The sequence below is a fragment of the Lonchura striata genome, chromosome 7 (assembly GCF_050655825.1).
Source record: "Lonchura striata isolate lonStrDom1 chromosome 7, ASM5065582v1, whole genome shotgun sequence".
NCBI classification, from domain to species: Eukaryota; Metazoa; Chordata; class Aves; order Passeriformes; family Estrildidae; genus Lonchura; species Lonchura striata.
In genome coordinates, this window is record NC_140709.1 from 27,939,179 (window position 1) to 29,092,611 (window position 1,153,433).

General features: G+C 39.8%; 16 protein-coding genes and 5 long non-coding RNA genes across 80 annotated transcripts; 12 read left to right on the forward strand and 9 right to left on the reverse strand.

Moving 5' to 3' along the window:
• Nucleotides 1-6,346: 6,346 nt before the first annotated feature.
• On the reverse strand, nt 6,347-231,867 carry PLCL1 (phospholipase C like 1 (inactive)). 2 transcript variants are annotated; one of them, XR_014956600.1, is made up of 8 exons: nt 231,359-231,736; nt 87,489-89,960; nt 85,134-85,337; nt 75,561-75,636; nt 72,331-72,440; nt 10,645-20,302; nt 9,347-9,403; nt 6,347-8,884 (listed from the first exon to the last, which is right to left on the reverse strand). XR_014956600.1 is itself a non-coding variant. In XM_021555431.4 (6 exons), the coding sequence occupies exons 1-6, from the start codon at nt 231,617-231,619 to the stop codon at nt 51,886-51,888; spliced, it is 3,306 nt and encodes a 1,101-aa protein (XP_021411106.1). In that variant the 5' UTR covers nt 231,620-231,867; the 3' UTR covers nt 50,313-51,885. The 2 variants fall into 2 exon arrangements, 1 of the variants encoding a protein (XP_021411106.1); XM_021555431.4 differs by lacking the exons at nt 6,347-8,884; nt 9,347-9,403; nt 10,645-20,302 and adding an exon at nt 50,313-52,068 and having other exon boundaries at nt 231,359-231,867.
• A 10,306-nt stretch (nt 231,868-242,173) lies between these two features.
• BOLL (boule RNA binding protein) lies at nt 242,174-270,205 on the forward strand. Of its 4 annotated transcripts, none has more exons than XM_031505318.3 (11): nt 242,175-242,495; nt 244,509-244,649; nt 247,411-247,502; nt 249,635-249,689; nt 251,081-251,159; nt 253,003-253,169; nt 253,690-253,761; nt 254,417-254,464; nt 255,518-255,643; nt 257,073-257,147; nt 260,163-270,205. In XM_031505318.3, the coding sequence occupies exons 1-11, from the start codon at nt 242,478-242,480 to the stop codon at nt 260,178-260,180; spliced, it is 891 nt and encodes a 296-aa protein (XP_031361178.3). In that variant the 5' UTR covers nt 242,175-242,477; the 3' UTR covers nt 260,181-270,205. The 4 variants fall into 4 exon arrangements, with proteins under 4 accessions (XP_085440751.1, XP_031361178.3, XP_085440752.1 ...); XM_085584626.1 differs by lacking the exon at nt 242,175-242,495 and having other exon boundaries at nt 242,675-244,649; nt 260,163-260,229; nt 262,031-270,205; XM_085584625.1 differs by having other exon boundaries at nt 242,174-242,495; nt 257,073-270,205.
• Nucleotides 270,206-270,343: 138 nt separating this feature from the next.
• On the forward strand, nt 270,344-300,071 carry RFTN2 (raftlin family member 2). The gene is made up of 10 exons (XM_021555413.3): nt 270,344-270,512; nt 270,962-271,108; nt 275,718-275,901; nt 278,118-278,229; nt 280,097-280,409; nt 283,284-283,484; nt 285,784-285,905; nt 287,036-287,139; nt 292,706-292,784; nt 296,085-300,071. Exons 2-10 carry the CDS (start codon nt 270,970-270,972, stop codon nt 296,352-296,354), a joined length of 1,524 nt encoding a protein of 507 aa, XP_021411088.3. The 5' UTR covers nt 270,344-270,512; nt 270,962-270,969; the 3' UTR covers nt 296,355-300,071.
• Nucleotides 300,072-300,768: 697 nt separating this feature from the next.
• On the reverse strand, nt 300,769-310,056 carry MOB4 (MOB family member 4, phocein). Of its 2 annotated transcripts, none has more exons than XM_021555416.3 (8): nt 309,960-310,056; nt 308,007-308,069; nt 307,462-307,562; nt 306,842-306,884; nt 306,512-306,598; nt 304,856-304,935; nt 303,979-304,090; nt 300,769-303,122 (listed from the first exon to the last, which is right to left on the reverse strand). In XM_021555416.3, exons 1-8 carry the CDS (start codon nt 310,017-310,019, stop codon nt 302,991-302,993), a joined length of 678 nt encoding a protein of 225 aa, XP_021411091.1. In that variant the 5' UTR covers nt 310,020-310,056; the 3' UTR covers nt 300,769-302,990. The 2 variants fall into 2 exon arrangements, with proteins under 2 accessions (XP_021411091.1, XP_085440753.1); XM_085584627.1 differs by lacking the exon at nt 309,960-310,056 and adding an exon at nt 309,349-309,644.
• A 5,266-nt stretch (nt 310,057-315,322) lies between these two features.
• HSPE1 (heat shock protein family E (Hsp10) member 1) lies at nt 315,323-319,537 on the reverse strand. Its single transcript, XM_021555417.4, has 4 exons — nt 319,469-319,537; nt 317,447-317,611; nt 316,249-316,338; nt 315,323-315,676 (listed from the first exon to the last, which is right to left on the reverse strand). Exons 1-4 carry the CDS (start codon nt 319,469-319,471, stop codon nt 315,626-315,628), a joined length of 309 nt encoding a protein of 102 aa, XP_021411092.1. The 5' UTR covers nt 319,472-319,537; the 3' UTR covers nt 315,323-315,625.
• A 407-nt stretch (nt 319,538-319,944) lies between these two features.
• On the forward strand, nt 319,945-329,560 carry HSPD1 (heat shock protein family D (Hsp60) member 1). The gene is made up of 12 exons (XM_021555458.3): nt 319,945-320,067; nt 320,797-320,972; nt 323,626-323,878; nt 324,371-324,453; nt 325,023-325,118; nt 325,398-325,491; nt 325,884-326,052; nt 326,302-326,401; nt 327,227-327,472; nt 327,674-327,848; nt 328,444-328,622; nt 328,712-329,560. Exons 1-12 carry the CDS (start codon nt 319,947-319,949, stop codon nt 328,862-328,864), a joined length of 1,845 nt encoding a protein of 614 aa, XP_021411133.2. The 5' UTR covers nt 319,945-319,946; the 3' UTR covers nt 328,865-329,560.
• Nucleotides 329,561-331,217: 1,657 nt separating this feature from the next.
• On the reverse strand, nt 331,218-341,033 carry COQ10B (coenzyme Q10B). Of its 2 annotated transcripts, none has more exons than XM_021555459.4 (5): nt 340,949-341,033; nt 337,510-337,656; nt 336,158-336,350; nt 333,924-334,025; nt 331,218-331,431 (listed from the first exon to the last, which is right to left on the reverse strand). In XM_021555459.4, exons 1-5 carry the CDS (start codon nt 341,002-341,004, stop codon nt 331,264-331,266), a joined length of 666 nt encoding a protein of 221 aa, XP_021411134.1. In that variant the 5' UTR covers nt 341,005-341,033; the 3' UTR covers nt 331,218-331,263. The 2 variants fall into 2 exon arrangements, with proteins under 2 accessions (XP_021411134.1, XP_085440754.1); XM_085584628.1 differs by having other exon boundaries at nt 340,764-341,033.
• Nucleotides 341,034-346,605: 5,572 nt separating this feature from the next.
• SF3B1 (splicing factor 3b subunit 1) lies at nt 346,606-369,984 on the forward strand. Of its 2 annotated transcripts, XM_021555433.3 has the most exons (25): nt 346,606-346,666; nt 352,293-352,459; nt 354,441-354,542; nt 355,211-355,325; nt 357,169-357,248; nt 358,369-358,536; nt 358,689-358,923; nt 359,681-359,893; nt 360,301-360,422; nt 361,049-361,246; nt 361,338-361,439; nt 362,723-362,902; nt 363,326-363,412; nt 363,528-363,798; nt 364,168-364,313; nt 364,401-364,547; nt 364,664-364,789; nt 365,190-365,411; nt 365,659-365,841; nt 365,934-366,045; nt 366,133-366,253; nt 366,536-366,667; nt 367,508-367,780; nt 368,251-368,467; nt 369,362-369,984. In XM_021555433.3, exons 1-25 carry the CDS (start codon nt 346,639-346,641, stop codon nt 369,518-369,520), a joined length of 3,906 nt encoding a protein of 1,301 aa, XP_021411108.1. In that variant the 5' UTR covers nt 346,606-346,638; the 3' UTR covers nt 369,521-369,984. The 2 variants fall into 2 exon arrangements, with proteins under 2 accessions (XP_021411108.1, XP_021411109.1); XM_021555434.4 differs by lacking the exons at nt 346,606-346,666; nt 352,293-352,459; nt 354,441-354,542; nt 355,211-355,325 and adding an exon at nt 355,332-356,855.
• A 145-nt stretch (nt 369,985-370,129) lies between these two features.
• Nucleotides 370,130-520,312, forward strand: ANKRD44 (ankyrin repeat domain 44). 17 transcript variants are annotated; one of them, XM_085584607.1, is made up of 30 exons: nt 370,130-370,989; nt 373,495-373,701; nt 450,295-450,378; nt 458,862-458,940; nt 465,018-465,088; nt 468,687-468,887; nt 469,794-469,881; nt 471,653-471,795; nt 473,148-473,360; nt 474,298-474,376; nt 477,499-477,613; nt 480,607-480,689; nt 481,981-482,098; nt 484,470-484,538; nt 485,224-485,364; nt 487,486-487,569; nt 488,504-488,615; nt 493,905-493,931; nt 499,503-499,574; nt 501,010-501,211; nt 504,982-505,060; nt 506,136-506,253; nt 506,915-507,131; nt 507,803-507,890; nt 508,739-508,822; nt 510,089-510,234; nt 511,066-511,148; nt 512,302-512,384; nt 513,468-513,559; nt 515,706-520,312. In XM_085584607.1, the coding sequence occupies exons 2-30, from the start codon at nt 373,561-373,563 to the stop codon at nt 515,969-515,971; spliced, it is 3,378 nt and encodes a 1,125-aa protein (XP_085440733.1). In that variant the 5' UTR covers nt 370,130-370,989; nt 373,495-373,560; the 3' UTR covers nt 515,972-520,312. The 17 variants fall into 17 exon arrangements, with proteins under 17 accessions (XP_085440733.1, XP_085440744.1, XP_085440742.1 ...); XM_085584618.1 differs by lacking the exon at nt 370,130-370,989 and adding an exon at nt 513,866-513,937 and having other exon boundaries at nt 372,886-373,701; nt 515,706-515,843; XM_085584612.1 differs by lacking the exons at nt 370,130-370,989; nt 373,495-373,701 and adding exons at nt 388,872-389,004; nt 421,542-437,422.
• Nucleotides 496,259-506,156, reverse strand: LOC146766923 (uncharacterized). Its single transcript, XR_014956604.1, has 2 exons — nt 503,130-506,156; nt 496,259-501,941 (listed from the first exon to the last, which is right to left on the reverse strand). It is a non-coding gene; the product is annotated as an uncharacterized LOC146766923 (long non-coding RNA).
• A 654-nt stretch (nt 520,313-520,966) lies between the features above and the next one.
• Nucleotides 520,967-560,422, forward strand: PGAP1 (post-GPI attachment to proteins inositol deacylase 1). The gene is made up of 28 exons (XM_021555355.4): nt 520,967-521,166; nt 525,201-525,354; nt 527,879-528,054; nt 528,694-528,865; nt 529,952-530,112; nt 531,681-531,733; nt 531,898-531,964; nt 532,989-533,094; nt 534,786-534,841; nt 534,925-535,008; nt 536,341-536,390; nt 537,933-537,984; nt 538,190-538,267; nt 539,178-539,253; nt 539,530-539,603; nt 539,694-539,745; nt 540,410-540,476; nt 541,350-541,458; nt 541,800-541,838; nt 542,916-543,009; nt 543,659-543,749; nt 543,964-544,161; nt 544,395-544,527; nt 544,921-544,971; nt 546,077-546,300; nt 546,634-546,738; nt 547,528-559,189; nt 560,181-560,422. Exons 1-27 carry the CDS (start codon nt 521,014-521,016, stop codon nt 547,664-547,666), a joined length of 2,814 nt encoding a protein of 937 aa, XP_021411030.2. The 5' UTR covers nt 520,967-521,013; the 3' UTR covers nt 547,667-559,189; nt 560,181-560,422.
• C7H2orf66 (chromosome 7 C2orf66 homolog) lies at nt 557,988-560,422 on the forward strand. The gene is made up of 3 exons (XM_085584629.1): nt 557,988-558,121; nt 558,998-559,189; nt 560,181-560,422. Exons 1-2 carry the CDS (start codon nt 557,999-558,001, stop codon nt 559,169-559,171), a joined length of 297 nt encoding a protein of 98 aa, XP_085440755.1. The 5' UTR covers nt 557,988-557,998; the 3' UTR covers nt 559,172-559,189; nt 560,181-560,422.
• Nucleotides 560,423-561,332: 910 nt separating this feature from the next.
• Nucleotides 561,333-578,487, forward strand: GTF3C3 (general transcription factor IIIC subunit 3). 2 transcript variants are annotated; one of them, XM_021555394.3, is made up of 19 exons: nt 561,335-561,540; nt 562,542-562,644; nt 563,732-563,934; nt 564,319-564,442; nt 564,945-565,136; nt 565,408-565,573; nt 566,094-566,241; nt 567,268-567,340; nt 568,339-568,425; nt 569,444-569,547; nt 570,140-570,311; nt 570,751-570,953; nt 571,521-571,622; nt 572,501-572,636; nt 573,286-573,523; nt 574,529-574,719; nt 575,349-575,473; nt 576,697-576,849; nt 577,747-578,487. In XM_021555394.3, the coding sequence occupies exons 1-19, from the start codon at nt 561,442-561,444 to the stop codon at nt 577,867-577,869; spliced, it is 2,742 nt and encodes a 913-aa protein (XP_021411069.3). In that variant the 5' UTR covers nt 561,335-561,441; the 3' UTR covers nt 577,870-578,487. The 2 variants fall into 2 exon arrangements, with proteins under 2 accessions (XP_085441384.1, XP_021411069.3); XM_085585258.1 differs by lacking the exons at nt 575,349-575,473; nt 576,697-576,849; nt 577,747-578,487 and adding an exon at nt 575,164-575,342 and having other exon boundaries at nt 561,333-561,540.
• A 144-nt stretch (nt 578,488-578,631) lies between these two features.
• HECW2 (HECT, C2 and WW domain containing E3 ubiquitin protein ligase 2) lies at nt 578,632-748,788 on the forward strand. 5 transcript variants are annotated; one of them, XM_085585256.1, is made up of 30 exons: nt 578,632-579,730; nt 584,641-584,829; nt 645,386-645,725; nt 672,210-672,317; nt 683,939-684,033; nt 687,893-687,968; nt 689,726-689,895; nt 692,369-692,511; nt 694,980-695,080; nt 695,666-696,991; nt 698,273-698,368; nt 699,472-699,622; nt 699,996-700,099; nt 703,209-703,333; nt 703,943-704,128; nt 708,494-708,628; nt 711,397-711,499; nt 712,518-712,614; nt 716,126-716,209; nt 718,009-718,118; nt 721,566-721,686; nt 723,703-723,816; nt 727,396-727,548; nt 729,595-729,693; nt 730,856-730,985; nt 731,578-731,724; nt 732,129-732,243; nt 733,008-733,093; nt 734,433-734,545; nt 740,092-748,788. In XM_085585256.1, exons 3-30 carry the CDS (start codon nt 645,434-645,436, stop codon nt 740,201-740,203), a joined length of 4,692 nt encoding a protein of 1,563 aa, XP_085441382.1. In that variant the 5' UTR covers nt 578,632-579,730; nt 584,641-584,829; nt 645,386-645,433; the 3' UTR covers nt 740,204-748,788. The 5 variants fall into 5 exon arrangements, with proteins under 5 accessions (XP_085441382.1, XP_085441381.1, XP_021411068.2 ...); XM_085585255.1 differs by lacking the exon at nt 578,632-579,730 and having other exon boundaries at nt 584,630-584,829; XM_021555393.4 differs by lacking the exons at nt 578,632-579,730; nt 584,641-584,829 and adding an exon at nt 599,956-600,079.
• A 2,604-nt stretch (nt 748,789-751,392) lies between these two features.
• On the forward strand, nt 751,393-766,343 carry STK17B (serine/threonine kinase 17b). Of its 5 annotated transcripts, none has more exons than XM_085585274.1 (8): nt 751,393-751,412; nt 754,247-754,402; nt 758,000-758,212; nt 759,870-760,014; nt 760,272-760,398; nt 761,278-761,326; nt 762,687-762,866; nt 764,670-766,343. In XM_085585274.1, exons 2-8 carry the CDS (start codon nt 754,281-754,283, stop codon nt 764,950-764,952), a joined length of 1,119 nt encoding a protein of 372 aa, XP_085441400.1. In that variant the 5' UTR covers nt 751,393-751,412; nt 754,247-754,280; the 3' UTR covers nt 764,953-766,343. The 5 variants fall into 5 exon arrangements, with proteins under 5 accessions (XP_085441400.1, XP_021411072.3, XP_021411073.3 ...); XM_021555397.4 differs by lacking the exon at nt 751,393-751,412 and adding an exon at nt 752,048-752,169; XM_021555398.4 differs by lacking the exon at nt 751,393-751,412 and adding an exon at nt 752,050-752,169 and having other exon boundaries at nt 754,244-754,402.
• Nucleotides 766,344-771,495: 5,152 nt separating this feature from the next.
• On the forward strand, nt 771,496-793,943 carry LOC146766924 (uncharacterized). 2 transcript variants are annotated; one of them, XR_014956764.1, is made up of 4 exons: nt 771,496-782,601; nt 784,679-784,856; nt 786,072-786,238; nt 787,916-793,943. It is a non-coding gene; the product is annotated as an uncharacterized LOC146766924 (long non-coding RNA). The 2 variants fall into 2 exon arrangements; XR_014956763.1 differs by having other exon boundaries at nt 771,499-784,856.
• LOC110484624 (baculoviral IAP repeat-containing protein 5.1) lies at nt 791,467-799,145 on the reverse strand. Its single transcript, XM_021555466.4, has 4 exons — nt 794,165-799,145; nt 793,397-793,506; nt 793,005-793,119; nt 791,467-791,908 (listed from the first exon to the last, which is right to left on the reverse strand). The coding sequence occupies exons 1-4, from the start codon at nt 794,300-794,302 to the stop codon at nt 791,720-791,722; spliced, it is 552 nt and encodes a 183-aa protein (XP_021411141.2). The 5' UTR covers nt 794,303-799,145; the 3' UTR covers nt 791,467-791,719.
• Nucleotides 799,146-799,769: 624 nt separating this feature from the next.
• On the reverse strand, nt 799,770-851,690 carry SLC39A10 (solute carrier family 39 member 10). 18 transcript variants are annotated; one of them, XM_085585272.1, is made up of 12 exons: nt 833,547-833,628; nt 832,283-832,367; nt 819,243-820,316; nt 818,192-818,393; nt 814,132-814,301; nt 812,976-813,194; nt 811,562-811,682; nt 809,907-810,275; nt 808,032-808,112; nt 806,151-806,341; nt 802,784-802,952; nt 799,770-801,920 (listed from the first exon to the last, which is right to left on the reverse strand). In XM_085585272.1, the coding sequence occupies exons 3-11, from the start codon at nt 820,305-820,307 to the stop codon at nt 802,794-802,796; spliced, it is 2,577 nt and encodes an 858-aa protein (XP_085441398.1). In that variant the 5' UTR covers nt 820,308-820,316; nt 832,283-832,367; nt 833,547-833,628; the 3' UTR covers nt 799,770-801,920; nt 802,784-802,793. The 18 variants fall into 18 exon arrangements, with proteins under 18 accessions (XP_085441398.1, XP_085441391.1, XP_085441395.1 ...); XM_085585265.1 differs by lacking the exon at nt 832,283-832,367; XM_085585269.1 differs by having other exon boundaries at nt 799,770-802,952; nt 832,283-832,363.
• Nucleotides 834,207-884,189, forward strand: LOC146766925 (uncharacterized). 2 transcript variants are annotated; one of them, XR_014956765.1, is made up of 2 exons: nt 834,207-882,164; nt 882,771-884,189. It is a non-coding gene; the product is annotated as an uncharacterized LOC146766925 (long non-coding RNA). The 2 variants fall into 2 exon arrangements; XR_014956766.1 differs by having other exon boundaries at nt 834,207-882,156.
• An 87,006-nt stretch (nt 884,190-971,195) lies between these two features.
• Nucleotides 971,196-1,027,501, reverse strand: LOC144246654 (uncharacterized). Of its 9 annotated transcripts, none has more exons than XR_014956769.1 (4): nt 1,022,427-1,027,501; nt 1,017,203-1,017,306; nt 995,990-1,013,921; nt 971,196-990,975 (listed from the first exon to the last, which is right to left on the reverse strand). It is a non-coding gene; the product is annotated as an uncharacterized LOC144246654 (long non-coding RNA). The 9 variants fall into 9 exon arrangements; XR_014956768.1 differs by having other exon boundaries at nt 1,017,390-1,027,501; XR_014956770.1 differs by having other exon boundaries at nt 995,990-996,185; nt 1,013,799-1,013,921; nt 1,017,203-1,027,501.
• A 9,542-nt stretch (nt 1,027,502-1,037,043) lies between these two features.
• On the reverse strand, nt 1,037,044-1,132,334 carry LOC146766926 (uncharacterized). The gene is made up of 5 exons (XR_014956775.1): nt 1,125,090-1,132,334; nt 1,086,571-1,086,735; nt 1,058,382-1,058,459; nt 1,054,998-1,055,143; nt 1,037,044-1,038,636 (listed from the first exon to the last, which is right to left on the reverse strand). It is a non-coding gene; the product is annotated as an uncharacterized LOC146766926 (long non-coding RNA).
• Nucleotides 1,132,335-1,153,433: the final 21,099 nt, after the last annotated feature.

Sequence of the window (1,153,433 nt, forward strand, 5' to 3'; positions counted from 1 at the left end):
AGGTGCCTTTCCCCTTATTTGGGTGGGGCGCGGACAGACAAAGTACAGCAGTGTGGTCTGATTTCCAAACTTAGCCCAGGAAACTCCCAGATGACAAGCACAAGAAGCACTGACTTGCACCATGTTCAATCTAACAGTGGCCTAAAAAATGCACAAGCATCTGTTCTTTAATGTACAGAAAATCTCAAGACAGAAAAACATCCTTGGGGGGATTCGCTTTTTAAATGAAGGTGATGGAGGGCCTTCCCTGCACCACTGTAAATGTGCTTTCTGCTTCAGCCCAGAGAGGGGAAGGAAGGAAGTGGAGCCATGGTCCCCAGGTCATCAGATCTGCTGGTCAGAGCACGCTGCTAATAATGCCAAGGTTGTGGGTTTGATCCCATAGGATCTATTCACCTAAGAGATGGCCTTGATGATCTCTTCCAACTCAGAACATTCTGTAATTTAGGGAGAGCTTACCTGAAGGCCAGGGTACACAGCCAGGGCTTCCCAAAAGACATGCATGGTAGCCTCTGGTGTGGCGTAGCTTGGATCTCATAGATTCCCCATAGAAAAGAGGCTCCTTTTTCAGTGGTTGAGGGACAGTGTTCCTGGATCCTGAGGGATAGGTGAATTCAGGGCTGTAAATCAGGGAGTAAATTCTGGTCTACCCTTAGGACTCCCAAAGGTGTGTGTGCATCTGAGTGGTTGGGCATTTCTCCAAGGTTGGCAGTAGGGCAACCAAATGCCAGATGGGCCACCTTCCTATTCACAGTATAGGTCCTTTGCTGGTGAAAGAGTATAGTAGAATTTATTATAAAAGTGCCTTCAGCATCTCAGAGCATGTCAGCAACCTTAGAGAGCTACTTGTATGAGTACTTGGTTGCCAACAAGCAAAAAACTAAAAATTAAAAAATCCCAATACTATGGTATACAAGCTAAGGCAATGTTCCATTAAAAAAACAAATCACAAAACAAACACACAACACACACACACACACACACACACACACACACACACACACACACACACAAAAACCACTTGCTCTTTTTTTCAGCTCATATTTCCTTAGTTTATCAATGATAACCATTACCATAAGAAAATGATGAGGTCTTACCTGATGCTGCTCCTAGGAAAAGGGTTTCAATACAGAAGGCCATCACAGATGTCAATGTTTGAAGAACCAACAGCAGACCCACTGCCTCTCCCACAGGATGCACAAGCCAGAGGCAAACCCAGGGGCAATGTGGTAAACAAACACTGTGCTTCCAACTTATGCCCTGGAAAAGAAAAGTTACTTTCGATGAACTAAAAGAATTCCTGAGGACAACTTGCAGTAAAGATAAACTTTAACTATGATTTGATATGACAGTCAATAAATAACTTCAATATAATCACACGTACATCTTTGGTAGGCAGTGGTCTAACCCTGGCGGAGATGCTTTTAGAACATGGCTGTTCTCACCAGCCCTTGATATTTTTCTTGTGATCCAGCTACATCACATTGAAAAACCTACGCCACAGCTGTCAGGGCTCCTCTCCAGCAGATAATTAAATTCCATTGTGACAAGTGAGCTCAAGTTTAGTGACACCATCCCTGCCAACCAAACAAGAATGAGAGCCATCAGATGCACAGACGCTGATTTCTTTGCTGAAGAAGAGGTGCCTGCAAGTACATACCAGCATCCTCACCTGAGTAGGTGCTCAGCCCCCAGGAGGTACCTGATAATAACATGAGTACATCTCAAGGGATGATTGTGTTGGGAGCAATGCACTTATGCAAGAAGGCCTGACAAAAGTGGAACAAGTCAACAAGTTTAAAGGATATTCAAGATGTTTTCCAAACCAGAAAAAGACAGTGTTTATCTTGAGCAGTTGCATGGTAGGCTTATGCTAAATGCAAAAGAGGAAGCCATCGGTGTTTTTTCCCATGGACTGCCCTCTCAAGCTTTTCTTTTAGGTAGAGGGTTTTTTTTTCTCATCATATGTACATCCCATATTTTTTGCAGATATGTCCGTTTTCCTTAGATAGCTTTTAAACTTAGCTTGTCCATCAAAAATCAGACTGCACATTAACTAGTACCTAACAACTACCCTTCAGTTGCTATATTACTCCATATGTAAATCTGTTATTTCTCAGCTAATTACTGAACTGTCCAGTTTTATGTGCAGCTGGAGGAAAACTGCATTTTTTCCTCACAAGAAAAGACTACTACTTCTCCACTGGCATCCCAAAGAGACTCCCCCAATTAATAATGTGTGGCCAGGTCTCACGTTTAAGAACTGCACGCGCCATATTGGTTCTCTTACTTTGCTCATGGCTCAAGTGTTTCAAGTCAGCATTCCTGCTGCAGTAGCTCCAGAGATGCTAGTGGGATGTCACAGTTACAGAGGCATACATCTGTCTTGAACGTGCTGTGCCAGCCAGAGAACAGCTCAGATCCCACACAGCCTCCACGCTCTTCCCTGGTACACAGGAGGAGGTGTATCTGGCCTCCAGGGAGGCACTCTGGGAGCCTACTGCTGAGCCAACAGCCAGAAAATGCAGCACATTTGAGCAGGAAATTAAACCTGACTCTCCCATAGCCTCAACAAATGGCTCAGCCAGCCTGCTGCAGCCAGTCTCTTGGTAGTCTCTCCATCCCCTCTGAGAATTGAACACTAACACACACATTCTGAATCAAAGCCGGCTGCCCCAGTCCATGAAACGTCATCACTGGCAGCTGCGGAGGGAGGCCTGAGGCTTGACAGCACCTAAATGCTGGATGTAGATACTTAAAAACATGGCTAAATCAGTTGGCCCCTTTCTAGATCTCCTCCTAGGCTCCCAAAATCTGCGTTTATTCATCACCCTATGTGCTGTGCTAGCAGCATTGGCTTCTCTGCTTGTCAACACGCCGACTTCTGAATTCTCAGTGCAAAGGAAGCCTTTCATGGTTTGGCATCCTTTTATATGTTTATGCTTCTCAGGATATATTCTCCAGCCAAGTCTTTAAGTTCTTACATTAGTCCCCAAGCCCAGACATCAATATGTTGCTGATCAGGTCTTTTCACATCATGCTGCTTTTATCTGGAATGCTGTTTCTGATGTATCCAGGGAAGCTGATGTTTTAAAGAATGTGATTAATTAATCTTTTCCCTTTTTGTTTAAAATAACACTTGAGCACAGCTATTTCTTTTGCTATAAGACTTCAGCAAGAAATTTGCCTTCTAAATGCTATTATGCTGGGGAGGTCCTGATTTGCATCTTTGTCCTTGGATAGCATAGATGCACAGGGGTCCACAAACAGAGACTGATTGATTTCCCTGCCCCCCACCTTTTATAGTCTACAATAAAAAGTTTCTTTAAAGGGGAAGAAAAGAGAAGCACGTGCTTAATATTGAAGAATAGCCTGCTTGTGCTTGATACATTGGAGAAACAGTTCAAGAACACTTCATCCTCCTGCAACTATTTCCTGCACTTCTGCCAAGGTTAGGGAAACCTTGGGTTAGCTGCTGCCTGAATACCTTGGGCTGGTATCAGTCTGAACAAGTTCAACTGACTGCTTGGATTTTCATCTTTATTCTGCCTCCCGTTGTCTTCCCACTTTGGCAAATAGAAATCACCTTCAACTTTGGGGGAGGCCTCAGCTGAAAGCATCCAACAAAGAGAATTCCTCAAGAGATGCTGGTTGGGGGGTCAAGGTCCTTTCATTGAGGCCCCTAACTCAGCTGTGCTGGTGATCAGCCATCTGTCATAAAAATAAGACTGTAGATCAGCCTGGTCTGGGATCAGGTGGGTCAGAAAACACAACAGCATAGTCTCATAAATGACTGAAAAATTAGACCAAAAAAAAAAGCAAGAAAAATCCACCTCCTTCATACTTAAACTCTCCTTTTTCACACAAGTGAAGAAAACAGAAGTAACAGAAAGAAAAAGAATCAGGCAAGTATGAAAAACTTTACCTCATTTTTCATTTTGGCTTTAAATGAAAAACACTGCTTGCCAGAAGAATCCTTGGATGCCGACTGGTTTTGCACACAGCTCCTCTGACGTACAAGCCAGAAGAGAAGTAGCACCAGGATAGAGAAGAGAGCGACTGATGGATCCCAGCTTGGAACAGCTGCGGGACAACCAGCCCATCACGACTGCAGATGGAGGCTGCAATGCTGCTCCTGTGCTCACTTCAAGCTGCCCCTCACACAGGAACCAGCCCTTTCACTGTCCTTTTGCACTGCTCTGGGTCTAAGGGCTAGATAATTTTGTGTGTCTTATGGGAAGAGGCACATGGGTAAACCTGACCTTCTGGAAAATAAGTGAAAAATCCAGCAAATTTTCCCTCTAATGGTTGGGGTTTTTGTAATAAGAATCATGCTAACCACTGTTTTCTGTCACAGGACCATGGTCTGAGCCTAATTTTAACAGCTTCACTCATTTAAATATAGGAAACGCAGAACACAGGGGTGGGGAAGAACTCAAGCACTTCAGCAGATACAGGAGAGCAACACCTTCTTCTGTGAGTTCCCTTGGGGAAATTGCTGAAGGTACATTACCATGGCTACCTACCTTAACAGACAACTCTTTTTTCCAGTTATTTCATGGCAGCAGAAGGGACTCCAGTGCCAGCTTTCTTTTTCTCCTTTCTTCCATGAAGGAATGTCAACAGTGGTTCCTGCTGGCCATCTCATCTCCTCCCATGGTGTTTGCATTCACCAACCCCTTAAAAATCTCCTGTGGGCCTGGGGCTGTCCTGCCTCAGCTCTCTGGGGGCTGGCCTGCTGCAGATACCCTGGGGATGAGCTGCCAAAACCCCTGACACAATCCTAGAGGGAAAGCGCCCTGCTGGGGGAAAGTTCAGAAGCAAGAAACAACAAGAGATAAAATGGAGATAATGGGAAAAGAGCACAGGTTTATTGGGGAGGAGATTTCTGGAAGGACCAGGGTGCATTTTACGACTGTCAAGTCTATTTTATGATACCTTTTGTTTTTTCCTTTCTGAACAATTGTGGTTAGAATACCATTATTGGCAGCAATGCTACTACTGGATAATAAAGCCTCACAGACTGGTCTGGAGCCCATGCAACGAAATACAAAGATTCCCATTATCTTTGTCTCAGCTTCACAAGGAATAGCCAAATTACATTATTAAACACATCTACAGACTAATTTCTCTCCACTTAAAATTTTTGCTGCCTAAAAACATTGTTTAATTTCTCTCCACTTAAAATTTTTGCTTCCTAAAAATATTGTGTCTAACCTCATCAGAAAGAAAAGGAGAAGTAGAGGGTGAGCAGAGGAAGGAAAGGCATCATATCATAAGCAGCTTGCAATGTTACAAACATGAGAATAATCTTTTTCTAAAAAAGAAAAAAAGCACCACTAACTTTTTCACATTTTAGCAAACTTTTCAATTAGGATTTCTTCCTGGCTATTTAAATATGCTTAAAGTAATGATTTGCTGTAATTTGTCTTTTTCCTTTGGAAACATACCGTGCTATTGTCAGCTTTAAAAAAGAAGCAATTTTCTGACTTTTGAGATTGAGTAGGTCACGGAAAAATTACTACTGTGGGAGCCTATAATTAAATCGAAAATGCAGCTGCACCTATAAAAAAAAATAAAATTAAGTTTATTCTATTAATACTTGAGTCTAGAATTGTATTTGACTCTTCAGACACAGGTCAGCTCAAACTGCACCTTAACTGCAGAACTTCAGTAGCCGCAGTGCCACTTGCAAAAGCAGACATGATATAGTACATACAGCTGTATTGGCAAGTATTTGCTGGTATCTGAATTAGAGTCAGCGTAGCATGATTGTCATTTTCACACACAGAGCCTTTCTTTCCTCTTTTCCTAGAAATGGCACTACATTTCTGGGTGTTGGTTTTGTGCTTGTTTTTTTTAAGAAATTCAATTAAAATAAATCCAGGTAAAATCACTAATGTTTATTGTAAATTTAACTAGAAGAAGTACAGAAGGGGGCTTTTGAAGAAAATAATGTAGTACATCTGAATTGAATAAAGATCTTTTCCCAGAATTTGACTAGTCATGAAATGAAGACAAGGTTCTAGACAATACCGTGACACAAAACCAGACTTTGTGTATTTATAAATAAAATGTATCATAGATCCTGACTGAATGTTCACACGGTACCAGATACAGGCTTTGAATTAAGTATTAAGTGAAAATATTGAAAAAAAAAATTGTGACCCAGAAGAGATTTTAAAACACCTAAAATATACAAAATTAACAAAAGCCTCACCGAGAAAATAAGATACAGATGTTGTCTAACAACTCATGAGATTTATTCTGATGTCTGTTGATAAAAAATACTTCCACAGAAATCTTCAAAGAAATAAATAAAATCAGAAGAACAAATCAGTCTAAAATCATGGTATTGATTTTATGTATTAATAGTAATAAAAATAGCTTTTTAAAAATAAGTGCATTTAGGATCATCACCTTTCATTATTTTCCAGGGTTATAATAGGTGGCATTCTACTGCTCTTCCGTATGGCATGATTTTATATATTACGCAATAATTTATAAAACTACATTGCCTTAGAACCTCCTCTAATTCACTAAGTTTAAGGGTTATTTTTTTCCTTTCAACCAGCAGGAAGGAAATTATTATCTTCTTCTTTTCATCAGTCATTCTCACATGTCCAGTTTTCCGTGCTATTATAAAGAACATACCTAAACCCAGCCAGTTTATATACATGTCTATACCCTATTTATTACATATAATAGGCTGAAACTCTTTCTTCATGTGCAAACTCCACTATTTTAATACACTTACAAATCACATCTAATACAGCTATCCACGACTACTGTGAGAATGGAAACAGCATATCAGAAAGGGTAAAAGAAAGAAAAACATTTATGAGGAAACATTATACACAACACAGAATAGATCTCTTTTTCCTGTTTCAGAAATTACTTGTGAGCCACAGCACTGTTGCAGAAAGAGCCCACAAACCTGTATCATCACATACACTACTTGATTTAGCCCAGAAATGATCCTGAGAACCAGCAGTTTAATTATTTGATTTCACATCTACAGATTGCTTTCTCCTGGCTGCCTGTTTGGTCAGCGGCATATTTTTTTTCCCCTACTTTGTGCCGTGGAGCTGGATTTCTGTTTTCCAGCTGCATATATTCCGTGGAGGAAAAGCAAACTGATCCATGAAGTTCCTATTTGCATAAAGTGCAGAAACATCTGTCACAAGATTCTTGTTGGTGGATTGAAGCATCAGGAGATAGTGCCACTGATCATCTGCCTTAATACTATTGAATTCTGTTTCTGTCAGCAGGAGCTGAGCGAGGGTGTTTGAGGAGGCAGAGAAAAGAGTTTGCTCAGAGAAGACATATTCTTACTATTACTTGAAAGGAGTGATCGCTTACGTGACGCCGTCTCACACAAACACTCAGGAATGAGCTCTGCCCCAGGATCAGTAAATGCCCTGTTCCATCTGATACCAGTTTTTTTGCAAGTAAAGATCTTATAAAGGTATGCGGTGATTTAATCAGAATCCTGCAGTTGCCTACAATACACAGCAGCTTTTTTTGGTTAAACCTTGTGCAAGGAATGATCCATGTAGCACGCCTAACGTTAGAAAGTGCTCGCTCTGCAGTGCTGGTTTGAGTTTTAGTTTTGGTTTAGGGAACCAAATAAAAAATCTTGAGGAAAAATTATCTGCGTCTCAGATCAGGAAAAATTTCATTCTGTTTCTGTGTGTATATATAATGCATGACTACAATCATAAGTATCAGGTGGAGCAGCCAATTCATTCATACAGAATACATAAATAGAACAGAATCTCAATGAATAGCAACAATCTAAAAAAAACATAATTACTTTAGGTCAAGTGTTATTTCTAAAAACCCTAAAAGTACTTTTGTTAATATACAAATTTCATATTTTTGCATTACATTCTGCTCTTTTTTATTACAGATGATTTTTAAAATTCACTAGCTCTGTTGATAAAATTGTACAGACAGATTTCAGACTGGCCTCCTCTCTCACAACACTGAGAGTCAGAAATCAGTCTAATCTATGGTATGCAGTGCAAACAAAGTGCTCCTCTCGGCTCCTCTGTTTTGTGGCATTTAACAGCCATTCTGGGAGGAAAATAAAGTTTCTTCACATTTACTGTCTACTTATGTCAGAAGTGGTCAATACAGCACTATTATCTGTTTTCTGTCAAAAAGCTCTGAGACACTCAGCTTCCTAAACTAGGTCAGTAGAGATTAATACCACATTAGTAAAATCTCATTCATCATTGTCATTGCAAAGCAACAAGGCTTTAAATAATTCTTATTCATAGCTGATCTCTGTAACATGTATGTGTGCTGCCTTTTTTTTTTTCCCCTCGCTCTTTTACACATTCACAGATACCTCGACTCAACTGCAAATGTCTGAGTGCAGGAAATATCCACATCAGGAGCACAGCACAATAGGTCACAGGAAACTGTGAAACAAACGATTGTAAAAATAATAATAATAATACCCCAGCAACTGCCTCAGAAAGGATCCTTGCTCCCATAAGCATATTTGTATAAAAAGTTTCTCTGGCAGTGGTTCACCAGCAGGCAATAATAAGCTAACATACTTCTTTGTAATTTTTTTGTTTCATAAATAATACAGGAGTTTACTAACAGGAAGTTTGTGGGAAGCAACAGTAAACAGTCTAGCAATCCATCTGTTATTGCAGAATGCAAGAAAGCTGAATCAGATTCTGTGCAAGTGGACTATTTTTGCTGTTTGTACTAGCAAAGATGTGTGGGAAATGGGCATTTAGAGTCATTGTTAACATGAACTCCTGTGGACCTCCTTTCTCCCTCGCCTTGCAGAAAGGGATGTCTGGGTGCAATTTCAGCAAGAAGCCTGAGGACTTCTGTGGCTACAGAGCAGCTCGTAATAAACCTGAGCAAAGCAGACAAGGCATTTGTATCAGACGTGAAATATTCAAGTGACAGTTACAAAGGGACTTTTGCTTCCTCGAAATCAATCTCAGAAAGAATGACTTCTAAATTAAAACACTCACAAACTCCTGTTAGCGCCTTCCTCAGCATCAAGATATTTATCAGGAAGAAGTTGAAGGGTTGGAGGGAACTGGAGTAGGAGAAAAGGAAACAAGGAAAAATAAGGTAACGATGGAGGTTGTACTGACAGACTTTCTGTGCCAGCACAAGTAGAGAGTCAAGCAAGGGTGAAAAAAAAAAACTAGTATCTTTCCTGAAGACAGACTGTTCTGCTGGCATTGGTCCACCCTTGATATATTGCTTATGAATAGAAGGCTAGAAAGAGAGCGGGGGCAGGCGTGTAAATTAGTCACTACTACTACAAAAGCAAGCTTCCTTTGCCAACGGCAACGCAGTGTCTCACCTCAAAGATTAATTTGTAGCGCTGCGCTGAAGTGCGTGCCCAAGACAAAAAGTTGTGCTGCGAAATAAATGAGAGTCAGAAGTCTAAGTATAGGATTATACCCTGTGCTTACTAGGAATCACTTAATTTTAACAAGCTAACAAATTCTGCTTATTCACAACGCATCTGAATATTACACATTGCACTTGGTTTAGAAGAGACAGTAAATACGCAGAAAACCTCTGTCCAAAACAAAACCTGCTAAAAAGACGTACAAAGTTGTCAAGAAACAAAAACGTCAAATCGCGGGGCACGGTCCCAAGGCGATGGTTGTGCGCCGAACAGCGCCGGGGCAGCGTGGCGCGGCTGCCCGCGGGGAGGGCAGCTCCAGCGGGACGCTCCAAGTGTCCGAGCGGCAAAGCGACGCCTTGGGCCGCCGGCCGGCCCCTCACGGCGCTGCCACACGCCGGCAGGAGCGCGGAGCGATGGGCTCGCTGCGGGGGAGGGATGGCCGGGCCCGACCCCGGCAGCCGCGGCCGCTCCACCCTTCCCGCCGGGGGCTGCTGCCGGCAGGGCCGGCACCCAGGGGCGGCTGAGGGCTGAGGAAGGGCGGCCGAGGGATGAAGAAGGGCGGCTGAGGGGCGGCTGAGGGCTGAGGAAGGGCGGCCGAGGGATGAAGAAGGGCGGCTGAGGGGCGGCTGAGGGCTGAGGAAGGGCGGCCGAGGAAGGGCGGCTGAGGAAGGGTGGCTGAGGGATGAAGAAGGGCGGCTGAGGGGTGGCTGAGGGGCGGCTGAGGGCTGAGGAAGGGCGGCCGAGGAAGGGCGGCTGAGGGCTGAGGAAGGGCGGCTGAGGGGCGGCTGAGGGCCGAGGAAGGGCGGCTGAGGGGCGGCTGAGGGCTGAGGGCGGCTCGGGCCCCGCGCGCCTCCCGCGGCGCTCTGCTGCCCCCTGGCGGCCGCCGCGCGCACCGCGGGCCCGGCGCGCCGAGGGGCGGAGCGCGCGGCCCGGGAAAAGCCGGGATTGCCCCGGGAGAGCGGGAGCGACCCGGGCCCGCCGCCCTCTGCGGGACCGCCGGCACTCCCCGGGCCGCACAGAGACGCTGCGGGGCGCGGCCCTCGCGCACACGCTGCCTCTTCGCACCAGAGTCACCCTCGTTTGGACAAGGAACATAAAGACCGACAGTGAGGGTTTGAAGGCTGCGCCGTCTGCACTGGAGCGCGAACTTGGGCAAAAATGGTTTTGCACGACAGCGCTGGACCCTTGCCATCGCAGCTGATAGTGACCATTCAGTTGTTATTCCTCGAAGCAGTAAAAGACATTACCTGGTAGTGCAGTCCTGTGCCTGGAGCTGGGGCCAGATGAGCCTTTGTGGTCCCTTCCAGCCTGACCCGTTCTGTGAGCGTGGGTCTGTGAACTCCAGTAGTTACAAAGGCTCCTTCCTCTACATCAGTTACTCCGGTACAATGGTCAGCAACCTTTTTTTTTTTTTTAAAGGACTAAATTTTTGATCATTTTCACTCAAACTGGTAAAAAAGCCAGAAAACCCCTGTTTTTAAAAGTCAGTTTTGTCAGTGACTGCACAGTGCCCATCCCTCCCTCACACAAGTGCCCCAGAAGTAAATGACACAGCACCACCACACTGCTGCATGTCTCCCATAGGGGCACATCAGGGGCACAGCAATAGAACTGAACTTGTCAAAATGTGTGTCAAACAGCTGTGGCACTGCAGCCGAGCACTGGCAACACCAAGTATTTCTCCCTTCTTGATTTGTTTGGGTTTTGTTTTGGTTTTTTGAATGTGGTAAAACTTACTTCTCAGCATTCACCTGCAAGTGACTTAGCTGTGTGACTTTTTTGCCTTGAAGACTGATAAGGATACCTTTTATCTGATCATCTAAATCTCACCCACTTCTGCACAGTTGAAGAGATGTGCCACTAAGCCAGTTCTACCCAAAAAAAGAAAAATAAAATTTGCCCGGTAAGAATTGGTGTGATTTTGTAACATTTTTTTTGTTTTGTTTTTTTTTGTACTGCTTGTCTATCTCTGCATCCTGATGGGATTGATTTCAATACTCTTCAGGGTACCAACACAGCCCAGGTATTAAGTGAGGTACTTATGATGGTCTGGGGCTCCACCTAGGCGCACACAGCCTCTCCACAGCAGCAGCATGCACTCACTCGAGCATGGCAGGCACAAATGTGCACAGTTTTTCTGTAGTCAGAATGAGACACAGCAAGCTTAATAATCCAGTGTTCTCTGTCACCAGAAACTGCTGTGATGAAGGGTCCTAATGGCATTTCTGAGCATTCACTGATGTTTCTGCAACACTGGGTACCCAGCAAAGCTCATCCAGTAAGTGTTTAGTGTTACAGACATTTGTGCACCACAGGAGTTACAAATGTGAGCTCACTGCAGGCTGGCAAAAGGGCCCAAACACTGAGCAGTGGACACAAAGCCTTCCATCCCTCCCTCCCTCCCAGCTGTGCCAGACACATCCTGTCTCTTGACCCAGCAGAAGGGTCTAGCATTGGGTGCAACTTCTGCCATTACTTATCTGGATTTCCTGGGAGAAGTGTTCTCCAATGGATCCAACAGACCGAAAGAGATACAGCAAACCTCATCTCTTTGCCAATGCTCTAAGGGGAGAAAGTGGAATCTCCACAAGCATGCCAAAACTTCATCTCCAAAATGTTGATCCCTTGGTTCACCCTGGCTGCAATGAGGTGCAATAAAACTGGGATTCTCACCACTTTTATTTAGCCTGCCTTAACAACCCTGTTGGGTCTTTCCTTAAGCCTCACCTTCAGGTTGGCAAAAAGAAGGCTACTTCATGTCCTCCTTTTACATGGCAGTCCTCTCTTTCAGACACTTCTGCTCAAGCTGCCATTCCCCATGAGAGTGTCTGCTCAGGTTCATGGCCCTGTTGTGAGCTCTCAGGACACCTTCTCACACCTTCCGTAGCAGCCAGTGCTCCTCCCAGCTGTAATTCCTGCAGTGCCTGCAAGCAGGGACTTTCCACAGGGGGCAGAAGCTGTGTTCAGGGCTTTTATGGAACCCATGACAGCCAAGCATTTCTCCTGCAATGTTCAGAAGACACAAGTGAAGTAGACTGGATCCCCTAATGCAAGATTAGTTTGTCATCATAATTAAATGGGATGGTCAAACTCCTCCTTGCCAGAGTCCCTACATCTGATGGAGCTACACTACAGGAGACAGCTTTTCCTAGAGAGATTCTTTTTCTAAGTCCAGTTACCTCACTTGGATGAATCAATCTGTATTTTATACCACCCCTGTTACTGCTATTTCTGTTGCATTTGGAAGTGAACTCACATTGAAAACCACCAGCCTGTCAATTAGAAGTGTTATAGACAGGGACCTTAGAAATCGATCCTAGACTAGAACCTTTGCCCAAATTTATTGAGTCATGGTGGTAATTTATTTCCTCTTTACCAGGGGAAATCCCTGTCTCTATAGTTACCTTTTATCTTCACTCCAGTTTTGTGCCCAGTTCTCTTACCTGATCCTTACTATTTTCTCTTCTCCTGTTCATGGTGACCAAACTCACTTATGGGTGGAACAGTATTTCATATGGCTTTGAAGCTAGTGAGGATAATTTAAAACAGATTAAAATCACTGGAATTTTTAAAGGCATCCAAGACAAACAATCCCAGATAAAGGAACTAGGATGGACAAACTACTGACATACTTGCTGACAAAAAATACATTTTCTTCAAAAAAGGAAATGCATTGCTTCCAGTTTGATTACTGACAGAAAGTGCTGCTGGGGATATATCAGAAATACACACCTACATATTATTTACTCTCAAATAACAGCAAATACAATTAGCACTAGAGGTGATGAGCACTGATGCATATTTTCTCCTGTTGGTGGTAGAGTTCTGAAGTAGGAAAAATTACACTTAAAATACAAGGTGTCTAAATGGAGGATGTATTCATAGAATAGTGCTTAAAAGAAGCCATTGTGTTTTATTAGGAGAAAAAAATCATTCCTAAGAACAAGCTTAGGTCATCAGTGTAATGTCCCTCTTTGTGGTGTGAAGTGAGCACAGGACAGAGTTAAGGACCTGCAATGGGTGTGCCCAAAATGTACAGAACTACCCCCAATCTACATGAAAATTTTGTGTCCTCAAATACAGACAAAATTACCTGAAAGACTGAAACACAGGAAGAATAATTTTAAATGTCCATCTAAGAAACATTTTTAACTAATTTTGCTTTAAAACAGTGACATTTCTATTACAGTAGTTCCACAAAGAGCCTCAGAGTTAGAAAAAAAATTTGCCATATCTTTACAACTCTGAATTGTACTAAAGGCCATCATGAGGTCAGTTTTTGTGATGTTCTCTCTGGAGAATTTTTCCAGCCCTAGCACTCTAGACATGTTTTTCTGTCTTTGTATAGTTTTCCTTCCCAGCCCCTCTCATTACATGCAATAATACATCCTCTGTTTCAATTTGAGGCTATTGTGTAATGTTCCACAAATCACATCTTGGAACCAGAGTGCTCAGCTTTCATCTTATGTCTTTTTATTTATTTTTTTTCTGCCTTGAAAAAGAAAAATAAAAAGTCATAAGAAGAATGCTTTGGGAATACCGCCCTCTGTCTGCACTTGTAGTCGTGTTCACTGCAATAGCTCTGGCATTTATTTGAAATAATTCTGATTTCCACCTGCTTAATGTTTACTCTGTCTACACGGAGGCGAGCGACAGCGGGGAGCGGCGTGGCTTCCCTGGCACATCGGCACCTGGGCACGCAGGAATACAAATGAACGGGGAAAAGCAGTGGGCGAGCGGGTGTGCGCTGCACTTACAAACAAGAGGAAGGACGTACATGATGAGGAATCGTAGCTCTGCTGAGGCTTCTCCAGTGCATCTTAGCAGAATGCAGCATGGGAGTCTGTGAAACAGAGCATCCAGCATGAGTGAGGCCGAAATGACCCATATAACGCCTACATGTTATGGGATGTCAATCAAAATGCAGACTTTTAAGTGCTGTTCTTCATCGTCGTCCCACAAAGTCCTTGAAAACTCCTGAATTTTCATGGGACTGATTGAAAATTTTCTCTTGAGAGAACTGCAAGTTTTAAACAAATCATATTCATTACTTTCAATCCAAACCTTTCCTTTTTAGTATATATGTGGACTCTAGGTATGTATTTTCTGATTGCTTCAGCCTAAAAAAATGCACTGAACAAATGCTCCAACATTAAAGCTATATTCACTCCAGGACTTGGCAAGACTGTATAAACCTCAGGTCAATAGCTGTAAGTGAACTACACATTTTTCTCACAGTACATTTAATAAAACTCCCAAAGGTTTTAATTTCAAAAGACTTTTTAAAAATGTTATATTCTCCTGTTTCTTTCTTAATATAGACAGGAAGAGTTCTTTGTATGATCTGATGGGAATATCTACAAGAAAGCATTAGAAACTGCATCTCCAAGCACCTTTCTTTCCCAGCTCAGTTACCAAATTTATTTCCTTCATTGGTGCTCAACCAGCTGCAAGGTCTGAGAAGCATGTAATGCATTTTCAGCACAAAAAGTGTCATCTGTGTGGATTTAAGAAGTTGTGCATGTATAAAAATAATAAAGCTCAGTTATAATTTGAGGCAACCTAGACAAAGGAAACTAGACAAGAAAGAGTTCAGCAGATCATCAAGCCTTTTCAATGATCCCACTAAGTGACTTTCCCAAGGCTCAGTCACGCTACCAGGGAAGAGGAACCAAGCCTATACGGCATGGGTTGGTACCCACCCCAATTCTGCTTAGTCCCATCACCAGGCAGACAATCAGACAACAGTTACACAGATTTTTATATGCATAGCACATTTTTCTTCCCCAGGGAACTCCTCAGCAGAGGGGACAAAGGCTGTCCCTGCTCCTTCTTTACCTCTTCAGGACCCAGGCTGAAGACAGGGCAAGCAAGAGAACCCCTCCATGGGGTGTGACACAGCATATATTGCCTCAATGGGAACCTGTTCCAGCCAGGAGATTTCAAAATAATCACAAATATCATCTGCTTTCTTGAGGTTGTATTTTCCCAAGGTCATCAGGATCAGTGTTTTGCCTATTAGGCTGAAATTTCTTGAGAAAGTATGTAACTTTCAAAGGCCAAGTTAGCTGTTATTGTTACAGTAACATACAGTGTCATTTTTATAAATAATGACAAATTATTTTGGAATAATTTTTGTGTCAGTGAAAAGCAGCCAGAATGCATGGAATTTGGCTCCTCTGGAAAAGTAGCAAACATTTATTTTATGTTCCACTTTCTTAGGGGGGGAGGGGGAAGCTCATTTTGAAAAGGTCAAAATTTACAGGAGGAAAAGGAAGGCTTTAAATCCCTAAAATGCAGCAGGTTTAACTCTGTCCTTTTTAATCATCTGGACTGTATGAGCTTGATCTTGGCTGACACGAAATTAAGGAAAACTGAAAACAGATGCTGTAGCCGAAGATTTCTATACTGATCTTTTAACTGACACACTTGAAGAGTGGTAAAACACAATTACATGAGGAAAGCACCAACAAACTGCAACCTGTGAGAAGTTGCAAAGCAGTCAGGCCTTTGGTGGCTGCATGGTAACAGTGACTGGCAAACACAACATACTCTGAAAATAAATTCCTTTTTCAATTATCTTTGCGTTTTCCTTCCCATCTCTTCCCCTTTCCACCAGCAGGGGTCTCACAGACATTAAGACACAGTAAAAACTCACAAATATATTTTATGTTGGGCTTCTTTTTCTAGTCAGAGTTAATGAAAAGTCTTCCATTGCAAGGCATCATAATGCTATTCCAGAGATACTCCTCTATCAATAGCAAGTTGGCCCTATTTAATGGAGACTTGGAAAGCACACTGTCAAGTTAAATTTGTACCCACATTAAATTAAAAAAAAAAAAAAAAAAAAAAAGAAAAAAAAATGTTTAGTAACCCGTAAAACTAGTGAGAATGTTTATACAATTAAAAAACATTCCAGTCAGGACTGCAGCTATTAAACAAATCAGTCTGTTCCAGAGTGTTTGAAGCCCAAGCACTGAAACACTATGTACTCAGGAGTATAATTTGATTTTAAACACTTCATTGAGATGAGATGCTCTTTATTATAAACAAAAATTCCAGCAAAAATAATTGGGGACAAAGAAATCTCCTGAGTGAGTACTATAGACAGAGGGTAACAGGTTTGCAGGGTGATATCCTAAGCTGGAGTGGTGCTGGTTGTCATGTCAGCTGAGAACTCCAATTATGATTTATAAATTTGCAGTTGCTCTTTTAAGGGCAATTTAGCCCTTTAGGATAAGGATCTGGTGAAGAGCCATGGCTCCAGTGAAGTCAATAGCAAAAATTTTTCAGTGTACGTGAAGCAGCCTTCTTTAATTTCAAAAACTGCCAGTACTCATAGAGAAAGACTTTATTAAATTGCTTGCATAGTACAGCCAAACTATGTTCTAATAGGTGATAAATTCCTCTCCTTTTTTAGCAAAATCCCTTTAGAGGAACTTAGCAACTCAGGACTGACTTGAGTCTCTTTTCTACATGACACTTCTAAGTATTCTTAGCTGCAGGGCACCAAAACCCTCAACACACAGCTGGTAATGAGGCATATTTTGAAAAGTGTCTCTCAGGCAGTGTTCTTTTCTTTCTAAAGAAGGAAGCTGGAAGGTTTGCTTCCTAATGGTCATCCTACTGGTGCCTGAAAGTCAGCCCAGATACTTTTTGGGAGCTATTTTACAGGGAAAATATGATATCAGTTCTTTTAATGATACACTATAAAAGAAGAATATGCCTCGGCTTCTCTTAATGTTGTTATTCGATTTATGAAATAGGGCCTTTAAAAGCTTGATTCTCTGTGCTGCTACCTTAGTCAGCAACCAAGACTTAAGATACCTCAGAAGGTCATGAAAGAGAACAAGAGGGTGTCATCTTTAGAGGGGTTTTCATCTATCATAAACATAACCAGCACAGCAGAAATTTTCTTTATCACCTTTCCCAACACAGTGCTATCCAGAACGAATGGAGATAATTGTGCTCATCCATTTGTGTTACAAACTCACATCAATGCAGTTACCAGACTGAATTATTTACTTCCTGGATCTTCACAAGTAACTTCTTCTGAGGACAGGGTTCCCATCCTTGTCTATCTGTCCCTGTATGTCCTATAAAACTGCCCCTCCTGTTCCACTGCACCACATAAAGGGAGGACATCAGCAAAAAAATGAAAGTGCCCTGTAGTAATTTACAATTATAAGAGCCAGTGTTTATAAAATAATAAGTATCATATACTGGTCTGATCAATGCAGTCTTGTCATATTGATGTGTTTTCCCAAATGCCTGTGTGCCCTTCCTACTGATCCCTTGCGGGTATTTAAGAGTAGCTCCAGTGGACACAGCATTTGGAATGTGGAACTGGAGACGTATGTGCAGACAACAGGATTGCACTGAGTCCTACAACCATGGCAAAGGCTGCAAACACTATGAAATGTCCACACAAAATGTTCTCCTCATGGGAATTTCAGTTCAAATCTGCAACCAGAAAGTCTGCAGGTGGAACTCCATCCTGGTTGTCCATTAATTCTGCCAAGAATTAAATTCCTTCCTGGTCAGAAACATCCTTGATGTCCTTAAGAAAAACAGAAGAATATTTCCACCACTCCAGAGAGATAAACCATGACAGCAGCTGCAGTCACAAGCTGTTGCAGGCCGAGTCACAAGTCTCAGGGGTGTGGCTGGACATACAAGCAAAAGGAACCAGCAGCCGAACTAAAGAGGACCAAAAAAGGAGGCTTTCCAAGTGACTCACTATAAAGGATAAAAAAGGAACTTGCATAGATAGCTAAGTTCTTTAAAACACAAATTATCTCTGTGTGCATCCCTGCTTTGGAATGTGAGCCAGCATCACAGCATGTGGGCAGAGGACTCTGGACAGCTTTCTCATGACATGTCCCTGGCAACCCATCCATGTCTCAGCAGTTTCCTTGGTCATTATCCCACTGAAACAAGGCACAACAGGGAACATTGAACCATGTTGCAGATAACAAGATCCAGACTGTATGCAAGCTGCTCTTCTGACATAGAAATTCTAGGACTCAAGTCCACCAACAAAACAGGAAAGAGATTCCCTGTTTGGCAACCAGATCTTGCCTGGGTTTTGACATGGAGACACAAATCAGATTAAACATGTTCCTGTGCTGTTCAAGACAAGAGTTGTGGAACAGTACTAGAAATGTGCTCAGTGTCTGCATAAGAACCTTCATCATGGATATATTTAACACCAGGTTAGCATTAGAGGGATTTTTCCCTACATAATTTTGCCAAATACAGTGAGTCCACAGGTCTTTAGCACTCCATACAGATTGTCTCAGATCTTCCTGCACATCTGGCGAGCATAACAACCTCTACCTTTCTGACCTGGGATCTCCAGTCAGACAGTCCACAGCCTTGCAGGTATTAACAGAGGCAAAGCAGCTCTTACAATTCCAGACTTGAGTTCAGCTGGAGTCCCCACTCAAGTTTGTTCCATCTGCTGCAAAGATGCATTTGTTTCTGGGTAGCTCAAGTACACACCACACCCATACATCTTGTGCAGTGTGAATGAAATCAAACATACCAGCACAAGAGCTCATATTGGCTGGGTCTCAACTACTCAATATTCAAATAATAATCAATTTTAAAAGCAGGGTTTTTATTTTAATGTACAACATAAATAAAATGTCAGCTAATGCTACTAAAACGCAAAAATGTGGTTTCCATAACTTCAAAAATCTCAAGCACCTAAAAGTCATAAAATGTATGTCTGAAAACATCAGTCCTCAAAAACCCCACATTTTTAAAAGCTATAAAAAGCACATACTTCATCAGAACAGTAATGGTATTTGCTCACCATTTCATCAAAGCTCAACACTGCATTCTTTCTTTGATGTGAAACACCAGCAAATTCTTTCTCAAGAGGCAGCAATCAGCACTTTCTGAAAAATCATTGGTGAGAGGATATCACATCCCTAAAAGTAACTGATTAAATCCACTGATCAGAACTGAAGTTTTAAGTCAATGACAGTAGTCTTATGTCTGAATGATAAGTTTAAGCTGCATGAAGCTGCAAGTCCTGCACTTGATCCCCTATGTTTGTTTTCTGTGAGGAACATAATAGGGACCACACTGTCTCTTCAGCGGGTAAATTGTTTGGTTTGGAATTACTGATCTACCTCAATTTTATTCCAATTCAAAGTTGTTCTGGAATTTGTTTCAGCTTCCCTTTTATACCCCCAAAAGAGCAAGATATTTTCTCTTTATACCTAGCTGCCAAAATCCAAATCTGTAGTTTCTGTGTTTCCCTGGTAACAGCTGGTGATGTCATAAATTTACTAAATGGTAGAGGGAGATGCTGTGCTCTGTGGAGCCATGAAAGTCTGGAAGAGAACAGCACACTGGCTCCCTGCCCAGCTGCCAGCAGCATTCATCTCTCCAGCTCTGTATCTGGATCAATTCAGAGCTCTCCAGAAGCCTTGATTCCCGTTGGCAACGGGAGTCAGAGAAATTATTTCTACTGTCTCAATCTTGGGCACTTTGTGAAATCAATTTGTTGAGAATTATTTTCTAAGCAGGATTTGTATCTGAAATGACACTCTGAGTTTTGGTTCGTCACCAAGATAGCTGTCAGCCTGCTCAGAACTGGCAATGAGCTCTTGTGACACAGTGCCCTGCTGTGAACGGCCACCCCTGAGCTCCCCTGAAGAGCCAAACCTGTAGCAGAGGTGGGCAACTGGTTCCTGATCAGCCCAGGTCACTCTGCCCACTGCTGTGTCAGGATGCATTTGGGAAATGGAGAACAAAGAGAGCAGGTATGACATTCTAGTGTCTTACCTGGAGAAAGACTTCCAGAAAATGTGCTTATTTCCAGCAGAATCCATAACACATACAAATGTACTCCTTCATTGGAAGTTTCATGCTATTTCACAAAGGAGTCACCTGCAAGCATTATAGCATATGCATAAGAGAAAAAAGGCTTTTCCATCATTAAATACTAGGAGGTAAAAGCAACAATCACAGAATAAGATGCATAAAAATTCTGTTGTTTTGTGCTGCAGTCACTTACCTCCTAGTGTGTACAGGCAATGAAACTGGCATTCCAGTCCTGAGATATGGCTTACAACTACACTGAAAAGAAACAGGACTGCATGTTGTTCTTACAGATTGAGCAAAGCACTGCGAATTCTTATTCAGGGCATTTCTCTTTGAGGAAAAGGCCAAGGGAAGAGAAAGCTAGGTTTGTTATAGAGGTATCAATGTGATTTGAATCTCATTTATCTAATGCTTTCAAAGCAAGATCCTTCTTGACACAGTCCCCTGTCATGCTTCAACTGGACACTTTCAAGAAGATAGGAGGTAAGGGAATCCTGTGCATAAAAAATCAGGAGGTAGCTGGCTGCCCAGGACAAAGAGATAAAAGAGATTTTATATTTTTCAAGGTCTGTACTCCTTGTAAGCTAAAAACAAATCTACCAGGAGTAGATATAGAACTCCTGCAGCAGTTTCACCAGTACTCAACAGTGAATAATGTGCCTAATTTCTGCCTGATTTGGAGTTCTGATGTATCTAGAGTGAGGAAATGCCAATGCACTGCATTGCAGAGCCATATGGCTCAGGCACCATAACCAAACCCAGCTCAGGTGTCTGTACATAGCTGTGTGACTTTTAAGTTAACCTTGTCATCCAGCACTTTACTGTGGGAGTTCATTGTATGGATAATTGTCCCTGGTGTGATTTTCAGAGTCAATGCATTGCCCATCTCCAGACAAAGCACAGAAGTTTCACTGGTGACCCAGCTCAGCCAGAGCACAAGAGTTAAGAGGTGAAGATGAGCACGAAAATAATGAGAGCTTTTCTTTCTCCATTTCATTGTTCAGATCCAGTTTTGACAACTAACAGCAGAGTAGTGTCTCACAAACTCTTGTCACAGGGGACATCCCAGGAAAGATCAAAGAGCTGCATCTACTCAGAATTATTGTTCTTGTCTACACTGAGTATTCCTTAAAGTTTGGTCTAAAGGATTTTGGAAAGGCTCTCTCCATCTGACATCTGTTCTTGACCTCTTCCTTCTCTTAAACTGACCAAATGAGGAGTTTGCTTGGGATTTCTTCAGCACCAAAAAATATTAAAAGAAATTACTTTGAGAGAGAAGATATAATTTCCGGTTTTGTTTATATATCTTTCGCCTAGAGCTTAGTTCTTACATGAACCATAAGGAAGACAAAACAAAACCCCACAAAAACCCAAAGCCCCTAGACAAATAAGAGGAACACAAAGCACAGTGATGAACTCTACAGCAGTCCATAGAAAAGACACCTAGGAAGAATGCTACGACTAGAAAAGCAATTATCTTCACTACTGATGCAGAGTGAGAGAAAAGAAAGCCTGAGGCTGAAATTGGTATCAAGCTTATTTTATTATTTTATTAAATCATAAAATATTTTAAATCATTAAGAGGCCAAACTGGACAGCTGAGACCAATTATTCCAGAAAATAGGACTCTTGGAGAGGAAACCTCTCCTGAATATTAGCAAGAAACATGGGGAGCTGCCCAGTTTCAGTCTCATTAGGAATATGGAAGCATTCTTGGTATTTTCAGCATTTTCAGCAGTAATGGCTAATGGACATCTGTTAACAGAAAACAATTAAGCGATGCCTAAAGAGTCTACCTGGAACAAAGGCTAGGCAGAGTTAAAGGAATAAAGTAGATATTTATTAAAAGGTCTTCAAAGGATACACCTTGAGCAGTACAAGAGCCTGGCTGTGGCTACACCCAAGATGGACCCAAGACAGACACCAGGTCATGAGTTTTCACACTTTTATAAGTTTTGATCTATTTACATATTGAGGTTAATTGTCCAATTACATATTCAGGTTAAAAAGTCCCATCCTCCCAGATTGCTGTCCTCAATTCCCTGTTGTTTATACTTTTTGGTCCTGAAACTGTAATGGTGTCCTTGGTTCTTGGGCTGGAAAAGGATCATTTTGTCTAAAAAAACTGTGAAGAGAACTTGCTAACACTTTATATGAAGTTTAGAGTTGTATACTAGTACAAAATGGAAAATATGAAATCTAAAATTTAAGACACCAAAGGATTTCATGCCCCACCAAAATGTTTTGTTAGCTTCTATAATAAACATCAAAGTATACCTGTACCTTAGGCCCTAGAGCCAAATAAATATATAATGATTTTATTATTGCTATGAAAGGATAAATTATATCTGCTAATACAGCATTAAGAGCAATAAAGCATGAAGTGCATCACCATGTTAGGCATAGAACAAGCTAATGTCATATTTTAACATCAAGTGTCCTTATAAAAGGTTAATGAAGTCAGGTTGTGCATTTCAAAATGATTGGCAAGTTAATGTTTAACAGTGTGACACTGGTGGCATTGGAATGCAAGAGCAAAGGGTCACATAACATTAAATAGCTGACTAAGTCATGTTAGTTCTAGCATAAGATGTGTGAGCAATGCATAAAATCTACAAGCACATGTTCTAATTTTATGTTTTTAAGGTGATATTGGCATGCCCCATGGTTTACAGGGAAGAAAAACTGTTAGAAAAATAGATCTCTGCAACCAATTTAGCCTTCTTGCTTCCATCAAGCACAGGAGATTTTCATAAGACAGTGAAAAGTATTATCCTTGAGAAGAAAATACAGAATACTTGCATGATTTTAGTGTAAACTTAAACCCTGTGGTTTTACTTGTGCAAACTGCAAGAATTCCAGTGATAACTGCAACTGATGTCTTGTGGCTTTTTAGGAGCCTGTCCAAAACTCCCAGACATTAAAGTGTGTGGTCTTCACCTTTATGTAAAAGGTAACAGCTTGATAGAGGGGCTGGCTGTATCTTCCTTATCAGCTTCATTATTTGCAGAATGTGCAGAACACAGATGTGTCCTCCAATGGCCACAGAGTTTCTAGTTGTATTTTTATCTTAGGGGCCCCTTGTTTTTTAACTGTTCTCAGTGAAAGAGATTTTAAAGCTTGATTGGTACTCAAAAAAAAATGACACCATGAATGGAGATCTACTGAAAAATACCATCTTGGTGAATTTTTCTCTTGAGGTTTATAAAGCCGAGAGATGCTTCAGATCCTCTAATCCAAGGGATAACTGCCAGATGTACTTGAGTTTTATCATTTTTGTGTTCTTCTTCAGTAAGCAGAACTAAACTCTTTGCTTTGCTAGCATAAACTGGCTTTTTTCATGCACCATGCTTGGTATGAAGACTGACTTCAGCGTGACATATCCTGCCCTCCAGAAGAAGCTGTTCCATACAAAGAGGTTCCATTAACAGAGCCAAATGCTGGGATATGAATGGAAATCTGTTCCTGAAGAGGTAATGCTTGATTACCTCTTCAGGCACCATTCCCTTTGGGAGCCTCATATCATCACAAGATCTTTACTCAAAAGAAACTTCGTCATCACCCTCTTACAGTTCTGTCTCCATTTTCCCTCTCTCCCTCTTTCATCTCTATCACATATCACAGCTCTTTGAGATCATTCTGTCAGGTATACGATTACCCCTTGTTGATGGGCACCGTGTGCATCCAAGAGCTCACCTTGCAGGGAACCCCAGGTCCTGCTACTATGTAGATTAACAGCCAAGTTCACACAGGCAGGCAGGGTGAGGTTTCCATCCTTCAGTGACCCACAAATGAAGGGCCTTTACTGTAAATCTCATTCAAACTCTCATTTAAAATGGCTTAGCCAGCGGCAACTCTAAATGCACTGTAATGTTTTGACATCAAAAAAAAAGACTCACTACTACACTGCAAATTCACTCATGAGCTCACACAGCAACAGGGCAAGTTCAAGCTCATCAGGTAGTTACAAAAAGATGTTGACTAAGGATAGCACAAATCCTAAAGCAAACTTTTTTTTTTATTGTGCTCCCAGCAGTGGTATCCACATCCAGCAGAGAAGTTTTTAGAATTAACAGCTGGATCTCTGAGTAAGCATATTTGTCAATTCTGTCCAATATTGCATTTCAGCTTGATCACGTTGTCTAAACTCAGATCACCACTGTAACCACTCCCTCCCCCTCAAATGAAACTAAGCCAATTACATCAAATACCACAACTGATTTCCTATATACCTGTCAGTGAAAGACAAGCAATTGCAGGTACCTCTGCTCCAGAACAGCAGGTGCACACTGCAGATGTGCAGGAGATTTGGAGTCACCAACACCTGGAAAAATTCAGTTGCTGTCAGCACTGCATTACACAAGCTAACCTTGAAGAACATCTGATACTTATAAAAAAGAGATTAGCTATGGAAATTTTTAAACAACCATAAATCAAAAAAAAACCAGTTAAACCTCAATAATTCCCATTTGTGTCTGGAATGGTTAATTGTGTTAATTAGCAAATAGCAACTGAGTTACAATGGGAGACTGTACTTTACCACATACTAATACATTATTTTTAAAAGGTCATATTGATTTTTCCTAGATCATCAGTATTTACAGCCACAAGAACATTAATAAACTATGAGTTTGCCCTGATATGTAGATACAAAGCTATGTGTGTATGACATACACACCAACATATATACATTTCTTTAAAACTTGTAAAGCTCTACTCTAAAGCCTCAAAAGTGAAGCCAAATTGCTTTTACTGCACAGAGTAGAAGATACAAGCAGCTCTCTGCTGTAGGGTCATTCATGCTCCATAAGAGACACTTGACAAACACCAACAGGAAATTGCCAGTAAAGTAAAGCAAAGCAGGACATTGCTCTGCTGGAGGAAAGAGTGGCTTTCATCACTAATTGTCACTAACTTCCAGCCTTAAGTGTGCAAGGAGGAACCAACTCTCAATTATTTCACTTTTAGGTGTTGGCATACATTTCCCCCTGGATTGTTGCCTGGGATTCTTGTCTTTCTCTCATACCTGCCACCACAAATTGGGATTTACTCCACTCAAGGAAAAACAGGGAAAGAAACTAAGGCCCTCCATTTGCTTTCCATATAGAGTATTTGCAGTCACTCCTTACCCTTTTATGATGACAAAGCAATCTTGGAATTTAACTTGATCAGCTCCTTCATGTTCTTCAAAGAGTGACATTTGGCACAATTACCATAAGAAAGTTTAAAAAAGAACAGGAGCAGCAATAACAACCATACTCTGAACTTGCTTCTTTTGATTAGGAAAATGTCTTATAGCTGTCAACAGCTAAGAATGTCTTGTAGTTTTAACTCTTCTTTTAACTGGAGACCTCAAAAGGCCACATACACCACAAAATGAGTCTGACAAACACTTTTGGTAGTGAGGGGCTGAGCAGACTGCAGGCAGAACTAGCACCAATAATAGTGCAGCGGCGTAACTCTCAGGAGCCCACAGCAATATTATGAATACTGCTGTACTGAATGAGATGCTGTCAAGATCCTAAGGCTGTTTTGAAGCAGACAAGGTTTTCCAGAACAGGAATGTTATTAAGGTGTGTTTTCAGTTTTATCTTAAATATTAGTAACATGACTTTTCTCACAATGATCAAATTACATTGGGATAAAGCTCTAACATAATAGAATATATAATATTAATTGTTGACCCCTGCAGAACAGCTTGCTTTTTTTCAGGTTACTGGTACTACTGTAGGAAGAGTTTATTTAAAATAAGTAACAAAACCTCTGAGCAACAATGTAGTCACATAATGAGGTGGGGGGGAAGTAGGAAAGTAAAAATTGCAAAGTGATAGCTTTGATTAGGTTGCCAGCAATACCTCATCCCCCAAGACATCTTACTGGAGACATATCTATTTTTAACAGCAGCCTGTATCGGACAGAGGCAGATTTCATCCTCACCTTTCACATACAATAAGGATGAGGCGAAGAAAATAAGTCAACAAGAAGAAAAGCAGCTGATACATTTAATGTTCTCTTTATCATAAGAAAGCTTGTCTTATTAGAGTTTGACTGAATTATCCAGGAAAATGATGCATGAGGGGTTTCAAGTCAGTTCTGTTGAGGAAGTCAAGATTCCCAGGAGAGTGATGATAAGCTGAAATGATGGGTTGATAGGAGGCATTGCATATACAGACAGGAAGAACAAACCAGCTTCAGCTAAAGACATCGAAAATGTCTAAGTCTGAAAGTGCACTTAGAAACTATTATCCTGGAAACATGCTTGCTTCAGCAGGAATGACTTGTCAGAGGCAAGCAGCCACTTTAGGACTTCTTAATCAGTATTTCACAACTGTTGTACTTAAGCATTCCTCCTGGCAGTATTACTCACTTGGCTGCCCATATGCCTGATTATAATGGTTGTTTCTTGGCCATATTAGTTATTACTTCTGTAAGGCAGCAGCCTTCCAGCTGCATGACATATGGAGCCCACAGGCATATACTTTTAACATATGCTGCATCTTGTCCTTTACACTGCTCCTATTAAGCCAACACAAAATGAGATACTGGGACTGCTCTGTCCTCTTAGCAGTCAGTATGTCCAGGAGCAAGAGCTGAAAAGCTCCCAGCGTTGCCAGCCTGGCCTGAAGGATTAGGAACAGCAAGGATTAAACACTGCCACGTGTCTAACCAGACCTTTATGCTGAGTGTTCTTGCCTTGACTTTTCCTTGTAAAATACCTTTTTTTTAACCTACTTTCTCATTTCAAATAGAAAAGTGTTCCAGAGTAAAACTCATTCTGAAAAAATACTCAAAGGCATTTTAAATTAGATCATATCACCATTGAGCCTATGGGATTTACCAGAAGGTGAAGTACAGATGTAAGATTTACATGAGCTATTCCTGATTTATACCCATTTAAGTGACAATTAAATCAAAGCAGCTTTTTTACTACAGTCCAAGATCAAAGTCTGTGTCTTACCTGACTGGCTAAAGAAATTGTATCATTCCCTTGGTCATTCATAGTCAGTTTTGAATTTGCAGTCCAGCCAGGAGACTTGTGTTCTGCTGGATACTGGAAATAAGCATTTGGTTGTGGAAAAAGTCCTTGCTACCTCTCCAGTGAATTGTATAGAAAGCTTCTAATACCACTAAGCTTAGCTTGAGGTTAAGCAATGATACAGGTATCTGTCTAGTTCATAGAAATGAGAAGTGGAGGCAGGTAGATAGTCACCCTTAGCTGCTCTCATTTACATATACACCATATATATATGTACCTACACAACAGAACCTGCTGCATTCAAAACACAGATGGCACAGTGAGGCATAGTCATGTACTGAAACATTTTAAATAAACCATCCTTTTCTGAAACAGCAGCTTACGAAGCATTACTTTGTGCTGGGCATTAAATGGGACCTGAGCAACCTGACTTTCATGCTACAATGTGTTTCCAAGCAGTTTGGGCTTATGGATTAGATGGTTTTCCACTCATATCTACACAAAGTCTGCACAGGGAAGGAAGCAATATCTAGAAGGGGAAATTGCTCTCCTATCTCTTCATCTGTCTTCCCCACAAAGGGGTATGCTTTGATTCTCCATTTCATGATAAATTGAAGTTTCCCTCCTGATAGAGCAATATGTACAGGCTCAGGATTACTGAGGGAATCAATCTTGGCAAAAGGGAAGGAAAAAAGAGGTTTTCAATAACTTTTTTTTTTTTTAGCAACTTCAGGAGTTCTGGGAACAAAAGATCCAGCCTGGCTATACAATTGTAAAACTAGAATGCAGTTTATGAAAGTCTGCTCTCATCAGGAGCTCAGAATCTCCTCTTGAAAGGACAAAGTCCTTGAAGTGCTGGTGACAAGCAGCTCTTTTTCTTTTCCCAATGTCTTTTGGCAGTCTTTATTTCCTATTTGAACCTGGGAGTAATGCCAGGCTGTTTCTGAAATATTCAGACCTGTAGACCATTTGTCAAACCTCTGAATCAGAGTACAGCAGAGTGCAGAGAACAGAATAAATTTAGCCCATGCTGAGTCTCACAGCTGGATTCCTCTGTGATATCCACTGCATTTAATTTAAATCTAACTCAGGAATCTCTGTATTCCACCATGACAGAGGCTGCTTCCCAGAGACACAATGCCTCTTTAATGGGGCTCCTGTGCTCCTGGTGAAAAATCATAAAGCAGGAACCACAGAAGTCCTTTATGTACACTTCAGCCCAAGTCCTTTCTGGATTAATCTTTCTCAGCTAAATGGTGAAAGGGGTCTTTCCGTTTGGAAGGTTGACACCACGTATGTCAGGGCACTGTGAATGACAGAGGCACTGGGTGGTCCCAGGGAGACCCCAGCCAAGGACCAGGGAAGCCTGGGAGCAACTCCAGAAACTTCCTGGGAATAGGACAAGGCCAGCCAGGATATGCCCCCATGGGTGGAGGTCAGGTTCAGGCTTGGTGCAGGAAACCAAGATCAGCTGGGCAGGCCTTGGGGATGGAACTGGGCTTGGCAGAGCCATGGCTGTGCTGAGCTATGGCAGCACTGGTGCAGGGACTCCAGTGGAGTTCTGGCCCATGGCTGGGCTGAGGAGAAGCCCCAGGGGAGGCTGGGCAGACACAGGGAGAGCCCATGTTAGTGCCCCATGGCCCTGATGGAAGTCATGGCATGTGCTCTTGGGGCTGTCACAGAGCAGCTGCCTGACAAGGCTGTAACCATGTTTGAAAGGTTTAAAACACGAGGAAAAAACTGTATGTAAGTCTCTAGCAGGAAATGAAGAGGGTTTGGATTTTTTTGCATTTGGCAGGCAGAGGGCATACTCAGCCTAGACCTAAATATAGCTTTCTGTCTGCTTAGAGTCTATTTATTCTTTCTGTCTCCTGACACCAGTACACACAATATTAATTTAACATGCAGGAGATGCAGCAATCATACAAAATCATACAATCAGTTTTGGGGGAATCAGTGTGCTGGGAGTGCAGGACTGGCCAACAAGAAGGCACAGTTCTCCCCAGACACCTGGAACTGGTAATGGATATTGGGAAATGTTCACAACCAGTTGAGGCAACTGGGATGACTGATCAAGAGTTTTCCATCTGACTGATTTTTCCAGTAAAAAGTCAGATTTCGGCTCCTCTCCAAAATTACTTTTTTTCTCCTGTCAGAACCACAGCTTCCTGCACAGCTTCCTCTACAGCTTTTGCAGTTTTACTCCTGCCTCCAGGAAAATGGTGGGTTTTGGATCTTTGCATGTAAAATAACTGCATGGAAAAAGAAGCAACCATTAATGTGTCAATGCAAAAGCATTATTGTCCACATAGAGAGACTCTGCTGTCAATGATTAAATTAACAGCTTTAATCTTAGCTCACATATTCATTAAACTAATTTTATTATGTATTAAATAGTATGGGACATATATCCTCACTTAATTAAATTACTATTTATCTGGTGGAAATCTGACAGATCCATAATTGTTAGAACTGAACTATTTCACAGAGAAGACTGTCCATTTGCTGGCAAACCCTGTTACTGAATACAGTGAGCCAGTTTAAATATATACTGTATGTGTCACTCAGATAAATATTTACTAAGATTATTTTTTTCTTTGCAATATTGTTTGTCTATAAACAGACACACGTTGAGTCCCCAGAGGTGGGATGGATACCCCAGATAGTGGGGTCTTTAATATCCCCAAATTGCTTGGTCCTGGGAGTCTCTGTGGCACCTCAGTACCCAAGCTGTCAGGATCCTCAGCCTCCCCAGATCCAGGGATCCCTGCCTTTGGGATGTGGTGGTGGTGATGCTGGAGATGCTGGCCCCACCCTGGCTCCAGTTATGGCTGCAGGATGACCCCAGCCCCAGTGTCACCACTGCACAGCCAAGCAGGGCACAGAGAGTTGGCAGGGTTGGGGCACCAGGTGATGCTGCAGCAATGGCACTTTTCTTATATCACCAAATAGTTTTAACGTGGTTCCCTTTCCAGGAAAAAAGTTGTGTTCCCTTGAACAGAACAATGAATAGGGAGAGGAAATTCAGATATGCTGTTTCTTTTCCCAGGACCCTGCTCTCTGCTCCATGGTGGGTGTGGTTCAAGGACTGGAGTCTGCTCCCAACACAGGACTCATACAGGAGTAGTTTTGTGTGTTGCTGCTGAGCAGCAGCTCCACTGACTCTTGATTGTTGAGCAGCACTCACTTCTGGTTAGCATACACAAATTACATTCAACCAGTCCTTCTTTGCTGTTTGTCCAGATTCCTTCTGTCCATTCAGTAGATGAGTTTGTACTTCACATTGCTGAGTTTGGGTCTACTTGGTTGCAGCTCCTGAAGAGACTGTGGTCTAAGTGCATGGGCTGCACCATGGCACATGCATTCTCAACCTCTTCCACTTCCATTTAAGATCTCAAAACATATCTATGGCAACTGCAGCTCTTGCTTGCAAGAAAAAAGAGACATGAAAAAATGCCTGTCTCTCCTTCCAGAGTTTGGCATCAAAACATAGGATGCAAATTCAATGTCTCCCAGTTCCCTGGGAACCATGGCCATCTCCTTGGTCTCCATGGTCTTCTATAGGGACTCTGGGCCACTAGAGCACTATAGTTACCCTAAATACACAGCAGCAATCAAGCACAACACTTGGCTTGAAGAAATCCATTTCATGCTTAAAGAATTCTACAGTGGGACAGTAGGAGGAAGACAGTGTAGGAAAATAACTCATTATAAAGGAGCAAAATATGAAATAGCAAGCAGCTTGCATTTCATATGGGCAGAAAGGTGACTTCTAGGAGAAAAAAACTGGTGTGTTGGAACAGACTGTTCCAGCAAAGCACACAGCTAAATGTGGCACACAGACATGTTATTCACCCACAAGCTCCAAACCTACAGAGGAAGCATACGCCTGTCAACATTTTGACTTATAATAGAATTAGCATCACATGACAGCAAAACCAAAAGATGGCTTAAAAAGAAGACCCCAAAATGGAAGAGAAAAATGCAGGTATTGAAAGGGCTCGTTATACTCTGCTGATCATGGCTGGCAAATACCAAGAACAAAGAGGTGAGAGAGGCTGCATTTGTAAGAGAGTCTGCCACTCCCCAGTATTTGTGTACAGCTACAAACCACACCAATCCTTTGGGGGACAACAGAGTGGCATTAGAACTATGTACACCTGGCAAGAGAGACTGCTCTATGCTGTTTGACTACTCATCAAAATATCCACTGTGCCTTTTCTTTCTTTTTGCTATGATTTATTTTTTTAACTGTTGCTCAGACAATCAATGATTCATTTGTAAATTAAAGCCATGTTTCTTTCTTCCCAGGGATACTACATACAAACAAAGAAAAGGGTGTTTCAAGTCATCCTACTGTAATGTGTGTCTTGTTCAGTGATTCTATCCAAGGCTGAGGTTTTAGAGAAGTTATGTTTCTTATTAAACCAGTTGATAATATGGAGAAGAAACAAAGTTTTCTCAGTCTTCTTGTGTATTCTGTTTTCTTTTTCCCAAGACTATGCCATTTTGTCTTTACTTTTCATTACATCTCTCTACAAAGCTAGGTAGTTCATGCTAGTTATAGCATGTTATACAGTAGTCATGCTGCTAAATCACAGAAAATTCTTTGTGAAAAAATACAACAGGCATTAAAGTTAAAAAGAAGTTTTCTGAAAATATTATAATTTTTTGTGCAGGTTTTAGATCATGCCATAAGAGCTCAGCATAGATGCTGTAAACTCAGCTGAGAAAAAGGAGTCAAGAAAAATGTAATCCTCAGGTGCCTGCATTCAGGTAGGAGACAGAAAATGTACCAACAACATCCCACAGATACAAAGATACAAAATGGTGTCTTTTTTTTCTCCTGACAAAATTGGAATATTTAGCTTTAGTATCTAATGGATGAAATCATCACTCTTGTTGGATCTTAGCCTCACACTTGTGTTTGATAAGATCAAACAACACATATCACAGCTCAGCTTTACCTCCAACCAAGTGATTCTCTATTGGGATTTCTGTAACAACCAGGTAATAGCTGGTATGGCACAGAAATTGTGACATACACAGGAGCCAAGTATTCCTGCTAAGATTTGAGGAAAATGCAGAGGGTGACCCCTTCATATTACCTTCAGACTTTTGAATAAAGACTTTGAAATGTGATAAAGACTTTCAGATTTGATTTTACTTGTAATTCTCATCACAGAGATGTGAAACAGCAGGTAAAGGAGGCCCAAATGAGACTGCTCTTCCAAGTGTTACATCACTTTTGAAAGATTAAAAATCAAGCTACTGTTTAATAAAAATGTATTACAGTGCAAGTCAGAAAAACACCTGGGACTATTTCTTCTCTAAAATTAGATGTCTAGTGTGTACTAGATTGACAAAAAAGGTTGTTTGAAAGCAGCTGATGGAAGAACCAAGGGCCAGAAGTAGAACAAACACAAAGCAGGAGGCACAAGGCCTTCTAGCAGCAGATTGCAGGAGCATACCAAGAGGAAGGAAGGAAGGAGCGAGTTCTTGAAAGGGAGTAGAGGTACTGACGAGTTTTTCCACACCACCATAATGACACAGGCTGCTTGTAATGAGCATTCCCAGCTGCAGTGTTGCCATAGCTAAGCCTTTGTTTCCCACCCTCATTTTCATTTCCAAGCAGTGGTAGGACTCGGAACAACTCTGTGAAATTCAGCTATCCCAATCCTAAATGGAAAAGCAAGCAAGATTATCTTTCCTATCTCCCCACAAACTTTGGTATCTCTTTCCACATCCCTGAAAACACTGACATTTAACAGAGGTGGGCATATTCTCATTTTCACAGAGAACTTTAAGACTCTGCAATCCCAGCTGAGGGACATCAGGGCATTTCCAGTGGATCCTTCTGTTCCAAAGACAGCTAACACTGCCAGGGAGGAGTGCCTTTTGGCAGTGATGAGGCTCTGAAGAGGCTGGGGCCTTTACAATTTTCAGACCAGAAATGGGAGGCAAAGAACAAGAGATGCCAATGATCCTTGGGTTTATAGACCTTCTGCTCCTATTGAGTGCTGAGAGATTATTTTGCCCTTCACACATCCTGCTCTAACCTCATCAGAGTCCAATGGAAATTTGTTAAAGGGTCTCTGTTTAACTTGGAATTCCTTCTAGCTAGTCTGGCCTTTTACCAAGTACATTTGTCCATCAGATCCCCTCTTGAGTGTGACCCAGCACTGTGAAAGCCCTACATGGCAGATTTACAGCTGGCTTTTATTAGGCTTGAGGAAGAGAGGGGGATCTGAGCAATGAAAATAAATGTACCTCTCTTACACCAAAGTCTGAGAAAGCCAAAACATAGCATGCACATGAATAATATAAGACAGGCTATAGTCTTCCTCTTGCTTTTCAGACACAACAGAATAACTCTTTAAAAACCTGGTAAAACCAAGCAGGTTTTAGAAAGGAGCTGCAACCCATCTATATTTCCATCAGAAATGGGGGAAAGGTGAGCAGTGTAAACCTCTTCGGGTAGCTCCAAATACCTACAGAGGCACACACACAATGCCTGTGTGAAGGCTCCAAGCACGGTGGGAAAACACTGCAGAACTGCAATGACTGCACAAGAATGCCAGCATGTGCATGGCTCCATTTCAAATCAAACAAGGACAATATTTGTTGTTCTTAGTTTGTTTCTTAGCACTCAGGAAATTAAATGCCATGCTAGTCTTCCTTTTTATGCTGGGCATTTAGGAGGCTAGTTGTCATTGGAGTGCTATCGCTTAGGAAATTTTAATAGGGTTTCTTTTCTTAACAAATTTTATCTTTTCCAAGAAATAACTTCAATGGTTTAGAATGAGTTTCTGTGAAAGTTTATCTGCTTGATAAATATTTGTGAAGTTTGATAGATCCTGGAAAGCTGACAAGCCTGTGGAAGCCTTTACACTGGGTTTCAGTGGGAACATGCTCTGATCCAACTCACACTGCCAAATTTCACACCAGACAGCTAAGACTGGATAGAAGAAAAAAACAAAAGCAAAATAAAAAACTTTCTTATTACAATAATCAGCTGTTTGCAACATACAGATGAACACTGGATTTATCCCTAATCTGGCACTGCTCCTTTAAACTCTTAAATCACTACTAAAATTATTTCATCTTCCCTGTAACCCTTCCATATGTTATTCAGGTCCATTGCCTCTGTGCTGTTTATTTAAGCCTACTTTGGCATGTATTCTCCCCTGATACCATTTTTATTGAGTGAGCCCAGCATAGCAGTTTTGATCTCTTCATGCCAGTTACATAACTCCTCTCCCCTTACCAGGAATTTAGGACACAGGCACATACTGCCCCAGATCTGCCTCATGAAAGAGCAGCTTAATTCCCTATAGAAAAGTGAAAAAAACCCCAGTGTTATTGAAGATAAAACATGCAGATAGTTCTATTCTTCTGAGTGTGATTGACTGGTGACACAGGGACTCTTTAGTTTACAACATATAATTAAAATAGACTGAAGGTGAGTAGGTTTCTTTCCTACCCACCTCCCTTTACCACTGCTGATTTGTGGCTAGACTTTCCTTATGAAACTTTTTCTTTTGCTAGAGAATTTGCACAAAACTTTGAGATAGAGCTAAGAACAGATGCTGCCTCTGAAGAATCAGCCTCATACTCAAATCCCAGTGGCCTCAAAACTGAGACTACCCAGCCCTGAGTGGGGAGGCAGGTGCAACAAGCCCTTTACAGTGGCCTCCAGGCCACACCTCTGCCCAGCCACCCACCTGGCTGAAGGCAAATACTCTCAGGCCTCCAGAGAGGTCCAGACATCAGGGCAAGACTTCTTGCTCACAGGAAATCTGCCTGAGAGAGCAGGCTTAGTGCGGTGACCAACAAACAGCATTGCAAAGCCTAGTGTCAGACATTAGGATTTTATGGATTGCTATAATTAAAACAGGTTCATAGCCAGGTACCTCATTGCAATGTCCCATTAGAAAGTGATAATCCAGAGATCTGGTTTTGGGGTTAGGTCATACCTCAAGGTCATCAGCCCCTTGCCTCAGACCTCTCCTGGGAAACAAGCAGTGAGCAGAGTTGCTGAAACAGCACCAGAAGCTTTACTTTACATGGTGAACATCCAGCTGCTGAGGGTGCAACATGGTTAAGAAGAGCTCGTTTCTGACTCAGTGCTCTCAAAATAAGGAAACTGTAATCAGGCCCAAGAGATTACTTTGATCCAGCATCTTACTCAGTACTTTTGTTGCAGGAGACAGGTTATTGTTACAATCAGCATTTGAATACACTGTCTTTTGGGGCATTAAACATTGTGTACAAAGGTCCATTTAATATCAGTGCTGAGCCTTGCACACTTGGTCACACAAATCCTTTAATGGAACCTTACATGAAACAGAACTTTTGTGCCCAAAGGCAGCACAGCTGAGGTTTCTCCTTGGAGCATGGGCCAATTTTTAATAAAGATGGTTCACTGACGCTCTTTTGAAGTCACTGCAACAGAGGCTTTTGCCACATTGCTTGAATAAAATGGCTGTGAGATCTGGGAGCAAGTTCAGGGGAAGGGAAGCATCCAAATTCTTTTCGGGTTTGTCTGCAAAATGTGACATATGAAATATTTTTCTTGTGATGATCTGCTTTCTGGCAGGCAAGCCAAAAGGATTCAGTAATTGTCCAGTAAAGCCTTTAAGCAGGAATAGCCAGGAAATCAGTGCAAGAAGGAACAAACAATCAAACCAACACAAAAACTTCCAGAATTCTCCAACCCTAAAGTAAGGTTGAGTTTATGCTCAAAATGCAACTTTTCTTTTTCCAAACAGTATCTTGGCAAGAAGAAGTGGATGTTTACAAGCAGCTTTGGCTTCACTCAGATGACTTGCACTGAAGTCACCACCTTCTTCCTTTGTATGTTTGGTTACTGATTATATGTTAGTATGGGACATATTCCTCTCATTTGCTCTGTGATCTGTCTCTGGAAGAAGCAGGCACTGTGCACACTTACCCAGTACCACGGGGCTGTGCTGGCCCTGTCCAGAAGCACCACAGGGTGGGGCAGTGACACCACAAGCACGATGGCCTACAAAGGTGAGGTCATGATGATTTTCCCAAAACAAGCCCTCAAATAAGCTGGTGCTCCGGCTGTCCCAGAAACTTCCTAATGCTCAGGGTGAGCCAGGTGAGCAGACAGCCCCTCTGGCATGAGAAAGAAGGGAAAAATTCTGTGTCTGCTTCTGACACAAATGCACACAGACTTTTATGTGCTTAGACTAGATTTCCCATTAGGACTGGGCTGTGCTGGAGCCACTGGACACCTGTGTCTCTTGCTGCTGTCCTGCAGCTTCTTTCAGAATACTGTGGGAGAAGAAATGCAGATGTATTTCTGGAAATTACACAGTGATGGGGGCATCTGGAACATCTTTCACCCAGCCAGCACAGATGCTGGCTTCAGCCACTTTGGTTTTATTTCAGCTCTAGCAACATGGTTCAGAGGTGCTGTAACATTAAAAGTGTCACTCCCACCATGGTGCTGCTGCAACCACCCAGGGAACCAGACAGGCTCTGGAGTCAATGGCTGCTTCCATGGGAGAGCAGGTCAGTCACCAGAGGGGATATGCACATTTATAGCTGCTGGATCATAAACACCATAAACAGAGTTTGAAGAAACATAGAAAACATATCCACATCTGGCTCATGTCAAAGTTGTTATCTGTTGGATCTCTTTTCTCTAGTCAGCAGGGGGAGAAAGTAGTCCCTTTTTTTTTTTTTTTTTTTTTTTTTAATCTATTTCATAGTTAAAATCCTGTGTCTCAGAAATACTGCTGGGACAGTTTGAGGCCCAAAACAGTCATCCATTGGCCACAGGACAAACAGCAATCTTCAAAAGCAGTAAGAGCCTGAAATCCTGAGGCAGTGACAGTTGTCAAGCTGAATAGCCTTGACCCACAATCCAATGTCCTGGATAGTAATTTGATGACAGAAGCCACTTTTATATGAACTAGTGTTGTACTTTCCACATCCCACATTTAAATTTTTATAGGCATCCTACAGTTAAAGCAAGAATTCTCCAGACAATATGAAGATGCTGTGGTGGGAAGACCTCAACATACAGTACTGTCACTGCCAGGAAGAACTTGCAACAGGAACAGCCCAGCCTCACAAGAAAAGTATAATTCCGACTTTTTAAAGATGTGGACAAGGCACTAGGCACTTTCCCAAAACAAGATATCTCAAACTCAGCTGTAAACTTCAGAGGGCCATGTCAATGTATTCTCTATAAGCTGTGCTTCCTCTTTTGAAGGACAGAGTCAGATTTTACAAAGTTGCAGCAAAATTTTCTTAGAGTTCTAACTGGTAAAATTGTCCTGCTAGTGACTGCTCAGCAGGAAAGCAAACATCACAAGTGGGCTGTTTTCCATCCCTTCAGATCTTTTAACATTTTAGTAGCAGTGTCAGTAGGGAACAGGAAATCTCAGAAGTACTGAAAATAAAAACCCTACAATTCCTTTACTGCAATACACAACTGTGAGTCATCAGCAAAGTTTGCCCTCAGCTCAGAGTTTTCCCATTCAAATAAGCCCATTGAAACCAGCTGTGATCAGAAGGTCTTTGTCCTGCATCTAATTTACCCTGTCAAAGTGTTTCTTCCATCTGAGTCTCTGCAGGGAAGACAGTCATCTCTCTGTGATTCCACCTCTAGTCAAATCCTCTGTGCCCTACTGAAGGTGACAAAGAGAATATTTTCTCTGATATCCAACAATTAACTGGTACTGCACATTAGGAGTATCACTCAGTTCATAATATCCTCCTTTATTCCAATGTACGTAGAAGCAGGACAGTTTTTGTCCTGCAGTGCTTGAGAAACTGTTCAAATAAACTCCCCCTTCTGAACTTTTCAAGGTTCTCTGCTGTTCTGTTCATTTTTGCCATATAAAGACACATTTTCTCTAAATGTCTGTGAACACAGGAGGAAAATACAGACTCTTCCACATATCTATCTGCACCTGATCAAATCTAGATTCAGTTTAGAGTGGCTGCTATTTTTACTGCACTTGAAAAGAACAAAGCCTCTCTTCTGTCAGAAAATCATTTTGGGGAAGTGTAAGGCAAAATTAATATCTTGCATACTGCATTCCCAGCAGCCAAGCTTTTGAACAGGAAAAAGTATAAGTTTTCTGTATAGTTTGACTGTTCAAATTACTTCTATTAATAATTTGTCAGAAGGATTTAGGATAAGCTTCTTGAAGGCATATTGATTATTTTGAACCCAGAACAGCATGCACATAGCTGCCAAGTAAAAGTTATCCTTTCAGATAATCATATTCATGAGGTCAACAGAGGACACTAACTCTCAACACTTTGCTTTCTTTCCACATGATCTCTTCTCCCTGGGGTGTGAGATTAGATTGTGAGGAAAACCAGTTACCTCTCATCCCTCAGCCAGTCATCAACTCTCAGTGCTGCTATGAGTCAGCTACAGATGGCAGCAACCTGAAGTCACACCAGGGCACTGAGGGGGGAAAATGAAAGGACTGACCCTGATGATGTCCCTTGTTCCTTCTTTGCCTCTCTCCTGCATACCCCACCCAGCAGAGGTTTATGGCACTCCACTGTTCACAGACACTGGCACTGCTCTGGCCATTGCACCCAAGGAGATGAGGGCCTCTGGCAACATGAAGGTAGAAGGTGGATTGAGTTTTTTTTCCCATGGAAAATGGCCACCACCTGCATCCAGTCACACGTGGCTGACAGTGGGGCGCCGCCTCCTGAAATCATGAATGTCACAGGATTTCTCCTGGACTAAACAACCAGAACTCTGGCTGCCCTTGGAGGTCCAAACAGCACCTCTGAGCTGACCCTGAGACACTGGGATTCTCCCCATGGAAAACAACCACTGGTGTCCAGTCACATGGAGCCACAGGAGTCTCGTGAGATTTCAAGGCACAGAGCTGGGGAGCCAGTAGGAGCCTCTGGGTCCAGTCCTGCCACAGCACTACTTAGAGATTCAGTGTCCTTCACTACACTGCACCAATCAGTGCAGCTTCCTGGGAGCCTGAAGTACAATCTAGTGGCTCAGGCATCCCTCCAGGACAGGGGTACTCAGCTCATCATTCTGCAGGACAGCCTGCTCACCTGGCAGGAGCAGGGCAGGCTGGCACATTTGGAATTATGCAACTGGCTCTGCCAGAGGGGCAGAAGAGAAAACCAGAGGCAGAGATAAGGGTTTATCTCTATGGCAACTGCCAGGGAGCAGCACCGTGCTCACCAGGAAAGAAGGGAAGAAAGGGAGAGGGGAGAATAAAACATAGAAAGCACAGTCAGGGAATTGCTAACCAGGGGAAAATGGAGTTGGAAGAGGAGCAGCAAAGTCCACTGATCTGAAGGGGAAAACAAAGGGCTCACAGTTTTTGTTCAAGGAGAAGGCTCTTGAGTTCCCAGCTCAGATCAGCTCTGCTAGCCTCCCCTCTGCATCCTACAGGACGCCATCTGCTGTAGCCAGGCACAGCTTCTGGCAGGCCAGCAAAAATTCCCCATCATCTAATAGGAGACACCAAAAAATGTGTGAGACTCAGGTAACTGCACAGATCTTTGAGCCTGAGATGCCAGCACTGCTGGCATCATACATAATGTACATGCATAATTTAAAGCATGAAATATTCATTTTACTCAAACCGCAGATGAATATTAAGCTCAGATAAAGATGCCAGATGGGTGGTGAATAAATTATATTCCCTTAAGCGCATCTGAAACAATGTAAAATAAATATTGAAAAAATTAGCAGGCTGAAGATCATGCCAGTGCTGTACAACTTGTTTCATGTCTGCATCAGAGTACAATGAAAAGGTAGATTGGATTCAAACTAATCACATTTGTTCAGCTTTGCCCCAATCCAGGAAGGATTCAACCGTACAATCCGGAAGTCAAGGTGAGAAATTCACTCCTTATTTCCCAAACAGTCACAGTACAAGTTACTCTCCACAGAATGGAAACATAGTGTGTTTATGCCAGGCCTCCAGTTTCTTCTCCTCTCCCTTCTGTTAGTCAGCAGTCATTCACATGCCCTCATGATTTACAAGAGTGGAAACTGATTCCAGTGACTTCTCTTGACATAGGTCACAGAAAGGGCTCATTTCACCACCTTACCTGTCTATGTGGTATGGGCTCTCCAGCTTGTCTCAATTTCAGTAGAGTGACAGAGAGGTTTGCACCATCAAACTCTCCTTCAGAAGAAAACAAAATGCAAAAGCTTTAGCAAGCAGAGAGATGAACAGCCCCTTGAGAGCTGGGAGGACATTCAGTTAGCACAGGAAATCTCTCAGCTGCTCACGCAAACAGAGGCCAGGCTGCCAGTGCAGCAGTGGGTCAGGATGAACAATGTATAAAACCCAAAACTCCAGGCTGAAAAATGTGCTTCCCCACAAAACCTAGAGTAAAGCTTCCCAGGCTGAGGTGTATCTATGCTATTCCCAACCTCCCTCCAAGATGAAGGCATGAAAATGGCCTCTGTTCTCCAGAGGCCATGGGAAGCAGCCAAGTTCACCTGACAGAGGCATAGGAGATATTGCTCTCACCATGGTGCCAGAGGAGATGGAGGCACTAAGGAAGTCCCATCCCTCAATGTGATAATGGGCTGGCTCAGGTCCCCAGGTTGTGCTCTTGCTGCTGCAGCCTCCTCAGTGGCTGCTTTTTTGCAAGGGAGAGATGCTATCTGTCAATGATGGACAGGCTTGGCAGGGTGTCCTCAGCTCCTCCAGAGGTTGGGAACAGGGAGGATTGGTGGGTGGTGAACTGAGAGAGCCCTGGCCACCAGCCAGCACCTCTGTGCTCCTCTTTCCCTTTTGGCAAAACTTGAGTGATGAAAGCACATCACCACATATACTGCTAGGGACTAACTGTGCAATACCCTGCTGTGCTCACACAGCCACCCAGTTCAGCAGTGCACCAGCTAACTTTCCACTGGGAGACTGACATCATCTGCGCCTTGGGGATGAGCTGGGAAAAGAACCACTGCCATACAGCTCAACCAAAGCACGAGGGATTATACTGACAAAACACAGCCTCTCAGACTGGAATTTCTTTATTTCAGTTAACCACCCTGTTCTCTCACCTTGCTGCCAGTTTTCCATTGCTGAGCAGTAGCCATGCATTAAACTGAAGGGAGCTGCCCTGAAACCATGAGCAGTTCACCAGTTCAGGACTTGTCAAACAGTAAATTTAGTCTCCATTAACTCAAATCCTAAATTTAAAAGAAATTTGCTGAACTGTATCAAATGCTGTTGGAGATATCCATATACGTAACTACTTTAACCTTAATTATGTTGATCTTAATTAACTTTCAGATCTAGGCTATTTTAGTTGTCCATGCATGTTGAACACCATTCAACCACTGGGGAATGGAATTTAGGTTTCTTCTTGGTGTACAAACAGGCAACCAAGTTACAACATAGCAGCTGAGTCAGTCACTGCTTGTGCTCACTATAACCCTTCACAAACATGACTTCCAACACATTAACACAAATATCTGTCCCTGAGGTTTAAAGGAAGGCCTTGCCTCACAGCTGCTGCAGGGTTGGAGTACCTGCAACATTAGCTCAGCTCTTGGAAATAAACAGAATGTGATCAAGCCTGTAGGATGAATAGAGAAATGACCCCACTATGGGATGAAATGCCTATGACACTAAATGACAAATGAAAGGACACTTGTCCCAGCCAAGCAAAGTCAGCTGAAGACCATCAGCTCATCTACAGTTAAAGAAGCCTCTTTTTCCATGAAGTGAGGGTACACAGGGCACCTGAGTCTGGCTCACCTCCTTCACTGGGAAGTGGAACACAATGATGAAGGCCATTTGCCATCCTCCCACAGGCTCACACAAGGCACCTCCCACAAGGCACCTCACACATGCAGCCCAGCTCACAGCACACCACTACCAGTGCAGAGCCCTTTGTAGGGATGTCCTACCCATAGTAGGAATGTGCTTCAGCTGCAGGAAACCTTTGGTCTTCTGTGCTCCCCTTCAGCACGAAACTCTCACTGTAGCAAAGTATAGTCACTGGTCTACACGGAGTTTGCTGACCTGCAGCCTGTGCTCAGGCTATGCAGGTTGGAGTTTCCACATAGAACAATCTCTGTGGAAAAAAAGTATGTGATCACGTCCTAAAGGATGAGTTCAGATACCATTATATGAAGAGACTGAAGCATTTTTGGGCAACTCCCCATATGTGCATCAGCATAACACAAGAGGAGATGTCTCTCTGGCTTCCTCTGAGATAACAGTATAGGTTCCCTTAAATGGTGGAAGCAGTTTAGATGCTGGAAACAGCTCAAAATCCCTTTCATATGATAAGTGACACTCTTGAACTCTCTTGCACAACCTGTATTTTTTCCTTCTTAAAAGAAGATTCATTGACCTGAAAGAATGATTACTAACTGAAAGACATTAGATTTAGGCTACCAAGCAGAAATCCTTACTAATCTTGGCTAATCTTATGCCTGCTTAAATTCTGCTTTCCAAAGTTTCTGTCCAATCACTCACAAAACAACCTGTCTATGAAAGACAGACTGATGTCATTAATTAGCTTTATCCCTCATCATCTCGTTGGTCATCTGTCTTAAACAAAAGCTTAATCCTGCAGTTAAAACTTTTATCTTAGACTTGGAAGTTCACAGAGGACAGGGCTGCATGGGAAAGGCAAAGAGCTGCAGTGCATTCCAAGGGAGAAGTTTGCTTCCCTGCTGTGCCACAGACCTCAGGTCCCCATCAGCCAAACTCTGCACTGCCTCCATGTCCCTCGTGTGTCCAAGCTGCCCCACCTGATCGATGCAGGAAGCAGAAACATTGCAGGGTGCAATACTGTTAAAATAATAAACAGTAAAATAATGACAGTCCCAGCCACAGGAGTCCAGGAGTCCCACAGGAGCTCCTCCAGGAAAAGAGGACAGAATTCTCTCTTCCTGGGAAAATGGGCACTAGAGAAACAGTGCTTTTATGGCCTATTCTGCTGCCATCTGGCACAAACCAAGCACTCAGCAGGGACCTCACAGGACTGAGGTGCTTTTTCCAAGATGAAGACATTCACTTGCTAAAGCACAGCGCGAGCTCAGAGGCTGCTCACCCTGCTCTGGCATCTCCCCTGTGCCCGTGCATCGTCCCCAGTGCTGAGCAGGGCTCGTGCCAGGCCCCACTGCCCCTCTCTGTCTGTGCTGCAGGGCTGACCCTGCGCCTGGCAGGAGGCAGAGGCAGGGCTGTGCTCCACACTGAGTCTCTCTGGCAGACATAATCACACAGGCAACTGCCTTAAATCCCTGTCTGACGTCTCAGCCATTCTGGATGCCGTTAGAGGCGATTTTCAGTCCAGCCGCCATTTTTAATGGGATGTGCAGTTAAACAGATTCATCCTTTCAGCTTCACTTTGTAGAACCTTCACTCTCCAGCTGCTTCTGCTCCTGTCCCAGGGAATTAGAGAGCTCTTGGTGTTTCTCTTTTGCAGGCAGGCACATTGCTCAGAGAAGCAGCTCTTGCCAAGAAAACTGTATAATCTAGAAAGCCACCTGCTCAGCTTTTGTTCTTTGAACTCCTTACAATCAATTTCCCTTTCCCAGGAGAAGGTGCAACTGTTTTCAGTGAAGTAGGAAATAGAAGATTCATGATATGCTATAAAAGCATTGCTAGTCCAAGGGAAAAGGTTATTTTGCCTCACTGTAGGGACTGAAACATGTTATATGAGAAGGCAGAGACACCATAGGATCCCCAGTGCTGACCTCCCAAATTTCAGGAAACTGTCCTTGTGCCTACTGCAGTACCTTGCAGATTATTGTAATGTTCCCATCGGGCCAGGTTGCAATGTTAGTACCACTCAAAGCAAGATGTGGCACTTTAGCTTCCTGACAGGCCTCCATTTCCTCCCTGTGACTTTCTTTTTGACTGCTTGGGACAGGAGTATATGGCATTTACTACAGGGGGGTCTCTCAGCTGGACCCCCCATGGCAGAGCCACAGTCTACCTCAGGCCCCAGTGCCTGAGGCAGTGAGCACAAGGGCTGTGGGACTGAAGGCCACTCATTCTCCCTGTCCTTTGGTTTGGCAGATGTGCAAATTCATTTCATGATTCAATCATTTATTAAGACAAAACTGTTCTTTGCAAACTGCAGCCAAATGCAAACATCTGCCCCTATGTCTGCAGGGTAACCTGAATCTTCACCAGCTTCCCTGGATTTTCTTGTTCAAAGAACCTGACAAATGACTATAGAGATACATCACGTGACCTTGTGCAAGTGTACACCTTGTGGCAAGCTGTCACAGCCAGCTGTCTTTTATGCAGATAAAAGTTTGGTTTCCCTTTAAGAGTTTCCACTATAAATATTTGTAAGATATGGCATGAAAGAGGCACTGTTGGGATAAAATTATTCCTTTCCTGAAGTGCATAGCTTAAACAGGTGGGACAAATGGCTGCCTAAAGATCCTTATTTCAGCACTGACAATAGAGAGGGTTCAGCTGCCCAGGAAAACCTGCCTTGCACAAGGCCAGCAGCCCCATGCCCAAAACTGATGCTCCCCCTGCTCTCCCCCTCATGCTGAGATGCTGCTGTTTGTGCCATTTCTCTGAGCTGGAGCCCCTTGGCCCCGCCTTGAGGGTCTCCCAGTGGTTGGAGGGTACCACACAGGGAGGCACCTGAGCCTCCCCAGGATATGGCTCAGAGTATTGTCTGTGCTCTGTTCACTACCAGAAAAAAGGGCAGGAAGTAGAGCTATCTGCTCCCTTAGGAACTTGGGACACATGAGCTGTATTTTCCTTGCTGTACAGCTGGGATCCAGAGGCCTCATGGTGTAATGCTACCCCATAAAAATTCCTCACCAGACCTAAGCCTATTTCCCATACACATCATTACTAAATACTATTCAGTCAATTTTCACATCCAAATTCACACAAATAATGAGAGAAATCAAAACTGATACCGTTCTGTCTTCACTACTGCTGCCATCTGACTCCACACTGGAGACTTTAATCTATCCTTAATTTGATGTCTGGTAGAAACATTTTTTCCTGTGGATATTTGTGTTCATTTGATGGTAATTGTGACTTTTAAGCGTAAACAAAAAAAAAATCCCCAGCCAACAACCTCCATGCACAAAGAGTGTGACAAACCACAATATCAGTTTTCACATACCTCCTCAAGACCTGGAGGGGGCAATTCCAACTGAATCACAGCTACTGGTTAATTGCAATCACCTTGTTAAGAAATATCAAGTTAGAATCAGTAACCAAAAAACACACACCTGTGTTCGCTAATTCCCCCAGCCTGCTGGATTGCAGGCGGTCACTGGCACACGTCCTGCCTCTGCTCAGACCCTAAATACCAAAACAGGCTTTCCAGAAACACAGGATCCTCTCCTGCTTGCCCTAAGGGGCATGTGCCTCGAAGCAACTCCAAGCCAACCTCAAACAGTTTGCAAACCTAAGCCAGTCTCATGGACTCAGCATTTTTCATTTACTCTGATGACAATTCAATTCTGCACTCAGTTGCTTCCAAAATGTTTCAACTGATCAGACAAAGGTGCCCTGCCACATCATCAGCTGCCTGTGGCTGTACATCTCTAGATTGTTTTCTTGGCCAGTGCATCAAATCCTTCAGAGTAACTCTGTTTCCACCCCACAGTCTATTGGCAGTCCTGAAACAGTGCTGCCACCCTCTTCCTCAGGAGTTGGGATAAAAACTGCTTGCCTTGACAAGGCAGTGGAAAGCTGGGCTGGGTCTCACTAAGAATCAGCAGAGCAGTTTGTGTGGATAACCAGTTACTTACAGACAAGATACCAGCAAAACATAGTCACATCATCAGCAGGTGAAATTACAGCTTGGTTTTGGTAGGAGCTGAGCCCCCTCATGCTATGGCTGATCTGAGCCTCCTAAAAACAGCTTTGCCAGGCAGTCTCTGATGGAGCTCCACAAGGAGCTGCCACCTGCCCAGGGCAGCCCCACACGTCCCAGAGAAGGGTCCTGGTGGCCATGGGCTGGGTGCTTACTGGCCCTGCCCAAAGGCATTTCCTCTGTGCTGCTCTGACTCCATAAAAACTAGAGTTCATCGAGGAATGCAAAGAAAAGGAGCAAACCAGATGTCTGGGGGGAGTTGGTGGCACAGCTCAGCTCTAGCTGTGTTGCCCTGGCTTTGCAGGACAAAGGCTTGTGCAGGAGGGCTGCTGCAAACCAGCAAAGCACAGCTGAGTCAGGGCTGGTGAATCCTGAAGGCAGAGTACATCAACACCAGCAGGTAATGGACTTGCCAATACTGGTATGTTCTTCAATGCTTTGTTACTGCCCCTCCAGCACACTCACCTTCCACCCTGAGAGGACCCAGCAATGAAGCACAGCAGCAGCCCCTACCTACTCTGCCCTTTTTGCCAGGTACAGGAGGCAACAGCAGCACTCAGCTTCTCCCCCACACAGGGCAAACTAATGCTGCAACTGCAAAGCTCCCCTCTCCATCCCTCAGCATCATAATCACAGCAGCTCCTGGTGTCCAAACCATCATTTCTATCTTGTTTTTAATTGCATTACGTGCAGCTGGTTCATCAGACGCTATGTGAGGATGCATACAAATAATTCACCTCTAGCCTCCATTCTCCCCATATGTGCTTCCAAACAAGCCAGATTAATCCTCCTTCTCCCACCTCAGTAAACCATGGGCCAGGGATGGGCCAAACTGCCATCACACCTCCAGCCCTCACTGAGGTCTCTGCAAACTTCTGCTGGTGCAAACCAACCCCCACCAGTTACCAAACTGCTCCCTGGCCAAACAGCCCTTTTCTGCCACTGCAGGGGGGCTGATGGCTCTTCCTGGGCTCTCACCCAGTGCTCCCCCATGCACAGGCCCACACTCAACATGCCACTTCCTCTCCAAGCACACTTTTGGCCTCAAGTATCACATATGCTTCCCAATTCTACTACACTCATGTCTTTCTAAATGAATGAGTCTCTGCTGTGAAACTTAACAAGGAAAAATCTTCTAACATCATCAATAACTCAAACTTGCCTTTGCAATCATTCATTTTTCTTCCAGTTCCCAGAGGAGGGTGGCGTGGACTGTGCACAGCAAACAGCTGTCAAACACAACACTGTCTCCTGTTAAAAATTTGTCTGCTGAGAATTTGATGTCTGCATGTTTTCTTGGAATTACTCCATGAGTATTTTCTGCAAAAGCAATTTATTCATAAAGTGCTTCAAATAATCAGGAAGAGTGTAACATCCTCATTTAAAACATGACCTGCTTGATCAGGGGCATGTTCACACAGTACTCTCTGTTGCAGAGGAACAGCTGGTGAGACAGAACTTACATCACATTTCTGGCTGGGTCAGTCACATCTTGGTTACTGAACTCACAAAGCCCTCAACATCACTTCAGAAAGGAAACATTTTTTCAGGGACTTGCTGTGGAAAGCAAATGCAAGACTGCTTAGCATTTCTGAGACTTTGCAAAGGCAACCTGCCAGAACTGTGCCAGAAGAGTCTTAAAGAGCACTCACACTTTGGGCCTATGAAACACATCCCAGCAGTGCTCCCCAGCTGCCCTTTGCTTGGTGTGGCAATTTGAAGACAGCTTCACTGGTACAATATTATGGTAGCATTGGATTTTCATGCCTACCTAAGGCAGAGAGAGGGGCCAAAAAGAACCAAATCCTGGTTTTATTGAATGTGTACTTCACCTACTGCTGCTGAGATATGAGCCAGGGCCACCATGCTCAGCCCCACAGCAAGTGGTGGAGACCTGAAGACACTGCTCCTGTGATCCCCTCACCTTTTTTTTTCTGAAGCTTCCTGAGTTAGTGCCCTGCCTGAGGCTGCTGTCTAATCCTGTAGGAGTGGGACCAATGCCAAGAAGGCTATGACCTAATGTTTTAGTCTGAACTGAGAGATGGGAGAGATGGCATATCATACAGGAAAGCGCTCTCTAAGCATGCAATTATCTGATAATCTATTTTGGGATAGGAAGAGGAACAAAACTTTCACCTTCTTTGCACTGGGAAGCTGCATTATCCCTTTAAAAACAGGGAACTAAATACATGAAAAATGCTACAGAAAGCAGTGGAACAGCATAGTACTTTAAGTCATGCAGAATTCAGGAAAGGGAGGGGAAAGGGGTCAAGTCCTACTGGTCATGTCAGCACATTAAATTTGGTAAAAACTATTCCTGCTGATTTAAGACTAATCAGGTTTGTGAACAGATGGACTAATTCAGCTTCTTCCCATGCTCCATGGCTGGATTCCTTCATGCATGCATATATAAGCAGCAAAATCCAAGTGAAACCATCTTTTTTCTCATGGCCCCCAGTGTACCCTCTACACGTGCAGGTCACACTGTAGCCCTGTGCCCCATGCTGGGGCCTCTCTGAGCTCCTGCCCCATCCTTGCTTGGGAAACATGCAGGAATTTAACACCTGTGAGGTGGCTGGCCCTCTGCCACACTTGACCAAAGCTGCAGTTTGGTAGGGGTCAGACACACAAACATGCAGACAAGACATCCCTGATCCCTGGAGGAACTGAGGCCCTTGGGAGTGGTGACTGTGTAGTGGCTCAGCCCTTCCCACACGTTCTGTCTCACCTGTGCTCACCAGCAGTGGAAGGATTTGGCAGTCACTGGTGTTACAGTGCCTGGTTGTACTCCTGAGAGCAAGAGCAAACTCAAAGGTTTTCCAGAAATGTATAATTAATCTGTTCATGGGAAGAAAAACATCATCAGTCTTATCTTACAGTTGAGAGAATGACAGAGAGAAAACAAATATTGTAAAGATGGAGGACTCAGTGGCAGAGAGAACTCGGGTAGATTCACTCCTGTGCTCCCTGCTGGCAAACAGCTCCCCACACCAGCCCCTGAGAGCTTCTCTGATTTCTAGTTGTTCAACTCCACTGAAAGCAACTCCAAACGTCTCTAACCCCTTCCTGACATAACTTCCATAGAAGTGATACAGATAATATCCAGCCATTCATGTGGGACATCAGGCAAATCATACCAGCAGAGGGCCCAGAGAAGACTATTCCATTGCAAGAAGCCAGGCACACCATGAAAAACTTCCCAAAAAGGCCAGGCACTCAGTCCCCTCTGTGTTTTTGTTGCTGATGCTGGATATGATTTTTCCACGTGTTCTCCCTCAAGGCTGGATTTTTATTACACCAACTGCCACTTAGTCATTCACTTCCATTCCCAGTGATTTCAAAGGAGCTCAGAGGAAGGTGAGATGAGCTTTTGCTGCCAGCCCCTCCCTTGGTGCAGGAGGAAGGGTGGAGCTGCTCCAGTAGCAGGGTTCTGGGTGCCAGCACCACAAATAGTCCCAACAGCCCAGGGCAATCCAGGGTGCCCCGAATTCTCTCCTCCTGTATTTTGGCACAGAATGCATGACCTTGGCACAGGACATGACACAGATACTAAACAAGGTATGAAAGGTGTGTGTGCATGCTATGGGATTTCTATCCAGCCACTTTGAGTTCTCCTAATGCATCCAGAGTGAGAGCTGTGTAGCATCCCCTCTACATATGAGCAGAGAAAGAAAGCCCTTCAGTCTCTAATTTCATGTTCATTTGTTCCTAACATCAGAGAAGGTATTTTGCCAGCAGTTCATGTACAGACATTAGGATAGCCTTTTAGATTGAGGAAATCAAGATATTTATAGATTTAAATGAAGCACCAAGAGGCAAGCCACTCACCCTTCCTGAAGCAACCCCTCCCTTTGGAGAGGGATGCTTTCCAAAGGCTGATCCTTTGCAGCTGATGATGCTGGGGTAATGGTTTCCATAGTCCCTAACTCTACGTAGTGAAGGCCAAGTGTTGTTTTTGTACAAACATAACCCAAGAGAGCAAAACGTGAATATGCACACTTACACCATTAATATGGGCTTTATGCCCTGCCTGAAACACAAAATACACTTCTCCAGAGCTCAGTGAACTCTGAACACACATTCATAATCTAATGGAGAGACAAACAGAGCATTTAAGGCTGGATCTGAACAAGTATGGCAAATTTTACTGACATGGTATTTAAGGCACTTGAGTTATAACCTTTGCAATAACACAGCTGCTGTTAGAGCAGGACCTTCTCTCAAAGCAACTTACCCACTCTCACCCACCTTTATCCAGGATCACGTAAAATCACTGCAAAATCATGGTCAAAGTTGTTTCATAGCTTTACTCTCTCAGTAATGTGCAACATGAACATAATAGTGTTATTAAGAAGTCAAAAATAACTTAACACAATAACTATATAAGAGTGTCCAATGATCAAACTTTCAGCAATTACTTTTTGTTAACTTCAGAAAATTAGCATATTTGTTAATCAAATTAATTTAAAAAGTAGCTTTTAAAAATAAAAGCAATGCTTTAAATAAATATAGTCTTTTTATAACCATAAAACACTTAGTCCTGTTAAAGATAACACAAATATTCCACTCAAGCACAGTACTTAAACAATTGAAATGAATGTTGTGAGCACAGGTGGACTGGACATCGGGAGGAACGAGGATGCATTGCTTCAGGACATTCTCTGTCTCCTTTCTACAGTGGCACAAAGAGGCAGCCAATTCTCAGAACTTCCCCAAACATATGACATGTGTTAGGATATTTGTAGCAGCTGCACAAAAATGCTGGCAACCTGGTTTTCCCCAAGCTATTTCTCTACACGACACCTGTAGCAGTTCTTCAGCCCTGCTTTTAAATCTCTAGAACAGCATGATTTTAACCACACAAACATTAGGCCAGAGCTTGCTTGCTTCATCCAGCTGACTCCAAAATCTACGAAGAAGGCGGCAAGCAAGACCTGACCTCTCTCACATCTTGCACTAAAGCTCACATTTTGTGAAATCTGGAAAACCTTCCTTTTAATACTGGCATCTCTGGCTGTTTCAGAACAGCCTGAAGGTCACCTTCAGCGTTCATGACCACCAAAGGGTATTCACAGCTCTCCCCATAATTACAGGGCTGGCTAGCTATGGTCATTACTACTCAAGTTAATGCCTATCAGCAAAGACTGTAGCTGTCTTGCAGATCTACAAGGTAGCAATGTTTTGCTGGAATAAATTAAATTAGCTAGTTCTTACATTAGTATGTGTTGTCTGGGTTAACCCTGAAGAGCATTTTGCTAAATTCAGCGAAAAATACACCTCAAATCTACTGATAATCTATCTAGCAACTCTTAGCATTTCATATCCTGTTTACTTGGCTGTAGCTGTTCACTAAAAATCACCTTCAGGGTCTGCAGCAAACCACCACTTATGTCCTCACAAAAACAGCTGTCAGTGAAATTTGTTGTGTTTTGTCTGTTTGTTTAAACAGCATAACAGTAATATAACCTATAAGTAAAATGATAACAGTGGGAGAGTAAAGTAAAGCCCAAAACTGATACAAGTGCTCTCAATTTGTTTTGATCTTCAGACTGAACAGGTCTATTCGAAGATGACAAAGGAATAAATTAGCAAATGGCTAATGTAATGCATGAAAGGGTGTCTACAGGATTTGCATGTGTGCACACACACACACACTTGCATACAGACAGCTTGGTTTCATTAGAAATCTCACTACCAGAGTTTAACTTGGATAAATTAACTGCATTAAAATACTGACATTGTGAGGATTTTAATACTATCACACCCTGTAGAGGGCACTCCTGTGTGAATTTTTAAACGCTTTAAAAAAATAGTTTAGACTTATTGAAATCTGTGACAAATGTGACAGCTCTGCCTCTCCTCACAGCCTCCCATTCTCATCTCCAGTATCCTTCTCCTGTATTGCCTCGAGGCACCGTTTTGCCTTGGCATCTGCCTGCCCACTCCCAGTTTTGCTCAGTCCACACGACAGGCACGCGAGCTGGATCTGCTTCATGTTCTCCAGGGCTTCGTTCTTGGCGTTCTTCAGGAGATCTCCTTGGCCCTGGGGATGCACAGACATGCAGGACAGAGTCAGGGATTGCACACATCACTCAGGACCAAAAGCAGCAATATTGCTCCTGTGTCCCTACAGGTCCCAGGTCCCATCTCAAATCATCTCTGCCCCTGGAAATGGGACTGAAGCCCCTCCTGCAGCTTGGTGCTGGCACAGTGAGGAAGGCAGCAGCCAACACTGGACAGGGTGGGACAGGCACCAGACTCCTCCCACTTCCTCACCAGCATTGGGAGGTAATTTTGGCCTGAACAGAAGGAGGCTGCAGGAGAAGGCATTTCCTCTTCCATAGTCAACAGCAAGGTCCTGCCAGGGCCAGGGCTGCCAGTGTTGGCACATGGCACCTCTCTCCCCAAGCTCCCTCCCTGCTCCCTGGCATCAGATCCCCCATGGCAATGGCTGCATGTTCCCAGCCAGGGGCCCCTTAGGAGCTGAGAGACCCTGATAACCCACCCCTCCTTCCACCTGGATTTGATACCCAGCCTTGGGCTCTCCTTGAGCAGAGCAGGCCAAGTTGTGCCCATATGAAACAACATCATCCCATAGCACTCCAGTAAGCCCTTCTGAACCATTTTGTTTGGGACCTTCCAGAAGACAAATGGGACTGAGATTTCATGAACACGCTGCTTATGTATCTTCCCAGAGCATGTAAATGTGAGGTGACTAACAGGATATCAATCCGATTTGTAACAATCAGGAAAAATGTGTTACATGAAATTTGTATTAAGGAGTTTGGATTCAGAAATGCCAAAATGAATATTTATGCAATATTGCTATCTCAAGTGCTGTGAAGCTATAAGATTCTGCAGCTACAGGATACAAATAAATAAAAGCCAGGAGATGCATCTGGTTATTAAAACTCAGTATCAGTAAGAACTTGAGCTCCTCTTCTCCTAATGTCACCCCAAGTACAGCTTGAAGTACAACACATGATGCAGCTGGTTACACTCGTAAGGAATACCTCCACTGACTGAAATGTCACATTCAGATCCCTGCCACCCAGCCTGATCACCTGCAAATCACAGGTACTTTGATGGGCCTCACAGGATGCAAGAGACACTACAGCAGGACCTTGGGCTCACTGGAGGGGTGACTGATCACTTGTCCCTCCTTGGGCTCTCCAAACAAATCAGATGTGTTGGATGAGTCACAGTGTGACACTTTCCAGCAGTAGAAGCATCTCTGTTCTCCCTTTCCCCAGAGCTAAGAGGAAGGATTTATCCTACACCAATGACCAGAGTTTCCTTTTTGCCAGTGCCTGGCACTGGACTCACAGGGTCTGAACCCCTGTACACAGTGTTCATAACCAAGAAACAATGGTGGCTTGCAAGGCTGCTGCACTGGTAAACACCACGTGGGACACCACGTCATCCAGGGACGACAGCCTGTGCCTGAGAACATGATTGCCTCATCTCCTGGTGTCACAAATTTGTCCCTGCTGAACGATGCAAATCACCATCTAGATGCTGAGAATACAACTCAGTGTGAGAATAACAAAAAGCACTGGGACTGCGTGAGCAGCTCTGTGCTATTTGCTATGAAGCTCTTTTGAAGGGATTTGTGTCTCAGCAGCATGACAGTTCAGGGAATAACAGACAAAGAGCTTGGGATCCAGTCAGCAGGCACAGTGTAGAAAAACAAAACAAGAATAAATTATGCAGCAGATATTTTTCATAGCTTTGAACTTACTTTTATGTCAGAGGTTTTGCTTATGGTTAAAGACAGTAGGCAGGAATTCAAGAGCTCCAGAGCTTCCTGGAGCACCCGGCCCACTTTGGCGTCCCTCCCTGTCTGCAAATGGCAGAGGAATATTGCTGGTGCTGTAGTGACAGAGACAACACCACCAAATAAACAAAGTACGTATCATTAACTACATGATAATGTTATCAGAGTCTCAAGGTTTCTCCTCAATACATCTTCCATCTCTTCAAACTGCACAAATGCAGTTTTAAATAGTTTGGGTTTAGGATTAAATACCCCTGGCTGTTACTTCTCATGCACAAAGGATCAAAGACACTAAAGACTTCACCATCAAACAGGGAAAAATCGGTGTGACCATGCTTTGCAACCTTAACTTCTCCAAGCCAAAACCTGGCACTGTGTGCGCTTGTCCAAGAACAGAAGAATCCCCTCAGTGCAAGAAGCAACCCTTCTCCAGGGTGAGGGTAAAGCTTGGAAATGTTTCTCAGGGTGGCCCACAAACTGTGTGTTTGTCCAGGGACTGAGACACACATGGACGGACGCTATTTGGGGATTAAATACCCCATTTGGGAGACAACAGCCCGAGTCTGCCTGCCAAGACTCACACCTGAAGTCTGCAGAAGCCAAGGGACTTCATACCCCACATGAAACTGCCAAGCCACCTGCTCTCCCTTATACATATTCTGATTTCACATTTGAGTAAACAGGCAATTCAGATTACAGATTTTCTCTGAAGCAACGCACAACATGTCTTCAGGTTCCAAGAAGAAATACACGCCTCCTGAGCATACTTCCAATATTTTGAAGACATTCTTACTTTACAATGATCTAAAAATAGAAGTGAAATTATCAAAATAGTGCAATTCCATTCATGTACAGACCAATTGATTTATGTCTTAGTCTCCTTGTGATTTTTATTTTTAAACAGCTGGTTCATTTGAGCAAGAGGAAGAAGCAAAAATTACTTTGAATCATCTGTCGTGAGAAAATTAATGACAAACTAGCCCTCTCTGACAGAGCTGTCATAATTCTAGAGACACCATTAAAAAAAATCTGTGTGCAATGCTCCGTTTGAAGAGCCATCTGTTTGCTTTGAAAACTGGCTGTGAGCATAATCCACTTAAGAAGAATGTCAGCAAAATTGTGTCAACACCTTAACAAATTAAATACTGGAGAGAAGCTAGAGTAAACTTTACAAGCATGATTGCATTGAAACAACCTTCACAGACCAGTCATTGTGAGCATCTCTGTGCACAGAACCATTCTGCTCACCCTTACAAACAAAGCATCTCTCTTTCAGACAGGGAGAGACCATGACAGTCCACTTCAGCATGTATCCATCTATCTCCCTTCTGCTACTGGTATCATCAGCCTTTCTGAAAATAAAAACTCATGAGAAAGTTTAAACTCAGCATTTGGCAGGACAGTGACTTAAGCCAGAAGAGACTAATCAAGTGTTCTAATAAAAACTGATCAAGGGGCCATTTTCATTTAGCCTTAGGGAACATTAAAAGTCAGGTTTCATACACCTAACTGCAGAGCCTCAGCACAAATTAACATTACAGGACAAATAATGCAGCTTGTCAAGCAACTGCAAGATTATAAGCCTTTACCTTGACAGGTAATTATTTCTTAGAAAACCCTTAATCTGACATGGTTTTAAATATTGTTTAGTTCCTGTGAGAAGCCAGGAAAGGCTTTAAGAAGCACAAGTAGCTCTAGACAGACACTGGCAGTAGCTACAGATGGGACAAATTCCATGGAGTTGTAGGTTCAGTTGTTTTTTTCCAAATCAAATACCAAAGTTTTTGAGTCAAGATGACAGCTCTATATCCAACAGCAACCTACTCTGGGGCTGAGGAAATGAAAGCTGGGTTTGGTCACTGGCACCATTTTGTGTTCAACTTTACAATATTATTTCTTCTATATACATTGCATGTATATTTCTATGGAAATATAAATATATGGGCATGCACACTAATAATTAGTGTTTCTATGCTTTCTAGGAAACAACCTACAACACATAGGCCAGGTTGTGGGGACCATGGTTATGGCACTGGCAGAACTCACATCAGCACCAGGGGCTGCAGGAGGACCCTGAAGGCCAAGAGTGGGCCCATGCAGGAGTGAACTACACTGAAAGTGCCCCACATGAGCACCTTGCACTACTCCTGGTGAAGCAGAAAATCCTGCACTGAGCAATGGGGCTTTCCTGGCATTCCAAACTGGCTGTGTTTCCAGGGAGGCTGAAGCAGTAGCAGTGAAAGCCATTTTCTAATCTGCTGCTTGCAAAAGCAGACAGTTGCTTATCTCCTGAGCAGACGCATTCTCTGACAGCACATTATGGGAGCTTTTCTCTCCAATCCTCAAGAGCTGAGTAAATACAAACAAATAACAAAGGTTTTAACACCCATCCCACATTATGCTCATGATATCACTGTTATTTTTTAACTTATTCTCAACGAGTTAAGCTCTTTCATTACTATTTAATCATAAAGTAAAATCTCCAGAGGATGCCAGTGGATGCCAGCGGGTGGCTGAAAAAGCCAGACACAGTCAAATAAAACAGCCGCAAGCACCGTGCCACTCCACATTTCAGAGGCAACACAGGCACAGAAACAGCACTGACAATCTGTGCCAAGGGACTCCAAATGCTGGAGAGCTGCTCTCACATTGGATACTCTGTGCAGAGGCAGCATTTACTGCAAGGGGTGCATTTTCAAAGTGTCATAGTGGGACTAATTGTATTTAATATTAATAAGGAGGCACACAATTAAATGATTGCATATGGCTTTGAAAATGTAATCTTGGCTAGGAAATAATTAATGAAAACATTAGACTGTTACATTAAACTTATAACAAAAAGCAGATATTTTTCCATGCGTCCTTCAAAGCTAAATGTGGGAACAATTGATTTGAATTTGATTATGATACATTCATATTTCAGAACAGACTACTCCAAAAACATAGTGTTGCTGAATCAATGCAGACTGTAAAAAAACAGCCTTTTCATTATTACCGCAGATAGTTTGTCAACAGCTTTGCTTTATTGTCTGTGACAGAGATCATAATGCACATGTTGGTATGAAAAATTACTGTACACAAAGATTAAACACAATGCTATAATCACTTCTCATACACTGAAAAATAAAGGATTAGAAAAATTAGTTGCACCAGAAAAAAGCAGGGTCTTGGCAAGTGTTACTTGCCAATTTATCTTTAAACCCTTGCACAGCAGAAATTCACTTCCTAACAGGAAAATAAAAAGGCCACAAATATAAAAGATGCCACTTAAACAGCATTCCTTGTGCTACTGGTGTATCAGCTTAGGTCTGGGTTTTGGGCACAGCTTCTCACTTACCAATTGTAAACCAAATGCAAGAGCTTGTTTCTACCTGGCTGAAACTAGCAACGAGTTTGACACTTAGTAAATCAGGTGATCAGACCAAGCGCTTGCTGGGGCCTGAGTCATCACATTTTGCAGGATGTGCTGGTGATTTCAGACATCAAACTGAGCATCTCATTTTGGTATATCAGCATGTTACTGACAGCCTATTTTTTCCCATTTCCAAAAGTAGGGTCTAGCAAAAATTTGCAAGACGGAAACAACTGGGAATCAATTATACCACACAGAGAACAGATCCGAGATGTATGGAAAAGAAAACATCCACCTAGGGAAATGCAGTCCCCATTATATATAAAGTGCTAAATCTCTGTAAGCAAGAGCAGCAAAGCGTTAACTACTGTGGAATAGATTATTGTGTGCAGTTTTGACACAAGGTTACACGAAAAAACCAAATTAAATTATCTAAGGTTGTGCCAAGCACCAAGGTCAGAGCTCTAGGGCTGATCTGCTCAATGCACTGCAGCCAGCAGCTGGGACAACAAGGAGAACAAGGCTGAGGATGATGACAAAGAGGAGGAGATGGATAGTTAACGGGAACAATCTCCTACTAATTCTGTATCTAACCCAAATTATCCCTCATGTCATCTTTTCTCCATTTACTTAATAAATCAGCTCCAGGCTTTCCTGCCTGTTACTGCACAGGGAGCTGAGTGGGTAGAAACCTAAGCTCCTTTTCCCAGGAAAACACCAGGAAGCACAGAACCAGCCCTGACTGCTCTGTATGTCCCAACTGTCCTTACTTAGGGAAAACAATCCCATTCACACCTGATCTTTGCACAAGTCTCAAAACCAAAACCACGCCTGCAAGAAGCACTCAAGGCCATGAGGGTACTCACTGTCTTGCCAAGACACTCAGCCCTAAAGTGACACATCCCAGCAGCCTCCTGCCAGCAAGCACCTAATCTAAGGACAACTGCTGGGACAAGAGCTAAGGAGCAATGATCTCTGCAAGTACCATTTACAAAGCACAGTCTCTTTTTGAGTGCAGCCAGTTGTAAGGGGGAGAGGACAAATTCAGCATTACTCCAGGTGGCTGGGAAAATTCATAAGGTAACTGAAACAATCTGGTCCCATATAAAAGCAGAAAGGTCTCTCAAGGGAAAGTGTGTGGGAATCTGGATTATGGCACTTGCACAGAGACAATTCAGTCATGGCTTGCCCTAAGCACCCAGCAGATCCAGTGGATCAGCCTGGTCCTCCTGGAGACACAGGTCTCTCTAGGTGTTCAGACGCTACAGCAAAGGGACACAGAGGAAGTTAATAAAAATTACAATAGAATGAATAGATAAATAACTAATGAGCAAAGGAAGCAGAAATTACAATGGCACTAACTTGTAACACAGACCAAACGTTCACCTCACTTGTGGCTCGGATGCCATTATACACCATGGGCTGTACACACCCAGTGGATATGTGACTGCAGGTGGTAGTCTGACCCAGGGATGGCTCCTGATGCTAGCCATGTAAATGTGATGTGCTAACAATATTCACATTACCTGAAAACCAGCTCCATCTGTTTTAAATTACTTTTATTTAAACTCCCAAACTAGACGAATCTTACAGTTGTCCAGTATTAGGTCATTCCATGCAAACCCCAAAATTTTACACTGATTTCATTTGCCATTTACATCTCACCCCAAAGGTCTGCACTGGAGAGGATGACCTGAAGGGGTTTACAGAGCTGTTCTGCATGAGCCTGGTCAGTTTTCTAGGAGGTTGGTGACAGTTCATTGCACAGCCAAGCAGTCAACCCAAAGCACATGGCATGATATAAATGGTTGGGAAGAGGGAACACCATCTGTCTCTGATGGAATGGCACTCCCTTGGAAAGCACCCGTAGCATTTCTTGCCTTCTTTTCCAGTTGCAATTACAATCTAAATGGTTGCGCTGGATACCAAGAGACAGCCCCTACTTCACCACATTGGGCAAGGCTCCCCAGTTATTACAAAACTACCAGTCCACCACTTTCATATTCCCAAATAACGTGACACAGCCAAACACAACCCCCAGAGCAGCCTGGGAAGTGGAACTGAACAAACAAGGAGAACCTCAATGAGAACAGTCAGGCAATTACTAAAGAAGCAAATACTTAGAAAACCTTCTGATTCTGGCTGCTGGCCTTGCCAGCATGAGGATATCATTGATTTGTGCAGCCATGGCAACTTAGGAAAGAGGGTCTATATTGTAATTCTCTTACAGGATTTGCCTAACGAGACAAAGGCGAAGGACATACATGGCCAGCTTGCTCTCAAACTCAATTGAGTGCCCGCCCCAACCCTCTATCAAAGCCTGACAAGGAATTAACACCAAGCATTTGTTTGAACACCTAAGTGGCAAAAGCACTTATGTTACATTCTTCCCTATTCATCTTTAAAAAGAACTCTTCACTGAAATCCAGGGGCTCTTGCAAATCACTTGCACTATATGGCTGCTAATTTATTCCTTTGAGCAGGCATTTTACGTATTAAAAAAAAGTGGACTTTTGTTTTTATTTTTGAAATAAATACCTATGCTTCTGTCTCACATGGGGATTTAAATTAAATTATGATATATCAGGCTGTCAAAAGCAATGAATGTGAACACTGACTGTAACTGTGCTTCAGCAGGAATTTGCTTTCAGAAATAATGCCATTAATTTGATATTAGCCATGTGCTGAGCAGTTCAGCTGCCTGTGTGTCTCTCAGGCGCTATGTCAGGCAGTTTGCAAGCACAGACACAAATGTACAGACTCTTGCTGTCAACCCCTCCATGCTAGGAACCTGCCTTTTTTTCTGATGATAAGTTTAAAATAACAGGGTTGGCTGGAAGCCCAGGAGTACACAACTAATACTAAGAAAATCACACATCTCTGAAGCAATTTGGGCACTGTTTATTTTTGAAACACAGACATGAAATGAAAATTGAAGCTGTATGTCCAGGCATTTATTTATTAGTCCTCCTTTCATCACAAAACTCAATTTCTCACAGGTACCAGTACCAGCACTAACTGGTAACTCCAGTAAGGTCCAGAGAGTCCCAGAAAAACAAAACAAGGGGAATAAAGATGAGGCAGAAAGTGCAATTTTTTTTTTTTTTTTGCATTTGATTTTTCTGAGTAAGAGACCAGCTGCAGGAAAAGAGATGTTTTGCAGCTAATGAAAGACCTGTGAAAGACAACCCCCAAGCAAAAGATTTGGTTGGAACCCCTTGCTCTGTGCTGACTCTCTCAGATGCACAGGCTGCAAGCACACAGTTAACAACAAAATCATGTCCTTCATCACAGTGTAGCCAGCAAAATGTCCTTTAAGTTCATCAGAGGCTGGAAAGGGTTTAGTGGCCAACTCTGAGCTGATTGTGTTTTGACTGAAGACAACATGCACCTGTGCTGGTTTGGGTTCTTTTGGAGGGAGGGAGTGTTGCAGCAATGTCAAGCAAACAGTCACTGCTCTCCTTTGAATTGCTGGAGATATACCAGCTTAAAAAATACCTACAGCTGTGCTTAATGCTAACTGAAATTATCTCATCAAGATGAAATCAAATTGTGCCAGTCAGAGCAGATTGTTTGTGGACAGAGCACCTTCAGCATTGCTCCCACATGCAGCTCCTAAGGCTCTGCTCCTTTCTACCTGCCACAAGCCCTAGTGCCTTACCAACTACGTGGTTTGCAAATGCTGCTGGGGCAGTGGCTGCTGGCCAACACCACCAGCTGACTGGGCCATGGGAATCTGCAGAAGCCATCCAAGCTCCCTATTCCTACTCCCCCAGATGGGACAAGGCACCCCTCTCCTCCCTTTATGCTAGGAGCTGCGGGCAGCCAGTGTCTAATCACTTCACAAGCAGCACAGGCCACAGACAACTTTATGCTGATGCAGAAAGCTTTAAACGGAGACCAAAGCCTCCAAATCACATGAAAGTTTAAGTGCAAAAATAAAAAAAACAGCACAAACCACTAAATACTAGGAGGAAACAGGTTTTTATAGGATCCCTGAGCAAATGCTCTGACTCACTTCACACCCCTGTCCAGGGATCAGCCCTGCCATTCAGGTGCCCTGCAGTCACAGGCAGGTTTGCTGGTGAGACTGGACAGTGAGCTCAGTAAAAGCAGAGCTGAGCCACCTTCTCTGCTCATGTTCTGCCAGCCAGTGGTTAAAGAGGCTCTGTGGGTCTTGCACACTAACAGGGCTTGTTTCCCCTGGGAGAATCCCAGCCCTGCCCTCCCAGTGCAGATGTGAAATCAAGTACAAACAGGAGTGGATAGGGTTATTTTTGAAAGCAGAACACTGACTGACCCAGCAGGCAGAGAGCTACTGAAAGGAAGCAACTGATAGGGGAGGAGAAAATCAGCAGGGGTTGGAAACAGGCTTGGGTGGAAGTGAGAAATCTCTGTTTCTGGTTTTTAGAAGGATGAGAATTGAAACAGAAGACCAAGTGAGACAAGCACAAAAATCAGTGGTGCAAGATAGGGGTAGTATTCATTTACAAATTAACTGCTCCAATATGTCAATGAGGGAAACTGAACAAGCATAATTTACAATCCATTACAATACTATGCCACAGAAAATATGAGGCTTTTCAGCCAAACTGATCTCAATTTTTAAGCCATTACTACAGATTGTTGTTATAATACCTCCACAGTTACTGGGAAGGGTTGGAGAATATGAGTTTAGATTATCCAGCATCAGACCACTGAGCTACCCTCCAAAGGAAACTGTCCTCCTCAGGTTGTTCAACTACCACCACCACCAATGCCTGAAAAAGTAAAAAAATCACTTTTTTGCTTTTCTGTGCCTTCATGGGGCTCAGCTCCTCCCCACTGCTACATACACCAGCATCCCTAAGTCACCACCCAATGGAGTGGGAAGGCAGGGAACAGAGTGAGAACTTAACTGTAATTATCACCTCTATTATTACTCTTCAGAGCAATCACAGCATATCAGTCAGGCTCTTCCTGCCAATACTGCCAATACCAGACCTATGTCTTATCTGTAATACAGAGGGTACTGGAGAAAAGAGCTACTAAATATGCATTTTTAACTTACTCCTCTAAGTCTGACTGCTCTCATGCAATTGCCTTTCTGACATCAGAAATGCCATCTTTTTCTTTTTGTGATCTAAAAATAAATAGCAGCTGCCTCAGCACATGAATCACTGGTTTTGTCTCCACTTTTTTCCTCAAATGGAAACCACCTGTACATGGGGAAATGACCCATAAGAAAGTGTCCTTTATCTCGTACAGGTTTCATCACCTGACACTTGAATTCGCAGTTTCCCAATCTGTTGTTCCTACAGTAAAAACTTACTTCCACCCACAAGTACTTGGGCCTTTCGTTCCTCTAGCTCCTGTGCAAAGTTTTTTAAAATGCCTGCTGCATTTAGAGCTTATTGGGTCTACCATGATCTAGGGGAGAATAACTGCAGAGCAAATGCCTGGTCTCCCTGAACACCCACAACTTTCACTTAATGCAGTTTGTGGCTTTTCACTGTTCCACCCATTCCTGCAGACCCATATTTCCAATAATCACACATGTAAACACAGAAGTCTTTACTTCACAGCCTTCTACTGCTAGTGGCTCCAGACAACAAAAATTAATCAATACCACCATTGACTTAAAGAGCATTTTACCTTAACCACAACTCTCTGAATATGTAGTGGTGTGGAAGAACACTTTTCAATGTCAGGAGGCAGTAATGGACTCTGGCATATGCAATGAGAAGGTCATGCCAGCAAATCACTCCCTGCTGGATTCAGAGTTCAGCCCCTATGACTCATACTCACACCAGTAAAGAAGAATTCAAAGGTCCTGGCTAACAATCATATTATGCACATTCTGACATGTGGAGAGAAGATTTCTATCAATGTTTCGGAGGGAGAAGGTGAAGACTTGGCTTTCACACAAAGACATGCCAGCCCCCAGCTTCAACCAAGCACAAGGGCCAGGTATTGCTCCATTATGAAATATATACCTGGATTTCACTGAGGCCACTGACTGTGCCAGGAAAAACCCAAGTACCATCTTAGCACCTGCAGAGGAAGAAGTTCCAATGGAGCAACCAGCAGCTTTCATGACCTCCTGAGCTCCCCTGAGGAGCTATCTTAAATTAGATACCCATTCTGCCACAGGGAGCAGGTTTTGTAGATACTGGCACGTAATTCACACAACAAAAGGGGCAGTCAGCTTGTCATAATTTCTAAGCTCTGGGAAACTGTATGTGATTTGCTAACAGGAGCTGTAAGGAGCTCCAAATATACCACAAGAATAATTTTCAGAAAATGTTGAACCTCTTATTACACACCATTCAAACACCATTTCAGGTGAGTACCAGTTACAGCTACCAGGGAATGGCACAGCACAGATTTAACAATAAGCAGATGCTGGAAAAAAGCAATGTATAAGCAATTCTCTTTTAATGTTCTTGCCACATACAAATCAGTGCCCTGGTCTCTCCCTGATACTCAGCAAATTCAGAAAGTAGCTGTGGATGGAGACTCCGTCATGGAAACCACCATGGATGCCTTAGAAGCAGAGCCCTCCACTCCCTCAGGCTTTCAGCAGCATGAATAAACTTCCAAGCAAGGTAGTGTGGGCCTCAGAAAGGTCTCTCCAAGCCCCTCGGTGAGAGCCAGGCACTGGGGCAGTGGTCCTGCCTTGGGTACTCACCCAGTGCCACCCAAGGGCCCAGAGCAAGGGCTCACAGCCCTGCAGCACTGCCTCTCTGCCTGAGCCATGTGGGCAGGGCCGGCAGCTGCAATCCAGAACACCTGACAGAGGCAGCTGGTCTTCATCTCTTGTTCTTTGTTAGTACAACCATTGACAGATAGAAACAAGAAATGTGTGAATTTCTGCAGAAACTCCTGCTTTCATTACAGCCTTTTTAATTCCTATGAACAAGGTCACATTGTCAGATTGGCACAAACTAGATTCCCGATTTCCATGTCTTCCAGGTTGTGTTAATTAACTCCACTGCAAGTACAGCAGCACTTGATATCCATACTCAGATAAAAACATCACTGTTGCAGGGGAGGGAGGGGGTGGTGGCAGAAGTTGCCTGAGTTCCTATGCCACCTGCAGTTTCTGCCTGCACTCTCTCTTCCTGAGAGTGGTCAGTAAATGCTGACCCAGTTTTTATACCTAAGCAATCCTCCTTCTGTGGGGAATCACTGCCACCCCTCCTCTTCCCACTGCCTCCCCTCAATAGTACCAACTTTCAAGCACAGTTCTGCCAAGCACATATGTGCAGGAGTAGCTGCTTCTCCTCAAAAGATTAATACCTTCAAGAAACTTGTGGACTCTACCTGCTGATTTTTCAAATAACCTCTTCATATGTGATAATTTTGTTGCTGCCCCAAACAACTTTCAGAGAACAAACTCTCTTCGTATTCCACCTGAACATTATTAATTACTTTTCCAGTTGCAGAGGCTTTGGACCGGATGACACACCCCATCAGGAGAAGCTGGCCTTCACACCAAGGTGCCAGGCTGGTAGAAAACAGTGATGTGAGCAGCACAGATGGGACTCAGGCTGTGATGAGTCTGTCCCAAAGGCACAAGCACATAAGTGCCAGGTCCCACACAGCCACCCCAGGGCAAAGATGGCACAAAATACAGAGGAATAGCTCACAGAAACTGTACCTTGGTGAGGGACAGTGTTAGAGCCATGCAAAGCTTAGTCTAAATCAAGGGTGGGGGTCACAGGTTCTGACAATGGCATGATTCAGATGATACAACCAGGGCAATGCAGAGGGAATAGGATTTGAGGCTGGGGAGCAGAAACAGTAAAAACGGAGATGACAGTGAGGCCCAGAGAGGTAATGGAGTTAGGACAAAACCAAGCAGAGGGCTTCACTGAGCTGCCAGCCTACACAAGACAAAGAGCTGGGCATCTATTTTGCCTTTCCAACATCTTGACAAGCCTCCATTTGTCAAGTGACACTAAAAGTGGTTTTCTATGCACAGTATCTCAGCATGCCAACCCTTGGCTGGGCTCAAAGCCCATGCTGCTGAGGTGGTAATAGGTAGTAAAGGCTGGAGAAAAGAGAGAAAACTCTGTGTGCTCCCTGGAAGAACAGAAACTATTCATTGTCTTTGGTTCTGCAGGGGCTGTGTGTCCCAGGGGAGTCAGTGCTGCTCCTCACAAGCACCAGCACTGCAGGCTGGTGAGTGCAGGCCCACGTGGGCCCCATGCCTGGACAGATAAACACAAACTCTGCCTGATCTGAATGTCTGGACAATCATTCCTTGCCAGTCAGTGAAACACTCCTGCTGTGACATTATTCAACAAAACCCCAGCAATAACTGTGTAACGGGACAAAGTCTCTTCCTTTTGTCAGACTATCCTGGAACTTCATGCCCTACAAAAACTCACAGGACCATGAAGGAGATCATCAACAGCTGTGAACTCTGGTAACATTTGCTCTCTGCTTAGTCCCTGCTATTGCCAGCAGTTGGTACTTGAAGATTTAAGGTTGTCTGGGTGGCCTTCCCATGTATTTTAAACACACACAAATATTTAGCATGTTCTAAATCCAACTTGTGTCTCGGAATTTTTCTTGGCCAAGAAAACAGAGACCTTGTCAGAAACACCATTAGCACTTCAAAAACTCCCAGGGAACAGCCAGGTACCTAGAGAGGTCATGCTGTACTTGTTGAGACCGCTCACTACATCCTCCCCAGAGCAATGCTCTGGCAGCATGGCTGAGGGCCAAGAATAACAGGATATTCCAGCTGATTAACTAGTACTCCTGATGGACTGGGATTACACTCCTTTTACCCTAATACACAGTGCTGAAGCAACTTGAGAAGTTTCCATCACCAGATACAATGGACAAAATCCACAGAAACTGCCTGTTGAAGAGCTCTGGTTCCTGCCTTTGGGCTTGGGCAAACAAACAAAAAACCAGTGCATTCACCATTTATGGAGGAGGTCTTTTATCAACCAAATCAGTAGAGAACAGCACTCTGCTAGGTACAAGAAAGATCTGCCTATCCTGCCTAATAATCATATGGTTTGGTTCCCTTGGTTTACAAAATACACTGATCAAAACAGTTTGGCATGTGAAGCACAACACTTACACTTGCCTCCTTAACTTGTAACTCAAGATCATTCAGAGGACTCTAAATCTCCTATCCCAGAAAAATCTTACAACACCTCCACATACAGAAGAGCCCTGGAGCCTGTCCTGAGAGCCAGGAGCACAGACTTTGCCCTGGAACCAGCCCTGAAGCTGGGAGCCTCCTCTGCACTCGCCACTGCATTCAGAGTACACAAAGGTCTGGGAACAAGTTGTGCTCCCATGTGGCTCCTCTAGACCCTTTCTCAGATTCAATAAAGAAAAACCTAAATCTACCTCTTCCCTCCTTCCTTCTACTTTTAAATTAACTGCTTCCAAGTAAGCAGGTTAGTATTTACAGGACTAAATGGATGTTGACCTTGATGGCTCTCCTCACCTTGTCTCTAGCACTCTCAGAAAGCCAGCTGTTTTTTATTAACTTTCTCCTTTTTGTCCTTCAGTTCATGTGTAAGAGACCAAGCAGATCTACTCACTATGTGAATCATTAGAAGACCTCTGCATTTCCTCACTTTTGTAAAATCTGCCACTCAATCACAGACTGACTGGCTCAGATAATCTTTGCTGAAGCTGAGCACATCTTGGCGTAAGGCAGCAGATCCTTCAAAAGTAGCCAGGGCACACAGTCTGGAGAAGTTTAGAAGTTTGAAACACTGCTCTTAATTCAAAAGTTTGAACTGCATCAGCAAACCAAATGCAAACAATGTGGGGACTAAAAAGCAGGAAAGATATTTAGTCTCTCTGGAAAAAGAGCCTTTGGGGTAGTCACATTCAAAATGCATTTCTCTAGATCTGGGTATGAGCAGACATGAGGTGAACTGATATGGAATAACACAGTGAGCCCTGCATTTAAAGGCCAGCATGAAAACTCCAAGCCACACAAACCACTCCTGCCTACTGCTCTTACTGGACTATCACTGTCAGAAGATGACAGCAAATCACAAGAATTTGTTGCTAAGACACTGTGGCTTATATTCCATCTATTTTTGACATTTCACAAATTGAGCACCAATTTGCTCATGTCCACAAATATATGCTGGGAAAAAGAGGGAGATACAGTATCAGGAATTTTTGGGGGTGAGAGGAAAGCCTAACTGACACCTACAGTGAATACAAATATGAACACAGAATACAGCAGCTTTCTGTGGACTCATTAATCCATCATGCTCCCACTTGAGATCAAGATAGCATAATTTGTTATGCAAATCCTTTAGCAGCAATTAAATAATATGTAGCAGAACAGATTGTTACATTGTGCCTAACTACATATAAGGTTCCTACAATTCTGCTGTGCTGCTCTGCTGTCCGCTCTGCAGCATGCCAAGGAAAAAAGCCTAACTGCCTGTCTCAAAATTTTACAATACTGTAGAGTATCCACTCAAAAACACTTCCATGTTGCACTATAATAATCTTTAAATTAAGTCTGGGAATGAATCTAGTTTTTCCAAAGATCATCAGAAACTCTGTTTTTAAGGTGCTTTAGAATATCAGTCACTATCTGATAAGTAGTTTTTCTTCAAAAAGAAAACTGATATCTTGATGATAGTGATGATAAATTCGCCTCATTAGGTGAGGACAGGTAGTCTGTATGTAGATCTGTCAGAAATCTTGTTTTTATCTGTGCAAGTAGCCTTAAAGTGTGTATTTGGGGCCCTGCCACCCAAGTGAGGGTCTGGGATGCTGCAGGCCTCACAAGCAACTGAAGGACATCATCCTGCAAAAGTGCTATTTCTGCACAATTCTGGGAGCTAAAATGACATTCACTAGAGCTAACATTGATCACAACCACATCATAAAATTGTGGATGCCTCCTCCAAAGAGAGAACCGCATTAGCAATTGAATAATTGTATGCCTTCTGCATTCAACAGACTTCTAAATATATCTAATCAGCATTCATTTAAATGGATAATTAACAGATACACTCATGGATGAGAGCTGAAACAAGCCCTGAAAATGTAGCCACTTGATGTCTTGTGTCATGCACTAATAGTTGGAGTCCTAGTCAGACAGAACAGACAGACTTAAGACAGCAGGGGCAAAATCTTATCATGGGGAGCAAATAAATATTTAAAAACACATGTGCATTTCAGAGCAGACTAGAATCAAACATTTGAGTCTTTTGCCCTTCAGCAGAAGACCAAAACAGTAAATACTACTTTTACCTTCTTTTCCTATGTTTTATCTTTAAATAAGCTGGCATGTTGGCATATTAACTATCCAGATATTTATCATCAACATAGAAGTACCTCTTCATACTGTTTCTAGACTTTGTATGTGCTGACCCACCAAAGCACAAACAACCCAGAAAAATCTGGTTGCAGGCTGTCAAAGCACGTCCACATGAGAACAGTAAATCTGAATCACAGTCAACATACTCAAACTTTGTTTGACTTACTTGCCAGGCTTTTGGGACTCAGGCAGATCCCAAATTCTTTGCTCAAGTGAACACCTCCTGGCAGTCTGTGACAGTTTTTCCTCAGCAAGGAGAGTAGTTTTGCATGCAGGCTACGACTTCTCTCCCCTCAAACATTCTGAAAAACTCATATAGCAGTCATTGGATCAGTGGTTTGCACACGTGGACAGATGCTAAGAGTGCCTCAGTTACTGCAAAATGCTTGGTACAAGATCCCATGGTAGATGCAGACAGTGGGTGAAGAGCCCCAGGAGGGGTGGCAGCTGGCTCTGTCCTGTGCCGAGAAGGCCAGGAGCAGACCCGACCTGGCTCTGCAGGACTTCACCCACAGGTGAGTGCACCTGACCTGAAAACCACCCAGTGCTCCACAGCAGCACTGAGGGCAGGGGTTATGTCCCTGCTCTCAGGACTCATCAGCTCAAGGTCAGAACTGCCCCAAGGAGGCTTCTCAGCTTCTGCCTTCCAGGCTCTGGTGCTCCCCTCTCTGCCAGCGCAGGCAGGAGGAGCTCAGTGCAAAAGCAGCCACAGGAACCAGAGCAGAGGTGGCCTGGCCAGGCAGGTGGGAGAAGCAGTAGCACGTGGGGAGAAACAAGCACGAGCCCACGCAACCACATAAAAACCTCTGCTCTGGGAGAGGGGGAGTCACCTGCTTTAAAAACAAGAAATATCTCATGAAAATGAATCATGACCTTCTGTGACAAGGGAGGGTCACACCAGAACAATTGCCTCAGCTGAGTTGAGCAGCTCTGCATGCCTGGTAGGGTGAACTTAAGGATTTCCTAATACCATGGCCCCTGTGAGGGGGTTAACACAAAAACTCTTTTGCTGCCTTTGCATTCTACTGGCACTCAATTAAATACAGAGAGGAATATAAAGACACAGAGCTGCTGCTGCACAGAAATAGAAGTTAAAGTGAAACTATATTTGAGATCATAGCCATTCCTGTAATATTGCTGTAAGAGCATGATTCTTCTGTCTAGTATGCTTAAGTTATGCCTCTCAGTATTACTGACTGTGAACCTGACTGTGTTCTACACAACATGGAACCAAAAGAGGAAGGTGTGACATTTTATAAATATTGATGTCAAAGCTGACTTGTTAGACTGTCACCAAGTTATAACATCCATTCTTTTAGTGACATTTTTACCTTCTGGCAAACAGTTTGTCCTTACAGTGGGTATTACTGATATGTAATTAAGTTTATATAAACTAAGGAAGAAACTGACAAACTATTTTGATTCACCTCTAAAAAGTACTCCAGGGCATTTTTAAACATGACAAATGACCACAGTTAGGATTTTTATAAAATACACTTTAATCTTGCAGTCTGTAGCTATTTAATGATTTTGCCAGTTGCAATTTTTTATTGCATCTCCTCTTTTATTCAAAGCTTACCTACTGCAATGAGTCTTTATAAAGAAACACATTAATTAAATATGCCTTGGCTTCAGTAGCCGAGGAAAAGACTATTAATCATTTCACAGCACAAAAACAACATAATACCTGCTATTGCTCATGTGCACCTCACACAAACTGACTCCTGCCACGTGACGTAATTGCCTCCAACAGCCTGAGCCAACACAAAGAGGCTTTCTCTCATCAGCCATTCACTCCCCCCACCTCATGCAAAACAGCTGATGCATTTGTGAGATGTTATGGGACATTTTTTCTTTTTCTTACTACCCTATAACAACACCTAGTGAAATATATTTGTAATGTCCACCCTGCCACTGGACATAGGGAGGACTCATGGCTTGAGTGGGGCAGGGTTGTCGGTCTCTTCCTGCCAATCCTCCTGAGTGGCTCTCACCAGCACTGAGAGATGTCCAGTGCTAAAGAGGAGATGCAGGTTTGTTATGGGCAGGGTCACTGAAAGACAGTATTTTTAAGGGAAAAAAAGAAAATAAGATGTCAAATTAGAACAATTACTAATTGTTTCATCTCACACACCTGAGGCACAACTTCAATCCCAGTTTTCTAATGTCATCCCTGAGTTGGACTTCAGTCAGAATGAAAAGATGTTTCATGTGCATTTCATGGATAGTTGTCACAAACTCTGTTAATATTTCATTGTGTGAGAAAGGTAGAAAAGAAGTAGTGGCTTACAAATGAAACAAGTAAATTATTCCTTGACCTTGACTAGATTTTTTAAAAGCTCTTTTAAGTAAATTGACAATATGTGCTATCAGAAATTATTTTCCATAGAAAATGTTTCTTTGATACTCTACTTGTACATTCATTAATCATAGGTCACCCTCAGAGGTGCAAACTTCACATTTGACAAACATCTAAAAAATCAAAACATTAGACATTTATTTTACCTAACACAGCAAAAGGTACTCAGATTAATGTTCAGAACTGCCTATGTTCAATGTTCAGTGCTTTTGGCAGGGGAGCAGGGGGATGACTCTAGCTACTAACCTCAGTTGCTCTGTGTGGAATAGGTTATCTATTCAAGTCTGTAACTTTGAACTGGTTGACTTTTCTCTTCATGAGAAATCTCATTAACTGAGCTGACACTGACTCCATTCCTCACTTTTCCACTCTCTCATGGTGAATCAAGGTAGGCAGGAAACCACAGATGTTCCAGGTCTTCTCTAACCCTTCTTTACCACCAATGGCCTCTCCCACAACTTCTGCCCTTCAGCCTCTATGTTCCCAATTCCTTTTTCCTTCTCCTGCTCAAGACATGTTAAGTGCTCTTTCCAGCATCACAGTGGTGACACATACCTGTCGTATTGCTACATTTAGGGGTATATTTAATGAGGAACTTAGTGAAAATTTCATCAACTGGCTTGCTCTGGGATTTCAGCAAAGGGAAAGGCACTGGCAGGTCACAGGAAGATGCTGCCAGACAGGGCAGCCTGGGAGCTGGAGCAAGGGAGCAGCTGGGACAGAGCGAAGGGAAGTGTGATCTATCAGAGCAAGGTGGGAAATGAGGCTGTGAAAGGTGTGAGCTGAATGCTAACAACCTGAATGCTTGGCTCAGGCCCTCTCCTTGTCTTCTGCTGAGGTTCCACCAAATCCTCTCCTCTTTCCATCCCTGGCTGTCCCTAGCCATTTTCACCCCAGCTCAGTCACACAGCTATCATGACAATTTGTGGCTGGTTGATGCTAAGCCAGTGGCTAAAGCCCAATGAGTAACAGCTTCATCCTGGGGTATGTCCCTGCACAGCCACCATGAAAGGGTGAAAATCCCCTTTTGGCTGTTTGGACAGCACTCCACTTTGGAAACATAATCCTGAAGGATCTACAATATTCCTCATGTTTTTTCTTGACAGCCCCTCCTGCCCCCTGTCCCTTCCCAGAGAGATGTTCCAGTTCTCATTTTACAAAAGAAGTATTTGACACTCAGTGACCTCAAACAGGTCACTTTCAGGGTGCATGGGGCAGAACAGACAACCAAACCCATGTCCCTGATCATACAAACCATAAGCCATCTTTCCTTTTCTGTTCAAGGCTTAGATAAATTCCCTTCACACCTTCCAGATCAGAGGTGTAATTGATATATTTGATAAATATCAATAAATGGGGGTAATTGATACATCCCATTAAAAAAAAGGGATAAGTAAGATGTAAGATGCAGAATAAGTAACATGTAGATGTACAAACAGAGAAGCTAAAAGAGCAAAGGTTTACTTATAAAGTTAATATGAGACAGGAGGTGGTTATTTCTGTGCATACCTTCAGCACTGTGATATTCCATGCAAAACTCTCAATGGCTTTGCTTAATTTTCTTCCTTTCAAACCTTCTTTTGTCCCAAGGTTATGAAGCTCTTCGTGGAATTCCATTCCTAAAAACACAGATTGCCACATCACTCAATGCACAATTGATTTTCCCTATAAAATGTTGAGTGAGCATTTTCAGTCTTGCAGCCGGGACTTCCTACAACCTCCTTCTGTGCTTTCCCTCCTTCCTTTTCTTTCTATTACTTCAACCGGGGAGAACATTTTCCAGAATAAAGATGCCACATACAGTTTTGAGGTTGTGCTTCCACTTGGTTTGGGGCTCTCCTTGCCAGTGCTGGGGTTCCACACAGGCACTGGTCCCCTGCAGAGACACTGCTCCAGCACTTCTGCCTGCAGCCTGCACTGCTGCCAATACTGCGACAGAAGGTCATTGCTTGTCAGTCTCCTTGAGTTGATGACTTTGCACCTTGGAAGGCTGTCTGACACATGTGGAAGATACCTGTTCAGCACAGCAAATGCAGGCTCCAATGCACATCCCCTCATTAATCTTAATCAGTCATACAGAAAAGCCCTTGTACTCCACAATGATAAATTATATCAGAAGCACAGAACTCTAATCACAGGATTGCAAGTCCTGCAGCAATGGAATGGAGAACTGAGACTTCCAACCACAGCCCTGTTCTATTTCTTTACTAGCTTCAGTGGCAAATGTCTGCAGATCTTTTGCTGGATACAAAAACTCAGGAAATCTGGGAGCTAATTAAAAATCTTAAGGTATCAAATTAGCTCAGCAATTTTACAAGATCTGCATAGTCTATGCAACCATTTCTCTGAGTCTGGTGTGGATTGAGAGACAGAGTGGAAAAGAGCCACTTGTGTTCCCTTAATTTGTATCTTACAAAGGCCCAACTGGCACTAAATAACTCCAAAGCATCTGAAGCCTACCCTGGCTGAACAAACCAAGCTTCATCTCCAGTTGTTTCATAGCTCTCCCTCCCTTAACACTTTAGGATAACTGTCACTCACGAATTTGAGTTTCATTGAAAGGGCATCAAAGAAATGCCAACAGAGAGAACATCTGTACAGTGTAGATGCAGAGGCAGCTTGGCAGGTGGCTGAAGGACAGTCCAAGCCAGGCTTGCACTCGGCACAGCTTGCCCAAAGCACTCCTGGAAGACTAACACTGGTTTTCCTTCCCATGCACCGACTCTAGGAGCTCAATAACACTGATGCTGTTCAACCCCACACAGTGCAAGATTTCTCTATTGTTGATCTTCCAAAACTTCACCCACTCACAGGCTTTGCTTGTCAAGGCTAACGGAGTTCCTGTGATACATCCTTTGGAAAATTGTCAAAATAACTGCACCCCAAGCAAGATTTCCTTGCAGGTGTGCTTCGTGCCAACTGATTTGCAAATCATTTCACTTCAAATAGTAAAAGAAAATCTTCAAATTACTTGCTTTGTCCTGGGAAAACATAAGAAGGCTAATGGATCTTAACTCTACATGGACAGCCCTGCCTTCATGCAGCATCCTTTTAGTTAGTCTTCCCTCTGGACCTCACTTCTCCATCTGTAACTTGGATACAGCACTGCCTCAGAAAGAGGGAGCTACAAACATTTGTTAGGCTGCAGGCAGCAACACCAGTGAAAGCTTTTAGCAGGGTCAGTCCTCCAGGCTGCTGCTGATCACTGTGCATTGGGCTGAGCCTGCACATTTAAATAAAACAACAATAAAAAACCAGTCACACAAGAACCAGTCTGGAAAAGCCAGCAGGATCCTGAGGCACACGGAACCCGCCTCAAAACAGGCTATGAAGCAGAGGTCTGGTGGAATACATGTTCAAAGGAAGCAGCACTGGGGTTGAGGTAAAGGACAATGTCACAGGCAATTATACCTCTGACACCTCTTAATTTTGAGTGCTTTATCTCGCCACATTTAAAGTGTTAGAAAAAAATTTGCCTGGGTAACATCTGCAACAAACTAATTGGCAAATGAGCACGAGAAGGGATATCTCTCTCTTAGTCCTTTCCTCTCTCTAAATCCATGGCTTCAGAGAAGCACTTCATATCTCTCCACTTGCCTTCTCAATCAGAAATTTTAAGGCTAATAAAGCAAACAAAAATGAAAATACAAGAAGATGGAGCAGCAAACATTTGAAAAAATGTATCTTTTTCCACGGGTAAGGAAGGAAAGGGGAACTGCATGAAACTGGAAATCAGTGTGGTGGCATGGTACTGCATGGTATTTTCCATACACACCTTCTGCTTACAAAGACTCCAGTGCCCAGGCAAATGTCACGGGTTCTTCTCTCTGCAAAGATCAAGCTGGGCAAGAAAGGTGGCTGATGCTGCTGAGTCTGCATAGTTTAGTGCTAAGTACTGCTTTTAAATGATATTTTCTAGACACCCTCCTGGTGCTACATCTCCTTGTTACTGCCCCTTTCCTAAACCCTCTGCACACAATGAAGGCTTTGGGCAGAGGAATTTTATGTTGCTTATGCAGATACACAGAATCCAAGGCATGCCAGAACAATGAGGCCCACAACCTCCAGCCAGACACGGCCACTTGCCTCTCGTCCCTTTGCTACCACAATGCCAGCATGGCTAAAGAGCAGAGACTAGGTTCCATCCTGCTCTTGCACCACATGAAAGCAGTTAAATGCTACTGTTGAAACAGCTTCCAGTTTCTCCTAATTAAGAAAATGAATTAAAATATTAACTACAAGACAGCAGCTTCATTCATTATTTACATTTAATAGAAGGAAATGGCTGTAGCCTGCATCACTTGCCAAATCCAAAAATGCCTACCAGAAAAAATAGTATTTATAATTGTTAGGGTCCTGTGGGTACAGAAACCTCTTGCCTTCCTCAGTTCAAAGGAAAAACTGAGCTAGAGAATGCACTCAGTAAAGGCACCATGCCTTCTTACCCCCCTCTTTTTAATGCCTTTTCGGTTCATTTGACTAATTTAAATGCTGTCAGACAGTTCAGAGCTGTAGAGCAGATGGAGAAATAGCTTCTAAGGTGAAAGCTGCGTATTTTTGTCTGATCACACCTGCAGTGCTATTGGAAGATGAGCCTTCAGGAGGGTAGAGCCAGAGAAAGACCAGAATGCTCACTTACATCCAGGTGAAAAATGCTGTAATAGTCACAAACTGTAAGTAAATTATGGCACATTATTTCCCATCTTCCAACCCAGAACTGCTCAATATAGATGGATTACCTGCTTTCTGGCACTGAACAATCTTGTCATGAGTGGTGTCTGCTGTCTCAATAAGAACCCTGCTCTCTTGAATCATCTGTCAAAAGAAAAAAAAATCATCATTACTAGGGTTTCCTACAACATCTAACACATAGAAAGTACAAAGGTTGAAACTGGAGAGGAGGTCTGCTCTGAGAGCAATATGATAAATATTGGATCCTTCCTTCCTTCCTATGGGGGCATCCCAGATCTGTATCAAGCTAAGTATCAGTTGCTCTGAAAATGTTTTGTTCCAAAAGTTAATGAACAGCTGTTTTATATCCATGAGACACCACTGCAAACAATATGAAGGAAACAAAAGTGATTTCAGAAGAAAAGAGATTTAGCAGACAAACTTCAATCTGTGTTCAACTAAGCCCTTTCTAACTGGTATTTTCTTAAAAGGAGAAATAAGTATAGTCCTTGACATAGGTGGTTATTAAAAATGTTATCAAGTCATGAATAAAGCTGATTTCCAGAGGTATTTAAGCCTGTGGTGGATTTTATTCTATACAACAGTTCAGACACCTATAGTAGTTCTTGAATTTCTCCTCTGAGAAACTGAGATCCAAATCCTGTTCTATCCTCACTATTTCTGTTGAAGCTTAACAGAAAAGACAACACACAAAAACCCCAACAAAACAAAAAAAAAATCCACCTAAAACCAAACAAACCAAAAGCAGCAGTTTCAACAAGCCTACTCACAAGTTTCAAGATACCTCCCTACTTAGAATAGTCCATTAACAGCAAAAAAATTAAGGGTTCATTACCTGACGAGTTTCCTGAGCCTCCCTACATGCAAATGCTATTCTCCTTTGATGGTAACAAGCCTCCAAAATCTCTCAGAAGCCCAGGCATACAAGAATATTGTTCCATTGTTCTGTTTTGTGAAAGGTGGTACATACATCTGTTACAGAAGGCAAGAACATGCTGTATAACGAACTGTGCCTGAGAATAACCTCACTGTCCTGTCCTGAGAATAACCTCCTGTCCACTCACCACAAACCTCAAACCCAAACAGCACGAGAGCAGTGCCAATCAGAAATGAAGCAAACTAGAGAGTGACTGCCTAATGTTACACCCTGAAATTTAGAAAAATCACCTGAAAGCTCTGCTAAAATGCTGCAACTGCTAAAAGCTTCCTGCTTTCAAATACGCTAAATATGAAAACCCAAGTAGTAGGTTTCAACAATTTTAGTGGAAGACAGCATAACAGTAATAAATTAACACTTGCAAATTAGCACATCTTACTGTTTTAATTAGACACAAGGAATGAGAGACGCTTCCACTTGTCACACTCAAACTTCCAAATTCTGGAGGAATTTAGATCCAAAATTTGCTCCTCATCTCATCTTTATTTCTAATTAAATGCACTAAGGCTGCATTTAACAAAAATACCTATGCCTTTCCTCTGATATAAAGAACAACACATGGAAAACAAAATCCATTATCAGCTTCACAGACAGTGTGAAAAGCCTGATATACCTAGAGAGTGCAAAATTCTTTTTTAACAGAACATGCCCAGTGGATATGCCAAAGATTTAAATTACTTTCGATAGTGTCCTTTGCCTTTCATTCTTATTACTTACTTTTTCATGCATCATATTGATTTTTTTCCTCTTAGATATTTTCACTTGTCATCTAGAAAGAAATAACAATTTCTACCCACTCTCTGGTTTTTCTGTACTACAGCACATCATCCTTTTGTGAAGCTGAAGGAGCCATTCAGCTGGCAACTGCAAATCCCAAAGGTTTGTCTGAGCAGTGAAGACAGTATGAGTCCCAAAAATCCTGCAAATCACTGAAGAGGCAGCCAGAGGCCAAACATGCACTTCTTGCACATGCAGAGCTGGGGCAGTGCCTGCACTGGCCAGTCCAGCCAGGAGATCCCAGCATCTCCATGGCTCCTGCACCCCATGTAGCCATCACCCTGGGCTTGGGTCCCCACTGGGTCTGTGCCTGCGCTTCCTACCCAGCAGCAAGGCTTGCCCTATGAGGTCAAGGGAAAAAGTGAAGCTGGTACAGCACATCCCATGTGTCGGACTCTCCTGTGCTCAGATCCCTCAAGCAGAGTGTGACTTGTGAGGTTTTTATATACACATATGCATATATACATACATATACATACAGTCACAGGAAATTATCCCACCACACACAAAAAAAGCAGGCTCGAGAATCATGCAACTACTGGGCTACTCCCAGTAGTATGCCTGTTTAAGGATTCTCAGATGTGAAGGTATTATATTCATTTTTAAAAGCAAAGTAGCACTAGGATGTCAATTTTCACTTACTGCAAAGTAGGTAGAGCAATCCTTCACTCCTTTGATGCTAACATCAAAGTCTCACTACTTTCAGCTCAGCAAGAACAAACAATTATAAACAGATCATGTAGCAGAATTTAACCTGTTCCCATCTTCCTATCTGCAGTAATCTTGACAAAAACAAGCTGTTTTTGTCCCATGACAAATCCTGAAAGTGGTTTCAGAGTTCCTCAGCTCAGAAACCAGGGTTAAAGGACAACCCCAGTCATCACCTGGCATTCTCCCTCACATGTTCTTCTAGGAAATACTGCACTAGGTAGAAATAATGGGACCCAAGCCAGTTATGGGGTGCTGGCCTATGGCACCCATACCACCTCTGATAATGCAGTGTGCAGGACCCTATATCCCTACATGACAGGTCAGACTCTGCTCCCAAGAGCTGCATGTGCAGTTTCAGCGGCACGAGATCCTGCTTCCTGATGCTGCTGTAAAAGATGGCAAGAACAGGATAGGGCAAGGACACAGCCTGGGTGTTCACTTGGAAGAACAGACTGATTCAAACAGACAAGAGTGTAACAGGAAGGTAACTGCTATGCAAGAATAAAGTTGTAGCACAGGATCATGGCATCTAGATACACTTTTTCTCTTTTGTCACTGGTTTTGAAATGAGTCCATGATTTCCCAGTTTGAATCATACCCTGCTCTTCCAGCTGCTATCACATCTGAAACCCTGCTCAAGGATGTCACCTACTTCTTCTAGAAAGGACATGAACCAGAAGCCCTAAAAACACAACATGGAAGGCTGTGAGATTTTCTGCTGGGAAGGCAATCCCATAAATCACAGGACAGCCTGAGATTTTCAAGGCCACTTTTGCCAGTAATATATCAAAACACACCAAAATATATCAAAAGTGAAGAGTGAGCTTTCTCATGTTTCAGCATTAATTTCCATGCATCCTTCCTCTGCTCAGATCCCCCTGAGCAGCCCTCCAGGCAGCTGTGCAGTCCCAGCCATCTGGCTGGAGCCCATCAGGATGCTGTTTAATGTCAGCTCCCAAACGGCAGCTTGCTTCCATGAATGACTCTCACAGAGCAAGAGATGTCCTACTCCCTCAGGACTCCTGTGTTCCACCAAAGTGTGTTAACTCCTGAATGCTGAGCTTCAAGGTACCATTCGAGTGACATTTACTGAAAAGCAACCTTTAGAGGATGGATGCTGGATGATGGATGATCTGGGTCCACTTGGAGGGAGGAAATTTTTATCAGCTGCTGAAACTGGAAGGATTTCTTGGGATAACTTGCATTTTCCATGTCAGAAAGGTAGTGATAAACTTTAGTGAAGAAGTATAAACTTCCTTCATCTCAATCCACCTGAAGCTCTCTGTAAGAATCATGGCGGATTCTCAAAAAAAGCACAGGAAGCAGGTGCTGGCACAATCCCAGGAGTTCTCTCCTTATCCAGTATGTGAGATCCAGGAAGTTAAATAGACCAAGGGCTGAAAACACAACTGACCTGTCTCACTTCACTGTCTAAGAACAGCATGGAATAGCAAATTTAAAATCCCAGTGCTTCACACAAAGAACAATGCTTTACTTTGTCATTTCTGTTACACTAAATAAGGTTTAAGTGAAATTTAAAATATGTTAATACTGAGGGCATAATATTACTCACAGGGGTATTTATTGTCTGTACTAAGGGCAGTTTAATCACAGGATCAGTACAAACAGAACAAAAGAATGTTCTTTTTACTTTAATGGACTCTTGGTGCTAAAAACCAATTTCTTCTTTCCATTGTGAATTATTATATAAATTGAAAAGGAAAGAGGAAATTAACACAGCAGTCTCACCAAGAAAAGACAAAAAAAGAGAGCAAAAGCTCCTGGTGGCAAATTAAAGTACTGCTCCTGCTGGAAAGATAAATGAGAAAAAATGGACAGTTCAAGAAAACCTCTCAGAACTATTACAAATTTTAAAACAGAAATTGACTGAACATCAGTCAGGAAGCTGACTGGAAGGAAGCTTTCTCTTAGGTGTCTCCTCATGGCCATTGTCCTGGTCTTCCATGCCTTTCATTGACAATGAAGAGTTTTGCCTGGTTACAAAAACAAAACCACAAAAAGCCCTCAAAAACAAACCAAACCCACCCTCAATCAAAAATGAAAGAAGCTACAAAAACACAACCAATTCAAAAAACAGCTGAAGAGAAAACTGAGCTCATGAAAGTTTGAAGATAATTCCCTTTAGCACTGAGTATTTCTTGTACTCTTCTGGGACAAGAAACAACCAAGCCATCAACTGTGTGTCAGCAAGTTTGTAAGAAAAGAAAGATGGGTATGCAGTGCCAGGACATGGGAAAGAATGCTGCTGGCCACCATTCTATCCCTCACCTTGTCTCTGTCACAGTATAGTTCAAGCTGGATTTTGGTATCCACGTGTTTTCGTGCAACAGCCCAGTATGAGAAACATCTATCAAGGATGGTTACACGAGCTGGAAACATCTGAAACACCTCATTGACACAAACTGGTGAACAAACTACATAAAATTCAGCTTAAATTCCAACTTCATGTTCTCAGTTAGAAATACTTCTGGAAAAATATGGAATCATTGTAGCAGGATGTGATCTGTGCATGAAGACCAGTCCTCTACAGAACAACAGGAGCAATGGAGGAAAAGAGAGAGGTCAGTTTTCAATATGCTTATGCTAAAACAGCGTAACTGAAGTACCTAACTGGAACTTCCTTTTCTAAGGGAAGTTCTGATTTGATTATTTTCTGGTTCTGTTTCAGAAGTGACTAATGGACATGGGCAATCAGAGCAAGAAACTTTGAGAGCAGTGGGTGAAAGAATTGTAAGAAGCAGAGAAAGAGCAGAACTTTCCTTAATAAGAGTGGAAAAAGAAACTAACTTTCCCAATCTATGTCCAGTTTTGGATGGAAAATTCTTTAAAACAAATACAAATTCAAGACAATGTCCATGTGCTGGACTGTGTTTGACGTCAGTGCATTATGACACTTCTTTGGCAGTGGATGCTCTGCTCTGCAATATCCCTTGTCTTCAGCTGCTTAGAGAATTGTGAAAAATGTTCCTCTGGGAATGATTCTATCCCAGCTGAGCTATGAATTTCAGTGAAAAAGCTCACAAAAATCTACTTAGTCATTTTGCATTTACATAATAACTGGGAAAAAGGATTTTATTCTTGAGAATGTAATCATGCCTGCACCAAGACAAGCCCAAAAAGACTGAATATGAAAGAGCAGCAGACAAAGAGCAGTTCACCTCACACACATTTCAGCAGACCTCTGCTAGCATGCATGGACCAATATCCATGTCAACAAATCCACTGACATTAAAATGCCTCTCCTTATTTCCCAGCAACCTCACAGATGGTTCTTGTCCTCTCAAAAATCCCCAATACATCTCCATGTTAGCCAAGATGTTCTTAACTACAATGCATCTCTTAGCAGTACCTGCAGCCACCCTGTCCTTCCACAACTGTCTGCTTCAGCATAGCAAGATCAGGCTTGAATACAAAGAAAAACATGAATGTCAGTGTGAGTTTATATAACAAATAGCTTCATTGTTCAATCTTTTTTATACTTCTTGATATTTATGATTTGAAAACACATAAAGATAACTTGGATGTCTCATTTTTCTTGGAAAAATTTCTGCATGCACATGATCCAGGAGACTGGGTAAAACCAAGAACATTTATTATCATTAGTTTATTGTTTTTGATTTTCAAATGATTCAATCATTTGATCTTGGAGGAAAATAATGCTTAACCAATAACTGAAATGTAAAGTGCACAAGTGTCCCCGAGTTCATGCATGCTTGCATCAGCACACGAATATATCATGCAGACACAGTAACCACAATCTGTTTCCAAACAATTCTCAACCAAAAAAAATCCTAACTTCACAGGATAACTGTTTTCAATGAATAATTCAACCATCTGTCAGGTCCAGCTGGACCCCATCCCTTCTCTTCACATGGAGTAACTCATTTTTAGGTGTGATCAAAGAACACCAGCATTAATTTGACAGGTTGTGAGGCACCCAGCACATGTTGCCCACCTGAACAACCACCAAGGGGGCGCATACAGGTAGAGAGGCAGAGTGAGAGCCCTTTCTCATAGGAAAGGAAAGCTCTGAAGAACAACTCTAAAAGTGGCAGGATATGTACGTGAGAGGCAATGACATCATGACCAGAATCCATTCCTCATGCTCTATGTATGGAATGAACTAAAGCTGTAAATTGAAATTATCCATTCTACACTGTATTTCTGATCACTGACACACTTTTCAAAAAGGCTGTGTATTGTCAACAGTCCACCTCATTTTCTTGATTTTAGCAAATCCTATTCCCTCCTTTCCTCTGCAGAAACTCCTATACAATCATGTATTATCAATGAAGCCTCTTCCTACATGAGACATGGCCAACAGTATAGCTCCACTAAACCACTGCAATGCCACCGTAAAATGAGGTAAACACAGTCCTGAAAAACTGTTCCGGTTCCTTAAACAAAGCACATTAAATTTTATTCTAATAAGGTCTCTCTCAAAAGAAAATATTTAATGCAGAGCACAATGGTAAAATTAATTGCCCAGGAAAAAGCAAACAAACTGCACAAATGGGTCTTTGTCTATCTCACAGCTGACAAAGGCCAAGCAGGAGGGAACAGACAGTTAATTGTTTTCCAGATCATTGTGGCAGCTTTCTGAGCACTTGCACCTCCATTTCCCTGGACCCTCAGCCCTGTTTATGCCCCATTAAGCACACAGGCAGAGTCTATACTTTCCATGGTAAAATAAAAAGGTATATTCGGTTGGCAATTTTCTGTAAGGGGGAAAAATTCTAACACATTAGGTCTGTTTTAATCAGAAATTATTTTCAAAGCAGGCTTTTCAAAGAATGTGTCACATGTAGTGTTTTCAGAGGTGGTAAGGAAGCATTTACCCAGCACTCAATCTCCCTGTGCTGTGGGGCCCAATGACTGAGGCAGACCTGCAGTCACACTATGAGATTTAGGGTCATACTTTTTCCACTTTACTGTAAAATGAATTAAGAGTATAGCCTGTTCATACAAAAGACAGGCCAATATAAACAGATTTTATTTTATGCATTTAAAAATGCTCTTAGACATTTTCATTCAAAAAGCACTTTGAAGTGAAGAGACATGCAGCAAGCACTTGTGGATCCAGTTCCTTAAAGCCATACTTATCAACAATATAAAAGGCCGAACTATAGCATATCTTGAATTAAAATTAATAAATAAGCTAAATATTTTATATTGTTTTTCATCAATATCTCCTTGTATTCTCATTTGCGCAAAAATATTAAAAAGAAATACACACTGGATTATATGAAGCCATTATATAGCACAGAGAAGCCCCTTGTCAACATTGAAAATGCAAACCCCTTCCCACACTGTTATTTCACATATCAAGATTGACAGAGACAGTTCATTTATTCAAATACAGAAAAGGCTAAACAGATTTCAATATTCTGCTGCTGGCATTGTCTCAAAAGGCAAACATCCAAAATGTAGCAAAACCACTTATTAAATCCAGCTTTCTTTTTCAGAAGCGAATAGTTTTAAAAAACTAAGAGGCAGTCATAGCCAAAGTGGATAAAAAAAAAAAGTATCATGTTCTCCTTAACAGAATTATATCTCAAATCAATCCTTGCATAGGCAAGGCACAACTCCCTTCTCTCCCTCTCTGATTTTGAACTGTTTGCATGCTCTCTTGACATTCAAGTTACATTTTCCTCCATCGGAGACAAATGTGAGAACAACCATTATTTAAAACAGTTATACAAGTGTTTCTGTCTACATCCAAAAGAGGCCTTTCACCTATTTAAATTGAAAAACTGTTTCCAAAGTACAAAGAGGCCTTGAAAAAGTCCCATGTGTACTTTTCAGTATATAATTACGAAGATAAGAGATGACACATTCCTTTTGGTAAAACTCCATTAAGCAGACCTCCAAACACAGAAAAATCTCTTATTTATGTGGTATTTGCTCTTTCACAAAGACATGAGACCATGTACCAAATCTACCCCAGAAAGATTCCATCTAAAATAAGGCAAGCAACTGGATTTGCAAATCCTTGTTCTGGTATTGTTACAGCTGGCATTTTATTACCATAACTCAATCATTTCCAAGTCCTAGAAACTATTCTGGAAGGAACCCAGGGGTTATTTCAGAGTACTTTTAGTGTTTCTGTTTTAATTGACATCAGTGTCTTCTCGCACCCCACAAGCCAATTTTCCCTTGAGAAGTGTGTTATAAAGGCAAAAAAGGAGATGGGAAGGAGGTGGGCATTTGGCACATTGAATAGCTGGTCAAAGTTGTGACCACTCTTTGCAACACATCAGGGTCTATGCAAGCAATTTGATATTCCCAGCATTATTCAGTATTTTATTCCTTATGAACACAAACTGCACTTAAAACTGCTGGCCTCTGAATGTGAGTCATGATTCAGCCTGGCTGCCACAGTGCAGTACTTAAGTCAGGCTTGGCAGAACTGTGCATCTTGTTATTGGTTGCTGCAGACCGCCAAAAAGTTTAGGAAGCAGCGGGCACCCCCATGGCCCAAGAGGCACAATGTGACAGCAACTTCTGCTGCTGGGAGTCACGCACAGCTCGTGCTCAGTCACCCACAGCAGTGACATATGTCATACAACGAGCAGCAGCACTCATCTGGAACGATTCCAGCTCGTGTCTCTACATTTGTATAAGCATTCCTGTACCATACTGACCTCTCCTACCCCGTGCAAGAAAATGGGATTTTAACCTTCCCTTCCAACACTGCCATGCCCTCCCCAAGAGCAACACTGACTTCATCTGACAGGGACAAGTACTTAACAGTGCTGCTGCAAAGTGTGGGGAAAGGCAGGGCTCAGCTTTGCCTGGGAACTCCCATGCGGCACCTCCGTATCTATTGGCCTTGTGCTCTGCTGCGGGGAGGCCAGCGAAGGGCAGCACACAAATCCTGCTGCTTCCCAAGGACAAGGACTACCAGTGCCAGTACAGGCTGAATTGCCACTAGTTTTGTAAACAAAGTCCTCTTCAAATGCCAACCTGTGCTAGCCACAACCATGGTTAAAAAAGGAAACAATAACAAAAGCCCAGTGTGGCATTGTGGTGATTGAAGGCCAACTTGCAGAGCCTCATTTGAAGAGCCTTGTTTATTTAACTGGAACATTTGGGTGTGTGAAAGCCAGCGGGCACAGCCTGCCCCATTTACAGCAGTGGGCAAAGGCAGAGGTAGCAGTGCTGAAGCGCTTACCAGGTCATACGCTGCCAGGACCTTTTTCTGCACATCGGGCACGGTCCCCAGAGGCTCCAGGTAAGGAAAGGTGTCCTTCATGCAGAGGGCCACCGAGGGCGCGTTGTCGCTGCTCACAAGGCGCGAGGACAGGGTCAGGATGCACTGCTTGAGGCTGGCGATGGGCGGCAGCCCACACAGCTCCTTCACCGACACCATGGCGTTCTGGGCAAGGGACACAAACACTTCAGCACGTGTGGCCGCTCACCATTCAGCCCCCCCTGCCTGCCATTACCTTGACAGCCCTTTCTTCTTCTCCCTCTGATGGGAGGCAGTGCTATCCCGCTGTTCAGCATCCCCAGGCCCTCCGTGGACCACGGGATTCCATCTCACACAGGAATTCCCTGCCAGCTCCATTCTCTGTGCTGAAGCCAGCTCCAGCTTTCTTCCAGGCTCAGGCATCCCAACTGCCAGCTCTTCAGCTACTTTGCATTGCAAATCCAGCCCTAACAGGGACACATTCTGGTCTCCAGCATATTAAACCATCAGCCTAAAATACTGTTTCTCTTCCTAACTGCTTAGACTCCAATCGCTTTTGATGCTGTAATCACTTTGTTCTCCCATCATTATCATCCTCCAGCAAGAACAAGTTTGACAGACCTTATATTTCCCATGGGAAAGGCAAGCAGGAAAAACTCACTTTGTTTTCAACCTTACATTATCACATCATAAAGAAATGCACACACTCCTTCCCCTTCATAGGTCACATGTAAGAAAATCAATACCAGATATACAGGTCAAACAAAACTGACATGCCAGGATTTATTTATTTACCAGGTGAGAGGATATACAGCTGACATGCACCCATCATTCAGCTTCTTGAGTTGTACAAGGAGTGACCAAGATGCACAAAACCCAAGATATTGTAACAACCCATACCTTGCAAATGTTCCTCCCACAACTTGCTGAAAAAAACCCCAATAATCAGACAATGCCTGGCTAAGTTTTTCTCATTAATTAAATATGACAGCATGCAGTTAAACCCAAAACCGTGTCTTTACACAGCATTCCCCAGAACATGATCTTTTACTGAACTTTTGCTTGGAAGGCACATTAATGCTGTTTCTGAGTCAAATTCAGAGAATTTCCATTTATATAGTTCATATATAGTGCCTGACCTAGACAGAAGGTGGAGTCAGCAGTTCAAACTAGTTACTTTCAAGGTCTGAAGGAAAGGAAAGGCTGGGAAGAGTTTCCCATTCTTAAAAATATGCTGAGACAATTCCTTTGAGAGTGGTTTAAAGCTTATGTCATTTTGTAAACTTTTCCAGCTGTCAACATTTCATTTGATTTAGACTCCATCCAGAAGAGTGGGGTCAATGAAGTGCTACATGTTTTTCTCCTGTTTTCAAGAGAAAAAAATGAACTGTTTCTGTATCTTTACCAAGGAGATAGCTACAGCTGATTCCAGCCATTTATTACAGAAAAGTCATTATTTAATGCAACTCAGTTTTGTTTCTAGGCAGTGCCTGAAGCTCAGAACTGAGTTGTCCTTTAATCAACCCCCAGCCGTTCCCACCAAAGAAGAGAGCACTGGGGACATTCTTGTTTGGCTTTGCTGCCACTTCAAATCCTGCCAACCACCAAGGTCTAACCCAAGCACTTGTGACAGTGCTGTGCACCTGGGCCCTGATGCTGCTGGCCACAGCAGGCTCTGCTGCATGCAGCAGCATGGACAGAGTGCCAGGGGACCCTCTGAGCCAAGACAGGGCACTGGTGTCTGTGCCAGCTCTCAATCAGCCAAGACAAAACAGCTATTCAGCTGGGAGGAAGCTGCAATCCAAGTGGCATTCACTGACTGTGTTGAACATCTGCAGCCCTGGGGCAAACAGTGGCAACACACACTCAGGAAAACATGCTGCTCTTTGCACAATGGGTTTCTTTGGTGTACACAAGACCTTAATGACACATTCACTAACTGCTTCTTATATTTCACCAAAGAAAATTAAGAGCATAACTCTCACTCAATTAGCAAACAAAAGCTTGTTGATGTTTTTTAGAACCAGCGAGGAAATATAGTATTTGGGACCAGATGCAAATGTCCCCTCAATTCTGCTTTCTCAGGAAAAAAAAATCAATCAGTAAAACATGTTTGGAGAGGGCATACTGATTTTTAAAATATTTCTGCCTAATCCTACGTTTGCTTGTTAGTTAGCACCTGTAACTATCAGCCTGCCTATGTCCATTTAAAGATTGACAAGAGCTGTGGGTCTGAAGTTTCACCAGCTTCAGCAAGCCTCCCCTAGCAGCTGCTCACACCATGACATTCACTTCCACATTCAGGACACACCAACACATACAATGGAAGTCTCATACCTGCATATTTTCTCTCATGTCAGTGGCCTCTCGCAAGGGATGCACTGCCAGCTTAAAGATGTCATCGATAGTCTTGAGACCAGTGTTCCTCAGCATGGTGTACTCCCTTGCTTTCTTCCCTATCCTCACTGAGAGACTGCGCTTCTGTGCCTTCCCACCTCCACTTCGGTTGGTTATTGCAATGTGAACAAAGAGGGTAACGTGCTCCATGATATCACCAACAAAAGAGCGCAGTGGGATGTGCCTGTATCCGGGCTGTAAGCACTCCAGTGGGATGGTGTACTGTCCTATGAACTCATCCCCGATGTAGTCATCATCCAAAACAACAAATCGGATCATGGCCAGCTCTGGTAGATTGATCTGGAACTCAAAGCTTTCATCAAAAATAGGGTTATCACTGTTCTGCTGCACAGTTTTAGTTCTTTGTTCGGTGCAGTCTGCAGGAATCCCATGTATTTCTATGCAGACATATGGGTCTATGACATCCCCTTTTGCACATGCACCCTTGGGCTTTGGAAAATTCTGACCACTGATAATTTTGACGTGTAGGACCTGTGGGGAGACCCCAGGAACAATACCCTTGGTATTTGCGCTGAAGTAAGACACTTCGTCACGCATCACTGAAGGCCTGAGAACATACCCGCATCCCCCGTTCTGTAGAAACCAACCAGTGTGTAGGTCCATCATGGGCCCTGGGGTCTGGTAGTTCATTGCCACTATCTGGCAACCACAGTTCCAAAAATCTTGAGGATTTAAGTTACTGGAGTCTATCCTCATAGCACTCGGGTACACCCTGGATAGAAACTTTTTGTTGTAGTTAACAAAATCTTCAGGGTATTCATTTGCAATCCGACTGGCTTCTGCCTCGCTGAAGGAGCACATTTCCCAATAATTTTGAGATTTCATGGATGTCTCAAAGTCTTTGTACTGGATAGATTTGCATAGGGACACCAAGTCAGATAACTCCTTGCAGAGCCAGATCATCTTTGGTTCCCTCGAGAAGTCCTCTGACAGTCTTCGGGATATTTCAGCCTCTTCATCTTCATCTGTGACCTCTCCTTCTAAAACATCCTGGTCACAGGGCAGTTTCTTCCCCTTCACAATGATCTTCATTTTCAGTTTCTCAGGTGATGGGAGGTAGGCTTCTGAGGATAAAGGTGTCTCTGTGTACAGTTTGTTTCCAAAGATTCTTTTCATGTGTTGCACCACCACCTTCTGCTGCTGTACAGAGCAGTGGTTCCCCAAGCATAGAATAAGAGGGTATTCTGAGGCAAAGAAGGCCAATTTGTTTATTACTTCGATGACATTTCGAAAGGCAAGTGGCGATGTCATGTTGTTGCGGTTACAAATAATGGGTTCATTATCTGGGCCATCACAGACATCCAGTTCAATACTCCGGCAGCTCATCTTTAAAGCTCTGACATAACCATTGATATCAGCTGGCCCTCTGAGCTGGTCTTCTATTAGATATGTATTGTGGGATGCATTGATGTAGTAATGTGACAAAGGCTGTGTCATGTCTTGGACAATTTTTTTGTGCTCTGGGTCAAAAATATCACATTCTGAGGACAATAAGTATTGGGTAAATCCATCGATTGCGAGAAAACCTTTCAACCGCCCTTCTTCAGAAAGCTCATACCTGCGTATAATATCTAGACACATTTCTTCTGTTATGTGGGTTACTCCTTGCTCAGCCTCTAAAAACAGCATGAGGTCATTGGCATCCAGATACTCTTTGTTTTTGGATATCTGCACAAGTAAGAAATATACTTCAGGTCTTGTGCAAAGTTCACTGAACGCTTCACAAAACTCCTCTTTTGTTACTCGGGTTGTCAGTTTCTCTTTGCTCTTCTGAATTTCCTTAAATTTTAATCTAATCTTTGATTCCTTTAAGGTGGGGTTAAGCTTCTTTATTAGCTCCACAGCTGTATCTTCTAACATTATGCCATTGCCATCAACATCTGCTGCTTCAAATACAGCTTTTAACCAGGCAAACCGTGGGGTATTATGGCTGTTTTCCATCAAGTCCAGGGGTTGTTTGCTACGAGAAACTAAGTACCTTAATCCTGACACCCAAATATTTGCCACATCAGCTGAATTGGCAACCAAGTCAAGGGACTCATAGTTCTCTCCATGAATTACCGACAGCGCACAGTCCTCAGAAATCTGATCTGCAAGCCCATTATTCCTGAATGTCTCTGTGTTCTTCCCTAGTCTGATTTCTTTTATGGCAGAAATATCAAGCTTGGCTTTGTCCAGATCCTTCTTGGAAGGCTCCCAGCGAAGAGCCTGCAGGTCAGGATCCAGAGTAAAAAAACGGTTATAAATCCGGGAATTTGGACGAACTTTCTTCAATTCACACCCAGCCTGCATAAAGCTGATACAGTCGCTGGCACTGCTTATTTTCTTCTCTGATGGCATGCTGCTGAAGGACACTGTTTTCTTTCTTCCACATTTTTGGTTTGAAGGATCCTGTGGAATAATTAAATTTAAAAAAATGAGCAGGTTTTCTTTGGCCATTACACAAGTGCATAAATAATAGAAAAGGTACGTTTATATAAAGATAATTTATGTTCTTCTGAACCTCAAAACACAACGTCTTATTCCTTCCTGTGAGTCAGTTCCCTACTGAGCTATAAAATATACTGAGCTATAAAGTGACTTGATTGACTGTGGCATTAGTGATAGCAAGTTTTCATAAGTGATATTTGCAGCTATTAAACTGCCTTCCAGATCTCAGCAACTGGCTACAGCTGTGAAGAGGCAGTATCCAGTTGTATACGTTATGCCCAGTTTCAAAGTAGATATATCACACAGGTTGGAAAACTAGTTATTCTGGTCATTTCTGTGTACAACTACAAAGCACTGCAGGAAAATGGACAGCCAGACAAGAAATCCAAAGCCTTTCTCTTTAGGATATGTATTCTAACTCCTCTTGAGAAAATACACAGACAGACATTTGACTGTTTTTGCAGTATCAACTACTTCTTGTAAACCCTGCCTACAAAGCTGTCTGTAATGTTAGTGCAGCAACTAAACTTGAACCTTTCCCTGCATATAATCAGTTCAAAACATCTCACAATAATTACAACATATAAATCATTCTTTTCTCTGCATGATTTTCATCTACCCCGTTAGTATGTAAACTATACAACAGCTACCAAAAATACTTTTAAAACATCACTTAAGACTGCAATTAATTGTGAAAGACTTGTTAAAATTGCTTTCCCTCCTATTTCCCTGGCCACTAGCAATACTTCCTTAGTTGTCTGCTTTCTGTTGTTGAAGGGACCTCAGCTGCCTGGATTTTAAATGGAAAAGGTGCCCCAAGGCAAGGAAATGTTGATGCTGGGACTAAGCACTCAGCCCTCCACCCTGCTGCCTCAGGCCCAGACATCAGACTGCACCAGGTACCAGCTTCTCAACAGCCCCTGGGGATTTGATTTGAGATGCCAAAACCCCTGACTCCCAAACCCTCCGCAGCCTGGACTTCCTTCCCAACCCCAGCAGCTGGTTCCTCTCAGCTGCAGCTTACCTGCTGTGTCATTCAACCTGCTCAGGCAACATTCCTCTGCAATCCTATGAATAAGCCCTGCTCTAGCAGAGCCCTCCATCCACCCATCTCTCTCCTTTGATGCTCTGCACCATCTGAGCAGGATCCTGTGTAGCTCCCCAAGCCACAGAGCATCAGTTTTGGTGCTCATATGAATCTCTCCATTCTTAATTTGCATGTCTGTATAGACACTTTCAGCAGATTAGTCAGTATGAATGTTTCTACAAAATTGCTGTTGTCATTAACTCACTTCATTCAATAACATCCAAAATATTTCCAAACCCCCAGGCCTCTAACTACTGAATTTAAAGGCATGGGAACAAAATTAAGACCTCTAAACTTCTTATGACAAAGATTTCTCATTAAACTAGTACAGAGACGTCTACTGACAAGAATAATTACTCTTGCCATTTTTTTAGTACTTATTATGAGAATGGGTCTCCAAAGAAACAGGAAGAAAGTCAACGAAGCAAGTGCCTCAGGTCAGCTACTTTTTAAATTACAGTTTTATGTTAAAATATTCTGTTCCTGCATTAACATACTTTTAATACAGAGCTTTGGTTATGAAAATCTTCAGGCAGTAGATGCTAATGAATACAAACAAATGTAGCAGATTATTCCACGGGTTTTAGAAGATCCTCTTCTTTTTTATTTCCTTATGTTTACAGGAGCAGTATTTAAATTTAGGATTGATGACTAATTAGGATTATTTTCCTCATATAGATAGATGTAGGCCTTGGAATCTGCAGTGAATCATTCCTTGACAGAGATTCCTCAAGGCCAGACCTAGAAATCTCATCAGAGCAGCCTATCTGATTTATCTACAGGTCTGACATTTTGTCTTAACTAGGGAGGCACAAATGTTATGTAAATACTTTATTTTCTGTAAAAAATAAAAGGCATTTATTTTTAGTTCCAAGATATCTGTGTCTTTTGATCAAAGCAAGACAGGGAATTAATCAGCCATTTTTTAGTATTCAGGTGGGAGAAAAAAACCTCCTAATTGACCTCATGGACAAACAACAAAAGTTTCCTTTTAACACTCAGTCTTAACCCCTCAGGGATTTTGGTGGGGATTAGATTATCCTCTGTGTTGTCTTTAGCCGCTTTTATTTTTGACTGATATTTCTGGTTTTGTACTTAGTGGTATCTAAAGAAGATCAGAATTATACAACAGCACTTCATGTCAGAGTAGGACTTTAGTCAATTGAACAGAACTCAAGCCTAACCCACTGATTAATTACCTACAATTAGCAACATTTCATTATTATTGACACTCATGGGATACTAACAATGTCCTCCATCTGATGTCTAATACACACAAACCCCACAAAACTACCATTACTAACTGAGTTTACTACTGCATCGGCTATTCCCCTCTTGGTCTCTCCAGACTAGGAGCATACTCAGTCTTTCAAAGGAAGAGCTGTTACTTTAGATATAATGTGGAAGTTTTCATTCATAATTATCACAAAGTTAACTATTCCAAGTCTTGCAGAAAGTCAAAAGGTGTTTCTCTATGTTCCAATGCTGTTTTCTGAGACAGACAGCCCCAGCACTTGCCTTTGCATTACCACACTCCTAATGCTTGAACAAGCAACTCTGGATCCTGACACCACGGTTTAGCCAGGCCACACACCTCCAGATCCCCAGCGACCACCCTGAGGAGCAGAGGAGTGTTTTCTTCAGGAAGTGTCCTCCCACCTCTGAGCCCCACTCACATCAATGCCTGGAGAGGACAATTTCTATACCCTGTACCTCCCCACTGATCTTATGTTTGTTCAACTGAGACTCCAGACTTTGTGTTCTAATTTTAGTGTCTCTATTGCTTTCTCTACCTTAATCCAATTTCAACAGATTGATCTTCTAAAACAAGACATCCAGCCAAGAATACTGTGCTGCAGTGTCTCCAGTGGCTAAACTGCTGTTCCATTTTACTGGATACTAATAACAGGAATAAGTACAGTCACCTAGCAAACTAAAAGCTGCCAACAGCTTACATGGATAGATAGGAAACCTGCTCTCTTGTGCTACCTGCCAAGAACATTCCCACTGCAAGTTATCAAAAAACCTCCTCAGTGTTCACCCATGCAAGAGCACTTGTTCCTCTTCATTAACCAAAGCAATCAGAAAGCACAATTAGATGCAGCCCTGAATCTTGGAACTGGGGAAGTCTATTTTTCTCCAAGATGCTAAGGTCATCAAAATTGATCTTGCCTAGGTAACAGGACAATAACTAGCCTAGGACTGCCCTTTACCCTCAGTCACTTGCACTGATGGAACTGAATTTATTGTGACAGTGCAAGATGAAAAAGAAAGGACGATATTTGTTAAAAAATATCTACATCAATGTGAAAAATGAGGACCTAACTCATAGATTTTCCACTCTAAGATCTTTCCTACCAGGGACAATCAAGCTCTTTACAAAGCAATCTTGGTAGAAACAAACACAGTCGTTTTGCATGTGATGTGCAAGTACAGAAAGGAAATCCCCACTTACATGGGAAACCTTGTGCTTCCAAGGCAAGACACTTTTCAAAGTGACTCAAAACTAGGGTTTCCTTCAGTTCTTGGTTATCCACTATAAGATGATTTAACAGGATGATTCCATCTCCCTCCTGCTCCTGAGCCGTATCAATTATATAAAATACCTCAAGACTTCAAAAACAAGATCATATCAAAATGCACTTAGATTTCAGAGTATGCACCGCTGCTCTGAAATCATTAAGGAGCAAGGAGATGTATCTGTGTGCTGGCCTGACTGCATCCTAACATTTTATAAATATTTCCAAAGGTAGGATTCAGAACACCAGTCTAAGCACACTCCCAAAATAGGAGAAGCTCTCCTGTGTTACACATTATCCTCATCAGAGGAACTGGATACATAAACAGTAGGATCACTAAGCCATCAGCAGTTGTGGGAAAACTCCACCCCTTTCACCCCGACCTTTGACTGCTCAAACTTCTGTTGTTTAAATCAAAGAGCTAAGAGAAATAAATAAGTGGGATTAAAAAAAATGAGTAAACATGCTCTCCACCTCATCCCACCCTCTTTGTCAAAACTATAGGACATAAATTGTCCATCTAATGTTAGGAAACAGGACAGTAATAAGAACTAGACAGCAAACCTGCACACAAAGGTCAAGCTCATGAATTATTATTTGTCTGAAATTAAGCAACCTGAAGGCTCTCTAAAGCCTTCTGCTAAAGAGGATAAGAAAGGCAAAAACCATTACCTACCCAAAGACACCAAAACCCCTTAAAGACCTGCAGGGCTCCTGTGAAAGGATGTGAAATTCAGTAATAATCCTGTGAGACACACTCTTTAAATGCGATAAAGACCTATTTCCAAAAAAAAAAAAAAAAAAAAAAAAAAAAAAAAAAAAACCACAACAAACCCACAAAAATTCACATTTTCACCAGTTTGATTCTAATCTTTAACATTTCTCTTGAACCTAGCACTAAGAAATCCATAATAGACAGCTTAGTCTGTCTTCACAAATAGACTATAATAAACAATCCTAAAAGCTATCTGCTCTGGAAACTCGAGATGATCCAGTTAACTTAGCCAACTCATTACCTGATTTTCTGCTTCTCTTAGAAGAAACTAATTAACTCTACAGGATAATCTTGAGGGGGATACTTTTAGATATTTCAATTATACAAAGACAGAATCCCAGTCCCTGAAAATCTTAAGGTGTTACTGTATTTGTGGCTTTACTTGTGGTGGAAAATGTACCTTTAAACAGAAAGTAAAGAAGTCAGTGAGTCACTAATGGCACTCAAAGCACTGTGTAGCAGGTTGACAAATGCCAAAGTAATTTTTCTATAATGAAGTAAGCCAGAGCAGGGAAGATTTATATAAACCATCCAAAAAAGTCAAAGCCTAGGCCAGGTCTGCAACTGGATCTTATACACCTGGGAGGCTCAGATCATTTGATCAGATGTAGATCAAAGCTTGAACCCACAGTACCAGCATATGATTAGAACAGGTAGCAATGATCACTGGAAGCCAGTATTCATCAGTATTTATCACACAAAGCTTTCTTCTGTAAATCTCAGCCATGTTCTGACCATCCTCAGAGAGTATCCTTGGACTGCCCATTCTGCAGATTTTATCAATTCTTCTCACAGTCCCTGATATCACACCAAATTAACGTGCTAAACTCCCTCTAATCTTTCTTGGCAAGGCCTGTAGGATTTAAGTACCAGGTACATACCCACTGTAACTACTCACATGTCAACAAAGAAAAGGTTGCCTACTCAGAATTCATCCAGGTTGACAACTCATGGCACAAAGCAGCTACCTTTGCACAGGGGCTGAACAGTCAAACCACCTTATCCCTCATGCAGGCAGCTATAGGAATGCTGTCAGTCACACTTGGGCTAACACACAGCTCAGAGCATGGCAAGAGCAGATGTTACTGCTGTGAGATCAACCTTGGTAGCCTCTTCAAAGCAAAATTCCTACAAATTCAGGGATTTGTGCACATGGGGAACAAAGACCAGATCCAAAATAACACATGCTGTTAAAAGCTGAGCTACACACGTAATGGAACAAACAGAAAACTTAAGGCTGACCAAAAATACAACATTGGACACATACATGAGAAATAGCTTCAGAACACAATGTCCAACAATTCTCCAAATACCAAAACAGTCCCACTGACATGTCTGCAAAGCCAGCAAGTTGTCACTAACCAGCAACTTAACTCAAGCACAATCTCCACAAAGAAGCCTCAGTACTGTCATGATTCATATAGAGCAAGGACTAAGGGAGCTCAGACAGAAAAGTGTCCTGGGGAACAGTGAGTAGTATCTGTATTTACAGCAGGCTTTCCTCAGGTCCCTAGGATTACCAGGACATTTGGTATAGGCACTGGGCTCTCACCAAGACCTATAATAATAACTATGGTCAGCTTCTCATGAAAAAAGTCACCCTGCAAAATGGGTACAGCAAGGGCAGGAAAACTGAGTGAAGACAATAGTGTCCACTGGAGAAGCTCCAGAGGAGACAAAACTATAATGGCTTGTCTGATTTCCTCTTTTGCTCCATTACTAAAAACCACTTTCAAGTACTGTTGTGTAAGACCAGAAGGAGATACAAAAAAAAAAAAATGCCTGGAGCAGATATTCAGGAAAAATACCTGAACCAAAATGACTTGCTATTTAAGAAATGCTTTGTTGTGCACTTGCTTTTTTCCTTTTCTTTTTAAATGACTAGCACTACCAAATTAATTCAATTTTATCTTGAAGAAGATTTACCTTTGCTGTTTAAATGACAAATTAGAGCAAAAGAAAAAACCAGCAGCACTCCATCTGGAAATGCTTTTTGGAAATGAAAAGCACACAATGCAAGAAGGGTTTCTTTTCTGGCATGATACCATACTGAAGTTACTACTTTTCCCTTCCTTTTCATAAGTAGGGCCACAAAGCCAAGGTTGAAAATCTTCCAAGAGCACAAGAACATGAGAGACTATAATGAGGCTACCACTTTCCAGGGCTTTCTGCCATTGTTGTCGAAGTTTCATCCAACTGGGTTCCAGGAGTGCAAGTAGCTATCCTTTCATGCATTAAGCAACATCTACAGTGAGATACAGATTCCTGTATGACACTTCAATACATACACACAATGCCTCCACATAAGCTTACCAAAGACATCACCTGATGAAGGCTTTTCATGTATACTGTCCATTCTCCCTGAAGAAAAAGCCCCTCCACTAAGGACACCCAAAGTGCCAGATCTACTTCCAACTGGAAGGAGGCTTATGTTTTGTAAGGGACTGACCCAGTTCATTGGATGAAATGTCTCTAACCACTGCTACTCCCAAATATTCTGTTATTTTCAAGTGCTTGGGCTGCTCACAGGCCCTGATCCTTCTTAGTCTGCAAGGGCACCTTGGACATGGATTGAACTCATCATCCTGCAGGGAATATAAAGCTGAGAAAGACAGAAAGACACTTTCTGTCTTCAGGCAGAAGTAGTAGCAGCAAGGTCTGGAGAAAGGGGATCTCAGCTGCAGCATTCCCAGAAGAACTCCATTGTACAAATCCTCATTCTGTCATAGAACCTCCTTTGAAGGCATCTCAGACAAAAGCTAAGAGAATAAGAGAATGTCAGTAGCAACTCAGGAGGAAAAGCCAAGTAAGTTTAGAAAGACCTGGCTAAGGAAAAACATGCCCAAGTGGTACTCCCTTTCATTACACCTCTAAATACTTGATTGGCACTGCATCTAGGAGTGGGTAATTTTCACTGTCAAAATAATGGAAAAGCTGAAAAAAGATTTGATTAAGAATAAAAATATGATTAGCATTACCTATTTCCAACATTATGGAAAACAGAGCTTGTCAGACTAACCTGATATCTGTGCTTTTATATATGAAAGGTTTGGTTGATACACATTAAGTCATTGTAATAGACTCTAATGTATTATGGTTTCTGCAATGTATTTGACTTGGTAGTGAATGACATTCTGATTAAGAAGATACAGCAATAAAAATAAACTCAGAAGACGTTAAATTGATCAAATACAAGATAAATGGTAATTTTCAAATGCAACAGTAAATGTGAAACACTTATCATGAAGAAATGCTTCAAATGGGATCCTGCAGGGACCCATTTTTTAGCTCAGTGCTATTTCACATTTTTAGAATAACCTGGAAAAAAGCATAAAATCAATACACATGCAGTCTGAAGATGATACAAAGCCAAGTTTCAACAGTGACGAATAACAGAATGTGAGTCAGCAGTCAAAAGACTGCCTGACAGACAATACATAAGAAAATAAGTATCTTCCAATAAGGAGCAAAATACAAGGTCGTAATTCTAAAAACAGAAGGGCCAGTCCTTATTTAGAGGACTCTGATGCAGGAGAATAATTTTGGGTAAAAAAAGTCAACAAAATAGAATAGAAAGATCATACACAAGACAGTATACTTAGTTGTATAAATACAGTATCTAGTCATGATAGAAAAGTTCTAATATTGTTGTTTTTGTCCATCAGGTGATGCTCTCAGTTTAGAAATTACCTTTAAAATTGGAAAGTTCACAAGTGCCACAAGAAGCAGGAAGACTTTGGAAACCACATTCAAGTAAGGGATTACAGATTCTTTTCATTTAATACACATATTATCTGTATTGATAATTATTATATTAGTATTAATAAAAATGTGCATGAATATAAGGAGAAAATTTAACTGACACTCCATGCCCTAATTAAGGTATATCTGGGTACTTTTATTCAGAATGTAATGCTATCAATCAAGTAGTTTAATTAAATCCTTAATCAATGCACTTTAAAAAGTCCTTCAAATTACATTTACTTATGGATCCCCTATAAACTCAAAATGTTGAGCAATGTCACAGATTTTAGATCACAGAATATTCTGAGGTAGAAGGGATCCACAAGAATCATTGATTATGAAGATGATTATATAAAGATTATGTGAAGATCAGTACTATCGAGTGATACATTCTTTTAAATCCTGGAAATCAACACATTCAAAATCAAGCCAAGACTCGAAATGAGAAAAGCAAAACTGACAATGGTCACAATCTCCCTGGGATGGCTGGAGAGTCTTCATCACTTTTTCATCAGCACCTGATTCCTTTCAAAAGGATTTCCCATAGATCAAATATGTTTTCATTTAAGCCCTATTTAATGGAGAGCAGACCAGAGTTCAGTGCTATTTTTTTTTTTTTGGCCTGATTATTTAGGTATTAACTCAAAAATGAAATTCCGTGTTTTGCCAAGCGAAAATGGTTGAATGGGACTGTGCCTTCTGGTCTGGTATCACAGCACTGGAGATTACCAAGCACTGGGGGCCAAAAATAGGGTGACCAATTTAATTTCATTCTGAATCTTACAGCAGTCCTCCAGGAATAAAATGCGTAATCCAATAAGCCACACAAATCTCAATAGGCTAATCACATTATTTTAAACCCTTTTTAATCAACTTAAATTATTTCTTCATTAATCACATTTACGCCTATTCAGATCAGCCCCTATACCTAAAGTCAGCAATTACATTACAAAAATCAATAAAATTAGGTAATGAAACTAGTTTAATGGGGTTTTTTTTAGAAAAGTCCAATTGTCAGTCATAATTGAATTATTAAATAGGTTGAGATAAAATACATAAAGCGGAATATTAAGTATATGGGCAAGACAGGGCAGTGTTTTATCTGACCTATAACACACTTGGGGATGAAATTATACCTCGTGCTATGTAAAGGCCCTCATTTTCTTCAGGACAGAAAAGTAACTTTCAGCATACCCAACAAAGACATCGGCTCCTGTGAGGAAATTGTGTACCAGCTGAGGAGAGCGCCCTTGAGGTGTAGGAGTCTGTCGGGCTGGTGTGCACTGTCCTGGGGGCACAGGAGCACACAGGACACATCCCTGGGCAGCTCACCTTGTGCATGGGTGCATCCATCCACCCCCCTGCACACACAGAACCCTCCTGATCCACCTCCCTGCACACACGGTCCTGTCCCGTTTGTGATTTATTAACCCTTGTGCTGACACCTTGTCAACAAGCTGCATCACTAAGTAAAGATTAGGGAAAGCTTTCTGATTGCCCCTCTACAACATGGGCACCAAAATGTGGCTGTACTTAACCACAGGCTCAAAAACTCATCCAAATATTTTTTTTACTTTTATTTTTATTTTACTCCCATCTACAGTTTTTAGCTTTGCAATTATGGGCACGGTGCATACCACTCGTCACCCTTCAGCACGCTTGGGCTGAAAAGCAAGGTTTACACATAAATCATGCCTGCTGACATCAGAGCAGTTTCAAGCTACGAAATGTGCTCCTACACTGCTAAAGGAGTTGGCAGGGCTGAAAACAACATACAAGTGAAACAATTATTTCAGTGGTGCACTTAGCAACGGTATGACAAATTAAGCATCTCCCTTACAAGCAAAACACAGATTTCTCCATTAGTAGAAATTAAAGAAGGATTCAAGAAACAGCTGTGGTAGCCTCATTAAATCTTATTATGTGACTCTCATAAGTAGGCATATTCCAGATTTTTACCAATGCAGACACAGAATGTTTTCGTTACTCATCAAAATAAGCAGTAAATTAGGCAGGTTATAAGCACCTTGATAAGCTGCAAACTGCAGCATCATAAACAACCAATTTATTTAAATAATAATTGATTTGCTATGGAGATATGCTACAATTTTTTATCGTATTCCTTCAAAATTATCTACCTTCAAGGGCAAAACTCTCCTATTTCCCAGAGCCCCTGTCTTAGTGAGATAAAAACCCAGTTGCTCATTTGGTTTTGTTTTTGGTGTTTTTTTTTTTTTTAACAAATAAAGGAATGAAAATATAATGTAGTTTTATCCTAGACATATATTTATACTTGTCAAATAGTCATAAATATTTTATCTTAGAATTAAACTATGTGCATGCCTGAGTATTATAATCCCTTGGGTTTTATACATGAATTTTTACAGTTTAAGTGTATCACCAGCCTGGTGTAATTGCCTCCATCCAATTATATTTAATTTTATGAATTAGTGGTTATAGGGGTTTTAGAAAAAAATTGAACTCTAACCACTGTATAACTACACTTCAACTGCAACATAACTTAGCACTTATGTGGAGAAAGTAACACCTCAAATCTCCAATAGTTTTGTACACTTGCAACATTTTGAAAATGTTGAGCAAGAGGAAAAATGATGGATTTGCAGCCAGAGGACTGGGAACTTGCTGGCTTCTAGTTCAGCTCAGAAGCTCAGGAAGACCCTGAGGAAACACTATGTGCTCTGGATTTTCTCGTGATTTCCACAAGACTCAAAAATGTTTCTGACACACAAATCCTAGCACCTTCGGAGGAAAGGCAGCTTCTGCCAGGGTCTTCACCCATCCCCTCATCTGGAGGAACACATGACAGAAAAAGGGGTGTCTAGCAGTGGGGGCAGGAGCAGATGGGCCAAGGGTTTGGGGAAGCTTTTTGTTTTAAGAAGTCCAAGTTTGTTATTTGCCTTCTGGTGGCCTGAAAGCCACAAGCACTGCTAAACCACAAGCTTCCCTTATCTTGTACAGTTGTCATTAACACCAACACTCTCCCCAGAGCAATTCAAGAAGGTACTAAAGGACACTTAAACACTGGCCACTGTTAGTTTTGCATGCATGAACAAGTGGTAGCAGAAGAATGACATTAGTGAGCACTGGGAACCACTTTTGCATGGACAAAAATCAGCTCAGAACTCACAGTTCATTCAATGGGCCCTTTAAAACAGATTATGCTTTGCAACAACTGTGTGATTCAGTTGTTGCTCATTTTAAGCTTTAATCTTACAAACACTTACACACATTGAGTCCCCATGGTCACACTGTTCATTTGTTAATATTGTATTTTGATTAAAATAAGAGTAACTGTGCATTTGTTCATCCAACAGATCCTCAAGTCCTTTTTAAACCCCAGTGCTCTAGCTTTTCGAGACTTTTAAAGGTAATCCCTCCCATCAGGGAAACAGATTCTAAATTTGTGTTTTTTACATAAACAGGTACAGTGAAAAGACAAATGTTGAGAAAAAGCCAGTTTCTTCTTGAAATATCAACTCCTTCCCTTCTTCTTTCTTGTTATTTTTCATCAATTCCTTTAGTTTGATGTATGAGCAATGAATGCTCCCAAACACGTATACTTTCCCCTTTATTCACCTTGGAGAAACATTCTCTGTTCAGCTGCAGGATTTGCTAACTCCTGGAAAGAAGAGGCCAGAAGTAAGCAAGAAAGCATCCTGGTGGAAACCAGCAGTAGTAAGTGCCCTGGACACAGGGGAGCACACCCATTCTCAGGCTGGACTGCTCCAAACCCAGCATTCCTGGGAGAGACAGTGCCTGAGCTCCATTTTTACAGATGACACTAGTTTTTCCTAGCTGGTTGCCTCAGGAAAATAATATATTTTTTTTAAGTGTCTGTCTTTAAATGGAAGACTAAAAAGGACAAAAATTCAAAAATTATAGAAAAATATAGAAATCACTTGCTTTGCTTGTCATCTTTCCATTTCAAAGCTCTTGATGAACTTTCTCATCTTAACCCTAAAGCAAAGCTTTATGCAATGAAGGAACATATATTTTATATCTGTTTAATTATAATAATGAAGACTTTGGTAACGCGTTTAGAAGAACTACAGTCTAATAATGACTGTAACCAGAGAATTGCTTTGTTATACCCAGGAGAATTTGTCTGTCTTAATTAAGTCTCCTCTCTCAGACACAGAACATAGATGCTCTTTCATCTGAACTACCTTATGTAACTGCAGAATAGCTCTAATCACTGCATACAATATGCATTGTTTGCAGTGCAGTTTCTAACACTATCATCATGTTTCCTAAAGCAAAAATATAGAAAAGATAGAAAACAGTCTAGACAATGTCCCTGGATATGGTAAATGGTATACACATGCTTCTGTCTTGTAGTCCAGTGGCAGAGGCTGAAGTAAAATATGAATGCCCTAATGCTCCCATTGATCTGAATCACACTGAATTCCCTTAGTTCACACAAGGCAACTGTTGTTTACTTAGCTCAATTTAATGAATGCAGAATCTAGCCCACAGGAGCAATGTATGAGATTTGTGGAAGTCCAATTCTTAACCATACCATATTTTCTGGATATACTATTTTAAGGCATGTTTGGAGTCAGGAGAAAAGTACAATAACATTGTAATAGTACCAGATATTTTACATAAAGATTAACAAAAATTAGATCTTTTTAGAACTATCATAGACGCTAAACTCTGCACCTTATTAATTTCAATGGGTTTTGTCTCTGCTATTTTCTCACTTCAAATCAATATTGAAGCTTAATAAAAATATGTTCCTCCTTATGCCTATACATAAGCCAAATAAATTTCTTTCTTTTCCCATAGGGTGTTTTCATCTGGGATCATTAGTAACTACAAGAAAAATAATCAACTCTTTGTATGCAGTAAAGTGGCAAACGTGGTTTTTAACTACGTACTCTGGGAAGTAATACATTTCTAACTCATTTTCCATAGACAATTAAAAATTACACATTACCTGTCATTGAGTTCTTCGGCTACTGGGTAAGTTGAGGCATATCAGATGCTCTGTAATTGCTAAATTACGCTGTTGATCAAAGCACACTCTTGTAGCTCAGCAAACTGAAATAGCATTACTGCCCTCATGTAAAAGGAATGTTCCACCCTGCAACCATTTGCTGGTATTTTAAAACTCAAACACTGATTTCAGAGCTCCAAGTGAAATGTGGCAATTCAACAAGCACTGCACTGTGCACCACCACACTAAGACAGAGATTTTGGTTGTAAAGTTGGCATAACCCAACCTCAGTCTGTGGTTCCTTGCTAAACTCTCACAGAAAACAATTTTCTCCTATCAGTAAGAACATGCCCCAGAATAAACTCAGGTGCACTTAGACTGGGAAAGGGTATGAAACTATGAGAACTACACCATCCAGAAATCACTCACACTACTAAATTACAAAGGACAAATTTTGAAGGGGTCTGAATATGTCCTTTGATTTCGGGGTCAACATGGTTATCAGAAGCCGGAGAAGTGATGTAACTAAACCTGTGAAGAACTGAAGGGCAGAACACTTTTAGAGTATTAAAACTGAGCATTAAACTAAGCAGAGCTGTTACCTTCCACAGTTTAGCACTTACTTTTGGTGACACACTCATTATGGATACCTTTATGTGAAGCTTGGAGCTTCCTCTTTCTCTGTTGCCTGAAAATACAGGGCTTGAAGTGGAATTCTGAAATCCAACATGCAAATACACAAAATTGCCTAAGAAGCAGGTTTTCCTTGCATCCTGTTTCTGAAAAACTCAAGTACAGATGTCCCATATATCATACACAGAGTCAGAGGCACTTACAACCACTGAAGCTACAGATCTGACTCCAGAGTGATATCCACATTAAGCACAAGTTCCATTACTTTGTTTTGCATGAAGCACAGATCTGATGATACATCTCTAGCTCTTGCTGAGTCAATGAAGCATTTAAACACAGATCTACTGTATTCAGTGAAACTTAAGAGATTATTTCAGTGCTTTGCTGCTCTCTGAGGCATCCACAATCATGCAGGAAACAGAAGGCAGACATGCTGTGAATGCTGCTGACATGTTGTAATACCGAGCCACAAAACCACCCCTCTGTTCTCAGAGACTGTTTGAGCTCTGTATCAAACCTACATGTTTTGTGAATCATATCTTCATGGTAGGAATGTAGCGGCATGCAGCAGAAATAAGTCAAACAGTTGTCTTGGTAAAATAAAATGTTTCTTTGCAGAAAAGACACCACATATGATTCCCAAGTGTTTTTTCAACATGATTGCTTGGAATATCTTCCAGAAAAAAGACAGACTACACATCTGAAAAACAACCTTTTTTATTCCTGACCATAAAGATAATCTGAGGGCAGGCTGAAGACATGGACTTGAAGCCTCTTAACCTAAACCATACCCCTTTCACTACGAGTTCCCTAATAATTAAGGTATAATAAATGGCTCAGTTTGGATAATACCATATGCTGGTTTCTTAAAGGTTTCAATTGTGATTGCTTTCCCTTCTTGTATTTGAGAACTCTTACTCACATAATACCAGAAAACATACACAGAAGTGTCCCACTACCTCTGCCATTTCCTTTTTAAAGACTTTTACAGTGATGACATGAAAATATGTTTGTTTCAGCAGACCTTGTGCAGAGCTGCTTCTGCACAAACCCAAAACCAGGTTCCAAAGCAGTCCATATGCACAGCCTCAGCACAAAAATTATGTGCTGCCCATAGCTTAATCAGAATTTTCAGAGGCAGAAAATGTCTCTTAAGTTGATCAGATGCAGGTGTTTATCCTACTGGGAAAAATGGGACTTAAGGCCTGGAAAATCATCTTGTGTTTTCTATTTAAGCCTTTGCAAAGAGACAATGTTTGGCAAATAGATGCATTTTAAATACATACCCTGGATGTGTTTATATCCCCTTTGTGACCAACAGATGGAGTTGAGAGTAAAGGTGTGCTAAATCCTGTGGTTTGAGACAGGACACATGGGCATGAGCACAGAGGCACACAAACACCAGTGTGCAGCTGTGTAAGAACACATCACACACTGACACACAGCTAAGACAGAGCCATGAAGGGATTCCATCACCAACACCTTTCCAAATGCAACCTGCATAATAATAAAAAAAAATTGGTATGTTCTGAGGCATTGCAAGAGCAAACATTTTCTCCACACATATCTCTCCTTGAAGCCTAGAGGGCAATAACGTCTTGCAGGGCTGATTACACAGCATCCAGAAGGAGACAGAGAAGCAGAAAAAGAAAAGAACTCCATCAGAGAGAAACTGGGAAAACCAGCACAAAGTTTCTCTCTCTATATTTACCTTGGTAGAGTAATAGCAGAATTATATAAAAAAGAGCAACTAGAGCCCCTTCCAGCAAACATTGCTACTGCCTGGATTAATCAGAGCTGTTCCCGAAACTGATACATAACTTGACATTAGTTGAGTCTGCATGTATACCAATTCAATCTCATTTTTCATACCAAATTATGTTGGATTTTAATTAAAATCTTTTAACTGAAAATTAAAATGTTGGTGGTGATGCGCAGATGCTGCTAACCAATTTATCTTCTTCCTAATGCAAATAAAACAAAAACTAAGAAGAAACACCTAAGAGCAAGAGTTTAAAGTAATTGTCTGCTCAGCCAGCAGCAGGGACTGGCACCACTGAATTAAGTTTCAGGGGTCTATTTTCTTTCTAAACTCACCTTTCACTGCCAGTAAGATGCCAGCAGGATCAGGGACTGCCCAGCTGAACTCTATTAGTCAAACAGCAGGAAAACAAAAGCAAATAGCTCCTAAATGCAGTATAGTAGTAATAATACACGACTTAGGAAATTCCAAACAGCTTTTTCATTCACCAAGCCAAAAATGGCCCCTTAGCAAAACAGAAGCCTTGAACTGCACTAGTAACCCATATAAACACACACAGTGTGTGCTCATCTGCCTCAGCTTCCCCCAGCATTTGGGTGGGACTCAAATGCAGCGGCTGGACACCACCTCCCACCTCTCCAAACATATTTACCAGGGGAGAAGTGATAACAATGGAGCCATGCATTACAGTACCCATCTTCCAGAGCCACTGCTCTGGAGAAGCTTTACCCCACTTGCTCCCACTGCTAATTGCTTCAAATGAACTAACGTGGTTTGGCACACCAGCATTCACCTACCAACAGCTTCCAGGGGGTGCTCCCCAAGGTCCATTTTGGACTTAGTCCTAACTTCAAACTCACAACTATTTCAATCAGACTATTCAATATATGTGCAAGATCCACAGGATCACTGTCATGAAGCAAGACATGCAGCTCTTCTCTCCAAAGCTATGCTTTCTGATATTTCCAGAGGTTCATCTGTTTGCTTCAAAGAAGTCAAAATAATAAACTTTGTCCTCCTCAAACTAGTCAGCAGCTTCACCCTGAATTTCTAAATGCACACACATGTTTTGGGCCCAGTACCATACACAACCAGGCTATCCTGATGCTGCTGGTCATTTGCTGAAACGCTTTCTCTGATTCCACGAATAAAGCCCATTCCAAGAGTTAATTTCATTTTCTAGCTATGAAATAAATAAGAGAGACAATGAAATGTTGCATATTGCAATGTAGTCTTACAGTGAGTGGGGAGCCCTTAAGGAGAGAGGAAACAAACAAAAATTAAGGCATGAGTCATAGAGTTCAAGTCAAATAAAAAAGGGAAAAAGACCAGTGAGAATAGCAATACACAAAGAGGGTGAAAAAATTACAAAGGACAGAAGTAATAAACAGGAGCTCGTGTAAAAGTGGCTGTCATGCATTAGCAGCACACTTCAGAACGGGCCAAGATAGAGCTTTTGACACCTCACTCAGTTCAGCTTCCCATCCTCATTAAAAAAGCATCTGAAAAAGAAAACCTTGGTTCTCCTGAGAGCACATTTCCTTCTCAACAAATGTTACTGAGAGTTGCATTATTGACAGCAATAAAAGGAGGGTAGTTTAATCACTACAGGTAGTTTTGGGTTGCTGATTTGATGGTGATCTGCTGCCCAAGCTGCTAATGGTTTGAGCTTAATTTTATTGTAATATGACTGCATTCATCCTTAGCTTCCTTGCTGCTGAGGTATCTAACATCACTCTACCTGTCAGGTCCTGGAAACTGAAAATTATTTTTCTACAGTATTCAAACAGCTGAAAAAAGAAAATGGGTATTAATAATGGGCAGTGCCAGCACTGATTTTTGAAGAAAATATGGCAGTTCCACAGACCTGAATTACATTATATATTTGCACAGGGCAATTCGTACAGGAAATACTCTTCTCCTTAACAGAGTCTTGCTGCTAAAACATATCAGTCTGGGGAAAAAAAAAAAAAAAAAAAAAAAGAATGGAGGTCAGAATGGGAGAAAAAGCCATCCTGATCTTTTCATCTGCCTGCAGAGCACCAGCACACCCCCAGACAGCCCTGCCCAGCAAAGACTGGGGATGCAGAAGGCAATCAGCAGTTCTTATCCTTAAGACTAAAGGTCAAACTGCACCAAGTCTGCAGTGGCAGCAGAGACATGTGCTTCCAGTGAACGCCCACAGGCAGAGATGCACCAGGGGCAGCCAGAGACACTCAAGTGTGTCACCACTTCACCAGCAGTGGTTCTGCCCGAACTTGTCAACAAACAAAAGCATTTTGTGCATGACTGTTTCCAAGGCTTGGTTTTCCTCCTGCTCCTTTGCAGACCCGAGGCAAGCTGGCCAGCTGGGTAAGCCCATCAGGCAGCACAGAGGCAGCAAATGCCTGAGACATGGAAGACACTCCACACTCAAGCGTGCACGTGTGACTCACAGCATCCATTTCAATTGCCAAAACTGTTTAATAAACTACTAGTAGACTTGAGGCTTGAAATTTCACAGGGATGTTTAGACTGAGAGCTTATACAGTGACAAACTTCTGGCTTTGAGAAAGGCTGTTAAAACCTATCTTTGGTCGTTTACACATCCTCTCCTAGTGCGAGACCTGCCATCTGCCTGCTGTGATTTGCTAGTTACTCTGCTGTATCCGTAGCCACCCTGCTGCTAAAACACACAGGCAAAAACCTCTCTTGGTGTTCTTACCCACACACTGCTTTTAGACTGTTGCTTGAGAAGGAACAAGTGGCTTAGGCTTAGAAGCAGAGGGCAGAAGGACTTGGTCATTTGTATCATAAGCACTGCCCTACAGGGAAGCTCTTCCCCTCCAGGAGCACCGAGAAGCAGTACCACCCATAAAGTCCACGCAAGGACTCCCAGTGTGCCGACACCCCTCTGCTGCCAGTGCGCTGCACTGTCTGACAGCAGCCCCTCCATCACAACTGTACCCACCCCTACAACTCCACCACCTGCTTTTTGAACACTAAACAATGCCAAGAGCTCAGAAAATTCTCAGCCCTCCCACAGACACCTCCACTCAACTTTAGACACAGTCAAATCCTCCCCCCTTGCATCAGTTCATCACCAGCAAGATCAAAATCACTCACATGATTTCAATTCCTGCTCCAATCCAAAAAAGCTGACCTGGGGGACCAGCACATGGAGCAGCAGCAGCTGTGTGTTCAAACAGGGGACTCATCCACCTGGCACAGAGTAAATTCATGTCCCCTGTTCTTTCCTCACCTGCCTAAACCCAAATGCATACAGTACACTGTTTAAGAGAGAGGTAATTTGAATTAAACAGTAGTCCTAGCACATTCCAGGAGCATTCCTGAAAACCAAGCATTTGGATGAATTTTCTTCAAAAGCCTCTAGACAAACAACCAGCCCTACTGTAACACTGCTGCTTTCCCCTTACCTTAGTAACTGTAGGAGGCTATTTAGCTCATTCCCCTTGCAACATAAAAGCCATTTCTCCAGTCAAGCCTCGACATTATAGATGGTTCTTTTTTCCTTTATCATGAGTCTGCTGATAGTCAGTTTCATAGGGAGGCAAAGCACCCCACTGAATGATGAAGGTGGCGGCAGAGAAGCAATCATGCTCACACAAGGGACCTCTCCCAGGGTTTTATGCTGTTTGCAAAGGCCTGACTCCAGTGCCAGGCTGGCTGTACATCACTGTGATTACACTGACTATGTTATTCTGATTTACAGCAGAGACAGAGGCAGGAAATTGGCCCAGCAATGATGTACTAATGTCTACTCTTCTCCAGAAGCTCAGGTCCTCAAAATACAAAAATGTTTAAACCATGCTTTTGATAAGCATGACAAATCATGTAAAATCATTACAATTTTATTAGAGGAAACATTTTCAAATGCATTGATTAAATTAGGAATAATGACTTGGACTTGAAGTTATAAACCTCTAATCTCATCAGCACTAATGACCTCCTGAAATAAAAGGAAGTAAGTCAGCATCCTCATGGCTGAGACAAAGAATGCACAGCACACGACAACAGCTCTTATCAGCCATGCTACAATGGATAAAACTGAGAAGACAAAGACTGGAGAGCCAAACCATAACCTACATGTTAAAAATAGCTTCAGCTAGCTCAGATTTTAAACCCTGTTTAAAACTACTTAATTCTTGAGCTCCAACCAACACTGAGACACTTACTATAATCAAAAAACAGCCTATATAAAAGCAAGGTTACTCTGTACATATTCACCATGAAGCATATGGAAAAATATGCTATGTGTTTGACCTATAATTGTCTTCCCAATGCAAATGGCTTCTGACATGCATATTCCAAAGTGTAAGTTGCATGCAAATATCCCACACACCAAACTGCTGATTCTGAAGGACATGCAGCAAGGAGCTAGTCACAAGATGGTATTCACCTTCCCACTCTTCTCTTACTGAAAGGCCCCCTCTTCCCCGATACTGACACTGATCTCCCTCCAGAGGCTACTGAGATGAGAAGGAAAAGGGAGGGTGTAGACTTCCACTGCATGTACAGACTAAAGATTGATCCAATTGCCCTTTACCTTCCTGGTGCTGACTGGCAAAGAAGAAATATTGTCACTGAACAGGCCTAAATTATAACCTGTATTTCGAGGTGCCATTGCCAAGATTAAGGAGACCTGAGCTTGATAAAGAGCAAGGAAAAACCTCAATATGACAGTGCATTTTCTTACATCTTCCCCTTGGAGGTTGTCAGGATATGTTCTCATCCCTTATGTGATAGAGACAATCTCAGGGTCATGTGAAACCTTAACTCAACTCCAAATACCACTCAGCAGAGCAGGTGGAAAGCAAAGCATGGTCCTCACATCCTGCTTCTAGGGCTGCTGCAAAACCTGAGAAGTCTCTTCCCTGAGAAGTCTCTCCACACTGAAGTTACTTCCTCCTGGTGGGAACAGCCAGCTAAAACTAAACTGCTCCTTCACTAGTGTGTGCCTAATTGAGGCCTTCTATGCTGAATCCTCCTTTTATCCTCTCCAACAGCAAACATTATAAAGGATGTTTATCCATTTTCTTTTTTTCCCCTCACATGTTTAGCCATTTCTCTCTCACTCTATGAAAATTGGAAGCAAGAGGAAACAGTGGAATGAATGCATGTTATGTCTGTCAAAATATAATGTATGGAGAGAAAGCAAAGTGGCCTTCCCTAAACTCAACAATTATTAGCTCACATGTCTTCTGAAACACCAGTAAATATAAGAAACTGGTGATGGAAGAAGGATTGTTTTAATGACCTCAAAATTTAACCACAAGAATAAAGTAATAAATAAAATAAGAAGAATAAAATAGAAACTCATGCAACATTGAGGAAAACCAGCACAATTATCTGAGTGTTTTTCCTCATCTTCCTTCATTTATACAGATTTTAGATTTATACACTTCTTTTTCTTGAAGGACTACATCACAAGATATTGCACAATTACTTCATTTGTTCATTAAATTTCAGCAGCATTGTTTCATCTGTCAGATAAATGGAAAATATTGCTAATACATAGCTGTGCATTAACACTATTTTTGCCTATCTCGCCATGAGCTCAAATCCAAGAAACGAGCTACACCTCAAACAGGGAACAATTTAGTTTAACTTCCCTTCAAGACCCAAAAAAACTCATCTTGTCCCTTCTCCCCCCAACTGAAGTAGCCCACATAGTGAAAAACTGACACTGAACCTCTGGATCTGAATACTGAACTGAGTACTGAACTGGATCTGAATCTCTGGGACCTTGCTGGCTACAAACACACACCTGCTTGGTAGAAAATAAAAATATGCTCTTTTGTGCACCTTTGGAATTTCCAGGAGCACAATACAGAAATAATCTCACTTGTGCATCCAGGAACAGAAGGGAATGATTCACCTTGCATACTGTATGCAAATGTGGTCTAAGAGTGCACACAACTAATCACTAGAAGTGGATCACTATGATAAGATTCTTTTCCTTAAACTGAAATTCCAGATTCATGGTATGAGTTTGCTTGCCTTTTTCTTTTAACTTTCCTTTATTAAAGGAATAAACTTTCTATTTTTAGTCTGTCATTAAATATGTAGTGTGTGCAAACACTGATGAGTGTTTCTTTACCAAATTGTTCTGTTCCAACAACAGAGAATAACATCTTTTACTGCATTACACATAGGAAATATTTAGAACAAACAAAAAGAGAACATTGGCTACCCACGTGCATTAAATATCTGATAGTAAAGTGAAAATAATACATGTGGTAGTGCAGCTGCACAACATTAGGATAATTGAGTCTGTTCTCCATCTTTCCAACCATTGAGTTTCAGCCTTTTTCAGTATTCTTAGTTATCTTTTTTCATTGCAAATAGACTTCGTTTTCAAACTCTTCCCATCTTTTTTTCTTCCCTTGAACTCACCTCTGAGAGACTTAATGAGGACAGAAAATTGATCAGCAAGTACATTTTATTCCTTATTTGAAAGCACATAATGTTTCTCTCAAGTCCTCTTCGTAGGGTGATGTGTCTGGAAGTACTTCTCTTCTATAAATATATTAAGAAAGATAAAAGAGAGACACAACAAAACCCAAGGACTTGGTTAGCACAGATGTGCTCTTGAGATACAAAGACTGCAATACCACTTCCAGCTATGCACTGCCAGGCCAGATGGTTTTAGGACTTTCTGAAAGATTTTGCTTACTCAGGTCATGAACCTCCAGTGCCCCAAGCAATTCACCTATGCTGAAACTTGGCTCCCTTTGCACAGTGTGCAGCTCAATCCTCTTGTGTCTTTTCTTATTACATTAAAACATATTTTTATTAAAAACAAAGTCACAAACAATGGTCAGTGTTCAAACACATATTTTCATCTGTTTATGGACTATTTTTTACATGTAAAAGTTTTGTCTCCCAGAGCTATCCAATTCAAAATTATTTTATAGCCCTGTCATTAGAAAAATAACAACCACAGCCTGACAAGACCTCAGCATGGGTGATATAAACAACCTTCAGCAGAACACACTGGGGTGCAAGTTAGCTAACATGCAACTACAAGAGTAGTAGGAAATCCAACCAGCTAACTACCCTTAAAAATACCAACACAGTATGCTCAACATTTTCTTTTCTATTGTGGAGTGCTATAATTAGTGGTTGGTAAACAGCTGTGTGATGGCAGCAACCAGATGTTGTAACAGGGTGCTGCACAGCACTGGTAGGTGTGTGAAAAAAGAGGCAACAATTGGCCTAAAGGGTTGTCTGTTAAAATTGCTTGCATGATTCAAATTTAAAAAAAAAAAAAAAAAAAAATCTCAGAAGGAAATTTAATTTAAAAGACACTCGGAAAATACACTGGCTCATCGGTCAGGCTATTAAAACAGAGTAAGTGTATTAATAAAAATTAAAAATAAATACTGGGTTAACAATAAAGAGAAATTACGCAGAGCAGTAACAATAAATTATATAGTCTGAGATAAAGCTTAGTAGGAGCAATGATTTTCCTCTCTATATTACTACATAGGTTCTATGGGGTGGTGGTTTAAGACATTGCCCATGTTATACAAGAGTAATTTCAAAATCGAAGTGGAAAAGAGTTTGTGAAAAATGAAAGTATGTTTAATTGCAAAATGGGCTCAAGACTTGCATTAAATGAACTGACCTTATCAGGCTCCATTCATGAGTATTTTTCACCCCCAATAAAAATGGAAAGAGGGTGGGGAGCTGTTTCAAGTGCTGTTAAGCTTCCCACTGATGTGAGCAGCTTACTTTAAACAAAAAGTTCAAGGTTTCTGTGGAAAGAGTAAGAAACCCACCAGGATTTCAAGGGTGCGTTTCCCATGAATCCCTCTCCATTCTCAGTGCAGTGGCAGTGGGAACACAATGGCCTGTCTCACTCATGGCTCCTGTGTTTAACGTGACCATTTGCTGCACTCTCCCCATTCTCCCCCAGATTTCATGCTAAATTTGACACTTGTACTACGCTGTTCAAGATCTCCTTTGAAACTGCAAATTTTTATATTAATTTGCAAGATATGAAAAAGAGGAGTTTAAAACCATTAATCGGGCTATGATCATTAGCCTGCTATTGATTTTCCATTTAAATCTTTTCATGCATCTGTTACATTATAGACTAAAACTCCATCTCTTGAGCAAGCTGAGTGTGCCCAGTCAGCCTCTCCAGCAGATAGAAAGTTTTCCCCCAGCCACATTGGGAGGTCAAACAGCACAGCTCAGGCACACACTGTAAATAAGTGGTCAAGGTCAACAAGGTGACTATTTTAAGGAAGGAGATCCAAGCCTCTTCCCCTGCCTGGAGGAGACAAGGGAAGGAGAAGGGAGCCTATGGACCCAGTGAAGCTAAGGAAGGGAAGGTCCTTGCTAGCTCGTCATGCTGATGGCAAGTCTCTGCCTAAGGGCTGCAGCTCAACAGGGATGAGGGAGCAATTGCAGGAGGACGTAGGAAGGTGAAAGGTAAACAAAGATGCACCATTTCCTTTCATACAGATTAAAGGCAGCCCAGGTGCAAAGCAGTTTCCCCAGGCACACTGCCAATGTGCAGTGAGGTGGCAGGCAGCCCTTGAGCCCACAGGATTGAACCTTTGGGAAACACGGGCACTGCTCCCACCCATCTGCCGTGGATGCGCAGGTCCTTCCAAGGGCAGAAGGGGAAGCAGGAGCCCAGCCCTGCCACGGTGCAGCACTTGGGTAACAGCTGCTGCTGGGCTTCCTGGGGGCTGCATCCAGCTGCACACACCAAGACACCCTGCTCTTGGTTCTGCTCACAGGGAGATTAGCCAAGGGGAAGGCAGCTGGCAAAAGCTACTAAATCCTTCAGCTCAAACTAGCAGAGATCCTGCTGTGCCCTGACAGCCCTGATGGTGGGTCAAATAAAGGGCTCTATACTCCAGGTAGCTCATAAAAAAAGATTAAACATCACAGTCAATGAGACAGTCTCCTTCTATTTGCCCACTCAAGGAGAACAACTTCCACTACAGATTAAATTCTGCCTTCCTCCACTCAGTGGAGGCACCAGGGTGCACAGATGGGAGGCAGGGAAAAGGCACAGCAGAACAGAGAGGGGCACAGCCAGGAAGGAGGCCCTGCGTTCCTCCCCTCCACTTACTCTGCCAGCAGTGGACCATTCCTATAGGATGAGTGTGCTTCCTGCTGTGGCAGCAACACAGACCCATAAGCCGCAATCAAATATAAGTAAGCCATTAAAAAAATAATTTAAAATCATTTTAGTTGTCACATAACTAAACTATTATTTTCATGGCATTTACAAAGTCCAGACCGACTGACTGGTTTGGGATGGTCCATCAGACTGGGATGTACTCTCTGCTCCTTGCAAATGTGGTTTTAACTGATGAGAGATCACAAGACAAGCATTAGCGACATGCCTTGTTAAACCACACCAATAATGCAATAGGGAAAGCAGAATACACAGGTATGGAAAGAACAGATGGATATTCTGCTTTCCTCCAAGGACAGCCATGACCTACCTCCAAGCTCTGGGGATGGTCACCAATCATGTCAGCATCCCCACCTTCCCCAAAAAGGGCAAATCTAGCTCCCCAAGGCTCAATATCCCTTACATCTGTCCATCAGAAGGGTTAAAAGAGAAAAAAGCAATTAATGAATGTACAAGAAGTCCATATGAGCTATTATTTTCCATAAAATTTGCAGAGTACCACCCAACTGAAGGCGGTGCATATCAAGAAAAAGCACTTGGCCATCTCATGGAAGCAAATTCACTGACCAAGTCTCAGGTATGGACCTACACAAACATTTTTAAAATATGAAGGTCTACGAAGGAATATGTACATATACTTTTACCTCTCTGTGCCTAACACCTGTGTTGTGCTTCATTCCAGGTAACTAATTACAGCAGGACAAACACCAACACTGTAGCTTACCAACTGCTCAATTAAATCAAAGTTCTGTAGGTGCTAGCTGACATTTCTCAGAAAAATGCAGTGTACTCCTGAAAAATAGTGTTACAGAATTCTCTTCAAAAGCATTCCGTTTGTTCTTCCAAGCTCACTGACAGGTTAATGTCTCTAATGCACTGAAAATATCTGTGGCATAGTCCCCAAGAAGTCCTGCTCCCATTAGCACAGGCTGAGGTTTCTGTTACTGCACCAAGAGTCTCAAGAGAAGAGCAAGATAAAGAATCTACATTCTCCTATCTACAGCATCTCTACTGTAACTGCTGCTTACCACACCCAGCACAGTGCCTCGAAGTTCTTACACCTGGCGTTGCACTTACTGTAAGTTCTTCACAGATAGTAAATCTAAACTTTGCTCCCTGTATAAGAACTTTCATCTCTCAATCTGATTCAGGCTTCTATTAATCAACAGTTAAGTACAACATCTCAGGCTTAAGATCAGATTATTAAAAGCTGTTTCAAAATTGTGTATAACAGAAAGCATCAGCTTTTCACAGGAGCCTATGTGAACAAATAAAAAGACAAAAGAGCCTTTCTGATCTGTCAAATGACTATTCACGTTTTACTTAGCCTATTTAGCATATTGCTGCTGTTTTCAAAGTAAGATCAATACAATTTGCAGACAAGCATACTTTTATAAAACTAACTCCTGTTGAGCTGCACAGGTTGTCAATATATTTGGCCTCACCCCACAATAGTAAAGGTCTGCTTTACACTAAGCTCTGCCTAAAATCTTGGTCTTCTGGCATGTGTTTAATTCATCCGCACCTTCTGGAAAGAGCCATGGCATTTTTAATATACTTTATATGCTTCTGACACATTGAAACCAGCCATAGCACCTCCCAAATGGTGCATCTTCCAGGACTCCACTCCTGACAGAGCCAAAAGCTTTGCCTTAAACTCCCTCTGTCCCATGCTTGTCTAGAGATACTGCAGTGCTCTCACAGCCACACAATATCCTGGGCACAAGTAGGTCACTTTAATTAGTGGATGACACTGAGATGATTTCAGAAATGGAGAAGTCTTGCTCTCTCATTTTCTATTTCACAGCCTGTCCCCAAGATTCTAATTATAAATATTCACACCTCCACATGGAATTTAATAGGAGTAAAAAGAGATTGTTCATCTGAAGGCAACACATATTTCTCCAAAATGTGGAAAGTAAAATGTCACAAGAAAAGAAATTCCAGGTGACTTTAGATCATTTAACTGTCCAGAAAAAGTCATTGCACATACCTTGAAATGAAAAGGTTCTTTCTATTAGTAAAGTACATATACTTTTAAGAGTTTGGAATTAAAAATGCATCAAGAAAATGCTCTGTCTCCAAGCTGGTGCTGGTGCAAATCTGCATACTTATGCTGATTTCAACAAACTGCAGTAAAACCAAAATACTTTTAAGTAGAAAAAAATCAGTTAAAATATATGTTCAAGTCCTTTATTTCAAAGTTGAGGGAGAATTACTCTTCTCACACCTATCTCTCAGGAGTTTTGCTAAAAAAAAAAAAAAAAAAACACAAGCAAACAAAAAATCAAAACCAAACCAAGGGATGAGGGCAGTACCAGCTTCAGAAAGCTGAAAGCTAAAGACAATAAAATTTCATCAGAATTGTCTGGTTTGTCTCTATCAAAATAAAATCCATCACTCACTCATCTAACAAATAATTCTGCTCAGGTTACTTACTGATGTTTCTACAAGTCAGTACAAATTCATTTTTTCATCTAGAAACATTTAAGGGATAGGACACTCAATAAATATATAAATGAATTTCCATTTCTTGTTAATCTGCTAAAGAGATCTTTTCAACCAGTTACAGAAATCTAAAGTTCACTTTCTGAATGCTTTTCAAATTGGACAGTTTTATGCACCTCTGCCATCACGGAGGGAACACGAGATTCGGCAAGACAACATCAAGCAAAACAGGAAGTTTTCTTTACCACAAACGAGTTTCTGACAGAGGCTGTTGAAGAAAAGGGTACAAAGTAGGAAGATTTCTCTGAGAAATTTTATTACTAGGACTTCACTGAAAGAGAAAACCAAGGCTCCAACATCAAACACAAGCGTGTTACCTCAACCTCCACCCATGACTGGGGAAAGGAAGGCCTGAGGGCACTCAGTGAACCAGGGCTCATGGTAGGAGCACTGCCCAGTGCATTTCTCCTGCAGCCAGGGCAGCACTTACTGCCAGACAAGAACCACCAGCACCCCAGGGTGACCCTGCAACTTGTCACAGGCCATTCCCCACCCTGCCCAAGGGTCTACTTTGGTTAGTAGGACCATAAGCTGCTGCTCCTCACGCAGATGCTCTGGACTGTGTCCAGCTCACTGTGTTTCCTTGGAGAAAGCCACCACAGCCTTGTGAAGAGAAGGGTGGTCTCAGCCCACAGCTGAGAGCTGCAGGGCTGACACCTGCACAGGGTGGATGCAAAACTAACACTTGTCCCAGCCACTTCAACACTGGGATATTCAGGTGCGATTCATCAACTCTGCAATTAACTGCTGGTTTGCTGATTCTTTGGTTGGGTTTTTTGTTGCAACAACAGGTTCTGTAAGTCCAGCTTCCCACAAAAAGTCTTCTAAAAAGAACACATCTACCACTGAAAGCTGAAAAACAACTGCAGTTACTGTGACTGCTAGGCTATGCATGTGAATCCATGTTCTAGATGGGACGTCCTGAACTCTGCAAGCCAGAAATACATTTCCAGTGCTTTTAGTTTATTTAAAGAAGGTCAACTGCAGTTCTGTAAACAGAGTGTACCTCCAGCACCAAAGGTCTGAAGTCACAAACTGAGCTGGAATATCCATCTCCTTGTTGCAAATCCCTTAGTAATCTCAAAAACAGGAAATGAAATAAAAGCCCACAAATAAATTGTATTTCATTCGCTGATCAAAATACCGGACGTTTCTTCCCAGAACCTCTGACCCTTCCTCAGTATCTCATGGAAAATAAAGATTCAAGGGATTTCTGCTTAGGATCACATTTTCCCCTCCTATGTGTATCTTCAGCCATCAGGTCAAAGAAACCTTAAGACTCAGAAAGAGAAGAAACCATAGTTCCCTCTGGAGCCCAGCTCGCTCTCATTGCTCCTCCAGCTGCATGGAAAGTGACCCCTTCTCCCACTCTCTCAGCAGGGAAGCAGCATGTCCTGACCCTGGGAGCTTCAATTCAGCAGGGTGTTGCTGCTCCCCTTCCTCTTGTGATGCTGGCTCAGAAGGATGGAGGCAAAGGTCACCCAGATACCTGAATCTTCTATTACATTAATGTCCTGCCATGACACACCCATACAGCAGACGACAGAGACACCACATCAAAAGCAGTGTAAACTATTAGAATTATTTTACCTAATTCTTGTAAACATCTACACTGCAAGATGTCACAATAGTACTATCAATCCACAGGATCATTTTCCAAATTTTCAGTGGTTAAAGTGAAATTGCCCCAGTAGCCTCCTTCTTTACTGGGGGAGAACACTTCAGTTGAACTTGCTTTGGGCTTTGTCTTCCCTACTCCTCTGGCATGTTCTCCCTCTTCTCTTTTAGTTTTTACGGCAAACAGCAACCACCTAGTGCTTTCTTTGTGTCAGAACAGTCTCTCTGCATCCTATTAATGCTGCAGCTTCTTTCTGCTCATGACAAGTGCCTTCCAGGATGTGTCTGTAGAAGTGAGAGACAAAAACTTTTTTTTTGTGCTATCAGGGTTGGCATCTACTCTTCATGCCGTCAATTGATAACAACTACACTTCACAGATTCAGTTCTCTTGCTCTCTTATTCCTTCTCACCATTGCTGACTTTGGGACACATTCCCTTACTTAAATTCTGCTTGAGCTCAAGTTGTGAAGCATTAAAATGTTTTTAATTTCCCAGGAAATGTAGATTTTAGACAGACTGTTCTCACTTTTCCAAATCACAAGCACACACAGAGCATTTCCCTGCTCAGTACATCATTAGTATTTCTTTCCAAGAATTTCACTACTTGCCAAATATACTATTTTCAGGAAAATATGCTTGGTGTAAAATCTTGCACAGAGGTGTTCATTAGCCAAATGCCACTCATTTTGCATAGTCTTTTTTTTTTCTAGTTTGGATCCTTAGGAACATCCTGGAAGGGTAAGTGATGGATGGGAAAGATTTGTGTAAAATGAGCCACGCATTTGCTATGAAATATAGACAAATGGGCATAAGCACCAGCTGCCAGGAATGAATGCAGGCAAACATGGACAAGGCAGCGCATGGAATGAACACGAGGGAAGCACAGCTCTGAGCAAAAGATATTCAGGAACACCAACCAATGTCCTGCCAGTCACACCCTCTGATATGGATGGGACCTCCCAGACAGCTACGACTTGCAGATGAGGAGGAAAAAAGTCTATTGTTGGGGTTGCTTCTGAAACAAATTAACCTACAGGCACAAGAAAAGAAGACCCCTCGAAGAAACTTTTTCTGCCATTCTCATTTATGTGACCTTCTAATAGGAAATTAAACTCTCAACCCCATCCATTTAAAAATAGGAAGGAATAAACCCCATGTTTCAGTTAACAAAAAAAGCCATAGTGTTGACCGCAAAGACTTGCCTAACTCTGCTTCTGCAGAACTTGTATGCAGGTAAATTGGTAGTTCATTACACAGAATATTGCAGCTTTGGAGGTAAAAAAAAGCAACCCCAAACAACACAAACATCAGGATTAGTTCAGTTTTGCTTTGGTTTTACACAAATGCAGGGGGAAAAGTTGACAAGACATTTTCTCATTTGGAAAGCCAAAACCATACATCTTAGTCCATGTTATATCCCCATACTAAAACCACAGACTACAGCTGGTGCTACAAATACTTGAAGCCTTAAAAAAGCAGGTCACTTATTCAAATTTTCATATTCTAAGGCCCCTTTTAAAGTGGTTTACCAAACTCACAGGACACTTGAGAATTGTTTTTAAAAATTGCTTGTTTCAGCCATGATTAGATTTGACTTAAGAATCTGCTCATATACCTAAGACTACAGAACGATTCAAAATTTGTGCATCCCATGGCCAATCCACCCACAAACTTGAATTATTACACCCTAGCATAAAACATTTCTTCTGATTCATAAGCCTTATCTGGGATAACATGGTGACTGATGCTAGGGTAAGGAAGTTCCTCCAAATTTCATTTGAGGTTAAATATCTGATTTTCAGCATACGCAAAAGGGGGAAAAAGTGTTCTGGCTGGAACATGAAGCTGACATTTCTGAAATGCCAGCAGACTGGTTTCTAATTTTTGCCAGAGGAAAGACTACCAGTATGTCTTTGCTTCTTTCAGCCTTCCTAAATTTTCCCTGTCATCATTTTGAAATGGTGGGAGTCATACCTTGCAGTACAGCAACCCCCAAGCCTCTCTGACACCAAAACAGACAGCTATGTATCAGAGGCTGTGAAAATTGTTTTCTGTCAGGTTAAAAGCAGAGCGTAGACATCTTAAAATAGGGCAAAAATCCAGAGATATTGAAAGGAATTCTGGGTGCCTTGAAAAACACCTGAACCAAAACTTTTAGAACAGCCAACAAATATACTAGTTCAGATACACTGAGAGTGCGACTGAAAATTTAACCTAACCTAGAAATCCTCTGAAAATGAACAGCTACTGTGTTTCATATTCACAGACAGCAGCAGCAGAAAGGCCACACATTTGCCTACAAACCACGACAAGCTGGATGCTATACCAAAGGCAAGGGAATCCCTCAGTGGAGTGCAGAGAGTTGATGTGATCTATCTTTTCAGTTTACCCAGCTGACAAATAATAAGGGCAAACTGTTCATCCCCTGCAGAAATTATGTGAAATTGCAGTTTACAAAAGCACTTGAGTTGGATTAAGGGTAACTGAAAAAAGCTGGCTGATTAAGAGTGAGTTGCATTAGGTAGTGAGGTGTTTAAACAAAGATTAAGAAAGAGTACATGTGTTTCAGTTTGGAGAGCTGAAATAATTAAACATCACTAATCCCATTGTGTGGTGCAGCACACAGAGCAGCGTTGGAACATCAGGCCACAAATGGAGACTGCACCAGGACCATCGGCACAGAATATCAAAGTTACTTTCTGGGCAACACAATATAGCTTAAGCTTTACCTGAGAAAACAGATAACACATATTGTGTACAGTTGAAGAAAATAATCAGGGCACTTTCTTGGGCATTTTTTCATACACAATGAATGACGTTACAAACACAGGGTCTCAACAGGTTCCAGTGGCTCATGATATTCCATTCTCTGCTATAGTACACAAGCACATAGGGTACCTAACAGTGCACCTCTGCTCCCCCACATCCACCCCAGCAGCACCCAGGGCCTACAGTGGACCAAGGGAGGTGAAGGAGCAGCAGGGAGAGAAGCGAAGGCAGAACTGGAAGGGGAACTACAGCGACACCAGAGAGCCACTGAAGGGCTGTAGCAAAAGGACAGTGAGCAAGGGGAAAGGACAACCAGCCACTAACTCAATTAAAACACACAGGAATCTGTAGGTTACCAAAAAGTAAACTGCAGATGAAGGAACAGTGCTGTGGTTATTCTCCCATAGCTCCATCTGAGGCTGCCACTTGGGGAAGCCTGATACCTTTGTCAGTATCAGAGATGTGGAAGATACCAAGGAGCTGGAAAACAGCAGTTTTGGTTTGTTTGTTTGTTTTTTTAACAGTCAAATTGTAATTTATTAATTACATTAATTTGCCCCACAGAAATTTCTCCTTTGGTTTCACCTGTAATACAGCAGATGAGGAAGAATTGAATATGGAAAAGAAGGAAGATTAAAAAAAAAAAAAGAAATGTCAAAGATAGCTAATGAGGTTCACTTATGATAATAACAACAGGAAGGGATCTTTCCTATGACCCAAAGCACATCCCCAAAAGACCTCTTCCATTGGCACAGTGAAGCAACAGTATTTCTTCCAGCATGGCAGCAACACTGCTGCCCTGTCTGTTGTAATAGCGTAATTACTCTGTTAACCAAAAATCCCTATGGCAACTCTTTGCTACATAAACTCTCTTTTTGGAAAAAACAAAACCAAAACCAAACAGCTTTAAAGACCTTTGCCCTTTACCTACATGGTCATTAATGCAGCCTACATTCAGAACCAAGACGTGCTCTGGAAGCCATGGTTCCTAAACATCTAGGAGCTGTGTTTACCTCAAGAAAGGTGGAAATAAGAAGAAATTCAAACGTTTCTGTGTTCATTAAAACACCTAATGAGAAAATTGCTGCCTAGAGCAGTTAATGGTAACCTGTTATTGCTGACAAAGACAGCAGAGCTCCTTTGTAAATACAGTAAATGTTATTTCAGCTACTCTGGCCCTGAATAAAAGAGCCAGCATATTGTTTATTCCCAAAGAAAAGTGATGGGATTTGTATGGTCTGCAAGTGCCTGAACAGTGTACTTATTCCACTGAAGTGCAAAGCTGTACAGAACAGGATCCTCTTCTCCCTGACAAAGCTTTTAGCTTAACTGGGAACAAATTAAAATCTGGCACCACTAAGCTGGTAGAACAGTCAAGAGGACCTATCACATCCCGAGATTTAGGAGCAAAGATAAATCAAAAAAGCTTAAGTGAATCACTACATTGTGAAATAGCACAGAAAGGAGATGTGTGCCACCTTGGCTAAAAAGCACAGCTATCAAATCGAGACAGACTTACAGCCTGGCACCATTTATATTGCTCTCAAGTGCTTGAACCAACCAAACCTCTGAGACAACAGGAAAGTCATGCAGATTTCAATCACAGTTATTTCTGGAACTGCCAAACCCCAAAGGGAATATCCTTTCCTGCACATTTTTAATCTGCTTGGAAACAAAACACAGGAATGTTTTCTTAATGTCTCGTATCACTGAACAGTAACACCTTAATCCCAAAACAAATGATGCTACAAAAAGCTATTCACCAGGGTGATGGAAAGAAAATATTGCTAAGCTGCTCCTTACTCTATCAATATAGCCTGTAGCATCACATTTGGGCTTCACCACGTAAGTGCCCCAGGCAGACACACAGCACACATTCACACTCTGCCAACATGCACTCTTGAACAAAGCAGTCAAAACTGCATGATATTTCCTTGCAATTTATGGAACATAAACTTCAATATCTCTGAATGCCATTATTGCCATCCAAACTGCTACAGGCAGTAAAACTGGAACCACTGAGCCCTAACTGCAACTTTGACTGCTATTCTTTTTGTACAGAAACTTTTCTAGCAGAATCTATTATAACCAGTATGGTATAAACCAGCATGTGACAGCAAAGCAAGCTCTGAAGAACATTCATATGGACCTGCTTTAAGATAAAGACACTTATTTCACCATGCTAAGTTTACACCTGTTACATTAAGCAAGGGTAAGGCACTTTTCCATACTTTTGGCAGTGGAGTTACATTATACAGAGCTAATTATGTGATAAATTGTTTAAAGCCTGTTATTATACATCTCAAATAAGGAGAATGCAAAAATGTAGCTCCCAGGCAAGTAGGAGAGACATGAGATATGTGTGCAATACAAACTTCCCCTAAAGGACTATAATGCCCAAAACACCAGCTGTCTATGTGCACCATCTGGACAGAACTCAGGTGTATGGCAGGGACCATGAAATCCTGATTGTTTTGGTCTCCCAGATGAGGGTGAAGTATTTTGGCAGATGTGGCTGCCTGATCTCTCCTGTTCCAGGTGCTCTCTTAAAGAAGGCAAGACTGATGAACCATCTTGCAAGATAGCATAGCAGACAATTAGTTTTTCTCCTCTAGCTTTCCTTGTTATGCACATTTTCTGTAGTCTGGAGGAACTGCTAAGTTTGAAAGCCATGGAAATCATGGAGCCGCAAACTTTCAGGGAGACTTGCTCTGGCACATATCAGGAACAATCACCAGTGATCAGTGTGTTCCCAGCCACCCTCCTGCTTCCCAGGGGCAGCAGGAGCATCCCACACAGCCTCTGGAAGCAGCAGGGGGAGTCTGCCTGGCAGCCCACCGGCAGCCACCACTCCTCTTCCACAAAAGGCTGGCAGGGCTGCAGTGAGCTTTGCTGGGAGGAGCCAGCAAGGAGGAAGTGTTCTCTCCTAGCATAAATACAGCTGTTTCCACAGATGCTTGCCTTTAAACTCACTACTTCATTCCAGGCAGGAGTGCAAAATCTGTCTAGTCTTGCACATGCGGCCACTGTGGGTAACCAAGGCCAGAAATATCGAGAAAAGAATTCTTCTTTGTTGACCTGGAAAGGTTTGTCAAGAAGTGGTGGCAAAATCAGGCTTCATCTGTCCATAAGAGTCATGACTGGCAAAGATTAAATCATAGGATATCCTGAGTTGGAAGGGATACATGAGGAACATTGGAATCCAGCTCCTAAATGAGAATAAAGAAATTCAAGAAGGCCCCCAGGAGCAAGCAGGAACGTGAAGCACTGTCATCAGCACTGTGGAATCCCTATCCCTCAGGAAAATTAAATTCTGGCAGATAATGCTGTCATGGCTCCTGCTGATGTTGCTCCTGTCAAGTTTCTTGCTGCTCCATCCTAAGCCTCCCAGTCAGCTCACATCCAGTGCTGCCCCTCTCCTTCCAGAAGCAAGGGATAATTGGGCCTCAGCACAGTGAGCCTGCACCCTCCCAACAGCCCAGCCTGGAGCTTTGTCCATCTCCAGTGAAGCCACTGCAGCTCCCCTTATTTACATTAGGGCTGACACCAGGCTAAAAATTGAAGAAAGCTTCAGAATAACAACAAATAATTTGTGTCCTTCAAGAAGATGAAGTTGAACTCCAAAATTCATTTCATCCAAGATAACAACAGTAATTTATAACAGTCCAAAGGATGTTTTACTTCCAAATCCAGCCCTTTTAAAGTTATTTCTAAAAACCTGAAAATGTCTTCTTCTTTGTCACAGTGGATATATAATGTACTTGATTAAAAAGCTGAGCCACCATCAGGACACAGAACTGTTTGCTCTGTCCTGGTTTGTGCTGTGTGTGCAAACAACCACAGCCAGTGTGATTATAGATGGCCCAGAAGGTAACAGGCACCGCGCAGAGGTAAAACTGCCAAGCAGCAAAAGTAGCCAAGTTCCATTCATCACTGACAAAATGCCCTGGTGCTAAATCCTTCACATTCATCTTTTCCTGAGCTTTTCACTTTGCAGTTTATTGCAAACAGAGCTTGGCTCCAGAACCTCAGTAACCCCTCCCACAAAGCTGTATTTTTCAAACTGTCATCCCAAGCTGCCGTGCCACTCTGCTGATCCCCCACAAACAGGACTCCATATTTACATTACGTACATTAAGAACATTTTCAGTTATTCTTCCAGCCCAACAAATGAGCGTTCACAATAATTTGGACGTTAGCACTGTCTGCCTGCGGCAGGCAGATGCTACTGTGCTCAGTAGAAGAGGAAGCTATTTTTATTTTAGCATGAGAGCAGTAAAAGCTTCTCAGAACAAGCAGACACAAGTGAAATTGTTGCTCTTTTTTTTTGCTGCTCCCTGCCCCTTGCTCTTTGGGAGAACAGCACTGCACCCGTTCACAGCAGGGAGCCCTCATGGGGAGATGCAGTGCCAAAGGACAGCTGCTTTTTGATGGTCCACACATGTTTATATGAAAAGTACATATTCTTTATTGCACGTGAAAAGCCAGCAAATGTACATGTTGTATATTTCAGTATTTTAAAAGCAGGATTTTTAAAGGATGTCAGGAACCTCTGCTTCTATTAAAATGTTAACTATCCTGTGGATCAGCTGCAATTATATTATGACTCACTTTCCAGTGGTAGTGTGAATTTTGAACGATTACATATTTTAACTAAGTAAGAAGATAAGAAAATTTTCATTTTCCACAGAGCGCTATCATTACAACAAAAGCTTAATAGGTTTTTTTAATCTTCCTTTGTACCACCCTTTTCCTTAGATCTTACACTAGGTCATTAGGAGATACACACCAGCAAGCACTTAATTCCCTTTGTTCTTCCATCCACACCTCTCAGTACTCCTCTGCCTTTCCCACGTCCATTGGCCCACAGATACACAGCCTGGCTCTCCCAGGATTTCACAGAAGTGAGCACGGCTTAACATACAAGATCTCCTATGGGTCCTTGTCAACCACAAATAATAAATGCTCAGACCATTCTCCCCCCCGCTTGAAGTTTTCATGTCTGCAAAATGCTCAACAACTGCTTATATCCAAAAGAACTGCCCAGGAAAACATGTAAGAGTTTTAAGCTGCTACCAGAGAAAGGGGAGAGGGCAAGACCCATGGATGGGATACAAACACCTTGCAGCCCAGATCCCCAGGGCAGATACAAGAGGCATTCACCAACTACTCCTTATAGGATATGAAGACAATCCAAGTGGTCCATACAATAAAAGCCCCTTAATTACAGCACTCCTCTATCAGCTGAGCCATACAAAAAGGGGTCTTCAAAAGCCACTCAGGTTCCCCATGACCATGTCATTCCTCAGCTCCACGCACAAGCTTTATTGAATTACTGTTATTGAATTAACTGGCACAGCCCAACAACAGCCAAAAATGGCAAATACCTGACTTGTCAGTAAATGTGAAGCTGTAGCCCAGGTAGACCTCTGTTTATTGGAAGTGCTTGCACCACTTATGATCAATATGCATGGCAAAATTGGTCCCCAAGGTCGCTGACATAAAGGGAAAACTTCCCATTGATATTAGACAGATTAGGCCAGATAGCAATCTGTTACCTCAGGGTAACTCTGAACTGCAAAGTGAGACTGAACTACAGACTGCCTTACTGTTATCATCCAATTATCTTTATTTTTAGCTACACTTCTCCTTATTCTCTTCCCAAAACTTCATCTCCTCAATACAGAAGAAGGCTGTAAGAGCTGAGAGAACATGAAGTACCTTATGACACATCTGTCTGTACATTGTCACGGTGAGAAAGTCTTGAATGCTGGCTGTAATGTCAAAAAATTACCTGGGCAGTTCAAAAGAAAAGATATATTCCTGTGCCAGTGTTCAGAAGCTGATAGGATACTCAAAGGTCACAATTTTCTTGCCATTCAAATGGCAGCTCAGCTGTACAAATTCAAAATCAGCAGACTGCAGCAACTACAGATAAGAGTCAATGTTCCTTGGTTTCCAAGTCAGGGCTATTTAAATTCTAACTCAATAAACTACTTGTGCACTCAGCATTTTAAGATTCAGTGGGCTGCTTGCTCTCCTAAGAGTTAGTGCTTTCCCAGAAATAGCCTCTAACTTATAGAGTAAAGGGGGAGAAAATCTATTTGCTCAGCTCCATAGAGGACAAAAACTTCCTGGTTTTGCCAGGAGAAGACTCTCCAATAAAGACACTAAAACTAGCAACAAAAAAGAAACCAAAAACAACAACAAAACAAAAAAAAATACCTTTTTGAGGACTTCTTATGCCATGGGGCAGAAGTTACCACTGTGCAGAACAACGCACTGCAAGGCATGTGTAAGTCCCCAGGGACTTAGGTGGTTCTGTTTCACTGTGGTTTCTGTACTCTTCCCAGAATCAGCAAATCACAAAGACCTCTTAAAATAATCTCTGCATCTTTATAAAACTCTTCTTCTATGCTAAAACACAACCTAAGACCTTTTAATTGCTCTCTGAAGAAACACCACAGGGGAAAGTCCAATGGTCCTCTGCTAAAACCCCAACTGCAGACCACAGACACGTGCCATGAGTGACTATTGAGCCCTTCTGATGGGCTTTGAAGAGGCACTCCATATACTAAATGCTTCTGCATTCACAATGCAAAGTATTTCTCCAGGCTGAAGCTTCAATGCACGTAGTAACGAGCTGTAAAAACATGTCAGCAGAATTTGAGCAGACGTTGCCAAGCGTCAAAATAGGATAGCATTTAAACATTTGCAAATTTCGCTTATGATACAGCAGCATAAGGCAAACATACCACCATTAGCATTTCAAAAATAGTTTCTGTATGAAAGGAAGCTGTAAAAATAACTTTGCTTTCTCCTGGCATCCCTATGCTAATAGATTCTTCTTTTAATTAAAGAAGTCTCTTGCATGCAGGCACCAGGCATCATCATCAACTCAGACAATTCCAGATCCTCTAGCAAAATAAATCAAAATGTGGTGTACCTCTCATTTTGCCCCAACAAACCTGGGAGATTTTGTGCACAGGTCACATCCTGCTCCAAATGTCCACGTTCCACTCACAGGTGACAGTAAACTTGTGGTGATCCCTCCAAGAGACCTCTTTCAAGTAAGCTACATCTCATCACTGAGAAACATGATTAACTTCTCCTACAGATGAATCGACTGAGCCAGATACAAATGGATTTGTTTATCCAAAGCTATCAGATTAATGCTTGTACTATCATTAGTATACCAGACAGTCAAGTATTAAAGCAACAAGAATCAACATGAAATATAAGGTTAAAAAACCAAAAAGTGAGTTTTCTTCTGTAAGAAAAAGTATGTAAGAAACAAAAGTACCACATTGCATAACTGCAGAGGTGCTGAGTTCCAGTTACACAGGCCTTCCTTACCCATAGGATGCTTTGCTGGGCAGTGCCAACATTTTTCCAGACCACTTCATGCATGCATTGCAAAACACACTGAATTGTTTAATCTACCTTTTAATACATTGTTTTTCCACTTTGCTCTCATCACCTTCTCAAGTACCCAGTCCAGGTCTGGGGTTTGCAAACACTGGTAACTAATCCAAGAATTATCTACCTGGAAATCTCATTAGCTAATATACAGAAAGCATTGCTAAAATAAAGATGATTCATTTTGTTTCTATTAGCTGAAAGGTCACAAGAAACAGCTGAGCAGATCTAAAATTACACACTTAACATGAAACAGCACTAAATCTGAGTACAGTACTGAAAAAAATCACGAACAAGCAAGAATTCTGTAAGCAAGGTCCTCTGGAAAGCAAGTTACTAACCTGATTTTTAATATGTTTCATCCAGTACAGCTTTGGTGGTAGATATACTCTGTCACCATTTTCATCCAGGAATTGTACAGACTTCATCACTCCTCTTCCTTAATAGTTACTTGCTATAGGTCAAAAGATTCCATCTTACTAAATATAGCCTTTTAGTTGCCAGCTCAAAACAAGCAGACAAACAAAAGCACTGGTAGTAGCCACAGGTAGTGAAGAGATCACAAAATATCAAAGTATTCTGGAGCTGGTTGTTTAACAGAATTTCTATGTAAAGAAGGTCATTCATCAGAATTTGACATCAGTTGTGGTAAGGAAGCATTTTTCTCTTACTTTCTGAAGTAAGCTGACCAGCAGGAAAGGAACATGACTCTGCTGTAAAACCAGAATTAAGATGTGCCTCAATGACAAGGCACAGCCCTTCCAGGATATCATTCACCAATTAGCACTACAAACACTGTGCCTAGCTTTAGCTTTAAGGCTTCTCCTAACAATATATTTATGTTCATGTTTAAACATTTTAAGAAGTGGGTTCAAATTAATATAAACTGATTAAACTTCAAAAGTGATGGGCAAATTTGGGCCTTTTATTTCAAGATAGCCTCCCTGCCACACCCTAGAGGGGGCCTGATTTTCATGAAGTACCACTCACCCTCTCCCCAGGAGATCCCTTCCTGCCATGATTCAGAAGAGTCAGCCAGAACTGCAGGTCATGCTGGAGAGCTCAGGGTGAGCTATGCCAAACACCACATTGATCCAATGCTCATCTTCAAATCCTGGCCAACCCGTTTTCTTCTCCAGTGTCTGTTCCAGAGCATGGAAGCTGAATCTCTGCACCTTAAGACACATATACCTTGTGCTCCTGAGTGAGGCATTTAGAGTGGTCTTTGCTTTTTGCTGGAGCACTGACACTAAATCCTCAGTATTCATAAGAGGACATTCCCTTTCCAGGCTGCAGCCTTTTATAGCCGGTACCTTGTGAAAAAACCATGCCCTGACACAGCACATCTCCAGGTGCTGCACCTCCAGCCCAAAGAACATTCACCCTGCCAAGAGTGTACACTTCTAAAGGCTGCATAGGTTTGAAACCCTAAGGTTTTATGCTAAATCAACTAGATAAGGGAAAAAAACCCACAACCAAAAAAAACACCAAAAAAACCCAAACAAACAAACAAAAGACTTAAACAAATAAAAAAATCCCCACAAACCCAAAAACACTCTCAAGAAAGAGACACAGTCTAAGCAGGAAGACATGAGCTTTAGTCAAATCATGTGGGCAGTCTATAAGACACAGAGAGATAAGGAAAACCTAAATTTTATGTACAGCAGGGAAGTAGGTCTGGGTAGTGGCACCATAAACAGTGCTAGCTGAAGATACAGCTCAAAACAAATAGAGTAGATTGTACCAGTTCAGGTAATGGAGAAAGCTAGGCCAGGAGCAAAAAAAAAAATTTTTTTTTTTCTTGCAAAGTATAGCTCCATTCCAGCTAAACATTTTCTTTCTTTAGACAGTTTTGCCAAAAATATACAAATTAAAACTAAAATAATCACATGCCAGTGAAAGCTGCAATACAGCAAATCAACACAGCCTGAGTTTGTACATCTATATCTTATATAACCAGACTCATTTAGTCAAAATCACATAAGAAATACATTAGCACATACTGCCAGTTTTCTATTTTACTCCTAACCTAGGAGCAAGGCAATTAATTTCAGAGGCCCATGGTGCTCTCAACTTCAAAGCGGCTCTAAGCTCTCCCCAGGCTCTAAACAGCTGATGGTGCCTGACAGAAGTGGTCACACTGTAGAGGCAGAAGGTGCAATTCCATGGGTGGCTTACAACATGTCCAAACCCAAACTCCTGAAGAGTGTTTTCTAAGCCCCAAACCAAACATTTCCACACACTCACTCTCTCATGTCAGCAGTGGAATCCTAAAACCACACAGTAATGCAGGAAACTGATCCAGGTGTATGCTAAAATACATGTAATTATGGAGGGTGCATACCTGTACCTAAGAGTCAGCAACATCCCTGAAGGAGTATCACAGGACACTTCAACACTTCACCCATCAAAAAGCACAGAATTTCTCTAGAAGTTTCAGAAATTGTTCATCTCTATTTAAGTCATCTTCCTACATACTAATACTCACAAAACACCTTATCGGTATATATCATCCCTAAAACTGCTAAATATTGTTATTGTCAAATTTTAGGAATTAGCACTGAAGAATAGAAAAGCAATTCTGCATAGCACTCTGAGCTGTGGCCCTCATTTCAGCTGAGCAAGTAGAAAAAGTGCAGGGGGAAGGACTTACACTATTCCACAGAATACGTGTAACACTATACAATATTTATGTCACACTGCACAACTACTGCATAATAATATATTAGATATTGTTACAAAATGCTATATAGAAATATTACATAATTGGTACTGCACCCCTCCACAGGCTAGGAAAGAAGGCAGGGAAGACAAGGAGAATTTATATAGAAAACACCCTCCATAGAGAAAAAGTCTACTCTGAATTACATACAAGACTGATCTCTCCTCCTCTCTCTCCTGCCCAAGAACTGGCTCTGTTGGTCAGGTCAAGAGAAGCCCTGGAGGCTGCAGTGCCGACCCCTGCCAGTCTGGCAGCTTTTGGAAGGACCTGCTGTCTTGAGCCACAGGTCCTGGGCACTGTGCCTGAAGCACCAGCCCAAACAAGAGGCTGCAATCTTGGCTGGTGCCTGGCACATCAGCGTGCCACGCTCAGGGAGCCACAGCCTCGACCCTTCTCCACCACAGCAGCCTCTCCCCTGAATGGGTAACCAGCACACCCCACTGCCTCAGCCAAGCTGCCAGACAGAGCACAAGCTGCCTCCCTTGGGCAGCAGGGGCAAAGGACCCCGGCCCCTGCTCAGTGCTGGATGCGCTGCACTGAGACAGCCCCGTACAACAGATGAGATTCATCGTGAGCATTCGGGCTCTGCTTTCATGTCTGGTCTTTAAAGGCCTCCAGACAACACCGTAGCAGTGCTGAACTGAGCCTCATAAATGTAACTGCTGAACGCATTTTATGGGCATAATTCCCAGGGTCTGAGAAAACAATGTGTTCTGTCTCAATAGCATCTAAACGAAACGGGCTCTTTAACCACCCAACAAAGGCTTGTTTGATGTGCCACATTCCAGGAAGCACAGCTCAGTATGATTTTATCTGTGCGTTGTCAGGCCCCTTGTGCCTTTTGTTGAAAAACTAATACAGCTCCACAACAGGGGAGAAAATATTCCTCTCAGAGTATGCAGCCAGAACAACAACAAAAAAAGTTAATATTCAAAAAAGAACCACCATACCAACTTTCTCTGGTGTCACACTATTTTCTTCCTTCAATGGTCAAATGCTTACCTCCTAGATGAGGGTCTTTTCTCAGGCCAACTGTAGTGAGCAAAACATTTGTACTAGCCCAGCCAGTAAGACAAAAACATACATGTGTTTTGTTTACATGCATCCTCTTCAGTTTTCAGTATCTGTGCATTACCTATTTGCTTATAAGTCATTAGTCATGATCATCATCTCACTAAATTCAGTGGGAGGCCTCACAAGAGAGAAGAATGCTTGCTCAGGATAAATTTCATTTTTTATATCTGTGTAGGCAAACACAAGCAAATAGGTTATGTCCTTCTCTAATGACAGTGCATAACCAGAAGGGAAAAGTCAATACCAAAGAAAAAGAAGTCCTACCCAACCTCTCAAGCACTCAGAATCTCTGAATGATCACATAAACAATGGCTGAAATAGGTGAACCAAGAACCTGCTATGCTTTGACAGTTATGAACACGACTTAGAGGAGAGAATTAGGTGTGTGACCCTTTTCTAGTACAGGTCCCCTGGACAAATTTTAGATATCTATGACTAAGAGACTTCCTGGGCCAGCAGTGACATTTTAATAGCTCCCAAACAATTTTTTCATTATGATTTTGGTTTTTTGAAACCAGTTCTGCTTTTAACATTCCCACCAAAATATATCTGACAGAATAGTTAAGCTTAGATATTTCTTGTATGAAAAGAAATATACTCTTTGGATCTGAAAGTGCCACCTGACAGTTTCACTTGAGGTATCTTTGCTTTATTATGAACAAAAATAAGCATTTGTTTCCAATCTGTTTTATTCATACTGCTCCAAGCTTTTACATTCTGTATCTACTTTCCGTGGTCTTTTTCTGGGATGAAGAACCTTCATCTTGAAAGTCTGTAGTCATTTAAAAGACAACCCATAGCTGGGACCATTCCTGTCAGCCCACACTGTGCCCTTCCAGCACCATTTAGACTAGTCCAGCTCTGCTCACTGAGTCACTGCTTCAGTAGTTTTTAAAGCACGGTGAGAGCTGACAACTCATTTAACATATCTCAAAGCAATGTTTAGCAAATGCCCTGGGGTTATTACTAATAGCTGAAGGCAATCAGCATCCCCCAGCACCTGCCAGCCACATTGTCTACCAATCTGAAGGTCCAGCTCAATTAATAAAGACACATCCCTGACAGCCTGGCTTGTTCTTTTTAATGATTTCATAGAAGGGTATTGAATAAAGCTTCATTCCTGCAAACAGTGTGCACTCAGAGCATTTGCACATCTCGACACTTTGGTGCCTAATGCAGGTGTCACAAGAGAGTGAAATTATTCTTCTTTTAATTTGCTTTCCTTTCTTTCTTTCTTTTTTTTTTTTAATTTCAATTTTTATGTCTGTACTGAGTCCAGGAATGAAAATTTAATTTGCCACTGAGGCAGTCACTGAGCTGCAAGTGCATCCTTGGCAGCCCAGCAGCATGCAGGGCTTTGCAGTGTTAAGCATGATGAAGCCCCATTGCTGCTGCTGGTGGCATCCAGCTGTCAAGGCAGGAGGGTGGGATGGAGGACTCTGCCAAACATCTCCCCATTGCCCTCCTGACAGGCACACAGAGCTGTTCTGGAGCAGAGGCTGACATAGCCTCTCTACAAATGTCCCCAGCAAATGAGGAGAGCAGATTTACAACAAGAAAAAGAAAACATCCATGACAGTTGTGATCATTTTCTTCTAGGGCAACAAGCTGAAAATCCCTCGCATAAGAGAGGGAGAAAATGGAGGAAGAGGGGAAATGTAGAATTAAAGCTGGCACAAAAGGGTGCTGCTCTTCCAAGAAGCTGAGTACAGCTATCAGGGCCTCAGAAATGGCCATTTAAAAGAGAAACTCTTTTTTAAACACCTTCCCCAGAGTTTGTGCACAAGAAGAAGCTGTTCAGCCCATAGGTACTGAATCTGTTAAGCTAAATAACAGTATAATAACAATTCTGCACTCCCACATATCTATTTTATTCACAAAACATGTACATAGTAGCCAGCACACCTTTGGAGCTGTGGTGGGGTTGGGAAGCAATCCTGACCTCATCAGCCACTACTGCACTGCCAATCATTAACTTCTGCCCACTGTGAGACCTCACTGCCTGTGCTGCTGCAGCCTTTGCAATTCAGTGACTGAGAAGGGAGTACAAATGGAGCCATCTGCACATTAGAATTGACTTTCATGGTTCTCTACACTATTTCATTTCTCTGTGGTAGAGATGTGATCCCTTTCTGAGCTTAGCACCTCTCTCCCTGCATTTCAGGTTGCACTTCAGGCTTCACTTGCTGGATTGCTTACAGCAGATGTTTTATAATAGCTCAAGCTAGGCTTAGTCATAATACTTAAAACCAGCTTGGTTAATATTACCATTTAACAAATACATAATTTCTTACCTTATTTCTGTTAAGTGGGGCTCTTAGTTCCTTGCTATATTACCTTACCCTTGGCTGGGTGAAAACAAAAGTTTTTTACCTTGTTCTATAAGCTGATGTCCTCACTACTTGCACTTCCATGTGCAAACTCTACCAACAAAACCTGCCCTGTGAACAATAGCTATGGGAAGACATTAACAGGTCTTATTGTTTGTATGTAAATGCTAAATTAATTTCAAAAATCTCAAGATTTAAATCCACTTAGGAGGTTAATTCAATATGATGTTAGGTCTCTGGATTTAGCTTTTAATCAAAAATACACATACGAATAGTTCAAATTATTTAGAGAAATCCAAGCATATTACATAAAGGCTGTTTTTTTTATCATGAAAACATATAACGCTATCAAAAGAAAAAAAGAGTTGACAAATCTACCAGTGGTTAAACCATGGTAAGTAGGAATTACATTTTTAGTCTTTAATACTTTGGAGTATTAAATTAATGCAGAGTCCCAAAAAAGCTGGCCCCTTTACGCCTGTAACTAATATTAAGCCAACCCAACCTGTGCTCAAGGGTTATGCTTTTCAGCCCTTTTTAAACACCAGAAGGGCTTAAGAGTCCCACAGGGCTTCCAAGTTTTTACAGATTTGTTAAGAATCAATATTGTTTCAGAGACTGCTGGAACCAGCCTCCCAAACTCTCCTGGCCATTACTTCTCAGCATGGAAGTAATTTCAAAACACCTGAGCAGACACTGCCTTGTCACCTCTGTTCCCATACAGAATCCCTTTCCATGCACCCCCACAGCACAACAGGAGACACCCTGCCCTTCAGCTTACACCAAGCATCTCCCCTTACACAGTAATTAGCTCTCTGGAAGCTAATCTCCCCTTACCCAGTAATTAGCTCTCTCCTTTAGCCCATTCTCCCGAGACTGAATGGCTTATAACAAATTCCCACCTCCATCTTGTATTTACTTAAATATACAGCAGACAAAATAGTTTTCAATATGTAATTTTTATAAATACTACCTCGAGATACAGCCACTTGTGTGCTGGCACATTATCTTCCTGTTTAGGCACAGTGCATAAATGAACAGGCAATTGTGGCTTCTCACATATGGATTTGGAAGAAGAGAGAGAAACCCAGCGCTCGTTAAGGAAGGGACTGCTTTGAAGTACTTCATGAACACACTTAACATAATGCAGTTTGCTGACTGGGGCTTCCAGCAACAACCAGAATGTAAGCAAATTATAAAGATAAGGTTTCTAGAAATTATTGCAAGACTCATGTTTTCTGTTTTACACAGCACCAGTATTTTAACCCAATGACCTGGCATCTAATCTAAATGTGACATTTAATTAACGTTGCTTCCACGCATCACTTCCTCTTGCCACCACATCAGAAAGCTGCTCCCTGCATAAGAGAGCTTTAACCTTCGAGTGCATGCTGTTTGCACACACATCCTGCAGAATTTGCATGCATTATCCAGGAGCTTGGTAAAGGACACTGAGCTGCTGCACTTTGATGATCTCTCCCATAGCTGTGGCCTCTTTGTGCTGGCTTGCCAGGTGCTTGGCTAGGGTCCCATGGGGCAGAGCCGACCCAGCATGGGCAGGGGACTGATCTGCCCTGTGTGACTGGGGACCTTGCCCTGCCAAGTGGGAGCTGTCTGGGCAACTATTTTGAGGTGATTATGCCTCCTCCCCTAGGTACAGCTGCACCAGTAGTGCAATCTATGCTCACAAATGTTGCTGCCTGATGCCTTTAATGGTCATTTGTGGTCCAAAAATTTTTAAAGGCAGCTAGAAGGGGCAACAGACATTTGTTAGTTCTACAGAGGAACCGGAATAAACAGTAAATAACATATCATATTCCAGACCCATTTTTTGCATTATGCAAACATGAAGACTCCTGTCTGGCTCCAGAGAACTTTTAGTCCCTCTTTCATGCTCCAAAATAGCAAGGAGAACAATAAATTTGAAGAGTTGCAGCACAAACTTAAGGATACTTGTAACTGTCATTGCCAAGATGGCAAGCAGTCTACCCCTACTGTTATCATTACCTAGATCTGTGCCATCTACTACTCACTTTCCATCCTCTCTATTTAATTTTCCTTCCTCTGACGTGGAGAGGCACACTGAAAGTCCCATATGTGCTAAAGTAAAGCTGAAAAACAGTCACTATTTAATAAGCAAAACTGTGCTTGTTTTATTTATTTAGGCAGCTTCTGTGAACTCACTGTTGCATTTGCATGAATGCTCTTCATTTTGACCAGCTGGATGCTATAGAAGAACCCTCACAAAAAATTGGTATTTCATGAAAAACATACACTTGGATGAGTTATTCTGCTCCTAGAGACCTTTCCTCTGGTTTTATTCTCTTCTTCTTTATTATGAAGGACATTCTGGACAACAGGACCAGGGCTTCTTGGTGAACATCTGCTACTAAAAGCTATCACCCAAGAAAGCCAAATCTTGCTTGCCTTGGCCACACAAATAGTTTTATCAACTTCAGTAGAACTATGTGTGCAAAGCAGAGAGGACTGGCCTCTGCCAAGAACTGTGTGCCAGGTCCCTGAAGGTTTGTCCTGCTACTTTGGTGATCTCATACCCCAAAGTCCTAAAGCACCAGTAATTTAAATAGAAAGATGTTAAAGAAAACAATTTCCTGCTATCATATGCAGCTCTAAAGAAGACAGAAGACAATAAAGAGTAAGACCATTTTCTTACTACAACTTTTCTATCGCATTTCAGTGCCTGTTTCACGTAGATAAATTTCTTCCAATACTGTTTTTCTCCCCAGTGCTTAAAATAGAAAAATGCTACAAACTCAACCCTCTTGTGTGGGGCATTTGATACCAGTTTGGGGATTAGTGAATTAGTCATCACAGTGCTGTGCTGGGACATGGAATGGAAAGTTACTGCAAAAGGGAAACTAAGGTGAGCCCAGTCACACCAGCTGGCAAATCTGCAGTGTCTTGAAGGCTGTTACAAAAACCAGGTTTTACACCAAACCCTTTTGCCATTGTGCCTTGCACAGATACACGACTTCATACATAGAAGTACCACCTGGCAATTTTTGAAATATCTTGGTTTAAAGCTACACATATACAACATCTTCCTATAGGCAAGCTCAGGCTGCTGCAATGGGCATGCTTGGGTGACTGCTTCCTTTGCATTTGTACATTGAGTAAGTGATAAATATAATGCTTAGGAACAAAGAGATTAACCACACAGTATGCAGGGCTGAACTTCTCCATTCAGCCATTAACCACAGCACTCCTACATTGACATCTCAGCTGTAATGACACATCCTGTCAGAGCTGGACTCCTTTCTATGTATATTTTAAGTCCAAGCCTGCTTTTTTGTTTAAAGGACTATTGCAAAACAACCCACTACGGCCTAGATGGGCCCATACAACATATATTTTGCCTCAGAAAGTGCTTTTCATGCATAGCTGATTCATCCCAGAAATTATCCCAGGATTCAAGTGTGCTCCAGTCACAGAGTGAGCTGGCTAATTCCTCAGAAAGTGACAGCAAATCTTGTGCTCAGCACAGCAAGTCTTGTGCTCAGCCTTGCTGTGAAGGAGTGAATCTGTTGCTAATCCTTTTACGACTGTCCATCACACATTGCCTAGTAAGGACCAGTGTCACTACAATGAAAAGTGTTGCAATCTACAAAATATTAGTTGCTTTAGCAACTAAAGCAACATTAGTTGCTTTATTTCTGGTAATTATAGCTGTTTTCATAGATGACAACATGTATGAGCTTATCTGGGTTTTTAAACCATTTTGAGTTTTCTTTTAAGTACAGAAGTTAACACTTACTCTAGAGTCCTTTTTTCTTGTAGTTAAAGCATTTTCAGTTTAATTTCCTTAACTGATGAACTGCTTCAGAAAGAGCTATTTAGGACACAGCTTTACCTTAGGACCTTAATTTGGTTGTGTTCCTCCCGGGGACTATTGCACTGACACTACTTAAAAGATGCTGCAACAGCAGAAGCAGCATCTTTTACCTGCACCCCATACTTCTTCAGCAATCCACCCATAACAACACCTGAAGGAACAGGGGAAACCCTTTCATTCCTAGGAAGAGATACCTTATGTGTAAAAGCACCAAGCACCAGACAGCTCCAGCTGCCGGGCTCAGCGGCGCTGTCCCGAACGCCCTGGACAAGGGGAGCGGCGGTGGCACCCAGCTTTCCGCAGGCAGGTGGCCGCAGGGCACGCCCTGCCCACGCTGCCTCCAGCCTGAAGGCAGAGGCAGCAACCCAGGCACCTAATGAGGGCAGTTGCAGGAGTTCCAATTATATCTGCAGTCAGTTCTCCCCCAGCTCCTTTTACGGCATTCTACTGTCCAGCTGGTACCAAAACAGAAAATGCAATGGAAATATCTGGAACACAAGATATGATGCTGCTAGTGGGAAATTACCAACTCACTGACTGGAATTCTCTATACATCTTTAAGGGGATGACCAGTAGCTTCTACTGAAGTCTAAGAACTGACTAGACATTTGGCTCACAACACAGATACTTCTTTGGGAAAAAAATATTGTCACTTTCTCATCCTTGTCTTTTTTTTCCATATTAGTAAGACAGGGAGGCAACATAGCTGCCTGACAATTCATTTGCTCTACTTTATTGATTTCTCATATGAAGCCATGTTCCCCAGACAGTGATGTCGTTTATTTCCATAGCAACCGTATAACATCAGAGGACTGCACCTAAGCAGGTGGAGGAAAACCTTTATGGAACAAGAATATATTATGTCCCTGCAAATCTGCCTACAACAGAAAAGGGATTTTAGAAGATGTCTGAAAACTGGCTCTGAATAGTCTTATTTTTAAAGAGTGAGCAGTAACAGTAACAATTATTATCCATTCTTCACTGGCAGTGGTCAAATCAAATTCAGATGGGCAAAACCTACTACTCTCTTCTCTGCAGAGCACTGCTCTGTACATGCCACATGCAGAGAAAGACATAGCTTTCAGCAGCCCGCTGCAACCACCACAATCCCCTTTCCTCCTGCTCAGAAAGTGTTCACCAACTTACAATGAACTCAGGCTGGTTACCAGCCTTTCAGAAGCAGGACTCAGCTTTCCAGATCAATACTTAAAACTCAAGTCATTCAGTGTGTGTCAGCCATCTCTACTGCTCTATGACTTTGCAGCACAAACTTGTGCAGCAGCTGGCTCTAGTGACACTCTGGGGTTTCTCATTAGGCAGACAAGATAGTACATGGGCAGTCCAGGGACACCATCTTTTGATTAAATGAACCACTAACTCTATTCATGATCTCTTTCAAAAATTTTACCCAAAGTACCACCAAGGATTCTGGTCATCAAAGCCTCGATGGCTCAACAAAATCCCAGACATGATATTGGCTCCTCTTCAACAATCACAGTATTTGAGCCAAATGTGATCTTTTTCCTATCAAGTTGGCCCATTTCTCCCCAAAAGGCACAGAAGCTCACACACAACCACAAGAAAACAACTCTAGCAGAGTCCTTTTTTCAGCAGGCACCAGTGTGTTGGTGTCACAAGGAGGCACATGTCCCAAGGTCAGGGGACAGAAGCACTGGGCCCTGCTGCCCCTGCTCACACGAGTTAGCAGTGTAGGAAGGGAGAAAGGACACAAAGGGCTCAGAGATTACCAGAAGGTATTCAGCTGCATAATGCAGAGGCTTCTCAGCAATGCTGCGCTGGGCACAGACCTGCTCCCTTCCAGTTTTCCCATAGGCAAACACAGGATTTATGACAAATGACCAGATGTGATCAGCTCTTCCTACCATCAGCAAACATCAAGTAAGCAACTACTTCCATCACTGTAAAATACTTCTATAATCTCTGTTCATGTATTCCAGGCTGATTTTTACTTTGTACAGAAAAAGTAAATCAAGATGCTTCACATGACAAATAAAAAGTAAAAAGTAACTGTTGCTACCCCTTTTTTTAATCTGTGAAAGTCAAGAGATAAACGCCTGAAATAACATTCAGCTAATGAATCTCTCATACAACAAAAGCACTCCATTGGTAACAGTTGCCTGTTCAGCAGGTTGCTAAATCTGTTACTGTGAACTCCTGATCCAGTTCATTTTAGCAAAGGATAAACTAAGGTTTTTGCTTTTAAAAAACAGCAAGAAGCTGGTCTTCTCTTTTCCTATTAGCAAAGTAGATAAAGTGAAAAGAGATGCTTTGGGTAAATTCAAGATTTGAATTATTCATTAGCTTGACTAATTAATCTGCAGTTCAGTAGAGTTAATATTTTCTTTAAAGTAGCCTCAGAACTCAGGGAGATGCAGAACAACAAATAACAGTGCAAACAGATTTCTCTTTCTTCCTATTACCACCACATTAGGCTGTGCATAAATCTCTCTTAACATGCAAATACTTTCCCACTGAGGTAACACAGTGTGGGTTTAGATTATTGTTGCCAGTAACCAGTATTTTCATTTTTATGATCTCCATATCCTTCAGAGTCTTCTCTCTGCTTTATAATTCCATTGCCCATCCATTGTCAGTTCTCTCCTGCATCTGCAACCTGTTGTCAACTGTGATTTGATTTACTTTGTCAGTTATGCATCTTCTTGTGCCCTTTGGTCTGTGCTTACACATAAACTATATTGACAGCTGGAGACTTGACTGACAGCTCCGTGCGTTTCCCTTTCAGAGTTTAGCCTATACATGCTGGGTATGCTCTCATGAGGGAACAGAGATGAGGGGCTGACATTACTGAAGATGCCTCATTGGCAGGCAGCCTCCCTGAAATACCTTCCATATATTCCCCCACTCTCAGACAGACCCCCAAAGACAACGTGAATATTATTCAGCTGATGGTCCTTGCATGGTTGCATTAGGGAACACATTAAAAAAATTAAATAAACTACTAACTAGTCATACAATAAAACACAGTTTGTCTTGCAGAATAGATAGTTCTCCAGAGTTGATTGACAGTTTCCTGCATTAACTCCTTCTTTGTATTGAATTATACCAGACATTTTGCATGCTGAGCTGCTTAGCCTGTGCTGTAGTGCCTTATTGTTACTGTACAGCTACTGCGAGAAGGCTGATGGAAAAGCTTGCAAGGCTGCATCCCCTTCCTCCCTTTTCCAGGTACTCCCAAGAAGGAACTGCTTGTCTGGGAGCAGAGACTAAGAGAAAGAATATTAAACTAATCTGGAATCTCTTTCTAACCCTGACTGATATTGGTATGCACCACTATTACCTCTACCACATAATACCATCTGCCCAGGTGTTCCAAGGGCAATAATGAATTTTGCAGTCTGATTATTTGCTGATATTACACAGAACAGGAAAGTGGAGCACTTGAAAAGCATTTTCAGTTCTCCATTTAAACTTCACATGTGGAAAACTATTTTTGTTCATGCAATAAGCTACAACCCTAATGTTTTCCTACTGAATTCACCGAGCAACAGCAAGAGCTCAGCCCAAACAAGATCAAAAACAAAGCAAGCTGAAGCGAACCCATTTATGTCTAGCTCTGTTCCTTTGCCTTTTGTGAGCTGAAGGACCACATATGATGGACAGCTACCAGCCTCTTGAAAGCAAATCAGTTTCGTTCAAAGAACATTTGTATTTTGTAAACCAATTAAACCACATGAATAGAACAAGCATGAATAGCCTTTTGTTTTATTCAAATTAAGATATTTTGGATTTGTGAAGCTGCAAATAGATATGACAAAAAAGGTAACAAGGATACAATAGAAAATTATGGAGCAGGGAGAAATTTAATTACATGCCTCTTTGATTGAAAGTTCAAGGTTCTTTTTATATTGCTTCATATTTATAAATTCACAGATCCCATCTCACTGTTTTCCAAATATGTTTAGGAAAATACATTAGCTGAAATTGTCCTTCAATGGCTTTTAATTTCAGTTGCATGCTGTTTAGATCCTTTTATTTCAATAAAATTCAAAAGTAGTTCCAAGCCATGAACTAACATGCTTCCTTTTAATGAAGGCTGAATCAAAATCTGCAGTCCTCCCAATAAGGGGAAAATCCTGCAGAACTTAACAGTACACAATAACCCTTCTAAACAAAAAGTTTAAATAAAATATAAGCCAGCCAGCTAGAGCTCTATATGACTGTATTCAGCAGCTGAAAGAGCCAGGTACTCCATCAAATAGTTTTTTAAGCAGACTATTTCATTTCCATAAGCAAAACCATTACTCACTAATACCCATGCATTTGAATTTACTGTGATGTTTGGTTTTTCTTCTGGATTAAAAAACAGCAGCAACAACAAACAAAATCAAAAAAATACCTATACCAGGATACAAATTTACAAAAATATATGCATGGTAATAGCCTTCCTCATTTCAGAGATGATATTCAGGATGATGGGGGTAGCCCAGATACTTGGAGTTCTGCTGTATGAGTATTGGACAAGGACTTCAATCATCTTGGCCTAATCATATTCCCATGAAAATCAAGAGTTTAGTCAGTTTTACTAGGACCTGTGTGATGTGCATGTCACTGACAAGGGAACAAGACACCTATGGGAAAAAAAGGACTCATCTGGGTCTTTATCAATTTGTATGCATGGGGTCACTGCTGAGCCCCTTGGGGCAAGTGAGAACAAGCACTAGGAAAATGACTCCAAAGAATAACCTGGTGTCACAAAACACAGAAAACTGCCCATTTCTTTCAGCAAAGAAAAACAGACTTCAGCCTTTGGGGTATCTGCTTTCATTCTGCCTATCCTTTCGAATACAATCCACTGCTCTTTGCAGTCCCAGCTGTATAAACAAGCTGCCAGATGACCTAAAGGGATCTGCAGAAGTGGTAGCTCTGTCCCTAAAGGTAAACAGCCAAAATATACAGTTTGTCCTGTGCAAGAGGTAAAAAAATCCTCTTACAGAACACGAGCCAAAGAAGCCAATAGTGCAAGGTGCCAAGTATCTCCAGAAAATTAACTCCCCATGTTGCCAGACCTAAAAAAGGACACAGCAATACAGCCTGCTGCTACTGGAAGGACAGCCATATAACACAATTTTTTATCCCTCCGCATGACAGAAAAAAGTTGTACAAAGAATGATTTACAACAAAGAAATTACATGAGGCTGACCTGACTTAGAATTATGCAGAAATTGCAGGTGACCTGTCTGTACAGTGTGTTTGAATCCAGCTGGCAGTAAAGACACAGCCCTGGTATGCTACCATGTCATTTGGACAGAGATACTTTCCAGAGAAAAACTGCACTTGAGATAAACTAAGCTAAAGGAAAAGCAAGAGCACTGGGAAGTTATTCCAGTCTGTTGGCCTGCACAAAACAGTAGCTTTGTAAGAGCTCTTGCAGGGCAAGAAATGTGGTGCAATTAATACAAATAAACCTGGAGTATAGCAAAGCACATCTGGAGTGAATTGAAACTGGTGGCATCTATACAGAAGAAAATTTTCAAATAAGAGAAAAGATGTCACAAAAAAAGTGAGGTGAAGTTTGTGTTTTGGAGAAACGTCTATGGATTGCAGGGCCAAGTTTGTGGGTGCTGCTGGCAGCGATGCATTTGCTTGTGCACAGACCTTATGCTGAGTTTGAGCTGTGCACTGAACAGAGACAACTGGGGTAAGGTTTAGGATTAGGAAACAATGGCATGAAAGTCATATAAATTTTATTATGCATTTTCTTCTAGGTTTTCTTTCACCTATTTAATGGGGAAGCAACAGAGCCCATAATGAAGTCCCAATTTTTAAACCATACCAATCTCATTGTTCATTACACATTATGAATGGGATTTCATCCATTTCAGAAGACCTGAACAGATATAAACTTCTATGAAAGAGTAGCAGATATAATACATAAGGTTTACACACTGTAGATTAAAGGTCCCAGAACTATGAGGAATTAATATTAAACTTTAGCATATTGATGTTTCTGTCAGTTCTGAATTGTTGTTCATACAGCTTGATAGGCATAAAGCTCTATATTTCATATAAACTTTTGCTATAAATTACTTTTTCCATAAACAGTTCTCATTCCTGATGACTAAGAATACAACAGCTTTCTCATAAAAACTAAGTGATTAGTTATCATACTGCTGTATTGGTTTAAAGTTACTAAAAAGTGAGCACATGATGTGATTAACTATTTAATTGAGTGTAAAAGAAAGCCTGAGCTCGCTAGTTCCCAGCCTCATTGCTGCTTGATCTTGTGTTTTACAAGGCTTTTTAGCTATTATTATAAAAATCAAATCACGCTATTGTTTGAGCAGCATCCATTAGTTTTGCTTTTATGAAAGTTTGAAAAACACCTTGGAGCCTTAATGAATGTGTTTTAAGTGCAATACTGTGGACTGCTTTTACACCAGTATTAAATGTATTACTCATCCTGGGTTAAACAGAGCAGATTTTTTTAGCATTATTGCACAATGACTTGTGCTTTGTTTATGTAAATATGACACTTATGTATACATGGTGTCTTATTTCCAGGAGATGCCACGTGACTATGCCTATTTTGAAGGCACTTTCTTTAATGTCTAAAGTATTCAATATCCATCGTGTTGGAGGATTTCAGAAACAGAAAAGTCGGACCATCCTCACCTTTTACGTCCTACACAGACTCTCCTTCAGTGACAACTAGTGTCCTTTTCCAATTTTTCAAATTCATGTTTATTTGCTGCAAATGAATTAAGTTCAAAATACTAGAAACGTATAGTTTTGGCAAGTGTTTCAAAAATGTCTTAACAGCCTGATGAGCTGGGAATTCAAGTCTTCTTTCCTCAATTTGGGGAATTCTCTGCATTATGGTGAACTCAGCTACAGCACCCACGCTTCCTTAGGGTGCTCAGGAAGTTGTTCTGAAACCCACAGATGATGAGAAACCCTGCTTGAGCTAAGCTGTAGTGAAACCTGCCTGTGCCCATGCCTATGCATTCTCATGCCATTTTCTTACAGGGTGGGACAACATTTGTCTCACTTGAAGTTGCCAGAACAACCGTTTTCTTTCCCTTCTTTCCCTCACACTAAGTGGTTTTGTAAGATTCAAGACCCTGGTCTGCTTTACAATGTAAATATGTGAAATGGCCTTTCAACATTCCAGTCTTAACAGCATGATACACAGCACAGTGCAGAATAAGGGGGACTTTGTCTCTATAGAGCCTTTGGCACCTTTTTTATAATATAACAAAATCTACGTATGCACTGAATCAGAAAACTGCTCAGAATGATGGCAGTTTTTCCTCTGGCTCTGAGCCATGCCTTTTGGCACCTTCATTGTGAAGGGATATGCAAGTGCTGGCTGAAAATGCAGAAAGATTATAGCACAATTATCTTCACAAAATGTGTGAAGCCTGAGACTTTCTGGCTGATTCCAGCTGCAGAGTTGAAAGTTCACATGTTCATGCAGAGTGCAAATATAATGCCAAAGGCTTATGCTCAGGCATATGGGCTCCTTTGTATCTTCACGTTGGTCTGTAGAGCAACAACAGAGCAGGGAAGGTGGGTGTGTACGTGTGTTAGTACAGCAGATTGGATCGTGACTGCAGAGATGAAAATTGGATTACTCTGCATCTTCCATGAGGCAATCTATTCTATTCTATTGATTGCAAATCATCTTTCACAGGATTTTTGGTTGAAATGTTGCAATTTTTGTCTTGGGTGAGATGAAAGAACGAAAGGAGCGTCCGCTCTTGCCACAGCCAAGGCAGAAGAGCGTTTTTCTAAGAAGATGCTGGATTTCACTGCTGGAGAGTCTGCTGGGCAGTGTGAACTCCAGAAGGACCCCTTATAGTCCTCTGCCACTGCTGAGGCACTGACAGGATATGAACATCTATTGTTCATTCAGCAGCTCTTGAAGATCAGCATGAAGTAATGGAGTGAAGAGAGCTATGGGTAGGTGCTTTCCCAAAGAGGCTTCAGCTTTCTGTGGTGGAAGGTGTTAGGTACTCATCCCTGTGCACCAGTACCCAGTGCCTTTCTGCAATGTCTGCCAGTTAATTCCTGAGACACATTAAAACATTTTTGCTCGGCATTGGTCTCGAGAACAGTAATTGGCAGTCAGAATTTTTGAAAAAGAAGCTTTGGAAGGTCCTTTTGTTCTATAAAGTATGCAATAGCATTTCTTCTCCTATTAAACCAGGCTCGGACATGGGGATCATGTTAACACAGCACGCTGTGAATTGATACTTCTTTCTCAGCTTTTCTTTGATTGCGAGTCCTCTTCCACAGAGGTGCTCAGCTGTTTTACTCACAGGTTTCTCTTGTAAAGCTGGGGGGAGTATGGTATCTTCCATACATCTTCCATAGGAGAGCAGATACTCTGCTCTCCTATTGTGTGCATATTTTGGGTTTGTTTTTAAAGAGGGTTGTGGATTTTGAAGTCTATGGTGCCCGAGTGATGTCTGCTTCTCAGAGGTAGAATGACCTATTGGCATATCAGACTAGTGCATCTGGCTTCCTGAAATACAAGCGTGTTGGAGGCAATAGAAAGAGAGTTACATAATTTAAAAATGGCAATGACTATAAAATGCCAGAGGTATTGGAATGACATGTCATGCTCAGCTTGGGAAGGTCTTTGTCATAATAATTAGAATTTCCAGCCTTCCGTACAAATTACAAATTTGAGCAGTCTTTTGGGGCTAGTGAAGAAGATCGACTTTGTCTGTTTGAATTCAACAACCAATGATGATTAACGTTTTCCTAACACATTTAGCAGGAAAACTGTAAGCACATGAACTATTTGAAGGACTGAAATTCCCTTAAAGTGTTGCAAATACTAGGCTTGTGACTGCTTTATCAAATTTCTTCAGCTGGTGTCAGTACTGATGGAAATAGTTATTGGAGGTACTTCAGAATTATACTTTACCTAAATTACTATATCTTTTTAAGATACATCACAACATGGCTTAAATTAGGAAACAGCTGTGTGTGACTAGAGATTGGAAGGAGCCTGAACCAAATGAAAGGTGAAAATATGTACGTTCTTAATTCTGCTTTGGAGCAGGGAAGTCACGCAATTTCACCATATTTCCTAGATTATAAATGACAAAATGAAGTAGAGGAGATAATCAATATTTTGCTGACTAACCAAGTATAAGAATGTTTATTGAGTGGAAGTGTGTGAAGTCACTGAGATGGAAACCATATGGAAGTGACAGTGATATTAGGGTTGTCATTATTAATAACAGAACTGCCCTTCTTGATCAGCTGCTCCTTTATCCAAAGAGAAGCTTTTAACTGGGAAGACTGAAGAGAACTGGAATTTATATCCATAGAAAGCAGAATACCAACAACCTCGGGGCTCGCAGCACTGCTGTTGTACACACAGTCTGTTTGGGGACTGTAAAGCCATTAAATTCTGCAGTTACTGCAGAGATTGTTTTGCAGAAGTATTGTTCAGCTTCCAGTGGGAATCCATCATGACTAGATTTAATAGGGAAGGAAAAAAAAAAAAAAGTCTTGCTGTCTCCAAGTTATTCTGGAAATTATGTAAGGGGAGGGGTTGTGCTGCTGACAAGAGAGCACTAGCTCTTGCTGGACCAAGTCCTACAGCATTCACTCAGGCAAAGATTCCTCCCAAAACAGGATGAAATAATGATCCCGTTGGAATCATCAGCAGATTCCCCACTGATGTTGGTACAGGCAAAATTTCACCCTGAGGCTACTGGAGAACTACTTGGAAATTTCTACAGGAGAATGTAGCAAGAAGAAAGGAAGGAGTGGTATTTGCAAATAAGAAGTTGTACTGTATGGGAGATATTAACATCTACTTTTTGTCTGTGCAAAAAGTCTGCAGATGTAATTCAAATAGAGGGTTTTTTGAAAACCCTAATAATAACACCAATGTGATAAATCCACAAACCAATAATTGCGTCTGACTTCACAGCAAAGTTTAGCACAACTCTTTTTCAATTCAACCTGTATCCTAAAGCTGAGAACCCCAGAATATTTATCAAGAAACACAAAAAAACACTCATGTTTTCAAAACTTGACCTCAGCAAACTAACTCCAGCCTTAAAGTACTCAAATCAGCAGAAGTTATGTTGAAGATAAACTGACACATTCACCTGCTAGCACCAGGTCTCATCCCACCTCAGCGGTCCTTTCAAGATACAGAAAGGGGCTTCTGTTCTTTTCTCACTCTTTTCTGACCACCACTGCCTCAGCGCCCACACCTACAACAAACCTAAACACCCTCTAGTCCCTCCTGCCAAAACCAACTCTCATGCCACACTAACTGCTCCTGGATGGGATTCAGCAAGAAAGAGATTACTGCTTTCTCCAGGGGAGATAAGGTGGCAGCTCTGACACCTGCCCAGAAAAAAAAAGGGCTCCTCACACAGACTCTGATGAATCTGTCAGTATTTCAGACCTAAAGCAGGCAGCAACTAAGGGATACTGCCATGTTGACTGTTCAGAAGCTATGCCAATTCTCTGTGCATTTCCACATGCTCCCAGGCCTTAGGCAGGATGATTAATAGTGCTCCCTTGCAGCTCTGTGAATAGGAAGATAACAACAGTGACAGATCACTGTAGCTCAGACTCTCCCAGCTGCTGCAGGCCTCCAGAAAGTTATAAAATGCTGTGATTTCTTTACCCTGCAGGGAAGGTGTGTCAGCAAACCTTGCTCTAGTTAAAACCCACAATTACAGCTTCGTGCAGGTAACTCTCAGCTTAGAAAAAACCCTTTAACAGTCTAGCAAAGCACTGATCAGGGTGAGAGAGCTAAAAGGTCAATCACCAACTAAGTTATAAATGTTTCATTTAAATTTTTTTTTAAAACTCAATTTTTCCTTTTTTAACTGTTGAACCAGGAGGACAGATCTGCCATTTCTGAAAGGATGGAAAGGCTGTCACTTTGTCCCTGGCACTTCCCAATTCTAAAAAGCTCTAAACACTACTAAATCTAAGCTCCTAGAGGGATCCTGATAAACAATAAAGGCAAATCATTCATGTTATCCTCTAGTAAAATCAAGCCTGCCTTTAGATGTCTTCCCTGCTTGGAAATCCTTGCAAATTCAATTTGCACGCTTAATTAGAATCTATGCCCTCATGCCGCTCTGTTTACAAGAAGCAGTACTCGTTACAAAGCTATGAATCTGTATTTCCTCTGCCTCTGAGTATACATTGTACATTTTTATTCTTGAATCTGTTCATTGGTTTGGGTGTGAGACACACTTCAGCACCTAAGTGCCAGCCTGCCACCTTTGTATTTGCTTTGCTCAGGTAGATTTACGATCCAGCTCTTGAAATTCCTTTCCATAAAGCTTTTCTGAAATACCTGAAAGCCATTGTAGTTTCACCTGTACAACTGCCTTTTGATCTTAGAAGTAGAAATTACCCAGAAGCTCATACAAACTTGAAAAGTAACTCATTGAAGGATGAGCGAAAGTTGAAATCTGAGCACTATATTGAGATAGTAACTTTTTAATGAGCATTTGTACCTGTTGTATACCTTTCTATTTGGGCATGGATTTAGAGCACTTGTCTACCTGCAGCTCTGCTCAGGCTCCAGTGCCTTTTCTTTCACACAGAGAGAGAGGTTCAGCCATGCAAGGGAAAATGCTGCCCTACAGACAGGGAATGAGGCACACACCCACAAAGGTCCTGGAAGAATTAGCTGTCACGTAAGTATTGCAGCAAGAGGCAATTAAGAACACCATGAGCATATCCTCCTAGGTAAATATTAACTGTCTATATGTGTCCATGATGGATCAACAGAAGTAGTCTGGGAAACAAATGTAACACAACCTGCCTAGATGCTGCTGGTGAAACAGCACCAGAAAAGTTTTATGGTGAAATCAGAGCAAGACTGATTAAATAAATAATAATAATCCTATAAAAAAATAATCCTATCCAGGTTATATGCTATGCATAATAGCTAGCTAATAAGAGTATCATTTCAAGTATGGGAACATTTTATGTTCCATCATGACACAGTCCTTGGGTAATAAAAGCTTGGAAAACATTGTGTTAAAATGTATTAAAAAGATATCTCCATCTTCCAATACACAAAGCCACAATATATGGTTATTTGTGAACTGGAGTGCAAGATGTATGTTGCTACTGCAAGGGTGAGCTCCATAAGAAATGACCTCAAGATTCTTTGGTAATCAAGGCCAAGTCATGAAGCTATTTAATAAGTTCAGCATAACAAAGCTTGCACTGAATAACACTGGTAGTCACTGAAAGATGGATATCCCATTGTGGGGCAGGTCTTCTGACATTTCCCTTGCCAGGAGGAACACAAGCTGTGTTGGGGTTGCTCGATGTGACACAGCACCAGGGCAATGAATGGGTCAGACTGAATGCACATCCAGCCCAGTCAGCAGCACAGAACCTGCTCTGAGTACAGACTGAGCCTTTCTCTAGTGTACACCTTCAGTGTTTAGAATCCAGAAGTTACAAGCTGCCACAAAGATTGAGAAAAATGCATCTTTACAGAGACTTAAGAAAATTTATATGCAAGGGTCTGTTCCTCTAGCAACCAATAAAATATGTTCCTCATAAGCAGCAGGACCTTATAGCCAAATAAAAGGTACGACTCTGCCTCCAGCAGCTTCCAGTGGAGAGAGGAAAACATGGTAAAATTATGGTAAAAGGCAGGGAAGTGGAACAAGAGACTTGATAGAGCATAGTGTCAGGAGGGTGCCTGCTTTCATGGTTCAAGCATCCTGCTGTTTCTAGCTTTTCAAACACTGGCACAAGCCTTCGGGACTGTGCCCTACTAGCACTAACATGCCAGTGTGGCAAGCCTAACTTCCACATGAATGATTTCCCTCTCTAAATCCTTTTCCCTTTGCTTGCAATGCTATTGTTCCCATAAGATCTCATTACATATTAATAACCATTCAGCCATTCATTCTGATTCCAGAAGGGAAATACCCACTACATAGTGGCTGACAGAATGAGATTTTATTAACTACACTCCTGTTTCCAACTTCACCATGGTTTTTGAAATATGGAGAAAAGGAAGTCTGGCACTTAGCCATGCTAACAATCTACTTGACTTTTTCCAGAACTACAATCTAATTCTGTGCCTGCTTAAATCAACCAAGAATCTGACTCTTCAACTGTTATCTCATTCCTTTACTAGCTATGTTTTCCAGCCAGCTATCCTTTCATGCCTTTTTGTCTCCACCTGTTTGATGCAGAAGAGAAAACCAGTGCAGTGGGTTTAATCACGACACAGCCTTCTGTGATGTACAGTCATGAATCTCAAATAAGGATACTGATAAGAAGCATATTAACCACCATGTGAAAATTTTAATCATTTCACAGTCTTCTCAACAAGAGCTCTGCTTGGAATCTCTCAGTAAAACCTAAGGGCCCCAGACTGCAGCTTTGCAGCTCTGTTCACTTCAACTGCTTGCATAAAATGCAAACATATCCCTGCAATTCTGCATTTTCACTGCCAGCACCCTGCATTGTGACCCTGGGTAGTGAATGAAAAGAAACACTATTTAGAGCTCAAATTTTTTGACCTGAGCATTTTTTCACCTGTTCATAAATCCCCATACTTCTTCATTTCTCTGCTCTTTCTATGGTTCTCTCTTTGGAAATGGAACCATAATCTATTTACAACAACACAAAGTAAGTCTGTGTAAAAACAGACAGCCATATCCATATCTCAAGGCAATTATGGCAGTTTAGTGTCCTCAGGCAAGTTACCTATCTCAGAATAAGCTAATTACTAGCTAAGGTTTGAGCATACATTTATACCTAAGCTGTGCAAAATGATCATTCTGATTTGAGATGTTCTATTAAAAGAAACCCTATCCTTTTAAACTTGAAAGAAGTAGTTACCAGGACAAAAGGGTTACATACTAAGCAAATCACACCTACTGGATTATTTTCTTGAATCTTTTGTTGCTGTGATTTTAAACAGCAGCATATATATGTGCAAACAGATTCTACTTATCAGTATGTGAGATGCACACCTGTGGAAACACACATATAATAAAGAGAAGATTCAGTTACAGATACATATATTTTCCACAGATGATTCACTTCTATTAGCATCTCTTAAAGCTTGAAGATAATGTACTTTGTAAGTAAAGGCTAGCACATCTTTTAAAACTATTACCATCCTTTAATGGCCTACAAGGTTTATTTCTCAGTTCATTATTAGGGTGAACACAAAAGCCACCTTCATGCTCACAGGCACTGAATCTACATGGTTCTTTCCCAGAACTGGGCTTGCTTAGTTGCCTCTTGCACACTCCACCTTCAGTCCCACCAAACAGGTTGCTTATTCCCCATTTCTTAAAGGGCTGACCAAAGTCTTTGCCTTGATATCTTAAGATGCTGATCCATTTACAAAGCTGTGGGACCAATTCCATTTCATCTGGGAGCCACCAAAACCCATTCCTCAAGAATTTGAGGTGCTCAAAGAATTTTCCACACATACTATACTGTACTACCTACTGATTTTGCATGATGCCTTTTCACTCTCCTGGCTCCAAATCAGACCATTTTTCTGAAACTGGAAGGCAAAACATCTCTCTACCTCTGTCTCCAGCTTCCTCTGTACACTTGTCTTGAACTAGGAGAATATGAGAGAACACTGTAGCCACTATAAAGAAACGAGGCTGCCTACATGCCCATACATGCATAGAACAACCTGACAATAACCAAGCACATCTCTAGAGGTTATCAGTATTTGAAATTCTGAAGAATCTGTTTTCTACCTTTAGGCACCACTAGGTCATGCTTTCATGCTTCAGTTCATGAAGATGCCCAGAAAGACAAGGCCAATCAATATAGTTATTGACAGGTTGATTTCAATTACTGTAATTCTCGCTGCCAAGCAACAGTTTGCAGTTAAACTGAATAGATCTCATCCTGAAAAACATACAACTGCACTACAAAGAAAGACACATGTTCAAGAAAGCTCTGCTTAAATAGAAGTATTCCTTTGGCATGAAAAAAAACCCAGCCAAACAAAACCCACTTGCTCAATTACCTATGCCTGGAAAGTCTCCTTAAGCAAGCCCACATTTTTATTTTTCCTGCAGAATTTAAACTCTGCCTTCAAAATATGAGTTAATAATCTTGGATAGGTAAAACACAGGCAGTTTTCAAATTACATGTAATGCAGTGAGTATTCTAAAAACTGCTGGTATTGCTAGTACCTCCAAGCACTGCTATCACCTTGTCAATAGAGTAAAATCGGAATGTCTACAGTTCAATCCAGCAGGATCCAGCAACACTGCAGAGGGACAAAACACACAGAAATAAACAAGAACCACATCAACTTATTGAGAACACAGAGCAGCAGCTGAGGGCAGACACACAAAACACTGCAAAATAAAAAGTAGGAAGAGAAAGAAGAATAGCATGTTCAACCAAACCCTACTAAACCCACTCCCAACTGAAACCAGCACTACTGTCAGTAGGGAAAGGAAGCAAAGTATCTCTGCTTTGCCTTCAGCTCCCTAGCAGAATACTCCTACCCTCTGTGCTCTTCTAGTACAAGCATTTACGTAACTGTACAATGAGCCGGAAATAACCCAAATCACAATAACTAAGTATGGATGGAGGCTCCAAGGTCAATGAGTAAGAGCAGAGGAAAGAAATATCATTTCCTCCTCCTCTCCAGTAGCTGAAGGAGGAAGCTGAAATACCCAAAGTGCAATCCCAGGGTGTCCACACTCAGCTAACATGCCATTTCTCCCTAGAGCTATAATGCCTCAGCATCCCAAGCAGTGCCACTCATAACCAGGAGTTATTTATCAACCCTAAAAGTGCCAAAAATATTGACTAGCCCTTCACATTTAAAAGTTCAGATCTTCAATGCTTTGCATCCTGAGTTTTCAGTCAACACTCCTTTGCATTACAATGCATATAAACACTGATTGCATTTTAAAAGGAGCTGTAAGCAACTGGATATATCTCCCTCTATCCGCAAGGTAACTGAGCAGTTGCCACCAATGGAAAGAAAAAAGCAATGAAAAATCAAAGTGCATTAACATGTGTTATTACAGAGGTGTGCTCTTTAACCTCTTTCTGACCAGTCCCTTCCTTCTGACATTTAGCAGGCAGACAAAGCTTTTAATGGAGGATTAGTGGAAAACAGCTTTTCAGCAGGCATTGACCAACAGGGCTCTGGCACATCAACTTTCATCACTGTCTCACAAGACAGACAAGCAGGTTTTATACCCAATTGTACTTTATATCATCTGTTTCAATATTTCTGCATGTAAAAACCAATACGTAGAAGTAATTTGTAGCTGCTTGTCCCAACAACTGCTTCAAGATTTCTTCTAAAGTAGTATTTCCTTTCAATTACCATTTGTGCTTCTCCCCTACTATGCCATACTTTTCAGAAACTTAAGGTCAGTAATTTACAAGCTTCTACTAAAAATCTACTCTAAGACTAAAATCCACTTTATCTACTAAAAAGAAAATAATCCAGCTTTAGTGACACGTGCCCAGTCTTCTGTATACTTATGCCAACTTTAAAAAACGTAAGCTATTTAATACTTAGGTCCACTAGGACTTGTATACAAATAAATCCATCAAAAAACATCATCCTTATTTTCCTTCTTCCTTATGCTAGGCCATCTGTGCAACCCATTGCACAGCTAGAGGGGAAAAAACCCAGGAAAACCAAACTGAAAGGAGATGCTCTAACATTAAAGGGAAACAGTTATTTGAGACAAGAGCATTTTTGCTGGTGGCAGTGTCTTCAGCATATAGTACTCTGGAATTGAAGGAGAAAGTAATGCTTGTTTCAAGGGAGGTTTGTCTTTATCCATATCCTGATGGAAAGCTCCAGCACACAACTTCCAGCTACAAAATGCTTCCATCACATTTGGCTCTTAACCACACTAACAGATGTTTAGACCACTGCTTTTTTTAGAGAGGTTAGACCATGGCCTTGCACCTTCTCTGTATACAGAGCATTATTTTATACAGAGAACACGATTTCTCTGCACAACTCACCCCTGAAAATCAACTCCACTTTACTCCTCAGTCTTGGTGAAACACAGTAAATTGAAGACTATCATGTCTCTCTGCTAAAACTAAATCCAATTGTTGAGAGACAGTCCAGAACATTATGCTTTATAAGGGCCAGTGAGTCATTTCTGCTAAGGCAGTTTGGGTCCCTCTTCCTCATATCAGTTTTTTTGACAATTGTCTTTTGGAAGGGAAATAGAATCCTTTAAAACCTTTACAAATACATTATAGGAGACAGCCCGCTTGCACTACTTCAGGACAGCACAAGACAGAATTTGGTTGTAGAAGCACATTCCTCCTTTTAAGGGGTAACATTGGCATTAACCTGTCCGTCACCCTTCTAGGTACAAAAGTCAGCCAGCCTCCAGCAACCATTCACTTCAACTCCCCAGCCCAGCTGTCAGAGAGGCTGAGGCATCAAAGGAGACTGAGCCCTGCCTGTTTTCCAGGGAGGAATGGGGTGGAGAAATACCAACACCCATTCTTCTCCCTGACACCTCCAGGCTTGGCAGACAGATGCACCCTGAAGATGTGGAGCCTCACTGCTGGAGGAGAAACAACTCAACTGCCAAGTGAGAAGACCAGAACTTTCTCATCCCTCTCTGCTCATTACATATGGACAGACCATGAATATCAAGGGTGCCTTATTGGAACTCTTCATAGATTAGACTCCACATTCTTAATTAAGTGCCTGATAGATCTACGCTGTCCCTAAATCACTGCATGTGGTATTACCAGTAAATTAAATGTAAGAGTAGCACAAGTAAGATGGTCCAGCTGTTTAAGCCCCTGCTTCCACTTGCAAGCAAAACTGTGACTCTTCATCTACACAGCGGAAATATAAACTGCCGCTGCAGAAGCTGCAAGTATTTTTTCCATATAAACCAAAACAGCCTTGTTACACACACAAAATATTCCAAGTTTCCACATCGTGTCACATTTGTGAAAGCTTCCACTGAAAACATCTTAATTTTAGTATTTAAAGCCACAGAAAATCTGGAAACTGTTTTACATTATTTAAAAAAATAGAAGCACATATGTTTCTTTAGTTTGCAATTAAAATTAAATAGTTTTTCACTGCTCACTGTCATCAAATTAAGTTGCAGGCTTTATTGGAGTTAGCCTGCACCTTATCAGTCTGTTTCAGCTGTTCTGTGTAATAAACACAGATTTCAATTTCCACAGAGTCCAGTCTAACAGACCATGGATCTTGCCCAACTAACATAGGGCAAATGGATGGACAAACTGAAGTGTGTAAGACAGGTGACTCTAAGGTGACAGCAAAGTCTGAGTGACCATTTCATTAGAGCACTGCTATTTCTGAGTTGTCTCTTTGCCATAGGACACTCCTACAGCAGGAGATGGGCAGCACTGCAGCCTAAGAAGGGCTACCAGTTCTCCATATGCTCTGTGATCCATCCTTAACACATCAAGGTGGACATGGAACCCAACAGGGGAGTCACCTGCACAGACCTGCAGCTTGTGCTCACTGACTCTATTCAACCTTTGTTTGCCACTCTTCCCTGTTTCTTCCTTCCCTGCTTGTCAGCTCCAAAAGACATCTGGAGTTTCATGCCATTTGCAGATTACAACCAATTACTATGGGACCTGCAATCCAGAAGCATTTGATATGACTTGCACATCTGCAGAAAGATAAATGTCTGAAGGATCCCACAAGATCACCTGACTCGAACCCTTCCACTGATGTGATAAATGAATCCTGCACATGAAGGTCAGAGCAGCAAACATTTTTGCCTATAGCAAGGTTCTGGCATCTGGCACCACTGTATTCTTTATATCTGTTGCAATCCCCTTTATTTTAACAGAAAATTTAAAACAAATTTTAAAACCTGCTTTTAAGGGTTACATGCAACAAAAATGTGCTAGACAGTTCCACATTTCAACTCTAAATTAAAGCCCAAAGCAGTTAGCTTGATAAGACCCATACTTTACCTTGCAGCATGCCAAGAGTCCAGACCTTCACTCTGCCCTGGGAAGACAGGGCTGGCACTCCCAAGGCCTGGCAGGCTTCCAAAAAAATAGAAAATACTATAAACAGTTCAAGATTTCATCTTTTTAAAATAAACCACAGGGAAGCAGGGGGAACACCAACCATTACCCATACTTTGTAGCAGATGGAAATTTTCTCCCATGGAAATCTACTGAACAAAAGGTTATTTGTCTTTAGAAGACATTCACCCGAAGATTGCAAACCATCTTTCTCAGTCACTGTCGCAGACAGCTTTGTAGATCTTTAATTCAGTGATAGCAGTGGCTTACTGAGTCAAAACCCAGTATCTATTGAGTATTGAACAGTTTGAAACATCTTTCCATCTTATTGGAAAGATGTTTGCTTTTTTTATCATAATTTATTTTTACAATTTCATTGTATCCTCGGCCTAATTTATCACCTCGTTTGCTATGTTTTATTATCCTTAAGTCTTTCAGTAAGTACCCACCAGCCAAACCTACAAGTACTCCCCATGGACAGCTCTCCCAAGAACATTTGCTGGCTACCCCATAATTAATCTCTAGTTGAATGGCTCAGAAGCCATTCTCAGCCTCTACAGAAACAGCACGATTTCTATGTTTGTTTCATTCCTCTCAATACCACTCATAAGAAATAAACAAAAAAACCCTAAAACTACAACATCTAAACATCATACGACCCGACCTTTTGCACTTTTGATTTCAAACAAGAATTAACTTAAGGTATTCCAACACTCTGTATACTAAGATGGGAAAAGGAACAGCAGAGACTTATGTTTTGACCTATATTATTTTTCAAACTGCTTTTCAAAACAAGCTAAGCATATGGATGTCATTTTTAAAAACCTGACTCATACTGCCACACACTCTTCAGCATGACCTACCATTATAAATGACAATTACTGTCAATTGAACATAAATTAGCTCTTTTGTTCCAAAAAGTGAGAGATGACAAATTGTTTGCTCCTAAACAACATTACCCAAACATCCTCTAGATTGAAATATTGCTATCCCCACTTCTCATTATTACCTAGCAGTGCAAACTAATTATAAAATCATTGTAATTGAGAACTAAAGGGTTCAGGAACAGCAAATAGTAAATTTTAAAAAACTTATTTGAATCATTACATTAAATACATAGATTGTGCTATTATTTAAGCAATTGTAGACTAAAACTGATTTAATATTTTGTGTTTTTATATAGCCTGCCAACCCTGAAAGACCTACAGGCTCAATAAGGCTACTGAACAAGAACCATCAACCTTGGAATCTAAAACACAAATTTATATCAGCTTCAAACCTGACTTGACTTTCAAGAACACAGCTCTTCACCTTAGTTGATGCTACTTTTGTTTCCTAGTCTGGGAGAATACACTGACTGAATCCTCAGGAGCAGCCACATTCCCACGAACCAACTTCCGTAAAACAACTATCTGCAAACACATCATAGCAAGTCCTTCCAAACATCCAGTTTCAAAGATGTGGGCAGCTAACCAGTCATCAGCACCTGTGGGATTAACACTGTGTAAAATATTTATGATCATTAACCAGATTTTGCAAACATTCCACACATTTTATTTTGTGTTCTGTCCTACATTGATACTGCATTCACCTGTCTCAACACTTTTTTTTTTCCTTTAATAGTGGCAAGAAAGAAAAACGTTCATGCATATCCTTATAATATGGGTATCAAACACCCAAAAGGGATTCTTGCTTTCTGAGGCAAGGAAATAAGCTCCCATATCCTCTTCAGCTGTACAGCTGGATAGAATATCTCAGTCCTGAGGTAGCCAGAAAGTAAAAATGCAGGGTGAAAATGGTCTCCCTGTATTTCAATATGAGCTAAAAGGGAAAAAATACAGCACAGTCCTAGCAGCTTTTATCAGGGCAGATCAGAGGCACTGCAGTATTTTTGTACACTAGTAACAAAGTAATTACAATATGCCAGACTTTGCAGTGTGCTCTCTGCTGACACAGTAAACATGACCTTTTCAAACAGTCTGAGGTTATTCAGTCCATTTCACTACTAGTGCTGGATTGCTTTTGACAGGGGTTTTTCCCATACTTCATCCAGTTTTGTTTCAGATGCCCCTAAATGGAATGTGATTATTTTACATGGGAGATAATCCTCAAACTGAAGGGGTCTCAGTGTCTAAGAAGAAATTAGACCCTGTGAACCCTAAGAGAAATTCAACTTGGTTTTCCTTTTTTTATTTTTTTTTAATTTCACCTCATCAGTCTTAGTCAGAGCCACTCATAAATATAAACCAATTGTGTCTGATGCTTCCATGATAAAAGCTTGTAATCCATTAGAAAGTCATCTGAAACCTCAAAACTCAATTTACGTATGACCTTTTAAGCCATCTGATCAAAATTATTCCAAGTCACTTCGGTTAATGTCAGGTCTGACCTGCAGACTAAGGAAGCTCATTAAGTGCCATACTCAACTGTACAAGCTGATGTTTCTCCCTGCAAAGGGAGCACATTTCTCAGAGGTTCCTCTTCAATTCCTATGCGAATCATGAGCCATGTCATACCTTTTATCTGCAGCTGACATCTGCTTTTGATTTATAGGATCAGGAGAGACAGTCAAGGATACTGGCATAGATGCATTAAAACATTCCCTTAAGCCAATTTGTGGGAGGATCTAACTCTTCTCTCCTAACTAGCACTTACAGCTTATTGTGAAAATCAAGAATATAATGTGAGGGTATTGCAAACCAAGTAAGGCATTACACAAAGGAAGAATCCCCAGGACTGGATTATTACCATCGCTTTAAAGTGATACACCATCCTACTTAGCACTTTTATTTACTTAACTTTACATCAAATACATCAGAGTAATCAATTACCTGACAGTGTTTCTAGATTAGTCTCCTTGTAAGATGTAACTGATCTTCTGAGAGCTCTGGCTCACAACGATTTGTACTTCATTCCCTCCGATAAGAGTCCAAAGCAAGCTGCCTTCATATAGTTCAGTTACACAACTGCCTAAAATATTAGCAAATTCAGTGTTTGTAGAGGCCATAAAATTCATAACACAAAAACTATATGCTCTGACAGCAGATCATTGTTTAGTCTGGAAAAAAAAAAGTTATTGTCATTCTGCTGCATTTGCTAAGGAGGGATCTTCTGCTTGGCTAAAATCTGAACGGACTCCATGGCCTAGGAAGAGTCTTATCTCACACAGCTACATCCAAGGGACTTCATAATTCTTCAAAGCAAAAAAACCCTGCCAATTAACCAAAAATATCTTCTCAATCAAAGTAAGGATTAAGAAATTCCCAAGAGAAGGCTTTGGATCTGAAAAACCCCCAGCTGGGTTGGAAGCCTAGAGGGGAGTCACAGTCCCCCAGATCCAGATTACCTCCTGCAAGCACAACACCTGAACAAAAATAAAGAACATAAAAGCCTCCACCAGGAAGCCCTGCCCATGCTGTGAGATGAGGAGCCCATGAAGATAACTCAAACAGACAGAAAGGTAGGTAACAGGATCTTTGTGCAGACTCTCATTTCTGTTTATCCCTGCCTTTGTAAAAAGTAAAACTTGGGCTGAAGTATCCTCTCAGATAGCCCAGAGTTCACATGTTCTTCTCTCAAGTGCTGCTCACACCCTCAGGTAAGCTGCACTTGCCAGCAGGGTGACACTGGCTCCTGCCTATACTGGTACAGTCTCAGGTGTGTGCATTGGCTGGGCACACCCTGATACAGCACAGAGGGAAGTGCCTGCATCCTGAGCAGGCATTTTTAACAGGCAAACTTAAACAGAAGACTGGTCGTGTAGATGAGGAATTGCCAATCTGTACAGGAGGAGCACAACAGGTAAAGCATAGATTGAACACCACACAAAAATGCATTTTAGGCAAGCTTGACACACCTGGACTAAAGCACTGCAATCACACATAGCTGCTGATAAAGTCCACTTCACAGCTAAGGACCTCACCAAGGTATTAGGAAACATAAAGCCAGCAGGTTGGAGTGAACTTTGTACACTGCCACTAAAGAGGAGTGAGTTTGCATCATATTCTCAGTTTTCAAAGAGCTGTGAATATTAATACACAATAGAGCACTTACTTGTAGCTTATGTTAAAAAAAAGCACCTCATTTTAAATGGAAACCATTCACATCCCATTCTGAGATAGGAATGCAGCAGGCTTGAAACTTGCCAACAGGTTAAGTGTCAATTTTGATAAAACACAAGAGGATACTTTTGATACTCCCCAGTGTGTGTGGCATCCCTTCCCTGCAGTCCTGCTCTAACAGTCTTCCTGCCACCTACAACCACCTATTTTAAGGCTACCAGGTCAGTCAAAGCACTGTCCTGACAAGGCAAGATGTCCTTCCTCTTCCCAGGTTCATTGGTCCACAGCCCCTCCTCATGCAAGAATGACTTACGTGGCTGAGGATGTAAAGTGGTACTGAGCTCAACACAGCAGCTATCATAAGGCAGCTCATCCTTCTTAACCAACAATTTTCCTCCCTGTCTCTCTACTCAACACTGCTCTGTGCAGCAACCTTCCACCTCTTGCTAGCACAGGAGAAGATGACCTATCTCAAAAGCCAGAGCCAGCCCATGAGCTTGGCACCGAACTGACCTGACACACAGCAACCAGAGCCCGAGCTGCAATAAAGGTCACTTTCTGCTCTGTGTCCCCAGGCAGCTGGGGCCACATTCTGCAAAATGCAAAGCAGGAAGAAACCAGAGTTTCCAGACAATTCTCCCTACACAGGGGTGCAGATTAACCATAACCAACAACAAATAGAGTCATGTGCAATGAAAACAGGAGAACGAGGGACATGTAAAGTCTGAAAGAGAAAGAAACTAGGACACAGGAAAGGAGATGCACTTGGCTTAATTAGCAAAAGAGTCAGAAAAGCTGGGCTATGGGAAGTCTAACAACAGCCCTCCAAAATAGGAATGATCCCTCTCCAACCTGTCTGGGAAGCACCTCCCCTCTCAGTGCAGCATTTGCAGTATTCTTTTATCTAATTACCACCAACAGGCACCTGCTGCTGTTTGCATCCTTGCGCTAATGAGCAAACGCAGCAGCCAGATCTGGCTGGAGCTGGGGAGCACTATTGTGACTGAAGAGATTATTTTTTCCTCAAGTTCATCAGAAGTACCTGCTCCTCAAGGAGATCCAGATCCTTTCTCAAAACTGGGAAAAGAAGCATGAAGAAAGTGCACCAAAGATATTAAATTAATAAGAGTTTTAAAAGGAGGCAGTGAGGGCAACATTGACAGGTGCACCCTGGGCTAACTGTTGACCCCCACTGCTCAAACCACAGGGAAAAATTTTGGAAGGGACCAAAACCAATAGCTGCCTTTTCTTAAGGCTGACAAATTCAAGCTTGGGAAATCCATGAGTTTTTGTTTTTTTTTTCCTAGTACACCACAAGGGAGCTGTATCCTATTTCAATGTAAACATGGGACATGGTGCTCCAATTAGAGGTGTCTCTAGCTCGTAATATTACTTAAATGACACTTCTAGTTTACCATCAGCTTTAACAAAGTCTATTTTAAAGAGCCTCACAATGCACAAGGTGCTCTGGAAATAACCTCTCAACACAGAAGCAAAGAAAGGATGGTTAGATTTGCTCATTCAAAAAATTAGGTTTTTAACTTCTTACAAACATGCCTTTTTAAAAATGTGGTAACCACCCCATGATTGATTTTGTTCAAAATGTATATTGGCACAAGGTTACTTACATTGTTGGAAAAAAAGTCCTCTCCAAAAAAAATGCTTAGGAAAAGCTATTACTGACCCTGACAGAAAGGCACAGATGGTGAATTTAGTTCTAATAAGTCTGATAAAATGCTGCACAGTCAATAGATGGAATTACTCCTTCTCCCTTTCATGTCATTTAGACCGTCAGCCCTAGACAACAGATGTAAAACATTTGTCTCAAAATAATCACTTGTAAAACATCTTTTCCTATCATACACAGTCTAGACTGAAATTTTAGAGTAGGAGAGAAGTATGGAGATTTTCTTTTATTTCACTGTAATAGCCTGAGGTACTTCCTCTTATGTTTTGAGAACTTCCTACAGGCCTTGCCTTAGTAGGAGTCTGAGTCATTCAGTTACCTTGGGTAGGATTATTCCTATGGCTATGGGAAATGTCAGTCTCCCTCCAATATAATAAATGTTTTCCATGTAGTACTTACTAAGTTCATAGTTGATTTCTTTGTGCAAGAGCCTTGCAAAACTTAAGTTTGAGCATGAGCACCAATCTGAAATGCTTTATCTGTATTTATCCCCTTCTAATCATATAACCTAGGGGCATAAGGGCCCACCAACGATGTTGGGCAGAGCCCTTGGCAGACATAAGGAATCTAAACTCTGAAGGTATGAAACTGGGGGAATTGAAGGTCTCTAACAGCTACAGAGGTGTCACTATAACACCTGCTTGTGCCAAATATCAAAGTATCAAAAGAGACCCCACAACTGAATTTTCATGAATCCTTTTCTCCAAGACAGTAACATGCTGAAGTAGTAGCTGTACTTCAGGTACTACTTCCAGTAGTAGGTCCAGTTCCACAGTTACGAGTGTCCATGACTTCACTACCAGGAGCAAAATTGCAATGTATTCTCAGCATCAGCACACTGTTCAGCAAAACTGTCCTTCATCAATAGTTCAAGACACCTTCCTTCTTTGCAGCAACAAGTAGAAAGGAAAAGCAGTCAAAATGCCTCCCTCAGAATGTAACAATCCCCACCCCGCTGTTTTGCAGAGCTGTCAGTTTGGTTTTTTAAACTTTGATACTGCTGATCCTGGTATCAGACTTTCCTATTATGTTTTCTCAATAATTTCTGCTTTACACCCCAAAAAAAAAGAAAAAAAGACTTTTCTTAATTGCTGTGTCTAAACATCTAGCTGGAAGATGTTTTATACCATGACTTGAATGTTTGTATAACATCTCCCTAAAAATGCTCTCAGACTACATACTCACTCATAAAAACTGTCAGAACATGATGAAACTGTTCTAAGTGACAATTCAAGAAAATGCAGAGATATTATCCTACTTGGGCTGAACTATTCTTTTTTCCAAAAACAGATCATGGGGAGGAGGCAGATTCTTTCCTGTGAGAAAGCAGTGTGGGGGGAAGATTATCTATCTCTCTCTATTCCCAAATGAGGGTGCGTAGGAAGAGTTGCCTCTGTGAGGAAGACCCCATCACACTCAGCACAGCACTAGGCAGCTACTGGTGCAAACATTTGACTTTAGGCTGCTGCTGCACAGGAGCCCTCATCAGTAGAACTTCAAACTTGAACCAATCATAGCACCATGTCGAGAAGGAAGTCTCCCCAAACACTTACAAAATTAGGAATGAAGTACAGGTATTAGCCATTCTCCCAGTAACACAACCTGCTTCAGAAGCTGAATGAGCTACTGAGGCAGAACAGTGTTTTCTGCACAGAGATGCTGGGAGATCAGGACCACCCCTGCCTCCTGCTGCTAAGCACCTGATCCTTGGAAATGCATGTTGTTTAACATTGAGTAGTAAAGTTACTTACATAGTGAGGTGCTCATTAAAGGACTGGGTCCACAAAAATAGTCCTTCCCTGAACAGTGAATACATTCGTTGCTTCCCAGTGGCAACTGTTGTGATTGCAGGATATAAGAGCCATTCACAATTAGAGCTGGATTGCAGCCATGCCCTTTGGATATATTCTTCTCTGTGAAGGGCAAGTCTACTAATTAGAATGCTACAGCTCTAAAGTAACAAAAGTCTTTCAATAAGAAAATTCTGATGTTTTTAAATTCTTCATGCTTTTATTTTAATGTCTGTTTCATACTAATCATATAGTATGCAATTTGGGTGCAAAACCACAAGTATTCACTTTTTAACCTAGCTGAGACCCTTCTCTCCTAAGACATTTGAATACTGTAAACCACACATCTCTCCAAAAGAAATAAGATCCAGTTTAAAAATAAAAATCTAGAAAGCGTTCTATACTTAATTTGCTGATGGATCAATATTGGAACTTTAAAGACCTTAACCACACAGCTCCCCAAATCTACTTGGACACACCAAATTTGACTGGCATGCAGCAACTACGGTACCAAAGAGTTGCCTTAAGACATCTACATTTCCAGTGCCTGAGTCAGTCTAGTTTTAGCACATAAGCTCTTCCACTCCTGACATTTTGATTCTGCAACCTAGACACTATCACTTAGAAAACCAAAACAAAACTCCTACTTTTTTTAAAAAAGTATTTTCACCAGAGCCAGTTGACATTTTTTTACCAACAGCTCATTCCTTTAAAAAACACTTTGAAATATACAAAATCCTTATTTTAAAATCATACCTCCTTGCTAATTTTGGAAAAAGTGTCTGGCTCACAAGAGTCCTGTAGGCAATTTAACAGAGATGCTGGCATATTTTTTCTGCTGCACACCAAGCTCTTGCTGCTATCTCTTCCCATGATCAACCCCAGGTCCTTTCCAGCACTACTATTTCCCAAGAGTCTTCTTTCACAGAGTATCTGCATTTTTAATTATTTCCCCAAAAATATGCCAACTTTTCCACTTTGAACCTCATTTTTTTTTTTTAGTATGTTTTTAAGCTTCCAAAAACTTTCTTCCATTTACATTGTTTCTCTGACTTGCCAAGCAGCATGAGCAAATAAATTCCACTGTCGAGTTCAACCACCTCTGCAGCTCACTTCTTCCTTTATAGAGAAACAGTGTTAAACAGCACATGCCATTTTATGAAATCACCCTCAGTCCGGGTCAGGACTCGGAATACAGCACCAGCTAGTCAGGCTGGGAAGGAAATCTAAGTCTACATGTCTGACAGCCTCAGTGAAAAATCTGCTTTCATTCTCCTCAGCTGAGCCCTTATGCAAAACCTGATGCCTGGATACTCCTCCCAGCGCTGCATACTGCTGTTCTCCACTCCTTCCCCGAGTAGGAACACTCATTTCATCCCACAGCTCAGCAAGAAGCTTCTGCAAGACTAATCCCTTCATTACAAAGCAGTTTCATCCCTTCCTAGATAGAGCAAGCACTTCATCACTTATTTGTGTAATTCGATCAAAATTTTTCATCAAATCTGCCTGGCAGAATTTGCCCTTTATAACCTGATGTTGTTTATTGCTCCTTGATCTTCTCCAGACTTCCCTTCCTAGATCAGAGCCAAGAAACTGCCTCATTTGCTACACAGCTATACATAATTTAGTGACTTTGAGGCCTGTTGATTTTATCCACACCCCACCACCCCCCCACCCCCTCCAACATCCTCCTTTTTGGGGCACTTCCTTCTTTTCACCCAGAAAACAAGGCTGTGGGTTTGTACAGCTCATCTAGCTGTGTATATATTAAGCATAGTTTATACTTGTTCTTGTAATTTGGCTGCATAAGGCTTTTTTTTTTTCAGATTTCTGAAAGGAGGTGCTCCCTAGTCTGTTAGCATTATTGGATTATAGATCATTCAAAGGCCTGTTAACAGCTACTTTGAAGCTCCTGCATTTAAGGGACAAAACTGACCTTGGCATGTGTGAAGAAGTGAGGAAATGCAGGTTATTATAAATACAGCTCGTTCGAGCTACCTGTGCTAAGCCATTGCCAAGCCATGCCCCACTTGCAGGACTGCCCTTCAGCCCCAGTGGGGACCCATAAAAGGTGCCTGCAGGGTGAAGCATGGGAGGTATCTCACCAAACACTCCAGAAGGATGCAATGACCCCAGCCCTGCCTCCCCCACCACATCCCTCTGCCCCCAGGGCAACACTGTGAGCTGCTGCTGGCTTCTGTGGCAGCTAAGGGTTTTTGCAGGCGTTTTTCCACAGCTAGCCTTAATTTCTGTAGATCCACCAGTCAAATAGCCCAGAGCATTCTTCCCAGTAATGAGCATCCTTTAAAAACAGACACATACACTGCTGGCAAAAGGGGGTTTTCTGGTACAGATCAAGTTTTTCCTGGAGTTTTTCTGAGATAAGTTCACAGCGTAGCTCCATCTGGAGACAGTGATAACTTTTACTGCGTTCCACTGCAGTGGAGATTTTAAGACACTACAATGTAAACTTTTACACTTTACATACTCTGTTCTCTCTGTGCACATAAATCGTTCTGACGATAACGAATGTTATTTTTTTCACACATCTAAAGGAAAAGTGGCCTTGTTTAGAGGGTTAAAAGTGCTTTTATAAAAAAGGACACTAAGCCAATAGAGAAATTAGGAACACTGCTAAGGACAGTTCCTAAACAGTAATGTCACAAAAGAGACAACTTTAGCACTGATTGTGTCTCATTCTGAGCATCAGGTTAGTATGATACTTATGTCACATTTTTATTTTTCCTGACTAACAAGGTGAAGAAAGACTGTTCAATGTCAGTAATACTTTCTGTTAACCACAGGAAGCACCAGTCCATTCTTTCCTTGTCAGTTGCAGCTCTGTTGAAAACAACAACCATTTACATGTATCTGAGCTCAGCCCTGAAGGCCTCCTCTTGCCAAGACTCATTTATCAGTTTAAGTAAACTATAATGTCATTTCAAACAAAAGTTATTTGAACTAGTAGCTGGTATATTTCAACAAATAGCTGGACTGCTTTCCATGGCTATCTTGTATAGCAGTTTTGAAGACCAAAATTAGTTCAGAATATGTATTTTCTTCATAAAATAGTCATCTTTAAGGAGCTCTACTTTTACTGAAATTATTTGCCACATATTCCAGTGCAGAAAGCTGGCATCTTCACAATAAAAGCCAGTGGAGCTATACAGCTTTACTCTAACTGAAATTCCCACATTAGCTGTGCTGTATGTTTCATTTGTCAGTGTATTGTTTTGGATTAATCGTACCAGAACATGATGAAAAAAATACATTACTACTGTAAAAAGAAGAACATGCCCTAACTATTTCCTCAATCCTCTCCCGTAGCCCTATTGATCATGGTGCTTTCTCTGAGCTAATGTACAGCATCTGTGAAGGCAATTTTCTTCTAAAAATGTGTGAAAAATACATTGGCTTATACTATACAGTGAAGAGGATCACGTGAAATATTGCAACTTCCATATAAATACAGCTGTTCACATCTTTTTCCTAGAATATTAACTTTTCCTAATGCACACATATGAATCACAAGATCCCATGTAATAATTTATGCCTGCTGGTAGCAGTTACTTGGAAAGGAATTATTTCAGCAAAGCCAGTATAATTATTAATGATCTCATGACTAGTTACTCTTTTTAGATGCTCAGTAAACCATTTGTAAATTCATTCCACCTACTATCTGTTTAACTTGTCAGGCAAGCTTACTGACAAGGGAGCAAGAACAGCTTTTAAAAGGAAGGAACCAAACCAAACACATACGCCTTTGCCCCGAGCGGCAAGTGCAACTACTGAGGCAAACCCAAAAAAATCTTTTAATCTGCTGTCATAAATGCCTGTCCTAACATCAAACATCACTCCAAATAAGCATGCAGCCACATGCAATGACCACATGCACAGCAGCTTAAATTAGTGGGTTCTTCCGTTTTTTTTTTTGCTTTTGCACACTTAACTCTTTTACCACTTTTCAGCCTCTCATACACCTCTTGCCCTTTGCAACCTCTTTTTCCTTTTTTGTGGCTGAGCAGAGCTGACAGCAGCTTGGCTCCTCCAGAGCAGAGAACCAGAAGTCACCTGCAATTACGAGCTGCAAGAGCAGCTACTCCCCATCTTCTGCCAGATGGAGTGGATGGAGCAGACAAAGCAGTTAACAACAATCTGCTCTTTCCTGATCCGTTTGAACACTTTGCAATCTCCTTTAAACTTTCCCACAGCTCTGCTAGAAGATAAAACCCACTTGGACAAATGCAAGCTGCAGGCAGTATTTCTGTCTGTTCCCCATGCACTGTGAGGTGGCAGAGCAAACCCAATTCTTCACCAACCGGGTGCTTCCAGGTTGTGCCCTTCTGACTCACTCCAGAAGCGTTCAGTGCTGCTGGCTGCCCTTCCAAACACATCCTGGCATACACAGTCTAAACTCAGCTCCACAGGAGCATGCAGCTTCTGGTAGCAAACAGAAGCTCTTGATCAAGTTGAGTGTGTTGTTTGCAGTTCAGCTAGTCGAATATGAGCTAGATATAACCTGTTCTCCACTTCAAAAGCAATCCCATGGCAATCATATTTTCTTTTAAACAGATTTAAGTCTAATGTTGTATATACTCATATCAGCAGAGGTACAACCATCACTTCGCCAATTATTCCATACTCCAGCAGGTTGCCTAAGTTGTACAGCTATCAAAAGTCCCCCTAATCTTTTACTTGTTTCGTTTCCATATTCTCCTGTGTTTAATTTTTTAATAATTCAAAGGAAAATTCTATGGGCTTGGTTTTTGTTTTGTTTTATTGTTTTGTTTTTGGTTTTTTTTCTTAATAACCAATGCTCTTGGCTCCAAGAGTTAGTCACAATGGACTGCTCATTTTTTGGTATGTCTTCTGAATATTTTTCAGCACATTCTCAACGGCCTTGTGCAATCATTTTGTTAGTCTCCACTGTTTCACTTGGCAGTAAGGTGAGTTATAAAATGATGTCAACTCTTGGAAAAATAGAAAAGCCAGAGGACAGTTTCAGGGGTACACAAACACTAAAATCACATCCACCTAGAATTCAGAAATCTCCACTTGAATATCTGTGATCTCTGTTTTTCACTAATAAGCATATAATCACATCACAGTTATCTAACATATACAGAGCTACACAGCTACTCCCACTACCACTCCATTACCCACCCCACCCCCAACCCAACAAAAAAGGGCACATTTGGTCCTATTTTTTAGAGAACCTTTCGGACAACCAAAGGTGAACTCACATCCAGTTCCATGCACAAGACAAATCAATGATGTACAGTCTCCCTCTCCATGCTCTTCACTATTGCAGTTTGGTATGATACACTTGACATGAGTCAGCACAAGATAACAAAGCATAATTTGTCATCACTTTGCCATCTGACAACCCTATTGAGTGGTTCTTACTTTAGAAATAAAGATTCAACTAGATCTTCCAGATGCCTGAATACAGGTAGTCTTTCACAGAAGATACACAGCATGTTTTTGCCTCAAGTCAGTCAGTGGCTTCTGGCAAGCCAAATGTTTCCAGAGGAATAAAAATAAGCATGGAAATGGTGTTGACAGAAAAAAAAAGTTGTTTCTTGAGCAGGGAAATATCCTTCCTCCCCATCTCCCATGACACTGGCTGCCAAGTGGAATCATCTCTTCAGGGTTTAGGGAATTGAAAGCTCCAAATGCTCAGAATTAAAAACTAAAATATGAAAAAACTTGATTTTATCAAAGCACAGTTATCTGAAGACCACCTGACACATTCAAACAACTGCTGGCAACCATGAGACATGGGAATGACATGTTTTGCCTCTTATCTCTAGACATCTGCAATTAAACAACTAACACAGTAAAGCTTCCCTCACATGCAGACCCCAAAACAATCCAATACTAGTGCTGCTTTTGCAAAACAGGCTGCTTGGAGCATTTGGAACTTTTCCCAACACCAAAGCAGCTGGCACTGCAGTCTGGAGATCACATTGCTTCTGTCAGCATCAGGGCTTGTCATTAGCTGTTAGCGCTCCAGAGGAGACAGGGTAATCTTCACAGGAGGTAAGGGAAAAAGAAAGAGCCACATGGGTGGGGAAGAGCCTCTCATCCCCAGTTCAGCCCTCTCAAAACAGCCTGACACAAAGTGGCAAAAAAGATGAAGAAAAATCCTGTTGTGAGGGGAACAGTCACAAACTGACAGCCTCCAGAAACACACTGTGCTTTCTCATACAGCAGAGCATGAAATTTCATAAGGAACAATTAGGGCAATGCATAACACCCAGTAGAGCAAAGAACTGCTGACAAAACCTAGTGCATCTATATACATCAATATTTTCTAACCAATATCTACAGGAGTCTCTCTAAACTCCTGTCAGAATGAAATATGCCACAAACAAGAATTCACATTTTTAAAAAATATCACTGAAATTAAATACCATACATCAAGTGGATAAATAAGAGTCTACAAGTAAAATCTGTGGGGTAAAGGCAGAGGAACCAAAACCCATTTTTGTAGCTCGAAGAAACTATTGGGTTTTTTTCAGTGACTGCATTCCATTCTTAACATGTGTGAGACCTGAAGAAGAAATGATCCTGAAAAGCCTTGTAATATTTGAGCTACTATTTGTACTTTTCCTCTAAGCCAAGCACTCCTCTGCCAAGCACTTGTGTAAGTATTTAATTGCAGTCTCATGCATTAATCAGAATCATTGGGAGCACAGAGAAAAAATCCCCAAGTATCTGCAGAGACCACAAAGGTCAAAGTAACAAAAATGTAAGTAGTTCGGCTCTATTTCAAATGCACCTTTAAATACCATCATCATGAATACAAAATTTAAAATAAAAGGCTAACTGTATGAAAAGCCAAGAGAAGATGTAGAAATTATTTATGGCACAACAACTGTATTTTTTTTTTCTTATTTTAAATACAGAAGCAGCTCTGGATGCATAGTATGTGCTTACAGTGTCTAGTGCACCATGCAAGTCCCTACCAAATCTGCTACAGCAATGCACTCAGCACATATATGCTGACCTGGATTTTTTTCTTCAGAATTTATCATTTTGCCTTCAGAGTATTCCAATTCCAACACTGTTCAGAAAACCACTACTCAGGTAAGCATCTTCCCCTGCGTTTTATGTAATACATGCTCAAAGAAGAGTAAAATAAGATCCTGAGCAAGAATAGCCAACTACCTGTACATGCTTGGAGAAGCTCAGCAAGAGCCACGCTTTGGTGCTTGTAGGGGAATTGCAGCGATCTCTGTTGCATTAACCAGTGCTTTGCTAGTTTAGAGGCTCTCACTGAGTAAATCTACAGGGGATGCCCAAGATAAGATACTCAAGTCAGATAGCCCACATGGTGAAATGCTAAGTTCATGGCCCCACTCTGAACTACAGGATTGTGTTTGCTCTCTGTGTCACAGCCAGCTGCAATGAAGGAAGAGGAGTCAAGTCAGAAAAACAAGCAAAGGGATGATCTGGTGTAAAGCAGAAATAAGGGAAGGAGAATACCCCAAAATACTTCTCAGGGGCCTTGCTCAGAGCTTTCTATTCTAGGATTCATCTAAATGGAGTCAGCAGACACTTCTCTGCATCTACAGCTTTGATAAGCTCTCACAGTCTGGTAGCTTCAATAAAGAAGAAACAAAGAGTGAGTTTGCCTTTATTATGGCACTATGTGGTACACCATAAATAACTGCTTAGAAAGAATAACTAGACGAACACTTCAAACTACATTTGTCAGATAAACTGGGTAGAAAACATTTGGCGATCATATCAGCCTTGCTATTGTAGTTATTAATTTGCTTTTAAATCCAGCAAGCAACAGCACTGACAGCATGTCTCTTAGTCATTCATGACATCTCGTTGTTCTTTTTAGTCCTCATCCCCCAGAAGCCCACTAAAAAGAACGGGGCATTAGAGAGAGGAAGGCTTGCTAACCCTACCAAACCCAGGGAATGCAGCCCAGCCGTCAGAGCTTGATCTCTGGGCCAGGGTAGCGGCGTGCTGTGGGTTCTGGTGCACAGGTACATCTCTGCCTGGCAGAGAGGAGACACCTCCTCCCTCCCCACTCAACACTCTGCACCTCCTCTGCAAGCACCACGAGGCAATGCCAGGGGCTGTGGGACTTGAACCCATTGGTAATTTAAGCCCTATACAGGATTCACCATCTATCAAGAGCATAACATGTACAAACTTCAACAAATATAACTACATGAATAGAACTGCTTAGCTGTTTTAAATTATCTGAAAACATGCAAAAGAAAAGACTTTCTAACAATCAGGTGTGCATACCTGAGAGTTTATTTTTCTATTATTGCAACCGAAATTGTCAAACATTCTCTCAAACCTGTGCAGCTAAGAAAAAAATGTTTCATTGCCATGAATTACTCTTTCATGCTAATTTTGTGGGTGAAAAACCGGTATCATATTCTATGCTGAAAGCAGCCAACTGGATTTTCTCTACTGAGGGAGCAGGGGGCACATGGAGGACAAGCAGCAGGGCCCAGAGCTGCTGGGGTGCAACACTGCAGCTGCCCTGCACAACTTCAACACCACAACTGCAGCTCTCAAGTGGGTTCAGCTGCACCTGTTTCCACTTTGAGGCAGCTGCTCCATCACTGTGCCATAGCTTGCTTGGAGTTGCAACCAGGCTAAAAAACTAAGCCTCTTCTTAAAAAGATGGGATTTCTCCAAGACAGGGGTTAATTTTGATGATGACATTAACAAAATAGCATCTGCCCAGCAATGCCTTTGATGAAAACGGACATTTGTTTGCCGAGTTTACTCCCTGTTAGCTAAGTGAGTTTTCAGCCATAGTAAGTATTAATTTAGCACCAATGCTTCATGTGATTGAAGTCACATCTCCTTTTCAGTAACAACTTTGTATTTCATATTCATCTTGTGGAAGAAGCCACCTGACCACACTGAAAGCTCTAATGCTTGGAATAGCTTTACCATCCCCTACACAGCTTTTCTCAGAGCTCAACCAAAGATTAGAACCTCTCTAAACCATCCCAGAGGCATTAATTTTAGTCACTCAAATCTTTTTAAAGGCTCATCAGTGCTAATGAGCATCTTTATTACATTTTCAGCAGTAAGTAACTCAAGTAATGGCTCGCAATTAACTAATTGTATGTGCACCAAGCAAGTAACACTTGAGTTTCTTTAAATAATGCATCACTATTAATTTACCAGTAGCCTAATAACACCATGACTATTATATTCAAAAAAAGTTCTTACCATCATAAGAGACAACCTGCCTGTATAAAAGAAAAATATCTAGTAACCTCTCTTCTAATGGGACTCACAGGAAATCATATGTATCCTTGCAAATTCCTATAACTATTTTATTGCTTCAGAAAGAGGAAAACAAAAAAAAAAATCACTCACAAAATTAAACAGGTATCATTTCTGCTTGGCATTTTCAAAACCATAAATATATGTGGTTACTGCTCATGCCTTCAGGCCACTGAGCTTCAACTTGATTCCACTAAATAAAGCAAATCTACATTGTAAGAAACATCTCAGCAACAAGCATAGTATGAATTATTCAAATCCAAAATGTGAGGAAACAATTTCCTATTTTTAAATAAAGAATTCTAATAAATTATCCTTTTTTTAAACAAAAAGTGCTAATAAATTATCCTTTCTAATCTGGCACCGCAAGCAAGAGATTTTTTGTGATTTTTAATGCTAACAGCCTTAGCTGAAGGATCAGAGGGGCTAATCCTTAAGCAAATGTTGGAGTTGTCTTGGCTGCTTCCAAGAGCTCCAGAGCATTTAGTGGCATTTAGCCACAGTGAAAGCCTGACAGAGTGCAACGTACTTGGATCCTGCAAACGCCATGGCAAACTTGCTCACCGTTTGGGAGGTCTGTATCCTCAAATGCAAACATTTGGACCATGGTTTGTCCTATACAAATGCAGAGTGGTGGGTGGGCTATACTCCATGTGGCCATATTCAAATCTCCTGGGTTGGCAGCAATCCCTAAGTCCAGTAGATTCCCTCATCATATGCATAATTTTAACACACCACAACAACATTTCAACTATGGACATGCTTAGTTTATTGGATCAAGGCATGTGTATCTATGCCTGTGCCTCTACATAGATGAAATATTTTCTGTGGGACTTGCTTTGGGCAAAATTCCTAAGCTTTTGCATTGAAGTGTTTGTTTCCTGTTCTGTCTAAAAGCAGTAAAAGCAACTGTGAAATGGAGTACATAAACCATTTCTTCCTCCTTTCCTTCAATCACCTTGCAAGCCCAAAAAAAAGCCTGAACATGGTCTGTTCCAACAGGCACAAGTTTGGGTTTTTTCCGTTATAAAATATTTGTTTCGGCAGCCTGTCCCAATTTGGTATAATTTTGATGTGATACAATCCTGTTTACTTCTGGTCTCTGCCAACATTATCTTCCTTTTCTATTTTGGTTCCACTAAACAAAGCATTTAAATGAAAAGCACACTATTTTTTTTGTGTTCTAAAATACACACATCTGTTATAAATACCTAACCTTTCTAGAACCCTCAAAACACACTTCACACACTCCAACTTCCCTAGATTTCCCCTCGGCAATATGCACCAAACCAAACTGGGCAAAGCTGATCCTAACATGGGAAGCTGCAGCAAACAAAAATGTTCAGGTTCTTGAGTTTATTTTCAGCAGTTTCATCAGTAACTTTTTACACCCACTAAACAAGTTTGAGACTGCCAAGTAACAACACACACTGGAAGTATCAACAGAGTCTTTCAGGGTGAAACAACATCCTGAGGTCATGTAACTGCTCCATTTTTGAGGAATGTGAGGGAAATGTATAAACAAACAGGCATACCTCCTGTATAGCACATACATGTTACTTGTGTGAAAAATAAAGAAGCGCGGTGGAGGGGGAACTCAACCCAAACCAATGGTAACTACAATATAAACTCCTTTAACCTGAGCCATTAATAATTCATCTTTTATCAGCATAAATGATATGCAGTTCTGCAAGCTCCTAGTTGTCGAGTCTGTGTACATAACCATGACTCCGACTGTTACTTTAAAATAAAGAAACAAAAGAAGTGTTAGATCTCAAGGTCAGAAAACAAGCAATTTGCAAAAAAGGCCAACTGAGTTCTCCTCTATGCATACAGGAGAGGTAATACCCCATCAAACTTTATGGACTAGTAGATCCACAGTGTCATGCTCCATCTAAGAATTATGGACCTAATAAAGCCTAACTCTGAAATGTTCACTCCGTTATTAATTATCAGATGCTGGCAGCAAATGCCATATTCTTAAGATTTTGACAGCACTTCCACAAGTAGACTGGAGACACATGAGACTGACAGCAGCTTCATCCCAATATCCTCAAGATGCCCTTCCCCTCACTATACTCATCAGAGAAACAACATACTCATAGGTCACACCTACAGGTGGTTCCCCACCAAACATCCTCCAGATCCAAACCACAGTCAGCTGTCCTCAGTAGCTAATGACATTTAAAACAAAGCAGAGTTCTCAGGGCAGACCCACTTTTATGGTCTGAGGAGGGGCATTTTAGGTCATGGCAATCACTGGGAAGCCTTTCAAAGAGAGCGGGTCTTGAGACTCCATAAATTTCCAAGATCCCATTTGCACTGTCCCCAGATTGATCCTCAAACCCTAACACCTATTTTCAGTGGTAACACTACTTAGTTTGTAGAGGTCAAGCTTCCCACTAGACTAGAACCAGCATCTCCTTCACAACCACCGCAATGGAACAGATGATTCATCAAAATCTGTAACTCTGTCCCTTTGTTCTCCCAGCCAAATATCCAGGGAAGTCCAGGCAGCAGTTGATTGCATTCTATTTAACCAAACTGATAAATTTACAATATAATATTTCTACATAAATCTGACAGCAAGTGCATACAGAATCCCAGGCTGTGCAGCTGAATACTCAGTATGGGTGTTTAGATTCATACAGTGCTTCTCTCTGCTTTCCCAAAAGGCCTTTTTTCCCATTTCCTTTTATTCTTCATAGATTACAACAGTGCAGGGGCTGTGGCAGACAGTTTGCTCCAAATATGGAATGACTTTGATTCAATCTTATCCTGTAGAGTAGCTTAGCCAAGAGTCACTGCTTTTGGTAGGAGAACACTTCAGGCCCTGCTTTCATCAGCACTCCAGCTGTCCTAAAAGACTCTTTCAATCAACTACGCAACTCATTGTCTTGACCTCAACTGCAGGCAAGGGATGATTTCTCAGAGCTTAAAATATTCTTCTGGGGAGCAGAGCAGGGATGGGGATCACAGGAGTGTCCATGTGAGGTAGCATTACTTAAGCCCTGTAGAGCACTACCAGACCAAAGATTACTGCACTGGTTTAGTTCCTCTACATCAGATAATCAGTAAGAGCTTTGGTTACCATCAACCAGGAGTTATCTGAGGATCATGGAGACCTTCCTTCCTCCTCCTCCTGAAGCTGTAGGTGCTTTTGCCATGCAGGTACAATGTTAGGGGCTCTGCCAGCCCTGTGCCTTGAGGAAGGATGTACGATGTGGCTGTAACCCAGCTCCATGAAAGGCAGGCAGTGTCAGGGGACCACTGGATGGGTGCAGGCAGAGCCCTGCAGGACGCCCCAGGTGCAGCACCAGGAGCCCTTGGCTGTATCCTAGATAAACATCAGTGCAGCCAACACACAGTCTTTGGAGCCAGCAGAAAAGCTTGTTCACTCTGGAGTTGGATTTCTTAATTTGTTTTGTTAGGAAATAAATAAAACCTTACCAGTGGCAAACTATGCAAAACAGAAAAAGAGTCTCGGACTGCCTCAAGACCCACAGTCTCCAAAGCAGAAGGAGTTTTAATATCAAGATTATTTACATTGCTAATTTAAATCAAGATAAACTGCAGCATAAAACTAAAAAAAAAAAAAAAAAAAAAAAGATTTAAATGACTGTGCTACTTTATCAAATCTGCTTTGTTCCTTAATTACTTTCCTAAGGAGAAGCCCATTCAATCTATGAGAGCACAGCTCAGTTCAGTAATGAATTTGCAACTCTGTACATCTAATCTAACCATGTCCATTTTACAGCTTATAAAGAAACAACAAAAATAAACAAAAAACACAAACAAGACAAACCTTTAAAAAGTTAAAACAACACTAAGTAACATTTTCTATAATACCATGGTCATACCTGCTAATGTCTTCATGCAAAAGAATAAAAAGAAAGGCTAAAGTCTAATCTCCTGCATTTCCCTGTTTCTCCTTTTGGGGGAAGGGGGGGGTTTAAATCCTCATCTCCATCCTCTCTATATTTGGTATTTTACCATGCTCCTCTAGCCTAAGTCTAAAATTAAACCATTTTAAGCAGCGCAATTACTCTCATTTCAGTCTCCAGCAGCTGGTATCCCCTGAGCTTTGCATCTTATTTGTTGTCTTCATGGCAGGAGCAAGGTCTACATGAAGCCACATTGCACTCTGGCTTTATGCAGACCCTGCTCTTGCAGTATGACTTCTTCAGGCAGAGCCAGGCCTACAGAGCTCTATCACAACCAATGTGTTTACATGCACCCAGCAGTAGTGCTGCACTCCCTTCATTGCTATTAAACTCAAATGGGTGTAGATTTATAGCTTTCTACAGTCTACACTTTGCCAAACTTAATCTGTACTTGCTTCATTCTTCAGGCTCTCCTACAACTTTTAATTATTTATTGCTCTCTTATCTTAACTCCTTCCAGTTAATCTGTGTCATTCTGACACTGAAAAAGCACAGAAATAAAACAACATTTTAAATGCAGATACCACAGCTTTATAAACCAGGTCTGTAAGTTAGAAACAGGCTCTCATTTAACTTAGACTGAAGTCTCCTTCACCACTGTTGCTTGTCAAATGTCTTGCCCCATTGAAATGTTTGCTTCGGCTTTCTTCTACAGAGAACCACACAATACACTTGATTACATTAAAGGCTGAATTTCATTGTCTCTTATTCACATTCCTCATGTCTCAAGCTGTCATATTTTTATATTTTCCCCATCTTTAAATGCACTTGCAATTCCTGTCAATATGCTATTATCTCTGGTGTACCAGCCTGGAAGTCAAGTCTCCATGCTTGCCTCGTGGAAACCTCAACCAGATTGAGGACCTGGACAAGGGACACAACAGCTCCCTCCCATTCCAGATGTCTGTATTTCCTTCCAGTACAGCCCAAGCATCACATTTGAAGGGTGACAGCCATTCTCCACTGAAAACATTTCTCTTGTTACCCCCTCTAGCAGGTCACCCCTTGTCCAGACTGACTTTTGCCAAGTCCTGTACAACAGTAACACCTCCTTAATGACATCTGAATGATTTACTAAGGAACAGTAGTATTCCAACAATTGGGATTCATCTACACTCACCATGAGGCTCCAGTATTACTACAGAGAGCTTCTTAGCAAGTGCAAGCAGATAAGTAACATTTCCCAGAAGTTATTAAGTCCCCCACAGTATTTTTCCAGACTTCCTCATTTACCAGTGTTGAGAATCTCAGCCCACACCAGCAGCAGTCTGTAGCTCTGCCAGTGCAAGTGAGCACCAGGGAAGATTTGATGTCTGGAATTCACTGTGTGCTCATGCCTTTAAGGAGAGAGCCCACATCTACTACCTGCAAAGGCACAGGCCACAGAGATCTACACAGCCTTTGTTCAGCATCTCTTGCTGAACACTAATCTTGTGTCTGCCACCATCACTCTTCCTCGTTTCTTTCAGCATGGCCAGAAATCCCAACCACACTCCTACATGCTCTAAATAATTAGTAACCCATGTGTCACACAATAGAACCTGCATTATTTTTCCTCCCTCTTTTCTACTGTCATTCCTTACTGTAGTCGCTGAGTATCTTCCTGCAAAAATGAATGCTAAGGAAATCCCTAGTGTATTGGTGGAAGCCTCTGGCACTTCTATTTCTGGCAAAAATTACTTCCCAATGTAAAATGTAAAACATTTATATTTTAATAATAGCTGCTTCTCATATCTTGGCTACTTTTTTGTTGTTGTTTTGCTTCTCATCTCCACAATATACTTTTAAAATAAACTTAATGGCAATTATGTGATTTTAATTTCACCTGGAATATAGCTAAACCACTAAGTCTACTCTGGAGACCTACTGATTTATGGTCATCTTTTAATAAGTTGTATTTGCTCTACTGAAGCACCTCTGGATGCTACTGCAATGGAGCTATTTGCAAATGCAAATGAACAGTGAGGCAGATTTTCTAAGCAAAAGAAATCCAGAGGGCTGCAGAAAATACACACAAGAGATACAGCTTCGCCTACATGATTGCATATAATTCAGTGAAATGCCAAATTGCTACATACTGTGTTTGAATTAGACTACAACAACTACAACAGCCCTTAGGAAGAAATTTGCTTCTGCAGGCAAACCTGGACAACCCTGTGTCACAGATGCATTATTCAGAAGATGTATAACACAATTATAATACATTTATATTTTAACCCCTTAAGATACTTTTAAACAAAAGGGATTTAATACAGCCTGTGAAATTAAATCAGCAGTGCCAGGAAATGAGGCAAACTTCCAAAAAAACACCAAAACTAACAAAGAGACAGTGGGTACTCAGTTTGTATAAAATATACCACAAGCGCTGGCCACACTACATTTACAACTGCCTTGCAACAATTTAGAGGAGGCTGATAGTCCTCTGTCAAAACTGGATCCTTCCCATCCCAGCATCTTCTGTCAAACCACAAGGAGACAATAAAAGAGGAAATAAACACAGAAAAAACTGGCAAACAAAAACCACACCATAAATTGATTTGGCCTATTGCATCCTCCATGGTTTTTGGTTTTGCGTCCTCCTTCACAGGATTAATTCTTCTGCAGACATTATTGCATTTTATGGTACGATGGGGGTTTTAGAATCAAAGACAACCTGTTGTTATAACCAAGTAAACATTGCATGGGATAACACAATACATTCCACTCTATTTTGAAACTACAAAATCAAGACTGCAACCAAACCAGCAAGATGATGAGGAAGTCAGACAAGTAAGTAGAAAGTAAAAGCTACAAGCTGTACTATAAATTAACCACTGCAATTAAATTCATTTTGATCCTTCTCCCAGAAGGTTTTGCATTTTACCTCCCCATCCCTGAAAAAAAGTACTCCAAAACCAAAAGACAAAACCGCTGGTCAGCTATAAATGCCTTCAACTCTTCTGCTGCTATGCAGAGAAGGCACTACAGAAAATTCAACTTCACTTTGGGATTCAATAACATTGTTCAGGATGACAAGAGGGTATTTCAAAAACTTAAAGTAGAATTCCAGACAAGCTGCTTCTCAGCAATACTGCACACTTAAGAGCTAGTAGATAATTTCCAATTGCCAGCATAAGAAGCTAGGCACTACCTCCAGCGTGACAAGCTGTGCCAGAATCTCTCTCACAAGGATCAAGAGATCTCTGAAAGTAGTTGGCAAAAAATTATGACTCCTAGCAAAACTGGAATCTCAAGGGCATGGAATGTGGGAGAGGAAAATCTATCAGAAATTAAGCTTCAGGTTTTTCAACATTTACTGCAGCATTTGAATGACCTCTCTTGTCCTGCAGGGAAACAAAGACAGTACCAGCAGCTACAACCACATCCACAATCCAGTCATTGTTAGCCTGTGGAACAAGTTAATGCTTGACATAGGTCTTCAAAAACATCCTGAATGATAAATCAAATAGCACAGAAATTAAGACTAAATACAAGCTATCACATTGCTTAGAGCATAAATCAGGGGTCTGAAGAGGATGGAGAACACAAGCACATCATTAGAAACAAAAATGCTGAGTCAGACTGATCTCTTATTCCTTAAGCAAAACCTGATTGCATCTTGGCTTTTGCCCCACTCAACCCTCAGAAGAGATTTATTCAGACAATAAGCAGGAGAGAGCAGAAATGGCATAACCACTCCTCTCCCACAGATAAACATCTCATGGAAGCAGAAAAGGAAGGTTTTTGGAAGGTGATAGTGAAGCAGGTATGTATAAATAATGGTTTTCAAGCTTCTTTTAACAACTAGGCTCCTACATTTTTTCTGAAGTGTAAGTTTAACAAAAAACTTGCTTTCCTTTCAACAAATACCATAGAAGTCTATGAACTGGGTGTCTGTGTCCACATGCTATCCAGGCTAAAATCAGGTCTTCACTCTCCAACCCTCTGCCCTGCTCAGCTCAAATCACAGCCAACCCCTCAGTTGCCTTTTTGTCCCATGGGGCTACCGCCAGCACAACTTGCAGCCCAGGCTGCCTCGGAGGTGGTGAAGCCAGGAAGACTTGCTTTATCTATTAGTGTTTGACTGTTTCTATCCTGAAATACATTTACAATGTTTTTAAACAGTCAAACCCAACAAGCACTTGCTCCCCACCATAATTTCAGGCACTTCACTCCTGATTCTCACCAGACCCTGCTCTACCACTTCTTGCCCACAGGAGGCAAGAAATACACTGCCTAGGACAAAATAAAATAGCTCGGTGATGAAATTACAAACGTGAAAGGCGTGATCCATCTCCACCTAATGACCACGTGCTCTGGTCACTCTGGGACAAGATTTAGAAACATGTTCTATACAGGTCTCATGAGTTTTATAGCCCTGGGAGTGCTGCATCACAAACCTGCCCCCTTTGGATTCATCCAAATTCACAGCACCTCACCATGCACAACAAATACTAATAGTAAAAGCCTGTTTCCTTATTTAAAAGAATAGCTTCAGTGGATACAGCAGATTGCATAAAGTATTTCAATTTTTATTACAGCTCTCATAGAAGGGCTTTGAATTATTGCTGCCTTCTAATCTTGATAATCTTTCTTTTTTGTTTCATAGCAGACTTTTGTTGTTATGGCAGAGAAGGAAAGAGAATGAATAGGAATAGGGAGTAACTCAAAATCAAATCAGAAAGCAGATACACCAGAAAATCCTACTCTTTCCTATTAGCAGAAGTATTTAAACAAAGCTTCCCTTACAGGAAGGACAAACAAGAAATAAAATGAAAGAATATAGTAAAATTGTTAAAAATCCTTTAAGAATGGGTTCCTTCCAATTCAGCATATTCTATGATTCTATGAGCTGACTTGAGTAGTCCTTGCCCTAAAAAGTGAGACTATACATTTTAACAAAAAACCCAATGTAACGTGGATATACAAGATGTTCCAGAGATGTTAAACCAGACTGAGATGTGCAGATTTCTTCTCTCTCTCCCAGACTAAATGAAGCCTAGGTGACAGTTCAATCTTTATACAAAAAATGCACACATGCCTGAAGACCCAAGGAAAGACTTAAGATGCATGAGACTCTGAGCATAATGAATTATGATTACAAGAGAGTAAACACTATGTTGATTTTATGAGGAGTCTAAACTTTATTACTTCGTGCTGATTTTTATACATCAATCTCCAAGTAGCAAATATTCTAATTAGCTTTTTTTTAGTGCAAAACAAAAGCAATGTTTATTCTGGAGTGCTCCTGTGCCTATTTGTTTGCATAGTATTATGCAAACATCATTTTTGTTTGAGCCAAATGAACACAGTCTGTAGAACAAGGTATAGAGGCAATGCTCCAGCAACGTGCTCTGAAAAACAGACATTTCCTCTATTGCTCCTAAGAGAGGAGGTAGAACAAGCTCTTAGGCCCAGTGGGAATTGCAGTCTGACAAGCAGGGATAAGTACAAAAATCATGCAGTGCCTGAGGTTATAAACACAGTGTGCAATTGCTGCTTGCAAAGCTTCATATACACAGGACACTGGCCATTATCATTGGGCTTTATTTCCCCCATAAGTCATCTGTGAAGCCAGATAAAACAGAAGCAGGCTATAAGAGGTGTGGTATCTTCAAGGACAGGTTAAATCAAACTGTGCCATGAAAACACTGTTTTCACACATTTATTTTTAGTATAATCCCAAGGATATAATTTTATCTTGCTCCCACACAGTGTCTTCTTATCAAATCCTCCAGTCTGTGTTATAATTCAGAGCAAACAGCCCCAACTGCTGCATGCTGCTTTTGCAAAAATCCAGGACTATTTATTGGCTTTCAAGCACCACAAAGTGAACTGCATTGCTTGCATGAAAAATGTGACAGAAATATTCTTAAATATTGCCCTTTTATTCCAAATAGTAAAGATGTCATCTCAAAGAACTATTAATTTAGAGTAGGAGGACCAGATCTAAGCACAGCTCATTAAGTGATGCCATGATTTAAAAAAAATAATCACAGAGTCACAAGAAGGGACCTTAAATATTATCTATTCCCAGCCTCCCTGCACAGACAGGGACACCCCCACTAGACCTGGTTGCTTAAAGCCCCATCCAACCTAGCCTTGAAAACTTCCAGGGATGGGACACCCACATCTGGGCAATTTGTTTCACTGCCTTACCACTATTATAATCTCAGGGTTTAGTTAGAAAAATAAGGTTTTAGCCATCAAACTGGGAGATTTTAAAGTGTGAACTATGTGACATCTCTACACTATTATTAGTCTAAGTCCACAGTCACTCCAAAGTTGCTCTAAATAGAGTGAAGGGCATTGTTTATTTTGATTTTTTTAAGTCAGTAGTCTTGGTGACAACGGGGGGGAGTTTCAAAAAAACATTGGCACTTTTTTTTTCAGTAAGCCAAACTCTTACTGGTTCAGATTGCACCTCCATTTCCTTCCCTTCTGTTTTGATTTCTACAACTCTTAATAAAGTTGGGCCTTTGTGCTAAGCTTTGTAAACTCTTTTACATTGCAAATATTTCAGAATTACTCTGCAAGTGTGACAGATCCAGGAAACAAATCACTGTAGCAGAAGGCATTAGTAACATCTTCCTCCCCCACTTCTTTTTAACCAAACATGAGAAATTTGGATATTTCCATAGTTTCTCACTGTAGGGAAGTCCCTGTCATTGACAAAATGAATACAAATTGTAATACTTTACAATGAGGTACTGTAATGAACAATCTCAAGGTTAAAACCTTGGAGAAGGAACTGGATGTAAGCTGTGGATTTATTAATATAGACTACAGCTACAGTGCTAGTATTCTCTAGGAAAACATCTAAAACTTGCTATAGTATTTCCTGAGTAAGTCCTATAGCTCTGGAGTGAACTGATGGGATCACAACTCCTTCACTGCTGATTAAAGGTAAAACAGTGTTCCCCTCTTAAAACATTAAATATAAAAGCAATTAATAAGCCCATACATGGGAATACAAATGACTGGTATATCTGGAGATCAAAGAAGAAAGCAACAGCAATGGAACTTCAAAGTGTTTCCTAACTGCTGAAGTTTTTACAAGGACATTTCCTTTCTCTTTCAGTCCCTGATTAAATGTGTGCCAAATAGTCTGGCAAAAACTCCATCACCAAACATGTAAAAACCATTTGATGCAGGTCTCTGTATACACAAGTGAGTGTACACACATTTCTGAGAAATGCCTCTGTTTTACCTTCCCCCAGAAGCAGCAGGGTCAGTCTCACACATGACAAGTTGGCAGATAAAGCACAGCAATAGGATTCCTTGCAACACTTGTGTTCTAATGCCCCCTCCTAGATGTTTATGGTATTTCAGAGTGCTGGGCAGCATTAGCAGAGCACATACCTTCCCCAGAAGAGGCAGCTCATGGGGCCAGAGATCTGCAGCTGCAAAAGCAAGGCTGTCATCCTGCAACGTAGACTTGACTGCCTTTTCCTCCACTTGCTTCTTCTCAAACGGGCAAAAGAATTATCAGAAACAATACTTTCCTAATATGATTTTTTCTAAAGCAGCCTTATCCAAGGGATGCTGATGGCCCAGGCCCATCACTGTACTTTGAATAATCAGGCTCTGTGCCAGGCTGTGGGGGGCTGCTGACTGAGACTAGCACTTGGACAGCTTGCCTGGGCTCTGACTGAGACAGAGGCTCCTTCAGAAGCTCATCAGCATGGCAATAAATTAAAAAGCAAGTGAACACTTATTTGATGTCTGTGAAAAGTCAATAAACCTTTCATTGCAAAACCAGCAGTAGGTAAACTCCTTTTATCTCAACACTACCATTTTTCTTCTCCACAATACACAAAGCCATACAGCTTTTCTACTTAACAGGTCTCTTGATCTGTGTAAATCCCTGCTGTCTTCATTCTCAGTTATTTTAATAGGTACATGCAATTCTAAAGCATCCAAGCCTAGAAATTGTGTGTATGGCTCAAGCCACATCTTCTTTCCACTAATCTGGTTTTAAAAAAGCACAAGACATAAGGCAAACAATTGCATTTCATGTTCAAGATACAGATCTTCTTAGAGGGTTACCAATTGCTTTCCTTTTCTCTGGTCTCCACCCACAAACAGCAGTAGTCTCCAGAAACTGTTCAGGGCTCTGTTCATTTTGGGGCGTTTCATTGAGTTTTAAGAGTTAAGTGAATGTTTTAGTCTGTCTTGCCTATTTCCTATAAAATCAGAACATGAAGAATGAACACTTTCCATCCATCCGGCACTTCACATTTTTAAAGTTTAATATAAATACAAGTATAATGTGTTTGCTTCTTTTTTTAAAAACTAAATTATTCTGGGTCTTACTTTTAAAGCAGTTCTCTAACATAGTAAATCCTAGCATGCCTGACTTCAACAAGATATACAACAGGATGAACTAATTAATACCCATAGCATGACATGCATAAAGCATGCATGAATGGAAATCAGTATGTGTTGTATTGGCTATAAAATCCGAAGAATTTAATTAATTCATTACTACATGTCACACTGTGAAGTGGCATAGGACATTACTGGACTGGTATCTGAGCATTACTTTAATTAGGTTTTATTTGGAAGATGATCATTTGTAAGGGGAAAAAAAATATACTGAACCCTGCAATCACAAGTGTACAGCCAAATTCTGGATGGCTGTCATACATGGAAGACCTAGATTAAAATCTACCAGATGGCAAATCATTCTGAGGAATAATAAAGCCTTTTCTTGATCACTGTTTAAGCTCTGAATACTGTAGTCTTCTCCATGGCTGGATACTGCTTCAAGTTTTGTCATAATCTGACGGAAAACAAGTGTTTATTTCAACTGGCTCTTCCCACTGTTTTAACTATTAACCAGATGATTAATACTAACAGTGATTTTCTGCCACCTCTAAATATATTCTTTGCTTTCACAAACATTAATAAAAAATTGGTACCAAAAATCCAAATATGAGTGTGACTACCACATACAAAAAAAAAAGCTTTATCTGGGGAAAAACTAAAAACATCATGTATGAACATCATACTCAGCCAATGTACTTGGAGGAGGCTCTTAAAAGAAGATTTCATATTCAGACTTCACTTGACAAATACTTCTAAATTAATCTGCAGGCTGAAAAGTAGAGCAGTATAAGTGGGAAGGTAAAAACTACTTTCAGTTATATTTAAAATATCAGTTGCCTACTTTATCAAAACAAGGACTGGTGTATGCCAGAGCCTCTCTTTCTCTTCCAGCTGCTGTGCACTGACTGAACTGATAGCCAAGTCACTGCTACAGCACTAGCAATTGTTCAAAGCACCACCTCAGTCCCATTTCCAAACCAATATACCCCAAAGAGAAAGAGGAGCAAAGTGTTCACTGCCTAAGCCATCCTCAGCCCTCTCCTGGATGCCCAAGAACCCTGAGAAGTCTAAGCTTCAGCCAAGTGACAGCACTGACTATGCAGTTCACCAAATGCTAAAACAGCCTTACAAACTGGTTGAACTTTTAACCTAGAGATAAAATACTCACTTTGAGCTACATTGCCCCTAGGGTTTTCCTCTTTTAAATAATTCAGTCATATATATCATAAATGGATAATGAAATCATTTAATGGTGTATTAAAGAACAAGTAGTTATGGCTATTTTTATACCTTGTCTAAATCAGGAATTACCCACCTGTTGCACTACAGTTTATTCACGTTTACCTCTACCTGGTTTCCCTTTTCATGCTAAGATGGTGTTCTGAGAGAAATAAGTTATCTAAACAGCCACATTCAAATATATCTGCGATCAGATTTTAGTGGAGATAGAAGGGGGAGCAAAACCAGAAAAAAACCTAACATGCTAAGCAAAAATATATCAAGTTCAGCATTCATTCAAAGCATGTGATAAGAAAATGCAACAAATGGTTTGCTGGAACAGAACCTTCTCAAATTTCTACAAAGTTGTTTTAGTAATGACCAGTCAAGGACCAAAGTAGGCATTGCTATGAGTTCTGATCCTGCATTAAGTTTTGCTCCTTCATGTTTTCAGAGATCATTAGCTCTCATTGCCAGGATATGCACAGGGGACCAGCCAACTACATTTCACAGCTGAGAGGAGCATGTGTCAGGCTCATTTTTTATCTCAAAACACAACTAAGCTAATTATAAAACTTTTTTCTCCCCTAAATGAAAACATCATTAAATTTCATAATAAAATGGAAACAACCTAAGCCCTTTTCCCACACCAGCAACAAAAAATACCACCCTCAGGGGGTGAAGGGGCAACAGCCCCTGGAACTGCAATGACCTAGGTGCTGCAGTACATCATGCCCCAGGCTCTGCAGCAGAGGAACTGACCACTGCTCTTCACTGGCAACAAAGGCATGTTTCCTTGGAGGGTGATGTTTGTGTAGATGAGTCATATAAGTTTTATTTCAAAGTAAACTAAATAAGGAGAATGTTCAGAACTAGCTCATTAGCTGCCTTCAATAGTATATTAATGGTTTGCCTTTAACTGCAGTTTCACAGTGAAGTCCCTATCATTGCATTTCTTATCTTTTTAGAGGAACCTTCCCCAGGGTTTTGAAGAAAATAAACTTTTCCCAGCTATTATACATCAGAGGTCAAAAATTATTATAAATTCACAAGCTACAAAGAACTGTCTTTGTAGAATACCCCTCCAGGCATTCTCATTCTACTAGAATTGTCCTTGGATAGCTGGAAAGATCTTTCTCATGGAGTGATTGTGCAGCTGTTACCTCGCTTCCACATTCTAACAAGGTTGAGCTATTTTAGTTGGGACTTGCAATAAAATCTTTTCTTAAATGTCTTTGGCCCAGCAACAAGAAATTGAACCCCAGGGACTGATATCCAGAAATAAAAAAATAATATATATATAACTAAATCACAATATGCAAGCAGTGACTTTTCAGACAAACTGATGTCCCAGTGGAGCCAGCTTTGCCTGCCCTTACAATGAACAAACTCCTCATATGAAAACAAGTTCAAACCATTTATCTACAGCAACAGGATCAACTGCACCTTGCACTAGTAAGAAGTTATGGTATAAGCCAGTAGTGGCAGCACTGAGTGTGCAGGTTCAGCTGAAATAACCCAGTCCCCATGTATGCTTCAAACAAGTGCTTTGTCTGTTCTCCTGGACTACAAGCTCTTGAGAATAAAGACAATTCTCTGATTTTATAAATACCAGGTTTAAATGGATGTTAAGCCCTTTAAACTATAATTAAAATGTCAAACCAAAATAGCTACCAAGGAACACTGCAGGAACATTTTAACATTTTTAGGGGTTTGGGTTTGCTTGGGGTTTTGGTTTTTTGATTGGGGTTTTTTTGGGTTGTTTTTTTTTTCTTCTTCTTTTTAAAGGACATGTAGTACTATGTCCCTTAAAAAAAAAAGTACTCATGGCTCTAGAATAGAATAGTAAACAACAGCTTGAAACAGTCTTAAACTTTTTTAATCAAAAAATCTATTAAAATCTCCCTAAGAAGATAAAGGTCTAGTTTTTATTCAAAGACTTATCATGTGTACATTCTTCCTGCCAAGAAGAATGATTATGATCCTGCTTATCAACAACTTGATCTACTTTCTCTTCCTGCTGTCAAAAAAATAAATTTTATTATTTTACAAGGATTTATATCATCACTATGACAAGAAACCTATGACCTGGAGGACACCATGAAACAACGTGGCAAAAATCAACAAAAAGGAAACAAAGAATGAAGAATGGTTTAGGAAACACTCCTCTTTCTGGGAATGTTCCTTTTGCAACAAACCCACTTCAGGAAATCTGCAGGTCCACTTCACAAGGAATGTTCTCTTCTCCTAAGTACCAAGTGATAGGCCAAATTGTGTCAGAGGAGTTTTAGATGGGATCTAAGGAAACATGACTTCACTAGAAGGGTTGTCAAGCACTGGAACAGGCTACCCAAGGAAGGGGTGGAGTTGCCATCCCTGGAGGTATTTAAAATGTAGAGTTGTGGCACTTAGGGACATGGTTTAATGGTGGACTTGGCAGTGTTGGATTAGTGGTTAGACTCAATGACCTTAAAGGTCTTTTCCAAACTAAAGGATTTTACGATTCTATAAATTCCTTTAAAGCAGTCAGGTCTTGAAGCAAAAGGTCACCTCTGAGTTATTTTGGTTCCTCAGTTAAAGCATTTTTATGTGTGCTACAGTGGAACAAAGCTTGTACTTTTCACATGGGCATTTTTAAACTCATAGCACAGGTGCCCTGAAACTATGTGACAAATATGGAAAGAAATCAAGATGTATTCCCTTGTCATTCAGAATTGGCTTTGACTCTACTTATGTAAATTAAAAAGAAGAATGTGACCCTACTTCATATACTCTAAATACCAATTACCCTCTTTTACTTTCCATAATTTAACATATTTTCAGATCTGTTTCATACCTTTTTTTAATGGCATACAGAAATATTGCCTAAGGCTATCCAGATGTAATAAAGCATCTTTATCATCTTGAGTCATTCCACTTATTAAATCCTAAACCAATGTCAAATTAATATTTATGGAAGAAGTGGATTTCCATAAGTATTTCACAGCCAACACTATAAATGTCATTCCCAGTCCATATTTCTCCTCAGTCTCAGCTACTTTGTGAATGATAATCAGTTCGCTGCTGTAACTGTTCTATGACTATGGTGCTGCATGTACCACAAACAAGGAAACGTAACGGAAATCAAATTATTTTTTTACATTATCACAAAGTTTCATGCTAATAGTCTTATTTTTAATTCACGTGACCACTGTGCATTTATAAAATGCACAGCCAGTAGAAAAGAGTTGGCATTTCTCTATAAAATGAGAACCAGACTTAATACTTTTCAGCTTTTTTAGACAGTTCACTTTGTCAAAATCTGTACTTCAGAGTAACTGAAATAACAGGGTGAATTTTCCCAAACACTATGGCTACAACAAAAGGAAAAATGCTTTTTAAATGTTTGGCTTATTTAGTTCAGATTCAGCAAAACAGTACACCATAAAAAAAAATATTTTTCTTAACAGTTTATTCCAGCAGTTCCAGAATAAACTATAAATATTTCCACAACATTAAATTTTCAACCTCTTGTAATAAACACCTGCCCAGTAACAAATTGATGTTAGATTTGCAAACCACTGTTTGCTGTTACCCTTCAACCCCAGTCCCGCCCCAGCTGTGGAGGATCTACATGATCCAGTTTGCACTACTCTTGTCCAACATGAGAAGTCGTGGAACTCCCAGTTTCCATTCCCACTCTGAACCTGCTAAAGGATGGTGGCTATTCATGGTGTGCCACTGGAGTGCTGGGAATTGGCTCCACAGCCCCTCCAACAGGAATGAAAACCCTGCACACTGCATTTAGTTCAAGCTTGCACAAAGGGAGAATGTAGCTTCTGGCCCCGATTTGACAACTTCACTTTCCTTTGCAAGGGGAAACCAAGACACTTTTGAAAATGTTACCACAATTAGCATCACATACATCAGAATCAATTATTTTGACACACCAAAACCATTGCATTTGACCCAAAATTAAAAATTTAATTTTCCATTATTTCAATAAAAATAACCCTTGAATTACTTCTTTTTTCCTCCATACTCCCAGTTTGATCAACAACTGGAAATATCAGGCATTTGCATAAAGTAGATGTTTTTCTGATCCAAAAGAAAGAGAAAAGCTGAACAAGAATATCAGTAGTAATGTAACAGCAGAAGCAAAATGTTAGTGCTTTTCGTGGTCAAAGTTCTTCAACTAGAAAGGAAAAAAGGCCCTCTTTTTCATTTGGATTACAGTAACAATAGGATGACCCATCTATGACAAGCTTTTCATTGTGCTCAGTAGAAGATACCATCCCGACTAACAAAAGACAAGGGCAAAGTGTAGGAGAGGAAATGAAAGCATGAAGATATTTAATAACTCACCCAAGTTTACCTGAACTTATTGGAAGAGCCCACGACAAAGCCTCTGTGTTGTGCTTCCCATGCACCAGCTCATACTGAGCTAAAAGCCTTCTCTGGGAAGCTGTTCTGCAAGAAACATGCCAGATACAAAACTACATACAAGAAATTTAGAGAAAAACAAGTCACCGGTCCCCCTCCACCAGCACTGCTACCATGAGACTTGTTTCCAGTAAGGGAGAGCAGTGCCAGAAGTGCCAGGATGCCTTACACAGCTCAGAAAAGTAACCCCAACCAAAAATGGTATCTGTACCTACAGCAGCTTCCTCTGCAGTCTCAAACCCATTGAAACACTCAAGTCCTAGATGGTTAAATCTCACCCGAACTCTTAAACCTAAACAATAAAAAGGTGATTTGTCTGTCTAATTTCCAGAGTGCCTGTAATATAAATCCTGTCCTTCCATGCTAAACCAGGCAGACATGCCTGAAGACACTTCTTTGACAAATAGAGTGTGTTTAGATCCAAACATCATATTGTATTTCTCAAGGCACTTCCATCTCTTGCATAGAGCTGAATAAAAACTCGGGGTCCCTTGGAGAGCAACCTAATTTTGATTATTGAAATTACAACTTTAGAATAGCAGCTCAAAACATGTTCAGTTTAATTTTGTGTTGCACATTTAAATAAAATAACAAAGCAGCAAACCCAGAGTTTAAGTTACATGAAAGAAACTAATGTGCTATTGAAGGGGCCAATAAAACACAGATCAGTGTTTGTCTGTCATTCTTCACTACAGATCAGCAAAACACTTGGGAACGTGACTTAAAGCAGTTTTCCCTCTTCCTGAACTTTCTGCATGCTCATTTTGATCAAGCCATGAGAAGATAAACATTACTACAAACTGAATTCACTTATAATTGAAGGAGACAATACAAAAATTCCAGGTTCTCTTTCAGTTCTATATATCTAGCTTTGAGAAACCGCCATAAATGCATTTCACAAAATTAAAGCCATGATGATTTTACAAGTAAGCGGTTCTGCTTACTTACAAAAACAACTCCAACTAAAGTAGCAATAACTTGATATTTAAAAGGAAGCAACTAATTTCCTCTTCAGTCAGTAAATTCAAATACAGCAATGAAGTTATTTTATATATACACACATTGATGTTGTTATTAATCATTAGACACAGATTGCCTAGATGATGAATACATATTTTCCCTATTACACTAGTGAGGCATTATTAAGGTCTTCACTGACAACTGTCTTCTCTAAACATTACAAACCAAATGCATCTTGCATTCATCACTCTGAAAAGAAAACTGTTTAGAGAATGTGATGTGCATTCATTCATGCTATTCCTTATGAGTCAATTTGCCTCTGGACTTCCATTTTGCAAGACTAACATAACTTAAAAGGGATATGAGGCAAAAACTTGTGAATCAAACTTCTTAATTCTTTAGTGCTTTCCTTCTCCTATATTCCAAACCATCAAGAGCCCTCACACCTACAACTTTCTCCTGTTAGCTCCATCTCTCCAAACTTTCTTGCTATGTATCTTCCTGTATATCCTGTTCTAGGTAGAGAGTCTCTTCTTTTTTTGGACAGCAGCACCTGTTTTCTAAGATGTTGCCTTTTTACCCTAGTACTCAGATCTCTTTCCAAATCTCCTCTGTCACACTGACTCCATAGTGCAAGTAGTTTTTTCCTTCCAGTTGAGCACCTCGATATTTCAGAAGACAAATGTCTACAATAAGAGACCAAGTTCTCCAAAAGTTGTATGTGCCACTCCAGCCGAGCTTCTCAGTACATTAACAAAAGAAACCCTTGGTCAGTTTGCCTCCACCCCCCACTTCTTCAACACCCTCTCACCCCCTCCTTTCCTTTGCCCCTTCTTCTGAGAAGGAAAAAAAAAAATAAACTTAAGGGGGCTCTAAAACTTGTGAAGACAGTTTCCTTGTGCCCGCACAGCACACCTGGGTGGGTGACAGCAATAGGGCAAAACACACTGCCCATCCTCACTGCTTTCCCACACTGAAAACATGACATGGCACAGCAGTCCCGGAATTTCAGGCTTCTGCACCACAGTGTTTATCTTTTGTGATTTGGCTATTTGAGTCTAAAATAAAAAGGAAGCAGTGCAAAAGCAAAGAAGCAAAATCACTCCAGCCAGATAAACACATTAATCAAAATGTAACTGCTCAGCAATCACTTACCTGCATGCAACATCTGTAAACCTTAACAGCAATGAACAAGGGCAATAGAGCAATGAATGAGGGTAATGAACAGCACAGCTACATGCCTGAGTGCACAAAATACTTAGAACTTGAGGTGTATTACTTCTTATTAAAAAAACAAAACCAGAACAGTCTACATCTCTACTGCATAAAAAGTAACTTCAGAAGAGAAAAATCACTGCAAATACTTCTATGTTAATTTCAAAAATAACACCAGAACAGCCAGCAACGGGACAAACAGTTAACCCACCTATTCAACACACAATTATTTAAGAACCAGGTGATACAACATCCTTCCCATATACCAGTAGAAGACATTTCAAAAACAAGTCCAGCCCAAGCCACACTGGAAAGCAAGGGTCTCCACTTAATTCACAGAGGGTTTACATCTAAATCAGAAAAACAGTCAGAACATCTAGTGACTTGAACACCAACAGGGCAGAGTGGATGTCAAGTCAGTGGGAAACAAGGTCATTTTGGTCTACAGCAGCATTCCCACTGAAGGGAGAGCAACCCTGGGGAGCCTGGCAGAAGGAAGGAAGGACTGGCTGAGTGCATGGCAGGCACAGGGCAGCACCTCTTGGTGCCTGGCTGTGTGCTGCACCCACCTAGCCAGCCCTGCTCTCTCTCCCTGCCCTTCCCGGGCCATAGAATTCCAGAAGGGATTACATGAGCAATGGACAAAGCACTCATCAGTGTGTGCTTTGTTTTAGCACTGGAACCACCATTACTGCAGAGATCTCTGGGTATCCTTACCAACAACATAATAAGGAATAAAAGGTAAAACTGGGAAATGGGAAAAAGAGTCTCCTTAGTAGGAGTTATTTTTTTCCCCTCCTTATGTAACAAAATATGAAATAATGTCTAAAGTAGTATTCCTTCCCTACACAGTTACCACCCATCAGGCTTCAGTTTAAAAAGTATCCATATGCAGAATAGAAAAGGACATGATGAAATTCAAACAAGGGATTAAATCCAGCTCTTACAGTGTTTAACAACAGGGAAATATTAAAAGGCTGGTCTTGAATAACAATATCCTTAAGACTAATACTAAAGTGCTTTCTTGAACAGGGGCCATGAGGAACCATGACCCTGATTGGGCAGGTGGAATGGGGAGTTAGAATAAAAACAGTTGTAAATTATTATTATTAACATCAACGTAGCTGCAGGAGTCTATTTATATGTTTTGGTTCATTTTGTTCCATATGTGTCTTGAGATCAGCAAGAGATGTGTTCATGCAAATGAGTGGTTTGACTCAGAAGGGTTTCAATCCTGCCTGCTAAGAGAAGTTACACCATGCTGCACCCAACAGCTTACACAGGGATAGAAAGAACAAATGTCAGTGAGTTACAAAAATGGGTACTGAAGAAATATATGCTAAGTACACATCCAACACTGTCACACAGGCACAGGTGCTGTGAAAGCTTGACACTTAAGCACATAAAGCAAGGAAATTGATGAAAGAAAACATGTACACCTAATTTATTTTGCTCTGTAAACAGTCCTCCTTACCTGCCCAGTCTACATGAAAAATTAACACATACATACATACAAAAACCCCCCAAAACCCCACATTCCTTGTATTACTGCAATACACATCTCTATTTATTCTGAAGGACACATGCTAATACAGCCATATCATTTCCAATGGCCTTCACAACATGATTCACTGTGAACTATGATTTCTGTTTCTGCACTGGATGCATATTATATTGTAGTCAGAAAGCATTCACAACCAGATTAACCAGATCACTCTGGCCATCACTGTCCTTACACTAAAACCCTTTACAGTCTTCTGGCATCAAAAAGGAAAAAAATTAAAGCAACTATAAATTTAATTGGTCCCCATTTAACTGCTTTTATTAATATGCAAACATCCATTTTCACTCTGTCACAGACACAAAGCTGGATTGAGACACAACCTTCCACTAAATCCCTAGGCTCTTCTAAAAGAAAAGGCAAAATAAAAAACTTAATAAGGAAAAAGCTCACAGCTAAATGTAATTATTACCATTTTACTTTGAGTCCCAGGAAAACAATGCAAAAATGCTAATTGGCTGACTGAACTGAGAAGTCAGTACCAGATCCCATGGAATAAGACGGTAAATGGATTCCTCCTGCAATACAGTTCACAGGAACACCCAGTCATGGTGCCATCCTGCATCACGTGCAGGGACTCCCAAGGCTGCCCTAAACACCCGTTCCCATAGCATGGGTTAGCCAGCCTTGCTTGGCACATCCCAAAAGCCCTGGCAGCTTCAGCAAACAACATTCAGATGAGGAGAAAGGGGGCAGCATCCTGATGCCACCTGTTAGTCTTCAGTGCTGCAAGGATTGTAGCTGGTATGGAGGAGGAATCAACCATCTGCCACTGCCACAAGTGAGCGTGCAGAGCATCACTAGTTCAGAGCAGACAAACAGCACGGAAAGAGCAGGCATCTTCCTGACAAAACAGACTTAATTGTTGATGGGCCCAATTACTCCTAAGGTTACTTAACACTCTCTACCTTAAGTGCTGTCTTTCACCTGCTGAATTTCAAATCAGACAGATCTGCAATTTACAAGAACAAGGACATTAGAGGAGGAAAAAGCCCAGCTCTTCTTCCTTGTCTTCATGTGTCAGAAAAACACGATAACCCCCTCCTCGGTCCATTCTTGTAGATATGCAATACTAAGGACTCTTCAAAACAAAAGCCTTTTCAATCAGGTTCTAAGTAACACTCTTATCTCCATGTCTCAGTTACTATGCTTATAAAATTAAAGCTATACTCAGTTTGTAGGCACAAGTAATTATTGCCTGAGCAACACTAAACTATTCTACTAATGAGGACCAGGGAAAGCTCATGAGTTAGTTAATAATCCTATGCTGAAAGCATCACTTCAACAGCACATAGGAAATACAGCTTGGGGTATGCACACAACAGTGACAAAAAAAATAAGAGATGCTCATTAGGTAAAGAGCCACTCCTGTGTGCTGGTTAAATAGGAGTCTCAGAAAACATTGTGTGACCAACGTAACCATAGAGAACATTAAAACATATACATGTGGTAAACCATGGCACGAGCGCCCAGGCAATAATCTGCCATATTCTCCCTTCCAAGAGCTGACTTAACCACCACACTGATGATCTTTTAATGTAGGAAAAGCTGTTTGTTTATGAGAGATAAAGGAAAGCAAATCTCTGTTCAATTGTTTAGGCGAGTTCTAAAGAAAAACACCACACATGGCAAAATGTCCCATGTCCAAGCCCTCATGAGGGTGAGCTACAACCCAGCTGGCTCCAAACACAGAGCAGCCCTGGAGGACCCCAGAGGCCATGGAGTGTGCCTGCCCACAGGCTGGATGAAGGAGCAGCACTTCTTCCCTGGCTCTCACAAAGCAGATAAAAATTACATGGAAATAGTGAGGGGAGAAACATCCAGCATGTTCTTCCAAAACAAGTGGGAAAAGAGCCAGAGAGAATGCACCGTGTGGAGAGCTGGAAAAAGAGATGCCAAACAGCTCTGGCACAAGCTTCCAGTACTGCAAGAGAAGCAGTACCAACACAGCTTTGGCTAAAAAGAAAAATGCCTCAATACTATTTGGTCTCATGTCAGGGCACAGTGTCAGACCTACAGACACCTCAATAATGATGGAATATGATCAATAAACAAACCCATTCTGCAAGACGTAGCAGCACACAATGCGGAACAGAACAATTTTTCAGTGGATTAACCCTCATCTCTACAGAGGGGTCAAACTAAGATTAGAAAATAAATGAAATTAATCTGAGCATCTAGCAATTCTGACAAGGCAAAAGCAAGCCTTAAGCAGCAATATAATCTTATTTTAGGCTTTCCCTAAATACTGCTTTTAATTCCTCTTTTTTAATACTTAGGTTATTTTAATACATATAAAGGCAAAGAAAAGAATCCAGGTTTATCTGTTTCTTTCGTGAGAATCAGAATTGTTTCATTATACATTTCCATATTCATTAATAGCTAAGATATTTATCTGGTTCACCTCAGTCATATAAAACCACAATATAATCATGTTCATGAAACATCCAAAGAAAAGAGATCTACACCTTATAACAAAAATTTAAGGCAAAGTATCTTAGACGAAGGAATTAATCAAAAATCCAGCCTAAATTAATTCCAGTAAGATTTTGCTGATTGACTTAAATGGACTTTGGATTGAGTGTTTACTAGCTGTGCTCTCAGAAACCAGCAATGAACATTAATTAACAAACGTGTTTTGATTTAGAGTACTCTCATTTTCAATGTACTGTTCAGCTCCATTGCACTGTTCCTCCACAAGTACTTACAACCAATTTTACACTTGAACTTGCCAACAATCAGCGCTTTCCCACTTAAGGGATTTCAAACCAAAGTCTTTTAGCAAGTTAAATATTTTAAATCCTGGGGGAAGGGGAGGGAGGGTAGAAATCAGGAAGCATGCTGCATTCAAACAGTGCCTCCAATTTCAAGAAGCAAACAACACAACCACAAAAGGATTCTCAGTTTTCCATTCATCTCCCTCACCACCAGGAACTGTCTGGGTCAGTGTCTGCTGACTGCCTCTGCAGCAATTTACAGCACAGTACAGGTTTGAATACTGTCCTTTGTATGCACAGGGTGGAGGACTGCAGAGGTGACAGTACCACATGATTTGTTTCATTAAAAGCCACAGATAAGAAAGGAAACATGTTTACAAATGCTGTTTTCTCAAGATAAAAAAAAAGTACAAAACAAAACCCAAAAAAGCATTTTTTGTCCATCATTATTAAAATTCAATTGGAGAAACAAACAGCAGCTGATAGGTATCCAGTTATTGCTTTTTTCCTTAGGAATATCAATAGGTGAGATAGCCAAAGATGATGCTTCTTTACATGAGACTTGATCTTCAGAGTGCTGTGTTGCTTCCACCAACAGCCCACACAGGCAATATCCACTCCAAGGCAAATTATTGTGCTACCACTTATGTGCAGCCGGGGGTACTGAGCCTGGTAGGCAGAAGTACAGAAGAATTTCTGCCTAAGCTTCCCAAACCTTGGTGGCTCCAAGGCACATCCACAAATATCAGTCATTTGGTCAATGACTGCCATAATTGCAGCCATCAAGGAAGGGGAAAAAACATTAGAATTGTAAAGAAACAGAACTGATTTAACAAACATAAAGCTGGAAATGTTTTCCATGATCTTCAACTGGGATTAAAACATGGCTTTACCTCAGATTATCCTAAGCAGAGCCACAATAAATATTTAGCATAGTTATTGCACTCAGTTTTGGAGGCAGTCCTAAACCACTATACTTTCACATACAAACTCCCTCTGCCAGACTACAAACAAACAAAATACTAATACTACAGTCTCCATAGCCAAGAAGAGTCCAAAAACCATAACACAGCATGTGTGCTGCTCTGACAGGAGGGTCTTGCCAGGTCCCAAAACTGGGAGAGCCAGCATGGAGGGCAGAGGAACACATTTGCACACACTTGTGGTGGCCACAATTCCCCATAGCTGTTAAGGAGCAAAGATCTCTTCCTCTCTTCAGCATAACTCTCTCCTCCTACCTTGAAAAAGGAAACCACCAAAAAGGAGGAGAAAAAAGAAGTCTTAGTCTCCCTAAACAACACTCTGGATCCCTGGTCTGTGCCCAGCCTACTAACCACAACCAAAGCCTTATGGAGACACGAGGACACTCTTGTCATACAGAAGAAAGAGTTAAACTCTGCTGCCCAGGGGGGAAAGCAGCCCCATTTACTGAGAAAATTCTCCCAGATCATGTTGCCTCATACCAACCTTAAGGTGGGGCTGGAAGTAAGAAAATACAAGACAGGATGCTAGTTCAGCACTGATAGGAGACAATATTGTATTGGCTTTAAATTCTTGCCTCTTTGGGGAAAGCCCTCACTGCCTATTATACGGGGTTTTCCTCCAATGTTACCATCAAAACGTGATTAGGCAGGTGGAAATACTAATTTTTCAGTTTGTTTGCATTCTACATTTGACAACACTTTACTCATAGCCAGAATTACTCCCATGAAGAGCATTCATCAGTTTCCTTTGCTGCAGATGTATTTTTCACGCAGTTTTCAGGCAGAAAAAATATTTTCAAGTGATATGAAGTGATTGCAAGAAAACCCACAAAAATCAAAGAGAATTACTTAGATTACTTGCCTCTTTGTTTTTTCCCTAGTATTAGGAAAGAAACCCCTGAAAACACATTGCTCTATACCAATTTCCTTCTATCCCAGTTATTTTAAAGGATAAGATGGATGCAAAACAAGCCAAGAAAAATCAAAGTATTACTTCAAAGGTCTTTTAAATGCTTTTTTTCCATCAAGGATACTTTGAAAAGACTAAACTAAATAACTTACTTGCCCATGTGTACAATTCAAATAACTCAACAGAAAAAGAGCTTTTATGCCACATAACTGTTTAACCCACTACAAGAAATTTTTATTTTCATTCTACTGTGATTGTGTAGCATCACAGAGCAAATACATGTATGTAATAGATCAACTAATATCTGCACCACAGCAGTGAGCTATCTTCTCCCCTTACACACAACAAAATCAAGTTCTCTTCATTACAGTTTTGGGATAGTTTTGCTCACTCCACTATCCATCTCTTGGCTCTCTTTGGCAAATTGACTCAAGGTACCTGTAGGAGTTAACAGTTTCCCGACATTGAAATTTAACTTTTTACAGATCACAAAACAGATTATTGCAGCCATTGGATGAATTTCCCCATCAATTAACTAGCCACTCCTCAAGAAACAGACCAAAGACACAGAGCAGGATAGTGGAGGTGTGTTGGGATCCATCCCCATACAGGCCACCAATTGGCGTTGGAGCTTGGCAACAATCAACAGTGGGTGGGAATTGACTGCCACCATTAGTTTGTTATCTTACTGCAGGACTTCATACCTTCTCTCCGAGTTCTCACAGGCAGCTTCTCGCAACACTGACTCCTTTTCTTTCTTCTGCATGGCTGGCTGACTTCTTCCTTTCTGTCCCTATCATAAATGCCTAACCCTTATTGTCCCTAGCAGCACATAGTAACCACCCTCACTGTCCCTAGCATGACCACCTATCCCTTACCCCTCACAGCAGCACAGCCAACCAATTCCAACTCTCCCTCGACCAGCTAATCCACTCTTTTATAACACCCATCCTTATTAGACACAGCTGTGCCCTATTAAGGGCAGGACTGTTCCTACTCTTTAAAAATTAGTACAGCTGCAGCTCCTCAGGGGCAAGATTGCCTTCAGCACTATCTCTACTCTCACAAAGGTGGGACTACAATGAGGCATCAAAAGAAGAAGCAGCAGAACAGTGGAATTGGTTTTTCCTTTTTATAAGGAAAGAAAAAGCAAGGAGAGAAACTCAGCCATGACAATTCTCTGATACCCTATTCCTCTTTCTGTCTTCAGGGCTCGCTGGAGCAGGCAGAGCTACAGGCTGCAAAAAGGGAGGCTCTCTGTGTTCCCAGCTGCCTGGCCAGGCACAGATCAGGAGCCAGATGAACAGCTCAAGTGCTGAGTCAGCATGTTTTGGTGTACCAAACTGCCCAGACTCACTTTCAGCAAAACAGCCCAATATTGTCACAACTGACCATGCAAAATCCTGTTATACCGCAGGAGAGGAGGAGGTGGCACCTATTGCCCCAGAGCCCCAGCAGTGAAAACAGTAAACAAGACCACACTTTTCACGTGTAAGCACTTGCTGTCAAGTTCAGCTCACCTACTTGCTCAAATTCAGACCTTGGTGACTGTCCAGGACCCAGAGATCAAAACCCAGACCAAGAAAGTTGAGAATTTGATCATCCTTTCCCTACTGACTAGTATTTTGGCTTTCCTTCTGTTGCTTCTTTTCAAGACACTAACATGCAACAGCCACACTATGTAAAGCACTCGAGTCCCCAAGGTATCTTTAATATCCTATATATGGCTTGTCCAAGAGCTCCTCAATACTGCACCTCAGCATAGTTTTGTTTTCTATGTAGCAGCTTAATAACGGTTTAATTAGCTGTATTAAGCCAAAGAGAGCAAGCAAATCTATTAACTAACACCATTTTAAAATTTGCATAACTTCACTTACTTCATAAAACTTGAACATAATTGAAGAAGAAATTGCACCCAAATGGTTCAGTTTGAAAAATGGGTTGTCCAGCAGCACTCCATAAGAATTACCTCAGATTTTTATGGCGAGCAAAAAGTGAGATTTAATTTTTTTTAACTTTAAATTTAAAAATTTTAAATGTAACAATAGCGATTGTTACAGAGTATCTATGCTGAAAAATAAAAATAGCCTCTTGCTATGATGCACACATGATGAAAACTCTACCACAAGCACCATTTGAAGATTTTGCTGTATTACACAACATAACTTTGTCTTGGTTCTGCCCATCGTTAAAACCCTTAACATGCACAAACTGTCTGTCAGCAAAACAGCATGGCCCAACTCAGTAGACAGCAGTTGGCATTGCAGCCTTGCCCTGTCCCTGATCCCATTTCTCCCTCATATACACACATCAAGGGCTTTGTAGGGACTAGCTCTAACATGACCCCAGACTGAAAATGCAATAGGAAGCACAACATCCTCATATCCCTGTTCTCCACAGAGCCAAACGCTCTCCACCAAACCTCTCTGCAGCAAGATCCCAAGCTCAGTAACAAGGAACAATCAGGGGCTCGATTCAAGGGCACACTCTCACTTGCTGTCAGCTGAAATGCTCAGACACGCACAACCAGAAGAGGCTGTTGTTTCACAAAAGTGCAACAAACTAAGTACATCTGTGTGAAGAAATACTGGCTAGTTGTCAGGGGGGTCTAAACAAACCATTAGGGCTTTGAGAAGTAAATTCATCCTTGCCGTACTCTCGCCCCAAGTCTCAGTTCTCAGTCCCTTTCTGCCCCGGCTAGTTCTCCAATGCAGCGAGAGGGGCAAATGGAAGCACTCTCCACTGAGCCCAGCAGGGCTTTGGAGAGTGCTTTGTGGGTCTGACAGGTGCAGCTGAAATCTCATGGCATAGCAAAGAAGAGAGTCTCTTGTTAGAGGCTGAATCCAAAGTTTACTGTAGCCCAGCAGGGCCCAACAACACCTAGACAACACCAGCTAACAAGAGCACCAGCAGGGCGCTTGCAACATCTTATATACTGAGAGGGCGGGGACCCGATCAGCCAATGGGAGTACAAGGAGGAGTGGCTCTTGTATAGACGGACACGTACGGGAACCAATGAGGGATGGATATGGGCGGGGCCTCAGGCCCCTGTCCAATCACCGGGCACCTAGGACGGAAGCTTCTGGATGTATGGGAGGGGATACCGAGTGACGGACAGGGCGCCTGGGAGGGGACAAGGGAATGACTCGGCACTCTGGGGGAGGATTGACACATGGGGTAAGGCGGGAAAACGGGGACAAACCAGGGTGAATATGGGGGCACATAGGGACAAACCATTACATTGTGAAATGATAACAAAACATACAATGACACAACTCCACACATCCTCCCTCATTTCTTAATCCAATTGCTTATATTTGTAACAAGGCATTAGCACTAAGAAGATGTCTTATCTCTGTATTAATTATCTTTGCTACAGACTATGAAAAATTCTGTAAGAATGAACAATACCTCTATTTCACCTAACAACACCTGCTTGTGAAAACACACTACCCCTGGGGTGTGCTGAGTTGGTAATGACAAGGTATTGTACAGGTCATTTTTTTTCTCACAAACAATTAAAAATAAACAGCTCTACAGTTGTTTCCCCTTAAGGGAAAGATAGGCACTTAGAGCATGACATTCTCTGCTGTGGACAAATAACTGAGCTGTGCCTTAGACATCATCTAATTCCCAATACTCTGCCACCAGAACTGGCCTGCTCAGCCCAGCAATGCTACCTGTGAGGGACTGCATTCCTGTGAGCCAGTAAACCACAGCTCATGGGTGATAGAGCCATGGCTCCCAGAAAAGGGCTGGAATACCAAGATGACTACCAGCTCAGCAGAATGCTTTCTTTGAACTTTTCACAGTTGAAATTTGTCTGCAGTTTGCTGCCTAGAGATAGGAATCAAATAGCAGAGCTTTGTGTGCATGTAAGCAAAATTACAGTCCTGCTCACCCAAAAACTTCAATAGGAAACAGAATTTTTCAGAGACAATAGGATTGAATGGAGCCACAAATACTCTCCTAATGCCGAGAAGATGGGAGGGGCTTTTTTGCATTTGAGGGTACATCCTTTTTATTTTACTTTCTTTACACCCCATGAAAGCTTTATAATGCTAATGCAAATCCATTATTGTGAAAGTGAGAATCCAAGGATATCAGTGTGACCTACACAGGCTGTGAGCAAACTGAAAAGCAAAACTGATGCTGACTTATGATTTTCTTCGAGATTTTTTCAGCAGATTAGACTGTTGTTAGGTAAACTCTAAATAGTGTTGACAAAATATCTTTAGCTCTCTTTGAACCATATTTTCAGAAGTCATTCACAGTGAAGGCCAAGCCAATGAAACCATCTATTGATAATTTTGCTCATTAGCAAAAAGCTTGCTTTTTTCAGTTTCTTTTACATTTGCCAGCTTTCAACTCCGAGCTGAAATTTTCCCTATCAGCTACTTGCCATTAAAGAACAAAAAAAAAAATTTAAAATACCAAAATAATTCAGCAGGAAAGCTAGGAAAAATAAGTTGCCTTGCAAGCATCTGGAGAAAGGTCAAGAGAAAGTTTCAAAGGCATAATTGCACACAAGCACCTACACTTCAAACATCTGACTTTGTGACTTCACTCGCAGACTATTTGAAAGAGCTTTTTGTGTGTCACATACTATTAGATGGGGAGTCATGTACCAGTTAAGCTCACCTCAACTTGTAGTCTAAAGCATATGTAGTGCAAAGCATACAAAGGTGTTGTTGAAAGTTGTGTTTGCCCTAGAAGGCAGAGATGGGGCAATCACTTGTAGAAAACTTATAAGAATCAGGCCCTGGAACATTTGTCTTTGTTTTCTGGAATCTGTTTCTATTAAAAAAAAAAATGACTGCACATATAGTCAAAGAACTCCTTACCTACTTACAGTACACAGCTGATACCTACCCCCAACCAGGAAACAAAGCAGAGTCCCTATCTGATGTCTGCTCTTCCCTGCAGCCTTCTAAGAATATCAAAATCATGTAATGATATTCAGATCAAGCATGAACAGCAATGCAAAGGACAAGGAAATGAAGAGTCATCTCTTGTCATCTTTGTGCTGCAGCAAACCCAGCAGAAGCTGAGTGTGCCAAGAAACAGAATGAGTAAGCAGTCAAGTGGGTGGTTCAATATGTTCGTTTTCCTCCACTATTTCCATTTTAAGTGTCAGCTTCCCAAAACGTATTGAATTTGTACTATAAATTTTGATATCCAAACTCTTACCATGCTGTTCAATGAAACAGTCTGTACATACACATGTAAAAGAAAATATTACACAAAGTCATAATGACAGAAAAGGCCTTTGTATGAAATCCATTGCAGCTACATTTACTTTCAGACCTAAAAAATGGTAAAAGGTTTTTTTGGCTGGATGGACTAAAGATAAATAAGAAGCAACCCCCTACCATCTTTCCTTCACTATGCAGCCTGCACTAAGCAATCATCCAACAACAGCAGCAGACTGCTGACAGTGTAATTAAAGAGGTTTCTGTAGGCTCTTAATCACAACTGTAGCCTCTATTATAGCAATATCCTTCTGACTCCTCATTAAAGCACAGCACTATGTTGGAACAACCACATTCCATCACTCCAGTTATTTAACCTTTGGGATATCCTGTAAATGCAACAGAATTAATGAAAATTCTAGTCTCAAGATAGCTTCATTTTAACATGAAGAATCCAAAGAAGGGCTCCTTGTAATAGACAGATGAAAAATCACTTGCCATAGCCCCAGAAGGAATGACAGCATCAATGAAAGCCCAATCCTCTCTGCCCCCTGCCATGGCACAGTCTAACCCAACCCTAGTCCTGGCTACTTCAGCAATATGCATCAAGTAGTTTAATCAGAGAGAAAAGGGTCAAATGTGAGAAAATATCCATACCCAAGTGAGCAGGAGATATGCAAAAAGGAGGGCAGCACATGGCATAAGGTCCCCAGCAAACAACCACAGCAGGGGAGTTCACCAAACTGTACCCTTGCCAGCCTCGTGCCCACCTCAGCAGGCTTCCCACAAGACCACACAGCACTGGAGCAGTTAAGGGTGCCCGCTGCAGTCTCGTCCTGCATCTGCAAACCATAAAAATCTACCTACAACAATAGAAGCACACCCACTGCAGCAGAACCCCTGCAGAAATCCAACATGGTAGGCATTTGCTTCAACCAAACCTCGGGAGGCTCAGGCTGGCACAGCAGCCAATGAACTCCTTTCATCTCAGAGGCAGATAAAGACACAGCTCCCTAACAATCCAGGATGCAGCTGTAAGGAGACTGCTCTCATCTGTGCACCACCTGTACTGACAGAACCAGAGGGACAGCATAAAAACCAGGTTCTCAAAAGTTAGAATTGTAACTAGCAGTAAAGCAACATTTAATGAAAAGTAAGAAAACTCACTGATCCAAGCTCAGAATACATCACTACATTGACAGTAAAGCAGGAGAAAACCCCTAATGATACATTGCACACCATCAAAACCCATTACTTATTAGCTGAATGGGAAAGTGGAATGCTGCAAGCTTGTCATAGAGAGGGATATACTGTACAAACTCTAAATCTAATTGTCTAATTTTGCTTCAGAAATGTGATAAAAAATGTGACTAAATATTAAATAATTGATTGCAGACTTAAAGTTTCAATAACTGCAAAAACTGTTAACCCACTTGCATTTACACTGTTAAAAACACAGCCTCTCTTTGTGCCTATCCAAATACTGCTGCAGAAGTGGTGTATTTGAAAATGTACATGGAGCAGACAGAGTTACTCATTATCTATACTATAGTCAGTCCTTCAGGTCTTGTTCTAGATCAAGTATGTACTGGGGCAGAAGTACTGCATTAGGAGAGCAGCAGGACCCCCTCCTGAACTGCAAAGCCCAGCAAAAGGAACAGAGGGTGACAAAAACTGCATGAGCAAACCCTAGGGGTTTTTCTTACTTGTAGACACAGCTCTCTTTGGGGAGTCTTCTGCTTCACTGACTTTTCTTTCAGAGCACTACACACCAAGTTGGAGGGTAACAGAAAGAAAAGCCACAATTTTTTTTCACTGACAGCATGTTTTCCTCTCTACCCATCAAGAGACAAGGATGATTCACTTCTCTGCTGGTAAGGCTGGAGGACAGCCTGAGGAACAGAACTATTAGGATTAACTGGGTATTCCATTAAGAGTTAAGTTCCATTAAGAGTTAAATTAAGAGTTTTATGTGCATTCCTCCCTAGCTGTACAACATATGTGAAACCTTGAGTTTGCTAAGAACTCTGGCAGTTTTTAGGAGCTCTCTCCCTGATAGCACTGAACCATAAGTTTTACATATTAATCAGTTTACATCAGCAATGCTCACAAATGGAGAGGGATCTCCAAATCCTGTTTGCTGACACCTTATTCTAAACTCTAGTTCACAATTATCCCACTATTATACTTTAATAACTTAATTAGAATAATTTTCTCCAATTATTTCGCAACATCCCTATTAGAAGTGCATCTGTTATGGTGGTTTCCCATTCAGGTTTCCAGATCCATACCAGTCAGTGACCTAAAAAATTGCAGGTCAAGGATCAGCTGGAGCATGAACCCAGGTACAACTTCTGTATGTGACGAACCTCCTGATCTGAGAATGAAAAGTATTCTAACTTTGTGGAAACATTGCCATCTGCCTAGCACTCCATTTCCTCATAAGCTGTGAAACTGCTCCTCTTGCAGTACTTCATCCTTTTTGTCCTGTTCGTATAAATATTGGACAAAGACATGCAACAGCACTTGGTATGGAGAGAAATCAAATAGTTCAGTCCCCAATAGATTTTCTATAATTCAAAGTCTACCTTGCTGCTTATTCCTAAAAGCTATGCCACTTCTTCACAAAACCATGTTATTGCCCACACAGCTCCAAAGTTACACTCCTTTGCCACAACTGACCCTGAATTTTTCAAATGCAATGTTAAATTGTGAGCTTAACAGTTGTCTGTAGGCTCCAGAGTACACACTGAAACCAATTTAGAAGGTTTTTTTTGAAAGACCCAAGTAACTTTGCATAAGCCTAAATTTCTTTCCCAAGCTGCCTAAAGCCATTTAGGACACTGGAAAACAGCAAAGACTGAAGCAACCATTTATTTTTATTTGTAAAGAAAAAGTTACTTCTATCTGTTAAAAAAACCTCATTAAAATTTTAAAGATGACACACACCCCTACACAAGTCCCATCCCAAGAGACACTCAACATATTTTGCTTGTCTTTTTGTTCAGCAGAAGAGTGAGAAGCCCAAGTACACCCTGGAGCTGGGCAAAAGGTACTTGTGCAGTCTGTATACCCAGAGTACCAGTAAACTCTAATTATTGATGTTGCTGATGCAGTCTGTGCTCTTAACACTCATTCACTCTCCCCGCAAGGCACTGGACTTTAAATGTGTGAAGAGTCATAAAGAGGTGATCTGCTACACGTGGGATTACAATAGACATGTTCCAAGCAAAGTCTTGACTCACATCATGTCAAAGACACTTTTAGATCATACAACATTTCATCCTTCTAGCTTCTGCTAAATCCCTTGTTCATGTTGATATCAGAAAAGGGGTATGCAAATGCAACTGCTTGTTTTTAAATCTATATAGAGTGAGTTTTAAATTAATATCTGTGTTAGGTAAATCAGTCTCACATCCTTTCTTTACTTATTGCACATCTCAAATAGTCAACACATCTGTAAGAACAGCTTTACTGCTGAGTATGAGCTACAAGTAGCTAAATTCACATAGTGTTGTGGAGTTTATCCTGACAGAATTAACTCACTCAAATCAGTTTGGACTAGAGCATGTAATTCACTTCTTAATTCTAAAAAAACAGGCCAAATAAATGCAAGATTATGATTATAAAGTGGTGAGAAAATGCATATATTTTTATACTTTACATGGCATTCTCTGAACATTGTCCACACACAATGACTTTTTTTACCAATTAAGAAAATTGCCAACTCAGAAAATGAATGTCAGAAAGAGAAGTCTAAGTAGAACCAGAATCATTTAGGTTGAAAAAGACCATCAAGTAAAACTGTAATAATTACATTGGCATTACAACATAAATGTTTATGCTTGTTTCATAAATTTATCATTCTCGGTGTGGACAGATAGAAAACTTTACTCCTCTCTGCTTTCTTCCTGCGTCTGAAAGGAACTGCAAACAAAGCTGGGGGTCCTTTTGCTCCTTAACTATATATACAAAGGCTTTAGATCACAGGGAACACCCTATGGATGAGCAACAAAGCGATTTTACTGAATCTATAGATTTAGCTGCTGCTCATGACAAACATCAGAGCTTCTAGAAATAGTAAGTGACACAAGAGTTTACAAAGAGGACATATCTAAACCAGGATTTTTTGCACACATTAACAGAAGATGCAGCACTCAAGAAAAGATTTGTATTCAAATGCTGAGCGTGAAGACTGCAAAGATGTATCTACTTCAAACATTCACCAGGACATTGAGAAGATTCTTTTTTTAACATTGACCATCACTGGTGAACCATAGGCTTACCAGGTGTTTCTAATGCAACACTAGAATTGTCAGTAAAACTGCCCAAAGACACTTAAGAAGTAAGCAACCTAGAAGTGAGCATTTAGTGTGCATGTGGGCAAATTGTTTCAATGCCCCATCTCAGTCTTATTTTAAAAAATGCCTCCACTATTATCTGTGAAGTCCCATCCACAGCTGTGCAGTGGATTAAAAAAGGCAGTATCTGGCTTAGTCTGCTTTTGTAGCAATTTACATCACAAATTCAATGGGAGGTCGTCTGGTTGACGCAGAGGGCAAAGAACAGAGCCAGGCATACATAAGTGGTGCTTTACAAGTCCATTGCCATGATTAAAATGAATAATCCAAGAGATAAGCCTCTCATTTCTCCAAGTACTCTAGTCCAGCAGAACATACTAAGCCTCTGCTAACATCACAAAAATTGCTAGGACAGGAATAAAAATACTTATGAATTACTTGAGTATTTAGACTAACACTTCTGTCTCGGTGTTTTCTTCATGTTTTCATGTTTTCTTCAACTCTGATGCACAGCAATTGACAAATTCTGAATCTGAATTTTTCAGCACAGCAGTATCATTTGGGAGAATTGTATCATCTCCTTTTTCTAACATAGTTCTTGCCGCAAAAAGGTTTGTCGAGTACAAATTAATCTTTGAAATTTACTTTTATAGAAACTTATGCAAGAGCAACACAATTTAATAGCCCAAGCTTTGTTTTCTTTCCAAGGGGAGACACTGCTACTACAGTAGGTCCTACAGTCATCTGCCAAAGCAATGAAGACTTGGCTAGCCTGGACTATTTTGTTTCACACATTTGTAAAGCTGTCAGCTTTATCATTATCGAGAGGTTGCTGAGGAGACCTGAAGTCAATCAGAAGCATATCACAATGAGTACATGCAGCAGTTTGAGCAGCAAAGCTTCCTGAGGTTGCTTCAGCACAGCAGCAGTTATCACTCACTGATGCCAGAAAAACTTATCCTTTAAACATAATCTCTAATTCATCTTAATCAACATAGATAAACATTTTGTAAAAACACTTTCACAAGGCCTAAGTAATCATTTAAAGATCTTCCTTGGATTAACAGCCAACACCCAAGGTTTTGCTAAATAAGAACATATTAGTATAAAAAAAAAAAAATCCAGGAAAACCCTGAAGTATTCAATTTACAACCAAGCCTGCAGTTCTCTGCTTCCTACTTTCATAACAAAATTGAAAAAATAAAGACAGGAAGAGGAAATAATAATTCATCCATCAGCTTTGAAACCTTTCTAGGCCTTGGAACAATCACCAAGACAGTATTTAGACAAAGGTCCCACCGAGCACAAGAAAAGTTGGCCTCATCCATCTCTCTAAAAGCAGAACTAAAAAAAAAGGAAACAATCAGTTTCCATTTATAATTAGGAGATAGTCCAAGAAAGAAAACATTTTCTTCATGTTTTCAGTTAACTGGATCTTTGAAATATCTATGAAATAATATGCTAAATATTATGAATAATAATATGAAATAATAAGCTAAAAAGCATCTTTCCCAAATCATAACTGCGTAAGAGTTATATTACATCTAAATTAATTGCATCTAGACCTATTTTGACCCAATAGCTTCTATAGGACAAAAAATTACCAGTAAACTAATCCAAGAGGGTGTTTGTTCTAAACCATCACATTCTGTTCATCTTAGTGCATTGGTTTACCATGTTGCTTTAATGTAGGAACTACATTTGACATCCAAAACTTTGTAGCTCCCTAGGGAAAAAAAAGGAAAGCATGTTAGCTTCCTTTATTTGGAACTGAAGGACTGTCATAACATGCTCTAGAGTAATGTTGCTTAACAAAGATGAAATAAAAATATTTACAGATTCAACCATTACAAAGCTTGGATCATCAGAAAATAGCTATCATAAAACAAAGCATCTGGAGCAACAGTGAGCAAAAGGACACTTCAGTACATGAACTCCATGGCAAGGCCAAACATAGCAACTCCTGTGAGGAGAAAATCAAGGCGCTGGGATGGTCATTATAAACCACCGCAAAATAAATTAACATGAGAAAGATAAGAAATGACACTTCTGAACAAACGTCCTCTGAAAATTAGAGGCAGAATAATGTTCTATATGCCTTGTCCCACATCCCCTCAGCTGCACAGCAACATCCTCAGCCTCTGCAGCCTTCTTTGCTTCCAACTGCAATTCCCTACCCGTGAGAGCCTGAGGCTGCTCCTCACAAGCCCTTAACTCCCGAGCACATCCCCTCCGGCTGAGCAGGGCTGCCGATCCCACTGCAGGAAGGAGAGCACCAACAGAGCTTTCCAGACACTCTCCACACCCAAACAGGGAGCTGCAGGGACTCTGCCAGAAGTTAGAAATTCCACCTCCCTGGCAGCAACTTCAAAAGGATGGTCACAACCAGAGTTAGAAACTGGGCCTTGGCAAGAAAATACTGCTTAGAATATATTGCAATATGCATCTTGCAGAGCTTTTCTGCACACAAACTAAGCATGGTATTTAGAAACAAGAAATCAGTTCCTTCAGAAAACACATCCCAGATTACCTGAATAGCTGTAATAGCCACTTATTAAAAAAAAAAAAAAAATCAGTTGTTTACCAGAAATTGCAGATAGGACCTGAGAATTTCATTGCCTTAAATAACATTCTGGTGGCAAAAATTAGTAATAGGAAGTTAGTTATGAAAACATTTTCATAAGAAGCACCATAGTTACACCTTTGTCACTCAAATCAAAGTAACAGTTCAAACAGTTTTTTATATATTCTAAAGCTCATAACTCCATGAGTCTCTTCAAAGGAAGAAAGAACTGAGAATTCTATTTGTATCTTTACTAGTTCTGTGTCATTACTAGAATAATCTTGGAGAGCCTTTTCTGTGGAGGGAGTGGTTTTAGTTGATATTTCTCTATCTTTGGAAAAAAAAACTTAGAGCTTTTATATGCAAAAACATTCAGAAGAGCAAGCATAAGGAAGAAAAACCAGACTTGGTTGCAGAATTTTCAATTGTCACTAATAGCCACATCACACTAAAGTATACCTTCTAGACATGGCTACAGTAATGCAGATTCTTCCCAGTGCTTTTCATATACTTTACAATTACACTTTTTAATGAGCTGATTTTTCAATAAGATCTTATTTAGGTTTGACAACCCATTAAATAAAGGTTTTCCGGTTGAGCAGACCCTCTCCTGGATAAAGAATCTTTGAAGAATAAGCATGCTATCAGTTCAGAATCTGTATATTCTGGCTATATAGATATATATACATTTATGTCCAATACATAACATGCAGTATCCAGAATCACAGCTATTTGGTGCCTAACACCAAGCATATTTCTCCTGGTGGTCTTTCTTGTGGGAGAAGGAGGTTACACCACCCTGAAAGTCTAAAATGTTTTGACAAAGCAATCCACCTTTTCTATAGAAGAAACACATATGTCAAAGTATTTTGCAAAAGCAGCAGAGGCAGATATTTTGTAGACAGATTTCCGTTCACATGGTTGTAACCTTATCAAGTAAGACATATTTGAAAAATAAAGCAGAACTATACCAATTTTAAATACAATAATAACTGCTCACTTCTGGTAACAGCAACCTCTAGTTTTGCTTGGCTACAGAAACAGTCATTCTGAAATCCCTTTCAGTTTGTATCCAAAATAAACGTCTTAGGAAAGTTTACTTCCCCTCCTAAAAACTGCAGGTTGAGATTATTTTATCCCTTCCCAAAAACATGCTTAAAGTAACTCACTATGCTGTTCCATTTCTGCAGCTCTTGCCATTTTTTCCTATGAAACTGATTAGCATAATACTATTTGCATCCTTCACTTATTTTCTTTATCCACTGAAGTATGGATAATTTCATTCTGAAAATATTTTCAAGGTAGTATTTTTCTTCATAGTAAAAACTTAGAAATGATAGGACTCATAAAATATAACAACATTTGGGGGCTTCTTTCCAAAATAATGGAGTTTTAACAGTGCTGGCAAATTCCCAAGGCCACGCAGGAAGACAACAGAATTCATCTTTGAGATAACTCTACAGGGAAGAGCAGGAAAGAATGAAACAACAGACAGTTCTGATTCCCTACAAGGTAGCAGGAGGTCTTGATTTCAGGAAATGGCAATCAAGGATTTGTTCTCTGACTGAAGGATACCCAAACAACTAAGAAATTTAGTTTATAGCAACACCTCTGTCAAGAGTTATTTATGACCTGCCTGAATTACCACACCACCATAGTAGCTCCAGGAGGGGAGAGCAAGTCCAAAGGGAAAGTATCCAGCCTGGTGAGAACACACAGTCTCCAAGGGAGCAATCAAATACCACAGTGAAATTGCCTCGAGCATTGAAAAATTCAGAAAAATGGTAGAGAACAATGATGCCAAGAGAGTGTCATTATTGCACTGAAAAGAAAAATTCTGGGGCTAAAGAGACTCCATCAGTCTGGAAAAATATGAAGCTTAAATAGCTTCAGGACACATTCCAACAAAAGGTGAATGCTGAATACTAAGTAGGAGCAGCCTCCAAGAATCTTCAGCTTTTCACGTTGCTTGGGAGAGTAATGTACACAACCTCCACCCTCCTATGCAAAAAGGAAGAACAACTTGCAGAAAGAGAACATGACATAAATATACTAAGATTTAAAGCCAACTGCTACAGGAAGAGTACCTAAAAACTTGTCATACAAAGCAGTGTTTGTCATATTTGAGACAAAGGTGCCTACTTCAGCAAAATCTGTTCCAAAGGAAACACTGGCTTTCCCACCTGTACAGCTGTGGTCAGCAGGGAGACTGGCTGCGCAGGCTGGGGCTGCAGCAAACAGCCCAGCAAAAGAGACATTGTGTCCTCTTTAACCTCACTGATAGCAAACACAAAAGAGCTATCTGACATCCTCAAAGCCCAGTGAAGAAGTAAATTAACTTCTGTTCTCATATAGTGGTTTAAAAGTTTCATCCTTCTAAAGAGTAATCACAAAGCCTCATCTCATGTTCAATAAAATAATCTCTTTGCTGTTCTTTCTCATTTGTCTCTCTAGAATACTCTTTTTAATCAGCATTGTGGACATACTGCTTTTGGGGAAGAAGTTATTTAAAAAAACAAACCACCTTTTATTGTGCTGCATAGCCTTTCTTTCTCTTACCATCAATCTCAAACACACATGAAGGATGGGGTTTTCATCTCTGAAACTGTAACGCATGAACTAAAGACTCACCACTATGTTATCATGGCAACAAAAATAAAAGCTTTCAACACTATTGTGGAGTTAAAAGAAATAAAAAGAGTGACTCCTACATAATCCAAAATTAGTTTTCAAGCAAGAACTATCTAACTTATTCCGCATTCTGAAGTCTTGGGACACTGGAAGGGTCTCACTTTTGTTAAATACAGTAAATGTTTTTAAAAGCGTGAGAAAAAAAATACCCAGAATTTACTGGGATTCAACAAGTCCGCTGACAATGTGATATTGTCATTCTTGGGAGTTCAGTGCTGGCATCATAGTGCAACACTCCTGCAAGTCTTGGCAAACCCTACTGTTTCAAAGGTGCTGCAAGGTGATCTTGGACAGAACCCCAAACACACTGCAAAAACTGGGTCAATACTTAGCTTTGATCAGCTCAGGGACAGCACAGATACAAGAGTTACTAGATAAATGCATCGTATCAAAACATGTCTCAGAGTAGAACCCACACTAAGGAGGGAATCACAATGACAGTGAATGAAATAATTCTTTTTCTGATAATCTGGACTTCTATGTGTAGTTTTTACATCTTCAGTCAAATTGTCTTCCAGTACAGGCAAGACCACAGACCAAAATCAAGGAGCAGATTTTGAGTTGACAGTAACATGGCTATGGTGGAGAGTGAGTGGGGGCAAAAAAAAAAAACCAAATCTGAGCAAATATTCAGAGGTTGAGTGCCATCACTGTGGCTTTTCCAGACATTTTGAAAACTGATCACATTACAAATTGTTTCAAAGCAGAATACATTTAAATCCAACATATAGGGCAAACACCATGATTATGTAGAAAAAATATTGCAGATACACAGTTTTTAACTTGACAATGTAATTAATGATCTTCACCATTAACTGATGACCATTTGCTTTGCAGTTAAATAAAATGTTCTATTTTTAAGTGGCAAGATAAGACTGGGAAAAAAAAAAAACACAGGAAACTGGAAAGGTATTTGGCCATAAACGAGGTAAAGCAGCTATTTAAAAATGGCAAGCAGCCTCTAGCAAAGTCTAGAAATACTTACCCAAGGCCACATTAGCTCTACACTGCAAGCATTCTGCACTGCTCCCCTGCTCCACACATCTAGCCTATTCCCTCAAGCTGCCAGACACACTCAGACATGCAAGGCTCCTGTGCTCCTGACTTTCAACACCAGGCACTGGCTTCACAGGACAAACAAAATACGGCTAGCCAGGATAAAGCTTTCACACATGAACTGCTCTTGCTTACAGAAAAAAAAAAATTACAGGAGAAATGTTACTAAAAAAAATTAACTGGATTCATGAAACATTTTCCCCCCTTCTCTGCCCCAGTCCAAGGGAAGGATTTTGTAGGTCCATCACAAGCGTTTCTTGTCTGTAAGAATACATACTTCCATGCTATCCTATATCTCCCCGTATTTTGGCAGTCACAGATACTCCAACACCATCCTGAACATCCCCGTGTTTTGGCTCTATCCATACAGTAATTAATACAAGCAACGATTTCTCCAGCAGATTATTTATACGGGATTACATGAGAAAGGTCCTGCTGCTAACATTATGCAAGCTCTGGCCAAACAGTCTTGCCCTTAAAAGTAACCATTTCACAACACAGAATATACTTTGAAGTGAGCAGGAGCATGAAATAATGTCCTGAGCTGTTCTCTTCCAAGTCTCCAAATGCTCCTATGTGCAGTTATACTTTTCTTCTTGCTTTACACACCTCTCAGAAGAAAGTACAGTGGTGTCCTCAGGGAAGAAGGCGCTCAGATTTGTAAAACCAACTACAAATCCATTATCGTAATGACTCAATTAATTAAGCAGTTAGGCATGGCTGGAAGTGACCTGCTGGGAGAGACAAGGCTAAACTTCTCCTGTAGTATCTAAACCACCAAGAAACAAACCCCAGAGCAGTCAATAGCAAAGGAAGCATTAATCATTATTATCACTGGAAACACCATGAAGCTTATCTTGAAAGTTAAAGAACCACTTGAGAAAAGCAGCAATTCTCCCTGATGCATTGCCTGGATTATTTTACTGCTATTGAGCACTAAATCATCACAGAAAAGAGAGAAGCCTGGCATTCTTTGTTTCTTAGTGGCTCATCTGACGCCTTTAGAAGCTCATTTAACAGCTGTTATGTGTCCAGCCATCTCAGGTCTTTCCAGAAAGATACTAAATACCTACCAGATGTCTTGAGTCTTGAATGCTCCTGAAGTTAGCCTCTCCAGACTTTTTTTAAAGGGATCTAAAATTATAATTGAAATTTAACTGCCACAACCCATACATTTAAGCATGACAGGTATCCCAAACACCTTCCTGATGTAGGAAAATCTTCTATATAGCAACCAAAACACATATCATATATGCAATGGTAAAACAGTAAAAATAAAATTTTGAACTAAAAAAAAAGAAAACCAAACCCACAACCAACCAAAACAGAAAAAAAAAAAGCACCAAACCAAATGGAAAACAAAACCCATTGTATTTTCAAAAACATGAAAGAGGAAGGAAATCTTCAAGATTTGTACCTCAACAAAATCTGGTGTAGGTTAATGGGTAGCCAAATCACCTGAGAAGCAACTGATGATATCAAGTTATCCAACACACAGCATGTTTGCATCTTTTCTACAACATCACTCTTTCATAAATTTTAATTTCATATTTGCAGTCATCTATTAATTACTTGATTGGATCATAATAAATCCAAAGGGGCAATACAAGGTTATACCAAAATGTTCCCCATGGATTCAGGTATCAGATTCTAATTAGAAATATACAAATTTCATTAAGAGAAAAGTCACTTTGAACAGCCACTAAAATACAGGCAGGTGTAACAACCAGCCTACCCAAAAAAAAAAAAACCCCAACCCAAAACCAAACACAAACCATAAAGAAAAACAACCACCACCACAAAAGAAAAACAACAAACTGCTTTATTAATTCAGCTGTATAGCTGACCTTTTATATAGACAGTCAGGAAGGTCAGAGAACAATTTTCCCTACCCAAACCGCAAGTAGCTGCTATTTTTCTGCTGGGGGCATTCATTGGTCCTACCCTGAAAGACGGCATTCATTTCTAACTGCCACTATCGAGCACTCACAACAGTAGCATCCACTGGGAATATCAAGCTCTTTGTCAAAGGCTCCCAATCTGTCTTTTCTACCTAAATCATACAGATCAAAGCCTACTTTGGTGTAGCAGGCCAGGAGAACACACATTAGAACCTCTGGCCTGCAACACCTTTGTTCAAGCAATTCTGTTGGCAAGAGGAGTGCTCTGTGTCCTCAATCTGTACCTCTCTTCCTCCTACAGCAGCTTTTTGCAGAAAACACCAGCTCAGGCTGTAGGTAAGCACACCAGTTTTGCAGCACACACATCAGTCTATGGATGCAATGTTTGGTCTTCTTCATTCTCTGGTTGTTCTCATTCTTATTTTCATCTCTGTCTTACAAGAAACGGGTGCATGGCCTTTATCCACACAGAAGCTTTTTTAAATTAAGACCTAATGCAAATCACTACCTAGGCACTCTAGTACCAGCTTTAGTTTCAGCTACCTCCTGATGACCATCAGTTCAAAATATGAGACTTGTCCATACACAATTAAAAAAAAAAAAAACCTTTCAAATAAACCATTCCAACTTGTATTTACAGTATACCAAAAAGAGCAGGAGACAGAAAGAAATATTTCCAACACATGCAAGCTGTTTAGTAGTGTAAACCATACTTGACCTTCTTATTCATATACTTCTGCTGCAATACTGAATTTAAATGTCCTTTTCTTCCTTTTGAAAAGAAGTGGTATCTTCCAATAACTACCACATTCAGTTCTTCGATTCATGCAAAGAAAAAAATGCCTAATTTCCCACTGCTAAAATTATGCAGTACTGCAAAATTTTCTGCATAAAAAGTCAATTTAACATGTTCTGTGAATTTCTACTAGCATGCAAAGTATATATTATATACATAGATGAAGGGGAAGATAATAAACTGAGCAAGTGGGAACTATGTTCTTTAGAACATACATGTATCCAGACACAAACACTTCAGTGTTTTCCTTGAGTAGTATTTGGAGAACTGTGCAATATGTGCTCCTGGCTGCAATATGCCACAACACAAGCTAGAGACATTCTGCAACCCTTGAGTAGGTGTACAGATAAATAAACAAACTAAATGGTATCTCAAATGAGATATAAAGTTCTAGATTATACCCCAGCAATGGTGGATTTCAGCAGGGTCATGTATTTTGCCTCACAACTGTTCAAAGCAGACAGAAAATGCTGCAACCTTCTTAGGTTAGAAAGCTGATATTTCTTCTCCTAGTGAACAGAACATTGTGCCCACACTGTTCCTTTCAAGTCCTCAAATTTCTAAAAACTATGCCAAATGCACTTGCAGTAGGATATAGCTAGCTGTTTATTCAAGCTGAGAGCTGTGTACCACTGGAGAAGCTAAAAGCTAGTCTGAAGTGAGATACAGTTTCCTCTTTGCAGAGCAGGGCTACATGGAAGCCAGGCACCAGCTTTAAGCCAATTTTCTTAAGTAAACTAAGAAAAACGTGTGGCCCTCTATAGTGGGAAGGCAAGGTACTGCTATACAGGATAAGAGTGTACTCTTAAATTCCAGGGTTTTTTATCAGAATTTAAATCTTGATAATTTCAAAAGGAACAAAATTGCTCTCTTCCCCAGACATCACAGGCACTGCCACAAGCAGGTACAAGGTGCTTTCCCAACATCTCAGCTCTGTGCTCTGCACTGCCCTATTTCACATGCTCCCTGTTCCTCTCAGTCTCATCTCTTCTTAGTAAACAGGATCATCCATCCAGCCCCAGCTCACATCTAAACATGATACTGGCCATTAGCCCTCAGAAAGGTGAGCTCTTTGGGCAAAGTCACAAGATTTTATCACAACTGCTTGTATGTCAGCATTTCACAGCACACGGGGACATTGTTACAGTCTTTACGCTGACCAATGCAAATAAGGATGTTAACCTCATCTCATTAAAATAACCTTTTTTCCTATCACTTAAGCTTTACTTGCTCCCCACACCCATGTCCTTCCCAGCCGAGCTCCTGAAGCTAGGCAAAGCACGATGCTTAACTCAGTCACATTTCACTCTCCCAAGCCACACAATTTACTTATCCTCCCCCATCTACTGCTGCAACCCAGCTTCTTCTGCAGGAAAATATCACAGTCCTTGGACTGGTCTGTGTAATCTATACTCAGCATGAGAATGTGAAATAATTTAAGTAGTTATAATCATTAAAATTAAAAAAAAAAAGTCTTCAAAGTCAGAAGGTGCTGCTGCAGGGAACACTCCTCTGGCAACCAAGGGTACCAGGAAAATGTTCTGAAGGCTACAAACAGGCTTCAATTTGATCTTAAGATCAAATGGAGATTTGGATCAGTCCATTGAAAATGCTCACTTCTAAGCACTAGCCCTGCCCACCAAAGCAGTGTATCTCAGTACCATGTATGAGAGTACCTCCCTTTCATCCATAAGGATGTAGCTAAAAGAAGTATTGAATGTGAACAGAATTGTAAACCTGCATTCAGCACACAGATGCCGCAGCAGCACTGCCAAGCAAACAAACAAATGTATTTGCTGTGAGTTAAGTAATCTAATTTTTTTTCTCCGTTCTAATAACAACTTAGTCTTTTTTGTGCTTAAGAACTTATCTAGAAATAATCTCCCAAAATTCATTCTTCAGCAGTATTAGCGCTGATATTTAAAGTAATACAGTCTTGCCAAACAAACCTTGTGTAGCTCCAAGTAGAATCAGCATAACATAATTAACCACATTTTAAGAGTCTGAAAAAGAAAATTGTGAGGTAAAATAACAGGGTTTAGTGATTGGCTATTTGTGTTCAATCCAATCCCTCCTCCATTGATAGCAATGGGAAAATTGCCACTGATTTCAGACTGCAGAAACTATGTTTATACTGAAAATCTGCATTGCTTTAGGGAGCAACTGCCACTGTGAATCATAACACCGAGGAAGAAATTCACAAGCTACATGAATATCCTAACTTGCATTTCCAAATCATAGACAAATACAACCAATTTTACATAACACTGGGAGACAAGCATTCCTTCAGGATACATCCATATGTATGTCCCACGACAAACCTGTCCTTACCCCCACGCCAAGGCCTGGATGTCACCCATGGAGCAAGGCTGGCTCCAGCAAATAAAGGCTCCATTCCCAATGAAGGCTGTGTAGCTTACAGGCAGTCTGGGGCACTGGGCTCCATCTACCACTGAACACAAAATGTTTGCAGAAAGTCTTTCTTATGTTGCATGAATTCCAACATCTATTTTTCAGCCAGTGCCCAGAAAATTTATTACAGTATTTACATGAGGTAGCTTGGAGGTGTATCATACTCCAGTAGACCATAGTACTTATATTAAACTATAACATTTGCTAAATACATGCAATAACCCCCTATGTGAACTCATTCAGAAAAAGAGGATCTTACAGTAATCCCTTCACAGTGCTTTCTCTTGATAGCTCTTGCTCAAAGAGTTCAGCATTTGCTCTAGGTGAGCAAATACAACTTCTAATCAGATATTCATGGAAGTTGTTATAAAATCAAATTAAAAAAAACAACAACAATAAAATTCACATAGGTCTTCCAAGCAAGACTACAGCTTATAAAAAAATTAAATGCAGGAACCCAGAACTCATCTGCATTTATGATAAGTGTTGCCCATAATGTATTTTGCATCCTGAGAGAAAAATTAACATTAAGTAAAAATTATTCGTCTCATTCTTCTATGCAGTAGGCTAGAACTGACAAAATCACCAAGATCATATATTTTCTCAAAAAATAATCCCAACAATGAAAACAAAACTAAAACATCACTGTGATATTAAAATTCAATTGTAAGCTTGCCTAAATGCCACAGGGGTATGGAAAGCTTAATAGTCAATGTCCAAACAGGCAGCAATCTTCACTTACAAAGAGAGAGATGTAAGGAATCACCACCAAGCTGACAAGAACAGGACCAAGGCAGCCCTCAAGTATCCTCCCGTTGATCTCTCAACCAGAGCTGCATAAATGTTTGTGGCAAAAAAACCTCTGGCTTCTGGCAGCCACCTTGTGCCCTCTTCCGGGTTCCCCAAACCCGACATCATTCAGCAGCCAGTGCCCTTAAACACCTACACACCTCTAGCACAGGGCATGCCCAGAAGACCACAAAACCAGAGCAACCCAGCTCAAGCAACAAACTGTTGTTTTCCTGTGGGACTCTCCCTGCAGTGGAGCTCAGAGCTGCATCTACAAACGCATGATTGTACTCTTGAAATTCTTCCTCAAGTCCTGGTCCTTTATCTCACCCCTGTCCTGCTAGTGCACCTTTGGCTGACTCCTGACTCCAGTGCCCAACCTCCCAGGTTTTTATTTCAGCCTTGCCTGCTCCATGCTCTCAGCAGCACTCTGATTACATATAATCCAATTTTCTGAATTTCACTTGAGCTTCTAGACATGCTCTCACCCTGCTCTGTCCTGTGGCTTTTTCGTGGTGTACTCAAGCACTAGCATCTGACTCCTGATCAAGGAGTTTTACCTCTTATTGCTATTTACTTCCTGGCTTTTTCTTGCAAGCCTGCTGCAGCTGTCATTCTCAGGCAGTCTCCAAAGCACACCTACTCCTCAAAATGCATTGACTGCAGTAGGAGCCAACAGAATCTCTTAAATTCATGTAATCTTCTTCATCAATACTCCTGGAAGAAGTTTTTGTCTGGTTGCTTGCTCTTCTGGTTTGGTTGTTAAGCAGACACACTCTATAGGAGATCCATCAACACAAAATGGAGAAAAATCCCCCAGTATACACAAAAGCAAGATGGATATGGACACATTTCCATGAGCAGCAGGCATCTCATACCCCTGCATTTTACTTAAAGAACACCCTTTTTTGTTATATTTACCCTCCGAACTATCTGAAAGAATGAAACAGCATTAAAAATCTTCATAGCCTACAATCAAAACAAATTAGCAATCCATCAAACCCACTTAATCAATTAAAAACAGCCTGTGTCCACCTATAGCTACACCAAAACAACCATCCAGTGAACAATGATGATTTGAACCCTAATTACTGACCACTCTGAGTCTTCTACAGCCATTTACACCCATACAAATTAATATATGGCAACTCTGAAGTATTCAAACACATTTCCACTTTGAACAAATCTCTGAACAAGGAACTGGGCAGCACATGCTCCTTTTACCCCTTCAAGAAGTACCAAAGCAGCATAACATAGATCAACCTGAAGGACAACCAGGATCCAGCAGGATGGAGAGCCTCCGGGGAAAATCCAATATGACTCTAATGAATGTTTTCTGTAGCTGTTTCAGCTGGAATTATCTAAAACATGGTGTGTCAGTACTCCCCTGAGCAGGCCACTCAGTACACATTCATAGGTAGAATATATTTTTTAAAATCCCCTCAGTACAGAAATACTTTGGTGCTGGTTACATTTTAGATTGAGATACACCTTTAAATTGGCATGCCACAATAACATTACCTGATGCATGCTGCCTCAAATAATAATCCCAAGGCTAATATAATTGATGTAAGCAGCTCTGGAAGAGAAGGAATATTTCACCTCAGTTTGATTCCAGTTCATTTCAGTTAAGGCCTGTACAAAGTCTTAATTGTCAGAGACTTTCAACTTAAAAAATACACACTAAACAGTGAACCCTGACTGAAGATATTAATAATGAAGAAATGACAATAATCACAGAAAGTTGAACACATTTCAGGAAGGAGGTTAAGAATCACTTCAAACTGCAAACTTCAGAATAAGACTCTTCCAGAAAACAGGATTCTACATAAGGAGGCTTCAAACCCCAGAATATTTATGATACAGTAAGATTTAAGAACAAGGCTTTGATTGTAAATACATTTCCAAACCTATACAAAGATCTTTATGAGTCCTCAGAACTTGTAAGCATTTAGTAAAGGCATTTAGCCATTTGTAGCACTTGTGTTTTTTTTAATCAAGTGTGAGTAGCTCCTGAATTATCATGCATGTCAAAACCTTCAAGTCATATTAGCTAAAAAAAAAAACAGCTAGAACACATGTGTTATTAAAAGTAATATTAATAATCCTTCCTCATATCTTAGAAAAATCACCCAGTATTACCATAAATTACACCTACCAATCAAATACGTTGATTAAGTTTACAAGAACGACCAGCTAAATGGTTCACCACAGCAGATGTATTATTGGTTCTACAGTAACTGCCTGCATTTTCACATCTACTGTAGGAAGAACAGAGAAAATTAAAACCATTTTGTTACAGATGGCAATGATCTCAGTGGAACTACAAAATGAATAAAATATTAGCATGAGAAACAGCATTTGCATCTCTACATAGATACAAAAACTCAGTTTTATTAACAGCTGCTTAACATATTTGGAAAGCAATATAAAGCTTTCCTTCTCTGCCACTGCTGTGTCCACCAGCCCCATTACTTCACCAGAATATTATTTTTAATCAGCATTTATCTACTTCTGCACAGAAGTCTTTACGGACATAATTTAAAAACAAATGAACAAGTATCACAAACTTATCTCTTATTCCCAACCTAAACAGCTCCTACCTCTTACCTAGAAAACTTATCAAACAACATCCTGAAAAAACCTGCCAGAACTTGTGTTTGCAGACCACAGGACTGCTGTTATCCTACAGAAAGGTCACCTTTCAGTAATTCCAGTGCAAGACACTCAAATCACCTTGACTCCTATGAACTGGTATGGAAAAACACCCCAAACACAAGGCTTTATCCATCTGTATCCACATGTTTACTGAGATCACTAGTCATGTGTTAGATTATGAGCCAGGTGGAACCAAAGGACAAGAAATATGGACTACTACTAGAATAGTTAGCAGACATTTTTGCTATAAACTTCAAAGGAAGCAGTTTGGCCTTGGATGTAGGTTGTTTGGGTTTAAAATTTTTCACGTAGTAAAGTTTATACCAGTCAGTGTAAAGGCACCCATTAACTTTTAGCCAGATAAGCGTTTAGGACAGCCTCCCAAGACCCACATGCCCAAATCTTCCACCTGAATAATTTTATATATAGTGGCTTCCATTGCTATGATAATTATTATTGATAGCTTGACACAAAAAATTCCACAAGATCTAAATCTTTCTCACTACAGTGTTACCAACTTAGGCACAGCTATACTGGTTCTACTGATGTTGCTTTAAGAACAAAGAGGAAAGAGATTAAAGTTAAACCCCAGTCTGAAATGCCTACTGCCCCCCATGAGAATGTATCTCAGTGATAAATGCAACAGTTCGAAGAAAAACTGCCCATCTTCGCTGATACCAATTACTGGATGTAACTCATCTGACAAAAGCAGGTCTATAATCAGCATTTGTTCTGTCCAAAATTAAGCATCTCGAATAGATGTTTAAAGAAAAACAGTAGTGTATGGAATAGAGGTGCAGTGTTATGAAAATATAAACAGCTATGCCACAGCAATCCAAAAAAATATCTCAAACCACTTTTCTTCTGTAAAGCAGGCAAACATTAATTCTAAATAACTAAATTAATAAAGAAGATTCATTAATTTCTAAGGAAATTTTATACTAGCAATAATGGAAACCAGTTTCCTGGGTCTCTTAACAATTCATTTAAGTTTTTGTAACAAACAGGTACTGGGTTAGATAAAGATCAACCTAGGCTGGTATCCCAAGACAACAACATGCTTGGGGAGACACATAAGAAGCAAGGAAGTACAAAGTGGTCCACTGTTTGCTGCAGCTTCCCAGAGTTCAACCACTTGTAGTTCAGGAACTTTCAAAGCCAGATGCTTTTGGTGCACTCTGAAGTTCTCTTCATCAATCTGTCATTTCAAACCTGCTCAAACCCATTTACATGTCTGACTGCACAAATTTCTGGGGCTGTAAAGTGCGTAATTTACTCACATGCTGCATCAGGAAATACTGTCATTTATTTCCAACCTGCTGTTAAAGAACTATCACTGTTTTTTTCCCCTGACTTCACATTCTGTGAAAGTGAGCAAATACTAGTTCCCTGTTTCCCACAATGTTTGGGAATTTACATACATAAAAATATCACCCACTGGTTACCTTTTTCCAGATCTATCTGGTGAATTTCCCATTTTGTAGCAGTCTTTGCATGGCTAGACATGTCAATATTGCCCTTCTAAATACATTTTTAGGCTCTACCATCTTATTTAATGTAATCTCAATTTACATATTCTCCTTTTCTCCTCTGATACATATATGTCAAAGAATGCATTAATTATAAAATCAGCACTGGACTAAGTAGTTAATCAGCTTTAATGAATCTTACATAGTCATAGTTTTAGATTATTAAGCAGCAAGTTCCTAAATGCAAGCTTACACGACAAAAAAGCTTCACATAAAACATAAAAGCTTCTAGAGAATCATTGCAGTCCTGAAAAACTGTCTTTTGAGAACAGTTTTAAATAGTTACATTGCATAGACAGACATGGCATTTATTTGAAATACTTATACTCTGTCACCACACATCAGGACAAACTGAAAGAAATTAAGCCTCATTGCCTTCATTGCAGAAGTTTTTTTTAAAGCTGAGAATGTCACAAGCATAAATACAAGTCTTGAAATAAGACAGCTGGCTATCTTGATATGCCTCCACTGATTAATGATATTGCAAAACCTTAAAACTTGCAGTTCTTAGGCTAATAGTGCATTATGAGCAAGGACAATTCAACTGGCTTTTAAAGGAAAAGAAATCCCTACATGAAGCAGGCAAACAGCCTTTGGAAGAACTTCAGTCAAAGGTCTCACAGCTCTTCTGTGACTGCAATTAAATTCTCAGAGTTAGAGTCTGCAGCTTCTACTTCAAGTTCATTTCATGGGCACAGTCTGCTGCGTTATCTGCTACGGTATCTTAAAACAAAGATCCAGGAAGAAAACAAGCACATGATCCCAAAAGTTTGTCTTGCAAGCAAACAAAGCAGAGAGAGATGCCTGATAAGAATAGACAGAGAAATGCTTTGGTAGAAAGCTGCAAAGTATTTCAGTAGCATTACATAACAAATTACACAGCCTTCCTACTCATTTATTAAAGTGCTCATACATGGCAATGGCAGAAGGAACATACCAGAAGGAAAACAACATCTATTTACTCTGTTTAGAGCCCCCCACACAGGAAGGCTTGAAAAGCACTACATGAAAAGAAAGCAGAAATCCAGGTCTCCAAGCACTGTCTTCTGCTCTCCTGGCCTAAAAGTGGTTGCAATTATTATTCTATTTGCAAAAAACTGGGCCTGGATTATTCACAAGCAAAAACAACACACAAAAAACAAAAAACCAAAAAAACCACTTGGCAAATAATTTAGTCAACACATACTCCATCTTTAGGCTTCCTAGAAAACAGGTCAAGTTCTATGATCTCTTTAGAACTTTCTCTAGTTTTATCTCCAAGTATTCTTGTCTGCTGGTTTCCAGTTCCTCATGGCAAACTCCCTTTCTTGTTCCAGTTCTGGAGTAAGACCATTTACCTCTTCCTTGCATTAGAAAAAAAAACACAAAACCAAAACACAAAACCTAAAAAAAACCAAAAAAAAAAAAAAAAACCCAAAACAAATAATGCACATCAGGGAAACAACCTAGTGCACAAGAACAGCTACAACTACTTCTCATTAATCTTATTTTACATTTACCTCAATCTACAAAGCTGTGAACATCAGCAAAGCAAAATGGGAATAACAATTTTCTGGCTATACTTTGTTCTTTTTATATAAATGAGTTCTCTTGTTTCTGAAACCAAATATAGAGCACATGAATGCACTGAAGATAATTGAGAAGGGTTCATATTTTACTTGCAATATATGCCAAGTGGAATTTGCTGTAGGGAAGGTTTTTAAAGCAAGTCCCTGTTCAGCCTTTGTACTTCACAGTTACAGTGTGGCTGCCAGAACACTCCAATGTAAGCAAGTCTGACTTCCACTGGAACTGAACTCTCAGATGCTAACCTTGAGACTTCCAGAGTTCCAAAAGACAGCTGGGGGGAAAATGCTGTTAGAAGTGTACTTTGACCATCTAAATTTACAGAATTTTAACTTTTTGCTTAATTGGGCAAGACCACTCATGTTTAAAGTACAACTTTAAATAGCTGGGAGAGAAATGGAAAAATAGAGCAAGAGTGTTTAACTCCTGCAGAGTAAGAGCTTATCCTGATGTGCAACTTCCTTTACTTTCTTAAGTCATATTTTTCAGCAGATAAGATCAGCTTAGAGGAAGCAATAGAATACTATTTTGACTATAGATTTATATGAACATATGGATATTTTGAAGTAAAATAAATACAATAAATAATTCGAAAATTCATTTCCTTGTAAAACACAGTGCTTGAGGAGAAAGCCTGTATGTTGAAGTCCTGAAAAAAGAAAAAAAAAAGTAAAGTTGGAGGGTTTTATCTTAATTCCAACTAAAATTTGAATTCAACACCTGATGAATATGTCCTATTACATTAGAAATTCCTGAAAATGCAGATAAATACATTGTTTAATTTCTACCCAAAGTTAATAGTACTTCCTAGTATAATTCCAACGGAAAACTGCAATTCAAAACACTTTTATATACCACTGAAACAACCTTGAGAGAAAAGAAACGCAATGCTCTCTATGGGGTTCCAACACCGTGCCTTAGAGATGTGCAGCCTGTGAATTCTCAAGTTCAGACACCTGCTATGAGACACAACCATGTTATCGAAATTAATCCATCCATTTAACAACTAAATTTAAGATTAACAACGGTATTTTTCATTCCATTCCTATCACAAGACCATTCCAAACCCTTACAGGGCCCAGAGTAACTTTCTAGTTTCCAGACTGGATCTACACATAGGAGTCCTTTGCTATTGTGCAGAAAATCTGTTTTCCCCCTCATACAGTATTCAATCCAGATACCTTATCAGCCCATCCTAGATATCTTTCTATGTATCTGCTCCAGTTTGAATGCACCATCCCTAAGCACAGGAAACTGAGTTTACTCAGTATTTCAGATGAGCTCCGTGTATAATGTTCCTTGTATAAGAACATTAATTCTTTCTCACCTCTGTCAGGAATCTTTCTCCTTACAAACACCATCCTGGGATGTGCCTTAAGAAACTTCTCCAGTTAGAAGAGTGATCATTATCATTATGTGCTAATCTGCTGATCATTATCAGATGTGCTACATTAGCAATATCAAGCTATCAACCAGTAGTGAAAATGCTTTTTGGTCATTTCATTAACAATTATACACTATTTATGACATTAAAACACACCTACCATACAGAACTGGTATAGTCTGCAAAAATAATGATATATTTTAAACTGAAATTCAAGACTGTGTATTTTCAATTTCTGAAACCATCACAGAGTTCTAAGAGAAAATATCATCTCCATAGCAGTACAGTTACAGAACTTTGGTCTTCATTTAGTAAAGCATTTATACATTTATGCAACTTCAGACTGGAAGCATTCCCATCACATTCAGTGGATGTCTTTACAAAACTAAAACCACCCTTAACGCTTTGCTGGACTTAATGGGATAATATTTCAACATGAAACTTACAAAGGACCTTCGAGGCTCTTTTTTGCATTTAACTACTTCGGTCTCCTCTGAACGTTTAAAGCTTTAAAATAAAAAAAGCAAGTATTTTGTGTATCTGTTCTTCCTTTGAATGGACATATTAAGCTGCAAGAGCTAAGCATGCGTCCTGAGCTTCCAGCATTAAGGTAGAGCTCTACCCTGTGCCTTCACACATTTACAGATGAGAAGTCTTATTTTCCGCTGTTCTCCCGATGCCTTCCAAGTGCAAATCACTAACAAGAGGATCACGTGTGACCATATGGTAAATTAAGATCGCCCAGGAGATTTCATTCATCGGTTCCCCAGAAACTAGCGATTAAGCTTACATACTTGCAAGGAGATGCCATTTAATTCAAAACCACAGTTTATTAAAAAAAATTACACCGGAAAAAAAGAAGAACCTACATAATCATAAAACCATTTTCCTTCCCAGACAATAAGAAAGGCGGAGGCTTTAAGGTCACGCCCGATCTGTTCATTTCCCATTAAAGGTGCTAAACACCCGGTGCTGCTCCGCAACAACCTGTACTACAGTCCGTCTCCAAACACACCTTCTGTTAATTTGTGACACTGCATATTTTGCTGCTCAAGAGCTACTACAGCCAGCGCTGTAGAAGCTATTTATTCTGCCTTCCAGGTACTTCACAAATATTAAATAAGAACAGACACGAGCTGCTACACAAAAACTTTACAACTCGGTGAGAAGCTGCCCCACAGGAGACGCACGAGAGCGGGGGGACGCCGACCCCTCTGGATGGCGGCAGGAGCAGTTCCCCATCCCAGAGCCCGCAGAGCCGCTCGCTCCGGGCACGCACCTTGCCCGGGCACTCCGGTGAGGCGGCGGCGCGGCCCCGCCGTCCTTGCTCGCCGCAGGCGGAGCGGCCGCTTCACCTGCGCGGAGAGACCCTGGAGGGGTCCCGCCACCCCTCTGCCCACCCCGGCCCCCTCCCACGGGCAGGGCCGCACCGAAGGGAGGCTTCTGCCTGGGTAACCCGGCGGCGGGACCCGCGCAAACTTCCCGGCGGCGCGGCACACCCTTACCTTGATGATGCTGCTCCTCCGCGGGGTGGCCTTGGCCGCCTCCAGCAGGCAGGCGTCGGGGTCGGACGCTGCCGCTGGCCCCAGGCTGCCGCCGGGGAAGCGCTCCGCGGTACCCACGGCAGAAACGCCGCTCCGGCGCTCCCGCCTCCTGCCCCCGGCGTCCAGCGATGCCGGCTCGGACTCCTCTTCGGCACGGTAAGCGGCTTCGGGAGGGGCACGGCCCGCCGCCGGCTGCTCTCTGCCGCCAGCAGCCTCTGCCATCGCCCCGCCGCACGGTGTCAACTTCTCCGGGGCGCTGAGAGGGCGGGCGAGTCACACGGACGGAGGAACGGACGGCGTCCCGCGGCGCTCCTCTCACGGCACGGCGGCTGCAGCGCCAACTTTCCCCGGAGCAGCCATGTCCGACCCCGGGGCGGAAGGTGCCCGCGGGGGACCCGCGGTGCCAGAGGAGCGGGGCGGGGGACGCGGAGAGCGCGCAGGAAGTACGGCCACAGCCCCGCGCTGTTGTGACAGGAGCCGGGCTTATGCTGACGGACGGCGAGCTGGGCCAATCGGCGGCGCGGCCGCCCCCCGGCGGCGCAGCGGCAGCCAATGGCGCTGGGGAGGGGCGTGCCCGCGGGACGCCTGGACGGGCGGTCGGGGCGGTGCGCGGGGGGCGGTGTAGGAGGACTTGGAACACCTGGTCGCTCCCGCCGCGACCTTGACGAAGGGGGCCTGTGTAGAGCTTTCGTGTGCCGGGGCGGCCGCGGGAATGCTTCCCCGCGCGTGTTGTAGGCGGGTTTGGGCTGCCTCTGTGCCCGGGTGAAAGCAGCGTGTGGAAAGGGTGGCTTAGGTTAAACACCCTGCGGCACGCGTAGCCCTCAAGTGGAGGCACCGTGGTAGGAGCAGGGACGCTGCCAGCGCCGGTCGTGGGGGCTGCGGGTGTGAGGGGCACCTTGAGGCTGCTGACGGCGGGCCAGCAGAGTGGATGCTGTAAGGGAGAGCGGGCAAAAGAGAGGCGAAGACTCACGTTGGGATTCCTCCGCCTCTTGGAAGCGAGCCAAAAGCGAAGCAGGTTGTGTGGGGCGGCGCCGCTCGCCCCGCTCTCGGGACGGTCCCGCTCCGGCCCTGCCCCTCACAGCACAGCCCGGGCCCGGCGGGCGCTGGCAGGGCCGGCACCGCCCCCTGGCGGCCCGCCTGCAGCGGCGCCGGACCCAGCGGAGGCGGGGAACGGGAACCCCCGGGAAGGGCAGGAGCCGCGGGCAGCCTCCGGGACAGTTCGTGCCAGCCGGGTGCTGACCCTTGTAATTCTCCAGGGCGTGTTTAGTTATAACGAGATTATCCACGTGGACACCTCAGGAAAGGTGAGGTGGAGTGCAGCAAGGGTGAAAGCCCAGGAAAGAGGTGAGGAAGAGATTATACAGTGAGATGGAAAATAGAACGGGTAGGGCTGGGCAAGCTGGTAGTCACTGAGGATGTAAGAGTATTCAAAATTACAGTCACCAGCTTTAAAGGCAGTGAGACTCCGTGGGAATATTAATTTCTCCCCGGTTTCTAAAGTAATTCCCTAATGAATGTGTTTGGCACCTGTTGGCAGTCACTGGTTAAGGAAGAAAGAGAGAACATGCTTACCTTAACCAGTCATTGGCTATTAGGAAATGCCTGGCTACAGGGCATAATTGCTACTTAAAGGATGTGAAATTTATATATGTATATGCACACACAATATATAAATTTATAATTCCACGTTTTAAAAGGTCTAGAACTTCTGTCAAGGGTATTGAAGCATTTATCATATTCAACCCAAAGAACTGCCAATTGAGGGACAGATCTAGATACCACTGAACTTTTTTCATTAGCTTCCTTCTAAATTTTATGTTAAAAACTTAAAAAAATATATGTGTACCACAGTTATTTTGCTTTGTTTCAGTGAAAAATGTCACAAAATAAGTAACACTAAAAGAAGATAGAAAATATTCACATTGAAGAAACATTTATGTTAAGTAGTACTGGAGAGAAGAGACTGTAAATTAATGAAGGACTTAACCCCAGCCTGCATTGTACAAGTCAGAGAACATCATACCAAATCATGCAACAAAGAGAAGGGAGAAAAATCCCAAACCAACTAAAAAACTTATTACATATCCATATACTGCCACACAAACTGACCTAAGGAGACTAATTTAAAGACAGCAGAGAAGGTAATTACCATGCAGTGTTTTAATACAGGAAATTATTGCTTCATGCAGAAATATGTTACAGCTCTTTCCTGTATTTTGTGAAATCATACGAAGTTTAATCAGTTTAATTATTTGAGAACAATACAGTGCTGTCATAGCTGAAGTCTGCGTCTACCAAAAACTCTGCAGTGTACTGCACAGATAGATGTGTATAACATATTAAAGAACTTTATCCTTCCTAGGATATGTTTTGCACATTTAACATTAGAGAGAGATTTATTGTCAAATTAAGTGTCTTCTGCCATCAAAGGCTTAAAACCTTTTCATTCTCCCCTTATATTACAACCTTTGACACGTGAAGTTTTTAACCAGAAAAGGTCTATGGGGAATCTACAGATTTCAAGTTTCATAAAAATCAAACCTACAGGGAGCACTGAATAAATTGTATTTTTTATCTGTTTGTCAACAAGATGCAGAGGTTTTAGAATTATGTGTGGTACAGCTAAGTGAGGGTTTAGTTAAAATCTTCTCTAGAAAAGAATAAAAGGTTGTCTGTTTTTCTGACTGCATCTCTAGATGCTTCTGAAGGATCTGCATTTATCTGCTTTTCTTTGTGGAGAAGCATTAATTATGAAGGAAAAGAGCAATTGGTTTTGATACTTCTTGATGACTAATAAAAAAGAGAGCTGACAAAAGAAAACTTTACATTAAAAGTGCTTGCACAGAAGTTTAAGAAAGCAAGATTGGTTGGTGATGGGTGTATATAACAGGTTCTGTGTTCAGTTCCATGAAGTCCCCTGTACAAAAACACTGCTGCTTTGTCCATAGCTACTTCAAATAGGAACGGATTTTTGAGAAGAGTCAAGGAGTTCACTCAAACTAAGAAAGGTAAGATAGATAAAAATATCTGTGTTTGTCTGAACATAAGTCAGCAAGTGCCTGCAATATCTATTTTAATGTGGATTTTTTTTACACTCATTTTGCTCCATCTCCATCCTTAAGGCACACAATTGTTCCTCAGTGGGCGTAGTTTGTATCATAAACTGGCTGAAAATACAGTTGTCTTGGAGCTGTGCTGAAGCACAGCTTACATAAGCCAGTACTTGCACCTAGACACTGCATTTTGGGAAGCCCTTAAAATTAAATGTTCTGTTGGGAGCCAAAAGTGTTCTCCTGTACCAATTGAACAGGGCCGATGAAGCATGAAAACTGACATATCTTCCTGTGTGATGAACATCTAATTTGCAAGACAGGGAAAGCAATGGGGAAAAACGTTTGATTTCTTCACATATGCATTCACACTGTTCACAAATAACCAATTTTAGCATTGACAAGACTTAGGCAAAGCTATTGATGAGAAAATGTTTTGCTAGATAATTCTTAAATTAAGTGATTTTTTAAAGTCTTAGCAGTTATTGTGTCTACACTGTTACATCATGAAAATGTAAAACAATAAAAAAGAATGATATAATTTATTTATACAAATATGTACTTGTTGCTAAGTTTCACTCACACTTTGGCAAAGGAACCCTAAGTCATATTTTGCCTTTAAAGCTATAATTAAGCTTTTAGGCTGGGTAAAAAATGCAATGTGAAATAAATGCAACTGCAAAATGCAATGTAAAGTAAATGTAGTTAAATCTTCATTTTAAAACATCCTGCATATCTTTTCAATTTTTATATTTTAAATATATTTACACACACACATTGATTCAATGCCTCCTTTTTTTTGTTAATTCTTGTTTTATCCTGCTTCCTACATCTTTGAAAAATCTTTACTATACTTACACATATGTTGTATTTTCTAGGTAGTATAAATGCTGTGTCTTCTCTAACTTAACAAGAGAGACTTTTGTCATATGCCTCTGTCTTAATGATGTTCTTGTTCCAGATGAAGTTCCTGATGAATTCTTTTCAGTCTGCTGATACTTTCAAGCAAATCCAGTGTTTTAAATAATTAAAATGCTGTTGTTATAGAAGATTCCTGCCAATTCTTAGCTCTGAGGAATAATCCTTTATTTTAGGAGTATCGTTTTCCCTAAAAATATGCCAATTAAGTGTGAGAAATGGTAAAATCAGGACCTCAAATTAGATCATCTTTAATCCTATTTCACAGCCTCTGCTTACTATATAGACACAGGCCCAAGGCTGAGTGGAGCCTAGATTAGATAAAGCTTGGAATGAAAAGTGGGGTAAAATCTGAGATAGATTCTGTAAACAGTCACAGCAGGTAACAACAATTGAACCAAATTTTGTAGACAGGAAAGGGTAGATTCCCGATAAGAAAGTGATTCTTCTACCAAATTTGGCACCAGGTACAAAGAAGAAAGCAATATTAGAAATTTTTTTAAGGAACAATAGTAAAATGTCTTATTTAGTTTTGTAAATAACTAAACTTTTTTTCCAATCAGATTTTCAAGGGTAGATGTTTGCCAATAATTACTTCCACTTACATGAAGATTCATATCATAAGTCACACCCAAAGTGTGGTCAAAGTGATTGAAGTTTGAGGAGTTAACAAGTGAGGTTTTTAATGGACAGCCTGAAATAATAGCAGAAGTCATGCTGTAATCTAGCTAAAACAGAGTTTATATATTTATGCAACCAGTGAAGCTTTCTCAAGTTGACCATGTTTAGGAAGGGAAGAAAAGGGATGTCATATACATTATAACAGAAATTTTCTTGGGGAGTTGAAGGAGTGTTAAAGATGAATTCTTATTCAAGTCTAATCATAATAATAATGACTCTTGTTTAAGGTAGGTGGTAATTCCACTTAATGAGAACATTTACCAATGCCTGTTTTTCACAGAGTTCTTTTTAACTCCTCTGATCTTTGCTTTTAGTATTTCTTCAGCTGTGACACATACATAGAAATTTAATTGTAGTTTTTGCTAGCTTTCAGGCTATGTGAACTTGTTACTACTGTGAAGAGTATGATCCAATAGATGTATTTAATTTCCTCCATTCTTTGGTAATTATTTAAGAGTAGCTTCAAGTGTACTGTGTACCTTGCTAGCTCAATGGATATATTGAGTGTTAGAAATGTACATGGCACTCACACATTTACCTGCAATTTTTGGGGATTATTTTGCTTATCATGAACTGCACAGTTCCTGGGGAAGCAGCATTAGTTGTAAACGACCCCTATTAGCTAGGAATTAATCTTACTAAAGATAGAAAGTATTCTGGTAATATTCTAGCTCAAAAGCTACCCTTTCAATCTCTAATCTTGCTACCTAAGAAGGAAACTGCTACCAACATCAGCATGAGTCACATTCATATCTACTTTGTAGTTAAAGAGTTTTGAGAAAATCTGGTCAATATACCAAGAATGGAATTTAGGCTATTCTTCTGTCTGGTAATCACACAACCTTCCTCCTAACATGTGCTCTCTGAAAGATTTTCGCATTGCCTAACTAGTTTTGGACATAAACAAGTTAATTGTGAGTATCCTGGACCATGGAGGCTCTATGCAGTAGCCTAACAACCAGGAGAAAAGAATTCATTTAAATTCTTTCTGCAGGATCCTGACAGGGATGTGAGGGAAAGTATCAAATAACCCAATAGCAGTGGGTCTGTGTGGGGGGAGTGTTGATGAGAGCCTGAAATCCTTCCATTGGCACTTCTGGTGGAGGTACAGGTCTTCTATCCCAAGGATAGAAGATCTGCACATTGGAGAAGTGAACAATAGCTCATGGCTTCAACTGAGAGGTCAGTTTGCACTCAGCAACTACTCTGTGATGTGAACCAAGTCATCATGTTAGGATGATCTGGAGATTTGCTTCAAAACTGCCTCTTGATCCAAACAAATACGCTAAACCAGATGCACTCAAAGCAAGTGTTGAAAGAACATTGATGCCTTTAGATCACCTGTGCCTGACTGGCCTCACAAGAAAAGACCTATACCCACATTTGCCTCATGTCAAAGAAAGCTGGTTTCCTGTGGAAAAACGTCAAGACAGTATTTCCCAGCAATATTTCTGACAGCTTCTACACTGATTTAAAGTGGTAGTATATGCAAACTGAGAACAGATACCCTGTAAAATCTTCCTTTTTAAGCTGGAACTGAAATTATATGCAGACTGCTCTAGTTCTTGATACTGCTTCCAAGCACAGGGTAACATGAATTTGAAAACTGCTAAAAACAGTTATGTTTGGTTCTTTTTCATGTGTGTAAAGTTGGCCCCTCTCTCTCCATTCATTAGGAAAAGTCACCTCAAAAAAAAAAAAAAAAAAAAAAAGAGCAATATGATATGATCTCAAAGTAATCCTCAAAATAACTTCAATTCCTCTGGTATTAATTGAACAGGATTTTAAGAAGATTAAAAATATTTTCCATCAGGGATTAAGTGTATTTAATATTTTATTGCAAAATCTCATGTTCCTTAATGTCAGGTTAGAAGGATGTGGGAAAAAAAGCCTAATGACTAATCTAAGTAAGCTTATTTTCCTGAAATCTGCCACTGTGGGAGTATAACATGCATAAATTGGAAGAATTGTTAGCAACTGTTTATCTGTGTCTTTTCTGAGTGGGGTTAAATCAGCTGTTGGCTAAAATCAATACGCTATCCTAACCTCCACTGTACCTTACATCAGGATTAGCAAAACTGGAGCATTCTGCAAACATAAGGCCAGAAGTGTTTTACTCCCAAATACACAGATTTACAGACTAATCAATAATTAAATGTGTTGGGCAAACTTAGAGTCACCTGTTTACTTTGTGGTTTGGAAGAATCCTCTAATTCTAACCGGATACCCTCTTTTCATCTCATCTTAAAAATGACTCATATTAGTCTCATTTTAGACTCATATTTGGTAGCAAGATTTGGGAGACTCAGGTGTATTAACTCTTCAGGCTATGCAGATGTCAAAAGGCAGCAGAGCTTTTCTCAGCTATACTCTGCAAGTTTGATGTTCAGAGATGCCAAGAAATGTTTTTATGAACAGATAATATACACAATGAACCTCAGTGAGCCATACTTGAACATAGCACTTTTCAAAGGCTTGTGATTTGGGGGAGGATAGGAAAAAGCAAAGGAAGAATGGAAGAATGATGTATCTTGTTTTGTAGATCCCGATGTCCATAGTGCGGGCCAAAACTTACACTGGATTATTTCCTATGAGCCACTTCAAATAAAAGAGATTGAATTTAAATTACCTATATGTCCAAACTCTTAAACCCCCTTGATCTGAATGGAAAGCAAAAGGTAAAAATCATTTCAGAGCTCACAGATGCCCTGAGACAGTATTCTACAAAATGCAAGAAAAAGAAAAAGGAAAAAAAAATTGCAAATCGAGCAAAATAAAATAGAAACAAAGCAAAAAATCCTGTAGTCACTCACACAGGCAAGATAAGTGACCTCATGAAGCTAGATTCTAACTGAAACATCAATATGGAAAAACGCCTTCAAATTCAGTGTTAAGTAGTGAAAGATTAGCAATCCATTTTAAAAATCAATGCTTTGTGTTCTTGTTTTTCCTATGTATCTACTGCTTGTTTTTAAATAAGGGGGATAGAGACAAGAGGAAGTGAGCAGGAGTAGCCCCTTTGTTAGGGCAACAAAGTAGGAACTAAAGACAAAGGTTAGAGAGAATGGTGGAGACTGAGAGGGAGTGAGAAGTTGGAGCTCATAGAGAAGAAATATGTGCCCAACCCAAGAAAGGGAATGTTGTGGGAAAAGGCCCTGCAATATGGAAATATCATGTAAGAGAAATACACCCATTTGAATAAATGGAAAACTCACCAGAAATTAGTAACTTCCTTCTGCTTTTTTCACATAGCACTGACCATACCTTTTACACAGAGGAACTTCTTAGGTGACCACCCTCTGTGCTTCTAAGCACTATTAACTGCCTTAAGAGGTCTCCTCCAAGTCCTTGAATACCTAAGATCTCTTGGGTTTTTCAGTTTGGGCTCAGGGTGTAGAGAATCCAACCACAAGCTTGTAAGATAAATCAGTGTGTACATTTTCATAAGATACGTATTTTTTCTTTTAATACAGTTGTGTATGCAACAGAGACAGAAGCCAATCTTCTAGTAACATCCTAAGAGACGCTTTTAGGAACTTCAGAGAAAGAAGTAAGTAATGTTTCATCAGGTACACCTTCTGACAAGGATATATTAATGCTTATATTTCAATGAAAGGATCTTAAAAGCTGGTGGGAAAACGAATATTGTTATACACAGATAAAAATAAGCAAAAGAAGGTAGCAGGTCTTTTCAAGGTCAGTGAATCAGTGAAATAGCAGTTTATTGTAAGGCACATGTATTACTCATAAAATATACTTGTCTTTTTCTGCCTGGAGAATTCTTTTCCCAGAATTGGAAGAATTAATTGGGAGAATTCTTTCTCCCAATTAATTTTTTCTCCCTGTTTTTCTCTCTTGCTTTTTCTTTGGCTTATTTTTCCTCAACCTCTTTCTCTGATGCTAAAAAAAAGGATAAAAGGTAAAAACCTACAGGAACCAGCATAGTCAGACTCTTGTTTTTTACTGCCTTTTTCCTGTCCAGCACTGCCTTTTAATTTGTGGGAGATAACAGCAGGGGAGATCACTTCATGCTGTATATATTGCTGACATGTGGAATCAGGAAAACCAGTTGCACTCCTGACTTCCTTTGAGAGTGGCTCCCTCAGCCAGGAAACAATTCCTTTAATGAAGCAGCCATGCAGTACCAGGGCAGCCCAGCAGCCTTTGTTGTGATATTCAAATCTTGTATGCATGGCAGTATTTTTTACCAGCTCTACTCCTAATCTTGCTACATTTATCAGTGTGTTGAATTTTCAGTGTTAAAGCATCACAGTAAAAAATAGCTCAATATTTTTCATTTATTTGAAAAAGTCCTATTTTTGTCACAACTGTCTTATTTTAAATGTAAATATCCCAGATTTGGTTTTCTTAACTAAAGGAGGAGGTATAATATAGAAGATACAACAATTAAAACTATGTAAAATACACTTTCATGTCTCTGAATGTTTGTTTATTCTTTCAGCTGTTCTCACTTTAAATTCCCCAAATCAAGACATGAAGCAAATGAAAGGCTTTGGCTATTCTGCCTTTCACATCATTAAAATATAGTGCTGTTCTCAGGATAAGCTTTGTTGCTGTCTGATAAATATTCATAAAATGAATGCAATTCAGCAGAGTTCTGTAATCTCACAAAGTACTTCTAAAAAATCTTATCAGCTCTGCTAAAATTGCCTTTACTTTTATATAATTTTCTTAGCTAAAAAAACCCCAAAAACCAATAGGAAGAGTTAAGCATTATATTTTTATATATTACAGGCACAGGATTATTAGAAACTTCTAGGATTGCGGTTTGTTATTCTGTGTGATAGGACTAATGTTGCAGAAGCTGATAGGTAGTGTAGCAACACCAAAAAATTAAGGAGCAGTGCAGAATCTCATAAGGACTACAAGTCTGTGCTGTGCCTCAGGGAGACTTACATGATGTGAAGGGCTGTTTGGTTTAGGTGGGATGGGTATACTGTACATAAAGCAAATACAAATATTAGAATCCAACTAAAATATAAGGTAGACATTTTCAAGATACTCATTCTTGAACGCTTTATTTTAAAGCACAAAAAAACCCATAAACCATGAGAGTAACTAATGATAGTAGTGATCCTGGCATTGAGTCTTGAAGTTGAGCTGTAGTGACTTAGCCTGTGCATGTTTGATCACTTTCAAAAACAGTTTTTCCAGTGGCACGGTTCTCTCAGTACACACTTGTCTGCATACCAGCTCCTGCTGTCATCAGATCAGGGGTTTTTATCAGGTTGCACATTTGTACCTGCATTGATTATAAGTTTGGCATTTGAATGACTCTTTTTACCAGACCTGTTTAATACCAGAGACAGTCTAAGGACAAAATGCATTTGTGGGTGGGATGAAATTATGGAACAGGAGAGCAGCTTGTAGTGCTGTTCAGTGAACGATCACAGAAGTACACTTCACACAAGCATTACTATTGGTTCTTCTCCTCCAGTTCACTAAGGGTGGAAAAAAGAATATTTTGAGTTGGAGTATTTTGGGCAGTGGTCATTATTGTGTTATTTTCCCGCTCTCTTGAGCAAACCAGAAATTTTATCTCCAAGGTCATCCCAGACCCACAGCTGTTTTCAAGCTAGTCTGCCTACTCAAGAGTCTTTTGGAGACCTCAGGAAGCCTCTTTGAGTTGAAATAGGACTTTTGTTTCACGTTGATAGCTGTTAAGTCAAACTATGTTTTGACCACCATGCAAATACAGCCTGGTAAGCCAGGTAACAGGTAACTGCCTCGCTGGGCATTTTTGTATTTCTCCCACAGAGGCCAGATAAAATGTTTTACCCTGTTTTCCACCCCGTTGCACGCCCTAGTCGGGAAGATAAACCCAGCTGGGATTTGTCTCCTGCCTCCGCAGGTGATGTGGAAATTGCTGGAGGGAGGTTCCTGGGCTGACTCAGAGCTTCCAAGCACGGCTCGGAAGGGTGGTACTGGCACCCTCCTCAGCGCTACCCCCGGGGAGCGAGGTCCACCAGGCCTTCCTGCCCCGCTGCTGCTGCGCGGAGGCTGCCGGCGCCTCGGTACCCGCGGGGAGGGCAGCGCAGAGCAGCTGGGCCGCCCGACGCCCGCCGGGGCCGCGGCTCAAGCGGCCGCGAGCCGCGGCTGTAACGGCAGCGCCGGGGCCTTGAGGCGGGGCGCTGCCGCGGCAGGAGCACGCCCGGCCGCCCCGTGGCAGCGACCCCGTGAGAGCATTCGGGGACTGCGGGCAGAGGGATTTGAGAAAGGGGAAGGCAGCGGAGGGGCGCTGGGGCGTGGAAGGGCCGCTCCGTCGCGCTCAGCGCCGCCGGCGGTCTGTGCCGGCCCCGCCCGTTCTAGGCCCGTCCCCGGCTGGTGCGCGTCAGCTGGGCGCGAGGCGGAGCTGAGGAGCACAGCGCGTGCCGCGAACGTGCTGGGGGCCGCGGCGGCTGCGAGGACCGATGGATCCCGAGGGCGCGGTGAGGAGCCCGGCGGGGCCGCGGGGCCGGGCAGCCGCCCCGGAGGACGGGAGGGCGGGAGGGCGGCGGGGCCGTCCCGCCGGGGCGCCCCGGCTCGCGCCCGCCCGCGCGGCACCGCCATTTTGTGTGCAGCGGCCTCAGGCTGTGGAGAAGCCGCTGGCGGCCCCGGGTGTGCGGGACACGGTGCCGGGGCAGCGGGGTCTGGCTCGGACCTTGCAGCACGCGGGCTGTGGAAGATAGAGGTGTTTAGGGAGAGAAGTGCGCTTAATCACCAGCCCTTCCTGGAGTTAGGTTGTCTGACCGTGGGTGTGTTCAGTGTAAAAATGAATATGGCGGCTCTGCCAACGAACCAGATGCACTAAGTAATCGATTAAAATATTGATAAATGTATATGTCCGTATTATTTGGGGAAATTAATAAAAAATAAGCTTACAGAGCAGTAGAAATAAATATTTAGAAGTAAGTGATGTGCTGATGGCACGTATTTGGTTTTTTTAATACTGTTTTCTTATTGCCACACTGTTGATAAAGAGGTGGTTATCACAATACAAATTTTAACACGTAACACTTAAAACCCACTGTGGTTTACAGTATTGTGAGTTCTTGAGTGGTGTGATTAATTCCTCCTTTCTTCCATTGAGGTATTTGCATTTCTGCCTTATTTTAATATATCAACTCTTAAAATATGTACAGAGACAATGCAGTTTAGGGTCTTTGAAGTAAGGAGTACGTTTCAGTTGTGCTGCTAATTGTTATAGTTGAATCTGGAAGTTTTTGTGCTAAAGACAGTTGCCAGATCATCGTGCAGTTGGGGTGTTGTATTTGGTGTGAGAGGTGGAGAATGTAACCTGCTTTGTCCCTCAGGAGTTCTTTGCTGCAAAAGCGAGTCCTCCTGGGGAGTGACTGTGTTGGCTCCTTGCCTACTACAGGTAGGGTTTGTTCAGGTTAGTACTCTAGAGTAGTATTCCCAGGAGGAGAGGTGCACACTAGATTCTCTTGAGCAGACCAGGTTAACAACCTCAGGTTTTCCTCTGTCTGTGTTTCCGTACATTCAGAAAGGACTTGTGTCTTCTCTAAAACTTAAATTGTGTGAACTAAGCTGGATTTATTGTCTTTAAGATATCCACAGTAATGGCATTAACCCATTACTTAGAATTAGTAGGAGTAACTGAAATATTAAATAATCCTGTTGGAGAAGTTAGTGACAATACTACATGGCTGCATTCTGGCTATCGTCTACACAGTTAGGATTGATTTTGTAAGGCAGTATTATTTTGTTTTGAAAAGAGTTTACAATTAAACTGTTTCATGATTTGCAAGTGTAAGCATGCTGGAAGTTAAAACATTAGCCAGGCTTCACCAAATAATGGTTTCTATGACATCCCATTGTGTTATATCCTTTTACTGGGGCAAGAGCAATCTGGTTGCTCTTCTGCAGAGGGAATTTCTGTTCAGACCACTGTGTGATGTGCTTGTAGGCCAACAGGGTGTTGAATTAAAATACCAGTCTTCAGGACCTGTTCTCATTGGGTGTGTGGAGCTTGTTGATTTCATGTGGCGGAATTATGGGTGCTCTGCACTTAGAAAATGAACTGGAGGTTGTTGCAGAGAATAGTCGTACAGCTGTGTGTGAGAGTACAGATTGAGTTTAAAATGTCCATTCTATATAGGTTTAAAATAAGGACTTTTAGTAGAGAGATCTATTGTATAATAGAATTTATAACTGAAATTTATGCAGCAGGGTGCTTTGCAAATTGAACCAAGATTGGTGTCCAGTTTAGAAGAGGTTTTAACACTGGACTTCAGACCATAGCGTATTCACTAAGTTACTGAATTCATAAAGATTGAGCTTGTGTTTAAACACTGAACTACATTCTGAATAAAAATACATGGTAAATGTTCAGCATCTGCTGTGTCTTCTGAAAAATTCTGTATGTATTGTCTGTTGAGAGTTGTTTCATTTACTGATAAATAACGTGTAAGATTTTGAAAATGTTTTCTTTGAATCATCAGGCCACTGATCAGATGCAAACAGAATCTTTACCTTCATGTCCCAACACTGCGTCACCGGTGAGGTTAAATAATCTGATCAGTTCTCCAAGGTCTGGAACAGTTATTCCAAATCGTGTCTTTGTTGGAGGAATCGATTTTAAGGTATTCTTCCCTCTTTTTGCTGCTAAATTGTAATTTATAACTGTATAAAAATCACCAGGGGAAAAAAGAGAGACACAGTCATGTGTATTTGTTTAGTTGGCAAGTCCTCTTCACTTTAATGGCCAAACCTACAGTAGAGAATAAAGCTTTAAGCCTTAATTTGCATAACTGTCCTACAAAGATCACTCTGTACACCTAGCTGCTAGAAGCTTTTGACACTTCTTCAGAGTTTTCTTTTTTCATAGAAGATAGCTTTTGTCATCAGCAGAGCTGATGGCAGAAAAGCATGTAGAACATTTTGTTTATGTCTTCCACTTAGTGTAATTTAATAAACTGTCACAATGTTTCATAGATCCGTGGCTTTTGTTCCTCTAACACTTCTGGTTCACACAATGAATTACAGTGTGTATATTCCTCACCATAGTAATTTTCTTAAACGCAAGAGTTTGTTTTTAAAATAAGTACATAAGCTTCTCTGGGTATTTTGCAGTATTGATCTTAATTCCTAGAATGCTCCTGCCTTTGTATATTCCCTAAAATCTTTAAATAGCAGTGAACATTGCACCAGTCTTACCTTGTTCAGTTGCTTTTGTGATAAGCTTAAGGTTTTTCTCTCTTCCCACCTTAGATAATTAATTAAGGCATTGACTTGCAAAACGTGCTTCGTGCTTCGTCTGTGTAGCTGTTGCTTTGTTCCTATCAAGAGCATCTTCCCTGCATTAATCCTCTTAGGCTGAGACCTTTTGAGTACTGACTCACTGGAAGAGGAACAAGAATTGATAATTCACTCAGGCTATTTTGCATAACAAATGCAAGAAATTCCAGAATCTTCTCGTTTATTTGGCTGAGATAATTCAAATAGAGAAGTTCATATTTTAAGATGTACAAGACCTTCAGTACATTTGGACTTTATTAAAGTGGCTTTTTGCACCAATAGTAAACAAATTTCTGGAGCTATGAAATGACCTCTCTTGCTCTCTTCTGTTTTCACTGCAATTTCAAAGGTTAATCTACTTTTCTGTCTAACATCAATATTTTTATTAATTATCATACTTATTGTTTGTTTTGAAGGGTCTCTTGGTTCAGTTGCTGATACTTCAGAATTTATTATGGAATTGTATTTTCAACAGCAGTTTAAGTATGTTTATAATCATAAAGAAGATGGATTTTTTTGCAGAGGGGAGAGGAAATAGAAGGGATGAAACCCTCTATGGCCATTTTAGTTGCGCTTCCATTTGATATGATTCTTTATATCAAATACAGCCTTAAATTTCTGATCTAGTCCTCATAGGGTTTATATGTCAGTCTTGAATTGCTTTCTATTGGCAATCTCATGGGGAAAAGTATTGGGGGTATTTTTTTTTTAAGTCAAAGGTCTTATTCAAGTCACCTGGGGTGATGCAAAAGCTATTGACTTTATTTTTGTGAGAAAGGGAAACAGTTAATCAACAAAAACTTAACTTGCTTTCTAACAAGCTCCTTTATGATTTTGTCTGTCACCATGGCAGTGATTCCTATTTTTAAGAGGAAACACCTGGTCTCTCAAACTTAAAGAAACAATTCAGCAAGGGAAGGTAGAGTTGGGAGCATTTTCATCTTGGTCTGAAGAGCTCTTTCTTTAGTGGTGCAGCTATAAGTTTCTAAATATTATGTTTTTACAGATGCTTGCAGATGTCACTGTGCATCTTAGAACAGCATTTCCTTTTATTCTTCAGCAATGCACTGCTCTGCACATAAACCTTTGTCTTTCCAAATTCATAGTTCTGTGTAGCAAGCCCTTATGTCCTTGGGTAACAGCTTGAGCACCGAATGGTTTCAACTTGGATGAGGCACATAAACCTTTGATGTGCTGGAGAGGATTCCCTCCATTTTATACAAACACTCAAAGTCATTAACTTAGAAGTAAAACAGTACTTAGTATACGTGAAGTTAAGGAGAAGTATAGATGAATGGTGTGAGCATATAACTGTGCTTTTCCCGGTGTTAGGTGTAGCATTAACTAAGGGCTATGTAGAACAAAATTTAAAACTCAAATGTGATGCTTACTGCATCATATGTGATATATGCTTACATTGTAAAAAAATACTCATACAAGGAGAGGAGTGTTCCCAATGCTTAGGCGAGTCTTTACATTAGAAAGCTGTTTTATTCTCTGCATACTTGGAGGGGGGCAGTTCCTTCTAAGTTGACTTAGACCACTCTCCACTGAAATAACATTTTCTTACTTAGAGTGGGGAGTTCGTGTAGTGGGCCTGTACATATTTGCAGACTCTCATGTTAAAACCACTTCAGAAAGAGGGATCATGGTATATTCAATGGGTTTGATCACTAAATCACTGTGGTTTGAGGGGATTTATGTGACCTGTGTATATCTACATGCTCTGCTGTGTTGCAGTTGAAAGTATGGCAGTGATTTTTCATACTGTAAACTGCTCTAGCATGTAATTAACATAAACTAAAATTTGGATCTAGTACACCTGCTTCATTGATCTGAACTGTAATAGGACAGTTGTTACATAAATCTACTAATGAGAAGTTTCTAGAATTATTGTTGAATAATTAATGCAGTAATTAAGTGAGCCCTGAGGCTCATACTTGCTCATTCTTCTGTGTTGATATGCAGGGTTATAATTAGTTTGTAGCAAACTTCATCCAAAATACATCCATTAATAGTCTTAAGGTAAATATTGAACTAATTAATTGAATAACTATGCAAACCAACTTTAACATTTTTTTTTCCCCTCTTGATTTACTGTACTAGACTAATGAAAATGACCTGAAGAGATTTTTTGCTCAGTATGGCAGTGTGACAGAAGTGAAGATAATAAATGACAGAGCTGGAGTATCAAAGGGGTCGGTACAGTAGAATAAGTGTATTGTGGAAATTGAAAATAACAGAAAGCTGACTATAGTATATCTGATTGATTTCCATAGCTCATAGTATTTTATCATTGATGTTTCAGTCATCTCATGTGTGCAGAAATCTGTTCTTGCCCTTTAATATCTCTATATAAATGTCTAAAACTCTGTTAGTCATGTTGTTATAAGATGAAGTTATATGCAATTAGGACAGAATCCATAGTTTCCATTTTTTCAGGTTTTCTTTGTGACTAATACTGGAGTGCAAGGTTATTCTAGCAAGGTTATTTTATTATTAAATATATTTGTATTACTGAAAGCCAGTATGGAAAGGAGCCTAAAGTGCAAGAAAAGCTTAGATACATCTGATTGTGCTGGAGTGCATAGCAGTAACAGATTTTTGTGTGAAGATTTTTGAAACAGTAGCATAGGGGACAAATCGGATCACTTACAACATGAGTTAAATCATGATTACTTACAATGGAGACAGAGACTGGAAGTCACCAGTAGGAGAAATGACAAAGAGCAAATACAGAGAAAGATTAAGATTGAATAGTAAAATTATTGCTGTAACCCAAAGGATGGTGATGTAAATGAGATGGGGAAGTGCACTGCCAGAGAAGGTGGGAAAGAGGGCTGAAGCAAACAGGAGTGTGCATGCAAGTCCACCTCTAAAGTTATCTCCTGAACAGTAAGGACAGTTTGATGCTGTTAGAGCTTAATGTGTATCAGCAAGTTATGTGCACTTGCATGACTTCAGAGACTTGGTCCCAGATCTGTCACCAAGCCTCCTGCCCTTTTAGTAAATTCCAGTAAGTATCTGAGAATTGCAGTGTGTGTGTCCATGTAACACATAATTATTATGCATTATGATTACCAACATGTCTCACAGCAGATATGTTGGAAAATAATTACTTTCCATGCTGTTAGGATTTCTATTGAGCTCCAGGCACAGGCTTTGTTGCTTCTGCTAGACAAGTGATTTTAAAAACTTACAAGTTTGTGATTACATTTATTACTTTATTGTCCAGACAGTCTACAGAATGAAAAGTCTGTGTAGGTAGGATCCCAAGCAGGAGAATATTTTGTCTTCTTTTAACTTGGAAATGTTTCCAGTTTAGAGAAGCCAATACAAGAAAAACCCACAAATTTCAAAGTACAGCTGGTCAGATGTATTGAACGTCTGTATTAAAATTAGCACACAAATGCTCACAAAGAATGATAACCTTGTATTGCAAAATCTAATCTGGTGGTGGGAGAGGCAGAATCTCATACCTTCTGTAATGTGACCCTGAGAAATTAACCATAACCCTAACAAATCATGTGTACAGAAATACACATTTCACATTTCAAAGATTTCAAAAACATTTGAAATTTAGGAAGTTAGATTTATTGGAGGGGGGAGAAAGGTGTTTTTGGTTTTCTGTATATGTGTTGTGTACATTCAGATAATTGCTTTGCACTGGCAGTGCCACCAACATTACTCTGGGAATAAATTGAGGGGGTTGGAAAAGCAGTTCTGAGTTGAAAGCCTGTTTGATTTATTGCAGCTGTTAGAAGAGGTATGATAAAAGACACTATGTCACGAAGTATGAGAATTGCTCCATCCTTGACCTCCACAGAACTCTTTTTAATGCTAATTCTGTTAAGAATTACAGGAGAATTCACAGATAATGGCTGCATCACTGCTTTTTCTGAGAACTCCGTTTAAAATAATGAATTGTGCTTGTGGCAGTGGGGAGCATTCACAATTGTTGGTGAACTAGGTGGGAGCTATACTATGAATTACAGTGTAATATTAACTTTGAAAAAAATCTCAAGTGTCTCATCTTTGGTCACCTCAACAAATGAAGGGTTTAGATCAAAATTTTTGTTCAATAGCAATGAAGGAATTTTAGACATAGGCTGAGTAACAAGAACAGCTGGTCATTCAGTGGTGTATTGCCACATACTTGAATGTAATTTAAAAGGTGCTAAGAATGCAATTGTTAATTCAGTCTTTACTTCCAGAGGTTTTATACCCATTAATTTACCTTGTAATGTCACTTGTACTGTACATCAAGTAACTATGTGCTGTGTTTGTAAATAGAAACTTCAGAGGCTTAGCTTCTGTCATTTTTGTTTAGGTATGGCTTTGTTACATTTGAAACCCAAGAGGAGGCTCAGAAGATTTTACAAGATGTAAGTGGCAGTCCCCATTGTTGTTGTCTCTTAATTGAATTAATTACTTTTGTACCAGACCTGAGTACTCTGGTCCTCTGTTTGCCAAGTTGCATTTGAAGATAAGTTTGGTCTGATAGTTAAAATTGTTTAAAGAGATCTAAGGTAAGATTTAGAGCTCTAAGATAAGATTTATACTGAGATATTCTGGAACTAAGGAAGGAAATTCTAGTTCACAGTACTACTTTTGACTTCAATATATATCTTTATTTTCTTAGGCTGTAGTATATGTAGAGTTATGAAAACTTTATCCTTCACATTCCACTGCTGTCAAGATTTTTTTTGTGGAAATTAGAAAGATAACTGCTGTCTTTTATTCTGCCATGTTGGTTTGTCAACCTTAATTTAATTCTTTTTCGTAACAATTGGGCTCCCTTGAAGGCTTCAGTGATGTAGCTCAAGTAGTTTAATTTTTGCTTCTCTTAGCTATGTTTCTGTCTTGATGCTCCTTGTAGAGCCTCCCTTGAGACATGGTCAGCTCTTGAGTTCATTTGGTTTTGTGAAATATGTGCTCTTGTATTTTGGGTGGAACGTATTGGAGACATCTGTCAGTCAGAAGTTACTCATTCACAAGAGGGTATCAATGTGCAAGTTAAAAAAAACCCAAGAAAATGGGATCTGACACATATGCAAATTGCCTTCTCACAATTAGAAGGCTGGTTAAAATGTTGAAAATTCCAAACTTTTGGTTTAATTTAATGGAGCTAAAAAAGTATGCAAGCAGCCAGCTTCTTGAGTCAGCTGGCTGTCTTGCTCTGGCTTTTTTAAAATTGCTTTATTTCTCAATACCAATGGTACTGAGTACCATTTTGTAAATGGTACCATTTTGCCCTTTTTGCAACTGAAAGGCTACTCCATGTAAAGTCTTACTGATGTTTTACTTTGCCTACTCTAAATTCCTTAATTTAGATGTCCTACAATTTTATCATCTTTTTCATCTTTGCACATTTCTATTTCATATTCATCTTTAACCTCATGTAGCATCTAGGTATTTTTCCATCTTCAGCTGAGTTTCTAGGCTTCAAATTTTATATTAAATTAATGGGGTTTTGTTTTTTACTCTTGAGTTTTTAATATGAAATTCTGATTATATGCTGATTTTTTTTTTCTTTTGTCCTACTCTTCTATTTAGAGTAATGTCTCCAGAACTTCCTTTTATGTTGCAGTCTACTATGTGTAGTATTAAAAACAGACCTTTAGGAGTTTCACCAGGTTCCAGACACATATCCTAGGATCTGGTTTCAACATAACTGCTCTCTTGCTCAGTGTTTCTAACCTAGTAAGTTATTTTTAAGTTCTCAGATGCCTAGATCTATGTAAAAAATAATAATGTTTTATTTCTTTAATTCTAGGCTAAAAAACTCAACTATAAGGATAAGAAATTGAATATTGGACCAGCAATAAGAAAACAAGTGCGGAGTCCTAATGCTCGTATGTATTTTTACTTGCATTTGTGTATTGTCAATATGAATATAAGTTTTTAACCAAGAGGTACCTGGTCTTCATTTGCTCATCTTCATTCTGAAACCAGAACACAGAAGAACGTTGATTTAATCCTGAAGTTTTCTTTTGTTTGTTGTGCTCTGTTAGAAGTGGTTCACATGTTGTAATGCTGTTGGTGCAGACACGCTTGCTGAAGACAGGAAGCTTGCCTCATCTTCTGCTTGTGCCTAAGTATGCCCTTTTCCCTTGGGTAAGTGTCTGGGTTATTATTTGCCCAGGGGAAATGGAATACTTGTTCCAACTCTATAGTTTCTTTGCTCTAGAAATTATTCAGTATAATCTTTGCTCAGTCATCATTGTGAGAGTGTATGCCATTTTCTTGCTGTACTTTATTTCACTTTCCATCCTTCACTTGTATTTTCTCAGTTGTGTTGCCTGACTTATGGAAGCTCTTGTGGGAAGAGTCAACTTGTGGGAGTTGACTTTCATAATGAATGTGTAAATTGATAGAAAAGGTGTGTATCTCTGTGTTTTGAGACATGAGGCAATAGAGGTGTAAACCAAAAATCTTTTAAAAAAGGTTTTTAGAGAAAGCTGCTGTGTTCTTTTGAGGTCTTTATTTGTGGACCTGTTCAGCTACTTGTTGTCTCTTATGCCTAGGATAGATCTGTGATACAAGATCATATTGGCATCCAGACACATTGTAGGGCCTGGTTTCATTATGTCTGCTCTCATGCTCAGTGTATCTCAGTCACCAGGATGCTTTGTCCTACTGCAGCTCTTGGGCTTGTAAGGCCAGAACACCTGGACTTAAAATGTCACTGTGGAGCTGTGGATTCCATCACATTCCACAGAATCGGAGAGCTGGACAGTAAACTGTAAGCTCTTCTGTCATAGGATCATTTGGGGTGAGAGCTTTGAACATACTTGGGAGAGCCACTTGGTTTGCTTTTCCCCAGCATCAAAATGTATTTTTTCGTCAGTGAGTTTTCTGTGTTTGATGAGGAAGATTTCTTTTTTCTTTGCCAGAAACTTATTCAACACTGGCAGAAAGTTTGTGAAGTTTGTGCAAATTACTTGGTAGCTAGTGGACAGGATTGCTGGCCATGGAATTGTGTTGATCTCATCTGAGATACCAGTAAGTGCTATTCTAGATTGCTTACTGGAGCTAAAGCAGCCTTTAGTTTTCCTAAGGCATGCTTAACATTATCCTAACAGACATCTTAGCCTGTCTATGGGTAATATTTCAGCTGTGTTGTATCCAGGTGTCTTAAGGCTTTTCTAGGAAAAAAGTCAAACTCTTACTATCAATAAAAGCTCTTGAATCTCTGTGGGACCCTTGGTCTTCCACTGAGCATTCTGGTGATCTCTGCAGTGTTCTGGCTGCTCATAAAATGGCACTTCATGGTGGTTTTTACCTTTGCAAGGCAAAATGAAAAACTAAACTTACTCGATGTTGTTTATACTGTGTTCTTCCTGATTTTTTTTGTGTACTATACTACTATTTTGTGATTTCAGTTTCAGTTACAGAATTAATTTCCCCTTTTTTTTTCTCTCCAGAAATCTCCCTATATTATGTGTTGTGTTTAATTATTTGTTTGGATGTCATCTTCTGCAGCCTTTCCCATCTAGCTCTGAGGACATCCTGTGGCCATCTGCTTTCATTATTGTGTTTGAGAGGGAATTGAGATGGCATTAGACAAGCTGCTCCATGTTCTTTCCTTTGAATGTTTTCTTTCTGTGATGATAAAAAGTGATCTTCTCTTTTTTCTCATGGTGTACACATCTGAAAAAAGTTATATGTAAATAAGTTTTAAAATATTTATTCCAGGTTCTGCTGTGACACCACAAGCTGGTACAATGTATGCAACTACTCCTGTATCACCAGAAGCTGGTACAATGTACTTGACCACTTCGAGTGGATATCCATATGTTTACCATAATGGAGTAGCTTATTTTCATACATCTGAAGTCTCTCCTGTTCAGCAGCCATGGCCAGTAAGGAATTTATTTTGGTATTTATGTTTTTCTATGAACCAGGATAGCTGAAGTGTTTTCAGGTTCCCTTCTGCTTCATTTTCTTCAGCTATGCCTCATGCTAGATGTTTAAATGGCTTCCTTATTTTAGACTTTATTTTGTGTTTCTTGGTTTGCTGTTTTTTTTTAATAACACTTCAGTTTATTTTGTTTCTACAAAGCACTTTGCCTTTGGTGTGACCAGGATAGTTCATAATGAGTCTTGGCCTTGCCCCAGGAATAAGTTCTACTATCTCTAGGTAGTGATGGCCTAGTGCTTTCTAGAAAGGTGTGAGTATGCCAGAGGTTTTTGTTTGATCTAACATAAGCTGTTAGAGGCACTGGATTTGAAGCAGCTTAAGTGTAAGTTAAAATTTTGTGAATCATTTTCAAAAGGATGGGGGGTGCTTCACTATCATAGTACTCCTTAGTAGTGTGTGTAAAAGGAGTGACAGTTTATCAAATTGCTGCATTAAGATTTGTAACTTCTTTTCTTTTGAAGTCTCGCTCTGTTTCCAGTTCACCTGTGATGGTTGCTCCACCTGTTTATCAGTCTCCTACGTACCATTATCAGGTATCTGTTTGAAAATGGTTTTCAGATCATCACTAATCCTCCAGTACTATTTGCAGCACTGTCCCAAGTCTGTTTATTCTGAAGAAATAGTTGGTAATAGTAGTGTGAAACATATTTTAACTTCATTTATGACTTTTCAGTAGAATACAGTGTATTCTGCTTATGTAACTACATGAAAGTTTAGTAAATTACATTTTCTTTTGTGTTGCAGGGCAGCTGGCTTATCATCTAAGCCAAACTCCTGCTCAGAGTAGGGTTGGTTAGAACAGGTTTCTTGCGTACTTGTCCACTTGGGTTATAAGTAGCTCCAATTATGAAGATTGCACACAACGTTTCTAGAGAACCTCTTCCTCTACTTGACCCTTCTCATCATAAAAGACCTTTCCCTGAAAGCCACATTTTTTAGTGGTCCAGTTTGGGTCTATTGTTTCATGTGCTCTGAGCACCTCTGTTGAGAACCTGAGTGTTTTTGAAGTTTATGAAATGGTCAAGTTGGAGGCTGAATTTAAATAAGTAAAATGATGAATAATTTGGGGCTTAATGAAAATTGCATTTCCTCTTTTTCGTTGATAATTAATTACAGATTCGAGAATAATAGTATTCTATGTGTATTTGTTCTTCACCCCATTAGTGATATGTTCTTGTTCAATTTTAGGCACCAACACTGTGTCTTTCAAGTCAGTGGCAGTGGTCTGTTCCACAGGTAAATACAGTTCATAGTTGCAGCATTTTATCATTACTTTTCACCTAGTTTAAAGGTATGCTGTGCTTATCTAAGAGTGAGATTTCCCACTATTCACAACCTGGTTGAAGTTAGTATTAATTGCCGTATTTTAGCAATGTATTTTTAACATTTACTGCTACAACAGAAGGCATAAAATAGCATCTGTTGAAACATTACATATAAATCTGATGTAAAGAAAACACCTTCCCCTCCCCTCCCATTTAGCAAAATATTTATATCAAATTACCTAACAAATCCTTTAGAAGCAGGTAAAAACTGCCAAATTTCACCTGATTAAAGAAATGGATATTAACTTACCAATTAACTGATAAGTGTGACATTTCATGGGGTAGAGTTAGCAGAAGCACATGGACACACACTGGGTGAAATTAGACCCAGGCTCATGAAGTAGGAAGAAGATATTGTTAACTTGGTCATTTTGTGGGAAGAGTTTATCTGTTTTGTGAAAGAGCAGCTTAATATGGAAATCTTGATGCTTGAGGAACTCGGGGTTTGAACCTGAAAGGAGGACCAAGTCCCTTAAGCTTGAGTGTTACAATGCAGCCTCATTGCTTTAATAGCAACCAGCCTCCTCCAGTTATGGTCTGTTCCACTCTAATAGATCAATCCACTGCTTTGAAATCAGGGTGCTGAACTGAGTTATTCTAATTAATTTAAAACAAAAAACTTGTTTTGCTAGTGTAACAGTGTTACAAGGGAAAATTGAACTGTAGTATGTTTCTGTGATTTCGAGATTAAATGTGAATTTTACAAGTTTTAGGATTTTGCAATGCTCTCCAAAATGTGAATAAAATCTGAAAACCACATAAATGTAAGGACTTTTTTTTTCTCCTACTACCTCACCTTTCTATCCACTTCCCTCTCAGTTTCTTTAGATTATCAAAGATTAATTTGACACTTTAAGTTTGATCTTTTGTTTGTATGTAGCAAAGAAGACTGTAAACTAAACTTTTCTCTTTATCCTGCTTAAATTATAAAATTTATGATTTAGAATAATGTGTTTTATTTCAGTCTCCTACCTCTTCACCTCCACTCCTGTATCTGCAACCATCTGAAGTCTTGTATCAGCCAATAGGAATTAACCAGGAAGGTGGATGTATATCTCCACCTCTCCTAATGGAAGCTGCAGTTCCTGAGGTATTTTTTAAAATGTAAAAAAGTGTACTGAAAATTGAAGTGCTTATTGTGATTGAAAGTTACATTATTTTCTTTTAAGCACTGGCTCTTAGAGCAGTGAGGTCAACTGTTCCATACTTAGGTTAATGTTAAATAATTTCAGGTGTCCTCAGGTTAGAACTTCTCTTCCTGTCTAGCAGAATGCTGATTGGATTCTGAAATATTTTAGAGTCACAAATGTATTACAGACAGCCACAGGACTTGTCAATTGGTTTTATTTGCAAGTAATGTTTAAATAAAATGGGAGTTCATTCTTTGGAATGTTGGGTTGAATATCCCTGAACCACAATAGTTTTCTAAAGTAATTCTGTGAGAAGCTTGTTTCTAAATATTCTGATGATCTGAAGTAATTAAGAGTGCTTTATTGTACTTTAAAAATTTCTTAAATATTACAAATGTTACTGATATAGAACCAAGAAACTGTAAGCAAAAAAATACTTAATCATTCAATCTCTTCATGATTGGATATTAAAAACAATAGTAAATGGCTGCAGAAAAACTGAATTACACACATTTTCAATTTGATACTGATTGGTACTTCTCAAATATTCATTCTTCATTAATAGGGAGGCCAAAATGGATGTTAAATTAAGACATCTAATTACTAATACTAGTAATCATATATGGTTCCAAAAATAAATAGATATTTTATTCCTACAAAAGAAATTCCACAGCTGGTATTTCAGACATCTGAAGTGGAAAATTCTGACATACTGAAGTAATTTAATTTCCCTGCAAAGATACTGAATAATACAAGGCTTGGGTTAAGGGGTTTTCCTTCCTTTTTGAAGGTGCATAGATCTTGGTATTTATTTTATAATCATAATCTTATTAACAGTACTGTATTATCTTTAGTATTTATCATTTTGATATAAAAGTGTACAGAGGTCTGAAAACCATGAGCACTAAGAAAATAGGTGAAATTATTTAAGGAATATTTGGATATAATGTGCTCTTGATTTACAGGTAGGCAATTTGTTCATATTAAAGGAAGCAGTGTGTTAAATTTCAGAATGGTGTAAAATTCCAAGAATAATCTGTATTACTTGTATGTATAAGTATGATACTGCTGGGAATTACATTTTCAGTATGCTAATCTACACTGTTCCCATTACAGCCAAGTAAAATTTGTAATAAAGAAGCTGCTATTTCTGTCAAGGAAAGTGATTTGTGACACTGATTTAAGATAAACTAAGTTTACTAAACTTGACTAATCATTGGGGAAAATAGAGATTTAAATATTGAAATTGTGATTTTAAAAAAGTAGTTCAGATAAGCATAGCCCACATTTTGAAGTTTTAAGCATTCTAAATTCATATGAAAGGCTTAAAAACTTAACTTTGTGAAACAAGTTTTTGTGCTAATTTTTTTGTAATTTTTTTAATACCAGCTGTATTCTGATCATGGAGCTCAAACACTACATCACCAGCCCTATGTCCAGAGTCACATAGCCATGTCTGCAGCTGTGAGTATCACACTAAGATAGCATAGCATAGCAGTATTGCTGTCTTCTTTCTTGAAGCAGGGACAGTAAGACAAGAGGGGAATGGATGAAAAAGTATTTTAGTAATGAATTAGTACATAAGGAAATAGGAAATATTGGAGAGAAACTGAAGTTTTTCTTCAGTTGAAGTTTTATTGCAGAAGGACAAACGTATTACTTATTTTTGAACTATTTGGGGAAGCTAAGAAGTCAAAACATGACTAGTTATTTTAAGACTGAGCTACAAAGTAAACTGCAAATCAGAAATATTTTGAGAGAAAAATCATGAACCTTATTCAGTTCTTAAGGATGATGGTTACAAATACTTGTTTCTTTCTCTGGGTCTTGACCTTATATTCGTTAGTGCCTTAGAAAAGCACCTCATGTTGTGAAGAGTTGAGATTTTGAAATGCAGAAAATGAAAAACTGTCCCAGTCAGTCACCTCTGGGTGGTTTTTTGTGCAGTTCTGATTTAGAAAGGCCATTTGAATATTATTCCATGTCACCTGATGCAAGTTGTTGAATTTTTTTGGTTTCCAGTTTAAGGTGCTCTTGCCTAAATTAATAAGGCTGTTGACACCATAAATGAAATAATATCAAAACTGATTTGCCTGATGAGAGATCTAAAGTTGTCAGTAATTGATATTACAGTACTTACTCTTCTGTGAAAGACTCTTACTCAGCTGCAAGTGGAAGACTAAACATGAACGAATGAAGCCATGTTATAAGCAATCTGTTTCACGTATTTTAAACTTCCAGCATTTTTCCAGACTATTGTGTAACAATATGTACTAGGTATTTCCAGCAGAGGGGGCTGTAACCCAAGTCTTGTCTTGGAATAAAGTATTTCTTGCTCATTCTTTCCTGTTTTCTCAGAAGTCTTGTTACCTAGAATTAAAACTCTGCTCTGTTCAGGTCTCAAGTAGATTCAGATAGTTAAGCCTTTCCAAAGGCTTACTGAATTCTCATCATTTTATTCGTTACAGGTTGATGCTAAATATTCTTTGGGTTTTAAGTTTTATTTCTTAGCTTCACTTACTAATAATTAGTAGTTCTAGAATATAACTTTCCCTTTTAAATTTTCATACTACTTTTTGACGTACCGACTTGGAGTTTGAATATGTTTCCCAGGTAATGAATATGATCAGCTTGTATTGTGTGTCAGTGTGACTGAGCTCTCATCAATGATTGAAAAAGGCAAATGTTGTCAGTACACTGCTATGTGTTAGGCAAGTGGCTGTGGTATTACCACCTGCTCCCCAGCTGCAGAAGACAACTGCCTGGTGGCTGTAGTCTACTTAAAATACCCTAGCAAATATCCGCTGCTTGAAAACTGCCAGTAGTGGCAGTGGAAAGCAGGTGCCTGAAGTAATGACTGTACCTTGGAGGTAATCTGCTAATTGCCTCTGTTGCACTGTGTATTCCCAGTGCAATTCCTGGGTTTTGTCCTAGGCAGCTGTAAGTCAGGTGGTGAGAGTAGGATGCGACAGCTGGTATCCAGATATTTTTGACAGTTGTGGACTTCTTACAGCTTTCAAATGCAGCTCATGGCACATCATTCTCTGTTCTACCATCAGTACAACCAGTAGTAACTAAAAATGCTCAGTTTTAGTACAAAGTTTTTAATAGTGCCAAATGAAAATTAGAAGCTAATATATTCCAGCTTAGAACTGTAAATTATTTTGAGATCCAAATTTGGTATTTATGATCAAGTTTGAATCAAAAAATGCTAATCTACTCCCTTTGTTTGTGTGTTTGCTAATGACATTGAATATATTTACTTTAAGCTTAATTCTTTTGGCAATTAGTAACAATATAGTAACAGTGGAAACTTTAGCAAGGATTGATGTTTGTGATCTTTGATTTCAGGCCCAGGACAAATATCTATGAATTAAGTTTTGGTTTTGTTAAGTGTTTATCTGAAGTTCTGAGGCACTGGCCTGGTAAATGTTAGTTATATATTCTGTGTGTATATGAGGGAGACCCCTGAGGCCTCAGGAGCTGAGTACACAATTGCAGTCTACAGAGAGAGCAAAGTGCAAAAGGTTCTGGCACATGGATTGAGTGGGTGGGTAGGGTTTGTTTTATTTCATGTGGGTTTTTTTTATTATCTACCCTTTTGAGCTGCAGTGTCCTCTTTGGGGGGTAGGCCTGGTTGTAGTCTGTTGCAGTTACTGCTTTTCACATAGTTTGTGTCAAGCAGTGGTTTTGGGTGGCATCAACACTACCAGACAATGAAGGGTCATTTGTGCTATAGTTCATGGATGCTTGCATTCAAACCGTAATGGTGCATGATGGCCTTTGTGTTGTGAGTGTTCTGTAAATTTAACTGAACATAGCACACTGTTATTCTCTGCAGTTAAGAATAATAGGGGAAGATTTGTGTTCAGTGTGTATAATACATATAAATGTACATGTGTTTGTAAAGGTTTATGTAGATACACATGCAAGTAGATTATGTAAATTGTGTCTTTCATAAGAATTCTGCTGTAATCATTTGGGAAAAAGTTAAGTTATTTTATACTTGTACTGATGTTATTGTCTGATATTCTGTCTGAAACAACAAAAAATATTGCTGCATATTTTCTGTATAGGTAAGTGAAATTGAAAGAGGCTAAGACTTTTGTTTATTGATATGTTAGTCTAAGAAACATGAATCTAAACTTCTAGTTATATGATTGCCAAGAGACTTGTCACTAGCTGCAGCTAGTCTGTTGCCTCTAAAATGGCTATTTTAAACTCTACTTGCAAATTTGGTATTAATGTGGAAAGATACAGGGGGTGCGTGCTTTTTCTCATGTTGTTTCATTCTGTGTTCTCTTTACAAACTAGTCTTTTTCTTTCCTGTTTGTTTGCTCTTACTTCAGTTCAGTGGGTTTTTGTCTTTTGCTTTCTCTTTACTTGATGACCCTATGGAGAATTCACTATAAAAGCATTTGGGCCACTCTAGTCTACCTTTACTGATTAATTTTTTTCTTTTTTTTTTTTTGTGTCTAGTCCTTCCTGTGTGGCTGAGATCCATCATCTCTGTAACAGCTAGCAGCTGCCAGTTGTGGCATTTGGGGTCAGTTATTTTATTTCAATGCTTTCTTTTTGTGAGTAATAAAATGTGCTCAGGTCTAGCACAGTCTGCAGTATCACTTACCTGCTTTCTTCAGTTTGACACTTGCTAGTAATTCTCTTCATAAACCAAACTCCGTATAATCGGTGTCATTCATTCCTGGAATGGTAATGTATATGTAAACTCCATCATTTTAGTTAAACTGCCTGAATTTTATATGGGTTTGGATTGTTTTCCTTCAGCAAGAATGAAATTTTCAGTACTTCCAATGTAAGATTCTTTAGTTTCTGAAAACTCTTTTAATTCCCTTTTGACAACTTCTTCCCTTTTTCTCTCTGTTTGTGCAATTTACAGTAGCTTGTGTTTATAGGGCTATACTCTGGCAGTTGCTCAAGCATGTTTTACTGTGAAAATGCTGCTTCTTTGTTGCCTTCACTTTTCTAAAAATTAGGATTTTGATGAAAGGAGGCCTAGGGAAGAATACATGTTTTGCACATCTTAATATTAGAGTCAATTTCTGACTTGATAGCTTTTAAACAGCTCACTGATTTGTAGCAGGGCCTTGCTGCATGTGACTTCTCATCTGTATATGTGCCTGTATGATTTATCCCCAGCTGTGGCTTTTAAACAAATGTTAGAAGCCTGCTAGTGTAAAACTAAGTATAATTTTCTCAGTAGACAAAGAATGTGTACCTATACTAATAGGAGTTAAACTAAGGAAAAAGAGAAACACATTGGGGTTGAAATCCTGCAGAGTGGATATGAAAACTGAAGAGCATGGAACCTTGGGAGTTTTGAAAAGCAATGCACACCATGATGGGGAGTTGTGCAGATGATGGAAAGAGACTGATATCTTGAGATTAGAGTGGTTTGAATATCCTTATAGAGGTGTATAAACTGCAGCTGGTTGTATTAGGAAACAGAGCCAGAAGGGAGCATAAAAAGTTAAATTTAACAAAACAAAAAAAGAAGTTAGTGCTGAAAAGGCCTGGGATAAGAAACAACGTGAGAAAAAAAGCAGTTTGAGTCTGTCATATGACATAGTTAAGTGAAGAGTAAAAGAGATGGACAGTGTACCTTTGGGATCTAGAGCAGCTTAGACAGGGGGACTGTAAGAGAATTTGATCTTTGGAAGAAAAACCTGATTAGTTAAAAGTATTCTAAAATGTTTTTGCCAATACCTAAATTGGTAGCTGTGTTTTCTGCATCTTGCCGTCCTTTTGTCAGCAACTAGTGGCATCCACTGACAAATTATATAAGCACAGTCCATTGCCTCTCAGTTTACAAATAAAACAGCTTTCAGTTCACTAGCTCAGGTTTTATGTGTCAGCTACTAAAAACTTAATGAAAACATTATTATAAGCACCCATAGTAAAGCATTGCTCTAATCTACATTACCAGAAATGCTAAAGAAAAGAAAATTTAATTGGTTACATAGGTTTTCACTAAATACTTTGTAAAAATAAATTTTCTCCATCAAATTATAAAGAGGATACAATTGCTTTAATAACTTGACATCCTTTAGTAAGACTGTCTGATCAATGAACAAAACTGGTTTGCTTTCTTTTAGTAAAAGAATTCTGAACTCCTAAGATTCCATGCTTGTAAATAAAGGAGGGTATTTCCTGCCACTGTGGGCTTCATGACCTAGGTGCATAAGAAAAATCTGCTTTTCCTTTTTGAGCCAAATCTGTCCAGCTGATGCAATAGTGGACTGTAACCGTTCATTGAAGCATTATTAATGCAGTAAATGGGACACACTTTGGAACGGAAGAAACAACACAGCATTTTTCCCTCTCTTTAGGAATTGAGGTCGCATTCTGTGAGAAGACATGTTCTGCATCATTCATCTGTGAGTCTGAAATTTCAGTCTGCATGAAGTCATCAGTTTCATCAAAAAAAAATTACAGAATGGAAGATAAAACTTTACACCTTCTACAGTTGCTGTAAAATGCTGGGGTTTTTAGCCATGTATTTTGCTAAGACACCTATCACAGAGAGTGTGTTCTTCCTAACTTCTGATGTTTCCTTGCAGGTTCCCCAGTTAAAATACCACTACTTTTTTCAAGCAATTACATGAAATTTTGTAGTTTGGTCAGGTAAAACCACATGAAATAATAATTTTATTCCTGCAGTTCCTTCCTTAATAGAAACCCTGTTACAGGACCGAGAGGGTGATTTCTGAAATACAGTCTGCTGTATGTATTCCAGTTACTAACCCAGACTGAAAGCCAGTGTACTTCTACTAAAAAGATAATGTCACTTTTAATTTCTGGGTTACATAAACTTCAAAGATACATTAGTTAGAAAGTTGAAGCCATTTTGCCACATACAGCATTTTTGTACTGTGGATAACATCTCATTATTTAAATCTATGTGAATTTCATTTCCATTCCAAAACAATTTGTTTATTTTATTTTTTTTTGCTATCAGTTTTCTCTACTTTTATATGGTATTTTACTTGTGTGTCATTTTAGTGTTGGCAGTAATAACTTTTTTAAATAGAATTTGGACCCCTAGTTTAATAATTATTTGTTCTAATTCTAATATTTTTCTTCCATATCTATTTGGTTTTATAGTATGTTTTTAGCTGTAGAAAAAGGAATTAATTGACTACTTGAATTAGAAATAGCAATGAAAAGTTCTTTGCTTCTTTGAGGTCTTCTGTTGTCTGTATGGAAATAAGGAACTCCCTGGCAGTATCACAAATTGAGATGAAAGACTATTTTTAACTTGATTTCAAGAAAATAATTTTATTGTTTGGTTATGTTGTGTTGTTTGGTTGGTTTTTGCTTCTCCCCTCACCTCCTGGAGTTCCTTCTATTCATTACAAAATCACACTCCCCAAAGGTTGAAAATATAGCTTCTGTATTTACAGGAGTGCAAGGTATGGCTTATTGCTCTGTAGCACTGAAGCTTTTCTTTTTTATCTAATATATCCTTGAGTTAGTCAATTTTATCTGTTTTGTAGTAATTTGGGGATTTTATTTTTGTGTGGATTTGTTTTGTTGGTACTTTTTTCCTTTTAATCATTCAGAGATCTTGCCAAACGGACATTGTAGTCAGTGAATAATCCATGTATGATACATAAATATCTTTAAAGATTCTTCTAGTGTTCAGTAGTGCTTTGCAGTGTTGTCCAGGAAGACAGTTGGAGCCCAGTTCTAGTTTTATGTTGTTTGAAATTGTTAGGAAAGGAGGTGCCATGTATTAGGTCTTGGTTGCAAGTTTCTTCATGTGACTGACTTTGCACCTTCTCCTAGGTAGAAAAATCTACACAAATATAATTTTCATAGTTTCTTTTTTTAACAATCTATTGCTGTAGCAGCTGTAGTGGATTGTTTTGCCACTAACTATCAAAAGAAGTATACAATTTTTTTGAGAGATGCAGAGTTCAGCCTGTTTTTGAAGGGGGAAGTATTCATTTGCTTTAATTTCTCATGTTTCTGAGCAAGTCTGTACCACTAAACATGTTTGTCCAGTTCTGTTTAATTTTCACATTTTAGAACTCATCAATACAAATTTATCATAAAAATATTGGCTCCTCAAAGCCATAATTCATTTCCATGGAAGAATTTTTACATAGTAGGTATTTTTTAAGGAAGTTTTGTCTTTGAAGGTGCCAAAGAAAGATTGTGTTTGGGTAGAGCCTTATTTCTTGTATCAGAAAACATAAGTTTGACCCAGAATTCTGGAGATTTAGTCCCAAGCCCCTATTTTTGGAATCTGCACTCTGTTTACCAAATGTGACTTGCCTGTTTTTAATAATGCTTCAGATTGAAGAAGTTAATTTTACAGTCAGTACTAACTTAAAAGAGTGCTTAGAACAAAGTCTCTTGAACTAATTGTTTGCAAGCGTACTAATACTGTGGCTCTATTCCAGACACCCACAAAATGTAGTTTATTTTCTCTTAATTGGTGCAGATGTTAGATTGTTGATAATGAGTTGATCCCATGGCCTTTGCTTCAGAGATCACTCACTTTATTTTTACTTTTGTGAGAACTTGATTGTTTGTAAGGATATTTAGTGTCAGGCACTTAACTATCCCTGCAGTGTTCCCCTATGAGGTGTGTGTAACCTCACTCTGGAGACACTGTTAGTTAGGATTGTATCTTCCAAGTCTTAACAAAGCCTTGTTTTGATTTGAGAGACTGAGAAGAAACCAAGTAGCTCTGAATAATGATTTTCCTCTAGGAACTGGCAGTCACTATCCAAATACTGAGGCCTTTTCATTTATATTGTGGCTCATCTTTGTTCAGAGTGCTTGTCAAGAGTGATGGCATGACATCAGACAGCAGTGACTGAACCAACCTTTCAGGAGTTCAGTCTCTCTGTAGGCATGGTTGAGATGTAACTGACTTGCCTGTGTGAATCCCTGTAGTTGAATTGAATGTGGGCTAGGGACAAACTACATTTCCCCAGTGCCTATGGTTGTGCTGTTTTGATGTACTGGCATTTATGACCTCTTGTTCCTTTACACTGCACAGTCCTATTCTGCTAGTTAAGCTTTCTGGAATGTGGAGATTCCCATACTGTTAAATAGAAGTCATTTAGTTAACCATAGATCCTCAGATAAGGATTTTGGGGGTCACGTTCTCTTTGGCCTTGTGCAGTTTCCTGCTGATAATATTGAGGCTCCACACTCATGCTGGGAGGGAATGTATCCCCATGTACTCTGTGGGCATGCAGTAACTGATAGAAAATCACCTTTATGCATTGGCTCTCACATTCCTATATTAGCAAACTAAGTTTATATTCTGGCTTCCACCCCTTAGAATGTAGGAGAGTTGGTTGGTATCTTCTGCTGGAAACTGGTTGGTTTTCTACTGAGCTAGCTGTTACACTGTTTCTAGTAACTGCTGTCTGCTTAATGTTCCATTTCCATTGCAGAAGGCTAGTTCTAGCATTCTCTATTTATTAACACTGGATAAAAACTTGGACAGGTAAAAAGTTACTGAAGTTGTCTATCAGGTATTTTTGTATATCTGGTAGGCTATTCTTTTGGTAAAACGTAGAATTCTCTGGTTCATTGGCATTTTTGGTTTCTGCTTCAGATCTTATGCAACAGAATTTATTGTCTCTGAAAAGCTGTTTTCATTTCAAATTGGCATTTCTTTATATTCAGGTACTCATTTTCCAAAATAGTTAAGAAGTCATTGAGTAAACTGCATTCCAGTAGCAACTAGCAGAACACATGGCTCTCTTGAAATGTTTTTCTCTGTTTAACATATTCATAAAATATGTTGTATGTCTGCAAAATACTGTTGTTTTTTTTTTTTCTAAAATAGGTTTGTGCCTTTGTAATGCTGATGTACTATAGTAGGTTCACTTAACCTGCTATAAAAACTTCCTAAGTTTCCTATTGAAATAAAAATATTCAGCTTAAGTCCTTATTTTAAGGATCCAGAATACAGTGCTATGTGTGCAGTCCTGCACACTAATCCTTATATAGCTGTTATAGCTGAAAATCCAGATTGAGCCCATCCAGTTTCTTTCCAGAATTCATGGGTTTAGTTTGTGGCTAACATATGGCTCTAGTTTTTGATACTGTATTGGAGATACAGTTGATACACTTGTTACTGCCTTGATGAGTGAGACACTGCGAATTCACAGAGAGAAAAGTTTAATATATATGCAGATCTCATTTTAGAGAACTGTTAACAATTTTAGAAATTAAAAGCTCTTTCTATTGAAACTGCTTGTAATACAGCAATAACAAGCTTCTGTAGTTTTGGATTTCTAGTAAAATTCTGAGTTGCTAGCTACAAGTTTAATTTCAGCTGGTCTGTGTTTACTGTTTGGATTGTAACTTTTGTTTATTGTAGTATCAGAGTTTTAATATGGGTTTAAAAAAAATGAAAAAATGAAATTTAACTTTGATCATTAAACTATGTTTTAATGACCACAAAGGCAAACTATTGTTGTCATCTCTGTTCATTATTTTTAGAACATGTAAGTTAAAACTTCCAGCAGAAAAGCTGGCATCCCTGCTCAAGTTAACATGTTTAACAAGGCTGTTCCTGTCACATTCACAAAACTCTTCCTTCAAAGGAAAATAATTTAGGCTGAAGGAAAAAAGCAAATTTCCAAACCTCAGAGCCTTCAGAATGGAACCCTGCTACTTTGTTAGTATCTTTAAATTGAGTCATTTTAGAGAAAAAAGAAATGCCAGTGTCTTAGTTCAAATAATTGCTCTTGGGAATGGGGGTGTGAAATATATTGTGACAACTGAGTTGCAGAATTCTTCTGATGGAAGCTTTCTGGTTTTTCTGTCATTATCCTCTCTCAAGCAAAAACTGTACATTTGTAGTCATAAAACAAAGGAAGTGAGCCTGAAAAAAAGTTAGAAGGGGAACAGAAGTTCAAAAATGTTGCAATTTGAGGTTTTTAATATTTAGGGGCTTTTAAATATGTTATTTTTGAGTCCTCAATCTAGCTGTTCAACTACCCTCAGGTTCTGAAGAAATATGACTAATTTTTCTTGTGGTTGTAATTTGTTGTCTTGTATCTTATTAATGTCTGTGTCCTCAGTTTACATTTTGTCAGTGATGATTGATCTATAGCCAATAATAATGCAAATTTCTTTTTTTTTCCCCATGTATTCTTTATAAGCATGCAAACATTTCAGCCCAAACAGGAAATGTGTTTGGTCCAAGTATTTTGCATTTTGACATTGTCAGAGGGAGTTATCCTTTCTATTTTTCATTGAGTCAATTTTGGTCCTAGTGAAATCTTTATTAATAATAATACTTCAGATATTTAGTAGAGATGTAAGGTATTTGCATTTCTGCTGCTCACTACATCACCCTTGAGAACAGGAATGGATCTTTACTGGTGATACATCTGTGGGAAGGTTATTTACTCAAAAGTTCTCACTGATGAGCTTATCTGTAACAAATTCACTGATACAAGCTGCCCAGACTAATGGTTTTTGTCCCAGTGGTGACCTAACAGGCTGGAAGATGGAAGATGTTCTCCTCTTAGAATCCTTATCCAAAGACTTATCCTAAGTCACAGGATTGAGCAGGAGTTGTCATGATTGTGATACACATTAAATTCTTCTTCTTATGAAGTTTGTGATTTATATTTTGAAATATAAAATTACAATACTGCTGCTTTGGCTTATTTTTGAAGTCAATGTAGCATTAAAGCAATATGATTCATGTTGTTTTTAACACACTAGCTACTGTCCTAACTGGAAAGAGACAGGGATATCTCTAAGATAACATTTGGCATGAACACTGGTATAGCTGACTGAATTGCAGATTTAGTAATTTAGGATCTTCCTTGAGTTTTGGTTTAGATATTACTCATATAGACAAGAAGCATCTTTTGTGTACCTGCATTGTTTTCATAATTTTCCATACATTTCATTATTTTAGTCAAGAGGAAACTCTGATGATCAGGTATCATCTCCCATTCTTGTTCTCCTACGGTAATGGGGGAGGAAACATTTAAACTGCATTATTAAATGGCTTATGCAGGTCATATTGGGTTTTGAAGAAGTAAATAGTTTTATTCCTGTAAATAGGTTTTGTGTTCACATGAGTTTGTCACACATGTTCCAAACTTCAAGAAGGGTTATCTTTATAATTCTAGCAAGAGAGATTTCATCAAAAAGGGATGCCAGTACCACTAAGCACCAAGGCCATAGACAGAGCCTGCCCTGGCTCTCATATTGATTGCAACTTAGAACAGAGTCAGGAGCAGGGGACATCTATTTCCAAACTGCAGTTTCGAGCATGGAGCGGTGTCCTTTTGTTCAATAAGCCTAGTGAAGTAACAAGAAAAACAAAAATGCCTCCCACACAAAAGCTTTTAAACCTTCTCCAGAGAAGAGGGAAAGAAGCAGATCATGAGGAAGGGCAGGAACAGCCCTGAGGTGTGGGTAGACAGCAAAGCTTGTTTGTCTCACATTCTGGTCAAAGCTCCTGTGCAGAACTGCTGCTGCTGCTCTTTCCTGTGTTGCCAGCAGGCACTCAGTAATCCAGCATGAGACACACATCCCTATTGATGTGCTTTGCTTGCTGTCTTGGTATAATTTTTCTGTTTAATCAGAATAAAATCTTGGAGATCCTGGAAGCCTTCCATGGAGGCAGAGTTTGTTTGGACTCATTGGTCCTTTGACTGGCTGTCTTTGCCTTCTTTAAAAATGATATCAAGCTTCAGTGAAGGAGTCACATGCCCTTTCAGAGAGGATGCTGTAACTACAACATGCTGGTGAATCACATGGTAGTTTTAGGGATTTGCTGTCCTCTGATACCCGTTCCCAGAGCCTTTGCATTTTGGGTCACTGGAAATAGATTGTTTTGTAGTTTGTATCCACTTGGCAACAGGAAATTGCAGCTCTTCAAGCAGCTCTTGAATCTTAAGAATCTTGCGATCCTGTGTCTCTCCTGAGTCATTCAAGTGTTTTGATGCAGTTTTAAACTCCAGTGGGGAATGCTGCTTATTCTTGCTGATTTTGTTTTGTTTTCTTTATTTTGGTCTGTGCAACCTTTGGTTTTATTAGTGACTTGAGTCAAGTCTGCAATGACAACTGTTGACTGACTTCCAACTTGGAAGCTTGTAACTACTTATACTTATCTAGGATTGCACAAAATATGGACCGTTGCTTTTATCTGTAACTATGATTTTTCTCCTGGTGTTATAAGAGTTTGTTTATACTATGGAAAATCCTATCTTGGTGAGGGGTTGTAATATTGTCTAAGCCTTGTCATGAAGAGTTCAAAATACGTGTTGAAAATGGCCTCATTGAAAATATAGCTATTTTAAGTGAAATACAAATGAAAAAGCAGCCTGCTGACAATTGGACTAGTGGTGCAAAAAAGCTGTTTTACTTGCAGCTATCTTACTCATGCTATGGTTTCATAGAAGCAGTTACAATGAATCTCTTAAGGGGTGTGTAGAATGAAGCAGCTAGATTCTCAAGGTTGAGTGGATAGTTTGACTGATACGGCAACAGTTCAGGAATAACCTTTACTGAAAAAAAAAGTAATGTTTGGGAGCATTTTCTGTGTGAGAAGACTCAGAAAGATGAAGAATTCTGCATATTTGGTATGTTTTCCTAGGTTTTAATTGAGAAGACAACACTTGAGGATTTCCTTTCTGTTTCGGCAGCTGGGAGCCTGTTTTAAAGACTGCAGTAATTACAGCTTCGGTTCCAGGCTCTGCACTAAGTGATTTTAATTTTTTTTCTAGAATTAAGTGACTTTAATCTATAATGTGTGTTTCAAAAGGTTGTAGTCTCTAGACTTACTATTCCTGCTAAGTTACTTAAATAAAAAGTTCAATCACTTTGCTTGCAGTAGAACAGAAACCCACAAATAGTTAATGTCTAACTTGGAGTTATTTTTCATAGAAAATATTAGCATTTTTAGTAAGGTATATGTATTTTAATGAAAAAAGCAGAAAAGCCTTTTGAATTTAAATTTGCCATTTATTTAATCTACAATGGTGTTGTGAATCTTCAGTTTTCTCTAGATGACTGAATTTCATTAGATGCAATCTAAAAATAAAAAGGGAGATTTCTACCAGTTCATCCTGGCAACAGTGGGGCCACAGAAAATAACTCTGTGTTCTGTTTTTCTCCCTATGCATTATTGTGGTCTGTGTCAGGTGCTGTTATAATGCAGTTACAAGTGACTTGCAATAGTTAGTGGAAGAGTAATGAGAGCCCTTAAAATTATACTGAATTTTTAGGACCTAAATAAAGGTATACATAGAAAACTTTTTACAGTGTTGAAAGTCTGTGGCTGTACCAACTAAGGTGAGTTTAATAGAGGAGGAAAGGATTCAGCTTTTTCAAGACCCAGGAATAATGGAAAACAAAGTTTTGTAATTTTTTTCATATGTAGTGTTGACAAAGTCTTTCCCATATGAAATGAGGAAAATTGCAGTATAATTATTTTTGGTGTTTTTCAAAACTAGTTACATAAGTTAATTTTCATGCTAAAGATTCTTACTGATTTTTCTGGACAAGAAATTACTACATATTTTTACACCATTACGCTGTGTTCACACTGGTTTGGTTTTTTTTCTCCATAAAAAAATCCCTGTAGAAAGGAAATAGGAGCCAACTCTAAATCTAAAATAAGGACTAAACAGCTTTTCATTTGCCTTTCTACCCTTTGAGATGCCAGAAGCAATTTCCTCTTGAAGCTGACTTCCTTTCTGGAAGTGATTTTCATCTCCAACCATGTTGAGGCTCTTTTCTCATTCTTTCATTCTGACTAACTTGCTTTTTTCCTGTCTGACTTTCTACTGCAGTTGGGAACTTCTGGAGGTAAGTAATGACAGACAAGTTTCTTTCTAACTTTCTTTTTCAGTTCTTCTTCCCCCCTCGCCCCCCCCTCACCCAGTCAGTCTAGAAGGACAAACAAAGCACTATTGGTGTCCTCTGCAAGAGAGCACTGATAGGGGCTGGCTGTAAATTGACGTGGCATGGAAAATCTCTGCTAGTTGGGAGCAGCTCTAGTGTTGCTGCGAAATCAAGCCTACTCGTAACCAAGTTTGTAGCTTGAAATCATAACGAGCTTACTGCTTCTATATTAAAAATGAATGGAAAGTACCTTTGCTTTTTGGTCTGGGAACTGGACTTTTTCTCTGTTTGGATTTACAGCTAATAGGAAAAAAAATCAAGGGGAATTATTTGGTTCCTTTTTTTTCCCCTGTAGTAAGAGCGACAGATCTTGCTGCTCCCCCCACCTTTTCCTGTGACTTAATCATTTGCAGATCTTGCCATGGGGTGCGGACTGAGAAAGCTGGAAGACCCAGATGATAGCAGCCCTGGAAAAATCTTTTCTACACTGAAGAGACCACAAGTTGAAACAAAGACGGATTCTGCTTATGAATATGTATTGCTGGATTTTACCTTAGAAGGTATTTTTTTAATGCTGTATCTTTACTATTTTGAAGTAAGAAGGAACAGGATTTAACTTAGTTTTGTCTTGTTTGATTTACAGTAAATCTTAGGCACTTTTATCAAAGCTAGCCAAAACGTAAGACTTTTATTTTGAAACACAAATCATGACGAAGGTTCTTACTTGTATAAAATTACAATGGAAACTGCTGAAGTATTTTTAACAACCAAAACCTCCAAATTATACAACTGTCCTTGTTATTGAATAATGGTTGTCTGAATTCAGTGTGATGGTTCAGAAAATACACTGTGCCTGAGCCTTAATTGAATAACAATTTTTTAAATGCCCTCAACTTCCGAAAACAGGCTGTCATTGTCCTTGTTACTTTATGCAGAAGTAAGTCTGTTCCTTAGTTGTATATCAGGAGTAACTTCCCCTCTTATGCCTACCGCAGTCTCTTGGTAGAAGTTTCTGTTATAAGAGTCTTGAGTTCTGTCTTACGTTTTTTCCCAAATGCTTTACTTGTTGTTGTTGAATAGTCTTTTGAAATTGTGAGTGAAATGAAACAAAATCTGTATGCATAGCTAGAGGCAGACAGTGCTCTGTGGGATACTTCCTTCCCGAGGGTGTCCCATCTCTAACAGAGCAGCTCCCTGTTCCACAAAGTTGAAAACATAAACAAGCCCAGATGGCTGCCCTCAGAGCAGACAGCTCAGTTTTACAGTCACTTCATAGTAACTTGCATTTTGTACCAACCAAATCTGCTGGAAATGCTTAATAACAAGGATTTGAAGTAAATGCTGTTAATAAAAGGGTTGGATAAAGGGAAACAGTGTAAGTGCAGGTCTTACTGCAATTACAGGAACATTTTCATAAACAAAACGTGGTTTTTGATTAATTTTAACTGTTATTATATTTTTATTTAAAATACAGGAGTCTTTCCATTGAAAAAAATGTAACATACTAATAGAAGATATATTCTGGTAGGTTATATAGTACTGGAAATCTAACTTTGTTCTGTTTATTTACACAAAAAGTTTCTCACTGGCTTTTTCCTTTTGAAGAAACAAAACTGTTGAATAAGTAGTGGTAAGATACTGGAAATAAAGTTAGGCTGCCTAATGCATACATGGATCATTTACTACTATAGGAAGGATACATTTTTTGGAAACTGAAGAGCATTCAGTAAAGATTCATTTTTCTGTTGTTTTGTCTGATAAGTAGAATTGCTTTGCTTCAGTGGAATTATGAATGTTAAATAACAGATCAGTTTCAGATAGTTACCTCACTCTTTTTTAGGTTTCTCACTGGAAGTAAGGGGATTTGTAATCAAAGGTATCTTTCTGTTAGATGGTTCTAGATATATGTATATAACCTCAAAATACTTTTTTTTTGAAGTCTATTTTTAGAGTTAAGATGAATGCAGAAAAAGAGCATGGTGCATATATATGCTGTCTTGGAGGCATTTTTCAATTCTGAGTGTTTTGCAAATTAGGGGATTGGCTCAAGTACTGTGGAGAATATACTGAGCTTTTTTCTTTCTCCTTCAGTCAGCTCCTGTACTTGTTGCTATTTGAATGTCCTTTGGCTAAATTAAACTGAGAGCCCTTTATAACTTCAGACCAAAGTTTTTGCTCTGCTGTCAAGTTGTGTATTTATGGCACTCATTCTGCTTTGCCTACTTCCAGAACAAAGTCTTCCCCTGCATAGGAGATCTGTGTGTGCCTGAGTAATTTCTTGCCACTGGATCTTGCACCAAGTAAAACAGAAAATCTTAAAATATTAAGCTCTTACAGTAAACCATGTCCTGCACCAAGATAAAAGTATAGCAAGCATGAATGTGTTGTTTCAATTCAATATGCCTTATTCTGTGCTTTATCAGGTATATGCAATGTGAAGTCAAAATGAGCCTGCTGGGGAAACTTTCAGCAGTCCCTGATCTTCTTCCAGGCCATGATGCAGATTAGATCAACCAAGCTGTAGTGTGAATTTGCTGGCTAGAGTCACTGTGCATCTTAACTAGTTATTAGCTGTGCATTGAACCTTGGCTTCTCCCTTCCTGGTCCCCAAAATGCTCCCATCCCTGGTGTAAAAATTAGCTTTGAAAACAAGAAAAAGAAAATTACAGCCAATCTTTTATTTTGGTGGAATGGTATAGTACAAAGAAGAGGGAGCACTAGACTCTGAAGTGTAATTTTGAATGCTGGTCAGTGACTGTAAATTCCAAGGTCTCAGTTATTAGGCTTATCCCAATGACACAAATAGCTGCTGTATTGTGAAGTCAGTTTAACCAGAAAGTAGAAATAGTTTATATATTTTTACTAAGCAGAGTGCTTATGCTTTTTCCACTATCCTCCTGTTAGGGAAAACAAGAAATACTGATGCAGCCTACTAAGATAACATGCTGTCAAGTTCTTGTCATTCTGAATACCAGTATGAATATGCATGAAATAGCTCTTTTGTCATCTTCAGTATCCTGCATCTGAGGCTTACTATGCAGCTGGAAAGTTAGCTGGAATTGTTATTGCTACAGTATTTTGGCTACCTGTTGAGAGCACATCAGGAAGGAAGTTTTTTTTTATGAAAAAGGGTTTAAGACATTTATAAAATCAGAGATGTGATGATCATATTGCATCATTCCTGCTTTTTTGGTGTGTGGGCTGTGAAGCAGTTATTTCTCAATACATGTGGCTCCTGCATTTACAGTGAGTGGAATCATGGGATGGAGGTATTGCCAATGACAAAATATCATCTGTTTACAAAATGGTAGCTGTAATACACTGTCTGCTTAAAGAAAAAGTGCAACAGCCCTGTCCTTATGACTGAGAGTGACTGACAGTTTAGTTTAATATCTTGAATTTGCTGATTATCAACAATAAACCATCAATATCTATGTTGCTGATAATTTTTGGTAGTGTGTGTTTCCCTGGTATAAATTATTCTGGTTCTTCTTGATGGCTTTTTTGTTAAGGCTCTTACAGTGATAAGCCAAGCAGGCCACCATTCCTTTTCCCATTAATAGAAATTGATATTAAAAAGCATTCGAGTGTTGTAAAATACTAGTTTCTAATAGCTTGTGGGGGGTTTTGTGGTCTTTTTTGAAGCCCTCAGTAACTGTATGTATGTCAATATCATCCACATTTTATACTGGGAAAGCAGTATAGAGGCTCTACAGAACAATACTTGTGAACCAGCAGAGTTCTAATTCAGTTTATTAGAAAAAAAAAATATTCGTGTAAATTAAGGAGTCATCTCTGATTTATGGTAGTTTAAAACAGTAGGACACACAAACTTAGTGACTTCTGTGTCTTAGGTCCTTAAATTCCTTGCTATTGCCAACCTGCACTATAATGCAGATAGACAAGAGAAGGTAGGGACAAGAAGTTAACAAAGTGATGAGAAATTTATGTAATTGCATTTATTTTATTTTTTATTTTATACATTTTTAAAATTACAGAATGAGAGTTAGTGTATTTAATTATTTTCAGTTGTATGGTTTGAAAGGGAAGGCTGAGGGCAGCATGTTACAATTGATATCTTGGAAAAAGTGTTGTGAGATCACTTAGTTTTGATTGAGGTATCTTTTGATGGAGATGGACACTGATCTTAATGCATAGAAAGTCCTGCAAAGAGGGATCCATCTGGATCCAGCAAGATCCAGGCAAATAGGCTGCTTGGAGCAGGGGTCACCAATAGACCAGCAGATTTCCAGCCAGGCTGTTTTGTTATCAGAATTCCTAAGTGCAAAGGATGAAAGCTTTGGCAAATCTGTGCTGGCATAATGGGTTTTCTGCTGCTATTTGTATGAGTATTGATTTCCTGCTTTCTGAAAGCATCTAGAGTTCCAGCTGTACTTAAGAGAAACAGGAATTACTGACCCATCAGACTGACTGTAGCAGAACATATCTCTGTTACCAGCATGGAATCTTCCTTTTCTCTCTGTAAAAGCTGTGGACCATTCAAAAAAAGTTCTCCAGGAAGTTATCCTTTTATCTCTGTAGTTTTCTCTAACAATAATGTATTACCTAGGTGCTGCCTATTGATGCAAAATGCCTGCACACACTGAGAGGGACCCTCCTTAGAAATCAGTGACAGCACAAGCTTACTTAGGTGATGAATAAGTCTCTTGAAAAAAGGAACTGGAACTGTCAAAATGTCAACTGATACTCCACAGATCACTTCTAAGGGGAAAAAAAATTGAAACAAATCAATTGTTACAGGCTTAAATATGTTATGTGGGAATGTACCTGGAAACTAGAGTTGAGAGATACTGCATCAGTATGTTTAAGGCTTTGGCTAGACAGCGTAGCTGCTTTGTTAAGTTCAGCCCTATTATGTGTTTAGATGTTAACAGAGCTTTTAAATCAGCTTGGCAGACCTTGATCAAACAGAAAATGTTGCCAAGTATATTAAAAATAGATTCGTATTAAGTTGTAAAATTAGGTACTTGAAGTATTTGAATGGTGGTGAATCATCCATGAATCTGCTTTTTCTTGTATAAATACAACTGTTGGTTTTAATGAATGCCTGGGGACAGGTTTTGTGGGGTTTACGTAAAAGAAACTCACCCAAAAAGTTTAGACGTATACAGTATCACATGCTTCTCTTCTGCTTTCAATGCTTTTTAGCTTCTTCAAACCCAGAAGTTATCAAGATCAGTTCTGTGTTGGATATAGCATCTCGTGTGGAAGACTATTACAGCAGAGGCTATGTTGTGGGAGCTGTTCATCCCATTATGCTGCCAATTGCACAGAGAAGGAATTTCCCTGCAAGTCACATGTATCGAGTGGTACTCTCACGATTAAAGCTAAGGTAACAGTGAAATAACTTGAATACACTGATCCTGTACTGAAGCCATTTGTAAGTGGGCTGCTCAGCATTCATAACTTACTGATTTGAAATGAGCACCTCAGATTAGCCAGTTAGTAATGTCTTTAATTAATGCTAAGCACACACTAAGCTAATGTTTCCTTTGCCTTAGTAATATCCCAATAAAAATCCAAAGTGTAATATCATCTGTCTTAGAACTTGCAGCAAATAAAAGATTAACCAAAATACTAGGAGAGTAGCAAGCTGCTTTAAACTGTCTCATGCCTGCTTTTTCTTGGTTTTCAAAACTTTTGTCTTTCCCAGGAAAAAATTACATAGTGCATGAATTAATTTGTCTGTGATAGTTTGGAGTTTTTCCTTATTAAGAAGAAAATCATCATTTTGGGTCAGAGGTCATACAAAAGCTTAGTTTTGACAGTGGGGGAGAGGCAAGAGCTTGTTTCTGTTCCAGATCCATGGTCTTGTTTATTACTCCTGCTTTTGCTGCATTAAAATCGCCACGGAATCCTAAAGAATACAAACAGAGCAATGTTACCATTCATTTGTTCCTTTTGAATGCAAAGATTATTACCTCTCATTCTTATTTTGAATAACTAGAAAGTGGACTTCTTACAGCATTAAAAGTTGTGAAGCTTCCTGTTCTCTCCTGAGTCCTTATATGATGCACAAAGGTTTTTGTCTTTATTTGAGGACTGGGAGGGTGTGAATTGGAAGCTGCTTCACTGCCACTGCAGTAATACTTTTGTAAAGCATTCAAGAGAAATTCTCAAACCCTTTGATTAAACAAGCATTGCTGGGAGTATGTGCTGCTCATACAACTTAACCTTTATAAATTCATCTGCAAACAAGGTGAATGCTATTCCTTTGAGCAAAAGGTTAAATAAGAAAGCAAAATGCTCTCCCTGGAGTTGAGGTTTCCAAGAGCTGACACTGTCAGCACACAGCTCCTACAATTTGCCTTATCCCTCTAGATGTAACATCCTTTGGAAGTTTTTGTTTGAACCTTTAGGCCCTTGAATGGATGAAGGATGAGACTCTGTAGCCTACCTGTGAAACTGGGATAGGTTCCAATTTCCTTCCCAGGTGCCATATGTAGGCTGGATTTGCTGTGGGAAATATACCTTCTCCTGTCGCTGTCAAGGCAGGACGGGAATGAGAGGGCTCTGACTCAGAAGGCTGCTGAGAGTAAAACTCCGGTTTATTCAAAATACACTGCTCTTCTATACAGAGCTTTGCAAGGACCAAATCCATTGGTTCTGAAGTGAAAATGACCCACACCATTGGTGCAGAGTGCTTGACACACAGTGATAGAACTTAACTATAAACAGTGTGAAAAACAAGAGAGATAAAGAATTATTTACATTCTTTCCCAGCTCTTTCCCAGGCTTTTGCCTGGCTAGAAACTCTCAGTTTCTTTCTTTGACTAAATCTGAGATCTACATTCTCCAACTATTGTTTGGAAAGTAAACTTTTATATTTGAATGTGTCTAATTGATGTTCTTTTCTAAATGAAATCATTATACAAAGTGTCAAATAAAATCCCGTTATATTATTGGCATACCCTAAATATTGTCTAAGAACAACTGGCTTTAGATGAAACATGAGTACTATTCTGTAACTTTAACTGGAAGTTAGGTTTGTCAGCTTCAATATGAGAGATTCAAACATTATTTAACCCTCAGTGTTTTTGCATTGTATCCCTAGTATTTGCCTATACTTTCATTTAACAACTGTAGTCTGCTTTAGTTACAAAAACTAAGCAGCAGGATGTTAAAAGTGTAAAAGGACCATTTCTGTTTGTGGTATGTTTTGTACAAAACTGAATCTGATTTGTGCTTACTAAATGTATGGTTTAAATTTGTGTGTTTTGCATTGTCAGAGATGTTTGCATTTTTTTATTACAAAGGCAGAGCTGTTTGTCAGTAAAGCTTAATTTCCAAAATATCTCTCTACATGGTCTTCAGATGAAATTCCTGTTAAATATTAATATTCTTATCCTGGCATTGAAACACATAGTACCTGTCACTTTGTGTAAGAAACAGAACAAAACACCAAAACCCAGTGAGCTCTAAAAAGTATGAAGAAGCATTGTCAGGATTTCATTCATAACTATTCCAAAAGAAAATAATTCTATATGCAAGCATTTGCTCAACTTGGCAGCAAACTCCTGACAAAGACTGCTTTATTCTGTGTTCTAGCCAGAAGCACACAGCACCCAGAGGACAAAGGCACCCCAGGCTGGTGATTGAGGAATGTCCTTTAACATATGAAACACTGACAAATGAAGTAGTGAAAGAACTGCTAGAAAAGGTAATGGAGGTTTTTTCTAACTTCACTTCAGATTTTTTATTTCTATCGTAAGTTATGTTTAGTGGTTGTGGTTTTAGTTTTGTGTTTATTTTATAGAAGCTACAAAACGTTTCTCAAAATGAGAACAGAGTTACTTTTTGTATTATAGGGCTAAGTATCTCTGTAAAGCTTTGGAAGTCTTCACTGAAAGCAATGTCAAGCTCAGGCTCAGACTCTCTTTATAAAATACTTGTATAATATGTGAATTTTATGGGTTTTTTGAGTTAAATACCTAAGAATAAATGTTCTTTTCATTCTTTACCAAGAAATCAGCATGTATAGGAACTATAATAAATATTTACTTGGCACAGCTTTTGAAAACATTGTATAGTTACAGTAAACTTCTACTGGAATGCAAGTTATACTTCTAGTTCTTTTCGTGTTTAACTTCCTCTGCAAAATGGAAGACTTGTTAAAGCAGGAAGCTATTGTTATTAAAAGAGTTAGTGATAACTTTTACATTAAAGCATCTTGGAGATCTTTAATGAGCGTTGAAATTTCAAAAGTTGTTTGTATTTTATAAATGGCTTGTTTTGACTTTGCCAGGTGTTTCAAATTTAAAATGTGATTACATTATGCATTTATAATATATATACACCTATTCCAGGTTGGTGGTGTAGTGTAGCAGACAGAGATTAGAAGGAAAAACACACTTGAAATGAGAAGTGATCTTGGAGTCTTGGAAGCATATCTGTCACAGAAGTAGTATGTGAGAGAACAATTTGATTTTAAAATGCTCTCAGTTTTAAAAATTAATCCAGTCAAATCTTAGTACTTCTTTTTTAAGATCTGAAACAATAATAGTGGTGTTTCAGCAAAAATATTATTGTATGGTCTGTTTTTCTCTGTTGCTTGTTACATTTAAAACTATTTTGGCTGTCCTTGAAGCAGCAGCTCTGTATATAGCATAGTGATTAGCATATTGTATCATTACTGTACATAAATAATGGCAGTAGATAGATTGAAGTGTCACTATAGTGGTACTAAAAAGGGATTTCAGTATGATCAGTTGTTTGATTTTTAACTCACTCTGTGGTTTAATAGTTTATGTGAGTAAACTGAATAAAGATCCTTCTCACTCTGCCCTCACTTAATCCAGTACTTCCCATGTGACGTCTTTCTGAGCTGAAGCTCCTGTATTTACCTGTGAGGACTTTACTTCACAGGGGAGCTTGTAGTGCAAGGTGTCAGTGGGGTCACCTTCCTAAATGGCAGCACTCCCTAACCCAGGAAAAAAACCAGCTCCAAGAACAGACACATCCCACAGGTGGCACAGATGTTACAGTTGAGTATTGAGACTTCAGTGCAGAGAAGACAACACTGGCTGAAATAAGAGGATCTTCATTTGCTTCTAGCTCCCTCCTTTCTCTGCTCCTCCACTGTCCTCTAATAACAAAGCTGAGTAGCCTCCAAAGGGAATCAGGAGGTAATGACTCATGGCTCTTGGCAGAGATACTTTATAGTATTGGAGGTCAGTTTTTGAGTCTGACTGGCATCACATATTTAGAGAAATACTATTTATTGCTCTGCTATACTGCTTTTATCAATACAACACAGTAAATAAAAAACTTTGGGTTTGTTCTAAATGAAGGATTTTGTATATTCTGAAGTCAGTACTGGTGTTGGCCACCTTTCTTGGCCTGATTCCAAAGACATGCTTTGAAGCAGGGGCGGCATCAAAGACAAGTCACCCTTCTGTAATACAGTGTTAGGCCTTTATGTCCTCAGCAGTTTAGTAAAGTGGTTCATGTATGTACAAGTTTTAAAGAAGAAAAAGGCCTATGCAATTCTAAAATGACTTTGCAGCTAAGTTTATGTTCTATTGCAGGTTAATGAAGCTGCTAAAAGAGGAAAGAAGTTTGTGGGATTTATAACACAACATTTTCCTCAGCCTAAAGCCTGTAATGGAGCAAGCACAGATGGAGGAGCAGAGCTGGAATCAACGCTGGGCAGAAGAATTAGGGAACACAGAAGAGAAAACTTTGAGGAAAACTATAAAAACTGGAATGAAGGGACATTGAGCGGTCGCTCATCTGAGAGTGGGATAGAGGAGGAAATGCATGGAGAAAGCAGACTGTTAGAGGATTCAGATTTCCAGTTTGGAAAAGAAGTCAGCCCTTCTAAACCACGAAAAGGAGATGGTAATAATTGCTGCTTGTTTGTTGCAGAAATAAGGTATTTTATTGAGTTGTTGAAGCATTGGAAAAAAGAGAAAAACAATTTTCTGTTGTATCAAATGCTGGTTTTGGAAAAGGCCTCTACGCATGCACATGTAAATGCATACATATTTCTAAAAGAGTTGCCAGTTAAAGAAGCAGTACCTTCTGTTTTATGTATGTGAACTGTAGTAATATATTAAAATGATACTTCAGTTTTCATGTAGACTATTGCAGATGCACTGTCAGAATTCTAGTTTCAATTAAAAAAAAAAAAAGGAAAACCACAAACCCCCCCCCCCCCCGCCAAATGCCCACAATGAAATGTGGTGCATGCAGAAAGAGTTTTTGCTCAATATATGTATAACAAACATGTGGCAGTAAAAATCCTTCCTTTTAGAAGGATGCAATTGTTATAAAATATTTTCTGCAATGCACTTGTAGATTACTCAATATAAAATTATAAACGCATAGCAATTTCGAAGTCTACGTTGTGATTCCAGTTGTGCCTGTTTCAAAGATGACAACAAAGACAGTTCCTTCCAGCTAGAGCCATAATTTTACATGCTTCCAGGCAACTCACATAATGTACACTAAATAAATCCGTTCATAATGGATTCTTTCTGGTTAACGTGCCTTCGAGAAGTGTCCTGAAAGAGATCACTGAAATTAATGCACTGGCCATGAAATCGAAGACAATAATTGTTACAAAATGAATTTCTGAGAGAAAAGTAAGCATTAGAAGTATAGGAAGGAAAAGTATAATTGAAAAAATGCTGGTGCTGTGATAGACAACTTAGTTGTAGAAGGATGAGGTGCTTGGTGTAGTATGTGGGAAAAATAGCCTGAAACATTGACTTCTGGTATTGAAACTCTTAAGGGCTCCTGGCTGCTAAGAGGAAAAGGCAAAAAGAAAGAAGTAATCTAAATAAGAGAACTAATGTAAGACAGTATTGTGTGCAAAGCAGGCAGCATGAAACTTTCATGTCAGGCTGCATTCCCTGATGAGCCAGAGATGTTTAATTGCTCTGAAAAGTAACCTCTTCAGTTTGTAGACTGTGAGAATAATGACTCTAAGCACAGATATATCCATGTCCCTCTTATTTTTAACACTTGAGTAAAAGCAGTTTTTCTACAATGAGCTTTTATCGCATAATCTTTTCTTACAGCTTGAAATTGTAGGTTTGTTATGTATTAACAGTCCTGTAAGGAAGAAGTGGAAAACTCTAGGTTCTGTTTAGGAGCACTGTTTGAGCAGGCTGGTATGACCAGGCAGATCAGCAGCCAGTGCATCCTCTACATGCAGTGTTCTCAGGAAACTTCAAAAAGCTTTGGCAAGGATATGCCAGGCTTCTCTACACTAGTGAAATAGGAAACCACTGGAGTTCATGAGATAAAACTTCTAGAAATGTAACCGCCTTTCTTGGTCTATGTTTTATGTAACCATCATTTTGAAAAATAACTGATGTGAATCTTCCAAGGCAGTCTTACATGTGTGTAAGTATATACTGCTATACCAGTGTGCCACTTCCTTTTACCTCTGCTCAAAAGAGGCAAAAAACTGTGTCCAAGTTTTAGATTTGGGGATAGTAATAATTATTTTTTACTGTTATGTTGCTTTTTGAACTATTTTATTGAATTTTGACTATAATACATTGCTTGTAGAGGTAAATTTCTGGTAGATGTGAGGAATTGGATAGTATATTGGGAAACAGTTTTCTTTTTCTGAAGAATAAGGGATGTCACTTCAATATATGGTAAAAGAAATTAAGATTTGTCAGGATAAACACATCTATTCTGATGTAAGCACCTCTGAATGTGATAAAACTGTATAAAGACTTATCTCTTACTGAAAGGTCAACATTTTGTTCTGAATTTCCCTTATTCTAGGTAGCTGATGTCACCTGCAGTGGGTGTAGTAACACTTCTCAAAGCAGAGAGGGATTCTTCCAGATACTGGTTCAGATTACTTAGAGTATAAATTCTATTTTGGAAATTTTTCTGTTACTGGAGGGAGCCTAGAGAGACTGACTTCTTAACTGGGGTCATCTAAGCAAATTCATTTGTTTTGACAGTTTGAAAACTTCAATGTTTAGAGGTTGGTTTGCATTGATTTAGGCTGCCCAGCAGTATTAGGCAATCTGTAAATACTTCTGGGCAACTGCTTTGTGTTACTTCTCTACACCAGTGACACACAAGTGTATTTGTAGAACACACTCATATAGTTAGGATTTCATAACTTGCAACAGTGATTTCCTAAAATGCAATGGATATGTTAGATTTTAATGAGTGCTTGCTTGTAACTGGTTTTATTAAAGCACTCTATTAATACCTAGACAGAAAACCAATTTGAGGATATGTTGGTTTAGTATCCTTAACTTCCACTGATCATCAGTTACTATAGGAAAATCCCAGTAAGCAACTAATTAAACTGGTACTTCAGAGAATAATGGGTTAAAGTCAGTACAGGGCATTCTTTACATTTGCAAGCTTAGAAAATTGTCTTGTGTTTTTTATAATTGCCAATATTTGTAGCCAGAAGTTCCACAAGTGGCAGAAATGAAGGCTGTTTCCACTGGTTTTTCTTAGTCCTTGTATGTTTTCTTTATGCAAACCCCAACTACCTGAAGAATTCAGTGACAGCCCAGCTGTAATAAGTTCACATTTTCCTCATATCTGAAAGCGTACCTCCCCTCACCTTGTTCTGAGTGTGTTTAGGTCTTAGGCAGAGCAACATTAAGAAACAGTTATTAAAGCTGTTGCTTAGAAATAGAAAATGATGTTAAAATAGGAGATTAGTAATATTACAAATTTTGGAGCACTGTCTTTGAGGTTCATTCTTCGTTTCTCTCTCCTTAGAAAAGCTCTATACAGTCTTCAATGTTTTTGATGATGATTCTACCTGCTGGACCTACCATGAGGGTCTTTTGTCTATGAAAGTAACAAGAAAGGGGCCAGTTGTTAGTACACTGGAAGCAGACTGGCTAGAATTAACTACGTTTTATTATAAACAAGGATTGGCCTTAGTTGATTCTTTTGTACACTGGGAAACTTCTAAAGGTGAGTACTGTCCCAGGATATCGTGAAGCTTTTGCTTGTTTACATAGAATTACATAACTTGAAAAAAGTTATGATTATAGTTTGCTTCTTGGTGGGAGGGTATATATGCAAGTATGTCCAGATGGATCTGTAACTGCCCAGAAAATAAATTGCTCCCTTTTAGGTATCAGATTTGACAATTTATAATAATCTAAAACTAAGTAATTGAAATTTTTGCTTTTGCTTTGTTTTATGAAATTGGCAATTTCCAAAGCAGCAAACTAGAGTAGATTTATAACAAAATGAACCTTTTGTGCTAGTTCTTCTGGCTTGTTTGTGCATTTTCAATGAAAAGACAATGGGATGAAAAGTGTTTAGAACTCTCAAACTCTGTTGCTGTAAAATATATAATTGAAAGAGTCATTTCCATTTGAATTGGATTTGTCTGAAAGCCAGAAGTTAAAACTGTGCAAAAAACCACTAGGTAACTACTGTTGTACAATTACTTGAAAAAAAAAAAATGAAACAAATGGTAGTACCCTAGTGTTAAGGTACAGACCAAAACAAACTAAGATGATTAATCAATTCCAAAACAATTAAATATTTTAACAAATGTTGTTTGATAGCAAAGCTATACTGTATACTTCACTAAGAAGATGCTTTGGTTGCATTTGTACCTCTCTTGCTTGTACTAAGTTGCAAGTTGTTGATGTTCCTTTAGAGTTAATGATTGCAGTGTAAGCAAGCAAAATACAGGGTTGCAGTAGAGAAAAAAAGTCTTGTCAAATGTTAGTTGAAAAGGTTCCAGAGGCCTTAAACTGTTGTTTGTAATGGTCAGGATAATTAAGAAGTGCAATAGAAAATTAGTAACGTATTACATTTGCTTTCATAACTAATTTTATCTGGTTTTTACATTAATTACATGAGGAGGGTAAAATTACTGTCAGTTTGAGCAGTTGCTATATTTACTATGCCTTTTGCTTTTTTCTGATAATTTTCATTTAAAACAATATGCGCTCTTGGGTTATTGAAGGCCTTAAATTTAAAAAAAACATACAAAACGTAGGCTCTTTGCAATTTAAATTATGATTCTTCAAAAACAAAAGCCTGACACTAATGACAACTCTTCAGTTTTCATTGCTCTCCATGATTTGAGTGTGAATCACTGTTTGTGTAGCTCTGCAGTAAATTCAGTGACTTAGGCACATAAGCTCATCAATGTAGATTTACTTCTGATGGAATTTGACAGCTAGTCCCTCTCAAACTGCATATTTTGTGCACATGAACAGAATGCTGGTTTGTAGCAGTCATCTTTTTTTCTCTGAAACTGTTACTCCTATTTAGTGAAGTCAGTGGAACAACCAAATTTCCTTTGATGGAGTAGAGGTGAGAATTCTGACTTGTAGTTTTCATTATAGAGTTTTTTTAGAGCTGGAAAAGAACTCTCTGGAGATCTGTTACAGTTCACTGAAGGGTGGTTTTGCAGCTGTTGAAATTAATCTTTGCAGCTGTTGTCCAACAGCAGTTTTACAGTCTTCCCATTCTTCACAGAGAGAGCTGTCTGCTCTTCTCTGCATGAATAGCTCCCTGTCTTTAGGAGGTTATTATTACCCAGGTAATAACATACCTCATCCAGTACTGGAGGGGATTTTAATACTGATATTCTGGGGATTACATAATTTTGCTGTACCAATTAAGTTTGTTAGTCAGCTGTTAAGGTAAATCTCCACAAAAAGCTTCCCAAAGGCTGTTAGGAGAAGCAAAACCAGAAACTGAACTAAATATTTGATGCACAGCTTTAATTTGGGCCAAACGGATGCTACCGAGCTTTGACTTTGTGAGTCAGGGAGCTGTGCTCTGAAACTTCCTTCCCACCAGGAATCCTCCTACAATTACTTGCTTCAGGCTCTTCCTGTGGCATTTTTGTGTATTTAAGTGGCTGTAGTTGAGCTTTACACTTCATGGTTCACTCTTTTTTGTGCTCTCTTCCACCACACCAAAAGCCACGTGTCTTGTCAGGAGGACAATATTGAAGCTGAGGAAAAAAGGGTTGTGCCCATCTTCTGCAATGGATATGTTGAATACAGGAAACTGGAATCTATACTGGAGTATGGATTGAGACAGTTGTTCACAGTTCAATTTGTATAGAAAAAAGGGATTTTATTATTAAGTTGACCTGCACACTCCATAAATAACCACAAAATTGAGTTTTCTGAGTAATTTAATTTTGTTTTAGGACTGTTCAGTGAGAAAGAAACATCTTTTGTACATCTTGGTAATCTATCAACCTAAAACTTAATGCTGATGTTTATGTTCACAGGGGATTATTTGCCTAAATCTTTAGAAGGATTATTTATCTATGAAGAAGAAGGTGCTGGGGTTCCAGGTTCTAGCAGGAAAGGAAATGATGCAATAGTTGTTGAACAATGGACAGTCATTGAGGTAAATAGGTCATGATTTAGCAGTGCTATTTCCTACTGGTATTTTTCTTTGTTTTTTCCTTTAGGATCCTGATACCAGTGTTCCATAAACATTCAGGATGGTTTCCTGAAGTCACCTGCATAGGCTTTACTAAAGCCCCAAATTATAAAAATTAAGTCCGATTTATGGACATTGGTAAATATGCATAAAAGAAATATGCCAGAGAAATTGTGGCCTAACATTTATAAATGCTTATATCAACAAATACAACTACCAAAGAAAAGATGGGGGGTTTTTCATGTGTATCAGATCAATTTAGGTGTAATTTCAGCAAGTGCAGGTCATATTGATAGTGTGAAATGTTTTATAAAAAAGGAGGAGAAAATAGCTAGAACTAGAAAAGCAACAAGAGAAAACTGATAGTGAATTAATTCAGTATGATATTCAGTTACATATTTTTATGAAAATTTTACTGCTAAATATGAAATACATGGGTTTCCTAATAAATTTGTATCTACTACTGTAGTAGGTTACAGCAATAAAATTTCTTAAAATTACTATTTAGAAAAATTCTAATCTTTTAGGATTATTGGTATGAATGACATCTGAAAGCAGTTGTTGCTGGATTATGTTGTTGGATTTTCTTCCTTTTGAAATATCCAATGATAAATACATTTATAAATGTGAAAAAAACTAACATCAAACTAAAGACTTGTATCTGTAAAAAAAGAACACCACCAAAAAACCCACCAAAACCTTAAGTATGTAGCTAAGTGAGATGCTTATTTTTCACATGTGGAGTAAAAACTGTAAAGATGTCAATTGAGACACCTAATTATGGTGCTTAAAAAGTTTTAGGCACTAATTTAGTAAAGTGACAAGTTTATTGAGTGAGATGTGCTTTGAATTATGTCTTGATGAGTCAGGGCTCATACCTAATCTTAATAAATTCTGTTTTCTGTGGATTTTGTAGTCTTGAACTTTTCAAGTTGTTTTCAATTTGAAATAATGCATCTCCATCAAACAACAGCTTGATGTCATCTCAAAGGATTATCTCATTAAAAATGAGAGGGGAGGTGTTTTAGTTGTGTAGAAATGCAAATAAAACCTGTACAGAGTTTCTTTACTACTTTTTATAATTATTAATGTAGGGGTGTGAAATTAAAACAGATTATGGACCTTTACTGCACACGCTGGCTGAGTTTGGATGGCTCCTGACCTGTGTCCTGCCTACATCAATTGTACGACATGACAGGTACCCAAACTGTTGGTTACAGCATTTTTGGTGTGTGTGTCTGAGAATTATCAAATAATTACTTGCATACTTAAATGTAAAAGGAAGGAAAATGCTGATAATCTTAAACGTATGCAAAGCTTGAGATGTAAGTAGCATTTTCATGGAGTGCTTTGCCACATCTGTTTAGGACTACTGATTTCAGTGAGTCTAATTCTAAATTTAAAATACATTGTGTAAATCTAAACATGAAAGATTTTATTTAGGAAACTTTTTATCACATACCCAGTCCACTGGAATGTTATTACTCATGCTTCAACTAGGAACAAGTGTTGAAATGTTTACTAGTTTAGGACCTTGATAAATGACTGATTTAGACTGTGGAAAAAGTCATATTGTCACAAGACAGTCATGGAGTGTTTGTTGCAAATTACAGCAGAGAATGTCCTAATCCGGCAAGTTACTGGATATAGACATTATGGTTCAACTCAAGTATAGTACCAGACTACTGGATTTTAGGTCTCTAGCTGTAATGCTTATTTAGAGCATTGATGGGACTCTATTGTACATAAGAAGAGCTGGATTCCCAATAATGTTCTGGGCTTTCTTTTTTTGATTCTTAAATAACCCCCCCCAAAAAAGATATGACACTAGACTAAGAATTCTTAATGCCTCTCTTCTTGCATCTTTTTTTTTTTAAGTTCTCCACCCTTTAGATGAAGATTGCCAAGTTTCAGAAACAAGCAAAGGTACTGAGGCAGGCTTAGGGCTCATTAACAACTGTAGGAAGAGTGGGTGATTAGAGTCATCTTTGGATCCCAGAGCTAACTGTGTTAAATCAAAACAGTATGAAAAAGATGTGCATGAAAGAGTGTAAGAAAACTGTTGCAAGATAGTAGAGTTCTGCTTAAGTAATTTGACATAATTAATTCAATTAATCCAATATAAGAAGGAGGCTTTTGTGATCAGGAAATAGGTTTTGGGGTTTTTTGGCAGTTTTTTTTTTTTCTAATAGTTGATTTTAATCAACTGGTTAAATGCAAAGACAAAAGAAGTTGTGGTAAAATATGGTATGTTCTGTAGCTTTTTTTTTTTTTAGGAGTCTCTGTTTTGCTTTCCTCTGTAAGAAGAAGCAGTTTCCAGAACACAAAAAAAAATGTTTATGCTTTAATTTCTTCAATAATTTTGTAGTCTGTGTCTTAGCTTTGAACATGGTGACTTGTAGACTATATGAACTACCAGGTCTGGTTTTCATAAACAGCTGAAATTTTGGCCAAATCTTAGGGCTTGAGAGGAAGTCTTCAGAATCTGGGTATAATCTTTGAAGAATGGGAGGGAGATGTTAGTAGTCATGGTGTGTTCTGAGTGATAGGATGAGAGAATATTTAACTTCCAACCTTTTGTGTCCCACAAGCAATGTAACTGAACCCATCCCCACAGGGTTTGGACAGCAGGGTCAGGAATGTCCTGAGCAGCTGCTGAGTGATACCCTGGGAGTGTCAGCCTGTGCTTGCAGTGCATCAGATGGTGCTGGTTTGTACCTCAGAGACCACAGAGCAAAGGCAGGGCCAACTGAAAGAGGCCAAGTACTGTAAGGGGAAAAAAAATAGGATGCAGTGCTGTAGGAAGCATTAACTGATTAGGCTAGAGCTGTTCCTTGAATTAGTGAGACTATACCAGGAAGATATTTGGGTGTCAAACAGTGCTGTATCCCAGATGTGAGACAACCAGAGCATTAATAGCAGTGCTCATGCTAAAGGGGTTGTATCCTGGCCAAATCTGAAACTGGATTCATTTTGTATCCACACTAGAGTAACTCAGCCTAATAAAAACCGTTTGTTTTCTGGCCTAAATGGCTGAGTAGGAGTCTGTATGAATTGTCTAATGCTGGTTACCCCATTGTAGCTTATGAGTTACTCATGGAAGAAGTAGAATGAAGCATGTTTTGTGTGCCTGTATTGTATCTTATATACAGCAATACACTTTCCTTTAAAAAAAGGAAAAAAGCTTATGAACAGGAATTCTGAGTTAGGGATTGAGAATTCATGAGAATCAGACAGTTAGTGTCTTCCTGTTCTGATGGGCTGAGTAGTAATTGATAACTACTATTTTTAGGCATTGATGTTGGTATTTAAGGAGAAGAAAAAATTCCTGGATGGTTACTGTGTGTCTGCTGTGAAAGATGCCATTACTGTGATGGTGGTGGGTTATCCTAGGAATGCAAAAGTCTTAATAAAGAAGGACACTTTATGTTGCTCAACAGCTGTTTTATTCCCCAGACTCAAAAGTCTGACCTGAAACCCCAGCCTGAATATTAAGAGGTTTCAGAAACACTGAAAAAACAGAAATAAGCAGCAATTTGGGATGAACTGACAAAATTATGCTTTCATGTTTATTTTTAAAAAAGAATTTGTGCATAGTATTTAAAGAAAATTTTATCTATTACCCCCATTTTTACTCACTGTAGTATTTTCCTCTATTCTGTCTCCCTATTCTCTTAATTTATTGTAAAACTTTCCCTCATGTCTGATCTTTGGTGAGTATCTAAAAAATACTTCGCTCGTAAATTAGTGCTACTGCACTTTTTAGTATAGTATTACCATGAGTTTGTAGAAATCCATACATGTTTCTCATTGAAAACTAGAATTACTTTGAAGGCATTTTACTTTTTTCATTTAATAGATCCTTTAAGCCAGGACACTTAGTATCCCAGGCTGGTGTCTGTATCAAAACTGAAAGTCTAGATGCTATCCAGTTCCAAAGGAGTGCAAAGTTATATTTTTTAGAGAAGTGAAAATGAAAAAGAAAAGAAAGAATACATGAAAATAGTTCTTCTTATTCCCTTTGGAAATTTTAAGAAAATTTTGTCTAACTTCTGTTTTAAGTACTTCATATGTCAAATATTCATGCATTTAAAAAATGGATCTGTAAAAACCAGAGCTATTGGCAGTACTACTGAGCTTGTAGCTTCATGGTTGTTTTGGAGGACTTTAATATAGACATGTAAGAGGACGCAGTTTTTGCCATACAGCATAAGCAGACAAACAAATTGCTGGTGTTTCAACAAAAGAGTCTCTGTTGCTCTTCATCACTCTTAAAGAAGAGACAGGAAAAAGGCTTCAGCAGCCTTACTCTGCAGTGACCTTTATTTCCCTTCACTGCTTACTGTAGTCCCTGCAAATGGGCAGGGCAGACTATGAGCAATGCACTGCAAAAACACTGACTTTATGGTTCTTCATTTATCCTGGCTCACCACTTAATCTATATTTTCAAAATGCTGTGACTTACAAGGAAAAGAGGGAATGTAGAAATGTGAGGGAAACTGTGGAGCTTCCCTTGCTCTAAGCACTTTTTCTCATTTAAATTCTGTGGAAATCCCACTGTCATTGAGTTCTTTGTGAATTAAGCTCATAGCTGCTTTGTCGTGTGTGGCATTTTAATAAGGTCAGACTTAGAAATTTGTTAATTTACTTCTTGTCTACTCACCATCATGTCCTTTTTCTGTTCTAGTAGAATTTGTACAAGCTGTAGCTCAGTGTTTGGGTTTTTTTCTTTTCTCTGAAGGAATGCAGACACTGTTACAAAATAAGCCTTAGGCTCTTCCCCATGCCAGGGACTGTGCTCAGCCTTGTTGCTTGGAAGAGACATTTTTCAACTGATCAAAAGAGACATAACTGAGGTGCAGAGAAATACCTAGCCAAGTGGAATAAGGTTGCAGGTTTGCAGATTTCCTTATAATGACATAAAATCTAAACACTTTTTCTTGTAATGAATGCAAATAGTGAGGTAGGAACTCTTGGAACAGGAAACCTTGTTAGGCTAAAGGAAACAAATGAATTTGTTCTCCTGCATTTTTGTTTTTCCCATAAGCTGGAGTTTCAGTTCTCTGTTCTCATCTAAGGAAGACATGCAAAGATATGCTGTGACCTGGGTTGAGCTGACTGCAAAAAAGATTGTGAGGGGCCAAACACCATCACAAATCCATCATCAGTAGCTATTGATCTTGGTGGCTGTTTATGCTGAAAATAGTATTGGTTTGTGTATTTTCACAGAGCTTACTTCCAGAAGCTGTACTGGGGCAGGCTGTTAACAAGCTCTTCTGAGCTCATAGGAACAGTTTTAATCCCAGTTTTTTTGTTGGAGCAAGTCCCCAGTGTTAAATACAAAATAATTTTCAGTTGTCAAACATGCATCAGTTACCTTGACTTCATGTCTGCAGTGGTTAACCTTGTGAAATATCCACACTGAATTAAAAGCTTACATTGTTTTATTAGTTCTTAGTAATGTTATGCATAATAACACAGTTTTATAGTTGATAGAATAGGTAGAATCATAAACAATTCAAATGAACTGCCATATCTTTGCTGTTTCTATTTTGCTATTTTTATTTAGTGCACTCTTAAATCTGTAGCAACTTTTTGCCAAACAATTTCAGTATTTTGCCTTTATATGCTTAAGTATCTTGCTGAATACTGCCCAGAAACAGATGTGGGGAGAAGAGCTTATAAAAATGTAGTATCTGATACTTAGAAGAAAACTGGAAATTTTAAAATCTTCTTATTCTGGAGTTCTTGTCTTGAAATTGTTTCACTTTCAGTGACATGGAGTTGGGGTTTGTATTATATCTCCTATCAAAGTGGTGACATGTATTTCTGGTGGAAAGATGATGGAAATATATTAAAACTTAGAGGATGTATTTATCACCACTACTAAGGGGATGTAATGCTTATGAAACATCATATCAGTAATACCTGGTCTGGGGAGCAACTTCACTTGTCTAAAAGTATTTCCTTTTGGAAAAAAACTCAACAACTTTGCCTTGTCTACCACAACAGTATTAGCATCTGTAAAAGTTCCAGGACTGAAGTTGCTTGCTTTTTTTTTTTTTTTTTTTCCTTTTTCTTTATTTTTCTTACTAAAATATTCTCTTCTCCCTATGCCGGTACCTACCTCGTACAGAACACCTGGTGTCATTCATCTCATTCTTGATGCAAAGCTTATTAAAACTGAGGTGAAGCCCTTTATCCATAGGTGAAGAGGCACCAAGCTTATCCTGCTGTGTCCATTAGATTACATTTTACAACTTCTTTTTAGCAGTAAAGAATGTCAATTCCCAAGTTTCATACCACAAAGCATTGAGAGATTTGCTGAAGCTATGGATCTGTGAAGATTGGGCCTGGTTGTTGTGGTATTAATAGGTGGTAATATGTTGCTGTATATTTAACAGTGAAGATTAAGTTAAAAAAGACTTGTGAAGGTTTGCTTCAGACATAAATGTGCAGACTTGGATTAGAAGTAGCTCTGATATTTAAACTTTCAAGAGCAACATATTGAATAATTCCAATTATGGCAATACAAGTTACTGCTCTGTCCATATTTTCATGTGCGTCACCTTAACCTAGTTCTATGCTTCTGTTTTTTAAAAAAAAATCATTATAGAACCATTGACGAATTAATAAACTGGATAATACTCTGTAGTCTGTCCTCTTCTCACTTGTGAACTAACACCCACCCTAAAGCTGACTTCAAATATCTTAGTGACAATTATTGCCTTTAAAACATGGAAACTATTTTCTTTACATTTTAGTGAAGGAAATTTGGCCACAAAGCAAGTAATTTTTCTTCAGAGACCTGTTATGTGGAGTTCTGCTGTCCAGACACCAGAGGTGAGTAACATATTTGTGGTATTAATATTAAAAAACTAGTACTTCACATTATGGCAAGATACAGAAACAAACTAAATTTCAGAATTAACAGGGGAAAGAACTGGTAGAACACAGTTTCCCTGCAAACAAGTTCAAGTTCAGGGATGGTTTTTGCAGCTAGATTACATGTTATTTTTTTTTCCTCAGCTGTTATTTCTTAAGCCATAGAGAAAAGCATAAGCAGGCTAAAAATCTGTTTTGTGCTAAGGAATTACTGTCTCAGGTGAACATGGCTGGCTATGCTGTATTTCCTTGGAAGTCTTCAGGAGTCTTAAAAGTTCTGATCAAAATCCTGCATCTCTTGCTCATGAAACAGAAAATTTTTTTGACCTTCAAAACATCTACTTTCACATTTTTAGAAGAAAGGAGTTTTAAGCTGTGTTCCAAGGGATACTGTAACCTGCAGGTTATCGGGGTGAAGGACTGTTGTTGAATGAAAATGTGTGACAGAGGCTTTAAAATTGCTGCAGCTGATCCTCAACAATTCCTTGTCCCTTCTGAGTGGAGGTTGTATCAAGTGTTTTGAGAATTAAGTGACTGACAGTCTCCACATTCTGCTCAAAGTCACTGTCACAATTACTGCACCAGCACAGTACTGCAGTAAATGCTGCTGTGGCCAGAGAAGGGTGAACTCCTGGTGGGCTTTTCTTTGCCAGGTCTTCTGACGTACTGTGATGGGTTTCCATTTTCTGTTCTTTCTCACTGGTTTTCAGTGGCTGATCAGCCTTTCTCTATTTAACATGTCTTTCCTGTGATAATCTTAAGCAGTTAGGAAAGCTAGGAATGTTTTCACTCATGTCCAGCAGTGGAGTGGTAACTTCACAAACTCATTCGTGGCATATGATTATATGGCAGTGATACCTAGCTGTTTCTCTGTTTGTATGAATACTTCCATAATTGTTAAAATTTCTTATATTTCTATTTGATCTTTCTCTATGGTTTTTTTACTGTCTGTTCAGTGTGTTGCCATAATCTGTGTTTTCCTTTGTTTAGTGTTTCTAAAATACACTCTTCCTTTTTTTGTTCTTCTCCAGGCTTCTGCTTATCTCCAGCCTAACTTCCTTCTCACTGTGTCCCCTGATAATTAGTACTTCCATGCCTGGAAGAACTAACCATGCCTTCAACATGTACAGTTCAAGTCCTGTTTGTTTTTGTCTCTGCCACTGTCTGAATTCCCAGATAGTTCTTGTACACTATAATTTATGTCTTCATTTTCAGAATTGGAGCTTTTGCTTTTTTGCTCTTCAGTGTTCTGTTTAGTCTCTTTTGTCAGTGTCTTAATCTTTCTCCATTCATACCTTCTTCTAAATTCTACCAGTAGACTTTTTTTCCTAACTACCATCTGTGTTGAAAGCACCTCCTAATGCTTTTCCTGATGCTTTCTTCTTTAATACTCTGTATATAATAAGGGCATGAACTCCTGATACTTTTTTCCCTTGGTAAGGCTTAATGTCACTTCTAACTATGTGTCTTTTAAAAGGCAGTGTAACTATGTCACAGGTTGGATTCTGCCAAGAGATGTAATACAAACCAGTTCTGTTAAACCATTCAGTCTGAGGAACTGATGAATCTTTGAGACATGGCTAAATTAAAAATAGGAAGCATTGTACTCACTGTTTAGATTCTTTCACCCTGTTGTGGGGTGATGAGCCTCCTTGGGTTATACAAATAAAATGTGGTTTGTAGTTGTTGTTTTATTTTGTTGGAATGGAAAAAGTTTGACTTGAGTGGTAAACGTACTCAAAGTAAACAAGAAATAGCTGATTTGTAGCCATTTACATCAGGATGTCGGTGTTTGAAATCTGAGCAAAAATGTGTTTTTTCAGTACCAGTGAATGTTCTGCTTCTCTACCAGAGATTTCATTATGCTGAGGTCATTTAGCTTGGGATAAATAGGTAACTGGGGCTGAAGCTGAAACATTTAGCAGTCACATTTTCCTTCTGTTTTGCCAATTATGTTGGTTTTCACCATAATTTTAATCCCCCATTACTTGGTCTCTTAATCTCACAGGGTCTCTTTTCTGAGGATGGAATATGTTATGTCCTCACAGCTCATCTCTCTGCCTTCTTGTATATCTGTGGGGTAGTGAGTTATGACCTGGTTTATGATTTATGTGGTAGTACAAAAGCTTCTTGGGTTATGAGAGCTGTACTGTCTCTCTGGACTTCTTGTTTGTCACATACCATTTGTTTTTCTAAGAAAGGGTTCAGAGGATGAAATGCAAGATTGAACCATGCAGTGCTTGAGGGGGTTGTTTTTTTTTTTTCTCTTTTTCTTTATTTCCCTTATGCAGACTCTTCCATCCTCTTTCTTTGGCATCCAGGCAAAACTTATTTCCTTCTATTTCTCCTGAGGCAGTGCTGTTTCCCCTTGTTTAATTTCCCAATGTTCCCTGTAACAGCTTCCCTAAATATGTTTCCTTTAGCCACATAGGCCATTGTTTTTACTGTTTCAAAAGGATTTGAGAAAAAGCTTAGCAATGTACAAAAGGGGGCCACACACTTTCCAAAGCATAGTAAAAGTCTGTGGAGTGTTCTGGGTTTTTTTTAAGTGTCTGCACTGTGTCCTTCATGCACTAAAATGCAGCCCTGTTCTGAGGCTGGATTCCTTCTTGGCTATATGTGCACTTTCTGTGGGCAGGGCAGTGTCCCCTGGCAAACATCTCCTGGTGTAGCTGAGCTTGTGCTGAGAGCAGGGCTCCAGGCAGATGGCTCAGGGCACTCCTGCCTTGCTAACCCTGCTCCTCTGTGTAGCTCAAGGCACTGACATTGTCTCTAGAGATGCTGCATCATCACAGATCTCAGGAACTCAAGTAGCTCCTGATGCTGAACTGAGATAAACTTTTGTTTGATTTATTGTTGTGCCTCAGAGAACCCTTAGCATAGCCTGGTAGGTCTACTGTTTGCAGAAATCATGATCTGCTTGCTTTTCTTTTTGACACTGACAACCATCACTTCAACAGGAAAGATGTCAGGCAGTCCCAATACTAATGTCAGACTGTATTAATGCTGAGTTCCTCCTGTGCAAGGACTCTCTAGATCCCATTTCAAATGGCTGTATAGAGCAGCCACTGACTTCTGTCTGCATAGATTTACTGTGGGATTTGTAACTTCCTCCTGAGATAATGGCATGTTTCTTGAGAATTGCACTCAGGATTAATATGCAGCTACACTAAATCTATCCATGATCATTGCAAAGTGTTTGGCTCAATTCCTTTTCCCCTAAATAAACAAACATTTCCACATCCTCTTGTTTTTCAGAAGAAACCCTTAAGACAAATGACTGGGGAAGAAAAAGGCAAGGTGTCCAGCAGAAGTGTTGGATCAGACACAGCTACTTTTTGCCCTGTAGAAACTGGACAACCACCTGATGAGTTTCACCTATCTCCTTCTAAACAATGTTGGATCAAGGAAGGATCCTCCCATTATGGAGGCTTTCCAGGATTCAGTAGCAGTGATGGAGTATTAAGGGAACTGGATGATGGACAATTTGACCAGGAGGATGGAGTCACTCAGGTCACATGTATGTGATGAGTAAGTAACTGCATAAAGTAGACATGTACATAAATCACACAAATGTTTTTGTTTGTTTTTTTTTTTTTTTTAATTACACTACATTAAATACATTGGTATAATCCTATGACTCTTCCCAAACAGTTTTTGTATTTTTGTCTGTGTTATGTTAATCCTACTGTAGTAATAATACTACTGCAAAATAATTCGGTTTTCTGTCTGTCTTTAATAGTGTAACTACATGATTTGGGTGCTCTGCTAACTTGTTAATGCTTTTGACAAGCAAGGAAGCAAAAGCTGCAAAACAGTGACAGTTTGAATTGTGTGAGAGAGAAAGGAATGAGGATGTTTAGAATTTTCCACAAGCTGGAGGAATGCTTTTGAGTTTGTTTGGTTGTTTTGTTCTTGGGGTTTTTTAAGGGCGTTGTAAATATTGGTGGAGAAAAATGAACTGTCTGGCTATTCTTAAGTTTTAATATAATTTTCACTTTATTTGCCTTGCATAAGTTCAAAAGCCTAGAGAAATGTCAAGTATTACACTAGAGTGTTAATAATTTAAGCTACATTCAGACAGTATGGGCAGAAAAACTCAAGTGGCTGTAGGTAGGGAACTTGTTCCTGGAATATAACTTCACCTATGCAGTTTTCACAGGGCTCCTTGTACATGTAAGCCAGGAGCTTATAACTTGTATTATAATGATGTGTTCATAATGTACTTGTGAGTGGAAATTAAGAACTGCTCATCCCCTGAAAGATAACTTGCAGTCTGTAAAAAATAGTTGGAGAAGCTCCCTAGTAAGCATTGAGAGCAGTGTGATGCTGCTAATGCAGAGGAGGATGTAGGCTAAACTTCATAGGCAGTATTAGATGAATGTATATATAAAATGTCTCAGCTAAATGTATCTCACACTGTATAAAACGTATTGAGGTGCATCCAATACCAGACTTGATGTTCAGAGGAAAGGATCAAGTTGCTGTGCTTCTATCCTTACTATGGGGAGGGGCTGCTTGCATTAAGGGAAGTTAATGGTGGTAAGGTGCTGTGGGGAAAGGAACAAATGGCAATTGCTTTTATGCTGCTGTCTGGAAACTGTATTTTACAGAGGAGAAGCTGAATAAAAATTCATCTCCAGGAAGTAAATGTGATTATAACTACAATGTGCGTTTTTAATTTAGTTCTAGAAGCAAAAAAAAAAAAAAAATTCTAAGTGCTCATCATCTCTACACTAGTGTAAAATAATTCAGTCAAAATAAGTCAGAACTGAGCAAATGTATTCCTAACTCCACTCTCTAATGTTTGCAGTACAGCACACACATCACCCAGGGATTTTGGTACCTGTCTATGTGTGTTGCACTGCAAACATAGATGTCATGAATTATTTACCTCCAACACCCTGTTCTCCGTGGATGGTATCCCACCAGCTGCTCTGGGACTCTGCCTAATCCACAGTGGTAGATGCTGGCACTAAATACAGTGGGCAGATTAATGCAGTGACTGGAACACCAACAATTAACTCCAAATAAGCACTCCAGAAGATGGCCAGGTTAGTGGAGGTTCAGCTGCAGTCTCAAAGCTGTGTAGAAAGAACTTAGCTTTATTTCAGTAAGCAAAACTAATTCATGCAGTAAAAAAGTTTAATTTTTTAGGGGGTAGGGAGAAAACCCATTCTACTGACATAATTAGCATAGGGGAAACTTGAAATAATATTGCTTTGGAGCTGCTTCCCGATTTACTTATAATATTCTTACTGGCAGGATTGCTTATTTTTTCTTTGGAAGAGCAACTCTTAATTGTTTGTAGCATGTTGGGGGCTTTTCTTCCAAAAAAATCTACAGCTCTGGAGATTTAGCTTCAACTTCTTTTAACCATTGCATGCTGTGGGGAGTGATGGGAGTTCCTCAGAGAGGAGGTACAGTAAGGAACCTCTTCTGGCAAAGCCTGTTCTCCCAGCTTTCCCACCAGCATCTCGAGGTCAGGGATGTGGGGCATGAGCCTTGTGTTCATTCCCTGTCTGGGGGCACTGTAAGGGAGGAAGATCCCTCTGCTGACAGGGAGAGTGCTGGGCTAGGTGTCCCTGCAGAGCCTGCCCAAGTGCTGCTTTGTCTTGTGGCACTTCTCAGGGAGCACTGGTCATCTCCAGTGGGCAGCAGGGATCTCCTCCACAGGACACAGATGGAGAATATGAAATAGAAGTTACAGCTATCTCTGGCACATTATAAATGGAGTAACAGCTGGTCTCATGCAACCTGGAATATGTTGCTTTACTTCTAGAAGTATTTTTTATGAGTTCTCCAAAACTTTTGTGTGTAATTTTAACCATTGGTCATTCTCCATACAAGCCCAATCTGTAAAATGGGCAAAAATTGGTCCAGAGCTCCAGTTCTGAGTATTTCAAGTTAGTTTTTAAAGTGCCTTTTATAAAGCAAGATCTTTGCTTAAGATGGTTAATATTAGTGAATCCTAAACCGAAACTGAGCTTGTAAGTATTTAAGTAAGTTACAAAGTATAAAGTAGTATGTTTAATGCAGTTACTCTTTCTAGAATGCATTCATTGGATAAAAATCACTTTTAACTGAGATCTTCCCGTATCACCTGTTGAAAGTGCACAAAATTCAATTAAAATAGTGTCTTTCTAAGATAAATGTTTTCCTTACAATTAATGGGATGTACACAAGACAGACTGTTTTGGAACTGGGGTGGAAATTGAGTATACCCTTGATGTCCACAGGTGCACTAGAACATCACTTTCAGCAAGAAAAACTTCTTTTAAAATGAAATAAAGCTAAATTCTTTTTCAATAGCCCTCAGTTTTAACTATGCTTTAGTCCTTGCTCATGAATCTCACAGGTGTTGACAATGCTGCAAACCTCTGGATTTCTTTCTGTCTTTTTTAATGCAGTATAGCCATGCTAAATTGTTTCCTCTGAACCCACTCAGCAATTCCTGGATTGTTAAGGACAGCTGGGGTTTTTAATGTCATTTGTCTCATAGTATCAAAGTTGCCTGTGCTGTAGAAATACTCAATCTGAATTGTTTGCTTTTGGCAGTCAGGACAAGTTGCTTGCTCAGCCTGTGTGAAAACAGCGCGAGAATTATCTGACTTCATGCACTTGACCACTCCTCTTCTAAGGCTTGGATGCTGAAACTGAAAAAATTTAAAATGCTTCTAAAACAAGTTATGGAAAATCTTCTGGTTTGTTCCTTGTAAAAAAATTTTGAAAGACAACTCTGTCTTACTTGGATGAGTGAAAAAGGGAGGGTGCATTTTGGGTATAGGAGATTTGATTTCAGATCCTCGTCACCTGTCTGGCACAAACCAGAGCATGAAGGTTTGCCTTTACTGGTATGGTGACCAGCACTGTCCATTAAGTAAAGCAGCTTTGTAAATCAGAAGAATTCTCTGAAAATAATAGAAGTACACTTTCTGTAGTCAATAACAAGACCTCAGCCAGGAGCCTGTGTGTTTGAAATAGTAGGGAAACCCCTTTCCTGGTGGTGACAACAGAAATGCTCTGCAACTTTTAGAAAGAACAGAAGGCAGACATGTTGATGAACCTCTGCAAAAGATTGTTTATACTTTCTGATGCTTAAATTGTTTGGAGAGGAAATAGTTTTCTAATGTTTACAAACAGGAAGAAACTGTCCACAGTTAAATATTTTGTACTTTACTTGTGACTGTCAGAACAGTTTATTTACATACCTGGTCAACTGCAATAAATGGCTGCTTCACTTGTTTTGGGTCTGTAAAATATTCTTTTTGTGTAGGTTCAGATCTTTTCTCTAGTTCATATAGGAAGATGCTCACCATTAGAAGTACTTAGCAAATCAGTTCCCAGTTCATGGTTTTGTCTCACACTGACATTAACTGGGTTAGATCAATGTATACCTTGTCTCAAGCTAAAATTACCTTTTTGCAGTCTTGTCTGAACAGCAAAGCCTTATAGAGTTAATGCCATCTAGTAAAAGCTCATTAGGTTTTCCCTGTTCTTAGTATATTCATCTTTTGAAGGCAAAATATGGAGATTGCTGTCTTGACAGCTTAACACCATGGCTGATGTGCTGGAAGATGTGCTAAGACAAAGGTGAGGAGAAACCCCAGTGACGAAGGAAGAAGTAATTTGACAGTGAGTCTTTGATTACAGCCTCTGTGTCTGTGCCATGCAGTCATAAATGTGCTTATTCTGTATCTAGAGGGCCTCTTCTAGACCTCCCATATTTTAACTGTGGAACCAGCATATTCTGATTTGAAGAGTGTTTGAGGGTTGACTTGCAAGTTCCTAATGAGTATTTTAGTTCCCTACTTTGGAAAGAAGAAAGACAACCTGACTTGAGCACACCTTGGAGCAGAGATGGGGGAGCACCCAAGGGTCTGTTGGAAACAGTTGCTGTTTTCTCAGACAAGATCAAAAAAGAGAATAATTTGTCAAAATATAGTGGTATGGATAAAGAAACAGTTTAATTTTATCATTTTTTTTTTACAATATAATTCAAAGACAGTCTCAGTTTCCCTATGATGTAAAGTCTAAATTAAACCTGTTAATATTTATTAGACAAATCAATGGTTTGCTTAGGTTAACTGAAGTTTTATGGTACCATCCAGGCACATGTGTGTACACAGTACTCATGTAAACAATAGCAAGGGAAAATACAAGCAGTGTCTCACTTAGGCCTTATATAAAATCAGTTTAGTATAGCAAGTCACAATTTTACAGTGCAAATCTGAATGAGAATAAACAGGATTCAAATACCAGAGTTTTGTTTTGAAGTTAAACTCTTAAAGCATGAAAGGAAGAGGTTTAAAATCTTAATGCAGTCCTGAGCACCACATCATCTTCTTCAATTTTGTAGAGGAAATGTAATTAGCAACACCAGTCCCATGTTTTTGCCTGTCCCAGTCACCATGACCAATATACACATGCAGAGTGACTGTACAAAGGAGCCACACCATGGATGGTCCTAGAGGAGACAGCAACGAGCTAAATACATTTTACTACCTCCAGAAAACATCCTCCTACCTGCAGTACAAACTCCAAGGTATCTGTCAAAATCAGGTAACCTGGTCTATACAAGGCAAGTTACAGCTAAGTGTATAGACAGTAACTAAAGCTACTTCACTCTGACAACATCTCATGCAATTACCCTGCTGACAGTTAAATACAATGATAAACATGAGACAAGAAGCTGCTGAAGAACACAGCTGTTGAAGTACTTAAGCTTAGTCTCTCGATTTTCTCATTGTTTATATTCCCTTTACATCCAGTTGATAACAGTTGCTTGAGGTGTGCTTGATTCATATAAAGAAAAATAGAATTTAAGGCATGTTTAGTATATTATGAAAAAACACTTAGTAAAAATATGTGGACTCCCTTCTTTCCATGTAAATGTAATGTAGAAAACAAAGTGTAAATTACTAAAACTAGCTGAGCTAGCCCATTCTGACCTGCTGGAAGAAATAGAGAGGGCTCCTGTCAACCTCAGAGAAACAAGCTAACTTCTTAAACAGCAAAGCAAAATTCATTCAAGAACACTGCTACTACTTTTATACCCTGCATTCATGTACACTTAGCAGTATTTCTCTTATATGCATCTCTAAAACATTTAATTCTATCTCTCTAGACAAAACACAATTAAGCAGCACTCATGGAAATTGTCAGTTATTGCAAATCTGCAAACTTGAAATAGACACCTGAAGGGAACCAGAAACATTAATCCAAATCTTTCTTTCATTATGGTTAAGGTAAATAAAGATAAACAAATGGATGCTGAAAACACAATTAACTTGCAAAGAATCAGATTGGATATTTCAGGTATGTAGCATGTTTTGACTAGGAATACAAGCAGAGACTGTGCCAGTGTGTTATGTAGTGTAACATGAACAGCTGAGGTATAATCTGTAAGCAGTTGCCATAAATATGCACAGGTTTTCTTTAGAGATGTTGTGGACTGGAGAACAGCAGAAGTGTGCCTTAACAGGACAGCACCTGTCCCCTGCTATGCACAAACCTCCACTGCTGACAAAAAAAAAGTCCAGAAAATGTGTTAGGTATATATCAAGAATATATATGTTCAATACCATACTGAAATTGTCCTTTTGGCTAATACTATAGATCCTTTTAGTATCTGGATATACACATACAGCAATATGCATATCCAGAAGTAAATCTTCAAAGCCATTAAAAAAAAAAAAAAAGGTAAGTTAGGAATAAGCTACATTGCAAGAAGCTTCCTGCAGAAATATATATTTAAGGTGATAATCTTTGAACCAAGACTTAATATAGCTACTCCATTACAAAATGGCTTGCTGTGAAATTGTTATCTCACTTTCTCCCCCACCCAATCGGACACATCTTCAGGATTGTAATTCAATGATTGTTTAGCAGCATTTTTAGAGAACTGTAAATTATTTATTAACAGGCATTATAAACAGATACTACTACTTTTATTTAAAAACCATGAGTGCCACATTGATGAATATACAGCTCATGAATAACTTAGAAGTATTTCCCATATTAAAAGGCAATGCACACAGCATACAAAAAGTATACTAAACAAAGCTATGAGGATACGTGATTGGAGTTGTCTAAAGTGATATATACAGTAGATAATTAATGTTTTGTTTATATTCAGTACAGGATTCTGTACTGTTCTTCCCATTATGCCTCACTCTCCCCTGACACTGAATTTTGCACTTCTTCTTCCAAAATTGGTACAATCAGGTTATCCTTGGACATCAGATTATACTTCATCACAAACTTAGTGAACCGGTGACACAAGAAAGTTTCATTCTGGAGGTGAAAAAAGGGAAAAAAACAGTATGTACAGAAGGATTATTTTAAACCATTATGAGGAACATGCTAAACAAAAAGCCTGCTTCTATATAATTGTCTCAGTATATTTACAGGTCTTAGTCAAGCTTAAATACTAAATGCATTGCTTCTTTTATATCTTTACTGGTTGCTTATAGTTACTACAAATACTAAGAAACCTACTGAAATTGAGGCTTCAGTCACAGCCCAATTTAACAGCACTTAGTGTGTGTAGGAGGAATTTCAGAATCATACTTTTAAATACTTAAATATATTCTTGTCTGTCTCTAGCACAACAGGGCACAATCATTTGTTCCAGAAACCTTCAGTGGGATTTGGCAAAGATTCCCTTTTATATTTAGCTGTACCCCTTATCTCCTTTCTATTAATTTTTACTTTCCCATTAAAAAAATAGGTTACTGGTCATGCACAAGTTGCCCTCAATTACTCTGATCCTTTACAGTTACACAATTACAGTTAATATAGAAACAGGATTACATATATATACATATATATGTATATATATGTATATAAGCAGTACTAACTGCACTCAGTGCTTGAATACATTCAGAATACTTAAATACAATATGAATTTGCTGGCCTTTTATCTAAATGAAGGGAAACCATAACTGAGTACACTGATCACATAAATGAATGTTTATGTCTTTATGTAAGTATAACAGCTTTTCAGTTCTTGTAAAACTGGAATCAACCGTAATCAATCCTTCATTTGAATATAGATCTTCTAGTAGGACTAAAGTATTTTATACAACTCCATCACAGCTGTAACTTCAGTAAATACTCTGCTTTCAAGATGTAATTTCAAACTACTTACTTCATATTCATCAAATATCTGCCGGTGATGAAAATAAGCGTGTGAAAATATTCTGTAAATCCTTCGGCACACTGATCCTAATTTGGCTACGGAGGATTCCTTTATGCTAACCCTGTAAGCAGCAGGAGAAAGGTTACACAACTGCTCTAATGAAATGACTACTGAGGAACACGCTGACACAAATTTTAATTGTTAAAACTATTCTGTACAATTGCATTTGAAATTCAGATTTGTTGGTGCAAGCTCCACATTACAAATTGTACTCTGACTACAAAAAAAGTTCTGTAATTAATCATCATCAATTCTGGTAAAGGCTGGATTTCTGGTTTCTAGGGTTTATGGGCAAAGAAAAAAATACGTCCACTTGCACCTCCTTGTCCATACTGAATTCCTTGAGAAGTACAATTCTGACTTGGGCAGAGAGTTCTCTTTGATGTGACCTGCCTATTCAGTTGTTTGTCTCTGTCTTCTGGGATTGCCATGTCTCACAGTAGATTGGTGTTGGTTTCTGGAGGGTTTTGGTGCTGTCCTGTTGAAGGAGTTTGAGGTGCAGCATCTGTCCCAAGGCCATCCTCTTGTCTGGGTGGGTGCTACTCCAATGGAAGCCCCATGCCACTAACAGATATTACTAAAACAGTTTTTACCTAAAAAGCATCCCTTAGCTCCAGTAAATGGCAAACTATTTGAATAAGCCAGAATTCTTCCTTGGCTTAGAAGTGGCAATAGGCCTCCCAACTCCTAAGAGCTGCAGGATTTTTGATAGTTCCAATAGTAGCCCATGAAACATGCATTATAATTGTCCCTGGGCTTTGTCAATGTCTTAATTTCCAACCTCCTCCCTCCTTCTCTCTCTCCTCCCAAGAGAAAATGTTTTTACCTGCTGGGGAAATATTTATTGCTATTCAGAAGACATGCAGCTCCATCAAGTGTGTGCCTGGTGTAGTCTATAGCAGGACACTACAGAAACAGAGAGTGAGTGAGCACATGCATGACATTGCCAGGACTTGTTTAAAAATAAACATTTTATTGTATTTCCTGATGCTTTGAACTTCATTGGTCATTATCCCCATAAGTTTCACACAGCTTTTCTAAAGGTATAACTATATATATATATATATAGGTATATATATATTGGTATAACTACATTTCCTCTTTAAGTGAGTAATTTCTTTTCTCTGCTTCACAACCCATGTAAATGATCTCAGGAAAAAAGTTACTATGGCAATGCCATTATGCACATGAGTAGTGAATTTTATGCCTCTCCTTGAACAAAGCTGTATAATAAAAATACATGCTAGGAGTACACTGAAAGGAAAGATGATTGTTACCTCACAGCTCATTTGTTTCCCACACAATCAAGTTGCCAGACTTGTTCTTTTACAGGCTCTGAAACCAAACCTGCACCTAAATCTATCAGTGCTTTTTGCTTTGGCAAAGAAAACTAAAATCATATATGTAATTAAGTGTGTAACAAGCCATCCCTGGCTCTGCAATCAAGTACATCTAAAGGAAGAAAAGAGTAACTGAGCCAGACTCAGAGAAGGAATGTCTGTCCATTGTCCATTCACCAGTTTCAGGGAAAAGACTTGTCAGTTGTACATTTCTGTCAGCAGTTCAAGGTTCCATCACCCCCTATGTGAGCATGAGTTGGTGGCTGCTGCCATGGAAAACAGGAGCTGAATGCTGCATGCTCCGAGATAAAAAGAAGCCTGAAGTTCTCTGTTGTAGCTGAGGACCACACTGCCAGACATGCCTAGATGCTGACCAGGGATAGGGGTTAAAGGAGAGAGTGGGAAGTTGGCTAAATCAAAACGTCTCAGAAAAGTAAAAGCAGAACAAAACAAGAAAAAAGATCTTACAGGACAGAAACTATAAGGTTAAAAAGAACCAATCCCTTATTCTGGAAGGTGAAATACAAAGAAGATAAATATGACAAACTGCACTACCATCATAACCAAAAGCAACAAAGACTTTCTGAAGGTTAAAAAAAAAAATTTATCAAGTGCTTTAACAGAAGATCTGAACAAAATTTAAACTAACTGGACATGGAGGAAGACAAGCTAATGCCATGCTGATAAACCCACTTGACTAGAAACATCTTTATGACTCCACCATCTTTTTGGAGTAAGTGCCCTAAGAATGAGCACATGCAGTCACGTCTGGAGTGTCAGGTGTACACTGTGGATCAAGGCCAACATTTGAAGATGAGCCCATTCTCAGCATGGACTCTTCTATCAGTTAAACAAAGAGCTTTCTTCCTTTGAGTTTCAGGCAGGGTCAACACCAACCCAGAGACAAAAGGGGAATGTGCAAAACTGCTAATACTGAGGTAAAAAAAAGCAGTTCCCTTTTACCTCATCCTGTTCCTCTGTAAAACACTACAGAATGGTAGAGTAGCTCAAGTGATACTCTCAACCCACATAAGCTCTCAGTTTGACTAAGAAGCCACCTCTAACAGGCTCTCCATGAACCTCCGAACTGTGAAAGAAAATTCCTGCATCACTGGAATCAGTTTTGCAAAATATATCCATACCTCTTTGGGAGTTTTATGAGCTGCACAAAGAAAAATCCACTGTTCAGTTGCTGTCATCTGAGTACATGTGTCAGGGTGACATTCACTCTGTTAAAACAATAGTTCAATTAAGAAAAAACCCCAGCAGCAAAAATCTGATGATCTTTTCCAATAACTTCCTTGCCCTGTCCACCCCCCAGAATGATTATTTCCCATATGCCCTTAAAATCTTACAAAACCTCCAACCACTGCTTAGCCCTGTGTGTATATATTTAGAAGAAGTCTCTGCAATCTACACAAAACAAAAAAGTCTCCTCCCTGACAAACTGCAAGTCTCAAGAAAACAATTACCTGAAGCTTGACAGCTAGTCCATTGAGCTCAAGGCAGAATTGTCTAAAAGAAATTGAACACAGCACCATCAAAATAAGCTATTTGTTTCCTCTCTACAAATATCTCATAGAAAACAGCTTAGACATTCCGATCTGTATATCAGCAGATGTTTTTTTTTTTTACTCAGCTAAAAAAAACAGAAGTGGACAAAAAGGTTTGTCTCCTTACAAGCAGAAAAAGAACTCTAAGATACAGGGACTTGCTATCCCTGCCTATTTGCCTCATTTGCCTGGTAGTTTCAGAAAAAGCATTGGGAGCATCTGGAAATTTCATTACCTCTTAGTCGAGATGAAGAACTGACAATATCTGTGAGAAAGTGCTATGGAAATTCATTACTATATCTTCCTATTCAAGAAGTGAGGTAAAAATAGTTTCTTTAAAAAAAACACTAAGATCAGAGCACATTATAAATCTTTAGAAATAACAGGGAAATCAGAAAAGAATACCAACATTTAACAGTAGAAAAATCAAGTTTAAATTAAGTTAGCTTTGATATGTCACATTCAAATAGACTTACTACCAGCATCAATGAACAAAACTTAGAACCAAGACAGAATGTTAACAAAAGATGGATTTTTACCTTAAATGTTCATACTTCCATACACCTTCATCCTGGCCTTCAGGAGGTTCAAGGATCTTATCAATGTTGGAACAGTCTGCCCTTATGTTTTGTTGAATATACTGGGTGGGGGAGTAGAAATAAAACTAGATATTGTAATTACAGTAAGAAAGTGTATTTAGGACATTACATCTTGGACAGGTTTAGTTTTTACTCAAATGATTGACAGACTAGAAAGTTCAAAAGTAGATTGGCAGATTAAGGAAACTGGTAATAAAAATGTCAGATCTGAAAAATACTTTGATTAAATTAAAAAAGGTAAACAAATGGAGAAACCCCCACCATTTTCCTAAATCTGGTTTGTTTAAATCTGACATGGGAATTTGAATTATTTCTGCAAACAAAACTAACCATTAATTTGTTAATATACATAGTACTTAGGAAATTCACTGCTGTGCAGCAACACCCTAAGCAGATAAATATCAAACCCTGTTTAATTTTATATACCAGAACACAAAACCTGTGAAACTGCACTCATTAACAACATTTCATGTAAGTAGGAATACCTGCTGAACAGCTAATGTACTATCCATTTCTTCAAAGGATTCATCAGGCCAGTTGTAGAAATCCTGTTTTGAAAAAAGAAAATTTAAAGCAATGCAACAAAACCACAGGGAGAGGAAGAAAGGCATACAGCCTACAATAAGCCTGAGCATGCAGGAAAATAGATGGAGTTTATACAATTCCAGGAAGCTGCATCTGAACAGAAGCAGCACACAGTCCTGGCAGGAAGAGGGAGAGATGGGATTTATGCTCCCAGCACTGCAACAGCAGCATACCTTGGAAGGATAAGCTCTGCATGACTCGGCAGGTGAGCACCCAGAGCCTGCATTTGTTACATTAAATACAGCTCACAGCACCCACTGCAGGTGTTAGACCAGGTAGCAATGGGGAACAAGAGGTCTGCAGAGAGCAGCAGCATACTCTGGTTATGCAACTAAAACTCCCAGTGGTGACACAGCAAGAAAAACATCTCTGAACTGAGATCACGGAATGCTGTGCTGGCCTAACCTGGTACCACATTCCCACCTTAGCCCCGGTAAGGTCAGTATGCCTTAATTAATTTACCTGGGTGCTTATCAGCCCTGTTAATGATAAAGCTTTGCAGAAGTTTCACCTCAGATCCAGCTGCACCTGTGTTCTGCAGCAGTCCACACATGCTGCACCCACGATCATCCCAACCATAGGCATTTTCTTATTGTGCATTTTTCACATGTAAAATTTGGTGCTACTCCCTCATATCATGCAGAGATGCTGCATGTCAGCTTGCTGTAGTCATCCCAGTAACTGCAATGACTCACTGAAAATGTCCCAAGAGCAAAGCTTAGCAATCTGTTCCTGAGAGAGTAAGTCAACCCTGGAAAAAATACCTCAAGCATATCCACTGTTGAAATATCATTACCTAATTGTATTTGCAAACTGAATAGTTATACCAGTGTCATCCAAAATAAAACATTAAATACAAACATATACAAAGAAAAGTCATGTCTATGTAGAGAGAAATTATCATCACTGTACACAAAACTCTTCAATCTACATAAACTTCATAATACTTGACCAAACCTAGGTCTGTCCAGCTCTTTTACAGAATACCCCAAATTTATCAAAGGCACACAACATTCTGTCTTCACAGATTAAACATGCATAGAATGACCTGATTGACAGGGTTGTGTAATAATTCTGCCTCTGTGCTATGACAAAGAACAGAAGAAGACACGTGTCTTCCACTGCTCCTTTCCCACAATGAGTTCTCCTCCCAAAAGCAGAGGGTAAAGTCTCACATAAAGGTCTGACAGATCACGTCTCTGAAATAATCTAAAAAATGCAGCTTCCGTGTTTGAGGTGTACCTTTTTCCAGCTGACCGTGAAACCTCAGAAATTAATTCAATTTTGATTAAGAGAAGCGATGTGACAGCAGAATTTGCTTGAGCGCAGTTACGTAAGGGAAGGAATGACTTCGCTGTGGGATGGGCAGGCAGGTACGGTCTCTGCCGGTGCCGAGCTGCCGCTCGGAGCCCAGTGCAGGGTCAGGGGCTGGGAGCGTGCTCTCGGTGTTTTCCCAGCAGTAACAACCGCGGTGCCTGACAGCGCCGGGACCGCCCTGCCTGCCGCGGCCCGCGCTCCCCCCCGGCTGTCACGGGCGCTCCCCGGCCCGGCCGAGCCCCCGCCGCTTCCTTCGGCCGGCCGGGCCGCGACCTCCGCTCCGACCGCAGCCTGGCAGCCCCGGCAGCGCTCGGGCTCCCCGCGCCGCGGGGCCGCTGCCGCAGCGCGCGTTCCGCCGAGCCCGCGGGGAGGAGCCGCCGCCGTCCCCGGCCCGCTCCCCCGCAACCACCGAACAAAGCCGGCCCCGCCAGGCCCGGCGCGGCCCTCGGCGCCAGCCCGCCGGCCGCTGGGCCCCGGCGGCGGCGCTGCCCCTGCCCACCCGCCCGGCGGCCGCGGGGGCCGCGGCGGCGGCTCACCTGGGCCTTGGTGCCCGGGCGGTTCCGCCGGAGCACGGCCGTGCCCTCCGCCATGACCATAGCGACCGCGGGGCCCGGATGTGCCGCGGGGCCGCGCGGGGCGGGGCGGGAGCGGGCCCGCGGAGGGAGGGGCGGCGCGGCCAGAACAACTTCTCGCGAGAGATGCCGGGAGGCGGCGCGGCCAGAACAGCTTCTCGCGAGAGATGGCGGGAGGCGGCGCGCGGGGGCGGCCGTGAGGGGAGGCGGCGCCGCGGCCTCGCTGCCCTGTGCCTTCCTTCCCTTCCCTTCCCTTCCCTTCCCTTCCCTTCCCTTCCCTTCCCTTCCCTTCTTTTCTCCGCTCTCCTCCACGCGGCGCTGGAAGCCACGGCCGCTTCCCTGTGAGCGCGGTGCCGTGCGGGCACCTGCGGGTCCGTCTGTCAGAGCAGAGCTCGGTATTGCTGAGGGGCAGCACTGACATCCCCACACACACACAGGCGGGAGCGGGGAGCTCGGGGCGGCTGCTCGGTGCTGAGCAGTGAGTCACCCGCCTTGTGACGGCATGAGTGGCTGCTGAGGAAATCCATCGTATTTCATCCTGTTTCATCAGCATCCCCCGCCAGCCCCTGGTCTGTGTGCACTCACACAAGGTTAGTCCTCGCTCGTGTCTGTACAACCGAGTCCCTGACGCTCTGTGCAATACAAACTATAAGGGTGTGGATTTTAAAAATACTCAGTTTTATATTCGATATTTATTCTAAAAATAATGAGTAAAATCCCATCCTAGTAAGGGTTGTTTGGAGCAAAATAATTTTAAAGTAGATAGTAAGCCTTTCTAGGTCTCCCAAGACAGGATTGAGACACCTGTGATCTTGGTGTGCAGAGGGCAGGAACTGCTGTGCTAAAGGCAAACAGAGTTAGCTCAGGTTTCAAGGTTTACCGAGTGGAGTGTTAACTCTATTTGCGAAGAAAACAAAAAAGACACGGTTACCTCATAGCTGCCTGATAAATATATCTCCCTTACAAGCAAGTAAATGTTTTGGAAGACCAGAGTGACTCATACTATTTCTGTAGGGTAATTGAGAAGAAAATTGTTTGCAAGCTGTTCTATTTCTCTAAAATACATGCTAGAAATGAGTACAGAATTAGGAGGGGTGAATTGCTTCTGTCTGTGTGCAAGGACGATGAGGTACTATGAGACACCTCCCTCACACATCAAGGAATAAATGGTTGCAGTTGTGGGGTGTTTCCTGCAAAGTGGAGAAGGCTGCTCACTACCTGGTGCTGTCCCTTGTCCCACCGCATTTCAGGGTGAGTGCTGGTTGTAGATTACCCCTTCATTCAGTTATTTTGCTGTAAATCACACATTAAAACCCCTTCCTTCTACCCAGTGAGAGTTACAGTTTGTGAAACATTTCTAGATCGAAACCACTGAAAAATCTCTAATTAGGCTTTCCCACCAGAAAGAGAAGCGCCCTTGGAATCCTGAGTGCGGCTGGCGCCGAGAGCCGCACAGTGTGCGGGGGAGCAGAAGTGGGTGACGGGGTCAGCGCCGCCCCGGCTCACCCAGCTCCTCTCACGTTACTCTGTAACGCGGAGCTCGGCATTCCTGCCTTCGGGCACCTGAGTTCGCTTTGCTGTAGTTACTTTTTTACTCCTGGCCTGCATTCCTGCCCCAGGGATGTCAGCTCTTCGGGTCGTGTGGCGAAACCCAGCTTGTGTAAGAAACCATCAGAAGGTTTAAAATGCTGTGAGAAATTGCTGTCTTGGAATGAGGAGTAGAAATGTCCTATTACCTCTTTGGACCAGCTGTATTCCAACATTATTTTTTTTTTATTACATTGATATTATTATTGGCCAGTTTTGAAGCACAAGCAGTTCTAGCTGCTTGAGTCCTTCAAAATTCAGCAGCTTGTTTGTGGTATTTTTTCTTTGTGGGTTTGTTTTTTTTGTTTTTTTTTTTTTCTCCCTATCACCATATTCAAGGTTTAACCTTAAAGCACAGAAAAGTTGGGGACTTGACATTTCCATTTGTCCCTGACTTTCATTTCATGGCCATCTTGCTTTTAACATGGAAACAAAACTGACTGTGAAGAAATACCTCTCAGAGAAAAATATGTCTCTGTTAGTTCAGCCTGAAGATGGTTTCATGTGTCTGCAGAAGAAAGTAAAGAAATTTGTTAATATTAAGATCTGGAATGCTGTTATCCCTTGATAATTAACCCTGTATTCCTGAAAGATGCTTATTATTTTTATTTCATTGAATTTCGAGCTGGTTTTGAAGAAAATATGTACAAGAGCATTTTCAGTTTTTGGGTTTCAGCTGTGTCCTTGTTCAGGGCAAATTTGGAAGAGAATCTCTAAAGGGATTCTCTAGGAAGCAGATTCAATCGCCCCCCAGCCAGTTCAGGAAAAAATACTTCCTTGGAGGAAAAAGTAGAAAAAACCTGTTTATTAAACAAGCAAATCTAAACAATATTAAACAATAAAACTTCTTGCTACTCCAGAGAGAGAGACAAACTCAGAAAGATCCCCTGGGCTGCAGCTGGGCTCACTCAGTCTCTGCTCAGTCCCTCTGGTGCTGGAAATGCTAGCCCAGGCCCGGCCCGCTGGGCCACTGGTGCTGCTGCTGCTGCTCTGCTGGTGTTCAGTTCAGAGCAGGTCCAGAGAAAGGGAAAAAAACCACAGTCCAGGGAACTTCTTTGCCTCAGCTAGCTACAACTAACTAGAAAAGCAAAGGAGAGCTCTGTCTCGCTGTCTGTCCGTCTGCAGACAACACAGTCTAGGAGCAGGAATGTGGAGGAGGGAGTGCAGTTCTTGAAAACAAACTCCACGCTTCTTCCCCCTCTTTCACTCCTGGAACAAGCCTTAAATGTGCAAAACTTATTATTCAACATAAACAGGGCAGACAGTTGGGGATAAAGGCATCATACAATCAACCTAGGACAAGCTAGTCCTCACCTTATGGCCTTCAATAATGAGAATTTGAATATTTGGCCAAAATTTTGTCAAGCATTCATGTGCTGTTAGGGACCTGTCTGCCCTTTCTTCCCTATTGGCATATAAATGTTCCATCCTTTTCTTACTGTGGCAGGATAACATAACCAGGGTGAGAAAACCTTTCTGAAAACACTACAGCTGCTGAGAATGGAAGCTGTTCTGGAGTGTTAGAAAAGAAAGCCGCAAAAGATGGAGTCCACGTGGTCCCCTTGTGGTTCAGACAGACTGAAGAAAGACTGAAGACTTAATCCCCTCAGAAAAGCAGGTGGGGCAACATGCAGCATTTACACCAAAAGTGAAGTTTTTAAACCATGTAGAAAACAGTGGAAAGAAGCCAAATTTCCTATCAGAAGAACACAGTAAAGAAAGGGGTTTGTGATTGTCTGTCCTTGCCTGAAGAATCTGGGGGATATAGGATTTGGCACACAGTCATGGCCTGAGAGGCAGTAACAGCAGATGGATCACCTTGGCTGGGCGGCAGTTGCCTTGTCCTTGCTTGCAGTGAGACCTTGTGGTGCAAGGATAGAATGTTCCTGTCAATCCAGCAGATGTTCCAGCATGTCCTCCATATAATTAGGCCTAGGAATGCTATTTCCCCCACATCCATAAATTACTTATTCCCATGAAGTGTGACTTCTGTTTTTAATCACTTACTTAAACTAGATACAGCCATTACTGTACTAGATACAGCCATGCTAAGTTTAATAAATAGGCATTTTATATTTTAATAAATAGGCATTGTATCGAGCTGCTGAAAACCTGCTGGGCTGGAAGCATGGGCTGAAGGTGGAGCTGGGGGCAGGCAGGTTGGGTGGTGAGGGCTCAGAGTGATCCTATGCAGTTCATGTCTTTTAGAGACTATATGGAAAGAAATTGAGAAATTTTAGGCCTAAACATTTCTCTGTTGGCAGTTAATTCCTACTGCATCTTGAGATGGAGTAGTGTCTCTAAGCCGTTTGTAAATATTTAAAATACCTTATCCTCTTTGCTATGTGACTGCAGCAGACTGTCCCTTATCCTGGGAGATAAAGGCATGCTGGCTGCAGTGGAAGATAATGCTTCCCAGGGAATTTGTGTGTCATTGCACAATCAATGGTCTTGCAAGGTCCTTGGGGTGTGATTATCTTAAGTTTCAGCTTGAAGGTGCAGTGGTGCAACTAATAAGGCAAAACTGCAATAGGGCACATTTTAAGATGTAGGTATTTTATACTAAAAAGTGTATTTTTATTAATTTAGCATCTTCCCTATCTGTCCCATAGTCCAATGCAAATTTAACCCCTGGAGCAGTCCCTGGTTTGTCTTCAGCTCCAGAGTAAGCAGAGGTAACCAGCCAAGAGCAAGCACCCCACAGCAAAGGGGAACAAAAGACATTGCAGCCAAGCCTGGCAAATGCAGCTTGTGCTGGAATGGCTGGGTGGTCAATGGCATCTATGGAAAAACATGGCTCCAGCTGACCTCTGTGCTGTGCAGCTGATGGGAGGGACTTTGTGCTGGTAGAAAATACATTGTGTTTCAAACTGACAGAGCTTGAGTCCCCTGCAGCACGTGAATGGAGTTCTGACAAATATTTTGTTAAGAGTCACTTACTGTTACCTCTGGAATAAGCATTATAAGGTATCTAGCACTGCCGAGTTCTTATCAGCAGGACTAGAATAGGAAAGAAGTGCAGTTTAATTCCAGCCAATGAAGTTTCAGCAGCAGTAAGTCAGGGACTGACTGACTTCGCTAAGACTACCCAAAAAGCAATTTAAGGCACTGTCTGTTCTTAGGCTGCACTAGATCCCTCTGTGCACCTCAGTTTTGAAAGCCTCCACAGGAACAGTGCAGATTTGGGTGCTCCTCATGCACAACCCTGAATCCTTGTCAAGGCAAGAGAAGGTGGCTAGGAATATGCAAATTTAATTCAGCATTAATTCAGCCTCAGCATTACCTAAGTCAGTGTCTTGCTATTTAAGAATGGTGTGTTAAGGGTAAATGAAATATAATTTGTCAAAAGGAAAACTCAAGATCTGGGTGTGATAGTGTGGTAATCAGTAAAGAAATTTCATTTAAGATCAGCATGATCCTGTTACAGCACAGACATGACTAAGAGCAAGCTCCTTCCACCTGCTGGGGGACAGGCTGTTTGTGTGCCTTAACATTTCAGTATTTCAGGGTCTTCATACAGGACTTAGAAGAACCCATGCTATCGCACACTGGAGTCCAATGTGCAAGGGAGCTGGATACAAGTCCTCAGCAAGATTGCATCTGTCTGGTAACCCTTTTAAGCTCATTTCATACAAACTTGGTGAAAATAACATATTACTACCATTGAATGTTACAGAGAGCTCATTACAATTGAGACTCAGTTTCACTGAGCAGCAGCAGAAACTGAGACAGAAGCAGAATAGTTTTATAAGTTTATTGTAAAGACCTTTACAATCTCAGTACAGAGATAAGGATATAAAATGATGCTGTTTGGAATTAAGGCTGGTTGGTGGTCATCCAAATTTCACTGTTCAATGGAACTCAAGCAAGAGCAACTGGTTTCTGACTGTACATATTTTTATTTGTGTTCCATCATTACAGTGAGATCACAAGTTATTTCAAAGACTCAATGCCTGTTTATTATAAAATAAAGGACATTATTTACATGATGAAAGAAAAATTTCAGCATTTTAGTGGAATGGATGACTGATACTGCAACAGGTTTAGTCCACATATTTCCCAAGAATGTCACCATCTCTAAACAAGTAGTAGTCCTGTAAAGAAAAGAACCATTAGCTTCTCTCATGTAAATATTTTTCTTGTTTTGTAAATACTGTCTTGTTCTGAGTCAGCATTAATTGCAGTCATTAAGAATAAAATCAAAAGTGAGCTAACCAAGAAGTCAACACGTAGAGCTAGTCTTGAAAAAGTTCTTTTTGTTCCTAGGATAATCTTTGGAGAGCTATCAAGTTACTTCTAGCAGTGGGAAAGCACAAGAACGGTTAGAAAACAATTCTGCAAGCTTTCTGTACCAAAAACAAGGACGCCCCCAGGAATTCCTAAGCCTTTTTGGATTCTCTCTAATATGTACTTGACATATGGAACATTTTGCCCACCCAGCAAAGGTCAGGTCAGAGGTTCCCATGGTTGCTTCCTTTTATGCAAGGGCTGAAGTAGCAGTAGCACAGCTACCAGAGGGTGGCTGGATCCAGCTGCTCCCTCCCTTGTGTTGTGTGAATGCTGTCTTCTTGTGTGAATGGTGCAAACACCACCAAGTAACCACAGTATTTATCACTGGCATTTCAGGAACCATTCCGATTTGCACTCACAAAGTTGGGAAACCTACCTTATCTTCCAGTACGATCTTAGTTCCACCATATTCTGGGAGCAAAACCTTTTCACCAACTTTTACACTCACTGGCTGAATCTCGCCATTCTGGAAAAAGAAAAAAAAAAAATCCTTACTTTTCTGTGATAGAATACCTCCAAACTACCACAATCCATCTGTGTACAGAAACATTCAGGAAATCACAACTCTGCATTTAGTTTTGACTGTTAATACAAGCGTGAGGTCTTTGCTTGACACACTGAATAGGACTTCACTTAATGAACCATGAAACCCCCTTGTAAAATCAAGGGACAAAGTCCATTTCCATATTCTATAACCAAGGATAATTTCTCCAAGTGCCAGTTAAGAAAGTACCTTCCCATTTCTGTAACTTTGATCAACTTGTCACTGTTGCCATCAATTCACTTGTTTAGGAACATCTGATGAAATTTAATTAAATTTTTGTATTATAAATAAAACATTAACACATTAGTCAAACATTATCACCCTTTCACAATATAAACCATTAAAAATCAGATCCTGACACAAACCAGCCTGGGACGTATAGAGGGACTCACGGTAAAGGAAGGCCAAGGCAATGTGCCCAAGCTGAAATTTAACCTGTTTTCCAGTGTTGCTACTGACTGAACACTGCTGGTGGGGAACCAGCCCTTCTGATGTGGGAGCACCCAGGCACTGGCATTTCTGTGAACTCTTACTGGCATATGCATATCCAATGTGCAAAATTAACAAACAGTTATTCAACAATTATTTCTTTTGATTGCTGACTTTCTTTAGTCCAAGAAGCCTAATCCTTATCGATAATGATATTTTGCACAGCACAAGGCAGCCAATACCACATTTTGGGGTTCCACCCTGCTCACAAGTCACAGACATTTGGGCACGTAGTAATTTTAACAAAGAAGTCTACTGGTCCCTCAAGGTTTTGGCTGAGATGTGATGAAATATGGTATCACATAAAACACTGTCTACAAAAGAAACTCCACTCCATTTTACAAATGATGAAAGGAATGCTGGAATTCATTTCAGGACAACTTGAGATTTCTACCTGCTTTTAAATCCCCACTTGCAATTTTAGCCATCACAGTCATCCATTACCACTTTTGCACAACAACCATCCCACTCTCACGGCAACATTCCAGCGACCACCACACCATTACTGGTTCTACCAAATGGAATGCTTCAGGGTGATTACCTTTCCTCTGCCTCCAGATCCAACTGCTACTACTGTTGCTTGTAGTACCTTCCCTTGGGATTTTTCTGGTATCATGATTCCTCCTTTGGTTACTGTCTCAGCCGCACATCGCTCAACCAGCACACGATCAAAGAGGGGAAGAAATTTCCTAAATGCTTTTCCTGCCTGTGGAAGTAATTGTACATTAGTAAGAGCACCATTACAACAAAAACTGCAATTAAAAGGAGTTTTAAAAATCCAACACATAGTGATTCCTCCTTTGAGAGAGATGAATAGTATAAGACAACTGCTAAGCACTTCTTTAATAGCAGCAAACAAGTACCAGCTCTGACTGCATCAGAAACTCCTGAAGGCACAGGCAGATGCTGGGAAATCCTGACAATTCGACCTTGGGAAGATGTACTCCAGCTGGGGAATAAACCGCCCTCGGACAGAGCAGACTCCTCTGTCTGGAAAGGCCTCTAGGCTTTTAACACCAAACCCTTAGTTGCTATAGCTTGGCGAACATAATTATTGATTATATGAACCGCATTTCTCCAGTTCACAACCAGATCTAATGGAGATTAAGGACTCCTTGGGAGAGCTACATCTACACTTGTGAAAGGGTTTACATTAAAGAAGCACAAGTCTAACCAGGTGCCCCATTGTCAGCTTTTCTCAGGTGCTTTCAAAAAAATAGGTGAGAATCTGCAGCCTGAACACAGTGCTGTTACTTATCCCAACTTCTACAAAGAGATTCAGAAAAAATTAAAAGAAAGTTTAGGTCAAGAACCTGAAAATGAGAAGCTAGGCACCCTTCTAGCTCAATTGCTTTGGTATCTGCTTCTGTTTAAGCAGAGTCAAGTTGAGGGGTTTTTATTAAGCTGTTGGGTTTTCCTCTCATATCTGGCTTAGTTTTGGGTTTTTTTTACAACTACCTACTGCTACCTGTCTGCATTCCAGAAGCGGCAGTCAAATTCCCATAGGCCAGATAAATGCCAGCAAATGCATTTATCCAAAAGCACGGGGGTCAGGAAGAAGGAACTTGCTTTGATTTAGAAGGAAAGATATGGCCACTTGCCAAGTCACATGGAGCTAGTGCTCCACTAGGCAGGTACACAGAGCCCACACTCAGAAAGAGCCAGAAGGGCCTGGCACCCGTGTCCCTTTGCTGGCACTCACCGGTATGCACACACACTTGAGAAGTGGCAGAAAGCAGAGTCACAGGCAGAGCGCGAACAAAAGGCAGCTCATAGAAGATGTATTTGACTGCTGTCAGCAGCACAGGGATGAAAGCTAACCAAGGGAAAAGGCTGCCAGTTCTGTACGTTTCATTCTGTGAAGATAATATCGCTGACCCTCCTTTTTAAGAGCTGTTTTACGTTTACCAAAAATAAAGCTGCCAGACTAATGATCATAAACATTTTACACCAAGTTTTAATTCTTCACGTTATTATCATCACAAGAACCAAGTATCACTGCAAGAACAAGGGCAACTCAGTCAAACTCTCCTTCTTCCCTATAAAAAATTTCACTAAACGTACAGAAGGAGAGCTCTGGAGCGTGGCACAGGTTTCTATCTCCGCAGAGACCCGCCGTGGCCTGTGCGGCCCTGCCCTGCGGCGCTGCTGTCACGGGGCTGCTCCCGTTACTGCGGCGGGGAGGAACCCTGAGCTCGAGTGTCTGCGCAGCCAAAGGCAGCCAGCCCCGGCAAACCTCCCGCCACGTCCCGGCCGCAGCCCCCGCGCCTGCCGGGGAGTCGCCTCTGCCCCCCGGACTGCGTGACCTTGCGGCGCCGCCACCCCGGCTCCACCTTCCCCGCGCCTCCCCGCGACCCAGCGCTGCCCGCGGGGACCGAGCGCAGCCGTGCGCGGCCGCGGCTGCTCGGGGGCCCCGGCAGCGACCCAACCGCGGGGAGAGCGGGGCCGCCGCGGGGCCCCGCGGGCCGTCTGTCCCCGCGGCGCCAGACACGCGGGGCGGGGCGGTCCGGGCCCGGGCCACAGCAGCGATGGGCAGGCGGCGCGGCGGGGCCCCGGCACTCACCATGCTGCTCCCGCGCCGCCCGCACCGCCCGCACCGAGTGACCGCGCCGCCGCCAGCACACACGTGAGGAAGGTCACGGCGGGCGCATGCGCGACCGGCGCCCCGCCCCGGGGCGGAGCAGGCCCGACCCCCTCCCCCGGCCCCAGGGACGTTCAGAGCCGCCGTTTTTTTCCGACCTCTGCGGCCCCCTCTCAGCCCCGGGAACGGCTGCGCCCCGGCGGCACCGCGGGCCCGCCGCGCAGCTCCCGCGGCGCCCCGGGCCGGGCCCCGCACGGAAGTGAGGTCAGCTCACCTCTGACCCGCGGCGGGCATGAGCGTTCCAGAAGGTTCTGGAATCGGCGGGCCCGGGAACATGAATAGTTCATGCTACGAGCCCTTGGCGCATGCGCTGTTGTAGCCCGCGGCCCAGCGCGGCATGCGGGCTGTGGGCGGGCGCGGAGGCCATGCTGGTTCCGGGGCCGGGCGGCCGGAGCCGCACATGGGCCGGCGGCGGCGCGGGGGCGGGGCCGAGGCGGTGAGTGCCGAGCGCCGCCCGCCGCCGCCGCGCCAGACGTGCCCCGAGTCCGCAGAGCCGCGGTGCTGCTCCCGCGCTGCCGCAGGTGAGCGGGAACGCGCCCGGCGCGCCGGGCCCGCGCCGCTCTGCCCGGCTTGGGAGGGGCACGGGGCCCCCGCTCCTTCGGCCGCGCTTCCCGCGGGGGCCGCGCGCCGGGAGCGGCCGGGCCCGGGCGGCGGGAGCGCGGGGCGGCCGCGATGCGGGCTGTGCGCCCGGGCGGCGGGAGCGGGCCCCGCGCCTCCTGCGGGCCGGGGCTGGCGCGGCGGGCCGGGCGGCGGCGGCGGGGGGCGGGCGGCGCTGACCTTGCTGCGCGTGTCCTGGTGCGGCGGCCATGTGCCCGCGGGGCCCTGCCCGGCGCGGGGGCTCCTGCGGGCCCGGGTGGCGGCCGCGGCCTTGTCGCTCTTCTGTCCGCCCTTGGTGGCGTAGCGGGCTGCGGGAGCCGTACCCGAGCTGCCGCTGCGGCCGCGGGCGGGCGCGGCCCCGCGCCGAGCACATGGAGCCGCGGGCGCTCCGCGCTGCCCTCGCCGCGCCCTGCCCCGCTCCGGGCGGGAGGGATCGGACGTGCTGCAGGCCGCGCGGGGCTCGGCGGGAGCATCGGGGACACCCGGCCCGGTACCCGCAGTTACTTGTGTGTCGCGATTTCAGCCACTCGAGAAACTAAAGATTCATCGTGCCTGCTTTACTTCCTGAAGCTGTTACTCCTCTTTTCCTGCAGAAGTAGCTGTGCAAAGCCATAATGCTTTTGTTTTTCTCTACCTTTCTTTTAATATTTTAGACATGCTCCGCTTATCTACAGTACTCCGTCAGATAAGACCAGTGTCCAGATCCCTCGCCCCACATCTGACACGAGCCTATGCAAAAGATGTGAAATTCGGAGCAGACGCGAGAGCTCTGATGCTGCAAGGAGTAGATCTTTTAGCAGATGCTGTAGCTGTCACCATGGGGCCAAAGGTAACGGAAGATTTGGCCTTTATGTTAGACCTGGCTGAAAATAACTGTAACAGAGAACAGTTGTTGAGTTTCTCTCGGTGAAGCTGCACGATTGTGTTTGCAGACCTGCAACGCGAAAGGGTAGGGGAATGGGGCTCCTGCAAGCAGCTGTAGTCTCATGTCCACCAAAAGTGGGACAATAGTGCACGTGCTTTTTGAAGTAACAAAGTAAAATTGCTTGGAATCTTGTGAAAGGTACATTATACTCGTCTAAACAGTTTGAAGGTTAAGGAGTTGTGCATAATGTGTTACCAGCTCAGTTGATAACCTGTAACAGTGCAGTAGATAATGTAACTGTCTGTGTCGTGGGGTAGGTTAATCAGCATGTGGGTGGCTTGGTTGGATTTTTTTATGATGCTTGTTTTGTTTGTTTAACAAATTAAAATTTTGTATTGGTTTACCTTTTAAATATTAATAAGCTTTTAAAAATAGCCAAAGTGTGATGTTGAGTTTTCAATTGTCTGGTGAGTATTACCAGCCTAAGTACAATTTTGTGGTATTGCATTTATTACCCTATATTCTGTCCTGTAAAGGAGATCTGGGTCTCTTGGAAAACCAGCTGTGGTATTCTGCATAGTCATGCAATGTGCAGTAGGGCTTGAAATGAGATTCCTCTTTTTGAGGAAGAGACATGGATTTTCTTGGGGGTTATGTGAATATTTGTTCCCTATAATAGCATGTGCATGGTAGTTCTTCTAAGGATTGCTTGTCCTCTGTAACATTATTTCATGTATTTTCTGCCCATTTTTAGTGCTCTACCACTTTCATTCAAAGGCAAAAGTGCCATAAAGCTGAGCAGATGAAGGATCAATTATGTCAGGAAGCCGTGACTGCTTCCATGAAGGAACAAAGTTTAAGTGTAGTTGGTTAATTTAACTCTTGTTTTTTTGGATCAGGCTACTTTCTGAATGCTGAAGCACAGTTCTAATCCACTGGCTAAAGGGCAGTTGCTGATGTAACGTAGTGTAACCTTAGGGGATTTTTGTTCATTATGCTGTTCTTCATGTATTGTAAAAATTGAGGGGTTGTGTTGCAGTGCCTGAGTCTGCTGCTGGCATTTTTAAGAAACATCACTGGTGAGGAAACCTCCTTTGGCACTGCTCTACATTTTAAGGAGCCCAGTTTGCAGTCTCACACAATCTTTTGGTAGTGCTCCAGTATGTTGAACAGAACTGGTTTGTGTGGGAGCCAGACCATTCCTAAATGCCTGTGCAGTTACTGGTGGTGTTTGTTCTCTTCTTCAGGAACACAGACAGGTGTTTTTGCTTCTAAAAGAGCAAGCCCTTTCATGTGATTTGTTATCTAGGTTTTGTTGTGCTCCTCTTCTCAGAGCTGTAAACCAACCATTAAGTATAAGACTATATCAAATACAAAACAGAATTAAGCAAACTAGGAGACGTTATATGAAAAATGTACCTACTGGTAGCATGCTCCTCCACAGAGGAGTTTTCTTATACTTGAATCACATTTATATTTAGATGGGCAGGTCAAATAAGATAATAATTTATTATTTTATCATAACTATTCCGTGGCACAGAGGTAAATTTCAATGAGTTATTCCCCTGGTTCAGCCTGAGTAACTGAAGCAGAACCTTTCCTTGTAGCTGCTGGGGTGCTGTGCTTCAGGAGCAGCGAGGCCTCGTGCCTGGCAGGCAGCCAGAGCTGGTTCGGTTTGGAGGCAGATGTGTGTGGGCTCCGAGCAGGGGAGGGGCACAGGGCACGCAGCGCTGGGTGCTGCGCTGAATCCTTGCCTGGCTCCTGATCCCCACCCTGGGCTCTGGCAGGAGCCGGCGGGGTCAGCTCGGAGCAGGACCTGACAGACCCAGTGAGGGCACTTGTGCAGGGCTGGCTGGGAGGGACACTGCTGAGCTGGGGCTCCCTTCCCTCTTCCAGCAGCTCCAGCTGCCAGGATAGCAGAGGAGTTTCAGGGCAGCACTAAACCAGAGGTGGCTCGAGTTTCTGCTGCCTCCAGCTCCGACTGGAACATGACTGGGACAGCTGTTGGTTCCCTTGTTAGCTCTGCCTGTTAGATACAATGCTCCGGCTTGTTAGTTGGATTCAGGCGAGAGCTAAGATGAGAAAAGCTTGGTAACTTGAAGTGCTTGAGAAATTACTGTAACACATGAACACAAATTTGAAGTATTCTCAGTTGTCTTTGCTAATCACTATTAAGGTTTGCAAGTCTGCTTTTTTTTTTCCTTCCAGCATATGCAACAAATTGAGCTTTGTATTACTTGATTTTTAATCACAAAGAATGTTTATTGTGATGTGATTAAAATTTTGAAAATTTGGTTATTTGAATTGCTGTACTTTTAATTTTGGGGTAAAATATTAGCATTAGAGAGAATCTCTTCAGTTTTTTCTCTACAGTCAGTGTTACTTAATAGCAGGTATTAAGCATTATGGCTGAAGAATGGAGTGTCATTCTGTGGAAACATAAAGCTTTTGAACCATTTTTCTGGTTTAGGAGAACTTTAGTATTGAAGTATGTGTTTGAGAAGTCCCAGCTGAATGCCCCGTGTAAGCTGTGACTGTTCAAAATTTTCAGTTGAGCTCTTGAGAGTAACTTGCTTTGGATTAGCTTGGATTTAGAATTTGGTTTTTGTCCCCCTAGGGAAGAACAGTTATTATTGAACAAAGCTGGGGAAGTCCCAAAGTGACAAAAGATGGTGTGACAGTAGCAAAGGCAATTGACTTGAAAGACAAATACAAAAACATAGGAGCCAAGCTAGTTCAAGATGTTGCCAACAATACCAACGAAGAAGCAGGAGACGGTACCACTACTGCAACAGTCCTTGCACGAGCTATTGCCAAGGAAGGCTTTGAGAAGATCAGCAAAGGAGCCAATCCAGTAGAAATCAGGAGGGGTAACTTTTTTCTGTTGTTTTTAATATTTGATCGCTGTCTTTTGTTTTTCATATCCTAAATTTGACTTGTTTTCTGTTTGAAGAGTCACCATAAAGGGTTATATGATGTTTAGAGAATACAATTGGTTTTTTTATACTGTGGACTCTGAACAATCATTAATTTGTTTAATCATTGTACTATTTTACATGCAGTCAACTTATTTAAGTGAACTCCAGTTAAAGCCATTTCTGCATTAATAGCCATATAAACAAATCTGTTACAAAATTCAGTCATGACAGTATCTCACACCAATTTCCAAAACCCATCACTGCATACACAAATGACAGTATGGAACAAGAACTGTTTGGCTGTGAATATGCAAACAATGCATTTTTGCAGAATGGACTTCAGTTTGAAAGGAAACCTGTTTTTTGGTGGGTGGGCGCTTGGTTTGTGTTTTCTGTGCTCTGTGCTTTGCTTTGTTCGCTCACAAGTGCCCTGTTTGTCCTCAGGGGTGATGCTGGCAGTGGATGCCATCACAGCTGAACTGAAGAAACTGTCGAAACCTGTTACAACTCCCGAAGAAATTGCACAGGTAAGAAAAAAAACCACACAATAAAATGTAAGACAAATTTAGGCAGCTGTTTCTCAGAAGAAGTTTTGTGGAGTTAGGTTGTGCATGTTGACACTGGGTACTTTATTTGTCAGAAATAATCTTCAGTTGCATTGCTAGAAGCTAGTTCAGATGTACGCAGATTTTTTTCATCTTCAAGTTTAATTCCAAAGTATGGTTGTAAAACATAAATGTGTGTACTTGGGAAGAATTGCTGGGAGCAAAGCTCTCTTGTGCATGGAAGTGATGGGAGAGTACTGAGGGTGTGGCAGATCTGCTGTGAGAAATCAGGTTCAGGTGTGTTGGTGGTCCTGGGTGGTTTGTCCCTGTGCCTGAGATGGCCTGGGTGTGAGCCCAGTGCAGGGAATCTGGCTCTGCCCCAAGGGCCTGAGCCCTTCTGACAGAGTTCCTGCCTCCTGCTGTGAGTGTGCTGCACTCTGCTGCCCTGCCTTGTCAGAAATGTCAGCGTTGCACAGCGTTATTCTGATTTCTTTTTATCATGAGGAAACACCTTGCATTGGAAAATAAGACTAAATGTCTTATTCTTTCAGGTCGCCACAATATCAGCAAATGGAGATCAGGAAATTGGCAATATAATCTCTGATGCAATGAAAAAAGTTGGACGAAAGGGTGTGATCACTGTCAAGGTAAGAACTAGCCAAGTGACTGTCTCTTCTGTTAGGGCTGGCTTTTGTCACATGTGATGCTGCTGCTGCAGCTCACATTCCATAATTCCTCCCCAGCTCCTTTAGATCAGAGTTTGATCACTGTTCCCTCTTGCATTCTTCTGTTTTGGAGAGAAGCATATGGAAACTGATGTGGGATCCAGAGCCTTTCAATCTGTTGTGCATGATGTGCTAAAACTGTACCTGTGCTTTTGGTAGCAAATGGGAGATTTTAATACAGACTTCCTTGCATCTAAACAGGATGGAAAAACTCTAAATGATGAACTGGAAATCATTGAGGGTATGAAATTCGACAGAGGCTACATCTCTCCATATTTTATTAACACAACTAAAGGTGAGTTAACAATAAGTCATGTCAAACACCTTCCAGTGGCTTGTGTCAGTCAGAAATAATGGCACTTGTTCATGGCTTTACAGTCCCTTCTGCTGTGCACCACAGCAAATAGATCAAGGGGTCCTTCCCCATCAGAAAATTTGGAACTTGGTAAAAGCTTGGCATGTTGGGGATTCCTTTTTCTTCTCTGCAAAGTGTTCCTGGGAACACTGGCCTTGCAACACAGCAGAACAATGGAGAATTGAGAGTGGAGTCTTGGAGAAAACAAATTGTCTTTTTTTTTATGCAGTTGGAAAGTGTAATCATTGTTCCAAAGCACCTGCTTAAGTTAAAAGAATGCTTGATATGTTTTTGTAATGAAATTATTCAGATAATGCATGTTGTTTCTGCAGGGCAGAAATGTGAATTCCAGGACGCTTATGTTTTAATCAGCGAAAAGAAAATCTCTAGTGTACAGTCCATAGTTCCAGCTCTTGAAATTGCCAATGCCAACCGCAAACCTTTGGTCATCATTGCTGAAGATGTTGATGGAGAAGCCCTCAGTACTCTAGTCTTAAACAGGTGAGACTTAAAATCCATTTTTTTTCTGTGGTGTAAGGCTGCTTGTTCTCTTATCTGTGCCAAAGAAACAGCAGTTTCTAACACCACCATGCTTTATATCAACTCAGGCAGAACTTCAGTTGTGTCCTAACTATCTTTTTGAGGAAAAACCACCTCAGTTTGTGATGGTCTCATTTGCTTGAATGCTAGAGCTGCAATGAATTAATTTGATTTACTAATTAGACTCATTCTCTGAATTTTTGCCTTTAGACTGAAGGTTGGCCTTCAGGTTGTTGCTGTAAAAGCACCAGGTTTTGGTGACAACAGGAAAAACCAACTTAAGGACATGGCAATTGCTACTGGTGGTGCTGTAAGTAATGATGTTTTAAGTGGCTTTTTGCTCCAAGGAATGTTAATGCTTTTTAAGAAGGGAAATACTGTGCATTTTTAGGTCCTCGGCTTGTATTTGGTGGGTTGCAGGCTGTAGTCTTTCTTTCAAAAATATAACAGTAACTGATGTTTGAAACTTCCCGTATTTTAAAATGCAGACACTGATAATTGCTGTGTAATGCAATCCTGGCCGACCATATGTCCTTGTAACTGACTGAAGTCACATGAGTATTTCCTTGCAGGATTTAGGTTTCAGAGGGGAGGGAGGAACTTCCAAGATCATTGTTGCCTCTACAAACAATTGCCTGGACTCAGATGTGGCAAATATTATTATTTAAAGTGTTTGGAATTGACTGAATTAATGTTCTTGCTACTAAATTTTGCATATAGTTGATGCCCTGATTAATGTCCCTTTGTGCTGCCTTTTTTTAATATGCACTTTAAAATCATAGCATGATATTGGGACCCAGAGAAGGCTGTTGAAATAAAACCTCACGTTTAAGGAAATGAACAGCACAAAGTAACCAACCAGCAAACTGTTCCTAAGTCAGTGACATGTCAGTATCTGTAACTTCTCAAAATATAAGGAGGTGACCCGTGACAGGATTGAAGGAAACACCATGAAACTGTGTCAGGGGAGGTTTAGTTGGATATCAGGAAGAGGTTCTTCATCCAGAGGGTGGAACTGCAGTGATGTGGTTATTTTGCACCATTAGCCTGCTGTATGTGTTCACATACTTGTAGATAAAAAAACCTGATATGTGGGGAGCTTGTGAATTCCAGATTTTCACACAATTTCTTTCAGGTGTTTGGAGAAGAAGGTTTGAACCTAAATGTGGAAGATATTCAGCCTCATGACTTTGGTAAAGTTGGAGAGGTCATTGTGACAAAAGATGACACCATGCTCCTTAAGGGGAAGGGTGAAAAGACTCAGATTGAAAAACGCATTCAAGAAATAATCGAACAGCTAGAGGTTACCACCAGTGAATACGAAAAAGAGAAACTGAATGAGCGATTGGCCAAACTCTCTGATGGAGTAGCAGTATTGAAGGTATTAAGAACTTGGTAAAATCATGATGAACTAAAGCTTAGGTTTCTTGAGTGCTGAGGTACAGAAGAAGACTTGCCAGTATGGGAGAGGGTGGGTTGGCTTTCTGGCACTTCTTAGGCATTGGCTGCTTAATTTGGTGGCAGCAGTGCTGTCCCACCTGGGCTCCTTGTGCAGACCTTGACGTGTGGCTTGCTGCTGCAGGTGGGTGGAACGAGCGATGTTGAGGTGAACGAGAAGAAGGACAGGGTCACCGACGCCCTGAACGCCACCCGTGCGGCCGTGGAGGAAGGCATCGTCCCAGGTGGTGGCTGTGCCCTGCTGCGCTGCATCCCAGCCTTAGATGCCTTAACTCCAGCCAATGAGGATCAGAAAATTGGTAAGCAAATGACTTGAAGATGTGTGTGGAAGTGATAGAAGCACGTTTTCTCCTGTCCTGAGGCTTTATCAGGTGGCTTTGAGTGAGGTTTGAGTTACTTGATCTTAGGAACATCACATTTCTTTGGCGGGGTGGTCTCCACTTTTGAGTGGGAAGAAGCTTTTTCACTGCATTGCTGACTGGCTGGTGTAAAACCCAGTAGCAGTATCCCAGCACAGAGTGGCAAATGTTTAGAGTTGGGAGCTGGCTGTTAAAGTCTTTGCAGCTAGACAAAATCTACTAATGCTCAAGAGACTATGTGGCATATCAAATGGAAAAAGGCTTTGTGTCATGTTACACATAAATATAAAGAATAATAATACTTCTTATTTTTTTCTGTGGGAGTAAAAACTAAAATGTGCATGAATATCCTTCAGAGGCCTAATTTGTTGGCAAGTGTCAAGTAGCAGAGAATCTTTCCTCCTGGAACTGACAAAAATAGCTTATGTGCTTGCTTGGAGGGTTTTCTCTTCATATTGAGCTCCAGCAGTAGGGCATTCCTTGGCAGTGGGAGTGGTGTTTGTACATGGAGCTCCAACTATCCTGTTTCTTGCAGGCATCGAAATAATCAAGAGAACACTGAGAATCCCGGCAATGACTATTGCAAAGAATGCTGGTGTTGAAGGATCATTGATAGTTGAAAAAATCCTGCAGAGCCCATCAGAAGTTGGCTATGATGCAATGCTTGGGGACTTTGTAAATATGGTAGAAAAAGGAATTATAGACCCAACTAAGGTAACCTAAAGGTCTTAATTCTCAGCTTTGCTTCCTCCCACCTCCTGTGATGGTCAGCAGATCTTAAGTAGTTTCTTGCTTATTTTTAGGTTGTGAGAACTGCTTTGATGGATGCTGCAGGTGTTGCATCTCTCCTATCAACAGCAGAAGCAGTGGTGACTGAAGTTCCTAAAGAAGAAAAGGAGCCGGCAATGGGAGGAATGGGTGGGATGGGTGGAGGAATGGGAGGTGGCATGTTCTAATTCCTGGGGTAGAGGGATACATCATGAGCTGTGCTGTTGAAGACTGACAGTTCTGACTTTAAAAACTTGAGCTATCAGTGTGAGAGGATGGATAGTGACTGAAGTGAGGCTGGTGTTGAAAAGAATCACTGTAACCATCAGTTACCGGATTTCATTTAACACACGTGTAATTGTTTACAGTCATTGTCCATGCCTACAGATAATTTATTTTGTATTTTTTGAATAAAGACATTTGTACATTCCTGATAACTGGGTGCAAGATCCATCTACCAAGGTCCTGATTTGAACTTAATTAAGGCACTTGATATTCTATTTCAGAATTTCTTGGTGCTTGCCAGTACTACTAGGAAGAACTTGGAAGCCACTGTGCGTGAGACTAGACAATTGTGTACAAAGTAGGCAAATAGAGTTATGTGACCTTTATGTAATAAACTGCTCAAAAGTTACAAAATTTATCACCTCCTTCATCTGCACACAAAGCCATAGTTATGGGAGAGCCTGGACAGCCTGCTGCTTCTAAGACTTAGTAGAAATTTGACACTTATGCTTGAAAAAATGAGAGAGCATTTCACTCCGAGAAGCATTCCTTTGTTTAGAATGTTTCTCAGAAATGCAAGTGCTTTAATTTTGGTAGGAAATACCTAAGCTGAACTGTACTACAGTTCTTTGAAATATTAAACAATTCTCTGAAAACAAGGCATGTGCACTGACTTTATTTTGCCCTATCTGGTTGTTTCACATGCTGGAACAGGTCCAGTGTACCTTTCACAGTCCCAGGGGAAGTGAAGTGCCCCGAGGGTACCAAACAGGTGAGTCTTTGCTAAGAAAGGGTTCTGGGGATTTTAGACAGTTCCTTTGCTCAGGAGTAGTATGTGATTACCTCCTCACCTTGAGCCTTCCATTCTTACCTTCCTCCTCTCTGGTAAGGGGTGCAGGATTTAGTTATTTTGCACTAGAAATGTTGCTTTGCCTCTCTGTGTTCTTTGACCTGACACCACCACTAACATTGTGCAGTCTTTTCTGCTTTCCGACTTGCAGAACAATGGTGTTCCCAATCTTGTGTATGTTTATCTGATTACCTCAACAATTCAAATTGCTTTATAACTTCAGTTCTGTACAAATGACCTTAATCCACCTGTTGCTTTCCCCAGTTTCCTGCCCTTAATAAGAACTATCCTTCCACATATGGGATGTGTGACATTCTAATTTAAAGTAAAATTATCTGAAACTGTTTCAGGGTTGTCTTTATTTTGAAACATACCTTTCTATGTTATTTAATATGCTGTTCTTTAGTAACCATAGGGACTACATATACTGCAGAGAAAGGATCAGCACCTGGCCTGAAGCTTCACCTAATTTCAGTAAGGAAATTTGGTAATGCAAGACAGCATAAAGTAAAGATTTAGAATCTGTTTAAACCTATTCACTTGGTTTCTTCAGAGACTGGGAAGAGAGTATTTCAGGAATAGAAGTCCTGAACACGTATTTAATCGGGATGATACTAGCACAGTAGGAGTATGGTACTGGAAAACCTCAAAGATTGAAGGTTTAGTGTTTTCTTACATGATTTATGATGGCAGCTGGCCTCGGCAGTGCTTGTTTGCAGGAAGTGCAGGGTCTCTTGTAACCTGCTTCCAGGGAGGACAGTACAGGTACCTGGTTCTCAGAGGTAACACTTGCTTTGAAGTGTTCTGTTTGCATTAGGTGAGATGGAGGTAACCAAAGTGCAGCATGTACCACGGAAGGAGTGGCAAGAAGCAAGTTCAGCCTGCCAAATGTGCTACATATTCCAGGCTGGGAACCACTGGCTGTAGCTGAAACTGCTGCACTCAGCTTATGGTACTCCTTATGCATTTCACCCCTGAAAACGAGGGAAGTTCTAGAGCAGTTGCTGGTCACTCTAGGAGCAACTGGAGATCCCTGACTTACCTTTGCCATTCAATTGAATTCAAAGCACCACTCCTCAATGGTTGCCAAACTGTGCCATTTGCAATGAAGCCAGTGTGTCAGTTGGCCTTTGCTTGGGCAGAGCTGGCTGAGTTGATGCTCTGAAGTTAACATTCCCACAAAGCTGAGTTAATAAGTAACAGTGCTAAAAACCCCAGGAGCTTGGCTAAGGCAGAGCTTGGGCTGTGATTCCAGGAGCCGTTAGGCGTTAAACGGCAGCTGAGATAGCCTGGGTTACAGGAGCTGCCAGGTGTCTGTTACTGATAAGGCTTTAAGCTGCACTTGATTGCAGCTTTTGAACATTCTGTGTCTGTCTGAGCAGGTATGTTTGGCACAGTGTAAGATCACACCCAAGCTCAGACAAGAAATAGATGCCCCAAAGGAGGAGCACGGCACTTTGTGCAAATGAAGTGTACAAACGAGTTTATAGCTGAGGTTGTTACAGGTTTCCTTTACGTCTGATGAACTTCATGCAGCATCAGCTCCCGAGGGATGCTGGTTTCTGGGCCATGCAGTTTGGATGCTCTTCTTTCAAAGGCAGCAACCATCTGCTTTACAACTTCATCAAAAAATAGCGTAGCAAGTTTTGAGTGTAGAAGTGAACGAAATTCGAAAGAAATCTGTTTAAGAAAATGAAAGATAATTATTTTTCCTATATATGCTGTTACAAATAAACAGCCCTATTAAAGAATCTCCAGTGAATGCTGCAGGTTAAGTTGTAGGACAGTTAAAACTGAGGAATAAGTGAATGTGGCTGAGAAGGAAACCCATTTTCCTTGGTCTAAGGACTGTACTTCTGGGCTTTTCCATTAAGAGAATCCCCTCATGCAGTTCTATGAAGTGAACCTAAACTGTATTTTCTTTAATAAATGGTTCATTACAAAAACTACTGACAAACAATAACTCCTATTTTGTGCACAGAATTCACTTGAGGGACAAAAGTCGTCTGAAGAAAATCCTGCATGGCAAGAGAGCAGACTAACAGGTAAACTGGAGCATGCCCAAGAAACTTAAAAGCCATTTGAAATAGTTACCTATTAAATACCAGTATTTTAAAACAGTCTTTCCTTGTTGATGGCAGTAGTTACGGTAGGTTCAAACAATCAGTTTAATGACAAAAATTACAGATCTGGTTTGTGTGTCACATCTCCCACCTGAACAGCTCTCACTCCTGACCTGACACGAGCAGTCAATGAAAAGGATTGAGAGTTATGTCATTTTTGTTATTCCTGAAAAATCAGCATATTTAATGCCACAAGGAGCAAATACACAAGCAATGCATGTTAACTGCAAAGCAGTAGCACAGAAGTAATTAAACAGCTTGGCCCATGAGCCAAGTGTAGCCTCATTTACATTTCCTTGACCTCAAGCAACAATAAAATTAACGTGCCTTTGCAAGTCTGAGAGCTGTCATTTAGGGCATGCAGAGTTCTGTACAGTGGGGATGTTGAGTGTGGCAATATGTTCAGCATTTATATCAATCTTAAGGTATGGTATACATTAATTAAGTTTGCAGGTGGTAAAAGTGGTGGCTTCAGTCTATGAAACAAATCATTTCAGAGGTGAAGCCAAAGCAGGAAAGTTCCCTGCTGTGTATGTAGATGTCTCCTGGAATCAGGCTGGCACAAGAGGATACAGCAGTTTGTGGGAACCAGCCTAGCCCAAAACTCAAATAACATTTTCTAAAGCAAACAGGCATTCTTGAAATCAAAGTTTTCTCTGGGATATCTGTAATTGCAGGGCCTGTTTTGAGGAGTTTGTTGTGAAATGCTTATCATCCCTGCCTGCACGTGCCCAGAGGCAAGGAGCAGCAGGGCAGTAACTGGCAGAGGTTAAGCACAGCCAACTGCACTGACTTCCTTTCCTGCCTCAAAACAGGGTAAGCAGTAAGATGTGTTGATAGTGTTCCCCCAAGAAAATACCCATGTTCAGTTAATTTTTGATTCCCTTTAACTGAAGTTCTTGACCTGAAATGTCAAAATGTGGCTTTGGTTTGTGGAGATGTGGTGCTGTTTTCTTACAGAGCCTGTACTTAGATTTTAGGCTTTAAATAGCTGTTTAATTCAAGTTTTTAAACTGATTTATGGCTTGGGTAAAAAGACAGCTTATATATGCTAGTAGAAAGAACTGACACTTATTTGCCGAAATAAATACAAATAACATGAATACATAACATGCAAACCATTAAAAAATGCAGTTATTTGAGCACCTATAGATTAATTTTTACTGTTGAACTGTATGAAGTGCAATATAATAATAGGCTGAAAGTTCATAACCCAAGGAGGTTAATGTGCTAGTTTAAAAATACTCCAAAAGCTATTCACTGAAGATAATTTTCAAAGCAGGGTATTCCAGCAGATGGCAGCAGGATTAGCCCAGCTCTGTGTACTTTTGCAGCCTGTTACAACCTCCAGCTTAATGCTTTGTTATACATTTTGTTATAAAATGCAAGAAAAAAAATGTGATGGCAGACAAACCAGACAATGTGGAAAAGCAGTAACTTGAATGGAAACAGCTTTTCTGGAAGTGAAATGGGGTTAAATCAGGTATTGGATTAAAGAGTGATAGTTTTGGGCTGCAGTGATATCCCATCATAGATTAGAGACAGCAAAAATCTATTACACTTGTATTAGAGAAGGAAGGAGTAAGGCTTAAAATACATGAAAGAGGAAAACTGGAAGACAGGAAATTAAACTGACCAAACTGTTGCCCAAACAGGAACAAATGGCAGAACACTGACTTTCTGGTACCAAGAGCATTTAGGTTGTAGAGTGATTAAAGAAAATAGCAAAGTATATTTAGCATTTGTCCTGCATTGGACTGTCTAAAAACTTCAATGTGTTTAGAACTGTAAGGTGAAAGGTGCCTGTCCTAGCCTGTTTCATGATACATGGACACCTTACAGAAGGCTGTTTTTTCTGAAGGTTACTGAAGTGGTTTCCAGCAGTAAAGTTTGCAAAATCTTTTGGACAGAATTGACTAAAGCTAACTTGTTTTCTGTGTATAAGTGTTTAAAGAAGTAGTACAGGCATTTAAAAAAGCCCCCTCCATTGAAGATAAGTGTTTCTGTGTGCTGCTCCTAGTATGTAGTAGTTTTAATTACCATACTTACTGAAAAATCCAATGTACATGTCCTTGGATAACCAGGGATACCAGGGCTCAAACGCCACACTGTTTCCAAGTGATTAAAGAGTTTTCCATCTGTGCATGATGCCTAAAATAAAGTTTTGAAAATCAAGCTACAATTAGGCTCTTACAAATGTGACAAATAGGTATTACTGTAGGTTATGTTTGCGTTTTGTTAAACAGTGCTTGTCGTGGCATAGTTAAACCTGTTCTTACAGCACAGCCAGCATGAAATTCTATATGCAAAGATGTCAATTATGGCAAAATAATTGAAGTCCTTCCAAGGCGGAGGAAAAGATGGTGTATTGAGTGTCATAAAACAGATCTATGGCATGATGCATAGAACATTCAAATACATAACATCATTGGCTTGTAATTTGTAGAGAAAATTTCTGTAACTTTTTTTTGGGTCATTTTTTTACAAGTTCTTATTGTTACCCCAAGGAGTTCTGCTCCAACAGACTGTCCCCAGGGAATAGGTGTTGTTTGGCTTGGAAAGCTGTGGTGAGGTGACTCATCTCAAACACTAATCATCAGCACAAAAACACCTACATTTCTCTTTCCAGGAATGAGATAATGCATGGCCTTGCTACTTCTACATCAGAAAGGGGAAGGAGTAGAGGGAAGATTAGATACAAAGAGCTGGGCCTGCTTTTCCCTACTGCTATCAAAACAGCAGAAAAAATGGGAAAACTGCCACTGTATTCCCCTTTCTCCCAGTCTTAAAGTAGCAAACTCACTCCATGCTTTCCCCCTCAGCAAAACCTGCTGTTACCAATGTGATTTTTCTATTGTTTAAGCGCTAAAACAGGGAAAACCTTAAGCAACAAACCCATTCCCATTTTGTGCCTGAGCACCACACAAGGTTCCTTTGCCTGGAGTTACTTGAGAGGACAGTGAAATGGTGCAAGCACACCATCACTTCCCTAGAAATGTTCCTGCAGTTCTGTGGACATAATGTAAACCTCTAGGAAAAGTAACTGAAGCAGAGAAAAGGCTAACATGTCTCCAGGGATGAATTCTGAAGAAATGGCTTTCCTCACCACTTTTGTGGGGTTTTTCTGAGACAAGGATGCTTCTTTTGAGTGAATTAAGAAGGAAAAAGAGTTGGTAAGCCAATCTGATAGCTGATAGAAGCCTTTCTTCTCAGGAAACTGAAGAAAAGGAAAGCTCTCAGCATGTAAGTTACAGATTTTCCATTATAGCTGCTCAACTTTTTTTAATAAAGATTTTTTTTCCTTTCCAGTATCAGTAAGGATATTGAATAAAGGCATTTTGCATATTCCTTTTCCAAATTACATCTTCCCTGTGCTTCAGAAACGAGTTTTCTGTTAAGTGTCTCTTATTAGGAAGCCTAGAAAAGAATAGTGAAATAGGATTTTCAGTTATCTTGAACAGCAATCACATGCTATAATTTTCACTAATTATTCTAAACCAATCAGGATCTACCAGGGAGAGGCACTTTTGCTATAAGGAATCTGTTCTGAGCCTTTCTTTACCAAAACAGATTTGAACATATAAGGCAAACAAATGGAAGATGGAGGCATCATTTAAAATGTTTTCCTGGACACTTTTCTACTTTTCTCCTAATTATTGTTCTTGAAATGCTGAAAGAAAAAATATAACTGCTTCTCTTCTGAAAAAATTAATTGTAAAAAAATTAAATCCACACTTCTTTCTTCTCATCAATGTATTGAATAACCATCTTTTCAGCACATTGTACTGAAGCTTAGCCTTTTTATTTAGGCCTTTCATATCAACTAGTTAAAGTTGTGAGAAGAAAAGTAATGACAGATAGCAAGTTCATTAAGACATCAGAAGCTAGAGTTGTCAGATAACTTTTAACTGAGTACTTATTTTGTATTAAGAGGGGCTTGGACAAAATTAACAAACAACAACAACAAAAACAAAGAAAAAACAGAAACAAAAAGTCCATGCAAAAATATTAATATCTTCATTTAGTGGCTGCCAGCTTTGTGAATAAAGACAATTTAAAAAGTGATTTCCTCTCCTCCTTCAAGTGGCAGGTTGTTTTAAAACACATTCAAATTCTCCCCAGTTTATCTAAAGTCTTTAAAGAAAAGCAACACAAGTTTTGAGCCACACAAAGAACTTCCAGCATCGATTCTGTTTTGAAGCAAAATGTTCCTGGAATATTCAAATTTCAACAAACAAAAGTTAACAAAAATTATAGTTAGGGGAAAAGAAAAATGCAGTTACCTTAACTAAATGTGGTCTCACTAGGGTTACAATTGATGTGTATCTCTCTACTACAGGAGGGAATCCTATTTCTAGCTGTGCTTTGCAGTACCCAGAGCGCCTCGAGAGTATGTCTGACTTTTTACACCAAGGAACAAAGAGTTTGTAATTCTCCACAACAGCAACGACTTCATACATTTCCTGCATGGAATACCTGGAAATGGAGACATGAACATTACAGTTACAAGGTATTTGACTTCAAATTAGTATGAAAACGATTCAAAGATGGTATACATGGCATAGACAGTTGAAAGGTGGACAAAGTCACTACCACTGATTTGGAAATTGCAAATGCAGCTTAGCTAATTAAGAGGAAAGAAAAGTAATACACTGGTAATTGCTTTTGCTTAAAGAATCACATCATCCAGCAGTAACTTTAGTGAATAATGAACCTAGTGCCTGCTACTTCCTGCAATATCAAGTCAACATGCATACTCTTCAAATGGAAACATTTTTTCTAGCACAGCTGTGTCTTCATTTAGGCAGATGTTGGACATTCCACAAAAAATAGCTCCCAAGACAAGGTGTACCGAAACTCAAGTACTATATTTCATAAAGTTTAAACAGAGGAGCACCACCTTCCTTATTTTAGTCCAAATAAAAAAACTTAATTAAAAACCAGATGCAATAGAAAAACCTTCCAGCATCACAGAATGGCTGATGTTGGAAGGGATCTCTGCACGTCATTCTGTCCAACACTCCTGCTCAGGCAGAATATTGAAATCAGATGAAACACTATTAAGGCAACATTTTGGCTGATTCTGCTGTAACATGGCAAAGTATTACATAGCTATGGTTTTTAATTTTTCATTCTGACTCTGAAACAGGTGGGATTAAGCATGTGCTTAATTTCCTTTAAAATGAAGCATATGTTCAACAGTACTTAGAGTGAGGACTATTGTACAAAGGCCCTTTTAAGAAAATCTTGAGAAGTATATTATAATGTAAGTGCAGACATTAGCATGTGTTTGGGAGAGAACAGGGTTTTCACACCTGTTGATTTATCCACATCTTACTAGATGAAATTCTTAGTGTATTACTCCATTTCAAGGTTGGTTTTGTTTTGTCATGGAATGAACAGTTATTTCTGCTGTTTCTTGCTATGGGCCAAGGGCTTTGGGTTCCTACTTTTTTTTATATTAACTTTCAGACTGGTAAACCTAATCTCTACAAATTTTGAAAGTCAAAACTCCTTTCTAGGTTCCCAGAGTCTTAGGGACATGTGTCTTTTGAACTACTACTGTTTTGGATTAATTACAGCAAATACAAAATCAATAAGCATTTAAAGTATCTTTCCACAGTTTGATACCAACCCTATAATTCTTCTTTCAGAATATTCTTTTCTTTTATTTATTAGTGGTGCAGCAACATTGAAGAAATTTCTTGAAAAAGTATGGCTCATTACAGGTGCTTGCAAAGGAGAAGTTCTGGTCATCAGAATACCACAAGAAGCCAAGTGCCTGAAACAGGGAAATTGCTTTTAGATGTGTTTCATATCAGCAAAATAAATAATAATGCATTCAGGTAAGACAAACAGTCTCTTGTATAACATTACAGAAAATGTCAACCAGATGGAAAAAGGAAGGCTTGTAACAATATATAAACAGTCAGAAACACAAGGGGCACCTTTTTTTTTTTCCCCTAAGAGAAACTAAAAATAGCCCCCAGTCATGACAGTAGTAACTGGCAGAGTGAAATACAAAGAGCCTCATTAACCGCTGGCTGCTTGAGTTGTCGTTCAAGTCACTTAGTCTGCAGAACAGACTCTCTTAATAGCAAAAATGAGGCAGAGTTTGAATGCTTTACCCTTCTGGAATACACAAAGCAGAGAAGGTTTCACTTGGAGACAGAAAGCTATAAAATTCTGCTATAATCCCTATGCTGCCACCCTTCTCTTAAAAATAAAACTTCATTTTGGAAGTCCTTTCAGAAGGTGCTTTATTTACCCAGATTTCAACATTTCCTTCAGAACGTATCACCAGAACCTTGGGTGCAGTGTTTTCATAAGTAAAACTGAACAAATTACCTTTAAAAGTACTAGTAACTCTAAGACTGCACTTCGGTTTTCTCTGTGAACTTCTACACTAAAATCTAACAAATATTCACTGTGTTTAACAGTTCTGCTAAATAACTGATTTTGTTCAGATCAGGTCAGTCAAGATGCAAAATGCTGTTTCAGAAGCTCTGAATTTTGGCACCAGGAAAGTAAAAATGCCACTATTTGCCCACAGTGACTCTACAAACATAAGCTAATGAGTAACCCAGGTCTTTTACTGATCTTCCTCTAGCTATATAATCAGGACTATACTTCTGGATTCACATGGTTAAAAATGGAGGCAACCTCTTCTACTTAGAGCTAGGCTTCTTTGGGGTTAGGTTGGTTGTTTTGTTGTTTTGTTGGTTTTTTAGATAAAATAAACAGGTAGACGGCTTTTTTTTTTTTTTTAACCAAACACCAAATTAGTCACCCATTTTAAATTAAATTTAATTAAAATTAGCAATATGTTCTTTAAAAATCAGCATAATTTAGAATTCTAATTAAATACAGTAGTTACCCATGACTGACCACATCAGCTTATATGGTCACTGCAGTAGGAGTTGGGTAAATAACAAACTGGTAGAGTTTAGAGGAAAATAATCATCATTAGCAGCTGGTTAGAAACAATCTGTACAGACTTTTTAAAAACCAACTATGCAACTGGGATATGAGGCGTGATGCCTGAAAACACATTGTAATCACTGCAGTTGAAAAGAAACTAAACTGAGACAGAAGTATTGTGTCAAAATTAAGAAAGGGTAGGTCTACTTTATAAGCCTTTAGACAACTCTGAGAATGTTTGTAACAGTATCTCAAGGGATGTGGACAAAGTCTGTTTTTTCCAGACAGACCATACAAGACTGTTAAGGAAAAGGTTTGACAGGAATGCTGGAAGAGTGCCAGTCACATTGTAGCTGCCTCAACCAGATTCACAGAAGGTGTTCAAATGTTTGAGCAGATCTCATTCTGCACAGCTGATTTAAATTCCATTATCTGGGGCTATGTACAGGACACAGTCCAAACCAGTCACCAGGGTTTGTCTCTTGGTTTGTTTTTTACTGTAATGCTGTGCCAGTCTATTGTTTCATGCAGTTTTATCTAAACGTGTTTCAGCCACAGGGCTGAAAAACAATCCTTACAAATAATCTCTCAGCTGCTGAAAGAATATGTCCTTGCCATTCAAGGAAGGCAAGGCTAAGAGGTTATAATGCTAACAGCTACGGTGAGTCTCCATCTCTCTCCCAGTTTCATCTGAAGAACAGATGCTGTGAGAATGTGCTGGGCTGGGTCCCAGGTCACAAAAGCAGATCTTCTTAAGAAATCCCTTGGTTTCCATGGCTGTCATGCAGTTTTGTGAACCTGACCTGGGCTACTGAAGAAAAACCAAATCCATTCTAGAATTCAGACACACCTGCCACCTCTGTATTTATCTCCTGCAGTGACACAACTATCTCCACTCACTGCTTTCTCCCTGAGCACTTGAGGACTGATCACGGCACCACCCAACTCCCAAGGCCTGAAAAGGAAGCATTTCTGGAGAATGACATGCATGTGTAAGTGATCCATATTCTGTGATTTTTACTTTTTTTTTTTAATAACTACACAATTTTCTAGGCCTGAAGGTTAACTTTTTTGAAAAAACGGCTCTTAGCTCCTCGGTGTAAACATTGAAATTAGTGCCAGGAGCCTGGCAAGGCAAATGTGTTTACTGTACCCCAGCTGATACTTTCATCAGCTTAGTGATATCTGACTTTATGGTCTGTGAGACACGAGTTGATCCCATTCAAATTCAAATTCCTTGCCAACAGCTGTTTGTATAAAAAAAAAAATTAGTGTACCAGCAAGTGTCTTCATTAGCATCTCAGTCTGAGTAAGCACATGAAACTAATTTACCACCTGAGCCCTTGAAGTCTGCTTCTGAGCACAGTGAGGTTCTGCCCAGGTGGCAGCAGGTATAGCGTGCATTCCGGGGCCAACTGCAGGAGTGAAGCATCCCCGGCTCCAAGGCTCCAGGTAGCATAGCACAGCACTGGGTTTGATCCAGCGTGTGCTTGCTTAAAACCAGCTGCCAAGATCCTTGCAGCTTCCACTAGAAACATTTTTAAACTGAGTTTGCAAGCAGTTACTTAATGGGTTTCCCTATACCAAACATCCTTCCAGCAATTGATTTTGCCCTGGAGGCTCAAATTACTGTTTAAAATAACAATTTTGTTGATCAGGACTGAACAAATTTAATATTGCAAACACAACACTAAGATTATACCACAAAGAATATACAGTAAAAATGTGGTCCAGTGTTACATTTTACCACTGCAGTTTACAGTTTTGTCAAATGACTGCATGAAATTTGACATCATGACAGTTTGATAAAGAAACACAGCAGCACTGCCAAAACAGTACAGGTGAACCTTTCATACTAGGATTTTCAAATCGCACTTTGTGATCTGCTTGCTCTTTTTTCTTTCAGTTGAAAGGTTAACTCTTCACCAAAGCATACTGTTTTTCTCAAGCTGTTGCAGCCAGCCTTACGTATGCTCAGGTGAGGAGGAACTTGTTGCATTATCTGAAGGGAAAAACATCCGGGCGCTTCCTCCGTTCTTTGACGGATCGCTCACAACTCTGCCACTGTCTCGGGCAAAGAGGAGGCGAGTTTCTAACCGGGAACCCGACACCTCTCCGTCACGCCCGCGGAATCCGCGCCTCGCCCCGCGTACCTGGCGGCGGCCGCTCCGGCCAGCGCCCTGCCGAGAGCCGCGCCGCTCCGCGCCATCCCGGCCGCGCTGCCGCCCCCGTCGCGGCGCGGGGCGCGCGGTCACGGGACAGCGCGCGCGGCCGCGCCGCTCCGCCTGATTGGCCCGGCGGCGCGCGAGCCCCGCGCGGGGCCATAATTGGGCTGGAGCGCGGCGGGCGCCCCCACCGAGCGGCGGGAGCGGCCTCGGGCTCGTGTCCGTCCGCGTGTCCGTCCGCGTGTCCGTCCGCGTGTCCGTCCGCGTGTCCGTCCTCGTGTCCGTCCGCGTGTCTGTCCGCGTGTCCGTCCCCCGCAGAGCGCCCGACCCGGCGGGTCCGCGGGAGGAGTCGCCGGTGCTCGTCCCGCCTCTGCTCGGTGCCTGCTCAGGGTTACAGTCAGCAGCAGCTTAGCAGTACGGCCACAGACCTGTTTGTAATCACAGAGCACCCTTTGGTCACAACTTGAGACAAAGAAATCGTTAATTAACGCTTTCTCGTAATGTACCTTTCAAATACAGGCTCTCTCAAGGAAAGCGTGTTTTACAATTACTCTGCGATTGGAGACCTACTGTTTAAATATAATTCATCACACCTTTCATATTTTGTGTAATGCAGAAACTGTTAAAAGGTAAGACTGCAAAATCTATTTCCATAAAATAGTTTGGGTTGGCTTTTTTTAACTTTAGTACCAGATATAGTCTTGACTGGGAATCTTGAACTAAGATTGGTATTTTCACGTCCTGAACTTGAGTTGTGTCTGGGCTGTATGCACTAGAAAACCAGCCTGGATACACTGCCAGCAGTGTCCCTTAAACTACGGGAGGAACCCATTCCCACTTATTTACAATGTAAATGAAGCAATTTTAGTTGAAGCTGTTGAATGCTGAATGCATTAAGAAGTGAGATTTCTGGACAAAAATAACAGTTCAATTATATAAACCTACAACACATCCTCTTCAGAAAACGTCCTTTTAATTATCCCAGCGTCCTTGCCATTAGCAAAACCACTCATTAAATAAGCACACCACCAATTTGGATGACAGAGACTCAATGGAGCAACTTTTGCTTTACCACCTCAGGGTATGGTGTTTTTCAGATAAGCTGTCCTGCAGCATATCTCTATTACTTTGATGAAAAACAGAAATCAGTAAAAACCCAGGTTCTCCAGTGCAGGTGAAAAACAAACTGCAAAGACAGAAATGCAAACAAAGCCCCAGTCCTATGCTGTCCTCCCTTCCTCTAACCCTTATTACTAACCTCATCTGTGTTTTGCAACTTCCACGAGTGCTGCTATTATTTGCTGGATTCTGTGTCTGTCATTCTAGCTTGCTCAGTGAATCCTAGTGGATCAGGAAATGCCTCTCACAAAGACTGATGTTTTTAGGTGTTTAGAATAATTGAAGAGTCAGGCATCGAGTAGTTCAAGGTGATGGATGTTTAAGGCACTTTGAGGAGTTTTTGCCTTTTTTGTTTTCTCTTGGTAGGCTCAAGATTAAAGTTCTTAAACCTTGCTTGATACCTGTTGCTGGAAGAGAGTGCTGTGTTTACTAACTCTGACTGGAAGAGTGGTCCAAATTAATCCTTAACACCAGAGGGATGCAAGATTTCTGATACACTAGAAAGGGATGTACTGTAGGACCACAGAGGTTGTTTTTTTCTAAATGTTATTTTTTATAATACTACTATCATTAGAAGGTTAGGTTTACATTCTGACTATGAGGTTTATACTATTAAAAACAATAATTTTAAGGACACCTTTCAGAGGGGAAAGAGTCAATCTTTGACAAGGAGGAGAGCATATTCCCATGTAAAAAAAAGCTCTATTCCTACAGATAAGTGAAAAGAGCAGCTGGTTTAGTGTGTTCCTTAGGTAGCCAGAGATATGCTGAGGAAAGCAAAAATATAGTAACTGTGTTCCTGTTTACAAATGAGTTTTGAATAATATTTGCCTTTGAAAGATCTCAAAATATATACATGTAGGCTGGGAAAAATTATCTACAAACATAGATGATTCATCAGGATATAAAATCACATAAATTTTCTTATATTTTATATAGTGCCAGTGAACTTGGTGTTAGTAATAATTGAAGTATTTGGCTGTGAACATGTTGTGTAAAGGATTAAACTTGTTTGATCTTCATAAGGTTTCAGTGGACCAAAAAATCCAAAAAAGGTTTAAATCTCAATGCATATTTGCTCACAGACGGTTTTGAAATCCAGCTACTCTGTTCTTACTCTGTCCCAGTTCCAAAATAGTACTGTCTGTATTTATTAAACTGCTCAGGAAGAACATGATCTGCACCAAAGCACGCAGCCCCGGGCGCAGCTCGGGCAGGCTGGGGGAGGATTGCTGCGTGGGGAGGGCTGTGTCTGCAGCAGCCCTTACCCAACCCCCCTGGCCCTGCCAGCCCTGGGACAGCGTTAGCTGGGACACAGGGCCTGGAGCCTGCTTCCTCTTGGCAGAAAATCTACAAAAACACCCTCAGACTCCCTCAGGACTGTGGCAGCACAGATGACAGTCCCATCCCATCTTTGATTTATGTTCCTCAGGCCCCCCTTACCAGCAGTGACACAAATGGTTTGTGTTCAGGTTATGCACATCCTGCAGAACACAAAGCAGCCCTCATTTAAAATTGTCCAAAAAGCTTACCTTCCAATGTGTATTTTTTAACTCATTGCTTTCCAGTGACAAAAAATTGTCACTTCGTACATTATTTCTTCTTGACATCAGAAACAAAAATGGGACTGGAAGAGATTTTATTTTGTGCTATTTTTTTCTTGCTCATGTTGTTTGAGAAGTTTGTGCAGAGTTGAAACACAGCTGCTACAGTTAAATATTTCCTCTCTTTGTTTTAAGAATTTCTGCCCTTTAACAGACACGTGATTGTCAGTGAACTGTCCCTGGCACGTGAAGCTAAGCACAGACCTGGGCAGAATGAAGGACTAGGAGTTTAGCCCAGGTTTGTAGCATTTTGCTAATGTCAGCTCATTCTACAGCTCTTTACAGCATGGGTGGGTGGTGGTGGGGAATTAATACAAATAAAAAACTACTTTTGGAAGAAGTAGCACAAGGATGTAGTCAAGAGCCTGCCTTCTTTGAGTGAAACAGTGCCAGAAAGTTCTGCTGGCACAATAGATGGGGTCAATCAAGGCCAGGCAAAGAGTCTGGATATTTCTTCCAGCAGCAGTGCCAGCTGGTGACAGCTTAAGCTGCCCGTGAAATTGGACCTGAATCTTACATAAAGTGGGACCTTGGAGGTCTGTTCCTTAGGTGTGATTCCTGATCTGCAAAGCTTGAGGGCTCTTAAATCCGTTTCAAATGCATACAGGAATCTCTGTGAACTCGCTGTTCACTTGCATGTGTGGGAAAGGGGTGGGAACTCAGTAGGGCTGGTAAACCACTAAGTAACAGCCCTGTCCGTATTCTGTGGAAGCTGTGTGATGGAGTTAATGTTCAGGAGGCAAAAGTACATATTCAGGGATTTGACAGGCAGCCAAAAAGAACCTGGGGCAGCATACAGAATTTGGTGGAAAAGCAGGGAAGAGACACAAGTAGAAGGCAGTTTTCTCATTGTTTCATCACAGCACAATTTCTGTTAGCACTCACAACACATAAGTCTCTTTTATGTGTGAAATGGCACATTTCAGAATTATGACTTTAAAGCGTTCCTCGAGACCTCATCCCTAGCTCAGGTCTGCTTAATAACAGAAGAAATGAAATATTGTAATTGTTCTGCTTAACATAAACTGGAAGTCAGGCTGAAGAAAGGAGGGAAAGTTACTGCAAATTGATCTTCACAGTGAATCTGAGCATGTGACATTTACTTAAAATAGTTACATGCATTAAATTCTTGCAGCAGGGAATTTGCCTCAACCTTACTGTCACATGTCTCTGGGCAGCTTGGTAAATATCTCCTTTTGTAGCCTGTGAGTATGTGCAAGTGCATCTTTCTAGAAATGTGGAATGTGAGTTTAATAACGCTGAGAATAAAGAACAGAAGACTTTGTGCACCTTCAAGTGACAGTCACTCTTAACATTTGAGTACATGTAGTTAGTAAATTATTAAAAGCAGAACTGTTCAGCAAATTCCTGCAAACCAATCAACACAAAGCAGACTGACAGATCTTTAGATCAGTTGGTCAATCAAATACATGTATTAACACAAAAACATGAGCTTCACATTATTTTCTTTAAGACAACCCTCAAAAAGCCATAATGTGAACTACCAGCTTGCATAAGCAGAGTGATTAGTGAAGAGTCAATATGGGTTTTGCCATCGTGCATTTATCACCCTTTTCAGAAACAGTTTATGCATTTTACCTGATGGGAAGTTCTCAAGTTGACATCACTTGTTGCAAAAGCTTTTGAGGAGATTAGGGACTTAGCAGGTGTACAATAAAGCCACATGATAATAAATAATCTCTAGAAGTTTACATATTACACTGTGTTATGAAATATCATTAAGCAATCGTGGACTTTGAACCTAGGTTGCATAGCCAGCCTTGGTATTTTACTACTATTAAAAGCTGAGACAATAAAAAACTAGCTTGTTCACAACACTTGACTGTAAGGGAGAGTTCCCAAGGCTTTGCATGTGGATAGAATCAATCCTATTTAGTTATCAGGTATACAATAGACAGGGATGCTGAAATGTGTATATATCACCTGGGGAAAAAAGTTAGTAATTCCCAAATGAAATGTGGAAGTGGTGTGAGGTCAGTTATTGCAGAACAGCTGAACAATTTGTTTACATCCACACTAGGTCATGTTCATAAACATCTGATCGTTCCTCCTCGCTTCTAGACTATATTGAGTTTGCCCAAGTCTCTGTTGGACACCATCAGTGGCTTTGACTGAGCTAAGTAAATTGCTTTTCAGGTTTTGTATGTGGCACAATTTTTAATGGCCTGGAGTAAGACTTAATTCCACTGCAGCAGCATATTGCTACGGATAGTCGTATAGCTTTGATTTCCCATGTCATCAGTTTCTGACTATTTTTTCCACTTAAAATTCATATAGTGACTTAAAATTCCAATTTGGAGTAATTTCTGCTTTTTGTTGTTGAAGCTTACCTCTGTGATCTTAGATTATTCCATGTATGAATCAATGTAAGATTATTCTCAATTCCTTCTTCCACCTGCCAGTTTGGTGCCATCTGCCAATATCGTAAACACAACTACCCTTCCCTCTTTCGAGCCCTTCCTAAAATACTGAACTGACTTGAATCCGGTTAACCCCCATCTTGTAGCAATAAATATATATCTGCTTTATTTCTGATATCTAGCGATCCGCCTGTTGGCACTGAGCCAGTTACCCTGACCAGATGAAACACACGTCAGGCACTTTGGCAAACAGAGCTGAGCACCCAAATTCCCGTGGGGCCCAGCCTCAGCGGCTGTGGGAAGGAAGTTTTCAGGAACCGCCCCCATATTTGGCGCTTCCATTTGCCCCGCCCTCACCGGAAGTTCCCTCACGGCGGGCCGGGCTCAGCGCGCGCCCCGCCTCTCTCCGCACGGCCATTGGCTGGGCGCGCCGTCCATCAGGCGGTGGGCGTGGCCTGGCCCCCGGCCCGCGGGACGGCGGCCGCGCCTGCGCGCTGCCGGTTCTGGCGGCCCCGTGTGGCGGAAGTGGCGGGGCCGCGCCAGTTCCGCCTCGGCGTCGTTGGCGCTGCACAAAATGGCGAAGATCGCCAAGACCCACGAAGGTAAAAATAGCCCGGAAAGCCCCGTGTCCGCGCCCGCTCGCGCCGCGCTTGGACATCGCCCGCTGCTTGTGTTTCTCCCCGGCTCCGGGCAGCGTCAGGCGCGGCTCCTCGGGCGGAGGAGCACACATACAGGGCATGTGTGTAATGGCGGCTGCGCTCGTCAGCGCCGGGCCGGGCGGGGGGCGGGCATGAGGGGGAGCTCTCGCTGTGCTGGCGTGGGCCGGAGCGGCGGCCAGGCCTGTGCGGGGGAGCTCGGTCGCTGAACTCCCCATGGCCGCCTCCTTCCGCCCATCGAGGCTCGGCCGGTGCGCTGTGCAAGGCCCGCGGTGCCGCTGCGAGTTTCGCGTCAGAAATGCCAACAGCGCGCGTTCGGTCCCCGCCGAGCCCCTCGGCCTCGGCAAACAGCGCCGGGGGCGGCCGCAGAACGGGCGCTGCCCGCTGGAAGCGGCGCGGCCCGAGCCGCCGCCGTGCTTGCTGAGAGAAGTGCCCCGAAGGACGGGAAGGATCGTGAGGGCTGGAGCGTTCGAGCTGCCATTTTGCACAGACTTCTGCCGGCCGGGTGTTGACGTAGGACAGCGGCTCCCTGAGCGATCCAGCGGCTCCGGGCAGTCCCGGCGCTGTGTGCTTCTCCTCTTGCGTGCGCTGCTGCCTCGGCTCTTCTCGGAGGGAATCAAAGCTCTCTTTGTGGGCATCGGCTGCGGCTTGCACCCGAGAATAATGTGTAGAATTACACTGCTTCTCTGTTTTTGCTTCGGGGTTTTCCTCTCGTGTTTCTCTGTACGATAGGTGTTCTGCTGTATTTTGTTTTAATTTATATGCATAATTCACTAATTGGAAACTGCCTCTGGATGGTGGTTGTGCACTGAGGTAGGCAGGGCGCATAGGCGTTCATTGTCTTTTAGTATTTTTTTAATTTTTTTTTCAGCTTTTACTGAAAAAAGCTTTTCAAGTGGAAAGCCATCATCTCCCGTGGAAGTGAGATTAATGTAGTGTTTAACACTACAGACCTAATCTGATTTTAAGGACGAAGAAAAGCTTAAACTGTTGTCCTTACTTTCAATTATTTTTTAGAATTCTAGAGTATTTTTATATAATTACAGAAATTGTCTTGTCCTTTGTTTATATAATGTGACATGCATAAGGGTTGTGTGTGATAGCACCCATGTGAGCCTTACCCATCACAGTGCTCTGCCTCTCCTACTACCTGAAGAGATTCTTGTCATAAAATAGTACAGTTGTTGAGGTCTGGTTGTTTCCAAGCTAAAATTGCTTATTTTTTGGAGCAAATGGTGATGCATTGGCTTCAGTGAAAACATTGACATGCTTTCAGTTGCATGTGTTTTGATTAGTGTTGTATCAGAACAGGTTTTAAGGGGGAGGGTAGTTAAATAAAAAATAGACATAACAGGGTATGATCACTTAAGGGTCTTTCCCAGCATGGAGGCATTAGCTGAGCAGCTTGATTATTTTGCTTCCAGGTGGTAGCCTATTTTTTTCAGTTCCTCGCTAATCTTTTGAATTAAGTTGTTTGTTACTAAATCATCCTAAAGTTTTTTTAATATATTTGTGCTGTTTATTAAATATTTCTTAATTGATGTGTTCAAGATACAGCTTGAAAGAAGCATCAAAAGAGCTGGAGTTCATGTCAGCTACATAGTTAAAGGGGGACTCTGTGTTTGAGGCCGAAAAGTGAAGTTTCAGGTGGCAGCTTATAATGCCTCAATAAGTGCATGAGCTTTCAATGCTGTTGAAGGTCGTATTTATTTTAATTTTTTTTCCTTGCTGAGAAGAGAACAGAGATCTTCAAACATAATAGATCTAACATGCGTAAGAGTGCTAAAGTAGTTAAAAATAAAGCCATGTAAGGGCAAGCTAAATGTGCAAAAATATGATAAGACATGAAAACATAGAACCTATTTACTCTAAAATACCTGTCCAGCACAGGGTCTTCTTTCTTTTTTTTTTTAACATTTAGAATAGAACTACATGCGTGGTATCAGAGCACATACTTAGAGGAAGCCTCTCTGTGAGCTAGATGTTCAGTGACTTTGAATAAAGTGTTGACTGTAATAATATTCAGCATTTATGGTATGTTTCAAATCACCTGCTTGTTGAAGTTACTTCTGCTAAAATACCAAAATACATAGAGTAAAATACAGAAAAGGAGCAATCAGTAGAATATTATTCCCCTCCTCTCTTTTTTCCACCCCTATATCCCACTCCCTTTACTGTTTCTCTGTGAGTGAAGTTTCCATTATGTCCTGCTCGACTAAGCCATTAAACAAGTAGTTTGCTTTGCACAGTGTCTTTAAGCTTTGTGATCACTCTTTCTTAATTTGCTTTTTATTAAAGAGCTTTGTTAAGTATGGTGTGAGCTTTTTCAAGGAAGTGCCAGTTAGCTCAAGGAAGCTAACTGGCACATTTTGAATGTCAAAATAGCATTTTCCACCTAAATATGTGATGCTTTTCAAACACAGGCTACCTGTGGCCACAGGCTCCTGGTTCAAGGGCTCTTGTGGGTAGAGTGCTTCATTTAAACTGGCACCTGGAGGCTGTGTGGTATTAATAAAAAATTAGGGTGGCTATCAGTAAGGTTTGTTGAGCCTATATAGACTTTGTTTTTTTGTTATAGATAACCCAGTAGGTTTTTGCTGTAGGAAAATGAGAATGCTCCTTGCCCCGGCAGCAGCTGTAATCCCTGTAATTTAAAAGAGAAGGCCAGTAATGAGTGACACATCCACCCTCTTCATGAAATATAGCTGTTTTAAAAATAATGTTGGCGGACAAGGCATTGTTAAGTGCTAGTAAGAGCTATCAATAGGAAAACATTTTTGTATTGACACTTGCACTGCAGGAATCCCCCCACTGTTTCACTTAACTCTGTTGGTGATAGTAGAGGTGGGAGGCCAAGCAGGAGCAAATGTCTGGCCAGTCCTGCAGTGGGGGGACCTGTTGGTGTGTTATGTGCTGGAGCTGTATGGTGAGGTTGGTTCAGTGAACAGGTGATGGAAAGGCTTGATGATCCTATAGACAAGATCCATAGGCTTTTTTCATGTTGAAGTTGGTTACAGCTGTGGATGTTCAGTCAGGCCTCAGTGTGCCACTGAAGAGGCAGGGTGTTTGTTGTTCCACTGAGTGCCCTTTGGAAATCAGGGGAACGGTGGGGTTGTACCCTCACATCACCCACTCTGTGCTGGTGGTGTTGTCCTTGGTAGAGATGGAAGCTCCAGGTATTCCCTTCCATCCCAGTACTGCAATGCACCAGGCTGCAGAAGGAATCAGGAGCTTCATCTGCTCTCTAGGAGAAACAGAAATAACTAAAAAATATGTGGAGAAGGTAATTGAGTTTCATTGACTGTATAGCCATAACATTGTATGATTCCACAGAAGTGGAATACATTAGGAGGATGTTGTAAGCGCCTCTGAAGGCAAGCAGAGGCCTCTGAGGGCAAGAGAAAGATCCCTAATTTGGAAGTAGTTTCTTTCTGCTGCTTCTCCAGGAACACATTGTAGAACAATGTATTCCAGGTTCTGGACTCACAGGAATACCCTGGGCTGTGCAGGATTTTACAGGGAGCAGGATGTAGCCACAGGCCAGATTCAGGGGGTACTCATGGCCAGCAGTATAAGGCTTTTGTGAGGTTTCAGCTTCTCATGAGCTTAAGCATCATGAGTCTCTAACACAGAGGTGAGTGAAGTTACTCTGCTCTAGAAAGCTGCAGAAGTTCTGTGGAAGCCCTGAAATGACTGGAGCAAGATTCTCCTTATAAGCCTTTAGGGTATGTCTTCTGTGTGTGTGACTCTTAATGAGTTTTGAATCACATTTCTGCTGGGTTTCCTCATTAGACCAGTGCAGGAATTGCTGATTTGCTGCTAAGGTCTACTATGGTGCTTCACATGAAGTCAGTGCTTCTTTCTGATGAAGTGAACACTAAGTTCTGCTGTTCTCACTCATGGCTATACGGCAAAGACTTGTCAGGAAAAACTTTGTTGAGTTCCCTCTCTAGAGAACATGCCTTTGTACAGGAGGCATAATTTGGCTTACGGTGGATTTATGGTTGTTTGTGGTTTTTTTTTTTGGTTTTTTTTTTTTTTTGTGGTTAGTGGCTGTCTGTGATAAGGAAAGGACCCAGCTGTGACATTAAGGCTTGAAGTTTGTAGTGTTGACATTTTAAACTTTTAAACTAAGCAATTCTGATCCAATAATTTGCATGGTAATAATCTTAGTTTTAAAAACAAGTATTCTTATTTTTTTGTCAGATTTCGTAACAGGTGTTGCATAACATTGTGTAGTGTCTTTTGCAAGGTGACTTGATGGTAAAAACATGTCAAATTTATTAATCCTGAAAAGAGAAGTGAGCAACAGTAATAAACAATTATTGAATACTCAGGATTCAAGATAATATGTGAACACGATTTCCCATAGCTTTTTTGTAAATTGACAAATTTCCTTTAAGTTAAGGTAGCAGGCAATAGCACTTGATGTGGGAGCAGGTGAATCCCAGAATTATTGAAGTTGGAAGGGTCTTTTGTAGCCAATTACAATGTATTCCAATTCTTCCTCACAACCATGATCCTTCATATTGCTGCAGCCATAAAATGCAACTCTCGGGGTTTTCTTGGCCATTAAAGTAATTGTTTGATCTAGTGAAATTTACATTGTATGGATTGTCTGTTAACTCAAAATTCAGTGAAAACAACAATCATTTTTATACAGCTGTGCATCAGTATACCTACAGTTATGTTTGTTGAAGATAGTTGGTCTACTGCAATTTATTTTCATCTCGCTTTACAACAGATGGGAGGAAGGCATGGTTTAATTTAGTTCCTTGTTTTTTGGATTAAGAAGTTAATGTTCTTTCTGAAAGTACCAAATTCTTAGGGTCAAAGATGGCCACCAGAGTTGATTAGAATCAGATAGTGATACAGTACAAGAATGACAAAGCTCCCATTTGTCCCTTTTGAAGAGTGTTTTGTTATCCAGAATAATAGTAGTCTTCACAGATGGTGGTTTGGGCAGGAATAATGATGAGTAAATAATATCTGAGCTGCCAAAGGGAAAAGAGAGACCCTAAGTTGTTGGGTTTTTCTATTTCTTTTCAGTGGTATATCAGAGTTGGGTTTTTTATTTACTTATTCAAAGGTAGTATAGCTTTGCAATATGTTAGGAAACAAATACAGTGCAGTTTTGAGAACCTGTGCAGTAATTCTTTTGAACCGAGTTGTATAAATTAGCAAAATTGGTGATAACATTGTGAAAAGCTTTTTTTAATGAGAGGATGACATTTGTTGAAAGGGTCTTGTTAGTGCAGTGTTGAGAAGTACTGCTGTGGTGTAAATTAGCTTCTCTGCTACCTCTGTCAGAAGATGAGATATGGTAGCAGAGAATGAAATTGTTTGCTTTAAGCCATATAATTAAAGTACTCTGTGCTGGATCATATTAAAATGTGAGGAAAAGCTTTTTATGTATGTCAGCTTATGAATTATGATTCTGTAGTTTTGTGCATCATATATGTTTATTTCTTTAATGATAGTCTTTCAGGTTGAGCAAAAACTGTTTGCTATACTGACTACTACATTTTGTATGAATGTGGAACAAGACTTTTTGTATGTGTCTTTACCCTAGATATCGAAGCACAAATTCGAGAAATTCAAGGAAAAAAGCCTGCTCTTGATGAAGCACAAGGAGTAGGCCTTGATTCCACAGGATATTATGATCAAGAAATTTATGGTGGCAGTGACAGCAGATTTGCTGGATATGTCACTTCTATTGCAGCTACTGAATTGGAAGATGTAAGTGATTTTATTTATTTTGTTTGTTTAGGACCTGCAATGTAACTATTTTGGAATTGATTTTGAGTAATTTTTAGTAGCAGTTGCTTGAAGTAGAACCAGTTTTCCTTAAAGCCATAGTGGACCAAGTATGTCTTATCTGGGAAGCACATAATCATGAAATACTTTGGGTTGGAAGGGGCCATAAACATAATTTTGTTCCAATGTCTTGCCATGGACAGAGACACTCACTTGACCAAGTTGCTTAAAGCAACTTCCAGCCTGGCCCTGAACACTTCCAGGGATGGGGCACCCACAGCTTCTCTGAGCAGCCTGTGCCAGGGCCTCACCACCCCCAAAGAAAACAATTATTTTCCTAGTATCCAATCTAGACCTACTCTCCTTCAGTTAGATGCCATTTCCCCTTGTTCTGTCACTACATCCTCACATAAAGAAGTCCCTCTCCAGCTCTCTTGTAGGCTCCCTTCAGGTGCTGGAAGGCTGCAGTTAGGTCACCCCAAAGCCTTCTCTTCTCCAGACTGAACAAACCCAATTCTCTCAGCCTTTCCTCAAAAGAGAGGTGCTCCATTCCTCCAGTCTCTTGGTGGCCTCTGGAGTCACTCCACCAGGTCCCTGTCCCTCTGTGCTGGCCCCCAGAGCTGGATGCAGCGTTCCAGGTGGGGTCTCAGAGCAGAGGGGCAGAATCCCCTGCCTCGCCCTGCTGCCCACGGGGCTTTGGATGCAGCCCAGGACTGTTTGGCTTTCTGGGCTGGGAGCGCCCATTGCTGGGTCATGTCCAGCATCCCCTCCACCAGCTCCCCCCAGGTCCTTCTCTGCAGGACTGCAGTTCTAAGTCTGGCTTTTGCTTAATGAATTTTGCTTTGAGAGCCTTGTAGGCCCAAGGAGAAGGCAAAACGTTGTGGCCTGGTACTTAATGTTAGCCTTGGCTGGAATAATTAACTTTGTTCTGTTACTGCTGCCAGGATTACAAGTGACAGTAAAAAATTTAATAAAACTTCACCCAGCAAACTGTAATGACTGTTTTAAGATTCCTGGTTCAAATTTCAGAGCTGTTTTTAAGAATTGGCTTTTTCACTGTGTTGTGTTTTCCTTATGTATCCTGCTCGTATGATCACCTTATACTAATTTCTAACGTTAAACGTTGGACCATATTTTCAGTTGCAGGAACTGTCTGATCTATAGCCCTTATCATAAGTACAGAGGCAACTATGTCATACACTTAAAAGAATTCTATTTCTAAGAATGAGGAAGATGTTTGGTTTAGTACTAGTTAATACCTGAGGTGTTTTTTTAGTTATGTACATGTGTCATCTACAGACTTCTAAGAATGCCTTATTAAAAATTTCCATTACTCTGTGGCTCACTGAAAAAGATTCAGTTTTATAAGCAGTTTTTCTTTTGGGTTGCTGTAAATAAGTGAATAGAAACCGACTACTGATATGAAGAAATAGCAAAAGCAAGTACTTGTTATTGCCATTGTGATTGAGTAAGTATAACTAAATGAACATGAATCTATCTCTGAATCTTTCACTGTTTCTTCAATTTTTATAGAGTTATTAAGTCTTGTTCCATATATATATATAGCTGACTTGTATGAAAAGTAGTTTGAATATTTCTGCACCAGTTCTTATGCGCCAACTAGGCAACTAGTTAGGTTCTAATGGTGACTAGTTCTAATGGCGCTAACTAATGGTAGCACTAATATAAAATACAGACTTTCTGTCTAATTAGTGTAGATATTATACTTGATTAAATGTAGCATATTGAAGATTACTGGAGCATTCTTAGTTTTATGAGAAGGTTTATCTGATTCACTAGTTTGGGAATAATAAGAAAAGCTATATGAGAAAGTTTGCTTAAATTTTGAATTAGCTATTCTACTTGTTCATTTTCATCTTTTCTATGACCACGGCATGTTTATTTGGGGTTAGTTTATCTTAGTATAATACGAGCATGACAAATTCACCATCTTTACTGACAGGATGATGATGACTACCCTTCCACAAGTCTGCTTGGCCAGAAGAAGCCAGGATACCATGCTCCAGTGGCATTGCTTAATGACATACCACAATCTACTGAACAGGTACGTCTTAGTTGAAGGCACAGTAAAATACTCTTGTAGGTATTGAGGAAAAGAAGCGGTGATAATGGGTTTTGTTTTCTGGAAATATAAGATGTATGTAAAGAGCTGTGGTTTTTATATGTAGCTGCAAGCTTGTTACTGCTTTAATTTGGAATTCCACAGGGTGATAAAGATTGGCACTTGAGCATGTAAAGCCAACATGAATATAGGAAGTAAACAATCAAAATTTTAGTAATTTAAATCTGATAGTTCATTAAATTAAAATAACTGGGAAACTTAATATCCTTTATACTTCTCATTTTTTAAGGAAAATGTAATCACCTAAGTTCTACATTCCTGGAGTATTTTTCTGTAAAATTTAAAAGCACAAGAAGTAGCTGCAAAAAGAAGGGGAAAGGCTGACAGCATGAAATGCTTTGGTAACAAGTGAATAAACTATTAAAATACGAATTTTTTATTAGAAATTATTTCATAAGAAGTTCTGTGTTTAAAAAATTGAAATTCTAGTTACAGAAATAAAATTTAAGTTAGTGTTTTGATATTTCCTGCATAGTTGAGGCAAAAAATAATTTAAGTCTTTTTAATAATACTAAAAATCAATACAGTACCAGACACTTTTCGTATTAGTCTTCATAAATCTGTGACTAACAGGCTTTCTTGGTTTTTAGTATGATCCTTTTGCAGAGCACCGTCCTCAAAAGATTGCAGATCGGGAAGATGAGTACAAAAAGCACAGGCGGATGATGATAATTTCCCCTGAGCGTCTTGATCCTTTTGCAGATGGTAATTTATTTTGGCTTTTCTATACCCTGTATGCATTTTTTGTCTTTAATTGTCTTTAGCCCTTTGATTTCTGTTGGCATGCTTATAAACTTAGTTTTGTTTTAAACATCCCCTTTTCATAGAGATTTGGTTGAAAATTTAGATGCCATATTCTTCATCTTTATAATACGAGTTTTCTTTCCAGGTAGAAGGACAAGAAACTTGTCAATGAGCCATTGCCATAGAAACACAAAGGGTTAAAGGTTTCTCTTTTCATTTCGTTTTGGGTCGTGCGTTGTGCTTTGAACAGCTTGTGTATTGAGTGCTCAGATTCATTCAGTACCTTGGTAGTTTTCATTCCAAATTATAGATTTATAGGGTTACTGCTTTTGAAATGCTAGTAGAGCACCTAATTCTTACCATCCTATGTAAATTTTAGGTGGTATAACTAAAAGAAGCAAAAGCATATATAAGACTTTGACACTATTAATAGTTCAAGTCTGTTCTGATAATTTTAGAGTGCAAGTCAGGAGAAGGGGTGTTAGTGGGTCTGAAATTTTCTTCAGGTGAGTGAGTTTCACGTGTGGCAATAAGGTGCCTGTTGGCTTAAAATTAGTAGCTGTTTTGCAGGTTTTACAAATGAGAATTTCAGCCTGCATGAATTAATAGGGATATTAATTATTTTACTTGCTTAATTGTAATTGATATAAACATGTATTGTCAGAATTCACAGGCCCATACTAACTGTCCTTAATTTCTTTCCTACAGCAGTACTGCTATATGCCAGTCCTGTCTGCATTCTTAAGGGTGCAGTTCAACACATCCTGTGTAGCTTATGGTGAAAAAGTATTCCAAAGGAAAGTCCTATCAAAGCTAGTGTCAGAAAGACACAGCCAATTGGGCAGTGATCATCAGTATAGAAATGTTTAAGAAGTTTATTTTTTTCCCTAAAGTATAATAGCTATACCACTTGTATAGCAAATCTGCACATTTTTCTTAAAGAAAAGTGTTTTCTTGACAAGTCTCATTTCTATAAAGTTGGGCTTCTTTTAACGTATTTAAAAATTCAGTTAATGCAAGATACAGAGCATAAAACAACATATGGTGTACAAAACCCATTACCTGTGAGTATTGTTGTGGTGGTGTATGTACTGTATTGCATTCAGCTCCCAATCACAAGTGTCCCTTGAGAAGAGAAGAGGGGGAAAGTGTCATCAAACAGTATTTTGGGTTTTTTTTTTAATTATTATTTTTTTTCGTTTAATTTTTAATGAAGCCCTGTTACAATATGACACTAGAAGGTCTGTGAGACATGTCCAGATTTGTCAAACTTATAAATGGGTCTTTATGATAAAACAATTGAAACATTACTTAGGTATTGCAATAGTTATTTATAGTCAGATAACAAGTAGGATTTAACAGCTTACACAAGGTAATGTTTTGATTATAAATATCTTTCCAAAGTGTTACTAATGGTAAAGAGATAATTTTCTAGGCTTCTATTCTGCTGCTTGAAGTCAGAACTGCTGATGGAGACAAAGGCACGAAAGTGTACGTATTCCGGATTAGCAACCCAGGAACCCATCACTTCTGAAGACTCTTAACTGTGTTGTCATTTTATCATTTTTATCGGCTTTAAAATATTTGTTTGAAACTGCAGTAGTTATGTTTGTGTTCAAACAGGTTAAATTGATCAGCAAACTGAATAAACGTAAGATACATGTAATTTAAAAATTTTTCGATCAATAAGTAAAATTAAATGATCATGGAATAATATAATACTAGAGCAGGACAGTAGAAGTCCATAGTTTCTGCTTATCCTGTACTCATTGTGCTCCATTCCTGTTGCTGTTCTCTTCTGCAGGAGGGAAGACACCAGACCCTAAAATGAATGCCAGAACATACATGGATGTTATGCGTGAACAGCATTTAACAAAAGAAGAGGTGTGTGGAGGGGAGGGTTTTCCACTTGGGCTGAGTTTCGTGTTACAGCTTTTGAAAGCATGTTACAAAAGTGGGAATGTAAATTCTCTTGACTTAAAAGCCCCTTTTCTTCATATGCAGAAAGTCAGTAGCATTTAAATATAAAAGTTCTAAAAAACATCTGTTCTATGTAATACTTAAGCAATGCAGGGAAAAATAGTCTCAATACATTTTAATCTGGAATTTTTTTTTGTAGTACTTGGACTTTTTCTTGTTTCTTTTCTTTTAGAGGAGGAGAAACAAAATCTAACAGTAACTGAGAATTACTCAGTGTGAGAGGTGGTTGTTTTTGTGAGCTGTATGTATAGGAAAGCCAGGGACATTTTAGAAGTCTTTTGGTGAAGTACCTACAAGAGATGTTGCAGTACTACGATCGGGTTTAAGATTGGCATTTGGTTTTAAATACTAAAAAAAAGGAGACAAACAAAAAATATGCTTTAAAAATTATTTTAATAGTTAAAAAGATGTTGATAATATAAGCACATAACTTGTGTAATACCTAGAGTACCATCTTGCTAATTGGAGCGGGACCTTGTAGTTCCTGTGACTTCTAACATTGATTTGTCTTATCTGAAGTGAGGAATTAGTTCATGGTTTTGGCAGTCTTGCTGCTTATGGATCAACTGATCTCTGCAAAACAGTCTATGTTAGTGTGCTGTTTTAGCAGTATAATCTCAGGATTTAAAATAAGAACTTCAGGGCTTTTTTTATGTAATGGGGTGTAGCGCCTGTGAACATATTTTTAAGTCATCCATCTTTAGTTTACTGAAGTGGTACTTACTTGAAACAGCTGGGTAATAGTCTTAAGGCATATACCTATCAGTGACAGAAAGTGATGGCTTTAAAATTCTCTGTGCATGTGCTGTAAGAATGGCTTTTATTGAAAAATTAATTTAAAAACAGCCCTCAAACACAGCTGCTCTGTCTCTAGAAGATTGAAAAGAGTGGCCTTGAAATGAAAGCAGTAGCTAATTGCAGGTTATTTGAGCAAAACCTCAAATCATAAAAAGATATTGAAAAAACTCTTTTAAAGGTATAATTTGAAGAGTTCTTATATTTTTGTTTTTGTGCTCTTAAACAGAGGGAAATTAGGCAACAACTAGCTGAAAAAGCTAAAGCTGGAGAACTTAAAGTCGTCAATGGAGCTGCTTCTCAGCCACCTTCAAAACGCAAACGGCGTTGGGATCAGACAGCTGATCAGACTCCTGGTGCTACACCTAAGAAATTGTCCAGTTGGGATCAAGCAGAGGTAATGACCCAGTGCTCATCAGCTGTCTCCAGAAGACATTATCAGTGCTAATCCTCTTGAGTGTCAGAAGTTTCTTACTGTATCTAGGAGCAACTAGCAGTGTTTTATTGTATAGGATGAGCTACTGATACTTCTGGTTTTGTCTTGTGTAGACTCCTGGACACACGCCATCTCTGCGATGGGATGAAACTCCAGGCCGTGCAAAGGGTAGTGAAACTCCAGGTGCCACCCCAGGCTCAAAAATCTGGGATCCAACTCCCAGTCATACACCAGCAGGAGCTGCGACGCCCGGCCGGGACACGCCTGGTCACGCAACACCAGGCCATGGAGGTGCCACTTCCAGTGCACGGAAAAATCGATGGGATGAAACCCCCAAAACAGAAAGAGGTATTTATGGCAAACTGGGAGGTGCATAAGAAGTTTTGAATGGTTAATAGTACTGGGTTTTTTCACCCCAAGTAAACAGTGAGTTCAGAATACAGGCAAAAAGTAATTCTATTCTGACATCTAGTGGTTGATGTGGGGAGTTATTCTTGCCTGAGTTCTCAGCATCGGGTTCTGTCTGTGTCTTAAGTGGCATCCATCAAAGTATCTTGGCTCAAATATGGAGCCACAGTTTTGTCATATCTAATGACTGCTGCAGGTTGGGCTTTTAATGTATAAAGGACACAGTAAAGAAGCACATGTTAAGTTACTTTTCATAATAAGTTTGTGTGTCTTATTTTTTAATTGTTATGGGGTTTTTTAAGAGTTTGTTATTAAAACAAGTTAGAGAAGCATCTCACCTGCCTCATTTCAATTTGACTCATGTTAGAACAGTGAAACACTTGTTACCTAATGCTTTTATCAAGGGAGTACAAGAAGTACTTTGTTCAATTTCTAGAATAGATGTAGTTCTTGTTTTTTTAGAATCTCGTCATCTTCTTCCTGAACCTTAGCATAAAAAGATACTTTTTTTCCATAAAACAAAGTTCTCTCTTGGATATTTTTAGTGTAATGCCTGGATTTTTTCAATATTCAGCAAAGTAGTCTTTACTTTTTGCCAACTGTTAATTTGATACTGAAAATGGATTTGAATATTGATAGTATAGTTGGAGTATATACTGTTCAGCTTTCTGAGAAAATTTGGGTTGTTTTTCCTTAGATACTCCAGGCCATGGCAGTGGCTGGGCTGAGACACCTCGTACAGATAGAGGTGGTGACTCCATTGGTGAGACACCAACCCCAGGAGCAAGCAAAAGGAAGTCACGCTGGGATGAAACACCTGCGAGCCAGATGGGTGGCAGCACTCCTGTTCTGACACCTGGCAAAACACCCATTGGTACACCAGCTATGAACATGGCAACCCCTACACCAGGTAAGCTCAGTCCCTTGTCTAAGGCTTCACTTTGTGTTGTGGGAATGAAGCATTTCCTTTTGTATTGTCTTTTGAAACAGACTGCTGCCCAGCATGCTCTCCTGCCCATATGAAAGCAGTCAGTGTATGCTCAGTTTACTATTTTTGTGGCAATGTCCACAGCATCTAATTTCTGGAGAGGAATTGAGACTAGGGTTACATGTCTGTTGTTGTTCAGTTTAGTTGGTAAAAAAAAATTATAAAAGGCTCTGTAAAAGTTTTCTATCTCAGTTGGCTACACAGTTCAGGTGCTATGGAAACTTTGACTCAAAAGAGCATTTAAAAGTTAAGTAAACAAGTAATCTACTTCTGCGTACAAAAGGATTTTTTAAAATATATATATATATTTTTTTTTAATTTGAATATAGGTCACATCATGAGCATGACCCCTGAACAGCTGCAGGCTTGGCGCTGGGAGAGGGAAATTGATGAGAGAAACAGACCACTTTCTGATGAGGAATTGGATGCTATGTTTCCTGAAGGATATAAGGTAAATCATCTGGATTAAAATACAGCAGACCATGATGAAGTTTTTTCCTGCCAGGGATTACTGTTTTTTTTTTTTTTTCCCAGAAGTAGAATGTTTCACATTGATTATTGATTGTACACACTTGTTTGACTTGGTTACTGATTTATTGTAAATCCCTTAGAGAGGAGAGGTCTAAAGGCAATCTCACAGGCAAATCACTATTGTGCTTCTCGGTGCTGGAAATGCCTGTCAAGGTCAGAAATGTACTCTGTGTGGACTGATAGAAATTGTAAGTCCAGATGTCGACAAACATGGGAGAGGGTCACAAATACTGAGACAGCAAGTATACTATGTTGATTCAGTTACTGAAGTGGTTCTTTAACCCATGGAGACTTCACAGTTTATTACCCTGGCTCTCAGCATTGGGAGTGAGCTTTCTTCTGAAATGTTGTCAATACAGGAAAAGTGGAAATACAAGCTCTCAGGGTGACTTTGTATTGCTGGGAACATGAGATCTGTTCTATGTAGTAACACACAAATCCCCGGACAAATAAAGTGAAAGCTACAGCTTCAAGCAATGTTTTGTATTTGATGGGTTCATTTTATATCTGTTGCAATTAAAATGAATTTTGTTTTTCCTTCCTCAGGTTCTCCCACCCCCAGCTGGTTACGTGCCCATCCGTACTCCTGCTCGGAAGCTCACAGCGACTCCGACACCCCTGGGGGGTATGACAGGATTCCACATGCAGACAGAGGACCGCACTATGAAGAGTGTTAATGACCAGCCATCTGGCAACCTGCCATTCCTGAAACCAGATGATATCCAGTACTTCGACAAGCTGCTGGTAAAGGAGATTTCACTTATGCTGATTTAACTTCCCTGGTTTCTTTTGATTATGTAACAATGCCCATTTATTTGTCTGGAATTACTTGTAGGTTGATGTTGATGAATCGACTCTGAGTCCCGAGGAACAGAAAGAGAGAAAAATAATGAAATTACTTCTGAAAATAAAGAATGGCACACCTCCCATGCGAAAGGTAAGGTGAATTGCCAGATATGTTTATGTATTCTCATTTTTAAAAAATTGGTGTTTATTTTCAGGTTTAGCTTTATTTGTCCATGCGATTCTCTTGAAGATACTCTCCTAAGCTTTGCTATCTATTGTGGTTTAAACACAACTGGTAACTAAGCCCCACACAGCTGCTTGCTTCTCCCCCTGCCTCCCTTAGAAGGATGAAGGAGAGAATCAGAAGAGTAGAAGTAAGAAAATTTGTGCACTGAAATAACAAGAATTTATTAATAACAATAGTAAAGGAAAATAACAAAAACAAACAAAAACATCCAAGAAAACAAGTGATGCAGGTGGAAAACAGTTGTTCATCACCAACCAAGTTATGCCTAGGCAGTCCCCTAGCAGTGACTCTTGGCTGGCTTTCCACCTGGCTTGTATGCTGAGCCTGGTGCCAAATGATGCAGTGCATCTGTTTGTGCCACCTGTCCTGGCTGTGTCCCCTCCCAGTTTCTTGTGCCAGTCAGCCTTCTCAGTGGTAGAGTGAGGTCAGAGGGAGAAAAGGCCCTGACTCTGTGTAAGCCCTGCTTGGCAGTAACTAAACATCCCAATTGCTACCAGCACTGTTTCCAGCACAGATCCAGAACACAGCCCCAGAGAAAATCAACTCTCTTCCAGCCAAAGCAGCACACCTTGTTTAGTGTTTTTGCTCTTCCTCTTCTATATCTGTACGGCTTTTTGTTATTCAGTATAATTTAATACTGCTGCTCTTTTGACAGTAGTGTCAGTCACTAAATGGTGTAGTCCTTGTATAATTTTTGGGTTTTTTACAGTTATGAGAAACTAGATTTATAGTGTGTTTTGCTTACATGGCTTTGTAACTTTCTGGATTTTGCTTCTTACACTTAAGTTAGCTACTTAATGTAGCTCTTCTTTAAGATTTGGCCTTAAGCATTAGGTGGCATAATAGCAGTCATTTCTGCAAATGCTCTAAATTGACCAAGCACCAAGCTGCCTGGATGCAAACAAGGGCTGTGAAGCTAGTTTCCATGGTGAGCCAGTATTAGCTCAGAAGTATGCTTCTCTTGAAAACTGAACACCTGGGCAGTAACAACACAGTGTTTGTCATCACACACTTGTGTTTTAACAGATCAGCATAAAATTACTTGAAGTAGTTTTTGTGGTGGTTGGGGCAAGTATTTGGAAGCCTGTGGATGCAGTCAGTTACATTTTAACTTGGCTAATACCTGTTTTATGATTGTTCAGTGTTGTTTCCTTAGTTTAACTGGTGGTTTTTCTGGTTTTGTTCAGGCTGCGTTGCGGCAAATTACGGATAAAGCTCGGGAATTTGGAGCAGGGCCGCTGTTCAATCAGATTCTGCCTCTGCTGATGTCACCAACACTTGAAGATCAGGAGCGTCACTTGCTTGTCAAAGTCATCGACAGAATTCTTTACAAACTGGATGACTTGGTCCGACCATACGTACACAAGGTCTGTTGCTGTTTGCTGCTTCATCTCTGATTTGCATTTTCTGCATTTTATGTGCATATGAGAGGAGGATGATACCACTTTTTAAAAACATATTTCACTTTCATGTTCTTAAACCAAACTTTGAAGTTTTTATCCTGTGATTGGAGTGTAGGCTGTACAGTATTGAGGCGTAATGTAGATATGATATATGCATATTTGGAGGTGAGAAGGACCTTACCTGATCTAGGTAGTATCTCCAGACTACATCCTTAAGAGACTTAAGAGCTATAAAAACCAATGTGATAGATTTAATTTTTTCTGATCATTGTAAGGCTTAAAGCTTGAATTAATGGAATCATCTCTGTTTCATGGACTCTAATAGGGCTAGAAATACTATGGAAAGTATTAATAAAAGGGAATATTAATTTGTTTTTTTTCTTTCAGATCCTTGTCGTCATTGAACCACTGCTGATTGATGAAGACTACTATGCTAGAGTGGAAGGCAGAGAAATTATTTCTAACTTGGCTAAGGTAAAACTCCATCTTTTATTAAAGCACTGAGTTATCTTACTTATACTTGCATGTTCATACGCATGGCAGAACAATTAATAAATCCAACTGGTGTGTTTTCTGTTTTGTCCCGCAGGCTGCGGGTTTGGCAACAATGATCTCCACAATGCGACCTGATATTGATAACATGGATGAATATGTCAGAAATACAACAGCTCGAGCCTTTGCTGTTGTTGCGTCTGCTCTGGGCATTCCTTCTTTGTTACCCTTCCTGAAAGCTGTCTGTAAAAGCAAAAAATCCTGGCAGGCCAGGCACACTGGCATCAAGATTGTACAGCAGATTGCTATTCTTATGGGTTGTGCTATCCTGCCTCATCTCAGGAGCTTGGTTGAAATTATTGAGCATGGTAAGTTCTGCTTTCCCAGAGAAAGATTTTTTTTGTCCACTTTATATCTGGAAATTTTTAAACCTCAGTTAGGCACAGTTGATAGTAAGGTCCTGGTTTTGTTGTTGCTATGACACTGAGGAATGTTTCAGCTGACTCTGAAAGATGAAGGAAGACTAATATTGGTTCAGTATTGGTAAAAATAAGTGCATCCCTTTTACCCCGCTGCTCTACTTTTGCTAATTTGAATTTAAGACACAAATACAAGACTAATATTGGTTCAGTATTGGTAAAAATAAGTGCATCCCTTTTACCCCGCTGCTCTACTTCTGCTAATTTGAATTTAAGACACAAATACAAGAAGTGGTACTAAACCCTGATCTCTTGCAGGGCTGGTGGATGAGCAGCAGAAAGTTCGCACCATCAGTGCTTTGGCCATTGCTGCTTTGGCTGAGGCAGCCACTCCCTATGGTATTGAGTCATTTGATTCTGTCCTGAAGCCCTTGTGGAAGGGTATACGTCAGCATAGAGGAAAGGTAAATCTAAGATATTTTCTTTAGTTTGAACTGAAATGGATGTCTACCTGCTGTGACTTATTAGAGATATATTTTGCATTTCAATAGGGTTTGGCTGCATTTTTGAAGGCGATTGGTTACCTGATTCCACTCATGGATGCCGAGTATGCAAACTACTACACCAGAGAAGTCATGCTGATTCTTATCAGAGAGTTCCAGTCTCCTGATGAAGAGATGAAGAAAATTGTATTGAAGGTATGTCAGAATGATACTTTAGCATTGTTATTGAATATGTATGCAAAAAAAAAAATCAAAAAAAAATCCTGCACCCTACACTAAATTAAAATTGTTGGATTTTTATTTCCTGTCAGGTGGTAAAGCAGTGTTGTGGTACAGATGGTGTTGAAGCAAACTACATTAAAACAGAAATCTTGCCACCCTTCTTCAAACATTTCTGGCAGCATAGAATGGCACTGGACAGAAGAAATTACAGACAGGTATTTTTGGTGGTTTTTTTTAGCTGGGAAATTATTTATAGTAGAAGAAAATTACAATGGTCATTCAGGCTAGATTCTTTTACCTGTGTCATGAAACTTTATTTTTGTTTGTACTAGCAATTTAGAAGCTGTGTAGCTAAGAAGATTTTCAGGTTCTTAGGAGGTTATCACAAAATTTTACATCTTGTGAATGTCTTCATCACTTGCAAGGTGGGGTGGTTCACCCCATTTATGTTCTTAAAAACACTGGGTGATTCCTAAAGATAAAACTAGTTTTTTTATAGTGGGCTTAGTGCGTTTCTTCAGATGAGGGAAATTATTTTCAAGATGCAGAAAGTAGATTTTAACTACTTTTAAGCATAATTTTAATGTTTGCTTATTTAACATTTCTGTGTTTTAGTTGGTTGATACAACTGTGGAGCTGGCAAATAAAGTTGGAGCAGCAGAAATTATTTCTAGAATCGTGGATGATCTGAAAGATGAGGCTGAGCAGTACAGAAAGATGGTCATGGAAACAATTGAGAAGATAATGGGGAATCTGGGGGCAGCAGACATCGATCACAAGCTGGAAGAGCAGCTCATTGATGGCATTTTGTATGCCTTCCAGGAACAGACAACAGAGGTACGGCCAAGTGTTGGAGTGTTCACTGCACTGTAATTGTAACCATCTCACTGTGAGTTATACAGAAATGTGTGCTTCTAAATTAGATTTTTAGAATCCCTTTTTAGATGTCAATGCTTTAATCAATGAAATCCAGAAGCAATCTCTGGAATGTTAGCATTTTAAAAGCAATTCTAGATTATGGCAAGTTTAGGTAAAATGCAGTGTTCCTGTTTGTCTGATTTTCCTTTATTGTTTTTTCCCTCAGGATTCTGTGATGCTGAATGGTTTTGGTACTGTGGTTAATGCTCTAGGCAAAAGAGTGAAACCCTACTTGCCACAGATCTGTGGTACAGTTTTGTGGCGTTTGAACAACAAATCAGCCAAAGTCAGGCAGCAGGCTGCTGACCTGATCTCTCGTACTGCTGTTGTCATGAAGACTTGTCAAGAGGTAGGGACTTCTCTTCCAGATTTGCTCTAGCAGGTCATAGTAATGAGAGGGGAAGGGAAAATTATCTTCTAACTCTTTTTACTTGGTTGTAGGAAAAACTGATGGGACACTTGGGTGTTGTTTTGTATGAGTACCTTGGTGAAGAATATCCTGAAGTACTGGGCAGCATACTTGGAGCGTTAAAGGCTATTGTGAATGTTATAGGTATGTATTTGTATTGATTACTTGGCTGTTCAAAAGCAAAATGAAAAAAACACTATTAAACTAAATGTATCTCTTTGAATTCAATAGGTATGCACAAGATGACACCACCAATCAAAGACCTGCTGCCACGGTTGACACCTATTTTGAAGAACAGACATGAGAAAGTGCAGGAAAATTGTATTGATCTTGTTGGACGTATTGCAGACAGGTAAGCTGAGTGATGTTAAAATATCTAACCTTCTTTGTGGGCAATTATTATAGCAAAAGCTCAAGTTTGGTACCTGGATATTTGTCATATCTCTTGATATTCTCTTGATATTTCAAGTTTTAAGACAACTTTGAAATATTTAACAGGCACACTGTTGAATTACCTGATAAAGGAAATGCTTAAGCTTAGCTCTGTGGATAGCAAATTAATAAGTGCAGTTTGTAGCCTTATTTAAAAACCTCTCTCATCAGTGAAGAGGTAACTCACGTTATTCTCTTTCAGAGGTGCAGAGTATGTTTCTGCAAGAGAATGGATGAGGATCTGCTTTGAACTGCTTGAGTTATTAAAAGCTCACAAGAAAGCTATCAGAAGAGCCACAGTGAACACTTTTGGTTATATTGCAAAAGCTATTGGGTAAGTTGGTTTAATGCTTATCCACTTTTGCACACAGTTACCAAATATAGTGATGATTGTTACTTTTCTGGTGGGAAATACTCTACATTTTATATGTGCAGACATGGTTTTACTCATTTTGAAAAATACAATTGTGTATTGATTAACATAGGACATTGCACTTCTGAACAAAATTTGTGGACTAATAAGGTTTAGAGTCTTTTATTTGGGAGTAAGAGCTGTTATCTCATGAATGTTTGATACTGTGATGTGCACAAAGACCCTTTTTGTATTTCATAAATTCTTCTTTAAATGATTTATCTTCTCTCTTTTTTTTCTTTCCCTCCCCCCACCAAATCACTATTTTTATCAATTCTTAAAGGTTTGTTTCCACTAAGGTCATACTACAGGTCACCACAGTGACCTTTATCTATGTTCTGTAAGAGACTGATGACTGACTGAATGCAGATACAGCACTCCTGGCTGCTTGCTCTAACTGTTCTCCATTCAGGACATAACCTATCTATGTCAATACTTGCTTTTATACAAGTCTGTAATTTCCTCTGGGATGAGAGTGATAGTGGGGAGGCTCTGCTACCCTCTAGAGTTCACAAGAGGAAGAACAGGAGGCAGGGAAAAAGCTGAGTCTAGATAAAATAAAAAATGTTTGCTATGAAAATAAATCCTTTAGTTGTTCAACAGTTTAGTTGTTTCATGTTTAGTGTTCAGTTTGTTTTCTTGTTTTCTGAACTTTTTATGAGGGCTAAACCATATTTGTCTGCCACTTTTTTGAAGCTTAATTAATTTTATCCAAATCCTCACTGAATCTATTGACATGGATGTCCATGTTGTCTCTTCCAGACCTCACGATGTATTGGCCACACTGCTAAACAATTTGAAAGTACAGGAAAGGCAGAACAGAGTATGTACTACAGTAGCAATTGCTATTGTGGCTGAAACATGCTCACCTTTCACAGTGCTGCCTGCACTCATGAATGAGTACAGAGTTCCAGAACTGAATGTCCAGAATGGTGTGTTAAAATCTCTTTCTTTCCTGTTTGAATACATTGGAGAGATGGGAAAAGATTACATTTATGCTGTTACACCATTGCTTGAAGATGCTTTAATGGACAGGTGAGTGCACTTCTGTGGTACAGTTACACATAGTCATATTTTTAAGTATAAACCTTATTGTTAAATGATAGAGAATATGCATATTGTCCTTGTTTGCTAAAGGCTTTAAGTGACCAGCACAATTTTGAAGCCATTATTTGCAAACAATTTGGATTTATATGCTCCAATTTTACTAATAATTCTGAAGATTAAAATTATAAAAGCATCTTGAGTGAGTCAAGATTTCTTCCATTAAAACTGCTTTTTGTAATTTCTATTGTTGGTACTTCTGGAGCGCAGTAATTTGTCAGAAAACTCCCCTCTTTTTCACTTTACTGATTTTTAATACTCTGACTCTTGCTGTCAGTAAGTATGGTTTTGAAAGTGTTATTAGTGCTTTCAAGGAAAGTGTTAGTGAAAAGAAACGGTATGCTTGCCTAATCATGCTGCTTCTAAGTCTCATTTATTAATACCCATTGTTCTCTTTGCAGGGATCTGGTACACAGACAAACAGCCAGTGCTGTGGTGCAGCACATGTCCCTTGGTGTTTATGGGTTTGGCTGTGAAGATTCTCTTAATCACTTGTTAAATTACGTGTGGCCCAATGTGTTTGAAACCTCTCCTCACGTTATCCAGGCAGTTATGGGGGCTCTGGAGGGCCTCAGAGTTGCTATTGGGCCCTGCAGGATGTTACAGTACTGTTTACAGGTAAGGCCTTGTGTGCTGGGGAAACAGAGAGCAATTGTCAGGCAGGACTTCTTCCCAGGAGACAAAAAAGTCAACTCAAGATGATTTCCAACAAAGGAAAAACTGGGTTTTTGTCTCAAAGTATTATTGAAACAGGATATTCTGTGCCAAGGACTTGAATAGTGGAAATAGGCTGTAAACAGAGGATTTGGTATAAGGAGATAGCTGATTACATCACAAAACTTGTGTAGAAAGAACAGGTAACTTAGAATATCAGTTGACTAAAATAGCCTGGCACTTTGATTTCTAAACTGGAAGGATCTCAAAAATTTTGCGGATGTGAACTAAGGGGTGGGGAATAATTTGGCTGTGGGAGGGGTTATGACAAGTAATCAGTGAGATAAATAAACCAGAAGATAGGATTAATAGTCATGATTTGTTGTTAGTCAAGAAAAAGACAGTGCAGCACTATAACACAGTGCTTTGATTAGACTTGATACTGCTAGATCAACACTGGGCAGTTCAGCTTCTGTAAATGTGCATGGGGTGGTAAAATTGGAAGGCTCCTGTTCCATGTAGTTGCACGTGACAGTGGCTGTGTTGGCTATGGAATTAAAACTCACCTAACAGGTGGGGAGCAAGGATTAAAGTTACACAGGTCAGTGTAGAGAAGGTGTGACAGCATTTTAGTAGTAATTTGCAGATAGGAAATTTCACACCTTTGCAGTGTGAGGACCTCAGCATGAAGATACTGACATCAGGAGGAGGGTGAAAGTCTGTTGCAGTGTATATTCCTCGAGCTTGTATATTCTGGTCATTTATTAAATGCTTATTTTGGAATGCTTGATTAAATTCAATAAAAAGAACATTGGAACTGCAAGCTTTTATTACATTTTGTTCTGTTCTGTTTTCTAGGGTTTGTTTCACCCTGCCAGAAAAGTCAGAGATGTTTATTGGAAGATCTACAATTCAATCTACATTGGATCACAGGATGCTCTGATAGCACATTATCCAAGAATCTATAATGATGAAAAGAACACCTATATTCGTTATGAACTTGATTACATCTTATAATCTTCTTGTTCAGTTGTTTGTGTTTAATGCACAGCTGTTGTTCAGTTAAATGCTTTGGATTTCATGATGTAAAGTTTTAAAATTTTGGAGATCGGTGTAGAGCTGGTCAGAGGCAGAGCTAGGTATCCAGTAGCATGATTTTTTAAATATGTCCTTGTTTTTTGATGTTAAACAGTTAAAGCCAGTAGTGACCAACAAAACAGTGATTACAAAGTACTGGAGGGATTTCGTTTTGGATCCATCTTTATGAAGATTTAGATTTCATTCCTTGTGTTTAAAGGGGAAGTTTATTTGAGAAATAAACATTTGTGTATAAAAACTAATTTGTGTGTGGTTTTTGGACAGAGGGTCTTGTAAAATAAGTCCCTTTGGATTAAGTATTTGTTTATGTAATGAATAGGTGGTATAAAACATTTTAACCTTTTTTGTCATCCACTAGCTTTTGAATAAATAAGAAAAATGTATTAACTGTAGTTAATGTGTGTATCTTTGTCATGTAACAATGTAGCTGTAGCCTGGCTGATGGTTGTAGTGTAAGTTTATTTTCATGGAAAAAGTATTTAATTGCTTGTTACTGCTTCATATGCAGTATGGTGGACATGGCTTGTTAAATTTTCAGACGTTAGCAGTTTTAATGGAAGTTGCATTTGTAAAATCAGTTATGAAAATTATGCATATTGATCATGTTGTGTTTAAAAAGTCAGATATTTATAGGCTGTGCTATAATTCCATTAAAGAGCTAGGAAAGTTAAGTCCGCAGCACTTTAGTTGAAGCAGTTTCTAAGAAAAGCATTCTATTTCCTCATTTGCTTTTTGCCTTTTGTGGGTGTACTATAAAGAAAAAGGTTTTGCTATCAGCAAACTACCTAAAACCCAAGGATAAATTATTTTAATGGTAGTGTACATTATACAATGTTTGAAAGGTAGCAGGAGGCAGTAGCTGGCTGTCAGACACCTTGGTCTGTGAGTTCTTGACTTAAGTGATTCATTTCCATCTTACCAAGAGCAGTGCAGTGGTGCTATCTGACTTCTCTGCTGTTTTACATAAATATGAGAGTCTTTAACTGTTCACCATATATGAAAATTTCACCCTACCTTTCAGGTCTTATTTTTTGTTAGGGGTTTGGGATGGCACAAAAGCAACTTGGGGCCCTTTTGTTAATAAAGGTACTACTACTACTTAGGGGGAAAATGGCTTTTTTCCACAGTGAGTTGTACTTTAAAACTTAAGTAAAAGCTGCAACTTCTTGAAGTCTTTATTGCTGAACTGTTTCCTCTGAGAGTAAGGTGCATTTTAGTCTATTTCTAGCACTTTGTCACTGAATAGTACTGTTTGTATTACAGATAGCCTGCCATCTTCTTTGCCTCAGACGTTCTGCAAGACAGAACCAAGCAAGTGCCAGTAGGAGGGAGAAAGGCTGAGAAAAGCACTGAGTTTTGAGAGATGAACCAAAAAAGAGCTGAAACAGGTAGGAATGGATGACTCCTGACTTCTAGATATGCTTCAGCAAATTCATTATTAGAAATAAGTGAAATTGTAAACATTTTCTCGAATTGGAGGGGAGCAACTTCAAATTGTTACCAATTTTGTATTTTTGAAGCTCATCACTTTTTAAATCTCAGAAATACTTTCATAAATATTTTGAGAAGATGCAATGTTTCCCTTGTTTCCTCAGAAAGGCAGAAAAGGGAAGGAGAGTTGTCTGATGAAACAGAATTGTACATAAAAACATGATGTTGATGTTTGGGTGTTTTGCTATCCCAAGTATCTGGTATGAAATCAGGTTTGAAGTGGTAGTAGTTAAGTGCAATTCTTGATATGCAGAGTCATCAGGAAGCATTTTTATCCTTCTTGAGACTTTGTGGATCTGTGGAGCTCTTACCTGAAGAGGCCATCTCTGGATCATAGACTGATGGGATTTTCTGGGAGCCTACAGCAGCTTGTAAAGGATTTTGCTTTTGTTGTTTAACAGCTACATTGAGTTTTATTCAGCACAGAAAGATTGAGGAGGAAATTTGGGGAAAATAAATGACTACCTAGATAGGACATCTGTCCATGTAGACAAACATGTTTCTTTTCCAGTACAGACTAAAGTCATTAATAAATGGGAAAGTTTTACTCTGAGGTGGTGGCTGGTATTCACCTGCAGACTTCTTATTCTGGACAGCAAAGACCAAGGAGTTTTAATTAATTTGGATCACTACTGTTCAAATTCCTTTAATGATAACTAATTGTGCCATTAATGCAGAAAAACAGGCTAAGTGAACAAAACATTTGTTTTGCTACTTGTTCATGAAATGGGAGACATACCATGGCTTGGCAACTGAGCAGTTAACCTAGTCACAGAATTAATGTGATATTTGATAAATACAAGTAATGAGCATAAAATCTGCATGTCCAGACAATCCCTCAACTTCCTTAATTAGTTTTTATTTAAAGGACAACTTTCCAGTTGTCCTCTAACCCCCTTTCTGGATTTACAAAGAGCTCCTGGCTTTATCAGTGAATTGCAAAAGAAGATCTATGGACAGAAGTTTCTCTTAGAGTTGGTCATCCTAAACAGGCTCATCCAGTATGCAGAAGGAGATGGAGGCACCTAAAAAAAAAAAAAGGCTAGGTTTTTTTTTTTTTAATTTTAATCTATTTTTAAAAATTAATTACAATCATGCATTTGGATAGGAGGAGTAAATTAGGAGAATGTAAGCCATACTTCTTTGGGCTCTTCCTAGTTTAGGTTATTATATTTTACAACTTAATGTGGGTTCTGATTTCATCAGATCTTTTTCATTTGTCCTTTTTAACGGAAAAAAGGATGCATTGGTTGTATATACCTATATTTCCTTACAGTCTTAAACTTCTCTATCAAAGGATGCCATAGCCCTTGAGCCCTAGAGCTATAGCTCTATCAGCTTGAGCTGATAGAGCTAAAATTAGCCAAAGCTAGCATTTATCCTTAAGGTATGCTAATCTTAAAAGTTTGGGAGAATTTTTTTTGGTTGTCCAAGCTTCTTTCTGAGAGCAGCTGAAATAAGGATCTAAAGTTTCCTCGATTTTATGTTTGGTTTTAGTTGCATTTTATTGCTTACACTTCTCTGTCCTCTGATCTAATTTCACACACATACACATCCTTCACTGCCACTGTTCTGATTCAGTTGTACCCATTTTGCTTGTACCTCATTTATCCATGGATCTCTCTAACCTGCATCTCTCACCTCATTTGCTGCGCTCTTACCCTGTGTCAGACTTCCTCTCACTTTGCATGTCTTGGCACAGTAGCAGTGGTGGCAGTGAGAGCACTGAAGAGAAATCCTCCTGTCCTCCTGGTTGTCCTTGCAACTGCAGCAGTTCCTGGATGTGTAGAGAATCACTCACTGCGAAAGAACATTTTGTTCTTGTCAATGAAATAATTAGTCTCTGAAAAAATGGTTGATTGTGAAGTAGCTTCTGACATGTTACAAAAGAGCTTGGAGCTTGGTATGGTTGTATCAAAGAGAATGATCATAACAATAAATGCTAGGAATCATTAGGAATGTTTGTTATCAACTGTGGCATACATTCTGTTTACTGGTTTCACAGGCAAACTAAACCAGAGGGTTTTCCTTATCAATTTTACAGCCATGTGATGCCCGGAGATTACATGGCACAAGTTTCTATTCTGTTACTTTTTGCAAGTTTGTCACTTAAGACCACTTAAACCTTTTGGTGCCATGACTGTTGTGAAATCAAGTTTCAGCCAGTGTTGCATCACACTGATAATTCTACATATTTTTCTCCAAGCTAAGGAGCATAGTTTCCCTCAGTGTAATCTGCTGTAATGAATATCCTCAGTACTAATAGCCTGGGGTGGGATGGGAAACAGCTTTCAATTTTTGGTTCTTCACTAACTGTGGGAAGTGTTGATGTGCAAGTAGAATGATTGCCTGTTACTTAATGTACATCTGTGAACCAACTGTAAAATCTTGCTCTTTGTCAGGTTAATAAGAATGGAAGATGTAAATGTGAGAGTCTGATCCAAAGTATAAATGTATGCATCAGTGTGATGCCATATGCTGTCTTGAATCTCACCAGTAGTAATGGAAAGATTTCTGCTCTCGCTGGCCTCCAGGGTTCCTCTGACCTGTGTGGTTTGAAGTGCAGCCCTCCCTGCACTCCCTTCCCAGCTGTACCCCTGGAAATCAAGGTAGGGCTGGTAAAGGCTGTCCAGCAACCTGGTTAAGGGATCCAGCACACCACTGGGTAGGGCGTGCTGCTTCTTCACTCTTAACATGAGCCCCAGGCCAAATGCACTGGAAGTTATGAATAAGCTGTTTTATTTGCAGGCTAAATAGCTGCAAATGTTTTATGAATTCTGAATAAATGAGGAGGGACTAAATTAATGGACCTGATCTCTTTATCCCAAGATAGTATCAGATGGATCTCAAAGCAATTACTATGACTTACTTAGTGTGACTGTCAATTACTAGTGGTCATAATTAGATTTTTGGGTTTTATGAAAGCTTGCTTTCTTGATGGAAAATTATTTTGCTTGCTTGTTTGTCTTAAAAATCATCTTCAGAGTCTACACACATTTGTTTCTTCACTGGAAAAATTTTTTCCTTTCAGAGGTAGAAGACATTTTGGTCACCTTGATAGACAAATGTTTTTTTGTTTTATTAGCAACCATCTTCTACACTGAGCTGGCCAATAAAATTCTTCAATACACTGTACAAGTCATTCCCCTTGTGCCCCATTTCCTCTGAGGGCTTGTGTTTCTTGCTGAAGAATGCCATCTTTCACTGGTCCTGCTGCTCTGAAGCAGTGGTTTCTGTTAAAACCATCCCTGATGCAAGCCTTGGAATAGGCTTGCCCTTTGCTGGTGGTTCCTGGCTGTTGATTGAGACCAGATGTGACAGCTGTTCACCACCATAGGGTGACAGGGTCTGAGGTGACTTATTTCTAGACTTTTCTTAGGTAACTTTAGAAACAGTGACCTTCAATCCCTGCCTGTCATCCAAAACAGTAGAACAGAACTGTGTTCAAATAGTGATTTTGCTTTGAAAGTCATACATTTTTGTCTCTGTTGAATTCTTAAGTCTCCAAGGATCTGCAGGTCTTGAGCCCAGCTGATAAAAGGAATGCAACTGGCCATTTATTATTTTAGCTCATAAAAGAGGATATTGTATATCAACTTTTTCAAATTCCAAGGCACTAACAACAGAATGAAGGTTAAGGGCGTCTTATATTCACAATTAAAGAATAGAGCCTTTGTTTTTAGCACAGTATGTAGCTGAGACAGAAGGAATATGGCAGGAAATGAAAACCAGGTGGCTTGAGTTTCAGTTTTTAAGACCAAAGAAATGACCTTCAGAAAAAGCTGTTTCCTCATTCAATAAAAGTAAGTTAAATATATACAAAATTATTTAATTATTCTTTACATTAGGTTGGAGATGTTTCTGTACATGTATCTTGTATTTCTGTAATTAGGACAATGATGTATAGATTAGACTTTAAAGCCCTGCTGAGATAGAGCTGGAGCTTTCTGTAGCTTTAGGTTCTCAGTTAATTTTGACAGGATTGGAATGTACATAATATTCAGTGAGTGAATTTTTTACTCATTTCAATATATATTTAACCTTCATCTGTATACAAATGTTAATGTTTATATTGCTGTAATACCATTACCAGTTACAGGGTACTCATAGGCTCATAGAGTGGTTTGGGTTGAAAGGGACTTTAAAGATCATCTAGTCCCCCTGCCATGGGAAGGGACATCTTCCACTAGGCCAGCTTCCTCAAAGCTCCATCCAGCGTTGAACACTTCCAGGGGTTGGGGTATCCACACCTGCTCTGGGAAACATGTTCCAGTGTCTCACCACCTTCCTAGGTGCCCTCTTTCAGTTAAAAGCCATTCCCCCTTATCCTATCACTCCATGCCTTTGTAAAAAGTCCTTCTGTAGCTTAAAGGTCCCTCTCCAGATTGTGTCAGTACCTTAACAAAGCTCACAAACACCTGATATTCTTAAAAAAAAGCAAAATCAAAGGCATAATTGTTTCTTATTCCCTCCTGTTTAGTGTTATATTTATAATGAAAAATGTAACCATGGTAACTTAAACTTAGTGTAAAGCATTCACAAAGTGCAATGACAAGTCATCATTTAATACAAGTGCAGTTTTTTTCAGGTACAGGCCTCATTTAAAGCTTAGAAAATTGGAGACAGCACACTTTGTAAATCAGCTTGGGGTTTTTTCTCTTGAAGATGGTGAACATGACTTCTTAGTGAGAAGCTGTAGGGTTGTTTTGCTACCCACGCAGCAGCAGCAAAGTTGTAATTGCCATTAGAGCTCCAAACTCCAGTGCAGCTGGAGTCTCCTGCAGGCGGAGGCTGGATCACTGCCGTTCCTGTTTGCCTGGTGCTGGAGCAGTGCTTTGGAACACAGGTGTAAAGCTACGTCTCCATTTGCTGGGTCTGCAACATCGGCCCCTTTGTCACCTGCTTTTCTGTGGCAAGAGAGTCATTCATATGTGACTCATGGAGGACTCTCAGGTGATCACTGAGAAGCTTCCTTTGCAACTTTTGCCTTTTAGAAAGTGGGCTTCCTGCTTAGTATCTAAACTAAGGCTAGAGGTGCCTGCTGATGTGGGTGATTCTGTCTGTGTGAAATAACACATTGTTATACACCTCCTATCCTATAATTTGTTGGTGCTAAGGTAAAGTATAATTTTTTAAACTAGCTGATGCCAAGCCTGGTTATCTTAATCAGGTAATATGTTTCCAAAAAGTGTTTTTCTTGTCTTGAGGTTATTCTGTGTTTCAGGATGATGTTTGAAATTCTCTGCCACCTCCACACAAAGTATCATGGGCCTGGGACAGCAATGGGTCAACATTTGTTCAAGAAACTCAGCTTTACTTCTCCAATCATTTCGCTGACTCTGGTATTCTACAGAAGAAGCAAGTGGGCTTTTTGATTTGCTAAGCAAGCCAACTTAGTCCAAGGTGCTTCCCTGCTAGTCATTTCCACCTTGTGTTTTTTTGATTTTGCTGTGTTGTGTGTAAAATTTTGGTGAGACAGTTCTGCAGAGTTTACAGAAACAGAGATGTTTTATTACTAAATGCTGTCATGCATAGCATCTGCTTACTATTTCTAGAAGTTACAGTTAATAAATGCATAAGTATTCATGTGGCTTATATATCTTAAGATCTCTCTGAGTCACTGTCTGAAGATGGGAGAATGACTTCCCAGATATTCTGTCTTCCCGTGTTAAGATGCATTTACATGCCCATGTGCAAGTAAAAAACCACATCTATGCTCCTGGATGAAGGTTGCTTTTTCTCTTCTGGCCAATTACAGTTTCTTTCTATACTTCTCTGTGTTGAAGCTGCTCTTGGACATTTCAGTCACTGGAGACAGGCCTGCAGTACAAACTTCTTGGGAGTTACTATGTTTTCATACTTTGATTATTGTGTTAGAAAAGCAAGTCTGCAGTTCATGACAGCTTGTCAGCTGCCATCTCTACTTCCTTCATGCTGGTGTAATGCCATGTACCACAGTCATTTTTTATGTATGATGAAAAAATAAAGGCAAAACCAAAGCACAAAGTCCAACCACCACCACGTTTACATTTTAGTGTGTATCACTAGTTGCTTGCATTGCTTTTGTTTTCATTGGGTTATTTTTAATCACTTTCCAAGCATGGCCTATAAAGAATTCTCCATTGTCAGAGGCCTCCAGTCTGGGTCCTTGCTGCCACTGCAGGACGCCTGTGTGATACAGATACTGCCATCTGGGAGATGTTTTGAGACTTCCTGTGGAGTTCAGGTATCAAAGAACTTCCTCAGACATCTGTTAAAGGTTTTGCCTCTGTTCTTGCCTCCTTTCAAGTTCTTGATGCTGCCCTGTTACCTGCCTCTGGAGTTTTGCTGCTGGGGATTGTCATTTTTCCTGCCATAGGAAGTAACATGCATCTGATTGTAATACTTCTTTTACTATTGCAAATCATCTCTGTAAACACAAGCAATGCTTTTATTTATTTTCCCCTATTTCAGGAAAGTGAGCCCATTGGTAAAAGTAGTAATCCTCAATCCTGCTCAGTCCATCTCTTAACACCCTAGCTGATAAGCAATTAACTATTTATTTTAAACATATTTAATCTGTTGAATTTTTATTTTGTTCTATTCTACTTATACGGTTTTCTTCTTTAATTGGATCATTTTCTTGTTACAGTATCCATTTTATATGGCTTAAAGACAAAATAAAACTCCAGCTATCTTAATCAAGTACCAGCTACCACTATGTTTAGCTCAAGTGCTTTCTTTTTTTACCCTAGAATATATTTCTTGAGGATGGAGATTTAAGGTCTTGGCCCAGTGTTACGTAGAACAAGGTCTTAATAAGCAAATAGTTTTGTTTTGCTCTTTTAATTTACAGTTAAAATGTGGAACTGTCTTGTATCCCTTGTGTGTTGTCAAAAGTTTGACTTAATGTGCTTAAAATTGGGCAAGTGTGTGTGTAAAGCAGGAGCAGTGCATAGAGATTAAAGCACAGTAATGGATACTGGGACTTCCTTCTCTGCCAGAGTATTTGTTGAGTCTTCATTGCAGAAATTGTCACAGTACCAGTTCTGGGAAACCATCTTGAGGGGAGTCAGGAGGGTCTTTGAGTAAATCAGAGGACACTTGTTACCTTGTTCTGAGGGGAAACATTTACTTAGCTTGTGAATGATTAATTAAATCTGCTGTTTTCTTGTATGTTGTGTACACACTGGATACAATACTTTGGGTGGTTTTCTGTTTCTTTCTATGATGCATCATTGAAAGTTGACCCTTTAGCCCCAGTTTCTACTTGGATGTTTCTGTGGAAGGAAAGCATTTTTTTCCTTCTGGAAACAGTAGACTAGGAGCCGGTTTTAGGGTCTGCAGGAATGAGTGTCAGGATCTGACCTCTGAGGAGATCAGGAGATCTGCAAGCCAGGACTGAGCTGGTAAAACCCCTGTGAACCTTGAGAGAGTCACTTGAGGCCATGCTGCTCCCTGGGCTCGAGCACCTGGGCTGTACACAGTCAGGAAGGCTGTGCCAGCCATGCTTGCAATCCCTTCCTCTTCTTTCTAGAGATATTGATGTAGATTAATCCGTTTTATTGTCTTTCACATTCAAGAACACTAAGAAATGCAGTTCAGTAGCTGTTGAAAATTTAACCACTTATTTGTATCTGGGATAAATTATTGCAAGGCATGTTTAGGGTGTGAATTCTTCCCTGCTTGTAGAAGGCCTTCTGAGAGCCCTGCTGGTGCTATTCACTGTGACAGAACAATGCTTTCTGACCTTCAGGAGGCAGGTTCCCTTTCCATTCCAGGGCTTGGCTGTGTCTCATTGCTGAGATAAGAATGCTTCTTAGTGTTTCTTTTTTCATAGCAGCTAAACTGAGTTGCTGGAGTGAGCTGAGGCCATCTGTCCTGATGCTGGAAAGGAAGAGTACAGCCTGCTGTCAGCTATCTTAAGCTCCTGGCAAATCAGGAGTGTGACACGGGGGACTTAGGAAGGAGTCTCTCGCTGAATTGCAGACCATGGTGATTAAACCAGTCTGCCCTACTTGGCATACTGGTTCAAGATGTTGCTGTTTAGTGGGGAGCATGCCAGTAATACAGACATGGCTTTTCCTGCCTCTCTGACTGGATTCTCCTCCCCTCTTCCACGTGAGTGAGTTTGAGTTCGTAACACGCTGTTTGGAAAATTAGTTTCCTGCATAGTCAACAGAAAAAGTCATGGAATCACTAAAGTACACTACTGAAACACATTTCCTGTGCTAAAGGAGCTGCAAAACTTGCCAGGAAGTGCTGTGTGATAGCAGTATGATTTGTAACATTATTTATTTTAAGTAGTCACTAATTCTGCTGCGGCTGGACAGCAGAGTTAAGATGTTAATGCATTATTAAATCATTAGTACTAGTATACAAACATAAATTTTTTCTTAATGTGAAGTATAAATCAAAAAAGCTATATCCTGACACACTCATATAGTTTGCTTTGAGAAAGAACAGAATGAACTCTCACCCTGCTATTCCCTAGACACATAGGTTTGATATTTTTGAACTCCAAAATTCATCTCCCAGATCTGAACACTGGCTGCTTTATGGCACTGTTTTTCTACCAGCAAGGTGCTTTTTCATTTTCACTGTGCGCTGGGAATTAGGGAATTAGAGAGGAGTAAGGCAGCTGTACCATAAGCTTAGAAGCTCATTTCTGACCTGCTTTATTCTTGTAGCTGTATCTGTGGCTGTGTCTGGAGTTGTTAATAATGACATTATCTGGAGGACAGCCATTGACCAACCTTCTGATCTTGCAAGAGGATCAAGGAAGACATCTGCACTCATGCAGAATTTTACAAACGTGCTTCAGGCTTTATGCAAGTGCAGGGCCCTTCTGTATGGGCTGCATCTATAGATTTTTATCTGGGGACCAAACGTGTGTGCTGAACATTATTTATTCCATCCATTGCTAAGTCAAAATACTGTGCAAAACACATGTATGAGAATACACAATGCCAGAAGAACTTTAACTATTGTACTCTGCATACATAAAGAGTAATTCACGGGTCTTTTTAGAAACACGGAGCAGATATTCACAGTGTGAACTCTAAAAGTCTTCTACAGTGAGGGACAAATCCATTTAAAAGGAGATTGAATAGACTGCAGCAGAGGTACTCAATCTTGGAGTCATGAATTTCCTCTCTGATACCTTGTTTCAACTTCAATAAATAGAGGTTGGACTCCTCATTTCTTAGAGGCAAGGTAGGGTTTAGTTGGATATGCTTAATATTTTAGTCTGTTGGATCTTTCTTTTATTGAAGACTCTCAGCAGTTTTTACCCACAGAGGCAAGGTTTTCATAAAGAACGTGCAAGATGAACTGATGCTGATGTTTGTAAGTCAGAGCAAGATTATGTGCTATCCAAAAATCCAGTAGAAATAAAACAGATCAACCACAGGATGTTCCTATTTCTCCAAGGGTTCCACCAGTGGCAGTACATGCTGGGCTCTTCCCCAGGATGTATTGTGCAGGCAGCATGGCTATCATGCAGGTCATTAGAATGTCACCAATGTCATTGCAGTTAAGGAGGGATTCCTGCCTCTCTACCATTTCTCTACAGTTGCTGTAAGGCTTTAAGAGACACTCATGAGCTAAAGAATTTTTTTTTTCCCTCGCAGGAACACAATAAGCCCCTGTCAAAACAATCAGTTGTTTATTCTGATGAATGTATGTGATTATTAAAAACAGAACAATCTCTTGGAGAAATGGAGCTTCCATCTAAACCTTACAAAATTCTTCCATTACCTTGTTTGGAAATGAAGAGGAGTTGGGGTAGAGAATTCTTTGTTTTCTTTTTCTTTGGAAACATCCTTATTTGGCATCTGTAAAGCATTTACATTCTCTAGTTCTGGATCAAAGTACTTTCATGGCTCATGTTACTTATTTCCTTCTTTAACTTAAGCACAGAAAGAAAAATGGACTTTTTCCTCCCTCAGGCTTACAGTATAAACCGTCATGAAAAGTCAAATCCTAGCTTTTAGCAAGGAAGTAGTGAGTATGAGGAATAAAACATCTTAAAATGTATAATCTGAAGAACCACCATCACCCAATTCAGAATGGGTGATGCCAATCCCTATAACAGTTACAAAGTATTTAAGGTAAAATTTAGTAAAACTAAACTTAGTTAACTGTGCTGCTGGATTTCTTTCATTCCTCATGTTCCAAAGGTTTGTGCTCTTAGGGGTAGACCTTTGTCCTCCTCAGCCTGTGCAGCAGCTAATACAGTTGGCCAAGTATTGGGGTACAAACTGCAGTTGGACCAGGCACTAGAAAGATTACAAGAAAAACATTATTTTCTTCATTTGATGAACAGCAGGATGAAATTTGGAGTTGGCAGAAATATTTTCTGATAGAAGAACAAGAAACCCCTGTGTATCAGCTATGGCACATTATCTTGTATTAAATTTGCAGGAGAGTGTAGATAGTTTGTTTCTGAATGCAAAACAAACTCTTTCCCAGTCTGCCCCTCCCATTGGTTCTATGCCCCAAAGAGTTTGGTGTTCTGCTTATTTTCAGAGTGTGCTGGCTGTTTGCTGGCTTTCTGCCTTTTGTACACACACGGAGCTGAGCCACATCACCCTCTGCAGACAAGTTTCTAGGCTGTGGCCTGTGACCTTGAATATTAGTTTCCTCCTGTTCCCAAGTACTGCTACAGAAGTGTATATAGTGGTTGGGTTTGATTTATCTTCTAGGAAGAATTTGGATGTATATCAGTTTTAGCATGGCTTGGAAGGATGCAATTAGCTTGAGGTAAGCCAGTAGAATAGTATATCCTTTAGTATAGTATATAATAGTATATCTTGGAAATAAATAATAAATTCTCATCTGTATTTTAGTGTGTTAAGATATTTAAATTGGTTTCTTTCACAGACCTTCATTCTGCAAGGTTCTAGTCTAGTCCTTGTTGTAAGGGAAGGAACTGTAGTGCAAAGCATATCTAACTATAAAGCAATGTAGACTACAGGCTGTTGGGCTGATTTGTTTCCATTAGCTTGCATCCAGCAGATCTGAATTGATTCCAGAGTTCCAGCATTCCTCCAAAAATAACGTTACTGATACCCTCTGTCACACTGTTCTCCCTACAGAGCTCTGAGCCACATAATTTCTCTAATGCAAGGGAAAAACCTTTGGATTATGAGCTAAACCCTAACTTCAGAGAAAAACACAAACTACCACAAACAGTGCTGCTCCCTCCTTGGTGGCAACTGCATATTGGTCACTGCATTCTTCCACACCCCTTGTAATTAAATGCAACTTCAGGTATTGCTTTTCATTCTGTGTGTGACATGAAAAATTAAATCTTTTGCTTGCTTTTGAACCCTGTGAAAAATATAGTTGAGTTTGGGGAAGGAATTTGCTATCAAAACATTCCCAAATCTTACCTGGGTCTTAAGAACTGGTGTTGGAGTCCTGATCAGGCACAGGCCTTTCTTCCTCTCTGCACATTGAGAAGGGATGTATATGGATTCCAAATTTTGCTTGTGCAGTGTTCGTCACTCTCAAGACTGCAGCCGTGGATAACTGACCCAGTGGTTTCTTTCCAGAATTAATCTGTTTCAGCTGATGGATTTCAACACTGCTGGCATGCATCCATTGGTGTCCCACTGACTACCCTAATACTAGATAGAAATCAAGATTATGCAGGTACTGTGAGATGAAAAGACCAAGGATATGAAATTTTCCTATATTAAAATAATGATGACTTCCTGATGCAACTGAGATTAAATATTGATATTTTATATCAGTGCAACAGTTCAATAAATTTAATTTTGAGGATGCAAGTGAAAAAGAGATTTCACAACTAGGGATTATAAGTACCTAATTGCTATAGTTTATACAGTAAAGGTTTGTAAAGAGAGATTGGTGTAGTGTCCATTTGAACTCTAAATTATATCTTTTTTAGAGAGTGTGACTAATTAGATGAATACAACATAGACAATTACCTGATGTTTCACTCGGAGGGGTACAGGGGATGTTTCAATGTCACAGGAATTCCACCCCCTGGAGACTACTTGCTGAATTTTTTAAAGGTTAGGCATACTTAAAAATAAAAAAAATTCACTGAAAAATTTCTCTTCATGTTTCCCCTAAAATATTATTGACATAGAAAATTTAAGATGTTTTATATACCCATAAATGAAATAGGGCTGAGGACAGAAAATTTGAATACTGAATTTTCCTCTTTGATAATATGGTTTTGCCTATCCTTTTCCCAAATTTCTTTTTCCTCTTTTTTTTTTTTTTTTTTTTTCCTAGTACTTCAGCATCAGTTGGTATAGAGTGTCTGTTGTGGTGGAGTTTAGACTCCACAGCCAAGCCTGGAGCTCCATAGTGTGGTGAAATGTCTAATGTGTTGGGGTGGTTTTTTTTGTTGGTTTTATTTTTTATGTTTTTGGGTTTTTTTCTGTTGGAACGCTTAAAGTAGAATCAGATAACTTGGTGTTTTCCAGGGAAGAAGAACAAGAGATAAAAGTAAAAACTCCAAACAGCAAAGTAACACAGATCTCCCTGACCCTTTTTATGTGATACAAGGCAGTAGACTTATCTGGTTTCTTGATTGAACACTGGTTTATGTGATAAATTGCTGATAATTTTGTTGGAGCCTCTTGTCAGGAATAATAAAGATGGGTATGCATTTTCACAGGCAGGCCACTAATGTGTTACTTTAAGAACTGAAGTGAGGCTAATGCTTTCTACTGTTAGTGCAATCTTTCTCTTTTGCAGACATGCATTTCTAAACTGCCATAACCAGAAAGGAGCTGACCCTGTTTATCCTGTCTAGTTGTCATCTGCCTTAATTCCTCCCCTGTTTTCAATACCTAGTGCTAATTACATGGACATCTGCAAGAGAGGTGCTAGCTCAGACCAACTATGAGGACACCTTAATGTATGAGGGAGTGTTTATTCCTTTTTGATTAACACAGCAGAAGGCTGTAATAATCATAATTCCAGCTTTAAATTCACAGCTTCTTATTGTATCATATGTCTAAGCCTTGCTGTGCATTAACTACATGGCTGCAGAAGTATGATCAAGAAATATTTGAAATGAGAGGAGGCCTGGGTCTGGACAATTGGAGGTGCTTCCAAGGTCTCCTCTTTGCCCCTCTCTGCCCTTATCAGTGGATTGATTCACTTTGTTTCATTTCACACTGTCCCCACCTCATCCCCTGTCCCATGTTAATATTAAACAAGTAGGTCTGAGAAGAAAAACAGCTTAATGGGATAAAAGAATGACCCTTGGGAAAAAAAAAAATAGAATAAATTCCACCTTGTGGAAAAAGAATCATACTAACACAGAAGGAAGAAGACTTGGAGAGGGCAATGACATGGAGAGGGCAGCTTGAAATGTCTGAGATGACTGCTTCCTTCCCACCTCACAGTCACCCTGCGTGCTGGAGCAGTGCAGGAGGGGAGATGGCAACAGCAATGATTAGTTACTGCCTCTGGTATTCTGTATGCCAGTCTCCTGCTGTGGCCAGTCTGCCCTTCCATTTCAAATTCACACAGCTCTGTATGTTTGTGCTTGTTTCCCCCACAGCAGACACTCCTAATGATGCTTGTACATCACTCTAATCTGACTCCCACTGATCTGTAAGGGGGAAGAATGTGCAGCAAGATGTTCACATGGTGCTGGTAGAGGATAGACAACAGGTAGGGACCAGAGGCATGCCAGCTATCTGGCACTATTAGAGAGAGCAAATATGTCTTCTGGTATCTGTTCTGTCCTTCATCCATGCTCAGCAGTGGCAAACAAACACTGCTGAGGAATATGCTGACTGTGTGTACTTAGTTTCCTTCATGAGGCAGGAGCCAAACATATGTCTAGGAACAATTGCACCCTCCATCTGTGAGTGATCATCATGCTTAAATACAGCAGCAGACCTGACTTTGGAGTGAAAAACAGAGCAGAACTCTTCCCCTGCTTCTGCTCAACAGTGCAGGCAGAGCAGGAGCAGGAAGGAGGGTGGCAGTGCAGACTTTTGGCTGCCTTAAAGTGACCACATCCTGTTAGGCTGCAGAAACATCAGACTAATGCAGAGATCTGTCTGTTTGAGATGCAGGAGGGTTTGTAGGGATTCAGCAGATAATTTTCAGACATGTTTGTATTGCTGCAGGAAGAACAGGGTGCAGCGAGAACTCCTGAACTTGCTCTTTTGTGTAGGCTGTTCACCTATTTCCCACCCATGACCCAGCTCACTACTGCATGCATATACAGTAAAATGGATTTATTTCAATGAGATTGCTTTTTTCCCTGATAGCACATGGGAAGTGCATAACTCTTAACACTGAGCCTGTGGTGGCAGAGTAATGCTCAGAGCAGTGGCTAGTGGCCTTCACCTGAAATCCTTTCCCAGCTGATGCCTTGAGACTTAAAGCATCATAGCCCTGTCAGAGGGTGTTCCTCACAAAACAGGAGAATTTCCTTCTACAAGCAGCAAGCCAAGCAGCATGAGGAACAAGCACCATGCAGGAACACTGTGGCATGAGAGAGAATTGATGGGGAGTCTCTCAAGTCCTAACCCAATACCCAATTAAAGACTTGCACTGTTACCCCATATGAAAATGACACATGAGATATTAACCAAAGGCTGATCGTTGATGATGATGAAGCTCTGTTGAAGTCACATGCCTAGATCTAAGTGTGCCTGGGAGTTTGGTTGAGCCCAAGTGGGTATAAGAATGCTAAGAGGCTTACCTGACAAAATCTAAGTGAGGAAGTGTCTCATATTTGTGTGACTGCTGATAGCAAATGGCTAAACAATCCAGTTTAGATGGAACTGGAGGAACTTTGGTTTTTCTGGGGACAAAATGAAAAGGTGAAAAGAACCAAAAGGCAGACATTTGTGATACTGGGCCCATACATTACAGAACATAATTGTGTTGTAGACAGAAGATCAAGAAATCTAAGTGTGGGCAACTGCAGCATATTTGGGGCAGTTCTATTCTTTCTTTCTGTTGGATAGAAATTGCTTAAGTGCTAAAGTTCAAACTTTCATGTTCCTATTTTGCTTTTTGAAATATGCAATAGGGGGTTGTGTTTCACAGAAGACTTCAACTGGATGCACAGAACCCTCTTAGGACTGGGTATGGGTCAGCAAGGAACAAATGCACCCACTGTCCTTACAGGGTTTCTTTCCACTTCCCTGTCAGAGGCCCAGTGTAGGCCTAGGGCTTTTTCCTTTCCAAATACAGGCTTAATCCAAGATAACAGTATCTGGCAAGCTCAAGTTAAGGATGTTGTATACCTGTTTTGATGGTACTTGTTAACGTCTCAGTATGGAAAGTGAACATTAGTGCTACAGGTTTGAGAGTTGCAGGCATGACCGTTATTTAAAAAGTTATCTAATAGCTTTGTGACTCTTCCAAAAAAGGGCAGCTGAGCATCTGGCATAATTTCACATGAAAATGTGTCATGGAAATGGTTATGTACCAGCCTGGGCTAAGAAGTTGTTGAGTAAAATAGCTCAGAAAAGCTTTTGTTGATTGTGCATGACTGGAACATAGTTGTTTGTGCTATTTTGTGAACAGGAGAGGAGGACATTGTACTTTCAGAGAAATCTTGGACTCCTTTACTGTGTGGGTAATGACTGTTACACTGTGTAACTACTCTTGGCAGTTCATATAAATGTTCCTTTAAATGGGAAGTGTAAATAAAATTGTAAGGACCTCTGTAAACTGAGGGCTGTCTGGTTAATATGGGATGTGAACATTTTCTGCAGTTCTGCATGTCCCTGGAGGACTTTCCAAGGAGTGGTTGATCCTCCTAGACACCATCCTGTGGGGCCTGGGAAAAGAAGCTGGCATGAGACTCTGCTTGTTGGGGAAAAAAAAAACTTGAAAAAATATTATTACACTGTCATGACCCATCTTCTCTATGATCACTAGCTCACATCTAGCCCAGTTCTAGTTCCATTCTGATGATTTATCTCCCTAACAAGAGAGTCAGTGGTCCCAAAGAAGGTACAAGGATTTGTACCAGATTTTCGGATCAGAAAGTGAAGAGAGCAAAGAACAAACTTGAAAAATAATTTTCCTTATGTACCTACCAAGTTTATCTGCAGGGAGACTGGTATAGTGAATGCTAGGTCATAGGAAAAAGGCCTTTATAACAAAACAGACCTTACCTTATAATGCTGAAAGCTCTGAAAGTTCCTGAAATTTCCCTCCATGTTCCCCTCTTGGTGGTTTTTTTTTGTTTTGTTTTGTTTTTGGGTTTTTTTTGGTTTTTTTTGTTCTCAGGTGGGAGCTAACTGATGCTTATTTCTGATTTCAGTGTGGTGAATGAGTTTTTCAGCAGTCTGACAGTGGACTGTCAAAACCAAATTTCTGGCTTGAATTGGTGAGACACAGTACTGGATTGTCTCACTGGGTTATTTTTTTTTCCCTTTAAAAGACTAATTTATATTAAAACTATTTTACCATTAAGACCCCTTTAAAATAGTAGGAGTCAAAACATGTTGTAAATTGTGTGATATTTTTAATCCCCACTTACAATGATGCCTCAAAAACCTGAAACCAACAACTGCTTCCTTGCTGGATTGGTTTTCTTCCATAGAAGACACGTCCCTTTTTTTTAACTACTTCGAGTCACCTCATTCTGTAATTAAGGGTTGAAAAGCCATAAATCACTGTCCTATTGGATGTGTTGCAGCATATGGGAGTTTCTTACTGCAGCATCTAACTTGTGGGAAAATACCTGGCCTTTGTGTACATGGACGAGGGAAAGAGGGAATCTTCAGTCCTTTGCTCTTCAGTTATGTTTCCTTGGAAAAACTGTAATTACCCTCATTACCTTCAGCATGTGTGTAACTCCTGCTGCTGTGCATTGTACCAATGATTTTAATCAAATCACATGCTTCAGGGATTTAGCTTGTCAGCTCTGAGGGGTAAGAAAAAAATGTAAATTTACCCCTTCATGCTTTTTTTTCTTCTTTTTCTCTTCCCCCCTTGCCAGCCCCTGGCCTTGCATGCTTGGCTGTGCGCTGGTACTTGAGTCACGCTGACAGCCAACTCTGAGGGTGGAACTGAAGCTTCCCCCAGGTCAGCTCAACAGGAACAGTGGATGATGTTCATTTTCTCTACAGCATGAGGCAGAGACTCAGGCTAGTTTGTTTGCTTATTAAACTGTATTTATTATCTAGTATGTTAGCTTTAGAAAAATTATATAATATATTGAGTAGGAGAGACCGGAACTGTAAGGAGTTACAAGGTTTTTCAAGACAGTTACTACAAAAAGAGTTAAAAAACCCCAAAAGACTTCTGTCAAACAGTTGTGTCTGTCTGATGGGATTTGACAAATGGATTTGCACGCACAGATAGAAGGAAGGGAGAGGTTAAGGGTTCGGCTTCTCCTTCTACCCAGGCTTGGGACAGCGCGCTCGCTGCTTTCGCTCAGCGCGGTGGGAAAAGCGCGGCCCTCAGAGCTGGGCCCTCAGGGCTGCGGCCCTGCGGCGGGGAAGGGGTACCCGGCCCGAGGGCAGCGCCTGCTCCTCAGGGGCCGCGGCTGCTCCCGTTGCGGCTCGCCCCGGCGTGCAGCAGGTGCCCGGGACCCCGGCCGGGGCGCGGGGCGGGTCCGTGCGGGTCCCGCCCGGTCCGGCGGCACCGCCCCCCGCGCTGCCCGGCGGGGCGGGGGCGCCGAGAGCCCCGGGCGGCCCTCGCTCCGCTCCGCTCCGGCAGCGGCCGCCGGCGCGAACAAAGGCGGCGGCGGCAGGCGGCGGTGGCGGCGCGGCCGTGCGCGGCAGCCCGCCCGCCCCTGCTTCCTGGGCCGGACCAGGCGAGGCGGCCCCCGCCCCGCCGCCAAGCGGAGCCGCCGCCGCCGCAGCAGCGCCGGTCGCGGGGCGCGCTCGCCGCCCGTCGCGGGAGCTGCATGTGCGCGGGAGCCGCGGCGGAGGATGGCCGTGCTCAAGCTCGCCGACCAGGTGGGCGCCGCGGGGCGGGCGGGAGCGGGCGGCGGGCTCAGCCTCAGCCGCAGCCCCCGCGGCGCTGCGGGCGGCCGGGGGAGGCCCTTCCCCCTGCCGGGGGCCGCCGTGGGAGCCCCTTCGCGGGGAGCGCCGTGTGGTGCCGGCTCCCCGCTGCCGGCCGAGCCGCCGCCGATGCTTCGCTTCCCGGCGGACATTGTCTGTGTGCGGCGGGCCGGGGGCTCGGAGCCGGGGCCGGCAGGGCGCAGCTCGCCGCGGCGGCGGCAGCCGGTACCGGGCGCGGGCTCTCGCCCGTCCCCGCCGAGCTGCCGCCCCGCGCTGCCCGGTGAATCCCTGACATTTCCCGTCCGCGGGGTGGGATGGAGATGGGTGTCGGCTCGTTTCGAAAGGCCTCTCGGCTCTGCCTACCGTTCCTTTGGCTTTTTCCGTCGTTTCATTGCCGTGACATACGTAGAAATAATTTTTCCTTTTTACTTAGGAAGTGCCTCTTCGGATAAGCTGTTGCCGTTCTTCACAGGCTACTAGGAAAACCTGTAGTATTAACACTTGGATCGTGTTAAATATAGCAGTGGGTAGATAGCTGTAATCAGTATTAAAGTATTTCTTATCACTGGTAGCTAGAAGCATTTATAAATATTTAGTAAATTGGTATTATGACTCCCACATCCCGGTTTATCCATATACTCTACCAACTGTTACGCGCTTTGCGTGCTTTAATCTGCTATTTTTAATTCAGCGTGGTCTGCCTGTGATCTGCAGCGTGGGTGTCCTGCAAGCCTCAGACCCTTCCTGTGGGGTTCAGGACTGCCTGCATCCAGCCCCTCTCCAAATACCCGTACTTGGAGATCACAAGCCTTGCTCACAATCTATTTATGCTTTTCCAAAAAAAAAACTTCCACATGCACAAAGCTGCCACATAGCACACTGAAAAGAGTTTTGAAAACAGCAAATGATAAAGCTGCTTCTAGAGTGAAAGCAATGCTGGAGGACCAGACTATGTGTTTTCATGTGTAACAGAAGGCAGTATTTTTGGGCTGCCTCCTGACATGTCCCTTGAATATCCTCATCTTTAGATCTGATGCTTATGACTGGCAATGAAAATGTTTCACACCATGAGGCTTCACTACCCCATGGTGCACAGACTGAGTGTCACAAATAAGGAGATTCAGGTAGGAGCTGTGTGTTAAATATCCAAACAGCAAGCATTAAAATAAAAAATACGTGTGTTACAAAGGACCAAAATTGTACCATTTCAGTACTTTTTACATGTTTAGTGAAGCCCTTGAATTTACTGTCTTTAGTATTTTTTAACCTTTGCTGATATCTTACAGCAAGAATTTTGCTTCAGCAGCAGCAGTAGAAGTCAAAATATGTTTAAGTCAAGTAGATCACGTCTTGATGAAATCTGTAGTGCTGTAGAAAAATTATAGACTGTTGTCTTAGGGTTCTCTCTTTTTGTCTTCTCTAAGAACTCTCAAAGCAGAGAGAGGAGGCTCCTCAGAGCTGCTGTCACACCCCTGCAGTGTGCCTTCATTGAGAATGCTCAAAATTTTGGTGAATGCTCATTATTGTTCCTGGTCAGGCTGTGGCCTGGGACATGATAAGACAGGCTGATAATTTTTCTTTGTGGACATAGGTTTCCTGTTGTTTATAGAGGGATATGTTGGTCTACCTGTACCCATCCTACTGGGAGTATTTTCATTTTCTTAATTTCTTCAACAGATCTTTTTCTTTCACTTCTGAGAGAGTGGAGGAGGGGCAGGACACATTTAAAGCTGGCTGTGGTGCTTCCTCTTAAACCGAGAGCAGAAGTGTTTGTGTGCCTGTTTGTGTGTGCTTGGAGCTGTTGCTGGTGGAGCCATTGCCACCTGCAGCCCGAGCAGTGTCACCAGGGCACTGGGGCTGCAGCGCAGCAGCTCTGTGTGCATCAGGGCAAGCTCTGCTTCTCTTCTCTATCACATCGGAGGAGTGCTGTCCCCAGGCTGGCCCACCTTTAGCAGAGAGACACACAGGAACAGCAGCCTCTTATGGTTGCTTATAGGTAGACTCAGTCAAAAGAGAGGTGAATCTCTGCTGGAAAATCATGTGTCTGGGAAGATTTGTATTCCTGTAACAAGTCCTGCATGTACTCAGGCTCACTTGGGTAGAGAGCAGACTCCTTCTGCATTTCTTCCTGCTCTTGAAGATTGAGGCAGCTGTGGCAGTGATAACTTGCAGCGATTCAGGAAACAGTTTCCTTTTTCATAAACACCAAAAGCCACAGCTAACAATGTCCTGCAGTGAGATTTGGAGTATGAGGGACAATCCATGCTACCTACAGTGGTCAGGACCTGTGCTGCTGTGAGTGAGTGTGGGCTGCTCTTTGTACACCAAGTGTGAGGTGCTTGTCTGAGTTGTGATGCTTAGGGAAGGCTGACTCTGAAACCAAGAGCTCTGTGGCTGTCATTGGGATTTCTGTAGTGGTTCCTTCTGGATCCACAACTGTTTTGACCAGTGAGGAGAGCATCATGTGGGAGATGACTAGAGAACCTCCCTGCTGGGAGTTTAAACGTGCCTTTCTCTTAAGTGATCTGTTTCCTCCTTGCCTCCATACTTGGCTTTTCTTACCAAGTGTATCTAACAGCACAGGTAGTATTCAGACAGATAAGAAATTCATCACACCACTTCTCATACAGGCTTTGAAGACAGATATGTTTTAATAGTTGCTGCTTTTTTTGATACAGCTGAAAGGTGCTAAAGTATTGCTACACTTAAACCTTAAAAGAGATAATCAGTTCTTTTAGCTGCATTCACTAGTTAGGCAGAAGAGCTTAGCTTAAGAGTTTAGCATTAGTGTAGGTTACTTGAATTTGCTTCCAGTGATGCTAATTATTAGCTCATCAGTTGAGCCAAGAGAAACCTGTAAGTGGTTTAACCACAGGAGGTGTATTCTACCGTCGTTAGTTTCTAGATTAATTTCTTTCAGGCATGTAACTAGTCACTTTTGAATGACTAAATGTTAAGCAGAAAACAAGCCTAAGTAATTAATAAAACTTAAACTAATTCATAGGATTATAATCTTTGTGCATAGTTGTGTCTGTGCATTTGCAAACATTCTGACATTCTAAATATTTCTGTTGTCATATACAATATTGCAAAACGTGCTTTAAATCCTAACATATTTACTTGTATTTTTTTTTTTTACCATTTCTGCTGTGAATGTTAATTACAGCAAGCGTGCAAGTTGTTTTAAGGAAAAAACCCTTTTTCTTTTCAATTCTAGGAGTTATTCCTGTACTGTTCCCTATCCAAGTAATTGGCTGTACCTTTTCCATTTCAATAAGCATTATTATTTTATATTGTGTGAGGGTACAGATGTTGATGATAAAAGGTTGCAATTAAGCTAGAGTTCAGAAGGAGCAGAAGACAAGTGAGCAGCCAGAGGCTTTCAGGTGCGAGTGGTGCTCTGAAAGGGTGAAGGTATTCATCTGCTTGTGACTTTCATGGCTGCTTTTTGAGCAACAGTTGTTGCCTGGACCCACCTCTCTTATCCTTTGAGTAATCAGCAGATGTAAGGCTCTTCCTGCTGCCACTCTCTCTGTCTGATGTCTGCAGTTCTTTGCCTAGCTTATTCCTCATACTTGCACCAAGTAACCTGGTTTCTTGAGAACTGTTTGTTTGCCACTTGCAAACTTTTCCAGAGAAGTAACCTGGTAGCTGATGTCCCATTTAGTGTGCTTTTCATCTTCATGGTTTCCACTGCTGGTTCTGGGCAGCAAACTGACAATTGCTCCTGTCAGCACTGTGTGAAAGGGTAAAATATCTTAAAAGAATTCTATATGTCAACTTATGTGATTCACCGTTTGAAAATTATTTTGGAAGAACTTAAAGTTTCTGTAGTGTCTCCATCTCATTTTCAGTTTTGCCTAGCCAGCTGGGGCCTTCCTTGCAGAGTTGCCACCTCTGCCCCCAGGCCTGCAGGTTGTCTCTTTAGGTAACTGTATCATCTTCTTTCTGTTTAAATCCAACAAAGTCGCTCTGTGCATGGCTGTTAGATTTGGGATGCCAGCTCTGCCTTCACCTCCATGGCACAAATGTGCCCATTGTGCCCATCAGAAGGGGGTGTGTGTGGGACATGCATTGATGCCTGTCAGAAGCTGGTGCAAGCTCCACTGCCTGTTGTTGGTTATAGTTGTGCATGTTTGCAGAGGAAATGTACCACTCTGTCTTTAAAAGACACTGAGAAGGTTTTATATAAACAAAAATAAAATGGGAATCTACCTAGGAAGTGCAGCCTGTGTAGCTGCTGTTAGGAAATGTAGTGCTTGGTGGTTTCATGCCCGCACGGCCAGATTCTGTGAGAAGCTTGCTGTAAATCTGAGACAGACACAGGCTCTAGCTAGCCTTGGGCCAGTGCATCTGGAGGGTCATAGTTTACTGTGACTTCAGTCACCAGCCCAGGTCCTATATGTACAAAATAAGAGAATTACTACTAGGCTGTCCTCACAAGCATGCATATGCATGAATAAGGGTAATGGAGCCCAGATGAATGGCATTGTGCTTAGGCTGCTATTAACTGCAAGCCCTCATCCTGTCTCCTGGTATTTTGCCTGTTGTCCTTGATTGCTGAGGGTAATGCAGTGTGACTAGAACTGAAAGAACCATTTCTCTCCCTTCCCTAAATGTTTTCCTGTGTTTGACAGTTCTTTACTGACCATCAGGATCTTTTTTATTATGGTCACAGAGAAACAGCATTAAACAGATGTTTAAATAATTTTAAACAGATGTCAAAGATCATAAAAATCTGCTGGGCAAAGGCTGGACTTGTGTCTGAACACACTTAAGACCAAAATGAATACAACAGTAACAAATAGTCTCCTAACAAAGCCAATTACATTTCCAAGTGATGGTGTGTCTAACTTATTTCAGAATCATTCAATTGACAATAATGTCTTTCTGTGTATCCTTTCTCTGTGACATGTAAAAGCATCTGAGAAAATGCCCCTGAATCTACTGTGTAAAATAGGAGTAATGAACCTGTGCCTCATGCCCACAGGCAGCCCACGAGTTAATTTGGTGTGGCATGTGATGCCACGATTCCTCCCTTCCTCATATTATGACTAGATAATATTAAGGTGTGTATATTAATTTGCAGTCTTCTAAGTGGTTTTGAAAGGGCTCACAGCCAGAAAGAGATAATCCATTTTAGTACAAAATATCAGCCACAAAACTAAGGTAATTGTGGGGAGGGGAGGAAGAGGAATTTACCCACAGGAGTGTGTCTCTGTTATTTTGTGTGAAATGAAAATGTGGTTGGACCAAAATATCTCCACTGTGGCTGCCACTGTCTTTCTGGAGCCATGATATTCCTAGGTATCATGCATACTGTGACACATGGTTCCATGCTTTTTAAAATTAAATAAAAACTTTGGAAAAACTGGGATATGCCAGAATTCCTGGTCTCATTCAGACCTGTAGGAGTGATGGTTGCTGCCATTTGGTATAGATGGCATCTTCACTCTGACACAGAAAAACATCAAATTGTTTAGATTGGAAAATACCTTCAGGATCATAGAGCCTGACCATAAACCCAACACTGCCAAGAACACCACGGAAATATGTCCCTACACTCCTTCTAAATGCCTCCAGGGATAGTCCTGTTCAGAGGAGGTGGCTTTGGGTCCACAAAAAGAGCAAGATACAGGCTCAAAAGGGAAGCTGCTTTGCTGCCTTTTTTTTTTTTTTTTTTTTTTTTTTGGTCATGACTTCTGCAATGTTTCACTTCCTAGTAATTTTGTAACTTGTTTCAAGGTAAAAAGGAAGCATTTGAGTCAGGAGAATTAATTTATGGCGTGGTGTAGTGTGCTCGAGTATGGATATTTCTTTAGCAGAGAAATTCCCTGGAGGTTTTGTCTTTGGTAATGCTGGAAAGGTTTGGAGCAGCTGTGCCTAGATGCCTGGCTCTTTTGAGGGGGGTGTGTCTGCCATCTTGGGGTGTTAGTTTTCTTGAGTTGCAGATGGCATCCAGCAGAACTTAGCCTCCTGTACTCTCTTGAGGTGTGGTATTTTATCACACCAGGCATGACAAGGGCCTCATGACCTCTTCCTGTTCATCTCTTAAATGAAGATGTCGTTGTCATGGCTACCTTTAGTAGAGAAACAAACATTGCTCCCAGCTTGGGTGCTTGTGTAATGGCTTGGTTCCAGGAAGGTGATGTTTTTATCCGGATCCTTGCTCGAGGGTGGGCAGATGTTTTCTGTGACCTGGGAGCAGCAGTGCCCAAGCTGGCGCTGGCTGGTCACCGGACGCGGTGGCTGCGCGTGCCGTGCCTCCCCTGGGACACGTTTGGGTTGGTGCCGCTGCCAGCAGCACCACGCTGGGCTGGGGAACAAATCCCTGCGAGCAGAGAGAATTTTGAAGCCTTGTTTCTAGAGGTCTGTGTGTAGCTGAGCCTGCTTGTTTGTTGCCAAGAGAGGCAGAGGCTGGGATGTGTTGGTGATGGGAAGGGTTTCCCTGTGCTGGCTTTGCGGTCTCTTCAGAGAGGAGCCAGGCCAAGTCTCTTCTCCTCTTCCTGAAGCTGCCCCACCATTAACAGATCTTTGCTTGTGGAATGAGCAGCTTACTCTTTAGGAGCCACTGTTGGAGTTAATTCTGTCTTCAGGCTAATAACTAATGCTTCAAATGACATATTATGTTTTTAGGCTTTTTTAACCTCTGCCCAGAATTTTTTCCTTTAAGTGGTACTAATACTAACTTGGTGTCAACACATACCTGCAGGAGCCAGATACTATAGGTATAAGCCTATTAGGCAAATGTTTCAAAGTATATTTGATAGCATTGACCATTTCCTCTGGTTTTTATTGCTGCTTTTCTTGAATGCCCTACTTCACATACTGCCTCTGTATGTTGCAGAACATACAGGTGAGCTAAACTTGCTGACAGACTACTGCTGTATTTTAACCCTTTAGATCATTTTTTTGGCTGTTTTTGTATTTAAATTATCTTATTGTTGTTGCTTCCAGAAGTACATATCTGTCATTTTTTGTTAACTGGAAAACTTGGGTTGGCAAATTCCCACAGCTGCTGTCTGTGGCTTCAGCCCTTTTTTTACTTTGCTGCACTAGAAACATGTAGCAGCATGTTGGAACCCTTCAGCATGGTGATGGGTGGGAATCAAAGCATTACAAAATTACATTTAAAGGGGAGAAATTATTTTGGAGCTTCAACCAAGGATTTGAGGTCATTCTTGGACGTTTGCAAGGAGTTGGTCAACAAATTACAGCATTTAGTTGTGGCTAGGTAATTGTGATATTCTGAAAGAGCGTGTGCTTTTTAATGACAGACATTTGCATGTGTTTTGCTTTTGGGGGAAGAAAAATTTTTCCTGTCTGCAAATGTACAACCAAAAATGGAGGCTGTTGAATGGATTTCTTCCATGCAGTGATGAACCAACCTCCTGGCCTAGCAGGCTTTTTTCTGCTTGATGTTTGTTCTTCGAGTTACAAGCTGGTTTTTATATACGGACGTGCATTTTTGTGCTGGAATTATTTGTCAAGGCTTGCTCTGTTGTTTTTAAAAGAGTACTTGGGGAGAATGAATGCCCTCACAAAGCCCCACTTCCCCTCACAGCTGCATGCTACTGCATCTTTCTGAGGAAGTAGACAAAACCAGAGTAGTTAACTCCTGCATATGGTCTTAACTGATGTACCTGATGGCATCTATTTACTGAGCTGAGGCTTCAGCTCCTTTCCATAAAGGATTTGGTTTCTTATGGAAAACCCTTGTGTTATTGAATTTTGTACATGTAGGATTGCTTCAAGGGCCATGTGTTGATATCCTTAATAGCACAAAGACTGCAAATAATCTCTAGTGATGAATAACTTTCTATTTAAATGTTAGGATTTTTATTCTGGTAATTTTTTGGATCTCATTATATGGCCTGTATTTTTCCCCATCTTGCAGCCTTGGTAATATTACAGACTTGTTGCTTGAACAAATGTGTTTTGTCCATGCAAAAGCTTTAGCAGAACAGTTGTTTGGTGTCTACTTGGTTGCATACCTCTAACTACATGTCTTTGTAAATGAAGTACTGCCAGAAGTAAAGGGCATGTAACTTACAGAAATTTAAGAGTAAAAATGTAAAAATCAAGTATTGCGTCTGCAGTTTTATCAACTGAAAAGAAACCACCAGTCAACTGCACCATTGGGTGCACAAGCTTTCACATTCTAAATTTTAACAAATAATTTCTGTGAAAGGAAATGAGTGTGAACATTAATAAGCTTTTATATGCACTTTGTCATTAATAATAATGTAGATAATACCATTCAGATGGAGAAAAGAACCTATTTTATCACAGCATCATTTTACCATGATAGGCTCCTTGCCTTTCCAAGGTGGAAGAGCCACAGATTGCCTTCTGAAATCTCATCCTCAAATGAAGGATTTGCTTTTGGCTATATCAAATCTAGACCAGCTTTGCAGGAATATGGGGAAGCTGCTTTGTATTTATAATAACACACTGGTAGCAGCACCTGTCTTGCTGTGTTTCTATGTATAAAGTTAATTTTTCCCATACTTCTAAGAGATAAAGGTGGACATCATATCCTTTTCACTAGTGTTTTTATTCTTTCCTCTCTTGGTGTTTGTTTTGTTTTTGTAGTAAAGGTTACTTCTGTTGTATTCTGTGCAATAAGGCAGCACAACAAAGCTGTGCCTGTGCTGTTGGGCCTTGCTGGCAGCAGTAGATGGGTACATCAAGCTGTCTGGTGTCACCAGGCTGGGCTGGTGTGACTCCTAGAGCCAGCCCTTGTGCCATGGGAGCTGGTGCCAGCAGGGAGCCTGGCATCTTGAAACTAGAACACCACAGTATTATCTGGTAAAACACTGATTTGCTCAGTGTGGTCTTTAGTTGTTTAGCATGCCCAGGGTAAAAAATTAAAGAACATGGGCCTGAAAACCCCCATATTGTCTTTATGCTTCCAGCTGTTTTAATGTGCTTGTCAATGCAACATGCAGCACTTATCTCCAAGATAGAATCAAGAGAGGGACTTATTTAGTCATTGACTTCAGGAACATTTCCAAAGTGTTCTACAAATGAAGTAAATGTGGTGTGCCAGGTTCTGCAACCATTGCCTCTGTTTGAGAGGAGCAGGCTTAGGTGAGTGATCTTGTTGCACCCTGCTTGGCATGAATCAAACCTAGTATGAGGATTTTTTTTTTTTATTTTAATGTAAACAAGCATTGATCCTTTACCTATATGCATAATCCTCCTCCTCTCTAGGAGATGTGGCCCAGCTTCTGATGGGGTTTTCTCCAAGTAGAGCCTGTGGCTCCAATAACCTTGGCTGGACACAAATCTGAGATTTTTTTTTTTTAAGAAGCTGCCAAGGTGGCTTTAGAATTTGGAGAGAGGAGGTGGAAGGAGAGGAGTTGCCCTGGGCAGCAGAGGCAGAGAGCAGGAGGGATGATAGTAGGCAGAGAAGAAGCAGTCATTGTGTAGCTGGAGGTGCAGTGCTGCTGCCTGATGGCACTGTCAAGACAAGATGCTTGTTACCCTTTTCACAGCTGGAGAACTGCTGCAGAGAAGCTCTGTGACTTGAGTCAGGCTGAGAAGGGGGCTGGTGACAGAGCAAGAGCCAAATCCTGATTTACCTCTTTCAGTGGCTGATTCACAGTGATGTGCTTCCTTCCTGCAGGATGTTTTAACACTGTTTACTGTGTGGGCTGATGCCAATCTCATGATGTTGCAAGGTGAGAAATGCATGGTGGCATGTGTTGTCATAGTAGTGTTAAATTCAATGAACATACCGTGATTTTTAGATATTTGTTCTGTAAACTGTAAAATCAAAATTGTTGCTGCTTAAGAGCAAGTGCTCTGTTAGGAAATGGTTTCTAGGTCACCTGGTAGGTAAAGACTTATTCTGGCTGATTGCTGTGGGTGGCTGTCTTTGGTCACTAATCCCGTGTCATAGGCTTAGTGTTGTGTCCTGGAAATGCAAATGGTAAAAGTGAGATCAGCCCGTTATGCATCAATACTGCTTGTTTAGCCTAAATGTCTTAATAATCCAGGACTGCCTGACTCTGCCATGGAGCACACATGCATGTGAAGCTGGGTAGATGGTGCCCTTTGGGTACATTTCACGCAAGCTCCATTTCAAGTCTGGCTCAAATTCAGCAGTCTTGGAATTATAAAATCATTCAGGTAGGAAAATACCCTTTAGATAATTGAGTCCAGCTGTTGAAAACACCATTAAACAACTGTCACAGCTGGCACACTACAAACTCATCAGGCTACAACACAGTCCGTCAGCAGAAATGTTTGTGGTTTAATATCGTGCTGGCTGACTACCATGTTTGAGTCATTTAGATACCTCCTTAAGTAGGGATCAATACATTTAAATTAAATTCTAGCAAGGTAATCCACTTGAATACAAAGCAGGCATTTTAAACCCATTCAGAAACCCCACTATGTCTTCTCACTAAGCTCTGCTTATTACAGGTAAATATTTATAGACATATAACCTAGTTTCTAATTAGAAGAAATTCCTCCTTCCAGAATAATTTTCAAGAAGTCTTGTTAATTTGTCCATCATCCCTGCTTCCCAGAGAAGTGTTATTTCTTTTCTGCAAACAGGAGCAAATGGAGCCGAATAGATTCGCCCTCCTCCATGGCGAAGGTTCAGACTAGCTAAACCAGCCATGTAGCCTGTGTAGCTCCAAGAGTGAATTATCCAGACTTGGGTTCTCTGAGGATGTGCCCACTGTTGGTGGGGAGATCACACAGCCCAGGAGCTCCTGCAAGCTGTGGCTTGGCAGGTGCAGCTACCTGGGGTGACTGGTTACAGAAGCCTTGCGTTTATCTTCTTCCTGTAGGCATAGGCACAGCTTTCACATTAATCAGGGATTGCATTTGGGATCTCCTGGTTCCTGTTCCTGGGTAGAGTTTGCAAATCTTTAATGGGGTTTTATGCATGCTCCGTGCCCTCCAAGGCAGGTTTGTGATTCACCAGAGAGCTGTCTGGAAAAGGAGAGACAAATGACGGCAAACCACAGAGCAGGCACATGATCTTCAGCACTTCTTGTTCCCGCAGGGCTGGCTGAAGACAGCTCCAAACAACTGCCTGAAAAGCCTTGTGTGACTCCTAAGGGATGACTCTGTGCAGACACAGGGTCTCCAACCCTTTAAAGACCTGCACACTTTCAGACAGTTGTCTAGGGAGTTCTTCAGTTGGTTGTGTGGTAGGGACAAAAATTAAAAAGAGTGTACAAGCAGGTGTAATTCAGTGCCTCAAGCCTCCAAAAAGCTTTAGCATAGAGCAAGCTTTCTCCTAGGGCTTGTGTTCAGCTGCTTGCTTAGGACCAAGCAAATAGGGAACGCTCTGTCCAACAGAAGTAACAAAATGTCTTTATGCATTTTCTTTTCCTGTAAGATTATTGACCTGTTCAGAGTCTGCTGGACTGAACTGCACTGCTACTTGCTGGGATATTGTAACATCAAAAAAATAGTACAGTGAAAATAACTGCTTCACCTCTGTGGGTACAGTTCCAACCATAGTGTCACATTTGTTTTTTCCTGATGCTGTTTCTGTTGATGCATTTTGGTTGCTTTCAAGCAGTAGGCTTGGAGAGAACACTCCAGATTTTTGCCTGTTCTTAACAAAGGGTTCAGCTGATACATTAATTGAACCTTGAACATATGCAGCAATATTTTTAAGCCACAGTAGATGTTTCACCAGTAAGGTAATTCTCTCTAAAGAGGGATAAATAGTTTGCTCAGCCAGAGGAGAACTTGCTTGCTTGTGCCTTATTGCATAAATTCATGTATGTTGTACTGCCTCACAGAGTTGTGCTGAGCCTTGGTGTTCATAGCAGGACAAGTGCAATCAACATAAAAGCCATCTTTCTCCTGAGGTCTGCCTTAACCAAGCTGAAAAACCAGTCAGACCTACTTTATACTGCCCATGTCCCGTTTTTGGGAAACAAATGTGGTTGAAGACAGTGAGTCCTTAGAGGGTAGTAAAACTGCCTGCAGAAATATAATTAGAAGGGGCTTTGGTTGGGGTCTGTTCCCTGGTGCTCTCCTTACCCATGTAGCAGAGCCAGGCTTGGGATACTGTGTGGTTTCCTAGTGGTGCCCTACCACCAGGCAGGTCTGGGTGTTGATTTGCCTTGGGATGTGAGAAAACTGCCACAGGTTGGGCAAAGCCAGAGCAGCTTTATTGGGCAGGGACTGCCCAGGTCCTGCTTCTGGGAAGGGGCCATGTCTGCAAAGCATTTGTTTTCCCATCCTGAGGATTAGGGATCCAGCCTGTGGGCTTCTTTCTTTCACAGTGGGGATCTGCTTTGTTACTCTGCCAGCTCTTTCCCTAGATAGTGGCTAACCCTGGGTTTGAAAACCCCAGAATGGACAACAGAGTTCAAGTGTCTTCTTGATCTTTGTTGCTGAGGCGAAGTTGCATCATTTGCTATGAGCTGATTTCAGTTGTGCTTGGAAATTTACTGAAACAGCTACTCCAAAATAACTATTCTGAAGAGATATTTTGGTGTGGGCGCTCATATTCTTGCATAAGAGTGTAGTTTGCTGGTCTGTCTTAGTGCACCATGGAACTAAAATAATTGCTGACTAACTATTCAAGAATAGCGCTTTTGGTAGATGCCTGAGCACAGAAAAACCCACTACAAAGAACAAAGATACCCCCCATCCCACCCCGATTGCAAAGAGGATGTTCTTCTCAAGGTATTTAAATAGTTCTGTTCATTCATGTTTGTTTAGAAATGAGCAGTGGTAAGTTTTATGTTGCATGGTTTAAAATAATTCATATTCATTAACAAATGAGTAACAATTCATTTTACATTATGATGCTTAAGGGGTAGACTGGAAGGAATGGTATTTAGCTGTGGCTGTTTGGCAATTATGACCTTATATATAATAACAGACTCAATAAATTCTTGATGTGAGAGAGCACTATTAATCAACACAGAGTTAATTAACTGTGCTGCTTACTTAGGAAGTGATGTGCAGAATGGTCTGAATCTCTGCAGTGCTACAGGCTGAAAATGTTTGATTTGTCTGATACCTGCCTTGTTTACATAGAAATTTCCCTCAAAATTGATGCTGAAGAGGGAGCAACACTTCCTCCAGGTGACTGAACATTGGTCTCAAAGGTAATTTTCTTCCATGGCTCTGACACTCTGGCAGACCTAACACGGGTCACTGCATCACTTAGGCTTTCTGTCACCTTCATGTAGAAGGTGGAAGCCTTTGGATTAGTGCTGCAGTGCTGGTAATGGAAAGTGCTGTTGCATCAATGGTTTTGTTTAGGTTAATCCTATAAGACTACCAGGAAATTAGGAATCATGATGATAATTAAGAGTTATACTCCTCAACTCTAATTTAGACTATATAGGACTGGGTTTTTTTCTGTGTGTTTTTTTAATAATCTGAAATGTAGTCCAAAAATGGGAAAATGAACAAGATTCAGCACATGTTCAGAGAGCCAAGCATCCATCTCTGTACCACTCACCCCTCCACACTCCAAACAGATATTTTCATTTTCTTGATAATGTGATACTTAGAAGTCTGAAACTGTCTTGGCTTTTCGGAATGGCCATAATTTTGTTGGCTCAGTATGCATATTAATGTGAAGGATGGATTTCTAACCTGGCATTGTACATTTTAATGTATATTTTAAATTATATATGTACATTTATTTATATATGTACATTTTTATTACATTGTAGATAATCTGTCTTTTTTTGCTGTCTCTTCAACCACTTCAATAGCTGGGGTCACTGTGGACTGTCACAGAAGGGTTCAAAGGTCTGAGCCATGAGAATGCTTTAAGCTTGCTGAGAGCAGTGCCTACTAAGAGCCAGTTTGAAGAGTTTGAGTTACTCCAGTATGAGAGAAGTGAAAGAAAGCAACTGTTTTCTTGCTGCTGGAATGTGAAACCTCCTGAGTTCATATGCCCTGTTTTTATTCTTGAGGTTAATTTAACTTGGAGGTATAGCACAAACAGTCTTCTTTCTTTTCTTTTTTTTTTTTTTTTTTTTTAAAGTGCAGTTAAGTGTAATCCTTCATATTCTGTCCTGTCTCTGCCACCTGGGCTCTTAGTCTTAATTAGAGCCTGTTTAGCAAATAGCTAATACAAGAGTGGCTTAGTATTACTACCACAAGAGATGGCAACCAAATAGGGCCAGAAATAGATGAGCAGAAACTGTATAGTCTGAAAGTGTAATGGAATGCTCTTTGCCATTTATAATGATGCAACTAATTAGAGGGGCCTGAGAGTGGGGAAGGGAAGGAGAGAGGAAGAGATTTTCACTTTAGATCTCAGGGCAGAGAAATTGATGGTTCAGCCAATCTCTTTGCAAATGGGATTTTTCTGCCGCAACCGCACAGCTTCTGTTTTTGAGACAAAGGAAAGCAGAAACTCTTAAATGATAGAAAAACAACTGTTCTTTTTTTTCCCCACTTTTTTACTACTCACTCTGGGAAACAGAAGTCAACTGTCACCTCTTCTTATTAACCCCAAAGTGTAGCTGGTGGTTATGGCCTGGCATCCCTACTTTTCCGCCCTCCCATCCAGCTCCCTCCCTGCGCGGCTGGCGTGGCTCCTGCTGGCTCTGGCAGCTCATCCTATGCTCCAGCTGCCATGCAGACAGCACGTGCAGAGAGGCTGCTTCACTTAGGTATGTAACACTTTCTCAAATTCAGCCTTGGGCCTAGTTCTCCATGAGCTGCAGGGGAGTCAATCCAGTGAATGGGCAATACTGTACTAAGCTGGTATTAATGACAGCTCTTCTATTTGAGTGCTATGACCCTTGGTCCCACACACAGATGTTTTAAGATATGCACTACGTGGTACATGTATAGATCCTTAACATATTGTTTTTTTCTATTTCTGAGTTGCTTTCAACCATGGTTTTCTTTAGAGCCATGCATGTTATTCCTTGTTTGGAGAAGCCCTCTCTCTCTTGCCCGTATATTAGTGCAATTTTTCCTTCCTCATACCTCTCGTGTTTTCAGAGTGTGGTGGAAGATGGTCTGTGCTTTCCCCTGTGCTTGTGTCACAGAGTCCAAGTACTGGACTTTACCCCCTTTTATCTTTCCAGCACAGTCTCTCTTTTCCCTTTTTTTTTTTTTTGCCAGCTGCCAGAGTGTCTTCAGTGCTGTGAAGTCAGATGAAAGGTAGGAGTTAAAGCTCCCTTTGCTGCAGTCCTTCCCTTGGGTGTGCTGGTAGAAATCCCTTGGATCTCTGTTGAAGTTTCATCATCCCCCTTCATTCTTGGCTTCAGAAGAACTAGGAGTTCAGAAGTTCTAGGATCATTTTCTCCTGACACCACCAAAAAAACCTGAGCTCGGGGGAAGTACAAGCAAGAGTCATTAGTTTTCAATAGTTTTAAGTATCATATGTCATTTGTGGTTCACAATATCAGATGATTTCATGAAGAGATTTTTCTCCATTTGTTTTGGCCTTATAAACAGCCCATAATTTTTTCTGTTACAACAAAATGCAAATGATTTTATGAATATGTTAGGTGTAAGTTGAAGATGATAAATAATACTAAAGATCAGTTGGTTATATGATGTAGAAGGTATACAAGTAATGGATTCAAGCAATACAAGCAATCAGAAAAAGATGAAAAATTGAAATGTAAAACACCCGTAGTAGCAGTGTGACATTTTAGATTATTTTTGAGTATGTGAAGGATGGGGAAGATGCAAGACTGGAGACAGGCAAATGTTGTGCCTATTTTAAAAGGGGGGAAGTGATGAGCCAGGGAATTAGTGTAATGCTAACACTGTGAAGTGTACAAAGCAAGTCGTTGGACAGATTTATGGATATCTGGATGATGTTAAGGTAATTTAAAAAAAGAAAACTACAGAAAAGTATGGAAACAAAAGTTAGTCCTAAAGAAGGGTTCATATCTTTACTTTTTTCTTACAAAGATTCAGAGAGGTGGGAAGGCCTGTATTATTTCAGATTTTGGAACTACAATACCATTTGTTATAGTTAATTTTTAAAAAAGCTTTAAGTATGGAGAGGTGTAGCCTGGTCCCCCAGATTTCTGCAGCAGTTGAATCTCCATGTATTTAATGGCATCCAGGCTTTTTTGATAATATGAGGAGGATTGTGATGTTAAAAAGTCATAAAATGTCTTGTTCCCAGAAGTCTCTGGCATGACAGAATTTCTGTAGATTCTTAGAATCTCAGGATTTCTGAGAAGTGAAGTTTCTGCTGTTGATTTTTCTGTTCTGTTCAGGGAAATTTGGCTTGGTGCACATTTTTTGAAACTTGCAGACCACCAGCAGAAATTACCCTGGGGAGGCCTTGGACTTTTGCGAGCTGCTCCAGCCACGAGGGGAATAATAGGGAACAGTAAGTGTGCTAGGCTTGTTCCTCCTATGAGTGTGATGACAGAGGCTGACACCTGGGGAATTTTCAGCTTTTTCTAAACTGGGAAGCTGACGAAAGAACCCACTGTATCTTCACCACTCCTTTCTCTTGACTCTTCTTTGCAGACCCTTAGAAGGGAGCTCATCACTTTCTGCCGGTGATGTGGCTTTCTGATCAAGCTTTTGCCATGGCTGCAGAAAACTTGGTCAATAGTACAGGAAGAAAGAGACTTTTGGCATGGATAAAAATTACAGGATTTTGTTGCCAAGGCAAGCGATTCCAGTTTCAGCATGCAAAGAGGGAAAATATGCCATTGTCAAATTTAGTGAAAGCTGTAAAACTGAAGGAAAATAAATGTACTCTAAAATATGTAAGGAATTTGACAATGTTGGAATTTACCCAGCATTATAAGGTAGCAATTGCTTGTAGATAACTGACTCTTCATTCAGAAGCATTTTTAATCCTTAAATAGTGCACTGAAGTTGTTTTCTTGCATTCCAGTATAAATATTTCCATCATGTTACAAGATAGATGAATGAATGGAAGGCAGAGAGATAAAGTGATATTTTCTGATGAGACGGTTTTATCTTAAGAGGTCTAAAATACCGTTGTAAGCATTTTGATTCAGTTGGTATAGCTGAAGAAGGATTGAATGGAAGTTTTAATATTAGGATGTGACATGGGTGTCTTTGTATCAAATTTCCTTCTTGAAAAAGACTCTTGCTTAATGGCTTGCCAGATGAAGGAGTTAACCTCTTAAAATATTTGTTATATATTCAGATTTCTGAATATTTAATTCATCTGGCTGCAGCTAGACAAAGCAGAATTTCTGCTGCTGGTATGGATTTTAAAGGTTTGATATATTTGGCTCCTTTCTAACTTTATAATAAATTCCATCTGAAAGGAACAGTGATTAAGGAGACTTAAGAGAACAGATACCTATATACACAGCAGATTTCAGAGTACATTTACCTGTTTCTCATGACTGTAGAACATACGCTGTAATTGATTGAGAGGCCTTCAAGGTGAAGAGAGCAAAATCTAATCTTGAAAACAAAGGACAAGTTAGATGAGAAGAGGAACAGTGGAGAATGTGATTTCCACGTGCCTCAAATACCTGGGATGGGTTATTTCGTGATTTGAGAAGCCTTAGTGGTAAGGTAGGAGCTCTCTGTGGCTGGTGCCAGTTCTTTAGAACTCCGTGCTCTCAAACCCATTGTAAACATAACCTTTACCTCAGTGGGTTGGCTGGGTCTCGCAGATAGATTTAATGCATTTCTTGAAAGCATTTGAGGTTGTTGATCTCTTTCCCATTCCAGTCAGCTCCTAATGAAACCACTGCAGGTGCTTGTTCCTAACAGAGGGATCTCCTGGGGAAACTGGAGTAGAGAATAGGAATGATGCACTGCCCTGTTTCCATTGGGAAGAAGCAATACAGACATCATGCTTACAGCATTTCCTTGTGCAAACGTTAGGAATTGTCTTTTCAGTGACTGTGCTGTTCCAACACAGAGTCTTTGGCATGGCTCTTCATTCTCCCCCTGAATGTAGAATGAACGTCCCATCTGGTTTTGTAAAGGTGTAGGTTTGCACACGAGCAGCCACACTTCCCTTATGTCCCTTATGCCCTGACCTATCTGCAAGCTTCCATTGCAACCAGTGATGCCAATGTTTGTAGTTCTGGGGCTGCATGGCTGAGCCCAGAACCCACTGTTCTAAAAGAAATGGTGCTGTTTCTTCCACTCTTACTGTACTGCTCCAGAGCTTGTTAAAGTCAGTGTTCACCCTTTGGAGTTATTGTCTTTGTGTTGTCAACACTTGAATCTTTCATAAAAAACTTAACACCATCTTTCCCACCTCATCCTGGCTCCAAACAGTTATTAAATTCAGTGTGTTGATCCCCTGTGACATTTCTCTCCTTATTATCAGAGTAGCTGAAACCCTTTGGCTGCCTTTGTTTTTCCCTTCCTGAACTTTGTCTTGCTCCCTTTTAAACTACCCAAAGACTGTCTCTGAAACCGTCCTATAATTATTTTCATCTGTTTGCTTTCTTTGAATTTTTCTCCTGCTGTATTCTTGTCTTCTGGAACTATTTTTTGCTTTATTTTCTGCCAGCTGTGATTTTGCTTGGCTGATACTCTTGGCACCATTGCTGCCTTGCAGGGTTTCAGTAGAGAGGGGGCCTCTGCAGATGGCCTGTGGGCAAGCTGCTGTGGCCAGGGGGATCAGCTCATCATGTGTCCCTAAAACCAGCACCCAGACACAAGGTCTGGCAAGGCAGAGCCAGGTATTTTTTGTTAAATGAGGAATGTTTTGTGTGATTGCACATGTGCCAGGGATGATTTTACACCCAAGTACTTTGTGAACAGTGAAATGTCCAGATAGTTTCCCCTACTTGCTGGTTGAAATAATTTCAGCAAAGAAATTCCTCATTGAAAGTCATTCTCTATCACAGGGCCATAAAATACTGTGCCTTGTATTTTGTATTTTGTCTGGCTTTGAAGTATCTGGTGCTAAAATTTGTGTGTGAAGCACTCTGTCATGCTATTAGAAGCCACCTACATTTATAGCTGCAATTTGGTTTCTAAAAATGTTGACTATTTTATTTAAAAGAATTTATTTGGGTGTGTGGCTTAAAACAGCAATAAAGCCATATCCTGTCTCTAAAAGGTAAGTATTATTGAATGTTCAGGAATGTGTTCAATATACAGATATAAATTTAAAATTCAGTCCCTGAGTGCTGTAATAAAAGAAGTTAGGACTAAAATAGCAATCGGGCTGTGAGTTTTATTATGTCATTGCAGGAATTTCCATGAACAGTGCATAGAAGACCTGGGTTATCTGAAATTGGCTGTCCCAAAGCAGCCAGGACTCCTGCTCCTTAGTTCCTAGGAGCCAGGGAAGTGAGGATCAGTTCCCTCTGCTGGCTCAAGCATTGTCTGCCAAAGGAACTCCCAAAACTGAGTGATGCTCCAACATAGCTGCTCTAGCAAGATGTCTTACAGCTGTGTGATTTCACTTTAATTGGTCCTATCTGTTTTGTTTCTGATGTCTGTCTTCCCTCTCCTTTAAATCACAATTATTTTCCCCCTGAAGGCTGTCTTGAAAAGGTGACAGTATTTTAGTTTGCACAGTATCTCTTGCAACCTTTGGACTCTTGTAAGTAAATTTAAGCTTGATTGTGACCATGACAGCGGGCAAAGGAATTGACTTGCAGAGCACCTTGGGGCTCTTGCTGCCAGCCCTTCGACCCAGGCTGTGCCCACCTGAGGAGTGGTGCTGCATCCTGGACATCTCCATGGAATAACCTATGCCTTAACACGTGCTGTTCTGGGATTTCTGAGACCAGCTGGCCTGGCACGCTATCAGAGCATGCAGAGGCTCCTTTTTATCTGGAGGAACAAATCATGGGAAATATTGATCTTCTGAAAGACATTCATTGCTCATTTGCTTTGATTCCTCTTTCACCTTTCAAAGTGAAGATGACATGGCAGGACATAGTAATGGCTTGGAGGGCTGTCTGGGGCTTGTGGGGCCATCTGTTTTGCAGGCCTGGTATTAATTCCCTGCATATGTGTTGCTGCTCTACAATCTGTTTATACAGTATGTGCAGGTTCAGAAGAAATGTGCAGCAAGCAGAAGAAATGCATTTATCTTCTGCTGGCAGAGACTTAAAATGTGGTTGTTTGCTTGTGGGATAAGCAGAAATATCTCTTGTCAAATAATTTCCTTGAATATCACTTGCTTTTTACAATTAACCTCTCACAAAATACCTTAATGAAAACTTCCGGGCATTTTTAACTCCTAGCACAACTTATATTAGTTTTCTGTAAAGATAATGACAAATATTATTGCCATTCAGGAACTACCTTTTAGGTGTGCAGACATAAAAGCTTGGCTCCACCAAAATTTATGGACATGTTGGCATTACCTTGAGCAGACTAGCATTTCTCCCTTGGATGTTGGCTCCTGATCCTGGGAATGCTCAAGTGACAGCCTTGTTTGCGTTTCATATGTGTCTGTTTGCATGAGCTCCTTGGGCTGGACTCACTGTGCTGGTGGAGCATCTCTTGGAGGTTTCATACTGAAGTATCAATCCAGATAATTTAACACAAGTTGTATTTAGAATTTTGGAAGATCACTCCTTATTTCCAACTTGGTCTTTAATTTAGGTGTTAATGCTGGTATTGTTGAAATAGACTATTGAAATTCCATATGTCTTGAGCCTGCATGGAGACAGCACAGACAGATCCTGGTCTTGCTTTTAACTTAATTCTTGGTAATTTCCTTATGTTAACAAAGCATGCTGGAGGAGGCACCCTGATGCTGGCAGCTGGCCATAAGGCATCTTGGAGAGGGTGGAAAAGATTTGGTGGAGAGTTGGCATTTGGAATTCACCTCCTGAAAAGACCAGGGTGCCTTTTGGGATAGGCATCAGTAAATTTTTTGCTTAGTGCGTAATACTGAGAACAGATACAGAAAAGAGCTGAGTAGAGTGGTGCTGTAGTGGCACATAAAACATTGCTCTGCTTTTCAGCTGGATTCTCTTGGGATGTGCTTCATTGTGGGGGCTGTGCTTGGCCTCCATGCCTAAGTGGGCGCATGGTGACAATCATGGGGTGGCCAAGCACCCAGAGCTCTTGTTCTGGCTGTAGCCCTGGCTCAGTGCTGTGACCAGCCTCAGCTGTGACCTGCTGTGGTGGCTGCTGTGTTGTGGGATGTTCAGGAGATGTCCCTGCTCTCAGAGGTGTTTGGTACCTTCTGTAGGTGCCCTGCCAGGGCAGGTTTTGTCACAACACTTACAGGTACAGCCTTGCCACATTGCCCGGTGCCTACATCCCGATGGGCTGCCTCTCCTTCCCAAGCCACAGGTGTTTTGCTCCTGTGCTCCAGGTATTTCCATGCTGGTGCCATGGCTGTGATCAAGGTGTCCTCCACTTCTGTGTCGATCAGCTCCTACCAGAAGGAAAAAAAAAAACTTGGAACACAGTCTTTCTCTTGTGGTTGAATCTGTCTTTTTTTTTTGGTGGCTGCTGAAACAGCCTGCTAGCAGGGTGGTTTTCAGGATGTTGCTGGAAGGAATGGAATGGAAAATCATGGGGGTGTATCACATGGCACAGGTTCAGGAGTTGTCTGGCACCTCTTGCTTTAATGTGATGAGCTTTACTGCGTTTGTTAGCCTCCTAGTAACTCCATGCATTGGGCATTTGGGAGGACACGAGAAAAGGGTGTTCCTTTGGTAAATAATATTTACCATGGGCATGAAATATCCTTATTTTCTGTCTAATCTTTTCTGGGAATGGTAGTGCAATTAGTTTCTGACTAAGTACTTCTTGATTCTTGCTTTCTGTCCTGATCTCTTCGATGATGTTGTCAACTGTTACACAGTTGTCTTTTTGCACCCAAACATGTTTAGAATAATTTTTATCCCTATAAAATCCCTGTGAATAGTTTTATTCTGGTAACTGTATATTTGACAGCTGTCACAAACAAAGCCAGTTCTTCCTGAAGGACAGGACTGGAACTGACACATACTGTCCTTTCTGTTCTGTATACCTGGTTCAAATCTAGGAAATGTTCCTTTTTGTATATGATAATAAGATTCAGTTTAAATTGTTATTAGTGACTAAATTCAGAGTTTTCCTCTCAACATGGCTTGTACCTATAAGAATCTTCTCTGGTAATGTGAAGATAAAATTATTTAAGTCTAAACATTATAAGAAAGGGGAGAACACAATATAGCTGCCAACTAGTTAATTGTTAACTGTATTGTTTTAGACACTAAGGAGTGGTTTACTGATTTTGTAATTAGTAAAAATACAATTTCTTCATGTCACGCTCAGGATGTTAACTGCAAGTTTAAATGAATCTGCTGTCTTCAATTACACGTAAGCTGCATATCAGTTTGCTGCACTTAATAGCAAGGACATTCTGTAATTGAGGTATTCTGCACTGTGACAGACAATTTTAAATAAATAGGTTTTTATATACCACCATCATTTCTAATATTGAGGGATCAGTGGTCCATGAAATCAGATCTATGTGGCTATTCCTGGTGTATTAGCATTACCTAATTTGCTGTGACAAACTTGGGGAATACAATATGGTAGAGGCTTTTGGTTGCCTTTGTTCAGCTGGAAATGACCTTCATTATGTGTTAACCTGACACCTGCACAACATTGTGTCCTGGTTGCCTAGTGTACAAATAAAGATGATAAAGTGACAGGTGCCTGTTTTTCTAGATGGACAGGTGCTAATTCAGAACAAGAATGAGAAGGCCAGTGTTCAGCAGGAACAGTGAAAATTCCTATCTAATTACTTCCATATTATTTAAGTGAAAAGGTGCACGTTTAGGTTGTGTGGTTTTAGCAAGGTAGTTTAAAAATAACTGTAAGCAGATTTTGCATCTACTGAGCAGTAATAACTTTGTTCTGTAGTACTCTGTACACAATTGAAATATAGCATATGAGTACCTCATGTGACAGCTAACATTATCTCTAAGAATGAAGAGTATTGTAAATAGCATATGCACCTACATGAAATATCGGTAAGCTGGGAGTAAACTCTTTCCTGATTCAGTTTGAGAGGTGCAACTCTCAAATGTAATGTTGTATTGTGTTTCTGCTGCAAATGAAAAGATTTTGAGGCTGCTTTCAAAATGCATTGTTTAATATGACACTATGTATGTCAAAATACAGATGGAGTAATGCCAGGACTAGTACAACAAAAGGCAACACAGAGACTGGAAATTTTGTACAGAGAACAATAGTGTGAGCAAGTTGTCACACATCAAAGTATGAATAGAAGCTTAAGCTTACCTTTTTTCAAAGGTTGTATTGTATGTTTGATTTGAAAAACAATATTACAACATCTTAAATCAACTCTTATGAGCTGTCTCACTAGTTCCTATTGCTTCTGTGCCTGTTGGTATAACTTTTGTTTCTTTCCTAAACCATGACATTGAGAAGGTTTTACTGCTTTCTTTAGGCCTCAGCAAAATGCAGTGGAAAGTCGTAGACTGACTTGGTGGAATGTGCTCATCACTAAACTGCTGACCAGGAATGGGTCCAGGCTCTGCTTCCCTACCCACTGCCACCAGTTGTCCCTGTCCTCTCTTGAGAAGAAGCACTGACTATTTTCTAGTTAGTGGGACATTCCCACCAGCAGCCCAAGCAGCTCAGGAGTGAACAGACCTTGCTGGTCTCACACTGAAACAATGATGTGCAAAGTTAAGAGCTGCAGACATTTCTTCTCAAATATGTTGTTAGTTCAAAGCAGGCAGTGTTGGGAAGAGAGAAAGGGATTGTGTTCCAGGAGCAAGGCTGACTTCTGTGCTTTCTCACAAGTCAGTTTACTGGGTAAGTTTTGGAAATTTTCCATACAAAGGCAAACAAACCATGTGGGCAGCAGTCAGGGCCCCAAAGATAAGGCAATGTAGCAGTGTTTGTGCCATGATTTCTTTTGCTGTGCCTCATTAATAATGAAAGAACTGAATGATATAATGTGGGCTAATGTCTGGCAGGAGAAGCAGTGGCCCAGATTTGACATTAAGTTGGTGAAAATGAGTGAGATTCTCTGCTTCACCCCACTCATTGTTATTCCAGTTGAATTGAAAAGTACTTTTACTATCTCCTGCTGTCTCCTTTTCTATCAATCAGATGGGAGTCACAAACTAAGTTGCACAAGTTGAGGCTTTTATCTGGAAAATACTTGACAATCTGGACAATTAATGAATGCTCCATTCAACTGTTGATCTTTTTTTGTTGTGTCCTCTCTCTTCCCTGTTCTGAAGTGTTGTGAGACCCCAGCTTTGATCTGACTGACCTCTGAGAATGTGATTAATTTTGGCAGGTAGAAGCTAACATCTTCTGGATTGAGGTTGGAAGTCAGACTAGATTTCAGGCATTGTTATAGAATTCTGATGGTATAGCATAGCTTTCAAACACTCCAGTTTTTTTCTGTTGAGATAAATTCTTGAAACTGCTTCTTTAGCCTGTAACAGATTTCAAATATGTTCAGAGTGTGAGTTCTCACTCCTAAAACTTCTCAACTTTCTCTTATTTTCCTTCTTCTGTAGCATGTTCAAGAGGATGCTTACAAGATGAGGTTTGGAAAATGAGTGATACTTTTAATCTGTACAGAGACTTTTCAGTCCCATCTGCATTTTCTGTGTGCTCTTGCAGATTGAATTTTTCAAGGTTTACCAGGTGATGAAGTCTCTAAACTCAGGTAAAATTAATTGGATGCTATAAACATCCTACTTCCCTCCTTCCATGCTTTAATGATGATCTTATTCCTCTATGCAGTGCAATTTAGGATTGTTATAAACAGGAAATATTATCAAAACAAATTGTCTACACCCACCCCTAGAACTTCAATTATATTTCAAGATCTTGCTTGAACAAAATAGACTATATTTGTGTAAAAGCATGGAGTTCTGATTATTTCACTGTATATAAAAAAAAAAGATTGTATGTGAGAAAATTGTTACTTTCACAAGAAAAACTGTTCTAAAGTTGGCAGGAGAATAATTGAAGGTCTGCCAGGTCAATCTGTTCCATGCTACAGTCTAACAATTATGTAATTAAAAATGCTTCTGCCTTCTTTCTCCCAAAATAAATTTGGCAAAATGGTGTTCTCTCTCTAGCATGGGGAGTAATGAAAGTTACTGACTTTGACTATGAACTACCTGGTGAGCCCTTCAGAAGCAAGAGATACTGTCTTTGAGTCTCTTCTTCAGATTTATTAGGGCTCATTAAACAACAGTGATACTGCCCAATTATTTTTTTATACTAAAGTGTGCTTGTAGGTTCATTTTGATGAGGCATAGAGATTAAGAAAAACCCCAACACAAAAAAACTATACCAAAAAAAAACTCAACTAGCCTTCAGTAGCTTTTAAAAATAGATATTAAGGCTAAATTGTAGCTGCAAATGTATTTTAATTTTCTAAAGCAGTTTGTGTGTCTGCAGACTGCTTCTACCTGGGGACAGTGACTCCAGCTGGCTCCTAAGAACACTGTCCCTTCTGTACCTGGATAGACTTCATGCCTGCATGGTCACTGCCTTCACTGGGTTGGTGGTTGAAGTTCTGCTACCTTTGCACCCTTTTTTATTATATACCTGTGCTATAGGCCATGGGGAAACCTCTTTGCTGTTCTTTCCACTTATTTTATATGATACTTTACGGATGCACTTCTGCACAGACCTATTTATCTGGTCCTTTTTGAGGCAAGCAAGAGTGCAGCTAGTACAAGCAGGTCATTTACAGTTTGGAAGCTTGGGAACAGCAAGAGGTGATGATGCAGAAAGGAGATGATGAACCATGATGGAGAAAGCTGGAGACTGCTGACCAAGAGCTTGGGCAGAGTCTGCTACAGACATCAAAGCTGTTCATTTGATTTTTACATTGCTTGTTTGGAGGTTGCTGTTGTTCAGCTGCCTGGCTGTTGTGGCTGGGAGCTCTGCTGGTTTCTGTTCTCGAAGGATGAGCAACAAGCCTGTAGGTAAACCAGAAACCTGAGTAAGACGATCTTGTTTTGCTCCACTTCCCAGTATTTTTTTTCCTTTTCTTGGCCTTATGCTAAAGAGACTTTTGGGGTTACTTGAGGGGAAAGGTAGAGGAGCAGGATTGGTCTGGGATAGCTAATGGATATACGCAGGGTAAGTGGTGCTGAATGCAGGGTCCTGGCGTGCCCTGCCCCTGCTGCTCACCTTGGCTGTAATTACAGCAGATGTCTCAGCAGAGAAAGTTGTTTGAAACCCTGGTGCTGCCTGTCAGTGCTGCTGGGTTATTACTCATCCAGGCTGTTGTTGGAGATCCAGTATGGCAAGGAGCTCAGGAAGTCCTAGGGTGAAATGCCCTGCAAAACAGGCATCCAGCCAAACCAGGTGGTTTGCATTTCTGTCGCTGCTTTTCAGAGCAAGCTGGTTATTAAAGCTATCCCAGACAAAATAGCACAGTTCCTCTTTCTCTCCTGGTGCATCCCGATGAATGTATTCATTCATGTTAGTCATGCCAGTCTCTTAAATCTTTATATGTGCATAAGCAAGGCTTGACTTTTCATTGAAGTTCAGCAGGTGCATAGATGTTAAAAGTGCTGTGTCTTCTGTAATTTTTTCCTGATGTAGCAATTTGGCCTTTACCAATAGCCTTAGGTTTAAACAGCACAAGATACAAAACGAGTTAGTTGTGCTGCTATGCTAGTTTAAGAATAATTGTAAAAAGTGCCTTTGTGTTTCTGGGGACAGGTATTAACAGAAGGTGCATTTCAGTGGCTTTGCGTGGTACCTGACTTTCACAGTGGTTTAGCTGTTGTTCCCAGGGGAAAAGAAAATAGCACAACAGAAAACCACCTTAGTGAGAGATTTATGGAAATACAGTGAATTTTGCTAGTGTTTTGTTTCCCTGCATCAGCCTCAGGATAGTTTGATGCTGTGTGTTTGCAGAAGGAATATTGGTCAGGGAGCCTTGACTTTTGTGTGCCTTTCTTTAAAAAGGCACATAAAACCTGAGTCTGCCCATAGGGGAGGGCAGCCCCAAGGACAAGTCTGTGGATCTTGCCCTGTAGCCAGTGAGGGCTGGGAGTGTCTGGTGCAGAACTGGCTGCCCTGTGACTGAGGAGGGAGCCTGAGTGCCCAAAGCACCCGCAGAGCTGCTCCTCCCTCCCTGTTTAACAGCAGCGCTGACACACTGGCACAGCCCAAACTAGTTTTTCTGGCATGGTCATGATATCTTATGCCAGTGATGTAGTAAAACTATAATTTCCCCTTGAATACTGTATACTATATATATATATATATATGTATACACACTACTATATATAGTATACAGTACTGTACTATACTATGCTATCCTTACTCTGTTGTGATGCAATAGCCTTGCAGAATGATGGGATCCCTAATCCACTGCTGGATGTTATGGAAGAACAAAATCTGTTACTTCAAATACTTGCTACAAAACCATACCTTTATACAGAGGAAGAGGGTGTATGTACTAGGGTTTTTATTTATAATAGTTGACTGCAGCTGTCTTTTCCCGTTGTCTTTGCAGTTTAAGTATCAGAAGGATAAGATACTGAGTTGAAATGTATCTTGCCTATTGATTGATCAAATCTGAATACCAGAGAGCATTAATAAAGCCTTAACAATGCCATATATATGGTAAACATGGTTTGCTTGTTTTAACGGAATCACGGTTCCCTTGTCAGAAACCCACAGTTTCCTGCTCCAATTGCTTTTTCCTACAACTCAGGACATGACAGTGTCCTCAGCCATCCTTACCCTTATTGTGTGACACCAAGTCCCAGAAGAAACCATAAACAGCCTATCCCCAGCAAACTGCCTCTGCTCTTCCCTGCAAAAACCTTCATGAATTAAAGAGCATAAGAAGCATCTGATGGCATTGGATCCACTCTAATCCCTTGTTCCATTCCTAGTAGGTGTCAAGTTCTGAAATGGTGAGAAAGGTGCAAGGATGCTGAAAGAGGACAGATGATCTTCCCATCCACTAAAGTTTTCTCATGTGCTCCAATTGTATGAGTTGGATTAAGGCCTGAAATCTAGCTTTGGAGGTATTTTTGGAAATATGTTTGTGGTATATATGACACATTTATGTGTGTATATGAAATATATGTACATATATAAAGTGTTGCATGTTTTATTGGTAAAGTTTTGACTTCTAGATACAACAAATTTCTTGGCCTAAGGAAGCACAGTGAAAGCATCCCAGTAATTGCTGGCAGTTTTCAAAACTGTCTGCCTCTGTCCATGTTGAAAGAGAAGCTGAGTCGTCCACCCCAGCAGAAAGTTACAGGGTAAATTCTGCTTGGGATCATTTCTTAGTGACTAAGAAACTCATAATTGACTCTGTGTGGGCTGAGGATCTGTCAGTGGTGAGGCGAGAGCAGCGCAGCAGACACAGAAAGTGTATGGGAGTGACGAGGTGGGATATGGCCTTTGTACAGCTGCTCTGTGCTTGGCTGTGTTAATTGTTGCTCTTCAGAAGCCCTCTCCAGTTTTTTGATCCCCCTTCATTGTGCCAGGAGGAGGAGGGTCATACTGTGGATGTTAAAGGTTAACATACTTCCTGAGAGACAGATACTTCATTGTTTCCTTCCTATATGAGTTCAATTGACAATGAACTCTCAGCAGCATTCAGTAGACTTGGCTAGTTTCAAGTGCCTTGAAAATAATTAGCCAAAGCTGAAATTAATTATAGTAACAACGAAAATTGCCCAAAATGATAAATAATGCAACTCCAAATTTTGCAGTTCAATCTTAGTTGTGATTACTTAATGTTGTCATTCTTGAGGCTACTTTGTCGTTAATGACTACTTTGATACTGTTTTACTTCTGCATTTTAAGCTGAGATGCTGCCCTTTCTGCTGTTTGGTTTAAATACTAGAAAATGACAAATGAGTTTTGCCCATTCTTGTTTAAATGCCAACTCCATTAATATCATTGTTGTTGTGATCCTAGTGTTACAAGCCTTACGTGAGCATTTATTCATATTTAAAAAATATTGATCCTTTTTTTAGTTGCAGAAGGGAAAAGGCATGACTTCCAGAAAGAGTTGACTTCTTCATGCATGTTTACTTTCCTTTAACTCTGGAAAACTCAAGCCTTTCATTTGAGACTTTGAAGATGTTTTCCATCTGCCTTGTAAACTTAGTACTTGCTTCAAAGCACACATGCAGTTTGTAGACTTGTATTACCTAGGGAATTGTTGGGAATCCTTGCTTGCTGTGTGGAGATGAATGCACACAAGTTCAAATAAGTCCTCTAATTTTTTATTTTACAAGAACAGAGTTGTGTTTTTTCTCTTTTTCCTGCAAATAGACCTGAGCTCTTACTTCTCCATCCCTTCCTTTCTTCTCTTCTCTCCTCCCCTCTTTCCGATTTTGCTTTAAAGTGCTAGTGAGTAAAAACACGGGGGGTAAGTAAATGGCCACTGCAGTTGCAATGGCATTAATCTTTCATCGGGTAAAAACCTCCTCATGCTGGTTGTCATGGTGAACACTCCACTGCTCTCCCCAGGCTGTGGTGCTCCATCCCTCCTCCTGTACTCTGGTGAAGGTCACTGGTGGCCACAGGTGGCCTCTGCTGGTGCCCAGGGCTGTGGATAATCCTCTCCTGTTCTCCAAGCAGAGCTACACAGCCAGCACAGAAACAGGCAAAAATGACAATCTGCTACCAAGCCTTTCTTCCAGATGTTAATGAAAAACAGCTCAACCAGGAGGTATTAGATATGTAGTTCATTTTATGAGTCTTTCAATCTTCAGCTTAACAGGCAAGTGCTTATTAGTTAAAAAGTTTGTCAGTGCCTGAAGGAGCAGTCTGAGGAAGCAGATTTTAAGGTGCTGAATGAAGTCCAGTTTCCAGGTATCAACTAAATGAAGCTGGCCAAGGACTAGAGGTGAAGGAAGAGGGCTGTGGGGAGGAATTTCTTTCAATAAGCAAGGGATAAAACCTAAACCTGTGCCATATTTTTGTTCCTGCCTTCCTTCTGGAGAGGGAAAGTCTTCTGGCTCTGTTTTGCTCTCTTATGTTTTCTGATGTGATCTGGGAGAGCTGAAACCCAGACCATGACCTTTGGATGGCCATAAGCCCTGAGCCCTTCAGCTGTGAGCTCAGCAGACCTGCCAGCCTGGCACGATGTGTCCTGGCATTGCTTCTCAGGCTGGGCTTGTTCTGGGGTGGAGGCAGCGCTCTGTGCAGTGTGCACACACTTCCCACAGCCACTGTTTGCCACAGTAAATGGGGGAGAAAGTGGAAAAAAACAACCCAGCAGTGTGTATGCAATCCCCAGTGTGCAATACTGACCCTGGTGGATGACACCCCATTCCTCGCAGGGGAATTGGGTGTTCTCTCCTCTTGCGGTGATGTCTCAGTGAAATGCAGAGTTATTTTTGGCTCTGCCATAGAATGGATAACAGTCTCACAGCTCAGCTCTTCAGAGTCCTCCTGGGACGTGCAGTTGTCCTTCAGGCCCTTGGTTTCCCTGCTGTGCAGTAGGGTTAGATAGGAATGAGTGTGTGAGATGTCATCAAGAGAGCCTGGGGACAGTGTTTGGAGCAGGAACTGATGGAAACTTTACATAGCACAAGATTTTGCTACAGAGGCGTACTAAACATGGTTATGTCTTGACACACCATTTCTTCTTATGTTAACGTTTCCATTTTCCCCAGAACACATTGCAAGACAACAAGATGCTGCTTTAGAGACTTACTTGAAATTACTGCTGGGATGTAAAAGCTCATGAGTATATTGGGAGAGGGAAAAGACTTAAGCACAAACCCAAGCACATTCATCTGCAAAGGCTACAAAGCTGCATTTGCTTATAATGTTTTTTCATGTTTATCTTGAAACACTGATTAATGCTTAGTATTTAACACAGTAATTCAAGGACTTACAAATTTAGAGCAATGATTTTTTTTTCTTCAGATTTTATCTTGAAAAACATGGAATAGATGTTTATAATGTGAAGAGTTCATGGAAGACTTTGGGATTTGCTCTAAAGAAAATTATTCTTTCTTCAGGCAGCTTCATGCTGTCAAATAGCCTCTCCTTGTAGGCTGTGATAGTATCAAAGAGTGCTTTATTTTTGCCTGCTTCATGACCTCTGAAGGGAAGAAACAGAAGAACATTAACCTTTTCATATGTACATGTTTGAAAGTATAAACTTAAAAATCCATGAATGTGCTTCTGTAAAAATATCTTCCCAGCTGGGTTCCCGGAGTCCGACTCATTTCACTGTTGTCTTTTGGTAGTGAAAAATGCTCTTGCTATTTATGATGCGTTTTTTGGCTAGTTGCCATTGTTTGCTGTTTGTCAGAATTTCTGGTATTTTTGGTAGAGGAAATACCCATGCATTTTTGCTACATGTAATCAAGCTAAGCATAGCTTAATTTGCTACTTTTTTTGCTTTGTTTGTCTTTGTTGGTGGAGGCCTGCAGACATTTATTGGCATGCTGTATCTGCTGAAGGAATTTGTGAACATATCTTTTGTATTCCCTGGAATACAAAAAAAAGCTGGAATCTACCCTGGCATTAGTCAATGAAATTAAAAAATTTAACAGCAGCTCCTTTTTTTTTTTTTTAATTAATGAATGAACACTAAAAGAGAGACAGAGTTTGAAATTCTCCTATGATTTCAGTTTCAGAAGGAAAAAATAATAAATTTATATGATCAGGTGATGTAGTGGTAGGCATCAATTTATTAAAAAATGGGTTTAACAAGATTTCAGGTGTAGGTTACTTTGTGTGTAACATAATCTATATGCTCAAAATAGTTTTTCCTAAATAGTGATTGTGAACTTCTATAAAAAAAACTACTTCATCTGGAAAAATAAAAGACAGTTTTTCTCATTCCTGAAGTAGGTTAGAGATCAGACAGCAAATGGTGGCCTCTGTAAAGGAGGCTGTCTGACTTGATTCTCTTGTATTAAGTCTCTTGGTGAATGCCACTGATTCTCATCCTTAAATATTTTATGGTTATCTAATCTATGAGTCAAATAATGTATTTGTTCTAGATCTTCTTAGAAACTTGAAGGTTTTTAATAGGGCATCTACCAGAGTAAAAAAATACTTGAAAAACTACTTTGTACTGTTTCCTGGTCCATTTCTATAATTGGGACTGAAAGTAAAAGTAATGGTGTGTGAAAATATATGTAAAAGACTTTTCCAATGTCTGAAGACAGCTGTGAGTTAAAATTCTGTTCAAGCTGGACTGCAATACAAGGGTCACTTGTAGGGATTTTAGGAGTTGATGGTGTTTATGTGGGTTTTGGATGTGAGCCTGCCCTAAAATAATGTGTATGTTACTTCTGCAATTTGACACCCACAAACTATCATCTTTCTTTTCTCACATCCTAGTATAGCATCATGACGTTTTTGGGGTGGGGCTACCTAACAAGTACTTTGTAATGGAAATTCTCATCCTCCTCTTGCCACCCTTTAGATGATTTGTCACCGCCTTCCTCCACCCAAGATGTTTTGCTAATATTTTGAAGTAAACAGATAATTGCAAGTAGATGTGACTATGTTGCAGCATATCCTTCCTTTTATGCCAGCAAAGCTGCACTGGAAGGAAGCAACTTGAAGATCTTCAGAAGAAAATAAAAATCCTGGCTACAGCACATCTAATTTTGTTTCAGGTCTGAAATGGCTGCCTGTGAAAAGTGATTCTGTGCTGTCAGGCAAGAAGTGGTGGCAAAACATTTAGAAATGACTACGTCTTTCCTACCACTGTTTTCCGGCATGGTGAAGCGATGGAGCCGCCTCACGGACCTGACTTTGAAAATTGATGTGTTTTGTTTATCTTGAACATTTTCTTCATGTCAATCTGAAGCTTACTGAGCAATTGAACTTCTGGAGACCTATATTTGCCATTGGATTTGTTGACTGAATTCTAACGTGACACTAACATATTGCTCTTCCCTGTGGCCTTTCACAAAAGATTTCTGTAGTCCTCTAAGTCCTCTCTCCATCACCTCAGAATCAACAAGAAACTTTGTATTTCAGCAAGAAGTTTTGTGGTGCTTATTTAGAATGAAATAAGTGAAACAGTTGTTAAGCAAGGGTCTACGTCAATGATTGTCTCCCTTTTGAAATGTCTTAGCAAGTTTTTCCTGCACTGGTCTGTGTAAACATAGTTTGCCTGATTTTTTTTTTATTATTTTGTAGTGAAAGCAATAGATTTTTCTTTCTTTTTAGAGAAAACAGACAAACAAATATGGACAGTTTGTTCTATCATGCCCTCATCATGAATTAGGCTGTTACTGTGCCAGCTGCCATCCAAATACAAAGCACCCACAAGAGCTTCTTGTGGGAGGGCATGCTCGTTATTCCCTGGAGAGCAGTGTGTGCTGTGGGACAGACAGGGTGGCAGGTAGCTCTTGCTCTGTTGCCTGCCATGGCAAGTGCCTCTGTTCTGATGTAGGTCCCTGAGGGTGCTGTAAACATCCCTGACAGCACTGCTTCTCTTGGCCACGTCTGAGGAAGCATTTAACTTGGATCTGGGCTGGGCTGTATCTGACTAAACAGCGTCTCTGTAGCTGAAATCATATGAGTGTTGTGTGGCTGAAATTGCTGGCCTGTGGAATGGGAAACATTTTTCATTTTCTCCTTTTTATGCGAGGGAAGCAGTGATTCACTCAGATGCTGATCTCCATGTCTCAGAAGCACTGCTTGAGATAACCTGGAGATCCTGCTGCACCTAGTGGGTTCTGCCTTTGCCCTTCCTGGGACAGTGTCCCACCCTCACCACTGTGTTTCCCTGCCTGCAGAAAGGGGACAAGGCTCTCAGACCTTCAGTATTTGTAAGGACTGCAGAGAATGGCAGTACTGCAGTGTGGTCTCTGCTTCCCTTCTCCTTGCCCATTGTTTACGCCGAGCTCAGATAAGATGAGTATCTTTTGTTTTTCCTGTAGATAATAATAACAGCCTGTCTCTACCAATACAGGGTTTTTTTCAGGAAGATGTGGGAAAAGAAAAATGAATTTGGACCTGGTGAAGCATGTGTGACAGAAAGGGTCTCAGGGCAGGGAAACAACAAGGCTGCACTCTAGGTGGGAATGCAAGGTGGCTTTGCTGAGCACTGTGCCCTTGGAGAGCCTCTGCCTCAGCCACATCAGCCACAGCTTACTTATTCATCACCCAGAAAGCTCTCGTCATTGTCAGCACTTTCCCTTCATGAAATACTCTCTTAATGCTTAATGGCAAAGAGCAGTTGTCAAGGTGTCTGATAACTGGGGCAGATGACAAATACAAATGTTGATGTATGGGTGGTGAGTTTCCTTCACTGATCTGATCAATCTTGTCACCTTTCTTTAAAAAAAGAAATGGTTTTCTCTTCCTTATACCTGTTAAGATTTTTGTGCATCTGTGAATACAAAAAACTGATCTGCTTGTTCTGGTAATGGTAGTGTCCTGGATTCACTTTCAGGTTGAATAGTGAGATGCTTTGCTAACATCATTTTGGCCAAACTAACAAGGCAAAAGCTTTCATTTTGACCCAGTGTTCATGGGAGTGTTCAGATTCCAGCCTAATGCTCTGGATGTTCTTGGATATTTTTATAGGAATGCAGGTGGGTGGATTCATGGATGAACACCTGGAAGGAGTTTCAAATCTTCAGATTTATCATGTGTTAATAGGAATGTAAGCTGGGACAGAGCCCTCTTGTCTTTTTACTGCTCTGTGCCGAAACCTGGGTGCTGTAAAGTAATTGGAAAGCCTGTGCAGAGAGGAAATTCCTTGGAGGGTATTTATAGTTTTTGATGCTAATTTGATTGTTGCAGGGGGACGATGGTTTGTGTCTCTCACTGGTTCATTCACCAGCTCAAGGTAAATAGGTCCTGTAGGTGTGATTTTGTTGGCAGATACTATAGAGCTGGTCTCTTTGCTGTTCACATGATTCCTCTCTGCAGTGTCTTCATCTTAGTCTTTGCTTAATGCAGAATTCTGGGAGTCTGAAGATGCTTTGGTTCCATTATGCTGCAATCTGTGTCCATGCTGTTTGGAAGCAAGACCAGTATTTCCTGTGGCCTCCTTTATCTCTTGGTGCTCTGTCTTATGAAGAATTCATGCCTTTTTTTTTTTTTTTTAAATATTTGTATATATTTTTACTGTCTTATCCTATGAAATGTCCTGGCACTTATCTTCAGCCTGAAGTTACTCAGATGATTTATTTCCTCCTTGTCTTTAGAGTTTAGGCTTACTTTAAATGAGACTTATTTGGATGTTAGCCTCTTGCACTGCAATTTCCTTCCAAAAGGCCCTTTGAGGCCTCTTGTGATAGGACAGAGGGTAATGGTTTTAAACTGAAAGAGGGACAATTTAGATTAGGTATAAGGAAAAAGGATTTTTTTAATGAGGATGGTGAAGCAGCCTCACAGGTTGCTTGGAAAGGTAGTATACACCTGATCCTTGTAACATTCAAGGTTAGGCTGGACAGGGCTCTGAGCAACCTGATGAAGTTGAGGATGTCCCTGAAGGAGGGTTGTGCCAGAAACCTTTAACAGTCCCTTCCAACCCAAACTGTTCTGTGAAATAGATTGTTACATCTTATCCCCACCCATCACAACATGATTTTGCAGCAAAGTGGATGGGTTGTCCCTTTGTACTACTTTCTGTTTTTTGATATGGTTTATGTTAGTTTACTGTGTGTTTGGATGCTTTCTTTGATACTTGTTTCATCAAAACCTTCAGAGATGCCACCTTTTGCAGTTCATCCTGCCACTCTAAAGGAAGCATTAAACTTAGTAGTGGATGCATTTTTGTTACCTTGCCAACAACATGCTGGGGAGAAACTTTGGGCTGGAGCAGCACAAACTGTCTATTACAGCAAGTCTAATCTATCGCAGGAATTTTCTACTTCAAAATCAAGGGATTAACACTAATGCCTTCTGAGAGGGGCACTTGTAGGAGGAGAGAACCCTGACAGTGTTGCACAAAAGATTAAATTGCTGATGATATTTAGACATGGTTTAAGGTTCAGAATATCTTTTCCTATAACATATTAATGAAATCTAGGATGTGGGCCAAACTTGCAAGTTGAGGTTTGCCTTGCTATTTCCTCAGATGTTGCATTTTCATAATTTCTTGCTATCTGTTTGGAAGAGACTGTCTCTTACTCTCCAAAGGCTACGTGACAATTAGGTGTCCTGATATGCTTTTCTCTTCTGGTTGCATTTATTAATTTTTTTTCCATCTGAGAGTTTTTGTGAGTATTTTGCAATGCCAAAATAGCAAGGCTCCAAGCAAGCAAAGGCAGTAGAAATTGTTCATCATCCATTCATCTTGGAAATGTATTTATCCTTCTGATTTGTACAGTTGAGGCCCATTGTATCGCTGGGTGCTCTCTGCACCACTCTTACAAAGGGGTGACGTTTTCCAAACTTTTTTTTGGGTTTCTAGTTGTGTCTTACAAACATGCTTGCCCTGGTGATGCTGTTTATCTTGACTGAAAGTTTATCTGGTGCCAAGGATACTCACTGGCTGGGCTGTAACAGACACCTGCCTTCAGTAATATACCTACCCCTATTTTCATTTTGTTCTGATGTCATCTGAGACACTGTGATTCTGTGTTTGAAATAGGTGAGGGGAAAAAACTCCTCCTCAGACTGCTTAGATAGACATAAGGAAAAGTTGTGGGAGACCTCATGGCTTTAAGGTCTGAGTGCTGTTGTCTAGAAGTTAATTGTATCTTTAAGAAAAAAATGGGTATTTGTATTCAGTGTCTATCTGAAATCATGTTTGCCCTACAGTGTTTATTAAACCTGAGTTAATTTTCCTCCCATCTTTCCATAGCTGCAGGAGCTTTGCCAGTGATGCATTATAATAACTGCAGTGGAAGGTGGTGCAGGCCACGTGCCAGGTTCCCATTCCCGCTCCATGGGCTGGCCTGGAGACTTGCTGCCCAGCAGGGTCACACTGCTCCTGCCCATGCTGCTCTGGAGCTGTGGCTGGCTGAGCCCAGCTCTGGCAATCCCTACTGAGGAGCCCCAGATGCCCTGGAGAGGCTCAGACCTGCAACTGAGTGCTCTTCGGTTAAAAATAATAATTATGAATCTTTAATTACTCTCTGTCTCTCTCCTGTCTCCCTTCTGTCCATTACTCAGAAGGGTTCTTGAAATAGAGTAATTAGCATCACATTTTCACATGGCAGCCTTGTGCTCTTTTTAAAAATATAAGATCTCTGTGTCTGTTATCTTTTATTTTGTGTGATGAGCAAGGATTATTTGCTCTTTCTGATCCTGTGATGTTTTTGTCAGGACTGTCTTGGCTAAGGTGAGTGCTGTGGGTCACAGCTCTGTCGGCTTTGGCTTTTTCATCTGATCTTCTTCAGTCAACCAACATGTGCAGCCTGAGGCCCAGGAGCTGATGGGTTTATTGTCACATTGCTTTCACAGGCACAATTTGCTGTTGGTTCAGATCTGAAATCTTGTTCAGCTTGGATACTCACACGGGGAATTTGCAGAGAAACTTTGGTATCTGACACGCGTGTCCTTGGCAAGTTTGGAAGAAGTTGTTGCAGTCTGAGCTGTCTGCAGAGGTGTATTACCTGGGGATCCAGGGGATGGATGCCCGACATACCCAGCATATGCATATAGTAAAGAGATGCTGGGTGAGTGTGTGAGACACAGCAGAGATCTCTGTATTGGCTTGTCTGGCTTCTGTTGCACATCTTCTGGTACCCTTGCAATTTGCTGGCATTCCTGGGCACAGTTCCTTTGTCTCAGTTGTTTTTTTCTACCAGTTGTCCCAGGGGTTTTCCTCCACCTCTGAAAAGCATCCAAATAAAACATTAAAGACCTGAGGGGCTGGTGAGTACAAGAGTTGTTCTTGGCCCAGCAGTAAATCACAGTTCTGTGCTGTGACGTGTAAGTTTTTAAGGAGGAATAATATGCTTCTGTAAAAGTAAAAGTGAAAATTTTTCCTGTAGGTTAATCTTATTCCATTATTGTCTTTAGCTCAGCTGTCTGGGCTAGGGTGCTTCTATGGAATGGGGTGAACATACACATTGCATATCCACATATGCATATATCAACATCTGAATTATAATATTTGTGATATTCTGCTTCCATGAGAAATTTCTGTTAACATGTCAGCCCAAGGCATTGTAGAGGTTTTCTGATTTGCAACATTCTTTTTTGGCCTCCCACATTTAGTGCTGCTGTATTTTAGTGTGTAGAGTGAACTGCACAGACTAAAATCAAAGCCCCAACAAAACCATTTAAAATTCTTCAATTCCCCCTAGTCTTTAGTAGGATGTTTTAGTTTATGCAGTAAAATCAGCAAAACTAATTTTCTTTCTCCCTCAGCTGAAAAGAGATTGTCTTCAGTGCCTTACAGCATTTTAATGCTCAGCAGAGCATACTTTTGGAGTGTTTGTAATAGATGAGTAAATAAAAACCATTCTTTCTGTAGCTAAAAACTTACTTTTTCCTCATTCTACTGCTCTCTTCTCTGTTGCTTTATTTCTTTATCTATTTCATATTGGGGAAATCTGGTTAAATTTAGCTATCACCTAAGAGAATTGCACTAGTGTGTAGCAGTAATTGTCATTTCTTGAAAATTATATTAATGCTTGGGACCAATGCCAGCTGTGTGGTCTTGGGCTGTAAAATCACCTGAACATGAGATGCTTGCATCTAGACATGGCTTATATTGGTCACAAGGATGCAGAAACAGCATTTGTTTTTCATTTTCCATGTTTTGTTTTTCTAATAAATTAAGCTCTGTTTTGATTTGAATTATCTGTGAAGAGATGTTCTTTTTAGGAATATGGATGCTAATCCATGTCACTGGGTGACCCTTATGTGATAGATTTGTCTGTCATTTATATGGGCTGGATGCAAGCTGGGTGTTCTGACAGGGAAGAGCTCAGTGTCCTGCAACATCTGTCTTGTGCCTTCCTAGTTAGTTACTCTATGAAAATTAATTTTCGCTACTTAGAAAAAATGCACTTCATGTGCTTTATTTTGTCCAGACTTTATGGCCTATATGAAGAAGAGAATGCAAACTGGCAGTCAGGGTTTTTTGTTGCCTTTCATGACATATAAGCTAGATATTTTCTCTTTGGAGTTAAACTGTGAAGCCTGTTGAAGGTAAAGTTTAGCAGTCTGGGGCTTTTATTTTCATGAAGTGTGTGTCATTTGCAGGTACTACTACTGCTTTTTTTTAAGGTTGCTTTATTTTTTTTCCTGTTTGCATACCTTTCTCCCAGCCTCTTTCCTTTAAACCTTTTTAGAGATCTCAGGAGAAGCTGAGAGAGTTGATGACATAGAAGAAAACAAGATAATCACATAAAATAAATGTTGCCCCAAAGTTGTCCCAGACAGCTCTGAATTATGTCAGCAGTCATCCATAGGACTTTAATTCCTCCAGGTACTTGAGGTTATCTTTACAAGAAAGCTGTATATAATTTGCATCCATATATAGCAGTTTTTTTTAAAGCAATCAGAGTAACAAAATGCTGTTAAGTGTTTTTAAGAAATCAGAGTTCTTATACCTACTTTCTGTTGGATCATGTCCTTGAAAATATTTTAGGTTCCTGGCCAAAGTGTTTCCCCTTTTTCAAAGCTACACTCTGAATGCAAAGTTGTCATTTAATCTTGGTGTTGATTTTGAAAGCATTAACAGCAATCCAGCACAGGGCATTTGAGGCACTCAATGTTCTTCAGTTTTTCCCAATACTCATTTTAACCGGGTTGAACTCTTCCAAGAAAGGAAGTTCTTTTGCCTATTAAGGGCTCTGATGGACAAGTTCTGGCAGATTTGATTTGTGGTGTAAGGAATTTCCTCCCTTTCAGCTACAGGTTCATGGCTTGCCTTAAACATTTTTCTGGTGTGTTTTGCCCCAAGAACAGAAGGGATGGCTTGCCAGTGCTGTTGTCACTGTAGGAAAAGCGTGTCCCTGCTGGCACAGGCCAGCTGAGGTGCCAGTAAAAGGGTTCACATGAGCAATGCACCGATGTGCTGGCAGCCTGGAAGGGATGGGCCTGGGCCCTTGCTTGCTCCTTGCCCTACATTCCTACTTCACCCTGCACACCGCTGCTAGCGTGTGCCGGGCTGCTCGCTGAGCTGCTGAGACTCAAGCCAGACTCACTGCCTCCTGGAGAGTAGGATTCAGCTCCCCAGAATTGTTTTCTGTAACCCTCATGAGTGTAAGAGGAGTCTGTAGGGGAGCAGGTTTGGGGGAAGTGGGACTATCCCTTCTCCCAGGACAGCTTTGCTGTGCTGCAGATGTGGGACATGCCTTGTTCTGGTCTCTGCTGCTGGAGAGGAGCAGAGTTGGTGCTTGGGGACATCAGCACCTCGGGTTGTCACAGCTCTCCCCCACCATGGCTTGCCAGAGCCCTAAGACAGAGTGACTTTTTGACCTGGGAAAAAAAAATCCAAAACATTCTGGCAGTTCAAATCTCCAGAACAGAGGCAGTTCCCAAATTTGAGGTTTCAGTCTTTCTTTTCAAGTTTGTGAAAGCTGATGTGACTGAACTTTCATAACAGCCTCAGTCTGTGTGACTGTGACCTGATAGCTCCCAATTTAGGGCAGTAAGGCTTTCTGCTTTAAATTCTGCTAAGCACAGAAGATAGGGTAGAAAGAATTGAAGCTTTGCATTCTTTAGGCTACTAAATGGAGGATGCTGATGGATAACAAAAACTTGCAATGTTTCCTAGAGAAACCTTGTCTAAAAATGTAATGTAATATATTTTCCAAGGATTTATATGGCTGCATCAAGTTTAAATGTCCAAAAACTATTTGACAGTAAATAGGGAAAAAAAGTGAAAAATCTGAGCAATAACTCATGCTTTATGGAGCAAAGCATCTACCTCCTGCCTAGTTTAAAAAGAAACTTCCTCTCTAAATAGGGTTTGATGAACAACATGTCTCTGCAAGACCTAGAAAAAAGAAGCATTAGAAGTTTGGTCTGCTTGCAATAAGCAAGGGCAGTTACAGAAGACTAATGGTGCCCATTAAAAATGAGTAATTTCTGCAAGAAGAAATGTCATCACCAGTGACTACAGCAAAGAAAAAGAGGTGCAAAAAGCAGAACTCCAAACTCCAAACTAGGGAAGAGCGTATACATGTTACAGAGCCATAGCCGGGAATTGCTATCTGGAAATACATACGAAAGGTATAATTTTTATCCAGCAGGTTTTACAGCAACATTGCCTCTTTTCTAGTAACCAAGATATTTGGTCCGTAGCAAGTTTTATTTTGCATAATCATAGAAAATCAAGTTATTCACTGTGGGGAAAAGCAAAGTGAAAGATGGGTAACAGGGACAACAGCAGGAGCAATGGTTGTTATCACTCAGCTTGCACACAGACATTGTCAAAAACAAGTTTTAGTCCTTCCTTGCACTCTTATGGAACAGAAGAGTTTGGGGTGATGAAGAACTAGTTTTTGTACTGGAATAACAAAGACTAGGCTTCTAGTCTCTGATCTGGTGCAAAATTGATGGGCCAGGTAATATTTCTGATACTGCTGTTATGTGGACTGGTGATTCCACCTCCAAACCCGGCACATGTAGATAGTCATTGATATCATGGTGAAGTTGGCATGCATTGAACTTCAGTTTATTATTTTTCTTTTATTGCATCTTATTAAAGCATGAATGGCTCCCTGATACTCTCTAAAAGGTATGATGGTTTAATCTTCTGGTTGTTCATTTTTACCACTATTTAGCTCATTTTCTCCTTGAGGGTTTATTATTGAATTCTTCATTCAGTGACATCGTTGCCCTTTTTAAATCAACCTTCTAGAATTTAACATATGATGTTGCGTATAAGGATGAGACCATTACTACTTCATTATTTTCACTCCAGTAATTTTTATATTACAGTGAACACCCTGATGAAACATTTATCTGGAAAAGGCTATAATGTAAAGGAAACGTAATTAAATATAGGAACTAAATATTGAACTCCTGACTCGAGGCTGATAAATGAAATTAAATTTGCATGAGAGGAAAAAAAAACATTGTAAAACTCGTCCAGTGTTGCATTTTAATGTTTTAGTCAACCACATCTACAAAGCAAGCTGTATATATCAACTACAGTAACTGCTAATTTTTGAAGGTCTTATTTAGAATGCACTTATTGTAATTGTGTAATACTAGAGTTCCTTGGCCTTTGAAAAAGGAAAAAGAACGAATCATCTGCATTTAAAATTCAAGCAGCACTGATGCAGAAGAGTCAAGTATGGCATAGTTTGGTTTTCCTAGACAGATTTAAAAAACAAAACAAACAAAAACCAGTAAAGGATTATACTTTATAAACAAGATTGCTAAAGACAAATCAGTCTGTGTCCCTCATATAAATTCAGGTGTCAGAGCAGACCTTGCTTTTGGAAGCTCTGCGTATCTGCCCTCTTTGCATATGTGCTCAGACTTCTTGGCACTCCCTGTCCCTGAATCAGGAAGACAGAATTTACTTTCCTGTCGGACTAATTATAGTTCTTTAAAGAGATTAGTTAACCCTTCTTCTCCTACAGTGGGACTTTTTCAGTGACTCCTATGTCAGAAGAAGGCTGCTGCTTGGGATGGCTTTCAGGGATTGGCAGTGGCAGTACAATGATGCTTACAGCCAATCTTATGTTGGACATGTGCTGGTTACCAAACAGTGTGCATACAATGTACTGCTTTCTGAACTACACTCTGAGCCTGAAATACTGCTGAAGCCGTGGCTCTGTGAGATACAGTTGCAAAAAACTATTATGGTTAAAAGGTTTTGGGTATTCAAGTCAGAATGCATTTCTTCTGCTTTGTATTTTGCTTTTCATCTTCTGTACCTATAGCATGGTAAAATTGCCTATTCCTTTCCTTCTGTCCTTCCATCCTTCCTTTGTTCTGTGGGTCTGAAAAATGGTTGGTTATGTCTCTGATGTGGTGCTGTCTGGTTAGATATGAGGTGTGTGTTGTCCTCTGGGGATATTGGGCATCTGACAGATGTGTTGTTGGGTACCTGAGTGATGGACCCCAGAAAGTGCAGGTTCTAGGGCTGCAGGCCACCTTGCCACTCTGCTGTCATTTCTGGACCAGTCCCATGGGGACAAGGGGCAGGGAGGAGAATTTTCCCCATCATTACATTAATTATTGTGTGACTGAGGGCATTGGTGGGATTTTTGGTGTGACACAAGACAGCAGCACTAGAAGGAGAACAATAATGGATCCAGTTTCTTTACTGACTTTTCATGACTGATGCCAGCTGCTTAGGAAAGAAGGGAAGACAAATGCCTGGGCTACTCAGCTCTTCCTCAGGCTGGGTTTTCAAACCATGGGCCAGTGTGAGAACCAGCAGTGATGCCCAAGGAGTCCAGATGAAGGTAACAGAAATAAAGTGTTACCTTGGCAGTAGAAACTGTGTGTGCATGAAGATTCTCTGAAGCAATTCATCTTTTGTTTCCTCACTGTCTGGGTCTTCTCTCCCGGCTTTTGATTAGCTGTGATTAACCCAGCTGGGCTCTCAACTCCCATAGGTTCCTCTGATATAACTGACATGCTCTGTGTCTGTGTAGGGTGAGCTGCCTGAACAGCTTGGAGTTCTCTGTCCCTCATCTTCCTTTTCTAGCCTGAGCTGTGAAACTGCCCTATAGTGGATTCTGCTTCACTGGTATGGGTGTGGTTTCCAGTCACTCATGCGTTTTCCCTTTGGAAATCTTTGTGTCTGGTTGGTGCCCTGATGGACAGCCTTTGATGTGAAGTGTTTTGAGTGTGTACATTTGCATCTTTGTTTTTGCAACTGGATTCAGAGCTAGGTAGCATTTTTCATACAGCCTTGACTTGATTTTATGTCACCTACCTTGGAAAGGGACTGGGACTGATGTTCACAGTCTCAATCCTTGCTTCCATAGGAGAAAGAAGACAACTGGGAGTGAGAATTAACAAGTCCCAGAGAACAAGTGCAAGAAAGGATTTTGGAATTCTTGCTCTTTTGAATGAATGGTGGGAATGCAGCTGTGACCCCAGTGCTGTGATGCCAGGTTCTCTATTAATGTAAATGCCTTTTGTGGGTGGAACAGGATGATGAAGAAAGCACAAACAATTTTTCCTAACTTCTTATAATTCCATTTGCTAAGGTGTTGGGAGTTCATTTACAGATCTTTTCACCATTTCTTCTACAAATGCCAATTAACTTAGGAAATTTAATAATGCTGTCACTCAACAAAAAATATTGGAGAAATATCTTCAGTACTTTGCAAAAGTTGAAAGCATAAAACCTGAAAATACTTGAAAAGAGGATGAGTCCTATAGAAATTTTATACATGTTTCTCTGTGCTTGTTTCTGGGTCTGTGAAGCTGGGATCTGCTCTTGTAAGGGATGAAAAAAAATGTTTTTATCTCTAGCTGCAAAGTATGGTGGCTCTGAGCCCTGGTTTGGAAAAGGAAGACGTGGCAGTTCAGGTGAGTTCAGGCTTCTGCTGAGATGCTGAACTATTACAAGGGAGATCTTCACTATGCAGTGAGCAGTAGCTCAGGCTGGAAGGTCTGTGTCTGGAAGAAACAAGTCATGGGTCATTTTTGGTGTTAGATGTGTTTAGTGTACCTGCAAATTTGCCATTCTTTGTAGATGTATTTTTTTGCCATGTGCAGTCTTGACAGTTTTTTGCTGCCTGTCTAGCTTACCCACAAAGGGCAGTGAGTGCTTTATTTAGTTTGAAGGCAGCAGCACACACATTTACCAGACACATTTACCAGCACCAATATGACTTTTGTCACTTTTCAAAATGAGCAGTGGAGATAAGTAAGAGCAGGAGGTGTCTGTGCCTTGATGAGCCAAGTCCTGGGGATGGACAGCTTGGGGGGAAGTGCTTCTCAACTCCTCTGCTCAACTGCTGTAGCATATATTGCATATAAAACATGGTCTGAGACACCTGCAATGGCTTTGGCAGAACAAGATAGCAGAAGCATGAATCTGCTTGTTTCTTCTGATTTATGGATTTCATTGTAGTTGCCAGTGTCACCTTAGTGGAAGTTTATAAATGCAGCGTTTCACTTGTCTGTCAGCTTTAGTCAGCTTTAGGTAATACAATTCCAATCTGCTGTAAGCCAGCGAAATTACCCCTTGTAGGCTTCAGGAACCTCCAGCTTGTTCAGTGGGGGTTTTTCCCTACATCATGCAAATGGACTTGGCATTTGTTCATGTCTCCAGAACATCTTAATTACATTTTAAACATGTTAGGGTGTTTGAGCAGCAGTATTTGTGAGAAGTTATTAGGAGAAATGAATGTGTGAACTGGCTTTCTGACTATGAGAATAAAATTTCTTCCCAAATTTTCTTAAACTTCTTTAGAAAATAGCACAAATTAGAGACTCTAAAATAACCTCCAAGCAGAGGTGTGTAGAGACATCACCATCATAGGGCATTACTTGAAGACTGTAATTCAGGGTGTAATTCTTGACTTTCTAGAAGCACAGTTTTAAAATCACTGTGGAGTGGTTTGAAGTGAAGTGATCACTCTGGGTGCTGGATACCATTGTTTTTTGTAAATCCATGCTTGACAGCTCTAAGAGTTTGCTTATGTTTTACAGCTGTGTGATCCTTAATATATAAATTTCTTTATTTCATTTTCCTTATGTTCTTTCTGAATTTCCAGTTGAAGCTTGTGGGCACAGGACTGGAAATTATTCTTATTCTAGGAAAGCTGGTTTGTCTTCACAACAAGCCATGAATTTTTTTTTTTAAGCTGAGGTGTGTGACAGCTCTTCACAAAGGCCTTCAAACTGAGTCATGTTTCATGATAACAGCAAAAGAGCTTCTTACTGTCAATCCTGAGTCACAGTGCATTGGTGCTGCTGGCACAAATAATAATGGGTATATGCCCGCTAGGCAGGACAAGTCTGAGTTAGATCTCCTTACACTCTTGCACTTGAGGACTTGGTTTTCAGTAGCCCTAAACCTGACTATTTTACTTTTGTCCAAATATAATTCTGCATAATTAAAAAGTCCTAACTTGTTGCAGTGCGCCAGTAGCCTGTCTCTCATTTTCCAGTTAAATCATATGCAGAGGATGACTGTTTTTCAAGTGACATTGCTCTGGAAAGCTGGAGCTGCAGAGGACACGGCTCACAGGGCTAGTGTGTTTGGATAGTTACAAGCACTCACAATAAGTAAATAAGAGAGAACACAGGATTTATTCCTCTTTACTTTTAATGTCTGTTACTGACTTACCTTTAGCAACATTGATTCTTTCTGACAAAGTAATAGTTTCCTGGGCCTCTTCCCCTCCTGTGCTGTCCTAGCCTTCAGGAAGCTTAGCAGGAAGGTGTTTGACATCCACTAAAGTAATTTTTCACTGTGAGGGTGCTGAGGCACTGGCATAGGCTGCTCAGAGAAGCTGTGGATGCCCTATCCCCTGTTCAGGGCCAGGTCAAATGTTGTTTTGAGCAGCCTGGTGTAGTGGAAGTTGTCCCTGTCCATGGCAGGGGTGTTGGAACTAGATGATCTTCCAGGTTCCTTCCAATCCAAACCATTCTATCATTCTATGATTCTGTATTAATTGCTGGAAGAGGAAGAGAAACTTAGTCAATAAGAAAGGCGTAGCAGTTTGTGGAGATGGAAAAGCATAGGATTTGCACAGCAAAGGATGTTTGGGCTTGGGATTGAAGGTAACTTCATGTATCCAGCCTGTGTGGAGTGTGGCTGGAGGCTGATGACTGGTGTCCCCCCATGATTTACCTCCCCCCTTATCTCTATTTAACACTGCTATAAAACTCTGAGTGCCAACTGTGGCCAACTCATGTTCTCATAATACAGAAAGCTGAATGAAAGCTGGAGTTAGAAAGCACTCCAGTGAAAAACTGCAGAAAGGCTGGCATGTTATCAGTTGTTACTTCCTACAAGAGCAAGCTGTGTTCTGTGGTTCCATTATCTGAAACTGAGCGGGATGGTGGGGCTGGGTGCAACCACTTAAAAATGTGATTTGTTTTTCTTTCTTTGCAGAAATCAGCCTAAAATATTTCCTGGGGCTTTTCTCAGAATCTGTGTCAGTGCAGCGAGTTAACTAGTGGGAGCTCTGTCTCAGGAGAGTAGAAATTTAGCATGGTGACACTAATGTCTTTAGCAGATGACCTAGATTAGAAATGTCTTGTTCTTGGTTTGCAGAATTCTGTTCAAATATTCAATATGACTCGGAGATTTCTTTTTTCCCTTCCTGTAGAGCCAAAAATAAAATTAGTTAAAATGCTTTTAGGATCCAAACAGTTTCAGTGGTGGGAATTCTAGTTCAGGAACTAGAATACATCAGACACATGGAGTCTGCCCCCCATGTCTACATATTGCTATGGCATGAATAAAGATGAGAAATTTCCTGTGATTTGTCTGCTGCTTATGCCTGTATGGATTTCACCTTCTGAATTTCACAGGATATCCAGCTTACAAATTAGAAGAATTAGATTATAAATGAGACTGCTGAAAATGCAGGTTGCCTTATTCAAAGCATGTAGGTAACTTCTTGTTGAAGCCTGGAGGAGCAGGACCAGTGAAGTCACAGTTTTGGTCCAGTCAGATCTGAAGTCCAGACCACAGAGCTGGCTAATCTGAAGCATGGGACAGGTGCCAGGGATGGCTTGTCCTTACCAGGAAGAATTTGCTCCTTTTCCCTTCCTTCTCTCTGGTTACTTCCTCAAGATTCTGCCTGTGTGTACAGAACCTGAAATAATCTGTATAGGCATATAACTGGGATGGGGAAAGGTATATGCACCTTTTTTGTTAACATCACCATTTCCCCCATGGTTTAAAGCTCTCTGCCAACCATCATTTTAGCTCAGTGCACTGGACTGATTTCTCTTTGGGCAGGCCCCATTTATGGTATAGTTTCAGTTGGTCTGTGAGAGGCAGCAGGTAGCACAGAGAAACTGTCACCTACTCCTCTTATCCCAGAGGGGAAGGGATTCTAGACCCTACATTAAATGGCTGCAAGCAGAAGAGTCCTGGACTTCCCCATGCAAAACTCTCAGTGAAAGCAGTATGGCAGGCTTTTGGGAACAGCCTGCTTCCTTTTTTTAGTTTCCTTCTTCAGTTTTTTTAACTCCTTGCAATCATGGTGACTTAAGATGGGGAGATGCCACAACCTTTCCCACCCCTCTGAAAGCTTTTCCATCCCTTGGAAAGATCATGCAGATTCATTTTTTTGGGATTTCTAAAAGCACCAAGCATTGCTATCGGTTTCTTAACTTTGTTTGAAAGTTTCTGCCCTCAACTTAGATGTGAACAATATTAGGTGGCCCTTAAATTTTATCTTGTTCTGTAAAATCCAAGGTCTGTGACACAGCAAGACTGTGCTTTTCTATATTTTTTTCTGAAGTGTTGGACCTGCACCCACCAGTGAAACAAGTCATCAGAGGAGACATACAGGATCGTCGCCATGAGAAACAGGCTGGAGCCCTGAAGGACTGAGAGGAGGAGGCTGTGAGACAGAGATTTGCTTTTTTTAGCAGATCAGAGGGGCAGGGTAGCATGAGAGTGGTTAAATCATGCAGCAAAATAGGACAGTGGTTTACCAAACCAGTTTCTTGCAAAAAGGTTGAGGTAAGTTCCAGTTCCTTGCAAAAGGGTAAGTGAAGCACTAAGCCTGGGCCTTAGATGCTCTCTGCTTCCTATGCATTACTTGAGTTACTTGTAGAAGTCTATGAAAATTAGTGGAGATGGTTACTAATTTAGTTCTGCAGGCTCTATTTTGTAATGTACATGCGATTCAGAACGAAAACTGTAAGGTCTACACCTGCTTCCTCTTGAGTTCATGTATGGGGTTCGTATCCAGTAGCACAATTCCAGAAAGACATCCCTTTTCCAAGAAGCCATCTGGGATGTCTAGTGGCAGTATAGACATGTTCCCTGAGCTCTTCCTCAAACATCCTCCTCTCTGATGGGCAGCACGACTCAAAGAGCTCCCTGTCAGAAGGAAGTGTTCAAATACCACAGGCATCCACAGTAGTGTGGCCAAGGACTTGCAAAAGAAAGGTGAGGTCAAACTGGCTTGGGAAATCCTCTGGTTTGTTTTGGCTTTATCATTTAGCTAGGTTACTGTAATTCAGCTTTCCGGATCTCATTAGGCAGTTGATCAAGCTGCCACCAGCTCTTTCTGCTGTTGTCATTAGAGAGGTAGAGAATAATGCCCTGCTTAACAGCACAGACAAAAATGAGTGTTAAGCACATTGCCACTGCCCTGACAAGCAGCAAGTTAGCTGATTAAGGGGTGTTTAGTATTAAGATTGCATATTTACTGGCTAAATCTGACAAGACTAATACATGAATATTCACTAAAGAACAGAGTGGCTGTGTTTAGGGACTCAGTATAGAGATTTATTGTTTTTTAATATAAAAACTGTTTTTAAAAAGCCCTAACTAATTATTTTTAAGCAAGCTTAGGTGCTCTTTTTTTGCAAGCATTTATTTTGGTATCAGATTCATGGTGCATGACAACAACACAGAATAATAACCTTTTCACTACTAAAGTAGAATAATTCACAGTAAATAAATGAAAGGCTGAAATGTTAAGCTATGCAAATCTAATTAACTTTCAGTCTTAATAAGCTATGGCCTCTCTAGCAAAATTTAAAATGGGGTTTGAATTACAGATGGCATCTACCTTTTGGGCTTAAAAAGGCATTTTTAAAAACTGTCTTTTTTTCCACCTCCCTGATATTTCTGAGCACTTTGTTTTGCAGAGGGCCATCTGAAGTGGACTGCCCTCTGTCCCTCTCGTCTTCCCTTTTGTTCACTGATGATTCTTTGCCCTCCTCTGCTGCAAAGAGGCTCTAATGAGACTGCTCAGAAAAAGGGGAGCTTGCCTTGGCTTTGCTAGGATCCTCACTCTGTGGCTGAGCTCTCCCAGGCTGAACTTTTTTCTCTGGAAAAGGAAGCCCCATTTTGGCAATGGTTATCCCAGACCATTGGGATCAATGTGTCTAGATGTGACATGGGCAGAGAGAGGGTGTCTAACATAGCTGGGCTGTATCTGACTGCCAACCTCACCGCTTGGTTTGTTTGGCAGGAACTGGAAGGAAGCATGCAGAGACAGCTGCACGTACAAAATCAGCTAGTGCTGGGAGCTGGGTGCTGGGCCCTTGTCTTGCCTTTCTTCTCAATGCTGAAGAGTGTTCTCACACACAGATGTGTCTGATGCATGGCACCGAGTGTGATGAAGGAAAGGCTCACGCTGAGTCTCCAAACTGTGACAGTGGTCTCAGAGATATCTTGCAGGCTCTTCAGAGGGTATTCAGACAAAGCTATTCATAACTTGCAATGGTAACTTGTTGGAAGAAGGAGTTTAATAGCTCATTATAGCTCTTCAGCTCATCTTTCTGTTTAATTTGTGTCTGTACAAAGTAATTTTGACACTGCTTGATTTGTCACAGTCAGATGCATCATGCTCTGAAGATACTGCATTGCTTTCTGAAGCGAAGACAATTTTGAAACCTTTTAAAATTTCCATTTAATTTCTTTGGTCTGGCTGTCTGACATTGCACTCATCAGCAAAGCTTGATTTTTTTTTTCCTTTTTTTTTTTTCCTGTCAGCTTCAATAATTTGGTTGAATTTGAGAACGAGGATATTATCAAGATATGTTGAATCAAACTAACTTTGCTAATCTGTTCCAGATTCAAAATAGAGGTAAAACATCTGCTTTGGTTGTTGAGCAGAGCTCCATGCCAACTTGTAGCATGCCTAATGTAAAGAAAGAGATGAAGTGGTGTTATGAACTGATCTTCATGTTCACACATAGTTACTCTGCTATTAATGGAAATAACCCTGTCATCAGCCTCAGTAGTTAAACATTTTTAATCTGAGTTTTATATCAGCTATGCAGAAAGCAAATATTGGTGACTAAAATCTGCAGAGGATTTTAGTATTTTATGAAAACAGTAATAACCAACTGTGGTGCTCTTCAAGAGCACTGTGAGCTCCATGACCTCTAAGAGAAGTCAGGAAACATCGCTGTTAGTCTTTAATGTCTTTTAAAGTGTATTTGGCCCTGGCTGTGTAGGAGAAGGTGAGCTGGGAGATTTTCTGAGTTTTTCTGGAGCTGGCAGGAGGGTGGCTGTGGGGGTGGCAGTTGCTGACCAGAGGAATGAGCTGCACTGTGTGCGTAGGAGACAGACAGTGGTGAGGCTGTGTGTATGATGTGCAACACAAGGGGAACCTGAGAAAGATCCACTTGAAATATAGTGGTAAGACCAAACAAATCAGATAGTTCAGGTTTTGCTGAAGTCCCAAAAATATCTTCTCCCTCCCTATCATTGTTTTCATGATCCTGGAGGTTTGCTGTTGTCCTGAGGCTTGGTTTAGATACTCATGACAGCAGGACCTTGGAAGTGTTGCAGGTCACTGTTAAGAGGAAGATGAGGTTCAGGAGCACGTGAGATTGTGATTACAAAATGTATCTATCCTTAACAGAAACTCTGTGCATGGGCTCCCCATAGCTGAAATTACCTTCTGATGAGTGAATGAGATGAGATCTGAAACTCTGCTGGAGTCCTGCCATGTGTTAGTGTGTGTCTACCCAAAGGCACTAGACTCCCCTTGAACTTTTGGCAATATATATTTTTATTGATATCTGCTGTAGCTTACCCTATTTGCATTAACCTTTATCTTCACATAAGTGTGGGGCGAGTTTTGTTTGGCTTCCTTTGCTTTCATATGTTCAATTATTTGCCTACTGAAGCCTGCAGAAAAGAACCTTTGACTTTCAGTGATTGTTGGACTAGATCTATTTTTTGAAATACAGTTTTCTGCAGTTCACAGTTTGTAACTCAGCTGAATTGGTAACCAGTGTCCTGGTTTGTGTTGCCCTTAATGGAGCAGAGATGCATCCTCCTTGAATGCAGCCATTTAAGCTCTGTGTGTCTTGGTTGTGGAAAACAGATGATTTATTTTAATAACAACCTTTTATGTATTACAGATAGTTCTCATGTTTACTTTAAATTATCTTCTGTGTATTGTGACCAGCTCTAATCTGTTTAAGTTTTCCCTGTAAATTATGTTTTAGAGCTCTGTTTTGGTCTTCAAGTCAAGTGGTGCCCTAAACTAAATGTCTCACTCCAGCCAGCCTTAGCAATACTGAACAGTGTAGAAGCACCACAGTGTGCTTTGCAAGTCATAATCCTATTTTAAGTCTCTTCCTCTTTCAGGACGTTGTTCGGTTACATTCAGTTAGTAAAATATAGTCCCAAATTCCTTCTTACACAAAACTGCTGCGTAACAGCCCTGGATTTCTCACTAACAGGCAGGCTATGTTCTCCTTCATACTGAACAGTGTCCTACTCTTCCTCCAGCCTGGCTGTTTGTATAATTTGTCAAGGTGGTTATAAATTCTGATCTTGCCCTCCAACATCCTTGTGTAGTCTCTCTAGTTCCGAAGTATCTGTAAATTTATTATGGCACTCTCTGTTTCATAGCTGACTTCTTTGTGTGTACAGTAATATAAAACAGACCCCGTTAGCCAGCGGAAGTCCTGATCTTACCAAATAAGATGTTACAGGATCAGATGCCACTTTACAGTTCTCTAAATCAGGACTAATTTTCTAAAACTGAGTTTTTATTAGTGTGTGTGATGAGTATCAATGTGTGCTGCGTATATCAGATAGAGCACTTAATTACAAATGGACTGGACTATTACTTTGTCCTGCTGAGTGTCCAGGCTGCCAGATGAAAAGCAGATCTTGCTGTGCTGCTGCACTGAAAGAGCACTATGGAAAGGTCTTTCTGAGCCAGCTGCAGTGTGTTGCAGCCCTTGCACACACTTGCCTTGGCAAGGTAGAGGGGTAAGTCACAGTTTCATAAGTGATAAACCAAAGGGAGATAAACTTGCAGCATTTCAGTTTCTTTTTTCCTTTTTCTACTTGACTGCCATTGCTGCTGGTAGAGTTGGGTGCAGGCAGGATATCAGTGGTCTCCAGAGGATGTGGGGCCACAGGACAGAGGAGATGTCTCGGGTTAAGTTGACCAGCTGCATGAACCCCTTCAGCCCTCAGAGCGTTCCTCCCTCCACACAGATATGGTTTTAATTGTATTTTTTTTTTTCTCTTATGGAATTTAAGACCTAAACAATTGGTTAAAAAAAATTGCTTGAGATGTGTTTGAAGACAAGTGAGCAGGAAATGAAGCTTTTGGCAGGGTTGATGTTTTTCAAGCGAGTTTCTCCCCTAACTGCTTTATTCTGAAATCTCTAGCGAGGAGCAGATGTGTCACAGGGTTGCTGTTGCTCTGTTCTGCTGCTGGCAGTTTCATTTCTCTTGAGGTTCATAACCTCACGCTGCCTTGGCCACCTCTCAGCTGTGCCTCCGGCGGGGACAGCGTGCAGGGCCCTTTGGAAAGCAGGTGGTGTAACATGGCACAGGCTTCTCACTTGGAAGTTGGCTTCAGCTGATTTACACCAGCTGGAATTTATGCCCCCAGAGATTTTACTGTCTGCTATGCTCTTGTTCAGAAACACTGCCTTGGTGCCAGGACTTCTTCCCTGCTTTTGACTAAATGATTGATGGATTATGGGGGAGGGGGAAAAAGAAAAGACAAAAGCTCTGGGAAACAAAATATAGATATGACAAGAAGTGCTCAAATGGATAAGTAGTGCAGCACTTGCTGCTGAGAACATATAAAATGAATTGGATCCTTTTTTTGGTACTGCCATTACAATCGCAGGACTGTTATTGAAAGGTGCCACTGATATGTCTGTCGTGAGATATTACACAACACAGTTTATATCAAGACAAAATCCAAGAAACTTTGAACAAATTCAGGAGGACAAGAAAAATTCAAGGTACTATTAGATTGATTATCCTCAATCTTTGTAGGTATTCCAACAAATCTTATTATGCTATCTGTGACAGACTTTTTTCTACTGAAATGGATAACAAACACTAGTGAATATAACAAATATTATGCTACTATGTTTATTTTTGTCTCCCTTAAAAAAACTTTCTTATTTTAACTAGTCTGCATTGTGCTGAGTCTTTGTCTTCACTTGATTAATGTAACTTCAGGACAGTATTTGTTAACTAATTTTCTGATCTGATCTGAAGGCACTTTTAAAAACCCCTCCCACCCCCAATCCCAAATACCAAAACTAAAACCAAACCCTAGCACTTAAATCAAGACTGGTGGACAGTCTCCAGTAATGAGAATGAAGGAAAGGATGTTAGGCAAGCTGAATTAAACAGTCTGAGCTCTTTTCCTTTTAAGAAGTGGTCTAAATTTAACAGGCCAAGAGTTATTTTGGTGCCTTTAACTGATAAGTTCAATGAAACATAGGCAACTTGCAGCACTTTTCACTGTGTAGAGGAATTTCAGGATTCCAGGAACAGCAGGATGTAACCTTCACTTCACCTGGAAATATAAGCAATTCTTGGGGCAGTTGATAGGCTTCCTAATGAAAAATGGGAGGTAGCCAAAATCCGGAGCCAAGCTAGCACCAGAAATAGATCTGCCAGAGGCTTGTTTTGCACTGTCTGGAATGGCATATCACAAATTGTGTGAACAGAAATACCGGCCTGGGTCCAGAATTGCACAAGCAGGATCAATCCTGACTATTTTCCTTTTTAAGTATCATGAAAGCTTGACTAAATAAATGTCGTGTTAAAGTTTCAGCTGTCTCAATATGTTGTTTTCAAGTAGGAGAGGGGAAAGGGCTGAGCACAGAGAGGACCAGGGTGCATGTGGTGATGGGGAGGCAGGGATTTAGCTGGCTTATTCTTGTTATTTCACAAGATGTGTGCTTTTGGGAAAGTGTAGTGAAGAATAGTCTGGTTTGCACATCACTTACTAAATGATTATTTGTGATTATGTTTAATTATAGAATCAGATCTATTGTCTTCTCTGTCTGGCTGGAGACAGGGAGTTTGGTGGGTGGGGTGTAAGCAAAAGCCATCAGGACCTTGCTGAGTGGGAGCAAAAGCCAGAAGTCTGTGGGAGCAGAGCCTGGATTTCCAAGCCCAGCTTGTTTTTGTGAAGGCTTAGCTGTATTGGAGGGGAAATCATTTAAAAGCAGATGATGAAGGATGTGTTGTGACAGCCTTGCTCTCTTTTCAGGGTTGAGCCATGCTCTAAGCAGTTCAAGTTGTTCTTTTCCAAACATAGTGTAAGCAATGTTCAAAACAAGATTCTTAATGGAAGGTTATCATTAGACAATCTTGTTTCAGCTCTACTGCTACTACTTTAACCCTTTTCCAGTGATCATGGTTTTTCTTTCCTCCTTCATTACAGCTATTGACCATCAACAAAATATGCTTGTTCACTTAAAGCTGAGGATGGGATTTTTCCTATCCAGAAGATGCAGAAGGGTGTTTTGGTTGGCTGTAATTCCAGCTTCTGAACCTGGTCAGTACTGGATACCAGGCACCCAGCTGAATTCGGCTGGAGGGGTGGGATGCAATTCTCCCCTGGCCATGCTGCCCTGAGGCTTTGCAGTCTGTACCAGCTGTCCAGCTGTCCAGCAGTATGGTTGGAGCTGCTCTGTTTCTGTAGCTGTTTGTGATTGCCATGCAGTTAGCAATGTACACCAGTGATTAATCTCAGGTTTTTGTAATGTTACCAACAGTGGCAGCATCTGCTGATAGTGTTAGAATCACTGTATTCCAACCAATTCTGCACTAAATATTCCTGTAAATGTTCAAGTCTTTGTTTGGGAAACCACTGTGGGAAAGGCTGAGTGCATGCCTTTGTGGTACTACCTATGAACCATGTTAGCATTGCATGAATTATTCAGGCATTTGTGAACAATTACTTAGGAACCACTTCTGCCTTCCTGAGAGGGGAAAAAGCACCAAGCACTGAGCATTGTTTGTACCACACTGAGGATCCTTGCAGACATCATGTCCTGATGTCCTGGGTGCTATTGAGTACGTGTCCCTTAGGGCTAGACCATACTGGGAGCCACAAGTGTGCACTGGGGTATTTCCCATTTGGTCACTGAGCAGTTTTTGGTGTTTTGGTGAAGTTGCCATTCATCATTAGATGAAAGTATTGGAGGGAGAGGCTTTCAGCTCTGGGCTTGTGTTGTGCAGGCAAATGCAGACACCCCACTCCAGCTCTTCTTTCTTTAAAAAGTTAGGTGAAAGTTGCTTTTGAAGCTAAACATATGTTCTGTTTGGAGTTTATATATAATTTTTTACCTGTTCTCAGGAGAGCATAACAGCAAATGAAGCAGTGGTCAATTCTCCACTGCTTCTGTGTGCCCCGTGCTGTTGATGTGAAGTCCTCCTTATGGTCTGAAAGAGAAACACAGCCTGAGGCTTTGGAGAAGCTGTTATATAAATGACACAGATAGAAATGGGGGCCATTACAGGAAAACCCAACACTTGCAATAAAACTTAAATGCCCATTACATCCCTCTAAGCAACTTAGAGCACAGCATGGCTGCAAGTTGGAAAGCCATTGGTGCAGGGAAAGTGTCAGAGCACACTTGCATCCTTTAAATGCTGGCCTAAAAACAACATGAAGATCTCTCAGCTTGGAAGTGCCTCTATCACGCAGAGGTTCTTTTTTTGTTTTGGGAGTGTTGACTCATGTTTTTTTTGAATACCTCTGTGTGTCATGTAAGTTTGTTGGTCCTTGAGCATTCAAACACAGTGGAACAAATTGAAATAAATAGCAATGTGTAGGCATGCATGCTGTCCTTGCTGCAGAGGATTGATGTGCAATACTTAAATCACTGGGTTAGTCTACAATAAACAGAAGCACATAATCAGATAGAATTAAATTAATTTTTTTTTTTTCTGCCTGTTTGAAATGTTGCAGCTTACAGGGTATTTATTGATCTGCTCAGTATAAATGTCCTAAGTGCATTTGCTCACTTAACAATGCTGTTAGTTTGTCACAGTGCTTCCAGGGAACCAGTGCACCCAATCTGCAGATTTGATTATCTCCACTGGCTTTTCAATTGCTTGTACAGGTATTCCTTAAGTCGCTTAGTAAAGATCTGTAATTGCTACGTAATACCTCTTAGCAGCCATCCAAGGGCATTCTTCTCCAAATACCAGCACTGTGAAAGTACTTTGTTGGCAGAAGTGTATATAGAAATTCCTACAACAGGATTGCACCCTTTGAATTAACAAATTAAGGGCAAACATTTTTTCTATTTACCCAGCAATTCATTCCTAAAACACAATAAAAGGGTAACCCCCTGATGTGAGGGTAATAGACTACAAAGCCTGTTGAAAATTATCAGTATTGAGTAATTTCTGTACATGTAACTGTATAAATAGTAAGCATCAGAGAAATGCACTCTAAGAATTAACTCCAGTTAATGGCTGTTCACAAATACAAACTTGCAAGTTAAAACAGCATTTCAGGTATTCATGTGCTGTATGAACAGAGAGAAAGGCCTGAACTAAAATTAGGGAGAGGAGTAGCCTTTTGCTTTGAGCAATGGAAGGAAATAGATGTATGTGATGTGACATAGCAGATGACCTTGTAATCTTGATTAGTGGGAGTACTTTCAGAAAAAAAAGAGGTGTTTGGCAAAACACTGTCAGAATCAATACCACTTTGAAATGATTGTGTGTCTTGCTACATTGCCTTGTTAGTTACATGAATACATGGATATATAAGTGTTTAGTCCAGGAACTTGATGTAAGGCAATTAGAACTAATAAAGGATCAAAATGTAGCTTCTTTTTACTCGCAGGAACAAATGGTAGTCTATGAGATCAAATGGGCATAGGAGTCAATCATCCTTACCCTATTGGCCTCTGCCTCCTGCCAAACAAAAATCTGGCTTAAGTCCTGCTTAGTGAGTGAGGATTTCTAAAATCAAGGCAAAATGTTCAGTATATGTCACAGTTACTAGCTACTCAAGAAAAACATGAAATGGTTTGCTAGAAGGTTCAGCACCTACTTTGGACATAGTAATTAAAATTATACTTGAGACAGTCCCCTTACATGCTTCATCTCCTCTGGAGTCAGAGACTTGCCAATGCCCCTTGGTAACAGTTAGATCTGTGGAGGAGAATTTCCCAGTGCTGGACTTTTTCTTTTGGAATGGCTTGTTGGCTCTGTGGAATCCAGCTGAGCCAGAGGACATTTTTCCATGCAGGTTTAAATTCTGTTGCTGAAAAAAATCATTGTGCCTTCTGTTCAACAAGTTCATTTTACCTGGTGGGTTGAAGTCCAGCTTATTACTGCCCTGCATTCAGTAAAGACAGGAATATGTTGCAACATTGGAAGGTGTCTGCAGACACAATTTATTTTTTACTAAAATGCTTGTTACAGCACAAAGTAAAGAACCCTCTAATAAAACTTGTTGATAAGTTTCATACTTATCATAGTAACTCTGTAGAAAAAGTAACATGGAAAGGTTTTTGTTAGCTGCTGGAGTTTATTTTCGGAAAAAAATGTGAACACTCCCAACTGAAATTCTCTTTAAGAAACTGGAAACTGTGGAGAGTTGAGCTGATGAAACAGTTGTTCATCATTCCAAAACCCTGCACCCTTGCATAATTCTAATAATAGTTATATACAATCTGCTCTGTGCTTGTGCTTTTCTTTTTCCTCTAATATAAGAGTTTAACAACTTCTGAATTTGAAGACATTTAAAGCAAAATATTTCTGTTAATGAAATAACCCATTGATGATGTCACAACTTTTAGAAAATATTTCCAAAAATATACTATCCTTTGATAATTAGGAAGGAAAATTATCTACCCTTCAGGAATTAAAAAAAAAAAGGCAAGCTGTTTGAAGTCATTGATGCATGACTATGGTTATCACTGAAGATCAGAAAAGTAATCTGTTCATTATCATCTATCATCAATGTGTATGTAAGTGCACAAGCCTTATTCTATCCCTGTCAGCTGCTGAATGGAACAATGCCTTTTCCATTGTGGTGATGGATGTGGATGCATCTTCTCAGCTCTGACCTCAAATTGAGCAGTAATGCTGCAACATAGTTCTGACATGTATTTCCTGGACAGGTCATTATACTTGACTGCACATCTTACACTGAAATGGGTCTCAATATGTAATAAAAGTACCTCAACAATAAATAATACATTCTCATTTCAAAATGAATACCTTTGAAAATAAAATAATGACGTAGTGAATTAGAAAAATGGCCAGCTGGAACAGGCTGCACAGCAGTGACTCAGGATGGTTATTAACCAGTACTGGTTTTATCTCCTCTTTCCAGTTTTCAGGCTCTGATCATTTTTATCTCCTCTTTCAGTTTCCAGGCTCTGATTATTCTCCATTATCTCTGTGTCTTCTGCTACAACTATCAGAGATAGATTTTATCATAATTAGTTTATAAAAATTAAATCTTACAGGAGAAAAGGTCTGAAGGATGAGGCCTTTGAAATGGGTATATGGCAAGTTTCTCCTGTCAGCAAAGGTTGCATGTATCAGTGGTGGGAGTTATGCCCTGCTTCAGGGGCATGATAAACACTGGGGTCTGATCTAAAGAACTGCAGGTGGATGTGACCATGCTATGGTGGACAAAAACTGAGATGAGGATCTTCTGTGTGTTACAGGTCTAAACAACACAGTGTTATTCTCAGTCTGCTTTCTGTGTTAAGTGGCTGATGCTAATTAGAAAGGTCAAACATTACCTGTAAAACCAAGGGTTTGATTCAGATTTCTGGCAGAGAGAAGAAGGGTCAAAGTACCTTCGTTGCCTGTAACAGCACTTGAACTTGATTGCTTTTTTTTTTTTTCCTAATAAATTTGAATTTTTTAGGTTTTTTCTTCTTACCTCTGTCTGAGGTCTCACCTTAAATGTCACCAGAGTCTGGCTGATACTTTTCACTGGGTGCTAGGCATATCTGCAAGTGGGTTCAAGGAATAATCTAAGATGCTGGGGGTATTTGTTTCTTGGCTACTGGATTGTGATTGTCATTCAGCTTGAAATTGAGGAGTTCTCTGCTTTCCTGTTAATTTTTTTTCCCATTTAAATATTATGATAAATGCATAGGAAATGCACATATTTTGGTGTGAGCATAATAATTTCATAAGCATTCACTGATTCTTCATAGCTGTTAGTTTTAGGAGAGAAGGGTCTGGTGTTTGCATCGTCTGTTGGGGAATGTTCTCTGCCCATTCTGACACGGCTGGGAAGGGAGCATGCTACATTGTTAAAGTGAAATGCAATTTTTTTCCCCCTTCCTTTTTCAAACATCCACTACAATATGTAAGACATAGACAGTTGTGATAAAAGATGCTGCTTTAGTCCTTTTCACTTTTGGAGGAGTGGCAAGAATGAAATTCCTGTATGAATGTTTCTCAAGGACATAAGGGATTAATATATCTTAAAATAGACACTATTAACTTAGAAATGTATTTTCCACATTTTAATAAGAAAAGATAGGGAAGAAATGGTATTTTCTTTGTTCTTTCAGCCTGTTTTGTGAATTTAAAGATTGCCTGCTTACAAGACAGTTAAGTTCTGTAGAATCTCAAGAACTGTTGCAGTTTTATGTGCCTAAGTAGTCATCCATGCTGCCATTTTACAGGATTATTTTAGATTCTGGTGATTGCATGGCACCACAAACTCCTTTTTGCCAGTAGGACCATGAGGCAACCAGGAGTGAGACTTGGGGAGCATACACTGTCTTCAGGAGGGTGCTGGTGAAAGTGGGGCCTGTTTCAACCACGTGCTTTATGGGATAGGGATATTTGTGAATTGTTCCCTTCTTTTCCCGAGCCTCCAGCAGCACAGTTTTTCTTCTTTTATTTCAGTGTGCTGCCAGTTTGGTTACTAACTCAGATATTTGCTGCCAAGGTGGTCGGAAGGGCTGAAGTCACCAGCTCTGGCTGAGTATCGCAGCTCTGAGCGCACGCAGAGCTCCCTCCCGCTGCCCGGCGGTGACGCCAGCGTTGGAGAGGAGCAAGCATGGCACATTGTTTCTCCTGTGGGCCTGGTTATTTATTTCTGCATTCCCATTCATAATAGCATAATAACAGATTTGAGACAATAAGATAATTACTTCGCTTCTTGGGTGGTTAAAATTAACTGCGCTCATTGCGTATTTATTCAGGGAAAAAATACAAGTTGTTTAGTGATTGCCCAGAAATTCATTATCTGCATAATGCTCTGTTTCTAAATGTGTATTGCATGACCATTTGTCTGTGCCAAGAGCAAGCATGCAGCACTATCTGATGTAATTAGTTTTCCCCTTACATGCCAGGGAGAACATCTGGGCTAATTGCATGTTGTTGACAAAAGTTGCCGTTCTAATGAGGGTTCCTGTTTGTGCACACACATGTTCATTTTAGGTACAAACATGCTCATGATTTCAGTTTATCCTCAAGCAAACTGGTAGCTCTTACTAATGAGATACTCCTGGTCATTTAGGACTGGGGTCACACCATGTCTCTGGGCAGCTTTAGCAACTGTTAGCAGGAGTAAAATGCTCTCAGTTTAAACAGAAAATAAACAAACCTGTAATACTTCTGCTTCTGTTTTGTTTTTCCAGCCTCCACTGGTCCAGGCAATCTTCAGTGGTGATCCAGAAGAGATACGGATGTTGATCTACAAAACTGAGGATGTCAACGCCTTGGTATGTGACTGGCATGTTGTGCACCATACCTGTGGACTGTGGCAATGACAGTATTAAAAATGTCCTCAGTAATTAACACATAACAGAATGGAAATGATTGGGAAGGAAGAGGTTTTGGGGCTTCAGTGGTATCCTAAGTAGGAGTCAATGTAATTGTCTCCAGCAGATGACTTTAAATTTTCTAAGTGTATGGTAATTATTCCAAATGTGCAGGTCAGTCAAGGACATTGTTTTTTCTCTTACTGAGAAAATGAATGAAAACAGCTGAAAATTGCATATTTTTACTCTCTGTAGGGTTTCCTTTTATGAAGAGTCTTTGCAGATCAGGAGCTGTTATGCATTTGACTCTACTTGAACTAAAGCTTCACTGTAATTCTCAGCTGTGAGAGTAAGGAAGCAGAATCTTGGCCACAATTTGCCCACAAAGGAATTACTGTTTTGCAGATTGGCTTATTCCAGCCAGAATGGTAAGCAGCTGTAAACAAGTAGTAGTAGTTGAGTACTTTGGCAGTGAAAAAAATGTCTCCAAGTCAAACTTGGTCTTTTTTGCAGAAATTGGGGTGTTTTTTCCCCCCCTCTCTTTGATTTTAATTTGTATGCGTACTGTTAGAAGTAAGTCCTGCCAGTCCTGACTACAATCTGTGGCCTCTCAAAGTGGTGAGAATATAAAGCAGAAGCAGAATGATAATTTCCAGGTGTTTCCTGAACTTTTGAATCAACCTTCCTTTTCTTTGTGTCTTTCTGTGATGTAAAACCATCGGTTTATTCATTGCTACCTCCAGCAGTTTGTCTGGTACCGTCTTGGCATTGCAGCTTTTGCAGGGAGTGGGGTCCAACTGTCTGGTTCAGAGCTACCAAAAGGAACTAGAGAGGTGATCCTAGAGAGGTGGTCTGCTTGACTGGCTCCACCCATTTGCTGTCCAGTAGAAGGAAAGACATGCCACTGTGTGAAATCTGATGCAAGACCTTGATGTAAAGCTTTCCCCATGATTATCAGTACCTGATTGTTTTCCTGCAAGTTCCTAAAAGTGTTATCCTTAAAGAATTATCTCCCTCAAGTTTCCTGCTTGTTTTTTGCTGATGATCTTAACAAACTAAAGAAAAAAACAAAACCCATCCAAACAAAACCCCCTCAGCAAGGTAGATTAACACCACAGTCCCAAAATTTCATCTGTATTTCATGCTGGATTTTCAAAATAGCATTTCCTGTACAAGGTTATTGTGTGTTTCTCCAATGTTTTTCTATCCTTTGGCTGCAAGTGTGTTAGTGATGGTTGCTATGGAGATGGTCTCAGCTGTCAGGTGCAAGATTAGATGAAGAATTTGTGTTTTGCAGATGAGTCCCATACTTCTTAATAGAAAAAGTAATTGAATGGTTTTGCCCAATATACTGCTTACAATGCTCAAAATCCACCTAAGAAGCTTTGCCTCGTCAGGAGCAAAACTCCAAGCTGTTCTTTGAAGTCATTAGAAAGATACTGGTCAACACAAACTCTGAAGGTTGTTTTCTGAACAGTGACTGCAGGGAAGTGTCAATTGCTTAAAATATCACTGAAGAAAGATGAAAAGATTTTCCCCTCATTGTGCTGTGAGCTGGCAATTTGCATTGCATGCTTCTGTTTCTATTTTAAGGGTGTTTTTAATTACTTCCACGTTAGCCTTTGGTTGCTCACATGAGAGGAAACTCTGACATCGTTTGGCAGAGATTTGTCCTTTGTTGATCATTTTGGTTGGCTGTGTCAACACTGGAATAGTTCAAATATAGGTAGGACAGGGATACAAAGTAAAAGTCTGGTTTTGCAGCAAGCTTTGGGTATTTCTGAAGTTTAAAAAATCAGGGTATTTTTAATGTCCATCAAGAAAAGTATTTAGAAGACAGAAGAAAAAGAGCACAGAGAAACAACACGAAATTAGGCATACATGTGCAGATGTCCCAAGAGAAAATTAATCTCAGGAAAGAGTTTAGAAGATTACTTTTTTTTGGTCTGGTAAAATAATTAGTAACTTCCCAAGCCAAGGACTTGTTTGTTGATGGAAATGGCTACATTCTGGATACTGCTGTAATTATGGCTTCTACTTTAAACAAAGTGAAATCTGTTTGGGTTACAAGTGTGGTTTTAACTCATTCTGCCACTGTAATTGTTACTTTGACCTCTCCAGTCCAACCTGTGCTTTGGGGGCAAGTGATGGCACCTGTGAACACTGGGGGCATGGACTCTGTTATATTTAGCTGATAATGAGCAATTCCCTCCCCCTGGGCAGTGAATACACACTGTGTCCATAGGAAGTGTGGTGAGCATTCAGCAGCCTGTTTTCCCAGGATATTTGTGATATCACTTGGACAATCCAGACTGCCAGATTAGTTGCAGGTAGACATCTTCTACACTTGCTGTTTGGTTCATTCCAAAGCAGCAGGGTGATCACACTGTGCATATGCAGATGGGGATCTTTTGGGGTGCTGTTTTTACTTAGGGAAGGGTGGGAGAGAATGACCCCTCTGGATCCAGTTGTTACCCCTTCTTGTTTGGGATTCATAATACATGAGCTGTGCAGCACCTTATGTCTGCAAAGTCCAGTTGTTGTTCCCTGTGTAATTTCCATTTTTATCTCAGTCTTCAGTTTAGTTTCTCTTCAAAATATCCAAATTTAAAAGAAAAAATAGTCATAAAGCTTTCCAATATTCTTCCCCATAAGTGATGTGTTGTTTGCAAGTCATTTAATTCTCTCTGTTTTTATTTTTTATCCCCTAATGCTGTGCTTTTTCTTGGCTAGAACCCTGTTTCTAGCTGCAGAGTTTCTGCAGAGGAACAGGCAGCAGCACCAGCAGAGATTGCAGGGCTATACATGCAGGACCATGTATTTAGGGGGAGGTTTATTATGAGATAAAGAGAGAAGGAAGGAAGTCATTATGGAGACCCATGTACATGTGCAGTTCATGACTTTTTTCCTCATTATCCTGCTTGGAAAGGCATAGATTTGCAGCACTGCCTTTGTCAGGAGGATTCAGGCTTCATCCAGGCCTCCCCACATGCACACAAGTTCTATACATTCCTGTGCTATTGCCAAGCATGTTTTTGAAGGTGCTGTGAGTGCTTCAAGGTACAAATAGGCACATATTTAGGGTTGTGAGTCTGAAAGGTTTTGCATGTTTGGGATAGCTGAAGTGGCTATTTAGCCTCTAGTACTGCTGTTTAATATGCTGTTTTTTAAGCAGGAAGTGATGGAGAATTTTTTCCCACAGGAATTATGAACAATTTTTTCATAGTGTAGCAAAAATGAATATAAAACTACACTGATGTTTGCAATGCAAGGTAACTAGCATGACTTCTGTTCAGATAAAATTTTTTTTTGGCTTAGATTTTTTTTTTTTTGTAATACTTCATAATGAAAATTTTTAAACTGTGAAGAAGATTCTGCTGGAGAGACTGAGAGTCTGAAATATTCTGGGTTGCATTGCAACAGTGTGGTAGTGTAGTAATGGTTACTGTTATATATATCCCTGCTGGTGACTCATCTCATCAGTTTGAGGCAGTTCAGGATGTATAGACCATTAAAATCTCATGGCAGGGTTTGGCTGTAACTGCATTATTGTCTTCAAAGGTAGCAATATCAGCCTGAAATACCTGAATTTTCTAAATCTTTTGCAATCCTGAGTGTGCTCCCATGCCTTAACACCCCCCATCCAAAGTCAATATAGTGTTTATAAAAATGGAGGAGTTGTTTAAGTCTATCTTTTGAGTCTTACGGTGAATACCAGTGGGCATCAAAATATTTTCATTTTTTAGGATAATAATTTCTATGGTCTCAATGTGGAATTAGTAATTAGTTTTTAAAGTTATGCATTTCTAGCATGAAAGTCACTGTCAGCCTCATGGAAGGCAGTAATTGTTAGATAAAGGGGGAGAATAAAGATTATGTTTCTTGACCTGAAAGATCAAAGTGTTTGTCTCTTCTGCTTCATGAGCAATTGGCAATTTAAGACTTAGTCCAGAAAAACCTTTATTTCTGAGGCTAAATTGAAGACTGTGGCGTGAGAGGTGCTGGAACGAGGAACTGCATTTTCAGATGGGAATTTCTGTTATGCAGAAGAAAGAGCACAAATTATAAGTTACACAGCTTGACTTTCACTTTTACCTGTGGTGCTCACAGTCAAACATTTTGATTTACTCTGTAAATTTCAGGCTTTAATAAAGGAATGTCTGAGGAGGAGGAAATCCTTGAAGCAGCAGATATTTCCTTGGTACACCATCAGCTTTTGGCTCCAAACAGTTGTAAATAGCCCAAGAAATAGGTGCTTTTAGCCTCTTCAGTAATTCCTAACAGTTCCCAATATTTAATTTTTCTGAAGTCAACTTGTATCTGATTTTTTTTTTAATGGCTGTGCTATTTAAATAATGTATACTCGGATGTAACAACTGTAAATGGAGTGAACAAGCAAGAGGGGTTTTTTTGTCATTATTTTGTTAGACTTGATCAGTGGAAGTTATATTCATTAATGTGTTTTATTCTGCCACCCAGGCACATTTTGAAGGTGGTGGGAATCCAAAGGCTTCAGTAACTCTGTTTCTGTGGTGGACTAAACTCCTTCTGCAAACTCCTACTGTTCCTGTTAGCTGCTCAGGCAGTTTGGTGACAAAGAAAGGATACATACATTGATTTTCTGCATCAGTTGCACTTACATTTTAATATTAAGTAACTCTGTCCTAAGCATCACCTGATCTGAGCAGTTGCAGTTGATATCAAAATTCAATTCCATTATCTCCTGTGACATGTAGGCTGTGTTGAGGACAAAATGTAGGCCCTTTCCCTAATGTGCCTGATAATTTTACATGTGCTGATATGATGCATTCAGCTCACTGTTCTGCTAATCTATATGTACCCCAGGCTCTGATCCAATAAAGCACTTAAGGACTAGTCTAACTTTAAACCTGTGAGGGCCTTATCAGTGCCAGTGTGATCACTTGAGCAGTTTAAGCATGTGTTGAGTGTTTTTCTTGCTGAGGCCAATCTGTTCCTGATTGCCTAGCTGTTAGATTCTTAGTTTCTTTTATCTGTATTATTAAAAAAAAAAAAAAAAGGTGTATAGATAATGTTAACCTGCAGCATCATCTTTTCTGTGAACTAATATAGGCTACTAACACAGTTTCTTAGAATCAGAGATGACATTAAAGATCATCTCATTCCAAACTCATGCCATGAAGGACACCTTTCACCAGACCAGGTTGCTCAAAGCTCCATCCTACCTGGCCCTGAGCACTTCCAGGGGCAGGTCATCCACAGCTTCTCTGGACAGTCTATGTCAGTACCTCAGCACCTGCACAGTAATGGATTTATTCTCAGTATCTAATCTAAACCTTCCCTCTTTCAGCTTGATTTCCCCTTGTCCTATCACTACACTCCCTTGTGAAAAATCCCTCTCCAGCTCTCTTGTAGGCCCCCTTTAGGTACTGGAAAGAGAGTTTATCTCATCTCAGCCTGATTTTCTAGCCATTGTTTATAGCTTATCTGCTGTCTCTTGCTGACCTTTTTGTTCTTCTGAGAACTGCACTTGAAGCAGGTCTGATTATTTCTCTGAATGCTTTTTGTAATCCTGTTATCATCTCTTTCCCCCACTTACTTTCCTTGCCTTGATAATGTATGTTGAGGTTTGGGGTTCTGCCAAACCTTTCCTTGAAACAATTTTTATCCTTCTCTCTGTGTGTAGCCTGCAGTCTTTAGATCATTATTGATTTACTTTTGTTCTCCTGTTCCCAGCAGCACAGGACGAGGTGCTGGGGCTGGATCAATGGTGGGGTGTGGGCTGGGTGCCCAGACAGTGAGGGAGGAGCTGTGGCTGTGAGGGATCACAGCTCTGATGGGGCCACAAGGGCTGTGGTGGGACAGGCAGGCAGAAGCCTCAGTACCTCTGTCTGGGTACCAGTGCTCTGCACAGTCTGAACAGGAGCTCAGGGATGTTCCTCCAGTGAGGTGTTCACTGTGCACAGTCTGAACAGGAGCTCAGGGATGTTCCTCCAGTGAGATGTTCACTGTGCACAGTCTGAACAGGAGCTCAGGGATGTTCCTCCAGTGAGGTGTTCACTGTGCACAGTCTGAACAGGAGCTCAGGGATGTTCCTCCAGTGAGGTGTTCACTGTGCACAGTCTGAACAGGAGCTCAGGGATGTTCCTCCAGTGAGGTGTTCACTGTGCACAGTCTGAACAGGAGCTCAGGGATGTTCCTCCAGTGAGGTGTTCACTGTGCACAGTCTGAACAGGAGCTCAGGGATGTTCCTCCAGTGAGGTGTTCACTGCATGCTCAGCTGCGGGTGTAGTGTGTGAGTTTCTCCCTGCCAAACTCCTGGAAGTGTTGCCTGTAGGGCTCTGTGTGCAAGTGCCAACTTGTGCCTGGTTGTGATAAATGGAGACATTTTAGGCTTTTTTTACTCTTGGAGAATAAAGCTTAAATTCAGTTTTGTGACTAACTTGTCTTTCTCTGAAAACTTGATTTGCACTCAATGTGATAGGCTTTGTATTGATTTTATAAACTGAAAGCTTAGAAAGCTTACAGAGCTAGTTATTTCTGTTACAGAAGAGTAAATTTTTTTTGCTTCATATCCTTTCCTCCCTCAGTTTGCATCAGAATTACATTTTAGTACAGAAAATTGCTTATAATGAACAAAGCACTGGGTAGCCTTAGTTCCATGATACAGAAAATTGCTTGGTCTTGTATCATTAGCCTTCAACTTCAAACTCCTCTGCTCCTGCCAGACTTGGCTGTGTTGCACTGGCAGGTACAATGGCTATTACAAGTACTGTGTTGTACTAAAGACCACTTCATGCATTAATAACAACAAACTAAGAAAAAATTAGAACTGGTTCTATTGTTATATATATGTCTGATCAGTCAGTATATATTTTGCCACGGGTAGCCTTAGGATAGGGAATATGAAAACTATGAAAGATCTCACATGTACTTAGTAGCCTGTAGAAGCTGTTCTTTGGTGTTAGGAATGAAGTATATGAGAGTAACTTGTGATAGTGGTTCCTGAGTGAACACTGCTGCCTGGACACTGCTTAATATTCTTTTTATATGCCTGCCATGTGAGAAAGTGAAAGCCCATAAGAGATCTTCCCCTCTGACCTGTGACAATCAGGGTTTTATGTAACCAGTCTTCTGAGAGTTTCATGTGCATGCCCAATACATAAGATCAAAACCAGTGCAGCAGAATTTGAGGATTATGAATGTTATGTATGTTTAAAAAAGCCATACAAACACAAAAATTAAGCATAAACTGTTCTGGTGATTAGTGGCTCTGGGCTTCTCAGTGCCAGAAAACAATTTTCAACATTCCAGTGACAAATGCTTCTGCTGCACAGATTTGTCCACATTTATAGCATACTTTGAAGATATTCCAAAATAGCTTATGGTTGATGGTTGCTTGGGCATGTTGAAAGTGATATTTTCATGACAGGCTCAGAGATCTTTTTCAGGGATGGGGTGTAAATATTGGTAGGATTTCTCTGTTGATACTGTTTGCAGGAAGTGTTCAATTTGCTACCAGTTTAAAATATTCAGTGCTTGTAGGTTGCAACAAGTTGGATTGCTAAGGTCTCTTAGGACTTATTTTTGTGGTTCAGAAACCAAAATCAAATACATTTACAATTAGAAACAGCACAATGAGCAGTATTAGCAGTTCCTGTGATTGTTGTTACCCATACTTTAATATTTAGCAGTTCTTTTAAATGCCTGTGTTCTGGAATCAGCGGAATAAAGCAATAAAATAAAGGGGTTTGTGAACACTGTATTTATACCCCTTGAAATAATAACAATAAAAAAATCTTTAAAATGGACTCCTTAATTTGGAAAATTACAGAAATAAAAAAACCCTGGATGTTATATATATATCTTAGCAATTCTTTTAAGGACAGATTTGACTAGTAAAACTTTGTTTATATTTAAAGGTCAGTCAAGATGTATATGCCCATCTTGGGCTGCTGTAGATATCCAGGCTATGGTGTACAAGAACCTTTGTAGACCAAGAAGAGTTTGCATCTTGATTTTGTGTGTGGTTCCAAGTAATTTTCCTGAGCTATTCTTTTGAAGACTCTGGTGTTGTACTGTTGATGCAAACTGCATACAAAGTCTGATATTCAGAAGCTTCTGGATTATGTTGCTGTGATACCTAAGAGTGGAAAATGTTTCTGAAAGAGACCTAAAGATGCTGTCTTTGCTCATTTTGGCTTTGATTTCATCTACCTGTAACAGACTAGAGGCAATATCTCTGCAAGGTCTGGTGGAAATGAGAGATAAAAAATAGAGGATTATTGGGAGGAAGAGTGTTGTTGAGGTCTTGAATTTTGTTCTTTCACTGGCTGAGATTGCATTTCTAATTGCAAACAGAAATTCACACAGAAAAATAAATAAATACAAATTGTTTGCACTTTAACACTAATGTCTGCACTTATTGACCATGTTTTGTAACTGGACAATCTATGGTTTTGTAGGATGCTGAGAAAAGAACCCCTCTTCACGTTGCATCATTCCTGGGGGATGCAGACATCATTGAGCTTCTTATTTTGTCAGGTAAGGTACAGTCCCTCACTGCTGTTAACTGGTAAATCAGTTAAAACTATAAGGAATACCCAGAAAAGCATATATAAGGAAGTTTTGGGCTTTTTTTATTTCTGAGTTTCACGGAGCTGGTTGCACTTCTTGCAAGCTTAGAAAATTTATTAAAATTTGGTGATACAATCATAAAATGTACCCTGTGACTAAGAAGAATTAATAAACAAAGTAACTAGCTTTTAACAACTTATAAAGCCTTCAAACTGACAGTATTTATAATTCAGAGACTTGCTGGAGTACATATTTGAAATGTGGCTTCATATCTTGGAGTACAATCCAAGAATTCCTGTTAAGCAAAAATTATGGAATAATAGCAAAAAAATTATTAATCAGCTTAAGTGAATTGTAAGTGCTGTTTACATTAGAAGCATGTTTCTAAGAATCAGGAAGTTTATTTGGATATTAGAAACTGTGTAGTAGGAAATATCTAAACAAAAGAAATGAAAAAAAAGTTTCCTAACTGTTGTAGTGACAGAAAACGCAATCAAAATATGTCAGAACAAAGCGTAAAGCAGTCATCTCTCAAGAAGAGCATAATTCATGGCAAACTCCTGGATGCGCTTGCAGATTTCAAAGGCAGTGTTTTTCTAAGCTGGAGAACTGTAAGTGTAAAGCTTATGGGGATTTAAGAATGTGAGACTGAAAGGAACCTTATGGTAAAAACTTCTAACCCCTTGCAAGCCACCTTATTATGCAGTTGGTTTCACGAGTTTTTAGATGGCTTCTTCAAATGAATTCCATATATTTTTTTTAAGTTACTTCAGAATTCTCAGCCCTTTGATTACAAGGCACCTTCTAATTTCCAGCCTTGAATCCTAGAATAATTCAGGCTGGAAGGTATTTCTAGAGATGACTTGATCCAACCTCCTGCTTAAAGCACTGAATTTCAAAGTCAGATCAGGCTGTTGATGTGGCTGTGCATGCAGACCACTCGATCATATTTCTTTGGCTCGCCAGTCTAGCCAGACCTGGAGAAGGCAGAAAATGAGAACTCAGTTTGCTGTAGCTGTGTGTTTCCTCTGTTCATTTTGGGGGAATTCTGGGTTGCATAATTGCTTAATGAGGGTAACTAGCTGTATACATCATACATCAGCTTTTTGTGCTCTACTCCTCATGGCAGCAGAATGGTTGAGAAGAGCAGTGCTCTGCTGACAGGTTATGCGTGGGCGGGTTATCAATGTGCTAAATGCAAGCATGATTTTCTTCCTTGGGAGGAAGGAGTTAATAAATTTAATCTGTGCATGTGTTCTTGCAGTGTGTGTTGTTTGTCACATACTGCTGTTCCATTGTGGTGTGAGGGGATTGCAGGGGCAATGAACTTTTTCAAGTTTTGCAAGTATCAGCACAGGCAATATTCTCATAAAGAGAAAGGTGAAACTGTTTCGCCCATTTTTCCTAAACAGCATCCAGAAATGTCCCAGTGAACGTTCCTGATGAGGGAAGGAGGCTTTCTAGAGTTCTTCTGGGACACTTAGTTCTAGCACCTCACTGCCAAAATGTCCATGGGTTATAGGGCTTGTCTGACCAACAGCATAAAACATAGGTGATGCATCTTGGAGAGTTTTTATATATCCAAGTGAGTGTGAAAAATTTACAATGTGGGCTTTTAAAAATTGAACTGTGTGTCAGTGGGCCTGTGCTTGGGCTCAGTCTGCAGGAACTGTGTGATCTTTCCCCACTAGCTCAGCATGAGTCAAAATTAATTTTGTGTTGTCTATTCTACTTATTCATTGTTCTTTAATATCTGAAGCATCATTACTCATTATGAGCATGAGTACCTGTATCCAAGAGCAGGTTTGGAGGTTTCTGAGGCTTGGAGGAGCAGGTTTATGACTTGTTATAAACACCTCTTTGTGACTGTGATCTCTCCATGAACTAGGCTGCAAGGACAAGTGCAGCATCTTCCTTTGCTTCACTCTTCAGTCAGCAAATGGTATCATAAAATATTAATGTGAATGCAACATTTAATTACATAAGCAGAAAAACTTTGTTGTCTGACTTAGAATGATGTTTTCACAGAGAGAAAGCACACAAACACTTGCTGTAGGTGCCAAGCAATGTTCTCAGCATGAGTAGAAGCTAGGAGGAGTATCAACACATTTAATTTTCTACACTGTTCAGGAGAGAATTAAATTAAATATGCACCTTCTGAGATTTGTGGTCTATAAACTGATGGCAGTGCAAATAAATGTAGTATCTAATGAATGAAATTTCTGCCCAGGTTGGTTGGAGACAGACCAGGAATGGCTTTCTAGGTAGCCACTGAAATAGAGTCTGTTTGGAACTGATAAAGAAGAGAGTGTGCCAGGTCCCTCAGCTGGTGTGAGTCACCCTGGCCCACTAAATGTCAGAGCCAGATAGGTTTACACCAGCTCCAAGGTCTGATCTGTAATCATATGGTTCAAACTGAGGAAGGGTGCTGAGTGGTTTTGTTGTTCCAGGCTACATGAAAGCAGGAAGCTTTGAGTACTTCACCTCCTTCTGTCAGAAAGGAGAAGGAGCAAGGTAACCATCTCACAGAAACAATCTCTGTATGGTGCCACCAGTCGTGGATGTGCAAGAACAATTGTCTGGGCAAATACAAGCTGCATTCCCATTTGGGCTGGTGCCTGAAGGCATCATGTTTGAGCTCAGTCCCTTACCCCTTGTTCCCCACCAAGGCACTTGCCATCTTGGCAATATTACCTTGCTTTACTATTTCAGAAGGCTCTGGGCTTCTTGCCAAGAAGCTGTCCTTACCTTTTGGTGGGCCTGTTGCTGTGTGTTACAGGAGAAGTTGGAAAGGTGCAAGTAAATAATGACATTAATAGGTTAAAGAGTACAGTTTTTTTCCTCCATTGATTATCCCTAATATTGGAGATTTAGACTGTGGAATCTAGAGATGTGGATTTGGCAGATGTGCTGGATGGAAAACTGTATTTGGTTATGATAAAGAGATGTTAGCTTTATTCCTGAAAGTCAGCATCAAGTTGTTTATTTCAGACCTCAAAGGCAGCTTCAGATTTATTTCCTCTTCTGTCAGAAAAAAATTAGAGTGAAAAATGACAAAGATTGCAAAACAGCCATAATAAAGAAAAGTAGAATACAAAAAGTTTCCTCTCTGTTGATTTTATCTGTAATGTTATATGTTATGTTGTCTACTTCAGCCTCTCAAAGCAAACCCCTACAGTTAAAACTTTCTGTCAGGCTCAGGTAGGGAAGGTGAGGCTGAGAAAAGACTCTGAAGAGCTTATTTTTTAAAGTGGGTATTTTATAGAATGGACGCATGTTGTGACTATCTGAAAGGCTTGTAAGTGAAATCTTTAAAGCAACTTCTATTTTCAAGGAAGATTTTGCCATAAATTACACAATTTACACCAATTTGAGTGGTTTTCAGCCCTCTTTGTCCTTATAGACACACAGATTAATTAATAGAGCATTGTAGGAAGTGCACTGAAGTGTGGTTAAGGCACTTGGTCCAGAGTGAAGAGATGGATACTGAATTTCTGGCTGACTTGGAGGATGTTGTTGTGGGATGGTCTTGAGGATTTAAGCTTCTGGGGTTTGTTCACAGCCCATTTTAGATGTAGTAGCATGTTCTAGAGCACTTAGTCTTTAAAATTGGATTTCTGTGTTACTCTGCTTTCAAAGGACTGTCCTCAGGGCTGTCACAGAATGGGCCCCCAAGTTCCTGGAGTGTAAAGAACACCTTTGAAAACATGACTGTTGTTTTCCCAGTGCCTCTGCTTGATCATCCTTAAAATGACAGATATTTTCTGTCCCCAAACGAGTGCATCAGTGCTGATGAAGTTTTTTCACTGTCGTTAACCATTGCCTGCGAAGAACTGCTGGGACCCTAGAAGCTGAATTTTGGTGGAAGTGGCAGTGCAAGAGGAAATATTTTGAAATATCTCTTCAAAAGATGTGCATCTCAGTAAATGCACAAGAGCAGGTTCTGTAACAGGCAACAGGTGAATTGTGTAGCTCCTGAAAAACAGAAATCCCAAACATTCAACTGATGCATTGCATTAGACACCTAAGAGCAATTTCACTGTTTCACACAAAGAGGCACAAAGAGGTCAAGGGATGTGGAAAACAGCTGAGAAGGAAAAGGCTGATAGTGTGCTGTGTATTATTTTATTTATACTGGTCTTGCTTCCCTTTTACTATTTTCTTCAGTTGTTTTTTTAGTAACTGTTTCAGTTTCTCAAAGGGTAAGTGGACCAGTGAAGGGCATGAATAGCTACTGATGGAGACGCTTCTCTAGGTGTTCTCATCATCTTCATATTCACCAGTACTGCTGGAGTTGTTAAATACTGAGGAATAATGTTGGTCATGCTTTGCTACTCTACATATTAGCCTTTCTTATTTGTAGCCCTCTGCTTGTAGGAGTTAGTGAATGGGTAAAACAAAAGAAACCTTAGTTAAGAACATAAGGGAAAAAACCCCAAGGCAAATACAAAAACAATTTCTAAACCCAGCAAGAGGTACTTGAATCACTAGGAATTCACGTAAGAAGTTTCCATCTCCAAGACCCCTACCAGGCCAAACAAGGATAATGGAAAGTGCCTTCAAGTCCTGCCAGCTCCCTGATGAAGGAAGTTACTGCTTCATTGGTCTCTAGAGCTTCACACAGTGCAGGCAAAGGGCAGGATGCTAAAGTGTCAACTGTAATGGCCTTCTCATGAAGGAAAAAGAAGGCAAAAGCCTCCTTGCTTAGACAGATTAATTAGAAAACTCTTTGAAACTGTGTCTTTTCTAAAGGGTGTTTTTCCAGAGGGCAGGTTGTACCCCCAGGTACCAGGTTCTGAGGTGAGTTTGGAGGATTGCTTCTAATTGTTGCAGTGGCCTTCTTATGAAAGTGGCCTTGTTTTTCTTGCAGCCAAAAAAACTGCACCCTGACTTGTGGAAATATGCAAGAACTTGTTTCTTCTCTGATTATCTAGCACAATTCCCAATAACCACCGTGATTCACAGGCAAGCATCTTCATATTCCTGAGAATCAGCTCTCAAAAAGTACTGGTGATTCAGAGAGTGGGATTTATTAATTACAGTCTTTTGAAGGCACTAAAGTTATGGTGCAAAATGAAGCTTAAGCATCCCTTTGTTCATGAAGTTCAGAGGCTCACCCAGGCTATGCTTCTCTACATTTTTTCAGGTTAAGCCCTTTTAAAAATTAGTTTCTCTAGTCCTTATCACTAGATTTCCTCCCTGAGGTATCACATTGGTGATACCTGTAGTATTTCTTGCAAAGAAATATGTTTGATCACACAAATGTATAGGATACCTTTAAAAAAAAAAAAATAATTGGGGTTTGCAGTCAGGCAGAACCACTGTGGTTGTCAAATAGTCTTCCTTTATCCTTTTTTCTGGCAAGCCAACCCAAATCCATCCTTTTGCCCTGCTGCCTTTGTCAGAGTACCTGTTAGCACTGAAATGCACAGGAGACAGATGAGTTGTGTTCTTCATCCCTGCTCTTCTGTTGTTTCACCCACAGTGAACAGTAACAACCACAGAACCTGATGTAGTAAGTGCCCAGTCTTGTCTCCAACCTGAGTATTTTCTGGACCTGTTTTCTTGATCCCAGCAGGATTTGTGAAGCAGGGAAGTGGTTATTTTTTGGTGGTCTGCCTGATAGAGCTGAAAACAAGAGGTGGTTCCTCAGGCTAGTTTCTTTCATGTCTGCAGACAGGAAAGTGCTTTGAGCAAAGGGTGCTTTTCTGTCCCAAAGCTTTATCAGTTGTATAATCTAAAAAAATGCATCTACATAGACACACAGGAACATGCATACATATGTAATTCCTTCCAACAAATCTTGCTTCTTTTATGTCCTGTAAGCAAAGCAATTCCTAATAATAGTCCTGTCTCTCTGGTTCCTTTCTTTCTGAATCCTACTTTATCTGACTCTGGAAATGCATTTTCAAGGTGAGTATGGTGCCAGGAGAGTCCTGGGGAGCACGGAGAGTACCATGTACTCAGCTCTGGCTACTGGGAAACAGCTGGGCAGGGCTCTCAGTGTCACACCCGTGCATGTAACCTCTGCTGTTTATTTGCAGGTGCTCGTGTCAATGCCAAGGACAATATGTGGCTGACTCCTCTCCATCGAGCAGTTGCTTCAAGGAGTGAAGTGAGTAAGATTTCATTACCCTACACATAACCAATGTGCTGGGGGAAGAGCAAACCCTAGAGAGCTGTGGTAGGTGGCATGGGCATGCAAAGAGGGAAGGCATTTCCTGCGTGCAGGGTATTGCAGCTGGAGGCCAGCATTTACATGTCACCTGTAGGCTCTTGAGCCTTCACATGCTTGATTTCCACCTTGCTTTAACATTACCATAGCAAGTCACAAGGAGTAGTGAGCAGGACTCATATGGGATAGAGTCCACAGTGGTCTACAGTGCCCACACTATCTTCAGGTGGTGAAAAACGAGAAATAAATCACTGTGGGTGTGTGCATGCCGTGTGTGTGCCAGAAGGGAGTGGATGTGGATGTGGATGTGATCCAACATGCATTACCACGTAATTTGCTTTGCTTAATTACATTTCAAGGCATCCGTTAGGTTTTCTGTTAATGTGTTTGATTCATGCAGAAGGGAGGGTTTGCCCATGTTTCTTCTACTTGACAAACAGAAATATTCTGGCATCATGTTGTACCTCTTCCATTGCTATCTTAAAAAGGAGCAGCAATAACTACTGGGAATGCAGCTCTGGCATTATTCTGTTTCCAACTGCACCATTATTCTTGGCTTTCCTTTGTGGACCTCCCTGTCTACTTTCACCCTCCCAATGCTTCGTTAACAGTGAGCCCAACTGCAGAATGAATTGGCTGCTGGGGATGAGGGGAGGGGCTGTGAAAGAGACAGAGGGTGGCTGTCTTCCAGAGCCTGATGGACTCGAATCACCTCTGTAACAATCCAGCATTGCCAAGCCTGGAGGCAGGAATCCTGGGCTCGCTTCTGAACTCAGGCATTGTTTGGCTGCTGGCTGAGCTTCCCAGCTGCTGGCATTCCCTGAAACCCTCTGAAAGAAATATCTGATAGACTGTGAATGCTGTAATGAGGCAAAATACAAAAAGCCATGTTGGAAAACAAAGATCAGACTTAAACCTTGAAAATAGCCACAGTCTTTCTGATGCGGGAATTGCAGTGTGCTTGGTTTCTGGTTTTGGATGTGTCAGAGTACATGACTTTTATAGTCAGCAACAGTCCCAGCAGAAAATGTATGTCTTTCTGTGGCTTTGTGTCTCATCTTTAACTCTTTGTTAAAGCTGATGTGTCAGCTGAAGCACAATGAGAAAGTGTGCTGGCAGTTCTGGTACCTCTCAGTGGGTACCCAGGGGCATTGGTGAGGCAGCAGGGGAAGGCATCAGCCTTCGATCCCTTTTCATGGTATGTTTCATAAACACATTCAGCTTTCTTCTCCTGGCATTTTTCTTCATTATTTATACTATAAATGCTACTTTTGGTAACAATTTGGAAACAGGATTTATTTTTGAGGTTCTTTCAGTGCTGCTTTTTACCTGCTTGCACAAGTGAACAAATGTGATGGTGGTAACATAAATAGCAGTTGGTGAACTCAGAGTTCCCACTGATAGGAGATGAGTTAGTGGCCCAGAAGTTGACCAGCAGGACTCGGTGTAGTTTTGGAAGTTCTTGTGAGCACAGTTATTTTTAGAATGATCACCAACAAATTTTAAGTTTTATTACCAATCTTTTACTATGAAGATGTCAGAGGATTCAGAAATTATCTCCTTGAATCCTTTTATATGTTGATTAAAAGAATGGACACTTCTTTACTTATGTCTTAATGATTCTTCAGGGGTTTAGGGTTTTATATTTATTTACAAATTAGCAATCCTTACAGTGTCTGTGTAGGGTTGTTAATGGATATATCAGCTTCTGGCTCTAAACAGATTGAAAAAGGTAAGATATTTCACTGTGATAACTTGGAATAGCTAGAGATACTGACTGCTGAGGCTTACACCATAGCTGGGCACTGCATGCATGTGGAAAAACTATAATAAAAGGGTAAAGCTCATGCTCTAAAACAATAGAATTAAAATTTTTCCATAAGGATTTTAGCTTTTGATCCCAAATCTGAAAGAGCAGCAGACTGCAGATGTAAACAAAAATCTGTAAATATTTTTATTTTAAAATCTAAGTATTTTTAGCTTCAGATATTCAGTCCTTATTATTTACTCCTAAAAATTCTCCTTTAACTTTTTCTTTCTTTCACTAAGAGTGCATGAAGTTTCCTGCTGACTTCATGTCCCAGCTGGGTAGGTCTCCAGTGAATTACATTGAAATGACTCTTAAAATAGTAGGCCTGTAATTTAAAAAACAAAATCCTATTGAGACATCAACAGTCATATATCATTATTGGTGCTGTAAGAGATGCAGTGTCACTCACTGAACAAACCTGTTAGAGGACAGTTTGTGAGATGGCTGTAGAAAATGAAACTGCTGAGATCAGTTGAGGACTAAGACATAAAACTCCCAGTATGTATGTAGTCTTGATACAGACTGCAGGCACTCTCCTGGGCCATTCTAGATATAAAAGTACTGTGTAAATGTACTGTATGCATTTGTTATTCATTAATAAAATTTTGGCTGGGCTTAGCAGAAAACTTCACAGTTTATGGAAAAAGGTACTATGTAGGACTAGGGCTCTCCCACATACCAGATGTGAGTTGTATTTATCAGACCAGGCTGTGTGAATGCTACTGTGTCCCAGTAGTTCCTCTGTATTTTGTTTGTTTGTGGAAGGAAAAAGGAAGAAGAAAGGAAATGCAATTTTGAAAAAAAAATTTGTTTTTTATCTGACTTGCTTAATGGCAGTTGCATGAGTTGAAGCAGAAACAAACTGATTGTGAATTCTCTAGCAAGAGGGGCTCTCAAGAGAGAACAGTACATTTTCTTACTGGGAAATATTTACTTTTAACCAACAAAATTAACCTTAAAAGATGTTGTTTGGTCTCAGGCTGACAGATTGGATATTGCAGTTGAGACCCTTGGCCTATGCTTAGGCCTTGGGGAGGAAAGGAATGCTCATGCTAAGCTGAGGACACCAGCATTCTCATGTTTTTGCAAAGCTAAAATTTTGCTTTCACCGATTCTTTATTTTCTTTTTTCTCCTGTTTATAAATAAAATATCCAGCACTCTGCTGTTATTTTGACATGCTTTTTATTTTGTAAATTATTCCTGTAGCAGCTGTATTGGGTTTGTGTGGCAAGGGTCTGGTAGTGGGGGTGTCTTCTGTGAGAAGCTGCTGGCAGCTTCTTCATGTCCAACAGAGCCAGTGCCAGGCAGCTGCAGGAGTGTCCTGCTGCTGGCCAAGGCTGGGCCCATCAGTGATGGCAGTAATGGCCATCACTGGCCAGTTCATTTCTTCACTGGAAGCATGGCTGTGAGGAACTGATGGTTAATCAAACAGGATGGGCTCTCTGCATAGGCAGCTTAGGACATCCTCAAATCCGCTGGCAAGCTTTGACTATGAGGCTTTTTGCCTGCTCTCTGCTGCAGCGGAGGTGATGTGTGCTGGGACACACATCATGGTCCATTTGAATGGACACCACTGTTCTGGAAGCCTGGGAGGTGCTTTGGATGGGTGCTGTTCTCTGTGCCTCCTGCTGGCCCTGTGCTGTGTGTGACACACCAGAGCTGCCAGGGGCAGCACCCTGCGTTTGCTGGAGCTGCTGGGTGAGGATGCGGCTGTGCTGCCGTTGCAGGAAGCCGTGCAGGTGCTCATCAAGCACTCGGCCGACGTCAATGCCCGGGACAAGAACTGGCAGACCCCGCTGCACGTGGCAGCCGCCAACAAGGCGGTGAAGTGTGCGGAGATCCTCATCCCCCTGCTGAGCAGCGTCAACGTGTCGGACCGCGGCGGGCGCACGGCGCTGCACCACGCCGCCCTCAACGGCCACATCGAGGTGAGCGCCGCCAGTCTGGTGCAAGTCCAGACTCTAGTCTAGTACTAGTTAGACTCAACTCTAGTACTCAGTCTAGACCCACTGTGGCTGGGTCTAGACTGAGCCCCCTGTCCCTGACCCCCAGGGTTGCTGTCACTTGGCTGCATCCCAAACTGTGGGACGGGTTTCCTACCTGCAGGAACACAGCGGTGGCTGGAAGGTACCTGAGTAGAGCCAGGGTATGAGTGAGGTGTGCATGCACTCCTGGAGAGATGGCTGTGCCACTGCTTCCAGCAGCTCTGGGGTCTCCTTGCTCCTTCGGAGCTGGACTGCCTGTGAAAATAAGAGTGGCAGAAAGGAAAGAAGGGAAGACTGGTTGATTCATTTCATACACAGAGATCCAGTCACTTTGCTTTTCCAATTGGCCTTCTAGAAAATGTGCTTCTGTTTTTCCCTACTTATACAAGCAAACCTTTCTAGTATTATTGTTTAACTATATGAAAAAGCTTACATAAATAAAACCCCTAGGTTTTTGTCTCCTAGGTTTTGCTAGTCCTTAGATCTGGTTTTAAGGATCCTCATTTTCTTATTCCACACCTGAATATCTAGATATTGAAGAAAAACTCTTAGACTGGAACAGTAAGCTTCTGTCAGTGGAAGTTGATGAGTTGTACTGTAATTAAAAGAAGAAAGAGGAATGGTAGTTCCTGTAAAATGGTGATGGTGTTTGGCCTTTAAAATGCTGGATTATAAGAAAGAGACAGTAATGCCTGTCTGTCATAATCAAAATATTTTGGATAGGGAGTATCAGAAATAATCATTCAAATGCAGCATTTTGTGATCCCACCTTTATTGCAAGATTGATTTGTTATAAACCTTTAAGTATATTATCTGGAGGGTTGGTTTATCTGCTGTTGTTACTTCTAGATGGTGAACTTGCTCTTAGCCAAGGGGGCAAACATCAATGCTTTTGACAAAAAGGACAGAAGAGCTCTTCACTGGGCAGCATACATGGGTAAGGCTTGGGCTGCTGCTCCATCTTTTTAATTTCCTACTCACAAACTGATAGCATGTCTTAAAATGGACAAGAACAGACCTGGCCATGGAAAGAGAGTGTTGTAATTACCCTGAAGAGTGAAGGGTTCAGCTAATCTAAATGTCCATTTACGGGTTTGCAGCTAGGGAGATCTTGGCTGTGATTTCCTTTTTAAGACAGTTAATAGTGGGCTTTTTGTGTTGCTTTTTCATTTTGGTCTTCTTATCCTGATTCTAAGTCAAGCCTGAACTATATTTATGCTAGAAAAAAATCCAGGTTATATTTGTTTCAGTTTTTCCTAAAAAGTATCTTCAGTGAAATTCAGGTAACTGTGGTTAAAAATTTTGTTGTTTATTGCAGCTTATAAGCAGTTAGGTTATGATGTTCTTAGGAAATACACAATAGGCACTTTTTTCCTGTTAGGAGAATATTGTCACTTTTTATTCCAGAATGGACAAGAGCAATGGAATATTTGCTCAAAAAAAAAAGTGGTGTTACCAAATACTACTTAATTCAAACAGTTTGCCTTATTCCTTTCAAGTTAAAGGCAAATTCCTTACAGTGGGACCATTATAATTTAAAAATACAAGACTTCCTGTGATAGTAGTCATGCTTGTTCAAGAGCTTTTGTTGGCCAAGCTGTATATTTCAGGTTGCAATTTGTGGGGAGCTGTGTGCGCTCAGCCAGGAGCTCTTTCATTTGACATGTCAGAAATCTTCATTTTAATCCTGGCACTTTTAGAAATGACATAATAGGAGATTTCCAACTGTGAGAAAAGCATATTGTGTGGTTTTTTGATATACACAGACACAGATGGAAAGGCTCTTGCCAACAACTGTGATGTGGCTTTTGAGCTAACGAGCTTTGAACTTCACTCTCTGGATTTGAAAGGGTCTTACATTGTGCTTTGCAGTTCCACGCCTCTTTTCATTTACATGTCTTACATTTACATTTAAATGTTTTCAGAAATTCATGAGGTACTTTTAAAAGTATTTAGATAACATCTAGGGCCTAAATTAGCAATGGATTCTGTAGTGCATTTTATACGGAACTTAGGTAATGAGATGAGAGCTGTAAACCCTCACAGAGTTTCTGGCATATTTAATTATTTTTGAACACTAATTATCTATAGACTTTGTACATATGGTTTCCTAGGTCCTGCACATGACCAGAGCTGTCCCTGTCATGGAAGTGATGTGCAACTCAGATGGAGAACAACTTTGTATGATGTTTGACATAATAAATATTTAATTCAAAGACAGTTCTGTCTCAGCATGAAGCAATAAGACTATCCCTCTTAATTTTATAATTTATTAAGGTTACTTTTTATCTCTAACAAAACCCAAGCAGTGTTAGCAGTTGTGTTTGCAGGTGACATCAATAGAATGCTGTTTTGGGAGACTTGCACTCTATCACTATCCTCTGTAAGAGGGAGAAGAAAACACACTCTGTTAGTTTGAGAGAAATAAATGGAAAAGAGGTGTGGTTTTGTTCTTTTGGCAGATGGAAAATCAATTCAGTAAAGAGAAATTTGACACATTTGGAGAAGGTGAATGCATGGATTTCTTCATAAGGCCTGGAGCTAGGATTAGAAACATTTATGAAAATGCTTTTTCTTCCTTTGTAAAACTGTGGGAGCACTTTGAAACAGCAGTGAAAGGGCAGTGTGTTAGCAAGAAAACAGTAATCTGGGAGAAGTGATGCTGTGGGATGGTCTACCCATTGATTACTATCTTTCATCTTTTGAAGGTCACCTGGAAGTTGTTGCCTTGCTGATTAATCATGGTGCAGAAGTGACTTGTAAAGACAAGAAGGGTTACACCCCACTTCATGCAGCTGCATCCAATGGGCAGATTAACATTGTGAAACAACTCCTTAACCTGGGGGTGGAGGTATGTGGTAATGTGCACTTTATTTTTATTTAGAGATAGTCTTTTCTTCTATCTTATGGATGCTGCTAAAGACAGTGACTTCTAAAGAAAAGGCGTCCCATTTCCAGACCACCTCATGCTTCATGTAGTTTATTGGTTCAAGAGGCAGGAGACATTCTGTATTAAAGAAAGTCTGATATGGACAGTAAATTCCAGGCCACCTTGCTGAAGGAATCCAGAGATATATCCTGTTCCTGCAGAAGCAGATGGAGTAATGAAATTTTCCTTGGGTCAGCATTTCCTTTGATATGATGAGTGGTTGTTCTCAACATATACACTGCGTATTTTACTAAGCAGCAGCTCAGGCTGTTTCAGTTTACAGACCTGAATTTCCTTTGTAGTTGAGACATTGTTTTCACTCTGGAAAATAACTCTTTTTCAGGGCACAGACTCCTTGTTGTTGCCCATTCCTCAAAGCAGCAGTGGTGAGATGACCAGAGGAGCCTAATCAGTTAATCAGAGGTGTCACATAAAGCCACTGCTTTTGCCATGGCATTTTCACCTGACTTGACCTGCCAGAAAATTGTCAGAAGTTCATGTTCACAGGCTGTTGGCTGTGAAGGGGAATAACTGTTTCCTGTTATTAACAGAGCTGTGCTAATAAGTCCATTTAAGTTCCACATTCTCCACCACTGGGGATATGATCTTTGAAGATGCCTGTACTTCATGGAAGGCTGTTCATGTCATTCCCAAGTCTTTTGTGCAATTTTTCTTGTCCTGTTTTACAGAACAGCAGTTGAATACTAAGTTGGTAATCAAGAAGTACCATAATCTTAATTATGTCTTTATAATACTGAGTTACTGAAAGTGGTTTCTTATTGATGTGTAAATGTCTGTGCACTTTCACACTGCTTTCACTCAGATACCCTCACTCCCTTCCCCAAAACAAAACTGTGTAAACAGCTCTTATGCCTGGTTCTGTTCACAAAAACTCAATATTCACTGTTGTAATCTTTTTAAATATAAAGATTGTGAGCTTTTTATTCATCCTGCTTTTCCACTTACATGGAAAAGCTTTCCAGCTTGTTAGGAATTTTGTTATCATTATCATCATTACATAGTCCTGCTATCAGCTTTAAGCTTCATACTGGTTTTAGAAATTGTCAGTAGGATAAAAAGTTAATAATAGGAAAAGTGAAGCATTCCAAGGGAAGCTGTCTGGCAGTATAATTTGTCAATGAAATGTGCTGGTGAGAGCTGTGCCCTATGACAGTTCAGGCCTCCAGCTATTTCCATTTGCAGTGTGTGATGCATTACGTAAAACGCTAAGCTGATGTCTGTAATTTTAACTATGTCTCCTTGTCTCATTTTAGATTGATGAGATGAACATCTATGGAAACACTGCACTTCACATTGCCTGTTACAATGGTCAGGATTCTGTTGTTAATGAGCTGATTGACTATGGTGCTAATGTAAATCAGCCTAATAACAATGGATTCACCCCCCTGCATTTTGCTGCTGCCTCCACTCATGGAGCACTGTGTCTTGAACTACTAGTGAATAATGGGGCCGATGTTAATATTCAGGTAAAACTCGAATACCAGCTTTACAGTTTTGCTTTAGCCTGTTTTGCATATCTCAGGAGGAAACTGTAAAAAAAGTACAGCATGGCTTTAAATCCTTGATGGAAATGGAGTGATGCTGAGAATGTTGATCATGAAACTGTGGGTGAGATTGCATCCCAGCAGAGGAGCCCTCAGTGCCTTGATAAATACAATGAGAACTCTAAACTCTAGGGCAACGGCTTTCATGAAGGCACAAAAAAGTACTAAAATATAGTCCCAGGAGCTCTGTCAAAATGTTATCTCAGGGAATGGTGCTAAGTCAAAGAACTATTCCTTTTTAGTGTTTTTCTTCCCCATATTATATGGATATAATTAAACCTGATTCCAAGAAGTTCCCTTTCCAGGGTTGCTTGTTACCTATTTAGAGCCCCAGCTTACAAAGTCTGGTCCTGCTTAGGATACCTGAACATTCTTGAAGGCACAACTTACACATCTCGATGAAGCTGAAAAGAACTTGCTCTTATCCAAGTGAGGGTACTGGTATAAGTATCAGAAGACTTGAGATGTTCTGAGTTCATACAAGATTTTGACTACTGTAGTTAAAACTCTCTGTGTTTCAGTTTCCTATCTGTGAAACTGGCATTTTAAGTTCCAGCATTTAACACCTCTGGCAAGTCCCTTAAGATCAGTGAATAGTCAGTGCACTGTTTAAACTCAGAATTATTAAGAAGAAGTTAGAGGTTGTGCTTGCCAATGAAGGTGAAACCCCATGCCAGTAAACATGAAGTGGTGTGAGTGGAGGCTGGTACCATTCCTATGCTATTTTCTCATTGCTCAGCTTTCCTGGTCTTGGTTTCTTTCTCTAAAACCCAAAACCCAAAAATGCTTTGTACTCATTGCACCTTTGCTTTCATGAGGCTTCACATGCTCAACCACTGCTCTGTTTCATTCCTGTCAGAGTAAGGATGGGAAGAGCCCCTTGCACATGACAGCTGTCCATGGGAGGTTCACACGGTCGCAGACCCTCATCCAGAACGGTGAGTTTCTGTGCCTCTGGAGTGGCTCTCCAAGACATCAGGCATATCCACTGTTGGATTTTTAGTTGTTCTGCCCCAGAGGGCAGCTCCATCAACTTCTGGCTTTGAGCTGAACTGACAGCTCTCATTCCATTGTGTCATCGCTACCTGGGATTTTGGTTGTTAATAAAATTCTGTAATCTTCCAGCTGACAGTGGTCCAGATGATCTATTCAGATTCTTAACCTGAAAGCAAGAGTTCAGAGGTGTATTTAGGTCTTTTTTCTGCTGAGACAGATGCACAATTTTCTAGTTGTTCTCCTTTGGGAGCCTTGATGCTCTTAGAGCTCAAACCATTTTTTCTACTCTGCACTCAGCAGCTGTCCTTTTCTCACCTCTCTTAGCTCATCCCTTGCCACTGTCTTCATGAAGTGTTGAATATGTACTCAGGAGGGAGGAGCAGTACTACCTTGTTTGTTCTGGCATGGCCAGAATTCCTGATTATCAGTCATTTCTCAGGCATCTTTTTTGTCCAAGAATACTATAGAATATAGCAATTATTCTTATTATTCTTGTTGGAGATCTGGCAGAGGCCTGTTTCTGAATGACAGAGGTTGCTATTACTGAATCTTCCCTTAAGCTTCCCAGTCTGGGCCACTACCTGAGACAGGATGGTCTGGGCTTTGTTCTTTGGTTGGGTTTTTTTTTTGTTGTTTTGTTTTCCAAAATCCCAACTTAGAATTGAAGTGTGAAATATTGGAAATGGTTGAACAATTAATTGTGCTTTAAATGTAATGACACATTTAAATGAGATTTCTTAAAATAGAGGTCTCCAGTAGACCATGGTTCTTTCAGGTCATCATGCAAATTGTTGTTATCTCTCTTCTGGGATAAATAAAACAGTAGTAACAAAAGGGAGTTGGGGCAAAATGCAAGAAACTGTGCTTTACTGCAATTTTTAGTTGTTTAGTCTAATAGGCTCAGAGCCATTGTTTGCTGCTGTTGGATTTGTGTGTGAAAGGACTGGCAGTTCTTCATCTGTCCTTCACACCTCTCTACTTTTCTTCCACTTCCTTGTTTTCTGCCCCTCTAATTTTAGTGTTGTACACAGATCTCGTTGCAAGTGACTTTGTGCCTCATTGCCATGGGATCTTGGGGAAGAGAGAAATGTCAATGATTTAAAGCAATAGAGTTTCATTCTGCAGTACTTAATGAGTTGGCTAATGGTGTCTCAATTTCTGGTTGCTATCTCTTGCAGCTTGTAGAGGAAGAATGTATTACCTTAAAATTGGAAAACTGCAAGTGTGATACCTTTCTTTAAAAATGAGGAAGAGGAAATGCTGGCGAGCATAGGTCAGCCAAAGTGGGTGGTATCTTGCATAGATTTCTCAATCGTAAAAGAAGCTGGAACATCACAATTTTCTTCTACAGCAGTTTAATAGGTTTTGTGAACGCAGCACACACAGTCCTCTGACTTTTACATGAGAATTTCTGTTTGTGGAGACCTCCACTGGTGGATGCTCTACTCCAGGGAACCTCTTGAAGCATTTCACTGACCTTTGTTTACCATTAAAAAATTAGAAATTAGAAAGGTTGGAAGGAACCTTAAATATCTAGTTATAGCCTATCTGCCATGAGGAGGGCATGCCTTGCACTAGATCAGGTTTCTCAGAGCCTCATCCAGCCTGTCCTTGAACACTTCCAGGAATGGGGAATCCACAGCTTTACACAGCATGTTGTCAAGTGCTTTACTAGAACTCTTCCTGTTGCAATTAAGCCCTGTTATCACCTGTGAATAGTGAACTTGCAGTAACTATTACCATATCCTTATGTTAGCAAGACTTTTTACATGCTTTCAGGAAGCATTCTCACAGCAAACCAGCAGAATGTTAAAATACTACAGCTCTAGTGCATAACTGGTTGTAAAACTAGACTCAGAGATTAGTAATAAATTGTTGAAATGGAAGGTTCAGTGTTTCAGTTTCCCTTCTGGGTCTGGAACTATCCAGTATTTTCATTAAAAGCTTGGATAGTGGAATAGAAAATGTGCTTTAAACATTTGGATAAAAAAATTGTATTTGGGAGAGACAGTTTGGCAGAAGGTGGAGTCAGAATAAAAAATGATCCTGTAGAACTGGGGACAGAAGTTATAATGCAAGTGAAGCAAAAGAAAACTCATCCACAGAGACAGGAGTATCAGCTGGACAAGAGAATGGTGGGTGGCAGTACCTCAAGAAGGGATCTGGGGCTTGTAGAGGATCAGAAGGTTGTTGACCACAAGTCAGCAGCATTGTGGTGCTTAAAGAAATGGATAATGGATGTCCGTGGTGCTGTGCAATGTCCAGGAGTGAGCAGATAGGAGTGCAGCCAGCAGGCATGAAGTAATCCTGTTTGCTCAGCTCAGCACTGGGAGATGTTAGCTGTAGTACTGGTTTTGGCTTTTGCCTCCACAAGGATGCAGGCCAGCTGGAGAGGACTAGGGGAAGGAGAGAATAGTTGGAGTGCAGTAAACCTGACTGGCAAGGAGAGACTGAAAAAGTTACAGTTCTTGGTCCAAAAAGAAAACTGGGACTTGTCTGTAATCTATCTAAAGAAATAATCCATTTTTCCTGCTAATGTGAATAAAACACAAGATGCCAGGTTTAAATTGCAAAAGGAAAGGTTCTACATAAGCACTGTTTGGTTGTTCTTTGGTAAGACATGCAAAAAGCACACAACACGTTTGTTTGCAGTGTGTTCCTGATGGCCTCTGGAGTGAACTCTAATTTACATTGTTGTACAGATAAGGCTGAGTGGTGCAGTTTCAGCAGATTCTTTTGTAGTTTATTTCAGTGCACCCGTTTGTACCTTTAGATAGGCAGCAAATCCAAATCATGTACTTGACCCTTGTACGTCATCCCATTCCCACTACTCATCCCCACCACTGCAGGTGGAGAGGGAGGTACAAGTGCTGCTGCCAGAGCATGGCTGACAGCTGAGAGCTTACTGTGTGCTGGTCCTTACTCTGGGAAATTCAGTGCCTCTGTGGCTAAGAGAGCAGCTCGGGGCTTCTCAGGGTGCTGTCACTAGAGACAAATAACACTTGTGGTCCCTGGTTCATGCTGAATTTTTCAGTGTTAAACTGTATGAAAATCTCTTCTGCAGGAGGGGAAATCGACTGTGTAGATAAGGATGGTAACACCCCTCTGCACGTGGCTGCAAGATACGGACACGAGCTTTTGATCAACACCCTCATAACCAGCGGAGCCGATACTGCCAAGTAGGTGCCTCAAGTTGAGCTGTTTATAAGGATCAAGTGTCATGTCCAATGCCTGGAAACACAGCTGCTCCTCACCTTCTGAAGTGGGAAGGTTCAAACTTGACAAGCATGATTGTACTGTACTTCAGTGGGTGACATGACACTAAAATATGAACAACTGGGAAGTGTGGAGGGGAAGCAAACTCTGCTAAGCTCCTGTTGTGCCCACTTGCATGATTACAAGTTGTACAAGTACTGCTTTTTTCCCTGAAGCATTGATGTGGAACAGTGGTGTTAATGTACATGTAGTAGGGGTGGTGTTGGTATATATACGTACATACATATATATATATATGTTCTTGAGTATTGTTTATTGAGTATTGTTTAGTTATGGTCAGGTTCATAGGGTCTGTCAAAAGGAAATAGCAAACCTGGACATAAAACACAGGGGTATGAGATCAGGGTAATGCAGTGCCATGAGGGATATCTGTACCAGGTGTTTCAGAGCAGCATTTGATTTAATGAACATAACGTTTTGGAAATTACCTCCACATGTCTCCAAAATATAATTTTTCTTTTACATAGAACCTGCCATAGAAATCAGGGACATCTCTTGACTTACCTAGTTAGGAAACCCTGCTGTCAAATGCAAATGACTGGTTTGAATTTGGGAGAGAATTGCAGCTCTCAGTATTTTGTTTATCTGCTTGATGGTGTTTATGCAAATGACACATTTGCCCCTTCTCCTTTGCTGAGTACAACTGACACCCTAAAAACTCAGAAGGTGGAACAGATTTTCAATTGGCATGGATAATGCAAGTCCACAGGCTTTGGCTAGTGTCACTGAATTTTATTAATACAGCCAGCATGAAGATCTTGGTGTCTTAATAGAAGTGTAGGTTTTTTCCTTGCTCTTTCTCCAGTACAGTCAGTCACTGTTATCTTGAGGTTTTAAGGGAAAATGAGATGCACTGGGATAGCCCACTGCACTCTTGGAATCAGGGTTATGCAGTTAGAAATTTCTATTTCACACTTGGGTAACTGGAACATTGATCAAATAAAATACTTTTTCCAGCAGCAGAAATAAGTGAAATAAGAATTTGGCTCAGAGATACCAGGCAGATGGAAATGATGCCACTGCCTGTGCTAAATGTGCTTTCAATATGTGCTGCATGTAAATAACTCTGGGTGAGCTCCCCAGATAGGTTTAGGAAAGAAAACTGCAGCACTGTTCACAATAAGTGCAGACAGCTTGGCCAGGCTTTGAGGCAATGCACTGGAAGGGAAAGTGTGCAAGTGATGGGAGGAACCAGTGTGAGCAGCACTGTAGAAGTGGGACACTGGCTACCAAATGTGCAGATAGTGGATTTCAGTGGAAACCAACCAAAACATCTGCTGGGTGGAAATCTAGACCAAAAAGATGAATAATATTGTGTAAAATAACTAGGAGGTGGAGGAGTAGACAGAGGGAAATGGATCTAGGGAGAAACAGCAATATGGAATGTCCAGTGTTCCCTTAAATAAATGAATCCATGGCTAGAAAATGCAACCTGTTTGTACAGATGCAAGCTCAGTGGAGCTTGCAATGTTTTCTCCAACGAACAGGCTGTCAGATGATCTCTTAATAGATTTACTCTAAGACATAGATGTAATAGCATTAATTTTTCTATTCTGCTAATAGCAAAATTAAACTACAGCAGCACAAGTCACTCAGTGTAGTGGAGCAGCCAGGAGGACACATTTAATGTGAAAACAGAGAAAGAATGGGTCTGTGGTTCTAGAAAGAAAATATTTTTTTTTAAAACAAACCCAAATTAGTTAAATACATTTATCTATAAAATCTTGGAGAGAGCAAGATATATTTATAAACATCCACATTAATTATCGTCTTAAGCTTCCTAAGTAGTTATGATTGATGATGTCTAGAAAGACAAGATCCTTTGTCTTTGGGTCTGCATCTGAAATCCTCTTCCATGAGATGATCATACTCTCCCATCCACCAATTGTCTCACAGAAATGAAAGACTGATATGAATCCATCTGCTATTGTTCTGGAGTTTGTAATTTAAAAAAAAAAAAAAATCTGCTGGAACAGGCAGTAGATGATAATCTTGTCAAGCTAGCTGTTTTCAGAGGCTCCATGTTTATGTTCCTTTGGAGAACTGCCAGTAGGATAATATTTCTAGAATAACAAGATGATTTACACAAAACAATGCTGAATGAAAGACACCAAGATGTCCAGACCCAAAAGTATTCTAAGGCAGTAAGCAGTGGCATGCCTAGGGACTGAACTAGCATGATTTCCTGATACTAATTAAAGTTGCTGAGTGCTCAGCTTGTTTAAAAACTACATGTCCTGATACGGATTTAGACTAATGATAAATAGGCTCAATCTAAAGGCGCCTGTTCTTTTCTTACCCATCATGTCTGCTCTGAAAGTTTATTGTGTGATTGAAAAGAGGGTCATGTGTTAAAGGGAGGAAAAAGTGAAAGGGGAGGTGAGGAGAGTAGCTGGAGCAAATAGGAAAATTATATTATTAGTTCTTAGGCTGTGAAAGAAAACTGTAACATGGCAGCCTAAAGGAAAGTGTGAAGAGTCATCTGGAAAAAAAAAAAAGGATCAGAAATAATATAGAGAAGATTTTGGCATTTACATTTTCCTCAGAATGGCAATTGCTGTATGTGTAGCTAGTGCAGAAATTTGTGGCTCACTGGGCAATTGACTCCAAGCAGTATCTGCTCTCTTGCTTCCTCCCTTACCTTGGCTTTGCCTGGAATTTGTGCAAACCATCTTGCCACATTCTGTTCAAAGGATAATGCCAAGATTTTGCTGCATCAGAATATTTTTAACTCTCAAGAAGGCTGTTAAGGAAATACAGATAAAAATAATGGCAGACACCAAGAAAGAATCTTCCTAGAAAAGCATGAGAAAACGCTGCCTTTCTGGAAGGAGCTTTTGATGTGCTGTGCGTGTATGTAACCTGCATTTTCTCACAAGGCTCTTCTCTCTTTCAGGTGTGGGATCCACAACATGTTCCCTTTACACTTAGCAGCACTGAATGCCCACTCAGACTGCTGCAGGAAATTGTTGTCATCGGGTGAGTAAATCCCCCAATGTCCCTGGAACTCGAGTAGTGCTTGTCTCTGCTGCTTGCAGCCCCTTTCTATGCTTTGTTGTGAATTATTCTCATGAAAGGTTTCCTGTGCTGCTGTGTTGGGCGGTGTGGGGCAGTGCACCAGAGCATGCAAGGCTTTCTCAAAGCCATGCTGGTACTTCCTGTGTTGTTCATGCCCAAAGCTCTTTTCTCCCAGCAGGTTCAGGGAGTTTAGACTAATTTACAGGGGGAGGGAGAAAATTTAGAACCCCTTTCCAAACTGTAGGAATGCGAGATCCTGTTTTGTTTTGGGGATTTACCCTCTTCCCACCAAAGGAGTATTCTTGAAATTACCTCCTTGAGGTCTGCACTGGTACAGGTATTTACATCTCACTGATGATGATGATGTATTTTGCATGCAGCTAGTGTGTTTCTGAATCTGTAGTTAAGGACTTAGGCTGGCCAAAGCTTTGGGGACATGAGAAGGAAAATGAGTGGAAGTGTAGTGTCAAGGCAACAGGCTTGGGATCCTCACCAGAGCCCAAAGCAGAAGCAGACAGAGCTTGCTTATGCAACTGTTTCAAAAGAGTCACTAATCAGTGGCCAAATCCCAAATTCTGCTTTTTCCAGGCAAGAAGTTCCTATGAGTTAAAAAATCCTCAGTTAAAAAAAAAAAAAATTCATATGAGTTTTCTAGAAAACTCCTTCATTACTTAACATGTAAAATGTCCTACTTTCCCCCCTAGCTTAAGTCCTGAAGGGTATACAAGAAACATGAAAAATGGTAATTACATACACTATTATATATTAAGACTTGGTGTGCTCTGGCCTTGACCATTAGATAGGAAATGAAAACACTCTGGATGACCCGAGTTAGCACTTTCAGGCTGCAACCTTTGGCCTTGTGCATCTTGATGAATATCCCCACATGCTGCTGGAAGCCTCTTCCCAATCTGAGCAGCACATACCGTGAAAACAGCCCCAGTTCATGTTTAGGCTGACTCTGTGGTTCTTCCTCATGTCTCCATGTTCTCTGTCTTCCTGTCCTGCTGTCTCAGCCCTCTTGCTAAGTCTCAGCCTCCTAAACGCCTGTCACAGGCTGCAAACAGGGATGTGGAGGAGCTGGATGCAGAAATAGACGCTCGTCACCTTCGCAGCTCTTCTCATAGCGCTGCCAGCGCGGAGCAGCTGCTCGCCGTCCCCGTGACAACCTCTCTGACTGTGCCTCGCCTCCTGGTTTCTTCCCGACTAACTGATTTTTCTGTCTCTGCGATGTTTCTTGTGGTTTAACTAGGACAAAAGTATAGCATAGTGTCCTTGTTTAGTAATGAGCACGTGCTGTCTGCAGGCTTTGACATAGACACCCCCGACAGCTTCGGAAGAACGTGCCTGCACGCGGCCGCTGCCGGAGGGTGAGTACCTGTGCTGGGGCTGCATCTGCACTTGGGGCCAGCCACTTTGGCTGTGCTATCCACAGAGGAATTTAATGCTGTGCAAGGCAGTCTGATGCCATCATTTGGGTCACTTTAGGCTCTTTTTTACCGCTGCCCTTGTGTAGGGTGAGCTGGGTTGATTTGCTGTGCATGGGTTTCAGGCAGAGGAGAAAACTCTCCCTTTTCATGGACCTGAGAAGGCTGTTTCAGCTTTCAGAGGGGTGCTGCACTTGCCCAGGCCTCCCTGACGGCCACAACAGTCACCAAGGGCCAGCAGTCTCCAGGAAAGCATCAGTCCCTAGGGAAAACCCAGTGAGGAGCAGGAGCTGGAGCTCCTGGCATGCTGCTGGCAGGGAGCTATTCCTGGCCTCCATCTCTGGACTGTGTCCTTGTCCAAAAATGCAGCTGTGCAGCAGTGCCCATCAGGATGCAGCCTTGGAGTCCAAATGAAGTTCATCTCCCTCTCTCCCATTTTTCAGGTGCAATTTTAAGTTTCTAAAAGACAAACCAACAAACCAAAGCAACAACAAAAAAATAACCAAAACCAAACCCACATCCTCCAAATTAGAAAGTAAGAAGGCTGCCTCTCTCTCAGGGTGATGCATTCCTGAGAAGTGGTGGGAGGGCAGAAAAGTGAAATTAAAGTGAAAATTTAAATGCTTCAATTTAATATGTAAATGTAGCATCCAATTATTTTAAATATTTCCAGATAATTGTCAGTGAAGTGTTGAGAGGTTAATCTAGCAAAAGGACACAATGTTTGGCAGGCATTGAGTTTTGACTCTTCTGTTTCAGTACTTTATGGCTCAGAAAACAGCTGAAATGGAGCCTAGGCCACAGCCCTTGGATTCTCTGTGGTTATAACAAGCAGAAATGCTCATCCACAGAAAATACTTGGGACTCATTCTGGAAGTTGCTTTTTCTTCTCACTGGACCAAAATCTGTATCACAAAGTTTTTTTTGGGGAAAAAAAACCCCAAACCCTAATAAAATTGATCCAAATATTGGTTTTATTATTGTTTTGGTATTATTCATCTTGATACTTCTTTCGCTTTAGTGTAAGAGGTATGATAGTTGCTTGGATGGAGATTATTTTAATATAGTTCAGATGCTACCTCTTTGATAAGGGTGCACCCCAGAAGGATAATAAAATCATCCTGGAAGTCCTAAAGAGAAGGAGAGGCTTCAATAAGAAGCAAAAGTCACTCATGAAAATAAACCATATTTTCCCAGTGGTTTATTATGATGGTCATCACTAGCAAGTGTTCTTGTGTTTTTATTTTTAGTGCATTGTGGTGAATGTTCTGTAGTTATTTTATGCAACAGCAATTTAGAGTTGGGGTTGACATACACCAAAATATTGCATTATTGCACCCAGTCCCTCTTTTTTTCTGTAGCTGGAGATCTACAGAAGCCATTAGTGTATTTCCTGACACAGGCCTGCCTGTTACTGCCATTACATTAATGGGAGTTTCATGGGTGCTAGGAAAAGAATTTCAAAGGTCTGCTCCTCTGATTGTTAGCACAAGTGATGCCCCTGTGAAAGACAAGTAGTCTTAGAAAGTGCTGCACTTCTTTGTCATTTTCTGGCTTGGAGTCCTGCTTTTGTTTGCTTGAATTACAAAAGATGTCAGAATGCAGCTGGTTTGTTTTCTATTAAAAGTTACCTGGCTTTAAACAAGATGAAGAAACAGCCAGGCTGTGGTAAATTCTCTTCCACTTTTTTAAATGCAATGTTGATGTGACAATCACTATAATAGCCACACCCCTTTTTAACAAAGCAATTGGAGATGGGCTTAAATCTATCAATAGTCAACAAATCATAGCAGATTATACCTACAAGTGACTCTTGTGGTTATATTTCATTAAATAAACAGGATTTGAGCAAAATGCTTACTGTTGAATGCTTTGCTGAGTGGGGGTGGATTTCATTAAATGTCACCTCTTCGTTATTAGACTGGCATTTTATAAGCTAGCAACAACTTTCTTTTAAAATTCCTTTATAAAATACCAGGTCAGAATGGGAAGTACTACAGTACAGCTGCCATTGAAAATCTCCAAACACACTGATCACATTTACTGTGCTCTCTTTGGAAAATTAATTTTTTTCTTCTGCAGAAGAGAAGATTGAGGTTTTCTAGTGAAAAAAAAAAAAAAGGAAAATAATTTACTTTTAGAGCTTCACTTTATTTTTGACTGAATTTTATGTTATAGGTGACTGTACCCTGGTTTTGCACAGCAAATAATACAAAAATAACTAAAGTAACTTCTTCCTTTTGGGGGACAGGGGGCAGTGCAGATGTAAGCTTCTGTTTTGTTCATGTTTTGTTTTCTTTACTTCTCTTTTCAGTAATGTAGAATGTATAAAACTCTTGCAAAGCAGTGGAGCAGATTTTAATAAGAAGGACAAATGTGGAAGGTAGGTAAATTACAAAGCTCTTCTAAAAAAGAAAGAATCTATCATGCAAGGAAAAAAGGACACCTCAGACTGAAAATCATATGTTCTATGAAAAATAGCAGCAAAATCAGGTAGTTTGGCCTTTCTGCAGAACCCTTGCTGCTGCATTACATGCCAGCTAGACAGGTGCAGGCTTCATTAAATCCATTGAAGCTATCCCACCTTCTTGAGATTTTATTTTTAAAAATATCACAGCTTTTCTTTTTTTCCTCACTGCCTAAATTCTTGTGCTGGTGTGCCTAAGACACCACCTGAGTTATGATGGCAGGATAGCTGCTATTGGATGTGCTTCCCAGAGGATCTTCCCCTCGAGAAAGTGTTGCTATGGGTGTTGCTATGCCAGCTAAACAAGATGCTGTGATGGACACGGTGCTTTGCTCTGCCTCCCAGCTGGGAGAAGTAGCCACAGCAGAGACTCACATAGGCATTAGGTTGTTTGCAAGGCACAGATTGATGCTCTGTATCCTATTAGGCTTCATAGCAGCACCAGAACTTCCTATTAACACAATATTTTGTTAAATTTCCATAAATTGAAGTGCTGATATTGACTGCTGGAAATCCATAGGAGCGCAGCAATTAAGATTTATGTTTATCCTCCTCAGTACATGTTGGAATATGAGGTAACAAATTGCCACTTATGTTCCAGGACACCTTTGCACTATGCAGCTGCAAATTGTCATTTCCACTGCATTGAGACTCTGGTGACAACAGGAGCCAATATTAATGAAACAGATGACTGGGGGCGCACCCCTTTGCACTACGCTGCTGCTTCTGACATGGACCGAAAGTAAGTGAGCTCTGAGGCATTCCTGCTTCCTGAGTGTTTTACTAAATCACTGTCATTTTAGTCTCTTCATGGTGCTGTGCTGTTTGAGCCAAAAAAATGATCCCACTAGCACAGGAATTTCTCTCAGATGTATGCATAGCTCCACAGTGAGTTGCTCTGACTGGAAGCCAAACCCCCAGATGATGTGGCATTTCAGCTCCACGGTTTACCTCTGAAGGAATGCACAGTTCTGCAGCCACCCTGCCCTACAGAATTATTTTCACGGTGTTATGTCCTCTGTTTTCCTCTGTGTGGTTTCCTCACAAGATTAAGCTCAGAGAATTTTCTGCATTTGCTTTGCAAGTCCATCTGAAGTGATAGAGCAAGAGACAGCACTAGGAGAGGTTTTCTGAGGTGGACTGCAGTGACAGACAGACATTTGAGCATTTTGACAGATTTGTGGGAAGGGTGGGATAGATGTAAGCATCAGTCTCATTCCACTGTCAGAGTAGATAAAAATGCCCACTCTGGTCAAATGGGTTGCCTTTCTAAGGCAATGTCTGAGAATAGCCTTTGTCAGAATGCAGTGGTGTTATTGTGAAAAAAGGGGAAAACAGCTGAAAAACTTAGAAATGCTGTGGTTACTGACTGCAATTTTAATTCCAAATAGTTGAACATTCTGCTAATCTCTTCCATATAACACACTGTATAAACCAGACTCAATTATCCCGTTAGTTCTCTCTTAAAACTGTTAGCACTCTGTATTTATTTTAGGTCATCCTGTGATTTTCTGTCTCACAGTGTCTCTAGACACTAAGGATCTAATTTTTGCTTTCCTGTATAGTGAGGTCTGGTAAAAGTATAGCTGCATCTCTCCCAGCAGAACACCACCTCAATGCCTTGGCAGGGGAAGTTTGGTTTACCTTGATGGCAGAGTTCTGAATGCCACATCAGAGCCTTGAGAGCTTCTTCATCATTTGCAGTGATAGTACTGACATAAAAAGTGTCTTCCCCATCACCCTCAAACCCAAACAGTGCTTGGGAGAAGGAGGCAAGGTGCTTGGCATGAAAACCAGCATAAGCTTGTAGGAGGGTTTTCACCACTGCCTGTTTCTAATTCTGTCTTACCAGGGTGAGGTGTTACTTGGGGAGGTTGAGAATGATGATTCAGTGTGTGTTTTTCAGCTTTTGGTTCTTGGTAGGTGAGGTTCCTGCATTTAAACAAGCTCTTGGTTAACTTCAGGATGTTTCTAATTTTATCCTTCATTAAAAAAAAAAAAACAACTACAAAAAAAAACAACTTCCCTGAACTTTGGAAGAAGTATATGGCTTTTATTTGTCCTCACAATCACAATCCAAACCTAAATTGATTCTGATGTGGTGATACTGACTTCTCATTAAATTTTTCAGTTTTTGAGATGTTCTGGAAGAAGCCTTATTACATAGATCAAATGCTATTTGCAGACCATGATTTTATAGGTCAGCAGATCTTTTTTTTTTTCCCTGCTGAATGTCAAAAAACTTGCAAGGTCAGGCAATCTCATTCCAAAGAATATTCATCATTAACTCTGGATATGGATACTTAATGAGCAGGGAGAAGAACTTGACTGAGAGATCACACAGTGTTGCCAAGATATTTGACAGAAAGTGAGGCGAGTCACCTACTGCAGACTCGAGATAGAGTGATTTAGTATCAGTGATTAAAGTTGCTCTAAATCCTAAATGCTAGAGAAGAACTAGGAGCTTACAGAATGCTAGAGAAGAACTTAGCAGCAAGAGGAAGCAAGGTGTAGTAATCCTGAGTTACTCTCTGGAAACAAAAAAAAGTGCACAACATTGCTGTGGTTGAACCAGAAGGATTCTAGAAAGTGTTGGTCTGATAGAAACAAGAATTTAATTTTTTTTTTCTTCTGACATTGACTTGTGGGACAATAAACTACCACAATATAGTTGTCTCCATAGCTTTGAAAACTTACTACCTGCAGACCCATGCAGTGCACTCAGTTTACTTGTATAATCCTCATTGTTGTCTGGAGGAAGTCAGCACCTCAAAGAGGAGACTGGGGGTGGGTAGCAGACTGCATCAAAATTATCAGTGTGGTATTTGAGAATAAGTTGCATTTTTCTGTCCTCTGTGCTAAGAAGAAAGAATATTTTAGGTAACTCCCATGAAAATGCTGAAGAACTTGAAAGAGCCACTGAGATGAAGGAAAAAGAAGCTGCATTGTAAGTTTGGTGTCACAAAAGCAGTTAGACTTCATTCCTGGAGAGTGCCACAGCTTTGGCTTGCAGCCTTACACTCTGCTCTTGCTTGTTCTTTGCTCTGCTAAAAACAATGCTTGGCTTCAATGAGGGCTAACCTAAAGGAAAAAGCTCCACGTTTTTCTCTGTGCACATATTCCCTGATATTTCTGTTTCTGTGCTTGTTGCTGTTTCTTAATGGAAGATGTACAGCTTCAGTAATTTTATAATTCTTTCATATCATGCGCTTTAGTGTCACGCAGTGTCTAGTGTCATGCACAGCATAGTCTGTACCTTGCAGAAAGAAGTAGCCAATGGCTTTCTCAATGCATTCACTTCATTGGCTTTTTTTTTTTAAATCCCCTTTATCATATATGGCCTTACATTCACTCCAGATTACAGGCTAGGCAAGGAAGTACTAGTAACAAAATGATGGTATCTTGATGGTATAAGAGGAATGGCAAGAGCTAGAAAGAGGAAAAGGATATTTTGAAAAAAAAAGCCAATGAAGAGAACATATAACTCAGTTAAATCTTTTTTCTCCAGCCTGCCCTAGTGCATGTTTGGAGGCCGATGGTTTGATATCTGAGTTTTCACGTGAGGAGTAGCAGTTCTAGGCTGTTTATGTCATGTGCACAGAATTTTTCAGATTTTGTAACAGAAAATCAATTTTCTAATCTAGAGTAGCCACAAGAATTAGGTTGAAGATCTTTTTTATGAAGTTGATCTTCAAAGACAAGTGGGGATTTTCTGTTTAAGAACATGGTGAATGTGAGGAGCTATTGGTGAAAAGTGATTTGCAGTGCTGCTCGAAGTACAGGATTCATTCTGGCAGTTTTCAGTGCCACTTCCAGCTGCAGCAAGGGATGAGCCTGTTAAATATTGTGAGCCCACATTTACCCCAGTGAATTGTCCACAGGTGTCTCGAGTTCCTTCTCCAGAACGATGCCAACCCATCCATCCAGGACAAGGAGGGGTACAACACTGTGCATTACGCTGCTGCCTATGGGCACCGGCAGTGCTTGGAACTGGTGAGTGCTTGCTTTTGGACATCTGTCTCCTGATACAGAATGTGCATGTGCCAGAATGATGAACTCCCCTCATGGCAACTATTGGAGCTCTTTGGATAATAAGAAATCTGTGGAAAACTGCAACATGGGGCAGTAAACTCAAATATTTGCACCCAAATTATCTTAAAAATATGTTTATCTTGTTAATCAAGTCCTTATTCAACAATCTGGTGCTTAAGGATTGTCTTCAAGTGGAGTTTATGTATGCACAAATTAATTTTAAGCACGATCAAAATATTCCCAGTTATGCCTCAGTGCCAGGAGTAAGTGACAGTTCCTGGTAAATGGCAGTGAATGTGCCTGATCCACCTGGCACTTAATCTGACCTGCATACTGAGGGAGTAAATAACTTTTGCTTCATACCTGCAGTTTCTTTTTTGTCTCTGGTGAAACAATAGCAACACTGACAAAGTTACCATAATTAAGATCAATCTTATATGCCAAGCAGCTGAGAATTTTGGTGGGTTTTTTTTGGTTATTCCTTTTTTAATATTCTGGGTCTAAGTCATTAGTAATTGCATCTTCTAAGTGCCAAAAATTTTTAGCCCAACATTGGATTTAGGAGATGTATAGGATGGATTTATAGACGTATATGACTTGTTAAAGTATCATAAAGGTGAGAGTTAACTGCTTGATATACAGGGTGATCCAAAATTTTATACATAATATATAATTACTATATACATTATATGTACACTATATAATAGATTGTATACATTACATATAAATTGACTTTAATTGCTTCCAAAAAATAAGCTCCAATTGGAATATTGTATAGATACTCATGCTTTAGTGAGAACATTGTGTACTGTTTAGTGTTACGTGTTGTTTGGTTCTTTCTTTCTGTGTTGAAGAGTCAAGTATTTAGTTATTGAGAAGGAGCTCTGCACAGTACATGCTGCTTTCACACCACATGTGCCACACCAGGAAAGTTGCAGCTGGCCTGCAGCTGGTTTCAGCAGCTTGGAAACCTGGGGCAGTAACTCTGCCAGGGCAGGCCTGGGGCAGAATTACAGGTGGGGTATTAGGCCTTTTTAGCTCCCACCTACAAGCATGAATATTTAGGACACTTAAAATAGCACTGCTCCTTTGTTGCTTGTGGCAGTGAGTTTGGCTTTGCCTTCTCCTAGGGCTGACCTTTGGTGACTCCACCCATGGGGGTTGAGGGGGAGCATCTTCACTGAGGATTCTCTTTCAGCCTCTGTGTTGTAGTCCCTGTGTGCTGTGAGGCACGGATTGGGCACGGAGCAAGGTCCCCTCTCTTCTCTTGTACTTGTGGCTGGGCACATTTTCTGCACGTATCAGTTGCAGGCAATGACTTGCTGTCAAATCCTGGCATTGCTTAGGCTGGGCAGACAAAAGGAGGAGCTGGGAATGCAGCGCATGTCAGAGGTGTTGGATTTTCTTTTAATCTGGAGGGGTGAAATGCCAACTGTGGGCCAGAGACAGCTGTGCAGCAAGTGTTCTATATTCAGGCAGAAAAACTCCATGCTCTTCCCTGTCAGTCTTCCTCTATTTGTGGCTGTAGCTGCAGTATGGAAACCCAAGGTCAAGCATCATTTACAGAGTTAGAGTCACACAGCTGTTCTGTGTACAGTGGTGAAAAACAACTGCCATGAATTTTAGTCCTCTGCATGCACAGGACCACTGCTGTGTGCTGGGGTGCCAGCCTGAAACTTTTTTGGGGACCAGGATTTTTCCATTGGTGTTTGGAGGGTAACAGGCATGTCATTTTCTCTCTGGAATACAAAGGGTACATGTGTCAGAAAGCATTTGTGCTTGTCCAACAGTAGGACCAGGATCTGTCATCTTTGCACCCACTGTCAGAAGTTGTCTCAGTTTTTTTTGTCATGAGTTACCAAGTCCCGAGTTGAACAACTTTACATTTGATAACTCTAACTAGCTGATACAGACACCACCATTACACTGATTTCTTTGCAATGCTGGGATTCAGGATGGTAAAAGGGCTGAAAGCAAAGTCAGGTGGGATTATATAAATAAACCATTATTTTTCAGTGCCATATTAACTGTTATTTTACTATTTTATCCCCTATGTAAATTATTGATAGCTGATAAATGAAAATATCTAGGAATTATCTTGCCCAGAGCAAGACAGTTCTTTCTAAAACTTGTCAGAGGAAAGAGTTCATATGAAACATGGAGCTTTATTCTGGTCAAAACTAAGTCAAGATGGATGCAACAATAATATTGTTTTTCTATGAATAATGCTTACTCGTATTTCTCTAATACACAATACCAAATCTCAGCAAAATGTTAGGGAATTATTTTGGTGTTCCAGAATATGTCAAGTTTATAAAAGTCCTTTTAAGATTATTTTTTATTTGCCTTCTCCCCCAACCCCCCATTTTTTTAGCAGCTATCTAAAAGAGTTTATTTCTAAACAAATGTTCACTTTAAAAAGTCCAAATAAAAAGATGTGGTATCCAGTTGGGTTTCCTTAGCTGGGCAATTTGGTCTTTTCTTTAAGCACCACAGTTTCTCAGCATTTAAAATATTTACACATTTGAATGCAGTTTAGGGAAGGGCTGGTTTATCTATGGAAACATATTTTCATTCTTTGACTTCTGTGTTTACCATGAGTCCAGTACCCTGGCTGGAACTTAGCTACATTTCTTTGTGGGGAGGCATTAGGAGAAATAAGGATTAAGACCGAAAAGGTCGTGTCTTTGACCCAAACCAAATTTATGTTTTGTGTGTTCAACCACAGAGCTCAGCAAGAGAAGCTTTTTCCTGGAGGACCTTTAGGTTGTCTGGAATATTAGCAGGGTAGTTGCTCTGCAATGAATGATATGATGTTGCTAAAAAGAGAAGAGTGGAAGCTGATTCCTCAGCTGTTTCTCCATCTGTAGGGAGCCATTCATAAAGGCTGAATGGTGGGCATGTGTGTTTGCAAGTCACTGAAACTCCCACCTGCCTTCCTGCTTCTAGAAATAACCTCAGGTTTGTTTAGGCTGGGGCTGACTTTGCTGTTGGTAGTCAGTGACACCAGTCACCCCTGCTACCTGGTGTTTTAGAGCTGATCACGTCACCAAACTCCTTTGGAGAAAAGAAAAATGTGGATTTTTTTACATTGAAATGATCTCTTATCACAAGACCTTTACTGGTGTGAAAAGAGTGGAATTTAAATTGTAATTTCACATTACAATTCTACACGGAGAGACAGTCAAGCACTTTGGTGCTGATAAAAACAGGTTTTTGTGCAATGCTTGGCCAAACAGAATTAAATGCCTGTCTCCTCTAGTGAAATCTCTTCTCTAATTGTAAGAAAGGATAGATAAATTTTCTTTTAATCTGCTCTTCTCTTTACTCCATCAGCAAATGTAATTCCCTCTTTGACTAACAGAAATGGAACCATTAGAGGGGCTAAGTCATTTAAGGATGGGAGGAGAGCATGGTTTAACCAAAAGCCGTGCCCAGAAGAAAAGGCAAATCCCTTTGTGTGTGCTGGGGAGCAGGGGCTGAGGGAGGTGTGTGGCCAGCACGAGGCCACACTGGGAAACTGGGAATGGAGAGGCTGGGGAGCACCTTTGATCAGAGCAGCTGTGCACTGCGAGGCAGATAAGCCATGCTTCAAACACTGGGTTCCTCAACCTGTGGAGAAGTTGAAATCACTGACTCCATAAATCTCCAATGTGGCTGCTGCTAATTACCTGTCTCCTATCAACACAAATGTGTTCATTCATCCATCTGAGAGCAGGACACTGGTAATTACTGATGAGTGATTCACAGCAGGGGCTGGGATGGGTGTTAAAAAGCTTTTTTCCATGGGGATCTGGCTCCGATGCTTGTCCAGCGGCAGCCCCTGGGCCTCCTTCTGACCCAGATCTTTTTATTTGGGGGACACAGCCTGCGTTTTCTCCTTCATAATTCCTTGTCTCCACAACTAACACCCCCCTTGTTAAGGGGAGCATGTTGTCTGAAGCCAGGGGCAGCAGTGTTTTGTGTGAGTAATTACTTTGTACCTGTGTCTGTGAGAGCTTTTCCCAAGTGGAGCAGAGAAGCACAGTCATTAACTTAAGTGGTTCTAAAAAGAAGAATTTAGAAACTTAATGCTCAAAAATAACTTTAATACAGCTAATTTGTCTGTCAGTTGTGGAATCCCCCAAATCACGGTAGACTGATTTAATTGGTTGAGTTTTGATTTCAGCATTTGTGCAAAATGTACCCACTCTTTAAATAATCAATAGAAGCCCATATATGCTAGATACAGTGATATAAGTTAGTTTATAGAAGTACAATTTGTCTTAGCTTTTATGTTTTGGAAGCCAGATAATTTGTATTCTAAAAATGTTTTCTAAAAAGTTAATACTGCTTAGGAAATCAACAAGGGCAGGAATTTACTGTTTGCCCTGGCACCCTGCTGGCAGTTTGCCTTGTAGGATAGAGTATTGCTTAGCATCTCTGGGGGTTATTTTCTGTCTCTCTGACACATCTTGTCTTTTTTAGTCTGTATTTTTATTTTTCTGGGGTGGAGCATCAAGACACTTTAATCTGCCTTGTTCTGACAGAGAACAAGGCCACTGCAGAACTTCAGGAGACATTTTTCATTCAGTTAGGGAAGAGATCACAGACTTCTGCTGTTGCCTTAAATACCTTTCTGTGTATCTGTGTGTGTGATGTTGAAATGTTGTGTGTGAAGAATATCTGGCTCATCAAATCTATTGATTCCAAAGAAAAGGACATTTGATCATGGCATATTGCATTGCATTAAAGTATTAGGCTCTCAGGAAGAGCTGTGGTCACTGGAATTCTAGGGGTGCAGTCAGGTTTATTTATCCAAGACAACATGCTGGCCTGCATGAGCAAGCTTTCAGACAGAAACTGCCACTGGTTTATTGGTATTTGTAGGTTTACAAAGCAATCTCACTTCATTAAGCAGACTCCCACAGAGTGTGTGTGTGTGTGTGTATTATGTATCTGTTGATCTGTGTTTTGTCAATTGAGGAGATTGATCTTAAACATTGTTATTATTCTCCTCTCTTCCTTCCTCCTTTATGAAGGAATGCAACCAATATCTATCCACAGTGGCTGTGGTGTAGGAGTATTTCTGCTGGGTGTGGTCAGTGTAGGCATGGGGCACACAGGGTCAGGTCCATGGTTCTGTTCATGCACTGCTTGCAATGCAGTTATTGTACAGGAAAAATAAACCAAGAAATATTTTCAGATTACTATTACACTTGAGTGTTGCTGTCTTTAATTATTCTAATTCTAACTGACATTTTTAATTAGATTGGAAGCAAAACCCCATTGGATATAGTGAGTAAATGAAAAGTGATTGCATGTTGTGTATTTTTATTTAAACGTAGTATTTTGCAAATCCTTGTATTCACTCTGGTGAAGCCTGAGGAAGAATCACAACTCTTAACCAGCATGCCATGTACTTGAAGCAATTGCATGTGTGCTGCTTCTGCTTACATTGGAATTCCTTCTTCCTGCTGCTTGCAGGCTCCAGCTTTGCTCAAGGCTGTTGCTTCTCCTCAGTCAGTCTTAGGAGCTGTGAGTCCAGTGCACGTACCTGGCTGGCATGACACTTCCCTGGATGTTAAAGTAACTTTGCATTTGGTAATGTGAAATGGAACCACACTTGGCTGTTTTCTGGAAGTTTGTGGCCAATTTTAAAGTGTTTCAGAGAAGAAATGTAAATTACGTGGCTTCAAGTGAGCTTGAATTTTAAAAGTACTTGTATGTGTTTCAGAGTAGAGGCTCAAATGAGAGGAGAGTAGCAAAAATAACACTAAAATGCACATTTTAAAAATTGACTGCCACTGTATTTCACCAGTCCTCAAGTTTTCTATCTAAAAAGGAAACTTCCAATAATTTCTCTAAATGTAAGCCTTCCTATACCTTTTGCACACCTGTATGATTTACAAAAGTTTCTTTGGCTAAGAGAGTCTTTAAAGCAAAGCATGAGGTTTTACAGAACCTCTGAGGTAGAATTTCTGGCCAGAAAGAAGTATGTTAAATGTAATTTAAGTGTGAAAGTCCCAGGTTCAAATCTCTGCTCTGACAAAGGAACTGGACTTCTACATCCCAAGGAGTAACCAACATATTATGCAGGCTGGTACTGGGGGTGATCTCTCACTCTCATTTGGAGCTGTTCTGCATTATTTAAATACTTACTGGGTGACAAACACCTGACCCTATGACCCACTGAGTATGGCACTCCTATGGCTTAACGTGAAATGATTTTGTATGGAGTGGAAGAGCTCCAAGAGAAGATCAGTGCCCCAGCTGAGAACAGCCCAGGGCCTGGAGCCTGCTCGAGTTTCAGATTTAGATATGTTTAAAGACCTGAACATTGTTCTCTTACATGCCAGGTAAGTGTCCTGTTTGCGTTCTGGTGGGTATTGGATACTTAAATTTTGTACCAGAGGAGTTGCATGGAGCTACTAACACATCTCTTCAGGCTCAGTCAGCCTAAGGTCTTGTGAAAATACTTCTTGCTTAAGTTAATTTAACTTCACCCATATCTGTGCATGTGAATGAAATTGATGTCAGTACTGATGAATTGGATTTTTAAAGCCTGATCTTAGGAAAACATTAGCATTAGGTTAAGAGGAGTATTGGTTTTAACCTGATCAAATTAAAGTAATTTGTTCATGTGTATTTACAAATATGGAGAGAGCTTACAGGATTGCTTGTTCCCCTGAGGATATATTTGTGCCACTTCACCTTTGAATTTTTCATCAATTAGGAATAATTCCGAGATTTTAAATGTACTGAGATAAAGTAGTACAGAGGTTCATTTTACTGCTCTTTTCTGTATCATCAGAAACAACTGATGAGGGTTTTCAGTCTTGTCCTGGCTACATGCTGAAAAGCCTTCATTTAAAAGAAGCTGCTGGTAGCATGTTTTCCCACAGCAGAGTCAATTATCTGTTGCAATTTATCAGGAAATATGAGATGCAAAGTGACACCTAGCTCATATATTTGTATTCAGTTCTGAAAGTGACATTAAAAATCATGACTAATTGCCAGCTCTGAATGACCTTGTAAATGATCAGCAGCATCGTTGCAGAATTGTTGCAGAAGAGCAGTGTCCAACTATTCCTTCTGTCTTTATTGCCTTTTGATCAGCTTTTCACATGTGTGGATATTTCTGAACACTGTTAGATTAATAACTTTTCAGAGTAAAGGCTATTTTTAGAATATACACAGCCAATCTAATGCTTTGCCATTTTACAATTCACATGAAGGGCACCAAACTGCAGGGGTTCAGCAGCAGTACTGCCAGTGTGTGTGCTGGAATGTCAGAGCTGCCTTAATAAAACAGTAACACTCCCAAAGAAAATTCTCTTTACCTTCAGTGCCAGTGAGCACCAGCCTGGGCCATAACTATTGGGAGTGCACGGAAGTGGCTGTGCCTGGAGGTGCCTGTGCATGATGGCTTGGACAGGATCACACGTTCTGTGCTCTTTGAGGGTTTGAGAGAGTGCCCATCGTTTCATTGTCTATGGCTTGGAGTTTCTTTTGACTCCTGCTTCAAAAAGTGTAGCTTAAACCTTTTATGCATGATGAAAGTATTATCTCTTTTTCTGCTTAATGGTAATTTTGAATTACTGACATGCTCCATGAAGCTGCTATTTTTTGATTTTTTTCTTTTATTTTTTTATTTTAATACCAGAGCTGAATTTTAGCATATATTATGAGGACAATCACAGGAAGTATCCTGACTCATTAACTAGCATATCTGAATGCTCCAAAAATGAAGGGGGGAACCCACACTGTATCCTGCAATAGAGTCATTTATTATAACCACAAAATAAAATCAAGCAGCAAATCCTCTTGTGCCTGTAAATACCCTTACTGCACAAATGAAATGGTGCAAACTGTAAAAGTTATTAATCTTCATGCTGAGCTAGGGAAGAGAAGAGAGTTTGTGACAGCAACCTTTTAGTGCTGTTAGTTTGTAAGACTAGAACTGAATAATTGCTATTTAGTCTTAGTCTGCATCTCACAAAGCATTTATGTTCCTGAGTCTGAAGACTTCACAAAATTACTTACAGAATTAAATGGTGCTGTCACAGGAAGTGAAAGGGTCATGGTGGGAATTCCCAAGAGGCAGAAAGAGAAGAAGGGTACCCTTGCCTTTAGAAAGGTTCTGATCTGCCCACAGGGAATGGTGCCCCTCTCCTGCAGAGTCTTTGCACAATTCTGACATCCACCTAAAATCTGTGGCAGTCGATACAGAGAAATGCAATCTCCTACAAGGCAGACTTTTAAAGTCCCAAAAAATAAGAAATGCAGTATGCTGAGACATTGTCCAGTCAGCCACCAGTAACAATGGTAATTGATAAACTGTTGGTAATTCATGCTTATTTGTCTGTCTTTGGTGAAATGCATCTCCACAGGCAGGGATGGATTGCAGCACAGCAGACATGCTGGGATTGCTCTGTGAGCTGTGTGGGATTTAAGCTTCCATGGCTGCCAGGACAAATGATTCTGAATGATAAATTTACCCTTTTAAAAACAGATGCAACTATGGATAGCTTCTTCAAGTATAATGGAACTAGAGTCCCCCAAGGACACACTATTCTATGTGTTATTATAGAAAATATATGTAATTTAGTACAAAAAGAACCATAGAAACACTGGTAAAATGGGAGAATTTCTTGGTGACTTGGACTTGGTATTTTTTATCTCTTTGTACATTATGTTTGCCATTCAAGTGACTTAATTGTTACAAAACAATGCTTGACAAGGAATGCCAAAAAAGAAAAAATATTAGTGATGTGTCTTTTATCTTCCTCTTCTTGTTCTCCTTTCTAATTGCTCCTCTTGCAGTGTATGGCTCTGTTTCTGAGAGCTTCCAGGTTTGCCATCAAATTCGTGTTTGCACTTGACTTTATGATGGAGATATTCAGCCTTATGACTAATAAGCTCATTAAGCCTGGTCTGCACCAGCCTAAGCTGCTTTGACTAAGCCATGGAGATGCCTTTTGTGAGGGGCTTTCCAATCCCACTGTTTGTGCCTTTAGAGCCTTAATTTTGTCAATTTTCTGTGCGGTTTTCTTCATCTATTCGTAAAGCAATTATCTGCCTTGTTCCTGGAGACTTTTGGAACCTTCTGACAGGTGAAGGGAAGTATTTACTTGCTATGATTTTGATCCTGGAATTTCAACATGGTGATGAGAAATGTAATTAAAGATTAGTAAATTAGTCTGCTGTGCTGGCCTCATGGACACAGACTAAAGGCCAGTATCAGGTAGGCAGGGGAACAGGCTTAGTGCCTGGGTTTGTTTGGTGGGATTTTTTAGCTTGTTTACTCACTAGAGAATATCAGATGCATTTGTGTATTCATAGCTGGTTACAGCTTCATCCTGTTCACAGCTCTCTTATATAAGAGAAGAACAGTATTTTAACTGGAGGTGGTTCTACATGGCAGCACCAAATGCATTTCTTAACTCTGCCCCAAACCTACCAAGAAACTGGTGGGAGGCTTGATTTTTTTTTTCCCCTGGTAGCTGCAGGGAAGTGTTAAAATTTGCATTACCTGTTAATACGCACACCTACTTGCTTATGATTTTTATGAACACATAGTCTTGACATATTGCTAGGCACAAAATATACAAGTAAACTAGATTACTGCCTCATTTTCTAGCTTTTCCATAGGATTCAGGTTATTTGCCTTGCTGAATAAGAGATTTGTAACACCTTATGCATTATTAAGGCTAATTTATATTGCAGATTTAGTTGTTACACCAATAGTTCAGGTCTACATCAGTGTTTAGGAATATGCCATCACCTTGCAGCACAGACAAGCCCTTTGTAGCCTTTCATGGTCTCTTTTGAGAACTTTCCATGTTGTTATAGCCTAAAATTGTCCAGACTGTCACAAAAACTTACATTCTTATTTTTCTGTCTTTTGATTAATTCCTTAGTCTCTTAAAAAAAACCCAGAAACCAAACCAGCCAACCAACCAAATGAAAAACCTTGAAAAAGACTGAAAAATGTACTCGTAGCCTTAGAAACATTGCAAGTCAGTTTTAGCTGACTGTCATGCTTTTCTTCTTTTTATGCAGTCTCCCATTGGTGATTTTCTGTCATATGCTAATTTCTAGTCCCAAAGGCTTGTGGAGACCAACTCTGAGTAATTATTAAGCAAAAGGCCATGCACATGAGCAGTGCCACTCAACAAATCTTGAATTTTCAATTGCATTCTCGACACTGTGTGATTTTCCTTGCAGCCTCAGCTGGATAAGTTGTCAGGGTTCATGTCCTGTTGTGGAGTGGTGCTTTTCCATAGCTCTTCCTTCTAGATGGATGGAAATGTCCTTGGTTTTAAGCTGTAAAATGAAGAGGATTATACAAATTTGTTACTAGATATTACTGGATGCTTGTAAGAGTTCTGGGATGTGTTGCATTTTGGAAGACTGTCTTTGCAGGAGCAGATTGTTCTTTCAGTCAATTTTATAATTTATCAGTGATTCACAGCTCAGTTATAATTATTCCCAGTGCTAATTATGTGTCAGAATTAACCAAAACACTGTATCAGACATGGCTTGCACATGCTGTATAATCATGAAACTGAGCTTTCTCCAGTGTAAATTTACTGAGGGCTCTATCCTACAAAGCCTGCTCCTTTCTCACCCAAGCAGGCCCCAGCATTTCATGAAAACTAATTAATCAGGTTAAGGATGTTCATGACAAGCTTTTAAACTGGTTTTATAGCTTTATCCTGTGCAGAAAAGCTTGAAAATACTTTGCAATCCTTCAGTAATTACTGTGGCCAAAATACATCTTTGTTGATTTATAGATTTATAGTCCATGAAAATTTATCCTGTCTCATGTAAAAATTTTTTAAGACTTTATTTTTTTCTTCCCAGCTTCTGGAAAAAACAAACAATATGTTTGAGGAATCTGATTCTGCATCTACAAAAAGTCCTTTGCATTTAGCTGTGAGTATGAGATGTGTAAAGCATTTGATCAATGTCTCCTAGAATAGTTCTTTAATCTCTGTCTTTGAAGCAAGTTTAATGTGGGCTTGTTTTGAAAAGGGTAGGAAGAGATGTAACAAAGCCAGGTTCTGGGCTGGACTCATTAATTAAGTTTTAGGCAGTTGAAGCTCTTGGCTCTTCCTGACTCTAACACTTGGGCAAGAAGATGACACAGACACTGAAGTGAAGTTAAATGGAAATTCACACTTGTATTTAGAACTACTTTAAAAATATGTGGCCAAAGCTTGACTGTAGACTTTGTTCATGGAATGAGATTCTCTGATGTTCTGGAGGAGAGGTGCAGTGCAAAAACCCTTTGGTATGCAGCAGGGTGTGGGACAGTGTTCAAAGCCCAGCAGTGCCCTGAGAATGCCATGGAGACTGGCATATCACAACAGGATCCAGCAGAGATGGCCTCAGAGATAACAACTGCTCCCCTGTCCCAAGAGCTCAAGATTCATAATTCCTCTTCCCAGTTTTCTTGTGCAGAACCACGGAATAGCTGGGGTTGACATGGACCTCTGGAGATCGAGTCCCAGGTCTATGGTAAAAGTAGAATCAGCTAGAGAAGATTTTTTCAGGGCTGTGCCCCATCACATTTTGAATGTCTTTAGGCATGGAGAGAGAATTCACAACTTCAACTCTGAAAATACTAACTATACAACTGTATGTAAATAAAAAGGATGCTCTGACAGTGAAAAGAGGAGGGCAGGCCCTACAAAGCTGAACAAAACATTTCCAATTTCTGGCACTGTCCACTGGGTTTTTGCAATGCCACCTGTGTTTGTGCTGTTGGCCCCAGTGTGGCTGTAGGTCTGGAAGTGCATCTGCTTGTCCACTGTAGTTGTTCTACCAAATGGTCCAGCTGGCAGGAATTCTCCATGAAGCATCAGCTGTAAACAGCTGGTCAAGTTTGTGTTTTTATTTGTACAAAAATCAGGTTTGAGAGTCACTTGTTTAGTTGGAGACCAGCACATGTATTAAATTCAGCACCAGTCAGGTGATAATCTATGGATCTCTCTAGTGAACCTAGTTTTTGAAGCTAACGTTTCCCTGTCAGATACTGTAGCATGTGGAAAATGAATTGCTGATTGACCTGTGCTGGCTTGGCAAAGTATTGCCTGAAATTTCCTCACTTTGGGTTGTACTAGAAGGTTAGAGCAAATCAAGATTTGTAAATTCTTTTCCTAAACTCTAGGAATATTTTAATTAAATAATTTAAATAAAGTAATTTGGAAAAATCCTTTCTGGTAATAGAGAGTCATAAGGAATCAATAAACTGATTTCTATTGTGTTTAGGAGACATTGAAAGGGATGGATTTTATTCACAATTTATAGGAAAGGTCTTTAAAAGACAGGAGTTGTGTTCTTTACGTGACCCATTTCACAATTCTAGGCCTATAATGGTCATCATCAAGCTCTGGAGGTACTTCTCCAGTCTCTGGTAGATCTGGATATCAAGGATGACAAGGGACGCACTGCTCTGGACTTGGCTGCGTTTAGAGGACATGCAGAGTGTGTGGAAGCTCTCATCAGCCAGGGTGCTTCTGTCACCGTCAAGGACAATGTCACCAAAAGGACCCCCCTCCATGCCTCAGGTGAGTGTGATCTTATGCTACCCTTGTGGTGTGAACCCTCCCACACCACAGCAGGTACATTTACTTACCTGCAGTTGCTATGCTCATTTCTTCTAAAGGGAGGAACATTCTCACAGGTCCTGAGGAGCGATACTTGTTTGCTGATATTGTATATTTAAACCCTTTTTCTTCTGTTTCATTCCTCTTTTTTCCTCTATCCTTGTGTTTCAGTGCTCCCTCATAGAGAATCCTTTATTTTTGCATACCACTACTGCCCTTACCTGCTTGCTTCTCTCTGTTACCACCTGCTCTTTGGGAGGTGTGATGTTTCCCTCATGACACCTTCTCTTGCTGCTTCTTCAGCCAAATAATCAGGGGAGGAGGGAGCACTTGCCTCGCTGCTTCTCTTTCAGAAGAAAGGTAGAAAAATAGATATGGGCTCTGATTGGCAATGAAATTATTCTGGTGTTCAAAACTGTGGCAGCACTACAGAAATTCACCCCCCTCTTTCAGGCTCCTCCTCCTGCTGAGCCAGCCTGTGAGCTTGCACTTGCTGGCAGCCTGCTCCTTTCCTCATGCGTGGGGTGTTAATTATTGGAACATGCAAAATCAGCTGGGAAATGTAGACTTTGTCATTTATTTGAAGGTTATTATTTGACAGGTACCTGTCAGGTAAATATGCAGAGATGCCAAAGGGAATGTGTCTCCTCTGCTGTTCCAGGACGGGCTCCGTACAGGGTAGCAGTGGCCTCTAGTGGGAAGGAAAATTAATACCACGTGGATAATTAATTCAGGACCAGACTTAATTGTCTTCCTGCTTATCTTTTAATCTTACTGAAATGCATATATATTCTGTAGTATCAGTTTATTTTCTGTGTGCTATCATGTAAGTGCAACCTAGAAACCTGAGGTTAAATAGACTTACCAATTTTGTCTGCAGTGCTAAAGGAAATGCTCATAACAAACCACACTGCATACTAAAAATGCTTCCTGTCTGCTTAAACTTTGCATCAGAACTCAGGACATTTCTCCCCATGATAAATACTGATGGTTTAATTAATTTAAATCAATATTAATGCTATCACAAAAATAAGCTATGGTGGTGAAGAGCTTTCCCTGTAGTTACTTCAAATATATCTTGGGATCTGATGTGAACAACACATGACTGTGTCTGATACATCATTACCATAGCAAAAATTTGCATTTATTTAAAAAAGTGGCTATAGTGACATGAGTTTTCAGTTGTCACAACTGAACTGTAAAGGTTCTTCAGTACTGAGAAAAGTCAATGGTAACACAGCCATATTTTTCTTAACAGCTCTGACTTAAAATACTAATCTGTTGAATAAATCTGTTGAGTAAATTGAGTAAATTTGTTCAATAGAAGATGTTATTTTAATACACACCTTTCTTACCTTCACATAAATTCACATTGTGTTCCCCCCACCCCTTTTAATTTTTTTTTTTTATCACCTCCCTCACTTTAGTATTGAGTGCCTTCTATGTGAAACCAGTAGGAAGATTCATTGCAAACTTTTCTGGTTCATTATGCTTTTTGTTTCTCAGACTAAAAAGCATTCCCAGGAGTGCAACTAAATTGTTCTTTAAATTTACAGTGAAGCAAATATGTCTTAAAAACAATCAAGCAAACACATATACAAAAAACCCAATCAAGAAAAAAGGCAAAAAAATCTTACCCAGGCATGAGACACAAAAGGGAACATGCACCTTGAGCAGAATGGAAAGTAATGCACAGATGGGTTGAGTATTTGAACTCCTTAGTAAAGGAAATTCACCACTGTCATAGATTTGAAAGCTTTCAATGTGAGTTAAGTGCACTTTGGGTAAATATTCTTTAAGACAACGTTTAAAACCTTCCATTTAGAAGCTCTGTAGTGTTCTGTGGAAATGATCTCTGGAGCAAAGCTCCTTCCAGCACCTGCTCTAGACGTGCCCGTGCCCATTTCCACGCGGCCGTTCCTAAGGAAGCGCCTTGGTCAGGAGTGTCTGAGTGGGGCCGGTGCCGCGGGCTGGGAGCTCGGCTGCGGCTGCTGCTGTTCAGCCTCTCTGTGCTGCCAGTGTGGTGCCTGCTGAGAAAGCAAACAGAATTCTTGCTGAATTATTCCCTTGAGTGCCAGTGTGCATTTGCACGCACCAAAGTGAGCACTTGCACGTGCAGCACTGTGCATGGGGAAAAACAAGAAGGCAAGATGTCCCCATCCCCTTAAGCTTGTGTGCCCTCATTCCTTCTGGTGACACCGGCACAGCTGCTGAACACTGAGCTCAGGAGGCCTCAAGTGGTGGATTGGATGACAGAATTCTTCACGTTTGTGTCAGTAAGGGGATTTGTGACTTGAGAACTCACCTAATGAAGTGTTCCTTTTTCTGTCTCTCCCCATGAAGTAATAGACTTCCTCTGGCCTCATAACATGGTGAATTTCCTTCACCTAAATGATATGTTCCCTGGGTAATTTTATTACTGGCAGCCTCTCCTCTGGCTAGCCTGGAGAATCCATTGCAAATGTTGTCCTAGTGTTGTTGTGGGTCTGTTGGCAAAACTAACGTTCCCTGCAGGGTCCGTAATGCTTAACAATCACTGGGTCAGCTCCTGGGAGTATCTGTTCTAAAACTCATTTACCAAAATCATTTTCACACATCTTTGTAAATAAGTAATGATTTATCTTCCTCCTGCTGGGAGAAAGAACAGACCTTTATTCCCCATCCCCCCCACAAGCTAGTGAATCACTATCCCTGCAGAACTGTTTACATGTTATGTATATGTCATTACTTAGTGGTAAATAACTAAAAATGCCTTTTATTTTTCTGGGTAAATCAACTAAGATTATTTTTGGATGAGTAACTTATATGTGATGATGTGCACCGGTTTCTCTGCCAGCATGATGTGACATAGGTGGTGTCCAAGGGTTTTGCCTCAGCCCACAGGGTGTAGGCAGTGTGAATGCATGACTTGCTGTAATAAGAACACAACATATATCTACTGAGCACAGGAATTGTTTTTCAAAGAAGAAAATATCTGTCTCTTCATCCCATGAAAGTCTGAAGTCTTAAAGCCAGCTAACACACAGATGGGGTTCAGTGTCAGGCCCTACAGAATGTAGTGACTCCAAGCTGTTTCCTAGCAGAATGGGTTACATAAAAAAAAAACAAAACAAGAAAACCCAAACCACCCCCCCCCAATATCCCCCCTAGCAAAAACCCCAAAACCCCAAACACTACTAAACCCAAATGTTTTTGGTAAGTCTTATTTTTGATAAAATTGATAAACTCAGAAGGAATTTTAGTCTCTGGTGTTATGTACGTTTATGAATATGACATTTGTATCATTGGTCATTCTTTGCAGATTTTTTTTTTTTCATAGCAGCACTGAAGTACTCACTCGTACAGTGCAGATAAAATTAAGGAGCCCTGACAATGTATTTCCTACTGTGTTCCAACCCTGAGCGCAGAAAGCCTTGCCTGCCTGCTCAGTCTGGAGGATTTTGAAATGCTGTCTGCTTTAGAAAGATTTAGTAGAAGTCTTCTCAGTAGTGAATATCACAATTTCTGTTTTACTCATTTGGGATTTTTGTATCTAAGAGAACTAATCTTCATCTTCATGAAGTCAAGGGAAAAACAGCTCACCATTTCACTGGCAAGTTAAATGAAAATTGGGGAAATGTTGATCTTTTATATGGTGGAGTGTTTTCCTTGTTTATAAGGACATTTCTTATCCCTAAGCATTCCGATGGAAAAGTATCTGAAATTAAACATAGGGTTTTTTTCCTTTATAGTCATTAATGGCCATACACCTTGTTTACGGTTGTTGCTGGAAGTCACAGACAACCCTGATGTGACAGACGCCAAAGGACAGTAAGTTTTCTTTGTGAGCTTTTTTTTTCCAGCTCTGTAATTCAAATAGCATCTCATATTTCTCACAAAAAAGTACTTATTTGAAATACTGTATTTCCAGCACTTCTCCTCGTAGAATTTGGCAGAGATTACAAAGTACACATTCAGTTAATGTAAGCCATGTGGAAAGGACTAATCATTAATCTTAGCCTCTGCTTCATGCTTTAAACAGTCTTTTATAGATGTTGAGGGCCAGATTCAATAAAAAATGAACAGGCTTCTGAGCTGTTTCTATAAAGTCTTCTTCTTTCTAAAACGTTGCTCTTCTAGGTTTTATTTGGTACATTACACTGGTGCAATAGGACACAGTGTTTATTTGAGGTGACACATGCATCTGAGATGTTCCTACAAAAACCTTACTTCTTAAATGGCAGTTATAGAGGAAGGATAAGATAAATTTTTAAAGTGAAAATGTAAATGGTTTAAGAAACTCATTTGGGGTATCTGGAACCGATAATGTTGTACATATAATGTCTGCACATTTAATTTCAAATGGTATTAGTCTGCCTAAAAACAGATGGAGAATAGATCTCTTTCAGAAGCAAATGAAAGATATGTTAGTCTAAATTTTAGGTTGAATATTTTCCTCATGTCGCTTCATGCCCCTTAAGCAAATGTACAGCATTTGCAAAAGAAATACTTTGGGCCATTGTCATCTTGGTAACATGCATTCAAAAGACTGTGAATGCATGTAAAATTTATAAAACTTGTGTGTACTGTAAAACTCATGTGTCACTGGAGGTAACAGTAATTGTAGGATATTGAGAGAACAGATTGTCTTGAATGGTGTTGCTCTGTAAACTGTTTACAAGTGGGTTTGTTACTATTTCAGTCGTGGCAGTCAGTTGTTAAACATCTTAATATTTTTATACAAAAGGTCTTCACTCAGGTGTCATATGCGACTATGGGGAAAGAACCGGGTTTGTGGGTAGGAATGGCAAGAAATGCAGAGCTTCCTGATTTCTCTGTGTAAGTTAGCAGTATTAGTATGCCATTTTATAGCTATGACTGCTCTGGTTTTCTTTTTATTCCCTAGAACTCCACTAATGCTTGCAGTGGCATATGGGCACGTTGATGCTGTTTCTTTATTACTTGAAAAAGAAGCATCTGTAGATGCAGCTGATCTCCTGGGATGCACAGCTCTACATCGAGGGGTGACTTAAGTTTTATAATCCTTTATTATTTGTTTTGCTGTGGCTCCAACTCACTTATAAGTACAGGGATATTTAAATCTAGAGAACACTGTAAATGTCTGGAAACATGACCAAGCATAAACAATGAGATACAAAGCGAGTCACATCTGCTCTTAGTAACGTCTTGCTTTTATTTCATATTTGCATTAATTAACTAGGCAAAATAATGATTAGACCACTTTTTTTTTCTCTAGACACTTTTTAACAGCAGTCATTATTCTTGTAACTGACCAGCTTAAGAATAATGAAAATAATTTCTTTGAAAGATCTGGCCAGTAGTTACTTTCATTTTTCTTGGAATGGTGCAAGTATGTCCTATAAGTTTTTTCTAGAAGCGATGAAACTTGAGGCAGATCTAATCTTTTTCATTCCAGCTTGATTAAGCTAGGCCTTCCTAGCTAAGTCTAGCTTCTTAGCCAGTGTGGATGCAAGGGATCATATTTATACAGAACTTTATGATAACTGCAGTGAGCAGTTCAGCAGGTGAGCAAAGGGGCTCTCACCTCTGACTGCTGAATTCCATCCACACCATTTCATGTTCACAGGCATCAAATCACATTTCATATTTCCAGGGCAAGAATCTGTGTTACATCAAACTCTTCACTCATTTCTTTGTTACCAGATCATGACTGGGCATGAAGAATGTGTTCAGATGCTGTTAGAGAAAGAAGTCTCTATTTTGTGTAGAGATGCCAGAGGCAGGACACCTCTGCACTTTGCAGCAGCTCGGGGTCATGCCACGTGGCTGAGCGAGTTACTGCAGGTGGCACTTTCCGAGGAGGACTGCAGCCTGAAGGACAACCAGGGCTACACGCCCCTGCACTGGGCTTCTTACAATGGTAAGGCTCTCTTGGGGTACTGCCCTGCTCAAGGGTGGCCTCAGCTGTGGGGAAACCTGGTGGAGGAGCTTGAAATGAAGAGGCGAATTATCCCTGTGTGCTGTCTGTGGTTAGCATTCCCTATGTACACACTTCAGTTCAGAGGCCAGGGAAATTCCAGCAGTACCTCCCAGGAGCTTTGCAGCTCATTTGCTCCAAGTCACAAGAAGCCAGGATGAAATTCTGGTTTTATTCATGTCCATGCTGAAATTAATTTCTGTGTGACCAGGAATGCTCCTTTGAGCTCTTGGTGCAAGAGGCCATCTGAATAGATGGATATTCTGAACTGACTATTCCAAACTGGATAATCTGAACTCGTTGCTTATATAACGACAAAGCTTCTCCATATTGACATTTAAGCTTTGGATGTAATGCAGCATACATGACATCACATTAAAAAAAAAAACTTATTTTCTTTCCTTTTTTCTCAATAAATGCTAATATTAGCCCAGATACCTCTTGCTGCTGCCATACAATTCTAAAAATCCTCTGATTTATCACATAAGAGCTTATATACACATTATGTTCAGTTTTGAACTTAAAAGTGTTAGATTCCAACCTGTATAAGCCAAGTATGAATTAAGTGAACTACCTGCTTTGTGCAACACAGTCAAATATCTGCTCTCTCACAGGTCATGAAAACTGCATAGAGGTACTATTGGAACAAAAACTTTTCCACAAGTTTGATGGTAATAGCTTCTCTCCATTGCACTGTGCTGTGTAAGTAGAAATCTCCAGTAACAATTGCATGTTGCTTTAGGATATGTCTGCAGAATAACACTAAAGCAAGCTTTTTTGGAAACTATTTGCATGAGCAATGATTCTAAAGCTTGTCACTTGAAATAAAATTCTTTGTGGCTGAAACATATTATTTTAAATCAGAATTTCTACTAATAGCTTTGAAACAAATTTCAGTATTCATATTATTTTAAATTAGTATACAATTCTCAAGCCTATTAAAATGTGTGCAATTTAAACATGTGTGTACATTTAAAATGAAAATAGCTTTTGATCCAATGTGGAAGTGGATTATACTATGTGTACATTACTGTTACTAAATACTGTTCATTTTCATAAAGAAATGAGACAAATTAGCAAACCCCAGAAAAAGTATTAATTGAACACATCCATCAAATCAAAGTCCTAAATGTGTGAGTTGGAAGAGATGTGGGTTTCAGTACCTTAAATGTTAGAATAAATCTCTCTTCATACAAGTGTCTATGACTGAGCTCTTTCCAGGCCCATGTGTGTTTGACATAGAGACTAAGGATTTTAAGATATTAAGGTTTTAATCTTAGCTTTGTTCTGGACTTTGAAATTACCTTTGTGGATAGTGAATTAAGGATCAGCTTTGCTTTAGAGACTGAAATTCATCGTAGCAGATGCAGTTTGGTTAAATGGAGAGATGATGGATATGCAGAAATGTGACTAAAAGCATTAAGACAAAGGCATATTAGTGTAACTTAGAAATAACCACTAAGAAATATGAATGGGAAGTCAAGTAAACCTATATTAGAAAGTGGAAGAATGTGTAGACATGCATTTTAAAAATGCATTTTCTTTGGCAGAATCAATGATCATGAAAACTGTGCATCCCTACTCATTGGAGCCATAGATGCCAGCATTGTCAATTGTGAAGATGACAAAGGAAGGTAATAGTTCCTTGAACAAATTACATCTCACTACTCCATTTGGTATTTTTCATGATTTCTTCTGAACCTCTGGCACTAATCCTTATCTGTTATGGCTGAGTAAAGACTTGTCATGCTGACTCATTCAGACAGCAATTTACACTGCAGCACTGGTAAAAGGTGCCTCACTTGAAGCAAGAATATGAAGTATTCAATGTCAGAGTGCATATGAAAAAATATAAAAGTAATTGTATTTTGTTTGTTTGTTTAGAACAGCAATGGCTATAGACCATTTCCCTGGACCTGTTTTCTTTGTTAAATGTTTAAACACATTTATCTTAACTAAATGGAATGATACTATGTACATACAGAAAAGTGGTTAACATTTTCCATAATTATGTTGGTATTCTCCATTCTCCATATTATGTTGGTATTCTCAGAGCACACAGCTGAGAATATCAATGCAGCAAAAGAAAACTATTACAGCAAGAGATGGGCATTCAGACAAATCCTTCATTTGTCACACTGAGAATCTCCTCACCATATACGTATATATTTAATTAAAAGTGCCGAAATTCTAAAAACTGAACATTTATTGTTTTCTTTAATTAAAACAAATTTAATACCTTCAGTAACAGTGATTACATTGTTCTGTGAGGGTAAAGCACCTCACCTTTGCTGATAAACAAAACAGAAGCAGCACTGAGCTGGGCTGTGTACCAACTATCTTTCATCTCTAGTCGTCACCCTTCTGACCCAAAATGCCAAAGAGCCACAGTGAATGAATTCCTATGTCTATGTAGAAACTGATAACCTTCAAAGTGGATTTAATTCCTTCAGCCTTTTACAGTACTGCTGTTACTTGTGGCTTGTTGCTGCATTATCTTATTTTGACTACAATTCAAAATATTTTAATTTTATTAAATAATGGATCTGTTCTTTTCAAACCTCCTAACTGAGGCTTGCTAAAAAAAAAAAAAAAGGTAAAATCAGATAAATAAGGATGAGGGATTGTACTGCCTTTCGTGTTACACAATATGCTTTATTAAAATAAATAGGCAGCTAATACAAGATTCTTCACAGTGTCATATCTCCATACTATCATATCCACCTTTGGAGACTGAAAATATAATTTTACTTACTTCAGCTGCTGCTACTACAACCTTCTTGTGGCGATAACTTGAATTTGATAGGAAAAAGCCCTAAAATCTCTTGCCCTTGGATGTTTCTGGGGAGGTGGGGATAGTGCCCCCCTTCAGCAGAGCTGTGTGGGTGTTGCTCCCCCAGGACGCCCCTGCACGCCGCAGCCTTCGCCGACCACGTGGAGTGCCTGCAGCTGCTGCTGAGCCACAGCGCGCAGGTGAACGCGGCCGACCGCGCGGGCAGGACGCCGCTCATGATGGCAGCGCACGGCGGGCACCTGGGCGCCGTCGGTGAGTGCAGCCCTGCCCTCTGCTCCTGCTCTTCTGCCCCACGGGGTAATCCCGGCGTCCTGGAGAAACTGAGCAAGGAAAGTAGATTATGTGGATAAAGCCCTTTTGCAGGAAGAAAGCTTTTCATCCATTAGAAAATACTACTTCTCCGCAGTCTTGGTGAACGTTTGCAGTAACAAATTTGAGTCTTTTTTCCTCCGAAGAGCACACCGTAAAGAGCACGAGGGCAGTAGTAATTCTATTCTCCTGTTTACTTCCTTGATTTTGAGAAGCAGTAAAGCTGCATGAGTGAAAAAGATTATGTAAGCTTTTCCTGTCCTGTTTTATAGGAAGCCCCATTCTTGAAAAGGCAGCTCTCAGCAGCTGCTTTTCCAGGCTAGACTATGTGCCACAGGCACACAGACTGGGGACCTTATAGGCTTTGCAGAATTCCCTTTCTCTAGCTTCAACAGCACAGACTGCACCCATCTTCTTTATATCCCCTTAGTACTCTCAAAGCAGGACTTGCAGTCATCCTGAGGCAGAGGTAATTCAGGCAAAAATTCCTGATCTGCAAATAGGAAAGTTCATCAATAAATAAAGATCGATATATGTTTGACAGTTTGGAGCACCACAAACAAGCTGTTAGCTCTGCATTTGCTTGTTGATTAACTGCACAAGATTAGTCTGGTTTTGTTCACTAATTTCACTATTATAAGGCTTACATCATAGAAAGACTTAATTGATTAGACTCTATACACATGTATATTGAAACAGTAATTTTTTTTCCTCTCTTTTGACATGTTCATCTGCCCATTGGGTTTCTTCATTGATTTCTACTCTATACCTCAGACTTTTTGGTGAACATTGCCAAGGCTGACCTGACATTAAAAGACAAGGAGTTGAATACATCTTTGCACTTGGCTAGCAGTAAAGTAAGTCGAAGACCTCTCTGTGCTTTTATTCTTATCAGTCCATATGAATGTATGTGTGTGTTCATGCTCCCAAGTTTTGTTCTGCAGTGGAAATGTGGTGATCACAGTTGAGGAGGTGAGGAAGGGAAAGTTGTTCCAAGCTTTATCTCTTGTCTGTTTTAAATATTGTACATTGAGAAATAGGGATGGCTCTTATAACAGCTGAAACATAAGTGGCACTAAAAGAAGTAAAGGAAACCCTTTAAGGTCTTACCAGATAATCTCACTGTAAACCAGCTTAACAGGTTCAATAAAAAAGAAAAATAAAATTATTTTTATCTATCTTCAATTCCTGTGAAAGGAGACCAGAATTTTCCCTTAACAAAGCAGGAGTGAAACCAGAGGTATTGATTAGATGGGTGATGGTGTCTCTTCCTAAGTCTTCTTCCCATTAATTCCAGTTTCTACTGCTATTTCTGCAAGAAAAAATGCACAGAGGATTCCCTTTCCCTGGGCCTTTTCTTTTGCTTCTATCCACAGATTGGATTCCCGTGTGATCATATTACTCCAGTTTCTGCAGACACATGAGCCTTGCTGAATTCTCAAGGTCCTTCAGGCAGCTGTTCCCTGCCAGGACTGTAGGCTCAGCATCTGCAACTTGCAGTGCAGAAACAGGATCAGAAATAAAGCCCAGATCTGTATTATTCTCAAAGCTCCATTGTTAAGAGCTCTCTGACATTGAAAAGGTTTTCTAGCAGCTTATTAATAATACAGAAAGGCATTTAAAGACCCACAAAGTGTGGTATTCGTTTCTGAGATGAAAGCATTCTCTGTCACTGTGTGGTTCTGATAAATCATCCACTGAATGTTCACTCAAGAGAAAACACAGCATTCTCTGAAAGCTGAGGAAGTGAATTCATATTTAATGAACGCAGGGTTGAAAGACAGGTGAATGTCTGCATTTCTAAATGTGCTAAAACATCCCACCAGTGGTGGTTCACAAATGGTATTTTAAGACTCACTTAGTTCACCTTCTACATAGGCTTAATGAGCAGCATCTTTTGTATTTCAAGTTGAGTTATTAAATTTCTCTTTTATTACGTTACATTTCTTTTGCCTCAGTTTCAAACTCCTCATCAAATTAACATTTTTGGTTTTTTTCCCCTGACTACAGGGTCATGAAAAATGTGCCTTGTTAATACTTGACAAGATCCAAGAACAGAGCCTTATTAATGCAAAAAATAACGCATTGCAGACGTAAGTATAGTCTGATCCTCTCAAGTTCAGTTGACTTACCAGAATATTCCAATTTACCATTTCAAATTCATGTCTCAGATTACTGTATAGAACAGTAACGTTAATTTCTGGTTTTTTGGAATGCTTTCCCTTGAAAAAGACCCAAATTGTATTGCATTCTCACTTTTAATTTTGATTCTGTTGGTGCTATTTCTATGCATGATCTGGTGGAAAAATTATATGAGGTAATTTATTTGAAGACTATATCAAAATGTATATTAATCATGTGAATAGGTAAGTATACATCTAGCATTTTATAGCTTTTTGAGCTTCACCCTAGATTTAAATAATTTATTTAGACTTGGACTTAAGGTACATTTTGTTCTCAGAAGGTCTTTTAGGTGATATTTTATGTGAAACTTCTGTCCATAGCATATGTTATCAGCTGGAAGTGTTAGTTGGCATGGGGGAATCCCACCAAAGGAGATTCAACCATGAGTTCAGGTGGCAGATCACCTAGAGCTTGCAGAAGAATTTATTCCATCTTGGCCCTTTTTTCCCCTCCTCTTCCAACATGAAAATGTTTTTCCTGTCCCGCTAGCTGTCCCCAGACTGGAGCATTGGGTGTTGGGCCAGGAAAAGAGCAAACCAATGGCTATTTTTAATTTCCAGCTGCTCTGCAGTAACAGAGATTAGCAATTGAGTATTCAAGATAAAAAGGCAATACAATGATATTGAACAGCCTGTAGCAGCCAGAATTAAGGACTGGACACAGGCATCTCTTCAGTCTTGGATTCCTTTTCCTTTTAAACATCAATTGTGTGCTGCAAACAGTGCAAAAATGAGAACCTTTTAAATAAAGCCTTTAAGCTGGAAAGTATTAGGCAATCTTTATGTGCTTACACAAAAAAATTCTTGCTTTTTAGATGTGGAACATGACAATTATTTCAAAGACTGCAATAAAATCTAGTGTCTGTGATATAATTCTAATGATCCAAGGAAGGAAACCATTCTCTTTCAGATGCTGGGTATGCTTTAAGCATTGCCTTTGTTTAGAAAAACTGTTGTAAACCAAAGTTGAATTTAGTTGTTATGTTTTTGTAGACCTCTTCATATTGCTGCACGAAATGGCTTAAAGATGGTGGTTGAAGAGTTGCTGGCCAAAGGGGCTTGTGTCCTGGCAGTAGATGAAAATGGTAAGTAAATGATACACTTTGACAGTCTTCAGTAGGACCCAACAGGTAATTTTAGAACAGACCAAAGCAATAGACTTAAAAGATGATGATAGACTTCCTTGATGCTTTTATCCTTCCAAGAACAGACAATGAGTTGTGTGAGTACCTATTAAAAAAAAAAAATTAAAAATACACTTTCTTTAGTATAAGAATCTACTTTAAACATCACAGTGGTCCCTTTTACTGTTCATTTTGCATGTACTGTCAACAGCTAGTCTTTTTTAATGCCTGAGTGCAGTGGTAACTTGAATTTCCTAAACATGCAAGTGGCACCGGATAATTCTGACACCTTGCAGAAGAATTAAGGAATTTGCATTCAATCAGCGCATGTTTTAATGGGTAGGAAGAAAACCATCAACATATGTTTGAGTGTGTCCCAGCTCATTCTGAGATCAAACCTTCTGCTTTCCAATTATCTGACCAAGATGCAATTAATTACTGTTGTCTCAGAAAAATACATAATTGGTTACTGAATTAAATAATTTTATTTCAGACTTCAATTAAGTCCTTCCCTAAAAATAATAAGGAACCAGAGAGGGATGTGATTCTACAATTATAGATTAAAAAAATATCTTCCTGAAATAAGCTGGTCTTTCTACAATACTAACTTCATGGCATTAATGTAACAATTTGTTACCTCCATCTTTCCCTATCTGTAAAGTAACACTAAATAAAGTAACTACTCACCCATCACTGCAAGACATTTGAGATCTGTGGATGAGAAGAACTGAGTGGTATTTGCTATAAGCCAAATGCTACTTAGCTATAGTTGCATGAATGACTTCCACAGAAATCATCTGACCCTAACCTCACTTTAGAGATAGAGGACAGAAAAATGAACTAGACTATCTTTTAACTACAGAATTGATCCTTAAAATAATACATACAAATCCAACTAATTTGTATGAAACAAATGAAAATTAAGTTTAAATTTTACACACATTTAGTTTTTCTAGGAACAGCACGCACATTTTAAAAGAGACACGTTCAAGTAGAATCTTAGCATACTTACAAATCTAAAGAATATTAGCACTTGGAACACCCGGAACTGACATGGAAGAGGAAATGCACTGACTGAAATCAGTGCCTAAATGTGGGTATTTTGCAACAAAACTGTATTCACTTTTTGCCTACTAAGTTCATCTGTGCTGCAGATCTTGGCTTCCTCGAGGTGGTAGGTACCAGAAGTGGCCATTGCCTCATACTACTATTGCTGCAGTGCTGAAGATTTAAGCATCTGCAAAAGAGTTTTTCAGCTCTTAGCATAAGAGGAGGATTTGTTGGAAAGGGCTGGAGTTCTGCACAGCAGCATGTAAAATGTACAGACAGTGAGTGCAATGAGCACACTGACTTCCAGGGCTCATGTACATGAAGAGCTGCTTTAGGGCAGTGCTTGGACAGGACCCAAGTTAAACTGCAGTGAAGACAAGCTTCTGATAGCTCCCCCCCCAGTCCTTTGTTTGACTGACATTGGAGTCATATTAGCTCTGTATTTGAAATGTATGCCATGCTTGCTGAATATGGCTAATATTCTTCTAACACAATGTACATTGAGTAACTAAACATCCATGTAATCACACCTGCTATCCATGTACCCCCTGCACTGGTCTAATTCTTTTCTAATTTAATTCCTAAATAAACTACCTGCCAAGTTGAAGTAGATACTCAACTGATCAATCTCTAAAATTGCTGCTTATTAAATCAAACATTTTTAAATGAATATGTTTCATGTTTAATGAAAGTTGTTCTCAGAATGAGACTCGTTCATACAGACAGAAGCCGATGCCAGTTTCTGTCCCTGTTGCTGTAGTCCCCATGTTCTGTATTGGCCGTGCTGTCTGTGCTGTAGAACTGTGTTTGGCGAGTGCTTTGGTTGACCTGGCGCAGTGTTTGCTGCCTGGTTTCACACAAGCAGTGCTTGTTGTGGTCCCAGTGACTGCGGTGCCCCCAGTGTCTCTCCCAGCATGTCCCGTGTGAGTGAGTAACACGCCTGGCATGTGTAACCCCATCCATGTCCCCACGGTGTCCCTAGAGATGTACCTGAGGAATGCTGGGTGCCCCAGGTGCCCTCAGTACTAACCATTGCCTTGTCTGCGTTTGTGCCCAGGTCATACGCCAGCCCTGGCTTGTGCTCCTAACAAAGACGTGGCTGACTGCCTGGCACTCATTTTGGCTACCATGATGCCTTTTTCTCCCTCCAGTTCAGTGACGGCTTTCAACTTCGCTTGTTTTAAAAAAGACAATTTGGGCAGGACGCACGTCTGCGATGGCTCCGCTATGGGTAGCATTAACTCTTACGATAAGCCCTTGAGTAATAACGTAGGAACAGAGGATGGGTACAATGAAAATGATTCGGATTCTGAAACATTTTGATTTATTGGTATTGGAAAACTTTTTTCGCTATTATTTAGTTTCAGCTTTAATTTTTGTCCTTTGAAACAGCTTAAATCCCACAGTTAGATCCTTAACTATAATTCTTGACAAGTAGGTATTGAAAGATTTGTAGTGTTGATGAGAATCAAGCCTTTAAATAACAAAATTAGAGGGACTTACTGGAACATAATTCCTATTAGCGTTCTGCAGCTTTTCAGTTTCCTAATGTTTTCTTTAGGCCCAAAGTGCCCCCATGGAAAGTCTCTACCTCTTATTTTAAGTGGAAAAAGGGAAAATGCCTTTTTTCTTTTTGACAGCACAAATAAACAGGGAAATGTTTGTAAAGAGTTCTTTCATGTTTTAGCTGCACCTTTAGTGCACAATCCTATTTCCAGCATAGCCTTCACAGATTCGAGCATCACCCCATTCCTATGTTTGTCTGTTTCCTGCTTCCAGGGGCTCTGTTAATTAGATAATTTTTTTTACGTGAACCAAAGGTAAAGTTGTAATCTTAAAAATGCCTGTATTACTTTTCTACAGGAAATGAAACCTTTTACATTCTGCCTGTTTTAAGCACTTAAACGTACAGAAGGCACTTTTTACAGTTCTTAGTTGCAGTACACAATTGGAAAAATTTAGTTGTTAACTCTTAAGGCCAAATTCTGCTCATCTCACCATATTTTCCCATGAACATCACTTCTGTAAAATGTTAACCACTTGGCCCTTATTTTTTTTCAATTCAGCACAAATGTTTATTTGCACTACAGAATTAGGGTCATTAGAAGTTTCTGTCACCTGAGCCATTAATCATGAATCCAGTACCAGAAAAGAAAGGGGAGAGGGAGAGAAATCAGGTGTAGGCAAATGTGTATGTAAAAGTTTATAATGATTTGCCAACTTAAATGGAGCTTTTTTCCTTTTCTATGGTTAAATAATTTATTTTTACTGTAAGCAGTATTGAATTTTAAAATACTTTTGCCAGTGTTTGGATTAACAAAGCAAAGGTAAAGCAATGAAAGCGTAACACCAAAAGTTGAAATACCAAACACCAGAAACATAGCAGTGTACTGTGTAGGGGACCAGAGACAGATGCTAAAAAGCCTTTTGTCACCAGCTTTTAAAGCAGTGTCAACTTTGTGAATATGTTTACTCCTTCTGCCAAAGTTTCTAGGTCAAATGGACCCCGACCCTCCTCTGCAACAGATGTACAAAAGGAAGAATGAGACTGTAAACAAAAACAAACAATACAAACAAAAAACTATCATGAACTAACCAGCTGTACCAAGAGGACCAAAATGCTTCAGTAATTCAATTGAAGACTTTGCTACTTTTATTTTTTTGTTCAAATGTGAGTGACATAATGAAGTAGGTTTTTTTTTCTACATGATAAAAATATAAACTTTTGAGGTAAAAGTAGTCTTGAGTGAATTTTACATTTTATGACATAGGTTTCAAGTTGACATTTTTAACTGATGATGTGTTGACCACAGGTGGGATTTTTTTTCCCAGACTTAAGAATATGTTAATATACTTTTAATGTAAATGTGTTTATATTTATTTGAAATGAAACAAATTCCCAGGAAAAATAACTATGGCTTGTTCTCCTAGTTAGCATTCATGCATACTGAAATGAAATGTGAATCTGGCAAGACTGAGGAGCAAAAGGAGTGGTGGACGCACACTGGGAGGGTGCCCATCTTGTACAGAATGCAAAGGTCCACTGTCTGTGTTGGGGAAAAGCAGAAAGCAAAGCACCCTCCTTTGTTCAAGAGCTTAAGAAGGATCCAGCCCCTTGCCAGACAGGTGGGAAAACCCACACAGCTGTGACAGAGAAGAGAAGGTGACAGGGAGAGAAGGTGGCAGAGCATGGAGTCAGCTTGTCTCAGGCCTGTGTCTGTGCTGGGAGGGCGAGATGAGCTTCCTCGGTGCTCACTTTTGGCAGAGTAAAGGAAAAGTAAGGATTTGAATTTTAGTTGCAGGTTTTAGCCCTGTTCTGCTGGATTGTTGAAAATCTATTGGCATATTTCAGTTCTTTAATTAGGGGGAAAAAACTATATATTATTTTGCCTTACTAAAATAGAGCATTTTTTCCTTGAACGCTAGCAATTTTCCAAAGTTCACAACAAAAAAAAACCCCTCTTTTCTCTCAACTCTGTAGTTTCTACAATAGAACGACAAGAGAACCTGAAACCTTGGTTTTCTCCTTAGAAAGAGCAGCAAATAAATTTTAATTGACTTTTCTCAGCATTTTTGCTTTTAAAAGTTGTAGAATAGCAATAACCACCTTACTTAAAACACTGAAAATAAGAGGAAAGAGCAATTGTTAAAATTTTCAATGGTGCATGTTCCAAAATGAATAGTAATCCCAAATTTTGTTTTTTTTTTTTTTAATGTAGAAGGATGGCATTGAAAACAAACATATGGGGAATAGCTGCCACCTGTCTAACAGCAGAATCAGCATTTTAATCAGCATTAAATGTAGGCAGGCTCCTTGGCAGGATTAGTTGTAAGTCTCACCCTGAAATACAAAAATTATGCTATCCTACATGACAGTGCTTCATTAAGAGAAAACCAGCCCTCTTTATAAAAAGTTATGTTATTTGAAGCAGCCATTTTAAAAGTTTCAGTATTTTTACCTCCTGCCATACAGTTACCAAAACATTTTCTAACTGCAATACCTCGTAACACTGGTAATTGTGTGATGCAACAGCTGCCTCTTAGTGCATCCCAAAAGCAGAGGTGATTTATTTCTGAGTCCCGCTGGTCCTTCCAGGAGCCAAATCCAACCTTTTGCCATGAAACCCTACAATGCTGCCAGGATGCAGCATTCCAAAAAGCACAGGAACACACGCTGCGCTCGCACCTCGAGGGCGCTGGATTTGAGAGGAAAGCTGCCACGAGCGAGACACTTGGAAGTGCTCAGTGTTGGCCTGTCCCACACCTCATGTGAGCTACCAGAATCCCTTTTTTTTTTGTATGCTAACACATTAATCTGTAATTTATCACATGTAGAAATCAATGTGTAGTTTAGGGCAGGTATATAAGCATGCGAGTAATGTTACTCTTGTAAATAATCTCCTTGCCTTTCTGTGGACTTCTTACAAGAGTAATCATACAGAATCGTTGCACTTATCCCTGGATCCTGCAACTTACAGTAGGTGGACAACTTCTGTGTCTGCACCCAGCGGAGGGCATTTGGGGAGGGGCAGCTCCCTGCCCGGGTGGATTGGCAGGATCGTTTCATCCTGTATTTTAACCACAGCTGCAGGTGGAATCCAGAGCAGGATGGGCTCCCAAGTCTCTCTCATAAATACTGAGTAACAACCTCCGGACTGCCTGAAATAGCTGTGAAATAGCTCAGGGGATTTCTGTTCATCGCTACTAAAAGGGCACCATAATGTGTTTGGTACTTTTATGCAGTTGACAACTGCCAGGTTATTGAATTAGAACAAACACATGAAATGAATTGTTTATCCATTGTACTGTTGAGAAACTTGGTTATGTATTTGAGGATGATTTTAAAAAAATTGTGATTTTTATTCTTAGTCATGTAAGAAATATTAGAGTGCCTTTTTATATTTGTGTATAATGGAAATGTTTTGTGAAACTTGTCTTTTTTTTTTTTTTTCATTTGAGTGTTATAAAAGCAATATATTACCAGTAAATTTTCATTTCAGACCTTCTTTGAATGTATAAAGTGTTTCTTCTTTTCATATGTTCTACTTGCATTGAAATGAAAATTAATATGCTAAATTTCTATAGGAATAATGTATCATTTTCGCAGTGCTGAAAGTGCTTTCTTATTACACAAAAAGTAAACTTAGGTCAGTGTTATAGGAAAGGGCGTTTTTAACTAGTGACAATCTTGAGTGTGTGTATAAAATGTAATTTTATGCATTTCTTATGCAGTGATCTACATATTAAAGCCAATATCTTATGTTTTGTAGGTTTTGTCTTCTATTTTATGCTTTAGCATGTGCAATATATCTTTACAAACCATGGTGATACGCATCTGGTGCCAGTGTTATATTTTGCATAACATTTGTAATAAACTATATAAAACATTGTTTGATGGTTTTGGTGGGGTTTTGTCAGTATTGTTTGCTTTTGTAAACTGAAGTTTAGGGACTTGGGTAAATGTCACATATGAAATGAGGAAAAAACCCTTCACTAATTGAATGACTTGGAATTCAACCTGAATCTTCTCAAGCACAGTTTAGTAACTTTTTAAACTACTGAATGCTGTATTAATGTAATAAAGAACCCTAACTGTAAACTACTATTGCAATGCATTCAGATGGTTATTTTTACAAATAAAAATGGTACAAACACAGTGGAAAACTGAGTAAATTTTGTTTCTTTTGGGGGGAGGCTTAAGTATTTAGCAGTGAAGATGAAAATGCAACTATTTCGTCCTTCCCTCATATGTAAATACCCCTTGCCCTAGAAAGCTCATGTTGCTTTCTCTGTAGGAATTTATGGGGGAACAAAATAAACGAGCGCGGTAATTTTTGTTTTCACTCAGTCATTACTGCTTTCCCTGGTGAGCACCACCCGCACTGCTGGGTGGGGCAGCAGTCCCACAGGGACTAAAACGCACCGGAGAGCTTAAAGACAGCGATGGTACGGTGTTTAAAGTGCCCGAATTAAGCAAATAAACAGGAAAAAAAAAAAAAAAAAAAACCACAAAGATCCCCATCAGCGCTTCTTAGGCGGGGATGCCTGCAGCTGCATGGGCGCGTTTCGCTGGCCGCTGCCGCGGGTTTGTTCCGCCGGGCCGGCCGCGCCCCTCACGGCGCCGGCGGCGCCCTCCCCACCATGGCGGACACGCCTGCCCCGCCAGCCGCGACATGGCGGGCGGGCCCCTCGGCCCGGCGGCCGCCCGACCTCCCCAACATGGCGGCCGCCCCTGGCGCCGGCGGCGGCCGGGCTGAGGCGCCGGCCCGGCCGCCCTCCCGCTCCGCCTCCCGGGCGGCGGCGCTCCCGCCCCGCCCCGCCGTGCCCGTGTGCGCGGGGAGCAGCGCTCCGCTCCGCGGGGCGCCATGGGGCGGGCGGGCCGCCGGCTGCCCGCGCTGGCAGCGCTCTTCTACGGGGCGCTGGCGGCCCTGGTGCTGCTGGGCGTGCGGGACGTGATGTTCCTCTACGAGGAGAACCGGTGCAGCATGACCTACATGTACGAGTACCCCGAGTACCTGGTGAGTGCGGCGGGGTGTAACAGGTGGCACCTGCGGCTCCCGGGGCGCTGCCGCCGGAGCCCGGAGCGTGGGGCGCGGCTCCCCCGGGCAGGCAGCGCAGCCCCGGGCTGAGAGCTCGGGGCTCGGCGCCGCGCTGGGGCGCAGGGCGGTGACTGGGCACGGGCACCGGCGTGAGCGGCGCCGGGCGGGCAGGGCGCTGCTGTGCCCGCGTCGTGCGGCCGTGCCCCTCGGGGCGAGGGCGGCGGAGGAGCCGCCCACCTGTAACCGGCGGGGTCCGGGGCTGCCACCGGGCGAAACCCGCCCGCGGTCGGAGCTGCCGGAGCCTGGAGTTCGTGCGGCTCGGCGAAAGGCGGGAGCTACGCGGGTGTTGGCCGAGGAAGGGGCTGGGCCGGCTCCTGTGCCGGCACTGCCGGTGCCCAGGAGGCCGAGCCCTGCATTTCATGGCCCTTCTCATGTCTTCGTGGTGTGCAGTAGCCAATGTCTCAAAACGCAGCACTGAGCTTTCATTATCAGTGTATTTCTCGAGGTGGTGAGCAGTGGTGCAAAGTCTTCTCGGTGAGCACTTTGGAGGTGGCGTGTCCCGGAACATACATGGGAAAGCTTGTAAATCCCTCTGAGGTGCCTCTTGTTTTGCTTACAGCCTTTTAGAAGTCTCTCTGAAAACCTGGGATCAGTTTGAGACAGGGGACTGCTCCTGGAACTGATGTTTTCCACACACTATTCTGGCTTAGTAGTGGAAGGATGTAAATGTGTGTTTTTAAGTTCACTGGTAATGCTGCAGCACGCAGTTGTTAGAAAACTCTCTCTTTTTGATAGTAGTAAATACAACAGTATTTTCTCTTTTATTAAAAGCATAATTGGTTAAGTTCTGAACATTTCATTTTTCATTATCTGAGATGTAATTCATGTTGGAAAAAAATAATAATTATTCTCAATAACACAGTTCAGAGGTGGGTTGCAAGCTGGCTTGCACAGTAAAGAAGATGAAAAGCAAAACTTCAGTGTTTAAATTCGTAATGAAGCAGAAAGTTAATTTTTGGATCTATTAACCTTTATTTGCTAACCTTGATACAGCCATCTCAGCCTACAAAAGAGGAACTTGGTATGGCTACAGGGATTGTTTTGTCAGTGCCGTAAAACAAATTCATTTAAGCAGTTTTAAGTATTTAAATACTATGCAGCAAGTTTTCAGATCTCCTGGCAGCCAGAACCTATTTCAGCTTCAGTCTGAAGCCAGCGTGCAGAAAGTTACTGGCAAAATCCATGTGATGTTACTGGCGGGTGCCTGAAATGTTGTCTGCCACCACATCTTTTGTATTTACTCATTATGGCTTAAACTCCAGGCATCTTTAGGCAGGATGCAAGGCTTAAAGCTGCACAGGAGATGCAGGGGATACAGTCACAGCTGACTGCTTTGCCCTGTGGAATTTCTATTTCCTGTGTAATCACTTTCACTGTGCAGGAAACAGTACTTTGGGCTGGTGGGCAAATTGTGAATTCGTTTGGGTTTGCTAAGGTATTGTACTTTACAAGCAGCTCTTCATTGTTGGAGGTGTCTGTTGTGTGTCTAGCGCTGCCTTCCGTAGGGAATCCCAGGGTGGGAGTTTCGGGTGGGATGTACCTGTCCTTACTTACGGATTGGTATCACGTTACAGAACAGCTGCTTGAGCAGTTAAACAAGAAGTTTAATTTCTTTTATGCCTTTCAGTGTGGGTTAGCTCATAGTCAGCCTAGTAATTGATCATCTTTTTTTTGCACGAGTTTTAGAATTGCAGTGCTTGAATTTAACCTGCCCTTGTCCTGTTCAGCTGTACTTGGCAAGAGTCAGAAGTTGGTAATGAGGACTTGTTCACATCAACCTAATTTCTTACGGAACCAGGGTGAAAAACAAAGCCTGCATTGACATTTTAAAAAGTTGCTGTAGCTTGCTACAACTGATTACATAAGCAGTGTCTTGGGAATTCACAGTTTAAACTCACTGTCATGGAACATGAGTGTCTCTTTTCCTTTGAATTATACATTGCCATTTTATTATAATATTTAAATACTGATTTACCCAAAATGAGCACCCCAACCCCCCAGTATTTTCACAGTACAATTCTCATGGGTTGTGTGGGTTTTTGTATTTGACATTGCCCCAAGGAAGAGCAGCATGTTTATTTTATGTTCTATAAAAGTTTTTGAGAAGACAAGGAACCAGGAAGTTTCTGTGGATGAACAGTTGATTTGATCTGCCATATAAGCACATCTTGATGGCACTCTTAGTTTAGTAATTGGAACTGCTGAAGGTTTTTACACATTACTTTGAAAGCCTTTGCAAGAGAAACAGCAGAGAGGAATGAGACTGGGACACTGAGGTCAGTGAAGCTGGAAAGGCAAGATGATGAAGAAAGGGAAAAAAACAAAGGATGAAGATATAAGCCTTGAATGAAGCTTAAATTTTCTTGTTCTCGGTGCAAGAATTTAACTCACACTCTCACACTGTGTTAGTGAATCAAGATAATTAAAATACTGTAGATAATACACACACATAGATACATCTCCTAGAATAAAGGTTTTATATATATATATATTTTTTTTACCAAAAAATCATTAAAATAGTTTGCAAATAACCAGTATACCAAAAAATTTGGAGGCCAAGGGGGAAAAAAAATAGTCATTAGTTGAGGAGAGATAGACAAGAACAGGGGAAGGGAAGGAGTGTGGGGGCACAGAATTAAAGCTAAATCACCTTTATGGTAGATGCAAATGAGACAAAACAATACATTATTTGAATTAAAGATGCTTCTATTTCAGGGAAGCAATTAAGAGAGACTTTACAGGAGATTTGTGGTGCAAAACAGATTAGTCTTGACCTTGTTCTGTAAAATTGTTTCCTTAAAATATAAATTAAACCTTAACACATGTATCTTTGTATTATCTTATTTTTCTCTCAATTGTTATATAATTCTAACAATTAATCAAATACTGGAATGAGTGTATTGGCATTCATAAAAAAATTAAAAATCTGTATCTTAGAAACTCAGAATTATAAACCGATCAACCTATTATAAACCGATCAAACCAAGGTAGTAGTAAACAAGAACACATTTAATTAAGACAGTGCCTTATGACTCTTAAGAGATTGACTTACTGGTGTAAGATTAATCCTCACCTAGCCCTTGGGATCAGAGATTTTGTTCTTTTAGGGATCCTAATCCTGTGACTCAGATGTGTGCTAAGTTAGGGCTTTACTTGTCAGGTGACAGCTGACATGTACATTAGACCTGGAGCTGTTCAGCACCAGGTGCTTTGTCAGACCACAAGCCCAGCTCTGAAAAGGAAACAGAAAAAGCCTCAGAGAAGCACGGGTTTGTTTTTTCTGCTGAGCTGTATTGAGGTGGTAGCTGCTGTTTTTTGAGCTCCCACTGCAGGTGACATCTCTGTAAAATTCAGCAAAGAGAATTCCCACGAGATCTGTAGTTTCCCCGAGGCAGCAGGTGTTACCTGACAGTCTCCCACACCCACTGCTCACTAGGTTTAGCTCTTGTATCCTTGTGCTGAGATCCATGGCATTGGGAAGGGTTCCAGAACCATTCCAGTGCATCAGGAATTGTTAGCATCACTCTTGTGCCCCAGTTTCTGGTCTCAGCTTCTCCTCTCCTGGGAGAATTGGTGGGGTTTTGACATGCCTTTTTTTCCTTTTCCCTGCCCTATAAGGCTGGATTTACTTTGCAAAGATGTGCAGCTTTGATAGATAAATAACTGCATTCATTTGCAGCTTGTTTCAAAGCTACTTGAAGGTAATCACTGTTTAGAGTAAGTAACTGCAGCCATTCATTATGCCCAGTAATACTTACTTAAACAGTTTGTTTGATACGCTGTTTTTAATTAGTCCTTTTTTAAAGCCAAACCGAGTTTTTCATTCTGTATTCTTTAGACTGTAATTTACAGCCACATATGCCAGATCATTTAAATGGCTAGATAGCCACTGTATTTTCCTCTTTGTAACTCTATAAACAAGGGTTTTGTTTTCTTTTTAATTTTTGCAATAGAAAATAAAATTACCTAAGAAAACAGCCAGACGATACCCAGCATATGAGCTGTATCTCTATGGGGAAGGGAACTATGCTGAAGAAAACAAAAATCTCCTATTGACAGGAATTCCAGTTCTCTTTCTGCCCGGGAATGCTGGCAGTTACAAACAAGGTGAGTATTTAGCTGAGTTATAGCTTTGTTACAAAAAAGCTCTCAGATTTGTGCATTTGGTAGCTTTCTGTTTGAAATAATACCAGACAGAGTCACAATGCTTGATCATGTTAGTCTGTTTAATTCCAAACAGTCAGGATACATGATTTTTGTTTGAAATTGGTTGAATGGTTAAGCTGTAATATCTTTTGAAAGCAAGGAACAGTACAGTTTATGCTGTCCTCTAGCAGCACTCCACCCTTGCTGTACATTTGATTGCAAACATCTAGTTGGTTTTGATTTGAACAGTGTTTAGTGCAGTGAATGCCAAAGAAAACACGACCTGAATTTGATTAGGAGAAACTGAACCATCTGTTATCTGTGATGTAAAGGAATTACATGCTATAGAAATCAGCATCATCTAAGCTTGCCCTCTAGTTTTAAAGCATTTTAATGCTTTAAATGCTTAATGCTTAAAATGCTTTTAATGTTTTAAAGCATCTTCATTTTTTTGAATACCAGAGCTAATGGTACATCAAGTTTTGTGCTTCAATATTTACTTTGGTACCTGCTATTCCTTCCCATCTGAGTTTGTCAGACTGTTATTTTTGTTCCCTAAAATGTGCTTTGAAACAGTAAATAACCCACTCATGATGTTAGAAAATGGATCTGTGTGGGGAAAACCAGCATAGTCTGAGCCCTGATTTCTTACTGTGATAATTTTTCCTTATATTAACACTAAACTTGATTATTAAATTACCTGATTTCAGAGAACCTTTAGAGAGCTGGGGTTTTTTGAGAATGTACTTGCTTAGCTTATAACAGTGTATTTTACCAATTAGTATTTTCAGAAAACCCATACAGACTTCCAGGCACAATAGCATCCAAAGAAGATTATAAACATAATGATTATGAGAGGTACCATATGGACTTTTGTGATTGTGCATGAAATACTGCAAATCTGTGAATTAATGCTGTCTCTAAACACATGGCAGTACATCACTGTGCAGGAAATAGAATATACTCTCAGGGCATTTTAGAAATCAAAAGGAAATATATGAAGAGAAAGCTAGGTGAGTAGAAGTACTGCATGCTATAGGAACAATAAATATTTTAGTCATGTTCCTTTTGGAGTGGATTTAGGAAGACTGCCAATACATCATCTGTGCATTTTGCAAAACTTCTGTTAAAATGAATTCATATTGATTCTTACTTTGTTCAGAATTTATTGTGAGGTAACACAGTTTTATTCTGATGCCTAGATGAGCAGAGAAGGTGTTGCTATTGTAATTTTTATAGTTGTTTAAAATATATTCATATTTGATAAGCAATGAAGACAGGTGCTGCTGCTGCCTTTGTTATCTTCATAGAACCGTTTAGGTTGGAAAGGAGCTTTGACATCATGGAATGCAAGCATTAACCCAGCACTGCCAAGCTCACCACTAAGCCATGTCCCTGAGTGCCACATGTACACAGGTTTTTAATGCCTCCAGGGATGGCAACTCCACCACTACCTTGGGCAGCAAGTTCCAATGTCTGACCACCCTTTTGAGGAAGAAACATTTCCTAAGATCCAATATAAATGTCCCCTGGTGCAACTTAAGGCCATTTCCTCTTGTCCTCTGAGTTGAAAGAAGAGGCTCACTCACAGCCCACTTTCAGGAGTTTTTGATGTGTTACAGGCACTTTTGAAATATTAATTCATCATCTTTCATGAGCACTAAAATGAAATTTGTAGAATGTACGAAATTCAGACTTTACATAAACGATGATCTGAGAAGGAGGGTTCTGCTGTTCTCTTAACCTGTACCCTAAGAGAATCTTAAGAGAATCTTGCTCCTGTGTGGATTTGGGCAGACCTTTATGACCATCATTTGTTATTTTATATATTGTTGTATTTTTGGGATTTTCTCTTTTATTTTCTACTTCTGCTACCATGCCTTTTTATTTGCAGCTGTTATTATTCCCATCCTGCATTGTCTCCATGGAAACTTGGGGACAATTCTGCACACAAAAGGCTGTATTGAGTAGTAGCCAGGGTCAGACAGGGAAGACAGGTCAGAAGCAAGACCTTGTAAAGTGAACATTTTCTCACTTGAGGTTTGAGATGGACAAGTGTCCTTTAGGGTTTGGTTTTGCAATCTCCCATACCTATCTTAGTGGTATTTGGGAGTGTTGTCATAGAGTTGCTGGCCTTCAAAGGAGTTTCAAGAAAGCCTAGCAGTAAGGCTGCCTCTACAGTTGGAATCAAGAATGCCTTCTCATTTGTACCAAGCAGTTGCAAATGAGATGAGAAAAGCAGCCTTAAGGTGGAGGAACATGATCCTTGTATAGATTTGTTCCTGACATAAAATATCTCTGTTGTCAGCACTAAGCTTAAAAAAAAATGGTTTGGTTTAGAATGTCTTTTATAAATTACTTGAGGTGAACAATGGATTTAGTGTATTTCTTTCTTAATTGATTACATATTAATGTGTTTTTCTGCTAAAGTGATGCTGAGCAGTGACTGTTGGACTGTTCCAATTGATGTGGTTTCTTTTTCTAGTACGTTCTCTTGGCTCCATTGCACTTAGAAAAGCAGAAGATGTTGACTTCAAGTATCATTTTAATTTCTTCAGTGTCAACTTTAATGAGGAGTTGGTTGCATTGTATGGTGGTAGTCTGCAACAACAGACCAAGTTTGTCCATGAGTGCATAAAAGTAATTCTTAAGTTGTACAAGGTAAGTAGTGACACATGCTGAGTAATTCACTTCCATTTGGGAATGGAATTCTGGGCTGCCTTTCCTGCTGCAAAACTGAAGAGTGATGAGTAGGGGAGGGCGACTTTATAATGTGTCTAGATATTGGAAGGTGATAATAATGCAGTAGAGAAGTACTTTTCTTTAACGGATTTTTAGTACTTACATCAATCCCAGAGCTTTAAGGAGGTTCTGTGTTGTGTTTCTAAATAAATACTTCTATGCACAATTGATGTCTTTTTCTAGTAGAGATGTAAACACCTGTAGCTTACTAAAATATTCATATATATTCATTGCCTTACATCAAGTTTTCTCTGGAAAAGTTCTTTGATGTCCTCTGTTCCTAAAAGTTTCAGAAATTAAAATCAGCTTAAGTTTACTAAGCTTACAAAGGCTACACAGTATTTCCTTTTGAGCTGGATACTTCATATAAGTACATTTTCATGAGATAGCAACTAAATTTTAATTCAGTTTGTAAGCTTGTTAAGTTGATGCTAATTCATGTTGTCCTTGAAAGACCATAAGTTAATTTGGGGGAGCTAGGGGGAGGAAATCTACAGGTGATAAGAATAGTTCAATGTCAAATCTGTTTCTGATGTGTCTGGTTGCTCTTTGCTGAAGGATCGAGAATTTGCACCGAGCAGTGTAGCAATAGTTGGGCATTCCATGGGTGGTCTTGTTGCAAGAGCATTGCTCACTCTGAAGAATTTTAAGCCTGAACTTATAAACCTGCTCATTACACAAGCCACACCTCACGTTGCACCTGTAATGCCTTTAGACAAATACCTTACTGGTGAGTATTGCATTTGTCTAATCACATGGTATTTCTTTATTGATCCTCTCAAGCTTTAGTGGGGAAGATTCTTGCAAATCAACAGCAAAATGTGCTGCTTTATTTACTGTAATCAATCTGTTCTTTGTTACTCAAGTAGTTGAAGGTCCCAGGATACTCAGAGAAACTCAAGTGTCATATAGAATGGATTATGTGGACTTGAGTTTCTGTGTGAGGCCTGGAGCTCTCAATAATTTGTAATTTAATAAGTTGCAGGGCATGTTACTAAATTTGTAAGCTTTCCAGTGAATGACATATTTTCTTTCTTTTCTTTCTCCTCTTTTGAAACTTGACCTCTGTAATGACTTTTATCTTTATCGAATGAGATAGTATTAGTTCTGTAAAAGGTGCTAAATTTAATATTTTTCATACCCAGAGGTTGTAGAGGGGAGTGTGTAAATATAGATTATGTATTTATGTAATTACGTATTTTAAATATGTACAAAAAAATCGTATTTTCCCCTCACCTAAATAAGTGTGGCATAAAAATAAAGTATATCCTTACACATGTACTATACACTTCCTGAAAAGCTAGATTTGATTAAACTATACTGATTAAATATGTGATAATTGTGCTTTTACATGTAGATACTGAGGGAATTGGTGAAGGGAAGGGAACAGACATTAATTTTCATTGTTCTCTGTGACACCCAAGAGGAATGGATTATCTTTAGCTACTGAATTTGATTATTTGTGCTTGTATTAATTCTCCATCCTACAATTGATTTCAGTGCAATGCTTCTTCCTTACTGACTGTTTCTGGTCTTCAAGTAAATCTGTGTTTGTCTTTCAAATAAACCTATGGATTGCTACTCTAACAATGTATGTGCTCAGCTGATACAGAAAATGTATCTGTCTTTCCTAACTGCTACCTCTTTGGGTTAAAACAATAATTTTTCTCTCTTACATGAATTAAAAGTGATAATCAGAACTCAAATGTCTCCCATGGGTCTTACAGAAACTTTTAGTTAATGTTTATATAGCTTTTTTTTGGTATATCAAATAGGGTTATGAGAAAATGGTGATTGATTTTAATATATTTTATAGATTTTTATACAGCTGTAAACAATCATTGGATTCTAAAGGCCCAAGATTTAAGAAATTTAACCACCCTTTCTGTGGCGGGAGGATTCAGAGATTACCAAGTTCGTTCAGGACTGGCTTTTCTACCAAGATTGAGTCAACATGACAGTGCCTTATCTGTTGTGGTAAAAAAGCAAACTGTTTTTCTGGTTTTGCATGGAACTGTGTTAGATAGTTACTAATGTAATGCATGTATTAGTGTCTATATGGGCAGCATAGTGTAAATCAGTATGAAAATACTGCATGTTCAAATACTAGATGGATACTGTATGGTTATAAAATCAAAAATAGTTGATGTAATGAGCCTCCATTGGAGGAGTATGTGTGGCACTGACTGGAATCATCTATTGCTTGGTACTGTTTCTTCTTACCACCTGCTTGCACTTCTTCAGTTCCAGAACTCAGGTTTTATTTCCCCTTGTTTTTGCAAGAGGTGTGTATATGCAGAAAGGTGAATTTGTAGTATAGAAGTAGAGTGTTCTATTATAAAAGAGAGCTCTGGCATAGCACCTTCTTTTTGTATTTGTTGTTTTCCGTAGAATTTAGGAATAGAAAGGATGTAGAGGATCATTAAGAACAATTTTCTGCTTTTTGGGGCATCTATCCTTTCAAAATTAATCAAGGGTCATCAGAAAGCATTTAGGTTTGTTGTTCCATCCCTTCTCCATCAATTTGTTTCCTACATGGACAATGGAGAAGCTGGAAAACACTCAGAAGGAGGTGGCAAATTTGTAATTTCCAACTTCCATTTACTGAGGAAGCCAGTTTTTTAATGCCTTTTTTCTGACATCTGCTTAAAATGTTGTATGAAATATCTGTCATTCCCTTGGTGTTTACCTCCCTGTGTGTTGTACAGAAAGCTGTCTATAAATAGGCTCAGCTCAGATCCTGCTAGGCTAAGAGGATTAACTCTGCATTCCCTTTGTCCTAGTAACCCTTCTCTGCATCTGCTCTACTTTCATTTCTCTTGAGTGTTGGTGACCAGAATTTTGCATGAGTTTTCATGGGTAGTGGTACCAGTTCTTTCTGGTTTTTGTTTGGTTTGTTTTGCAGGTTGTTTTGTGGTTGTTATTGTTCAATTTGTTTTTTTCTTCCCAATGATGCATTAATAGTTCATAGTTTATTTTATTCATGTTGAGCAATAGGTTGATGAGCTCCATTTGTGGGAGATTTTTTTGATAGTGTTAAGCCCTAAAATGTAGTACATGAAATCCATTTAAAGCAAGTAATGGCTTCAGACTGACCAGGTCTTTCTTTGTGGTGTTCTGATGTTTCTTTATGTTGAGGATGCCCTTGGTTTCTCAACAGCAGCTTTCATTGGCATGCTGCTATTCTCATGTCCTAGGATCAGTTATTAAAATAGCAAGATTAGTCATAGAAGCAGTCTTTGAAAAAATTTTTGGTAAGTTTTCCTCCTCTCTATTTTCTGCCCTTTCACTGTTAGTGTCTGTTATTTAGCATAGATAGTTTGGTAATTTTGTTTTGTAATTTCCATCTTGCACGTGCTTCAGCGCTTGCAAGATGGGTGACTGAAGAAGTCATTCTGTTGTACCTTAAGCCCTGAAACTCTTAAGATAAAGGTTGTTCTTTGATAATTATGCAAATATGTTTAAATAAGGAGGGGAAGGTTTTCCATATAATTTTAGAATGTTGAGTACTAACAAAAACTTAACCATTTTCTTCACCTGAACAGAGTTCAGCTGTGCCTAGAGCTTGGGCCTCAACTGACCACCTCTCCATAGTGTGGTAAGACAATGGAACATTGTCTGTGCATAGCTCTCTTCTCCACTGTTATCACTTTCTACCATCATTTAACTTCACTTTAATATTATGGTGAAGTCTGTTCTGATCACTTTTATCAACCTGGATCTTTCATTCCTAGATTTAATTTTACTTATTCTGTCTTCTAGGTGCAAAGAATTGATCCTGGCTACCATTAGAGCTCTTTTTGATCTCATAGATGAAAATACAAGGCAGGTCTGTATAAGTGGTCTCTGTATATTTACCCATCAACCTTTTTTCTTCCATCCCAGAATGTTTAATCAGGAGAGATATTTTACAGAAAGCTCTTTCTTAATTATGCTAAATCACACTGAGAAAGTAGTTTTTATTTTGTTCCAGTCACTGAAAAATCCCTTTGTGTTGTTCGGCCAAAGAGTCAAAAATAAGAAGGTGTTAGCTCAGTTTTCATTATTGACTGCTTGATGCTTTATAGCTGAGCTGTGGGCTGAACACTTCTTCCACAAAGCAGCAGGTTCAGTTGACCTTGCACCAGATAAACAAATTTTGTTAGATTTGTAGCTGTGAATTTGACCTCTCAATAAGAGCAGAGCCCACGACACAGAAGAGGAAGGATTTCAGGTGTTCCTTCTGAGGCTGTTTGGGACAGACACCTCATTTTTCATGTGTACTTACTTTAATGTGTGCTTTAGAGAGATAAAAAGAGCAGTACAGTTGTTCTACAGCACTGACTGTGCTAGAGGGTAAAACTTCTCAGAAATCAGTTGTAGTGGCCACAGTTTTGGAAAGTGGAATAGATAAAAATTATTCCTGGAAGGCCTATTTGGAAAAAGCAAAACCAAACTGATGAAGCAATCAAAAATCCCAACCCCAAACAAAAGTGAATCCCAGTGTAGCTATACAGCTGGATATGAGAACTCGGATTAGCCTAAATGTGAGAATTTTTCTTAAGCTGTGCCCTAAGTGTCATTTCAGGAAGAATGCATGTGTGTTAATGGAATGGTTTCCGGGTGTTATGAGTACCTGAGGATGTAAAACTCCTGAAAGTTTTGGCCGTGCTTTATAATGTGTAGATTTTCTGTATTGCAGTGATTGACTATTGATGGCATTTCAGAGCATTGAATTCAGAACAGAAAGGGCTCAATGTTTTCTAACAATCTCTCCTGTCTTCCCTCCACAAAACTGTATTGCTAGCTGTGATAATGAGATGATCTTAAATCACACACTTTGGTAAAAAATTGATAATGTGCTCTTGTTTTAGATAACTGAAGACCCAAAGAAGAGAATGTCTGTACTGAATCACCACTTTGTGAGACACCCTGCAAAGATGTTTGAGGAAAATCCTGAAGCTTTTACACACCTCACAGGTGTGCAGCAGTTGTCTTTTGAATAGGATTCAGTGATACTGCTTTGTTAATTGTTAATCTTGTCACTAACAAAGTTTCAGAATACACTTTGTCCTCCTTCAGACAAACTAAAATACAGGTTATAGACCTAACCAATCTGCTTTTATTTGGTTTTGGTATTAAATTGGTTAACAAGGGTAGGTGCAAAATCTGTCACTTCTATATAGCTTGGATTCTGAGGATTCATATTTACACCAGGTTGTCCAGTAGAAAATCTCAGAAAATGGGAATTGCTGGATGTCAGAAGGGCAGCCTTACCTTCAGTGGTTGCAAGAGGGATTGGATAAGTATTGCAGAGCCATTGTGGTACTTTATGATCTGAATACTCAGATCTGCTCCATCAATCACTTCCTTTTTCCCCATGACATGGCAGGGTGAAATGAACTATTCACTGAGAGTTTCCTTGTAAAGTTCCTTCCTAAGGATGCAGAGTTAAAAGTGAGAGATTTTGACTGCCTAGAGTCTTAAGGACTAAACACAACTTTTGTAGGGCAAAACTTTATTTTGCTGAACTGGGCTGAACTGTTTTATACAAACCATTTTATTTCAGGAATGTTCTCAGTGTGTAAGACATTGTAGTGTAGTTTGTACTTTGGTGTCCAGTTTTGGGCAGCCTCTTTACGTGAACGTATTTATGCATTGGCATATCCTGAAATTAGTGTGGAGCAAAAGACCACCAAAATAGGCAGTTCCTGGGGCATAGGAAATGGGGGAAAGAGGCTGAGAGAACTGAGGATTTTCACCCTGAAGAAAATGCTGAGGGGGATCATGTTTCACCACCTAATGAAGAATTGGAGAGAAGATGAAGTTAGATTTTTATCAGAGGTTTACAATAGCACAATTGGCAGTAGAAATCGTTGTTATAACAAAAGACATTCTAATTAGGTATTAGGAAGAAATATTTCACCAGGTAGGTGGTCAAACACTAGAACAGGTGCCCAGAGAGGTTGTGAAATTGATTTTTTGGGAGGGTTACCTTTTTTTGGGTCAGTTTTTAGCAATAAGAAAAATTGGTTTAAATTGGGTTTCATGCTTTTGTCTTCCTATTCATGGTGACCTCTTGACATTTAGCTGAATTTTTATAATTAACTTGTTACTCTCCTTAAATGGAAGAAAGATACAACCTCTTTGCATGACAGTTGGGATTATTTGTACTCTAATCTCTTCACTATTGTCTTACTCTTTTTCCTTAGCCATATCTTTAAACTGCTCCTGGTTTTTTGTGTTTTATTCACTTTGCTGATGTTCTTCTGCACAAGTTTCTGTATTAGCTTTCTAAAATGCTGACAGGAACAAAGATTTGGGCTGTTCCTAATGTTGCCTCATCATTAATCACTCACCCTATAAGTACGCAAATATAAGTATGTTTATTTGTTTTTGTTACCTTTATTTTATTTCAAGATCCATGGGGTTTTTATTTTATCATTAGTATTTGGTAACAGGATCCTAGGCCTTTATTGTTTCCTGTGTAACTGATGATAACTGTTGCATGTAATTGTAAGCAGTACCAATCCTCAGTGTTGATTAAAGCACATAAGGTTTGCATCCATATATGGATAGGAGAGAAGACCTGGTGATCAGTAAAATACAAGATTTTGGATTATAAGGATAATTGTTCCTGCAGTGCAGCATACTGAAATACTTATTTTTAGGAGCTTTCAAGTGGATTACAGTCAAAGGCTCAAAATGGACTTACTCAGTTTACAATGTAAGTAATCTATTTCCCCAGTGTGTGTTTATGTTTTTGTTTTGGTTTTTTTACTAATGAGTTGGTTTTTTTTTTTTTTTTAGGATTCTGATGGAAAATATTTCTCATTTCCTCTTGCAAGCCACAGAATATCATACAGTCATGTTTACTGTGAAAATAGTATGTTGGTGAGAAAATACTTCCTTAATGTCTGGAGTTCTCTTATAAAGATGTGTCTTTTTAATTTCCATTTGCTGCAGTTTTAAGATAATTAATGAGCAGCTGTTGAAATTGCTGCCATCCATTTACAATTACAGCCTAATGCATGTCAGAGGTACTACCTGTTTTAGCATGTCTCACTTGGTATTCAAGATCTGAAACCTTCAATGCCACCTGAACCTCAGATGTTTCCTTTCCAACTCTTCTGGTTAGCTCTATATTACTGTGTCCTTTAATTTAGTGCAGTTCTGTATTGATGGTTTGGAAGAAAGAAGTTGTTTTTAGTGTGCTCTGCTTATGCCATACTTCTAATTTGGGAAAGCTGTTTATAGGTTTGCTTTTCCATAATAAAATTTAAGTGAACCTGAAAGGCTGCAGAGATCTTTCACTAAGCAGAGAAAGTGAATGGAAGACAGATGAAGAGGAAACACCATAATGTGCAGCATTTCTTGTATTTTTTAGCTTGAGACACATACATTCAGCCAAATTTTTTTTTCAGTGTTTTATACAAGAATGAATTTAATCTCTTGGCAAACTGAAGATTGATAAATGCACTTTTCAGAATCACGTCTTTTACATTAGTGGCAAGAAAATTGAGATGCTTTCCTGTTTCATCCTGCCTGTCCCTGATGCCACTCCTCCCCTTGGCAAAGATGCCATTCATACCACCATTGTGAACAGCAGTTGTCTGTGCTTGGTGCTTTTGTAATTGTCTTTCTCAGTGGCACCTTCAGTGTTTATATGTATGTTGTGATCTTAGCTGTGCTTTGATAGGATAACTTTGGCCCTTGTTATAGTGTCTGAAACATGGGCCTAGTACAGCTTGAGGGGAGGAGCGGGGTACAGAATAAATATCTTAGAGCTACATCATGGTGCTATTGCTTCAGAACACTTAAGTTCTCAAGGAACGGAGCAGTAGAACATTAAATATCTAAAACATTCCTCTTCTGCTTAACACAGTACCTTGAGATGTTTCTTTTAGCTAGAAGAGCTTAAACATGATACATAAGATGGATATTTTTGAAAGAGAAATTAGGAAAGCTTGTTTGCTTAACCTTGTATTTATCCATACAAAGTGTGACAAACTGACATTATTTAAAATGGTTTCTAGAAACTCCCACCATCCACTCTAAAGCTCCACCTTTCTGTCTTTGCAATTATAATTGCAAGATTATGGTATCAGTCCTTTAATTATCATCAGTTTTTACCCTTGCATTGTTTGAAGTAATCAGTATTTTTAATATATTTATAAATGCAATCACACATAGGTAATGTAGTATTTTATGGTATTGACTTTACAGGACACAAGTAGTTGGATTTATGGCTGCATGAACACTAATTCATCAATGTGGTGAGCATGAACAATTCCTGTTCTTTATTCAAATGGGTTTTGTGAGACTGTGTTTGAATTTAAAGCCTCTAAATTATCCTTGGTAGGAAGGGATTGGAAGTAAAATTGTTATTGTAAATAATTAATGCTTTCTATATCACCAGGAAAACAGGAAAGAATAGCTTTTCTTAAAATAGGTGATATTCTTCTTCAGGGAGCTGTATTTTGGACCTTCATAGCAAGAGCTGGAGAGGAACCTTTCACAAGGGCATGAGGTGGCACAACAAGGGATAGTGGCTTCAAAATGACAGGGCAGGTTTAGGCTGGATGTTAGGGAGAAGTTCACTGTGAGGGTGGTGAGGCATCAGAGCAGCTCCCCCACAGAGGCTGTGGATGATCCATCCCTGGAAGTGTTCCAGGCCAGGGTAGATGGGCTCCTGAGTAACCTGGTCTAGTAGAGGGTCCCTGCCCTGTCCACAGCAGAGCTGTTGGAACCTAGGTGGTTTTTAGTGTTCTTTTCAACCCAAACCACTCTGTTATACTGTTTCTTTAAAATCCTGTGACAAAAGACATTAAATGTCACACAGAGCCTTCAAAAGAGTGGATTAAAGAATCTCTATCTTCAACTTTGCTGCTGTCATATGAAAAGTATTTAGACGGACGCTTGGTTTAGTGCTTATTTGTTATGACAGTCATTACACAATAGATTTAAAACATTGTCTTAGTTTGAATTTGTAAAATAAACTCTAAGTAAATTTAATCAACCCTTCAAATTAGGGAAAACTTCCAGGCAAAATTGAACTAGCAGAGTTTTTATCGTTCTGGGTTCACTGAGGTGTACAGCCAGAGTCTTGACTCCAGCCAAATGTCACAATTACTTTTTCCTGATCCAAGAAGTCAGCTGTTACTCCTTTGTAGGACCTTTGATTAGCATGAAGTGCACGTTACTAGTGCAGGACTGCTACTTAAACCTCATCTAACAATAGTGTGTTGGCTGTGGACTGTCCTGAGGTCATGAATACTATTTAGAGAAACAGCAGTATTCTGGTAGTCAAAAAAAATCAAAACCTGAAGTGACCAAATGGATGTGTTGCAGTTCAGTGTGTGAATGCATTTTAGAACCGCTGCAAACTCTTTAACAGCTAATAATTGTATTTATTTATATGATCCCTTTTAGATATTTTCATAGGAAAAGTTGTGGTTTTGATATTTAACTGATGCCAATAAAACTACATGATAATTCAATGCTAGTGCAGTTTTAGCTCATGAAAAGTTTCTATTTTGTGTCTGAGCTGCCTGGCTAATATGTGCTGCAGGTTTTCTGTATGAGAGAGCTGGAGCTTTGCTTAGCTTGGTTTTGCATAAATAAGATTTGCACTATCTGAATTTACTGCAGTTTGATAAATTACTGTGGTAGCAGTACACCCAAATCTCTTCTCAATTTAAAATGTTAATTCAGAGAGAGAAAGAGAAGCTGGTATATTAATCCTAATAATCCACCGCTGTAACGCTGGGCCTGCATAATGAGCTTGTTCATCCTTTAATGTGCATGAATTTTTACAGCCTGGAAGCTGCTGATTTATCTTGGAGAGCTGAGTTACTTCCAACCACCAAGGTAAGTGTGTACCTAACTTTTAGGAGGGAGAGGTGCTTCAGGGGGTGGTTGCAAGTCATAGAGGAAGGAATTCTGTTTGGAGAATTGAACAGATTGTATTTCACAGGAAGAGGGTACAAGAGGTAGACAGCTAGGAACTGGCAAGGGGCAAGCTAAGGGGTATGTTCACTAATGACTTTGCTACTTCTTTCTTTTTCTTTTTAAGGTTGTAATGCTGAAACTTCTGGACTATCCTTCTTTGTCCCACGTTGTCATTCAGGTACCACCTGCAGTTGGCAATAAGGTAAAAAAATACGACATTCAGAAATTACTTAGTGTATTCATAACTTTCAGGTTATGTGACAAGAGGAAAAGGAAGTATATTAAATATGTGCTAAGTTATTCTGAGAAGCCATAGACCCACAGTATACGTGGTTTGAAAGTAGCTTCTGTAAGCTTAGAAACACTTTTATAAAATACCAAACAATAAGGCATGAACAGCACTTGAAATATGTACAAAGCCACAGTTCTCAAATCGGTTCTGAGAGTTCTTGTTGGAGATTCTAATGGTAATCTTCCTTGTTCTTCTTAATACTCTGATTGATTTCCTGAATGTTCATACCTTTGAACAGTCATTTCTTTTACCAAGGTCAGCAGAGAATACAGATAATTGAAGGCACCACACCTGGATTCTGGGAGGCATAGGTCAGATATCTCTGCAAGCTCTTAAACCACAAATGATGTAGGAGACTGAGTTGTGCAGAGTTTAACAGTTTGAATCTCACAAATGAGATTGATATCTTCGCATCAAGGGTTCTCAGGATCCCAGTAAGAGGGATATTTGAAGGCTTAGTGTGCTACCCATCTGGATCAGGCAGGCCTTTCCAGTTAGTCCTGGAAATGGCAGAATACTGGATTGGAATTTCCAATTTAATCAGATCTGACATTGCTTTCTGTGACACAGCTACAGTCTCTGTGGTATATTAATCTATGATCCAAGAAGCTATTCACAGCACAAGTTAGTGTGGTATTCTTCTCTGAGTGCATCTTCAGATAGTTGTGACAGAGGCATCTTGAAGTGAAATTAATAATGCACAATTTTCAGAGTAAGCAAAGATAGAGGAGAGATCACTTGAGAACTGTAATTTGGCAAGTCAAAGGCTTTCTAGTCTTGTGCTTGGGTTTAGATCTGTTTTTAATATCCTCAATTGCAGTATACTTTGGGCTGTGAATTCTTCAAAGAGGATTCCAGAGCAGTCCAGCTTCCTGTAACACATCTTTTTTCATTTGGTAAGTATAACATACTGCTTTTGGAAAAATGGAAAACTAATATAACTAACCTTTGGATAATAAATTTGCCTAAAAATGTCAGGTTAGGATGTTTTGAGGGATTGTTTTTCACTGAAGCTAACACTGCTTTTGTTAGTAATCAAGAAATAAGAAACATGGGGGTTTAGACTAGCAGATATGAAAGTATGTAATTCTCCTGGAAAATAAATAATCTGAAAATATAGTGCATTCTCACATAATTTTATATAATAAGTGAAAATACTACATCCTTTACAGGGTTTTCTTCAAGCAAAATTCTATTAAATTCAAGTGGATTACTTTACAATGTACAGCTCCAGCACTTCAACCAAGTAAGAATGCTACTTAAGTTTTTAAGGTAATGTAACCTTAAAAGAAAGAGGGAGAAAAGTTGAGTGAATTCTATTTTTTTTGTGTTCTAGATATATCAAGCTTTCAAAATTTATATAGACAGTCACTGCCAGTCACTCAAAGGTAAATAGAAGTCTTCTAAAATAGAAATTTATAAAACAAATTGTTGAAAATGTGTAGAAACTAAAATCTTCTCATGCAATGGAGTTTAGGCAATGCTGTTATAATCTGTTCAAATATGTCTGCTAATATCTCTCACTTCACACTTTAAGAAGGACCGATCAACAAAAATGAGGAATTAGTCCTTTAATGTTTGCTTTTCTTATTTCCCAGCAAAGGGAAGTTGAATTTCCATCAGGATTCTGCCTTATATTGAAAGTGTTTCTTGAGAAAAGCACATTTGGCTAGGATATTTATTTGCTGATAAAGGGACTCAAATTTGAATGTTGAGCTACATAAGCTTAAACAGGATGGGTTGCTAAAGGACCCTATTTCAAACAAAAAGAAAGTGATTAATTCTATTAGACTGAGGTTTTGTTTCATACTGAAAAGCAGAACTCTTCTCATAACTGTTCTTCCTTTAAACATTTATGTCTCATTGTCTTGTCCTGTAACAACCTGAGTTTAAACATTTTTCTGCTAACTGCTCTGATCTGCATTGCAAGCCCAGAGATTCTCTGTAGTGATCTGTGTGGCACCTTTGTTTTACTGGCCATGTAATTTTTAGAGACAGTTGCCACATCTGGTTCTTAGTTAAGTTTTATTTTTTAATGCTGTTCCATTTCAGAAAGAAAACCAAGTGTTTACAGACTTCATATCCCCTGGTCATATGAAGACTCAATAACTGTAGCGAAGTAAGGACTTTAACAATTAATAACTTTTTGATACGTTTTTTTAAGAATATTTGCATCCTGTTGTGGTAAATATTTCTGATGTGAGACAGTTTCTCCAGTCTTAAGTGTTTGGCCTCTGCATCTTTTCCTCATTTAGCTTTCTGCCCTTGTTGACAAAGTTGTTTTGCCTTTTTCTAGAATAAGAATACCTACTTATGGTTTGCTTAATGGTTCTCACTAGTTTTCCTGTAAAAGAAGTCAGATATGCTGCTCTGAAATTCTCAAGATAGTCATTGACCTTCCCATAAGTGGATAGCTGTGGCTGCTCTGGATGCTGGCTTTGTCCTGGAAGCCAGGGTTTGGATTATACAGCAGCCCTATGTTTGCTTCAGCAGCATAGTCCTGACAGAATCAAATGATACAGATTGAAATATATTTGTCACTTATGAAGTTGAACAACCTGACTGTATTTCAGATGGTTGGAAAACTGTATTTCTAATTTATTTTAGAAGTCTCAAGGATACCTCACAATTTCCAGCCCCCTGTGTTTTCCAGCAGCATAATACTTGCAGGAAACAGAATTGTATTCTGGAGGATATGTTCTTTCCAGCCCAGGCACTCAGCATATTTGTATGCTCTATGAGGCAGTGTGTTCACTGAACTTGTCTGCTTTTTATAGTGCCATATCCCAGGATAGTTCAGAGGAGAGGGAATTGAGGATGTTATGTAGTTCTTTGTGACAGGATAAACAAGTTCCTTACACCATTTTGTCACAGCTTGAGGAGAAACTTGGTGTGGTAGATCTGCTTTATGTGCATTTGTGAAGACTGAGACACGTTTGGTTTTTCTGCTTGGTTATAAGGACAGCAGTGACCATGTAAGTTGCTGTTTCAGAGTTCCATCTCTTGTTGAGATTTCTGCCAAACTGCACATTGCTCAGCCTCACAGTGACAGCAGCCTTCCAGAGTTAAACATTTACTCTTCCCCAGACTGTCAGTATGAAGTGAGTAAAACAGTTTTATTTTATGGCTAGTTTGCATTGCTGGATAATTTTTGCATAATTCAGTCTTTTAAACCATAGCTAATTAATGTAAATAAATACTAAGCAGATCTAAAGGTGGGCTGTTTGGCCTTTGTGTGTTAAAAGTGTTTTGCAACACGTGGGTTAGTACTGAAAGTTGGACTCTAAAACTTTAAAGCATTTGCTTTTAATTGTCAATAGCAAGGTGTTATACATTTTAGTTGTGAGATTGCTGTATTCTAGAACTTAAGTTTGCTTCTTAAAAATTAAATTATTTTTTACTTATGCTTATCATTGTATGAAACAATATTTTTTTTTCCAAGGTAATTCTGAAGACATCACTTCTACAAGTTCTTGGGCAAGTAAGAAAACCTAATACTAAACTGTTTTTTATCTCAGTAGCATCTATAGAAATTTTTACGTCCTCCCTTCCTTACTGTGGTACATCAGGTTCCTTCTTAATGCCAAAAGGAGCATTATTCAATGATTATTTTGCAACTTTTTCCCTTGCCAAAGATCTCTCCTGGATGGATGTCAGGCCCCAGTGCTCAGAGGAGCAGAAAAGCTCTCTAGCTCTAAAGAGCTGCTGTAAATGTGGAGTATGTGGCTTTGTGGTGAGCTCAATATCTGTAGGTCACTTTAACTTTCTTGCCTGATGAGTCAGTGGTGTTAAAACTTTAAAATACATTTGGCATCAATTAAGTTGAGGGGAAAAGTCTAAGTAGGTCCATATGCTCCTTTTCAAGAAATCTTCTTTGGTTATCAATGAAGAATACATTTCGACATGGGGATCAGTAAAAATAGACTGGCCATCTGCAGTTCTCTGGATCTAAAGAGTAATTAATTTGCAAGCACCTAAGTGTAGTGCTGGAGTAAAACTGGCAAGATTCTCTATGTGAATGTATACATTTAGAGCAAGGATTTTTCATTTTGTTGTTATTTTACGAGAATTTATAGTCTCTTGGTATATTAATCATGATTTGGGAGAGTGGAAGGCAATTAATACATGCATGTAATTGCTTCCAAAAGTTCTTTGCCTAAAAGCATATATAACTATATTCAGATTTCACTTGGAAAGTGGCTTTTAAATTGTTATAAACTTACTTTACTGAAATGTGATAGTTGATTTTTTTCATACTTCTCTTGACTGGAAAAAACCCCATTTGTTTCTAATTTGATAATTTATCCAAACCTGTTTCATTAGCTTCTTATGAGATATTCTAGTCTTTTCCATCTATAATATTCTAGTCTTTTCCATCTATAACATTAATCGCTATTGGAGGTTATTAAATATGCATTAAAATGAGAAACTGGATGATTCAAGAAAGATTTTCTAATCTCATTATCATTCTGGCTTCATGATAATATTTGTGTATGTGTTTGGAAATTACATTTTTTATAGATAGAAGTGAAGTTATCCCTTTATCCTTGTCTTTCAGATAGTAAGGTTCCATGCTGGTGCTTTTCCAGTCTATATTGTTTCTAGTATTCTTCTTACTTATGGAGGACAACTGAGCACATTAAGATCAACAGGTAGCTTTTTAAAAATCTGTGTATTTTTCTCTGTCACAAGTGTTTTTAGAGAAATTGCTTCTTAAGTTTATTGATGAAAGACTAGCTAGATGTGAATTTTTCAAGCTAAATATCATTCAACTTATGGAAATACTTGGATCTGTATTCTTCTTTTGTATTTTTTCTTAGCTGGTAGTTCTTCAAGGTTGTGTTGTAGGAAAATCTTTAATATTTTAAATTGCAGTCCCTTCTCTGTGAAATATCAGCGTTGCACAGTAGTTTAGAATTACCAGAAATCTACTTAAAAGTGCATGTAAAAGTTTAAAATACATTGTTAACATGCAGAAAATGTGCAGGAAGATGAGATTTGCATTGCAGCTTTGTTATGCTGTCATGTCTGCAGATAAAATGCATTGTTATTAAAATTCAGAGGGTGTTTGTAACAAACTCCACAATGTCTCTAGGAGCTTATGTGCCATATTGCCTTAATGTGGGTGACCCAGTGGAGAAGGCCTTGGTGGTAAAGTATGCAGCCTTGCAGGACTTAGACAGGACATGGTTATCTTGTTTTCAAGTCAGCTCATCGTTATCTGAATTTATATTTTGTTGTGGATGATGTTTGTTGAAGTTCATTACAGTAACTACAGATACTCTCTGTTCTTGATCCTAGGCCAGTGTTCAGACTTCTCCCTTGAACTAGTTAGGGCAGCAAAGCCCTACAAAGTAGAACCTCTTATAAGCATTGTTGTGTTTCTGCAGGGGTGAGTTTGCATCATTTATTTGTCTAAAGCAGCTTGCAAAGCAGAAGTTACAGTAAAACTGTTGCTGGGGAGGAATATTATTTTATTTGTAGTCACTATAAACACCTGTGTGTTATTTTGCTTGAAAGACTGTAATAGAAGGAATAGATGATAGATATCTAACTGTAAGAGCAATTGGAAATTATAAATAATACTGCTTTCATGTTTTTGGCAGGTTTAACTGGTTTAGAGAGATATGGGAATCACTGTCACTACCAGAGGTGGATGCTGCTGTACTGAGTAGTCAGGATGCATGGTTCCCCCTTGTGTCCCTGATTCTATTTCTTTTTGGGACAGGCATTGCCTACTGGAGTGGAGTATTTTTCTCTACATCTCTGAGACTCTTCTCTTCATTATGGTTAACTCTGATTAGGTAAAACAACATGATTCTGTATAATTATGCTCTTCTAGATGACTCTGACCCAGACAGTTTGGGTTTTTTTGGTTGTTTGCTTCTGTGTGAATGCTTGGGCAAGATTGAATTCTTGGCAGATTGAATTTACAATTGATTTTAGACATCTGTGTTTGAAAGCAAGCAGAAATTGATGTCTGGGAAGAAGTACAACAGGAGTTTTGTTTCTGTTTTTTTTTTTTTTTTTTTTGTAGGCCTACTGAACTTCAGAAAGATAAGTTGATTACACCCAGCAGACTCTGTGGGATGGTATCTCTTGCTTTGGTTAGCTGGACCACTTGTGGTGCATTTGCTGTACTCATTATTTATCTTCAATACTTGTTCAAGGTACTTAAAGGCTAAACATTTTGTATTTGTAACTGAATTGAAAATTTTAGGTGCTTTGAATTAACCCCAAGTTAAAAGTAAAAATCCAAATCACCCTTTTTCATACATAAAAGAAAGTTATTATTCTCATGCTTGAAATGGATATTTCTAATTTATCAGTGTCATAATCTTGTAGAATTTTTCTTCTTTTGTTAATACTTCTCACAAAGAAATGTGTGGTCTCCCACATGCCCACTACAACAATGCAGATAATTGAAAATTATAACTAGGCAATATTATAAAAACAAAGACTGATCATTCCCGTGAAGAGTAAGGACTCCTCAATTTCTTCTACTGTACTACAGCTTTTGTATGAAGAATCCTTACTTAAACAAACAACTGCTTGTCTTACAGGTTATAAAACTGCATGTAACTCTAAGAGCAGAGCAAAACATGCACAACAGGGTGAGTCCGTTTCCTGCTTCTGTTCCAAACTGTGGCCAAAAATTGTCTGGCAAACTTCTGCCTTGATACTCCTAGGTTGTGTTGCAGTGACTGGGTAGCTGTAGTTCACTTGCTGCCTGTGTGGTGTGAAAGAGCAGCCAGGCCATGAGCAGCCTGCTCCATCACACATGGCTGCTGTTCAGAGTTTCTGTAATGTGAACTTGTCATCTAAGAAGGGAACTCTTAGACAAATGCTGTTAATCTGTGTGTACTCAATTTTGGTATTATGCATGGCTTATCTTAAAAAAGAAATCTAGGTAATAATCTATACTGCAGGTAAAATTGCCTTTTCTAGAGAGGCAGCATGTGCAGTTCAAGGGTTTTTTAGTCCAGAGATGACAAATAGAATGTATTAGATGAATATGGACTGAGACTGCAGCAGTGTGAACTTTATTTTCTGGGTTACTTGAAAGAATAGAATAAAATATGTAAGCAGGTGTGGATAACAGCATATGATAACTACCTGCTTTTTTTTTTATAAGCATAGAACAAAGTCTGACACAAAAAGTTGATGAAAGTTTTCTTTGGGTTTCTTTGAGTGGATATTTTGTGTGTTTAGTTGAAATCCTCTCCTTTCATCATTGTATAATATTTTGTTTCATTTGTGGGGTTTTTTTCTGTAACTGGAAGTTAGTATCTGCCAACTCATTCATTAATCTTTCCTATTTATTCCTATAGGTAATATTTTACTCCCAGTTGCATTACTTCCTATATCTTTCCTGTGAATGGTCATCTGTGATTTTTCACTCCCATGCTTTATTACTCCTTTTATTTTGTTCTTCCCCCTTCCAGGAACTCCTTTTCATTTCACTGGTGTCAGGGCACCTACAGTCTCCATTCTTTTCTTCCATAGATATAAAAACTATTAGTGTATGAGAAATTTCTGGTTAAATTTAGATACTTTAAAATTGTACTTTGCTTTGGTGGCTTTTTGAGGCATAAATTGCAGATTTTCTTCCTAAATCACAGCTGGCGTGATACTGTTAGGATATTTATCCCCTCTTTCCCCAGCATGGGTTCTTACAAGCCTGTGCACGTTTTTGTGACTTCTGTCTTTCATTTCCAGGATTCAGGCCACTCAAAAGAAACTTCACAGAACTCCAGTACACACACATTCAAAGCCCAGTGTTCAGTGGACAGCATTCCAGAAGCAACACAGTCTCCTTCCAACAGCAAAACACTTGCTGAAGCTGTTAACAGTCTTAAGATGCACATTACAGTCCTTAATTTATTCACATGGATTGTGCTGCTCAACTTGCCATCTTTAATTTATTGGTTAAAAAATCTCAGGTAAATTCTTAAGTTGACACTAAGGTGGAAGAAAGTTATGGGAACCTTTGACTATAATAAAAGTTATAAATGTTTGATTCTTTACATTATTAGTTACCTTACAGTTTTAAAGTTACTTATTATTGTTTTCTCTATCCTGTCTGGTTTTTATTGTGGTGTAAATAGATGTTAAGTGAATTGGTGATATGTTGAAGAAAGTAATGTTTCAGAAGGGGTTTAAAATCAGGCAAGGATGCCATATAGATTTCATGTATATTTTTTGTCATCAGCACATGGATATTATTTGGCAGCCTAGTTTAGAAGTGATGTGCTTTTTAAACCATTTCTTTGCAGGTACAGTGTTAGACTTGATCCTGATCCCTGTAGATCCACAGCTATTATCCTCGTGTGCATCTTAGAAATTCTAATGAATTCAAGTACTTGTGAAGTGAAATCAAGGTACTGTAGCCCAATCTCTAGTTTTGCTTTCCTGCTTCTTTGTGAATTACCATTTTTGTGATAAAACTTAATTTATGCTGCAATTGTTCAGCCTCTATAGGGATTCATATGGTTAAGTCTAAAAGATGAGCTAAAATGTGTGCAAAGTTCCTCTATTTCAGTTCAGAGGAAAAAATCCCCTGTATTTGCCACATGGAAATAAATTAGGTATATGCTGTCTAAGCAATTGGCTGCATAACAATTTATTGAAATTTATTGAATCCTTTCAAGCACAGAATTCAAATACATTGAGCAATTATTGTCAGACAAGTACAAGGAAAAGGGAATTCTACAGGATTATAGTTATGTTCTTGTAGCTTCCTTTATGGGAGTAGAAATATAATGTGTTTTCTACTGGATTAAGAAGTTCTGAGAACTTGGTTTTGCTGACAGAATATTTCTTGTTGAGATATGAAACTAGTCAGTGCCTCATGAATGACAACAATAATGAATGTCATTTATCCTCTTGATCAGTACCTGTTATCTCAAGGGATCTAAGCCATTCAGTCTTCCTATGTTACAGAGAACAAATTTCTAAATTAATATTTGTAATGACATTAACATTTTCGAATAATTTTTCTTCCTTATGCATCAATTTTTATGGCATATTAGACCTAGTTGTTCAGTTTTAAAGATTAACAAAGCCTTGAAATATAGATTACTTTGCAAAGGAAAACAAAATATGGCATTTGCATGCTTTCTGCATATGTGGCCACAAAATGATAATTTTTCTTCTTTCTATTCTTACAGTAAACTCTTGAAGATTGCAGTCAAAATTCCACTCCCTTTGTCTGTTGCAATGCTGGCCTTTGGACGAATGCATCTATACAGAGTCCCACACTTTGTAACCTTTTCTCTTCTTCTACATGTGCTGTGCTGTTTTGTGTAATGTTCATTCTATATAGGACAATGCACCCTAGAAACTTAACACTGGAGATGGGAAAAATTGCAACACAGAAATGCCTAAATTATTATGATCAGTAGTTTACATTATGTGGGAAAGAGGACAGAACTGTGAATACTTTACAGAAAATTCATGGTTTTATTCATGTTGCTTAGAAAACTTTTCCTGGTGTTTATTTCATGTCTCTGAAAATGGAGTGATTTGGAGTGATTTAACTGTGTATAAGCACATGACTCATACCGGTGCAACATCTCAATCCTCTGCCTTGTAGACACTTTGGTATTTCACTGTACTGCTTTGTGAAAACAGACATTTTTTACTCACTGTGCCATGCAGTGTCTGTGTTCTGAACTTGCATCTCTTGCAGGTCTGAAGTATGCTGGTTAAAACTCAATGCATTTCAAGCACACTGTGACTATCACAAAAACCACACAGCCAAGTATACTTTGAATTATTTTATGTTAAATTCAAAAGCTGCCACATTTGTGTCCAGACAAACTAGAATGTACTGCTTATATAGAACTGTTATTTCTATCAAATCATTTGTTCAATCAGTGTGAGTTGAACATTTGTGAGATTAGTCTTACACATTTTACTTTTTGTGAGAGTGAGAAGACAACAGTATTCTATGTAGCTTTCTATTCAGGAAGGATACCAGCAGATTCATAAACAATTTGCTGTAATGTTGTTTTAAAACATTGTCAGTTTTATCTGGAATTTTGAAATTAATCCTTGGACTTTGTCCATATGTAGAAGCTACCAAACTTTGAGATATGGTGTGAGTTAACAGTGCAGCTGCTGCACTCTTTCTAAGTAGACAAGGCAGGCTTTTTTCCTATTGTAAACAGAGACTCAACCATCTCCTAATAAATGCCAATACATAAATGAATATAGAATAGTTACAACCCTGCAAACTCCTGTCCTGCCATACAGTGCTACCTTCTGCATGTGGGCAAACTCAGTAATAGTGGGAATTACTGACCGTAATTATTAGCTCTGTATAAATTTTATCTTAGTGCCTAGATGCTACAGTGACTGCCATTTATAATAAAGCCTACAATAGCTATGTGTAAGGAATTCTGTCCCCTGGGCATGTGTTTTGCCAACAGAAGAAATCTCAGCAGTCCTTAGGTTGAAATGATGTATTGATTCTGTGTAGAGATGAGCTTACTACTTGCTTCTGTGTTAGCTGTCTCTGCTATGTCTGAGATGCCTGTTACCTTCATCTGGAAGTACTAGACCAGCTCAATCATCTTATAGGAATACCAAGAGGAAATCTGCTGCTCACAGTCAATCAAGTATACTCTTGTTACAGTAGTACAGCCAGCCTGACCCATTAATTCCATCATATCTTAATAATCTTGCCTAAAGTGCCTCAGTTATTTCTAATGTGTTGTTAGGGTCAATTCCTTTGAGCTGGCTGGAAAGACTTAATTCACACAGTGACTTTCCAAAATGAAGGACAAACATGAAGAAAGCCACGTGTGTTTTGTTTGCTTATATCCATGCCAGCAGTTCAACTTATTAGTAAGTCATTAAAAGTGCTGTAACTGAGTAAAGCTATTGTAGTTAGCCAAACCACTGTCACTGTTATCAGTAATCTATGTGCTGGTATTCTAGTCTTAACCTTTTCAAAATAGAAAGTTAGATTATATATAGTGTTTGTAAATCAGAAAAGTTATTTGAATAGATTATATCTTGATATTTTCTAATCAAATGTATGCTACAGTATATATATATAAGATAATTTGTGTGACTTAATGTACTTGTAGCTAAATGCACCAGTTGGTTAAATGAGAAATTGCTGCTCAGACATAGAAGAATAGAGTTGTTGTACTTGCAAGTGGCTGTGAATGAAAGATGGTGGCAGAACTGCTTTAGGGCTGGCAAAGGGCTGTGAAATACGCAGAATCTGATTTCTGTGGAAGATAGTTTTCCTTGACTTTCGTGGTCCATTTGGCTTATTACTCTGTTTTACTTCGGATGTTGTTTCCCCACCTTAACAGGCTCTTTCTGCATAAATCCATTTGTTGGATCTGTTGGAAATGAAACAGACTCGATATTTGTAATTTTGATAGCTTTCAAAATATTCCATAAAGTGAAACCTACTGAATTACAGCAGCATAGGATAATACCAATTTTTTTTTTTTTTTTTTGGCTGGAGTTCTATTGATGATTGTTAGCACTCTTCATAAATTGGGTTCCAGTATCTTGTGTATTTTCCTGCCTGATTTTCAAGTTGGAAGTAGGAATAGGTATAATCCTGAGTCTGAGATCCCAGATGACAAGAGTTTTTCACATCTCCCTCAACACTCCCTTTTCTCAGAGATTGTTTAGCTTTACTGAGGAAAGGAGGGGAAGTCTAACTCCTATTTGGAATTGAAATGCCTTGTGTGCCATTTAATGGATTTAAACTGTTGTCAGGATGTGTGTCTGGATCACGCAGTGATCCTGGACTGGACAACTTCAGCTGTTTGGCAGATTAGGAGTCTAATCCCAATTAGATTTGCCATACAATAAATGTATGGTAATAGGATTGGAACAAGTCTTAGAATTCATCCCATTCTAAGAGAGGATGAATTATCCTCCTTGTCATTCTGAAAAGAACTAGATTTTGTAACAGTCTGAGATGGTTTTTCAGGTAAAATACAACGCCTTTTTGTTGTTACTTTTGGACAAGAAGCTTCTCTTAGGTGAATGTGTAGTTCTGCCACTGTTATCATTTCAGCAGAAACACAGGATAACCCAATATATATATATATACTGTTAATTGCATATACAATGAGATGTAAATATTACTGAAATATCCTTTATTATGAGTGGGCTGTATTTATAAAACAGCTTTTGGCAAATACATTATAATGTCTCTTACTACTTTTAATTACGTTACAATTCCACTTTAGTCTTCAAATTTTAGATTATCTAGACTATGTGGGAGGAGATCAGGGTACAAATTGTAAGGATTTAGACCTCAGGATGCATTCAAAATAAGAACTATTTATGTGGATCTAATATCATTTTTTAAATAAGCTATCAGAAACAATGAGGAAACAGGGTAAGAACTTAAAATACTAAATGCCACTAACTTTTGGAACAGCAGAAACTTTCTTTGACAGGGAGAGATTTAATGAGAAGCTTTTGGTGATAGCTTTACACCCTGAAATTACTCTGGAAGTCTATAATCTTTTCTGCTTGATGTTATCAAACGTGTTCCTCACAGTCTCATCATGCTGCAATGACATATGTAGCTAACACTTCATAGAAAGTCTCTATGTGTCTGATAAGGAAAAATTCACATCTTCATTGGAATTACCAAGTGTACCTTGAAACTGAGTAAATTAGTGTTGTCCAAAGCTAATCTTCTTAGTTGTGATTTAAAAGTTGCAGTGGGTCACATTTCAGCAACCTGTTGAACAATGATTGGTTTGGGGGTTTTGATGGGGGGTTTCTTCGTATGTTTTATTTCCAAGAAACCTGCAGTAACTGGAATTTAAGTTAATATTATTTCTGACATTTAGAGTTCTGCCCTGATTTTGGTTTTGAGTAAGCTAATTTATGTAGCAAATCATTCCTTAATATTAATTTGCTATGTTTCAAAACAAATAGATGAATAATGACAAAACTGTAAGCGGTGCAGTACTAATGCATTGTAAAAGGCATAGAGACTGCTGGTATGTCTAAGTGAATTTTTCATCTATAACCTAATTGGACTAACTTTAAAGTCAGTGATTAATAAAATAAACTGTATTGACATTTAACCTCAAAAGCATTCCATATGTCAGTGTTTGATACATCCTATTTTCCATGTGTGTGCCAGTAACAAGTGATGAACTCGCTTGGTGTTCTTCTGAAATCTGATAAGTCTGATCCATCTGACAGCACAGAACAAAGTCTGTTATGTAGCCATTAATAAATGTAAACATTTGAGAAACTTTAATTTGAATCAAGTTATTCCAATATAGGGCTGAGTGTGTTTAGACTTTTGTTATATTTATACTGAGACAAAACCAGCCATTTACTGACCTTTAATAGTCTGAGCTATGAAAATGTTTTTGGAAGTGGTTGTAGAGTCTGTACAAAATTGTGCTGTTGTTCTAAGTCACTAAGGTATTAGAAAATTGTTAGTTGTAAAGTAGACTGAATTCTTAGTGCTTATTATCCATTTAATGTTTTCATGGTAAATGTTTCTCAATTTACAGCTTTGACTTTCTGCATCTCTTTGTTTTCTAGGAGATAATCAGTATAGCTTTTGTAAGCATTTAGCACTGTAAAATATAAAATTTTCATCACTGTTCCTTTAGGGGAGACATACTTTTGTCACCAAAGCTGCAAATTGCTGTTGTATAGCCTCTAGGAAATGTGTGACAATGAAGGACAATTCAAAACTAGCCCATTTTTTATTAAAGTACAATTACTACCTTTTTTTTAGAGCCAGAACTTCAAACTGGAATATTAGAATCCATAAAGTCTTAAAAAATTTGAAAACCTTTTGTAAAGACTATACTTTCTGATGTATATTTTTATTTATGGGAGAATGTGTCCAAAGCTTTTAATCAGCTCATCTATCCTCAAAATCAAGTAAAAAGTATGCACTTTGTCTTATTAATAGACACTGCTGCTTTAAGAATGAATTTTAAGCATTTAGAGAGAAAATTCCATAGCTCGTACTTAAGCAAATCTGCCCAGCCCTCAATTTTTCAGGTGTCTAAGCACATAACTGCCTCAAATATGTGCTTAGTGCCTTGTAGGATGAAAATGTGAGCTGTGATATTTTGACTTTATTTTCTTAAGATTTAAAGTTGCTTTCTGCATTCTTAAATGTAGATAGATTTTGCTATTCATGGTGTTGTAAACAAACCTTGTAAGCATTGCCTCTCTACAGTTATTGGCAGCTTGTGCTCTGGATTCTGTAGGACTGTGTGGTGTCAGAGCTGACTGTCTCTAAAAACCAGGAGTGGTGAACATCATCATATTTGTTACTTGTGGCACATCATTGCAGGTCCTCCTTGCAATGCAGCTCTGTCTGCTTTGCAGGGTCCCTGCCCTGTAGTGCCAAGCAGAATGTTCCCACAGCAGTGGGAACTGGGACTGACCTGGAAGTGCAGCAGCTGTGTCCTGTAGACTCATTCTGTTTGTTGAAATACCAGCCAAGACTATTTTTTCCCCCCAACTTAAATAATTTCAGGGTATATCTAAGTATCGAATGTGCAAATGTGTTGATGTTTATTTTTACAAAAGGCTAAGTGCACTATTTTAGGATCAATTCAGGTTTCAGTATTTTCCACCTACTCCACTCTGATTTTGGAAACAGGATTTGAGACTGCAGCACCTGACAGCTGGAATACTTCACAGAAGTCTACAGGTAGTAGACAGGACACATAAAATTAGAGTGCCAGACCAAAACTGAAATTCCTCACTGTGACTTTAACTTGTAGCTTTCTAGAGAAAAAAAAAAGTGTATATATATACTGTGCCTTAAACCAGTAAATGAAATACACTCTAACTGTAGCCTGTGGACTTCAATAGCCTTATATTTGATTTTTGAAGTTGACCAAAAATATTTGTGTGGATTATACTGAAACTTGATTTTGGGGTAAATGCTTTAAATTGTTTTGAGCCCATTTTACAATTAGAGAAATGAAGATTTAGGACAAGTACCACATATTTTTTGTTTGGAATCACACCAACCAAAGTCAGAAAGCTATAGCTGACCTGAATTTTTCAAGCCTTTCTGTTGTGACCAAAAGAAAAATAAGGAAAACTAGTTGCAGATATCTGTCTCAGCTTTGAAGTCTGTGTGTCTAATTATTTTCAAACGTTTTGCTCTTTAGTCCTCAAAAAAAAAAAAAATCCTCTTAATTTTAGTTTATTTTAGTTTAAGCAAAATACTGTATTTAAGCCATTAAATAGCAAAATCTTCACCAGTGTGAGAAGAAAACTAGACAGAGGCAGGTTGGTTGATTGTGTTAAGGCTCTAGAAATTTTGAATACTAAATTTTACTTTTTAGGATAAACATTCACATGTAAATCCTTGAAAATTCACATGTAGATTCCCCTTTTTGGAGAAAAAGAATTACACTTTTTTTTTTTATCCTAACTCATTAAAGAAAACTAGAAATACTTACGATCTTAAAATCTTGTTCTAGTATAGTAGAAGGATTTCGTTAGTATATTTTTTAATACAAAGAGCTCAGGAAAAGCCACTGGTGGCTTTTCTTGTCTCTAGAGGATTCTTTGTGTGTTGTGAACAAACCCTCCAAATTCTGACTTCCACCCCCCCCCCCTCACATTAGCACCTCAGAGCACTGAACCTTGGAAAGTGATGCTATCTCAGAGTTTATTGTTGTACTGGGGGTATTTTATTTACTGGGGATCTTTTACTACATGCACACAAACAACTGCCCATCAGCTGGTCACAGAGCTGGTTTGAAGCAATACACAACAGCAAAATTATAAAAAATTTCCTTTCATTGAGCTCCAGCTTCAGTTTGGGTGCCACAGTGCTGCTGCTGAGCACAACATGGAACACACAATCCTTGTGTCTTCCCTGCTGCTTAAACTCATTCCAGTCACCTCACTTTTTATTTTGTGATGTTTCAGCACTCCTAGCCATTGGTGATTTTCTAGCCACTGGAACTCTAGTACTGAAACCCTTAAGAAGGTAGAACTACCTTTAAGGCCTTTATGTATGATGATAACTCGAGATAAACTGTGTAACTTGATTCCCTACTGACCTTTTAATTGTTTTTTCAAGCACGAAGACAGAATAATGTTGGCCAAAATACCGGGTTTGGGTGATTAGTGGGGATGGAAGGATTTGTTGGTTGTAAAAGGACTTAAAACTTTGAGGAAAACCTTATAATTTCTCAAGCAGTCTGTCGTAGAAGTTTTTAACTCTTCCTCTGTTTTCAGTTCTTATGTACTACCATAAATCTGATGGACATGAACTTAGTATTTACAGGTTTTTAGAGATGCTGGCAGGATCGTATCTATAAATGTTTGAATAATGCTATAGCAAATTATTGTGCTTATAAAAATGTTTATAACTTAAGTTCTTACAGATCATGTCATATATCATAAATTTTGGCAAAGTCCCTGTCTTGTGAGATGCTGAGAAGACCTTGGAGAAGAGGTATTTTCAGATGATGATGTAATTGCTGAAGGTGAAATGTCATTGCCTTTAAAAACTGCATTTAGATACTTTTTTGTTGTAGTTGAGGGCAACTTGATTGCAAGCTACTCTGGGATGTTCCTGTTTTGTTTGGTGGTTTCCCTGGCTGCAGAGTGTACTTCAAATTTTTTTTTTTTTTTGGTCTATTTTTTTTTTTTTACTGTAGTGTGCATGACTTTAAGTACATTGTATAGCAAATCCCCTGCTTCTGAATATTTTTGTATGGTATTCCAACATGCTTGCATTGGTACAAATGGTTGTAATTCACAAGAAGTGCCACTTGCCAATGCTGCTCTGTGGTGTGTTGTGTTACCTGTACTGCTGTTGTACAAACACGCTGATGAGTGTTGTGAGCAATGTTTGCCTTTAGTCTTGGCTCAGGTACTCGTGTGGAGCAGTTTGGTGCTTTTCCTTCTGACTTGTAATACTTGGGATTCTAAGCAGAAAATAAAGTAGTAAACAAAAAGCCTTGTGGTTGGAGCAGTGCTTTAAAAGGTGCTTCTTTCACACCTCAATGCAAGAAAGAGAGTTTGATAGATAGGATGAAGCTTGGCTCAGCATCTTAACTCCAGCACCTTAGTCTTCATGAATAGGAAATTCAATAAAATCAAAGTGTTTGCTCAATCATACAGTTTATATAGAGCATCATATGTATAAAACTTGTTTTCAGCTAAATTAGTATATTTCATATTATTATATTTTAGAGGTGAATTGCACGGAACTTAGCAAGCAATGCTATCAGCATTTTCATCTTCATGGCAATTTAATTCAAACATACATGAACATTACTTCCTGTGCCATAAAGGCTATATAAAAGGCATAAAGGCAGCACCCTGACATCTAGCTTTGACAGCATTTGTTAAACTTAGCTACTGTCCTCAAAAGTGAGGATGCAATTCAATTCAGTCAGTGTAAGTATACTAATATTATTTTAATATGACTGTGTTCTGCTTATATTTGACTTTCTCTGAAGGAAATAATTGAAATTACTAAAAAAAGACCAACCCACACATTAAAATGAGCTCTAGGTCTAAACAGACTTTTTAGCTCCAATAGTTGCTCAGAGCTTCAGCTCACAGGAAGCAACAATACAAACGTGTAAGGATTTTTCTTTTAGACAGCTCACAGAACATACATGCTAATTGAGTCTCTTACATATCTGCATGCTTCATCAGTCACCCAAATTGCCTGAGTTCCTCCACTAATAAAGCTTGTTTCATACTTGCAGGTGGCTTCAGTATGTTTTACAAGTTGAATATACTGCATTTCCCCAGTTCTTTGTAAAGAAATCAAAGCAATAAATTAACTGAGGGGGGGAAAAGGTAGAAGAAAACAGCCAGCTCTTCTGGCTTTTTTTTTTTTCCCTCGTCCTCTTTCCAAAACTAAAGAAGGAACTAAATTCTAACTGTAAATCTTGTAAATCAAACTGTCAGTCTTGTCTTTCCCCTTTCTGTCATTTTCTCTACAGGAGCATATTTCTACTTCTAGCTGAAATAAGTATCTACCTAGAAGACCAACAAAGAGAGTTCCCTTATGCTGGGACCTGCCTTTTTCAAGTTATTCTGGTGCTACTGCTCTGTTCTTGATGAGATCACTATCTGGAAGTTGAGTGTTATGAAATATAATTGATGGGGCTTGATGGGTTTTCTTTTTTGTGGTAATGATTTTTTTTAAAATCCAAATACGCAGAATAATAAACAAGCTGGATAAATTATCTTGATTTTTTTACATACTACTGTAGTCACGAGAATTAACACTGCTGGGATTTTGTTTACTGTGTTGCTAATGATGTTTGGATGTCCAAAACATCACCTTCCTGGAAGGGTTGTGGCAGATTTTTATTTTGCTTTCAAAATTTAAACCAAAGAAAAATGTAAAGCTTCTAGTCAGACATAAACATCTACACTCTGGAGTAAGGTGATGGTCAAATATTTTAAATTTTAACATGTCTATTTAGGGATATATTTTTTATGTGATATTAAACCATGTATCATCTTCATAGCAGAGAGAGAGTGCAGTGAAATAAAAAAATATGAGCAGCTTTGATATGAAGAACACTATGCACTAAGGCCAACGTAAATTAGCAGAGTCCTCCTTGCAGCCCTTGTCTCAGTTTCTAGTGTGACAGGCGGATATTAACTGCTGATAAAATCAGGGAAGGAAAGCAATGCTTCCATTAAAATATTATGATTTTGGACTTTTCCCTCTCTTTTTCCAGCATCAAGAGAGGGATCCATATCTCATTTGCTTGAAAACCATTAGTCACCAGGCTAGAGATATGGCTAATTACTTTTAACTAAAAATAATATTTTGATAAAGCTGTGCCATTTCTCCTGGGAATTGTTTTAAACTTCCTGTATGCCTACTACCAATTTTCTGCAATATGGCTTGGGAGGAATTTGTACTGCACTGTTCGATAGCAACAGGTCTGAAGAGTATCAAGGATGAAATTCTCAAGGGTCTTTATGTCGTGGTTGGAAATGGAATCATTACTGTATTTTTGAACTCCTGCTAACGTCATTGACACCCACCTACATTCTACTAGAAATATAAGTGCAGAGATCAGGTTGTTCACAGATTACTAGGAGACCAACCAAGAAGGGGCAAGCCAAAGCCAAATTCCCTGGTAAGCTCTATTTTAAAGAGAGGGAGAATTCCTTTTCTCCCCGAGTCAAGTTGTGAAATGGATCTCTAGTATGTTAGACCAGGCTGTATTAAATACCATTGCACTTACTATTATATGTAGTAAAATGTAATGCAGTTTTAAAAAACTGAGCTGTCTGGATCTTGGGCCATATTTTTGCATTCTCCTTGGAGTACATAGAGTTCTGGTGCTGTATTAGCCACTGAAAATGGCTTTATGTAATAAATGTAAACTTACAAATGTAATATGTTGTGCTGAGTATTCTACTGGTCCCTCAGAAGAGAGTCCAGTGTCTAGAAATAGCTTTGGTGTGGGAAACACTTGTTTAGAATAATTTTTTCTTCTAAGTACCTTAGGACTATGAAAACAAAGAGTTGATAGCACATGGATGTAATCTGCAGTGGGCAGACTTTCCTTGGATTCACATGATCAGTGACAGCTCTGTAGGATTTAAGTAGTATGTCTGTTTGCCCTTCTTACAGACACTCTGTTCATCTCCAGCATGTGGAAAGTGCTGCTCCTGGGTCTGTACATGGTATTGGCTGTGAGAGGATTGGCAAAGGGTGCTTCTTTCCAGCCAGAAGATAAATGGAAGCCTCTTGATAACCCCAGAAACAGGGACCTGGTAAGGAAATGTTTCAAGAAAGAAAGCTGAAGTTCTGTGTGGTTTTTTGTTTTCCATTAAGAGACTCCTTATCGTCTAAATTTAAAGGCAAGAGGGGCCCATTAGATGTAAAATTAGGAGCAGTGCACTTTGTATGGTCAATAACAATTTCTCAGTCAAGATGTACCCCTTCACTGAAGAGACATTCTCAGAGCACAGTAGTGCATAAAACATGCTTATATCTCCATCCAGCAGCTTTCATTTTTAAGAAATTATTTTGATTATACAGCCACTTGTTTTATGAAACAGAAGAGGAATGATTACCGTGTTTCTTTCCAATGTGTGCTCTGATTGCATGTTACTTCATCTCATGGAAGTACAAATAAGTCTGCATCTGACAGCTATGAAAATACCACTCAGAGAACATTTACACAATCTTAAAAAGAATTTGTGAAGGAAAGGAATCATTTCTTTGTAATATTTCCTCAGTGTTTTAAGAAGCTTTAATTTCCCCCTGGAAGTGATTGTAAGGGGACAGTTCAATTCATTTGCCCGTTGTTGCTGACTCTGACCAAAATGTTTACAGAAGTGTCCTGTTTGCTCTCAGCAGGGCTTTGCCTGTGCCTGTTTTACAAGGGTGCAGTTATCTCACAGCCCCTGTGGTTCAGTGGGGAGCACAAATGAGTAGGACACAGTTGCTGCTCTTCTGACATCAGATGCACAAGCCATGGATGGAGTGGGCATGTCTGAATTAGGTTACCTGCACTGTATCAGGTTATGATCAGAATAGAGGATTTCATCCCACAGAAGAATAAATACTACAGCTAATGTGTCAGTAGAAATAATTAATCTCCATGGGTCATGCTCTATTTATTTTCACATCCATGGTCTGTTCAGTTTTTCAGAACACTCCAGGCTTACTTCTCGGGCAGGGGTCTCGATCTCAGAAAGTTCCCAGCTACTTTCACTGTGAACAATGAAGGACCAAGGCTCTACTCAGATCCTATTGCTTCTGCATTTGCAGATTATGAAGAAAAGAAAAAATCCTTTCAGAACTACTTCAAAGACTGAAAGATTCTGCTGATGAAGGTAAAAGAGGGTGCCTTGTCCTCTAATGTTGTTATGTGTAACCAAGAAAGATTCTGACTGAAGTATAAAAGTAACCTCTTTCTCAGAAGGAATTAAAAATGTAGTACCTTAACCCTTGCCTGAAGTGGGGTTTAAAATTCTTGAGGCAGAGATTTATGAGGTCGTTACTACTTGGATAAAATAACACATGGTACTTGTGAGGAGGAGTAAACAGACCATGATTTTTTTCTTTTTTCTCCCCTCTGTCATATGGAGGAGAATTCTGAAAATGTAGATAATAGGGGATGCAGGTTTTATGGAAGGAATTGAAAAGAGTAAGATTACAAATTGAGATTAATTAATGGTTTCTTGTGATATATGTATATTAAGAAAATTAATTTAGGCATAAGTTATTGCACTAAGAAAGCATACATTATCTTTTACATTCATGGGAAATACTGTTTTCTTCTGGTTTATAAATAGCTGAGAATTTCAATAAGATTTAAATCAAAGCATTTTGGTGATTTACTCAGTATCTTAAAGTGATTAATTTGTAATCAATATTCAGCTTTGGATTTCCAGCTCTGTCCTGTTCTTGGCCTGCTTAACACTTGTCTGTTTATAATCAAAATCAAAGCTTTATTCTTAATATGAACCATAATAAAGATTGCATTCAAATTTTAATACTAAATTCTCTTTTTGCTGAGTTATTATATCAGGAAAAATAGAATCACCACAGAATCTGTATTTTGTGTGCATAAAATAAAATGAAAAGGGAATTCAGAAGGGATGCTCTCCTGTAAGTCACAGCAGCAGTGAGAAAATGACTGGTGGAAGTTTTGTCCTGCATAATTCAGAATGGTCATGGCAGTGCTTGTCAGTGTTCAGAACTGTTTTATGGGAACAGAGGTTCAGCCAGTGTTTTCTTGTCTTGGTTTGGATCATACCTTGGTTGCATATATAATACAGAAATATTAGTCTCACTATTCGTATTTTTTTTGGTCTTTTTTAGGCATTGACTTCAGAACTCCATGCCAAATGGAAACCTTCACAGCAAAATTTTACTGCTTTGACTTTTTACCTGTTAGCTGACAATTCCAAAGTCTCTTCACTGTCACCGTTTCTGCCGATGGAATGTGGTGTCCTGCTGCAATGAGCATTATTCTGTCTATTGACAAATGCGTGCTCTTCAGCTACTGCAGTCTGTGAGCAGAATTGTGCTTAAGCGTGAATAAATGAGGAGTGCAACAGCCACTGCCAAGCGTCTTTGTTCAAAGCTGGGAAATAAACGTTCCCTTTCAGATTAATACCAGATTAATAGCAGAGCTGCCCCAAGGTGTTCTGTGACAAGTTTTCCGATGCTCTGTGGGTACAACCCCTTTCTTGGTGGCCTGTGGCTGCGTGTGCCGCACCCTGCCCTGGTCAGCAGTGCCCCATCGCTCTGTGTTGGAGTTAAAGCCGCTCGGCGGTGAAGCTGCCGGGGAGCAGAGGCGGCCGGGGGAGCGGAGGCGGCCGGGGGAGCTGGGCGGCCGGGGGAGCAGGGGCGGCCGGGGGAGCGGAGGCGGCCGGGGGAGCAGGGGCGGCCGGAGGGGCAGAGGCGGCCGGGGGAGCGGAGGCGGCCGGAGGGGCGGAGGCGGCCGGGGGAGCGGAGGCGGCCGGGGGAGCGGAGGCGGCCGGAGGAGCGGAGGCGGCCGGGGGAGCGGAGGCGGCCGGAGGGGCAGAGGCGGCCGGGGGAGCGGAGGCGGCCGGGGGAGCGGAGGCGGCCGGAGGGGCAGAGGCGGCCGGAGGGGCAGAGGCGGCCGGGGGAGCGGAGGCGGCCGGAGGAGCGGAGGCGGCCGGGGGAGCGGAGGCGGCCGGAGGGGCAGGGACGGCCGGAGGGGCAGGGGCGGCCGGGGCAGCGGAGGCGGCCGGAGGGGCGGAGGCGGCCGGGGGAGCGGAGGCGGCCGGAGGGGCAGAGGCGGCCGGAGGGGCAGAGGCGGCCGGGGCGGCAGAGGCGGCCGGGGGAGCAGAGGCGGCCGGGGCGGCGGAGGCGGCCGGAGGGGCGGAGGCGGCCGGGGGAGCGGAGGCGGCCGGGGCAGCAGAGGCGGCCGGGGGAGCAGAGGCGGCCGGGCAGCAGAAGCCGCCGCGCCCGGCGCCCGCCCCTCGCTCCCGCCCTGCCCTCACGGCCCCTCCGCCGCCCGGAACGCGCGCGGGCGGCCGCGGCCGCGGCGGGCGCCATAGCGGGAGGGAGGCGGTGCTTCCCTCACACGGCTCCCCCGGGCCGCGGCGGAGCCATGTCGGGCTTCAGCCCGGAGCTGATCGAGTACCTGGAGGGGAAGATCTCCTTCGAAGAGTTCGAGCAGCGCCGCGAGGAGCGCAAGAGCCGCGAGAAGGTGAGCGCGCCCCGCTTGGCCGCCGCACGGCCCGGGCCGCCGCCCTCACGCCAGCACCTGCAGGGCACGGCCCGGCGCGCTGCGCGTGGAGGGGCCCCGGCGCTGCCCCGCGGCTGCGGAGCCGCGAGCGCCGGTCACCGGGACTCGCGGGGAGTGGCAGCTGTGCGGGCCGGCACCGCCCGGACGCGGAGTCCGTGCTGCGGGTCGCCGCCAGGGGCTGGCTCGGGTCTCGGCTCCGCCGGGCTGTGCTGCTGCAGCTCCCCCAGCACAAGGAGCTGGCTCGGGTCTCGGCTCCGCCGGGCTGTGCTGCTGCAGCTCCCCCAGCACAAGGAGCTGGCTCGGGTCTCGGCTCCGCCGGGCTGTGCTGCTGCAGCTCCCCCAGCATCATCTGAGGGAGAGAGCCGGCGCGGCTCCTCGTTTGACTTCCTGGCAGCAGTGAATATAGGGAGACACGGTTGTGTCCGACGCTATGTAGGCGGTGATTAAAAGAAAGCACGCGCGATCTGTCGGAGTGTTGCAGTTCTTTTTAACTTCGCTATATTTGTGACAACGTGCTGCTGAATTTCTGTATTTCTTGGTCTTCAGAGGGCAGATTCAGCAGAACTCAGCTGCTATGGAAGGACAAGTGTTAGCCTAGGGCAGCGTTCTTACAGGAATAATGAGTGCTGCTTTTGTATTGACAGGCTTCTGGAAGGATTTGTCACACAGAACTTTTTCTTTCTAATACAGTCAACCCCACCTCACTGTAGTTCCCAATAAGCAATGGACTGGTCTCTTTGCGATGTGAACAATCACCATCTGAGTCTCCCCACGTTGATAAAAATATAAATGTCTTGAAAGCAAGTAATGTTGGGTTTTAGCCACTTAAAAATACAGTGCTTATGCTACCTGTTTCACTGGCAGTGCAAAGGCTGGAAAGCCAAATGGTAACTGGAAATATATGGGGGAAATAAAAAGGGGTAACACTATAAAGGTAATAATTTGGTTTTTTATGTGTGTAGGATGGTGAAAATGCATCTGCTGAGGAAAATGAGGAAGATGTAGAGGCTCCATCTTCATCCAGAAAAGCATCTGGGAAATCCCAAAGTCAGGATGAAACTGATGGTTGGTGTTTCTAATATAATCATTCCTATTTAAAAAGGCACTGGAAGTATTTGCTCTTCAATACTTAACTTCATAAAAATCTGGCTCCATTTTTCCACTTCTGGTCTCTGAAGGGACTGAAATAAAAGAGAAATTAAATTAATAATTATGTTTTATTCAGATGGGGGCAGAGGAAGAAAAGTATTGTGTTTAGATGCTTAATGTGCAAGTCAGAATCAAAATTATCAAATATATCCCAGTTGAAAAAAATAACCATAAAACCCAGGTGTGCTCCCCAAGTCCCTCTCCTATATAGGCAATACGTGGTAGATTTGTTTTTCAGTCCCTACTTGATACTGTAGCTATTTTTTAGTCAAATCTTCATTGTCCAATCTCCCAGCTCAAACCTTTGAACCCTACATATTTAGAGTTTTGTGTATAGATCTGTGGTCAGTTATAACCCTGGGTTCACTTCATAATGAGAAGTTAAAAATAAAAAAATGGGAAATTCTTAAAAACTATATGCCTTAAGCATATTTATTCAGAGTACTTGGCATAGTTTTCTTACTTACTTTAAAGAATTCTGTTCTTTTTCCAGAGAAATGCAAAGAACATGGATTTTGTATTTACACATGTTAGAAGGTACTTGTTGCCATGGATGGAATGGTTACAGGATCTTGTTTTCAGTTACTTCAAAACATTGGTTGTTCCTCATTGCTCTGTAGTAGAACTCTCTGCTCACTTACAGCCTCTTCAGCTGAAAAGCTTATTGCAGCCAGCCAGCTCAATGCTTGAAAACTGCTTAATATTCTTATGGATTGAGAAAAATGTTGATTAAACTGTGGCTTCATTCTCTGTGTTCCTTTTTTTTTTTTCATTTCAGATATCCAAAAGATGTTACAGGCTGGGCCATAGCAAGCATTGGTGATGAATAATAATGCAGAGCTTTAAAACAAAGAGGCTGTCAATAGTTTTTCTGCATTTCTGCAGGCAGCACTCTTACAGAATAGCTGCTTCAAGTGGGCTGCTGTTTTCTCTACAGTTGTCCAGGGAAGCAACATGTCCTCTTCATTATATCATAAACCTATTGTACTTCTTTCTCAACCAGGAGAAACAGCAGACGGGGTCAGTAAATCTGTCCATCGGGTCTTTGCATCCATGCTTGGGGAAAATGAAGAGGAGGAGGATGAAGAGGAGGAGGAAGAAGAAGAAGAGGAGGAGGAGCAAGAAGAAACTACAGAGCAGCCTACAGCTGGAGATGTTTTTGTTTTGGAGATGGTTCTTAATCGAGAGACCAAGAAAATGATGAAAGCAAGTATTTAAACTTTCATATAACTTCCATGTATCTCCTGACCATACTGTACAAATGCCACTTTGTGTGACTTTTAGCTGCTTACTGAGAAATTTGCCTGGAAATTGTTCCAAGTAGGATAATCCTGCTTATGCTGATGTTTGTTATGCTGTCTTTGTTGATTATAAAAGCGCTGTAGTTTACTGTTTGAAAGCTTTCAGAAATCGTGAAATCAGTTTTCCCAGTGTCAGAAAGTTATGAACATTAGCAAGTCTTTTAGTCAGTCATTTATTATTGCTAGTACTTAAATAACTTGGTGTTAGGTGGTGTTAAGGACAGCAGGATGTCTCGTGAATTTGGGCACAAGTCAACCTTGGGCAGAAACAGCATCCCTTTCCATTTAGGAGAAAAGACCTCGCAGCAAACTTCCCCGTGCCTTGAGGGGTCTGATGGGAGAGGCCAACATCAGATTTGCTCGAGGAGAGCGTGAGGAGGCCATTCTGATGTGCATGGAGATCATTCGACAAGGTATGGGAGAATGGGCAAACCTTTGGGCTTTACAGATGGGGTGAAGTTTCCATGTGCAGGAGCAGGATTAAGTGTGGCTTCACTGAAGATGAAAATAAATGGTACAAGCAAAGTCAGGGTATAAGGAGTAGAATTAAGAATATGTGGTGCATTTCCTTTATTTTTTTGCTTATAAAAAGAAACTAGCACCCCAGTTCCACAGAGGCCCAAGCCTTGGCTTAGCTTTACACAGTTTGTTTTTACTGTCTTTGTAGATGCAAAGTATAAGCATCAGCATGCCTTACAGTGTAGAATAATACTATAATTGGTTGTTGTTAGATTCAGTCAAGCTGTTTAATAATTTACAGACAGGAATCAGAAACTTATCTGTAAGTTTTTCCTGAATTTAAACAGCACATGTTTCATAATTCTGATACCTGTTCTTTGAGAAAGGCAAGTTATTTGTTTCCAGTGTGGATTTTAGACAATAAATCTTAGTAATTCTTTTTTGTTTTTTTCACAGCTCCTCTTGCTCATGAGCCATTTTCCACTCTTGCCATGATCTATGAAGACCAGGGTGATATGGAGAAATCACTGCAGTTTGGACTGATTGCGGCTCACTTAAATCCTAGCAATACTGAGGAGTGGGTTAGACTGGCAGAAATGTCACTGGAGCAGGACAATATTAAACAGGCTGTTTTCTGCTACACAAAAGGTAGTGTAGCAAACATTTTAATAATTTAAAATCAATGCTAGGTGCTAATGGCAATAATATTGTTTTCTTCTCCTTTCTAGTTTAGTTTGCTTCAGGGTGATAGAATTCTGATACCTCTGTCTGGATTTTGATAAAAAGTCAATGAATCTGTAATACAGGATGTCCTTGCAAGAACCCTGTGCATATTCATTAACATGAATCAAGGAAATGAATGCGAAATCCACTGCTGCCTTTTCCTAAACTCCTGCTATGCTGCTGCTTCTTCCTGTAGCTCTGAAGTACGACCCGACCAACGTGCGCTACCTGTGGGAGAGGTCCAGCCTGTACGAGCAGCTGGGGGAGCAGAAGATGGCCATGGATGGCTACCGGCGCATCCTGAACCTCCTGGCTCCCTCCGACGGGGAGCGCTTCATGCAGCTGGCCCGAGACATGGCCAAGTGAGCTGGGATTTGCTTAGCCACGGGAGCCTGGTGGTTAAAGTGTGTAGCTGTCACACAGTGGTTTTTGCCTGTGAACTTCTTTCTTGTGGAAAAGTCTTAACTGCCTGTTTCAAAACAGTTTAAGATCTTTTGATCTCCACGTTTGGAAAATGTACCAAAAAATACAAGGATGTGTATTATAACAATGTTATTAGAGAAGGTTTCTTAAAGCAGGTTAATGTGGTACATGATTGTTGCCTGACTCCAATGGGGGAGGCTGTGATGAAAACTCCAGTAATGTCCTTACAAACAGGGGAGAAAAAAATTGTTAATTATGTGAAATATGTAAAAGTTTTCAACAGATGTAAGGAAAGGAAAAACACCGCCTTTCTCACTGTCTTCTATAACATCCACTTGCTAATGAAAATCTTTGCTAATAAGCAAAAATCAGAAAAATATAAAAATCCTTTCATTTTGGTTCAAAGTATGTATTGTGAGTTATGTCAATTACCTGATATCTCATATCTGTATTTTTTAGGAGTTACTACGAAGCCAGTGATGTGACCTCTGCTATTGAGATAGTGGAAGAGGCCTTTGCCAAGCACCAGAGCCTTGTGTCCATGGAGGATGTTAACATTGCAGCTGAACTGTACATCTCCTCCAAACAGTACGACAAAGCTCTGGCGGTATGGACAGTTCAGTGCACTTGGGTGTCATTTGCAGCACCTCTTTGCCTGCCAGAGTGGATGCTTTATGTTCATCATTTATGTTCCTGCAGTGCTAAAATGGAGTCCTGCTTCTGTAAAAATAGAACTAATCAGAAACAGACTGCTTGCTATTAGCTCTGTAGTAATTAGCATTTAAATTAGTGGTTCGATTGAATTAATTGAAGGCTGATAGATTTGTACGTTGTTTGAGGTTTAATTTTGGGATCCTTCCCCTTCTCTGTAGTGACCATAATCTTAGTAGCCAGAGAAGACCTTCAGGCTGGTTTTGTGAGTAATACCAGCAGGTCATTCCCTGAGTGGAAGGTTAAAATCATGACACTGAATGCTCTGATGGTTCAAATGCAGATTTTTATTTTTGGCAGACTTGTGTTGCAACTAATAATTTATGCATTAAGCACTAAGCATACATTTCAGAAAGACAATACATCTCAAAGGCATCAGGAATTAGAGAATATTGCTTATCTGGTCCAAATTTGTTAACTCTCACTTTTGAGGCATATTTCCAACTTGATTTGGTCTGGCTTTGAGAGGGAAGATGTTGGTATTTACCCATTGCCATACTTTCCAAGACCCATTGAAAAGACACTGTAAATTGGGACTTTTCTTATGAACATTCTTATTTGTTGATATTAAATTATTTAGGTTGTTTTTTCTCTTTCTTTATATTTTATTCAGCGCTCTCTCTGTCAGAGCACAGCATTATGAGCCTGCAAACAATTCCTCTAATCCCTTTTTGTACTTCTTCCCTCCTTAAACATCAATCAGTCAATTTTATGTGCACAGAATTTAGCTACTGGATTTATTAATACAGTTGAACTGTAGTCACAGAGCAATTTCCCTGTTTCTTTTTGAAGGTTCTACTTGGGTAGATGAATGCAGCTTTACCTCTGATCACTTCTGTGATGTCTAAAACTGCCATGTAGGCTGGTTGTTCCATTTATGCTTTAAATCTTTGAAATGATCCAAGTTACTTTTCTGTTTTAGGTTATTACAGATTTTACAGGAATTGTACTTGAAAAAAAAGTACCAGAAAGAAGTGCAACTGAGGAGAAAAAGGGTAAGTAGCTGTCAAGTGGTTACTGTGACCGTGCTGTTCATGGAATATGACATCTTTCCTTTACCTTTTCAACTCCTGGGTATATTTTGCTGCACTGTTGACAGGCTTTTCTCTATTGAAATCTGTGGGTGCTCTTAGTGAGTTACATGGCATGGCCTCAGCCTGCTGTAAGTTACTCCAGTGTCCCCATAGCCCTGCTGACTCATTGAAGACATGGACTGCTCTCCAGGCAGCTGGAGGGCTTTTAAAGTTCTAAACATTCCTCTGTGTTTACATCAGACCAGCTATTTCTGCCAGCTAAATAACTTAAAAAAAAAAAAAAAATATAAGCTTAGTGGCAACTGTGGTCTAGAATATCAACCTCTGACCTAAGAGTAGTGTTCTTTATACATCCTGCATCTGTTATTAACAACCTAACTGAAATCTAAGCATTCTAGCTTATAATTTAATGAAGTAGGTTGTCTTTGAGAAACATGCTTTATCGAAGTTATTTCATCTAAAAATGTTTATTTAGGCTGTAGAATGGACATAGCACACCAAGTCCATAAGGGACAGTCTGTATTGTGTGTAAAGTGGTTGTCTCAGCAATCTGATCCAAACCCAGTACAGGTATAAGATATGTCTATTAGCTTTTTGCTCTGATTGCCCAGGTAAAAATGGAGTAGATTCATGAACAACTGCATGGAGCTTTTCAGCAGATAATTGCCAATAAACAAAACTATGAGTCTGTAAATTAGAACACAATGTTTCCAAGTTACCTCCTGTGTGCCATTGGTTGAGAGGCTTCTAAAACAGAGCTGGATTCTCCACTCTCTTTTGCTTTGTAACTTCTGTAACTGCTTCCTGCTCTGCTGTCCTTAAAAAACAAACAGTACAACATAAAAAAGCCCCAAACCAAAACAAGAGAAACTCAGTCCGCTTTTCAGAGTAAGCTGCCATTGAATTATGGATTCAAAGGCAAAGTAACTACTGGTTAATCTTGTAATCTTTTAAAAAAGATACAGGTGCAGCAGTAGAAACTCAGGAAAGCCAGGAGGCAGTGACTGACAACCAGAGCCATTCAATTGCTGAATCCAGTGCTCCAGGTAAGTTTTTTTTTTTTTTCATTTCAGACAAGTCTGTGAGCTGATCATATGGTTAGGAACCAACTTGCAATCATGCAAAAGCTTGAGATTTCTAACAGCTCAGAAACAGGGCTTCTTCCAGAAAAGGATTTCTCTGTACTGTATTTTCTTCTTTCCCTTACTCAGAACTTCCCTCTAACCCAGACAGACACTTGTCATTTTGTAAAATATATCAGTAGGGGAATAGTTACCTTTGTGCTGGATATTGCAGTGTTCAGAGAATGATGAATTAGTCTGCATGTTATGATTTGCAGTAAAGGCACGTGGATGTGGGAGGTAAAAGGGAAACCTTAGGTTGGAAATCAGTTTTGTCAGGTTTTAGCGCTGAACATCTGGTGTACGCACTGAAGTGAAGGAGAACTTAACCAGGAGTTAAGAAGGTGTCATGACTGTATGTGAAGCACCTATGATAATGGAATTTTACTGTGTGAGCTCTCATTTGCTGGTATTGTCATGGGCAGCTACTGTGCCTCATGTTTGCATTCTGATCAGGTTACGTTCAGCCTACCTGTTGTGTCAAGTTCTGTAGTTAACTCTGTTTAACAGTGTGTTCAGGCAGTGCCTGTTACACAGGACTTCATTTAGCAAGAACAAGAACCTTGATACAGGGCGTTTCCTTAAAAAAAAGAAGGAGAGGGGGGTACAGGTGCATAAATTGTTAAAGGAAAGCTTTATTGAGCAAGTACCTCTAAGTAGGCAAAGGATCTAAGCACATGCTGTGGAATCCTGCTGTTGGAGTCGATGCAGACTGACAGCACTTGGTACCTCGCATGGAATTACTGGTCTCAGAGACAGTAGGAAGACATTGCTCCAACTGTTGTAAAAGATAAAGGAGGAGGAAAAGAAAGGTAGACAAACACTTCCTAGAGCTGATAAGAATATTTTTTCAGTTCCTGAGCATGGCCTGGAGGAAGTGTGGTGCTTGAGAAGTGCTTCTTAAAGCTCTCAGTTCAGAAGGAAATTCTTTATCTTGTCACAGCTGTGGAGAAGGTCAGCTGCTGCATACCTGAGGGTGTTCCCATAGACATCACGGTCAAGCTGATGGTGTGCTTGATTCACTTGAATATCCTGGAGCCACTCAGTGTAAGTGGAAACCAGCTCACAAAGTGGGGGTAATGTTCTAAGAAATCACAAAAGCAATTGTTCCTGTTTTCATAGACTTGAGGTGGTTGAGGGAGCTGTGGAGATTCTTTTTGCCTCTCTCCCACTCCAGGAGAGAAACCTCACAGGCCTGTAATAGCAGAAATAATATCTTTACCCTTAGAAATTATGCCAGTGTAAGTATTACTAAAGCACAGTAAGTCACAGCCCGTGTGCTGTGATAGGCCCAGGACCATATTACAAAGCTGTGAATGCTAAGGAACATGTTTTCACTTTGTTTTAAAACCATACTAAATCTGAAGACTGTTCTTTCAAAAAGGGTGCTCCTCACTGATGGACACTTTAACCCACTGGACATTTAAAACATCTAGAGTAGAAAAATGGGGCTTCTTCAGGAATGCTGAATTTCAGATCTTTTATTTTTCACTTCAAAACTAACATTAAATTAAAGGAAGTATAGTTCAGAATGCAAATAGAATAAAAAACATAGAATAAAAATGCAAGCTTCCAACAAAGTATGCCTTAAAGAAATTGATTATTTGTGCTTTAAATGTTTGTGTGGTTTTTCTTAAAGCCTCTTTTGACTACTCTGGTGGAACAAAACCCAGAAGATATGGGTGACTTGTATTTGGATGTCGCAGAGGCTTTTCTGGATGTTGGAGAATACAATTCAGCCCTGCCTCTCCTGAGTTCCCTTGTCTGTTCAGAGCGATACAACCTGGCTGTTGTGTGGCTTCGGCACGCAGGTGAGAAGAGGCAGGGCTGCTGAACATGGGGGACTGAGAGATGATAATACAATGCTGAGCATTTCCAGGGACCTTTATCCAAGACCACGGGAATTTTAGATTGACTGGTTGAATGAGAATTGGTATTTGCAGAATGAAGCTTATCATGACAACTCTGTCAAGCATTTTTTTTGTTCTTCATGTACACTGAAATTTACATCAGCTAAAAGTACTTTATGTTCATGTAAGTGAAGCAGCATCTATTCTGCATTTCATCCTGTGTCACCGGCTGATGTTTGAAGTGAAACTGTGGTTGCATCAGTGCCTATATCTGAATATTATCGCTTAAAAATACATGTTTGGGGTGATTTTACTAAGAAGGTATGTTAATTTATTTGAAAACTTAGACATCTTATTTTTCTGCCTCTTAAGTGTCTTGTGTTGCTTATGGTATTTCTAGAGTGCTTGAAGGCTTTGGGATACATGGAGCGTGCTGCAGAGAGCTATGCCAAAGTTGTTGATCTTGCTCCATTGCATCTCGATGCAAGAATTTCACTTTCAACTCTTCAGCAGCAGCTGGGTCGGCCTGAGAAAGCTCTGGAGGCTCTGGAACCAATGTATGACCCAGATACACTGGCTCAGGATGCTAACGCTGCGCAGCAGGTGGGTAAAGTGTTCCATGCTTCCATTTAGGATGTATTATTCTGCCAAATGTGCTACTAGTCCAAGATGTCTGCATAGGACCAGGGATTCAGACTTATCTCCCCATGGGAAGCTTGCAGAGCACAGTGACTGATCCATTACAGCGTCTGGGACACATCCTCTTGACTTTCTCCCTGACCATTCTCTCAGCATTTCCCCATGTTAACTGCTAACTTCTGTGCAATGAACAAGCTTTTAGTCACTGAGAGCCAGTTGTGATTCTACATCAAGTTGATCAGCAGTTGCTATATGTGAGCTACACAGTTTGACCTCTGTTGATTGTAAGCAGAGGTTCTGAATTCGCTCTCTAGAAGGGAGAGGTAAGAGTCACACCAGATGTCTCTGAAATGGGAGAATTTGGAACGGTAACTCCTGAGAGCATTTAGGGAGAGCTTACCTGCTGTTGCAGATTCTTGCAGCTTTCTGGAAGCTTTTACAATCCTATTAGTACTGTACCAAGTAAAAATTGTTAATTTTATAAACTCTCTCTGTGCAAGAGGTTGAATAATAGTGTTCACTTTTGTCCAGGAATTAAAGCTACTCCTGCATCGCTCGACGCTGTTGTATTCCCAAGGCAAAATGTATGGTTACATTGACACGTTGCTCACAATGCTGGCAATGCTGCTGAAGGTAAGCCAGTCTCTCCAGCTGCACTGTAAGAAATTGGGCAGCTGTGACTTGGGTCAAGACAAACAACAAATGAACTCGGGAGGAAAGCTAGTGAGTGGTTTCATAATTTTGTTAGGCAGTAATCTTGCAGGTAGCCTGCAATACTGGTGTTCCTGCCTGTAGTGTTCAGAACAGAGGACTGTTTGTGTGTGTAATTATTGATACAGTGTCTTCAACTCCCTGTTCTCTGTGCTTACAACCCTCTAAATTCTAAAGCTGCTTCTTGCCTTTTTAACACTGAGCACAGAGCTTTTTTGAAGTGTTAATACTGGCTTCTATTTCAACAATTTTCTTTTTGATTTCTTTATTATTTTCTTGTGATTAAAGGGCAAAATAAGAATTTGTTTAGCCAGTAAATACAGTGGTGGTGGTTTTGTGTTACTTAATTTTTGTTTATTTATAAATAGGGAGTGAGTTAAGGGAATATTTAGACCTCCATTTTATCTGCTCAGTACCTTGACTATTGTATTATACTGATTGGAGAGCTGACTATGCACAGACTTCTGAAACTGATAGAGAAAGGCATTGTTCTTCTTATGCTTTTCTGCAAAGAGTCTTGATTTTAATTAATCCAGGGATGTTCCAATCCCAGGAGAAGTCTTTTTAAGAACCTTGAAGAATTTGTATATTGCTTTTGCTTAGCCTAGTTTGCAGAGGAGCACAAGACAATGCAGAGATGATGTTCCTGTTGGGAATGCTCTCTCTGATGACCTTGCTGTGTGGTGGTGTCACAGACTGTTTTGGGATGCAAGATGAGCCAGATGGATTTGCCATAAAGCTGACTTTGTCATAGGATGTTCCATTGTAATCTGAAATGCTGCCCTTAAATTTGTTTCTAGGTAGCAATGAGCAGAGCTCAGGTGTGTTTGATATCTAGTTCCAAATCTGGAGAGAGACACCTTTATCTTATTAAGGTGTCAAGGGATAAAATTTCTGACAATGATGACCAAGAGACAGCAAATTGTGATGCAAAAGGTAACAAATCATAGATTGTTTATTAAAAACAAACCAACAAGGTGAACTTCATAGTTCTGAAAAATTATAAAAATGTTCCTGTTTTGCATGCTAAATCCATGCAGTTCATGTTAGCATTACTTTATTTCTAGGGCAAAGAAGGCAGCAAAACTGAAGATTATATTATCCTAAGGGAACAGTCCCCATTTAGAGAAAAATAGTAAGATTACAAAATAATTCAGATTGAGAAGGGCCTCTAGAGATCTTATGGGCCAACATTCACCTCAGGGGAAATCTCATGCATGCAAATCTAGAATGTAATACGAACACATTGTAAAAGTGATTTTATTTAGCTGGCCCAGGCTTTGTTGAGCCAGACCACATGCTCTTAAGCACTGCTTGATAAATTAGGGAGAGGAACTTCATTGCATTCATGTAGTATGTTTACAGCTTGAACTGGGTGTATTGCTTGCTCTTTGTTCCCACTTTGAGAGTATTTTTTGCTGGTGTTTTATGAACTGCCCTTAAACTGAGAAAAAGTAAATACTTTATATTACATGTTAGTGCTACAGCATCTTTGAAAATATCAGTTTGATGTATGCATCTATTTCATAAAAAATTATCTTTCTTGTTCTAATTTTTGTCAACTTTCTGGCTCCAATATTTTTAGCAATTTTTGCTGTTCTCACAAGCGTTCTGACAAAAGATGACTGGTGGAACCTCCTCCTGAAGGCTATATATGCCTTGTGTGACCTCTCCCGGTACAAGGAGGCAGAGCTACTTGTGGATTCCTCACTGGAATATTACTCATTCTATGAGGATAGACAAAAGCGCAAGGAGCTGGAGTACTTCGGGCTCTCTGCTGCAATTTTGGACAAGAACTTCAGAAAAGCTTACAACTATATCAGGTGGGCTGTGGAGTTGTGTCATTGTATGTTTTGTTATCATTTCACAATGTAATGGTTTGTCCCTATGTGCCCCCATATTCACCCTGGTTTGTCCCTGTTTTCCCGCCTTATCCCATGTGTCAATCCTCCCCCAGAGTGCCGAGTCATTCCCTTGGCCCCTCCCAGGCGCCCTGTCCGTCACTCGGTATCCCCTCCCATACATCCAGAAGCTTCCGTCCTAGGTGCCCGGTGATTGGACAGGGCCTGAGGCCCCGCCCATATCCATCCCTCATTGGTTCCCGTATGTGTCTGTCTATACAAGAGCCACTCCTCCTTGTACTCCCATTGGCTGATCGGGTCCCCTCCCTCTCAGTATATAAGATGTTGCAAGCGCCCTGCTGGTGCTCTTGTTAGCTGGCGTTGTTCAGGTGTTGTTGGGCCCTGCTGGGCTACAGTAAACTTTGGATTTAGCCCCTAACAAGAGACTCTCTTCTTTGCTATGCCATGAGATTTCAGCTGCGCCTGTCAGACCCACAAAGCACTCTCCAAAGCCCTGCTGGGCTCAGCGGAGGGTGCTTCCATTTGCCCCTCTCGCTCCATTGGAGAACTAGCTGGGGCAGAAAGGGACTGAGAACTGAGACTTGGGGCGAGAGCGCAGCAGTGGGCTACTGAGAAGGCAGAGCAGTGTGTGCTGTAATTGCCTCCACTGAGGCTGTAGTCACACTGCTGATGATATTGCTGAAGTAGGCAGGCTGATGCTTTCCAGCCTTGGCTAAATGAGAGAAGGCTGCTGTAACTGAAGGAGCTTTCCAATAGCCTCAGATTCCAAAATGCACAATGCAATAGGTTGGTTGATTTGGCCAGTAGCATTGCTTCTGTTTTTTACTCTCATCTTTGCCTCAGTCACTGACATTCTCTTTGAGTTCCTGTTCTTTGTTATCTTCCCTGAACTGCTGAGATTTTATTGAAGATACAGTATATACTACATAGCATTTACTAATTTCTTTTACATTTTTCATTCTGTAGAATCATGGTCATGGAAAATGTCAATAAACCCCAGCTGTGGAACATCTTCAATCAAGTCACTATGCAGTCTCAGGATGTCCGTCACCATCGCTTTTGTCTCCGCCTGATGCTGAAAAATCCTGACAATCATGTGCTGTGTGTCCTCAATGGGCACAATGCCTTCGTGTCTGGCAGTTTCAAGCATGCTCTTGGTAATATCTTTCATGTTCTAATATCAACAAATAGAACAAGTGAAAGTTTATAAAAAGGGAAAGATTTTTTTTTTTCATCAGAAAATTATAGGTTCACAATGCTAGTCTGGTGCTTTAATTATTCTGTACACAAATCAGAGCATTGCTGAAGGGTTTTGCTAATAAAAATTAAGCTGGCAGGTTTCAAGTTTAGCACACATTGCAAATATAACTAACTTGCAAAGATAATTAGAGGCTAATGATGATAATAATGACAGAACCAGCCCAGTTTAAACGGCAAATACAGCTGGTTGCATGCTTTAAGCAGGCCTTCAAAGTAAACCTGCTGCTTTCAATCAAGTCCTCCAAATGTCACATTTAAATCCCAGCAAGGACCATGTTTGCCTTCTGCATCTGATTGTTTTCTGCTTCCATTTTTACATCACATTCTGCATTCTTCCTCAGAATCCAGTGGGTGCTGAAAATAAAGAGTTTTCTTCCCTGTTTTTTCCTGTGTATTTTGATGTAGGTATATTAAACTATTTCTTTTCTTAGTTCACACTTCCAATTCAAATATTTCCTTTATTGCTCATAGCTTCTTAAGGAATGTTTTTCACAACCAACATCTTGATTCATTTATTTGCTTTTAGGTCAGTATGTGCAAGCCTTCCGTGCAAACCCAGATGAGCCTTTGTACAGTCTTTGTATTGGACTGACTTTCATCCACATGGCCTCTCAGAAATATGTGCTGAAAAGGCATGCTCTTCTGGTACAGGTGAGTGTGATTCTTGTTGCCCACAGTGTTTCCTGGCTTTGTATCTTGCAGATGGTTATGGCTACAACACACTCTGTTTAAATAGTGTTTTATAATTGAGATGGCATTTCTAAAGAGGAAAGTGGCAAAACATGGGCTCAGATTAATGTGCTTTTGAACTATAGTTACACCATCTGAATCTCTTCTCCTTATGGCTAAAGGTAGCTTGACTGACTTGATGTTAACAGCCTTCAACTGTTTGTGAAAATATTACTAATTTCGTGGTGGTTGTAGTCTGAGTTTCCTTTCAAATTTTTTTTTTTGGCTTCTATTGCTGTAGAGTGGAATCTATGCAATGTGCCCTTTGTAAATACAGTTCATCAACTGCATTCTTGAGGCAAATGGTACAGGTTTGGAAAGTGGTTTTTCCCCCGTGTTGCTTTTCCCCTTTTAGTTGCCTCTACACATTCTTTGTAAAGATCTTATGAGCTCCAGTTTAGCTACCCTCAAATTTTCAACTTCATTATTTGCATTTTTCTTTTCACCTGCAAGATGCAGTTACAAACCACAGACTGAGTAGTCCCAAACAGAATCTTGAAAGTAATTTCCTCTACTTTAGACAAAGTATCTTCATTAATTTGAAACACCTTTTAATTCCTGTAGCTGCTAAGCTCAGTCAGCACAATATGGTGAGGATCCTGAGCTCTTGTGATTTCTGAAATTGCACTGATCTTGACAAAAGCTACAGGTCCCCAGCTACTGTAACACCCAGTTATGAGAATGTCCAACTTGAAGATGTTTTGAACTTGGAAACATTGACCTAATTTTAATATTTTTATCCACTTTTTTCTTTATCCAGCCTGTCTTTTTTACAGGGACTGTCCTGTTCTCCTTTTATACATTCTTGAACAATGTCCTGTTTATATTACCCCCTGGCAATACAGTTCCCTGCTCTCGCCTCATTTCCTGCTTACTATAGTCAGTGATTTTACATCATTTCTTGCTGCTATGGTAGTTAATTAGTAATTCAACCACAGTGACCTGCTGGTGACCTAAATTATGACAATTAGCTGCTTGTGTCTGAACTAATTCCTCTCATTGAAGGAAGTACCTTCTCTGATTACAAACATGGTCTCTAGAAAGAAGGTCCTCTGTTTACAACAGAATCATCACACTCCAAATTGGTAACAAAATAAAATGCATAGGAGGGGAGGAAAAAGTTGTGTGCTCAATTTCTCTTACAGGGATTCTCCTTCCTTCACCGCTACTTGGACCTGCGTGGACCATGCCAGGAGTCTTTCTACAACCTAGGCCGTGGCCTGCACCAGCTGGGATTGCTGCACCTGGCAATCCACTATTACCAAAGAGCACTTGAACTTCCTCCCCTCACCTTAGAGGTATAGTAACTTTGTAAGATATGGACAGAGAATAAAGTCAGGGAAATATGAAGAATTCCTTAGTCATAGTTAAAATAGGTACATAAAATCTCTGTAGTTGTGCCTCCTTCAATTTCTATTTTAATTCCTTGTAATTGGAAGCCCAAATCTGATTTTCACCTGATAATGTATTTAAGCGTGTGTTAAGTTCAAAGAGGTATGAATTTTGAAGGATTTACTCATAGGCTAAAGCAGCAGCTAAACAACTTCTCCTGTTTGAGTAGCTGACCTTTTTATATATTGCAATGAATTATAACTGGAAGTTCTGTGTACTCACCCATGCTATAAAACAGCATGCTGGAGCAAGATGGACCAGTATTAGGAATGCCTAATTGCATCTGAGCCATTGTTTAATTCTAATTGATCTGTATTGAATCCTAATTGACATGTCATACATTTACAAGTCTGGTCTGTGGAATGGGTAGGTAGAAACATTGCAGGGGTGCTTTTACCAGGCAGTGCTGGTAAAATAAGAGTTGAGGTGTTAGACACCCCTGGGAGTTCAGAGCAGCAGTCTGTGACCCTGTAAAAAATGCCAGTAATATTCACATTCAGGTTGGAGAAGCAAATACTTAGCATACAAAGACAAATTAAGGTAGTACTTTGCTGGTTTATAAGCTGGCTATTTAACTTAGAGCTAATGTTTTGAGTGTGAAATTTCTTAACTTTGGTGATTAACAACATTATGTGGAAACTCTTTAAAGAGAGAGAGCACAAGGAATACCTGTTCTGTTTCTATAAAGCTGAAAGCCTTTTCTGGCTATGAATGTCATTTCATTCCACTGTAATGGCTGCTCGTATTTCTGTTTTATACTATTTCTCCGTATTGATTGCTTTTTTTAATCATTATTTTTACAGGGAATAGAAACAGATCAAACAGACTTGAGAAGAGATACTGCCTTTAACTTGTCACTCATTTACCAGAGCAGTGGGAATACCAGAATGGCTCAGAAGATGCTGTATACCTATGCAGTTGTGTGATTAGGTTTGTGCAGGTGGAATTGATACCCTTTGCATTGACATTTGCATTATGCAGTGCTGGGGAAGCTGGTTTTAAGTACAGCCTTTTCTGCAGAGGGTCAGAGATGTGGCTGGTGCTCTCTCTGTGGCTTTGTAGACTTACTTCTGCTGCTGGCACTGTATCATGTGTGGGTGGGAGCTGGCCATCCTGAGCACAGCCCTGATGTGCTCACAAGTGGCTACCTTTAGCTCTTCTTTGGTGCACTGTTCTCTAAATTTAGTCTTGTATATAGAATCAAACAGTGAAAACCAAGGCCCAGTGTGATTTCCTGAGGGCTTTTGGCAGGGGAACACGCACAGTGTGCAGTATTTCAACTAATTACCATTGAGGTTGCTGAAGAAGTCATACTCACTGGTGATGAGGGTATTTTAATGTGCAGCATTAAGTTGCAATAATGTGGAACCATCCTAGAGGATGAGTAATTCAGTATTCAAGATCTATAAAATATTCAGAGTTTTCTAGGAGTTCAGATTCCAAGCAGTTTTTGTATTTGAAGGAGATTGATCTTTGTTTTACTGAAATCAGTGTAACTTTTGTTCTTTCTCTGAACTTCTTAATAAAAATTCTGAGGTTAATGATGTTTAATTATTCTCAGCTAATATATATCCTACTGAATAGGAAAAACCTAAAGCTGTATGGCACACACCTAATTTTAAGCAACACAATTTAGTGGTGAGCACCTATACTGAAGCAGGTCAGAGTGCAACACCACCTGTCCTGAAGCCAGGTTGTACTGACACCACGTAGAAGAGTAGGCCATGATGAACATGAGCTGATCTTTGGTCTTGAAAACTGTCCATGCTGTAATCATCTTCAGCATATCATAACATAAGTCTCCTGCTGTAACTACTCTTTCTCCAGTCTGTTATTCCACAGTAGGATAGGTTGAACAAATTCCACTAATTCTTATGAAGGTAAGGTGATGTGTGGCATAACATCACACACCTAACGAATTCCTTCTGTGCTCCAGAAATAGCCCAAAGCTTATGTTCTCTCATGACCCAGATATCATCTCCCATTATAAACAGCCAGTCCTGCCAGTTCCTCCCTGTCCCAGTCACGTCAGCATCCAGCCACAGGTACATGACTCTGGCTTCAGTAATTCACCTGAACCCTCTGCAGACCAGTCTTTGTTTTGATAGCACCTGCCAGGCCTTAGTCTAAAGCTGCTGAAAGAGGGATAAAAGCAAATGTGTAGCTTATCAACAGCATAACGTTTACAGTGACTACAAATAAAGAATAATTGTTTTGTTATAAATAGTAATTTTACTGTCAGCCTCATAATGTAAAGAACCTGACTCAAAAAGACAACATAAGAGGTCAGAGGTAATTCAAAACAGCTGTTAGGGTTTAAACAAGAATTCTGAGGTTCCCTACAGACGGGTGCCCTGTGAGTGCCTTTTATCTGCAGCTGCCTCAGCAATTCACACCTATGTAACTGTCGGAGCAAGTAAAGTGCCAGATTCTTCCACACCTGGGCACTAGCAGGGAGTCTCCTGGCAGGTGGTGTTCTCCCAGGGCTGGGAATCACCAGTCAGATGAGTTCATTTCCTGCACAGCTCACGTGAGCCTCTCCAGGGGTGAGCTGGAGGCCTGGTCTTTGCCCTGGGTGTCCAGGGAGGTATGAGGGGGAGGCTCCTCACTTTTCCTCCTGGGAAAAGATGCACTGTTTTATGAAGCTGATGACTCTTTGGGAAATCTTTGTCATTACTGAAGAAGAGATGGAGTTTTAGCAGTTTAATACTGACATCTCTAAGAAGTTAATTACATGGCTGTACAAGAACTAATTATGGAGAAGGCTGAGGAACCTACCCAAAGAAGGTAAGCATGGCTTTTGGAAGGGTGTCTGTAGAGGGCATGGACAAGGAAAGATAAATCACTGACATGGAGCTGAATGCAGAGGAAAATAGATTTGCTGTTAACTTTCAGAACAGTGGTTAATGATGTTTAATGGACATCAACCAAGCATGAAGTGTGTACAAAGCACCTTTTCTAAGTACAGAACAGTCCCTTGAAGCTCTCCTGTACCTGTAACACTCTTTGCCGCTTTGGTGTGTCTATGGCAAAAGGAGAGGATACAAACTAAACTTAAAGAGGTCTGCTTTCCACCCCTGGTTGTAAGGAACTACAAAAGGAAGTCTAGAAAACTGAAATCATGTCTCATAACAGCCTGTAAAATACCACTCGGGTAATTTTTCTTTGCTTCCCTCTTTGAATGAAAGTGCTTGTTTTTTTTCCAACTTTGATCTACTGTCTTCTTGGCTTGAGTTTTTTCAGGACTTTTTGCAAGCTGTCAAATTTAGATGTGAACCACTGGCGAGTTGCTGCTTCTAGGCCAGTTGTGATCTAGGCAAGGTGGTGTAATTAGAACTGCAGGGAGAGCAGTGATCTTGTGCTGTGTTCGTGTGTGAGGGGCAGGAACAGCACACCCTTCACATCTTTCTCCTGTACCCCTCTCTTAGAGGAGTGGTGAAGTCAACATGGGTCTCCAACACAGTGTAAAACACAGAGGCATAGGAATGTGGTAACGAGATGCTGAGTGCCACAGACTCCTAAGAAAATGAGAGCAGACTAACTTTACCTGGCAAGTGCTATAGAAATACTCTTTTGCTATTGGGATCTCTTTCTAATCATAGAACAATACTTGGACTGATAAAGCAGCATGAAAGACCTGAGGCAGGGGCACCTTTATTACATTTTTTAAGTTTATGCTGGTTCATACTCTATCTAATCCCTTAGATTTTCACACCAAACTACTACATTAATCCACACAAGCTATAATAATTTGGATATTGTGATACAACGATGCAAGAGCAAGTTATTCTGGGGGAAGCGGGAGGGGGTGTGGTGGGTGGCTTTGCATGATGTCACATTACAGTGACATAGCAGCAGCACAGGGCAATTTACTTGGCCACAACACTTCTTGGTTGGATAACAGAGATATTTTGAGCCTAGTAAAAACAATAGGCTGTGGGGGGAAGAAGCTCTTTCTACAAACTCCAGCAAATTTAAGTGATTTATAGAAAAAAACCCCAAACCTTTTCTTTCAAAGTATGATAAATGCCACTTAGTTTCACTTAGTTGGAAAGGCCATGTGTGCACCTCACTCTTCACAGAGGATTATAGCTGAGATTCAAAGGGTTACTTGATGCATATGCTCAGTTAATATCTTGTTATCTGGCTTTTGCACTTCAGTCATAAAGGAGATGTGACAAAATACCTCAGCTTGCTTTTAGTGCAGAAACAAAACTGCATTGTTTGAGGTGGAACACAGAAGGGAAGTGACAATGTCTCTTTACCCAGAGCAATTGTTTCTTGTGTTTTTTTTTCTCTGAGTCTCATAGCAGGAGAAGCAGGAATCACTTCTAATTTATCCTTCCATAGGAATAATTCCAAGATTCATTCCAGAAATTAATTTAGTTTTAATCTAAGTCCAATGTCTTGGTCACCTCCTCCTGTCACTACCATCGGGACTGTTGCATAAATGCGGCTTTCTTGCTCTGTTTGAAGAAAGGTGGAAATCTTTTCACCACTGTCCCAAATTCTATGACATAGGCAACCATGAATTAAAGCTTTATTTCCTGCTTGTTTTTCATGACCACTATAGTGTGCCTCTCTGCTTATTATCAGTAATTTTTTTTTAATAGAGTTTCATGTTTCCAATCTTTCAACCAATTTTTACTCATTTATTTTGTGTTAATGCCCCCTGGTGGCTCTTAGCCATTCTGCTGTTTTCATACATTAAGCAAGTTAATTATCCCAAATCCTAGAGAGGCATCTTGACTCCCAAAGGCAGTATGAGCAGAACTGAAGATTTTGATACAGAACCCTCTTAATATGTGTTTGTCACTACACAAATAAGTAGAGAAGATCATTAAAAACCTCAGTCCAGATAATGTACTTAAAAGCTCAGGATAAACAACCTTATCTTAGATTAATAAAAGCCAAGTTTCCCCTTTGAGGTGCAAAATAGGATGCTGGGAGGTACCTGTACTTCGTCACAGGTCCAAACAAAAAACAAAAAGAAACAAACAAAAGTTCTCAGTATATAAATTGCTTCAGGTACAAATCTTCAGTTACATGAAACACTAAAACAGATGAAAAAAATCCAAATGTCCAAATGGCATAAATTCCTCCAAGACTAGCTTATTTTTAGTAACAGCTGCTCAAATTAGTACAATTGTCCAGATGGCTACAAGAAGGCCACTGTCCTAGAAGCACAGCCAACAGTAATGGAGAGATGAAAGAAACCTTTGACAACAGGGAACAGAGAAGCAAAAATAAGTAGAGGAATAAGAAGGCATGGACAGAATTAAAATAACTTGGACAGTAAAGAATACAAAAAAAAGTATGACTTTTAAAAATGTTCTGAATGCTCTATTGATTCATATTCTTTATCTTAAGGAATATGACAAAAGAGTTCTGTGTCAAGCAGAAAAAAATATATCAATATGTTACAAAATAACTACTGTAGAAATGAAACTTTGACTATCAAATGACACACATTCAAAATATGTTTCAACTGATTTGTTTCAGCAGTATGATTTTAGGACCTTATTAGCAGCTAAGTGTTTCCTAGGATCTTCAGTGTATGAAAGTGGTTATCACATTCAGCATTGTAAAAACTAAATGGTAGAAGGATTGGTAGCACAGTATTACTAAGCTTTTACTCAACTTTTCTGGAACCAGTCAAGTATCCTGATCTAGGTGAGTGAGACTAGTGAGAAATAATGGAATGAGAACAAATTAAAAAGGGAATAAAGTGCCAAATGCAAATGAAGAGGGACATGATAAAGCCCCCCCCCCCCCCCTTTTACTACCTGCATTCTTTGAATTCAATTCCTTTTCTGTCTGTAGCCAGAACAACACTCTCTAATTGACATGTGTGGTTCATCAGTGTTTCATAGCTCTTCCACCATGTACTTTCTTCCACACTTGCTACTCTGGCCTGCACAGGGCTGATGGTTGTGTTGGGTAGCAGGTGTTTCTGGGATCTCTGAGTGGAAATCTCCTGTAACTTGCTCCAGGTGACCCTGCCTTGGCTGGGGAAGGGGCAGAGGGGGGAATTGGACTAGATGATCTCCAGAAGTCCCTTTCCAGCTGTGACTCTCTGAAATAATTGAAGCTGAAAAGGAAGAACGACTGACCTACTCTGTGTGTGCTCCTGCAGCAGTGATGGCTGAGGCACAGCCCATGGTGGCCACTACAGAGCATTGCTACAGAGCATGGCATCCCCCTCACATAATCACAGCATGCTCTCAGTTGGAGGGGGCCCACAGGGATCATCAAGTCCAACTCTTAGCTCTGCACAGGACACCCCAAGAATCACACCCTGTGCCCCAGAGCACAGAGTTCTTGAGCTCTGTCAGGCTGGGTTTTTGGCAGCTTCCCTGGGGAGCCTGTTGCAGTGCCCAGCCACACTCTGGGTGAAGAACCTTTCTCTAACATCCTTCCCTGACACAGCTTCAGGCCATCCCCGGTCCTGTCACTGGTCACCACAGAGCAGAGATCGGTGCCTGCCGCTCCTCTTCCCCTCACGAGGAAGTTTTAGCAGCAGTGGGGTCTCCCCTCAGCCTCCTCCTCCCCAGGCTGAGCAGACCGAGTGACCTCAGCTGCTCCTCACACGGCTTCCCCTCGGGGCTCTTCACCATCCTCCTGCCGCTCTGTGGATGCTAACAGCTTTTTTTATATATTGTGGCGCTCGACGTTGGACACAGGAGTCAAAGTGGGGTCACACCAGCACAGAGCAGTGTGACAATCCCTCCCTGGACGGGCTGGCGATGTTTTGTTTCATCCCTGCCCCGCTGCGTCCCCTCCCGGGGCCGGGCCCCCCAGCCCGCAGCGCCTGTGAGGGAGCCCCGCGGGGCTGCGGGTGGGGGGACCTGGGCCGGCCCCCGCAGCCCTCGGCAGGGCTGTGTGAATGGGCCTCGCCGCTGTCTGCTGCTCGGATGGCGCTGGCAGGGCAGCCTTTCACAGCAGAGCACCGAGGGGTTGTAACTCCGGCTTGCGGCGTGGCGAGGCTCGCACCTCCCCAGGGAGCTGCGCCACAGCAGCGTGCTGACCTCCGGGCTGAAGCTTAATTTCACACGTGATTAATATATTGCATATCAAATCATATGCGAGAAGGAATGACTGGAAGCTGGAACACAGTAAGTTTAGATTAAATACTAAGAAAACTTCACTGAGGGGAGGGATGAGTCTGTGGCGCAGGTTGCCCAGAAGAGGCTGCGGGTGTCCCAGCCCTAGAAGTGCTCAAGGCCAGGTTGGATGGGGCTCTGAGCAGCCTAATCCAGTGGGAGGTGTCCCTGCCCGTGGCAGGAGATTGCAACAAGATGATGCTTAATGTCCCTTTCAAACCCATTTTATGTTCAGCTGGGGCCCTAAGCAAGTTTAGTGTTTTATATTTGTAGCCATACAGCTTGCAGTCATTTAATACAGATACACAGATCAGAAACTGCGTTACACTGTCTCCACTGTGCATCTGAGGTGTGGGGCTTTTGAAATGGCGCCCCTTTTGGTACTGAATTTCTGTTTTATGCAAAGAGAGAAACTGATTTTATAGCCTTTTGGTTAGAACGTACGGCTGTGGAACTTCTGGGAGGTCTTCTGTCTGAAGTAGGCAGCAAGTAGTAATGATACAACCATTAAGCATTAGATGTTCTGGGGAGTCAAGCAAAGGTGTTTAAGCTGTTTATCACAGAGATTGAGAATCTCCTTTTAAATTTTGGCAGCTCATATGGCTTCTGAGGGACATCTCTATGTGATTCAACTCCTCCCATGCATTGGACAGGGACCATGAGCCACTGATTCCTAGCTGAGGGTTTTCCTCAGGATCAACATGCAGTGTGAACACCATCAAAGTACCATTCTGGGATGCATCACTTGGGCTCAGCTTTTCCTGAAGCTTCTAATATGTTGAGGTAATACTATTGATATCCTATACGTTTGGGATTAACTGTTTTGTAAGGCATGTTGAGATGTTGTTATTAAATGTGTATCTGAAATGGAAAAGTATATTTCTAAAAAAAAAATTGAAGTCTGTCTGTAGATGGCAGCAGAGAGGAAAGATATTTATTAGGACCTCTATGGCATTTTATAACTTGTGCAACTGCAGCTGGTGGCTCTCCATTAATGCTGAAATTTTTGCACTTTACTGATGAGTATAATTATTTTGATTTACAGATCTTTTGGCATGACTGTTTATTTTGGAGGAAGAGTTGGAGCTTTTCTGATCAGAGGGTGACTCTGCAGACAGGGCAGCAGCGCACTTGATCAGTGCTGTGTATGTAATAAAAAGATCCTCAGCTGACATAAGGATGTCATTACTCTGCTTGAGAATTTGCTCCAGAAAGTCTTTGCCTGAGGGATGTTGCTAGGAGGCTTGTGAAGAAATGTAGGATGTGAGGGAATATAAAAATCACTTGGGGGAAAGGAGATTAAAATGATAAATTAAGTAACTCTTAAGTTTCTCACCTAAGGAAGGGATGCATAAATAACATTGGTTTTATTGTACAGTTACTCAATAACTGTTTATTATTGTATTAGGTTAGGTTATTGTATTGTACCAGCAATATTAGGCTGGTCATTAATGGGAGAATTTTGGTATAATGACCATGTGGGGATGCCTGGTTATGCATTAGAATAGTGTGTGCATAGGAGGTGGGACCCTAAAAGAGCAACTGATATGTGGGTCAAATCAAAATTGTATTTCAGAGATCCTTTCATGAGCTGGAGTAGGGTTATACTGTTTGACAGAAAGAAGGCTACTTCTCAGAGCACCTGATGCATTTTGAAACAAACAGATCAAATGCTATCTTAATTTGGTGTGCATTAGGAGAACTGCTTGATTTGAGCTTTTTGTTCCCATTTGTTATTTTACTTTCAGAAGTTAGTGTATAGTCCCATAAGAGTTACTTTGTATAAAAAAGTAGGAGTAAAACATGTACATCAAAATGTCTGTAGCATGTTTCCCATGGGAAACTTTTAAGATGACCGTGATCAAAGGAATAAGTGTTGAAAGTTGAATTTAAACAATTAGATGTTCTTTTCTGCTACAAATATCCTGTCCAACAGTTTCACAGGAGTAGTCACAATAACCTATAAATAGTATTTTCTTTCATTTTTAATGTTGTTTATATGGCAGTAGGCGATGGGGTGGGCAGGTGCATTATGATGACAGCTCATCTACTTTTTTCTTCAAATCAGTATCTTTTCCTCTATACTCTGCCAACTGAAATTTATTCCTGGTGAAATCATGTACAAAGTTGCAAGCTAAAATGGGATCGAAGAATGTTTTCATTTGTAGTTAAGAACGTAAGTGTACTTTTGTTTCTTACACCTGTTCTTTGTGTGATGTGTACAGCAGCTCACATAGCTCAGAAAATATTTAATGTAAATTATATGTAAAAATCAGAAAATTCATATAATGATTATATTATTTCTGTAATGACATGGCTCCAAGTTTGGGGTGGTTTTGGTATTGTCTCCAATTAGCTTTTTAGTCTGGTTTCCAATTCTTCAGGGAACGGGGCTTTCCTTGGGAAGTCTTTCTGTGCTCCAGTAGAGCTCACTGCTTAAAGGTGCTTTTGCCTTTTCCTTTCTTGTAATGACATTTCTTTTAGCTATAGCTTTTTTTGCTATTCTGACAATGTCTTTTAATTTCTGCTTAGATTTGCCCTGTGTTTGGAGATAATTAAGTGCTACAACTGTCATTAGTTAACAAAGTTTTGTTCCACCATAGGTAAAGTACTTTCCTTGCATTGATCTCCTTTGAATTTCTTCTTCTGTTTTGAGGTAGAACTGAAGTCTTTGTTCAGGATGAAGTCTGAGCTGCCAGCACTGTGGCAGTGCTTGTCTTTAGAATCCTTTTCATCTCACCCAGTTACTTACTTATGCAGAACACTTTGGTATGAAGGTAAATCAGAGAGCAAACTCCATTACAAATATCTCTCTTTTGGATTACTTGGGTGACATGAAAGAATGCTGCAGCAGTAGGTAAAATTTGCAAGTTTGAACTGAGAGGTGGGATAAAGTACATCTGCTAAATTGGACCAATTTGTCCATCCAGGTTAGCATTCTACAAAGGGAGGTACTTTGTAGGAGTAAGAGCCTCAACTATTCTGTCACTGCTGTAACTCTGCTTTCTCTGAGCATTTCTTCAATTAGTTTATCCCATTCTTACACAATGTTTTTTTTTTATTGCATCAGATGCAAGTTTTGTAAATTGTGAGCTGGAAGCTTTCTCTTCAGAACCCTCTGTGATTTTTCACTTATCCTGTCTGCTCTGAAAATCTCCAGTCAGAGTGGTAATAGCACAAGTTCTAATTAAACCAATAACAATTTTTTCCTATTTTTAAATTTTAAAAATTGAAAGCTATCAATTTTATTGAAGTGTTTTTTTATAAGGAGAATTACATTTTGAGTAAGGGTTTGCCTCTTGTCTTGATGCCAATGACACATAAGCTTAATGTATCTGCTGGCCTATTTTTGAAGGGAAGAGTCTCTAAGGGTAAGACACTGACGTGATAGCCGAGGTAAATGACTGCTGTGTTTACTGGGAGAATGACTTCTCCTTCAGAACAAGTGGCTGGCAAAGCAGGAGAGCCCCATTAGTCAGTAAGATAACCAGCCTCAGGTTTAAACAGGAATGCAGAACAAACAAAGGCATCACGCAGGATACATTAAATTTTAATTAACATTTTATATTTGAGTTCAGCCTTTGTTTATGCAGCCTTTAAGAGGAACATTTTCTTTTTGCATATAATCAAAAGCCAGTGTGTGTTTTTGGGAGGGATTTTGCCTTGTTTTATACTAAACCTGCATTCTGCACTCTTTGAAGTGCTGTGCTATTTTTGTGTGAATAACCAGGGACTGATGCAGGGCTTTGGTGAGTGTGGCTCCTGTCCTGGGAGTTGCAGACTGATGTGTTGTGAAACCAGATGTGTGCACAAAAGAACATTACAGCTTGCCTTTTTTCACCTCAAATTCCTGGTTCCACTTTGTATGGAATTATTTTGTTAGTGAGAGGGAAAGTGTCATTTGCCTACTTCAAATTTATGGTGGACGTGTGGGCACTGAGCCACAGGACTGGGGATTTGAGCCTGGATGTATGCCAGCAGCAGGGAAAACCAGGAGGAGCATGACCTCCATTGTTAGCATCCATTTTATGCTGGGGTCTAATGGAACACACTGGACTGCAGTGCAAAATACCAGTTCCATACAGAAAATCCAATCTGGTGTCTCTTAAAGCAATTTCCAGCAGTAACGTGGATTAATGTGGCTAACATGTTGCATTATACTGAGTAGCAGAGTTTGATTTATATTCAAAACTTTATACATTCAACAAAATATATATAATACAAATAATTATGCTTACTATTTTGGACATCCAGAAGTCAATCTTTCTAAGTAATACTCTTATTAATTGTTTTATTTTTATCTATTGCTGTCATTTTTATTGTTGAACAAGGTTTTTTGTTAAAAAGGTGACATTCTGACTGAAAGGCTTAACTGCACTTACAAACAATGCAAGTAGCCATCTACTTCCAATGGCTCATGATTTAATTACGTTAAAATGCAGTTACCCTAAATACTGCTTTATAAAACACTATTTCTCTCTCCTGACCTTGTTTCCTTATGTGCTGACAGATTATATGTTCTTAACTCTCTACGTCAAACTGCAGACAATATCCTGGTTCCAGCTCATAACAAAGAGTATTGATTAATAAACAGTACTTATTTAGAGAGAACATTAAAACCCTTCTGCTAACATTTACCTTTGTCAGCCTGCTGACACCAGGTGGAATTTGATGTATTTCTCCTGACTTTTTTTAAAAAGACAGATATGTACAGTAGCAACAGAGTCTTTGTAAGGGGCTTTTCCTGACACTTCCAAAGGTTTGTGTGATTATGGACAGAATACCCAATTGCATTCATCAGGGCAGTGTCAGACCATTAAAAAACTATCAGAGTTTTGGGAAATCTTTTAGTAACTGGTAGGGTGCAAGACACAATGAGCATAGACTCTTACCTATATGGTCAAAATTACTGAATCAAAGGAAAATTAGGCTGAATAAAACATTGACTCATACTGAAGTCTGTAGCACTTACTAGCTGAGCTTATAAGGACATATTTTTTTGTCCATAATATATTGTAATCAGAATTCATAACTACATACACCAAAGGTGTATAATATGCTGCAATCTTACTGCATTTTCAAGGTAATTGCTATCTCAGAAGTGATCCTGAGATATTTCATAGTTCATTATGCCTTAGGGCAGAAGGATGGACTAGACCTATATGAGTAAATCCACAACCCACAGACCATGGGAATATCCAAAAGAAGAGACGGTGTCCCCATCACATGTAAAGAATTGCAGTTACAAAAAGCAAAATAAACATCCTAAAGATAGATTTTTATGTGAGTTAAAAGCTGTATGTCACTGACTTTTGACAGGCTAAGTCAGGAATTAGGCCATATTATTATTATATTTTAAAATAGATATTTTAAATTAAAATTATACATGTGGTAGCATTTAAATTCATAAACTTTGATTGCCTAAATGCTAAATATTTATGTCTTCCTACCAAGAAAAAGAGTACAATATTTTCCACAGAATTTTCTTCATGAGGCACTATCTGGTCTTTGGATATTAAAAAGGGTTTAGAAAAAGTGCTCTAGATGAACTCTCTCTATTCCTTCCAATACTTTCCAAACAACAGCATAAAGGGAAGAGCTGAAAATACACAGTACAAACAGACTGAAGGAAGAACACAGTGTTCAAGCTGAGAATCTGGTAGCTGAAGTTTTGGGTTCCAGCTAAGGTGCTGCTTTGGAAGTAACTCCAGATAAATCACTTTTCTCTTCATTTGTCCCTGGATACTCATATTGCTAGGAATCCTATCCATCTCCCACAGTGTCTTACCAGTGTAGATGGGCAGTGTTTTGCCCAAGTAATTGAAGTTTCTTTATTGACCTATATGTGTAAAATAATTATGATAAAAACACTCAATGCCAGAGCAGCAGGCAAGTTTTATTGAGCCCCCCTGTTAAGGTAATAAAGTTTGCATTAATCTGTCAAATCAATAAAGAGCATCTTCCCTGATCAAAGAGTTTGGTGGAGCACATAGGAAAAGTGATGAAAGTAGAACAGCCTTGATTTGCAATGCACCAATGTGGTTCTGTAATCTTTGTGAACACCTGTAAGTATACTTCTTTTCTATAGTGCTGCTAGTAAATTTACAGTGGAAGCTAGTTTGAAGTACTGCTCTTCATTCCACCATTATACTCACTATGTTAAAAGTTATTTATTATTCAATGAGGTTTCAGGGGTGACTTAATTACAGCCACCCTATACCTGAAGGGATTCTACAAGAAACATGGAGAAAGACTTTACAGGAGTATGTAGTGATAGGACAAGGGAGTATAGCTTCAAACTGATAGAGTGTTGGTTTAAATTAGATATTAGGGGAAGGATCTTTCCTGTGAGGGTTTTGAGGCACTGGAACACATTGCCCAGAGAAGCTGTGGCTGTCCCATCTCCAGAAATGTTCAAGGCCAGGTTGAATGAGGCTCTGAGCAGCCTGGTGTAGTGAAAGGTGTCCCTGCCCACGGCAGGGGGTTGGAACAAGATGATCTTTAATGTCCCTTCCAATCTAAATGATTCTACAAAAAGCAGGACTATAGAAATATCTTATAGCATTTTAATAGCAGAATATTCCAACCATTATGAAAAATTGCAATTATGAGGTCACACAAAATGGAAAAACAAATAAACAAAAACCTTCAAAACTGGTTACATTCTTTCCCCCATCATAAAAAAAATCAGCAATAGTGACAGTGGAATTGCCTTCTACATTTGAAATGGCAATTGCAATGGAATTAAATCTTGTGGTTTAGAATACTGCAAATTATGTTTGCAGGTCTTTTTTCAGTGAATTTAATAGATGCACTTAAGTACATTCATAATCGTAATAAACAAGCAAAGAAAAAACCCTACAATCTGTCCATAAAGTCAGAATTTAACCACAGAGTCTCACATGTAATTTAAAATTAAGCTTTTACAATTCAACATAACAGCTTTATGTTTGACTGACTTCATTATTGCCAAATTTTGAATTAGGGCTTTTACTGTAAACAACTTTCTTGTGACATTTCTATGGTCTCCAATAATCTGATGGGAAAAAAATGACCTAATTCTGTCTAATATTGTATCTGTGTTTTAGACCATTATCAAATGAATCTTGAATGAAAAAGTTACATCTTTTTCTATGCATCCGTGACATTTTATGTTCCAGATCTTAATATTCTTTCCAATGCTCACTTAGATAAAATTCTGACATTTGAAAGTTCTTATTTCTCAATCCACTCTTAACACTTTTAGACTTGAAGTCATGGACTTGTCTATTGTTCAGGAGTCTACACTTGGGTGTGATGAAAATGTACTTACCAAGCAGAAGCTAAGTGTCCAGAGAGTAGAAAAGAGTTAATATTTCATTTTGAAGTCAAAATAACAGCACTGTGCTCTCAAACAGACATTGTCTTATACTTTTCTCCTTGCTGTCTGTTCCCAAACATGGGATCACCTGTCTGTCACGCAGGATCTTGTGCCACTTGGATTGCACAGTGAACCTATTCCATTTGGTAGGATGGCAAGAAACCATACACACTTTTACTGTGTGGGTATTCTGTCATTTCAGTGAATAGAATATTCTTTGCCATGCAGTCTGGTGGCTGCTAAAGCAGATGTAAAGTAAGAGATGGGACTGCTTGAGAAGAATTAGTAGGAGTTTAGGCTTCACCTTTTTGATGGTAGTGAGATGTTGACTTGTAGAAACTGTCACATCAAACTGCCCTTTTGTAGCTTTTATAGCAATGTTATAGTTTAATTCTAAAATCTAAAAATTCCTACCCCTGCCAAAAATAATTTTTAAAAAAGTGTGAGGTATCATGTGTGAGTTAATTAAATTGTTCAGTTCTAGTCCTCTGGTTCAAAGATTTGAGAAAATAGTGAGTTCTGGACATATTCCAATTGGGGCCTGATAAATCTTTGCTTAATTGAGCGTCAACCATATGGTCCAGCTCAAAGGTCTGAGGAAAAATGTGCTGCTGGTTCTTAATTTTTAAGCTTTACATTACTGTGCTTGCTGTGGGAGAAACAGCATTTCTTTTTCTGCCACTTTCTGTTCATGTGTCAACCTGGCACATCTCAGAAAAAAACAGCCTTAATACATTAAATAAATATAAGCTTCAGGAAGCTTCTCCAAATCATGTACACTTTGAGGTAAATTAAGAGATTTAACAAATGCACAGTAATGGTGTTCTCCAAAACACACCAAGTTGTAATCATGATGGTTTTTAAATACATTGCCTGGAGTATTTTGTTTTTCTCATTATGTCATACCTGCTTTTGGGGAAGTAATGTTACAGCTTTGTGTGAAAGCAGTAGCTTGATGGCTAAATAGCATTCATTATTCATAGGAATATTATATGGAGATTGTTTTTTTTTGCAGCAAGGTATTCTAGAACTCCACTGAAGTTATTCAGGCACCTTTGATAATAGTAAAGTACCCTAATTAGCCAGCAAGGCTAAGCTAAGTGACCTTTATTGCCTTTTTTTTTCCCTGCTACATTCAGCTTTTTGCTAGGAAATTAATTCCACTCATGCTCATCAAGATGCATTAATTTAGAATTAAGTGTGCTATTCAAATCTAATTAGAACAGACCTTGCAGAGTTTAGAGCCTTTCTTCATATTCACTGATAAAATGCAGGTGCAAATACCCACCTTGCAGAATACTCACCTTGCAGTAGTCTGGTCACATAATAGTCTAACTCACATCATCTCCAGTCTCTGCTGTTAAGTAATGGCATCTTTGTCTCCTGTACCAGACCCCTTAGAGTGAGGTATATTTTTGCATGTATAGACCACTCCATAGCTACAGGATTGTTCAAAGAATACTAAAAGCAATCTCTGGAGTCATGCTTTAAGAATCTGTATTTATGATCTGTACCACACAGATAGCAGGCAGTGGAGAACAGCTCCTGTAGGTTGCAAGTGTGTGATGCTGGCAGTCCATCTGCAGGCAAACTCTCACTCTGGAAATCTGGCTATCTGTCAGTGTAGCACACAGGTAGAGTGTTATGTCCATACTTTCAGCTTTTCAACATGTAAACCCAAGTTTCATAGTACACAGTCTTTTATTATAAAGAAGATTGTAAAATGGAGTATTAGCAAAGTCTCAAAAATTGCCTTATAAACTGTTATAGTAAAACACAAAACTAATGCTTACATCTATCAACCAAAACCATCAGCAGGATGTTGACATGGCAAAATTCTTTGTTCTGTGGATTGTACCACAGGATAAGGAAGACAGAAAACATTTTGGTTTTTATATAAAGCAAAGTAGGCAAAGACACAACTGTAGAACATTTGTGCTGCCTACCTTAACTTAGTAATGTTGCTATAAAAACAAACCCACATTCCTCAGTGAGAGGAACACTTCTATGTGGTTTCCATCCTCCTGGAATGATTGTCATGTGATTCCTGCTCTGAAATCACATACCAGTCCAAAACCATGCATGGAATTTAAATGGTTGCCTAATACAGTGATGTGAGCTTAGCTGAAAACTAACAGGTATTCCTGAGCTAACTATGCCAGGATAAGAATGATTTTGATGTGTTCCAACTGCACTCCAGATACCCTAAGCAGCGCGTCATCTGCTTATCAGAACATCTAAAACTGTTAATGCTTATAGAAATCTGTTTTCTCCATACTAAAGTTTGTAGAGAACTTCTGCAGCCATACTCCAGACAGGTCTTATTCTACCTATTGTTTCCTATCCTTCGAGGCTGTAATGTTTCAAGGATTCTGCTCTTGGCTCTGCTCTTCCAAAGCACCTTCAGGACTTCATGTTTAGTTTCCAGTATGGAGACAACATGAACAAGAGTTCACATTCAGCAGTATTGAGCAGTGTACACTGCTTCTCTTTTCTACAGCTAACATAGCCAGACAGAGATTTGGGTCGAAAGCTCAGCAGTTGCCTGTACTGTTCATCACTCTGGGGTTCTTATTTGGGCCTTATTTCTTATACACTGTCTTTATTTACTCCGTGAACCCAAATACTTGTTTGTTGTTCTTTTTCAGTGTGAAGAACTCAAATATTGTTACTTTTTCTAATCTTCTTTGTTATAACAATTCTTCTCTCTCATCATACTCTTCTCCTGAGCAATTTGTGAATTTGAATGTGATTTCATGCAATGTTTGCTTGTTGATGTTTGGCTTAACTTGAGGTGCATGTCCAAATTTGTCCCTTTTCAGTTAAGGAGTTAAGTTTGTATTTGAATTTAGGTGCATAGTTAATCTAAAGCATATTCATAGCATCTTAGAATGGCCTGGGTTGGAAAGGACTTTAGAGATCATCCAGTTCCAACCCCCTGCCATGGACAGGGACACCTTCCTCTAAACAAGGTTGCTCAGATTTTGTAGCATGTGCCATTGTACTTTAGTTTGGAGACCTTATTTTTAGGTATTGTTCACATTTCAAGGTGGTCAGGTAGCTTACACTTCATTAAATAAATAGAATAACTTACCTATACTTGTGAAATGAATGCTGCCACTATTACAAACTGCTAGTTTACTACTGCTGTTTTTTCCATGAGATACCAAGGGAAAAATGCCAGGTGGAAACTAACATTGAAGTTTTATTATATCTTGCAGTAAGAAAGAGGTAAAAATATAAAAAACAAATATCTTCCTTTCACTTTGAGCCTGAGCAGGGAGTGAGATTATATTTGAGGCTGTTAGGATTTTGTAGTTATCTTTGTAGTTGTGCTGCATATGGTATGGTGACACTTCTACACAGAGATCTGGCTGAATGCTGGCTTTAAAGTCACCATCATTTGTATATTTTGCACTCACTGAATTAATATCTTCTCTCTCTTGATTTGACAAAAATGTTTGGGAAGGTAAAGCACTATTAATTTTCACCATTCTGAATTGAACTCTTAGCCAAAATAATAGTTTCAGCATCTGTACTTTAGATGACTCTCTGGATTCTTAAATATAAACTTATAGTCTTTTCATAAATGGAAAAGGATAGAATGTGTAAGAAAGCTATTGTGGATGGAAATCATGTAAAGTGTCTATTTTGAATGGGACTCTAAGAAGGTTTAGCTGGATTAGGCACAGGCAAAAAGCTTCTTTGTTGATTCCTCAGGCTTTCAGAGTGGCTTTATTTTTCTGGCATTAATGTTTATTTGTTCTGTAGCAGGATAAATGTGGCTCAAGTGTTTGACAGTTCTCTTTCAGTTCATAATAAGTTGAGTTTCCATTGCTGATCATGGCTGTTAGTGAAATGTATATTCATGTTACCCTGTCTCATAAAGAGCATTGAAGCTCAAGTGTCTCCTGAAGAGAAGCCTCAATTTACAGTGAGAAGTAAATTATTTCTGCCTGAGCTGCAGGGGCATTTTCAAGCTCCGCTAATTCCACATTCAATCCTATGTGGGATGCAGAAGGAATTCATGTCACTAGGGTAACCTGCTGCTTAGTTGCCAAAGAAGTTACTGCTTCCTTCCAATCATGTAAAGAAAATTCATTGGCAGGGCAGCTTGCTCACCTACTATCTGCTGTATTTGCTTACTGAGTGCATTTACATGACAAGCGTTGCTGGTGTGGTAAGCATTAAGATTCCTAAAGAAATAATTTGAAGATTTTAGTCAAATTATTTACTAAATGTGTAATTCAAATAACCATTGTCTAGAGGTGTAAACAAACAGCACCAGATAAATATTCTGAGATTTGAGTCTTAGTGATATTAATATCTCTGCACCAACTGCTCAAGCCTTTTCTACTCTCCCTTCACTAGGTAAAACCAAGAATTTTTCCACTACTGTCAGTACAGATCTTTAAATTCTCTGGGTGGGGTTCTGATACAGATTTGTGATCTTCTTTTCAGCATCACTAATGGCTTGATGCCTTCACAGTCTTTATGTCATTTCTCTCATGATGTTGGACTGTTTCCCCACAGACTCTATTTAGTTGCTTCAGCAAGAATATTGTAAAGAAACAATGCAGTCATCTTCTTCAGTTATGGAAGATTTCTGACTTTACAAAAGCATGATCCATTTATAGTGCCTCACCAGAGCCTAGTGCAGGCTTTCTCTGCAGGTCCAACTGACACATTTATAAGTCAAATAGCAAGATCATGAAAGTGTGTTTTACAAGTGACATTTCAGTATTATTTTTTGATGCAGTGTCTATGGGTCTAATCCTATATTACTTGCCTGAGGGTACAGTTCTAAAATTAAATCTCTGCAAGTGCCACCAGAAACTGACAATTGCTTTTATCATCATGACTTCAATTCAGTGATCTTTATGCACATTTCAGTAACTATTTGGAAGCATTAGGAACTGCACCAGATTTAATTTCTGTACTCTAGAACTATGCCAATAATTTCATAAATTGCTATTGGTAGGATAATGCTTTAATATTGGCAATTGATATACTTTTCACAAAAAGTTTAAATGTTTCTAAATCAAAACTCAGCCATGTGTTTCTTTGCTCTCTGTATTAATATTCCTCTAAGTCTAAGGCCAGAAGACCAACCCAGGTGAGCGCTCAAAGATACCCATGGGAGTTTCGCCAGACTGAGGACTGCAGATTTGAGCTCTAACCAGATTAGCCCAGATGGCCTGGTGCAGTGGGTTCCTTCTCTGTATTCCAGAGGAGGGGAGAGCTCCTGTGGAGCCCCTCGACTCTCTGGCTAGATGAATGCCTGCCCTGGCACTGATAGTACCAGATGGCAACAGCTCCTGAGGGCTCATGGACCAGCTGCAGGTGGCAGGAGCAGCAAACCCCAGGAATGCTTTCCCTCGCAGTGCTCTCCCCTCTCTCTGCTCAGATTGCTGGGATGTGTGGCCTCCCATGGGCTGCACAACTCCACAGTCACTCAGGGACTCTCTTATATTACAAAAAAACCTGCCAGGGAGCTGCAGATGGCTTTCACTCTCATTAAGTCTTTTGTGCAGCACAAAAGAGGTGGGACAGGGAATATATCCTGCAGATTTTGGCACCCAGGGTGATTCTTTCAATTAATGCTTTTACCTGAACAGTAATCTGTCCAGAAATCTTGCGAAAGATTACATTTCCATCTCACCCAAATGTTTTTCTGGTTGATCCTTTAAGCCTTTTCATGTTTGGCTCTTTAATAATCATGGCAAAGAAGCTTATACTTTGGACATTCAGCTTGGCCCATTGCCTTGTAAAGAGCAGATTAGCTGAGAAAATATGAAATCTTTGTGTAATATAGAGGAGTCCTCATTGTCTTTTAATACTTCTTGCTGTGGTATAGGCAAGTTACCCCCTCAAAGGGCATGTTTTTCATAGCCTGCTGCTGATCCCATGGTGGTAAATGGTGATCTTCAGTAATGATTCATCAAGTCCTTTTTGTTTCTTCTAAGTGATAATAAAATGAAAAAGAAAACAGATGAGAAATACTGGAATATTGTTTTATTTTCTTTATACATGGTGTGCTAAAAGGTTATATTTTACTTTTTCTGTACTTGTCTCCTTAGTATTTGTGTGAAAGTAATTAATAGTGATAAGCAAAATGTATATTTATTTTTAATGTTAATGTCTTATGAATTAAATTAATTATATGTCCTCTTTTGTTAAGTTACCAATGTCTAAGGTTAGAGTGCCTGAAAATGTTGCAAGAGGTGCATTCTTATGTCAAAATGTCATAGCTTGTCATATACAGGATATTAAGGACCTTAATTAGAAATTCTGGGTGTCTAATTTATCATTAGAGTAAAAGGCTTCCACAGTTGATAGCCTTTTGCATTTTCATAACTAAATAATTTTTGAGGATGACTGAAAATTGTTTTTATTTCAATGAAACTTTTACCAAGGACATAACAAAGCATTTTTCGGAAGCTTTCATATTCTAGTTCTGCTTCAGCTATTTTTATGTCTTAATCTCCAGGTGAGAGCAATTATAACTTTTCCAACTTTCACCCAATGCTAGCTTTGTCTCAAATGCATTGAAACTTAACTTTGAAAAGATTTGTCGGTGTGGAAAGGTACTGCCCTGTGTTGTGCACTGCCTATCCCTGTTACAGAATGTTAGAGAAGGCAATAGGAGTTTCTGGTTTTATCACATGAAATTTTTGGCAAAGAAGAGATAGGAAGAATCACGGAAGGCTGGGTGAGAGCAATAGTTGTTGGAAACAGGAGAAAAGACATCTGTCTGTTCCAGAAAAGTAGGCTGGTTTTCTGTACTTTTGAGTCTGGTGAAGGTAAACTACCCATTGCCTCAGTGCACAGCTCTGGAAAGTTATCCTCTTGCTTGCTAGTGCAGTGTGTGAGCCCCCATGAAGACTGAAGTAGCAATTCCTCTGTGGAATGTGTTCATTTTCTAGTGTGCACCCCGCTCTATTCAGGTGCAGCCAGAGTTACACCTGAGGAAAACAGGAAAGAATCCTAACTCACACCCAAGACATGGGAACTGTTAATAAAGGACTGTGCATGTAGCATCACATATAATGTGAATATGTCAGGAAAGCATGCATAGACATCAACATGTTTGGAAGCACTGGAAAGCAGTAGTGGTCAATTTCTACAAATACATTAGATTTTACTATTGTGATTGCTGTCATTTATGTTTGGGGGAAGTCAAGAGGATTCATATGAATTAATGTTTTTGCTTAGTGGACAAGAACATTTTCAGTATCCATTTTGAAGGAGAGAAGCATGAAAATCCAATGCATTGGATTTATGTACTTTTTAATTTGACAGATGAAAAGTCAACTTATGGAAAGTCTTCACTCATGTCATACAGTCAAAAGGCTTTTACAGTGTGCAAATCCACTGAGAATAATTCATTAGCTAAATGTTTTCATCTTCTGGGTTTCTCATCTTAACATCAAAAAAAGAGACATGATAACCAAGAACAAAGCACAAATAATCATAAATGTTATGAAACTCTTGTCACTGCACATATATTTTTTTTTCCTATCTTCATCTTGTTTCAGAAAGTAAAATAAGAGTTGCACTAATGGAGCCAAGCCAAGGTACCGCTGAAAAGAGTGTTGTGTCTACAATGTCCAAATAAACACTAACCTATATATGATCATCCACATCTCATCCTTTAATGTAGATCCAATCTTTTATTGCAATTGCACATCACAGTAGTACACTCCTCAGTATAAGGAATGAGGGAAAACTTGTATAAGACTAATCATTTGCACGCTGATAATTTGCACATTAAGCACGTTTAAACTATTTGGACCAATGTACCAAAAGGTGTGCAGGTCTCAGAAAAGAAACAAACCAAAGTTTTAAAGCTTCAGGTAGGTAGTGTCAGTGACTTTTATAGCTTGACCTACTTTGGAATACAGCTGTGTACACTCCTATCTGGAGCAGATCCTCCAGTACAGAAGGGCTAAAGAGCAAATTCCCTCCTACTGAAGCCCAAGCCCACAGTGCCATGGGCTTCAGTACAGAAAGGATTTGGAGCCCAGGACTTTGAGAATGCACTATATTTACTTTTTATTTTGACATGCATTAATTTAATATTGTTGCTATCTGGTTATTCTGAAGAAACTGTTTCTACTGAAATCCATGTAGTTTCCTATATATGTATAAGAAAACGGATGTGGAATACAAAGTAGCAATGACTGATGTACTCCTTGGTTGTGGAAAGATTTTATCTTAGTATAATTTAGAAAACAAAGCATAAGGTGTTGTCTCATAATAATAAGCATAACCTTGATAGTGTGAGAATATATCCATTTTTTCCTGCTACTGACATTACCGTGGTTTTGTCGGGCTGTGATTCTGCAGTGTTTCACATTTATCTTCCTCTAGATTACTGCGTTTTGTACATATTAATATATTTTAAGTTTTGTCGTTTCCTATGAAAACAATCCTGAATTCATTGTGATGGACAAAGCAGAAGTGAAATTGCCGGAAAAGTGGGGAGTGTAGAGCTGTCGGCACTCGACTGCTTTGAAATAGACAGGTAATTGGCACTGAGGGGACTGTGAAGGCTGGCTCATCCTCACGGCTGATGACACCGATAGCCGTCAGCGCAGATAGCTGTGCACGACTTAAAAAAACCCCGGCGTTTCGAAGCACCACCTCAGCGGCGCTTGCTCGTCAATAGCGGTAACGATGTAGCAGCCGCAGGAGCCTTTCCCCCGCTCCGCACGGGGATCGCCGCTCATCCGCCCGCCCCATTTGCTCATTCCTGGGGGTGCGGACCGGGGCTCCCTGCGACGCGCCGGGCGCTGCACCGGGGCCTGGGCGGCATCCCCGCATCCGCCTGCCTTGCGGGCGGCTTTGTTACCGGCTGCCCGCCCCCGGCGCCGCCCAGGCCCGCGGGGCTGCGGCCCCGGCCCGGCCGTGCCCGATCGCGGGGAAGATGCCGGCGCGGAGGCGGGGGCTGGCGGAGGGGCGGGGGGCGCGGCCCCGCCGCTGAGACGGCGCGGGGGCGGAGGGCGGCGCGGGCGCCCCTGCGCGGGAGGCGCTCGCCCCGCCGTGGGCGCGGAGGGGCCGCCGCCACCGGCGGGAGCCGCGTGTCGCAAGGACGGGGTGACTCCGGCCGCCGCCCGGCTCCGCAGCGGGAGCCGCCCTCGCCCGGAGCCCGCCGCGGGCGCGGAGCCGCAGTGCGCGCCTCGGCCAGGTGAGTGGGCGCCGGTGCCCGCGGGAGCCGCCCGCGGGGCTGGGGACGCGGCGGGGCCGGCGCGGGGCTCTCCGCGGGGCTCTCCGCGGGGCTCTCCGCGGGCCGCGGCAGGTGCGGCCCCCGGCCGCGGCACCCCGCGCTCCGCTCCTCGCCCCAGCGCCCGCCGCGGCGGCCCCGTCATGCGGGAGGCTCGGGCGCCGCGCTGCCGCGGAGCCCCGCAGGGTTCCGCTCGGCTTAATTTAAATCGCTTTTGGGCCATTAAATTATAGCTGGTTTCCTGCCCGGGGAAGGCGTTCAGCAGTTTGTGTGCCGCGTTTATTTCCTCCGGGCTGTCCCCCTTCGCTGGTTCGTGTATTTATTTATTTATGTATGAGGCTGTTCTCCAGATTCTATACAGCACTGTCCAGTGGTGGGGAAGAAAGATCACCGCAGTTTTCGAGGTGTTTGTTTTCAAAACTGGGGGTCTTAACGTGTGTTTCTATTGCTGTATGTACGAAGTACAGCACAATGACAGTATGCGTGTGGGAAAAATAGGTTTATATTCGGGTCCTCACTGTTCTGTAGATTGTTGATGTGGAGATGTTGTTCCTTTCTTAGTATGTTTTTGTTTTTTTCTCTTTAACCTTTTGGTGCACATCACTACAAACCAGGGTATTAGAGAAAAATAAAATTCTCTTTTGGCCTATATGATGCCAAAATAAAAGAGAGTGTTATATGTAGTTAGTAATAGAGTTACATAATTTATTATCGCTTATTTTGGTCTTGGATATATGTCAGGAACATGGAGAGGGTATTTATAACATTTTTTTTTTTCTTCCTCCCTTTTCTGGGGTGCTATGTTACAGTCTTTGCACTACACTACATTGCACTAGACTATTTGCAAGAGATTCGGCCCTGAATCATTCCTGTACCCGAAATACTATCGGGGCCTTACCTTGCTTCACTTTGTTGATGTTTGGGGCTGCTTCCTGTATGCTCCAAATTTTCTTTTGTAGATTTTTTTTCTGCCCCAACACTCTTATTATTTTCTTACTTTTTAAAAAAAGTAAGTCAAACCTCTATAAATATTTCAGTAGCAGTTATTTACAGCGCTAAGGTACAGAAGGATATCTGTGTCATGGACGAATTTAAAAAACCTTCTTCCTATATGCAGCTGAGCTGTTTGCTCATGTCTTTGACTTCTTTGGAAAAAATGTCTTTATAAGATGATAATGTATGGTTGCAGCATCAGGCCATAAGGCATGATGTCATTATTAGCATATGAAAGGAACAAGCCTAATGTTGCCTTTCAATCAACACTGCTGTTCAGGCTCTAAATTTCAAAAATGTGGTGGTTGCTTTTGTGTCAGCTGGAGTGGATGTTAGATGTTAATCCGCACGTGTGTATCTATCTTTCTGTCCTTATTTATATCACCTTAAAATGGGCTCTGAGATTCCATGGAGCTCATATGGTTGACTGGAAACCACTTTTAAACTTCTGCTTGGTAGTAGTTTAACTTGACAGAATTGTAGTTGAAAAGCCTCCCTTCTGTCCATCTGTCTTCATAAAAAGAGCCTTCTGGTGATGCCAGAGCAAAGCCATAGTTTGTTAGCACTATGGATTTAGTTTGGCCTGGAGCATTTCCCAGCCTCTGCAAGGACCCTCTGTCTTCCTTAAAGACCTATTGCCTTCTTGCTGCTTTAGAGTGAATTTAGCTAATGGTAATTTCTTTTTATTTTGTGCTTCCAGTGTTTTTTCAAACCTGGTAGAACACACAGTGTTGCGCCTTTAAGAAACTCTATGATAGTACAGTGGCTGCCAGCCAGAAACAGTATACTGCTTTGTCAGATTTCCTGAGAAGAAATTGAATGAATTTTGTGTTTTCCTCTTTATAAGATTAAGTAGTAATGTCTAATGGAAAAGAAATTAACTTTTTCCTTTATGTGCCAACAAGCTTTAAACTGCAACTAAAGCTTCAATATGCTGCAAAATAAGGGGGATTTCTGTGTATGAGACTCAGTCTGCAGATTAAATTCTTGAATAATTATGTGTAATTCCTGTTTCTTTTTTTTTTTTTAATCTAACTCAGCATTTTTTTTTTTTGTTCAAAAACTCCTTCAGTAAGACAGTGGCAGAATGCTTAGGATATTGCATTTACTCCATTGGCTAATGAAGCACCTGTTCGGGTAATGTTACGGAATCGCTGAAAACGAGATGTAAATAATGTGCTTAAAATTTAGTAGCATGTTCAAAATCCTTTATTTGAGACTGTATCCAAAATACTGCCCTTTCAATAGCATGGTGTTGTGACCGCAGCATGGAGTGCTCGGAGTGGCTGAGTCTGATTTTATTTGATCCTGCTGTCATTATGCATGGCACTGTGATAACCTTTGTCTTCACGTTGTCCCTTGCTGACCAAAGGGGAAGAGGCTGCAGTGTAGCTACCATCAGAAAGAAGTGTATTAATTTCATTGCCAACAGATGGAACAGAATTGACTGTTTCATGTAGAAGTTCTCTAACCTAATAGGAAAGGAGACTACTCTTGCAGCCTTGGGAGCGTGTGTTTGGCACTTCGAAGCTACTTAGTGGTATGTGAGATGTTTCTTGAATCGTATCAGGGTCCTTTGGCATTTCAGAATGATGTGATCTTCTGTTTTGATATTTGAGCTTAGTATCTGGGAAAAGTTCCTTGTAATTTCCATTGAAATTGAACTAAACTGCATGGTTTATATAGGCAATAATGCAGGGCATCTGTGATGTGCCTCCACAACTTGTTTGTGGTCGGTTGGAATATTGGTGAGGAAAAGGCTGACAATACCCATATCTCTGGCAGTAGGATAGAAAATGGTGATACAGCTTTGTGTAGCATGGGCATGTGTTACAAGGATATATCTTTGTGGGCAGTAGGATATGATGCTAAAACACTGTAGTACTTAGAGAATAATGCAAGTAGCCATTTTTGGTTTTGTATTTTTACAGAAATGTAGCCATCAGTGCTTGAAATGTGTCTTTCCTTAAAATTGGTTGCATACTTGAAGAAAGTAGCACAGCAGTTGCATGCTGTCTTCTGAATAGTTGTGTTAAATGCCTGCAGTTGGATTGTGAATTCTTGTTGTTTGGAGATGGTCACTCACATTACAAGTGGATGTGTCAGTCATCCCTTCCAGCACCTAGGAATCCCATTCCTTGGTTTGATGATAAAGTTGGTGTTAGGTTTCCAAGTTCTGCTGATGGGATAAACATGTTTAGCTTTTGAAGCAAACGGGTAGTCACAGCCTTCATTTCACTCTAGGTTCCCATAGAGAGCTATTCCTTCTTCTCATGATACCTGGTAGAGAAAAGGACAAGTGACCCAGGCTAAGTTGGATTGTGCTGCTATTTTGAGTTTTGTTACATTTGCACAGTTTTGTGTTACAGCTGTATTTTTTTATGATTGGGGAGGACTAGAATGCTGATTGTTTAATGAACAATATTTCATAATTTGTCTCATAAATTTGTCATAAAGTAGGCAGTTTTGAAAAAAATAATAATGTTTGAAAGAGGATATTTTCTTTGAAGTGTAGTTATCCATGTTTATATATGGCACAGTTGCAGCTTGTGTGCGTGAAGCAGAAGTAATGGAAAGGAATTTGAAATTGAAGCTTGAGTCCATCAGCATTTGGCCAAAAGACCCCACCTAGTGCAGTCAAACCAAACCTAACAGCTCAAATGGTGCAGTATTTGTACTTTAGAACTGAGGAAATACCCAAAAGTGGATGATCAATGGGTCATCTGAATTGTTTGCTTTTGAAGGGGTTAAGGAGTCATTGTGACATAATTAATTGTTTGGGGCTTTGTTCATGGTATTTGCACTGGAAATGAAAAGATTCCTCAAAATAATGACTAGGAGGTTGAAATAAAATAGAAAATAACTATTGTTGAACTGGTGTTTCTTGATGTTGCATCATGAGATCAGCAGACAAACTGGGGAGTTGTTCATACAGTGTTTTGGTTCAGATTTCTCAAAGTCTGTGCTTCCTTTCATTTGTGAAGTTGTATATACTCACAGATAATTTGATTTGTGGACTTTCAGTCATAAAAACTTTAATAGCATTGTCAATATCCCTATATGCCTTGTATTGACCACCAGTGAAAGATATTAGGTAACAAAAATTAACATTTCGATAAGAAGCCCACCTAAATATTGCATGGAGAACAGTCAAATGTGTTTTAAGTGCTGCGGTGGCTAGGATCCATTGGCTAGGATCCACTTGAAAAATCAGATTAAAAGTTTTTGTGCTTGACAAATCCAATGTCATTAGTTTAAAAATTCCCTGAAGGCTAGTATTGTAATTGGATGATCCCAAAGCATGCAGCAGTAAATTTAATTTTCTTCCAGGAATGACCAGCAGCATCTTTAAAAAAATAAAACATTGGCCGATCCTTGTCAGATAGTGGAGGCACAGTAGAAAAGAAGAGTTTTTCAGGAATAAATGTGACAGCTGAAGCCACAGCACCTCATGGTGAGTGGAGCGGATCAGCCATAGCCCGGTGGGAAGCAGTGTGGTCTGTAAGGATCCTGCTGAAAAAATGCTCAAAAGTCATAATTCACTAGGTGCCTCATATCAAGGACATTAGATATTACACGCTGAGCAAAATACTGTTAAAAAAATTACAAAACCAGCAACTCTTTTTGGATCCTGATTGTCACAAAAGTCCACTTTTGAGTGATTTCTTAACCTTGCTCTCACAAGAGATTGTAAATGTATAATCTCTAAAATGTAGACATAATTACATAAACCCATATTTTATGTTTCTTGCTTCATTGCTCTAATAAAAATGTCTATATTGTCTTCACCAACATAAAAGTCATGGAAATAATTTCCTCAATATTTATATTTTAAAGGAAAAAAGAAAAATACAACTGTCATACTCTCTGAATCTTGCAGAACTTCCCCTGGGGAAGGGAAGGTAAGACTGGGGCTGAACCTGCTCAGCCTGAGTCAGAGCTGTCACAGGGAACTGTCCAGAGGCTCCCTGGCCTGCCTTGGGCCAGTGTCAGCAGCCCCAACAGAGCATTTCTAAGGGAGAGCAATGGGCTAGGGACCGTCCCAAAATGGATTAGGGACAGGACAGGCCTGTTCCATGAGACAAGAGCATTTAGCATGTGCTCTCTCCTGCATGGCTTCAGTAGCTGGCCTGTTTTCATACAGGTACAGGTGTGGCCATAGATATGCTGCTGCATGTGTGTGGGTTAGAAGAAGCTCCAATTGAATGCTCTTTATCTAGAGAAAAACAAGAGGCCACTGTCACTAAGGAGAAAACACTTAAGGAAGTTTAATGCATGTTTTTGTTTCATATCTTTGTGTCTGTATTAAAAGAATACATATACACACACATTGTTTAATGGAACAGCCATCTTCATATGTTTTGAATAATACCATGTTGAGCAATGCCCAGACCGTCCCAAAATGCTGTTAGGATCTTGTATGTGTACCCAAATATCATAATTTGAGTAAATGTCACAGTTTTTGATTGCCTTACATGGTGTTTTTGTGATAAATGTTCTCCTAATAATCTCTGTGTTTGTAGATATGACATCACTTCTCTGTTTCATTTCCTAAAATGTATTTTGATTTCCTTGGAATGAAATAATGTTCAGCAAAATACAGCTTTGACCTAGCTCAACTTTATAAACAAGTCCTATTACTTGAGTGTGTGCTGTGAACTTACTCTGAGCTTTGGTAATGTGTTTTATGTTGGGCTGTTGACAGGCTGAATTTTTCATTATGAAGCTATAGGTTAGTGTAGAGAGCCACTGAAAACACTGTGGTGCTGCTGCTCAGCAGATGTAAATTGTCACTCTCCTTAATGTTCCACAGAACTCTTGATATTTCCCACTTCTTTTCTTACTTTGTGCCATATATTTAGTTGCACTGAACAGTGTAGATGTGCTTTTTGTTCCCAATAACAAAGATGTGGGCTTTTTCATGCTTGAGAGAGAGGTTTTAGAGGTTTTAAAATCTCTTTAAGCATTGTATAAAACATCTAAATATTGTAAATTATGGAAGGCTTCTTTTTATAGAGTTGATTTATGGATACCTTTATATTAAATAGGTAAATAAAGTAAAATTGTCAGACTTCATGCTCTGAGGGATGGACTAATCATCGGTTTAAAATGTTATCCTTATTTTCATTAGCTGAATTTGGTTGGGTGTTTTTTGTTTACTTTATTGGATATTATGTTTAATTTTGCCTGGTAGTTTAAAGAATACTCATTTCCAGTGAGATTTTGTGTCTTTTAAAAACTTAATTCACTGTTTTGGAAGAAATCTTTTTATGTTGTTTCATTTCCTTTTAATACTGATGTTGATACTGACTGTGTACAAAGGCACAGACTTAAGTACAGGGTTTCTACTTAAGGTAAGTCAATAGGTAAAAGGCTTTGGCTTAGATACACTACAAATAAGTCTAGTTTTGATCTATGTTGAGCTTAAGATATGCTTGCTCCATCTTGATAGGGTAAATCACTAACTGGAACAATTAACTGCCAAGGTTTTAAGAATATGAAGTCAGGAGGTTTTAAACCTTACTTATGCTTATATTGTTTTTTAAAGGAGTTTGAAGTAGTATAAATAAAAGAAGTGTGTTCAACACCTCTTGACAAAAGCTTCATCAATTGTCAGCTGCACAAAGGGTGTATGAAGTCAATATGAGCAGGACTAATGCATATGTTTAATTTTTCTTTTAATGGGAGAAGTGCCATGGATTGGCTTGAAAGAAGCTTTTTATTTTCACACTCTCTTGGGCATTCCTATACTGCTGGGTTTTGGGGTTTTTTTAGTTATACAGTGCACTTTGAATTTGTTCATGGAAGAAAATGTCTCAGGTCTTATGCATGTTACCGTGTCTCCTTTCCAAGGTTTATGTTGTCACCATAGAAGTGCTTTTCTTTCTGGTACTTTGATAAAAAAATCACCCAAACAAATGGGAGAGTGGGGTGGAGGAACAAAGCACAAGCATTGACAAACTCTCAGTTACTCAGTCTGGAAAAACAGAAATACTTCTCATTAATTAAAGGTGTATTTTTTGCTCTAATATGTGGAAATTTTTCTGATAGAATAATGTGGTTCTTAAATTAATGACATCCCTTTATTAAAGCATAATACAGTTTGGGCTATCTGTATATTAAGAAAAGACTTTATCTGAAATATGCATTGGTTAACCACATGTGAAGCGTTGTGTGTTGACTTAGTGTCTTAACTGGTTATGTGTAATTTGGAAAAGAAAAACCAGGACTGAACAAGGAAAGGATTTAGCTTTCTACAGGATATGCTTCATGACTCGTGGCTGTAAGTCAGCTGCAAACAAACTTTTTTTTGTCAAGTAATTATTTTGATCTTAATTTGCAACCCTAACATAAACTGATTACTCATGTAAGTAACCCTATGAAAAATCAATATTGGAATAATTTCTTATGATTCAAGAGCAGGTACAGAGCAGGTTGTGAAGCCTCTCCCTGCCCCTGCAGTCTGGACAGCAGCAGGGCCAGGACAATTAGAATCCAGGGAGTACCACAAGCACACACTGCTTGTGTGTCTTCCTGCTGCTGAGGATGGCTTGTCCTTTTGATCCTCCTCTATCCAAAATACTTCTGGAATGTAAATCTCATTTGTTGCCTCCTGGGAAACTGGTAATGAAATCTTCTACTTTCAGACTGACAACCTAAGACTGGTGTGGATTGTTGAAGGCTAGAAGTTGTCTTTTAAGAGAGGAGAAATTAAGGGAAATTTGCATCCTGTGGATAAAAAAATCTTCTCAGTCTTCTCAACTGAGTTCTGATTTGAATAAGGGAAAGCGGTCTTGTGTGATAATATTTTTGTTGTTTTTATTACTTTTTCAGACTTGCTGAGGTTTGCTGTAAAAGGAGATGCTTGTTTGCCTAGTTCCAGCCTATCTAGATGGATATAATCCTTAATTGGGCTACTGTGATTTACACTTCTTAGATGACGCCAAGTACCGCTTAAAGTGTTAAATGGATTAACAGGATGTAATCTTCTTTGACTGATGTATCTGATCAGTTTTCTGTCATTCTGTGTAATGTACTAAGTAACTAGTTGAAAAATTTGGTAAAACGTGGTTTGCTGCAGAAAACCAGCAGAAGTATTGATACATTCACATTTCCTGTATATGAGGAGAAGGTTTTTTCCTATGAATATTCTACTTTCTAAGTTACTCATTGGGTATCTGTGTTACTGTATATGCACTCTGATCTTTGTAAAAGGTTAGATAGATTTGAGTGAAGACACTTTATCTCACTAAAATGTAAATAGATGTAATAATATTTTTGTAGGTCTTTACTTAAAAGTTCAATTCTTGTCATTACTCGCCTGAAATTAAAAACAGTCCATGTGTGACCTTTTAGAGCATGGATGTTCCAAGATGTAGTTAGGTGCTATAGCCATATTTTCATCTGCAGATGGTGTTTCACCTATCTATAATTTGTAATAAGTAGAATGGCTAGAAATCTGAGAATAGAATATCACCTATTTTACAGTTAGCAGGAACTGAATTTTAAATTCTCAACTGATTGAAGTTTTTATCCATTATTTGGCCATGGAAAAGTCCCAAGGAATAAAGATCTAGAAGTGTTTATAGCTCTGTTCCTCCTGGATTGTGCAGGAAAAAATTTTGTATATGCTTTTATAGTGGAAAGATTGAGTTGGACTGTGAACTGTCCCATGGGTGTGTGGATCTGGCACAATGCAGTTAGCAAAGCCCGGGATTAATGCTCAAAGAACTGGGGCTAAAATGCCCCTGGTTGTAAAGATTCAGTTGTGGAACAGTCTGCCAGGTCTGGTCATTGAAGTCTGAATTGCTGCAAATGCTTCCAGATTTTGAGTTCTGAGGAAGCCCTTTCATGACAAGTGATATCTCAATGGGAAGGGCTTCCTCTTGCTGCCCTTATCATAGAATCACAGAATGTCAAGGGGCTGGAATGGAACTTAAAGACCATCTAGTCCCAACCCCCAAATGTGTCTCACTTTCAAAAAGAATGTAGTAAAATAAACACTGCTTTTGTTCCTTAAATGTGGCAACCTCCATTAAACCTGTTTAGGAATTCACTATTGCTTTTGATTTACAAATACTGTAATATTGGTGTTAGGGGTGGCATAAAACCCAAATCTTTCTGTCTGTTAAAACTTAGGATAGGAATGTAATGGATCTCCCCAAAATCAAACTTCCTAAGTGTCATACCTTCCTAGAAAGAGTGTTCCAGAAAGAGTTATGCCTGGCTTACCCTTGAGTTTTTGAGTGATAGTTCAACCATTATGGAACTGAATATTTTAAATTCAACTTCTTACTGTAAGAGTCCAAGTGATTTTATGTAATATTACATTGTGAGATTATTTTCCTCCTAATTATTGTTGGTGTGTAAGGTGGTGTTTTAATTGGAAAAACCACAGAACTCTAATCAGTTTAACCACAGAACAGGAACAATTAGTGGTTTAAGGCTATGTGTTCTGAAATGTCATGTATCCATTATCTTTAAATTATTCTTTTGATTACTTTCTTTGAAGTTTTCCTATCTTATCATCTTATATGTCCCAAAGTGCTTTCTCTTCCGATTTTTCGCCTTTGCCACTGTCTCTCTCTCTCTCTCTCTGTTTTGTCTTCAGGCATCTCTGCAATTATCTTGTCATTATCATCCCTCCTCAGACCTCCAGTGATTTTGGATTTCTGCAGTTCTCTGAATACACATTCATACTCATGCCTTTTTCTTCCTTTTCTTGTCCTGTTTGGTTTAGTAAGGATAGGAGGAGCCTGGAGAGTGGAGATTTGATTACCCTTGCATAGGGTAAAAAAAATAAAAATTGTTAGAAAGAAATATTTTCGTGTTGGGGTCACGTCTGAAGACAGCCATGCTGGCCAGCCATGGGACTGTCAAAATGTGAACTAAAATGAGGTTTGTATTTGCAAAACAGGGGGCTTGATTAGAATTTAGCTCCATCTCCCTTTTTCCTGGTCTGTAGCAGATGCCTTGGGTCACCTTTTTCATCAGCTGCTGAACTCTGCTAGTGCGGTAATATATTTTAAAGATACTGCATCTGAGAGACTGAAAGTCATTGATGTCAAATTTTCTCCTGTTTGTCAGGAACGGGTGGCACATGGGAGCTTTTGCTTTCACCTCCAGCAGCTTCTGTGCATTGGCAATGAGGAGGAACATTCGTTTGAGATTTTTTTTACCTATCTTCCTTGAGGGAAGAGTGGGATGCTGCTTTCTAAAACAAGCAAATGGAGCAAGGGCTGATCAGGATCTATCTGCAAACTCATTTGCTTCAGCTATGCTTATAGCTTTTTTTAGCAGTTGGAGTGAATTTTACTGTTTTTTTATAGAACTTAGCCATAAAAGATTAAAGTTAGTACCAGGACTTTTTTTAATCTCTTAAAAAAATTAAAAATACAGTGGTATGCCCACACATAGAATACTAATTTTAGTTAAGATTTTTTTAGCAAAATCATGAAATTGTTAAAGCCATTTCTGAGCTGAGAACACATTTGTAAATTTTTAAAAATTTTCTGCATATGGTATTTTTAAGCATGGGTCTCGAATGGTCCACAATGCTTTATTAGGTAAAGATAAGTAATTTTATCAGAAGCCAGGAGTGTGAGTAATAAGCAAATTCAAGTGATTTATATGTACTTTAGGCAGACATAAGTGTTGCAGAAATAGAAGCACCACTAACGTGAAGCAACTGAGGTACCTGAACAATGAAAATCTTTATTGGTTTCTTTTAGGACAGGACAGTGATACTTTAATTGCATGTTCCCTTTGAGCTCTTTGACACAAACCAATTGTTTGAATTTCTGGATGAAATACTTCCTCTGGCACTTAAGATGTCCAAAACTTTTTGTATTCCCTATTGCTTTATTATCTTTGAATACGATGATTTGCATCAACACTTAGAAACTCTGCACAGTCTCACTTCATAACTGATCTCACTGAAATGTGTTCGTGTCTCAAATTCTACATTTTGATGCTTTTGGCTTTCCTATCTAATATTCTTGTTGGAAGCAGCTGCTCACAGCAGAGAATTTAAAAAGCAGCTGTACAAAGATTTCCAGTCATTAACTTGTATCAGTGTTCTCTTGTGTGCCTGAGTTCATATGTTGCACTTGGACTGTGGTTGTCTCGTTTGAGGCACAGAATTATAGGCTGTGCTTCTGACTTGCTATTGTATTTGATAGGAATTTAGCATTGGGTAATGCTTAAAGAGCAGCAACAGAGTTGCAAAATAACATACCGGGTATATAATTCATACCAAGAAAATCAATTAGTAAATTTAGAATAGAGTTTCTTTTGGGAATCTGTGAAGGCAAACAAGCAGTTTCAAGGGAGATGAACCACTTCTGCAAAATCACAGTTTCATCGTAGACACTGGGTATAGTCTGGTGCTTAACACTGGGTTGCTCTGCAGTTATACTTGGCTGCCAATCAACAGCTTTGCACTGGGAGTTAGAAAAGTAGAAGGAATAGAAAGAAGAGAATTTTGAAAATGTAGTTTAACAAAATGGATTGGATCACGAAGATTAAAGAACAGCACAAGGAAGCATCATGCTTATTGATCAGGGGAGCAGTTTAAGCAAGATTAATTGTTGCCAGCCTTAACAAATCCATACATTTTCATTTGTTTTCATTAGAAGTCTGGGGTGTAACCTGACTTAGGAAGTGGAAACTGTAATTATTTTGGTCAGTGGATGGAAGGTTTGTCAGCTTTTCAGGTTCAAAAGGAGCATCTCGGATAAGTATCTTGAAACTCTTTAAGTCAGAACATTGAAGGCAGTATATGTAATATTTTATAATTATTGTATTTCCAGTTGCATGACTGTCACCTTGTTCTTCTTTGCGCAGTTTTTGTGAGGATAATTAAATAGCCTGATGTTTTGAAAAATTCCAAAGAACATGAGTAACAGCTCACATGTAGCAGACCCCCGTGATGTTTTTTCTATTAACGTGCAGTGGCCCCTACTCTCCCTAGGGCTACAGGAATGCATTAAACTTTTCGTAATGGCTGTGTTCAAGGGTAGTCCAGTTTCCTCTCACAAGAGTGAGAGAAAGGACTGGGGGAAAAAGGAGAGGCAGAATTTGACTGGAAATAGTGTAACCATTGGCTCCCCGAAGTTGCCTTTAAACAAGCCCAAATTGTTTGCTGTTGCAGTGAGAACATTTTATTCTGTCTATGGTTTGCTTTCAGCGTGGAGGTGAAATGATACTTGGCTTTGGAAATACTGTTTTATCTCAATGCATCCATGCAGTAATTCTGTGTAAGGGAAGACTTCTGCTAGAAGAAAGCTTTGGAAAGGAAAACTTAATCACATTTCAGCCTCCTGACAAGTTGCAGGTGGTGCTCTGGCTGCTCTTCCAGAGAACAGTGACTCATCATGACCTACAGCACGGTTAAGGTACAGGTTAACTCACATTGTGCTGAGTTTTAGATGAACTAAGACATACACTTGAGGTTTTTTCCCCACCAAGTTTTCTAATCAGCTAAATGCACCCAGTTGTGATTCAATAATTTTGACCAAAAATGCCGAGCTCATTAAAATGCTTCTGGATTCTTTAGGAGAGGTTTTTAAAATACTTTATATAATTTATGAGGTGTTTCATAATAAGGAAAATTGTAAAATAAAACTTAGAGTGGGGGGAGAGGAAGAGAGGGACTGGGAGCAAAAATTAAGTAGCTACTATGCTTGAAAGAAAAGATAAGTAGGGATAATTTTGCAGTTTTGCATGTTACTAAAGACTGTTCACTTTACTTTTGTGACATGCAAAAATTTGCTGTAGATGTGCGTGATTTTTTTTAAATTGCAAATTATCTTGTCTGAAAAAATCTTGCTTTGTTTCTTCTTATGAACAAGCAGTCACAGGATGCTTCTAGCAATTTGGTGGGAAACAAAGTTTGTGTCACTGGTTATGACTGAATGAGGCAAATTTGTACCTTAATACCTAATTGGTCTCCAAGGCATTTAGTGTTAGTAGGAGTATGGAAAAAGAATGTTGGAGTTCATCTAGAATGTGGTTGTAATGCATGTTTTTGTGTTGCTTCTCTAGTGTACACAGTATAAACTGTACTTGTTTTTGAAAAGTTCATTTCGTATTTTAACTTCTCAGAAGAATCATCTGCTTCAGAGCCCAAGTTAAAGTGATATTATTGGCTACAACTCAGTATGATTATGGTTGTCTTTTTTTTCAGGGAACGCTTTAAGTACTATCAGACACATATTTATGTTTAATATATATAGGATTTATGTTAATAGTAGTTTTCAGAACAAGAAATTGTGTAAGAGAATCAAAAATTAAATTTCATGTCAGAAACTGAGATGGTATTTCAGGCTAATTTTGCACTCCCTCAGACTTTCTTCCTCATTTTCCTATGGACCTTACAGGCAAAGGCTTAGTGCATGACTGGAATTCTACATAATATTTTTTATTAGAAAGTGTATTTATCACCCTTCAAAAGGATGCACTTCTGTGGTAGAAATGTGGGACTGAAAGTTGGGGTGTTATGGCAAACTCAATTCAGAAGGAGGGAAGGTACCGTCCTTGTCTTGAAAAAAGTTGCCAAAGAATTGTTGGTCAAAATGGAACACGAAGCAATAAATCTGTGTTTTACAATGGAGTGTATTTAAGACCTGAACTGTTTTGAAGGTGAAATCCCAAATCATCAAAGCATACTTGTCAGTCCAGTTTGGCCAAATGCTGAACTGCCTACTTAATTTCCATAGATGCTTAATCAGATGCCGCGGGGAGAGCTGCAGTGGCAGATGTTGAGACGTTTAAGTCAGGCTCCTTCCTCTTTTGAAAATCAGCTCTATTTTTACAAAACAGAATGCCTAGATTATCTTTTAAAAGCAGGTTCTTGTAAGGATTTTTTCCCCCTAGAGAAAAGTTTTAAACAAAAGAAAAAAGACAGAGTTTCCTTTTGAAATGTGTGGATGAAAAGAATATGAGTATGGATGAAATGAATACTTGAGCTTCCCATCTTTGAAATTACTTCTGAAAACAAACACAGAGCAATTTAAGTGTGTTATTGCTCAGAATATTATTCAGTTATTTTCTTGTTGATTGCTGTAGATATCTGTGTATTAAAATGCTAATTTTTTTTCACAGGTTAGCCTTTATTTATGATGTGCAGTTTTTGACTGACTCATTTGTTGTTTGACTGACTCATATCACTCACCTTGTGTGATAGGCCTTACATGAAATGCATGTAGATGTTATTTTTTGTGATTTTTATAGTGCTTGGGGTTTAATAGGATTACTGGGACTTTAGTTTGAGGTCCTGCAAGTCAGTAAGTCAGTGTCAGCTTGCTGCCAGGCAGGTACAATACCGACCACAGAGGCATTAGAGTGAGCAGTTGTGTGCTTAGAAACCAGCAGCAGAAGCGTGGTCAGAAATGCTCAGGGCCTGGCTCTTAGGGGTGATATCCTCCAATAGTCTGTGTAGCAGAGAAAAGGAAAATAATCTTTTATTCCACTCCCTTCTCCCTAGCCAAAACACAAGCTGAAATGCAAACCAAAGATTGAACTGTCTAACTGGATGAAATATTCTGTTCCTACACTAGATCTGAACATCACCTGTCAAGTGGATCCCTGTTCATTTATGTTTGTTTAAAGTGTTCTGCAGGTCATATGAGAGCTTTTGTCTAAGAAACATAGTTTGGGTATTAAAAGGAGCCACCTTCTCCCTGTGATTCACAAGAACAAGTGCAAGTGAAGAAATAAGTTTGTAGATCATGAGATGGAGACTCCAGAAAGAAAGGCTGTTCACAACCTTTATAGGAGTTCTCCCAGAGATAAACGGAAGCCTTCTCTTTATGAACACATCATGTGACAGGGATTCGCCCTCTGTTTTTCCCAGTAAACAGTTCCAAGGTTCAGCTGCAGTTATTGTTAGGATATTGCAGAGTGTTTCAAGGTTGAATTGATGCAGCTTTAATTGTTAGCTGCTGGATCCTATTGCATTACTATCAGCAAGTTTGAAAATGTCTTGCTACCAGATCTGCTTCTCAGGGAGTAATTGCTTATTTCTGGTAATCAAATGACCCATCAGTCTTCTCTTCATTTAGCTGACATGGACAGGGCTCTCTGAGACTTCAGAAATGGAAAAAGTAGATAGCAGAGGAAAATAAAATGGTATATAATGATTAGAGCATAGAATGTGAAGCAAATAAATGATATTTATGAAACGTCCCACTGCAGAGACAGAAACATTGAGAAAATCAGGGAGACCTTTAGGTCCTTTCCCAAGCCCTTGAAGTCCTCCATGTGAAATGGTGCCTGGCATGGGTGATGGTGGTGCCAGTGTGGCTCTTAGCCAAGCACTGCATTGCAATTTTCCATTATTGCCTTTGAAGCAAAGACCATAAAACAGGAAGGTGTTAATACAAATTTACAGCTTGGCTGAGACACTGGGAATGATGCTTCTTGGAATTAGTACTTAGGACGTTAATCCACATGTTTTGTTAAGAAAAACAGAAGAATTGTATAGTGTATAAAAATGTTTAAATACTTTTTTCCATCCAACAGTATTGACTTCCCATATACATCTGTATCCAGTGTTGATTTAAGCTCTAATTTTGGGGCCACTTTTGTGCAAATTTCCATTACGTGCATTATGGATACACAAAGTCTGCTTGCACAAAAAGAGCTGTAGTGTGTTGTAATCCTCTAAATTTAAGGATTTGTAAGGTAGCAGAGGAAGGACTAAAATAGCTCTAGAAAAATAGTGATTGAAGGTTGCTACTACCAGAACCATTCATCCAGCCTACAGCCCACTCTCTGTGTGCTCTGCAGCTGTGCCAGAAAATATACTGTATGAACAATTTGGACAGTTGTGGCCTGTTCCCTGTTTCTGGCTCAGCTTCAGAGTGAATCGGGAGGTGTGTACATGCTTTCTGGCAAAGTATCCTTTTCAGAAGTACTGAGGGAGGGCATGTAACCCTGTAATTATGTCTGGACAGACTTTGCACACATGCCAGCTCAAGGGACAGAGAGGAAACGCAGAATTTGGTCTTCTACTGGTACTGGAAGAATCTCAGGTGTCTTGCCTGGTTAGGAAGGGTGGCTGTACTGCATTCTCCTCCTGTGTACAGATCAAAACTTTGTCTAGCCTTGCTGGATGAGGTAGTACTGAATCTTACCTCCCCAGGAGCTATGTATTTGATGGTGCATTCTATAGACTGTATTATGTAGAGAGGCAGAATGGTTGGATTGAATTCTGTCATCAGTAGCCAATTCTGTGGCAGTTGCTTCATCCTTCAGGATCAGGACCTCCAAATGGACTCTGTACAGTTTTCAGGTGTCATATTTTCATCATATCTTAAAATTTATTTACTGCATTCCTCTGTTTTCCTTGTCTTTCTTTCTGCCAGCTTTCCTTTTGTGTCCTTTTAGCTTTTTCCAGTAATTATTAGCTCTGATCCCACTGGTGTAGCATTTTTGTATTTGAAGAATATGCAACTCTGTTGATGATACCTGGAAGCAAGCCAGTGAAGGCTAAAAAATGAGTGGAAACAAAGTCTGCCCAAGTTTTCTCATTTGGAAATGAAATGCCTGACTACCATGTCATCAGTTTGTTTTTCTTTGAATAGAAGCTGGATTTTGACTGTAAGGTGATATGGGTGAGGATGTGCATATAAAACAGGCCTCTCAGATACCTGTTTTTCCTTAGCCTGTGGAGTTAATGGCACCCCATTTGATGCTGTTACCCTGTGGAATCATGGAGTCATTGAGGTTGGAAAATACCTTTACGATTTTGAAATCCGACCATTAACCCAGCACTGGCAAGCCCACCACTAAACTGTGTCCCTATGTACCAGTTCTATACATCTTCTTAATCTTCAGGGATGGTGACTCAACCATTTCCCTGGGCAGAGGGTTTCAGTGTTTGGCAACTCTTTTGGTGAAGAAATTTTTCCTAATATCCAATATAAACCTCCCCTGGGCACCATGGGGAATTTCCTCTTGTCTATTCCTTTTTACCTGGAGAGACTGACACCTACCTGACTACAACCTCCTTTCAGGTAGTTGTAAAGAGCAGTAAGGTTCCCCCTGAGCCTTTTTTATCTCCAGGATAAATTTCTTCAGCCACTCCTTATCAGATTTGTGCTCTTCACCAGCTCCAATGACCTTCTCTGGACCTGCCCCAGCCTTTCAGTGCCATTCTGTAGTGAGGAACCTAGAACTGAGCAAAGGATTTGAACTTCATCTATGCTAAGTGTTTAAATAAATCCGTTCTGCCTTAATTCATGTTCGGTATCTTGTCTTCATCTGTGTCATCCTAAGAAAATAAAAAATGTTGCAGAACATTGAAAGGAAGGAAAAGCCTTTCTATTTATTTTTCTGTGTGGTTTTGTGCTGTAAATAACACGGCAGTGTGGCACTGTTGAAATTGGGAGTTAGTTGCTAATTAGTTAAATATGCCCTAAATTAATTTTAGTTCAAGTCCCAAAGTATGGATATGTTTGGTGTACAGCTGCCAGGGAGTGGAAGGTGAGTGTGTTGGGAAGACAGGCCGGGGAGCTGCCAGGCTTCTCCCTTGCTCCATGACAACCCCCATCACAGGGTGGAGGCAAACTGTTGGATGGGTGTCTTTGCCTCAGAGGGAGGAGTAGAACACTAGAAGCAAACTGTTAATACCATTAACTTTGTATTTTGTGCTGGTACTATGTTTGTACATGCTATAGCAAATAAGAGGCTCCATGTTTTCAGGAAATCTGAACGGTACCAGGAATGAAGCTCAATTAAGCTTTGTTAGCTGAAAGCCATTTGTTTTTTTTTGTTGAGTAGGAGTCTTCGGTGTTTTTAACTCTTCTAAATTTTCTCCCTTTTTACTTGTATATTGGTAGTAAAAATGGACATACTCCAAAGTACTGTAACAGCTAATTCAGCTCTGAGAATGTCACCTTTGTCTCTTACTGCTTTGTTTTCAGTGAAATTCAAATTGGCTTTCAGGTTGATGGTAATACCACAGACACATTGCAAATAGGAGATTATATAATAAAGATTGAGTGTGTGTTATTTGATAAACTTAAAGCTTTGGTCTAGAAGGAATTCTGAATCAAACTATATAAGCATTACAATGAAATGCAGGTGAATGTTGAGATATAACTCAGGGTTAAGCTTCAGAAACATTTAACTTGGATTAAGAATTGAGTGACTTTAAAGCTTAAGAGAAAAAGAGTAACTTCGGTTAATTAACTGTTTAATCAACATGCCAGAGTTCCCTTTACTTTCTTTTGGAATCATCCTAGTTTGTCAGGTTTCTTCTCTTGTTTGGAGAAATTCAGGACTGGTATCTAAGATTTGACAGAAGTTTTAGATAATTCATTGGTCTGAAATAAAGGGCGTGCTGCAGGATTTCACAATTGACTTAATTTCTTCTGGAAATTTGTTTGTTGGCAGATAACAGACTAATATGTTTGGTATCATAAAGATAAACTAAAACCATTATTAGATAAATTAAATTATGAACTTTGAACTTTGGTATAAGAAGATACAGTTGTGTTGAGCTGGGGGAAGGTGACCCATCTCTTTTAAAAGTCGCACTAAAACTGGTTTTGCTGCACAGTTGGTCCTCTTGGAGATTCTGAATCTGAGATTAATGATTATTGACATGGCTTAACTAAATAAAGGTCTTTCTGGGCCTGAAAATGGGAGAAAGAAATAAGGGTTTGTGTTTTTTTTTTTTTCTTCTCTGTGTGTGGTTTTGGTGTGTTTTTTCTATTTTTTTTTTCTTTTTTGTAGGTGAGGAATCTCATTTAACTGTATGCTCCTGATTGCAGTCTGTAGTAAATTCGTGAGAGTTTCACAGTAACAAGATCAGACAATGAATCAATCAAAGATGTTCTTGTATTGGGTTTGGCTTTTGCTGGTGCCAGAGATGTGCCTTCTAATCCATCAGAAAAGATGAGCTCTGCTTCTTTATCACTGAGATACCAGATAATTGTTTCTGTCAGGGTCTCTTGATCTTCGGTGTGCTTCCCATCACTGAATGAAAGTCTGTATTAATTCTCACTGCATGTTATAGTAATTTTTGATTTTGTAGATGTCTGAAATTCTGTGGCATTTCACTGATTTCTCAGCATTTTGTGTTATCATTTGTTGAGGCTAATAGATAATTGTAGCCTTGCAAGTGCCACTTCAGAACCTACACAACATAAAGTGAATAGAGCTTGACCTAGAACAATACCCTTTGTCCTGAGGATTTAAAATCATAGAATGGTCTGGATTGGAAGGGACCTTAAAGGCATCCCATTGCCATTGGCAGAGACTGCTTCCACTAGAGCAGGTTGCTCAGAGCTGCTCCTGCCTGGCTGTAAATACATTTGGAGATAGGGAGTTCACAGCCTCCCTGGGCAACCTGTCCCAGTGCTGCACCACCCTCACAGCAAAGAAGTTCTTCCCTGTATCTAAGCTAAATCCATCCTCCTTTGACTTAAGGCCACTGCCCTTGTCTGATGATTACTCAGCCCTGTGAAAAGTCTCTCTCCAGCTCTCCTGTGGGCCCATTTTTGGGACTGGAGGTCTCCCCAGAGCCTTCTCTTCTCCTGACTGAAGAGCCTCAGCTCTCTCAACTTGCCTTGTACTTATTTGTGGAGCAGAGAATACTCTATCTGAATCCAAATTTTCTGACTGATATTGTCTACCACCCTCTATTTTCTTTCCAGTCCAAATTTTAGGTTTAGTGATATACATCCTAATTTGGTTACCCACTGACAAATCTCATGTTCTTTCTGTATGTGGATGATTTTGGAATCATTTGTCATTAAAGTTTGTTCTCTGTTCCAAGCAGTGAAATTTTAAGCCCACACTTCATTTTTCTGGAAGTCTGTACATACTTTCATTCTTTCACTGCTGGTCTAAACTCTTCACTGAGCCACACAGATCCTGCTCCCTGCAATTTCACTGCAGTTTGTGGGGCAGGATCGCCATAAATACTCCCAGTTTCCTTGTTTGCTAGCATGAGGTGTTTCTTTTGTGGAGTACTGTTTGTATAGTGCTTTTAGAAGCATGAGTGCTTCTTGATGTAAGACTGTGTTCCTCTAATACTGGATAAGCTTTTAAGAGTTACCATTAATCCTTAAACAAAGAGGAAGCTACAGAATTAAAAATTTTAAAATGTTCTTCTTGGGAATGAGTTTCATCTTGCCTAACAACAAGAATTATGTCTTCAAGTCCTTCTTAACCTGGATTGTGCTGTGATTCTATTAGGGATGCATAAAAATAAGTTTTCCACAAATAAAGTTTAGAAAAGGTGACGGGTTGGGTTTTGCAGTATCTGTGGGTATCCTAGCACTTGTGTCTCCAGGGTGACTTTGTTTGTGAATCTTCACACATCCACTTCTATGTAAAACTGGACTGCACAACTGACATTTAGTATTGCTTGGCTGATGTATTAAATAATGAAACAGTACTTCAGGCTCTCATGTGTAATAATATTATAGGTCTTAAATCTGGAGAAATAGAAAGGTAGAAGGCAGGAGGGTGAAAGAGGATATGAATGGATTCTACAAGTAATAACTTCTAAGGTTTTTATAAATAACAAGCGCATTTTTTCAGCTTCTAAGATGCTCTTGGCCTTTTGTAAGCTTTCTGAACACTAGGGGAGCTGCTGAACAGCTCAAGATTTAAAAAGGCCTGGTACAGTGGTAGTTTCCACAATGCTAAGTTGGCCTTCCTGCTGCATTTGTAACTCTCAGGAGAGAGCAGGAGAGTTAAAGCCATTCTTCAGGTACACATAGGACTCTGCCCTGGCAGAGCTGTGAAGAAAAGATGACAAGTCCTACCCTGAATCAATATAACAATTCCCACTGACTTGTAGAAAGCCCAATGCTTTCTAAAATGCAGGTTCTAGCAAATTGGACATTATTTTGAGATTTTTATGTGCGGCTGACCTGCCAGATGCTTTTTATTTTGATGTTAATTTATCTGTTTAATTTTTTTTTTGTTGTTTATATTATTTGGGACAGAAATTAATTCTCACTCTGTGAGATAGAACACCTTGTTTGATTCCTGCTTGGGGAAATTTCTTATATCTTAATACATTCATATACTCTGGGCAAGAGGGTGTTTTTTTTCCCAAGTCCATTAAAGTTGGACAGGCCAATCTAAATCCAACCTTCCATGATGAAATCCAAGCATCTCAAACATAATGCTTGGGAGTGTCCAGTCAATAATGTTTTTGTTTGTTAAGAGATTTTTTTATAGTGCAGACTCTTTCTTCCAAAGCATCCAGGGTATCAAGGTTTTCACTTCTACCTGCTACAGAACATGGTTGGGTTTTTCTAAATTTAAAAATTCTTACTGTATTTTTTTCTTAGAGTTTGCTCCCAGCCCAGATGGCTGCTGTCATACCTCTTTTACCATAAGGAATGTCAAAGTAAGGGATCTCTTCCATATTTTTTTGTGGTTCCAGGCTAAGTGAAAGCTTGTGTGCAGCCCCACATTTCTGTGATGTTTGTGCCATTTGCAGGATGGGTGTAGGATAGCAAATTCTTCCAGGGGAATGGTCACAGCCCGAAGCCCAGCAGAGTTCAAGAAGCATTTGGATGACAGTCTCAGGTACAGGGTGGGATTCTTGGGGATGCTGCTGGGCAGGACAAGGAGTTGGACTTGATGGGTCCCTTCCAATCCAGCACATTCTATGATTCTATGAAATTTTGACATCAGAATAGAAATTAAAACTTGAGGCTTGGATTCTTAACTACATTTTTAGGTTACATTTTTGGCTACAGCAAGTGAAGCTTAAGACATGCAAAGAGCAAAGTCCACCACGACAGTTCCATATATAACAAGTTCACCTTTGTAATCATGGAAAAAGAAAAAGATGATGCTATTAAAAAAATCAAAACCCCCCAGCATTTCTTAAAGATTGATGAATTTAACCAGTGCTGAAAAAGTATCATCCACTTGTGTAGTATGTGTATCATCTGCATTTTTTTGTCCCTTCTAGTCTAGACAGTTTCATGTCCTTAGAGGACTTAGTACAGTACCAGTAAAAAGTGCAAAGAGAAAATACTACAGAAAATGAAGGGGATGAGTTATGAAATGTAGCATATTAAATAAAAGAATTATATGAAGATAAAGAATTGTTACTAGATTGCAGTAGTATTAGCCTGTAACTGTTGTTACCAGCTTGTCTTTCTAGTCACCAGCACTCTTCAGTTTCACTTTTTGAATATGAACATTTTATTTAGACATCTCTCATTCCAGCGTATTTTTTTACTTGCATGGAAACAGATTATTGTTTTAGTGTATCATATTTTCCTCCAACAATACATCTACAGGGGATACCTGTAATTTTGAGGATCTTTTTTCTTCCATAATGATGATATGTCCGTCTGTTTCCATGTGGGGTTCTTGTGCATTGCCATTGTTATAAATACCAGTCAATGCAGATACTGCAATGACTCACTGATGGTACGTGTCTAATCTTTAAGTATCTCTGGACTATTACAGTGTTTCAGGCTTCATAAAAATATCAGCTAGATGTTGCAATGTCTCCTCATGGAGGTTTTCCTCAAAATAATTATTAGCATGTGGTAAAAGTTGAACTGTGTTCTACAAAAATGAAGAGTGATAATGTGAGTTTAATATCGTTTCCACTTTGCCAGTAAAACTTCCTGAAAAATAACACTAGAAGAGTTAAGGAGCAGCTATCAAAAGTATTTATGTATGTCACTCACTGGGAATGGTTTTCCATTTAATCCTAGGAAAAAAATAGACATGATATATCAAATTTGATGAGTGTATTTGCAATTTAGTGTGATGGCAAATCCCTCCTCAAAAGGAAGAAATTATTTGTTCTCCACAATTGCTTTTAGGAACCTAAACCTTGGCTTGAATGACATTAAATTATATTAACAATTCTCCTGAGCACTATTAAATATTTTTGGAAGCTTAATTTTAACAAATTGGCTGTTACAAGCTTCTTCCTTCATCCTGGCACTAGTGAGTTTAATTTATATATAGTATCTAGGAGTCTGCAACTCAATTTAAATTTTTTTCTAAGTGCTGCATAAGTCTTGTACAATTAAACATCATAAGTGCATTAGTAAACATGGATCCCTGTAATGTTGGTAGATGAGCTTTGTTAGAGCAAGGGCCTCTGCTGCAAATAGAGAGCATCTTAATTTTTTATTTAGTTGAGCTTTTGGGTTTGATAATTTAAAAAAAATCAACTTCCATTTGTATAAGCGTCTGTCTAAATATGAGTATATACACACATCCTTTCTGTTTTACAGCAGAAACTGAAAATCCCAAATCCAGGCACATCAGAGTGGAGCTGCATGGCAGCTCCCATTGCCTTGGTTACAGGGGATAAGTTTTTTAGGACTATTGAATCAGTGTTTAAGTAGAAAACGTGAATATTTTCATAACCGTTGTGCTCCCATTGTTAGGATGTATCAGAGCACACTGTAGCCAGTAATTCACTGCCAGTCCCCTTATGCTGGACTTAGGAATGATTTACTCTGCACCGCAGCAGGAGTGGTGCAAGTTAGGAGCAGTTTCAGGGCGGCTTTGTGCTCACTGCGTTACAAAGTAAAACAACTTCAGTGTCATGCTATTATTTTTCCCATGCTCAGGAAATAGCTTTTAGAAGTGTGAGTGTGATGAGGAGGGAGTGAGGGGTGCCGGAGCCGAGCATTCCCTCCGGAATGCCGCGGTGCCCTCAGTTCCGCAGCCCAGCTTAGGGAAAGGGAGAGCCTCCGGCAGCCCCAGGGCACGGGAGGAGGGAGAAGTCTGGGCTCATACAGTGAAGTAGTGGGCTCTGAAAGGAACTAGCAAAACATCTCATGAGGAAAGCTTCTTGGAAGGAAATATGAATATATCTTTTTATGGAGTTTAAACACCGTGGGATTTTTTATCCATGCTGTGTGCTATCTGAATCGCCTGAAATCAGCAGCTTTGTGAAAGCATCTTCAATCTTTTATTCTTTGGTTTGATCGCTACTCATGACTTATACACTTGTGCTGGAAGTTTGTATAAAGTTTTTAAAAATGTAAAACACCACGTCATTTTATTCATGAGTCTACTAACCTGTTGTGAATACAAATTTCCTTGAGTATTTGGGACTGTTTCAGTGTCTTAGTATGACCTGTGACACATTCCTATGTGGAATTCATTCCAATTACAGAGAGCATACATTCATTGCAATCCAGCATGATTTAACTGGCTAGTGAGAGCATAAACAGCTTTTATTGAACTGTGGTGGCAATAATGTTTTATTCTAGATTTAACAGCTTATGCAATATTTTGGTCTTAAATGTAAAATTATGTAAAAAAAAGATAGTAATTGAGTTTAGCTCTTTGAAGGAAGGTCTTTTAGACAGCTTGCCAAAGCAGCAATACATAGAGATGCAAACAATATGGTATGCATTAAATAAGGTACTGTAATTCTTACTCTAAAATGTTTATTAAAAAGTGACTAATGAAGGTGTTACCATACTATGTTTGTGTTTTGTTCAAAGTCAATGCATGTATGTACTGACCCAACAAGTGGTGATGCTGTAACTGACCTTAAGAAAAGATCAGCTGTGTTGAAAACACATGATGGAAGTTCTGATTTCCAGTTGTGATCTGTGATGAATTAATGAATTGTTAGTGTTTTAATGCCTTCCTCTTTCACCTAGCCTCTTTAAATGCATTTAGGAAACTAGTGTTTCCATAAAGTCAGATTCATTACTATGGAAAGGACTGAGGCAAAAAACCCCCAACACTTGAGGTAAGAGCCAAATGACTGCTGTACATAGTGCTTCTCTCCTACTACCCAGAGATACCTTGATGCAGGATAAAATTAAATTACTGTTGATTTTTTGCTGATTACATTCAGTTGTTCTCTTAGATTATGGTGGTTGAGTTTATTACATTATGTATTTATCAGAAATAGAAAGGAGTTTTCTTAAATCCCAGCTACAATATAGCATTATTTTGATTACATTGAAAAATTCTGTGGCAATTCACCATGAATATTTTGAGGAAGTTATAAAACATTATTTATTTTTAAGTAGTAATTAATCTGAGGTAAAATAAATTAATTTAGTCCTTGAGAATACTATGTCTGCATAATTTTCTGGTTGTTTAGGTCCCTTTCTCAGAAGGGTGGCAGGGGGTGGCTTTGATGTAGGGGTACAGGAGAGCAGAAGGATGCTCAGCCCCTCTGGGCCCTGAGAGAGCAGTGCTGGGAAGGGTTCTCTGTCCCAGGTTTGTGGTGGCAGAAAACAATCTTCCAGGGAGTGGTGGAAAGGAAGGCGAAGACAGGCTGGATGGGAGAGGCAGAGATGGCTGATAGTCCCCATAGTGTCTGTTTTTACGGCAAATATTGTACTAATATTTGTGTTAGTCTAAAACCACTGATGGGTTCAGAATGAAATACAGATTTCATATGAAACAGTACAGTGCACTACTGCTTTAATGAAGTCAGTGTGGCTATTGTTGGGGGAAAGCTGATAAATATTTTGACACAAAAATAGAGAATGTCAGCCACTTACTGTGGGGAGTTTGGCAGTCTTTCCAAATTAGGCAATTTGGACTAGTCTTCCATTATTTTTGGCCAACTTTGCTGGCAGTGTACTAGTTTATCAAAAACATTACAAATAATTTTCTGAGAGTGAATTCTTTTGCAGAAATAATACGGGACATTTTTCTTTGCATGGGAACAGATCATATATGTAAAAGACTGACCTATGATAAAACAAGTCTTGCTTATTTCACCGTGTTCAGATGATCTATATTGAGCGCTAGAAGAGTAGCGCGATGAGCCTCAAACTACACATGCCTTTTATAGTCTATCAAAGGGCCTCAGGAACATGCACTTGATCACTGCTGTAAATTTTGGTAATTAGAGGCATGGAAAAATGCTGTTCCTAAAAGTGAATATAAAGAGTCGAGACTGTTATCTTTAAGAGGAGAAGGAGATCAAGGGAATGCTGAAAGCATGCCAGATTGTGAGTGTGTTTAGTGCCTGTAGCTGTAAACTCTAAAATTCATAATGCACTGTGAGATTGAGAGTTTGGGCAAAATACTGATGTGGCCAGGCTAGAACCAGGTCCTTGACCAACCAAAGCTGGGATGCCTGCCCTTTTAGTTTAAGCTTTGCTCACAAGAAAGGTAGGACACGAAGATTATTGCTAGATAAGAAAGTATTGTATAAAGAGTGGGTTTCTCCTGATAAATAAATTGTGTTTTATCAAAAGCACATAATATTTGAGAGCAGTCCAGTTTAAATATTTAATTTAAAAATAAGTTTAGTATTGTTATCTTAGAGAGTCATTGCTGAAATAAACTTCAATCTCTCTAATCAAATGTTTAGTTTCAAACTATTATGCTTCTACATCCTGCAGGGCACAGACTAATATTTTCCGTGAGTCGAAAGAGAATGGTGAGAATATGGACAAGGGACAAGATTGGGTTTTTTTCAAACTACACCTTGGCAATCAAAACTTGCATTTTCTTCTGTTGCTGTTTCTGGCCTGCAGATGTGAGATTAGATCAAGTGAAATCCACACTGAGGATAAAAATTTCAGGAAAGCAGGAAAACTGGTAATAAAAAGCATTAATTTTTTTTTAGTGAAGAGATCTTTAGTTATGTGCAAGAAGGCTTCTCCTTTTTTCCTCTGGTTTTTAGGACATGACTTATCTTTTGACACAACTGGTTCTTACCATGCTGGCTATGGTAAACAAAACATGTTGGTTGTGTTTTCCAGGTTGGTAGATTTATTTCTTTTTTTGATTTTTGTCACCTTGTTGTGTTTAATAACTCAAATAACTTGCTTGTGCATATAGCTTTAAAAAGTCATACTTGGAGTCTAGTGATTTTTTTCTTTCTTTTTTGTTCCCTGACATGTTTCTTTTGTTAGACAATGAGTCACAAGCTGTCTCATCCTATTAATAGCTTATTAATTTTTAATTTCAAAGTCTCCTTTTGTAAATGTACTATATTGAGTAAATTGTTAGGGGTTCTCTGCTTCTCTAAATAATTATGCATTTCAAGGTGGTTCTGTCAGTTTAATTCATTGATTATACACAAATTGTACCAATTAACAAACAACATGCTAATGAAATCTACTGTTTATTGAAGGGTGACAGTTCTTCTCTCAAATAAAACATGGCTCTGGAAAACTGTTCTTGGCAGGGTAGCTTGTTCATAATGTCTTGTCGTTTAATAGCACCACTAATTCCTAGTGGTGCTATTAAAAATAAATAAGTGGAAATAAGATGAATTGGAAAAAAATGAATTCTGACAATATTCTTCAGTCTTTTTTCATAAATATTTTAAAAGTAATTTAAAATATTCACATATTTCATGGCAATACAGTGCTAACATCTCTTAGGTGTCAACTAGAGAAGGTGTCAGGGATACTGTGAAAGAGAATTGAGGAAAACTTTATATAGAAATTGTCAGTTGAATGTGTCAGGAGGGTTTAAACCACTTTCTTAGTGTATCATACTTCAAAAGGTGTTTCAGGGACAGTTAAGATGATGGTGACAAATTCTGATAAGGAACCTTGAAGCAAGTGGAGGACGAGAGTCCCAAATCTAGGAGTAATGACAAATATGCTTTAAAGTAACAGTAATTTCTGTGGTTTTCTGACTGATTTCACAGAATAACATTGGGACCACAGATTTAGTTCTGGGAGTCTCCTTATATAAGAAAGTTTATTACATGTATTCCTCTGACCAGTTCATGCCTCTTCATTCTGCCTTTTCTCCTCCCTAGTAAAACCTGCACTATGTGAACTTCAATTCTCTTAAAAATAAAATGCAGCTATGATTATGTGAGGTTGATGTTAGCTGTAAAATAGATCTTGCATTTCCAGTATCTCACCTACTTCTAGTTTCATCTTTAGTAAAAATAATGACATGTTGTGAAATGCAGGGTGTCTACATCATGGTTTTGACTAATTGGAAATCATAATGCTTAAAAAACCCCACCAACAAAACCACAAAAAAAAAAAAACCAAAAAAACCCCACAAAAAATAACACAAAAAAACCAACCCCCCAAAAAAGCTCAAAAAACACCCACAGAGCAACTGTTTAATGCCCATGAGAGAGCTGATTGTGTTAAGCTGAATATTCCACTGTCAGTCTTAATAATGGAAGAGTTTAGTCATAACTGAACTCCAATTGTGGATTAATAATGAAATTATTACGAATTCTAGGTAAGAAGAAATGACCACCTTAGCTATGGCTCTCATGTATGTTATGAGCTTAGAGTTAGTGGTGCTTATAGGAAATGACATCTTCACCTTGAAAATTGGAAGTGAGTAAAATCCTATTTTCTCCATGAAGTGTATTTCTAAGCTTTTTTCGTTTGATGATCAAAACAAAGCAAGATCTCAGTTTAGTTAGAACTTTTTGTCATGAGAATACTCTTTTATTTGAAAGACCTCAGGCACAATGCATGTTAGGCTTTACCCTGGTGCTGAGTAAGCCTTCCCATCTGCTGCTGCTCCCAAGCACTCCAGTGTGACAGAGATGGTCCTGTTAACTTCAGCAGGTACTGAGCTTGCCTGTGTCTGGTCAGCAGATGCTTGTGTGTGTGCTTGAGTTGACCCAGTAAAGTTGGAGGGAAACATCCTTTGGCTGCAGTTGGAAATTTAGGAATGATGTTTCACTGGCCACACTGTTTCTGGGTAATCCTAAGATGCATTTTACTGTGTGCTTCACCAAATATAACTGGAAGATGTATTTGTGCCTTAGACAGAAAAGTTTCCCGAGTTGGTATGTAGACTATAAGACAGCTATAAAAGCTGATGTTATATTTAGATCTGTTTGGTTATTGCTCACTAAATATAGACAATTTCCAAAAATACACTTTTTAGCATTAAGGAGTCGTGTATTTTTCACTAGTTGCTTTTCTGGTCTCATATGCTTAAATCTCTTTATTTCTGTTGCCTGGCTGTATGACACCCTGTGACACCCTCTGCAGCATTCTGTAATCTCCAGGAATTTCAGTGCCTGTTATATCATACCTACTTGATTAAATCCTCCCAGTAGCCTGTAGGTAGCAGAAGGTACTACCCCTGTGGCTTAAATTTCCAGTAGGCATGCCTGATTTAAAAAAAAAAAAAAAAAACCACGAACAAACCAAACAAAGAACCCCATCAGACATTTCTCAGGGTATCCATCATAGCTGGATGCTGGTTCAGATGTGGTGCCCATGGCATAACGCTTTCCCAAGGATGTGGTTAGAGCATAAAGCCCCAATACCTTTCAGCCCCTGGGGCCTGGAGATACCCTCCATTCCCTGTGCACACAAGAGAAGTGGGACTCTCAGAAGAGTGAAACACAAGAATTGCAGGTTCTGATTAGCTCTGAAAGGCTGGTGGCATGACATGGAAACAGTTTAATTTTCTAACCCTCATGGAAGTTCTCTGATGGATCTGTGGCAGTATTTTCCGATCTTTTAATTACTTTGTCTCTCCCCCTGCAGAATAGTCTTTCCAACCACTAAGTGTGCTATTAACACTTTTTAACAGCCCATCGATTTTCTTTTGTGTAGCCGCTGCTTCCGGAGTGGGCAGAGCTGAACTCCAGCAGATCAGCACCAGCTCCCCTCGCCTTGATGGCCAATGCACTGGGAGAGATGGAGACAGTTCCAGACTGAGTACATCTCATCTTGACATACCCAGGCACGTTCAGCCTCTGGCTGCTCCTGGATGTAGTTCAGGACCTGAGAGGTTTCTATGGTGCATAGCAGAGAAAGTATATTTTAATATTTCATCTTGCGTGGTTGTGCATGCCTTCAGTTTTGAAACTTCTTGTTGTGTGTGCCTGTCCTTTGTGTTTATTCTAAAATAAGTATTTGCCAGTTTGCATTGAAGTTTGGAGTGTTTCCTAGGGTTTTCCCTTGTACCAGAAGTATCAGTTGGTATATCTTAACCCTTATATGCCACAAAGATGCTGTGTCACACTAAGTGTACCTTTGCTAGGTCTTCTACTGCCATTTGCTTCAGGAGCTTTGAAGCTCTGAAGTAAGGAATTCAGGACAAATCACAGTTACAGGGATGATCCAAATTTATACTGCCAATCCACTGCAGTACAGATGGGGGTTGATAACCCAACACTTTTGGTGGTAATTATGTAGAAAATGCCAAGAAGTGAAGTAATAGGTTTAAGAAGTTATTTTCATGGAAAGCTGTTGGCATGAGGGTATGTCCTGTATATCTGCTCAGTTGGTCATGACTACTGGTAGCTGCAGTGACAACCACTTTTACCTCTCTGTTAGGTTGGATACAGTTATAAAGCAATTTTTTTCTTTACTTATAAAAAATACTAGAAAGTAAGTTTGAGAATAGCATGTGCTATAATTGAAACTGTTTTAGACAAGATGCAGCATATGATGGAATGTCAGCAGCAATAGTATATGTGTTCCTCTGTGATCAAGGGGAAGTAGAATTAAAGTAATTGTGTTAAGGACTTTAAAAATATTCTGCTCCGTTTCCTACAGTCAGTACTAGTGGAAGATGACAAAGTAGTGGTTCAATATTGTGACACTTGGATTAAACACTTTTGCCATGTGGAGGATGGCTATTAATTCGAAGTTAACTAATACAGGCTATGTTACATTACTATTAGAGGCTTGTTGAGCTGTTTTCAGCACTTGCTGCTTTTCCAACTGCAGTTGGCATCACTGATGTGTGTTGAGGTATTCAAGTGAAGCCTTTGGAATGAATGGGTGATCTGCTTTCTAGTGGCCATAAAACCGCTGCCCTTCAACAGCACACCTGTGTTGTCACCCAGACGTTGGGTGTGACCAATTAGCAAGAGTAGCTAAATGCTGCCGTATAAGGTCTTTGATTGTTCTGAAGGCTTCAGCTTCTTCGTTCAGTATTATTTTAAAATGTGTTTTTCTATTCTACCACCTCTTTCTCTTAAAACTAGTATTCTTTTGCAGCTCCGGCATGCTCCACGAGTTGTTGGTGTTGGCAGCCGAAAGACTTGTTTGTGTGTTAATCTGAGGTTTGTTTGCATTACAGAGTGGTGGAGGTGTAGGATTGTTTAGTGAAGTACAACAACCTCCTCTGCTTGATTGGGCTGCTGCTGCAGTTCAGGAAAAACAGCTTAAAAGTTCTGTTATGAAACCTAGTGGTGGTTTCTAAACCTGAAATTTTTTATTCCTGACCTACTGGAATTATATCACAGGGATAAAACAATTTAATGGTAATAAACAGTAATTTGTCTGTAATCATATGGTCATGTAATTTGTTAGAAAAACAATTTTAAAAAATCAAAGCAGTCTCAAACTTCAGACTACATAGAAATCCACCAGCTGGCCAGCACTGTTGATAGGAGACGTCATTCATATCTTTTCAAATAATGACATTGTAATTTTGGCAAACTATCAAGTCCAGTCAGTATGTGGGTATGTTTTGAGTGATTTCTCTTTAATTCTGCTTAGTAATAACCTACAACAGAGGTTGGCAGTAGTAATTTGGCACAAGTGAAGGGCTGACATAGAGGCAGTGACATTATCTAACCAGAAAACTGCATTGCATCTTGTTTTTGGGAAGGTGACCCTGTGAAGTCAACTTCCAAATGCAGAAAAATGCAGGGACATTTCCATTAATAAGGAAAAAAATCAACCAACCAGGATTTTTTTTTTTTTTACTTCCCCCCCTATTTTCTTCATATTTTATTTTGTTTATGTTGTTGGGTTTTGATCATTTTTTATATAGCTATTTTCAGTCTATTTTTTGGACATTAAGTTCAAAAGGCAATATTGAGTAACTGGATCCTGGATGGAAGGGGAGGGAGGACAGTGTGTTTGAAGCCCAAAATGGATTTGTGAATAGTAAGGACACCAAAAGTCACAAAAGATGTCAATTTCTTTTTCTTTTTTGTTCTGTGGTAAAAGGCTGATTGTTTCTGAAAAATCTGAAAAAATGGGGATTTCTGATTATTATGAGTATAATGTATCATAAGAAAAGCAAAGATAAATCTTGAGTGTTTACTGGGCTTAACATGGAGGATGCGGGAAAAAATACAATAGTCTGTGTTTCCAGTAAATTATGTGAATTTTACTCTGAATTATCAGTTGTAAGTAGCTGTATGTCTATGAAAAGCTAAAATCTTAAGCTGTCTTCACAAAGAGCAAGCCAAGGACATTTCACTGAAAATCACTGTCATGTTACTTCACCTGTTTTACTGTTCCACCTGAAGAAAGATTAAAATGGTAATAGATGATTTAAAACTTCATCCATAAAGTGCTGAAAGTTAACTCTGCTGTAATGTGGTTTGGTTTTGCTTTTTAATTAGAAATAGATCTGATGTGGTTTAAATTACATTTTATAGTTGCACATTGAAAAATAGATTACATTCAAAATCAAACAGAATTAATTTTAAAATACAGATTTCAGAGCAATGTAAGATGGTACAAGGATGCAGTGTACTATTATTTCTTTGTTTCCTTTTGCAGTACAGCAATTAGCAACTCTTAGCTCAATCAAAGCAAGTGCTTTGGTTTAAATACACTAAGGTCACTTTGAAAACATGAAGGCACAACGCAACATGTAAAAATAAAAATAAATTCCCCAACATAAATAAGTGTAGGAAATTTAGGCCTCCAGATGAGATTGTCTGAACTTCTGTTTATATATTTGGTGGTATGTGTGCTGGGATTTCTTGGCTGTATTTATAAACACTGATTTCAATCTTCTTCCGTTTCCTGGGGCTGTAGCACCTACGCCCTGGGGTGGATGTATATAGAATTGTGGTGTGTTCCTGAATGTGTACACTCTCCACGAGAACTAGTGCAGTCTTTATTAAAATCCTTTGTTCATCTGTAACATGACTTGATGTTAAAAATAATTGTTAAAATCCAGTCAGAAACTTCAATGCATTTGGCTCAATTTTAGATTTCCTTTCTTGGTTGGGGGCCAAAGTAATGAGGAGAACAAATTTATTCTGAAAATGAAATATTAAGTTGAAAAGATAAAGATTTAAGTAGTTACTTGAGGGATTTTTGGTAAGTCTAGTTATTATATGTGCTGCTGGTTGTTGTTTGTTATCCAGTGCAGGGGTCTTCTTACTAATGGATTTTTTTCTAAACACACAAATTGCAGATGGGGACTGGGCTGTGAGACACCTGTGCCTGCTGACGAGCAGACTTTGCTGCACATTCCTGCAAGCCTTATGGCAGAGGGTGGAGCTGTTCAGAATATTTTATGCCAAGTTCCCAGAGGCTGGGGATTTTTGTGGATTGATGAAATAGGGCCAGTGATAGCAGTGTAAAAATGTGCAGTGAGAATCCTTTTAGCAATGGTCCATTTCTTTGCAGGATGAAGATGAATGAAAATTGTACAGCCTGGAGAAATTCTGTGATACATGGCTCTATTTTTAGCTCTACTTATTAAAAACTCATGCATATTTAATAGTAAAAGTATTAATTCATAATAAGCCTAATCTTTATATAGCCCACTTTGTATTGTTGTCTTTTCATTAATTGTTCATTTAGCTTCTGAAAGATTTCTGCTTCATTTACTGCAGAAACCGAGGGAAGCAGCAAATGCAGCAGGAATCCTGCAAGGAGAAAAAATTACAGCATGTGCTCAGTGAACTAAATAATGAATTGTAAGGTGTACTCGCAAGGAGAGGAGGCATGGCTGGTGATTGCCTTGGTATCTCTAACTCCTCAGTGGTCTGTGCTGTAGCACAGTTTCCTCCTCTCAAGAGCACAGACCAGACACAGCCAAGTGTGCCCTGGGATGCTTTGCAAGTGATCAGGGCGTGTGCCAGTTGCCCCAGGAGTGTCTTTGCTGTCAAAGTGGTGCTCCTTAGGACTCCTAATTGGTTTTCTCTTCTGAGTGTGGTTAGGGATTGTAAACTGGAAATCAACAAGCTGTTAAGTATGGGAAGTTTTTTCACTCCGTCTCCCTCTTCCTTTCTAGTTGAGATTTAGTGTTTGTCTGAGGCTGTTCCCTGGTGTAGCCTGCGTTTTCTCAGAGCTCTTAGCTTTGAGGAGAGAGGGAATTTGTATGGCATAGAATATGTCTAAGTGTCCTATTGATGTCTTACTGCACCTCAACAAATGCAGGCATCTTCTCCTGATAACCTGTTGGTGTAAATCAAGTAATCTGATTTACATAGCTGTTGAAGAGATTTTATCCAGGACACAGTAACTACTTACCAATCTGACTTCTTTTTACTGAAATGATAAAATACTCTGTTTCTTGAACTACCCAGCTAAAATGTTTCCTTAAAATTATTTTAGTGGTTTTAAAAAATAGTAAAGCAGTTGGTGCATAAGAGTTCTGACATTGAAACATTAAGTTCTAACCTAAAAAATATTTTAGAGGAAAATCTGAAGTGGGACATAAGATTGCAATCTTCATTGTTTACAACGAGTTATAAGACTTGGAAATGTTTGTATGGTGCTGTTTTGTGGTTTGTAAAAGACAAAACTGTTGCTATTAAGCGGCAGAATTGGTTTGGTTTAGAGCTGAAGTGTTTTGAGTATTAAAAGTGATTTATCCTGTAAACAGAGAGAGTGGTATCATCAACCCTTTCATATACAGCCCTGCTGACTTTCTGCCTGTATTTATTTAGGCTGAAGATCAGCATATGTATTTAATACAGACAAACAACTTGCGTTTTTTCCGATTCTGTGCTTTTTCATGGATTATAAGGAAGTGATTTGAAGAAGGTAGAGCAGGTGTTTTCTGGAGGAGAAATCTTTAGGGCTTTCAATTTCTGCAGTTTCTGCAAAGATTGCATTCATAGCTATTTGTTTCTCTTCAATATTTCTAACTTAATACACTGGACACCTTAAGTTGAACTTGAAAAGCTATATATGAGAAATGTAACATTGCCATGTTTTTGGTAATGGCACCTCCTCTTTAAGGACATACTTGGGACAGTCAGTGCCTTTAGGCTGGCATGCCATCAGTTCTTCTCCTCTTAATGTCAGGGATGCCTTTGGTAGATGTTTGCTTAGTAGAGTTTCATTCATTCAAAAAGCTCCATTAAACTGTAGACAAATGTTCTCATGTTTTAATTCAGCCAAAGAGTCTCCTCAAATCTTTATGGAAGTGCAGGCTTTATGGGGGGGAAGATTATAACTGGCAAAATGATCTAAATTGAAATATCAAAAGGGTAAAAGGGATAGAAGGATGGAAATTCACATTTATACAGACAGCATTTAAATTCACGCCAGCAAAATTTGTCAGTTCTTAAAAATAATTGCTTCCTGTGTTTTCCTCATCTACTGATTGTATCTACAGTTTATTTATAAGACTTAGGTACACAAAGCTTTGGTTGGTTTTGTTTTTAATTTTCCTTTGTTCTTTAAGGAGATCAATTGAGTCTTTTTTAAACATCTTCCACGCCCACGTTATGATCAGTTTTACCAGGCTGGAACTTGAAAAAATGGAGAATTAGGGAAATTGCTTTGCTTTGGACTGATGGACATTCTTTGTTATTCTACTTCAGTCTACCAACATGTTTCAATTACAGAATTCTTGAATTTGCAGTTAGTTGATACATGTTTTACACAAAGAAATGCCTTTTTTCAAGTTGATAATATCCCTTTGTGACAAAACTGAATAAATAACATCATGAATTGAAGCAAGCACTGCTTTGAGAGAAACAGCATTCCTGTGTTCCCTGGTAACACGAGAATCTCTCTGTGTGAGAGATGTACCTGGTCTGTGGTGGTTTGTTACCGTTTCAGTGGGTGAAATCAATTTTATGTGGTAGAAAATTGAGCTCAAACAGGCTTGACAATGGAAATGACTGTACTGGATCTCGGCTTGCATGGGTGGAACAATGAATGTTCATTCATATTCATTGTATGTTCCAAGGATTTCCACCAGCATAGAATGGATTTCCAGTTAAAAATTGAATTAAATATATCTAAATATATAAACACCCAGTTTTAATAACTGCCAAATAAATGCTTAAGTCAGGCTCTGTTAAGTATCACTAAAATACAGCTATCATTCAGGGATGTGACACTACTTGAATAGTTTCTGCTTGGGTACTGGTTGCAGAAACTCAGATTGAAATTGCAGAACTACTCTTGTAGTAAGCTGTAAATAATAGTACTGGTTCTTCTGTCAAGTGCATTATTTTATAAATGGCTTTTGAATTTGGGCTTTTTTGGCCAGGCAGATTTCCTTTATTCTTTTCAAAGGAATACATATTTTCTTTTCTGTCAAACTTTTTGGCATTGTACTCTTTCTTCTGGTTCCCTGTTTATTTCCTTTCCTAAACAGGCAAATGCTAAGTTTTTATTTTCTGTAGAAGTTCTGTATTTTGGTCTTTACTGTCTCTTGTGAAAAAGCTTTGGGAGAAAACTTACTATTGGATAACTGTGGGCTGTTGCTGGTGATATTCTGGAAGTCCTAAAGACAGGAGGGATTACAAGAGTGTTGAATGGGTTGCCCCCCTTTTTTTTTTTTTTTTTTTTTGTCATTTATAGGTTCCTGCAGGCTTTCACATATATAAGTATGAGCATATATTATAGCTTATTCACAGAATAATTGAATTCTAATTTTCCCATCCTGTGACAAAGTAGCTTCTCATAGAGAATACAGTCTGTCTTTCTAGTATAGACATTTGAAGAGGGCTGTATTTTAGATGGACTCTGTGACCTGGCATCAGAAGTCTAAATTGAGAGCAGCTGCATCAGTACTTGGAAGGGAAATTATTGAATACAACCAGGCAACAGCAACTAGCAGTAGATATAGTTGTGTCAGGGACACCCAAGATCAAAGCTTGGCAGTGGGGATTCTGGTTTTAAAGTTTCTTAGAGTACCATTGCATCGTGAATTATCCAAGGCCATGGTTCACAATTTGCAGGGTTTAATGGCTATGTGGCTGTACCTCAAGTCTCTGCCTCGGCTCTGAGCTCCCCTATGAGGGGTGTGGCTGCAGGTAAGATTACTGAAATAAACAAACTTGATTAAAGTAGTTGCCACACCAGGAGGAGGTTAAGGAGGGCAAATAATACATATGGAACGTGGTCTGTTAGCTATGAAATTGCCCTACAATCTCCAGTCAGGTTTTGTTTCTTACGTGAGTAGTCTAGATGATAGGAACCTATCTGGTATGTTTGATTTAAATTTATGTGCAGTTCTTTTATTGCTACTTCAGTGAAAGACAGGAATGAATTTTAGGCAATCGACATCCTCCTGTATGTCTGCAGAGCAGTACTAAGATACATCTGCAGGCCAGATGGATCTCACAGCCTGGCAGCTGCAGCAGAAGGGATTAGATGAACCCTCCATAACCCCTTCCTTACAATTCCAGGCAGCTTATCCAGGCTCTCAGTGTTCAACTCCACAGTTCATATGGCTGAGTTAGCTTGAAGTGTTTCAGGGCTTCTGACTCCACCTGAGCTGTGGGGACAGTATTGTGGAGACATGGGACATTTGTCTTCCTTGGCAACAAAGTACCTCAATAAGTACCCTCCAAAACTGGGATAACTGTAGGGTGCTGGGCTATGCATGTGTGAGTGGATGTGTGCACTGGTCTCTGGGGACATACTTATGACTTTCACTCTTTTGACCAGTGGCCAGTGTGCTGTACACCAGCTTGCTCCATGCTGAAGCTTTTGCCTGGAAATTAATGCAGTAAGTTATACTGAAAGCCCAGTGCCTTGTGGGCTACTGGGCAGGGTGTGTGGACCTGTCAGAAATATACACAGCTCTTCAGACTTCTGGCCATGATATCAGGGTTGAGCAGGAACTTCTGCCTGCTGTAAGGAAGTTGCTGTTGTTGGGTAGAAGGTGGAAGCCTTACTCAAGCAGCTAAGGTCATATGAGAGTGACATTTATTTCCAGGTAGATACAAAAGTGTATAGGACTCACTTTACAAATGAGTGGTACAGAAATCTATTGAAAATAGATATTCTCTTACATACTGAATGAATGGAGCCATTCTATGGCCAAATAATGAATGGACTGTTTCCTTAAAGTAGATGTTTATGCTGAACTATATGTTTTTTTTTTTCCTGTAGGGTAGATTTTCAGCCAGTCTAAATTATATGGTGGTTTTGTAATCTGAGCTGATGTTTAACATCTGAGCTGAGTCACCAGGTTTGAGTCCAAAGCAGTCTGGAGATGCATGTGCACATTCTTTCCTTTTTTCCTCCCTCTCCTGTACAGCAACATCCTTGTCAAATTACAGTGCAGTAATTTTTAGCTTTACTTTAAAACATGAGTCCAGTTTCCAGAAGTTTCTAGCTGTGATTTCCTGGCAGTGAGTTCAGAGGATGAGTTAGCAGACTGAAGGCAGAGTTTTTCAGTGCAGTTTACTCCCCACATGGCTCAGAGCAGGGCAACATGGCAAAAGGACATCCCAACAAAATCTGTCCTCTTTTGCTCAGTCTCGAGTAACTGCAGCTTCCTCCACAGATCAAGAGAGAGAGTGAGTGGTTTTGGTCCTCTGAATGATTTTTTGGAGGACCTCTGCCTCTTCCCCTAAGGAGGCCAGCTACCTGCACAGGCAGCACGGCGTCGGGCACGTCATTTAGTCTGGCACTCCTGTGGGGATACTTTGAACGGAAAAGTCAAAGCATCTCTCTTGGGAGAACATCTACAAAGTGCTGTATCTTTCAAGATGCTTAAGTTGACCTTCTTGGCAATTTTCTTGATCACAAAGAAAATCTGGTTAAAAGATCATGCACATACAGGTTTGTTTCTGGAACCTAGGAAATTTATTAAGTATTTTCATCGTCATTGCTTCAGGCTAAGCCGCTTCTAAGAGTATCCAGTAATTGTCCTATTATGAGTCTGGGGGCTTTGTTGAAGGAGGAAGTAAGCAGATCAGAAGAAAAATAATTTTTCTGAATTTAACTTGTCTCTGTGCTTTTGGAAAGAACAACTTATATTTCAAGACAGTTGCTATCCAGTTAATATAAAGGTGAATTAAAGCAACTTTTAATTTTATTCCATTTAAAAAGAGAGATATTAAAGAACATTTAAGTATTTCAGCTATATCTAAGTCCTGTGGCAGCTATGATGGTAGCTTCCAATCATTTTGATTATCTTTCAAGAGCTCCCCAAATAAAAGTAATATCCTGAGCTGGCTGTTCAGGGAAAAATAGTGAATAAAATTCACTGTAAAATGTGTAAAATAGAAGAACTGGAGTGCAAAAAAGAGATACTTCTTTCCCTTTAATCTTTCTGATATATCCTGAGTATGCTTGTAATGAAAAAGGAAAATGGACTCGGAAGTGTAATGATTTGATTTTTCCAGTTTATGACATTGCTCTTTTGATTTTTATCAGATCACAAATTCTCTAGGTTTGGAATGATTACTTTTTGCCCTGGACTTGTTTGTATAATCTACCTGCATAAATAATTATTTAAAATATGCAGACTTAATGAGCACTCAGGCATTCTAGGTGGCAATATTGAACAGTTAGGGACTATATTTTAGCTGAAGGATCTCACTACTTTCTTCCTGCTGTGTTCTGCCTGCCTGTTCTGCCTTCTGATGCTCAAAACTGTGCAGTTATGTAATATGATGGTAGTTGTATTTTTGAAATGCTGAATTTCATGATCTATTGGAATAAAATTAAACTTCTGCTATGTGATACAAGTTTATTAATTAATCAACTAAATAATACCAAAGACTTAGGACATAGTCATGTTCATGTAAGTGAAAAGGCTTTATTACCCTCTCTTTGTTAATAAGTGGAGAAAAATAGAGATCCTAAAGAACTGATTTTTCTTGGCTCTTGAATACTGTGACAGCTTTTATATTCATCTTTATCTTGGTAATAGAATAGGAAGCATCCAAATGTGTTAGCTTAACTTGGATCTGCCAGAATGTTAGCTAATGGAGAAAAATCCTACTAATCGGTGAAATACCTTCTGAGAGAAATTCCATTATGTGCACTGAAGAAGACTCGATGAGTAGAAGTTCTTGGAAATATTCCAGGAGGAATAACAAGAGAAGGACATCTGAGCAGAAGGATGAAGCTTTTCTCTCATTTTTATCTGCAGAGGAAAGGATACCTCATGCCAGCTTTATCTGATTTTATTATTTTGCTGTGTTTATTTTATTTATTTTTTTTTTTTATTTTTCATAGACCAAACTGCTATCTGAAATAGTAAAATACAGGCCTGAAAGGAAGCTATTGAGTTAAAGAGCTATCCAGTTAATCCCTTTGTCTCAGGCCAAATCAGCTCCTGATGATCATGCTGAGTAAGTAGCTGGTGAGTTTTGCTGGGAAGGGCCCATCTGTCCTGCTGGCAGAGGTGCACAGCAGCTCTAGAGGAGAGAAAAGCTCTTCAGTGCTGGAGCAGGATAAGTGCACAGTGGTGAAGCGTATGAGTGAATCATGGCTAACCATCACCCAGCTGCACAGGCAGGTTTTGCAGCTGACAGTGAATTCTGACTCTTCTGCTTTTGCCAGAGTTTCTAGCAGCTTTGAAGCCAGTATGGGGACTGGAGTCCTACCTTATCCCAGAAAATATGCTGCTTTTGAGTTCTGTGCAGAGAAAGGTCTCCAAGTTCTAAATTTATTCAAGAAGCATTTTCTCTGCTGCTTTTAGCTCAGACAGATGGTCAGTTTGAACCTTATACTGTAGCATTTATAAGTCTTTGTAGTGAACAAAGCAGTGTCACACAGTGTGTAATTGCAAAACCAGCATGTTTTCTGTTCTTTGTATTCTTAATATGTTCTTCAGCCTGTATGATTATGGGGATTGCTTATCTCAGCATGGGAGAGGCATTTGAGAGATGCACACCAAGCAGGATCTGAATGTCTCCGAAGGAGAGCAAGGGAGCTGGTGAAAGTCCTGTGAGGAGTGGCTGAGGGAGCTGGGGGTGTTTAGCCTGGAGTAAAAGAGGCTCAGGGGGAGCCTCATGGCTCTCCACAACTTCTGGAAGTAGCTGGGTGTCAGTCTATTCTCCCAGGTAACAGGGAAAAGGAGCAGAGGAAACGGCCTCAAGCTGCCCCTGGGGAGGTTTGCATTCAATATTATGGAAAATATTTCTTCAGCAAAGGATCTGTCAGACACTGACCGTGGTGAACCTCAGTTAGGTTCATGGTTGGGCTAGATGTTGGTAGAGTGATCCAGTGATCCCGCGAGCGGCGGACGCTTGGGTGTCAGTCGGGCAGGACAGCGTCTCCTGCCCTGTGTCACACGCAGCAGGGCCGCCGTGTGCGGAGCACTCCCGCGGGCGCGGAGCCCCGGCTGCGGCGCCCCCGGCTCGGCCCCGCAGGGCTGCGGCGCGGTGAGCGAGCGTGCGGCGGGCGCCCCGCGCCGCCCCGCCGAGCCGCAGCCCTGCTCGGGCCGGCCCTGCGCAGCTGCTGTGCACCAAGAGCTGCGGGAAGAGGCTGGGAGCAGCGCCCCTCAGCCACATCAAAGAGCGCTACATAAACAAGAAATGAATCACTGCTAGCAGTTAGATAAACAGAGCAGCATGTGAACTCGGGTTTGTTTTGCATGGTGGGGTAGGATTTTTTTTTTGTTGTTCCTGTGCTGGAACTCTTGGACTTCCATTCATGTTTTTTTTAAAAAAACTGTTGAGTATTTGACTGTGTGAAATGGCCTGACATTTCTTTTCAATCTCCATTAGTGAAGAAGGATTTTTCCTATCTGTATGTTGTGTATTAAGTGGAACTATTTCCCAGTTCTAGTCCCGCTATGATTAGTAATTGGGGAGTATATTTAGATAGAAATAATCCTGCACTTGGGCCACTTAGAGATTAAGAGGAAATCAGTTCTAGTTATCCTTAAGCTTCTTGTCAAGTACTGAAGAAAATGCTGTGATACAGATAAGCAGCTTTGATACAGGTTTCGCTTTTCAGCTGAAATAGTTTAGTAAAGTTAGTATCTGCTGGTTTCCTGAATGTCTGTATTTTCCTAATGCTTTTAATTCAAGTTGAACATTTCAGTTTGCCTTCATGAAACAGTATGCCTGGCCAGCTTGGTGTGATACTCAGTGATATCACCGCTCTGATTGTGTTCAGCCTGATGAGCTGAACCTTCATAGCAGGACAGGTGCACACAGCTAATCCTGGGCATTGTCTTTACAGCGCAGTATGTGTGCAAATGCTGTTTCAGTGGTGCTTAGCAGGAACTGAAGGTGGGAGGATAATTCTTATTTTCAGTCTACGGTAGGATGTATGTTAATGTTCTCTTAGTTATGTTATTAGTGACAGACATCAGGATTTGTTAACCCAATGAACTAATTTCTTTTGTAGGCAGGAAGGCAGTGTGTAAGGTTTTCCTTTCTTTTCTCAGTTGGAAATATTTGAAGTAGTGGCTCTTTTTGCCCTTCTATCACTTCTTATGGATTGGGTTTTATGGCAATCATCTTTTCCCCTTTTACATATGAGTGTTATATTTCTCTCTTTGCAAATACTCTTAATTAATCTCACTGTGGGATACTACATAGCAGAGTACTATCTGACATGAGGGCCCCTTTACAACCTCTTTTAATGATTTAGACAATGCTGTAAAAACTTATGAGTCCTGAATTTTTGGAGGTTTTTTTTTTTTAACTGCAATAGGATCTCATTTATATATGAGTTCGACTTGGTTGCAAACTGATTTCAGTGACTTCATATGGTTTGTTTAGATCACACTTGGAATTATGAATGGGATACACAACATTTAGATTTATGGTTTTCTTTACTTTCAGAAACTAATGTGTTTTACCAGATAGCCAAGCCATTGGGACTTAGGAAAATGGACTTGCAAAGGAGTTACATTTATCTTGGGCTATTTTAATCTCTCAAACTGTGGCATAGTCCTGGCTAGTACAAGTTAATTCTCATGTGTCCTTAACCATAGATGAGTTTATCCATCTGCCACATAAAAATTTTCAATATGTTCCAACAAATGCCAGTTTCGCCCCGGGTACAGTGTAAGGCTCTGCAGCTGAAGGAAATTTCTTCATCCTTCCCATTAAAACTTTACCTTATAGTCTGCCTGAATGACACTTACTGTGCAGTGATTTTACTGCCATAAAACCACTGCATACAGTAGTTCAAAAAGACATAAATCTGTGGCTGTGGGACAGAAGACAAGAAATGTAGTAGCTCTCTGTCAGTCTGTTAGTTAATACTGCCTGATCTGGTGCTGTAGCTGTGGTTCCCAGGCAGGAGCTCGAGCTGCTTGCTCCGGTGGGCAGCCTTAGGAACAAATCAGGACCTCCTGGCTCAGGGGTAGAACTCTGTCAGTGTGACATTTAACACTTAATTGTAGTGTGTGCTGTCACATCACAGGGCTGATCCCTGTGTATTGCACTGGCTTGTAGGGAAGGTGGTGGCTGTTTCTTACCAACCTTTCTGGTCACAAGGCACTCTGGGATTTTCAGATCTAGTGAATAAAATTTTGTGTAGAGAAACAAGATACTAACTTCCCTGACTCTGATTTAAAAAGGCCCTTTTTACCAAAGTCCCCCCTTTCTCACTGACTCTTATGTCAGGGGCAGTGTGTGCAGGAACATGGCAGTGAGGAGGTAGTGAACCCTGCTGACATCCAGCACCAGAAATAAAATGTGTATACAGCCAAAATATTCCTCATGTCAGGAAAGACTGTGTCATGTACTTTCTGAAGTAAATGTGGTTGTCTCTATGTCACTTCTGGATATGTAGAATTATTGAACTGAATTTGTTTCCTTCCTTTTCTGCATTATTTGATGCTGAATCACATACAGTGTATGATATACTGCAGACAACTGGATAAGTTGAACTTCATTTCCCCCCTTTGTTAGTTCTTAGTGTTTCAAAACATCTCCATTTAAGAAAAGCTGAAAAACAGCAGATAATTTTTTGGTATGCTTGAAGAATTTATACACTGAAATATTACTGAAAAGAAAATTGAAGATAAGTTATGATTTATTGCAAGTTGTGAGTAATGTGAGGGGTTATTTTCAATTGACAGTAATTTAGATGTAGTAATGTAGATGATAATGGATAATGAAATGCAAGTTCTGATTCAGAATGTATTGTGTGATTATATTGACATGGCCCTTCCAGGGAAGACACTTCAGGGTAGTGTCTGCTCAGGGCTGGAGGAAAAGAGTCAATGACAGCTCCTTTGCTGAAGAAATTGCCTTGAATTTCTAAGGCCTCTGTTTTCTAATGGATGGAGAAGGACAACAAAAATTCAACTGCACAGATGAATGGACTAATTTGATATATATCTGTAGTCTAAATTACCTCAGTCAATGGTTTGACATGTTTTTTAATGGTATAGAGGACCTCAGAAGCTATGCTTTGTACCTTGTAAGATGAAATCCTTAAAAGATTATTTTATAGTAGCTTAAATCTGGGGTACTATATTTCTGCTGAAATATGTCCAACCTTATGTCCAGGCTTCGACACTTAACTCATGCTGATCAAACAGTGCATAGAGAGTATTGTTGGAACCACCATAAACATTGTGTACTGCTGGGATTGTGATGGTGGAAGACAAGTTCATTTTGTCTTTGCTCTTAAGGCTACTTCACTCTTAAGGCCACACTTACGTTAGCTTTGTTACTGAGGCTGTTCTTCATAGATTGTCTTGGATGATATTCCAATCTATGCTGTTTTCTGGCTTATAAATGTTATTTCATGGTGTGTGGCTAACTCTACATTTTGTTGTGAATAGTTTTTTTTTTTTTTAGTGTGCAGACAGTCAGTTCTTTGCAGAGGTAGAGCAATGAAGAGAAATATTCATTGCAATCCATAGTACTCGGTCTGTTTCAGGCTTCTGTGGGAACATTTTTGCACTAATACTTCTCCATTTAATAACTGACTGAGTCATCTCCTGTCTCACTTAAAACTGTTTTTTTCCCTTTGTTGTGATAGATCTCTGAACAACAACTTTTTTACGTGAGTTGACAGAAGTGAGAAGAGATGGCCAGCTCAGCCCGAGAGCACCTGCTCTTCGTGCGCCGCCGCAACCCGCAGCTCCGGTACACCCTGAGCCCCGAGAACCTGCAGAGCTTGGCCTCCCAGGGCACCATGCCTGAGAACATGAACTTGCAGCGTGCCAACAGTGACACTGATTTAGTGACCTCGGATAGCAGGTCTAGTTTGACAGCCAGCATGTACGAGTACACCTTGGGGCAGTCTCAGAACCTCATCATTTTCTGGGATATTAAGGAAGAAGTAGATCCAACTGACTGGATAGGACTTTATCACATAGGTAAGTCAGAATTGTGTTGTAATATTTCTGTGTGTTTCTTGCTGTTTTGCTACTTCATATTTTCTGGTATGTGTTCTGGCTTGCTACAGAATTAATCTACAGATAAAACTGAAGTACAACTACAGAGAGTTGCCTTGGGTTCCACTTTGCTTTTCTCCATGCAGTGAGCTATGTAAAAACATGATTCTAGTTAATGTAAATCTGGTTCCACAATGACCTGCTAGAAAATGAAATGCATTATTCCTAAACAATAAATATGCATACAGTTTTCTGTTTCCACTTTTGCTGGTGGCTGGCTTACAGGAAAATTTGAAGTATCGTACTCATCGTGTAACTTGATGTGCTTAAGTCCAGTGTTTATACATTATCTTGGATAAGTAACCTCTTATCGTTTGTGAAAAGCAACATTATCATTTGTATAGGTTTTTGATTTTGTAGAACTGAAATAGCATCAGTTCTGAAGGAACAAAAATTTCTGTTTACGAGGAATTCTTTTAGAAGGAAATCCTCTCCAGAGATTTTTCTGTGTGGGTTTCTTTGTGCTGTTCAGGCTATTTCATAGGAGGAGCTGGAAAGAGCTCTGGGCTGCCATGCAAGGGCCTATGGGATGTGTGTGCATTAGCAAATAGTGTGACTCCAAAGGGGTGGGTGAGTATGTCAGTTGGTGCTGAGAGCACCAGTAACCTATCTACATTGTGTTTTTACTCTGTGTTGTGTTTGATTAAGGATGTAAACATCCTTACTGCATGTGTGGTTTGGAACTGGCCAAAGGACAGCCTTTATGTCCCCTCTAGGAAGGGAGCACAGCCACTACCTGGAGTGGCACACAGGCTTTAGTTGCCTTCTCAGGAACCAGTGCACTGAATTTAACCAGTGATCACTAAGTGGCACTGATGGGTTCATTTGCTCCAAGATTGTGCTGCTTCTCTGGACCTAATTACTCATGTAGAGAGAATGGTCAATTCAAACTGCCAGAAGCAGCTATAGCAGAAACTGGTGGAGGCAGTTCTGACCACTGAAGTTATATCTGGCTGGGACTAAGTGCAGTGCAATGAAACTGGCCTCAGCAGGATTTTTGAGGAATACTTGCTGTGCCACCTTTCCCTAAGATGTTCCATCTCTGCATCACTTAATGTTACATCCTGTGTAGATGCTTTTTCTAGTTCTCTCTTTTTTTTTTTTTTTTGATGTCTGATACTTTTTCCAACATTACTGTAGTTCCACAAAGTGGGCTTTATTAACTTGTGCTGTTCCAGTGTATACCTGGATATAAAAGCTGTATTGGAGTTGCTGCATAAGCTGCAGTCTCTCCTGGAAGAAATGGTGAATATGCATTAACCTTTAAGGCACCTAAATGAAGTGTCTCCATAATAAACAGGAATGGATCTTCCCAACAGCATTAGCAGCTGAAGTGTAATCTGTGTTGTAAAATGCACAGACTGCTAAATGAGCTGAAACATTGTAATTTAAATATATTGAGAGCCTCATCAATGTATGATGAATACATAAAGATATAAAGGTATAACAGGCTTTCTTACTGTTTTTTTATGGTTCACAGCACTTCAGGATTGATATTCAATAAGTTAAACTGCAGCAACTCTGTAAAATTCTTATTGGTTCTTACTCTAGGCTGAAAGTGGTTTTTATCTTATTCTCATGATAAAAAATATTTCTGCATTCTGTCTATTGAGTCCCTAAAGTACAAAACAGTATTAAGTTACCACAGGGTAAGAAACCTATAAGGAACACCTAAATGTATGCCTTCTTGGACCTAAACTGCCCATTATATGACCATGTAGTACCAGAGTATGTGGTTGCTTTCTTGTTAAATGAAGGAAGAGCCAGAAGCTTTTGTCTCCATTGCCACTTGAAATCTGTGAATGGTGGTGGGAGTTTTGTTACTGATTTAAAATAGACCTGAGCAGAGTCTTTCTTATGACTTGTGGTTTCATCATTCTGAATGATAAAATTGCACAGTTTTTAACAACAGAGGTAAGGACATAGTCTGATAGGCATGCCTGTCTATCTTTGATGTAAATTTTTTGATCAACTCTTTCAGGTGTTAAAAAAACCTTCTAATTTGCATAAGTTTTATAGCCACAGTTAAGTTAAATTCTACAGGTATAATCCAGGATTTTCCATCCTTTATGAGAATAGCTGTGAAGTACCTCCAGTTTCCACTTACTCCTTTGTAAACTGAAGACACTTTTTATTTTCTCAGGAGAGGCATGCTAGTGGATGAAGACTTTTAAGAATATTCTCAAACATGATATTAACACTTATTGTAGTTGCTTGAGGTTCTTTATCCTGGTCTTTGTTTAAAATGAAAATTATTTAAGTCTCCCCTCGGGCACAGGCTCCTGAAGGCATTGGGAATTGTGTGTGGTCACTAACACAAGGCAGCATTGGGGCTTTGCCAGCTTGCTGCTGTACCTCCAGTATTCCCCTATGTCTTCTAGTGAAGCACCATTTTTCAAGGAACTAGGAGCAGAAAAAAGTACATATTGTGCTCTTATTTTAAAACCCAAAAGCACAGTCCAATGGCTTTTTTTTTAGTGTTGCTTGTACAATTAACTGTCATGCAATCTGGATCAATGTTTTGAGAGGAAAAAGTGGCTGTTAGTTCTGTGAAGAGAAGGTGAATATTCTAAAATGAGCATCATTCTGAGCTCAGGAATTTGCACAGAATGTTTGGCAAAGATCTGAAGCAACCAAGGTACATTTTCAGCTCAAGTTTTGCAGAGTTGCAGTCATTATAAAAGGAATTGAAAATGGAGCACTGGAAGCTGTCATGCCTCTTCATTCATTAATTTACCCAATTAGCGTGTTCTCATTAGTTTTCTATAATGAGAAGGCAGTTCTGTGCTTCTGAGCATAGTTTTATTGCTCGGTCAGAATTGCAGTGGCTCATGAGGAATCCCACCAAGGTTCTTAACAGAAGTTTCTTTATAAGAGGCTGACCAGAGCCCACTGCACACAATTCACCAGCATGGACTGGTGCAGTTGGTAACAAGACTGTCAGCAGTCAGAGTCACTGCTCTGCTGTTAGTGTTTTGCAGCTGATTGATTTGCTTTCACTAGGGAATAGTAGATGGAGCTTTTCCTAGTACAGTACAACGTCAGTCGAGTGTTTGGCCTGCTAAATGGCTATGAAAAGAAATGTTACTTTTTTAAAATGAGAAAAGCCCAAGGGGAAAACCATAGAATCATCTTATTCTTAAGGGCTGATTTTAATTTTTATTTTTTTTTTAAGTCTGGGTGAATTTTTTTCTGGGACTTCTGGTAATTCTATTAAAAAAAGGAAGGAAGACATAAATGAACAAATACTTTGTAGAAAAGACTGTATTTTATGAGACATTAATTCACAGGATACTCCTGTACAGAAACTTTCAGTCTTTCATGTTTAAATATAAGGAATTGAACCTAACTGAAAAATTCTACATAGCTAAATATTCAGTTTTTCTAGAAATTCACATTTTAAAGAATGTTTTTAGGTATATATGTGAGTTTGCTCACTTTTACCATACTGTATCTTTCTCAGTTTCATCAATGTACATGTGAAAACATGGCCAGTTTTCTTGCTGAGGAACAGCTTTGTATGCATGTTCTTTTTCTTTCCCAGCATATTCCCAAGGATTACGAGAAGAAAAGTGTATGTGAGGGACATGGTGTATTCTGTGAAGGCAAACATCCTTTTTCCTGGCTATTTCTGGATTTGTACTGGCTGAACTTTTAAAAGTGTCAGTAGCACTTCTGGAACAGTCTTGTCCATCAAGTTTTGTTAAAGCAGCTTTCTGTCTGCAGAGGCGAGATGTGTGGGAGTGCAGATAGCACAGCTGTGAAAGCACACAGGGGTCCCACCGAGGCTGCGTGCAAGGCAGAAATGTCGTTTGCTCTCTCTGGGTAAACGGGGCAGTGTTGTGTGAAATGTGAAATTGTCAAACCTGAAATGCAGGTTTATCATTCTGGATTCAGCTTTAAGCTCTGCCTAGAAGGGACTTGTCATTTTTTCTTCAGGACTGGTAATGAGGATTGTCACTTGAGAGTGACAAGAATGATGAAATTTGAAGAGAGGGCTTTTTTAGTACAGATATTGGGCCTGTGCTTACTTTGAGAAGTAGAGGTAAATTTTCAGTCTTTCTGTCTTAATTAGGAAGCAAGAAATCCTCTTCAAAAATTCTCGATTTTTAATTAGGATTGAGACTGAAAACCACCATCTTTTGAAGTTGTAGAAGACTACAGAATTTAACACACATCTTCTTAAACCCATAAGGTTTTCTTGTTCAGTACCAACCCAGCTCTTGCTTTAATTTTTAAAAAATCATTATTGTTACAAACAATATTTAATATATTGGAGGTTGTTTTATATTTCCTGCATCTATGAGGAATCTGCATCTTGCTATGACAAGAGTGGTCAAGCTCTGGAATCGTGTAGTGAGTAAAGCTGTGCCAAATATTGGCCCCAGTTGGAATCAAAGAAGATAAATGGCTATTCAGTGTGAAGGAACTATGAGATCCCAGTTTTCTTGCTACTGTGTTATTGTAGCAACAGGCTTCCAGGACTTCCTTGGAAAGTGAGGGCTGCTCAAAAAGATGAGCAGGTGGACTCTCCACTGCTCGTGGAATGCTGAGGGAAGATGCATCTTGGTAAGTGTTACAGGTTGTCATGAAGTCTCATATTAAAAGAAAACAGGAAGTACAAAATAAGGAATAAAAAGTCAGCAGAGAGAAGCCAACCCTATTTCTAGTTAAAATAGATTATCTCCCATGGCCAAATTGCACAGGTTGGCCTATTTTTGTCCTAATTTCCAGAGTCCTATTTATGAGCTGCATGCCCTCGTTCTAGAGATCCTTAGCACATTCAAAATGCTGGCTATCAAAGGTCATTGTATTTGTTTCCATTAGCTGCTTTACAGAAGCTGTTTGGCTTTTTGTTATACCTACATCATGGATCCAAAATAGAATTATAAAACCAACCAAAAATTAAAAGAAACAAACCCGCCCCTGACGTGAAGTTATATAGGGCAATTTAGAGAGGCTCTGGGTTTTATACTAAGCTTCCTAGTGTAATGGAGTTTGGAGCCTCTCCTTTTCAGGTCAGACAGGATTAAAAAGAAAAAAGCTTTTGCATAAACTGCCTTTAGTACGCTTAAAATAGAGGCTCCCATTAGACAGAGAGATTATAAAATGTTAAAATACTTTATTCCTAGAAGATTTATTTGGTTTGCATTATAGAAAACATACTAAGTAATATCTTCATTATCTTCCAGAAAATTCTGATTATTCACTTGATATTTTTTCCCCTTCCTGTTCCGTTCTTTCATTTTCTGTACTTTAAAGCATGAGCAGTACTGTTCATGTCTGTTGACTAGTTGCTAGGCATAAAGCTGTTAATTTGTGGTTATTCCTCATTCTGGCTGCTGCTAAGGTCTGTAAAACACTGGCTTGAGTTTCTGTGTGGAAGAGTCTTTTCCCAGTGGCTCCATGAGAGTCTCTGGCTTTGACTTCCAGAACACTGGCATTGTGCTCTTTGTCATCAGTCATAATGCCAGAAAAAGCTGCCTTGATTGTTTCATTTGCTGATGACTTAGCAATATTTAGGGAAAGGCTACCTCTTGAGTGGGATAATGAAAAGTGGAGGCTATAACAACTGTGTCCTAAAATGTGGTGAGGCTTCAGTGGTCTAAAAATACCCTATAATAAACAAAGGGTCTTCAGAAGCTTTCCCTCCAGGTACTGCATTCCAGTTTTATTCTTTCAGTTCTTCCTAGGTCCTGACCTACATACAAAGCTCTTTTTTCACCAACATGGAATTTCTCCTCTTCAGTTGTGAGCTTGTGAACTTTGTTCAAAAATCAGTCTATGGACAACACAATACCATTTCTTTAGTGTAGGAAATTAGAAGAAGTGGATAGAAAGTGTTTTCTCTATGTATTTTTCTTTGCATAAAGCAGATGCCTGAAAAGATACTTGTTACATTAAAATATATGCTTTTTTTGTTGTTGTTTTAAGAAGAAAATAAATTCCCTGCTAAAACACCCAAAATCTAGAAACTTGAAGGATGGTATATAAATTCAAGCTGTGACATAAATGTCTTGCCAGAACATCTAAACTTTTCATTTAATTGTGATGTTTTTTTCAGTTTTTCAGATAGCCCTGACCTGAAAACTAGACAAACGTAGCTGCAGGGAGGACATTTTCAGCTGTGTTGTCAGTATCTTTCCACTGCAAGAGGTTTTGGCATGACAACATTTATAATCCTTTGGATAGAAAGTGGTGTTCTCACCACCCTGCCTTTTTGAAGTGACTGTTCTAGCAGATGGGAAGATGGCAAATACAAACACTGGATAATGAAAAACAATGTGGACCTCTGGATTAGTAATATTTCCTTTTACTATAAAACTGCCTTGTGTCAGTTTGTATTTTAATTTGTTTGAAGGAGGTTGGATTTAATTTTTTAAAGACATTTCCAGTGTTGTTTTCTATCATTAAATCAGCATGCCATACAATATTTTTAAAATAATTTGGGAAAACAGTTATTCCAAGTCAGTGATAACCAGATTGAAAAAGGAATTGTATACATTCATCTATTGTTGTTTTTTTTTTTTTTTTCACGTGAGACGTAGATTATGGATTAGTTTTGCATTATGCATAGTGTTAGAATTCCTCCTGTGCATTTTTTATGAAGTTCTTGGCTCCTGTGTCTGCATGAATTTATCAATGACTGTAAGAATCTGAATTAATTACTGTTATAAGCTGAGTGTTAAATAGGATATGTTAAGGATGTGACTGGTGTAGGTAATGCCAGTGGGACATGAAAAGATGAGACACAAACTTACTAGGACTCTGAAGCTAACACTTTATTGGAAGATACATTTAATATAATTTTTAATAGAGTCTGATATTGGATACACAGGTTCTGAAATTATAACTGGAGGAGGTTAACGAAGGTGCCAGTACTGATTTTGATAGGCCTCCTTTCCTAGCAAAGCTCATCAATTTATGCTGTTTGAAGGACAGAAAAGACACAGAGAGTGGCCAGATCTGAAACTTCTCTGGTATGAAAAAAATTTCTGGTGGGCCAGAGTGGTAGCCAGCCCTTGTAGGATTTTCCATTTTGGCATGAGGAAGGTTCTGGTTGGGGTGCAGATGCTGGAGCTGTGCAGTTCCACTGACTGTGCTTTGCTGGCGCTCACCCTGTGGGCACAGCAGGACCTGGGCACGGCTGCGCTGGCAGCATTTCCTGTCCCCGTGCCCGGACCCCATCGCCCTCACTCTAATGGGCAGCTGATCTTCAGGAAAGAAAACCCTGTGCTTCTGAGCTTTGTTTCAAGGTCTGCTCAAGCTCTCTACATGAGATCTGCCTCCTTTGTGCGGCAGTCATTCAGAGTTAGTGTCAAACTGTTTAGTCTTCCATCATGTTTCAAGTCACTGATCGCTAATGTGTCGGTAGTCCTAGAAAGTTCATAAAAATTAGTAGGTTCATTGCCCTTGTGATTCCTACCCTAATGTTGGGCAGAAATGAATCCCTTGTTTTCCAGTGTGTGGTAATGCAAAAGATGAAACTACAATTTCTATATAAGTAAGGTACGTACTGTAGGAAAAAGATATCTGTTCTGATGTGGTATGAGCTCTCATGCTCCGTTAAATGGATCCTTCCTTGAGAATTTAAACTTCATCTGATGGTCAAAAATATAGTTCATGTGACTTAAGTCACACTTGAGGATGATTTTCAAGAGGGGAGAACCGAAAGCTTGGACCTAATATGTGTCATCTGTGAAGAGGACTAAGAACTGAATGCATTCCACTCCTTGCAAAATCAGGACCTTAATCAATGTTTTATCTTTGCCATAAATGTGGAAGCACTTTCTTGTATATGAAGCTAGTTAAGCCTAGATGGATTTGACTTTATAAAATGAAATATGTGTAGAAAAACATTATAGTGCAGTAGTAGGCACATTGGGTTGTCACTGAGATAAATATCCAGTAATGACCTCATTAAAAAAAGAAAAAAAAAAATTCTATGTTCACTGTAGTTTAATTTGTATCTAGAGTTTCATGCATGACATAGTTCAGCAGATGGAAGCCTGCAGGGTGGGGAAAAATTCAGTTTGACAAATGTTTCAACATAGATACATCTCTTGATTTTACTAGACTTCCAGAGAGGCACATGCTTCCCAGATACTGAATAAGGATGCAACAATCTACCAAAGTCAACAATAAGTAAGATTTTTAGGAGTTATCGATGAGGTGTTACTTAATGTGCAGGCAACAACAATTTTTCTAATGTGTTCTTAAACTTGTAAATTTGAGCAACAGGGTGAAAAGTACACTGTCCAGTTCCGTTGAAAATCCCAAACCAAACATAACCCTGCTAGGTGTTGAGACGTGAAATCCCAGCCATCCCAGCTGACATCAGTGCCACTGCCCCAAGTGATGCAAAGATCTATGGCTTTTGTTGTGCATTCATTAATTTGAGTCGATCAGATCGATCAAAGGTTTGGGGTTTGGAAAGCAGTCCTAATTACAGCCTGTTGAACTGAGTGCACTCCTTCACTCCTGCTCCAGCAGTTAAATACAAATATCTGTGTTTCATATTCACATAGGTGACTGTGCTTGGTGCTGCTGGTTGCTGCCTCAGCAGTGCTAAGCTGGCAGAGCATTTACTCCCCCAGGAATGCAAACAGCTGTGGGCCAGTTCAACATCTTGGAGGGGCTGAGGGACAGCAGCTGGGGTTACCTGCAGGAGTGTGGAGCTGTGATGGGATGTGATTTGTAGGCTGCTGTAAAAGGAGTGTGAGTCTAATTGCACTGCTTGCAATTACTTATTTATGCCTGGATTTACTTGTATTGCTGGGAGTAGCTGAGTTGGTGACCCTTTGTTTCTAGTTGCATTCAATTCTAGGTTCTGTTCATTGCCTGAAGAGTCCCAGGTAATTAATGCTTTATAAGAATACTCTCCTGGAAATGCAGAAGAAATAATGGAAATAGTATATGTAGGTGTTTTGAAGATAATTACACAACTTAATAAAACTTCTTTGCCTTCATTAGTCTACAGTTTTGTGTTTCTTTTTGCTGTTGAATGTTACCGCCATCCAAGAGAGCAGTTTTTATTTCAGAGATGTTATGCTAAAAAGTTAAATAAGTAAAATCATTATCTCCTTTCTTGACTTCTGATGATACTTTTTGGCACTGGTTGAAATGCTACTGCTTCTGAAGAACTGCAGAGTGACCTTTGTGTTTCTTCTGGCTTCTGTTTCATCCAGTTTAATCTGCAGAGCAATTTAGTACTTTTCATAAGCAGTGTTTGGCTTCATTTCTCTCATCTTCATGACATCAACTTAAATATTTGAGATGAGAAATAACTATATTTGCATCCTTTTTGTTGAAGAGGTAAATCTTAACTGTGAAGTAATCATCCATCTCACGACAAAACTACTAAAGCCTAAATGTGAGAAAAATCATCTGGCAATGTATAGGGGGAAGAAAAAAAAAAGCATTCCTATTACTCTGAATGTGACAGGATGGAGCTTAAGACAAGTTAGCAGTTTTTCTGGTTTTTATTGAAAATTCTGTTTATGCCATCAGTGCATTGCTCAAGTTAATTTATCATTGAAATTCTAAATTGTCTTCAGCTGAAGCAGATGGCAAAAATCATTAGTGATCTTGCAACCTGCTTTTCCCCCCTCTTCTCCATCTATATACTGCATGTCATGTAATGCAGAATAGGTTGTAAGATGCTGGTTTTTAGATAATGTCCTTTTGTTTAGGACTGTTCTTCAGTTAAACATAGTAAATCAAGAATTTGTCATAAATTTCCATTTAAGTTTCCAAAGGAAAACTGTCTTCTGTTTAGCTAGAGCAGGAACTCTACCAGTTACTTTGAGGTGGCTTATTTGATAGTCAGGAATATTTACTAGTGCCTTGAGACATTGATACAGTTGCTGGAAACCCCTGAAGGTAATGAGTCTGTGATGAGGTGATTCAGTGTTGTGGTACTCATCTCACTGAAAAGGCTCTCTTGAATATATGGTTTGACCATGGACTCTGTGCCTCTCAGAGTAAGCACTAGGGTCGGAAAGCTCTCATGAGGCACACACACAGCAATGTTTTTAACTTAAGTATAGGGGAGATCCACTAAACTGTTTCAGGGAAGGTTTTTTGCCTTTGCAGGGAGAAAACAAACTTAGGAAAACCATTTCCTGATTAGCCATAGTATGTTGCTTTTAAAGTGGGTGTAAGGAGAATTACGAGGATGGGAAACAAACATTGCGTTTCACAGAAAATATTTCAGGTTCTTTTAGGACTCCTTCCTGCTCATTTCTTTAGAAATCTAAGACTGACTTATCTTACTGTGTGTGTATATTGGATGAATTTTTTCCAGGATGTGTTGGCTCATTTCCTTGAGTACTTCTAAATTTTCTGAATTTTTTTCAGTCACAACAGATAGCTCAAAAAGCTTTAAGGAAATGAGTCAACCTCCTGAAATAAATTGCTTACTGAATAGAGGATACTGTGTTCAACATCACAGATGCCCTTGATAGTTTTGTGGATACTAATTAACAGATAGTCTCTGAAAATCAGTTCTGCGGGCTTCATGTTCCAAAAGGATTTGGGAAACAAATATCCCCAGCGTGCACCTGAGTTTTCCTGTTAGGAATGTGGGGCATGTTTCTAGACTGACAGGTATTAGTATGAGAGGTGCAGACAGGGAGGTGACAGGCAGGCTCTCTAATGCAAAATTGGGGATGTTGTTGAATTTCAGTGTAAATGAATGGGAGTAATGTAAAGCTGCTGAGTTGAGGACTATGAAATTTTGATAAAACAACACTGAAATCTGATTGCTGCATAGGCAAAGTGCTTTGGTCCTTATTTTATTACTCACAAGCAATTTGCATTCTGGTTCCGTGAGCCTTTGCTGCAAGTGTCCTGAGTGTCCTGCAGGTGGCCAAAGCAGGTGAGGTTGTTCTGTGAGGAAAGGCCCTGTGCCTGGCCACCTTCCCTTTGGGTTGCAGGAGTCCCAGCAGGGAGTTTCCTTGCTTGGGGCTTTGCTGAGTCACCGAGCTGGCAACTGACTGCAGTCTTATATAGTTAGATTAAAAATAAGTAAGAGAACACCATTTTAGTAACATATCTGTTTTGTACAGTAGGTAGGCACAGGATTCGGGATTTTCTTTGCTTCCCAAGGATTACTCAATGACTCAGGACAGAAATGAGAAATCCAGCACCAGACACTATGATCTGGGATTTTCTGTCTGATGAGCCTAAATAAAAGTAAAACCAGATGGTCCTTAATATTTAAAAAGTTTGATGTCTGGATCTGGATCTGAACTTTGAACTCTGAGGCAGTAAGTAATAAGCTAGCTTGGCCTGCTTTGGTGCATTACACAGAAAGTCCCTGATGCTATAAATACCACCTCTCTAAACAGAGGTGACGTGTGTCTCCAGACAGGTGATGTGCACTGTCAGGCACTCGAGGGAAATCTGAATACATGCCCACCACAATAGAGAGAAGAAAGCCTGCAACATCTGCAAAGGAGTTGACCCAGTTGGTGTGTAAAGTGTCTCAAAACAGTGGGAGTTGCATAAAAGCAGGTGCAAAATACAACCCCAACTGCAGTGGAGGGAGACAGAATAAGGTGTAGGGCTCTGTGTCTGGTTTTGTGGTTGTTGTCAGTGATTGTTGCCTGTAATTTGTGGTCATGAACAATTAACTTGCAACATTTCTCTGGTTGGAGTGTAAGTGTTGGCCACAGTAGTTTGGTACTCTAATCTGTAAGCTTTTTGATACAACCTTTAGGAGTGAAGTAGCAGTGTGTGCAGGCAAAAGGACAGAATAGTCATGGTTTATTAAAAAACAAACAAAATCATTGCATCAATAGAAGCATCTCTGTTGAAGAATCTGAAGAAATTATTGATTAATTTGGCAGGAATGCAGGAAAGAAAATATTTTAGACAAGATTGACTTGCAGGTCCAGCGTACCTACCTGTTTGCAGCTCCAGCTTGAGCATAGGGAATGGTATATCCCATGTGTGATAGAGAAAATCAGCAAAAACAGCTGGCTAAAACCATCAGGACAAACTCCTGGCTCATTGTAACAAAACAGGTTTGGTGGTCTCAGCAAAGAAACAATAAAAGACTTTGCATGTCTGTCAAACAAGCCCCAGGCTGCAGTCCAAGGGAACCTGAATCAGGTCAGGGACAGTGCAAGAATGCAGGCACTGAGACAGCAGTGAACACATTCTATTTCCTCCATCTGTATACCTTGCAAAAATAGCATCTTTGAAAGTGTATGTGCAAATTTGGAATGTGCAATGCTCCTGATCTATTTCTGGATTATCCTGGGTCTGCTTAAAGATTAATTCAGTGTATAAGCACACTATACTGTTTGGTGGATAGGACTGAGAAAAACATGATGTGCTTCTGTAAAGTGAACTGGGTTAGACTTCAGTCATATGGTCATCCAAAGAACCTGTTCTCCTGGTGACTACACTGTTTCCCTAACTGTGCTGTTAAATTCTGAGTGTCAGCATATTAGTGCCAGATCCCCAAATGGGACAGTCTGTGTTTGCAAGTAATCATTGACACACAATATAAAATTAAGCAAAAATGTAACAAACTGTAAGCTGTAGAAACCACAGCTTGGCTGAATATTATGTCCCAGGCACTTGTTTCACAAATATTAGCAAGATTTACAGCTCACTGCAAAACCTGTGGCTAGTTTGGTGGGATATAACCAATCTGAATGGATTTTTTTTGTTTGCAGTTTTTATATACTTTTAAACCCATAGATAGCTTTTTTGTTGGTTTTGTGTATTGCTTGCCCACTTCTTGGATTTACGCTGCCACATTGAGTAATTCTGGCTGTGCTCACTGGAACAAAATATGTGTTTGGAAATAGAGCATTTTACTTCAGGTGCAACATTATTAGGAAATGCTTAGAAAAGATGTTTGCTTTGTAATAGGCCTGTTGGACTTCATAACTCAGATTCTTGGACCATTTATTCTTTTTGTTGGGCCCTTTTACATTTGAGTTAAATTACTGAGACATTGAAGCATGACAAAAGGATATTGTCAAAATATAAACATTTTTCTGTATTCCAAACCAGGAAGCTACCTGGCTTTCTAATAAATGCCCTAAGAAACCTATTACTGCCAAATGACAATAGATTAGTTTGCATTCCTCCTTAAACAACTCACAATATTGAAGATAAACTTAAAAACAACAGCTGCTAAGGGAATATTAAATCCCACAAGATCCTTAAGAGATGTGTGCTGCAGAGACAGAGAATAGAATGTTTTTTGACAAGTTTCAGCAACGAGAAGAATTTCTAAAAGGCATTGAGTAATTGCTTGAAACTGGCAAAGAAATTTTTTTTCCCTGAAAAAAAGTGGTTTTGGGAATGGACTTGAACACTGAAAGTGAAGTGCTGGCTGATACTGTTACTGTCAAAAGGTTGGAACAGGCAAAGGAGAATTTTGATCAATGTCAGAAACTGCAAGCAATAATCAAGTGCAATTGAAAGTAAAGCTGAGGAATCGAAAGGCTGTCCTTTCTCTCCTTTCAGTGATGAGTCAGTTCTCTCCTCCCAGTGTTGAAGGATGCCACATTGCTGAAAATTCAGAGATCTCTGTACCATCATAATAGGTTCGGGGTTCAAACCATCAACCATTTGAGAATGAAAAACCCAAATGAACCTCCTGGATTCCTAGATGTCAGCTGTTGTGTGTAGGAAAACTCTTTTCTTCTGTGTATCTGATCTGTTCTGTGGGTGTACTGCTTCTTGTTTTAGCCCTCATTCCTAGCAATAAATAGCACTTTCACACACTCACGTACCAAAAAAAGAAATAAGTCTAAGTAATCACCAAGTAAAACAAGGGCTGAAAATGCAAAAGTGATTGAGGGTTAAATGAGCTGCACTGGGCTCTTGGGGAGTGTGTTTGGCACATACTTTGCTCTTTCCTGGTTCATTCCTGGAAAGGAAAGAGAACTGTGGGGACAGCTGAAGTTGGTACTTAGTATCAAAAGCAAAATGAGAATATCCAACTAGCTGGCCATAAAAGCAGCTGGTGGATTACTGTGTGCAAAGGCTGGATCAGCTTTTTGGGTGATGCTGGCTCTGTAACAGAATGGTTTGTGCTCAGAGTTTAACACCCTTGATAATGATCAATTAATTTTATTTTTTTAATACGTCTTACAGAAAACTTTCAGTAATTCTGGTAGAAACCTTCACTGGCAAAAGCTACTGGTTGGAACTGCTTGGAGGGCGTGCATATGTGGGCAGTTAAAACGCTTAGTTCGGATTTGTGGTTGCAGTCATTCTACTTCATGGCCGTGAGCAGAACAAGCCATCTGGCAAGGGAGTGCCTCCTTCTCATCACACATCTGATGCTTCCCACAAATGAGATTTCAGCTCATTAGGATACTTTATGCCCTTACAGGGATTTGTGAAGAAATACATACCTTTAATCTCTTGTACTTTTATCTGAGTTACATGATTTTGTTCTGTTCTAGAAAAGAAATATGTTTACTGAACTTAGCCTTTTGATTGCATATATATATTAAAGATTTTTTTCTTCAGCTTGTTCAGAAGTATTATAAATACCTAATGAATTATTTGGGCCTTCAGCTCTTTCACTGAAAGTTGTGACATGATTAGAGGGCTAGAAGTGTGGGCCCTTGCTGAATGACACTGCTCTTGAGCTGGTGGATTCCTTTATTTTGATAGGTAAAGATAATGAAGTTACTTTCAGGGTGTAGCTGCTTATGGTTGGCTGGTGTTTGTAGCACTTGGAAGGTCTTGATGATCAAGATGTTAGACATAGAGAAGTGACTGATCTGAAGTGACAGAGCTCATCCTTTGAGCTCTTAATATTTTCTAGCATTTGTAAAATGTAAATATTTCTGCTAGTAATAGGTCTGTTAGAATATGAATGGGAAAAGAGCATATCAGGTGGATAATGCATCAGTGAATTCAGGTCAGTTTTTGTAGAAGATAATTGCAGAAATTGAGGGATTTGTGTCATTTGAGTAAGCTAGAAATTGAGGTTTTCAAATTATTGATGTGATGAGTAGCTAGTTCTGGCTTTTCACCAATTTTGAGGATCACCTGTCAGGTGAGTTTTTTGAATTGATAAATTTATTAACCTAAAGATTGTGTAGCCTATATTACAGATGCTTACAATTTATCATCACCTCACTTTTAGGACCAGAGGATGAAAAGGGTAAATAACATGATATTTGTCAAAAAGTGGTTGCAAAATTTATGTGAATTTATAAAATACTCATGTGTCATTATTAAGTTGTAGGGCAGGGGAAACAGGATGGCTGTTAATAATTAGACATGGAATGGCTCCTGTTAATGAGGGCAAGAAGTTTTTCAGTTTATTAGATAAGTAGTAAAAGGTTTGATATTTCCCTTAGCTACTTCTTAGGGAACCCATCTTACCACTGGCTGTGTTTAAGATAATAATTTATCATTGCTACCATAAACTGTATAAAACAGGGTACTTTCTTCTGCTGTATGAAAAGCTGGAGGAAGAAAGGAAAAGGGAGCAGAAGGATGAGCAAAAAAGGAAAGCAGGAAACTAGACAACGTTCTGTGCAAACCTATAGGTCAATAACAGCAAATATGTTTGTAATGAATTTTGCTCTGTTTCATGGGTAGCCAACATGAGGCATATTGCAAAATGTGGCTTGAAAATAAAGGTGAGTGCTCAAGCTGACTATTTCAGTAATAGACAGTTGCCAAGTACTTGTTTCCTATCTGATTTTAAAATTTCATTAATATAAACAGAACACATGACACTTGGCAACGGTTTCAAAATACAGATTTAAAATAATATGAATGTTTTTAAAATCTCCTCTAGTGCTTTTCCTACATGTGCATTGTAGTGATATGTGTGGTGTTTAAAGGGCAGATGTACATTTAGTAATAATTAAAAATAGTGTTTAATTTTTAGATTTGCAAACAACAAAAAAGTAAAAATAGAACACAGTCATCAACTCTATTTTAAGTCCTCTCAGTTACGGCAATTGTGTTTGCTGACAGTTCCACAAGAAAATCCTCTTTCTGAGGTATAAGTAATTTACAGAAGATCTACATGTGGAATGAAGTGCACTTAAGGTTAGTTTATGAACTAGTAATGGCTGTCAAATGAGCCCATATTTTACTGAAATTAAACCCAGAAGAGATCATTACATCATTCAGTGCAATCTACTGTATGAAATCCACTCAGTGTTGTCCAAATTTCTCCTCTCCTGAATATTCCCACTCTCAGAAGATGAAAATGTGACTATTGCCAGAGAGCAGCAGCAGACTGAATGGGAATAATGTTGTGATTGCAGAGCAGGAATTGCTCCAAGTACGTTTTGAGGCTGAGAAGGAGGGAGGAGGGAAGGGATGGCCATAACCAAATGGCCTTCCCTGAAGTGGTTCCCACTGTTTCCACTTGAGAAATGTTTGATCAGGAAAAAGCACTAAGCAAAACTGCCATTTCTCTGGGTCCTTTCTGCACTGGGTGTCTGCATACAGGACCGGATGTTTGCTGGTTAATAAATAAACCAGCATGAAGGCCATAGAATAAATGACCCCTTACTTTTTTTGCCTCCTGTAGGATTACATGTGATGTGTATGAAGACAGCCACAGCACAGAAAGCCTCTCTGTAAGTGCAGCTGTGCTAGTAGCAAAATAGTGCATTTGTTGGTAATGTTTATTTACCAACAGAGTTTCCTGGGGGCAGGATAGGCTATGTAGACAAGAGCATGGCTTTGCTGGTATCACATCTTCCACAGCAGGAATACTTTTTTATATTTTCAAGTATTTCTGGCAAAGATTTGTGATGGGAATGTGGTCACAGATAAAAGTGCATGCCCTTTATCCTTGGAAGCTACAATCCTCTTCTGTGTGCAGCTAAAGCAAGCTCAACAGCTCATGTGCTGCCAGCAAACAAGTGCTTATCTAACACCATATAAGGCTGTGGCTGAGGAGAAAAATGATGAAAAACATTCCACAATAAACTTAGACTGGCAGATTTAATATGGCACAGAAAAGCTTAGATACAGGTGTTTTTTTTTCTTTTTTAGTTTAGCTCTGACGGCGTTTAACCCCACAATAACTTTTTAATGTTAATTAGGAAAAAATTGCTTGTTTTTCTAGATATTCTAAACAGTCTTGTCCCAGAATAACAGGATTTTAGGATATTGGTGTACGCAGGGTTTGTTGTTGTGGAGTTTGGATTTGGGTTTTTTGCCCTTGGACTTGCTACTGTTAAAAGCAAGAAAAACACCTCTAGGATACAGGATTGTGGGAGTGTCAGGATGTGTTTAGAGACAGGATATAACAGTGAGGAGCATATTGAGGAGGAATTATGGTGGTGAAGATGAGTTTATCTGAATTTTAGCAAGATGCAGTGAAGTGCTTAAAAATTATGTGATGCTACAGAGGGAGACAGGTTTCTCTTTTCCTTAGTATATTGCTTGCATCTTTGCTGTCCTTGTATCCTCTCATCTTTATAATGAAATAGCCTTCTAAGTTATTGTAGTACCTTAGAACATTGGTATAGTCCTATTTTGGTAGCCATTGGTGGCCTAAATCTGAATTTCCAAACTGTTCCCTGCCTGGTGGCCACTGCTTTTGGCATCTCTATCTTCTGCAGACATCACTTACCCTGAATCAGGAGCAGCTGAAATGATTGTGAGTTGACAGGAGAGGTGGTGAAGCTTTTGCCTCAGCTGTGTGCTGCTTCTTTCAGGAAGAGGTTGAAACACCCCCCGTGCCATATTTCCCCCCACATACTGTTCTCAAGAATCGAATGGTAGATGATTTATTAGCATTTTGTAAAGATGCTGGGAGTCTTCTGCGATATCATTCATCAACTAATTGTCTTTATATCTAAGTGTGTGCAGTACCATCTGTCAGAGTTTATTCAGTGTCATTCTCTAGCTTAATTTTTGCTCTAACATTTATGCCTTTCTTGTTGTAGCCAGTCTTTAGCAATGCAGTGCAGGAACAGCCAAGCATTGTGTCCCAGTGCTGTGCAGGATGTGGTTTCCAGGTGGGCCAGGTCAGCTGGCAGGTGGCTCGTGATGCATGGGGCACTTGTGCCGTGGGTTAGCACATGTGTGAAACCTGAACTGTAGTTGGGAATGAAGTGCCTGTCGTTTATGAAGGAGGATTAATAAGATTTTCAGGAAAGATGTTAAGCTTGAGGTCATTTCCTTCCTCTTGTTACGCTTTTGAATTTCTGCCAGTAAGATGGGTGAAAGGGGTTATTTTTGTCTTTGAATGCTTTGAATTTCAATGATGCCTTTACTTTGGATACAGAGAAGTGGAATTCCACTTTATTCCTGCCATTGTACTGTCATATGTCTGAAAAAATAACTTGTATTTTTTTTCCAGTATCTTTGTGTCTTGCATTCTAGTTAACTAATCCTTTGAGCTGCTGCTGTGCTCTGAAATATCAAATTGTATGAGGACACATGGAGATGTTCTGATCCCCATGCTGAAGTGTTAGTGTACATAAAAAAGGAGTCAAAATGTAGTGTTACAATTCTTGGAAAAGAAGGAAATAGGCAGTATCTGAATATAGGCTGTGTATGAAAATGAGAGCAAGGATTTTCCCACTCTATTAAGTTTCAATAGGAAAAAGGTTTCATAGTTCAGTGTTTGGATGGGTTGTATAGTATGGTGTCTGTACTCTGCTTCTGCAGCTGAAGTAGGAGTGAAGTGTTAGAGAAGTTGATGTTATTCCTGGCCATCCTATAAGTCACAACTAGAAAAATTAATAATGTCTCTTGCTGCATTAAGCAATAGAGTGCAATAAAATTCAGCAACATATTAATGTATATAGTGAATCATGGGGGGCACATGAATGAATGCAAGTGGGGGCTTTCTGCATCTTGCCCACAGCTCAGGGGCAATCAGTGGAGGTACGTGAACCTTAAATTTGGTTGTGCAATAGGAAAAACTGTTTCGGTGCTGAGAGGAACAAACACCTCTTTGTTTTCTGACCATGAGTCATGATTATAGATGATGATGATCCTTCACTGCTAAAATAGCAGGACTGTGACACCAGAAGGCCAAAATCTGTGTCCAGGCTGGAATTCAGAGTGTTGCCCAGCACCCTCTGGCATTGCACAATTACCTTCAGGAAGAGCTGCCACAGCAGCTTCTCTCTTGTATGAGGCTGTAAGAGCATCTCTTGTACCTTTTTCTGCCTCTTTTCTGCTCTTGCTTGTCTCAGTTGAAGACTTTTGTCTTGTATTTCTGTTACTTTCCAAATTTTTTCCGAAGTGTCTCAAAGAGTAAAGAGAACTGTGATAGTAGGATCCTGTAGCTACTTAGGGAGCTTTAAAGACTGTTCAAGAATTTTGTTCTCAACTTTTTTTGGGGTTGCTCTGTTGGGATTTGAGGGAGAAATGTTTCCAGCCATTTCAGTATGCATTTCAGTATGCAGCAGTGTTAAGATTTATCTTACAATATTCCAGGTCTGATGTTCTTTCACCTTCTGTCCTTTGAAGATACAATTCTTAGAGGTGCTCACGCAGGCACAAAGCAATACGTTAGCTTTCATCTCTTAGTTAGCAAAGAATCCATCTTAATTTCTTTGACTGGAAGCATTTTTGAAAAATCTTCAAGTTGAGTAAGAACAGATATTCCTCTAAAAGGTGGAATTTTTTTTTTTTTTTTAAATCTGAGTATTACTAGGAAAACCAAGATTGGCTTTGAGAGCCTGAACCTACAGCTCCACAAGTGTGCAATTCCATGCAGTGTCTGTTGTGAAAAATTTGATCTCAGGCTACAGACAAGATCGTAGATTCCTTTAGGAACTCCTTTTGTTCTTGAGGTGCTGGGACTGCTTTGCCATGGTTCGGGTCCTTGCCACAGGCTGAAGGAGTTTTAGGTCAGCTGCAGTTTTTCCACCAGGAGGCCATTGAGGAGTTGGAGCATGTGGGGCAATAGAGGCTTGTCCAAGCTCCTGCCCTGAGGTGGCATTTACCACCCTGAAAGAGGAGAGGTAGTAATGGAAGCTCTCTGCCACCTGCTTGTCCTCCTGCCCAGGAGCGCGCTGTGCAGAACTATCCTGGGTTTGAGGCAGCTCTATCCCAGCCAGACGTCATGGAGCAGTCCCCTCTTCCCTGAAATAACTGGATTTGTGGGGAAGTCATGCGGACAGCGAAATACTGTGTAAACAAAAGGCAGCACTCCCAGCGAGCTCCCGCTGTGCTCATTGCTGTGGCTGCCTTGCCGTCATTTCTAGGATTTCAGGATCCTCCTGTTTACATCAGCCCGCCCGTGCTGCGGGGCCGTGGCCGTGCTGAGGAACCCTCCCATGGACAAGGCAAGGAAGGAAGTGGAGGGAGGATGGGGCTTCGGCATCCTGTACCCTTTGGAGGGGAGTGGCTGCAAATAGCGGAGCCTGAAGGACGCAATGCCTTCTGTGTTTTAGCACGGGCTGCTTGGACCCAGAGCAGTCTTGGAATAAAGGAGAAAAGGCAGACGATGGCGTCTAACTGCTCGGAAGTGCCGCGGAGTCAGAGAACATCCTTCTAAAAGCCTTTCCTTCAAATGACAGGAGGAAGGGAGAGGACTGACGTGTCTCGTGGAGCTGAGATTATGCAGCAGTGCTAACACAGAGCTAAAGCCTCCAAACTTGAGCTGCACGGGCTGGCTCCAGGAGGCAACTTCCGTAGAAAGCACTGGTTGTGATTGGGAACGAGGATGCTGTTTTCAATATCTGTCCTCTAAAACGTTACTGGTTTTTATTCTTCAGTTTGTTAATTGGGCTCTGATGGAGGAATGCAGTTTAGGATCCACAGGCATCCTTTGGAATGGCCAGGTAAGGCTAGTAGGTACAACTAAGTGTTGATCTTTAATTTCAGCAATGGTGCTGTCTTTCATGAGCAATATTTTGGTTGTACCAGGGTAACCTGTGTTCAAAGGCTGAGAAACAAGCTCTGACTTAGTGGGTTAATATTTGTTTATACAGTACTAACTGATACCTAGTGTCTTTTAAATTGATGGACATAATGTGATTTATTATAGTAATTGCTTGCATTAGAAACCCTTGAACCTGTAATTTACTTATTGACTGTCTAGATAAGGAGTGAGGCTTCAGGTGATAAAATTTATCTTTTCATTTGAATGTGTCCTGATACAGTTTCCAAGCACTTTTAAGCATATTTTGGGTATAAGAAAGAAATATATTTAGTTCATTATATCAGTAAGCACAGTGCTACTTCTTTATTGATCACCCATGGATTTTTAGTTCTAGTATTTCTAGAATTAAAATTATTGGAGGTTACTAAAGTGAAAATATCGCACAAAAGTTACTGTTACAGACTTTCCCAGTCATCTGCCCAAAATCCACTGTACGTACTCTTTGCAATGTTCTTGTTAGTCTTACATTTTGGTGACAGTGTGTTTTACTGCTTGGAACTCTGTGCTCACACTGAAAAGAGTGCAATTGCTGGCATTGATATTGAGGTATTTGGAAGTAATGCAGTAAAATGCATGTCAGTTAGTTTTTTGTTTTACATTGGAAATGCCATCCTAGAGAGCTCCTGGGGTTGGCTCAAAATCAAGTTCAGAAATATTCTCCAATGCAGATTAACCACAAACCTGTTACTTTTAAAGACTAAATGAAAATAATGAATAAAATAGGTAGGGGAGTGACCCTTCTTGGTAGGATGTTTATGAGAGGAACTGATGGCAGATCCACACATCTCAGCCTCAGACAAAACTAGATGTAACCTTGCTGTTCTCCAGCCTTCCAGCACTGCTGATCCTCACTGTAAGAGAACACCTTCCTACAGAAGTAAATGAGAGTGATGCTTTAAAAGCTTAGTACCAATACTCCTCTTAATAACTGAATGCATTGCACACACCATCTTCAGTGCCAAAAAAATTGACATCAGCCTAAAATGTGAAAGAAGTAAACATTCTGACAATATGAATTTAATTTAAAACTTTAAATTGAAACTGAACAATACAAACACTTCAAAAGATTTTGCATAAAGCATCTTCCAGAAAGGGATGAAAAATCAAACTGGGATGTAAATCCCAAAGGAGGATAAGAGAATTATGCAGGGATACAATGGTGTTACCAACGTGATTGATCTTTTCTGAGCTAACCTTTTCTAAGCATGGATTTTTCAAGAGCTGTGAGTTAGCCATATATGGTAGTGAGAGATGAAAATTGTTAAGTTATATATAATTAAAGTTGACAACCAGAATCTATTAACATCACCTTTGCTCTGGTATGAGCATCTTTATAAATGTATTAGAGTAAAGAGATCAAAATGCAAAAGTTTGAACCTCTTAGATTGCTATAGCAACATTTGCTTATTACACAGGAAAATAATTAAATCAATGATGTTTCCACACAAGGAATTTGTGACTTCTACAATGTTTTGATATACTGAAGAATAAAAATAATTTGTGTTGAGGGAAACAACCCTTTTATCACAAAACTTAACACTACTGACAACAGAAACTGGGATCAGAAGATGAGTGCTGGTTTGCCTGCTCTGGAACTGTAAGGCTTGTTTCAGATAATTAATTGCTAGCATTTCCGCTTCATCTGTCTTATAAAAGACTATATCTCATTTATCTATTTGTTGCTTTAATCTATGCAAGATGACTTTGTGAGATGATGCATTTCAGGTAGTTTATCCTTTTTTCCTAAGTCAGAAAGAATGAAAGATGTAAGACACAAAGAACAAAATGTGAACTACTCAGAAGCCTCCTGACCCCTGATGTCAGACACTGGCTTAGCACAGCTTCCAACACTCCCTAACATCCTTGTGCAAAACTGGGAGTAGCAGATGATAAAACATTGTGCAGTCAGACAGGCTGGAGAAATGGGCAAACAGGAGTAACCCCTGACATTGGGATGGGCTGGGGGCTGACTCTGCAAATCAGCTTTGTGGAAGAAGACCTCGAGGTTCTGGGGGACAAGTTGCGCTGAGCCAACAGTGTGCCAGCGCAGCTTTTCTTAATGCCAGGTTTGGCCAATGGTTTAGTAGTTAAATAAGGAAAACACTGTTACTCAGAATGCTTTAGCTTTACAGTGATTTCAAGGAGCATTACTCAAAGTGAAATTCCACACAGTGATGCATCTATTATTACCCACTTTTTGTTTTAAAACATTATCTCATGTACTCTGATTTGTACAGGGGTTGCAGCTCTGAGAAATTCTGTAGTATATTATGTCTGAGAATTACTGAAGATAGGGAGAAACTGCATCTTGCATTGTTTTATTTCTTTCAGAAGTGTAGCCTTACTGGACAAGATACTGATGCAGTAAGACAGTGTTTTGTTGCATATTTTATGTTCTGGGAAGGGATATTTATATCTACTCTTTGGCCCAGATTCTGGAACAGTCGCCAGTTTCACAAACAGCAACAATTATGTGCTAAAAGGAGAATAGAACTGCTTAGAATCAAAGTTCCCTATGGGAAAAAGAAATATATATATATATGGAGAGCGGGAGAGAGTGTGTGTGCATGAATGTTTGGGGGAAGAGAAGAAACAAGGGAGTGATAATTCTGCTGTTGCTCTTTGTGCTCTTAAACACTTCTTTTATTTTTTGTCAATGTTTTTATCATTATTGTAGACTTCAGTGTTTTCATGCTAAGTATTTTTTTCCATCAGTTTTTCTTTTTAAAATCCATGAACTAATGTTTGAAGTTTTTTTTTCCATATGCATTAGTAATTTTGTTTTTCTCCTATGTGAATAACATCATAAAAGTAGAAAAAACTGATCTGTTTCAGAAAAAAGTCAAAGCTGACCAAAATAAATTCTGCAATTTGAGTCGATTGCTGACAGGCAGTGGTCTGTTAGCATTTTCCATCTCTCTGTCTCCATCACCTTCTCTTGCAATGGCAGCATGCCTGTCGGCAGAGTATCAATGATTTACTCTTCATTGCTGCAAAGGAGTCCGTCGTTCATGAAAGGGCTGAAAATCCAGGCACTTCTGTAAATGTGGGATTTTATTAAATAAAGTGAAAGAAAGCATTCTGCATTCTTATAACTACCAGCTGGGAATTTGAGACTCAGTTGATGGAGGACCTTATCTGAAGCTCACTAATATCCCTGTAAAAATTACCATTGACTTTGCTTTATGGCTGATTTAAAAAACAAATAACAGTTGCTTGTGTCTTATTGTTGGAAATCTCACCAATATAGGTGTATTTCATTGCTTCAGGCTTTGTTCATTTATTGAACAGGATAAAAATAAAAACCCTCATGGTTATAATATACCAAATATCCATCCTTGTTCTTAGAATCATGAACAGACTCTTTGCCAGTTGATTAAATACAGAAATTCAGAACTAGAGCATGTTAGATAAGATGTTTACTGTCAGGAATGTGTTCATTCATTTACCTAGATGAAATGAGAATGCTGAATAGTTTAAAACTCTGTGTTTCAGATAACTGAATTTTTAAAGAATCTGCTCACTTTTGGTAGTGATGTTTTGGATAACCAGGTTTATATGGTCGACCAGGGCAGTCACTAGTGTAGTGTTGCTGGAAGTTAAGCTGTATCTCCTGGCTTCCCAGTGTTCTGTCTGGAAGAAAACAGGGGGCCTTGGGATAGGAAAGCAAAATAAAAATGTAAATAAATTCATCAACAGTGTATTCTTTTGGTTAATGTGTCATTGCAAACCACATAGAGATTTTTTTTATAAGACCTGTGGGGTGATTTACAGGCTGTACATTTAGTGCTCCTCTTTATATGGCTTTGGAAAAAAAAAACCCAACAAAACATGGGTGAGATGCAGCTTTGTTTACTCTGAAAGTTTCTTACTGTAATGAAGAATAAATACATGCAGTTTGAGATTTTTGCTGCCTGTGTGCCTGACTTTCTTGTGCATGCAGTTTGTGTCCTATCATGTTGGTTCTGCACAAGAAGTTAAGCCTGAGGGCATTACAAGCTTGAGGTTCACAACTGTTAGGAGAACCCTCCTGTCCCTTCTCCTTGTCATTGAGATAATTAGGAAATTCTCCTGGACTTGTCATGATTTTGAGGTGTTGAGACATCAGCTTTCTAAAAATTCTCAAAGTTACCCATGGCTGGAGGCACGAAAATGTCAGTAGCTTGTCATGACCCCTTCTTGATTCTCAGAGCTCTTCTAGGTTTTGGGCAGTGTGTAAGCTCTCTTGAACAACAACAGAAGTCCAGTGTGTGGTAGTGTTCTGTGTGTTGGTTTGGTGGGATGAGACATACAGACTGCACTCATCATAATTCACTGGCGTTACTGCATGTACACTGAGATGAGCCATCAGAATGAAAGGGAGAAAGAGAAGCTTTAGTGTGAGTTCATATTTTTAAGATAAATGTAAGAAAACTGCATTGTTTATTATTCTGTCATGAACAGTATATGGATATCTAAAATGTAGGTGACAGTTCTGTAATCTTATGTGAGTTCCTACCAAAGTACAAAGGAATGTGCTTGAATAGATATGAGCTTCATGAACAAAGTCACAGTAGACTAGGTTTTTAGTGAAGTATTTTTAAATTTGTAGAATGTATTCTAATGTATATAATAAAAGAGGGGTTCTTAAAAAATGTATATTAAAGAATATGCAGTACTACTGGAAAGAATTAAGATGTTGTATTTGACATCATAGGTGCAGTTCTTGTCTAGTCTAGTTAACAGCTGCTGAAATGCACTGGTAAAATGTCACAATGCATACTTCCAAAGAACATCCTGTACAAAAAAGTTAAGTTGGATTTATGTCAGCTTTGTCCATGTCATCAGAACTAACCTTTGTGCCCTTTCAAACAGCTTCTTGCCCTGGTTTTCCTTCATTCATCTGGTGAATCTGGTGTTCTGGGTGTCTGAATACAGACTGGAGAATAAAATGGCCCTAAGACTTGTGTTTGTTTAGGACAAAAATTTTAATTTGAGAAGGGATAATACTGATATTGCTAAGCTGATCTGCAGATACCATTTGCTTTGAATGTTTTCTCTGAATGTATTTTGCTGAATCTCTCCTTTCTAGCTCTGACTTACTGGCAGTTCTGCACTTTGAGCCTCTAACTGGATACTCCTAGTTACAATTCTGCATTTTCCAGCTCGGGAATGAGTGCTAGATTTTCACATCACAGAGCAGGATTGGTGTACAGCATGGTGTAGTAACTCTTGATGCAGTTTCAATCAGCTATACACTCCCCATAGCCTCTCTGTTGGATTAGGGAAGTTTTGGAATTTAATACTGTAGCTTGGCAGGTCACCTTTTACAGGAAGCCATAGATTTACTTTGGCTGTGTGTCTGTCTGCTCACTCTGCATAAATTGATCTATCAAATGTACAAGAGAAACTATTTATCTTTTGCCAGATAATTTGATTTCTTTATTTTTTAATTTAATACAAGTAATTCTTTGTATCTGGGTCTCTTGAAACAGAAAACCAAGAAAACTTCTATTTTAAATACTACTTGCTGAAATTATTTTTTGTCTTCCCTCCTTCAGATGAGAACTCTCCAGCCAATTTCTGGGATTCCAAGAATCGGGGAGTGACTGGCACACAAAAAGGACAAATTGTGTGGCGAATTGAACCTGGCCCGTACTTTATGGAATGTGAGTACCTATTTATGCAGTGCATATTCCAAGGCAGCTCAACATGGTGGCATTTGATACCAATTTCATCAATCCTTCTGATGAAGCAAGGGAATTGACTGTATTGCTCTTAGGGGGAAGCATTTTTCCAGTGCGTTTGCTGGGTGCAATAAAAACGGACTTGAGTTAGATGTGCATTTGTGATGTTTTTAGACAGCACATTTCACTTTAAGGGAGGAAGGAGCTGCCTTGTGTGGTGTGATGTAGTATATGAACATTGAAAGATGAATCTCCTTCCCACAGAAATTCCAAATTTCAGCTGGCCAAATATTAATGGTAAATGTGTGCAAAGAAAAAAGTAGTAAGCTAGTAGAGCTTGCTGATATTTGTTAGTGGGAGGGTTGGATTTGACTCTAGGAAGTGCCAATGTCCTGTTCAGTTGCATCAGAATTTCTCAGCTGAGGATTTGTTGCGCTGGAAAATCTGCTGGGCAGTTTGGAAATACTGAGAGTCTTTATGTGACTGGAATAAAAAGCCTTCAGTTGAAGTGTGTTGGTAGTCAAGGTTCAAATTGAAGAGCTACACCACTCTCTCAGACAACCAGGATTTATAGGAATCTGAGCTACTCTGCTGTGGGCTGTGTTTTCTTTCTTTGTTGTTTTTTTTTTTTTATTTTGCTTTTTAATGAAGCTATGCTCTCCTACTATATGAAACATAGAAACTGAGGTTCTAATCATGGGATATTGTATCAGAGCTTGCTGGAAACTCCGATGTGCCAAGCATCAAAGTGGCAATCAGTCCCAGAAGAGCTCTGAGTTGCTCTACCACCTGTTTAGCCTCATAGTAATGAGTCCTCTTTCATAAGTTAAAAAAAAATAAAATTACTCCCACTCCTTACTTCACTGCAGTGAAGTAAAACACTGCAGTGCTGCTTGCTGTAGGTTTTGGCAGAAATTTTTATTCTAATTAACTGATAGAACAGTAATACATGTATTTCAAGAGGTGTTGTATACCCTCTACTAAAAATAAATATTAAAGCTTCCTATTTCTAGAACTCATCATTGAATCTTGCCAAGTTGCCCTATGTGTTACACAACACACTTCTCAAAAAAAAAAAAAAAAAAAAGAGCCTAAATACGATAAAATTAAATTCCATTTCAGGAGTTCATTACATTACAATGATTGAACTGAAGACAATACTCAAGAAAATAATAAAGATAATTAACTTCCTTGGTGCCAAAGACATTGGTATATTAAAGCAGAATAAAATGTCTCAGTAAAGTTCAGTGCCTCATCTTTCTTGTATATGAACTCTGTCAGTATTCTTGCCAGTATGGGCAGTTTAACTTCAGGGATGTTTGTATCTTTTAGTTGGTTATGTGTTGCTGCGTTGCTGTATTGAGATCAGGCGCTTGAATAATATTTCCAGTTCATGTGAGTAACCCAAACTAATGCTTCAATTACTACTAGTTTGGACTTTAAGTCAGCTGCAGCTGATGTGGCAGTTTGCAACTAACTGCACATCACAATCAGCTGAAAGGAAGTGCAGGGTGTGTGTTCTTCAGTCATGGTGAGCTTCACTAACAAACAGCTCTGCTGCCATACAGTGAACAAGAGACAAGCAATTGTGCAGCAGCTGAGAACTGTAAAAAAGAATGTTTATGAGCATACGTTGCTATAGCACATAGTATGGTAGATGAATATGTCACCAGTTACACTGGTGTTTCTAGGGAGAGGCCAAAAACTGCCCTGAAACACTTTACTGAATTTCTGATTCTACTTTTTAAACAAGAGGTCTCCACAGATCTGTGACCATGTTTGCTCAGCAAGGCTTTTCCTTGAAACTTATAGGTGGTGAAGCACCACTGATGCAGCTACAGGCAGCTGCTCTTTTCCATTTCTTTTCTGTTCCTCAGCTCAGTAAATCACAACAGGGGAAACGCAGCAGGTGGCTGCGCCCTTCAGGTACAGCCGCGGTGTCACTGCAGTGCAGCGCCGGGCTGGGTGTGGGAAGAGCCGTGCTGTGGGGTGCTCACCGTGCCCTGCAGCCCTGGCACTGCCCAGCCTGTGCCAAACTCAGCTCCCCCGTTAACCTCCTTCTTCTGTTGTGCTGCAGATAAGATTTGTCTCTCGGTATAGCACTGCACGTGATGCCGCTGTCATAGCAAGAGGAAGAGACAAATGAGGGGTCTAACATTTTCAGTAAACGTGCCAGATTATTAAATTTGAGGTATTTCTGATGCTTTAATCCATTGTTGTTTTCCACATTTGGGAAAAAGCTCTCCAGTAGTAGAATTCTTACGTTTAGAAATATTTTTGCTGAGAGGTACAATATATGACATACAGGTCATGGTTCATGGGGTTTATCATATTTACTCCTCACAGTAATGACATTCAGCAGCCCATTAGCAGTGGTCATTCAATTCCCGAATTTTTTAAACAGCAGATCCATAATGGGGGCAATGTCTGGGGGACCAGCATGAACAAAATGTGTAAATGGATCAATCTAAACTCAATTGGAGACTAGCCACAGCATAGGAATACTTGTTGCATCCAATCTGCTCTCAGCTGGGACAAACACTTGACCTGCTCAAGTGTGGTTTTTATTGGAAGTTTTCAAGGACAAAGATTTTTTGGATGCTGTAGATAACTTGTTCTAGTGCTGCAGTATTGTTCAGCTAAAAAGATTTCTGTGACATCCAATATGAATGGCTATACCTTAAATTTGGGGCCATTGCCCCTTTTAAAAATCTCTGATAGAATTGGAAAGAGGAGAGATAGAAACATTTGTCTTGCCTTAATCTCCTCTTCACCAGACTAAACAGGGCCAGCTCCTTTAGCCTCTTCTCATATGTCAGATTTTATCCATCCCAACCACCTTTGTAGCTGTCTGCTCTTCACTCTCCATTTTCTCCTTGCTCTTGATCCTAGGGACCCAAAACTAGACATAGTATTCCTCACCAGTATCAAGAAGAGAGGAACAGTACTTAATTGCCACCTATATACTGTGATACCTACATGATTGCAGGTTCCCTGCTATATACTGTGATACCTACATGATTGCAGGTTCCCTGCTCTACCTGTACTCAAGGAGAGGAAGGGAATGTTTTCTGCAAGCCTGAGAAGCATTGAATCTGCTCTGGCAATGAGAACTGATGGTGCTTATTAACACTTATGCTAAGTAACTACAATAATCCTGTAGGATTTACACTCAAAACTGGCCTAAAGTTGTCATGTTTTTTTGGGAAGAAAAGGAATATAAGTTATTAATGTTGGATAATGACTTATGCTCAGTCAGCATGCACTTAAACCAAAGACTCTGGAAGTGGGTTTTCTCTGGCAGTGTCACAGCCTAGGGACATTACATATCTGTTCAGCAGTAACATCTCTGGAGGGTGAAGTGCAGAGAATTATAGCATTGCTAATGAGCCATATGCAAACAAATCTCATGCAGAAGGAGTATTTCCATTTTAATTGCATTAATGTTAGTAAGTGGGAGTCAGCTGGATTAGGCCTTGGATTCATTCTGCAAAAAAATTTGTATCTTTTAAGAAAAACATTTTATGCCTTAGTTTGGGAAGCTGTTTTTCCATGAGCATAATTATAAACTTATTTATCATTTTACCAGGGTCTCTCAAATTTATGTTTATGTTTCAAGGTAGACTTGGATAAACATTTTTCTTAATTTCACATTACTGTGTGTCTGTAGTCTTGTAACTCAGTGTTAAGATCACTTAATTTATTCCTCTTAAAAATCCCTCCCTGGGGATTCAATATCTCCTATTTTTCCAAGAAAGTAACATGTAAAGACATAGTTTGCCATCTGCTCTATTCAGATCAAGCAACCTGCAGAAAGAAGGGAGGGGAGAGTTCCCTCTTCATACTAAAAACAGATGTTAATTCCCCTCAAAGCATCCAAAATTAGCAAAACAAGGATGATCAAAGAAAACTCTATTTGCCTCAGACAAAAATCAACAGAAAAATTCTGTGGGCTCTGCCGTGGAAGGGAGAATCAAAGGAATCAACAGTGAAATAAAGAGAAATGAACTTAACATATTCCAGAAAAACAAGCAGACTCTGAGGGGAGTGGCTGAGGAAAGGGAGGGAGGAAATATTATGCAGAAGAGAAGGAAAATATTTGCAAAATACCAAGTTCAGCTCACCATCACAAACAGCCAGAGTCTTTAAGATGTCACCTTGAGACAGTGTGATTGGCTCTGAACTGCAGAGCCAGTCAGTACAGAGGCAGGTGTTCCTCTTGCTTTTCCCTGGGGAAGGAGCAAAAGTGCTTTGTAGGCATGAAAGGGAACTCAGTCATTTTAGACATTCAAGAAGGTGAGTTTGGGGATCAATATGCCTGATATGCTGTTTCCTCACACAGCAGAGGTGGCTTTCAAACATCCTGCTCCTAGGCTTGCTAAAATGTGAGTGAAGGAAAACAATGACTCATTGCATGGCTCCATCAGGATTTTTTTTGGTGTGCAAACTATAGAAGGATTGCTAAACCCAGCTCTACAATTTTCGTTCTCTTGTAAAAGGAAACAAGTTCAAGGAGTATTATCCTAAACAGGTAACAGTAGTGGGAAAGTGCAACACATGAGTGCATGCTTTTGCATTTAGTGTAGTCATCTGGTATTTAGCATGGCATCAGGCTCTTTAGGTTTCTAAGTATGCTGGAACTTTTACTCTCTGGTGCAAGAGAGCTTCCAATTGCTCCAGAAATTATTTCAGATGGCAAGTGTTTCTCTGGGTATAGCAGTCTGTGAGCTTAGGATGGAAGGGGCTCACTTTGAGCCATTGTGCTGGAAATAGTGTATGGGATAGTTGGTATTCCATATGGAGAGCAGAGGTAACAGAAAGATGGAGTGAAATGATCCATAGGAAGGCTGGTGATAGAAAAAACATGTGAGGAGAAGCCTGAGTTTTATTTGGGACTAGCTGGTGACAGCTGCTGCTCATTCATAATCTGCAGCTTCCAAGTCAGGTTTCTGCAGTGCGGGGTAGGACAGGTCATGATGGAGATACCATGGCAGGGAGATCAGCATAGGACAGTCACTGCCATGCAGCAGGTAACTGGGGCTTATGCATTTCCATATGCCATGTGCCCAGAAGTCAAGAGCTGTACATATTCCAGTAGATAAAGCAGGGGGGTGGTTACAGTTCAGCACTATGGATGGACTTGTGCTCACTCTTGATTCTCTGCCATGGTCCTGCCTGGTTTATTAGTGTGGGCTTAGGCTGAGAGCCTGCTTTGAGACTGTATTGGCCTTGTGTTTATAAGTTATATTTTGGTCCCATGAGTGTTAATTACAGTGTCCACAAGAATCACCTTCACCTACTTTACCTACCTTTGTTGTTATTTATACCATTTGATGTCATAGTCATTACTGTCAGTAGAATAGAAATACATTGATTTGCATATATTTTCTTTACCAGTGCTATGGCTTTATGCTGTGTGCAATAATCCATAGTGGCAGCTGTTGGGATTCATCCAGAGACTGCCAGTCTTGTCACATCAATAATTTCCAAATCCCCCCTGGGATGTTTGTGGTTAAATTACTTCTGGTGCCACAGTGTGATACTTGGATGCAGTGACTGCACAGATGCAGTGTGTTTTGAACTAAAATCTCATTTGTGGCATAGAATTACAGAATAGTTTGAGTTGGAAGGGACCTTTAAAGGTCTCTAGTCCAACCCCCCTGCAATGAGCAGGGACATCTTCAATAGGTCAGATTGCTCAGATCCCTATCCAACCTGATCTTGAGTGCTTCCAGGGATTGGGCACCTAACACCTCTCTGGGCAACCTATGCCAGCTTTTCACCACCCTCACTGTATACATTTTCATCCTTGTGTCTAGTCTGAATCTACCCTATTTTAGTTTAAAACGATTACCCACTGTCCCTGGTAAAAAAATCTGTCCCCATCTTTCTGATAAGCTCCCTTCATGTACTGAAAGGCTCAGTGAGTTCTCCTCAGAGCTTTTTCTTCTCCAGGCTGAGCAAACCCAATTCTCTCAGCCTTTCCTCAAAAGAGAGGTGCTCCATTCCTCCAGTCTCTTGGTGGCCTCTTCTGGAGTCACTCCACCAGGTCCCTGTCCCTCTGTGCTGGCCCCCAGAGCTGGATGCAGCGTTCCAGGTGGGGTCTCAGAGCAGAGGGGCAGAATCCCCTGCCTCGCCCTGCTGCCCACGGGGCTTTGGATGCAGCCCAGGACTGTTTGGCTTTCTGGGCTGGGAGCGCCCATTGCTGGGTCATGTCCAGCCTCTGTCAGCTCTCCACCAGCTCTTCCAAGTCCTTCTCAGCAAGGAAGCTCTTGATCTGTTCATCTCCCATGAGTAAGAACATGAGTAGACTATGAGATATATTCAGAAGACATGATAATATATGTGTTTACATTGCACTGGTATCTTGTTAAAAGTGAGGTTTTATGTGGAGTTCTTGGTATTCAGTTCCTATTTCCATGAAATGACAACTTTTGCAAAAACAGTGTATTAGGACTGAAATGCCTTACTTTGTAAGTAGCGAAGCAGACTCCCAGCTCTCTTTTTTGTTAAAAGCTGATAGATATAGAAGGAAAAAAAAATACCAGTTTAATAATTGAACTTCATATACATTTAGCTTTTAAGGGCTCCTTGTAACTAGAGGTATGAACAGAATGTATTTTTTGTAATGGTTTTGACCATAATGGTCAATGTTAATGAATGTTCTGTGAATGTAGTTCATTACTTGTGTCCGATCTTTATATTTTTACCATTTTAAATTTTACCAGTTAAATTCTGTAAAGGTCATGGTTTTCTCACATGGAATTGTTCTGAGCCTGGAACATTCATCTGTGCAGTGCCCTGCAACCAGTGCCCTTTCAGTCGTGTGTCTGGGGACTCATGGTTATTGTCCCTACTCTATTTATAGATATATTCACTGAGTTAGAAATACTTTTATTCTTCTGCTGGCTTTTTATGTTGTCTTTTAACAGCTATTTTTGAGTATCAAAAATAACTGAAACAGGATAAAATCTTGTATTTTTTACATTTGTGGCAGGCTTTGTTGACTTCCTTATACGCATAATACCCCAGTGTTTTGTTTTAAAGGTTAGATTATAATTAAATACTTTGCCCAACTGGAGCATAATAGTCATTGCTCATGACTGTAAATAAGAATCCCTGATTACAGCAAAGTGAACGGGGCTGTCAGGGATAAGATGCTCTGTTACCTGAACAAGCATTTGTCCACATTCCCTTTGAAGCAGGTTAGATGGAAAGACCACTGGGACATAAGCATTTTCTGTTATTGATCCTGCTTTAGCTAAAAAGCTTTCTGTAAGTCATTTTGTAGGTGGTCTGTCTAATGTTTCTGTAAAATAAATTCTGTGATACACCTGCTGAGAGAGATGGCAAGTACCTGAGGTCTGTCAGCTTTGGCCCTTGCATTCTGCTGCTGTGTTTGCTACTGTCCAGTAGGAAGTAATCCATAATCAAAAATGCACATGCTGAAAGTGATGCAGAGAAGAGAATGCTAAATGTCCAAACAGAAATGTTGAGTTCACTGAACTGTCACACTACTGAAGAGTTCAACAGGCAGGATGTGCATAGCACTGCTCAATTTCTGCAGCTGTCTATCAGGTTCAGATATTCAACAGGCAGGACATGCATAGCACTGCTAAATTTCTGCAGTTGTCTATCAGGTTCAGATGGGAAAAAGTGGGATTTAACAAAGGTGCTTTTGCACGGATTGCATCTCCCTTTATAGCTTTGTAAAGCATGAATGTGAGTGACTTCATTTGTTCTAGTTTTCTTAAATAAGTTTTGCAGAACATGCTCTCATATTTTTCCAATGAGTTACTGTGCTGTCAGCTTTTTCCCCAGTGAGTATTGGAGGACATATGTTTCTATCTGCAGAGAGCCATGGATTCAGCCCAAATACCTTCTGGGCACTCAGCTGCAGTGGCCAGGAAGCTTCAGCTGCTGTGCAGGTTCCATACAGTGAACAGGGAGCACTGTTTTGCTTTAGAGATTGTTGTAACCCAGCTTGGATTTGACTTCTTTTTGGAGATGTGGCTGTTTATCCCTTCTCAGTGGAGATGATTCCACCTCTGATATTGGTGTTTTGTTTGACTAGGGTCTGTCTGGAGCAAGCTGTTCTTGCAGCTTTCCTGCAATGCTTTCCTGCATTATCAGTCTCCTGGAAAGAATGCATTCTCCAAGGATTATGCTCACGTAGTTATGTATTCTTAGTATCTTTCTTTAATAAAGCATTCTTTTGATGAGCAAAGGTAAAGTGTCAAGGGCAGTAAAAAAGTAGTTGGTGAGGAACTTTGGGGAATTAGTGGTATTTTAAACGCAAGATGTTATTTAGTGTAAGCTGATCCCTTTATTACTGAAGAGGCAAAAGTATATGGTCCATAGAGGTAACAGCACTATAATTTCATGCAGGTGTACTTTTGAAATTCAAATATCAATGTTTGATTCCCAGAAACCTTTACTGATTCCAACATTTCTGTGTAATGGACCTGAGCTATAAGACTATGATTATTGAAGTAGTAACAGCTATTAGCTTTAAAAGAATAGATTATGTTTTCACAGAGTTTTCTGATTAATTGACATATACATCACCTTTTATATGGTTATGTGATAGCTTTGAAAGAATCATAAATCCCCTCAATTTAATTTTTGGCTTTTTTTTAATTCAATAAGGAATTTATTGTTGTCTGTATGTCTGCAGGAATGTCATTTATAAGAGGGCACGTGTAGTATCAAAAATACATTAATTTTTCCCATGAATGAAAATTTTTTTGTGTTCTGAAACATCTTTCTTTAATGATACAGCAAATGGTCCTGTGGTCAGGTACAGATGTATGTCCTTTGCTGGGTTTACTGCTCTTAATGTTTTCATTAGGGATCCCATGCAAAGCAATCTCATTAACCTGTTGAGGAAGAATAAGTAGGAACAAAAAAAGAGAAGTGCCAATTTCCCCCCGAAGACAGCACATAAAAGCAGGGTGGCAGGAGAAATGAAAGAAACTGGGAAAACTCGGTAGGTGACACATGATAGTGTGCATTTAGAGTATGCAATAGTTCAGAGGAAACATGTGTGTTAATATGGTATTGAACTCATTTCTCAAAATACTGAAGTCCTGTCTGCAGATAATTGAACTTACTGCTGCTGAAGAAGTCTGTGTGTTTATGGGGCCTTAAAACACATCTCATCACACCACCTGTAACTATCAGAACAGCCACAGACTCTTGTTTTCAATTTATCTAGAGTTCAGGAATCTATCAGTCATCAAGAAAAACCTCTTCTAATCAAGATTTTTTCCTGATAGCACCACGCAAGACATGTCAAAAAGCTACATCCTCAGCAGCTTTGAACTTAACCAGGTTCCTCTGAGATTTCTTCTTCTGTTAATATTAACTGCATTTTCTAGCATTATTAGCCAAGTAAAAAACCACTTTGATGTCTCTTAACCTATGAAGTGTTTTTACTGTTGCTGTGTATAAGATCCAGTCTTGCAAATCCATGCTAATTTTGCCAACATCTGCATGCATATGGTGGGTAGCCCATTTCTCAGTTTTGTGCTGAATTTCAAGCACAGCTTCTCTTGTATTAATCCCACTGACATAGTGCTAACAGCTGATCTGCCATTTCTCTAAATGCATGTGTGAATGCAGTGCTGTGTAACTCCCAAACTAAATCAGTGCTTCTTCTGCTGGCAAGTGGGAGAAGTCTCATTGTCATGTTTTTAAGTGGTCTGCTTTTTCTAATTATTTCTAGCAATAAGTCCTGAAGTTTGGTATTTTGTTTGTTAGATTGGTTTTTTTTAAATTTAGTGTACCTGAAAGGGATTGTCAGATCTATTTCTTGAATCAAGGATTGTTCTATCACCAGCCATACACAGGTATTGGAAAGTACTGTATGCTCATAGAAGTCATTGAGAGAAAGAAATATGAGGATGCAAAATGTAGTATTGCATTTCAGCCTTCAGATAAGTGTAGTGTAGTGAGAGCATTTGTCCCCCATCACATTATGGATTGTCTATGGATAGAACCAGCAATTGGTAACCTTTCTATTGCTAGATGCTGTTTGAAAGTGATGAATTGAGAGAAGATAGTCACAAGAGGCTGGATAAATAGTAGCTCCAGAAAAATTAAGCTTAGGTCTCTGAAAAACTAAGCTTAGGTTGCGATAAAAGTAAGCAATGCAATAAAAGCAAGCAATATAGCTGGAAATTGGAAGTCTTGGTTGGAATAGTACATTGTCTTAACCATGCTCTCATGTAGCCATAATATGTTCTCAGTGTGAATAAGAGATGCTCAGGCTTGAGTGTGTGTTTTACAATGTGGAGAGTCCAGTACTTGGTATAAATGCTCCCAGATTTTGCGAGTGCTGAACCTCTGATTTTACGTGAGCTAGAAATTCTTGTGTGTCCTGGATATAAGCACTGTTGGTAGGTAAGTAGAATTACTCAGTTCAGGAAGAAACTAACCCATGTCCTGCCTGATGGGTTTTAGGTCTCATAAACCTTTGTAGGTGATTAGAAATCCTGTCTGCATTTTGAATTTTACTTTAAAGGTTGTGGTAAATAGAGCATGTTTTGTTTGTATGTGTGAACTCATCTGTGAGGAGGAGGAAGTGGGCTCAGCAGCTTCTCCACCTCCTGATTCCCTGGAGGCACTGTCAGCCAGACACTTTCCTTTGAAGGGTTGTTCTGAGGTGTCTCCTCTTTGTTCTGGGAGGAAGATAGTAAATAAATGTTGATATGTAACTGCAGCAAATTCAAAAATAAATAATCCTTTTTGGCTGAGCAGGCTTGCAGGTTTCTGAGTAGGGATAAGTGGGTACCTCAACCCTCAAGGAATCATGCCATATATGTCTCAAAAACTCTGGGGTTTTGTACTCAGGACTACTGACATATTGTTAATCCAAGCAGAGGAATTGAACTGCCAAGACTTTCATACACGTCCTGTGTCTGAACTGGCTGCTGTCATTCCTGCCTGCCTTTGGCCATTGCTGTCTGCCTGTGGCCATCTCTGTACCCAGAGGTAAAACCCTCACCAGCCTTACACAGAAGAGTTATCCCAATGGAGAAGGGAAACAGACATTGTTCCAGATAGAGAAAATCCCACAGGATCAAGGGCAGCCATAATTATAGCTGTTCTGCTTGGTTGGAAGAATGCAGAGGAACTACAGGGGAGGTCAGCCTTCAGTTAAACATAATACTCTTTTGTTTGCAGTAAATGCAGTTTAACAAACAAAACTTTAATCAGTGGGACCAGAAACATGGTTCAACATTTACCTTTCCTGTGTTCCAATATATAAAGTGATTCCAGCTTCCTTCAGATATGTGTCATGTTCTTTCAAAGTCCTACAAAATCATCCTAGTGGCAGATGTCTCATATGCTTTTTCCAGGGCTGATAATACAGTAGCAGAAATACAAGTTGCAGAATTAGGTAAGTTATAATTTTTGTCTGTTAGTAACAGAATGACCCAGCACACAACAAGGATATAACCAGCAGCTCTATTTTTAATTTCCTGTTAAGAGTATTTCTGAAGATAGGTCACTGAATGCTGGACCCTTTTATTGTGTCTCTTTTGTTTAGGGTCAGTCATGAAAGTGTTTAATGTGTTTTTTGGGTTTTTTTTTTTCAGCTGAAATAAAGATCTGTTTTAAATATTACCATGGTGTTAGTGGAGCCCTCAGAGCTACTACTCCATGTATCACTGTGAAAAACCCTGCTGTGATGGTGAGTTTAGCCTATTTGTTAATTGTGTTTGTAGAAGATGATTTATTGATAGTTTTTATAAAATGATAGTACTAATGACAGTATTAACTGCCAGACCAACCTATCAATGTCTCCTGTTTTTTACTATTGACAGCAATTATTTTTTTAAAAAATGTATTGCCTTAAAAAACTATAAAAACTGAGAAGTGGTTTTCATGGTTTTGTTGCTCATAATAAAATAACAGTAAAAAGTCACTGGGCTTAAAAGAAATCTTTTATGCTAAGAATTTGACTTTGCTTGCATTCAGTTTTTTGCTACTTACAGTTTTCTGTAATTAAACACAGTACTAGAAATCTTTCACACTGATTATATAATTGAGACCATGTCCAGAGTCTCAGTTTCTTCCTATTTCTTAAATATTTCCTAATATTCACTATGAAACTTTTGCAGAGATAGTGACTGTTAGTATAAATTAAACTGGACAAAACTCTGTTCTTGCAAAAATGACTGAATTCTTTGAGTGTTCATATACCATTGAAATTTAGTAATTCTGATTATTGAGAAGTATTGTCTTACTGCATTGGTGTTATGAGACTTGTTTGGAGGCTTTTCAGTTGTTTATGTAGCAGTGGAATAGTTGTTAAAGCAGTGGCAGAAAAGGCTTCCAAACTTGTACCATGGAGCTTTTGCTGCAAGTAATTTATTTATCAGGTTAGTTCTTCAGCTAAACCTCAGCAAGTTTCACAGTGCATTTGATTTGTTGATGTTAGCTGCCAAATATTTAAGATCACAACTGTCAGGGTGACATCCTGACAAACTGCAGTGTTGAGGATGCAGTAAAGTAGAAATTATTCAGACTGCATAGCATTTATTCTGACCTTGTGCTTTCTCAGTGTTGTGTATTATATACAAGTGCATGCTATGGTTATCTGACTCTAAATGTCATATGCAGACTTTGTATCTTAATATACCAAATGTGGTTTTTTTTTTCTTAGAATTACAAACCTAAGTGGTAGCACCATTTGATTTTTAGATCTTTGTCAGATCTCACCATGAGTAACAGTTTCACACATGCATACAGACTCGATACTTTCCAGAAGAAAATGTGTCATAGTTATTGGGCCTGACAGCTACTGTCTTTAATATCAATTTATAAACTAAAGGCAGTAAGGTAGTCTGATTTTGAGCAAGAGGAAAAAGCTGCATTTCTACATAACCCTTATAATGGGCTGTGTTTTGCACTGTATCATTACTGAGGAGCAGAGTGATTATACTGAGTGGAGAAACCACTTGAACTTTTGTATTTTCTTGACCTTCTCTTGTTATCCACCAGTAGTTTTGAGATTCATTGAACAAAAGGACATCTGAACTTCTGTCATCTAAGTATGCATTTAATGACTTGGTAGTTACCTGGAGAGCTGTCTTTGAGAGTCATGGTAATTCTTGAAGGCTTATACCAGCTTTTGCTGTTTAAATTTCTTTCCTTTGAAAGGTAATGCAGGGTCCTGGGTATTGTACAGAATTCACACACCTGCTAGAAGGGGTAATTTTATATAAACATTTTTGTTTGCATTATCAGTGCAGACTTCCAGAAATAGTGAGTTGTTAGTTTTCCTGATGAGAATGTTATATGACAGTTCAGATGATACTTCCTAAAAATGTCATACTGAATTAGTTATGTGTAAGTAAACCTATTGTAAAACATTAAAACTTCACTGCATTTCCATGGTTTTGGTGTTGATCTGAAGCGCTGTGCAGTAGAGGTCACTGGGTTCTCTTGGCACTGGTTCTGTCTTAGAGAAATGCTGTTTGAGGAAGTGGTAAGAGAGTCATGGTGTGCTCACTCCCCTTTCTTATGGTGCAATAAATTCTTTGCTTACTGGAATTTCTCATACTGATGGTATATCACACCAAGTATTTCAGTCTATCATACTTTTGGATAAGCAGCTAACATTCTATTGTGTTACTTTAGATAAGGGGAGGCTCAGGGGAGATATAAGTCCTGATGGAGCATTCAGAAGCACTGTGTTACACCAGATGACATGGCCTTTGTGCTGCAAAACTCTGTGTGTGTGCGCTGGGATGAATTTTTTCACTTGGGGCAGAAGAACTGTTTAGATCATAATGGAACAGGAAGTGGTTGTATAGAAAAGTCATGGCAGTGCTAGGGAACACTGTCACCATTTGTGTTACTGAATTGTCGGCAAATTCTATTTTCTCTAATGTGAAGTTAGCAATAAGAATTATGTCGTTTGAATGGAGTCCAACTTGTAGCAGAAAAATAGGTATAGAATGGGGAAGGGCTTTTTATTGGTGAGTAATATTTTTAACAAAGAAAACAGTGCGTGCTGAAATAAGCTCAAAAGAGGAAACTGGAATACATAGTGTTCCTGTGGAATTGCCTGGACAGCATTAGTATCACAGTGGAATGCACCCCTCACCGCTTCCATGGCGTCTGTCCTGTAGACAAGGCAGTACTGATCCAGCTGGAATTAACCATTGCTTTTGATGCCTTCATAATTTTGCTGCCACCTGTCACTACTTATGAATCCGTATAAAATCACTGGCATAACAACGCTAGGTGGAAAAGGGATAGTTCTGAGCATTCTGGCCAGACTTGTCTTGCCCTGAGAGGTGGGAAGTGCCCGTGAAGCCAGCAGTGAGGGAAAGGATGGACTGGCTGGCGAGTGGCAGTGCTTGCTGGCACGGTGTGTCCCCTCACAAGACTGCTGAGACCCACGGCGATGGCAGGCCCCAACATCATGGCTGTTTCTTCATCACTTTGTCTGGAGAAATCCACACACTTGCTAATTCCAATGAAATTCCAATGTGCTTGCTGATCATTGTGGGAAGTATTTGAAATTATATTATTAAGGCAAAATAAAAAGGAATGACTATTTGTTCAATGAAGGCAAAGCAGCTTCCCTGCAGCTACTGCAGCTCCAGAGTCATTTATCCATCTGGTGACTCCAAACCACTGCTCAGGGCTGCCTCATTCTTCATCTATGTTCACAGGTGTGCCCATTTGTATTCAGCTGATTTGCATCTTTCAATAGATCAGACTCCGTTCTATCACTGGTATTAATCCTCAAACTTTTTCTGTGTCACCTCTCCTGCCTGGGAGTGAGTGCAGTGCCTGCCCAGGGAACCATTTGTCTTCAAATATCTCTCCGTTGATGTCTCTGCGATAGATTATTCGGCTGGTTGCACTTCTCCTTTGTCTTGAAAGACAAATCCTTCTGCTAGTTGAAAGAGACAGACATTAATACATGAGAAACTTTTATTCTGAAGTAGTGTTTTACCTAATGAGGGATTTCAGTAGAAACCAAACCTCAAAAATCTGTGAAGCATAAGGTTTTAGACCACATTTATATTTAGATGTCTGATGTGCTTTTCTGTTTAAAAGGAGCTTTTGTTAATAGAGCTGAAAGCTTTTTTAGTCTATCTTTGATCTCTTTGCTTTTTTTTGTTGCACACTAAATTATCTATTTGTGGAAAGTGACAAAAGATACATATGCTGTCACTGGACAGCTCAGTGCTTTGATGGATTTACAAATCCATACTGTTTGTTATTTTACGAAAGGGAAAGCTGTAAAAGATACAGGTTTTCTCTGATTAATATTGTCTGCATGCGTGTTACCCTATGCATGTTCTGTTTGGAAGATTTGGGCTACTGGTCTATTAGCACTGTGTGACATTAAATAATAGATATTTTGCTGTAAACTAATGCTGTGGCTGAGGCTGTCTGTGGTAACAAGGCAATATTTGGTCAGATCCTTCCCTAGCATAGTACCTTAAAATTGAGTTATCATCCTCAGACATGTACAAAGCAGATGAAAACTTCAGTGGTATTTTTTTTTTTTTTTTTCTCTTCTTCAGATGGGAGTAGAAGGCACGGATGAAGGTGCTTCTGGAGCTCATCACTCTAGGAAGTTGGTCAGCTTTACCCTATCAGGTAAAAATCAATACTTCTCTGTGTTTTACAAATTATTGTCAAAAAAAAGTAAGTTGCTGTTCTAAATAACATCAAAGATGGAATGCTTTTCTTCATTAGCCTCTGTAGGAGCACACTCTAGTGGCTTGAAAGATGTTGTTTCTTTAGAACTTCTGTTTGTTGAAAACCAGCCAGAATCATGGATCTCCAGGAGTGAAAGAAATGGATTTGATATGTCCCAGCATGAGAAATTTAGGGAAATTTCCATTTTGCACAAGGGACAGTTCCTCTGAGATTGAAGAGTGGAAAGCATAACTTCTAACTAGAATGCAGTTTGGCTCCATCGCTTTTCAAAAAAGCAATAGCTGAATGGTGGTTTAGAAAGGGGAAAAATGTCACTTGTTACAGAGTTAAGCTGTCACTACAGTGAAATTGCTGTAAGGGTGCAGTCTACCAGCTTCACTTGTTTTGATTAGCACTTTGTTCCAGGGAAATCTTGTGTGAGATGGAAGCATATTCGGCTTGAGCAAAGGCAGATGAAATTCGCTTCTGAATCTTGGCGAGCTGACAATAAAAACATGTAGAGATTGTAGAGATGGAGCAGAAAAAATCTACTGTTTTTTGAAGTGGCCTTTCAGCAGCTACCTGAGATAGAGCTGATAGGTTGTACAGACTCACACAGTGGACTATACAAGTAATTCTTTGTGAATTCTGAAAAACCTGTTTTGTTTAATAGACAGTTGTGATTCTGCCTGAGGAGTCCCATGTAATAATTTTGAAAGATGTGTTGACTGATAGGCTTGTGACACGTGTCCTGTAATGTTTTTGGGTTGTTCATTTAAACATGACTCCATTTCATTGTGTTTCTGCTGTGTGGCTTAATTCTAAATATTGGGTAGGATTTTTTTTTTTTTTACCAAATTCACAGGCATGGCATTTAATTTTAGAGCAGTGGATTCTGCTGCATGTCTAAACTCTATGTGCCAGTTGCATTGCTGCATGCAGCATACTGGTGTACTTAATGGAAAAAGACAAGTATTGTGCTTCAGCAAACCTACAGAGAAATATTTTACAGTTAAGTTTAAAATCTAATATTATGTTAAAAAGTTCCTCTTTATTTTTCTTGTTGCTGAAGCTTGCACTATCATTGAAGTCCTTAGTCATGACGATATGCTCCTGAGGAAATTATTATTTATTATTGTAAGTTCTAAGGGCTGCAATACTGAGGCTTCCCTAGGAAAAATAGAAGCCTTTTTAGAAAACTTTGCCTCTTTTTACATGAGGTGGATTATCTGCTCTGTTGGGAGGACATTTATCAAAGACTGAACTTCTGGAAAGTGTCTTTCACTGCATTACCTCCCATACAGTTTTTTATCTCCTCTCCTCACTCAGAAACAAAACAAGTACTGTTTGATTCATTTTGGGCTGTTTCTGTTGGGGTTCCTTTTTTTTTTTCCTTTGAGTGGAAATACCTTAGATATCTTACTGAGGAAAGTATTTGTAGGTGAGCTACAAGTTTATGCTTTTGGTTTTACAAGTAAGTGAAGGCTCAAATGTAAATGAGGATGTTGATACCTTTCTTCCTTATATTCTTTTGGGAAAACACTTGATTTCCTGCTGTACACTGGATCCAGTTAATGTGTGAGTACTTTTAAGTTGCTTTATTTAGTAATCTATGTGAATTGATTTCCTGGGTAATATTTTAGGAATAAACTACTTTGTGAACTGGCTTTAATTTACTCAGTTCCTTTTTCCTTCCTTCTTGTTTTACTTTATAGATATTAGAGCAGCTGGACTTAAAAAAGGCATGTTCTTCAACCCTGATCCTTATCTAAAGATGTCCATTCAGCCAGGCAAGAAAAGTACATTTCCTACGTTTGCTCACCATGGCCAGGAAAGAAGGTCGACTATCATCAGTAACACAACTAATCCTGTTTGGCACAGAGAGGTAATGTATCCCTTTTGGGAGCTGTCTGCCAGCTGATGCAGCGGACCAGGCTTGCATTTTTTCTTCATGCATTAGGCCTTACTCTCTGAAAGCCATGAGCTTGTTTTATAGCTGGTTATTTAAAGTGACACAGAAATTTTAGTAATTTTAGGAACCCTGTTGGTGGATAGAAACAGTTATTGTCTGCATATTAAAGCTGAGTATTTAAGCTGCTAGCAGTTCATTCCCTTCTCTGCTAAAAAAAGCTGAACTCACTTAGCCACCCTGTAGATTTCTTCAAACTGCAAAGATGAGTTAATTAAAGTTGGATTATATGTTGTGAGAAGACTCTTTAAGAGCAGTTACACTACATGAACATTTATGCTTAGTGATTGCAACAACTGTTCATTTGGAAATGGTGTTTTCGTGGTGTGCAGCAGATGACAAATTTTCAGTTTTGTCAGGCCAAGGGGATACTCTTTGATGTAGCCCCTGCAAGCTACACCTTGCAGGAAGGAAAACCCAGGAAGGTGTTAGAGCACCACTCAGCAAGGGAGCAAACAGGTAGTCTGGCAGAAACCAGTTTGCCAGACGTGTTTGTATTGGGTAAACTGTGCACATCCCATGGAAGGAAATCAGTCCTGCAGCTGTCACTGAATGCAGGAGAGCCGTGTCTGTGCTTTTGAAGATAAATGTTTATGTGGCAAAGTGAAACTGCTGACACAAATCCATAGCCCTTTCGGGACTGGCAAGGCTGTACTGTGGTGAATATTAGTGTATTCTTTGGGAAGATGAAAATTGAGTAGGATTTGGGAAATGTTTCCACAAATCATAAAGCAAACAAGCAGTAAAAGCAGAACTGCACTGGGGTGCTTGGTTGTGGGAAAGACCATAGATGTGAATAGTACTAAAGTCTTTAAAAAAAACATAGTTCAGATCTCTGCATTGATTCTTCAGCTGTCTGTCTGTCTGTCCACCTACCCAGTAGCTAGAAAGAAAATTTACTCTTTTTATTTCCCCCTCTTTTCCTCTTCCAGTTCTCCTTGGCTTTGAAGCTTATTAGGAAAGAGATCATGTTCACTCGTGCACACATTTTATTAGCTTGCTTTAGCTGCTGGATTCCCTTTAGCAATGCTCTGACAACAGCAGTTATGATCCCATTACATATTCTGTCCTAGTGATGCAGGATTGATCCTGTTTTACACCTAATACTTTCTGCAAAGTAATTTCCAATATTATAGCAAACTGAGAGTGACACATTTTTACGTTCTGTTTATCAGAGGAAGCCAGCTGTGACAGTTGCTCAGCATGGGGAAGGGATTTTATTCCTTACCCAGTTTAATTTGTTTTTTTGAAGATGTTTATCTGATGCCTACAGCTGAACTGAAGAGCTATTTCTCCTATTGTTCATTGCTCAATATATCTTTGGCTACCTAACCAACCACATGTGTATTAGGCATTGCGCACACGTGGTTTGCTCAGAGGTCTTAAAGGTGGCAGATAGTAAAAGAATAACCAGAGGACCTTGTTTTTTGTGTAGGTTATGCCATACTTTGCTTGCTTATTTGGAATATCTTAAAATCTAGATGACAAATAGAAATTTTGACTTGCTAAGCTTGTTTTCTAAAGGGAATTTACCATTACATGGCATGTTTGTGTGTGTGTCTGCCAACATGTTTGCTTAACATTTGCCCTGTACCACTTTTGAATCTTTTCGCCATCTTTGGGCAGACTTGATAGAGCAGAACAAATCTAAGAGATGAAATACTCACAAAATGCATGAAAATGGAAGCTGAAAAGAGTAAGTGTACTAATGTTCCCATGTAGGGAAAGGTGGAAAAATGATTTTACCAGACATCAAAAAATCTTCTTTAAATTAGTATCATATTGTTTAAAGGCCCCAAGTGTGCAGGAAAAGGTTCTCTTGGAATTTGCTGGGAAGATTTGTCAATGGTGGGGCAAAACTCCATAGAAAATTCTCCTTCTCTAGTAATGCTGCTCCTGAATGTACTGTATACATATTGTCCTTTTGACTTCCTGTCATGCATACAAAGCATGAATGGCAAGCATGGTGTTGGGAGGGAAATTCTTCTGAGCACAGCCTGGAGTGAGACAGTTACTTCCTCCTGCATGGACCTGACAGAGTGCAGCCAGGGTTCCTTCTCTTTTTGCTTTCCCCTATGCAAATAGAAGCAAGCAGTAGGATACATGGTGTTCTACTTTCAGACATAGACCCTGAAAGTGCTTTTATCCAATGCAGTTTCTTACTGAGCAGTTCTTTTCAAGGAACTGTGAAAGGGAATGGGGAACAGTAAAAAGCTGGTTACATATGCAAAAATTCTTTAATAAATGATGTTGACATTATTTTGCCATGTGGAAACTGCTGTCGTCAGTCATTAGTTTTTGGAGTTTGCTGCACATTAGTAGTAATTAAGTACATTCTTTCTGAATAAAAGTGTATTGATATGGTGTCAAATATGTTCTTTCCTTCCAGAAATATTCTTTTGTTGCACTTCTAACAGATGTCCTGGAAATTGAGGTTAAAGACAAATTTGCCAAGAGTCGTCCGATCATCAAGCGCTTCCTTGGGAAGTTAACCATACCTGTTCAGAGACTTTTGGAGAGACATGCAATTGGGTAAATGAATACATTCTTAATGCTAACTTGTTTTCAGTAGGAGGACTCAGTATCTAGGATACTGAGAGCAAAGAGCAGCCTTTCTGACTTATTGGTACAGATCAGCAAATTTTTACTACATCTGTACTAAGAAATATGTTATAATTTTAATTGCTTTATTGCCTGACTGGAAAATGGCAATGTTTCTAGCCCTGTCCTGAATACATATACCCATGTTTGTGTTGATGTGTGTCTTTTTCTTTCAGCTTAATTTCTTTACATAAAAAATGCTATTCACAAGAAACGTTATTCTCTGGCTAGCTAGTCAAGAAGCAGGACATTTTCACAATACTACATGGTTGTGTGTAAATCTTTTAGAACAAGCAGGTATAATTAACTGACTTCTTGTACAGCTGAAGTATTTTCCATTGTCACTTCACTAATCAGAGATGTAATACCCCTTCAGTGAATTGGCCAGAACTGCAAGGCTGTGACTCCTTATTTTTCAGAGTGCTTCTAGTACTACAAAATTAAAATTGCCTGTTGTTATGAATAGCTCACTGATGGGACTCAAAATTCACCTGTTATACATGCCTTTTTTAAAGGCCCTGCCTCAAAGTTTGCTTAAGTTAGTGTCTCCATTGACTTTAAAAAGCCACAGGATTAGTTAGGCCCATGAGGTATCTGGATGAAATTAAATGCATATTTTCTTCTTTAAAGCTTAAGGGCATGGCAGTGTCACACACTTATACCAACTGGCCTCCTTTTCCACAGATATTTCCCTCAAAGTAACAAGTTCCATAAGGGGAGAAAATCAAATTAAATTTGAAAGCAGTTTTCAGCTTTATGTTTTCAAAGTGTTGTGTACACTGGTAAGTAAAGGAGGAATAAAATTGTAAGAGTAGCTAAAAATTTTGATAATACCTTTTGACACAGAATTTATTTAAAACATTTTTTTTAAAAACCTGTCAATTTGTTTTGTAGTGGCATTCAAGAATAGTGCAGGTATATACACAATATAACTTTTCTAAGAATTGCCTCACATTGAATTTCAACAAATTGTGTTTTGTTGAACAAGCAGCTTTTTCTAATAAATTTGCACACTCCTATACATGCAAAAATAACACCGTGATCCAGGCTGGTTTCAAAACCTAGTGCAGTTTTTTATTTCCTTGCTAAACACCAAAATGTTTTTCTGCTCTGGGATTCCTGGTGCTGTGATTTGTGAAAATTACCACTTTGCTGTGTTCCTTAGTTCTTATCTCTGGTTTTTGAGACCATTATTCTGTTTTCTTCTCTGAATTTCAGTTCTGTATATTTGATATATCAAATCTTTTTGGGAAAGGAGAGGCAGTATAAGAAATATGTATTAAGAGTGTTGGTATTTGGTTGGTTTGCCATACTTCTGTTAAATTAAATCTTTTTCCTCTTCCTCTGTAGTATACCTGTCCATTTTCAGTTTTTGTGTAAAGACAGACAATATTTCACCAAAGGTTTTACAAAGTAAAGTAGTGGTTAATGTAGATGTGAAATAAAATGTACCAAATATTCAATTATAACTTCTAATGCTTTTGCTTTTTTTTTTTTTTTTTTTTTTTTTTTTTTTTAAATTTTTTTTTTTGGTCAAGCAAGTCTAACACCATCATTTTGGTGGTGTCAAGGATGACTCTTAAGGAATGAAAAGATGAAATCCAGAACCAGCCACTTTTAGATAACTGGGAGGCTGCCTGTACACTCAGGGCTTTTTTTTCACACTAAAAGTTTATGCAAACTGCTGCAGCTTACTTCAGTAATAACTGCATTTGTTTTATTTTGCAGTAGGAGTGCTCCCAGTAAAGGAGAAGTGTTTATACCAGTATAAAGTTATTTGCATAAATAACAATAATTTCCTGTGGAGGTCTTTAGTAGCTCCCTCTTCTTCTTTCAGTTGTCCCAGCTGTGCTGAGGGGATCTGGGGCTGTGAATTCTGGCTGTGCCTAAATAAAAATGTACATCTTGGTATCTGATCCAAAGTCTGAAGCTGATATAAGTCTAATCTAGTCTAAGCCCCACTGAATTCAGTAACTTAAGAACATATGTAAAGATAAATTCAAGCATTAATAGTTTTACTAAATCAGAATGTAGAAGTGCTTTGTTGAATGTGAAAAATTATGAAGTAACTATTTGTGAATTTTGTACATAGTAAAAACCACAAGGGGGCAGAAAGGTTTTGTTAATTATAAAACAATGTTGGGGAAAGGAGGAGGTTAGGAGAGGGGGATCTTTGCAGATTGATTTCTTTAGAACTTAAGATACTTAGGGATGTAATCCAACATAGTTTTTTAGGCTGCTTTATCTGTTAATAAAAGGTATTTTACACCATTATTGCTGTTTGTGTTTTTCCATGCAAATGGGAGTATATGGCCAATTTTAAGACTATAAGAGGAAGTAAATATTGAAAACATGAAGCCAGCAAAATTTTTTAAAACTCAGTATTTTTGATTTTGCAGAGACCAGGTTCTCAGCTATAATCTTGGCAGAAGGCTCCCAGCTGATCATGTTAGTGGATATCTCCAATTCAAAGTGGAAATCACATCTTCTGTTCATGAAGGTGAGAATTAGTCAATTACCAGGATCTCCAGATAGTTGTATGGAGAGAGTTCTCTGTATTTCTGTGTGTAGGCTTTTCTGTTGTTGAGGACATAATATACTTTCTCATTTGTATATGGTCCCTCTACTACACATTTTTCTATTGGGATTCAAAAATTAGATATGGCAGGTACTGCCTTGGAGATGGCAGTTCCAGAACCACCAACACTTAGCATAATGTTTTTGATTTTCTTGGATAGATTCTAAATGAATCTGCTTATGATTCTCATTTTATGCTTGGCAGTGCTCTGTCTTTTGAAAGCAATACGGGAATCCTTTAAAGTCATACTGCACACCTCTTAATTTTTCTATATCTTACAAAACAGTATATAGACTTATACAGGGAAAATTCTCTAAATGCTTTTTCAACACTTCAGATGCCTCTGTTATTTTGATTGAAGTTTCTTCCCTTAGTTTTCTGATTGAAGTAAGCAAGTGTCTTTCAAGGATGTGTATTTTTATATAATTTAAGTAGAAAGAACTATGTGTTCTTGCTGCTCTGTATTTCACCTTCATTTGAATATGAATATGCTTTCTGCCTCTGCAGATGCTTCACCAGAAACAGTTGGGACTTTGCTGGGAACAAACTCTGTAAATGGAGACTTGGGGAGCCCCTCTGATGATGAGGACATGCCAGCAGGACATCACGATACATCCACAGTGTGTTCCAATGGCCCAGTCTTTGAGGAATCTTCTGGAGACACAATCCTGAGACAGTCTTTAAGGACTAGTAGGACTCTGGAGACAGACCAGGATGAGCTGACCTCTGGTGCTTCAAGATCATCCCCTCCCAGAGGTCGCCAGGACTCACTAAATGACTATCTTGATGCAATAGAACACAATAACCATCCCAGGCCAGGGACATCTGCCTGTGGTGACCGTCCACGAGGAGCCTCCCCAAAACTGAGGAGTAGCTTCCCTACTGACACAAGACTTAATGCTATGCTTCACATTGACTCAGATGAAGAGGAGCACGAGCTGCATCAAGACCTGGGTTTTCCATCCTCTTTGGAAGATGACGGTGGTTTAGTAATGCTTAATGGTGCTACCAGAAACGTTGAAAGAAATGAAGTAAGTTCCTCATCAGATCAGGTAATGCCAGGACCTGCAGAGAGTGAAAGGGTTTCGGCATCAGCTGATGACCAGCAAGATTCTCTCCCAGAGCTTCCACCTGCAGAGGAAGGAGCCGGATGCCTGCCGGGCTCTCAGGCTGAAGCCCCAGCAGAGCAGGCTGGCAGCGAGTCCTCTGCCCCTCCGGAGGCAGAGCAGCCTCCCGGCAGCGCGGACTCGGGAGCCGCTGAAGCTGCAGGCGGGAGCAGAAGGGGCGTCAGCGAAACGGAGTCCATCGACCAAGGCTCGGAGCCTTCCCAGCTGTCGTCGGAGACGGAGCAGAGCGATCCCGCTCGCACCGAGAGCGTCAGCGAGGCCAGCACCCGGCCCGAGGGGGAGAGCGACGCCGAGGGGGCCGACAGCTCCTGCAACGAGAGCGCGACCGTGCGGCGCTCCTCCGTGGAGATGCGCTGCTCGTCCTGCGAGAGCGCCAGGTTCCCCGAGACTCCTGCCTTCTCTCCCCAGGAGGAGGAGGAGGAGGAGGGAGCCTGTGCCCCCGAGGCAGCTGCGGCGGAGCCGGGTGCCGAAGCGCAGGACTCTGCCGGCGCTGCGGGCTCTCTGCCTGCGGTACAGTTACCTCAGGAGGAGGCGCAGGAGGCTGAGGCAGGTGAGCTGCAAGACCAAGAGGAAGCAGAAGAAATCTGGCAAAGAAGAAGAAGCCTGCAGGCAGCAGCTGCCCAGAGCCAGTCTCAGGATGAAGAAGTTGAGGGAGCACAGGCAGCTTGCGAGGGTGCCACAGCACAGCTTGAAGGAGCTACTGGAGGTAACAACTGCAGGAGGCACTTTCAGAGTGACCTTACTGCACCTGAAAATGAAGATCATTGATTTCTCAATTTCATTATCTCTCAAGAGTTTTCTTTCGTTCCTTTGAATTTATTTCTTTCTTCAAGAGACTTTTGGGGGTTTTTGATTTAATGAAAAATCCAAACCTGGAATATCTAAAATGTGTTTACTTTAAAATTGGATGTATTTTAATTCTTGAGAGAGTAGTGAGGAGGATAAAGAGGAGGAAAGAATTCCACAATACTACCCTGCTCATTAATGAGGCATGAAATGGTAATGAGGCATGAAACTCCCCCAAAAGTATGAAATGCAAAATAGAATTTATATTTTATATAATACTCTATATATATTATCATACTCTTTTCTTTTAGATGTTTTATATTAGCCTTAAAACATAAGGGTAATCAAAAGAAAGGGGAAAGGAAAAATAAGCATGTTTTGTCAGCTTCAGGCTCTTTATTTTTCTTTTCCCAGTTCCTTCTCTGTACAGATGGATCCTAGCGCACTGGAACCTTGGAAGGAGAAAAATGTGTTACCTAAGTTAACACTGTAAAGCTCTTATTGATTTTAAAATTATTTTAACAGTTGAGAATTTTCTGTGTCACTAAAATCACTGAAAGTAGAAATGTGTCCCTAATGAATTGTTTCCAAGCAACTTTAATAATGGATTGATTATCTGTTCAGTTTCTTCAGGGGTTGAAGTATATCCAATCAAGTGGGTTTCCAAATGCATCTTTTTCACAGCATACCAAGACCTATATATCACAAGTAATTTCCTCTCTTCATAAACAATTTGTTGACTGGAAATAATAATTTTGGTGTTTATTTCAAATACTGTCAATATTTTACAGCATTTTCTAGACATTTGGGATACTCTTTATTAGGTGTCAGGTTGCATCGTGTTTTGCTGATCAGTTTGGCTGCAGCGAGGAAGGACAGTGGACAGTTCCGCCTCCCACTCTTAAGGTTTCTGGGGCCAGGTGGAGCTTTGTCCTGGGATATGGCTCAGACACAGGTGGTTTCCATGCCCTGGCTTTGGCTGCTCACGGATGCAGCACATCCTAGAGGTGATGTTTCCAGGACCAGGACGTCCCAGAAGGATCACTTGCCTAGAACTGTCAGCATCACTTATTTTGACCCCAACAGCAGATGACTGTTAGATAGTCCTGCAGAAACTGTAACAGCTTGCTCAGTTCAGAGGCAACTCTAGGGCTTCCCCACATTGACTGAAAAAAGTAATTTATGTGTGCTTTGATTGCAGGTTCTCCTGCCAATGGCCATCAGCCCTTGAGGTCCCTGCCTTCGGTGCGTCAGGACGTTAGCCGGTACCAGAGAGTGGATGAGGCTCTGCCACCAAGTGAGCTTCTCCATACTTTAGTTGGAGGATAAGCCTATGTCTCATTACTGAGAGTTCATTGCATTTCCTTTTTGAATGTTAGAACTGAGAATGAACAGCTGAGAAGTGAGGAGCTTGGAAGTGAGGAGTGGTGATGGCTGGGTCTGGTGTTGTTGTTGTGATAATTACACCTGGTGTACACAGACTTGCTGAGTGTCACTCTTGCAGAGACAGTGCTGCCTTTCCTGTGTGCAGTGCACAGGGACAGGGAGATGAGGTGATGGTGCTTGTGAGGCACTGTGAGCTGTCAAGCACTCTGAAATCTCTGAATACTGCTTGTGTGGTAATGATTTACAAAGGAATATACAACATCTTTCATATCTGCAGATTAACTTACAGGTATCTGTGCTTTCCTTGCATTTTTTGAGGAGTGAGGATTTTATATTAAAATAAGCCTGGACATTAAGCAACGGTTAGATGAGCCTTAATGAACAAATGAATTGTAATTTCTTTAATGCATCTGAAAAATACATTGCTTTCAATTATTGAACTTATTCATGTGCTTAAACTTTGAGAAGTAAAAATCTATTCAATATTAGGTATTCAAAGAAAGGACACCCCTCCCCCCAAAAAAAAAGCTACACAACTGATAGGCAAACATTGCTTTAAACCAAATATGCAAAAAAGTAAAAGTAAATTCAGACCCACTGTAGTCTGTGGCAAAGCTCTGTTACTTTAAAGGAGTCAGGAATAAAGATATTTAGTGTAAAATGAACAGATCTCTATTTCCTGGTATGGTATGGGACTATGTTTGCTCTGTAATTGGAGCAAGTAACTGGAAGGAGTGTGATAGCAGAACACAGATATAACAGTGTGTGCAAAGCCAGCATGATGATATGGTGGTGCTCCCTGCTGATTCTGTTATAATCAGATTAATCCTGTGTGAAGATCTTTGAGTAAATTTGCCACCCTATTATACCAGTTCTACATTTTACAAAATTGTTACTTATTATTATTATAGAGACTTGAAGCAATAGATGGAGTTACAAAAGTGATAGAACTCAAACAAATCAATGAATAAACCCCAAGCCCTCCATAGTTTACAGTGTTTTATTGCTCCTTAGACTGGGAGGCTCGAATTGACAGCCACGGACGGATTTTTTACGTGGACCACGTGAACAGGACAACAACATGGCAGCGACCTACAGCTCCCCCAGCCCCACAGATCCTGCAGAGGTCCAATTCCATACAGCAGATGGAGCAGCTGAATCGCCGGTAAGAACCACCCTTGGTGCTGGTGGATTCTGTGTGCTTGCAAAACTGCATTCAGCACTGCAAGACTGAGCATGGAGACAAGGCCACAGCCGCTCCCACTGCTGGCCTTAGGTGGTTCTTTTTATGTGGCTGTTGCTTTTAGTTTGCATGTGAGTTTCCAGGACTTTTGTGTTCCACCTGTGATCTTAAGCTATGCAACCAAAAATAATACACGTGATGATGGTTGTCAGAAATGCAAAAGGCTATTCATGCAGAAATCAGAGGTCAATATATATTAACCTATATGGTAAAAAATATGGGCAGGCTCCCTTGGAGCTAGAATCAGGTCATAGTTACCATATACTATATGTAAAGTCCAGTTTTCCAACCCTAGGTACCAGAGCATCCGAAGAACAATGACAAATGACAGGCCTGAAGAGCACACAAATGCCGTGGATGGAGCTGCAGAGGAAGCTGAATTTCACCATTCTAATTCAGGTTAAAAAAAAATATTTTTTTATCCCTTCTCCAAAGAATGGACTATTTATCTCATAGATTATTTAGTGAGAGGACATAAGGCAAACCCTAACTTCTTCCTCTGAAAGTCTGTGTGAAAATGAAGCCATTTGTTTTTAATGCTGTCTAGTTTTGAAGGTTATGACTCAGCCTGCTCAATATGCTGAAGAGAAGATTCTGAGATTCAGAGCACTTTTCTGTCAGTACCAGACTGGTTTAGAGAGCAGGACACTTGCAGTGAAAAAACCATGAAATTGTGTGTTCTGGCTTAAAAATATTTTGACTCTGCTAATGGAGTTTGAAATAGTAGAATGTAGAGCTAGAAAGGGCTTCAGGCAGTCATTGACTACATCTCTGTAGATAGTTTGGGTGAACTGTTCCTAGGCCATCCTTGCCAAATGCTGTCTCATGAGTTCTTACATTCTCCACTTGAGGGACATTCTTTAATTTTTTTAGACAGTCTACTCATTATTCTTCTTATAACATAGCCTTGAATCCATTGCTTCCCAGTCTTCCCTTGTGACTTCTGGTTTTAGGTCTCAAATTAGATTTTTGGCCTACTCAGAGTTGTCTTGAGTTGGTCTTCAGCTTCTAAGGAATATTTCAGAAAATCAAATAAAGTTATGACTCTGCTGTACTGAAGAGGTTGTGGAAGTGTCTTACGTAAAACACTCCTTGTACATTACTGCAGAAGGTTTTGTTGTGTTTGTTTTAGTTTGGGGTTTTTTTATTTGTTTGTGTTTTTTCTTTTTAATAGTTTTGACACTAACCAGTGTTCATTCTTGGATCTGCTAAAATCAGGTCCTCATCTTTGTGTGCAGAACTTTGGCACAAATGTCTGTTTTCATCTGGTCTTTGTAAGTTGATTGCACCTACATGCACACAGGTCTTTTTAATGTGCACCTGTGGTTTTGAATCTTGTTCATTCTGCTGTCCAAGTACTGCAGAACCTCCTAATTGGAACAAGTTTTGTCTTCCCTACCCAGTCATTAGTAGAAATAATAAGTAGGACCAGAGCCAGAGAGATCTCAATAAAACATCTTGGTGGACTATTATAGCATTATCCCATTCCTTCTGAGAACTCCTTCAGACCTCTGAAAGAGCCACCAATGTCTCAGTGATTGCTCTTTATTTCCTAACTGTTAGAGTGCATATCACCTGACGTTAAGGCTTTGAAAACCTTTCATTTGCACCCGGATCTTTAACCTGCTCTTTCTCACCTCCATTTTTTCATTCTTATGGTAGTCTGTCCGGTGTTAACCTTTGGAATGAAGATAGGAAGAAAGACCTTTTGTTTTGGGTTGTGAACATCATTACTTTTTTCTTTTCACTGAACAGTTCTCTCCTTGGTCATCTTCCTACTAAAAATTTACTGACACATTTATAAAGTTTTTTATCCATCCGGTCCCTTGCACAGCTGTGTGGTGTCATGTGCTTTGGCTTTGTCTCTAGATGCTCTTGATGTACTCTTTTAAAATTCTCTCCTAATTTAATCTGATATGCAAGCAGTGTCACCCTTTTTTTGAGTTTCAAGTCATTGTAGAACTTGAGATTTACCCAAGTGCTCCAATTTATTACTTGTAGACTTCACTTCTGTTGTAGCCATTTCCTTTTCTATGTTTGTGCATGTGCAGCCACATGGCTTGTGCTGTACACAAATCAGTGTTAAGCAAATTCAGGCCAAATCCTAACCAGCAAATTCAGCTGAATAAACTTTTCATTAACCAAATGCATAAGCCTCAAACTGCAATAAAAACCCACCTGGTGACCCACTCTGGTTTCCAGATTGCCCAGACTGTGACAGAGGACTTATCTGCTGCACGTCACAGCATCTTCCAGGGTGTGAGAGTTGCCTGGTGTACACCCAAGTTTTGTACCAGTACAGAGATGACATAAAACTTCAGTGACACTCCCAGCCCAAGTATTCAGGCACAGCTTCAGGAGCCTTTGTGCCACTCTGCCTTCACCCCGTTCATGATGTGTTCCATGTGGGACAGCTTGAGATCTATTATTAAAGTAGTGTTTCTAAAAACCCTCTTGTTTATTTATTTTACCAATTTCCCTCACACTTCCTGGTTTCCTCTAATATGTTTATTTTATTTTCTGCATTCCCTTAACTTAGAATTTTACCTTTGCTGTTTTCCTCTTCTTTTATTATTTCTTCTTACTTTTCCCTCAGTTTATGAGTCTCATTCACTACATTTCTCCTTGCTCTGCTTCTGTGTTACAATCTTTTAAATCTGTGATAGCTGTGGTCTACATGATTAATGTTCATTTGATGGAGAAGTGTGCACATACTGCAATGTGTAAAAAAGAAAGAAACTGAAATGTAGATGGCAGCACTCATTTTAGTGTAATATCACTGAAGACCAGATCTGAACTTGCAGTTTTTCATTTACATTAAAAATATTCTTCCAAATGTCTTCAGAGAGAATTGGGGGTAACAGTGTTGACATTGTAGCAAGCACCACTCAATATATTTTCGCTTCCTTCCTGGTACTGGAGAAAATCAGGGCACTTCTGTAGTTGCTAGGAGAAAACACAAATGTTTATTGGAAGTTAAAACTTGAAAGGTACTTCCTTGGCAACCTACTTCTTACTTACATAAGCTGCTTCAATACTGTATCAAGACTGGGGCTGTGGTAATGGCAGATTTATTGTTTGTTTTTTAAGAAGGAATAAAATATTTATAAGTGTATAATGACTTTTATATCCATTAGTAAGCATTTAAAAAATAACCTGCATACAGCTACAGTATAGCAGTGCAGATGTGCCATGGGGACTTTCTTGCATCTTATATACAGGCACAAACTTTGTAACCCAACATATAATGAAATGTGATTTTTTTTTTAATGGTTGTTTACCAAAACCCACAAGTAAATGTTACTAAACTAAAATTGTAATATTCTCAGAAACTTCAGTATTACATTAGAAGAAATTTGGATACACATATGTGGACAATGCCCAGTAAATCTGAAATAATTGTGTAGTTAATGCTTTCCTTGCTTGTGTGATTCACATCAATATAGGTGTTTGCAGGGATGCTTTGGTAATAACTGCTGGAAGTCTTTGTCATTTACTTTGCTCTTAGATTTTCGAAGAGAGAATGTGCTGCCTCACTCTACCTCCAGATCCAGACTTACTTTATTGCTCCAGTCTCCCCCTGTGAAATTCCTTATCAGCCCAGAGTTCTTTACAGTGCTGCATTCTAACCCTGTGAGTATGGTGGCTACAGCTCAAAGGCTTTCATAAATACATGCTTATAAATGCAGTTGTTTTGTGTACAAATATACTGCTCAGTGTTTGATGATAAGATATTGGTAGTACATAAGAGGCTATATTCAGTCATCATTATCCCATGAAATTATTGGGCTATCAGGGCCATCATAGTTCTGCATTATAGCAGTTTTTATTTTCTACTTGATTCTTCATCTTTCTTATGATACAAAATTATTCCTTTATGGAAGCAATAGCTTTCTTGCTGTGCTTTGTATAGGGTGAGACACAATTCTGGGAATGACCTTGCTGCTTAATGGCACTATTGGTTTCTCCCAGATTGCCTGGTTTATATCAAAGTGTATTAGAGGTCACAGTGAACAAAAAACCACCTTAATATATATATTTTCCTTTTTTGCCTGTTCTTCAGTGCTTCTTTTTGCATAGGTTCCTCCCCACTGTTTCTTTGTGTAATGGGATTTATGCTGTAAGGAGAAGCAATGAATGAGTAACTTTTCTTCTGCAGGCTCACTTACAATGAACAGGGTTGTCTTTTGTGGCCAGAGCAGTTTTCTCTTTGAAAAGCCTTTGCTGTTGTGTGTTTTTCAGAGTGCCTACCGCATGTTTACAAACAACACGTGTCTGAAGCACATGATCACCAAAGTCCGGCGGGACACCCACCACTTCGAGCGCTACCAGCACAACCGGGATCTGGTGGGCTTCCTCAACATGTTTGCCAACAAACAGCTGGAGCTGCCGAGGGGCTGGGAAATGAAACACGACCATCAGGGCAAGGTAACGCCACAGGGCTAAGAAGGCCTTGTGTTCATCAGTTTCTGAGATCAAATGGATTTACTTGAGGTAAAACGGATGGTCTGGGACAGCTCCGTGGAGGCTCACTCTGGTGGTTGTGTGTTGCTTAGAAGGAAAGAGATGGTATGGACTAGGTTTCCTTAAGAGGTATTAGAGCTCTTCTGTAGTTGCAAGTCTCACTGATTTTTTTAAAACATGTACCAATTATCAATTTCCCAAAAAAACATTTTGATATCACTTTTACAGTTGTCATGTAAGTTTTAATGTAACTTTAAGCTAGTGCATCCTCAGTATCTGGAACATTATATTTTGTGTAGAAAATGGGAGGGTTAAAAATAGACTATGGTAAGCATGTGAGGAAGTGATAAGGTTTATCAGTTTATTAGGAATTACTGGACTATTTAGCTTCTTGGTTCTTAACATTTATCACTCTCAATGTGGTTAGCTGTGAGAGTCCATATAAATAGTGATATTGATGCTTGGAAAGATTAGACAATTCTAAACTGAAGGGTAAAAATACTTGAGGGTTGTTTCCTAGATTTTTTTAAACTCTGAAAAGCACTTTGTTTTTTCATTAGCCACACAATTAGTAATGTGTAATTCTACTAATGTTGTTCTTTGCCTCACTGTTTTCTGTTTTAAGTCATTCTTGTTCTGTTAAGTTCTTCAGAGGCCAGTTTTCTCCTGAAGAATAGGGTAATTTTTAATTTTCCTTAATATATGCTCCATAGAGAGAATTAGACCTTTGGATATCTGGGTTGGTATTTGGTAACAGCAATGCTACCACAATATTAATCAAGATGAGGAAGCTCTGAATAAATTCCTGCTGGGAATTCTTCATTTTGAGTTAGTCTTAGTATTGCTCATTTTCATAATGTTGTATTGTCTGTGTCACAAGTGCCACTTGTGGATAGTGGAAAAGCCTATTCAGCACTCGAGAGAGACCATGGCCAGTGCGTGGCAAGACCAGTGCTTGAGGAGACCAAACTGAAACTGGACCTACCTTTAGTAAAGCATAAACTTAAAAACTAGCAAGTAGAGCTTAGCCATAACACAATATATAATTATGTTTCCTTTCCTTAACTACTCTTCCCTGCTGAGAAGAGGTTTTTCTTTATTTTTTCAAGTATATCACATTGAGACTTAGTGCTCTTGCTCATGAGGCACAGCGATGGTTCTGGCCCTGGTGCAATGCTGAGTAATGGTGTTTTCATTCCCCCATGACAATGTGGTGCTGCTTGCCTGTCCTCTTTGTAGGCTGTGTTCCAAGGTCAGCTGGGGATTGCTCCCCTCTGAACTCCCTCCAGAGCTGCACAGCAAAGCCCAGCTGCCCACTCTTCTTTGGCTCCTGTGTGTATCCCCTGCAGGCTATAATATCATGCAGTCCTCTCTAAAAGGTCTGCTGTGACCACAGTGTAGTTTCTGATGGGCATTACCAATGATCCTTCATCAGTCACTGACCACAGGGAGGCAGAAAGCCATTGGAAAATGTGGTTGCAGGAAGCATTATACAAGCTTAATAGGCTCCTGAGCTGAGCTTTGAGGTTCTACCTTGCAGTGTTCATGTGCATGCACACAGACATTGTACAGGTCGTGCATTTGTGCAGTGTGCATAAGCATGTGTCTGTATTTTAAAGCCAGATGCTAGTCTTTGTGCTTTTTAATTAGATCTCTGCAAGATGTGCATATACACAGGAAGTTATTACAGTACATTTTTGGTTTTTCTCTCTACATTTAAATCATAGTAATTGATTAATGAAGTCTCCAATAGGAAGAAAAGGTATTTTAGTGAGCTTCATAGGTTTTAACTGGAAGAATAACTAGGGCAACTATTCGTGTTTAATGGGCTAAATATAGTTTTGGCAGTACCTATTTTATGTCAGTCTCTTCAAGCATTGTAGATTTAAGGATTATAGCTAGGCAGGAGTTATGAGAGGAATTTTTTTGAAAGGAGATTGTGAACCACAGTGTATTTTGAGCTGTGTGCCAGTGTCCAGATTAGCCCAAAGCATTGAAGCTCCAATGGTTATCTTCACCAAAGCTTCAAACTGCTAATTCATGCTTTGTTTTAAAATAGGCTACTACAAGCTGGCCTGAAACTATACATATTTAATAAGATATGATTGTCTTTATCTTCATGTCTAAACTGAGTTGTTATTTAAATAGAATGCTGTGGAACACTGCATGCAATACTAGAGTGCTGCATTAGCTCAGAACTGAGTAGTGCAGCTCTAGGGGTACTACCTCCTTTATTGAACCAGGATTTTTTGAGTGACTTACATATGGTGTTGACTTAATGAAATCAACCTGTGTTTTGCTGAAAGTGCTTTACATCTTATAAATGTACACAGACTAGATAAAAAAAAAAATCCCCAAAGCAATCCCATGCTAGTAAAGTAGGTAGATCTTACCAGTCAGGAGAAGAAAATTAAGAAAGACTGGCTGTGTTCCAGCACTTTCTTCCAGTCATCTGCCAGGCCCCAAATATAAATTTCATCATGGTTCTCATTCTTTCTCACTAGTTTTGTATTCTCTAATCTGTATAATTGTGCTGCACGGTGGCATCATTGTTTGTCAAGGTAAACAAGTCCTGCATCAGGCTCAGATGTAGCAATTAAAATTTCATTTATTGAATACACTTTACAGTATTTGAATTGTGAAACTGTTTCACTTGCATATCTGTGACTATGTCAGATGGCCAGAACAGGGTTCTTACTGCTCAGGTGATGGGATTCCTTCCTTGTAGGCACAAGCTACAGGTACAGGTGATTGCTGTTGGGGCTACAGGAGGCTTGGTGCTCTTTTTCTGGAGCACTTCTAGGCTTCTGCAACTGTGGTGTCTCTCCATATGTTTGTCTTTCCTTGGGAGATGGAAGTACATTTTCTCCCACTGCAGTCCATAATGGCATTTAGTTGCTGTATAGCATGCCACACTGGTTTGTCTACCTACCTACACAGCAGTCAGAAGAATTGCATTTCTCTGGTCTGCTTGTCCCAATATGAAACAATGATTCTATGAATACTAGAAGCTGTTGTTGCTGCCAGAAAAGTGGTTCTGCTCTCCTCTCCTCTCATCCCTGGTGAGCTGACCAAGGTTAGAGGAGCCAGCAGGGAGAGGGACAAAAAGAGAGTAATTTTAGCCTGGACCAGAGGCCCTGATGAGTTCATTGCATGGCTACACAAACACTTGTGCCAGCACAAGGCAGGAAGGGCACACAGGGGATGAAACAAGTGGTCAGGAGGGAGAAAGATGAGAATGTTTCTTTTGCTGACACCACAAGAATAAATTGTTTGTGGAACTGTGGTTGAAGTACCTCACTGGTAGCCAAACACAGAAATGGCTCCCGCAGTCCCTGACCACCTCTCTGCTGGTCCAGATTTTTTGATTCCTCAGGCCAGATGTCACTTTCCTGTAATTCTGCTCAAAACTGAGATTTTTTTTTTTTTTTTTTGCCACTTCCGCATGTTTCCAGTACTGACAGAAAACATGGAGTGTGTTGAAATAGAACAGTTCTGGTTTCCAAGTTCAACACTGGTGCTACAAAAAGTTTAAATTTCAGGGCTTAGAAACCTTTTTGGTTCAAATTGGATAGAATTGTAGGAGGCTTTAATTTTCCAGGATACATGTCCCTGTGACCTTGTTTTCAGCAAATGATTGACTGGCCAGTATGTGGTTGTTCTCATCAATTTCCTGATGTAAATTTTTTTGTTGCCATCATCTTTGGTTGTTGGTTGACCTTTTTGGCTTTCAGAGGTCTTTTTTGTTTGAGATGGTGCTTTAGGGTTTTTTGGGGTTTTTTTGCATTTTGTTTTGGTTTTCAGAAAAAAAGATCAGCGAACTTTTGAATAGTTGTAGCAGAAATATGGCAAACATGCCTGTTGGTCTGTAATCATAGTTCATCACTGGATGCAAGCATACACTTGACATACATACAGCCAATTGTGTTCATAATTATATGGTAAATACTTCACAAAAGGTAATGGGTTTGCCATTTAATGACACCTTTTTAGATGCTTATAAGGGAATGAAAAGGAGAATACACCAGGATTACTTTTATTAAATATTCAAGTCTTCTCTTCTTGACAGTCATAATAAAGCTTCCCACTTCTGATGCTTGTCAGATGAGAATTTCAAAGGACTTTATAGAAAGGAACAAAGTAAGACATTAAACTATTCATCCCTTTGGGTGGGATGGAAAAGCGTTGTCCTCCTTCTGCAGAAGGGAAATGGCAGCTGCAGTAACAGACTTTCCACAGCCCCACCTGATGGAATGAAACCTGGATCCCCAATAGACATTAACCTCAGACATAATGCATAAAGAAAGCGCTGATGTCTTCCTTCTGCAGGCTTTCTTTGTTGACCACAACTCGCGCACCACGACGTTCATCGACCCGCGGCTGCCCCTGCAGAGCAGCAGGCCCACCAGTGCGCTGGTCCATCGGCAGCACCTGACCCGGCAGCGCAGCCACAGCGCTGGCGAGGTGAGTGGGGTCTGGGCCTCCTCCCTGGGAGCACCACCCTCCTCTTTCTGTGGGGAGGAGCATGATTCTTCTCTAACAGTGCACCAGTCATCTCTAAGCATTTATTAGATTTTCTGCTAGCCATTGTTGCTTTTAGCATGTATGAATTCAGAGGAAAAATATCAACATGAGTTGTTATTCGCAGTAACCCCACTTAACCACAGGAGAGCATCTGATTGCAGATTGCTGATTCCTGTATCCAGCCTTTCACTGACAAAATGTGTGTTGTCTAGCATGGTGTCTGCTGAGTGTGTTCATATGTAACTGTGCAAAATAAGAGGGAGGAAAAGATGCATGTGTGACTGTAAATTTAGTTCTGCAACTTCCCCATGAAGTGTAAAAAAATCATACCACATACAGCTTTATCAGACTGTTATATCCTTTGAATATGTATTTCATCTGTACTTTCTGATCAGAAGTACATGGAAAACACTATTTTGTTTTGTTTTTGCACCATTTTCACTGGCAGTCCTCATACTGTTGTTGTCACTTCCTTATGCTTATAACCTTGTGTATGTGCAGTGACTTGGACTTCAGTTGTACTTAACCTACAGCCAATAGTATGGAGATTTTTAAATTGTGTTTTCAGGAGAGGGCTATTCTATGCCAGGAATTAAAGATAATACAATTCAGAATAACAAGAGAAAAGCTCTGATTTATCCTTTTCTTAGCTCAGTCTTGTGGCAGATGAAGGTCTGCCAGGCCTCTGTTTCAGAGCAAACATGAATCTTGTCTGCCACTTCTCTAACAGGGCTTCCACTGAGCTGCAGCAAGTGCCACAGCACTGGCTTCATATCTTGTCACATCCTGTGTGAACATGGCTTAGTCAGCCCCCCTCCAGTGTCAGGTATATTTTGCAAATGGTTTTAAGTAGCATTTTCCATCGTTTGGTGATGTGTATAAGACAAGAAGCTATATGCCTTCATATAGCTATTTAGATCTTGAATGCGGTAAAGTATTTCTGTTGTGATTGATTTGTAGCAGAGCAGAAATAATTCTTTTTCTTGACTTTACCCAATATGCACCCAAATTATCTTTCTTTAAGCAGCATCCAGTAGCTCTGCACTTACAACAGGTATTTGTGCCAACCACGTTGCTGAAGTTGTCAATGCTGCAAAATAAGTATAGTTTATCCAACAAGAAATCGTTGTATATATTGCACATACATAGTAAAAATGCTTACCTGTCAGAATTTCAAACTCCATCTAGATGCATGAAATTCCTTAAACCATGTTTCTATGTGCAATTTTAGAAGTGTTTCCTTGATATTGTTACAATTTTAACTTGAATTGAGGTATAATTCCAGATAGGAATATCATACATAGCAATTCAATACAGTATTACATTCTAGGATTAATGATGCAATGATGTTCTTTTATGTATTATGAACCTGAACACCAGTTTTTTCTCTGCCCTTTAGGGCTTATGTGTTGCATATTGCATATTTGCATTTTTTTTTCCTATTTTTAAGCTACTGCATAAAGGAGCTGTATACATTATTGAAAAAGATGAGTACTTAATGAAGAAAAAATCAAAATACTTTCTTTGGCTTTAACTTTCCATGAACTTTGATGTTTTGAAGCCACTGACCCAGTTTTTATAGAGAGATGCTCTAAAGCAAACATGAACCAGTGTAAGGAATGCCTTTTTAGCTAAAGCTGAGCTACAGTGTGAAGCTGGAGCTAATAATAATGGCATTCCTTTTCCAGCACATTGCCTAACAGGAAATAATTCTTCATTTTTCTGAGAGAATATTATGAGAGAGCAAAAAGTTCTTGGGAGATATCTTGGGACTTTTGCTGCTTTGTGATTTCAGAGATTGGATTCAGAAGCACCCTTTTGTAATTATTTGATCTTTTGCAGTTAGATTTTTTATAGATCTTTGAAGCTTGGGAGTGCAGTTCAAATGCTAACCATTACATGTAGGCAGATAAAATGGAGAAGTAAACAAAAAGGTCCAACAGGATGAAAAAGAGGTTGACCAAATGTTTTATAGAGATAAAATACTGAATACCCGAGAGATGTCTGAAACCTCATGATGCAATAAACTGCAGGAATTGCCCTGACATAACAAATGCCTCTAAGAACAATTTTATTTTGTGATTCTACCCTAAAAATTGTTCACATGTAGTTTATTTAAGTCCAGAAGGTGAATACAAGAAAAGCAGAATAGTGTTTCTGACTTATTCCAGGAGCCATATTTTTACCAATTTTGGGCTTGTTTGACTTGTCTGAATGTGAACTCACTTCTATATTCTTCTTTGAGGCTTCAGCCACAAATTTTTTTCCACTTCAAATTTAGAGAAACTGCGTTCATGCACAGAGGTAACAGAGGTGCTAATGAAGGAGCAAAATTTGGTTTCCAGAATGTTTAGTATAGATAAAGATGTCCATTAATAACAAAATACAAAATTAAATCACAAAATCAAAAAAAGGTACCCCAGTTTTAATTTTTTGGTCTCTTTTCAGAATGGGACTGTTTAAAAATAGCAGTACATTTTGCATCAGTTTTGATTCTTCCTGTTAATGGACCCAGTGTGATAAATAATGTTTTGCTAGTACCTGTCCTAACAGCTCAGCTGCTTCCTGCTGCAGTGGTTACTGGGGATAGTGATCAAGCAAAGCCTTGACATACGTGCTTGGTTTTAAGCTGTATAAATTCTCACTTTTTTCTACCCAGGTGCTTATGCTGGCACAGACACTAACTGTGGTTATTTGCACATTTTCAGGTTGGAGAGGACTCCCGTCATTCAGGACCCCCAGTTTTGCCAAGACCATCCAGCACATTTAACACAGTCAGCAGAGCTCAGTACCAGGATGTGGTTCCAGTGGGTACGTCAGCATTCAGCCTCTGCTCAGAGGAGTTTTCCATCACTCAGGGGTCATGGCTGTGTGCACTGCTGGGGTTTCCATTCACTTGGGATGGCTAGAAGTTGCCATTTGTTATGATCCTGATTCTGTCCATCAGCATTTCCCCACTGTTCAGTTGGAACTTTCAGAACTGAAAGTGTGCAGAACTAAATAACTGATGTATTTTACCTTCCTAGCTCAAATACTCTGTGTGCTCACAGGATGAACCGAAGCCAGGGAGTCAGATGGCGTCCTAATTGGCCTTCATGTATTCCCAGAGATTTTAAACTTTTCTTTTCCACAACTTGTGAGCATCTATTTTGGCAGGATTACAGATAGTGTTAATCAGCTTGGAATTAGCCATTAGTTTAACTTCTGTTCTCAGTTACATACACACACAGTTACTGACTTCTGTGCCACCATGTACAGAATGTAGCTTGTTAAATCTAACAGCTGTCACATTGTGCTAAGTCAAGATAAATTAATCTGATTAACTCTAACTGGCTCTTTGTACTCTGGTGTGTTTACTTGAAAACTTCTGCCCATTTATATCCTCCCCCTTGCCTTGGACATGGTGTGCATGCTTCACAGGCTCAGCCATTAGTGAGGATTTGATGTGGGTGTTTCCAATGGCTGCTTAATTTGTGAGAATAGATGCAGTGAAAACCAAGGTCCCTGCAATTTTATACTAACAGTAAATATTCTGGTTTGACCTTAGCTAAGAGTGTGAGTGCTAAAATGTAATAGAAATTTCTAACAGAATTATAGCTGTTAGCAGTGGAAAGGATATGTCACAATGAGATTTGATCCATAATCATAAGTGTGTTCTTTAAAAGACAATAGAATTGGTAGCCTTACATACAAAAGTATTAACCCAATACTTCTAAACTTAAAACTGTGAAGGTGAAGTGAGTCATTATTGTTGAAGACTCAAAAGGAATGGCATCCTTTGTTTTGGGATCTCCTTGTTTCAGCATGATATTTTTGTTAATATTTTCAGCTTACAATGACAAGATAGTTGCATTTTTGCGGCAGCCCAATATCTTTGAAATTCTACAAGAGCGCCAACCAGATCTTACCAGGAATCATTCACTCAGGTAAGAAAATTAGTGAAGTTTGCTATTCCCATTTCAGTAATGTTAATTACAATTAGCTACCTTCATTAGTTAACAGTGGAACATAACAGATTGCAGACTTCTGATACATTCAAACATATTCATAAAGCTGTGGGAAATAGTTGTTTACTGTATTTCTGTGTAACAGCTTACTATAACAAGGTTGATGCAAACAAATTTTATCAAATAAAGGTACCTACAAGAAAATGTTTGGAACAACTGGCGTAAGAGATTTGCTGATGTCTTCCTAATGTGCCAAGACAGCTGGATGGCACAGCAAATGTGCTCATTCATTCAGCTGGGAGCATGAGGCAGAATGGCATTTGGATTTGTCCTTATCTTTGCAAAGCACATTTAGAAAAATGCTGTCCCGACCTCATGACGTCTGGAGCTAATCTTATATCAATCAGAATTTTTGATGTCTCTCCAAAATTTACAAGATGGAATATCTACAGATTTTTGCACAGTGCAGCAAGATCTGAGGAAGGATAATCTCTGTTGTGTGGTTGTTGTAATTCCCTCATATGTTTAGACTTCAAAATGGAAACGCCAGAAACTTGGGATAGTAGTGACCAGAACTAAAATGAATGTACCTGGTCTTCCTTGGACACTACATTTCAAAGATTGGTTTGATTGTTGGCAGCCTGTCCTGTGCAGTGCTGTGTTCCAGAGACCTACCCACACTGGCTGGCATGGCAACCAGCACTGGTACTCATTTTTCTTCTGTTCTGTGTTACTTACTGATCCCTTTTCCTCTGTGTCCTTCAAGTTCTCAAAATTCAACAAGCTGCCCTGTTTTGCAGTTTCCCCATGTGTCATATAACAAGTTTTGTGATGTGACTTCTGTGTTAAAGATGTGGTTTACCTTCTAAAGAAATCCTAGCTGCTAAACCTGAAACAACATACTAGCAGAATACAAGCTCTCTAGAAAATACAGCAGAAATCTACAGTTCTCAGCATGTCAAAACACTTGTGCCCATATCACTGCAGGCAAGTTTTTCCACCAGGCTTGGTTTGAAATCTGCTGGGATGTAGTATACAAACAATTTCTGATTGCTTGTAGCTTTATTGCTTCATATTCTTTTTCTCAGGGTGCTTGATTTCCTTCAGTCTGATAGCAGTTGGTGTAATTTTCTTCATGTGTGTTGTGGGTTTTTTTAACAAATTAGAGTTCAAATTGCTCACAAGGCTTGTTGGTATTCCCCGATTCTGCTTCTAGTTGAACCTTGCCTCCTGATTACACATTGATAATTTCCCTCAAACTGAGACGTTCTCAAGAAAAGATGGATTTCAGGTTAAAAATGAAAGATCAGAGGATAAAAGATACTGTTTTCTGTACCTCCTAATTTATTTGAGAGTATATGTCCTTCTGTACATTTACTTTGGAAGGAGACTGAAGATATATGCCTTAATTGACTTTCTTCAGCAGAATGATTGGGGATTTTAATGAACACAGTTTTATTTTACATTGAATATGATTGGTCTAAAAAGCAATTCTTCTAAGCTGAATGGTTCCATTCTAATTTTAGTATTTGAAGTTAGTAATTTGATTAATGTAAATTATCTTACCTTCCATTATTCCTCTCTTATATCCTTCTAAAAATGATGCTTCAGTAACATTTTAGTTTGTATAAAGATCTCAGTTTTGTTTTTCCTTGTTAGTGTTTTAAGACCATGATTAGCAAATTATTGGAATCTATGTCTATATGACACATTGTGATACTAAACAACTCCATGACACCGCTGTAAGACCTGATAAATTAAGACCTAACTAAAATCCTACAGTATAAATTCTTAGTGTATTTTTTTTTTTCGGTGATTAGTATAACTGCCAGTAATCTCTTCCTTTTAGGACCTCGGTGCAGTTGAAGTGAAATTACAATGATATAAAATATTATTCTTATTAATATTATTGTAATTATTGCATAGGTGAGGAGGAAAATTAGTATTTGGCCAGTGGAAGAGGACAAAGATAATTTGAAAAGATCTCTGACATTTTCTGTCTAAAATATTTCTCATTCCCTTAAAGAAAGAAGAGCTAAGAAGTTGAGAGTCTATTAAAATATAAAATGAAAGTATACTACATATATAAATTTGCTGTTCAGAGGTCTCATGGTGGAGTAAGAACATTATACTTACCATATCTTTATTATGCATGTTGCCAAGATTAAATCTTCTTCCAAGCCACTGCAGGTAGATCTGAGAGGCTGCTAAATAATGCAAAGGGCTTCAGGCAAAGGCACCTGTTATACATTAAATACAATTTATATCTTAATGGAATGTAAAAAGCATATATATTAAAGAAATACCACTGAAATCACAACTCTTGCTGGTAACCCCAGGAAATCATGGATTGCATTCATTTGGAAGGCTGCATATGTTAGTTTACCCAGAAAAAGTCCTTCTGGTTTCTGGTGTTGCTGCCAACTGAATGCTAAGATATATTTTGTAATCAACCATTTATTTCCTCCAGCCTTGCTATTTGGACACCAATGTTAAGTGGGCCCTGGAAGTGTCCAGATATCCCTGCCCTGCCAATTGTATGGAGTGATTTTTAACTTCTTGTCACTGCTGGTAATAGGATAAGGGGTAGACAGACCTGTGTGCTGAGCTAGTGCTGCTGATCTTTACTTTTCTGTTTGTTTGGGAGTTTTCTCCTTTAGATTTGGGGCAGGTTTTACTACATAGGTTTGGTTCTTGTTTTCTTTTCCTCCAGAAGTGTAAAGCCAAATTATAATTTGTCTCTACTGGACTATTATACTGATAAAGAAAAAAGCTGAAGGATGTACTTGTATTTCAGAATGCGATGAAAGGCTCAGCAGAGAAAAAGAATAGGAATCCAAGGAATTATATTCAATATATATCCTAAAATTATGTGTGTTACCATGCTCAGAACTTAGGATGTGTAGATTCCACAACAGTGACCAGACTGGGTCTAGGAGAAAGGATGTGTGCTTAGATGAAATAAAGGGGAGAAATAATGCAGAAATAATACCTGCCAGTTTTTTTACTGTCAGATATATTAAGTGCAGTGTGGTATGAAAACATTGGCTTTAAAATCATGAGTACACATTGTAATGTATGGCTTGCATTTGTACAGAGATTCAGAAGAGACAGCGAACTCTTTAAAGAGTTCACTTTAGCAGTAGGAATGTCCTCTTACAGGTTTCAGCCTCCTAATTTGAATTCAGAGACATGGACTGGAAAGTGAATTTGAGGGATTGATTTTTTGTTGTTTTTTTTTTTTAAACTCTTTGGGTGACTGTTCTATCTGCCAATAGCATGAGCACATGAGCATTGAAGAGATTAGGGCAACGGGAGCATCCTTCCTCAGAACAATATTTTACTGCTCACATGGATTTGGTGTGGTAGGGAAAAAAAATAGGGAAAACCATAACTCAGAGATTTCTGATATACTCTGTACTTGTTGCTGTGGTACACATTGATGCCTTATTTGCAAAAGGTTTTTTAAAGCCTTTTTTTGCTTGTACAGGGAGAAGATCCAGTTCATCCGGACAGAGGGAACACCTGGGCTGGTGCGTTTATCCAGTGATGCAGACCTTGTCATGTTACTCAGGTAGGCACTGCTGCTGCCCTTGCACATGTGGAACGCTCTGTGGCAGCTGCTCAGGAGCTTTCAGGGAGCAGTGTGTGCTGATGGTGTCACCCAGTCGTTTCCCCTTCAGTCCCTGGACTTGCAGTTGGGAGAACTACAGCTCAAGGTTCAGGTTTTATTTTCATCATGTTCAATTCTAGATGGTAGTTGAAGGTCACACTTTTCATAGGACAACGGAATATGAAAGGCAAGTGCAAGAGTACTGTGCTTGTGATTTATGTGGGTTTGCCCAGACCACTTTTAACTGTCCTGTTGCATCCAGCCCTGATGCTTAGAAAGGTGGTACAGCTCAGACCTTTATTCAACGATGTGCCTTGTGCTACTTTTAGACTGCATCTGTTTAGTTCTGTGCTTTGGGAAGGTCCGGTTTGTAAAGGCACATACTTCATACTTGAGAGGTGTTTTTATTACTTAATGTCTCTCTTGTCTCTTCACTGTGCTGTCAAGCATTGTCCCCTTTAGTAAAGGAAATATTCTTACAGACTTCAGGAAATGGGAAGCTGATTCTTTAGTAGTTTTCATTTAAGCTATTACTGAAAATCAGGCAGATTTTTTGCTAAAATTAAACCCTTTTGTCTTGATACTGTGCTCTCATCCACTGTAAAATTGCATCAAGAAATTCACAGATACGTTTAAGATTGAATCTAGTGAAATAGAATTGACATTGGTAGCTGTATTTAGAGGCCAGGTTGCATATTGATAATCCTTTCTGGTTGCTAAATCTCCAAATTATTACAGCTACTAAAAAAATGTCATTTTAAATCTGTCTTTGGGCCTTTTTGAAATGTAAATATTGTTCCTTAAAGAACTTTTTAAGATTCTTATGTGTGATTTGGAGGAAAGAATCACATGGCCATGACTGCAAAAAGGACTGTCAGAAAGGACCCATTTAAAAAAAGTCCATGTAAGAAAAAGTCTAAATATTTGTTTGGTGAACAGACTTAGTAAAAAACATCTTTTATTTGAACATTGTTTTCATTGCATTGGGTAGTATAAGACTGGCTTGCAGTTCTTTCTATAGCTCAATTTTTGAAAGTAATTTTTACATACTATCACAACAGTTTATTTGTGTCATGTTTCACATTCAAAATACCTTTTGATACCAGATCCATTCTGACATTAGATATTCTGTCCCTTTTTGGATTTGCTTGTGTCAAATTTGGGAAAAGACTAAAATTTTAATATATATTTGCATACATGCACACACACACACACAGATGCAGTAATTAGGCTGCAAAATGTTTGGGTTTTTTCACTTAAAAATTTGTGTATCAATAATAGATGAAGCATGATGTAAATGAGCTTGAACACTCTAGATGTGATACCTGGTTCAGCAGGAGTGTTACTAAACATAAAATGTTATGCTAACAAGCTTACCAGTCAATATACTTAATGAGTTCAGATGTGACTCTTAATCCTGGAGGTTTAGAATGTTTCTGAATAAAGTTATTGATCCTTTTGTAATGAGAACATTAAAAAAAAAAAAAAAAAAAAAAAAGAGGGAGGCCCATGAATTTTCAAGGCTGATTAACTATATTTTAACCTTGAGAACAAATACCCATATGGCAGTTACTGCTTCCCAGTACTTTCAAAATCTGCTTGAGGAAATGGCAATAAAATATTTCGTAGCACTCTAAGTGTGCACAGTGGAAATAGGTAAGTGACTTCCAAAGAAAGCAGGCTAATAACTAGAGATTTATCCCTAGAAAGTGAAACCTGCCATTTATTCAAATAAATGTGTTCTTTCTTCTTTTTGCCAGCTTGTTTGAAGAGGAAATAATGTCATATGTGCCGCCACATGCCTTACTTCATCCTAGTTATTGCCAGTCCCCGCGAGGCTCGCCGGTGTCTTCACCTCAGAACTCTCCAGGTAAGTTGCTCAGGCAAAGCTTCTGCAGGGGCTGCATGAATCCACTTCTCATCCTTGCTAAGACAAAGATCTAGAGCTATTTTTGAGCAAAGTCAAAAAGTACAACTGCATTTGACTGTCAGACTTGAACCTTTGCCTTGGGCCCACAAGATGCTTTACTGGGTGTATTGCAACTTCAGGGGTTGTGATTTTGTTCTGACTTACAAAAAAGCATGCAGACTTGTTTCTCACTGATTTGAAACAAGCTAAGTGACTGCTCATGCCAGCATCTTGATGCCTGGAGAATTAAAAACATGGATCTAATACCTGTACATTAAAATGGCAATGTAATGGAGCTGTGGGGCAACAAGGGACAATTTTCTGACTAAAAGCCAGCTTGTTATACTTTAACATGAGTTCAAAGCATAGCATACTGCAGCTGCCTGAATATTCATGTCAGAATGGAAGGAAACTGATATTTCAGATTCTGAGTTGCAGATCAGAACTAAATTAATCCAAGTATGACAAGTTCCATTTGAAAGCCATGTTGATAGTTGTTGCTATGTTTAGTTTCCTCAAGATAATAGATATACAAATCAGAAGTGCCTTAAGGGGGTTTCTACAAATTTGATAACAAAAGTATAGATAAATAGAGAACATTTAGGGTGTAAGCAGCTCTAGGTATTTCCAGACAGCAAGAAGTTTTTATCAGAAAAAAGATCTGTGATTTTCATGGGCATTTCCCAGTCCACGATAACAAAAGGTTTGCCTTTTTATAGAATCAGATTAAATGCATTCATAAACATGTGGTAGCTTTTCTTGCTGTTGGACAAAGGACCTCTGTAAGATCTCTCTGAAGAAACTGTCTGAAGACTTTAATGATCTTATGGCATTCTGCGAAGCAGTGAAATACAATATGCACATTTATCAATACTTGCAGTATGCATATGGTTTAGATACAATTGTTTCCCTTTATTGAAAAGAAGGGAATGATCTGCATGTATGCATCTTACTTCCAACTGCAAACCTGGCAGTCTTTTATAAATAAAACCAGTTTTGGCTTCCAGGGTTAAGATTTCTTAATCACTGGTATATGCACCAAAGCATGCTGGGCATAGCTTCCTTCCAACAAAGTAATTACAAAATACACTCAATTTTTAACGTGTGATATCCTCATTTATTCACAATAGCAGTAAATAGTAGAGAATGAACAGTGATAGGTTTAGTCTCATTCTCCCTAAAATTGTAATCTCTCTTCTGGCACATAGAAAAATATAGAGAGACCATTGAACCTCCCTGTCAGTCTGCAAGCATGCACGTTTGTGTTGGTGTACAAATGACTTTTTGATGAGAAATTGTAAATAGCCCATATTTCTATGGAGGCTCTGTGTTTTCTCGTCAGCTAAGCTGGCTGTGCTGCACTGCACGAGGTGGGGTGTTAAGGATCCATTGTTCAGATCAGCCACAATCACTTGTACTTTCTGTTTTGGAAAAGATGAATAGTCATGAAGCTTCTCTTTATATCTGCTTTAGCATATAACCTCTTTGAAAATCAAGTATGATTATCACATCACTGGTGGTTTTTAGCTCTTCCATTAACATCTTTTGTTCCCAAGGCGGAAGTAATCACTATAATTGCCCAGGAATTTCTTGGCATATGCATCTGATTTGCAGTGAGGACTTGTCATGTGCTGACAGAATATTATGATGCTAATCTCTGAACCATGAAGTAATGTGTTATCAGATTCAAGTTTTGTGGTACCCTTCAAAAAAAAATCCAACTTCCTTAGGGGTTAACATTAAAGTACATTTTTGTTGCCTTTTTCTGGTGACTGCATTTTTGTACATAGTTTGACCCAAAGCAAAACAAACAAGAGAGGGAAAAGGCCAATAGTTAAAAGGCTTGTTTATGTTTCTGTAAGTTTTAGGAGATTTCAGCCGAGTGTACGTTTAGAAGCTCTTGGTGCTCTCAGTAAAAGAGAAAAACCACTATAGATGAATCAGTGACCACGATCTGTTTTGCCAGAGGGATCCTTCGAGTTCCCTTTGGAGCCCTGCAGGTTCCATGATATTTACTATTCCTCCCACACTTCGCTTCAGCCTGGAACAAGTGCCAAGTGTCTTTCTGGTCAGACAGGTCTTTTAAAGACCTGCTAAATGGCGTTCAGCCATTGGTGGTGAGCTCACAGGCTCTCTCTGATCCTTGCAGAGATAGACTCTGCAGCTCCTTCCAGCCCCCACTTCCGCAGGATGTGCTGTCGCCTTTTCCGTCAGACCCATGGGCTTTGTGGCTGCTCTCCTTCCCCTGGCTCTGCCCACAGGCTGAACGGATGCACCTCCTCTCTTATTACCTGAAACTTTGCGTTCCCATGCCTTCCCCCACAGCAGCAGCAGTGTTTCTGGATTGGCTTCGTTTCATGCAGGGAGCCAAAAGCAAACTTGCATGAGGAACTGAGTTAAAAGCCAGAACTCTGCAGAAAAGTGCTGCTAAACTGTTCATTTGTGCTATCAGTGCATTACAGGTGACCACTAGATCCAGAGAAGGATTTGGGAACTTAGGTGTACTTTAGGCCATTAAAAATTTTAAACATCCTCTGAATTTTTTGTGTGGGATGTCTACACAACCACTCAGGGAAGGAGTTTAACTGCCTCCTTGGCACCCTGCCTCGCAATCAAATCAGTGGAAATCATTTATCCAGGAAGGCAGTGGAAGTCCTAATGATGGCCATTTTCAGAACAGATGAGACTAAACACCTAATTTGTATATACTGAACTTGTACATGCAGTTGTAGGGTAGGCCTTTTTTTGGTGTATAGTTCTCATCTCTCCTTGCTTTCAAGAAACTGACTCTCAAAAACAGTTTGTCAAAATTAAATTCAATTACCTGACCATCATGTATGTTTCTGCAGCCACAGATTAGAAGTTCCTCAAACTTGGTGTTCTTTCTATTCTTCCTATATTTTTCTTCCTTGTTATTTCCCCAGGGAAAAACTTCCACTAAGGAATTTCCAAATGTTTTCCTTCTTCCTCTTGACATAGTCAACAGGGGCAATAGAGTCCAGTCTGTTTTTGCTTCATTTCTGAGTTGTTGTTTTCCTGATAATATTAAAACCAGAATAAAACATTTATCATATGAACTATTTTAAAGGTACTTGAAAAACAAAGTGTACTTGAAAAACAAGAAGTCTTTCTAGTTGCTGTGTTGTTTTTAAAATCCATCTTTTGCATTGACCTGGATTTGCTCTTTTAAGATTTACTTTTGAAAGATGATACTATTGGAAGCGAGCAACCAAAAAGTCTTGGATGCAGAGCAGATTTGAAGATATGCAGCTTTTACTCTTTATAAAGGTGACTAAACCAAATACATAGCATGCATACCTTTTGCTATGAAGGAGTCTTTCCAGTAGCAGATGGGACATGCATCAGTTCGTGTCACTCAGCTCATTCTTTGCCTGTTGCTCCCTGCAGGTACTCAGCGTGCCAATGCCCGAGCTCCAGCTCCGTACAAAAGAGATTTCGAAGCCAAGTTGAGGAACTTCTACAGGAAGTTGGAGACTAAAGGATATGGACAAGGCCCAGGGAAATTGAAGTATGTTGTGCGTCTTGTGAAACTGGATTTCTTTTCAGGCAGCTTGCTTTGCCTCACACATCTGCAAGCTTCTTCCCGTTAGAAGGAATGCAGACGTTATGGTTACCCAGGCATTTCTGGGAATATAAATCCTGTAACAAAAGACTTAATGCCAGCATGGGATTCATAGCAGAGCATACAGCAAGTTCTGAGCACCTCTGTGCTTCCTCCAACTATGTTTTTGTACAGACAATACTACCAATACAGTGCCAAAAAGAGCTTTGGGAAGAGGCCTGCAGAGCAGGAGGCATCTGAATTCTTCCATTATGATATAAACAGTTATATTTTCTCATATCTTTCTCCAGTAAAAAAAAAAGAGATTGGCATATCTTTGTACACCATTACCCGTCCTGATACCACAGTCCTGTTTAGTAAAGAGGATTCATACATTAACTGTTACTAAATTCTAAGGATTGCCTTAAAACACTGCTAATATTTTTATTTTAGCACTCTGAATGGTAGAGTATTTGGAGTGAGGTCTTCCCTCCTTCATTTATTTGCCAATCATGTGATTATGTGCTGTTACATATAATAATTGTTCTCACAAGATACTTTCAAAATTTTGTAAATTACCAAGTCTTGTGCCAGTTATCAAACTCATAGCCATGAGGTCCTAGAACATGATTTAATCATTTCCTCTATTATAAAAATGGGATTTTCTATTTTTTTTAAAATTTCTTTCGGCCAGTCACTTCTCTTATTTTGCAGAAATCTGTGCGGAGCTCGGACTTCATTCATGTGACCTTGTTGCAAGTTTTGCAAAACTGAAATGGAGTTAAAACCATTTAACATAACAAAAGTTATTGTTTAGACAAGTCTTAAGAGGCAAAGGTTGAGCAATGTCTGTCTAGAATATAATGAAATCAAAAACAGTTAAAGCCTTATCTGTGAAAGCTTTGTCCTGAATGCTTGGGGCAATAGCTGGTGGGGAACATTTGCTCCCTGTAATAATCTGTTCCATTTCTTACACCCTTTTTCCCTGTCCTTTCTTCCCTGACCTATTTGCCATCACACTGTAGATTTTTAAGCTGTAGTTGGACATGTGAACGGAAGTTTTCTCTGGGTTGCTTTCCCAGCCAACAGCACTGACCTGTTCAAAGCAGGGCCCAGCACAGCTCCACTGCTGCCTGGATCCTCTTGTTGTCCAGGTGCCTGCTCAGTTCCTGGGCTCTCCCCTTGCATGTCCTCTGCAGAATGGCTCAGTGCAGTCACTGAGCTCTGCAGGGCCAGAGGGACTTTGCAGGAGACTGGGGTGGCTTCGGCTGCCTTCCTGCAGGCAGCTGCAGTCTGATGGGCACACACAACAGGCAGTGTTTGAATATAGATCAAGTGAAGTTTCAGGAAGCTAATTAAACACATTATTTTGGCAGAGAATAAAATGTTTAAGGAGGGTTCTTTCACCTTGTATTTTAGATCTTTATGACACTTCCTCATTTTCACAATTTTTCTTTCAGAAGGTACATTGCGTTTTCACATATGATGTTTCAGTGGGGTTTTGTACAAATAATTGCCATTCCTTCTTATACCATCCCACCCTCAAGGATAATGTAGGGATGTGTGTTTCTGGGTTTATCATTCTGTGATTTTCCATGGTTTTATCTTTTTCTATGTTAAGAGATTGATTTTTATGGGAAAGATGAGACTCTTACTCGCAGTTAAACTCACTTAGGGGCCCAGCTTTACAAAAGGATTTCAGACTTTAAGAGGCCAGCTTTAGGACCTTTCTGCTTAAGACCTTAATTTAAGGAAAAACTAGGTAGACAAAACAAAACTACTGCTCTTTGTACAAAGGACATTTTATTGAAACAAAAGAGAGAGCATTGGAGGAGAACAGGAGCTTTCTGATATGAATAACATTATCCAGCAGAAACAGGTATCTCTGAAATCACCCTGGCTACTATCCTTCTGTCTAAATAGATGTTTCCAAATGTGGCTTATGTTCACAAATTGCTGTTTCAAAATAATTTTGCCTTTCAGATTAATCATCAGGAGAGATCACTTATTAGAGGATGCCTTTAACCAGATCATGGGCTACTCGAGAAAAGACCTGCAGAGAAATAAACTCTATGTCACGTTTGTTGGGGAAGAAGGGTGAGTAGAAGAGGGAAGTATTTGTGGTCTGAGAACACAGTGTCTTGCAGCTCCTCTCTCACCAAACTTGTTGTCTAGAGTGAAAAGAGGAAGGACTGTGGTTAGGAAATGCCACATACACAAGCCTAGAGCATACAGCTGTTCAAGATGGCTTCTTAAACATTTTGCAATGTAACATATCCTGCCTTTGCAGAAGTATGTGAATGCTTATGTGAATTTTCCCAGTAGTTGGTATGTGTTTCAGAATGTTGCTGGGAAAGCAAATTAAAAGCCAAACAACTTTCTTGTATTACTCATATTTCTTTTCTCTCTGTGCTGTCGGGTCTCCAGGGCTTACCAAAAGACAGCTGTCTGTTGGATGGAGCGTGCTTTCAGAGTAGGCTATGGGCTCAGTCCTTGATTTAGCTCCTGTCTGAGGCAATGGGAGCAGAAAGCCCTTAGTGCTACAGGAGATGCTCACTGCCTCTCTAGGCCAGGGCCTACATCACAAATTAAAGCAACTGGGCTGTAGCAAGTTGTTAAAAAAACCCAAATATTCCCCACACTTCAAAGTCAGATTCAGAGAATGCTCAATCTGTGTCTAATGGAAGTCTAGTGTCTTACAGGTTGTGAGATGTGCTCTGCATAGCAAGATGTGGTTAGATTTCCTGTGCAAGTGAAACTGAAACAATGTACTATTTGCTGCTTTTGTCTCTTGATTTGTGCCCCCTTTGGCAGGTCTTAAGCCCACTTGTCTGTTGTTGAAATGGTTCATAAATGTTTCTAAACATTCAAATTTTTATTCCATGATATTCAGGAAACTGCAGCACAGCTTTGGAATGCTGTAGTGTGGGCTATTGCCATGCAATGTGTGAGGCTTTAAAATGCAAAGTTGTAATAGAAACATCTCCTACAAGATTAGATAAAATTAATATGTCTTTGAAAACCTCTAAATCCTGCTGTTTGTTTAAAGTTCACCCTGAAGCACTTAGTGTTAATAAAGACCCAGTGAAGTCTTAAAATAAAGAATGTTTACAGCTGAGAGCCAAGTGTGGACTTGTTCATATAAATAAGATCACCATGCTGTCTGAGGAAAAACTCAGAACTGGAATGGCAAGGCTGGTGCACAATGAGATTATGCTGTATTGACAAAGGAGGGTGGGGATGCCGAGCCAGGCCTGTTTTACACAACTCCTACCAGGCTTTACTTTCATAGCTACAGCCTCAAATCAGATTTAAAAATGAAAGGGAATTTTTTAAAATCATACATGAGATAGAGATTGATCCAGATATACCATCAGATGTCACACTTTTGCATTTCAACACTCAGCAACATGAAGAGTGACCTGGAAATGGGAGTGACGTCTCCTGTCCCTGTTATATCCATCTTACATGATAATCTAGCTTTAATGGAAAAGAATCAGTTAATTAGGAGCAAAGTCAAATTAAAATGTCATCAGTCCTTTATTTACACATCTGTATTTTTAATGTAGAAAGGATGTGTGCAAACAGTATTGTTTCATCAGAGATGGTGCAAGGATATGTGCCACATCCAAGTACTCATTTCGCCAGGTGAAGAAAGACAGGTCAGGGTGGAGGAGAGGAGGAATACTGAAAGTTAATTGTTTCCTATCTGTTCCTCCTTTTCTAAGAGTGTAAGTAGGAGTTTGCTTTTGCATTTCTTTTCCTCTTGGTAAAGAGATAGAAGTCATTAAAGTAATGGGTAAGGAAATACTTGCATAATAGAACATTCTAGTAACTATTGATTTATTAGTATATAAAATAGTAAGTGGGGCAACTCAGACATGGTTATTGTTCAAGTGATTTCTGTCATAAGTCTCATAATGAGTATCTTCCTCAAATCTTCAGTTTCTATACTCATCAATTGTGATGCTCATTTAATGTTTTTTGTACGCTCATTCATTTTGGTAATATATTATGAAAATTTAGATAGAAAAAATATGGTTCCTTGTTTTTCCTGAGTTCTTTGAACTACCAGGAGAAGCTGCTTTGCATTTAAGAGTGGTAAATCTGAAGTATTAATGGTGCTTCCTAGGAGACATGAGTCATGTTGCCAACAACATATTACTCCTGAATATCCAAATGCCCCACAGTTGCAGCTGTTGTGTGGTTGCATACCTCTTGTATGAAGTTTTCTCACCCTTGTGCCAAGCCTTTAATTGTAGGATAAATCTGACTGGCAGTGCAGGACTCTCCTGATTGATTTATTTAACATGACTCACAGTAACTGCGTACAGAGGGAGCTGTATGAAATGGCTGATAGTCAAGTACACTCAGGATTTCTTAGTGTGTCTGATTATCCCAGAAGTTTGCAAGAGTCTTGCAGATGACCCTTTACTTGATCCTGCCAAGATGAAGATCCAACAGTTGCCCATGGTATCAAACCATTTTGTAATTTTTTTCTGTAATTTGTTGATGGAATCTACCCCTTCTTGCCAGGGTAAGGATCTGTTTCAGTACTTCACTGCTGAAGCTTAACAGAAGTGAAATGCTTCCAAGTGACTGAAGGGAAAATGTTTTTTATTCAGTTGAGGAAAGACGGTTTGTCCTCAGCTTGATAATGGCTCCTAGCCTTTACTTTCCTGACAACTTCATCCTCAAAAACAACTCTCATTTGTGGTTGTCTTCTGTAAAAGTTCATGAGCCAAAACATGGTAGCAGGAGTTCTTTGTGAAAGCTGACCTTCTCTGTGGTACTTCTGCCTATACATTGTCTTAATACTTGAGTCAATTATTAAATCTTTTATCTATAAAAGATGTATCTTTCTGTATATTTCTTAGGGTTATAAGAAACCTCTGCTCCCTGCTGGAAAACTCCTAGATTTCTGCTTTCCAACTCTAATAGAGCATTAACATCATACCTAACTCATTTCACTGGTGACCTGCGAAATAATGTCACAATTCAGTCTCAATGCATTGTCAGCAATGAGTTTGTTTATCATTCAGGAAGAAGAGGTTATTTAGATTCATTAGTACTGGAATCTTGAAATAGGGGAAAAAAAAGAAGAAAACAACAAATAAAAGAACCCAACAAAGGAAGTGCACTCTCCAAAAGGCATTTAAATGCACTTAAGTTTGGAAGACAGACAAGAAAATTTAGACCAAGAAACATAAATCACTGAAGTAATCTCAGATTATATTGCTAGAGAAAATAGAAATACTATCCCTCAAATTGTCCTATGGTTGCAAGTCTGCAAAGACAAAATATGACCATTGTTTATTTTCATTGTTAATTTGTCAGATGAAGATAAGTCTGTTTTTGGCTCTTTTCATGATTTTCCTCCTCCCTGGCCAGCCCCAATTATTTGGTTATATTCCTGTGGCAAAGAAGCCACTACAGCTGGAGCCAAAGCTTTTTTCTGAGTGCAGCCCACATGGAGAACTTCATTCCAGTCCTGCAAGCCATTCCATTTTAGAACAGTCCCTTGAGAGTTCCACATACTTTTGCATTAGGCAATCTGCACGGATAAGGGCTTTGGTTAAATTCTTACGAAATGTTAATCAAAATATAGCATAAGGAATTTAGATTTAAAAAAAAAAAGTCGCTTATTTCATAGTAATGTCAGGTTTCTCTTTAAAGGTTGGACTACAGTGGACCATCAAGAGAATTTTTTTTCCTGGTGTCCAGGGAGCTCTTCAATCCATATTATGGTTTGTTTGAATATTCAGCCAACGATACCTACACAGTACAAATAAGTCCCATGTCTGCTTTTGTAGACAATCACCATGAGTGGTAAGAATTCTCTTCTTTTCAGATACATTTTCTGTTATTCCCACTTGTAGAACAACTGCTCAAATTTGTGTAAGACATGTAAACCAGAATCTGATCTTTTTAACCAGCAGCAAAATAATAGCATTTCTTTAGACTTCCTTGATTTTGGTTTCTCTTGTGGTTTTTAAATGATCTTATTTCTCACAAGGTCAGCAAAATTATGATTTGGAACACGTATCATGGGATTGTCTCACAACACAACTCCTTGCATTTCTTGTGCATTAGTAGTCATTTCATCAAAGTAGTATTAACCTCTTGTGTATTACAAAAAAAAAACCAAGAAAAAATAACAACACATTGACTTTTTGTCAGCTAAGGAGATGAAGGGAGGTTTCAGGCACATTTTACTGTATGTAATTTATTTGAGTCTTCCTAAAGAGTACAGAGATCTCCTAAGTGGAAAAATCCCAACATACCTATTGGAAGGAAATCTGTGGTGATATCTTAATTGGGGGTAGGGGGGAAGCTGCTGATCACACAGCTTTGAAACAATCTGTACATTCAGCCATGCTTCTAAAACAGTTATCAAGGATTTTTGCATAATACTATTTTCACAATTCTAAGCCAGTTTACATCACCCTCAGTTGACTTAAGCCATGGCTTCACCATAAATCTGTAAAGCTGTGCTGTGACTATTAACAGAGAATTCTGCTGTGTAAGTAGTTGGATTACATTAATAGTAGAATGACAACTGCTCATCTCTGTAGGACATATATGCACTGAGTTCTTAATTTTTGAAAGCCAGTTATGAAGAATGAGTATTAGAGAGGAATCTCATTACTAATTTTACAAATGAAAAGACAATTAACTGGTTGACAATTCAGTTACTTGAAGCAACCTGCCTGTTGAACTCCAGTATTTCAGGTCTCTATTGGAAAGGCAGAACAGCCTAGCATAGAGGTGAGAGAAAACCCTTAGGTGCTGTGCAGGTTCTGCCAGTGGTTTTTATTCATCCCTGGCTTCTGCAGTGCTGGACCAGAGACCAGGGGAATGAAGGAGGCATGACCCCTATCTCTTTCAGGGAGTGCTGGTTTTGTACAGCCCCAGGGGGAATTCAGAAAATGCAGCTATGACAAGCAGTTTATGCATAGAAAGGGGAAGGCTCTGCAAGTCACATCCTCATTTTGCAAAGACTGTACAAGCAGGTATAATAAAACCCCCATTTTTTCAAGAAAAATGTTGTAAAGGATACATAAATAGAAAGTTCAAGAAACATTTACTCTGAAAACAAACACTAGACTTTAATCCAGTTCTAGAATTGTGGAAGAGTTTCCACGATGGATCTTGATTTTCATGGGAATGTTTGGAAAGACCTTCCTATTTCAAGGTTGCTGCCATTTGATCTCAACCCTGGCAAATTTCCTCCTTACACACCCAACAAAATGAAGATAATAAGGGAAGCAAGAGAGAGTTGAGAGAAGGAGATTTAGATCCTGTTGACATGGGGCTGGAGAACACTGAAATACATGGAAAATTTTCTGGCACTGTTTGTGAAAATATGCATAGAACTCCTTAACCACAGTCAGAAGAGGGAGCAAGGAGCCCCTGTAAGTAGGAAAGACAGGCAGCATGAGCTGTCAGGCTGGGAAAGATTAGAAGAGACTTTGGCCTCTCTATAACATGAAAATAAGTTAATTCTCTAGGGATGTGAAATAGAAATAGACAGTGACTATCATTTTGGGAGCTAGTGCATTTATAAAATGCTCTAACCCAATCAGCTCTGGCAGGGGCTGATTGGGTTAGATATAGATTTGACATTTTTGAGCAGTCATCACTTGGGTATCTGATGGATTTCCCATACCCTGCAGACTTGCTTTTTAAATTATTTTTTTCCCTGAGCCTTACTGAGAATGTTAAAGAAACCCAAGAAATAAACAAAAATACCACAATTTAGATACAGCTGTCTGATTTAATAATGCTGTTTGGAAATACATGCAAGTTTTGATGACAGAGCAGTGTACCAACCACAACGTTTCAGTATCACGACTGTAACTCTTTCTCTTCCAGGTTCAGGTTTAGTGGTCGAATTCTTGGTCTTGCTCTAATACATCAGTATTTGCTGGATGCCTTTTTTACAAGACCCTTTTATAAAGCCCTCCTCCGAATGTGAGTAGAATTGTTCTGTCTCCTCTTTTGTATGGTTCCTTCCCCATCAATGATGCCATTTTGTGTATGGATTATTTATGATGCTGTACTGACAAAGGAGACAGGCCATTATTTCTAATTTAATAAACTGATATCAATCCATTAATTTTTTGAAAAATTTCCTTGTTTCCACTACTTCAGAATGTTGTTTGTGATCAGTATGAGAACCCTGTGTTTTGTTTTAGCCCTGTTATCAGGTTTCTTCTAAAAACTCTTAGACTTGAAGATGTACAGTGCAGTGCTGTGGGCTTATTCCAGATATTAATAGAGTTCTTATTCCTTTGTCATGTAATGACTCACAGGATAGGATATGAATCACTTCATAACTTAGACTGCACTGTCCATTCTCAGAGGTAGACTGATTGTTGGCAGTCTCCATTTTGAGAAGCTGTACTTTGATAGACTTCAGACTTAGTTTCCAGAGCTACTGCTTCTGTTCTGGCTAAAACAATGAGAGCTGTGCTTGCTCAGCATGTCTGGAACCTAAGACCTAATGAACTTAAGGTGCTTTACTTTTTATTTGAAAGCTGGTTTTGAGATGTCTGGAAGCATTTTTTTCCTATAAAACATTGCATGTTCGAGTAGTGGGGAGTAATTAATCCATTCCTACTGCAGATATATTTTTAAAATGCTTAAATGCTAGCAGCATCATTTTAATAAGAAGGAAAAGGTCAGGGAAAGTATGGCAAGTATGTGGTAAGCTGGAAATCTCAGCAGTTCAACAAATAATGGAGGTGAGGCAGCATAGCTACATAAACAAAAAGGACACTGCTTGTTTTTTTAAAAAATCTTAAAATTTCATTTATTATTTGAATTCTTTATCTCTTCAATGTATGTATTTTCATAATTCCTAAATGTGCTTCACAGGAAATACGGGGCAGACTCACCATTAAAAAGCAATGCGTCTTCAAATTAAATTCTGGAGTTTTGTATATTTAAAGAGTTATTTTGTGTTATACAATAACTGCTGTTACCAGGCAAATAAACAGAGATTTGCAGTTGTCCTCTTTATTGATGTTTCTCTTGGCTCCCATTCACAGTCTGTTTTGTCTGAGTTCAGTTACTGAGCACAGGCTGCTGCCATCATCTGTATTTTTGTGTTTCTTCTTCTTTCTTCTGTCAGACTCTGTGACCTGAGTGACTTGGAATATCTGGATGAGGAGTTTCACCAGAGCTTGCAGTGGATGAAAGACAATGACATACATGATATCCTAGATCTCACGTTTACTGTAAATGAAGAAGTTTTTGGGCAGGTGTGCAAGTTTCTTCATTTCCTTGGTGGATTCTGCTGCTAGATAAATATTTATTTGAACAGAAGAACAGTGTCCCTCCACGCTGCTTTGAACATGTATTTAAAACATTCCTGCTGGTGAAACCAATGTTGAAATCTGAGGAGGAGTTAATATTTGTAACTGGTCAAACACATTTTTCTGGTTAAGGAGATTTTCTGGAGAGTATCCGAAATATCAGAACTTAGGATTGCTTTGCTAGAAGTAGTTTGCCTGAATTTAATTGTAGCAAAGTTGCCATTCAAAGATAATAGAACACCTTTGTTAAGGTGTTATTCAGAAAACTTCAATGCTTTAGTCACTGTAAATATTGTTTCTTCTTCTCAACTTATTCTTAAATCTAATTATGAAGGTTCTTCAGACTAAATGGAATTTAAAATATTATTTTTAAAAAGAATTTTTTTGTATGTTCTCTTACTTCACATACTCCAGTTTGCTAGTCAGGCTTGGTTAGTGATTTTGAGGAATTACTTCAGCTTAAAAATTTAAATTATTACAATTCCTTCTTTTATCTGTATAATAACTGTGTTGTCACTTGGTCATTTTTTGTCCTAAGATCACAGAACGGGAACTAAAACCAGGAGGTGCCAATATTCCAGTCACTGAAAAGAACAAGAAAGAATATATCGAGAGAATGGTGAAATGGAGAATTGAGAGAGGAGTTGTACAACAAACAGAAAGTCTGGTTCGTGGTTTCTATGAGGTAAAAAGCTCCAAAATTAAATTTACTTTTTTTCTCCTTCCAAAATATTGTTCTCCTTGTATACATTTCCAAAATATGGGGTCCCAAATATAATCAGAAGTGCCCTTGCAGATATTGGAAGAGGAAGGGAGGGGGAAAAATTTTTTTTTTTTAGTAATTTATATAAAGACTGTGGTTATGTATGTACTTTGCACTGGACAATATTCTCGATCACTGTGTGATTAGCATTGAATCCTTACTCTGTTTCTGCATTGGATCTCTGAGACTTGTTTGTTTAAAAAGACAAAACCTGGATTCTGAATTACCTGAATGATACCTGGTAAATACCTTAGCAGCAGACTTTATGGGGAGGCACAAATCAATACATGAAGAAATGTTGCTATGCATTTTATTTCCTTTCACAGGTGGTTGATGCAAGACTGGTGTCTGTATTTGATGCCAGAGAACTGGAACTGGTTATAGCTGGAACAGCAGAAATTGACTTGAGTGATTGGAGAAATAATACAGAGTACAGAGGAGGTAACTTGAATTTTGACTTTTTCAGTGAGAGTGTCGAGGGCTCTGGATCTACCTAGTTTTCAAGAGAGTAAAAAGCTATCCCATGAGATACATTTAGAGTAACTTTTGAGCTTCTCTGGTTAAGTTAGTGTTAGGAGAAGGTAATTTTTCCATTTTAGTTTGCTTTGTTGCATCCCCTTGCAGCTCTTTCCTGGCTCTTCTTGCCAAGACAGCATGACAGAACAGTCTTCTCCACAGAAAGTACCATGCTCAGCTGCACACTGGGAGGTACCTGGGAGAGAAATGGAAATGGTAGCCATTCGTAGTTGGATGCTCCTCTTTTTTTTTACATACCCAATGTTGACAGGAAATTAGAAGCAATCACAGTGACTGCAGGCTGGTGGTTGAAATAATTTGAGAACAACAGAAGATTTGGGAACTGTGAGACACTGTGAGATGGTTGTAGCATCATTTGTGGCTTTGGGTAGATAAGTAGGACAGTATTGGAATATTTCAAGAATTAGCATTCCTGTCTGTGATTGATTAATGGAAGAAATGATTGCACAAGGGATCTAAATTCTTTTTGTCATAGTACATTCATTCTCTACCTTTTGGTTTTTTAAGCATTCTAGGAGTGTTTCTCTCTTACCTTCTGCCTTTTGATGCAATTGGATAAAGAATATGGCATTATTGTGACTAGGGCCAAACCAGGAAAAGCTTATTAACTATTCCCCCAACCACTTTCATAGCACCTGAAAGTATAAAGGCTCTTGTTGTTTTAACAGGTTATCATGACAATCACATTGTAATTCGGTGGTTCTGGGCTGCTGTGGAAAGGTTCAACAATGAACAACGTCTAAGACTTTTACAGGTAATAAATCAGCTGTTCTGTGGAAAAATAATTAAAATTTGATGCTAAAATAGCCCCATTCTGGTTTAGGATACCCGGAAAATATGGTGATGTTTACTAGTGGGAATAGCCTGATTCAGAGGCTAAATGTAATAATTTCAAGTGACAGAAGCTCACAGCTATCATAGATTTCTAAGTTTAAAAGTACATTTAAGATATAATGGCTGGTGTCAGTAATCCTTTACTATTGTTTGATTAAAAGTACATTAAGACTTCTAAAGATAGAAAAGGAAAACTGTGTAACTGGTTATGTCATTAGGTAGAAATGTTAATAGTATTTATACAGCTTAGGAAGGAGAACGCTTAGATGGAAGTTCAAGCCCTCAAATTAGAAAATAATGATGGAAACCTTAAAGTCAGTCCAACTCCATTTTCACTAAACCTGCAGGTTCCAATCACTCTGCTGCTGAAGGACAAAATATTTCAATAGAAGAATATTTATACATGTGGGTTTACCAGTGAGTTAAATTTTTTAAGTTCAGGCTACATCTATCCTATCTGTAAAGAAACAGACAAACCTCCACTGCAAACCATACGTTATTGATCTAATATGAAATCTGCTGGTTTAACAATTAAGAATTTTTATCTGATCACTGAATTACGAAGAATTTTCTTTTTTGAATGTGTTTAGGTTTTTTTTAAAAGTCTGTAAAAAAGGCAGTGTGGAACATCTAATTTGATGGAGAGACAGAAATGTCTGCTTGTATGCTCCTCTCACATCTGTTAGTCAAAAGTTTTTATAATATCCAGGTTGTTATAAATTAAGTAGTCTCTGATCTGTCAAAAACTACCTTTGATCTCTTCACGACAGGTTGTAAATAAAACTGCTCACCAGTCAGTATTTCAGCAAACATCAGTGGGCATACCTAACCTTCAGAATTTTGTCCTTTTCATACAGTAGTTAATTGCGGTTTATAAAGCAAAGGAAATCCATGCAGCTACAAGGGCATAGCATGAAGCCATCAGATACTACTACTTGCATTAATTCCTTTTAATGCAGGAAATGGCAGCAAAAAACTCACTTAGGCTTAAGTCTGAGTAACTGGATACTGATGCTGTATTATTCTACAGTATTTATGCAGCAGAAAACCTTTGGAGGAAATTAATCTGCTCAGTTGCCTCTTTTAGGGCCCAGCCAGGAAATGGTCTGTGTGCCCTTAGCTTCCATGTAAAGTAGCATTTATTGCTTGTGCCTCACGAATTTCCTTGCTTTGCAAAAGCTTTTCCAAAAGCGTCTGGGCTGTGGTGGGTGTGCTGCTGAGTGTCCCCCAGCCCTGTCCTGACTGTGTTTGTGCTGCAGTTTGTCACAGGCACGTCCAGCATTCCCTACGAAGGCTTTGCCTCTCTCCGGGGCAGCAACGGGCCCAGGCGCTTCTGCGTGGAGAAGTGGGGGAAGATCACTGCTCTTCCAAGGTACAGCTCTGGGGGCTCTGACGCCACGGTGGCTTCCCAGTGCCACTCTCTGGGGTAGCACATCAGCTGTTTGACAAACATTAGCAAGCTGAATATGCAAATACACCTTACATGCAGATTTCCTTTCCAGTTGTTGCAGTGTCTGATGCATCCATGTTGGTTTGAACTCAGTTTTGTTCTCTTAAGGTGGACAAGGGAGTGTAACTGTGGCTGACATCCATATTGTGTTTTTCTCACATAGCTACTTCTGACTTTCTTTGTTAGATTTTATTAAGTATGCAAGTATTTACTTATTGAACATGCAGTTCACAAGTTAGGAGCAAAAATTAATATGAATTTAAATGAAATAGCTCTTGTTACTATGTCTCACTGAAAGCTACTATCGTATTTTTTGCATCGGACATGGGCTTTATAGTATAGTTTAGTGATAAAATTTTTATGCTCGGTCTGATGTTGAATGTTAACAAATACTGAAGAGGCAAGTTGTGAGTGCAGAATAGGTGGGAGGAAGTCATTTCACTTGAGAAGCTGCAAGGGAGACAGAAGAAGGTGAGTATTTCAAAGAGAACAAGTAAGTTAAATTGAAATACGTGAAGAGGGTAAAGGAATGGTATGAGAGTCCAAGATATGAAAGCAGGAGTTGAGTTGTACAAGCCCTTGCAATTTATATTGGGCAGGGCAGGTTTAGAGGAATAGGATGAAAATATTTAAAAAAAAACAACTTTGCAGTTTTTAGAGCAGACAAAAGAGTTCTTTTCAGAGGTCCGTGGTAGCTATGCCAGGACTAGACTAATAATGTGTGAATGATGAAAAAAAACCACCTTCAGCTTGGTTTTTTTCTTGACAAAACATGACAGGTTTTTGTCTTTTCTCTACTGTGATCAGGCTGATGGTTGGGAGATTTTCTTTCACCCAGTTCTGTGATTCTGCAGCCTCTAGAAAGGGTTAGGAGTGGTGAGACACAGATTAGTGTGTGGAGTGTGGGCAGCCTACCTCTGCTTAATCAGACCTCAAATTTAGTATGCCGTGTACAGCCTGTGGAGGCAGCTTTGGGCTGGGCTGATCCATGGAGGAATCTCAACCCTAATCATAAACCCACTCCTCATAAACAAGATGCCTCAGGAATAACTTGTGTTCAGAGTCTCATCTTAGACACAGGGTAGCTGTCAGAGACACACAGAGTCTCTCTGATGAACAACCTGTAGGTTTTCCTCTAGCACAAGGTCAGAGGCAGAAATGTCTCTTGGGTTGGCTCCTGCCATCAGAACCACACGGAGAAGGTCATGGATACAGAAGTGGTGCTGTGAAATCCACAGGCACAGTGGGTGGCCTTTAAACAGAGCCATCTTTCCTGTTTACAGCACAAATGAGAGCCAGGCAACTGAGGATTAAAGGAATCCAAATCCTGAAAATCACTATTTCATATCAAATACTCTAGTATCATATGGGGACCAAGTAATATCTTGTTGCCCCATTAGTCTCCTTTGTAGTTTGATTATGATTGGCCCATGGTCTAGCTTTGACTCTGTTTAAGAAGTAAAAGCTATAACTTTTTAAAAAATAATTTCTGACTTCAAGTGTTTTTTGTTGGTTTTTGTTTGTTTGGTTTGGTTTTTTTTGGGGGGTTTTCTTTTTTTTTTTTTTTTTTTTTTTGTTATTTTAAGTAAGAAAAGAGATTACATGATTTTTTCCATATATTCTCTGAAGCTGAAATACCCGGTGCTTGCAAGCAGAGCTTGGAAAAGGTCAGGACCTGCCAGAACAGGATGTTCAGAATTTCCTCTGGAAAGGTTATGAAGAACCCTGGTTGTAATAAATTGCAGAATAAAACTATTTCCAAAAGTGCAATATGGAGAAACATGTTGAGAATCTTTGCTATCATAGGCTGTTTATCAAGTGTAGGGGAAATGCCAGCTCCTTACATTTAAGAGATTGTGTCATTCGTTGAAATTTCACTTACCTCACTTTCCCTTGGCTAGCAAACATTTGAATTTTGTCTCTCTGGATCGTTTTCACCATACAGATGTGAGAATTAAAATAAAAACAACTGTGTGTGACTAGCACCTGCAGTCATTATGAGCAAGCAGTTCCTGGTATTCACACATGGTGAACCTTGATCTCACAAAAAATGAAACATCTTCCCTGGTAGTGCTGAAATGGGTTAAGCCAGAAGCACTGTGTGCAGTTTTACATGTGTACTACTTGGATGCAGTGCAGCTTCAGCCTGGGTCTCAGTAGCCTTTGAGACTCCCTGTGCAAACAGCGGGTACTGCTGGCTGGGAGGTAACACATCAGTAGCTACAACCCCGAGCAGCAGATTTCAAGAGGTTCCCAAACAAGCCCAGTATGTGTAAACACATCGCTGGATCTGCTGGGAACACTGCCCTAGGACTCTGTGACTTACTGATTCTCAGATAACTAAAGCTTTTATGTTAAGGTACCATCACTCACTCCTAGCAGTGTTGTACTTTGCAAATTACCCTCTTAGCAGGAGTGCCTGTGAAATTTAATAGTGCTCGGTGCTCAGTGGCAAATGTGAGGATTTAACAGGTCAGTGGACTTTGTTTCTTCCTCTGTTTCTAAAAACATTACTGCAGTGCTGAAAACACATAAGAATATCCATCCCCATCTCTTCTTCCTGGTCTGAGACACAAAGGGCAGCTAAGATAGTCACTTAGGTATGTGACTGTGACCTAAGAAGCTGTGAATGTAAACACAAAAGTTTTCACTAGATGTTTGCCTAGTTCCCACTGTTCTGACTGCTGTGTAATCAGCTCTGCTGAATCCAAATAGTGAGATTTCTGTGAGGCACATGTCAGGTTGCCCAGCTTGTATTGCTGTCTTTGACAGTAACTAGGTAGCATGTAAAATGCCCTGGAAAGTTTGATTATTATGGGTCTAGCTTAACTATTGCTACACCAATGCCACTTCTACTTCCTTCTTTTGTTTGCACTGTGTTGCAGATTAGACTAACTTAGGGGAAGGGACCAGTGCTCTTTCAATTCACTCCCATACTGAGAAATTGGTTCCAGGTCCATTGCTGTACATTATTTATTAATTAATGTGATGATTCACTTGAAAATTGTATTTATGTCTGACTACTGCATTTTAAGCCTAAATCACTCTCTTTTTCTATGGTAATCAAAATGAAGGGGAATTTAATTGGGAATCTGGGAACCTAGACTTTAGACACCAAGATAGGTTTTTATGTTGTCGTAAGATGTGAGCCCAGGAAAATGACCAGTTAGTGCCCACGTAGTTTGAAATGTTGGAATGGGAAGCTACTACCCAGAAGGAAAAAACCTCGTTTTTCTCAAGGACTTAGAAAGTTGTTTGCTGGGGTTGAAAAAGTATGCATCGCCTCAGAAGACAAAGGTCTTGTTTTTGTCTTTTTTAATGACTTGGTTTTTCACAGTAAGTGATTCCATTTTCAAAATTGCCCTCAAAATAAGATAAAACTCAGTTCTCTTAATAAATGTAAACAACATGACAGCTTACTATTAAACCAGTTCATAATGAATCCCTTGCTAATTATATACTGTGTCTTTTATAATCTGTGGTTTTACAGCCCACACAGCATGATCCATAGTTCTAATGAGTGGCTGTCAGCCCCATGGAGCAGAAGCATGTGGTTAGGCTCTTAATTACCTAAGACTCTTCAGCACTCTACATTGAATTCAAGGGATCACTGAGTTCTAGTTGCTGGTCTTAAATCAATTTTTTTCTTCAAAAAAAGGAGTATTTTCAATTTTTTTAAAGTACTCTGCAGGAAATGGAATATTATAATCTGTATCATAGATACCCTTTTATAAGGTTTTTGGAAAGACAAAGGAGGTGTAAAAAGAAAGCTTTCCTCCAGGAGCCTAACAGAGATGGCTGGGTAGAAAAATTTTACCAGACCCCTGGAATACGGAGTGAGGAAATGCCATCTCTGCTACACAGCATGGACCAGCAGTGTTCTTCTAAGGGTGCTGGATTTGGGGAGGGTGCTAAAGGTGTTTTTAAATGATTGCATATTTGGTGTGTGGACTGTGTTTATCATAATGGTGTGACCTTGTGTGCTGTGTATACATAGCTTCAGCCTGATATTTTTATGACACTACAAGGCTGTAACTTAGTGGGTGTTTCAGCTTCAATGTGTTCCAGTTTTTAATGGACTCTTAGGTTTTTTAACAAGTGAGATTAACCCACTTCACACCATGTTCCATTCCCATAGCTGGGAGCTGAGAAGCACTTAAAGTGGCAATTAATGAATTTGCTCACATGGAAGGCAGTACTTTCTGGCTCAGAGGAAGTCTGTACAGGTCTGTGGTAGACAGCTGGATTTCTGGGACTGGGTAGGTTAAATGAGGAGTTGCATTTACTGTGAGGAGGGAGCTTCTTTAGTCCTTCCATTAACATCTTACATATTGATGCATAATACAGATCATACTGATGAAGGGCAGGGCACTGCAGAAGGACTTTGGTTTTCAGCTGGATTTAATTTAAATAAATAACTCTATGATGTATTTTATTGCAAATGATTGAAGTATTTGTAAACAGAGACCTGCCAAAATTCTAAAATCAATCTAAAGTGAGACTTTGTTACAAAGCTTTAGAGCAGAAGAGATACCTCTTCCAGTTTCTTTTTGCATCATTTAATCCTCAAGACCCCATCACATTAATGGTTACATTATCTATTTCATTAGAGCAGGGTCACCCACCTCAGTGTTTTAGAAAGTACCGTTGTTAGCATGCCCTGAGGTCGGGCAATGATATCCATGATTTCACAACAAAGAGAAACCTTTGTTATCTCCCTTTTCATTCCCTGGAAGAGGTTTTGAGAGACAGTTCCAAGTGTGTCAACAAACTTGAGGTAGATGGACTTCAAAAACTGAGAAATAAATGGCGTGGTCACCTTCTTAAGAAAGCGGGGCAGCCTCTAGCAGCCAGGTTTGTGCGTGGTTTTGTGCAATTCCAAAAGCTGCTGGCTTCTAGGGCAGATAGGTCCATTGGGAATATCAGCACAAGCAGTATCCCTCAAGAACACCATCCATATTCCAAGGAATTGTAGAAGGAAGAGCATCTAATTTATCTGTCTTTTACCACTGTAGCATTGTTTCCTGTAGATCTGGAGATGTGTGGAAATATTGTGTTTATCATTACAGTATTCAAGTATCATCCATACAGAAAAGAAAGGCTACATCTCAGAAGACACATTTAAAACCAAGATTTCATACCAGACTGTTTGACTTGTAACATGCCAAATAATTCTTTTTTTTTTTTTTTTTCTCATGCACATTGGATGGATAAAATTTATCCCATGTCTTTTGGACTCTCAGTATGTTTCTAAAGACCTTAAGTGCTTCTTACTGGCTTATTTTAATGAGAAGAAAGTAGATTAAACCTCACTACCTGTTCAATTGGAAAACATCATTTGACAGAACAAAGTCTTCTAAAAGAATACTATCTGCCCATCTCTATTCAAGCACATACCAATCTGTGTGTTCTCTTTTGAACTTTTCAAATAATGCACTTCTTCACCTCCTCTCTCTTTTTCCCCTCAGGGCTCACACTTGTTTCAATCGTCTGGACCTTCCCCCTTACCCATCATTCTCTATGTTATATGAAAAACTGTTGACAGCAGTAGAAGAGACAAGTACTTTTGGACTTGAGTGATACACAAACCACAGTGCCCAGCTCATTGGACTTTTGTGGATCTGTCTTCTCAAGGAATGAATGAACTTTTGTGTTGGATTTCCTAGAGGAAAATTGTTTCATGGTGCAATTGAAATAATGAGGTTCCACAAAGGAGCTTGTGAAGCAATTAAAAAGCATTGTGGTCGTGGCAGAATTCTCGACGGTGAAACTAGAGTGTGCTTGGTGTGCAGGGAAAGCCAAGTCTTGCAATCCATGGGGTTTTGGGATGACTACATTTCTTAAGTTTATGTTCTGAGCAAACCAGAAACGTGATGCCATGTTGTGATCCATCTGGTTACTGCAAAAGTGACATGTACCCAAGGACTGGATTTCATCAAAATTGTTGAATAGAAAATTCAAGTCAAAATGTGAAATCATTCAGTCTCTTACCTACCCAGTAAATTATCAAAAAAGCATACAACTGAACTTTTATAAATTATTTTTATTTTTTTTTAATTCATGAAGGTACATTACTTTATGCCATATGTTATAACAGCATATCCAACACTTGCTTTACCTAAGACTACGAGTGCCTGCATGGGAAACACCATAGAGCTCAAGTTCTGAGGCAGAAGTGAGTTGGAAGGAAAATCAGCAGCAAAGGATGTAACAACGGCTTGTGCATTGAGGAGGTTTGTGAAATGCATTTGCCAGTGGTGTGTATAACAAAATATGAGCTGTTACAATGAACTTAATAACTTAATAAGACTGATTTTATGCTTTATACTGCATGGAAACTATTTTAAGAAGAAACTAGCAATTTATCACAGCATATCAGGAAAAACCCTAACACAGTGACTTCTGTTTATTTTTATAGGTTCATTATATTATGTTTCTTAGAGTGTAAACAGGAAACAAGCAAACAAAAGTGTTATTTCTGTTTTGTCACTTTCCATGCTTGAACAGACATTCTGCTAGTGTGTATTCTTTAAGCACTCTCCAGGGAAAAAAAATGCCTTTTATTTTTATAACAGTAAAATAATTCCCGAAAATATTTTGCACTGAATGTACCAAAGTTGAAGGGATATTATGATCTGACTGATAGCAAATTGCATCACTATCAAATATCTATAAAATGCTTAGGAACCAGGCTTTCTTCACAGTGCCATGTCTATAGATATCAGGACTGTGCACATAAGTAATAATTTTATAATACTATATGTGATATTGTAATATGCATTTATTTTAAATGCATCTGGGTCATTTTTCATGCATTGGATAACTTAATGCAGTGGAATTTAATACAGATATTTCATATGCTCCCCACAACTTTTTATTTGTACAGCACTGTAAAACACTAGCTCATTTGGAAAACCATGAATAACTTCTTTAAGGTGAGCCACTGGTCATAATGCCACTGTCCTATATCAGTGAACACCTACAAGATGTAACCTGTTTGTAGTGTCCAAGCTTGCATTTTCATTGATAAATAGTTTTCTTATCAAATGTTATTTGAAGCAGTTTCTATGGCATATCAAGCACTGCATGGACACCAATTTCTTTATGCTTAATTTTGCTGAAATACACAAGGCTTGCTCGCTTCTATTTTTGGTACTTTTCCTCCAGATGGTCTTGTGTGAACACTTGGTGCAGCTGCGCCCCATTTCTTGAACAGCTGCTGCCACGCACTGCATCCACCACACTTTACAATGGCAGGAGATGCGCTTGGATGCTGGATGACAAGAGCACAAATCCAGCTCTGTGCTAGCCCTTTTGGTAGTGCTGCAGCACAGCAGCGTTTTCCCTGTTCTGTGGGAAAAGTAGCTTTTGGAGTAACCTCCTCACTTTGGAGGCTCTTGAAGGGGCATCTGAGGGAGGTGTCCTGCGTGTTCTGGTGGGAGGTTTTTTCCAGCGGAGGCGAGTGTCCCTGGAGATGTCGTCAGCAGAGACTGCCAGTCCACCCTCCGAGGCAGAAGGCAGCTGCAGCTGTGGCGGTGACTGAGAAAACCCTTCAGACTTACTGAGGAAATGTCACATGTGCAAAGGAAAAGCAAAATCAGGGGGAAAGCATTCTTTTATTTCAAGAATAATTGAGCTTCTGCATGACATCTGGGACTCTCTTAAGTAACTTAGGTTTTTTTAGGCTACTTCTGGCTGGTATGAAGTAGCAAAGAAAAATCCAAACACATCACCCTGTTTCTACACGTATATTTATCAGTCTTTGCTAAGATTGCATGTCATGGGTCCTAATGCACATCTTTTTTCAGAACATGAATGAGCAGTAGGCAAACTGACTTTTCAGCAGGTCACTCCAGCATGGCTCATGTTTCATGGGATCCATTCACTGAGTAGCTGAAATTCTGGCACTCAGAGCAGAATGCAACTTCTGATTGGTTGAAGGACTACAGAATTTTCATTTTGCAATACTGTGTTATCTGTGGTCTTAAAAAAGAGATTTCCCAGGTGGAAACTGTATCTACAAGTTTTGAACCAGATACTCTTTGGAATGAAAAGTTTAAATATTTGGCACAAAGTAAGTTTATACTAGTCTGCCTTTTAAGTTATGCTTTTGTACAAAACTAAAACAATAAATGCATCTTGTCAATTTTTATTTAAATATATCTACTGCACCAATTTGTTCTGTATTTATGCATGTAAAAATAATTGAAATCAGCCATGATAATCTAGTGTTCTGTAAAGATGGTGACAGGGTCACGAGTGGGGCAGCTGTCAGTTAGAAAATAGATAAATAAAAAAAAATCCAGAATCTTTGTAGCACTGAAGCCGAGAGACTAAGGAGAAGTTGCTGCTTCCTCCTGTGCTGCCAACATCCCCTGGGGGACTCTAGAAAAGTGCTGTGTGAAGGCTGAGGTGTCAGCTGGGTACAGCTCCCTGTGCTGCCTCGAGCACTTGTCTCTTTGTGACTGTAAGTGATGCTGCTGCTCTGAAGGGATTAGCAAGGAGGGACTATAGGAAAGGAAGCCTGAGCTTAGTCAAATACCCACATCTCCTGGCAACTGCTTGGAATGTTCTCCCTTTGGTTTTGGAAGCCGTTCCCATTAAATGTGTCCCAAGGGAAAGGCAGTTTTCATGTCCTGCAGCTGACTGCAGCAGGCACCACCATGCCATTGCTTATGACACAGGGATGAAGGTCCACACAGAGCAAGGCAGGGGAGCCTTTCCAAAGTTCTGTGTGTTCTTGGAGTTTTTCCAGATGGTGCTAAGGAGCTTTGCATTTAGGAAGGAAAAAAGTACACAGAAGAATCCCTTCAAGCCAATGACAACTCATATTAACTTAACCTGCAGCATCTCCATCACACAGAGGCTGGCAGGGGAGGTCCCTGCAGGAATTTAAGTGAGGTGCCCCTGTTTCCTGCTCTGCTGGGAAGTGGAGCCACACATCAGCAGCCAAAAAAGCAGGTCCCAGGTCACTGCAGCCTGGGCAGGCTGGCAGCAGAGTGGCCTTTGTCCCCCATATGCTAGAGCAGGCCCCTCTCCCCAGGTCCCAGCATCCCAGCCTAGCAGAGGTGTGCTTTGCTCACCTGGCACTGCTGGCAGTCAGGTTATAGCCAGAACACTCCTAAATACCCCACAAAAACTTGGAATCAATAAGTTCTGCAGTGTGGCACCTGCTCTGTGGCAAGCACCCACTGAGAGTCTGCAGCCAGCAGCGGTGAGGGGAGTGGTGCCTTTGCCCACAGCAGCAGGGCACAGCCATCTGCCACCTCTGTCACACTGCCAGCAGCACCTGGCAGGGCAGGACAGGAAAGCCTTTCAATCCACCCCCTCCCTGCCAGCCATTTTTCCTTGGAATTCATCAAATATTTGCCTCCTTTTGCTTTTAAACATTTTCATTACCCTGTACTGACCTTACCATAAAAAATGTTAATATGGCTTAGAGAATATGTGGGGTGAACTCTTCATTCCCAGGCACGCCTGCTCCTGGGCACCACATGAGCTCCACATGGCAGCAGACAGCCCCGGGTCACACAGGGGTGGGAATAGCTGTAATCTTCAGGGAACTGAAAATCTAGGCAGCAGTGCCCTGGCAGGACATCACACAAAGCTTCTGGTAGGAGTTGGACTGGCAGAGCACTGGACTGGTAGTTTGCTCAGTTTAAAATTATAGGAAAAAGGTTTGTGGTTTCTTATGTATTTTTAATCCTTTAGAAAAAGTTAAAAAAAATTCCTTCTGAACTGTTTGCAGTTATATCATCTGGTTGTTAAATGTAATCTCAGCACTATTAATTGCAGATGTTTACTGAGTTTCTGCAGTGGTAGCTGCAGAGTTTTATGGAGCTGCTTGAAACATGCTGTCTCTGGACTGAGAGAATCCCTGTTCACATCAGGGAAACTTCAGCAGCTGTGTTTGAATGGCCAGTGTAAGTTCATTTCCCATAGCATAACACAAGTTACTTTTTTCAGTGAATGAAACTTATCTACATCAAGTTATTCTAATAGTGTTGTTTTCCCTGCTACTTTTTAATGTGGTTAATATATTCCTGTTAGCACTAATGGGAATTGATCAGAAGGTTAATCTCCAGTCATAAGACTGCAGATGTAGCTTCCTCTACTGTTGTTTCCCTTCTCATCCTTTTCTCTCTGGGCAAGCAATTGAACTCCAAGCAAAATTTCAGAAGAATTATTCAAAGCTGGCTTCATAAACTGACTCAATTATGTGCTATAAAACAGATCTGCAGAAATGCTATGGGTGGACTGGCTCATCAGTTTAAGTAAAAAATTCTTTACAATTTTGATAGTGCCATGACATGGCTGCTGTTGGACTAGTTTAACATTTTGCCTAAATATTTTACAATAAAAGATTTTTGGAGGTTGAATTTGAAATTACTTGTTTGCTGGAAAACTAAATATATGTTAGGTAAATACTAGAGGAAAAGAATAACTACTGTAAAGGCAGTATAACCCACTTCACTTAGCAGTATGCAGAATTACAGTGTTGACTCTCCAAACGCAGAATTTTCACAATGAGAGATGGGGTTTATATTTTGCATGTCTTCTAAATAGACCATGAACTTCACAGTGCTTCTGTTCAGCTTTAGACTGATTAATTTTGGCACTAGGCTACTACTGTTTGGGGTGTTCATTGCTATGAAATGTTTTTTACTTAAACATTTTTAGTATTTTTACTAAATATTTTCCTCTAGGACTTTACTTCATAGGCTTTGATCAGAACCATATTATGCTGTAGGTATTTTAAGGTAAAATCATGATTATTTGATAATTCTGTTCTGTATGACTGACCTTCTGGCCACTGTTTAGAAAGGTTCCTCCTGATTTTCGATAAAAGGATGACAGTCAAGGACTCCTGGAATGGTTACAATCTATTGAAATGTCTGAATGCAAAATGCATTTAAAAATACCTCCTGATGACTATGTGAAATAATTGCTACACTCATTAGCCCCCTTCTAAGTCTCTATTTCAAAATTTGAACTTGTTTCCTTTCAGATTACATTGCAGAATAATTATACTAAAATTTTAACTAGAGATGTATTCTGACAAATTTCTCAAAGCTATGATGGATGTGAAAGGGAGCCGAGCTATGCTGCTCTCAGTCATCTTGCCTGTTAAAAAACTTCTGAATAATGAAACTTTATCTTTTGGGTTTCGGTTGTTTCTTGTTTTCAGAACTTTGAGAAGCTTCTCATTCAGCCGTGTTAGAAAAAGCCTTGCCTACTTTGAGGCTTTTGTTAAGCACTCAGGAGGTATATTGTTCAACTAATTTAACATCCTTTTGTGCTGACATCAGTTAGCTTTTAAATGTATAGACCTACAGAACTCCACAGGACTCTGGTCTCCCTTATTCTGGGCTGCCTTCTAAAGCCATCCATCCTGTCCCTTTTTATTGCACATAATCCTACAATCACCCAGAGACAATTGCTGACCACCTACACTGACTGTAGCTGTAGTATTACAGTAAGACTCTTGATTTGGTTTTGCTTTCAAAAGCAGCTCACTTAGTCCAGAGTCGACAGGATGACTGTTACTCTGACATCAAGACTGAGCTGTTCAATAAAAATAGTCATAAAAGTGGTTTTGAAAATAGTTGATTAGATCTCCATGGGCTGTTGGCTGTTGGCCAGGTGGGTGCAGAGCCTTTGCAGTGAGGCAGGTGATGCTGATTCAGAAATCACAGCAGCAGGAGATCTGTTCTGTAGTGAGCACTGGGCCTTCCACAGCTGGAGGCTTTCTCATGCAGCCCTGGAGCTGCATTCCTCCCAAAAGCTCATTCTATCTGTGATGCCTGCTGCTTGCAATACAAGCAGCTCGTGACACACTCCCCTGACTACTCAACACCTTTCGTTTTAAACAAGGATTACATTTTTCATAGTTAGAAATGCCCATCCAGCAGTATAAGGTCAATAAAAGAGGATTTTGCTGATACATCATATTTGATTGCCATGCTGACTGCAGTCAGACGTTGGAGCTCACTAATTTTAAAGTAGATTACTGTATGAATAAGGAAATAAATCTTGGAAGCCTCATAAATAATTCTAAGAAGGAATGCAATTGTAGGTGCTGTAATGATAAGACAGGGCAGTTCCACGCAGCACACAAGGTACAGCCATGGAGGAGTGCTGGAGTGAAGACAAGTCTGAGAGTAGGCACAGAAAAAGGACTGCACTTTGAGGACAGTGAGCTGTGATGAGCCCTGGGATATAAAACAGGATACTTCCTGCTTGAAAATTAGGCTATGATAATGCACCTAGGAAAAAAAGACTGTTCATCCTGAAATACATTGGTGTTACTGCAACTGCAGGACATGCTTTAACTGATTATTAGCTTTTGAAAATCTAAGTACACAATCAGAAAATTTACTTCTATGTTGTTTGGCTTTTTTGTTTTGTTTTATTGGGACTGTGTTGTTTTTTTATTTGGGCTATTTTCAGGAAAAGGGAGGCTTTTAAATAAGGGTGGTGTGTGGAAGGGTTCTTTTATTTGTACAAGTAATGACTGTTTATTATTATCTGCATTTGACAAGGGATACCATTTCTGATAAAAGGTTAAATCATCACAACCAATGGTGACTTTCGTTTTCAGTGTGATGGGCCAAATCCCTAATGTCTAGATGTGTCAAAATGCAGATTTTGGTTTTTTTTTAAGATACTTGATATTTGCATTATAGTTGTGTAAGAACTATAATGCAAATATCCACATGCATTTCCACAAAGACAGAGATTGATGTGGCATTTTCAAAGCTTACTTAGGTAATTGTGAACATTCTAATTATCCTAGGTAGCTTTAGCCAAGCAGATGCAAGTCTTGATTCCATTCACACTCTAATGATATTATCAAAAAAATACTGTGTAAGAGAGTGGGAGGATTTCATGATGGGTTTCTGTACCTAAAAGTTGATGTGGTTTTTTTTTACCTGAAAGACAAGACTATTGGATCATTCAATATGAGAGTAAAAAGAATTCCTTGTGATTTTTCTTCTGCAACATGGTTACTGAGATGGGAGGAGTTTTATATAAACTTGAAGTCCTAAATGAGAAGACAGCTTGCATGTTGAACCATACTGGTTCAATAGTTCCATACAGTAGGACATTTTTCTGCAATGAGTCTGCAACACTCAGGAGACTGCTGTTTATTATCAGCATTGCAGGGAGGAGGAGAATTATGATAATATTAACTACATAAATCACATTTGGAGGATGCTTTTTCTTTGCACACTGTTTTTCCTGGGTATGATGTAGCCTTGAGGGCATCCATGAATCCTGATCAGCAAGGCTGCTTTTTGAATAATTGACTGAACATTTGTAAGGGCTGGTACAGTATGGAAAGGGAGATCTTTAGAGGAAAAGAAGGTAATGAGGGATGTGGTGTGGAATACTGCTACCCCCAAGTCAGTTGATGTTCCTGCCCTTGCTAGGTTACAGTTTGTGTTATTCAGCATGTTTGAAAATGTGTAGAGTTTTACAAGTTTTTTGTAGTGGGGATGCAGGCATCCAGAATCTAACAGGATTACAGGTGCATCTTCCTCATTTTTGACAATTACTTGATATAATTTTATACCAAGTTCTTTGTTTTTAAAGAATTTCAGGCACTGAGAATACGGAGTGCATATTTATTTCTAAGCTTTAAGTAGAACACGGTGTATTTTTTAATCCTTTCCATACTTTTCAGTTAAGTGTTCACAAGACTGTATATCAAATACAATTCCAAGTTTTTCTATCTTTCTACAAGCCAGTTTTAAGTTTCATCTGAATTTGGTACATGACTTTCACAAAACACTAAATGGGGAATACGTGCTTCAAGCATTAACATAGTTTCCCTCCTTTTCCCTCTTTACATTGCATTACATTTCAGTATTTTTTTTCTTTGAGGTAGAGAGAATAGATAGAAAATGTGTTGAGTGTGTTACAGGAGCACACAATGTGTGTCATTGTGCCTGGCTTCAAGGAATGTACTATAATGTTTGACTGCTCACAGATTTACATAATTTGAATACAGGACTGTTGTGTTGTATTCCCTGTTACTCAAAAACATTTGCGGAAAAGAATTTTCTGTGTATAATTTTATTTTCATACTGATCTCTATTTTGTTTAAGACCATGTTTCATCATGAAATCACTTAATTAAAATAAATCTTCTTACAAAATCCACTTTGTAAAACATCTCTTTTATTGTGCCTCTGAATATATCGTAACATCCTTTTTGAAGTGAGTACCTTTAGATCATTCTGTCTTTTGGAGCTTTAAAAACCTTTAGAGAAACCACAAGGTACTTTTTCTGATACCTACTTTGCTCAGTGGTTTCTGGTGGCCTGTGGAGTCTGGCAGATTACAAATCATGAATTTGGAAGTGGGGAAATTAAGGATTCTGCGGCCATATGCAACATAATTTGAATAAGAGCTACATATGAAAAAAAACCAAACCTACGACCAACAAAGCAGCAGATATCACAGCAAACACCTTGGAGAGGCCTGGGCCTCGTGGAAGAGCCTCTGCTTTTGAATGGAGCATCAGAGCTGGCAGCAAAATACTTCCCAGCAGTGGCTGTAACACAGGAAAGCTCTCTTTTTCACAGGGAAATACCTTCAGGGGGAAATGCATTCTGTTGTCTTATAATAGCCAGTGGCCCCCACCAAATACTTCCTTCTACTTTTCTAAGAGATGGTAGTGGTTAGAGTGAAAGAAACTGGTCTTTAATCAGCTCTTAGGCAAGGGTTCACCCCACCACAGCACAGCCCGAGGAGAATGGTTAAATGGCAACTTGTCACTTCTCCAGTGTGCTACACAAACTGTTTGGAGAATCTGATAGTGAAATGATATTTCCATTTTTAAAAACCTTTTTCTAGAAGGTGATTTTGCATTCTCTTGCTTCTACTCAAATGTGGTGCAAGCTAACCTGAGTCATTGAAGCAGAGCTGCTGTGGGAAGAGGCAAGGCTTTGGGACTGGAGCCCTTTCAGAATCTGTTCTCTGTCACTCCTGATATCACACTCAGAAGATATTTTCATTGGGTCACTGATAACTGATGCCACGTAGTGCACAACCACTTACTTTCCCTCAGTGTAAACACTGGAGTTGGCCTGGAGCTTGTGCTGGGTGACACTGAGGCAGCTGTGGGAAGCAGTGCCTGCTGGAATCCGGAGATTTTCCACGGCATTGAGGAATGCCTTGTGTGAGAAGGTGGAGAGATTTTAGCATGGGGGAATCAGATTAAAAACGAGTTGGAGAAGGCTCAGACACTTTGAGCTTCCAGCTGTGAAGCTCTTAATGTTGTGTGCTTGTCCCCACTGTCAGTGACACAGTTCCCTGCTGAGGAGGGTAACCTGCCATCTCTTCAAACATCAGCCCGGGACAGACCTGAGCTGAAACCAGCATTCCTTGAGGGAGCTGAGCTTTTCCACAAGGCTGGCTCCTTAGAAGACCTGTGCCTGATCACCGGGGACTGTGCATCACAGCTGTGCTAAACGGCTGCTCAGCAAGTGGAAATAGTTCTTTCCATGAGCGCCTCTAAAGGCTGAAAAGAGCCAGCTTTGTAATGGATCAATAATCAAGGTAAGCCAGAGAACAAGTAACTAAGAATGGGAGTTATGACGCTAACACCTTTAATTGCTATTTTTTAATTATCCCACAGACAAGGTGTATACATTAAGAATAATAATAGTTCATGATCCTGTACTCTTGTGACCTTCAGCCTACCCATTCCCCCTCCTCCACCTTTGTTTGTCCGTCGCAGTTGTGGTGTATCTAAGTAAAATTCCAAAGTCCTCAGGGTGGAGTCCTGTCAATTATACCCTTCTCTAAGTGCCATTCATGTTTCCATAGCATTACAGAAACAGATAACCAAGAGTACAATAACATGCATGTCACGAAACATTTTTGCTATTGGTTTCCAAAACTTAAAGGGAGAGTAGAACAAATCCTGAAGAGCATCAGTAAAGACAAAAAATCAGCTAAGCAGACAAACATAAGCACTGTCATTTACTTCTTGGCACCATGTGCTATAATAACCTAAAACATCTTAATTGTGGACATCATTTAAATTTACTCTGTGGCTCATTTGGTATGTTTGGAATGCTGCCTGCTTTTCATACTGCGCAAAGAGCGCTTCTCAACAAAACCTATCCTGTCCACACGTTGTATTTTTATTTGACAGATGTATTTGAAATCATGTTATAATCAAGAAAGGGTATGATCTGGAATCCTGCAGAGATGGTGGAACTCTGTGGGAGAGAGTAAAGATTTTGGGCTGCTTTTGTCAAAAATATCCACAGCTCAAAGCGCTAAAAAGCCAGATGGAAGTTCAAGCAAGCAGGAGTTACATGTTTTCAGTAGGTATGTCAGGGTGCCATCTACATGGTGTGATATATTCTAGACTCTTCAAGAATGCTTTCTGCTTTCTTATCTTCATTTATGTTACTTTCATCTTAATGCAAACCTTGCTGTGACTGCATGACTTAGGCACTGTAATAAACACAGCAATTACCCATTTCACTGGCAGTGCCATGGCCCAAACAGAATTAACCCAGTAACTCTAATGGTGCACTGCTGAAATTAAATACACAGCTCTTAAACTCTTATGCTACGTTACTATTACTGCCTTCATGGCAAATGTATTACAAAACGGATGTTTGCAAATTTCTAACTCGGATTGCTTCAGAGGAAATCAATTTGACAAACAAATTGCAACTATTTTAGAACTCTTTCTAACTTCAGCTTATTTCTGAACCATGCTTTAGGCTACTTTGAGTCCTTGGAAAGAGTCTTTGAAACCACAGGTTAGTCTTTTAACTATTTTTTTGGGGGGGTGAGCTTCTCACGAGGGTCTGAAGACCCTGTGTCCACTTGCATGCAGGACTAAGAGCCTGTCAAACGTGCGAGCCGTGTCCTTGCAGAGAAGCGCTGAAAGCGCTCCGTTCCCGGCAGCGGTGGCTGCTTTCCGGCTCGCTTTTTAACTGGACGGGGCGGCTGCTGCGGTCTCTGGGCCTTCGCGGCTGCGCCGCCCGCGCACGTCCCGCCACGGCCCGCAGCAGCGCGGAGCGGGAGCGCTGCAGGCGCGCTCAGGCCCCGGTGAGACGCGGCCCGCGCACCTGCCCCGCTGCCTCCGCCGTTCCCCGCTGCTCCAGCGCTCGGGGATGCAGCGGACGCAGGAGGAGCCTTCGCTGAGGGCTTGGGCTGCCACAGCAGCGGGAGCGGGACGCCCATCGGTGCCCTGTGGGCCGAAGCGGCGCGCCCCGCGAGGTGCGGACGCGACCCCGCAGCCGCGGCTCCCCCGCGGCCGGGCCCGCAGCGCCGCGGGCGGCACCTGCTGCCGGGGGCCGCGCGGCCGGCAGGGGGCGCTGCCCGCGCGGAGGGCGCTCCCGCCAATCGCCGCGCCTCTGGGCGCCGGGGCTGGGCGCCGATTGGTTGTTCTGCCGAGTGGGCGGGGCCTGGCGCTCGCGCCGCTGGGCCAGCCGCTCCCCCCGCGTTGCGCCTTTCAAACGCCGAGAGGCGGCGGGAGAGCGGGAGCGGCGCTCTGAGGGACGGCGGCCAGCGGTGAGTGTGCCCGGCCGGGGGGAGCGGGAAATGTCCGCAGTGTGCCCGGCCGGGGGGAGCGGGAAATGTCCGGAGTGTGCCCGGCCGGGGGGAGCGGGAAATGTCCGGAGTGTGCCCGGCCGGGGGCTGCTGTGCTGTTCTGCCGGCTGGGCGCGGTGGGAGCGCCGCGCTGCCTCCCGCCCGGTGCCGGGTCGTGCCGGCGGCAGCGCGGGGTGCCTGTGAGGGGAGTCGGGGCTGTGCCGCCCGGCCGCTGCCGCCCTCCGTGCTCCTTCGCTGCCAAACATCTTCCTGGCCCGGGCCAGGGACTCGACGTCTTTAGAAAAGGCTAAAGGAGCTGACTTTTTTTTCCCGGTTAAACTTCCGTAGTTTAGTGGGAAACCCTTTTTCCCCCCGTAGCTAGTTGACTCTCATTCTCCTGAGTAGATTACGTGTTTCTTTGTGGGTTTCTGCCTTCTGTGGGTATGTGTTCTTCTCTGTTCTTGATGATACTGAGCTAAAAAATGGAGATGTGGTGTCTTACCAGAAACAACGTCGAGGCAACGTGAAGCAGAACTTCTTAGTAATTGCTCTATGCGAATGATCGTGTGAAATGAAAGCTTACATAATAAGCTCGGTAATGATAATAAATTTGATAATGGTAAGTTCTCAGTCAGGCCAGTTATCGAGCACAAATGGTTTTCTGCTGAAGTACAGCAGGAAGAAGATAGAGTTTAGGAGTTAATGTTATCGAGTGAGCACAGCCCTAAGGAGAGTCATGTAAAATTTCAGACATCAGAATCGTCCTCTTAAATGCTAAACTGCCATATAATGGGGGAGAAGGAATGCTTGCTTGTTACGGTGAGCAAAGACTTGTGTATTAGATTGTATTGTGACCTTTACATAATTTCTTAAAGAAGCTGTTTCCTGCGTATCAGGTGATACTTTGAAGATATTTTTAAACTGTAGTTTGGGGTTTTTTCCTGCCAAATGATGTACAATGATTTGCATCGAAAATAGTTCTGATATGAATATCCATGTTCCATCCAACATGGGAATGTGAACAACGCTGGATGGGCACTGGGTTACATGTGGATCAGAACTAGTTCCAGTGCTCCCCCAGAAGTGTGTGACAGTGCATTTCTCTCATTTAAGCTGCAAGTGTATTTTTGTGAGTTTGCTAACTGTCTCTGAATTGCAATTTGCCTTATTTTTTTTCTTTCACTAAAAGGGTAAACCTGCTCTTTAACTTAAAGAAGCCATCAATTACTACTTCTGGTATCCTTCAGTAACCTTTTTCTGCTTTGCTTTTGCATTTCACCTGAAGAGATGCTTCAGGCCTATAAACGTGAATACCAAACCCCAGTATTTTTATTGGGTTTGGTTTTGTTGGGGTTTTTTTCAGTGGGTTGGGTGCATCTTCATAATGTGCTGTTCTACTGGTTTATTAAGGTAATTTAATCAGGATTACTACATCATTTGATTCTAAATGATCTGAACTTGCAAAGAGGATGTTGTCCATTCATGCTTCTCTCTGATAATTAACTCAGCCTTAAAAAGGAAACTTGGAGGAGCTATGAGTGAGCCTAATAACAAATGTGAATATTCCCACTGGGAAAAGAGGCCCACTTTGTCCTGTTGTTACCTATTCCTGCTGCTGTGTTGCAGTTAACAAACAGGAAGGGGTTTTGGTAAATTCCCCCAGGAACAAATATCTGTTAAAAAGTGTAAACTTAAAGGAAGTGTGGAATTTACCCAGAATCCAGAGAAGATTAAGAAAAGGTACATCTCATTTATAGTTAAGTAGCCATTAGCATTTTTATTAGATCTAAAGCTTATCCCTAGTATCTTATGGATATACTCCAGGGAGGGAAAAAAACCTCCAACTTATCTTGAGTGTTTACATTATTAAATTATCATGCCTTGATTAGTATTCCTGTCAGGTTTTATTTTTACACTGATTAAATGTGTTGTTTTCAGGATGCTATTGAACAAAGTTCTGGCTATTCTACTTTTATAGCCCTAGACTCAAAATATTTGTATATTTTGCTGTGCTGTAGCTATGGAATTTCCAAAACTCTTAATTGTTTTGCTTCAGCAGGTGGCTGGTATAAGAGAGAGGCCTGCCCCTGACAATGTCGAGGAGAAAGCTGGAGAATAAAAGCCTTTCTGGCTTGTTGGCCACATCTCTGCACACACCAATCAAGACAGAAAACTTCTACAATTTTTATATGCTTGAATCAAAACAGTTAGGAAGGTAAGATTATTCCTATTTATTTTATTTGAGCAAGAGGAATTTCTGCTGCAAGAAAATTCTCTGTACAATGAAGCAAACCTTTATGGTAGTAGGTGGAGAATAAAGTATGTCCTTCTCTGCCCCCTTCTTTGCTTCACAGTGGGTTCTGTAGGGACACTGAGGCATAAGCTGCCAGCCTATTCCATGCCAGGGAGATCTGGAGGGTTTTCATAGGCATGTAGATTTGGGATTATCTTCCTTTCCCTGCCACATAGATTCCAGGGGCATGGCCTAAACAAGAGATGACATAGGGTGATCCTGTAAGAAAAAGAATGGGGATTTTGAGTTGATTATTCCAGGTGTTTGGGTGAGTTTTCTGAAATCCAAAAAACAAAGACCTTTTCTGTCCCCTTCCCAGCCTCAAGTAGTTAGACTGAGCTTTAAACAAGTTGCTGTTTCAGAGCAGTTTGACAGCCTGCTTCCCTTGCTCTTGTTTGCAACAGTAAAATAGGAAATATAACAACAGAGCACCCAAACCCTCGGCATTTATGACGGTTTCAGACATACAAGTGAATGTGTGTTTTGAAATCACTGGGTTAATTCATACCTGGAAAATACTCAGCAAACATGATGCTGTGATGTGTGTCCAAGCTCCCTGAGCAGGAGGGTGCTGGGTCAGTCTCAGCTGTGCCTTGCTGTGCTGCATAAGGATCCTTTGCACCTGCAGCTCCTTCTGTCAGCAGAGATGCTTTTCTGCATGTGGTTTGGGAACTCTTCAGCCTTCATTGTTCTCTTGGTTTTTTTTCTATTTTTCTAGCATGTGCTTTGTATCTGGAACACTCTTATAGAAGTGCACATTGCAGCCCATAACTTTCTTCTTCTCTTAACTTTTGTCAGCTCTGCTTTTGAATTCTAAGCTCTACAGAAGCAGTTTATATGCAGCACCCTCTAGAACTCAGGTATTGTTCCAACGCTGGATTTTCAGACTCTACATACTTGTGAGATGGTATCTAAAGCAAACAAAAGTGTAGATTTTATGTGAATTCCAGAACAGAGTTTTTTAATTTTTTCTGTGCATGCAAAACCAGGCATGACAAGGTAAGTGCCAAAATGCAAAGAAAATGGAAGCAGGACTTTGTTTCACAAATGTATTTGTGATTTCTTCTGGCCTAACTACATGTGTATTTTTTTCATGTTTTTAAGTGTATAAATGCTTTTTAAGTGATCCATCTTTTCTTGTAATCTCTCTAGAGTATTCAATATGCTTTAATTTTCACTTGCAGTTTTCTTTTTCCTGTTGAGATTATGTAGTAAATAGTTCTCTTGTTTTCTGCTTAAGCTTCCCAAGCCCCATTTCTTCCTCCCACACCCTTATCTGTTGGGTCCTTTGGTATTTAAGACACTGACTCACGAAGCTGGCAGGTTAGGTTCTGTTTAGTGGGTTAAGTAGTTCTGTCCCTGGTGTGTGCATGGCTTGGCTTCTTTTGAAGGAGTTAAATTTCTGTGGTTTCTGAGCTGAGATATGAAAACATCCTGAAATCAGATTTTCTTGTAGAGCTTCTTGTGAAGGGGGATGGTTGCGCAGGCGAGGAGTGGGAACTGCTTCGCTTGCGTCAGTGCAGCGCTTCCGAGCTGATTTTTTTTGTGTTTCTGGAGCAATTGCCACAGCTCTAAAAGACTTTTTTTGTCTTATTTTTTGCCTTAATTGGCACACTACTTACAAACAAGTGGAAATTGTTAAATCTCAAATCTAGAGGTATCACTGACCCTTCAGAGTTTTTGAACCCACAGCAAGCAGACGGAAGATGTGCCAAAATTACTGGGGAAGATCATGCTGTTCTCATGAAACTGAACTGGTTCCCTTTGTTAATTTTAGAGACACTCTGGTGGCTGGCAGGGTTGGTGTGATGCTAAAAAGAGAATGTGAGCTGGAGAGGGGAGTGTTTTCAACTTGTGTATATTATAAAATTGAGCTCAGTAACTTGAAGTGCTCTGCAATAATAAGCTGAGTTAACAACTGGGAAAGAACGTGGCCCTTTTGGACTTACAAATAGTTGCCAAGGTGAAGGGTGTGCATGTATCAGACTAAACAACTTTCACATTTAAAGTTTAGTGCTTTCAAAAAAGGGTAGAGAAAATCTACAGCTAAATGATGTTGAAATAAATGATGACAGAAGGCCTGTTTTGTTAAATTTAATTTATAGCAGTATGAGTCAAAGTCATCTTTAAATATTTAATAATTTAGGTACATTTGTGCAGTTATTTGCAAATGAAAATTGACATTTTGCATGAGATGATTATCCCTTTTTAAATACTGAAGTATAGATGTTTTTTTAAAAAATACTTTTTTTTTTAAAGGAATGTTCCTTTTAAGCATTGGGGTTTTTGCTCCAGAAAGAGGCAAAGCCTGCAAGGCAATGTGATATTTTCTACTAGAGAAGCTAATTTAGTTTAAAGAACACAGCTCAGATAGCTCATTCTGAGCTGTTTCATTACGTTTGTCCTTAGTATGCTGTGGTAACAAAAACTACAGGTGGACAGGCTCATTTTGAAGAGATAAATGTAGGTTGTGCACTTTGCACATAGCTTGATACTGTTTTAGGAACTTTACTCACAGTTTATTGCAGTCTTTCAAGTTGTATTTTTGTAAATAAGGTTTCTTTAAATAAATATATTCTTTGTAAATAAGGTTTCTCTTTACAATTTGAAAACACTTTGCATATATGCAACCAGGCATTTCTGGGAATGCAATATTAGTAACTTTTTTTTTTTTTCAGGAGTTTATAACTTGGCTTAAAAAACTGCATTTTTTTCCTCCTAATTGTTTCAAAGATCAGCTTGGTGTTTTAACTACAGCATGTGGTTTTCGTCTAAAAGCATTTCTTTGGCAAAATATGTTTGTTTCCATACCTAAACAGTTGGCTAGGAAATAAAGCAACACACTTTGTCTAACTAATTGAGGAAGAGAATGCTAAGTGATGGGTACTTTTCTATTAAGATGTTTTGAAACATTTTGCAGATACCTGGGATTTTTGTAGCAGTACTACATGGTTTGTGGAAGGAAATTCTCCTTATGACCAAATTCTTTTTTCACCCCTGCCCCACCCATGCATTTAAATGTGCTTTATTTTTCCTGTTCATTCTCTGCATTTCATAGGGGTCTGCTTTGTTTATTATTGTCCTGTAGGTGTTGTAATGAGGTTGAGTGGTTTTTGATATACTGCTAACCTGAACAAAGCTCTGGGCAGACTTCTAAGACCTCATGGCCAGCCTTGCTTTAAGCATGAGGTTTTTAGGGACCTCCTGTAAGTCCTTTCCAGCTGAATCTGTGAGCTGACAGTGAGAATGTCCCTGTAACCTGATATTCTGATTTAATGTTTAGCTAGGCTGTATAAAGGGAATTTTCCTGGGTCTCACCAGAGCTTCATCTAGCTTAGTCTCCCTCTACAGTGCCTGCAAGTGAGCATTCAGGAAACAGTGTAAGAGCAAGCCAAGCATGGAATTTCCCAATACATTTTTTTTGTTTGTTTTCAATTATTTGCTGTATTTTCTTATTTCTAATGTTAATTATGCACTTTTGATTTCCTGCATCTCAGTGTTTTCCGTTTTATTTTGTAGAGGAAGATGTGCTGTGGTTAGGAAATGTGTAGCTAAATCCACGGGCCAGGAGTTTGCAGCTAAATTTTTAAAGAAAAGGAGAAGAGGTCAAGACTGCAAAGCAGAGATTGTGCATGAAATTGCTGTCCTTGAATTAATGAAATCCAATCCTCGCATAGTTAATCTGCATGAAGTCTATGAAACAGCAAATGAAATCATCTTAGTGTTGGAATAGTAAGTATGCCTTTATCACATGTTCCACGTTTGTGGGGAAAAAAATCTTTCAATATCTTATTTTTTGCATGAGTTGCCTGAATGCCCGGAAGAATTGCAGCAGCACCCTGTATACATGATTCTAATCTTTCATTGTTATATACTTCATATTTTTCTGTTAAGGATGTTTCAGGCAGGCTGACTGGAAATAATGTTCTTGGAATACCGTAGAAGGTCCCGAGTGCTTTGATGCAACTTAAGTCACACAAAAAAAAGTCACTGATTCCAAGTACACAGATTTCAAAGAGGTTAAGCACATCCATGCCTGTGAACTTCAAGTTAGCACTTGACATTTTTTGGTAACTGGAGACTTACAGTTACTTAGTTTGTTTTGAGCTCCTAAATTTAGTGGTTTTGTTGTTTTAAAATTGACTTTTGGAACAGTTTCCTAAAAAATTCCCGTATGTTAAAGATGTCCCCAGTGCTTCTTATTAGCTCTGAAAAATAAGTTTGATTTAGGAATCAAATTTGCATTATCTATCATATTTGTTGTATGTGTAAATTTTTGTGTGGAATGCAAGGAACAAAAATCCAGCCTGTGAAATGAATTCTTTCTAAGATTTAAGTTTCATGTACAAAGTATTTGAAGTACTGTTAGGGGTGGTCTCTGTACACATTCTTTGGAAAATTTGAAGGAATTTAGCTAGATTCTATCTTAAAAAGCTTTTTGCTTTTTTTTTTTTTTTCCTGGAACTAAATGACCCTTAACATATAATTTATTCTAAGGCTTTTTTTGCAGTCCTTTCCTGCAGAGCTTTCAGCTCTTTACTCTGTGGGCGCCCACTCATCCAGACCATAATGTAACTTGAGTACAGCAATACTATGGGAGCCAGTGCTGAAAACCTTGTGAGAGTTGAAATTCATGGCATCCTCTGCCCTTTCCCTCATGTCCATAATGCCATAAAGGCACCTAGGGGAGAGGCATTACTGACACCTCATGTAACCTCAGCAGATTTGTGGCTGTGATCATTTTGTTCATTATCTGACTTTTTACTAGACTCTCATTTTAGAGAGTTTAGTAAACTTAGCAATGAACTTTAGACTCAGTGATCTGTAGTTTTGAGGAAAACCTTCATCCTTGAGAGAGAAACTTGAGGCACTCAGAGCAGGCTGAGTAATGATCTCAAACCCAGCTTGAAAGGAGACAGCTGACACTGCAGCCAAGTATAGGAATAACTCATAAACCACAGGAACACAGATATTTCCATGCTGCTTTACACTGCTCTGAATAATTTATGAACTGCTCTCATGGAAGACATTTTAAATTTGACTTGAAAAGAAAGGCTTCTTTGATTAGGGACTGATGATAGAATTCGACTTCTGGAAGGCATCTCCCCACTTGCTTGAGGGGACCAGAGCATTATGAGGTTACCAGTCAAAGTGCTTTTTGCTGTCTCAACTGCTGTTTCAGGCTATAAGGAAAAAAAAGGTTCCATCACATTTTCTTCCTCTTTTCTAAGTGATTATATTAAGTGTTTTAGTGTAAATGTGTAAAAAGAAAAATATCAGCCTCTCTGATATTACAGATGTCTGTTATATAGTGCTATTGAAAACATTTTTCCTTGCTAAAGTTTCAAAATTTAAACTTAATACATAGATGTGCTTCAATGTGTTTCAGTGCTGCTGGAGGAGAAATATTTGACTTGTGTGTCCCAGATCTGGATGACAGAATTGGTGAAAGGGATATTGTAAGGCTTATAAGGCAAATACTTGAAGGACTTTGCTGCTTGCATGAAAACAATATTGTTCATCTTGATTTAAAGGTGAGGCTGCAGCAGGCTTTCTTTTAGCACTTTAATTTACTACGTTCATCAAAGTAATTTGTTGAATACACTAAAAAGATGAGAAAAATGAGATTTAATAATATTAAAATGAGATTAAAAGAATAGAGATGAAATATTTTAAAATAACATTTAGCAATAAGTATTTCATAGTAGAAGCTGAAGTGCCATTTACTACACTGGGCTTTTTTTTTCAGATTGTATTTTATTAATTAGAAATTCACTTTTTTCTATTCTAGCCTCAAAATATTTTACTGAGTAGCATCAATCCTCTTGGTGATGTAAAAATTGTAGATTTTGGGATGTCCCGGAAGCTTGAGAATTCCAGTGAGCTGCGGCAGATCATGGGAACCACAGAGTATCTCGGTATGGAAGGGCTGCTTCACAGCATCTCATGTGGGCTTTCCAGCAAACAGGAATAGTTCATGTAGCACACTGAGCAACTTCCAGGCTGATAAAGAATGTCACAGGACAAGGCAACATATTCTGAGCTGCTCTTCTTTAAGAGTGGTCAACAAATATTTGCACCCAAAAATCCCAAATTATATCAATAAGTGCAACTCTCAGTTTCATACTGTAGTATTTGCTGTGTTACGGGCTGTTAAGTTGTTCTGATTAAAATTTAAATACAACATTAGCATGCACAAAGAAATGTTCTTTGAATTAATGTAACATCTTTAATGTTATTCAATATGATGATTTAATGAGATTAAAATAGTCCTTGGAAAGGGAAAGATTGCTGTTAGCACTTGGCCCTCTCTGAGGGACAAGTTTCCTTCATGATTTGCCAACACTCAGTGTTAAGAGCACTTAATTCTGCAGTGAATAACTTGTTATCTAACCTATGCTAATAGCCACTGATCCTAAAATTGGCTTGATCATCTTGTGTTGCAGCTTTAACATGCTGAAGGCTCTGTACATTCCCCTTAAAAAGCGGTGTAATTCACAAACTCTTAGGAGAAAAATGTATGGGCATGCATCTGACTCAAACACATCTTGAAACTTGGGTAAACTTGAGGCCATGTAGTGCCACTTTGCTGTGAACCAAGTAAACATCTGTGTCTAGGCAAATAGAAATAACTTTTTGCCACCTTGTGGCTTGGAAATAATAAGCCTAATTATTGAAACTACATGTTGAGTCTCATAATAATGGTTGGCAAAAGAATGCCAGAAATGTAGTTTATAATTCAAGGCCATTTGAATAAGATGTTTGTTAAAGTGTTTTTCTTCTTCCCATCTCTTTAGCTCCAGAAATCTTGAACTATGATCCTATTACTACAGCTACAGACATGTGGTAGGCTTGATCTTCATTTTACTGAGGTTTGGTGGGACTCTTTAACAATGTGAGGGCTTGATGCAGTTTGATCTGGCTTCCAAGAATCCCCTTCTGTTGATGGGCTGGCTGAAAGAGGGAGGGGAGGGATGGGAGGGGATGAAGCCCTCAGGGTATAACTCGGGGCTTACAGGAATTTATGGGTCTGTTGCACACTTAGTGGGGAATGCAGGTGGCTTCTGAGTTTGTGGAGGATAGGTGTTGTTCTGAGGGATTAATAACAGTGGCTGGGTAACATCCTTGAGGTATTACTTACTCCTGGGAGACATGCTTCAGGTATTGGCTACTCTAGGATACTTCCTTCCCCACTTCTACGTTGTTAAAGAATTTTTTATACAAATTATAAGAAGGATGTAAACTTCCTACTTCTAATTTTTAGAGAAGTATCTACAGAGTGAATCATAAAAAATGACAAGTACCTTGAACTGACCCACAACTTCCTGTGGTGTTCTAATTTTATGTGCTATGTTAAAAGACTAGCTTTGAAATGTTTCCTTTAAAACAAAAAAATCTTCACCATCTTTATTAATACTCACTGTTAAAAGTTGCTAGTTGCTCCTTTGAAATTCTCAATTCATAATAGTAACTAAATCTGTTCATGAATGTTTTTAAATCACATATTATTTTCCTGTTTTTGTGGGAACACATAAAACCCCTATTGTTGCTGTGCTCACAATGACAGACCCAGCAGCTGCATGTTTCCACACTGTAATGAGTGCTAAATTCTGATCTATCAGATCACAGAAATGTTTTTATTATGCATCAAAAAACCATCTTAATATTTACAATCAATTGAATGCTCTTTGGTACTCTTGTTCATGTTCTTGGGAGAAACATCTCGGCTAGAATAGATTGTAACATAACTCAGATGTCAAATGTACAGAGAGGTTGATTAAGTCTTTGCTCCGTTATCCATAATTGCAGTGAAAGATGGGTTTTATTTGCATGCACATTAGAAAGTCTGTCTTTTTTGAAGGTCTATCATCCAGAATTGCCACATGTCCCAAGAGTGGGCTGTGTAAAAGTGGTATTTCCTTTTCCTAACAACCTCAGTAGGAAGTAAAAGGTCTATTGAAACGAAACAGTTTTCAGTAATCCCTTAATTGATGTATATACGCAGGTACCTTTCCTTGTGTGTATGTGCAGTCATGTTTGAATTATATAAAATTGAGGGGTAATATGTTGACTGTAATTCTGAGTGGGATGTACCAGAAAGTTTGATCTGCAGCACAGTAAATATGCAGGGTATATTGTTCAGATTCTCTAGTAGGTTTATACATTTTGTCCTCTAGTAGGTTTATATATTGGGTTCTTATCTCAGGAACATTGGCGTCATCTCATACATGCTGCTGACACAAGAATCTCCATTTGTGGGAGCTGATGTTCAAGAAACTTATCTTAATATATCTCAAGTTAATGTGGATTATTCAGAAGAAACATTTTCATCAGTTTCACAGCCTGCAAAAGACTTCATTCAGAAACTTCTCATAAAAAATCCAGAGTAAGTAGCAAACTCCTCCAGGCAAGAATCCAAAATTTTTGGAGCACCTAGAAAAAGTGAATGTTAATTTATATGCTTAATGTCACTGATGAGATCAGTTGGATATTTCACAATATGTTGTTATTTTCAACTGGATGTTTAAAAGTGCAAGTTTATGCTTTTCCATAATGTGTGTGAAGAACCTTGAATTCAATGTCTGGTTAAAATTTTCAGATATTAATTTTATTATTTTTACAGATAATGTTATTATTAGTGAGGCTTGTTCTTTGAGGTTTTTTTGGTTTGCGTTTCTTTATATTTTCATTCAGATGACAGATTTTTTTAAATCAGATTTTATTAACATATACTCTAGAAAGGTCACCTTTTTTTCTATAATTTTTGTAGTTTGGAAAGGCAATGCAATCTCGTTGCAGTGCTTTCTGGTTTCCTGATTCACCTTTATCTTTTTACTTAAATACCTCTTTTGGTATATTTTTATACTTGGCAGTGTTTTGCCTTGTTCAGTGTTCTAAAAATGTTTTCAATCCAAAGCGAAAACTTGTTTGTTTGTGAGGCACACTCCCTTAACTCTGCATTCTTTGGAAGTTCAGACTCCAATCAAGGCCTTGCAAAGAAGCTGAACTTTGAGAAGTGAGCTGATCAGGTATTATTGACTGCAGTGCTAGATACTGTCACCTGTGGTGAGGCAGTAATCCTTGTCATCTTCAGAGAGCCTCCAGCTCTCCAGGAGTGATGCTGCATGGCTGAGAGAGGCTCCTGGGTAGGACATTCCTGCAAAGTGGCTGCTCTGAGGCAATGAGGACTCCATGTAAAGTCATGTCTAAAGAGCCCTTTCTATCTTAGCATCTCACATACACAGTTTGTCAGGATCTGAAATGATTGACAAAACCCCCGTATCTTGAGGGAATCTTGTCCTTCATGTTTGTGGAGCACTTAGAAAAAAGGAATTGGTGATTAAGAACCTGCTTTGATAACTGTTATTGTGGACCTGTGGGATATTTGACATTCTGTCACAATTACTTCTCATTTTTCTCCTGGGCATCTTAAGAGTCTATATTGTATACTCAATAAGCTGCCTTTTTTAAATTCCCATTCTAATTCTTGATTACTATACCTCATTGAATTTTAAGAGGAAGAGTCTGTTCTCAGAGAGTCAACTCTGTAAAGTTACACTTTTCTGACTGAAGAATATTCCTGTGTTCTGGTGGAGTTAGGGATAAGTAGTGGGTTGTTTTGCCTTGGAGCCAGTTTTCTGGCAAGTTCTGTGGAAGTTAACAAGGCAGAACACAATTGAAACTTGGAATAGCACTGTACTAGGTTATCCACGGGAGCAATTTTCTAAGTCTGGTTTGTTTGGTAGGATCTACATTTTGAAAGAGTTTATGCCAGATGAATTGCAAGAGTAAAACACTAGAAAATGTCACAGTTAATGACATCCTGTTAACTTGGCTATCCTTGAAAGTGTTAATGACTGAATATTCATGAGCCTCACTGTTGATGGTCTGTATAAAACATAGTACTTTAAAAGTAAAAGCAAGTGCCCATTTATGTGTACCATGTTGAAAACATTTCCAGAGACTAAGTTCTTTGTTCTGATGAAAGCTTAGGGTAAACCATCAGCTAAATTTAGATGCATGTAGCCAGTACTTAACAGTGTTTTGTAGCAGCTGAGGCAGGGGTAAAAACACACCAATATTGACTCTTCAGTGTCAATTTTTCTTAGGATTTTTAGTATCAGAGCTATTTTGGTGTTTTAGAATTGGTGGAATTAACTCAAGCACTTTCCCCTTTCTCCCTCCGAAGGGACAGGCCCACTGCATTGGACTGTCTGTCCCATTCGTGGCTGCAGCAAGGGGAGCTGCCGCTCCTGTACAGCCCCGAAGAAACTTGCTGCTCCTCTCAGCTGCCAGGACACACGGGCAAGTGCTCAGAAGAGCGGAGTGTGAAATCCAGCTGCAACGGGAGCTGCAGCCACAAGGAGGACAAGGAGAACATCCCTGAGGACAGCAGCACGCTCTCCAAACGCTTCCGCTTCGACGACTCATTGCAGTATCCCCAAGACTTCATGACAGACTTCGTGTGCTGATGTAGAACACAGACTTCTCATGAAATGAAAGCATAATCTGTTCTAGTGGTGAAAGAAAGATCCTGGCTTGCCAATTCATGCAGCATTGGCATACTGGAAATGCACTTTGATTCTTTTATGCTGGTGCCTCCTTTTCTATCCATTGCTGGCAGTGGATTTAACTAAGGAATTGGAGATGTTACACCAATAAAATGAATTATTTTTTTTTAAGAAGATATAATTAAATATTTTTGCACTTTTCAAGTTCTAGTCAAAGGATGATGCTAGAATGAACAAACTGAAACCTGCAAATGAGTATAAGCATAGCCTTTGCCAAATGGGTTGAACACATGCATGCTTTTAGGACTACCCTTAGTAAGAAATTGGGAAGGAAAGCAGAGAAATTAATCTTGCTGGTTTACTGGAGTTGCTTGCTGTCATTCTCAGCACTTTGAATAGAGGCTAAATTTGATGTTTTGGGACTATGGTACGTCTGTTGGGGCCATTTGGAAACCTGTTTTACCTCTAGGGTCACTAGTAGTTCTGCCTTATGGATCTGGTCTACTTGGGCATTCTCATGCATATTCTGTGTGGTTATGCTGTGTTGGATCTCTGCAACACTTGGCATAGAAAATGGGTAGATTGTCAGTCCTTGTGCTTGTGGTCCTTGGCTTCTTACCATAAATTACATTTGAAGATGAGGCTCCTATGCTGATGTGACTATTTGAACTTGGTGGTTTGCTTTTATTAAACCTCTGAAATAGTATAATCTACCTGTATTGATTTTTCCTTATCTTAAAAAAAAAAACCCAAAACAGTCCCCCCGAAAAAACCCCACACAAACACCAAAACACAAAGCCTCTAGTTAAAAGAGTAAACTGAGTAAACTGAAAATAACTATTTTTGCCAGTGAAACGGCAATTAACAGCTTTTCTCTGTGCCCCTCTAAAGCGGAAGTGTATCTTGCTGTCAATTAGTGTTGCCCATAATTATTCAGCTTCATGCCTGCTCTGTGAAATGGACTGCAGTGTGTTAGTATTTCAGGAAAAACTACCTAATAATTGTTTTAAGCCTTTAAAATTGGTTTGGTTAGTGGTATTTTTTAAAGTTCTGTGCCTTCCATTCTCACTTGGTTCTGGTTCTGAGGTCATAATCCCTGTGTCAAGTTTTGTCTTAAAGCAAATTCCAGTTGTGCCTTAACAGTCTGAAAGTCATACTCATAAAATAAGCCCCTTAATCATAACAGAGCTTGTGAGCCTTTTTTGGCAGTGAATTTTTATTAAAACTCCTAGAGATATTTTGAAAGTAAATACCAGTTTAAAATATTTCAAGATTTTCCACTCCTCAAAGGTTAAATTTAATTGTCTTTTAATTGGGTTTGTTTTCTGCAATAAAATACCACAATCTGATAATCTTTTTCAAGTGTGCCTGTGGATTTGTCAGTAATTGGGTAGATTGGCATTTTGGAATATGATTGAGAGGTGAACCTGATGAGTGGTAAAAGGTTGTGTTTTATCTTTCTTCACACAAGGAAAGAGCAGGTTTTTCAATGTGAGGTGTCACCAAAATGCATGAGGGGATTCAGGACTGTTGTCTTGGACTGGGGGATGCTCACGTTGACAAGTGGAAAGCAGACTGAGGTGTAAGGCATGAAAAACTTTTCAGCTTGTGTTTGTCAGAAGAAGTTCTCCAAGATTGAATTTCATGTGAAATAAAGTAACAGGTTTGTTCAGCAGAGACAAAGCTCTGATATCTGGGTGTGAGTGAACCACACCAGGTCTCCTTTGTGTATTAATCAGTGGTACTGATTGTGCATATAATTACAGAATTACTTTGCAGGAGGTAGCTGTTGGATTGTGCTCAGGTACTTTACACCCTTAGTTTTCAAAGTCCTTGGCTTTTCCCAATTGGTGTCTTACCTGACCTTTTGATTTTTTTTTTTCTCTCCATCATGGACTCCAGTTAGAACTGGCTAAGTTAAAACCACAAATTATTCAATATGTATGTAGAAGATAAAGTTCACTTAAGGTAAAGAAGAAAATGCCAGAAAGCTGTGTAGATAAAGGTAAAAAAATGGTTTAAAAATTCTTATAATTTAAAATTCTGCCAAAATATTCCTGAATTGAAATTACAACTATCTTTTTAGCATCTGGAAAATAAAGCTGATAGCATATGCCAGCACTTTATGACAAAGCTGTTATTCCTTAAGATTTTTATCACAATATCTGGTGTTTACATTTCTTACTACTGTAGAGCTAACTTATCTTTAAATAATTGAAAATTGGTTTTATCTAAAGAATTTAAGTTTTGAAGACTTTATTTGTATTTTATATATACTTAAAATATACCTTAAATCAGACTTTGTTTGGATAGCGCATTTGATTTATTTTAAAATATTGTTATGCAGAGTAATTCCAGTTGAATGTAAATACATGCATTGTAGGCAACTGTTACTCTGTTTTGCTTCCTGCCATATTACTGGGACTTTCCAAGTGTGGATGAATACTGAGTAACCTTTTCAGATTACTGAAGTTATACTTCTATGCAGTTCCTGACCTTTTTCTATTAAAAAACAAAACAAAAACCTGCATTTTTTTCAAAATTTCCATGTTTTTGTTTATTTACAGAATCAGAGGCTGGTTGAGGTTGGAGTGACCTCTGCAAGTCATGCTCCCTGCTCCAGCCATCCTATCTAAGCCTTGCTGGCCAGAACAATGTCCAGATGGCTTTGGATCTCCAAGGAAGGACACTGTCTCCCTGGGCCACCTGCTGCAGTTCTGTCGGGCTCACAGTAAAAGTATGTTCTTGTGCTCAGATGGAAGCTCACGTGTTCCAGTGTGTGCCACTCCCCCTTGTCCTGTCACTGGGCATCCCTGACAAGAGCCCGAATCCATCTTCTTTGCACCCCCACTTCAGATGATGGAATGTATTGATAAGAGTCTCCCTGGGCTTTCTTCTGGCTAAACAATCCCTGTTGCCTCATCCTTTCCTTGTAAGAGAGGTGCTGCAGTCCCTGAATCCCTTTGGTTGGATTCCCAGCTCTGTCTGTGTGAGTAAAGGGAAGGATTGCCTCTGTCACCCTGCTGGTGCAGCCTGTGCCATCAGCCTGGTCTGGGGCCCACTGCTGGCTCCTATGCAACTCCAGGAGCCAGGGCCTTCTCTGCAAAGGGTTTTTTTCAGCTGAATTGCTCCAGGATTTGTCAGTATGTGGGACTCTTCCTCCACAGCCCATTTCTCCAGCCTACAGAGGTCCCTATGGATGGCAGCAGGACCTGCAGGTGTATCAGCCACTCCCAGTTTGTGTCACCTGCGGCCTTGCTGAGGGCATGCTCTGTCCATCATCATTAACCAGGATCTTCTGGGAGAGTGTCAGAGGTCTTGGCAGGCAGTCCCTGCTGCTCTCCCTTCAGCTCCTGGCAGTCATTTCACTGCAGAGGGTTGTTCAAGCCTGACTTCCCCTTGCTGAATCCATGCTGACTACTACCAGTGAATCATGACCTTAGCAGCTCAGTTCCTGGAACTGTTTTCCATGTGTCTGGGGTTTATGTAGAAAATGTTGGTTGTTCCTATTTATAATAATTTAGTTATCTGGCTGTACTTAATGAAGTGATACTTTTTATGTTAAATTCTACTGCCCTTTCTGAATGGCTGTGTAAGACAACTTAAATGCAATCTTTGTTATACATATTAACTTCGTAGGGCACTAATGGTACATTTGTTTCATTTTCAAGTAGATGGCTGAAATGGAAAACAACAAACGCCAAAACAAGTGTGCTTTAGAAAGGGAATTGCACTCAAAAGAGGGGGGGTTAACTCCTGGTGGCCCGGGTAGTGTTTCTTCCAAAGGCACATTTCATTGACAAAGCTTTCCCATTGTTTGAAATGCACAAATGGGCTTTCTTTCTTGTGAAAGAAACAGTGTGTCCATGTGGTTGCAGCATTAAATTCAGAAATTATCCGAATATTTACATTTCTTGCAGTAAGAGTCCTTATCAGGAATGATGTGTGTTTTTTTTTAACACGTCAAGAAAACAAACTATTCTGTTTAATGGTGGTTTAAGAAAATGTCAAATTTGTGCCTTTTCAAAAAACCTAGGGGAGAAACATCTTTGAGAAATGCATCACAGTGGCTTTAAACTGAAAGTAAAGTTAGGTTAGCTAGGTAATGGGAAGAAATTCTTGACAGTGAGGGTTGTGAGGCACTGGAACAGGTTGCTCAAAAAAGCTGTGGATTCCCCATCTGTAGAAGCGTTCAAGGCCAGGTTGGATGGGGCTCTGAGCAATCTGATCTAGTGGAAGGTGTCCCTGCCCATGGCAGAGGGTTGGAACTGGATGATGTGCAAGGTCCCTCCCAACCCAAGCCATTATATGGTAATAACTGACCCTCTTCTTACCAGGACAGCTGTGCTTGTGCTCTTGCCAAGTGAGGCAAGTACTCATCCTGAGCATTGAGAACCTGGCAGTTGACAGGCTTGCAAATACTGCTTGGTCCCCTCAGCAGTGCAAAAATGAGCAAGATACAGAATGAATCAGAGTGTAGAAAGTCTACCAAATTTAATGGTAAAATTACAAGGCTGAATTGCCAAGTCATCTACCAGTGAGTAATGTGCTATGAGAGTATAAGAAAACTTTTTAATAATTAAAAACAGGTACAGGAGTATCACATAAAAGTTCTTATCTGGTATCCCACGTAATGAGTAAACAGCAAGGTAGGTATTGTTTTTGTTGTTAGAAGAAAGTTCTGATAATGAAAATTACTGTAGTATTATCAGATTTTTATAAGGGTTTTCTTTATAATGTTTCTCATACTAGTAATCTGTTTCTTCCTTCCTCTGAAGAGTACAAGCAGGTATGCTGTTTCCAGTTTCTTATCAGACAATAAACCCCAAAAGGTCATATGCTAGCAAAAGGCCTCCCCTGCCCAGCAGTGGATGGCAGTGTGTGCTGAATGTGCCACTGCTTGCTGTAGGTGTAGTTCTGATAGCTGAAATAGCAGTGAGCTCCTTTTGCTGGTTTCCAGCTGGACTGGTCCATATCATAGCCAGTACAGACCAGAGCTTGATTGAGTCTCCCTATGCTAGGTTGAGTATGAGGGTATTTCTCATTTCAAAATCAAAACCAGGCTTTGGTGCTGGCTTGGATTTAGAAAATGCACTGCAAATTCCAGGTGATGTTGATCCTTCTGCAGCTGGACAAAGCAGAAATAACCTTTGCCTGTGGTATTTTAATAAAGGGGCTTTTATGTTGAAAACATTCTATCTAGACTCATAACGCTCTGGGTGCTGTTCACAAGATTGGTTACAGGCCTGAATTGGAGCTCATTTATAGGCATTTTTCAGCAGGTTAACACTGTAAAACGTAGCGCTACCTTTTATACATTGCTGTGAAAGCATACAGAAACCTCATCTAAAATTCACAAAGTGTTCAACATGGCAAAATCAGTTTCAAACCTGGCCACAGCAAAGTGTTAGAAGTCATACCAACTGTGCCAGTAGTTGATTTAAATTGGTCAAATCATTGGATGCAGTGGAGGAAACACCCACTGACTACCAATGAAACTGAATAGATTTTTATTTATATTTCCCTGTATTCTATAATTTTCCAGGAGTGTAGGGGCAGGATGTTTAAATCCCAAGTCATTGTGCACAAGATGGGCTGATGCATGACGAGGCACCTGGGTTAAAACCTTTGGTTGCTGTTGTGGGTTAGCCACCCAAGCCCATTCTATCTCGGTAGCAGTCATTTTGCAACCACAGCTGAGTTCTTCGCATGTTTAGCTGACGCACCTGCCCCTGCTTTGCCTGGAGACGAGCACCTGCACTCATTTATTGATACACGAGGGTTATTTATAAAGGTGAGGAGGACACTTGCCTCGGCAGCCGCGAATGGCACATGCTGCTCAAAGCCGTGTTCGCCGTTCTTGTTTGAAACTGGCAGGCACCGCGGGGGCTGACGCTTTTTCTGCCGGCGGACAGTCGCGGTGCAGTACCGGCACAGCTGAGCTCCGGCCCGGCACAGCCGCAGACAAGTTTAATGTGGAAGTTTAATTCCCCTCAGCTGCGCTTAATTCCGTTCCCTCAGGTGTGCGGTGCTCTCGGCCGAGGCGCGGCTCAGTGCCACGGCGGGGCAGCGCGGCCGGGACTGGGCTCCCGCAGGCTTGCGGGGCCGGGAGGAGGCGGCGGGGCCGGCAGCAGCGGTGCCGAGCCGCCGTGTCCCGCAGGCTTGCAGGGCCGGGAGGAGGCGGCGGGGCCGGAGCCGCGGTGCCGAGCCGCCGTGTCCCGCAGGCTTGCAGGGCCGGGAGGAGGCGGCGGGGCCGGGAGCCGCGGTGCCCGGCAGCAGCGGGGCCCGGGAGCCGCGGTGCCGAGCCGCCGTGACCCGCAGGCTTGCGGGGCCGGGAGGAGGCGGCGGGGCCGGGAGCAGCGGTGCCCGGCAGCAGCGGGGCCCGGGAGCCGCGGTGCCGAGCCGCCGTGACCCGCAGGCTTGCGGGGCCGGGAGGAGGCGGCGGGGCCGGGAGCAGCGGTGCCCGGCAGCAGCGGTGCCCGGCAGCCGCGGTGCCGCGCCGCCGTGTCCCGCAGGCTTGCGGGGCCGGGAGCAGCGGTGCCCGGGAGCCGCGGTGCCGAGCCGCCGTGTCCCGCCGCAGAGCGGCGGAGCGCGGCGCCTCAGGGCGGCGGCTGAGGCGCTCGCTCAGCGCCCGGCGGCACCGGGCTGCGCAGCGGGCTTTCTGAGCTGAAAGGCGCGGCTTTAAAACTTTATTATTATTATATACCCCCCCACCACACACTTTTTTTAAGATCTAACTCCCTTTCATGCGCTGACTTTCTGCCCGCCGGGTTTTGCCGCTGCCAGCGCAGCCCTCGCTCGGTGCGGCAGGGCCGGGCAGAGGCCGCAGCGGCCGGTGCCGCTGAAGCGCAGGGATCCAGCAATCAAACCGAACACGGCTCTGCAAACAGCACGGTCCTCCTTAAAGCTGCCCTGATCGCCTTTAACTGGCTTGGCAGTGCGAATCTAAACAGATGCTTTTGGTTTGGACTGCGGCTCCTGTAATGCTTCCAGAGAAACTCCTACAGGCACCCCTGTAGAAACCACAGAAATTAATTTGCGTACCAAGTCTTCAGCTTGGTGCAAAGTACAAAATATTATGTCATTGTCTTGGTTTCTGCTGGACTAGAGTTCATTTTCCTCTCAGTAGCTGGCACAGTGCTGTGTTTTGGACTCAGTATGACAATTACATTGATAACACACTGATGTTTTGTTGTTGCTAGGTAGTGCTTACCCAAATCAAGGCCACTCGAGCTTTATACTTCAGTTTCATTATTATGACATGGATTGCAAAGAGCACGTTCGAAGTCCAGAGTCGCCTGATTGATTCAGGTGATTTTACCCACGTCATCATCTGTAAAGTGCTGATAAACCCGAGTCCATCAGCTCACCGTGGGGTTATGGGGCTGCAGCGTTTGGTGCGTGAAGACAGTCTTGAGGGAACTGTGTGTTTTGGGAGAAAAGAATGAGGGGCAGGGATGTAGTTACAGCCTGCAGAGCAAACGGTGCCAGAGTCCGCTTAGTGCTTTGTTTCCGGAGCGGCAGCTCCCTCAGTTGGCAGCGGGGGGAATTCCGACCAAGCATAGGGATGACATTCTTTGCAGTGAGATAAACAGGGGAGAAGTTTGCCTGCGGAGGCAGTGGCCTTGGAGAGCTTCAAATCTCTGCTGGACAAGGGTCGGTGCAATCTCTTCCAAAAAATTGTTTTGTGATTTAAAAAATTTAGAAATGCAAGACCTTCCAGTCAGTTTGTGAGAACAATAAAGGGACATCAGGGTAGGTAAAAATAAACTATGAATTTAAACAAAAATAATTACATAACTGGTGGGTGGAATAATGATTTATTTACCCCAGCCAATGATGCAATTCTTCCATTTGAACCTGTCATCAACCTTTAAGCTATGATAGCCATTAAAACAAAGTGCTGAAATTAACTGAACTCAGACCTTTGAAACTCAAAATATTGAACCAAGACCAATGAAGCATATTCGATCACACAGTTGTTCTCACTTAAAATAGTAATAATAGTATGATTAGTAAAAGTAAAAAACTATTGTTATATAAAGTTAATTAAAATTAATTATAACATTGTTAATTTCATCTTAATTTTTTCTGGTTTTAATGTCTAACTTTTTTGTATGATTTATTGTGTATATAATATAATAGTATGGTAGCTTGTTTGTATAACCTGTAAATAAATATACATATATTGGGGAGGTGTGCTCAAAAATTTCTTGCTCAGTCTTTCTTGTGTGATCAAGAAAGTATGGAGGTCACAGATGTAGAGGAGCATGGTAGCAGGCAGAGTGGCTGGTTAGTAATGTAGGTATTTAGAAAGTAATATAGGTATTACTATTATTATATATATATATGGGCATTACGTGGACATGTAAAAGCTGTTTTTCAGAAAGCACTGTCTGTATGTGATGGCTTGGGATTTATATCGATGCCCATCTAGCCACTGTAAGCAGCAGATAACAAGTGATTTCTGTAGTGTGGGCAACATGCCAGGAGAATTAAATTGCATGCTGTGGAGGCTTCTGAGGAGGCAGTGCAGTCAAACAGTGACTATCTCTTGGTTTTCCTGAATTTAATTCAAGCAATTGAATTAGCTGTGGAAAACTCAATATCTATTCCCAATACACTAAACTAACCAAAGACCTGAAACCTGTGGTGTAGAGAACTTGAATATGCATTTACTTCTTCACAAGAAAACTTTAAAAAGCACTCATTGGTAAGTTGTATGAAGTAATTTTGCCTTTACAGCCTTTGTTGAATGATCATTTAAAATTTAGCAGATGTAGAGTTTGCAGTTTGGGAACTGTAAAATCCCATCTCCTCACTTCACAAATATCACTTCAGTAATCAACCCCTGCTGTTTCTTTGATGTATTTATGTTTCAGTTCAGCAAAGCACTTACATTCACCCTTGAAATGTAACTTGTCTTTAGTCACTTGCTGCTCAGCAAAGTTCTGGTGCATGTGCCAGGTATTAAATGTTTGGAATACAGGTGGGTGCCTCAGTGGTCAGCTGAATTTGGGTCTGAGTGATTTGAACTTTTTCTACAGTGAAGTTTAATATCAGGCATAATTGCAGCAATTTTTTTCAATCAAAAAGTGAACTGTTTGCTCTCTGTGAATATGATGTCTTGAAGATGAACATGTTTATGCTATAATTTTGTGTTGGAGAATAAATAAATAGCATTTCAGCACAGGTAGTGTGTAGTATTATACTGGCATGAAACCCCTTTTGAGATTTAAACTGCAAGTTTACTGAGCATGGTAATTTTTTCCTATATGATCCTGAGTCATCTCAGTGATGTGACTGTGGGATTCAACAGAAAACAGACTGGACAGAGAGGTGAACCCAGATGAAGTAGAATGATGTAGAAAACTACTGGCATGGGTTGTATAAACTTGTCAAAGCCTCCCACATTTCTCCACGTGCATTAGCAGTAACAAGGCAAGTTAAATGCAAAGTAGAAGAATTGAGATGCCACATTTCTCTAATCCAGGTCATTCACAATCCTGGTTTGCATGAAAGACACTGGGAAGGATGTCCAAAGTTGTGGGTTTATCACTGTCTTCTTCTAAAGACGTAAAAATGTTTTGTCATGCATTAATTTGCATTTTGAACCATTCCTAGAGAAGTTTGAGCCTGTCAGTGAAACAGCCAGCAAAGAACATTTGATTGAGAAAGCTTTAAAGGAAAGGAATTCCAAATGGGATTAAATAGAGTTCTTGGGTATAGAGAAACAGGAACCCATATTTTGTCATCTGTAGATGATATTCAGACCACATTGTCAAAATTCAGACTAGGAGAGGATCTTCTATCATTAAACATTATGAAAAGAGAAAATGGTAGTTTTCTCTAATAGAACATTACCAGCTATTGTAACCAAACAAGCAATCTCTTCTGCTTAGTCTAAAGCATAGAGACTTCAAATGCTTTTGTTTATCTTCCTAAAGCAGCAAATTAATCTTGTTTTAAAGGGATAAAGCTTTTGTTCCTTGTCAGCCACACTCTACTTAATCCCTTCAAGCTGATTTTTACTCTTAATTAATGATGTGGGAGTGCTAAAGCATTGGAGATGTTCCTACATATTTTTAACACACTCTGGTACTTAAGACAGCAGATGTATTCTATCAATGCCTCTCTTCTACCAGCTAAATCAATACCTTTGTTTTACTAGCTAAAATATAGCTGAAGTAGAGATTGAAAGGTTGACAACTAAGAGAATTTTGTCTACGCTTTCTACTTAAAAATAAAGCTACTGAATTGTTTAGCTCTTTAACAATTAAAATATGTTAGGGCTTATGTAAAGGAGATGAAGAAACTGAAGACAAGACAAATTTTAGGGATGTCAAAGATTTATATATTTTTCCCAAAATAGAAAATGAAATTCTAACTTTATGCATTGTGTTCAAAAATCTCTAGTTCCATCTTTGAGCATAGATTTTAATCTGGTTTTGTCTCTTTTCTCAATGAAATACTTAATTCTTAAATCCCCCAAACATAGCCATATTGTGAAAACCCAGAAGCCTTTCCTAGGAAGCTTGGCTATAAATATCTAGCTAATATGGATACCTCAAAACTCCCACTGACCTGCACAAATGCTCTTTCAGATTTCATTAACTAGCCAGCAAATATGAATACGTATGTACATATCCCTGCATGTGCATTCCAATACATATTTATTCTCCAATTGCTACACTACCATAGTATAGGAGCTCCTTCCTTGTTAATGTAAAATAGTTGGGTTTGCCTATTTAAAAAGAGTAAGCTTGCCATGCTGATGTCATAGTTTCAGTTTTCAGAGTGTTTTGATGACTGACAGTGATAATACAAGGTATTACTTCAATAACACAGGACTGTTGCTTCAGGCTTTGAGATTCAGGCATTATTATTGGTTGCTGTCTTAGTAACCTAACGAAGCATGGAGAGTTCTGGAGTGCTGCCAAAGAGAACTCCAGATTCCTTGTCTTCATTTTGGTGTAAGCAAATTAACTGACCTTCCTCAACTTCCTCTTGAAAATTGCATTTTTCTTTAGCTCTTGGTAGAAGCAAGGTCACCAGAGATGAGGTACCAGAAGCTAAGAATGAGAGAGGGACTTTGTTTAGAGGAAATGGTACATGCTGGGTACAACATGCTGTTGTTTAGAACCTGTGGCCATGAATAAAGTAAGAAGTTAAATAAGTTTTTACATATTTAATTTAACAGGACTTGGTGCAGCCCATGTATGGGTGTGCTGTTGAGAAAATTACTTCTGTAGTTCCAATGATGTTGAGTGGATTTTATATTTGTACAACAAATTAATTTATTGAACCAATATACAATATCTATTTTAACAGCATGCACTTTTGGGAATAATTCAATTTCTATTACCCAGTAGTATGACAGTTGTAAAAAATGTTCCTGTTTCTATACGGGAAAGAAGAATATAGATATTTGTTATAGGGTTATAGATAGCACTTTATTTTTATATATTTTTTGAAAATTGCTCATGTCAGTGAATTGGGAATAGAGAGAACTACTATCATCACATCTCTGTGATACTGGTGAGATAGTAAGTGTGAAATGATGGTGGTAAATAATTTTAAATTATGCAAAAAAAATTTGAGAATACTTAGAACAAATGATAGACTAAAGGACCTCGAATTTTTTGCTTTCAAAGGAAAGACTGAATAACTATTGAATGTACCCATAGTGGGTGCAGTAATACTGAACTCGTTAATCTATCAACCAAATATGTGCCACATCCACACCTGGAATTTGAAGTCAGAAATAAAATATGACTTTAAGTATTGGGCTATTTACTACTTGAAATCTTTTCATGAAAACCACATGTTTTTTTGTTGTCCTGTAGGCAGGATAAAGCCTGCTTAGTTTTGGTTCAGCAGTTTGGGTGGCTTTCCTTCTGCAATCCCAGCCTATCCTAGCAAGCACAAGTAGTGGTTGGGGCTTGGGTGTTTGTCAGAAGCCAGCTTCCATATTCTGTTAAAGGGAATTAGTTCACAAATACTGTTGCATGCTAAAACATGTCCTGCATTTATTCATTGGTGCTGTTTATCTGTTTATTGGATTATTCTCATTCAGGAACTCCTGTCACCAGCCTTACAAATCCAGTTGCAGAAAATAACGTGGCGTTTGTTATTGCAGGAAATCATATGAGGTGAAATCTGCTGAAATCTTAAAGCTTCCACCTGTTGCACCTGCTGCTGAATATGCAAATTGCCCAAAAGGTCTCAGCAGTCTACTGAAAATGCTTTGCTGGAAGCACCAGTGAATGCATCTGAGCTAATGTCCCTCTATAGGGAATGCAAAGGAAAGCTGTTGTTCATACAGGAGGTTCTGGATGAAAGGCTGAAGGTTCAGGCTACTTGGCTTTATTTGGAATCAATTTTCAGTTCATGGTTCAGATGCCTGAAGTAAAGTGCATAATTCAATACTTGACTAAAAGGGTTGATTAAATCAGTTTTTTGGGTAGATACTGCTGTCTTAAGAGTATACAGAGAGCTTGTAGTATGTACCAAAAATCTGCTTCTTATGAAACAGTAATCCATTTTCTGTTTCATTTTAGCTTCCTTACTTGGGTTCTTTAAAAAATCGCTGGTTCAGACAGAATCAGAGAAACACTGGTTGAGAGGGGCCTCTGGAGTTCAGCTAATCTGACTCCTTTCAAAAAGCACAAACTTTTGGCACCACTCCATCAGGTCAGGTACAGCTTTGTGTATCCAAATTTCAGAAATCTCCATGAACACAGATTTCTTGCAGATTACCTCCAGAGGCTTCAGAGCTCCTAGGGAATAATTTTTTTTTTTCCTCCTGTCCAAGCTGAATCTCCCAAGCAAAGATTTGTCCCTGTTACTGGCTACAGTAAAATTCTACCTTAATTTCCACTTCACCAAAGTGAGCAAGTCCAGCTCTCCCAAACTCCTCTCATGCATGCTCTGCAGATTCTGATCTTCAGGGATTTACCAGATACCTTGTGATTCTGGTAATCCTGTTATATAACTCTAATAATGACTCAAAAAAACTGTCTTCATTGTGAAGATGTTTGCTAACATCAAGAGATTTCTATTAGGTTGTTGCATTTTTAATGTATCTGTAAGTGGGCTTACTAAACTATTAAAAAAATACAAGAAATTGATAGTTTTGCTGGGTATTTCTAAATATTGTGTGCTGAATGATCCATTTTGATAAAATCATCTAGTTCAGATATTCAGTGCTACTCAATTATGAATTATTTTTTTGGAACGTGCTATCACTGGCAGGGGAAAAAAAAAGTAATCTTTTGTGCAGGAGAGTGTAAATGTCAGAATAGAAGTTCAACGGTGTCAGGTCGATTTTGGCTAAACGAGCAGGCACCAGTTTCCAGAAGGTGGCATTGTCCTTCCACAAATGCAGTGTCTGAGGTTAAGGATGCTCTTCTCCAGGCTGTATAAATGGTCTGTCTGCTTCTTAAAGCATACAGCTAATCTGAGTCTGTTCAGGCTGATTTTTTTTGCATTTATATGACATTGGGTAATAAAATTGCTTTATTGGCTTCGTTTTTCATTGCAAATTTGAATAATCACACATTATTCCTTCATTATAAATATCTAATTCAAGCAAAGCGCATTGATGAGGTTTAAATTACTTAATGGCTTAATTTCTACTTCCCATAAATTTTAAGAAAATCTTGAGTACAGAAATTTTTCTATCTTCCCAGGGCAGAAAGCAGAAGGGGAAAAAAAAAAGCAAATGTAAAAAATAATCCCAGGCTGTAATCTGTGATATATTAAAAGTTATATTTAGAAACTAGATTATTGATGGTCTTTTAACAGGGTACTTGGGCTATTTTTATACACTTGATTTATGTGCATTTCTTGATACTTTTTTCCCTCACAATTGATACTGGCAGTGTTGCTGACAAAATAAGTTGATGTTTTGAATCACTGGGAATGATGCCATTCCCTTTTTTATTTCATGCCTTAGTTGTAAATAGGAAACTATGTTGAAGCATAAATTATTTTTTCCTTAGCTTTTTCTCATATGAAAGAAAACACCAAGCAGGAAGAATCCCATTTATAAAACTGGCAATACAGCTTTGATTTGCTTTACCAGTTGCATTTATTCCATTTGCTGATAAATATACTAAGAAAGGGAACAAAACCCACTTTTCTCTTGACAATGTGTAGTTACACAATTGTGGGATAAAAACTGTTTTATAAACCAAATTACGAGCTGTGCTGGCATGCTGACATTTTGGTAGTCTGTGTATAGATGAAGTTTCTGCAGTTTGGTGTGATTCGAGAGGCAGGAGGTGCAAGGTGAATGTGTTTCCTGCACAAAGGAAAGCTGTGATTATTGCAGTAGGGAGCTGCACCCCATCACCATCCCTTAGACCAGCACACAGGCCTGCTGTTGTCTCCAGATGGGAAGGGTTTGTGTGACACGAGCAGGGGATTAAACCAAAGCTGAATGCATATTGCAAACATTCAGAGCTTTTGGGCTGAAACTGAACTTAGAATTTACTATGAACTGAAGCTGAGAAGGAGTTGTGGGTCCAGTCTGCCTTGGCTCCCTGTGAGGAGTTTGTTTCTGGGAGACCTTTGGCACCCCTGGCTCTGCATAGCAGTGCAGTCCTTAGGGGTCCTTGTCCCATGAGTGACCCCAGCTGAGGTTGTTCTGCCTCTCAGGGCCTTCCCTGACAGGGTGGCTCTCCTTTTGGGATGGCCTCTGAAAACTGCTCCTGCTGGCAGTAGTTTGGGCACATCTTTGTTCTGATGTCCTCCGTAGTTGTCACTGTCAGCAGTTCTTGCGAGCCCTCAGTAGATTGATGAGGCTGCAATTTTCCCTGTAGCTCTTTGTGGAGTTGCTCATGATGGATACAGTTGTGTGTTTTCTTTTCATCCTGGCTGTGTCCCTTCAGGGGCAGGCACCAGGCACAGCAGAGGGACCTCGGGCTCGGCTGGCAGTTCTGGTTACCTCTGTTTCCATCTCCCCTCTGCCATGCCAGCACCACTCTGCTTCTGGGGAATGCACACTGGTTTGGGTGTGAGAGGAGATGCCTCGGCAGAACCTCTGCTCCCAGCCTTTGGAAGTAGAGCAGGGCACTGGTATTAATCAGCCCCCATTGCCAGGACTTGGCCCTGATAGAACATTTTGTATTGCAACATGATGGGGCTGGATCAGTTCACAGTGTCCTGGCATGGAACTGAACTAGAAGAAATTCAGTCATGGTTTAAATTCAAGCCCATACTGGAACCGCGTAGAAACAATTGTTTGATTTCTTCATTGTAAATTTGCATAATTTCTTACATTTCAGTGTGTCTTTGCTCCCTAACCCCATACTTGGCGAGCAAGATTAAAAACTGTAGTGATGATTAGGCTATAAATGGGTCATAAGGCAAATTAAATGTCAGAACCCAATGTTCAGACAATTGTATTTCTTTAAAGGTCTTTTCAAAACTTTTTTGCATTTGTATTAACTGAGATAACTTTCATCTTATGCGGTAGCTTTCCTAATAATTTATGTGAATTTAATTTGAGAAATTAATTTGGAAAACACTATAAAGAATTCGGCAAGCGCTCCATATCTTAATGTACATATTATCATCTGTACAGTGTACAAATACAGGAAACTCAGTGTTTGTTCAGCAATGTGTCTTGACAGGCCTAATTCAGGTGCTGTTGTAAAAAGAAAAAAATACAATTTATTGTCTTCTTTAAACAAGTAGAACTTTGTTTTGATAACGAAATTCTTTAAACATGTATTTAGTTAGAAAATGTCTCAGGATCAGGGAATACCTTTCTTAGATCACAGTGTTAGTACTGAAGTCAGTGTTGCCTGTGTACAACTGCTGTATTAATACTTATATCTCGCAAATATATTTATATATTTTATATGGAAAGAAGGATTATTCTTTGCATTGAATTCTCATATTTGATTACTGGTTAAAAAGTGTCACTTTGTTGTAGTAAAAGTACACTAAAAATCCATCAAAATGTATTAATTGTTCATGTTGCTTAATTGCACAATGCAGTTGAATAGCCAGTGTAAATTGATGTTTCTCCAACAGAATGATGGGAGTTGTGCTCCTTGATCAATTGACCCTGTTTAGAAATTCTTTTCAGAAATGCTTCAGACAAGCTGCCTAACCACTTCTCTGGTGAACTCTGGCAATGAGCAAGGACAGTAAATCGTGAACCTGACAATGGTTGAGTAAAGCAGAATGTGATATAGAGATTAATTTTGATTAAGACTTCCTGCAGTGCTGTGTGGTGATTCACTTGGAAAGGCAATAATATTTTTATCTGGAATAATTTCTTTTCCAGAACAGACATCTGCTGACAGTAGTAACAGCAGACAAGATACTGGAAAAACTGAGGAAGTGCAATGAATTTCTGGAAGTAATTCTCAAGGGACTTAATAAATAGAAAAAAAGCATCTGGTTTTCCCCCAATTATTTTTTTATTGAATTAGGAACTTCTTGAGTTTTTTCTCAAAGGCCAAAGACCTTAGTTTGTATGAAAGTATTTAATAGAGATCTTGTTAATTAAGGTAACCTTTGCTATAAGGAGAGGAGCTGGGTTTGGGTCCCCATACACAGACTTGATAGTGTGCAGTGACTGCTGTGCAGGCATACAAAAACAAAAATGAAAACCAAAATGTTAGTTCAGTCCCAGAAAAACATCCCTACAGTGCAAAGAACAGGACAAGGAATCTGTGAGGAAAAAAATCTTAAAGGTGTTGTGTTTTGGTTTTTTTTTTTTTTTTTTTTTTTTTTTAATAATGGAAAATTGTGTTAAGGTTGTGCCTGGTTGCTCTACTCAATTTCCTTAATGTTGCTATTGCTGGGAAGGTATAAATAATAACTTTTTATATACTGCAGGTGGATTAGCTGTTGAAGAGAGAATTCGTGTTTATCCTCATTAGATTATATGTTACAGAGACTGTAAGTAAAGTTTTACATCTTTAAACTGATCTTCAGTAAAGACAGTGGGAAACATCTTGCAGGGGGTAGTACACAAGAATTACTGCTAAGGATAAACCCTTTTTTAACCTAACATTAAATGGTCTTTTAGGTAAATTGTTCAGATATTTTAATTAACTATATATTCTTAGGTAGTATGGGAAAGAATAAAGTGGAAACAGTAAAAGGACATGGGTATTTTCTGTATTGCAGGAATTAAGTTGTGTGCTGTGTGTGCTGTTTTGGTTGCAGATTAATGTTTTACATTTGGGTTTGTAAAAGAAAAAAATGCATCTTGAGCTACTGGTGAATGAAGGACATTGTACTGGTATAATAGTGAACAGGAACTATTTAATACAGAGAAATAAAATTAATATAGTGAAAAATAAGAAACACAAGAAAACATAATCACACCTAAGACCAGACATTCAACTTCTAAACTTTTAGAATTTTTTGCAGGCACCAGAGGATTTTCTGGGACAGGATAATAGGCAGACTGAGGACACTGCCACCTTGGCGTGAGGAAAGCTGTCTAAGCAGAACTGAGTGACTCTGGGAGCACTTGTTGAGCTTGATGTTCATGCTGAGGATGTTCTTGCATCTCTAGTAAGCAAAAAAGGCAAAGATGAGAGAGACTTTGAATGGTTAAGTCAGCTTAGGTGCTGCTGGGAGGTAAGTGATACCTCTCAATCCTATTAAAAGGTAATTTCTGTTCACAGTTTTTCAATTTCTGCTTGCTTGCTCACACAGGGAATGGTTACACTACAGTGAGAATTTCTGCTGATAAGAGAATACCTGGAACAATCATTTTATGGATTGCTAACTAGAATGGCCAGTAGCCAGACGTAAACAGTTTTTAATTAAAATGACTTGCTTCATCTCTGCTGAGTCTCAGTGCATTTGCTGAATTTGCAGGGAATGTTACAGACTAAATTTGTTCACTCAAAATCTGTATTTTGGTTTTGTGATTCTGCAGGATAAAGAATGCTATAGGCATGACAATTTCAGTTAAAGATTTTAATTTACTTATAATGCGCAAATGAAATAGTATTTGGCAGTACTTACTGGAAAAATATGAATGCTTTTACTGGATAGTGGGAGGATACAATATTTTACAAAAATCAGGACAAGATCACTTGTAATACAAAAGATATTTTATGTGAACATAAAATAATACAATAAAAAAGTAGGGGTCGTGCATTAACTGTAACTACAATTATGGTCATGATTGCTTCTGTTTACCTTTTAAAAAGTCTGTTAACTTCCTCAATAGCTAGACAAGACATTTTTACTCTGCAATACTGTTAGTAGGATCTTATTTTAGGTAATGTTTAGTTTAAAAACCAGTGGTTTGGTTTGATACTTTATTATCTATTGATTTATAATTTTTTCTTTATCTGGGTAGCATTGAAAGGAGTGTCTCAGCAGCCATGCACTGAGACAGAACTGAGCCAAAAAAAAAGTTTGTTTTTTCCCTTTAAATGAGTCATTACCATGGAGTTTTATGATATGTAAGTTTGTATTTTAAAAAAGAGTTAAATTTCATTAAAGTGATTGGTCTACCAGTGTAATTTAACACCAAAAGAGAGATGAAATTACTTGTGGGATACTTCTGCAAAAAGCCAATAATACAGATCAATTAGTGTAAGGTACCTGATAAGGTGTAGAGCCTGATTTTCAGCTGTGGATCTTTCTAAGAAGGCATGGAAGCAACATTCTCTTCAGATAGCAGCAAAGTTAACATCCTCTTAGAATGTTGCACAAAATTGGGGCATTCTTAAAATGTCCTTGGAGGTTTCTGGTAGTCCCATCCAGCCCACAGGATATTTTTTGGTGTGCATGACCTTTGATGCATTGAAGAAGTGTGCTTTTTTTTGCATGCTGTTTCTAATTTGAAGCATGTGGGGCTGACAATTGAGCAGTAAATTTGTTCTGGGCACTGAGGTCATTGTGGCCCTGGAAAGCTGAGTCATGGCAGGCTTCTCACTTGGGGTGCCTTTATCTGAGAAGCTATTTTGTTATTCAGCTGAAAGACTGGTAACTGCATGCTTGGGGGGCTTCTCAAATTGGGAACAGCGACTAATATATAGTAATTCTAACAGCCTACTGTTAGAAAATTATTTTAAAAGGTGGACTTTAAAGAGCTGCAACTTACAGCAATATGAGAGGGGATTCAATAATTGAGGCTAATATTTGTCAATTTCTGCTTCAACTTTTTTTTTTTACCTTACTTATTTTTGAAATTATGAAGAACATGTTTTCAGTACATGTTACATCCAATATTCTCCTCATGAAAATATCTGTATAGAAGAGTGAAAGCCTCAAAACTGGAAAACAGATCCTTGGTTGTGAAAAGCTGTTAATATTTTATTTTGTTTTGTGTACATAGTTGGCTGGATGTGTGTGTTGAGTGTTACTTAATACATATAATTGTTTCTGGCACAAATCCATAATGGATTTGAAATTGTGATAAAATGGGACACAGATTGGAGGTATAAACCTTCTTTGCTTTCAATCACTGTGTTATTCCAGTAAAAAAGTGTAGAAACTGTATAAATTAGTATCAGCACAGAAACAAGTGATTAGGTAAAATCCAATTGTTTTCAGATAAGCAGTTATAAAATGGAATATTGTATGAACTACATAGTTGCTGAGGTTTCTCTTAATCTTTTTATTTAAAAAAAAAAAGACCCTTGAGTGAAGGGTGTATCTTTCAGATGTTTAATTTACTTTTTGTCTGTATTTACAGTCAGACAAACATTGCACCCAAAAAGCTAAAGCTGAATTGAGCTCAAGGAAAGTAAAACATTTCTATGGATGGTCTAAGAAAGAAACAAGCAAACCTGAGGGAGGTTCGAGATAAATTTACAGTGCTTCAGCAGACACTGGAATCCAAGAAACAAGTGAAAGCTGACTTGGAAAATCAGGTGTGTGATGCAGAAGATGAACTATTGTTCTGCTGATACCCAGAGAAGTTATTTAAAATTTGTTTCTTTATCACATGGTGGTTCCCTTTTAACTGTCATTATGTGGAGCAAGCTGTACTTTCAGATAACAGTCTTTCTAATGTTGTGGAATGGGCTTAAAGTTAGAAGTGTATAAAGAATTGGAAATAAATGCTTTAAAGTAATAGAAAATGTAGATGTTATTAATTTACAAGGTGATACACCTTTCCTACGTCCTCACTCATATCTGCTTTCTTGTGAGGAAATAAACTTTCAATGATTTAACCAAGAGTTCAGATTCATCTCTTAACTTGCAAGTTAGTACATTTAAAGTATTAAAGTTTGTTTCTTCCTTCTGTGCTAATGGAGTTTTGAGACTGTTTTGGGTAAATCCTGTTGCTGATTATATGGGCAAAAAATAGGCAACATTTGGAAGATGATTTTTTAAGAGTTATGGTATATCATCTTGAGCTTCTTTTAGGAAAGTAGAAAAGGAATTTGAAACAGTTAGAGTCAGCTCTTTGTGTGTTTCTTGTGCACTCTGGTATGGTGTGGAAGAGGAGGGGAGGGCTAAACTACACAAACAGTCTTTTCTTGTGGTGTAACCCAGCTGCTATGGTTACCAGGAGAGAGAGGATGGTAACTGCAGCAAGAGTTGCATCACCTTCCTCCTATCCCATGTCTGAAATGTGTCTGTACTAGATAGTGAACAATTCTCAAAGAGATGGACTGAATTCCTGTTAAAGCCTATTTTTTGATAGAATATAAACATGCTTGGAAAGATGGCTTAGAGACTGACAACATAAATGTTGATTATGGATTTGTAAGATTTCTTTGCAGAAAAGAACATACCTGCTTTTATGAAGCAGTGATCTCTTAAGGGTGTTTTGTTTCTCTGGTAGATAATTTCCTGTATCTCACACAGAGCATTTTAAATTTTCATGTTTTATACTGGTCTTCTTCCTTTATTTGGATAAAAATGTAACTGAATAGACTTTGGTGTGCTGGTCCTAATAGTAGTTTTTGTTCTTTAAAAATTTCCATTAGAATAAGGTGCTTTCCTTCTATTTGTTGAAGTTCCTTAAGAAAAAAATCTTATAGGAAAATAATCTGTAAATGTTTTAAATGTTTGTAAAATATCTCTAAAATGATCTTGTAATATAATCAGCATTTTTTTTCTATTGTTGATTTATGCAGCAAAGAACTGCAGTGAGCAGAACAATTTAATGGTGGCCTTGAGGGTGAGAAAACTTGCTGGCATGAAACTGCTTTGGAGCTGGGAATGCAGGACATCAACTTGACTGGAATACTCCTGTTCCATCAGGAATTGTAGCTTAGCTAGCAGCCTTTACATCCAGTTACAGGCAAGTGATATGTACAGTGATTTTGTTCTTCTGTTCTTTTAATAATCTAAGTTTCATTAATTTTTCTTCCAATATAAATATATTTTAAATTATGTTTTAGTAAAATTAATAAGTGGAACTAAAACTGTGTTTTTGTAGGCTTTTGATGGTCAATCACTGCAGATATTGTGTTATTGCTCCATCCCTGGAAGTGTCCAGGGCCAGGTTGGATGGGGCCCTGAGCAATGTGGGGCCATGGCAGGGGGTTGGAACTGTGTGATCTTTAAGGTCTTTTCCAGTCCAGGCCATTCTATGATTCTGTGATTTCTGCCTATAACTCTCAGTGAAATAAACAGAAATTCAGAATACAGAAAAATGTTAACATGGCAGATAATTTTTATCTGTAAGAATTTTTGGCTGTCAAGACTGCCCTGACTTTGTTTTTGAACACCAAAACCTGCCACTGAATTCAGCTGAAGAACTTAATGTCTACTTATTTTGAAAATCAGGTCCAGGTTAATGAAAATTGCTAAAAATTAAGAGACAAGCAAATCAGTCTGTCATTTGAAGATAGAATTTGGATATTATCCCTATTTCCCCTTTTCCTGCAATGCACTTACTTTGGCACTAGAAATACTACAGATATAGGGCATTGATTGTACTTCTGGAAGCAAAACTACTTGTTGAAATGAGAAGGATGTATGCTGGCATTCTGATTGTATATGTAATTTTTTTCAAGTAATTACTGTATTAATAATTCAATCACTCAGGCTAAACAGTCGACAAATGTTAATGAATTCAACACTTGTACAATTCATCCTCCATTTCACTTTTACACAACTTTGATCAGAATTCTTTTTGAACTAATGGAAAGATGATTAGCATTTTAAAACTAAATAATGATAGCTTTTAATTTTGAAAGGTGAGATAGAATCTACCTCAAATTGATGGTGCATATTATGCCTGTAGTTTTGAGTTTATGGCTGGATATTAGGACTACAGGAACAGTGTAAAATGCAACTCAACTTTTTGTAACAACAATTTTTTTTCAAAAGCAGAATTAGTGAGCAATCAAGGATAATTTGCAAACATATCCAGTGACTGCTTATAGATTCCCATCAATGAGGAAGGATTTTATAGATGATGAAAGCTGTGTGTGTTGGACTGATATTAGAGAACATCATCCTTCAGCTGATGATGTGTCATTCCCAAGGACAGTGTCTGATCCATGACAGAGAATGTTACTGCCATTCATGGTACATTTCTCCACCAAAACTTCCTCTCCTAAATTTAGGCTTTCTTCCACAAGAAGAAAGTGGAAAATTATTAGTGGAAAATTCCCTTTGTTTTTACTTGAAAATACTCACTTATGCATGCAACTGTATTAAAGCTCTTCAAAATTTCAGAGGGATATTATTGAGTTAAATATAAAACTAAATGTGATTAAACTTTCTAGCAAGTAAGAACTCTTATTCTAAATGCATTCTCTCAAGGAGGAAAATTTTTTTTTTTTGTAAACAAAGAACCTTAGGATTCATCTATCTCCTCTTAAATTCATCAAGAATTGCACTGCATATGTGCTTGCTATGATTTCATACTGATGTGCTTTTGCTGTGATGACAGAAGGGAATACATTGCCTTAAGAAGCACTTTGAGGTAAACATTTGAAGTTTTGAAAGTTTGTATTTCTCCCTTTAGTAATGCAAGAAGATGGCCTCTGATGATGGCTCCTTAGGGAGATATCAAGCATACAAATGAATAAGGAACATGGAAAAAGCCAATGGTTTGCATATAATCAGACTCAGAGACCCGCAGTTTATTACAACACTGGAAAAGTGCATGCAGTCTGGCAATTCTGGAAGGATGACTAATGAAAGTGTAAATTACAGAAAGACCTGGAGGGGGCACAATTCGCTAAAAAATGAGAGTCGTGACTATGCAGCGTTCTCAAGGGAACTAGGTATGTTTTTTACCCCCTTGTTTTGAATCAAGTGAGTACTATTGAAGCCCTCACTCCAAGTTATACTTAAAACTATACTAAGATGCTTCTTAGCACAATATAATAATCTGTTAAATTTTTATATTTAATTGTTTTATGAAACTTGCAATTAATTTTTTTAATATTAGAATAATAATATTTCTACACATTATCATGCTGGAAAATCAGTTAAGGTGAGAATTTTGAAAACAAATGTGCAACTCTGTTTTAATTTTAAAGTGATTTCTTGGCTAAAACCTGGGAAGAATTCCTGGCATTTGTTTATTCCTAGTCCCCTGCCAACATTTTTTTTACTCTGCTGGGTGACTGGTACCACAAGTTTTGGCATTATCATGTCTAATACTTCATCTTGCTATTCTGACATTCTTTAATCCAGTTAGGGTTTTATTTAATTAATTACTTTCATCACCTTTCCCAGTCTGGATCTCCTGATGTTAGTTGCTTACCTTTTTTAAAAAAAATATTTACAAGACTTAATACAGTAGTCACCTCACATGCAAAAGCTACATTGGGCTTTTTTACCTGTTAGGGGCATGGAAAGGCCTGGGCAGTCTAAGTTTAGCAGAACTGTTAAAGATATTGCTAGTAATCATTTTAGGCAGAGCTTAATATTTTGGGATCATATTTGAATGTACCTTTGAAGTAACCTTTACCACCAAGTCAGTCTGTGTTCTATAAATCTAACTCTTTGACTTTAAATCTTACTATTTTATATCTCAAACAATCCCCCGTATCCCTGTGTGCCTAAATTGGAGCATGGAACAAATAAAATTACCTCACTTTGATTCCAAACCTTTCCGTCAGCAGAAACATGAAGATACAGAACCTGAATCCCAGCTGCCATTGTGCATTACACCAGTCATCCCCAGGGAATGTTTGGTGTAAGCCCCTTGTGATGATTTTATCCAGCAAAGGCAAGAAGCACTCAGCAGAGTCCAGCAGCAGCTGAAGAAAGCCACAAGACCAGCAAAGGCAGAGGTAGGCAGCCCCACAGAAAATTCTCTGTGAATTAATAATTCACATAGCCCTGTTTGACTTGGGCTACCTTCACTAGTCACAGTATTTTCTCATGCAAACCATGTTACTTTTGTGACTTGAAAGAAGTTTACATCTTGTCCCACAGTCATCTTTATGTCAGTATTTTGTGCATAAATTGTATGTACATCTATTTAACTGATGAGGAACCATAACTTTGAAAGGACTTAATGCTAATAATAACTCAGTAATTATAACAGTGATAATATTAAAAAGTATCCTTTTCTTGTTAACTGAATGAAAGAAAAGAGAAACAGATTGAAACACAAGACTGAAAAGGAAGCACAGATCAAACAACATACCTTGCTCTCATTCTTGATCTTCTGTCAAAATATTTCCACTTTTTAATGATAATAAATCACAGTTAGGTCTCAGAATGATCACCATGCCTGAGTAGCTCTCTGCCAAGGGCTTGGTAACCTAGGTAATTGGGAAAAAGCTATAGAGATTTTTCCACATCTTTGTTTCTACTTGAAAAAAGAATTTGAATTAGTTTCTGCAAATTCTTACACTGCATTTCAAACCACTTGAATGGACTTCATCTAATTTTGGCTGAGGTGTTCAAGGTATTCAGACAAACAGAAAATTATCCTTCTTACTCTCCATATCTGACCATAACTACTTTCATGTCCAGGTAACACTTTTGCCAGTTATCTTTTTGTACTGTTAATTTAAATTATGAAAATCTATCACCAATATTCAGTCAAATGACCCAGGACCTCTTAGACCCTTTAAAGAAAAAGATCAATTGTGTATTTTTTTCATTGTAAATGTCAAGGGTTTAGAAAGACTTTTTAATTAAAGAAATAGCCTGTAGTATGCAGAGAGAGAAAAAATGGACTTTTGGTTGGAAATGCTCATAAAAGAATACAGTGAAATACATTAAAGGAACTAAACAATTCTAGCTTCTTCACTTGACCAGATTTCAGGAAATGGGCAACTAATGAAAACTAGGCTTTTTTTTTGGCATTTACAAAAAAAAGACACAGCAAGTAGAGGACTTTAGTGCTTTGAGAAATAGTCACCTGGAAAATAAACAGAGAAATGATGACATTGGGAAAAGAGACTGTTGGGGAGCTACTTCATTATGCATACTGGGGTTATAGCTGTCCCCACTCTGGGAGCTGCAATAACATGACAGCTGGGTTGGGCATAGGCCATTTACAAACCAAGCTCTCTGGTGCTTTGCTTTCATTTTCTCATTCTTGTTTTTCTGCCATCACTTTCTGCATTCAGCTGCAGCCTAACTTAGTAATAGTGTAGTGTGACTGTCACTGATGATGTGTTGTATTGTAACCTTAAAGACTGGCACAAGAGTAGAGCCCTCACAAAGAGGGAGCTAAAATGGATGCTCGCTTTCCTCCTTGCGTAGTTTCTTCACTTTCTAGAGAAAAACTTAAAAATTACTCCAAATCTTTCAAAGATAGTAATCCTGTGCTGTACAAGAAGCTTCTTAGAGTAACATGTATTTAAATGTTTTTTTTTTTTTTTTTTTTTTAAAGCTTCTTTAAACATCAGCCTCATTTCTATAACTTTAGAAAAAATACTTCATGGATTGATCTATCAAGTTAAGGGATAATTCAGTCTCAAGCTAGGGAATTCATAAATGCTTTGAGAATGTTGAAATACATGTTTTTAGGCTCCCCAGCATAAGGATCTTCTTGCAGAGTGGGAAGACAAGTCAGGGGAGTTTCAAAATCTGCTGTTCATTCACTGCCTGAGAGTTGACAAAGTAGTGTACAAAACTTTCACCTTACTGAGCAGGGTCTGTCTGCATCTTAGAAATCAAACATAGTTGCATGCATTTTTATTCTATAACAGTCTCTCATAAAGAAAAATAGGAATTAACAAGATTTTAAAAGAACTCTAGCAAGTTTGAAGTTGTAATGAAAAACTTTTAAAAACAGAGTAGTCGGACTTTAGCTTTTGTTGTTTCAGTTGCACACCAAATCCCCAGAGCTCTTCCTTGAGACTGCCTTACACACCTTGTGTCTACCCTTGTTTGGTACACCTGCTATTTTTGCTGATGTCATTGTCTGGGTCAATTTTGCCTGATCTGGAAAGACAGCTTAGTGGTAAGCAGGAGTGTAGATAATGCAGGTGCCTAAGCAATTGTTGCAGACACACAGATCCATTTAGTTCCCTGGAAAGTGTTTTGAAGCAGAACTGTTCTGATTTGAGTCTAGGTATCAAGTTTTAACACAGATGACAGACGTACTCACAGTTGTGAATCTTTATTCAAAAAAAAGTCAGCTTGCTAAAAATCAGAATAGAAGTATTTGCTTAGACATTTTTCATACACTAGCAGGGTAGTGGAACTACTCTACAGCAATACCAAGAAAGCACACTGTGAGAGCTCTGATCCAGTAGTTCTCCACATACACTTCCTCACACACCTGTTCAGCTTTGGATTCTCTCCGACAGAGAGGACTGTGTGCACCAAAGGATGAGACTCGCAGAGTCAGACGTCACAGCTCACTTGGCCCGGGCTCCTCCTGCCCGGCAGCTGAGCCTCCTGGCTGCTGGGCTGAAGGCTCATCCCCGGGATGCAGCGCTGCCGGCAGCGAGGGTCTGGAGCCAAAGTAGTTCACCAGCCTCTGCCTCGTCGCCGCGACTTCTTCTTGAAAAGAATTTATTGTGCGGCTGCCAACTTTGCACTTGAATCAAAGCAAGAGATTGAGCCTTTCAGCTGAGCTGAAGCTGCAGTTCAGCCAAATACCAAGCCCCCCTCCTCAGGCTGCATTCAGGTATCAGTGCTTCATGACAGCAATTGTACCCTGGTCAGCCTAGTGCACAGCCCTCCCAGCTATTGGTGACTAGCCTTGGGGCTAAGTGTCCCCACCTGAAGCTGCTGCTTCAAATTTTTTATACACTCCTTAGAAATACAGTCATATTACGGCCAAGACCTCTTTTGTACCTTGAAACATTGCTCTAAATCATTCACAGTTCAAGTTAGGTAACACCAATTTCTCACTCTTAGTCCACCCTCTAAGATGTCACTGTGCCACATGATCCTATTTTTTGTACTTTAATCTGTCGCACAGTGACCTTAAATTCTTAACCTTAACATCCACCAGGTATATATTTAATACAGAACATTAGCAGGGCAGAGATCTTATTTGTGCAAACCCACCAACAAGTAATATGCAGAACCTTTTACTGTTCCTCATTAGGGAACTTGGTTCACTTGATTCTTACTATCCATAGGATTAGGGTTCATGTAGCAGCTGATTTTGATCAACTGAGCAGCTCAGCTGTGTGCTTCTTTTACATGTCAACACTATGGCATGAAACCCCAGAAGTGGGGAGGAGTACAATATTTGAAATGAGCTTTAAAATTTAATTAGGCAGATTTCTATGTTAAACTGGACATGCGAAGCAATAATCTGGTCATATTTTGTCTTTTCACGTGTATTGTTGGTCCCTCCTGAGAATGGTAGAGCTGGTCATTGTTGAGTTTTGTGCATTGGTTATTGCACCCCACCCTATATATATTTTTTTTTCTGCTGTAATGAGTTGTGGGAAAAACACTTCTAAATGAAACAGGTTTACGTTCAAAAGCCAGACAACAAATTACACTGAGAAATTATTAGGTACAGATTTCTTAGCCAATAACGCACATAAATTGTTACTTCAGAATAAGTCATGTTCTAGCCTTCTACAATCATTCCTGGCTGATGCTTGGAAATCTTAGTGAGAGAAGTGTTGCTTATATTCTAGCTTTGAATTTCAGATGACCTGGTTATCACTTACTATGAAGGTCCTCAGCCGTGTCATCTCCAGCATGTAGTACTCCTCCATTGTCAGCTCATCAAAGTGCTTGGGAAGGGATAAAAAGCCACAGGTGTGACGTTTGGCGTGTTCCTCCCTGCAATGTAAACCCAGAATAAGAGAAATGTTAAACCCATAGAAGTTTCATTGCAGAAGAGGAAGAGATCTGTAAAGGTAGGTCTCTTCAGTACTTGTGCAGACATACAGAAAAGATAAAATAGATTTTAGTTGAACAATTTCACAGTTACTGGGCAAGATAAGCTTCCAGTTTTGTGAACCGTCATAGTGAAAAATGACAAGGATATTAACTAATTTTAAAATTTCTAGAGAGAGAGAGAGATATTTCTCAAAAGCATTGTTACATCTGTGCTTACCATGGGTCATCATTTGGTTCCCAGCCCACCAGTTCTAACAAGCAAAAGAAACATTTTGCCACATCGGGTTCATTTGCACTTGAACAATGGATGAAGCCAGCCTTTGCCATCTGCAGGGGACAGTTTAGAAGTTTAGAGCATTGTCCCACACACACTGCTCATATGTACACATATTTCCTGACACTTTAGAATCATACATAGTCAGAATACCAACAATTAGGTTTGTTTCAGTAACCAAACACCTTCTCAGGTAACACTAGCAGTATGACTCATCTGAGATTCAGGCTGGCAGTGTCATATATAAGCCAAAGTAGAAGTTAGATGGATTTTTTATTTAAATAATATCCATTCTGAATTTGAAGTAGTGATCCTTCCACTACTTTAGCCTTCCTGATGGATCCATACTTGTTTAATGTAGGCTGCTTTGTCATTAATAGAAATCTGCAATTAGAAAGACTATGTAATGCCAGAAATTATTTTTTAAATGACAGAAACAAAAAAAAAAAAACAAAAAAAAAACCAAAAAAAAAAAAAAAAGGAACAAGAACAGTAACTATTAAAATCTGTAGGCAAACTGTGGACTGAACACAGAAAAACCAGTCAATCCCACGACACTATTTCTGAGCAGGGAACAGAGGAAAGCTGAATATCTAACATTTCATCTTCAGGCTTAGTGGACTCCTCTTGAACCTGAATATATTTTACCATGACTTCACTTTCAGACATAGCACATAAAAGCAGAGGCAAAACAACCATTTTCAGACTTACATTCTCTGGAGTGCACTTGCAGTTTTCCTGGAAGGGCCACTTGGTGAAGGTTTTTAAACGGGTCTCATATTCATACATCTCCTTCAAGTCAGTTAAGAGCTTGGAAGCTGAGCTAAGCTCTTGCAGCAGGGTCTCCATCTAAGCAGGCTGCAGTCAGTGTGAGGCAGGGCCTCCCTCCTGCTCTCACATTTAAGGCCTTTGCTGATTGGTGACACTTTGCACCTGGAGAGCAGGGGAGGGCCTAAAGGAGCCTTAGTCCCTTCCTAACACAGGTGAGTTTATGGGCAGGATGATCTAGGGAGCTGCTGGCATTTCTTCTCCTGTCACAGTCTGTGTCCTTGGTCACACTATATATATTTTAACTGAAAGCACCTATGGTAATTGCAGATTTTACAACTGAAATGTCAAAAACTGCAAGTTAAAAACTAGTTACAAATACAGAAACTTTACAGATAAAGTTTTAAAAATATTATCCTGGTTACAACCAAAAGGGTTGAATTGACGTTGCTATGTGAATCTTTCAGTGTTTCTTGAATTTCATATTCAGAGATTAATTCTTAGGATTGTCTTTGCAAATACTGTTGCATTTCTTTAAAGAGGAGGTGGTTATTTTATAATGTTATAAGTATTCAGTTCTATTTTAAAATACGGAGCATGGCTAGATGCTGAATGATAATATTTTAAAGGTGTATATCTGTAAGGATTTACAGTATCAAAGCATTAAGCTGTCATTTTATCAACTGTCTCTTATTTTGGTACAGAGTCCAGTTAAATTCAGGAGAAGTTTAAACATCGGTGTCTTTAAAACTGCTGCAGGCAGCAGCTTTCTAAGCCAAGATCTTAACACCTCTGAAGGATGTTGCATTGTGAGACTTGAAAATTTAAATCTTCTCCAAAATACAAGAGGAGGAAGTGCAGAAAATAATCAGCCCATTTATTCTGTCCAGATGTGGTGACAAAAATGAGATAAAAGAACATTTGTATAGGACTTCCAATGTCAGCTCTTAGGGCATTGTTTTTCCTAGATTTACAAATGCTACATCATTGATTCCTCTGGGACTGTACTGATATCTCTTTTATATGCAGGAATACTGTCCTTGAAATTTATATTCAGATATTTAGAGTAACATGTGTTACATGAAAATAGGACACTTTATTTTCTTTCCTTTCTCCAGATAATACCAATGGTGGAAGAATTTATCATTCATAACCTGGGCCCTTGAAGCACTGACACTAATAGTTTCTCCTGGTGCTGACTCCATGGCAGCCCTTCTTCAGTTTGCTGATGATCAGGTATTTTAATCTCTTTTTTAGTGTAGTTGATGTTTGTGTGTGCACATGTGAGTGTATTTGTATGAAGCAAGGAATTTCATTTAACTAAAAGCTGCAATGCCAAACCAAACCCAAAACCTGTTTTTAACTGCCCAAAAACATGGTAAAATTGATCTCGTGCTTTTCTTTAACACAAAGCACTAACTCATGCATATGAATTGTTTTCAGGAATGAATTTGTCTGTTGTTTAAAAGAAACTGTAGGATAAATAGTTTATCATCTTGTGATGTCATGACCTATTTTGTGTCATTTCAAATTGAAAATGCAAAAATGGAACAAAACCATAATAGTTTAAATGTTTCTTGTAAGCAGTCTTATCTGAAAATGCTATTTTTCTTCAAATATGTGTAAGGTATTATCTAATCAAAACCACCATAGTAATATGGGACCTTGGAGTCCTGGGTGGAATTTATACATCAGAATTGAAATACGGATTTTGTTGGGTTTTTTTTGCTTTGACTGTTGTTGTGGCATTTAAAACAAACAAACAAAAAATTCCCAACAGCCCAAATCAGTTCTTATGTAGAAAAGTATTGCTAGAATACTAGAAAGTAAGATTATACATGTAATAACACATTTTAGGATGCATTTTTTGCATTTTCTGCCTATAATTCTGTCAGAATTCTGTGCTGTTGAGAATGACAGGTACATTTCAAGTCTTCAGCCACCAAGCTGTAAAGGTATTCTGCATTTTATAGTAGGCTGTGTCTACATTGTTCAAGAGAACACTGTTTGCAGAAATGTTCTGAAACTGCCAGAATTGCATAGGTCCAGATTAAATGGATGGGTAGTTGGAGCTTTTCACTGGGAGATACACAAGATGTGGCATGACATGAAAGAAAATATTTAAATGTATTTTAAACTATAGAGTACATTAAATACCTGATACCCACTATGTGATCCTGACTTTTAAAATAAGTGCAGAAAACCTGTGAGTAATGTTGCAACTTTGTAAATCAGTTAAAGCCAACCCTAATGAACAGGTATCTGTGATCTGAGGGGAGAAGGCCTCAGAAATGAAATAATTGTGTTCCACTGCAAGGAAAAGTTTCAGTTACTGCCAATAGTGGAATAAATTTATTTTTTATTTTATTGCTTGTCTCATACTTCATCACTTGAAACTTACTGCTATGGCATTAATAATACAGCTCTCTAGGTGTTTTTTTTTTTAAAAGGTAAGATTGGGAAAACCTATCCACTGTTTTAATAATTTGATGTGTCTTTGCAATCACATTTTACATTATTTTGCATTATTTTTCTCTAATTAATGTAGCTTATCTAAATGAGATTGAATATTTACCTAAATGGTCTCACTTGAAAACCAAATCAAACATTTCTACATGTCTTTATGTAAAGGCCAGAAATCTAACTTGGTAAGGAAAAAAAAAAAGCTAAAATATTGTATGAACAATATAATACACTGGTAAAAAATTTACAGGTGCATGGTCTCATACATACAGTTGTACGTAATGTATATAATTAAATGTACATAATTAAATAGCTTTAAAAAATAAAATTGCTTTGAGGTTTTAAGAGACTCTGGAATGATGCTCATGACCATTCAAAGACCTCCTGCTGAAGGCCTTTGGTTGTCAAGGGGCTTCCCCTGCCTCACAAAGTGTGTGAGCAGGAAGACACTGGGCTCAGAGTGGCTCAGCTCTGCTGTGCAGGACAGGAGATAAAAAATTAACTATTCCTGCAAGGTGTAAAACATCCTACTGCCACCCCTGATGGCTGGCTGTGATTTATTCAGTGCCAGGGACAAGACCGACCCCCGGCCTGCTGCAGAGTGAAACCAGCAGGGATCCAGCTGAGGAGCTGACAGAGGCTGTTTCCTTCCCTGCCTGCAGAGGTGGGTGCTTGCCAGGGCAGCCTCTGGGGAATTTGCCAGCAATACATGGCACTTCATGTCCCAACTTCCTAAGCAGCCCAGCATGGCCAAGTTATGGATGGGCAGGAACAGGGGTGTTCCACAGTGATTTCGGTTATTAATGTGGTAAACAGCAAATTCAAGCAATGACGTGATTAACAGGCTCAAGCAACTTCACCCAGGTGTTTCTTTCCTGAAGGACAGTGGGGAGTAAAGGGCAAGGTTGTGAAGGGGGATATCCTCCTATGACATGACCAAAGGTTCTGAACAAATTACAAACATCGTTTGTATACATATATATATACAAACTATATATATAACAAATATATATTTGTAATTCTGAACAAATTACGAATATAGTTCCTAGCAGGGAGGGAACCTTTTTTTGCCCTGAAGGATAATGATTTGTATGTAGTAAACATGTAGTGGTACTTTTTTGACTGGTTTTCTTCATCCCAGTTCTCAGTTCTCTTGCCTTCCTGCAAATAATTTTCTTTTATCACTCATAATTTTTCCTTTATGTGCACCTAAGAGGAGTCCAGCTTCTCCCAACCTCAAGAATTTAAGCATATTTGATTTTCAAAATAAATAAATTTTAAAAACTATGAGCACTGCTATGGCCTTGTGATAGCATACATTTATTTTAGTAAGATGTCAAACAAGTAGCAATAATTTTGGAAAAGTTTTCCATAAACTTGTATCTAGGGAGTTTCAGCTGCATTACTGTGGAATTTTTTGGTGCTATTATTATTCAAAAGCAGGAATGGCTGGGTGACTTGAGGGATTATTATTAAAAAATATTTGAAGGACTGGAGCGGAAATGGTTCAAGCATGAACTAGCAGAAGTAATTAACAGCTTTTAAACTTTGCAGCGAGAATTCTGGCTGCCTTCCAAGTGAATTACATTGATACTGATAGGGCAGCCCAGGGAAGTGCTGGGCTGCTGCTCAGATCGCTGTCCTGTTTTCCTGCAGGAGCTGCCAGCTGATGCTTCTCACTGTCGCTGGGGAATGCAGTTACAGTGCCAGGGGCACTGACACTGGGATTGGCTCTGTAAGTGTTCTGAGGATGTTCTTTTCCTCTAAAATCATTACAAATGTCAATTATATACTTGAGCCAAGTGGTGTTTATTTTGCCTCTCCTGAAGGAGATGTATATCAGAACAATAGAATTACCGACACCTTTTTTTTTTTTTTTAATAGAGGTAATATTTACTGAAACGGATGCATTTCAGTGTTTACTCAGTCACTGTTTGCTTGGTGGCTTAATCTCACCTTCTATCAGGCCTTGTTTCAGTGACTTCTAAGAAAGGGACATTATGTAAACACCACCCAATTACTGTCATCTAAATTGACTCAGTGTGAGTCAGCATTCAGGGGACAGTAAGTGAGAAACACAGCTCAGTGAAGTTAAAAGCATTTTAAAATAGGCATAAGAGAAATAGCTCATTATAGCTACTGGAGGCAGAAAGGCCACAATAATGAGCTTAATTAACACAGGAGTTGTGTCAGTCATTAGCAAAACACCTTCAGGCACTTGGCAGGCAGTGGGCTCAGAGAGGGGCTGCAGCCCCTTACACTTGGGATCTCATTTTAATAGAATTTTCGTCAGCTCCCAGAATTTTTCAGGCATTGTATCTTTGTATCTTTTATATCTCGGTTAACACGCTTCATTCATCACTCTAGGAAAGCCTGTGATGATTCTGAAGTACAACTTGTGGCCTCTTGTGGGCTGGTTAGCTGCTTCTGCATTTTTTTTTTTTTTTTTTTTTGGTCTAGAGGTATTTTTTCCCCACCTTGTCTCAGTACGGCAGCTGTACTGAATATACAGACACTTGCACAGAATCCTTTCCCAGAGATCTTTGACTGCAAATGCTGCTGTTACCAAGGATCAGTCAGCAACACAACTGCTATTTGATGACATTCTTACACAGGTATGATGCAAACCCACACATCCTTACCTTAATTTTCTACTGTGTATCCATGCTGGTATGTTCACATTCCCTCCTGAGTTTTCACTGTACTTTATTGTGTTGTATCTCCATTCTGGTGAAATTACTTTTCCACTTAAGAATGTTTTAAGACTTTTTTTTTGTGGGGGGGGTGTTGTATTGAGCAGTCAAATGGCTACAGGATCAGACAGATGATCACAGTAATTTTCCATGGAAACCCCCAATCCACTGTTCTTGTTTTTAGTATTGCTCCTACCTGACTGACCTAGATATAAATGTTGGACAGAGCATTTATGTTGGTTTTTAATTGTTTAAGCAACCCTGTTAAGCAAAATACTTTGACACCTTCCTTTTCAGAATTTCTTATAGGGGCTTGTAGTGATGTCTGCTGAACTGAAAGGAACACTAAAACACAAAAGTAATCACACCATAAGAAGCTCAAGAGAAATATCTGCTCCTTGAATATTTTTTTTTTATTTTCTGAAGGCTCCTTATGTATAAGGAACATACATAAAATGAACACAACACTGTTGACAATGAACAAAACAGCATTTGATAATTTCCAGCTTTATAAAATTTTTAAAAAATGATTTAGTTATAACAAAAAAAAACCCCAATAGCTCAGCAAGTTATCTTATTGGACCATTATCACATTTTAAACCATAGACTCAGTTAATGGGGAGAGGAAAGAAAAAAATAATAAAAAAATAATCACACTGCATCTAGCAACTACAACATTTTCTAAGCATAATCACAGCGGATTGAGTGCAATGTGATTTACATCAGAATTCACATGGGATGTCACACAGTGACAGCATTGTAAAATATACAAGTAACATTTATGCCCTCCAACAAATACAAGTTAAATGAGACTCTGGATTCAAGCCAAATGGAATGTTGAAGCCAAGTAGAAATGTACTGGAATTCAGATTGTCTGTAACATGACTCAAAAGTGTACATTAGAATCATCTGGAATTCAATACTGGTGGAAACGTAGAGAGGTCACAGCTTTTACACTGCTCTGTTACACTTGCAATAAATATTAGAAAATAAAAGTAAATCTATGTTCCATGAAAAATACAGTACCTACCTTCAACGACCACGTTTTTCCCTTGTCTGAAGATGGTCTTGGAAGGAAGTTAACTATTTTCCTACAGAGGCAGTGTATTGAGCTATAACCACATTCCAACTAATGCAACAGCAAGTATACTACTGGAAATACAGAAATCTTCATTTGAAAAGAATTAGGAGAAATAAATCTTTAAAAAAATAATTTGACAAAACATCAGCTGCATAATGACCCCCTTATATTTCAGAATTAACAGAAAAAAAAACAACAACTTAAGTCAGTCAGTTTAATACAAAAGAAACAGAGATTGTTTAAACTCAGATCTTCAGAAGGTATCCAGAAGTTTTGTCTCATTGACCTAACATGGGCACTATGCAAAAATGTCATCCAGGAGTTTTACACTGCAGAAATTCAGCAATCTGAAGCTAACAACAGCGTGTTTGCTAATTAGGGTTCTACACTAAACATGTTTAAAGAGGAAAAAAGAAAACCTGAGTTCAGAACATCAAATGGCTGCATGCCTGAACTCTTGGGCTTTTGGCTTCTTCACTGAAGAAACTGCACCCTTCTTTGAAATGGACCCTTAATACTGTTTCCTGATACTGCATTAGGAAAAAATACTGGCAACCAACTGATACCTTTAAAACACATGAGCTGCTCTCAGTAAAAGCTAAACTGACCAATGAAGCTTCCAAAGTAAAGGGCCACAGGAAACACGGGAACTTGAAATGGAATGCAGATACCCACTGGCTCTCATTAAAGGCGTTAGGATTAGTGTTTTTAGCAGCTACACTGGCACCAAGCAGACTGGAACTTTAAAACTTACAGCACAGTCAAAGTACAGCTTTTACCTGGCATACACAGTAGAGAGACAAACTGGATGTTTTAAAAAAAAGCTACTACCATGCTTAGGACTGGTACTACAGAATCAACCTGCACTCCCCACAAACTCACAATTTATTTTTTTTTTTAAGGAGATGGGTATAAGAAGAACTAACTCATGTCTGGCAATACATGCCTGTCAGCACAATCTGATCTAGGACAGCTGGTCCCAGCAAGTTAAGGCCCAAATTTTCAGTCTATTCTTCTAAATGACACATACCATGGTTCTACCACATCTGCTTTTTAATAATCTAATTTAAATACCAAAATTGTAAAAAAATATCATAGAAATGAACTCCTTTATACTGGAAGTAGAAATCTTCTTACATATTCTTTACTGCCAGAAATGGCTGGTGTTACAATGTCTGATATCAAGGCATTGTAGGAACAGATCTGATGCGCTGTTACAGTATCGTTAATACCCTACCAGTACAACATATACAGAGCATAATTTAACCCTTGTGTCTAGCTTCAAGAACTAGCACCTTGCACCTTGGTTTAACATGAAGAGGAGAAAACAGTCCAAATTAATCATTTTAAAAAATGGAGAAATTCCCACATGGATTCTCTTGTTAAAAGAGTTTGCACAAATTCACAGCCACAATTCTTCAGTAGTTTATGCTGCAAGTGGCACACAATACATGTTTAGCATCTGTAAGAAAGAACCAGAAACAGCTCAATAACTCCAAGGTCAGGGATTTCCCCAAGCTAACACTAATTCTACTGCATTTTGCATTTTCCTACTAATATCAATGAACAAACATCAAATAAATCTCAGTTGGGGAAAAACATCATCAAACTGACCCTTGACAGAAGTTACACTTTGCAGAGTACATGGCAACAGCCTGCCTTCTTACACAGGAGCTTTGCAATGATGGAGTGCAGCTTAACACAGCTTGTAAGAATTTAAACAGTGTTTAGGCTTGGGGTTTCTTTTTAAAATTTAAGCCAGCACAGCGGTTTCCAGTCATGTCCTGGTGTAAGACTGAGTACTTAAGTCACCAGAAAAATCAGCACAGGATTAATACGTGTCTATACAGATGTGCACACACACAAGTGTATATCTGCACATCTGTCTATAGCTATTTAGCTCTATACATACATTGAGACAGTTAGGAGCTACTCAAGACTCACGTGGCACTAAAAGTTCCCTTGGGTTCCTTGCACAGGTGTGAGTTTCAGCTGTAACTATTGGAATGGTATTTCCCAAATGAGATCTTTCCCTGTACTTTTTCTTTCTTAAGCAAGCAGTGCTCCCTATACAGCACCCTGACCTTGGCCTTTATTTCTCAAGATTTCGGGTTTCCTAAACATCACTAACTCGAGTTTAGGAGTTGTGCTGGGTAAGCTCAACTGATGGGATTAGAGAAAAGCAGAAGCTACTCCAGGCAGAAAGGAAATCTCCTGTCCTTGTGTAAGCAGTGCAAGCACCACGTGTCTTCTGAGCAGTGTGCACACAGCCATACAGTGCAGACTCAAAGCCAGACAGCAACAGACTGGAACCACAGTGATTACCAGCATCAGGTCAAAACTGGATGTCAAGCACTATTTTGTCTTCATAGAGGGCAATCACCAGCATGATGGCAAATCCAAGAAGCAGGCCTAGATTCTGAAGAATAAACTGCCCCACAGGACAGTAACCATGCTCCTCATTGTCTCCATCTCCATGAAGCATTTCTGGAAGCTAAAAGATACAATGCAATTTAAGAAGTTATTTCACCTCTATTCCATTTATACATGGACACGTTTACAAGATGATATTGTCAAAAATAAACACTTTAGGGTTCAGATATAAAACCAATATACTAAGACACAGCTTAAACTCTACTGAACAACTACATTCAAAAAAACATGGTCACATTATATATTTACAAAATAAACTAAAAATGCCTTTCCTTGAACTTTCAAATCCAGATCATCCATGTAAATGAACATTAAGTTCCTCAAAATAGGGTGCGGCCCAATATTCTTCAAGTTCTGCTCTTTTAATTTTAAAAGAATTCAAGTCATGCTCAAGTAAACATATGACTTTGATTAATGTAGCCAGTCATTTGTCATTTGAGACACTTACACATATTCATATACACATCCCTTTTAAATATGGGAATGATAGCTACAAACAATTCAAGAGAAATTTTATGCACCAAAGAAGTTATGGAAGTTCTGGACATTGCTCACCTATGAGGAAAAGTCAGTACTGACAAAATCAACTAATAGTAGTGCTCTTGGAAATGTAAAAATAAAGTTTTGTGTTTTACAAAGCCATCCATATAGAACAGAAGTAAAATATTTACAAGAAAATTAATTAAAGAAAGCAGGAGGTAAATGTTAAGATTTGGTTACTGAGAGATGCTTCTGCCTGAATTAAGGTGCAAATGAGACCATATGCCAAAGTCAAGAGTCAGGATTTTATTTAACAGCAAATATAAGGCAGAGAGAGAAGGAACTAGGAAAGAGAGAGGAGGGAGAGAAGAAAGAAAGAGTAAGAGAGAAAGATGAAGCAGAACATATCACCACTTGTGGATCCAGCCAGCGTCTCCCTGGTCCTCATCACCCTGGCTTCCCCAAAGCCAGCCACTCAAAACTTGTCACACATTTTAGCAAATGAAGGCTCAATGCTCATTGGCTATGCAGTTCTCTTATTCTACTGGTTAAATGAATCCTTCAGTTCCAATACTAATTAGTTCCATCCCAGTCTCTCTTCTTTTGAATTGGTGCCTCCCTCTGGAGTGCTGGGCTATGGCCTCCCCCTGCTGGGCCCAGCCAGAGCTCTTTTTCAGCAGAGCTAGTTTGCCTTTGCATTCTTCTCCCCAGCGCTGTTTACTTCTCCTTAGGCCTGAGATAACTGGACAAAAGTCCCACCTTAACCTTAAGTCAGGACTATACTCAGCGAGGTGGGATTCCATGGTGGCAGAGGAGCAGTTGCTTCTTTGCACAGTTTGCTACAGTGGGCAAATCCTTTGGTGATTTAGCAGTGTTGGCGGCACTTGTGATCTTTAAGTCTCTTACAGTAATTCCTTCCAAAGAAGGAATTACTACAGGAATTCCTTCAAGACTCAGTACAGAAAATGATGATATAGAAGAAAAGGGAAACTACTGCTCTTCATTAGATCAGCTAGGACTGTTTGGGTTATTCCAAGAACTTGAATACTGCCCAATAGACAGTGACCTCAAAGCTGCTAAAAACCCAAATATATTACCCATCCTGTCTTGTATTCCTGTATTTCTAAAAGATACATAAACTTGATAATTAATTTGACCCACTGAGTATTTAAATATAAAAAACCCCCCAAAAAAACCCAATCCTCAAAAAACAAAAACCAAAAAGCCCCCCCAGCTGGTATAAAAAATGTTTAAATGGTTATCACATATACACTAGACCAGGCAGCTCCACAGCAAGCACTACTTTAAATTACAAAGTGCTGTAAGGTCATTAGGGCTTCACCTTAGCATTACTGTAATGGGCTTTAACAATCTGGATATTTACTTTGACAGCACATCTGATGATGACTAAACATTTTGCTTTATTGATAATAAATGCTGATGTGACCAATTGCAGGGACCATATAAAGAATGGTCCTGCCAATTAATAAAAACCACCCTTTTGAAGTTGAAAGCTTATGCTGTCAGTACTAGAGATTAAAGAAACAAAAACTGCAACAGATAAATTTGTTTCCCAGTAAGATTAAATTATTCAAGTTGGACTATTCAATGTACCCATTCAAACCAAAACACCAGTGTCAGGAAGGAGGATATTATGATTACTCTTATAAGTTATCACCCAATGAAATTTCATGAAAGAACTTGGGAAACCTGCAGTATTTTGAAATGCCTGAGTTAGGTGAAATGCCTGGAGAGGAATATCCTTATTACTGAAACCCACGTAATTAGATAAACTTCAGGAGAGTCAATTGCAAAAATACCAAAAGGCTCATTCTCAATGGGCTGGTGTAAGGAATGGATAGAAAACTGCACCTCTGTGAACCTCTGCTTACATCCAGGAAGGAATCAAAATCTACTCTTATTGTGTGCCAGGTAAAGAGATCTTTGAGAATGAGGCTGATTATGCAAACACCAAGACAAAACTGGTTCAGTTTCAAGTGTTTCTTGCAGAAGATTTCCTGCTGTTGTTGAGTCAGGCCATGGGATTTTGGTTACTCTTAAGATGGTTGAGAGAAAGAAAAGGGAATGAAGGAATGAAAGTACCGCCTTCCTTTATCCATGACATCTTCAGTCAAAGGACAGGAATTAAGTATCAGACACAGCGCTTACAAGGAAGTGGTATTACAGGCATTATAGACTACTACTTCACCTAAAGTTGCAAGAAGGATCACTCTACCCAGACATTCTATTTAACAATTTAGCAGGCCCGGGAAAGGATTTATTCAGCTATTAATAGATTAGAGTGATTTTATAACAACAGTATATTTACAAATTAATGTCTCCATAATGAAGTGGAGAGCATTACAAAGTACCCCAAAAGTGAAAAAATTATCATGTTTGGACTGGGAAAGTGAGAAAATTGCCTTATTTAAATGAAGCTCTGAAGCAGCTTAGAGAAATCAGGACTGAATATGAGCTGGTAACATGTGCACAGCAGTATTGCTGCCTGAAGGGTCTGATCTATGCTGTACACGCACTAAGGATAAAGCACCTGTGTGTTCTTGAAGTAGCAGCATTTTTCCACCAGGTAATTTTTGTAAAAACTACTCATCACAAGAGCTCTGGATTACCAGCTACTATAGTAAAAGCTCAGACTAAACTTTCCAGCACTGAATATGTGACGATAAAATCTCAGTGAAGAATAAAGCTGACCACCAGACTGAAGTGCAGCACTCAGAGAAGCGCCAGGTTCCCGCCCCGGAGCCCCAGGCAGCCGTACCATGTCAACCAGGGCCACGTAGAGGAACATGCCGGCGGTGACGGCGAAGATCCAGAGGGTGATGTTGTTGGCGTACTGCCCCACGGCCGTGCCGATCAGCATCCCGATGTAGGCCATCATGGCCGACAGCAGGTTGTACACGATGGCCTGCTTCACTGTCATCCCCGCCTTCAGCAGCACCGCAAAGTCACCTGGGGGGACAACGCGGCCGTCAGCGCCGCGCCACCGGGGAACCCTCAGCAAAGAGCGACTGCGGGGCCCGCAGCAGCCTGAGCCACAGCACCGACCACCTCGGAGAGCTGCGCCTAGGCACAGCCAGCCCTCGGTTCAAATATCGTTTCAAGGTGCCCGTTCGTCATGCTGATTGTCAGAAAGGAAGGCTGAATGGAGGGGTCTAGGCCTGCTCTTCCCACAGACAACACACCTCTGTGCACACACTCATCTTTCTCAGAAGTTCTTCACTGCACACAAAACCAGAGGCTTAGTTAGGATCAATACCTGTGAAAATTATTCTTAGCTATGCACACCTCATTATGCAAATCCAGGGAGAGAATAATGAGGCATTTGTCCCCACAGAAGATGACAATGAATTTGAATTTGAGCACAAGGAAGAGTTACATTCACAAAGAATGACTTCATATCCAGGCTGAGTCAGTTTTCTGGGTGAAGACATGCCAGGGTAATGTGTTTTATTCAGAATTCAGGGCAGCTTTGCTAAATTAGGTGCTAAAAGTAGATATTCTACAAAAATCTAGATTTCAGTCTTGTAATCAGCTCTAATAGTTTTATTCCATTCAAACTGAATTCTTGTGATCATGAGAAGTGTAAGATGATGTATAGACATGAGGGCAATTCTTACATAATGTTCTTATACCCATGCCTGTAATTATTTGCCTAATCTAGAAAAAATTAGAATCAAAACATATCAAAATTTTAAAAAATAGGTATAAACTACTCACCCCTTATAGAAGGTTCATTTCATCATGCTATGCTGTCAAGTTCTAAGCACTCTAATATACACTGCAATCCTTTATATACTGTAACAGCTTCACTTTAATGATTGTATTGCATAGGTGTCAAACCACCAACATCTGCTCTATTATTTCCCCCCTATGCCCATGATTTACCTATAGCTCAGGAGCTGCCTATATAAAATGCTTTCCCCTCATCACCTCTAAGGTTTTAGAAGTGTTGGTTTTACCTCACTTTTGATCATTCAGACCCGTCAGCTCTTCAAGTGAGCAAGCTGTGAGAACAGACATAGGTCAATCTAGCACAACTTCACTTCAGTGGAAAAACAGAAAACTCCTCCTCTCTCTGGTTGCTCTTCTTAAACTCTCAGGGTGCAGTAAATTTTCATGCAATGTGAAAACAACAGGTTTCATCATGGTTCGCTACCTCCAGAAGAAATGCTTCAATTAGTGGGGGGAAGAATCAATGGCACTGGCAACAGTGCCCTACAGGCTTTACCCTAAATGGCTACACCTGCTGAACTTGGCCACAGTTGGAACAAAGCCTCTTCTGAAGATCCCCACATGGAATTTTACTTATGTAAACCTGTGTTTACTTATGTGACTTAACTTCGTGTAAGACAATGTCACATAGAGTAGTGTGAAACTCTATAAAATGCAGAGATAGGTAAAATGTATGCTCCTAAGAACAGTTTTTAAACATGCTCAAAAAGCTTTACACAAGTGCTGTAACTGACACTACCAACACAATCCTGTAGCAGTACCTACTCTGAAGCAATATTTCTCCCTCACCCTCTGAAGTTCTGGTCACTGCTGCAGCTTCTGCACAGCATTGTGCTTAGCACAGTACTACAACAGCTTTTAGATAAGGATTTTGTACAGATGGAGCACAGTTTCTACACTTAGTTACCTAATTCATGAGGAAGCTCGTGACAAAATACTGCTATAGATGTACTAATTCCCCCTGTCAGTCCAGCACTAAAAGCTGCTCCTAGAAAAAAAAAAAAAAAGAAAGAAAAAAAAATTAAAATGATATTTCACTATTTTCAGGTCAGAAAATCAATCGACTTTGCAGAGCTGACACTCTTCTGTTAGAATGCACACTAATATTTTTCAGTATGTCTGTGTCCTGTCTATATAAATGGGAAATACTGGAAGCACTCTGGGTGTGCATTACCACTGCAGGCTTTATTACTCATTTATCTGACAGACAAATCCTGGAGAGGAGAACACAACTGGCTAAAAATGAGCCATAAAGGCAACAAGCTAATAAGTAACACCACTTTCACACTATTAGGAACTCTCAAGTACATGAGGACAGTTAGAAATGTACATGAGCAAGAGTGTGTCTCTCTCCTTTCCAGCTTGGAAATCCAAACTAGTATTTAACCCATAACGTCTCCAGCTCCATTCTACTTATTTTTAGAGAACATATCAGCAATATTAGTAAGCCAGACCTGGAAAATAATAAGGGTAAAAACATTGCCATAAATATCTTTCAGTACTTTTGCATAAGCTAATTGAATTCAATCAATTTTAAGTTCATACCTTAAATAATTCTGAGATGAGAAAACTGGCATTAAATTTCTGTACTGTAGCAGAAAAAAGCACAAAAAGAGCCTGAAGTGAGCAGTCTAAACAGGCAGCATAAATTGTGAAAGAAAAGACACAATCTGAAGACAGAGGAGGAATTTAACTTTCCTCTGGATTCCTCATAGCTTGATATATTGAAAAAATGAGCATGCTTTTCTAAAATCTACAATTTTCCACAGATTCAGCTGTTTGGGCTTAACCCAGAAATATTTAGAAATGGAGTTTCAATACTGTGAAGTTCTCAACCGAAGGCGTGGCAATTGTTTTTGGCCTTAGAACCCACTGTCTAAATGTCTTACCTGTTTAATGTGAAAATGAAGCAACAAGTTAATTTTTAAGGAGTTTAGTTTCTTTAGCAGTTGTCAGAAGGAAGTGGAAAAACTGTAGTAGATTCCATTGTTAACAAGAGACCCTGACAAATGCCTTCAAAATGGGTGTCCCCCTTCTGCCATTAGCTCAGAACCCTGCGTACTCTTACTCTTAAGCAGCCACCTTCGTAAGAATCAAAAGTGTGCACTTCAGTCCTTTCACCATCATCCTGACCTGTATATCCAAATTAATACACTTTGCAATTCAAATCACATTTAGAGCATTGTGTGACTCCAAGTTGATTTAATAAATCTAAGAAAATCTGTCTGGTATTTCAGTTTCTTCTGCACTTGGCTAGAAATAAATCTGTAATAATATTTTGATTAAATAAAAATTAAATTATCCCAAGTAGTACTTTCAAAATATTTCTGTAACCTGACTTACAGTGTATTTTTATTTGCATGTACTGTGTAATTCTATGTATTAACAATAATAGAAATAGTATTACTACTATTGTTAGTAAATATCATTCTAAGTAAGACTGAAAGGCATTTATTTATAATTCTAAGGCAACTGAGACCGAAACAAGAAACGTGGGTTACTGTGCTCCATAAATCCCAAGGTTTGTCTGCACCTTGGCAGAGACTATGTCTGTCACTGCTACCGAGACACTAATTTTAGTGCAAATAGCACAGAATATTAACAAAAGGGAAATTATTACAATTGACAGCCTTTCCATTTCTGCTCTGCAGGAGACTGAACAACGGCAGTAACCACAGGTGCTAACTGGAAGCCTTACCTGTGATCACTGATAAGTCAAATATTAGCAGAGTTACTAAAGGTAAGGAGAAACTGTTGAGAAACACTCAGTGCTTTTGCTTACCGATTGCTAAGCCATCACTAAAGTTGTGAATGCCATCTCCCATAATTACCATCCAAGCAATATTAGCTATCCCAGTATCTTTCAGGTCTTTTCCAGAATGACAGTGGCCATGGGAATGATGGGAATGTTTGTGATGCCAGTGGTGACTGTGTTTTCTAGCTATCATTTTATCTTCGCCATGGCTGTCATACTCGGAATCGTGCAGCTCGTGCTCTTGGGCGGCGTGGGAGACGTCGTTGTGAGAGTGGCGCAGGTTGTTGTCCTCTTCCACTGACAGGTAGTTTTTGGCAGGGGGCTCCAGCTGCCCATCCAAGTCAGTGAGTTCAGTTTCATTCAGTCGATCTTCAGACAAAACGGAGTCGTCTGCTCCTGTATCCAATCAGTTGGGAGAGACACTGAGTTAATTCCTGTTTAACCAGCGGCCACTGCACCCTTGACCTAAGAGTTAACTGCTCTGGGAAAGCAAAACAAGTATTTTAACACATCCCAGTCTAGCAACTCTGTTGTTAGCATTCAATCCAAAAACTAAGTCTGTCATTGAGACATTTTTCCACAAATGTGCATGTACAATATATAAAATTCCCCACTGCAAGGCAGCAGCACTGCATCCATAGCACTCAAAGCCAGTTTTAGCCCAGCCTACACTCGTGCCTGTAAATTTTGCTGATGACAAAGTTTATGGTTCAACACTGGCAAAGGAGAGTGGCCAGAATGATGATAATGTCTTAGAGCTGTAGATGGGATCTGAATGGTTTAGGAAACCCTACCTGGCTCTGCCTGCACATGCCCACAGAGCTCAGCCTCCACTGTCGTGCAGATATTTCAAAGATATGTTCAAACCCCTGCACTGCTGAAAACTTTCCATGTTCTGTGTCAATGCCTCAAATCTCATTTGAGATTGTTTGAGTGGAGAAGGCTGCAGTCCTAACCCTCTCTTCTACAAACCAATCAAATTAAATAAACTACTTTGCAAATACAAATTTGTATAGGTTCTTCATCAACAAATTAATTCTGCAGCCATGCAGGCAACAGAATTGGAAGGTTATGAAGCAAAGCCTTTGCCCTTCCCTCCCCCTGCAAGAAGGGGGATACAGCATTTCTTCTGGGTACACACAAAATGAGCATTCACAGGCTGTCATGAAGGAACAGTGTACAAAAGTTGTTTTGGATACTTGAGTTCAGGATACTCGGCTGTATTTATGGAAAGAAACAGATTTTGTTTATCTGTAACTGGTCACATGCTGGAATCTTCAAAGTGGAAGATATCCCCATTCATTGTGTGGGTGTTCATTTTTGATCTAATTTTTGCCAGGGCTGAGCTAGGCAGGAATAGCTTAACCAAAACACCAAAACCACCCTGAAACAAGCAAACAAACAAACAAACAAACAAGGACCCACAGCCACCCAAAACATGACTGCTTCAGAAGTCTGAGAACCATCTCTTTGGCATATTAAGAAATGTTCAGAGTGCTCTCAGATCTAAAAAAAACCAAAATAAAAAAGATTTAATAGGGAAAAGCCTATTAAGTCTTATTAACAATGATTTGCATAATAGCAGCAAACTGTACAAGCGGTTACATGAAACATACCATGCCCCAGTAACCTGCTCCTACTTTGGATCTCCCAGTCAGAGAATTCTGACTGTAACTGCCTACCTGCAAGGGGTTTCAGCTGAAGCCAGTCAGCATCTGGTCTGTTATTTAATTTGTGATCAGAAAGTTTCCTTCCAATTGGTGATTCTTCAGTTTGGGGGTTTTTGCACCATTTCTGCTTACTCTGCAACAGAAAACAGGTAACGTCTGGTTTGTGACAGGACATTGATGGAAATAACAGGAACTGAAATGCTGTCCAAAACTCACTTCTAAACAGACCAAGCTGCTCTCTCTTACCACGTATGACAGAAATATGTTACTTCACAATATTGATCTCTATAAGGCTCAGCAACAATCCCTATTCCAGCAGGAGTTCTTAGCTACTTTCCCCATGGAATCTCACTCCCAAACACTTACACAGAGATATTTCACTTTAGTAAGATGGGATATTCTGACAAGGATTGCTCTTATAGCCCAGAAATACTTCCATGCAGCTATTAGATTTGTTCAAGAAAGCAAACTTGCAGCAAGAATAGCTCCTCTAAGTTGTTCAACTTTATTTTTTTTGTTTTATATTCCTGTAACTTCCTTGTACTTACTTCCCTTTAAGAAAGCAGGAAGCTCTTTTCTATTTGCAGCCTATGGAGCAGATCCCAAGGATTTGCCAAAGCAGCCTAGGGGATTTAATTATTTTATTAATCTCAAAGAAGAAATACACAATGTAACAGTTTTTATCCTTTTATCAGAAGATTTAAGAAATGCCTCCTCCAACACAGAAAATCTTTTGCTGCCTGTCCAGCTCAGACAGCAAGTATGACATGAAAACAGAGAAGCTGAAAAGGTTTCACAGTCATTTTGGGACAAGCAAGATGGCATTTACACCAAAATAATTTTCTCCTTAAAACTGAATGACAAAGGCAAAGGCTAAAACTGAATTTCCATCCACACTCACATTCTCCAGGGTAGTTGCTCTCCTTTTATACCCCTATCATAAATACAGAGTGCTCCCAGCACTAAAAAACCAATTATTTTTAGAGAAACAAGTTAAAATCTGACTGGAAGTTTACAGAAAACAGGAGGTCTGAAAATGTTAGCATTTTTTTGATGTTGAAAACCTGGACACCTCTGTTACACTGGCATTGTCAGGTAAGAGCATACTGCTAAATTTCTTGTCAATTGTCTGACAATTGCTGGTTCTATAAGCAGATCTTTCTTACCTAATCCTTTCTCCTGTTTTTGCAAAAAAACCCAGGAAGCTTTAGAAGAAGAGCTGCAGCTTCCTCCATCAGATTTCTACACTGTGTTCCCAAATTACCTTGTTGAGAAGAGCAACTTCTTTAGGAAAGGGATCCCTCATATAACATCAGAGAGAATACAGAGCAGCAACAGCACTTGCTCAGAGTTAACACAATTCCTCAGCACTCACAAGGTACCTTTAGGGAACACATTTTAAACAGCAAACAATTTCAGCACCTACCTTTTGTTTATTGTAATGTTTGTACATTCTTATACAATGCTCAATGATGAAGAGAACATAGATGCCTCCGAGTGCCAAGAGCCCTTTGAGCACGGGATCATTTTCCTCCAGAAAGCCCTCAGGGTGCACCGCGTGCGCGTGGCCGTGCCGGTGCGAGTGCCTGTGCTCGTGCACGTGGCCTTGGCCATGGTGGTGGCTGTGGTTGTGGCCTCCATGGGACTGGTGGGAGAGACAACATGACACCACTGGGGCAACCACGACACTGGAGTGGCACTGGGCCAGACAAAGCAACAGAAACCCGCACCCTTTTTTGCTTTTTCTTCACACTAACACATTTTGCCACATAAGTGTTTCAACAGATTATTCATTATCCTAATCAGTAAAAAAATTCCTCTGGGAATTTTATTTTTGAGGGGGTAGATAATGTAGATTCAGCTTTTCTCTCACAATCCTGAAAATGAGACTAACACTCAGAAATATCACAAGGAATTATCATTCTTACTCTCCCATTAGCAGCAAAGCCTTATGACTTTTTAAACTATTACAGTCATTTACAGCCTAAATTCTGATCTATGAACTAAAAAAAACCCCTAAAACCACAACAAAAAATGTGCATTAGATTATACAAAGAAAACATGAAAATATTAGTCTTTGTGCTAAACAACTGAGGTAACAAAATTTAAAAAAATACTTCCCCTTTTTAAGAATTACAGTACACCATCATGAATTAAAAGTTGCTCACCTTCCTTGGGCAATTGCTTGATTCAGTACACAATACTTTCTCCCTCAAATACAGTAACCAGGCAAGTTAATCCCCAGGAAATACTTTAGGTACTGATACACAACAATCAGTAAGCAAGAGACAGCAATACTGCTAATTTTAAAATAACTCTTATTGGGCTCCTGAGTGTTTTACAGTAATGTGACATCACTTCAACAATGAATATGCAACTACTTTTCCCCACCTTTTGTTTAGAGAAACACATTTCCTTCCTTTCTGTCAGCAGAAAGTCTCCAAAAGTGTTGGTGTCCTTCACAGTCAAGTCAATCTACTGGTGCATCAGTGAACCTTTTTTTATTGACACTATCAAACAATTTGTCAAAAATTCCAGACTCATTTACAATTAAGAATAAAAGGTAAGGAGACCATACTTACATGTGGCAAGAGATGGAGCAGTGCATCTCCACTCATTGTTCCTACAGCCAGAGCTACCAAGAAAGTTAGAAGAAATTTGAAGCACCATTGGTTAATGATGGGAACCAAGATCACACCTAGCAAGGAAAGCAGGCTAATGACGGTGATAGAGATGATACCACAAAACCAGGCTGTGGGAAGAAATGAACACAGAAAGGTTATCAGAACAACACCTGGAAAACTTTTAAGCCTGATTAATGACTTTCAACTATCTCTTAAGAAGGTGACTTTCCTTTAACCTAAGTTGTGTGATTGCTCACTGAAAAGGGGCTGAAAAATATGAAGGCAGTACTGAAGTCTACAGCAAAACCAAAACCACACAGGCTTATTCACAGCACAGTTTAATATAGTGAGACATCAGAAAACAATTAGCTAGAAAGAGCCCAGCAAATTCTTCCTGATTGTTAGTTCCAGGCTTAGCTTTGTAGCCCTCCATGAAACAAAAAGCAAAAGGTTTCACCCTGGGACACAACCATCTCTGCTACTTAACTTACAAGGGCTCTACAAGCACTAATATGTATGTAACAGTTGTTTTGAATATGCTTCTGATGCAAAATTTTTCTGGATTCTGTATTTCTCCCCATGTTTAGTTTGGCACTATTTATTGCACCTGGTGCTTTAAAACATACACCTTTATTCATGAGAAGATTCAACCTTTGGCAGAGGAACTCTAAAATAGAATGGTTTTCGAAAAGCTGAAAGCAACTTGCTACCACCAAATAGTAGCATTTATTTTTTCTGAGAATCTTTACTGTTGCCATTAGAAGAAGAAGTGGTAATGGGATGTGGTACACCCAACATACTCCTCTTAATGTGAAGATGTGAAAATTTCTACATGACATTGAAAAGGAATTACAGAAGAAACAGATCCTAGAAACAAAGAGACATGGCTCTGTCAGTCAGCATCTCACTCTAATAAAGTATTTTCTTTTAGTACAAAGGCTTTGATTTTCTTCCACAGGGTTTTTCCTAGCTCCACTTTTTATCAAAAATGTATGTCTACCATAATTTGCCAACTTTAAGATAAGTTACAACTCTTGATTCAGAATCCCTAACATTTCCACATTTCGAGCACAATCTGACTTTCCTTGCATCTGTGAGAGTCCACAAGTAGGGGAAAACATCCTGGAAAATGGAGCAGGGTATGGGTGAGAGAAGAGGAACAAAAGTGTTGTAGCTGCTCAGTGTCAACATCAGGGTGAAGCACTCCAAGAATTCTGTCTGTACCAAACCCACTCTGGAGCAGATTTATACGATTTTGCCAACAGAAGTGTGGCTGCTGCAGGCTCAGTCTGGTTCAACACCAAAGCTCACAACATCTGATGCTTTAAGTTTTATTTTGGGATATTCATTCTTACTATGTCTGTGGCTGTCATTCCACAACACTGCATAGAAGGAAACAAGCCATCTGAAATGTACAAGACCACATGCACTGTGAGAAAATGACTGGAAAAAACTTTAGACAGTATGCACTGACAGACATGAGTACTGAGAGCATAGAAAAGAGAGTTGGTGATATGGCAAAGTCTGCTGTCAGATGTGGAACTGAAAAACTGAGGTTGGAAAACAGGAATAAAAAAGTAGGTCTAAAATTGAAGCAGGCCCTCGATAACCAAAACACTGCTACAGGTCCCCAGACTGATGCTCAGAGCACTTCAGCTCCATACCCTGGACCAACAGGCTGTGCTGAAAACCCAGCATACCTGGAGCTGTCCCTCAATGCTCAATCAAGCACATATGCACCAGTAGCCCAGATAAAAATGACAGCCTTTGAGCAGGACACTGCCCCAAGGTGGACACACTCTGGTGCTCAGTGCCAGGGTAGATGATCAACAGCCTTACATGGAGAAAAATGGAAAGGCTGAAGTTTCATCTATCACAGCAGGTTTGGCAGATACACCTCTGAGGGGCTGGAATACTCCTGTGGATGATACAGGACCTAAACATGGCATCATGATTAAGAAAAGGCACATGGGATTAGAATGTGGAATCTGTGCGCCTCTTGGAACAAGCCCCAGGGAGCACTGGCATCTGCACAGGCAGAATTACAACTTGTATCTGATCTGAGACACTGCTCATCAACAGTTCTAGGCCATCTCCAGCTTCAAACAAAATGCTCCCTGTTTATTTGTGGGACTTCTACTGGCTTCATTCATTAGCAGGGTGTGCCTTTCCTTTTCAGTAGTTTAGGGGGCTCAGTGGTGACAAAGCCCCCCTCTTCCAACAGGTACACTGTGAAAGCTCAGTTCTATGGATAAGCCCTTGAAAATCCTCCACTAGAATCACAGATGTCACAGAACTACCTGTAAATTACAGGTGGAAAACCTAACACAGCTTCGTAAGGTTTGGCCATCAGTTAATTAAATTATTTTGCTTTAGAAAATCACAGTTAGCAGAGGTAATGGACAGCTCACAGGTTGGTATCAATGAACAGAAGCAACACTGGCCTGTTAAGATTATTTGAAAGCTTTAACTAAAACTAAATTAAACCACAGAAAGCTCATGCATCCTCCTAACCTTGGTGAATACTTCTATCTAAGTATGTTTATATTAGCTCAGGTGGGCACACACTTTTATTTCAGTACAGTCCTACAACCTACAGGTTAAGTTACTCTATGACTGACATATCAACTGAAATCTTGCTGTAATTAATACAAGAGAATATAGGAAATTGTTATGAAGAATGATTTATCATTATCTAATCAAGCTGTTCTGCAGGTTACTGTCTGAGAGCCAAATCAGTGAGTTAGGACCCAAATTTTTAAAACTAACTGGCAAAGGTGTTATTCATACTCAAAGTATCAGATGTCATAAAACATGTTAAATGTTCACAGTAAGCTTCACTAATTTTGCAGATTAAGTCTCTTAAAAACGTTAAAGGCCTTCAAGCTGAGTTATTAATGAACTCCCTTTTCTCATTACAGAGAGATAAAATGCAATCTTTTAAAAAGAAGCTCTCATCTGTAGAAGCATCCTAATTAAACTGGTTCAAAGCATGTGCAACATGACAGTTTTGTATAGGATTTCAACATTTTAATTGGCAGAAAATGCTTAGAGTTGCTCTAGCAATGCTCTTGGTAATAAGGAAGGAGTCAGCTCTTACTACACTGAGCACACCACAAAGCGATTTGCTGTCATACAAAACACCCACTGTATCTGCTCTACAGCAATCTCTGAGCAGCTAACAAGACAGCAGATGTGTCACTAGAGGAGATTTATCTGTAAGAAGTTAATTATTTTAATCACTCTGCAACTGTTAAGAAAGATTACCAGCAATGCATTGTTCCCAACAGTTATTAACATCTATGTGAATGCAGTTATTTTCAGGCTTTATTTCTAATGATGCTAATATGCACCTATGCAATAATCTATACTCGCATTACCAATACGTTGATTTTCAAAATACAGACATTATATCCAAGATTTTTTAGATTTTTAATATTTTAATGCAACTAAACATTAACAGTTCCATTATAATTTATGAAAGATAGCAGTGGCAAACGTGTATTTGAAAAGTACACTCAGTTATGAAATAACAACAATGGATTCTACCCTTAAAGTAACTGCTTTAAAAGCAGTAAAAATATTTTAACTTAGAACTATGGTGATAAGAAGTCTACTCAAGTTTTACTCAAGGTATACACAAAAAAAATTAAAACTGGCAACAGAAGATTTTCATTGAACACTCCTCATGTGCTTAGAGAGAAACAGTCAGAAAGGGAAGTATCAGAAATGACAATTTAAATGCTCTTGTACTTGCTTATACCTATTTTTTAAGTTCACCAAAAATTATGCATGTCAATTCTACAGACTTGTGTCACTGCTAAAATATAAAAATAGTAAGACCTAAAATCTTATTTTCCAGTGAATGAGCTGTGATGATATTGTTGTTCTCTACTCCTGAATTAATATGTACAGATCAAATTTATTAAGAAATTTAGTGCCAAAGTACCTGCAACTTTCCAACTTTGAGATAAATACATGGACCACCTCAGTCCAACTAAGAAAAAAAGACACCCACCTGATGCACCTGTTTTATCTTTATTCTCAATTGATGCATTTTTATTTCTTGTAAAATCTTCCAGCTCATCATAATGTACAATACAAAGCCTTCTCTCAATCTGGTAGAGCAAAGCAGGACATATGTACACAAAGAGCTCAGGAGATATTAGGGAGCTGGCTTCCAGACCATAGTACCGTAGCAGCTGTGTAGCATTTAAGCACTGCAAAACAAATTGTACAAACAAATTAAATAGAAAAGTATCCATTTCCACATATGGAAAATGCAGGATATTATTTGAGAACACAAACAAAGCAGAAATGTTGGTTCAAATGTTCCATCAGTGCTAAAACATGTCTTAAACTGATCTAAGTGGTTTATGAGAGAAAGAAATAGGAAAACTATCTGAACCACACACTTGAGTCTCCCAACACCTATGTAACATTTGATAAATGTTAATGAAAAGCAGTTTCCATATTCTTTACACAGTACAATGAAGAAAAAGCAACAGGTGAAGAGTGGAAAAATGTAAATCCAAAATAGATTTTTCAACACTTCTGTTTAACCTACCAACCTTCTGTGTTTTGAGTTTCACTTTTTAATATGGTTTGAGACCTTGAACTCAGTACTCCCTCCATCCTTCTAGTTTAAAGTTATTACTTTACAAGGTCCTGCATTTGTAGTTAACTGTAAGGGGAAGGGATTTATGGTGCTGGCAGCAATAATGGCTGCAGAAGGACAAAACAGAAGAGCTTCCACTGAAGCCCAGTACTACTGAAGCTACACCTGCAATTGCTTCTTAATCTCTTAGGAGAAAGATATCAGAAGGGCGCTGAAGTGATGCAGGTATTTCAGGAAAGTGTCTTTGCATTTTCAAAAATGTTAACAATCTCAGATTCACAAAGAGTGTGTGTGGTGGCAGTAAGCAGGGTATCTCAGAAAGCTTTACGGATCAAATTCATACACTATTACACTACAGTCCCAAACATGCCTGTTATTTGTGGGTATGCACCTTCAGTTATTAAGTGACAGCACAGAAAGTCAACTAACCCGCTCTCCATTTCATACTCACCTCTTCATGCTTGTGTTCATCGTCACTATGATCCTTGTGGCCACGTGCTGCAGGAAGAGCGTGTTTCCTCACACTGATCTGCTTGTGCGAGGCCTCTCGCTTGCTGGTGTGGCGGTGCCCGGTGGCACTGCCCAAACTGCCGTCCTGGTGCCCGTGGCCGGCAGAGCGGTCGCCGCTGTGATCGTGGTGGTGCACGTGCAAGTGAGAGGCATCATGGACATGGTCGTGTTTGTGAACACGGTTGTGCTCGTACTGATCGCCGGGATCGTGCTCCGGGGCATAATCCCACGTGGCGTCTCCCGACGTCTCACTGATCTTCTTCTGCTTCTTCTTCTGTTTGCGCTGTTTCCGTTCCGGCTGGTCCTGAGTGGTGTTGGTCTCCGTGGAAGGCTCGTGGCTCTGCTCCGCGTGCTCGCTGTGGCTGACGGACTCGTTGCGCGAGTGGCGCGTGCCGTTGTGCTCGTGCCGGTGCGGGCGCGAGTGGTGGTGGTGGTGGTGGCGGCGGCTTTGGTTATGAACGTGTCTGCTGTCCTCCTTCACCGAGGGCACTGCCGTGTCTCTCTCAGTGTCACATTTATGATTTCTCTTTGCAGATGCACCAACCGTGGTCTGGTTTTCTGAATCTGAGTGGCTGTGAGCATGGTTATGAGGATGAAAATGCTTTCCTTCCTGTACTTCCAAAGCATACAAGTGAGAAACATGATCATGGCCAATATCATCGTGATTTATCATCACTATTTTTACCTCTCCCAAACCAAGGCTTATTAACAGTTTTTCCAGGCCAAAAAAAGATAATCTTCCATTTTCACCATAGCGATCAAAAATCTTTTCAATGTAGTATTTTTGTTCATTTTCTGCTTCCAACGTTGAAAATTTACTGGGCATAGATTCTGTTCCTCCATTCTGGAAGTATGATTCATTTGAGATCTGATAGTCATTATGGTCGTGTACACGATCCTTTTTGGGACCATTGTTGTGTCCATCTCCATGGCAATGATTGCACTGATGAAAAATAAATGTCAGCAAACAAATGATGCAAAATTTTGTGTGCATGTGTACCTTCATCTCTGTTTCCTACAAGAAACACAAAGGGAAGCACTTAGCTGTACAGCAATCTCAATGTCAATTTATACTGAGTATCAGTTTGGTACTTATGCCAACCAAATCACTCACAAAGCTTTTTAGATACTGGCAATAAAAGAATAGCAATTGTAATACTTTTACTGCAGAAATTGTATTAATGTAATTTTCTTATCCGACAGTAAAATAGACTGTGTATTGTAGAGACGTGGTTTTATAAACCACACTTACAGTAGGTGATAAGAAAAAGATTAACAACATTTACAATCAGTCATATCAGAATATTTTTGCTCGTATTTTCAGAGGCATCTATACTTATGATAACCTATAATATTGAAAATCTTGATAAAACACAAGCTACAAAGAAAATGAAGATTATTTTAAAATAGCAATGCTGTATTTTCCTGTTCACAGGAGTGACAGGCAGGTAATAACAGCTGAAAACCCACGCACCATTTGTTCTCTTTTGTGCTGTTAACGTGCCTCCACTAAACACACACTGCACAATTCCCTATTTTGAAATTGCCCATTATCAATGTACAAATAAGTTGTCATTAACTAACTTCAATATCTTGCTTAGATGTCCATATTTTTAGTACTTTTCACTTACATTGGTTTACTAACTCAAAGATCTATGTGGACATCCATTAAAAGTAGGGTTATAATGGAAAACATCTGCTTATGCAACTCAAAAAATACTGTTAATGCTGACAACTGTTGAGCTGAAAGCAGTTAGGTGCTGATTTTTAGAAATTATATCATTGAGACAATGTGGTTTTTCAATTTAGTGTTACATGTAAAAAACTTACAATTCAACAGGTTATGAAGGAGACACTGCAAAAGCTTATCTTTTGTTCAGAATTGAAAACAAGTCACCATTTCACACTGCAGCAAATGGTGTAAGGGGATGTAAAGGGACAGGACACAGGCCAGCTGTGCTTTAAGCTCTTACCACTGCCAGCGGTTTTATTTCCCCATGTCCTGATGTTTATTTCCTGATATTTATTCCTTGACTTGAGCTGCCACTGGCCCTACATTCCCAGGTATGAGTGACCTGCTCAGCACATCCTAAAGTGGCACTGACTCTCACATGAGACAGGAGAAATTTGGCTGTCCTTCCCAAGTCCCCCACAGCTGCTCACTAAAATGTGCTTTGTGAAACGAGCCAGGAAAGTGCTCTGCAGCAAACCATAAACATTTGAAGTCCATCTTACTTTCCCAAAATATTTATTAGAAGCTCCTATACTTGTAACAGGTTGGCAGAGAAAAAGAAGGAGCGGCCTTCTAAGGACTTTATAAGGCAAATAAATGTGTCAACACAGAAGACTGGGGAAAAACCTTTCTCCTGTTAACATCTACAAATCCAAAATATGAAAATTCACTTTCCATTGGAGCGTCAAAAACTTACCATTTTTTAAAAAAAATCAAAACTCTCTTTTGCAATGCTGTCCCACTTAAAAATATAAGCCCAGAGGAGTATTTGTCAAATGGAGGCATCTGCATCAAAACTGATTCCATGGACATCAGATAGGTCAATGGCTACTCACTGTACATTAGTGGTTTGTTTTTATAAACAGCTGTTCCATCATCAGTCTGGAATAACCATAGTTTATCTCCAGTTCAGTCCTCTACATTCCAGTTACTGATTTCAGTGCTGTGATAAACTTTTTCAAGTAGATCAGTATGGTGAAGTTCATCCCCAGAATTTACTGAAATATTCTTTTCATATATTTATAAAGTAATACTATTTTTGTAGGTAATCACCTTTTCTCCCCCTTTGCCACATAATGGTAATACAATCAGAACAAGCAAAGTTAAATTATTCTCACTTAAACAAGCATGATCCAGACTAAAATATCTCTACCAGGAAATTCATGACTAAAGCATGCTCATAATCCTTTTCACAACCTCATGATCTTTTCCATGTGACTGTCTCATACAATACTACTAATACATTACTTGGAAACTTTAGTCATGCATCCCTAATTGTGGTGTTTAGCTTTGAATGGTACCTTTTCTCCATGCCCTAGTGGTTAATATAGTTTGTAACCTATGACTGTGATTCATTGCTGAAAAACAAGAGCTGAGCAGTCTTAGACCAATTTCAAAATCAATTACTTGTCTGTTTTCAGTTAAAACAGTAATAACCTTAGCACAGTATTTTGATCTTCTGTTGTATAGTATTCCGTATCTTCCACTGCAAATCTTGTTACAGAACAGATACTTAAAAACAAATGTACCCATAATAAAAAGTTTCCAAAAGAACAACCAGAAATAATTAATTACTGCTTTCTTTTTAATGAGCTTGATTATTCTCCAGGCAACTGTCAATACACGTCATGTTTAACCTGTCAGGCAGTACTCATGTGTATAATACTGGAAAGCTGAAGTCCAAGTTCTATACACTTCAGTGGCACTAAATTGTATATAGTTAATGTCATTAAAGGGCTCTCAAATCCCTTCAAGAGAATATGCAAGGGCAGCCAGAGGACAAGGCTATACCAAAGTTGGAAAAGATGCTGCCTGTTACTGCTGTCAGCCTTTGCCTAACCCTGTTCACTCTGATTCCCTGCTGCCTGCCCTCCCCAGCTCCTGAGGGGCAGGAACGCGATCCCAGGCAGACAGGAGAAAACAGCTTCCAGCTGTGGTCACTGAAAAACTGCAGCACCTGGAAAGGGCAGCGCTGATCTAACAGCACCTGCTGCACCTCCCTGAGCTGCAACAGGAACAAGCAGGGTCCCTCCTGACACCTCAGGCAGCGGGACAAGCCCACCCCAAGCCAAGCTCCACAACTGGAACGTGTACATTTGCAGGGGGGCAAAGATCAAGGGTGTCCCACCAGAGGCCATTTCAGAAAGGCACACAATGCTACCCAGGGCACCCCATCCCCTCCCCACACAGCAGTGCAAGAGATCATTCCCAGCAAACGGAGAACTGATTGAACTTACACACACACACAGAGGCTTCAAGTGAAAGCACCTGGGCAGTCCCCAAGCACAGCTGCCTTCTCTGCATGGAAATCTCAGCACATCTCCATGCAAACCACTGTCTGCCTAGGGTGTTTCAGCTACTTAAGCAAAGGCACCTGTGATTAGAGTTGGGTTTGGTTTTGTTTCTTTTAAAAATCTTTTTTTTATTCAATTTCCCTTGGATTCTGAAATCTATCCACAGTGCTTAACAATCTATTTCAACTGCTCACTTTATGCCTTAAAGCCTGGAATATCATTTGTGGGGACCTCTTTCTTTATCACCAACTGTTTCACTGAGACTAGAAAACTAGTTCAAGAGTTAGGCTTTACTTTCAAACAAACTTGGATTCAAATAATGTAGTTATACAAAACTCAAACTCAAATGAAAGCCACATCTGTTATTCCAGCGTTTGCAGCCCACGTAGCACAGCATTTTTTCTGTGTACAATGCTGACAAGAACATTTTAAGTGCCCAACTTTCTTCCCCCAACCCTTTCTGTTGTCTCCTCCCAACAATTTTAATAACCTGAAATATTTGTAATACAAATGCACTGATTTCTTCCCACGCTCCTTCCCAAGTAATTTCAGTTTCGCTCCCTTGTTTAACTTTCTTATCCTTGTTTTCTCTGAAGAATGTTCTGCTCATCTGTGAAAAACATCTTTGACTCCTCTAAGTTACACAGCTTGAATGCCAGAGAGAGTAAAGTGTCTTAGCAAGATTTCATGGGTAGCTACGAGTTCCACACCAAACACATGTTCCAGCTAAGGCAAGAGAGAACCCAGAGAGACAAGAGGTGCTAAAAGTAAGGACAAAGCAATATTCTTACCAAACTAAGGCAGTCTCGCTGTGAGGCAGTGCAAGTCCAGCACTTGTGTAATTCATTTCTATTAGGAACGTCTCAGAGTAACAGTTCCATGAGAAATTCCAATTTCTTAAAAAGAAATATTTCTTGAAATAATTATTGACTACATAAAGACAAGTACTAAAAATGTAACTGCTTTTCTATACTGCGGGTATTCACTCCAATGTACGTGCAGGGGAGATGTATGCAGCTTCCCCCAATCCTAAACTGTGCAATACTTCATACAAATATTCAGTTAAAAAAAAAGGTTGGAATCTGAAAACCCAAATTAACCTACTCTACATTTTTAAAATTTCACATTTTTAGCAAATACTAGAATACAAAATCCTATTAACTAGCACACATTTTTAAGATTTTTTAAAAAAGTTAATGTAAAATTAATATATTGTTGTTACTGAAAGACATTTTAAGAAAGCCATAAACACATTTTAACTAAATAAGAACTTGTTTTTGTTTTATCAGTCTTAAGCCGACATTAGTTTCTGCTAATGGAAACAGGAAAACATGCTACAGATCAATAAAGTTAAAATTAACCATTTCTAACTTTAGCTCTCACCCATCTCCTGTATTTTCTTCCTTCTTCAATTTCAGTGAAACAGGTTTGTGGATTTCAGTGAAACAGGTCTGTGGATTTCAGTGAAACAGGTCTGTGGATTTCAGTGAACCTCATTCATTTGAAAACCTATAGCCCAGGAGGAGGGGCACTTTGTAAGAACAGGCCATTAACTAATTGATCCAAGCCCTGTTTGCCAAGTTAATACCAGATAAGACTTACAGAGTACAGAAAGCATTTATGCATAACTGAGTACACCATGAATACTTCCTAAAAATTGAACTGTGAAGTATTTGAAAAGCCAAGTCCCAAGCATAATAAAATGATCTTGAACTAATACAGTAGCAATCTACCAGCTCAGTTATCCAGAAAGGAACATTTATTCTAAACATAAAAAAATTGGAGAGCCTTCTTCAAAGGGTCAGTTATTTGTAAGAAATTGCTGAGTATGGGATTCTTCTCAGAGCTTCAGAACACTTGGAAGCTCTGTAAGTACTAGTTCTGCTCACCAAGAATTAATTTGCAGTCTTTCATATATAAATTGGATGTAGTCCATGAAACACCTATTACTGCACAGAATTTACAACAAGCCAACTTGCTTTTGTGCCAATATTCTGTATTGAATACACTGTTCCATTAGATCCTATTAAGATACCCACCAGCCCTTTTAAGATTGAAATATTTGGAAAGATAAACTAGTTACAGCTGCATTTGAATATTTAATTTTTCCTCTGAAAGTAAGCAAATTGTTTTGGTTATGACCAAAGCTGAAGTTCAACAAATATTTTAAGATGGTCTTGCACTTAAAGCAGCAGTGCTGCCCTCCCCCACTGCTTCACTCTCTTGTTCCCATTCCCACAAAACCATTTTTGGACACCAGCACATTTGTTTGCTGATCTGTTCACTGTGCAGCTGTACAACTAGATTCTGCTGAAAAAAAGCCTAGGAAAAGGAAAAAAAGATTATTTTCATAACAGATTACTTTTCCTATCTGGCTCACTGTACAGCTGCACAAACACCACAGTCCACACAAAAAAAGAGCCACCCAGCTTTAGGTGGGAACACCAGTTACTGATCTGGTTGATCTGCAGTCTAACAGAACATTGTGATAGAGCACAAATAAAAACAACTGGCCACTTCAAAATGCATCCAAATAACACTGAAACTTATTTCCGATTGGAAGTAATTTGAAAATAATTTCTCCAACTTTCCCTGTAGAACAGAATATAACAATATTTCTAATAAAGTGTTAAAATCAGCTGCAATACTTTTATTTTCTTATCATTTAAACCACTATAATTACTTCATCCTCACACTACATTGTAGTACTTGTGGTATGTTAGAGGGCATAAAAGGCATGTCTTTGATGAGTGTTTAATACTCATTATAATAAATTTCTCTTCATCACTGCTACAATCGAAAAAGGAATTATGCATGCCTACTGCTAAGCCAATGACTTATCTTACTTGAAAAAAACAGAAAAATAAATTCAGAAAAGCTGTAAATTATGGAAGACCACTCAAACATGAGACTAAAGCATACATGTGCTGTGCCAAATTAGTGCCCGCTTGTGAAGGACATTTCTAAAATGAAGAGGTTTCAAATTACATACCATTGAATCAAATCTGTATTTTTAAATAAGGGATTTAGTTAATGAACCAACATCACAGACTTTTATAAGTTGCTCTGCCAACATGTCACTCAAATTCTTTTTAGCAAAGCTATTCAGTAGCTTTGCTAAGAGAACAAACCAGAAGAACTGCTACTCTTAGCAGTTAGCTACTGAAACCAGTGACACCTTGAATTAAGTGAGCTCCCAAATGTGTCTTTGTTCAGTAATTGTGGGAGACAAAGGAGTTTGTTAAGACACTTTAGCAGATTCAGAAGTAACACTTAACCTGTCTGACATAGGACACAGAACAATTGTACATATTTGAACAGGTAAATCCACCAACGAAATATCCAGCTGAACCAATTAGTGCCATTTTCACCATATTCCAGGTGAGCCCTCAAAAGAATTCATGCCATTTCCCTGCCATCATTTATTTTAGCCAGGATTATTCTAAAGTATTTACCTGGCTACTCATTGCAGGTTTGTGTGGTGATGGAGGCAACCATTCAAACTGATACAAATACTGACAGGCTTTAAAAATCACCCACCATGAACAATAAACCTTTCTTAGCAAGGCATTAACTCGGAAGGGACACAAGTTTAAGGTGAAATAATGAAAATGTAGTCTTTAATACCCAATATTACTCTTAGTGCAAGATTTGAGACAGAAGAGGGGCAAAGAAGCACAATATTACTGGCAATACATGAGGCAGAAATGTTAAGGGTCTGGCATTGCTTATTGTCAAGGGAAGTAAAATTGAAGCAAAGTGTAACTGCATGTCCAGAAAAAAAAAACCAAAAACAAAACTGCAGAGTGTGTGAGGCATCATTTTGGCATTTTACACTTATTCAATCACTGCTTGATTGAATACAAGGAAATCCTGTATGACACTTTTCATAGGCTATAGGCAAAACTTAGCAAAATATGTGGGGGTTTCCCATTGTTGATATACATTCCTTTTATGTGTAGAACAATGTACTCCTCTAGGTGTTTCACTTTGAGAATATTTTCTTTAGAAAATATAATTAATCCTTTGTATTTGCCAATTTACTGTTAAAAATTAAGCTACAGTAATGGAGAAAATTCCAGTAAATTAGTTTATTTATGGAAATTCTCGGGATTTTCCAGAACTAAGTGGCAATTTGCCTTTTTCAACTTTATTTCTGTTTTAAGAACTCGACAATAGTACAATACAGGGCAAAGTATTGTCTTCAAAGACTGGGAAAGTATTATACGTCACTCAGCATAACTGTTTACTGCCATCAGTTTGAATGACAAAGCTTAACACAAGGGAAACAGTAATAGTTTGTAATACTTGCTGCATTGTTATTACAGCATCTCATCTTCATCTGTTCTTTTAGGAGTCAGCATTAACCCCTCACATTCCTGTCCCTACTGCTGAACATACATAGTTAGCAAAACCCAGTGTAAGAATTTTTGCCTACAATGCTACACCCTTTACAAAACTCAGTCTCTTTATCTGGAGTACAAAGACAGAAACTCAGTGAAAAAATAACTAGTTATGGGCATATTACAATGAAAAGCAAAATTTTGTATATACATCCTGCTGCAGCTACTGAGTATTTATTTATCATTTATGTTTGGTCTGGGAGCAAGAGGACCCTGTTAATATAATGCAATGCCTCTGCTGGACAATTGCCTCAAAGCAGAGTTCAGAACAGCAAGGATGGAAATCTATCCTGTTTATGTATTGTAGCAGACATCAAATAAATAGGATTATTTTATATTTAGCATAAAAACTTAGTATTGCAAGGTGACCACATTATTTGGACTGCAGCCAAGTAGCATTTCTTAAGTTTTAATGTTTGTTAATACAATCCGAAACTGTACTTTTTGGCTGAGATACTGTCTTCTAGAGATGGATGTTCAGGTCAGCACAAAAAAATGCTGCTATATTCTGCAGACAGCACCAGACAATATATATGGCCTATATGATACTATTTGCATTTTATGGAATGGAAGTGGTTATCAGGGTAGTGGAGCCCTGGTGGAAAGAGGCCTTCCTTGACAGGAATGGTTACACAAATTGCAGAGCCCGAGCAGTAATGCAACCATCATGTGAAACAGAGAGTGCAATCTCCCAATTGACAGTGAAGCAGCTTTTCTGGACTGCTCTGTCCAAGATATGAATGAAGCAGGACTGAAAAGGAGCCCTGGCTCACTGCTCCCCCTTGCAGGAACACTCACTTGGGGCATTACTAGTTATTCTGCAGGAGGAATTGAACTCGACTGCCAGCTGTACAAATGACATGTGGCCATCCAAAACAATCTTAGATGGAATTCAGTGCTACTTGTGTGCTATTTAAGATGCAAATCAATATTAACAAAGATATTACTCAAGAAGAAACTCATAAAAATAATCATGTTGAACAATGTCTACTGAGACTACCTTCAGATTACATACATTTTTCCTTTATTTTTCTTTGATGTTCCAATCTCAGTATGGCTGCATGCTATTATCAGCAATTAACTTGGTAAAAGAGTAAGTATTTATAGCTATCAAATCACCAGGTGTAAATAATTTATCGTTTATGGTTATCTTTGAGAATTAAAGGTAATATTTTTGTCCAGTAATAATCACTACCCTAAGGACCTATGTATGAATGTAGTGCAAGTCAGGTAATCTAGAGATCTGCATCTTTATGTATGATTTGCATGACAACCCCTGCCTGGAATTCATGCTGGATTATAGTGGTCTTTACTAGAAGCTGAGATTGGTAACTATTTCAAAAGCATTTATAATCTACATGCAGAAACACTCTGTTTATTGTACTAACAATTTTATGCAAGTTCTGCATAAAACTTCTTCTTAACCTGAAGAGCATTTTATCTCACATATGCATTTTATATTATCTAATCAACCACAATGTAGATGTGTCTGACTTTCAGACATGATCAGTTATACAGCAACTTCCAGTATTATGAAGACTTTCTCCCAAAGCTAGATTGGTTTAGCTACCTCAGTGACTTCAGAACTGTGTATTTATGACTTCAGATATTATTCACTTATTCAGAACTGTGCTTATCACTTATGCACCAAATTGAATGCTCATACAATTTTCTGTGCCTCTTAACAGTCCAGAAACTCCCTCTGGAGTTTTAAGTCCTCTGTTAATATTCCACATTTTATATAGACATACTACTTTGTCCAATACTGGCTTGTGACTGTCAACACAGAAAAAAAGAGGGTCAGGTTTCTCTCACAAACTTCATGAGGCTACAGAGGTGACAGTCAGATGAGAATTAAGCTCCTGGGTCACTGAGAGAGAAAGGACAACAGCTGAGTCATTCCTCCTCTGCAGCAATGGAAAAAGCAGCCAGGAAGTGGAAAGAGAGATGAGGCAGCACAATGTGATAGGAGAACATTTCCACTCTAATGAATCATGTCCCCCAGCATGGGTACAACACCCTCCATGTAATTCCAACAACCCCTTCTTCTCAGAAGCTTTTGAGACTGACATCAGCAAACCATAATCTTCCAAGTCTTTTATGCTGCTTTCCAGCTTTCTGGGTATTAAAACCTGTACAGACTTTGCACTATCACAAGAGGTAACAAAAGTGACTTCAAACAATTATTCTTTAACTTCTTTAATCCTTGGATTTTTATTGCATCCAAAAAGCCTGAAGCAATGGCACTGACTCAAGAGCACTAAAAGACTGTGAACAGGGGGACTGACACAGCACATACCTTTCTCTCCTTTAGGAAGTTACACCATGGCAGGACGTGGTTTCCAGCATTTCAATCAGTTTTTGAAATTTAGAAAAAAAAAGGTGTTATTAGCTTTGCCTAATTGGTACATATTTCTTTACCAGACCTTATTAGGTGTATTTCAAGTAATAGCTGTAATTAAAGAATGACGTAAGAGCAGTCTTAATTCTTTCTGCATTAAGTGTTACTTCAGGCCTTTATCAGTAAGATAAAGTTACTAGTTTCATTTAAGGTAACCAATGGCCCATCCCCAAAGATAATACTTTTTAGATGATAAAATTGTTTTAAATAATTGCTATCTAAATTAAGTTGGACTCCCACAGTAAATCAGGAAGTTATACAGGTTTTCTTCAGATTGGAATAGAAATTGCTTCCCGAAAGGCATAAATTCTCAGTATTCAAGGAATTCACCCTGCACCTAAAGCTCAACCCTGTGAAAAGCATACCTGCCCAAGGAACCAAACTGCCATTAAACTTTCCTTCTCTGAAACTTCTAGTGATATTTTAAAATGTGTTACAAAAAGTTAAGATACAGTTGACAATTCTGAAAGCATCCTAAAAAATAATATGCTATGAAATACCAAGTGTTCTGACATCGTTGATCATCAAACCGAGAAGAAAATGGAATGAGGTTTTCTCATTCTGGTATCATTTTCATTGCTGACACATGCAGTTATGTCTGTCCATCAGTTTGTACAGATGCCACCATCCTTCCACCAAGTTTCACTACAGTAAAGGACCAAATTTTAGCTTACAGAAAAACTTTAATGGAGTTTGGCTTTTAAGTAGCTTTTGTAATTTTAATCAGCAATTCCATCTGATGAAAACACATAAACGTTCTCAAATTGATTTACTTTATCACTGATTTATCAAGTGCCTATCACACATTCAAAACAAACTTCCACTTCTGTAAAAACTGTAACAGAGACAAGAATGCGTCTTTACAATAGGCACAGCCATGATCAAATGACATTGAAGCTAGACAGCAAAGGCAAACAAGTCCAAACACACTTCCTTTAGGACTTTATACAAGCTTGAAGTCCATTTGTTCTGGGCACTACTTAAAAAGTCTCTTCAGACTTGAATCAGCCATTGCTTTGCAGAAAATGTATTAAGAATAGAAATAGTAAATTACAATTGCTTGACTTACTTAGTGAAGACCAGGAAGGAAACCTACGCCAGGTTGGATATATTAATTTTGCCATATATATATATTTTTTTTCCTCAGTTGTGCAAGTCAAAGAAATAATGGTCAGTATGTGCTTTTTCAAATCAAGTAACCTTTCTAGAACATGTCTGAAATACCCTGATGATACAATTTAATTATTTTCTTGCAATGGGAAAAACATCCATTAAGACAGAGCCTGTGAGCATATCTCAATAACTTTACAGCTCTGCTGTAATTGCACATTTTATGACTGACTGGATATAAGCTGCAAACTTAATACCCAGGTTTTACGTAAGCCAACCTGGAAAGCACAAAGACCTACACAGATATTAACTGAAACAAAGCTCATATTTTTTGAGATTTTTTTAATGTAGCCAGAATCTCCAGTCGTATTACATATTCCAGATAGGTAAGTGCATAATCCCTCTAGAGCCACCCATGGACACTAACGCAATGCCAATATGGAACTGCCACAATTAATCTCATCAAACACACACAACTAATTCACAGTCTGTCTATCTATCTGGACTCTATTCTCCTTTAGAAATAGACTGCAAGGCTGCATACTTTTTTACTCTAAAGTGCAAGTTAAAAGAAGTCTAAAATAAAAATGCTGCAAGACACAACCACTAATTTTACTTTAACCATTAATTTAGCACAAGAATTTAGCTGGTAAAGTATAATGACACTGGTCAATGTTCTTGAGGACCAGAGTTTTTTTCAGTTATTGTCTTATATTACCATGCCAGACTATTAGCCTACAGAGTAACCATTGGTTCCTCACTTTGGAGCTGCATAGTGTGCCTCAGTCCAAATTCCTATTTCCCTGCACATCTGAAGCAAAGCACATTATTCAGCCAAGGAAATCAAGAGTGCATTCTCTGTTAAAGTCCAATTAAAAAAACCTCATATGATACCTTTTTAAATATAGAAAGTCTTCTATTTTTATGTCACTGTGTCAGTTACTACTATCCAAAGGGATACAAGAACATACCCACTGGAACATGCCAGGAATTACTTTTGTTAATTAGATGACAACTGCTTCCGCTCGTCTGAAAACTAACCAGGTCTTCCAGTGTGCATTTCTCAGTTCTGTATCAGGCTCGAGGTTATCACAGGCTCCCTTGGTGCTATGGTACAAGATCCTACCTTAATAGAAAAAAACACATTATGATTGCTACTTACACACATACAGCGTTAGGAGTGCTAGAAACCAGAAGTATTTTTACTCGGACAACTCTTGTTCAGCGAGTTTTAACAACTAGAAGGCATGAACACTTCTACAAAGAGGCCCAAAAACGACAAAGATAGCTAGAGATTTTAAAGAGCAATTTTATTCCGCAGTTTCAAAGTTAAGTGTGTACTCCCAAAGGGTGCAGCATAAGCAGCAGAGACGGCTGAGAAAAGGACATCAGTGGGTTTCACTCGTCACTTCTGTGTCTGTACAGTTCAGCGACAATGCCTCCCGACCCTACCCTTATGTAGGGTTACGTGCAGGTTACAGCCCGAGTGATTTTCCCGCAGCTGCTAGCGCTAAATCCCAACCATAAACCCCGCAAATTGAATCGCCTGGCCTGTTCACCCTCCACGGTCCGGGTACCGCCCGCAGATGCCGCCAAGTGCTGGGGGCTCCGCAGGGACCCGCGCGGCCGCTCGCTGCCCGCAGCGCCCACGCCGGGCGGGCAGGGCCGGCTCCCGCCGCCCGCACCCGCGGCCTCCACGTGGCCGCACCGGGAGCGGGCTCGGCGGGGCCGGGCGCGCCCGAAGCCGCGCTCCCGGCAGGAACGCTGCCAGAGGGAAGCGGGGCGCGGGCACCGGGCAGCTCCGCACGGCTGGAACCCGCCGCGCCCCCGACCCCCGCCGCGCCCCTTTCTCTCTCCGCCCGAGCAGCCACGGCGGCCGCGGCGCCGCCGCCGCGTCCCGAGCCCCGGTTCGGGCGCGGGGGCGATTTACCTGCCGCATGGTCGCCTCCGAGCAGGGGAAGAAAGGGGTGGGGGCTGCGCGGGGCCGCGGCGGCGCCTGGCGCCGCGCGCCTCAGGGGGAGCCCGGGCGCGGCCCCCCGCCCGCCGCCCCCCGGCCCCCCGCGCGCACCCCGCGGCCTCGCGCCCCGCCGCCACGTGATGAGGCGGCCGCGCCGCCGCGCGCCCCTGTCGCCGCTCCGCATCGCGGGCGAGCCGCTGTCCGCTGCCGCCGCTCCGTCCCCGCCGCGGCTCCTCGCCCGCACCGCCGCCCCCCCGCCCCGGCGCGGCCCGGGCCGGCCGCCACCCGCTCCGCGGCGCCGGGCGGCTGTGGGGGAGGGCATGTAAACAAATGGGGTTTTATAGCTACCTCACTCGAGTGCCGTGTGCATCTCCCTCTCCGCTCGGTACCAAACCGCCGCGGCGCCTCCTCCTCCTCCTCCCGCCGCTCCGCCGGCGCTATTCACAGACCCGGCTACGCCGCGCTCGCCCTGCACACGCGGCCCCGCAGCCCGCGCTGCCCAATGCGCAGCCATTTCCTCCAGCGCTACGAAAGTGGCGTAGCGGCCCTGCCCGCCCGCCCCTCGCTGCGGCGGCTCCGCGCACGGCCCGGCCATGGCAGCGCCGTGGGCAGCGCCGCGGCCCCGCGCCCCGGCCGAGGGAGCCCGGCCGGGCGGCTCGGGGGCAGCCGGGCCGCGGGGCCGGGGCCGAGCTGCCGCTTCCGCAGCCGCCTGAGGAGAGGGCCGGTCAGCGACAGCGGGGCGTTCGTACCTTCCTGTCGGGGTGCCTTTGGAGGCCGAGGTGGGCACAACCCCCGTTTATTTAACTCACGAACTCCTGTCTGGCTCGCTCATGCCACCGGAGCCTCCCCAGGCAATAAACGTCTCCCATGCCGAGGTGGAGCCCCTCGTCACGACACGCTTCATTCCTAGACAACAACTACAGAGCTAAATAAAGCCCCCAAACCTCAGGTAAATCAAAACCCTCACTAGCTCAACGCCGAGGATCAGGGGACATTTTGGTTTATAGCGTAAGACCTACAAGATAGTGGAGTCTTTCACAACAAATCATATTTTAAAATAGACTAGTGTGCTTTGTAATGGTTATTTATAGAAAGCACGTTCAAAGACTGAAGCACAGTTACAGGAACATTTCAGATAAGTTTTAGGCTGTTTCATTTTTCTCTTGGAGAAATTTGCATACAATTTTCACAACACTTTCCTCCAAAAAATAACTAGTGTTCCCATTGCAGGCTTCAATGTCGAAGAAGCCTGCACTGTATCTGGAATGTATCTAGAAGCAAACCTACGTTCCCTCTATTTGTTAAAGATGCACACATTTTGCTTTTAGATTCTTGTATTACTGAATCGAACTAACCTAATTATCTCTAAAAATGATCCTTTGTTAAACCAGATGATTCACTCTAGCGCTATCTCAAGTGTCCTGTCCTGTCTTATCCTGAAGTCCAGGGCATACCCATGGTTATCCGCCCCAAAAGCCTCCCAAAGTTACATGATTTTTCCTTGGCGATGTGTAAAGGATTACTTCTGTTTGCTTAGCAACCAAAGTGAAAGTTGTTACCTGCAAGAGACCAAAAACCACATAAGCATTAAACTGCTTATGCAAGAGAAAACCAGAGTAAACTTTTCTAGCTGTGAGAAATGTCCATTCTAATGCAGCTACTGTAGCAAATAAAGACATGTAGACCTCTCAAAGGACCTAAGAGCACATCAGCTGTGTGCATTACACTACACTAATTTTTTCCTATGTGATGCTGAATATTTTCTGAACTTTTCTGATTGTTATTTACCCATGAGGTTCATGTCTCAGTGACAGAATTTATAATTTTGTATCTCCTCCAGCTTGTTTTTCTCTATTTGGTATTTATTTTTGAGGAAAAAAATTTAACATAATCCCTCCCTCATTTTTTGGCTATATGTCTTACCAAATCCACCACTAGAATATAAACCATACCAGTCCAAAGTCAGTAACTCAGTCAAGTTTTGGGGACTGTTATAAAGTGATTATGAGGTAGTACACCAATCTGTTGCACCAGATCATTTTGTATGTTGATTTGAATGATTTTTACCTTGAAGCAGGTCCCTTATCTCTCAGAATTTTAGCACAGCAAATAAAACACAGATCTGATTATGACAATGGTTATTAGACATTTATCACAATGCCACTGTTGATCACTAGAAGTGACTGATTTGTATTGCTGTTTGCTCTAAAAATAAATCCACGGAGTGGAAAAAGAAATTTAAAAAATAAGTTTTCTTTTTCCATCAGAGTTTATTCAGAGAATTGTACTCACTAATAAATAGAACATATGGGGTTTGTTAGCTTTTCTGAGTAAACTTCAAGTAATGCAAAATCTCCTTAAAAACAAATCAAGAACTCCAATAAAATGAAATACTGATGCTACACAGCAACTTTCCAGAAACTCACCCAGCCAAGGTGTACCAATAAATAGATCTCTGTTGGAGGGTTCTCCTCCCCTCCAGCTGTTACCCACTCTACAATGTATCTGTTCATTTTAAATCCAGAAGGGACCATTAGCAGGCCTGCCAGCACTCTGCTAACATTTCCTGCTAACAAATGAGTTTCATTTGTAGTTTTGAGTTAGGTTAGAGCCTTCCCAGTCAGTCTGCTCCTGCCTTTCTCCTGATACATTGAAAAGCCTACTTGTATCTAGAATGTTTTCCCTGTAGTTGTACATTGTAACTAGCATTTAGGCATCTTCTCCGTAGTTTTAACCATACATTTTAGTGCCAGAACGGCACATCAGCATTTGAGGAAAAGAAAGTAGGACTTTCTATAACATAGGTTCAGAACCCAAACCAAAAATTGTTAGATCAGGTATTTCCCATGAAAAAAAGCTGAGGAGTGTGTTTTCCTGTGAAGCCCGTGGAACAACTTTCTGTGCTGCAGGGAAGCTGGAACAGCAGAGCAGGGCAGCCAGCACTGCGAAAGTGCTGAGAGCTTGAGAAAACACAAATGTATGCAACAAATCCAGACTGACTTTTCAAGCTTCAAAAGGAATATGTTTCCATACTTTAAGAACAGAACTGGTTTTGGGTTTTTTTCCCCCTCTCCTCTCACAGGGCACTTCCTTGCTGCGTAGGACTGCAGAGCACACACTCATATTTTGGGCTGAGGAAGGGAATTATATATATATATATATATATATATATACACACACACAGATCTCACACACTGATTTCCTGTCCCCCCTTGCAATAACCCAATTACCCAATTGCAGGTGAAGGTAGAAGGTTGACATGTATATGTATACAAAAGAAGTAGTTTGTTTAGACAAAATATTAAAAAAAAAAAATGAACAAGCCCAAAAAACCCAACCAAAACCCAAAGCTACTCAGCAATTCTGCACATTAGTTCTTATATCCTGATAGTGCCTCTGACTGTAAACAGAAGTAAGAGTCTTATGAGTATTCCTTGGAGAACTGGAACAGTAACACTGAAAAGTATTTTAACTGGGAGAAATTAATGTAGAAAGCTGGTAGTTGAAGGTGTACACAAGTCTTGTTATATAAGTGGGAGAAAAATGTCGCTACTTGTTGCCAAAATGAACTTGTTGGCAAATTCAGCTTTTTTTTTTTTGGGTTAAAGAGCCCTACTTAATTTTCTTACTTTTGAAGTACTGATGTCTCATGAAAAAGCCAAGGTAATGGCTTGAAACATTAACTTCCTCCTTTTATTTTAAATCATCTTGTCCAGGATTTAATGAGAAATTAAGGCATTTGAATGTTAACGTAGCTGGGTTTGTGACACATATTACGTGCATATTTTGTTTCCTGCTCTTTAAAACATTTTTTCTAGTTTCTGTCCCTGCCTTTCATTCATTCTGGGAGCCTGAAACAAAGTAAGAAATGCCATTTTTTCTGTGACAATGACCAACAAGCATTGTTCAGTTTGCTGGAGAAATTCAGTGGCAGAATTAACTGTGAGGAGAATATGGCTAACGGGGCACAGAGATTGCCAATGCAGACTTGCCAAGCAGAAGGAGTGGAAGAGCTTTGCTGCAGGAAGCTTGCTCACAAGCACACTGACAAGAACTCTGAAGTGAAATATCAGGGAATCATACAGAAATCATAATTTCCTACTCTGTGTTTTAAATATGACCTACTGACAGTTGTCTCTTCTGCTCTGAATTTACTGGTGTATTTTCTCTCTAACCATCTCTGGTTAGTTGTGCTTACAGATTTACTTATACTTTCACTGCTTGGAAGTTTGAGCTGTGCTCATCTCCAGGCACTGAGGTTGGTGCTGAAGCAGCAGAGACTTTGCCTATTGCAAGGACAGAAGGGAAGTGTTTAAGCATCCGGGGGAACTTAAACAAGCAGGTAGGGATTCTGTGATTAAAGCTTGCAAATAGGAAGTGATGTCCTCTGGGGGATTTCACTGCCTCAGGACTGCTTAGTTTGTTTGCAGTGAATTTAAAACCCAAGTTTATTTTACTCCACGGCCATATATATAAAAATGGTACTTTTAGTAGAAACTATATATGCTTTTTATTCACCCTCCTGCCAGACTGGGTGCTCTCTCTTAAGCCTTTCCTTGGCAAGTTTCTTTAATTAGCTCTAATTGGTTTTAACTGTGTGAATTCCAATGGTAAATCAAAGTAGATCTGGCTAGTTTTGCATGAACTAGTAAGTATAATTTGAACGTTACTTTAGTTGTAAGATAGGAAATAAGAGGGAAATCCATGTGAGCTTTTTTGTTTTGTTTCTAGAAACCATTCTGATCCTCCTTCTCTTACAATATGTAGATACCCCTCTGTTCAGACAGTATCTAAACATACATGAGCATTTGTATAGGTTTTGAAGCAAAAGTATCAAAATAAATGATACCATCTGCACAATTTTAAATAACGGTATCAGTGTAAGTACCAAGGGGAAGTCAGTTCAAAGAGAAATCTAGGAATTTTTTGTTATTTTTTAACATGCCAAAACAAGATATAGGTTTTAAAGGTCTTTGTTTTAGAAGCTTTTGAATTGGTCTCTTTGTGGGGAAGGGCTGACATTTTTGTTTTGTTTTTAAATATGGGCTGACATTTTTAGAAAAAATATAAGCCCTTTTTCATTGGCTCTAGGCTTAAGGTTACATAAGCATGAAAGGACATAAGCAGAAGGGTGTGATGCTGCAGCAGCAACTGAAGTCTTTGGCGTACTCAAAATTTGTCTGCAATTTGGGAAACAGCCAATATGACCTTTGGCTAATTTTGCAAGGCTAGCAAACACTGGTATACTTATCCACAGGAAAGCTTGCTGGCAAACTTGACTTTGTTAAATTACTCTCCCTTTGTTTTGATATTTGTTTTAAACATAACTGTCTAGTCCTGCTCTCTAAAGCAGTCGAAAGCCCTTTCATTGGATCTGAGACAGGCAGGATTTGCTGCTTGCAGGTCTGGGATAAAATTTGATGTGGAGGATATTAGAAAGTGTGTCACAGCCTTCTTCCTCTCTTGCAGACTCAGGTTTATTTATTTTTCTCCCTTCCTGCCTGCCTGCTGCAAACACCTGTTTGCTTGTGGCATCTTGTCTGTAGGCAGTGGTTATGGGGAGATACCATCTTCATTCCAAAGGATGTGGTGGGTGGGAAAGGCCAGTCAGCTGCTTCCTGCAGCACGAGTGGGGTGAGATTGCAGAGCACAAAGAATTTCTGGTCATGTTCACACACGACCTCTGTATCAATAAATATGGATATTATCTGTTGGAGCCAGGCAGGGTTCAAAACATTAAACAAAGCTGTGCTAGCTGCCTGGGTGGGGTAAGAATTCCTCTAAAGGCTTTCACTTATAAAAGCAAACTACTGATTCCAAAACCGACTCACACCTGACCAAAGAGAAAATATTTGCTTTAATGTAATCTCTTTACAAGCTGAGGAATTTGTTTTACACCCTCTTTTCAAATAGAATGGAAAAAATTAATGAGACTAGCCCTGATATTATTTGAAGAAATCAATGAGGAGCTTAAAACAAGAAATCAAAGGTCAGCATCTTCTTATTGTCAGTCCTTGTCAAATTTTAACCACTAGTTTGGTGAATTGGCATTCTTTATATATGATCTAGACTTAGCTGAGTAATGGAAGCATACCTCTTCTAAATAAATAAGGAGACAGCAGGAAGAGTGTGAATGATGTTAGGGAACACCCCAATTTCCAAACCTTTAAGTACATCCATTTGACAATACTTTTGGGGGTTGCAGCTTTATTTTCCATGTTGCTGCCCTGATCCTTTGCACAGTTGGAAGATTACTTTTGGTTTTAATGACACAAGGAGTGTGAATTTAAGCACAAGGAAAGGAGTTAGCTCCCTTCTATGAAGAAGTTTAGCTATGAAGAAGTTTAGCTGATACAAGATGAATCATGGAGACACCTAAATATGGTCTAAACGACAAGAAATGTAAAAAACAGAGATAAGTATCAGTGGAATTACAGGGAGACACAGATCATGGGGATGTGGGACAGTAGAACTGGGAAGAGAACAGTGAAATGGATAATCCTGTTAAATAACTATTTCTGATCTGCATGACTTAGCAACCTCACTTGATACCTCCTTCTGGAAACCAATAAACTCTTCTGACAGCAAGCACAGCAGCAGCAGGAGGATAGACTCTCACAGTGATGAACACTTCCTGTTATTGCTTAGAAAGAAAGAGAAGTTTTGAAGGATTTTCTCAAGCACAGGACTAAGGAGACTGCTTGTGACAGAGGGGATGTGGTCATGTGTCTTTGCTGACCCATCAGGTGATGCATTTGCCATGTTTTAGAGCATTGAGAGCCCTGAGGAGACTCAAGGGTGGCAATGCCAGTAAGCAGAGAGAAAATAAAGCATTGCTGCAATGATTGGGCTGTACTAATTTTGCTGAGGTGTTGGACTGACATCCAGTCTGTCCATCCATGGATATGTAATGCAAGAAAATGAATTCACAAGCTCAGGGAAAGAAAATCACTCTGAGACAAAACTCAATGCCAGTTTTGTCAACAGTGATATTGAAAAGAAAGAAAGAAAGAAAAAATTACATTTGAAAAGGTTTGATTGCACTCGCACTGTTGGTGTCTTTCTACTCCTCTCAGATAACCTTGCCTTGTATTTCTTACCCCTCTCTTCATAAATACAAATGAAAAATCATTCCCATACACACAAAGGGTAAACTCTTAATCATCTTCTATAGTAGCTCTAATGAAATTATTGTGCACTTCTCCAAGAAAAACATGAACCTTTTCTTGGTTAAGGAGAGCATCCCAAAAATGTTCAAAATAAAATGTTGAACAGCAAATGCAGTTCTTTATAACAGATTTACATTACTGAATGTATACCAAATACATGCATACCCTAATAATGTATACCCTAATAATGCAGTGATCTAATTCAAGGCTAAACATTAATTGAAAAATAAAACCCAAATACTATTGTCTTTTGAACAGATAGGGCCAAAATTAAAGGACTTGTGAGTGAACTGATATTTATTTTTTCATTTAACTATGGTGCCATCTTTCAACAACTGTCTGCTCATGGAACTGCTTCCAACAGGTGGCTTTCTTTAAATGTATGAAGAGTGTATCTATGATTTCTGAAGAGTTTTTCTCTCATGCTCATGTTTGTTAGTTATTTCTCAGAAGAAAAAAAAAATTACCCATGAAGGTGCTTGACCCTGTTAATCCATTAAAGTAACTGGGTGGTGGCTCTCACTGAAAGCAAACTCAAAGCAGCTTTTGGCTGTCAGGCCACTTACATAGTTACCTACATCCAGTACCTTAAAACAATTCATAGAATCATAACCTCACTCGAAACAGTATTTACTTCAGAGGGTCACCATTCTCTATTTTTTTTCAGGCAATTTAGTATAAATCTTTGTAGCTGGGTAAGCATTATAATGTCATTTACCTTTTCAAAATAATTTTCTATTAATTGATAGATGTATGAGAGAAATCCACTGGATTAATTGCAAGTGCAATCTGAAGTTTGAAAGCCTATAATCTATCAGATTTCCAGTTTACTAAAATTCTGAGAATAAGGCTCCAAAGCACAACATAATATCCTTTGGCAAATCAATACACATAATGGAAAGAAAGAATTGGTACTCTGGAGCTTCAAGACATTGCTTCTTAAAGATAAACAGAAACTAAAACTAAAGTCAATACTTACTAATGATTTGCAAAAAATCTTGAAATGAGAATATTTTTTTTAAGCCAGGTACTTGAAGAGAGACTGCTTGGGGCTCTTGATCTCACATGAACCTAAGTTGTACTGGCTCATTGCCAGATTCCAGGAAATTCTCAACCCAAAACCAGCTCACAGAATTTTACTTAAGTTTATGTCAGATGATAGAAAAGCACTGATTTTGGAAAGTGTGGTTCTGGGATAACATTATTTATAATTATGGCATGTATCAAATTCATAGCATAAGAATGACCAGAATTTGTTCATGTTTTTCCAATGGGCTTTGATTTTAAGGTAATGTGCTTTTCTTACTCTCAGAGAAGTATACAAATTTTGGCCCCATTGTCTCAGAAGACATTAACAATACCACAGCTATCACTAATTAGATGAAAAATAGACTGGGTATGCAGCTTCTAAAAACAGTGAATCAGAAAATGAACTGCCAGCGCCTGTAAGTCCTGCAAGCATCCCCTTCTTGAGAGCAGCATGCACACACTACAGATCAGATCAGGCCACTTACACGATGTTGAGTGCCAGCTCCATCACTCAGGACAGCAGTGTCTTATTCTTGTCATTTCTCTCTTTCTCCCCTTCCTCCTTTACAGGAGGGAGAGACTGCATGGCCTTTAGTCATTTCCCTAAACAGGAAGAGTTGCTGTCTATGCAGTTTCTTTTTTAAATTACTGTATTTTTAAGGAGCTGTTTGAAGAAGGTTTTATTATTTATTATTGTATTGAAATTGAACCTTGAGCTAGTAAAAACAATATTATGGTAGTGCTCTAGTTATAAAACCAGAGCTGCTGTTTTCACAAGAGAATACTTCAAATTGCTGCACAAAACCTTTGACAGCTGAACACTGTGAGGTTTGCAGTGTACAAGCCCCAGTTATTGTGAACAGCCAAGCAGCAATAGACAGTTTTTCAGAGGTTATTGCTGGTAGTTTAACTGTAATCTAAAACACAGAAAAAAGTGATTTTTTTAGGGGAGGGTTTGGTGGATCAATATTACAGCAACACTTTCCATTTATTAATGCCACTTTTTGTGCCACAGCAAAACAGCACAGAAATTAGTTCTTTTCAAAAATCAGTGATCTCCTGAGGCCAAAGTACAGTCCTTTGTTAAGGACTGTGTAAGTCCACTCTTAGCTTTAATATAACCGGATTAGCAATCATTGAGAAATCTGAGTGAGGAGGAAAGAACAGGACTTCAAAAGTTGGCACAGGCAAATGGAATTGCCCCCCAAACATCTTTGTCTATTCATTGCACCATAAATGTTGTGTCATCCTGACATATCCCAGAGCTTTCTGTCTTGGTGTGGCTCATGTTTAGCCCTTTGGCTGGAGCCACCAGTGAAGTCACACAGCCACCTTGGATTATAGGTTATAATGCTGTCTAAAGACAACATAACTCTGCTCTCCTGTCCTCAAAAATCTGCTTTCTTGAAGTATGACAGATACAGTGAGAATTGCCACAGAAAGCTTTTCAGAGATGGTAGAATCATAGAATCATCAAGGTTAGAAGAGGCCTTTGAGATCATCCAGTCCAACCATCAACCTTTGAGTACCACTAACCATAAGATGGTTGTCTTTATAAGGCAGTTTGTATTTTCAAGAATTTGCAAAAGCAACCAACTGCCTTTTTCTGAACATGACTTAAATGCATGGTCTCACCTGGGTTGATGCCCCAAAGGGACATTCTGGCTTCCAGTTGTAGGAAACCAGGCTAGCAGTTCTATTTCTTCTGGGGGCAGTATTTCCATGTCCTTTTCTGACAGTGTATTTTTCAAAAGAACACAATCTACCTGTCAAACAGTGTCGCCTGAGTGCCTGGCAAGATCATGGAGCAGATTCTCCTGGGAACTATGCTAAGGCATATGGAAAATAAAGAAGGGAGTGATGGCAGCCTGAGGGCACGGCTTCATTAAGGGCAAGTCATGCCTGATGAACGCAGTGGCCTGCTGGGATGGGGTTACAGTTGGTGATGGATAAGAGAAGAGCAAATGACATCACCTGCCTGGAGCTGTGCAAAGCACTTGACACTGTCCCTCACAGTGACATCTTGTCCCTGAAGTGGGAAGACATGGATTTGGTGGATGGATACTTGGTGGGTAGTAGATTGGTTAGATGGTCACACTCAGAGCAAACAGCTCAATGTCCAGGTGAAGACCAGAGATGAGGGATGCTCCTCAGGGGCTGATGTTGGGATTGGCACTTTTTACACTTTTTAACATCAGTGACACAGACAGTGGGCTTGATTGCACCCTCAGCAACTTTGCCAACAACACCGAGCTGTGTGGTGCACTTTGCACATTGGAGGGAAGGGATGCCATCCAGAGGGACCTGGACAGGCTGGAGAGCTTGGTCCTTGTGAACTTTATGAGCCTCAGCAAGTCCAAGTGCAAGGTTGTTTGAAACTTGTTTGAAGGACAGGAAATACAGTACCTAAACCAGTGCTGATAGTTCTTCTGTGACAACGCTTGCCAAGGTGGAATTGTAACTGAATAGTAACAGCTACAGAGGGATGAATAAGAAAAATCTGTTGCTGATAAGGGCTCAAGTATGAGACTTCAGGTAACTATTTTTCCTCACTGCCCAGTCACTCTTCTCACTGCAGACCTTGAAGTCTCTCACCACTGACTGCTGTCACAGTGTCTCACAGCCAGCCAAGCCCTGGTGACACAGAGGACATGCTATATGTATCCATTTGGATATCCTGAGATACTGGTGAGGAATAATCTTCCCAGAATTAAGTTTTATCCTTCAATTACCATGCAGGGAGAGACCTTGAGAACACATTCCTATTTGACATTTACATAGTGAACCTGCACCGGCGCAGACTTTCACAGCACCACTGAAGTTAATGCCTTAATAAAAACAACTTCTCCTCAATGGACTTTATTTGCTTTAGCCTGAGCTTATTTCAGGGGATTAAAATTTAGCAATAATATTTTTATGGTCTTGAACTCTCTTCTGTTCTTGGAAAAAAAAATCATGTTATTAAGTTCAGAAAGGAGGCAGAAATTCTTTTCCTTCCTTTAGTTTCACTTTGTCATCACGTTCTAGGAGGAGCAAAACCACACACCAGAAACCTCCCACCAAAAAAAAAAAAAACCCCAAAAAAAGCCGTCAGAGAGAGCTTTTTTAGAGAACTTAATTCCACATGGTATAAAAAAAATTATAAAATGTGATGTACACCATTTTGATACCTATAGCTCTACTACTTCGTTGAGATGTTTGAAGGTAGGATTTAGTACAATTTAGTCTTAAGTACTACAAAGCATCCACAAACTACAGGGAAGGAACGATTACTGAAATACCTAAAAAGCAAGTGAGCCATATGTGAGTGACAAGGTTTTAATCTTTACCCACACACTCCAGACATGTCCATTATCTTTGGCAGCAAAACAAAGCTGTTTGGAAAAATGGACACTGGTGTTCAGTAGGGAACAGGGAGTCCTGTGGAGACAATGGGATGTAAGACTTTCCTCCCTCCGCCCCCCATTGTGCTTGTGGCTGGTGAAGTTCCAAGAGAACGTGGAAAAAAGATTTCTAAAGGTTTCTATTTCCCTGAAACAACCATTTTCAGTAGACACCTAATGAACGCAAAGGAAGTCCACTTGGTTTAATTTTTTTCCCTGGAAACGGTGATCAAACAAGTTTACAAAGGAACACGGCCCTTTATCAGGCCCTGATTCAAGAGTTTAAAGCATTTTGCTGGCTGTACACAGGCAAATGAGTATTTACCTCACTCTGTTGCTCCTTTCAAATCAATAGGAATGTAAATGTGCTATTAGTGAGTGCTTTAGTCTTGCTGAATCATGTCCTTTGCATGTCACAGTCATTACTGAAAAATGTGGCTGTGACCATCCACTAAATTTGTTATGGAAGGTAGAGCATGCCATGACTTCAGGCTGGTGTGTGCCGGTGGCGTGGGAGAAGAGGGATCATGAATGTTTTCAGCTGCAAGACTACTAAACATTTAGATATTTAGCAAACTCTGCCATTTCCAGACAAATCCTAGATGCTAGAATCCAGGCATTTTGAAAGCCATGTTATTTCTTTAGGTACACTGCATACACATTAAAAAAACCCCAAAACAAACAGACCAAACCAGCATTTTGATTTCTGTCAGGTATGTGACACCATAACAACCACCAAAACAACATAACAAATCTGCTGTTTTAAGGAAAGGCTTTATACACACTCAATTCAGTATAGACCAAGATGACAGTGTTTGCTTCTCTATTTGATAGCAACATTTAGGACCCTCTGGTGTGCAGAGAAATATTATCCCAAATATTACATGGCTGAATGAGAAATGTATCATATCAAGAAGCTGATACAAAATCTCTGAAAATCAATATGCTCACTTCAGTCAGCTCTGAAATAAACTTCAATGTTAGTTTTGGTTCTCAAGGTTCAGTTTCAATAGACTTTTTTAAAATGAAAATGGCAGAGAAAAATATTAAAGATAAGCCTAACATCTACAATGAAGCAGTAATGCTCAGCTATCATTAAGAGTCACGGCTTGCTTTCTTTCACATAGAAAGCATGGGAAGAAAGCTTCTCTTCCCTCTCACTCCTTCATGAAAATTGTTTTAGCTTTTAGTTCCTTGAAGCCATCACAGAAAATTTCTGATTTTGTTGTAAGCAGCAAGGTGTTTGTGTTTGATTGCTTCCAACTGCCAGAAGCTTTTGCAGAAAAGTCTGCAGTAGAATTGCTATTCCAGAAATTATGTCCTGTCTTGCTGCATTGCCTCTTTGCTTTACCTTCTTTTGTTTATGTTCGTATGATATAATCCTACATATATCATATGTTCACATATATATCTATATCTATATATCTGTGTCTCTATCTTCATAGATATGCCCAAATCTAAAAACATTTAATGCAGAGATGGAATCAGGGTAAGTGGTCTTGCAGAGGAATGAAGCAAGCATCTTGCTATTAAGAAAATAAAATATTTATTGAGGTCAGAGGTGGAAGTTTACTAGATTAAGGCAGCACAGTGGGAAGAGAAAACTAGCTGTGCCCTGAGGATGGTTCTGTAGCTGAAGTAGGGGAAGATATGCTCAGAGTGCAGTTAGCTCAGCCAAACCTAATTAGGTACACAGCACTCAGCCTGCTCATAGACTCTGTCTCCAATGATTGACACTTCTCTTGTGATCAGACTGGTTTTTATTAGAAGGTTGTGGGGTTACCAGATGATTGCAATGATCAATAAGTTGAAAAGAAATGACAGGCTTATTATTTACCTTGTATAAATCTAGAAAATACATGCATTGTGCTTTGTGTTGTCAAGCATAGATTACCATGTTCTTTCCAGAGTTTGGTATGTGTTGTGGGAGTAACTGGTTTGTTTTAGGATTCCTCATGTTAGATAAAATTAATGATGATATTTTCTTCTATTTCCTTATTCAGAACATTTATTTGTACAATCAGCTCTAAGCTTAGAGTTTTTTGGACACAGAATGAAAGACAGGAGTAATAAAAAAACCCTTTCAGGCAGTAAAGCTGCATTTTTAATCCCAGCAGTGATCTGTCATTCTCTGTTAAAGAGAAGATGCTGGATGTATTTTTAGACCAGCTTAATTCCACTATCTGCATGAGGTTTCTCCTTGCAGTAACAGGAGTGCTTTGCTGTGGAGAGTTGACACCTCACCTGTGCAGAGGCAAGGTATTTTCTGTGACAGAGGACGGTTTAAGGTTAAGCCTATCATTATACCAAAGCTATATGGGTAGTATATGGTCTATAATAAGAGGATATGAACTTAGAACAGCATTGCAGGGAGCACCTGCAAAGTCCTTCATCAGAGAAGTCAGCCAGAGATTTGCTTCTCTTGAGCTATAGTTTTTCTTCCATTATCTCTTCTGGTTACTGAAGACTTTTATTCATATGCAGATTTACTGGAGGTGAAGTGTGAAAGTGGGCTAATTTCACTCTCCTGTTAGTTCTGCCTCTTGCTGTTTTCCTCAGAGTTAGCAACCAGTGACAAGAAATCAGAGAAGGGTAGGGGAGTGCATACCCATAGAGATAACAGTGAACAAATTGTTGAGGAGGTGGTAAGCATCTTTTATGCAGATGGAATTATAATGATTTTCCTTGGCCAAGACAAGACAGATACAGTCATAAAAAGCCATGGGTTTTGCAATTCTGCTAATCTAATTGCTCTTTTGAGCCCCATCTGTTTATACTGATGAGTACACTTTTAAAAGTCAGAATAAAAGAAAGGGACAAAGTGAACAACTAATGTTCCTAACCAGATGCACTGCCTTGCCCTTAATTCTCTCCTGAGAGGATTGAAGGGATAACTCTACCAGCTACTCCACTCCTGAACTACCACTGGGTTCTGATTGATTGGAGGTACTGCTCTAGAGAAAGGCTTGGTGGGGGTGGGAGGTGTAAGTGTGGGTGTGTGTTACCTACAAACCTCAGTTTTGGGATGCAGTTCAAATATAGCTGAAGACTGGACAGCAGGAGTCCTCACATTGAAAAATACAGTTAAGATGTACAGTATGGGTCTGCTTCACAGAGGGTTTTAAAATGCCATTCAGAATTATCTTAGGGTAATTAAAATCAAAGGGTCAGGATCAGTTTTAGACAAAATTAAAGCAGTAGAAAATGCTCATAATTATATGTTCATTGCTGTAATAGAAGAAAATAAAAAAAATGACCTGAAATGGAAAATGGAAACTAATCTTCAATATACACGTGTCACTTGAGTCAGATGCCTAAAGGAATTGGCAGTGCCATAAGGCTTTCTGCTCCCACCTTCCCCTTTGCACAGGTGGAAGGCCAATGAACTGAAGTAGTATTTTAGGGAAAATTCAAAACTCATTGCTGGCCTGGAAGAATGCCTGAAAGAAAGCATTTGAGAACATTAAAGTATCTCTTCTGACACACTTAACCAATTTTCCAAATGACACAGGTTATGAGAGATTTTTTCTATCCTCAGTTTCAGCAATTTCCAGGTTGTATAGTACTGACCCTGAAGCTCTTGGAAAGCAGCCCTAACTATTTATCATTCACAAGCCATTCTTCCCACATTCAGGCTTTGAGTAGATTGAGATTCCAGATCCAGATTTCTCTCACTGGTAGATCTCTGAGGAAAAGTCTAAGAAGTTCCTTTAGCAATAGAGAATTACCTCAGCAGTGACAAACTCTCTAACAGTCTTAAAATTCAAGTGTGACATACATGATGATTCCCATGAATATTTACTGGCTTGAGATGATCTTCTTTGCATCCCAGGAATCTTCAGGTCCTGGATAGAATCTTTTTTGAGAGAATGAATACTTTGGCATATTGGTCCCATTCTCAGTGAAAACCTCCAGATTCCTCACATGCAGATTCATGCAGTGTATGAAGGTTTTTGTGCTGGATTAGCTTTTATCTGGAAATCTGTGATATTTTCCTGCAGCTTACATGCAAGAAGTTGATGTTCCCTATATGTGTCACATTTATTATATACACAGAAAGGGCTGCCCTTGCAAAGTCATAGCTGTCTGCAGACAGGCCCTTCAACCTGCATAAAACCTCAGAGATGTTGTCTTTGCCCCTTAATCAGAATGGAAAACTGAGCCTTAGCTGACAGGAACATAAAGGAAAAATATTCTTCTAGAGCTCTCTTTCAATGATGTCTAAAGGATCATGTTCTGAACATTAATTTTTTCAATTGAACATTAACTGTATTAGAAATTATGACATAAAAAAGTACGGCACACTGCCATTCCTGGTGCTACTCAAACCCTATGCAGAGGGACTAAAAGTGACTTAAAACCAGTGATGAGAAATGCAAAACCTAGAAGCCATTTAATATATCTGGTATTCAAAAAATTTAATGTGTTTGGATTTTATTAGTTTTCCTGTATGGACCTAAAAGACCACTTAGTGTTTCAGTTAGACATAATTAGCAATGTAATTTCTACTGGTTTGAGGAACAAGACTCATAAATGAATGCAAATAACTTGGCTATGCTTGCAAGAATTAAGCATTGCAATGCCTAAGCCTGGATCTTGAAATTAGAAGCACGAGGAAATCCAGTAAGTTACACACCAGGAGAGATGCACAACTGGAAACACAATATAGGGTTTTTGACAGTCAGTTTCACCCTGGCTCTCTGCCAGTAAATCATAATTTCCTTTAGAAGGGAGGAGTACAACTCATGGCTACACTTTGAAAGAATTTAATAGCCAGTACTTTAAAACCTGGAATGAGATATTACTGTCAAAATGGGAGCTTAATAGAATTAGTTTGAGGGAATAATGAGAATATATCAAATGTGAGATGTGATGTGAGAGAACATAACAATCAGAAATACTAAAAAACTCCAAACCAACCAACGTAATACAGCACTCCCCCCACCCCAGCACATCCCTCAAATAATCTCTTGGACCAAGTAAGAAATCATAAGGGCAATGGCTGTAAGAACAAGTTTAATAGAGTGAAAGGTTAAGCAGTACTTAAAACCTTAAGATATCTGAATAAGCTAGACACTTCTTAAAATTTATCAGCATTGATTATTTTGTAGTATTCATTCAGTCCCAAATTACTTCAGAATTCCTCCTCCCTTCCACTGAGCGCTCCTTTATGTTTTCAATGTTCATTTCCTTTAGGCCTGTCCAGGAGGCAGCCATCACCTGCCTGGATAGTAATCAGATTATACGAATGGTGCTCCAGAAGCCCAGCTAAAGTTTTAACCTGCTTTGATTTAAAACACCCTTTCTTTTTGAGCAACTCAAGACCCAGTCTGATGCTGTTTTCACACAGCTTGTCATGCAACCTGATACTTCATGTGCATATGCAACCTGCCAGTCTGATTTAATTGCATAACTCAGTTTACCTGCAGCTTATCCAAGGTCAGAACTTACATGAAATCAAACACTGCATTTTGCAGAAGTGCATTTGTGAAGAATTTATCTTCTCCTCCCTGAACCCTTTCTCTCCAAAAGTTGTTTTTGGGGGACACTGTGATATTGCTACCCCTAGATTTGGTGTCTGACTTGAAGTGGCAGCCCATACCTTTGCTTGATTTTAGCTACAGATGATGCATCAGTGGCAAATTAATTTTTAAATTATATGACACATTTCTTAATCTAACAAAAAAAAAAAAGGAAGAAAAAAACGTCACTTTTATGCACACTTAAAAACATTCCTTGCCTCATCAGAATATAACCAATTTGTAATAATGGCGGTGTTTGATGAGTCCATTTGGACAACTATGTAACCTTCTGCTCCACCACTTTCACATTACTACTAATTTATTTAATGTCTAAACCCACCCTAGAGAGCAGCTCAAGAGGAAGTGATGTAGTTTGCTTGTTTATTTTGGAGCTGATTCTGAGCACATGCTATTAACACTCTATACATGAATGATGTGAAAATAGTAATGGTGTGTCATTAAAGGCTGGTGATGGACACACTGATAGCATATTTCCCTCGTTCATTACTGCTCAAACACAATTCAGCTGATCCAGCTATATTCTTCTCTTATTCCATACATGCCTACTCAATTTTTTTTTGCAATCATCCAGCAGGTCTTATCAAGCCCCCTGTTTGCAAAGTAAATGGCACATACTGGGAGCCAGCCTTGTGCTGTTTATCCAGCTGCTAAGTGCATTTAGTGTGCAACATCTTCAGCATCAGAGCTTTCATGTCACAAAGCTCTGCTTAGAGCTTTAGCACCCAGCCCTCCCAAGTGAAGACATTGCAAAAGTTACAGCACTTTTGAATTCATACAAGAGATGGTCCCCTATATCATTATTACATCTGATAGCATGTTTCCCACTTGAGAACCAATTTCCTGGAAGAGTATTTTATGCCCACAACAAATTTTAATCTAAAAGTATGAGCCTGAATTTCCATGTTTATTGCTTCTCTTTAGAAACAGAAGGATTATTTCTCTCTCTTTGCTCTCCCTGATATTTCACAATCTGTGGGACAGGACAAGCTAATTGATTTCTTCTAACTCCTAATTTATAAAGTAAGCCAATTTTTAATCCTTGGATTTCCACCTACGACTTTCGAGCTAAGGATTTTGGAGCAAACTCAAGTACTTGTTCTGCATCTTCAACTTTCTTAAGAATTCTGTAGAAGTTTATTATGTTTCACCATTTCATTTTCTGCTAACATACTGACTGCTCAGCAAGGATAACAGAAAGAAATAAGATATCCTACTATACTTACTGCCTGTCCTGGAGATGGACTCTGTCTTCATAGGGAGGGAAAAGAGACTAGAGATTTTACTCTAATAAATGTAAAGCATTCCCTAAGCCTCTCCATCCACAGCAGTGCCACAGAAGACTGCTGGGACAATATTTTATGGAGAAGGAGGTCTAAAACACGTGGAGGATGTTTACATGATACTGCTGCCAGGAACTAACTGTGAGACAGGGCACTTTTGGGAAAAAGCTTATAATGAAAACTGCGTAATATTCCCACCTCTGACTGCCAGTAGTGGCTTAGTGGATTCCCCTGAGATGATTTACAAATAAAGGCACCTAAGTGTGCAAAGGACATGGTTATGTAATTCTGAGAAAATTTCTACATTACAGAAATGAGATTATAGGAGTAATAAATTATTTCCTTTTTTTTTTCTCGTGTCAGACAATAGAACACCAACTATCAAAGAATTACGAGAGTTAATTTCTTTCCTGTTGCTTTTACGTCAGTTTTGACAGGAACTAATTGCAGGTAGTTTGCTCAGACACGATACTAATATTCTTTGTGTATCTGCTGGAAAAACTGTGCATTTAACTAAACAGAATTAGTATTATAAACAGAATTAGCGTGATAAACATATCTGAGATATACTAAATATCCATCAAATATCTGTCTGTCCAAATAAGCTGTTTCAACACTGCAAACCAAGTTTAGAACATGAATTTTGCTGTGTTAAATATAAACATTACTCAAACCAGGGCAACTGATCTGTAGGTTAGAATTATTTGCAGAGGTAACAAACAAATTAAATGCTCCCCATCACAAACCCATATTTGAGAGCTAAGTATTTAATCATTCAGCTGGGGTAGAGTTACATACTTACATAGATAAAATGCTAGAAATCTGATGCAACTGTTTGTGAAGACCTATTACATTTCTCCTGGCCAAAGATTACAGTCAGCATTAACTTTTAAGACGTAATTTAGATAACAGAGGTTACCTTTCATATTTGCAATAGTGCATTCTCTGTATAATATAATGCTTTGAACATCTTATTTTGTTACAAGAAATTATATGTGGAAAGGTTTTAAAATTGTGTGAAAAACCAGTGTGAACATACCTACATAGAGAATATTTTAGTACTCTGAGTAGTAAAAATCATCATGATTACAGAGCAGTTCTGCTAACTACTCAAAGATTATCTCTTAAGTAGATTTCTAGGACAGAAAACAACATGAAGTAGCTTACTAAAAATTCATATTTAAATATGAACTCTCTTCTAGATGCTGGACTTTCATTACAGGGTTAAGGCTAATACAGTCCAGGTTTGTAGACCTGTGAGTTTTCTATCTAAATAATTCTCAGAGTTCTTACAAAATAGTCAGAAACCTTTTATTTTTTGCACAAAAACCAAACAAACAAAGAAAAAACCCAAAAAATACCACCCACACTGGTCAAATTTGGAAGCAGAATGTTCTGAATACAAATACTCTGTCAAACTTACAGGACTTCAAACACAATCTAATTGCAAAAATTGACTGATTGAACTTCGAAATAGTTAAGGGATATGGATTCAGATATCTGCTATGAATGAAATGTAATTTTAATTTTAGGTCATGCAATAAGCAGAAAGAATAACACTGCTACAGGAGATACAGGAGACTTTAATTTATGCACAACCCTGAGTTAATGAGTGACACACATTTTAATGCAGATAGATGTAAAAGAGTTAGATGGGACCAATGAATAGATATTTGCTGATAAGAAAGAAACATGTGAGTGCAGGGCAAATAAAAATAGACACATCTTCTGTTAAACAGACACCTAAAGCAGCCAAAGCAATTTGGGAAAACATCACTAATGAGAGTGGATTCCAGCAAGGAAATGCCCAAATTGCCTCTCACATAATAAACATAAGCAGTGGCCTGATTTTATACTTTTTTAGATCTCCCTTGATACAGCCCTTTTTCTGAAATACACCACACACCAGACTTGAGATACAAATATATATTTCAGAATGCTCAGGAAGAAAAACAGGAGCTGTGCAAGGAATCCTTTACAGCAAAAGCAAAGCTGTTACTTAAGGCCTGAAGTACTGAAGACACACAGTACTTTTAACTTTTGCTGTAATCCCAGTCATCTCAATGCCTCAACTTGTTGAATATTTCTCTTCACATGAATATTTCCCTTGCTGTGACTCAGTGGCCCTTGTAACTCGCCTTGCATTTACCAGCTGAGCTCTGTAAAGGCTGTTGAACAAAACCCCACATACCCTAAAAGTGCAGTCCTGGAAGCCATTTTTTAACTCTCTGGAGGATGGTCAGAGAACCTCCAGATTCTATATGCTCTCACACAAGAAGTAGCAATGGAATGAATTTGTTTTCATAAAGGTAAGATTTGGAACATTTAGGATTTGACACATAACGTGTCACTGAAAGAATGAGAGCTCCAAACAGAGCTGTCTACTGAGGAAATTAATGCCAAAGCAAACTGTCTTATAATCATTTCAGATTTGCTTGAGAAGCAAGGGGAGTGATGCCATGGAATAGACTTTCTTGGAGAATGGAGGGTTCTCATCTGTTTTTAGAATACATTTAAAAACTCTAGGGGTCTTTGGTGATCCATAAAATCCAAACCTCTTAGATTTTTTAGATTAAGTAGGTAGGCTTAGGCCAAAGAGAGTGGGAGAGCTAGCAGCAGACAGCACCATGAAGCTTATTCTATGCCATTATTAAACCAATGTCTGTGCTGGCTGTAGAGATTTCAACTGCTGACTTGAGGTTTCTTTTCTTGGAATCAAGATCAAAGCTCTGATTATATAGTGGCATTAACAATTTAATGTCTTTTATTTTTATTTTTAACAAGAGGGGGCCTGTTACTGTTTGTGATGTTCATCCTGCCAAAATCCAGTTTGGGCTGTTGAACACTCCCTATCCAGAGCAATCTGGTTTTGTTGCTGCCTGTTTTACTGGGAAGAACATCATGCTGCGGGGTATGCATTTAATAGTTAATATACTTATTATCAAGTGCAGCTTTTGCCATCCTCTGCATTTCACAACCAGGTAGTCTGTGTTGAAGGATCACAAAATTGTAAGTGTTCTCTGTTTTTCATGTGGATGCCCACCAGGTGAAGAAGTGAGATTGAGCAAGAGCCCAAGCTATTAGGACAGTCTCCCACCAAGGTCACTATCAATGGCTACTTAAAGCCACAGAGTGGCTTTAACTCACTCATACAGTCTGATTAAACTCTGGACTATTTTCTGAGGGCAAAGTCATCTCCACAGAGCCTATATCTGGAGTTGCTTCACTCAACAGCATTGCATATGTATTTGGCTAATTAGCACTGAAGGAAGGTGACTGAGGAACTCATTGCATATAGAGGAGTCAAAGCTGAGTGCTGATGCCCAGTCATCTGGAATCTGGGGTTTCAGCAGATTCTCAGGGAGAGGAGGGTGCCACCTCCTGTTATCCAGCAGCTCTGGTTTGAGCTGGTTGTCAGTACCTGTTCCTGTAACAGCCAATTTTTTTTTGACAGAGAAGCTGCCAACGTGCAAGGCAGATGGTTTGGAGGAAATGCGTTTTCTGGATTGTGTAGTTGTTAATTCCAATATATTTGCCTCCCTCTCCAGACCAGATACTCTTCCCCACTGTAGTGCAAAACCTATTTCACTCCTATTCAGAAAGCAGCAACATGAATATCAAAACTCCATGCTAACTGTATTTGAAATCTAGGCTTTTGTGAACAGGGAAACAACTCACCTAAATGTGGAAATGTTTGTTTTCCTGTTTGGAATTCCCCCAAGCATGTACCTATTACAACCACTTACCTATTTTACCAATGAGTAGATAAAGGGTGGTGGTAGATAACAAATATTTAGTAACCAAGGATGCATCTTTTTGCTTTACTCAGAACTCTGGGTGAAGGCATCCAGTTCCCAGTGAGTCTAGAAGTCAACAGGAACCCAAGAGCTGAGCTTAGCCTCCCTTTTGGCAAGAAAAGCACCACCTGGTGAACCACTTTGAAAGGCTGCAAGAAGAAAACTGGTTTGCAAACACGTAGTGAAGCCCTTTGTTCTCACGAAGAATAAGGTGGAGATACTTCCCTGCAGTGACACCAATCAGAGAGCCTGAGGATGGCATGAGGGGCAGGGTAAAAGGAAGGGATGGTGTTCATGGTATAATGCCCAGCTCCACGTGCTTCCTGCACTGTTCCTAGCCAGGTTTTCAGGTACTGAAAAATGATTTGTTTCAAGGTCACCCATTCTTCTGTGCTTAAACAAAGTTTTTGGTAAAGCGTTAGTCATTCACAGAAGAATGAAACCATCAAAGCTGTAGTTTCATGCCGAGAAATCATTATATGGTTACACTCTGGGCCCAAGTCCAGAGTGAAAGTAGTTTGTAAAGCCTAGTTAAAATACTTGTATCGTTTAAGAATTTGTTATGCTCTCTTCCATCCTTAAAATCTATAGCCATGTATACATACAGTTTAAGCATTATCTGTTTACATGCTCTTTAATCAGCTGAATTAAAAAGCATTCCTGCAACTTGCATGTGTTCACTAGATTTAGTGGCACTGTATATTATCTTGTCCTTTTCTGAAGGAAGGTATTCCTGACAATGTTTCCAACTTTTGAGTTAGGAAACAAGGGACAAGGGAAACAAACATTTGGGACAAAGCCATCAATGATCCTAAACTGGAAAAGCCTTCCCTTTAAGATGAGGGAATGTGATAATTTGCTGCCTTATCTATGTTATATACTGGAACATAGTGCAGAAGTCTTGAGGGCAGCACTGGAGTTGAAGGGAGAGCAGCTGAGCAAATGTGGCTCTGTAGGACTGCTCATAGTAGCTGGTCCTCAATGCCTTTGGCTGTGACTGGATGTAGGGGACAGAGATGATGGTACAGGCAATGGATTTGAGTTGTGGCTACTCTGGTTACAGATTGGGAAGAGTTAGGTAATTTCTGGTAAAAAGTGAAAATATCTTCCAGTGGAAGACATTTTCTTCCACTCACCTTTTATTATTCCCCCCAGCTGTTTCCCCAAGTTGATAATTATAATCTTTATTTTATGGAGTATGTTTTTTCTTATATTAAGCCTCAATATCTGTCAATAAGAAGGTCTTGCTTGTCATGCTAAACCAAGTGGAGGTAAATCAGTGTCATAGTCCCAGAGAGGCAGTTTTAGAGATAGTAGATGTGCCTTGTTGGCACTTGTTGGCAAAAAATTATGCTGACAGTTCTGCAGAAATGCAGCTTCTTTAGGTTCTCAATCTCCTAGCATGTCCAAAACAGAAAGAAGATAGAATAAGTCCTAGCCCTGCTGCAGACAGGATGGAGCTGTAGGAAGCTTGTCTGCAGTTTCCAAAGGTATCCTGTGCTTTTGGAGAGGACTGTTTCGGAAAAAGCTTCAAAGAAAGAGAATCCATCCAGCTTTTAAAGCTATTGATCAGTTTATATGTTCTAGATTTTCATCACTACAGACTAGAAAAATTTTGATAAAAGCAGTCTCCTGATTAACCTCTGCTGCTCTGTTTAGCTCCTAAGTTGAAGTCTGCTGAAGTGTCCTTAATCTTTGCTGCACGGCCCTCCAAAGCCCTCTGTACCTTTCAGTGGATCCAAAAGCATGTTCGGCATTGTAAACAAGAGACAAAGAATGAAGGAAAGCCAGGAAGTCATCAATCTAGGAAAAAAGTAAACGTTTTAACTATGGCTCCTCCCAACAACTGATTGAAGGCTAGCACAGCAGCTTGGCTGGAAAGACTGCTTCCCTCCTGAGCCCCAAAGTGAGCAAACACTGTAAATGCTCTGGGGGAGTGGCAGCAGAAAAAAGGTGGAAAAGTTCTTTTAGCATGGACTTTTTTGAGATGGGCCCAAACAAAATCTGAGTAACTCTTCAGCTATGAGATATGCTGATCTTTGCTATGGATTGAAGCTCTGCGGCTCATGACCACTGTTAGGTGAGAGTTTTATGTGGAATGTTTAAACACAAAAGCTGATGTAATATGTCATATGGATGTGCTTGCTTACCAGACAGCAAACAAGTGATGGCCACACACAAACATGCACATGATTTCTTTTGATGCTGGAAGCTTTACCATTCAAAACAGCTGTCCTGAATGATGGGTTGAAGAAAAGCATTCAGCTTAGAACAGGGCACCATTAACTGTGTGGAAAGTACCTGTAAGTTGGACCCAAGTGCAGTATGGAAAATATGGAGGTATTGCATTAACTCTCTGCATCAGTGATCATAAGTGGGAAAACTATCAGCTTATAGTGATGTTGGACTGAAACAAAGTAAAATAAGAACACAGAGATAGCTTCACTAACATTCAGTGGTTGTCACGTGTACCAGGATCATCTGGATTTAACAAAAACAGATTAGCAGGATCATTAAAAAACCCAAACGAACAAAACTGAAACATAACCGAAACCAAAAAACCCAACTCAAAACCTCCAAACCACACCCAAAAAATGACAAAGAATAAAGCTATTTTTATTGGAGAGTCTAGAAGAAGCTGTGAGTGGCTACACTGCCAGGTTTACTCAATATATATTTTGTATAATTATTAAGTGACATATATATGAACTCATTTACGAGAAGGTATTAGGAGAGCTAAGAATAAAATACTTTGAATTATGATGCTAGGAGTCCAAGCTAACTGTAGGTCCATATAAAGCTACTGAAAACCTACAGCTAATTACAGGCCATAACCAAAGCTGAAAGCAAGCCAGCATCACTAAGGGAAAAAAAAAGAAAACCAACCCCAAAAAACTCCACCATAGAAAAACTAGGAATGGCAGAATAAGTTATGATGTAAAAGGCATCAATATTGCAGCACCAGCACCACACAGTAACTCCAAAACAGAGGCTGGATAAAGAGTACAAGGGAAACCTTTGCCCCACACCAGCTAGGAAAGTGAGTAAATGACATGACTGCAGTGCTCAAACACTGACTAACCGTGGTTATCCCTCTCTGCAGTACCAATAACACACCCTGACTGCCAAGCTGAGTGCAAAAACCCCATCCCAACCCAAAACCCCAACCCTCAGCAGGCCTAGGTATAGGTATGGTACAACAGGAGATATTCTGATGTTGAATATGGAAAGCTGCCCCCTACCAAGTTCACTGTAGCTCGAGAAGAGCTCAGTAACCTCAGTTGCAGGGAGATGGGCCCAAGGGTAGAGGTGCCACTCTCTGCATGGATCCTTCTGGCTCTTTTCAAGAACTGCAGCAATGAGGGGTGGGGGACAAGAGGAAGATCAAGGTGTCAAAAAGATGTAATACTGGCAAGAAATTATTGAGTTCTATTTTAAACATCCCAGCTTCCTGTCATTGCAGTTACAGCCACAGTCAAGTCAAAATGTGTCTCTAATTGAAAGTCCATTTGTTGCAACTAGATTTCAGTAGGCATTGGGCACCTGGGCTTTACTAGTCTCTAAAGTCTCACTCAGCCTTAACATTTGCTATAGGGGTTTAAGGGAGAATTTGTGCATGTTTTTGAGAGTAAAGGTATGTGGATTTCAGAGAGAAACTTTCCAGAAACCAACACTAATTATGTTGCTTTGGTAGTAAGAGATCCAGAAAGTGATTACCAGATCAAACGTACTTTTCATATTTTGGAGGCTTTGCTAGATGACATGGCTCAGGTACTTAATTTAAAAACTAGCCCCTCAGATTTTCCCACTTTACTTTACAGATAATGAGCAATTCTAAACACAGTTGGTCATTATACTTTTGTAAAATATTTGATCTCTTAACTTTTCTTGATAAAACATTATCTGCAAAACAGAGAAATGAACCAAATATTATGGAGCATTTTAATACTTAGAACAACAAAAAACCCACAAAGCCCTTATGAACCATCACTAGTTAAGTTTGAAAATTCAGTTCCTTGAATTGAATTGTTCTGCCTGACAATTAAAATTACTTTTACTTTTCAGCCCACATCCATAAAGTGTTGCTACTCATAAAACAAATCAAATAGATACAGAAAGAGACAAGAGCAAAAATCAAAAGCAAAGTCTGGTTACCAGTGCCATTTCCACTGGAGAGATGAATTTCAAGAAGGTATGATTAATTATTGGTATTAAGAGTTGAATTATAACAGAGTTATATATAGAGTTCTAAATAGAGCTAGCATGTTTGGCTTAATTAATGATGGGAACAGCTGGGAATATGGACAGAAAGGCTGAAGGAATGGTAATGACTACTGGCACTTGACATGACTAAGTGACAAAACAGGATGTTTGTTGTTGTTTCCTTGCTTCAAGTCCTTTGGAGTCAAAAAGCTTGAAGGCATTTTAAAGTTTATTGCTTTCCAAGCTCATACCTTATTCATCCTGACGTTCTAAACTCACACGTCACTTGCTAAAATTCTTTAGCATCTAGAGGATGACAAATGCTTTATAAGTTTGATATAAAAGTTGCCCCTTTGTGGCATGGCAGCAGCAGGGAGATGAGTCTGGAATTCAGTTTCAAAGAATCACAATGCCAACACAGTTGAGAAGCCCAGGTCCAGCTGGGGTTGGTTGTATGCTTGTCACGAGATTAGCAGTGAATGCATTTTAAACTGCTGACAGTGGAATCCCAGGCAATTTCTTTTCCTTCATTCAGCATTTGTTAACCTCAGTTAATAATTTAAAGAAGTAACATGATCCAGGTTTATTTATACCTATAATCTATTCCAGCAATCTGTTAAATCATATGTTTACATTTTGAGTAAAGGCCCAATTACTAAACTTTATTCACCTCTTCCAGTGCAACTTTAGCAAGAATTACTGCTGATGGTACCTCATGATATTTTAAAATAGACTGTAGTTAGGTTTCACACCACAGTAAGGTTCAATCTGCCTTTACTGAAGACCCACAATATTTATTGCAACTTCACTGTGAAAATTCCCATTTATTAAATCTTTTAACCTGTAGATCAGCAGCTTATTTCTCCACATTTCTGTGTGCTTATCATTAGGTCAGCAATAGAGTGCTCTCAGAAGTGGATAAATGCTTTGGAATGCTCACAGGGATGCAGTGGTGCCACATAACAATGCACATACACACAGAAGATTAAATGCAGTGATACAGGCTTGCAGGCAGCTTTGCCCTACAACAGGGGCAGACAGTCCCTACAGGATCAGCAGAAGGCATTTTACCTGCACACAGATTTACAGAGCTTTACATAGAAGGTACTCAGTGAAGTAAACAAGATTATTTATCTACATAAAATAAGCATGCATGGAACTCTTCAAAGCCTACAGACTCAAGTTTCTGCCCACCTGTTCCCCAGCTAAATGTGTTGGATTTTCACTACCCAGTCCCTTGCATGCACCTTTCCCCAAAGGCCCCAGATTTGTGGGGCCTCTACACAGAGTGTAAAATGGTATGTGCCTTGTTTACTGCAGAAATTAATTTCATCTAGATAGGAGTTTTCAGCTTAAGAGATGACTTTCAGTTCTCCCTGTACACATCTTCTGACCATAAAATTCATACTGTATCTCAGGCAGCTTCAGAGCCTGTCCTTGAGGTTCTGCCACACTATGTCCCATGTTTCAGTAAAAAACCCACAAGAATTTATTTCTCTAATGCTCTAAGACTTTCTGTTCTCATTGATTTTTACACTGAAGAGCCAATAAAGTGATTTGTAATTCAGTTTCCTTGATGCTATCAGTGTTTTTACATGGAAGCAGATTTCTTCCAAGTCACAGTATGTTCTTTTTCCACACAGATTCTGTCTAAGCTGCATTACCTGACTACACATCCAGATAAAAAGTGTCAATGTAGATATTACTGTGACTCATTTGGCACACAGCTATTTGTAAAAGATTGTAATTTTACTGTGTGCTGAAACCACAGTTCAGCCAGTCTGTGAACAAAGACTTGCTTTCTCATATTGCAGATTTTCAGTTTGCAGCCTGCTCCCCAACACACTATTAATTAAGGGCTGATTGTCTTTAATCTTCATATGGCAAAGGTTTTATAGTCTTGCTTTGTATAGAGCATAGCAGTTAAAGAATGAGCTGATCTCAGCTGGCTTGTCTAGATGCTTATGATGTAAATATACATCTCTGGAGAGGAGCTGGTTCTCCTCAGTTACACTGACATTGAATCAAAAGCCAGTTGTATCCATCACTGTTCAGATCAGGCCACTGAATATTTTACCAATAAGTAGAACCAAGCAGAACTAATGTGAGATAGGATAATTTTCATGTGACTTGCATTAAAAAAACCCTAAAAAACTAAACCCATAAAAACCCCCAAATCCCCAAACATACAATGTGTAGGGCTACCATGTTATCATTTCTCAGCTGCAAGATTAAAAGAAGATCAGATCATGAGAGAATTGATACTAAGGAAACTTGACTAATCATTTGTGACCACAGAGGAATTCTACTGGGAAGGGGATAGAGGGTAAGCAAAACCAGAAGAAAAGGAATCTGACTGACAAGGGTGGAAAATGGAGGAAAAATTCAAGCTTTCACACATGCCAACACATCACTTTCAACTGCTTTGTTTTTTGTAGTTGTTTCAGTTCTGATTAAGACTTTTGCTCCTCAGTGGAGCACTGGTAAGATTTCTTTCACTGCTGTGCTTAGTCATGTAGACTCTAATATGCACCTAGAGTGCTGCTTTTACCTTCATCAGGTCACTTACACGTGTGCTCTCTCATTTTTCTGTTGTGTTTTGCTCTCTGTCCATCCCTTGACCATCAATGCCACCCCAGAAGATCTTGGTTCCCATCCTGGTGCAGAAATCTTGTTTCTCTCTGAGCCATGACCATGTTACTACATCTTTTGTGAGCTTCATGTCAGTACATCACCACTAGCTGAAGTAATAGCAAGGTTCAAGTCACCTGTAGGTCAAGGAGGTCACATGCTTGTCCATTTCCATTACTTCACTGGAACAGAAAGAGCCCCAAGACCTTCAGGGAATTTCCTGCTCTGCATGAGATTCCTGGAATGTTGTCTGGGTGTGACTTCCATACTCTCTTTTGTACTGGCCCAATTTTTTCTTCATTCTCCACTATCCTTGATTTATTTCCCTTAAACTTGTAAACTGGAAGATTACAAGAAGACTCCAGCTTTCTAATTTCCGTACACCAACATTTAAACTGAACATCTGTGACTCAGTTGTACTGTTAATAAATATTTAAATGCAGGAAATGGGATGCTGTAGTGCTAGAGATAATATGTATGTTCACTCAGTTCTTACAATAAACATCTCTTCCACATCTCCTTTCCTCCCCACTGCATCTGCCATGATAGATAACCCCTCAAAGCTTTGCTCTCCTATAGAGAAACTGGAAAGAGAAAGGGGAACTAACTGCTCCATCTATCAAGCTTCCCTCTGGCCCAAATCTGTGTACGCTCCCACAGGGGATTTTAGTGGAAGCACATTTTGTGCTGCAGAACATGTGCTAGTTTACATCCTGTTTTCATTTCTGCAGAAAATCCACTTCCTAAACAGTAATGGGGGGAGTTTTTGTAATCTCTTGATGGGCCAGGCTGTATAAGAAGCTATGTTCTCTGAGCAACACAAAAACCTGGAGGCTTCAAATTGGCACAAGGTGCACTGGCTCTCTTGAGACTCACTGTTACTATGCACAGAGTGCTGTGCACACCAGCAGGATTCCCTCTGGAGACTTCATTAGGAAAAACAATTATTGATTAACCTGCACAGGAATATATACCCAGTACAGTACTTCCCGCTGATTCCTGCCCTTTGCCTCTCTGCTATCACTTCTAAAACACAAAGAAATGATACCTTACTAATGTCTAATTATTCACCATCTCCACTACCTTTGCACCATTTGGGGAAGCCATTTCCAGCACCACCAATCAATAGCCATATCACATTTCAGAGTATCTGGTACTACATCTTTCTTTCATCTTTATATTCAGCTCAATCATTTGACGAATTCTGTGGCCTGGTAGATTAATAGCTTCCTTTACTAATGTTAAGAGTTTTTGCTACTTTTATCTTGTCATCTCTAAAAGTCCAGCCAAGCATATGCTGAAAACTTGCTTTTCCCTAGGTCTTCATTAATTAAAAAAAAAAAAAAAAAAAGAAAAAAAAAAGAAAAAAAAAAGAAAAAAAAAAGAAAAAAAAAAGGCTAGGAGGATAATTACTTATTTTTAGCCAGTAGCAACTCTATAAGGTTAGGCAATTGTCAACGAAAATCTAGTTTAACCTACATATATTTTATTAATGACGATGAACCAAAATGAAGGAAAGAAAATCTTATTACTATTTCCCAAGGTCAATAATATTTGATATGAAGTTACAGAGAAACAGATACACTATTTTCCAATATGTACTAAACACTCTTCAAAAGCATTCTGCATTTCAGATGTTAAGATGTAAACCCTCCAAGAATAAAATCCCACTTGTCCTTCTCACTTAACCAGTCTTGTAACAGGTAAGTGAACAGATAAAGCATAATCTGAAATGGTTAATGCCAAAGCTTCTATATTAAAATGTATCAATGTGCTTGCTCATCACTCCTCTCTCACAAGGCACATAACTGTTTATCACTTGGGCTTAAACATTCCATGCCCCATACATGGCTAAGTTTGGACTTTTGTTTTTAAGAGTGTGGGTGAGTATATGTGTAAAGCTCTGCCAATTCTAGCTATTTACCAAGAATTATGGTAACAATTTTCTATGTCTCACAGGGCAGACTGTATGTACAAAACAAAATTAGAGAATGAGAGGAACACATGTCAAGGAGGAATCCTGTGCTGTCTCAAGAGAAAAAAAAAAATCCATCCAAGTTTGGCCAAGTTAAAAGTTTTTGATAGAAGTTCATAAATGCCATTTGGACCCTCCTGCCCTAGCACCTAAGTATCTGGCTGTGATATAGCTTTACACTTAGTGATTGTGCCCAGCTTTCTTAGAGTTCCTAGCACTTCTTGGCTCTATTGACAGCTCTTCAAACTAGAAAGTGGAAGAAATGGACATTCCTGGTGGAGCTAATTTTGGATCAGGTCAGGAACTGAATATGGGAGCAGCCTGTCCATTTTTCCTAAATTCCTGAATATAATTTTTCTATGATAGTTGGCCTTGATGATCTTAAAGATCCTTTCCAACCTTAACAATTCAATAACATTATGGTGACATTCAGAAAGAGGAGGAAAAAGATTTTTGGTTTTGAAAGCAGAAGGTCAGAAAGTATTTGGCAGAGGAATCAAATGAAATGGAAGTCCAGGTACTTGACTTATAATTTTGGGAACAACCCTTGTACTAGCTAGGTCCCATGCAAAATGGTATAGAAAATGAGTCTGCAAGTTCTCTTGCTGCTATTTTTTTTCCTTGGTGAAAAATCTTATTTCCATGATGTTAATGACTTAAAAATCTATGTGTCACCTCTACACTCATTAAGAGGAATGCAAAATTATGACCAGCCTCAGCATCCTTCTCACTCTGCAGGCTAACAAAGAGAAAACAGCACAATGGGTTGTACAGATTCTTATCTTCTAAATCTTATCCTAATATCAACAATATGCAAAAGAGTGCCTACTTTTATAGTTAAACAGTAATTAAATTTATTCTATCCCGAGTCAATATTGAAACTGTGGGCCTCATGGCATCTTGAAGCTTGTTGTTCTTACCTAGCACCTCTATTACAGTCCCTTTTCTGATTTTTGGCCTTCCACAACTCACCAAAATAATTACAGGGCTTTCATTTCCATACTGTTTGAGAAGGGCAGCTATAGAAATAAATCTGGCTCTTCATTTACTGTTCTCCTGCCCCCATCCAATCCCATTAAACAGCGGGAAACTATAGAGTTTATTTCATCACAGGATCTGAGTATTAAATCAAGAATTAAGGAGTTGTGGGATTCCTTTGTTGTATGCCCATTATTGGCACAGCTAGTGGTGGATTTGGTGTGGCACGTTACTCACGCTATCCCTGACTTCCTTGTGACCCCCAGTGTGCACACAGCAGTAATTCTGCCTTTTGGGCAGCAGGGAAAAGCCCAGGCTGCTCTCACCTAGGTAGGAGGAAAGGCAAGGCTGCCTGAACTGCGCTGCTTTGTTTGCACGTTGTTGGGTTTTTCCCTGGCTCTATTGAACCTTGTTTTGCTTTAGCCATTGTTCAGGTCTTGGCTGTACAGGAATTATGTTCTAGATCTCTATTTTTTCCTGTAATTTATTTGCCTTATCAGTAAAGATGGTTCCCTGCGGGACAGCTATATTTAGTTGATTTTGGATTTGTTTTAGTCTTATAGTGACAGCTGTGCCCTCAAAAGCAGCTTGTAAACAGTTCCATGGAAAGGCATAAAGCACTCCAGGGGCTCACCAGAAGAGGAAGTGGGCCACAAGTGTAGGACAGATAAGATGCTTAAGGGAATAAAAATAAAGTTTAACTACAGAGACCAACCATTTCAAATGAGATTATGATAAAAGGTGACATGAAGGTAGGCAAGGGGTTTTGGGGAACCTCAGAGATGAGCTTTGGGTGATGTGTATTAAAGAAGAAAGTGTGGTGCAAACAGACTATAAGAAAGCCAGGCCTATTGCTTCATGCAGAACAAGAAAAAAAGTGAGATTTCCACTTTGTTAAATAGTAGTGGAACAGTTAGGAGAGGAAAACAGCTCTTTAGCAAGCCGTTGCAAAAAGCTGGTTTAAAAATTACTTCATTAGCAGGATAGAACAATCCTGTTGGAAGGAGAGAAGCCATATTCTTGCCCTCAGACTCACATCCTTAGCTACTCCTGCTCTACTTTCCCATGTTTCTTGTGGCACACTGTGCTTCTTGGGAGAAGCCCCTGCAGATTTTCTGAGACCTCATCAGGATCAGCCTGGGCAACACCAAACATATCCATGGGCAGCTTCTCTACCACTCACTGTAGGAACTCTTTTCCCTGCTCATACAATGGCTCCCAAAAAACTTCAGGGAACTTCACTAAATTTAAAAGCTCTCCCACCAAAAGTGTCCAATATCTTAAAAACTGTGACAAATGAGGCAATATAATTCTAAAAACATCGGTTATTTTAGGTCCTTGTCTTTGCATTCTAATGAAGCTTGCAAAGCCTGTAGCAAATTATGTACCTTCTGCACATCTGTTATAAACACCAAAAGTACTTGGCTGCTGGTTCTTTCCTCCCAGTCTCTTTGATTTCCCGTACAAAGATTTGAAAGCATGCCTCATGACAAGAAATCCAAAAACATTTGCTACCTTCTTGGTAAAAGCTATTTGACCTGGATTCATTTTACACTTCTGATAACACTCTGCTAAGATTTCTCTGAACTATCACAATTAAGAAATGTTCCAGTAATGACAAGGGTGTTGTTCAAACATTTTCTGTCTTAATTCCCACAAATTTCTCAGAAGAAAAAACCCAATCCCCCAAAAAAGTAACACTTCAGTCTCTTATGAAGTTGGACTATGCACCTAGACAGATGGAAAGAGAATATGTGAGAGCTGTTACCTGCATTGGAGGCACAGATATATTTTTAAAGCAATCTGTATCATCAAAACCTTGGTTTACTTCAAGTAATTTGGTGATCTGTTGTTTTATATGTTGTCACATAGAGTTCATCCTGATTTTCAGCAAGGAATGACATCAAGCAGAGAGGAAAACTTTTCCAGAAAACTTGCTTTGTGGCCACCCACCCTTGGCTTTATGCACTTTTGGTCATTGGCCAATCTATCTGCATTTCAACAGGGCACTTGGTCATTTTGACCTATTAGAAAAATCTCCTTGAGGCTGATGTGATTTAGTTCAGGAAGATTTACAGAATTCACCCTTTATCTGTCAGCATGGTTTCAAGTAAAGTTTGGGGATTTCACCAAAGAAGGGGAGGAAGGTTAAGGTATGGTAAGGTATGGTACTGACCCAGGTATGCAAATAGTTACTGTCGTATGTAAACCAAAATTTTTTGACATTTTTCTGTGGCTGGTTTATTCTGGCTTGCACAATTATAAATACACAACATAAATGGTGCAGAGCTAAGAAAAATAAAATTAGATCCTGTTTTCTTTCTCTGTTGTTTTCCAGTGAGTTTGTTCCATTTTTCAGCATGAGAAAACCCTCAGCATTCCAGTGCTTTAGTTCTGCACACTGCTATGCCTTATCAAATGTTTCCAGCACTGCAGGTGCTCTGTGGCTTTCTGTACCCACTTTCAGGTACAGAAGGGACAGTCACTTTCAGTATGGATGGCCATAGGCTGAACAGCCCCTGTTTGCTCAGCATTCACTGGAGGCAATATAATTTATCTGTACAGTACCTGGCACCAGTTTCAATGACCAGTTTTCACTTGAAAAATGTTCTCAAGTGGACAAAAACATCTTAATGAAAAAAAAATGTAGTTCTCAGAAAGATGCTATAAGAAGACACATGTAAGGACTGTAGACAACTTGCACAAGACCTTTCATTTCACTTATCAAATGGTTTACCTGTGCTCAAGAATACCCAGAACACAGGTAAAAGTCTTGCAAATGCTAACTTTAGCCTCTTCTTACAGAAACATTTTGTCATATAGTTATTGTTTATAAATATTCTGTTCTTCTTTATTTCAAATTCCTCATTTCCAATGAAAGTTTTTCTCAAACAAATGTAAGCCACATCTGAGAAGTTGTTTTGTTTTGCCATACATAAGACCTTGAGATTAATTGCTTAATGCTTCATATGGGTAAAAGTAAACCACAGAAACCTGGCAACAATATTTGAGTTACTAATTCTCTTTTTCAAGCTATGTATTAATGCCAAGTAGCCCCCAAATTAGCACAGATTAAAAAGGAATCATAAACCATACTAACATTTAGTTAAGCACACTGACATTTCTGTTGCGTAATGGATAAAACCACAGCAGCTCCAGCTGAACTGTGCTGAAGCTGAGTGTGAATAAGCAATGTTCATCAATGGAAACATCCAAGGAACACAGACCACAGTGCTCTAAAGGCAGTTCCAAAGAGTTTGAGAGATTAAAGTTACTAGCATAGTGTGGCTCTGATCCCATACAACACACTAGCTATATCACAGACATGCAATTTTATGGTTAGCTGAAAGGGAGTAAAGAAAGTTTGCAGGGTTAAACTTCTATCTTGATAAAGGGTTGTAGCAGCTTTATACAAGAAGTACCCAAGTAATGGAGGGAATCTGTAGAATTTTTAAAAAATTTATATATTTGTCTTGAGTATGACAGAAGTCTTACAGAGAATACAATTAGTTTTCCTCAGTTTTCCTAGGCCTTTCAGTGTAATCACTCAGCTGCATTTTAAGTCAGTTCTAAGAGCATAAGCAAACCCTGTCCCCTAAACAAGGCTGTCACCTAAGCTGTGATTATTTCTGGCATATTAAGAATTAAATGGTCAGAATTCATACTTTAGATTTGATTATTTTTAGTCCTTGTGACACAGTTTCCCCCTCTCCTGTTACCCAGGAGACAGCTATCCATTGTTTTCTTTTGAAGAAAACCCAAAGCTGTGCAAAGCCATACAAAGCTAAGCCTCCTGGTGCTGTGTATTGAACACCTGATAGCACCCATTTTTGGCTTATTCTCCAAACATGCCATTTCTGCACAAAATAGGTTTACCTTCCTCCATAACCCCAAATATTTCCTGCCTTCTTTCCTCAGCTTTTGAGGCTAGGAACATACGTAATTCCAGTCATCCACTGATATTGTAAAGATTTTCCTTTGCCTTACAGAGGCTCAGTGAGCAGCAGCATCAATGGCAGACATTGCTCTGTTCTAGCAGCCTGTCCTGATTTCACGCACTTTCCTAACGGTGCTTTTCCTTCTGCCATCCAGGAAATTCTCTTAGCTAAAAGCCACTGCTGTATTTAATCTCCTTTCTTTAAGGATTAAACAGGTTACAAAAATCCAACAGAAGATGCATTGAGCCTTCTCTGGTAACCATGCTGTCATTTCCTGATCTTCCAGACGCTTACCTCTGGTTGTGGCTAGTTGCATAGCTAGATAAGAATAACATCTTTATAGAAGTATCCAGATCATCTTCTAGAATCATTTAGGTTGGAAAGGCATTTAAGATTGAATTCAACCACAAACCTAATGCTGCCAACTTCACCAAAAGGGATGAGCAAATATCCTTTTCCAGGTGCTCTCGAGTGCAGCTGGTGGTGATGATAGTGAAGATAAGGATTACAATTTTTGCTGTGCTTCTCTTCTAGTGAAACGGACATTTCATCATGGACCTCCCCAGACTCCCTGCTGTGCTGTTCCCACCTGCTATGCCACTAGAACTGACTGGAGTGTGGTTAGACAGCAGTTGGAAGTGTTCAAACTGACTGTTAAGCTTCCTGTGTGATTATTACTGAGTGATCTTCCACCATCACAGAAAGTGATGCCCTCCCCTGAAGGCCTTACAGACAAGGAGTGCAAAGCACCCAACGCTCAGGTTTCCTGCTGCCCTTCCTGCCTCAGAGTGTAGGCTGGTCCAGGCTGATGATTCACAGTTCCATCTATTTTCAGCATGGTTTCTTGGCCTTTTAAGTCATGGCACTACTTTTGCTTGTGTGAAGATACCTGCCTGATGTCTGCTCCCAGCAGTCTTTCAGCAGCCGCCTCACCGTACACTGCTTTGTTCCAGAGCAGGCTTCTCTCTGCACTCAGCAGCACACTGCACTCACCTGAGACAGACATTATCTTCTCCTTTGAGTGCAGCCCATTCACATCACAGAGTGCATGTTCTGTACAGCACGTGTCCTGGTGGGAGGTCTCCTATGGGCTCTCTGGGCTTGTTTGCTCAGTTTGCTGAGCTGCTAATTCTGTTTGATGCGGAGAACAGGCACAGCAACAAGATACACACGATGCCCTAGCACCAAGTCAAGACAGAGGACACCCAACAGAAGCTTTTGAAGGAAGTGAATATTTTGGCTGACTTCCACTGTCCAGGTCCATGTCAAGAACTGCTCCACACACTGATCTGACTTGAGGCACAAAGAGCCTTTTAAAGAGGTTTTATTGAAGTGTAAAATCCTCAGAACATCTTGGTAGAGATCAGTAGACAGTGATCTTAGTTATGATGGGCTTCAAATCAATTCTATGAACACCACTGAGTCTTAAATGCAAATAGTACAGAAAATAAGCTGAGAAGAGGTTATTTAGAGAGATCTGTTTGTTTCTCAACACTAGGACGACCACAGCTGTCAGGCAAAAATGATGTGAGTAAAAAAAACAGTAATGCTGAAATAAGCAGTGTCTAAGCAGACATTAGACAGCTGGATGAGCCACACCTACCCTGGGAACTGACCAGCAGATTTGCCTGTTTAATGAAGACCTATACAAAGCCCGATACAAAACCCCTATACACAACCTGCTGGGCTCTGTCTATAATGTATATTTTGAAGATGTTGTTTGTATAAAGTTATGGTATTATTCAATCTCACTATGAGCGATGCTATCAGCATCACATAAACTACTTCATATATTGCGAGTTTATAATTAAAAACTACTAACTTTTTTTGATGCTCAGTCCTACAAGAGAAATCGGACCTTGATCTTCTGTTTACAGAACAAACCCATTACATTAAATTTGCAAAAAAGAATAGTAGAGATCCCATGGAAGTCATTGGCCTGAACTAGCCAAGCATTTAGTCTTCTAGTGGAATCCTGAAAAGAGGATTATGGTACTAGCACACACCTATTAGAAGGGTAATTATGCTGAAGAAATTAAGCCACCTACACATGATGCCTCAAGCTGTTTTAGAGTTTTCTTGCAGTGTGCTTTAAAAGGCCATTGGCTGCATCCACTTTTTTTCCAGATGCAGGGGAAAAAAATGCATAGTCTCTTCCTTTGAGACTGTGCCAATCTAAACTACAGAGGTAATCATAGACCATAATGGCTTGAAATTTAGACCAACTTCAAGATGAGAGCACTGAGCTCATGTTCAGGCTGGAATTGTGACTCTGGTTGTCTCAAGTCCAAGGACAACCTACAGCTAGACTCAGTTCTTATACAACGTAAAACATTTCTAAGAGTTTCCCTCTTAATCTTTTAGCAAGAAGTGCTTCTCATCCCAGACTTATGGGGCATAACTGAGCAGCACAGGAAAGCTGTGCCAACTGACAGTGCTTAACAAGGGCAGAGCTCAAGCTTTGCATCAAGAAAAAGCTTTTAAATAACAAGTCCCCTTCTGCTGCAGCTGAGCCTGAAACTTACCTCCCTAGCTCTCCCTCTGCAGCATTCTGCATGTAACATTACAGAGAAAATTAAAATTAGAGCAACTTCAAAGGGAGCTTTTTTTTGGTTTTTTTTTTTTTAGATTAAGATACTAACTACTGTAGCTGTTTTAATAATCAGGAACCAATACCAAGAAAAGCTTTATTCTTGCTGGAGATATGCAATAAGGAAACATAGCACTAAGATTTTCAAGGTGTCCCTTTTCCTATAAAGATTAGAGTAAAATGTCAGTTTAAACCAAACAAAAACCTGCCCTCCCCTTCCTCCCTCCCAACTTCCATACTACAAACCCCAAACCTTCCGAGACAGAAACAAAAGCCAGAAGTCCCTGGAGCCTGTCTGTTGTTTCTGGAGGTGGGTCAGCTGGACATTGCCTTACTTCTGTTTCCAGTTAGCTGATATTTTTAGACTATTCCCACTTTGTGAATACTATTTGCTGAAAAGAGCACAAAGCTGCAGTAATATCTTATTATTATGTGTCCTAAAGCCCCTCAAACCCTGACAGAAAAAATTAATAGATTGAGTTTTGTTCTATACTGTCATTTTGGCAAACTAACATTTATTTATTATACATAATTACATTATTTATACATAGCAAAAATAAATTCTTTACATGTCCTCCTTATATCTAATAGTTTTTCTCTTGACTAAAGGACCAGTCCTTAAGTAACACCTGCTTGCTGACAGGAATATGACTTCAAAACCCAGAGAAAGCAAGGGCCCAAACCCATCATTAGAGCCAAGTGCAGTTTGTAATACTGTGGGTAGCTCTATTACACCACTGGTGAGGTTTGGCACAACTGAGCCTTCCAAGACAAAGGCAGACAATGAATCAAAGTAGATCCTCTGTAACAAGCTTAACATTTTAAGAGCAAAAAGCAAATCATTGGCCTTGAAGTGCAGCTCCTGCAGTCTCACAGCACACAGCCCATGCTCAGCCTCAGCACACTGCACAGTTTTCCTCAGCTGTTGCTCAAAAAGCAGAGCAGTGCAAACACACTTACCTGGCTGTCCGTGGGCTACAGAGGTCCTGGCACGGGCTGGATCCCCTTTATACTGCAGGCCTTCCACTGCTCCCTCTTCCCAATGTTCAAGTAAAGGAGAGCTGTTTATGCTACTGCACTGATAAAAATCACCTCTCAGGGGCCCAGAGCTGCCCTCATGGCTCATAAATTATATAGTTTTACTCTGCTTGGCACAGGCTTGAACCCTGTTATAATTTAGGTTAAAAGACAACACAAAGTTTCTGCCTTTTCAGAGCCCTTCGGCAGTTTTGCTGCAAACCACAGGGTCTGGTCAGGCCTCTACAGGTGTTCTTAATTAGGAGAAAATCCACGTAAGGTACAAGCCTTAAAGATATATGGCTTTTAAGCACAAGCCCTCAAAACTCAGCCATATCATACCATCATCTTCACTGAGTTATGCTTACAAAGAGCACAGATAAAACAGTGTTTAATCAGAACTGCTGCTTCCCTTTGCAAGCAAAAGATAATGAAATAGCTATCCTGCAGTATGAAAGCATTGAGTTATCTCATCCTAATGTGAGTGCATGGTTGAATCACCTTCCTGTCTTTGACTTGCTTTAACACTTGGATTTAAAAAGTACTTCTGTCCTTAGAGGTAAGAGTTTTGTATAAAAAAACAGCACGGAGAAAACAACATTCTTGCAGAATGTGATTATTTTTGGGGGAAAATCACCTGGTCTCTTATTTGCATTTTCAAGAAAAGACTTTACAAAGCAAAGATTTCAGAGACACAGCATGAAACCATGCATGGAAATAAATATACAGCTGTGGCCTGGATGGTCATTAATGATGCAGGATGTGAGGATGTATGGGAATAACATTCTTCATTTTGAAAGAGTCAGAGGAAAAAAAAGCCACTAGCACTTATGCTACACAGTGCCATGAAATATAGTAGACCCTTCCTTAATGCTGGATAAAATGAGACAGGCTTACAAAAAGCATTGTCACTGTCATACCCAAATGATTTCCAAAACAAGACCCCTGGTTTTCCAAGCACCAAATTTCCAGAGCAATCTGTCAAGGAATCTATCATATAAAGCAGCTGGAAGGTCTGGGGCCATAGACATTTGTCTTTTCAAAGGTCGTAAAGAATTGTCAGTGGAACATTTTCCTGCTCCCTAAATTTGAACAGCAAACCTGTTCTGTGGCTGAGTTGGTTGGACCTTAATTTTTGTTTGTTAGGGGAGTGAGGATCATTTATGGCCCATGGAAATACCCTACCAGGTTCTCTGCAGTGGGTCTGTGTTCCTGGGGCTCCTGCTGCAAATCACTCTGAAGATGTTGCAACGTTTCAGGACTCTTCAGATCACCAACTCCAGAAAAAATTCAGGAAGATGTCAGGATTGAAGGAGCCAGGTGAGGATTCCACCTGTGCAAAAGCAACATCAGCCGGTTATAAAAGGCTCTAGGACTGTGCTACCATATTTTGAGTGCTGTTATAATACCTGGGGCATCTCTGAAGGTTCAGGGATAACACAAGGCCTCTGTCTTTCCTAAATATTGGACTATGCCATCTAAATAAAATTTTGAGAGTCACGAAGGAAGAGGGAATGTTCATGCTCCTTTTGAACCTAATTTAGCTGTTATTCTGAACCATGTCCTATAACTGTCCCCTCTCTCTGTTAATGTTTATGGAAAGCCTAGGAACATTAGCTTTTGCCTTTGGGCTTCTCATCAAGATGTCTAAAGCATGTGAATAACTTTATAGAATCAACAGCTGAGCTGTGAGGAAATTTGGACCACCTGATAAGGTCCCAAAATAAAGTGATGCAATTTCTGTAGTGGATTTAGCAGACATAAACATGAAATACATTCATAGGCAAAGTCTTCCCAGAGAGAATCTCTGGGTTAGATTTTGATTGTATTTATCTTAGCTAATTTACAGATGAATTTAAGAAGGGTGGTTTTAATGTCTTTGTACTCCCACACATCCATGGCTATTTTCAGAACTACCCAGGATGCATTTGCATTGATTACAGTGCCCAAACAAGAGTCTGCCTTGGTACTAATGCAGAGCAGCTGGTTTTCAGTTGACTACGCATTGCTACAACTGCAGCCTGAACTGCAGCTGCCCTGCGGCAAATGCAGGAAGGGATGTTTTGATTTCCTGATTCTGGCCAGTGGATGTTGTAAAACAGAAGATATGGGATATGCAGTGAGCAGCATGCCCCTCAAACTGCTGAAATAGGCAGGTTTCAGCAGCAGATACTCAGGCTTGCCTACAGGATGCACTTGGCCATGATTATACAGCCACAGCATGGGTTCAGGAAAGGTGAGAAAGAATCAATGCACATCCCCGTCGGTGTCCCATAATATCAATACTGTAACATAATAATTTTTTAATTCAGCAGCTGTAGTTTTGAGGGCTTCTAAATGCTTGATGAACCTTCTTCTCCCTCTTTTATTCTAGAAACCCTCAGCATTCCCAGCCTCTAATTTAACACAACCTATCTCCACTGAATTCAGAAGTCCCCTGGATGGACTTGCTAGCTTAGTGTTGGTCAGTGTCACTAGCTGAATTAGGAACCTTCATTTGGTGGTGGAACTGCTTACCAGTGCTTTTCTGGAAGTGTATTTTTTGTTCTGGATGTCTAGAAAGTCCTCAGCATCACCTCAGATGTGATGTGCCAAATCGACATTAATTTCCAAAAAGTTCTAATATGAGAGACAATTATGTCAAATAAGACTCTTGGCTGAGGGAAGCTGATGTTATCATTTAAAAAAAGATCTGGCAACACCACAGTGTTAATGATATGAAAAGTAAATAAGCACAGGAGATAATCCAAAGATGCTGAGTTGGGCAGGAAATTATTTCTAATATGAAGTAAGTCTCTCTTTTATAATAGTCACTCCACCAAAATGGATGCATTTAAATTGCTGTTATGTGCCCTTATTCATTGCTGTTTACAGAATATTAGTTTAAATGCAGAGTTCATTTAATTCTGACTAGGTCAGTAATTCTGGTAATGCACAAGGTCAACCATTTGCTTTAAGAGGAATAAATGCTCAATTACAAAATAAAATAATTTTCTTTTTGTGATTTCATACAGGCATAAAAATAATCATGACCCTATGCAGGCTCAAGTTGAAAAGTTAGATTCCATGAAAGCTTAATTTGAAGTCACGACAGTTCCTCGTGCACTACAAAATCTGCCACTGCTATGAAACAAGACCCTATTTAAAACCCACACATGTCTATTCTCAGCAATAAAATTTGCAGATGAAAAAATTAATTATTATTTGATTAACTGGTAAAATGTGGTGGTATAAATAATACCAGATAATCAGATAATTTCCTTTTTCCACTGATAAATTTTTGATAAAGTTACTTTAGTACCAATTGTCTACAAATAGTTTTGATTAGGGCCTCCATATTTTCAGTCAGTGGTTCCACTTTGAATTGCTGTACAATGAATAAATATGATTTTAAACTTATAGTGAGAATGTCACATATACAAACAATTGTTCCATTCACAAAATAGATGATGAAGCTGGCTAGGTGTGTCATTGTTCAGCTTTTTAAAGTGGTTAACTTGCTTGTCATGCCTTTACAAACAGAGAAATGGATGCTTGATTTTTTAAAAAATATCTTAAGCCTATTTTGTAATATAACACAAAGAATTCTTCTTTAAATCTGCTAGCTTATAATATCATGCAATCCAATTACATCCATTCTCAAAGGGTTCGATTCAAAGCTTTGAAATGAATGCCAATCAGTTTCCTTATTATTTCTTAATAAATCACAGTGTGATCAGTGGGTTCTCTGAGACACTTCTGTGTTTCTGCATCCTCTGTAGAGAATGCAGTGGAAGCCAGGTCGATGTCCAATTTGGGGCATGGCATGAGAAGTTAATGCAGACAAGAAAACCACAGAAATGAAACCAAACTGTTGTCTGAAAAAGGTGGGAGTGGATTTAGGAGTGTAGCTTTGTAAAAGAACTTCCATTTCAGGGCAATGGTGCCAGTGTGCTCACTAATGTGAACCCTGGCAGAGAATCTGACAGCTCTGCCTGGCCATGGGAAATGACAGGAAGGCCTCCCAAAACTGTTCTTCAGATCTCTCACTGAAGAAGTGGTATGTTTATTTCTTCAGGTGTATGCTATATTTAAAATAGTAATACAGTTCTTTCAGTTTTGTAAAAGAGAAGAAAAACATTCAAATTAGGGATTTGTCCAGCAAGGCAGGTGATCTCTTTTCTGGTTTTAGCAGAGACACATTAAAGGTGCACAAATAACCCAGCAATTTTTCAACTACAAAATAAGTTTAGTAGTGCAGGCAGAGCAGAAAAATGCCACATGACATGTATCTATTTTATTGTGATGGTGAAAAGAAACGGGAAACAAAATGAACTGTGATACGCAAGTAGGGACTGAAAGCATGTCTGGGGACACTACAGTGGAAAAGGACAAGCAATTGGAGAAAAGAATATGAAGGAAGAGAAATATGAAGTAAAAAGCAAATAGAAGCAGCTAGGAAACAGCCTGGTACTTTGATACAGATAATAATTTACAGTAAAGGTAAGTATGAAGTCTTATAAAATACACAACTACAATGCAAAAAAATACTCTTACAAAACTTGTTTTGTACAGATGCCTATGGTCCTGAGTCCCCTAAAATGTAGTTAAGGTATATCTCCATTTAAAGGCCAGAAGGGCTCTCCTAGTCTGGCTTCCATATACAGTGAGCCTCTCATCCAGCATTCACTGTGTGGAGCACAGTAACTGTGCAAAAGGAAATACCTGGCATTTTTTAAGAATCTACATTTCTCCCATATTCTCTACACCTTCTTGGAATATCCAAATCTTTAATTTATTGAAGGCACTAAGTATAGTTTCTGCTTTCATGTGGGCAGAGATCAGTCTATGTGTGCTTAGAAGAGTTGCCAAGAACTAAACTGTCTTTGAGACTGACTTGCTACAGTTTTCAGTTTAGGCTCAAAACCTTTGTAGCTGTTATTTTCTTCATTTAACACAAGCATTCAGTGATAACCTGTGAATCCAATTACAACGTCTTACTCAGAAGTTTTTGGTTTTCTTTATTTATTTATAAACAAACAAAAATGTTCCCTGAAAAATGTAAAATACCTTTTAATTTATGAATTCATTTGAAGAGATGCCATCATTCTACTTACTACCCGTGTGTTAAATTAGTGCTTTTCAATTAATAGACTTCACCAATGAGCCTCAAGGACTTTGTTCCTTCCCTGCACATAATAGGACTTCCTACCTTCCTTTCTATCCTAACTAGAAAAGCGAAATCATTGCTGGTGTTTGGGCTCTAGGCAGTTTTTGGCCTCAGTTTTTATTCTCACAGTTTTTCCTCCCCCCAGTGCAGAGGCAGTGACTGTGCCCGTGGCGATCCGACGTGCTGGTGCCTGTGTGTGCAGGAACCTCTCCTTGCCAGGGAGGCTCTGCCTGGGCACCGAGCACAGGAGTGGTGATCACACAGTGAGCTCAGACTGAACCCAGCAGCGCAGGGTGGTGTTCCTCCTCCTGGAACACATCACGTTCCCATCATCCATGGATTTTTATCATTATTTAACCCCCAGGCTTCTTAAAGTTGGAAGAAGGGAATTCACAAGCGGGTGACAGTATTGTGTCCTCAGTTTAATTTTGGACATAGAACCAAGTTTTGAGGTTTGAGAAGGAACCTTCTTCCCTCAAGTTTGCGTCCTGTTGATCTTACTCCTTTTGCTACTTCAGCTGCAGAAGCCAGAGTAGTTTTATTCCTATAGTCTTCTTGGAATTATGATATTGCCCCCTGAAAACTAATTTATATTGGTTAAAATTATAGAAGCCAATGCATTGTTTGTCACCAGACATTCAACTTTTGACATGTTTGCATTACACCAGTCTCCAATATTGACTTACAATATTATAGTTCCTTTGGAGTTAAGAGTAGTTTATTTATTGAATCCTACTCCAATTTGGTGGATCATAATAAAGGGGAAAATACTGATCTGCATTTAGAAATATGTATATGACTCTTCTGCTTATGTTCCAGTGAGGACAGTGAAAATCACAAAGGACTGAAAGGAACAAATAGGAGGCTACGAATCCCAAGAATTTACTAGATTTTTATTTGTAAAATCTTACAAGCTAAGAGGGGCTCTAAATGCTCCACTGACTTCCAGGGAGATGCATTAAGTGTTTATCAGATATTCCATTCAGAGCACTTTCTTGTGTAAAAGGGATTATTTTGTTTGTGAAAATTTTCAGCTATTAGGTGAATTGTTATTATATGTCCTTCTCTAGTGCCTGAAACTGTTGGAACTTGCATTCATTCTCATAGTCAAAATGATGTAATGAGAAAACAGCTAATGTTCTTAGTTTTTTAAAGGAACTAACATGGAAAGTCTTGGAAAACAAATTTTGGTAATTAACAAGTTTGCTGACAAAAGCTATTTGTGTGTTGATGGCAAGCTGCTTCCGTACTGTATTTTATGTGCAGATGAAACTGCATGTAGGTACCTTCAGAGCTGAAACATGCCTGATATGCAGCACCTTTCCTATCTTTTGGTAAAGTGCCTGAAGGGCAGGATTGAAGAGAAATTGCTTGGATATGGATACCGACCTTCAAGGGTAAATCTCAAGTACAAGGATAATTTATACCCTCTTTTAGGAAACTGTGTTGTGAGTCGTTTCTATAGCAGGGTAATGTGATGGAGCACAATGCTGCTGCTGAAGCTGAGATATCCCTTAGGTGGCTATTGAATCCATTAGGCTCTGAAAATTGCAGCTCACTGATTATTGACTTTGCAACAGTTTAGTGTGTGCATGAAGCTTTCACTATCAAAAAAGCTTTGGCGATTCCACATTAGAAAGTAATTTTCCATATGGCTTACTGGGAATTTAGGCACATAAACAGATACTCAGCAGTGATAATTAATGTAGTTTATTGAACAGGTTTCAGATTAGGGACATAATTTTCAGAGCTTTGTCAGTTTCTGTCTGAACATAGTGTTTATGTGCCTGGGAATTTGACTTTTCCTCTTGTATTTTATTTTCCTTTGTTCTCCATTTTGATGATAAAAGGTAAATGCAAAGGTAGGATTGTGCTGATGCTGTGGAAACATACTTCATTGCAGTTTATAGACAGAACCTCTGCAAGAAATTATGTTTATGTGATCATCTCATCTTGCCGCAGATGTTTTAGATTAAGCTTCTTCCTACACAGTCTGCACAAAGTACATGAGCAGATACTATAACGCTGCCTAGAAAATTGATATGGAATAGAAGCTGATGTGAAATTACAATGAGCAATTTAAATGTAGACGTGGCGATATCCAGTTGTTGGCACTTAAATGTTTATGAGCAGACGAGGAGCTGGAAACAACAAGGACCTGCTCCATAACCAGGTCTGCTGGGTGTCCTAAGTGGATATAAATATAAATAGCAACATATGGGCTATGGATTCATTTGTACTCTAAACAGTTCTGCAACATCTTTCTTTTGATAGAAGGAAAACAACCAAGCACAGCAAGTTTATGATACTGTGCAAATCTGTCACAGGCAAGGAAAACACAGCCCCAGCCTCATCTGTTCTGAGCCTCGTCCAAAAGGAGAGGGGGTGGGCCTGCTTGGGAATTGCAGCTGTGCACATCCTGTCCAACATCCTCAGGGAAGCCCAGGCCAGCAGGACTGCATCATCAGGGAGCTGTGGCTGTGCTCTGCCAGAGCCACCTGGCAGGACAGAGTCCCTGGTGCCCCGAGTGCTTCCTGAGCTGGCACCCAGCTGGGCAGGAGCACTGGCACTGTCCCTGATGTGGCTCTGGGGAACACATTGTCATGTCACATCTGGGGGTTTTGTCCTGAATTTGGCCTTCAAAGATTATTTGGGTTTGTGTTTTCACCCCTATAGATTTCCTCTCTCCTTTTCTCCCCTGCTTTTCTTTAGCTTTGGTGTTTTCTTTTTCACGCTTTCATGTTAAATCCAGCACTTCAAGTTCATCTTTTTTAGTAACAGGGGATGTTTCCCTGGTTAATGAAGGTCATGGGTAAGGTTCCAGGATTAGATATTGTTAAAAGCTGCTCTGCCAAGTTCCACATAAATAATTCCCAGTAGATTTCTCTTCTAGTGCTTGTCATGCTAACATAATTTCAATTCAGAATTAAAGACAAATGTTATTAGAACTCAATGAAGCAAATGCAGGAAAGGATCATTTAACATAAAACTGATAAAATTGACAGTAGATTACAGGAAATTTCTAGTATGAGCTATGCAAATGTTGTAAGTTTCTGCATTTATAACATTTCCTTTTGAATCTGAAGGTTTGATGCATTGATTTTATTGGTAAACAGATTTTTTTTGCTTTTTTTTTTTTTTTTCCCAATTTGTAAGGATCCTCAAAACGTAAATGCTCTTTTATGTATAAATTTTTCAGCTTATGAACTAAAAGCATTTTTATATATAATTCATAATAACAGAGAGAGAATTTTGAAGAGATTTGAACACTTAAGTGATAATATACCACTGTAAATTCAAAATACTGTGGTAATTTGTAAAGCTTGTTGTGGGCTCAAGATAATAATTGTGTCTTCACCTAAGATTAATAATACAGGCAGAGACTCTGGTAACACAGAATCTGCATTTCAGTGACTAATATAATCCAAACTCTGCAGTGACTAGTCTCATCCAAAAAAGGTCTGTTCTTTGAAGTCAGCAGATACTGGGTTAGACTTTAAAGGGAATTAATACATAATTACATTATAAAAAGGTGAGGTTCCTTTTAATTTTTATATGAATACCTCAATGACCATCATGGATTCCTTTTATTTTTTTTGGTGTTTCTTGGGGTGGGGTGGGGCAGGCGGAGGAATAAAAGATAAAAGTATTCCTAGTGGGGGAAAATGATTTCCATCATATGAAACATTTCAAGGTTTCTACATCCCTTTTAGATATGAACCAGTGTGAAAAAATTTTAGATTTTCAGTATATGAAATGCAATTTGGAAAATGCTCTCAAGCTTGAAATAGCTAATTTAAGAAACTTTAATGGCTTTTTTTATTTTGACTCTGCTTTAATATGAAATATATTTCAGATTTTTATTTTACTCTATTAAATCCTAGGAATTGGTCTGTATCGAAAGAGATATAAGCACGCATTTGAAGAAGTGCTTAATAGTTTTTCATAGGACAGATCTGGCTTTCTCAGTAGCAGCTTTGCTATCACATTCTGGTTAAGCTGACACAGAGAAACATAAAGATACCTCTCATAAGAGCAAGAAGTTCTTCTGGTGCTCCTGAAATATCTCATCCTGGCTACAAGTTTTAGAGGAGCTGTACAACAGCTGACGCTGCTGCTTCACCTCATCAGACAGGACTCCTCATCTCCCACAAAGCAGCCTGTAAAAGCCTGTGAGGATTATGGGCCAGGATGCAGATGCTGCTCTTTCATGGAAAGATTTATGCTGGCAGAACTCACTTGGATACCTTTGAAGAAGAGCAGCTGGAAAAACAAGGTGTCTAGGTGAATTCTTGAATTTCTTCCAGAGACAAAGTGACCCAGACTGATAATCTGTGCATTCCTACAGTGGCAGGAAAACACATACATATGTCCCAGCAATAATTGCCTCTCCCAGCTTTACATATTTTTTCCTTCTATTCAGACTCATAGGTGATACTGTTTAGCAGGCACAAGACTTTGATCTTTCCCAGAGTCTAAAGGTTTCAAACTCTAAATCCTAAGAATGCTGCAAAAGTCATTAAATGAAATACTGAAGTTCTTCAAATCAAAAGATGTTGAGGTTCTACTTCAATGAATTCTCAAACTGTTATCACTTGCACATAATCCTTTTTAATTGTTCTTCCAATTGCTTGTGAAAATTCCAATTCAGAAGGGGTATTTTTGGCCTCACCCAGCTTAAACTGTTCCTTTAGTAATATTTATGCAAAGTATTAATTACTAAATTGAACTTGCGAACATTTAAAAAATGGTTTCCTTGTCTCTTTGAAAGCATTTCATTGACAGCACAATTTCATTCATTAAAAGCATTGAAGCATCTCAGGATACCTGCATATTTATTTTTTCCCTTGAGCCCTAGCTGAGACACTAAATCTTATGCTTTCTTTTCAGATTTTTGCTGCTCCATGGAGCAGTCAGTCAGGCTGTGAATCCTCTGCAGTGCTCTGGGGTTAAGGAAGATGGTGTGAAAAAGAAGCCACAGAAAGAACACCTGTGCAACTAGCAGGAGGAAATATTGTTTTGGGAACACAAGAACTAATTGCTGTATGTTGTGGCTGTGTGGAAAATTAGATCACCCTAATTTTTCATACTATTTTAAGACCAGGTAACTAATCACAAACCAGTAGTGTAATAAGGTCAGAAAGTTTTTGTGGGGCTGTTAGACAAGTCATAGGCACCTGTACAAGAGGGAGAGCTCTCAGAATGTGTGAGCTCAGTAAGGAGGAGCTCAGCAAGGTTTTTGCTCAATATCCTACCATATCAACACTTCATTTTGTGCATTTTCTGATTAATCATAAAATCTCATCCAGCTGACTTCCAAAGCCAACTGGGTCAGGTAGTCCTTAGACACAGAGCCTCTCCCTGTCCCTCTCCAATAGAAATTCTTCAGGAAATGTCTGATGTAAATCATGCCAAGGTGCCACCAGGCTGAATTTCTGGCTAGAATTTTAGTATTTCTCAGGATTTGACTTGTTCCTTATAATGACAGTTATGCAAAACCTCTGCTCTACCTTTTCTCCTTGCCATGTAGAAGTTTGAACACTACTGTATCTTACTGGATTATTTTATTTTTTTTTTCTCTTTTCTTCTATTTTAATGCTGTTTTGACAGCCAGTCAATTTTTTACCTTCCTTTGAAGAAACTACTCAAAAGGGCAGGAACACATGACCTAACTTCAGGGTTGGTAAAGGAGAGGTATTTTTAGAGTAAAGGGAACACAAAAAAGAACTGTTTTATTTACTGTAAAAAACTTTGGAGGTCCTTAGCTTTGAGGCAGGCTGATGGCATGTCTGCCACACTCATGACAGACACTTCAAAGTGCAGAGACAACTTACAGCACTTCAAGGAATTTCCTGCTCTGCAAATAATGCTGCAGAAGAAACACTCAAGTAAAAGCATCACAGCATTGCAGAAAATCCAGGTGAGATGTTTAACAAACCTTCCAGTTTTATGAAGTAGGGGAATTCCATTTGGAGTGTGGACTATTGGCTTTAACACAATCATTCATTGGGATAAGAGAAGTAGAACTTGCTCTGTAGGTTTGTAATTGCTGAAATTAATAAGTGTGGCTCATCACTCTCTGCAGTACTCTACCATTTTACTGTGCTCTTTTATCTCAATTACTTTCTATGTGTGTCTTACATTCCTCTATTAAACTTCAGTAATTGTAACACTGTGGTAATAACATTGACATACTGAGGATTATATGATGGACTATTTTACATTACTCTGACTGCCTTATTTACATTATAATTATTAGTGTCTATATAAATGTGATTCATTGAACTAATAAAGTTTTCAGACAACTGCCATAGCTCATTGATTTTTTTCTGTGCAGAAATTTACCTTGCACTCTTAGTTGGATTTCCCTTCACTTTCAAGGCTGGCATTTGGACAATAAAGACCTTCCACTTTAGCCCCATAGAAATGATATTTAAAACCTCATTTTATCTTGATTTCGTTAGACTGACAAAGCAAATGGGAAGTACCAAAGTCATATTTTCTCAACGGATCTGTTCTTTTGTTCAGAAGTACTGCCAAAAGCACCTTTCTCATTCACCCTGAAGAACTGATGACCAAGTCATGATTTTTTGAGATTAAGCAGTTAACACTCTGAAATCTTGGTGTGGTTCATTAGCCATGTGGTTCTCCCCCAGAGGAATTTGGGCAATGCCTTTGAAATGGCACAATTCCTTCAGCCTTTCTCTATCTGCAGAGCTGAATGAGTTCATGCCTCATGTGCTGTGTACCTTGTGTATCCTGCAGGGGCCAAGTCTGCAGCCAGTCCTACCATAATTTAAAAGTCAGTTAAGAATGTGGTAAGTGAAGATAAAATGTAATCCAGATTATAACCCCATGATGTTCAGGTCTTCTTCATTTACGGGGTTTTAGTAAATCCTTCAAACTCCACTTAGCACACCACCAGCTTATAACTTTAAAAACTACACATAGTAGATTTTGTGATAATAAGATTGAGATAAATAACAATTATCAAAGAGATAGGTAAATATGGACTGTAAAAAGTTAAATCTGTTTGTGGTTCTCCTCCTGCGCCCTGGTCTAAGACAGATCAGTTGTCAGCCATTTCATAGGAGATTGAGATTTTTCCCTGGTGGAATGCAGTTGTTTCCAGTTTTTTTTTTTTTTTCCAAGCAACTGTGATAAGGGATTTCACTCCATCTCTCTTGTTTCTCTGAGCATTTGTTGACATAAGCTGTGTACAGCACTGTGGGTTGGGATAATAGTATGTTATATTGTGTGTTGGCCCTTTGTCCTTGGCATACATTGATTTCTTCTTCCCCGAGGTGACCTTCATATCCTGGCTGTGTTGAGCACGAAGAGTATTTATTTCAGACTCCTTCCCTGCATGCTTAGCTAAGTCCTGCTGATGCTACCAGAAATTATAGAACCACTTGTCAGGGGATCCCAAATTGCAATGGCTGTGGGTCAGAGATCCCAGTGCTGCGATTCCAAGCTGTGTTAGAACCCACTTTTGAAGCTTTTAGTTTTCCAGTGTCTGACTTACATTTCAGATATTTATTCCAGCTGCTGGAAACAGTCATAGCCTGTGACACCACCTGCTGGGTAATATCTCTGTGAAACGTTTATCTCGCTGTAATCACTAGTGTTCATAAGGGATAAAGGACAATGTAATTTAAATGAGGAATAGAATTTAGAACCATCAAAGGTCTGTGTTAAGTTTTTGCTCTTTTCGGGGTTTGATACTTTGTCATTAGTGGCACATATTCCTTGCTCTGCTTATTGGTACCAAGACTCATGCAATTACACTCCCTATGACTTCTTCTAACTAACCATGTAGAGAAAACCTGCAAAAAGGATCTTTGCACAGACAGTGACTGGTAAACTTTACTGTAGCAGAGATTATACCCTGCAATAGTAATATCAAGATGCAAAGCCTTGTTTTTAATGCAGACAGTTCTGAATGTAGGGGCAAACAGTAAGAAAAATGGCTTTCAAAGCAATTATTTTGGAGACCAGGGAATAGCTGTGGTATACAAAGCTGATTTATCTGTTTCTGTCCATACCACATTAATGGAGTACTTTTGGTATCTTCTCAGTGGAAAGAAAAATGGATGAAATAAGAAATCAGTCAGCAGCCATAGGGAACTGGTATCTAGGTCTGGAACTCTAATTATACTCTAGGCTTAAATGATTTGCATTTTTACTGCAAAGTAGATTGTGGATAAAAAGTTAAAGTCTAAATCCAAAGTAATACAGAACCTCTTTTTCAGGCTTTGATTCAAGAATCTGTGTTTGTGACTGCGTAAAGACTGCACAGTCATTCCCAGACTACATTGGAAAGGAATGGGAAACAATATAGCTCCTGAAATGTTAGCTTCCAAATAGGAAAATGCCACAGATCTTCAGTTCAATCAAAGAGGAGAACCATGATTTGATCCCTTTTTGTAGTGCCTCAAAGGGATATGAGGTATAACTGTATTAATATTATGAACAGAAGGTTGTCAAAAGGTCTGGAGTGTTTGAAAGGCCAGTAACCAGGGTGCTGGTAAAATCCACCACAGGATATTAATCAGATTTCTAATGCTTCTTGCTACCATCTGGGCAGAAACTAGGCAAGATTCTGATGGAAATGCTATCTATTCCTGGGTCTGCTCGTCCTTGAAAAAGAAGCTGTCAATTACTCAGTAATTCAACTCAAAGTTGCTTCTATTTCTCCCAGGTGATTCAGACATGGTGGAATAAATCTGCCCCTCTTGCAACCAAAGAGATTTGTTGTGCACTATAAAGTGTTGTGAAGCTCTCCAGAAGAGAATGAATAAAGCAAATCTGTAGAAAAGCTAGTGCTCCCCAAGGATTTATTCTCTCCACATTTAAATATCCTCTTTTCATAGTGCTATCTAGTGCAATATGCAGCCCACCCATGAGTAAATATCAGAATGCTGCACTGAGACCTGTCAGTTCTGGAGTCTCAAAAACTGCTGCTTTCAAGGCAGCAGCTTACTGTCCATCCTGAGCTATAAATCAAGAAAGGTGCACATCCCACTTCTTCACAAGCTCAGATAAGGAAATCAATTTTGCTTCATGAAAGACAAAACTGCTGGTCTGGAAGATTAATGAATAATTCCAGTCACTTTATAGCAAAAGAGTCTCAGTGATTGATCCCAAACCAGACAAAAGCCTTGTCCTGCATCACAAAGCTGGGATTCTGTACAATGGGAAAAGGAGAAGGATATGTAATTTGCGCATGTCACTAAAGTGCTACACATCCAATATAAGTAGCAGTTTATGCAGGAAAGTCTGAGAAATAGAAACAACCAGTGCTGGTGAGCTGGAGGATAAAAGCTGGAATGCTTATCCAGTGCAAGGATCTTACTTGCTTCACTTCCTTAGTCTAAACCAAGCCCTAAACAAAGATTTACCACATTTGAGCAAGATACTTAAGTAGATTCTCTGATTATATCTGACAATTATTTTTATCTAGACTATTTTTCTGTGAAGATAAACTGCAATTAACTGCAAAATTTAAAATACATTGACAATGTAATTATACTGCAGATATTTCTGCAGTGTTGGTAGTGTCCTTCTGAACAAAGTGATCTTTCAGGACTGTTCATTTGAATGTCTATTTTAAATAAAGAAATAGGCAACAAAAATAATTAAAGAAATGGATGCAAAACAATAATTTAAATAAACATTTTACAGGAATGCCATTGGGCTGTCACCTTCATGTTTAAAAATATGCAGTAAAGCCAGAACATCAGAGTAATGCAATTGAGATATGGCCTGCAAATGGAGCATCTGTAAGTCATATTTCAGGGGAAAAAAAAACAACCCAAAAACTAAAGAAGAGCATTTAATTTGCACTAGAAGCAAGCCTTAGCTGTTGTTTGCCTGTGCTAATTTGGTTTGTTGGTATTTACTTAAATCTGAAATGTTCTGATCCAAATCTTAACTTTCCCACAACTGAGAGTATTGCTTTATTCTTGTGGTTTTTATGTATTTGCCACATCAGTCAATTCTTCTTTGAAGTTTCCTCCTGCTAAACTCATCCTGTGAAGACAATTTTGCCCTCTATCACTCTGTGAATCTCACAGGCAAAATTTTTAGCATCATCTTGAAATGTCAGCAAATATATAAGGCATGGAAGAAAATCTTTGGGTAAGAGAATGTGCTGGATAACTCCATTCTCATGTTAAAAGGATGCTATGACTTACCATAACATACATTACCATGACTTATGACTTACCATACCTGTAAGTCAGAACTGGCAACAAATTTTTGGTTTTGTTCCTGTGAAAAATAGGTTGATTCTGTTAATTCTATGTATTACTTTATCATGGGTCAGTTGTCTTGTAAGTGCTGAAAAGGCTGTGTAGACTATTTCCCGCACCCACGTTGGTGCTATGATGTTTCCTCACTTTCCCTGGTTTTCCTTTCAGAGGGGAAGAGCATACGTTGAGTTATGGGACAGGTGCAAGAGAGCATTCATCCAAATGCTTTGAATTAGAGCGCAAGTGACCACAGGGATCCAATCAGATTTAGATGGTTTAAAGACCATTCATCACTTAGAGCCTTACTCTGATGCTGCTGTAGCTTGAGTAAGTGGGAGGATGGCCAGGGAAGAGAGGGGAATAAGGCACTGTGGTTGATCTGAGTCAAGTATGCCTAAGGTTAAACAAAATCCTGCTACCTGGGAGGACACCTTAGGCCACGCTTTGCCTGGAGCATACCAGGCTGCTGAGGAGCCAGATAGAATCTAAAAAGCCACACCAGGCTTCCTAGAGGTGTCCAGTGTGCTTGGGCTTCCATTTTCCACACATTGCATTTAGCTTTAGTGGCTTTAAATAACAGCTTGTTTGAAATCTCATTGGGCTGTAGGGTTTCAAAACCAAAATGCCAGAGGAAAGAGAGAAACTGGGAGGGTTTTCTTTCTACTCCACTGCTTGTTGCTGTGTCTGAAATCTCACTGATGCTTTGCTGAAGGATTGTTTACTTGTTGAAGGATTGCTTGTTAAATATAATCACTGATACATATCAAGAAACATTTTCATTAATTGGATGAGAAAACACCATTACACATTAAAATGTTTTAGAAACTGGGCTTTCCATACGGAATGTGTAGCTGTGTATGAAAAGTTACAAGAATAAGAATTGACTTGGAAGCTGAACCAATATGTGTGAGAAGTAAATTGATGATGAGCTTCAAGTGTGTTGCCTCACATGAAACATCTGGGGTTTGCAATCCTCCTGTTGGCACAGAGTTATTATCCCTAGCATCTCTTTCTGTCAGGATATCTTATGGCAATGAATGCCAAGAAAGCTGACTTAGCAGTTATATTATGTATACTATGTATAGCTATGGTATATAATAGTGACAGAGACTCTAGAATGAAGAAGTTGAAAACAACAGAAAACAAAAATTATTATTTTTAAATGGCTTACAAATATCAATTACATATACATTCTGATAACTTTGCCTTTGCTAAAGAGCTTGGATTTTACAGGCAGTAAGACTTGACCTCATTTTAGAACAAAGAGAACATATTTTAGCAGATGTTATCTTGATTGTCAGCTAATAACATGGAAGTTGTTGTAATCCTAGTTATATACAGCACATGATGTTGAATATAAAGTACCTAAGCATTTTTCAATATTGATTTCAATATGGTAATTAAGAACAGGTGCATATAAATTAGATGTGAGGCACTCTAGTTGTTACTAATGAAATCCTTTACAATAACTTTACATAATGAATGCATAATTAAACATTAATGACAAAGACCATTAATGGCAATTTTATTCCACTTACACATTATTTTGGCCTTAGGTGAAGCCTACTGTTTTAGTAAAGCTGTCATTCATGCTGCTGCTCCTGTTTGCTTTACAACTACATCATATTCTAGCATTGAAAACCTTCTGGATATTGATTTCTTTTATGTGTTTAAAGGGACCCTGCTTTCAGATTAACAACATAGGTGGTAAACCTAATGAATTACCCCAGGTATTATGATGAACCAGGAAATTTTGTGGCCAAGCATCTCTAGAGAGCATTCAGCAGGAAATACAGCCAGCCAGGTAAGTCTGCACGTTTTAAAATACGCTTTGATTTTCTCTAGTGGCTTGAGGCAGCACTTGATACTTTTCAGCTTTCTTTTCAAGTGACTGTTGTCACTGCATTGAGCATCACACCCCCTTTTCCCTTCAGTGTCAGCCACTGAGGAAGACATTGATGAAACAGCTATTTTTCCACAGCTGCAGTGTTATCCTTCAAGCTGAAGTCTAGCCTAGCCTTGTGTTTTTATTGCCTCAGTACAGGGTGGTTTGGGAATAAACTGCATAAGACTTTGCCAGGATGCTGCACTAGATCTGACCCAGCAATTCCTAGAATTTGGCAAAGAGACTTAACCTACTTGTGTGCGATAATTCCTGCCCACCTGAAGAAGAGAGATAACTCATGTGCACTTGAGCATCTCTACTTACATTTAAATAGCTGAGAGGCTGGGGTCACTGTAACATTTCTACTTGATTACTGATTACTGATCTTTGCTCCAAGAAATGCCAATTGCACTGGAAAAGCAGGCAATATTCCTAGAACTAGGTTTGTCCAAGCTTTGTGATAGGGAGTTTCCTTTAATGTCTGCCGTTCCAAGAAGTTATTTACAGTGTGCTTACTACCTGTAAAAATTCAGTAATATATTTTTAAAAAATCACATTTTATACCCTTTTCTTGTTCTACAATTGTTTACAATATTAAAAGGTTGGTTTAAAATATTAAAGCTTACTTCTTCTACAAGTATAACAATTAGAAATAGAAGAATTTCCAAAGGCTTGAGGAGAAGCAATCTAAAGCTCAGTAGCAGTGGAATGGGTAAAATGGGACAGGACATTCACTAAATTTCCACTGTTTCTTCCTGTAATGTGATCAGAATATGTTTTTTCTTACCAGATTCTTGCTTAACTATTTGTGCTAATGCTTAAAGAAAGATGTTGAACCAAACAGTGTTCATACATATGTTTATACATACTCCTCTTGTAATGCTACATAAACTGCCTTCTCTGTTTATCGATAAATCAGTCAGAATCTGTTGATTTTTTTTTTCCTGGTGGTCTTGTATGATCTCCATTTATTTCATGAAATTAAACACACTATTTTCATTGTGTTGCATTTCTACTATGGCTTTTCCCTCCATTTTCTCTTTCCATGCAATACTTCCAATCTGTCCTGAGATGAATAGTTTGCAAAACCACAGCCAGAACTGCAAAAACTTATAAGATGGAGCAACTGGGAAAATAACATGGCAGGTGAAATTGAATAGAAATTAATTAAAAAAATTATGCACAGCAATCATACATGGAATAACAAGTTTCAAGCTGAACATTATGACTCAGAAATCTTGGTGTTGTGACAATTGTGTGAAAAAGACAACTTGGAGCTCAGTGACAGCCAGAAAGGCAAATGGAATGAAGCACCCTTCTAGTGCCTGCATTTCAAAACAGAGAGCTCTAAAAGTGGGTAGTAATTGTACATATACATGAACTCTACCTATTTCTATATTTTTCCCTTGGCATCACAGATAAAAGAGAAATTACCTTTGGCATGATTCAGGTGTATTGCATTCCTGCTTTAAGCAGTACATTGAGAGAGGATATTTGTGTGTGTTAATATAAAAACCAGTAATAGAACTATGATGGAAATTCTTGCTTAGTTACTAATACATTGGGGTTTGGAATGTCTGTGTCCAATGCTTACCTGACTCTTTCTCTAGCTTCAGCCTGGCTGAACTGTGTGTGTGATCAGGATCAATATATTCATTGCTGTCCATTCCTAGGAAAGAATTTGAGAATTGTCAGAGAGCTTCCACTCCTAAAGAAAGCCAACCTGTGTGAGACTACAGCATGAAAACACAAATTGCAGTTTTGATCTCTGTCTCTTGCTGCAGACCAGGAGACGCTTCAATGTTATTTTTACAATACTAATATAGTCCCATGCTTACACCTATTCTCCTCCTATGCTTGTTTGGCAAGGAGAATGGCTACTTGTTCATGACCATTTACTAAAAAATTATATATAAGAAAAGCCTACTAAGTGCAAAAGAAGGGGAAATCCCTTCAGGAAGTTCCTAAGGAAAAGACTGTTGCAAAGTGGGAAAAGATATATATAGCACCAATTTAAATAAGGGTATATTCCTACCTGGTTTCAATGTTCTTGCCTGGACAGCTGCCTATTATCAGAGACTTTTGATCCATCGTCATCATGTTCAATCTCAGGAGTCTCTGATCACAGCATCTGTGTTTGTATAGCAACAGTGGCAAGCTACACTTTCACAGTCTTTTAAGAACCCAAATATTGTAAGACACTATTTTCAGATGAAAGTATTGACATATAATAATAATTTAGATAATAACTATAAAAGCCTCAACTCTATTTCAGCATCTTAATTAACTAAATATTATTCTCCAGAAGAAAGAGATTGGGAATCTGATCATCCTGAGAGCATGCAAATCACCCTCATTTCAGTGGGATGTTTGAGTAAACAAAGAATCCAGGAGCTGGCTTGGAAAACTGGTGGAGAGAGTCCATCTGTGAGGGAGTGGCCAGCTCCTTCTCCAGGGGAGAATCCTCACCCAGTGCCCAGCTGCTGGTGCCAGCATGGGCTCCAGTCAGTGCCAGCTTCGGGGATGGCTCTGATTAGGCAGCCCCCTCTCCCTGGGAAGATGAGAGCCTGGAACTGGATTGTGAAATCTGCAGGGATCCAGGGCAGGGAATAGAAGCAAAGTTGATGGCAGGGAACTGGCAGCTGTGGCTGCTGAGCCAGTGGGTGGATACAGCTGGAGCTGTCTCAAGGCAAATGGCTTCATTCCTGCTCTAATGGATTGCAATAATCAAGCCTAGAAGTTGTGTGTGTGCATTGCTGTTGCCAAATTAGAGTTTGATAAGAAAGGACAGTTTTCTGGTGCTCCAGGGAGAAGGTGACATTTTAGCAGTCACCACTAAGGATATTAAGATGTAGCAAAAACCTCCAGAGAGCATATTTCTTATGTGAACAGAGGCCACTGCCTCTGGTATAGTGATTTAGCTGTGTTTATGTTAATTTTCTACCATCAGCTTTCTTTTTCTTTTCACATTCAGCCATAGTTTTCAATGGGGTTCTAATAAATTTCAATTTGCCAGTAGCATTTTAAAATTATATTCCTTCCTTATGCTTTGTTACCTGCACTGCTGCCATTTACAGAGCATCATTTCCAACAACAGATTCATGCAGGTGAATTAGAGAAAGGAAAAGAACAGAACCTCTCTGAACCTCCTGTGTGAAGGGTTGGGGACAACAGCTAGATTTCCCAGTGATTTCTGCTCAAAGATGAAAGATTTGAGCTATTTATTTTTACCTCTGGCTTATAAAAGGCTGTAGTTCATCTGCTGGTGAATAGCGTTGGATACAAGACACATAAAAATAAAAATGATGCAGTACTTGTTCTCACTGAAAAACTGAGTTTAAAATGATGTTGACTTTTTGTGTGTCTTGAAAGTCTATATATACAGAAAACAAATTTAAAGGGATATTACTTTGATATGCTTGTGTAAAACAACAAGAGTAAGATATGCTACAGCAGGGTGCCTCCTCTCATACCAAATCCTCAGACTTTAATTTTATTCTGGAAAGAAGGTCATTCCAGAAGAATTTTCACCAGTAATCCCACTTCAGACCATCTTGTGTCTTTAGGAGATATAGATTAAAGTTTTATCCAAAAGGAAATTAAAATAAAAAGCCCAGCAATTTTTCCTCTGAGAAGAAAAGCAGTGACATGCTTTAAACAAAAATTTATATACCACAGACAACCACATGTTAAACTTGAGGAGGAAAAAGCACCTTCAACAATGTCATATGTATCAGAGTATGTGTATATCTTCAAAGTCAAATCTGCCTAATCTCATAATAAAAGAAGGTTTTAGTCTTATCAGCAAATGGAAAGATGACATTAATACAGACAATAAAGACAGCATATTCTGATCATGCCTTCACCACCACAAAGCTATTAGCTCTGATAATGGAATTTTTAATGTTGATCACTACATAATAAAAACATATCTAGATCTGCAGCTTGCTGATGTTCTGTAACACAAAAAATATTGTACAAACTATTGGTTTATGCAGATTTTCTGTATCTCTGAAGGTCATATTTGTCTCTGAGTCTCCCAAGTTACTGATATTCAATACTCTTAAATGATCACACCTGTGTGGTCTTGGATGCCTGCATAGTTCAGTGGCACAAAGTAAAGACAAAGAATACCCTAAATAACAAACTTTTACATCTTTGTGGTTTTGTATGTGCCTGCATTCTGTTTTTAGCCATATGAAGGCAATCCCCTTTAGCTGTCTAAACCAAATGCATGCTAATTATGAGCTGAGGCATTGTTTGAGTAAAATGAACCAAAATATTTTGCTACTCTCTGACTCATTAAAGCAGCACTTCATGTACTGATTCTGAAAAAAATATTTCAAATACACTGACCTTTATTTAGAAAATAATATACTTCAATGGCAAGAGCACTATATCTATTACCATTAATATTATTTACTGTCATAGGAATAAGTAGATATGGAAAAATCAGTGTCTGGAGCAATTATGCTTTGAAATTTCTGGGATTCTTATATTTGTAGATTTTTCTTGCCCCAGGAAAACTGCTTGGAATTAAAAGGGAAGGCAGGTGGCATTGTGATGAACATATTACTATGATTAATTACCATTCATGGCTAGCCAGATAAACTGCCGTTGGCACTCAGAAATACACACACATTATAAGAAAATACTAGTTCTCATTAATGTGTTGTTTCTAATAGTTTTTTAAGAAAATAAAATGTTTCTAAAACTCTTTAGAAACTAGGATTTCTAATTTGAGACTAGAAGTGTCCTGAAAAACAGAGATTATTATTCTGGCAAGTGTTAAGAGTGGCCATCACACTTGCAAAAAAATCAAGAGATTATATGAAGGTTTTGTGTTAGTTATACTGTGTTTCTGGAAATGCTTTTAAACTCAGTTATGAAACATTTTGAAACTAATTTTAGAGAAGATAAAGCACCGGTGAAAACACATTTATTTTATGGCATTATGGCGCTGTTCAGGAAATGAGTATCAGAATTAATATTGTCTTTGTATTTTTGCAAAGCACACAAGTAAAAAAATATAAACATCTGCTGGTAGCTGATGCAGACTGAAACATGACTTTTGCTGAGCAGAGCCTTTATTGCAATAAGTAAGTTTTCACCAACAGGAAGGTTTTGTCTCTCATGAGCATGAGGGTCACTCTTTATTTACCTCAGTGCATGGAGTGCCCGGAGTGCTGTGCTGAAGCCCCGGCTGCTGCCCTGCTCAGGCACAGCCCCAGCACACACAGCCTTTTGCAGCACTTCTCATCCTCCCCCAGCTTCACTGCAACACCAGGGAGCAACAGAGAGCCCTTCAGCATCTGAGAGCATCAGACCGATTTCCTGTCTATTATTTATGTATTTTTCTAGGAAATGTGGGCCTTCTCCTGCTTTCATTGGGCTTTATTTGTAAACTTCCTTCTGAGGCACACAAGTGATTCAACCTGGGCAGTACCAAGGCAAAATGATAATGCCAGAAAATTAAAAGACCTTTGCACTCTGAAGAAGAGCGACACCTTTCATAGTGACAAACACATCTACAGGAGTGCAGCCTTGCTCAGAGAGATGGAAAAATCACCTCTACTTCTTCTCATCCTGTGTGTCACATCACACCTGTCACCTTCTGAATTGTTAAAGATTTTCTTTACTGTGGAATCATCCTTAGCTCTGCGTGGTGCCATTGATGCACTGAGGTATTTGCATCTGAAAGGGGACTTATGCCATGTCTGATCTTCATTTTTTAAAAATCAGCCCCGCCCCCCCCCTCCCCCCCAATTTCTTGTAATGGCCACTTTTTCCACTTTTTGAACATATCCCCCTGTGCTGCAGCTCTCTGTCCATCCAGAGCAGACTGAACACAGCAACATCTGCTAGCCTGTGCTGGACTGTAGGTTGAGTTTGCCCAGTTCTCTTTGCAGAGCAACAAAAGTTCCCTTTTAGTATTTTTTTTTAAATTTCTTGAGACCAGAAACTGCCTTTTAGCCCTGAATTACTTCAGTCTGAGGCAGTAATAAAAACCTTATTTTCCATCTCCATTTTCATATTCCACATTGGCTTCAAAGGAGGAGTATTTGTTTTCCTCTGATTGGCTTACACCACTTTTCTGGATGGAATTGAGACAGAACAGCAACTCTGTTAGACTCTGGATAAATTGCTTTAGGTAATAAATTTCCTTTTGAAAAAATTTAGACTAATACAACAGCCTGATCAGTTTGTGTGGTTGGACACCACATTGACAGCATTTTTACAGACTCTCCCAGCTTTCAAAATGCCATAGGAACCTGTAAATTATTTTAGAGAGAGAAGGTATTTTAGACAAACAATGAAGATAAAATGTGGAGCTGACAGACAAATAGCAAGATCCTGCCAGATATTATGTCTGTTTGCATGGCTAGCTGTTTGAGAACTAGAAAAATGTGGCTGTCACTTTTGTTACTGACAACTGCATAATTCACCTCCTAAGTAAACTCAATTAAAGGCATAGCTATGAATGGGGAAAGGCCTAAAGCTAGATTATAGTCTATAAAAGGATTAGAGCCTGATAATTGTATAATGGAGAGTAAGCAGCTACTTCTGTTATCAGGAGTAGCAAGAGGTGCTTAGTAAAGCAGTTATTCAATGTTAATCATGGAGTACCTTTGTGACAGAGCATTGCTTTCCATGATTTATCCAACCAGAGCACACGTGTTGCTAAATAATTGTAAAGAGTTTAAGAAATATAGGCAGCTTGTCACTGTTTAATTTAAGTCCAGGCTCTGCTGTATAGCTGGAATAATCTTCTCTACTTTTCATAGCCTGCTTTAAGAGAGAAACCTACTATTTCTTTTCATAGCTGTCTGGCAGAATTCCAGTGCTTTACAAGAGCAGAACATCAAGGAGCTGTATTTCCAATCCCGAGCTGCATTTCCTATAAGGCCATGTATTTCATGCTGTGGTGAAATTCAGAACTGACCCAAGAACTTTTCCAGGACAACTCCTTGTTTGACCTTCAGCAAAGGGTTGGGGCAGCTTGGCTCTGTTTTCTGTGAAGTCTTGCCCGGGTGCTGATGGGCAGAGACCTGCAGCGCCACTGCAGTGATGTGACCGTGCCTCAATGTACCAGGTCCAGGTACAACAAGCCAAGAGACAAGGAGCAAAGGAAAGGTGGAGGGGAACTGAAGTGCTCTGATGTCAAGGTCTTGCAGGAGCCAAGAACTGATCGTGAACTTGGGTGAGACTGAACAAGGACAGGGACAGAGGAGCCAGGCTGGCAGGGGAGGCAGGCTGGAAATGGGATGGAGCAGAGGAGTTTGCAGCTGCTGTGACATTCCAGCTCCCACTGCCCTGAGCTGAACTGGTAACTTGCACTGAGCACTGCACCTCTTCCTGTCTGCATGGTCAGAGAGAGCTGGAAACAGGTTCCTTCTTACAGGACACAAAATCCAGATTATTCTGGCAGACTAGAAAATAGAAATATTTCTCATTTTAGCTTCAAAGAACAAAGAAGAGATATTTGAAAAGCAAATCTAAGCAAATCCCAGCTGATTTGGATTTACGTAATTTTTGAGGAAAAATAACTTTTGAAAATCATGATATATAACTCAAAAAAATGTAATACAGATTGAATATTTCAATACAATTGCTCAGAGAAGCAATTTGACCACAGGACAGAATTTCAAAATTGGACTTTTTAAAGAAGTCAAATTTAAAGAAAGGCTCTAAAAATCAACAGCACTGGGTACTATATGTGATTAATATTTACTTAAAAATATCATCCATTTTTTTTTTTTTTTTCAGATTTGAGATTGCTCTACTAAGGATAGAATATACTATGAATAGGAATGTGAAATTTAGATCTGGGTCTAAACTAAGATTAGATGTGTTGAGACCTGAGTTTTGAAGTAGTTCTTTACAGAAATAACACTCACCTGGGAAACTGTAATTTGAATGTACCAGATTTTGATGAAATTTTTCATCAGACAAGTTTTTTCATGGCATAAATATTTCAGGACTAAAGGACCAGAGTAAACTTAGATCTATGTCTGTATGCAACATATTTCCCAAAATATTTGCAAGTTGCATCAGTTCATTAACTTAAAAAGAATTTTGTAGTCTTGAGTTCTGCCCATAGAATTTATCATTGGTTTACTCTGGAAATGTTAAGCATCCACTTAGGGATTACAGCACCAAGTTTCAAAATATTAATAACAGGATTACAAAATATCACTTATTTTTATATTTTCTTAAGTTTTTTTTGTTTCTGTAATGCCTTCATAAATCTCAGATACTCTTTTATTTGCTGTTCTACAAATAATGCTCTAGCAATTAAAGTGTCAGTCACAAAATGTGTTTAAATGACTATATCCTATTTTTGCCCCATATTTAAATGACAGTCTTGCTAGAAATACAGCATTTAAAACATTAACTTCAGCATTTTGCAGAGTGCTGGTCTGAAAAATGTTGATATGCTGTTTCTCTTCAATTAGAATTAAAAAAACCCCAACTAACCCAAAATTCAGCCAATGCCAAAAATGCCTTATGAAAGGCACTCTTTGCAGAATGAAGATAGGATTCGTAATTCTTACAGGAATTTAAGTTAATCTTTTCCACTCTACACACAAAAGGCAGTGGAAAGGTGGGAGAAGAAACACAACCCAGATTCTGAATGAGCTCAGAAAAAGAAAACTTGATTCCCACTTGTCCCCTACTCCCAGTTATCTTCCAGTCTGCAGTCCAAGTGCTTTGCCAGCTCCTCATTAGGCTTCCTTAAGGCCAGCTGGCAACTCTGTTATTATCATGTCGATGAAAATAAGTTTTGCTGTTCCTCCCAAAGATCAGGGCTGCATATCCTGCTTGTCCTCCAAAATGTGGCAGGGGTGGTTTTCCCACTTCTGATCTTGCCCTGCTGCCTTCTCTCAGTATCCATGTCATAAGTTAGCAACCAGGAACCATGAGAGCCTGGGGGTTTTACAGATCAGGCTCTGGGGAGCAGCCCCTCTCTCAGAACCCTTATCTGACAGCTGTCTGAACACCATGCAGAAATGGAAGCATTTGGTCTCTGCCACTCACGGTGGAAAGGGATGCATTGAGCTGGCAGTGGGAGACACTAACACTGCCTCTCTGGACACTGAGAGCAATGAAACACTCTGCCTGCCTCCCACATTTAACACCTTAGAGAAAGACTAAAAATCACCCACTGAAAAAGACCCTCAAAACATAAAACTGTTTTAAAATGCCCATTCTAGCCTTTTAGCTGTACTGTTATATTATGGACTGGAATAATGAGTTAGAAAACATTAACAAAATGTTCCTTTTAATAACTAAGAATTCCTGGCAAAGTATTTATTTCTGAACTATAAGCAATTAATATGTATATCCATGTATATATATGTATAATAAATAGGGAGCAGGTTAATCAAAACCTAAGAGAATTAATGACCAATCCAGGATTAGTGATAAAGTTACAGGTGTTTCATTTACAAGTTACAGTTGACAGGTGTTTTGTGTTTTAACTGAAAGTAACATTGAATACACAACCACCTCTACTCCTGGCCTGAAGGCTCCCTCTATCTTTCACCTTATTTAAGAAAATATTTTAGTGCTGATGTTTCTACACAGATCTGGCAAAAAATGTAAGCTTATTTTCTGCCTACACATTAAATGAAATTTTGTGCTTTCACAGCTATAAAGGGGTCTAAATTCACAAAAAGTGCACGAAATAACAGAATGCATAGGGCACAAACATTAGTAAAAGAACCACCTCTGCAGGTCAGACAATGGATGTGTCACTGTGTTGAAATTCAATTCAAATGAAGGGTTCACCAATTTTTTATTGATTTAAATTCTCAAATATCTTGTTTCTGTATTAAAAATTAGTCTAATGACAACATGATGTAAATTACTGCCTTTAAAGGTACGCATAAAAATTTTCAAGGATTCATCTAGAAAAAATGAGTTTAAGAGTCTCAGCATCAGTACCATATAATTTTTCCTTTTCATATTTTTGGAGGAGCATTATGCATACTGCTGTGCCTTGTCTTGTATATCTGTAAAGTCTCTCCTAGAGAAGATATTTCTCCTTGATGGTTGAGGAGATTCCTGTGAGAATCTATTTTTTGACTGTCTTTTTTGGGTGCTGTATAGTCTAACCAGCTTGTAAGATTCTCCAATGAAGGATAAGACATACTAGAGACAACTACTGTTATAGACCATGAGAACTGACTGTAGCTGAGTGAGGTAGAATTCTGGTGGAAAGTAAAAAGCCAGCATACAACACCTTTGCTTAATGGAATATATATAATATTGTCATGCATTGACATTCAACAGAGAATAGCTAACTCTTATAAAATTCACACCACGGAAAGCCTTGTGCTATTCTGCTCTTACAAACCACCACAAAACATGTTCAGAACATAGGCAATGTAGAGAGCACAGAGAAAAACCTACGTGGGCACAGGACAGATCTGTGTTCCCTTGCTGCTCTTATCTGCAATACAGAGTGGCTCATTGTTCTGAGCAAGATATTTACTGAACTGATCATAGGGGAAATTATATGGAAGAAGAGTACTGCTGGTAGAAGACACTTTAAAATATTCATAAGGCTATTAAAGAACACCAAGCAAAAATTTCATGGGGATGGAGTTCATTGGAAAAAGAACCTGTACTCTTGAGCCAGCAGCTAGAGTGAATAACATACAATTGCTCCCGATACAGACCACACTTTATCTTGTTTCAAAATAATATGTTTATTTTTGATATTCCCTAAAGGATTTCTTGTCTGTATGTGGGTGTCCCTGACTGAAATGAGCAAGCAATTTTGTGGATTGTCGTTCTGTGTGGAAGACAAGGCTGGAATAAGATATTAATGCAGGACATAGAAAAGTCTCCAATGGAGACTTGCTCGAGTTGCTCTCAAATATTCACCTGCATAATACCCACTTGTGGAAAAGGAAAATAAGAGATATAACCAAGCTGGAGTTTGCTGACAAGTGCAGACTGAGCCTGTGCATGCCTCTATTTTCAACAACAGTGATAGTGAGGAGTGTCTCTTTGAAGGCAGAGAGTGGGCAGAGGGCTTTCCAAGTACAGAAGTAGCAGATGGAAGAAGTGGATTAAGATAGCACTGATGGGATAGTTGGGGGTAGCAAAGAGCAACAAATCTCTGTGGTCTGGATGGCAGGAGCCCAGTGAGGAGAACGCTGGGCTGCAGCTACCTTGGAGGTTGAGAGGCATTTAGAAAAGCAGCAGCAGGAGCCACAGGCATGCAGCTGAGGGCATTGGAAAGGGCTGGATGCTTTTGTAGAACCTCACCTGCATCAGGTCAGCAACAGGCCCTGAAATGGCCATCAGAAAAGATCAACGACAGCTGCACAGTGGCTGAGAGGATGCAGAGCTGTGCTGAATCAGAAAGAGCACAGAGAGCAGCACTGCTCCATCGGTGGGCATGTTTTCTCCCCCGTGGCTTTTGTGTCTGTCCTGAGCTTTGGGAATGTCTTTGCAAAATAACACAAAGCACAGGCAGCTCTCTCCAGCTCTTTAGGCTCTCAAGATTCTCTATCCCGAAAGATGGTGGACATTAAAAAGGTTTTAATTTATGATTTTAGAGGAGCTCAGTTCTCGAACTTCCATGAGGCTCAAAGGGCATTGCAAAAAAGTATTCCTAAAACTGTATTTTTGTGAGAATTTAATTACTTCTCCATTGCAGAGCTAAAATTGCTTATTTTTCATTGCAGACTGACAGATTCTTTCATTCTTTGACATTAAAAATTAATCTCAATAATGTTAGTGTTTTACCTTTGAGTCATAGAAAATCATAAAACAACAGAAAAGAAAATACCACTTCCAAGAAAACAGAAGTAATTTGTTTAGTTTTCTTTCTGTTTGTTTTCTTTTGGTCTTTACAAATTCAAGCTTTCAATTAATTATGCAGTAAGAAATCCTAGTTCTGCAATTTCCTTGCAGGCAGGTTAATTCACCTGACATGAACACTATAAGAAGGTTAAATCTTTATCATCAAAGCTGTGAATTCTATGTGAGCAAGCTCCTGTTCCCACTGGAGTTAATGCTGCTTGGTGCAGATGCAAGGCTTTCTTCTTAGGAAAAATCTGAGGAGGGTATATTGCTAATTTAGAGAAAACCTGAAAATTGGAACAATAGCTTTAAAAAGATTAACCAAGAACCCTAAATAGAGCAAGATATTTTAATTTAGATGTTAAATGAAGTCTAATTTAACTTTCATGTGTGGGGAATTATGAGTAACTACTAGAAGAGTGTGCATTTTGGATGATAGGATCTCCAGAGACTGTGATCAGAAGGATGGTGATTCTCTTTCCCATTCTGACACACACTTTTCCAATTCTTCTGATCCAAAATATTATGCAGAAGGAGAATGCTATTTGTAATAGTCACGAGAGTTAAAAATAAACCGTATTCACAGTTTTTCTCAACTTGAGAGGGAAAAGTCAAAAGTATGGGTAATTGAGATGCTTTCACTCCTTTGCTACTAAATAAATTTTAAGGGATATATTTCTGAATAAAGTATCAGTTAAATGTCAACACATTCCTGCTTCCAAGCAGAATTTAAAATGTGTGTGAAGGCTCCTTCTTAGCCTCTCTGCATGCCTTCCCTTTAGTAAAAAATACAAATGACAGCTTTAAAATCACTGTGTGAACCACAGTCAGCTGGCTATCCCAGAAGTCCTTCAAATGGAGACTTGATCAAAATCCTCACAAAGGTAGGGATTAAAACCACCGAACCTGAGGTATTAGAACACAAATATTTATCAGGTCACTGTGTCTGTGACAGAGTTCAGTTGAATGTGTCAAACATTCCCTGTGCCTACCAAGTGCTTTGCTCTGCTTTGTGCATTGAAACATTCCTTTGGCACAAAAGACTCCAAATATTGTGGTGGCAGAAAGCTCAGGGTTATCACACAAGGGCCACTGATAACTTTAACACAGCTATTTTACTCTATCAAGTCAAAGTGTAAAGGGAAAATGGCCAAGGAAGAAAACCTGAAATATATAGCATTTATTCTGAATAAAGCAGGGTTTTTCTTGCAAGATCATGATTCTTCTCTAATTAGCATTGACACATTTTAGAGGAAATTACTATTGAGTGCTAGCTGTGGAGGAAAAATAGTGGGTGCTGGCTTCATTTTTCCTTTGAAAATACTTTAATCGCAATTTTCTTGTAGCCATTTTTAGATAATTGAATGAAAATAGGTCATCACCTACTAGATTTGGTTGATTTGATGGGCACTGGTCCATGTAACAGAATGGTCCAGGTGATCTGCCAGGCTATTGATGGGTCCAGCATTCCAACAAGTGCTGGAATGTTGGACCCATTATGTGGCTGGAAATCACTGGCTGATATTTATGGAAATCACTGGCTGATATTTGAAGTCAAGTGCAAATGGGTGCTGGTATAGCACAGGTGATGGTGCGTGGGGGAGTGAAAAATTTTATCAGAGGAGAGAAAATAGTTTAAAAGTCCAGTTTTACAAAACACCCTGGGTTGTGGCTGACATAAAACATACTTCTTCAGGGTTTTCATATTTCTTTTTTCCTAGGAAGGACCACTGAGGACTAGGAAAGGCAGATGGACAAATATGAGTGAAATCCAGGTTGACATCAATCCCTTCAGGGTTCATGGTTAAGCTGCATGGTGATTGGAATTTTCCGTGTCTTTTTAGCATTGGAAATCTCAAATTCAATGATTCTTTTGGAAAAGGGAAAGACCAAAGATTCAGTCAGCTAATGAGAACATAAACTGCTGAGATCAAAGTCAGTACAAGCAATTGGTCTGAAATATGGGATCCTAATCACTGGAACTGATGGATAAGAAGAGAACCATTTCACATCTGACAAAGCAAAATGTAATTATTATGGAAGTGGTGATAGGGCAGGTAAATGACTTGCCCCCGAATTTAAAAAGTCAAACCTAGTTAATTTTATCTTAGCTAATAAAAACAGCAGTGATAAGGCTGTTACAGATTGGTGAAAAATTAATGAAGTCTTTAATGAACTTTATGGCAAATTACATAAATCAGACCTAATAAAAGCCCAGAAGATTTTTAGTAGTGATTAGATTTTTCAGTTGCTGAATGATAAAGAAAATATCTCCAGTAAAATACTCTTTGTCCTAATGGAAGATTCTGCAAGATGTTAAAGTAGAAGAACCAGAGCGAATTAACAAGAGTTTCATCAGAGAGATCATTCAATAAGCTTAGAGTTTTATTTTGAAATGATCACTTGCAGAGCTGACCAGAGCATATTTTGAAAACCCCTCATAGCAAACAATAAAGTCAAAGTTTCTTTTTGGATGAACATGAGGAAAGAGCTGTACATGCTGTGCAGACACATAAAGAGCAACATTTCACACAGTGAAGGGTTTTGCTAGAGTTGGGGTAAGTGATAAGAAGCCTTAGTTTGTAATGTTTCAAAAATTATTTAAATAAACCCTAAAGAGGAACAAAAGACAAACTTAGAGACAAGATGGATTCCAAGGGCTTTCCTAAGATTAGGGTTCCTCATAGCAGTTGTGTGAGATAAATTTGCATTAAATGCTCAAGTGTTTGGATGTAGACATATTTATAAATAGGCAGAAATTTCAACAGGGATATTTAATAGTAGACTGAGACAGCACATGGACCTGATTTCTATTATGTCAGTATGTTTGGAAACTTAAATTTCCTTCTTGCCTCTGAGAGGTACTTGCTATTAAACCACCAATAATCATATGTTGAAAACTTATTTCAGATTCAGAGGAGAGTCCACACTTTGTGCAGGTTTTTCTAATTTATATTACTTATCAGGGATCAGTAAACGAAAAAGAAGAAAAAAGATTGTGCCTTGTCTCCTAAACCATGCCAAGAAGCCTTGAACCAAATTAGGCAGAGTCATTAAAAAGGCTGATTTATTTTAGAATTTATCAACTAGTGAAAAAAAATTGTCCTTCCTCTTTCTCAGAGTTGCAGAGTTTTATCAGAAGTAATATTCAAATAAACTATGTCTGAGCCTGTAGAAAGGGAGAAGTCCATTGCAGGAGTTAAAGACATCACAGAAGGGTGAATGAAGAAGAGGACTGGGGGTTTACTTCCAGCAAGATGGCACTGAACAACTGGCAGACCATCAGATAATTTGCAAATGCAGTAACCTTGTATTACTCTTTTATAAGAACATTCCTCCACTCCAATCAAAGTTGCCACTCTGTACCCTCTACAGCACCAGAGATCCCCCTCACACTTACCATATTTTAAATAAACCAACCCAGCAAACCTGTTCTCTGGCTACCTGGAGTCAGTCCATTGCAGAGAGGCGTAAAGAAGATTTACTGAGTAACTACATTCTTTGTGGCTTGCTGGTGATGGAATTCATGGGGCAAAAGTCAAACTATCTTCCCACAGTATTGCAATCAGTTAATGAAAATATCATGTAAGAATTGTCAGCTTAATACTTCCTAAAGAAAAATATCCTACCTTTTCTTTTTTTTTCTTTTTTTTTTTTTTTTAATACCTTGTTTTCAATTTTTCCTTGGTATCATAAAGTAGAATTATGGGAAATTTCCTATTTGAATCTCAAATTATAGCACGAAGACTTCACCCAAACTAATCCTCAGGACTTTAACATCTATTTAAAAAGACTTGCCCAGACACTGGCAACCATAGAGGCTGTCTAATTAAACAAGACAGATGGGTGTTAAGAAGTGGAATTTTACTTCAAACATTGACAAATCATCCAGTACCCACAATGAAAAGCAAGGTGACCTCTGATCTCCAGGCACTTTGTGACATGAGACTGCACAGGAGCTACCACTCTGTTCAATAAGTATGGCACACTCTGATGCAACTGGAACAATAAAATGCAGCAGAGCAATAAAGAAAAAAACTTGTTTTGATAACACCTCCTCAGCAGGACAACTGAGCACTCAGCAAAAATTTGTCTTTACACTAGGATGCTTTTGAAATTACTTTTGAGCACCACTCCAGGCAAGGGGACCGGAGTGAGCTGTTTGTGCATCTCACTGTGAACAGGAAGGTGAAAAGGGAGGCTCACTGCAGGCCTGGAGAGCAAAGCTGGCTCAGTATGGGTCAGTGAGCTCTTCCTCATCAGACAGATTGTACAGGAGTACTTTCTACCCCAGCCACTGGAAGGAAGGAGGAAGAGTTTGCTAAGAAGCATTCCATTTCTTGCACACAAGTCTGTGGCCTGGGAAAAGCTCTGCTGTTTCCAACCTTGGAGTTTTCCAAAATATATCTGGGTACAGCCCCAGTAACCTCACCTTATCTGAAATCTGACTCTGCTTTGAACAGGAGCTGTGATTAGAGACCTCCTGAGGCCCAGCCCAATCTGAATTATCTGATGATTCCCAATGCAGCTGGACCATCGCTGTGCCCAGGCACAAATGCAGAATTTTCCTTCAAGGCCGTCCTTGTAGCTGTCAATTAAAAAGAAGTTGGAAAAATGTGCCCAAACTATTTGTATATAAATGTGTAACAATTTGTGATGAAAGTGTGCTCCATGCAGAATTGTGCTGTAACCATGGCAACTTCCATTGAGATAGACATCCATTGTAAATCTAGAAGGATCTCATTTGGAAAAGATTTAGTTATACCACTCACTCTATTTATGAATATTTGAATCATGTAAAAAACACCCCAGTTTCTTACAGAATTGTTTTTAAATAGTGCAGCTGTGTGATTAAGAATGCTATTAGAAGCTTTTACATTGAACAGTTTTTAAATTTTATTTTATGATTCTTCTGTAACTTAGATATTTTGGAGACTAATTTGGAATCCTTTGCTATAAAGTCATTGCAGATTTATTTAGTCTGACTTCTAGTATTCCACTCTTATTTGCCTGATTATATTCTTTCACATCTAGGTTACTGGGAAATATGTTTTAAAATACTCAGCTTCTTGTATAAGGATAAATTCACAAATAAACAAAGGCTCACCCTTCTTAGTACCTTAGCTGTGAGTTCTCTTTAAAATCCCCAGCTCTCTGTTGCCTCTCACGGAAGCAAAATGCTTCCCTGTTGTTTCTGCCCATCTTGTAACCTTTCTCAGTGGAATATTGGCCTTTATTTCTCACTAACCTTTGTAAATTTTCAGACGGTGGTCTGGTCTCTAAGGTATCAAACCCAGTGTTGAAATTTGGGATAGTGTTTTGTGTCTTGCTGCCAGGCTGATTTACCTACGTACAACTACAATGTAGGATACACAGAGATATGTCCTTGGAGAGCTTAAAAATTTGCAGGGGACATTAAGGTTACAGTTTTTCTTTATATATATATTTTTACTGTTGGTTTACTAGTGCAGTCAAATGAAGAAAGAGAATAAATCATGAATCATCTAAGCTATGTCTCCTTTTCTTAACACTAGAGCAGAACAAATCCCATGCAAGGTGTATTTCTTTGCATGGGAAGGCATCAACCAGACATCAATAAAGTTGATATGTGCCAAATAGCATTTCAGAAATTCAGAGTAGCTTCCTCAAAAGAGCACAGCTCTGGGGACAGAATAGCACTGGTGATATTGGAAAACAGAGCCTATTCATAAAGCAAGGATGCATGTAAAGTGGCTAAATATATTGGTAGAGATTTTAATTTTGTTGGGGGATGTCTTTTTTTTTTTTTTTTTCTTTTCCCAATGCTGCTCTGATCCCATTTATTTAGGGCATAAAATCAGCATTTACAGATACCCAAGGGCATTCTAACAAACTGTACCTGATGATTGGCTGTGAAAAAATATGAAAGACCTTGGGGAACCTCCAATTACATCATTCAAGCTTTTTCAGGCCTTGGTTTTTTGTACTGATAGTATCTGCATTTCTGCAGATTTTAGAGGGAAGCAATAACATTTCCTGGGAGAAAGACAGACCTCTTGAAATGGCTTGGGGAAAAGTTAGCAAGTCCATTACTGAAGCTCACCTGAAATGCTTAAAACAGACTCAGTCTTTAGTACAGATGTGTCATAATAAATGAAATCTAATATACTGTTGAGGAAAAAAAAATACTTCCACTACTCTCCTCATAAATTTGTCTAATGGAAGAATACTTAACTCGTAAGAGATGTTTAATTTTTCAGGACGTTTTATGAACAACACCAAGCACATTGATGTAATCACTCAGTTCCACAGTTTCCGTCTCAACAAGAGAAAAGAGAAATGCTGTTTGTACATATAGAACACTCCAGCCAAACTCCCATTTCCATTACTCCAGCTCTGACATACCCAACTATTTATTCATGTCTTGACCATTTTTAAAATCTCTTTACAAATCAGAACTGTCTTAGGGAAGTTTCACTTTATCAGCAATATTGCATCCTGCTACAGAGATAACACAGCTCTCTTGGTAACATTGCCTGCAGGTTAAAATTCTCTCTGATATCTTCATGGAAAAGGAAGAAACATCATCTGTTTTGGAGGCAGCTATTTTCTTCAGCTTGCCAGAGAGGTAAAAGCAATTAATTGCATCTCATAAAAATAGCAGTCTTTTACAGAGTGTTTACTTGTCCCGTTTTCTCACTTAGCTTCCATTTAGTACAGTGGTTCAGGACTGTGCTTTAGAATTTAAGGTTTGACCTACACCTCATTTTAAAAGTAAAAGCAGTCCTCCCCTGCTGTGATCCCACTTTCCTAAACAGCTCCCTCTCTCATTTTTGAAAGGAAGCAGGATGCAACATGAGCATTTCTCTCACCCCACAAGGGTGCATGGAAAGGGGAAGATGTTTAGCAGTGTAACAGTCCAAAGAATGAGTGAACAAAATGCACCTGTGGCTCAGGCTCCTGTCAGGTCTCATTAAAACCTGTAGCATTAAACTTTCAGAACTATTTGGAAACCAGAGTTTGCCACCTTACAGGGTTGAAAGCAACACAGTCAGAGCCCTTGCCAAAGGATTTCTGCCTCACCTGGAGAGCAGCCATTGAATCACAGGCTGGCGTTGGTTTTTCTCATTGATGCAGTGTGTACATAAGCATGGTTGGATTGATGTGCCTGGTTTAAGGTACATGTTAGATCCACGTGTGCTTTTAGTCAGTGCCTTTGGAACTTTCAGCCCAGTTCATATTTCTGAGTGTCCCTGTAATAAAGGTCTTCTTTATCATGCCAGTCCTTCCTTCTTTATTGGAAAAGAAACAGTGAAATGGACACCCAGCTTGTGGGATGGATGTGTTGAAAAAGCTTTCTTAGAAATATAACTACTGTAGTTATGCAGGAATTATGAATTGAAGTTTCTCCATGTTCCCTAAACTTGGATCTGAATTTTCTGAGAGCAGCCATTCTTATATGGAGGCAAGAACTATTTTGTTCTGACTTGTTCACAGCACTCACACTTGTGGCATTTCCTCATGGGAACTTCAATTTTTGTTTTTTTTCACAGTGTTAACAAAAACCAGATCAAAAATATGTGGTTGCCCTTTGTTATGGAAAACCCAAATGTGCTGCTGCAGCTGGCTAACCAAGTGCTAAAGGCAGGGACAGGAATTATTCCCTGTGCTCTCTTCTGTCACCCACCAACCGAAGGGAATGCAAAAATAGCTTCTGAAGAGCTCGGAACTGTACTTTTAAAGCCCTTCCCCTGGTTAAGGCCCATCCTTTCAGTTTCTCTGCATGAGTATGCTCAGATAGGAACATACTTTCTGTAGAGCACCCAATCACCATAAACCTTCCACATCTCATACAGATGGGGAGTGGAAGGAACTGATCTGATTGCAAGTTCCATGTGGCTGCTCCTTTGTCAAATGCAAGTAACTGTACCAGACAATTGCACAAACTACTTGTTTGGATAACTTAACTATTGTCAGGGCCAGATCAGGAGGAAAGCACAGCACACCCAAGCTTTCAAAGCCAGCACCTACAGCCAGTGGCATGATTGCATGAGGATCTCATGTATATTACTAGGAAAATGAGATGGTGTTTCTAGCCCTTAATTATGGACTCCCCCACTCCCCCCCCCAAAAAAAAAAAAAAAAAAAAAGTCCGTAAAGCTTGGAGGTCTCTCTGTCATGGTAGTGAAATATGCTAAAAACCCCAGGCTGCCTTAATTCAGATTTGGGACTTATGCCCATCTTTACTGCCTAATTAATTATAAAGATGAACTTGAAGGAAGTGCAATTATCTATATTTTCTGCCGAGTTTCAAAGTATTTGGCAAAGAGATGGGCAAAATCTTATTTGTTGATCAGGAAATTTGTCACTCATTATCATTTCAGAAAGCTAAAAGTATTTGAAAACTTGCCAAAAAATTTCAGTCAAAGGAGGGAATTTTACAATACGTGTTTCCATTTTAAATATAGATTTGTTCAAAATAGCATTTTTCATTTTACAATAGATCATTAAAAGAAACAAAATATTTAGAACAAACTTTTTGAAATATAACAGTTTGGTTGACAATATAACATTTTGTGTTCTGGCCAAAGATATGTTTTGTCCCATTGAAATAAAAATCCTTTTCTCTATCAGCACTTTTCACATAGAACAGAAAGTTTATATCCTATTACCCCACCAGTGTCTTGGAGTCCATAATGTTTCATTCCTGACACAACAGCCACTCGCATAAATTCCTAAATCTAATGTAGGCAGTCCAAACCAGCAAGATGTTCAAATACAATCTTGTTCAGAACACCTTCCATGAGAGGTATTCTTCAATTTCTAGCCAAAACTCTTTTAAACTAGGAAACCCCCACCATTTTTAATAGCACTGCTGTTTGTTTTGAGCTGTTTTCAGAAACCAGTGTCAAGCCAGTCTGATGTGGGGCTAATATCAATCAGAACAGCAACAAGCTGCAGTTGCTGAAAGCAGATTCCGTATTTAAAGATAGATTTACTTCTCTGGAAGGACTGAATATTATACAGTAGCTACTGTAGAAAATAACCATAATGGGGTTAAAAAATGCCTGATTAGTCATTTGGGCCCATGATTATGGGAAGTTTTGGAAATGGTTTATTTTAAACACAAAACTTACACAGACAAAAACTGACAGTAAATGTTTATGTTCTCCCTGCAATGGCAATGGGGATTTTGGTTGCATTTGAAGCAATTGGAAACTGAAGAAAACATTAATAGTAGCCTGTCAGTGAATAAACAGTCATGGAATCTAAGGAGATCATCCACAGGAGGGAACATAGCCCTTGTTAACTCTTATTTTAGAAATTAAAATGTTTTGTTTTCACCTCAGACTCTGAACTGGATTAAAAAACACTACTATTCTATTGAAAGAATCATCAAAAAGGATTAGTCTTAAATAACTGCTCTACCTTAAATAAAAAAAATTTGTCTTTACACAAATTAGTGACAGTGTAGAAAAGTTCCAACTGAGCAGCTGAAATCCGAACTCTTCTTATGAACTGTAGTATCAAGGTGACAGGGGATCATCCACCCACTGCTGGAAACTGGGAAAAAGCAGTTAAATATTTTCAGTCTTTTCTCCTAACATAGAAACTGTGTTGGAAACTAGGTGGGACAATGCCAAGGGAACCCTCACTATGCAAACTTGGTGTTTCTCTTGCATGTAAAGTTGCAAGAAAACACAGACTGCATAGACCTCAAGAAAAAAATCAATAAAACAAAGTTAAATAAGTAAAAAAGAAGTGCAAGGCTACTACCTTGACCCTAAAGTCATCTATACTATTACATAAACTATCTCCTTCCTCAGTATGAAACCCAAGACAATGCTATGAAAATCCTGAAAGTGCTTTACTTCACTTGATACAAAATACTGACTAAATACAGATAAAAACCCAGAAGTGTTATGTCCTTAAGTGTGACTGCAATAACAGGTACACTTTCAACAAGCAAAACCATCTTAAATTTTTAACTTTTTGCCTTTCTTAACCCCTGCAAGATGGAAGAGGAAGCAAAAATAGAGATGGAAGCATTAGTCCTGTGAAGAATGAAATCCCACAGCTGCTTTTTAAGACTTGAAATAAATTTGCCTAAGAGCCATCCTTCTTCTTCATTGCTGTTTCTGTCCTTGCCTCCAAATAAAAGTAATTTTCAACTCATATTAATATTTCCTTATTGCATCAAATCTTTGATTTGGTTTTCTACTATTGCTAGAGCGCCTTACAGTCTCATTTTATTGTGTGTAGTGCCTGACAGTCTGTGATTTTCCAATCCATCTGTGCTTCCCATCCTTTAGAAGTATGTACTTCCAAAATCACAGCATTAGCAGGTCTAGTGACCTTTGCAGCTGCTGAGGAAAACTTCCTGCTTTTTTTGTGTGCCACAGGACATGCTCTGTGTCTGCTCTCCCAAGGGGAAGCTGCAGCAGAGAGTCTGCAGGCAATACAAGATTTGATTGTTCTGATTTTATCACTGCTTTAGTATAAATATTGGGGCCATATAGGGAAAATAGAGGGTTGATATTTCTTGAATATCATGGCTTCAAAGTCCTCAGGTTTAGTGTTCTGTTGTCACTCCTGTTCACTGAGAGGATCCTGCTGATCTTTATGTTGTTGTTATTGTTGTGCAGTAAACATTCACTGATTTTGTTCTTAATTCTGATATTTGAAATCAGCACTGTTTGCCCCTAATCTCTCCCCAGAGCAGCTTTCCTGAGCTGGCCTTGTTTTCTGGTTGTTACAGAATGTATAGATGTTTACAGGGACAAGGATGGGAATTATTTTAGATGACTGTTGCAATGTTTATTCATTAATTCAGTTTTAAGAATGCCTGCCAATGTTGAAGGAAACATAACTCTAATGAAGTACTTACAAAATGTCAGAGAAAATCTAAATTAGTCTCTGAGGTTTTTGAAATATTCATTAAAATATATCAGAATGCAGAATGCTTTTCAACCACAAAGACAACCCTATTACTGCAAATTTCATTATACATCTTCAGTTGAAATAGTCATATAACATTTAAAATAAAGCAATAAATCTGATGCTATTTTGGTCCAATCTACACCATTTGAAAGAAGTGTAAGGGATTTATTTTTAAAATATCAAAAATCAAACAGAAGAATGAAAATCCATATTTGAGCAATTAATTAATTAAGGAATGTATAGGATAGTTTCAAAGCTGAGAAGAATATTCTCTAGGTTCAAGGTTTTCCAAAATATTTCCCTTTACATTTCCACTAAAATTAACAGAAGAGTTCAGAGTATGCTGAACAATGATTTTCCTTAATGGAGCATAACCATGAAAAAAGTACAAGCCTGGTTCTTCAAATAGGAATAGAGGAATTATCAAAATGCCTGTTCTTTCAATTTTTTCTTTACACAAATCACCAAACTGGTCTCTCTTTTTATGAAAAATACAAATGAAATCTTTGCTGGGTGTCTTGGCAAACAGAAGCAGAAGTAAAAAAGAGTAAAATAACTTAATTGGTATATGTGAATAAGGGTGACATAAAATCTGGAAAACTAATTTTCTTCAAAATTATAATCTGTAGAAAGAATTTAATCTGTTCCCCAAGAAATTTGATTAAATGTGGTCCATGCCCAAAGGTACTACTGATTTTCAAGTCTTGAAAAGAACCTAAGAAGCAGCAGAGAACATGCCAAAGCTACTTATAAAGAGGGCAAGATTGTTGATTAGTTCTACCTTTTAGTATGGTGAGAGGTAGAAAACCTAGAATAGGGAAGACTTAGGTTCTCCTGGTGTGCTATACAAGGCAAGTTAATTCTGACAGAAAAAGGAGTTCATATTTTTAATTTTCAGTCCATTGTTAATGACTCTTTTCCTCCCTGCCCTGTGTGAATAGGGTATTATTTTAAAGTTAACATGCATGGCATGATGATTTCATTGAATGATTTGCTACGACCTCATGCATTATTACTCTATTGAAATATAACGAATAATCATTTATGACTTGTCAGTTAATAATGTGCAATAATAAGGGCTGATAGAGGTTTAAACCCACACCTGAGGAGGTGAATGCCACATGTAGCTGAAGTTCCCAGGGCATTCTTAAAGAAAACACTTTGGCAACTGCACTTTTACTGAGAATTCCTAACATAGAATTTAGTCTCATGTCATATATCAACTGTCTATCATTAAGAGATACAAATTTAGGTTTTATTTTGTATATTGATGATATGCATTTACCAGCAGATTTCTCTGTGCTCAGCTGCTTTTAGACTCCTTAAGACATTTCTCTTGAAGTTGTTCTAAATAGTAGATACAAAATTTCTATGAAAAACTGTAAGAGTTGACTTATGCTGGAATGGAGGTGAGAGTATCATATTGGTACAGGGAGGATGTGTTGTTTTTCTTTTGTATTGTGACAAAAATCTTTTAAGATTATGGTAGTGAGTCATTAACAGATAAGACTATAGGAGCCTTTGAAAACCTCAATAAATCATTTAAAATAAAGAGACCAAAGAACAAAAGTATATACTCAGTCTCAGAAAAAACCCCTCTATCAATACCATATAAATAGCACCTTGAGAGGCTCCTAGGAAATAGAAAAGCCAAAAATTCACCTTAGCTACCTAACATTGACCATATCGACTCAATTCTTGCTGTAAAAATTGGTCCTACCTATGGCATTTGAAAGCACAAATTGTAGAAAATATTTTTTGAGTTTTCCTTGAAAGTCTGGTGCTTCACCACTCTAGTACCAGGCAGAAAAATGACCAGAATTGTCATGCATCATATCCATTTTGCTGAGGTCAACAGAGAGTTTACCAGAAATACATATTTGATTTTAATTAAAAAAAAAAAAAAGACAATTCTAAAATGTGCCTGATAATACTGCAAAATTTCATGGTCACTTTGTTACAGCTGATTTGATTGGCACCTCAAGGGAGGCTGTAAATATTAAACAGCTCTTGGGTTTTTTTCCTGTCAGTAGAGATTCAAAATGCTTTTGATGGATTCAGAGACTGTTTCATATGATATTTTATTAACTCCTGCAAACTGTATGAAAACAATTCAAAATATCTCTTAGATAAAACAGCTTTAGCAAGAGCTAAATTGAGTCCCACGATTCAGCAGTATCCCATATGGTGCCTCATATGTCACCAAACCTGCCTGGATCTTGAGAGTGAAGGTGATTTTTTTCCCTGTAGGACTTCAATCTACATTAGAACAAACCAAACACAAGTATACTGTCCCTCCTGGATCTCCATCTTGGAAAAATGCTATTTTTATGCTGATCTATGCTTAAACCACCCTGAGATAAATTGAGTATTTCCCTTCCAATGACTACTACTTGAGGTTCTTGGAACTCTCTCGATATTTGCAGACATGGACCACTGAAGAACTTGGCTTATTAATAATTACAGTCATACAAAACTATTGCAAATGGTGACAAACAGCATTGTCTCCAAACACCTGCTGATACAATCTCCCTTGGCCTCAGGTGTGAGATACAGATTTCAAATAAAACATTTGGAGCCATCTTAGTTTGCCACTGAATGACAACAATATTTTTTTTTCATTTTGTTTATTCTCTGTGCTATCTCTGATGCCTTTTTGCAAAAGAAGATGCCAACATAACTCAAAATTTGCTAAAGCATGAATGAAGAGTAGCAAAATGATTTTTAATGTGGGAAATGTGAAGCCATATGGAATTCCTTTTATGGCATAAGCAGTCCTTCTTGCAGTTTTTCTTATTGGGTAACTTTCAATTCATAAGGAGAGAACATCAGATTTCTAAGGAATCAAGTAATTCTAGCACTGAAACAGTTGCCACATTCCTGAATGGTGAGCACTGAGAGGCATGGCCAGAAATGGCTGAGTTTTGGCTTTTAGTGGCACTTCACCAGTCCCCTGAGGCAAATGCCTTGCACCCAGGATTTTTACCTTTTCATTTGAAACTCAAAATGTTTAAAACCCCCATGTACAAACCGAGTTATATTTATAACTGAAAAAATCATGAAAGCAACTATTACCAACAAACTTTATGTTGTGTCTTACAAAATCTGACTGATATTAATATCACACAAAGATAATGGTTCTTGAACCTTTAAGAGGAAGAATGGAACACACGAAGAAGAGATTGCCAAAGCAATGCCAGTTGATAGGTACACAAGGGAATTAATGAAGAGCTTTACAATTTCTGTATAAACCACATACATAAAATGAGAAATGCTATTGCTATTTTTTTAACTGCAAAATTTATGAACTCTCTATTAGCAGATTCTGATTGGCCAGAAACAAAAACATAACAGCACTGTCCAAACACAGAATTTGCTGAAACAAACAAACAAACAAACAAACAAAAAAAAAAAAAAAAAAAAAATTATGTAAAAATTTTGAAATCAGTTAGAACATCAATAAGAGACATTACTATAAAGTAGCTATAGCCCCTTTATGGTGATCCTACTCTTGACATTTCCACAAAACACAGTGGGATCCTTTGCAGTTTTTTCTCACTCCATCCTGACACATCAAGCAGCAGCTGAATTACTTGAATTCTCACAACTCTACCAGCAAACTGTATTTTACTCTGCTAGTTTGTTACCCTGGCAAGGGATGTGATAATTACTGAGATCACAAGGGCACCATCTAAAAACATTGTCACCTTCCAACTCAGTGGCACAAAAACACTTGCCTTATATGAACAGCAGGGAGCTTACTATTGATGCCAAAATTCACTTATGGGAACAATTTTGTGTCTGCAGTAAAAATAACTGCTATTTTTTTTTATTATTACATTTTTCAAAAGCATAGCAGATTGACCTAAGTAATTTTTTTTATCCACAGGCCTCTAATTGGTCTGTATTTGCCATCATTTTTAATGCAAGCAACTCCAAAACTATTATTTTCCATGTGGGTAGCAGGACTGGCAATTAACTCAGAGACTTTCCAAAGAGTGCTATTCCAACTAATGTTCACTCTGTGATATCACTCTCGTTCCCCCTCGTGCTCCCTTTGTTGGGCTTGTCTTCCAGGTAGGCTACAGGTTTTTCTGTCATTTGCCCAAGTGCTCTTTAACACCGATTCCCTTTCCTTTGTGCTTTTGATCACAGAAATGAAAGCACAGAAATGAAAGACTCCTGTGCACTGTAAGCTTTGGCTAGGATAATCAGGTTACTTGGTAAGAAAATCTGCTTTGTCTTAGTCTTCCTACTTGCCACAAAAAGAAATGCCTCAGGCTAGCAGCTCATTTCTTTATTACCTAATTCCAGAAAAATGGCTGCTTACAAAGCTACCAAGAATCACAGTTTGATTGATAAGGGAGGGGATAACTCTCATCAGAGCTGTTATTTTGCTGATTATATGAACGAGGCCATAATTTAAAAAGCTTTCTGGCAGTAGTCTCTAATTCAAGAGTTCTGTTAATTTTGGTTTTCTCAGTAGGGTTGTAAGTGGGCTACCTCATGCCTGTCCTTCACAGAGTTCTGCTGAGGCTGGGAACAGCTTGCCACTAGATAGCTACCATGTAAAAGGAAGCGTGGGAGAAAGAAACATGCATTATTCTAGCACCACTGTCCTGAAGATTCCTTACCTAGAAGCACATTTTGCTGCTCATTCTTTTTACTGTTCTACAGTCAAAGAATTATAGTGCAGTTGCTGCTTTCCTATTCTTCTTTGAAAACAGTTCCACGTTCCTCAACACATACCTCATTAAGACCCGGAAACTGCCTTATTCTCAAGGAAAGAAATGTTATGTAAATTGTATTATTGGACAGAGAGAATTGGAGCATAAACTTGAGGGTGATGTTTGCTTATAAAACAAGTGAGAACCTGTGCCTGTTTATTATAAGAAAAAAAATACTCAGTGACATAATCAGGACTGTTTAGAAGAAAAAAACCCAAGAGTGATGTTTCAAAAAAAAAAAAGATAAACCAGGAAAATACTTTGAAAAAGTCTCCTCGAAATACAATGCTTAACCACTTGGTGTCACTCTTAACTCGTGCTCGAGTCAGCTCTGCACCGTCTATGCCAGCAGGAAACAGCTGTAATAAAGAAAAGTGACAGACTGGGCACGATTTCACTAGCTGTATTTTGGAAAGAAAATTCAGGTGTTCAGAGATTCAAACAGACTGACCTAACTAATCTGTAGAGGTTGCATGGGGAGACATGTTTCACAACTGAAATAGACCATTCATAGTCCCAGTCATCTGCAAAAACTTCATCTATTAAATCCAGCTGTTGGATTTGTTATAATCTCCTCTCTAGTTTTTAACATGGATTGCAAATACAAGTGTCCCACAGTCGCTATCTTTGTGCACTGTTGTCAATGGAAATGAACTTTGAAAAATGTCACCAAACCCTTGTCTTGGTAACTGTGGTTAGTGAATAACTGAATAACTATGGTGAGTGAATATGCTGCCTTGGTTGTAGAGTTGGACTTTTTACATGAGCAACCTGCTCAATCAATTTAAAACTTTTTAAAGTAGTGGGCTTAGAAGCCAAATTGGCATTTAGCTTCTACTCTCCTGTGGGGCACATTGCTGAAATAAACTGATTAGATCATACTAATGCTGGCATGTGCAAACATCACTCTATTGCATGCCAACAGGCATCAGGGACAATAACCCCAGCCCTCCCAACCATCTCGGGCAGCCTTTCCACAGGATGTTGCCTTGCAATACATTCAGACCCACCACAAATAAATTTTCCCCAGCTTTATATGAGCAAAACCTTTGGCTGCCATTAGCATCACTGGAAGCAAGACAACTTTATTTCTCAGCAGAAGGGTCACTGGAAATGCACCCTTCTCTTGGCTTAACCAGTGGGATGGAGAGAGAATAATGGATGAAAGCTTAAAAAATGGTAGCTCAGAAGCTGTATTACATTACAGCTTCTTAATTCTGATAGCTTCCAGTGAGTTGACTTCCATATTTATTGCCCAAAGGGAATTTAGAAAAGCAGTATTTATAAAACAACACACTATAAATATATATATTTATAGTGTGGCTTATTAATGAGAATTTAGGAACAACATGCTCTGGGATTACAAATACTTGAATGGTAACAAGAAAAAAATTAATAAGACTGCAATAAAGGTCTCCTCTGCTGGCTTCCTGTTTCCTGGCAATACTCCTGTGTTGGATATTTGGAAAGCGTATCAAGATTTTTTTTTTTTTTTAATATAAGATCTTCCTACACATTCTCCTTGTTTTCTACTGGAAAATGTATTATGTGAAAGCATCCTACCTCTCCTCTCCTCTTTCCTCATCCCACCATCTTGTTTAATGCTCAATTCCATCTTCCTTCCACAGAGTGACTCCAGGCACCACAGGTAGTCATTTTCCCTGCTACTAACAGCAGAAAGACAAGTATGATGCCAGTGACCCAGACCTGCATTGCTGGTACCTCACTGGTGAGATGCAGTGCAGGAAAGGCCCTGCCATCCTCATCCCCTGCTTGGTGGGCACTGCCTCCCTCAGTAGTACCTCTACTCTCAATTCCCTGCAACAGTTAGTAAATTCTCCTTTCTTGCTATCAGTATTTCTGAATAATATCCAAGTTAACCTACTTCAGATTTTCTCCTGTGAGCTTAACATTTCATTCTAATTTAGCAAAGGGGGTTCGCAGGCAAAATTTGTTCAGAAACATTCTTTGGATTAGCAAAGAAATGGACTGAAGCCCTCTGAATAGCAAGCTACAATACCACATGCTTCCTATCTTTATTGGCTACCTTAGACTCCTCTTTGGGTTTTCATATTTCAGGTTTCATATTTCTGATTCTGACAAAGAACTGGGGTAAAATCAGTTGAGAGCTGCAATCAAGGACTCACATTTCTGGACTCAACAAGGATCAAAGATGCTCCTTGGCAGCTACAAAGCATGGACCTGCTGGACTGTACTGATCTTAAGATGGTAACAATGCCTAGTTTCATGTTCTCACCTTACTTCTGGAGGTACTGCAATGTAATGTTACAGAAAGCTGGTCTGAAGCATAATGGCACTGGTTCCAGAACTGCTAAGCAGCAAGTGACTCAGGGCTCTGCCAGAAAAGGTAAAAGATGAGAAATGGTGTTCCACAGCAAAGGTAACATCTACCAAAACTTGCTAACACAAAGCAATAGTCTTTTCAGATCACTGACAAGCCCTCACCATATCGATGTATCAAGCCACTGTTTTCATTCACTCAGAATGGAAAAAACCCCAGTAAACACACATTAACTGGTTAAACCAGGTGCAGGAAGGCAGGAAACCTTCAAGAAGGTGGCTAGGAGATATAAGAATCATGCTTGATTGCCCATTTCTTGCTGCTCTGTCACAAACCCAGTATTGCTCCCAAGATCCGTGACACAGCCCATAACCCACCAGCCGAGACTGACACAACACTACCATCTGCTGGTCTTGCCATCACAGAGGCTTTCAGCCCTTCAGCAGTTCCACAGAGCCTCAAAGTGCTCCTGTTCAGTGATGGGATTCAAGGCCATCATCCCTCAGAGCCCCCTGCTCTTACTTTGCCCTCTCTGCAAACTTGGTCCTGGACAAAACAAATCCGTGCTGCCCATCCTCACGGCGAGCTGAGCTCCAGGTGTCCTGCAGGGATTGCCTTTCAGCTCTCACACTGGCTGGGCAGCAGCCAGCAAAGGGCAGCTTGCACTGGCACCCAGGCTGGGGGACAAAAGGGCCACAGGCACAGGAGTGAGCAAGTTTAGGATGACTCCTCTGTTGTCCTCCATTTCCCTTATCTCAAATCAGTTTTTAATCTCACTGCCATAAACCCTACTTTCATCTACAGGTGCCTGTAAGCGCTGAGTTTTCTGTCACCCCGCCCTCACTTTTTCCAGTTGCCTAGTCCTTCTCTCCTACAAAACAAAGAGAATCAACATTGTTGATTCAGCTGGATTTTGGTGAATCAAAAGATACAAAATCCCATCAGAGTCTGAATATTTCACCTTTTATGGAATCTAGACAAGTACTTGGTTAGTGGCAGTAAATTCTATGGTAATGTTACACTTTCAGTTAAAAATATTAACTAGTTATCCTCAAGATAGGTGGATATATAATTTATAATGATTAAAGAAAAAATTTAAGATATTGATACACTTCAAGAGTATTTAGAAATTCCAGTGAAAACAAAGTCTTGCAACTCTTCTGTCCAGCTGTCATTATGAAAGCCCAGGATAGAGGGGCTGACCGAAAATGCAGTGTTCCAGATAAAATCCACAAATCTACAAGACCTACAGAAACAAGTAGGGGCCTTCCCTTCACCTTATTTTTTTTCTTTTCCCCTGAAAGCTACTGAGAGCCTCCAAACATCCATGTAGTACAAAGATGAGAAATTTATAATTCCTCTCTTTGGTCCCAGCCATACTCTGGCTTTTTTTGCATTTTATGTCAATTATTAAGCATGACTGCAGTTATTATGCTTTTAGGTATTGAAGCAACATCCCATGATTAGTTTTTAATATTATTTTGTGATTGAATACTTGAAGTCAGTGATAGCCTTGTTCTACTCCATGTAGTTTCTTTTATTGTGTTGTTTTCCCATATAATATAGAAGGTTCATTAAGAAAGCAGCAAGCTGAGGGATATTACTGAAAGCACACACTTAAAGGAAAACTACATAGTCAATACAAACATATTAATTGGTGTACATCACACAACAATGATTCTTTCACCAATGTGTTAAAGTTTCATGAGCCATTTTCTTTCTGCTTCTGTGGAAAGGCATTAATAATCAGTCAGTTGATTTAGGGTGCACCTATACCATATACTTTTTGTATTGACTGCTGCAGTCTAAGGATATCAGCAGAGCAGGAGATATTTATAGCTTTGCATGCTCCAAACAACCAAACCGTGCTAAAAGTAACTCTAAAACAAGGTGAGATGATTAGATTTATCATGAGGTTGAAGACATACAGAGAGGGACCATATATATTAGATATTGTCTCCTTTACAAAGGAAAGATGGATTAATAAAAGCTATTAAAAACTTGAATTAATGCATATTTTATAGACTCTCCAGCATTAAGGGGAAGATTAAACTTAAAGGTGGCCATTTCAGGTTTACACAGCATTTTATAAATTTATTTCCATCCCTTGAAGTAATGTGGGTGTAATGCCTGCACACCAGAATGAAGTAACCATCTATAGCAGCTTTGCTTGGGATGCAAAACTGCAGAGACACCTTCACATTTGAATTCACTGTTTTTACACCATGCATAGAAAATAGTATTATTTTATAGGAGACATTTTTTGTCTTCATTAAGTTTTGACCATTTTGGTAGATTTCAGGAGGCATTTAAAATTCTCAGACAAAGTATTATCAAGACTGAGGGAATAAAAGGATTAGTTAGTATAATTTGATTGAGTGAATTTCAAAGACTCAGACAGACTATGATACAAAACGTACTGGAGCTAAACAAAAGAGTTGTACTGTCTGAAAAATGTAACTTTATGTAAAAATCACTCAAATTCACAGAACTAAAGCTTGTTCCCATATTTCTGAGCCTTGGGATCCCCTGCATTCTGCATTTGAAAGTAGAATCTGTACTGACAAGTAAGCAGAAAGAGTATGGGAGAGTCAAGGGATCCTGAAAGGCAGAAAGCCCAAGCCAGCCCCAGAAGTCTCTTGCTGGAAAATCAAGGACAGAGTGAAAGAAACAAAATTGAAGAAAAAAAAATTGAGGAGGAGTACTGTAAAGAAAATGGCATTTAAGTGATACATAAAAGGAGATATATAACGTATTTGCATCCAATATACTTGGCAGATCACACCAAAGACAGCCAAGAGATTTATCTATCAGTTTTTTATTTCCAAATAAGAGCTACATAGAAGTTGTTAAGTTTATCAGTTTATCATAAGAAGAAACCTTTTCTTCTATTATGGAAACTTATTTAAAGGATGTATTCTGTTTGTATGTGGACAAAATTGGTTACAATTGTTAAAAGTTTATAGATTGGGAGAAAGCGCATGTTAGTTACTAAATGGTTTTAGAAAGAAAACTAAGTTGGTATAGTTGAAAAGTGAAATTAATGATCTAATTTGGAAGACAGTGTTTGGATTTTTTTTAAAAATTATATTTCTACACAAGTATAGGCAAGATAGATATAAAACAGGAAGACCAAAATCAGTGATGAATCTGCTAACAGCATAAATTCTAAAACTATCTTCTTTCAACCATGCCAGAGTCTGAAGGGCCAATACATGTTTACAGCAAGAAAGACATCCACAAGAATGAACTTTTTGTCCTACACTGCTTGAAAATTATTTCAGTTAAGCTATACCACAAATGTCCTTTATGATGGACAAGTCAGACAGACAGTCCAAGTATCAGTAGAATAGAATTTAAAACAGATTGGTAAAATGAATAATCAGCAAATCCCCAAGACCAAGCGATATTCAGTAAGATGTTCTAGAGGTAGTCAGGTATGAAATTAATATAATGTGGTATTATGTAATCTTTTGCTTATAAGTACCTTGGTGCCAGAAAAATAGAGGTGACTGATGTAATACCAAGATTTCAAGACAGTTCTTAGAGGATTTGGAGAACTAACTTAGGAGATTTGGAGATTTACAGACTAGTAAACCACTTACAAGGACTTTCAGAATGATCTCAGGGCACCAAAGGATAAAATTCTAAAAGGCCTCACAAAATTTAATGTACAAAAATCTGAATCGCTATAAATTGGAAAACAATTGCAACTTTAGAAAGAGTTTGAATTTACATTACATTTTTCATGCCTACTTTTGGTGAAGATTTCAGAAAGCTCTCATTCTACTTCTGATGCTAACTATGGTTTTTGAAACTGAGAAATTAAACCATAGGTTTTTAGTAGGCCCTGATATGTGCTGCATAAACCCCAAATTTGGAAGCAAAACTAAATTTAGAGATAAACTGTCCTACATGGAAGTCGAAAAGAATATTTCCATTTCCATCCTTTTTGAAATTTCAATAAATTTTAGCCAACTAAGAATATAATTAATTACTGAATTTTTAAGCATTTGACTAAGTAATATCCCTTGTAATTGAATCCACTTGTATTTTATATCTTTGATTAAGCAAAAGGCTTATTTTCCTCATTTGCAGTCTTCAACCTCAGTCTTTTTATACTGTGTTCTAAATAAACCAAATATGCAAAATTAATTTCTTTATCTGGACGCAATTCAGGGGCCAGGACTGATTTAACTCATCAGATTATTTACCAGTGAGCTAATTTTGCCTTTTGTTAATGAAATAATAGGGCACAGCTCTGGTGTCAAATCTGACTCCTGGTGAGTCTTTCCTGGTGAGTTTTGTGTTCTGCGAATGATGGGTGGGCACCGTTTCAGTGGGTGACAAAAATTTCCTACTCTAAGCATTACATGTGTAAGTAAAGAATACTTTCTTTCCACTAGGTGGAGGGGAAGACTTAATTGCCTAGAACAGAGACTATCAGGTATTTTAGAGATGTTTTTGTAAAAAAATACTTGTAGAATCTGTCCAAAACAGATTGACAGCAGAGAGTACAGGTAGATTTTTATGAAGACAAGGTTGTACACTGTTTCCTGCATGGATTTTACTTATTTACAGAGGAATTACACCATGATGTGCTTAGATACACACAGAAGAAGATAAAAAAAGGTAGTTTGGCCTAGTGAAGTGTATAGAGTACACTGTGGTCACCTCCTAACTCACCACTGGGGAGTAAAGCTGTGCACCATCCTGTGCAATGGCCATGGAAACAGTACCTCCATAACCATAACAAATAATGAGAAATTTAAAAAATGGTGGAGCAAGGAACTACCAAAACCCCTGCCTTCGTAGGAAAATGCGCTTTCACCTGTAATATTTTTTTTTTAATTATACCTTTCCCAATGTGACATGGAAGAAGTGTTTTTTAGAAGTATTTGAAGACAAAAATCTCTATCTACAACCAAAATGCCTTTCTCTCTGAAGTACAGTGCAGTGAGTTATTAGCCAGCACTAGCAACACAACACAGCTCTTAACAGTGAGATTTGGAGAACATAATCAGCAAATAATGCAAATTACTGCTAATCAAATAAATTAATTCATTGCTTATGATTACTGAAGAATTCAATTCCATCTGCATAGTGCTGTCTGTAGGAAATCCAGTCCAAGAATATGCAGCTTGATCAGTAAAGTTTGTAAATAACTTTGCAGCTGAGTGTGTTATTCAACTAGTGAAGTTGTAGCTCAGTTGCCAAAGTATTTCAAAATATCCACAGCTGAGATATGAAGGAACTCAGCTAGAGAGACAGGTGCCCGGATTTGTAACAAATTCAACTAAATTAGGAGTGTATTCATCCTCACTAAAAGTACACACAAAAAAAGGAGTATAAATAATCTCTATCATTACACTGCTCAGCTCAGCAAAAAGTACAACCACATGACCTGCAAAGTGTAGAGTTAAATAATGAATGCATCTCAGTCAAGACAGAGAGAGTATGGTCATTAGGTTTTCACCCTGGTGGCCATGGTATGTGGGAAATCCTGAGAGTGTGCCTACAGGACAGCACACTTGCCAGGGAATAGTACTGAGCTGGGAAAACATGCAACTGCAGTGTATTTTCCCTTCTGTAATTTCCTGCATTACTAACAGTATGCAAAGTCCTCTGGAGGATTCAAATAATATTCTCCAGGGATGTATCATGAGGCTGTGGCTTATGCTCTTTTAGGGTAGCTCTTTTCTGTTTGGGGTAAGATCTGAAGTATGTGTTGAGGCACCTTCCAGCTGCATTGATTTGTGACGTGGTATTTTATGTTTGGGTTGGAGCTGCAATACCTGCAGTTATGGCAGGGAGAGTTTCAGTTATTTTCCTGTCCTGAGCTGGAGCTGACTCCACAGTGGTTGGTTGTGCTTTCATATTCAGTCCTAGTGCTGCTCAGACTGGCCTATGTAGTTAACCCCTGCATTTTGCTATCAGCAAGCAATGAGTTAAACTGGAAATTAATGTGGCTGAAGAATAAGACCTTTCCCCTTTCAACCAGACTAGAGTCCTACTCTAGTTTGCTGCTCAGTGACATGAGCAGCTTTGGGAAGGGGCACTAGAAAGACAGGAGCATGGAACAGGGTTTTCTGGTGCTTCTTCTGCAAGAGATACATGAGGCACTGTGGCCTCACCAAATTTTGAGTCTCAAGAAGTCAAAGATCACAGCCTGGGCTCTGTATAGCCCTGCTCACAACAGCTACAATCTCAGTGGTGGTCAAAGCCAACCAGGAATCTGGAACTATTTCTGTGCCTAAAGATTAACAAACCACAAGCATGTCCTTGGTAATATTTATTTGCAAGACACTCGTATGGACAAAGCCTGTATTAATGTCTATTAAAATTTGGAGGGTTGAGAACACAAGATGTATGTCACACTTGCAGTATAGATGTCTAATACCTGAACATACAGCATGGTAGAAGATAAATAAAAGCTGTAATACATATGCACTTTACATCACTAACTTGCCTGCAAGTTGAACAAACAGTGACACTAGATCTGAGTTAAAATTATTTTTTTGTTAATTTCCTCATACAATCCACTCAGAGCCTGGAATTAAAGTGACATTTTGCTCTCGAAGGTGCTCTAGTTAAAAGTTCCATTCATATTTTGTTTCTTATTTTCATACCAAATTAACTTTTCAAAAGAGATTAGCATGGCAAATATATCCTGAAGTAAAGAATGCAAGTGCTTCTTGCACAAACTCCAGGAATAAACATTTTATTAAGTAAATTGGTGATTGAAAATGCTTCCTTTGTTGACTCTAATTTAATAGAAGCACAAACAATAATAACTGGAAAACCTTCCTACTTCACAGAAGAAGAAGATGGTCACATACATTCATCCATCACCATATTTTCAAACCTCAATGAGCCAAGGCACAGATAAGATAGTCAGAAGGGTGATTTAAAATTACTAATTTTGCAGAAGGAATGGCTTTTAAAGTAAAATGAAATAATCTCTATTTTATATTTCTATTTCAATTTCTTGGTTTTAGCAATTAATTAATTGGTCTAACAACACGGTATATCACAAGTATGGAGTCAAAGTGCATACTTTATGAAGTTCTAACTTCCTTCAAGCAAAATTTACTAATTTCATAACTTTTCAGGGAAACACATAGTCCATCCTTGACAAATGCATGTATTTCATAGCCCATTGGAGAGTGATGGTTATTAGCAATTTAATATTTAGCTATCCCCCTTAATCCTGCACTGGATGACAGAATGACCATTGCCTTCACTGGCCCACAGAACAAGGCAGGTAAGACAGATGCACACAGCTGCTTCTACAAAGCTGAGCTAGTTGACCATGGAAGTCAACATCCAATTTTACTTGAGGATATTTGAGGATATGTAGCCTTAAAACTTAGTGTCCACTAACCTGATAACCAGACAATCTCATCTATCTTCCCTGTGTGCACTCAGTCTCAATCTCTATGTAAATTCTTTGGGCATAACTTAATTTTTTATTCAAGTCTTTTGCAAAGCATGGAAGTCCACCCAATAAAGCAGAATAATCCCAAATAAATCCCCATTTTTATCATGAATACAAATCAAATATATTTTAGTGATTGAAAGGTCTGCTTGGTGAAAATTGTGCAGTATCATTAATCATATTTACTTCACGAGTTTGCTGGAATGATACTCCTGGCACTCAGTTATAGAGGAGTGACAACAGGGATCTATACATAAAGAGGTGAACTTTGCCCAGAAAATGTGCTAAAAAGAGCTGGGGATTGGTAAAAGGGTGTTTCATAGCCCAGATCCTGCAGTGAACTACAAGTTCAAAACTATTCTGTTACCTGAACTATGGCATTTTCTAATGCTACTAATGGTCCAATCAAAAGTTCAGTCTAATGAACTATTTGAACAAGCTTTGACAGTGAATGTTATTCTGCAAAGATTTTATACCAGCATATGCAGTATTTTGTAAGATAGCCATGCATCTACTAAGCAAGGGTATTGAGCTGTTCATATAATATTTGTTATGTGATACAGAGCCTGCAAAAAAACCCCACAAGAGATGTGAGCATGGAAGGGAATCCATGTCATCCTTTCTATTCACAACTGTGGGGAGCAGTTTGACTGGGAACAGCTGGGATTGTCTGTCTAATTGATTCAAATGTGCATTCAACTTGATGTTTACATCATTGGGTTGGTTATGTAAATGAGCTTTCTATGGAAGATGATGAGTACAGGTTTTTATATTTCCCTTGGGTTCTCATATGGTGTAATGATGATAAAAAGCATTTTCACCAGAAAAATAGCAGCAGTGTTTAAGACAATCATTCTACTCTGATGGTGGAGAGCACTATTAGATACTTTGATTTACACAGAGCAGGAAGAATTGGGATTTTTCTGCATTGTAAAACACAAAAAAAAAAGGGAATTGTTTTTGATACAGATAGGATTCTGTAGACCCCTATCTAGGAATTAATTATTTATTACACAGATTTCTGCACCACTGTGAACAGCACAGGAATTTACCATGATTTTGGATCAAGGTGCATCACAGGATGCTGGAGGGGTAGTACCAGGTTTGTACCTTCTCTGAGTTCAAGAGCAATTTCAGGCCATGAACTTGGTTTAGAAATTCAAAAAACTGTAACTTAGTAACCTTTCAAGTGCTACAAAGAAACCTTAGAAGCTTTTCAGACATCACTCAAAGATGTCAGCTTTCCTAAAAAAATTGTTCCACAATTAATTTACTGATCTTCTAGAACTGAATCTCCTAAATTGGATATTACCAAGGGAAAATAAAGATCTACTTCCAAATGAATACAGTAAGAATTCTAGACAAAGTCTTCTACAGATATGACACACCTAAGCATGTGTGGTGCCATTAGCCTTTGGAATGTTAAATTTTGGGTTTACAGTTGTGTTAGGCTAATAAATAGATTCTAATAGACTAGCATGTGAAATCAAGAGTGTCCATTTAAAGGTTAAAAGCAGGTAGGGAAACCAATATTGAAATGGAATTATTTTGATAGTTTCCACCTTAAAAAAAATATAATTATAAAATAAAAGCATCTGTGTTTGTAATGACTTTGTATTTTTATTATTTACATTTGAATAACCTTGAAACCCAAATTATTTTTTAAAATTTATTTCAGTACTCAAATAACTTAAAATTTACATATCATTTAGGAGAGAGACATTGGCAACTAACTTAATGACATTTTTTAGGACTAAGAACTGGAACCACATCAATTATGAAATTTGCATAGAAGTATTTTAGAAATCAGACTATTAGGCTTATTTAGATACTGTCATATTAGTGATCCTAGTAGCTTGTACTTCTAGAAATGTGGGTTGCAGTTAGAATAGCAAGCTGAATATGCAACAATGACATTAGAAATTAAAGAATTAATATAGTATTTTGGAGTTGCCTGGTTCAATTTGTTGCCATTGACTTTGCTTTTTACATTTAGGCCAGAAAGAATGTAATATTCTGCTTTCAAATGATTCAACATTTTCAAAACATTCCTGTCACTGTTGAGTGCAAGTCTCCCTGCATTTTTACAGACATCAGTGGGTAGGTAGTGTAAATACTGTGGCTTAAGAATCAGGCATAGTTTCTTTCATTAATACAAAAAGCAGTTTTGCTAAACAAAGCAGTTTAGTTACTGCAGTCGACAACTTTCCTTTTAAATCACAAGAGCTTTCATCCTCTTTGAACATTTGCTTCCTTCTTTTGGAATGTTAAATAGTTTCTCCTCCAAGCTGTCCTGGGGAAAAGCCATCTCTGGTTTCAGCACAGTGGAGCAATGTGTCTATTATTTACAGTATAATGAAACTTATCCTTGGACAATAAAGAGCTAAGATATTTGATAGAAGTTTATTTGTGTATTTCTTTAATATATGAAAAGAGCTATTATAATAAAGATAGAAAAATATCTACACAAGCATGAATGCACACAGGACCTGTGATTTCCTGTTTGAAGCCTCTGTGGCCACTGAACCATCACAGAGATTTATCTGCCAAAGAGCCCTCATGGTTTGGTTACCTGTGGCTATCTAGCACATATTTTTGTGAATGTTTCATTTTTCATATTCACCCTTCATGTAAGACTTTAAACTTTGTGCATGCTTTGAGCTGTGATTTTTCTGATACTTTCAAGAGGCAGAATCCAGTGTTTTGAGGAGTCTCAGAGGTAATTTCCATCTGAAGCCATTGCTATTCAATGGCAATAAAAGTGAGGAGGCCAGAGACCACTCCACTGCTACTGAGCTCATGCCAGTCATGAGTACTACAGATGTTTATTCTATCAGCAGATGGAAACTTCATGGATCATTTTGCCTCCTTCCCAAGGGTAAATGTCAGTTTGTCTGAAACTTGAAAACTCTCTTTCTTGTCACCAGGTCAAAATGCTGACCTAAACAGTAACAGCAACATTTTAGGTTAGACATGGGGGAATCTTTGTTATATTAGCTGCTGACTCAAGCATATGCCCATGAAAATGTGTCCTTTTCCCTTTGAGACTCAGGTTCTATCTTGCTATCTTGCATGTTTGATATCAAGGCTGTTATTTTTAGCAGACATCATGTCATTTTTACCTTCGAGAACAGTTTTAATGGACCATGGATGAGCCATCAGAAAAAAAGAAATTGACTCTAACCTGAATTCTACGCTACATAAGGTACATCATGAACAACTCTGCACTAATACATTTAAAATTCAGACTGAGCTACCCATTAATTATGTTCAATAGCAGCATTCATCTTTTAATTTATAAGTACAGAATTAAAATCATACAAGCACATTGCAGAGACAAGTTATTTTTTTCCCATAATCTACAAAAATCAGAAGCCTTATAAGAATCACAGCTCAGGGATCAGACTAGATAGTTGACTGTAATTAAGCAAGTGAAACTACAGCTCAAAAACCTTCCCATATTCAATACATTGCCAGAAATCAAGTCAGACTTTATGTCTTGTATAGCATAAAAAGGAGAAAACTGATAAAGGCAGGTTTAAGGTCCACTTCCTCTGAGTCTCAGATTGCTAAGAAATTGAAAATAGTAAAATGACCAAGTTTTTAACATGCCTCCAGTCTACTTGGAGCAGCCAGTTTTTTGAAGTGAAACATGTTCTATATGCTTATACAGACCATAGTTTCCAAACAAATTATGGGTTGAAAACCCACAAAGAGTAAAATTTCAGTTAACACTATTTTAATCACAAACCCTAAAGAGCAAAAAACAACCATATAAACATATGTTACCTCTACTCCTTTAAATTTATAAGGTCAAGATTGTCTTAGTCAATGAGGAGTGAAAATTACTATATATTTTTAATGAGAACCACTGTGTTACAAAGTGTGAAGCAACCCACTCTTACTTTGACCTAGTTGACCACCCCATCTGTGTAAATTTTATTATGAACCCTGCCACTTTCCTGCTGCTGGATCTTGGAAAAGTTACTCTGCCATCTGTACCTTCTTTTTCCCATTTCTGAAAATGGAGTATCGTCATTAATCAGTACAGCCTTGGGGATCCTGCAGTTCATTGAACAGGGCTGAAAGAGTATTGCTATTATTACTCTAAAGCAACTTATATTACTACATAGCTGATGCTGTCCTGAGTTGTCCCAATAATCTGTTTTGTGATTTGAAGCAATTTCCTGATATGCAGCTGAGAAATCAGCTTGAGTCCAGTCTTAAACCTTTAATGTCCTTCTAATTAGGCAGTTACTTGTATGAAGAACTGTTCCTTAGAAGGAAAGGCTTATAGAACTAGGTTTTTATTGTAAGGAATAAAATGTTTAAAGCCTGCTTTTAATTATTCATGAAGGTCATGTCTGCTTATAATAAATACATGTATATCTATATATACACAAAATAAGTTTTGGGAATCAATTGTACAGTGGCCTCAAGGCTGTTTCAACTCTGCATGTTCAATCCCAGATATACGTTCACCTCAACAAGAAATTGCAACAAATGTACACAGCTGGGTTGATAACAATCTGAGCATTACTCTTTTTTAAAGTGTTCCTCAAGATGTATTTTAGGAAATTGTATATGCTCTTACTTTATCTCTATCCTATATTTTACAGTGAATATTGTTTCACTTTCAAATATTGGAATTCTAATCCTTTACCTCTTGAGAGCCTGACTCATTGCAAATTTTTGTTTTCTGAGACTTTTCCTCGCACTTTTGTTTCAGAACTCTGGGTTACAGGGCCATATTCTTGCCTTTTGTGTTATAATATTGTTCCTGAAGAAATTAGTTTGCATTTTACCTCAGACTGTGTGAAACTGACAACTGCTGATGTTCCAGTCTGAAGATCAAGGTACCAATGATCCTCAGAAGAAGATTCATTTCCTAGGGCACTGGAGATTACATATCTATCAGAACTGAAATCAAAGCATGGTAAGTGATAATATCTGGAAACCTTCTCAGATCTTGCAAAACACAATGGAACAAAGCAACAAAGGGAGACTGGAATTTCTGTTTGCTTCATCTCAGTGCATAAATGGAATTATAGTTCTTTTGTGTTTTTGCTCAAAATATGGAAAAGCCAATCAACAAATTTCTAGAAATATTATTTTTTAGTTTTAGCAATTATAGACTCTCTTGTGTTAAAGTACTCTCTACATTACCTGTTTTGTAATTAAGAGAACAGTGTATTTATTACAGTTTCTAAAATTCTATAAAATAAGCTTCTTTACAGTTTTGTCTCAGGAAAACTTATCCAAAATCTGTAAAGATTACCTAATCAGAAATAACTTTGAGGACTTTTCTGGCTCATGGAGTATTAAAAGGCAAAAGAAGGACAAAACCTACTTAATAGATAAAGAAATTACTCTGTAAGTTTTGAGTAGATGCAAGACATTGTAATCTGCTCATTAGAAGGAAAGGTGTGATCAGTCACAGTGCCCAGAATCCGGATGCTGAGGTATCATTCTTCAGGACTAAAATTTTCTAATTTCTGGGAAATCACATGAAGGAAAAATTAAATATTAGGTAGCTGCCCTGACTTTGAATGACTTCATCCTCCTTGTAGTGAAGCAGAGCTCAGAAAAATAGAGAAATCACAGAGAACATATGATGAAATCTCCATTCCAGCACTCTACAGGATATTATACAGAACAAAGGTTCATCAGGAAGGAGCAGTCTCCAGCCTGGAGAGAAGAGCCTGTGAAATTGTGATTATTATGAAGGTTCTCTTGGGGGTCTAACAGGTGTTGCTATCCAGCACTTGAAGCAATGAGAGTATTAAGACAGTGTATACACCAACAGCATAGTACAATACTCAAAAAAGTATAGTACTCAAACCACAGGGGATTGATTAACCTTTAAGCACACGAAAATAGAAGGAAAAGAGTAAAACTACTTTCAGTCAATCCTTTCCTACTGGAATCAAACCAAATCACCTATGAATGAGAGCTGATGGTAATCATTATAAATCAGGGCTACAAATTTTCAGAAAAGCAGTAAAGAAAGAAAAAAGACATGGAAAGAAGCATGTAGGTAGCCAAATCAATGAATATAAACCAGGTTTTTCTACAAAACAGTTCTAGCAATAACTCTGACCTACAACTAAAAGTGGATAATGGAAATAAAAAATAAAAGGAATATACATTTCTTTGTAAAAGGGCAAAATGGAATTATTTTCCAGGAAATAACACCAATATAGCACATTTAAAAACAGCAGTAAAATCTATAATTTTAACAATGGATCAATTTCTAATTTGAAGGAAAAACATGCCCCAGCTACAAATAATTTAAAATTGGGAATGCTCCAGAAAATGGAAAACCTTCCAAATATATGCTATAGTTTCCAAGGGAATCAGTTATTGAAGTCCAATTTGTATTTACACAAAATCAGAGAACCGATGATTAATTTGTCTCCTCTGTCATTTTAAAATTAGATAGCCTAATTTGTAATACTTTGTAGAAGAACCAGAAGTCCAAAGTATGAATCAAACCTCTATGTGAAAGAAATCTTAGGCTGTGATGTTCAAGTACTTTCAGGCGATCTTAGATCAAACTCTTGGTAGTTTTTGTAGGACTCTCTAGATTAAAAAGAATTCTGAATGTCAAGAATGTACTGGCTATTTGTGGCAAAAACCCAAATGTGCCTTTCCTCCTTCTTGTTCAGAAGCCATGAGGGATCATGAGCCCACCTTTCTGATCTTCCCTGACATGAATAAAATGGCTTGCAGGGAACATCACAGCGCTACCCTGCAACCCAAAACTGCTAATGAGTGACAACACCCCCAGGAGAACTGCTGGAGCAAAGAGCAGAGGCAAGGGATTGACCACATTTCAGTAGATCCTTGGCTTGGATTGAAACCTCACTTCAGCAGTATGGTAAAAGGAAATTAATTTCCCCAAAGAACTGAGATGCGTAGAAACCCAAGACAGTAGAAATACTGTGAAATCTATGTACTCTCCAATGCTAGAACAAAGAAGACAGTGCTGTTCTTTGCCATGTTATTACCCTTCCACCCTGGCAGTGATATGTTAAAATGTTAAACAGGAAACCAGTGCTCAGGTACCAGCAGCTCTCCAATTAGATAGCAGCTGTCTGCTCACTCATGGTCTGTGAATGAGAACATGGAAGGGCCTCACTGAAGATACTACATCTCAGCACTTCCCTAAAATGGCTCTTAGTCTGCAGAGGTGAAATGAAATTTTAGGTGATCAGTGAAACATTAAATTATTAATTTTCGATTGAATTGATATTTACACTGTACAGTAGGTAAAATTTTCTTCCATTTTATCAGAGCGATTCCTACTGAATTTGGGTGGTAAATGTTTGGTGTTTTTGCCTCCCAGTTAAATTCTTGCTTCTATTGAAACCAGAATCAGCTATGATCTATATAAATGAATATTTGTGTTCTATTGTTCCACACATTTTCCATTTAAATTTTTGATTTTAATCATCCCATTAAATAGTTTCTTTTTTTTTTTTTTAAGGAAGCTATCAAGAAATATTTACAAACAGTCACTTGTAACTGCACAGCAAATGTCTCAAACTAAGTGTCTGAACTATTTGTGAATGGGATTTGCTTCTCTTGGTTTTTTTTGACTGTACATACTCCTGTCCTCTCTTATTTTTTCCACTTATATATTAAAACCAGTATTTGCAAGCATGAAAGAAACAATTACATAACATCATGGGAAGTTTTTTACACCTATAAGAAATTAATCAGATGAAAAATATCAAGACTAATCTTAAACATTTGCCCTTTCATGAATTAATTATTGTTGCAAGGTCTTCCAACTGAAGAGGACTACTGATTTCCAGTTTTTTAAAGTGGATGACAACATTTCATGTATTTACTGAAATTAACTTACTAAGTTTACTGCTTTCACAGCCCTGCGAAGGATTTGAATTTCCAAATTATTTTAAAGAAAAAAATAATTCTCCATCAAAATAAAAATATATTTTGGATATGCAAAATTATTAGGCTTTCATTTTCTAGAATACTTCCTAAATTTACCATTGTTATCAGCATAGAATTCCGTAAAGTTTCTGAACAATTGCCAGCAGTAGTCTAAAGCCAAATAGAGATGAACATTTGAACTGTACTTTTGTACACTTACAAAAGCAGCCTCTAGCACCAAAAGAATTGACCAATCACTTTAGGTAGAAAATATGTGCGGCTACTCTTGGCTATTTTCTTACTTCTCAGATAACACATTTACAGGGTCAGAGTTTTCATGAACTCTTAGTAGTAGGTGTATGGACATGGTGCATACTGAGATCACCTCTGCAAAAGTGCTGCAAGCTTTTAGAGCTGCTCAACCAATTTTCCTTTTGGATAGATGGATAGAAATCACCTTTCTATAAACACTACTCTGAGACTCCACCTGCAAACCAGCTCATGATTAAAGGTCTGTAAGAGATCATAAAAGACTCTCTTACGCATGGACTCAAGAAACATTTAAAACTTTCAGAAACTTTACTGACTCTCCATCCCTGAAATTTGTTTTATTTGAGGATTATAGTATTTAGTAGTGGAAGAAACATGAAGATGAGCTTAGGATGGGAAAAAATAACGGTGAGGCACTTGTGTCTTAGTGTGAAGTGCCAGTCTGCTAACTACTGATAGAAGTTCAGATGAGAAAGGTGTTATCAAAGTTACTGATAAAAAGTTACTATGTCAGATACTGGGAGAGGCTGAGCTCCTGCTAGTCATCCCCAAGGATGAAAGAAAATGTTTCTCTGTGTATAATCAAAGGTGTAATTTGTAAAATTCACTGAAAGTCTCAGAAGATGCTGTAGCAGCAAAAATGTATTACTAGCACCAGCTCACATTCTTGCTTCAAAACAAGATTCTAACACTTTAATTTTCCAGTTATTTGTACATATCTGCACTTTGTGTTGTTTGCACCTTCTATAGTAAATTTACACTTTTTTGATGAAGCAATAAGATTTATTCAACTATAAATTGTTTGGATTTTTTTTTTATTTATTTTGGGAAGCAGTTGTAGGAATTCTGAGAATAATTTAGAACTCATTGTTTTGTTCTCTTTTACTTCAGTCAAAAGCTGAAAGCATTCTGACTTTACATGGACTCTCCAGAAAGTCAGAGCTTAACTGCCACTTGATTTTACTTATTTTTGTTTTTTCCAGCTTTGCAAATGTTTGCTTGTGACTAAACAAAGTAGTAAGTGATAATGAGACTACAGGCCACCAGGATCCAGTGCCAGCCACCTCAGCCTCAAAACAAATTGCTTGTAATGAGAAAGGGACATGCCATAAGCTAAAGAGGGATGGATACAGTGCTATTTTAAAGATGTAGTGCTTTGCACAGGGCAGCATAAAAAATTCCATGAAAGAGGGTTACAGGCACAACTCTACAACAGCAACCACAGCACAACACTGAGGCTATGTGTGACTTTCACTAGCTCAGGTGCAGTTTGTGAATCCATGCAGTTATGTTCTACCCCAGGCTTCAGGGAGAAAACAAGTGAACCTTCTTTGGGGAGAAATGTGGCAATGGTGTATGCATGTAAACATCTTGGATGCAGTGAGCACTTAATTATGAGCTTGTCTTTTTGAACAAGTTGCAACAAAATATTCCTCCCCAGTACATGTTTTTCCTTAATTTTTTTTTCGTAAATTTTCATCTAGGCAAGGGAAAATATATTTTCAGTGAGATACTCATTCTCTTCAGCTTCACACGTTTTTAAGCAACTGTGATGCCATAATAAGGCACTAACACAGCAGCATTCTCTGCATACCAATGGCTGCATTTCTTATGCAGCCTCACCTCTGCTCAGTGGAACTTTCTTCAAAAAAAGCAACACAAATTATTGTATTTTCTGCTGGGTTATATGACAGAATTTCACAGAAATTCACAGAAATTAATAAGGAAAACAATAACATCTTTTCCTCAGCCTTTACAAAATTATCAGCATGCCACCTGTATTTTAGAAGAGGATACAGAATCGAGGACAGAGGATCTTTTTGTCTTATATACTCCTTAGCTGAATGTGCCTTCTCATCTTTTATTACACAGAGGAAAATATTCTTAGGTTAAGAAAGGAACCTCCCCAGCAGAGGAGGAACTTGCTGCTTTGGCACACTCATCCTAGTAACTGGTCTGGACAGCAGCACAACTTCTCTCTCACTTTGGACAGATTTGGAAACTAACACAGGGCAGACCTGCTGATGTCTCTTTGAAGCACTTCATCTGTCAAGATGGAGCTCAAGTTCAGCTCCCCAGCGTGATGTGCTCTAAACCCAGTTAAGCTCAGTTGCAAAGAAATGTCATTGAACCAATACAACTGACCAGGCACCTAAGGCAAAGCTGATGCTGCTCTGCTCCGCTGGATGTCTCACATGTGCCAGCACGGGGCTTGGCATGAACGTCTCCTCTTTGCAGACTTCTAATGAAAAACAAGTATAACCTTTCTTATTTAGAGGGAAATTTATTCCTGTCAAAGGAACAAGGGAAGTTACAGGACCTGGAGAGTTCTTTGCAGAAGAGAGGTGGGGTGGAGGTTGTAATCTCCCCAAGATTCAAACTCCTTCTTCAGGTTCAAGGTCTGGATTCTGGGCAATGTAGAAGGCAGCAGAACTTCTACACTTTAAGAGAATTTGGTTTCATACCTCCATAATGGAATTTTTATAGGCAACATGCCTGTTGCAATTGCATCTCTTTATGACCAATGACTGGTACTGCTAAATGTGTCTATGAGGAAAAGATAATAAGGAGCTTTGAGACTCTTGCACAATGTATTTTCCCAGTAGGTAACAATTTCTATCTGAAAAAGTTCTGCATTAAGTGTAGCAAAATGATCTTTTAAGTTCAACTAAACCTGGGTTTTGAATGGCAGCCTTGTTTATTGCAGTAGCAGCCCAGCGCCACAATTGAAGGGTTGCAGGTTAAATGGAACAGACTCAGCCCAGCTCAGCTCCAAGGATGTTGTTTACAAGTAGAAACAACAAAGCCTAATAAGTCTCTAGGGGATAAATTAACAATAAGAAGAAAAATCTCCCAATTAAAATTTTCCTAAAGCTTGAAGGCTTAAAGCCATTATGCAGTGGTCAGATCTGGATGTAAAAACAAAACAAATTCCCCCCAACCCTCTTAGCTGTGATGAAGCTGAGACAGAACAACAGAGGGAGTACATTCAGAGCCAGACAGACCATAGGCAATCTGTTCTAATAATAGGTATATGTCTAGACTTAGGGCCAAGTTCTGAGAAACTCCTATTGTTAAAATCAGTGAGAACGCTGGTGGTAAGGCAAAAAAAAAAAAAAAAAACAACAAAAAAACAAACAAAAAACAAGGTACTTCAGCATTTGGTCATACCATATTAAACACTGCACTCACAGTAAAAATGAACAAAGAGACATCAAATTAATTCTTTTTCACAGAAAAAAACTGGTTCTGAGTGACTTTTTTAGTATGTGCTGTGTGATACAGACCTGGATCTTGTTTATACCTTAATTTTTGTTTGAAAACTTGCAAGATTTATGCAAGGTGTAAAGAATAAACCTCAGTTTCTGTGGAGGTAACAGTTATAATCTTGGAGAATTCTGTCAGTCATTTACATAATCTGGGCTAAGAATTGAGAGTTCTGGATTTCTTGACTTAATGACAGAAACACAAGCACAGAACCTACTTGTGCAAGCACTGGATGCCTGCCAAAATTTTGTTTAATTGTGGCCATACTGTACCTACTGTGCATAAAAAGTAACAGTCCAGTAGCATGTAAAGAAAAGCATCAACTAAGTTTCTGTATTTTATGTATTTCATATTCTGAACATGCAATAGATAGAGTGCCTAAGGGAGACTTGAACAAATGCAAAACTTCTCAATTTCTAGACCTCTCAAATTTTCAGGCTTTTATACAGCTCAAGTATTTTAGGAGGGGGAAGTTAACAGCTAGGCCCTACTAGAGTGAGAAATAGGTTGTGCAGTGGTATAGAAGTTCAGATAATACCAGGGGAATTTGAGTCTAACCCCATCTGCAGGGTACCAAAATCCGATAATATTAGGGGAATTTGAGTCTAACCCTATCTGCAGGGTACCAAAATGAAGCAGCTGAAAATTTCCAGGCATATTAATACTACCCCACCTATTCTTGTGCTTACTTAAAAGGTATCCTTCACTTTAAATTCCCCTCAGCCCACATATCTTTCACATCTTATTAATTTCATCTAGTATCTAAGTCAAAGAGTAATAGTAAGAATTTCAGGTTCTTTGAACTGCACTAGAACACATATTTCAATTTCTATAAAAGTCTTCTGACAAGTTCAAGAACTGCCACTTTTTTCATGAAATTGATTATTATGAAAGAATAATGCCTTTATTTTTACATTTCTGTATGTCTGTACAGACAGCTTAACTTGCTACTGAATTCTCAAGGGAACTTTAAGAAGGCTAAAGTCCTGCAGCTCACTGAGAAATGTGCAGCCATCCTGGAGCTCTGTCCTTTCAGAAATGTAAGAGCAGTTTTCTCAACCAGAATACTGGAATTTCCCCTCATGCCAACTGGATATAAAAATAATTAGGAACTAGCTCCTAACAGGAGTATCTTTCTCTTCTTGTTATACTCACCTCAACGCTGGTAGTGGAAGCCAAATTTGAGCTAATACAACCACCCCACTGCCATCCCACCCCTCACTAGAGCATTTACAGCTTTCCAAGGTGAGCCAAGGTTACAACTTCAAGTTTCCCAGTTTTTCTGATCTTTAGTGCTTCTTTTCAGGCTGCCTGTCCTTCACTTTACATATATACAATAAACTGTTCTGCATTAACTTTAAAGCAAAAACTAGGCATTCAGAGGTTATTTCTCCCAGTTGACAAACAGCTCATTGTTCATTCTTATTAAGACAACATGTAAATCTATGAAAGATGACCAAGGAAAGTAGAAGCTTGCTGCCATCATAAATCTGCTCAAGTGCCTGCTAGATGCATGACATGCTCTTGACATCTTTGTGCTCCTAATGATTACCATGATTGCAATAAAAAAAACCAAAAAACAACAAAACAAAAAAAGAAATAGGGAAGAAGAATGCATTTTATGTTGATTTTGTCAAAAGAACCCTTCAGGACTTATTTTATGGTATTGTCAGGAAAGCTGAGGGAGATAAATAGCCTGGAAATCTCTCATGATTATTAATGAAGATGACATTGCTTGGTTTGGCTTCCTCTAAGTTACTGACAAAATTCTTATTCCATTGGTGTTTTTTATTCCACTCTGTCTTCTCTTCTGTCAGCCAGCATCTTTGTTTACTTTTGTTTGTATCAAAACAAAGATCATCAGGATTTGCTGAAAGACTTCAGCTGATGTCACCATGCCTTGGAGAATGTCATGAACTTTGCCAACAGTTTGTCTACTGCCTGCCTTCATAGCTTTGTGCTTTCCAAGCCTGACTGAGATTGTGCTGCAATGCAGAGATCCCTTTCATTGTGTTTTCTCTCCTTCTGTAATTTTGGATAAGACTAAATGATGAACAAAATCTGGGCAACCTCGAGCTACACACACTTGGCATCAGGATGTAACAATCAAAACAAGACTGTATCTCCCAAGAGCAGTAATTTCCATGTATTGTTTTGCTGAAAAGTAGGATTTTTCTTTATGCAGCAAAACATAAAAACACTTGGAATAATTCAGGGGTCCAGTTGCAGAAGATACAGGGATAAAGTGAAGTACAAGTTGACTGGATACCAGGAGAAGAATTCCCAAGAAATACCAACAAAAATTCCCAAGGTGAATACAGCCTTGCTGAAGACTGCGCTGTTCTGGCATCTATATATTTTTTTTAATTGGTTGTTGAGTTAGGAAGACTAAAGATATGTTGGGTATGCTGGCACCTGCATAATGTCTCTCTCTTCCCCATATATGTCCAAGTTATGGTTTTCTTGATTAACCAACATTTATTTTTCTCAGACATTCATTGACTGATTTTGCATAACCAGTTATGAAGCAAAGGCTCACCTTTAGAGAAGATTATAGGTAAGGTTTTTTCCTCTAGAGATACTTAAGTCTAGCAGCTTTTGGGGAAAAAGAGCACAAAAGGAAATACATCAATTACCATTTACACTCAAACAAGACTAACCCTTCAAAATAGAAATCTTTAATTACAATTCCAAAGTGATAGGCAATGCTTGTTTGCGCTGTGTCAGGACCTTAAGTGTCAAGAATTTGAAGGAGTTACTAAAACAGTAATGAGATAAAATTGGTTCACACTGTGACTTAGCAGGTCTTTAAATATCCAGGAAAGACTAGATGTATGGGACCTAGACTAAAATAAATCTGTAGATATTAAAGCAAATCAGACATAAACCCCATTATACAGAACATATTTTAATTTTCTTTCTTATTTTTAAATTCTAAATCTGAAATATGTATTTATAAATTATGGTTTAAAACCTTGACCAAATGATCCAAATTCCATTATTTTTGACAATGAATTACTATGAAAGCAGAAAACTTGCATATTTCCAAATTTTCATTCTAAACAGCATTGGACTTTAGAGCTGAGAGGACCGTTTGACTATTGTTTAAAAATTACATGAATAATTAACTATATACTTTTTGAAAAGCAGTGATAGTGGTATGGTGCTCCATTGTGGCTGCTGCTAAAGCGTCAAGTATTAGAAAAAGCACCCCACTGATAAATCCCTGTAAGATAAAGATCAGGAGCTTCTCCTGTTTTGTTATTCATTTATTTATTTGGGTAATTTATATGTTATCTCTAAACCACACCTATCCCTAAGTGTGTTTAAAATACCCAAAATAGACTTCTTGATGAGAATATGCAGAATGTTTGGATTCTGCAAACATGCATGTGGTTACTGTGACAGACATACAAAGCCATGCACATCAAAAGCAGTTGACACCACAAAAACTGTGAAGGTACTAAAAATGGCAAATTACTGCTGACTGCTTCTAATTTATAAAGGCAGTGGAAGCGATGATAGGTAGAAAAAAGAAAAGCAAGTATGAAAAAAAAATCTTATCTCTTATGTGCTAGCTCAAATTTAGCATCTTTAAGAGCTCACTTGAAGGCAAATTTAGACCCTGGTAGGGCAGTTAAAAACTCATCAGCAAGATGTTGCAGAAGAACCATTTTAAACACCAAAGCAAACTTAAATATTGGAAGAAAAGAGATTAAAAATACAGTGAAGGGAGTAATTGCATCCAGTATCTTTGGCATACAGAGACTTTCATGTTTAGCATAGTGCCTCCACACAAATCCAAGGGACTGAATCAATCCCAACCCTAGTCAGATTAAATTAAATTGTTCTGCTGAATGAATTGGAGGAATAATGGTCTAGAACAAAAGGGTGGAAATTGCCTGTGAGAGGATAGGCTGAGCTTGATGCTGTCAATTTGTTTATGCCTCAGCTTCCAAATACAAGCCACCTGAAGCTTGCACTGAGCTGACAGGAAGGTTTGCTTCACAGAAGTGGCACTGGAATACAAATAAATTGGATAGCACTTAGAGACCTGAAAGCTATTGAAAAGCAGTGAGATGAAAGGCAAATGCCACTGCAACAGCAATATTTTCTCCAGAGCACAGAAAATGTAAAAAGGAGAAATACAAATAGTATAAAAAGGAAAGAATGCTGTGTTTCAATAATGAGGTGCCATTCATTTTCATGGAATTGAAGTAAATTCAAGACAGGACACTTTAAACAGCAGTGCATTTCAAAAATCCCTAATTGTTTTCTTGATCTAATGTGCAATATGGAAACATAAGAGGAACCAGCTGTGGATTGTGGTGTAGGCAGCTTCGTCTTCACCTGTGATTTCCATTTTGCTATAAAGTACTGAGATTAATATTTGTGTTGGAACCACATTGTAAAATATTTCATTTGCATAATTGTACTTTGTCTAATGCTTCCAAATGTCTCTTTTAATGAAACATTATTCCATGATACACTGCTATGTTAAAATGTCTCAGGATATTAGCAAGTTTAGAATGCTGGCACTTCCCACATAATACTCAGCCTGCTGAACACAGTGCGTACTTTTTAACCAATCAGGCATGACTTGCTCATTTTTCACAATATTATGGCATATTACATCTCAAAATAAAAGCTTAGATACTTGCTTTTCAGACACATGAATTTCCAATTGCTATCCAAAATAATATCAGAATGAATCAAATTTTGATGATTATTTAATTGCTTTTTGCAAAACACATGAAAGCAGGTGACAGTCTCATGTTCCTTTAAAATAATTTTAACTGGCTTGTTTTTTTTCCTCATTTATGCGCTTCATCAGCTGCATCAGGACTGTTAATACCAAACTGTCCTTTCTCACTGCAGCACAAGACAAGCAGAGGGAGAATTATGTTTGTGACTATGCAAGAAGTCAAACAATGTAGTGGTTGGTAGCAGAGGGAAAGCAAAGGATGTGCATCTAAAAAATATATCAGGGATTGTGTTGCAGGTTAATGGAGCCTGCTGATTGCTCTGTGTGTGCAGATCTGTACAGGTGGAAAAGGAATAATGATGCGATAAAGTGCCTGGCTACACAGCAAGTTTAGAATGATGACAGATAATTGCTGGAATCTAAATATAATGGGAACCATAAAGTTTTCATCTTACTCCTCCTAATTGCAACAGTAACTTCAAACAGATAAAGAGGACATAAAATTCAGACAGTAAATGAACAAAAAGTAGTTCAGAAAACTAAAACCTCTTATAGTATATAAATTACAAGTTACTTCCCATCAGTCTATATTAATAAAAATTTTAATACAAAGAACAAATACTACAAGACTACCATGAGCTAGAGGGAGAAAGGAGGCAGCATCTGCTGACACCTTCAGTTCCTGCAGCAGAAGGAAAATAACAGGATTTACTAAATGAACATTTCCAAAACACCTCTTTGTTGCTTTGGAGAAAGTCATATTCCCTTCTCCAGATCTGGCAACAGCTTAATGCTGAGCATGTGAGCACCCAAGATGTGGGCACATTCAGAGATACCTTAGTATCACAAGATGAGTTGCAAATGCCACCAACACTTTGGCTGCAGTTGTGGCTGATCTCCAAAACTGTGTCCAAATAGCTATAAATTATTTCAGTAAAGTAACACACTTGATTAAACCCTGACCCACGCCAACAGTGTGTGCATGCATATGCATTCATTACAGACACAAAAGGACATCCATTCCCCTGCCTCTCCCTCTTTTGACACAAAGCATTCACACATGCTGCTGGCCTCTGACTCCAGTTAGTCGCTGCTTTGACCAGCCTCTATCTGAAAGTTATTCTGGACAAAACCTCTGGACCTAATACCAAGTTTATGAAGAGTTTAATTAAAAAAAACGCAACAAAATTAATGGAAATTCTGCGAAGACAACAGTCTGAGGTATTTTCTGTTACATGCTATTGGTAGATATAGACCTAAAAAACTGTTTTAAAATTATTTATTATGCTACTGAAAAGAAAGGCTGTCTCTGGAGCTGCTTTATGGACCTGCATTATGGGAGGTTCATGTCTACATAAGATGGTGGCAATAGAACCCCAGAGCTGCACAGAGAACCACATGTGCAGATAGAGGCTGTGCTGGGTTAGAGCTGACTGCATTTGCAAATCCTCTCTGCTTTGCTGGAACAAATTTTATAATTACAAAACTGCAAATGAAAATGGTGGTGCTGGAGGGAATTGTTTCTTATATTGTAGGTCTCCATAAATATTATGAGGCTGAGGTACTGCCAGCAGAGACAGATGAGTCATCTAATATTCCCAATAAATATGTTTGAACTTTTAAGTGGTTTTACTCCAACCATGCTCTTACCCTTTTGAATTTACTTCTATGAACATTTGGAGCAATGAAATTTTGCTGGCACAAGTTTAAAAGCATATGCATTATTTTCATGGTGTCTCCTCCTGGTGGACCATAGAATATTTAGGATTGAAAGTGCTCACAAAAATAACTACACCTTCTGATACCAGAACTGCTGCCCCATTATGCTGTTCTGAATAAAAAGGAGCTAGCTCAAATAATTGTTTTCTGATTTCTGACAGGTGCAATTCTGCTGTTTCTGCTTCTTCCTTTGCCTTTAATCTCTGACTACTAATGAGAGCAGCCAAAGCTTCAGGGTTCCCTCCTGCATGCTCATGGCCTAAAACTCCATTAAAATGAAAAGAGGAAATTAAGGACACACTTGACATTGATGCTGCATGGCCCAATCCCATCAACATGTCCTTGGATGTTTACCTCTTTTGGCATATTCTTGTTCATAAAAGGAAATGGAGCTAAACAGATTCTCTCTGTCAACTCAATGTTAATGGTTCATTTTATTTGCTTTCCTTGTGAGTGGAAGCAGAGAGAGCATTCATATGAAGACAAAACCCTGAAATGAAAACACTTTAATGTTCTCATTAAGGTGTATAATATGGAAGAAGTATTAAATATTTGTGTATTAGAGGTATAGAGCAGTACCAGCTGAGTCAGTGTTGGACAGCAAACATAAGGACACTACAGCTGTTTTCCATTTTGAACCTGCCTTACCCCAAACCACCAGTGAGAAACACTTCATTTAAACTATTGTCCAACAAGAAGAAACCCCAATGTGGACCATTCAGGGGACGGTTACCTTGAGGAGCTGTGAAAATCCAATTAGGCCTAGATGTAATTTCAGTTTTGATGAGTAACTGATACCTTGAGAGGCTCCCTGGAACAGAGGCTAGGCAGAGTTAAAGGAATAAAGTAGATATTTATTAAAAGGTCTTCAAAGGATACACCTTGGGCAGTACAAGAGCCTGGCTGTGGCTACACCCAAGATGGACACCAGTCATGAGTTTTCACACTTTTATAAGTATTGGTTCATTTACATATTTGGGTTAATTGTCCAATTACAGCTTCAGGTTATGAAGTCCCATCCTCCCAGATTGCTCTCCTCAATTCCCTGTTGTTTATACTTTTTGGGCCTGAAGCTGTAACGGTGTCCTTGGCTCTCAGGCTGGAAAGGATTGTTTTGTCTGACTAAACTGTGAGGAGAACTTGCTAACACTTTATATGAAGGTCAGAGTTATGTACTAATGTAGTACAGAATCTGGAAAATGTGAAACCTAAAACTTAAGATACCACTATCACACAGAAACATAGTGCAAAAGAAAACAGTATTAAATGTATTCTTCTCTTAACATATTGGTAAAACATAGGGAATTGCTCAACTAAATACCTGAGCTATAGCACACATATTAACTGCTCCTAAAATTACACTGAGTCCCTTTCTGTGAAATTGATCTCTCCGACCATAAAATGAGACCTTTACTTCTTTCTGCACTCTTATTAATTGCATGGCACTTCACTGGCTCTTGAACTGAAACTGGAGAATTAAGCCACAAAAAGGTCACTTTCTTTCCTTTCTGCTTGCTTGCTAATTAATGAGATTTAAACAGCAGTTGTGTCTCAAAGCAGAGTGGATTAGATTGTGTGCAAGGAACTTTCCAAGCTGTGGGAGTGGAAACAAGGCAAGACTGTGTGGTCTAAGTTGTGACTACAACACATTGAGATTGACATCCTGTTTCATGACCTCCTTTCACAATGGCCAGTATGTGGTCTTTATTTATAACCATTCAAAAATCCTATAAGTTTCTTTAGGAATATCTCAAAATTGTCCTGTGCTTATTACCATACAGAGAAAAATCCAATATTAGCAAAGCTATAAAAAAGGAAAGTCTCTCCAGCCCAGCACAGGCAGTAGGAAGACAGAACTACACTTCACTGTTGTATACCAAGTAATTTCTAGGTGAAAAAGCTTTATGAACTGTCATAGCCAATTTTTTCTCTGGGGGACTATCATCTGCTCTGTAAATGAGGATTTTTCCTAGGCTGGTCAAGAAATTTTATCTTCCAGTTTTGTCTAGAACATCACAAAGTGAGATCTCTAAGAAAAAACCATTACATTAAAGTCTTTAGCTAGCCCTTACAGAATATTTCCCTTAGACTTGCTTAGACACCTTTGTTTTATCCTGCCCACTGTTTTCCTGGTATGGGTACCCTGAGTTTGGTTCAACCCTCTATTTTTTCTGGAGAATGCTGCCATGTCCAATTAGAGCATGCCAGTATGACAAAATTCTTGTACAGGCAATCAGTATGGAAGAGAAAACACTATATAAACGTGGATGAGGTGCCTTGGTGCAATGGATATAAGCAAAATTAGGTCCTTGAGTCCCAGCTGCTTTTCTGTCAGTTTTGGCATTTATTTGGCATCATCACAGCTTATTGTGCTGCTAAAGCCAGGAACCTGTCTGATAAGGTAACTGCAGGCAGGTGTTTCAGTATATTTGAGAACTGTGCCTGGGCAGTTATGGCTAACTTTTAATCCCTGCATGTGCAATATGAGCCAGCTAAAATAATCTGCCAGGTCAAAACACTTTATAGTTCATGAAGTAGGTGACAAACATTCACTGTTCAGACCCATCTATATATAAGACCAAACTAGTAAAAATCATACCCAAGAATATAAAACTTGAAATACATCTTTCTTTAATTCATACTTGCATATAACCTGTCAAACCTTCAAGCACTGCAGAAAAAAAGTGTTCAGATAGAATTACAAATAAACCCCCCCTCTATGAAAAATGGCTAAAAGTGCCACTAAGTCAAATAGTGGAGCTGTAATATATTAAAATACAAAAGAGTAACCATGCTTTTTTTGCTCTATGCACAGGATTTTTTCACTCATTGGTGCAGAGAAAGGGCTGAGATGTATTATGCATGGGGGACCTGATAACACTTCCTACCCATTTTTCACTCATTCAAATTCTGTAGGTCAGAAGTGATCCATTCAGCAGATCCAAGATACCCATGCCTTGCAGTCTTCTTCTCCAGTGTAGTCCTTATCAACAGATATGGCACCTGCATTTGCAGTAACTTCCACCACCCAAAGTGACTCACACCAGTGTGAAATGCAATTGAATCGCCCTGCAGCACCTTGAGCAGGTAGAAGTCTGTGTAATGTGCAAGGCTGGATCAGGCCTATAGGATTCCTTTAGTTGCAGAAGCAGGAATGTTGCACTGGATTTGCTCAACAGTCCATTTCTTAATCCTGGTGGTTGTTATATCACAGGCTTTGGAGGAAAGCTTTTACATACAAGTCACTCCTTTCTCATCTGCCACAAGTGAGATTGATGCAGAGTGCAGAAGCCTACCCATGGCTAATCCCAGTATAAAGCACTGGAAAATTAATCCCTTTTATTACACCAACTATTACTCTGAGTATTGCTTCACCATGGAAAGCAATTGCTTTCTGACCTCTGAGATGATCTGTTTGTCCTGAAGCAAATGGACTAACAACCCTTGTAACAATCCAAGACAAGATAGAAAAGTATCTATTCAACCAGCCCATTTCTATGTAGCAAGTCAAATTAGACTTCACAAAATAATGGACTCTCTTAAACCAGAACATGAAAAACATAACTAATAAGAAATATATTGTGCATAACATGGATAAAGCATTTAACAGATTGCTGGCTTCCTGACACTCACCCTCTGGGCTTATATGCCATAAGTGAAATTGCTACTGTGTCTGTCAGTAGGTTTCACATTTGTTCCTGACACACTGAAGCAGTCAGATTTAATTGGTGGAAAGAAATGACAGTGAGCTCAGAATCTGTAGAAGAGCTAGATTAAATGTTGTATTAAAAAAAGAAAAGTTAAGGTTAACTCCAAAACCTGCAGGAACTCTCTTGTGTGGAGAGTAGAACCATATGTGGATTTTAAATAAACTACAATATGTGTACATACATATATATTTAGATGAGAATGAGCTATGGCAGAGGTACTTTTCTGCTTCATAGCTGAGAAATTTTCAAGGATATAAACTACAACAAACTATGACAAAAAATTGAAACGTTTTCTTGACAGCTTTTTCTGTATTAGAATTCTGCTTTGTTTAGTTACTTCAAAGGTTGATTATAAAGTATTCAAGTACTACTCCCCTGCATTCACCACTTCTGCTGTCAGACATCACATACAGCAATACCTTGCTTAGCCTACAGAAGTTTGGCCAACATATGGTAGTCCAGTTGGAAAATAAAATACAGCTAGGACACGCCCTTATTTCCTAATTGCAATGGCTCAAAGAATAAATACTGGCTATTGCTGAAAGGAACATTTCTCTCTAAGCCCTGAAAATGTGATGATGAGCCTAGAAGGAAGACCTGTATTTTGTTTTTATTACTGCTAGCCTTTCTTATCAGGAGAAATACAGGTGGTCACAGCTGCTGAGATCCCTCCTGTGCACATAACTGGAAATGGATGTCCTTGTGGTTGAGAGGCTGGAAATGTGCCAGTGGGCTCTGGTGTCCTGTGCAGCCTGTCAGGCAACAATCCTGAAGGCATGAGGACTTCGCTGTGAGAGGGCATTGTGCAGAGGGAAATTATTTCCAACACAAGCTGCTGGACTTTGTGCCCTCCATCAAGATTCTTCTAGGCTGACAAAACCTTTGAAAAGTGTCCTGGAGGATGTTCTCACCCAACACGCTTGCTGTCCCTCCTTCTGTTGGACCTTGCTGATTATGCTTTGCACATGAAAATGAATTTCATTTTAAGTTGCAGCCATCTTGCAGCACAGAGAAGACTGACACCTCTGAACAGCAAACTCTGCACAGGAAGGTTAACATGGCCTGTCTACACGGCTTTAAATAAAGTAATTAATGACTATTCTCAATATCAGTTTCTAGGACTGTAATAACTTTGTTAACACACGTTAAAGTTTTGAAGAGTACAACAGAACTTTAGGAAAAGACCAGCTAGTTATTTTCATAATTTCTTTTTCCAAATCCCACTGTACTTTTCTAAGTGAAAATCTATCTGCAGAAAAATGCAAGCAAATTGTCAGTGATGTTTTACCTACCAGCAATTTAACATTCACCTTCAATTCCCAAATGAAACTTGAAATAAAACACTACAACTAGGTTAATTTGAGGACTCACCATTTTCATTTCAAAGGCTTTTTTTTTAACATTAATTTGTCCTGAGGCATAAATGAAATACAGACAAACTATATTAGATTTTAATTTGCTAAAATTAGATTACAGGCCTTCTCCACAGAGATGCTGAACACTCAGTTCTCACAGAAGTAAACTTTATTCCCCACAGTAAAGGCAGCAGTAGCAGGTACCCACTGAGAATGGCAAAGGAGATTTTTTTCAAGGGATTGACCTGTAAAGTACAAACATTCTAACTCTGAGCCCCCAGCATAAAACCAGTACAGAAATATAGGTTTAGCAGAGGTAGACTAAGCATAGAAGCTAATTCTGTCTTTAATTAAGTGCTCGAATTCAGAGGAAAACTGTTTATCCAATACTTAGGCTGAAAAAAATCTAAGCTTGGTCCCCCTATCTTATTATTTTAGATATTTATCTTTTCCTATGGCGTGACATTTCTGAAATCTGACCAACTTGACAGCCAGATATGCATGTGAACACAGCAGGTGGATTTCAGGGATTTCACTTGCTGAATCCAAGTGTCTGTCATTAATTAGATTAAGGGACTAGACTTTTCCATGTTAGGCTCTTCAGGGCAGGTAACCCATTCTGCTGGTGCAAAAGCCACTTTATAGCAGGAGGCTTTGGAACTAGAAATGATGAGTTAAATAACCCTGGCTGGAAACCTAGATGATAAACAGATCCAAGACCTTCAAAACTTGGCCTATGCTTTGTTTTACTGCTGTCCATTTCAATTGCTAAGGATTTTTTCCAACTGAATGTAAAAATGACACCCAAAACTTATCTCAGGATTGCCCTAGAGATGAGTTTTCTTGCAGAAGAGTGGGTAGGAAGAAATTTCTTTGCCTTTAGACTCCCTCCATACAAGAGTGGCTCCAATGGGACTGTGCTATAAGGGACTCTGCTTTTAGCCTGCAGCCTGCAAAGGAGTGAGTGTCTCAAGTGATGTGTCACACGTCTGCTTTGAAGAAGCAAAGAGTCAGAGAAGGAAGAGAATGACTTATTAGTCATTCTGCTTTGGAATAACCATGAAGTTCATGTGCATCCTCCAGTTCTTTCCTCCTTATCATCTTGTGAGGGCTTCCAGGGTGTCTGATATCCAGAGGGAAGTTACTCTACTCCCACATCTATTTTGTGGAGTTCTCTATGACTACCAGTGAAAAAGGCCAGTTTAATTATTAAGCATGGAGAGATTTCAAAATCCCTTACTGAGAATCCTTGCTTTCCCTTCCTTCCACTGGCAAGTCAATCTGAAACAGAACAACATTTTTCTGGTAAAAAACCCCCAAACCTAATTTTCTCTGGTTCACAAATAAGCATTTATGTTTAGTTATTAAAAGCCCAAATATTTTCCACATAAACATTCCCCTCACTGATATCTTAGCCACAAAGCATTGAGTTCTATAGTGATTCCTGTCTTCTAACTGATTTCTTGTGATTCTTTTTTACTACACTACTTTGAAATACACTTTCTGAACTGCAGAGCATAAAACATCATGTTGTAAAGCAAAAACCTAGAAGTCTTCTCCTTAAGTGAGTTTCCAATTCAGATAAATGCATAATATTACTGTATCATTCTCTGCTCCCCTGCAGTTATTATGGAGAATACCTGCTACATCCACTGGGGTCATTATTTGGTGATCCTAGGTAAAAGACAGGTTGCTAAGGGTAACCACCTCACAATCAGTCCCTGGAATCACATGAGAGTCATGCAAAATCCTAATTAATAAGAAATGGAACAAGAAGCTTTTTCCGTGAATTCACATGAGAATCTTTAAAAAAATGTCTTCCACAGGAGGAACTAGGAAGAAATCTACTTTTTCTCTACAAGAATTATTTGTCCGCTTTCTCACATTTAAAGGCCTAAACTCTATGAATTGCATCTGAAGTAATTCTCTCCTGTTGGAAGACTCTCCCTTACTGCCTTGAAGGGACAGATCTGTAAATACCTTTTTTCCTCATCAATTGAAGAATAAATGTCAGACACAGGCAAGGTGCAGACTTATATGTCTGGTTAGTGGAAAAGCACAATGGTATCACACAGTGAAACAGTAAATTAGCCAGCAAACATGCTAAACCCAACAAATAAAAAAATCCAGTAACAGAGAGTAATTTTAAACAGAGGTAATCAGAATTAGATAAGAAGGGGGCAGCCCTCCTTCTTAAGTAACTATACAACCTCTCAAGAAATTTTTAACCTAAAGCGTCTTCAGTTAAAGGCAGTTTCCAGACCTACCTGCAACTGAAATAGTAGATATACAGTAAGAATCTGAAGAAACATCCAAAACATAAATTAAGTAAAAGTTAAAGTCCACATGCTTTTACTGGCTGCAAGTACACATATATCCTGGAGTCCTTCATAGGGCACACTTAGCCCTAGGGCTGCTTGAAATTATATGGAAAAAAGCATTTTAGTGTTTCATCCTGAAAACCAGCAGTTTCTGAGGATAGCAGGAAGCTATAGTACCATTAAGGTGTCACTGGGAAAAAGAATAAGATGGAAATGAGGATGGTGATTCCAGTTGGCCCAAGGAATTCAGTCCACTGGGAAGCTTTAAAAGATCATGCTGTAGTAGAAGTAGTAGAAGCATGTTGGATCTGTCAGGCAACAGAAACTGGCAAAAAAAACCAATTAAAAATTCTCCACTGTACACTAGAAGGAAGAAGTCTTATCTCTGGTTTGCAGTACTGGTGGAACAGGAATGAGTGCTGGCTCTAGGAAAGTCAATGTGGAAGGCACAGAAAGCAACACTAACATCTTGATGGCTATATTTGCATTTTTGCCTTTGAGGAAGCACATACTACTAAGATTTTCAGAATCATCTTACAGTGAAACACACTCTCTTCTGTAGAGTTTGAAGGAATTCTTTGTTGTTGTTTATTAATATGAAATAGGATTCTGCCAGAAAATAGGAATATAGGAAACCACAATATCAAATAAGTATGCTGCAAGGGCAAACAAGAAACCCTTTCAGGCAAAACACCTTTTTTTCCTGCCACAGAAGTTATATGAAAGGTCATTATATTTACATTGGCCAGGTACATTTCTTTGTCAATCATATTACCATTATATTCAGAACTGCATTCATTACAATTTAGGCATTAACTTCAAACACTTGAGTTACAAATCCAGTAAGAGAGAGGAAAGGCACCAAAGCAATAAATGCTTTGGATCCAAGGAAGGCTATAGCTCTGATCTTTTAGGGTATCTTATTTTACCTAGACAAAAATCAGCAACATGTCGCTGATATTCCCCTAGCACATCATATTCTACTTCCATGTAAAAAACCTTGATCTTACTTGAAAATGTCTATTCCAAATCCCTGTAAAGCCAGTGGGGATCACCATGATTTCATCTGACTTATGGTACAAATGTAAAGTTTGTATCACATTTTTTTCTCATAAAAACCCTTGAACATTCATTGGTGTAATTTATGGAGACTATTACCACCAGGATTAGTAAGGATAACTAAGACTAAGATCATCCTAAGAGGGCTGTATTCTCAGTAGGTTAAAGGAAATTTAATAGGAAATAGGCATTCCACTCCCAGAGGTCTCTGAAAATCCTGACCAAATCTAGCCAGTCTTCTCACATTATATTTTTCATGGTTTTGTGTATTTCTGTTTATGTGCAGCCATAATGACAGAGTAAATCTAAGAAATACAATTCTATAATAAGTGAGTGCTGCATTTTGTATTTCTTCATTCCAGATCCCCAGAACTCCCCCAGATGTGCATTTACCATGACCAAATTACTGAGGTCTGAAGAAACTGTAAATTAATTTAGCACTGGAAAATTAAAGAGACCTATCACGGCAGTAGAAGAAAGTTCCTTATTATTTACCTGAAGTAATTTGAAAAATGCTTAAAAATCCTTTTTCAATTTTACTCCTTTGCCTGAACATAACACAGTTACCAATTGCTACTGAGGATAAGAAAGTTGACTCTGTAACAAGTGTGCTATTTTTAATTTACAGATTTAATTTAATGCAGGTGGTGTTGACACAAATAAATATTAGACTATTATAGGTTAGTCAGGATATTAGCACCATAAAGAGAAGACTTTGCTAATGTTACATGATTGGATGTCAGGAAATAGGACTGACTGACACTACTTATTCTCCAGTGTATTGGACATTAAACTTCTATGTATGCTTTTAAAAATGCAAGTATAAAAAAAGAGTCCTCTGAAGCCCAGTTGGAATACTTCACTGAGACTTTAAATCTGAGACTGTCAATCTAAAGCCCAGGTGCCTTGCAGCCTTCTCCCATCCTTCCATGTAACAGCCTATCTTGGACCTAAAAAGAATGACTACCAAAGGGATTTAATGAAATTCTTCATTATTTGTGTCCAAGGCACAAATTTTCTTCCAGTCTTTTTCAGGATTGCTCCATCCATAGGTGGAGGCGATCCTCTCAGCTTTGAGGAACCCTTTTTTCAGTTCCATAGGCTATAGCTGTTTTTGCAGGATTGACCCATGACAGTGACACATGATGATGAAAGGGAAGAACTAGAACTTGAAATTACTGCAGCTCTACCTGGCCCCTTTCCAAAGCGATCTAATTTCAGTTAGTAAAATAGGACACTTCACATGCCTGAATTATCAGAGCCCTAGTCTCAGATAAACTTGCATACTTCATAATAATAAAAAAAGATGTTAATGATAAATGAATCAAAACACACTCATTTTCCTACAAGTTTTCAATGTTATAGCTAATTTGCTGTAGTTGGCGGAATGATCTGGCAAACACTTACAACCTGTACAGTTTGTTTGTAGTTAATAGAACCCTGTGCAGGTAGGAAGGCTGCTGGTGTCTCAGCTGTGAAGAGAACAACAAAGAAACTTGAAACAACATAACAAAAAATTGAAATGTGTTGATAACACTCTGGATACCAATATTTGACTGTCCACACTTTTAATAATTACTTGTGAAATAGAAGAAGATTTATCTGAATATTAAATGGGATGGAAGATTTCTGAAAGATGAATGTACATTACAGACCAAATAAATTTAGGAGCCTTTTGAGACTTACTGATGAACACTGAATCTGGGACAGGTGATGACAATCTCTGAATTAAATAGCAAATCTAAATGCTATTTATCTCCTTAATCAGTCACAGTTAATCCATTTCTTAATTTATAATTTATAAGCCATGCTAGATTTAAATTGTGACAAACGGTCTGAAAAAAATGGTACCGTTGAGTTTAAGACAGTTTCAAGAGTCTGCTTCTCACCATGATGTAAATGAGCATAAACAGAATATATTACATTTTCAAACCATAGGTTAATTTCAGTGCTCTTTCCACCTCCTCATCAAAATAAATAACAAGAGCACAGATGAAAACTGTATTTTGTTATACATTAAGATTTGACAAAAAAAAATCAGTGAAGAACGCTTTTAAAAAGACCTTATCTTTCAGTACATTGATAGTTCGTAGAATCATAGAATCATTAAGGTTGTGATAGACCTAAAAGAACATCAAGTCCACCACTAAACCAAGTGCCATAGCAACATTCTTCAAAATGCCTCCAGCCATGGTGACTCAATCAGTTCCTTGTGCAGTGTGACCAACATTTATTCTTAATTTTTCCTAAGATCGGATCAAAGCATCCCCTGGAGCAACTTGAGGCCATTTCCTCTCATCCTATCCCTTGTTACCTGGGAGAAAAGGCTGCCACCCTCCTCACTACAACTTCCTTTTTAAGGCAGTTGAAATAAGGCAGCAATAAATGCCCCTTTGAGCCTCCTTTTCTCTGGGCTGAAGGCCCCCAGCTCCCTCAGCCACTCCTCACAGGAGCTGTTCAGGCTTCTCCAGACCCTGCCCCAGCTCTGTACCTTTCTCTGGACATGGTCCAGCACCTCAGCATCTTTCTTGCACTGAGGGGCCCAGAACTGGACACAGCACTTGAGGTGTGGCCTCACCAGTGCCCAGCACAGGGGGAAAGTCACTGTCCTGGTCCTGCTGGCCTCACTGCTCCTGACACAGGCCAGATGCCACTGGCCTCCTGGTCATCTGGTTACATGCTGACTCATGTTCAGCTGATGGCTGACCAGCAGCCCCAAGTCCCTCTCCTCTGGCTTTCCAGCCACTCTCACCAAGCCTACAGTGTTGAGTCGTGGTTTTGGGGTCATTGAGACGCAAGGACAGGACCTGCTCCTTTGTCTTGAAGCTCACATCACTGGCCTCAGCCATTGATGCAGACTGTCCAGATCCCTCTGCAGAGCCCTCCTGCCCTCCAGCAGATCAACACTGCTGCCCAACTTGATGTCACCTGCAAACCGACTGAGGGTGTGCTCGATTCCCTCATCCAGATCACTGACACTAAACAGGAGCAGCTTCATCATAGCCTTGGAAAGAGAGTTTGTAGGAAGAAAAAGCCTTTGATTTTTATCATTGTTTTGGACAAGCTTATCAGGAAATATCTGGGGGAAAGAGAACAGAATAAACAGTCTTAAAGGACATACTATAGTAAAACCTATGAGACATGGCCAGGAATAATTACAGAATTCCATCCAATAACATTACTTAGCCCTGTGAGGAAGTGTTGAACTGTATGATCCTTATGGGTCCCCTTCCAGCCTGAGATGGTCTGCGATTCTGACATGAATTATTTAATATGAGCAGTATGTATGAGTCACACTTGCCTTTGACATGCATCATGTCCTGTTCTGGACACTGCAGTCTAATGCATAAGCACTCCAATTCTCAGCACTGAGGACTGCACAAATACAGGGCAACAGAGATTCAAGCTCAAGTGTCTATAATTTTTTTAAAAAGGAGAAATGAAAATATTAAGCTGAAATCTTACTGTCATTTTTAATATAGTAAGATTTCAGCTTTACTGTCTGTAGTTTGCAGTCATCATTTCTTAATCCTTTTGCTTTTCTCCAGCACTGAGTGAAAAAGTTCAGCCTAACAGCTTCAGTGCTTCAGAAACAACAGATTCCTAAAACACCTCAATGATCTCATTTTGTACTCCTTTTAGAGATGAAGCTTCATGAGTTCTATGTTTAGAGTGACTGGAAAACAAACCAACACCAACTTTACACAAGACCTCAAGACCTATAATTATTTTACTTCAGATAGCAAACACAAGGGAGTGGTGGAGATTGCATCATGCTTCTTCTTGCCATTTTGGGACATATCTAAGATCTTAACAGACCTCCTCCTCCACCTGCCTCTTCCAATGCATATACTTCCTATTGTCATTCCTTTGTAATAACTTTATTCCTTCTTCAATTATCTTTGGGTAAATTCCAAGAAACTGGTGTCCACAGAAGCCACCTGGCTCCACGGTTTTGTCAGATGAACACCTACTCCCCAATAGGTCCCAGGGCTGCAGATGCAGTTACAGCCTTAAAGATTTCAATATCCAGTACATTAGCATAAGCCAGTAATAAAAGCTATCATTCAGAAACCACAGTACAAGTCATACAGTGAAACTGAAACTCAGGCTTCCTTTAACAACAGCTTCCCTGAAGCCTGATTATTGAAAATAGAAGACGTAGCATGCATTCATAAATTGGAGTAAATTATGGGTTACTAATGTGGCTAGAAGTAAAATTAACAGCATAGGGCCATAACAAGTTAAAACTCTCTCTAAAATATGCACTTCTGCATGTAACTTAGTAGGATTTTTTTTTCTTTTATATTCTCCTTCTAATAGAGAAGAATGACCTCATTAAAAAAATGGCTTATTTATTGGAAGTAGGCATTTCTGTCCTTTGCACAGGCCTTTGGGCTCTTCAGCAGTATTTGGCCCATGATATCCTTGTTCTCCTAGAATCAATTCCTTGTGTATAATAATTCTTTCCAATAAACTGTTTTTTATCTTTTAAATATTTACTTCATCAATAAAACTTAAATCCTTCAAAAGACAATTGCTTTAAGGAAAGGTTCCATCCTTCAATACTGATCATAATATTAAAATGGGGAAGTAGAACATGAGTGGTAAAATAAAGGTCAGCAGATGGGAAATGCTTTTAGCAAAAAAAGCTAAAGAACATTCAGAACAAAATAGTTAAAAGCCTGCCTGCTTTTGCAAAGCAGAAGGAATGATAGAGAAAACAACTTGTTCAGACAAAGCAGTTCTAAGTTTCTTGAAAGATGCTTTTTACCACCACTATCAGTGTAGAAAAGGCTGTTGGGTTATTGGTAAGCTCTCACTTGTATTTTACATCTTGGCTGATTGACTCTCTGATAGTAAAGAAACATATTAAACCAAATGAAAAGCCTTCCAAAAGTTTTTCATGATGCATGTGTGGTAAGAGTAACCAACAATAATGGTGAACAGAGGCTGCTGTTCAGGCAAATGGCTTATTTTCTGAAAGAAATATTTATAAGTATCTGCACTTACAAACAATTCATGCTACAAATGAGCATGAATAAATGCACATTTACTGAAAAGAGAAATCAATAAGATTTAATCTGGATTTGATAAACTTTAAATTGTTTTGAAAACTGCACTAGTTTTTCTTATTAAGTAAATGTTTTTGTTGTGCATGAAGATTTGCTTTCTGTTAGGGTGGTGAGCAACCTCTGCTACAAGCAGATTCTATTTAAGTGCAAGTTTCTCTGCAAGGTTATTTTTAACAGCTGTCCACTTACAGTACTGGACAAACACTCTGTACTGCTATGCATAGAAAAAAAGCAGCATTGAATTAAAGCAGCCTTTTCTCAGCTCTGCAACAGGAGGCTGGTGTCCTGCTACCAGGGCATGGTGAGAGCTAAGCCACTGGACAGGATATACTTGTGTTCAGTTCTGTGTAAAGAGTACAAAATTAGGCCTTTGAAACACACAGTAAGTTGTAGTCAGTTTGATAATTCACTAAACTTGCAATCTACCACATTTCTGCCAGAATAATTAAAGACAACAAAGAAGTATTTCAATTATAACACAGGGAATCTTTAAAGGATTTTTGAAAAAATTATCACAGAATTGTGGGCTATAAACCACAGGGGTTTGAAATAACACTATCTTTAGCATGTCACACTGTGCCTGGACATTATTTCATTATACAACTGAAGCTGATGAGTTTAGAATTTGTATGCAACATTAAAGTTTATTTCTGATTTAAGTATTTTTAATTATAAAGCAGTGTCAAAGAAGGAAATAGAGAAACATACACATTTAAGGAAACTAAGTGGTGGGGGGGGGAGAGAAAATATGCTTATTGTTTTTCTTCTTGGAACTCATATTAAGAAATAACTGAACATTCCTGTTTATCCACTGAAGTAGATATACAAATATCCACTGATTTGATATACGAACTGTCTTTGCATTTCAGAGGGACTCCATTGACTCATCCTGAAAACAGAGCTAAAACAGGTGTTGAGGTTAGATCTTTCCTAAGAATGCCAAACACACAGATATGGGCGGGGCAATAAAACCCCCGATCCATCCCAAACCATAAAAACACCACACTACTGTTGTGGTGCTTTCCAGAATGGAGAAGATGAAAGTACAAGTGAAGATCTAAATCACATGGTGTTATAAATACTGTATCTAAAAGAGGCACTAAAACAAGAAAGCAAGCAAGAAACAACATATGGAAGAATCATGACTTCCATCATTGCAGGAATAAAGGAGTATCTTGCTTTTGATCTTCAGCAGCTGTTTCATGAGGTTAACAACTCTCTAGCCCTTTGCTTTGAGAAAGATTGCCCCTTACAACCTTGCTTACTTCATCATACAAAGACTAAAGGTCTGATTAACCTACCCAAAAAAATCAGGAATATTTCTTTAACTTTATATAGACCCTCAAGTCATGTGTCATTTTCAGTGAGTTACTATGTGTGCATAACTAACTTAATACATAGTTTGCGATGAAGCATACAAAGCTGAAAGCTTTTCCTTTCATTTTTAATTTAAGAAATACAAAGCCCAGGAGGAATTTCAGATCTTCAGTTAACATCCTCCACAATTCCAGCAATGTGGAACAGGTCTACTTTTCTTTCTCATTAGGTATCTAGGTGTCATAGCAATACTAATTTTTCTTCCATATAACCATCTGCAAAATCCTGTTAGTTATTTGTTCAGACAAGATGACACTAAAAAGCATACCCTTCTTCATTACAGTTTCTGCAGCAGTAAATTGTCACTCTAATATGAATAAAAAGTTCAAGCAGGAGATTTTCAGACATTATTTGTTGGTTTAACACCACTTTCCACTGATTTTTCAGGAAACAGAACTCTACTAAATTAAAATCTTCAGTGAGATTGAAGAATACAAAATTATGATGTCCAAAAATAAGAGGATTAAAACAGTCTTCTGTTAATTGCAAACAATCTGCTTGTATACTACAATTCAGTGATTCACTTTAATATTGTCTATAGCCAGTGACAGGCTTAAGAGTATTCATAATATTAAACATTTTTAAGTGATTTCACCGGAAAAAGGTACTGGCATAGCGAAGGGTAAAAACCCTCACTGAATTTGCTCCCAGAACCAAATTTTATCTTAGTACTGCTGAAAAGACAAAAATGTTATGGTTGGCTATGGGTATTCTGACCTGTTTGTCTGTAGGACTTTGCAGATATGGTTAGATGAGGAATGAACTGATAAAGTTTCTTTTCCTAGCCACCCATGAGAAATGGTGAAAACAAGGGATATCCTCCAGGAGTCAGGTTTACCCTGGTAGAACCTTCTCTCATTATTATTGTCATGTGAAAATATATTATTCTGTTAGGATTATCCCAAGTGAATAATTGTCAGGATCATGTCAAATAACCACACCTGCCAGAGCTGCTTCTACAAGGTAAAAAGTGTGAGCTGCTGCTCTTTGCTGCAAAGGCTTTTGTGTTGCATTAAGCCCCTTAAGAATACTAGTTTGTTATCAGGAAAGGAAAGACTTGAATGGCACCAGCTTAGTCTTTTGCTCAACTGCTTGAAGGTGGTTCTGAAAATACACTCCCAGCACCAAGTCCATTTAACCCAAGACTAATTCAACTTGAAATAAGTCAAGTCACTGCACAGTCTAGTTCCAAACAAATTAAAAAAAAAAAAAAAAAAATCGAGCCTTTAAGTGTTTTTCATGTTAGCAGTGATTTGCAATGTGTGTGTTAGCAGGCTTTTGGAAATGTTTCTTGTAGATAAAATTTGAATAATCTATGTGGCTTAATTTAAATAATTTATGCATAAAGCACTGCAGAGTTATAATTGTAATTACAGTGTTCAGCTCAGTAGCAATGAGGTACATTTGAAGTCGGATTCTGATTGTAATGTATATCTTATGCTCCAAATTTCATTTTGTTTTGAACAAATCCTTTGGAGCACAAGAAGATGGCTCAGAGCTTCACAAAAATTCCTGAGTGAAGTTTTAGAGAGTTTCTTTGCTACACATTTTTTATTATTATTTAAAGTCTGAAATCCAATCTTGTATGCTTCTGTGTCATAGTGATAAAGTAAAGGTGGCTGAAAAGTGCCCCTGGTCAGAGAGGAAGGACTTTTCTACTTTTCTTGTGAAGGAGCAGCTGTTCCTATCAATAATTTCCTGAAGCAATAGGCCTGGAGTGTAAACAATATTTTATACGGATGGCAGCAGAACAGATTTCATTATTTCTAAAATTTTTGCACCTTACTGTGGAGAATGGATTAACCCTGTGTGACATAAATTCAAATCTTAGTTCCTTGAAATGAATGAAAGGGTTAAAGTACTGTAAAGAGAAAAAAATTTCTACAGAATACAATAGTCAGAAGAGTGTCATTAACTTGGTTCAGAGAGAGAGAACACTGGCATTAGGAACAAACACTTCAGAAATGCCACATTGAGGCCTGAACAGACAAAAGGTTTGTTCCCACCACTCATAATAATACTGTTTTTTAGCAGAACTTGTAACACAGGTCCAGAGAAAGATAAGAGGAAAATCTTGAATACAGCCATTCAAAATGCTGGACAAGTATGAGGGAAATGGACAGCTGATACCTGTGTGCTTTTCCTAATTAAAATGTGCTGCCAGCATTGGAGATCAGAGAATCATTGTTACAACCTAGTAGGACATAACTGGTGTTTGCAGTAAGAACTAGATAGGTCAGTAACGCTCAATTTCAAACACTAACAATGAACTTAAAGGTCTCCAGATTTCAAGTACCTGGAGCAAAACTCCCAGAGGACAAGTAGCAGGCAAGAGAGCACACCCATGGATTCCACTGCTCCTGAGCAGGTCTTGCAAGAAGAACCCATCTTCATCAGGCTCCAGGCAGAAACAGTGGGCTCCAAATGTTAAATAAACAACTGTCAGATTTTCAGGGGTGAATGCTGAATGAGCCCCTCAATCTCAGGAAGAGGTAAAAGCTTATACCTTTATTTCTTTTCACAGAGAATATGCTCATCCATGCCATCCTGCTGCTTGAAAAGCAGCTCTGGGAGGTAATATATCACTGGTTAACCTCTTGCCCAGTTCTGTATTTAACTCTTTCTACTTTGTCCAGTATTAGGTGTGATGATGGATGATCACACTCATCCCTTACCCACCCACATCTATAAATGTAAGGTCATTATGTCTTTCCAAAATATGGATTAATGAGTAGTCTCTAAGACTTTGTATCTTCTGAAGATTTCATGTGAAAGAGGCAAGCAAAATTATCAAGAGATTTTTTTACTTATGAGAAAAAGAAGCAGGTACATTTATTTTATTAGCCTCCCTACAAGCTTATTTGAAAGTGTTAGAACTAGTTTAACCAGAGAGCTCCAGAAGCTTAATATTTCAGCTGAAGAATTAGAGGTTCACAGATCTTTCAAGACAGGAGAGCAAAGTAAGTGCAAGTTCCTACTACACAGTCATCAAAACATGCTTCCAGCATACATTAATAAAGCTGTCACTATTCCAGCTAACCCCTAAGTTACTAATCAGAAAGTAAACCCCCCACTGATTTTATCTCCTCTTCAATACCTACACATCATTGTAATTTTGTTTTATATCTGGAAGACAATTAATTTTCTGCATTAAATGAGTTCTTGCAACATTAAGTCTGAATCTGAGCTGGTAGGACCTTTCTTCTCCTTTTTTTTGAGGGACAGTATTTTCCTGGGATGATGTAGGAAAGACATTTTAGGCATCTGGAAGAGACCAAAATCCCCTGAAGCCTCAACCACCAATCAAAAGTCTGAGAAAATGCTGATATCAAAAGCCTTAAGGCTCACATCACCATGCCTTTAATATACCTTCAGGGATGGTGACTCCACCAGTTCCCAGGCAGCCCGTAATCCTATGGGACACCTGAGGTCATTTGTTATGAGGCCATATCACTTGTTGTTCTGGAGAAGGGACCAACACCTGTCTTGCTACAGCCTCCTGCTGGGTTGTTGTAGAGAGTACTAAGGTCTTCCCTGAGACTCCCTTTTCCAGGATAAATTCCCTCAGACACTTCTCTGAAGAGGAGGAGTGCTCCAACTCTTTCACCAGCTTCATTGCCCTCCTTTGGACACACTCCAGTATCTCAGCATCTTTCTTGTAGTGAGGGGCCCAAAGATACACAATAATTTCAAGTGTGGCCTCGTAAATACCTGCTGGCCACATTCTCTGTGGTACAAGCCAGGATTCTGCTAGCTTTCTTGGCTACCTGGGCACACAGCAGGCTCATAGTCAGCCAGCTGTCAACCCACAGCTCCAGGATGTCATATTTAAGAAGAAAGTAGCTGCTAAATGCAGCTTGTTATTCCAAAATTAAAGTATTGCAAAGATCCAGATAATGAAACTGATATACTCTTATTCTTAGAATTTAATAAATTGAAGTTGATAGATACTGTGCTCTTGATCTGAGATAAGAAGCTTTATCAATGCAGCCAGTTGGATAAACAAGCAATCTGTGAGGAGTTAAAAAAGGGATTAAGCAGGTGAAACCTTCAGAAGCCATGCTTTGCCTCCTGAGTGGTCAAAATTACAGCTGCCATAAGCTTTACAGCTTCAAGCTTCTCTCAAATCACTATGAGCGCATATACCCACCCACTGGGTATTAACCAGTCATTTCAAAAATACAGCTCGATTTATAGATTAATTTTCATTAGGGCTGCACCTACATGTTCAGTTTTGCTAAAGAAACCCAGCACCAGTCTGCAAACACTAACAAGTTGTGCCACAATGAGAAATACAGACTGCCAGAGGGGAAAATAATAATAATAATAAATAAAATCCTGCTGCTTTAAACCATGCAGTCCTTAGTTTGGAGTTCCAACTCATTTGCATTGTGTTTTTCCAGCAATGGTTCAAGATTAAAAGATAGTAAATATCAGATTAGTGGGCAAAAAAATATTGATTTTAATAAATGCCACTGTTTATGTGGCAAAATTGTACCTCTCTATTTCCCAGCATAGAAACAGTTAAGGTTTAGAATCTGAAGTTGAGGCAGAACAAGAGAAGTTAAAAAATTGAAAGCAATTATTTAAGATTTTGTACCACTAACTCAGTTGCTATTTAAGCTTACTTGAATTTTAAATCTGCCTTAAAACCAGTGTCTGGCAAGTCCAAATCATTATCCCCGATTAAAAAAGCAAAATATTCCCTCTCAAGACAGACACATGGATGGATTTTTTGGAAAAAAAATCCACCCCATAAAAAATTCCCAAATCCCCAGTAATATGAAGTAAAGCCTGAGACAACCTGGCTACCTTCCCTGCAGAAGGTCCAGGATCATACTGGCCCACAGAAGAGCTTGCATGCAGGGAAAACCATGCAGAAAAAACCTCTAGAATAAGATTTCTGATGATAAACAATACTATTCCAAAGTCCATACTGTCTTTGTTTTTCACCACTCTGAGAACAACATTGCTATTTCAGCCTGTGATGGTGCAAAGATTCAGCTGTGACAATGTCCCTGCCAGTCCAAGCAGCCAAGGCCATTCAGCAATTTTACCAGGCTTCTGTGAAAGTGCCTGAAACAATGTTCATGCTGTAATAAAAAAATGAAACAACAAACCAACCACTAGAAAACACACCCAAATTTCCCAGCTTTAACTGACTTCAGTAGACCATGAATGAGTCAAAACAGGGCACAGCTACACTGACAAATTGAAATGTAGCTAGGAAAAAAAAAAAGGAGAATGAGCATGTGTACAGGTTCATGTTGGCACATGTAAGCAGACTGTATGAAGCTCAACTCACTCATCAGAATATTTCTATCCACCTGACCTGCTGTATTACACACACCAAGGCCAGGCAGGTGGGATATGACTAAAAAATATATTAAAGAACCTGACAGCTGTGAACAGGCTATAAGGGTTCAGATTACCTATAGCATGACTCCCAGAACAAAGTCCTTGCTGCACAATGGGAGCTTATTTACTTGCTTATAAACCTTTTCTTTGGAGGGTCACTGCTCTTAATTATAGTGGCACCTGTGTACTGCTTTGCTTTTAAGCCTGTCAAGGTTTCCATTACAAGCTAATTTCTGGATGTTTATTTTGCAATACCCTTCCAAATCCACTGTGGGTTGCAGCCTGGCTTGTAAGGTCTCAGTAAATATTTTTCCTAAGTAATCATGGTTCTCTTGCTCTATCCCAAATCACTCAGGTGTGACTCTTTCTATTGCTGCTTTGTGGGAAGCTTATACTTGCTTTTTCTTTTTAAGGAAACAAACATTTTACAGGTAAGAAAACCCTTAGCAGAAAGGGTGCTCCTACAAGAAACTATAATAATCTTATAAGAAATATTGGTCTGTATACCCAAACCCCAGGGATTGATAATTTGTCATCTTAAATTCTTTGCATCTGTTGGAATGATTTCCAAGGCTGTTCTGCCTTGGCTCACCATCATTGCTATTTGGTACTGACTTTTGATTTTCTTCTCCACCTCTCTTGCCTGTTATCACTGGCCTTTCAGCATTCTCTCTATCCTGAAGACAGGAGATACTACTGCTGTTGAAGAAAGGGTACCCTAAACCATGTAGATTACCTGCTTGATATAACATATTTTATGTAACATTGCAGACAAGAGAATGGAAGGCAGCCTTTCTATGTTCTCCTACCTGAAGCAGGAGAAAAAAAAGCACCCAAGGAGAAAAAATACCAAAGCTATTCACTTCTGTTTGATCATGGTAACATACACATAAAGACTGGACCAGAGTGTTACAGGGACAGTGATCAAATGGTTCCAGAAGGAGAAAGCCAGCAGAGAAACAATGAACACCAGCAGTAATAAGCAAGGGGGCACTGGAGAGAGACTGATGTGTACAGTGCTACCTGTGGCTGAGAAACAAGTGACATGTGAAAGGTACTCACTTTTTTTTTGTGGGAACATAAACCAAGTTTCAAGGCTAACAGCTGCACTTGTCCACGACACACTGGAATCTTGCAGGACAAGAAGCAGTGAGACCACAAGCCCATCTTGTTGCCATTTACACATCAGGTTCATAAACCCTAATTCAATTCTCAACATAATGAGCTGAGGTTGTTGAACTACCTGTCTGAGGTACCAGCCTCTGATGTACACCAAAGCCCTTAAGGTAATGCAAAACCAAACAATAAGTCAATGGAAGAAATTAGTGGTTTGGAATGGATTTCGGAGTTTCTGCTTTGGCATTAGGATGGCAGCTGCTGTAACAAGAGATCCTTGCAAAAAGAGTTTCTGCAGCTAGAGTAATCACTATGCACGTGTAGGCAGCAGAAGGGAAGGAAGTGTTTGTGCTAGCATTGATAGTTACAGCTGGGGCGCCCTGCTTTTCTTCCACAGCCTTGTGTGCTTCTGAAATGCAGAAGAATTTTTGTGTTTTCTAACCTACTTCTAGTCATGCACTTTCAAATCCCTAATGAGTCTCCATTTTGATCACAGATAAAGGCAGCAAAAGGGAGCAGGTTGTGAAAGACTGTGTTTTCCTTAACACAGCTACACAAAACCTTTTGTGTTCGCTGTGACCCTGTTTGATAGAGTTATCCAGTAGCTAGGAACAGAAAGATTCTATCTTCAAAGTTTTTATCCTCTCCTGTATTCCTTTTCTATGATCGTCTGAATGACAGAACCTTGCTTTTTATCCCAAATGTGTAATTCAATAAATCATTCCCATTCAAGTAAGTACAACTACAACAGCAGATTTAGACTAACAATGACAAATAGATAGAATTTTTGGTCTTTGACTGCCAAAGTTGTTAAAATCTGACTCTTCTTCCCATATAGGAAGAGGTCATTGTCTTCTGATGTGTAAACAAAGTTAAACTTTTGTTCTGTCCAGACCCCATAAACTTTATGACTTGAGCAGTGACTTAATAATTAATATAACTATAAATTAAGCAGAAATCTAATTGCTTCTTGGACAGGTATTAGCTCCCCTTAGGCATTAGGAATCTCTTTTTCTTGTGTGTGTGAATGCTGAATGTGTAAGTAGGAAAGAAATAAAATCCTTTTTGTTTTAATGAAAATCCCACAAACTCCAAAAACCCTACAGAAATAATCATCTATATGCATTACTGTTAGCTGCCCATCACAAATCATTACCATGAGTCTGAATGCCCTGCATGATGCTTATTTAAGTGGATTGTTTAGCTTGGGGATTGTGCATTTGTTGTGGGTGGTGGGTCTCAATTTGAGTTGTGGGGTTTTTTTTTTGTTTCAGTTTTTGTTATTTTTTTCAGTTTTCCCTGCATTCATGCAGTAACTTACACATTGCTATCATTAATTGAGCATGGTAAGTGAACCAATTTAACACAACCACAAATATTTAGCCATGTAAAGAACACAGGAAGTTGTGATAGCTCTGATTTTAAGAAGCATGCACAAATGTGTGGATGTATGTGAAGGAGACAACACTGTCTTCTAGGCCTAAGCTGCAACTGCTTTTCCACTTTCAGTAGACCACAAAAATTAACAAAAGTATTTTTGCCATGACAAAAATGCCACAGAAACTATTTACCCCACAAATTTTTTTTTTTTTGAATAGAGAATGTCCTCTCATCAAAAGTGACACTGAAATTAACAGAAAATAAAGAGGTGTTGATCTCATTTTAGATTTGCAACCCAGAAGGAAAGCTGTATCTTCCCTTGAACTGAATTTAGCTCTGAATCCCCTGCAAAACTAAATTTCATGTCAAGAGTGAGATGGGAGAAGATTAATACCAAATCTGAAATCTGGCTAGGAAAAGTGGCCAAAAAAACCCACCAAAACCATAAAATACCCTAAAGGACTGATACAGTGCAATAAATTTGTTTTACTCTTAACTTTGAGCTCCTGCAATGCAGGATTTCCAAGTGTGACAGGATAATGAAAAAGTTATATGACAACCACAACCATCCTTTTTACTACTTTAGATAAAAACCATTCCTTTCTTTTCCCCCTAGGACTGCCTGAGATACAAGGTGCCTGTCTTTAATTTGATGCCACCATCATCAAGCTTTCAACGGTCTTGACAGGACTCTGTCTTTGCCCCATATCTCTCCAGAAATTACTGTGGCACCATAAACTATAAATCACCTTAAAAGGTGACCTCCAAAAGCAACAAATGGACTTATTCCCTTTTGTTGCTGATTAAGAGGTAAAAAAAAAACAAACAAAAAACCAGAGATTATGAGTTGGATATTCTGGTAAATATTTAGGGGTTTTTTTAGTGTTTGGTTATTTTGGCTGTTAAATTTGTTTCCCACTAACTTTATCTTCCCTAATTTTCCCATGTAACTCCTACATGTTTTTTTCCTAACTTTCTATGGCAAATTCAATTGCATTAAAATAGTGAGTGAGTTGCAGCAAATAAGTCAGATTTCTGGGCACAATTAGGGGTATGTATACAAACATGAGACACAGACCCAATCAGATCCTCATCTTTTCCCCCTCTTTGTATTTTAGGGCTAAAATAAGAACTAATCCCCACTGAGAAAAATTGCCCACTATTTTCTTCAGCCTAGGTATCTCTAGATGAGACCAGGGGCACCTCACACAGACACAGTGAGGTGATTGTTCTGTGCTGTCCAAGAGCAGGATTGTACACTTCAGGCTCTCAGTGACTGAAATTCAGAGCTTGCCTCATTCAGGTGAACTGATACCAATCAGGTGTCAGGGAAAAAAGGGTTCCGAACTGCAGTGACTGAGATTTCTTCCAGCTCTGTCAGGAAGAAGGAAGAATGAATAAAGATCATCTCAAAACCTCTGGTTCCTGGAGACAGTGGATTGCATTTTGGATTTACATCCATAGGCCAAACATTCACTGGCATCATAGCCTTCAAACCTGGCTCTGATAGACAAACTCAAATGTTGCAGTATTGAGTGAAGAGTAGGAGTAGAGGGAACTATTCAGGTCCCCATCAGGACAGAAGGCACCCTACTTTTTTCATATGTCATATCCTACTACCTCTCTATTTGACCACAGTTATCAGAAACCTCTGTGATGGGCACAAATTTTAGCCTATACTTGCATGCTTCTGGTATCATGTATTCTTCAGCAACAATGTCCTTTTTGAAGGTCATCTGAATGACATTCAATGGTTAAAAATAACAACCTTTGTGACAGGGGCTGTATTTCATTTTAACAATTCAGAATTATAATAAATCAATTAACCCATGGAGTACTTTTACTGGTTTATGTATTCACTTGATTTTTTTACATATATTATGTAAGAGGCAGATTATATGATTATTTGAGAAATGTGTGAACTGTGACAGCACCCAACTTCTTAATAAAACTAAGAGACACCAGGTGAGTGCATTTAGAAGCAAGCAGTGTCTGTTCTGCATGTACTTTTTCTTCTATTTAATTAATTGCTATGTCATAAATTTACAAATTTCTCAGAGAGGAAGAAAGTGATTGCAATGCCTTATCACTGACCAGAGTAGACCAAAAGTTTTTTTTTGTGGTAAATAATTTAATACTTTGCTGGTAATTAGGACAGATTTGTTAGTGTTGTATGTACATATGTTCAATACCTTGTTTACATACCACAGCAGCAGTACCCTGAGTGTTATATTTCTGATGTTATCACACATCACTCTAATGCCAGAGTTAATTGTAATACCTACATGCTTGTACCAACTCATATAATAAAAGAGATGTTGAAGATTCCAGAAAGCAAACCAGAAAAACAAGGTAAGAGCTTTAATTATTTTATCTTATAGTTAAATCAAAGAAATGGCTGTATCTTGAGAATGAAGGTTTCAGGTTACCTTTCACTACACCTTGCAGACCAGTGCCATTTTAAAAATTATTTTTTTCCATATGCTTTGCAATACAATCAAATGCTGTGAGGACTGCAGTTTTCCTATTGACTTCAAAGGTGAACCAAGTCCTGTAATTACTTGTAATGGGGGTATCTTGAATCCTTCAGTATGGGGACATTAACACATACAACGCAGAAATATTAGCAAAAATAGAGCCATTTTTAGAGATGTTACAATTCAAGGAATTGGAGCCAAGTGTGATCTCCACCGTTACCTCTGCCATTGCGTTCCCAAAAAAAACCTTAAAAAAGTAACAGCATGAGATAGTCCCTTGCTCAGGCTTTGTGGGAATTGCATCAACACTGAATCCTTCCCTACTTTTTTTCTTTCCTCTAAAGAAGTTGCATTTCTCCATCACAGCTGCATTGGCAACAAGTAAACTGAGTCTTGGAAGAGCCTTGCTGTCCCCTGGAGCTATATTTGTATCATGCTTACTATCAGATATGCTTTCCAGAGAAAAAGAAAAATAAAACACAGGGCACTCACCAGCTGCAGCAGGTCCCTGCCGGTGCCACCAGCACTCTGCCTTTTTCTGCTGGGCTCCTGTCACTGGAGATGCTTCAGCCAGCCGGGACAGTGACCCAGCCACCAGGCAGCTCCCTCTGAAAATGCTGTTTCCTCTCAGTCTACCATCTTGCTGCCTTTTCCACACCTTTCCTTGAGACTTTTTTTCCCGCCGAAACCTCAGCGCCCGTCTCCCTCCAGGCCCCTCACACGCTCACGTGAGGAGCCTGGAGTCGCACACATTCCTCTGGAGCAGCCCAGCTCCCCGCGGTGCTCCAGGGGCTCCCCAGTATAGGGACACAGTGTGTGGGATTGGGATGGGGCTGTGGCACTCGGTGTGTGGGATTGGGATGGGGCTGCAGCCCAGCCTCATCCCCAGTGGGCTCAGCTGTGCAGGACAGGTGAATGGCATTGAAGGTAACGAGCCATGGAGTGCCCAGGTGCACTGAGCAACCTCCAAAGGGCACAGAGGGCACACAGGGGCACTGCATGTGCAATGAGGGGTGTGAAAGGTTCTGCTGAAGAACAATAAAGTGCTGATGCTTGAAGCCTTCTTTGGTGTCAATTGTACCTCCACTGTCGCCCTAAAAATCACACAGAAGGGTTACCCACCTGCTGCTTGCCGATGGTTTAATGCTGCCCCCAAAATGCTGCCCTGCTCACTCGGACCACCCGGCTGAGGGACTTCTAGCCTCAGGTTAGAAGGGACTTACTCCGTTTTGGCAGAAGGGCATCAGAGCTCCCTGACCTGCACATTCTGAGGGCTGTTTGTAGTGTTGATAAGTGGCCTTCTCATGGCTGGAGAAGATACAGTGGGAGAAAAGGACTAAAACCCACATCAGACACTAATTGTGTTTGCCTGAGGAGATGTGCTGTCATTCCCTGGCAGGCCTCCCCACAACTCGCAAATCTGGGTTAATTTCAAGCATCTGACAGAGGCAGAAATCGAAAAAAATATTGAGTTTCCACAAGCATCATCAGAATTGGAGCACCTTTGGGCTACAGCAGCATGTTTATAACATAAACCAGCCATTACACTGAGTGACAGTCCCTTAGACAGCAAGGCCGTATGTAGGGAAAGAGGCAGAGCATCATCGCTCTTGCTGTGGGAGGTCTTTGGGACAAAGGCCCCTTCTTCACCTCAATCCAGAGTTAGTAATTTAACAGGAGAAATAACTTCTTCACTTATTCAGAATTTTATAAAAGCACTTACTTATCTTGAAAATAAAACCTTAGGGAGTTGGTGTATTTGCATGGAACGGTACTGTCATGGAAGGGTGATGCCCACAGCATGAAAGCAAGGATGCTGCTGTCTCCCTGGGTGTATGGCAGCTTTCTGGAAGGAGATTCAAAATGTCTGTGAGACAGACACTCTTGTCAAGTCTATTTTAACAGGGAGAGGACCAAAACCTACAGTTAATTTACTGGGTGCCCTTGGCGAAAAATATTTGCCTTCAAGATTTAGAGTAAGCACCGGGACTCTTGTTAGCAGGGCCTGAATATTTTGCTGACTCACAGTATATATAATGAAAGGTTAATAAAATGGAATATATCTAGTTCATGAAGTCTCTTGATACTGTGTTGTAATTTAGTCCACCAACAGCCTTTATTTAAAGTTGGATTCCATGAGCCTGTTATAATGAGCTAAAAACTGCACAGATAAGCAGTTATTTCTGAAAATGTGGCTCCCTATCGATATATATTTTGCACAGCCTGTATATCTTAATTGAATTGAAATGAGCATAGGACCCTAGGGTTTTTTAGGTCTAGTGAGGCATTAAATACTCCAAAAGCACAATAAAAGTGAAAAAAACCCTCTACTTCTCCAAACTATTGAATCTTGTTGCTTCAGCTGTGGGCAAAGCACTTCTGCTACCTGGGAAGAACACAAAAAAGCATTGCTTGCAGCCCTTCATGGTCTATATCTGTAGCCTTCATACCTTCATACCTTAATAATTTTACTTCTGCCCTTTTGATGCATCCATCTTTCTAAGCATCCTATCTCTTCTTCAAGTTGCCTTACACGTGCTCATATTTTTTCCTTCTTTTCTTTTTGAAGCCTCTCCCTCCAGGAGTACTCCAGCATTGCTTAGAAAAAACTCAAGTTTTGGCAATAGTGACAAACCATTGCTTTCTGTATTCAGATGGGGTTCTATATTACTTATTTCTAAGGAAGTCTGTCTCTGTTGGAGTTGAATTAAGATCATGTAGACACATCCTGTAAAATTTTTGAATAATCTGAGTTATGTACATTGCTGCATATAGCAGCATGAAAACCAACAGTTGCTGCTCTGTGTGTTAAATACACAACAGGTTGAAGCTGATGTGAGGAATGATCTAACTCAAAGTAAACAGTGGGAGAAAAAATCCTTTTCCAAAGTTAATATTTTAAAAGCTTAATAACTGTTAATTCTAAAAACTGTTCTTATTTATTATCATGCTTCCTGCCTACCATATACCAGAGCAGTCCTGAATGCTACAAACAAGGCACTGATCAACCTATTTTTGAATGAAAGTTGGAGACACCAAAGAGTAAAGCACTTAGAGAAAGATCTGAGGTTTTGGATGCTTACCCAAATTGAGCTAAGACTGAATATTTTTGCTTGGGAATGACTCTTGGATGATACTATTTACATTGTCACAGAGGGACTATTATTGATCACCTTCCACCACCATGACTGTTACAGTGTCAATCAAAAGCAAGCAGCTTGCTAACATTCAGACTCCAGCTGTACAAATGTTCTCTTTTTGGGGCTCATTAGTTTGCTCCTGCTGGCATCTTTTCAGCCAGAAAAAAATCCATTGTGTTTTCATTCAGTACAAACATAATAGTATAAAAATATTTAGCATAAACTTGAATTCTAATTAACTAAAGATGGTCTTTCTTAAAAAATAATCAAAAGAACTCATTTAGACATTAGAACTACAAGTGACACACTATTAGGATGTATGGTTTTTACTCTGTATTTTTATATCTGAAATAAAGTTCACTGTAGTAGATTCACTACTTCCATTCCAGACTATGGAATAGACTTGAAATCAAAGACTGAAAGATTTCAGTATGACAGAAGGAGTTGTTGCCCACAAATTAAGTTACGTTAATTCAAATGCCAAGCAGAATACTTTGATGGATTGTGGTGTAGAACTGGACAAAGAAAAGAATGTCTACAGCTGTTATGAATTGCTAAATTTATTTCATCTGTGAGGAGAAAAATATTGATTTAATTGATATCATCCAGTTGGTAGTGTGACTGAAGAATAACTCAAATTCAGCTGCACAGATGATAGTACTGTAGCAAAGGATGGTGAAAAAAGGTGATTCAAGAGTGATAAACAATTTCATCAGAAGAGCTCAGACCCAGACTGCCTTCAAGAAAGGGCAAAGCACAGTCTGTGGACTCTATTGCTCCTTAAAGTTATGATAACCTTTGTAATGTCTGTGGGTTTTAAGCTAGGGTTGATTCTTCATGTACTTACACATAACTAGAGCACACAGACTAAAACAGTGATGACATGGGATGTTGAACTGCTGCTATAAATCAGGAGAAACTATATAATAAAGGAATTAACAAAGTTGTAATTAAGGGATGAATCAGTCAATAGGTCAAGAAATTGTTTACATAGCTCAGCAATATTCTTTAGATTCAATATCATATGGAAGTAAATTTAAATATATCTGAACAGCATTAGTAAATTTTGGGATAAGCTTCCTTTCCATATATTTTAATGTTGCTTTAAGAATCTTTTGTACTTCTTGAATTTGAGGTTTTGAGAAGTGCTATCTTCCCTGATATTTCTTAAAGTAAAATACTATCTTGTTTTTTCCACCCAAGGACTCAGTGTGTGACAGCTTAAGCACATGAACAGCCACCTTTAAGTTAATGAGATGATCTGTGTGCTAATGTTCTACATTTTTGTGAATCATCAACATCACTTCAAATAAAAATTCAGATACCACCATGAATGACAAGAAATCAATTCCGATATTCATCGCAGTGGATACAATTCTAAATAGTTGTGGTTCAAAGACACTAAAATATCTCATCAACATATCCTGCTGAAGCTGAAATTTCTTTCTTTGATTGTCTCAGCTTCATTTCAGTTAAAGAATATGCAAGAAAGCCAAGGCTCCTTATATTTCTTGTAATCAAAGAAACTTTATTTCACACACTATTTACATATTAGGTCTCTGAAGTAAAGCATTAGAGACTATTTTATATAGTCTTAGTTTGCTATAAAGGCAACCAGTCCAGTTTATCAGAATATGAATAAGTTCAAATGGAAAAGGAGCAGGACTGACTACACGTTTTTGCTCATGGCTGCCAAACAAACAGGCATGTGAGGAATAAAGCAGACAATAACCATTTAAAGAAATCCTGAACACATTAGAATATATCTAAAATCTGAATATTTTTCTCTATCTTGTCTGTTTTGAAACAGTCTCTTAGAAAAAATAATTCCAGGGCTTTATGTTAGAATCAGCATTTTCAAATGAGTAAATATGAGATAATTCAAACCATTGTAGGAGGGATTTAGTCTGTGTTGCATAAACAGGATTGAAATGAATCAATCTGTAAAGCCTGCTGGGAGCACCAGGCTCTCCCCAGAAACATGTACTTATCTTAAAACATTTGCTTACATTCATGTCTAATGTGTTGTTTTCTTTTTTTTTGTCACCAGTAGCAAAAACCTTTCATGCACTTTCTATCTCCTTGTGGATTTATAATTTGTTCTTCTTCGATATATTTATATTATTTATATTTATATTTATATTTATATTTATATATTTATATTTATATTTATATTTATATTTATATTTATATTTATATTTATATTTATATTTATATTTATATATGTAGTTGTGAATTTCAAGCAAAGTCTTCTTGTCCAGTGTACATGCAGAAGATAACACTTTTTTGGATTAATTTTCAGAGATTCAGAGTATCACAGAGCCTCAATGAAGAAAAAGAAATTAGTCAGGCTAAGAAAATAACAAGATTTGTGACTAACCTGAGACATAAATTTAGCGTGAGACAGCATTATGCCTTGTGCAATAGATTATTGGGGGAAGTCGTGCTGAGAGGATGGTGCCTTCTTTGGGTTCTCATACCTTAAATGTCCTTTTTTCAAGCAGAAGTTCACACTGATGTGTCTCAGAATCTAATCATGGTACCAAGACTCCTTTTGGTCTTTAAGTGTATTTTTACTCTAAACCGATGCTAATAACAAAGGAAGTGGCATCTAAAATACAGCAAAAGAAATATGAAAAGTATTGCATAATTTAAGGCATAAAACAGAGATCTTATGTTTAGATTCTTATTATGTAAACTATCAGCAAGTATCCTCTGACTTTTGTAGTAGCAGTTCAGAAATAGTTTGAGTGCTCTTAATTTTTATAACCTGCAGTGTTTTGTATTTCTTACAAAATTTTTAATTGCTTGATCTGCATCGATAATCAGTGACAAAAAAAACAAATAACCTCTGATTTTGATGCAAGTGTTTTACAGCTCTTCCTACATCATGAATCAAATGACAAGACAATCAGCTCAGCTTGATGTTGGAGCTGGAATCCTTTCACCATACCTAAGATATTAAATATTACTTTAATATTTTAAAATAATTTAATTTTTTAAAAATAATTATCTATAAAAACTAAAATATACAAAGCATAGGAAGAATGAGAGAACAGAAAAGAACAGAAGAATGGACTGGAGGGAGAGCCAAAGTTAAGGCAGAGTGTCTTACTGGTGTATTTTTCCAAAGGCCAGAAAAGCAGTTTCCATGCAAAGTTGTTTTCCCGTTATTCAGAGTTGTGGCTGAAGTCAAACCAGCATGACAGCTATGCAAACTCCACTTTAAAACCTGGTATTTCACATGTTCACTTGGCATTTGAGCTCCATGAAGTTCCTCTTGCACCAAGCAATTTTCTCTGGAATGATAGAAGTCTCATAAAGGTCAATTCTTATCTCCCTAAGTGTCATTAGATCAGAGCTAAAACCTCTAAGTTAGAGCTAGACAAAGTTCGCAAAACTAAAATGCCATTTACTGCTCTCTTTGTTGACTACATCTCGAGAAAATGTGAAGAGAGTTAATATATGCCAGAAGGATCCTGATTATGTTTGTGGAAAAATCCTTCTCTTCCTTTTCTCGAGTGTCTTTACTCCTAGAAATGTGAAGAATAACAGAAAATCAAAAGAGCCCAAGTGCATTTTTATATTCCAAATATTTTATTAGGTGCCATCATTTGATTAGTCTCTCAATTTATGGAAAGAACCAAAGTGATTCATAGCTTTCAATGGCATTTTAATCCTGTGTTTTAAAGCATCACTCTGTAGCTTGCTGTCTATGTTTTCCATGACACTGAAGCCTGTACTTGCTTGTAGTTAATTTTCAGCTTGGCTGACTGACTTTTGATGTTCCTGCTGAAAGTGTCTGTGCTTCTGCATCCTTCTGAGAGATTGACTATAGTGACTGTTTATTTCTTCTCTATTATCACACCACTCTGCATACACTATCTTATAGATATCTGCAGCACTTCTATTACAGTTTACTGAACTGCTTAGCCTGGAAAAGTCAAAGTCACTGGGAGAAAGTACTTATTCAGACAATGCATGCTAATTCAACAATGAGTCTCTGATTAACACAGCAGGACTGAGTTCTTGTGAACACTCTGCATTCTGAAGCTGAGTGACATTGGAGTGCTGATTAAATCAGGAAAAAAGCCTCTGTTGCCTTGCTAAACAGGACCTGGGCAGTCAGCCTGCAGCTGCCATCCAGCTGAACTTGCCAGGCTTTGGCAAGAGACAGAGCTGGCTAAAGAAAGTTTCTCAAGCCTATGCAAGAGTAACTGCCTTTCCATCTGCCATTGTGGAACATGGTTTGATTTACCCAGTCAGCAAATCTTGTCAGCTCCTGGAAAAATTATGCCTTTGTAGTATCACTTGACCTAGATCCTTCTGATGCCATTAGCAGCACAGTTTTCAGGAGCTTGTAGTTCAGCCACATCCCTCAAAGGTGCCATCATGCTATTAGTGCTGCTAGTTGTCCACTGTAGAAGGAAAAATCCAGCATAGTTATGTATTGAGTTATAGTTATTATCTATTGATTCTGATGCTAATCTGAGATTCTAGTTTGAGTAACAAAATTCACAGCTTCATAGGATATCCAGTTTGGACAGAAGTATGACTTCTCTATAAATATCATCAGTTCCTTCCTACAGCTTTGATTTTGCTTTGCTTGCCACCCAAAGACCATGAAGTGGCTGCATCAGCTGTTCAGTCAGTCCTCTCACCTGAAAAGATCAGCACAGTGGGAAACATGGTTTGCTCAGAAGGGCTGATCCAGTCTGAGCAAACAGGAAATTTAGCATTAACTGATACCTCAGCTGTTCAAATTAAAAGAGAAAGCAAACTCACTGAAATATTCTCCTTTTATTCCATCTATTTTTAATTTTTGTACTTTCCTATGATTGGGATGAGAAGGAATACAATACACACCTTTTTAAAATACACACATTTTAAAAATACAGTCATACAGTCAAGTGAGAACTGACTGGAGAATTGGAAGGGCCCCTTCCAGAACGGAATCCTCTATTGCCATCTCCATGTGCTGAGGTCCCTGACAATAATTACATAAGAAATCACATATGAAGTCTAACTTTTTAACTGTGTGCTGTTCTCCTTTGCAAACTCAAATATGCAGATTCATATATCTCTATTCACAATTAACTACCTACTCTTGCAACAGAAATCAAGGCTAATTCTAGGCCTTCACTTGCACCAGACAACTTCTATTTTACACAATGGCCAACATGAGCTCTACACCCTGTCCAAAGATATCTCCAAAATATCTTGCTATTAAATTTGAGATAACAAAGACACGTAATTTGGGATTATAATATCTGTGTTTCTGCAATAGAGATGCAGCACCTTTGAGTTTGACACATGAAGAGTAGATTCCTGGAGGAAAGCTCTATATGTATTCCTATAACTAGAAATTTCAACACTTACAGGAAGATTCAGCACTAACAGATACATTAAAATTTTTTGTTAGGAATGATAAAGATTTTTCAAAATTAATTTTTCTCCATCTTTATAGTATACTTGACACTAGGTTAGTTGAGGGTTAAGTAGTCACTCTTACTGGAGCCAATAGCTAACATGTCTGGAAGTCCAGTTAATTTCTTAAGCTATATTAGCTTAATGAAGCATGAATGGGCTCCTATAGTCTTATATGACAACTTGTCATTAATATTAATTAATGACACATCAGCACACATTTGAAGTGAATGATGAAAATGATCAGCCAGCCATGAAAATGCACTGAAACAACACTCAAGCAAGGCATCGGAGAGGCAGAATCTAGATAAACATGGATCAGGTTTTTGCTGTGGTAAGTTAACAATAATTGTTTTTACATTGTCAGAGGCCGCAAACAGATTTGAGTGATTACTTCTGCTTTCCCAGCTTGCTGCTCTTTTTTCCCTTTTTTAAAGATATTTCCTCAGTGATGTATAGAATGGAAGACAGCAGAGAGTAATGGTGCCAGAAATATGGGAAATGCAGATGATACCAGAAACAATCAGAAAAAAATATTCTACACCTGTCCATAGATCAGAGGTTTAGAGACCAGGTTAGGATTTTTTCAGCCATTCACTCCTTTCTCAATCCAATGACAAAGGAATGGGAGAACAGATTTGACAATATTTGGTTAGGTGTCAGGGTAAGCCAGAAAGCATACCAGTATTTTAGGAAGAAGAATTCCTCTTCCTCCTCTGCCTTCTCTTTATATAATTTGTTGTCCCTGTTCTTGCACTGTGACTTTGAATTGTGTTCATGGAAAAGGAATAGACACTGTAATGGCATTTTGTAATTCAGTCAAACTGTTCAGACAAGGATCTCAAAGCACCATTTAAAGTTGCTAATTCCAGGGATATTTCCAGCAGATGTGTCTACACGTGGACCAAAGCACCTTCTGCATGGTTCTGTGTGTCTGAGAAATGTCATGGGTTTTATAACCACTGGGGAGAGATGAGTCCTGGTGTCAGTAAGATAAAGACTGATTTTTTTATACATCAGCAAGTGCTGAAAATGGGAATGTATATGTATATTTTGACTTCATAGCCCTGCAGATAACAGTGGGAAGAAGCTATTGACAGCACCTCTTCAGCTGGACAAATAGCCCCAAACCTGGGAAGATCTGTAATGCTTTTTAAGGGGGTTGCACAATAGCTATATATGAAATAAAATTAAAAAGTAGTCAAACCTTAAGGGGGAAAACACAGATACTTTGAAGTCACTAACAAAATTCTCAGGATTTAATTTTGAAAATATTCCAAATTGTTGAATAAAACAGGGTAGACTTAGGAAAATAGAAATTCCTTACACTAAAATTTAGCAGATTGCAAAATATTTGATATGAGAAACACTGAAAATGCTATTCCATGAGCTGATTAAAATTTTATTGAACAAAGCTTTTGTGAAAATATTGCCATGTGTTGTATGAAATAATAGGCCTTTTAAATATTTTAAATTTTACTACACTTCTGTAACAAAATACACAAAAATCAGTTCTTTCCAGTGGTTCATGGAATTATTTCACTTTACAAAACTAGAAATGTGCCTTTTCACTTGGCCATGTCTCTTTAAGACATTCTAATAAAGTATGTTCAATGATCCAAACTTTGAAAATTTGTACCACCTTATTTCAATAGTCAAATAATTTCACAATTTTCTTAGCAAAATTAATCTCATTGTAACACTGTAACTTTTCTGGTAGAGAGCTGTGGTGTCTGGCTTTCTATCTGGTTTTCTTGCAATACTACCATAAAGCACAAATTTGTTTTTATGTAATGTGATAAGGATGCAAGAGTTGAGACAGGAACCTTGCTTCTGTAGAATTAATTCTTTTCTTATGCACTGCAAATGAAGAATTATGCAATCTTCTGCTTTTGGTGAATGAAAATTCGAAAGTAAACCTTTCAAAGCACTTAATTTTAAATCGAATACCTATAAGCACCTCAAATATTTAATATATGACTGGTAATGTGGCTTCACCTACAAGAAAATTGAAGGAACAGACATCTTTCTGCTGTGAAGATGGGCAGAGATCATAAGTGAAGTAAGAATGACCTTTGTGCTGAATGGAGGCTTTACCTCAGCCTTAGCTGGGTTTATAAAACCCATCATTCACTGCAGACATGGCAACTAGCATTATAATGTCTGAATTAAACGTGATTTCCCCAGCAGCAAATGTTTTAATATAAATTTAGCACAATGGAAAATTCAGACACATTCTAAAGCAGATTGTGTCGAAAGCAGGGAGATAAAGACTAGACTAGAAAAGAGGACAAGATACAGGTAGGGTTGAGCATGCCAAGTACATAGAGGCTTGGGAAAGCTCTGCACAACCATGTTCTTTCCAGGTGTAGTGGGAAGGTCAGTAACATGTTCAGAGGGAAGGGGATGATGCCCTATGGCAGATGCTGCCTGCTGTGGCTGTGTCCTGCTCAGCCTCGTTAGTGCAGTGCTGAATCCAAGCTCCCAGAGCTTCTCTTTGAGCATCTCAGGATTGCTTTGAGCCAGCATGTGTCTGCATGGAAAATGCTTGAAAGCCTCCCTTGTACAGCCTGCTAAAATCACAGAGCGGGGACACGTGTGTGGGGTCTGTAAGTTATAAAGGGAACTTTTTCAGGGGAATCTCAGTATAAGGACTGAGGTACACCTAAGCCAGATGAGGAATGCACTCTAAAATGTCAAGTGTGAACTCCAGTACACGTCCAGGAGAAACTGAGGGACAGACAAACAACTTTTATGGTTGGACATAATAGGCTTAGGGAAGAAGATGAGGATTACCTCTGCTCATTTTCAGACTTTTTGACTGTGGCAGCCAAAACTCACTTTCTGCTGAGGTCTCTTCTAACACCGATTTAAAAAGACTGTAAACACGAAGAGTTAAGGAAAAAGGTTGGACAAATGACTTGGGTGTAATCCTGACTGCAAAAACTCAGTTCAGCCTGCTGATTTGATGGGGCTGGGATTTCACCTTGAAGTGAAACTAAAAGTGCAGAGATTCTCCTAAGTGTTTGCTCTGTCTGGCAACACAGAACACCTTGTAGCAGGAACACACATTAAAACATCAAAGCCTTTATTTGCTCTGTGCCAGTTCAAGGCACATTCTGCAGTTCTAAACACTTCAGCATAACTTTCCTAATGTGAGAGTGGCTTATTTTCTCCTGTAAAGAAGAACTAGTAGTCAGCTTTCTAAAGATAGTGTCATGCTGTCCTAAATTGCTTGTTCTTGCAATAAAATAGGCATTTTCTTAGCACAAAGGAAATGGCTAATTAAAATTTAATTAAAATATTGAATACCTTGGATGTTTTTAAAGGAAAAAAGTACTTGAGAAGTAATGGCTTTTCCTTACAGGTTTTAGTTTTTCTCCTTTACAGTCAAGAAAGAGCACTTAGGTAAACTCAATTAAAAAAAAAATCTCTGAACTTTATATATAATAGAAAAAAATGTGGTGAGAGACAGTAAAAGAAAGAAATGGAAGTATAAATGCCAATAAAATTTACAACACAATTTACTACAGTATGAGGCCTGATTCCTACATGGTTGGGTCCTTGGTTTTTATGCTCACCCATGCTGAATGAAATGCAGAGCAGAAGTGTGTGCCTAAATCCTGGTGGTTTCACTGGGATGTGCACAATTGAAAAGCTGGCAGGTGCCACCTGGGCCAAGGATGGACTAAAGTAATGTTTTTGCACATGTGTTAATTCACATATATTGGTGTTCCCTGGAGGACAGCAAACTATTTTCTCAGACCAGAGGACGGAGGAGTGAGAGGAGACTTTTACCTCCATCTACAGTTGTTCTGAGACTGCACAATTACAGCAGTGTAATTTAAATTCAATAATGTTTTATTATAGACAGTTATTTTTAACATATTGCAAAACCAGCCACATATATGAATATACTGAACTTATGGGAGAAAAGCAAAAAATAGTTAAAAAGACCCTCAACTTTTCTTCTCACCACCACAGGAAAATAAATTCTTCCACTTGTACTTCTAAGTCACTGCCATATTTACCAGAGATAAAGTAATTTCTTATCACCATTTAGTTAATTCTTATACCAGGTGTCCCAAATATACCTGTAAATTTTTTTGAATATGAGGTTCACCTGCCATGTACCAGAGGCAAACATGGCCAGATCTCTGATGCAGTCTTGCGTGTCTCAAACTCAATGTGGAAAGTCCATTACTGTGCCTTCAAAAGTAATTTCTAAATAAAAATGCAGTGGCTAACGGATTCTTGTCTCTTGTCTTAAAAGATAGGTAATTTCCTTGCCCTGTGCTCCCTTATTTTCCCTAGAATGAAGTATAGGGCAGAATTTTATTTGTTGAATTATCAGCAGTAACTCAGGCTCAGTGCTGACCTAAAATCTCCCTGCTTAGAATCACTGAAGTAGAAAATAATGAAGGCAGTGTTGTTTCTCAAATGCAAAACTTGAAATTACTGCAATGCCTGTAAGTTCAAGGCCTCCAGAATTTACTCTTTGATTCCTTATAATAAATTCATATGTAGGAATTTTTACCTTTTTGTTAGCTATTCCTGTACTGAACTAGATAGCTTAATATAATAGTTTATCTCTCCTTTTTTCTTTTCCCTGAAAACCCTTGTTATTAAAAATATTGTGAATATTGTTTATGGTGGAAAAACAATCTACAATTTTATATAGCCCAGCTATATTTTCTTTTATTTTCATGCCCATGTGGAATTTAGGGCTTGAGCACAGCATTATGGAATAGCTGCAAAGATTTGAATGATGATCATGATGTCTTCTGTTGCTGCTTGAATGTCATCATTTGGCCAAAGTAAATATTTGGAACTTAAATGTCTTGGTCTTCTGCTGCCTTCTTTAAAAGAGTGAATATTTTTATGCCAGAAAGGATTCTTATTCACGGTTTTTGGTAGCTTTCAAATGATGTATCATTTTGAACAACATTTCTTTGAGAAGCAATCAAATGACTTCATTAAAGATGGTGTTGGCATGTGTCAGTGCTGCAATCATCATCAGCAGTTTTCATCATTTGACTAGAATAAACTATTCCAGCTAATGGCAATTAAAGCTCTGAGTACAACTTTGGTCATCTAAGCAGGAAATCCCACCTAAGATAAAGATACCAATATGGAAACCTCCCAGTCCCCTTTGCAGGCTCAGGTATGTTGGTAAATATCTTCCTTTTGCTGCTTCTCTTCACTGTGTTTACTGCAGTTGGCCAACTACTGATTTCTGGCTGACATTAGGGATTTTTTTTTTTTTTAATACACAGTGAGCTGTCTACCTGTCAAAGATTTCCTCTCAGTCCCCAGGGGTGAGAGGAGCTGAACAGCATGGCTGGAGAAAATAAATTGCTCAGGACTGTTCCCTACTGTGCTGAATCCAATACAGAAATACAAATGAGAGCAAATAGTGCAGGCAAAGCCTCCCAGCACTGTGCTACATGGAATGTCTCTAGACAGAAGCAGGAGGAGACTGGACATCCCTGGTATCCATAAAGGCCAGGGACACCCCATCCTATCAAGTATTGTGGCTGATTTAAGGTGTGCTACTGCAAGGTTCTCTGGCCTTCATTTCAGAAACAAACAATACATGCTGAACCTTTAGTTTTACTTCCTGATAGATCAGAAGAAAATGGAATTATTATTTTTTTTTTCCTTGTGACATGGTTTTAGGGGATTTTGGAGGACTGCATATCAAATTAAAGAACAGTTTCTCTTCAAAAAGGGTATCTACATACCATAGGGATTAATTTTGTTTACATGAAGGATTTTTGTTCATCAGCAGCTGTAGCCTGTGCATGTTTGCTTTCCCTGTAAAGTGTTGCTGTCGGCTGCAATAAGATGATAGTTGAGTTTCCTTGGCAATGACTGCCTCTGCCCTCTTTTGGTGCTACTCAAGTGTGGCGCTGCTCAAGGCAGGTCTGGGCCTTCATTTCACAAACAAACAATACATGATGAACCTTTAATTTTACTTCCTGATAGATCAGAAGAAAATGGAATTATTATATTCCAGGCTCTGTGTGGACAGTGTCTGTGCAGCCATATTCTGCAGCCAGCTCTGAAGAGAAGGAATGAAGGTGGACATTAAACACTCTGCTAATATGGCATTTTGCTGTCTCTGAAGTGTTCTGGTTCACATGAAAATAACTACCATAAGAAAAATTTAGGAAATATTAAAGAGCCTGGGTATGTAACATAAAGTAGGTGGATTCATATACTGTAGGATATTCTACTAATAGAAGATGTACCTTTGCTAAAATAATTTTGTATTATTAATATTGCATATTGAATTTCATATTACAATTTGTATTTGATCTCATTATTATACTCTCCTAGACTGCCATACCACACGGGGGAGTTGTTATCTTGAGCATTTGGTCTAGTTTTATTTTCTGATTCTTGCTGTTCCTTTAGAGTTGCTGCTAACATGAGAATTTGGTGTTATGTATTTTCAATCATTTGTGTGCCTCAAAGGGCTCATTAGACCTCATTATTTGAAAGTGTGTGTTAAATAGAGGCTGATAGAGAGATATACAGGCATATATATTGTAAATGCATGGTATATATTGGTATGTTTGAGGGGGAAGTTGATGACTGAAGTCCTGTATGTAAAGCAGGAAACTTAAATATGCCATTGCTATTTAATGTTGAAATAAGAAGGAAGTTATATATCCTGAGTTCCTCTGAAAATCTAGCTGCTCATGCTTAGGTAAATATGACTTGACGTCTTTAACTACAGATTCTTATGCATGACTGAACTGCTCCTCTAAATGCAGGTTTATGTATATAATAGAAATCAAATGAATGTATAAACATTTTCACTTCATAGCATAGCAACATTACACAAGGCCTGTGCTATGGTGATATTGAATATTGGGAAAGGTTGCCCCTTGAAATAATGCAATTTATATATTGAAGGCTGCCAAAATCAACACTGAGACTATAACACTCTTGTTGCTGTTATTATTAATATTCTTTCTGGGTAATAATTACTTGCTGTTCTGTTCACTTCTTTCCTTGGTAATACATAGAGCATTTTTGTTAAGATAGACATCTTTACAGTATTACTCTCTTGTATATTCTGTGTGCCTCAATATTTTTTCCTTCCCTCTTTTCTTTATTCTTTTCCTATTTCCTTCCTCATTCCTGCCATTGCAGGGACAAAAGTTTAGACCAATCTTTGCAGAAGGTAACTTGACTTCATTTAAGTGGTCATTGTGGCTCTGTGTAATCTGGTGGATGAGTTGTTTGTAGTTCTGTTTCCTTTTCAGGAAAACTTCCTGAAAGCCTGAGATGAGCCTGAGCTCTACTTACACTGGAAAAGGGGCATTTTTATGAGAAGAAATTAATTATATTGCAAATGATAAATTTATTTTTTCACTACAGGGCTTTCTTGTTATGATGAAAATGGCTTTTAAAAGGCACAGATCCCCTGTGAACAACATGAGAATCATAAGGAGTAATTCTTACATGAAAATAGATCATTCATTTTAGGCACTTTGGAAGAGTTAAAGAAAGATACCCTCCAGACAAGGATCTAATCAGTAAACCTCCAAATCTATCTGAAGGGCATTCCTATTTCTTGGATAAATAAAGTGGGAATTCTGGTAAGATCAGTTTTGGTCAAGAAGAAGTCACCTGCTCAGCGAGAGTTGTTCTGCTGCCTGGCTTTCCTACTACAGGAAGAAAATGAGGAGATCAGATCCAGTTTTGTGATCCTCTGCCATTGCATTTAGTATAGAAAAGAAATGATACACCTGGGAAAGATTGGAACCAACACGGATTGCATTAGAAAAGAAACATTTTCCTCCATCACTGCAAATATATTTCCTGTGCAAGAAACTGCCTGGAACTCAAACATCATTCTAGATTCCTTGAAGCTTAGTGTTAGCCAGCTACAGGTGTGCCTGTCATTTCTGCTTGCTCTCTTCTATAAAGCTGCATTTGTTCACTCGTGCCACAAAAGCAAACGTATTCTCATATCCTTTGTAGGCACCTGTCAATATTTTTGGCATCAGCTTTCTTCCCCACATTGCCTATGGGCTTTCTGTGAGTGCTCTCCAGCACATGTGTCTCCCCTGTTGAGGCAGAGCCCAGTGCTTAGGACAAGGAGATCAGGAAATACGCAGTGCTTGGCGATAGCTCGAGATCAAAACAGGATGGCTGCTGCTCTCTGCATGGGCATGTGAGCTCTGCAGCACATCTGATACATGAATGTTTGTCTCCAGATGGGTATAAATCTGGGCTCTCAGGATTTGGAGTGCTAAATTTGTCAAGATGGCATTGTGAGAATATTAGCTGCTGGCTGCTAAACTCTTTGTTCACCAAGAAGGCTGCTCTTGGCACTTCCTGATAAGCTCTGTGAAATGTTTGTCATTTTTACTTGCCTTTTTTTTTTTTTTTTTTCAAAATTTCTAACTAGTGTTTATCTTGCCTAGGATTTAAAACTACATTTGCTTTAAGCTATGTGAAATAACATATAAGTAAACAACATAAAAATCAACTTAGCGATTTAAGCAACATCTTCACTATTTAAATCTGCCTCCACATTTTCCCACTGCTGTTATACATTTTTGAATATATATAGTCTTTTAAGAAAAATCATATAAGTGTACTAATTATATGCATTAATCTTCTTGAACATAAGATTTAGCAGAAAGTTTCCATCACAGTCAGGCAAATACCCTCCCCCGTGCTGCTTATGCCAGGATGCACAGTACTATCAATTGTTGTATTACCTCTATTCTTTCTAAGCTTTTGATTGCAATCATAAACCTTAAAAGGACTCATTAAGCTTTTTTCACTTTTATTTCCATGTGCTTGGAGCACTCTTCAAAAATAAAAGTTTTAACCTAAGTAAAACTATTCTGAACATGTTCTAAAAAATCAAGCCAGGTCCTAGCTCAGCGAGAATTTGTGGTCTTACAAGAAGTCCTTGGTTCTGCACACAGGCTATCATTAATTTTAGGCTCTCAGAATATGGGATAAGGTTTAGCAGTCCACAAACAACAAGGATAGTTCTAATCAAAGTGTAGAACTAAAGTTGGCCAGGTTTAAAGAGAAGTTTGTGATGTTAAGGTAGCTAGAAAAGTAAATTAACCCCCAAATTTAAATTAGATGAAGTGATGCACAATCTGAAGTTTTGTGACATACAATAATTTCTGCAGATTAGAATAATTTTCAGGAAAAAAGGAAGAAACATTACCTTGCATGCATTTTGGAGGATGACAGGAGTCTCTTTGATGATCATGCTTCCTCTCTTTTATATACTCTGAAGTATTTTGTTTTTCTTAAGGTTTTTGTTTTTCAGTAAACAATACATATTTGTCTGGGAAGTCAGCTAGCAAAATAAAGTGGAATAGTTCAATTGAAATGGACATTTATGCTAATTCACACCAGCTCAGGACTAGCTCATGTACCAGGGCTACACAGTCCTTTGAAAAATTACTGCAATTTATTTTTTTTTAAACAAAAGAACACTGTTCTTTGGGCTATGGAAAACAACTCAAACTTCAAACAAAATATTTGGCCTGGAGAGTATGGTTTTGATTTTCCTTACCATAAAAGCAGCCTTACTTCTACAACAGCTTAAATAAATTACGTGTTAACATTTACAGCTGTTAACTCGCTCACTCATCCCATCACAACAGATCAGTGTCAGCTGGAATGAAAATTCCATTAAAGCAACTGCATATAACAAGACAGAAAGAATTAGTTCTGGAAAGCTGAAACATTTAATTACATGCTGTTTCCTGGGAATGAACCACTTTCCTTGGCCTCTCAGTCCAGTGAGTTGCCCCAGGCTGTGGGTGAGCATGGAGATGTGCCTGGACACCTCTAACAGTAACACAACTTTAGAAACAACTTGATCCTGGCTTTGAGTGGCCTGTCTGAAGAGGTTTGCCAACAGCCTCATCTCAGAGGGGCACTGGAATCAAAGCCCTGCCATAGGAGTTTTATTGGTTTGCTGTGTTTTAATTGGTGCAAGATGGCCAGGATTGGGTCAAAATAAGGGTCTATTTGATGATAATGCCAATGAATAAAAGTGCATTTTTAACCTCAAATATAGTTAACTGCTCAAACTATTTACCTTAATGGGATGCAAAAGAAAGACAACATTCTCTTATGCTGATTCAATATTGTTGCTTTTTTTTGGGGGGTTCCACATCTATGATCGCTGTTCTAACTCTTATGAACACTGTTCCAAATAAAATATGTTTTTCCGCTGTATTTAACTAGAAACAGTTTTCAGGCTGCTCTTGTAAAAACAGAAAGAAAAGCAAACATGACTTGAATTCTGTCAATGCAAATTAAAAATATGTTAAGAAAAAAAAATCTGATGTTAGTAATGGCCTCATAACAAGGTTATAAATAAATTGCTCACTGTTCTCAAGTATTTTTAGTAAACAGAATTGGGAATAGCACAACAAATCCCCAATGCCCAATTAAAGTCTCTTAACTAATTTAACAAATGCATTGTAAATGGGTAGCTGGAGATACTTTAAGTAAACATACATTTCACAGAGGAACTTTAATAGCCAAACAAATGGAAAATCAGTTCAAATGCTTTAGCTTTCTCAATTGTCCTAAATAAATTAGTCATAAGAAAACAAACACAATTAACAAGCACAATCATCATACTTTCTTTTTTTAAATCAGATGACAGCATTTTGCTGCATGTGTCTTTCACGAATGTCTTGACTGAGAAACAATTTACAAGGTGTTCAAAGCCTCAGTAGAGTTCTTTCTCCTTTTTACCCAGGGTTGCAATTATTTTGATGTGCTTTGCTTGTTTTGCTTTCAAATTATTTCCAAATGAATGGCGAAAAACCCAGTTCACTTCAAAAGTCTGAGGATCAGTTAACTTAGTGGGGAAGTCACTCGGCGTGTGATTTGTGAAGGAGGCACAGATCTCTCCTGTGCTCCCTCGGCAGGACCGTGCCAGCCACCCGAGCGGTGAAATGGAACATCTGGCTTTCCAGGGAAGATTGCTCTGGCATTTTGCCTGCACAAATTTTGTCCTTCTGGAATCCCTGTAAAGAGTGCAAACTGTGCACCAATTAAAGAGGACTGAAGGACACACAGAGCAGCTGAGCAGCATGTGTGCTGGGTCCGCCTGTGATGGGATGGTATCAAGCAGGAAGATCAAGTGTAAAAAGAGACAGCTGTGGAAAATCGACTCAAGAGCAAAAAAAATTAACTCAAGTTAACAAATCAGGAGGCAGAAAACAACAGTACAATGTGTCTTTTTTTTTTTTTTTTTTTCTGCAGCACTTAAGACAATAAAGTCTTGGATGGTGACTAAGTTTTCCCCTCTCCTTCCCTCATGACCTTTTATATATATATATATATATATATATATATAAATTAGTAATATCCTTATCAATCAGATGTATTTCGTTCATGATACTTTCACTCAAACTACATGAACATAAATTAAAGAACTGATTCTTCTCCCTTCACTGTGAAAATTTACCAGCTTGAATATTCATACAAACAACCATACACATGAGCTGCTTGTTCAGGTATCACAAAGTAGCAGTCAGGATTTCTTAGACTACAGAAGAACTTGGCATACTCCTCTGAGTGGCATTCTGGCTTATGCTATATGGAAAAAGTAAAGCAAAACATGACTTAATAATTTGGAAAGATTGGTCTCATATGACATTGGTGAGTCAGTTCCTTGGTTGTGATCAAAACTTCAGACTCATATATTTTTAAAAAATAGGAGAAAGAGTGAAAAAGAAGTACAAAAATGGTCCTGAAAGCTATAAAAATACCTTATGATGCCAAACAAAAAAGATTGCTGAAGTGAGTTGATGAAAACAATGAAAAACTACTTGATCAAGTTCAAAAACAATATTCTGGACGATTTCACAACCTATCTCAAAAGAGCTAGTCTTTGTAGTAAGAAATACATAATTCTCATAACTTTAAAAGTAAGATTTGACAGAACTTGTATGGAATAAATAAATTGTTAATGCATTTAGGAATAGTTATGTCCAAAAAAGATTAAACTATGAGACACCTACCAGAATTCCTGCAGGCCAAATTCAGATACAGTTCTTTAGGCACTTCTTGAAGAACATCTGTAATTAAAGAGAAGTCTGTTAGGCTTCATTTGCACATTATGGTGAGGAATAACTGCCTACTTCAGATTTATGCCTATGCATAAATGAACTTCAAATATCTATATGCTAATATTAAAAGGGAAAGCACTAAACATATTGGTGCAGCAAATGTCATAATGTCCTGTCCTAAAAGCTGTGTTTCTGATGAGTTCATGTCTATCTAGAGAGGCTGAAAGTTTTTTTCTAATAGACTTTGCTAAACTGGATTTGTTGGTTGGGTGCTGAGGACAAGGTTCCTTGGAAGAAACTGCAGCTGCAGCAACAGCAGGAAAATCTCATTTATTTTCGATATTTCATTGGGCAAGATATGGAGCATATGAAAGAGACCACCTAGAAAGGTGGGCAGAGGGGTTGTCTACACCAGTTCTCACCTAGTTATATGAACTTCCAAGAGTTTTCCTGAGGGAGGTTCCACACCACTGGCAATATTGCTGAGGGAAAGCCCAGTGCCTTCTGCTGAAACTGATAAAATCTCTGATGCTGACAGGGAACAGTTAGGAAACCAGTTGTGATTTTCAGTTTTCATCAAAATTTGATTTAAAATCCACACAGGATGGGGTTGTGTTTCAAGCTTCTGTTTGCAGTAGCTAATCCAACATGAAAGAGAGATACAAGTTTAGATGAAGATGGGAATGCAATCCATAAAAGCACTTTTTAACTTCCCCTCCACAGACATAATGAAGCATTTTCCCAACCCAGTCTCAGAAAATACCTCTGGGAAATGGTTTTACTCTGAGCTGTCAGGTCCTTAAGCTTCCTGACCTTAAACTGGTCACTCTGTTGCTAATTGTTCTCTGTTCCCATTAATGTCTAATTAACAAAGCCACTAAAAGTCAGTGTTGTTAATGGAAAGATCTAACAAAATGTAATCAAATAATTTCTATTAAGTTAACATTTTTGATTTTTACTAGGTTATTTTAATAAGGCAGTATTATGAAAGAAAATTTTATACAAATTGAAACCAAGCCCTAAAACAACAAAGAATGCAACTGGCCCATTCCACCACACAATGGCTTTCCCTTGCCATTTTTCACACTTGTGATTCTGTGCAATTATGAAGACCTGTGTATGGTAAATTTCGCCCTTTTTCCACACCAGAAAGAAAAAAAAAAATCTTGCTTCCTTTCTCTATTTCCAGTTTGTGTTTTGTTTTCTTTTTCCCCATACAACTTCTTCTTTAATTAAAATGCATTGTCTATGGAAAAAGAATTGATAAATCTGCATTTGAACATGTTAGGAGGAAAGAAAATTTTCCCCTGCCCTTTCCATCATGATTTATAAGACAATTCCCCCAATTTTTTTCAGTCCCTTGTCTTTCCTCAGGCTGTCAATATAACAGTAGTTATGAAAGTGATTTTGTAATATGAGCCAGACGCAACACTGACACCACAAACTGCAGCACACTGTGAGAATCCTATCCCTCCAAAATATTTACCTGGGAGGGGTAATTCTCTAAAGGGACCCACTTGTGCCATTTAATGAGAGGCCGTGAGCAGGCAGCCCAGAGCCCGTCAGACACTGCTGGGCAGGGAGGGTTCGAGGCAGAGCCGTTCTCTTTCCCAGCTGCTGTGCAGCCCTAAGATCAGGCTGCTCTTCTCTGTGCCTTGCAAGACAAAACTTAATAATGTTGGATGTCTGCTTAATTAGTTTGGGGATTTTCTCTGGATCTCCTCCGCAGAAAATCCAGCCACTGAGGGACAAATTAAAGATTTACGCGTCTCTTGTGGCACAAGCCTCTATGATATCTACCACAACTTCGTGCAGCAAACATTTGAATAGCCCATGGTTTCAAAAGATTTCCTCAGGCACAATATTTCATAAAAATTAATAGATTAAGGTGTGTTATTTTCTCCCCAGTTCTGAGAACCAAACAAAATAAAATTAAGAATTTATTTAGGCTGAGCCTTAGGAGCATGGCATTCATTCTGTCATTTAAACAGATATACTTTAGCGTTTTGGACACTACTTCCAACTTTAGATGTTGGGAAGTACACTCTGAATCAACTGCAAAGGAAGGGGTACAGTTCAGCTCTCACATTCTGTTCAAAAAGGAATTATCACATGCTTTTGAGAAAATTGATGTGTAATTGAATGGAGCATGTCTGTAGTGACAACTGCATTTCAAAAGGAAAACCATGACAGCAAACAGTCATGAACCATGCAGGAAATCAACCTGCAATTTATTTTGCTTTTCATTATGTTGAATAATATAAGATTTACACTAAGGCAACATAGATGGCATGTTTATAGATGGCACTTGTACATCGTAACAGAAATTTTATAAATTTGTATTTTTGCATGTATTTTATGTTTTCTTTAGAAACAAAAGATGATTTGGAATAATATCTTTTCACTGGAGAGGACACAGAATTTGACCCATCTGACTTGTAAATAGCTCATTTCTTCTTGAATGGTTTTACAGAATGAGAGAAGACAAGATTTCTTACTAATTTACCAAAATAATAACTGCCCTGGACTGTTAAAAAAAGAAGTTGATTTCTCATTTATACTCTTTGAATTTCATGTGAATTTGGCTGGTAGGATGAGGAAAACTTGGATCTTCTGTTTGTCAGATAAGGGATCTTAGGTGCATAGTAAAGAAATCTATATAAGTTGACTCAAAGGAGTTTACGAGATTTAAAAAGTGGCCTTGTGGGTTTGTTGCAGTTTCAGAGCAGTAGAAGCATGGTGTGTCATGCAACCTGCAGGCTTTATGCTTGCCATAACTCACTAAAGTGTGTATGGAAGAGGATAATTGCATACAAAGAAAAATATAGCACTTGCAAAGGGCAAACTGCACCAACATATATCCCTGCATGGAAGTATTACCTAGGAGAAAAGGAGGCCCATTTACTTGTCCAGGATTTCTGAATTAGTACCAGTCTGTCTTAATTTTTTTTTTTTCACTCGAGCCCTTTCTTGCAAAGGCAAATAGTGAACAGTCTTTCCTTGCACATACAGGGAAGCAAATAATTTTAATATATTGGAAGTCTATAAACACAGAGAAATTAATCATTGTGATCCACAAGATATTTCTCTGCACTTCTTCACCTGAGTCTTTAGTCAGCTACTCTTGCTCAAATTCACAGCCATTGATAGATACCTATTTCTCTCCCAGGCAGAATCCTAAATCTGAAATATGTGTTTTGGTGGAATAGATGTGCTTGGTAATCATGCCATGCTTTTTAATTCATCTTCAGACTTACGTGCAAGTCATGATAATGGTAGATTCACAGCTACTAGGAAGGAAGGACTAAAGGGGGAAGAAAGAGGGCAAAATGTTCCTAACAATTAATTCAGCCATTCTCAATGTTATGATATGGTCAGCTGAATACTTTTTGCAAACTTGAGGCAGGAGCCTCCTAAGAATTGTGTGCCTATACATCCTACTCCTTTTTAGGATAAAAATGACAGTTCACTTCTTTATGTCAGCTCTGATAAGAGCACATCTCTGCATGAAGACAGTTACTCTTTTTTTGCTCTGTTTTCATATCTCTCCACTCTCAGAGGAGAGGAGAGGGTTAGAGAAGGGGAGGAAGAACTGGAAAAGGCCTAACATATTTAGTGAAAAAAACCTATAGCTAGAGAAACATCACAGAGAGTTAGAGGATTTTGGTACTGTTTTAAAACTGCTGTTTTTTTGCTGTTAGCTCTGGCTTTTATTTTTAAACATGGTGTTTTCCTATGCAATATGGTATTGTTGTATTACTTAATGAATAAAGAGACAAACTTAAAAATAATTTTTTATTTTTACCATATTATTAAAATTCCTAGACACACACAACAAAAGATTAATTTTCCTTTTGGCTCTGTAGGGAGGAGGATATGATTATATAATTCCTGTTCTGTTTCTCTTCCCTAATTTACACATACTGGTGCTTCTGTTTATCCTAGGTTATTATGGAAGGTGCTGTGGGAAATTTATGGCAATCAGGCAAATGAAAGGTTTAGATATAGAAGGATAATTGACAAAAAAATCACTGGTAAAGAAAGTATAAAATAATCTCAGTGTTTAATTGGTGAGGCAAGGCTACCATATTTCTGCAGCTGCAGTCTCAGGTGCTGTACAGGGGGTCAACCCTTCGTGCATTGTCATCTTTCGCAGTTAAAGAAAGATAATACATAATTGGTACCTGCACTAGCTTCTCTCCATCACCTGCCCTGAAGCTTTCTTTCAGGCAAGTGTAAAGGCTCTGGGCAGTGTCTGCTCAGGATTAGAGTGCTGTGCATTTGCTGAAGGCAGCACCGTGTCCCTGTCTCCCAGACCATTCTTCAGTCTGTGCACAATCACACTCTCAGTGGCTTCTTCCCTTTCCTCATTTACAGAATCCAGCCTTGAAGAAACCTTTATTACTATTTTACTCATCCCTTCTCATATAATTTTTCCATTTTTTGTTTCTTTGCCCCCTGATCACTCCCCACCCCCTACCATGGTTTATAGTATTTTCCTTTACATTCTTCTCTTTCATATAAGTTTTCAACTTTTCCTTATGAGTTCCTACCAGGATTTGTCACTGTCTTTATCCATTTTCCAGGTTTTTCCTCATTCCTTCCTTTGCATTGATCTCTTATCTCCTTTACTTTATTCCTCTTTATAGTTCTGTGTCTCATTCCACTAGAAGTACCCTTATGTTGTTCTTTACTCTTCCTCCTGAATAGAGTGCCAGGGTGAGAAACGTCACCAAGAAATAGGAATCTCCTAAAAAGCAGTGCTTCTGAGGGCTCTAATACATGTCTGCTTTTTATAAACTTGAGAGAGAGAAAGCAACACAGAAATGTTATACAGAAAATAGCCATTTTCTCAATAGAGGAGAATTCACAGCAGAGACTTAGACCTCCTATTTTGACATATCCTCCCACAAAGAAGATGCCATGTCAAGGTATCAGAACCTGATATTGCCAGGTACACTCTCACCTGTAAAAGAGACACTGGAATAAGATAGGAACAATTCTGACCCAGCCAATGACTTACACTATGTTTGAAGAAAATGATGTGTTCTGGAGCTGCACTGCATGTTTTCCCAAAGGCAGATGAAGATAAGGCATTTAATATCTGCTTCTTTTCCTTGTTCCTGCACCACACACTGTGGAAGTGAAGTGCTGGTTAGAATTGTTCTGTTGACCTGAGATGTGCTGCAGCTGTGTGTCTCTGGGAGCACAAAGCAGTCCTGCAAGTGGGAAAGGATTCAGTTGGGATTAAATGGCTCAAATGGTCAAAGCCAGAGAGAACAAAGTCAGAGGGCAACAGCATCTCTTGAAGATCTTCACAGCAAGCACCACAATGAGCAGGGCTGGCTTGAAGGCAGTCTGCCCATCTGTTACAGGCTCCTGCTGTTTGTATGTGTAAATATGCCATTTATGTCTGAACTGCTCTTGTTTTTATTCACTGTGCGGGTGTAAATCCATGTAAAGGCAACGTCGGTGCCACTGGCAGTGTTGCCATCAAACAGTTCCCAGGATGTGCTGTGTGTCTGCAGAGCCCACTGGCTGTCAGAGCAGTGGGGTGCAGGGAGGGGGACCTGCAGGCACTGCCCTGCTTCCAGCCTGTGTGCAATAAAGGCAGAAGGGAGCACCCCACTTGGCTGAGTACTCCTGCTCACATCCACTGCTGCTGTGTGTGCAGACTGCTCAGGGAAAGGAAGAAGCCTGAGATGGCAATGGAAAGAAAGTGTTCTGCTTGCTGACTTATAACCTGTGAAATCTTGGACCTTCCAGTTATTGCCTCTTATGAATGTGTTAATTTTAAAACAGTACACTACAACAAGAAAATATTTTTAAACCACACTGGAAATATTCTGTAAGCCATTGTATACTCTCAGGTCTAACTCACTAGTATTGTAAATTTCTCTGTTGCAGGAATATCTGTATATTGAAAATGTTCTTATATTTCCTAACTGCCTTGTGAATGAAATGCCGTATGAGTGATATTTGTCAAGACTGTGGTCCAGAATCGTGGTGATGGCTGAATCACCATTCACTCCTTGTGGAAAGATGCATAGGAACTTATAAAGAGAAGAAACAAGTCTGAGCTCTCCCTGTCTCTCTCTCTTTTTTTTTTTTTTTTTTTTTTTTTATTTCCTAATAATACAGAACAAATACTATTTTGCACTTTAAGAGTTACAAAGCAAATCTATCTATTAATATATAACTATTTCTGGATTTGACTTTGATATTTTTCCTGTACATAAACCTCACAACATTTTACAAAAGAAGACAGCATTAGTGTCCCTCTTTTGCAGATAGGGAAATGAAATGATACATAAATGAAATACCATGAAGAAGAGCAAATCCTTCCAGTGGAAGAACTAGGCCAATGGCTGTTCTGGAGTATCTTAAGCACCTTCCACTCCAGACCTGTTGACTCCTACAGTTCGCTGGAATGACTTCTGAAGTGGTACCTAGCTAAGGAACACTGAGGTTATAGCCTTACTGAATGAATTCTCAACTCCAAATTCTCAGGATATATCATATCTTTGTATATAAACTTCTGCTTAAACAATTGTCTGGGCAGTGAGAGTTATATATTACTATTTTGGGACATAGAGATAATTATTAAAGTTAAAGCAATGAATACATTTACTCTTACTTGACAGTTTACATAATCCATGAAGTGTGCTGTGATTTATTGTTCACACTGGTTGATGAGAACTGAATATTTAAACCAACATTTCAGAAACTACACGTGGCAGGGTTGATTTTCCTGCATTTAAATTCTATGAGCAATTGCTCATTTTCATTTATATATAATTGTTGATACTAGAACAAATGTGAAATAGTCTGAAGAAAAATATTCAGAGTATGTCTCAAAAATATGCCCTTATAATTTTATTTTTGCATAATAAATACCAGTATTGTATTAATATAATGTTGAAATTAATTGTGTGAGAAAGGTAATGGTAAGCATTCTGGTGCTTTCATAGCAGTAAGTATTACTGTCATTATATTTCATTACAGCTCCATTAAAATCTAAGATATCTCAATACACATCTTGGCCAGGAGTTCTGTGCTACAGTGTTGAAAATGCTAGTTAACTGCTTTTCAATAGTTTTATAATTGCTTATAATTGTATCAGACAGGGTTGTCAAAGGTGAGATTTTATTTTTTGCCCTCTAATATTTGTGTGGCAAATTTAATTTGCTTTAGAGCACTCATTTTCAAGAGATGAGCACTCTGCATTTCTGAAATATCACACATTAAGGGAAAACCACACTTCATAGAGTTTGAACAGCAAAAAACCCAATGAAAGTAGTTCTTAAAATGCTGAGACATTTTTAAAAAAACTCTTGTTTCTTTCCAGGATTGGTTGGAAGTACCACAGGAGTGTCATTAGTACCACAGAACTTGTGCATTCAAATACTAAAGAAGTGTACAGAATCACAGAGTCACAGAATATGCTGAGTTGGAAGGGACCTGGAAGGAAGAAAGCTTCTTGGTGAGTTAAAAAAATGTTATTTGAATGATTTTAGCAATTTTTTAAGGAATGGCTTCTCTGTCTTTTTGTTTTTAAATGACTTATTTAATGAACCTCTTTCTCTCACTTGTGAAACTCTTCCTGGAAAAAAAAAACCAACCAAACAAAAAACCTGCAACAGGTTAACAAGTTAACAGGAAGAAGTGGAATTTGGGAAAAGAGACTGAAAACACTCTCCTGCCTCATCAGCATGTGGTGGTGGAGATCACTGTGCAGTAGGTGTCCAGACAATTTCCTGATTCTGCAATAAAGCTCATTTCTGAATAATAATAAAATTAATACCCTGCTGTTTCATAATTTGGTTTGCAAAGGAGTACTCTGCCTCATTGAAGTCAAATCACTTCAGATTTAGAGGGTAAGAGAACCATGAAATTTTAGCAGTATTGATAATAAATCATGCTAGACAAATTGTATTGCAGTGTATGGAAAAAGCCCCAAACTTAAATCAGTATTTGAAAGAACCACAAGACGTGTAGGGGGCAAATCTGTTGCTGGTACAGGGGCTCCACCACTGGCAATTACAGAAAAATGCACAGCAGAAAATTTGAAACTATTTCCTGTCCAATTTTAAATAAGAGCTGGGTCTGCATGCCCACACAAGGGTGTTATAAGGGCACAAGGTGCCCTCTGTGCTTTTTGTGGCTCCTTGTGCCCATTTCTCATTAGGTGATGCAAGAACTATTTGTTGTCTTCTGAAGACATGGCTACGGTAATTCTTTTCTTTTAAAATGGTGTTTTTACCTCAGGAAATATTTGGTTTCATCTCATAATTTTTTTGGCATTACATGGTCTTTTAAAAGCCAGCCTTACTTGCTTTTTCAGTTACAGGTCTTTCAATTTCTGACAGGCTGCTGGCAATCCAGCCAGGATGACACACTGTTTGATACCCCACGACTAAAGCATGTGCAGAATTCAGAAACTAGGCTGGGTTAGGCTCACAATTATTAATGAATTTTGAATTATGCAGCTAATCTATTTGTGAGTTTTCCAACTCTTTCATTCTGAAAGAAAAAAAAAGGAAAGAAATGCAAACAGACAGTCAAAAAATGATATCTAGTTATTGGGCCACATGTGGTAGAATGCTGAGATTTTATTTTCTTCTGGAAATACTACCTCTTATAAAGCCCATCCATCATATGTAATGAGGGCTGTCAGGAATATTTAGCTGAGAAATAGCTACTTGATATGCTAATGGTGCTCCCTTAGTGAATTCCTTTGGTTCTGCTGCCTGACATTAATGGTTTTCATAATCTAATGAATGATGTGTGTAATAGAGGTAAGGCCAGAGGGAATGACATTTTGAAACTAAGGGAAGTAGTATATATGTATTTTATAAATACGTGCATTTTTTATATATACACACATATAAACACACGTATATACACTCAGAGGGAGAACACAAAATTGCTTTTCCAAGCCAGATAAAATGAACACAAGGGAGAAACTACATAGATGAAGCAAATCTTTGATAGTGACACTTTAAATTCTAAAATATCTCTATTCCCAGGACCTCGAAATATCCAGGAATGTAATAAGCATGAAGACTTCACTTCCAGAGCTCCTTCTGACTGAGACCTTGTCCTGCAGCTCTTGCCAAGGACAACAGCTCCTCTCTCCCAGCAGGATTCAGGTGGGTGGGAGGAACCAGGTCCCTGCTGCAAGGCTGAGAACTGGACCCTCAGCCTGGGGTGCTGAACTCATCCTGCTGACCAATATTACCATTTCTTGGTGAAATCCTATATTTGTATCTCCCCATGCCTCTCGTTTCTGGAGGAGGTGGGAAATGGATGCTAGTGCAACATTTGATATTCTAGAGCTGACAAATCCCTTGTGGGCTTATGTTTTGTCAGTTGTTTTTAACCACAAATGTTTGTGGCCATCTCTACCTGGCTAAAAAGACAGGGAAAGTAGGTTCTGAGATTGCCCTGAAAATCTACTGGAATTTGCTCTTTAGACAATTTCATCAGGTGGTGATATTCCAAATGACAACCTCAGCTTTTAGATGCAATGGAGCTTTTGCTGCCCCTCCATATCACAGCTGCAGATGTTTGCAGGTTTGATCCTATGATTTGCTCAACACCCAGTACCCATTTTTCTGTGGCTGAACTTCCTGTTTTTGTCTTCAGAGCACCTGACTTTGGCCCTGATCTCCCAACCAGCTCAGAATGCCAATAGTCACAGTGGATTTGGCATTCCACAGCAAGTTTCTGTAGGGTAGTGATTAAAGCCCCTGGTGATCTAGACACATAAACCAGAAGTGATTTAGGTTCACAGAGGATTGCTGCTGCAGCTCCAGTGCTGTCTTTGCAAACATACAGCAGCATTAGGCACTGGGGAGAGTATGATGGGTGTAATATGAATTACATTAATTCTTCATGGATCTGAAAATGTGCACCCACAGCAATTACTTTGTGTGTGGACATGCAATATACATTACAATCCTGAAGAAGGATGAATACTGAAAGATAAAGTAGAATGTACAGGCTGCCACAAGAATGTTTCTTGGGTTTTAAGTTTCTTGTGTTCTGCTACAAGAATGTTTATTGTGTTTAATTTCATCTTAGAGGATACTTGCGTCAATTTTTTATACTTTTAAAAAGAGCAGGAAAATAAAATTAATGACAAAAAGATAAAATTAATGAAATCCATAGATGACATTAACTTGTAATCGGTTGCAAATACCATAGACCCAAACCAAATTAAAAAGAGCTTAAAGTACAGACCAAAAATAACAGGAAAGGTTTAGATGCCTTAGAGCCATCGAAAATTAAAGTATATCTAGAGGAAATTAACAGAAGAGAAATTCAGTAGAAGGGAGAGATCTAGGACAGCATTACCAATATTCAGGGAGATAACAGATCAGAAATTAGACATGATTTTGCAGCTTAGCACTGCAAAGTTAGGGAAGCATGCAGAGTCATTATGCCATGGAGCAAAAAAAAAAAAAAAAGGGTTCTTGTCTGTGGTTTTTTAGATGTAGGGATATCTGCATTGGAGATTAATGTCTGGGCAAATTAAATAAAGTTCAAAATAAGCCATAGAGTAATTATTATAGTTGGAGTGATTTACTTAAGATGAAAATTAGGAGATGGAAACATAGTTTATTTGGAAGATAAGAAGAGATGCTAGAAACTAGTAATGCTGAATGGGCATGAACAAAATGGGAACAGATCTTTTATATAGGAATAAAAATAACTGTGATTAAGAAAAAGCTGTTGGGAAAGCCTCCAGTACATTAAGATATATCAATTAGGAAGTAATCAATGGAAACTTCATTTTAATGACAATGCAGAAAATTTCAAACAAGGTTTTCCCTCAGTGGTTATTTTACACTGCTTTTTAGAGCCTTGTTGAGGCAGGCAAGGGCCTGGGTTGGAAAAGGTCTCATTGGTGATTCTGTCTTACAAGCAGGTGCTTGTAAACTATTTTTCATGGTTTCTTCCTACAACTCTTTTCAGGGAACTTGTGCAGCCTGACTGCCTTGTTCAGGTTCTCTGAGGATTCCTTTATCAAAGGGAGGGCACTTTCTATTTTTAGCGATAGTGAACAGACCTGATTTTTAGGATGGTTTTGTACAGCAAGATCCTGCTTGCTTCTAGGTTTTCTGTGAGTCCCCAGAACCAAAAAAGAGCAGTCCTTATGGCTTACATGACTCACGACCTTCCTTTACCTTTAGAATTTTCAAGTTGAGAAACATCATCTGCAAGGATTCCAGATCCTAAATTGTAATTGTGCTCCTATTTCCCATTTAGGCCAAAATTAAGAGAGTAAGGAACTTGGGTAGCTTGTTCCCAGGCTTATAACTTTTCTAAATAATAGGGAAGGTTTCATAAAATACTGTAATATTATATAATTAGGTGACAAATTCCCCATTAAGTCTGTATCTCACACATAAATAATGGCAACAGTATGTTCCTGTTTAAAAAATGTAATGATCTCTAATCTAATATGCTGAAAACATTTAACTATTCCCAGAAAGATTATTAATGATCTTATTTGATTTTTATTTGTCCTTCTACCTGACATACGGCACAGTACAGATGGTTCTGCATTGTAGCATCTTTTTTTTTTTGCTAAATTTAAATGAATGCATTAATTTATACATAATTTCTACATTATACCTTGTCCCAGTTGAATTAATACTCAGGTTTATTATTTAATACATTGTGCAATAGAAGGAAGTTGCAACAAGTGGGATATCTATCCTTTTCTTCTTTCTGACAAAGCCAGTGCCATAGTTAATTTTTTAAGGAAAGGTCCTGACATTAATTTCCCTGGGTGCAAAGACAGCTGCCTATCTTGCTGATTAAAATATTACTGTGGAGTTTTCACATTCTCCTCCAAATCATTAATTCTCTTTAATTTAACTATTAGAGAAAGTGTTTGTCTCTCTCTGATTTGTGTTTGTACCAAGTCAGCACAATGAACTAGGAGTCCAGACCACTGCTACTGTAAGAAATATTTGTGTTTAGTTCAGCTGTGATGTAAAAAGAATGGCTGTCATTTGACTTAATGTGAAATTGAAAGTGATAATTTCCTTTTTCTATATTGGACACTTCTAAGCTTTTTCTTCTAATAATTTCCAATATTTGTTTGCTAATACTTCCTCGCATTTCAGTTCCAGGTATAATCTAAGCAAAATGACTCCCCAGTTCCATTATTTATTCTTCAGTGTTGTTAACTGTTAGTCCTTTTTCCCCAAACATGCATAAAAGAGACTAACTTATGATGAAATTTAGCTGCAGTCTAAAAAGATACAGCTGGTTCATGCTGTAACATATTTTATGTCTCAAGAGACAAAAGGGTAAGTTGCTTTTTCTTTAAATTCAGATGATTGTGTAAAATACACAATTAATCACAGATGGGTTACATGGGAAAACAGCCTCCATTGTCAAATATACTTTACATTGCCAGAGCCAAAGTGTCACTTGTAAACAGTTTAAACAGCAAGTCCCATATGCTGGAGTCTTGAAATCATTCCCCAGTGGAAGTTAAATGGAAAACCTCATTAATACCCAGTAAGCAGAGGTGCATGTGAGAGATTCCCACTGGTTGATTTACTGTGGCACCTGCCACAAGTATGGAAATAAAGTAGAGAGTTATTTTCAAGTATACAAATAGAGAAAATGTAAAAAAAAATAGGGTACTCTGCTATCTAGAGGAATTTATACCATATATGTTTTAAACTGTTGGGGGAAGACTCCCTGGCACTGGGTTGGAAATCTCATTCATGAAATCTGGATAAAACATTTGTTTATTTGCTTGTTTGATTCACATAATAATAAAAATTTGAGAAAATCCGTGATATTCTTTACTTTTTCAAGCACAGTAGGACAAAAAGAGCTCTTTCAGTGATCTTAAATAGAAGAATGCATTCCAAGTTAGGCCCTTCCTACGACTGCACGTGGTGACCACCTGCTGTGGAGCAAACACATATTTTGTTAAGGAGTCATTTGAAGTTATTCAGCCTCTCTTTGTGCTTACTTGAGGTTAATTGCAGACATCTGAAAACCTATTCCAGTGTGATGCTCAGAGAGGCAGCCAAGTGATGCTCACCAACAGCAGGTGAACTGCCTATAAAACCCATTGATCTAAATTACACTCTTGGAGTAAGGGAAGCAGTGATGTTTAGTTAAAATGAGCTTTTAACACTCTGCTGGCATTTTAAACCAATGCTGGGTGTACTCAGAGTACTGCATTCATCTATTAAATAGGTAGAAGATATTTGACTGAGCCAAAATCATTCAATGTAGCTAACCAATAACTTCTACAAAGGTTTATTTTGTATTGGTTATGGATTTGGCTTGAGTTCAGGGAACCCACTCAGGTTAATGATTGGCCTGGATGTAGCCCTCCTAAAAGCAGTAAAGGAGTGTTCTTGCTCAGGATACTTGTCTGTATCCATGTTTACTTTTCCTTCTGATGTTTCTCACACTGGAAAATTTCATTAAAAGCAAGTGGCCAACATGTATCCAGTCAGTTTTCTAGATCACATGCCAGAAAACTCCAGAAAGGGCTGCAGAGCCAGCCCTCCCCTCACCCTCAGCAGCTGAAATGTGAAGCTCCACTGAGGAGGTGAAGAATATGAGCTGTACCTAATAGAAATAAGAATGGGAGCGAGACCAGACATGAACAAATGTTGACACATTTAGTATGAAGAAAATATACTATTACGAAAGAAGTGTCATATATGGTTTCAGAAAGCAAACAAGCAAACAAAACTAACAGCACAGAATATGAATTTGTTATTGCATTCACAGCATTATTGTATAGCTTCCTAAACTAATTTGTTGCTACAGGATGAAGAGAGAGGGGAAAAACTTCCTGTCTCCAGCATGTCACCTTTCATTAAAATTGTGTTTGTCTGAGATTTTGTTATTTGCAGTTGCTCATCTGTTAAATTAGAAGTTTTAATTCTTCACAGTTTGTCACCTTTTTAATTCTGGTCTGTTGACACATACTTCTCAGCAATGCAGGAAGGCTTGAAAATGAAATTTAAAAGAAAATTAGGTGAGAAGAGGATAATAAAGTGAAGCATTGGTTCCTTGCTTTTTCTCACTAAACACGAAATGGCTCTGGGAGTCTCAGATGGATGGATAACAGTGGAAGTTACCACCATGACATTGCACATACTTCTGTGTTTCTGATTTAGGAAAACCCACAGTCATGTTTCTGGAAAGCAGAGCGTATGGTAGGCTTGCTCAATTGTCTTGAGGAATAGGTAATTCCTTTAAATCTCTGTTTATCTAAAGGAGTGAAGTGATTCTGAAGCACACATGGACAGGCACTGTCAGTGCTGTTTGCCTCGTGTACAGGGTGGCCCTGAGTGCAAGTTGAATGGAACTGTGCCTCAGCTGCTTTCCTGCCTGCTGAGCATTCCCTGGAGTGGGTGCCAACCAGCTGGGAGAAAAGCCCAGCTGCTGTACAGAGCCTGGTGTTTCCTCACTGCCCTTCAGCAGCACCAAGCTTAGGCTGGATTCACAGTTTAATACAGGAATACTCAATAAGTTCTGGTTTTCTGTGAAGAAAATAATCCCCTCTCTCTGAAAGCACAAACACCTGCAGCTGCTGGATTCAACCTCCACTAATGTGTTTGGTCCAGTGGCAGGTGAAGATTCAAAAGATTCACATTTCACCCTGGAGTGTGGCAATACTTGAGTCATTCAAAGCTGGTAAGGGAGAGGGAGCTTTTGCAACACCAAACCCTGAAACTGAACCTGGGGCTCCCATCCAGCATGTAGCACTCATCACAGGGTACCAGCCTCCTGATTGGGATTTGGGCATAAGCAGCTCTAAAATAAACCTTTTCAAGATTATAGCCAGGCTTGCCCAAACAGAGGCATTCCTTAGCTCTTGACTGACATTTTGGTTGGTTGTTTCTGTTTTCATCTCCAGAGGGAATCTGAGTGATACAAACCCCTACATTTAAAATCCTATGTACCTGCTGAAAATCACACCAGAGCAGAAGAGTCCTCCACCACTTTTTCTCTTGACATGTACCATCTGGCTGCTTTGTAGCATCTCACGTTCTTCAAACTTCAGCAGCTTTGTTGGCAAAATTCAGCAGAACACTAATTCCTCATAAGACAGACTCATTTCTGGAAGTCAGTCTAAAGCTGCTTTCCTTGCATCTTTCCATTAATGCCAGAGAAAGAAAAGCTACCCCAATCAGAACTGGGTTTCAGCTGCCTATATAACCACATGCATAGATGTGTGAAATACTGAAAAAGTAACATTTGGGCATAATCAAAATTCTGATTTCACTGTAGACACAGCAACATGTGTACAGGCCAAGAATGTGGCACCATTCCTCAGCACATGGAATACATAAGGGGAAAGAAGAGGGGGAATAGAGAAAAAGAATCTTTTTTTTTTTTAGAGAAGTAGTTTTTGTAATAAGCTGAATCATACAGCAAGGAAATGTATAAATGCAAGCTTAGGGCTCTATAGCCCTGCTTACTCCTGTAGCACCTCATCCTTTATCAGTGGTATAGCTCTGTGGAAGAGGAAACACAGCAGACAATTTCTCCAAAGGTGAGAATAATGAGAGCAAAACAGAGAGATAAAGACCCTCCTTAAATTCAGGAATGTGACCAGTTTAATCAGATGATGGTTTTCTCTGCCCAAACAGAGGACAACTTGATCTGCTGAAATTTCCACTGGGGTTCCTGAACCGGTTCAACTAAACTGACCAATTTTCGATGACAAAAAACTCTGTATGGGGCTCACATCTGTTCAATTTTTACCTTTAGTTGGCCAGAACTCTCACAGGTTCTACTGGAATTTTCCTTGAAGGAGAAACTGAGATGCTCTAGAATGAACTTAATGAAGCTTTGTGTAGAGTACAGCATCATGAACTAAAGCATTTTGTCTTTTTAAATATTTATGTCGATTTTTCCCCCTCAGATTTGAATGGCTGGTTTTGATATGGCATTAGATTGAAAAAGCCTTAGGAGTAAGTGTACAAAGTTGTTTTCCTAAGTCATATGGTTCTATAAACATTTCCACTTCTAAGATGAAATTAATTGTAAAATTACTTTTGATCTAATTGCTGTTATACTTTTTCTGCCCTCTTAAGGGATCAGGTTACATCCCCAAATTCCATGCTTCTGACAAATACAGAAAGGGTCATAATCAGCATCTGCACTACCAGTTACTTACTTACACCTGCAGTCAAAATGCCAGGGGGTTTTCTAAATGCATGAAATAGATGACATTGAAAAACTGGATATTTTCTACTCGCATTAATATAAAATTATAGCAACAAGAAACCAGTAGTTTTTTCTCCACAAATTTATGGTTAGAAAACATGGAAAAATATAAACCATATTGAGTTGGATTTATTTTTCTTGATTTCTTTTTCTAGATTAACTACTAATTATTTCTTTTAATTCACTTTAAAAACTGATGTCAATAGTTTGAATTAAGCAATTTAGTTTTTAAAATGTGCAAATAAAATAAGAAGGACATTACTGATTTTGATACACATAACTGGTTTGCTGGACACACAATACTCAAATATCAGTCAGCATCTCATAATCAAGGGAAAGTGATACTTGCATTTCCATATGGTGTCCCAATTCCCTTCTTTACTCTCATATTAAACTAGTAGAGTGGCAACACACACTTTGATGACAATTTTCATCACCTTGATGTTTTCCTTAGTATTTGAGTGAAATCAGAGCTTTGATATGTGTAGGTACTTAAATGGGAAGCTTATGCAAAATATTTGAATTTTATTATGACTGTGGTTATGCCACAATACAAATAAGATGAAGCAAGAAGTCTCTCCTATTACTCTTCTATTTACTTATTCAGATTAAAAATAACAAATTATGCTTATCCAGGACCTTAGGCACCATAACACACCATTAATATTACAATAAAATCTCAGCAGTATTAAACTAATCACTCAGTTTGACACACTCCTACACAGATTCCTTCTCAGTCTTTCCTTGTGGGAAAAAAGCCCCATAACACTGTCCTAAATATTATCTAACCCAAACAAATTTTTGATCTCAAACAAATTTGAGGCGTGTAAATGAAGCAATTCTAGAAGCCTGAACTTTTATAAAAACGACTTGCTAGAGATTCTTCTGTTCTTTATGGTGAAGAATAGGATGTTCTGCATCCTAGCTATTCACTGTTTAATGCTTGCTGGTGGCATGGTCTTTTTTCAGGAGAGTTTGCTGAGCTGGCTGGCCCAATGATGCAATTTGCCATGGCTGTGATTGATCATTTTTTAGTGTCAGCTGTAGATGTTTTGTTGGAGTTCACCTGCAGTGCTCTTTTTATATTTCAGTGAACCAGAGTGGAGGTGGTAACAACACCCTGTACTACAGGTGGCCACATGCATCCTAAAACTTAGCATGTATTTTGGAAAAATATATTATTTGGATTTTGTCACATAATCCAGTCAAAATGAAAGGATCAATCATTTAGGGGGATGTTAAAAATAAGTTATTAATTATGTAAATATAATTGTTTGATTTTCCAAAAAGGTAGGGAAATGCAGCCAAAATCAACAGAATTTCATACAGAAAGAAGTCAAATCCTTGAAAGACTTGTTAATGAAAGAAGAAATTGAAAGGACATTTGAATTTACTTTAGTGTTGTATATATAGAGGGACTTTTCCTCTTTATTAACAAACATGTCCAGTATGGAAGTTCAGTCTGTATTTTGTTGACTGTTTTAACTAATGAGCTGTACAGGGGGAGAAACAGAGATCCTCACATCTATTGATGCCTCATTGATATCTTCTTGAATGGCATTTATTATTTTCATATGAGTCCATCAATTTAGCTGAATTTCCATCAGTAGTCGTTATATCAGAGAAAATTACACCATAAGGATATGCAACTAGTATAATTATTTTCTTAATTTGATACCTTAATGAAGACTCTGCTAAAATAAGGATAGCATTTGTGTAGTGCTTTGCACAACCAAACCACTCTAATTATGACAGGACTTGTTGCATATGTTGAATTTCATAGGAGAGGTTTTTTTCCCACACTTAAATCCATTTTTCAGCTAATTATCTGAATCAGAGATTACAAGAATAAGGAAACCTATGACAGAAAAGCTATGACAGAACCATGATTAAATTTCAGTTGTGTTTCTTTAAGCTTGCCATCAGACTGCAGTGCCCTGTGGGAATGAGTGGGAAGGGACCCATAAAGATCATGGTGTCCAGCTCTCAAGTGAATGGCCCATTCTGGGATCAAACCCACAGCCTTGGCATTATGAGAATATTTATTATGGCCTCAAGTCCCATAAAGCCTCCTGTATTTTCTGAATAACTTTTTGGACTTCTTTCTTGTCATGAGGGCAGAAGGGGAAGCTTTTAGTATCAGCCATATGAAACAGCAGAAGCCAAAATCCAGAAGGAAACAAAGCTTTTCCTTTTGACTTTGCCTGGCCTCATCCTTTCCCTTCTGACCCATACAAGGAGGAAACAGAACAAGGGAACCACAGGGTGGTGCTGATAGTTCATTCCTGACATTTGCAGTATTTGATTCCTTTGGAGCCTGTCTTCCCAACGTTGGCTAAGTCAAAGCTATTTTGTTAATCATAACATCACTAATTTCCTTTCCTGCTGATAGCTGCATGGTGGTTCTGCTGCTGTCACTCCACAGTAATGAAATGTCATTGCAGGTGGTACAAAATGTGGCAAAGTTAAACAGCTGGGAACAAACAGCCTTCTCAGTTACAGCAGTTCAATGGCATGGATTAATTTGAAGGGAGATTCCTTCATACTCTCAGGAAGGTTCACCTCTGCTCTCATGCAAAGGGTGTTGCATAAACGGTCTGTGAATTCTCACTGCCTGGGCTTTCTGGGGAGGGTGCCACAGATTCAGTTCCATGCTTGGCCTATCCTTTCTCACTAATGTGATCTTTTCTAGCCACTGAAACCCTCTTCAAAGCAGGGCAAGGCAACCCAGTCTGCCAAGGCAACCTGGGCCAGCTGCATCTTGAGAACAGCTGAGACAACACACCACACCTCTTCCAGAGCTCACACAAGTCAAGGGAAACCAGGAGGAACTCTAGCCTAAGTCCCAGTTACCTCCCAAATGATCTCCTTGTGTGCCACAGCTCATATCTGTGTTGAGTCCAACCGTTCCTTTCACAGGTTGGAGGGTAATTTCACTTAAAAGATGAATTCAAGGCAATCACAACATGCTCCTGGAACACTGGAGCCCAGAAAGCAAGAAAAACAACAAAAAGGGGAGAAAAAGGGAAACCCCGACCCCCCACCCCAGTGTGTCATGAAATTGAAACCCAACAATTATAATGTTAATTGTCTCATCTCAAGCGATTTCCCAAGATATTTGATTTCTAAAGCAGTCATACATACGGCAAGGAATGTTTTAGGGGAGAAATTCACTACACTCCTATGTTAGTCACCACATCTCAGAATTATTTCAAGTGAATTTAAAGTGCTTGTTCATCATGGTATCTGTAGGAATAATATTCCAGGGGACTCCATTTCCTCAAAAGTATTTCTCGGCAGCTTCTGAGCAGACAAGGCACTTCTAATGGTGCTGCAGAAGCCTCCTGGGCGGTTTTACAGAGCCATTGCACTCAATCTGTGCATGGAAAAATATTGCTCTCTTGTAAAGCAAATAAAACCAGGAAAAAGCTTATAGTGAGACAATATATCTTTTTCCCCCCCAATCTTCTATGCAGATCAATACAAACAGTTCAAGTTGATTGAATGTAATTCTTTGCCCAGATCAGATCAAAACCATAAAAACTAATGCACTGAGGTAGTCACCCAGTCTTGCTTTAAACATAAAACTTTTTTCCCTTGTAATGCATTAATTAATCAGGCAATCTGCTTGGTATATGGGAACCATCATTTACATTCCCATTTGCAAAATGTGTGAGAGCTTGTTACATAAATTCATATGTGATAACTTTTTTGAAGTTTCATTTGGATGGCAGTAGGGCTTGATAGCTCACTGTCTATATGCTTAGGTCAGAAATTGCAGCCTCTTAAGAAACGTGCTCTGCACAGCAGCTGAGTCTACATTATTGTAGAAGCACTACTGCATGTCCCACATAACCCAGTAAATGCAAAACCTTGTCTTTAAAATATTGGTGAAAGGAAAAACAAAAACAGACATAGGCCTATTTGAAATGCATTCTACTTGCTCAGAGTGGGTTCCATTAAAAATCTTAGTTAAAAGCCTCTATTAAAAGGTTTTAGGAATGGAAGTGCCTTGTGTGGCCCCCTGAAGCCTGATGAAGCACCCACCAGAGTGATTTGTAGCTCAGGGAGGCACAAGCACCCCAGTGGATGTTAATTGCCATCATGGCAAAATCTCTGTCTCTTTTTTTCCCCTATGGTTAACATTTTATGGGCAATGAACCACAGGAAATAACTGCTACTGATTATAATGAAAATGCTGAAACCTCTTAAATTACGGCATCAGGCAGGAGCAGCGCTGATGTAATTACTGTGTTAATGATCAAATAATATTTAAGTACTCCTATGTGATTTCCTAGTATTTTTTAGTACTCATCTCTAATGTCCTGTGGAGGGTTGAAGAGCTGCTGCCATTCCCCTGCTGGGTTCCCATGCAGAGACTCTGAAAGCTGTGCTAGACCCGCTTAGGTCTCACAGCAGGCACCAGGACTCCTCCTGCTGCTCTGCTCCTCGTGCCAAGGAGTTGCCCGTAATCACCTCTAACAGCCCTTCCATCCTGCTGTAGGGCTCCAGAGAGGCACCAGTGCTGTGATTAGGTTAGGATTTTTATAGGAGACAGGAAATCTCTCACCATTCCCTCCTCTGAGTGCTTTGGTACCAAAGGCAGAGCCAGGAGACAAAAGGATAGGAATCAGAAATCGCTTTGGCAAAGGAGGTGTAGAACACACACCCCCATAATCGTGAATTTTCACTGGGCTACAGGCTCTTTTTGACACATCTCTTGCAAACTAGCATCTGGTAATTTTGGAAGTACAGCATTCATGTGTCTAGATACTTCTGGGAGGAAGAAAATAGAATGCAACTGTGGTTCTAGTCTGACAGCTGGCTCCCAGGCACACCTGCCATGGAGCCGCCTTAACACCAACTGCTCTTCCCCTGACAGCCTTGTGAAGGCTAATAATTATTTACCAGGAAAGCAAGTGTTTTAATGATATTACTAAAAACTTTGTTGTTTTCTTTGTTTGTTTCTTTGCTTCTTGTTTTTATTCAAAGAAGCCTTCTCCAGGTCTAGTGATACAGCTATAGTTTGGAACTCCTATACATTTAAAATTCAATCATAAGTTAAGGAAGTTTACTTTTAAAATGATATTATAAGGTCTTGTAATCCAGAGTGTATGTGCTAAAGCCACCAAGGCCTTTGGGACATAATGAATTTTAGAGCCTCCTGCACTGGTTACCACTTTTGTATTAGCTTTTCTCCACAGAAGAGGATATCTATTTCTGGGCTGCTATTTTTTGACTGGTAAAATTAACCCTGAAATTTTCACATGTGATATTTAATCCTTTATGTGTTTGTATTGTGACTATTGCATGTGGGGTAACTAAATCCAAAATGTCACATGTGTGTAGCTGAGCATTGTACTGTCACGAGGGGGGGCTTGCTCCAGAGATGGTGATCCAGGTAAAGTAAAAGATGAGTGCTGTGACACATCATTGCTTTTCTCTTTAAAAGGAACAACCCACAGCTCCAATAATAAACTGACATTTGTCAGAGCCCTGATTCTGGTGGAGCAATACAAACACAGGACAAAATGCAATCCTGCTGCAGTGGGGAAAACAAATGGATGCAAAAATGGAGGCTTGAGCAAAGTGAATCAAGGAGACAGTTTGTGAAAGAGATAACAGTCTCAGAGCTTCTGCAGTTTACTCATTACTTACACAAAGCTGACAGCATGACAAGAGATCTTACAGAACAAGCCAATAGGCTGTCCCCGGGCTGAGCAGTGCAGGGAGGTTTATGGCTAATTAACTCTAGCTGAAGGTACTCCAGCCAGCCTGCAGCTTTGCTGTGCTCCTTCCTCATCCACAGCTCTCCTGGCTGTGCTTGGAGCAACCAGGCTACCTACTGACCTTGGAGGCACACAGGTACACAACCTGAGCCCTGAACAAGGAGGACGGATTTCTCCCCAGGAGAAATAAGGAGCAGAAGGCAGAGGAGGAAATAAAAGTGACAGGATTACTGTGTGAGTCAGAAAGAACAACATTAATACCAAGTGGGGAAGGACAAAGACTGATGGAAGGGAAAGCCCATTTGACCATGAGTGGGTGTGGAGGAGTTGGGGACTGGGTCTCCAAGGAAGGGCCATCAGAGCAGGAAAATTCCTCTTCCTGAAGGTATAAAAGATACCAAGCTCAGAACATCCCCCCACCACAGCAGCTCCAGCACAGAGGAAGCCCTGCACACTCCTGCACACCCCACAGCCACAAGCATGGAGCTTCCCTGGGGTTGGCTGCCCTTGCACAGGAGTTTCCCAGCCTCAGGGAAGGACTGGCTGGAGCCTGCATGGCACAGCCAATGTCTTGCATGTGTGAAAGGCTGAAAAGCTGTATTTCAATAGTTCAGCAAGGACAGTTCTTATGTGTCTAAGCCAGAGGGCAGAGAAGTTTTTCAGAGGCTGGGAAATGTCAGACTCTGTCCCTGCTCAGTTCAGCAGATGAGCTCCTCTATCACATCACCCTCTCTCTGCAGGATAAAGTTGCTGGAAAATTACCTAGCTCTACTCATCCATATGCCTGTTCAGGGCTCTGACTCCTTTTATCTGAATATCTTACGTGTCTTTGACCAACTAGAATTTTAGTAGACTTTTGATATGACTCACCAAAGATACCTTCTGTGTCCTTTTCACACTTGTCAGGTGTACAGAGTTTGGCAGGGATTCCTGAGCACTGCTTATCTCTCATCCATAAACTATTGGAAACACATGATGGAGGAACAAGTATCCCTAAAAAAAAAAACAAAACAGGTGACTAAAACACAAACAATCAAGATAATTTTCATATTTTCTTATTGGCAAGTATGTGTAGTTTGAGGACAAATATTTGAAGATGCTAAATGGCAAGCAGAATTAGCTTTTCTGCAGATAAATGTCTTTATTTAATTACAGAAAACTCACTGGCAGAATTCATTTAGTATTCATTGGTGCTTTCCCCATAAATGCCAATTCAGCAAAGGGATTCTTAATTTGTAAATGTGCATCACTAATTTTGATTTTCAGTCAGTAATCTCAGCCTGAGATTGTCTATGCACATATACATTCTGCACACACAGAAATTCTTGCATCTTGTTCTGTTTTACAGAAAGCAGTTAAATCCTGTACATTAAGCAGATTTTGTAAGAAATTAGTAAGTATTGAAAAGAAACCTGTTCTAAGCAATAATCTGAAACCAGAACTTTGCTTTTAAACACTTCAGGAGGTCCATAAGCATATTTCAAATGATACTTTAATAACTGATGCTTAAATACTTTTAAAGCAGTACTGTAATTAGAGGTGTCTCTTTGAAACTTTCAGTTAAATGATTGCACACTAATGTAAAGAAAAACAGCTTTTCACTAAATAATTTTGCTTTCATCAGCTGAGACTAATACACTTAATAAGCAGTTGTTATTAAACTAAACATTCAATAATGAGTTACTACAGCTATATTAAATTCTTAGGGCCAAGCGCTGCAGCTTGTACTCCTGGAAGTGGGCAAAGTTCCCACTGCCTGAATGGGAGCTTTGACTGTACATTAATTGTAGGACTCGTCTCAAAACTAGCTTGAAAAACTAATAAGGAAAAATGAGACTGTGTTGAAGCTGAGTTTGAAAAAAGACATTTCAGTTCTCATATATTCCTTCTGCCTTATGTCATATACTTACATTCCATCTGCATATATTTCTTGCACCATTCATCATTGTATAAAAGCTAAAAAGGAAGTGCCTAGTTCTAACTTAATGAAATTTCAATTTAACACACCTACTCTAAAAGTCATCACAGGAAATAAGATATCTCTGGAGATCTTGCTCAGTTATTGTTTCTTGAATATGAGCTTGTTTTTGAGTAAGAATACCATTCAGATCTAAAAATTAATTTTAAAATCACTTTTGAATCAATAAAAATTCTGCTAAAACCAACAAAATTCTGAACTCAGTTGACTTAAAAGAGAGACTTCTGTAAAATTTATCATCTTACGGACAGATATTTTTATTCAAAGTGTAAAGTTCTGTGAACATTAGCAAATATTCTTTCACATTGTTGAAAATGCATTGACTTTTAATAATGATAAACTTTTTAAATATGAAGAGGTGTCCAAGCCAGCTGCAAACACTTCCACTGAAATTTAACTATAGCATTTTAAAAGACATGAGAAAGTTATTATGGTAGAACAAATATATAGTAGCACTTGGTGGGACATTCCAGTTAGTACCACCAAAGAGCTGAACTAAAGGACTTCACTGATTTATGATATGAATTATTTAATAATATATTTATTTAATGATTCTAGTTGCATTTCTTGTCCATAAAATTTGAGTATTAACTCTGCAAAATATTTTTACTAGATCAGTATTGGATAAAGGAGTTTTAGGTTTTGTTCTTGTGTATAATTTCTGAGCCATCATGGCATCTTCTCCATCACTTATTAGCAGGAATTAACTTTCCAGCTTTAAAACACAAGTATTTTACTTTCTGCTAAAGTGACAAGAATATGCATAGATTTATTATCCTTGTGAGACATGAAGCTAATAATTTGAATTTGAAAACAGTATTTGGTTCCTTTTAAAGTTTAATTCTTGTAGTTAAAAACAATTTAGTATAGCAATAGTCCTTGAAATGTTGAAATGCTTTTGAGACTTGATCCCTGAATTATTACTATGTAAAAGGAACTACTCCTTTTTTTTTTTTTTTTTTTGTTTCAAATAATGTTGTTTGGGAGTTCAGGCTGCACAATACACAAATGCCTCAGTGTGGATCCCAAGTGGAATTTGTGCTTGTTATTTAAATGAGGTGTCTTTGAGCTTGTTAAGTAGAGTAGCATTTGAACTCTCTCATCCTAGAGCTCTACAAGGTGAATGACTTGCACAAGGACTCCTTGTCACTCCTTTTCAATTTACCTTCAAACTCCCTCAAGCCCTAAAAGAATCAGTTTCACTATAACAAGAGTTTAGCCTTTAACATGCAAAGCTCACAAGCTCTTAGTCTTCAAAAGGCCAATTTAACAGGAACAAGAAGAAAACCCACAACACAAACTTGTTTTGTTAAGTCTGTAGGTGCACTGCATAGTTTGTGGAAATTCTAAATGCTCCCCAAGTCTGACATTGGAAGTTTGAATCTAAAAGTAAAAGTTTGAATCTAAAAGTAGGAAAGGTTGGAGGTTTCTTTGCATTACTGAATATACTGATATATGAATTGAGTCTTACTCAATACCATACAGATTTAAAGCAGTTTCAATGACTGACTAATTAGAATCACTGAAATATAATTAATGGAGTACACCATTGATTCACCAAGGGCAGTAGTGGCAAAGCATGCCACTGCCTTTCTTTGACACAAAAACTGGTTTGTGGGTTTAGGGGAAATGACAGACCTAACTTCTCTATGTCCTGCCAATGAAACTGATATATCTCATGAGATTCTGTGGTTTAGCTGAAGAACATCAGAAGGATGGTAAGGAAGGTAAGATTCTGGCTAATGTGAAGCTAATGGTAAGTCATAAAAACTGGGAATAATGAGGCTGCAGAGGACTTAGTGAAAAGGTCGACCTGGCATTAGATATCAGTCAATATTTTGTCAATTATGTGACAGAAAATTAGAACGTGCAATTGAAATTGCTCATGATGTGAAGCTGGAAATGTTCATCGATATGGGAAGTAAACATTAGGACAATAAGGAATGCACTAATAAGATCCTGTACTATGAGAAGCTTCTCCATCCATCCTAGGGAAAGTTTAGCAAAATTATTTTCTCATCCAGGACTGTTCGGTTTGATATTGTATTTACACTGCAAAAAGGTTCCAGAATCATCAACCTGTAAAAGGGCTTTTGCTCTAGTATTTTGAAGCCCAAGGTTATTTGAAAAGGCAGTGATTGTGATGATCTCTGTGGCTCTGTAAGCACATGCTACCACTGTAAGGGTCAGCACATCCTTGCTGGGAAATGGACACACACAGCACCAGCAGACCCTCCTTCAATAAGAACAGAGAGCCAGCCCTCTACTTTCATTTTTAGGATACAGGCCTAATTACCTTCAGGTCCAGATCATTGCCTTCCTGTAGGAAATTTCAGCTGGAAATCTGAAACATCTTGCATTTCTCTCATAGTTGCACCAACAGGCAAAATGATACAGGCTCTGCAATAATTAATTTACAAAAATAATAGTAAATTGTAAATATACCATCACATGAGAAAATCATTACAGGTTGTGTAACTCACCTGAAAGAGATCAACCACTGTGTTCTGCCACCTGCAGCTGTGAGTGCTTGAGCTGAATTTGATCCATGCAAAGTCTCAGAGACTAGTTCCTGCAGAAATATTGTGGTGGAATTGCAAGTTCACTCTTGAGAACTATTATGTTTTTGTGTGTTGTCAGAGTCTGAGCTTAGGGCTAGAGTTCATTAAAGTATTGTCAGACTGCTGCAAGAAAAGAAGAGCTTATGTGGACTTTTCCACTCAAACTAATGCTTTGAATATCTTCTATTGCTCCTGACAAGTTTTAAGTTACAATATCAGTCACATATAAGATGTTGAAAGGTTGGTAAGGGAACTAATAAAAGTTTGCTATTTATCAGGCAAGTGCCTTGTTATAAGAAGCTGCAATAATTTGAGTAGCAATGATGGTTTCTAAGAGGATTGCCACATACATAATGCCAGAGATTTCTAGTACTTTCTCATCCCTGTGGGAGGATGGACATATATATCTGGAATTTGCTTTATAATGATGCACAAAAAAGGCAGTTCAAAATCCCAAATAAATTCTTATCTGTCCTTTTAAACCAAGACATGTGATTAAATTTCCAATTGGATACAAGTTCATGCTACTCCCACTCTAAAAAAATATTTCAAAAGCTTTTTAATAATATTTGTTCATGGTTTTATTATTTTCCCTTCATATTTATTCTTTCCTCTTTATGTTCAATATGTGTTATTAAGTCAATGAAATTTAAGAGGAGCTTCTGAAAGAGAAATGGGTACACCTTACTTTACTGAGCAGCTATACCAAATTACAGGGCAATGTCTGTTCTTACAGTGGGATAAATCTGGAGGAAATGGGCTCAAACTGGTAATGCCAATATCTTTTTGCACTGGGATAGCAAAGTAGGGCTTGGATTCAATAATTTGTCATAGCAAATGAAATGGGGAAGGCAATGTGCTCTTGGTCTGCAGTGCTCAGGTACTTGAACTAAATGCAGCTCACAGGTACCACTCATTCCCCAAGAAACCTCCATCCCACACTGTAGGTTCTGTTTCTCTCATGAGAGTCGTCTCTTGACCAGATTTACCTTTCCTGTAAGCCAGCAAATGGTGAAAAAATAAAACAAAAATATGAGTTGTGAACTGTACTATTGGATTGACTAGGCTTGCTGATAAAAAGCCCGTAACTAAAATAAAGACATTATATTAGATTAATGATCCAGCTACCATACAGCAGCAGCAGCAATGTGTTTCAGTTACAGTATTTTTTGGCTGGCTGAATAAAATAGCTTATTTACTTATAAATACTTAAAGAGAAGCAAAAACACCCTAAATGACTTACATAATGATCCTTCTTAAGAAATGATGAGATATTCACTTCTGAATCTATTCCTGAAAACAAATTAATACAACCATAACAAGAATATATACATTTATTTACCAGCCAGATGACAGAGGAAGGTTTTACTAAAATAAGAAATACTCATAACTGTGTCAATTTTCTTACTCAGAAATATTCCTGAAATGAATTGTTAGAAGTTTTTTTTCCTATTAAGGATGCTTCTGTGGGTAATGCATAGAAAAAATTAACTAACTTAACCTCCCATTGTGACATTGTTCCAACTGACACCCTAACCTTGACCCATCTGTTCCCTTCTGTATTACATTCACTTGTTATTTGTATATTGGGCTCACTTGTATGGTATTTCCCCATGCCATGTGATATTTTGTAAAGCAGCAATCATGTTTTGACAATTCTGGTAAAATTACTATGTAGGTTATACATTGATATGTATTTATATATATATTTAAAGAGGACTTTAAATAAAAATGTTTAACTGAGAAGTTCAGTTATTTACTAGACAAAACTCTAACCCTCAAGTGACAATTCCTTAAGCGTCCCACAAATAAAGAACTAAAGAAATACATTATAGTGCTTAATTTTCATTGTTTTGCACAGTGCTTAACATGGTTGCAGTCTCCACCTCCCCAGCACTTGTGAGTGAGGTGATGTGCACAAACTCCCAGATTTTCACTGAATGCAGGAGAATTCTGTTTCAGCATAGTCCATAGTGAAGGAGCTGGCGAACTGCTCCAGTGAGTCCAGAGTGACCTGGAAAGGCATTTTCAAATCTGTGTTTTCCCTGTCCACAGGGGTTACAAACCTAAATCTGGATTTGCTGTGGGGTGAGGGAGCTCTCCATTGCCCCTGCAATATGGCTTAGAAGAACTGAGGTGCCTGTATTTAGATTAGGGGACACTTGGAAATTATTTTTGTTCTTTGACAAGCACCAGGAGATGGAGCTCCAGACTGCACAGCACAATTTTTTTGGTGCCAGAACAATGAAACCTGTTATTTCTGCACTGTTAAATGGTTCTTTCTTTTCAGCTCATCGTTTACAGGATTTCTTTAAATCATCTCTCTATTTATGGGAATTAAATGCTCCTTCTTTGAAGCACTGTATTAACCCCAGGGAGCAATTGCTCATGTTTTTCTTTATGGATCTACAGCCTAAAGTTAAAGAAAAAAATCTGATTAGGGAGAAATCAGAGCAGACATTGATTGGGGATTATTCTGGTAGTATACAGTAACTTTATCATCTTCTCAGTTTTACAGGTATATGGAAATGCTCAGAAAGTAAAATTCTTTGGAAAATATGGTCAGGTACATCCCTACTGTCTCCCTTTAGAAATGGAAAGCACAATTTTTATTAATGTAAAAGCATAGTAATTAGAAGGGGGAGAAGAAAACAACATGAAAATTCTTTATGCTACAGCTTGTATATTCCTTCACTGGCATTTCAAAAATGGGAGGTTCACATTTTGGGGCTTCTAATAATTTTAGGTCACATTTAATCACTTCTGTGAAGAAAAAAAAAAAAAGTCATTGCTTTGTTCAAAGCAGTGAATTTTGGAGCTGTCTGAGAAATCAACAGCTACTATGGAGGTCTAACCAGAAAACTGTTGTCATATGTACAACAGTTTTCTGGTTAGAAAACTTATGAGAGTTTCTAGCTTTCTAGTTAGAAAATTTATGAGAGCAACAGTCTCATAAATCCCTTAAAAAGTAAACCCTTCATGAAACAAAATTAGTTAATTCTGGTTAGCCTCCCACCTCATGAGAGGCCTGATACAGCAATTAACCTTGTTTTTAACTGATATTTAAACTTAAAGTGTATGCACATGCTTTGATCTCTAGTCAGATTTTTGATACCAATCAGGGAGATTGTGTCTAACATCTCAGAACTGCAGGTTTCTCAGAGCATATTGCTATTAATATTTTCTCAGTAAAACAGTTACATGTTGAGAATAAAACTTTAAAAAGCTATAAAGAGGCTTAAGAACATAATTCATGCTGACTTTAACTTTTTGTGTATATGTAAATATATTTTCATTAAATTACAGTAATTGAAACTGATTTTTTCCCTCCCCTGTGCTATGTAAGATTAGGAGATATAGTAAAAAACAGATCTTGTTTTTATGCTATAGTGTTTCCAAAGTGTGATATTAATTCTGGCAAAAATAGTCTACAAAAAAGCTTTATGCTAGTTATAAATGGGTGACATAGGAAATATGTGAAAGACCAATTATTGGCTGATCAGAAATATCTCTTGACATTTTTAGAGTGCAATGTGCAATGTGAGAAGGGTTCATGAATTTAATTATGACTTTTTCAAATAGAGTTCTCCAACTCCATGGGAGCCACCACACTTACTGTTTCAAGGAAAGATAAGATTTTTATGATAGGGGGAGGGAACAGAACATGTCTTCAGCTTGAAATGGTTATCAGTTTTTAGATCAATCACCCTTATGTAAGTTTTTCCAGTGGTAGCAAGATATTAAGATATTTACAGCCAACATATATCACACTGAATGGATTGTATGAAGGACAGAAAAATGAGAATATACACAACATGCAGACTATAGAGCTTTCATTAAGAGTCTAAATAAGATCACTGTTAAATAACTTACCTCAGACTGTCCTGCCAAAGATTTGAGAATGAAGTCCTGCTGTAAGTGTAATATTTCTTTTTTATATTTTTTAAATTTGACTTACCAGTATACCATCAAAATTTCATTTTCCTAAATTACTCTTCCGTGTTTATACTCAAAATACTTGGAAATACAAAAAAAGAGCATACAAAGTATTATTTTCCTGACTTGTGAAATTTATGGAATGAATTGGCCATTTGGGCTCCTAGAACTATGAAAAGTTTTTTTTTTGTGAAGACTGTGGGCTGCCCTCATAGCCTTGTTAGCACAGCACACCTGGATGTGATCACAGCAGTGCATCTTGAGTGAATGCACAGATTCTGCTTGACCCAGCTGCCCAGGGCAGCAAAGAACAAGAGGAGAACTCACTCTAGACAGTTAATTCAGAGCCCTGCCTGTGGTCTGCCACCAGCACAGGTACCACCTCTGTGTGCTGGTATTGTTCTGCTGCTGGGTCCTTGTGCTGTAGAACACAGCTTCCTCTTCATATCAAAATAAGAAACTGGGCTCAAGAAATGCTCCAAAGTCAGAAAAATATTAGTTTCAATATGTGCATCTTCCCAGGCTTTGGCTTGTTGTGGGTAAGTGGTGCAAGAAAAATAACTAGTCCCAGTTTTGTCTATTAAGAGGTGGTCAAATAAATAAAACACTGCTATATTTACACTACTTCACATATGTTATGCAATCATGAAGAGAAAAAACCTCTTCTGGTCTGTTGAATTGTAAATTCTCCCTATGTGAGACAAATTTCTGTATCCAAATACAGTTAACAATGCAAAATGATGAGAATTCCTGTTTCAGTATGATAACAGGATCACAGAAAGTGTTCTTGTTACTTCCAGAAAAGAGGGTGGGTATATATAGAATATGCCTGGTAGCAGCTTCTATAATTAACATCCAAAAGTAGTTAGCATTGTAATTCCCTGTTTTCAATCACTTATAGCTTTATGAAACATTTCCCTTTTGTGCTGCAATTTTCATCCTGGATTTATGCCAATGTCAGCGTTTCAAATTACAAAGAAAGAGTCTTCTGTATTCCCCAGAAGACTGAAAATACATACTCACAAGAGTGACTGCTCCGTGCAGTTCTGTGCCCAAAGTTCTGCTTGAATCTTGCATTTTGCCAAGGCCCATGACTTTGTCTCAGGAGTCAGTTACTGATCTGTTCATATGGAAAAGGAAGAGTATATACTGAATGACCTTATGCTCAGGGAATCGACACAGGGGTTTTTGTCCCCTACTTTCCCCACAGGAAAACCTTTTTTGGTGAAGAAAATTGGAAAAATCTATCTAAACTCACACCTTTCTCTTTTAACTAGCACTAACAGCTGCCTTACATACTGATAGTCACTGTTGCTTGCGTTCCAGTAGCAGGATACATGGACACTTGAAAAGAAACCAGGCAAAATTTCCATATCTGAGCAATGCTCACACACATACTTAAGCATTGTCCCAGTTTAGAGCAGAAAGAAAGAAAAGACTTTTGGTGTGTTCACAGCTTTCATAAATACCTACAAAGTATAGAATTCTTGTGTCTTCAGTCATAAATATGTCTGTTAAACATGCAGTTCTTAAAGGTCAAGTAGGACTGTTTAAACTTCTTGTAATTACAACCTTTATTCTGAAAGGATATTAGTGTGTGCTTACTCTTAAACTGTTTGTGAAATACAGCAAAATGAAAAAAATTCCCTAGGTCTAGGGAATATTTGTAAAGCTATAGCTTAATCCATGGTGAAAGGAAAAATATTTTGCCTATAAAGCTGATAGAACCCAGCTTGATAGGTAAAACACTTTTTTATTAATTGATGTAAACATTAAAAATAAATTATCTCATCTATACATGTGGAAGTGCACACAAAGAAGCTGTGATGTTTCATGGAGAGCTTAAGGGAACTTCTAAGGTGTTCTCTTCCTCTTTACCTTCAGAATCTCTGCCACCCAGGGAGATCCAGAAAATGCTCTAGCTCAGAAAAGAAAATAAAAACTTCTAGATGGGCTACTCTCCCCAGTGACCTGCTGCTTTTAGGCCCTTGGCTCTGCTGATCCATAACTTATTGCTCTGAGCCCAGTTTCTCTCCAATGAATTTGCTTCAATTCATACTAGAAATGGAAGGGAGAAGTGATGTAACTCCAAAACCATTATCTTCTTCCCTGTGGATTGGTACATGAACATGAAATTTGTACAATGTACACAAAAATGTACAAACAAACCAGCAGTGCCTAAAGATTCCCTGCTATGCCAGCAGCTGTACAAATAAAAGCACATATATAAAGGAGTCATAATCTTGGCTAAGTGTAAGATACAACAAGAAGAAAAAACATCCTGACTAGTAGTAATTTTAGCTTGACTTTGGGCAGAGAACCTATGGATGTAGGTACAAAGGCAAATCCATCAGTACTTTGTGTTCAGCAATAGAAAAGTAAAACTTTGCTCACTCAAGGATACTTAATGTTTTAGGAGTGGCTTCCATTGTTAAATATTTTAGGCAGATCAGAGTCAAAAAGTGACCAGATGCATAAATATGCAGCAAGCTGGAAAAGATGCTTTAGAAAGGCCCCCAACGGATGAGGAGCTGATTCCAGCAGATGCAGAAGAGTCAGTCACTCTTGCCCAGCTCTGAGCACCACACACAGATGCTTCCTGCACTGCAGCAGAGCAGACACCTCTGCACACCTGACCCAGACAATTCCCACAGGTTTTACCTGGAACTCTTACCTTAAATAAAGAGATATGAAGCAGAGTGTGTATTTCAGCCCCCTTTTTTTCCCCTCTTTTTTTTTTTTTTTTTTTTAAATCTTTTACCTAGTCTTGAAAATAATTATCTGCTGACCAGTTCAGTTTAAGTTGTGTATAAAAGGTGCCTGATTTCCTGTGCATATGCATCTCCTAGACTATCCTGGCAGTTTAAATATTGGGCCCCTTCAGCTGAGTCTGAGGCTTGCCATTGCAAGCCTGATATCTTTCATTTTGCAACAGCAATAAAAGCCACAAACACACTAAGTTTTTTTCTTGACTTTGTCTCATTGATATTAAACTGGTTTCTGATAGTTTTCTTCTTCTTTGGCTCCACAGGTCACTCCTAATGATTTTTCCCAATTACGATTGGTATGTTTAGCCCAACAGAACTGGACAGGAGTCCATTTGCACCCATAATACAGTTTTTCATTCAGATAAACCAATTTTCAAGTGAAGGAAAACCCAGTTCCTTGTCGTAATAAATGGTGTAAATGGCCAAATCATCAGAGCTAAATAGAGGATCCAAAAGACCTCTTGTTTGATAACCTATTGCCAGCCACCAGACAAAAAAAGAATTCTCTGGTAACATTCGAAAACACCTAAAGTCAGAAAAACAGGGATTTAGCAAGTGATACTTCCTGTAAATTATACAGCATATCCCTAAGGATAGGAAATATGAATGTGTGGAATTAAATGACAGTTTTCAGATTGGTTTTAGCCAGAGGTTAAGCCAAAGGCTAAACTTGTCCTTACTGAGCAGGAGGCCACAGGCACAATGCTCACAGCTGAAGTGTCTAATTACCATGGTCAGATCAGGTTGAACACTGGCCTTGATGTGTGTTGGATTTCTCTGCCAGGTCTGAGACCGTGCTAGTGTTATCTCTTAAAATCCTTTTATGGTTATTGATCAGCATTTGTCCAAGAACCTTTCGGGGCGCACTCAAGGGGTTACACAAATGATTGGCAAACATCCACAAAAAGGAACTTGGTGTGAGTGAGCATCAGGCATTCAGTGGTCAAATTCAGATTTGAGTATTCAATTTGGATAATAGTTCATTGCAGCACTGAAAGTAGTGGCCATTGGAATAAGGAGCTTCTGAAACAACCAAGGGTCATACCCATAAGTCTATTTTCACACATCATCAACCCAATTTAAGGGTGCTAGCTAATACACAGAACTTGTAAACCTTTCTGCTTCTGGAGACAATGGTGGTGCTATTGTTTGATGTGCCTCTAAGTAATTGCTTGATGGTTCTGCTTAAGTAGAAAATTTGACCTTTTCCTATTTTTTTTTTGCTACTATCAGTAAATTATACCCAGCTGAATTCTAAAAGCTTCAAGCTCTTATTCTTCTCTAATGAGTAAGCTATTTACTTCATTAGAATGACGCTAGGCTTACAGAGGTAGAGTTTTCACATAGCAATAAAATGGCATGAGAGTGGTTATAATGGCACTTCAAGATATCCCTCTTGCATTCAGTAATTTATTATTATTCCCTCAATTATATGCTCAATATAGAGGTTAAGTATTGTCAGGTTTTCATCACCTTCATATACAAAAGTATATATAAATTGGAGAGACCCTTTTAATGGTGATATTTGCTTCCAAATAATGGCCATTGTGCTGGATGAGTTGTTTTCAAGACTCAACTCATGCCTGCAACACTGCTCTGGTACTCTGACATATTTTAGCAACCTCAGTAGAAGGGACCAGACTTTGATGACAAAGAGCTGCAGGTTTGAGGCTTCCCAAGACCTCATGGAGTTTTCTCTTTCTGACTATATCCCATTCCTTCATACCGAGTTCGACATTTTGTACAAAGGGTGGTGATGCCACCTGTCAAACAAAATTCCTCATTCTACTAATTCTAGGAAATCAGCCTCACTTTTTAAAGAGCACAGAGGTTTCTTTTCTGAAGCTCCATGCTCTCTGGAGGCTATTTCTTGACAGGTAGAGTATGATGGCTTCCAGTTGCTCAAAAGTATGTCTCTTGCCATCCTTGTACATGGCTAATTGCATTCTATAAAAATGGTTTGCAAGTGATTTGTGAGGGAGATATGCATTATAGCTTGCACTTCATGTTCATTCCCAAATTCATTTATCTCACATAAGTGTTTTCTAAAAGTCAAGAACTAAAAAATATAACTAGGAATAGTTTTCAGAAGTCTATTACTGCAAGTTCTTCTACAGGGAAATGAACAAAATCAAGTTTAAATGCTTCTTCATTGCCAATAGTTCCCCTTGATCCAATTATAACTTCTTTACCTAATGTTACACAAGACTGATTTAAAGATAACTGTCCAGATTGATCTGAGAAGAAATGCATTAAAACATTTATGTTATTACAATATACACAAAATGCATTAAAGTAATGAGACCAGCCTGACAGAAACTCACAAACACAGACTTTCACAGGGGAGGTTGAAATGTCATTTTTAACACACCCAGCAGAGAGATTACAGCTTTTGTAGAAGAAAAAATTACACACTTTTTGGAGGCTCCCTAATAAAGGATCACTCAGGCATATTGTAATGGTTTCAAAATTATATAGTATTTTAATCCTTTGAATCTGTCTTTGCATTATGTAAGTTAGATTTCTATCAACATTTCAACATCCCCTCTTAGTCAAATTATTATCTTTTCATTATTTTTTCATAGGAGTAGCAGTACTTATTATTAACTGTCTCAGTTCTAGAGACCTTGTTCTCTCTTTCAGGAAATTAGTGGGGTTTTTGTTTCAGTTTGGGTTTTAGATCAGCAGTAAAGTTACATACTTCATCAAAGAACTTTGAAAACTAGCTCTTAAAACTAAAGTCAGCTGAATGGCTGCTGGTAACAGCACAAAATGCCCAATTCTTCCCTCAGAAGGAGTTTCTCCAGCTCCAAGCCCCACAGCAAGTTAAGCAATTGCAGCATGAGCACTATTCAATACCCAGCACAAAGTCATACTTCTTGATGAACAAGAAGTTTTTGCTACCAAAGCAATGGTGAGGGATAAAATGGAGGTCTAATAAACATGCTGGACAAATTAGGAGATATGAGTACTAAATATCAAGAAAATCTGAGCATTTGCATTGTTCTCTAATGCATTTTTTATGTTCAAAACCCTACTTTCTTATTCCATCTATTGCTAAAGTACCTGTCACAATCGAGAAGGCCACAATACACAGGGTATCATCATACAGTTTCAGAAGGCTTCAGCCCGTGCAGAGTAACACCTTACCACTTCAGAAGGCTTCAGATATCCACCCTTCTTGTCCTCTAGCTCAACCTTTTATACCCCTCATGTTGATGCAGTGCACCTGTGTGCCCTTTGGTGGTTGCTCAGTGCCCCTGGGCACTCCATGGCTCATTGCTGTCAGTGCTGCTCACCTGCTGCTCACAGCTGAGCCCACTGGGGATGAGGCTGGGCTGCAGCCCCATCCCAATCCCACACACCGAGTGCCACAGCCCAGCCCCATCCCAATCCCAATCCCACACACCGAGTGCCACAGCCCAGCCCCATCCCAATCCCAATCCCACACACCGTGTGCCTACAAGTATCCAGCTGGTCAATTGACAATGAATGTCTGAAAGTTCAGCAAAAATATAAACCAAGTACAGACCTTTTTTATAAATAAACAAATAAGCTAAAAAATTAATTTTGAGAGGAGATAGCTTCTAGGTTTATCTGCAGTAACTTTGGTGTGGGCCCAGGTGTGCCTCAGCTCTGATCTGGGGTGAATGCATAAGTCTAGGCTGTAGTTTAAGAGGTGCTAACCCTTTCCAATTTCCCCTATTATTAAATAGCAACCTCAATAAAAGATTACATTTTTAAGATAATCACTGTGCAATTTCCAGAAAGCACAATTAATCAGTACTTTCCTGATCCTTGCAGGCCAGGACAAAGGAGAGTTTGGTTGACTCCTTTGACCATCACAGTCCATTTTCTCATTCTATTGTCTGTGAGAGATGGCCTGGGCCTTTTGCTGTTGTCACTGACAGTCAGACACATGATGTGCTGACTGATTGGAGACAGGCAGCCATAGATCACCAAGAAAAACTGTGTGTTCTGGCAGGGCTCAGGCACATCCAGGAGAAACAGCCTTAAGGACATTAGGGGCTGCTTCTGTGTTTCCATGTTAGAGATTTCAATGCACTTCTGGTGTCATGGCCCATTCTTTGGCTCGTATTCTAGAGAGAGAGAGAGAGGGAGCGAGGCTCTCTGTACCTGGACAGAGGCTCCAGGTAGAGAACCTCGAGTTCAGGATTTTATGCTCTCCTCTGAGAGTGGATGCAACTGTCTGGCAAAATTTGCCCCTGAAAACTTGAGTTTTGCCTTGTGCCTATTTACCAAATGCAGTGTGAATGAAGACACAGTTGTGGAAAAATCATGCTCAGCATGAATTCAGGTGTGGTTCAGAATGATGCACTTGAATTTCAGAAAGCTTAATGCTCATTAACTGCAGAGAGTTTGCTGTGTCTCCCCAAACTAAGACATGTTACTCCTAAAAACTACTTAGTTCTTGAGGACTGGTTCAGCATAAGAGTAGCATGGTGTATGAAGGGCTATAGTTTAAAATAACTGCTGACAAAGAAACTTCAGTGGGAAACTTGCCAGGCTTATAAAAGGAAAAGATACCACAGCAGAATATAAAAACAGATAAATAATAAATTGCAACTTCGTCTGAAGCTGTGGAGTGTGCTAGTATTTACGGTTTTGAAAGGTTTTATGGAGAAAATATTTTATTTTTTATGTTGTGAAATATATAGCAACATAAAAATGTAATGGTTGGCTTAACCTATAAAGAGTTTTTTAATCAGTAAGTTCCTGACAGAAGGTGGAATTTGTATCTCAGTACAGATTTTTTTTTTCTTTTAATTTTCAAAGTTCAGGATGCCTTGAAGTTAGCCTGACGTTATAGGATAAATTTTCAAAGCTCCATGCAGGAGAGATGCCAACATGAAAAACATCAAGTAAAAGCTGAGTTATGTTTGTGCATCTCCTGTGTTGTGTTTTGATAATTTCTCCCATATATCTGCATAAAGATAGGGTTTGTGAGCACAGTGAAATTATAGATTGAGCCGGCTATTTTCCTTCTTCCATGTTATGTGGAAATTAATAAAGTAATTAAATGTTACATTTACTGTTCATTGAATTACTTGGTTGTTTGGTAATTATTAGTGTGATTACAAAGTGACATAAACAACCGTGTGGCTCAAATGTGCAATTAGGTACAATATATGCTGAGCTGACACACACAGAACATATTCCCCTGATTTTGCAGGCAATTAATAAGTGCTCATGCAAAGCAGCCTGTGCTAAGAGCTGTAGATGCTGCAACAGAGTCCATTTCTTGTTCAGCTTGTGCTTGTGTTTGCACTGAAGCACACTGCCAGTGAAGTCAAACAGAGCCAATTTGACTTGTTCACTGCTAAATGTCATTTAAGTGGATGAAAAAGGCAGTTCTGCTCACCAGCAGCGTCCTTGTCTGGCTGCTTTGTCTCTCCTGCTGGGACACCTGTATATAATGTCACACTGTTCTAAGAAAGTGGTAATATGGAATTAGCAGAGATTTTGAGGATTTATATGATTCTGGCCTTGATTTCTCTAGTAATGTTGCACAATTCTGAAAAAGAGACATTTTCTATGTTTGCACATGGCAATATTCATGTTAGACTTTCATATTTTCTGGTCTATTTACTGTAAAATAAGATTACATGTAACTGCAACTACTGTTTGCTTTCTGATTATAAGAGAGATCGGTTCTTCCATTTCCTGATATAATTTTTGGTAGGACAGCAGTTGTTCATGAAAAATGAATGAAGTAATGACTCACAAGGTTGAACCACAGCTATCCGATAAACCACAGCTGTGTTGTATTTTGTAAGGGAGGGCAGCAACAATTAAACACTTTAATACCAGACATCTGGTGGGCTCCACCTTTGTTAGGAACAAATGAACTTTGTGTATATTTAATGTATCTGACTGTGAATGTGGAGGTGCTCTGCTCCACTCCGTTAGCTGCACTGGCCTTGAGTTGGATTTTGCTGGTTGGGATGCATATTAAACCTAAAGAGCTAATGTAGGCAGCAAGGGTGACAGTTGGGCACACTGTCTTCTTCTGCAGCCACTCAAATTATGCAGAAGAGAATGAGCCATCCTGGTACCTCATTTTTTCCCTTCCTTTTCCTTTTTCATCTTGCATCCATTCTACACCATGCTGAAATTTTATGCTTTTCATTGCAGTCAAGTGTTTGGCAGTTTAAGGCTGTGAATAATCCATTCATGTGTCTCGACACACTAGTTATTCTCACTAGGCTGGTAGGGAGATAAAGAAGAGCAACATAGAACTAGGATTGTACGTGTATGTTACAGACATTTTCTTCTTCTAAAAACTCTGGAACCTCTTGGATAATATGACCTTGAAGAAAAATCTTCCACCAGCACCACAGCACAGTAAATTTGCTTCACCCTGGGCTGATGACTTCAGCTGTGTTTTCTGCATTGGCTCACTAATGTCTATAAATCTTGCATGTTTTGCTGCTAGTGCAGGTCCAGGTGTGGCTTTTGGTGTCACTAGTTGTTGCTGTTTCTTCAATCCCTTTGGCAATTTGAGTCATTTCCTGAAGAACTTGCACAGACTGATTTATGAGGGCATTTGGCTTTTGCAGAGAAGGAAGTAAGAGAGGGAGGGTCTTGGATCTGTGTCCCAGACAGCTCTGAATGTGGAGGAACCAATGCAATTCCAATCTGTAGATTGCCAGTATTGCTGTGCTTCACACTCACTGTGACCTTCAGGCCTGTGCTGTGCTGCACAAACCTCTTGGGCACAGGATAAACACACCCAGCTCAGTGAGCAGAGGGGTCTGTGGCAGGTCCTGCTCTCTTCCTCCACTGTCTCACCTCTGTGGCACCTTGCCTTTAGCCAGGGGGGCAGCAAGGAGTTGGCATGTGAGCACCCTTGCTGTTTGGCAGTGGAAGGGATGAATAGAGTCATTTTTGTGGAGGAAAGTCACACAAAGTTGAATGGCAAAGGGTAGAATCTCTTCTATGGACACAGTGTGCTGCACACACAGAGGTCCCACGGGTGTTTAACTGCTCATAGTTCCTGCTGTCTAGAAGAACACAAGAGTTTCTATGCTAATCCATCCTTGTATTGCCAGCTCTAATAAATGGCATAACGTTGTCCTTCCTCCACAAAGCCTCAGAGGATTTCTTACTGCAAGCACCTCTTATTGCAAGCACCTTAACAGCCCAGCACCTCCAGCTGCAAAACACCCACACCCTGGGGGATCCAGAGCAAGAAAATAGTGCTCAAATGAGATAACCTGAATATCTTATACAGTCTTGGCTGAACTACTGATCTGCACTGTGACATGGCACAATAAGCTCCTGGTGAAGGTATTCCCTGTGTATTATCATTAGCTACAAGAGAACAAGTACAATGGACTGAGCCAGGATTTATTGAGTCCTGATTCATTAAGAGGCAGAGGCAGGTAGGCTACAGCAATGAAGTAGGATAAGCCATGCAGGGGATAACACTCAAATTTAATGCCAGGAAGCAGCTTCTGTGAAGATGAAAAGACAACATTCATCCTGACATTTCTCATGCTTTCTGAATATTTTTTTTTTTTTAATGCAGTGGCAAACTATGCTGTTGGAGGCAGAAAATGGATGGTCTGAGTGGAGAAGCTGTAAAAGAAAGAGCTTCTGCTATAGCCCTTATCTGCCCTGCTGGGTGCACACAATGTGGCATTGTATTAAACCCTTACAAAGTGCTGTTGCCCTCCTAGGTCTCTGGCTTTTTTTTGAAGGCCTGTAAAATGGTATGCAAAGGGATAGTTTTTGAACAATACAATCAAGCTATGTAAAATAGTTTTCAGTCTATTAGCAATTAGGCCAGGGCTCTGCACCAGATTTAAAGAATCAGATTTGTCTCTGAATGCTAAGAGGAACTGTGGAGAAATTAATTAAGAAAGAAATAGTGTTGAGCTAATACTAACCCAGTTTCTGGGTTCATTTTCTAATTGCCATGTTCTTGTTGTAAAATGCTTAGAAAAGCAGAAACAAAATTCAGTGTTTGCTCTTCTTTCACCCCTTGCCTTGTTTTATTTTGTCAGCACTATGGTGTGACAGACAGAGACAGGGATGAAAAACCTGCCATTTAGCTGTTTCTCAAACACAGCAACCACATCCAGTGCTTGAGAGCTTGCAGGCTGGTTGAAATTCTGATATATGTATCAGAAAATGGAGTAATCATATTGGTTTTCCTATTGGGCAAACTCTCAGCCCTTCAGTCATATTTGTGTGAATGCTTTCTTTAGCTCTTTTCTGCAGATCCCAACAAAGTAAGTCCCTTGCACTCTTAAAAGTAAGTGGGAAACAGAAGATCAATCCTGTAGACCTTGACCTACCATCCTGGGTAAGCTTTCCTTTCAAGAGGAAGGAAAATGGCTCTTTCCATTAAGGAGTTTTCCTTTTCTTCATTTTGCTGCAGTAAATTTGTGCCTGCTTTGTGGGCTGGTAGAAAGGCAGGGCTTATCACATATTTTAGACACGGATCTCATATTTTTCTGGGCATCTTTTTGAAAAAAAAAAAGATTGTAAACAGATATGGAAAAGTCAGAGGATACAATTGTCACTGGTGTGATGATGCCACTTTATGCTGTTGTTTTTCTATAGACAAACCTCTAAGGTGTCACCTCTTGATGGTTCTTTGAAACACCAAACATCACCTTCCATTAATTTCCTTGGGAACAAAGTGCACTCAGTGTAATGTAGCTTTGGCACTGGAATCAATGGGAATTATTTTTTTGACCTCAGTTTGCTCTGGACAGGGTCCATGGTGACCAGCAGTGAATTTATGGTGCCACCTAGCCCTTCAGGGTATGCATGAGTCATCTCTGTGATGCTGAGGCAATCACAGTAAATAAGAAGAGACAGCTTCTTTCTCAACAGGTGAACCAAATCCCCAACGTAAATTTTTTTTTCCCCTCAAGAAAGCAAAAGGTTAATTTGAACTGCTCATGGTCTTCCATGAATCAAATGAAGTAATCCCATGCCTGAGGTTTAAAAGCATCCGTAAATTAGAAGGGTGTAGTGTGCAGATCAAAAAGAGGGTTATCAAAGATTAATAAAAAGAGAGAGAGAGGCAAGGGAGGCAAAGAGACTCTGCTAGAGTCTCAAAACTCCAACCTGGAAAGTACAGTTTAAATACTTGGGGTCCAGTTAACACACACTGCATTGTAGAGCTCAGGGCACCAGTACTAAAATATCAGAAGGAAGACATAAGATAATTTGAGAATGTGGAAAATAAAGTCTGTAAAAAAAAAAAAAACAAAAACAAAATGAGGAATGAATATATGAGAATATGTGGAGAAAAAAACTTCTCAGCTATTTTATCCTGTATGAAGCCTGGTTATTTTTTAATGCTAGCTCTATCTGAAAGGCAAATTATATAATGAAAAGAAAGGGAAAACCAGCTTTTTTTTTTTTATGGAGAGTAATTCATTAGATGGAATGAAAAACTGATTTCTTAGAGAAAAAAAAAAAAAAAAAGCTGATCATGCAAAGGGAAAAACCTTGTATCACAGAAGGAGTAGTGATGACTCTGTGAGACCAACACATTTTGTGTTCTCTAATGGTGACAAAAATTTCCCCAGGCCAAATTAAATTGCCAGGAGTATTGCAGGGGACTGTTCATGTATCCTGATTTTTAGCTAGTAACTGAAGTCCTGTACACACCCTAATGCTTAGTATTAAACAGTGTGAATTAGTTCATGCCACACCATGCAGGGTACTGGATGGGATTTAGGAGCCACTGTGCAAGGCAAGCAAGGCAATTGTGTCCTTTTGCAATGGAGATGTCACAGCAGTCCCCAAACCAACAAGGCTTTCATCTTGCATCTCCTTGCACATGCCTGACTTGGTCCACTTGGGCAGAAGCTATGTTGTCTTAATAAGACAGAATCTTTCCCTCGCAACAAAAAAATCACACCAAACCCACAATTATGCTATTGAAACACTGCAGCTCAATTACTTTGCATGCTTGCCTCTGGTTAAAATTTTATTGAAGTGAGCAATCTTCAGGAGCCCATATTTTGCACAGCAATCTGTGTTGCCAAGCAGCAGTTGGAAGAGCAGAAGATGGAGCAGAAAACCAAAAGACATTGCAGAAGGAATTTCAAAACACTGTGGAAGGGTGAGAGAACTCTCTTACCTTATTTGTTTTTCACAGATAATTGTTTATGATTGAAATGTGTTGGGAGAAAACATTAGCATTTGAGATGGAACAAGCAGATTAAAACTTCCCTCTCCTAGTGGCTGTAAAAGTGTTGACCTACCAAGACTGCAGCTACATCAGGGTCTTGGCAGATCAGGGGATTGTCCTGGCACAGCTCTCAGCTGCCATGCATGACACCCTGCCAAGGTGGAGTGGCTCTGTGCTAAACAGGAAATCTCTGCATTTCACACCCCCACAAATGGAAGCAAAGCAGTTTCAGAGGAGAGGGAATAGAAGGCATGAAGAACAAAACACGCAGCAAAGACTTGCATATTTCATGAGGATTCATTTTCAGTGGACGTCCCTGTATAGAATGCTCTGATATGCCATCTTTCTGAGAGTTTGGCTGTAATATGAGAGTGCACACAATCTTGGATTGTGTTATCACACACAGAAAATGCCTTTCAAGGGTTTTGTCTTAGCAAGCAGATAAAGGCCTTGACCCTGTGCAGAGTGCTGTGTGTAAGCCCTCATTGCTGGTACCCAGCAGCAGCAGCTTGTGCTTGTTAGTACCTGCAACACTGAAAGAGCCTGGCCCATTTCCCCTTTTTATTCCAGCACAGCTGGGCTCTACTGGTGTGTCTCCTCCACTGAGGTCAGAGCCTGTCTGCCAAGCTCCTAATTATCTTATACCACCTTCTTTTCTCTAGAAAAGAATGTTTTAAGTGGTGAGTGTTTTAAAAGCTGTGCAGGTAGCCTGCCCTAAAAGTTGTGTGCATGTCAGTAACCTGGCTCTACATGTTTCTCAGTGGGGACATTAACCCCCAAGGCTGATGTTTTGGGGCAAGGTTCAGAAGGATGCATTCAAGTCAGAATGTCTCCAGGCTGGTACTTCTGCTTTATCTTCAGTTTATCGTGTAACTTGTCACAGATTTAAACAATACCATCATCTTTATTGTCCTCCACTGGAAGTTCTTTCAATGGCCAAGAAAAGCATGGCTTCTCTAAAATTCTTAGTAAGGCCCTGATCCATTGCTTGTGGAGGTACAAGTGAAGTTCTCTCTTGCCTAAACGAGCATTGGACTGGATCCTGAAAGGAGACCAACCCTCATCTTAGAGTGTTTGGTCACCTTTGTTGGTTTGTGGCTGAACTGGCCTGCAAACTGCTGGAAAACCTGGACTGGTTATTTCAACAGCCATAATGGTGCAGACTGAAGTCATGTTAGTAACTCATCAGCTAACAAAATCAGTGAACATGTTCAGATTATTTCCCTTTAATGTGATGCTAATTTATTGCTGAGGCATCATACTTGATTTTTTTATGTGTCAATAATTAAAAAATAGTGATTTGAATAAGAGACTCAGTTGTTCAATTAGAAAACTGTACTAGGTGAAAAAAAATAAAATAAAATAAAATAAAATGTATAAAATGTGGCACCATGGAGATAACAGGCAATTAACTTTTAAAAGTGCACTCAAATCTGTCATTTGGTTACAGAAATTGTCCAAAATATGGTGAATAACAAATCAAAACAATTGTTCCTCACTATTACTATCAATTCAATTAAAGTCTAAACCAACTTTTCATCATGACTATTTTGAAAGCTTTGAAAACTGCTGTATTTCAGCATTCCCATTCATGGTCTTCAGTGTCTAGAAATTAATTTGAGAAAGCAACCAAAAAACTGAAGCATAAACCACTATCAACTTTGTACTCCAAGAGAAAGCCATTTCAAAGTTTTATATCGACATTAATCACCAGCTGTCAGTTAAATAGCTAAATAGGCCAACTCTAAATACACCAAGATTTCACTGCTGATATTTTGAATCTGCATTTAAATCACTCTTCACTCCCACTCTATAAGCCAATATTACTCCTATTTTTTGTGAAGTCATGTTCCTGATTTCTTCTGAGCCTGCACTGAGGTTATGTCCTGCATGGTATCAGAGGTTGTGCTGTTACAGCCAGATGTCAGCAATGAAACAATTCCTGCTGTATTCTGGGTATGATAAAATAGCAAGATTCCAGCTCTTGGAAAATCTCTATTAGTACAGCAATGGTTCTGTTTATTTGTAGCCCAGGTTTTTCATTGTTCCTAAGCTTTTATTGATTTTTTTTTCCCCCCCTCAATGCTGTGCTTTGATTGCATAAATGCATGCAGGCCTCAGTATGCATCTGGAGAGGTATTTGTTATTTATACTGCATATGATCACCAATGTAGTTATCAAACTTCAGTCACCCAGCCAGGGAGCAGAAACAGCTGCTAAATATCCATTTGCACAGTGTGCTCCATGCATAGATAAAGCCAGGCCTCTCAAAATGGGCACGGGCTGGATTATGCCTTAAAAGATCTTTGTACTTCTATAGAAGATACTTAAACTAAAACCACTACAGCTGCAAGGGGCTTGCCCTCCAAAACAGACCCCTCAGCCACCCCACTTCCCTCACACCCAGTTTTGCTAGCTGGCTTGTCCAACAGTTCCTGCTCATACATTTTTTGTCCTGAAGCAAGGTGCAGGATGAGAAAGGCACCAGCCAGTGTGTGTGTTCTGTGCCAGAGACATGCTCAGCATGGAAGCCTGGGGCAATTCTTTAGAGGGAATGTGAATGCCATGAGAGCATAAACAGCAATGGCATGCAATAGGATTGTGTCCTTTGAGGAAATGTTATATTTCATATATATATATATATATATATATATATATATATATATATATATATATATGTGTGTGTGTGTGTGTGTGTGTGTGTGTGTGTGTATGTATATTTCAGATATTCATATATTACATATTTGAAAAATGTGTATTTGATGCAAGGCTGCTACTTAAAGATCTCACTTTACCTAAAATTTTGCCTTCATGCCATCAAAAGTTTGGTTCTAAGTTGCTGTTCAGCTGTCTAAGGTGGTTCTAAGGTGCTGTTTCAAAGTTACATATAAGTACCCTTGAGATTTTTACTCCACAAATCAAGGAGTAGTTTACAAACCAATTTCTCATCTTTGAAAGTGTTAGTGAGGCCTTTTGTACATGATGCATTTATTTTGTTGCAGTTGTGATAACAGTGAAAGAGAAATTGAACAGGTGTGGTACAGCAGACAGAAAAGCCTTGATTTAAAACCCTTAAACAGTTTCAATCAACAGGAACATTGAGCATCTTGCAGAATAATCAAATGTTTCCTAGTGCAAGTATTGATGAATAACAGCTCACAAATTTGGAGAGGCACAGCAACCCCCTCTCTGATTGTAATTGCTCTGACTACCTTTGCAAAGTGAAGAGCATGTGCCTGTGTGTTTGCACACCTGAAAAAGAAGCCCAGACTCTGACAGTAGTCTGATCATCAGCTGCACAGCTGAAGCTCTACTTAACTACAGAGGGTCTAAATTATTCATCATTGCACAGGCTGGAGCAGCAGTGACTGAGCATTCCTGGGTAGGACAGGACTCACCTGTCTCCACTGACTGCCCAAACCCATATTTGCAACTGTAGAGATAAATGGTAAAGATGTGCACATAATAATTTTCTAATATGGACTAAGTAAAAACTATTTTAAAAAATCATACAAGTGAAAAACCTCACAAAGAGGCAGACATTGTTTTCACAAGAGTGTTGTTACATCTGGAGTATCTCTCTGTTTCTACTTAACATATATTATGTGGTTTTGTGTAGATGAATTCCCTATTTAAAGTATGGTTTCAATGAGTAAACTAAGCACAACAAGTCATGCTGTTCTTTTCTCTTCCTTTAACTCTTGTGAGGAGTTAAAGCCTCTTTTTTTTTATGCTGAGTTGGAATAGTGTTGGGCAGATTCTTTCCTATCCTTAATGGCTTTTTATTCTCACAGTTAAAACTTCCAGTTAGGATTTGAACATCTGAATAGTTAGGGTTGGAAAAGACCTCCAAGATTGTCATGTCCAACCTTTGACCAAACATCAGTTCTTCAACTAAACAGCACCAAGTGCCACACTGAGTTGTTCCTGGAACCCTTCCAGGGATGGTGATTCCACCAGCACCCTGTCCAGCCCATTCTAATCCCTGAACACTGTTTTGGCATAGAAATTCTTCCTGATGTCCAGCCTGAACCTCATCTAGCACAGCTTGAGTCCATGTCCTCTTGTCCTATTGCTAGTCCTGAGACCCACCTTCCAGGGAGTTGTAGAGACTGATAAGGACAAGATGAACACACCCACAATATTCTGAAATCAACTGGAAAAAACTACAACAAACAAATTAACCCACAAGGCCTACTTACATGATGAAGTAGTCCAATCCTCAAAGTGCTTCATTGCTTTGTGTCCTCAGTATTGGAATTTATCTCTTCTTTTTAGCCTTCTTCTGTATGAAGTAGAATAAAATACAGCATTTTTTAAAGAGCTGAAATAATGGTTGTTGAAAAATAAAAATATTTCCTTTGAAAATTCAAACTCACTACCATTCAAAAATGGTAGGAGCTTTATATCTGCCCCCAGCAAAGACACTAGCAAGCAGCTCACAGTGGGTGAATATTTTGAAGATTATGAGGAAATGGGTTATTTTACCTACATAACAATTTTGTAGCCTGATTCAAAGGCTGTGTAACTGGAAAGCTTGTAATGGTTGAGCATATACTGCATGTTGGCTATCTTTGATGAATTTTGTTTGCTCTGGGAAAGAAAACAAGAGTAAATAAATACTCATTCCATCTTAATAAACCTAACAATAAATCTATTATGTGTAAAAGTATGCCAATGATCTTGAAAGTTCAAAGCCAATCTTCTAAAAATTGTGCAGACATGACTTATCCTAAGATATTGTGCAGCTGGAATGCTGGGTCTTACCTCAATTCCATAAATCTAGAGTTATCCTTTTGTTATCATTTTCTCTTTCCACAGAAATAATTTGTTACAAATTAAGTTCTAACAAATTGCCTTGTTATCTTTGCTGTACAATCAGTTCTTCCAAACTGCAGGCACAAACCTTTGGAAAGTTTACAAAGATTGATGTGGTGTGTTGGATGTGCACCAATAAGCCAAGATTGCTACATGTGATTGTTTCATAACAATTATCACAGATATTTTAAAGACAGCTTTTCTTTCTTTTGGAAAATGTGGGCTGGAAAAAGAAGCAGCAGACTTTTAAACAGACCTTATGATTATGACTAAATTATCTTTTCAGGGACATTTACATTTCAGCATGCACCTGTTTTTTCTTAGGAGAAACTAGTCTTTCTGTGCTCTAGTTTCTTTTTTTTTGTTTTTCTTCCCCCAGTCTCTGGACCCCCATTTATATTTGTATTCCTCTTTTAGGGCAGGGGATAACCTCAAGCAGAGGGGCCACAAAGATTTTCTGACAGCCATCCTGTCTTTACCCTCTGATGTCCTGTGGGTTTTCAAGTGCTATTGCTCTCTTTCAGCCCCTAAACGTCCCCTGACAGAAATATTTAGTGTGCACATTTATATTCTTTCCTCCAGCATACTCACTCACAAGACTGTCATACCCACCTCAAAGAAAAATATGTGCCCTCAGGAACAGGATAATCTCCTGAGTGAGCAAGCCCAGGGCTTGAAAGGGTGAGTTGTTCCCATGCTGACTCTGGCCACTGGATGTCAAACTTGCTTTAGCATTTTCAGGGAGCAATTTGCATAGCACCAGGCTTCACTGTAAAGCTTTTCTTTTTCTTTTTTTTTTTTTTTCCCTGTTTATCACAGCTTGCCTGCTTTAAAAGAAAAGATTTTGTTGCTAGCCTTTTTTTTTAATGGATTCTGCTGGATGTATATATTCTCTGTGATCCTCCATGCTGATGCAGGTTAGCCAGACCCTTTGTAGCTGCCCAGGACCCTTCCAAGAGGAGGATGCCTGCAGCACTGGCCCAGGCACTGACTGCCCCTCGGTTCTGCACTCTTAACCTGATTGTTCAAAAGCAGAGGTAGATGAAAGGCTTTATACATATAGTTCTGGCTGAGCTTTATGGGAAAAAGGATCCACTGAGTTCAGTGGGGGCAGGATTAGAATGGAGCACTGGCATATTCTGAAAACAAAAGCAATGCCTGTAGGGCTGCCCAGGATATCCCCACGTTTTGAGTGACATCGATTTCCTGCTGTGCACACATGCAAAACCTACATCTCCTCAGTAGGGAAGAAAGCATCATATTTATTTTATGCCTGGAGAGAAAGCCAGCCTGCTGACTCCTTAAGATGCACATTAGATTTATGTCTTCCTCTAGGAATTAATGAAACTTCAGGAACTATGATGAATGATATGGAATGATTTATGAATGTCCATCACAGTTAGTCATTGTGCTTGTTGAGGAGGTTTCCAGGTTTTATGAACGCTGCTTTTGCAGGTTCATTGCCCCTTATATATGAGCAATAAATGTCCTGTTTCATGGTGGAAAAATGGCTTGATAAAAAAAAAAAAAAATAGGCAATGTCATAAGGAACATTTATAAACAGCTCCAGTGTAAAGCTGTGATCAGATAACAGCCATTCAGAAAAAAATGAGGAGCTGTCATGCTGGAAAGAGTCCTTCAGAGCAGAGCAGTGATAGATAATAAAAACCAGTGCTCATATTGTGGATTGGGAACTTGCTGCTTGACCCTACTTGCTATAAAGTTTGATCCTTCAGTCTCTGATCTTTCACACCTGAAGCCAGTGGAAGTTTTTCATCCTACCACTAAGCAAATCACAGGACTTTAGTGGAGCTACTGTTTGGCTCTGTATGTCAAATTAGGCATGTGTGTGAAGGAGTGACATCAGAGAGCCAGGGCCCACCTGAATTAAAACATTCAGCAGTGAATCATGGAGTGGAACAGCCTTTGTGGTATTTGCTTTCACAGGAAGATAGATGGCTTTTGTAAGCTCAATATCTTTTTTCATCCCAAGGCAGACACTCAGTGCTTGTGGTTGTGTTTGCAGTATTGTATGTGCCAGACAAATCCAGCCCTTCTCACTTTCACACAATGAATTTTCCTCTAATTTAATGGGTTTGGGATTTTGATCCTTTGCTGAGAAATAATCCCTGAAAAAAATTGCCCCCTTGGCTAGGTTTGTAGTGATGATTCCTCCACTATCTAATTATCTTCTGATTGATCAGATTTGGACTATAGACTATAGTTAAAAAAAAAAAAAAGTTAAACAGTCAAACTGTTTGAAAGAGTTAAACTGTAATGAAAACACCATTCTATTTCTCATGCTTCCTTCTTTCCTTTTGGCATAATATGGGATTGTGGTCTGGGTAGCATACCTAAAATATTGTAATGATTAGCCTTGCAGAGGAAAAAGACTTCCTGAGATACTTTTCTCATCCTTATAATAGAGCTTTTGGCATTGTTTATTAATTCTTTGAAATATGAAGTTGTATAAAGGCAAGTTTAGTAAGTAGTTCTGTGTTCTGGATTTTCTTCAGTCTAATGTTCTCAGGGAAATGAAACACAGCAGTGGGATCTGGAGGTTTGGAAAAATTTACTATTCAAAATAGCCAACCTCAAAACACTGTTCCTGGGAGGGGCAGGGCATAGCATGAAGATGACTGATGCCTTCTCACTTTGGTGTCAGTTTTTACACTGTTCATGGCACTTCTGATGCTTAAGTGGCCTAATCACATACAGCCTATACATCTGCCTGATCTGGTTCTGCAAAATGATGTTCTTTGTAACCTGTTTGTGAAAGTGACTGTTGTTACCTAAGGGAAATTAATAAATACCTAAGCATTGCTAGCTACTGTGTCCTAGTTCTTTTAACTCAGTGGGCCTTGAAATATGTTTCTCTGAATTTTATGTTGCTTAATGAGAATTATTTTAATACCTAGGTCCTACTTCCTAGCATGAGGGTTTCTCAGTCCTAGGATTTGTTAGGGTAAGTAGTAGTGGATATTCATAAAAGCTTACTTTGATTAAAACATGGTGTGAAATTGAGATGTACTGTGAGTAGGATCAAATTGGATAAAACCCTCCAACAGCTGTCTTTTTCTGTCAGCAGCACCATGGCTCTGTGTTCTCTGTTTTAGCTCCAAACTCTAGACTGTGTATAGGGCACTAAGTCAATGAGGCTTAGAAAGGATTTTTTAGATGAAAAAGTCATCTCTAATTTCAGTTATAGCACCTGTTGATCCCCAGAACAAATATTAACTCCTCAAGAGATGCCATAGCTTTATGAACAGAAAAGCTCTTCTAAATTACATTATATACTCGTATAGTCCTTAACAAGGTGGCTTGAAAAGTTAGATGTGAAGAGCAGCACACATTCTGGTGTTCAGAGCAGAGCTATATATATTTTTTAGTTCTGATGATTATGTGGTATTCCATGAGCTGGAGGTCTGAGTTGTGAGTTTCAAAACTATGGGGAGACATCTGTGCCTTTGCAGCCTGGGAAGAACCTAAATGTGATTGTGATCTATTTTGGAGCTTAGGAATCCCTACAAGACAGGGATCTCTCTTAGGAAACACACAGCTCAGTCCAGTCAAAGTATAATTTGGTTTATAATGACAAAAACAAAATTGTATGTATTACTAATTTGTTATATAGGAATATTTCTATTAGTTTAGTTCACAATGCATATTTCTCTACATATGCTAGAATTTTGATTTTTCTTAGTATCAAGTTTACTATAACATTCCTGTCAATATTACTAAATTCTGTTGGGCTTCAGCTGCAACTCCCTTAAAAAAAACTTTCCTTGAATGTTGTGCAGGGCTGCGCTAAATTCATCTGGGCAAGTTGTAATGTCTGTATTTTTGGCACTTTATTTTCTTCCTGGGGTCTAGGTCATTAAATGAAGAGATATTTCCCTTACTGCCATTGAACAACAGTGTGAATTATTGTATTTTGTAAACTGTTGGACAACATGAGGGGAAGCCTGATTTCTGCCTTAAGAGAACTAGTTTTGGATATATAACAACTGCAGGATGTATTGTAACAATGTACACCTGTCTAACTGCAGGCCTTTTGTTTCCACATCTTCTGCCTTGGAATTTTTGATCTTTGTGACCACAAGGTCACTGCAGCTGAAATTCTGACTTTTTTCAGAGAGGTAATGGCAGAGGTGAATTTGTTATCTTCTCATCCACTCTCTCACATACAAGCAGGAGATCTTATTATGGTTATTTCTTTCCAAACTTGAGATAAATGTGTTCCATGCTGTCAGATGCAGACTTTCTAGAGAAAAGTGTAATCAAAGCTACTGTAAAATAAAAGCACAGGGCAAACCGGCCCGCTCAGCAGTAGCAGCAAATGAAAGATGTGGTTACACTGCTTTGTGCTGCTTTTTGTGAGTAGATGCTATTTGGGGAGATTTCTCAAGAAAAATATGTACTAAGCTACGTCTAACTATTGAATTAATATTAAATTATTGAATTATTTTGCAAAATATGACATTGGTTGGTTTGCAATGATGGCCTAAGCTTCGAGGGTCTATTAGAAGATTTAATTTTCATTTATGCAAGGTATATGGTAGAAAGTAACTACCACAGGCTTGGTGATTATGTTGTTATCATTTCACTGACACCCAGAGACCTCAGCTGATTTGCTTTGGTCCTGGAAGTACAAATCCAGGTCTATGCCTAAAGGAAAGGTGTACCTGATGTACCTGTGGACAGCCATGGTGCACAATGGCTGTGAGCAGCCTTTGAGCATCCTGTGAGCACACCCACTGGCCCTGCCTGGGCACTTTGGGATGACCAAGGGGGACCCAGCTGAGACTGCAATTTCCTTTCATTCATACTTAGTGACTTAAAAAAACATACCAGATCGAGGCTTTCTCATTAAAACTCTTAACATCTTTTGTCAGGTTTCAGGAAAAAAACAATCCCAAACCCATTTAAGGTTAGGTTCTGTTTCATTACATGCACCAAGTTGCTGAAAATTCCAACTTTGTTTTCCTGGCATTTAGTAAAAGCTGGTCCACAGCATGTGCTTGGTTTGGGACTCTACCTTCTCAAGGCAATGGTTTGTGATTTTTGAGAATTAACAGGCAAATGTAAACTGTTAGCCTAGGCTGTTAGGCTTCATTTTTTGGTGGTATGCCCCAAAATATACAATCCTGTAAAGTTCCTATCAGTAGTCTAAACTGCATGTAGTCAGGGAGAAAGCAGAAAATCTCGCATGCAGGTGACCTGCAGGCTACACAAACTTTCTGTCAGGGAACAGTGAGACTAAGTCAGGATTAGTCAGGAAGGATCCTTCATGATTGCTAATAGGTGTGGTTTTGGATTCATTTTGTATAATTGTCCACGGGTTAAAAAGGGTAATTCCTAGCTTCCATTTGTGCAAAATGCAGTTATTTGTTGTGATAAGAGGAACAGACTTTATTTGGACCTGTGCCAGAGATGACAGCAATACCATCTTCTCTGTTTTTCATATTACCCAGTGTGTTTATTTGGAAGTACAAGTAAGGCTCTTTCTGAAGAGGCAGAAAGATGGGTAAGTTGCCCTGAAGGTTTTGCAATCTGAAGATCTAAAACATTAGAGAAAGAAGTATAATATCCATATCTCCTCATCCCGTATCTGTGGCCTCTTTAAAACCAGCTTGAGCACTAACCATGGCAGAAAAACTTGCGGGACTGTCCAATGACCTCAGGGAATTTATGTTTGTTTCCATGACTGCAATTTAACTGCATCTGAGAGCAGACTAAAGGCATGTCTCTGTGTCCCTGAGCTCTCCTTTGTGCTGGCATTAATAGCTGAAGGATTGTCCAGGGAGCCACCTCACGGAGCCACTGTTGTAAAGAATCTGGTAATTTTGTCAGGTCACTTTTCAACCAGACCACTTCCCTGTGCTTCCCCTGCACTCACAGTGTCCGTGCTACACAGTGGCCAGCACCTGGCAGGCTGGAGCACCTTCCTTGTGAAGCTATCCATGCTTAAATGAGATTAATCTGATTGTGACTATGCAGGTGGAGCTCTCATTTCACACAGAGGCAGTGTCCAACCCAGAGTCAATATTAACAGGGAGGTCATGGAGATGCTTTTGGCAGGAGCAGTGGGAGGAGTGTTCCTTGGCTAATTTTGTAGCCCACTGAAGGTCAGAGAAGCCCACAGCCCCTAGAATGGCTGTCTAATGTCACTGGGGTCCCTGGGAGTCTGGTGTCAAGGCATTGTGTGATTAAAGGCACACTTTGTGGAGATGTCCAATAATATGAGTGTGGAAAAAAGCCCAAATGAATTCCAGGGAAATCTGTAGCTGTTGCAGCTATAGGAGTTCAGACATGTAATGCTGATGTTCCTGAAGGCCTCAGAAACCTTATTGTGATGGTGTTCAGGGTCGAAGATGGCCAATACTTTTAAGTTCCTGCTTTTTGAAGTCAAACTTGTCATGCTTGGGGTCCTGATTTATGATTTTTGAACATTTAGGTTGGCAGCAGAGAGAAAAGACAATCTTTAACTTGATTTAAGGAAGAGGCTTGTCTTTGGCCTCTGTAATTGTATTTCTGCCTGCATACAAATGCAGCCCCTGAGCTACCTTCCCAATTCTCCCCCTTGGCTCCAGCTGTGTCTGTAACTCTGTGCTCTCATCCCTGCCCAGGGATGATGCTGTGCCCTGGGAGTTTCTCCTGGCTGGGGTCTGGGCCTGCCTTGCTGAATGGGATGGGATCCTCATCCCTGTCCCTGGCTGACACCACCCTCACAGACAGATGGAGAGCTGGCTCTTAGTCCAGGCTTCAGGAGATTTTCCTCCATTTGGGATGATGATGAACAGAGCCATCTATTTTTCCCCTGTATTTTTTCCCCCAACTGCTGTTACAGATTTTTTATCTTTTATCATTAAATAGGCAAACCATTCATCAAGCAAATCTGGTACTTCTCAAAATAGCATAAAGCTAAAAGGAAAAAAAAAAAAGCATAGGAAGATAGATGTAACTGTTTGTTTAGTTTATCTTTATGTCCAAATTGACTAATTGATTTCAAGTGATATTTTATAGAAATAGTTGATATCCAAAGCTAAAACCTCATGTAGCAAATCTCAGCACAGATGGTATTGTGGTTGCAATAGAAGAAAAATGGCATATAGTGAATGAGTAGAGAAGATTTCAAATCCAATATAGTAAGTCTTGAAAGATGGTTGGAAAAACAACACTTTATGTGTTGAGAAATTAGAAAATCTTAGCTTCTGACAGAAATAGCACAAAACCTGGCCATAAATGATTTAATCTGCCAAACTGAGCTAAAGATACTCAAGGTAGGTGTGGAAATGAACCTTACATAAGTGAAGGCAGATAGCAGCCTCTTTGCTGAGTAACAAAATAAATCCCTTAGCCTGTACCTACAAGTATCTTGTGTTATAGAAGGATATTTTGAGGAATAATATTGAGATGGTCACAGTGTTGATTTTCTGGGTAGAGGGAAATACCTGCCTTTAGCCGATGCAACAAACCAGCTTTATGCCTGGACACTTTCAATTCAACAGTTCTGAATTAGTATTCCAGGAACAAAGAGTTGCTCTGAGCTCATAAGCACCAAAATACAAAACCAGACACAACTGAATACCAAAGCATAAATTTGTGAGTGCAAATATGCTGTGCATGGAGGAGGATGTGACAAGGAAGAGTGGCACAGAATTAGAAATGAAGACTGTAATGGTTAAATAGGCACAACTGGAAAATCTGCCTGGACAGAACACAATTACTGGAGAGGCTGGAGAGGCTGGGTCTACCTGGAATGTCTTGGGCTGAATGTCTTTTAAGACCTGAAAGCTGAATGTCTCCTTGGCTCAAGGGTGACACTCAGCACACTATGGGATGTCCAGGGGACATGACTGAGAGCAAAGAGTGCCTTCAGCTGCTGCTGGAGATTGGTTGCTGTCTTGGACAGATCCTGGGCCTGACCCAGTTCACATTTTCTCCTCTTCAGTGACAGCAGATGAATGTTGTGGAAGTCCTTAACAGCAACAATATGTTTAGTGAAAACCTTGGTGTGCTTCTGGGAGGTGGGCAAGGTTGATGTATCACAGAACTGGGCAGATGTCTGCAAAGCCTTTGGAGATCAACTGAGATATAATAAATTTAATAAATAAATGTACCTTTCTCTAATGAACAGGAACATTTTCAGTGTTGGTTTTGGCAGGCATATATTTTGCACACATATGTAGGAAAGGTTTAGGTTTCAATGGAAAGAAATTAATTAAAACTCATTGACTCTAGCCTCAATAACAATATTCTGTAATAATATTCACATTTTATGCTGACTGCCCATTAATGCTATTTCTTTTACCTATTCCACTGCTGCTGAGGCATACATTATTTTCTATAAGCCTTTGAAAAGCACAGACAAGCATCCTCAATGAGAAATCATTTACCTCTTGTTATCTGTAAGTTTTATTAACTCTTCTAAAATAAATTTTAGGACAGTCTTGAGAGTCACATTAGTTCATAATCTATATGGGTTCTGCAATGAAACAACAATTAAAATAGTGTCTGTAATGCTAAGGTTACTGATCTCAAGACGACAGTATTTGTTTCAGTTTCAGGATCATTTACAACTTCCATGATAATGGAACTGACATCTAAAGTAATTATTCTCCAAATAAATAATTAAGCTGAGTAAAGCAGGGCAATTTTAACTATTTATAGGAGGTGTCCCAAAAGACACTAATCGCAATGATTTTTTTTTTCTTAAAGAAAATGGATTTACAGAATTTCTGCAAGTCATTACACAGGTCAAAGACAGCAATGTCCTCTGCTTTCAGCTAGAAGCCTTGAAGTGGCAGTCAGTGCTTTTCTTACTGCAGTTCAGATAATTTCAATGTTTTATGAAAATTATTAAGGAAGTTGGCAATGTCCAAGTCTTTTCTAGTTACTTCTGTTAATTACACAGATAGAAAATTTTCACTGCTTTGATGGAAGACTATAGATCACTAACAGTCAAAGGATTTTAGCCTGTGTTCTAGACTCATTTACTAGATCTCCACTGAGTATAATTGGAGCCCAATGAGGACCCTAGCTGTAGAAAAGTATAATGGGAATGCAATAAAATATGGTGAGCTGATTCACTGATGTAAAACAAGTATAACATTCTAAGCTGGACAAGATATGTCTGTTAGCACAGTCATGTGGATTTTGGCTTTTGTGTGTAGAAGAGATGCAGAGACATTTTAGGATAAGTGCAATATAAAATGCATCACTGTGTTCAAGGTTCATGTAGTAAATAACTCATTCAGAATGCTGCAAGGGGTGTTTGCATTCCTATCTTATTAAATCAAAATTCCAGTCTCAGTCCCTGGGAAGAAGAAATTTTCTTTGTTGTAGACAGTGTAATGGTACCCTGGGGAGTGTTAAGGGCACAGATAAGACTAAAGATTCTATCAACAGGATCTTTGAATTTACTGTCTTTTAGCACCACAGGGAACTTTCTCTTCAGCCTGCTAGTCTTTGACTTTTTAATTTATTTTTTTTTAGGAAATCACTACTCATTAAATATAATTCATACCAAGAAGAATGAGAGAACTCAATTAAACCAATGTCCTCTTGTTTAAGCACAAACATTTTGCCAACAGTTTCTCTGGAATTACAACATCTCAGGTTTCAAATTAAACCTGACATCTAACCTACCATTTGGGACACTAAATATATGACTTTCTCTAGAGAGAAACTGTCTGTTCAGTTTGAGTGCTGCTGCATCAGCAGGGACCTACCAGGAGAAGGAAAACTCAGCTCTTAGCCTTGCTGCCAAGCTGCTTCATACAGCATTTGAAAAACACAAAGTTGTTGATCCTGGGAAACGGTTCCAATCTGCTGTTAACAATTATATTATATAATCATAACCTTTCAGTGTGGCTGAAAGATTTACTTGTCTCACATACAGAGCTCTCCTGGGCATCAGAGTGAATGGCAGGAATTCAACCATTGGTTGTATTCCAGATAATCCAGCTCTCTGAAAGGGCCCAGGCCACTAATTTGTGAAATCATGAGCAGCATCCTCTGTTGCATTGCTACCTTGGTTCCCAGGGTAATTTGTGGTAAGGGAAAGAAGAGGACTAAGTCTTTAAATTCCACAGATATTTTATCTTTCATAGCAAAATTTATGCTAAGTATAACTGCTCTTACAGGTGGCAAGTCCTGCCCCAAACTTCCCAGTAAAATCCCAATTAGAACTTGCTCTCGAGAAATTTGAGACATTTGCATTTGATTTTTATGTGCCAGTTGTGGTCCAAATCAAAGGGATGTTTGTTGCCTATAAATCATGTTCACCATGGCACTTCCCCTGGCAGGGAGCTCAGAGTAAGTGATCCAAAATGTGTTAGGATGGCAAGGAAATGGGCATGCAAAGAAAAACGAGTGTTTCTCCTCTTAGCCAGCTCAGCCCTGGTGCTGCAGAGCTATCCCTCTATACCTGCTCACACATGCTGCACGTGGCAAGTACCAAATTAGGATGGTAATATGTGAGCCCCCATGTGCACAGGGACTGTGTGAGATTGGTCTGGCCTCCCAGCCAAAGTTTTGCAAGTTAAAGCTGAAAGTTCAGTTTGCTTCTGAGGAGCTACTGTACAAATCAGAAGCCATGCAGGAGGCAGAGTGCTGCATTTGCTGTCTTTTCCCACCTTGTGGATGATTTATAAGCAGTTTCCCTGTTAGGGGTCAGCTCTTACTCCCATCTCAGTTCTTTCACAGGTAGGATCATCGTTTTGGTCAGGCTGTTTTCTCCTTTGACTTCTTTTATCAAAACTGGACTGTTAATTGGAGCCAGGGTTTGGCTGCCTTTACTGTGAAATATAATTCTGTTATCACTGCAACCACATTCTTCCCTAGGTGATTTCCACTTTGGCTTTAATTATTTTAATTTTTTTTTAATCCCATGAAATATAAAGTATTTACTTACTTGGGTAAGCTGGATAGCCCTTTGGTTTAAACAGAGTTCTTTCATTTTGAGATTTTTGATATGCTAGTCCTCTGTGAAAGTTTGATAAAAGGTAGCTTTGAGGCTTCTAATTAATTATGTACAAAAAGTTGACAGTACTCCACTGGGAGGTGTTCCTAATAATCCATGCATGTAATATAGTGGGAACATTGTTTATAAATATAAATGAATTGGAAGGTTTGTAACCTTGGAATAATAGAAGATGAGAAATCAAATCATGGCTGGCAACCTCACAATTAAATGTTTCAAGATTAAATGACCTACTTGAAAGCTACATTTTTATCTTTGTTTTCCAGTAAGTAGAGGAAAAATAATCCCTGTAATAGCTCCTTTAAGCTCTTACTGAGAGTGAAGCAGGGAAATGTTTGTTTTAATATTTCATATCTCCCACAAATGAAAAGACACACTCTTACAGTTTGGCCTGGCTGGAAAATGCACAGCTCACATCATGCTGAAAGAGAGGGTAGAGAAGGGAGAGAGAAAGAAGGTGTCAATAAATTAGCTACAGAACATTGGCTAAAAGATATTGAAAGTCACAGGTAGGAAAGGAAAAGAAGTCTCAAAATTGGAAAAGTCTGTCTGTGGGGAAAATATTTAAAATATTAACAAAGCAAGGAGAATCCAAAATGTAGAGTAAAAACCAATATTCAGATTGAATTCACTTCTGTCATCATAGCATTTGGTGGGTTAAGAATGCTATTACCATTGGCTAGCATGGATTTTAAAATCCCTACATTATCATCATCGGTGTTGCACCTATTTTGCTTATGCTTGGCAGCAGCAGAGCAGCCACCTCCTGGAGAAGGAGCAGCACATCAGTAGTGCAGGGTCAGGTCACTCAGAGCCAGCCCTCTGCAGCTGCTGCTTCAGCTCTGTTCTGCTGGCATCACTAAAAGGAGCATTTACAACCTGAAAATCACCTTTCTGTCTGTTCTCATGAAACTTAAAAGGGATCACCTTCATAGTTGTGAAGTTAAAGAATCTGAGAATAAAAATCTACCTTTTAGTTTTCTCTCAAATCTGTTTCAATGAGAGCCTTCTCAAGGCTACTACAGTAGTAAAGGGCACAAAGTGCCTCAAGATTGTTACAGGGAGAAAACCCGACTGAGCAAACCCTGCTTTTCTCCCTGCTGCCCCTTGCTAGGCAGAAGTGCTCCCTGACTGCTGCTCTGCACCAGCAGCAAGGTTTGCCAGGCTGCCCTGAGCTGGCTCAGCCTGGCTGGCCCAGGGGCAGCACCACCCTGCTCACACCTGCTTGCTGGAAAGACCCTTATGCAACTTTTCATCTTTTGAAAAAGTGCTAATTTCAAAAGTCAGCGAGCTCACTTTGGCTCTTTCTGATCTTTGTGACAGCACTTAAAGCTCGAGGGCTCTGGGATTACTTTTAAACATTAATTTCCATAGAAAACACTCCTGTTTCTCAGACATAGAGAACAAAATACCTATCCTGCTGCCTCCTCCTTTCTTCACTGGCATGTACAGCACAGCTGACATGATTTAAAAAGTCTTCTAGACAGCAAAATTCTAAGGAACCATGTTAAAGTGTTTTGCTTCTGCCACTGACCAATGGACCAGCAGATCTGGGAAAATGCTGTCCTGCTTTGCAAGAACACTGAATAAAAATGAAGAATAACTCATAGCTAACACTTCAATGTTCATTTTCAGTATGACAGAGGGAAATGCTCATTTAAGAAATAGATGTTTTTATATCTGATTTTGAAAGCAGAGCTCTGTTTGGGATCCATCTCTTCATTTCCATATGAGTCACAATAAGATGCAAAGCCCCAGAAGCACACAGTGGGCTGCAAACAGCAGATGCTGAGTTAATCTCCAACCTGTTGTGATTCCTTTTGCTATTCTGCTTGCTGGTCCCAAGAGATTTTTATTAGGGTAGACATTATAGTTAATTCTTCAGGGATATGGAGAAATATCTAGGGAGAGTGGGCCTTGAATCTCTTTATGTTTATTTAACAGCTGATTGTTATTTAATTATTTGTTGGAGTATTTTTTTTTAATATTTGAAGAGAAGTACCTTGTTTTTACCTTGTTTCTGCTTCAGAAATCCAGGAAAGAAAACATGTGGCAGATAGTTCATGACTGTATTTTTAACCTTCACATGGGAAAACTGAGAGGGAAATTTGCACTTCAAACTATAGCTGGAAACAAACCACCCACATGCAGAGATAACAAAACATCAAAAGGCCTGTGAAATATGCTGGCACATGTATATGTGTTTAAAAGTGCAAAAAATGAAGAAACTGGGAACAGGAAACCAAAGTTCTTTTCCAGCTGTAATATTAGTTATAATAAAGCAAAGCACTAAATTTTTTAGTCTTTAACTCAAGCTCAGCTGAAGTGGTATGGTAAAAATGAATGTTTTCTGTAGTATTCAGATTGCTGAACATAAACATATCTGCTCACAGGATTGAGAATATTGAAAGATGCAAAACATCACTCAGCCTCATTAATTCTATTTGGCTTAAAAACTGTTGTACTCTGGGTAGCATGCTGCTTTATTAAAGTTCTGAAAATGTATAATGGAAATGTAATACCATATTACTTGTGATCTTAAGGCTCAACACTGTGTTGAACCCAGAAGAAGCTTCTTGTTGACTTTTGCCAGGGTAACGTGGCTGCAGGAGCAGTTCCACACATGGTTCCCTCTCATTTTGACATGACAGCACAACGAGGAAAATGAAATTTTGCAGTGTGGGCTGTCAGAGAGGTCAGAGACACCACAGGGCTGCTGGAGCACCCTGTGCTACCTCCTCTTGGTTAGCCATGGAGATTCCTGCAGGGGACAGGCTGGCACAGCTAAAAATATTGAAAGCTGGAGGTCAGATTAGTGCCCTAGGACAGTCTGCTGCTATGGAAAAATCCTCCAAGGGCTTTTCTCTTTTCTGCTGGCAGTTTCTCTCTTGGTCTTTGCTGGGTTTCTCTGTGAGCTGGGATGAAGCTCTGGGTGTCCCAGGCTGTTAGAACATCCTGCTCTGCCCTCTGCTCCTGCCAAGCAGTGCCACCCCAGCACAGGGCACAGCATCCCAGGGATTACTCCTTTTGGCTTGTGACAATTGTTGAAGTACATTGTCAAAAGCAGAGTTTTTGAAGTTTTTGACCTGAGTTTGTTTTTTTTTTTTTTGTTTTGTTTTGTTTTGTTTTTTTTTTTTTTTTTTTTTTTTTACTTTCAGTTTGATAGGCTTTTATTTTATTCTGCAGCTGTTAAAGTGTACGGTATTAAAATTAAGTCTGGGAGTACTGGAAAAATCCTGTACAGTGAGCTGTGCCCCAGTGCCTGAGGTCTAGTTTTGAGGTAGATCTGTTATCAGACATGAAACTGGAAATAGCAGCTCTCACTTGATGGGCTTTTCTTTGGTAGAGGAACAAAGGTACTAAGAATCTGTAGCTGATAGTCATTGCTATTTTTATATCAAAGCTTCCTTATCTACTTGGCAAGTGATTCAGGGATTTTCTCTCTCTCCTAGGTGCCTCTGCAATATGTTTGTTGTAATCTCTCATCTATCCTCATTACGCTTTTTGCTCCACATTAATAAGAAATGAAGAAGTCAGGTTGCATTAGTTCTCTTATCTTATCCATCTCTTTTAAGAATTCCTCCCCAAAAAGTTAAATGCCCTCTTTTCACTTGACTTTCTCATTTCCCTTTCCTATGAGCTTTTCTTTTCCATTCTGTGCTCACAATATCTCTGCTCTGTGACCTGAATTGACCTCCCCAAAGCTTTTAACAAAATGATTAAATACAGAATTTTTAGCTTTCATATGTGCATTGCACACACCAGCATTATTCTTATATGCATAGATATATTTCTGCTTAGTTTTAAATCCTTTTCTTATGTCTTCCTCCCTCCCCACATTTTCATGCAAGTGGGTTTGCTTTATCTGCCCCAGCAGATGTTGTGAGCTGTGACAGGTTCTCCTTAGCACTTCTGCCAGTCTCTGCTGGCTCCAGTCAGATCTGTTCTGCTTTCCTGCAAAGGCCAGCTCTGAGGCTTCACTTCGGCTCTGCCATGAGAATTATCTCAAATGTTGATGACTTCAAACTCACAAGAAACAGGGACAGGCAGAAGTTGTGATATTTGAATTTGGGCTTGGATTTTAAGTTCCACAGAGTTCAGGCTATCTTGATCTGCCTAGAATAGTGATAAAGGTTGCAAGCAAAATAGCAACTGAGGTAGCTCTGATTCTAATGATAAGGAAACTCAAAAGCCTTTGGTTTGGCACCAGCTTCTTCTATCAGAAAAAGTTAATTCCCAACTGACCATTTATCAGTCTTTGAGTTAACAAACACTGATTAGCAAACACTGGCTTTTGTAATCAGCTGGGAAACACTGCTCAGAGCCAGTGACTTCTTTGTGAAATGTTAGTGTGTTTCCTTTCCTATACCAAAGGAAAAATAAAAAGAGTGATGGCATGTTTTTGGTAATGTATAACTGTATTTCAAGTAACTCTGACATAATCTCAGAAAAAAAAAAAAAAAAGTTACCAAAGGGGAGAATCACACCTCTGTAGCCCTTCCTAATACTAAGAACCAGGCCATGCAAAACTGACACTGTGCAGGTCTACTCTGCTGGGGCAAAAGTCCTAAAGCCTCTGAAACACCACTGACTTTATTGCTCTATCATGCCAAAGATACCAGGGAATTTTGGTAAAGTGCTGATGCAAAATACTATGGGATGGCTGCAGTAGCTGCTATACATTTTACTCCTTGCCTACAGTATCACTCTTTGAGTCCCATTTCACTGACCCTAAAGGGGAGGTAAGGAATGCTGCGATCCCCACCATCTAGAAAAATGGCTGCTGTATGATAGAAAACCAACAACAACTTTTCTCAAAGAATACTCCATAATCCACTGACCTGTGGGTGTCTGAGATGCCAAAAGATGAGGAGGCACGGCTGCACAGGGTCAATCGCAGGAGCTCCCCAAGACGCAGAGGAAATGAAAATGCTGCTCAGAGCAGGAGCTGAATGTCCTTTCATCTGCTGGCATTGGAGAGACCAACCTGCAAGTGAAAAAGGCACATTGACAGCTGTAAGCCTTTTGGTCAGTGCCTCCATTTTGCTAAAGCAATTCCTTAACAACATACAGTTCCTGGATTCCTTTTTATGGGCTCAGTTATGAGCATTGTGTTGGTATGCTCCCTGCTCTTTGTGAGCAGCAATTAGTGGGAATATAAACCAAAATGCTGCTTCTGAGCCTGTGCCCTTAGTAAATCAGATTTTTACATCAGTTCTCTACCTATTCACTTTCAGATATTTTCTTTTTTTTAAAGAGTATTTTGCCACAGTTCACACTAAAAAATTCTCTGTTCTATTGCTGGTGCTTTGGCATAGCCTCCAGGCTCCTGTAGTGAATTGTGTCTGATGCAGCTTCAATCCACAATATATCTCCTATTTCCCTTCAGTTGCTCTCCATTTTCTTTTAAACTGTGAGCCAAAAATCACAATTCTTGGAAGGATTTTTACACCTGTACTAAAAAGTATGCTTTTGACCAGTGACTTCTGCCTGCATGTGAAAGACAGTGAAAAAGGAGACAGGGAAGCATGGTGGGAATTTTCTCCTCCTCTTGAAGCCCTGCATGAATGTGCTGCTTTGGAGGGACAGTGCTGCCCAGTGCTGAGGGTGTGTTGGGTTGGATGTGTGTGTGTGCCTGCATGCAAACAAAGGTGCTCCCCTTCCCTCAGCACCTGTCTAGTAAGGGACACAGCCACTGCCATTGTCACTGCCATCAGATAATCTTTATACAAGATGAAGCTAGGGGAAGGGCAAAGCCACATTATCTACGTAGGCTGTGCTTCCATCACAGTTTTGTAGTTGTTTCAAGTTGCATAAGCATGCAATCTCATTTAAATCCTGGACACTAATCCACGTGTACTGCTTCTGAAGACACCACTGCTGCCTTTTACTGTGTCATAAATTTGCACTTATCTTAAAATAGAAATTCAAATTTTGTTCTAAACACCTTTGTAGGTGTTAAAATTGGTGTTTTAGATACCAATTCATCAAGTATTGGAACATCTGCCTCTCCTAACCAGAGTGTTTTGAGGATCATGAGCCACTTGAAGGGATTTGTGGGGGGTGTGTGGTGCTTCTGAGTGTGCAAAATTATATGAGATAGATTTGGGGCAGCATTTCCTTTTTACTTCCTGGACCCACAACACTTTGTTATCCTGTTGGTTGCCTTCAAGACTTGCAGAGTGACTCTCTGGAGTGAAAGCTGGTATTGGGGGAGAGAATAACAAGCTGGGGTACTCTTTACATTTATGGGTCTAAGGCTGCCTTCTAAAGTTCAGAATTTTTATTTTCCAAGACTTTTCTGGATGGTTCTCAGCTAGGGCCATGGATGTTTGGCAGTGAAGACCCAAACTCTGCAAAAGGAGACTCACACCCAGAGCTTGTGTTCCCTCTGTTTGTCCAAAAGGAAGAGAATAGCCAAAACAATTGTTTTGAAATATGTAGGATTATTACTACTCTGTTGAGCTTAACAGGCCATTTCCTTCCCATGTAAATATAAACACTGGTCATAAATGGAAAAAGATGCAAGAACTACAGATTAGGAACATAAATTGTTAACTTGTTGGGCTTCATGTCCCCACTCTCCAACAGAGAAGGAAGGGCCATATCATGGATGTGAACAAAGTAAATGTCAAGTAAAGGGAGAAAAATGAGTGTATGAATATTTGCATATATACAGGAGAGAAAATCTTGGGCAATTTTCTTATGGCATTTCTTTGCTCTTGAGATGAATTTTAAATAACAGGAAATAATTCCTTCTAGCGTTTTCCATAAATGATGATTTATATAATTTTGCCTCAAGGCAATTCCTATGCTATATAGATAAAAATATATCAATATTTGGGCAGATACATCTGCTATGGATGAGTCATGTTTCTTCAATTAAAAATGTATTCTTGATGCAAACATTTCTAAAAGTTGTCATGTTCCCCCATTCATCTCCTGTTGCATTTTCCAGTTTTCCTTCACTTAGAAAGTTATTTTTATTAAAATAAAGTGTTTGCAAATGTCCTGGAGCTTTTTGTTAAGTAATTAAGAGATAGTAATAAATTAATGTATTTTTATAGAATTCCATGAATTGTGTTGACATTGCAATCCTGTAGACTTAGTTCTAAATGAAACAACAAGTCTGGCAGGGGATTTTAACTTGCAAATGAGTTGTAGAAGTCAGTCCCAGCCACGTGCAGTGACGCTGTCCTCTGGAACACAGCAAGTCCCAGTTGCAGATTTGCTGAAGATCTGTACCCTTTCCTCCAGAGTGGGATTTGTGTAAGGAAGAGCAATCCCATTCATAACACAGTGCACCTATTCCAGCTTTCCATTTCCATTCATCTGTGCTATTGCAAGCAAATCTGCTGCTCCTCTTTAGTGGGATACACAGCCAGTCTTGGAAGAAACAATGCCTTACAAAAATCTGGCAGCAATCTGTAAATATACCTTTAATGCCCTAAATAGAAAGAGCACAGTATTCAATTCTACAGCTAAATATAAGAGTAGGATAATCACTGGCCCTCATCTTTGGTATTTGTTTGTATTTTTTGACCATTGTTCTTAAAGCACATTCTTGTATTTTCTTGACTTTGCTTTAAAATTAGGTACATATATAATTCAAACTCAGAAAAACACAAGCTGACCTGGACCAAAGAATAATAAATTTCTAAGGATTTCTCGAGCTCATATCAATTTCCTTAAATGAATGCATAACATAAACAGAGAGGTTAAAAAACATTACGTGTTTTGATTACAAGAGGCTGGATGTTGTACAACCTTTTTTGCTGGTGTTCTCAAGTCATTTAGAAAAATTTTTATTCACCAAAATTGGGTTTTCCATCAGGAATATTTTTGTTTATTTGAAAAGAAATCTTGGGGAAGCTGATGAGAAGCCTACATACTATCCCAGGAAATAAAAAAGATAAATCTTTGGAAATATTCAAATTTTAGTCTTTCATACAAAGCTGTTTTGTGAACAGACTGCATTCTGTCTTTCTGTTTCCCTTTTTATAGATCACCATATTATGCTTCTGTGTAGAGTTAAAACATTTACTTTTCACTCTTGTGTGATAAATAAAAGAACCAGTTTCTTATTTTCATTAATTTTGCTTCCTCAGTAATTTCCCACTGTTACTTAATGAGTGCGATCAAATAATTTCTGTGCCATTACTTAGGCCATTTTAAGCCCAATTTTAAGCCATAGCTCAGGGTAATTTTGAACTCAGAAGTCATACCAGTTCTGCAGCAACTTGTCAGATGAAAGCTGAAAGGACTGGCTCCCTCAGAGGTGATCCTTGTTGTCAGCAGAGTCCCTGTCAAAGAGAACAGAGCACAGTTGGCCACACCAGCTCCTTGCTAAACTAAAGAGTAAAATAAGGATCATGCAAAAGGAGTGCAACTCCGGTAGAAATAGAGTAAAACAGAATGAAACCCTTCTAAGCTTCTGGTTCTTTTTGAGGAATTTTACTCTCTGTGACTTGCTGCTCTGCCAGCTCTAAGTGAGGGTGGTGCTTCCCAGCTGTGCTGCTGGAGCAGACACGGGCTGCACACAGCCCCTGGCCAGCCCTGGCTGCCAGGACCAGGAGTCTGTGCTCTGCTCCCAGATCCACAACCATCCATCAGGTGGTGTCTGAAGGGAAGGAGTTTGCAAAGAGTTTTGGGAAGGGCTCATGGGAAGGAATGAGGCATTCAGTTTTCAAAGGATAGGGTTTGTGACTTGTAAATTTCTTACTATTACAGATAATCATGAGTTTTAGTATCTTTTCTTTCAAAGGTAACAGAGGAAGAGCTAAATACACTATAAATTGAAGTAAGGAGCAGGTCTCCAGACTCCTCATAGGACAGGCTATAAGCATATTGCTGTTGTGCATGGGGTAGAATGCACTGTACTTTCCCTGTTCTTGTTCCATGAGCCATCAGTGATGAACAGACATAGATCTTAAAACTATTGCATTTGCTTCACTAAAGCTGGATGTAGTGATACCAGAAATGGGTTCTGCAGGCTGTTGAAGAGATTCTTCATTGCAACTGGCAGTCACATTGGGAAGCAGCTGTTGGCTGTAGGTAGATAATTTTAAAGTATTTTTTGAAAAAGGTAGAGGATAATTCTAAATTTCTATAGCACAAGCCAAGATAATTCCCTGAGCAGTCTAACCAAGAAAATTGCACAGGTCCTTGACACAATACTACCAGATTTGATATAGCTTTTCTCTGGGATCCCTTGTACTGGAGAATTAAAGAAAATGTAATGAATTCTGTGTGGGTATTGTAATTGGCACGCAGGGTGTGAAGGAAAAAAAATATATAGAATATGTTTAGTTACAGTCTCAGGAAATAGTCTCAGGAAATAGTAAAACCTCCCTGGTTTATAGAGCCTGTAAAGGTGCTCTACTGCAGCTGGCCATCGTAATGATAAAATACATTTTATGTGATCACAGGCAAGTTCTCCCTGTGTGTTGAGCAAATCCCTCTGAGCTTCTACCTTATAGATGCAGTTGTATTTATCTACATTAAAGGTTGCTCAGAGACTTTGAGGTCTTTGTGTGAAACTCCTTATTGTAGGAAGTCAAAATAGTATTATGCAATCTTAAGAATAAAATCTAACTTCCAGCTCCCAGGCTGTTAGCAGAGAGAACTTTACCCAGGTGAGTGACACTGAGGTGTTGTGAATACAATTTTGCTGATAAAGTGAATAAGCTACCACCTTTGTGGATTAAGAAAGATTTAAACAAGTAAAGTGCCAGCTTCTCCTATTCCTATTCCAGTGGGATTAGCATGAAAGCTGAAGCTGCTCCCCACCTTTCAGGAAAGCCAAAGTATATAATATAGTGTGTTTTGAGTAACAATTATTAACAGCTTTGGCAAATAAAAATAGGGTACCCCTAATTTTGTATGAAACATGTTCCAAGTAAATACTAATCTTTATTTAGGCTTTCTCATAAAAGTCTACTTCTTGTACGTGATTAGGACACAGAATTTAAAAAAATTAATATTAAAATAGCTGTATGCTTTGGGATAATAAATTAGGAACTGTGGTACATTATAATAAAAATAATCTCCATTTGCATATGCTAATTAATTTCTACTTTATTACATCAACATTTGGGAGTAGCTGCCTTTTTAACAGGAATAAGTTTGCTTATAGTCTGAAACTAAACACTGAACAAACTCAGTGAAGGTGACCCTTTTTCCTTTCAATTATCAAGGTTAATGATAAAATAAATTAGATTGATTTTTAACCTTTGATTAGAAGAATTTACCTTCTTTCAGCTTTGACAAAGAACCTGGATCTGCAGTGAAAGATTTTGCATTGTGTACTAAACTCAGTAGTTTTGTGACATCCTTTTTAAAAACTCTTCCATGTTTTTGCTACTCAGATGATGTCACATTATTGAACTCAAATTAGAGACTCTGTATTTGTTTTATCTTGTCATTATCCCTTTCCTGCTCTAATTCAATAATGAAATCTGCTTTTATGAAATAGTTTAACAATTTAAGACGAAACAGATTAAAAATTAATTGGTTTCTGTTCTTTTCATGTACTGCCCATTATAGCTGCAGTTACAATCTAGAGCACTGACATGAGTCATCAGTAGAATATTACCTTTATTTCTGATTTGCTTTTCTCTGTAATTAGCCTGATTTCTGTTCTTCGGCTGTTATAAATATAATGAGGAATAGCTGAGGACATTAATTTTGCTCAAATATTCTGCTGCTGTCTGGCACATTCTAAAAGCATTAACAATGGTTTAATCTTGAATGGCACAAAGGCCCCAACATCATAGATGTGCTTGGGCTAAGCACAGGCATTCTCCTCAAGAGTTTGTAGGCTAAATAAACATGGGTTAATTGGCAAATATAGAAAGGTCTGGAGAACAAATAATTATCTCATTTACTGGTGGGTAACAAAAATTTTAATTGATTTGCCCTCTGTGACAAATCTGTGCCTGGATCAATAGTTTAATCTTAGTCTGAAATTTATTGCCTTAATGAGAAGGACATCTTATTTCAGCTGTAAGATGACCCTTTCCTGATTAAGCAGACTGAGAAAGCATTAGTAGTTAACTTCTACAACCTTCTGCCTCTCAGCAATTAACAGAGGGACTAATTCTGCAAGGTAAGGAAGCCTTTCTGGGTGGTGAAAAATATTTCTTTCATTACCGAGGAGTTTGAAGTCTTGGTATTAATAATAATACAGAAGAAATAAAAGTGCCACGTCAAATAGGAAAGGATTAGGAATGGTTTGCATCCAGATCATAAGAGATAATTAAGCAGCTGAACTTCACTTTGTCATTGGAGGGTATAAAGAGATCCTGATGGGACAGCTTCCAAAGGAAAATTCTGGTTGGTCTCCTTTTACTCTGATATTCCCACGTTTTCTCTGCTCACACACTTTCACTTTTCCTACACTTTATATTTCTTCTCATTATTATTTCAGACATAGCCTCCCTTTATGCACCCCTGTTTTCAAAGCATTTTAGAGGGTCTCTGTCAGCAGCACATCCATAGTGCAGTAGTAACCCTGTCTCCCTGTTCCGTGCAGCTCCAGCCTTCAGGGCCTGGCTGGTGCTCCACTGGAGCCCACTCTTCGTCAGCCTCGAGGGGTGTGTGCCACTTCTCAGAACTGCACTCAGAAACACCTCTCAGCTGCACCTTTTACAAGTGTGATTGTCAGCCCCCTACTCCAGAAATGAAAAATGGACTCTGTTCTCCTCGAGTGGCTGGGAGCACCCAACACTCCAAAAAACAAGTCATTGTCTGCAGAGGTCTCATACCTTGGTGAGTAGCTCCTTTTTTAACCTGTCATAGCCATTCTAAGAGCAGAATGGCCTTATTTATTTTAGCATGATTGACAGGCAGCCAGCATGCTCATCAACCTCAGTGAACTCTGCTCTGTATGAAGATCCATTTGACAGCAACCATGAACTCTTTCAGCATAATGAAAGTCACTAAAATATTTAATATTCTGCCTTTAGTGGGAGGGGCCATCCAGAAAGCACCAACATTTCCGCTGGGCTATTTGTTTAATAGAAGATTGATCCAATTAAATGTGATTTCCCTATCCCAAGGCTATCAGAGATAGGGATCTTTAGTTATTATAATTAACCTATAAACAGTTAGAAGCGAAGGATTAGGAGGATTATATATATATATAAAGAAAGTTGCAACAAAAGTCTAAATAGAACTCTTAAAATTTCCTTTTCCCCTTTTCTTACCAGTTTTTGTCATATAAAGAAAATTCTTTTTTTTTAAATTAAGAGATCATTAAAGTCTCCTTTCCCACTCAAGTGATCATATCTTAGCTGCCTTTTAGCTATTGAGCAATCTGTTTTTCCTCTATCTGCTAGTTTGCACCTTCATATTATTTCCTGCTTTTATGTCAACACTCCATATTTGCACTCCTGTGGTTTCTCAACTGTCATACCTTCAATACAAGAAAATTCACTGGCTTTCTCCTTGTCTATTATAAATTACATATGTGATTTACTTTGAGTATTAAAAGCAGGAGTGTAAGAAAAGTCAAATATTTGTTACTTTATTGGAGATGAAGACCAAATAAATAGCTCCATGACCATTCCCTTACATTTCCTTGCCCATAGCTATGGGTTGTCGGTAGTGAAAACAGATAGAGTAAGTTGTTTTCTTTTGTGAGCAATAGTCAAGAATGTCACAGTCACTAAAATTCTGCAAACTAGCAGGTAGCTGCTTGGAATTTTGTTGGCAACTATCTCAGCTCCACCTTTCCTTACATTGTGGTGAAAGCCTGTCTTTGTGCCTCAAGCTTGAGCAATCTGCAGGTATCACCTGAGGAGTTCCAGCTGAGGAGGCTGCACACTGCTTTGGTGCCACTTGTTCTGCTGACCTGCTTCCTTTTGCTGGAGGACATTAGGGTACACTGGCACACCATGTAATCACAGCGCTCTGTCTGTGCAGTACAAGTCACAGGAAAGGAGGTTACATTTTTCTTTTAATAAGTCAAACTTGTTTCAGCATGTACAGTCCCGGCTTGTCAGCTCCCTGCTGCTGTGGCTTAGCTTTTGTGTCTTGCCTCATCCTCAGATGTGTCCTAAAGGTTACTTGCCTACACCCCAAGCAAGTGTCTTAACTGTTAGCAGAAGGGGAACACTTTGGCTAAGCTGCTGTGTAACCCTAAAAATGGAGCTAGAGGTAATCAAATAATGATAATTTGAGTCATTGTTTTATCCCTGCATTGAGTATTTAGCAAGAAATTTGAGGCTTGGAAATATTCTTGCCAACATAGTCACTTCTTGCCATATTCAAAATGTTTTTTAAGGCAGTAAACAAAGCACTTCCAAAAGCATTCTAAAAACTCAGGGAAAATGAATATTTACTGTTATTTGTGGAATTGCGATGGATATATTAGTTTTCCCCTGATCTACAGATGGACTGTGATGGGTAAAACATTGACAAGAGAAGAGGAGCCTCCAGCATCAATTTACAGTGACCAAAACTGGAAATGGATTTGGATTTGATTTGGAGTGGAGATAAACCCAGTGGCCTGGGCACCACTGCCTATGTCTACAAACACAACTGAATTAAGGTGGAGGGAGTTTTAGAATTAACAGTACATGGACAACACCCAAATGAACACATTAGGTATATAAGCCTCCCAATCACAGCCAACATTTATTTTTTTCCCTGTAATTAAACCTTTGTTTTATGGTTTATTAACTCACCATGCCCACAGAGAAGTGCTTTTGAAGGGAAAGCCACCAAGAATTACAACTGTGCCACTAGAGTGCATTTTTAAAATACAAGTCAAGGTAATTTTGCAAATGGACAGTGCCTTCTCATTGAAAATTTAATCACCCTGTACATGGAGTTGATAGCTCGAGCATAGCTAATGTCTCCATTCATTTATCCTTTCATCTTGGGATGTTGCAGCTCAGTATGGAGGAACAGCAGAAATCAGTGCAGTGACTTTGGCAATTATCACAATATTTACTGTGCTTCATGTGAACGAGACTGATTCATATGGTCTGCAGGTGGCCTGAAGGAATGGCCTACTCAATTTCCTCTCCCCTGATGCAAGTTCAGGGTCAATGCAGCAGACAAAGGCAGCTCTGCTACCCCAGTACCTGCATTCATTCTTCAGGCAGACTGAAGCTCCAGTTTGCTTCAGGGTACCAAAGAGCTGGTACCAGTGTCACCAAGCTGAGTCAAGTTTCCTTTTTTGCTGGATTTCTTTGAGAAATGATGACCTAGAAGTAGCTATGAAAATTTCCTCTATCCAGTGAATATTCCCTGTTCCTTTGAATATGTATTTTAAAGTCAGAAGTTAATAGGAAACTTTACAGCGTTTTCTCTAAATTATCTTGTCTTTAAAACCTGAAAGAATTCTTCTCCATGTAAGGTACATTGCAAAACCACAGGCATTTGCATGACATTCAGAGTCCTTTTTAATATCTGCTCTTGGCTGACTGCATTTAGCTGCTTTTCTTTATGACTACTAGAAGGTTCAGACATTTTATCACTTCACTCCCAGTCTAAGGTCCCTTCTTTTTCAGCTCATAGTAATTGTGTGAAATGGCTTTCCATTCACTTTTTTTCAGAGGATAGAGCCCTGCTGAGGCAGCAGCAGATCAGCAACATGAGTGATCTCTCTGGGCTGGTCGGATGCACCCACTGCTTCCCATGCCCTCATCCTTTAACTCAGTGAAAGGGGCACTGCAGAAAACGCCACTAATACACAAATGCAGCTTGTTCACCTGGGGAGGGGAGCTTGCCTGTGCTTTGTTGTCCTTTTTGTTTTGAAAGGCAAAACAAAGCAACACAGCCTCGTTTAAGGGAGCACCAGATTTCAAATGTAGAAATTTTGTCAATTAGCCCCCCTTGGAGCAATACAAAGAGGCTTGTTCCTTTCTTGATATCCTACTAGTTCTGAGGAATCTTAGCGAAGAGGATGGCTTCATTTTTCTGTACCAACACATCCAGGAAGGAAAGCTGTATTGCAAATACGGTAGAGTGACACCTCATGAGTGACAAGAAGCCTGGACAACCTGAATCTCTGTGTGAGACAGGGGAAGATGAAGGGACAAACCCAAAGTCACCTTGAGCCTGTAGAAAGTAGGCTATAAGCATAACCTAGATAGTCAGACAAGTCTGTGCATATGTGGACAAATTTGGGCAGAAAAATGAATGTACTTAATCTAAAGAGCAGGAGCCGTTAAAGAGAACTAGATATCTTCATTAGGGAAGAAAAAACATTCCCAAAAATGTTTAATGGGCACACCGAGAGACTGGAATTATAAAACATTTCTGACTAACTCACCAGGATATTGAGAAGAATTTGTATTCTGCAACAGAACTCAGGACAATTTGTACTACTTCCTTGTAATAAGACACCATAAAGAAAGAAATGGTAATTATGTGACTTCCTTTATATGCAGCTGATAGATAGCTTTAAGTACTGCAACAGCTTGCTAATGTACTCCTAGTATTTCAATAAATACCTGAAGTAAATACATTGATGAAACCTCTCATAAACTGCCAGGTGGGTAAGGGGCCATTTAACTTGCTCAGGTTTGTCTTTGTACAAGCTGTTTCTGAGCAGGTCTGTAGGTGACCTGATCAGAGATCACAGGCAGACTCAGAGGTTCAAGGAAAACTGCACTTAGCTTCATGATGGAAGTTTACATAGGTTGCACCAGAATAGGAAGACCAAATATGCCAAGGGAAGTTCCTGTGAGTTGCAATTAGTTTTCAGTAATTAATCTGGGACTACTAAAACTATAATCTTCCTCACCAGTTTTCTTGGAGGTTATTTGGAGGCCAACCTGAAGAACTACTTGTTGTTAACTCAAACATCTAAATGTGAAAGTCTTACTATTCAGTTTTACATGATTATATTTTAAAAGACACTGTTATCAATTAGAGGAGAAGTTTAATAATTAAAAAAAAAATCCCACAATAAAACCTATAACTTGTAATCATCTGTAGTAATTCTCAGAGCAGACAGCATATTAGAGCCAGACTATGCTGTATTTCTCCTCTCTGTCTCCTAAAGGAACCAGCACTGAATCAAGAACCTTTTGTATTGTGGGTTTCTCAGAAATTCAATAATGATCTCAATCTGATTTTTTTCTTCATCTCCTCTCCATCCCTTTCTCACCCCACCCTCCCCCAAAATCATAGCAATCTTAAAATTTGATGTTTCAAAGTCTCATTATTCTTCTGAGAGAGTGACTGCTTTCCCATTTCATGGTAGCTTACAAGGCTGATTGTTTTCAAGGCTGCGTGGGGCCAGGCATTCAGCCTTGGCAGGGCAACAAATTTAGGTAATTTTGTCAGTGGCAGGGTGGCTGGAATGGCAAGAGCCATGTGGCAGTGCAGCTTCTCCTGCCCCTAATGTGCCATCTCCAAAGTATTTTCCTGTGGAACTAGTCCCAGCTTTCTAAATCTGAGAGAGTAGCCAAAATATTAGTCAGGTTTTACTTCAGAGGTCTGATTTTCGTTCCTCATATTCTGATTAGACTTTTTTCTTGTAATGTTATTTATTTAAAACCCTTTTTCTTGGCACGAGATGTTTGTTTGTTATCTAAATGTAAGTGGGGCTATGAATGCTCTCAAAAGAACACTGACCTTTAAGCATATGTACAACATCTGTAGGAAACAGCTGGAAAACCTATCACGTGCTTCTTCAGGTAAAAGTGCAAAGTAGTGCTCCTGCAAAGCTTTTTTCAAACCTCTTATTTTCACATCATGCATCACAGAGGAGTACTATTCATTAAAAGCTGAAAAAAATCCTCAATTGGCCTGAATATTCTAACACAGAACAGAAGGTGCCCATAGGTGAAATTGGTAGTGCAGAAGAGAAAAAGAAAACACCAAATTAATGTTTTTTCCTACTACTTTTAGCGTTCAAGCACTCATTTGATAAATAACCTTTTTAGCATCAATTTTTTGCTCTGCTAAATATATGCTCCTATAATGACTCCACCTGACAAATCATTCCTCAACCATTCAAACACATTAGCTAATTGTTTTGCAGGGGTTAAAGCAAGTGGTTGGTAAACCTCAGGTAATGCTAGCAACATTCAGAGATTCAGATGATTATCCAAAATTTACCCAAACTCATCTCAGCCTTGTCTGGCTAAAAGCTCAGTGAGGATTGCCATTTTTTATTGTTGCAGGTTGGCCATAAAAACCAGCAAGTCTTTTGCTTGAGCTGCTGCCTTCCAGTTTTCCTTCAGACCCTTTCTATATAGACAAATGTTTCTTTCATACATTTCAGATTATATGGGTGAAGAATCTGCCTAAATGGATGTCAGGTTGGCAATGGCTTTGGGTCCTGGGTTTAGGGCATCATGTTCTGGACTTGCTTATGCAGCTATGTCGTGTGGCCATGGCAAGGCACCCATGTGCAGTCTCTAGCTCCTGATCCCCTGGGTGCAGCCACTGCAAAAGCATCCACTCAGTGCTGGTGCCCAGGCTTACGGATATTTTCCTTGCAGGATCCAGCTCGTGACACACGAGCCCTGCATGGGGACTAAACCAAACCAATCTTAGGCAAGGAGAAGTTCTAAAGATTTGAACTACAGAACAAGCCCTGAGCTTCTCCAGCCCCCATTTCCTCTAGTATGATCCTTTGGCTGGGCTGAATATCCAGCAAATACCTCCAAACCATGTTTTGTTTCCAGAGGAGATGCTCTTTAATTGCCTTACAAGAGTTTGCTTCCACCTCAGCCTCCATGAAGTAAAACTGAGCCCAGTTTCCTGGGCTAAAGGCATTTAAGGCATTTCTCTGCTCTCTGAGCCCTTTGCGTGCTCCCTGTCCTGTCTTTTCCTCCCTGAGGACACCTCCCGGGTGTGCAGGGCCGGGCTGGCTCCTGGGGGATGTGTGGGTTGCTGAGGCCACCAAGGCCAGGTGCTGGAGCAGGTGCAGCCCAGCCCATCGCGGGCTGGAGCAAGGCAGGGCAGTGCCAGCGTGGCACCGTGTGAGCGCGGCGCGGAGCCGGGCACAGCCGCCCGCTGCGCCCTCTGCTCCGGTGGGCACAAAAGGCACTGAAGGATTTGACTGCCCCCTTCCCCTCTCCCCGAGCTCTGGGATGGTATTTCATCGCTGTCTGAGGGATCACAGAAAGTTTAACCTGCAAAATTATGTGCTGTAAATGACAACCATTTTACTCTCAAGGTGAAAGACTTGGAGACAGAGAGAAAGAAAGAGAGCCAGTTTCCATGACAACCCAATGAAACTTATACACCGTAGGAAAATGTCATTTTCCAAAAAGACAGAACTTCGTGGACAAGAGGTAAAGTACATCAGAAAAGAAATTACAGTTTTAAGTGAAAAGCTCATTTGCATTTATGGTTTTGAATTTCATCTCTAGTTACAAGACCCAATTGTAGACAATTTAGTAGTAAAAATTATATTCAACATTTTGGGTGAATAATGTAGATTACGATCTAGTTCAGCCAGAAGTTCAGGGTGGCAGACTGGGGTTCAGAGAACACTGGTGTGGGTGGATTCTGCTTTGGCTGGGCTTATGCTGCAGCATCAGAGAAGTTATTGACATTTTACACCCTCTAACAGACTTTGCAAAGTCAGGATCTATCCATAGCTGTTGAGATTCCTGCCACAGCTTGCAATTTCAGCACCTAAAGTTATACCTTCTAGGTTCCATGTTACCTGTGATACCATCAATCACCATCCTTTGCAAGCCACATTGCATAGGAGAGCATTTTATGATGAGCATTAGTGTTGTAATATAGCAAAGAGCATTGTTAATGAAGCATGGAAAAAGAATAAATTCAGCTAATGGGTATATGTGTCAAATTTCAATTAGGGATATGTTGGAAAGTGAAAGAGAACGACGAGCATACAAATTAAACCTTTGACCTTCAGAGTAAAGGGAGAAAAACCTGAGAGAAAATGGGGATATTCAGAGATGTTTTCCTAGCTGAATGCTGAAAAGTCTGAGTACAAACTTTGAAGTACTCTTTCATCCTCAATTACCATTATTTAAAAACTGACTCTGAATTTAAGAAATTAAGAACAGAATTTAAAAAATTCTGTTTTAATTCAGCTGCTTTGTTGACAGCTATATTAGTTTGTGCCATTTGATGTATGGGGGAGAGAGATAAACATTGGGAGCAGTTTGTGGTGATGGCAGACAAAGTCTCCCCTTTGTGAACCCTAGACAGAGGATATTAAAGCTTATCCTTCCCTGCCTGTGAAGTGCTACTGGAAAGAACCTCCTTCCCATTCCTCTTAGGTTTTCAAATAGGTCTTAGTTGAGCCAAAGCATGTTCTAGTGCATAATCTGATGTGCATGGCTTTTGAATGCAAATAAACAGTACTGGGAGGGTGCAGCAGGAGCAAAGCTGAGCAGGCTGCAAGGGCTGGCCGTGGATCAAGGCACCTGCAATTGGTAGCTCACATTTGCTGTGACAGTTCTCATAGACAGCAGTGGGCTCACACAGGTGCTGCTGCAAGCCTCACACGTGATTGAACATCAGCTGCTCTGCTAAAGCAGTGTTGCATAGATTCAGCTTGAGTTTAATAAACAAAATTGCCATTACATGTACATATGTCAGGGTTTAATTCAACTTATTTTTCTGCAGGAGGCAGTGAGAGTCTGTTTCACAGAGCTTGTGTGGAAAACTGCTCAGACCTGGACCCATGTCCATTGCAATGGCAAAAGCCAATGTGGTGGTGCTTTTCTGACTTGTTGACTGCTAGAGAAAACTTCCTGGGGTGCTTGTGTGTGAAGTACACCTGAGGACAGCCCTGGGACAGACACCTCTGCCTGTGCCCTGGCAGATTGAAAACAGCAGGCAGGAAGTCAGCTCTTATTGCCAGCCTAGCAAGGCAACAAAACCCACTTGTATTATGTCCCTACAATCAATTAATATGATTGAAGTTCTAAAAATAATTGAACATTTGGCCAGGAGACCAACCCTTGAAAGGTCTCAAAGTATATTTGTCACACTGTTCTTTTAAAATTTTTAATTTCTTTTAAAAGAAGTTTTCTATGCCTTCTGCTGTTTATATATTTCTACTGGAGTTCTCACATACTGTTTGTGTAAATAATGATTGTTTTGCATTCTTCTTTGTGGGAGGAGAGAATTGATAGGCTGTTGGTTTAACCACTGTGGTTGAGAGGTGGCAATTTCACCCTCCAATCCAGTGTCACTTTTAGAATTATATATATTGCAAGGTCAGAAATAAAACTTCCTCATTTCCTTCTTTTGCATCTTGAGTGAATGTGTGAGTTATTTCGTGTTGTAGTGCAACATATATTGTCTTCAGTTGTTGCTGTAAGATTTCTTTTCCCGTAAAAGCCCATCATTTTGAGGATCTCCCTTATCTTTACTTTGCACTTTTTTAATCACAAAAGCCTCTGGATCCTTGACAGTGCAAGTCTTTCCTCTCATCTCTAGACATCCCTCCTGCCACCCCACTGCTCTGTGGGAGTGTGCAGCCAGCTGCAGGTTTAAAAACAGCCTGGGGCTCTGGTTTGTGTCAAATTCAATACAGAAGGCAAGATTATAGTTACCCACTGGGAAAAAAAAAACAAACCCAAAACTCCAGAGCTTTGTCCTTTGAAAGCGTGAGGGATAGGAATCTCTGTCTTGGGGACACTTCAGTGTCAAGCAACCCCAGGCTCACCAGGAGGAGTCCACGTGGGCCTGGAAAAACCTGGATGCCCTCTATCCTTTGGTTTGTAGTAATGATATGTAAATGATTGCTAGCAAGAGGATCTATTACATCAAAAACTGTGTTTTTCTTCTTCAAAAGCTCATGTAAAGACTAGAGAAATGTTGAATCTATCTTTCATTCAGAATAACTAACATTTTTCTTTTTAAGTTTTCCACTATGAGACATATCTCAGAAATATTGTGTGATTATTCTTAGCATCTGATAATGGATGTATGGATAGCTAATTATCCTGTTAAATCATATGATATCACTCTTGTTTCATGACTGAATGATGTATGTGTCCTTAAGTAGGTAATACAGGAGTATTTCTAAATGACAAAATTTGTTTTGACAAATCCTGGAGCCTGAAACCTTAAATTCTCCTAATTCCCCTGTGGCAGCCCATATTTAAGACTCATTTTCCCTCTTTTGTATTTACTTTCAATGGCTAGAAAGAAAATATTTTTCAGAAGATTATCTTCTCTAGTCTAATGAACATCTACATGTTTATTTATGACTGTATTTATTTGTTTTAATAGCATAAATAGGTAACATTATTGTTATTGGATAAATATTGTGTGGAAGTGTATTTCCAGTCACATTATTCTCATTTATAGGTTAGAGAAGGAATCTTCTGTGAACTTCATGCAAAATTTGTTTTCAGCTTCTATTTAAGTGAAAATCCTTGCCAAGAAATCTTGTCAGTAAAATATCAGGGAAATTTTATTTGCTGTAGTATATTGAACCATATGAAAATATAATCCTACTTGTGAACTTTAAAGAGCAACCCCTCAATGAATAGGGGCTTTCCTTAAAAACAAACCCCACCTAAGCTGTTCTCCAGGCGCTGCAATGCTCAGGTACTGCAAAGCAGGTTGGATATCTGTGTGCAGATACAACAGGTTGGCACAGGGAGTGAGGTTCCCCAGGGTCTCATCTGGACCTGACACAAAGATGGAGCAAGGAAAGCAGGTGAGGGATCCAGCACTGTATTAACTCAGAGTTTTACTGCCTGTGATGGTGCTACCTGGGGGCAATTTTTTCCTGTTTTGGCAGATTTTTTCCAAATTTCAATCTTCAGATATCTCCTTTTCCTTCCCACAAGTAGCAGAGATGATCAGCTGAGTTCTACAGCCTTAGTCCTGTCAGGTAAATTGCCACAGCTGCACCACTTTTTGCTAAAGTCAGGGCTGGAGATCTTGACCCAAAGCTCCAGCTCATTTCTCTCTTGCTAGCGAGGATGGAGCCCTGCCCTACTTGCCAGCTATGGATTTCCTCCCTGATTAGAAACAATATCTAATGCAATTTAAATCTGACACTGGGGTGGTGTCACGAGACAGAGAGACATTCCTCAGTACATTAGAAGGAGGAGCTGGGTGAGCCAGAGAAGAAATTAGCCTGCTTTAATTTAGGGCTGGGTATGCACACTGCACCAACAGCTCAGTATGCTCAGAGAGTCAAAGAGATTAAAGGCAGAGATTTATTGCCAAGATGCAGGATTTAAGCACAGTGGATATGTGTTTATGTTTTACACCTCTAACCTTGCCTCTGTTGTGCAGACTTTAAAATTGCACTAATGAGAAGAGGTTGTGTGTGGGTATCTTCAGGTAAAAAATGGAGGACTTAGGAAATTTAAAAGACAGAAAAAATGAAGAGTAAGAAGAGTCCTTCTACCACTCAAGGAATTTTTCAAGACCTTTCTGCTATTTGATGGATTATAGTTTTCTACAACACATTGTTAGGAGAATGTCATAAAACATAGATTAATGACTGCATTTTCATGCTTTTGATGTGCCATTTAATGAGGCGTATTCCCTTTCATACTCAACATCAAAAAGACCACTGCTGGAATTCTTCACGTAGACATCAAAAAAGTTTTTGTGTTAACAGGTATAATCACCTAGGCAAGAGAATGCTGCTTTTATACCCACTGTTGGGCAGCTGATTTGATATAGACAGTCTAGTACAAGTGTTTACTCACTAGAGTAATTGAAATTATATGTGTGGGTTCTGCAGCTCGAGCCCACTCTGCTGCCCAACCCCAAATGAAATTGAATAAGGTCTCCCTCTCTGTAAGTTAGATCAAGTTTGAAATTTAAAGAGTTTTAAGCTTGTACAGAATGCTCTTACTTTACAGAATTTGTAACATTAATTTAAATCAATATTCTCTTTAAAGGGTCCTACTTTTAACAATTCCAGATTTTATGATTGTCTATAAAGTGAATAAAATGATTCTGAAAGCACTTGTTAAGTGGTATGTTGAAAAGATATCCAGCTTTTCATAGCACTGGAATTGCTTCTGCAGTTAACTATGATTTTTAAAAAACAATCATACCACGGGTATCTTGAACAAGTTTGGGCTTGCAGAAAAAATTACGTCCTAGAAAGACAAATCCTCCTAGATATACCAAATCTGGCTCTGCTGTTGAAATTATTTCATTTCACTCAAAAACCATGAGCATATTGGTTTTTCCTTTCAGACAATTTTTTTTTTTTTTATCACTGATTGTGCCCTTGTGTTGGTCCAGTAACCTATCACTGTTGGTAGAACTTGGAGAAACCTCCTTCCTTCAAAGTATTTGTTCCCACTGCCTTTGAGCAGGTTTTTGCCTGTTGGTTGGCTACAAGTGCAAGTTTGGTTTTTCACACAACTTAGCAGTGGGGGTTCTGGTACAGAGCCCTCTGTGGCTCAGGCTCCCACCCAGCCAGGCACTGGCTTGGACTGGCTGCCAAGTTTGCTGCCACGACACTTTTATTCCCTGCCATGTCTAAGGGCTTCAATATGGTTTGAACAAGTGTCCCAGTAGATAGCAGTGTTGCCTAAAAGTGCTGGGGATTTGTATGAAGAAAGCTTTCTACTACATATTCCTAAAATTTATGCGATACCTTAAGACTATTCATTCAAACACAATATAGGCAAATTGCAGGATGTCTCCCAAAATATAAGCTGTAACAAATGTGGATTTCGACATTCATTCCTACACATTTCTGCATTTAATCAACCTGTTCTTCTCTATGCCACCCAATCATTTAGTGCTTAAATTCTAAAGACATTTTACAAGACCTGTAGAATTGTTTTTTAAAATATAATGAGAGAGAAAGCTCTGTTTTGTTTCAGTAAAAAACAAATTCAAACAATGCTCTCTAGTTCTCTTTATAATGATTGGATATGCAAAAGCTGGTTTTAAATTCTGTTACTCATCTCCAGGAGCAGGCTCACAGGAGGTTACTCATCTCCAGGAGCAGGCTCACAGGAGAGCTTCACCCAATGTTTTGCAGATACATCATTTTTCTGAACAAAGGTGAAGTTGGTTTGCATAGAGCTGCGTGCAAGTGAATAAGCACAGCCACCAGCACTGCTATGCAATTTGTTCTTGCTCTTGCTCCAGGAGACAGCACAAACGTTTTGCTTTCTTTTTTAACAAATATTGGGATTATATTAATACATGCCTATTTGTCCCTGACTTATTGCTCACCTCTAAGCATAGCTTCAGGTCCTAAATTTAACTATTGCTTTCCCAAGGTGGTAATAGGAAGCTGGTGTATGTCCAAAAAATGTCTCAGGTCTATTTATGAGCAAACCATACTCATATGGTTGCTCATAAGGTTGCTTTGGAAATTTTTCCCCAATTTTCTTAATTTTATTATCAACAAGTTCTCTTGCCATGACAATGTCTATATATATATATACCTTCTATGTATATATCTATATATCTATACACATTAACTCTTATATGTGTATATATATATATATATATATAAATTTAATATATGAAATCCTAAAATTTTACACTGAGAACTAATGCTATCCACATTGTTTGAAGATTTGAGCTAGAAGTCCATTCTTCCCACAGACCTTAGAGTGACAGGTGGCTTTGAAAGAATTTTTGAATATATCTTTGGAGATTTAAAAATTGTTTTATTCCAGAAGGCAAATATACAGTAGCTTCTCCTGTGAAGCTTATCTTTCAATTGGTAATAAATAGCGTATGGCTCAGGGATTTTTGATCTAGTTTGGCCTATCCATTCTGCTATACCTGAATGGATTGCTTTAATGTGCTATTGAGATGAGCTCCCACTCTGGAAGGTCATTAAATGGTAATGAATTACCAGCTTTTCTTATCCTGAGCTGGAGCCCAGCAGCTCTCTCAGACTGCAGTGCCATCACCAGGGATCTGCAGGGAGAGGCTGGGGGAGCATTTCAGTGAGGGGATTTTTTTTTTTTTTTTTTTTTTTTTTGAGATACTCTCCTTCCCACATCCTCAAAATTTTATTTACTTTTTAACAAAGACCCTATATGAATACTATCTGGGTAAAAGTGATTTAAGAGAGAAACAGAGTTTTTGCTTTGTTGCTTTTTTTTCCCTAAAATATATAACAATCATAAAGAACAACCAAATATAGTTGTTCTAAGCTGTATCTAATGACCTCTAATTGAAAACTTTGTGTACCCCATGTCTCCCTTTCTAAGTATAAATGGATATTTAGTGAATAAGATGTCTGACCTGAACTGAAATGAAAATTAAAGTGAATCTTGGTGAGCCAGGGCCCTGTATTGTATATTGATTGAAGTTTTTCATTGTTTGATAGCTTCTATTTCAGGATAAATATTTATCCTCAAAGAAAAAATTAAATTACCTATTTATTTCTTCTTCAGGGCAATATGTGTCCTGAAGAAGTGACTCTGTGGTGTTAAGAAATGCCAGCTAATAGATGGCATAGAAAACTGAAGATGAGCTACGCGTGAATTTCTTTCACACAGAACTCTTCAAATGCTGGCAGTAACACAATCATTCTGATAAATAAGCCAAAGAGTAATTACTGAGCATTGGGATGGTTAGCTACCACCTGAAGGCATAATTCTACAAGACAAATGCACATGGACTTTGACAACAGATAAGATTTCTGATTTCCTACACAGCAGAAAACTCTCCCTACTTTACCACTTTACAATAACATTACTTGTTTGATTATCATCATTCATCTTATGCATTATACAGAAAAGTAGTTCCAGTGCAGGTAAAATATCCTTGAAATTACCCACTCTTTCTTTTTTTATAAGTAAAAGCTCTTTGTCCTTATACTCTCCTCTTATACAAAATCCTTTCAGTCTGAGGCATGGGCCAGGTAAGCCTTAGGACTCACTCTCAAGTCCAAAGGAAATTTCTGTGCGTGATCTATCTTATTATAAGGGAGAAACTGAGCTGGGCTGCAGACATCTCACCAAAGCTGAAATTCATCAGGCTTCTTCTATTCTGAGTTAAGCTACTGTATCTGATTTAGAAAATGAGCTGGAGGAAAAAAAATTGTGTTTGGCTCATTCAGATACCACCTATAAATATAGTTAATTTTATACAGGTTAAGCATGGTTGTAAGGTGCGAGGAAAGTACATGATGCATAAAGCAGTCCTTGCAGAAAATAATTCTACAGTAAATTGTACTTTTGCTTGTAATGAAGCCATATATAAACTACACAATGAGGCAAGTCATGCCCATATTGAACCATTGAGTAGCGTGCCAAACCTGCGATTATTACCTCATTTTTCTTGATTCCCTTATTTCCCACATAATTCTCTTGTTTTCCACTTTAAAAATGTTATTTTCTCTACAAAGCTCATGAAGGTCAAGAAAAATATTACTATCAGTATATACTGTGAATAGACTGAATTTTTTATCTTGTCCTTTCAGTCTCACAGAGTTACAGCAGGATCAACTTTTCAAGACACACAGATCTTGAAACTGAGAGCACTCATCAGAAGCTTGGTTTGACAAGCAGGTAGAATCTGCATTTTCACTTCTGCTTTCTCTCTGCTGGTGGTAGCTTCCAGAAAACTTGAATATGAGGTTTATTATCCAACCTAAGGAGCTGAATGCATTGACACTCTCCAATTCCATTCTGTCTCATTTCATGAGAATGAGTCAGGCCTTAAGCAAAGGAGAGGGGAAAGGGCTGGTCACTGCAGCCACTTTACAGCTGTTCCTGGTAAACTCAGCTCATCCTTGCAGCTATAAGCTTGGGGTTCATAATGTCATGTGCTTGTTTATGTAACAAAGATTAAAGGCACATTTTAACAGACATTTGCTTCCTAAACTTGCTTATTAAAAGGAAACAATGACTTTGTTTTTTTTTTTTTTTTTCCAGGTGATGGTTTAACATTATGGGAATCACCACAATGAGCAATCTGAGCAGGTGCTTAGCTTCATTACCCTGTATTAGGAAATGTAAAGGCATGATATATAAAAATGAATCTCTGGTGTCATGTAATTTCTCGTAAATGCAAAATAACTCCCCTCCACTCAGTTAAGCTTAGCCAAAATTAAATTAGCACAAATGAGGTCAGAATCAGACCCAGAGATTATTCAATATATTGAAGAAGAGATAGTGGAGTGTTTAACTTGTCATTTACTTAATTTTGTGTTTCCCCAAACTACTCTTATTGGCATCAAGTACACTGAATATATTTTAAATATAAATTATGAACCTGAGTACACTTCATCTGTGTAAGCCATGAGTGTGAACTTGCTTTCATTGCTAGGACTGAAATTAGCAAGGTATTTAAATAAAGGAAAAATGATTATAGGATTACCAAAGAAAACAATAGCAAAATATGCACAGCTAGAAGACCCCAAATTAAGGAGTGTACAAAAGCAACAGGTACTGAGACCCCAAGTAATTGTTGTTACAGCAATGTGCATGCTGAAAGGATATTCTCTATCTAACATCATAAATCCAAAACCAAACTATCTTCTTGCTAAACTACCTTCAAAGACAATAACTCTTATAATTTTTGATGTAAAAAAGAGCAGTACAGGAGCTAATACTCTTAGATTTGGTCTTAGTTTCAGTGTGTCTGTAGGAATGTTCTTGATTATTGTTTGCTTGAATAGAAATTTCTATTAAACACAAGGACATAGCTGACACACAAAATTCACATTTATAAATAGTTTCTTATTTCCACAAATTCCAACAATCCTTGGAAGAACTCTGGCCTCAAACTTCTAGCCATGCAAATAATTGTTTTTCTGTGGTGATTGGAAGCCTCAACACATTTTGCTGTTTTTTAATGAGAAACTGTTTCCAAATTAAGGATTCTTGCTCAGAATTTGTGCCTGCACTTTGTGCTTTCCAAGAAATTAATCTTAATAAGAAAAAATCAAGTAAATGTACATGTGCTTCAAAATACATGTAGTTTAAAAGCTGTGAAGATTTTTCATGTGAAAAGCTGCAGCTCAAATTAATTTGACACATTAAAATGTTTGCTATCACTTTCCCTGTCCAGAACTGCTTGGGCAAGATGGTGTAGACAGAATAATGTTTCTCTTAAAATGAGGTTTTGACTGCATAGATGCCAGGGCAGCCTCACACAAGGCTGTTTTTATCTTTTACTGTGGTGACAAGGTGCTAGTCCGATTGCTGTAATTAGGGATTCAACACATTCTAATCTTGGAAAGCAAACAGCACTCCTAGTGCAAACTTTCACTCAGGGAAAAAAAGAAACAAACCACACTGAGCTATAATTCCCAGAAGTTTGAGAGAGAACATTTTAAAGCTGGCAGAGCAGAGATAAATGAAGAGAAATGGAAATACTTTGAAAGTATGTTTCAAGCAAAACATTTCAAAGTGCTACCAATAGAAAACCAATGAAATCTTCCATTACCGCATTACTTCACAGTTGTAAACCTGTGCATATAATTTTTCTTAAAAAAACTCAGTCTCTTCTGGGGAGTCACCACCCAGTCTCAGCAGCAGCTGTCTGGGAGTTCAAGAATTTGGGGGACAAATAAAGGAAATCCTGCAGCTGCTGACTCACACAAAGGTGTGACTTCACACAAAGGTAATTGCAGATGACCTGAGCAAGATCCTTTCTTGAACTAATTCAGGAAAAGTCACAGAAATGCCCTGAGACAGGTTCTGTTTCTCACTGTGACAGCTGGTAGAACAAAGTTAACTATCTCTTGGGTTTTAAGCCATCGGTGAAAGGAAAAGCAATGTCCAGCAAAATATGTGTACCTCTGGCCAATCAGCAGTGAGAAGATGGTATCTGAAAATATGAGAGAGCTAGTCTAAAGAACAGTCTGCAAGGTGGGTGGAGGAAAGTCCTCTAATTAGGGCAGACACACTGACTTTTGGAAAAAAAAATGGTCAGGTCCCATTTTGTCCTCAATTGCTGTGTGGCTTTGTGCAAGGGCAAGGTCTTTCAAAGGAGATCAGCCAGCAGCACAAAAACTACTAGTTTGGGAAATCATAAATAATGCAAAAAGCATTGCCAGAGAGTTTTTATTTTTCGTAAGTCCCCACAACTGATAGGGTTATCTCCTCCAAGCCTGCTTTCACAGTTAAGCACAATGATGTTCAGGAATAGTAGAGGAAAAGCAGCACTCTTCACACAAGATGCACTTCTAGATTCCTCTAACTACCCTCACAGTAAAACTTCATACACATCAGCCAAGAATTCATTCTTCTGTTTTCTTAGAGAAATTATGGATTCAAAAGAACTAGTTCAGCTAGGGTACTGATTGGGTATTTTGGAATCTTTGAAACGATAATCTAAAACCATCAAAAATACAGGCTTCCTCTAAAAAAATAGTATGATCACAATACTAATGGTTCAGGGGCAAAAAATAGCTGGATTCTGCAGATGAGTGTAATTTTTGCATGCATTATCCAGAGACCCTCTATCTTACGAAAATGTCTTTGCAAAGCCAAAATGAAGTTAGGAATTTTCCTTGGCAGTTCAGAAGTGCTTGAAGCTACTGCCTCCATTAGCACACAAAAGCTGAAAAAAATAAAAGCAGGGGGCATAGTAACATATTTTGTGGACCAGACAGCTGTTAGCATTGCATAGGTACCCTTGATGTTGCTTTCCAAACCCAGTTGTCAGCACATGGTCCTGAATGTTGCAAAACACAGAATCGTGGAATTGCCTGGGTGGGAAGGGATTTTAAAGGACACATATTCCATCTAATTCTAACTCCTGACATGGGCAAGGATGCCACACTCTAGACCAGGTTACTCGTGGCCCCATCCGACCTGAACTGGAACAAATCTCTTTGTGTATTAACAAGTTCCTCCCTCTTCAGCATGTGGGGAAAACAAGGTACAAATCTCACTTTTATGGATCTTAGATTTCACAATATTGAGGGCAACACCTTGAAAATCCCACGGAGACAGTTGCCAGTTCCTGATTTCCCCAAGGTGAAGACACACTGCACCTAGGGTATTTATTGAGACCTTTTGCCTCAGGGTAGGATTTAGCACCATCCTTTTAAGATGAAGGCAACTGCATAAAGGTAAATTTCCTCCCGGATTTAGAACTAACTTGATGAAGGGAATTATTGATTACTGATGAAATGCTAATACCATGCTAAATGTAATTTATTCAAGAGGTAGCTGTGCTGTTAATGAACAGAAACATTACTATGCCTGAAATTTACTGGATGATGTAAAAAGTAAAGTGTATTCTCAAGGTGGTTTTTACAAAGTACTTGAAGATTTTTTTTTAGTCAAAATTGTAGATGAAAATTCAGGGCTGCCATTTTTAGTACTGTATTGTTCCAAATTCTTTATTTGGTTGGAACACAGGAAAGAAGTAGCATTGCCAACAGGCTGTTTAGTGATCTGCCTGGTGTGGGGCCATGCACAGAGCCTGGGGCAGGGGTTGGGGTGCACTCCCTGAGAGCCCTGGGATGGGACTGGGATCCCAAATCCTGGGATGTGAGCTGTGCAAGGGGATGAAGCCAGCCTTGAAAGGGAGAGAAGAACAGCTGACTTGCTGACAATGTGGTTTTCAGGGGAAACGTGTAGGTTCTGTGAGAACCACAAAACAGCCAAAGGGAGCTCAGAAAGGTCGGGGAACTTGAGGAAGCAAAGTCAACCCTTCTCTGTGGTACTAAAACTTTACATGGAAATTTTTGCAGATTACTTTTACCTCTCTGAAAATAGAAGCTGATAATGAAACTGTGGACTTGAATTTAATGATCCTAGTGTGAAAGGGCACCTATAAAATGATTTTTCCTTTTGTTGGCTGCTTCTAACTAACAGTTTAGAAAAACATAAACACTTGACAGCAACAAAAGACAGGGGTTTTTTTTCCCCTGACCTGAATATAGTAATTGCTACATTTATTTTATTATTCTCTTTTTGGAAAAAAAAAGAAAATAAAATCGATGATGAGCAGAGCAGAGGGCATTTGGAGCCAAAAAAGATAAGTGACAGATGGTCACTGAATGACCACACAAAGTCATAACATCAGAGACCCTGGAAAGGACTCTGGTCCAAGCAATGAGTAACATGGCATAGTTTCCTAAACTTAAATAGGTACTTTTGAAGCATAACTCTAAAATCACCCTGAAGTATTTTTAAAACTCCTCAATATTGTGCCTGTGGGGGGAAGCTATTTTTTGTGTGTTGGCAATGATTTCAGGAGTGAATTTTGGCAAGCTCAGCTGAGTTCCCTCACTGCACAGTATATAATAATGTTCATGATTATTATATCAAATACTATCCATTTTGTGCAGAATTAAATTTGATCTAATTTTGAAATGAATTCAAACTCCTAATACCCAGGTGCATCCTAGAATCAGATTTTTCTTGGTAATTAGTCCATGACTCCTTGATGGTTAATTTTTAAAATTTTGTGCAAAACTCTTATTGCATTTTACATTACTGCTTTTTGTATTGAAAATATTTAACAAAGCAACAAATGGATCCTCTATTCTACTTTTTTGTTAGAGTCCAAGAAACCACAGCGATGGACCACAAAGATTTCCCAAGCTGGCTCAGTGCTTTGCTCCTGAAGAAGCTGAATACCTTTCCAATCTCCAGGGCTGAAGCTCTGGAGAGTCTTGAGTGTTAAAAGTTTCTAATCTTTTATTCTGCTTCACTTATCTGGCAATACATATTCATGAGAAAGGTCATTATAGCAGCACCCAGTAGTGTGGTTCCAGTTTAGAGCAGCGGCACTCGGCGCTCAACAACCAAACCCACAGAAGCTCAGCAGGCAGGAGAAAGCAATATTCTGAAACCTAATGAAACCTAAAAAGTTTTCACCTACATTATTGGGCTACCAGGGGGAAAAGAGCTTTTGAACTTGTGTCTGCCCTCCTAGAGACTTTTAAAAGGCATTTTGCCCTGAGAGTGCTCTGGCAGGTGCTGCATACCTGTATTTTTCAACTGCCAGTGGAGTGCTGCACAGGGCAAGGAGGGACAGTGGGACAAATCTCATGGATCCAAAGAGCCTGGACACCAAATTTCAGAGAAGAGTGGGCTGAAAAATTGTGCAAGGATCAGCTTTGCTCGTCTACAGCTGTGGTCTGTGACCACTCCAGATGTTGGTAACAAACTTGGGGACACCAAAAAAAATTTTGGCCTAAGAAAAACTAGCAGCTAAATGAACTTTGAGTAATAATTAGATGCAGAGCTGAGATTTTAGAGGAAGCTCCTGGAAACTCCCTCAGGTCACCTGAGCTTGAAGGAGCTCTGCATGTACTGGGGCTACCCCAATCCTGTCCACTGGCCCCAAACACAAGCACATCCAAATGCAACATTACAGTATCCCTCCTGTAAATGACACTTTTTTCCTCAAATACCCCAAAAAAACAGCTACCTTTCAGTTCCCTGCCTCACATCACTCTATTTGTACTCTCAGTGCAGAAAAAACCCAATTTTTCAAGTGATTTATAGTTTCATGATGGTAAAATTCTATGCAGATTACTTAAAGACTAATATATACTAGATAAAATGTTTGTAGCATTCAAACAGGCACTTTTTAATATTTCAATTAAGCATTTAATTCAAATTGCTTTATCATTACTTATATCAATATCAATGTATCTAGCTGTAGGTGTGTTTGGATGTGTGGGTGGCAGTAAATGTATGTGTGTTTCAATACCACAAACTAAATATTAATTTCTTATCAACTGTTTTGCCAAAGTATTAGTTTGACTTGTTAGATTCAAGTGCCCATGAATGTATGATAGTCAAAAAACAACAGGGTGAGACAAAGGAGGACATTCCTACCCCAAGCTCTGAGAAGACCATTTCCTCCCATTCTCACATATCTGTGCCTCAACAGGAGGAACATCTAATGCTGCAACACATTTTTCCTGCAGGTAGCTACAGAAGCAAGTGAAAAGTGAAAGAAAAACAAAACAAAAAAAAAAAGGCAATGAGTCCCTTGCTAGCTGTCTAGGGCTACTAGGGTGTGAGTGGAGATCCCATTCCCACTGTCTTTCTAGAACCTGGCAGCTTCTGGAGGAATCCTGCCCCAAGTTGGTGTCTAGCTCTCATTTTGGAATGGAGGATCAGGTCTGGGTCCTGATTGTTTTTTCCTCTCTTTACTGTCAGCTTTTATCTTCCCTGCTCTGTGGGATTGGCTGCCTCTGCACTGCAGTCAGGGTCCCCCACCTTTTACCTCAGCAATTGCAAGGTAAGGTTTTATTGTATCCCTGTCACTGCTGTGGTCCTGGAGACAGTTTCTGTACCTTCCCTCACTTACCTGTATGCTTCCTGTGACACTGATCTGAAAGATTGTTTCTTCCCCTCTGAACATCTCCTTCCCTGCTCTTGACTGTGCCTGACACGTCTACCCTTGGCCTTGAACCCACCCCAGGCATTGACCAGCTCACTGCAGGGTTACCTGGACTGCATCTGGAACCTCCCTACCAGCCTTGTGGCAACCTAATTTTTGGTGTTTTTGAAGGAAGAAGTGATTTTCCACAGCTCAGATAGCTTTTATCAGAATATTCTTAATATTAAACAATGATGCCGTTCAACGAGTTAAAACTACCACCCTCTAGAGACTATTCAAAATTCAGTAACCTTGGCAACAAAATAAAAAGCAATTCTGATTTAGTTGTTTCAAATGGGGAACATACACCCTTACATATGTGAACATATTGTTAACAGATTGGTTTATGTTGTTCCTATTTTCCTAATTGTATGGCTTCCTTAAACATTCCAGTATTGGAAAATACCACATTTTATTAATCTAAAATTTGTCCTATATCACAGAACATCACCTGATCAGGGAAAAAAATCAAACACATCTCTCTGGAACAGAGTCAGAAAATGGTGCAGGTGCCTACAGACGTTCTTGTCAACTGGCTATAAACAGGAAACAGCAGTATGCACTCAGGTGATTTTTCCAGGCAAACTGAGTAGTCACTCATTATTTTCATATCTTATTTTTTGAAGCGTCTCTAAACTTGCTCTATCCCCTACAGAGGTATGCATTTCAGAGTAGGAATCAAAAAAGGAACATTTCCTTCAAATCTGAAACTTCATGTAGCTCCAGAAGATGAGCTGTGTGCTAAGAGACAGGCTGGTGAGTGTGGACAGTGCTGCTAAACCTGCAAAAATCTGGGACAAATGGGAAAAGGTTGAGTGGCTCTGTGCCCCAGCACCCCCCAGGTCCCTGGTGCTCTGCACCTCCACAGGGATTCACAACAGAATTTGGCTTCCTGCGATTTTCTTTTTGCTAATTATACCAAAATCATACCCTCATTCACTTAGGAGGCTTGAGGCAATAAGCTCAGGCCATCTAACAGCAAACTGCTAAAAGTGCTGTATGTTTTCTTTATTTAAGTTTGTGAAATAATTTGTTTCCCCAAGCTAGTGATAATATGGATTTGGAGCACAGCTTTCCCAGATTTATTTAAAAAAGGGTTACCATTTTTCTTCTAGCAGAAACAATCAGAGAAAAGAAAGCTATTCTCCTCCACACAATGGAAAGCAGGATTATAGAATAAATGCAAGGGAGATAAGAAAGGTGAATCAATTTAAATGACCTTTACTCAAGCTTCATTGAAACAAATGAATAAGAGGATTTATCTACCAGAAAATAAAGCGGAAATAAGAAAATAATGGCTAAACAGCAAGCTAAAGGAAAAGTTCTAATTATATTGAAAGAGATTTGCCAGGGTTTCTTAGTTTAAAATTAAAAACAGCTTAGAGTATGTTAAAACATGTATAGATTAAAGCTGAGCAAACATAATAAACCCACTTGGACAGCTAAGCTAGGAGTAGGATAGAATGCAGTGCTTGCAGCTGAGAAAGGGCTTTGCCTATTTGCACCATTAACTTTCTAAAATTTTGTCCTCCTACCTTATGGATCAGCTGTTTTAGAGATTAATTGGCTTGCTAATACCATAAAATCTTTTTTTTTTATTTCTCACATAGGACAGGAGCCTAAATAGTCCATTGCTAAGCTAGGCAAAAGAAGCACGTAAATGGAATTTTAATAGTTCCACAAGCAATAGCTGTGGTGCTGAAGGTCCCAAGTGTTGGCTAAGCCCTGTCCTGGTGCACAGGGTCCTCAGCCTGACATTGGCCTGGCTGTGCCAAGCAGAGGCATCCCTGGGGTAGTGCCAAGTGTGCAAATCCCTGCTCTGCAGAGCTGCTGGGTGCCAGCCAGCACCCATACCCAAGCAGCTCCCTCCCAGAGCCTTTGCTGCCCACAGCATCTGCCTTCCAGTGCTGGGCAGAACCTTATGTGGGTTGCTTGTTCCCCGTAAATTTTTTTTTTAATATTTGTAAAAAAAGACCCAAAATAAACAAACTGCATATGCAGTTTTTCTGGGAAAGAAAAAAAAGCCTTTTTTTTTTTTTTTTTGTTTGCTTAGCTTAAATCTTAAATCTTTGCCTCCTTTTGATATGACAATCAACCAACTAAGACCATTAATTACATGGTGATAAATTTCCTTCAAGTGCACAGATACCAGGGTAATAGGTTTAAGCAAAGTCATGGAATTTGGCAGCTTTCCTTTCCTAGCAAGATTATGTCAGTGCTCCTAAATCCATTGATCCAGTGAGACAGTAATTAGTTAATTTAATGAGAATCAAAGGATTTTAGCCTGCAGAATTTACAGTGCTAACAAGACAGGTTATTTTTGGAAACTATTTCCAATAAAAACGCTTCAATCAGCCAGCAAGAATATTGTCTCTTGATTAAAAACACGGAGCACTGTTTATCGCTATCACCACAGGGTTAGGCTATTGCTGGAAAAGATCCTGTGCTTACACTGGTTTTGGCTACTGTTAGAGTGCCTGTTTTGTTTTAAGAACAGTATTGTGAATCACCTTTGTGAGCATCTTCTTAGGGTGCAGCCATGTGCATGGCTGGTTCTGCTTGTTCTCGTTCCTTATTTTCCCCGCAGTGAGGAGATTTCTGCCGGTGCCTGATTGCCGTGCCTGCCAGGGGCAATACAGTGGGCAGGGAAAACAAGGCTCAACTGCAAAAGGCAGATTTGCTTGGCAGTGAGATATGCCCAAGAAATGCTGGTTTCAGCTGAGGGGCTCCACACAAGCATAACGTGCAGGAAAACTGTGTTGAGCTTGCACGGGCCTGGAGACTGCCTTTGCCATATCTCTAAAGAATGATTAATTGTTTTGAAGAGACATCCTAAGCTTGGCATTTAATTTAACTCTGCAGAGACCCAGCACTTCTGCTGTTAGCACAAGCAAGCAAAGAAAGCAAAACCATTTTGCAAAAGAACAAACCAAATAAAGCCAACCAGGAGCCAACTAAAGGAAAAATGCAACCCATGAGCCTCTGTTCACTCACACTTAGCCTGTGCTAAGCAGGCCCAGGTATAAAAGCATCTGAGGCAGACAGACTGCTGGACATCCCCCACATCCCCCCATTTTGGCTGTGCAAGGGACATCTGGAAAGAAAAGATTCTGTGGAGAAGTATCTCCTGCAACTGCAAGAAGTCAGGCCTAAGGTAGTGTCCACAAAATGTGAATTATTGGCAATGCCTACCTTTGCTTTTGTAGACCATGCTTGCAGCACGTGAGCTGTGAACGAAGGGGGGAATATTGCTCAATCTCTGGAATTGGCTCTAATTCTGGCTTTCACCACAATCTTCATGGCTCCTTTCATGCTCCACCATCCATATTGCAAACAGCCAGAACACTTCAGACAGCTCTAAGGGAGAAAGGAGAAGATGAGAAACATTTTGTGGCAAAACTTTCCTTACAATATAAATATTTAGAGGGGTATGATCTCCTGAGGTGTTTATTTAAAAGCAACTTCAATTTACAGGCAGCTCCAAAATCACTGCATAATATCTCCTTCATGGAATTAGTCAGTGTACCCATAAATATAACAAATTTTTCTCTTGTATTTCTCTTTGCTTACACAAAATAGACATCTGAGTATAAAAATATTGTGAATAAATTGGGGAATTAGTTGGCTGAGTACTTAAATGATTCCCCTACCAGAAAAATAAGAACTATTTAACTAAAAGAGTCAATGTCTTCTCTGAGGATGCTTTAAAAGATTATTTAAATCTTATAAATATTTAAAAATCTGCAGAGAAGTTAATGGATTTTTAAAGAAAAACAAAACAACAATGAGCAACAGCATCTTCTCTTCTACTAAACCAATTAAAGAGTAAATCCTGTGTTGTGACTGTATTTTGAAAATTACCTTGGTTGAACTAGATGGTATTTCTATTGAGATGCAGTCAGGATTTTGCTGAAAATAACACAGATGTTTTTCAGCTTAAACAGGTAAATCTCCTGCTACAGGAACATCACATGGCCTTCAAGGACCAAAGTGAGGATGCAGGTGTCCCATCCTTCCCTTGCTTTGCTGTAAATAGCTGGCCCTGGCCAGTGTCTGATTCCCACACTCATTTTACATGCCTGAAGACCAGACCCTCATGGTTTAAAAGAGTAGCCATCATATTTCTGAGGGGGTTAAAAAAGCAACTAAATCTGATTAACTTTGTAAACAAAACTACTCAGTGCAATCACTTGTTTCTCCCTTGTGGTAGTGACTGAGTGTGTTGGATATATAAAATTTGTTTTTACACAAATCCTTGGGCATTTAAAGGCAAGCACATATTCAAGCCTGTGGAGTGGTGATTGGTTAGATTGGGCCTCTCATGGTGTAACTTGTGAGGAAAGCTCCCCAATTCTACAAAATCTCAGCTCTGACAGAAGGAAAATAAATCCAAATACCTCTAACTTTTATCATTCAAAACCTCCTATTTCATTACCACCCTCTGTGCTAAACAAACATGTGCCACTTGGTAATTAAGCTTTATCATGAAGACAAAAACATCATTTGCACATATTTTAAGACAAAATAATGATCTGATTTCATTTACTTCACCACAAAGCTGGTGTGCACCATGTCTAAGTGAGAGAACAAATGTTACCATTATACTTGAATCTGTAGAAAGTTTGAAGTGATGTGAATAATGGGCGAGTGAGGGGATTTTTTTTTTTCTTTTCAATGCTCTGCTTTTTTCTCACTGAACACATTGACAAATGTTCAGATGAACCCTCAGCTGAAGGAGATTCTGCAGAAATACCGGCCCCCTAGCGACACTGTTACTATGCACGAGGACTACATAAAACCTTATTCCCCTAAAAGACCGTGTTTGAGGAGGAAATAAAATTTTATTTTATTTTAAAATAAAGATAAGGTTCATGAAAATGTTTCACATACCTCTAAATATACTGTAAACACAATCTGAATAGAGGCAGGATTCATAATATAAAGTCAGAATGACGACTGTGGCACAGAAGCAGATAACTAGAGGAACCAGAGATACAGATCTTTTCTGTGAAAGGCATGTTTCCACCACTATGAATTGGGAGAAACAGAGCATTTGATTTTGAGTCCAGAGAAACAGAAGTAAAGAAGACAATAGCATCCACAAAGGGGAGCTGCTGTAATAAGGGAGGACACGAGAATGGAGAAGGCTTTTGGCAGCCTAGTTATCACCCAGGAGAGACCTGGGCCTGCATAGAGAGGCGTGCCACAAAAGGCACTTCTGCAAGAAAGCAAAGGGAATAGGAGAGGAAAATTAATCTTTTCACTGGCCAGATGAAGGATGCACTCAGAACAATGTGCCTCCAGGAATAAATCCTCTTTCTCTTCTCTCAGCAGCTTACTCAGGAACCACAGAGCACTAATGATTGCAGTGAGTTAATGAATATGTGCTTATGAAGCATCCAGCATTTTTTTAAACTATGATTTATCTTCCAAACACTTGCTAAGGAAGAATCCTGTCACTATACATCTCTAAGCAAATTCTTTGAACACATTGTTTTAGTGACTGTATATATTCTTTTCATCGACCAAAGCTTTTGTGATTTGGTGGCCAGTGCAGTACAGGTCTCAGCACGCTTGTGAGAACAGCTCCTCTGAGATGCATAGGGTTGTATCCCTATACATTTGGTCACCAGAAACAAGGGGGTTCTTTCACTTCCAGCAGCACAAATGCACACAAAAAGCAGCCTGAGCTGCTGAGAACTTCACTGAGGGTCCTTCCATGCTGATATCCTGGGAAGAAAAACCCCAGCTCTGTTGCCCTCTATCACTGTGAAACTGGCAGGGCTCTGGCACTGACCAGCTGTAGTGCACAGTGAGTCATTTTGATATTCAGAAATGGCTCTTTTGCCCCCATATTTCCCATGGAAGCAGAGGTCTGAGTCCCAAATAGCTGTACTGTAGAACCCCAGCACTGCTGCCATCACCACTTGACAGGGACATGTGCCCAACAGGCTCACCAGCTTCAGCCACATCCTGGTAGAAGGAATAGGAGCAAGCCTTAGGAAAAATGTGGGCTTTTTTTTCCTGTCTAAAAATCACCTTTTCCAGCAGCAGGCTTTGTAACTTGTTTTACTTTTCCAGCTGAGCAGACCCAGTGCAGAGGCAGCCTAAGGTAGTGCTTTTCATTTTGTACACCCACATTCACAAGCCTCTCTCATTGTTCCTGCTTTCAACAGAAGTTACCAATTATGCTGCTTGTCGTACATGGCAACTGTTTACAAGAAAATTACGTTGTTTATATATTTTTCCTACAGTTAACAAATTATCTTAAATGTCAAGTTGCTTGATACAGAAATAAGCGGGCCTACTGTACGCTTTAAAGCACTACAATTGTTGGTAAATTGCACTCAGCACAGAATTATAGACATCACTCGGAAAGAAAATGCTTTCCCAAGGGATTCATCTGACATCATAAACTATGAAAATGAAGGCTTAACCATTTACAAATGTCAGCAGAACAAAACCACCCCATCTTTTGAGCACAATTAGTCACGTGCAGTTAACTGTTTAACACTTGCACTGTGTTGCTATTGATCTCTGATTGCTTTCATGAAATCAATTTGGTAGCTGTTCATTTATCATTAATTGTGCTGTGAGCTTCAGAAGGGATTGAGAGCATGAAGGAGGTTGGCTCACAGACTGGACCCAGCAGTTTTTGACATAATGAGTAAAAGTGAGCCACCTCTCTCATTCTGCACGTATGAACCACCCATACAATCATGCTTGTCATCACCAGTGTCTTCTGTGTCACTGTGGCAGCAGTTTTTATCAGCTAGGGTCATTAGGCACTGGAAAAAGCAGCATTCTCTGGTTTCATACAAAGGTGTTGCCAATCAGGGGCTGTGGCTGGCTTGCAGGAGCAGTTCAGGGCAGCAATGAGCCAGCACTCGCTCCTCTGCTCAGCCTCTGCTGCGTGGTAGGAGCATCAGCACAGCAAGTCCATCTCTCTCAGCTCCACAGGCAGGTTGGTGAATCCCAACAGCAGATAACACTCACCACCCCAGAAAGTTGGTGATGGTACAGTTGTTTCACTGACCAGTGCCTTTTCTCCTCAAGCTGATTCCCTGTTGGGAAGATACTGTGACCCACCTTGAAACCTGCCATACTACACGGCTGCATGTACGGTTACCACTTCCCTTCACTCTCCTAAGAGTCTTCCATAAAAATTCCAGCTCTGGTGGGTAAAAATGCCTCATTTCAATGCCCTTGTTTTCCTCCTGGAAGTAGGAGTCTCCTACTTCCATGCCTGGCACTTTACTTTCTAACACTGCACTGCTATATTGCAGCAGATGGAGAGTATGGCCTTTTCCATAAAGTAACAACTTGCTGGTATTTGGTATTCTGATATAAATCCTTGTTTTTTCCAGTACAATGGCAAATCATAAATATTTGCTCTGGTATTAATAATGAGTATCATTCTAATGTTTCAGAAGAGCCTCAGTGCTCTTGATTGTATTTACCCCATTTCAAAGGAGTAGCAAATGGGAGAGACGATTCACACAAAATTACACTGGCAAACCATAATCCATCCCTGTACCACATTTTAGTGGTGTCTTTCTGTGCCTTTCCAGCAGCAGATCATCAGCCACTGCAGAAGGAGCTTTACTATTCATTATGATGGTAATGTAGTATGATTTGCACTTCATACATATTACATATTTCAGATGGATAATAAGGGGAACAATGTAAATACCCAAAAAATGCATAATAAGTTATAATACCTAGACAGGGATTCCAGAAAGAGAAAGAAAAATATAGTTGTTGAGAAATATTTTGGGCAAATCTGAACCAACCAATCTTAACAAAACTGACTGCAGAAAGAGGAAATAGAACAGCCCCAAGAAGCATGACATTTCCAAGTACTTCCTTTCAACTAACTTGTGATTTAGAAGATGAGCGTTCTATGCAGACTGGCATTAGAAATGAGATTAAATTGGAAGGAGAGAAAATGTTCAAAATGAGAGAAAGATGAAAGAGATGCATGCATTAAAAACAGTGAACTGTCACTCAAGAGACAGTGACAGGACTATGAGAGATAAGTAGAAGGATTCTTTTCTTTTCCCCAATGACAGAACCACTTCAAGAATGTTTCACTATTTCTATTTACATTCATGTGTATTTGATCACTACAGACTATGATAAATGACAGTAGCAATGTTCTTCAGGTACAAGGACAGTCAGTGTTTATGAAGGAAGATTGGGCTACAGCATCCCAAAGTTCACAAATAGCTGATGACAATTGGATAGTCCCAGTCATGCCCCTGCACTCCATTAATGCCTTTTCTACAAAGTGAAGATTGTCTTTGTTATAGCTTCTTCTCTCTAAGCGTTTTATATGGGATACCAGCTCGTAGATCACATTTCATTATCTTTTATGGTAATGCTTGGGCCATATATCATATTCTCTAATAAATCTTAGCTTTGCCAGCCCAGCAGAGTATCATAATGTTACCTTTCAGAACACTGCTTTCAGCAGTAGATACACAGGGCTGCATCTTTCACGTGGGTTTTTTTGCAGTTTATCAAAATGAAACATGACATCTACTGTAAATGATATTCCCATTTAGTGCTTAATGATACATCTGCCTCCTCTCATCCACAAATTCTGATGGCTTGCTAAACAGATACTTTGTTTAGTGACAGCCCTGTATGCCAAACTGAGGTTCGTTATCTTCAGCCTATCAGCGATGGAAGCTGATGCAATCATGAGCTGGGACTATGAGCTAAAAACCTCAGATATTACAACAACAACAAAAAAACCCCACTTGCAAATACTGGATTTAACACCATGCTGACTTACAGCAAAAAAGATTAGCTTTAAAATTTGAGGTGCCATCAAGGACTGCTATTGTTTTCTGGTCTAAGGGTAAAAAATAAAAATGGTGCTCTGCCAACAATAACTTGACCAAGAAGCAACTACCATTGAGAGAGATAATAATATCTTCTCATTTGCTTCTGGTGTACTTGAATAGCAATGTGGACACATTCAGAATTTCATGGGATTTGGGGGCAACAGAGCATAGAAAAACCAGTTGCTGCAGCCCCAGTCTGTGCCCTGTTCCACAGCCTCTGGGCTGGTACCATTCCCTGCTGTCCAGTGGGCAGCAGGGCTCAGCATCCAACATCTAGGCAGTCAGTTGCCAAGGATTTTTTGACAGGCAGAACATGCAACTTACAGTAGACCTACAGCAAGGTGTAACTTTTGCAAGTTAAGCTAAAACCGGTTAAGTACAGTTTATTAATTTCTGTCTAAGTTAACTCTATATTTCTTTTTGTTTTTCTATTAGACTCTAGATTTTTTTCAAAGACATTTTCTGAACTTTGATAGAATCAGTGGATGTCTCAGTGGTGTAAATTAGCTCTTACCTCCACTGAGACAATAACCTGAAGAAGTGAAATATCCATGGTTTTGTTGTCAGGCATACTCAGTAAAAAAAAAAAAACAAAACACATTTATTTTGTGATTGTTACCCTGACTTTACATACATAAAAAAGAAAAGACCTCCACTCTCATCACTGGTTTTGGGCCAGGATAGTGCGTGGGAAGTGGGCATGGCCTTCTTTCTCCATTCCACTGACTCATCCTAGGGAGCTGATGGCTCTCTGGCCATCACTCACACACTTCTCTGACAATGCTTTAAGCTGTTACAGGCTGACCATCATCCCAGGCATCCCAGGGACATGGCCTTTTCAAAATAAAGTTGACTTCTGGATGACACTCCAAATGTTAAGATATCTGAGGTACTACTGGAAGAAGGCAGAAAGTTTATTTAATGCGAACTTTTCACCTGAATTTCTAACCACTGCCATACTGACGTCAGGTTAAAGGAAGGAAACAAATAATTATTTTTTATCTTAACTGTCACTCAGTACATTTCCTCCTTAGAAAGCTGATAGCTCCAGAGTCACACCCTTAGAATCATGTTTTGGCCCCTGTTCCAATGAAGAAAGTATAAATCCATTATTGTGACATATTTTTTGATATTTAAAGATAAATTAATGGTTTTTTTTTAATATTATATATTATAGTCTAAATAAATAAATTTATTTAAATATTCTTTTAAGTATCTTCTAAGTGAAAACTTTATGGCCCCTCCAGAAGACTGTTGCAACACACGCCACAGCTGACAGCCACAATACACGGAGTATAACCACAATTTCAGAAGGCTTCAACCCATACAGAGTAACACCCTACCTTTACAGAAGGCTTCAAGCTCTGCTCTTCTTGTTCTTTAGCCCAACCTTTTATACCCTTATCATACATGCAGTTCACCTGTGTGCCCTCTGTCCCCTTTGGTGGTTGCTCAGTGCCCCTGGGCACTCCCTGGCTCATTGCTGTCAGTGCTGCTCACCTGCTGCTCACAGCTGAGCCCACTGGGGATGAGGCTGGGCTGCAGCCCCATCCCAATCCCACACACCGAGTGCCACAGCACAGCCCCATCCCAATCCCAATCCCACACACCGAGTGCCACAGCCCAGCCCCATCCCAATCCCAATCCCACACACCGAGTGCCACAGCCCAGCCCCATCCCAATCCCAATCCCAATCACCGAGTGCCACAGCCCAGCCCCATCCCAATCCCAATCCCACACACCGAGTGCCTAAACAAGGCCATATCTACACCCTCACCCAAAGTCTCCAGCTCTGCTAAATTCTCTTTCTGCCAGAATGATCTCTTCTTTCCTGACACCCCAGGGGGGCCAGGAATGAGGCAGTTGTGATGAGTGCAGCCATTCCTACACATCCCATCCTAGACTGGGGACTGAAAGCTGGATTTTCTCTCCTGTCCCACCCAGGCCACTAAAATGATGCTCATTTCCCTGTGCTGTGGCTGCCTTTGTCTCCATAGTGGCACTGGTGCTTTAGCTGCCACCTGAATGCCATCCCTCAGCCCTCTGCCACCACTCCAGCCCCATTGCTGTGTGCCAGGGTGCAGGGATGCTGCTTGGAGCTAAATCACCCTATTAACACTGCCTTCATTTTCCACTTTCTGTTCTCCAAACTGATCTTGTCTCCCTCCAGTTCAGCTGTCGAATGAAGAAAAAGTAATAAACATCCTTTACCCCAGATGTCCCATGTAACTCTAGTTCTTTGCTCCATTCTCAGACCCATCCTGAAAGTCTCTGTAGTTATTAGTGGAAATTCACTTCACATACATTACACAGTATTAGTGTATATATATCTTTCACAATATTAGTGGAAATTCACTTCAAAAATCTCCAACTCAGCAGCAGAAGTTACATTAAAAAGAGTTTGTCCATGTAAAGCTCTTGATGAAAGGAAAATGTGACAGCTAAATTGCCTTCTCTCATCTGTGTTCCTCCTTGACCTGGCACAAACTTCATGAGGTGAATGGAAGGGCTCCCATTGATCTCAGTGGGCTGGGGATCCAGTTCATGATGTCAATGCTTGGAGGAACAAGAAAGCAAAGAGCACCTTTGTACTTCCTCCATCTAGGTAATTTTAATTGTGGCAGTGGAGCAGAACAGCAGCTGTACCTAAAGGACAGAAAAGGGAATGCTAAAAAGGGGCTGAGAAGTTCTGCAAGACAGGAGGAACTGCCTGTCAGTGAAAATAATGAGGAGACTAGGAGGTGTGTTTGGTTTGTTTTAGAGAATGTTTAAAGAGCTGCTGTCTCTTCTCTGTGTAAGTGCAGTGTGGATTTCACTTAATGTGTCCAGTGGACGTGTGTGTCCTTCCTCACTGAGGTGGAGATATCTGCTCCTCCCCAGCTCTCCTCCTTACTGGCCAGAGCAGGGCTAATCACCATCCATCTGCCAGACACACCTTTCCTCCTCTGAAACACCTCTCCTGCCTTTGTGCTGAGAGGTTCCCTAGGGGTGCAGGGCAGTTTCCCCCTTCAGCCTCCTACAGGAATTGCCCCGACATAAATGATCTGCAGGACCAGCCCGAGCATGCTGCATATCCCTGATGCTATAGGAGCACATTCCCAGAGTACAGGGAGCTGCAGCTAATGCAATTTTCCTCCAGGACAGGGGATCCAGTCTATCCTGCTGCTTGATCCTTAAAGCAACCTCTATATTTTCCTCCTTGCAAGCTAGTTCCACTTTCTGAAGATTAAATTCTCTGTACATTAATGACAAAGGAAATCAGTTTTCCTGCAAGATGTTTCTTTAATATTTCCCTCAGCTGCAAACAAATGGAAGCTTTGACAAGCTGTCTTCTAGCAGGAATGCCTGAGACTTGGAAATTCTCATACTCTTACTGGTATTACAGGTGACTGCCCTTCTCAGCACTTGCCAGAGCTGAAACACTAAATAGCTTGTTATTTATGTTTGGAAACGTGTCTGTGCTTGCACCCACTAGTAACCCTAGTATAGCAAGGAAAGATTAAACATTCAAGCAATTTAGCTTAGTTCCAGTTCATTTTCAATTAACAGGAGAAAATCCTCTCAGACATAATAGGCTATTTCTGGTTGGAGGTTAGTTTGTTTGTCTGACTAAAGTAAGTATTTGGTCTTACAAGTTAAACTCACTAATGTTGTTGCAAATGTAGTTTATTAAATAAAAGACATTCAGAAGAAAGTACAGAAAACTAAACCACTGATTTTAAAGGTATTCCCCTTTTTCAGGAGGTTTTAAACTAGTAAATACCCCTAAATCAAATCAATACAAATGGTTTCAGGGAATAAATTCCAGTATTATTGTACAAGGTTTTATTTCCTAACCTCTAACCATTCTAAATGTTCACTTGCTGTACTTAGAATGCAAAATCTGCTCCGGACCAATTTAGCAAAGTTAGCTGTCTTTTCTGATACCATTCTTTGCTGTGTTACCCATGCTAAGCTGGGAAAGTTTATCCAAATGTCCATTTTCCCTAACATATTAGGCAAGATGATGTCTTCTGAAGACATCTTGACTTCATAGTCCAGACCCATATGAACACAAGGAAATAAGGATGTTAGCTGACCAACATTTTCCATTGAAGTTTAATATTATATCACCTAAGAAAAGCTAAAATGAGTCTATTCACAAATTGATGTTAATTTGTTAGGGAAGGCAAAGATTCCTCTCCATGTGGCAAATGAAGTCCAGCAGTTTCCACAGGTAGAAGATCAGAAAGTGTAAGGTTGGAGAAGAGAGCAGATAACATCAGGATTTTTGAGTAAAGTCTCATATAAATACCTGAACTGGAAAACACACATATCTCTGTTTAACTGGTTTTTCTATTAAGGAATCCTTTCCAAATTACCTTTCCCCAAAGCCAAAAGAACTTCCTGCTTCACCCATTCCTAAGCTGCTAACTTTTATCCTTTTATGTGTTTCTTGTCTTTTCCCCTGTCTTTGAAAATTTATAAAATCATCCTTTAATTTTTTTCCCATGGAATCATAATGCCTTCTGTAAAAGACAAAAGCCATTGATGGACACATATCAGTGAGCTGCACTTAGAAAGGTGAAATGAAAGAAATAGGGTAAGGAAAAAGCCTGAAAAATGCAGAAAGTCCCAGAGCACTTAAAAGCTGTCTGAATACACTTTTGATTTACACATCTGGCAAGAACTGTGCTAAGAAATAATGAGAAAGTTACAGAAGTATGAGGAACCAGCAGTGCAGAGGATATTTTGTATCTGTGAGAAACACAGGAAAAAATCCCACCATTCTTATTCAAGTTGTTTTGATAGAATTAAAAAGGAATACTTTCACAAAATAAGAAATCATCATAGCCACCTTTCCTCCAGCACCTTTCCTCCTTTTCTCTCATCAACCAAGCACTTCCTCTTGCCTGGTGGCAGAAGGAAAAGCTGTGTATCCAGCTCCTCAGAGACACAGTATGCTCCAGTTCCAGGGCAACCTGGGCTTGGGAAATCAATTGAAATGAGAATGATAACTGGGTTGTCAATGACCCTCTTACAGCCCAAAGACACCACAATTACAGTAATCTTTACACAAGACTGAGGACTGCAGCTCCTCCCCTGAGCACACACATGGGAAACCTCGCAGGGGGCTGAGTGCCCCTGACAAGCCAAGGGGACACAAGAGAGCTGCAGCAGAGAGAAATGCTGGACAGCCCCACTTCTGGGGTGAAAGGGAGGTCTGGCTGGTGCCATGCTTATGATAAATGGGCACATCCTGTTATCTGGGAGGTATTTTAGTCCCTTTTTTGTTCTTTATTTCTGACTCACCTGTACATTATTTTGTCATCATTGTACTTTACAAAATGGAAGGATGAGGAGACAGGAAGATAACCACACTGGGACATGGCTGGTTGCACCTAGGCGCAAAACCTTGTTGTGGGGACAGAAAGCTGCTGCTTTGGGGTGGGGTTTCCTATACAAAACTGCCTTGGTGCCCTGAGACCTAGCCTCTCCTATCACCTTCCCATGCCTGGCCATTTCTCAGACTCTAAATGCTGTTAAGGCTCAGATGTGGAGCTGGCAGCCATAAGTCCCAGTCATGCTCTGCTTGCCAGAAAGCATCAGAAACCCAAACATACTGAGATTTAAAGGGTTTCCAGTGACAGAATTTTGATTTTTCTTTCCTTTAGCAAATCTATTTAGTCTTTCTTAGTTGTTCTGGATAGATAAAAACCAGTTAGAACCACACACTTCTGGATTTGCACCTGAGTCAGAAATGCTGCTCTAGTTTTCTAATTTTATCAACTTGTCCTGCATAGCTTGTTTATCTTCTGTATTCTTCCAGCCCACTTTTGTTTGCTTCGTGATTTGTCTCTCAGCACACTGCTATTCCACCTTCCTAAAAATAAAAACTCTTAATTTTCCTACAGAGTGCTCTGCCACCCACCACTGCAATTTACAAAGAACTGTCACCACATTCAAGTGCCAATCTTGCTCAGTGAACAAGTGCTGCTCAATGGTGCTATACATCCTGCTGAAACTTCAGGTTCTGCACTAGGTCTGACAAATCCAAACTAGGGTAAGAAAATTTTGAAGTCAAAATTGGATGGATTGGAATCTCTCTGGCAGAGTCGAGATGTCCCATGGACTGGTTTTTCTGTCTGTCTGCTGTCCACCCTTTATAGAATTCATCTCTGTTTTGCATCTGCAGAAATAGGGTGCCATAAATAATTTAGCACCTCCCCAACAAGTTGACCTCTTTCTAGAAATTTGTGCAAACAAGACACATTTATCAGGGAAGCACCTGATATATGTTTTCCTCCTTATTCTGCTTGTTCAGAGCCTGCCTCCTCCCTCCCAAGCAAAACCAAAAGAATTAGTGATATACTTAGTCCAACAGGAAATTTCTATGATTTACTTCAAAGAGCATCAAACATGAATCTGGAGCCTGAATACTAAGGTGACCCATTCTTGATGGAAACACTTCACTTGAATAATTATTTTACACCGTAATAATAACAGAATTAGCCAAAGCTTACTCTCCCTCCCCTCCCCTTCAATGCCCAGATGGAGAATCACAATTTACGTCTTTTTGAAGACCACTTAGTCTTCAAAACGTAGAATTAGATGGGTAGTTAATAAGTGATGTTAATGCTGAAACCACTTTTTTTGCTTTAATTACTGACTGAATAAAGACAAATTTGTAGAAACTGTCCTCTGCAAAATAGTAAATTGCATTTAAGAACATTCATCACTACATACAGATCATAGAAATTCTGGTTAAAATTATGGTGTCATACTGCTTTTGTCTGTATCTCTAATATAAGTTAAGGTTTGCATAGTAAGTTATTTTAAGCAGTGAGCAGACTTAAGTAGAAGTCAAAACTGATGCAGTTTGTCTTTCCTAATCAAAAAACTCACAGAAAATCCAATGACAATCACCACTGCAAAATTCCAGCACTATGCTTATGAAAGGAAACCAAATGACTTCTCAGAAAAGAAGATGGGCATCTCAGCGGAACCATTTTAATCTGAAAAGTAGCAAATTGTGTGACTGAGTGATTTGACTCCAAAGCAAAATTGATGCAGTGAGGACTTCTGGGAACAGCTGGGTAATGCTCAGCCCAGAGCCCAGCTGGGACTGAGGCAGCTTTTCCCTCAGAGATTCTTTCGAAAAAAGCACAAACCACCCCAAATCTGAGAAAGAAATCTTAATTTTTCATTTGTAAGAGGATTATCTACAATTTTCTGTTTGCTTTTGTCACTTTAACCTTCCTACAGAATTTCCATCCTTTGACCTCCATTAGATTTTGCACATAGATTTTTCTCTATTGCAAATTAAAAATATTGAAACTCATGATGAGTTTTAGAGAAAGAAACTTGAGGTGTCCTTCTACAAAGTAAAAAGTTTGAGATGGAAAATGTTTTTGTGACTCAACCAGAGCTCTTTTGTATGTGAAGAATTTGAATCTGATGTTACTCTCGTGCTGGAAAAAATGTAAAGTCTTTGAAGTCACTCCATCAAAGTAAAAAACTACACAGTAATAAAGAAAAAAATGAGCTGTTTATGTCTTCTTTTTTGTTTGTTTCTTGCCTAATCTGAAAAAAATAATAAAAATCACCTGATTTATGCTTGTTCTTTGTGTATATAAGGCATGACAAATACATTCAAATATGCAGACCAAATACAGTTCTGATAAAAAATTCAGGATTCTTTCCTTTCATTTTCATGGACTGTTTCAGCTTTTCATTTTGATTTTTTTTGGGATTCACATTTTCCAGTGTGGTCCCCTTTATTTGGTTTATTAATATTTCTCATGTCTCGAACAGAAATGACAGGTTCTGCTGCACTTTTGACACTGAGAATCATATCCTGAATCAAAGTAAATGAAGCTCACAAGTTTCTCTCCATTCTGTGTCTTATGACATAAATGTGAGTCATAGCTTTGAAGCTATCGTGAAATTGGATGCAGAGCCTGTAAGAAACACATAAATAAAGGGGAAAATTTAAACTCTGAAGAGGACTGAATTAGCTAAAATGAATTAACAATTTTCCTAGAAATTAAATTAAATTAATTTTTACAGAAAGAAATGGCAAGTGATTTCAAGTGTATAAATACAGTGGTAAAAGTGGCATATTGGCATTTTATTCCAGGATGTTCATGTACTGGAAAAAAAAAATCAGATTATTTAAAGTCTGAGTGGTTTTTTTGTTTTTCTTTTTAATTGTGTAAAATTAAATTATGGTGATTATGTTGAGAAAAACAAAGAGATGAACAAGGCACACATTTTGGCAGGGGCTGAATATAGCTGTGCCAAATTTTTCTGCACATAGAGATCATACAAGCATATTTTAAACTGAGAAAAACGTCAGAGTGGGCTGTTGGGGAGTGTGGTGCAACCACTGCCCAGCCTGGCAGAGGGCAGAGCAAATGGAAAGGGCAGAGCTGGCAGCCCTGTGCCCTTTCCAAGGTGAGCAAGGTCACCTTTCCAAGGTTTCCAAGGTCTGAAATGTCACCATGAGCTTGGCTTCTCCTTCACTTTGGGTTTGAGGGTCAGGCTGGCCTTTCCCTGCTCTGCTCTCTTGTTTCTGTGCTCACAGTTAAGAATGCAGAAAGCACCTGGAATACTTGTCAGTGTCTTCTGATGTTGCTGTGGAGGATTCCCCAAACTTCTGCTGACTGAACCCAAATTTCATTCCTCATGCCATCCTGGAGACTTTCCTACCTCACAGGGCTGGTTTCTTAAATGTACCACTTTTTAAAAAAGTATTCCACTAGCAGTAAATTACCCTCAACGTGCTGTTTTCAAGGCTTCATGGATGAAGGCATATATTTTCAATAACAAAATGTCTTTCCCTGCAGAAGAGAGTTGTTCCAGATACTCTTAGACTTCAAATACATAGTGAGAAAGTGATTTCCCATGTCCTGTCTTATCTTTTGACTCTTATACTGTGCCCTTGGGAGCAGCTTTCCCATTTCTGTCATGGCAAAGTATCAGCAAGGAGGCAAAAGTGCCGGCAGGAAGGTTTCTGCAGCTGCACCCAGAGCAGCCAGGGACCTTATTTCATTCACCTGCACATCTGGAGAGCTGGCACCAGCCAGGCCCCGAGAGCCCAGACTGTGCCTGGACTCAGGGCTGGTTTTGGGACACCAAGAGCAACTGTGCAGCCAGTGTGATGGAGGAAAGATTGGCAGAGACTTTCCCTGATTCAAATATAGAAAATATTATTCATCTGAATAAATAATAAATATACTTGTACAGAAAGCAGGAGGAAAGGTATCAGCTACAGTGCTCACAAGAAGAGAAGCAATGGAAATGTCAGTAGGTGATGTAATGGTCTAAAATAATGAAGGACAAGCCAGTGGGATACCAGCAAGAACATTTACAGTGGACATATCTTCATTTCTGAGGAATCTGCCCCTCTTAAGTGCAACACTTGTAGTGCTTGGCACGCTGACCTAAATCAAATTGACTAGAAAAGTCAATTTACTTTCATTTGGATAGGGAGAAAGGACACATTTTCATATCCCAAATCTCTTTGGGGATCTGAAATATCTTTCTTTCCTTGCAGTCCGAAGAAATATGTGTTCATTTCCTCTGCCTGTGCGTGGTTAGTGGCTCCTGGGGGAAGGAAAAGATGTTCTCCTTGCTGCCTGGCCAGCATTTTAGGAGTCCTCAGGGGTGTTGCACTCCTGTGCACCCTCAGGAGAGCAGCTGGTGAGCACGAGCAGCTCAGTGAAAGATGCTGTTCAGGGAGGGGAGCTGTGTAAATGATCTCTCACCATCACACGCAGGACCCAGAGCTGCTTTTGCCAGCAAGATGCAAGCAGCACGACTTTGGCAGGGAGCAGTCACGAAGCAGCAGTGCTAAAGAAAAACACACCAGCCCTGCCACAGAGGTGCTGCCACTGCAGGAGCAGGAGGAAAAGTGCAAGTTTCAGTACTTCTTCTAAAGCAGCATTTAATGGAAAAAGAAGAGGCAGAAATGAAAGATAGTTCGATTTCTAAGAATATAAAGGATAACCAAAATTAAAGAAACTCTACCAATTTTTTAATCCCAAATAGACTTAATAATTTCAAAATAGATCTTGCTACATCACATTTCTGGCCCATCCTCCAGTTTTGATATCAGTGGCATGTTTACAAAGGCTATGGAGGCTTTGGTGAAATTACCTCCTCTGATCAAAATAAAGGTTTCCTACCCTTCCCGTGTCTTTCCATCCGTGGTGGTAAACAGATAATATAAATAGACTGATCCCTTTCACTCGCCCCTTGCTGACTAAAATGCAATCAATAGCTCATCATCCTTTCTCATGCACAGGAGTGCACAGGTTATTTAGCTTCTAAGCACAACCATTGAGACTGTCAGCATCAAAGGAAATGGCAGGATGGCCCTGCACTAATGTGATTCTGGCCCTAATGTGATGGCCTGTGAAAAAAGGTTGCCTTCATCCTTCTGATATCCAAACTGCATCAAGCCTTTATAAATACCTTCCTTTCTGTCCTATAACTGCTTTCTTCTGTTGTGGGAACTGAAGAGGCTGAATATTACTTAATTAATCCCTAACTGAAGACCTCCAACAGTTACTCCAGCAGCTCATGTCTGAGAGGATCTCCCAGTGGGATCCACTCAATGCCTCCCCTGCCAGAACTGGGTAGGCAAAAGGAAGAGGGATTCTGGGGTCATCTGCCTCCTCCATTGTGCCCAGAGGAGGTTCAGGGGAGAGGAGGCTCTGGAGCTCAGACTCCTCTTAGAAAGTTTCCTCTGAATTCCTTCCACTGCAGACCAAGTGTTAATATTTGAGGTGTGGGGACTGGTAGCACACAGATGTTCTTGGAAAAAAGAGGAAGCCCCCCCCCCACTTCCAAATGGTTTGTTGTTGCCTAAATTTCAGTTTCAGGATGAAGAAGGAGTTTAACAGGTGCACTTCTGCTTAATTTGATTCAATCTCTGTTAATGCTGTTGAGATTTTCACTAAAGACCAGCTCTGTTGTGCTCCTTCTTTAAAAAGAACACCCATTTCTAGTGTTCAGTGCTATTATACTTCCTGACAGTTTCTGTGTTCTCCAAAACATCTGCAAAACAGGTCAGGTGATCTTGTCCCACTGTGTGAATTATAATTGCAAGATGCACAACTCAAAAGCATAAACCCATGCTCAGAGAACCTCAAAGTTTGTGTGATGGTGTTATCGTACTCTGCAAAGCTGCTGACAACTGCCAAATACATTTCATTTATATTGAAGTCTGAGAAAAATGTAATTAGCACTTCATATTAAAAAGAAAGCAGCATACTGTTGACAGTAAGCCAGGAAGTTGATAAACACAACTTCCTCAAATTAAATTTTCCTGAAAAACCTAGATGAGCATATAAATTCTAAAGAGGCTGGTGTCAGCAGCTGTGCAGCACAATCATGATGAAACTCCAAACCCTAACATTATCACTTACTCTTATAACATATATTTTCAGATTTTCAAATTATGTCAAGAAAATATATTGTTTTGGGCTGGGGGCCTCTGAGTAAGGGATGGTTTGCTAAAATTAACACCACTTAAACAAGAAGCACATAGTTGCTGACAAACTCTTGTAATTCCAGATTTGGTTGCCATCCCAGTGCACTGTTTAATTCAACATCTGCTGTGACTTTTTGGAGCTATGTGGAAATGTAGCTTTTCAAAATTGAGATTCACCTAATAGGCACAGCTCATAAATCTGAGAGAAGATGAAGGGACCGATTCTTACAGGTACACCAGGATGGCTATTTTCTTTGACTTGGTCCCAGTTATACAAACATATGGTTATAGTGGGTGCAAGAGCTTTCAGTGATGACAGCTGTCCTGGAAGAATGTTACATTGCTTCTGAGACAGAGTTGAAAGGAGTAAGGGAAACATTAAGAACAGAAACTCCCATTATCATAAATTCCAACAATTCTTGTGGGTATCTAGGTACACCTGATATCATGGTGCAGCTCAGCTGTGATTGCACAGACCTGGCTGTTGGCAGTTTGTGCAGAGGGTGAAGAAGGATTTTTCATTTCATGCATCATTTGCAACTCCCTTCAATAATTCAGCAAAGTCAATACATAGCCTTGATGCACAGTTAGAAGAAAGAGCCTGAAGCAAACAAAAGTAAGTAATCCAGAGAGTGACCAAGCATTGCTAAATCCTTTTAAGCTCTGTTCTCCCCTGCTTCCCTACCCTTTTGCTACATATTACATGAGAGCATGTAATGGTTTGCACAAAATTCATTGCATTCATAGAATTTCCTTGACATAAATACATAAGGAACAGGCACCCCCGTATCCCACAGTTAAAGGATTTAGTAGTGCCTTTCTTTGCTCAGACCATTCAGGGTTTAGACTGCCTGATTCCTCCATAGTAGAGACCAGAGAGTAGACTTGGGGCAACTTTTAAACCCCAGGAATAAGAGAAATTCAAACAAGTGTCTTTGCCCTGACCTCTGCTTCTCAAAAAGGAGCGAGAGATGTCAGGAAAACATGGAATAATCCAGAACCAGGAATCTCTGCAGAAGGACCCCACAGCCCATAGTCCCAGGTCAAACAGGTCAGGACTGACTTCCACTAAATGACCAAAAGCCCAAATTTGATACATATCCTACTCCCCAGGTGTGAAATGCCACCCTCAAGGTGGGGTGTACCCATTCTAGAGCAGGCAGAAGGCTGAGTCAACAGAGCCAGACCTCCTGTGGATTCCTTTTTGGTGTTTTTTTTTTTTTTTTTAATTCAGGAATGTGACATTCAGCCTGCTGAAGCATCAAGTACATGCACAAAGTCTTATGACCTTGGCATCCTGCATGACTGCTGAGAAAATTACTAATGCTTCAGACTTAAAAAGGGAGAAAATCATTCCATGAACATGACAAGCAGGTCTAGAAACTCACAGAAGAGACAAGAGGAGGAATGAGTCAGGGATACGCACGGCGGCTGGAGAGGAGAGTCAACTTTCATACTCGTCACAACACTCAATTACTAATGGCTTTCTTTCATTCTCAACCTGCTTTCCAGACACTGCTGGGACAAAGAAAGGAAAGCCTTGGTCAACCACAAATGCAGAAAAATGCAGGTAGTTATCTGGGGGTTAATTTTTCTCAAGGTTTTCTTTTGAAAGAAGTTTCCTTTCCTGTTAAGAATTCAGATTTTTTTTTTTTTTTCAGCTTCTGCTCCATTCTCTTACTTCAGCAGAACACAGCAAACACATTTCATTTCCTTTCCTGCCTAGTGGGATGCTGAGGAGATGTGATCTCTGAATTGGTATATGTTTCAGCTGGCCCATATTTGCAGCAAAATTTATGACACATGCCAGTGCCTCCAGTAGCTGATTGGATATGGCCAGGGAATTGGAGAAAGCCTCAACTCGCTGAGCTTCAAAAAATGAACTTCACTTAAATGATGTATTGTTGTTTTGCAGGAAAAAGGAACACCTGGCTTGTACAGTGGGGAAAAAGGACAAAATGCAACATTCATAAAAATGACTGAAAAGGGACTGGAGAATAAGGTTATTTTTGCTTCCACATGAGAGAACAAGCCACAAAACAGGCTTTGCAATTATAATCTGGCATATCTGTTGCTTTTGTTTGACGTGATTGCATTGGTATGTCCACTAATTCAGTTTTAATCTTCATTAATACCTCCTGCATTTTTCAGAACAAATTCAGATTGTCTGATGCTTCCCACATCACCTGGAAGAAGTATCAGGAAATTATTATTGCTTTTCTTATGGCACTACATAATTACTTCTTCAGATATAAAAGTCATTTATATTGTATGAGTGAGATTTTGGTTTTGCTTTTCCCACTGTACATTTTCAGTGCAGATGTACTGGCTATATACTCAAATAAGGGAGTGAAAATGAATCTAGGAAGAAAAAAGATTTTTATATGTAGCTTCAGTGCAGAAGACTTGCAAATATTTTTAGATAACTTAGAGCTTAAAATGTTGAGTAAGGAGCACACTTTAAGTTCAGCTAAAATAGGAGTTAACCCAGCTTGTAACTGGGCAGAGAGAAGCAGAGAGGCATGAGAAGAGAGGGTCCCAAGGTAATCTCTTATCTATTGAGCTCCAATCAGAATATCAAATGCAAAGTCTGTGTGTGTGTATCTGCTGGATAGATCTGTATTTATGTATACATAAATAGGAGAATATGTAAATCAAGGCATATATTTTTAGCAACAGGGTATGCTGTGCTACAACATTCACTAATTTGCCTTTTCCTAAATGCTACAGAAAAGCAAATCCAGCATGAATACATAGATGCCATACCATTCATTAAAGCCAGACCAGCTCTTTACTAGTAAGTAAATAAAACACAGCTGACTCTGAGTCCTATTTACATGTAGACTCCTGCACTCTGCACCAAGCAATAAGAAATTAGACTATTTTAATGCATGGTAAGTGTGTTAGGAGATCCTAACGTCAACGTGAGTGATGCTCCTGGGATGGCAGGGCACCTTATGGCTGTCCATTACAAGTGTGTTAATAAATGGCTCTGGCACAGGAGCTACTGCCTGGGAGCTTTAATAGAGTTACTGCCTAGAAAGCCTCATTGCAAATGAGCAGCTTCACCTAATTGGTCCAGCAGCACCAATGCAATCAAAGTACACCCATCTTCACTGGGAAAATGTGATGCCCTTTCTGGTCTGTGCTGTTCTTGGAGTTATAATTCGAGCCTTTGTTCTTGGGAAGCAGAATCCATTATGATGTCTATCTTATAAAGAATAATTGCTTGCCAGTAAGTGCTGGCCCTAAAAGAAATTTATTCTGAATTGATTAGTACTCAACCACCCATCCCTGCATAGAGTTGGGGAGTTCTGTAATATCCTTTATAACCTTTCAATTAGATTTTGACTTGGGAGCATTTTTGCCTCCTGCCATGGAGGGAATTGAGTGCAGTGAGGAGCAGAACAGAACTGTGAATCCTCCCAACCCACTGCTGTCTGGGGGGCTGTGGCAGGCTGTGGGGCCCAACACCATGGGCTTAAAAACTGCTAACATGGTCTTTTCAAAACAAAAAGGGAATTAAACAGTGCTGCTAAAGGCATGCCATTACTTGTGTCCCTTGATTTTTAGTTTTAAACATTTGGTACGTGGGTTCCTCAACATTCTCATGCTTGGGGAGACACCCTTGCTGAGATAATTCAGTGATTGCAAGCATCACTGCTCTTCTATTTCCCTGGCTACAGTTGAATGATCTGCTAAGAACAGTTCCTGAGACTTCTTTGGGCAATCCTACTCTGTACATTAGTCTGTATAATCCAGGAGACATCCAAATTCCTGGCAGTCTGAGCTCTGGGGCCAGTAATTTTAGGGAATTACATATGAGCAAAGTATTCCAATGCAGAAACCACAGTCAGTTTCAAAATTATTTGCCAACCACAAAATGAAATAAATTGGTTGGGTAATTTGTTCACAAAAATTAATTCCACAATTATACCACTTAATCTCCTGCCTCTCAAAAGGAGTCTAGAAAACTCAATGCATCAATGTATATAATTTTTGAGAAGTGTTATATGAGAAATAATCATCATAACATACCATCAACAAAGTTATAAAAGCACCTTGAATTTGTATTTCAATAGAAGAAAGGAGAGGGTCATGTGCAAATTACACAAAAATATAACAGTGATTTCTGTGTATTATTGAGAAAACAAGACAATTTCAAGAGGCAATTTGAAAATAGGATGCCAGACACACTTCTTTCATCAACCTGAAGATGAATTGTTTAACAAAGGCCTGATGAGTAAAACAAAAATTAGCCACTGTTTCATCTCAGTAATTATAATGAACATTTGAAAAAAATACATGCTGATAACCAGTACAGGCAAAGAAAATTCCTGACCTGCTGATTCCAAACCAGTAGCCTATTTCTGTCTTTTTCAAACAGCAACATGGTATAGCAGTTTCCAGACATTTTCAGGATAAAAGTCTGTTTCTTTCACAAGCAATTACAAGTATTTCATTAACTTTGGGAGAGAAGGAAAACGAGTGGCTACTACTTTACCTTTATTTCTATCTCTGTATTGATTATGACAGCTTTAAAGTGCCTTTCAAATGTGGAAATATTTTCCTAAATAGCCTGATTCTGTTCACACAATCTCCCTAGGTTGTGGATGTGCAAAAGGATAACAGTGTGGGAGACTGGGAAAACACATTCTGTGCAGCCATCTCAGGATACTCTTTCACACAAACAAATTGTCAGTGCAGCATCTTTAGGAGCAGCTTCCTAACCGGAGTCTGGGTAATTTTTCCTCTGATGTGCTTTATGGATGATCTCTGAGCCTGTTTGCATGGGAAGGCAGCTCTGGCAAAGGAAACACAAACTGCAGTTTGGGCTCCAGGGAATTCTGCAGCACTTGCTGATACCCAGGAGATGCTGGACCCGTTTTGCTTCCTCCCTGCTAACTCACAGCTCACCTGTACAAATTCTCTCATGTTCTTCAGAAGAAAACAACTTCTGAGATAAACATGCGCAAACCAGCTTTGGACAAAGTCAATCAGTAGGGAAGAGATTTGTAAAATTAGTCACAAATAAGAAAGGGATTCTGACTCTGCCATGCCTTTGTAAAATTAGTCATAAATAAGAAAGGGATTCTGACTCTGCCATGCCTTTGCTCCTGAGGAGGAGGAACGCCACACTGGCTCCTCCGGAAGCCACAGCTCTGGCAGGGCCTGGCAGCACAGGAGTGTCCCTGAGGAAGGACACGGGCAGCTCACAGGTGTCACTGTCTGAGCACTGGCAGCAGCACCAGCAGGTGACTCTCTGAGGAGGGGACCTGAGCTAGGGCAGGGCGTGCTCCACTTGGGCATGACTCACGTCTCTGTGCCACTTGACAGAAAATTAATGCCGCCAGTGCACAGAGCAGCTCTGACTTTACCATAATTCCTATTTGATTTTCTCTGAAACAGGAAAATTCAAACTCCCTATCACTCCCTCCACTCTCAGGGAAGTGGCCTCACTGCCAGGATCTCTTTTACACTTCAAGCAGCCAGAGTGGGACACACTTCTGAAGGACAGAAGGGTTGCCCTGTGTGTTCTGTAGCCACAAAACACAGCACCCATATTGCATTTAGCAAGCATCAGCTGTGCACAGAAAATAATTGTGCATGAACTGGAGAACAGACCTACCAACCCCTGCAGAAGGGCTGGAGATGAAGCCTCTGTGCCTTTCAGCCTGTGGCCTGGGTACAGCCATCCTGCCCCAGCCAATATGAGATCTCCCAAGGAGGGAATTTGGAAGATTCAGCTTCCTCTCCTCCCATCCCACCCTGGTCAGGCTCTGGCTGCAAGCTGAGCCCCCCTGTCCCTCTAGCCTGACAATGGTCTTGGACACTCTTGTTTCAAAAACTGCTTGATTTATTGGCCAGACTACAAGGTGGCTGCATAGATGCCTCTCAAAGCAAATGTAAAGTTGTTTGGGTTTTTTAGTAGTGGGGTATTGAAGATGCATTTTACATTTCAGAGTGGATTAAAAGCTTGTAAAACTGGTAACTTAGGGGGAAATTAGGAAAAAAAATCCCAAACAAGCTCAGATTTTGTGCAGAATGGAAAATATATTGCTCCACTTCTATCACTTAAGTAAAAGCCTAATCCTGGAATAAAGACACCTCCCTTCATTTCAAACACTAAAGCCACAAGAGGTTGTTTCAGCCTTGGGAACAGCATATGCCTGGATTTTTGTGGCAGTTGTCCCCTCCCAGTCCCTGCTGTGCTCTCTGCAATTAAATTGTTCCTTGCATTACTTGTGGTTTTTTTCCCAAGGAAAATACTAAAAGTGCAATAATCAAGATAACTTGTTCTACAAGCAGCGACACAAGACTTTTTCCTCTATTTGGCATTCAGCTTCACAGCCTAATTAATTAGCATTTGTACAGCACTTGGAAAATATGAGTAAAAAAAAAAAAAAAATATGAGCAATTGAAGTGCTAAGTATTTTTATTAATATTAGCAGCACCACCATTTTGCTCTACTGAATGCATTTTCCAACAGACTTGCTACAGAACTGACATGCTTTAAGCTCAAAATGCACTTAGAGTTCCTTCACCGTGTTTGATTACAGCAAGCCAAGTGGCTGGCACATCTGCATGGCTGTGCAATTTTTTTTTGTCTATTAAAAAAATTAAATCTCATCTAGCACAATTTGTTCTGAATCTGTCAGCAAGGTAGACAGATATTGCTTTGCAGGGCAGTTTTGGGATTGTTTATGAAAAGGACTCTGAGGTGCTTGACTGCCCTAGGGTACCTCTCATTTGTATGTATCCAGATATGCCAATCCAGAGAAAAAAACTGCTTCATGAGCTCTCGTAATTGTATCTTTCTCATTTAGCACGGGAACTGCTGGTAGTTAAAAGTCACAAACACTTCTAAATAGGTGACTGAGCCCTGTTGCCCTCAATTTAAAATATAGCTGTAACTTGTAAACTCAAGACTCCCAGGACACATCTTTCTTAATTTCCATTTTGGTAGCTGCTGTTTTTGGCGGTGCCAAGAGGATATCTGGCCTTAACCTTCTGAATCAGTTTCATTTTAAAATCAATGACTTTTACCCCATGCTGACTATTTGCTGCTCTCAAGCTTGCTAACACATGCCCAGGGTAGTGGCTGCAGTCATTATTTCTTCACCCAGCTGCTTATACCCACCACATTTTTATTTCTGAGCGAGCCAACCCGTTCTGCTCGAGGTAATTTGCAGTAGCTGAGAGCTGAGTAGCTCTTGGCTGCCTTAGGCCAAAGAGAGTCTGCAAATGACTGAGAGACTGAATCATTAATTTCCTGTGGCTTGCTTGTTGTGGTGCCCCAGAGGCTGTCACAGAACGGGACACCGGCCCGAGACACGGCTGAGCTGGGGCAAGGCTCGGAGCAGGCGAGCTGCAGCTGCCAGGCTTCGTGCAGGAGCACCCTGGGGTCTCTCTGGCAGTCCTGCCCAGCAGCGTGCCCACCTCTGAGGGCAGAGCTCAGTGGTGGCAGCAGCGACTCTCTCTGGGGTCTGCTTTGGCACCACAGTGCCCATTCCTGCCCACGTTTTGCAGAGGGGAGCAGAACCCCTGGACTTGCTCCCAAAGCCTTGCGCAGCTCACATGTGCTACTGCAGGAGAAGGCAGGAGGAGAGAGAGCAGGGGTCTGAACAGCCACTGCTCTGGACATTTAGGGCACGACTAAATCTAAAGATTTTGCTTATTGTGCTGCATGAATTTCTACGTGCATTAATGTCAGCTTCATTCCATATATTCTTGCCTCTCAGTTCCTACCTAACTCCAACTCTTATTGCCATGGTGGTAGGAGAGGGGATTTTCACAGCTGTAAGGAAGCAGGAAAGGGGAGTTTCATAGTTGCTAGGAAGCAATAAATGCCATTTAATTCAATAAAAATGAAAATGAGGCACCAAGGCAGAAAAACGAGTAGTAGAACTGGAAAAAAGTGATGCCACAGAAGTTGTGGGGCCCAGGATTCCACCCCAGACTGTAGAAATTACCTGGTGTAATTAACAGGCAGGCACACACCCACAGCACAGCCAGGAGATGGGGCAAAGAGAAGTCAGACTTTTTGGGATGAGGTAGAAAAAGGATCAGAGAGCTGTTCTCTCTCTGAAAGTCTTGAGCAGCTGATGGATCGCTACAGACAGATAATGCCCCTCACAGCAACAGAAAAACAGAACAACCTTGAACTAGAGGCTGACAATTGCCATTAAAAGCATGGTATTCAATCATGAAAATATTTTGTGGCTTTAGTTCTTGTGAGTGTTCCACCCTCCTCTTCCAAATCCCCTGACACAGAGATAACACATCCCTTCAAGATGCATAAGAGTGAAATACAAAGATCTTTCAAATATCAAAGCTGTGTGCTGCAGCATGCAGCCAGCACTAAAGTGTTGATGAAGATTTGTTTGATAGCCTTCTGAATTCTGGGGATATTTCCAGAGCCAGATGACATATTAGAGAGGCTGATTCATAAAGCAAAACCCTGACTCTTCATTCATTTCATGTGCAGGGTTCAAAGGAAAGACCCTGTGAAACTGTTACAAAGTACTAATAATACAAACCTCATGAAAATGAAGGAAAAAAGAGAAAATACCCAAGAAACAAAAGGCCTCTAGGAAAAAACATAATAGAACTTAAACCCTGCAAAGCTGGTCTTTGAATACAAGATTGGCATAATGCATTTTGAATCTTCAGTCATACAAAAGTGTCTTTTTGAATATGAAAGGTCTTTGCAATTTTTTTCTATCATCACTATAAGCCTCAGATGCATTTGCTTTGATTTAGTAAACAATAAAAGAGAAATAAAAAATCCTAACTGCTTTTCTATAGATGTGTAAAGATGTTTAAAAAAATGTTATTGCTTCTCCCCCTATACCAGTTGCAGAGGGAACTCCCATCCATGACTGGGTTTTGATTGTTCTTTTTTATTTTTCTTTAAAAAATTCCCACAACCCCAGACTCTTAGCCTTGATGACTGAGCTCTTCTGAAGAGAAAAAGAAGGGAGTAAGGACAGACAGACAGATGTGAAAAGAAGTTTAAAAATTCCCTAAAAACAGGGGCAGTGGGGTATATTTAATAGCAGAATATTAACTAAATTAAAAAGTAATAAAACAAAGTGTATGCCACTTCCATATTCAGCCAGGAGAAATATTTAGTAATATTTTTAAAGTTACTGTGTTTTGAAAACAGTGGAGAAAGTGAGTTTTGTAGGCTCAGAGTTTCCCGTTTGAAAATCACTGGTATTTGTAGCTGTTGGATAATTGTTTTCTGAGGAATTATTTCCCCACCTGTTTGTATTTAGCTAGTGTTTCAAAGAGGCATGAAAACACTGCCCAGAAGAAAGGCTGCTCAGTTTTATATTCCTTTAAAGAAAAACCTATAAAATGAAAGCCTGAACTTCAAGTGCCAGCAGAATCCCAGTCCAGGTGCCAGGAGCCAGGGCAGATCTGCAGGTCCAGGATGCTGCCTCTGCACCCCGCAGCTTCCACCTGCTCCTCAAATGATGGAGCAGACACACAGGGAGGTCTGGAGCCGAGGTGGAGAGCAGCACATGGATCCCATGCCCTCAGCCTGCCCAAATGCCACAGCCCTCACCCAAGGGACTTGGCCTGGGCTGTGACAGAAAAGCTGGATCACAACTGCTTTATGGCCAGCCACACAAAATAGTTATAAGTGCTTCTTCACTGTGTTTTCACTCCTTGATATTACATCTTAAAGCCTAAGCAGAATTCAAGAAGCTCATTTAATTTTAATGTGTTTTATCCCTCTAACCAGAACAATTTTTCCTTCAATTACCTTTAACAGAAATATAATCTAACAAACAAGAACAGCAACAAAATATGTCATTACAAATGATTTTTACAATTCTTTTGTTGCTCCAATTTATTATGGTGTCAAGTTTTTCTAATTTTGTTTGCTGATTGCACTTTTAGGAAAAAGTATCTTTGAATTTCCAACAATTGCCAGCAACACCTATGTAAACATTCAGATGTAAAGAGGCAATTTCATTGGACATTTTAACAGGGCAAAACACCTGCTTAGATACACAGAGTAATGAACTCGGGTCTGTTTACCGATGGCTTACAAAAAATAATACAACGTTCTACAAGACTATTACAATGTACAACTGATAGCCAGAATTTAAAGTGGGATAAATGCTTTCTGGCAAGGTCATAAAAGGAATCAATGCTGGAAATGTAGTCTTTCATCACATAACTATGCAGATAATTGCCAGGCAACAAACAATATGCTGGCAATTACCATTTTTTCTGTCCTTAAGAGATAGAGGCCTATCTACCCTTGCAAGTGCTGTAGTGCAGGAGCATGGAGGGAAACAGCTCCTGTGCCTGGGATTTAGATTTTGGTTGTGCCTTTCTGCTGGGCTTATCCAGACCTTGGATGTGGATGTATGTGGATGCTCCTCAGGACCCCTCCCAGGCCAGCTCCCCCAAAAAGGCACCTGGGGGTGCAGCCCTGTCCAATCCCACAGTTCCCTTCCAAGCACTGCCTTGATCCAAAAGCAGGCATGAAGGAAAGCTCTGCTGCCTCCAAAGACAGCCTTGCCCAGCCCTGCAGTGCCAGGTGTGACAGCCAGGGCACCTCTGTGGGGTCAGCAGCACCACAGTTGTCCCCAGCCCATCCTGGAGAGGGAGAACTCCCCCAGTGCTGGAACTCAAAATGTCCCCCAGACATTTTTGGAGGTTCCAGGCCCAAGACAGAAGCATTTGAGACCCTGGCAAGCAGCTGGAAACAGCTGGGATTTTGGGTTTGAACCATGGAACGATTTACCAACCTTGCAGGAAGAACAAGAACTCACAAAAGTTTGGATATTAGAGTAGAAGTAGTCACAAAGTAGAGGGAAGAATTTTTTAGTGCTGTACGGGGGGGTTTTAGTTTTGTACATGGGGGTCAGAGGTTTTAAGATGGAGGGATCTGGGCCTGCCCTGTCCTCCCTCTTTCTCCTTCCTTACCTCCAAGTTCTTGGTGATGTTGGCACTCACAGATTGGTTTAGAGTAGAAAAGCACCATTTAATATAGGTAATAGGTATTGGGGAAAAACTGCAAACATGTAACACGTAATGTACTATACAAAAGACAGCAGCAGCCCTGGGCAGGGAGAGAAGAAGCAGTTGGGGTCAGAGAGGATGTCAGGGTGTGCGTGTGCCTCTGCCTGAGCTGTGAGCAAACCACAGCAGCCCCAGAAGAAAATCTTTTAGATAACTTGCAATAAACTGCCTTGAGACCAGACAACAGAGACTGCTGAGCTTTTCTTTGGAAGCACGGGTTGGAGGAGAGACTTTTCCACCACAGAGAGCCCTCGAACCAGGTTGGGCTCCATCACCCAGGAGCTGAGCAGGACTTCCCTTCCCTGACTGCCCCTTCCAGGTTTGGGCAGGGATGGAGGCTCACACCTCCAGCACGCTCCCCCTGCTCGGTCTCACACACAGCCCCACGTGCCACCCACCAGCACTGAACACTTCTGGGACCATTTTAGGGGCTCCCAGTGGATGAGTTAAGCACCAGACTGGAAGCTTCTCTCCTCCACCCAAACAAACATTTAATTAAAGGAAAATTCTAAAGGCTCCAGTTGCTGGAAGCCATTGACTAGAGGTATACATGCAACTTTGCAGGTTGTTTTTCTGGCCTTGATTTCTGTTACTGTGTCTCAACTGCAATAAAAATAATATACTGACTTTCATTTCAGACCCTGAAGAAATACAGAATGCAAAAAACCAGTATAAATTACTTTTTCTTCAGATGTAAATTTAGGTTCCAAAAATGGATATTGATAAAAAGAAAATATTTCATTGACTGGTGGTGACTGCTTTGAAATTTTACATCACAGGAAATACTACTTTAAATATAGTATCGAGCATACAGTGTGGAAAGGGAGGAGGGAAAGCCATGGAAAGCTCCAGGAACCTCCTGCTTCTTCTGAGGGTGACACCACACAGCAAGTACTACCCTTGGAGGACATGCATCACTTACTGGAAAATTGTCTTCTAAAATATATCTGCTCAAGGCTTGGGACATGAGGGATTCCCAGCCCTTCCAGTACTCAGCTCCAGCTCACTCCAGTTAATGGTTCAACTCAAATAAAACCGAACAAAAAATGCCCCATAGTTTCTTTAAGGTTTTAAGTAATTTAATTTGCATGTTGGTCAAAGACAATGGAGAGGAATGCTGTGTGGATTACCGAAAAACTGTGCAACACTTACAGTCAATTGTCAATTAAGAGCAGCTTGATGAAATTAAAGTCAGCTAATCACTTCTGGGTGACTTTGTCAAGCTCTGTTTGTATCAAATTGACAATTTTTGTTTTGAAATATTGAGGGAAATCATAGATAAAATCAGCTGGAGCTTGAATTTCTTTATTCAAAAATTTCTTTGATTTTTTTCCAGGGCTGAAAATCAAAGTTGAAATCCTATTTCAGAGGGGTCTTTGTGTTTCTACCTTTAGACTTAAAATAGTGGTTATCAAAATTTTACTTCGACAACTTGTCAGGAATTTTCTTTGTTCTTCCCCAAACCTCTAGAATCTGTTTCTCACTATCCACATTTGGTAAGTAACTTATATAAACAGTTTCCTGATGAATATAAATATTTTACATTCAGACAGTTTCTTTTATTTCTACACAGGTATATCAATGCCATTTTATTCTCTATTTAGTATTACTAGTCCAATGGGAGGAGCACAAGCAAGGCCATACTAGAGGCTTCCCAGCAGATGGAAATAAAAAAACAAACCATAATGCATCTCAAAGGTTTTTCCTTTGTTTATTCCCTAAGTGAAAATGTGGGGCCAGAAGCCACATTTTTGAACTACACCCATTTTCCTTAAATTAGGTGAACACAAAGGCTTTAGAAAATACTCTTGTGGAAAACAATTCATCTACAGTCACCCTGCACTCCCTGAAAGTTGAAACACATGGGAGAAGGGTGACAGAAGGCCAGTGGATACTTTTAGCTTCTCTTTCAGATTCTGAAAAAAAACCTATACTCTGCTTCTCCAGGAAAAAGCAGGAAAAGAGGGCGTCTATAAATGTTTGCTACCATGCAAAATAGGGTAAGAGTTGTGTTTCTTAGAGTCCCCAAAACCACCTGGAAAGGTAAGCACACATTTGGTAAAGTGAAAGGGTTTTTCATGTCCCACTTCTTGGAGATAAGTCAGTTTTCCTAGAAATGTCCTTAAATAGGCAAAATGTTTCACTCTGTAAGCAGTGACCCTGAACACAAGCTATGCCATCCCCCAAGGTCCACACTTGCAAAAGCAATTTAGTAGCTCTTCATAGTCATTAAAGACCACCTTTAAATAGCTTTTCATGCATATGTGGATATGTTACTCACACTGGTATATCATGCTGCTGATTTTTAAACCTTCATAGAGTAAAAAACAATAGGAAAGATTCTTTAGAAAGCAACAAGAAAAATCTGTCAAAATCCTAAACTATGGATTTTTGCTGCTGGCTTTTAACTGCTAAGCAGCATGAGGAAACTTCCTGTTAGCAAGACAAAAGCCTACTGTCCTTTTTAGTCCTGCAACCCAGGGAAATGCAAAGCCTTGGCATAGAGCATCATGCCCCTTTTGCAGCTAAAGTTAATATGAAACAACACAGAACCAAGCTCCCAGTTACCTTCTGCTTAAGCCCATTTGTCAGGATGAAAATTTCTACCCACTTTTGAACTTGCTATTCAGTTTCCGAAAGGGAGGTTTAGCATCTCCAGCACTTACTGCCCTTAAGGCAGAGAGGCCCCTGGGTGCCTTGTGTCCCTTCCAATTAAGTTCCCTGCTGTGCTCCCCACATCCACGCAGGGAAATCGGGGAACGCCTCCTCTTCTGTGCCGCTCTCTGAGCGGGCACCACGCAGAGAGGCCATATGTTGGCCCCTTCCCACAAAGCTCAGTTTGATGCTCCCAGGCTTTTCTTAAAATATGCTGAGCAGAGATAGCACGAGGACATTTGGAAATGCCTGATGGCAAAGTGGGAGTGTTCGATCCTGTTTGGCTTCACGCCGTGTGTGTGACAGCGATGTCACTCTACACCGCAGACTTTTAAACACTGTTTTTTTGAAGGGGAGGTCACATTTTCCTTCCCCTAGCAGTGTTGTTCTTGTAAAACAAATACACATGACACACACAGACTCTGAAATGTAACAGCACTGCCTGTGGTCTGGGTGCTGTTGCACAGAAGAAAACAGGTTGGGCACTGAGCATGAGACTACTTAGGTATTTTGCCTTTCAGAAAGTGATCTGACCTTTAGACAAAAATTTCACTTGGAACATTTTCAGCTGCAGTTTGTAGCCACTGATGATGAGCTTCTTCATTTTGCTTAAAGAGAAACAGAATGCTCACATGTATTTGAATATAATGTTTGAAAACAATTAGGATGACCTGACACATTGTCATTCTTCTCTGAACTAGAGGATCTAAGCTGTGGTGGATTTATCAAATGCTTAACTCGATAGGCTGATGATTTGAGTTTTTTAATCACAATTCCACTACTCAGAGTGAGATGAACTTGGAAAAAATAGTTTCATTCTGAAATTATATCAAGAACTTGTGGTTTTGAGGGAGAAAAAGCAAAAGAAAGCATAATTATTATGACCCAATGTGACCCAACAAATCATGAATTGCATTATCATGACATGGGGTTACAAATTGGACACAGCATTTGAAGCAAGCACTCAGACATGCCCTGCAAGACCATGTTAGCCAAAAGCTGAAATTCAAATTTATTGAGAAACCACTGCATTGCATCTCACCTACATATCCTTTTTTTTTAGCTAGACTATAGACAGGCTGTAATAGTGGTTTTTGATGCCGTCATTTGAACCTGACAGGCAACTGCCAGGTAAGATGAAAAGAGATTATCTTTTGGCAACTGCCCTCTCCATTTCCCAAAGTAAATGACCTTCAACCACAGCAGCATTGAAAATCACAGCAGTCTAATATTAAATGTGAACCGTGTGCTGAAAGAGCAGTGGTTCATATTATAAGTAGGATGCAAAAATGCTTTGAATCATCATCAGATTAGATGAAAAACACCATTGTGTTCAAAAAGAACAGCTATAACACAAAGAAATGTAATAGAAAAAGGTTTAACAATGTCATAGAGACAAGCTAATGGGCTTCCCCATTTCTCTCAGATTCATGAAGATATTGTTTCCCTTGTTCACTTTTTCAATGCAGATAATTTTCCATAGATTAGCTTTTGATCTACCTTAATTAAAAAAAAAAAAGGCATGCATTGGCTGACACATAAAAGCAATCACTGTAATTTCTGTATGTTATTTTTGCACCCCTTTCCAACAATCACCTGTACCTCTTCTATGACCTACATCGTACAACTTGAAATCATTTCCTTGACAGCCTTCTTCCAGGTCTCCTGAGTGCCAGCATCAGACATCAGTCACCCAGCTCCACCTGCTTGCAAATTAGTTTTAGGGCTTTCAGCTGCCATCTTGCTTTCATCAGTTATTTCAGTGTAGTGGGAATTTTTGGGTATCTCTGTTCAGACCAGAGGACTCATCCTCTCAGTCCTTCAATCTCTACTGCACTTTGGGGCATCTGTGCCCTTCCTAGTTGCTGGAATTTTACTATCAGCTGGAAGCCATTTATTATTTTATCAAAAGACAACCCATCTGCTGTGCAAGTGAGGCAGCAGTTGATGATGTTTGTTGCAGTAACTGCAAAAAGGTCCCACACTATTCATGGAGACCGGGCCTCTGTGGTTTTTCCTACTGTCAATAAGGCTGGTGATTCTCTGTCCCTTGCCAGGTGACAGGTATGTGTTCTGTGTAACAGCTTGAGTGGGCAGAGATGATCCCAACTGGCCAAGCAGAAATCTTGATCCTATGGCCACCCTGAGGAGTTACTGGGGCAGCCACATGCATCATTGCTTTTACATGAACGCTCCATTCTTTTTCCAAGTGAAATGATCCCTGTACCTTTGGGAAGTTTGGATTTAAAAAGCAGAGCAGAAAGCAGCTCTGGGTTCTGTGCTGCATCCCAAAGCATCCTGGCAGCTGGTGTGCAGCAGGGTCTCTCCTCTCTGTCCTCCCTGCTCAGATTTGTGCCTGCCAAACTCTGCAGCAAGGAAAGCGGTCATTCCCTGTGCCAGGGGAGCAAATGTCCTTGTCCCTGTGTGTCCCTCTGGACACACAGACATCCTATCTTTAAGTCAGAGCACGAGCAAGTTTCTCATGTCAAGGGCAACAGTGGGTACCTGAGTGGCAGCAAGAGAAACACAGGGCTGCCTTGTGCTGCCAACTCTCTGCTGAATAGAAGCACAGTAAAAAACTAAAATACGGGAAAGGGTTTACTCCAAAGCTTTACTTCCAACAGCACATTAATGACCAAATTAAGACTGAACAGAGAACATGGCAAATCATTAAAATGCTAATGACATCACTGAAAGACATAAAAGATGAAGGATGTCCATTTTGTGCGTGGTTCAGTGATAGACACATTGACAGCAGTGATACTAAGCAAAGACTGGTGGAGTCTTTCTAATGTGACTTTAAATGCCTGATTTTTTTTGGTAAGAGTTTTCTGCCTCTGCTCTATGAAATATGATCTTTGTAGTTTCTATATAACATGATTAAAATCTCCAGCGCAGAAGACAAAACTTTGGTGAAGGCAAGCACAGCCTAGCAAGGGATGTAATTGAAACCTGAACTGCACTGAGGAACTTCCACTACAGACAGTATTTCTGGGGAACAATCTTTGCATGGAAAGGACTGATGGGAGCTAGGAAGCTCCTTACACTTCCTGGAATGTCAGTCATAGGTCTGTGCCAAGGCAGGTTTGAAATGGGATGTAAATTCCCAGAGTGGAAGCATCACTGTGAATACAATGCAAGGCACAATTGCAGGACTGTTCAAATCACACCTGCAGGTGGCTGAGAACCCACAGCAACCAAATGTTCTGGCACATTACAAAACAGAATTCACAGAATAACTAGGTTGGAAGAGACTTTCAAGATCGAGTCCAACCCATTCCCCAACACCTCAGCTAGACCATGGCACCGTGTTCCACATCCAGTCTTTTTTTAAGCACATCCAGGGACAGTGACTGCACCACCTCCCCAGGCAGCCCATTCCAGTACTTTATCACTCTTTTCATAAACAACTTTTTCCTAATATCCAACCTATATTTCCCTTGGTGCAGCTTAAGACTGTGTCCTCTTGTTCTGTCAGTTGTTGCCTGGAGAAAGACACCAAACCCCACCTGACAACAACCACCTTTCAGGGAATTGCAGAGAGTGATGAGGTCACCCCCGAGTCTCCTTTTCTCCAGGCTAAACAACCCCAGCTCCCTCAGTCATTCCTCACCGGGCTTGTGTTCCAAGCCCCTCACCAACCTTGTTGCCCTCCTCTGGACACGCTCAAGTGTCTCAATGTCCTTCCTAAACTAATACTCTGCTTTGATTTTGCACCACAGGCAACTGAGAGCACAGCTATTTCTCTCTGCACCATCAAGCACTTTGAGCTAATGGCATAACTTCTTCTGCTGGGCACCTGATCTGATGTCACACTGACTGTGCACTGGAGATGAAAGCTCTGCCCATGAGATTGCTGATTTCTTTAATGCAGGTCAATATAGCATAACCAGCCAGTACATCTCCTTCCATACTTTCCCACCTGCTAGGCACACAATCTTTCTGGCATTCAGAGCAGCCCTTGCCCAGGTGTTGCTGAATGCTTGGAGGAATGCAATTCTGAATAGTCATAAACATGCATCACATAGCAGAAAAGGGTACCCTGTCAGTACCTCGGGTATAGTAGCACTGAAATATCAGCTGCAGCATTTTTTGCTTGGAAAGTGGTGAAGCAGCAAGGCAGGTTCAGTGTAGAAATGAATAAAGAGCCAGGGAAAAAATATTTAGGATGCTTGTGTACTTATGGCTGCCCTGTGGGGCAATGGATGATTGTGTGCCTGAGCCCCTGCTTCCCTACAGCAGCACCCACCTTCTCCAGACCTAAGCAGTGGCACCCATTAGATCATCTAATTAGGATTATTGCACCAATCTGTTTGACTCACACTGAAGGGAGTCAGGAATTTTAGTGTCTCTCAGACCCTACTGAATTAAGAACAGCAACCTGGTGTCAGGTAAAAACCCCTTTGGCTGCACATAATCACAGCACTACAGGACTTGCTTGGTACCAAGTCACAGAAGTGCTCAATTTGCAGGACAAAGAGGGAATGCAGAAAACATTACTTCCAAAAACCGATTCCCTGAAAAAAAAACCTACTTCCTAGTACTGCTTTATTTTCTTTGTAAAGAATTACACATAGTATTCTTCATAATAATTACACATTATTCTTCATTACAAAATGCTAAATCTTTGTATCCTCCCAGCCTCAGATAAACTCTCCCATGCAGCAACAGATAAAGGATGTTCAGAAATTAAAATATGTGACTTGTATAAATACATAATGAAGCAATTGGCAAAACATTACAAAAACTAATATTCCTGCTGATAAAATACAGAATTTAAAGTCCCCTTTAATAAAACTAAACATTTTGTTTCTTCAGAAGAAAAAATTCTAAGAGGCTTAACAGCATTAAGAGAATAGAATAAACTATTGTTAACTTAATTTACTTTATTAAAAAAGTTAATCCTGCAAGAGTAATTTATATTTTTCTGACTCAAAGGTGCTACTATGATTCACTTTCATTCCCAACTCCATTTCAGTATAATGGAGTTTAGATGTGCCTGTGAGACTGTTGATTTATCGAGCTGTAAGTTGCATGTTCTACATTTTTAGACCAGTTGCTTAAAATCTTTGCAGCGGTACCTTGTTCTGGGGAATGAGTCAATTTCTTTTTATCTTTTTGGAAAGGCAGAAGAAACCAGATGGCAAAACTACATACAAGCCTCCCATAGCTGTTCCAAAAAGCACAGGGACTTCTCTTGTGATCTTTTTAGTTTTTTACTAATTGTAAAGGAGTTGTCAAATCCACTTTCCCAGTGCTGTTGCTGAAAGCATTGCTAGATTTTCCAAGGATACTTCAGCAGTGATTTTTGGCTTGAATATTTTTGGCTAACAAAGACCCACCACCTACCAAACATTGATTTTTTAGCTTTTCACTACAAAATCAAAACCAATGGCTTTGCCACGTTTCAAAGTCTGAAGCATCATTACAAGATGGATATTGAAACCTGGTGTGGCAACAGGTTTCCAAGAGTGGAAAATATTTTTTTGTTCTCTTGGCTAAACTGCTGCTCCTCCCTTTCAGATCAGCTGGAATAAACATCCAGCTTTTTCACAGCATGAATTGAAATTGCAAATTAAATTGCTTCCCATTTACTCCATCTTAAGCTACCCATATACACTCAGAAACTTACTGCATTTAAACACAAATTTCTCAAGACACCCACAATAGCTTTTAAGAGACACAGAAAGATATTTTACAAATGTCATATTACTTTTGAGAAACAAAAGAAAAATACCCAGTAGAATAATTTGAGAATCAACACAAGCCCCATCCACACTGCAGGCATGGCACACTGGGATGCAATGTTGCTTTTCTGAACTCTGCATGGCCATCCCAAAGGCCCTCATTTGCTAACTTATCCCATTCCACAGGGAAAATGCACTTGGCAAAACATCCAGCTCTTATCTCACAATTCCAATTCTTCTCTTGCTCTTATCTTGCAGAAAGTGTCCTACAACTTAGATCTCTCAGCAACACTTTCACAGCAAGTCTGAGACAGAGAAAAGATGTGAAGCTTATTACAGTCTAAGTACCACAAATCCTGGCTTTTGATTTATTTTTACACTTCTGCAGCAGAAGGCAGAAAAAGGGAAAGAGCTTTGAAAAAAGATTTTGGTATGGAATATTTCAAAATACAATTGAGACATAATCTACATAAAAATTAAAAATTAAGAGAAAAATGTTGACTTTGAGAAGCATAAGCCTCTATCTAAGACATTACTGTGTTACATTTGAAAAATATATAAGTAGGCAGTTTCTCAAACATGTTGGTATTATTAAAACCTTTCCCCCCACCCCTAAAAATGGAAAAAACTAGTGCAGTTTTAGGAAGCAGCATGTTGGGGGTTCTTCTAATTTGCACAATGATTCCAAAACTTCCCCCCTGCAATTTATTTCTGTCACATAAACAGGGGGATGTGACTTTTCTGCCAGTCTGTGTTTAGCCAAGACTAGGATGAGGAAATCTCAACTTTGTTTCAGAAATTGCTGGTATCCATTAAATATTTTTTATTCCTCTTTGATACTTAGCCTACAGTGAAGAACCTGAGATAACCACTGGCCAGTCAAGAAGGGTTTGAAAAAGTCACATTGTTCATGCTCAATAGTTCATCTGATCAATTTAATCAGTTGCAAATTTACAATATTTCTTCCTCCCTGACAAGAGAGGGAGCAAATGCCTAGCTGACCTTGAGGCCATATAAAAGTTTAATATGACTGCTTCCTGAGCACCCACCTGCCTCAGTACAAACAGTAAAACCACGAACAGGAAAAAAAAACAAGCTGCAATGCTGCTCCTTTTTTTTATTTAACTGTGACACTTATAAAAATAATAATGAGAAAATCAGTTATATCATGGCCTCTCTCTGCAGTTTTTTGTTTCACCTTCTGAAGGGATGTACCACTTCAGCTTTTACATATTAAGCAGACACCAAAAATCTTCAAACCTATCACTGTAAAAAGGATTTCTCTTCAATTATGATTCCATAGGTTTCTGCTTCTAATAGCCCATGCAGCTATATGCTAAACAAAAAAACTGAAACCTGTGACTAGCTCAAACTAAGATGTTTCATTTTGTATGTCCTAATTAACTGCCTGTAAATCTTCAGCATTTGGATTTCACTGAAATCAGCTATTAAAAGTTGGTAAGACGGAGAAGTCTCTCTCTGCACTCCAGTTCTACCCCAGGACTCTTGCTGAAGTCTTGCATCCAGAAAGATGTCTTAATTACTGTCCACACTGAGAACATTTTCCTTCAATGGAGGAAAAGCTGAAATTAACCTTAAATTTTATCACTTCCCTAAGACAACAATTAAGACAATCTACATAATAACTTTCTAGGATATCAATCTACTTTAATTGTTTCAGGAAAATCAAAACTCTTGCACCTTCCCATGTTAGAGATTCTTTTGTTCTTTGGATTCAGAGAATGCCTAAAGTCTTTAACCAAGAAAGTCTTAAATGAAGATAGAAAGGACTACAATCCTAGATAAACAACACTTAAAAGAGTTTTGTGGGGGTTTAATTCTTTTCTAAAGGAAGAAAGATTAACACAGTAATTTAGTTGGTTCACAAACATGAGAAAAACATCCAAACCCCAGAAAAAGCAGACAGAGAAAAGTTAATCTTCTAGACACTTACACTTTAGGCAACTACTCAGCTGTAAATACAAAACTCACAGGAAAAGGAAGAGATGTCCAGTCAGGGAGAGCTATTCCAGCCTACTCTTCCAGCAAGAAGTTTCCATCCTCCCTTCTATCAGCCCTCCCCGGCCTGTGGGACTCTCCTTTATAGCCCTCATCGTTTGCATACTCATCTTTTGCACCTGGCTTCCCTTCTCCCTGCAAACCAGCAGCAGTGCATGCCCACAGGTGCATGTACTTCTTGTTTGGGCTTTGCCCATTTTCTTAGGAAGCATCACCTGGGGAGTCAATTTCCAAGTGAGTCTATATCTGGCTCAACTGTGTTAAGCACCTTTTCATTTTAAAATCTTTTTTTCACCTAATTTTCCCTGGATTTTGTGTGTTTCACATTTGTTACAATTTCTCACAGAAAGCACTTTTCTTTCCCCTCACTCCAGAAATGCATTTCCCATTTCCCACACAGATAAGTGCTCTTCTGCTCCAGCGTTCTTGGCACGCTTGCTGAAAACTTTGGAATGAAAAATAAATGAATATGAGAGAGCATCATGCACTGTTTCTGACACACTTCAGCAGCTTTTCCCCAGCAGCCCTTGTGTGCTGGCCCCAGGCTAAGGCCACACACCACGCCAGGCAAAAGCCACCTCCATTCCTCTTTCCTGGAACAGCACTATCTTCACACACCGAAAATTTCATTTTGTTTTACGGGCCCCTCCCCTGCACCAGGCTCCAGAGAAGATAAGTTTTATCAGTCCAGCGTCAGCAAAGTGATAAATAAGGGCACAGCCTGTTCCAGCAGGAGGCAGATGCAGAGGCTTGCTTGGCAGCACAGCCAAGTGCTTCAGCAGCTGATGATTGAAAGCGGAAGCTTAATGGAGTGAATGTGAACAAAGAATCAGAATAAACGCCACCTTTTGAAATAGAAAGCAAGCAGCTAAAAGGCTGGGGTGAGACAGGAAAGCAGATGCAGAGCAGGGAAGCAGTTCTGCAAAGCCAGTCTGGATTCCAAATTCCAGTTGAGTCATCCTTGTCAGCCAGAGCAATGACAGTCTCTGTCTGGGTGGCCTCCTGTGTGTCAGCAGGTGATGGGGAAAACACACGCTCCTCTTGCAAGAGCTGACTTCCTGCAGGAAATGGTTGTGTTCTGCTCTCCTACAGAAATCTTCTTCTAATTAAGCATTTCCCTTTAGATCGTGTCCCCCAAATTGCCTGTAGACATTCACTAATCTTAGATTGATAGATCTTCAGGCTGTAGCAGGAGAAGTGTAATTATCTATGAAAGCTGGTCCCAGATAAAGAAGAAGGGAAGGATTTTGTCCTCCTGCAATTAAAGCAGCTATAAAGTCTGAGAAGAGATTTTGCACTGGTGCAACTGAGTTGAACCATGACGAACCATACTAGCACAAATCACTTCAAGTGCTACAAATATTATGGCATTTCTAGAGAACTGGTGCATGTGGCACTGTACACGTCCTGCAGGAGCTCTTGTCTGGTGGAACTGTTCCGTGAGCCCACACAGCCAGAAAGGACCACTGGGAAAGGAATGAGCTGGACAGACTGACCCCTGAAACATCCCAGTCTGAAACAAGGGCTGGGTTTGCCCTGAACATGGGTTAGCAGGAGGCCACATGCACAGGGCACAGGGTGGGTGAATCCTCAGTGGCTGCCAGAGGAGGCTGCAGCTTGGCAGGAGAAATGAAAGGCCACAGTGTCCAATGGAAAACCCAGGGGAAACCAGGCTGCTGGTGAAGGGATGGGTGAGAATTCTGACCTGCTGCTCTCTCTAAGCCTCGGGGATGAATGCCAGCATTGGGAGGTGATGTTGGATTTGTGCAAGAGCCCGGAGCAGAGGCTCTGGTGCAACTGGAGATGAATCTCTGAACCCCAAAACACACCAAGGATGAGGCACACAGGCCCTGACTGTGTCTGGCCATGGCACAGCTGAGACTAACAGGACATAACCAGTAAAGTGTCTCTCTGTCATTTTTCTCCCAGTGGTCGCCTTGTAGAGTGCATTTGATGAATATGAATAACTATAAGCCAAGAAGTGAACAGACCTTTGTGCAGCTTGAAGGCTGTCCATGAAAATAATGGGCCAAATTTCAGAATGTTCAAGTAGACTTCATACTTTGCTAGCAGCAAATATTTGGCTGCTGTCTCTGGCAGTAAGGGTAGGGGCAGTGCCAGCTGCCATTCGGATAAGGCAGAGAATAATGGATTTCACCATCAAACAACACTCACGGAAAGCTGTCCAAAGATGCCTGGGTAGACAACATTCATTAGACAAAAAAGAGGAATTTCTTTTTTAGAAGGGTGAATTGGAAAGCACATCATTCCTGCACAGCTGAAGGAAAACAGATACTACTCTTTCCTGCCTTTGAACACAGCAGCAGGACTGCTGCCTTGTCTTGGCAAGTGGTAATTATAAATATCTGTCAGACCTTTGGTGTTAATGCTTGCAGGTAGCCATCTGATCACATTTTGGAAACAACAGAGCATGTTCTGTACTTACCATGTTTTAAAATAGATTAAAAAATTTCCTTGGGAAATCAAATACAAGTCAAGAGACTGATGTCAAGTCCAGTCCTTATTAATTATGATTATAACACCATTTGACTTGACACAAAGGAGAAATTGCATTCAAATCACTTCCAAATCGTTTGCAGCATGTATGAATCTAACCGAAACTAGTGAGATACCTTTGCATATCTGAGGAGGGAATTACTGTCTACATACCAATGCCCAGCACAGGTAATACACAGACATTCTTTTTAATGGCCAGGTTTATGCAGCTAATTCCTCACATTCAGCACCGAGTGTACAATAATCCTTTTGACAAATGAGTCAAGAGGCAGGGTGCTGCTGAGCATAATATGCCTTATTGCCTTGCACACATCTAGGACATGGAGATGAGTGAGGATTAATAGTCACAATTAGGAATGTAAGAGCAGACTGTGGATTGTAAAAATAATTAGCAGGTTCTGAAAAGAATTTCCAGCCCCACAAAAATGTTTTAGTGTGGAATACATTTGAAATGGAAACAATAAAAGAGACTCAGCGATGCTCTTCCCATAATGATACTTTTGGGATTGTTAGGACAGGATTTGAAAGCTTCCTGGCTCCTTAACACAGATGGCTCAATGCTCACAGACAGCCAGACACTGTGGCCTGCTCTGGGGATGGCAGGCAGCCACTTGGCTTCCCGGGGCAATCTTGGGAATCTCACATTGGACCTGTGCTCTTGCTCTAGGGGCTGTAGCACTTCAGAGTCCCCCAGGGTTTATGCTCCCCAAGCCCTCTGCTCATAGGGAAAAATGCTGTATTATGTGAGCACCTGACCCACAGCAAGGAGGGGCAGGGCTCTCCATGCAGCACCTGGGCACTCTGTGGAAGGAGCTGCCCTCTGCTCTGGGACCAAGGCTGCCCCTGGTTCTTAGGGAGAGAGTGGCTGGGTAAATCTCCTGTGCTTTGCTGAGTGTTTCCAGCACCCCAGTTCAGTCTGGCTTTGAACTTTGCTAATAAGGAAAATGCAGACACTCATCAGGAAGTTTCAATAATCCTGAAACTGGATTATAAATTTATATTTTCAAAATACAGTAAGTGCTATATTATCTTTGTTTGATTTTTGGCATTAGAGGAATGGAGGATTTCTTCTTAAAATGACAACTGAGATGCCCCCATCTGTCAGGAGTGCTGGGTTTCAGTTTCTGTGGATTCAGAAGCCTTCAGTAAGGTTCAGAGGAGCTGAAAGGAGCAGTATGGAAGCAGCCAAATTTAGGGGCCATGCTGAAGCTGCCTGGCAAGCAGCAGTGCTGGCTGAAGGCTGAGCTGCAGGGCAGCAGAGCTGCACTGCTCAGTGCTGAGGCACCTCCAGAGCACAGCCCTGAGCTTCTGCCCTTTGCAGATCAGCCACTCTCAGCTGCTTCCCAGGTGGGCTGTCTCTGGAATTTAAATAGCTAAAATGCCATTAAAAAGATCATGAATCATTCTTGCTCAGCAGCATTTGCCTTTCTTTTCTGTTTGAATAGGTGACTGTTGACTACAATTCCTTAAGAAATGGCAGTCCATAATTTATCTTTCCAGAAAACTTTCCTCTCATGGCTATCCTTTCACACTTTCCAGAAGACAGGTATGGTGAAAATACTCTGAGAAAGAGTTAAGAAATTCCAGGGTGTCTCTCAGATGCCAGAATTTAACAGTAAAATGAGGGCTCAGTGCCAGTAATTTCCCTCAGGTGTACCTTGCTTCTGGCAGGAGACAACATCCCTCCGGCCATGGACTGGGCAAGGATGTCTTTGCAAACTTTGCAAGTCTCTAACTTGGCAATGAATAAAAAATTCTGGCAGGAGAGGAGCATATAATGATCAAGTGTAATGAAATGGTGACAATACATCTCACCAATCAATGGAACACTCTCTTTGTAAGGACGTATTCCTTATTTATAGATCAGCTGGCTTGTGCTGCAGAGGGGCGTCAACAACTTTCAGTCTGATTTAGAAGAAAGACTAACTGATGATGTGAAATTACCTGGAATACTTAATCACAGAGATCAAAAAGGTTGGTTTGGGCTTGGTTTTTGTGTGTGTGTAAGTTCAGCTTTAAAAATCATATCATTCCAATATAACTCCCATTGTTGCTGTCACTGTGGAGTGTCTAAGTACCTAATATATCTAACACAGATGTGCCAAAAGGCTACAATTAAATCACTCTGCAGTCATCTTCTGGTACCAATCAACTTTTTCTCCTCCTAATGAACAGACATGCTGTTTTATACAGTCTGATTGACTGGTTGATATGAAAACATAAAGTGGCAGAAGCTGGTGAAAAGTATTCATTATTCTCTGTGTTTAGAGCTGCAATAGAGTGAATAATTGTTTCTGATTGTGGCAGCCACTCTTGTGCTGACTGATGAGTGCTACAGCACTGGCACAGAGGTTGTGTTAGACAGGATGGAAACTCATTTGTGAGACCTTCATGGAAGCTGAAGCATTTTCAGTGTTTTACTTTAAACGGTGAACATGGCTTTGAATTGGTAATTTTCTACTGCCTTGTCCACAGAAGCCATCTTCACACCTTTGGGAGATTTCTAAGGAGCCCCAGTCCAATATTATAGCTCAGGAAGCTGAAGCAGAGAGGAGAAAAGCAAGTTTCTCAGTACCTTTAGGCAGCCAAGTCAAAGTGAGCCACACACCACAGGAAGTGTCTGTCACACTCACACTTGGTACATCAGGAGACTCTGCTTGTTCATGTCAATGTAAGAATAATTTTTTTTCAGGGCTCAAATATGTTGCATTAAAAATGAAGGTTGGTGACAGGAGCAGATGAGGAAGGAGCCTCTCATCTGAGGAAACACACATCCTCAATATCTAGGTGCCTTACAGAGACAGCAAATGACCATGATCCTGTCCTACTGCTCTGAAATCTCTGGGGGTCCCTGGGGTAGGGCAAACCTGTCCTGTTTATTCATTGCTCTTAAACAGCCCAGCCCATTGGTAGCCAGCTGGGTTTGCCTGAGAAAAAGAGTGGCTGTAGGCAGCTGAAGCAGTGCCCACCATCCAAATACCCCAGACAGGGTGAAAAAGCAGAAGGAGGAAACATTGCTACTGAAGCAAGGGAGGGCTGCTCACACAGGAGGGTGATACTTGTTCTGGAGGGAAGAAGGTGGACTATGGTCCTCAAAAGCCAAAAGACATTAAAACAAAAATTACTCCTTGGAAATGCCTGGCAACTGCAATTACTTTTAAAGTTAACACATTAAAGAGCAAATGTACTGAGAGATGAGTGGGCTCTAATTTAGGCTAGGTATGAAAGCAGTCATTTCCTGGTGAAGATGAAGGTGGAACATGTGCCCACACTCAGCACACCATGTGAGGACAGCACATCCCCACGGACACTGCTCCTTGGATCTAGACAAAAGATGAAACAGAACCAACACCAAAAGCAAACCACACACCTTTTCACCCTGAAAGAGGATGAGAGAAAACACTGCAATTAATTCACACTGTTGGTTGAGCATCTACATTTTGGTTGCAGGTACTCAACATGCTTTTACTTGAATAGTAGTAAACTTTCCTTGAGCAAAACACTGAGAACAAGTGCTGGAATCAAATTAGAAACCTTTTGTGAAGGAATTATAAAAAGGAAATAAAAAACTTCACTCATAATATTCATTTGACAACCCGTGGTTCCCATAGAGGCTGTTGTAATACCATATTGCAATGACACAATTACATGAAATTCCTCAGTAGATAATCACACTTTTAAATTAGTTAAAAATATTGCTGTGCTCTTTGGAGGGCTTTGCAAGTTGAACTGCAATTTTTTGTGCTTTGCTTTTTTTCATCTATCTTTGTTTGTTGGTGGGGACTGCCAAAGTTTGTGTAGATATTTAAGCCCAAGACAGCATCTTAGCTTAGCCATCTGTGAAAACAAAACCGAGTAAAAATACAGCTTTGAATAAATGAAGCACTGAGGGAATTTCATACTTGATATAAATAATTGCAGATATAGCTTGTTGCTATGCAGTTAAGAAAAACATTTCTCTTCTTCTTGGTGAGGACTCATTTCTTTAAAAGGCTCTACTTTCAAACATGAAGACAAAGAAACATTAATATTTTTCAATCTTCTGTTTAAAGTGTTCATGCAAGATTGATGCCTTCCTGTCTGGTTTGATAAAAAAGAACACAAATGATCAGGAGAGAGGCAGGAGAGAAGAAGCAGAGGCTCCCAGCAGCTGATTCTTACTGACACCAACACTTCCCATGGCCTCAAAGGCCAGAGGCTTACAACTTGGGCCCAAATCCACTGGGCTTAAAATTTGGGTGCCCTATGGAAGGTTCAAGTATGAGAAACAGAGAATTTTTGGGTGGGTGGAAGAGAGCTGTGAGGCATAAGCTTTGTGAAAGGGGCACTCACTTGTCAGGTGCAGCAAGAAAAATTACTTTATAATTAGCACGTGGGGAAAACTCTGAGGCCACAGAAAGGAAGGGAAGGCAAAGGCTTTTTCATATCAGCTCTTGGAAAGTGACACATTTTGTTGCAGAGCAATATTTGTAAGGAAGGGTTGGTTTAGGAACCTGTCCTTGAACAATCCATCACAACTGTGTGTTTAACCATGATCCTGAGCCATAAGCCTCAGCTCCAAAGCTAAGCAAAGCACAGACTTCCTCAACATAATACACAGGAATTACAAACTTGACTGTTTTGCAGGGAAAAGTGCCTTGTGCTGACCACTCTGAAAGCACAAAACCAGAGGCACTCTGCTGCTCTTGAAGCATTACAGGGCAAGGGTTCACACAGCCCCTGCCTGTGCCCAAACGCCCTCATCTCCATGGAGCCAGGAGCACACAGCTCTGCTGGGGGTTGCCTGATGCCAATGCAGACACCCCAAACAGGGGAAAAGCATAAATAATACAGCTCAGCTCCTTCCCCACGCTCTGCCTTCATTTCAAGCCTGAGAAGGAAGGCTGTGAGGATCAGAGCACCTGCATAATAAAGCATAAAACCAACAGCTAGTCTGCTTCCATCCATTCTGTATTTCCATTTCAAGTCATGAAATGATCATAATTTTCTGATCATTGCTTTAGACCTGCTTTGTTACAGTGCACAGGGTTTTGCTCTCAGCAAGGCCACAGCTCCCTGCATGAATGCTTGCAGTGCATATATGTGAGTACATTTATTCATATTCACAGAGGGAAGAGCAAAAACCAACAGCTTTTTTCAGGCCCTGAAAGCCTCAACATTTTTTACTTCTTTGTTTATCTTGTTTCCCCAAGAAAAAAAATACATTGGACTTTCTTGGCTGAAAGCTGTCATCTTCAATGAAAAGCTGATTATACTGTGGAAGTAAATAATAAAAGCATGATTCTGTCTGCTTGTCTGGGCTAAATTCTTGAAAAAAGACCCTCAGTTGGTACTCAATAATTTCCTCATGAAAAGCAGTGTTTTCTTAAGGAAATTGTGACAATTTGCTGTGGACCAAATTAACAAAGATATAATCTGTCCTCCCACTGAAGACTTTGAATTTGCATGCAAATAATTGTGGTGTGAGAACTGGCGGTGTCACACAGCTTTAATGATGGTTTGCAGTAAAAATACCAGGAGAACAAACACGGGCTCTACAGCTTCTGCAGGTTGCCAGTGCATTGTTATTGGTTCTGACCTTCTAATTGCCTCTCTATTTTCTGCTCCTGGCTGCATGGTGAATAACACGAGTGCTCTTTCAACTCCTACGTGTTCCCCAGGTGCTCCCCCTTCTCTCCTCTCTCTCACAAAGAAGTAAACTACCAATTTAATGACTAACTAGCTTGTACTCTCGGAAGACTCTCTCGAGCTTTTGTAAAAAAACCTTGAGCTTTGAACATTTTTCAAACAGAAATCACTATTTTTATCTTTCTTTCTCTTAACTCTCCGTACATGCCAGTGAGGAGCATTTTAGTTAGAGCCCTGTCAGCGCCGTGGTACAGCCCCCCTGCCTCCTTCCTGCTGCTAGCGAGGAAAAACGCGGCTCCTGTGCAGTTAGAGAGGCAAACAGCTGATGGAGCTGGGCAAATGCTGAACGACCGGGGCGGGGGCACGGCGCGGGTCACCCTGGTACCCGGGCGCAGCCGGGGATGCTGCGGGCGGGATGCGGATAGGATGCTGCACCGCTCTCGGGGTGACAAGCACCGGGTCACCCTTCCCTGAAGGGGGCTCTTGGGACTGTGGGAGGCTCTCCCAAAAAACTGCCGTCGTGTGAGTATGTCCGAGCGGCAGCGGGAGCGGCCCCGGTGGCCGCGGGCCCGTGCAGTGCTGGCCCGCAGCCGTGAGATGTCACTGCGGCCCCACGCAAAAGCGGCGCCGGGCTAATTTGTCAGACGGACCAGAAAGGCTGGGATGCGGCCGCTTCCCTGCCAGGAGTGCTTGGCTGTCGCCCTGGTCCCTTTCCCGTCGCTGCAGCTCCCAGCAGAGCTGTCCCTGTCTCAGCCGGTGCTGCCGGGCAGGCTGAGCAGCGCCTGATGCCGCGGAGGATGCATTTCTGCAGGGCATTGCTGCAGCTCCTAAACTGTGGCTGCTTCATTCCACCTTCTTCTGAAAAGAGACTACCAAACCTCAGACACTTCTCTGAGAGGCTTGAGTGAAACTGATAGAGTCGTTCCCTTTAGATTTATAACCTGACCTGGCATTTTAGAAACGGTAATGAGGGATTTTAAGCAGTGGTCTAACATAGCTGTCATGCCCTGCTTGCCCTTGTGTAGTTTCTAGTGTCATCTGCAACCTTCTGATTCAGCAACTGGATGTGGTTGGAAGGGCAGGATCCTCAGTACTATTTTTGACCTACCTAGATCTAGGCTGGATGTTGTTCAGCTCTTCAGTGTTCAAAATAAATGTAAATGTACACTAGCTGGGAGAAGACTTCATTTTCTGGCAAGTTAAATAACTGCTTTCCTGAAGTGTCCCAGGTGCTATACTGAATGAAAAGTTCCATCCCAAGTAACTCAGGGACAGGTGTGCTTCATCAGCACTCAGAAATTCCTCCCTTGTCGAACTTTCAGGCAATTGCATGCTTTTCACCCTAGGTGGAAAGTAAATGAGGTTTATCCCTGCAGCAAATCCTTCAGAAGACTGGCACCGTCTGCCATTACACAGGACTGCAGAGATACAGATAAGGAAAAGCAAGCCTGGGAAGCCTTACCGAGGCATATAAATATGCCTTGTACTAATAGCTGTTTATTAAAACAGGTTATAAAACACATTTTCCAAGTTCAGATAGTGACCGCCTTAGCCACGAATGTCCGAGGTATATACTTGGATCAAAGTTTTATGACCTCTATTTATTACAGCAGATAGCACTACCTGAAAATACCCACTTTTAAAATCTTATTACTGTCAAATTCCTTATTTAGACCAGTGACTTGACATTCTTGCATGAGTGAACATTAAAGTTTTTGCCTTTTTAACCTCCTAATCCTGGTGCATAAATCTTTTATAACTGATTCTATTCTGTGTGTCTTTTTGGTGTTATTGGATTCTTATCTTTCATTCTAGTCTAGGTTTCTGATTTAATATATTAAAAACTTCAGCTCAGCTTTGCTTTCTTTATTAAGATACAAAAGAGGTAGAAGCTTATAGATTGCTGAATGAAAGGCACAATTCTTTTTTTTTTTTTTTTAAAGGAAAATTCAAAAGTTTTAGTTTAAAAAGAAGCTTGCATCACCCTCTCATGTGGCACCCCCTTATGGCTGTCACAGAAATGCAAAGAATTACTTCTGATTTTGAGCAAGTACATTTGCTTTCCCTTAGCTGCTTCTGCTCAGATAGTGAGGTCAAACCCTGCGGCCCTAATTCTACTGGGAGGTCTCAGCAAGCTCTTCCTTCTCCAGAGTCTGCTGGAAAACCTCTCCCTGGGAATCTGCTGACAGGGACCAGAGCATGGAAGGACATGGACTTAAAGTTCTCCTTTACTATCCTGCCTTGCCTTCTTCTCCTAGAACTTACACTACAACTGGGTGAAACAGCAAAATCAGAGCCCATTCCACCAGCAGAGAAAAGCAAAAAATTAAACCAAACCCAAACCCTAAATATTCATAAGAGCAGCAAAACCAGTTAAGTCTGGTTTTTGTCTCAGGAGTGGTCTGTTTTAAAGGTTTTCTTATGACAAAGAAGGGCTGACAGGTGAAAGGCTTAAAAGGGATGAGAGAACTGATGGTACCACTCTGCTTATAGGGTGTTTGTATTTGGAAAATCCTGGCTATACCCATGACAGTAGTATGTCAGACTAACAGCCTGCCAGATTAGTTTACAAAAAGCAGGTCAGATCCTTTACATGGGTGCATCCAAGGTGCCTAAGGGATGGATGAACTTGCAGGACCACATTTCAAATTAAAATTTATCTGTACAGAATTAGAGCCACTACTGGACATAGAAAAAGGGGTGGTTAAAATTTATATTTTCTGAAAAGATGAAAGGATAGAATAGAGAGATTTTTATCCACAATTAAATTAAATTGACCTGCTTTAAATAAAAATATCTTTTTCATGCCTGGAGTATACCCGTAATCACATAAATTTGAACATCAAGAAATTTTCCTTTGCTTTAAACAGGGAGACTGTTAAAAAATTTACATATATATATACATTTACACACACACCCCCTCCTAATCCCCTTGTACCCTCCCTTTCTGTTGTGTGACTTGGCCACAGCATCCTCAAGGACCCTGACGGCAGATGGAAAGAGCAAGACTGGGCAAACTCATATGAACTTCACTTCTTATTTGGATGCCCGAAGCATAACCCAGACACAAACAGTAATAGAGGACTACTCAGTATTAGTGCCTTAGACTCAGACTTTACTGATTTAGCTGAAGGTGATCTGTACTCAGGCTAAAGGGAATGAGTGGGCAAACGGGGTTTGTTTGCAGGAAGAGCTGAAAGCCCAGCCCAGGGTGGGATGGCAGCCACTTGCCTCGGGGTGTCAGAGGGAAATATTCACACGGCATTGCTGTGCTAACTGATGGGACACAGCCACCCCAATGCTGCCTCTTGCACCTTTCCAAGGTTGCTCGGAAGAATTGCTGGAAATCAATCTGACAAATCTCCACCTGAGCTTTTTAGGTTACCCTACTTATTTTCTGCTTTGTGATTCATCCCTGTAAAAAACAAATCTAGAGCATAACTGTGTGAATCCTATCTCTGCACAGCTGCTGTGAACCCACATCATTTTTCTGGGCTATAGGAAGCACCTGTGTCCTAGGATGCAGGTTTCCCAAATGAAACCCAACTGTGATCTGATCCAAAAAGTGGGATTCTACCAGCCTGGTTGTGCTTCACACCCTGGGTGGTAAAATCCAGACAGATCTCACCATCATTCCATGTGGTGCTGCTATAATTAATCCCCGATTCAGCTGCCAGTTACTGCAGATGCTCTTCTGCAGATAAAAGGGGACTTCCTCCCCACCCTCACCCCTCTTTTAATTTTGTACAAGTTCCCTGACCTGGAAAACTGATATTTTCTGGTTCACACTTATGCACATTTCAGCTCACCCCCTTGAGTCCTCTCTGGAATCTGCACTGACAGGAAAATGACACCGACAGGAGAGTCTGCACCTACCCAGAGGAAATGCAAACAACACAGCCTTGTCAGGATGGTCAGTCCCAGTTATTCCCCCTTTACTACCTCAACTAATTTATTCCAGCATCCACTTCAAATGCTTGCTTTCCTATACAGCATTTTCTATAAGCTACCCAGCTCCACTACTGCCCAGGACAGCAAACTGAAAAATCCCCCCTGCTTTAACAGGGGAAGAATACTGGGGGTCTTAAACCACCCCCAGACTCCAGCATAAGTTTTCCCTTGCTTCTTGAAAGGAAGGGGGATAAAATAGGAAGTGGGTTCTCTCCAAGCTGACAAGCCTGCCTGTGTTCAGAGCAGTGCAGAAACTGCCAGAGAACACTGGATTTGTAGGAGAATAATTCCAACACACGGCTGCCAAGGTCAGTCAGCCTCGTGCACTGGGCTGGCAAGCCAAACTTCCTTACATAAGTAATGGCCGTCGGCAGCCAGCTCCAAATTTGGCACAAACTTCTCCCCCCTCGCCCCGTGTACAAGGAAAAAACATATTAAACTTCTTCTGCCTTAAGCTGTTTTCCCCTCACTTGTTTATTTTTTCCATCTCTTCCAGGCTGATTTGCTCACAGCTCCAAGTGTAAAATTCAGCTTTCAGCAAAGGGTCTGATGGCTTTCCCAGTTTATCTGCAGGCTGTTGGGATGTTATCTCATTAATGGTGCAGAGATGCCAATAGGAAAGGTCATGGAAATAAGTTGGGTCATCACAATCGAGTGCTCCAATTTCATCATGCATTTCTTGTGTCCATCCCATGCAAAACCCGAGGGATATTTCGTGCCCTTACCCACTGCAGCTGCTGCTTACAGTGGGATCACACAGGGTGATATGGATGGCTCTGTTGTCACCTGGGCCAAGTGCAGGGACACAGGACACACACCTGTCCCTCGCAGGGCAGCAGGGCTCCTGCAGGAAGCCCTGCACTCCCCAGGGCAGCTGGGGAAGGGCTGAGCAGCCTGGGCTGGGCTGACCTGGGGCTCTGGCCCAGGGTGGGTCTGGGCAGGTCCCACCTGAGCCTTGCTCTGGACCAACAGCACCAGCCCCAACAACTATTTCCAGCTGTATCTCTCTCCCCAGAGATGGCAAGTTGCAAATGAAATAGCAGAGACAGTGAAAAAGTGGTTAATGGGAGCTTTAGCAGAAGAATAGAAGAATGTGGAAATAAGCCCAACCATTTCTTACATTATCTGAGAGCTGTTCAGCCATGAATTGTCTGTAATAATTAGCATGAGAATATCTCCTTGATGACATTCATACTGCATAAAAGGGTCTGCATTTCCTCCATCAAAGTGCATATTTATGAACTGAATCTCCGAAAGACGGAGCCTTTGATAGTATTATTTTAATATTTTTTGCATGTGATTAGAAGCTTAAACTTCAAGAAGCCCTAATAATAAAAAAGACGATCAGGTTTCTGCTAGTCACCTCTGTTCCTAATAAACACAAACACATATATGGAAATCACTGTTTAAAGATGAAAGTGATAGACAATGCAAGATAGAATGGCATGAATAAATTTACTTTTGTTCTTTAATGATCCTGAGATGAGTGACTTAAAAAAACTCAGCCTCAAATACCAAAGCCATTACGTGGCATTTGGTGTTCTCAGTTCTCATTTGTTTCTTGACCCTGGTGCCAAACTATTTGAGTCACACTAAAAGCCCCTTATTTCTGTGTACACTTATGAATGTGCATGCTCCTGCCCCTTTGCTGTTCAATACATCTTATTTTTATATACCTGATTACTACAATTCCTCCTAACAATCTTGATCCAAAGCTGGACTCATCAAGGGCGGGATTATAGGGCTGTGAGGACACACATGTGCCAGCAGCTTGAGTAGCTGGAGAAGCTTGAGTTTGGCACCTCTTCTCAGGTGTCAGACTATCTGGAGGCTTGTCAACAGAGCCTGCCCAAAGCTCACACACTGGGAGGTGCTTCTGCTTCATCCCTGTGCGGTTTCCAGCCCTTTGTTTCAGCACCTACACTGAGCAGGCGCCTGCAAGTTTAAAGACTCGAAATCTGAAAGGCAGCTGGCAGTTACTGAAGTGTTTATAGAGAAAATATTCCACTTGGTTACTGTCCTTTCAGCAGAAATGTGCAAGCGTGTGACAGACGGGACCCAGGGAGGGACTGTGTGTGTGCAGTTGTGTTCAGGAGGTGATGGGCCACCAAACCTGCTGCCATGGGATCCTTCCCAACTGGTTTGCAATGACATTAGAAAATATTTCCCCTGTGGGCTATATTTGCTCCCCCTTTGGTTTGCAAGACCCTGGTGCCACTGGTGAATCCATGGATCTGTGCATGGTGGCCTTGGAGCTGCAGGTCTGGGAATAGCAAAGTGAAGAAGGTTGGGTTTCTCACTAGGTTTTAAAGGCTGCCAATGTAAAGTTTGGAAAGTTGAGGAGAAAACAAAAGGAAATATTAGTGAGGTTTGATGTCTCCAAGAGAGAAAGAACTCCAAGAGAGTGCTACTGAAACCAGTGCTATTGTTACTACACGGCATTGCCTGAAAATCTTCCCACAAGGTTTCTGCACGGAAAAGTTTCAAAGTTGTCTTAGGAATTAAAAAAAATTGTATCAGGAAATTACAATTCCTATCGCTAAAGTCTTATTTTGTTAAAAAGCCAACTATTATAACTTGAGTAGTTTCAACACTTATATTTGACAAATCCTTTGACATTTGGCATGTATTGCTAAAGCTCCATTTCTAAAATAACATATCTTTTATTAGTTAAAAATAAATAATCTGTATTTAATTCTTGAATGCAGCTAGCGCTACATTTTAGGCACCAACAAAATAATGAGTAGTGCATTTCTCACTCTTAGGGATGAGAAAGAGTCTGGCTAAATCTCCAAGCTAAAGTAAAGAACTAATGTTTGCTAAACAAGTAACTATTCAAGGCATCTCATTTTCTCTGATAATTAAACAGAATATTCTGAATGCAGCAATTCACAAAAAATCTCTTAATGCTTAAAAAAATTCTAGAAATATTTCAACTTTACCTGTCATATTCAAAATAGTAATAATAGTAAATGCTATTTAGAGCAAGCATTTCTTGGAGTAATTTAAAAATGCAGAAATTTAGCACATCTCAACTTTTTTTTTCCTCCATTCTAAAACAAAATAAAAAATGAATGGATGAAATCAGTCAGAGAATGGATAATAAAGAAAAAAATGTCAGCCTGTTCACCACAAACACAAACCCTGTAAAATGCTTGTCCTAATCAGAAAACAACCACATCATCCAGAATGTGCACAAGTGACTGCGTATTTTCAGAAAATGTTAATGCCTTAAATTCATCTGGGAACATACACATCAGTTTTGAAGGATAGCTTTTCTTGGATCTGAAACAAAGTTTCTGATCAGAAAAAAAAAGAAAGGATAATTGATGGTTCAGGTGTTTTCAGGGCACCTGGGAATCATCCCCACTCTGTTCAAGTCTCCATTTTGCTTCTAAAAGAGAACTTCAATGTGAATCTCCCAGGTGAACGTTTTAGCTATTGTCTAATCTGAGATGGGTGGGATCTCACATAAAGAGCTTCATGGAGTTTTAATTGCATCCTGACTTTGTGCAGGACTTCTTTTGGATGCCTGAAAGAGCTGCTGTGATGTGAGGAGGTATTTCTAAAGGCTGGCACAGGCTCCTGCTCCAGTCCACTCCACTCCTCACCCCTCCTCACTCAGCAAAGTGAGCAAGAACCAGGAGCAAGCTTATAGTCTCATGCTTATAAGGTTATCAGAATAAAAATTCAGCCACATGAAAAGAGGAAAATAAATCCTATTACTGTTAGGACTGATTTAAAAATCACAGTTGTTTTACTGATCATTCTTATTCATAATTCAGCTTATAACTATAAAAGATGAAGGGGAATATGCCCTACTTTTCCCTTTGTGATTTGACAGCGCCTCTGTTGAGCAGTTTGCCATGAAAGCCAATGGTTGCTCAGTTTCCCCTGCTGTGTTTTTGGGTCTTCCACAACACAAAAGGAGAGAAGAAAATCTGGAGAAGGGGGAGGAGAACCCAAATGAAATGACTTGGGCAATTACAGCCCTCAGGGTGCCTTGTGCCAAGCCTTTACTTGCTGTTTGCCTAGAAAATGATCAGTTGACAGTGTGTTTTTCAAATCAAAGGAATCTTTGCTCTTATCAATGACTGGAGGACAAATCCATCCTCTAATGGCTGTTACTAAGAGTCCAGAGTCTGTAATATCCAAGGAGCAGAAACCTTCAGACCATGTAAAAAGGGGACAATTGTCAAGTCAGAGCAGTGAGGGCAGAGAATTAGGATGAGGTCTTAAACTGCTCATGTTGTCACTATCACCCCTTTATTCCTGCTAAAGACACAGCCTCTGGAGACAGCCCTGATGTGCTCACCTGTGTGGCCTCTGCCTTCTCTGCAATTTGATGTCATTCCAACCACATCTACAACCTTCCCTCTATCCAGCCTCTACCAGGCAGGATATCTGCACAGAGGCAGAGGTCAGGCCTGCCAAAAAGCCCCTGTTCACTTATTCCTCTACCCATGGATCAGAGAGGAGCTGGAAAATCCATTTTCCCTCTCAAAGCCTCCCTGGCTTCCTAGCCTGTTGAAGAATCCATCCCAGTGAGATCAGCCATGTCTCGATGGGTTTTTTCTTTGCACATCCTTAACCATTTCCAAAGAAGTTGCTGCTTCCCTAAGTGGCTCTGCTGTACATTTTTTTGTGATTCATGATGCTTCTCTGCTGCTACTTAGTGCATTTGTGTGTGGGCAGACCCTTGCTGCCCCAGAAACCTGAGTGTGACTGTGCTCTATTTCTCAGGACTTTGCCGAGACACAAAGTCACCCAGGAGCCTTGGCTCACACCGGTTATTTTGTGCTGTACTTTGGAGCTATCAATGAACATCCCCAGAGCACAGAGCCCAGGGCAGTGAATCTCTCCTGACATGCAGCCACGCCCTCTCCTCTGCTCAGATCACCTGCAGCAGTGAGGCTCAGCTTGTGGTGACCACCTGGGATGCTCTTGCCTGTTTTCTCTATTTGCTGAACTTTTACTTTGTACTGATTTCACTCACATTTTTCTTCAATTATGGAATCATTTTACCTGACAACACTGCTCATTCAGTTTCTCTCTCACTGTAATTTCACGTGAATGCTCTCCATACAAAGTAGGACCTATTTTAAAGGTCTTTTGCTCTGTGTTGTTTTCCATTTGTTTCGCTTGTGTATTCTGGCTAAGGAAAATCAAACAGAGACAGATTCTGCTACTTGCTCTTACTCATGCTACAAAACTGCTTATTCAGGAAAGAGCATTCTGCATGCATAAAACCACTGAAAATCTGTGCTTTTATCAGGAAACAGAATTTTAATACATGGTACTGGGGAGTTTCACATATTTGTGTGGTCTAAGTCAAAAATACAGTAGTGAGCTATTAAAATGCAGTCAGTGGTGCAGGTGTGTGTGCTGTTGTTTTGGGTTTTTTTTAAGTAGTATCCATTTATCTGTTGATCCACAGCAATTGACTTACTTATGCATTTTGACATCTCACAGCCAAAACCAGTAATTTCATTTTTGGTGAGCAGTTTCCCAGTCAGGCAGTGAGGTGTGCTCTCAGAAACTCCTGCACCAAAGAACAGCTCTCCAGCAGCAATAGTTCATGGCCTCTCAGCAATCTCAGAATTCGGATTATTTAGCACACACGCTCCAAGACACATCTTTCAGCTGAGGTACCCACCTGACACTCTGGGCTGGAGATCAGCCCAGGTAGATGCAAGTTTCCCCCCTCTCCTGCTGAATCTAAATTGATATGACATTCTTCTCTGTCCTTCAGCCCTCTGATGGGATTTGGTGTCCCTTAAAATCACACGGCATTACCAAAACTGACCGCAGCCTTGAAATATTCCAGACTTTCTCCAGAGAGTATTTCACCAGGATGGAAATGGGAACTCCTTCACCCACACCACAGACACTGGCACCCTCTGTTCCTGCCAGTGTGATCCATCCTGGGAGGGACACAGGGACACGTCTGCAGGAGCTGCCTCCTCCATGGCTGCTCTGTGCAGTGCAGCTTTACCCTGCTCAGTCTGGGAGCCTGCTGCTCCTCCCTGCCCTGAGCCTACCAGGCAGCTCTGCATCACCCCCAGAGAGGGGTCAGCTCCTCAGCAGGACTTTCCAAATCTCAGTGTATAGTTTAAAACCCTTGGAGGAGACGTGCTCCCAAGCTTACCCCATCGGTCTGTCCCACTGCCATGCACATAACAGATGACACCATTTAAGTGCCCGAGCACTCCATCCATCATTCCTCTCAGCACCACAGGTGCACTGGCTCTGCCATATGGCAGCTCCTTAGACTTGAACAGCCCCCTTGCATGTGCTCACAGCAAAGGGGATTTATTAATCTGCATCTGGTGGCATGTGCTGATGTGCTTAAGACAGGTCAAGATTTTTAAGCCTCTCCCCACCTGTCATTTTGAAAGTCATGGCTTAAGCTCGGCTGACAATCACCTGTCAGGAGTTTATGGCTTGCATATGTCTTTTATCTGAGCTGTGGTAATAAAATTTAAAATAAAAATTAGGGGTAGGAATAAGACTTTTCTCAATTAACTGTAGAAGATTTTGACATTTTTTCTTCGTGCAGGAGCATTTACCTTAGTGATTTCCAGAACAGGGAGGGAGCCAGCTCCATCCTGACATGTTTAGTGCCCTCACCACTGATCCAGGTCCCAGGGCAAAGTGGCAGCACTATAAAGGGTGGCCAAGTCCCTGCTCCCAACAACAAGCACACACTGACTAGAACTGGAGGCCACAGCATCCCAGAAGCAATACTGGTAATGCTTCAGACTGCAGCTTTTGTTCTCAGCTTCCCTTAGGACTTGAAAAATAATCTTCCTGCAGGAAGGCTTGCCCTAGGAGATTTGTGCTCTGATTTGGGAGTCTTGAGGGGTTCAGAGAAGCATCAATAAAGTGTGACTTCAGCCACAGGGCACTGAGCTCATGCTCCTCTAGAGCTCCATCTCTGCTACATTCCATCAGAAAAGAAACTTGTCACTCTTACTTAAAACCCACCCCCAAAAAAGTACCTCCAAAACAATATTAATACATCTGATTTTTATCCCATTAGAGACGTGCAATGTGCTAATTTTTAGAAACACCGTGTTGCCTCACACAACACGAAATAAAGGAGATCTATTTAGTTCTTTTTTCTTTTTGCAATTATAAATTGCCCATCTCCTTGGAAATTAAAACTGGCACTGGTGATCATTTATTGTTTAAAAACAATACACATCTCTCTGATTTAGGCAGCAATCTTTACTTAGTTTAGGCCCTGATCATAATTCTGTGAAAGAACCAAGCAGAGGTGAGCTCTGCTGAAAACCTGAAGAGATTTAAAACAAAATATTACTTTTCCATTTTATGGCAGATCTTTATTAAAGTGATATTTCCCTTCATCCTCTGAAACTTGCTGGAATTTTAAACTTTATTTCCCCTTTTTTATTTAAATGGACACTTACTTCACCATCTTTAAAGCTATTTAAAGTGCAGATATTAAACATGAATAATTGCCTTCTGATTTCAGTGCATGATGAAATAAAAACCGACAATGCATGTCTTCTGGTGACATTCACACCTGCATCTGTGACAGAGACTTGTAATTTGATGAAAATTAACTTTACTCTGGGCTAGAAGGGCAAGTTTTTAACCAGCTTTGGTATCATATTCTGCATCACTTTTCTCCTTTACATGGGTCATGGGCTAGCAGGAGAAAAAGGAATGCATGAATAGATGAAAACTGCACAATTTCAATCCTTTAGCAGCTTGAAGCATGTCACTAATTGAAAAAAAAAAAAAAAGAGAGAAAATGGATGCCTGAGCATGTTATCACGAAATTCTTTGAAGAAGCAATAGGAAAGAGAAGCTCCTTCATCTCCATCATTCAAAAACCCAAGTCCCTCTGCTACCTCCTGAAACAATTAGCAAAAAAATAATAAAAAAAATCCTCCCTGAGTCTCTCTCAACCTCTTCAGGGCTAAGCACTGCTCACTAAAGAGTGGCAAAGCTTGTGCCTGGAAGAGGTGAACCTGAGAAGTCCAGGCTCTGGTGAGCAGGGCATGCAAGAGAAACAACACTGCCATTGCTGTGTAAATGAGCCGTGAATTATTCAGGCCCTTTTGTGAACACAGTCAAGACCTCTGGGAGTTAAAGGATGGCTACCAAAGTAAAAAGTGGATTTTAACGAAATATAAATATTAGATGGAATATTGCATGTAAATACTCCGGAGTCTTACACATCATTTCCAGGGAAGGAAAAAGCATATTTTGAATCTCTTGAGGTGCCAACTCATTAACTAGTACAGATATGAAAGATATATGCTGAAATGCATCAGTCAAGCAATTATGGAAGAAGTATAATTTGGGAGCATAGTCTGGCAATGATAAGTCACTTTTATGCTCACTTATATTCACTTCACTGACATTTTATTTAGCAGGATGTAAACAAGTAGAAGCAAAGAAGGATCAAGTGGCTCCCTGAACTAAGGATCACTAAGGTCACTAAGGATTATTCTGGGGACACGGCAGATTCCCCCTGCAGAGCACTGGTCTGGCATAGACACCTGCTGCAAGACCCAGGGCTCCACCACTCTTGCCCAACCTCCAAATCCCTGTGGGTGCCCTTTTCTCTCCTCATTCCTGTCTCAGCAAACCTCTTCCCTTGAGCAGAACAGTGCAGAGGATGGTAGTGTTGCTGCCATGAGAAAACTATGCCTTTCCTTTAAAATGTCTTCCTCTGAAGTTTGGAAAACTGAATTCTTACATCCTCTAGCAGCCACTTCTGCTTCCAGAAATTCCATGCAGTAAAGGCTTTAGAAGTCAGGCCAACTTTATTTCCTAAAACTTCTCTACATATTAGCTAGGTAAAAGCAATAGGAATGAGGTTGAAGTCAAGGACCTTGTTCCTTTCCATGAGATTCTGCCTGATGTAGTTCATTTATCTAAAATCTGAATAGGAGAATTTCAGTCTATGAAACTTGTCAAGGTTAGAATAGTTGGTATTTACATTATGTTTGATACCCAATATAAATATCTGTCTTGCAGTTACTTATGTAGTTATTTTGTGCCAGTTCCTCAGATAAGATGAAGCAGTTAATTTGACTCTTCTATTATTATCTGTTTGCTGCAAGTGTCCCAGTTGCCATCTAAAATATAATTTCTCTTAAGGCTAGACCAGAAGGACATTTTTTAAAATTATTTCTTGCCAAGAATAAGCCCACTGTTATACTGGCATTTCATGCACCATTATTGGTTAGAAGGGTATGGGGTGAAGACAAACTTTCACTCCCATTCTCATCAGGATCAAGTCCTTGGACAGAGACCCTTATTGTGTACCTGTGACAGTACCTACATCTTCAGTGTGCTCTTTCAAGTGTGCTGTCCCATCAGTTTCATTTTGTTTCAGCTTCTGAAGTGATCTTTCAGGGCTTTAGACACCTACCCCTCAAGGGGAATGTGCATTCCTTAATATTTCAGCATTGTATATTGCTCACAACAACATGCAGTGCTAAAACAATGTGCAGGCTGAAGAGAAACCTTCTTAATTCAGAATCTTCTGAGAGACAGTATTTTTTTTTTTTTGTGCAGCTTTGCCAGAAGAAATCAAATTACTTCTCCCACTGACTTCTTTCGTTCACTCCTTGAACTTTTCTATACATTTGCTGCAGACAGATTCCTGATCTACATTTGCCTTTGATACTGACAAAAGGGGAGGAAGAAGAGAGGCTTCCCTGCAAAGTAGAGTCAAGAAAATGTTTTCACTCGCTGTCACATGGCACTTTCTATTTCCTCATATTTGCAACCCAAGGTGTCAAACATGACTCATCATCATACCCCCATAACACACGCAATAAATGGCTTAATTTTCTCTTTTAGCACCCTTGAGGTAAAATGTGGTGCTGTAAGATATGTTAGCTTGCATAATTACCACTACAAAACTGAGACAATTTCCCAGTTTGTTCTTTTAATAACCTGTGCTTTTTAATCTCTACATTTTACATATTTGTTTGGAATTTGTCATTCTGGTTCCTGAAGAACTGAAAGCAAAGCATCTTTTGAAACTGTATGCCCACTGTTTCCTCTATTTGTGGCTGAGGAGAAAGGTACCTCAGGTATTTTGTGCCTGTAAACTACTGAGAGCAAATGACCTTGGTGCTGAGAAGAGCATCTCACTATTTTCTGGTGAGTTTATGAACTCTCAGGGGTCTGTAGTTAGCTTTCTTTCAAAAACAGCTGAGTAGTCTGAACATAAAAGAAAAGAATTGGGTCCGGCAATGTTGTGAACTCAAACATCAGGAAAGGAAGTACTTCCCTCCTGCTTTTTAGGAATATCACGTTTCTGTTTTCTGAGGTATGGGCTAATTTGGGTCTTTTGTGTTAGTCTTGAGTAGTGCTGCATTCAATGTGTAGGTGACTTGTAAGTGAGAAAGGCAATTCAACTTGGGCAACAGCAGCAGGATGCAGCAAGTCATTCAGAGAGGAGGAAATCAGCCAGACCTCTCTGGTGCATCTGTAACACAATTAAATCTCCATAACGACCTCCATTAGGCCCAGCATGTAAGTCAATACAAACAACTTTTGACTTGATGAACATTTTCCCTCTAAAAAGTAACATTTCAGTTCTATTACTTTTGTACTGTTTTAGCCATATGCTAAATATTAGAATGCCTCTTTCTCATTTACCCTTCACATATTAAGGTGAAAACTCTGACCTAGTGCATTCTAATTACTTGGCTTATTAGCTTCACATTATATCAGTAATGGTGCAAGAGCCAACATAATTACTAGGACTTGAAAAATTATACTTTGCTGTACTATTTCATGAACTGCGAGATGGTTCTCCCTTCTTATTAACTTTCTTATTTAATGGGTTGACCAGATTTTTTATCTACCTAGACCATTGATCAAATGGATAATTTTAGATTTTAACTGCAATTGAGAAATTGCCCCCTAAAACAGTGAGATATATAATTTTTTTAGAGGGAAACACAGACATTTATTATTCTTCTGTGATTCTTATTCACTGGCCACCACAATTAGGTAGTTACTGCATGCTGCTTGAATGCTGGTTTTAGCTTTAAAAGCTTTGTGAAATTTAGAGGGAAATTATTTTTGGTCCTTTTTTCTTTCAAATTTTTACATTTGTAGTCACTAAAACTCTAGTTTCCCCCCCCCACTTTTTTTTTAATTAAAAACTTTTTTTTTTCTCTTTCTGAAAGCAAGTACAACTTCAACACCTTTTTCTTGTTTAATTCAAATGTTGACTTTCAATCCAAACCTGGCAGGATTGACAATGAATTTTTCACCAGTTCAGCCTAGGAGGTGGATCTGATTCTGAGTATTGTTCTGATCCCAAATGCTTTTAGCTTGGAGTACGAAGCTATGGAAGAGATTGTTGTGCTGTTTTTTTTTTTTTTTCTTTAATGGAGACTGCTGCTGAAGGGGATGAGATTCCTGTGAGTGGTCACACAGCTGCCCTAAGGTGTTTTAAGCAGATTATTTTTGCCAAGCCATCCTGAAAGGCTCATCCCTGGTCCTGGCTGGCTGGGACCTGCAGTGCCTCCCGTGCAATGTGCTTTTCTTCCCTGAAAGGCTCATCCATGTCACTGGGCACTAGCCCAGAGCTTCTGCCCGCAGGGGGAACTCCCAGCCAGGCTCACTGATGGGTCCCTGACAGAGCAGCAGTTCTGGAATATTCTCCCCCAGACCACAGAAGCAGAGGGTCAGTGCACAAATGGAAGCCAGTCATTCTCAAGGAAGTCATCTCAGAAGCCCCTGAGCTGAATTAATCAGCAAACCACGGCTCCTGTGCTTTTTGGAGGCAGCCACAGTGACCTCCTGGCTCTTGGCAGATGGACCTGCACTTCTGCAATGATGTGACAGCTGGAAGAGTTTGATGCTGTCTTGACTCAACATATCAGCCAGAAGCTTTCCCTGGGGGGAAACCTATATGTGTTTTAGGCTTATTTAGTTGGAAAAGAAATAAAGCTAAATATTTAGTAGTTTTTCAGGTTGTTTTTTTTTCCTAAGCAGAAAAAGAAAATACATCTTTCATAGCTTCCTAAATGAAAGGGAGAGTTGTTGGAGAGAGAATGACACTGGACTTTAAGTTTTCCTCCAAGAATTTCAGTGAAGGGATAAATCCCTTCATGGATCATCCACCTGACCAGAAGATAAAGTGAAACTGTGCATCATCACCCATTTAAAAAAATCCAATCTTCCTGTGCAGCTGTGCTATCAAAAGCACCTCCCCATTTTCATGACTGCACCTTTAAGCCAAGAAGAGATGGTTTAGAAATAGCCAGTGATTATTTAATAAATAACTTTTTTTAATGTAGCAGGGAGCACCTGGAAATGTATTCCTACTGCAAGATTTTAATGGGGTGCTACTTCATTCTATTGTGCTTGGTGCAATCATTGTAACAGTTCTGATCTTTCTTGACCTCTCTGCACGAGGAACATTATTATAAGAGGAAATGTAATAAAAAATTTCTAAGGGTAATAGTAGAGACAAAAAAAGGTAAGAGGCAGTGTGAGCCTGAATGTGAGGCACCAGTGTTGGTGCAGACCTACAGGTGGCCTGACACTTTCCTGCTTGAGTGACTGGGGCTCAGCTCACGCTGCATTTGAGATTATTGGAGGCATTAAAGCCACAGCCCTCGATATTAAAGAGATGGAGGTGAAGGTTAAGAAATTTCATTCCCAAATTGGATAAATTTTCCAAGTCTCTGGCTGCAGTGCAACATTCATTTATTTGCAGGTGGATTTAACAGACAGGGTGTTGAGTGAGGAATTACTTCCCAGAGTGGTGTACTAAGTTAGGTAGAATCTGCCTGAAGCCAGAATAATGGTTTGCTTTTGTGCTAATTTCTGCTGTAAAAATGATTAAATGCACCTGACATTCTATGTAATCTTATATATTTAAATTAATATGAAACTCAAACTGTTTTCTGAGTCCTTTTTTCACTAGTGTATGCCTATGCTATAATATGTATTGTGTAATATATAATTGTGTATCTTGTGGTTTCTTGATAATTTCAGTGAGAGAGGCTTTTAAATTAGCTATTAAATTACCATTCAGAGATTTGATCATCTTCTAATTTCCGTACAAAGCCCTCCACAGGGGATAAATCTAGTTTAAATGTTCTCTTCTTCCCATGATTTTATATTCTAGCTGTAAGACGATACAACCTTCCTACATTTCTAACTGAAATACATTACAAGAACCTGAGAGGTTTTAGCTCAGTTTTGTCAAATAAGTCTATATTTCAATTGTAAATGTAACCAGAACTAGAAAGAAAAACATGATTTCTGGTGTTGCTCAGTTCTCTTACCCTTAGCCACAGCTGTGAGAGATAAGTAATTCAGAAAAGTACTAATGATGGTGGGGTTTTTAAATACTTTTTCATGCTAATTGTCTCCTCAAGTTCCCTTACTTACTAGAATAATTGAAATTCTGCATTTTATTTCTTAGTACTTTTTTTTTGGGGGGGGGGGGTGCAGATAAATGCTCACTGCTTTTTTGAGCAGGAAACTTGCAGAGTTTCCTTGGGCTGAATTCCCTTCCTTCTCTGAGTGGACCTATGGGAAAACCTGAAGGATAAAAATGAGGATAGCCCAGTTCTTGGCTTCTTTGTGAGTTTTTCCTTGCAAGATGCTCTCAATGAAATCTATTTGGGTTCTACTTCCTACTGCAAAACACCTTTTAGTAACATGCTGATGACAGAGACAAAGGGATTTGTCATTTTCTTCTTAGAAAAATGAACATAAATAGAAAATACAATAAATCAGGGTTAACCTAGCCTTTAACAGTTAAAGTAGCAATGAAAAAACAGAAATACTGTAGCTGAAACTAGACTGATCTCATGCCCTTCTTTTGCAGCTTTATTGAGTTCATTTAGTAAAAATAGAGATTTATGCTGTTGCTAAGTGTTTGAGCCTATAATTGCAAACTCAACATGCAAGTTCAGTATAGACTTTTTTCCTGATTCCCATAAATATTCAAAACTTACACCTTAAATATCTTTTCATGATGTGTGAACTTTGCTCCAGTACCTGCATTAGCTCAGCAGAGCTGTCTCAAGTGATAGGACAAAGCTGTAATTTTTGATACTGTTCTCCCTTGAGAACAAAGCAGCATTCAAAACTCCTTTTCAAATATGATTCCTTTCTCTGGGTTTTCTGCTCTGTGTTGCCATGACCATTCACCGTAGGCATGTAGTCTATTCTTTTTCCATTCCAGCTGCACAAAAAAAATAGAATTCCACAGACCATAAGCTGTGCTCCACTGCTAAAGCAGAAGGATAAGGATGCTTTTGTATGTCCCTATAATGGACTAATCTATTCCTGGGCAGGTTCCAGAGTGTATTTCCAATAAATTCTCACTATCAAAAATTACCCAGGCATATGTAACCCCCAAGGCTACCATTAATTTTGCTTTTATACAGATTATAACAGACTAATTATTTGTTCCTCTTGAGGCTCCCACAGACAGGGTATATCTACATCCATTGTTAAAGACAAGCATGTGCCTCTCTAAGAAGAGTATTTACCTCTCAAGCTTTCCTTTCCTCCTTTGTTCTTCTCTTGTCCTCTAACACTCTCAGAAGTTATTGTTATTGGGTACTAATTTAATAAAAATGCAGGAGATTCTGACTGAAATGATAACCACCAAAGCTATTCAATTGTTTTCTGCATAACGACTCCAATTGAAATTCTGGTCACAGCAAAGTCGAAGGCAAAATTTCCTTGACTTCTGCAGGGGACTGGAATTTCATCTAAGGTGAATATTGTTTTTGATTTAGACACAAACATCTTATAACAGTTTCTGATTCACAAGTCTCGTCTAGCATTATACCACATTAGACAAGCCAAGAAACCATAATCTAAAGGATATTGTCAAGTGGAGGCAGAACATATATTCATTTCAGGTGCTGTATGCTAAATACAAATCCCTTTGCTTGGCATGTGACATCTACCAGCAGATAATGTTATCAGGCGTGCCCCGTGTGCTGTAGAGATCATTGCTTTTGAGGCAGAGGAGGACAGCAAAAGAAACAGCCACACACCAGGAATGAAAGCAGAAGAGGAGAAAAGCTGTCACAGGGAATGCCTTGTAACTGATCTAGAGATACTTCAAAAATACTTGAATTCATTTCTCATGCAGCCCTCCCCATAAGCAGGATCGATCCTTTCCAACAGACTCTTCAAATAAAACACGTGCAAATAAATCCCGGGTTTACTTCTTTATATTCTGCATTTAACTATGTACCTATGAGGGAAAGTGACCAAAATACTTAAGTGAAAACACCTACAGTTTAACCAGCTAGTTAGCTCTCACTGTGTCTGCAAGCAGGTGAGAGTGACCTCTTTTTAATACACCATTTCCTTGCAGCAGGAAGAGCTATCTTAGTACTGCCCTTTAAAGAAAGGCATAAACTGATTTAAAATACATACATACATATATATGTGTCTGTATATATGTGCATGTATTACCTATCTATTTATATATTAAGGTTATATGTGGAAGCCGAGGAAAGGAGTTCTCCTGTTCTAAGCAATTACCTACCCTATGCATATATTTCAGAGCTTACTTTTTTTCTCCCCATGAAGCCAGACCTTGAATATACATGTTTATTTTTAAGTAATTGCAAATTATCCATGAAATGTTAAATAGGATAATGAACTCATTAAGCATTAATTGCTAAGGCAAGCGGCTCTGGTGCCACATGATCTGTGTAGCAGAGCTCTCACAGGGGGGTATTCCCAAACTAGGGGAAACTTAGGAGAAATAAAGAGAGCCAGCAGGAGCCTGCAGCTGATGGGGCCAGGAGCAAGAGCAGCCAAACCCCCAACGTGAATAGCAGCAGCCCCTTGGGGAGTAAAACCAGGGCATGGCACAGCAGGGTGGGCGCTGAAGCCCTGCCAGCCCCAAAGGACCAGCAACAAAAGAGTGTCTGAGGAGGATTTCCAGCCTTTATGGGGTCTGGGGAATGACCAAAATACTTAATGCTGCCTTTGGCTCCGTGTTTACTTGTAAGACACTAAACTGAGTGCATGGTCAGTCAGCTCACAGTAGACACAGAGCTGGGTGGGAGCATGGACCTGCTGGAGGGCGGAAAGGCTCTGCTGAGAGGTCTGGCCAGTCTGGGTGGATGGTCTGAGGCCAATGGTGTGAGGTTCAACAAGCCATAGTGCTGGGTGCTGCACCTGGGCTACAATAACCCCACACGGTGCCACAGGCTGGGGGCA

Bases quoted from the DNA above. Each gene is read 5' to 3' on its own strand.
- MOB4 (XM_021555416.3), bottom strand. From the start codon at position 310,019: ATGGTCATGGCGGAGGGCACGGCCGTGCTCCGGCGGAACCGCCCGGGC. The intron at 306,599-306,841 runs GTAATTGTTTTC...TTGTTTTAACAG, and splicing joins GACTAGCTGTCAAGCTTCAG to AGTGAATGTCACCCTGACAC. The intron at 303,123-303,978 runs GTAAGTAGTTTG...TTTCACCTCCAG, and splicing joins AGATATTTGATGAATATGAA to AATGAAACTTTCTTGTGTCA.
- LOC110484624 (XM_021555466.4), bottom strand. From the start codon at position 794,302: ATGGAGACCCTGCTGCAAGAGCTTAGCTCAGCTTCCAAGCTCTTAACT. The intron at 793,120-793,396 runs GTAAGCACAGAT...TTTACATTGCAG, and splicing joins GAACCAAATGATGACCCATG to GGAGGAACACGCCAAACGTC. The intron at 791,909-793,004 runs GTAAGTGATAAC...CTTTGATTCAAG, and splicing joins CACGGCTGAGGACCTTCATA to TGCAAAGTTGGCAGCCGCAC.
- HSPD1 (XM_021555458.3), top strand. From the start codon at position 319,947: ATGGGCCGGCGGCGGCGCGGGGGCGGGGCCGAGGCGGTGAGTGCCGAG. The intron at 325,492-325,883 runs GTGAGTTAACAA...TTGTTTCTGCAG, and splicing joins TTTTATTAACACAACTAAAG to GGCAGAAATGTGAATTCCAG. The intron at 326,402-327,226 runs GTAAGTAATGAT...AATTTCTTTCAG, and splicing joins CAATTGCTACTGGTGGTGCT to GTGTTTGGAGAAGAAGGTTT.
- HECW2 (XM_085585256.1), top strand. From the start codon at position 645,434: ATGGCCAGCTCAGCCCGAGAGCACCTGCTCTTCGTGCGCCGCCGCAAC. The intron at 729,694-730,855 runs GTGAGTAGAATT...TTCTTCTGTCAG, and splicing joins TATAAAGCCCTCCTCCGAAT to ACTCTGTGACCTGAGTGACT. The intron at 733,094-734,432 runs GTAATAAATCAG...TTTGTGCTGCAG, and splicing joins AACGTCTAAGACTTTTACAG to TTTGTCACAGGCACGTCCAG.
- PGAP1 (XM_021555355.4), top strand. From the start codon at position 521,014: ATGGGGCGGGCGGGCCGCCGGCTGCCCGCGCTGGCAGCGCTCTTCTAC. The intron at 539,254-539,529 runs GTAAGTATAACA...CATCCTTTACAG, and splicing joins AACACATCTTTTTTCATTTG to GGTTTTCTTCAAGCAAAATT. The intron at 544,528-544,920 runs GTACTTAAAGGC...CTTGTCTTACAG, and splicing joins ATCTTCAATACTTGTTCAAG to GTTATAAAACTGCATGTAAC.
- COQ10B (XM_021555459.4), bottom strand. From the start codon at position 341,004: ATGGCGCGGAGCGGCGCGGCTCTCGGCAGGGCGCTGGCCGGAGCGGCC. The intron at 337,657-340,948 runs GTACGCGGGGCG...TCCCTGTTTCAG, and splicing joins GCCGGAGCGGCCGCCGCCAG to GCACTTGGCTTCTTGTGGTA. The intron at 331,432-333,923 runs GTAAGTATGGTA...TTTCTTAAACAG, and splicing joins CATGTACATTGGATTTTTCA to ATTTCTTTCGAATTTCGTTC.
- BOLL (XM_085584624.1), top strand. From the start codon at position 244,488: ATGTTTTCTTTGAATCATCAGGCCACTGATCAGATGCAAACAGAATCT. The intron at 249,690-251,080 runs GTAAGTGGCAGT...CTTTAATTCTAG, and splicing joins CTCAGAAGATTTTACAAGAT to GCTAAAAAACTCAACTATAA. The intron at 255,644-257,072 runs GTATTTTTTAAA...TTTTAATACCAG, and splicing joins TGGAAGCTGCAGTTCCTGAG to CTGTATTCTGATCATGGAGC.
- STK17B (XM_085585274.1), top strand. From the start codon at position 754,281: ATGTCGAGGAGAAAGCTGGAGAATAAAAGCCTTTCTGGCTTGTTGGCC. The intron at 758,213-759,869 runs GTAAGTATGCCT...AATGTGTTTCAG, and splicing joins ATCATCTTAGTGTTGGAATA to TGCTGCTGGAGGAGAAATAT. The intron at 760,399-761,277 runs GTATGGAAGGGC...CCATCTCTTTAG, and splicing joins GGGAACCACAGAGTATCTCG to CTCCAGAAATCTTGAACTAT.
- GTF3C3 (XM_021555394.3), top strand. From the start codon at position 561,442: ATGTCGGGCTTCAGCCCGGAGCTGATCGAGTACCTGGAGGGGAAGATC. The intron at 575,474-576,696 runs GTGAGTGTGATT...TTTCTCTTACAG, and splicing joins GGCATGCTCTTCTGGTACAG to GGATTCTCCTTCCTTCACCG. The intron at 576,850-577,746 runs GTATAGTAACTT...TTATTTTTACAG, and splicing joins TTCCTCCCCTCACCTTAGAG to GGAATAGAAACAGATCAAAC.
- HSPE1 (XM_021555417.4), bottom strand. The intron at 316,339-317,446 runs GTAATCACCCTG...TTCTTTTTCCAG, and splicing joins GATCTGGAGGCAGAGGAAAG to AATGGCGAGATTCAGCCAGT. The intron at 315,677-316,248 runs GTAGGTTTCCCA...TTTTCTTTACAG, and splicing joins AGATCGTACTGGAAGATAAG to GACTACTACTTGTTTAGAGA.
- C7H2orf66 (XM_085584629.1), top strand. From the start codon at position 557,999: ATGTGGAAAGTGCTGCTCCTGGGTCTGTACATGGTATTGGCTGTGAGA. The intron at 558,122-558,997 runs GTAAGGAAATGT...TGGTCTGTTCAG, and splicing joins ACCCCAGAAACAGGGACCTG to TTTTTCAGAACACTCCAGGC.
- ANKRD44 (XM_085584607.1), top strand. From the start codon at position 373,561: ATGCCATATGCTGTCTTGAATCTCACCAGTAGTAATGGAAAGATTTCT. The intron at 484,539-485,223 runs GTAGGTAAATTA...CTTATGTTCCAG, and splicing joins AAGAAGGACAAATGTGGAAG to GACACCTTTGCACTATGCAG. The intron at 505,061-506,135 runs GTAAGTTTTCTT...TTTATTCCCTAG, and splicing joins GTGACAGACGCCAAAGGACA to AACTCCACTAATGCTTGCAG.
- SLC39A10 (XM_021555461.4), bottom strand. The intron at 811,683-812,975 runs GTAGGTGCTGAA...TTTCTGTTGCAG, and splicing joins AACATTACAATAAACAAAAG to AGTAAGCAGAAATGGTGCAA. The intron at 806,342-808,031 runs GTAACTAAGTGT...TTGTCCCCCCAG, and splicing joins CGAGCTTCCTCATGAATTAG to GTGACTTTGCGGTGCTGCTG.
- PLCL1 (XM_021555431.4), bottom strand. From the start codon at position 231,619: ATGGCAGAGGCTGCTGGCGGCAGAGAGCAGCCGGCGGCGGGCCGTGCC. The intron at 72,441-75,560 runs GTAATCCATCTA...CTGTGTTTTTAG, and splicing joins TGTTCAGTGCCAGAAAGCAG to GAATGGAATTCCACGAAGAG. The intron at 52,069-72,330 runs GTATGCACAGAA...GTGCATCCCCAG, and splicing joins GGAATATCACAGTGCTGAAG to GGCCAAGGAGATCTCCTGAA.
- RFTN2 (XM_021555413.3), top strand. From the start codon at position 270,970: ATGGGGTGCGGACTGAGAAAGCTGGAAGACCCAGATGATAGCAGCCCT. The intron at 287,140-292,705 runs GTACCCAAACTG...TTTACATTTTAG, and splicing joins TCAATTGTACGACATGACAG to TGAAGGAAATTTGGCCACAA. The intron at 292,785-296,084 runs GTGAGTAACATA...CTTGTTTTTCAG, and splicing joins CTGCTGTCCAGACACCAGAG to AAGAAACCCTTAAGACAAAT.
- SF3B1 (XM_021555433.3), top strand. From the start codon at position 346,639: ATGGCGAAGATCGCCAAGACCCACGAAG. The intron at 358,537-358,688 runs GTAATGACCCAG...TGTCTTGTGTAG, and splicing joins CCAGTTGGGATCAAGCAGAG to ACTCCTGGACACACGCCATC. The intron at 363,413-363,527 runs GTAAAACTCCAT...TTTGTCCCGCAG, and splicing joins TTATTTCTAACTTGGCTAAG to GCTGCGGGTTTGGCAACAAT.